At 48.4% G+C, this 862,783-nt stretch overlaps 1 protein-coding gene, 1 non-coding gene and 2 pseudogenes across 2 annotated transcripts; all 4 read left to right on the top strand.

The window, feature by feature from the left end:
- Positions 1-4,880: 4,880 nt before the first annotated feature.
- LOC140460016 (E3 ubiquitin-protein ligase RNF212B-like) lies at positions 4,881-835,227 on the top strand. Its single transcript, XM_072554422.1, has 15 exons — positions 4,881-4,986; positions 6,222-6,274; positions 7,589-7,663; positions 11,128-11,243; positions 13,969-14,029; positions 54,488-54,516; positions 60,761-60,807; positions 66,571-66,631; positions 78,072-78,132; positions 643,247-643,304; positions 648,540-648,579; positions 695,938-696,086; positions 709,932-709,990; positions 832,796-832,839; positions 835,030-835,227. The coding sequence occupies exons 1-15, from the start codon at positions 4,881-4,883 to the stop codon at positions 835,055-835,057; spliced, it is 987 nt and encodes a 328-aa protein (XP_072410523.1). The 3' UTR covers positions 835,058-835,227.
- LOC140461198 (U2 spliceosomal RNA) lies at positions 71,147-71,270 on the top strand (annotated as a pseudogene).
- On the top strand, positions 74,124-74,252 carry LOC140461199 (U2 spliceosomal RNA; annotated as a pseudogene).
- LOC140461196 (U2 spliceosomal RNA) lies at positions 75,876-76,068 on the top strand. Its single transcript, XR_011954508.1, has one exon. It is a non-coding gene; the product is annotated as a U2 spliceosomal RNA (small nuclear RNA).
- Positions 835,228-862,783: the final 27,556 nt, after the last annotated feature.

Consider the following 862,783-nt stretch of genomic DNA (forward strand, 5'->3'; position numbering starts at 1 on the left):
GGGGAATAAGGGAGATGGGATTGAGGGGGACTGAGGGTGAGGGGAATGAGGGAGAGGGAATTGAGGGTAGTGAGGGAGAGGGGACTGAGGGGGAATATGGGAGAGTGGATTGAGGGAATGAGGGAGGGGATTAGGGGTAATGAGGGAGAGGGGATTGAGTGTGAAGGGTGAGAGAGGGGAGTGAGGGAGAGTTGATTGAGGGGGAATGAGGGAGAGGGGATTGAGGGGGAATGAGTGAGCTGGGACTTAGGGGGAATGAGTGAGAGGAGATTGAGGGGGGATCGAGGGCGCGGGACTGAGGGGGAACGAGTGAGAGGTGATTGAGGGGGAGTGAGGGAGAGGGGATAGAGGGGGGAATAAGGGAGAAGGGATAGAGGGGGGAATAAGGGAGAGGGGATGGAGGGGGGAATAAGGAAGACGGGATTGAGGGGGACAGAGGGTGCGGGGAAAGACGGAGAGGGGATTGAGGGGGGAATGAGGGAGTGTGGATTGAGGGGGAGTGTGGGAGAGGGGATGGGGGATTGAGCGGGAGGGGAGTGAGGGAGAGGGGTTTGTGGGGGATTGACGGGGAATGAGGGAGATGGGAGTGAAGGGAGTGAGGGAGAGGGGTTTGAGGGGGATGGAGGGGGAGAAGGGATTGAGGGGGAACGAGGGAGAGGAGATTGAGAGGGAGTGAGGGAGAGGGGACTGAGGGGGAACGAGTGAGAGGGGATTGAGGGGCAATGAGGGAGAGGGGATTGAGGGGGAACGAGTGAGAGGGGATTGAGGGGCAATGAGGGAGAGGGGATTGAGGGAGAGTGAGGGAGATGGGATTGAGGGGGAATGAGGGAGAGGGGATTGAGGGGGAATGAGAGAGAGGGGGTGAGGGAGAGGGGATGGGGGAGTCGGGGAGAGGGGATTGAGGGGGAGGGGTGTGAGGGAGAGGGGATTGAGGGGGAGAAGGGATTGAGGGGGAACGAGGGAGAGGGGATTGAGGGGGAATGAGGTAAAGGGGATTGAGGAGGAATGCGGGAGAAGGGATTGAGAGAGAGGGAATTGAGGGGAATGAGGGAGAGGGGAGTGAGGGAGTGGGGATTGAGGGGGAATGAGGGAGAGAGGATTGAGGGGGAATGAGGGAGAGAGGATTGAGGGGGAATGAGGGAGAGGGGAATGAGGGAGAGGGGAGTGACGGAGAGGGGACTGAGGGGGAACGAGTGAGAGGGGATTGAGGGGGGAATGAGGGAGAGGGGATTGGGAGTAATGAGGGAGGGGGCATTGAGCGGGACTGAGGGAGAGGGGATTGAGGGGAAGTGAGGGAGAGGGGATTCAGGGGGAATGAGGGAGAGGAGATTGAGGGGGAATGAGGGAGAGAGGAGTGAGGGAGAGGTGATTGAGGGGGAATGAGGGAGAGGGGAGTGAGGGAGAGGTGATTGAGGGGGAATGAGGGAGAGGGGGGTGTGGGAGAGGGGTTTGAGTGGGATGATGGGAGAAGAGATTGAGTGGGAACGAGGGAGAGGGGATTGAGGGGGAATGAGGGAGAGGGGATTGAGGGGGAATGACGGAGAGGGGAGTGAGGGAGAGGGGATTGAGGGGGAATGAGGGAGAGGGGATTGAGGGGGAATGACGGAGAGGGGAGTGAGGGAGAGGGGATTGAGGGGGAATGATGGAGAGGGGAGTGAGGGAGAGGTGATTGAGGGGGAGTGAGGGAGAGGGGATGGGGGGAATAAGGGAGTGGTGATTGAGGGACAGAGGGCGAGGGGAATGACGGAGAGGGGATTGAGGGGGGAATGAGGGAGTGGGGATGGAGGGGGAGTGAGGGAGAGGGGATGGGGGAGTCAGGGTGAGGGGATTGAGGGGGAGGGGAGTGAGGGAGAGCGGAGTGAGGGAGAGGGGAGTGAATGGGAATGAGGGAGAGGGGAGTGAGGGAGAGGGTATTGAGGGGGAATGAGGGAGATGGGAGTGAGGGAGAGGGGATTGAGGGAGAAGGGAGTGAGGGAGAGGGATTTGAGGGAATGAGGGAGAAGGGAGTGAGGGAGAGGGGATTGAGGGGGAATGAGGGAGATGGGAGTGAGGGAGAGGGGATTGAGGGAATGAGGGAGAAGGGAGTGAGGGAGAGGGGATTGAGGGAATGAGGGAGAAGGGAGTGAGGGAGAGGGGATTGAGGGGGAATGAGGGAGATGGGAGTGAGGGAGAGGGGATTGAGGGAGAGGGAATTGAGGGGGCGTGAGGGAGAGGGAATTGTGGGGGGAATGAGGGAGAGGGGATGGAGGGGGGAATGAGGGAGAGGGGATGGAGGGGGACTGAGGACAAGGGGAATGAGGGCGAGGGGATTGTGGGTGAGAGAGAGTGGGTCGAGGGGGAGTAGGGACTGAGGGAACGAGTGAGAGCTGATTGAGGGGGAGTGAGGGAGGGGGGAATAAGGGAGATGGGATTGAGGGGGACTGAGGGAGAGGGAATTGAGAGTAGTGAGGGAGAGGTGATTGAAGGGGGAATGAGGGAGAGGAGATTGAGGGGGAGTGAGGGAGAGAGGATTGAGGGGGAATGTGGGAGAGTGGATTGAGGGGGGAATGAGGGAGAGGAGATTGAGGGGGAGTGAGGGAGAGGGGATTGAGGGGGAGTGAGGGAGAGGAGATTGAGGGGGAGTGAGGGAGAGGGGATTGGGGGGAGTGAGGGAGAGAGGATTGAGGGGGAGTGACGGAGAGAGGATTGAGGGGGAGTGAGGGAGAGGAGATTGAGGGGGAGTGAGGGAGAGGGGATTGGGGGGAGTGAGGGAGAGAGGATTGAGGGGGAGTGACGGAGAGAGGATTGAGGGGGAGTGAGGGACAGGAGATTGAGGGGGAGTGAGGGAGAGGGGATTGGGGGGAGTGAGGGAGAGAGGATTGAGGGGGAGTGACGGAGAGAGGATTGAGGGGGAGTGAGGGAGAGGAGATTGAGGGGGAGTGAGGGAGAGGGGAATGGGGGGAGTGAGGGAGAGGGGATTGAGGGGGAGTGAGGGAGAGGGGATTGAGTGTGAAGGGTGGGAGAGGGGAGTGAGGGGGAATGAGGGAGAGGGGAGTGAGGGAGAGGGGTTTGAGTGGGATGATGGGAGAAGAGATTGAGGGGGAACGAGGGAGAGGGGATTGAGGGGGAATGAGGGAGAGGGGATTGAGGGGGAAAGTGTGTCTGGGAATGGGAAGCTGGCAGATGGGGAACTGACTGGGAAGCTGAGGGAGGGAAGGATAGGAGGAATCCAAATTGGGGGAGTGAAGAAGGTGGGAGCGAGAGAGAAGGGGGATGTGAAGGAATGTAGGCGGATAAAGCCCATGGATGTGGGAGCAGGAGATGGCCATTCTGCCCCTGCAGTCTGCTCCAACATTCATTGAGATTGTGGCTCATCTCATAATCCTGCACTCTACTCTCCTGCCTTTCCCCGTAACGCTCGATTCCCTTCCTGATTAAAAATCTCTCTCTTTCTCTCTCTCCGCCAGAAATATCCTCAATGCCCCAGCCCCGACAGCGGTCAAGTATTCTTCAGATTCACCCCTCTGGAGTGAGAAGAAATTCCTCCCCGTCTCTGTCTTCAATGAAAATGACGCTCCCCTCTGGTCCTAGACTCTCCCACACAAGGCGGGAAACAACCTCTCCACATTTCCCCGTCAAGCCCCCCCCTTCTACGAGTCTTGTCTGTTTCAATAAGGTCACCTCTCATTCATCTAAACTCCAGTGAGTACAAGCCCGACTGACTCAACCTCTCCTGATGAGACAGTCCCTCCGTCCCTGGGATAGGGCGTGTGAACCTTCTCTGGACTGCCTCCAATGTCTGGGTCTCTTTCCTTCGATAAGGGGCCCCACAGTATTCTAGCTGCAGTCAGACAGCGCCCTGTATAGTTTTAGCAAATCCTCCCTCGTTTTATCTTCCATTTCCTTTGATATTAGGGCCAACACTGCATTTGCCTTCCCTATTAAGCTGCCGAACTTGAAAGATATTTTTGGACGAGAACTCCAAGATCCTTTGCTTTCTGCCGTCTTTCTACATTTACATGATATTCAGCTCCTCATATATTCTTCGTTATATTTTCCCATATTATGTTCGACCTACCAGTTGTTTGCCTACTTGCTTTGTCCGTCGATGTCCCTCTGAAAGCCCTGTGTCATTTTCTCTTAACCGTGGCTATCGGGCGTTCACTTCCCTCATCCAAGTCGTTGATCTATGTTGTCAATAATTGTGGCCCCAGCACTGACCCCTGCGGCACTCCACTGTTGACAGATTGCCGTCCTGAAACTGCCTCCCTTATCCCGACTCTCTGTCGTTCATTAGTTAGCCAATCCTCTATCGGTGCTGGTGTTACCGACTCCAAAACCGTGCGCTGTTATGAAGCAACCTGACCGAATGCCATCCGAAAATCCAAATATTTCACATTCGCTCTCTTCCCCCTTGAGCAGGATAGATAATTACCTCGTCAAAGAATTCTAATAAACTCACCATAGAACATTCCAGCGCAGTACAGGCCCTTCGGCCCTCGATGTTGTACCGACCCTGTGGAACCAATCTGAAGCCCATCTAACCCACACTATTCCATTCTCATCCATACCCTTATCCAATGACCATGTCAGGCCAGATGTCCCTTTCACACAGCCTTGCTGACACTGGACGCTGGAGGGGAGTGGGGTAAAAGGTTGGGAGTGAAGGAGAGGTTGTGAGGAGGAACAGGGTAGAGTCAAAATCACTGATCCGGGGGAGGGGGGAGAAGGGGGCGAAAGGAAACGGTGGTGGGGGGGGGCAGACTGGGGGGATCGAACGGAAGTGGAAATTTCTGACGGGGAGAGCCCGTTTCTCTCTCTCTCTCTCTGCACTTTGTCGGTTGGTTCTCTGCGCTTCACTCATGGCCTTTTATCCCTTTCAGTCCGGCCCCTCCCGAAGGATGGACTGGCTCCACTGCAATAAATGCTATCAGAAACCGGCCAGTAACGTCCGCTTCAGCATCTCCAACTGCAAGCACATAGTCTGTCACAAATGCATCGAACAAGGTGAGGGCGCTGCCTGGGAGCGTGCGTGACCAGCTACGGTGCCCACCTGGTCGAACCGGAGGGCGCGGGGCAACCCGAGCTTCTCCTGCACTTGGTCGACCGATGATTGTTATTATGGCTGAGACCAAAACCCCCTCAGAATACATTCAGGGGATCGCCTAGACCCTAACCTCGTCTGAGTTTAAAGGCCAGAGCCAGGTGTTGCGTTCCAGTTGCAACTCGATAGGTCAAACGATCAGATTTCAGGGACTGTGGGAACAGGCCACTTTGCCCAGCAAGTCCACACTGACCCTCCGAAGATTAACCCACAGTAGAACCTCGATTATCCGAGCAAGATGGGGGCGGGGAGTATCCTGTTTGGATAATTGATCATTAACAAGCGGTAAGTCGAGAGTGGGGGTTATCCAAACAATTCCCGGCTCTCCGGCAACACACGCCAGACTGCCATTTAACCGATAACTGATCGATGGTAAACAAGCGGTAATTTAGAATTTTTGTTTGAGAATTAGATTGCGTTCGGTGTGGAAACAGGCCCTTCGGCTCAGCAAGCCGACACCGTAACCCACCCAGACCCATCCCCCTAAGTCTACCCCTGACTAATAACCTACACGATGGGTAATTTAGCATGGCCGATCCACCCTAACCTGCACATCCCTGGGCATTATGGGTAATTTAGCACGGCCAATCCACCCTAACCTGCACATCCCTGGGCACTATGGGAAATTTAGCATGGCCAATCCACCCTGACCTGCACATCCCTGGGCACTATGGGTAATTTAGCACGGCTGATCCACCCTAACCTGCACATCCCTGGGCACTATGGGTAATTTAGCATGGACAAATCACCCTAACCTACACATCTTTGGACTGCGGGGGGAAACCGAGGCACCCAGAGCAGACCCACACGGTCATGGTGAGAGGACGTGTAAGCTCCATACAGACGGTCAGCCAAGGGTGGAATCAAACCTGGGTCCCTGGTGCTGTGAAGCAGCAGTGCTAATCACTGAGCCACCATGCCGCCCATAAATCTGAAGTGAAACAAGTCCAAAACTGGATGGCATAGGTTTAAAGCAGAAGGGTTTAAATTTAAAAGGGGGCAGAGGGGCAACTTTTCCACGCAGAGGGTGGTGCGTGTATGGAACGAGCTGCCAGAGAAAGTGGGGGAGGTTGGTAAAATTACAACATGGCGTCACGTGCGTCTGTCTCTACATCCCTTTCTCTTTTCTTTTGAACAGATAAATGCAGCGTCTGTGGAATCGCCTGCAAACACTTGGCACTGACTGACAACGTAAGATTTGACCGACTGATTTCTGTTACCGTTCCTGCTCAGGATTTTCGGGGAATGGCGGGGGGGGTGGTGGTGGAATAGAGGACTGGGGCGGCTTGATGTCAACTTGGTGAAATGGGGGAACAAGCACGTGCAGCATGTGTGGGAGTGATTAGGAGATTCTCGATTGCAAGCCCATATTTGATTATTAATCTTGAATATAATGTTGTTGGATTTTTGTTAGAACATTCCAGCGCAGTACAGGCCATTCTGCCCTCGATGTTGTGCCGACCTGTGGAACCAATCTGAAGCCCATCTAACCTACACTATCCCAATCTTGTCCATATGCCTATCCAATGACCATTTAAATGCCCTTAAAGTTGCTGCAGGCAGTGCGTTCCATGCCCTGACTATTCTCTGAGTAAAGAAACAGGAAGCTTTCAAACCCTTGTGCTCTAGCAACAACGGCCAAACTGGTTCTCCACACAAAATATAGACCAAAACCTAACTCAGACTCTGACCACTCCTAACAAACTGACCGTCTCCCCACAAGGTCTCAGTGACCACTCAGTATCTGTCGTCTGCTTGACCACAAAGTCTTTTCCAGACTTAGGAGAACCATTTACCAGCGACTGACCACCTGGATAACCAACTTCAGTTATTTGTTCAAACATACAGGAAAGATGTTGTGAAACTTGATAGAGCGCAGAAAAGATTTACAAGAATGTTGCTGGGGTCGGAGGGTTTGAGCTACAGGGAGAGGCTGAACAGGCTGGGGCTGTTTTCCCTGGAGCATCGGAGGTGACCTTTTTGAGGCTTATAAAATCATGAGGGGACATGTTTAGGATAAATAGACAAGGTCTTTTCCCTGGAGTGGGGGAGTTCAAAACTAGAGAGGCATAGGTTTAGGGTGAGAGGGGAAAGGTTTAAAAGGGGCCGAAGGAGTAAATAATTCACACAGAGGGTGGTGCGTGGATGGAATCAGTTGCCAGAGGAAGTGGTAAAGGCTGGTACAAGTACAGCATTTGAAAGGCATCTGGATGGGGACATGAAAAGGAAGGGTTTGGAGGGATAGGGGCCAAATGTTGGCAAATGGGACGAGATGAGATTGGGGATATCTGGTCAGCACGGACAAGTTGGACCGAACGGTCTATTTCCGGGCTGTATATCTCAATAAGTCCATGACCCATGCCCACATGGGGGCATTATGGTATCTCCAGAATAGTGGACAGCTCCAGCCACAGCCGACGCAAGACAGGAGTTCATTCACGAGACAAGGAGGCAGTAAGGACTGGGGAAACCACGGACAGAGGGTTTATCCTCTCTTCCTTTCAGATTGCAGATCATGAGAAAATGTACTTCAAAAAGCCATCAGAGATCTGCCGGAAATACCTGGAGCACATCGCACAGGTCAGTCTGACTCCCTGTGATTACACATCCACACAGAATCACACAGGGTCAGTCTGACTCCCTGTGATTACACATCCACACAGAATCAAACAGGGTCAGTCTCACTCTCTGTGATTACACACCCACACAGAATCACACAGGGTCAGTCTCACTCCCTGTGATTACACATCCACATAGAATCACACAGGGTCCGTCTCACTCTCTGTGAATACACATTCACACAGAATCACACAGGGTCAGTCTCACTCTCTGTGATTACACATCCACACAGAATCACACAGGGTCAGTCTCACTCCCTGTGATTACACATCCACACAGAATCACACAGGGTCAGTCTGACTCCCTGTGATTACACATCCACACAGAATCACACAGGGTCAGTCTCACTCCCTGTGATTACACATCCACACAGAATCACACAGGGTCAGTCTCACTCTCTGTGATTACACATCCACACAGAATCACACAGGGTCAGTCTCACTCCCTGTGATTACACATCCACACAGAATCACACAGGGTCAGTCTGACTCCCTGTGATTACACATCCACACAGAATCACACAGGGTCAGTCTGAGTCCCTGTGATTACACATCCACACAGAATCACACAGGGTCAGTCTGACTCTCTGTGATTACACATCCACACAGAATCACACAGGGTCCGTCTCACTCCCTGTGATTACACATCCACACAGAATCACACAGGGTCAGTCTCACTCCCTGTGATTACACATCCACACAGAATCACACAGGGTCAGTCTCACTCCCTGTAATTACACATCCACACAGAATCACACAGGGTCAGTCTCACTCCCTGTGATTACACATCCACACAGAATCACACAGGGTCAGTCTCACTCCCTGTGATTACACGTCCACACAGAATCACACAGGGTCAGTCTCACTCCCTGTGATTACACATCCACACAGAATCACACAGGGTCACTCTGAGTCCCTGTGATTACACATCCACACACAATCACACAGGGTCCGTCTCACTCTCTGTGATTACACATCCACACAGAATCACACAGGGTCAGTCTCACTCTCTGTGATTACACATCCACACAGAATCACACAGGGTCAGTCTCACTCTCTGTGATTACACATCCACACAGAATCACACAGGGTCCGTCTCACTCTCTGTGATTACACATCCACACAGAATCACACAGGGTCAGTCTCACTCCCTGTGAATACACATTCACACAGAATCACACAGGGTCAGTCTCACTCTCTGTGATTACACATCCACACAGAATCACACAGGGTCAGTCTCACTCCCTGTGATTACACATCCACACAGAATCACACAGGGTCAGTCTGACTCCCTGTGATTACACATCCACACAGAATCACACAGGGTCAGTCTGACTCCCTGTGATTACACATCCACACAGAATCACACAGGGTCAGTCTCACACTCTGTGATTACACATCCACACAGAATCACACAGGGTCAGTCTCACTCCCTGTGATTACACATCCACACAGAATCACACAGGGTCAGTCTCACTCTCTGTGATTACACGTCCACACAGAATCACACAGGGTCAGTCTCACACTCTGTGATTACACATCCACACAGAATCACACAGGGTCAGTCTCACTCCCTGTGATTACACATCCACACAGAATCACACAGGGTCAGTCTCACTCCCTGTGATTACACATCCACACAGAATCACACAGGGTCAGTCTCACTCCCTGTGATTACACATCCACACAGAATCACACAGGGTCAGTCTGAGTCCCTGTGATTACACATCCACACAATCACACAGGGTCCGTCTCACTCTCTGTGATTACACATCCACACAGAATCACACAGGGTCAGTCTCACTCTCTGTGATTACACATCCACACAGAATCACACAGGGTCAGTCTCACTCTCTGTGATTACACATCCACACAGAATCACACAGGGTCCGTCTCACTCTCTGTGATTACACATCCACACAGAATTACACAGGGTCAGTCTCACTCCCTGTGAATACACATCCACACAGAATCACACAGGGTCAGTCTCACTCTCTGTGATTACACATCCACACAGAATCACACAGGGTCAGTCTCACTCCCTGTGATTACACATCCACACAGAATCACACAGGGTCAGTCTCACTCCCTGTGATTACACGTCCACACAGAATCACACATGGTCAGTCTCACACCCTGTGATTACACATCCACACAGAATCACACAGGGTCAGTCTGACTCCCTGTGATTACACATCCACACAGAATCACACAGGGTCAGTCTCACACTCTGTGATTACACATCCACACAGAATCACACAGGGTCAGTCTCACTCCCTGTGATTACACATCCACACAGAATCACACAGGGTCAGTCTCACTCTCTGTGATTACACGTCCACACAGAATCACACAGGGTCAGTCTCACTCCCTGTGATTACACGTCCACACAGAATCACACAGGGTCAGTCTCACTCCCTGTGATTACACGTCCACACAGAATCACACAGGGTCAGTCTGACTCCCTGTGATTACACATCCACACAGAATCACACAGGGTCAGTCTGAGTCCCTGTGATTACACATCCACACAGAATCACACAGGGTCAGTCTCACACTCTGTGATTACACATCCACACAGAATCACACAGGGTCAGTCTCACACTCTGTGATTACACGTCCACACAGAATCACACAGGGTCAGTCTCACTCCCTGTGATTACACATCCACACAGAATCACACAGGGTCAGTCTCACTCTCTGTGAGTACAACCCCCCCCAAGGACTTGTGAGGTGTTGTGCCATTAAAGGTTCTGTTGCGAATATGAAATTCATTGTGGTCACAGTTACTTTTGAAAATATATTTTTCACTTTTAAATTCAGTCGTGAGTTGGTGGTCCAATTCATCCCTGCCGACCCAGATATCCCTCACCTCGTCTCGTCCCACTTGCCAGCAATTGGTCCACATCCCTCCAAGCCCTTCTTATCCATGTCCCCGTCCACCTTTTCAATGCTGTCATTGTACCAGCCTCCACCACTTCCTCTGGCAGCTCATTCCATACACGTACCACCTTCTGCATGAAAAAGTTGTCCCTAATATGTGTCTTTTTTACCTTTCCTGCGTGCGGTGGCTGTTTAATCCACTTTCCAAAACACGTCCCTTGTCGTTAGATTTCTCAGGCTCGGATTCGGACCTGGAGGGTCACTGTGTTCGGTAGCAACCACTGTCTAATCTGTTGCGGTGATTTAAAGGTTGCCGTCTTTGGGGGGGGCTGCTGTTCGCACTGTTACAATCTCGGAGCTGGTGACCCCCACCGTATCTATGGGCGACACCCCCCCCACTCCGTCCTGAAACCGGGGACGCTGGATTATCCATCCCCCCCCCCCCGCCCTGCCCCCGGGGGGGGGGGGGGGGGTGGGGGTGGGATGGTGCTGTATGTCTGAACCTGGATCTGCTCCCTGACCTGTCTGCCTGCTCCTTCCCAGGTGACCAGGTTCCAGAGGAAGCAGGCAGAGCTGCTCCTTTCATTCCACAAGCACAAGATTTCCAAAATGGAGGCTGCCCTGCAGGAGGCGCAGTGCAGGATCAGACTGCAGGAGAAGTAAGTGGGAGTGTCTCCATCGTCCAGATTTAACGCACCCTCACACTCAGTGAATCGCAGAATCCCCGCCATGTGGAAACAGGCCCTTCGGCCCAACAGGTCCGCACCAACCCTCCGAAGAGTAACCCACCCAGACCCATTCCCCCAACCCTCTTACTCTATATTCAGCCCTGACTAACGCACCTAACCTACACATCCCTGGGCACTATGGGTAATCTAGCACGGCCAATCCACCCTAACCTGCACATCCCTGGGCACTATGGGTAATTTAGCACGGCCAATCCACCCTATCCTACACATCCCTGGGCACTATGGGTAATTTAGCATGGCCAATCCACCCTGACCTACACATCCCTGGGCACTGTGGGTAATTTAGCATGGCCAATCCAACCTAACCTGTACATCCCTGGGCACTATGGGTAATTTAGCATGGCCAATCCAACCTAACCTGCACATCCCTGGGCACTGTGGGTAATTTAGCATGGCCAATCCAACCTAACCTGCACATCCCTGGGCACTTTGGGGTAATTTAGCATGGCCAATCCACCCTTACCTACACATCCCTGGGCACTATGGGTAATTTAGCTCGGCCAAACCACTTTCACCACATCCCAGGGCACTATGGGTAATTTAATATGGCCAAACCACCCTAACTTACACATCCCTGGGCACTATGGGTAATTTAGCATGGCCAATCCACCCTAATCTACACATCCCTGGGCACTATGGGTAATCTAGCATGGCCAATCCACCCTAACCTGCACATCCCTGGGCACTTTGGGGTAATTTAGCATGGCCAATCCACCCTTACCTACACATCCCTGGGCACTATGGGTAATTTAGCACGGCCAATCCACCCTAACCTGCACATCCCTGTGCACTATGGGTAATTTAGCATGGCCAATCCACCCTAACCTACACATCCCTGGGCACTATGGGTAATTTAGCATGGCCAATCCACCCTAACCTACACATCCCTGGGCACTTTGGGGTAATTTAGCACGGCCAATCCACCCTAACCATATGCCAGGGCACTATGGGTAATTTTACATGGCCAAACCACCCTAACCTTTACATTCCTGGGCATTATGTGTAATGTAGTATGGCCAATCCACCCTAACCTGCACATCCCTGGGCACTATGGGTAATTTAGCACGGCCAATCCACCCTAACCTACACATCCCTGGGCACTATGGGTAATTTAGCACGGCCAATCCACCCTAACCACATCCCAGGGCACTATGGGTAATTTTACATGGCCAAACCACCCTAACCTTTACATCCCTGGGCACTATGGGTAATTTAGTATGGCCAATCCACCCTAACCTACACATATTTGGACAGTGGGTGGAAACCGGAGCACCCGGAGGAAACCCACACAAACACTTGGAGAAAATTTGCAGACTCCACACAGAGAGTGGCCGGAGGCTGGAATCGAAGTTTGGTCCCTGGTGCTGTGAAGCAGCACTCCTAGCCACTGAGCCACCGCGCCACCCCAATTTCCGTGTAGCCCGTTACCTCGATATCGCGTGATATGAGCAACACGTTTCCCATGAGTTTTCACCTTGCTGTAAGTGACGTGTCCACTTGGAGGAACCCGTCCTCTGCAAACAAAAGGAAGTTGTTCATCCAAAGAGCTCGGCCAATCAGAGTGGATGTTTCCAACAGTCGGCACCCTTTTGTTTTCCCGTCGTGGGGATTGTTGGAACCATCTGAAAATTGGCATTCCGGCGTTTTAGCTCCATCGAGGGTCAAGTGAAAACCTTCTGCACCAGGTCCGTCTCCTCTCTCCAGTGTATGGTTCCTGTGGTTTACTGCTGTCGCTTGTGTGAACATTCCTCCAATTTAATCCTCTCCCTGCTCTTGCTTTCATCCATATTCCCTCAGAGATGGAGAACCGCAAGGGGCCTGGGGATTGGCGATGTTGGTTGGGCGATGTAATGTTGGCCAACCTTTATCAATGGGTGTCTGTGGACTGTCCTCCCTCGTCGGGGAGGTTATAGCTGCGCAGAAATCTGCGGCATGCGCACCCACGTATACGAACACGAGGAGCAGCAGAACGTAACCATTCGGGCCATCGGGCCTGTCCTGTCTCTCTCAGTACAATCCTGGCTGTTCGTGGGGCTCTCGGCTCCAGTTTCCCACCCTCTCACCAGATTCCTCGATGACCCGAGAGGCTGAAGATCTGCTGATCCCAGCCTTCAAAGTCCTCGACGGTGGAGCGTGGACAACGCCCCCCTGGGGGGAAATCAGCAATCATTCAAAATGGTCTGATGGAAGACAGGCCCCTTACCCTTGAGACAGTGAGCCCCCACAACCAGGGGGTACCCCACACACACACACATACACGCACACTCCCTTGCAGAGGGGGTGGGGGGTGGCGTAGGTGCAGGTGTCTTAAATCTCCCAAGGGATGGGTTTCACTTCCGTCCAATGCCCACCCACACCACACTGAGACTGAAGGCATCCCATCTCAAACACCAAGAGGTGGTACAGCGGCTCAGTGCTCAGCACCACTGCCTCACGGTGCCAGGGACCCGGGTTCGATCCCATCCTCGGGGTGGGGAGGGGTGGGGCGACTGTCCGTGTGGAGTTTGCGTGTTCCCCCCACAGCACCATTGGAGCTGGCCAAACCCCAGCCCAGATCCCCACCGTGCAGTGGGAAAGGAAAATAAACAGGAAGGGCATTTTAACGAGTTTCTGTCCCCTCCCTCACCCCAAACAGGGAGACGGCAGCACTCAGGAGCCAAGTGGACGAGATGAAAAAGCTGATCGCCATGGCGACGGTGAGTCCCCCCTCCTGATCGTGGGCTGGTAGGAGCAGCAACCCCAACGCCGATATCTCCTCAATGTTCACACCCTCACATCCACAATCCCCACCTCCCAATCTCGGGTCACCCTCATCACTCCCAATCTCACCTCTGCTCTCTCTCACACTCACAGTCCCCTCTGCTCTCGCTCACACTCACCGTCCCCTCTGCTCTCTCTCACACTCACCGTCCCCTCTGCTCTCGTTCACACACACCGTCCCCCCTGCTCTCTCACACACTCACCGTTCCCCCTGATCTCTCACACACTCACCGTCCCCTCTGCTCTCTCATACTCACCGTCCCCTCTGCTCTCTCTCACACTCACCGTCCCCTCTGCTCTCTCTCACACTCACCGTCCCCTCTGCTCTCTCTCACACTCACAGTCCCCTCTGCTCTCTCTCACACTCACCCTCCCCTCTGCTCTCACTCACACTCACTGTCCCCTCTGCTCTCTCTCACACTCACCGTCCCCTCTGCTCTCTCTCACACTCACCGTCCCCTCTGCTCTCTCATACTCACCGTCCCCTCTGCTCTCTCTCACACTCACCGTCCCCTCTGCTCTCGTTCACACACACCGTCCCCCATGCTCTCTCACACACTCACCGTCCCCTCTGCTCTCTCTCACACTCACCCTCCCCTCTGCTCTCTCACACACTCACAGTCCCCTTTGCTCTCTCTCACACTCACCGTCCCCTCTGCTCTCTCTCACTCACCGTCCCCTCTGCTCTCTCCCACACTCACCCTCTCCTCTGCTCTCACTCATACTCACCGTCCCCTCTGCTCACTCTCACACTTACTGTCCCCTCTGCTCTCTCACACACTCACCGTCCCATCTGCTCTCTCTCACACTCACCGTCCCCTCTGCTCTCACTCTCACTCACCGTCCCATCTGCTCTCTCACACACTCACCGTCCTCTCTGCTCTCTCTCACACTCACCATCCCCTCTGCTCTCTCTCACACTCACCGTCCCCTTTTCTCTCTCTCACACTCACCGTCCTCTCTGCTCTCTCTCACACTCACCGTCCCCTCTGCTCTCTCTCACACTCACCGTCCCCTCTGCTCTCTCTCACACTCACTGTCCCCCCTGCTCTCTCTCACACTCACTGTCCCCTTTTCTCTCTCTCACACTCACCGTCCTCTCTGCTCTCACTCACACTCACCATCCCCTCTGCTCTCTCTCACACTCACCGTCCCCTTTTCTCTCTCTCACACTCACCCTCCTCTCTGCTCTCACTCACACTCACCGTCCCCTCTGCTCTCACTCACACTCACCGTCCCCTCTGCTCTCTCACACACTCACCGTCCCATCTGCTCTCTCTCACACTCACCGTCCCCTCTGCTCTCACTCTCACTCACCGTCCCCTCTGCTCTCTCACACACTCACCGTCCCATCTGCTCTCTCTCACACTTCCCGTCCACTCTGCTGTCACACACTCACCGTCCCGTCTGCTCTCTCTCACACCGACCATCCCATCTGCTCTCTCTCACACTTCCCGTCCACTCTGCTGTCACACACTCACCGTCCCCTCTGCTCTCTCTCACACCGACCGTCCCCTCTGCTCTCTCTCACACTCACCGTCCACTCTGCTCTCTTCCACACTCACCGTCCCCTCTGCTCTCTCTCACACTCAGCGTCCCGTTTTCTCTCTCTCACACTCACCGTCCCCTCTGCTATCTCTCACACTCACCGTCCCGTCTGCTCTCTCTCACACCGACCGTCCCCTCTGCTCTCTCTCACACTGACCGTCCCCTCTGCTCTCTCACACTCACCGTCCCCTCTGCTCTCTCACACTCACCGTCCCCTCTGCTCTCTCTCACACTCACCCTCCCCTCTGCTCTCTCTCACACTCACCGTCCCCTCTGCTCTCTCTCACACTCACCGTCCCCTCTGCTCTCTCTAACACTCACCGTCCCCTCTGCTCTCTCTCTCACTCACCGTCCCCTCTGCTCACTCTCACACTCACCGTCCCCCCTGCACTCTCTCACACTCACCGTCCCCTCTGCTCTCTCAGTCTCACTCACCCTCCCCTCTGCTCTCTCTCACACTCACCGTCCCCTCTGCTCACTCTCACACTCACCGTCCCCTCTGCTCTCACTCTCACTCACCGTCCCCTCTGCTCTCTCACACACTCACCGTCCCCTCTGCTCTCTCTCACACTCACCCTCCCCTCTGCTCTCTCTCACACTCACCGTCCCCCCTGCACTCTCTCACACTCACCGTCCCCTCTGCTCTCTCTCACACTCACCGTCCCCTCTGCTCTCTCTCACACTCACCGTCCCATCTGCTCTCTCTCACACTCACCGTCCCCCCTGCACTCTCTCACACTCACCGTCCCCTCTGCTCTCTCAGTCTCACTCACCCTCCCCTCTGCTCTCTCTCACACTCACCGTCCCCTCTGCTCACTCTCACACTCACCGTCCCCTCTGCTCTCTCTCACACTCACCGTCCCCTCTGCTCTCTCTCACACCGACCGTCCCATCTGCTCTCTCTCACACTTCCCGTCCACTCTGCTGTCACACACTCACCGTCCCGTCTGCTCTCTCTCACACCGACCGTCCCATCTGCTCTCTCTCACACTTCCCGTCCACTCTGCTGTCCTACACTCACCGTCCCGTCTGCTCTCTCTCACACCGACCGTCCCCTCTGCTCTCTCTCACACTCACCGTCCCCTCTGCTCTCTCTCACACTCACCGTCCCCTCTGCTCTCTCTCACACTCACCGTCCCCTCTGCTCTCTTCCACACTCACCGTCCCCTCTGCTCTCTCTCACACTCACCGTCCCCTCTGCTCTCTCTCACACTCACCATCCCCTCTGCTCTCTCCCACACTCACCGTCCCCTCTGCTCTCACTCACACTCACCGTCCCGTCTGCTCTCTCACACACTCACCGTCCCCTCTGCTCTCTCACACACTCACCGTCCCCTCTGCTCTCTCACACACTCACCGTCACCTCTGCTCTCTCTCTCACTCACCGTCCCCTCTGCTCTCTCTCACACTCACCGTCCACTTTTCTCTCTCCCTCACTCACCCTCCCCTCTGCTCTCTCTCACACTCACCGTCCCCTCTGCTCTCTCTCACACTCACCGTCCCCTCTGCTCTCTCCCTCACTCACCGTCCCCTCTGCTCTCTCCCTCACTCACCGTCCCCTCTGCTCTCTCTCACACTCACCGTCCCCTTTTCTCTCTCTCACACTCACCATCCCCTCTGCTCTCTCTCACACTCACCGTCCCCCCTGCACTCTCTCACACTCACCATCCCCTCTGCTCTCTCACACTCACCGCCCCTTCTGCTCTCTCTCACACTCACCGTCCCCCCTGCACTCTCTCACACTCACCATCCCCCCTGCTCTCTCCATCACTCACCGTCCCCTCTGCTCAATCGCACACTCACTATCCCCTCTGCTCTCTCTCACACTCACCGAACCCTTTTCTCTCTCTCACACTCACCGTCCCCTCCGCTCTCTCTCACACTCACCATCCCCACTGCTCTCTCTCACACTCACCGTCCGCTCTGCTCTCTCTCACACTCACCGTCCCCACTGCTCTCTCTCACACTCACCGTCCCCTCTGCTCTCACTCTCACTCACCGTTCCCTCTGCTCTCTCTCACACTCACCGTTCCCTCTGCTCTCTCTCACACTCACCGTCCCCACTGCTCTCTCTCACACCGACCGTCCCCTCTGCTCTCTCTCTCTCACTCACCGTCCCCTCTGCTCTCACTCTCACTCACCGTTCCCTCTGCTCTCTCTCACACTCACCGTCCCCTCTGCGCTCTCTCACACTCACCGTCCCCTCTGCTCTCTCTCACACTCACCGTCCCCACTGCTCTCTCTCACACTCACCGTTCCCTCTGCTCTCTCTCACACCCATCGTCCCCCCTGCTCTCTCACACACTCACCATCCCGTCTGCTCTCTCTCACACTCACCCTCCCCTCTGCTCTCTCTCACACTCACCGTCCCCTCTGCTCTCTCTCACACTCACCGTCCCCTCTGCGCTCTCTCACACTCACCGTCCCCTCTGCTCTCTCTCACACTCACCGTCCCCTCTGCTCTCTCACACACTCACCGTCCCCTCTGCTCTCACTCTCACTCACCGTCCCCTCTGCTCTCTCTCATACTCACCGTCCCCTCTGCTCTCTCTCACACTCACACACTCCCTCTGCTCTATCACACACTCACCGTCCCATCTGCTCTCTCTCACACTTCCCGTCCACTCTGCTGTCACACACTCACCGTCCCGTCTGCTCTCTCTCACACCGACCGTCCCCTCTGCTCTCTCTCACACTCACCGTCCCCTCTGCTCTCTTCCACACTCACCGTCCCCTCTGCTCTCTCTCACATTCACACACTCCATCTGCTCTATCACACACTCACCGTCCCGTCTGCTCTCTCTCTCACCGACCGTCCCCTCTGCTCTCTTCCACACTCACCGTCCCCTCTGCTCTCTCTCACACTCACCGTCCCCTCTGCTCTCTCTCACACTCACCGTCCCCTCTGCTCTCTCTCACACCGACCGTCCCCTCTGCTCTCTCTCACACTCACCGTCCCCTCTGCTCTCTCCCACACTCACCGTCCCCTCTGCTCTCACTCACACTCACCGTCCCGTCTGCTCGCTCACACACTCACCGTCCCCTCTGCTCTCTCTCACACTCACCGTCCCCTCTCCTCTCTCTCACTCACCGTCCCCTCTGCTCTCTCTCACACTCACCGTCCCCTCTGCTCTCTCACACACTCACCGTCCCCCCTGCTCTCTCTCACACTCACCGTCCCCTCTGCTCTCTCCCACACTCACCGTCCCCTCTGCTCTCTCCCACACTCACCGTCCCCTCTGCTCTCACTCACACTCACCGTCCCGTCTGCTCTCTCACACACTCACCGTCCCCTCTGCTCTTTCCCTCACTCACCCTCCCGTCTGCTCTCTCTCACACTCACCGTCCCCTCTGCTCTCTCTCACACACTCACCGTCCCCTCTGCTCTCTCTCTCTCACTCACCGTCCCCTCTGCTCTCACTCTCACTCACCGTCCCCTCTGCTCTCTCTCACACTCACCATCCCCCTGCTCTCTCACACACTCACCCTCCCCTCTGCTCTCTCACACACTCACCGTCCCCTCTGCTCTCTCTCACACTCACCGTCCCCTCTGCTCTCTCCCACACTCACCGTCCCCTCTGCTCTCTCTCACTCTCACCGTCCCCTTTTCTCTCTCTCACACTCACCGACCCCTCTGCTCTCTCTCACTCTCACCGTCCCCTTTTCTCTCTCCCTCACTCACCGTCCCCTCTGCTCACTCTGACACTCACCGTCCCGTCTGCTCTCTCTTACACTCACCGTCCCCTCTGCTCTCTCTCACACTCACCATCCCCCTGCTCTCTCCCTCACTCACTGTCCCCCCTGCTCTCTTTCACACTCACTGCCCCCTCTGCTCTCTCTCACACTCACCGTCCCCTCTGCTCTCTCTCACACTCACCATCCCCTCTGCTCTCTCTCACACTCACCGTCCCCTCTGCTCTCTCTTACACTCACCGTCCCCTCTGCTCTCTCTCACACTCACCATCCCCTCTGCTCTCTCCCACACTCACCGTCCCCTCTGCTCTCTCTCACACTCACCGTCCCCTCTGCTCTCTCTCACACTCACCGTCCCCTCTGCTCTCTCTCACACTCACTGCCCCCTCTGCTCTCTCTCACACTCACCGTCCCCTCTGCTCTCTCTCACACTCACCGTCCCCTTTTCTCTCTCTCACACTCACCATCCCCTCTGCTCTCTCACACTCACCGTCCCCTCTGCTCTCTCTCACTCACCGTCCCCTCTGCTCACTCTCACACTCACCGTCCCCTCTGCTCACTCTCACACTCACCGTCCCCTCTGCTCTCTCTCACACTCACCGTCCCATCTGCTCTCTCTCACACTCACCGTCCCCTCTGCTCTCTCTCACACTCACCATCCCCTCTGCTCTCTCTCACACTCACCGTCCCCTCTGCTCTCTCTCACACTCACCATCCCCTCTGCTCACTCTCACACTCACCGTCCCCACTGCTCTCTCTCACACTCACCGTCCCCTCTGCTCTCTCTCACACTCACCGTCCTCTCTGCTCTCTCTCACACTTCCCGTCCACTCTGCTGTCACACACTCACCGTCCCCTCTGCTCTCTCCCTCACTCACCGTCCCCTCTGCTCTCACTCACACTCACCGTCCTCTCTGCTCCCTCTCACACTCACCGTCCCCCCTGCACTCTCTCACACTCACCCTCCCCTCTGCTCACTCTCACACTCACCGTCCCTTCTGCTCTCTCTCACACTCACCGTCCCCTCTGCTCTCTCTCACACTCACCGTTCCCTCTGCTCACTCACACTGACCGTCCCTTCTGCTCTCTCTCACACTCACCGTCCCCTCTGCTCTCCCACACTCACCATCTCCTCTGCTCTCTCACACTCACCGTCCCCTCTGCTCACTCTCACACTCACCGTCCCCTCAGCTCTCCCACACTCACCGCCCCTTCTCCCCTCTCTCACACTCACCGTCCCCTCTGCTCTCTCTCACTCACCGCCCCTTCTCCCCTCTCTCACACTCACCGTCCCCTCTGCTCTCTCTCACTCACCGTCCCCTCTGCTCACTCTCACACTCACCGTCCCCTCTGCTCTCTCACACTCACCATCCCCTCTGCTCTCACTCACACTCACCGTCCCCTCTGCTCTCTCTCACACTCACCATCCCCTCTGCTCTCCCTCACTCACCGTCCCCTCTGCTCTCTCTCACACTCACCGTCCCCTCTGCTCTCTCTCACACTCACCGTCCCCTCTGCTCTCACTCACACTGACCGTCCCCTCTGCTCTCTCACACACTCACCGTCCCCTCTGCTCTCTCTCACACTCACCGTCCCCTCTGCTCTCACTCACACTGACCGTCCCCTCTGCTCTCTCTCACACTCACCGTCCCCTCTGCTCTCTCTCACACTCACCGTCCCCTCTGCTCTCACTCACACTGACCGTCCCCTCTGCTCTCTCTCAATCACCGTCCCCTCTGCTCTCTCACACACTCACCGTCCCCTCTGCTCTCTCTCACACTCACCCTCCCCTCTGCTCTCTCTCACACTCACCGTCCCCTTTTCTCTCTCTCACACTCACCGTCCCCTCTGCTCTCTCTCACACTCACCGTCCCCTCTGCTCTCTCTCACACTCACCATCCCCCTGCTCTCTCTCACACTCACCGTCCCCTTTTCTCTCTCTCACACTGACCATCCCCTCTGCTCTCTCTCACACTCACCGTCCCCCCTGCACTCTCTCACACTCACCGTCCCCTCTGCTCTCTCTCACACTCACCGTCCCCTCTGCTCTCTCTCACACTCACCGTCCCCTCTGCTCTCTCTCACACTCACCGTCCCCCCTGCACTCTCTCACACTCACCGTCCCCTCTGCTCTCTCACACTCACCGCCCCTTCTGCTCTCTCTCACACTCACCGTCCCCTCTGCTCTCTCTCACACTCACCGTCCCCTCTGCTCTCTCTCACACTCACCGTCCCCTCTGCTCTCTCTCACACTCACCGTCCCCTCTGCTCTCTCTCACACTCACCATCCCCCTGCTCTCTCCCTCACTCACCGTCCCCCCTGCTCTCTCTCACACTCACCGTCCCCTTTTCTCTCTCTCACACTGACCATCCCCTCTGCTCTCTCTCACACTCACCGTCCCCCCTGCACTCTCTCACACTCACCGTCCCCTCTGCTATCTCTCACACTCACCGTCCCCTCTGCTCTCTCACACTCACCATCCCCTCTGCTCTCTCTCACACTCACCGTCCCCCCTGCTCTCTCTCACACTCACCATCCCCCCTGCTCTCTCCCTCACTCACCGTCCCCTCTGCTCACTCGCACACTCATCGTCCTCTCTGCTCTCTCACACTCACCATCCCCTCCGCTCTCTCTCACACTCACCGTCCTCTCTGCTCTCTCTCACACTCACCGTCCCCTCTGCTCTCACTCACACTCACCGTCCCCTCTGCTCTCACACACTCACCGTCCCCTCTGCTCTCTCTCACACTCACCGTCCCCTCTGCTCTCTCTCACACTCACCGTCCCGTCTGCTCTCTCTCACACTCACCCTCCCCTCTGCTCTCACTCACACTCACCGTCCCCTCTGCTCTCTCTCACACTCACCGTCCCCTCTGCTCTCTCTCACACTCACCGTCCCCTCTGCTCTCTCTCACACTCACCGTCCCCTCTGCTCTCTCACACACTCACCGTCCCCTCTGCTCTCTCACACTCACCGTCCCCTCTGCTCTCACTCTCACTCACCGTCCCCTGTGCTCTCTCTCATACTCACCGTCCCCTCTGCTCTCTCTCACACTCACCCTCCCCTCTGCTCTCTCTCACACTCACCGTCCCCTCTGCTCTCTCTCACACTCACACACTCCCTCTGCTCTATCACACACTCACCGTCCCATCTGCTCTCTCTCACACTTCCCGTCCACTCTGCTGTCACACACTCACCGTCCCGTCTGCTCTCTCTCACACCGACCGTCCCATCTGCTCTCTCTCACACTTCCCGTCCACTCTGCTGTCACACACTCACCGTCCCGTCTGCTCTCTCTCACACCGACCGTCCCCTCTGCTCTCTCCCTCACTCACCGTCCCCTCTGCTCTCTCTCACACTCACCGTCCCGTCTGCTCTCTCACACACTCACCGTCCCCTCTGCTCTCTCCCTCACTCACCCTCCCCTCTGCTCTCTCACACACTCACCGTCCCCTCTGCTCTCTCTCACACTCACCGTCCCCTCTGCTCTCTCTCACACTCACCGTCCCCTCTGCTCTCTCTCACACTCACCGTCCCCTCTGCTCTCTCTCACACTCACCATCTCCTCTGCTCTCACTCTCACTCACCGTCCCCTCTGCTCTCTCTCACACTCACCGTCCCCTCTGCTCTCTCTCACACTCACCGTCCCCTCTGCTCTCTCTCACACTCACCGTCCCCTCTGCTCTCTCTCACACTCACCGTTCCCTCTGCTCTCTCACACACTCACCGTCCCCTCTGCACTCTCTCACACTCACCGTCTCCTCTGCTCTCTCTCACTCACCGTCCCCTCTGCTCACTCTCACACTCACCGTCCCCTCTGCTCTCTCACACTCACTGTCCCCTCTGCACTCACTCACACTCACCGTCCCCTCTGCTCTCTCTCACACTCACCGTCCCCTCTGCTCTCTCACACACTCACCGTCCCCTCTGCTCTCTCACGCTCACCGTCCCCTCTGCTCTCATTCTCACTCACCGTCCCCTCTGCTCTCTCTCATACTCACCGTCCCCTCTGCTCTCTCTCACACTCACCCTCCCCTCTGCTCTCTCTCACACTCACCGTCCCCTCTGCTCTCTCTCACACTCACACACTCCCTCTGCTCTATCACACACTCACCGTCCCATCTGCTCTCTCTCACACTTCCCGTCCACTCTGCTGTCACACACTCACCGTCCCGTCTGCTCTCTCTCACACCGACCGTCCCATCTGCTCTCTCTCACACTTCCCGTCCGCTCTGCTGTCACACACTCACCGTCCCGTCTGCTCTCTCTCACACCGACCGTCCCCTCTGCTCTCTCCCTCACTCACCGTCCCCTCTGCTCTCTCTCACACTCACCGTCCCGTCTGCTCTCTCACACACTCACCGTCCCCTCTGCTCTCTCCCTCACTCACCCTCCCCTCTGCTCTCTCACACACTCACCGTCCCCTCTGCTCTCTCTCACACTCACCGTCCCCTCTGCTCTCTCTCATACTCACCGTCCCCTCTGCTCTCTCTCACAGTCACCCTCCCCTCTGCTCTCTCTCACACTCACCGTCCCCTCTGCTCTCTCTCACACTCACCCACTCCCTCTGCTCTATCACACACTCACCGTCCCATCTGCTCTCTCTCACACTTCCCGTCCACTCTGCTGTCACACACTCACCGTCCCGTCTGCTCTCTCTCACACCGACCGTCCCATCTGCTCTCTCTCACACTTCCCGTCCACTCTGCTGTCACACACTCACCGTCCCGTCTGCTCTCTCTCACACCGACCCTCCCCTCTGCTCTCTCACACACTCACCGTCCCCTCTGCTCTCTCTCACACTCACCGTCCCCTCTGCTCTCTCTCACACTCACCGTCCCCTCTGCTCTCTCTCACACTCACCGTCCCCTCTGCTCTCTCTCACACTCACCGTCCCCTCTGCTCTCTCTCACACTCACCATCTCCTCTGCTCTCACTCTCACTCACCGTCCCCTCTGCTCTCTCTCACACTCACCGTCCCCTCTGCTCTCTCTCACACTCACCGTCCCCTCTGCTCTCTCTCACACTCACCGTCCCCTCTGCTCTCTCTCACACTCACCGTTCCCTCTGCTCTCTCACACACTCACCGTCCCCTCTGCACTCTCTCACACTCACCGTCCCCTCTGCTCTCTCTCACTCACCGTCCCCACTGCTCACTCTCACACTCACCGTCCCCTCTGCTCTCTCACACTCACTGTCCCCTCTGCACTCTCTCACACTCACCGCCCCCTCTGCTCACTCTCACACTCACCGTCCCCTCTGCTCTCACTCACACTCACCGTCCCCTCTGCTCTCCCACACTCACCATCCCCTCTGCTCTCTCACACTCACCGTCCCCTCTGCTCTCTCTCACACTCACCGCCCGCTCTGCTCTCTCTCACTCACCGTCCCCTCTGCTCACTCTCACACTCACCGTCCCCTCTGCTCTCTCACACTCACCATCCCCTCTGCTCTCTCACACTCACCGCCCCTTCTGCTCTCTCTCACACTCACCGTCCCCTCTGCTCTCTCTCACACTCACCGTCCCCTCTGCTCTCTCTCACACTCACCGCCCCTTCTGCTCTCTCTCACACTCACCGTCCCCTCTGCTGTCTCTCACACTCACCGTCCCCTCTGCTCTCTCACACTCACCGTCCCGTCTGCTCTCTCTCACACTCACCGTCCCCTCTGCTCTCTCACACTCACCGCCCCTTCTGTTCTCTCTCACACTCACCGCCCCTTCTGCTCTCTCCCTCACTCACCGTCCCCTCTGCTCTCACTCACACTCACCGTCCCGTCTGCTCTCTCACACACTCACCGTCCCCTCTGCTCTCTGTCACACTCACAGTCCCCTCTGCTCACTCTCACACTCACCGTCCCCTCTGCTCTCACTCACACTGACCGTCCCCTCTGCTCTCTCACACTCACCATCCCCTCTGCTCTCTCACACTCACCCTCCCCTCTGCTGTCTCTCACACTCACCGTCCCCTCTGCTCTCTCTCACACTCACCATCCCCCCTGCTCTCTCTCACACTCACCATCCCCCCTGCTCTCTCCCTCACTCACCGTCCCCTCTGCTCACTCGCACACTCATCGTCCTCTCTGCTCTCTGACACTCACCGTCCCCTCTGCTCTCTCTCACACACACCGTCCCCTCTGCTCTCTCTCACACCGTCCCGTCTGCTCTCTCTCACACTCACCCTCCCCTCTGCTCTCTCTCACACTCACCGTCCCCACTGCTCTCTCTCACACTCACCGTCCCATCTGCTCTCTCTCTCTCACTCTCCCTCCCCTCTGCTCTCTCTCACACTCACCGTCCCTTCTGCTCTCTCTCACACTCACCGTTCCCTCTGCTCTCTCTCACACTCACCGTCCCCTCTGCTCTCACTCTCACTCACCGTTCCCTGTGCTCTCTCTCACACTCACCGTTCCCTCTGCACTCTCTCACACCCATCGTCCCCCCTGCTCTCTCACACACTCACCGTCCCGTCTGCCCTCTCACACTCACCCTCCCCTCTGCTCTCTCTCACACTCACCGTCCCCTCTGCTCTCTCTCACACTCACCGTCCCCTCTGCTCTCACTCTCACTCACCGTCCCCTCTGCTCTCTCTCATACTCACCGTCCCCTCTGCTCTCTCTCACACTCACCCTCCCCTCTGCTCTCTCACACACTCACCCTCCCCACTGCTCTCTCACACACTCACCCTCCCCTCTGCTCTCTCTCACACTCACCGTCCCCTCTGCTCTCTCTCTCACTCACCGTCCCCTCTGCTCTCTCTCACACTCACCGTCCCCTCTGCTCTCTCCCACACTCACCGTCCCCTCTGCTCTCACTCACACTCACCGTCCCCTCTGCTCTCTCACACACTCACCCTCCCCTCTGCTCTCTCTCACACTCACCGTCCCCTCTGCTCTCTCTCTCACTCACCGTCCCCTCTGCTCTCTCTCACACTCACCGTCCCCTCTGCTCTCTCCCACACTCACCGTCCCCTCTGCTCTCACTCACACTCACCGTCCCGTCTGCTCTCTCACACACTCACCGTCCCCTCTGCTCTTTCCCTCACTCACCCTCCCCTCTGCTCTCTCTCACACTCACCGTCCCCTCTGCTCTCTCACACACTCACAGTCCTCTCTTCTCTCTCTCACACTCACCCTCCCCTCTGCTCTCTCTCACACTCACCGTCCCCTCTGCTCTCTCCCACACTCACCGTCCCCTCTGCTCTCTCACACACTCACCGTCCCCTCTGCTCTCTCACACACTCACAGTCCCCTCTGCTCTCTCTCACACTCACCGTCCCCTCTGCTCTCTCTCACACTCACGATCTCCTCTGCTCTCACTCACACTCACCCTCCCCTCTGCTCTCTCTCACACTCACCGTCCCCTCTGCTCTCTCTCACACTCACCGTTCCCTCTGCTCTCTCACACACTCACCGTCCCCCCTGCTCTCTCTCACACTCACCGTCCCCTCTGCTCTCTCTCACACTCACCGTCCCCTCTGCTCTCTCACACTCACCGTCCCCTCTGCTCTCTCTCACTCACCGTCCCCTCTGCTCACTCTCACACTCACCGTCCCTCTGCTCTCTCACACTCACCATCCCCTCTGCTCTCACACTCGCTGTCCCCTCTGCACTCTCTCACACTCACCCTCCCCTCTGCTCTCTCACACTGACCGTCCCCTCTGCTCTCTCTCACTCACCGTCCCCTCTGCTCACTCTCACACTCACCGTCCCCTCTGATCTCTCACACTCACCATCCCCTCTGCTCTCTCTCACTCACCGTCCCCTCTGCTCTCTCTCACACTCACCGTCCCCTCTGCTCTCTCTCACACTCACCGTCCCCTCTGCTCTCTCTCACACTCACCGTCCCCTCTGCTCTCACTCACACTCACCGTCCCCTCTGCTCCCTCTCACACTCACCGTTCCCTCTGCTCTCTTGCACTCACCATCCCCTCTGCTCTCTCTCACACTCACCGTCCCCTCTGCTCACTCTCACACTCACCGTCCCCTCTGCTCTCTCTCACACTCACCGTCCCCTCTGCTCACTCTCACACTCACCGTCCCCTCTGCTCTCTTGCACTCACCATCCCCTCTGCTCTCTCACACACTCACCGTCCCCTCTGCTCTCTCTCACACTCACCGTCCCCTCTGCTCTCTCTCACACTCACCGTCCCCTCTGCTCTCTCACACTCACCGTCCCCTCTGCTCTCTCACACTCACCGCCCCTCTGCTCTCTCTCACACTCACCGTCCCCTCTGCTCTCTCTCACACTCACCGTCCCCTCTGCTCTCTCACACACTCACCGTCCCCTCTGCTCTCCCTCACACTCACCGTCCCCTCTGCTCACTCTCACACTCACCGTCCCCTCTGCTCTCTCACACACTCACCGTCCCCTCTGCTCTCCCTCACTCACCGTCCCCTCTGCTCACTCTCACACTCACCGTCCCCTCTGCTCTCTCTCACACTCACCATCCCCTCTGCTCTCTCTCACTCACCGTCCCCCCTGCTCTCTCTCACACTCACCGTCCCCTCTGCTCTCTCTCACACTCACCGTCCCCTCTGCTCTCTCTCACACTCACCGTCCCCTCTGCTCTCTCTCACACTCACCGTCCCCTCTGCTCTCACTCACACTCACCGTCCCCTCTGCTCCCTCTCACACTCACCGTTCCCTCTGCTCTCTTGCACTCACCATCCCCTCTGCTCTCTCTCACACTCACCGTCCCCTCTGCTCACTCTCACACTCACCGTCCCCTCTGCTCTCTTGCACTCACCATCCCCTCTGCTCTCTCACACACTCACCGTCCCCTCTGCTCTCTCACACTCACCGTCCCCTCTGCTCTCTCACACTCACCGCCCCTCTGCTCTCTCTCACACTCACCGTCCCCTCTGCTCTCTCTCACACTCACCATCTCCTCTGCTCTCTCTCTAACTCACCGTCCCCTCTGCTCTCTCTCACACTCACCATCCCCCCTGCTCTCTCTCACACTCACAGTCCCCTCTGCTCTCCCTCACACTCACCGTCCCCTCTGCTCTCACTCTCACTCACCGTCCCCTCTGCTCTCTCTCATACTCACCGTCCCCTCTGCTCTCTGTCACACTCCCCCTCCCCTCTGCTCTCTCACACACTCACCCTCCCCACTGCTCTCTCACACCCTCACCCTCCCCTCTGCTCTCTCTCACACTCACCGTCCACTCTGCTCTCTCCCACACTCACCGTCCCCTCTGCTCTCTCTCACACTCACCGTCCCCTCTGCTCTCACTCACACTCACCGTCCCCTATGCACTCTCTCACACTCACCATCCCCTCTGCTCTTTCCCTCACTCACCCTCCCCTCTGCTCTCACTCACACTCACCGTCCCGTCTGCTCTCTCACACACTCACCGTCCCCTCTGCTCTTTCCCTCACTCACCCTCCCCTCTGCTCTCTCACACACTCACCGTCCCGTCTGCTCTCTCACACACTCACCGTCCCCTCTGCTCTTTCCCTCACTCACCCTCCCCTCTGCTCTCTCTCACACTCACCGTCCCCTCTGCTCTCTCACACTCACCGTCCCCTCTGCTCTCTCTCACACTCACGATCTCCTCTGCTATCACTCTCACTCATCCTCCCCTCTGCTCTCTCTCACACTCACCGTCCCCTCTGCTCTCTCTCACACTCACCGTCCCCTCTGCTCTCTCCCACACTCACCGTCCCCTCTGCTCTCTCTCACACTCACCGTCCCCTCTGCTCTCTCTCACACTCACACACTCCCTCTGCTCTATCACACACTCACCGTCCCCTCTGCTCTCTCTCACACTCACACACTCCCTCTGCTCTCTCTCACACTTCCCGTCCACTCTGCTGTCACACACTCACCGTCCCGTCTGCTCTCTCTCACACCGACCGTCCCATCTGCTCTCTCTCACACTTCCCGTCCACTCTGCTGTCACACACTCACCGTCCCGTCTGCTCTCTCTCACACCGACCGTCCCCTCTGCTCTCTCTCACTCTCACCGTCCCCTCTGCTCTCTCCCTCACTCACCGTCCCCTCTGCTCTCTCTCACACTCACCGTCCCGTCTGCTCTCTCACACACTCACCGTCCCCTCTGCTCTCTCCCTCACTCACCCTCCCCTCTGCTCTCTCACACACTCACCGTCCCCTCTGCTCTCTCACACACTCACCCTCCCCTCTGCTCTCTCACACACTCACCGTCCCCTCTGCTCTCTCAGACACTCACCGTCCCCTCTGCTCTCTCACACTCACCGTCCCCTCTGCTCTCTCACACTCACCGTCCCATCTGCTCTCTCTCACACACTCACATTCCCCTCTGCTCTCTCTCACACTCACCGTCCCCTCTGCTCTCTCTCACACTCACGATCTCCTCTGCTATCACTCTCACTCATCCTCCCCTCTGCTCTCTCTCACACTCACCGTCCCCTCTGCTCTCACTCACACTCACCGTCCCCTATGCACTCTCTCACACTCACCATCCCCTCTGCTCTTTCCCTCACTCACCCTCCCCTCTGCTCTCACTCACACTCACCGTCCCGTCTGCTCTCTCACACACTCACCGTCCCCTCTGCTCTTTCCCTCACTCACCCTCCCCTCTGCTCTCTCTCACACTCACCGTCCCGTCTGCTCTCTCACACACTCACCGTCCCCTCTGCTCTTTCCCTCACTCACCCTCCCCTCTGCTCTCTCTCACACTCACCGTCCCCTCTGCTCTCTCACACTCACCGTCCCCTCTGCTCTCTCACACTCACCGCCCCTCTGCTCTCTCTCACACTCACCGTCCCCTCTGCTCTCTCTCACACTCACCGTCCCCTCTGCTCTCTCTCACACTCACCATCTCCTCTGCTCTCTCTCTAACTCACCGTCCCCTCTGCTCTCTCTCACACTCACCATCCCCCCTGCTCTCTCTCACACTCACAGTCCCCTCTGCTCTCCCTCACACTCACCGTCCCCTCTGCTCTCACTCTCACTCACCGTCCCCTCTGCTCTCTCTCATACTCACTGTCCCCTCTGCTCTCTGTCACACTCCCCCTCCCCTCTGCTCTCTCTCACACTCACCGTCCCCTCTGCTCTCTCTCACACTCACCGTCCCCTCTGCTCTCTCTCATACTCACCGTCCCCTCTGCTCTCTGTCACACTCCCCCTCCCCTCTGCTCTCTCACACACTCACCCTCCCCACTGCTCTCTCACACCCTCACCCTCCCCTCTGCTCTCTCTCACACTCACCGTCCCCTCTGCTCTCTCTCACACTCACACACTCCCTCTGCTCTATCACACACTCACCGTCCCATCTGCTCTCTCTCACACTTCCCGTCCACTCTGCTCTCTCCCACACTCACCGTCCCCTCTGCTCTCTCTCACACTCACCGTCCCCTCTGCTCTCACTCACACTCACCGTCCCCTATGCACTCTCTCACACTCACCATCCCCTCTGCTCTTTCCCTCACTCACCCTCCCCTCTGCTCTCACTCACACTCACCGTCCCGTCTGCTCTCTCACACACTCACCGTCCCCTCTGCTCTTTCCCTCACTCACCCTCCCCTCTGCTCTCTCTCACACTCACCGTCCCGTCTGCTCTCTCACACACTCACCGTCCCCTCTGCTCTTTCCCTCACTCACCCTCCCCTCTGCTCTTTCCCTCACTCACCGTCCCCTCTGCTCTCTCTCACACTCACGATCTCCTCTGCTATCACTCTCACTCATCCTCCCCTCTGCTCTCTCTCACACTCACCGTCCCCTCTGCTCTCTCTCACACTCACCGTCCCCTCTGCTCTCTCCCACACTCACCGTCCCCTCTGCTCTCTCTCACACTCACCGTCCCCTCTGCTCTCTCTCACACTCACACACTCCCTCTGCTCTATCACACACTCACCGTCCCCTCTGCTCTCTCTCACACTCACACACTCCCTCTGCTCTCTCTCACACTTCCCGTCCACTCTGCTGTCACACACTCACCGTCCCGTCTGCTCTCTCTCACACCGACCGTCCCATCTGCTCTCTCTCACACTTCCCGTCCACTCTGCTGTCACACACTCACCGTCCCGTCTGCTCTCTCTCACACCGACCGTCCCCTCTGCTCTCTCTCACACTCACCGTCCCCTCTGCTCTCTCCCTCACTCACCGTCCCCTCTGCTCTCTCTCACACTCACCGTCCCGTCTGCTCTCTCACACACTCACCGTCCCCTCTGCTCTCTCCCTCACTCACCCTCCCCTCTGCTCTCTCACACACTCACCGTCCCGTCTGCTCTCTCACACACTCACCGTCCCCTCTGCTCTTTCCCTCACTCACCCTCCCCTCTGCTCTCTCTCACACTCACCGTCCCCTCTGCTCTCTCACACTCACCATCCCCTCTGCTCTCTCTCACACTCACCGTCCCCTCTGCTCTCTCTCACACTCACGATCTCCTCTGCTATCACTCTCACTCATCCTCCCCTCTGCTCTCTCTCACACTCACCGTCCCCTCTGCTCTCTCTCACACTCACCGTCCCCTCTGCTCTCTCCCACACTCACCGTCCCCTCTGCTCTCTCTCACACTCACCGTCCCCTCTGCTCTCTCTCACACTCACACACTCCCTCTGCTCTATCACACACTCACCGTCCCCTCTGCTCTCTCTCACACTCACACACTCCCTCTGCTCTCTCTCACACTTCCCGTCCACTCTGCTGTCACACACTCACCGTCCCGTCTGCTCTCTCTCACACCGACCGTCCCATCTGCTCTCTCTCACACTTCCCGTCCACTCTGCTGTCACACACTCACCGTCCCGTCTGCTCTCTCTCACACCGACCGTCCCCTCTGCTCTCTCTCACACTCACCGTCCCCTCTGCTCTCTCCCTCACTCACCGTCCCCTCTGCTCTCTCTCACACTCACCGTCCCGTCTGCTCTCTCACACACTCACCGTCCCCTCTGCTCTCTCCCTCACTCACCCTCCCCTCTGCTCTCTCACACACTCACCGTCCCCTCTGCTCTCTCAGACACTCACCGTCCCCTCTGCTCTCTCACACTCACCATCCCCTCTGCTCTCTCTCTCAATCACCGTCCCCTCTGCTCTCTCTCACACACTCACATTCCCCTCTGCTCTCTCTCACACTCACCGTCCCCTCTGCTCTCTCTCACACTCACGATCTCCTCTGCTATCACTCTCACTCATCCTCCCCTCTGCTCTCTCTCACACTCACTGTCCCCTTTGCTCTCTCTCACACTCACCGTCCCCTCTGCTCTCTCCCACACTCACCGTCCCCTCTGCTCTTTCCCTCACTCACCATCTCCTCTGCTCTCACTCTCACTCACCGTCCCCTCTGCTCTCTCTCACACTCACCGTCCCCTCTGCTCTCTCTCACACTCACCGTCCCCTCTGCTCTCTCTCACACTCACCGTTCCCTCTGCTCTCTCACACACTCACCGTCCCCTCTGCACTCTCTCACACTCACCGTCCCCTCTGCTCTCTCTCACTCACCGTCCCCTCTGCTCACTCTCACACTCACCGTCCCCTCTGCTCTCTCACACTCACTGTCCCCTCTGCACTCTCTCACACTCACCGCCCCCTCTGCTCACTCTCACACTCACCGTCCCCTCTGCTCTCTCTCACACACTCACAGTCCCCTCTGCTCTCTCTCACACTCACCGTCCCCTCTGCTCACTCTCACACTCACAGTCCCCTCTGCTCTCTCTCACACTCACCGTCCCCTCTGCTCACTCTCACACTCACAGTCCCCTCTGCACTCTCTCCCACTCACCGCCCCCTCTGCTCACTCTCACACTCACCGTCCCCTCTGCTGTCACTCACACTGACCGTCCCCTCTGCTCTCTCTCACACTCACCGTCCCCTCTGCTCTCTCTCACACTCACCGTCCCCTCTGCTCACTCTCACACTCACCGTCCCCTCTGCTCTCTCTCACACTCACCGTCCCCTCTGCTCTCTCACACTCACCATCCCCTCTGCTCTCTCTCACACTCACTGCCCCTTCTGCTCTCTCTCACACTCACCGTCCCCTCTGCTCTCTCACACTCACCGCCCCTTCTGTTCTCTGTCACACTCACCGCCCCTTCTGCTCTCTCCCTCACTCACCGTTCCCTCTGCTCTCTCTCACACTCACCGTCCCCTCTGCTCTCACTCACACTCACCGTCCCGTCTGCTCTCTCACACACTCACCGTCCCCTCTGCTCTTTCCCTCACTCACCCTCCCCTCTGCTCTCTCTCACACTCACCGTCCCGTCTGCTCTCTCACACACTCACCGTCCCCTCTGCTCTTTCCCTCACTCACCGTCCCCTCTGCTCTCTCACACTCACCATCCCCTCTGCTCTCTCTCACACTCACCGTCCCCTCTGCTCTCTCTCACACTCACGATCTCCTCTGCTATCACTCTCACTCATCCTCCCCTCTGCTCTCTCTCACACTCACCGTCCCCTCTGCTCTCTCTCACACTCACCGTCCCCTCTGCTCTCTCCCACACTCACCGTCCCCTCTGCTCTCTCTCACACTCACCGTCCCCTCTGCTCTCACTCACACTCACCGTCCCCTCTGCTCTCTCTCACACTCACACACTCCCTCTGCTCTATCACACACTCACCGTCCCCTCTGCTCTCTCTCACACTCACACACTCCCTCTGCTCTCTCTCACACTTCCCGTCCACTCTGCTGTCACACACTCACCGTCCCGTCTGCTCTCTCTCACACCGACCGTCCCATCTGCTCTCTCTCACACTTCCCGTCCACTCTGCTGTCACACACTCACCGTCCCGTCTGCTCTCTCTCACACTCACCGTCCCCTCTGCTCTCTCTCACACTCACCGTCCCCTCTGCTCTCTCCCTCACTCACCGTCCCCTCTGCTCTCTCTCACACTCACCGTCCCGTCTGCTCTCTCTCACACTCACCGTCCCCTCTGCTCTCTCCCTCACTCACCGTCCCCTCTGCTCTCTCTCACACTCACCGTCCCCTCTGCTCTCTCTCACACTCACCATCCCCTCTGCTCTCTCACACTCACCGTCCCCTTTTCTCTCTCTCTCACTCACCGTCCCCTCTGCTCTCTCTCACACTCACCGTCCCCTCTGCTCTCTCTCACACTCACCATCCCCTCTGCTCTCTCACACTCACCGTCCCCTTTTCTCTCTCTCTCACTCACCGTCCCCTCTGCTCTCTCACACACTCACCGTCCCCTCTGCTCTCTCTCTCTCACTCACCCTCCCCTCTGCTCTCTCTCACACTCACCGTCCCCTCTGCTCTCTCTCACACTCACCGTCCCCTCTGCTCTCTCTCACACTCACCGTCCCCTCTGCTCTCACTCTCACTCACCGTTCCCTTTGCTCTATCTCACACTCACCGTTCCCTCTGCACTCTCTCACACCCATCGTCCCCCCTGCTCTCTCACACACTCACCGTCCCGTCTGCCCTCTCACACTCACCCTCCCCTCTGCTCTCTCACACACTCACCGTCCCCTCTGCTCTCTCTCATACTCACCGTCCCCTCTGCTCTCACTCTCACTCACCGTCCCCTCTGCTCTCTCTCATACTCACCGTCCCCTCTGCTCTCTCTCACACTCACCCTCCCCTCTGCTCTCTCACACACTCACCCTCCCCTCTGCTCTCTCTCACACTCACCGTCCCCTCTGCTCTCTCTCTCACTCACCGTCCCCTCTGCTCTCTCTCACACTCACCTTCCCCTCTGCTCTCTCCCACACTCACCGTCCCCTCTGCTCTCTCTCTCACTCACCGTCCCGTCTGCTCTCTCACACACTCACCGTCCCCTTTGCTCTTTCCCTCACTCACCCTCCCGTCTGCTCTCTCTCTCACTCACCGTCCCCTCTGCTCTCTCTCACACTCACCATCCCCTCTGCTCTCTCACACACTCACCGTCCCCTCTGCTCTCTCTCACACTCACGATCTCCTCTGCTATCACTCTCACTCACCCTCCCCTCTGCTCTCTCTCACACTCACCGTCCCCTCTGCTCTCTCCCACACTCACCCTCCCCTCTGCTCTCTCTCACACTCACCGTCCCCTCTGCTCTCTCCCACACTCACCGTCCCCTCTGCTCTCTCACACTCACCGTCCCCTCTGCTCACTCTCACACTCACCGTCCCCTCTGCTCTCTCTCACACTCACGATCTCCTCTGCTCACTCTCACTCACCCTCCCCTCTGCTCTCTCTCACACTCACCGTCCCCTCTGCTCTCTCTCACACTCACCGTCCCCTCTGCTCTCTCTCACACTCACCGTTCCCTCTGCTCTCACTCTCACTCACCGTCCCCTCTGCTCTCTCTCATACTCACTGTCCCCTCTGCTCTCTGTCACACTCCCCCTCCCCTCTGCTCTCTCACACACTCACCCTCCCCACTGCTCTCTCACACCCTCACCCTCCCCTCTGCTCTCTCTCACACTCACCGTCCCCTCTGCTCTCTCTCACACTCACACACTCCCTCTGCTCTATCACACACTCACCGTCCCATCTGCTCTCTCTCACACTTCCCGTCCACTCTGCTCTCTCCCACACTCACCGTCCCCTCTGCTCTCTCTCACACTCACCGTCCCCTCTGCTCTTACTCACACTCACCGTCCCCTATGCACTCTCTCACACTCACCATCCCCTCTGCTCTTTCCCTCACTCACCCTCCCCTCTGCTCTCACTCACACTCACCGTCCCGTCTGCTCTCTCACACACTCACCGTCCCCTCTGCTCTTTCCCTCACTCACCCTCCCCTCTGCTCTCTCTCACACTCACCGTCCCGTCTGCTCTCTCACACACTCACCGTCCCCTCTGCTCTTTCCCTCACTCACCCTCCCCTCTGCTCTCTCTCACACTCACCGTCCCCTCTGCTCTCTCACACTCACCATCCCCTCTGCTCTCTCTCACACTCACCGTCCCCTCTGCTCTCTCTCACACTCACCGTCCCCTCTGCTCTCTCCCACACTCACCGTCCCCTCTGCTCTCTCTCACACTCACCGTCCCCTCTGCTCTCTCTCACACTCACACACTCCCTCTGCTCTATCACACACTCACCGTCCCCTCTGCTCTCTCTCACACTCACACACTCCCTCTGCTCTCTCTCACACTTCCCGTCCACTCTGCTGTCACACACTCACCGTCCCGTCTGCTCTCTCTCACACCGACCGTCCCATCTGCTCTCTCTCACACTTCCCGTCCACTCTGCTGTCACACACTCACCGTCCCGTCTGCTCTCTCTCACACCGACCGTCCCCTCTGCTCTCTCTCACTCTCACCGTCCCCTCTGCTCTCTCCCTCACTCACCGTCCCCTCTGCTCTCTCTCACACTCACCGTCCCGTCTGCTCTCTCACACACTCACCGTCCCCTCTGCTCTTTCCCTCACTCACCCTCCCCTCTGCTCTCTCTCACACTCACCGTCCCGTCTGCTCTCTCACACACTCACCGTCCCCTCTGCTCTCTCTCACACTCACCGTCCCCTCTGCTCTCTCTCACACTCACGATCTCCTCTGCTATCACTCTCACTCATCCTCCCCTCTGCTCTCTCTCACACTCACCGTCCCCTCTGCTCTCTCTCACACTCACCGTCCCCTCTGCTCTCTCCCACACTCACCGTCCCCTCTGCTCTCTCTCACACTCACCGTCCCCTCTGCTCTCTCTCACACTCACACACTCCCTCTGCTCTATCACACACTCACCGTCCCCTCTGCTCTCTCTCACACTCACCGTCCCGTCTGCTCTCTCTCACACTCACCGTCCCCTCTGCTCTCTCCCTCACTCACCGTCCCCTCTGCTCTCTCTCACACTCACCGTCCCGTCTGCTCTCTCTCACACTCACCGTCCCCTCTGCTCTCTCCCTCACTCACCGTCCCCTCTGCTCTCTCTCACACTCACCGTCCCCTCTGCTCTCTCTCACACTCACCATCCCCTCTGCTCTCTCACACTCACCGTCCCCTTTTCTCTCTCTCTCACTCACCGTCCCCTCTGCTCTCTCTCACACACACCGTCCCCTCTGCTCTCTCTCACACCGTCCAGTCTGCTCTCTCACACACTCACCGTCCCCTCTGCTCTCTCTCTCTCACTCACCCTCCCCTCTGCTCTCTCTCACACTCACCGTCCCCTCTGCTCTCTCTCACACTCACCGTTCCCTCTGCTCTCTCTCACACTCACCGTCCCCTCTGCTCTCACTCTCACTCACCGTTCCCTTTGCTCTATCTCACACCCATCGTCCCCCCTGCTCTCTCACACACTCACCGTCCCGTCTGCCCTCTCACACTCACCCTCCCCTCTGCTCTCTCACACACTCACCGTCCCCTCTGCTCTCTCTCATACTCACCGTCCCCTCTGCTCTCACTCTCACTCACCGTCCCCTCTGCTCTCTCTCATACTCACCGTCCCCTCTGCTCTCTCTCACACTCACCCTCCCCTCTGCTCTCTCACACACTCACCCTCCCCTCTGCTCTCTCTCACACTCACCGTCCCCTCTGCTCTCTCTCTCACTCACCGTCCCCTCTGCTCTCTCTCACACTCACCTTCCCCTCTGCTCTCTCCCACACTCACCGTCCCCTCTGCTCTCTCTCTCACTCACCGTCCCCTCTGCTCTCTCTCACACTCACCTTCCCCTCTGCTCTCTCCCACACTCACCGTCCCCTCTGCTCTCACTCACACTCACCGTCCCGTCTGCTCTCTCACACACTCACCGTCCCCTTTGCTCTTTCCCTCACTCACCCTCCCGTCTGCTCTCTCTCTCACTCACCGTCCCCTCTGCTCTTTCACACTCACCATCCCCTCTGCTCTCTCACACACTCACCGTCCCCTCTGCTCTCTCTCACACTCACGATCTCCTCTGCTATCACTCTCACTCACCCTCCCCTCTGCTCTCTCTCACACTCACCGTCCCCTCTGCTCTCTCTCACACTCACCGTCCCCTCTGCTCTCTCTCACACACTCACCGTCACCTCTGCTCTCTCTCTCACTCACCGTCCCCTCTGCTCTCTCCCACACTCACCCTCCCCTCTGCTCTCTCTCACACTCACCGTCCCCTCTGCTCTCTCCCACACTCACCGTCCCCTCTGCTCTCTCACACTCACCGTCCCCTCTGCTCACTCTCACACTCACCGTCCCCTCTGCTCTCTCTCACACTCACGATCTCCTCTGCTCACTCTCACTCACCCTCCCCTCTGCTCTCTCTCACACTCACCGTCCCCTCTGCTCTCTCTCACACTCACCGTCCCCTCTGCTCTCTCTCACACTCACCGTTCCCTCTGCTCTCACTCTCACTCACCGTCCCCTCTGCTCTCTCTCATACTCACTGTCCCCTCTGCTCTCTGTCACACTCCCCCTCCCCTCTGCTCTCTCACACACTCACCCTCCCCACTGCTCTCTCACACCCTCACCCTCCCCTCTGCTCTCTCACACTCACCGTCCCCTCTGCTCTCTCTCACACTCACACACTCCCTCTGCTCTATCACACACTCACCGTCCCATCTGCTCTCTCTCACACTTCCCGTCCACTCTGCTCTCTCCCACACTCACCGTCCCCTCTGCTCTCTCTCACACTCACCGTCCCCTCTGCTCTTACTCACACTCACCGTCCCCTATGCACTCTCTCACACTCACCATCCCCTCTGCTCTTTCCCTCACTCACCCTCCCCTCTGCTCTCACTCACACTCACCGTCCCGTCTGCTCTCTCACACACTCACCGTCCCCTCTGCTCTTTCCCTCACTCACCCTCCCCTCTGCTCTCTCTCACACTCACCGTCCCGTCTGCTCTCTCACACACTCACCGTCCCCTCTGCTCTTTCCCTCACTCACCCTCCCCTCTGCTCTCTCTCACACTCACCGTCCCCTCTGCTCTCTCACACTCACCATCCCCTCTGCTCTCTCTCACACTCACCGTCCCCTCTGCTCTCTCTCACACTCACCGTCCCCTCTGCTCTCTCCCACACTCACCGTCCCCTCTGCTCTCTCTCACACTCACCGTCCCCTCTGCTCTCTCTCACACTCACACACTCCCTCTGCTCTATCACACACTCACCGTCCCCTCTGCTCTCTCTCACACTCACACACTCCCTCTGCTCTCTCTCACACTTCCCGTCCACTCTGCTGTCACACACTCACCGTCCCGTCTGCTCTCTCTCACACCGACCGTCCCATCTGCTCTCTCTCACACTTCCCGTCCACTCTGCTGTCACACACTCACCGTCCCGTCTGCTCTCTCTCACACCGACCGTCCCCTCTGCTCTCTCTCACTCTCACCGTCCCCTCTGCTCTCTCCCTCACTCACCGTCCCCTCTGCTCTCTCTCACACTCACCGTCCCGTCTGCTCTCTCACACACTCACCGTCCCCTCTGCTCTTTCCCTCACTCACCCTCCCCTCTGCTCTCTCTCACACTCACCGTCCCGTCTGCTCTCTCACACACTCACCGTCCCCTCTGCTCTCTCTCACACTCACCGTCCCCTCTGCTCTCTCTCACACTCACGATCTCCTCTGCTATCACTCTCACTCATCCTCCCCTCTGCTCTCTCTCACACTCACCGTCCCCTCTGCTCTCTCTCACACTCACCGTCCCCTCTGCTCTCTCCCACACTCACCGTCCCCTCTGCTCTCTCTCACACTCACCGTCCCCTCTGCTCTCTCTCACACTCACACACTCCCTCTGCTCTATCACACACTCACCGTCCCCTCTGCTCTCTCTCACACTCACACACTCCCTCTGCTCTCTCTCACACTTCCCGTCCACTCTGCTGTCACACACTCACCGTCCCGTCTGCTCTCTCTCACACCGACCGTCCCATCTGCTCTCTCTCACACTTCCCGTCCACTCTGCTGTCACACACTCACCGTCCCGTCTGCTCTCTCTCACACCGACCGTCCCCTCTGCTCTCTCTCACACTCACCGTCCCCTCTGCTCTCTCCCTCACTCACCGTCCCCTCTGCTCTCTCTCACACTCACCGTCCCGTCTGCTCTCTCACACACTCACCGTCCCCTCTGCTCTCTCCCTCACTCACCCTCCCCTCTGCTCTCTCACACACTCACCGTCCCCTCTGCTCTCTCAGACACTCACCGTCCCCTCTGCTCTCTCACACTCACCATCCCCTCTGCTCTCTCTCTCAATCACCGTCCCCTCTGCTCTCTCTCACACACTCACATTCCCCTCTGCTCTCTCTCACACTCACCGTCCCCTCTGCTCTCTCTCACACTCACGATCTCCTCTGCTATCACTCTCACTCATCCTCCCCTCTGCTCTCTCTCACACTCACCGTCCCCTCTGCTCTCACTCACACTCACCGTCCCCTATGCACTCTCTCACACTCACCATCCCCTCTGCTCTTTCCCTCACTCACCCTCCCCTCTGCTCTCACTCACACTCACCGTCCCGTCTGCTCTCTCACACACTCACCGTCCCCTCTGCTCTTTCCCTCACTCACCCTCCCCTCTGCTCTCTCTCACACTCACCGTCCCCTCTGCTCTCTCACACTCACCGTCCCCTCTGCTCTCTCACACTCACCGCCCCTCTGCTCTCTCTCACACTCACCGTCCCCTCTGCTCTCTCTCACACTCACCGTCCCCTCTGCTCTCTCTCACACTCACCATCTCCTCTGCTCTCTCTCTAACTCACCGTCCCCTCTGCTCTCTCTCACACTCACCATCCCCCCTGCTCTCTCTCACACTCACAGTCCCCTCTGCTCTCCCTCACACTCACCGTCCCCTCTGCTCTCACTCTCACTCACCGTCCCCTCTGCTCTCTCTCATACTCACTGTCCCCTCTGCTCTCTGTCACACTCCCCCTCCCCTCTGCTCTCTCTCACACTCACCGTCCCCTCTGCTCTCTCTCACACTCACCGTCCCCTCTGCTCTCTCTCATACTCACCGTCCCCTCTGCTCTCTGTCACACTCCCCCTCCCCTCTGCTCTCTCACACACTCACCCTCCCCACTGCTCTCTCACACCCTCACCCTCCCCTCTGCTCTCTCTCACACTCACCGTCCCCTCTGCTCTCTCTCACACTCACACACTCCCTCTGCTCTATCACACACTCACCGTCCCATCTGCTCTCTCTCACACTTCCCGTCCACTCTGCTCTCTCCCACACTCACCGTCCCCTCTGCTCTCTCTCACACTCACCGTCCCCTCTGCTCTCACTCACACTCACCGTCCCCTATGCACTCTCTCACACTCACCGTCCCCTCTGCTCTCTCTCACACTCACCGTCCCCTCTGCTCTCTCTCACACTCACCGTCCCCTCTGCTCTTTCCCTCACTCACCCTCCCCTCTGCTCTCACTCACACTCACCGTCCCGTCTGCTCTCTCACACACTCACCGTCCCCTCTGCTCTTTCCCTCACTCACCCTCCCCTCTGCTCTCTCTCACACTCACCGTCCCCTCTGCTCTCTCACACTCACCATCCCCTCTGCTCTCTCTCACACTCACCGTCCCCTCTGCTCTCTCTCACACTCACGATCTCCTCTGCTATCACTCTCAGTCATCCTCCCCTCTGCTCTCTCTCACACTCACCGTCCCCTCTGCTCTCTCTCACACTCACCGTCCCCTCTGCTCTCTCCCACACTCACCGTCCCCTCTGCTCTCTCTCACACTCACCGTCCCCTCTGCTCTCTCTCACACTCACACACTCCCTCTGCTCTATCACACACTCACCGTCCCCTCTGCTCTCTCTCACACTCACACACTCCCTCTGCTCTCTCTCACACTTCCCGTCCACTCTGCTGTCACACACTCACCGTCCCGTCTGCTCTCTCTCACACCGACCGTCCCATTTGCTCTCTCTCACACTTCCCGTCCACTCTGCTGTCACACACTCACCGTCCCGTCTGCTCTCTCTCACACCGACCGTCCCCTCTGCTCTCTCTCACACTCACCGTCCCCTCTGCTCTCTCCCTCACTCACCGTCCCCTCTGCTCTCTCTCACACTCACCGTCCCGTCTGCTCTCTCACACACTCACCGTCCCCTCTGCTCTCTCCCTCACTCACCCTCCCCTCTGCTCTCTCACACACTCACCGTCCCGTCTGCTCTCTCACACACTCACCGTCCCCTCTGCTCTTTCCCTCACTCACCCTCCCCTCTGCTCTCTCTCACACTCACCGTCCCCTCTGCTCTCTCACACTCACCATCCCCTCTGCTCTCTCTCACACTCACCGTCCCCTCTGCTCTCTCTCACACTCACGATCTCCTCTGCTATCACTCTCACTCATCCTCCCCTCTGCTCTCTCTCACACTCACCGTCCCCTCTGCTCTCTCTCACACTCACCGTCCCCTCTGCTCTCTCCCACACTCACCGTCCCCTCTGCTCTCTCTCACACTCACCGTCCCCTCTGCTCTCTCTCACACTCACACACTCCCTCTGCTCTATCACACACTCACCGTCCCCTCTGCTCTCTCTCACACTCACACACTCCCTCTGCTCTCTCTCACACTTCCCGTCCACTCTGCTGTCACACACTCACCGTCCCGTCTGCTCTCTCTCACACCGACCGTCCCATCTGCTCTCTCTCACACTTCCCGTCCACTCTGCTGTCACACACTCACCGTCCCGTCTGCTCTCTCTCACACCGACCGTCCCCTCTGCTCTCTCTCACACTCACCGTCCCCTCTGCTCTCTCCCTCACTCACCGTCCCCTCTGCTCTCTCTCACACTCACCGTCCCGTCTGCTCTCTCACACACTCACCGTCCCCTCTGCTCTCTCCCTCACTCACCCTCCCCTCTGCTCTCTCACACACTCACCGTCCCCTCTGCTCTCTCAGACACTCACCGTCCCCTCTGCTCTCTCACACTCACCATCCCCTCTGCTCTCTCACACTCACCGTCCCCTTTTCTCTCTCTCTCACTCACCGTCCCCTCTGCTCTCTCTCACACACACCGTCCCCTCTGCTCTCTCTCACACCGTCCAGTCTGCTCTCTCACACACTCACCGTCTCCTCTGCTCTCTCTCTCTCTCTCACCCTCCCCTCTGCTCTCTCTCACACTCACCGTCCCCTCTGCTCTCTCTCACACTCACCGTTCCCTCTGCTCTCTCTCACACTCACCGTCCCCTCTGCTCTCACTCTCACTCACCGTTCCCTTTGCTCTCTCTCACACTCACCGTTCCCTCTGCACTCTCTCACACCCATCGTCCCCCCTGCTCTCTCACACACTCACCGTCCCGTCTGCCCTCTCACACTCACCCTCCCCTCTGCTCTCTCTCACACTCACCGTCCCCTCTGCTCTCTCTCACATTCACCGTCCCCTCTGCTCTCTCTCACACTCACCGTCCCCTCTGCTCTCTCTCACACTCACCGTCCCCTCTGCTCTCTCTCACACTCACCGTCCCCTCTGCTCTCACTCTCACTCACCGTCCCCTCTGCTCTCTCTCATACTCACCGTCCCCTCTGCTCTCTCTCACACTCACCGTCCCCTCTGCTCTCTCTCACACTCACCGTCCCCTCTGCTCTCTCTCACACTCACCGTCCCCTCTGCTCTCTCACACACTCACCCTCCCCTCTGCTCCCTCACACACTCACCCTCCCCTCTGCTCTCTCTCACACTCACCGTCCCCTCTGCTCTCTCCCACACTCACCGTCCCCTCTGCTCTCACTCACACTCACCGTCCCGTCTGCTCTCTCCCACACTCACCGTCCCCTTTGCTCTTTCCCTCACTCACCCTCCCCTCTGCTCTCTCTCACACTCACCGTCCCCTCTGCTCTCTCACACTCACCGTCCCCTCTGCTCTCTCTCACACTCACCATCCCCTCTGCTCTTTCACACTCACCGTTCCCTCTGCTCTCTCACACACTCACCCTCCCCTCTGCTCTCTCTCACACTCACCGTCCCCTCTGCTCTCTCCCACACTCACCGTCCCCTCTGCTCTCACTCACACTCACCGTCCCGTCTGCTCTCTCCCACACTCACCGTCCCCTTTGCTCTTTCCCTCACTCCCCCTCCCCTCTGCTCTCTCTCACACTCACCGTCCCCTCTGCTCTCTCACACTCACCGTCCCCTCTGCTCTCTCACACACTCACCGTCCCCTCTGCTCTCTCACACACTCACCGTCACCTCTGCTCTCTCTCTCACTCACCGTCCCCTCTGCTCTCTCTCACACTCACCGTCCCCTCTGCTCTCTCACACACTCACCGTCCCCCCTGCTCTCTCTCACACTCACCATCCCCTCTGCTCGCACACTCACTGTCCCCTCTGCACTCTCTCACACTCACCGTCCCCTCTGCTCACTCTCACACTCACCGTCCCCTCTGCTCTCACTCACACTGACCGTCCCCTCTGCTCTCTCTCACTCACCGTCCCCTCTGCTCACTCTCACACTCACCGTCCCCTCTGCTCTCTCTCACACTCACCGTCCCCTCTGCTCTCTCTCACACTCACCGTCCCCTCTGCTCTCTCTCACACTCACCGTCCCCTCTGCTCTCTCTCACACTCACAGTCCCCTCTGCTCTCTCTCACACTCACCGTCCCCTCTGCTCTCACTCACACTCAGCGTCCCCTCAGCTCCCTCTCACACTCACCGTCCCCTCTGCTCTCTCTCTAACTCACCGTCCCCTCTGCTCTCTCTCACACTCACCGTCCCCTCTGCTCTCTCTCACACTCACCGTCCCCTCTGCTCTCTCTCTCACTCACCCTCCCCTCTGCTCTCTCTCACACTCACCGTCCCCTCTGCTCTCTCTCACACTCACCGTCCCCTCTGCTCTCACTCACACTCACCGTCCCCTCTGCTCTCTCTCAAACTCACCGTCCCCTCTGCTCTCTCTCACACTCACCGTCCCCTCTGCTCTCTCTCACTCACCGTCCCCTCTGCTCACTCTCACACTCACCGTCCCCTCTGCTCTCTCACACTCACTGTCCCCTCTGCACTCACTCACACTCACCGTCCCCTCTGCTCTCACTCACACTCACCGTCCCCTCTGCTCTCTCACACTCACTGTCCCCTCTGCACTCACTCACACTCACCGTCCCCTCTGCTCTCACTCACGCTCACCGTCCCCTCTGCTCTCTCTCACACTCACCGTCCCCTCTGCACTCTCTCGCACTCACCGTCCCGTCTGCTCGCTCACACACTCACCGTCCCCTCTGCTGTCTCTCTCACTCACCGTCCCCTCTGCTCTCTCACACTCACCATCCCCTTTTCTCTCTCTCACACTCACCGTCCCCTCTGATCTCTCACACTCACCATCCCCCCTGCTCTCTCACACACTCACCGTCCCCTCTGCTCACTCTCACACTCACCGTCCCCTCTGCTCTCCCACACTCACCATCCCCTCTGCTCTCACTCACACTCACCGTCCCCTCTGATCTCTCACACTCACCATCCCCCCTGCTCTCTCTCACACTCACCGTCCCCTCTGCTCTCTCTCACACTCACCCTCCCCTCTGCTCTCTCTCTCACTCACCGTCCCCTCTGCTCTCTCACACTCACCGTCCCCTCTGCTCTCTCTCTCACACTCACCCTCCCCTCTGCTCTCTCTCTCACTCACCGTCCCCTCTGCTCTCTCACACTCACCGTCCCCTCTGCTCTCTCTCTCACACTCACCGCCCCTTCTGCTCTCTCTCACACTCACCGTCCCCTCTGCTCTCTCTCACTCACCGTCCCCTTTGCTCACTCTCACACTCACCGTCCCCTCTGCTCTCTCACACTCACCATCTCCTCTGCTCTCACTCACACTCACCGTCCCCTCTGCTCTCTCTCACACTCACCATCCCCTCTGCTCTCTCACACTCACCGTCCCGTCTGCTCTCTCCCTCACTCACCGTCCCCTCTGCTCTCTCTCAATCACCGTCCCCTCTGCTCACTCTCACACTCACCTTCCCCACTGCTCTCTCACACTCACCATCCCCTCTGCTCTCTCACACTCACCGCCCCTTCTGCTCTCTCTCACACTCACCGTCCCCTCTGCTCTCTCTCACACTCACCGTCCCCTCTGCTCTCTCTCACACTCACCGTCCCCTCTGCTCTCTCACACTCACCGTCCCCTCTGCTCTCTCACACTCACCGCCCCTCTGCTCTCTCTCACACTCACCGTCCCCTCTGCTCTCTCTCACACTCACCGTCCCCTCTGCTCTCTCTCACACTCACCATCTCCTCTGCTCTCTCTCTAACTCACCGTCCCCTCTGCTCTCTCTCACACTCACCGTCCCCTCTGCTCTCTCCCTCACTCACCGTCCCCTCTGCTCTCACTCACACTGACCGTCCCCTCTGCTCTCTCTCAATCACCGTCACCTCTGCTCACTCTCACACTCACCGTCCCCTCTGCTCTCTCTCACACTCACCGTCCCCACTGCTCTCTCTCACACTCACCGTCCCCTCTGCTCTCTCTCTTACACTCACCATCCCCTCTGCTCTCTCACACTCACCCTCCCCTCTGCTCTCTCCCTCACTCACCGTCCCCTCTGCTCACTGACACTCACCGTCCCCTCTGCTCTCTCTCACACACACCGTCCCCTCTGCTCTCTCTCACACCGTCCCGTCTGCTCTCTCTCACACTCACCGTCCCCTCTGCTCTCTCTCACACTCACCGTCCCCACTGCTCTCTCTCACACTCACCGTCCCCTCTGCTCTCTCTCTCTCACTCACCCTCCCCTCTGCTCTCTCTCACACTCACCGTCCCCTCTGCTCTCTCTCACACTCTCCGTTCCCTCTGCTCTCTCTCACACTCACCGTCCCCTCTGCTCTCACTCTCACTCACCGTTCCCTGTGCTCTCTCTCACACTCACCGTTCCGTCTGCACTCTCTCACACCCATCGTCCCCCCTGCTGTCTCACACACTCACCGTCCCGTCTGCTCTCTCTCACTCACCGTCCCCCCTGCTCTCTCTCACACTCACCCTCCCCTCTGCTCTCTCTCACACTCACCGTCCCCTCTGCTCTCTCTCACACTCACCGTCCCCTCTGCTCTCACTCTCACTCACCGTCCCCTCTGCTCTCTCTCATACTCACCGTCCCCTCTGCTCTCTCTCACACTCACCCTCCCCTCTGCTCTCTCACACACTCACCCTCCCCACTGCTCTCTCACACACTCACCCTCCCCTCTGCTCTCTCTCTCACTCACCGTCCCCTCTGCTCTCTCACACTCACCGTCCCCTCTGCTCTCTCTCACTCACCGTCCCCTCTGCTCACTCTCACACTCACCATCCCCTCTGCTCTCACACTCACTGTCCCCTCTGCACTCTCTCACACTCACCGTCCCCTCTGCTCACTCTCACACTCACCGTCCCCTCTGCTCTCACTCACACTGACCGTCCCCTCTGCTCTCTCTCACTCACCGTCCCCTCTGCTCACTCTCACACTCACCGTCCCCTCTGCTCTCTCTCACACTCACAGTCCCCTCTGCTCTCTCTCACACTCACCGTCCCCTCTGCTCTCTCTCACACTCACCGTCCCCTCTGCTCTCTCACACACTCACAGTCCCCTCTGCTCTCTCTCACACTCACCGTCCCCTCTGCTCTCTCTCACACTCACCGTCCCCTCTGCTCTCTCTCACACTCACCGTCCCCTCTGCTCTCTCACACACTCACAGTCCCCTCTGCTCTCTCACACACTCACAGTCCCCTCTGCTCTCTCTCACACTCACCGTCCCCTCTGCTCTCTCACACACTCACAGTCCCCTCTGCTCTCTCACACACTCACAGTCCCCTCTGCTCTCTCTCACACTCACCATCCCCTCTGCTCTCACACTCACTGTCCCCTCTGCACTCTCTCACACTCACCGTCCCCTCTGCTCACTCTCACACTCACAGTCCCCTCTGCTCTCTCTCACACTCACCGTCCCCTCTGCTCTCTCTCACACTCACCGTCCCCTCTGCTCTCTCACACACTCACAGTCCCCTCTGCTCTCTCTCACACTCACCGTCCCCTCTGCTCTCACTCACACTCAGCGTCCCCTCAGCTCCCTCTCACACTCACCGTCCCCTCTGCTCTCTCTCACACTCACCGTCCCCTCTGCTCTCTCTCACACTCACCGTCCCCTCTGCTCTCTCTCACACTCACCGTCCCCTCTGCTCTCTCTCACACTCACCGTCCCCTCTGCTCTCTCTCTCACTCACCGTCCCCTCTGCTCTCTCTCACACTCACCATCCCCTCTGCTCTCTCACACACTCACCGTCCCCTCTGCTCTCTCTCACACTCACCGTCCCATCTGCTCTCTCACACTCACCGTCCCCTCTGCTCTCTCACACTCACCGCCCCTCTGCTCTCTCTCACACTCACAGTCCCCTCTGCTCTCTCTCACACTCACTGTCCCCTCTGCTCTCACTCTCACTCACCCTCCCCTCTGCTCTCTCTCACACTCACCGTTTCCTCTGCTCTCTCTCACACTCACCATCCCCTCTGCTCTCTCTCACACTCACCGTCCCCTCTGCTCTCTCTCACACTCACCGTCCCCTCTGCTCTCACTCACACTCACCGTCCCCTCTGCTCTCTCTCACACTCACCGTTTCCTCTGCTCTCTCACACACTCACCGTCCCCCTTGCTCTCTCTCAAACTCACCGTCCCATCTGCTCTCTCTCACACTCACCGTCCCCTCTGCTCTCTCTCACACTCACCGTCCCCTCTGCTCTCTCTCACACTCACCGTCCCCTCTGCTCTCTCACACTCACCGTCCCCTCTGCTCTCTCTCATACTCACCGTCCCCTCTGCTCTCCCTCTCACTCACCATCCCCTCTGCTCTCACACTCACTGTCCCCTCTGCACTCTCTCACACTCACCGTCCCCTCTGCTCTCTCTCACACTCACAGTCCCCTCTGCTCTCACTCACACTGACCGTCCCCTCTGCTCTCTCTCTCACTCACCGTCCCCTCTGCTCACTCTCACACTCACCCTCCCCTCTGCTCTCTCTCACACTCACCGTCCCCTCTGCTCTCTCTCACACTCACCGTCCCCTCTGCTCTCTCTCACACTCACAGTCCCCTCTGCTCTCTCTCACACTCACCGTCCCCTCTGCTCTCACTCACACTGACCGTCCCCTCTGCTCTCTCTCACTCACCGTCCCCTCTGCTCACTCTCACACTCACCGTCCCCTCTGCTCTCCCACACTCACCATCCCCTCTGCTCTCTCACACTCACCGCCCCTTCTGCTCTCTCTCACACTCACCGTCCCCTCTGCTCTCTCTCACTCACCGTCCCCTTTGCTCACTCTCACACTCACCATCCCCTCTGCTCTCTCTCACTCACCGTCCCCTTTGCTCACTCTCACACTCACCGTCCCGTCTGCTCTCTCCCTCACTCACCGTCCCCTCTGCTCTCTCTCACACTCACCGTCCCCTCTGCTCTCTCACACTCACCGCCCCTTCTGCTCTCTCTCACACTCACCGTCCCCTCTGCTCTCTCCCTCACTCACCGTCCCCTCTGCTCTCACTCACACTGACCGTCCCCTCTGCTCTCTCTCAATCACCGTCACCTCTGCTCACTCTCACACTCACCGTCCCCTCTGCTCTCTCTCACACTCACCGTCCCCACTGCTCTCTCTCACACTCACCGTCCCCTCTGCTCTCTCTCTTACACTCACCATCCCCTCTGCTCTCTCACACTCACCCTCCCCTCTGCTGTCTCTCACACTCACCGTCCCCTCTGCTCTCTCTCACACTCACCGTCCCCTCTGCTCTCTCTCACACACACCGTCCCCTCTGCTCTCTCTCACACCGTCCCGTCTGCTCTCTCTCACACTCACCGTCCCCTCTGCTCTCTCTCACACTCACCGTCCCCACTGCTCTCTCTCACACTCACCGTCCCCTCTGCTCTCTCTCTCTCACTCACCCTCCCCTCTGCTCTCTCTCACACTCACCGTCCCCTCTGCTCTCTCTCACACTCTCCGTTCCCTCTGCTCTCTCTCACACTCACCGTCCCCTCTGCTCTCACTCTCACTCACCGTTCCCTGTGCTCTCTCTCACACTCACCGTTCCGTCTGCACTCTCTCACACCCATCGTCCCCCCTGCTGTCTCACACACTCACCGTCCCCTCTGCTCTCTCTCACACTCACCGTCCCCTCTGCTCTCTCTCACACTCACCGTCCTCTCTGCTCTCACTCACACTCACCGTCCCCTCTGCTCTCTCTCATACTCACCGTCCCCTCTGCTCTCTCTCACACTCACCCTCCCCTCTGCTCTTTCACACACTCACCCTCCCCACTGCTCTCTCACACACTCACCCTCCCCTCTGCTCTCTCTCACACTCACCGTCCCCTCTGCTTTCTCTCACACTCACACACTCCCTCTGCTCTATCACACACTCACCGTCCCATCTGCTCTCTCTCACACTTCCCGTCCACTCTGCTCTCACTCACACTCACCGTCCCCCCTGCTCTCTCTCACACTCACCATCCCCTCTGCTCTTTCCCTCACTCACCCTCCCCTCTGCTCTCTCTCACACTCACCGTCCCGTCTGCTCTCTCACACACTCACCGTCCCCTCTGCTCTTTCCCTCACTCACCCTCCCCTCTGCTCTCTCTCACACTCACCCTCCCCTCTGCTCTCTCACACACTCACCGTCCCCTCTGCTCTTTCCCTCACTCACCCTCCCCCCTGCTCTCTCTCACACTCACCGTCCCCTCTTCTCTCTCTCACACTCACCGTTCCCTCTGCTCTCTCACACACTCACCGTCCCCCCTGCTCTCTCTCACACTCACCGTCCCCTCTGCTCTCTCACACTCACCGTCCCCTCTGCTCACTCTCACACTCACCGTCCCCTCTGCTCTCACTCACACTCACCGTCCCCTCTGCTCTCTCACACTCACCGTCCCCTCTGCTCACTCTCACACTCACCGTCCCCTCTGCTCTCTCACACTCACCATCCCCTCTGCTCTCTCACACTCACTGTCCCCTCTGCACTCTCTCACACTCACCGCCCCCTCTGCTCACTCTCACACTCACCGTCCCCTCTGCTCTCTCTCACACTCACCGTCCCCTCTGCTCTCTCTCACTCACCATCCCCTCTGCTCACTCTCACACTCACCGTCCCCTCTGCTCTCTCACACTCACCGTCCCCTCTGCTCTCTCTCACACTCACCGTCCCCTCTGCTCTCTCACACTCACCGTCCCCTCTGCTCTCTCACACACTCACCCTCCCCTCTGCTCTCTCTCACACTCACCGTCCCCTCTGCTCTCTCTCACACTCACCGTCCCCTCTGCTCTCTCACACTCACCGTCCCCTCTGCTCTCTCTCACACTCACCGTCCCCTCTGCTCTCTCACACTCACCGTCCCCTCTGCTCTCTCACACACTCACCCTCCCCTCTGCTCTCTCACACACTCACCCTCCCCTCTGCTCTCTCACACACTCACCGTCCCATCTGCTCTCTCTCACACTTCCCGTCCACTCTGCTCTCACTCACACTCACCGTCCCCCCTGCACTCTCTCACACTCACCATCCCCTCTGCTCTCTCTCACACTCACCCTCCCCTCTGCTCTCTCTCACACTCACCGTCCCGTCTGCTCTCTCACACACTCACCGTCCCCTCTGCTCTTTCCCTCACTCACCCTCCCCCCTGCTCTCACTCACACTGACCGTCCCCCCTGCTCTCTCTCACACTCACCGTTCCCTCTGCTCTCTCACACACTCACCGTCCCCCCTGCTCTCTCTCACACTCACCGTCCCCTCTTCTCTCTCTCACACTCACCGTCCCCCCTGCTCTCTCTCACACTCACCGTCCCCTCTGCTCTCTCACACTCACCGTCCCCTCTGCTCACTCTCACACTCACCGTCCCCTCTGCTCTCACTCACACTCACCGTCCCCTCTGCTCTCTCACACTCACCGTCCCCTCTGCTCACTCTCACACTCACCGTCCCCTCTGCTCTCTCACACTCACCATCCCCTCTGCTCTCTCACACTCACTGTCCCCTCTGCACTCTCTCACACTCACCGCCCCCTCTGCTCACTCTCACACTCACCGTCCCCTCTGCTCTCACTCACACTGACCGTCCCCTCTGCTCTCTCACACACTCACCGTCCCCTCTGCTGTCTCTCACACTCACCGTCCCCTCTGCTCTCTCACACTCACCGTCCCCTCTGCTCTCTCTCACACTCACTGTCCCCTCTTAGCTCGCTCACACTCACCGTTTCCTCTGCTCTCTCACACACTCACCGTCCCCCCTGCTCTCTCTCACACTCACCGTCCCCTCTGCTCTCTCACACTCACCGTCCCCTCTGCTCTCTCTCACTCACCGTCCCCTCTGCTCACTCTCACACTCACCGTCCCCTCTGCTCTCTCACACTCACCATCCCCTCTGCTGTCTCACACTCACTGTCCCCTCTGCTCTCTCTCACACTCACCGCCCCCTCTGGTCACTCTCACACTCACCGTCCCCTCTGCTCTCTCTCACTCACCGTCCCCTCTGCTCTCTCACACACTCACCGTCCCCTCTGCTCTCTCCCTCACTCACCGTCCCCTCTGCTCTCACTCACACTGACCGTCCCCTCTGCTCTCTCTCACTCACCGTCCCCTCTGCTCACTCTCACACTCACCGTCCCCTCTGCTCTCTCTCACACTCACCGTCCCCTCTGCTCTCTCTCACTCACCGTCCCCTCTGCTCTCTCTCACACTCACCGTCCCCTCTGCTCACTCTCACACTGACAGTCCCTTCTGCTTTCTCCCTCATTCACCGTCCCCTCTGCTCTCTCTCACACCCATCGTCCCCTCTGCTCTCTCTCACACTCACCGTCCCCTCTGCTCTCTCTCACACTCACAGTCCCCTCTGCTCTCTCTCACACTCAACGTCCCCTCTGCTCTCACTCACACTCACCGTCCCCTCTGCTCTCTCTCACACTCACCGTCCCCTCTGCTCACTTTCACACTCACCATCCCCTCTGCTCTCACTCTCACTCACCGTCCCCTCTGCTCTCTCTCACACTCACCGTCCCCTCTGCTCTCTCTCACACTCACAGTCCCCTCTGCTCTCTCTCACACTCAACGTCCCCTCTGCTCTCTCTCACACTCACCGTCCCCTCTGCTCTCTCTCACACTCACCGTCCCCTCTGCTCTCGATCACACTCACCGTCCCCTCTGCTCTCTCTCTCACTCACCCTCCCCTCTGCTCTCTCTCACACTCACTGTCCCCTCTGCTCACTCTCACACTCACCGTCCCCTCTGCTCTCTCTCTCACTCACCCTCCCCTCTGCTCTCTCTCACACTCACCGTCCCCTCTGCTCTCTCGCACTCACCATCCCCTCTGCTCTCTCTCACACTCACCGTCCCCTCTGCTCACTTTCACACTCACCATCCCCTCTGCTCTCTCACACACTCACCGTCCCCTCTGCTCTCTCACACACACCGTCCCCTCTGCTCTCTCACACTCACCGCCCCTCTGCTCTCTCTCACACTCACCGTCCCCTCTGCTCTCGATCACACTCACCGTCCCCTCTGCTCTCTCACACTCACCGTCCCCTCTGCTCTTTCTCACACTCAACATCCCCTCTGCTCATTCTCACACTCATCGTCCTCTCTGCTCTCTCTCACTCACCGTCCCCTTTTCTCTCTCACACACTTACCGTCCTCTCTGCTCTCTCACACTCACCATCCCCTCTGCTCTCTCACACTCACCGTCCCCTCTGCTCTCTCTCACACTCACCGTCCCCTCTGCTCACTCTCACACTGACAGTCCCTTCTGCTTTCTCCCTCATTCACCGTCCCCTCTGCTCTCTCTCACACCCATCGTCCCCTCTGCTCTCTCTCACACTCACCGTCCCCCCCTGCTCTCTCTCACACTCACCGTCCCCTCTGCTCTCTCTCACACTCACCATCCCCCCTGCTCTCTCTCACACTCACCGTCCCCTCTGCTCTCTCTCACACTCACCGTCCCCTCTGCTCTCTCTCACACTCACCATCCCCCCTGCTCTCTCTCACACTCACCGTCCCCCCTGCTCTCTCTCACACTCACCGTCCCCTCTGCTCTCTCTCACACTCACCATCCCCCCTGCTCTCTCTCACACTCACCGTCCCCCCTGCTCTCTCTCACACTCACCGTCCCCTCTTCTTTCTCACTCACTCACCGTCCCCTCTGCTCTCCCTCACACTCACCGTCCCCTCTGCTGTCCCCCTTTACCCTGCTCCCACTTTGTTGCAGAACCCCAGGTTTTCCTTCCTTTGACAGTCATGTTGTCTGAGTCCTATCTTCCAATCGTCCCTTGTCATCTGCCTCCTGTCACTTTACCGATTCACTGATCCATTTGGCTAAAGTTGCGTCTTGTCTCTCGCAGGTTTGATCATTTTAAATGCGTGGTTTTTATTTCCTGTTCCCTGCAGATTCCACCAAACGACCTCCATCTTCGAAGGTCAGTGTTTTGTCCTTCAGCTCCAAGTGACTACAGTATGATATGATTTTGCATGTTCATTTCTCTCCCAGCATCCTCTCTTTCACCTTTCTACTGACGCAAGTCACCTTTCTTTCATTCCTCTCTCTGATGGGGAGGCCCTTTGACAGTGTATCAGGCCTTGACTGGTCAGACATTGACCTCTTTGTCTCTTTCTCTCTCTCTCTCTCTCTCTCCCTATTTCTCTCGGTCAGCCGTCCATGTTTCTGACCTTGAGGTGGTCCTGGTCATTCCCACCCCTGAACTAACCAGCCCCTGTCCTCACTGTCCTGCAGTAAACCTTTGGCAATGCCTTAGCTTTCAAACTCTCAGCTTTGTTTTCAAATCGCCTCCATCCCTTCAACCCTGAGATTTCCGGCGTCTCCTCTAGTTCTGGCCTTGCATTGTCTTTGACACCATCCCCAAACGGTGAGACTGCAGAAGGAAGCCCTCCACCTCCTCCTCTCTGAACGAGCGTTTCACGGTGTCCCATGTCCCCTCTTTCCCCCAGTGACCATGCGCCACCGTCCTTTTCGAAGAAACTGTCTAATTGCCTTTCCAGCGCCTTGATTAGAGTCAGAGATGTGTGCAGCACGGAAACAGACCCTCTGGTCCAACTCGTTCGCATCAACAATTTATCGGAAATTAATCTCATCCCATTTGCCAGCCCTTGGCCCATATCCCTCTAAACCCTTCCTATTCATGTCCCCATCCACCTTTTAAATGCTGTCATTGTACCAGCCTCCACCACTTCCTCTGGCAGCTCATTCCATACACGTACCACCCTCTGCATGAAAAGGTTGCCCCTTAGGCCCCTTTCCCCTCTCACCCTAAACCTACACCCCACCCCAGAGGGAAAAGACTTTGTCAATTTATCCGATCCACGTCCCTCATGATTTTGTAAACCTCTATAAGGTCACCCCCTCAGCCTCTGACGCTCCAGGGAAAACTGCCCCAGCCTGTTCAGCCTCTCCCTGTAGCTCAAACCCTCCAGCATCCTTGTACATCTTTTCTGAACCCTTTCAAGTTTCACACCATCCTTCTGACAGCAGGGAGACCAGATTGAACATAATATTCCAAAGACTGAACCGGCTTCCACCGCACTCTCTGGTCCTGGATTCCAGGACCACTCACAGCATCTCAAAGAGTCTCCTCCCTGTCCCTTCTGCTTCCCTTCCCAGTGGGTATTACTCATTGACATCCTCGAATTCCCCCATCCTCCCTGAGGCGGGGGGAAGGGGGGGCACGGTTTCTCCACTTCACTGGAACCATGAGAGGTGCCTCGGGTAACAGGGAAGTCGCCATAGTGACGTAATGCTGCTCTCTCCTTGGACGCTCGCAAAGGGTGGCGGGTTTAATCTGAGAGTTACCGCGCCGCAAGTGAGGGGAGAGGTTAAGGAGATTGAGAGACCTTCATGGTCTCCTCATCCAGTGCTGGAATTCAACCCACGCTATCTGCATCACCATTCATCTGTCCAGCTGATGATCATTCCAACCCCCGTTCCTCCTGGAGATCACAGCAGTTCTCTCGCTTGTTTGTATCACTGACGGGGTGGCCGGGGGCGGGTGGTGTGGAGGGTGGTGGATACCTACACAGAGTCTCCTGCAGAAGCTGAGTGGATCTTGAGTGAGAGAATAGATTTATGACATTGTACTTAAGAGCTAGCTACACTCACTCTGCACTCCACGGGCTCTTGTGAGATTCTGAGGCTGGGGATGAGAGTAAATTCACATTTCGGTCAGCTCCATTGCTTGTTCAGGCCAGACCACCCAAGTACAAACTGACGCTCATGAGATACACACACTGGTTATCTCCTCCCAACATCACTCCTTTGTGTGCTAGTGGTTGGAATTTATCTTGCAGTGCCTTTGCAGGTGGTGGTTCGGTGGTTAGCACTGCTGCCTCATGGCACCAGGGAGCCGGGTTCAACTCCAGCCTCGGGGTGACTGTCTGTGTGGGGTTCACACATTCTCCCCTGGTGTCTGCATGGGTTCACTCCGGGTGCTCCGATTTCCTCCCACAGTCCAGGGTTGTTCAGGTTAGGTTGTATTGGCCGTGCTAAATTACCCATAGTGCCCAGGGATGTGCAGGTTAGGGTGGATTGGCCGTGCTAAATTACCCATAGTGCCCAGGAATGCGCAGGTTAGGGTGGATTGGCCATGCTAAACTACCCATAGTGCCCAGGGATGTGCAGGTTAGGGTGGAATGGCCATGCTAAATTACCCATAGTGCCCAGGGATGCGCAGGTCAGGGTGGATTGGCCGTGCTAAATTACCCATAGTGCCCAGGGATGTGTAGGTAAGGGTGGATTGGCCATGCTAAATTACCCATAGTGCCCAGGGGTGCGCAGGTTAGGGTGGATTGGCCGTGCTAAATTACCCATAGTGCCCAGGGATGCGCAGGTAGGGTGGATTGGCCGTGCTAAATTACCCATAGTGCCCAGGGATGTGTAGGTAAGGGTGGATTGGCCATGCTAAATTACCCATAGTGCCCAGGGGTGCGCAGGTTAGGGTGGATTGGCCGTGCTAAATTACCCATAGTGCCCAGGGATGCGCAGGTCAGGGTGGATTGGCCGTGCTAAATTACCCATAGTGCCCAGGGATGTGTAGGTAAGGGTGGATTGGCCATGCTAAATTACCCATAGTGCCCAGGGGTGCGCAGGTTAGGGTGGATTGGCCGTGCTAAATTACCCATAGTGCCCAGGGATGTGCAGGTTAGTGTGGATTGGCCGTGCGAAATTACCCATAATGCCCAGGGATGTGTGGGCTAGGTTAGTTAGTCATGTGAAATGTAGGGTTACAGGGGTCTGGGTGGGATGGTCTTCAGAGAGTTGGTGTGGACTTTATGGTGGAATGGCATGCTTTCATACTGTCTGGACTCTATGAAGTGTTACTGGATTAGTGGTGCTGGAAGACCACAGCAGTTCAGGCAGCATCCAACGAGCAGCGAAATCGACGTTTCAGGCAAAAGCCCTTCATCAGGAATAAAGGCAGTGAGCCTGAAGCATGGAGAGATAAGGTAGAGGAGGGTGGGGGTGGGGAGAGAGTAGCATAGAGTACAATGGGTGAGTGGGGGAGGGGATGAAGGTGATAGGTCAGGGAGGAGAGGGTGGAGTGGGTAGGTGGAAAAGAAGATAGGCAGGTCGGACAAGTCATGGGGACAGTGCTGAGCTGGAAGTTTAGAACTAGGATGAGGTGGGGGAAGGGGAAATGAGGAAACTGTTGAAGTCCACATTGATGCCCTGGGGTTAAAGTGTTCCGAGGCGGAAAATGAGGTGTTCTTCCTCCAGGCGAGTGATTACACCTCTTCCCACCCTACCTCTTGCAAAAATGCCATCCCGTATTCCCAATTTCTCCGCCTCCGCCGGATCTGCTCCCAGGAGGACCAGTTCCACCACAGGACACACCAGATGGCCTCCTTCTTTACAGACCGCAATTTCCCTTCCCACGTGGTTAAAGATGCCCTCCAACGCATCTCGTCCACATCCCGCACCTCCGCCCTCAGACCCCACCCCTCCAACCGTAACAAGGACAGAATGCCCCTGGTGCTCACCTTCCACCCTACCAACCTTCACATAAACCAAATCATCCGCCAACATTTCCGCCACCTCCAAACGGACCCCACCATCAGGGATATATTTCCCTCCCCACCCCTTTCCGCCTTCCGCAAAGACCGTTCCCTCCGCGACTACCTGGTCAGGTCCACATCCCCCTACGACCCACCCTCCCATTCTGGCACTTTCCCCTGCCACCGGAGGAACTGTAAAACCTGTGCCCACACCTCCTCCCTCACCTCTATCCAAGGCCCTAAAGGAGCCTTCCACATCCATCAAAGTTTCACCTGCACATCCACCAATAGCATTTATTGTATCCGTTGCTCCCGATGTGGTCTCCTCTACATTGGGGAGACTGGGTGCCTCCGAGCAGAGCGCTTTAGGGAACATCTCTGAGACACCTGCACCAATCAACCAAACCGCCCCGTGGCCCAACATTTCAACTCCCCCTCCCACTCTGCCGAGGACATGGAGGTCCTGGGCCTCCTTCACCGCCACTCCCTCACCACCAGACGCCTGGAGGAAGAACGCCTCATCTTCTGCCTCGGAACATTTCAACCCCAGGGCATCAATGTGAACTTCAACAGTTTCCTCATTTCCCCTTCCCCCACCTCATCCTAGTTTCAAACTACCAACTCAGCACTGTCCCCATGACTTGTCTGACCTGCCTATCTTCTTTTCCACCTATCCACTCCACCCTCTCCTCCTTGACCTATCACCTTCATCCCCTCCCCCACTCACCCATTGTACTTATCTACTCTCTCCCCACCCCCACCCTCCTCTAGCTTATCTCTCCATGCTTCAGACTCATTGCCTTTATTCCTGATGAAGGGCTTTTGCCCGAAGCATCGATTTCGTTGCTCGTTGGATGCTGCCTGAACTGCTGTGCTCTTCCAGCACCACTAATCCAGTATTTGCTTTCCAGCATCTGCAGTCATTGTTTTTACCTCTATGAAGTGTTAACTCACTCTTTCGGGTGCAGACTGTCTTGCACAATAGCTTTGACTCAAACGTCTCCAGTGGCTTCACCAATGACTGACCCTCCAAAATAAGGTGCTAGATTTTCACTTGAGCGTCCCTTGTAGAGGGAGGATTTTCAACAACAGTGATCCCACAGAAATGCTGTGAGGGCTGGAGAGTTTGAGCTAAAGGGAGAGACTGAATAGGTTGGGGTTTACTCCCCCAGAGTGTGAGGGGTCACCTTGTGAGGGGTTTATAAAATCATGAGGGGCATGGGTCGGATAAACAGACAAGGTCTCTTCCCTAGGGTTGGGGAGTCCAGAACTAGAGGGCCATAGGTTTAAGGTGAGGTGGAAAGATTTAAAAGGGACCTAAGGGGTAACTTTTTCACCCAGAGGGTGGTGCGTGTGTGGAATGAGCTGCCAGAGGAAGTGGTGGAGGCTGGTACAATGACAGCATTTAAAAGGCATCTGGATGGGGACAGGGATAGGAAGGGTTTGGAGGGATATGGGCCAAGGGCTGGCAGGTGGGACTTGATAGGGTTAGGGACATCTGGGTCAACACGGACGGGTTTTGCCGAAGGGTCTGTTTCCGTGCTGTACATCTCTGTGACTCTAAGTATTGGGGGGGGGGGGATACAGCTGCAAAGATGCTGGAAACCCGGAAGGAAAATAGAAAGTTCTGGAAACACTGAGCAGGACCAACAGCCTCCATGGAGAGAATCGATGTTTCCCTCTGTGACCCTTTGTCAGAGCATAAAGGTAGAAGGTTAAAGACTGATCAGATTCAAGTCATAGAAATGTACAGCACGGAGACAGCCCTTTGGTCCAACTTGTCTGTTCAGCGTTCCTCAAGGTTTTGACAGGCTGGTTAGAACGTACATGCGAGGTGAGACTGAATCAAGTGGGAATAACCTTAAAATCAGAATGTGATCTTTCAGGGGCTGTGGCCTCCTCCTGTTCCTATGTAACAGTCTGGATGGGGAGGGTTGAATGGCCTCCTCCTGTTCCTGTGTAACAGTCTGAAGGGGAGGGCCGAATGGCCTCCTCCTGTTCCTGTGTAACAGTCTGAAGGGGAGGGCCGAATGGCCTCCTCCTGTTCCTGTGTAACAGTCTGGATGGGGAGGGCCGAATGGCCTCCTCCTGTTCCTGTGTAACAGTCTGGATGGGGAGGGCCGAATGGCCTCCTCCTGTTCCTGTGTAACAGTCTGGAGGGGAGGGTTGAATGGCCTCCTCCTGTTCCTGTGTAACAGTCTGGATGGGGAGGGCCGAATGGCCTCCTCCTGTTCCTGTGTAACAGTCTGGATGGGGAGGGCCGAATGGCCTCCTCCTGTTCCTGTGTAACAGTCTGAAGGGGAGAGTTGAATGGCCTCCTCCTGTTCCTATGTAACAGTCTGGAGGGGAGGGTTGAATGGCCTCCTCCTGTTCCTATGTAACAGTCTGGAGGGGAGGGTTGAATGGCCTCCTGCTGTTCCTGATGAAGGGTTCCACCCGAACTGTTGCCTTGTCCAGCTCCTGATGCTGCCTGGTTGGCTGTGTCCTTCCGGCCTCCCACTTGTCCACCTTGGATTCCAGTATCTGCAGTTGTTTTAGCCTCCTCCTGTTCCTGTCTGACAGACCCAGAGTCCTCACAGGGAGTAGGAAGAGCACCTTCATTACAGCAAACCCCAGAAGGTATTGCACATCGATGATTTCTCTTTCTTTCTCCTTCAGGTCCAATACTCCTCGTCCAATCGCCATCACTTCTCCCTCAAGCAGAGGTAAGTGGGACCCAGACCGAAGTCGGAGTTGTCTTGTCCACGCGTCTTTCCGATCGACGCACTGTTCCCTTCCTTCCTGGCCGCCGAGGTGTGGGAGGCAGAGACTCAGGGCCCCCATCTTGAATAAACAAAATGACGAAACGAACTGTGCGTTGGTTTGTTTTTGCCCGTAATGCAAAAGGAAAGATCAACTTATTGAGTGATAGATTCTGGATTAGTGGTGCTGGAAGAGCACGGCAGTTCAGGCAGCAGTAAACGTTGATTTCCCTGCTCCTCGGATGCTGCCTGAACTGCTGTGCTCTTCCAGCACCACTAATCCAGAATCTGGTTTCCAGCATCTGCAGTCATTGTTTTTACCTTATTGAGTGATGGGGCAGGCCCGAAGGGACGAGTGGCCTCCTCTCGGTCATACGTTTATAAAATATTGATGAAGGTGGTCGGGGCCCTGGGACGTTACCCCGAGGGGCTCCTGCAGAGATGGTCCTGGAGGGTGAGGTGACTGACCCTCCCACAACCACGACCATCTTCCTTGGTGTCAGGTAGGACTCCAACCACCAGAGAGTGTGGCCCCTTGATACCCACTGATTCCCGTTTTTTTTGTAGGGGCTCCTTGGTCAAACGCAGCCTTGGTGTTGAGGGCTGTAGCTCTCACGCTCCCTCCTCCTCACCCCCCACTCTGGGATTCAACTCTGTGTCCGTGTTTGAACCAAGGCCGTAATGAGGACAGGAGCTGAGTGACCCTGGGGGTGGGGGGGGGGATCCCGTCACTGAGCAGGTCATTGCTGAGCAGAGAGCTGCTTGGGTAACACTGTTGGTGACACCTTCCATCGTTTACCTGATCAGAATAGACCGATGGGGCAGGAATTGGCCGAGTTGGGCTTGTTCAGGTTCCTGTGTGGAGGACACACCTGGGCAATTCTTCCACATTGTCGACTGGGTGCCAGTGTTGTAGCTGTAACTAGGATCGGGACGTTCACCTGTTCCTGGGTAGGTTTTCCTGCCTAGCAGGTTAAAGCAGGTTGTAGACTGCACTCTGGTTCCTGGGCATCAGGTTGGAAGACCAAGCAGCCTCCTCTGTTCCATTGTAACAGCGTTGAGATTATGAATGGACTCCTGTTCTTCATGTGCAGTGGGTGTGAGGGACTGAATAACTATCCTCCTGTTCCTGGGTAACAGGCTCGAGGGGCTGAATGTCCTTCTTCTGTCCCAAGGGGCCTGTCAGGTCCACTCCGGTTATAGCTGGGGGAAAGGCAATTACGGTGCTATTGGGCACGGTTTAGGATGCACAGAATGGGGAAGGAAACTGCAGGGGACGGGCACTATCGAAATGTGGAGCTTATTCAAGGAACAGCTACTGCGGGTCCTTGAGAAGTATGTACCTGTCAGGCAGGGAGGAAGTGGTCGAGCGAGGGAGCCGAGGTTTACTGGAGAAGTTGAATCTCTTGTCAAGAGGAAGGAGGCGGCTTATGTTGGGATGAGACGTGAAGGCTCAGTTAGGATGGTTGGGAGTTACACGTTATCCGGGAAAGACCTAAAAGGGAGAGCTAGGAAGAGCCAGGAGGGGACGTGAGACGATAGGATCAAGGAAAACCCTCATATCAGGAATAAAAGAATGACTAGAGTAAGATCAGGGCCAATCAAGGACAGTAGTGGGAAGTTGTGTGTGGAGTCCGAGTAGAGAGGAGAAGAGCCTATTTTTCATCAGTATTCACATTAGAAAAAGACAATGTTGTTGGAGAGAATACGGAGATATAGGCTACTAGACTCAATGGGATTGAGGTTCACAAGGAGGAGGTATTAGCAATTCTGAAAAGCATAAAAATAGATAAGTCCCCTGGGCCAGATGGGATTAATCCGAGGATTCTCTGGGAAGCCAGGGATGAGCTTGCAGAGCCTCTGGCTTTGATCTTTATGTCATCGTTTTCTACAGGAACAGTGCCAGAAGACTGGAGGAGAGCAAATGTAGTTCCCTTGTTCAGGAAGGGGAGTAGAGACAACCCGGGTAATGAGAGACCAGTTAGCCTGACTTCGGAAAGGGTAATAAGAGATAGGATTTATAATCATCTAGGAAGTTGGTCAGGGATAGTCACCACGGTTTTGTGAAGGGTAGGTCATGTCTCACAAACCTTATGGAGTTCTTTGAGAAGGTGACCAAATAGGTGGATGAGGGTAAAGCAGTTGATGTGGTTTATATGGATTTCAGTAAAGCGTTCGATAAGGTTCCCCACGGTAAATTATTTCACAAAATACAGAGGCTTGGGATTGAGGGTGATTTAGCGGTTTGGATCAGAAACTAGCCAACTGAAACAAGACAGAGGGTGATGGTTGATGGGAAATGTTCAGTTACTAGTGGGGTACCACAAGGATCTATTTTGGGTCCACTGCTGTTTGTCATTTTTATAAACGACTTGAATGAGGGTGTAGAAGGATGGGTTAGTAAATTTGTGGATGACACTAAGGTTGGTGGAGTTGTGAATAGTGCTGAAGGATGTTGCAGGTTACAGAGGGACAGAGATAAGCTGCAGAGCTGGGCTGAGAGGTGGCAAATGGAGTTTAATGTGGAAAGTATGAGATGTTTCACTTTGGAAGGAGGAACAGGAATGCAGAGATCTGGGCTAATGGGAAGTTTCTTGGCAGTGTGGATGAGCAGAGAGATCTCGGTGATCAGGTACATAGATCCCTGGAAGTTGCCACCTAGGTTGATAGGGTTGTTAAGAAGGCGTACGATGTGTTAGCTTTTATTCTGAAACTTCAACACAGTGTGCCTGGACTTGTGTGCACAGGGCACAATGTCAATACTCGTAAGCAACACAAGAAGTATTGTGAACTGACAGGACGACAGTGATACAGTGAGAGGTTGGAGATCTAATCTAATCTAAAGTGGGCAGATTGGTGGCAGATACAGGTGAATGCAGAGAAGTGTGAGGTGGTCCTGCTGCCTTTCACTCTCCCAAGTGAAAAGCTCCACTCTCGTAAATGGGTGATACGGGAGCAGAGGGGATAGAAAGTTGTCAAGGCATGTTGAGAAGGCAGTGACTGAGGCATGCAGGACCTTAGTCTGGTTTGGAGTGGTGCTGGGTGGGCGGGGGGGGGGGAAGGCGCAGCAGGTCGGGCAGCATCCAAGGAGCAGGAAAAGCCCTCCATTTTCCTGCTCCTTGGATGCTGCCCGACCTGCTGTGCTTTTCCAGCGCCACTCTAATCCAGACTCGGGTTTTCGGCATCTGCAGTCCTCGTTGTTACCGCATACAGGACCTTGCAAAGAGGGACGTTGGGTACGAAACATACAGTATCAAACCAAAACACTGTGGATGCTGAAAGTCTGAAATAAAAACTGGAAAAACTGAGCAGGTCAGGCAACATCTGTGGAGAAACAGAGATAATGTTTTTTAAGTCCAGTGTGTCTTGTTCAGAACTTAGTGATCCTTTCAAAAGAAAGCCACACTTGTTTGGCTCAGTGGTTAACACTATTGCCTCACGGCGCCAGGGACCCGGTTTCGATTCCTGCCTTGGGCAACTATCTGTATGAAGTTTGCACATTCTCCCCGTGTCTGCGTGGGTTTCCTCCGGGTGCTCCAGTTTCCTCCCACAGTCCAAAGATGTACAGGTTAGGATGGATTGACCGTGCTAGATTGCCCATCGTATTCAAGGATATGTAGGTTAGAGGCATTAGTCAGGGGTAAATGTAAAGTAATAGGGTAGGGGAGTGGGTCTGGGTGGGTTACTCTTCAGAGGATCAGTGTGGACTTGTTGGGCCAAAGGGCCTGTTTCCACACTGTAGGGATTCTGTGACTTGTTCTCAACTGGAGTCCCTGCTATTTTGGACAGTATGCTTCCAGAGCGATGTGACTGGCTGAGAGGGAATTCCGTTCCTCTGGGAAGATTGGACCTTTCTCCCCGGAGAAGAGAAGGCCGATTTGGTCAAGGTGTTTAAAGTTGTGAGGGGGCTGGCTGGAATAGACAGGGAGAACCTGGAGGGACAGAGCCAGCATTATGGATGTCTGGCTCCGTGTGAGAGAGGCACCATTCACACAGATGGCTGTGCATCCCCAGGCCAGCCAAGCTAGGCTGTACACTTGACAAACAGCTCACTGTGTGCTGATGTGGGAAATACCCCTGGTTGTTGGGAGGATCCTGTCGAATGATGATCCCCAACCACCGTGCCCACTTCAGCTTGTATCTCTCTTCTGCAGCTTTGTGTGACTGTGCAAGATTTAAAGGGCATTTGGATGGGTATATGCATAGGAAGGGTTTGGAGGGATATGGGCCGGGTGCTGGCAGGTGGGACGAGATTCGGTTGGGATATCTGGGTCGGCATGGACGGGTTGGACCGAAGGGTCAGTTTCCATGTTGTACATCTCTATGACTCTATTCATAGAGGGATTGAGGTTCAGAGCCGTGAGGTCATGCTGCAGCTGTACAAAACTCTGGTGCGGCCGCATTGTGGAGTATTGTGCACAGTTCTGGTCACCGCATTATAGGAAGGATGTGGAAGCTTTGGAAAAGGGTTCAGAGGAGATTTACCAGGATGTTGCCTGGTATGGAGGGAAGGTCTTATGAGGAAAGGCTGAGGGACGTGAGGCTGTTTTTGTTAGAGAGAAGAAGGTTGAGAGGTGACTTAATAGAGACATATAAGATAATCAGAGGGTTAGATAGGGTGGACAGGGAGAGCCTTTTCCCTGGATGGTGATGGCTAGTACAAGGGGACATAGCTTTAAACTGAGGGTGACAGATATAGGACAGATGTCAGAGGTAGGTTATTTACCCAGAGAGTAGTAGGGGCGTGGAACGCACTGCCTGCAAGATGGGCTTCACATTGGTCACAGGTCAGCTCAACATCAAGGGCCGAAGGGCCTGTGCTGTGCTGGAATGTTCTATGTTCTGTGTTCGGCATGGATGGGTTAGGGTCTAATTCCATGCTGCTCAGGTCTATGACTCTACAACTAGTGTAGGTTAAATGGGCTTCAGGTTGGTTTAATAGATCAGCTCAACATCGAGGGCCGAAGGGCCTGTACTGCGCTGGAATGTTCTACATTCTATTTTAGTAGATTCATTAGGGCTGAGTAGATGTCTGCTCATGTGCAGCAGGTCCGAGGGGCTGAGTGGCCTCCTCTGCTCCCTGCAAACAGGCTCAAGGGGCTCAATGGCCTCCTCCTGTTGCTGCGTACAGACCCGAGGGGCTGAATGGCCTCCTCCTGTTCCTGCGTACCCAGCCCGTCCTGTCGGGCTGACCCGGGAGGGACACTGGGAAGTGAGCACGAAATCCCCTTTCCCCTTGGCTTGCTGGGTTTCTCCTGGGCTGGAGAGGGGTAGTCTGCTCAGTTGGTAGTGATCAGGCCCCCTTCCTTGGGGAAACAGGAGGAGGGTGCAGAGGCTGTGTTGGTGTGCCTCTGACCCTCCGATAGCCCCCTGCCTTCCCTCCACCAGTGCTGTCAGAGAGTCACAGAGATGGACAGCACAGGAACAGGCCTTTCGGTCCGACCCATCCATGCTGAGCAGTTCCATTCAGACGTGGAAGGTTCCCCCCCCCTCCCCCCCCCACCAGCCGCCCCTGACCAAGTCAAGAATGGGGTGCAGTGGTGCGGCGTTGAGCTGAGGTTCGGGGTGATGGGGGTGGGGGGGTGGGGGGGTTTGGTGGGGGAGGACTTGGGATCGACCCTCCTGTAGGGTTGCTGGAATTGGCGGGACCAGGCTGACTGGAGCACGCTCAGCCCATCGACGCGAGCGGCCATGGGTAATCTTGTCTCCTCCTTGTGTACCCTGCAGTGACGCCCAGACAGACACCTCAGAGCGTCGGACCATCCAGCGGAAACACTGCCACCAGCAGGTAGGTGCTGTAACTGCCAGGCTGAGCGCTGACTGGGTGTGGGACAGGATTGTGGCAGGGGTGGGGGTGGGGGTTTGGGGGGGTGCGGTGCGGTGGAGAGGCTGGGGGTCGGGAGACTCTTCCTCGCCGCTTTGCAGAGTGGTGACGGTGATAAGACAGGAAACGCCACAGGGCGATCCCACGGTCCCAGCACCTCCTGATGGAGGGGCCCACGCCCGTGAGGTCGACTCTCCCGCTGCCCCTCGGATGCGGCCTGACCGGCTGTGCTTTTCCAGCGCCGCACACCCTCGCCTCTCGTACGCCGCCCACTCCGTCAGAGACAGAAACGAAAAAAAAACCCTGCAGGGTGTAGGCCAGAGGGAGGCTGGAAGAACACAGCGAGACAGGCTGGCATCAGGAGGTGGAGATATCCATGTTTCAGGTGTAACCCTTTGTCAGGACTGGTGCAGTTCCCCTTACACCCACCCTTGCCGCCCCCCCCCCCAAACGTCCTGAAGAAGGGGGTGGGGTGGGGGTGGAGCCGTGACATTGTGATCTGGGCTGCTGCTTCTCTGTGTGGGACCTGGCACCATTTATAGCCCTTGCCACCCCCAGTTCTCGCACAGTTCAGCATCACGTTGGGCAGTGTGCCATACTGTCACAGGCAGTCCTGAAGTGGTAGAGTTGAGCAGCATGAAATTAGACCCTAACTCATCCACTCCAACCATAGAACATTACAGCGCAGTACAGGCCCTTCGGCCCTCGATGTTGTGCCAACCTCTGGCATCAATCTGAAGCCCATCTAACCTACACTATCCCATTCTCATCCATCTGCCTATCCAACGACCATATAAATACCCTTAAAGTTGGTGAGTCTACTGCTGTTGCAGGAAGGGCGTTCCACACCCCTAATACTCTCTGGGTAAATACCCTAACTCTTGACATCTGTCCTATATCTGTCACCCTCAGTTTAAAGCTCTGTCCCCTCGTACTAGCCATCACCATTGGAGGTAAGAGGCCCTCACTATCCACCCTGTCTAACCCTCTGATTATCTTGTATGTCTCTACTAGGTCACCTCTCAACCTTCTTCTCTCTAACGAAAACAGCCTCAATTCCCTCAGCCTTTCCTCATAAGATCTTCCCTCCATACCAGGCAACATCCTGGTAAATCTCCTCTGAACCCTTTTCCAAAGCTTCCACATCCTTCCTATAATGCGGTGACCAGAACTGTACACAATACTCCACAATGCGGCCGCACCAGAGTTTTGTACAGCTGCAGCATGACCTCATGGCTCTGAAACTCAATCCCTCTATGAATAAAAGCTAACACACCGTACGCCTTCTTAACAACCCGATCAACCTGGGTGGCAACTTCCAGGGATCCATGTACATGGACACCGAGATCTCTCTGCTCATCCACACTGCCAAGAATCTTACCATCAGCCAAGTAACAGAAGGAATAACAGAAATAAAGAGTATTTAGCTAATGGTAAGATGCTTCTCAGCTGTTCCATTTGCAAATCGAACAATATTTTCAATGTAAGTTGGTTGTGTCTCTGCATGAGTTCACAACCCAGGTGAAAGACAACGGAGTCTTTAATCGTTGCCCAATGTGTCCCGTATGCCAAATTCATTCAAGTCTGGACATCCTGAAGCAAGCAATTATACTGACTCCAGATTTCTACTCGCCAATCCTAACATAAGCCTCCTACTTCCTCTTGGCAAAAGACTCAACTTCCTTCGTAAACCATGGCTTCCTCGCTTAACGACTTCCTCCCTGCCTGACAGGTACATACTTATCAAGGACCCGCAGTAGCTGTTCCTTGAATAAGCTCCACATTTCGATAGTGCCCGTCCCCTGCAGTTTCCTTCCCCATCCTGTGCATCCTAAACCGTGCCTAATTGCATCATAATTGCCTTTCCCCCAGCTATAACTCTTACCGAACTGTATCTACCTCTCCCTTTCCATCACTAAAGTAAATATAACCGAATTGTGGTCACTATCACCAAAGTGCTCACCTACCTCCAAATCTAACACCTGGCCGGGTTCTTTACCCAGTACCAAATCTAATGTGGTCCCTCCCCTTGTTGGCCTGTCTACATACTGTGACAGGAAACCCTCCTGCATACATTGGACAAAAACTGACCCATCTATAATACTCAAACTATAGCGTTTCCAGTCAATATTTGGAAAGTTAAAGTCTCCCATAATAACCACCCCGTCACTCTCGCTCCTGTCCAGAATCATCTTTGCTATCCTTTCCTCGACATCTCTGGAACTATTCGGAGACCTGTAGAAAACTCCCAACAGGGTGACCTCTCCTTTCTTGTTTCTAACCTCAGCCCATACTACCTCAGTAGATGAGTCCTCATCAAACCTTCTTTCTGCCACCGTAATACTGTCCTTGACTAACAGTGCCACACCTCCCCCTCTTTTACCACCTTCCCTGTTCTTACTGAACCATCTAAACCCAGGAACCCTGTAACAACCATTCCTGTCCCTACTCTATCCATGTATCCGAAATGGCCACAACATCGAAGTCCCAGGTAGCGACCCCATGCTGTAAGTTCACTCACTTTATTCCAGATGCTCCTGGCGGTGAAGTAGAGACACATCAAACCACCTTCCTGCCTCCAGTCCACTCTTGCCACCTTGAAACATTATTTCTGACCTCACTACTCTCAACCTCCTGTGCACTGGAGCTACAATCCAGGTTCCCATCCCCCTGCTGGATTAGTTTAATCCAGATATCCTAAACCGATCTAGTCCCATTTGCCGGCATTTGGGCTCAACCGTCTCAACCCTTCCTATTCATGTATCCATCCAGATACCCTTTTAAATGATTGGTAAATTGAGCTGTTGTCACGTGTACCAAAGTACAGTTAAAAGCTTTTTGGTACAGGCAGATGATAGTAAGCAGGGGTGAACAGATCAAAAAATAACTTAGGCAGAGGTGTACAGGTTACTTTGCACAGGGCGTTCGCTCGGCCATATCAACATTAGCGAGATCTGCATTATTTGAGGTTAGAGAATCCTTTCGTCAGTCTAATAACCCGCTGGGAAGAAGCTGTTCCTGAACCTGCCGGTGCATGTGTTCAAGCTTCTGTGGGTCGACCTACAGCACGTGGAACAGCAGTGGTTCAAGATGGCCGCTGGCCTCCACCTTCTCGAGGCTGGGTTGGGCTTGGGGGGGTGGGGGGTGGGGGGGGGGGGGAGAGGTGGGGCCCAATTACGGAGGGCACAATAAATGCTGGGCCCAGCCAGCGAGGCCTCTGCCCCAGGAGTGAAATGTTTTTCCAAACAAGCCACAGTGAGGGAATCTGTGTGGGGGAAAAGGCTCTTCCTCGCTTGGTGCACCTTCGCTGATGCCTGTGGTGGGCAGTCCTGGGGAGGACGTGGTCAAGGACGGGCACCGCACACGGATCACTGGGGCCTCTTGCCTTTGAGGGGCCTATGGCCTGGGATCTTCCCCGTTACGCGAAGCTGACCCCTCCCGCCCCCCCATCCCAACCCCCCCCGAGGTTGCGAATGGGTTTGAACTTCCTCTCCTCAGCCGGACGGCCAGCAGCTGAGGACGGAGCCCCACGATCCGCACCGAAAACAGAGTGCGCTGGAGAAACACAGCAGGTCCGGCAGCGTCTGGAGAGAGGAAACAGAAAATTAGCTTCTCGCGAGTCGTCTGGGCTGCCCCCTCCCCCATCCAGGGGCAAGTGGGGAGTATTCCCTCACACTCCTGACTTGGGCCTTGTCAATGGTGGGACAGGGCTTTTGGAGGGGGTAGTCAGGAGGGCAGTGACTCCCTGCAGGATTCCCAGTCTCGGACCTGCCTCCGACCCAGTGACTCTGACGGGATGATGATTATATTTCCAATTCAGGAGGGGAGTGATTTGGTTGGGAGCTTGCAGGGGGTAGTGTTCCCATGTATCTCTCGGGTTCAATTCACCTCTCAGGCTGCTGTCTGTGTGGAGTTTGCACATTCTCCGCTCCCCCTGTGTCTGCGTGGGATACCTTCGGGTGCTCCGGTTCCCTCACACAGTCCAAAGGTGTGCAGGTTAGGGTGAATTGGCTGTACTAAATTGCCCCATAGTATTCAGGGATGTGCAGGTTAGGATGCATTAGTGAGGGGTAAATGTAGAGTAATGGGCAATGTGTCTGGGTGGGATACTCTTTGGAGGGTCAGTATGGACTTGTTGGGCCAAATGGCCTGTTCCGCATTGTCGGGGTTCTATGCTTATGATTACCTTAGCAGTTAGTCAGAACTGAGAGCCATAGAATCCCTAGAGTGTGGAATCAGGTCATTCGGCCCATTGAGTCCATACCAGCCTTTCGAAGAGGATCCCACTCAGACACACAACCTCCCCCCCGCCCCATGCCTATAGCCCTGCATTTCCCATGGCTCACCCACCCTAACCTGTACATCCATGGACACTATGGGGTAATTTATCATGGCCAGTCTGCCTTAACCTGTACGTCTTTGGACTGTGGGAGGAAACCAGAGCACCCGGAGGAAACCCATGCAGACACCGGGGGATATATCCCTCCTGTAGGGCATCGTATATTAAATTGATTTTGGAGCAGGGGGATGGATGAGGAGCTTGCTCTGTTCACTCCACACATCGGCCTGGTATTGCAGTATCTCCGCGAACGGTGGACCCAACATCCTCAAAGTTAAAAGCAGATTTATGCATCTTTGGCAGTAGTGGTCTCAATCAAGTGTTAGTTTATGATTTTCGAGGTGTTGGACTGGCATGCATGAGGTTAAAAATCACACAGCAGTATGTTATTGTCCAGCAGGTTTGTTTGGAAGAACTAGCTTTCGGAGCGCTGTTCCTTCATCAGGTGGTTGTGGAGCGTGATGGAACTGAAATTGCATATTGAGAAAGACCCGGATTGTTTGTTAAGTCTCGCATCTTTTAGAATGGCCATGTTGGTTTCAAGTCTTTCTTTCATATGTAAATTCCAGAACTTTCTTAAAGCTACATTCTCAAGTGAACTTTAACAATAGGTGCCATATCGGCCCAGATAATGCATTGAAGGTGTGAAGTGCTCTGGGTGAGGCTGTCTGTGCCCCAATGGTCAGACTGATTCTAATCTAAAAAAGGCATCTACAGAATCTTACATGGATTCATGCAGTTTTTGATCAAAATCAAATGTAATTCTGCAATTACAAATTCACCCCACAAACATGTGTGTATGTATGTGTGTGTGCATGTGTGTGTGTATGTGTGTGTGTGAGTGTGTGTGCATGTGGTTGTGTGTGTGTGTGCATGTAGGTGTGTATGTGTGCATGTAGGTGTGTGTGTGCATGTGGGTATGTGTATGTGGGTGTGTGTGTGCATGTGGGTGTCTGTGTGTATGCATGTGGGTGTGTGTGTATGTGAGTGTGTGTATGCATGTGGGTGTGTGTGTATGTGAGTGTGTGTGTATGCATGTGGGTGTGTGTGTATATGTGGGTGTGGATGTGTGTGCATGTGGGCGTGTGTGTGCGTGTGTTTGTGCATGTGGGGGAGTGTGTGTATGTCGATGTGTGTGTATGTGTGCATGTAGGTGTGTGTGTGTGCATGTGGGTGTGTGTATGTGTGTGTATGTGCATGTGGGGGAGTGTGTGTATGTCGATGTGTGTGTATGTGTGAATGTGTATGTGTGCATGTGGGTGGGTGGGTGTGTGTGTGCATGTGGGTGTGTGTGCATGTAGGTGTGTATGTGTGCATGTAGGTGTGTGTGTGCATGTGGGTGTGTGTATGTGTGTGTATGTGCATGTGGACGTGTATGTGTTTGCATGTGGGTATGTGTGTGTATGTGTGCATGTGGGTGGGGGTGTGTCTGTAGGTGTTTGTGTATGCATGTGTATGTGGGTGTGTGTATGTGTGCATGTGGGTGGGTGGGTGTTTGTGTGCATGTGGATGTGTGTGCATGTAGGCGTGTATGTGTGCATGTAGGTGTGTGTGTGCATGTGGGTGTGTGTATGTGTGTGTATGTGTATGTGGACGTGTGTGTGTTTGCATGTGGGTATGTGTGTATGTGTGCGTGGGTGTGTGCATGTGGGTGGGGATGTGTCTGTAGGTGTTTGTGTATGCATGTGTATGTGGGTGTGTGTATGTGTGCATGTGGGTGGGTGTGTGTGTGTATGTGTGCATTTGTATGTGTGTATATGGGTGTGTGTGTGTGCGCATGTGGGTGTGTGTGTGCATGTGCGTGTGTGTGTGTGCATGTGCGTGTGTGTGTGTGCATGTGGGTGTGTGTGTGCGTGCATGTGGGTGGGTGTGTGCATGTGTGTGTATGTGTGCATGTCGGTGTGTGTTTGTGTGCATGTGGGTGTGTGTGTGCGTGTGTGTGCATGTGAATGTGTGTGTGCATGTGGGAGTGGGTGTGTGTGAGTATGTGGGTGTGTGTGCATGTGCGTGTGTGTGCATGTGGGTGTGTGTGCGTGGGTGTGTGTGCATGTGGGTGTGTGTGTGCATGTGGGTATGTGTGTGCATGTGCGTGTGGGTGTGCGTGGGTGTGTGTGCATGTGGGTGTGTGTGTGCATGTGCGTGGGTGTGTGTGTGCATGTGGGTATGTGTGTGCATGTGCGTGTGGGTGTGCGTGGGTGTGTGTGCATGTGGGTGTGTGTGTGTTAGCGTATGAGAGAGAGCTTGTGTATGAGAGAGTCTGCATGAGTGTATGGGTCTGTAGGAGTGTGTGTGTGTGTGTGTGTCTGTGTCTGTGTAACACAACCACCTAGTGCTTCCAAATAAACCTGCTGGACTATAACCTGGTGTTGTGTGATTTTAAACATGTTACTTTATGTTAGGTTCCTCGTTTGCCCCCATGGGACCAGATTAAAATGTTCCCAGCAATCTGGGAGTGATGTGGAAGGAGATGTCAAACCGAGGTGCTGCGGTGCCACATGTGGTGGTGGGGTGTAACTGCAGCGTGACATGTTTACATAGGGAGGTCAGCTCCCTCCTCATTCTACACAGAGAGGTGGGTACAAGCAGAACGATAATTGACAACGTCTGACAAAGAAGGGGTGCACAGAAGTAATTTACTGTTTGCAACTTTTCAGGTGGACGTGGGATTGAAAAGTGTGGTGCTGGAAAAACAGGCAGCATCCGAGGAGCAGGAGAGTCGACGTTTTGAGCGTAAGCTCTTCATTCCTGATACTTACCCAGCACCACACCTTTTGACTCTGATCTCCAACATCTGCAATCCTCGCTTTCTCCTAGATTGGTGTGGGATGCCAAGGAGCTATTCCCACTAAGTGAGAGAAGCGATGATTTGTGTTTATGGGGAAGCTGCCTGAACACAGCAGGAAATGAATACGATCTTTGTTTCAATGGCAGCATTTATTGCCTGTCCCTAGTTTGTCCCTGAGAAGGTGGTGGTGAGCTGCTCTCTTGAACCACTGCAGCCCGTCTGCTGTAGTTGGATCCACAATGGTGTTAGGTAGGGAATTCCAGGAATTTGACCCAGTGACACCGAAGGAACAGCGACTCAGGACGGTGAGTGCCTTGGAGGAGAACTTTTTGATAAGTCCCGCCTGTGGGGCACTGTATATTAAATTGGTTTTTGGAGCAGGGAGATGGACTAGGAGCTTATTCTGTTCACTCCACACATCGACCTGGTATTGCAGTATCTCCGGGAACGGTGTACACACCATTACCAAAGTTAAAAGCAGATTTATTCATCTTTTGCAGTATTGATTTCAGTGAAGTGTTACTTTCTGTTAGGCTCACATGTTTGCCCCCGTGGGCGCAGTCAAAGCAGGGAGTGAGATCCCACACCTCAGCAAATGTCAAATGGTTGTCCAACTCTCCAGATGCCTGGAATTTCGTGGTTATAGTCTTGTACAAGCAAGACATGCCTTCGATTTGTTTGCTGGATAAACTCAAACCCCCATGTTTGTTTCTTCATATGTTACTGTACAGAATCGAACTGCTTCATAGAATCCCTACAGTGTCCAAACAGGCCATTTGGACCAACTAGTCCACACCGAAGAGTACCCTTTTCCCTACCCTATTACACTACATTGACCCCCGACTAATGCCACCCTAGCCTGTACACTATGGGGCAATTTAGCATGGCCAGTCCACCCTAACATGTACATCTTTGGACTGTGGGAGGAAACCAGAGCACCCGGAGGAAACCCACGCAGACACCGGGCAGGGGGAGAATGTACAAATCCCGCACAGACACAGTCGCCCGAGGGTGGAATTGAACCTGGGTCTCTGGCGCTGTGAGGCAGCAGTGCCACTGCGTCAGCCATAGCGGGGGAAGGTTAGTGGTTACACTGATGACGGGAAGGGGGTGTCGTGAATCGAGTACTGGAGTCAGAGCCTAGAGGGAGAGGGAAAAGGGATAAGCAAAGAGGTAGGTGATGGGAAGCCAATAGAGAGGGCCTGATGCTAAGTCAGGTGTTAATGAGAAGTGGGAATGGTTGTGAGAGGGTTTGGCTGCATTGGGAGTGCAGGACCTTGGGGAGGAGGAGATGCTGGACATCTTAAAACGTAAAAGTATTCTTTTCACTGTAACTTGATCCAGGTGAGAATAATTATTCAAATCTCTCTCTCTCACTCTCTTCATCTCTCCTTTCTCCCTTCTATCTCTCTCTCTCTCTCTCTCCTGTCTCTTCCTTCTCTTTTTTGTGTTCTTTCTCCCTTCTCTCTCTCCCAGAGTCTCTTTCTCGTTCTCTCCCTCTCCCTCCTTCCCATCTCTCCCCCCCCCCCCCCCACAAACCTTGGATTCTCTTTCTCTCTCTCTCTCTTCTGTCTCTCATTCTCTTCTATCTCTTCCTTCCCCCTTCTCTCTCTATCTCTCTCTCTCTCTCCTCACTCTCTCTCTCTTTGACTCTCTTCTCTTCCCATCCCTCTCTCCATGAATGCATTGATAAATTCCCTGTGACGAAAGGGGGCCCGGGCTTGCTGTTGATGGACTGGGGACTGTGCAAGTTGCTGGGACAGCGGAGCTGACAGGGAGAGCGGCGGGCTGAATGGCCGCCTTGAGGCGCCGCGGCACTCAGCTCCCCCCCCCCCCCGAGACTCCGCCCCCAGCGACAGCCGATTGGTCCCTGAGCCTCATCTGCATGACCGTGAAACCGACTGGATTGAATACGGGATCAACTGCTGCAGAGCGATCCTCTGATCTAGTTGGGAATCCTGCGACAGGGGGGATGTAACAGCGAGAAAAGGTCCAGCAGTCAGTCTCAAAAGGTTTGAACACAGTCAGGTCGACTTTAAAGGCAGAGGACAAAGGTGACCAGTATGGGTTGGGAGAGTCGTGGTATCGCTTCTCGGCCTCTTGGCTAAGAACAATGTGTAGTATCTGTTCTTATCAGTTTAATCTCTGATAGTTCCCCATCTGGGGAAACTCTGTATTAAAGTGATTTTTAGAGCAGGGGGATGAACTAGGAGCTTGCTCTGTTCACTCCACACATCGACCTGGTATTGCAGTGTTTCCAGGAACGGTGTACAAACCATTACCAAGGTTAAAAGCAGATTTATTTAGTACATACTGTTACCAAATACTTCACTGAGTACTGCATTATATAAGGTTCCCGTGTTAGTTTGTGTGGGTGTCTCTCACCTCAGCTACTGTTAAACGGTTCTCTGACCGACTCTCTTGTTGCCTTGCATTTATTTATATGGCTATACTCTTGCACAAGCAGCACATGCCCTTGGTTTGTTGCCTGGAGAAGACTCAAGCCCTCATGTTTGCTTCATATCTTACTGTACGCAATCCAGCTGTTTCTCAAAATTCCTACAGTGCACAAACAGGCCATTTGGCCCAACGAGTATCCTGCCCAGATCTTCCCACCTCCACCACTCTATCACTCAACATTTATGGAACAATTTAGCGTGGCCACTCCACCGAACATGCACATCTTTGGACTGTGGGAGGAAACAGGAGCACCCGGATGAAATCCACATAGACACGGGGAGAGCATGTACACCCTCCACACAGTCGCCCCAAGGCTGGATGAGTGGCTGAGCAGAGGCTGGTAGCTAAGTTTGCTATCCATGGGGATGGCCTCAACTGGGACCTTGGGTTCATGTCACACTACAGGGGACACCACTGCACTATTCACTCACACACAAACTCACACATACACACGCACACACATTCATACACACACACACACTCACATACACACGCACACACATACATACACGTTCACACATACATGCACACTCTCACATATACACATATGCCCACACACACTCACGCATACACACACACATACACTCACACATATGCACACACACAAACACGCACACACATACATGCACACATACACATGCATAAACACACGGGGCTGCCTTATGAGCAGGTTGGAGCTTAGGAGAATGAGCAGGAACCGTATTGACAGGGCTTGACAGGGTACATGGAGAACGGTTGTTTCCCCTGCGGGCGAGAGTCCAGCACCAGAGGGCATCACCTCAGAGTAAGGCAGATGAAAGATGTGGAGGAATTTCTCCCGTGAGGGGGATGAACCCTTTACCATCGGTGACTGTCAAGGCTGGCTCATTAAGTATGTTCAAGATGTGGAGGAGCTGGTGTTGGACCGTGGTGTACAAAGTTAAACATCACACAGCACCAGGTTACAGTCAAACAGCTTTATTTGGAAGCACTATCTTTTGGAGCGCTGCTCCCCCATCATCTTCCTGATGAAGGAGCGGCGTTCCGAAAGCAAGTACTTCACAGCAAACCTGTTGGACTGTCACCTGGTGCTGGGATTTTTAACTAAGTACAGTGGCACCTCGACATACGAACGACCCCGCTCATGAACAAATCGGTTTATGAACAGGATTGTACGTAAAACTTTGCTTCAACGTACGCACGGAATTCAAGGTACGAACGAAGGTGTGAACGCAAAACGCCCGTGTGCGACCACGTGGTTTCATTGTTCTGCTTTGCTACGCGCTTGTTGAACGCAAAAGCTCTCGGACCCCCGCGTGATCTCATTCAGTTTGTCTTTGGCGCGTGCGCTGTGAGCAGCGTTCGTTGCTATGTCCAAGCATTCCTACGCTATCCGAACAACGGGAAAAATTTATTCAGTTCACGAACTTTTTGGTTCGCGAACCGGGACCCGGAACAGATTAAGTTTGTAAGTCGAGGCGCTACTGTATATTCAAGGCTGAGATAGACAGATCTTTGATCGGTAAGGTGGGGGGTGGGGGTGTGTGTTGAGGGTCATGGGGAGAAAAGAAGGAAAGTGGGAGTGGAGGGTGATCAGATCAACCACGGTCTCGTTAAGTGGCGGGGCCGTACTCGATGGGCTGAGTGGCCTGGTTTCTACTCCGGTGGTTGAGTTAGTTTTCGTCCAACGGTTCGGGGTGGGTTTTGCAGGAGAGGGGTTGGAGGGGGGAGGGTGTGTGTGTGGGGGGGGTGTGATGGTAAGCAATGTGCGGGTGGGGAATAGTACAGATCTTATACTAGTTTGATAACGGACTCCCTTGTCCCCATATCCTATCAAACAGCAGGCCACAGTCGGTGGGACAGATGTCAGAGAGCAGTCTATCAAGATCGGGAGGTCTGCTGGTAAGTGCCATCATTCACCGGTCTGTATATCCTGTGACCATAGAGCGTAAGGTACAGCAGCAGATCTGGCCATTCGGCCCATCGGGTTTGCCCCGCCATTTTGATCACGGCCGATCTGTTTCTCAAGTCCATTCCCTTCCCTTCTCCCGTAACCCTGGATCCCCTGAACAATGAAGAACGGGTCTCTCTCTCTCTCTCTGTCTAAAATACCCTCAGTGACATGACCCACTGTCCCCTCCGGCCGTGCGTCCCACAGATTCCCCACCCTGCGGCTGAAGAAATCCCACCTCCCCTCAGTTTGCAAGGGTGGTCCCTTCACTCTGAGGCTGGGCCCTCATGTCCTGGTCTCTCCGACTGGTGAAAACGTCTGTGTCACATCCACTGGATCCAGGCCACTCAATCTCCTCTGAGTTTCACTTAGATCGCGCCCTTAATCCTTCCAAACCCCATTGACCCAGGGACTTCAGCCCGTTTCTCCCACTGATGTCATCCCTGGTCCCTGTGTCTGTAGACAGTGTCTGTTCTCACATCTGCTCGATGTGTTTCGTTGGTGTGACTGCTCTCAGCTCTGCACCGTATGTGTGTGTCTCTCTCTCTCTACAGTGCGATCTCTCTTGTTATTGCTTCATGTGCCTCCTCTGTGTGACAGCTGTCAGCACTATGTCCACCGACAGTGTCACTGCCCATACCTCTGTCCCGTCTGTGTGTCTTTCCAGTGTTGGGGACAGTTCCAGACAGTCTGTTCCTGTGTCTGTTGAAACAAAGACTCCACAGTCCTTCTCAGGATCCAGTCCTCGCTGTTAGATAAACCGTGAATGTGAGGTGGATATTCAGATTCCAGACAAGGTCCCAGTCTTTGCTCAAGTGTCCACATCTTTGTACACGCACCCTGCTCTTATTCTGAGCAAGTACATTTGAACGCAGGAACACACACACACATGCAATCACATGGACACAATTCCACAGACACACAGGCACACACACACATGCAATCACATGGACACAATTCCACAGGCACACACACACATGCAATCACATGGACACAATTCCACAGACACACAGGCACACACACACATGCAATCACATGGACACAATTCCACAGGCACACACACACATGCAATCACATGGACACAATTCCACAGACACACGCGCAGGAACACACACACACACACATGCAATCACATGGACACAATTACACAGACACACACGCAGGCACACACACACATGCAAACACACGGACACAATTACACAGACCCCCAACAGGAACACACACACATGCAATCACATGGACACAATTCCACAGACACACACACAGGAACACACACACACATGCAATCACATGGACACAATTCCACAGACACACACGCAGGAACACACACACATGCAATCACATGGACACAATTCCACAGGCACACACACACATGCAATCACACGGACACAATTACACAGACCCCCAACAGGAACACACACACATGCAATCACATGGACACAATTCCACAGACACACACGCAGGAACACACACACATGCAATCACATGGACACAATTCCACAGGCACACACACACATGCAATCACATGGACACAATTCCACAGACACACACGCAGGAACACACACACACACACATGCAATCACATGGACACAATTACACAGACACACACACAGGAACACACACACACATGCAATCACATGGACACAATTCCACAGACACACACGCAGGAACACACACACACACACATGCAATCACATGGACACAATTCCACAGACACACACGCAGGAACACACACACACATGCAATCACATGGACACAATTCCACAGACACACACACAGGAACACACACACATGCAATCACATGGACACAATTACACAGACACACACGCAGGAACACACACACATGCAATCACATGGACACAATTACACAGACACACACGCAGGAACACACACACACACACATGCAATCACATGGACACAATTACACAGACACACACGCAGGCACACACACACATGCAATCACATGGACACAATTCCACAGACGCAGGCACACACACACACATGCAATCACATGGACACAATTCCACAGACACACAGGCACACACACACATGCAATCACATGGACACAATTCCACAGGCACACACACACATGCAATCACATGGACACAATTCCACAGACACACACGCAGGAACACACACACACACACATGCAATCACATGGACACAATTACACAGACACACACGCAGGCACACACACACATGCAAACACACGGACACAATTACACAGACCCCCAACAGGAACACACACACATGCAATCACATGGACACAATTCCACAGACACACACACAGGAACACACACACACATGCAATCACATGGACACAATTCCATAGACACACACGCAGGAACACACACACATGCAATCACATGGACACAATTCCACAGGCACACACACACATGCAATTACACGGACACAATTACACAGACCCCCAACAGGAACACACACACATGCAATCACATGGACACAATTCCACAGACACACACGCAGGAACACACACACATGCAATCACATGGACACAATTCCACAGGCACACACACACATGCAATCACATGGACACAATTCCACAGACACACACGCAGGAACACACACACACACACATGCAATCACATGGACACAATTACACAGACACACACGCAGGCACACACACACATGCAATCACACGGACACAATTACACAGACCCCCAACAGGAACACACACACATGCAATCACATGGACACAATTCCACAGACACACACGCAGGAACACACACACACATGCAATCACATGGACACAATTCCACAGACACACACACAGGAACACACACACATGCAATCACATGGACACAATTCCACAGACACACACGCAGGAACACACACACATGCAATCACATGGACACAATTACACAGACACACACGCAGGAACACACACACACACACATGCAATCACATGGACACAATTACACAGACACACACGCAGGCACACACACACATGCAATCACATGGACACAATTCCACAGACACAGACGCAGGCACACACACACACATGCAATCACATGGACACAATTCCACAGACACACACACAGGCACACACACACACATGCAATCACACGGACACAATTACACAGACACACACACAGAAACACACACACGCGCAATCACACGGACACAATTATACAGACACACACGCAGGCACACACACACACATGCAATCACATGGACACAATTCCACAGGCACACACACACATGCAATCACATGGACACAATTCCACAGACACACACGCAGGAACACACACACACACACACATGCAATCACATGGACACAATTACACAGACACACACGCAGGCACACACACACATGCAATCACATGGACACAATTCCACAGACACAGACGCAGGCACACACACACGCGCAATCACACGGACACAATTATACAGACACACACGCAGGCACACACACACACATGCAATCACACGGACACAATTACACAGGCACACACGCAGGAACACACACACATGCAATCACACAGACACTTTTCCACAGACACACACGCAGGCACACACACACATGCAATCACACAGACACAATTCCTCAGGCACACACACACATGCAATCACACAATCACAATTACACAGACACACACACAGGCACACACACACATGCAATCACACAGACACAATTCCTCAGGCACACACACACATGCAATCACACAGACACAATTACACAGACACACACAGGCACACACACACATGCAATCACACAGACACAATTACACAGACACACACACAAGAACACACACACACATGCAATCACACGGTCATAATTACAAAGACACACACGCAGTAACACACACACATGCAATCACACGGACACAATTACAAAGACACACACACACAGGAGCACACACACACACATGCAATCACACGGACACAATTACACAGACACACACGCAGGAACACACACACATGCAATCACACAGACACAATTACACAGACACACGCAGGAACACACACACATGCAATCACACAGACACAATTCCACAGGCACACACGCAGGAACACACACACATGCAATCACACAGACACAATTACACAGACACACACGCAGGAACACACACACACATGCAATCACACGGACACAGTTACACAGACACACGCAGGAACACGCACACGCATGCAATCACACGGACACAGTTACACAGACACACACGCAGGAACACACACACACATGCAATCACACGGACACAGTTACACAGACACACGCAGGAACACGCACACGCATGCAATCACACGGACACAATTACACAGACACACACGCAGGAACACACACATGCAATCACACAGACACAATTACACAGACACACACACAAGAACACACACACACATGCAATCACACGGACACAATTACAAAGACACACACACACAGGAGCACACACACACACATGCAATCACACGGACACAATTACACAGACACACACGCAGGAACACACACACATGCAATCACACAGACACAATTACACAGACACACGCAGGAACACACACACATGCAATCACACAGACACAATTCCACAGGCACACACGCAGGAACACACACACATGCAATCACACAGACACAATTACACAGACACACACGCAGGAACACACACACACATGCAATCACACGGACACAGTTACACAGACACACGCAGGAACACGCACACGCATGCAATCACACGGACACAATTACACAGACACACACGCAGGAACACACACATGCAATCACACAGACACAGTTACAAAGACACACACGCAGGCACACACACACATGCAATCACATGGACACAATTACACAGACACACACACGCAGGTACACACACACATGCAATCACATGGACACAATTACACAGACACACACACACAGCACACACACACATGCAATCACATGGACACAATTACACAGACACACGCAGGAACACACACACACATGCAATCACATGGACACAATTACACAGACACACACACGCAGGTACACACACACATGCAATCACATGGACACAATTACACAGACACACACACACAGCACACACACACATGCAATCACATGGACACAATTACACAGACACACGCAGGAACACACACACACATGCAATCACACAGACACAATTCCACAGGCACACACGCAGGAACACACACACATGCAATCACACAGACACAATTACACAGACACACACGCAGGAACACACACACACATGCAATCACACGGACACAGTTACACAGACACACGCAGGAACACGCACACGCATGCAATCACACGGACACAATTACACAGACACACACGCAGGAACACACACATGCAATCACACAGACACAATTACACAGACACACACACAAGAACACACACACACATGCAATCACATGGACACAATTACACAGACACACACACGCAGGTACACACACACATGCAATCACACGGACACAATTACAAAGACACACACACACAGGAGCACACACACACACATGCAATCACACGGACACAATTACACAGACACACACGCAGGAACACACACACATGCAATCACACAGACACAATTACACAGACACACGCAGGAACACACACACATGCAATCACACAGACACAATTCCACAGGCACACACGCAGGAACACACACACATGCAATCACACAGACACAATTACACAGACACACACGCAGGAACACACACACACATGCAATCACACGGACACAGTTACACAGACACACGCAGGAACACGCACACGCATGCAATCACACGGACACAATTACACAGACACACACGCAGGAACACACACATGCAATCACACAGACACAGTTACAAAGACACACACGCAGGCACACACACACATGCAATCACATGGACACAATTACACAGACACACACACGCAGGTACACACACACATGCAATCACATGGACACAATTACACAGACACACACACACAGCACACACACACATGCAATCACATGGACACAATTACACAGACACACGCAGGAACACACACACACATGCAATCACATGGACACAATTCCACAGACACACACACACAGCACACACACACATGCAATCACATGGACACAATTACACAGACACACACACACAGCACACACACACATGCAATCACACGGACACAATTCCACAGACACACACACAGGCACACACACACACGCAATCACACGGACACAATTACACAGACACACACACACAGAAACACACACGCGCAATCACACGGACACAATTATACAGACACACACGCAGGCACACACACACACATGCAATCACACAGACGCAATTACACAGACACACACGCAGGCACACACACACATGCAATCACACAGACACAATTACACAGACACACACACAGGAACACACACACACATGCAATCTCACAGACACAATTACACAGACACACACGCAGGAACACACACACACATGCAATCACACAGACACAATTACACAGACACACACGCAGGAACACACACACATGCAATCACACAGACACAATTACACAGACACACACGCAGGAACACACACACATATGCAATCACAAGGACACAATTACACAGGCACACGCAGGAACACACACACATGCAATCACACAGACACAATTACACAGACACACACGCAGGAACACACACACACATGCAATCACACGGTCACAATTACACAGACACGCACGCAGGAACACACACGCATGCAATCAGACAGACACAATTACACAGATACACACACAGCAACACACACACAAGCAATCACATGGACACAATTACACAGACACACGCGCAGGCACACACACACACGCGCAATCACACAGACACAATTACACAGATACACACACAGGAACACACACACAAGCAATCACACGGATACAATTACACAGACACGCACACACACACATGCAATCGCACGGTCACAATTACACAGATACACGCAGGCACACACATGCAATCACACGGACAGAATTACACAGACACACACGCAGGCACACACACACATGCAATCACACAGACACAATTACACAGACACGCACGCAGGCACACACACACATGCAATCAGACAGACACAATTACACAGATACACACACAGGAACACACACACACGCGCAATCACACAGACACAATTACACAGATACACAGGAACACACACAAGCAATCACACAGACACAATTACACAGACACACGCAGGCACACACACACATATGCAATCACACAGACACAATTACACAGACACGCACGCAGGCACACACACACATGCAATCAGACAGACACAATTACACAGATACACACACAGGAACACACACACATGCAATCACACAGACACAATTACACAGATACACACACAGGAACACACACACAAGCAATCACACAGACACAATTACACAGACACACGCAGGCACACACATGCAATCACACGGACACAATTACACAGACACACACACAGGAACACACACACATGCAATCACACAGACACAATTACACAGACACACGCAGGCACACACATGCAATCACACGGACACAATTACACAGACACACACGCACGCACACACACTCACATGCAATCACATGGACACAATTACACAGACACACATGCAGGAACACACACACATGCAATCACATGGACACAATTCCACAGACAGACACGCAGGAACACACACACATGCAATCACATGGACACAATTCCACAGACACACACGCAGGAACACACACACATGCAATCACATGGACACAATTACACAGACACACACGCAGGAACACACACACACATGCAATCACATGGTCACAATTACACAGACACACGCAGGCACACACACACATGCAATCACATGGACACAATTCCACAGACACACAGGCAGGAACACACACACACATGCAATCACACGGACACAATTACACAGTCACACACGCAGGCACTCACATACATGCAATCACATGGACACAATTCCACAGGCAGGAACACACACACACATGCAATCACACGGACACAATTACACAGACACACACGCAGGCACACACACACACATGCAATCACAGACACTATTACACAGACACACACGCAGGCACACACACACACATGCAATCACAGACACAATTACACAGACACACACGTAGGAACACACACACATGCAATCACACGGACACAATTACAAAGACACACGCAGGAACACACACACATGCAATCACATGGACACAATTACACAGACACACACGCAGGTACACACACACATGCAATCACATGGACACAATTACACAGACACAGACGCAGGAACACACACACACATGCAATCACATGGACACAATTCCACAGACACACACACACAGCACACACACACATGCAATCACATGGACACAATTACACAGACACACACGCAGGCACACACACACATGCAATCACATGGACACAATTACACAGACACACACGCAGGTACACACACACATGCAATCACATGGACACAATTACACAGACACACACACATGCAATCACATGGACACAATTACACAGACACACGCAGGAACACACACACACATGCAATCACATGGACACAATTCCACAGACACACACACACAGCACACACACACATGCAATCACATGGACACAATTACACAGACACACGCAGGAACACACACACACATGCAATCACATGGACACAATTCCACAGACACACACACACAGCACACACACACATGCAATCACATGGACACAATTCCACAGACACACACACACAGCACACACACACATGCAATCACACGGACACAATTCCACAGACACACACACAGACACACACACACACACACAATCACACGGACACAATTACACTGACACACACACAGAAACACACACGCGCAATCACACGGACACAATTATACAGACACACACGCAGGCACACACACACACATGCAATCACACAGACGCAATTACACCCACACACACGCAGGAACACACACACATGCAATCACACAGACACTTTTCCACAGACACACACGCAGGCACACACACACATGCAATCACACAGACACAATTCCACAGGCACACACACACACGCAATCACACGGACACAATTACACAGACACACACACAGAAACACACACGCGCAATCACACGGACACAATTATACAGACACACGCAGGCACACACACACACATGCAATCACACAGACACAATTACACAGACACACACGCAGGAACACACACACACATGCAATCACATGGTCACAATTACACAGACACACACAGGCACACACACACATGCAATCACATGGACACAATTCCACAGACACACAGGCAGGAACACACACACACATGCAATCACACGGACACAATTACACAGTCACACACGCAGGCACACACACACATGCAATCACATGGACACAATTACACAGACACACACGCAGGAACACACACACACATGCAATCACACGGACACAATTACACAGACACACACGCAGGCACACACACACATGCAATCACACAGACACAATTCCACAGGCACACACACACACGCAATCACACGGACACAATTACACAGACACACACACAGAAACACACACGCGCAATCACACGGACACAATTATACAGACACACACGCAGGCACACACACACACATGCAATCACACAGACACAATTACACAGACACACACGCAGGAACACACACACACATGCAAGCACATGGTCACAATTACACAGACACACACACACATGCAATCACATGGACACAATTCCACAGACACACAGGCAGGAACACACCTACACATGCAATCACACGGACACAATTACACAGTCACACACGCAGGCACACACACACATGCAATCACATGGACATAATTACACAGACACACACGCAGGCACACACACACACATGCAATCACAGACACTATTACACAGACACACACGCAGGCACACACACACATGCAATCACACGGACACAATTACAAAGACACACACGCAGGAACACACACACATGCAATCACATGGACACAATTACACAGACACACACGCAGGTACACACACACATGCAATCACATGGACACAATTACACAGACACACACGCAGGAACACACACACACATGCAATCACATGGACACAATTCCACAGACACACACACACATGCAATCACATGGACACAATTACACAGACACACACGCAGGCACACACACACATGCAATCACATGGACACAATTACACAGACACACACGCAGGTACACACACACATGCAATCACATGGACACAATTACACAGACACACACACACAGCACACACACACATGCAATCACATGGACACAATTACACAGACACACGCAGGAACACACACACACATGCAATCACATGGACACAATTCCACAGACACACACACACAGCACACACACACATGCAATCACATGGACACAATTACACAGACACACACACATGCAATCACACGGACACAATTCCACAGACACACACACAGGCACACACACACACACAATCACACGGACACAATTACACTGACACACACACAGAAACACACACGCGCAATCACACGGACACAATTATACAGACACACACGCAGGCACACACACACACATGCAATCACACAGACACTTTTCCGCAGGCACACACACACATGCAATCACACAGACACAATTCCACAGGCACACACACACACGCAATCACACGGACACAATTACACAGACACACACACAGAAACACACACGCGCAATCACACGGACACAATTATACAGACACACACGCAGGCACACACACACACATGCAATCACACAGACGCAATTACACAGACACACACGCAGGAACACACACACATGCAATCACAGACACTATTACACAGACACACACGCAGGCACACACACACACATGCAATCACAGACACAATTACACAGACACACACGTAGGAACACACACACACATGCAATCACAGACACAATTACACAGACACACACGTAGGAACACACACACAAGCAATCACACGGACACAATTACACAGACACACGCAGGAACACACACACATGCAATCACATGGACACAATTCCACAGACACACACACACAGCACACACACACATGCAATCACACGGACACAATTCCACAGACACACACACAGGCACACACACAGACACAATCACACGGACACAATTACACTGACACACACACAGAAACACACACGCGCAATCACACGGACACAATTATACAGACACACACGCAGGCACACACACACACATGCAATCACATGGACACAATTCCACAGACACACAGGCAGGAACACACACACACATGCAATCACACGGACACAATTACACAGTCACACACGCAGGCACACACACACACATGCAATCACATGGACACAATTCCACAGACACACAGGCAGGAACACACACACACATGCAATCACACGGACACAATTACACAGTCACACACGCAGGCACACACACACATGCAATCACATGGACACAATTCCACAGGCACACAGGCAGGAACACACACACACATGCAATCACAGACACTATTACACAGACACACACGCAGGCACACACACACACATGCAATCACAGACACAATTACACAGACACACACGTAGGAACACACACACATGCAATCACACGGACACAATTACAAAGACACACACGCAGGAACACACACACATGCAATCACATGGACACAATTACACAGACACACACGCAGGTACACACACACATGCAATCACATGGACACAATTACACACACACACACGCAGGAACACACACACACATGCAATCACATGGATACAATTCCACAGACACACAGGCACACACACACATGCAATCACATGGACACAATTACACAGACACACACGCAGGCACACACACACATGCAATCACATGGACACAATTACACAGACACACACGCAGGCATACACACACGCGCAATCACACGGACACAATTATACAGACACACACGCAGGAACACACACACACATGCAATCACATGGACACAATTACACAGACACACACACACAGCACACACACACATGCAATCACATGGACACAATTACACAGACACACGCAGGAACACACACACACATGCAATCACATGGACACAATTCCACAGACACACACACACAGCACACACACACATGCAATCACATGGACACAATTACACAGACACACACACACAGCACACACACACATGCAATCACACGGACACAATTCCACAGACACACACACAGGCACACACACACACGCAATCACACGGACACAATTACACAGACACACACACACAGAAACACACACGCGCAATCACACGGACACAATTATACAGACACACACGCAGGCACACACACACACATGCAATCACACGGACACAATTACACAGACACACGCAGGAACACACACACACATGCAATCACACAGACGCAATTACACAGACACACACGCAGGCACACACACACATGCAATCACACAGACACAATTACACAGACACACACAGAAGAACACACACACACATGCAATCACACGGACACAATTACAAAGACACACACACAGGAACACACACACACATGCAATCACACGGACACAATTCCACAGACACACACGCAGGAACACACACACACATGCAATCACACAGACACAATTACACAGACACACACGCAGGAACACACACACATGCAATCACACAGACACAATTACACAGACACACACGCAGGAACACACACACACATGCAATCACACGGACACAGTTACACAGACACACACGCAGGAACACACACACACATGCAATCACACGGTCACAATTACACAGACACGCACGCAGGAACACACACGCATGCAATCAGACAGACACAATTACACAGATACACACACAGCAACACACACACAAGCAATCACATGGACACAATTACACAGACACACGCGCAGGCACACACACACACACGCGCAATCACACAGACACAATTACACAGATACACACACAGGAACACACACACAAGCAATCACACGGATACAATTACACAGACACGCACACACACACACATGCAATCGCACGGTCACAATTACACAGACACACGCAGGCACACACATGCAATCACACGGACACAATTACACAGACACACACGCAGGCACACACACACACATGCAATCACACACACAATTACACAGACACGCACGCAGGTACACACACACATGCAATCAGACAGACACAATTACACAGATACACACACAGGAACACACACACGCGCAATCACACAGACACAATTACACAGATACACAGGAACACACACAAGCAATCACACAGACACAATTACACAGACACACGCAGGCACACACACACACATGCAATCAGACAGACACAATTACACAGATACACACACAGGAACACACACACATTCAATCACACAGACACAATTACACAGATACACACACAGGAACACACACACAAGCAATCACACAGACACAATTACACAGACACACGCAGGCACACACATGCAATCACACGGACACAATTACACAGACACACATGCAGGCACACACACACATGCAATCACATGGACAGAATTCCACAGACACACACGCAGGCACACACACACATGCAATCACACGGACACAATTACACAGACACACACACAGAAACACACAGACACAATTACACAAACACACACACAGGCACACACATACATGCAATCACATGAACACAATTACACAGACACACACGCAGGCACACACACACATGCAATCGCACGGTCACAATTACACAGACACACGCAGGCACACACATGCAATCACACGGACACAATTACACAGACACACACGCAGGCACACACACACATGCAATCACACAGACACAATTACACAGACACACACGCAGGAACACACACACACATGCAATCACATGGTCACAATTACACAGACACACGCAGGCACACACACACATGCAATCACATGGACACAATTCCACAGACACACAGGCAGGAACACACACACACATGCAATCACACGGACACAATTACACAGTCACACACGCAGGCACTCACATACATGCAATCACATGGACACAATTCCACAGGCAGGAACACACACACACATGCAATCACACGGACACAATTACACAGACACACACGCAGGCACACACACACACATGCAATCACAGACACTATTACACAGACACACACGCAGGCACACACACACACATGCAATCACAGACACAATTACACAGACACACACGTAGGAACACACACACATGCAATCACACGGACACAATTACAAAGACACACACGCAGGAACACACACACATGCAATCACATGGACACAATTACACAGACACACACGCAGGTACACACACACATGCAATCACATGGACACAATTACACAGACACACACGCAGGAATACACACACACACATGCAATCACATGGACACAATTCCACAGACACACACACACAGCACACACACACATGCAATCACATGGACACAATTACACAGACACACACGCAGGCACACACACACATGCAATCACATGGACACAATTACACAGACACACACGCAGGTACACACACACATGCAATCACATGGACACAATTACACAGACACACACACATGCAATCACATGGACACAATTACACAGACACACGCAGGAACACACACACACATGCAATCACATGGACACAATTCCACAGACACACACACACAGCACACACACACATGGAATCACATGGACACAATTACACAGACACACGCAGGAACACACACACACATGCAATCACATGGACACAATTCCACAGACACACAGGCAGGTACTCACACACACATGCAATCACACGGACACAATTACACAGTCACACACGCAGGCACACACACACATGCAATCACATGGACACAATTCCACAGGCACACAGGCAGGAACACACACACACATGCAATCACACGGACACAATTACACAGACACACACGCAGGCACACACACACACATGCAATCACAGACAGTATTACACAGACACACACGCAGGCACACACACACACATGCAATCACACAGACGCAATTACACAGACACACACGCAGGAACACACACACATGCAATCACACAGACACTTTTCCACAGACACACACGCAGGCACACACACACATGCAATCACACAGACACAATTCCACAGGCACACACACACACGCAATCACACGGACACAATTACACAGACACACACACAGAAACACACACGCGCAATCACACGGACACAATTATACAGACACACACGCAGGCACACACACACACATGCAATCACACAGACACAATTACACAGACACACACGCAGGAACACACACACACATGCAATCACATGGTCACAATTACACAGACACACACAGGCACACACACACATGCAATCACATGGACACAATTCCACAGACACACAGGCAGGAACACACACACACATGCAATCACACGGACACAATTACACAGTCACACACGCAGGCACACACACACATGCAATCACATGGACACAATTACACAGACACACACGCAGGAACACACACACACATGCAATCACACGGACACAATTACACAGACACACACGCAGGCACACACACACATGCAATCACACAGACACAATTCCACAGGCACACACACACACGCAATCACACGGACACAATTACACAGACACACACACAGAAACACACACACACATGCAATCACATGGTCACAATTACACAGACACACACAGGCACACACACACATGCAATCACATGGACACAATTCCACAGACACACAGGCAGGAACACACACACACATGCAATCACACGGACACAATTACACAGTCACACACGCAGGCACACACACACATGCAATCACATGGACACAATTACACAGACACACACGCAGGAACACACACACACATGCAATCACACGGACACAATTACACAGACACACACGCAGGCACACACACACATGCAATCACACAGACACAATTCCACAGGCACACACACACACGCAATCACACGGACACAATTACACAGACACACACACAGAAACACACACGCGCAATCACACGGACACAATTATACAGACACACACGCAGGCACACACACACACATGCAATCACACAGACACAATTACACAGACACACACGCAGGAACACACACACACATGCAATCACATGGTCACAATTACACAGACACACACAGGCACACACACACATGCAATCACATGGACACAATTACACAGACACACACACATGCAATCACATGGACACAATTACACAGACACACGCAGGAACACACACACACATGCAATCACATGGACACAATTCCACAGACACACACACACAGCACACACACACATGCAATCACATGGAAACAATTACACAGACACACGCAGGAACACACACACACATGCAATCACATGGACACAATTCCACAGACACACACACACAGCACACACACACATGCAATCACATGGACACAATTCCACAGACACACACACACAGCACACACACACATGCAATCACACGGACACAATTCCACAGACACACACACAGGCACACACACACACACAATCACACGGACACAATTACACTGACACACACACAGAAACACACACGCGCAATCACACGGACACAATTATACAGACACACACGCAGGCACACACACACATGCAATCACACAGACGCAATTACACAGACACACACGCAGGAACACACACACATGCAATCACACAGACACTTTTCCACAGACACACACGCAGGCACACACACACATGCAATCACACAGACACAATTCCACAGGCACACACACACACGCAATTCACACGGACACAATTACACAGACACACACACAGAAACACACACGCGCAATCACACGGACACAATTATACAGACACACACGCAGGCACACACACACACATGCAATCACACAGACACAATTACACACACACACACGCAGGAACACACACACACATGCAATCACATGGTCACAATTACACAGACACACACAGGCACACACACACATGCAATCACACGGACACAATTCCACAGACACACAGGCAGGAACACACACACACATGCAATCACACGGACACAATTACACAGTCACACACGCAGGCACACACACACACATGCAATCACATGGACACAATTACACAGACACACACGCAGGAACACACACACACATGCAATCACACGGACACAATTACACAGACACACACGCAGGCACACACACACATGCAATCACACAGACACAATTCCACAGGCACACACACACACGCAATCACACGGACACAATTACACAGACACACACACAGAAACACACACGCGCAATCACACGGACACAATTATACAGACACACACGCAGGCACACACACACACATGCAATCACACAGACACAATTACACAGACACACACGCAGGAACACACACACACATGCAATCACATGGTCACAATTACACAGACACACACACACATGCAATCACATGGACACAATTCCACAGACACACAGGCAGGAACACACACACACATGCAATCACACGGACACAATTACACAGTCACACACGCAGGCACACACACACATGCAATCACATGGACATAATTACACAGACACACACGCAGGCACACACACACACATGCAATCACAGACACTATTACACAGACACACACGCAGGCACACACACACACATGCAATCACAGACACAATTACACAGACACACACGTAGGAACACACACACATGCAATCACACGGACACAATTACAAAGACACACACGCAGGAACACACACACATGCAATCACATGGACACAATTACACAGACACACACGCAGGTACACACACACATGCAATCACATGGACACAATTACACAGACACACACGCAGGAACACACACACACATGCAATCACATGGACACAATTCCACAGACACACACACACATGCAATCACATGGACACAACTACACAGACACACACGCAGGCACACACACACATGCAATCACATGGACACAATTACACAGACACACACGCAGGTACACACACACATGCAATCACATGGACACAATTACACAGACACACACACACAGCACACACACACATGCAATCACATGGACACAATTACACAGACACACGCAGGAACACACACACACATGCAATCACATGGACACAATTCCACAGACACACACACACAGCACACACACACATGCAATCACATGGACACAATTACACAGACACACACACAGGCACACACACACACACAATCACACGGACAAAATTACACTGACACACACACAGAAACACACACGCGCAATCACACGGACACAATTATACAGACACACACGCAGGCACACACACACACATGCAATCACACAGACACTTTTCCACAGACACACACGCAGGCACACACACACATGCAATCACACAGACACAATTCCACAGGCACACACACACACGCAATCACACGGACACAATTACACAGACACACACACAGAAACACACACGCGCAATCACACGGACACAATTATACAGACACACACGCAGGCACACACACACACATGCAATCACACAGACACAATTACACAGACACACACGCAGGAACACACACACATGCAATCACAGACACTATTACACAGACACACACGCAGGCACACACACACACATGCAATCACAGACACAATTACACAGACACACACGTAGGAACACACACACAAGCAATCACACGGACACAATTACACAGACACACACGTAGGAACACACACACAAGAAATCACACGGACACAATTACACAGACACACGCAGGAACACACACACATGCAATCACATGGACACAATTCCACAGACACACACACACAGCACACACACACATGCAATCACACGGACACAATTCCACAGACACACACACAGGCACACACACAGACACAATCACACGGACACAATTACACTGACACACACACAGAAACACACACGCGCAATCACACGGACACAATTATACAGACACACGCAGACACACACACACACATGCAATCACACAGACGCAATTACACAGACACACACGCAGGAACACACACACATGCAATCACACAGACACTTTTCCACAGACACACACGCAGGCACACACACACATGCAATCACACAGACACAATTCCACAGGCACACACACACACGCAATCACACGGACACAATTACACAGACACACACACAGAAACACACACGCGCAATCACACGGACACAATTATACAGACACACACGCAGGCACACACACACACATGCAATCACACAGACACTTTTCCACAGACACACACGCAGGCACACACACACATGCAATCACACAGACACAATTCCACAGGCACACACACACACGCAATCACACGGACACAATTACACAGACACACACACAGAAACACACACGCGCAATCACACGGACACAATTATACAGACACACACGCAGGCACACACACACACATGCAATCACACAGACGCAATTACACAGACACACACGCAGGAACACACACACATGCAATCACAGACACTATTACACAGACACACACGCAGGCACACACACACACATGCAATCACAGACACAATTACACAGACACACACGTAGGAACACACACACAAGCAATCACACGGACACAATTACACAGACACACACGTAGGAACACACACACAAGAAATCACACGGACACAATTACACAGACACACGCAGGAACACACACACATGCAATCACATGGACACAATTCCACAGACACACACACACAGCACACACACACATGCAATCACACGGACACAATTCCACAGACACACACACAGGCACACACACAGACACAATCACACGGACACAATTACACTGACACACACACAGAAACACACACGCGCAATCACACGGACACAATTATACAGACACACGCAGACACACACACACACATGCAATCACACAGACGCAATTACACAGACACACACGCAGGAACACACACACATGCAATCACACAGACACTTTTCCACAGACACACACGCAGGCACACACACACATGCAATCACACAGACACAATTCCACAGGCACACACACACACGCAATCACACGGACACAATTACACAGACACACACACAGAAACACACACGCGCAATCACACGGACACAATTATACAGACACACACGCAGGCACACACACACACATGCAATCACACAGACACAATTACACAGACACACACGCAGGAACACACACACACATGCAATCACATGGTCACAATTACACAGACACACACAGGCACACACACACATGCAATCACATGGACACAATTCCACAGACACACAGGCAGGTACACACACACACATGCAATCACACGGACACAATTACACAGTCACACACGCAGGCACACACACACATGCAATCACATGGACACAATTCCACAGACACACACGCAGGCACACACACACACATGCAATCACAGACACTATTACACAGACACACACGTAGGAACACACACACATGCAATCACACGGACACAATTACACAGACACACACGTAGGAACACACACACATGCAATCACACGGACACAATTACAAAGACACACACGCAGGAACACACACACATGCAATCACATGGACACAATTACACAGACACACACGCAGGTACACACACACATGCAATCACATGGACACAATTACACACACACACACGCAGGAACACACACACACATGCAATCACATGGACACAATTCCACAGACACACACACACAGCACACACACACATGCAATCACATGGACACAATTACACAGACACACACGCAGGCACACACACACATGCAATCACATGGACACAATTACACAGACACACACACACAGCACACACACACATGCAATCACATGGACACAATTACACAGACACACGCAGGAACACACACACACATGCAATCACATGGACACAATTCCACAGACACACACACACAGCACACACACACATGCAATCACACGGACACAATTCCACAGACACACACACAGGCACACACACACACGCAATCACACGGACACAATTACACAGACACACACACAGAAACACACACGCGCAATCACACGGACACAATTATACAGACACACACGCAGGCACACACACACACATGCAATCACACAGACGCAATTACACAGACACACACGCAGGAACACACACACATGCAATCACACGGACACAATTACACTGACACACACACAGAAACACACACGCGCAATCACACGGACACAATTATACAAACACACACGCAGGCACACACACACACATGCAATCACACAGACGCAATTACACAGACACACACGCAGGAACACACACACATGCAATCACACAGACGCAATTACACAGACACACGCAGGAACACACACACATGCAATCACATGGACACAATTCCACAGACACACACACACAGCACACACACACATGCAATCACACGGACACAATTCCACAGACACACACACAGGCACACACACAGACACAATCACACGGACACAATTACACTGACACACACACAGAAACACACACGCGCAATCACACGGACACAATTATACAGACACACGCAGACACACACACACACATGCAATCACACAGACGCAATTACACAGACACACACGCAGGAACACACACACATGCAATCACACAGACACTTTTCCACAGACACACACGCAGGCACACACACACATGCAATCACACAGACACAATTCCACAGGCACACACACACACGCAATCACACGGACACAATTACACAGACACACACACAGAAACACACACGCGCAATCACACGGACACAATTATACAGACACACACGCAGGCACACACACACACATGCAATCACACAGACACTTTTCCACAGACACACACGCAGGCACACACACACATGCAATCACACAGACACAATTCCACAGGCACACACACACACGCAATCACACGGACACAATTACACAGACACACACACAGAAACACACACGCGCAATCACACGGACACAATTATACAGACACACACGCAGGCACACACACACACATGCAATCACACAGACGCAATTACACAGACACACACGCAGGAACACACACACATGCAATCACAGACACTATTACACAGACACACACGCAGGCACACACACACACATGCAATCACAGACACAATTACACAGACACACACGTAGGAACACACACACAAGCAATCACACGGACACAATTACACAGACACACACGTAGGAACACACACACAAGAAATCACACGGACACAATTACACAGACACACGCAGGAACACACACACATGCAATCACATGGACACAATTCCACAGACACACACACACAGCACACACACACATGCAATCACACGGACACAATTCCACAGACACACACACAGGCACACACACAGACACAATCACACGGACACAATTACACTGACACACACACAGAAACACACACGCGCAATCACACGGACACAATTATACAGACACACGCAGACACACACACACACATGCAATCACACAGACGCAATTACACAGACACACACGCAGGAACACACACACATGCAATCACACAGACACTTTTCCACAGACACACACGCAGGCACACACACACATGCAATCACACAGACACAATTCCACAGGCACACACACACACGCAATCACACGGACACAATTACACAGACACACACACAGAAACACACACGCGCAATCACACGGACACAATTATACAGACACACACGCAGGCACACACACACACATGCAATCACACAGACACAATTACACAGACACACACGCAGGAACACACACACACATGCAATCACATGGTCACAATTACACAGACACACACAGGCACACACACACATGCAATCACATGGACACAATTCCACAGACACACAGGCAGGTACACACACACACATGCAATCACACGGACACAATTACACAGTCACACACGCAGGCACACACACACATGCAATCACATGGACACAATTCCACAGACACACACGCAGGCACACACACACACATGCAATCACAGACACTATTACACAGACACACACGTAGGAACACACACACATGCAATCACACGGACACAATTACACAGACACACACGTAGGAACACACACACATGCAATCACACGGACACAATTACAAAGACACACACGCAGGAACACACACACATGCAATCACATGGACACAATTACACAGACACACACGCAGGTACACACACACATGCAATCACATGGACACAATTACACACACACACACGCAGGAACACACACACACATGCAATCACATGGACACAATTCCACAGACACACACACACAGCACACACACACATGCAATCACATGGACACAATTACACAGACACACACGCAGGCACACACACACATGCAATCACATGGACACAATTACACAGACACACACACACAGCACACACACACATGCAATCACATGGACACAATTACACAGACACACGCAGGAACACACACACACATGCAATCACATGGACACAATTCCACAGACACACACACACAGCACACACACACATGCAATCACACGGACACAATTCCACAGACACACACACAGGCACACACACACACGCAATCACACGGACACAATTACACAGACACACACACAGAAACACACACGCGCAATCACACGGACACAATTATACAGACACACACGCAGGCACACACACACACATGCAATCACACAGACGCAATTACACAGACACACACGCAGGAACACACACACATGCAATCACACGGACACAATTACACTGACACACACACAGAAACACACACGCGCAATCACACGGACACAATTATACAAACACACACGCAGGCACACACACACACATGCAATCACACAGACGCAATTACACAGACACACACGCAGGAACACACACACATGCAATCACACAGACGCAATTACACAGACACACGCAGGAACACACACACATGCAATCACATGGACACAATTCCACAGACACACACACACAGCACACACACACATGCAATCACACGGACACAATTCCACAGACACACACACAGGCACACACACAGACACAATCACACGGACACAATTACACTGACACACACACAGAAACACACACGCGCAATCACACGGACACAATTATACAGACACACGCAGACACACACACACACATGCAATCACACAGACGCAATTACACAGACACACACGCAGGAACACACACACATGCAATCACACATACACTTTTCCACAGACACACACGCAGGCACACAGACACATGCAATCACACAGACACAATTCCACAGGCACACACACACACGCAATCACACGGACACAATTACACAGACACACACACAGAAACACACACGCGCAATCACACGGACACAATTATACAGACACACACGCAGGCACACACACACACACGCAATCACATGGTCACAATTACACAGACACACACAGGCACACACACACATGCAATCACATGGACACAATTCCACAGACACACAGGCAGGTACACACACACACATGCAATCACACGGACACAATTACACAGTCACACACGCAGGCACACACACACATGCAATCACATGGACACAATTCCACAGGCACACAGGCAGGAACACACACACACATGCAATCACACGGACACAATTACACAGACACACACGCAGGCACACACACACACATGCAATCACAGACACTATTACACAGACACACACGTAGGAACACACACACATGCAATCACACGGACACAATTACACAGACACACACGTAGGAACACACACACATGCAATCACACGGACACAATTACAAAGACACACACGCAGGAACACACACACATGCAATCACATGGACACAATTACACAGACACACACGCAGGTACACACACACATGCAATCACATGGACACAATTACACACACACACACGCAGGAACACACACACACATGCAATCACATGGACACAATTCCACAGACACACACACACAGCACACACACACATGCAATCACATGGACACAATTACACAGACACACACACGCAGGCACACACACACATGCAATCACATGGACACAATTACACAGACACACACACACAGCACACACACACATGCAATCACATGGACACAATTACACAGACACACGCAGGAACACACACACACATGCAATCACATGGACACAATTCCACAGACACACACACACAGCACACACACACATGCAATCACACGGACACAATTCCACAGACACACACACAGGCACACACACACACGCAATCACACGGACACAATTACACAGACACACACGCAGGCACACACACACACATGCAATCACACAGACGCAATTACACAGACACACACGCAGGAACACACACACATGCAATCACACGGACACAATTACACTGACACACACACAGAAACACACACGCGCAATCACACGGACACAATTATACAAACACACACGCAGGCACACACACACACATGCAATCACACAGACACAATTACACAGACACACACGCAGGCACACACACACATGCAATCACACAGACGCAATTACACAGACACACACGCAGGCACACACACACATGCAATCACAGACACAATTACACAGACACACACGTAGGAACACACACACATGCAATCACACGGACACAATTACAAAGACACACACGCAGGAACACACACATGCAATCACATGGACACAATTACACAGACACACACGCAGGTACACACACACATGCAATCACATGGACACAATTACACAGACACACACGCAGGTACACACACACATGCAATCACAAGGACACAATTCCACAGACAAACACACACAGCACACACACACATGCAATCACATGGACACAATTACGCAGACACACGCAGGAACACACACACACATGCAATCACATGGACACAATTCCACAGACAAACACACACAGCACACACACACATGCAATCACATGGACACAATTACACAGACACACACACACAGCACACACACACATGCAATCACACGGACACAATTCCACAGACACACACACACACACACAATCACACGGACACAATTACACTGACACACACACAGAAACACACACGCGCAATCACACGGACACAATTATACAGACACACACGCAGGCACACACACACACATGCAATCACACAGACGCAATTACACAGACACACACGCAGGAACACACACACATGCAATCACACAGACACTTTTCCACAGACACACACGCAGGCACCCACACACATGCAATCACACAGACACAATTCCACAGGCACACACACACACGCAATCACACGGACACAATTACACAGACACACACACAGAAACACACACGTGCAATCACACGGACACAATTACACAGACACACACGCAGGCACACACACACATGCAATCACACAGACGCAATTACACAGACACACACGCAGGAACACACACACATGCAATCACAGACACTATTACACAGACACACACGCAGGCACACACACACACATGCAATCACAGACACAATTACACAGACACACACGTAGGAACACACACACGTAGGAATACACACACATGAAATCACACGGACACAATTACAAAGACACACACGCAGGAACACACACATGCAATCACATGGACACAATTACACAGACACACACGCAGGTACACACACACATGCAATTACATGGACACAATTACACAGACACACACGCAGGAACACACACACATATGCAATCACATGGACACAATTCCACAGACACACACACACAGCACACACACACATGCAATCACATGGACACAATTACACAGACACACACACGCAGGCACACACACACATGCAATCACACAGACACAATTCCACAGGCACACACACACATGCAATCACACAGACACAATTACACAGACACACACACAAGAACACACACACACATGCAATCACACGGTCACAATTACAAAGACACACACGCAGTAACACACACACATGCAATCACACGGTCACAATTACAAAGACACACACGCAGTAACACACACACATGCAATCACACGGACACAATTACAAAGATACACCACGCAGGCACACACACACATGCAATCACATGGACACAATTACACAGACACACACGCAGGAACACACACACACATGCAATCACACAGATACAATTACACAGACACACACGCAGGAACACACACACATGCAATCACATGGACACAATTCCACAGACACACACGCAGGAACACACACACATGCAATCACATGGACACAATTCCACAGACACACAGGGACACACACACGTGCAATCACACGGACACAATTACACAGACACACACGCAGGCACACACACACACATGCAATCACACAGACACAATTACATAGACACACACGCAGGAACACCCACACGCATGCAATCACACAGACACAATTACACAGACACACACGCAGGAACACACACACACATGCAATCACACAGATACAATTACACAGACACACACGCAGGAACACACACACATGCAATCACATGGACACAATTCCACAGACACACACGCAGGAACACACACACATGCAATCACATGGACACAATTCCACAGACACACAGGGACACACACACATGCAATCACACGGACACAATTACACAGACACACACGCAGGCACACACACACACATGCAATCACACGGACACAATTACACAGACACACACGCAGGAACACACACACACATGCAATCACACGGACACAACTCCACAGACACACACGCAGGCACACACACACATGCAATCACATGGACACAATTACACAGACACACACAAAGGAATACACACACACACATGCAAACACACGGACACAATTACACAGACACACACGCAGGCACACACACATATATGCAATCACAAGGACACAATTACACAGATACACCACGCAGGCACACACATTCATGCAATCACATGGACACAATTACACAGATACACACACATGCAATCACATGGACACAATTACACAGACACACACGCAGGAACACACACACACATGCAATCGCACGGTCACAATTACACAGACACACGCAGGCACATACATGCAATCACGGACACAATTACACAGACACACACGCAGGCACACACACACATGCAATCACACAGACACAATTACACAGACACACATGCAGGAACACACACACATGCAATCACACGGACACAATTACAAAGACACACACGCAGGAACACACACACACATGCAATCACATGGACACAATTCCACAGACACACAGGCACACACACACATGCAATCACATGGACACAATTACACAGACACACACACAGCACACACACACATGCAATCACATGGACACAATAACACAGACGCACACGCAGGCACACACACACATGCAATCACATGGACACAATTCCACAGACACACACACACAGCACACACACACATGCAATCACATGGACACAATTACACAGACACACACGCAGGCACAAACACACACATGCAATCACACTGATACAATTACACAGACACACACAGAAACACACACACATGCAATCACATGGCCACACTTACTCAGACACACACGCAGGCACACACACACATGCAATCACACAGACGCAATTACACAGACACACACGCAGGAACACACACACATGCAATCACACAGACACTTTTCCACAGACACACACGCAGGCACACACACACATGCAATCACACAGACACAATTACACAGACACACACAGGCACACACACACATGCAATCATACTGATACAATTACACAGACACACACAGAAACACACACACATGCAATCACATGGCCACACTTACTCAGACACACACGCAGGCACACACACACATGCAATCACACCGACGCTATTACACAGACACACACGCAGGAACACACACACATGCAATCACACAGACACTTTTCCACAGACACACACGCAGGCACACACACACATGCAATCACACAGACACAATTACACAGACACACACAGGCACGCACACACATGCAATCGCACGGTCACAATTACACAGACACACGCAGGCACACACATGCAATCACACGGACACAATTACACAGGCACACACAGGCACACACACACATGCAATCACACACACACAATTACACAGACACACACAGGCACACACACACATGCAATCACACAGACACAATTACACAGACACACACACAAGAACACACACACACATGCAATCACACGGTCACAATTACAAAGACACACACGCAGTAACACACACACATGCAATCACACGGACACAATTACAAAGACACACACACACAGGAACACACACACACATGCAATCACACGGACACAATTACACAGACACACGCAGGAACACACACACACATGCAATCACACACACACAATTACACAGACACACACGCAGGAACACACACACATGCAATCACACAGACACAATTACACAGACACACACGCAGGAACACACACACAAATGAAATCAAACGGACACAATTACACAGACACACGCAGGAACACACACACATGCAATCACACAGACACAATTACACAGACACACACGCAGGAACACACACACATGCAATCACACAGACACAATTACACAGACACACACGCAGGAACACACACACACATGCAATCACACGGACACAGTTACACAGACACACGCAGGAACACACACACACATGCAATCACACGGTCACAATTACATAGACACGCACGCAGGAACACACACACATGCAATCAGACAGACACAATTACACAGATACACACACAGCAACACACACAGAAACAATCACATGGACACAATTAAACAGACACACACGCAGGCACACACACGCGCAATCACACAGGCACAATTACACAGATACACACACAGGAACACACACACAAGCAATCACACGGACACAATTACACAGACACACACACAGGAACACACACATGCAATCGCACGGTCACAATTACACAGATACACGCAGGCACACACATGCAATCACACGGACACAATTACACAGACACACACGCAGGCACACACACACACATGCAATCACACAGACACAATTACACAGACACGCACGCAGGAACACACACACATGCAATCAGACAGACACAATTACACAGATACACACACAGCAAAACACACACAAGCAATCACATGGACACAATTAAACAGACACACACGCAGGCACACACACACACGCGCAATCACACAGACACAATTACACAGACACACACACAGGAACACACACACAAGCAATCACACGGACACAATTACACAGACACACACACAGGAACACACACACATGCAATCACACAGACGCAATTACACAGACACACACGCAGGAACACACACACATGCAATCACACAGACACTTTTCCACAGACACACTCGCAGGCACACACACACATGCAATCACACAGACACAATTACACAGACACACACAGGCACACACACACATGCAATCACACAGACACAATTACATAGACACACACACAAGAACACACACACACATGCAATCACATGGTCACAATTACAAAGACACACACGCAGTAACACACACACATGCAATCACACGGACACAATTACACAGACACACACGCAGGAACACACACACACATGTAATCACACACACACAATTACACAGACACACACAAGCGGGAACACACACACATGCAATCACACAGACACAATTACACAGACACACACACAGGAACACACACACACATGCAATCACTCGGACACAATTACACAGACACACGCAGGCACACACATGCAATCACACAGACACAATTACACAGACACACACGCAGGCACACACACACACACGCGCAATCACACAGACACAATTACACAGACACACACGCAGGAACACACACACACATGCAATCACACGGACACAGTTACACAGACACACGCAGGAACACACACACACATGCAATCACACGGTGACAATTACACAGACACGCACGCAGGAACACACACACATGCAATCAGACAGACACAATTACACAGATACACACACAGCAACACACACACAAACAATCACATGGACACAATTAAACAGACACACACACAGGAACACACACACATGCAATCGCACGGTCACAATTACACAGATACACGCAGGCACACACATGCAATCACACGGACACAATTACACAGACACACACGCAGGCACACACACACACATGCAATCACACAGACACAATTACACAGACACGCACGCAGGAACACACACACATGCAATCAGACAGACACAATTACACAGATACACACGCAGCAACACACACGCAAGCAATCACATGGACACAATTAAACAGACACACGCAGGCACACACACACACGCGCAATCACACAGACACAATTACACAGATACACACACAGGAACACACACACAAGCAATCACACGGACACAATTACACAGACACACACGCAGGAACACACACACATGCAATCACACAGACACAATTACACTGACACACGCAGGCACACACATGCAATCACACGGACACAATTACACAGACACACACGCAGGAACACACATACATGCAATCACATGGACACAATTCCACAGACACACAGGCACACACACACATGCAATCACACGGACACAATTACACAGACACACACGCAGGAACACACACACACATGCAATCACATGGACACAATTCCACAGACACACACACAGGCACACACACACATGCAATCACATAGACACTTTTCCACAGACACACAAGCAGGCACACACACACATGCAATCACACAGACACAATTACACAGACACACACACAGGAACACACACACACATGCAATCACACGGACACAACTCCACAGACACACACGCAGGCACACACACACATGCAATCACATGGACACAATTCCACAGACACACAGGGACACACACACATGCAATCACACGGACACAATTACACAGACACACACGCACGCACACACACACACATGCAATCACACAGACACAATTACATAGACACACACGCAGGAACACACACACACATGCAATCACACGGACACAATTACACAGACACACACGCAGGAACACACACATACATGCAATCACACGGACACAACTCCACAGACACACACGCAGGCACACACACACATGCAATCACACGGACACAATTACACAGACACACACAAAGGAATACACACACACACATGCAAACACACGGACACAATTACAAAGACACACACGCAGGCACACACACATATATGCAATCACAAGGACACAATTACACAGATACACCACGCAGGCACACACATTCATGCAATCACATGGACACAATTACACAGATACACACACATGCAATCACATGGACACAATTACACAGACACACACGCAGGAACACACACACACATGCAATCGCACGGTCACAATTACACAGACACACGCAGGCACATACATGCAATCACGGACACAATTACACAGACACACACGCAGGCACACACACACATGCAATCACACAGACACAATTACACAGACACACATGCAGGAACACACACACATGCAATCACACGGACACAATTACAAAGACACACACGCAGGAACACACACACACATGCAATCACACAGTCACAATTACACAGACACACACGCAGGAACACACACACACATGCAATCACACGGACACTATTACACAGACACACACGCAGGAACACACACACATGCAATCACATGGACACAATTCCACAGAAACACACGCAGGAACACACACACATGCAATCACATGGACACAATTCCACAGACACACAGGTACACACACACATGCAATCACATGGACACAATTACACAGACACACACGCAGGAACACACACACACATGCAATCACACGGACACAATTACACAGACACACACACAGGAACATACACACATGCAATCACATGGACACAATTCCACAGACACACACACAGGAACACACACACATGCAATCACATGGACACAATTCCACAGACACACACGCAGGAACACACACACATGCAATCACATGGACACAATTACATAGACACATACGCAGGAACGCACACACACACACATGCAATCACATGGACACAATTCCACAGACACAGACGCAGGCACACACACACACATGCAATCACATGGACACAATTACACAGACACACACGCAGGGACACACACACATGCAATCACATGGACACAATTCCACAGACACACACGCAGGCACATACACACATGCAATCACATGGACACAATTCCACAGATACACACGCAGGAACACACATACACATGCAATCACACGGACACAATTATACAGACACACACGCAGGCATACACACATACATGCAATCACACAGACACAATTACACAGACACACACACAGGAACACACATACATGCAATCACATGGACACAATTACACAGACACACACGCAGGCACACACACACATGCAATCACACGGACACAATTACACAGACACACACGCAGGCACACACACACACATGCAATCACACAGACACAATTACAAAGACACACACGCAGGAACACACACACGCATGCAATCACACGGACACAATTACAAAGACACACACGCAGGAACACACACACACATGCAATCACACGGTCACAATTACACAGACACACACGCAGGCACACACACACACATGCAATCACACAGACACTATTACACAGACACACACGTAGGAACACACACGCATGCAATCACACGGACACAATTACAAAGACACACACGCAGGAACACACACACACATGCAATCACACGGACACAATTACAAAGACACACACGCAGGAACACACACACACATGCAATCACATGGACACAATTCCACAGACACACAGGCACACACACACATGCAATCACATGGACACAATTACACAGACACACACACAGCACACACACACATGCAATCACATGGACACAATAACACAGACGCACACGCAGGCACACACACACATGCAATCACATGGACACAATTCCACAGACACACACACACAGCACACACACACATGCAATCACATGGACACAATTACACAGACACACACGCAGGCACAAACACACACATGCAATCACACTGATACAATTACACAGACACACACAGAAACACACACACATGCAATCACATGGCCACACTTACTCAGACACACACGCAGGCACACACACACATGCAATCACACAGACGCAATTACACAGACACACACGCAGGAACACACACACATGCAATCACACAGACACTTTTCCACAGACACACACGCAGGCACACACACACATGCAATCACACAGACACAATTACACAGACACACACAGGCACACACACACATGCAATCACACGGTCACAATTACACAGACACACGCAGGCACACACATGCAATCACACGGACACAATTACACAGACACACACAGGCACACACACACATGCAATCACACACACACAATTACACAGACACACACAGGCACACACACACATGCAATCACACAGACACAATTACACAGACACACACACAAGAACACACACACACAAGCAATCACACGGTCACAATTACAAAGACACACACGCAGTAACACACACACATGCAATCACACGGACACAATTACAAAGACACACACACACAGGAACACACACACACATGCAATCACACGGACACAATTACACAGACACACACGCAGGAACACAACACACATGCAATCACACACACACAATTACACAGACACACACGCAGGAACACACACACATGCAATCACACAGACACAATTACACAGACACACACGCAGGAACACACACACACATGAAATCACACGGACACAATTACACAGACACACGCAGGAACACACACACATGCAATCACACAGACACAATTACACAGACACACACGCAGGAACACACACACATGCAATCACACACACACAATTACACAGACACACACGCAGGAACACACACACACATGAAATCACACGGACACAATTAGACAGACACACGCAGGAACACACACACATGCAATCACACAGACACAATTACACAGACACACACGCAGGAACACACACACATGCAATCACACAGACACAATTACACAGACACACACGCAGGAACACACACACACATGAAATCACACGGACACAATTACACAGACACACGCAGGAACACACACACATGCAATCACACAGACACAATTACACAGACACACACGCAGGAACACACACACATGCAATCACACACACACAATTACACAGACACACACGCAGGAACACACACACATGCAATCACACAGACACAATTACACAGACACACACGCAGGAACACACACACACATGAAATCACACGGACACAATTACACAGACACACGCAGGAACACACACACATGCAATCACACAGACACAATTACACAGACACACACGCAGGAACACACACACATGCAATCACACAGACACAATTACACAGACACACACGCAGGAACACACACACACATGCAATCACATGGACACAGTTACACAGACACACGCAGGAACACACACACACATGCAATCACACGGTCACAATTACATAGACACGCACGCAGGAACACACACACATGCAATCAGACAGACACAATTACACAGATACACACACAGCAACACACACAGAAACAATCACATGGACACAATTAAACAGACACACACGCAGGCACACACACGCGCAATCACACAGGCACAATTACACAGATACACACACAGGAACACACACACAAGCAATCACACGGACACAATTACACAGACACACACACAGGAACACACACATGCAATCGCACGGTCACAATTACACAGATACACGCAGGCACACACATGCAATCACACGGACACAATTACACAGACACACACGCAGGCACACACACACACATGCAATCACACAGACACAATTACACAGACACGCACGCAGGAACACACACACATGCAATCAGACAGACACAATTACACAGATACACACACAGCAACACACACACAAGCAATCACATGGACACAATTAAACAGACACACACGCAGGCACACACACACACGCGCAATCACACAGACACAATTACACAGATACACACACAGGAACACACACACAAGCAATCACACGGACACAATTACACAGACACACACACAGGAACACACACACATGCAATCACACAGACGCAATTACACAGACACACACGCAGGAACACACACACATGCAATCACACAGACACTTTTCCACAGACACACTCGCAGGCACACACACACATGCAATCACACAGACACAATTACACAGACACACACAGGCACACACACACATGCAATCACACAGACACAATTACACAGACACACACACAAGAACACACACACACATGCAATCACATGGTCACAATTACAAAGACACACACGCAGTAACACATACACATGCAATCAGACAGACACAATTACACAGATACACACACAGCAACACACACGCAAGCAATCACATGGACACAATTAAACAGACACACGCAGGCACACACACACACGCGCAATCACACAGACACAATTACACAGATACACACACAGGAACACACACACAAGCAATCACACGGACACAATTACACAGACACACACGCAGGAACACACACACATGCAATCACACAGACACAATTACACTGACACACGCAGGCACACACATGCAATCACACGGACACAATTACACAGACACACACGCAGGAACACACATACATGCAATCACATGGACACAATTCCACAGACACACAGGCACACACACACATGCAATCACACGGACACAATTACACAGACACACACGCAGGAACACACACACACATGCAATCACATGGACACAATTCCACAGACACACACACAGGCACACACACACATGCAATCACATAGACACTTTTCCACAGACACACAAGCAGGCACACACACACATGCAATCACACAGACACAATTACACAGACACACACACAGGAACACACACACACATGCAATCACACGGACACAACTCCACAGACACACACGCAGGCACACACACACATGCAATCACACAGACACAATTACACAGACACACACGCAGGCACACACACACATGCAATCACACGGTCACAATTACACAGACACACACGCAGGAACACACACACACATGCAATTACACAGACACAATTACACAGACACACAAGCAGGAACACACACACACATGCAATGACATGGACACAATTCCACAGACACACACACAGGCACACACACACATGCAATCACATAGAAACTTTTCCACAGACACACAAGCAGACACACACACACATGCAATCACACAGACACAATTACACAGACACACACGCAGGAACACACACACACATGCAATCACACGGACACAACTCCACAGACACACACGCAGGCACACACACACATGCAATCACATGGACACAATTACACAGACACACACGCAGGCACACACACACACATGCAATCACACAGACACAATTACACAGACACACACGCAGGAACACACACACACATGCAATCACACGGACACAATTACACAGACACACACGCAGGAATACACACACACATGCAAACACACGGACACAATTACACAGACACACACGCAGGCACACACATACAGATGAAATCACACGGACACAATTACAAAGATACACCACGCAGGCACACACACACATGCAATCACATGGACACAATTACACAGACACACACGCAGGAACACACACACACATGCAATCACACAGATACAATTACACAGACACACACGCAGGAACACACACACATGCAATCACATGGACACAATTCCACAGACACACACGCAGGAACACACACACATGCAATCACATGGACACAATTCCACAGACACACAGGGACACACACACATGCAATCACACGGACACAATTACACAGACACACACACAAGAACACACACACACATGCAATCACACGGTCACAATTACAAAGACACACACGCAGTAACACACACACATGCAATCACACGGTCACAATTACAAAGACACACACGCAGTAACACACACACATGCAATCACACGGACACAATTACAAAGATACACCACGCAGGCACACACACACATGCAATCACATGGACACAATTACACAGACACACACGCAGGAACACACACACATGCAATCACATGGACACAATTCCACAGACACACAGGGACACACACACATGCAATCACACGGACACAATTACACAGACACACACGCAGGCACACACACACACATGCAATCACACAGACACAATTACATAGACACACATGCAGGAACACACACACACATGCAATCACACGGACACAATTACACAGACACACACGCAGGAACACACACACACATGCAATCACACGGACACAACTCCACAGACACACACGCAGGCACACACACACATGCAATCACACGGACACAATTACACAGACACACACAAAGGAATACACACACACACATATGCAAACACACGGACACAATTACACAGACACACACGCAGGCACACACACATATATGCAATCACAAGGACACAATTACACAGATACACCACGCAGGCACACACATTCATGCAATCACATGGACACAATTACACAGATACACACACATGCAATCACATGGACACAATTACACAGACACACACGCAGGAACACACACACACATGCAATCGCACGGTCACAATTACACAGACACACGCAGGCACATACATGCAATCACGGACACAATTACACAGACACACACGCAGGCACACACACACATGCAATCACACAGACACAATTACACAGACACACATGCAGGAACACACACACATGCAATCACACGGACACAATTACAAAGACACACACGCAGGAACACACACACACATGCAATCACACAGTCACAATTACACAGACACACACGCAGGAACACACACACACATGCAATCACACGGACACTATTACACAGGCACACACGCAGGAACACACACACATGCAATCACATGGACACAATTCCACAGAAACACACGCAGGAACACACACACATGCAATCACACGGACACAATTCCACAGACACACAGGTACACACACACATGCAATCACATGGACACAATTACACAGACACACACGCAGGAACACACACACACATGCAATCACACGGACACAATTACACAGACACACACACAGGAACATACACACATGCAATCACATGGACACAATTCCACAGACACACACACAGGAACACACACACATGCAATCACATGGACACAATTCCACAGACACACACGCAGGAACACACACACATGCAATCACATGGACACAATTACATAGACACATACGCAGGAACGCACACACACACACACATGCAATCACATGGACACAATTCCACAGACACAGACGCAGGCACACACACACACATGCAATCACATGGACACAATTACACAGACACACACGCAGGGACACACACACATGCAATCACATGGACACAATTCCACAGACACACACGCAGGCACATACACACATGCAATCACATGGACACAATTCCACAGATACACACGCAGGAACACACATACACATGCAATCACACGGACACAATTATACAGACACACACGCAGGCATACACACATACATGCAATCACACAGACACAATTACACAGACACACACACAGGAACACACATACATGCAATCACATGGACACAATTACACAGACACACACGCAGGCACACACACACATGCAATCACACGGACACAATTACACAGACACACACGCAGGCACACACACACACATGCAATCACACAGACACAATTACAAAGACACACACGCAGGAACACACACACACATGCAATCACACGGACACAATTACAAAGACACACACGCAGGAACACACACACACATGCAATCACACGGTCACAATTACACAGACACACACGCAGGCACACACACACACATGCAATCACACAGACACTATTACACAGACACACACGTAGGAACACACACGCATGCAATCACACGGACACAATTACAAAGACACACACGCAGGAACACACACACACATGCAATCACACGGACACAATTACAAAGACACACACGCAGGAACACACACACACATGCAATCACATGGACACAATTCCACAGACACACAGGCACACACACACATGCAATCACATGGACACAATTACACAGACACACACACAGCACACACACACATGCAATCACATGGACACAATAACACAGACGCACACGCAGGCACACACACACATGCAATCACATGGACACAATTCCACAGACACACACACACAGCACACACACACATGCAATCACATGGACACAATTACACAGACACACACGCAGGCACAAACACACACATGCAATCACACTGATACAATTACACAGACACACACAGAAACACACACACATGCAATCACATGGCCACACTTACTCAGACACACACGCAGGCACACACACACATGCAATCACACCGACGCTATTACACAGACACACACGCAGGAACACACACACATGCAATCACACAGACACTTTTCCACAGACACACACGCAGGCACACACACACATGCAATCACACAGACACAATTACACAGACACACACAGGCACGCACACACATGCAATCGCACGGTCACAATTACACAGACACACGCAGGCACACACATGCAATCACACGGACACAATTACACAGGCACACACAGGCACACACACACATGCAATCACACACACACAATTACACAGACACACACAGGCACACACACACATGCAATCACACAGACACAATTACACAGACACACACACAAGAACACACACACATGCAATCACACGGTCACAATTACAAAGACACACACGCAGTAACACGCACATGCAATCACACGGACACAATTACAAAGACACACACACACAGGAACACACACACACATGCAATCACACGGACACAATTACACAGACACACACGCAGGAACACACACACACATGCAATCACACACACACAATTACACAGACACACACGCAGGAACACACACACATGCAATCACACAGACACAATTACACAGACACACACGCAGGAACACACACACACATGAAATCACACGGACACAATTACACAGACACACGCAGGAACACACACACATGCAATCACACAGACACAATTACACAGACACACACACAAGAACACACACACACATGCAATCACATGGTCACAATTACAAAGACACACACGCAGTAACACATACACATGCAATCAGACAGACACAATTACACAGATACACACACAGCAACACACACGCAAGCAATCACATGGACACAATTAAACAGACACACGCAGGCACACACACACACGCGCAATCACACAGACACAATTACACAGATACACACACAGGAACACACACACAAGCAATCACACGGACACAATTACACAGACACACACGCAGGAACACACACACATGCAATCACACAGACACAATTACACTGACACACGCAGGCACACACATGCAATCACACGGACACAATTACACAGACACACACGCAGGAACACACATACATGCAATCACATGGACACAATTCCACAGACACACAGGCACACACACACATGCAATCACACGGACACAATTACACAGACACACACGCAGGAACACACACACACATGCAATCACATGGACACAATTCCACAGACACACACACAGGCACACACACACATGCAATCACATAGACACTTTTCCACAGACACACAAGCAGGCACACACACACATGCAATCACACAGACACAATTACACAGACACACACACAGGAACACACACACACATGCAATCACACGGACACAACTCCACAGACACACACGCAGGCACACACACACATGCAATCACACAGACACAATTACACAGACACACACGCAGGCACACACACACATGCAATCACACGGTCACAATTACACAGACACACACGCAGGAACACACACACACATGCAATTACACAGACACAATTACACAGACACACAAGCAGGAACACACACACACATGCAATGACATGGACACAATTCCACAGACACACACACAGGCACACACACACATGCAATCACATAGAAACTTTTCCACAGACACACAAGCAGACACACACACACATGCAATCACACAGACACAATTACACAGACACACACGCAGGAACACACACACACATGCAATCACACGGACACAACTCCACAGACACACACGCAGGCACACACACACATGCAATCACATGGACACAATTACACAGACACACACGCAGGCACACACACACACATGCAATCACACAGACACAATTACACAGACACACACGCAGGAACACACACACACATGCAATCACACGGACACAATTACACAGACACACACGCAGGAATACACACACACATGCAAACACACGGACACAATTACACAGACACACACGCAGGCACACACATACAGATGAAATCACACGGACACAATTACAAAGATACACCACGCAGGCACACACACACATGCAATCACATGGACACAATTACACAGACACACACGCAGGAACACACACACACATGCAATCACACAGATACAATTACACAGACACACACGCAGGAACACACACACATGCAATCACATGGACACAATTCCACAGACACACACGCAGGAACACACACACATGCAATCACATGGACACAATTCCACAGACACACAGGGACACACACACATGCAATCACACGGACACAATTACACAGACACACACACAAGAACACACACACACATGCAATCACACGGTCACAATTACAAAGACACACACGCAGTAACACACACACATGCAATCACACGGTCACAATTACAAAGACACACACGCAGTAACACACACACATGCAATCACACGGACACAATTACAAAGATACACCACGCAGGCACACACACACATGCAATCACATGGACACAATTACACAGACACACACGCAGGAACACACACACATGCAATCACATGGACACAATTCCACAGACACACAGGGACACACACACATGCAATCACACGGACACAATTACACAGACACACACGCAGGCACACACACACACATGCAATCACACAGACACAATTACATAGACACACATGCAGGAACACACACACACATGCAATCACACGGACACAATTACACAGACACACACGCAGGAACACACACACACATGCAATCACACGGACACAACTCCACAGACACACACGCAGGCACACACACACATGCAATCACACGGACACAATTACACAGACACACACAAAGGAATACACACACACACATATGCAAACACACGGACACAATTACACAGACACACACGCAGGCACACACACATATATGCAATCACAAGGACACAATTACACAGATACACCACGCAGGCACACACATTCATGCAATCACATGGACACAATTACACAGATACACACACATGCAATCACATGGACACAATTACACAGACACACACGCAGGAACACACACACACATGCAATCGCACGGTCACAATTACACAGACACACGCAGGCACATACATGCAATCACGGACACAATTACACAGACACACACGCAGGCACACACACACATGCAATCACACAGACACAATTACACAGACACACATGCAGGAACACACACACATGCAATCACACGGACACAATTACAAAGACACACACGCAGGAACACACACACACATGCAATCACACAGTCACAATTACACAGACACACACGCAGGAACACACACACACATGCAATCACACGGACACTATTACACAGGCACACACGCAGGAACACACACACATGCAATCACATGGACACAATTCCACAGAAACACACGCAGGAACACACACACATGCAATCACACGGACACAATTCCACAGACACACAGGTACACACACACATGCAATCACATGGACACAATTACACAGACACACACGCAGGAACACACACACACATGCAATCACACGGACACAATTACACAGACACACACACAGGAACATACACACATGCAATCACATGGACACAATTCCACAGACACACACACAGGAACACACACACATGCAATCACATGGACACAATTCCACAGACACACACGCAGGAACACACACACATGCAATCACATGGACACAATTACATAGACACATACGCAGGAACGCACACACACACACACATGCAATCACATGGACACAATTCCACAGACACAGACGCAGGCACACACACACACATGCAATCACATGGACACAATTACACAGACACACACGCAGGGACACACACACATGCAATCACATGGACACAATTCCACAGACACACACGCAGGCACATACACACATGCAATCACATGGACACAATTCCACAGATACACACGCAGGAACACACATACACATGCAATCACACGGACACAATTATACAGACACACACGCAGGCATACACACATACATGCAATCACACAGACACAATTACACAGACACACACACAGGAACACACATACATGCAATCACATGGACACAATTACACAGACACACACGCAGGCACACACACACATGCAATCACACGGACACAATTACACAGACACACACGCAGGCACACACACACACATGCAATCACACAGACACAATTACAAAGACACACACGCAGGAACACACACACACATGCAATCACACGGACACAATTACAAAGACACACACGCAGGAACACACACACACATGCAATCACACGGTCACAATTACACAGACACACACGCAGGCACACACACACACATGCAATCACACAGACACTATTACACAGACACACACGTAGGAACACACACGCATGCAATCACACGGACACAATTACAAAGACACACACGCAGGAACACACACACACATGCAATCACACGGACACAATTACAAAGACACACACGCAGGAACACACACACACATGCAATCACATGGACACAATTCCACAGACACACAGGCACACACACACATGCAATCACATGGACACAATTACACAGACACACACACAGCACACACACACATGCAATCACATGGACACAATAACACAGACGCACACGCAGGCACACACACACATGCAATCACATGGACACAATTCCACAGACACACACACACAGCACACACACACATGCAATCACATGGACACAATTACACAGACACACACGCAGGCACAAACACACACATGCAATCACACTGATACAATTACACAGACACACACAGAAACACACACACATGCAATCACATGGCCACACTTACTCAGACACACACGCAGGCACACACACACATGCAATCACACCGACGCTATTACACAGACACACACGCAGGAACACACACACATGCAATCACACAGACACTTTTCCACAGACACACACGCAGGCACACACACACATGCAATCACACAGACACAATTACACAGACACACACAGGCACGCACACACATGCAATCGCACGGTCACAATTACACAGACACACGCAGGCACACACATGCAATCACACGGACACAATTACACAGGCACACACAGGCACACACACACATGCAATCACACACACACAATTACACAGACACACACAGGCACACACACACATGCAATCACACAGACACAATTACACAGACACACACACAAGAACACACACACATGCAATCACACGGTCACAATTACAAAGACACACACGCAGTAACACGCACATGCAATCACACGGACACAATTACAAAGACACACACACACAGGAACACACACACACATGCAATCACACGGACACAATTACACAGACACACACGCAGGAACACACACACACATGCAATCACACACACACAATTACACAGACACACACGCAGGAACACACACACATGCAATCACACAGACACAATTACACAGACACACACGCAGGAACACACACACACATGAAATCACACGGACACAATTACACAGACACACGCAGGAACACACACACATGCAATCACACAGACACAATTACACAGACACACACACAAGAACACACACACACATGCAATCACATGGTCACAATTACAAAGACACACACGCAGTAACACATACACATGCAATCAGACAGACACAATTACACAGATACACACACAGCAACACACACGCAAGCAATCACATGGACACAATTAAACAGACACACGCAGGCACACACACACACGCGCAATCACACAGACACAATTACACAGATACACACACAGGAACACACACACAAGCAATCACACGGACACAATTACACAGACACACACGCAGGAACACACACACATGCAATCACACAGACACAATTACACTGACACACGCAGGCACACACATGCAATCACACGGACACAATTACACAGACACACACGCAGGAACACACATACATGCAATCACATGGACACAATTCCACAGACACACAGGCACACACACACATGCAATCACACGGACACAATTACACAGACACACACGCAGGAACACACACACACATGCAATCACATGGACACAATTCCACAGACACACACACAGGCACACACACACATGCAATCACATAGACACTTTTCCACAGACACACAAGCAGGCACACACACACATGCAATCACACAGACACAATTACACAGACACACACACAGGAACACACACACACATGCAATCACACGGACACAACTCCACAGACACACACGCAGGCACACACACACATGCAATCACACAGACACAATTACACAGACACACACGCAGGCACACACACACATGCAATCACACGGTCACAATTACACAGACACACACGCAGGAACACACACACACATGCAATTACACAGACACAATTACACAGACACACAAGCAGGAACACACACACACATGCAATGACATGGACACAATTCCACAGACACACACACAGGCACACACACACATGCAATCACATAGAAACTTTTCCACAGACACACAAGCAGACACACACACACATGCAATCACACAGACACAATTACACAGACACACACGCAGGAACACACACACACATGCAATCACACGGACACAACTCCACAGACACACACGCAGGCACACACACACATGCAATCACATGGACACAATTACACAGACACACACGCAGGCACACACACACACATGCAATCACACAGACACAATTACACAGACACACACGCAGGAACACACACACACATGCAATCACACGGACACAATTACACAGACACACACGCAGGAATACACACACACATGCAAACACACGGACACAATTACACAGACACACACGCAGGCACACACATACAGATGAAATCACACGGACACAATTACAAAGATACACCACGCAGGCACACACACACATGCAATCACATGGACACAATTACACAGACACACACGCAGGAACACACACACACATGCAATCACACAGATACAATTACACAGACACACACGCAGGAACACACACACATGCAATCACATGGACACAATTCCACAGACACACACGCAGGAACACACACACATGCAATCACATGGACACAATTCCACAGACACACAGGGACACACACACATGCAATCACACGGACACAATTACACAGACACACACACAAGAACACACACACACATGCAATCACACGGTCACAATTACAAAGACACACACGCAGTAACACACACACATGCAATCACACGGTCACAATTACAAAGACACACACGCAGTAACACACACACATGCAATCACACGGACACAATTACAAAGATACACCACGCAGGCACACACACACATGCAATCACATGGACACAATTACACAGACACACACGCAGGAACACACACACATGCAATCACATGGACACAATTCCACAGACACACAGGGACACACACACATGCAATCACACGGACACAATTACACAGACACACACGCAGGCACACACACACACATGCAATCACACAGACACAATTACATAGACACACATGCAGGAACACACACACACATGCAATCACACGGACACAATTACACAGACACACACGCAGGAACACACACACACATGCAATCACACGGACACAACTCCACAGACACACACGCAGGCACACACACACATGCAATCACACGGACACAATTACACAGACACACACAAAGGAATACACACACACACATATGCAAACACACGGACACAATTACACAGACACACACGCAGGCACACACACATATATGCAATCACAAGGACACAATTACACAGATACACCACGCAGGCACACACATTCATGCAATCACATGGACACAATTACACAGATACACACACATGCAATCACATGGACACAATTACACAGACACACACGCAGGAACACACACACACATGCAATCGCACGGTCACAATTACACAGACACACGCAGGCACATACATGCAATCACGGACACAATTACACAGACACACACGCAGGCACACACACACATGCAATCACACAGACACAATTACACAGACACACATGCAGGAACACACACACATGCAATCACACGGACACAATTACAAAGACACACACGCAGGAACACACACACACATGCAATCACACAGTCACAATTACACAGACACACACGCAGGAACACACACACACATGCAATCACACGGACACTATTACACAGGCACACACGCAGGAACACACACACATGCAATCACATGGACACAATTCCACAGAAACACACGCAGGAACACACACACATGCAATCACACGGACACAATTCCACAGACACACAGGTACACACACACATGCAATCACATGGACACAATTACACAGACACACACGCAGGAACACACACACACATGCAATCACACGGACACAATTACACAGACACACACACAGGAACATACACACATGCAATCACATGGACACAATTCCACAGACACACACACAGGAACACACACACATGCAATCACATGGACACAATTCCACAGACACACACGCAGGAACACACACACATGCAATCACATGGACACAATTACATAGACACATACGCAGGAACGCACACACACACACACATGCAATCACATGGACACAATTCCACAGACACAGACGCAGGCACACACACACACATGCAATCACATGGACACAATTACACAGACACACACGCAGGGACACACACACATGCAATCACATGGACACAATTCCACAGACACACACGCAGGCACATACACACATGCAATCACATGGACACAATTCCACAGATACACACGCAGGAACACACATACACATGCAATCACACGGACACAATTATACAGACACACACGCAGGCATACACACATACATGCAATCACACAGACACAATTACACAGACACACACACAGGAACACACATACATGCAATCACATGGACACAATTACACAGACACACACGCAGGCACACACACACATGCAATCACACGGACACAATTACACAGACACACACGCAGGCACACACACACACATGCAATCACACAGACACAATTACAAAGACACACACGCAGGAACACACACACACATGCAATCACACGGACACAATTACAAAGACACACACGCAGGAACACACACACACATGCAATCACACGGTCACAATTACACAGACACACACGCAGGCACACACACACACATGCAATCACACAGACACTATTACACAGACACACACGTAGGAACACACACGCATGCAATCACACGGACACAATTACAAAGACACACACGCAGGAACACACACACACATGCAATCACACGGACACAATTACAAAGACACACACGCAGGAACACACACACACATGCAATCACATGGACACAATTCCACAGACACACAGGCACACACACACATGCAATCACATGGACACAATTACACAGACACACACACAGCACACACACACATGCAATCACATGGACACAATAACACAGACGCACACGCAGGCACACACACACATGCAATCACATGGACACAATTCCACAGACACACACACACAGCACACACACACATGCAATCACATGGACACAATTACACAGACACACACGCAGGCACAAACACACACATGCAATCACACTGATACAATTACACAGACACACACAGAAACACACACACATGCAATCACATGGCCACACTTACTCAGACACACACGCAGGCACACACACACATGCAATCACACCGACGCTATTACACAGACACACACGCAGGAACACACACACATGCAATCACACAGACACTTTTCCACAGACACACACGCAGGCACACACACACATGCAATCACACAGACACAATTACACAGACACACACAGGCACGCACACACATGCAATCGCACGGTCACAATTACACAGACACACGCAGGCACACACATGCAATCACACGGACACAATTACACAGGCACACACAGGCACACACACACATGCAATCACACACACACAATTACACAGACACACACAGGCACACACACACATGCAATCACACAGACACAATTACACAGACACACACACAAGAACACACACACACATGCAATCACACGGTCACAATTACAAAGACACACACGCAGTAACACACACATGCAATCACACGGACACAATTACAAAGACACACACACACAGGAACACACACACACATGCAATCACACAGACACAATTACACAGACACACACGCAGGAACACACACACACATGCAATCACACACACACAATTACACAGACACACACGCAGGAACACACACACATGCAATCACACAGACACAATTACACAGACACACACGCAGGAACACACACACACATGAAATCACACGGACACAATTACACAGACACACGCAGGAACACACACACATGCAATCACACAGACACAATTACACAGACACACACGCAGGAACACACACACATGCAATCACACAGACACAATTACACAGACACACACGCAGGAACACACACACACATGCAATCACACGGACACAGTTACACAGACACACGCAGGAACACACACACACATGCAATCACACGGTCACAATTACATAGACACGCACGCAGGAACACACACACATGCAATCAGACAGACACAATTACACAGATACACACACAGCAACACACACACAAACAATCACATGGACACAATTAAACAGACACACACGCAGGCACACACACGCGCAATCACACAGGCACAATTACACAGATACACACACAGGAACACACACACAAGCAATCACACGGACACAATTACACAGACACACACACAGGAACACACACATGCAATCGCACGGTCACAATTACACAGATACACGCAGGCACACACATGCAATCACACGGACACAATTACACAGACACACACGCAGGCACACACACACACATGCAATCACACAGACACAATTACACAGACACGCACGCAGGAACACACACACATGCAATCAGACAGACACAATTACACAGATACACACACAGCAACACACACACAAGCAATCACATGGACACAATTAAACAGACACACACGCAGGCACACACACACACGCGCAATCACACAGACACAATTACACAGACACACACACACATGCAATCACACGGACACAATTACAAAGACACACACACAGGAACACACACACAAGCAATCACACGGACACAATTACACAGACACACACACAGGAACACACACACATGCAATCACACAGACGCAATTACACAGACACACACGCAGGAACACACACACATGCAATCACACAGACACTTTTCCACAGACACACTCGCAGGCACACACACACATGCAATCACACAGACACAATTACACAGACACACACAGGCACACACACACATGCAATCACACAGACACAATTACACAGACACACACACAAGAACACACACACACATGCAATCACATGGTCACAATTACAAAGACACACACGCAGTAACACACACACATGCAATCACACGGACACAATTACAAAGACACACACACACAGGAACACACACACACACATGCAATCACACGGACACAATTACACAGACACACACGCAGGAACACACACACACATGTAATCACACACACACAATTACACAGACACACACAAGCGGGAACACACACATGCAATCACACAGACACAATTACACAGACACACACGCAGGAACACACACACACATGCAATCACACGGACACAATTACACAGACACACGCAGGAACACACACACACATGCAATCACACGGACACAATTACACAGACACACGCAGGCACACACACACACATGCAATCACACAGACACAATTACACAGACACACACGCAGGCACACACACACATGCAATCACACGGACACAATTACACAGACACACACGCAGGAATACACACACATGCAAACACACGGACACAATTACACAGACACACACGCAGGCACACACACACATATGAAATCACACGGACACAATTACAAAGATACACCACGCAGGCACACACACACATGCAATCACATGGACACAATTACACAGACACACACGCAGGAACACACACACACACATGCAATCACACAGATACAATTACACAGACACACACGCAGGAACACACACACATGCAATCACATGGACACAATTCCACAGACACACACGCACGAACACACACACATGCAATCACATGGACACAATTCCACAGACACACAGGGACACACACACATGCAATCACACGTACACAATTACACAGACACACACGCAGGCACACACACACACATGCAATCACACAGACACAATTACACAGACACACACGCAGGAACACACACACACATGCAATCACACGGACACAGTTACACAGACACACGCAGGAACACACACACACATGCAATCACACGGTCACAATTACATAGACACGCACGCAGGAACACACACACACATGCAATCACACAGATACAATTACACAGACACACATGCAGGAACACACACACATGCAATCACATGGACACAATTCCACAGACACACACGCAGGAACACACACACATGCAATCACATGGACACAATTCCACAGACACACAGGGACACACACATGCAATCACACGGACACAATTACACAGACACACACGCAGGCACACACACACACATGCAATCACACAGACACAATTACATAGACACACACGCGGGCACACACACACACATGCAATCACACAGACGCAATTACACAGACACACACGCAGGAACACACACACATGCAATCACACAGACACTTTTCCACAGACACACACGCAGGCACACACACACATGCAATCACACAGACACAATTACACAGACACACACAGGCACACACACACATGCAATCACACAGACACAATTACACAGACACACACACAAGAACACACACACACATGCAATCACATGGTCACAATTACAAAGACACACACGCAGTAACACACACACATGCAATCACACGGACACAATTACAACGACACACACACACAGGAACACACACACACATGCAATCACACGGACACAATTACACAGACACACACGCAGGAACACACGCACACATGCAATCACACACACACAATTACACAGACACACACGCAGGAACACACACACATGCAATCACACAGACACAATTACACAGACACACACGCAGGAACACACACACACATGAAATCACACGGACACAATTACACAGACACACGCAGGAACACACACACATGCAATCACACAGACACACTTACACAGACACACACAGGCACACACACACATGCAATCACACAGACACAATTACACAGACACACACACAAGAACACACACACACATGCAATCACACGGTCACAATTACAAAGACACACACGCAGTAACACACACACATGCAATCACACGGACACAATTACAAAGACACACACACACAGGAACACACACACACATGCAATCACACGGACACAATTACACAGACACACACGCAGGAACACACACACACATGCAATCACACACACACAATTACACAGACACACACGCAGGAACACACACACATGCAATCACACAGACACAATTACACAGACACACACGCAGGAACACACACACACATGAAATCACACGGACACAATTACACAGACACACGCAGGAACACACACACATGCAATCACACAGACACAATTACACAGACACTCACGCAGGAACACACACACATGCAATCACACAGATACAATTACACAGACACACACGCAGGAACACACACACACATGCAATCACACGGACACAGTTACACAGACACACGCAGGAACACACACACACATGCAATCACACGGTCACAATTACATAGACACGCACGCAGGAACACACACACATGCAATCAGACAGACACAATTACACAGATACACACACAGCAACACACACAGAAACAATCACATGGACACAATTAAACAGACACACACGCAGGCACACACACGCGCAATCACACAGGCACAATTACACAGATACACACACAGGAACACACACACAAGCAATCACACGGACACAATTACACAGACACACACACAGGAACACACACATGCAATCGCACGGTCACAATTACACAGATACACGCAGGCACACACATGCAATCACACGGACACAATTACACAGACACACACGCAGGCACACACACACACATGCAATCACACAGACACAATTACACAGACACGCACGCAGGAACACACACACATGCAATCAGACAGACACAATTACACAGATACACACACAGCAACACACACACAAGCAATCACATGGACACAATTAAACAGACACACACGCAGGCACACACACACACGCGCAATCACACAGACACAATTACACAGATACACACACAGGAACACACACACAAGCATTCACACGGACACAATTACACAGACACACACACAGGAACACACACACATGCAATCACACAGACGCAATTACACAGACACACACGCAGGAACACACACACATGCAATCACACAGACACTTTTCCACAGACACACTCGCAGGCACACACACACATGCAATCACACAGACACAATTACACAGACACACACAGGCACACACACACATGCAATCACACAGACACAATTACATAGACACACACACAAGAACACACACACACATGCAATCACATGGTCACAATTACAAAGACACACACGCAGTAACACACACACATGCAATCACACGGACACAATTACACAGACACACACGCAGGAACACACACACACATGTAATCACACACACACAATTACACAGACACACACAAGCGGGAACACACACACATGCAATCACACAGACACAATTACACAGACACACACGCAGGAACACACACACACATGCAATCACTCGGACACAATTACACAGACACACGCAGGCACACACATGCAATCACACAGACACAATTACACAGACACACACGCAGGCACACACACACACACGCGCAATCACACAGACACAATTACACAGACACACACGCAGGAACACACACACACATGCAATCACACGGACACAGTTACACAGACACACGCAGGAACACACATACACATGCAATCACACGGTGACAATTACACAGACACGCACGCAGGAACACACACACATGCAATCAGACAGACACAATTACACAGATACACACACAGCAACACACACACAAACAATCACATGGACACAATTAAACAGACACACACACAGGAACACACACACATGCAATCGCACGGTCACAATTACACAGATACACGCAGGCACACACATGCAATCACACGGACACAATTACACAGACACACACGCAGGCACACACACACACATGCAATCACACAGACACAATTACACAGACACGCATGCAGGAACACACACACATGCAATCAGACAGACACAATTACACAGATACACACACAGCAACACACACGCAAGCAATCACATGGACACAATTAAACAGACACACGCAGGCACACACACACACGCGCAATCACACAGACACAATTACACAGATACACACACAGGAACACACACACAAGCAATCACACGGACACAATTACACAGACACACACGCAGGAACACACACACATGCAATCACACAGACACAATTACACTGACACACGCAGGCACACACATGCAATCACACGGACACAATTACACAGACACACACGCAGGAACACACATACATGCAATCACATGGACACAATTCCACAGACACACAGGCACACACACACATGCAATCACACGGACACAATTACACAGACACACACGCAGGAACACACACACACATGCAATCACATGGACACAATTCCACAGACACACACACAGGCACACACACACATGCAATCACATAGACACTTTTCCACAGACACACAAGCAGGCACACACACACATGCAATCACACAGACACAATTACACAGACACACACACAGGAACACACACACACATGCAATCACACGGACACAACTCCACAGACACACACGCAGGCACACACACACATGCAATCACACAGACACAATTACACAGACACACACGCAGGCACACACACACATGCAATCACACGGTCACAATTACACAGACACACACGCAGGAACACACACACACATGCAATTACACAGACACAATTACACAGACACACACGCAGGAACACACACACACATGCAATGACATGGACACAATTCCACAGACACACACACAGGCACACACACACATGCAATCACATAGAAACTTTTCCACAGACACACAAGCAGACACACACACACATGCAATCACACAGACACAATTACACAGACACACACGCAGGAACACACACACACATGCAATCACACGGACACAACTCCACAGACACACACGCAGGCACACACACACATGCAATCACATGGACACAATTACACAGACACACACGCAGGCACACACACACACACATGCAATCACACGGACACAATTACACAGACACACACGCAGGAACACACACACACATGCAATCACACGGACACAATTACACAGACACACACGCAGGAATACACACACATGCAAACACACGGACACAATTACACAGACACACACGCAGGCACACACATACAGATGAAATCACACGGACACAATTACAAAGATACACCACGCAGGCACACACACACATGCAATCACACGGACACAATTACACAGACACACACGCAGGAACACACACACACATGCAATCACACGGACACAACTCCACAGACACACACGCAGGCACACACACACATGCAATCACACGGACACAATTACACAGACACACACAAAGGAATACACACACACACATGCAAACACACGGACACAATTACACAGACACACACGCAGGCACACACACATATATGCAATCACAAGGACACAATTACACAGATACACCACGCAGGCACACACATTCATGCAATCACATGGACACAATTACACAGATACACACACATGCAATCACATGGACACAATTACACAGACACACACGCAGGAACACACACACACATGCAATCGCACGGTCACAATTACACAGACACACGCAGGCACATACATGCAATCACGGACACAATTACACAGACACACACGCAGGCACACACACACATGCAATCACACAGACACAATTACACAGACACACATGCAGGAACACACACACATGCAATCACACGGACACAATTACAAAGACACACACGCAGGAACACACACACACATGCAATCACACAGTCACAATTACACAGACACACACGCAGGAACACACACACACATGCAATCACACGGACACTATTACACAGACACACACGCAGGAACACACACACATGCAATCACATGGACACAATTCCACAGAAACACACGCAGGAACACACACACATGCAATCACATGGACACAATTCCACAGACACACAGGTACACACACACATGCAATCACATGGACACAATTACACAGACACACACGCAGGAACACACACACACATGCAATCACACGGACACAATTACACAGACACACACACAGGAACATACACACATGCAATCACATGGACACAATTCCACAGACACACACACAGGAACACACACACATGCAATCACATGGACACAATTCCACAGACACACACGCAGGAACACACACACATGCAATCACATGGACACAATTACATAGACACATACGCAGGAACGCACACACACACACATGCAATCACATGGACACAATTCCACAGACACAGACGCAGGCACACACACACACATGCAATCACATGGACACAATTACACAGACACACACGCAGGGACACACACACATGCAATCACATGGACACAATTCCACAGACACACACGCAGGCACATACACACATGCAATCACATGGACACAATTCCACAGATACACACGCAGGAACACACATACACATGCAATCACACGGACACAATTATACAGACACACACGCAGGCATACACACATACATGCAATCACACAGACACAATTACACAGACACACACACAGGAACACACATACATGCAATCACATGGACACAATTACACAGACACACACGCAGGCACACACACAAATGCAATCACACGGACACAATTACACAGACACACACGCAGGCACACACACACACATGCAATCACACAGACACAATTACAAAGACACACACGCAGGAACACACACACGCATGCAATCACACGGACACAATTACAAAGACACACACGCAGGAACACACACACACATGCAATCACACGGTCACAATTACACAGACACACACGCAGGCACACACACACACATGCAATCACACAGACACTATTACACAGACACACACGTAGGAACACACACGCATGCAATCACACGGACACAATTACAAAGACACACACGCAGGAACACACACACACATGCAATCACACGGACACAATTACAAAGACACACACGCAGGAACACACACACACATGCAATCACATGGACACAATTCCACAGACACACAGGCACACACACACATGCAATCACATGGACACAATTACACAGACACACACACAGCACACACACACATGCAATCACATGGACACAATAACACAGACGCACACGCAGTCACACACACACATGCAATCACATGGACACAATTCCACAGACACACACACACAGCACACACACACATGCAATCACATGGACACAATTACACAGACACACACGCAGGCACAAACACACACATGCAATCACACTGATACAATTACACAGACACACACAGAAACACACACACATGCAATCACATGGCCACACTTACTCAGACACACACGCAGGCACACACACACATGCAATCACACAGATGCAATTACACAGACACACACGCAGGAACACACACACATGCAATCACACAGACACTTTTCCACAGACACACACGCAGGCACACACACACATGCAATCACACAGACACAATTACACAGACACACACAGGCACACACACACATGCAATCGCACGGTCACAATTACACAGACACACGCAGGCACACACATGCAATCACACGGACACAATTACACAGACACACACAGGCACACACACACATGCAATCACACACACACAATTACACAGACACACACAGGCACACACACACATGCAATCACACAGACACAATTACACAGACACACACACGAGAACACACACACACATGCAATCACACGGTCACAATTACAAAGACACACACGCAGTAACACACACACATGCAATCACACGGACACAATTACAAAGACACACACACACAGGAACACACACACACATGCAATCACACGGACACAATTACACAGACACACACGCAGGAACACACACACATGCAATCACACACACACAATTACACAGACACACACGCAGGAACACACACACATGCAATCACACAGACACAATTACACAGACACACACGCAGGAACACACACACACATGAAATCACACGGACACAATTACACAGACACACGCAGGAACACACACACATGCAATCACACAGACACAATTACACAGACACACACGCAGGAACACACACACATGCAATCACACAGACACAATTACACAGACACACACGCAGGAACACACACACACATGCAATCACACGGACACAGTTACACAGACACACGCAGGAACACACACACACATGCAATCACACGGTCACAATTACATAGACACGCACGCAGGAACACACACACATGCAATCAGACAGACACAATTACACAGATACACACACAGCAACACACACACAAACAATCACATGGACACAATTAAACAGACACACACGCAGGCACACACACGCGCAATCACACAGGCACAATTACACAGATACACACACAGGAACACACACACAAGCAATCACACGGACACAATTACACAGACACACACACAGGAACACACACATGCAATCGCACGGTCACAATTACACAGATACACGCAGGCACACACATGCAATCACACGGACACAATTACACAGACACACACGCAGGCACACACACACACATGCAATCACACAGACACAATTACACAGACACGCACGCAGGAACACACACACATGCAATCAGACAGACACAATTACACAGATACACACACAGCAACACACACACAAGCAATCACATGGACACAATTAAACAGACACACACGCAGGCACACACACACACGCGCAATCACACAGACACAATTACACAGATACACACACAGGAACACACACACAAGCAATCACACGGACACAATTACACAGACACACACACAGGAACACACACACATGCAATCACACAGACGCAATTACACAGACACACACGCAGGAACACACACACATGCAATCACACAGACACTTTTCCACAGACACACTCGCAGGCACACACACACATGCAATCACACAGACACAATTACACAGACACACACAGGCACACACACACATATGAAATCACACGGACACAATTACAAAGATACACCACGCAGGCACACACACACATGCAATCACATGGACACAATTACACAGACACACACGCAGGAACACACACACACCCATGCAATCACACAGATACAATTACACAGACACACACGCAGGAACACACACACATGCAATCACATGGACACAATTCCACAGACACACACGCACGAACACACACACATGCAATCACATGGACACAATTCCACAGACACACAGGGACACACACACATGCAATCACACGGACACAATTACACAGACACACACGCAGGAACACACACACACATGCAATCACACGGACACAGTTACACAGACACACGCAGGAACACACACACACATGCAATCACACGGTCACAATTACATAGACACGCACGCAGGAACACACACACACATGCAATCACACAGATACAATTACACAGACACACATGCAGGAACACACACACATGCAATCACATGGACACAATTCCACAGACACACACGCAGGAACACACACACATGCAATCACATGGACACAATTCCACAGACACACAGGGACACACACATGCAATCACACGGACACAATTACACAGACACACACGCAGGCACACACACACACATGCAATCACACAGACACAATTACATAGACACACACGCAGGCACACACACACACATGCAATCACACAGACGCAATTACACAGACACACACGCAGGAACACACACACATGCAATCACACAGACACTTTTCCACAGACACACACGCAGGCACACACACACATGCAATCACACAGACACAATTACACAGACACACACAGGCACACACACACATGCAATCACACAGACACAATTACACAGACACACACACAAGAACACACACACACATGCAATCACACGGTCACAATTACAAAGACACACATGCAGTAACACACACACATGCAATCACACGGACACAATTACAAAGACACACACACACAGGAACACACACACACATGCAATCACACGGACACAATTACACAGACACACACGCAGGAACACACACACACATGCAATCACACACACACAATTACAAAGACACACACGCAGTAACACACACACATGCAATCACACGGACACAATTACAAAGACACACACACACAGGAACACACACACACATGCAATCACACGGACACAATTACAAAGACACACACGCAGTAACACACACACATGCAATCACACGGACACAATTACACAGACACACACGCAGGAACACACACACACATGTAATCACACACACACAATTACACAGACACACACAAGCGGGAACACACACACATGCAATCACACAGACACAATTACACAGACACACACGCAGGAACACACACACACATGCAATCACACGGACACAATTACACAGACACACGCAGGCACACACATGCAATCACACAGACACAATTACACAGACACACACGCAGGCACACACACACACACGCGCAATCACACAGACACAATTACACAGACACACACGCAGGAACACACACACACATGCAATCACACGGACACAGTTACACAGACACACGCAGGAACACACACACATGCAATCACACGGACACAATTACAAAGACACACACACACAGGAACACACACACATGCAATCACACGGACACAATTACACAGACACACACGCAGGAACACACACACACATGCAATCACACACACACAATTACACAGACACACACGCAGGAACACACACACATGCAATCACACAGACACAATTACACAAACACACACGCAGGAACACACACACACATGAAATCACACGGACACAATTACACAGACACACGCAGGAACACACACACATGCAATCACACAGACACAATTACACAGACACTCACGCAGGAACACACACACATGCAATCACACAGATACAATTACACAGACACACACGCAGGAACACACACACACATGCAATCACACGGACACAGTTACACAGACACACGCAGGAACACACACACACATGCAATCACACGGTCACAATTACATAGACACGCACGCAGGAACACACACACATGCAATCAGACAGACACAATTACACAGATACACACACAGCAACACACACAGAAACAATCACATGGACACAATTAAACAGACACACACGCAGGCACACACACGCTCAATCACACAGGCACAATTACACAGATACACACACAGGAACACACACACAAGCAATCACACGGACACAATTACACAGACACACACACAGGAACACACACATGCAATCGCACGGTCACAATTACACAGATACACGCAGGCACACACATGCAATCACACGGACACAATTACACAGACACACACGCAGGCACACACACACACATGCAATCACACAGACACAATTACACAGACACGCACGCAGGAACACACACACATGCAATCAGACAGACACAATTACACAGATACACACACAGCAACACACACACAAGCAATCACATGGACAGAATTAAACAGACACACACGCAGGCACACACACACACGCGCAATCACACAGACACAATTACACAGATACACACACAGGAACACACACACAAGCAATCACACGGACACAATTACACAGACACACACACAGGAACACACACACATGCAATCACACAGACGCAATTACACAGACACACACGCAGGAACACACACACATGCAATCACACAGACACTTTTCCACAGACACACTCGCAGGCACACACACACATGCAATCACACAGACACAATTACACAGACACACACAGGCACACACACACATGCAATCACACAGACACAATTACATAGACACACACACAAGAACACACACACACATGCAATCACATGGTCACAATTACAAAGACACACACGCAGTAACACACACACATGCAATCACACGGACACAATTACACAGACACACACACAGGAACACACACACACATGTAATCACACACACACAATTACACAGACACACACAAGCGGGAACACACACACATGCAATCACACAGACACAATTACACAGACACACACGCAGGAACAAACACACACATGCAATCACACGGACACAATTACACAGACACACGCAGGCACACACATGCAATCACACAGACACAATTACACAGACACACACGCAGAAACACACATACATGCAATCACATGGACACAATTCCACAGACACCCAGGCACACACACACATGCAATCACACGGACACAATTACACAGACACACACGCAGGAACACACACACACATGCAATCACATGGACACAATTCCACAGACACACACACAGGCACACACACACATGCAATCACATAGACACTTTTCCACAGACACACAAGCAGGCACACACACACATGCAATCACACAGACACAATTACACAGACACACACACAGGAACACACACACACATGCAATCACACGGACACAACTCCACAGACACACACGCAGGCACACACACACATGCAATCACACAGACACAATTACACAGACACACACGCAGGCACACACACACATGCAATCACACGGTCACAATTACACAGACACACACGCAGGAACACACACACACATGCAATTACACAGACACAATTACACAGACACACACGCAGGAACACACACACACATGCAATGACATGGACACAATTCCACAGACACACACACAGGCACACACACACATGCAATCACATAGAAACTTTTCCACAGACACACAAGCAGACACACACACACATGCAATCACACAGACACAATTACACAGACACACACGCAGGAACACACACACACATGCAATCACACGGACACAACTCCACAGACACACACGCAGGCACACACACACATGCAATCACATGGACACAATTACACAGACACACACGCAGGCACACACACACACACATGCAATCACACGGACACAATTACACAGACACACACGCAGGAACACACACACACATGCAATCACACGGACACAATTACACAGACACACACGCAGGAATACACACACACATGCAAACACACGGACACAATTACACAGACACACACGCAGGCACACACATACAGATGAAATCACACGGACACAATTACAAAGATACACCACGCAGGCACACACACACATGCAATCACATGGACACAATTACACAGACACACACGCAGGAACACACACACACATGCAATCACACAGATACAATTACACAGACACACACGCAGGAACACACACACATGCAATCACATGGACACAATTCCACAGACACACACGCAGGAACACACACACATGCAATCACATGGACACAATTCCACAGACACACAGGGACACACACACATGCAATCACACGGACACAATTACACAGACACACACGCAGGCACACACACACACATGCAATCACACAGACACAATTACATAGACACACACGCAGGAACACACACACACATGCAATCACACGGACACAATTACACAGACACACACGCAGGAACACACACACACATGCAATCACACGGACACAACTCCACAGACACACACGCAGGCACACACACACATGCAATCACACGGACACAATTACACAGACACACACAAAGGAATACACACACACACATGCAATCACACGGACACAATTACACAGACACACACGCAGGCACACACACATATATGCAATCACAAGGACACAATTACACAGATACACCACGCAGGCACACACATTCATGCAATCACATGGACACAATTACACAGATACACACACATGCAATCACATGGACACAATTACACAGACACACACGCAGGAACACACACACACATGCAATCGCACGGTCACAATTACACAGACACACGCAGGCACATACATGCAATCACGGACACAATTACACAGACACACACGCAGGCACACACACACATGCAATCACACAGACACAATTACACAGACACACATGCAGGAACACACACACATGCAATCACACGGACACAATTACAAAGACACACACGCAGGAACACACACACACATGCAATCACACAGTCACAATTACACAGACACACACGCAGGAACACACACACACATGCAATCACACGGACACTATTACACAGACACACACGCAGGAACACACACACATGCAATCACATGGACACAATTCCACAGAAACACACGCAGGAACACACACACATGCAATCACATGGACACAATTCCACAGACACACAGGTACACACACACATGCAATCACATGGACACAATTACACAGACACACACGCAGGAACACACACACACATGCAATCACACGGACACAATTACACAGACACACACACAGGAACATACACACATGCAATCACATGGACACAATTCCACAGATACACACACAGGAACACACACACATGCAATCACATGGACACAATTCCACAGACACACACGCAGGAACACACACACATGCAATCACATGGACACAATTACATAGACACATACGCAGGAACGCACACACACACACATGCAATCACATGGACACAATTCCACAGACACAGACGCAGGCACACACACACACATGCAATCACATGGACACAATTCCACAGACACAGACGCTGGCACACATACACACATGCAATCACATGGACACAATTCCACAGATACACACGCAGGAACACACATACACATGCAATCACACGGACACAATTATACAGACACACACGCAGGCATACACACATACATGCAATCACACAGACACAATTACACAGACACACACACAGGAACACACATACATGCAATCACATGGACACAATTACACAGACACACACGCAGGCACACACACACATGCAATCACACGGACACAATTACACAGACACACACGCAGGCACACACACACACATGCAATCACACAGACACAATTACAAAGACACACACGCAGGAACACACACACGCATGCAATCACACGGACACAATTACAAAGACACACACGCAGGAACACACACACACATGCAATCACACGGTCACAATTACACAGACACACACGCAGGCACACACACACACATGCAATCACACAGACACTATTACACAGACACACACGTAGGAACACACACGCATGCAATCACACGGACACAATTACAAAGACACACACGCAGGAACACACACACACATGCAATCACACGGACACAATTACAAAGACACACACGCAGGAACACACACACACATGCAATCACATGGACACAATTCCACAGACACACAGGCACACACACACATGCAATCACATGGACACAATTACACAGACACACACACAGCACACACACACATGCAATCACATGGACACAATAACACAGACGCACACGCAGGCACACACACACATGCAATCACATGGACACAATTCCACAGACACACACACACAGCACACACACACATGCAATCACATGGACACAATTACACAGACACACACGCAGGCACAAACACACACATGCAATCACACTGATACAATTACACAGACACACACAGAAACACACACACATGCAATCACATGGCCACACTTACTCAGACACACACGCAGGCACACACACACATGCAATCACACAGACGCAATTACACAGACACACACGCAGGAACACACACACATGCAATCACACAGACACTTTTCCACAGACACACACGCAGGCACACACACACATGCAATCACACAGACACAATTACACAGACACACACAGGCACACACACACATGCAATCGCACGGTCACAATTACACAGACACACGCAGGCACACACATGCAATCACACGGACACAATTACACAGACACACACAGGCACACACACACATGCAATCACACACACACAATTACACAGACACACACAGGCACACACACACATGCAATCACACAGACACAATTACACAGACACACACACAAGAACACACACACACATGCAATCACACGGTCACAATTACAAAGACACACACGCAGTAACACACACACATGCAATCACACGGACACAATTACAAAGACACACACACACAGGAACACACACACACATGCAATCACACGGACACAATTACACAGACACACACGCAGGAACACACACACATGCAATCACACACACACAATTACACAGACACACACGCAGGAACACACACACATGCAATCACACAGACACAATTACACAGACACACACGCAGGAACACACACACACATGAAATCACACGGACACAATTACACAGACACACGCAGGAACACACACACATGCAATCACACAGACACAATTACACAGACACACACGCAGGAACACACACACATGCAATCACACAGACACAATTACACAGACACACACGCAGGAACACACACACACATGCAATCACACGGACACAGTTACACAGACACACGCAGGAACACACACACACATGCAATCACACGGTCACAATTACATAGACACGCACGCAGGAACACACACACATGCAATCAGACAGACACAATTACACAGATACACACACAGCAACACACACACAAACAATCACATGGACACAATTAAACAGACACACACGCAGGCACACACACGCGCAATCACACAGGCACAATTACACAGATACACACACAGGAACACACACACAAGCAATCACACGGACACAATTACACAGACACACACACAGGAACACACACATGCAATCGCACGGTCACAATTACACAGATACACGCAGGCACACACATGCAATCACACGGACACAATTACACAGACACACACGCAGGCACACACACACACATGCAATCACACAGACACAATTACACAGACACGCACGCAGGAACACACACACATGCAATCAGACAGACACAATTACACAGATACACACACAGCAACACACACACAAGCAATCACATGGACACAATTAAACAGACACACATGCAGGCACACACACACACGCGCAATCACACAGACACAATTACACAGATACACACACAGGAACACACACACAAGCAATCACACGGACACAATTACACAGACACACACACAGGAACACACACACATGCAATCACACAGACGCAATTACACAGACACACACGCAGGAACACACACACATGCAATCACACAGACACTTTTCCACAGACACACTCGCAGGCACACACACACATGCAATCACACAGACACAATTACACAGACACACACAGGCACACACACACATGCAATCACACAGACACAATTACACAGACACACACACAAGAACACACACACACATGCAATCACATGGTCACAATTACAAAGACACACACGCAGTAACACACACACATGCAATCACACGGACACACTTACAAAGACACACACACACAGGAACACACACACACACATGCAATCACACGGAGACAATTACACAGACACACACGCAGGAACACACACACACATGTAATCACACACACACAATTACACAGACACACACAAGCGGGAACACACACACATGCAATCACACAGACACAATTACACAGACACACGCAGGAACACACACACACATGCAATCACACGGACACAATTACACAGACACACGCAGGAACACACACACACATGCAATCACACGGACACAATTACACAGACACACGCAGGCACACACACACACATGCAATCACACAGACACAATTACACAGACACACACGCAGGCACACACACATGCAATCACACGGACACAATTACACAGACACACACGCAGGAATACACACACATGCAAACACACGGACACAATTACACAGACACACACGCAGGCACACACACACATATGAAATCACACGGACACAATTACAAAGATACACCACGCAGGCACACACACACATGCAATCACATGGACACAATTACACAGACACACACGCAGGAACACACACACACCCATGCAATCACACAGATACAATTACACAGACACACACGCAGGAACACACACACATGCAATCACATGGACACAATTACACAGACACACACGCACGAACACACACACATGCAATCACATGGACACAATTCCACAGACACACAGGGACACACACACATGCAATCACACGGACACAATTACACAGACACACACGCAGGAACACACACACACATGCAATCACACGGACACAGTTACACAGACACACGCAGGAACACACACACACATGCAATCACACGGTCACAATTACATAGACACGCACGCAGGAACACACACACACATGCAATCACACAGATACAATTACACAGACACACATGCAGGAACACACACACATGCAATCACATGGACACAATTCCACAGACACACACGCAGGAACACACACACATGCAATCACATGGACACAATTCCACAGACACACAGGGACACACACATGCAATCACACGGACACAATTACACAGACACACACGCAGGCACACACACACACATGCAATCACACAGACACAATTACATAGACACACACGCAGGCACACACACACACATGCAATCACACAGACGCAATTACACAGACACACACGCAGGAACACACACACATGCAATCACACAGACACTTTTCCACAGACACACACGCAGGCACACACACACATGCAATCACACAGACACAATTACACAGACACACACAGGCACACACACACATGCAATCACACAGACACAATTACACAGACACACACACAAGAACACACACACACATGCAATCACACGGTCACAATTACAAAGACACACACGCAGTAACACACACACATGCAATCACACGGACACAATTACAAAGACACACACACAGGAACACACACACACATGCAATCACACGGACACAATTACACAGACACACACGCAGGAACACACACACACATGCAATCACACACACACAATTACAAAGACACACACGCAGTAACACACACACATGCAATCACACGGACACAATTACAAAGACACACACACACAGGAACACACACACACATGCAATCACACGGACACAATTACAAAGACACACACGCAGTAACACACACACATGCAATCACACGGACACAATTACACAGACACACACGCAGGAACACACACACACATGTAATCACACACACACAATTACACAGACACACACAAGCGGGAACACACACACATGCAATCACACAGACACAATTACACAGACACACACGCAGGAACACACACACACATGCAATCACACGGACACAATTACACAGACACACGCAGGCACACACATGCAATCACACAGACACAATTACACAGACACACACGCAGGCACACACACACACACGCGCAATCACACAGACACAATTACACAGACACACACGCAGGAACACACACACACATGCAATCACACGGACACAGTTACACAGACACACGCAGGAACACACACACATGCAATCACACGGACACAATTACAAAGACACACACACACAGGAACACACACACATGCAATCACACGGACACAATTACACAGACACACACGCAGGAACACACACACACATGCAATCACACACACACAATTACACAGACACACACGCAGGAACACACACACATGCAATCACACAGACACAATTACACAAACACACACGCAGGAACACACACACACATGAAATCACACGGACACAATTACACAGACACACGCAGGAACACACACACATGCAATCACACAGACACAATTACACAGACACTCACGCAGGAACACACACACATGCAATCACACAGATACAATTACACAGACACACACGCAGGAACACACACACACATGCAATCACACGGACACAGTTACACAGACACACGCAGGAACACACACACACATGCAATCACACGGTCACAAATACATAGACACGCACGCAGGAACACACACACATGCAATCAGACAGACACAATTACACAGATACACACACAGCAACACACACAGAAACAATCACATGGACACAATTAAACAGACACACACGCAGGCACACACACGCGCAATCACACAGGCACAATTACACAGATACACACACAGGAACACACACACAAGCAATCACACGGACACAATTACACAGACACACACACAGGAACACACACATGCAATCGCACGGTCACAATTACACAGATACACGCAGGCACACACATGCAATCACACGGACACAATTACACAGACACACACGCAGGCACACACACACACATGCAATCACACAGACACAATTACACAGACACGCACGCAGGAACACACACACATGCAATCAGACAGACACAATTACACAGATACACACACAGCAACACACACACAAGCAATCACATGGACAGAATTAAACAGACACACACGCAGGCACACACACACACGCGCAATCACACAGACACAATTACACAGATACACACACAGGAACACACACACAAGCAATCACACGGACACAATTACACAGACACACACACAGGAACACACACACATGCAATCACACAGACGCAATTACACAGACACACACGCAGGAACACACACACATGCAATCACACAGACACTTTTCCACAGACACACTCGCAGGCACACACACACATGCAATCACACAGACACAATTACACAGACACACACAGGCACACACACACATGCAATCACACAGACACAATTACATAGACACACACACAAGAACACACACACACATGCAATCACATGGTCACAATTACAAAGACACACACGCAGTAACACACACACATGCAATCACACGGACACAATTACACAGACACACACACACACATGTAATCACACACACACAATTACACAGACACACACAAGCGGGAACACACACACATGCAATCACACAGACACAATTACACAGACACACACGCAGGAACACACACACACATGCAATCACACGGACACAATTACACAGACACACGCAGGCACACACATGCAATCACACAGACACAATTACACAGACACACACGCAGGCACACACACACACACGCGCAATCACACAGACACAATTACACAGACACACACGCAGGAACACACACACACATGCAATCACACGGACACAGTTACACAGACACACGCAGGAACACACACACATGCAATCACACGGACACAATTACAAAGACACACACACACAGGAACACACACACACATGCAATCACACGGACACAATTACACAGACACACTCGCAGGAACACACACACACACATGCAATCACACACACACAATTACACAGACACACACGCAGGAACACACACACATGCAATCACACAGACACAATTACACAGACACACACGCAGGAACACACACACACATGAAATCACACGGACACAATTACACAGACACACGCAGGAACACACACACATGCAATCACACAGACACAATTACACAGACACTCACGCAGGAACACACACACATGCAATCACACAGATACAATTACACAGACACACACGCAGGAACACACACACACATGCAATCACACGGACACAGTTACACAGACACACGCAGGAACACACACACACATGCAATCACACGGTCACAATTACATAGACACGCACGCAGGAACACACACACATGCAATCAGACAGACACAATTACACAGATACACACACAGCAACACACACAGAAACAATCACATGGACACAATTAAACAGACACACACGCAGGCACACACACGCGCAATCACACAGGCACAATTACACAGATACACACACAGGAACACACACACAAGCAATCACACGGACACAATTACACAGACACACACACAGGAACACACACATGCAATCGCACGGTCACAATTACACAGATACACGCAGGCACACACATGCAATCACACGGACACAATTACACAGACACACACGCAGGCACACACACACACATGCAATCACACAGACACAATTACACAGACACGCACGCAGGAACACACACACATGCAATCAGACAGACACAATTACACAGATACACACACAGCAACACACACACAAGCAATCACATGGACACAATTAAACAGACACACACGCAGGCACACACACACACGCGCAATCACACAGACACAATTACACAGATACACACACAGGAACACACACACAAGCAATCACACGGACACAATTACACAGACACACACACAGGAACACACACACATGCAATCACACAGACGCAATTACACAGACACACACGCAGGAACACACACACATGCAATCACACAGACACTTTTCCACAGACACACTCGCAGGCACACACACACATGCAATCACACAGACACAATTACACAGACACACACAGGCACACACACACATGCAATCACACAGACACAATTACATAGACACACACACAAGAACACACACACACATGCAATCACATGGTCACAATTACAAAGACACACACGCAGTAACACACACACATGCAATCACACGGACACAATTACACAGACACACACGCAGGAACACACACACACATGTAATCACACACACACAATTACACAGACACACACAAGCGGGAACACACACACATGCAATCACACAGACACAATTACACAGACACACACGCAGGAACACACACACACATGCAATCACACGGACACAATTACACAGACACACGCAGGCACACACATGCAATCACACAGACACAATTACACAGACACACACGCAGGCACACACACACACGCGCAATCACACAGACACAATTACACAGACACACACGCAGGAACACACACACACATGCAATCACACGGACACAGTTACACAGACACACGCAGGAACACACACACACATGCAATCACACGGTGACAATTACACAGACACGCACGCAGGAACACACACACATGCAATCAGACAGACACAATTACACAGATACACACACAGCAACACACACACAAACAATCACATGGACACAATTAAACAGACACACACACAGGAACACACACACATGCAATCGCACGGTCACAATTACACAGATACACGCAGGCACACACATGCAATCACACGGACACAATTACACAGACACACACGCAGGCACACACACACACATGCAATCACACAGACACAATTACACAGACACGCACGCAGGAACACACACACATGCAATCAGACAGACACAATTACACAGATACACACACAGCAACACACACACAAGCAATCACATGGACACAATTAAACAGACACACGCAGGCACACACACACACGCGCAATCACACAGACACAATTACACAGATACACACACAGGAACACACACACAAGCAATCACACGGACACAATTACACAGACACACACGCAGGAACACACACACATGCAATCACACAGACACAATTACACTGACACACGCAGGCACACACATGCAATCACACGGACACAATTACACAGACACACACGCAGGAACACACATACATGCAATCACATGGACACAATTCCACAGACACACAGGCACACACACACATGCAATCACACGGACACAATTACACAGACACACACGCAGGAACACACACACACATGCAATCACATGGACACAATTCCACAGACACACACACAGGCACACACACACATGCAATCACATAGACACTTTTCCACAGACACACAAGCAGGCACACACACACATGCAATCACACAGACACAATTACACAGACACACACACAGGAACACACACACACATGCAATCACACGGACACAACTCCACAGACACACACGCAGGCACACACACACATGCAATCACACAGACACAATTACACAGACACACACGCAGGCACACACACACATGCAATCACACGGTCACAATTACACAGACACACACGCAGGAACACACACACACATGCAATTACACAGACACAATTACACAGACACACACGCAGGAACACACACACACATGCAATGACATGGACACAATTCCACAGACACACACACAGGCACACACACACATGCAATCACATAGAAACTTTTCCACAGACACACAAGCAGACACACACACACATGCAATCACACAGACACAATTACACAGACACACACGCAGGAACACACACACACATGCAATCACACGGACACAACTCCACAGACACACACGCAGGCACACACACACATGCAATCACATGGACACAATTACACAGACACACACGCAGGCACACACACACACATGCAATCACACAGACACAATTACACAGACACACACGCAGGAACACACACACACATGCAATCACACGGACACAATTACACAGACACACACGCAGGAATACACACACACATGCAAACACACGGACACAATTACACAGACACACACGCAGGCACACACACACATATGAAATCACACGGACACAATTACAAAGATACACCACGCCGGCACACACACACATGCAATCACATGGACACAATTACACAGACACACACGCAGGAACACACACACACATGCAATCACACAGATACAATTACACAGACACACACGCAGGAACACACACACATGCAATCACATGGACACAATTCCACAGACACACACGCAGGAACACACACACATGCAATCACATGGACACAATTCCACAGACACACAGGGACACACACACATGCAATCACACGGACACAATTACACAGACACACACGCAGGCACACACACACACATGCAATCACACAGACACAATTACATAGACACACACGCAGGAACTCAGACACACATGCAATCACACGGACACAATTACAAAGACACACACGCAGTAACACACACACATGCAATCACACGGACACAATTACAAAGACACACACACACAGGAACACACACACACATGCAATCACACGGACACAATTACAAAGACACACACGCAGTAACACACACACATGCAATCACACGGACACAATTACACAGACACACACGCAGGAACACACACACACATGTAATCACACACACACAATTACACAGACACACACAAGCGGGAACACACACACATGCAATCACACAGACACAATTACACAGACACACACGCAGGAACACACACACACATGCAATCACACGGACACAATTACACAGACACACGCAGGCACACACATGCAATCACACAGACACAATTACACAGACACACACGCAGGAACACACACACACATGCAATCACACGGACACAGTTACACAGACACACGCAGGAACACACACACATGCAATCACACGGACACAATTACAAAGACACACACACACAGGAACACACACACATGCAATCACACGGACACAATTACACAGACACACACGCAGGAACACACACACACATGCAATCACACACACACAATTACACAGACACACACGCAGGAACACACACACATGCAATCACACAGACACAATTACACAGACACACACGCAGGAACACACACACACATGAAATCACACGGACACAATTACACAGACACACGCAGGAACACACACACATGCAATCACACAGACACAATTACACAGACACTCACGCAGGAACACACACACATGCAATCACACAGATACAATTACACAGACACACACGCAGGAACACACACACACATGCAATCACACGGACACAGTTACACAGACACACGCAGGAACACACACACACATGCAATCACACGGTCACAATTACATAGACACGCACGCAGGAACACACACACATGCAATCAGACAGACACAATTACACAGATACACACACAGCAACACACACAGAAACAATCACATGGACACAATTAAACAGACACACACGCAGGCACACACACGCGCAATCACACAGGCACAATTACACAGATACACACACAGGAACACACACACAAGCAATCACACGGACACAATTACACAGACACACACACAGGAACACACACATGCAATCGCACGGTCACAATTACACAGATACACGCAGGCACACACATGCAATCACACGGACACAATTACACAGACACACACGCAGGCACACACACACACATGCAATCACACAGACACAATTACACAGACACGCACGCAGGAACACACACACATGCAATCAGACAGACACAATTACACAGATACACACACAGCAACACACACACAAGCAATCACATGGACACAATTAAACAGACACACACACACACGCGCAATCACACAGACACAATTACACAGATACACACACAGGAACACACACACAAGCAATCACACGGACACAATTACACAGACACACACACAGGAACACACACACATGCAATCACACAGACGCAATTACACAGACACACACGCAGGAACACACACACATGCAATCACACAGACACTTTTCCACAGACACATTCGCAGGCACACACACACATGCAATCACACAGACACAATTACACAGACACACACAGGCACACACACACATGCAATCACACAGACACAATTACATAGACACACACACAAGAACACACACACACATGCAATCACATGGTCACAATTACAAAGACACACACGCAGTAACACACACACATGCAATCACACGGACACAATTACACAGACACACACGCAGGAACACACACACACATGTAATCACACACACACAATTACACAGACACACACAAGCGGGAACACACACACATGCAATCACACAGACACAATTACACAGACACACACGCAGGAACACACACACACATGCAATCACACGGACACAATTACACAGACACACGCAGGCACACACATGCAATCACACAGACACAATTACACAGACACACACGCAGGCACACACACACACACGCGCAATCACACAGACACAATTACACAGACACACACGCAGGAACACACACACACATGCAATCACACGGACACAGTTACACAGACACACGCAGGAACACACACACATGCAATCACACGGACACAATTACAAAGACACACACACACAGGAACACACACACACATGCAATCACACGGACACAATTACACAGACACACACGCAGGAACACACACACACACATGCAATCACACACACACAATTACACAGACACACACGCAGGAACACACACACATGCAATCACACAGACACAATTACACAGACACACACGCAGGAACACACACACACATGCAATCACACGGACACAGTTACACAGACACACGCAGGAACACACACACACATGCAATCACACGGTCACAATTACATAGACACGCACGCAGGAACACACACACATGCAATCAGACAGACACAATTACACAGATACACACACAGCAACACACACAGAAACAATCACATGGACACAATTAAACAGACACACACGCAGGCACACACACGCGCAATCACACAGGCACAATTACACAGATACACACACAGGAACACACACACAAGCAATCACACGGACACAATTACACAGACACACACACAGGAACACACACATGCAATCGCACGGTCACAATTACACAGATACACGCAGGCACACACATGCAATCACACGGACACAATTACACAGACACACACGCAGGCACACACACACACATGCAATCACACAGACACAATTACACAGACACGCACGCAGGAACACACACACATGCAATCAGACAGACACAATTACACAGATACACACACAGCAACACACACACAAGCAATCACATGGACACAATTAAACAGACACACACGCAGGCACACACACACACGCGCAATCACACAGACACAATTACACAGATACACACACAGGAACACACACACAAGCAATCACACAGACACTTTTCCACAGACACACTCGCAGGCACACACACACATGCAATCACACGGACACAATTACACAGACACACACAGGCACACACACACATGCAATCACACAGACACAATTACATAGACACACACACAAGAACACACACACACATGCAATCACATGGTCACAATTACAAAGACACACACGCAGTAACACACACACATGCAATCACACGGACACAATTACACAGACACACACGCAGGAACACACACACACATGTAATCACACACACACAATTACACAGACACACACAAGCGGGAACACACACACATGCAATCACACAGACACAATTACACAGACACACACGCAGGAACACACACACACATGCAATCACACGGACACAATTACACAGACACACGCAGGCACACACATGCAATCACACAGACACAATTACACAGACACACACGCAGGCACACACACACACACGCGCAATCACAGACACAATTACACAGACACACACGCAGGAACACACACACACATGCAATCACACGGACACAGTTACACAGACACACGCAGCAACACACACACACATGCAATCACACGGTGACAATTACACAGACACGCACGCAGGAACACACACACATGCAATCAGACAGACACAATTACACAGATACACACACAGCAACACACACACAAACAATCACATGGACACAATTAAACAGACACACACACAGGAACACACACACATGCAATCGCACGGTCACAATTACACAGATACACGCAGGCACACACATGCAATCACACGGACACAATTACACAGATACACACGCAGGCACACACACACACATGCAATCACACAGACACAATTACACAGACACGCACGCAGGAACACACACACATGCAATCAGACAGACACAATTACACAGATACACACACAGCAACACACACACAAGCAATCACATGGACACAATTAAACAGACACACGCAGGCACACACACACACGCGCAATCACACAGACACAATTACACAGATACACACACAGGAACACACACACAAGCAATCACACGGACACAATTACACAGACACACGCAGGAACACACACACATGCAATCACACAGACACAATTACACTGACACACGCAGGCACACACATGCAATCACACGGACACAATTACACAGACACACACGCAGGAACACACATACATGCAATCACATGGACACAATTCCACAGACACACAGGCACACACACACATGCAATCACACGGACACAATTACACAGACACACACGCAGGAACACACACACACATGCAATCACATGGACACAATTCCACAGACACACACACAGGCACACACACACATGCAATCACATAGACACTTTTCCACAGACACACAAGCAGGCACACACACACATGCAATCACACAGACACAATTACACAGACACACACACAGGAACACACACACACATGCAATCACACGGACACAACTCCACAGACACACACGCAGGCACACACACACATGCAATCACACAGACACAATTACACAGACACACACGCAGGCACACACACACATGCAATCACACGGTCACAATTACACAGACACACACGCAGGAACACACACACACATGCAATTACACAGACACAATTACACAGACACACACGCAGGAACACACACACACATGCAATGACATGGACACAATTCCACAGACACACACACAGGCACACACACACATGCAATCACATAGAAACTTTTCCACAGACACACAAGCAGACACACACACACATGCAATCACACAGACACAATTACACAGACACACACGCAGGAACACACACACACATGCAATCACACGGACACAACTCCACAGACACACACGCAGGCACACACACACATGCAATCACACGGACACAACTCCACAGACACACACGCAGGCACACACACACATGCAATCACATGGACACAATTACACAGACACACACGCAGGCACACACACACATGCAATCACACAGACACAATTACACAGACACACACGCAGGAACACACACACACATGCAATCACACGGACACAGTTACACAGACACACGCAGGAACACACACACACATGCAATCACACGGTCACAATTACATAGACACGCACGCAGGAACACACACACATGCAATCAGACAGACACAATTACACAGATACACACACAGCAACACACACAGAAACAATCACATGGACACAATTAAACAGACACACACGCAGGCACACACACGCGCAATCACACAGGCACAATTACACAGATACACACACAGGAACACACACACAAGCAATCACACGGACACAATTACACAGACACACACACAGGAACACACACATGCAATCGCACGGTCACAATTACACAGATACACGCAGGCACACACATGCAATCACACGGACACAATTACACAGACACACACGCAGGCACACACACACACATGCAATCACACAGACACAATTACACAGACACGCACGCAGGAACACACACACATGCAATCAGACAGACACAATTACACAGATACACACACAGCAACACACACACAAGCAATCACATGGACACAATTAAACAGACACACACACACACGCGCAATCACACAGACACAATTACACAGATACACACACAGGAACACACACACAAGCAATCACACGGACACAATTACACAGACACACACACAGGAACACACACACATGCAATCACACAGACGCAATTACACAGACACACACGCAGGAACACACACACATGCAATCACACAGACACTTTTCCACAGACACATTCGCAGGCACACACACACATGCAATCACACAGACACAATTACACAGACACACACAGGCACACACACACATGCAATCACACAGACACAATTACATAGACACACACACAAGAACACACACACACATGCAATCACATGGTCACAATTACAAAGACACACACGCAGTAACACACACACATGCAATCACACGGACACAATTACACAGACACACACGCAGGAACACACACACACATGTAATCACACACACACAATTACACAGACACACACAAGCGGGAACACACACACATGCAATCACACAGACACAATTACACAGACACACACGCAGGAACACACACACACATGCAATCACACGGACACAATTACACAGACACACGCAGGCACACACATGCAATCACACAGACACAATTACACAGACACACACGCAGGCACACACACACACACGCGCAATCACACAGACACAATTACACAGACACACACGCAGGAACACACACACACATGCAATCACACGGACACAGTTACACAGACACACGCAGGAACACACACACATGCAATCACACGGACACAATTACAAAGACACACACACACAGGAACACACACACACATGCAATCACACGGACACAATTACACAGACACACACGCAGGAACACACACACACACATGCAATCACACACACACAATTACACAGACACACACGCAGGAACACACACACATGCAATCACACAGACACAATTACACAGACACACACGCAGGAACACACACACACATGCAATCACACGGACACAGTTACACAGACACACGCAGGAACACACACACACATGCAATCACACGGTCACAATTACATAGACACGCACGCAGGAACACACACACATGCAATCAGACAGACACAATTACACAGATACACACACAGCAACACACACAGAAACAATCACATGGACACAATTAAACAGACACACACGCAGGCACACACACGCGCAATCACACAGGCACAATTACACAGATACACACACAGGAACACACACACAAGCAATCACACGGACACAATTACACAGACACACACACAGGAACACACACATGCAATCGCACGGTCACAATTACACAGATACACGCAGGCACACACATGCAATCACACGGACACAATTACACAGACACACACGCAGGAACACACACACATGCAATCACATGGACACAATTCCACAGACACACACGCAGGAACACACACACATGCAATCACATGGACACAATTCCACAGACACACAGGGACACACACATGCAATCACACGGACACAATTACACAGACACACACGCAGGCACACACACACACATGCAATCACACAGACACAATTACATAGACACACACGCAGGCACACACACACACATGCAATCACACAGACGCAATTACACAGACACACACGCAGGAACACACACACATGCAATCACACAGACACTTTTCCACAGACACACACGCAGGCACACACACACATGCAATCACACAGACACAATTACACAGACACACACAGGCACACACACACATGCAATCACACAGACACAATTACACAGACACACACACAAGAACACACACACACATGCAATCACACGGTCACAATTACAAAGACACACACGCAGTAACACACACACATGCAATCACACGGACACAATTACAAAGACACACACACAGGAACACACACACACATGCAATCACACGGACACAATTACACAGACACACACGCAGGAACACACACACACATGCAATCACACACACACAATTACAAAGACACACACGCAGTAACACACACACATGCAATCACACGGACACAATTACAAAGACACACACACACAGGAACACACACACACATGCAATCACACGGACACAATTACAAAGACACACACGCAGTAACACACACACATGCAATCACACGGACACAATTACACAGACACACACGCAGGAACACACACACACATGTAATCACACACACACAATTACACAGACACACACAAGCGGGAACACACACACATGCAATCACACAGACACAATTACACAGACACACACGCAGGAACACACACACACATGCAATCACACGGACACAATTACACAGACACACGCAGGCACACACATGCAATCACACAGACACAATTACACAGACACACACGCAGGCACACACACACACACGCGCAATCACACAGACACAATTACACAGACACACACGCAGGAACACACACACACATGCAATCACACGGACACAGTTACACAGACACACGCAGGAACACACACACATGCAATCACACGGACACAATTACAAAGACACACACACACAGGAACACACACACATGCAATCACACGGACACAATTACACAGACACACACGCAGGAACACACACACACATGCAATCACACACACACAATTACACAGACACACACGCAGGAACACACACACATGCAATCACACAGACACAATTACACAAACACACACGCAGGAACACACACACACATGAAATCACACGGACACAATTACACAGACACACGCAGGAACACACACACATGCAATCACACAGACACAATTACACAGACACTCACGCAGGAACACACACACATGCAATCACACAGATACAATTACACAGACACACACGCAGGAACACACACACACATGCAATCACACGGACACAGTTACACAGACACACGCAGGAACACACACACACATGCAATCACACGGTCACAAATACATAGACACGCACGCAGGAACACACACACATGCAATCAGACAGACACAATTACACAGATACACACACAGCAACACACACAGAAACAATCACATGGACACAATTAAACAGACACACACGCAGGCACACACACGCGCAATCACACAGGCACAATTACACAGATACACACACAGGAACACACACACAAGCAATCACACGGACACAATTACACAGACACACACACAGGAACACACACATGCAATCGCACGGTCACAATTACACAGATACACGCAGGCACACACATGCAATCACACGGACACAATTACACAGACACACACGCAGGCACACACACACACATGCAATCACACAGACACAATTACACAGACACGCACGCAGGAACACACACACATGCAATCAGACAGACACAATTACACAGATACACACACAGCAACACACACACAAGCAATCACATGGACAGAATTAAACAGACACACACGCAGGCACACACACACACGCGCAATCACACAGACACAATTACACAGATACACACACAGGAACACACACACAAGCAATCACACGGACACAATTACACAGACACACACACAGGAACACACACACATGCAATCACACAGACGCAATTACACAGACACACACGCAGGAACACACACACATGCAATCACACAGACACTTTTCCACAGACACACTCGCAGGCACACACACACATGCAATCACACAGACACAATTACACAGACACACACAGGCACACACACACATGCAATCACACAGACACAATTACATAGACACACACACAAGAACACACACACACATGCAATCACATGGTCACAATTACAAAGACACACACGCAGTAACACACACACATGCAATCACACGGACACAATTACACAGACACACACACACACATGTAATCACACACACACAATTACACAGACACACACAAGCGGGAACACACACACATGCAATCACACAGACACAATTACACAGACACACACGCAGGAACACACACACACATGCAATCACACGGACACAATTACACAGACACACGCAGGCACACACATGCAATCACACAGACACAATTACACAGACACACACGCAGGCACACACACACACACGCGCAATCACACAGACACAATTACACAGACACACACGCAGGAACACACACACACATGCAATCACACGGACACAGTTACACAGACACACGCAGGAACACACACACATGCAATCACACGGACACAATTACAAAGACACACACACACAGGAACACACACACACATGCAATCACACGGACACAATTACACAGACACACTCGCAGGAACACACACACACACATGCAATCACACACACACAATTACACAGACACACACGCAGGAACACACACACATGCAATCACACAGACACAATTACACAGACACACACGCAGGAACACACACACACATGAAATCACACGGACACAATTACACAGACACACGCAGGAACACACACACATGCAATCACACAGACACAATTACACAGACACTCACGCAGGAACACACACACATGCAATCACACAGATACAATTACACAGACACACACGCAGGAACACACACACACATGCAATCACACGGACACAGTTACACAGACACACGCAGGAACACACACACACATGCAATCACACGGTCACAATTACATAGACACGCACGCAGGAACACACACACATGCAATCAGACAGACACAATTACACAGATACACACACAGCAACACACACAGAAACAATCACATGGACACAATTAAACAGACACACACGCAGGCACACACACGCGCAATCACACAGGCACAATTACACAGATACACACACAGGAACACACACACAAGCAATCACACGGACACAATTACACAGACACACACACAGGAACACACACATGCAATCGCACGGTCACAATTACACAGATACACGCAGGCACACACATGCAATCACACGGACACAATTACACAGACACACACGCAGGCACACACACACACATGCAATCACACAGACACAATTACACAGACACGCACGCAGGAACACACACACATGCAATCAGACAGACACAATTACACAGATACACACACAGCAACACACACACAAGCAATCACATGGACACAATTAAACAGACACACACGCAGGCACACACACACACGCGCAATCACACAGACACAATTACACAGATACACACACAGGAACACACACACAAGCAATCACACGGACACAATTACACAGACACACACACAGGAACACACACACATGCAATCACACAGACGCAATTACACAGACACACACGCAGGAACACACACACATGCAATCACACAGACACTTTTCCACAGACACACTCGCAGGCACACACACACATGCAATCACACAGACACAATTACACAGACACACACAGGCACACACACACATGCAATCACACAGACACAATTACATAGACACACACACAAGAACACACACACACATGCAATCACATGGTCACAATTACAAAGACACACACGCAGTAACACACACACATGCAATCACACGGACACAATTACACAGACACACACGCAGGAACACACACACACATGTAATCACACACACACAATTACACAGACACACACAAGCGGGAACACACACACATGCAATCACACAGACACAATTACACAGACACACACGCAGGAACACACACACACATGCAATCACACGGACACAATTACACAGACACACGCAGGCACACACATGCAATCACACAGACACAATTACACAGACACACACGCAGGCACACACACACACGCGCAATCACACAGACACAATTACACAGACACACACGCAGGAACACACACACACATGCAATCACACGGACACAGTTACACAGACACACGCAGGAACACACACACACATGCAATCACACGGTGACAATTACACAGACACGCACGCAGGAACACACACACATGCAATCAGACAGACACAATTACACAGATACACACACAGCAACACACACACAAACAATCACATGGACACAATTAAACAGACACACACACAGGAACACACACACATGCAATCGCACGGTCACAATTACACAGATACACGCAGGCACACACATGCAATCACACGGACACAATTACACAGACACACACGCAGGCACACACACACACATGCAATCACACAGACACAATTACACAGACACGCACGCAGGAACACACACACATGCAATCAGACAGACACAATTACACAGATACACACACAGCAACACACACACAAGCAATCACATGGACACAATTAAACAGACACACGCAGGCACACACACACACGCGCAATCACACAGACACAATTACACAGATACACACACAGGAACACACACACAAGCAATCACACGGACACAATTACACAGACACACACGCAGGAACACACACACATGCAATCACACAGACACAATTACACTGACACACGCAGGCACACACATGCAATCACACGGACACAATTACACAGACACACACGCAGGAACACACATACATGCAATCACATGGACACAATTCCACAGACACACAGGCACACACACACATGCAATCACACGGACACAATTACACAGACACACACGCAGGAACACACACACACATGCAATCACATGGACACAATTCCACAGACACACACACAGGCACACACACACATGCAATCACATAGACACTTTTCCACAGACACACAAGCAGGCACACACACACATGCAATCACACAGACACAATTACACAGACACACACACAGGAACACACACACACATGCAATCACACGGACACAACTCCACAGACACACACGCAGGCACACACACACATGCAATCACACAGACACAATTACACAGACACACACGCAGGCACACACACACATGCAATCACACGGTCACAATTACACAGACACACACGCAGGAACACACACACACATGCAATTACACAGACACAATTACACAGACACACACGCAGGAACACACACACACATGCAATGACATGGACACAATTCCACAGACACACACACAGGCACACACACACATGCAATCACATAGAAACTTTTCCACAGACACACAAGCAGACACACACACACATGCAATCACACAGACACAATTACACAGACACACACGCAGGAACACACACACACATGCAATCACACGGACACAACTCCACAGACACACACGCAGGCACACACACACATGCAATCACATGGACACAATTACACAGACACACACGCAGGCACACACACACACATGCAATCACACAGACACAATTACACAGACACACACGCAGGAACACACACACACATGCAATCACACGGACACAATTACACAGACACACACGCAGGAATACACACACACATGCAAACACACGGACACAATTACACAGACACACACGCAGGCACACACACACATATGAAATCACACGGACACAATTACAAAGATACACCACGCCGGCACACACACACATGCAATCACATGGACACAATTACACAGACACACACGCAGGAACACACACACACATGCAATCACACAGATACAATTACACAGACACACACGCAGGAACACACACACATGCAATCACATGGACACAATTCCACAGACACACACGCAGGAACACACACACATGCAATCACATGGACACAATTCCACAGACACACAGGGACACACACACATGCAATCACACGGACACAATTACACAGACACACACGCAGGCACACACACACACATGCAATCACACAGACACAATTACATAGACACACACGCAGGAACTCAGACACACATGCAATCACACGGACACAATTACAAAGACACACACGCAGTAACACACACACATGCAATCACACGGACACAATTACAAAGACACACACACACAGGAACACACACACACATGCAATCACACGGACACAATTACAAAGACACACACGCAGTAACACACACACATGCAATCACACGGACACAATTACACAGACACACACGCAGGAACACACACACACATGTAATCACACACACACAATTACACAGACACACACAAGCGGGAACACACACACATGCAATCACACAGACACAATTACACAGACACACACGCAGGAACACACACACACATGCAATCACACGGACACAATTACACAGACACACGCAGGCACACACATGCAATCACACAGACACAATTACACAGACACACGCAGGAACACACACACATGCAATCACACGGACACAATTACAAAGACACACACACACAGGAACACACACACATGCAATCACACGGACACAATTACACAGACACACACGCAGGAACACACACACACATGCAATCACACACACACAATTACACAGACACACACGCAGGAACACACACACATGCAATCACACAGACACAATTACACAGACACACACGCAGGAACACACACACACATGAAATCACACGGACACAATTACACAGACACACGCAGGAACACACACACATGCAATCACACAGACACAATTACACAGACACTCACGCAGGAACACACACACATGCAATCACACAGATACAATTACACAGACACACACGCAGGAACACACACACACATGCAATCACACGGACACAGTTACACAGACACACGCAGGAACACACACACACATGCAATCACACGGTCACAATTACATAGACACGCACGCAGGAACACACACACATGCAATCAGACAGACACAATTACACAGATACACACACAGCAACACACACAGAAACAATCACATGGACACAATTAAACAGACACACACGCAGGCACACACACGCGCAATCACACAGGCACAATTACACAGATACACACACAGGAACACACACACAAGCAATCACACGGACACAATTACACAGACACACACACAGGAACACACACATGCAATCGCACGGTCACAATTACACAGATACACGCAGGCACACACATGCAATCACACGGACACAATTACACAGACACACACGCAGGCACACACACACACATGCAATCACACAGACACAATTACACAGACACGCACGCAGGAACACACACACATGCAATCAGACAGACACAATTACACAGATACACACACAGCAACACACACACAAGCAATCACATGGACACAATTAAACAGACACACACACACACGCGCAATCACACAGACACAATTACACAGATACACACACAGGAACACACACACAAGCAATCACACGGACACAATTACACAGACACACACACAGGAACACACACACATGCAATCACACAGACGCAATTACACAGACACACACGCAGGAACACACACACATGCAATCACACAGACACTTTTCCACAGACACATTCGCAGGCACACACACACATGCAATCACACAGACACAATTACACAGACACACACAGGCACACACACACATGCAATCACACAGACACAATTACATAGACACACACACAAGAACACACACACACATGCAATCACATGGTCACAATTACAAAGACACACACGCAGTAACACACACACATGCAATCACACGGACACAATTACACAGACACACACGCAGGAACACACACACACATGTAATCACACACACACAATTACACAGACACACACAAGCGGGAACACACACACATGCAATCACACAGACACAATTACACAGACACACACGCAGGAACACACACACACATGCAATCACACGGACACAATTACACAGACACACGCAGGCACACACATGCAATCACACAGACACAATTACACAGACACACACGCAGGCACACACACACACACGCGCAATCACACAGACACAATTACACAGACACACACGCAGGAACACACACACACATGCAATCACACGGACACAGTTACACAGACACACGCAGGAACACACACACATGCAATCACACGGACACAATTACAAAGACACACACACACAGGAACACACACACACATGCAATCACACGGACACAATTACACAGACACACACGCAGGAACACACACACACACATGCAATCACACACACACAATTACACAGACACACACGCAGGAACACACACACATGCAATCACACAGACACAATTACACAGACACACACGCAGGAACACACACACACATGCAATCACACGGACACAGTTACACAGACACACGCAGGAACACACACACACATGCAATCACACGGTCACAATTACATAGACACGCACGCAGGAACACACACACATGCAATCAGACAGACACAATTACACAGATACACACACAGCAACACACACAGAAACAATCACATGGACACAATTAAACAGACACACACGCAGGCACACACACGCGCAATCACACAGGCACAATTACACAGATACACACACAGGAACACACACACAAGCAATCACACGGACACAATTACACAGACACACACACAGGAACACACACATGCAATCGCACGGTCACAATTACACAGATACACGCAGGCACACACATGCAATCACACGGACACAATTACACAGACACACACGCAGGCACACACACACACATGCAATCACACAGACACAATTACACAGACACGCACGCAGGAACACACACACATGCAATCAGACAGACACAATTACACAGATACACACACAGCAACACACACACAAGCAATCACATGGACACAATTAAACAGACACACACGCAGGCACACACACACACGCGCAATCACACAGACACAATTACACAGATACACACACAGGAACACACACACAAGCAATCACACAGACACTTTTCCACAGACACACTCGCAGGCACACACACACATGCAATCACACAGACACAATTACACAGACACACACAGGCACACACACACATGCAATCACACAGACACAATTACATAGACACACACACAAGAACACACACACACATGCAATCACATGGTCACAATTACAAAGACACACACGCAGTAACACACACACATGCAATCACACGGACACAATTACACAGACACACACGCAGGAACACACACACACATGTAATCACACACACACAATTACACAGACACACACAAGCGGGAACACACACACATGCAATCACACAGACACAATTACACAGACACACACGCAGGAACACACACACACATGCAATCACACGGACACAATTACACAGACACACGCAGGCACACACATGCAATCACACAGACACAATTACACAGACACACACGCAGGCACACACACACACACGCGCAATCACAGACACAATTACACAGACACACACGCAGGAACACACACACACATGCAATCACACGGACACAGTTACACAGACACACGCAGGAACACACACACACATGCAATCACACGGTGACAATTACACAGACACGCACGCAGGAACACACACACATGCAATCAGACAGACACAATTACACAGATACACACACAGCAACACACACACAAACAATCACATGGACACAATTAAACAGACACACACACAGGAACACACACACATGCAATCGCACGGTCACAATTACACAGATACACGCAGGCACACACATGCAATCACACGGACACAATTACACAGATACACACGCAGGCACACACACACACATGCAATCACACAGACACAATTACACAGACACGCACGCAGGAACACACACACATGCAATCAGACAGACACAATTACACAGATACACACACAGCAACACACACACAAGCAATCACATGGACACAATTAAACAGACACACGCAGGCACACACACACACGCGCAATCACACAGACACAATTACACAGATACACACACAGGAACACACACACAAGCAATCACACGGACACAATTACACAGACACACGCAGGAACACACACACATGCAATCACACAGACACAATTACACTGACACACGCAGGCACACACATGCAATCACACGGACACAATTACACAGACACACACGCAGGAACACACATACATGCAATCACATGGACACAATTCCACAGACACACAGGCACACACACACATGCAATCACACGGACACAATTACACAGACACACACGCAGGAACACACACACACATGCAATCACATGGACACAATTCCACAGACACACACACAGGCACACACACACATGCAATCACATAGACACTTTTCCACAGACACACAAGCAGGCACACACACACATGCAATCACACAGACACAATTACACAGACACACACACAGGAACACACACACACATGCAATCACACGGACACAACTCCACAGACACACACGCAGGCACACACACACATGCAATCACACAGACACAATTACACAGACACACACGCAGGCACACACACACATGCAATCACACGGTCACAATTACACAGACACACACGCAGGAACACACACACACATGCAATTACACAGACACAATTACACAGACACACACGCAGGAACACACACACACATGCAATGACATGGACACAATTCCACAGACACACACACAGGCACACACACACATGCAATCACATAGAAACTTTTCCACAGACACACAAGCAGACACACACACACATGCAATCACACAGACACAATTACACAGACACACACGCAGGAACACACACACACATGCAATCACACGGACACAACTCCACAGACACACACGCAGGCACACACACACATGCAATCACACGGACACAACTCCACAGACACACACGCAGGCACACACACACATGCAATCACATGGACACAATTACACAGACACACACGCAGGCACACACACACATGCAATCACACAGACACAATTACACAGACACACACGCAGGAACACACACACACATGCAATCACACGGACACAGTTACACAGACACACGCAGGAACACACACACACATGCAATCACACGGTCACAATTACATAGACACGCACGCAGGAACACACACACATGCAATCAGACAGACACAATTACACAGATACACACACAGCAACACACACAGAAACAATCACATGGACACAATTAAACAGACACACACGCAGGCACACACACGCGCAATCACACAGGCACAATTACACAGATACACACACAGGAACACACACACAAGCAATCACACGGACACAATTACACAGACACACACACAGGAACACACACATGCAATCGCACGGTCACAATTACACAGATACACGCAGGCACACACATGCAATCACACGGACACAATTACACAGACACACACGCAGGCACACACACACACATGCAATCACACAGACACAATTACACAGACACGCACGCAGGAACACACACACATGCAATCAGACAGACACAATTACACAGATACACACACAGCAACACACACACAAGCAATCACATGGACACAATTAAACAGACACACACACACACGCGCAATCACACAGACACAATTACACAGATACACACACAGGAACACACACACAAGCAATCACACGGACACAATTACACAGACACACACACAGGAACACACACACATGCAATCACACAGACGCAATTACACAGACACACACGCAGGAACACACACACATGCAATCACACAGACACTTTTCCACAGACACATTCGCAGGCACACACACACATGCAATCACACAGACACAATTACACAGACACACACAGGCACACACACACATGCAATCACACAGACACAATTACATAGACACACACACAAGAACACACACACACATGCAATCACATGGTCACAATTACAAAGACACACACGCAGTAACACACACACATGCAATCACACGGACACAATTACACAGACACACACGCAGGAACACACACACACATGTAATCACACACACACAATTACACAGACACACACAAGCGGGAACACACACACATGCAATCACACAGACACAATTACACAGACACACACGCAGGAACACACACACACATGCAATCACACGGACACAATTACACAGACACACGCAGGCACACACATGCAATCACACAGACACAATTACACAGACACACACGCAGGCACACACACACACACGCGCAATCACACAGACACAATTACACAGACACACACGCAGGAACACACACACACATGCAATCACACGGACACAGTTACACAGACACACGCAGGAACACACACACATGCAATCACACGGACACAATTACAAAGACACACACACACAGGAACACACACACACATGCAATCACACGGACACAATTACACAGACACACACGCAGGAACACACACACACACATGCAATCACACACACACAATTACACAGACACACACGCAGGAACACACACACATGCAATCACACAGACACAATTACACAGACACACACGCAGGAACACACACACACATGCAATCACACGGACACAGTTACACAGACACACGCAGGAACACACACACACATGCAATCACACGGTCACAATTACATAGACACGCACGCAGGAACACACACACATGCAATCAGACAGACACAATTACACAGATACACACACAGCAACACACACAGAAACAATCACATGGACACAATTAAACAGACACACACGCAGGCACACACACGCGCAATCACACAGGCACAATTACACAGATACACACACAGGAACACACACACAAGCAATCACACGGACACAATTACACAGACACACACACAGGAACACACACATGCAATCGCACGGTCACAATTACACAGATACACGCAGGCACACACATGCAATCACACGGACACAATTACACAGACACACACGCAGGCACACACACACACATGCAATCACACAGACACAATTACACAGACACGCACGCAGGAACACACACACATGCAATCAGACAGACACAATTACACAGATACACACACAGCAACACACACACAAGCAATCACATGGACACAATTAAACAGACACACACGCAGGCACACACACACACGCGCAATCACACAGACACAATTACACAGATACACACACAGGAACACACACACAAGCAATCACACAGACACTTTTCCACAGACACACTCGCAGGCACACACACACATGCAATCACACAGACACAATTACACAGACACACACAGGCACACACACACATGCAATCACACAGACACAATTACATAGACACACACACAAGAACACACACACACATGCAATCACATGGTCACAATTACAAAGACACACACGCAGTAACACACACACATGCAATCACACGGACACAATTACACAGACACACACGCAGGAACACACACACACATGTAATCACACACACACAATTACACAGACACACACAAGCGGGAACACACACACATGCAATCACACAGACACAATTACACAGACACACACGCAGGAACACACACACACATGCAATCACACGGACACAATTACACAGACACACGCAGGCACACACATGCAATCACACAGACACAATTACACAGACACACACGCAGGCACACACACACACACGCGCAATCACAGACACAATTACACAGACACACACGCAGGAACACACACACACATGCAATCACACGGACACAGTTACACAGACACACGCAGGAACACACACACACATGCAATCACACGGTGACAATTACACAGACACGCACGCAGGAACACACACACATGCAATCAGACAGACACAATTACACAGATACACACACAGCAACACACACACAAACAATCACATGGACACAATTAAACAGACACACACACAGGAACACACACACATGCAATCGCACGGTCACAATTACACAGATACACGCAGGCACACACATGCAATCACACGGACACAATTACACAGATACACACGCAGGCACACACACACACATGCAATCACACAGACACAATTACACAGACACGCACGCAGGAACACACACACATGCAATCAGACAGACACAATTACACAGATACACACACAGCAACACACACACAAGCAATCACATGGACACAATTAAACAGACACACGCAGGCACACACACACACGCGCAATCACACAGACACAATTACACAGATACACACACAGGAACACACACACAAGCAATCACACGGACACAATTACACAGACACACGCAGGAACACACACACATGCAATCACACAGACACAATTACACTGACACACGCAGGCACACACATGCAATCACACGGACACAATTACACAGACACACACGCAGGAACACACATACATGCAATCACATGGACACAATTCCACAGACACACAGGCACACACACACATGCAATCACACGGACACAATTACACAGACACACACGCAGGAACACACACACACATGCAATCACATGGACACAATTCCACAGACACACACACAGGCACACACACACATGCAATCACATAGACACTTTTCCACAGACACACAAGCAGGCACACACACACATGCAATCACACAGACACAATTACACAGACACACACACAGGAACACACACACACATGCAATCACACGGACACAACTCCACAGACACACACGCAGGCACACACACACATGCAATCACACAGACACAATTACACAGACACACACGCAGGCACACACACACATGCAATCACACGGTCACAATTACACAGACACACACGCAGGAACACACACACACATGCAATTACACAGACACAATTACACAGACACACACGCAGGAACACACACACACATGCAATGACATGGACACAATTCCACAGACACACACACAGGCACACACACACATGCAATCACATAGAAACTTTTCCACAGACACACAAGCAGACACACACACACATGCAATCACACAGACACAATTACACAGACACACACGCAGGAACACACACACACATGCAATCACACGGACACAACTCCACAGACACACACGCAGGCACACACACACATGCAATCACATGGACACAATTACACAGACACACACGCAGGCACACACACACATGCAATCACACAGACACAATTACACAGACACACACGCAGGAACACACACACACATGCAATCACACGGACACAATTACACAGACACACACGCAGGAATACACACACACATGCAAACACACGGACACAATTACACAGACACACACGCAGGCACACACACACATATGAAATCACACGGACACAATTACAAAGATACACCACGCCGGCACACACACACATGCAATCACATGGACACAATTACACAGACACACACGCAGGAACACACACACACATGCAATCACACAGATACAATTACACAGACACACACGCAGGAACACACACACATGCAATCACATGGACACAATTCCACAGACACACACGCAGGAACACACACACATGCAATCACATGGACACAATTCCACAGACACACAGGGACACACACACATGCAATCACACGGACACAATTACACAGACACACACGCAGGCACACACACACACATGCAATCACACAGACACAATTACATAGACACACACGCAGGAACACACACACACATGCAATCACACGGACACAATTACACAGACACACACGCAGGAACACACACACACATGCAATCACACGGACACAACTCCACAGACACACACGCAGGCACACACACACATGCAATCACACGGACACAATTACACAGACACACACAAAGGAATACACACACACACATGCAAACACACGGACACAATTACACAGACACACACGCAGGCACACACACATATATGTAATCACAAGGACACAATTACACAGATACACCACGCAGGCACACACATTCATGCAATCACATGGACACAATTACACAGATACACACACATGCAATCACATGGACACAATTACACAGACACACACGCAGGAACACACACACACATGCAATCGCACGGTCACAATTACACAGACACACGCAGGCACATACATGCAATCACGGACACAATTACACAGACACACACGCAGGCACACACACACATGCAATCACACAGACACAATTACACAGACACACATGCAGGAACACACACACATGCAATCACACGGACACAATTACAAAGACACACACGCAGGAACACACACACACATGCAATCACACAGTCACAATTACACAGACACACACGCAGGAACACACACACACATGCAATCACACGGACACTATTACACAGACACACACGCAGGAACACACACACATGCAATCACATGGACACAATTCCACAGAAACACACGCAGGAACACACACACATGCAATCACATGGACACAATTCCACAGACACACAGGTACACACACACATGCAATCACATGGACACAATTACACAGACACACACGCAGGAACACACACACACATGCAATCACACAGACACAATTGCACAGACACACACGCAGGAACACACACACATGCAATCACACGGACACAATTACAAAGACACACACGCAGGAACACACACACACATGCAATCACATGGACACAATTCCACAGACACACAGGCACACACACACATGCAATCACATGGACACAATTACACAGACACACACACAGCACACACACACATGCAATCACATGGACACAATAACACAGACGCACATGCAGTCACACACACACATGCAATCACATGGACACAATTCCACAGACACACACACACAGCACACACACACATGCAATCACATGGACACAATTACACAGACACACACGCAGGCACACACACACATGCAATCACACGGACACAATTACACAGACACACACACAGAAACACACACACATGCAATCACATGGACACACTTACTCAGATACACATGCAGGCACACACACACATGCAATCACACAGACGCAATTACACAGACACACACGCAGGAACACACACACATGCAATCACACAGACACTTTTCCACAGACACACACGCAGGCACACACACACATGCAATCACACAGACACAATTACACAGACACACACGCTGGAACACACACACACACATGCAATCACATGGACACAATTCCACAGACACACACGCAGGCACACACACACATGCAATCACACAGACACAGTTACACAGACACACACAGGCACACACACACATGCAAACACACAGACACAATTACACAGACACACACACAAGAACACACACACACATGCAATCACACGGACACAATTACACAGACACACACACAAGAACACACACACACCTGCAATCACGCGGACACAATTACAAAGACACACACACAGGAACACACACACACATGCAATCACACGGACACAATTACACAGACACACACGCAGGAACACACACACACATGCAATCACACAGACACAATTACACAGACACACATGCAGGAACACACACACATGCAATCACACAGACGCAATTACACAGACACGCACGCAGGAACACACACACATGCAATCACACAGACACTTTTCCACAGACACACTCGCAGGCACACACACACATGCAATCACACAGACACAATTACACAGACACACACAGGCACACACACACATGCAATCACACAGACACAATTACATAGACACACACACAAGAACACACACACATGCAATCACACAGACACAATTACACAGACACGCACGCAGGAACACACACACACACATGCAATCACATGGACACAATTCCACAGACACACACGCAGGCACACACACACATGCAATCACACGGACACAATTCCACAGACACACACGCAGGCACACACACACACACACACAGACGCGCAATCACACAGACACGCACACAAGAACACACACACACATGCAATCACACGGACCAAATTACAAAGACACACACACAGGAACACACACACATGCAATCACACGGACACAATTACACAGACACACACGCAGGAACACACACACACATGTAATCACACACACACAATTACACAGACACACACAAGCGGGAACACACACACATGCAATCACACAGACACAATTACACAGACACACACGCAGGAACACACACACACATGCAATCACACGGACCCAATTACACAGACACACGCAGGCACACACATGCAATCACACAGACACAATTACACAGACACACACGCAGGCACACACACATGCAATCACACAGACGCAATTACACAGACACACACGCAGGAACACACACACATGCAATCACACAGACACTTTTCCACAGACACACTCGCAGGCACACACACACATGCAATCACACAGACACAATTACACAGACACACACAGGCACACACACACATGCAATCACACAGACACAATTACATAGACACACACACAAGAACACACACACACATGCAATCACATGGTCACAATTACAAAGACACACACGCAGTAACACACACACATGCAATCACACGGACACAATTACACAGACACACACGCAGGAACACACACACACATGTAATCACACACACACAATTACACAGACACACACAAGCGGGAACACACACACATGCAATCACACAGACACAATTACACAGACACACACACAGGAACACACACACATGCAATCACACAGACGCAATTACACAGACACACACGCAGGAACACACACACATGCAATCACACAGACACTTTTCCACAGACACACTCGCAGGCACACACACACATGCAATCACACAGACACAATTACACAGACACACACAGGCACACACACACATGCAATCACACAGACACAATTACATAGACACACACACAAGAACACACACACACATGCAATCACATGGTCACAATTACAAAGACACACACGCAGTAACACACACACATGCAATCACACGGACACAATTACACAGACACACACGCAGGAACACACACACACATGTAATCACACACACACAATTACACAGACACACACACGCAGGAACACACACACACATGCAATCAAACGGACACAATTACACAGACACACGCAGGCACACACATGCAATCACACAGACACAATTACACAGACACACACGCAGGCACACACACACACACGCGCAATCACACAGACACAATTACACAGACACACACGCAGGAACACACACACACATGCAATCACACGGACACAGTTACACAGACACACGCAGGAACACACACACACATGCAATCACACGGTGACAATTACACAGACACGCACGCAGGAACACACACACATGCAATCAGACAGACACAATTACACAGATACACACACAGCAACACACACACAAACAATCACATGGACACAATTAAACAGACACACACACAGGAACACACACACATGCAATCGCACGGTCACAATTACACAGATACACGCAGGCACACACATGCAATCACACGGACACAATTACACAGACACACACGCAGGCACACACACACACATGCAATCACACAGACACAATTACACAGACACGCACGCAGGAACACACACACATGCAATCAGACAGACACAATTACACAGATACACACACAGCAACACACACACAAGCAATCACATGGACACAATTAAACAGACACACGCAGGCACACACACACACGCGCAATCACACAGACACAATTACACAGATACACACACAGGAACACACACACAAGCAATCACACGGACACAATTACACAGACACACACGCAGGAACACACACACATGCAATCACACAGACACAATTACACTGACACACGCAGGCACACACATGCAATCACACGGACACAATTACACAGACACACACGCAGGAACACACATACATGCAATCACATGGACACAATTCCACAGACACACAGGCACACACACACATGCAATCACACGGACACAATTACACAGACACACACGCAGGAACACACACACACATGCAATCACATGGACACAATTACACAGACACGCACGCAGGCACACACACACATGCAATCACATAGACACTTTTCCACAGACACACAAGCAGGCACACACACACATGCAATCACACAGACACAATTACACAGACACACACACAGGAACACACACACACATGCAATCACACGGACACAACTCCACAGACACACACGCAGGCACACACACACATGCAATCACACAGACACAATTACACAGACACACACGCAGGCACACACACACATGCAATCACACGGTCACAATTACACAGACACACACGCAGGAACACACACACACATGCAATTACACAGACACAATTACACAGACACACACGCAGGAACACACACACACATGCAATGACATGGACACAATTCCACAGACACACACACAGGCACACACACACATGCAATCACATAGAAACTTTTCCACAGACACACACACACATGCAATCACACAGACACAATTACACAGACACACACGCAGGAACACACACACACATGCAATCACACGGACACAACTCCACAGACACACACGCAGGCACACACACACATGCAATCACATGGACACAATTACACAGACACACACGCAGGCACACACACACACATGCAATCACACAGACACAATTACACAGACACACACGCAGGAACACACACACACATGCAATCACACGGACACAATTACACAGACACACACGCAGGAATACACACACACATGCAAACACACGGACACAATTACACAGACACACACGCAGGCACACACACACATATGAAATCACACGGACACAATTACAAAGATACACCACGCAGGCACACACACACATGCAATCACATGGACACAATTACACAGACACACACGCAGGAACACACACACACATGCAATCACACAGATACAATTACACAGACACACACGCAGGAACACACACACATGCAATCACATGGACACAATTCCACAGACACACACGCAGGAACACACACACATGCAATCACATGGACACAATTCCACAGACACACAGGGACACACACACATGCAATCACACGGACACAATTACACAGACACACACGCAGGCACACACACACACATGCAATCACACAGACACAATTACATAGACACACACGCAGGAACACTCACACACATGCAATCACACGGACACAATTACACAGACACACACGCAGGAACACACACACACATGCAATCACACGGACACAACTCCACAGACACACACGCAGGCACACACACACATGCAATCACACAGACACAATTACACAGACACACACGCAGGAACACACACACACATGCAATCACACGGACACAATTACACAGACACACACGCAGGAATACACACACACATGCAAACACACGGACACAATTACACAGACACACACGCAGGCACACACACACATATGAAATCACACGGACACAATTACAAAGATACACCACGCAGGCACACACATTCATGCAATCACATGGACACAATTACACAGATACACACACATGCAATCACATGGACACAATTACACAGACACACACGCAGGAACACACACACACATGCAATCGCACGGTCACAATTACACAGACACACGCAGGCACATACATGCAATCACGGACACAATTACACAGACACACACGCAGGCACACACACACATGCAATCACACAGACACAATTACACAGACACACATGCAGGAACACACACACATGCAATCACACGGACACAATTACAAAGACACACACGCAGGAACACACACACACATGCAATCACACAGTCACAATTACACAGACACACACGCAGGAACACACACACACATGCAATCACACGGACACTATTACACAGACACACACGCAGGAACACACACACATGCAATCACATGGACACAATTCCACAGAAACACACGCAGGAACACACACACATGCAATCACATGGACACAATTCCACAGACACACAGGTACACACACACATGCAATCACATGGACACAATTACACAGACACACACGCAGGAACACACACACACATGCAATCACACAGACACAATTGCACAGACACACACGCAGGAACACACACACATGCAATCACACGGACACAATTACAAAGACACACACGCAGGAACACACACACACATGCAATCACATGGACACAATTCCACAGACACACAGGCACACACACACATGCAATCACATGGACACAATTACACAGACACACACACAGCACACACACACATGCAATCACATGGACACAATAACACAGACGCACACGCAGTCACACACACACATGCAATCACATGGACACAATTCCACAGACACACACACACAGCACACACACACATGCAATCACATGGACACAATTACACAGACACACACGCAGGCACACACACACATGCAATCACACGGACACAATTACACAGACACACACACAGAAACACACACACATGCAATCACATGGACACACTTACTCAGATACACATGCAGGCACACACACACATGCAATCACACAGACGCAATTACACAGACACACACGCAGGAACACACACACATGCAATCACACAGACACTTTTCCACAGACACACACGCAGGCACACACACACATGCAATCACACAGACACAATTACACAGACACACACGCTGGAACACACACACACACATGCAATCACATGGACACAATTCCACAGACACACACGCAGGCACACACACACATGCAATCACACAGACACAGTTACACAGACACACACAGGCACACACACACATGCAAACACACAGACACAATTACACAGACACACACACAAGAACACACACACACATGCAATCACACGGACACAATTACACAGACACACACACAAGAACACACACACACATGCAATCACACGGACACAATTACAAAGACACACACACAGGAACACACACACACATGCAATCACACGGACACAATTACACAGACACACACGCAGGAACATACACACACATGCAATCACACAGACACAATTACACAGACACACATGCAGGAACACACACACATGCAATCACACAGACGCAATTACACAGACACACACGCAGGAACACACACACACATGCAATCACACAGACACAATTACACAGACACACACGCAGGAACACACACACATGCAATCACACAGACACAATTACACAGACACGCACGCAGGAACACACACACACACATGCAATCACATGGACACAATTCCACAGACACACACGCAGGCACACACACACATGCAATCACACGGACACAATTACACAGACACACACAGGCACACACACACATGCAATCACACGGACACAATTCCACAGACACACACGCAGGCACACACACACACACACACAGACGCGCAATCACACAGACACAATTACACAGACACGCACACAAGAACACACACACACATGCAATCACACGGACAAAATTACAAAGACACACACACAGGAACACACACACACATGCAATCACACGGACACAATTACACAGACACACACGAAGGAACACACACACATGCAATCACACAGACACTTTTCCACAGACACACACGCAGGCACACTCACACATGCAATCACACAGACACAATTACACAGACACACACACAGGCACACACACACATGCAATCACACAGACACAATTCCACAGACACACACGCAGGAACACGCAGGAACACACACACATGCAATCACACAGACAAAATTACACAGGCACACACGCAGGAACACACACACACATGCAATCACACAGACGCAATTACACAGACACACACGAAGGAACACACACACATGCAATCACACAGACACTTTTCCACAGACACACACGCAGGCACACACACACATGCAATCACACAGACACACACACAGGCACACACACACATGCAATCACACAGACACAATTCCACAGACACACACGCAGGAACACACACACATGCAATCACACAGACAAAATTACACAGGCACACACGCAGGAACACACACACACATGCAATCACACAGACGCAATTACACAGACACACACGAAGGAACACACACACATGCAATCACACAGACACTTTTCCACAGACACACACGCAGGCACACACACACATGCAATCACACAGACACAATTACACAGACACACACACAGGCACACACACACATGCAATCACACAGACACAATTACACAGATACACACACAGCAACACACACACAAGCAATCACATGGACACAATTAAAAAGACACACACGCAGGCACACACACACACGCGCAATCACACAGACACAATTACACAGATACACACACAGGAACACACACACAAGCAATCACACGGACACAATTACACAGACACACACACAGGAACACACACACATGCAATCACACAGACGCAATTACACAGACACACACGCAGGAACACACACACATGCAATCACACAGACACTTTTCCACAGACACACTCGCAGGCACACACACACATGCAATCACACAGACACAATTACACAGACACACACAGGCACACACACACATGCAATCACACAGACACAATTACATAGACACACACACAAGAACACACACACACATGCAATCACATGGTCACAATTACAAAGACACACACGCAGTAACACACACACATGCAATCACACGGACACAATTACACAGACACACACGCAGGAACACACACACACATGTAATCACACACACACAATTACACAGACACACACAAGCGGGAACACACACACATGCAATCACACAGACACAATTACACAGACACACACGCAGGAACACACACACACATGCAATCACACGGACACAATTACACAGACACACGCAGGCACACACATGCAATCACACAGACACAATTACACAGACACACACGCAGGCACACACACACACACGCGCAATCACACAGACACAATTACACAGACACACACGCAGGAACACACACACACATGCAATCACACGGACACAGTTACACAGACACACGCAGGAACACACACACATGCAATCACACGGACACAATTACAAAGACACACACACACAGGAACACACACACACATGCAATCACACGGACACAATTACACAGACACACACGCAGGAACACACACACACACATGCAATCACACACACACAATTACACAGACACACACGCAGGAACACACACACATGCAATCACACAGACACAATTACACAGACACACACGCAGGAACACACACACACATGCAATCACACGGACACAGTTACACAGACACACGCAGGAACACACACACACATGCAATCACACGGTCACAATTACATAGACACGCACGCAGGAACACACACACATGCAATCAGACAGACACAATTACACAGATACACACACAGCAACACACACAGAAACAATCACATGGACACAATTAAACAGACACACACGCAGGCACACACACGCGCAATCACACAGGCACAATTACACAGATACACACACAGGAACACACACACAAGCAATCACACGGACACAATTACACAGACACACACACAGGAACACACACATGCAATCGCACGGTCACAATTACACAGATACACGCAGGCACACACATGCAATCACACGGACACAATTACACAGACACACACGCAGGCACACACACACACATGCAATCACACAGACACAATTACACAGACACGCACGCAGGAACACACACACATGCAATCAGACAGACACAATTACACAGATACACACACAGCAACACACACACAAGCAATCACATGGACACAATTAAACAGACACACACGCAGGCACACACACACACGCGCAATCACACAGACACAATTACACAGATACACACACAGGAACACACACACAAGCAATCACACGGACACAATTACACAGACACACACACAGGAACACACACACATGCAATCACACAGACGCAATTACACAGACACACACGCAGGAACACACACACATGCAATCACACAGACACTTTTCCACAGACACACTCGCAGGCACACACACACATGCAATCACACAGACACAATTACACAGACACACACAGGCACACACACACATGCAATCACACAGACACAATTACATAGACACACACACAAGAACACACACACACATGCAATCACATGGTCACAATTACAAAGACACACACGCAGTAACACACACACATGCAATCACACGGACACAATTACACAGACACACACGCAGGAACACACACACACATGTAATCACACACACACAATTACACAGACACACACAAGCGGGAACACACACACATGCATTCACACAGACACAATTACACAGACACACACGCAGGAACACACACACACATGCAATCACACGGACACAATTACACAGACACACGCAGGCACACACATGCAATCACACAGACACAATTACACAGACACACACGCAGGCACACACACACACACGCGCAATCACACAGACACAATTACACAGACACACACGCAGGAACACACACACACATGCAATCACACGGACACAGTTACACAGACACACGCAGGAACACACACACACATGCAATCACACGGTCACAATTACACAGACACGCACGCAGGAACACACACACATGCAATCAGACAGACACAATTACACAGATACACACACAGCAACACACACACAAACAATCACATGGACACAATTAAACAGACACACACACAGGAACACACACACATGCAATCGCACGGTCACAATTACACAGATACACGCAGGCACACACATGCAATCACACGGACACAATTACACAGACACACACGCAGGCACACACACACACATGCAATCACACAGACACAATTACACAGACACGCACGCAGGAACACACACACATGCAATCAGACAGACACAATTACACAGATACACACACAGCAACACACACACAAGCAATCACATGGACACAATTAAACAGACACACGCAGGCACACACACACACGCGCAATCACACAGACACAATTACACAGATACACACACAGGAACACACACACAAGCAATCACACGGACACAATTACACAGACACACACGCAGGAACACACACACATGCAATCACACAGACACAATTACACTGACACACGCAGGCACACACATGCAATCACACGGACACAATTACACAGACACACACGCAGGAACACACATACATGCAATCACATGGACACAATTCCACAGACACACAGGCACACACACACATGCAATCACACGGACACAATTACACAGACACACACGCAGGAACACACACACACATGCAATCACATGGACACAATTACACAGACACGCACGCAGGAACACACACACATGCAATCAGACAGACACAATTACACAGACACACACGCAGGAACACACACACTCACACATGCAATCACATGGACACAATTAAACAGACACACGCAGGCACACACACACACGCGCAATCACACAGACACAATTCCACAGACACACACACAGGAACACACACACATGCAATCACATGGACACAATTACACAGACACACACGCAGGAACACACACACTCACACATGCAATCACATGGACACAATTCCACAGACACAGACGCAGGCACACACACACACATGCAATCACATGGACACAATTCCACAGACACACACACAGAAACACACACACGCGCAATCACACGGACACAATTATACAGACACACACGCAGGCATACACACATACATGCAATCACACAGACACAATTACACAGACACACACACAGGAACACAATACATGCAATCACATGGACACAATTACACAGACACACACGCAGGCACACACACACATGCAATCACATGGACACAATTACACAGACACACACGCAGGCACACACACACACATGCAATCACACAGACACAATTACACAGGCACACACGTAGGAACACACACACATGCAATCACACGGATACAATTACAAAGACACACACGCAGGAACACACACACACATGCAATCACACGGTCACAATTACACAGACACACACGCAGGCACACACACACACATGCAATCACACAGACACAATTACACAGACACACACGTAGGAACACACACACATGCAATCACACGGACACAATTACAAAGACACACACGCAGGAACACACACACACATGCAATCACACGGTCACAATTACACAGACACACACGCAGGCACACACACACACATGCAATCACACAGACACAATTACAAAGACACACACGTAGGAACACACACACATGCAATCACACGGACACAATTACAAAGACACACACGCAGGAACACACACACACATGCAATCACATGGACACAATTACACAGACACACACGCAGGCACACACACACATGCAATCACATGGACACCATTCCACAGACACACAGGCACACACACACATGCAATCACATGGACTCAATTACACAGACACACACACACATGCAATCACATGGACACAATAACACAGGCGCACACGCAGTCACACACACACATGCAATCACATGGACACTATTCCACCGACACACACACACAGCACACACACACATGCAATCACACGGACACAATTACACAGACACACACACAGAAACACACACACATGCAATCACATGGACACACTTATCAGACACACACGTAGGCACACACACACATGCAATCACACAGACGCAATTACACAGACACACACGCAGGAACACACACACATGCAATCACACAGACACTTTTCCACAGACACACACGCAGGCACACACACACATGCAATCACACAGACACAATTACGCAGACACACACACAAGAACACACACACACATGCAATCACATGGACACAATTCCACAGACACACACGCAGGCACACACACACATGCAATCACACAGACACAATTACACAGACACACACAGGCACACACACACATGCAATCACACAGACACAATTACACAGACACACACACACAAGAACACACACACACATGCAATCACACCGACACAATTAAAAAGACACACACACAGGAACACACACACACATGCAATCACACAGACACAATTACAAAGACACACACGCAGGCACACACACACACATGCAATCACACAGACACAATTACACAGACACGCACGCAGGAACACACACACATGCAATCAGACAGACACAATTACACAGATACACACACAGGAACACACACACGCGCAATCACACAGACACAATTACACAGATACACACACAGGAACACACACACAAGCAATCACACAGACACAATTACACAGACACACGCAGGCACACAGATGCAATCACACGGACACAATTACACAGACACACACACAGGAACACACACATGCAATCACATGGACACAATTACACAGACACACGCAGGCACACACATGCAATCACACGGACACAATTACACAGACACACATGCACGCACACACACACATGCAATCACATGGACACAATTACACAGACACACATGCAGGAACACACACACATGCAATCACATGGACACAATTCCACAGACACACACGCAGGAACACACACACATGCAATTACACAGACACACACAGGCACACACACACATGCAATCGCACGGTCACAATTACACAGACACACGCAGGCACACACATGAAATCACACGGACACAATTACACAGACACACACAGGCACACACACACATGCAATCATATGGACACAATTCCACAGACACACACGCAGGCACACACACACATGCAATCACACAGACACAATTACACAGACACACACACAAGAACACACACACACATGCAATCACACGGACACAATTACAAAGACACACACACAGGAACACACACACACATGCAATCACACGGACACAATTACACAGACACACACGCAGGAACACACACACACATGCAATCGCATGGTCACAATTACACAGACACACGCAGGCACACACATGCAATCACGGACACAATTACACAGACACACGCAGGCACACACGCACATGCAATCACATGGACACAATTCCACAGAAACACACGCAGGAACACACACACATGCAATCACATGGACACAATTCCACAGACACACAGGTACACACACACATGCAATCACATGGACACAATTACACAGACACACACGCAGGAACACACACACACATGCAATCACACGGACACAATTACACAGACACACACACAGGAACGCACACACATGCAATCACATGGACACAATTCCACAGACACACACACAGGAACACACACACATGCAATCACATGGACACAATTCCACAGACACACACGCAGGAACACACACACATGCAATCACATGGATACAATTACACAGACACACACGCAGGAACACACACAGACACACATGCAATCACATGGACACAATTCCACAGACACAGACGCAGGCACACACACACACATGCAATCACGTGGACACAATTCCACAGACACACACACAGAAACACACACACGCGCAATCACACAGACACAATTATACAGACACACACGCAGGCATACACACATACATGCAATCACACAGACACAATTACACTGACACACACACAGGAACACACATACATGCAATCACATGGACACAATTACACAGACACACACGCAGGCACACACACACATGCAATCACACGGACACAATTACACAGACACACACGCAGGCACACACACACATGCAATCACACGGACACAATTACAAAGACACACACGCAGGAACACACACACACATGCAATCACACGGTCACAATTACACAGACACACACGCAGGCACACACACACACATACAATCACACAGACACAATTACACAGACACACACGTAGGAACACACACACATGCAATCACACGGACACAATTACAAAGACACACACGCAGGAACACACACACACATGCAATCACACGGACACAATTACACAGACACACACGCAGGCACACACACACATGCAATCACACGGACACAATTACACAGGCACACACGTAGGAACACACACACATGCAATCACACGGACACAATTACAAAGACACACACGCAGGAACACACACACACATGCAATCACACGGTCACAATTACACAGACACACACGCAGGCACACACACACACATACAATCACACAGACACAATTACACAGACACACACGTAGGAACACACACACATGCAATCACACGGACACAATTACAAAGACACACACGCAGGAACACACACACACATGCAATCACACGGACACAATTACAAAGACACACACGCAGGAACACACACACACATGCAATCACATGGACACAATTCCACAGACACACAGGCACACGCACACATGCAATCACATGGACACAATTACACAGACACACACGCAGGCAAACACACACATGCAATCACATGGACACAATTCCACAGACACACAGGCACACACACACATGCAATCACATGGACACAATTACACAGACACACACACAGCACACACACACATGCAATCACATGGACACAATAACACAGACGCACACGCAGTCACACACACACATGCAATCACATGGACACAATTCCACAGACACACACACACAGCACACACACACATGCAATCACACGGACACAATTACACAGACACACACACAGAAACACACACACATGCAATCACATGGACACACTTACTCAGACACACACGCAGGCACACACACACATGCAATCACACAGACGCAATTACACAGACACACACGCAGGAACACACACACATGCAATCACACAGACACTTTTCCACAGACACACACGCAGGCACACACACACATGCAATCACACAGACACAATTACACAGACACACACACAGGCACACACACACATGCAATCACATGGACACAATTCCACAGACACACACGCAGGCACACACACACATGCAATCACACAGACACAATTACACAGACACACACAGGCACACACACACATGCAATCACACAGACACAATTACACAGACACACACACAAGAACACACACACACATGCAATCACACGGACACAGTTACACAGACACTCACACAAGAACACACACACACATGCAATCACACGGACACAATTACAAAGACACACACAGGAACACACACACACATGCAATCACACGGACAAAATTACACAGACAGACACGCAGGAACACACACACACATGCAATCACACAGACACAATTACACAGACACACACGCAGGAACACACACACATGCAATCACACAGACACAATTACACAGACACACACGCAGGAACACACACACACACATGCAATCACATGGACACAATTCCACAGACACACATGCAGGCACACACACACACGCAATCACACGGACACAATTACACAGACACACACAGGCACACACACACATGCAATCACATGGACACAATTCCACAGACACACACGCAGGCACACACACCCATGCAATCACACAGACACAATTACACAGACACACACACAAGAACACACACACACATGCAATCACACGGACACAATTACAAAGACACACACACAGGAACACACACACACATGCAATCACACGGACACAATTACACAGACACACACGCAGGAACACACACACACATGCAATCACACAGACACAATTACACAGACACACACACAGGAACACACACACATGCAATCACACAGACACAATTACACAGACACACACGCAGGAACACACACACATGCAATCACACGGACACAATTACACAGACACACGCAGGAACACACACACATGCAATCACACAGACATAATTACACAGACACACACGCAGGAACACACACACACATGCAATCACACGGACACAGTTACACAGACACACACGCAGGAACACACACACACATGCAATCACACGGTCACAATTACACAGACACGCACGCAGGAACACACACACATGCAATCAGACAGACACAATTACACAGATACACACACAGCAACACACACACAAGCAATCACATGGATACAATTAAACAGACACACGCGCAGACACACACACGCGCAATCACACAGACACAATTACACAGATACACACACAGGAACACACACACAAGCAATCACCCGGATACAATTACACAGACACACACACAGGCACACACACACATGCAATCGCACGGTCACAATTACACAGATACACGCAGGCACACACATGCAATCACACGGACACAATTACACAGACACACGCGCAGGCACACACACACACATGCAATCACACAGACACAATTACACAGACACACGCAGGCACACACATGCAATCACATGGACACAATTACACAGACACACACACACAGCACACACACACATGCAATCACACGGACACAATTCCACAGACACACACACAGGCACACACACACACATGCAATCACACGGACACAATTACACAGACACACACACAGAAACACACACGCGCAATCACACGGACACAATTATACAGACACACACGCAGGCACACACACACACATGCAATCACACAGACGCAATTACACAGACACACACGCAGGAACACACACACATGCAATCACACAGACACTTTTCCACAGACACACACGCAGGCACACACACACATGCAATCACACAGACACAATTCCACAGGCACACACACACATGCAATCACACAGACACAATTACACAGACACACACAGGCACACACACACATGCAATCACACAGACACAATTACACAGGCACACACACAAGAACACACACACACATGCAATCACACGGTCACAATTACAAAGACACACGCAGTAACACACACACATGCAATCACACGGACACAATTACAAAGACACACACACACAGGAACACACACACACACATTCAATCACACAGACACAATTACACAGACACACACAGGCAAACACACACATGCAATCACACAGACACAATTACACAGACACACACACAAGAACACACACACACATGCAATCACACAGACACAATTACACAGACACACACACAGGACACACACACATGCAATCACACAGACACAATTACACAGACACACACGCAGGAACACACACACACATGCAATCACACAGACACAATTACACAGACACACATGTAGGAACACACACACATGCAATCACACAGACACAATTACACAGACACACACGCAGGAACACACACACACATGCAATCACACGGACACAGTTACACAGACACACGCAGGAACACACACACATATGCAATCACACGGTCACAATTACACTGACACTCACGCAGGAACACACACACATGCAATCAGACAGACACAATTACACAGATACACACACAGCAACACACACACAAGCAATCACATGGACACGATTAAACAGGCACACACGCAGGCACACACACACACACGCGCAATCACACAGGCACAATTACACAGATACACACACAGGAACACACACACAAGCAATCACACGGACAAAATTACACAGACACACACACAGGAAGACACACACATGCAATCGCACGGTCACAATTACACAGATACACGCAGGCACACACATGCAATCACACGGACACAATTACACAGACACACACGCAGGCACACACACACATGCAATCACACAGACACAATTACACAGATACACACACAGGAACACACACACAAGCAATCACACGGACAAAATTACACAGACACACACACAGGAACACACACACATGCAATCGCACGGTCACAATTACACAGACACACGCAGGCACACACATGCAATCACACAGACACAATTACACAGACACACACAGGCACACACACACATGCAATCACATGGACACAATTCCACAGACACACACGCAGGAACACACACACACATGCAATCACACAGACACAATTGCACAGACACACACGCAGGAACACACACACATGCAATCACACAGACACAATTACACAGACACACACGCAGGAACACACACACACATGCAATCACAAGGACACAATTACACAGACACACGCAGGAACACACACACATGCAATCACACAGACACAATTACACAGACACACACGCAGGAACACACACACACATGCAATCACACGGACACAGTTACACAGACACACACGCAGGAACACACACACACATGCAATCACACGGTCACAATTACACAGACACGCACGCAGGAACACACACACATGCAATCAGACAGACACAATTACACAGATACACACACAGCAACACACACACAAGCAATCAAATGGATACAATTAAACAGACACACGCGCAGGCACACACACACACACGCGCAATCACACAGACACAATTACACAGATACACACACAGGAACACACACACAAGCAATCACACGGATACAATTACACAGACACACACACAGGCACACACACACATGCAATCGCACGGTCACAATTACACAGACACACACAGGCAAACACACACATGCAATCACACAGACACAATTACACAGACACACACACAAGAACACACACACACATGCAATCACACAGACACAATTACACAGACACACACACACAGGACACACACACATGCAATCACACAGACACAATTACACAGACACACACGCAGGAACACACACACACATGCAATCACACAGACACAATTACACAGACACACATGTAGGAACACACACACATGCAATCACACAGACACAATTACACAGACACACACGCAGGAACACACACACACATGCAATCACACGGACACAGTTACAGAGACACACGCAGGAACACACACACATATGCAATCACACGGTCACAATTACACTGACACTCACGCAGGAACACACACACATGCAATCAGACAGACACAATTACACAGATACACACACAGCAACACACACACAAGCAATCACATGGACACGATTAAACAGGCAAACACGCAGGCACACACACACACACGCGCAATCACACAGGCACAATTACACAGATACACACACAGGAACACACACACAAGCAATCACACGGACAAAATTACACAGACACACACACAGGAAGACACACACATGCAATCGCACGGTCACAATTACACAGATACACGCAGGCACACACATGCAATCACACGGACACAATTACACAGACACACACGCAGGCACACACACACATGCAATCACACAGACACAATTACACAGATACACACACAGGAACACACACACAAGCAATCACACGGACAAAATTACACAGACACACACACAGGAACACACACACATGCAATCGCACGGTCACAATTACACAGACACACGCAGGCACACACATGCAATCACACAGACACAATTACACAGACACACACAGGCACACACACACATGCAATCACATGGACACAATTCCACAGACACACACGCAGGAACACACACACACATGCAATCACACAGACACAATTACACAGACACACACGCAGGAACACACACACATGCAATCACACAGACACAATTACACAGACACACACGCAGGAACACACACACACATGCAATCACAAGGACACAATTACACAGACACACATGCAGGAACACACACACATGCAATCACACAGACACAATTACACAGACACACACGCAGGAACACACACACACATGCAATCACACGGACACAGTTACACAGACACACACGCAGGAACACACACACACATGCAATCACACGGTCACAATTACACAGACACGCACGCAGGAACACACTCACATGCAATCAGACAGACACAATTACACAGATACACACACAGCAACACACACACAAGCAATCACATGGATACAATTAAACAGACACACGCGCAGGCACACACACACACACGCGCAATCACACAGACACAATTACACAGATACACACACAGGAACACACACACAAGCAATCACACGGATACAATTACACAGACACACACACAGGCACACACACACATGCAATCGCACGGTCACAATTACACAGATACACGCAGGCACACACATGCAATCACACGGACACAATTACACAGACACACGCGCAGGCACACACACACACATGCAATCACACAGACACAATTACACAGACACGCACGCAGGAACACACACACATGCAATCAGACAGACACAATTACACAGATACACACACAGGAACACACACACGCGCAATCACACAGACACAATTACACAGATACACACACAGGAACACACACACAAGCAATCACACAGACACAATTACACAGACACACGCAGGTACACAGATGCAATCACACGGACACAATTACACAGAAACACACACAGGAACACACACACATGCAATCACACAGACACAATTACACAGACACACGCAGGCACACACATGCAATCACACGGACACAATTACACAGACACACGAGCAGGCACACACACACACATGCAATCACACAGACACAATTACACAGACACGCACGCAGGAACACACACACATGCAATCAGACAGACACAATTACACAGATACACACACAGGAACACACACACGCGCAATCACACAGACACAATTACACAGATACACACACAGGAACACACACACAAGCAATCACACAGACACAATTACACAGACACACGCAGGTACACAGATGCAATCACACGGACACAATTACACAGAAACACACACAGGAACACACACACATGCAATCACACAGACACAATTACACAGACACACGCAGGCACACACATGCAATCACACGGACACAATTACACAGACACACATGCAGGAACACACACACATGCAATCACACGGACACAATTCCACAGACAGACACGCAGGAACACACACACATGCAATCACATGGACACAATTACACAGACACACACGCAGGCACACACACACATGCAATCACATGGACACAATTCCACAGACACACACACAGGCACACACACACATGCAATCACACGGACACAATTACACAGACACACACACAGAAACACACATACGCGCAATCACACAGACACAATTACACAGACACACACACAGGCACACACATACATGCAATCACATGGACACAATTACACAGACACACACGCAGGCACACACACACATGCAATCGCACGGTCACAATTACACAGACACACGCAGGCACACACATGCAATCACACGGACACAATTACACAGACACACACGCAGGCACACACACACGTGCAATCACACAGACACAATTACACAGACACACACGCAGGAACACACACACACATGCAATCACATGGTCACAATTACACAGACACACGCAGGCACACACACACATGCAATCACATGGACACAATTCCACAGACACACAGGCAGGAACACACACACACATGCAATCACACGGACACAATTACACAGACACACACGCAGGCACACACACACATGCAATCACATGGACACAATTCCACAGACACACACGCAGGCACACACACACACATGCAATGACAGACACTATTACACAGACACAAACGCAGGTACACACACACACATGCAATCACAGACACAATTACACAGACACACACGTAGGAACACACACACATGCAATCACACGGACACAATTACAAAGACACACACGCAGGAACACACACACATGCAATCACATGGACACAATTCCACAGACACACACGCAGGCAAACACACACATGCAATCACATGGACACAATTACACAGACACACACGCAGGAGCACACACACATGCAATCACATGGACACAATTACAAAGACACACGCAGGAACACACACACACATGCAATCACATGGACACAATTCCACAGACACACACACACAGCACACACACACATGCAATCACATGGACACAATTACACAGACACACACACGCAGGCACACACACACATGCAATCACATGGACACAATTACACAGACACGCAGGAACACACACACACATGCAATCACATGGACACAATTCCACAGACACACACACAGCACACACACACATGCAATCACATGGACACAATTCCACAGACACACACACACAGCACACACACACATGCAATCACACGGACACAATTCCACAGACACACACACAGGCACACACACACACATGCAATCACACGGACACGATTACACAGACACACACACAGAAACACACACGCGCAATCACACGGACACAATTATACAGACACACACGCAGGCACACACACACATATGCAATCACACAGACGCAATTACACAGACACACACGCAGGAACACACACACATGCAATCACACAGACACTTTTCCACAGACACACACGCAGGCACAAACACACATGCAATCACACAGACACAATTCCACAGGCACACACACACATGCAATCACACAGACACAATTACACAGACACACACAGGCACACACACACATGCAATCACACAGACACAATTACACAGACACACACACAAGAACACACACACACATGCAATCACACGGTCACAATTACAAAGACACACACGCAGTAACACACACACATGCAATCACACGGACACAATTACAAAGACACACACGCAGGAACACACACACATGCAATCACATGGACACAATTCCACAGAAACACACGCAGGAACACACACACATGCAATCACAAGGACACAATTACACAGACACACGCAGGAACACACACACATGCAATCACACAGACACAATTACACAGACACACACGCAGGAACACACACACACATGCAATCACACGGACACAGTTACACAGACACACACGCAGGAACACACACACACATGCAATCACACGGTCACAATTACACACACGCACGCAGGAACACACACACATGCAATCAGACAGACACAATTACACAGATACACACACAGCAACACACACACAAGCAATCACATGGATACAATTAAACAGACACACGCGCAGGCACACACACACACACGCGCAATCACACAGACACAATTACACAGATACACACACAGGAACACACACACAAGCAATCACACGGATACAATTACACAGACACACACACAGGCACACACACACATGCAATCGCACGGTCACAATTACACAGATACACGCAGGCACACACATGCAATCACACGGACACAATTACACAGACACACGCGCAGGCACACACACACATGCAATCACACAGACACAATTACACAGACACGCACGCAGGAACACACACACATGCAATCAGACAGACACAATTACACAGATACACACACAGGAACACACACACGCGCAATCACACAGACACAATTACACAGATACACACACAGGAACACACACACAAGCAATCACACAGACACAATTACAGAGACACACGCAGGTACACAGATGCAATCACACGGACACAATTACACAGAAACACACACAGGAACACACACACATGCAATCACACAGACACAATTACACAGACACACGCAGGCACACACATGCAATCACACGGACACAATTACACAGACACACATGCAGGAACACACACACATGCAATCACACGGACACAATTCCACAGACAGACACGCAGGAACACACACACATGCAATCACATGGACACAATTACACAGACACACACGCAGGCACACACACACATGCAATCACATGGACACAATTCCACAGACACACACACAGGCACACACACACATGCAATCACACGGACACAATTACACAGACACACACACAGAAACACACATACGCGCAATCACACAGACACAATTACACAGACACACACACAGGCACACACATACATGCAATCACATGGACACAATTACACAGACACACACGCAGGCACACACACACATGCAATCGCACGGTCACAATTACACAGACACACGCAGGCACACACATGCAATCACACGGACACAATTACACAGACACACACGCAGGCACACACACACGTGCAATCACACAGACACAATTACACAGACACACACGCAGGAACACACACACACATGCAATCACATGGTCACAATTACACAGACACACGCAGGCACACACACACATGCAATCACATGGACACAATTCCACAGACACACAGGCAGGAACACACACACACATGCAATCACACGGACACAATTACACAGACACACACGCAGGCACACACACACATGCAATCACATGGACACAATTCCACAGACACACAGGCAGGAACACACACACACATGCAATCACACGGACACAATTACACAGACACACACGCAGGCACACACACACACATGCAATGACAGACACTATTACACAGACACAAACGCAGGCACACACACACACATGCAATCACAGACACAATTACACAGACACACACGTAGGAACACACACACATGCAATCACACGGACACAATTACAAAGACACACACGCAGGAACACACACACATGCAATCACATGGACACAATTCCACAGACACACACGCAGGCAAACACACACATGCAATCACATGGACACAATTACACAGACACACACGCAGGAGCACACACACATGCAATCACATGGACACAATTACAAAGACACACGCAGGAACACACACACACATGCAATCACATGGACACAATTCCACAGACACACACACACAGCACACACACACATGCAATCACATGGACACAATTACACAGACACACACACGCAGGCACACACACACATGCAATCACATGGACACAATTACACAGACACGCAGGAACACACACACACATGCAATCACATGGACACAATTCCACAGACACACACACAGCACACACACACATGCAATCACATGGACACAATTACACAGACACACACACACAGCACACACACACATGCAATCACACGGACACAATTCCACAGACACACACACAGGCACACACACACACATGCAATCACACGGACACGATTACACAGACACACACACAGAAACACACACGCGCAATCACACGGACACAATTATACAGACACACACGCAGGCACACACACACATATGCAATCACACAGACGCAATTACACAGACACACACGCAGGAACACACACACATGCAATCACACAGACACTTTTCCACAGACACACACGCAGGCACAAACACACATGCAATCACACAGACACAATTCCACAGGCACACACACACATGCAATCACACAGACACAATTACACAGACACACACAGGCACACACACACATGCAATCACACAGACACAATTACACAGACACACACACAAGAACACACACACACATGCAATCACACGGTCACAATTACAAAGACACACACGCAGTAACACACACACATGCAATCACACGGACACAATTACAAAGACACACACACACAGGAACACACACACATTCAATCACACAGACACAATTACACAGACACACACAGGCAAACACACACATGCAATCACACAGACACAATTACACAGACACACACACAAGAACACACAAACACATGCAATCACACAGACACAATTACACAGACACACACACAGGAACACACACACATGCAATCACACGGACACAATTCCACAGACACACACGCAGGCACACACACACATGCAATCACACAGACACAATTACACAGACACACACAGGCACACACACACATGCAATCGCACGGTCACAATTACACAGACACACGCAGGCACACACATGCAATCACACGGACACAATTACACAGACACACACAGGCACACACACACATGCAATCACCTGGCCACAATTCCACAGACACACACGCAGGCACACACACACATGCAATCACACAGACACAATTACACAGACACACACACAAGAACACACACACACATGCAATCACACGGACACAATTACACAGACACACACACAAGAACACACACACACATGCAATCACACGGACACAATTACAAAGACACACACACATGAACACACACACACATGCAATCACACGGACACAATTACACAGACACACACGCAGGAACACACACACATGCAATCACACGGACACAATTACACAGACACACATGCAGGCACACACACACATGCAATCACACAGACACAATTACACAGACACACATGCAGGAACACACACACATGCAATCACACAGACACAATTACAAATACACACACTCAGGAACACACACACACATGCAATCACACGGTCACAATTACTCAGACACACACGCAGGAACACACACACATGCAATCACATGGACACAATTACACAGACACACACGCAGGAACACACACACATGCAATCACATGGACACAATTCCACAGAAACACACGCAGGAACACACACACATGCAATCACATGGACACAATTCCACAGACACACAGGTACACACACACATGCAATCACACGGACACAATTACACAGACACACACGCAGGAACACACACACACATGCAATCACACGGACACAATTACACAGACACACACACAGGAACGCACACACATGCAATCACATGGACACAATTCCACAGACACACACACACAGGAACACACACACATGCAATCACATGGACACAATTCCACAGACACACACACAGGAACACACACACATGCAATCACATGGACACAATTACACAGACACACACGCAGGAACACACACACACACACTCATGCAATCACATGGACACAATTCCACAGACACAGACGCAGGCACACACACACACATGCAATCACATGGACACAATTCGACAGACACACACACAGAAACACACACACGCGCAATCACTCGGACACAATTATACAGACACACACGCAGGCATACACACATACATGCAATCACACAGACACAATTACACAGACACACACGCAGGCACACACACACACATGCAATCACACAGACACAATTACACAGACACACACGTAGGAACACACACACATGCAATCACACAGACACAATTACACAGACACACACGCAGGCACACACACACATGCAATCACACAGACACAATTACACAGACACACACACAAGAACACACACACACATGCAATCACACGGACACAATTACACAGACACACACGCAGGCACACACACACACATGCAATCACACAGACACAATTACACAGGCACACACGTAGGAACACACACACATGCAATCACACGGACACAATTACAAAGTCACACACGCAGGAACACACACACACATGCAATCACACGGTCACAATTACACAGACACACACGCAGGCACACACACACACATGCAATCACACAGACACAATTACACAGACACACACGTAGGAACACACACACATGCAATCACACAGACACAATTACACAGACACACACACAAGAACACACACACACATGCAATCACACGGACACAATTACAAAGACACACACACAGGAACACACACACACATGCAATCACACGGACACAATTACACAGACACACACGCAGGAACACACACACACATGCAATCGCACGGTCACAATTACACAGACACACGCAGGCACACACATGCAATCACACGGACACAATTACACAGACACACATGCAGGCACACACACACATGCAATCACACAGACACAATTACACAGACACATATGCAGGAACACACACACATGCAATCACACAGACACAATTACCAATACACACACGCAGGAACACACACACACATGCAATCACACGGTCACAATTACACAGACACACACGCAGGAACATACACACATGCAATCACACGGACACAATTACACAGACACACACGCAGGAACACACACACATGCAATCACATGGACACAATTCCACAGAAACACACGCAGGAACACACACACATGCAATCACATGGACACAATTCCACAGACACACAGGTACACACACACATGCAATCACACGGACACAATTACACAGACACACACGCAGGAACACACACACACATGCAATCACACGGACACAATTACACAGACACACACACAGGAACGCACACACATGCAATCACATGGACACAATTCCACAGACACACACACAGGAACACACACACATGCAATCACATGGACACAATTCCACAGACACACACACAGGAACACACACACATGCAATCACATGGACACAATTACACAGACACACACGCAGGAACACACACACTCACACATGCAATCACATGGACACAATTCCACAGACACAGACGCAGGCACACACACACACATGCAATCACATGGACACAATTCCACAGACACACACACAGAAACACACACACGCGCAATCACACGGACACAATTATACAGACACACGCAGGCATACACACACACATGCAATCACACAGACACAATTACACAGACACACACGCAGGCACACACACACATGCAATCACACAGACACAATTACACAGACACACACACAAGAACACACACACACATGCAATCACACGGACACAATTACAAAGACACACACGTAGGAACACACACACACATGCAATCACACGGACACAATTACACATACACACACGCAGGAACACACACACACATGCAATCGCACGGTCACAATTACACAGACACACGCAGGCACACACATGCAATCACACGGACACAATTACACAGACACACATGCAGGCACACACACACATGCAATCACACAGACACAATTACACAGACACACATGCAGGAACACACACACATGCAATCACACAGACACAATTACAAATACACACACGCAGGAACACACACACACATGCAATCACACGGTCACAATTACACAGACACACACGCAGGAACATACACACATGCAATCACACGGACACAATTACACAGACACACACGCAGGAACACACACACATGCAATCACATGGACACAATTCCACAGAAACACACGCAGGAACACACACACATGCAATCACATGGACACAATTCCACAGACACACAGGTACACACACACATGCAATCACACGGACACAATTCCACAGACACACACGCAGGAACACACACACACATGCAATCACACGGACACAATTACACAGACACACACACAGGAACGCACACACATGCAATCACATGGACACAATTCCACAGACACACACACAGGAACACACACACATGCAATCACATGGACACAATTCTACAGACACACACACAGGAACACACACACATGCAATCACATGGACACAATTACACAGACACACACGCAGGAACACACACACTCACACATGCAATCACATGGACACAATTCCACAGACACAGACGCAGGCACACACACACACATGCAATCACATGGACACAATTCCACAGACACACACACAGAAACACACACACGCGCAATCACACGTACACAATTATACAGACACACACGCAGGCATACACACATACATGCAATCACACAGACACAATTACACAGACACACACACAGGAACACACATACATGCAATCACATGGACACAATTACACAGACACACACGCAGGCACACACACACATGCAATCACACGGACACAATTACACAGACACACACGCAGGCACACACACACACATGCAATCACACAGACACAATTACACAGGCACACACGTAGGAACACACAATGCAATCACACGGACACAATTACAAAGACACACACGCAGGAACACACACACACATGCAATCACACGGTCACAATTACACAGACACACACGCAGGCACACACACACACATGCAATCACACAGACACAATTACACAGACACACACGTAGGAACACACACACATGCAATCACACGGACACAATTACAAAGACACACACGCAGGAACACACACACACATGCAATCACACGGTCACAATTACACAGACACACACGCAGGCACACACACACACATGCAATCACACAGACACAATTACAAAGACACACACGTAGGAACACACACACATGCAATCACATGGACACAATTACAAAGACACACACGCAGGAACACACACACACATGCAATCACATGGACACAATTACACAGACACACACGCAGGCACACACACACATGCAATCACATGGACACAATTCCACAGACACACAGGCACACACACACATGCAATCACATGGACACAATTACACAGACACACACACACATGCAATCACATGGACACAATAACACAGGCGCACACGCAGTCACACACACACATGCAATCACATGGACACAATTCCACCGACACACACACACAGCACACACACACATGCAATCACACGGACACAATTACACACACACACAGAAACACACACACATGCAATCACATGGACACACTTACTCAGACACACACGTAGGCACACACACACATGCAATCACACAGACGCAATTACACAGACACACACGCAGGAACACACACACATGCAATCACACAGACACTTTTCCACAGACACACACGCAGGCACACACACACATGCAATCACACAGACACAATTACACAGACACACACACAAGAACACACACACACATGCAATCACATGGACACAATTCCACAGACACACACGCAGGCACACACACACATGCAATCACACAGACACAATTACACAGACACACACAGGCACACACACACATGCAATCACACAGACACAATTACACAGACACACACACACAAGAACACACACACACATGCAATCACACCGACACAATTAAAAAGACACACACACAGGAACACACACACACATGCAATCACACAGACACAATTACAAAGACACACACGCAGGCACACACACACACATGCAATCACACGGACACAATTACACAGACACGCACGCAGGAACACACACACATGCAATCAGACAGACACAATTACACAGATACACACACAGGAACACACACACGCGCAATCACACAGACACAATTACACAGATACACACACAGGAACACACACACAAGCAATCACACAGACACAATTACACAGACACACGCAGGCACACAGATGCAATCACACGGACACAATTACACAGACACACACACAGGAACACACACATGCAATCACATAGACACAATTACACAGACACACGCAGGCACACACATGCAATCACACGGACACAATTACACAGACACACACGCACGCACACACACACACATGCAATCACATGGACACAATTACACAGACACACATGCAGGAACACACACACATGCAATCACATGGACACAATTCCACAGACACACACGCAGGCACACACACACATGCAATTACACAGACACACACAGGCACACACACACATGCAATCGCACGGTCACAATTACACAGACACTCGCAGGCACACACATGAAATCACACGGACACAATTACACAGACACACACACACATGCAATCACATGGACACAATTCCACAGACACACACGCAGGCACACACACACATGCAATCGCACGGTCACAATTACACAGACACACGCAGGCACACAGATGCAATCACACGGACACAATTACACAGACACACACACAGGAACACACACATGCAATCACATAGACACAATTACACAGACACACGCAGGCACACACATGCAATCACACGGACACAATTACACAGACACACACGCACGCACACACACACACATGCAATCACATGGACACAATTACACAGACACACATGCAGGAACACACACACATGCAATCACATGGACACAATTACACAGACACACACGCAGGAACACACACACACACACACATGCAATCACATGGACACAATTCCACAGACACAGACGCAGGCACACACACACACATGCAATCACATGGACACAATTCGACAGACACACACACAAGAACACACACACACATGCAATCACACGGACACAATTACAAAGACACACACACAGGAACACACACACACATGCAATCACACGGACACAATTACACAGACACACGCAGGCACAAACATGCAATCACGGACACAATTACACAGACACACACGCAGGCACACACGCACATGCAATCACACAGACACAATTACACAGACACACATGCAGGAACACACACACATGCAATCACATGGACACAATTACAAATACACACACGCAGGAACACACACACACATGCAATCACACGGTCACAATTACACAGACACACACGCAGGAACACACACACACATGCAATCACACGGACACAATTACACAGACACACACGCAGGAACACACACACATGCAATCACATGGACACAATTCCACAGAAACACACGCAGGAACACACACACATGCAATCACATGGACACAATTCCACAGACACACAGGTACACACACACATGCAATCACACGGACACAATTACACAGACACACACGCAGGAACACACACACACATGCAATCACACGGACACAATTACACAGACACACACACAGGAACGCACACACATGCAATCACATGGACACAATTCCACAGACACACACAGAGGAACACACACACATGTAATCACATGGACACAATTCCACAGACACACACGCAGGAACACACACACATGCAATCACATGGATACAATTACACAGACACACACGCAGGAACACACACACACACACATGCAATCACATGGACACAATTCCACAGACACAGACGCAGGCACACACACACACATGCAATCACGTGGACACAATTCCACAGACACACACACAGAAACACACACACGCGCAATCACACAGACACAATTATACAGACACACACGCAGCCATACACACATACATGCAATCACACAGACACAATTACACTGACACACACACAGGAACACGCATACATGCAATCACATGGACACAATTACACAGACACACACGCAGGCACACACACACACATGCAATCACACAGACACAATTACACAGGCACACACGTAGGAACACACACACATGCAATCACACGGACACAATTACAAAGACACACACGCAGGAACACACACACACATGCAATCACACGGTCACAATTACACAGACACACACGCAGGCACACACACACACATGCAATCACACAGACACAATTACACAGACACACACGTAGGAACACACACACATGCAATCACACGGACACAATTCCACAGACACACACACAGGCACACACACACATGCAATCACACGGACACAATTACACAGACACATACACAGAAACACACACACACATGCAATCACATGGACACAATTCCACAGACACACAGGCACACACACACATGCAATCACATGGACACAATTACACAGACACACACGCAGGCACACACACACATGCAATCACATGGACACAATTCCACAGACACACAGGCACACACACACATGCAATCACATGGACACAATTACACAGACACACACACAGCACACACACACATGCAATCACATGGACACAATAACACAGACGCACACGCAGTCACACACACACATGCAATCACATGGACACAATTCCACAGACACACACACACAGCACACACACACATGCAATCACACGGACACAATTACACAGACACACACAGAAACACACACACATGCAATCACATGGACACACTTACTCAGACACACACGCAGGCACACACACACATGCAATCACACAGACGCAATTACACAGACACACACGCAGGAACACACACACATGCAATCACACAGACACTTTTCCACAGACACACACGCAGGCACACACACACATGCAATCACACAGACACAATTACACAGACACACACACAAGAACACACACACACATGCAATCACATGGACACAATTCCACAGACACACACGCAGGCACACACACACATGCAATCACACAGACACAATTACACAGACACACACAGGCACACACACACATGCAATCACACAGACACAATTACACAGACACACACACAAGAACACACACACACATGCAATCACACGGACACAGTTACACAGACACACACACAAGAACACACACACATGCAATCACACGGACACAATTACAAAGACACACACAGGAACACACACACACATGCAATCACACGGACACAATTACACAGACACACACGCAGGAACACACACACACATGCACTCACACAGACACAATTACACAGACACACACGCAGGAACACACACACACACATGCAATCACATGGACATAATTCCACAGACACACATGCAGGCACACACACACACGCAATCACACGGACACAATTACACAGACAAACACAGGCACACACACACATGCAATCACATGGACACAATTCCACAGACACACACGCAGGCACACACACCCATGCAATCACACAGACACAATTACACAGACACACACACAAGAACACACACACACATGCAATCACATGGACACAATTACAAAGACACACACACAGGAACACACACACACATGCAATCACACGGACACAATTACACAGACACACACGCAGGAACACACACACACATGCAATCACACAGACACAATTACACAGACACACACGCAGGAACACACACACATGCAATCACACAGACACAATTACACAGACACACACGCAGGAACACACACACACATGCAATCACAAGGACACAATTACACAGACACACGCAGGAACACACACACATGCGATCACACAGACACAATTACACAGACACACATGCAGGAACACACACACACATGCAATCACACGGACACAGTTACACAGACACACACGCAGGAACACACACACACATGCAATCACACGGTCACAATTACACAGACACGCACGCAGGAACACACACACATGCAATCAGACAGACACAATTACACAGATACAAACACAGCAACACACACACAAGCAATCACGTGGATACAATTAAACAGACACGCGCAGGCACACACACGCACACGCGCAATCACACAGACACAATTACACAGATACACACACAGGAACACACACACAAGCAATCACACGGATACAATTACACAGACACACACACAGGCACACACACACATGCAATCGCACGGTCACAATTACACAGATACACGCAGGCACACACATGCAATCACACGGACACAATTACACAGACACACACGCAGGAACACACACACACATGCAATCGCACGGTCACAATTACACAGACACACGCAGGCACACACATGCAATCACACGGACACAATTACACAGACACACGCGCAGGCACACACACACACATGCAATCACACAGACACAATTACACAGACACGCACGCAGGAACACACACACATGCAATCAGACAGACACAATTACACAGATACACACACAGGAACACACACACGCGCAATCACACAGACACAATTACACAGATACACACACAGGAACACACACACAAGCAATCACACAGACACAATTACACAGACACACGCAGGCACACAGATGCAATCACACGGACACAATTACACAGACACACACACAGGAACACACACACATGCAATCACACAGACACAATTACACAGACACACGCAGGCACACACATGCAATCACACGGACACAATTACACAGACACACGCACGCACACACACACACATGCAATCACATGGACACAATTACACAGACACACATGCAGGAACACACACACATGCAATCACATGGACACAATTCCACAGACAGACACGCAGGAACACACACACATGCAATCACATGGACACAATTACACAGACACACACGCAGGCACACACACACATGCAATCACATGGACACAATTCCACAGACACACACACAGGCACACACACACATGCAATCACACGGACACAATTACACAGACACACACACAGAAACACACACACGCGCAATCACACAGACACAATTACACAGACACACGCAGGCACACACATGCAATCACACGGACACAATTACACAGACACACACGCACGCACACACACACACATGCAATCACATGGACACAATTACACAGACACACATGCAGGAACACACACACATGCAATCACATGGACACAATTCCACAGACAGACACGCAGGAACACACACACATGCAATCACATGGACACAATTACACAGACACACACGCAGGCACACACACACATGCAATCACATGGACACAATTCCACAGACACACACGCAGGCACACACACACATGCAATCACACGGACACAATTACACAGACACACACACAGAAACACACAGACGCGCAATCACACAGACACAATTACACAGACACACACACAGGCACACACATACATGCAATCACATGGACACAATTACACAGACACACACGCAGGCACACACACACATGCAATCGCACGGTCACAATTACACAGACACACGCAGGCACACACATGCAATCACACGGACACAATTACACAGACACACACGCAGGCACACACACACATGCAATCACACAGACACAATTACACAGACACACACGCAGGAACACACACACACATGCAATCACACGGACACAATTACACAGACACACACGCAGGCACTCACACACATGCAATCACATGGACACAATTCCACAGACACACAGGCAGGGACACACACACACATGCAATCACACGGACACAATTACACAGACACACATGCAGGCACACACACACACATGCAATCACAGACACTATTACACAGACACAAACGCAGGCACACACACACACATGCAATCACAGACACAATTACACAGACACACACGTAGGAACACACACACATGCAATCACACGGACACAATTACAAAGACACACACGCAGGAACACACACACATGCAATCACATGGACACAATTCCACAGACACACACGCAGGCACACACACACATGCAATCACATGGACACAATTACACAGACACACACGCAGGAACACACACACATGCAATCACACGGACACAATTACAAAGACACACGCAGGAACACACACGCACATGCAATCACATGGACACAATTCCACAGACACACACACACAGCACACACACACATGCAATCACATGGACACACACACGCAGGCACACACACACATGCAATCACATGGACACAATTACACAGACACACACGCAGGCACACACACACACATGCAATCACATGGACACAATTACACAGACACACGCAGCAACACACACACACATGCAATCACATGGACACAATTCCACAGACACACACACAGCACACACACATGCAATCACATGGACACAATTACACAGACACACACACACAGCACACACACACATGCAATCACACGGACACATTTCCACAGACACACACACAGGCACACACACACACATGCAATCACACGGACACAATGACACAGACACACACACAGAAACACACACGCGCAATCACACGGACACAATTATACAGACACACACGCAGGCACACACACACACATGCAATCACACAGACGCAATTACACAGACACACACGCAGGAACACACACACATGCAATCACACAGACACTTTTCCACAGACACACACGCAGGCACACACACACATGCAATCACACAGACACAATTCCACAGGCACACACACACATGCAATCACACAGACACTATTACACAGACACACACAGGCACACACACACATGCAATCACACAGACACAATTACACAGACACACACACAAGAACACACACACACATGCAATCACACGGTCACAATTACAAAGACACACACGCAGTAACACACACACATGCAATCACACGGACACAATTACAAAGACACACACACACAGGAACACACACACACACATTCAATCACACAGACACAATTACACAGACACACACAGGCAAACACACACATGCAATCACACAGACACAATTACACTGACACACACACAAGAACACACACACACATGCAATCACACAGACACAATTACACAGACACACACACAGGAACACACACACATGCAATCACACAGACACAATTACACAGACACACACACAGGAACACACACACATGCAATCACACAGACACAATTACACAGACACACACGCAGGAACACACACACACATGCAATCACACGGACACAGTTACACAGACACACGCAGGAACACACACACACATGCAATCACACGGTCACAATTACACAGACACTCACGCAGGAACACACACACATGCAATCAGACAGACACAATTACACAGATACACACACAGCAACACACACACAAGCAATCGCATGGACACGATTAAACAGACACACACGCAGGCACACACACACACACGCGCAATCACACAGGCACAATTACACAGATACACACACAGGAACACACACACAAGCAATCACACGGACAAAATTACACAGACACACACACAGGAACACACACACATGCAATCGCACGGTCACAATTACACAGATACACGCAGGCACACACATGCAATCACACGGACACAATTACACAGACACACACGCAGGCACACACACACATGCAATCACACAGACACAATTACACAGATACACACACAGGAACACACACACAAGCAATCACACGGACAAAATTACACAGACACACACACAGGAACACACACACATGCAATCGCACGGTCACAATTACACAGACACACGCAGGCACACACACACATGCAATCACATGGACACAATTCCACAGACACAGACGCAGGCACACACACACACATGCAATCACATGGACACAATTCGACAGACACACACACAAGAACACACACACACATGCAATCACACAGACACAATTACACAGACACACATGCAGGAACACACACACATGCAATCACATGGACACAATTACAAATACACACACGCAGGAACACACACACACATGCAATCACACGGTCACAATTACACAGACACACACGCAGGAACACACACACACATGCAATCACACGGACACAATTACACAGACACACACGCAGGAACACACACACATGCAATCACATGGACACAATTCCACAGAAACACACGCAGGAACACACACACATGCAATCACATGGACACAATTCCACAGACACACAGGTACACACACACATGCAATCACACGGACACAATTACACAGACACACGCAGGCACAAACATGCAATCACGGACACAATTACACAGACACACACGCAGGCACACACGCACATGCAATCACACAGACACAATTACACAGACACACATGCAGGAACACACACACATGCAATCACATGGACACAATTACAAATACACACACGCAGGAACACACACACACATGCAATCACACGGTCACAATTACACAGACACACACGCAGGAACACACACACACATGCAATCACACGGACACAATTACACAGACACACACGCAGGAACACACACACATGCAATCACATGGACACAATTCCACAGAAACACACGCAGGAACACACACACATGCAATCACATGGACACAATTCCACAGACACACAGGTACACACACACATGCAATCACACGGACACAATTACACAGACACACACGCAGGAACACACACACACATGCAATCACACGGACACAATTACACAGACACACACACAGGAACGCACACACATGCAATCACATGGACACAATTCCACAGACACACACAGAGGAACACACACACATGTAATCACATGGACACAATTCCACAGACACACACGCAGGAACACACACACATGCAATCACATGGATACAATTACACAGACACACACGCAGGAACACACACACACACACATGCAATCACATGGACACAATTCCACAGACACAGACGCAGGCACACACACACACATGCAATCACGTGGACACAATTCCACAGACACACACACAGAAACACACACACGCGCAATCACACAGACACAATTATACAGACACACACGCAGCCATACACACATACATGCAATCACACAGACACAATTACACTGACACACACACAGGAACACACATACATGCAATCACATGGACACAATTACACAGACACACACGCAGGCACACACACACACATGCAATCACACAGACACAATTACACAGGCACACACGTAGGAACACACACACATGCAATCACACGGACACAATTACAAAGACACACACGCAGGAACACACACACACATGCAATCACACGGTCACAATTACACAGACACACACGCAGGCACACACACACACATGCAATCACACAGACACAATTACACAGACACACACGTAGGAACACACACACATGCAATCACACGGACACAATTCCACAGACACACACACAGGCACACACACACATGCAATCACACGGACACAATTACACAGACACATACACAGAAACACACACACACATGCAATCACATGGACACAATTCCACAGACACACAGGCACACACACACATGCAATCACATGGACACAATTACACAGACACACACGCAGGCACACACACACATGCAATCACATGGACACAATTCCACAGACACACAGGCACACACACACATGCAATCACATGGACACAATTACACAGACACACACACAGCACACACACACATGCAATCACATGGACACAATAACACAGACGCACACGCAGTCACACACACACATGCAATCACATGGACACAATTCCACAGACACACACACACAGCACACACACACATGCAATCACACGGACACAATTACACAGACACACACAGAAACACACACACATGCAATCACATGGACACACTTACTCAGACACACACGCAGGCACACACACACATGCAATCACACAGACGCAATTACACAGACACACACGCAGGAACACACACACATGCAATCACACAGACACTTTTCCACAGACACACACGCAGGCACACACACACATGCAATCACACAGACACAATTACACAGACACACACACAAGAACACACACACACATGCAATCACATGGACACAATTCCACAGACACACACGCAGGCACACACACACATGCAATCACACAGACACAATTACACAGACACACACAGGCACACACACACATGCAATCACACAGACACAATTACACAGACACACACACAAGAACACACACACACATGCAATCACACGGACACAGTTACACAGACACACACACAAGAACACACACACATGCAATCACACGGACACAATTACAAAGACACACACAGGAACACACACACACATGCAATCACACGGACACAATTACACAGACACACACGCAGGAACACACACACACATGCACTCACACAGACACAATTACACAGACACACACGCAGGAACACACACACACACATGCAATCACATGGACATAATTCCACAGACACACATGCAGGCACACACACACACGCAATCACACGGACACAATTACACAGACAAACACAGGCACACACACACATGCAATCACATGGACACAATTCCACAGACACACACGCAGGCACACACACCCATGCAATCACACAGACACAATTACACAGACACACACACAAGAACACACACACACATGCAATCACATGGACACAATTACAAAGACACACACACAGGAACACACACACACATGCAATCACACGGACACAATTACACAGACACACACGCAGGAACACACACACACATGCAATCACACAGACACAATTACACAGACACACACGCAGGAACACACACACATGCAATCACACAGACACAATTACACAGACACACACGCAGGAACACACACACACATGCAATCACAAGGACACAATTACACAGACACACGCAGGAACACACACACATGCGATCACACAGACACAATTACACAGACACACATGCAGGAACACACACACACATGCAATCACACGGACACAGTTACACAGACACACACGCAGGAACACACACACACATGCAATCACACGGTCACAATTACACAGACACGCACGCAGGAACACACACACATGCAATCAGACAGACACAATTACACAGATACAAACACAGCAACACACACACAAGCAATCACGTGGATACAATTAAACAGACACACGCGCAGGCACACACACGCACACGCGCAATCACACAGACACAATTACACAGATACACACACAGGAACACACACACAAGCAATCACACGGATACAATTACACAGACACACACACAGGCACACACACACATGCAATCGCACGGTCACAATTACACAGATACACGCAGGCACACACATGCAATCACACGGACACAATTACACAGACACACACGCAGGAACACACACACACATGCAATCGCACGGTCACAATTACACAGACACACGCAGGCACACACATGCAATCACACGGACACAATTACACAGACACACGCGCAGGCACACACACACACATGCAATCACACAGACACAATTACACAGACACGCACGCAGGAACACACACACATGCAATCAGACAGACACAATTACACAGATACACACACAGGAACACACACACGCGCAATCACACAGACACAATTACACAGATACACACACAGGAACACACACACAAGCAATCACACAGACACAATTACACAGACACACGCAGGCACACAGATGCAATCACACGGACACAATTACACAGACACACACACAGGAACACACACACATGCAATCACACAGACACAATTACACAGACACACGCAGGCACACACATGCAATCACACGGACACAATTACACAGACACACGCACGCACACACACACACATGCAATCACATGGACACAATTACACAGACACACATGCAGGAACACACACACATGCAATCACATGGACACAATTCCACAGACAGACACGCAGGAACACACACACATGCAATCACATGGACACAATTACACAGACACACACGCAGGCACACACACACATGCAATCACATGGACACAATTCCACAGACACACACACAGGCACACACACACATGCAATCACACGGACACAATTACACAGACACACACACAGAAACACACACACGCGCAATCACACAGACACAATTACACAGACACACGCAGGCACACACATGCAATCACACGGACACAATTACACAGACACACACGCACGCACACACACACACATGCAATCACATGGACACAATTACACAGACACACATGCAGGAACACACACACATGCAATCACATGGACACAATTCCACAGACAGACACGCAGGAACACACACACATGCAATCACATGGACACAATTACACAGACACACACGCAGGCACACACACACATGCAATCACATGGACACAATTCCACAGACACACACGCAGGCACACACACACATGCAATCACACGGACACAATTACACAGACACACACACAGAAACACACAGACGCGCAATCACACAGACACAATTACACAGACACACACACAGGCACACACATACATGCAATCACATGGACACAATTACACAGACACACACGCAGGCACACACACACATGCAATCGCACGGTCACAATTACACAGACACACGCAGGCACACACATGCAATCACACGGACACAATTACACAGACACACACGCAGGCACACACACACATGCAATCACACAGACACAATTACACAGACACACACGCAGGAACACACACACACATGCAATCACACGGACACAATTACACAGACACACACGCAGGCACTCACACACATGCAATCACATGGACACAATTCCACAGACACACAGGCAGGGACACACACACACATGCAATCACACGGACACAATTACACAGACACACATGCAGGCACACACACACACATGCAATCACAGACACTATTACACAGACACAAACGCAGGCACACACACACACATGCAATCACAGACACAATTACACAGACACACACGTAGGAACACACACACATGCAATCACACGGACACAATTACAAAGACACACACGCAGGAACACACACACATGCAATCACATGGACACAATTCCACAGACACACACGCAGGCACACACACACATGCAATCACATGGACACAATTACACAGACACACACGCAGGAACACACACACATGCAATCACACGGACACAATTACAAAGACACACGCAGGAACACACACGCACATGCAATCACATGGACACAATTCCACAGACACACACACACAGCACACACACACATGCAATCACATGGACACACACACGCAGGCACACACACACATGCAATCACATGGACACAATTACACAGACACACACGCAGGCACACACACACACATGCAATCACATGGACACAATTACACAGACACACGCAGCAACACACACACACATGCAATCACATGGACACAATTCCACAGACACACACACAGCACACACACATGCAATCACATGGACACAATTACACAGACACACACACACAGCACACACACACATGCAATCACACGGACACATTTCCACAGACACACACACAGGCACACACACACACATGCAATCACACGGACACAATGACACAGACACACACACAGAAACACACACGCGCAATCACACGGACACAATTATACAGACACACACGCAGGCACACACACACACATGCAATCACACAGACGCAATTACACAGACACACACGCAGGAACACACACACATGCAATCACACAGACACTTTTCCACAGACACACACGCAGGCACACACACACATGCAATCACACAGACACAATTCCACAGGCACACACACACATGCAATCACACAGACACTATTACACAGACACACACAGGCACACACACACATGCAATCACACAGACACAATTACACAGACACACACACAAGAACACACACACACATGCAATCACACGGTCACAATTACAAAGACACACACGCAGTAACACACACACATGCAATCACACGGACACAATTACAAAGACACACACACACAGGAACACACACACACACATTCAATCACACAGACACAATTACACAGACACACACAGGCAAACACACACATGCAATCACACAGACACAATTACACTGACACACACACAAGAACACACACACACATGCAATCACACAGACACAATTACACAGACACACACACAGGAACACACACACATGCAATCACACAGACACAATTACACAGACACACACACAGGAACACACACACATGCAATCACACAGACACAATTACACAGACACACACGCAGGAACACACACACACATGCAATCACACGGACACAGTTACACAGACACACGCAGGAACACACACACACATGCAATCACACGGTCACAATTACACAGACACTCACGCAGGAACACACACACATGCAATCAGACAGACACAATTACACAGATACACACACAGCAACACACACACAAGCAATCACATGGACACGATTAAACAGACACACACGCAGGCACACACACACACACGCGCAATCACACAGGCACAATTACACAGATACACACACAGGAACACACACACAAGCAATCACACGGACAAAATTACACAGACACACACACAGGAACACACACACATGCAATCGCACGGTCACAATTACACAGATACACGCAGGCACACACATGCAATCACACGGACACAATTACACAGACACACACGCAGGCACACACACACATGCAATCACACAGACACAATTACACAGATACACACACAGGAACACACACACAAGCAATCACACGGACAAAATTACACAGACACACACACAGGAACACACACACATGCAATCGCACGGTCACAATTACACAGACACACGCAGGCACACACACACATGCAATCACATGGACACAATTCCACAGACACACACGCAGGAACACACACACACATGCAATCACACAGACACAATTACACAGACACACACGCAGGAACACACACACATGCAATCACACAGACACAATTACACAGACACACACGCAGGAACACACACACACATGCAATCACAAGGACACAATTACACAGACACACGCAGGAACACACACACATGCAATCACACGGACACAATTACACAGACACACACGCAGGAACACACACACACATGCAATCACACGGACACAGTTACACAGACACACACGCAGGAACACACACACACATGCAATCACACGGTCACAATTACACAGACACGCACGCAGGAACACACACACATGCAATCAGACAGGCACAATTACACAGATACACACACAGCAACACACACACAAGCAATCACATGGATACAATTAAACAGACACACGCGCAGGCACACACACACGCGCAATCACACAGACACAATTACACAGATACACACACAGGAACACACACACAAGCAATCACACGGATACAATTACACAGACACACACACAGGCACACACACACATGCAATCGCACGGTCACAATTACACAGATACACGCAGGCACACACATGCAATCACACGGACACAATTACACAGACACACGCGCAGGCATACACACACACATGCAATCACACAGACACAATTACACAGACACGCACGCAGGAACACACACACATGCAATCAGACAGACACAATTACACAGATACACACACAGGAACACACACACGCGCAATCACACAGACACAATTACACAGATACACACACAGGAACACACACACAAGCAATCACACAGACACAATTACACAGACACACGCAGGCACACAGATGCAATCACATGGACACAATTACACAGACACACACACAGGAACACACACACATGCAATCACACAGACACAATTACACAGACACACGCAGGCACACACATGCAATCACACGGACACAATTACACAGACACACACGCACGCACACACACACACATGCAATCACATGGACACAATTACACAGACACACACGCAGGCACACACACACATGCAATCACATGGACACAATTACACAGACACACACGCAGGAACACACACACATGCAATCACACGGACACAATTACAAAGACACACGCAGGAACACACACGCACATGCAATCACATGGACACAATTCCACAGACACACACACACAGCACACACACACATGCAATCACATGGACACACACACGCAGGCACACACACACATGCAATCACATGGACACAATTACACAGACACACACGCAGGCACACACACACACATGCAATCACATGGACACAATTACACAGACACACGCAGCAACACACACACACATGCAATCACATGGACACAATTCCACAGACACACACACAGCACACACACATGCAATCACATGGACACAATTACACAGACACACACACACAGCACACACACACATGCAATCACACGGACACAATTCCACAGACACACACACAGGCACACACACACACATGCAATCACACGGACACAATGACACAGACACACACACAGAAACACACACGCGCAATCACACGGACACAATTATACAGACACACACGCAGGCACACACACACACATGCAATCACACAGACGCAATTACACAGACACACACGCAGGAACACACACACATGCAATCACACAGACACTTTTCCACAGACACACACGCAGGCACACACACACATGCAATCACACAGACACAATTCCACAGGCACACACACACATGCAATCACACAGACACTATTACACAGACACACACAGGCACACACACACATGCAATCACACAGACACAATTACACAGACACACACACAAGAACACACACACACATGCAATCACACGGTCACAATTACAAAGACACACACGCAGTAACACACACACATGCAATCACACGGACACAATTACAAAGACACACACACACAGGAACACACACACACACATTCAATCACACAGACACAATTACACAGACACACACAGGCAAACACACACATGCAATCACACAGACACAATTACACTGACACACACACAAGAACACACACACACATGCAATCACACAGACACAATTACACAGACACACACACAGGAACACACACACATGCAATCACACAGACACAATTACACAGACACACACACAGGAACACACACACATGCAATCACACAGACACAATTACACAGACACACACGCAGGAACACACACACACATGCAATCACACGGACACAGTTACACAGACACACGCAGGAACACACACACACATGCAATCACACGGTCACAATTACACAGACACTCACGCAGGAACACACACACATGCAATCAGACAGACACAATTACACAGATACACACACAGCAACACACACACAAGCAATCACATGGACACGATTAAACAGACACACACGCAGGCACACACACACACACGCGCAATCACACAGGCACAATTACACAGATACACACACAGGAACACACACACAAGCAATCACACGGACAAAATTACACAGACACACACACAGGAACACACACACATGCAATCGCACGGTCACAATTACACAGATACACGCAGGCACACACATGCAATCACACGGACACAATTACACAGACACACACGCAGGCACACACACACATGCAATCACACAGACACAATTACACAGATACACACACAGGAACACACACACAAGCAATCACACGGACAAAATTACACAGACACACACACAGGAACACACACACATGCAATCGCACGGTCACAATTACACAGACACACGCAGGCACACACACACATGCAATCACATGGACACAATTCCACAGACACACACGCAGGAACACACACACACATGCAATCACACAGACACAATTACACAGACACACACGCAGGAACACACACACATGCAATCACACAGACACAATTACACAGACACACACGCAGGAACACACACACACATGCAATCACAAGGACACAATTACACAGACACACGCAGGAACACACACACATGCAATCACACGGACACAATTACACAGACACACACGCAGGAACACACACACACATGCAATCACACGGACACAGTTACACAGACACACACGCAGGAACACACACACACATGCAATCACACGGTCACAATTACACAGACACGCACGCAGGAACACACACACATGCAATCAGACAGGCACAATTACACAGATACACACACAGCAACACACACACAAGCAATCACATGGATACAATTAAACAGACACACGCGCAGGCACACACACACGCGCAATCACACAGACACAATTACACAGATACACACACAGGAACACACACACAAGCAATCACACGGATACAATTACACAGACACACACACAGGCACACACACACATGCAATCGCACGGTCACAATTACACAGATACACGCAGGCACACACATGCAATCACACGGACACAATTACACAGACACACGCGCAGGCATACACACACACATGCAATCACACAGACACAATTACACAGACACGCACGCAGGAACACACACACATGCAATCAGACAGACACAATTACACAGATACACACACAGGAACACACACACGCGCAATCACACAGACACAATTACACAGATACACACACAGGAACACACACACAAGCAATCACACAGACACAATTACACAGACACACGCAGGCACACAGATGCAATCACATGGACACAATTACACAGACACACACACAGGAACACACACACATGCAATCACACAGACACAATTACACAGACACACGCAGGCACACACATGCAATCACACGGACACAATTACACAGACACACACGCACGCACACACACACACATGCAATCACATGGACACAATTACACAGACACACATGCAGGAACACACACACATGCAATCACATGGACACAATTCCACAGACAGACACGCAGGAACACACACACATGCAATCACATGGACACAATTACACAGACACACACGCAGGCACACACACACATGCAATCACATGGACACAATTCCACAGACACACACGCAGGCACACACACACATGCAATCACACGGACACAATTACACAGACACACACACAGAAACACACAGACGCGCAATCACACAGACACAATTACACAGACACACACGCAGGCACACACACACATGCAATCACATGGACACAATTACACAGACACACACGCAGGCACACACACACACATGCAATCACAGACACTATTACACAGACACAAACGCAGGCACACACACACACATGCAATCACACAGACACAATTACACAGACACACACGTAGGAACACACACACATGCAATCACACGGACACAATTACAAAGACACACACGCAGGAACACACACACATGCAATCACATGGACACAATTCCACAGACACACACGCAGGCACACACACACATGCAATCACATGGACACAATTACACAGACACACACGCAGGAACACACACACATGCAATCACACGGACACAATTACAAAGACACACGCAGGAACACACACGCACATGCAATCACATGGACACAATTCCACAGACACACACACACAGCACACACACACATGCAATCACATGGACACACACACGCAGGCACACACACACATGCAATCACATGGACACAATTACACAGACACACACGCAGGCACACACACACACATGCAATCACATGGACACAATTACACAGACACACGCAGCAACACACACACACATGCAATCACATGGACACAATTCCACAGACACACACACAGCACACACACACATGCAATCACATGGACACAATTCCACAGACACACACACAGGCACACACACACACATGCAATCACACGGACACAATTACACAGACACACACACAGAAACACACACGCGCAATCACACGGACACAATTATACAGACACACACGCAGGCACACACACACACATGCAATCACACAGACACAATTACACAGATACACACACAGGAACACACACACATGCAATCACACGGACACAATTACACAGACACACACGCACGCACACACACACACATGCAATCACATGGACACAATTACACAGACACACATGCAGGAACACACACACATGCAATCACATGGACACAATTACACAGACACACACGCAGGAACACACACACACACACACATGCAATCACATGGACACAATTCCACAGACACAGACGCAGGCACACACACACACATGCAATCACATGGACACAATTCGACAGACACACACACAAGAACACACACACACATGCAATCACACGGACACAATTACAAAGACACACACACAGGAACACACACACACATGCAATCACACGGACACAATTACACAGACACACGCAGGCACACACATGCAATCACGGACACAATTACACAGACACACACGCAGGCACACACGCACATGCAATCACACAGACACAATTACACAGACACACATGCAGGAATACACACACATGCAATCACATGGACACAATTACAAATACACACACGCAGGAACACACACACACATGCAATCACACGGTCACAATTACACAGACACACACGCAGGAACACACACACACATGCAATCACACGGACACAATTACACAGACACACACGCAGGAACACACACACATGCAATCACATGGACACAATTCCACAGAAACACACGCAGGAACACACACACATGCAATCACATGGACACAATTCCACAGACACACAGGTACACACACACATGCAATCACACGGACACAATTACACAGACACACACGCAGGAACACACACACACATGCAATCACACGGACACAATTACACAGACACACACACAGGAACGCACACACATGCAATCACATGGACACAATTACACAGACACACACGCAGGCACACACACACATGCAATCACATGGACACAATTCCACAGACACACAGGCACACACACACATGCAATCACATGGACACAATTACACAGACACACACACAGCACACACACACATGCAATCACATGGACACAATAACACAGACGCACACGCAGTCACACACACACATGCAATCACATGGACACAATTCCACAGACACACACACACAGCACACACACACATGCAATCACACGGACACAATTACACAGACACACACAGAAACACACACACATGCAATCACATGGACACACTTACTCAGACACACACGCAGGCACACACACACATGCAATCACACAGACGCAATTACACAGACACACACGCAGGAACACACACACATGCAATCACACAGACACTTTTCCACAGACACACACGCAGGCACACACACACATGCAATCACACAGACACAATTACACAGACACACACACAAGAACACACACACACATGCAATCACATGGACACAATTCCACAGACACACACGCAGGCGCACACACACATGCAATCACACAGACACAATTACACAGACACAAACAGGCACACACACACATGCAATCACACAGACACAATTACACAGACACACACACAAGAACACACACACACATGCAATCACACGGACACAGTTACACAGACACACACACAAGAACACACACACACATGCAATCACACGGACACAATTACAAAGACACACACAGGAACACACACACACATGCAATCACACGGACACAATTACACAGACACACACGCAGGAACACACACACACATGCAATCACACAGACACAATTACACAGACACACACGCAGGAACACACACACATGCAATCACACAGACACAATTACACAGACACACACGCAGGAACACACACACACACATGCAATCACATGGACATAATTCCACAGACACACATGCAGGCACACACACACACGCAATCACACGGACACAATTACACAGACACACACAGGCACACACACACATGCAATCACATGGACACAATTCCACAGACACACACGCAGGCACACACACCCATGCAATCACACAGACACAATTACACAGACACACACACAAGAACACACACACACATGCAATCACATGGACACAATTACAAAGACACACACACAGGAACACACACACACATGCAATCACACGGACACAATTACACAGACACACACGCAGGAACACACACACACATGCAATCACACAGACACAATTACACAGACACACACGCAGGAACACACACACATGCAATCACACAGACACAATTCCACAGACACACACGCAGGAACACACACACATGCAATCACATGGATACAATTACACAGACACACACGCAGGAACACACACACACACACATGCAATCACATGGACACAATTCCACAGACACAGACGCAGGCACACACACACACATGCAATCACGTGGACACAATTCCACAGACACACACACAGAAACACACACACGCGCAATCACACAGACACAATTATACAGACACACACGCAGCCATACACACATACATGCAATCACACAGACACAATTACACTGACACACACACAGGAACACACATACATGCAATCACATGGACACAATTACACAGACACACACACAGGCACACACACACACATGCAATCACACAGACACAATTACACAGGCACACACGTAGGAACACACACACATGCAATCACACGGACACAATTACAAAGACACACACGCAGGAACACACACACACATGCAATCACACGGTCACAATTACACAGACACACACGCAGGCACACACACACACATGCAATCACACAGACACAATTACACAGACACACACGTAGGAACACACACACATGCAATCACACGGACACAATTCCACAGACACACACACAGGCACACACACACATGCAATCACACGGACACAATTACACAGACACACACACAGAAACACACACACACATGCAATCACATGGACACAATTCCACAGACACACAGGCACACACACACATGCAATCACATGGACACAATTACACAGACACACACGCAGGCACACACACACATGCAATCACATGGACACAATTCCACAGACACACAGGCACACACACACATGCAATCACATGGACACAATTACACAGACACACACACAGCACACACACACATGCAATCACATGGACACAATAACACAGACGCACACGCAGTCACACACACACATGCAATCACATGGACACAATTCCACAGACACACACACACAGCACACACACACATGCAATCACACGGACACAATTACACAGACACACACAGAAACACACACACATGCAATCACATGGACACACTTACTCAGACACACACGCAGGCACACACACACATGCAATCACACAGACGCAATTACACAGACACACACGCAGGAACACACACACATGCAATCACACAGACACTTTTCCACAGACACACACGCAGGCACACACACACATGCAATCACACAGACACAATTACACAGACACACACACAAGAACACACACACACATGCAATCACACAGACACAATTACACAGACACGCACGCAGGAACACACACACATGCAATCAGACAGACACAATTACACAGATACACACACAGGAACACACACACGCGCAATCACACAGACACAATTACACAGATACACACACAGGAACACACACACAAGCAATCACACAGACACAATTACACAGACACACGCAGGCACACAGATGCAATCACACGGACACAATTACACAGACACACACACAGGAACACACACACATGCAATCACACAGACACAATTACACAGACACACGCAGGCACACACATGCAATCACACGGACACAATTACACAGACACACGCACGCACACACACACACATGCAATCACATGGACACAATTACACAGACACACACGCAGGAACACACACACATGCAATCACATGGACACAATTCCACAGACAGACACGCAGGAACACACACACATGCAATCACATGGACACAATTACACAGACACACACGCAGGCACACACACACATGCAATCACATGGACACAATTCCACAGACACACACACAGGCACACACACACATGCAATCACACGGACACAATTACACAGACACACACACAGAAACACACACACGCGCAATCACACAGACACAATTACACAGACACACGCAGGCACACACATGCAATCACACGGACACAATTACACAGACACACACGCACGCACACACACACACATGCAATCACATGGACACAATTACACAGACACACATGCAGGAACACACACACATGCAATCACATGGACACAATTCCACAGACAGACACGCAGGAACACACACACATGCAATCACATGGACACAATTACACAGACACACACGCAGGCACACACACACATGCAATCACATGGACACAATTCCACAGACACACACGCAGGCACACACACACATGCAATCACACGGACACAATTACACAGACACACACACAGAAACACACAGACGCGCAATCACACAGACACAATTACACAGACACACACACAGGCACACACATACATGCAATCACATGGACACAATTACACAGACACACACGCAGGCACACACACACATGCAATCGCACGGTCACAATTACACAGACACACGCAGGCACACACATGCAATCACACGGACACAATTACACAGACACACACGCAGGCACACACACACATGCAATCACACAGACACAATTACACAGACACACACGCAGGAACACACACACACATGCAATCACATGGTCACAATTACACAGACACATGCAGGCACACACACACATGCAATCACATGGACACAATTCCACAGACACACAGGCAGGAACACACACACACATGCAATCACACGGACACAATTACACAGACACACACGCAGGCACTCACACACATGCAATCACATGGACACAATTCCACAGACACACAGGCAGGGACACACACACACATGCAATCACACGGACACAATTACACAGACACACATGCAGGCACACACACACACATGCAATCACAGACACTATTACACAGACACAAACGCAGGCACACACACACACATGCAATCACAGACACAATTACACAGACACACACGTAGGAACACACACACATGCAATCACACGGACACAATTACAAAGACACACACGCAGGAACACACACACATGCAATCACATGGACACAATTCCACAGACACACACGCAGGCACACACACACATGCAATCACATGGACACAATTACACAGACACACATGTAGGAACACACACACATGCAATCACACGGACACAATTACAAAGACACACGCAGGAACACACACGCACATGCAATCACATGGACACAATTCCACAGACACACACACACAGCACACACACACATGCAATCACATGGACACACACACGCAGGCACACACACACATGCAATCACATGGACACAATTACACAGACACACACGCAGGCACACACACACACATGCAATCACATGGACACAATTACACAGACACATGCAGCAACACACACACACATGCAATCACATGGACACAATTCCACAGACACACACACAGCACACACACATGCAATCACTTGGACACAATTACACAGACACACACACACAGCACACACACACATGCAATCACACGGACACAATTCCACAGACACACACACAGGCACACACACACACATGCAATCACACGGACACAATTACACAGACACACACACAGAAACACACACGCGCAATCACACGGACACAATTATACAGACACACACGCAGGCACACACACACACATGCAATCACACAGACGCAATTACACAGACACACACGCAGGAACACACACACATGCAATCACACAGACACTTTTCCACAGACACACACGCAGGCACACACACACATGCAATCACACAGACACAATTCCACAGGCACACACACACATGCAATCACACAGACACTATTACACAGACACACACAGGCACACACACACATGCAATCACACAGACACAATTACACAGACACACACACAAGAACACACACACACATGCAATCACACGGTCACAATTACAAAGACACACACGCAGTAACACACACACATGCAATCACACGGACACAATTACAAAGACACACACACACAGGAACACACACACACACATTCAATCACACAGACACAATTACACAGACACACACAGGCAAACACACACATGCAATCACACAGACACAATTACACTGACACACACACAAGAACACACACACACATGCAATCACACAGACACAATTACACAGACACACACACAGGAACACACACACATGCAATCACACAGACACAATTACACAGACACACACGCAGGAACACACACACACATGCAATCACACAGACACAATTACACAGACACACATGTAGGAACACACACACATGCAATCACACAGACACAATTACACAGACACACACGCAGGAACACACACACACATGCAATCACACGGACACAGTTACACAGACACACGCAGGAACACACACACACATGCAATCACACGGTCACAATTACACAGACACTCACGCAGGAACACACACACATGCAATCAGACAGACACAATTACACAGATACACACACAGCAACACACACACAAGCAATCACATGGACACGATTAAACAGACACACACGCAGGCACACACACACACACGCGCAATCACACAGGCACAATTACACAGATACACACACAGGAACACACACACAAGCAATCACACGGACAAAATTACACAGACACAAACACAGGAACACACACACATGCAATCGCACGGTCACAATTACACAGATACACGCAGGCACACACATGCAATCACACGGACACAATTACACAGACACACACGCAGGCACACACACACATGCAATCACACAGACACAATTACACAGATACACACACAGGAACACACACACAAGCAATCACACGGACAAAATTACACAGACACACACACAGGAACACACACACATGCAATCGCACGGTCACAATTACACAGACACACGCAGGCACACACACACATGCAATCACATGGACACAATTCCACAGACACACACGCAGGAACACACACACACATGCAATCACACAGACACAATTACACAGACACACACGCAGGAACACACACACACATGCAATCACAAGGACACAATTACACAGACACACGCAGGAACACACACACATGCAATCACACGGACACAATTACACAGACACACACGCAGGAACACACACACACATGCAATCACACGGACACAGTTACACAGACACACACGCAGGAACACACACACACATGCAATTACACGGTCACAATTACACAGACACGCACGCAGGAACACACACACATGCAATCAGACAGACACAATTACACAGATACACACACAGCAACACACACACAAGCAATCACATGGATACAATTAAACAGACACACGCGCAGGCACACACACACGCGCAATCACACAGACACAATTACACAGATACACACACAGGAACACACACACAAGCAATCACACGGATACAATTACACAGACACACACACAGGCACACACACACATGCAATCGCACGGTCACAATTACACAGATACACGCAGGCACACACATGCAATCACACGGACACAATTACACAGACACACGCGCAGGCATACACACACACATGCAATCACACAGACACAATTACACAGACACGCACGCAGGAACAAACACACATGCAATCAGACAGACACAATTACACAGATACACACACAGGAACACACACACGCGCAATCACACAGACACAATTACACAGATACACACACAGGAACACACACACAAGCAATCACACAGACACAATTACACAGACACACGCAGGCACACAGATGCAATCACATGGACACAATTACACAGACACACACACAGGAACACACACACATGCAATCACACAGACACAATTACACAGACACACGCAGGCACACACATGCAATCACACGGACACAATTACACAGACACACACGCACGCACACACACACACATGCAATCACATGGACACAATTACACAGACACACATGCAGGAACACACACACATGCAATCACATGGACACAATTCCACAGACAGACACGCAGGAACACACACACATGCAATCACATGGACACAATTACACAGACACACACGCAGGCACACACACACATGCAATCACATGGACACAATTCCACAGACACACACGCAGGCACACACACACATGCAATCACACGGACACAATTACACAGACACACACACAGAAACACACAGACGCGCAATCACACAGACACAATTACACAGACACACACGCAGGCACACACACACATGCAATCACATGGACACAATTACACAGACACACACGCAGGCACACACACACACATGCAATCACAGACACTATTACACAGACACAAACGCAGGCACACACACACACATGCAATCACAGACACAATTACACAGACACACACGTAGGAACACACACACATGCAATCACACGGACACAATTACAAAGACACACACGCAGGAACACACACACATGCAATCACATGGACACAATTCCACAGACACACACGCAGGCACACACACACATGCAATCACATGGACACAATTACACAGACACACACGCAGGAACACACACACATGCAATCACACGGACACAATTACAAAGACACACGCAGGAACACACACGCACATGCAATCACATGGACACAATTCCACAGACACACACACACAGCACACACACACATGCAATCACATGGACACACACACGCAGGCACACACACACATGCAATCACATGGACACAATTACACAGACACACACGCAGGCACACACACACACATGCAATCACATGGACACAATTACACAGACACACGCAGCAACACACACACACATGCAATCACATGGACACAATTCCACAGACACACACACAGCACACACACACATGCACTCACATGGACACAATTCCACAGACACACACACAGGCACACACACACACATGCAATCACACGGACACAATTACACAGACACACACACAGAAACACACACGCGCAATCACACGGACACAATTATACAGACACACACACAGGCACACACACACACATGCAATCACACAGACACAATTACACAGATACACACACAGGAACACACACACAAGCAATCACACGGACACAATTACACAGACACACACGCAGGCACACACACACACATGCAATCACATGGACACAATTACACAGACACACGCAGCAACACACACACACATGCAATCACATGGACACAATTCCACAGACACACACACAGCACACACACACATGCAATCACATGGACACAATTACACAGACACACACACACAGCACACACACACATGCAATCACACGGACACAATTCCACAGACACACACACAGGCACACACACACACATGCAATCACACGGACACAATTATACAGACACACACACAGAAACACACACGCGCAATCACACGGACACAATAAAACAGACACACACGCAGGCACACACACACACGCGCAATCACACAGACACAATTACACAGATACACACACAGGAACACACACACAAGCAATCACACGGACACAATTACACAGACACACACACAGGAACACACACACGCGCAATCACACAGACACAATTACACAGATACACACACAGGAACACACACACAAGCAATCACACGGACACAATTGCACAGACACACACAGAGGAACACACACACATGCAATCACAAAGACACAATTACACAGACACACGCAGGCACACACATGCAATCACACGGACACAATTACACAGACACACACAGGAACACACACACATGCAATCACAAAGACACAATTACACAGACACACGAAGGCACACACATGCATTCACACAGACACAATTACACAGACACACGCAGGCACACACATGCAATCACACGGACACAATTACACAGACACACGCACGCACACACACACACATGCAATCACACAGACACAATTACACAGACACACATGCAGGAACACACACACATGCAATCACACGGACACAATTACAAAGACACACACGCAGGAACACACACACACATGCAAGCACACGGTCACAATTACACAGACACACACGCAGGAACACACACACACATGCAATCACACGGACACAATTACACAGACACACACGCAGGAACACACACACATGCAATCACATGGACACAATTCCACAGACACACACGCAGGAACACACATACATGCAATCACATGGACACAATTCCACAGACACACAGGCACACACACACATGCAATCACACGGACACAATTACACAGACACACACGCAGGAACACACACACACATGCAATCACATGGACACAATTCCACAGACACACACACAGGCACACACACACATGCAATCACATAGACACTTTTCCACAGACACACAAGCAGGCACACGCACACATGCAATCACACAGACACAATTACACAGACACACACACAGGAACACACACACACATGCAATCACACGGACACAACTCCACAGACACACACGCAGGCACACACACACATGCAATCACATGGACACAATTACACAGACACACACGCAGGCACACACACACACATGCAATCACACAGACACAATTACACAGACACACACATGCAATCACACGGTCACAATTACACAGACACACACGCAGGAACATACACACACATGTAATGACATGGACACAATTCCACAGACACACACACAGGCACACATACACATGCAATCACATAGACACTTTTCCACAGTCACACAAGCAGACACACACACACATGCAATCACACAGACACAATTACACAGACACACACGCAGGAACACACACACACATGCAAGCACACGGACACAATTACACAGACACACATGCAGGCACGCACACACACATGCAATCACACAGACACAATTACACAGACACCCACGCAGGCACACACAAACATGCAATCACACAGACACAATTACACAGACACACACGCAGGAATACACACACACATGCAAACACACGGACACAATTACACAGACACATACGCAGGCACACACACACATATGAAATCACACGGACACAATTACAAAGATACACCACGCAGGCACACACACATGCAATCACACGGACACAATTACACAGATACACACACAGGCACACACACACATGCAATCACATGGACACAATTACACAGACACACACGCAGGAACACACACACACATGCAATCACACAGATACAATTACACAGACACACACGCAGGAACACACACACATGCAATCACATGGACACAATTCCACAGACACACACGCAGGAACACACACACATGCAATCACATGGACACAATTCCACAGACACACAGGGACACACACACATGCAATCACACGGACACAATTACACAGACACACACGCAGGCACACACACACACATGCAATCACACAGACATAATTACACAGACACACACGCAGGAACACACACACACATGCAATCACAAGGACACAATTACACAGACACACGCAGGAACACACACACACATGCAATCACATGGACACAATTCCACAGACACACACACAGCACACACACACATGCAATCACACAGACACAATTACACAGACACACACGTAGGAACACACACACATGCAATCACACGGACACAATTACAAAGACACACACGCAGGAACACACACACACATGCAATCACACGGTCACAATTACAAAGACACACACGCAGGAACACACACACACATGCAATCACATGGACACAATTCCACAGACACACAGGCGCACACACACATGCAATCACATGGACACAATTACACAGACACACACGCAGGCACACACACACATGCAATCACATGGACACAATTCCACAGACACACAGGCACACACACACATGCAATCACATGGACACAATTACACAGACACACACACAGCACACACACACATGCAATCACATGGACACAATAACACAGACGCACACGCAGTCACACACACACATGCAATCACATGGACACAATTCCACAGACACACACACACAGCACACACACACATGCAATCACACGGACACAATTACACAGACACACACACAGAAACACACACACATGCAATCACATGGACACAATAACACAGACGCACACGCAGTCACACACACACATGCAATCACATGGACACAATTCCACAGACACACACACACAGCACACACACACATGCAATCACACGGACACAATTACACAGACACACACACAGAAACACACACACATGCAATCACATGGACACACTTACTCAGACACACACGCAGGCACACACACACATGCAATCACACAGACGCAATTACACAGACACACACGCAGGAACACACACACATGCAATCACACAGACACTTTTCCACAGACACACACGCAGGCACACACACACAGATGCAATCACACAGACACAATTACACAGACACACACACAGGCACACACACACATGCAATCACATGGACACAATTCCACAGACACACACGCAGGCACACACACACATGCAATCACACAGACACAATTACACAGACACACACAGGCACACACACACATGCAATCACACAGACACAATTACACAGACACACACACAAGAACACACACACACATGCAATCACACGGACACAGTTACACAGACACTCACACAAGAACACACACACACATGCAATCACACGGACACAATTACAAAGACACACACACACATGCAATCACACGGACACAATTACACAGACACACGCAGGAACACACACACACATGCAATCACACTGACACAATTACACAGACACACACGCAGGAACACACACACATGCAATCACACAGACACAATTACACAGACACACACGCAGGAACACACACACACACACATGCAATCACATGGACACAATTCCACAGACACACACGCAGGCACACACACACATGCAATCACACGGACACAATTACACAGACACACACAGGCACACACACACATGCAATCACATGGACACAATTCCACAGACACACACGCAGGCACACACACACATGCAATCACACAGACACAATTACACAGACACACACACAAGAACACACGCACACATGCAATCACACAGACACAATTACACAGACACACACGCAGGAACACACACACACATGCAATCACAAGGACACAATTACACAGACACACGCAGGAACACACACACATGCAATCACACAGACACAATTACACAGACACACACGCAGGAACACACACACACATGCAATCACACGGACACAGTTACACAGACACACACGCAGGAACACACACACACATGCAATCACACAGACACAATTACACAGACACACACGCAGGAACACACACACACATGCAATCACACGGACACAGTTACACAGACACACACGCAGGAACACACACACACATGCAATCACATGGACACAATTACAAAGACACACACACAGGAACACACACACACATGCAATCACACGGACACAATTACACAGACACACACGCAGGAACACACACACACATGCAATCACACAGACACAATTACACAGACACACGCAGGAACACACACACATGCAATCACACAAACACAATTACACAGACACACACGCAGGAACACACACACACATGCAATCACACGGACACAGTTACACAGACACACACGCAGGAACACACACACACATGCAATCACACGGTCACAATTACACAGACACGCACGCAGGAACACACACACATGCAATCAGACAGACACAATTACACAGATACGCACACAGCAACACATACACAAGCAATCACATGGATACAATTAAACAGACACACGCGCAGGCACACACACACACACGTGCAATCACACAGACACAATTACACAGATACACACACAGGAACACACACACAAGCAATTACACGGATACAATTACACAGACACACACACAGGCACACACACACATGCAATCGCACGGTCACAATTACACAGATACACGCAGGCACACACATGCAATCACACGGACACAATTACACAGACACACGCGCAGGCACACACACACACATGCAATCACACAGACACAATTACACAGACACGCACGCAGGAACACACACACATGCAATCAGAAAGACACAATTACACAGATACACACACAGGAACACACACACGCGCAATCACACAGACACAATTACACAGATACACACACAGGAACACACACACAAGCAATCACACAGACACAATTACACAGACACACGCAGGCACACAGATGCAATCACACGGACACAATTACACAGACACACACACAGGAACACACACACATGCAATCACACAGACACAATTACACAGACACACGCAGGCACACACATGCAATCACACGGACACAATTACACAGACACACACGCACGCACACACACACACATGCAATCACATGGACACAATTACACAGACACACATGCAGGAAGACACACACATGCAATCACATGGACACAATTCCACAGACAGACACGCAGGAACACACACACATGCAATCACATGGACACAATTACACAGACACACACGCAGGCACACACACACATGCAATCACATGGACACAATTCCACAGACACACACGCAGGCACACACACACATGCAATCACACAGACACAATTACACAGACACACACACAGAAACACACAGACGCGCAATCACACAGACACAATTACACAGACACACACACAGGCACACACATACATGCAATCACATGGACACAATTACACAGACACACATGCAGGCACACACACACATGCAATCGCACGGTCACAATTACACAGACACACGCAGGCACACACATGCAATCACACGGACACAATTACACAGACACACACGCAGGCACACACACACACATGCAATCACACAGACACAATTACACAGACACACACGCAGGAACACACACACACATGCAATCACATGGACACAATTCCACAGACACACAGGCACACACACACATGCAATCACATGGACACAATTACACAGACACACACACAGCACACACACACATGCAATCACATGGACACAATAACACAGACGCACACGCAGTCACACACACACATGCAATCACATGGACACAATTCCACAGACACACACACACAGCACACACACACATGCAATCACACGGACACAATTACACAGACACACACACAGAAACACACACACATGCAATCACATGGACACACTTACTCAGACACACACGCAGGCACACACACACATGCAATCACACAGACGCAATTACACAGACACACACGCAGGAACACACACACATGCAATCACACAGACACTTTTCCACAGACACACACGCAGGCACACACACACATGCAATCACACAGACACAATTACACAGACACACACACAGGCACACACACACATGCAATCAGATGGACACAATTCCACAGACACACACGCAGGCACACACACACATGCAATCACACAGACACAATTACACAGACACACACAGGCACACACACACATGCAATCACACAGACACAATTACACAGACACACACACAAGAACACACACACACATGCAATCACACGGACACAGTTACACAGACACACACAAGAACACACACACACATGCAATCACACGGACACAATTACAAAGACACACACACACATGCAATCACACGGACACAATTCCACAGACACACACGCAGGAACACACACACACATGCAATCACACTGACACAATTACACAGACACACACGCAGGAACACACACACATGCAATCACACAGACACAATTACACAGACACACACGCAGGAACACACACACACACACATGCAATCACATGGACACAATTCCACAGACACACACGCAGGCACACACACACATGCAATCACACGGACACAATTACACAGACACACACAGGCACACACACACATGCAATCACATGGACACAATTCCACAGACACACACGCAGGCACACACACACATGCAATCACACAGACACAATTACACAGACACACACACAAGAACACACGCACACATGCAATCACACAGACACAATTACACAGACACACACGCAGGAACACACACACATGCAATCACACAGACACAAATACACAGACACACGCAGGAACACACACACATGCAATCACACAGACACAATTACACAGACACACACGCAGGAACACACACACACATGCAATCACACGGACACAGTTACACAGACACACACGCAGGAACACACACACACATGCAATCACACAGACACAATTACACAGACACACACGCAGGAACACACACACACATGCAATCACACGGACACAGTTACACAGACACACACGCAGGAACACACACACACATGCAATCACACGGTCACAATTACAAAGACACACACACAGGAACACACACACATATGCAATCACACGGACACAATTACACAGATACACACGCAGGAACACACACACACATGCAATCACACAGACACAATTACACAGACACACGCAGGAACACACACACATGCAATCACACAAACACAATTACACAGACACACACGCAGGAACACACACACACATGCAATCACACGGACACAGTTACACAGACACTCACGCAGGAACACACACACACATGCAATCACACGGTCACAATTACACAGACACGCACACAGCAACACATACACAAGCAATCACATGGATACAATTAAACAGACACACGCGCAGGCACACACACACACACGTGCAATCACACAGACACAATTACACAGATACACACACAGGAACACACACACAAGCAATTACACGGATACAATTACACAGACACACACACAGGCACACACACACATGCAATCGCACGGTCACAATTACACAGATACACGCAGGCACACACATGCAATCACACGGACACAATAACACAGACACACGCGCAGGCACACACACACACATGCAATCACACAGACACAATTACACAGACACGCACGCAGGAACACACACACATGCAATCAGAAAGACACAATTACACAGATACACACACAGGAACACACACACGCGCAATCACACAGACACAATTACACAGATACACACACAGGAACACACACACAAGCAATCACACAGACACAATTACACAGACACACGCAGGCACACAGATGCAATCACACGGACACAATTACACAGAAACACACACAGGAACACACACACATGCAATCACACAGACACAATTACACAGACACACGCAGGCACACACATGCAATCACACGGACACAATTACACAGACACACACGCACGCACACACACACACATGCAATCAGATGGACACAATTACACAGACACACATGCAGGAAGACACACACATGCAATCACATGGACACAATTCCACAGACAGACACGCAGGAACACACACACATGCAATCACATGGACACAATTACACAGACACACACGCAGGCACACACACACATGCAATCACATGGACACAATTCCACAGACACACACGCAGGCACACACACACATGCAATCACACAGACACAATTACACAGACACACACACAGAAACACACAGACGCGCAATCACACAGACACAATTACACAGACACACACACAGGCACACACATACATGCAATCACATGGACACAATTACACAGACACACACGCAGGCACACACACACATGCAATCGCACGATCACAATTACACAGACACACGCAGGCACACACATGCAATCACACGGACACAATTACACAGACACACACGCAGGCACACACACACATGCAATCACACAGACACAATTACACAGACACACACGCAGGAACACACACACACATGCAATCACATGGACACAATTCCACAGACACACAGGCAGGAACACACACACACATGCAATCACACGGACACAATTACACAGACACACACGCAGGCACACACACACATGCAATCACATGGACACAATTCCACAGACACACAGGCAGGAACACACACACACATGCAATCACACGGACACAATTACACAGACACACACGCTGGCACACACACACACTTGCAATCACAGACACTATTACACAGACACAAACGCAGGCACACACTCACACATGCAATCACAGACACAATTACACAGACACACACGTAGGAACACACACACATGCAATCACACGGACACATTTACAAAGACACACATGCAGGAACAGACACACACATGCAATCACATGGACGCAATTCCACAGACACACAGGCACACACACACATGCAATCACATGGACACAATTACACAGACACACACACAGCACACACACACATGCAATCACATGGACACAATAACACAGACGCACACGCAGTCACACACACACATGCAATCACATGGACACAATTCCACAGACACACACACACAGCACACACACACATGCAATCACACGGACACAATTACACAGACACACACACAGAAACACACACACATGCAATCACATGGACACACTTACTCAGACACACACGCAGGCACACACACACATGCAATCACACAGACGCAATTACACAGACACACACGCAGGAACACACACACATGCAATCACACAGACACTTTTCCACAGACACACACGCAGGCACACACACACATGCAATCACACAGACACAATTACACAGACACACACACAGGCACACACACACATGCAATCACATGGACACAATTCCACAGACACACACGCAGGCACACACACACATGCAATCACACAGACACAATTACACAGACACACACAGGCACACACACACATGCAATCACACAGACACAATTACAAAGACACACACACAGGAACACACACAAACATGCAATCACACGGACACAATTACACAGACACACACGCAGGAACACACACACACATGCAATCACACAGACACAATTACACAGACACACACGCAGGAACACACACACATGCAATCACACAGACACAGTTACACAGACACACACGCAGGAACACACACACACACATGCAATCACATGGACACAATTCCACAGACACACACGCAGGCACACACACACATGCAATCACACGGACACAATTACACAGGCACACACAGGCACACACACACATGCAATCACATGGACACAATTCCACAGACACACACGCAGGCACACACACACATGCAATCACACAGACACAATTACACAGACACACACACAAGAACACACACACACATGCAATCACACGGACACAATTACAAAGACACACACACAGGAACACACACACACATGCAATCACACGGACACAATTACACAGACACACACGCAGGAACACACACACATGCAATCACACAGACACAATTACACAGACACACACGCAGGAACACACACACACATGCAATCACAAGGACACAATTACACAGACACACGCAGGAACACACACACACATGCAATCACACGGACACAGTTACACAGACACACACGCAGGAACACACACACATGCAATCACACGGTCACAATTACACAGACACGCACGCAGGAACACACACACATGCAATCAGACAGACACAATTACACAGATACACACACAGGAACACACACACAAGCAATCACACGGATACAATTACACAGACACACACACAGGCACACACACACATGCAATCGCACGGTCACAATTACACAGATACACGCAGGCACACACATGCAATCACACGGACACAATTACACAGACACACGCGCAGGCACACACACACACATGCAATCACACAGACACAATTACACAGACACGCACGCAGGAACACACACACATGCAATCACAAAGACACAATTACACAGATACACACACAGGAACACACACACGCGCAATCACACAGACACAATTACACAGATACACACACAGGAACACACACACAAGCAATCACACAGACACAATTACACAGACACACGCAGGCACACAGATGCAATCACACGGACACAATTACACAGACACACACACAGGAACACACACACATGCAATCACACAGACACAATTACACAGACACACGCAGGCACACACATGCAATCACACGGACACAATTACACAGACACACACGCACGCACACACACACACATGCAATCACATGGACACAATTACACAGACACACATGCAGGAAGACACACACATGCAATCACATGGACACAATTCCACAGACAGACACGCAGGAACACACACACATGCAATCACATGGACACAATTACACAGACACACACGCAGGCACACAAACACATGCAATCACATGGACACAATTCCACAGACACACACGCAGGCACACACACACATGCAATCGCACGGTCACAATTACACAGACACACGCAGGCACACACATGCAATCACACGGACACAATTACACAGACACACACGCAGGCACACACACACATGCAATCACACAGACACAATTACACAGACACACACGCAGGAACACACACACACATGCAATCACATGATCACAATTACACAGACACACGCAGGCACACACACACATGCAATCACATGGACACAATTCCACAGACACACACGCAGGAACACACACACACATGCAATCACACGGACACAATTACACAGACACACACGCAGGCACACACACACATGCAATCACATGGACACAATTCCACAGACACACAGGCAGGAACACACACACACATGCAATCACACGGACACAATTACACAGACACACACGCAGGCACACACACACACATGCAATCACAGACACTATTACACAGACACAAACGCAGGCACACACACACACATGCAATCACAGACACAATTACACAGACACACACGTAGGAACACACACACATGCAATCACACGGACACAATTACAAAGACACACACGCAGGAACACACACACATGCAATCACATGGACACAATTCCACAGACACACACGCAGGCACACACACACATGCAATCACATGGACACAATTACACAGACACACACGCAGGAACACACACACATGCAATCACACGGACACAATTACAAAGACACACGCAGGAACACACACACACATGCAATCACATGGACACAATTCCACAGACACACACACACAGCACACACACACATGCAATCACATGGACACAATTACACAGACACACGCAGGCACACACACACACATGCAATCACATGGAGACAATTACACAGACACACACGCAGGCACACACACACACATGCAATCACATGGACACAATTACACAGACACACGCAGGAACACACACACACATGCAATCACATGGACACAATTCCACAGACACACACACAGCACACACACACATGCAATCACATGGACACAATTACACAGACACACACACACAGCACACACACACATGCAATCACATGGACACAATTCCACAGACACACACACAGTCACACACACACACATGCAATCACACGGACACAATGACACAGACACACACACAGAAACACACACGCGCAATCACACGGACACAATTATACAGACACACACGCAGGCACACACACACACATGCAATCACACAGACGCAATTACACAGACACACGCAGGAACACACACACATGCAATCACACAGACACTTTTCCACAGACACACACGCAGGCACACACACACATGCAATCACACAGACACAATTCCACAGGCACACACACACATGCAATCACACAGACACAATTACACAGACACACACACAAGAACACACACACACATGCAATCACACGGTCACAATTACAAAGACACACGCAGTAACACACACACAAAAAATCACACGGACACAATTACAAAGACACACACACACAGGAACACACACACACACATTCAATCACACAGACACAATTACACAGACACACACAGGCAAACACACACATGCAATCACACAGACACAATTACTCAGACACACACAAGAACACACACACACATGCAATCACACAGACACAATTACACAGACACACACGCAGGAACACACACACATGCAATCACACAGACACAATTACACAGACACACACGCAGGAACACACACACACATGCAATCACACAGACACAATTACACAGACACACATGCAGGAACACACACACATGCAATCACACAGACACAATTACACAGACACACGCAGGAACACACACACATGCAATCACACGGTCACAATTACACAGACACGCACGCAGGAACACACACACATGCAATCAGACAGACACAATTTCACAGATACACACACAGCAACACACACACAAGCAATCACATGGACACGATTAAACAGACACACACGCAGGCACACACACGCGCAATCACACAGGCAAAATTACACAGATACACACACAGGAACACACACACAAGCAATCACACGGACAAAATTACACAGACACACACACAGGAACACACACACATGCAATCGCACGGTCACAATTACACAGGTACACGCAGGCACACACATGCAATCACACGGACACAATTACACAGACACACACGCAGGCACACACACACACATGCAATCACACAGACACAATTACACAGATACACACACAGGAACACACACACAAGCAATCACACGGACAAAATTACACAGACACACACACAGGAACACACACACATGCAATCACACAGACGCAATTACACAGACACACACGCAGGAACACACACACATGCAATCACACAGACGCAATTACACAGACACACACACAGAAACACACACGCGCAATCACACGGACACAATTATACAGACACACACGCAGGCACACACACACACATGCAATCACACAGACGCAATTACACAGACACACGCAGGAACACACACACATGCAATCACACAGACACTTTTCCACAGACACACACGCAGGCACACACACACATGCATTCACACAGACACAATTCCACAGGCACACACGCACATGCAATCACACAGACACAATTACACAGACACACACAGGCACACACACACATGCAATCACACAGACACAATTACACAGACACACACACAAGAACACACACACACATGCAATCACACGGTCACAATTACAAAGACACACACGCAGTAACACACACACATGCAATCACACGGACACAATTACAAAGACACACACACACAGGAACACACACACACACATTCAATCACACAGACACAATTACACAGACACACACAGGCAAACACACACATGCAATCACACAGACACAATTACACAGACACACACACAAGAACACACACACACATGCAATCACACAGACACAATTACACAGACACACACACAGGAACACACACACAAGCAATCACACGGATACAATTACACAGACACACACACAGGCACACACACACATGCAATCGCACGGTCACAATTACACAGATACACGCAGGCACACACATGCAATCACACGGACACAATTACACAGACACAGGCGCAGGCACACACACACACATGCAATCACACAGACACAATTACACAGACACGCACGCAGGAACACACACACATGCAATCAGAAAGACACAATTACACAGATACACACACAGGAACACACACACGCGCAATCACACAGACACAATTACACAGACACCCACACAGGAACACACACACACATGCAATCACACGGACACAACTCCACAGACACACACGCAGCCACACACACACATGCAATCACATGGACACAATTACACAGACACACACGCAGGCACACACACACACATGCAATCTCACAGACACAATTACACAGACACACACGCAGGCACACACACACATGCAATCACACGGTCACAATTACACAGACACACACGCAGGAACACACACACACATGCAATCAGAAAGACACAATTACACAGATACACACACAGGAACACACACACGCGCAATCACACAGACACAATTACACAGATACACACACAGGAACACACACACAAGCAATCACACAGACACAATTACACAGACACACGCAGGCAGACAGATGCAATCACACGGACACAATTACACAGACACACACACAGGAACACACACATATGCAATCACACGGACACAATTACACAGACACACACGCACGCACACACACACACATGCAATCAAATGGACACAATTACACAGACACACATGCAGGAACACACACACATGCAATCACATGGACACAATTCCACAGACAGACACGCAGGAACACACACACATGCAATCACATGGACACAATTACACAGACACACACGCAGGCACACACACACATGCAATCACATGGACACAATTCCACAGACACACACGCAGGCACACACACACATGCAATCACACGGACACAATTACACAGACACACACACAGAAACACACACACGCGCAATCACACAGACACAATTACACAGACACACACACAGGCACACACATACATGCAATCACATGGACACAATTACACAGACACACACGCAGGCACACACACACATGCAATCGCACGGTCACAATTACACAGACACACGCAGGCACACACATGCAATCACACGGACACAATTACACAGACACACACACATGCAATCACACAGACACAATTACACAGACACACACGCAGGAACACACACACACATGCAATCACATGGTCACAATTACACAGACACACGCAGGCACACACACACATGCAATCACATGGACACAATTCCACAGACACACAGGCAGGAACACACACACACATGCAATCACACGGACACAATTACACAGACACACACGCAGGCACACACACACATGCAATCACATGGACACAATTCCACAGACACACAGGCAGGAACACACACACACATGCAATCACACGGACACAGTTACACAGACACACACGCAGGCACACACACACACATGCAATCACAGACACTATTACACAGACACAAACGCAGGCACACACACACACATGCAATCACAGACACAATTACACAGACACACACGTAGGAACACACACACATGCAATCACACGGACACAATTACAAAGACACACACGCAGGAACACACACACATGCAATCACATGGACACAATTACACAGACACACACGCAGGAACACACACACACATGCAATCACACGGACAGAGTTACACAGACACACACGCAGGAACACACACACATGCAATCACACAGACACAATTACACAGGAACACACACAGCAACACACACACAAGCAATCACATGGATACAATTAAACCGACACACGCGCAGGCACACACACACACACACGCGCAATCACACAGACACAATTACACAGTTACACACACAGGAACACACACACAAGCAATCACACGGATACAATTACACAGACACACACACAGGCACACACACACATGCAATCGCACGGTCACAATTACACAGATACACGCAGGCACACACATGCAATCACACGGACACAATTACACAGACACACGCGCAGGCACACACACACACATGCAATCACACAGACACAATTACACAGACACGCACGCAGGAACACACACACATGCAATCAGAAAGACACAATTACACAGATACACACACAGGAACACACAGACACAATTACACAGACACACGCAGGCACACACATGCAATCACACGGACACAATTACACAGACACACACGCACGCACACACACACACATGCAATCACATGGACACAATTACACAGACACACATGCAGGAAGACACACACATGCAATCACATGGACACAATTCCACAGACAGACACGCAGGAACACACACACATGCAATCACATGGACACAATTACACAGACACACACGCAGGCACACACACACATGCAATCACATGGACACAATTCCACAGACACACACGCAGGCACACACACACATGCAATCACACGGACACAATTACACAGACACACACACAGAAACACACACACGCGCAATCACACAGACACAATTACACAGACACACACACAGGCACACACATACATGCAATCACATGGACACAATTACACAGACACACACGCAGGCACACACACACATGCAATCGCACGGTCACAATTACACAGACACACGCAGGCACACACATGCAATCACACGGACACAATTACACAGACACACACGAAGGCACACACACACATGCAATCACACAGACACAATTACACAGACACACACGCAGGAACACACACACACATGCAATCACATGGTCACAATTACACAGACACACGCAGGCACACACACACATGCAATCACATGGACACAATTCCACAGACACACAGGCAGGAACACACACACACATGCAATCACACGGACACAATTACACAGACACACACGCAGGCACACACACACATGCAATCACATGGACACAATTCCACAGACACACAGGCAGGAACACACACACACATGCAATCACACGGACACAATTACACAGACACACACGCAGGCACACACACACACATGCAATCACAGACACTATTACACAGACACAAACGCAGGCACACACACACACATGCAATCACAGACACAATTACACAGACACACACGTAGGAACACACACACATGCAATCACACGGACTCAATTACAAAGACACACATGCAGGAACACTCATACATGCAATCACATGGACACAATTCCACAGACACACACGCAGGCACACACACACATGCAATCACATGGACACAATTACACAGACACACACGCAGGAACACACACACATGCAATCACACGGACACAATTACAAAGACACACGCAGGAACACACACACACATGCAATCACATGGACACAATTCCACAGACACACACACACAGCACACACACACATGCAATCACATGGACACAATTACACAGACACACACACGCAGGCACACACACACATGCAATCACATGGACACAATTACACAGACACACACGCAGGCACACACACACACATGCAATCACATGGACACAATTACACAGACACACGCAGGAACACACACACACATGCAATCACATGGACACAATTCCACAGACACACACACAGCACACACACACATGCAATCACATGGACACAATTACACAGACACACACACACAGCACACACACACATGCAATCACACGGACACAATTCCACAGACACACACACAGGCACACACACACACATGCAATCACACGGACACAATGACACAGACACACACACAGAAACACACACGCGCAATCACACGGACACAATTATACAGACACACACGCAGGCACACACACACACATGCAATCACACAGACGCAATTACACAGACACACGCAGGAACACACACACATGCAATCACACAGACACTTTTCCACAGACACACACACAGAAACACACACGCGCAATCACACGGACACAATTATACAGACACACACGCAGGCACACACACACACATTCAATCACACAGACGCAATTACACAGACACACGCAGGAACACACACACATGCAATCACACAGACACAATTCCACAGGCACACACACACATGCAATCACACAGACACAATTACACAGACACACACACAAGAACACACACACACATGCAATCACACGGTCACAATTACAAAGACACACACGCAGTAACACACACACATGCAATCACACGGACACAATTACAAAGACACACACACACAGGAACACACACACACACATTCAATCACACAGACACAATTACACAGACACACACAGGCAAACACACACATGCAATCACACAGACACAATTACACAGACACACACACAAGAACACACACACACATGCAATCACACAGACAGAATTACACAGACACGCACGCAGGAACACACACACATGCAATCACACAGACACAATTACACAGACACACACGCAGGAACACACACACACATGCAATTACAGACACAATTACACAGACACACATGCAGGAACACACACACATGCAATCACACAGACACAATTACACAGACACACACGCAGGAACACACACACACATGCAATCACACGGACACAGTTACACAGACACACGCAGGAACACACACACACATGCAATCACACGGTCACAATTACACAGACACGCACGCAGGAACACACTCACATGCAGTCAGACAGACACATTAACACAGATACACACACAGCAACACACACACAAGCAATCACATGGACACGATTAAACAGACACACACGCAGGCACACACACACGCGCGCAATCACACAGGCACAATTACACAGATACACACACAGGAACACACACACAAGCAATCACACGGACAAAATTACACAGACACAAACACAGGAACACACACACATGCAATCGCACGGTCACAATTACACAGATACACGCAGGCACACACATGCAATCACACGGACACAATTACACAGACACACACGCAGGCACACACACACACATGCAATCACACAGACACAATTACACAGATACACACACAGGAACACACAAACAAGCAATCACACGGACAAAATTACACAGACACACACACAGGAACACACACACATGCAATCGCACGGTCACAATTACACAGATACACACAGGCACACACATGCAATCACACGGACACAATTACACAGACACACACGCAGGCACACACACACACACATGCAATCACACAGACACAATTACACAGACACGCACGCAGGAACACACACATGCAATCAGAAAGACACAATTACACAGATACACACACAGCAACACACACACAAGCAATCACATGGACACAATTTAACAGACACACACGCAGGCACACACACACACGCGCAATCACACAGACACAATTACACAGATACACACACAGGAACACACACACAAGCAATCACACGGACCCAATTACACAGACAGACACACAGGAACACACACACATGCAATCACAAAGACACAATTACACAGACACACGCAGGCACACACATGCAATCACACGGACACAATTACACAGACACACACACAGGAATACACACACATGCAATCACACAGACACAATTACACAGACACACGCAGGCACACACATGCAATCACACGGACACAATTACACAGACACACGCACGCACACACACACATGCAATCACACAGACACAATTACACAGACACACATGCAGGAACACACACACATGCAATCACACAGACACAATTACACAGACACACGCACGCACACACACACACATGCAATCACACAGACACAATTACACAGACACACACGCAGGAACACACACACACATGCAAGCAAACGGTCACAATTACACAGACACACACGCAGGAACACACACACACATGCAATCACACGGACACAATTACACAGACACACACGCAGGAACACACACACATGCAATCACATGGACACAATACCACAGACACACACGCAGAAACACACATACATGCAATCACATGGACACAATTCCACAGACACACAGGCACACACACACATGCAATCACACAGACATAATTACACAGACACACACGCAGGAACACACACACACATGCAATCACATGGACACAATTCCACAGACACACACACAGGCACACACACACATACAATCACATGGACACTTTTCCACAGACACACAAGCAGGCACACACACACATGCAATCACACAGACACAATTACACAGACACACACACAGGAACACACACACACATGCAATCACACGGACACAACTCCACAGACACACACGCAGGCACACACACACATGCAATCACATGGACACAATTACACAGACACACACGCAGGCACACACACACACATGCAATCACACAGACACAATTACACAGACACACACGCAGGCACACACACACATGCAATCACACGGTCACAATTACACAGACACACACGCAGGAACATACACACACATGCAATGACATGGACACAATTACACAGACACACATGCAGGAACACACACACATGCAATCACACAGACACAATTACACAGACACACGCAGGAACACACACACATGCAATCACACGGTCACAATTACACAGACACGCACGCAGGAACACACACACATGCAATCAGACAGACACAATTTCACAGATACACACACAGCAACACACACACAAGCAATCACATGGACACGATTAAACAGACACACACGCAGGCACACACACACACACACACGCGCAATCACACAGGCAAAATTACACAGATACACACACAGGAACACACACACAAGCAATCACACGGACAAAATTACACAGACACACACACAGGAACACACACACATGCAATCGCACGGTCACAATTACACAGGTACACGCAGGCACACACATGCAATCACACGGACACAATTACACAGACACACACGCAGGCACACACACACACATGCAATCACACAGACACAATTACACAGATACACACACAGGAACACACACACAAGCAATCACACGGACAAAATTACACAGACACACACACAGGAACACACACACATGCAATCACACAGACGCAATTACACAGACACACACGCAGGAACACACACACATGCAATCACACAGACGCAATTACACAGACACACACACAGAAACACACACGCGCAATCACACGGACACAATTATACAGACACACACGCAGGCACACACACACACATGCAATCACACAGACGCAATTACACAGACACACGCAGGAACACACACACATGCAATCACACAGACACTTTTCCACAGACACACACGCAGGCACACACACACATGCATTCACACAGACACAATTCCACAGGCACACACGCACATGCAATCACACAGACACAATTACACAGACACACACAGGCACACACACACATGCAATCACACAGACACAATTACACAGACACACACACAAGAACACACACACACATGCAATCACACGGTCACAATTACAAAGACACACACGCAGTAACACACACACATGCAATCACACGGACACAATTACAAAGACACACACACACAGGAACACACACACACACATTCAATCACACAGACACAATTACACAGACACACACAGGCAAACACACACATGCAATCACACAGACACAATTACACAGACACACACACAAGAACACACACACACATGCAATCACACAGACACAATTACACAGACACACACACAGGAACACACACACAAGCAATCACACGGATACAATTACACAGACACACACACAGGCACACACACACATGCAATCGCACGGTCACAATTACACAGATACACGCAGGCACACACATGCAATCACACGGACACAATTACACAGACACAGGCGCAGGCACACACACACACATGCAATCACACAGACACAATTACACAGACACGCACGCAGGAACACACACACATGCAATCAGAAAGACACAATTACACAGATACACACACAGGAACACACACACGCGCAATCACACAGACACAATTACACAGACACCCACACAGGAACACACACACACATGCAATCACACGGACACAACTCCACAGACACACACGCAGCCACACACACACATGCAATCACATGGACACAATTACACAGACACACACGCAGGCACACACACACACATGCAATCTCACAGACACAATTACACAGACACACACGCAGGCACACACACACATGCAATCACACGGTCACAATTACACAGACACACACGCAGGAACACACACACACATGCAATCAGAAAGACACAATTACACAGATACACACACAGGAACACACACACGCGCAATCACACAGACACAATTACACAGATACACACACAGGAACACACACACAAGCAATCACACAGACACAATTACACAGACACACGCAGGCAGACAGATGCAATCACACGGACACAATTACACAGACACACACACAGGAACACACACATATGCAATCACACGGACACAATTACACAGACACACACGCACGCACACACACACACATGCAATCAAATGGACACAATTACACAGACACACATGCAGGAACACACACACATGCAATCACATGGACACAATTCCACAGACAGACACGCAGGAACACACACACATGCAATCACATGGACACAATTACACAGACACACACGCAGGCACACACACACATGCAATCACATGGACACAATTCCACAGACACACACGCAGGCACACACACACATGCAATCACACGGACACAATTACACAGACACACACACAGAAACACACACACGCGCAATCACACAGACACAATTACACAGACACACACACAGGCACACACATACATGCAATCACATGGACACAATTACACAGACACACACGCAGGCACACACACACATGCAATCGCACGGTCACAATTACACAGACACACGCAGGCACACACATGCAATCACACGGACACAATTACACAGACACACACACATGCAATCACACAGACACAATTACACAGACACACACGCAGGAACACACACACACATGCAATCACATGGTCACAATTACACAGACACACGCAGGCACACACACACATGCAATCACATGGACACAATTCCACAGACACACAGGCAGGAACACACACACACATGCAATCACACGGACACAATTACACAGACACACACGCAGGCACACACACACATGCAATCACATGGACACAATTCCACAGACACACAGGCAGGAACACACACACACATGCAATCACACGGACACAGTTACACAGACACACACGCAGGCACACACACACACATGCAATCACAGACACTATTACACAGACACAAACGCAGGCACACACACACACATGCAATCACAGACACAATTACACAGACACACACGTAGGAACACACACACATGCAATCACACGGACACAATTACAAAGACACACACGCAGGAACACACACACATGCAATCACATGGACACAATTACACAGACACACACGCAGGAACACACACACACATGCAATCACACGGACAGAGTTACACAGACACACACGCAGGAACACACACACATGCAATCAGACAGACACAATTACACAGATACACACACAGCAACACACACACAAGCAATCACATGGATACAATTAAACCGACACACGCGCAGGCACACACACACACACACGCGCAATCACACAGACACAATTACAGAGTTACACACACAGGAACACACACACAAGCAATCACACGGATACAATTACACAGACACACACACAGGCACACACACACATGCAATCGCACGGTCACAATTACACAGATACACGCAGGCACACACATGCAATCACACGGACACAATTACACAGACACACGCGCAGGCACACACACACACATGCAATCACACAGACACAATTACACAGACACGCACGCAGGAACACACACACATGCAATCAGAAAGACACAATTACACAGATACACACACAGGAACACACAGACACAATTACACAGACACACGCAGGCACACACATGCAATCACACGGACACAATTACACAGACACACACACAGGAACACACACACATGCAATCACACAGACACAATTACACAGACACACGCAGGCACACACATGCAATCACACGGACACAATTACACAGACACACACGCACGCACACACACACACATGCAATCACATGGACACAATTACACAGACACACATGCAGGAAGACACACACATGCAATCACATGGACACAATTCCACAGACAGACACGCAGGAACACACACACATGCAATCACATGGACACAATTACACAGACACACACGCAGGCACACACACACATGCAATCACATGGACACAATTCCACAGACACACACGCAGGCACACACACACATGCAATCACACGGACACAATTACACAGACACACACACAGAAACACACACACGCGCAATCACACAGACACAATTACACAGACACACACACAGGCACACACATACATGCAATCACATGGACACAATTACACAGACACACACGCAGGCACACACACACATGCAATCGCACGGTCACAATTACACAGACACACGCAGGCACACACATGCAATCACACGGACACAATTACACAGACACACACGAAGGCACACACACACATGCAATCACACAGACACAATTACACAGACACACACGCAGGAACACACACACACATGCAATCACATGGTCACAATTACACAGACACACACACACAGCACACACACACATGCAATCACACGGACACAATTCCACAGACACACACACAGGCACACACACACACATGCAATCACACGGACACAATTACACAGACACACACACAGAAACACACACGCGCAATCACACGGACACAATTATACAGACACACACGCAGGCACACACACACACATGCAATCACACAGACGCAATTACACAGACACACACGCAGGAACACACACACATGCAATCACACAGACACTTTTCCACAGACACACACGCAGGCACACACACACATGCAATCACATGGACACAATTCCACAGACACACAGGCAGGAACACACACACACATGCAATCACACGGACACAGTTACACAGACACACACGCAGGCACACACACACACATGCAATCACAGACACTATTACACAGACACAAACGCAGGCACACACACACACATGCAATCACAGACACAATTACACAGACACACACGTAGGAACACACACACATGCAATCACACGGACACAATTACAAAGACACACACGCAGGAACACACACACATGCAATCACATGGACACAATTACACAGACACACACGCAGGAACACACACACACATGCAATCACACGGACAGAGTTACACAGACACACACGCAGGAACACACACACATGCAATCAGACAGACACAATTACACAGATACACACACAGCAACACACACACAAGCAATCACATGGATACAATTAAACCGACACACGCGCAGGCACACACACACACACACGCGCAATCACACAGACACAATTACAGAGTTACACACACAGGAACACACACACAAGCAATCACACGGATACAATTACACAGACACACACACAGGCACACACACACATGCAATCGCACGGTCACAATTACACAGATACACGCAGGCACACACATGCAATCACACGGACACAATTACACAGACACACGCGCAGGCACACACACACACATGCAATCACACAGACACAATTACACAGACACGCACGCAGGAACACACACACATGCAATCAGAAAGACACAATTACACAGATACACACACAGGAACACACAGACACAATTACACAGACACACGCAGGCACACACATGCAATCACACGGACACAATTACACAGACACACACACAGGAACACACACACATGCAATCACACAGACACAATTACACAGACACACGCAGGCACACACATGCAATCACACGGACACAATTACACAGACACACACGCACGCACACACACACACATGCAATCACATGGACACAATTACACAGACACACATGCAGGAAGACACACACATGCAATCACATGGACACAATTCCACAGACAGACACGCAGGAACACACACACATGCAATCACATGGACACAATTACACAGACACACACGCAGGCACACACACACATGCAATCACATGGACACAATTCCACAGACACACACGCAGGCACACACACACATGCAATCACACGGACACAATTACACAGACACACACACAGAAACACACACACGCGCAATCACACAGACACAATTACACAGACACACACACAGGCACACACATACATGCAATCACATGGACACAATTACACAGACACACACGCAGGCACACACACACATGCAATCGCACGGTCACAATTACACAGACACACGCAGGCACACACATGCAATCACACGGACACAATTACACAGACACACACGAAGGCACACACACACATGCAATCACACAGACACAATTACACAGACACACACGCAGGAACACACACACACATGCAATCACATGGTCACAATTACACAGACACACGCAGGCACACACACACATGCAATCACATGGACACAATTCCACAGACACACAGGCAGGAACACACACACACATGCAATCACACGGACACAATTACACAGACACACACGCAGGCACACACACACATGCAATCACATGGACACAATTCCACAGACACACAGGCAGGAACACACACACACATGCAATCACACGGACACAATTACACAGACACACACGCAGGCACACACACACACATGCAATCACAGACACTATTACACAGACACAAACGCAGGCACACACACACACATGCAATCACAGACACAATTACACAGACACACACGTAGGAACACACACACATGCAATCACACGGACTCAATTACAAAGACACACATGCAGGAACACTCATACATGCAATCACATGGACACAATTCCACAGACACACACGCAGGCACACACACACATGCAATCACATGGACACAATTACACAGACACACACGCAGGAACACACACACATGCAATCACACGGACACAATTACAAAGACACACGCAGGAACACACACACACATGCAATCACATGGACACAATTCCACAGACACACACACACAGCACACACACACATGCAATCACATGGACACAATTACACAGACACACACACGCAGGCACACACACACATGCAATCACATGGACACAATTACACAGACACACACGCAGGCACACACACACACATGCAATCACATGGACACAATTACACAGACACACGCAGGAACACACACACACATGCAATCACATGGACACAATTCCACAGACACACACACAGCACACACACACATGCAATCACATGGACACAATTACACAGACACACACACACAGCACACACACACATGCAATCACACGGACACAATTCCACAGACACACACACAGGCACACACACACACATGCAATCACACGGACACAATGACACAGACACACACACAGAAACACACACGCGCAATCACACGGACACAATTATACAGACACACACGCAGGCACACACACACACATGCAATCACACAGACGCAATTACACAGACACACGCAGGAACACACACACATGCAATCACACAGACACTTTTCCACAGACACACACACAGAAACACACACGCGCAATCACACGGACACAATTATACAGACACACACGCAGGCACACACACACACATTCAATCACACAGACGCAATTACACAGACACACGCAGGAACACACACACATGCAATCACACAGACACAATTCCACAGGCACACACACACATGCAATCACACAGACACAATTACACAGACACACACACAAGAACACACACACACATGCAATCACACGGTCACAATTACAAAGACACACACGCAGTAACACACACACATGCAATCACACGGACACAATTACAAAGACACACACACACAGGAACACACACACACACATTCAATCACACAGACACAATTACACAGACACACACAGGCAAACACACACATGCAATCACACAGACACAATTACACAGACACACACACAAGAACACACACACACATGCAATCACACAGACAGAATTACACAGACACGCACGCAGGAACACACACACATGCAATCACACAGACACAATTACACAGACACACACGCAGGAACACACACACACATGCAATTACAGACACAATTACACAGACACACATGCAGGAACACACACACATGCAATCACACAGACACAATTACACAGACACACACGCAGGAACACACACACACATGCAATCACACGGACACAGTTACACAGACACACGCAGGAACACACACACACATGCAATCACACGGTCACAATTACACAGACACGCACGCAGGAACACACTCACATGCAGTCAGACAGACACATTAACACAGATACACACACAGCAACACACACACAAGCAATCACATGGACACGATTAAACAGACACACACGCAGGCACACACACACGCGCGCAATCACACAGGCACAATTACACAGATACACACACAGGAACACACACACAAGCAATCACACGGACAAAATTACACAGACACAAACACAGGAACACACACACATGCAATCGCACGGTCACAATTACACAGATACACGCAGGCACACACATGCAATCACACGGACACAATTACACAGACACACACGCAGGCACACACACACACATGCAATCACACAGACACAATTACACAGATACACACACAGGAACACACAAACAAGCAATCACACGGACAAAATTACACAGACACACACACAGGAACACACACACATGCAATCGCACGGTCACAATTACACAGATACACACAGGCACACACATGCAATCACACGGACACAATTACACAGACACACACGCAGGCACACACACACACACATGCAATCACACAGACACAATTACACAGACACGCACGCAGGAACACACACATGCAATCAGAAAGACACAATTACACAGATACACACACAGCAACACACACACAAGCAATCACATGGACACAATTTAACAGACACACACGCAGGCACACACACACACGCGCAATCACACAGACACAATTACACAGATACACACACAGGAACACACACACAAGCAATCACACGGACCCAATTACACAGACAGACACACAGGAACACACACACATGCAATCACAAAGACACAATTACACAGACACACGCAGGCACACACATGCAATCACACGGACACAATTACACAGACACACACACAGGAATACACACACATGCAATCACACAGACACAATTACACAGACACACGCAGGCACACACATGCAATCACACGGACACAATTACACAGACACACGCACGCACACACACACATGCAATCACACAGACACAATTACACAGACACACATGCAGGAACACACACACATGCAATCACACAGACACAATTACACAGACACACGCACGCACACACACACACATGCAATCACACAGACACAATTACACAGACACACACGCAGGAACACACACACACATGCAAGCAAACGGTCACAATTACACAGACACACACGCAGGAACACACACACACATGCAATCACACGGACACAATTACACAGACACACACGCAGGAACACACACACATGCAATCACATGGACACAATACCACAGACACACACGCAGAAACACACATACATGCAATCACATGGACACAATTCCACAGACACACAGGCACACACACACATGCAATCACACAGACATAATTACACAGACACACACGCAGGAACACACACACACATGCAATCACATGGACACAATTCCACAGACACACACACAGGCACACACACACATACAATCACATGGACACTTTTCCACAGACACACAAGCAGGCACACACACACATGCAATCACACAGACACAATTACACAGACACACACACAGGAACACACACACACATGCAATCACACGGACACAACTCCACAGACACACACGCAGGCACACACACACATGCAATCACATGGACACAATTACACAGACACACACGCAGGCACACACACACACATGCAATCACACAGACACAATTACACAGACACACACGCAGGCACACACACACATGCAATCACACGGTCACAATTACACAGACACACACGCAGGAACATACACACACATGCAATGACATGGACACAATTCCACAGACACACACACAGGCACACATACACATGCAATCACATAGTCACTTTTCCACAGTCACACAAGCAGACACACACACACATGCAATCACACAGACACAATTACACAGACACAAACGCAGGAACACACACAGACATGCAATCACACGGACACAACTCCACAGACACACACGCAGGCACACACACACATGCAATCACATGGACACAATTACACAGACACACACGCAGGCACGCACACACACATGCAATCACACAGACACAATTACACAGACACACACGCAGGCACACACACACATGCAATCACACGGACACAATTACACAGACACACACGCAGGAATACACACACACATGCAAACACACGGACACAATTACACAGACACACACGCAGGCACACACACACATATGAAATCACACGGACACAATTACAAAGATACACCACGCAGGCACACACACACATGCAATCACACGGACACAATTACACAGATACACACACAGGCACACACACACATGCAATCACATGGACACAATTACACAGACACACACGCAGGAACACACACACATGCAATCACATGGACACAATTCCACAGACACACACGCAGGAACATACACACATGCAATCACATGGACACAATTCCACAGACACACATGCAGGAACACACACACATGCAATCACATGGACACAATTCCACAGACACACAGGGACACACACACATGCAATCACACGGACACAATTACACAGACACACACGCAGGCACACACACACACATGCAATCACACAGACGCAATTACACAGACACACGCAGGAACACACACACATGCAATCACACAGACACTTTTCCACAGACACACACGCAGGCACACACACACATGCAATCGCACAGACACAATTACACAGGCACACACACACATGCAATCACACAGACACAATTCCACAGGCACACACACACATGCAATCACACAGACACAATTACACAGACACACACAGGCACACACACACATGCAATCACACAGACACAATTACACAGACACACACACACATGCAATCACACAGTCACAATTACAAAGACACACACGCAGTAACACACACACATGCAATCACACGGACACAATTACAAAGACACACACACACAGGAACACACACACACACATTCAATCACACAGACACAATTACACAGACACACACAGGCAAACACACACATGCAATCACACAGACACAATTACACAGACACACACAAGAACACACACACATGCAATCACACAGACACAATTACACAGACACGCACGCAGGAACACACACACATGCAATCACACAGACACAGTTACACAGACACACACGCAGGAACACACACACACATGCAATCACACAGACACAATTACACAGACACACATGCAGGAAAACACACACATGCAATCACACAGACACAATTACACAGACACACACGCAGGAACACACACACACATGCAATCACACGGACACAGTTACACAGACACACGCAGGAACACACACACACATGCAATCACACGGACACAATTACAAAGACACACACACACAGGAACACACACACACACATTCAATCACACAGACACAATTACACAGACACACACAGGCAAACACACACATGCAATCACACAGACACAATTACACAGACACACACACAAGAACACACACACATGCAATCACACAGACACAATTACACAGACACGCACGCAGGAACACACACACATGCAATCACACAGACACAGTTACACAGACACACACGCAGGAACACACACACACATGCAATCACACAGACACAATTACACAGACACACATGCAGGAACACACACACATGCAATCACACAGACACAATTACACAGACACACACGCAGGAACACACACACACATGCAATCACACGGACACAGTTACACAGACACACGCAGGAACACACACACACATGCAATCACACGGTCACAATTACACAGACACGCACGCAGGAACACACACACATGCAATCAGACAGACACAATTACACAGATACACACACAGCAACACACACACAAGCAATCACATGGACACGATTAAACAGACACACACGCAGGCACACACACACACGCGCAATCACACAGGCACAATTACACAGATACACACACAGGAACACACACACAAGCAATCACACGGACAAAATTACACAGACACACACACAGGAACACACACACATGCAATCGCACGGTCACAATTACACAGATACACGCAGGCACACACATGCAATCACACGGACACAATTACACAGACACACACGCAGGCACACACACACACATGCAATCACACAGACACAATTACACAGATACACACACAGGAACACACACACAAGCAATCACACGGACAAAATTACACAGACACACACACAGGAACACACACACATGCAATCGCACGGTCACAATTACACAGATACACGCAGGCACACACATGCAATCACACGGACACAATTACACAGACACACACGCAGGCACACACACACACATGCAATCACACAGACACAATTACACTGACACGCACGCAGGAACACACACACATGCAATCAGAAAGACACAATTACACAGATACACACACAGCAACACACACACAAGCAATCACATGGACACAATTAAACAGACACACACGCAGGCACACACACACACGCGCAATCACACAGACACAATTACACAGATACACACACAGGAACACACACACAAGCAATCACACGGACACAATTACACAGACACACACACAGGAACACACACACATGCAATCACAAAGACACAATTACACAGACACACGCAGGCACACACATGCAATCACACGGACACAATTACACAGACACACACACAGGAATACACACACATGCAATCACACAGACACAATTACACAGACACACGCAGGCACACACATGCAATCACACGGACACAATTACACAGACACACACGCACGCACACACACACACATGCAATCACACAGACACAATTACACAGACACACATGCAGGAACACACACACATGCAATCACACGGGCACAATTACAAAGACACACACGCAGGAACACACACACACATGCAATCACACGGTCACAATTACACAGACACACACGCAGGAACACACACACACATGCAATCACACGGACACAATTACACAGACACACACGCAGGAACACACACACATGCAATCACATGGACACAATTCCACAGACACACACGCAGGAACACACATACATGCAATCACATGGACACAATTCCACAGACACACAGGCACACACACACATGCAATCACATGGACACAATTCCACAGACACACACACAGGCACACACACACATGCAATCACATAGACACTTTTCCACAGACACACAAGCAGGCACACACACACATGCAATCACACAGACACAATTACACAGACACACACACAGGAACACACACACACATGCAATCACACGGACACAACTCCACAGACACACACGCAGGCACACACACACATGCAATCACATGGACACAATTACACAGACACACACGCAGGCACACACACACACATGCAATCACACAGACACAATTACACAGACACACACGCAGGCACACACACACATGCAATCACACGGTCACAATTACACAGACACACACGCAGGAACACACACACACATGCAATGACATGGACACAATTCCACAGACACACACACAGGCACACATACACATGCAATCACATAGACATTTTTCCACAGACACACAAGCAGACACACACACACATGCAATCACACAGACACAATTACACAGACACAAACGCAGGAACACACACACTCATGCAATCACACGGACACAACTCCACAGACACACACGCAGGCACACACACACATGCAATCACATGGACACAATTACACAGACACACACGCAGGCACGCACACACACATGCAATCACACAGACACAATTACACAGACACACACGCAGGCACACACACACATGCAATCACACGGACACAATTACACAGACACACACGCAGGAATACACACACACATGCAAACACACGGACACAATTACACAGACACACACGCAGGCACACACACACATATGAAATCACACGGACACAATTACACAGATACACACACAGGCACACACACACATGCAATCACATGGATACAATTACACAGACACACACGCAGGAACACACACACACATGCAATCACACAGATACAATTACACAGACACACACGCAGGAACACACACACATGCAATCACATGGACACAATTCCACAGACACACACGCAGGAACACACACACATGCAATCACATGGACACAATTCCACAGACACACAGGGACACACACACATGCAATCACACGGACACAATTACACAGACACACACGCAGGCACACACACACACATGCAATCACACAGACACAATTACACAGACACACACGCAGGAACACACACACACATGCAATCACAAGGACACAATTACACAGACACACGCAGGAACACACACACACATGCAATCACATGGACACAATTCCACAGACACACACACAGCACACACACACACATGCAATCACACAGACACAATTACACAGACACACACGTAGGAACACACACACATGCAATCACACGGACACAATTACAAAGACACACACGCAGGAACACACACACACATGCAATCACACGGACACAATTACAAAGATACACACGCAGGAACACACACACACATGCAATCACATGGACACAATTCCACAGACACACAGGCACACACACACATGCAATCACATGGACACAATTACACAGACACACACGCAGGCACACACACACATGCAATCACATGGACACAATTCCACAGACACACAGGCACACACACACATGCAATCACATGGACACAATTACACAGACACACACACAGCACACACACACATGCAATCACATGGACACAATAACACAGACACACAGGCAGGAACACACACACACATGCAATCACACGGACACAATTACACAGACACACACGCAGGCACACACACACACATGCAATCACAGACACTATTACACAGACACAAACACAGGCACACACACACACATGCAATCACAGACACAATTACACAGACACACACGTAGGAACACACACACATGCAATCACACGGACACAATTACAAAGACACACACGCAGGAACACACACACATGCAATCACATGGACACAATTCCACAGACACACACGCAGGCACACACACACATGCAATCACATGGACACAATTACACAGACACACACGCAGGAACACACACACATGCAATCACACGGACACAATTACAAAGACACACGCAGGAACACACACACACATGCAATCACATGGACACAATTCCACAGACACACACACACAGCACACACACACATGCAATCACATGGACACAATTACACAGACACACGCAGGCACACACACACACATGCAATCACATGGAGACAATTACACAGACACACACGCAGGCACACACACACACATGCAATCACATGGACACAATTACACAGACACACGCAGGAACACACACACACATGCAATCACATGGACACAATTCCACAGACACACACACAGCACACACACACATGCAATCACATGGACACAATTACACAGACACACACACACAGCACACACACACATGCAATCACATGGACACAATTCCACAGACACACACACAGTCACACACACACACATGCAATCACACGGACACAATTACACAGACACACACACAGAAACACACACGCGCAATCACACGGACACAATTATACAGACACACACGCAGGCACACACACACACATGCAATCACACAGACGCAATTACACAGACACACGCAGGAACACACACACATGCAATCACACAGACACTTTTCCACAGACACACACGCAGGCACACACACACATGCAATCACACAGACACAATTCCACAGGCACACACACACATGCAATCACACAGACACAATTACACAGACACACACACAAGAACACACACACACATGCAATCACACGGTCACAATTACAAAGACACACGCAGTAACACACACACATGCAATCACACGGACACAATTACAAAGACACACACACACAGGAACACACACACACACATTCAATCACACAGACACAATTACACAGACACACACAGGCAAACACACACATGCAATCACACAGACACAATTACTCAGACACACACAAGAACACACACACACATGCAATCACACAGACACAATTACACAGACACACACGCAGGAACACACACACATGCAATCACACAGACACAATTACACAGACACACACGCAGGAACACACACACACATGCAATCACACAGACACAATTACACAGACACACATGCAGGAACACACACACATGCAATCACACAGACACAATTACACAGACACACGCAGGAACACACACACATGCAATCACACGGTCACAATTACACAGACACGCACGCAGGAACACACACATGCAATCAGACAGACACAATTTCACAGATACACACACAGCAACACACACACAAGCAATCACATGGACACGATTAAACAGACACACACGCAGGCACACACACACACACACACGCGCAATCACACAGGCAAAATTACACAGATACACACACAGGAACACACACACAAGCAATCACACGGACAAAATTACACAGACACACACACAGGAACACACACACATGCAATCGCACGGTCACAATTACACAGGTACACGCAGGCACACACATGCAATCACACGGACACAATTACACAGACACACACGCAGGCACACACACACACATGCAATCACACAGACACAATTACACAGATACACACACAGGAACACACACACAAGCAATCACACGGACAAAATTACACAGACACACACACAGGAACACACACACATGCAATCACACAGACGCAATTACACAGACACACACGCAGGAACACACACACATGCAATCACACAGACGCAATTACACAGACACACACACAGAAACACACACGCGCAATCACACGGACACAATTATACAGACACACACGCAGGCACACACACACACATGCAATCACACAGACGCAATTACACAGACACACGCAGGAACACACACACATGCAATCACACAGACACTTTTCCACAGACACACACGCAGGCACACACACACATGCATTCACACAGACACAATTCCACAGGCACACACGCACATGCAATCACACAGACACAATTACACAGACACACACGTAGGAACACACACACATGCAATCACACGGACACAATTACAAAGACACACACGCAGGAACACACACACACATGCAATCACACGGACACAATTACAAAGATACACACGCAGGAACACACACACACATGCAATCACATGGACACAATTCCACAGACACACAGGCACACACACACATGCAATCACATGGACACAATTACACAGACACACACGCAGGCACACACACACATGCAATCACATGGACACAATTCCACAGACACACAGGCACACACACACATGCAATCACATGGACACAATTACACAGACACACACACAGCACACACACACATGCAATCACATGGACACAATAACACAGACACACAGGCAGGAACACACACACACATGCAATCACACGGACACAATTACACAGACACACACGCAGGCACACACACACACATGCAATCACAGACACTATTACACAGACACAAACGCAGGCACACACACACACATGCAATCACAGACACAATTACACAGACACACACGTAGGAACACACACACATGCAATCACACAGACACAATTACAAAGACACACACGCAGGAACACACACACATGCAATCACATGGACACAATTCCACAGACACACACGCAGGCACACACACACATGCAATCACATGGACACAATTACACAGACACACACGCAGGAACACACACACATGCAATCACACGGACACAATTACAAAGACACACGCAGGAACACACACACACATGCAATCACATGGACACAATTCCACAGACACACACACACAGCACACACACACATGCAATCACATGGACACAATTACACAGACACACGCAGGCACACACACACACATGCAATCACATGGAGACAATTACACAGACACACACGCAGGCACACACACACACATGCAATCACATGGACACAATTACACAGACACACGCAGGAACACACACACACATGCAATCACATGGACACAATTCCACAGACACACACACAGCACACACACACATGCAATCACATGGACACAATTACACAGACACACACACACAGCACACACACACACATGCAATCACATGGACACAATTCCACAGACACACACACAGTCACACACACACACATGCAATCACACGGACACAATTACACAGACACACACACAGAAACACACACGCGCAATCACACGGACACAATTATACAGACACACACGCAGGCACACACACACACATGCAATCACACAGACGCAATTACACAGACACACGCAGGAACACACACACATGCAATCACACAGACACTTTTCCACAGACACACACGCAGGCACACACACACATGCAATCACACAGACACAATTCCACAGGCACACACACACATGCAATCACACAGACACAATTACACAGACACACACACAAGAACACACACACACATGCAATCACACGGTCACAATTACAAAGACACACGCAGTAACACACACACATGCAATCACACGGACACAATTACAAAGACACACACACACAGGAACACACACACACACATTCAATCACACAGACACAATTACACAGACACACACAGGCAAACACACACATGCAATCACACAGACACAATTACTCAGACACACACAAGAACACACACACACATGCAATCACACAGACACAATTACACAGACACACACGCAGGAACACACACACATGCAATCACACAGACACAATTACACAGACACACACGCAGGAACACACACACACATGCAATCACACAGACACAATTACACAGACACACATGCAGGAACACACACACATGCAATCACACAGACACAATTACACAGACACACGCAGGAACACACACACATGCAATCACACGGTCACAATTACACAGACACGCACGCAGGAACACACACACATGCAATCAGACAGACACAATTTCACAGATACACACACAGCAACACACACACAAGCAATCACATGGACACGATTAAACAGACACACACGCAGGCACACACACACACACACACGCGCAATCACACAGGCAAAATTACACAGATACACACACAGGAACACACACACAAGCAATCACACGGACAAAATTACACAGACACACACACAGGAACACACACACATGCAATCGCACGGTCACAATTACACAGGTACACGCAGGCACACACATGCAATCACACGGACACAATTACACAGACACACACGCAGGCACACACACACACATGCAATCACACAGACACAATTACACAGATACACACACAGGAACACACACACAAGCAATCACACGGACAAAATTACACAGACACACACACAGAAACACACACACATGCAATCACACAGACGCAATTACACAGACACACACGCAGGAACACACACACATGCAATCACACAGACACAATTACACAGACACACACACAGAAACACACGCGCAATCACACGGACACAATTATACAGACACACACGCAGGCACACACACACACATGCAATCACACAGACGCAATTACACAGACACACGCAGGAACACACACACATGCAATCACACAGACACTTTTCCACAGACACACACGCAGGCACACACACACATGCATTCACACAGACACAATTCCACAGGCACACACGCACATGCAATCACACAGACACAATTACACAGACACACACAGGCACACACACACATGCAATCACACAGACACAATTACACAGACACACACACAAGAACACACACACACATGCAATCACACGGTCACAATTACAAAGACACACACGCAGTAACACACACACATGCAATCACACGGACACAATTACAAAGACACACACACACAGGAACACACACACACACATTCAATCACACAGACACAATTACACAGACACACACAGGCAAACACACACATGCAATCACACAGACACAATTACACAGACACACACACAAGAACACACACACACATGCAATCACACAGACACAATTACACAGACACACACACAGGAACACACACACAAGCAATCACACGGATACAATTACACAGACACACACACAGGCACACACACACATGCAATCGCACGGTCACAATTACACAGATACACGCAGGCACACACATGCAATCACACGGACACAATTACACAGACACAGGCGCAGGCACACACACACACATGCAATCACACAGACACAATTACACAGACACGCACGCAGGAACACACACACATGCAATCAGAAAGACACAATTACACAGATACACACACAGGAACACACACACGCGCAATCACACAGACACAATTACACAGACACCCACACAGGAACACACACACACATGCAATCACACGGACACAACTCCACAGACACACACGCAGCCACACACACACATGCAATCACATGGACACAATTACACAGACACACACGCAGGCACACACACACACATGCAATCTCACAGACACAATTACACAGACACACACGCAGGCACACACACACATGCAATCACACGGTCACAATTACACAGACACACACGCAGGAACACACACACACATGCAATCAGAAAGACACAATTACACAGATACACACACAGGAACACACACACGTGCAATCACACAGACACAATTACACAGATACACACACAGGAACACACACACAAGCAATCACACAGACACAATTACACAGACACACGCAGGCAGACAGATGCAATCACACGGACACAATTACACAGACACACACACAGGAACACACACATATGCAATCACACGGACACAATTACACAGACACACACGCACGCACACACACACACATGCAATCAAATGGACACAATTACACAGACACACATGCAGGAACACACACACATGCAATCACATGGACACAATTCCACAGACAGACACGCAGGAACACACACACATGCAATCACATGGACACAATTACACAGACACACACGCAGGCACACACACACATGCAATCACATGGACACAATTCCACAGACACACACGCAGGCACACACACACATGCAATCACACGGACACAATTACACAGACACACACACAGAAACACACACACGCGCAATCACACAGACACAATTACACAGACACACACACAGGCACACACATACATGCAATCACATGGACACAATTACACAGACACACACGCAGGCACACACACACATGCAATCGCACGGTCACAATTACACAGACACACGCAGGCACACACATGCAATCACACGGACACAATTACACAGACACACACACATGCAATCACACAGACACAATTACACAGACACACACGCAGGAACACACACACACATGCAATCACATGGTCACAATTACACAGACACACGCAGGCACACACACACATGCAATCACATGGACACAATTCCACAGACACACAGGCAGGAACACACACACACATGCAATCATACGGACACAATTACACAGACACACACGCAGGCACACACACACATGCAATCACATGGACACAATTCCACAGACACACAGGCAGGAACACACACACACATGCAATCACACGGACACAGTTACACAGACACACACGCAGGCACACACACACACATGCAATCACAGACACTATTACACAGACACAAACGCAGGCACACACACACACATGCAATCACAGACACAATTACACAGACACACACGTAGGAACACACACACATGCAATCACACGGACACAATTACAAAGACACACACGCAGGAACACACACACATGCAATCACATGGACACAATTACACAGACACACACGCAGGAACACACACACACATGCAATCACACGGACAGAGTTACACAGACACACACGCAGGAACACACACACATGCAATCAGACAGACACAATTACACAGATACACACACAGCAACACACACACAAGCAATCACATGGATACAATTAAACCGACACACGCGCAGGCACACACACACACACACGCGCAATCACACAGACACAATTACACAGATACACACACAGGAACACACACACAAGCAATCACACGGATACAATTACACAGACACACACACAGGCACACACACACATGCAATCGCACGGTCACAATTACACAGATACACGCAGGCACACACATGCAATCACACGGACACAATTACACAGACACACGCGCAGGCACACACACACACATGCAATCACACAGACACAATTACACAGACACGCACGCAGGAACACACACACATGCAATCAGAAAGACACAATTACACAGATACACACACAGGAACACACAGACACAATTACACAGACACACGCAGGCACACACATGCAATCACACGGACACAATTACACAGACACACACACAGGAACACACACACATGCAATCACACAGACACAATTACACAGACACACGCAGGCACACACATGCAATCACACGGACACAATTACACAGACACACACGCACGCACACACACACACATGCAATCACATGGACACAATTACACAGACACACATGCAGGAAGACACACACATGCAATCACATGGACACAATTCCACAGACAGACACGCAGGAACACACACACATGCAATCACATGGACACAATTACACAGACACACACGCAGGCACACACACACATGCAATCACATGGACACAATTCCACAGACACACACGCAGGCACACACACACATGCAATCACACGGACACAATTACACAGACACACACACAGAAACACACACACGCGCAATCACACAGACACAATTACACAGACACACACACAGGCACACACATACATGCAATCACATGGACACAATTACACAGACACACACGCAGGCACACACACACATGCAATCGCACGGTCACAATTACACAGACACACGCAGGCACACACATGCAATCACACGGACACAATTACACAGACACACACGAAGGCACACACACACATGCAATCACACAGACACAATTACACAGACACACACGCAGGAACACACACACATGCAATCACATGGACACAATTCCACAGACACACGCAGGCACACACACACATGCAATCACATGGACACAATTCCACAGACACACAGGCAGGAACACACACACACATGCAATCACACGGACACAATTACACAGACACACACGCAGGCACACACACACATGCAATCACATGGACACAATTCCACAGACACACAGGCAGGAACACACACACACATGCAATCACACGGACACAATTACACAGACACACACGCAGGCACACACACACACATGCAATCACAGACACTATTACACAGACACAAACGCAGGCACACACACACACATGCAATCACAGACACAATTACACAGACACACACGTAGGAACACACACACATGCAATCACACGGACTCAATTACAAAGACACACATGCAGGAACACTCATACATGCAATCACATGGACACAATTCCACAGACACACACGCAGGCACACACACACATGCAATCACATGGACACAATTACACAGACACACACGCAGGAACACACACACATGCAATCACACGGACACAATTACAAAGACACACGCAGGAACACACACACACATGCAATCACATGGACACAATTCCACAGACACACAGGCACACACACACATGCAATCACATGGACACAATTACACAGACACACACGCAGGCACACACACACATGCAATCACATGGACACAATTCCACAGACACACAGGCACACACACACATGCAATCACATGGACACAATTACACAGACACACACACAGCACACACACACATGCAATCACATGGACACAATAACACAGACACACAGGCAGGAACACACACACACATGCAATCACACGGACACAATTACACAGACACACACGCAGGCACACACACACACATGCAATCACAGACACTATTACACAGACACAAACGCAGGCACACACACACACATGCAATCACAGACACAATTACACAGACACACACGTAGGAACACACACACATGCAATCACACGGACACAATTACAAAGACACACACGCAGGAACACACACACATGCAATCACATGGACACAATTCCACAGACACACACGCAGGCACACACACACATGCAATCACATGGACACAATTACACAGACACACACGCAGGAACACACACACATGCAATCACACGGACACAATTACAAAGACACACGCAGGAACACACACACACATGCAATCACATGGACACAATTCCACAGACACACACACACAGCACACACACACATGCAATCACATGGACACAATTACACAGACACACGCAGGCACACACACACACATGCAATCACATGGAGACAATTACACAGACACACACGCAGGCACACACACACACATGCAATCACATGGACACAATTACACAGACACACGCAGGAACACACACACACATGCAATCACATGGACACAATTCCACAGACACACACACAGCACACACACACATGCAATCACATGGACACGATTAAACAGACACACACGCAGGCACACACACACACACACACGCGCAATCACACAGGCAAAATTACACAGATACACACACAGGAACACACACACAAGCAATCACACGGACAAAATTACACAGACACACACACAGGAACACACACACATGCAATCGCACGGTCACAATTACACAGGTACACGCAGGCACACACATGCAATCACACGGACACAATTACACAGACACACACGCAGGCACACACACACACATGCAATCACACAGACACAATTACACAGATACACACACAGGAACACACACACAAGCAATCACACGGACAAAATTACACAGACACACACACAGGAACACACACACATGCAATCACACAGACGCAATTACACAGACACACACGCAGGAACACACACACATGCAATCACACAGACGCAATTACACAGACACACACACAGAAACACACACGCGCAATCACACGGACACAATTATACAGACACACACGCAGGCACACACACACACATGCAATCACACAGACGCAATTACACAGACACACGCAGGAACACACACACATGCAATCACACAGACACTTTTCCACAGACACACACGCAGGCACACACACACATGCATTCACACAGACACAATTCCACAGGCACACACGCACATGCAACCACACAGACACAATTACACAGACACACACGTAGGAACACACACACATGCAATCACACGGACACAATTACAAAGACACACACGCAGGAACACACACACACATGCAATCACAAGGACACAATTACAAAGATACACACGCAGGAACACACACACACATGCAATCACATGGACACAATTCCACAGACACACAGGCACACACACACATGCAATCACATGGACACAATTACACAGACACACACGCAGGCACACACACACATGCAATCACATGGACACAATTCCACAGACACACAGGCACACACACACATGCAATCACATGGACACAATTACACAGACACACACACAGCACACACACACATGCAATCACATGGACACAATAACACAGACACACAGGCAGGAACACACACACACATGCAATCACACGGACACAATTACACAGACACACACGCAGGCACACACACACACATGCAATCACAGACACTATTACACAGACACAAACGCAGGCACACACACACACATGCAATCACAGACACAATTACACAGACACACACGTAGGAACACACACACATGCAATCACACGGACACAATTACAAAGACACACACGCAGGAACACACACACATGCAATCACATGGACACAATTCCACAGACACACACGCAGGCACACACACACATGCAATCACATGGACACAATTACACAGACACACACGCAGGAACACACACACATGCAATCACACGGACACAATTACAAAGACACACGCAGGAACACACACACACATGCAATCACATGGACACAATTCCACAGACACACACACACAGCACACACACACATGCAATCACATGGACACAATTACACAGACACACGCAGGCACACACACACACATGCAATCACATGGAGACAATTACACAGACACACACGCAGGCACACACACACACATGCAATCACATGGACACAATTACACAGACACACGCAGGAACACACACACACATGCAATCAGATGGACACAATTCCACAGACACACACGCAGCACACACACACATGCAATCACATGGACACAATTACACAGACACACACACACAGGACACACACACATGCAATCACATGGACACAATTCCACAGACACACACACAGTCACACACACACACATGCAATCACACGGACACAATTACACAGACACACACACAGAAACACACACGCGCAATCACACGGACACAATTATACAGACACACACGCAGGCACACACACACACATGCAATCACACAGACGCAATTACACAGACACACGCAGGAACACACACACATGCAATCACACAGACACTTTTCCACAGACACACACGCAGGCACACACACACATGCAATCACACAGACACAATTCCACAGGCACACACACACATGCAATCACACAGACACAATTACACAGACACACACACAAGAACACACACACACATGCAATCACACGGTCACAATTACAAAGACACACGCAGTAACACACACACATGCAATCACACGGACACAATTACAAAGACACACACACACAGGAACACACACACACACATTCAATCACACAGACACAATTACACAGACACACACAGGCAAACACACACATGCAATCACACAGACACAATTACTCAGACACACACAAGAACACACACACACATGCAATCACACAGACACAATTACACAGACACACACGCAGGAACACACACACATGCAATCACACAGACACAATTACACAGACACACACGCAGGAACACACACACACATGCAATCACACAGACACAATTACACAGACACACATGCAGGAACACACACACATGCAATCACACAGACACAATTACACAGACACACGCAGGAACACACACACATGCAATCACACGGTCACAATTACACAGACACGCACGCAGGAACACACACACATGCAATCAGACAGACACAATTTCACAGATACACACACAGCAACACACACACAAGCAATCACATGGACACGATTAAACAGACACACACGCAGGCACACACACACACACACACGCGCAATCACACAGGCAAAATTACACAGATACACACACAGGAACACACACACAAGCAATCACACGGACAAAATTACACAGACACACACACAGGAACACACACACATGCAATCGCACGGTCACAATTACACAGGTACACGCAGGCACACACATGCAATCACACGGACACAATTACACAGACACACACGCAGGCACACACACACACATGCAATCACACAGACACAATTACACAGATACACACACAGGAACACACACACAAGCAATCACACGGACAAAATTACACAGACACACACACAGGAACACACACACATGCAATCACACAGACGCAATTACACAGACACACACGCAGGAACACACACACATGCAATCACACAGACGCAATTACACAGACACACACACAGAAACACACACGCGCAATCACACGGACACAATTATACACACACGCAGGCACACACACACACATGCAATCACACAGACGCAATTACACAGACACACGCAGGAACACACACACATGCAATCACACAGACACTTTTCCACAGACACACACGCAGGCACACACACACATGCATTCACACAGACACAATTCCACAGGCACACACGCACATGCAATCACACAGACACAATTACACAGACACACACGTAGGAACACACACACATGCAATCACACGGACACAATTACAAAGACACACACGCAGGAACACACACACACATGCAATCACACGGACACAATTACAAAGATACACACGCAGGAACACACACACACATGCAATCACATGGACACAATTCCACAGACACACAGGCACACACACACATGCAATCACATGGACACAATTACACAGACACACACGCAGGCACACACACACATGCAATCACATGGACACAATTCCACAGACACACAGGCACACACACACATGCAATCACATGGACACAATTACACAGACACACACACAGCACACACACACATGCAATCACATGGACACAATAACACAGACACACAGGCAGGAACACACACACACATGCAATCACACGGACACAATTACACAGACACACACGCAGGCACACACACACACATGCAATCACAGACACTATTACACAGACACAAACGCAGGCACACACACACACATGCAATCACAGACACAATTACACAGACACACACGTAGGAACACACACACATGCAATCACACGGACACAATTACAAAGACACACACGCAGGAACACACACACATGCAATCACATGGACACAATTCCACAGACACACACGCAGGCACACACACACATGCAATCACATGGACACAATTACACAGACACACACGCAGGAACACACACACATGCAATCACACGGACACAATTACAAAGACACACGCAGGAACACACACACACATGCAATCACATGGACACAATTCCACAGACACACACACACAGCACACACACACATGCAATCACATGGACACAATTACACAGACACACGCAGGCACACACACACACATGCAATCACATGGAGACAATTACACAGACACACACGCAGGCACACACACACACATGCAATCACATGGACACAATTACACAGACACACGCAGGAACACACACACACATGCAATCACATGGACACAATTCCACAGACACACACGCAGCACACACACACATGCAATCACATGGACACAATTACACAGACACACACACACAGGACACACACACATGCAATCACATGGACACAATTCCACAGACACACACACAGTCACACACACACACATGCAATCACACGGACACAATTACACAGACACACACACAGAAACACACACGCGCAATCACACGGACACAATTATACAGACACACACGCAGGCACACACACACACATGCAATCACACAGACGCAATTACACAGACACACGCAGGAACACACACACATGCAATCACACAGACACTTTTCCACAGACACACACGCAGGCACACACACACATGCAATCACACAGACACAATTCCACAGGCACACACACACATGCAATCACACAGACACAATTACACAGACACACACACAAGAACACACACACACATGCAATCACACGGTCACAATTACAAAGACACACGCAGTAACACACACACATGCAATCACACGGACACAATTACAAAGACACACACACACAGGAACACACACACACACATTCAATCACACAGACACAATTACACAGACACACACAGGCAAACACACACATGCAATCACACAGACACAATTACTCAGACACACACAAGAACACACACACACATGCAATCACACAGACACAATTACACAGACACACACGCAGGAACACACACACATGCAATCACACAGACACAATTACACAGACACACACGCAGGAACACACACACACATGCAATCACACAGACACAATTACACAGACACACATGCAGGAACACACACACATGCAATCACACAGACACAATTACACAGACACACGCAGGAACACACACACATGCAATCACACGGTCACAATTACACAGACATGCACGCAGGAACACACACACATGCAATCAGACAGACACAATTTCACAGATACACACACAGCAACACACACACAAGCAATCACATGGACACGATTAAACAGACACACACGCAGGCACACACACACACACACACGCGCAATCACACAGGCAAAATTACACAGATACACACACAGGAACACACACACAAGCAATCACACGGACAAAATTACACAGACACACACACAGGAACACACACACATGCAATCGCACGGTCACAATTACACAGGTACACGCAGGCACACACATGCAATCACACGGACACAATTACACAGACACACACGCAGGCACACACACACACATGCAATCACACAGACACAATTACACAGATACACACACAGGAACACACACACAAGCAATCACACGGACAAAATTACACAGACACACACACAGAAACACACACACATGCAATCACACAGACGCAATTACACAGACACACACGCAGGAACACACACACATGCAATCACACAGACACAATTACACAGACACACACACAGAAACACACGCGCAATCACACGGACACAATTATACAGACACACACGCAGGCACACACACACACATGCAATCACACAGACGCAATTACACAGACACACGCAGGAACACACACACATGCAATCACACAGACACTTTTCCACAGACACACACGCAGGCACACACACACATGCATTCACACAGACACAATTCCACAGGCACACACGCACATGCAATCACACAGACACAATTACACAGACACACACAGGCACACACACACATGCAATCACACAGACACAATTACACAGACACACACACAAGAACACACACACACATGCAATCACACGGTCACAATTACAAAGACACACACGCAGTAACACACACACATGCAATCACACGGACACAATTACAAAGACACACACACACAGGAACACACACACACACATTCAATCACACAGACACAATTACACAGACACACACAGGCAAACACACACATGCAATCACACAGACACAATTACACAGACACACACACAAGAACACACACACACATGCAATCACACAGACACAATTACACAGACACACACACAGGAACACACACACAAGCAATCACACGGATACAATTACACAGACACACACACAGGCACACACACACATGCAATCGCACGGTCACAATTACACAGATACACGCAGGCACACACATGCAATCACACGGACACAATTACACAGACACAGGCGCAGGCACACACACACACATGCAATCACACAGACACAATTACACAGACACGCACGCAGGAACACACACACATGCAATCAGAAAGACACAATTACACAGATACACACACAGGAACACACACACGCGCAATCACACAGACACAATTACACAGACACCCACACAGGAACACACACACACATGCAATCACACGGACACAACTCCACAGACACACACGCAGCCACACACACACATGCAATCACATGGACACAATTACACAGACACACACGCAGGCACACACACACACATGCAATCTCACAGACACAATTACACAGACACACACGCAGGCACACACACACATGCAATCAGAAAGACACAATTACACAGATACACACACAGGAACACACACACGTGCAATCACACAGACACAATTACACAGATACACACACAGGAACACACACACAAGCAATCACACAGACACAATTACACAGACACACGCAGGCAGACAGATGCAATCACACGGACACAATTACACAGACACACACACAGGAACACACACATATGCAATCACACGGACACAATTACACAGACACACACGCACGCACACACACACACATGCAATCAAATGGACACAATTACACAGACACACATGCAGGAACACACACACATGCAATCACATGGACACAATTCCACAGACAGACACGCAGGAACACACACACATGCAATCACATGGACACAATTACACAGACACACACGCAGGCACACACACACATGCAATCACATGGACACAATTCCACAGACACACACGCAGGCACAAACACACATGCAATCACACGGACACAATTACACAGACACACACACAGAAACACACACACGCGCAATCACACAGACACAATTACACAGACACACACACAGGCACACACATACATGCAATCACATGGACACAATTACACAGACACACACGCAGGCACACACACACATGCAATCGCACGGTCACAATTACACAGACACACGCAGGCACACACATGCAATCACACGGACACAATTACACAGACACACACGAAGGCACACACACACATGCAATCACACAGACACAATTACACAGACACACACGCAGGAACACACACACATGCAATCACATGGACACAATTCCACAGACACACGCAGGCACACACACACATGCAATCACATGGACACAATTCCACAGACACACAGGCAGGAACACACACACACATGCAATCACACGGACACAATTACACAGACACACACGCAGGCACACACACACATGCAATCACATGGACACAATTCCACAGACACACAGGCAGGAACACACACACACATGCAATCACACGGACACAATTACACAGACACACACGCAGGCACACACACACACATGCAATCACAGACACTATTACACAGACACAAACGCAGGCACACACACACACATGCAATCACAGACACAATTACACAGACACACACGTAGGAACACACACACATGCAATCACATGGACTCAATTACAAAGACACACATGCAGGAACACTCATACATGCAATCACATGGACACAATTCCACAGACACACACGCAGGCACACACACACATGCAATCACATGGACACAATTACACAGACACACACGCAGGAACACACACACATGCAATCACACGGACACAATTACAAAGACACACGCAGGAACACACACACACATGCAATCACATGGACACAATTCCACAGACACACAGGCACACACACACATGCAATCACATGGACACAATTACACAGACACACACGCAGGCACACACACACATGCAATCACATGGACACAATTCCACAGACACACAGGCACACACACACATGCAATCACATGGACACAATTACACAGACACACACACAGCACACACACACATGCAATCACATGGACACAATAACACAGACACACAGGCAGGAACACACACACACATGCAATCACACGGACACAATTACACAGACACACACGCAGGCACACACACACACATGCAATCACAGACACTATTACACAGACACAAACGCAGGCACACACACACACATGCAATCACAGACACAATTACACAGACACACACGTAGGAACACACACACATGCAATCACACGGACACAATTACAAAGACACACACGCAGGAACACACACACATGCAATCACATGGACACAATTCCACAGACACACACGCAGGCACACACACACATGCAATCACATGGACACAATTACACAGACACACACGCAGGAACACACACACATGCAATCACACGGACACAATTACAAAGACACACGCAGGAACACACACACACATGCAATCACATGGACACAATTCCACAGACACACACACACAGCACACACACACATGCAATCACATGGACACAATTACACAGACACACGCAGGCACACACACACACATGCAATCACATGGAGACAATTACACAGACACACACGCAGGCACACACACACACATGCAATCACATGGACACAATTACACAGACACACGCAGGAACACACACACACATGCAATCACATGGACACAATTCCACAGACACACACACAGCACACACACACATGCAATCACATGGACACAATTACACAGACACACACACACAGCACACACACACATGCAATCACATGGACACAATTCCACAGACACACACACAGTCACACACACACACATGCAATCACACGGACACAATTACACAGACACACACACAGAAACACACACGCGCAATCACACGGACACAATTATACAGACACACACGCAGGCACACACACACACATGCAATCACACAGACGCAATTACACAGACACACGCAGGAACACACACACATGCAATCACACAGACACTTTTCCACAGACACACACGCAGGCACACACACACATGCAATCACACAGACACAATTCCACAGGCACACACACACATGCAATCACACAGACACAATTACACAGACACACACACAAGAACACACACACACATGCAATCACACGGTCACAATTACAAAGACACACGCAGTAACACACACACATGCAATCACACGGACACAATTACAAAGACACACACACACAGGAACACACACACACACATTCAATCACACAGACACAATTACACAGACACACACAGGCAAACACACACATGCAATCACACAGACACAATTACTCAGACACACACAAGAACACACACACACATGCAATCACACAGACACAATTACACAGACACACACGCAGGAACACACACACATGCAATCACACAGACACAATTACACAGACACACACGCAGGAACACACACACACATGCAATCACACAGACACAATTACACAGACACACATGCAGGAACACACACACATGCAATCACACAGACACAATTACACAGACACACGCAGGAACACACACACATGCAATCACACGGTCACAATTACACAGACACGCACGCAGGAACACACACATGCAATCAGACAGACACAATTTCACAGATACACACACAGCAACACACACACAAGCAATCACATGGACACGATTAAACAGACACACACGCAGGCACACACACACACACACACGCGCAATCACACAGGCAAAATTACACAGATACACACACAGGAACACACACACAAGCAATCACACGGACAAAATTACACAGACACACACACAGGAACACACACACATGCAATCGCACGGTCACAATTACACAGGTACACGCAGGCACACACATGCAATCACACGGACACAATTACACAGACACACACGCAGGCACACACACACACATGCAATCACACAGACACAATTACACAGATACACACACAGGAACACACACACAAGCAATCACACGGACAAAATTACACAGACACACACACAGGAACACACACACATGCAATCACACAGACGCAATTACACAGACACACACGCAGGAACACACACACATGCAATCACACAGACGCAATTACACAGACACACACACAGAAACACACACGCGCAATCACACGGACACAATTATACAGACACACACGCAGGCACACACACACACATGCAATCACACAGACGCAATTACACAGACACACGCAGGAACACACACACATGCAATCACACAGACACTTTTCCACAGACACACACGCAGGCACACACACACATGCATTCACACAGACACAATTCCACAGGCACACACGCACATGCAATCACACAGACACAATTACACAGACACACACGTAGGAACACACACACATGCAATCACACGGACACAATTACAAAGACACACACGCAGGAACACACACACACATGCAATCACACGGACACAATTACAAAGATACACACGCAGGAACACACACACACATGCAATCACATGGACACAATTCCACAGACACACAGGCACACACACACATGCAATCACATGGACACAATTACACAGACACACACGCAGGCACACACACACATGCAATCACATGGACACAATTCCACAGACACACAGGCACACACACACATGCAATCACATGGACACAATTACACAGACACACACACAGCACACACACACATGCAATCACATGGACACAATAACACAGACACACAGGCAGGAACACACACACACATGCAATCACACGGACACAATTACACAGACACACACGCAGGCACACACACACACATGCAATCACAGACACTATTACACAGACACAAACGCAGGCACACACACACACATGCAATCACAGACACAATTACACAGACACACACGTAGGAACACACACACATGCAATCACACGGACACAATTACAAAGACACACACGCAGGAACACACACACATGCAATCACATGGACACAATTCCACAGACACACACGCAGGCACACACACACATGCAATCACATGGACACAATTACACAGACACACACGCAGGAACACACACACATGCAATCACACGGACACAATTACAAAGACACACGCAGGAACACACACACACATGCAATCACATGGACACAATTCCACAGACACACACACACAGCACACACACACATGCAATCACATGGACACAATTACACAGACACACGCAGGCACACACACACACATGCAATCACATGGAGACAATTACACAGACACACACGCAGGCACACACACACACATGCAATCACATGGACACAATTACACAGACACACGCAGGAACACACACACACATGCAATCACATGGACACAATTCCACAGACACACACACAGCACACACACACATGCAATCACATGGACACAATTACACAGACACACACACACAGGACACACACACATGCAATCACATGGACACAATTCCACAGACACACACACAGTCACACACACACACATGCAATCACACGGACACAATTACACAGACACACACACAGAAACACACACGCGCAATCACACGGACACAATTATACAGACACACACGCAGGCACACACACACACATGCAATCACACAGACGCAATTACACAGACACACGCAGGAACACACACACATGCAATCACACAGACACTTTTCCACAGACACACACGCAGGCACACACACACATGCAATCACACAGACACAATTCCACAGGCACACACACACATGCAATCACACAGACACAATTACACAGACACACACACAAGAACACACACACACATGCAATCACACGGTCACAATTACAAAGACACACGCAGTAACACACACACATGCAATCACACGGACACAATTACAAAGACACACACACACAGGAACACACACACACACATTCAATCACACAGACACAATTACACAGACACACACAGGCAAACACACACATGCAATCACACAGACACAATTACTCAGACACACACAAGAACACACACACACATGCAATCACACAGACACAATTACACAGACACACACGCAGGAACACACACACATGCAATCACACAGACACAATTACACAGACACACACGCAGGAACACACACACACATGCAATCACACAGACACAATTACACAGACACACATGCAGGAACACACACACATGCAATCACACAGACACAATTACACAGACACACGCAGGAACACACACACATGCAATCACACGGTCACAATTACACAGACACGCACGCAGGAACACACACACATGCAATCAGACAGACACAATTTCACAGATACACACACAGCAACACACACACAAGCAATCACATGGACACGATTAAACAGACACACACGCAGGCACACACACACACACACACGCGCAATCACACAGGCAAAATTACACAGATACACACACAGGAACACACACACAAGCAATCACACGGACAAAATTACACAGACACACACACAGGAACACACACACATGCAATCGCACGGTCACAATTACACAGGTACACGCAGGCACACACATGCAATCACACGGACACAATTACACAGACACACACGCAGGCACACACACACACATGCAAACACACAGACACAATTACACAGATACACACACAGGAACACACACACAAGCAATCACACGGACAAAATTACACAGACACACACACAGGAACACACACACATGCAATCACACAGACGCAATTACACAGACACACACGCAGGAACACACACACATGCAATCACACAGACGCAATTACACAGACACACACACAGAAACACACACGCGCAATCACACGGACACAATTATACAGACACACACGCAGGCACACACACACACATGCAATCACACAGACGCAATTACACAGACACACGCAGGAACACACACACATGCAATCACACAGACACTTTTCCACAGACACACACGCAGGCACACACACACATGCATTCACACAGACACAATTCCACAGGCACACACGCACATGCAATCACACAGACACAATTACACAGACACACACAGGCACACACACACATGCAATCACACAGACACAATTACACAGACACACACACAAGAACACACACACACATGCAATCACACGGTCACAATTACAAAGACACACACGCAGTAACACACACACATGCAATCACACGGACACAATTACAAAGACACACACACACAGGAACACACACACACACATTCAATCACACAGACACAATTACACAGACACACACAGGCAAACACACACATGCAATCACACAGACACAATTACACAGACACACACACAAGAACACACACACACATGCAATCACACAGACACAATTACACAGACACACACACAGGAACACACACACAAGCAATCACACGGATACAATTACACAGACACACACACAGGCACACACACACATGCAATCGCACGGTCACAATTACACAGATACACGCAGGCACACACATGCAATCACACGGACACAATTACACAGACACAGGCGCAGGCACACACACACACATGCAATCACACAGACACAATTACACAGACACGCACGCAGGAACACACACACATGCAATCAGAAAGACACAATTACACAGATACACACACAGGAACACACACACGCGCAATCACACAGACACAATTACACAGACACCCACACAGGAACACACACACACATGCAATCACACGGACACAACTCCACAGACACACACGCAGCCACACACACACATGCAATCACATGGACACAATTACACAGACACACACGCAGGCACACACACACACATGCAATCTCACAGACACAATTACACAGACACACACGCAGGCACACACACACATGCAATCAGAAAGACACAATTACACAGATACACACACAGGAAGACACACACGTGCAATCACACAGACACAATTACACAGATACACACACAGGAACACACACACAAGCAATCACACAGACACAATTACACAGACACACGCAGGCAGACAGATGCAATCACACGGACACAATTACACAGACACACACACAGGAACACACACATATGCAATCACACGGACACAATTACACAGACACACACGCACGCACACACACACACATGCAATCAAATGGACACAATTACACAGACACACATGCAGGAACACACACACATGCAATCACATGGACACAATTCCACAGACAGACACGCAGGAACACACACACATGCAATCACATGGACACAATTACACAGACACACACGCAGGCACACACACACATGCAATCACATGGACACAATTCCACAGACACACACGCAGGCACACACACACATGCAATCACACGGACACAATTACACAGACACACACACAGAAACACACACACGCGCAATCACACAGACACAATTACACAGACACACACACAGGCACACACATACATGCAATCACATGGACACAATTACACAGACACACACGCAGGCACACACACACATGCAATCGCACGGTCACAATTACACAGACACACGCAGGCACACACATGCAATCACACGGACACAATTACACAGACACACACACATGCAATCACACAGACACAATTACACAGACACACACGCAGGAACACACACACACATGCAATCACATGGTCACAATTACACAGACACACGCAGGCACACACACACATGCAATCACATGGACACAATTCCACAGACACACAGGCAGGAACACACACACACATGCAATCACACGGACACAATTACACAGACACACACGCAGGCACACACACACATGCAATCACATGGACACAATTCCACAGACACACAGGCAGGAACACACACACACATGCAATCACACGGACACAGTTACACAGACACACACGCAGGCACACACACACACATGCAATCACAGACACTATTACACAGACACAAACGCAGGCACACACACACACATGCAATCACAGACACAATTACACAGACACACACGTAGGAACACACACACATGCAATCACACGGACACAATTACAAAGACACACACGCAGGAACACACACACATGCAATCACATGGACACAATTACACAGACACACACGCAGGAACACACACACACATGCAATCACACGGACAGAGTTACACAGACACACACGCAGGAACACACACACATGCAATCAGACAGACACAATTACACAGATACACACACAGCAACACACACACAAGCAATCACATGGATACAATTAAACCGACACACGCGCAGGCACACACACACACACACGCGCAATCACACAGACACAATTACACAGATACACACACAGGAACACACACACAAGCAATCACACGGATACAATTACACAGACACACACACAGGCACACACACACATGCAATCGCACGGTCACAATTACACAGATACACGCAGGCACACACATGCAATCACACGGACACAATTACACAGACACACGCGCAGGCACACACACACACATGCAATCACACAGACACAATTACACAGACACGCACGCAGGAACACACACACATGCAATCAGAAAGACACAATTACACAGATACACACACAGGAACACACAGACACAATTACACAGACACACGCAGGCACACACATGCAATCACACGGACACAATTACACAGACACACACACAGGAACACACACACATGCAATCACACAGACACAATTACACAGACACACGCAGGCACACACATGCAATCACACGGACACAATTACACAGACACACACGCACGCACACACACAAACATGCAATCACATGGACACAATTACACAGACACACATGCAGGAAGACACACACATGCAATCACATGGACACAATTCCACAGACAGACACGCAGGAACACACACACATGCAATCACATGGACACAATTACACAGACACACACGCAGGCACACACACACATGCAATCACATGGACACAATTCCACAGACACACACGCAGGCACACACACACATGCAATCACACGGACACAATTACACAGACACACACACAGAAACACACACACGCGCAATCACACAGACACAATTACACAGACACACACACAGGCACACACATACATGCAATCACATGGACACAATTACACAGACACACACGCAGGCACACACACACATGCAATCGCACGGTCACAATTACACAGACACACGCAGGCACACACATGCAATCACACGGACACAATTACACAGACACACACGAAGGCACACACACACATGCAATCACACAGACACAATTACACAGACACACACGCAGGAACACACACACATGCAATCACATGGACACAATTCCACAGACACACGCAGGCACACACACACATGCAATCACATGGACACAATTCCACAGACACACAGGCAGGAACACACACACACATGCAATCACACGGACACAATTACACAGACACACACGCAGGCACACACACACACATGCAATCACAGACACTATTACACAGACACAAACGCAGGCACACACACACACATGCAATCACAGACACAATTACACAGACACACACGTAGGAACACACACACATGCAATCACACGGACTCAATTACAAAGACACACATGCAGGAACACTCATACATGCAATCACATGGACACAATTCCACAGACACACACGCAGGCACACACACACATGCAATCACATGGACACAATTACACAGACACACACGCAGGAACACACACACATGCAATCACACGGACACAATTACAAAGACACACGCAGGAACACACACACACATGCAATCACATGGACACAATTCCACAGACACACACACACAGCACACACACACATGCAATCACATGGACACAATTACACAGACACACACACGCAGGCACACACACACATGCAATCACATGGACACAATTACACAGACACACACGCAGGCACACACACACACATGCAATCACATGGACACAATTACACAGACACACGCAGGAACACACACACACATGCAATCACATGGACACAATTCCACAGACACACACACAGCACACACACACATGCAATCACATGGACACAATTACACAGACACACACACACAGCACACACACACATGCAATCACACGGACACAATTCCACAGACACACACACAGGCACACACACACACATGCAATCACACGGACACAATGACACAGACACACACACAGAAACACACACGCGCAATCACACGGACACAATTATACAGACACACACGCAGGCACACACACACACATGCAATCACACAGACGCAATTACACAGACACACGCAGGAACACACACACATGCAATCACACAGACACTTTTCCACAGACACACACACAGAAACACACACGCGCAATCACACGGACACAATTATACAGACACACACGCAGGCACACACACACACATGCAATCACACAGACGCAATTACACAGACACACGCAGGAACACACACACATGCAATCACACAGACACAATTCCACAGGCACACACACACATGCAATCACACAGACACAATTACACAGACACACACACAAGAACACACACACACATGCAATCACACGGTCACAATTACAAAGACACACACGCAGTAACACACGCACATGCAATCACACGGACACAATTACAAAGACACACACACACAGGAACACACACACACACATTCAATCACACAGACACAATTACACAGACACACACAGGCAAACACACACATGCAATCACACAGACACAATTACACAGACACACACACAAGAACACACACACACATGCAATCACACAGACAGAATTACACAGACACGCACGCAGGAACACACACACATGCAATCACACAGACACAATTACACAGACACACACGCAGGAACACACACACACATGCAATTACAGACACAATTACACAGACACACATGCAGGAACACACACACATGCAATCACACAGACACAATTACACAGACACACACGCAGGAACACACACACACATGCAATCACACGGACACAGTTACACAGACACACGCAGGAACACACACACACATGCAATCACACGGTCACAATTACACAGACACGCATGCAGGAACACACTCACATGCAGTCAGACAGACACATTAACACAGATACACACACAGCAACACACACACAAGCAATCACATGGACACGATTAAACAGACACACACGCAGGCACACACACACACGCGCAATCACACAGGCACAATTACACAGATACACACACAGGAACACACACACAAGCAATCACACGGACAAAATTACACAGACACAAACACAGGAACACACACACATGCAATCGCACGGTCACAATTACACAGATACACGCAGGCACACACATGCAATCACACGGACACAATTACACAGACACACACGCAGGCACACACACACACATGCAATCACACAGACACAATTACACAGATACACACACAGGAACACACAAACAAGCAATCACACGGACAAAATTACACAGACACACACACAGGAACACACACACATGCAATCGCACGGTCACAATTACACAGATACACACAGGCACACACATGCAATCACACGGACACAATTACACAGACACACACGCAGGCACACACACACACACATGCAATCACACAGACACAATTACACAGACACGCACGCAGGAACACACACATGCAATCAGAAAGACACAATTACACAGATACACACACAGCAACACACACACAAGCAATCACATGGACACAATTTAACAGACACACACGCAGGCACACACACACACGCGCAATCACACAGACACAATTACACAGATACACACACAGGAACACACACACAAGCAATCACACGGACCCAATTACACAGACAGACACACAGGAACACACACACATGCAATCACAAAGACACAATTACACAGACACACGCAGGCACACACATGCAATCACACGGACACAATTACACAGACACACACACAGGAATACACACACATGCAATCACACAGACACAATTACACAGACACACACATGCAATCACACGGACACAATTACACAGACACACGCACGCACACACACACATGCAATCACACAGACACAATTACACAGACACACATGCAGGAACACACACACATGCAATCACACAGACACAATTACACAGACACACGCACGCACACACACACACATGCAATCACACAGACACAATTACACAGACACACACGCAGGAACACACACACACATGCAAGCAAACGGTCACAATTACACAGACACACACGCAGGAACACACACACACATGCAATCACACGGACACAATTACACAGACACACACGCAGGAACACACACACATGCAATCACATGGACACAATACCACAGACACACACGCAGAAACACACATACATGCAATCACATGGACACAATTCCACAGACACACAGGCACACACACACATGCAATCACACAGACATAATTACACAGACACACACGCAGGAACACACACACACATGCAATCACATGGACACAATTCCACAGACACACACACAGGCACACACACACATACAATCACATGGACACTTTTCCACAGACACACAAGCAGGCACACACACACATGCAATCACACAGACACAATTACACAGACACACACACAGGAACACACACACACATGCAATCACACGGACACAACTCCACAGACACACACGCAGGCACACACACACATGCAATCACATGGACACAATTACACAGACACACACGCAGGCACACACACACACATGCAATCACACAGACACAATTACACAGACACACACGCAGGCACACACACACATGCAATCACACGGTCACAATTACACAGACACACACGCAGGAACATACACACACATGCAATGACATGGACACAATTCCACAGACACACACACAGGCACACATACACATGCAATCACATAGTCACTTTTCCACAGTCACACAAGCAGACACACACACACATGCAATCACACAGACACAATTACACAGACACAAACGCAGGAACACACACAGACATGCAATCACACGGACACAACTCCACAGACACACACGCAGGCACACACACACATGCAATCACATGGACACAATTACACAGACACACACGCAGGCACGCACACACACATGCAATCACACAGACACAATTACACAGACACACACGCAGGCACACACACACATGCAATCACACGGACACAATTACACAGACACACACGCAGGAATACACACACACATGCAAACACACGGACACAATTACACAGACACACACGCAGGCACACACACACATATGAAATCACACGGACACAATTACAAAGATACACCACGCAGGCACACACACACATGCAATCACACGGACACAATTACACAGATACACACACAGGCACACACACACATGCAATCACATGGACACAATTACACAGACACACACGCAGGAACACACACACATGCAATCACATGGACACAATTCCACAGACACACACGCAGGAACATACACACATGCAATCACATGGACACAATTCCACAGACACACATGCAGGAACACACACACATGCAATCACATGGACACAATTCCACAGACACACAGGGACACACACACATGCAATCACACGGACACAATTACACAGACACACACGCAGGCACACACACACACATGCAATCACACAGACGCAATTACACAGACACACGCAGGAACACACACACATGCAATCACACAGACACTTTTCCACAGACACACACGCAGGCACACACACACATGCAATCGCACAGACACAATTACACAGGCACACACACACATGCAATCACACAGACACAATTCCACAGGCACACACACACATGCAATCACACAGACACAATTACACAGACACACACAGGCACACACACACATGCAATCACACAGACACAATTACACAGACACACACACAAGAACACACACACACATGCAATCACACAGTCACAATTACAAAGACACACACGCAGTAACACACACACATGCAATCACACGGACACAATTACAAAGACACACACACACAGGAACACACACACACACATTCAATCACACAGACACAATTACACAGACACACACAGGCAAACACACACATGCAATCACACAGACACAATTACACAGACACACACACAAGAACACACACACATGCAATCACACAGACACAATTACACAGACACGCACGCAGGAACACACACACATGCAATCACACAGACACAGTTACACAGACACACACGCAGGAACACACACACACATGCAATCACACAGACACAATTACACAGACACACATGCAGGAACACACACACATGCAATCACACAGACACAATTACACAGACACACACGCAGGAACACACACACACATGCAATCACACGGACACAGTTACACAGACACACGCAGGAACACACACACACATGCAATCACACGGTCACAATTACACAGACACGCACGCAGGAACACACACACATGCAATCAGACAGACACAATTACACAGATACACACACAGCAACACACACACAAGCAATCACATGGACACGATTAAACAGACACACACGCAGGCACACACACACACGCGCAATCACACAGGCACAATTACACAGATACACACACAGGAACACACACACAAGCAATCACACGGACAAAATTACACAGACACACACACAGGAACACACACACATGCAATCGCACGGTCACAATTACACAGATACACGCAGGCACACACATGCAATCACACGGACACAATTACACAGACACACACGCAGGCACACACACACACATGCAATCACACAGACACAATTACACAGATACACACACAGGAACACACACACAAGCAATCACACGGACAAAATTACACAGACACACACACAGGAACACACACACATGCAATCGCACGGTCACAATTACACAGATACACGCAGGCACACACATGCAATCACACGGACACAATTACACAGACACACACGCAGGCACACACACACACATGCAATCACACAGACACAATTACACAGACACGCACGCAGGAACACACACACATGCAATCAGAAAGACACAATTACACAGATACACACACAGCAACACACACACAAGCAATCACATGGACACAATTAAACAGACACACACGCAGGCACACACACACGCGCAATCACACAGACACAATTACACAGATACACACACAGGAACACACACACAAGCAATCACACGGACACAATTACACAGACACACACACAGGAACACACACACATGCAATCACAAAGACACTTTTCCACAGACACACACACAGAAACACACACGCGCAATCACACGGACACAATTATACAGACACACACGCAGGCACACACACACACATGCAATCACACAGACGCAATTACACAGACACACGCAGGAACACACACACATGCAATCACACAGACACAATTCCACAGGCACACACACACATGCAATCACACAGACACAATTACACAGACACACACACAAGAACACACACACACATGCAATCACACGGTCACAATTACAAAGACACACACGCAGTAACACACACACATGCAATCACACGGACACAATTACAAAGACACACACACACAGGAACACACACACACACATTCAATCACACAGACACAATTACACAGACACACACAGGCAAACACACACATGCAATCACACAGACACAATTACACAGACACACACACAAGAACACACACACACATGCAATCACACAGACAGAATTACACAGACACGCACGCAGGAACACACACACATGCAATCACACAGACACAATTACACAGACACACACGCAGGAACACACACACACATGCAATTACAGACACAATTACACAGACACACATGCAGGAACACACACACATGCAATCACACAGACACAATTACACAGACACACACGCAGGAACACACACACACATGCAATCACACGGACACAGTTACACAGACACACGCAGGAACACACACACACATGCAATCACACGGTCACAATTACACAGACACGCACGCAGGAACACACTCACATGCAGTCAGACAGACACATTAACACAGATACACACACAGCAACACACACACAAGCAATCACATGGACACGATTAAACAGACACACACGCAGGCACACACACACACGCGCAATCACACAGGCACAATTACACAGATACACACACAGGAACACATACACAAGCAATCACACGGACAAAATTACACAGACACAAACACAGGAACACACACACATGCAATCGCACGGTCACAATTACACAGATACACGCAGGCACACACATGCAATCACACGGACACAATTACACAGACACACACGCAGGCACACACACACACATGCAATCACACAGACACAATTACACAGATACACACACAGGAACACACAAACAAGCAATCACACGGACAAAATTACACAGACACACACACAGGAACACACACACATGCAATCGCACGGTCACAATTACACAGATACACACAGGCACACACATGCAATCACACGGACACAATTACACAGACACACACGCAGGCACACACACACACACATGCAATCACACAGACACAATTACACAGACACGCACGCAGGAACACACACATGCAATCAGAAAGACACAATTACACAGATACACACACAGCAACACACACACAAGCAATCACATGGACACAATTTAACAGACACACACGCAGGCACACACACACACGCGCAATCACACAGACACAATTACACAGATACACACACAGGAACACACACACAAGCAATCACACGGACCCAATTACACAGACAGACACACAGGAACACACACACATGCAATCACAAAGACACAATTACACAGACACACGCAGGCACACACATGCAATCACACGGACACAATTACACAGACACACGCACGCACACACACACATGCAATCACACAGACACAATTACACAGACACACATGCAGGAACACACACACATGCAATCACACAGACACAATTACACAGACACACGCACGCACACACACACACATGCAATCACACAGACACAATTACACAGACACACACGCAGGAACACACACACACATGCAAGCAAACGGTCACAATTACACAGACACACACGCAGGAACACACACACACATGCAATCACACGGACACAATTACACAGACACACACGCAGGAACACACACACATGCAATCACATGGACACAATACCACAGACACACACGCAGAAACACACATACATGCAATCACATGGACACAATTCCACAGACACACAGGCACACACACACATGCAATCACACAGACATAATTACACAGACACACACGCAGGAACACACACACACATGCAATCACATGGACACAATTCCACAGACACACACACAGGCACACACACACATACAATCACATGGACACTTTTCCACAGACACACAAGCAGGCACACACACACATGCAATCACACAGACACAATTACACAGACACACACACAGGAACACACACACACATGCAATCACACGGACACAACTCCACAGACACACACGCAGGCACACACACACATGCAATCACATGGACACAATTACACAGACACACACGCAGGCACACACACACACATGCAATCACACAGACACAATTACACAGACACACACGCAGGCACACACACACATGCAATCACACGGTCACAATTACACAGACACACACGCAGGAACATACACACACATGCAATGACATGGACACAATTCCACAGACACACACACAGGCACACATACACATGCAATCACATAGTCACTTTTCCACAGTCACACAAGCAGACACACACACACATGCAATCACACAGACACAATTACACAGACACAAACGCAGGAACACACACAGACATGCAATCACACGGACACAACTCCACAGACACACACGCAGGCACACACACACATGCAATCACATGGACACAATTACACAGACACACACGCAGGCACGCACACACACATGCAATCACACAGACACAATTACACAGACACACACGCAGGCACACACACACATGCAATCACACGGACACAATTACACAGACACACACGCAGGAATACACACACACATGCAAACACACGGACACAATTACACAGACACACACGCAGGCACACACACACATATGAAATCACACGGACACAATTACAAAGATACACCACGCAGGCACACACACACATGCAATCACACGGACACAATTACACAGATACACACACAGGCACACACACACATGCAATCACATGGACACAATTACACAGACACACACGCAGGAACACACACACATGCAATCACATGGACACAATTCCACAGACACACACGCAGGAACATACACACATGCAATCACATGGACACAATTCCACAGACACACATGCAGGAACACACACACATGCAATCACATGGACACAATTCCACAGACACACAGGGACACACACACATGCAATCACACGGACACAATTACACAGACACACACGCAGGCACACACACACACATGCAATCACACAGACGCAATTACACAGACACACGCAGGAACACACACACATGCAATCACACAGACACTTTTCCACAGACACACACGCAGGCACACACACACATGCAATCGCACAGACACAATTACACAGGCACACACACACATGCAATCACACAGACACAATTCCACAGGCACACACACACATGCAATCACACAGACACAATTACACAGACACACACAGGCACACACACACATGCAATCACACAGACACAATTACACAGACACACACACAAGAACACACACACACATGCAATCACACAGTCACAATTACAAAGACACACACGCAGTAACACACACACATGCAATCACACGGACACAATTACAAAGACACACACACACAGGAACACACACACACACATTCAATCACACAGACACAATTACACAGACACACACAGGCAAACACACACATGCAATCACACAGACACAATTACACAGACACACACACAAGAACACACACACATGCAATCACACAGACACAATTACACAGACACGCACGCAGGAACACACACACATGCAATCACACAGACACAGTTACACAGACACACACGCAGGAACACACACACACATGCAATCACACAGACACAATTACACAGACACACATGCAGGAACACACACACATGCAATCACACAGACACAATTACACAGACACACACGCAGGAACACACACACACATGCAATCACACGGACACAGTTACACAGACACACGCAGGAACACACACACACATGCAATCACACGGTCACAATTACACAGACACGCACGCAGGAACACACACACATGCAATCAGACAGACACAATTACACAGATACACACACAGCAACACACACACAAGCAATCACATGGACACGATTAAACAGACACACACGCAGGCACACACACACACGCGCAATCACACAGGCACAATTACACAGATACACACACAGGAACACACACACAAGCAATCACACGGACAAAATTACACAGACACACACACAGGAACACACACACATGCAATCGCACGGTCACAATTACACAGATACACGCAGGCACACACATGCAATCACACGGACACAATTACACAGACACACACGCAGGCACACACACACACATGCAATCACACAGACACAATTACACAGATACACACACAGGAACACACACACAAGCAATCACACGGACAAAATTACACAGACACACACACAGGAACACACACACATGCAATCGCACGGTCACAATTACACAGATACACGCAGGCACACACATGCAATCACACGGACACAATTACACAGACACACACGCAGGCACACACACACACATGCAATCACACAGACACAATTACACAGACACGCACGCAGGAACACACACACATGCAATCAGAAAGACACAATTACACAGATACACACACAGCAACACACACACAAGCAATCACATGGACACAATTAAACAGACACACACGCAGGCACACACACACACGCGCAATCACACAGACACAATTACACAGATACACACACAGGAACACACACACAAGCAATCACACGGACACAATTACACAGACACACACACAGGAACACACACACATGCAATCACAAAGACACAATTACACAGACACACGCAGGCACACACATGCAATCACACGGACACAATTACACAGACACACACACAGGAATAAACACACATGCAATCACACAGACACAATTACACAGACACACGCAGGCACACACATGCAATCACACGGACACAATTACACAGACACACGCACGCACACACACACACATGCAATCACACAGACACAATTACACAGACACACATGCAGGAACACACACACATGCAATCACACGGGCACAATTACAAAGACACACACGCAGGAACACACACACACATGCAATCACACGGTCACAATTACACAGACACACACGCAGGAACACACACACACATGCAATCACACGGACACAATTACACAGACACACACGCAGGAACACACACACATGCAATCACATGGACACAATTCCACAGACACACACGCAGGAACACACATACATGCAATCACATGGACACAATTCCACAGACACACAGGCACACACACACATGCAATCACATGGACACAATTCCACAGACACACACACAGGCACACACACACATGCAATCACATAGACACTTTTCCACAGACACACAAGCAGGCACACACACACATGCAATCACACAGACACAATTACACAGACACACACACAGGAACACACACACACATGCAATCACACGGACACAACTCCACAGACACACACGCAGGCACACACACACATGCAATCACATGGACACAATTACACAGACACACACGCAGGCACACACACACACATGCAATCACACAGACACAATTACACAGACACACACGCAGGCACACACACACATGCAATCACACGGTCACAATTACACAGACACACACGCAGGAACACACACACACATGCAATGACATGGACACAATTCCACAGACACACACACAGGCACACATACACATGCAATCACATAGACATTTTTCCACAGACACACAAGCAGACACACACACACATGCAATCACACAGACACAATTACACAGACACAAACGCAGGAACACACACACTCATGCAATCACACGGACACAACTCCACAGACACACACGCAGGCACACACACACATGCAATCACATGGACACAATTACACAGACACACACGCAGGCACGCACACACACATGCAATCACACAGACACAATTACACAGACACACACGCAGGCACACACACACATGCAATCACACGGACACAATTACACAGACACACACGCAGGAATACACACACACATGCAAACACACGGACACAATTACACAGACACACACGCAGGCACACACACACATATGAAATCACACGGACACAATTACACAGATACACACACAGGCACACACACACATGCAATCACATGGACACAATTACACAGACACACACGCAGGAACACACACACACATGCAATCACACAGATACAATTACACAGACACACACGCAGGAACACACACACATGCAATCACATGGACACAATTCCACAGACACACACGCAGGAACACACACACATGCAATCACATGGACACAATTCCACAGACACACAGGGACACACACACATGCAATCACACGGACACAATTACACAGACACACACGCAGGCACACACACACACATGCAATCACACAGACACAATTACACAGACACACACGCAGGAACACACACACACATGCAATCACAAGGACACAATTACACAGACACACGCAGGAACACACACACACATGCAATCACATGGACACAATTCCACAGACACACACACAGCACACACACACACATGCAATCACACAGACACAATTACACAGACACACACGTAGGAACACACACACATGCAATCACACGGACACAATTACAAAGACACACACGCAGGAACACACACACACATGCAATCACACGGACACAATTACAAAGATACACACGCAGGAACACACACACACATGCAATCACATGGACACAATTCCACAGACACACAGGCACACACACACATGCAATCACATGGACACAATTACACAGACACACACGCAGGCACACACACACATGCAATCACATGGACACAATTCCACAGACACACAGGCACACACACACATGCAATCACATGGACACAATTACACAGACACACACACAGCACACACACACATGCAATCACATGGACACAATAACACAGACGTACACGCAGTCACACACACACATGCAATCACATGGACACAATTCCACAGACACACACACACAGCACACACACACATGCAATCACACGGACACAATTACACAGACACACACAGAAACACACACACATGCAATCACATGGACACACTTACTCAGACACACACGCAGGCACACACACACATGCAATCACACAGACGCAATTACACAGACACACACGCAGGAACACACACACATGCAATCACACAGACACTTTTCCACAGACACACACGCAGGCACACACACACAAGCAATCACACAGACACAATTACACAGACACACACACACATGCAATCACATGGACACAATTCCACAGACACACACACACATGCAATCACACAGACACAATTATACAGACACACACAGGCACACACACACATGCAATCACACAGACACAATTACACAGACACACACACAAGAACACACACACACATGCAATCACACGGACACAGTTACACAGACACACACACAAGAACACACACACACATGCAATCACACGGACACAATTACAAAGACACACACACAGGAACAAACACACACATGCAATCACACGGACACAATTACACAGACACACACGCAGGAACACACACACACATGCAATCACACAGACACAATTACACAGACACACACGCAGGAACACACACACATGCAATCACACAGACACAATTACACAGACACACACGCAGGAACACACACACACACATGCAATCACATGGACACAATTCCACAGACACACACGCAGGCACACACACACATGCAATCACACGGACACAATTACACAGACACACACAGGCACACACACACATGCAATCACATGGACACAATTCCACAGACACACACGCAGGCACACACACACATGCAATCACACAGACACAATTACACAGACACACACACAAGAACACACACACACATGCAATCACACGGACACAATTACAAAGACACACACACAGGAATACACACACACATGCAATCACACGGACACAATTACACAGACACACACGCAGGAACACACACACACATGCAATCACACAGACACAATTACACAGACACACATGCAGGAACACACACACATGCAATCACACAGGCACAATTACACAGACACACACGCAGGAATACACACACACATGCAAACACACGGACACAATTACACAGACACACACGCAGGCACACACACACATATGAAATCACACGGACACAATTACAAAGATACACCACGCAGGCACACACACACATGCAATCACACGGACACAATTACACAGATACACACACAGCAACACACACACAAGCAATCACATGGATACAATTAAACAGACACACGCGCAGGTAGACACACACACACGCGCAATCACACAGACACAATTACACAGATACACACACAGGGACACACACACAAGCAATCACACGGATACAATTACACAGACACACACACAGGCACACACACACATGCAATCGCACGGTCACAATTACACAGATACACGCAGGCACACACATGCAATCACACGGACACAATTACACAGACACAGGCGCAGGCACACACACACACATGCAATCACACAGACACAATTACACAGACACGCACGCAGGAACACACACACATGCAATCAGAAAGACACAATTACACAGATACACACACAGCAACACACACACAAGCAATCACATGGACACAATTAAACAGACACACACGCAGGCACACACACACACGCGCAATCACACAGACACAATTACACAGATACACACACAGGAACACACACACAAGCAATCACACGGACACAATTACACAGACACACACACAGGAACACACACACATGCAATCACAAAGACACAATTACACAGACACACGCAGGCACACACATGCAATCACACGGACACAATTACACAGACACACACACAGGAATACACACACATGCAATCACACAGACACAATTACACAGACACACGCAGGCACACACATGCAATCACACGGACACAATTACACAGACACACACGCACGCACACACACACACATGCAATCACACAGACACAATTACACAGACACACATGCAGGAACACACACACATGCAATCACACGGGCACAATTACAAAGACACACACGCAGGAACACACACACACATGCAATCACACGGTCACAATTACACAGACACACACGCAGGAACACACACACACATGCAATCACACGGACACAATTACACAGACACACACGCAGGAACACACACACATGCAATCACATGGACACAATTACACAGACACACATGCAGGAACACACACACATGCAATCACACAGACACAATTACACAGACACACGCAGGAACACACACACATGCAATCACACGGTCACAATTACACAGACACGCACGCAGGAACACACACACATGCAATCAGACAGACACAATTTCACAGATACACACACAGCAACACACACACAAGCAATCACATGGACACGATTAAACAGACACACACGCAGGCACACACACACACACACACGCGCAATCACACAGGCAAAATTACACAGATACACACACAGGAACACACACACAAGCAATCACACGGACAAAATTACACAGACACACACACAGGAACACACACACATGCAATCGCACGGTCACAATTACACAGGTACACGCAGGCACACACATGCAATCACACGGACACAATTACACAGACACACACGCAGGCACACACACACACATGCAATCACACAGACACAATTACACAGATACACACACAGGAACACACACACAAGCAATCACACGGACAAAATTACACAGACACACACACAGGAACACACACACATGCAATCACACAGACGCAATTACACAGACACACACGCAGGAACACACACACATGCAATCACACAGACGCAATTACACAGACACACACAGAAACACACACGCGCAATCACACGGACACAATTATACAGACACACACGCAGGCACACACACACACATGCAATCACACAGACGCAATTACACAGACACACGCAGGAACACACACACATGCAATCACACAGACACTTTTCCACAGACACACACGCAGGCACACACACACATGCATTCACACAGACACAATTCCACAGGCACACACGCACATGCAATCACACAGACACAATTACACAGACACACACAGGCACACACACACATGCAATCACACAGACACAATTACACAGACACACACACAAGAACACACACACACATGCAATCACACGGTCACAATTACAAAGACACACACGCAGTAACACACACACATGCAATCACACGGACACAATTACAAAGACACACACACACAGGAACACACACACACACATTCAATCACACAGACACAATTACACAGACACACACAGGCAAACACACACATGCAATCACACAGACACAATTACACAGACACACACACAAGAACACACACACACATGCAATCACACAGACACAATTACACAGACACACACACAGGAACACACACACAAGCAATCACACGGATACAATTACACAGACACACACACAGGCACACACACACATGCAATCGCACGGTCACAATTACACAGATACACGCAGGCACACACATGCAATCACACGGACACAATTACACAGACACAGGCGCAGGCACACACACACACATGCAATCACACAGACACAATTACACAGACACGCACGCAGGAACACACACACATGCAATCAGAAAGACACAATTACACAGATACACACGCAGGAACACACACACATGCAATCACACAGACACAATTACACAGACACACACGCAGGAACACACACACACACATGCAATCACATGGACACAATTCCACAGACACACACGCAGGCACACACACACATGCAATCACACGGACACAATTACACAGACACACACAGGCACACACACACATGCAATCACATGGACACAATTCCACAGACACACACGCAGGCACACACACACATGCAATCACACAGACACAATTACACAGACACACACACAAGAACACACACACACATGCAATCACACGGACACAATTACAAAGACACACACACAGGAATACACACACACATGCAATCACACGGACACAATTACACAGACACACACGCAGGAACACACACACACATGCAATCACACAGACACAATTACACAGACACACATGCAGGAACACACACACATGCAATCACACAGGCACAATTACACAGACACACACGCAGGAATACACACACACATGCAAACACACGGACACAATTACACAGACACACACGCAGGCACACACACACATATGAAATCACACGGACACAATTACAAAGATACACCACGCAGGCACACACACACATGCAATCACACGGACACAATTACACAGATACACACACAGCAACACACACACAAGCAATCACATGGATACAATTAAACAGACACACGCGCAGGCAGACACACACACACGCGCAATCACACAGACACAATTACACAGATACACACACAGGGACACACACACAAGCAATCACACGGATACAATTACACAGACACACACACAGGCACACACACACATGCAATCGCACGGTCACAATTACACAGATACACGCAGGCACACACATGCAATCACACGGACACAATTACACAGACACAGGCGCAGGCACACACACACACATGCAATCACACAGACACAATTACACAGACACGCACGCAGGAACACACACACATGCAATCAGAAAGACACAATTACACAGATACACACACAGCAACACACACACAAGCAATCACATGGACACAATTAAACAGACACACACGCAGGCACACACACACACGCGCAATCACACAGACACAATTACACAGATACACACACAGGAACACACACACAAGCAATCACACGGACACAATTACACAGACACACACACAGGAACACACACACATGCAATCACAAAGACACAATTACACAGACACACGCAGGCACACACATGCAATCACACGGACACAATTACACAGACACACACACAGGAATACACACACATGCAATCACACAGACACAATTACACAGACACACGCAGGCACACACATGCAATCACACGGACACAATTACACAGACACACACGCACGCACACACACACACATGCAATCACACAGACACAATTACACAGACACACATGCAGGAACACACACACATGCAATCACACGGGCACAATTACAAAGACACACACGCAGGAACACACACACACATGCAATCACACGGTCACAATTACACAGACACACACGCAGGAACACACACACACATGCAATCACACGGACACAATTACACAGACACACACGCAGGAACACACACACATGCAATCACATGGACACAATTACACAGACACACATGCAGGAACACACACACATGCAATCACACAGACACAATTACACAGACACACGCAGGAACACACACACATGCAATCACACGGTCACAATTACACAGACACGCACGCAGGAACACACACACATGCAATCAGACAGACACAATTTCACAGATACACACACAGCAACACACACACAAGCAATCACATGGACACGATTAAACAGACACACACGCAGGCACACACACACACACACACGCGCAATCACACAGGCAAAATTACACAGATACACACACAGGAACACACACACAAGCAATCACACGGACAAAATTACACAGACACACACACAGGAACACACACACATGCAATCGCACGGTCACAATTACACAGGTACACGCAGGCACACACATGCAATCACACGGACACAATTACACAGACACACACGCAGGCACACACACACACATGCAATCACACAGACACAATTACACAGATACACACACAGGAACACACACACAAGCAATCACACGGACAAAATTACACAGACACACACACAGGAACACACACACATGCAATCACACAGACGCAATTACACAGACACACACGCAGGAACACACACACATGCAATCACACAGACGCAATTACACAGACACACACAGAAACACACACGCGCAATCACACGGACACAATTATACAGACACACACGCAGGCACACACACACACATGCAATCACACAGACGCAATTACACAGACACACGCAGGAACACACACACATGCAATCACACAGACACTTTTCCACAGACACACACGCAGGCACACACACACATGCATTCACACAGACACAATTCCACAGGCACACACGCACATGCAATCACACAGACACAATTACACAGACACACACAGGCACACACACACATGCAATCACACAGACACAATTACACAGACACACACACAAGAACACACACACACATGCAATCACACGGTCACAATTACAAAGACACACACGCAGTAACACACACACATGCAATCACACGGACACAATTACAAAGACACACACACACAGGAACACACACACACACATTCAATCACACAGACACAATTACACAGACACACACAGGCAAACACACACATGCAATCACACAGACACAATTACACAGACACACACACAAGAACACACACACACATGCAATCACACAGACACAATTACACAGACACACACACAGGAACACACACACAAGCAATCACACGGATACAATTACACAGACACACACACAGGCACACACACACATGCAATCGCACGGTCACAATTACACAGATACACGCAGGCACACACATGCAATCACACGGACACAATTACACAGACACAGGCGCAGGCACACACACACACATGCAATCACACAGACACAATTACACAGACACGCACGCAGGAACACACACACATGCAATCAGAAAGACACAATTACACAGATACACACACAGGAACACACACACGCGCAATCACACAGACACAATTACACAGACACCCACACAGGAACACACACACACATGCAATCACACGGACACAACTCCACAGACACACACGCAGCCACACACACACATGCAATCACATGGACACAATTACACAGACACACACGCAGGCACACACACACACATGCAATCTCACAGACACAATTACACAGACACACACGCAGGCACACACACACATGCAATCACACGGTCACAATTACACAGACACACACGCAGGAACACACACACACATGCAATCAGAAAGACACAATTACACAGATACACACACAGGAACACACACACGCGCAATCACACAGACACAATTACACAGATACACACACAGGAACACACACACAAGCAATCACACAGACACAATTACACAGACACACGCAGGCAGACAGATGCAATCACACGGACACAATTACACAGACACACACACAGGAACACACACATATGCAATCACACGGACACAATTACACAGACACACACGCACGCACACACACACACATGCAATCAAATGGACACAATTACACAGACACACATGCAGGAACACACACACATGCAATCACATGGACACAATTCCACAGACAGACACGCAGGAACACACACACATGCAATCACATGGACACAATTACACAGACACACACGCAGGCACACACACACATGCAATCACATGGACACAATTCCACAGACACACACGCAGGCACACACACACATGCAATCACACGGACACAATTACACAGACACACACACAGAAACACACACACGCGCAATCACACAGACACAATTACACAGACACACACACAGGCACACACATACATGCAATCACATGGACACAATTACACAGACACACACGCAGGCACACACACACATGCAATCGCACGGTCACAATTACACAGACACACGCAGGCACACACATGCAATCACACGGACACAATTACACAGACACACACACATGCAATCACACAGACACAATTACACAGACACACACGCAGGAACACACACACACATGCAATCACATGGTCACAATTACACAGACACACGCAGGCACACACACACATGCAATCACATGGACACAATTCCACAGACACACAGGCAGGAACACACACACACATGCAATCACACGGACACAATTACACAGACACACACGCAGGCACACACACACATGCAATCACATGGACACAATTCCACAGACACACAGGCAGGAACACACACACACATGCAATCACACGGACACAGTTACACAGACACACACGCAGGCACACACACACACATGCAATCACAGAAACTATTACACAGACACAAACGCAGGCACACACACACACATGCAATCACAGACACAATTACACAGACACACACGTAGGAACACACACACATGCAATCACACGGACACAATTACAAAGACACACACGCAGGAACACACACACATGCAATCACATGGACACAATTACACAGACACACACGCAGGAACACACACACACATGCAATCACACGGACAGAGTTACACAGACACACACGCAGGAACACACACACATGCAATCAGACAGACACAATTACACAGATACACACACAGCAACACACACACAAGCAATCACATGGATACAATTAAACCGACACACGCGCAGGCACACACACACACACACGCGCAATCACACAGACACAATTACACAGATACACACACAGGCACACACACACATGCAATCGCACGGTCACAATTACACAGATACACGCAGGCACACACATGCAATCACACGGACACAATTACACAGGCACACGCGCAGGCACACACACACACATGCAATCACACAGACACAATTACACAGACACGCACGCAGGAACACACACACATGCAATCAGAAAGACACAATTACACAGATACACACACAGGAACACACAGACAGAATTACACAGACACACGCAGGCACACACATGCAATCACACGGACACAATTACACAGACATACACACAGGAACACACACACATGCAATCACACAGACACAATTACACAGACACACGCAGGCACACACATGCAATCACACGGACACAATTACACAGACACACACGCACGCACACACACACACATGCAATCACATGGACACAATTACACAGACACACATGCAGGAAGACACACACATGCAATCACATGGACACAATTCCACAGACAGACACGCAGGAACACACACACATGCAATCACATGGACACAATTACACAGACACACACGCAGGCACACACACACATGCAATCACATGGACACAATTCCACAGACACACACGCAGGCACACACACACATGCAATCACACGGACACAATTACACAGACACACACACAGAAACACACACACGCGCAATCACACAGACACAATTACACAGACACACACACAGGCACACACATACATGCAATCACATGGACACAATTACACAGACACACACGCAGGCACACACACACATGCAATCGCACGGTCACAATTACACAGACACACGCAGGCACACACATGCAATCACACGGACACAATTACACAGACACACACGAAGGCACACACACACATGCAATCACACAGACACAATTACACAGACACACACGCAGGAACACACACACACATGCAATCACATGGTCACAATTACACAGACACACGCAGGCACACACACACATGCAATCACATGGACACAATTCCACAGACACACAGGCAGGAACACACACACACATGCAATCACACGGACACAATTACACAGACACACACGCAGGCACACACACACATGCAATCACACGGACACAATTCCACAGACACACAGGCAGGAACACACACACACATGCAATCACACGGACACAATTACACAGACACACACGCAGGCACACACACACACATGCAATCACAGACACTATTACACAGACACAAACGCAGGCACACACACACACATGCAATCACAGACACAATTACACAGACACACACGTAGGAACACACACACATGCAATCACACGGACTCAATTACAAAGACACACATGCAGGAACACTCATACATGCAATCACATGGACACAATTCCACAGACACACACGCAGGCACACACACACATGCAATCACATGGACACAATTACACAGACACACACGCAGGAACACACACACATGCAATCACACGGACACAATTACAAAGACACACGCAGGAACACACACACACATGCAATCACATGGACACAATTCCACAGACACACACACACAGCACACACACACATGCAATCACATGGACACAATTACACAGACACACACACGCAGGCACACACACACATGCAATCACATGGACACAATTACACAGACACACACGCAGGCACACACACACACATGCAATCACATGGACACAATTACACAGACACACGCAGGAACACACACACACATGCAATCTCATGGACACAATTCCACAGACACACACACAGCACACACACACATGCAATCACATGGACACAATTACACAGACACACACACACAGCACACACACACATGCAATCACACGGACACAATTCCACAGACACACACACAGGCACACACACACACATGCAATCACACGGACACAATGACACAGACACACACACAGAAACACACACGCGCAATCACACGGACACAATTATACAGACACACACGCAGGCACACACACACACATGCAATCACACAGACGCAATTACACAGACACACGCAGGAACACACACACATGCAATCACACAGACACTTTTCCACAGACACACACACAGAAACACACACGCGCAATCACACGGACACAATTATACAGACACACACGCAGGCACACACACACACATGCAATCACACAGACGCAATTACACAGACACACGCAGGAACACACACACATGCAATCACACAGACACAATTCCACAGGCACACACACACATGCAATCACACAGACACAATTACACAGACACACACACAAGAACACACACACACATGCAATCACACGGTCACAATTACAAAGACACACACGCAGTAACACACACACATGCAATCACACGGACACAATTACAAAGACACACACACACAGGAACACACACACACACATTCAATCACACAGACACAATTACACAGACACACACAGGCAAACACACACATGCAATCACACAGACACAATTACACAGACACACACACAAGAACACACACACACATGCAATCACACAGACAGAATTACACAGACACGCACGCAGGAACACACACACATGCAATCACACAGACACAATTACACAGACACACACGCAGGAACACACACACACATGCAATTACAGACACAATTACACAGACACACATGCAGGAACACACACACATGCAATCACACAGACACAATTACACAGACACACACGCAGGAACACACACACACATGCAATCACACGGACACAGTTACACAGACACACGCAGGAACACACACACACATGCAATCACACGGTCACAATTACACAGACACGCACGCAGGAACACACTCACATGCAGTCAGACAGACACATTAACACAGATACACACACAGCAACACACACACAAGCAATCACATGGACACGATTAAACAGACACACACGCAGGCACACACACACACGCGCAATCACACAGACACAATTACACAGACACGCACGCAGGAACACACACACATGCAATCACACAGACACAGTTACACAGACACACACGCAGGAACACACACACACATGCAATCACACAGACACAATTACACAGACACACATGCAGGAACACACACACATGCAATCACACAGACACAATTACACAGACACACACGCAGGAACACACACACACATGCAATCACACGGACACAGTTACACAGACACACGCAGGAACACACACACACATGCAATCACACGGTCACAATTACACAGACACGCACGCAGGAACACACACACATGCAATCAGACAGACACAATTACACAGATACACACACAGCAACACACACACAAGCAATCACATGGACACGATTAAACAGACACACACGCAGGCACACACACACACGCGCAATCACACAGGCACAATTACACAGATACACACACAGGAACACACACACAAGCAATCACACGGACAAAATTACACAGACACACACACAGGAACACACACACATGCAATCGCACGGTCACAATTACACAGATACACGCAGGCACACACATGCAATCACACGGACACAATTACACAGACACACACGCAGGCACACACACACACATGCAATCACACAGACACAATTACACAGATACACACACAGGAACACACACACAAGCAATCACACGGACAAAATTACACAGACACACACAGGAACACACACACATGCAATCGCACGGTCACAATTACACAGATACACGCAGGCACACACATGCAATCACACGGACACAATTACACAGACACACACGCAGGCACACACACACACATGCAATCACACAGACACAATTACACAGACACGCACGCAGGAACACACACACATGCAATCAGAAAGACACAATTACACAGATACACACACAGCAACACACACACAAGCAATCACATGGACACAATTAAACAGACACACGCAGGCACACACACACACGCGCAATCACACAGACACAATTACACAGATTCACACACAGGAACACACACACAAGCAATCACACGGACACAATTACACAGACACACACACAGGAACACACACACATGCAATCACAAAGACACAATTACACAGACACACGCAGGCACACACATGCAATCACACGGACACAATTACACAGACACACACACAGGAATACACACACATGCAATCACACAGACACAATTACACAGACACACGCAGGCACACACATGCAATCACACGGACACAATTACACAGACACACACGCACGCACACACACACACATGCAATCACACAGACACAATTACACAGACACACATGCAGGAACACACACACATGCAATCACACGGGCACAATTACAAAGACACACACGCAGGAACACACACACATGCAATCACACGGTCACAATTACACAGACACACACGCAGGAACACACACACACATGCAATCACACGGACACAATTACACAGACACACACGCAGGAACACACACACATGCAATCACATGGACACAATTCCACAGACACACACGCAGGAACACACATACATGCAATCACATGGACACAATTCCACAGACACACAGGCACACACACACATGCAATCACATGGACACAATTCCACAGACACACACACAGGCACACACACACATGCAATCACATAGACACTTTTCCACAGACACACAAGCAGGCACACACACACATGCAATCACACAGACACAATTACACAGACACACACACAGGAACACACACACACATGCAATCACACGGACACAACTCCACAGACACACACGCAGGCACACACACACATGCAATCACATGGACACAATTACACAGACACACACGCAGGCACACACACACACATGCAATCACACAGACACAATTACACAGACACACACGCAGGCACACACACACATGCAATCACACGGTCACAATTACACAGACACACACGCAGGAACACACACACACATGCAATGACATGGACACAATTCCACAGACACACACACAGGCACACATACACATGCAATCACATAGACATTTTTCCACAGACACACAAGCAGACACACACACACATGCAATCACACAGACACAATTACACAGACACAAACGCAGGAACACACACACTCATGCAATCACACGGACACAACTCCACAGACACACACGCAGGCACACACACACATGCAATCACATGGACACAATTACACAGACACACACGCAGGCACGCACACACACATGCAATCACACAGACACAATTACACAGACACACACGCAGGCACACACACACATGCAATCACACGGACACAATTACACAGACACACACGCAGGAATACACACACACATGCAAACACACGGACACAATTACACAGACACACACGCAGGCACACACACACATATGAAATCACACGGACACAATTACACAGATACACACACAGGCACACACACACATGCAATCACATGGACACAATTACACAGACACACACGCAGGAACACACACACACATGAAATCACACAGATACAATTACACAGACACACACGCAGGAACACACACACATGCAATCACATGGACACAATTCCACAGACACACACGCAGGAACACACACACATGCAATCACATGGACACAATTCCACAGACACACAGGGACACACACACATGCAATCACACGGACACAATTACACAGACACACACGCAGGCACACACACACACATGCAATCACACAGACACAATTACACAGACACACACGCAGGAACACACACACACATGCAATCACAAGGACACAATTACACAGACACACGCAGGAACACACACACACATGCAATCACATGGACACAATTCCACAGACACACACACAGCACACACACACACATGCAATCACACAGACACAATTACACAGACACACACGTAGGAACACACACACATGCAATCACACGGACACAATTACAAAGACACACACGCAGGAACACACACACACATGCAATCACACGGACACAATTACAAAGATACACACGCAGGAACACACACACACATGCAATCACATGGACACAATTCCACAGACACACAGGCACACACACACATGCAATCACATGGACACAATTACACAGACACACAGGCACACACACACATGCAATCACATGGACACAATTACACAGGCACACACACACATGCAATCACATGGACACAATTACACAGACACACACACAGCACACACACACATGCAATCACATGGACACAATAACACAGACGTACACGCAGTCACACACACACATGCAATCACATGGACACAATTCCACAGACACACACACACAGCACACACACACATGCAATCACACGGACACAATTACACAGACACACACAGAAACACACACACATGCAATCACATGGACACACTTACTCAGACACACACGCAGGCACACACACACATGCAATCACACAGACGCAATTACACAGACACACACGCAGGAACACACACACATGCAATCACAGACACTTTTCCACAGACACACACGCAGGCACACACACACAAGCAATCACACAGACACAATTACACAGACACACACACACATGCAATCACATGGACACAATTCCACAGACACACACACACATGCAATCACACAGACACAATTATACAGACACACACAGGCACACACACACATGCAATCACACAGACACAATTACACAGACACACACACAAGAACACACACACACATGCAATCACACGGACACAGTTACACAGACACACACACAAGAACACACACACACATGCAATCACACGGACACAATTACAAAGACACACACACAGGAACACACACACACATGCAATCACACGGACACAATTACACAGACACACACGCAGGAACACACACACACATGCAATCACACAGACACAATTACACAGACACACACGCAGGAACACACACACATGCAATCACACAGACACAATTACACAGACACACACGCAGGAACACACACACACACATGCAATCACATGGACACAATTCCACAGACACACACGCAGGCACACACACACATGCAATCACACGGACACAATTACACAGACACACACAGGCACACACACACATGCAATCACATGGACACAATTCCACAGACACACACGCAGGCACACACACACATGCAATCACACAGACACAATTACACAGACACACACACAAGAACACACACACACATGCAATCACACGGACACAATTACAAAGACACACACACAGGAATACACACACACATGCAATCACACGGACACAATTACACAGACACACACGCAGGAACACACACACACATGCAATCACACAGACACAATTACACAGACACACATGCAGGAACACACACACATGCAATCACTCAGGCACAATTACACAGACACACACGCAGGAATACACACACACATGCAAACACACGGACACAATTACACAGACACACACGCAGGCACACACACACATATGAAATCACACGGACACAATTACAAAGATACACCACGCAGGCACACACACACATGCAATCACACGGACACAATTACACAGATACACACACAGCAACACACACACAAGCAATCACATGGATACAATTAAACAGACACACGCGCAGGCAGACACACACACACGCGCAATCACACAGACACAATTACACAGATACACACACAGGGACACACACACAAGCAATCACACGGATACAATTACACAGACACACACACAGGCACACACACACATGCAATCGCACGGTCACAATTACACAGATACACGCAGGCACACACATGCAATCACACGGACACAATTACACAGACACAGGCGCAGGCACACACACACACATGCAATCACACAGACACAATTACACAGACACGCACGCAGGAACACACACACATGCAATCAGAAAGACACAATTACACAGATACACACACAGCAACACACACACAAGCAATCACATGGACACAATTAAACAGACACACACGCAGGCACACACACACACGCGCAATCACACAGACACAATTACACAGATACACACACAGGAACACACACACAAGCAATCACACGGACACAATTACACAGACACACACACAGGAACACACACACATGCAATCACAAAGACACAATTACACAGACACACGCAGGCACACACATGCAATCACACGGACACAATTACACAGACACACACACAGGAATACACACACATGCAATCACACAGACACAATTACACAGACACACGCAGGCACACACATGCAATCACACGGACACAATTACACAGACACACACGCACGCACACACACACACATGCAATCACACAGACACAATTACACAGACACACATGCAGGAACACACACACATGCAATCACACGGGCACAATTACAAAGACACACACGCAGGAACACACACACACATGCAATCACACGGTCACAATTACACAGACACACACGCAGGAACACACACACACATGCAATCACACGGACACAATTACACAGACACACACGCAGGAACACACACACATGCAATCACATGGACACAATTACACAGACACACATGCAGGAACACACACACATGCAATCACACAGACACAATTACACAGACACACGCAGGAACACACACACATGCAATCACACGGTCACAATTACACAGACACGCACGCAGGAACACACACACATGCAATCAGACAGACACAATTTCACAGATACACACACAGCAACACACACACAAGCAATCACATGGACACGATTAAACAGACACACACGCAGGCACACACACACACACACACGCACAATCACACAGGCAAAATTACACAGATACACACACAGGAACACACACACAAGCAATCACACGGACAAAATTACACAGACACACACACAGGAACACACACACATGCAATCGCACGGTCACAATTACACAGGTACACGCAGGCACACACATGCAATCACACGGACACAATTACACAGACACACACGCAGGCACACACACACACATGCAATCACACAGACACAATTACACAGATACACACACAGGAACACACACACAAGCAATCACACGGACAAAATTACACAGACACACACACAGGAACACACACACATGCAATCACACAGACGCAATTACACAGACACACACGCAGGAACACACACACATGCAATCACACAGACGCAATTACACAGACACACACAGAAACACACGCGCAATCACACGGACACAATTATACAGACACACACGCAGGCACACACACACACATGCAATCACACAGACGCAATTACACAGACACACGCAGGAACACACACACATGCAATCACACAGACACTTTTCCACAGACACACACGCAGGCACACACACACATGCATTCACACAGACACAATTCCACAGGCACACACGCACATGCAATCACACAGACACAATTACACAGACACACACACACATGCAATCACACAGACACAATTACACAGACACACACACAAGAACACACACACACATGCAATCACACGGTCACAATTACAAAGACACACACGCAGTAACACACACACATGCAATCACACGGACACAATTACAAAGACACACACACACAGGAACACACACACACACATTCAATCACACAGACACAATTACACAGACACACACAGGCAAACACACACATGCAATCACACAGACACAATTACACAGACACACACACAAGAACACACACACACATGCAATCACACAGACACAATTACACAGACACACACACAGGAACACACACACAAGCAATCACACGGATACAATTACACAGACACACACACAGGCACACACACACATGCAATCGCACGGTCACAATTACACAGATACACGCAGGCACACACATGCAATCACACGGACACAATTACACAGACACAGGCGCAGGCACACACACACACATGCAATCACACAGACACAATTACACAGACACGCACGCAGGAACACACACACATGCAATCAGAAAGACACAATTACACAGATACACACACAGGAACACACACACGCGCAATCACACAGACACAATTACACAGACACCCACACAGGAACACACACACACATGCAATCACACGGACACAACTCCACAGACACACACGCAGCCACACACACACATGCAATCACATGGACACAATTACACAGACACACACGCAGGCACACACACACACATGCAATCTCACAGACACAATTACACAGACACACACGCAGGCACACACACACATGCAATCACACGGTCACAATTACACAGACACACACGCAGGAACACACACACACATGCAATCAGAAAGACACAATTACACAGATACACACACAGGAACACACACACGCGCAATCACACAGACACAATTACACAGATACACACACAGGAACACACACACAAGCAATCACACAGACACAATTACACAGACACACGCAGGCAGACAGATGCAATCACACGGACACAATTACACAGACACACACACAGGAACACACACATATGCAATCACACGGACACAATTACACAGACACACACGCACGCACACACACACACATGCAATCAAATGGACACAATTACACAGACACACATGCAGGAACACACACACATGCAATCACATGGACACAATTCCACAGACAGACACGCAGGAACACACACACATGCAATCACATGGACACAATTACACAGACACACACGCAGGCACACACACACATGCAATCACATGGACACAATTCCACAGACACACACGCAGGCACACACACACATGCAATCACACGGACACAATTACACAGACACACACACAGAAACACACACACGCGCAATCACACAGACACAATTACACAGACACACACACAGGCACACACATACATGCAATCACATGGACACAATTACACAGACACACACGCAGGCACACACACACATGCAATCGCACGGTCACAATTACACAGACACACGCAGGCACACACATGCAATCACACGGACACAATTACACAGACACACACACATGCAATCACACAGACACAATTACACAGACACACACGCAGGAACACACACACACATGCAATCACATGGTCACAATTACACAGACACACGCAGGCACACACACACATGCAATCACATGGACACAATTCCACAGACACACAGGCAGGAACACACACACACATGCAATCACACGGACACAATTACACAGACACACACGCAGGCACACACACACATGCAATCACATGGACACAATTCCACAGACACACAGGCAGGAACACACACACACATGCAATCACACGGACACAGTTACACAGACACACACGCAGGCACACACACACACATGCAATCACAGACACTATTACACAGACACAAACGCAGGCACACACACACACATGCAATCACAGACACAATTACACAGACACACACGTAGGAACACACACACATGCAATCACACGGACACAATTACAAAGACACACACGCAGGAACACACACACATGCAATCACATGGACACAATTACACAGACACACACGCAGGAACACACACACACATGCAATCACACGGACAGAGTTACACAGACACACACGCAGGAACACACACACATGCAATCAGACAGACACAATTACACAGATACACACACAGCAACACACACACAAGCAATCACATGGATACAATTAAACCGACACACGCGCAGGCACACACACACACACACGCGCAATCACACAGACACAATTACACAGATACACACACAGGAACACACACACAAGCAATCACACGGATACAATTACACAGACACACACACAGGCACACACACACATGCAATCGCACGGTCACAATTACACAGATACACGCAGGCACACACATGCAATCACACGGACACAATTACACAGGCACACGCGCAGGCACACACACACACATGCAATCACACAGACACAATTACACAGACACGCACGCAGGAACACACACACATGCAATCAGAAAGACACAATTACACAGATACACACACAGGAACACACAGACAGAATTACACAGACACACGCAGGCACACACATGCAATCACACGGACACAATTACACAGACACACACACAGGAACACACACACATGCAATCACACAGACACAATTACACAGACACACGCAGGCACACACATGCAATCACACGGACACAATTACACAGACACACACGCACGCACACACACACACATGCAATCACATGGACACAATTACACAGACACACATGCAGGAAGACACACACATGCAATCACATGGACACAATTCCACAGACAGACACGCAGGAACACACACACATGCAATCACATGGACACAATTACACAGACACACACGCAGGCACACACACACATGCAATCACATGGACACAATTCCACAGACACACACGCAGGCACACACACACATGCAATCACACGGACACAATTACACAGACACACACACAGAAACACACACACGCGCAATCACACAGACACAATTACACAGACACACACACAGGCACACACATACATGCAATCACATGGACACAATTACACAGACACACACGCAGGCACACACACACATGCAATCGCACGGTCACAATTACACAGACACACGCAGGCACACACATGCAATCACACGGACACAATTACACAGACACACACGAAGGCACACACACACATGCAATCACACAGACACAATTACACAGACACACACGCAGGAACACACACACATGCAATCACATGGACACAATTCCACAGACACACGCAGGCACACACACACATGCAATCACATGGACACAATTCCACAGACACACACACAGCACACACACACACATGCAATCACACAGACACAATTACACAGACACACACGTAGGAACACACACACATGCAATCACACGGACACAATTACAAAGACACACACGCAGGAACACACACACACATGCAATCACACGGACACAATTACAAAGATACACACGCAGGAACACACACACACATGCAATCACATGGACACAATTCCACAGACACACAGGCACACACACACATGCAATCACATGGACACAATTACACAGACACACAGGCACACACACACATGCAATCACATGGACACAATTACACAGGCACACACACACATGCAATCACATGGACACAATTACACAGACACACACACAGCACACACACACATGCAATCACATGGACACAATAACACAGACGTACACGCAGTCACACACACACATGCAATCACATGGACACAATTCCACAGACACACACACACAGCACACACACACATGCAATCACACGGACACAATTACACAGACACACACAGAAACACACACACATGCAATCACATGGACACACTTACTCAGACACACACGCAGGCACACACACACATGCAATCACACAGACGCAATTACACAGACACACACGCAGGAACACACACACATGCAATCACACAGACACTTTTCCACAGACACACACGCAGGCACACACACACAAGCAATCACACAGACACAATTACACAGACACACACACACATGCAATCACATGGACACAATTCCACAGACACACACACACATGCAATCACACAGACACAATTATACAGACACACACAGGCACACACACACATGCAATCACACAGACACAATTACACAGACACACACACAAGAACACACACACACATGCAATCACACGGACACAGTTACACAGACACACACACAAGAACACACACACACATGCAATCACACGGACACAATTACAAAGACACACACACAGGAACACACACACACATGCAATCACACGGACACAATTACACAGACACACACGCAGGAACACACACACACATGCAATCACACAGACACAATTACACAGACACACACGCAGGAACACACACACATGCAATCACACAGACACAATTACACAGACACACACGCAGGAACACACACACACACATGCAATCACATGGACACAATTCCACAGACACACACGCAGGCACACACACACATGCAATCACACGGACACAATTACACAGACACACACAGGCACACACACACATGCAATCACATGGACACAATTCCACAGACACACACGCAGGCACACACACACATGCAATCACACAGACACAATTACACAGACACACACACAAGAACACACACACACATGCAATCACACGGACACAATTACAAAGACACACACACAGGAATACACACACACATGCAATCACACGGACACAATTACACAGACACACACGCAGGAACACACACACACATGCAATCACACAGACACAATTACACAGACACACATGCAGGAACACACACACATGCAATCACACAGGCACAATTACACAGACACACACGCAGGAATACACACACACATGCAAACACACGGACACAATTACACAGACACACACGCAGGCACACACACACATATGAAATCACACGGACACAATTACAAAGATACACCACGCAGGCACACACACACATGCAATCACACGGACACAATTACACAGATACACACACAGCAACACACACACAAGCAATCACATGGATACAATTAAACAGACACACGCGCAGGCAGACACACACACACGCGCAATCACACAGACACAATTACACAGATACACACACAGGGACACACACACAAGCAATCACACGGATACAATTACACAGACACACACACAGGCACACACACACATGCAATCGCACGGTCACAATTACACAGATACACGCAGGCACACACATGCAATCACACGGACACAATTACACAGACACAGGCGCAGGCACACACACACACATGCAATCACACAGACACAATTACACAGACACGCACGCAGGAACACACACACATGCAATCAGAAAGACACAATTACACAGATACACACACAGCAACACACACACAAGCAATCACATGGACACAATTAAACAGACACACACGCAGGCACACACACACACGCGCAATCACACAGACACAATTACACAGATACACACACAGGAACACACACACAAGCAATCACACGGACACAATTACACAGACACACACACAGGAACACACACACATGCAATCACAAAGACACAATTACACAGACACACGCAGGCACACACATGCAATCACACGGACACAATTACACAGACACACACACAGGAATACACACACATGCAATCACACAGACACAATTACACAGACACACGCAGGCACACACATGCAATCACACGGACACAATTACACAGACACACACGCACGCACACACACACACATGCAATCACACAGACACAATTACACAGACACACATGCAGGAACACACACACATGCAATCACACGGGCACAATTACAAAGACACACACGCAGGAACACACACACACATGCAATCACACGGTCACAATTACACAGACACACACGCAGGAACACACACACACATGCAATCACACGGACACAATTACACAGACACACACGCAGGAACACACACACATGCAATCACATGGACACAATTACACAGACACACATGCAGGAACACACACACATGCAATCACACAGACACAATTACACAGACACACGCAGGAACACACACACATGCAATCACACGGTCACAATTACACAGACACGCACGCAGGAACACACACACATGCAATCAGACAGACACAATTTCACAGATACACACACAGCAACACACACACAAGCAATCACATGGACACGATTAAACAGACACACACGCAGGCACACACACACACACACACGCACAATCACACAGGCAAAATTACACAGATACACACACAGGAACACACACACAAGCAATCACACGGACAAAATTACACAGACACACACACAGGAACACACACACATGCAATCGCACGGTCACAATTACACAGGTACACGCAGGCACACACATGCAATCACACGGACACAATTACACAGACACACACGCAGGCACACACACACACATGCAATCACACAGACACAATTACACAGATACACACACAGGAACACACACACAAGCAATCACACGGACAAAATTACACAGACACACACACAGGAACACACACACATGCAATCACACAGACGCAATTACACAGACACACACGCAGGAACACACACACATGCAATCACACAGACGCAATTACACAGACACACACACAGAAACACACACGCGCAATCACACGGACACAATTATACAGACACACACGCAGGCACACACACACACATGCAATCACACAGACGCAATTACACAGACACACGCAGGAACACACACACATGCAATCACACAGACACTTTTCCACAGACACACACGCAGGCACACACACACATGCATTCACACAGACACAATTCCACAGGCACACACGCACATGCAATCACACAGACACAATTACACAGACACACACAGGCACACACACACATGCAATCACACAGACACAATTACACAGACACACACACAAGAACACACACACACATGCAATCACACGGTCACAATTACAAAGACACACACGCAGTAACACACACACATGCAATCACACGGACACAATTACAAAGACACACACACACAGGAACACACACACACACATTCAATCACACAGACACAATTACACAGACACACACAGGCAAACACACACATGCAATCACACAGACACAATTACACAGACACACACACAAGAACACACACACACATGCAATCACACAGACACAATTACACAGACACACACACAGGAACACACACACAAGCAATCACACGGATACAATTACACAGACACACACACAGGCACACACACACATGCAATCGCACGGTCACAATTACACAGATACACGCAGGCACACACATGCAATCACACGGACACAATTACACAGACACAGGCGCAGGCACACACACACACATGCAATCACACAGACACAATTACACAGACACGCACGCAGGAACACACACACATGCAATCAGAAAGACACAATTACACAGATACACACACAGGAACACACACACGCGCAATCACACAGACACAATTACACAGACACCCACACAGGAACACACACACACATGCAATCACACGGACACAACTCCACAGACACACACGCAGCCACACACACACATGCAATCACATGGACACAATTACACAGACACACACGCAGGCACACACACACACATGCAATCTCACAGACACAATTACACAGACACACACGCAGGCACACACACACATGCAATCACACGGTCACAATTACACAGACACACACGCAGGAACACACACACACATGCAATCAGAAAGACACAATTACACAGACACACACACACAGCACACACACACATGCAATCACATGGACACAATTACACAGACACGCACGCAGGAACACACACACATGCAATCAGAAAGACACAATTACACAGATACACACACAGGAACACACACACGCGCAATCACACAGACACAATTACACAGATACACACACAGGAACACACACACAAGCAATCACACAGACACAATTACACAGACACACGCAGGCAGACAGATGCAATCACACGGACACAATTACACAGACACACACACAGGAACACACACATATGCAATCACACGGACACAATTACACAGACACACACGCACGCACACACACACACATGCAATCAAATGGACACAATTACACAGACACACATGCAGGAACACACACACATGCAATCACATGGACACAATTCCACAGACAGACACGCAGGAACACACACACATGCAATCACATGGACACAATTACACAGACACACACGCAGGCACACACACACATGCAATCACATGGACACAATTCCACAGACACACACGCAGGCACACACACACATGCAATCACACGGACACAATTACACAGACACACACACAGAAACACACACACGCGCAATCACACAGACACAATTACACAGACACACACACAGGCACACACATACATGCAATCACATGGACACAATTACACAGACACACACGCAGGCACACACACACATGCAATCGCACGGTCACAATTACACAGACACACGCAGGCACACACATGCAATCACACGGACACAATTACACAGACACACACACATGCAATCACACAGACACAATTACACAGACACACACGCAGGAACACACACACACATGCAATCACATGGTCACAATTACACAGACACACGCAGGCACACACACACATGCAATCACATGGACACAATTCCACAGACACACAGGCAGGAACACACACACACATGCAATCACACGGACACAATTACACAGACACACACGCAGGCACACACACACATGCAATCACATGGACACAATTCCACAGACACACAGGCAGGAACACACACACACATGCAATCACACGGACACAGTTACACAGACACACACGCAGGCACACACACACACATGCAATCACAGACACTATTACACAGACACAAACGCAGGCACACACACACACATGCAATCACAGACACAATTACACAGACACACACGTAGGAACACACACACATGCAATCACACGGACACAATTACAAAGACACACACGCAGGAACACACACACATGCAATCACATGGACACAATTACACAGACACACACGCAGGAACACACACACACATGCAATCACACGGACAGAGTTACACAGACACACACGCAGGAACACACACACATGCAATCAGACAGACACAATTACACAGATACACACACAGCAACACACACACAAGCAATCACATGGATACAATTAAACCGACACACGCGCAGGCACACACACACACACACGCGCAATCACACAGACACAATTACACAGATACACACACAGGAACACACACACAAGCAATCACACGGATACAATTACACAGACACACACACAGGCACACACACACATGCAATCGCACGGTCACAATTACACAGATACACGCAGGCACACACATGCAATCACACGGACACAATTACACAGGCACACGCGCAGGCACACACACACACATGCAATCACACAGACACAATTACACAGACACGCACGCAGGAACACACACACATGCAATCAGAAAGACACAATTACACAGATACACACACAGGAACACACAGACAGAATTACACAGACACACGCAGGCACACACATGCAATCACACGGACACAATTACACAGACACACACACAGGAACACACACACATGCAATCACACAGACACAATTACACAGACACACGCAGGCACACACATGCAATCACACGGACACAATTACACAGACACACACGCACGCACACACACACACATGCAATCACATGGACACAATTACACAGACACACATGCAGGAAGACACACACATGCAATCACATGGACACAATTCCACAGACAGACACGCAGGAACACACACACATGCAATCACATGGACACAATTACACAGACACACACGCAGGCACACACACACATGCAATCACATGGACACAATTCCACAGACACACACGCAGGCACACACACACATGCAATCACACGGACACAATTACACAGACACACACACAGAAACACACACACGCGCAATCACACAGACACAATTACACAGACACACACACAGGCACACACATACATGCAATCACATGGACACAATTACACAGACACACACGCAGGCACACACACACATGCAATCGCACGGTCACAATTACACAGACACACGCAGGCACACACATGCAATCACACGGACACAATTACACAGACACACACGAAGGCACACACACACATGCAATCACACAGACACAATTACACAGACACACACGCAGGAACACACACACACATGCAATCACATGGTCACAATTACACAGACACACGCAGGCACACACACACATGCAATCACATGGACACAATTCCACAGACACACAGGCAGGAACACACACACACATGCAATCACACGGACACAATTACACAGACACACACGCAGGCACACACACACATGCAATCACATGGACACAATTCCACAGACACACAGGCAGGAACACACACACACATGCAATCACACGGACACAATTACACAGACACACACGCAGGCACACACACACACATGCAATCACAGACACTATTACACAGACACAAACGCAGGCACACACACACACATGCAATCACAGACACAATTACACAGACACACACGTAGGAACACACACACATGCAATCACACGGACTCAATTACAAAGGCACACATGCAGGAACACTCATACATGCAATCACATGGACACAATTCCACAGACACACACGCAGGCACACACACACATGCAATCACATGGACACAATTACACAGACACACACGCAGGAACACACACACATGCAATCACACGGACACAATTACAAAGACACACGCAGGAACACACACACACATGCAATCACATGGACACAATTCCACAGACACACACACACATGCAATCACACAGACACAATTATACAGACACACACAGGCACACACACACATGCAATCACACAGACACAATTACACAGACACACACACAAGAACACACACACACATGCAATCACACGGACACAGTTACACAGACACACACACAAGAACACACACACACATGCAATCACACGGACACAATTACAAAGACACACACACAGGAACACACACACACATGCAATCACACGGACACAATTACACAGACACACACGCAGGAACACACACACACATGCAATCACACAGACACAATTACACAGACACACACGCAGGAACACACACACATGCAATCACACAGACACAATTACACAGACACACACGCAGGAACACACACACACACATGCAATCACATGGACACAATTCCACAGACACACACGCAGGCACACACACACATGCAATCACACGGACACAATTACACAGACACACACAGGCACACACACACATGCAATCACATGGACACAATTCCACAGACACACACGCAGGCACACACACACATGCAATCACACAGACACAATTACACAGACACACACACAAGAACACACACACACATGCAATCACACGGACACAATTACAAAGACACACACACAGGAATACACACACACATGCAATCACACGGACACAATTACACAGACACACACGCAGGAACACACACACACATGCAATCACACAGACACAATTACACAGACACACATGCAGGAACACACACACATGCAATCACACAGGCACAATTACACAGACACACACGCAGGAATACACACACACATGCAAACACACGGACACAATTACACAGACACACACGCAGGCACACACACACATATGAAATCACACGGACACAATTACAAAGATACACCACGCAGGCACACACACACATGCAATCACACGGACACAATTACACAGATACACACACAGCAACACACACACAAGCAATCACATGGATACAATTAAACAGACACACGCGCAGGCAGACACACACACACGCGCAATCACACAGACACAATTACACAGATACACACACAGGGACACACACACAAGCAATCACACGGATACAATTACACAGACACACACACAGGCACACACACACATGCAATCGCACGGTCACAATTACACAGATACACGCAGGCACACACATGCAATCACACGGACACAATTACACAGACACAGGCGCAGGCACACACACACACATGCAATCACACAGACACAATTACACAGACACGCACGCAGGAACACACACACATGCAATCAGAAAGACACAATTACACAGATACACACACAGCAACACACACACAAGCAATCACATGGACACAATTAAACAGACACACACGCAGGCACACACACACACGCGCAATCACACAGACACAATTACACAGATACACACACAGGAACACACACACAAGCAATCACACGGACACAATTACACAGACACACACACAGGAACACACACACATGCAATCACAAAGACACAATTACACAGACACACGCAGGCACACACATGCAATCACACGGACACAATTACACAGACACACACACAGGAATACACACACATGCAATCACACAGACACAATTACACAGACACACGCAGGCACACACATGCAATCACACGGACACAATTACACAGACACACACGCACGCACACACACACACATGCAATCACACAGACACAATTACACAGACACACATGCAGGAACACACACACATGCAATCACACGGGCACAATTACAAAGACACACACGCAGGAACACACACACACATGCAATCACACGGTCACAATTACACAGACACACACGCAGGAACACACACACACATGCAATCACACGGACACAATTACACAGACACACACGCAGGAACACACACACATGCAATCACATGGACACAATTACACAGACACACATGCAGGAACACACACACATGCAATCACACAGACACAATTACACAGACACACGCAGGAACACACACACATGCAATCACACGGTCACAATTACACAGACACGCACGCAGGAACACACACACATGCAATCAGACAGACACAATTTCACAGATACACACACAGCAACACACACACAAGCAATCACATGGACACGATTAAACAGACACACACGCAGGCACACACACACACACACACGCACAATCACACAGGCAAAATTACACAGATACACACACAGGAACACACACACAAGCAATCACACGGACAAAATTACACAGACACACACACAGGAACACACACACATGCAATCGCACGGTCACAATTACACAGGTACACGCAGGCACACACATGCAATCACACGGACACAATTACACAGACACACACGCAGGCACACACACACACATGCAATCACACAGACACAATTACACAGATACACACACAGGAACACACACACAAGCAATCACACGGACAAAATTACACAGACACACACACAGGAACACACACACATGCAATCACACAGACGCAATTACACAGACACACACGCAGGAACACACACACAGGCAATCACACAGACGCAATTACACAGACACACACACAGAAACACACACGCGCAATCACACGGACACAATTATACAGACACACACGCAGGCACACACACACACATGCAATCACACAGACGCAATTACACAGACACACGCAGGAACACACACACATGCAATCACACAGACACTTTTCCACAGACACACACGCAGGCACACACACACATGCATTCACACAGACACAATTCCACAGGCACACACGCACATGCAATCACACAGACACAATTACACAGACACACACAGGCACACACACACATGCAATCACACAGACACAATTACACAGACACACACACAAGAACACACACACACATGCAATCACACGGTCACAATTACAAAGACACACACGCAGTAACACACACACATGCAATCACACGGACACAATTACAAAGACACACACACACAGGAACACACACACACACATTCAATCACACAGACACAATTACACAGACACACACAGGCAAACACACACATGCAATCACACAGACACAATTACACAGACACACACACAAGAACACACACACACATGCAATCACACAGACACAATTACACAGACACACACACAGGAACACACACACAAGCAATCACACGGATACAATTACACAGACACACACACAGGCACACACACACATGCAATCGCACGGTCACAATTACACAGATACACGCAGGCACACACATGCAATCACACGGACACAATTACACAGACACAGGCGCAGGCACACACACACACATGCAATCACACAGACACAATTACACAGACACGCACGCAGGAACACACACACATGCAATCAGAAAGACACAATTACACAGATACACACACAGGAACACACACACGCGCAATCACACAGACACAATTACACAGACACCCACACAGGAACACACACACACATGCAATCACACGGACACAACTCCACAGACACACACGCAGCCACACACACACATGCAATCACATGGACACAATTACACAGACACACACGCAGGCACACACACACACATGCAATCTCACAGACACAATTACACAGACACACACGCAGGCACACACACACATGCAATCACACGGTCACAATTACACAGACACACACGCAGGAACACACACACACATGCAATCAGAAAGACACAATTACACAGACACACACACACAGCACACACACACATGCAATCACATGGACACAATTACACAGACACGCACGCAGGAACACACACACATGCAATCAGAAAGACACAATTACACAGATACACACACAGGAACACACACACGCGCAATCACACAGACACAATTACACAGATACACACACAGGAACACACACACAAGCAATCACACAGACACAATTACACAGACACACGCAGGCAGACAGATGCAATCACACGGACACAATTACACAGACACACACACAGGAACACACACATATGCAATCACACGGACACAATTACACAGACACACACGCACGCACACACACACACATGCAATCAAATGGACACAATTACACAGACACACATGCAGGAACACACACACATGCAATCACATGGACACAATTCCACAGACAGACACGCAGGAACACACACACATGCAATCACATGGACACAATTACACAGACACACACGCAGGCACACACACACATGCAATCACATGGACACAATTCCACAGACACACACGCAGGCACACACACACATGCAATCACACGGACACAATTACACAGACACACACACAGAAACACACACACGCGCAATCACACAGACACAATTACACAGACACACACACAGGCACACACATACATGCAATCACATGGACACAATTACACAGACACACACGCAGGCACACACACACATGCAATCGCACGGTCACAATTACACAGACACACGCAGGCACACACATGCAATCACACGGACACAATTACACAGACACACACACATGCAATCACACAGACACAATTACACAGACACACACGCAGGAACACACACACACATGCAATCACATGGTCACAATTACACAGACACACGCAGGCACACACACACATGCAATCACATGGACACAATTCCACAGACACACAGGCAGGAACACACACACACATGCAATCACACGGACACAATTACACAGACACACACGCAGGCACACACACACATGCAATCACATGGACACAATTCCACAGACACACAGGCAGGAACACACACACACATGCAATCACACGGACACAGTTACACAGACACACACGCAGGCACACACACACACATGCAATCACAGACACTATTACACAGACACAAACGCAGGCACACACACACACATGCAATCACAGACACAATTACACAGACACACACGTAGGAACACACACACATGCAATCACACGGACACAATTACAAAGACACACACGCAGGAACACACACACATGCAATCACATGGACACAATTACACAGACACACACGCAGGAACACACACACACATGCAATCACACGGACAGAGTTACACAGACACACACACAGCAACACACACACAAGCAATCACATGGATACAATTAAACCGACACACGCGCAGGCACACACACACACACACGCGCAATCACACAGACACAATTACACAGATACACACACAGGAACACACACACAAGCAATCACACGGATACAATTACACAGACACACACACAGGCACACACACACATGCAATCGCACGGTCACAATTACACAGATACACGCAGGCACACACATGCAATCACACGGACACAATTACACAGGCACACGCGCAGGCACACACACACACATGCAATCACACAGACACAATTACACAGACACGCACGCAGGAACACACACACATGCAATCAGAAAGACACAATTACACAGATACACACACAGGAACACACAGACAGAATTACACAGACACACGCAGGCACACACATGCAATCACACGGACACAATTACACAGACACACACACAGGAACACACACACATGCAATCACACAGACACAATTACACAGACACACGCAGGCACACACATGCAATCACACGGACACAATTACACAGACACACACGCACGCACACACACACACATGCAATCACATGGACACAATTACACAGACACACATGCAGGAAGACACACACATGCAATCACATGGACACAATTCCACAGACAGACACGCAGGAACACACACACATGCAATCACATGGACACAATTACACAGACACACACGCAGGCACACACACACATGCAATCACATGGACACAATTCCACAGACACACACGCAGGCACACACACACATGCAATCACACGGACACAATTACACAGACACACACACAGAAACACACACACGCGCAATCACACAGACACAATTACACAGACACACACACAGGCACACACATACATGCAATCACATGGACACAATTACACAGACACACACGCAGGCACACACACACATGCAATCGCACGGTCACAATTACACAGACACACGCAGGCACACACATGCAATCACACGGACACAATTACACAGACACACACGAAGGCACACACACACATGCAATCACACAGACACAATTACACAGACACACACGCAGGAACACACACACACATGCAATCACATGGTCACAATTACACAGACACACGCAGGCACACACACACATGCAATCACATGGACACAATTCCACAGACACACAGGCAGGAACACACACACACATGCAATCACACGGACACAATTACACAGACACACACGCAGGCACACACACACATGCAATCACATGGACACAATTCCACAGACACACAGGCAGGAACACACACACACATGCAATCACACGGACACAATTACACAGACACACACGCAGGCACACACACACACATGCAATCACAGACACTATTACACAGACACAAACGCAGGCACACACACACACATGCAATCACAGACACAATTACACAGACACACACGTAGGAACACACACACATGCAATCACACGGACTCAATTACAAAGGCACACATGCAGGAACACTCATACATGCAATCACATGGACACAATTCCACAGACACACACGCAGGCACACACACACATGCAATCACATGGACACAATTACACAGACACACACGCAGGAACACACACACATGCAATCACACGGACACAATTACAAAGACACACGCAGGAACACACACACACATGCAATCACATGGACACAATTCCACAGACACACACACACAGCACACACACACATGCAATCACATGGACACAATTACACAGACACACACACGCAGGCACACACACACATGCAATCACATGGACACAATTACACAGACACACACGCAGGCACACACACACACATGCAATCACATGGACACAATTACACAGACACACGCAGGAACACACACACACATGCAATCACATGGACACAATTCCACAGACACACACACAGCACACACACACATGCAATCACATGGACACAATTACACAGACACACACACACAGCACACACACACATGCAATCACACGGACACAATTCCACAGACACACACACAGGCACACACACACACATGCAATCACACGGACACAATGACACAGACACACACACAGAAACACACACGCGCAATCACACGGACACAATTATACAGACACACACGCAGGCACACACACACACATGCAATCACACAGACGCAATTACACAGTCACACGCAGGAACACACACACATGCAATCACACAGACACTTTTCCACAGACACACACACAGAAACACACACGCGCAATCACACGGACACAATTATACAGACACACACGCAGGCACAAACACACACATGCAATCACACAGACGCAATTACACAGACACACGCAGGAACACACACACATGCAATCACACAGACACAATTCCACAGGCACACACACACATGCAATCACACAGACACAATTACACAGACACACACACAAGAACACACACACACATGCAATCACACGGTCACAATTACAAAGACACACACGCAGTAACACACACACATGCAATCACACGGACACAATTACAAAGACACACACACAGGAACACACACACACACATTCAATCACACAGACACAATTACACAGACACACACAGGCAAACACACACATGCAATCACACAGACACAATTACACAGACACACACACAAGAACACACACACACATGCAATCACACAGACAGAATTACACAGACACGCACGCAGGAACACACACACATGCAATCACACAGACACAATTACACAGACACACACGCAGGAACACACACACACATGCAATTACAGACACAATTACACAGACACACATGCAGGAACACACACACATGCAATCACACAGACACAATTACACAGACACACACGCAGGAACACACACACACATGCAATCACACGGACACAGTTACACAGACACACGCAGGAACACACACACACATGCAATCACACGGTCACAATTACACAGACACGCACGCAGGAACACACTCACATGCAGTCAGACAGACACATTAACACAGATACACACACAGCAACACACACACAAGCAATCACATGGACACGATTAAACAGACACACACGCAGGCACACACACACACGCGCAATCACACAGGCACAATTACACAGATACACACACAGGAACACACACACAAGCAATCACACGGACAAAATTACACAGACACAAACACAGGAACACACACACATGCAATCGCACGGTCACAATTACACAGATACACGCAGGCACACACATGCAATCACACGGACACAATTACACAGACACACACGCAGGCACACACACACACATGCAATCACACAGACACAATTACACAGATACACACACAGGAACACACAAACAAGCAATCACACGGACAAAATTACACAGACACACACACAGGAACACACACACATGCAATCGCACGGTCACAATTACACAGATACACGCAGGCACACACATGCAATCACACGGACACAATTACACAGACACACACGCAGGCACACACACACACACATGCAATCACACAGACACAATTACACAGACACGCACGCAGGAACACACACATGCAATCAGAAAGACACAATTACACAGATACACACACAGCAACACACACACAAGCAATCACATGGACACAATTTAACAGACACACACGCAGGCACACACACACACGCGCAATCACACAGACACAATTACACAGATACACACACAGGAACACACACACAAGCAATCACACGGACACAATTACCCAGACAGACACACAGGAACACACACACATGCAATCACAAAGACACAATTACACAGACACACGCAGGCACACACATGCAATCACACGGACACAATTACACAGACACACACACAGGAATACACACACATGCAATCACACAGACACAATTACACAGACACACGCAGGCACACACATGCAATCACACGGACACAATTACACAGACACACGCACGCACACACACACATGCAATCACACAGACACAATTACACAGACACACATGCAGGAACACACACACATGCAATCACACAGACACAATTACACAGACACACGCACGCACACACACACACATGCAATCACACAGACACAATTACACAGACACACACGCAGGAACACACACACACATGCAAGCAAACGGTCACAATTACACAGACACACACGCAGGAACACACACACACATGCAATCACACGGACACAATTACACAGACACACACGCAGGAACACACACACATGCAATCACATGGACACAATACCACAGACACACACGCAGAAACACACATACATGCAATCACATGGACACAATTCCACAGACACACAGGCACACACACACATGCAATCACACAGACATAATTACACAGACACACACGCAGGAACACACACACACATGCAATCACATGGACACAATTCCACAGACACACACACAGGCACACACACACATACAATCACATGGACACTTTTCCACAGACACACAAGCAGGCACACACACACATGCAATCACACAGACACAATTACACAGACACACACACAGGAACACACACACACATGCAATCACACGGACACAACTCCACAGACACACACGCAGGCACACACACACATGCAATCACATGGACACAATTACACAGACACACACGCAGGCACACACACACACATGCAATCACACAGACACAATTACACAGACACACACGCAGGCACACACACACATGCAATCACACGGTCACAATTACACAGACACACACGCAGGAACATACACACACATGCAATGACATGGACACAATTCCACAGACACACACACAGGCACACACACACATACAATCACATAGTCACTTTTCCACAGTCACACAAGCAGACACACACACACATGCAATCACACAGACACAATTACACAGACACAAACGCAGGAACACACACAGACATGCAATCACACGGACACAACTCCACAGACACACACGCAGGCACACACACACATGCAATCACATGGACACAATTACACAGACACACACGCAGGCACGCACACACACATGCAATCACACAGACACAATTACACAGACACACACGCAGGCACACACACACATGCAATCACACGGACACAATTACACAGACACACACGCAGGAATACACACACACATGCAAACACACGGACACAATTACACAGACACACACGCAGGCACACACACACATATGAAATCACACGGACACAATTACAAAGATACACCACGCAGGCACACACACACATGCAATCACACGGACACAATTACACAGATACACACACAGGCACACACACACATGCAATCACATGGACACAATTACACAGACACACACGCAGGAACACACACACATGCAATCACATGGACACAATTCCACAGACACACACGCAGGAACATACACACATGCAATCACATGGACACAATTCCACAGACACACATGCAGGAACACACACACATGCAATCACATGGACACAATTCCACAGACACACAGGGACACACACACATGCAATCACACGGACACAATTACACAGACACACACGCAGGCACACACACACACATGCAATCACACAGACGCAATTACACAGACACACGCAGAAACACACACACATGCAATCACACAGACACTTTTCCACAGACACACACGCAGGCACACACACACATGCAATCGCACAGACACAATTACACAGGCACACACACACATGCAATCACACAGACACAATTCCACAGGCACACACACACATGCAATCACACAGACACAATTACACAGACACACACAGGCACACACACACATGCAATCACACAGACACAATTACACAGACACACACACAAGAACACACACACACATGCAATCACACAGTCACAATTACAAAGACACACACGCAGTAACACACACACATGCAATCACACGGACACAATTACAAAGACACACACACACAGGAACACACACACACACATTCAATCACACAGACACAATTACACAGACACACACAGGCAAACACACACATGCAATCACACAGACACAATTACACAGACACACACACAAGAACACACACACATGCAATCACACAGACACAATTACACAGACACGCACGCAGGAACACACACACATGCAATCACACAGACACAGTTACACAGACACACACGCAGGAACACACACACACATGCAATCACACAGACACAATTACACAGACACACATGCAGGAACACACACACATGCAATCACACAGACACAATTACACAGACACACACGCAGGAACACACACACACATGCAATCACACGGACACAGTTACACAGACACACGCAGGAACACACACACACATGCAATCACACGGTCACAATTACACAGACACGCACGCAGGAACACACACACATGCAATCAGACAGACACAATTACACAGATACACACACAGCAACACACACACAAGCAATCACATGGACACGATTAAACAGACACACACGCAGGCACACACACACACGCGCAATCACACAGGCACAATTACACAGATACACACACAGGAACACACACACAAGCAATCACACGGACAAAATTGCACAGACACACACACAGGAACACACACACATGCAATCGCACGGTCACAATTACACAGATACACGCAGGCACACACATGCAATCACACGGACACAATTACACAGACACACACGCAGGCACACACACACACATGCAATCACACAGACACAATTACACAGATACACACACAGGAACACACACACAAGCAATCACACGGACAAAATTACACAGACACACACACAGGAACACACACACATGCAATCGCACGGTCACAATTACACAGATACACGCAGGCACACACATGCAATCACACGGACACAATTACACAGACACACACGCAGGCACACACACACACATGCAATCACACAGACACAATTACACAGACACGCACGCAGGAACACACACACATGCAATCAGAAAGACACAATTACACAGATACACACACAGCAACACACACACAAGCAATCACATGGACACAATTAAACAGACACACACGCAGGCACACACACACACGCGCAATCACACAAACACAATTACACAGATACACACACAGGAACACACACACAAGCAATCACACGGACACAATTACACAGACACACACACAGGAACACACACACATGCAATCACAAAGACACAATTACACAGACACACGCAGGCACACACATGCAATCACACGGACACAATTACACAGACACACACACAGGAATACACACACATGCAATCACACAGACACAATTACACAGACACACGCAGGCACACACATGCAATCACACGGACACAATTACACAGACACACACGCACGCACACACACACACATGCAATCACACAGACACAATTACACAGACACACATGCAGGAACACACACACATGCAATCACACGGGCACAATTACAAAGACACACACGCAGGAACACACACACACATGCAATCACACGGTCACAATTACACAGACACACACGCAGGAACACACACACACATGCAATCACACGGACACAATTACACAGACACACACGCAGGAACACACACACATGCAATCACATGGACACAATTCCACAGACACACACGCAGGAACACACATACATGCAATCACATGGACACAATTCCACAGACACACAGGCACACACACACATGCAATCACATGGACACAATTCCACAGACACACACACAGGCACACACACACATGCAATCACATAGACACTTTTCCACAGACACACAAGCAGGCACACACACACATGCAATCACACAGACACAATTACACAGACACACACACAGGAACACACACACACATGCAATCACACGGACACAACTCCACAGACACACACGCAGGCACACACACACATGCAATCACATGGACACAATTACACAGACACACACGCAGGCACACACACACACATGCAATCACACAGACACAATTACACAGACACACACGCAGGCACACACACACATGCAATCACACGGTCACAATTACACAGACACACACGCAGGAACACACACACACATGCAATGACATGGACACAATTCCACAGACACACACACAGGCACACATACACATGCAATCACATAGACATTTTTCCACAGACACACAAGCAGACACACACACACATGCAATCACACAGACACAATTACACAGACACAAACGCAGGAACACACACACTCATGCAATCACACGGACACAACTCCACAGACACACACGCAGGCACACACACACATGCAATCACATGGACACAATTACACAGACACACACGCAGGCACGCACACACACATGCAATCACACAGACACAATTACACAGACACACACGCAGGCACACACACACATATGAAATCACACGGACACAATTACACAGATACACACGCAGGCACACACACACATGCAATCACATGGACACAATTACACAGACACACACGCAGGAATACACACACACATGCAAACACACGGACACAATTACACAGACACACACGCAGGCACACACACACATATGAAATCACACGGACACAATTACACAGATACACACACAGGCACACACACACATGCAATCACATGGACACAATTACACAGACACACACGCAGGAACACACACACACATGCAATCACACAGATACAATTACACAGACACACACGCAGGAACACACACACATGCAATCACATGGACAAAATTCCACAGACACACACGCAGGAACACACACACATGCAATCACATGGACACAATTCCACAGACACACAGGGACACACACACATGCAATCACATGGACACAATTACACAGACACACACGCAGGCACACACACACACATGCAATCACACAGACACAATTACACAGACACACACGCAGGAACACACACACACATGCAATCACAAGGACACAATTACACAGACACACGCAGGAACACACACACACATGCAATCACATGGACACAATTCCACAGACACACACACAGCACACACACACACATGCAATCACACAGACACAATTACACAGACACACACGTAGGAACACACACACATGCAATCACACGGACACAATTACAAAGATACACACGCAGGAACACACACACACATGCAATCACACGGACACAATTACAAAGATACACACGCAGGAACACACACACACATGCAATCACATGGACACAATTCCACAGACACACAGGCACACACACACATGCAATCACATGGACACAATTACACAGACACACACGCAGGCACACACACACATGCAATCACATGGACACAATTCCACAGACACACAGGCACACACACACATGCAATCACATGGACACAATTACACAGACACACACACAGCACACACACACATGCAATCACATGGACACAATAACACAGACGTACACGCAGTCACACACACACATGCAATCACATGGACACAATTCCACAGACACACACACACAGCACACACACACATGCAATCACACGGACACAATTACACAGACACACACAGAAACACACACACATGCAATCACATGGACACACTTACTCAGACACACACGCAGGCACACACACACATGCAATCACACAGACGCAATTACACAGACACACACGCAGGAACACACACACATGCAATCACACAGACACTTTTCCACAGACACACACGCAGGCACACACACACAAGCAATCACACAGACACAATTACACAGACACACACACACATGCAATCACATGGACACAATTCCACAGACACACACACACATGCAATCACACAGACACAATTATACAGACACACACAGGCACACACACACATGCAATCACACAGACACAATTACACAGACACACACACAAGAACACACACACACATGCAATCACACGGACACAGTTACACAGACACACACACAAGAACACACACACACATGCAATCACACGGACACAATTACAAAGACACACACACAGGAACACACACACACATGCAATCACACGGACACAATTACACAGACACACACGCAGGAACACACACACACATGCAATCACACAGACACAATTACACAGACACACACGCAGGAACACACACACATGCAATCACACAGACACAATTACACAGACACACACGCAGGAACACACACACACACATGCAATCACATGGACACAATTCCACAGACACACACGCAGGCACACACACACATGCAATCACACGGACACAATTACACAGACACACACAGGCACACACACACATGCAATCACATGGACACAATTCCACAGACACACACGCAGGCACACACACACATGCAATCACACAGACACAATTACACAGACACACACACAAGAACACACACACACATGCAATCACACGGACACAATTACAAAGACACACACACAGGAATACACACACACATGCAATCACACGGACACAATTACACAGACACACACGCAGGAACACACACACACATGCAATCACACAGACACAATTACACAGACACACATGCAGGAACACACACACATGCAATCACACAGGCACAATTACACAGACACACACGCAGGAATACACACACACATGCAAACACACGGACACAATTACACAGACACACACGCAGGCACACACACACATATGAAATCACACGGACACAATTACAAAGATACACCACGCAGGCACACACACACATGCAATCACACGGACACAATTACACAGATACACACACAGCAACACACACACAAGCAATCACATGGATACAATTAAACAGACACACGCGCAGGCAGACACACACACACGCGCAATCACACAGACACAATTACACAGATACACACACAGGGACACACACACAAGCAATCACACGGATACAATTACACAGACACACACACAGGCACACACACACATGCAATCGCACGGTCACAATTACACAGATACACGCAGGCACACACATGCAATCACACGGACACAATTACACAGACACAGGCGCAGGCACACACACACACATGCAATCACACAGACACAATTACACAGACACGCACGCAGGAACACACACACATGCAATCAGAAAGACACAATTACACAGATACACACACAGCAACACACACACAAGCAATCACATGGACACAGTTAAACAGACACACACGCAGGCACACACACACACGCGCAATCACACAGACACAATTACACAGATACACACACAGGAACACACACACAAGCAATCACACGGACACAATTACACAGACAGACACACAGGAACACACACACATGCAATCACAAAGACACAATTACACAGACACACGCAGGCACACACATGCAATCACACGGACACAATTACACAGACACACACACAGGAATACACACACATGCAATCACACAGACACAATTACACAGACACACGCAGGCACACACATGCAATCACACGGACACAATTACACAGACACACACGCACGCACACACACACACATGCAATCACACAGACACAATTACACAGACACACATGCAGGAACACACACACATGCAATCACACGGGCACAATTACAAAGACACACACGCAGGAACACACACACACATGCAATCACACGGTCACAATTACACAGACACACACGCAGGAACACACACACACATGCAATCACACGGACACAATTACACAGACACACACGCAGGAACACACACACATGCAATCACATGGACACAATTCCACAGACACACACGCAGGAACACACATACATGCAATCACATGGACACAATTCCACAGACACACAGGCACACACACACATGCAATCACACGGACACAATTACACAGACACGCACGCAGGAACACACACACACATGCAATCACATGGACACAATTCCACAGACACACACACAGGCACACACACACATGCAATCACATAGACACTTTTCCACAGACACACAAGCAGGCAGACACACACATGCAATCACACAGACACAATTACACAGACACACACACAGGAACACACACACACATGCAATCACACGGACACAACTCCACAGACACACACGCAGGCACACACACACATGCAATCACATGGACACAATTACACAGACACACACGCAGGCACACACACACACATGCAATCACACAGACACAATTACACAGACACACACGCAGGCACACACACACATGCAATCACACGGTCACAATTACACAGACACACACGCAGGAACACACACACACATGCAATGACATGGACACAATTCCACAGACACACACACAGGCACACATACACATGCAATCACATAGACATTTTTCCACAGACACACAAGCAGACACACACACACATGCAATCACACAGACACAATTACACAGACACAAACGCAGGAACACACACACTCATGCAATCACACGGACACAACTCCACAGACACACACGCAGGCACACACACACATGCAATCACATGGACACAATTACACAGACACACACGCAGGCACGCACACACACATGCAATCACACAGACACAATTACACAGACACACACGCAGGCACACACACACATGCAATCACACGGACACAATTACACAGACACACACGCAGGAATACACACACACATGCAAACACACGGACACAATTACACAGACACACACGCAGGCACACACACACATATGAAATCACACGGACACAATTACACAGATACACACACAGGCACACACACACTTGCAATCACATGGACACAATTACACAGACACACACGCAGGAACACACACACACATGCAATCACACAGATACAATTACACAGACACACACGCAGGAACACACACACATGCAATCACATGGACACAATTCCACAGACACACACGCAGGAACACACACACATGCAATCACATGGACACAATTCCACAGACACACAGGGACACACACACATGCAATCACACGGACACAATTACACAGACACACACGCAGGCACACACACACACATGCAATCACACAGACACAATTACACAGACACACACGCAGGAACACACACACACATGCAATCACAAGGACACAATTACACAGACACACGCAGGAACACACACACACATGCAATCACATAGACATTTTTCCACAGACACACAAGCAGACACACACACACATGCAATCACACAGACACAATTACACAGACACAAACGCAGGAACACACACACTCATGCAATCACACGGACACAATTACAAAGACACACACGCAGGAACACACAGACACATGCAATCACACGGACACAATTACAAAGATACACACGCAGGAACACACACACACATGCAATCACATGGACACAATTCCACAGACACACAGGCACACACACACATGCAATCACATGGACACAATTACACAGACACACACGCAGGCACACACACACATGCAATCACATGGACACAATTCCACAGACACACAGGCACACACACACATGCAATCACATGGACACAATTACACAGACACACACAGAGCACACACACACATGCAATCACATGGACACAATAACACAGACGCACACGCAGTCACACACACACATGCAATCACATGGACACAATTCCACAGACACACACACACATGCAATCACACGGACACAATTACACAGACACACACAGAAACACACACACATGCAATCACATGGACACACTTACTCAGACACACACGCAGGCACACACACACATGCAATCACACAGACGCAATTACACAGACACACACGCAGGAACACACACACATGCAATCACACAGACACTTTTCCACAGACACACACGCAGGCACACACACACAAGCAATCACACAGACACAATTACACAGACACACACACACATGCAATCACATGGACACAATTCCACAGACACACACGCAGGCACACACACACATGCAATCACACAGACACAATTATACAGACACACACAGGCACACACACACATGCAATCACACAGACACAATTACACAGACACACACACAAGAACACACACACACATGCAATCACACGGACACAGTTACACAGACACACACACAAGAACACACACACACATGCAATCACACGGACACAATTACAAAGACACACACACAGGAACACACACACACATGCAATCACACGGACACAATTACACAGACACACACGCAGGAACACACACACACATGCAATCACACAGACACAATTACACAGACACACACGCAGGAACACACACACATGCAATCACACAGACACAATTACACAGACACACACGCAGGAACACACACACACACATGCAATCACATGGACACAATTCCACAGACACACACGCAGGCACACACACACATGCAATCACACGGACACAATTACACAGACACACACAGGCACACACACACATGCAATCACATGGACACAATTCCACAGACACACACGCAGGCACACACACACATGCAATCACACAGACACAATTACACAGACACACACACAAGAACACACACACACATGCAATCACACGGACACAATTACAAAGACACACACACAGGAATACACACACACATGCAATCACACGGACACAATTACACAGACACACACGCAGGAACACACACACACATGCAATCACACAGACACAATTACACAGACACACATGCAGGAACACACACACATGCAATCACACAGGCACAATTACACAGACACACACGCAGGAATACACACACACATGCAAACACACGGACACAATTACACAGACACACACGCAGGCACACACACACATATGAAATCACACGGACACAATTACAAAGATACACCACGCAGGCACACACACACATGCAATCACACGGACACAATTACACAGATACACACACAGCAACACACACACAAGCAATCACATGGATACAATTAAACAGACACACGCGCAGTCAGACACACACACACACGCAATCACACAGACACAATTACACAGATACACACACAGGGACACACACACAAGCAATCACACGGATACAATTACACAGACACACACACAGGCAGACACACACACACATGCAATCGCACGGTCACAATTACACAGATACACGCAGGCACACACATGCAATCACACGGACACAATTACACAGACACAGGCGCAGGCACACACACACACATGCAATCACACAGACACAATTACACAGACACGCACGCAGGAACACACACACATGCAATCAGAAAGACACAATTACACAGATACACACACAGGAACACACACACGCGCAATCACACAGACACAATTACACAGATACACACACAGGAACACACACACAAGCAATCACACAGACACAATTACACAGACACACGCAGGCACACAGATGCAATCACACGGACACAATTACACAGATACACACACAGGAACACACACACAAGCAATCACACAGACACAATTACACAGACACACGCAGGCACACAGATGCAATCACACGGACACAATTACACAGACACACACGCACGCACACACACACACATGCAATCACATGGACACAATTACACAGACACACATGCAGGAACACACACACATGCAATCACATGGACACAATTCCACAGACAGACACGCAGGAACACACACACATGCAATCACATGGACACAATTACACAGACACACATGCAGGCACACACACACATGCAATCACATGGACACAATTACACAGACACACACACAGGCACACACTTACATGCAATCACATGGACACAATTACACAGACACACACGCAGGCACACACACACATACAATCGCACGGTCACAATTACACAGACACACGCAGGTACACACATGCAATCACACGGACACAATTACACAGACACACACGCAGGCACACACACACATGCAATCACACAGACACAATTACACAGACACACACGCAGGAACACACACACACATGCAATCACATGGTCACAATTACACAGACACACGCAGGCACACACACACATGCATTCACATGGACACAATTCCACAGACACACAGGAAGGAACACACACACACATGCAATCACACGGACACAATTACACAGACACACACGCAGGCACACACACACATGCAATCACATGGACACAATTCCACAGACATACACGCAGGCACACACACACACATGCAATCACAGACACTATTACACAGACACAAACGCAGGCACACACACACACATGCAATGACACGGACACAATTACAAAGACACACACGCAGGAACACACACACATGCAATCACATGGACACAATTCCACAGACACACACGCAGGAACACACACACATGCAATCACATGGACACAATTACACAGACACACACGCAGGAACACACACACATGCAATCACACGGACACAATTACAAAGACACACGCAGGAACACACACACACATGCAATCACATGGACACAATTCCACAGACACACACACACAGCACACACACACATGCAATCACATGGACACAATTCCACAGACATACACGCAGGCACACACACACACATGCAATCACAGACACTATTACACAGACACAAACGCAGGCACACACACACACATGCAATCACATGGACACAATTACAAAGACACACGCAGGAACACACACACACATGCAATCACATGGACACAATTCCACAGACACACACATAGCACACACACACATGCAATCACACAGACACAATTCCACAGGCACACACACACATGCAATCACACAGACACAATTACACAGACACACACAGGCACACACACACATGCAATCACACAGACACAATTACACAGACACACACACAAGAACACACACACACATGCAATCACACGGTCACAATTACAAAGACACACACGCAGTAACACACACACATGCAATCACACGGACACAATTACAAAGACACACACACACAGGAACACACACACACACATTCAATCACACAGACACAATTACACAGACACACACAGGCAAACACACACATGCAATCACACAGACACAATTACACAGAGACACACACAAGAACACACACACACATGCAATCACACAGACACAATTACACAGACACACACGCAGGAACACACACACTTGCAATCACACAGACACAATTACACAGACACACACGCAGGAACACACACACACATGCAATCACACGGACACAGTTACACAGACACACGCAGGAACACACACACACATGCAATCACACGGTCACAATTACACAGACACGCACGCTGGAACACACACACATGCAATCAGACAGACACAATTACACAGATACACACACAGCAACACACACACAAGCAATCACATGGACACGATTAAACAGACACACACGCAGGCACACACACACACACGCGCAATCACACAGGCACAATTACACAGATACACACACAGGAACACACACACAAGCAATCACACGGACAAAATTACACAGACACACACACAGGAACACACACACATGCAATCGCACGGTCACAATTACACAGATACACGCAGGGACACACATGCAATCACACGGACACAATTACACAGACACACACGCAGGCACACACACACACATGCAATCACACAGACACAATTACACAGACACGCACGCAGGAACACACACACATGCTATCAGAAAGACACAATTACACAGATACACACACAGCAACACACACACAAGCAATCACATGGACACAATTAAACAGACACACACGCAGGCACACACACACACGCGCAATCACACAGACACAATTACACAGATACACACACAGGAACACACACACAAGCAATCACACGGACACAATTACACAGACACACACACAGGAACACACACACATGCAATCACAAAGACACAATTACACAGACACACGCAGGCACACACATGCAATCACACGGACACAATTACACAGACACACACACAGGAATAAACACACATGCAATCACACAGACACAATTACACAGACACACGCAGGCACACACATGCAATCACACGGACACAATTACACAGACACACACGCACGCACACACACACACATGCAATCACACAGACACAATTACACAGACACACATGCAGGAACACACACACATGCAATCACACGGACACAATTACAAAGACACACACGCAGGAACACACACACACATGCAAGCACACGGTCACAATTACACAGACACACACGCAGGAACACACACACACATGCAATCACACGGACACAATTACACAGACACACACGCAGGAACACACACACATGCAATCACATGGACACAATTCCACAGACACACACGCAGGAACACACATACATGCAATCACATGGACACAATTCCACAGACACACAGGCACACACACACATGCAATCACACGGACACAATTACACAGACACACACGCAGGAACACACACACACATGCAATCACATGGACACAATTCCACAGACACACACACAGGCACACACACACATGCAATCACATAGACACTTTTCCACAGACACACAAGCAGGCACACACACACATGCAATCACACAGATACAATTACACAGACACACACACAGGAACACACACACACATGCAATCACACGGACACAACTCCACAGACACACACGCAGGCACACACACACATGCAATCACATGGACACAATTACACAGACACACACGCAGGAACACACACACACATGCAATCACACAGACAAAATTACACAGACACACACGCAGGCACACACACACATGCAATCACACGGTCACAATTACACAGACACACACGCAGGAACACACACACACATGCAATGACATGGACACAATTCCACAGACACACACACAGGCACACATACACATGCAATCACATAGACACTTTTCCACAGACACACAAGCAGACACACACACACATGCAATCACACAGACACAATTACACAGACACACACGCAGGAACACACACACACATGCAATCACAAGGACACAACTCCACTGACACACACGCAGGCACACACACACATGCAATCACATGGACACAATTACACAGACACACACGCAGGCACGCACACACACATGCAATCACACAGACACAATTACACAGACACACACGCAGGCACACACACACATGCAATCACACGGACACAATTACACAGACACACGCAGGAATACACACACACATGCAAACACACGGACACAGTTACACAGGCACACACACAAGAACACACACACACATGCAATCACACGGACACAATTACAAAGACACACACAGGAACACACACACACATGCAAGCACACGGACACAATTACACAGACACACACGCAAGCACGCACACACACATGCAATCACACAGACACAATTACACAGACACACACAGGCACACACACACATGCAATCACACAGACACAATAACACAGACACACACACAAGAACACACACACACATGCAATCACACGGACACAGTTACACAGACACACACACAAGAACACACACACACATGCAATCACACGGACACAATTACAAAGACACACACACAGGAACACACACACACATGCAATCACACGGACACAATTACACAGACACACACGCAGGAACACACACACACATGCAATCACACAGACACAATTACACAGACACACACGCAGGAACACACACACATGCAATCACACAGACACAATTACACAGACACACACGCAGGAACACACACACACACATGCAATCACATGGACCCAATTCCACAGACACACACGCAGGCACACACACACATGCAATCACACGGACACAATTACACAGACACACACAGGCACACACACACATGCAATCACATGGACACAATTCCACAGACACACACGCAGTTACACACACACATGCAATCACACAGACACAATTACACAGTCACACACACAAGAACACACACACACATGCAATCACACGGACACAATTATAAAGACACACACACAGGAACACCCACACACATGCAATCACACGGACACAATTACACAGACACACACGCAGGAACACACACACACATGCAATCACACAGACACAATTACACAGACACACACGCAGGCACGCACACACACATGCAATCACACAGACACAATTACACAGACACACACAGGCACACACACACATGCAATCCCACAGACACAATTACATCGACACACACACAAGAACACACACACACATGCAATCACACGGACACAGTTACACAGACACACACACAAGAACACACACACACATGCAATCACACGGACACAATTACAAAGACACACACACAGGAACACACACACACATGCAATCACACGGACACAATTACACAGACACACACGCAGGAACACACACACACATGCAATCACACAGACACAATTACACAGACACACACGCAGGAACACACACACATGCAATCACACAGACACAATTACACAGACATGCACGCAGGAACACACACACACACATGCAATCACATGGACCCAATTCCACAGACACACACGCAGGCACACACACACATGCAATCAAACGGACACAATTACACAGACACACACAGGCACACACACACATGCAATCACACAGTCACAATTCCACAGACACACACGCAGTTACACACACACATGCAATCACACAGATACAATTACACAGTCACACACACAAGGACACACACACACATGCAATCAGACGGACACAATTATAAAGACACACACGCAGGAACACACACACACATGCAATCACACAGACACAATTACACAGACACACACGTAGGAACACACACACATGCAATCACACAGACACAGTTACACAGACACACACGCAGGAACACACACACACATGCAATCACACGGTCACAATTACACAGACACACGCAGGCACACACATGCAATCACACGGACACAATTACACAGACACACATGCAGGCACACACACACATGCAATCACACAGACACAATTACACAGACACACATGCAGGAACACACACACATGCAATCACACAGACACAATTACACAGACACACACGCAGGAACACACACACACATGCAATCACACAGACACAATTACACAGACACACACGCAGGAACACACACACACATGCAATCACAGACACTATTACACAGACACAAACGCAGGAACACACACACACATGCAATCACAGACACTATTACACAGACACAAACGCAGGCACACACACACACATGCAATCACACAGACACAATTACACAGACACACACACAGAAACACACACACGCGCAATCACACAGACACAATTACAAAGACACACACGCAGGAACACACACACATGCAATCACATGGACACAATTACACAGACACACACGCAGGAACACACACACACATGCAATCACACGGACACAGTTACACAGACACACACGCAGGAACACACACACATGCAATCAGACAGACACAATTACACAGATACACACACAGCAACACACACACAAGCAATCACATGGATACAATTAAACAGACACACGCGCAGGCACACACACACACACACGCGCAATCACACAGACACAATTACACAGATACACACACAGGAACACACACACAAGCAATCACACGGATACAATTACACAGACACACACACAGGCACACACACACATGCAATCGCACGGTCACAATTACACAGATACACGCAGGCACACACATGCAATCACACGGACACAATTACACAGGCACACGCGCAGGCACACACACACACATGCAATCACACAGACACAATTACACAGACACGCACGCAGGAACACACACACATGCAATCAGAAAGACACAATTACACAGATACACACACAGGAACACACAGACACAATTACACAGACACACGCAGGCACACACATGCAATCACACGGACACAATTACACAGACACACACACAGGAACACACACACATGCAATCACACAGACACAATTACACAGACACACGCAGGCACACACATGCAATCACACGGACACAATTACACAGACACACACGCACGCACACACACACACATGCAATCACATGGACACAATTACACAGACACACATGCAGGAACACACACACATGCAATCACATGGACACAATTCCACAGACAGACACGCAGGAACACACACACATGCAATCACATGGACACAATTACACAGACACACACGCAGGCACACACACACATGCAATCACATGGACACAATTCCACAGACACACACGCAGGCACACACACACATGCAATCACACGGACACAATTACACAGACACACACACAGAAACACACACACGCGCAATCACACAGACACAATTACACAGACACACACACAGGCACACACATACATGCAATCACATGGACACAATTACACAGACACACACGCAGGCACACACACACATGCAATCGCACGGTCACAATTACACAGACACACGCAGGCACACACATGCAATCACACGGACACAATTACACAGACACACACGAAGGCACACACACACATGCAATCACACAGACACAATTACACAGACACACACGCAGGAACACACACACACATGCAATCACATGGTCACAATTACACAGACACACGCAGGCACACACACACATGCAATCACATGGACACAATTCCACAGACACACAGGCAGGAACACACACACACATGCAATCACACGGACACAATTACACAGACACACACGCAGGCACACACACACATGCAATCACATGGACACAATTCCACAGACACACAGGCAGGAACACACACACACATGCAATCACACGGACACAATTACACAGACACACACGCAGGCACACACACACATGCAATCACATGGACACAATTATAAAGACACACACACAGGAACACCCACACACATGCAATCACACGGACACAATTACACAGACACACACGCAGGAACACACACACACATGCAATCACACAGACACAATTACACAGACACACACGCAGGCACGCACACACACATGCAATCACACAGACACAATTACACAGACACACACAGGCACACACACACATGCAATCCCACAGACACAATTACATCGACACACACACAAGAACACACACACACATGCAATCACACGGACACAGTTACACAGACACACACACAAGAACACACACACACATGCAATCACACGGACACAATTACAAAGACACACACAGGAACACACACACACATGCAATCACACGGACACAATTACACAGACACACACGCAGGAACACACACACACATGCAATCACACAGACACAATTACACAGACACACACGCAGGAACACACACACATGCAATCACACAGACACAATTACACAGACATGCACGCAGGAACACACACACACACATGCAATCACATGGACCCAATTCCACAGACACACACGCAGGCACACACACACATGCAATCACACGGACACAATTACACAGACACACACAGGCACACACACACATGCAATCACACAGTCACAATTCCACAGACACACACGCAGTTACACACACACATGCAATCACACAGATACAATTACACAGTCACACACACAAGGACACACACACACATGCAATCACACGGACACAATTATAAAGACACACACACAGGAACACCCACACACATGCAATCACACGGACACAATTACACAGACACACACGCAGGAACACACACACACATGCAATCACACAGACACAATTACACAGACACACACGTAGGAACACACACACATGCAATCACACAGACACAGTTACACAGACACACACGCAGGAACACACACACACATGCAATCACACGGTCACAATTACACAGACACACGCAGGCACACACATGCAATCACACGGACACAATTACACAGACACACATGCAGGCACACACACACATGCAATCACACAGACACAATTACACAGACACACATGCAGGAACACACACACATGCAATCACACAGACACAATTACACAGACACACACGCAGGAACACACACACACATGCAATCACACAGACACAATTACACAGACACACACGCAGGAACACACACACACATGCAATCACAGACACTATTACACAGACACAAACGCAGGCACACACACACACATGCAATCACAGACACAATTACACAGACACACACGCAGGCACACACACACATGCAATCACACGGACACAATTACACAGACACACACACAGAAACACACACACGCGCAATCACACAGACACAATTACACAGACACACACACAGGCACACACATACATGCAATCACATGGACACAATTACACAGACACACACGCAGGCACACACACACATGCAATCGCACGGTCACAATTACACAGACACACGCAGGCACACACATGCAATCACACGGACACAATTACACAGACACACACAAATGCAATCACACAGACACAATTACACAGACACACACGCAGGAACACACACACACATGCAATGACACGGTCACAATTACACAGACACACGCAGGCACACACACACATGCAATCACATGGACACAATTCCACAGACACACAGGCAGGAACACACACACACATGCAATCACACGGACACAATTACACAGACACACACGCAGGCACACACACACATGCAATCACATGGACACAATTCCACAGACACACAGGCAGGAACACACACACACATGCAATCACACGGACACAGTTACACAGACACACACGCAGGCACACACACACACATGCAATCACAGACACTATTACACAGACACAAACGCAGGCACACACACACACATGCAATCACAGACACAATTACACAGACACACACGTAGGAACACACACACATGCAATCACACGGACACAATTACAAAGACACACACGCAGGAACACACACACATGCAATCACATGGACACAATTACACAGACACACACGCAGGAACACACACACACATGCAATCACTCGGACACAGTTACACAGACACACACGCAGGAACACACACACATGCAATCAGACAGACACAATTACACAGATACACACACAGCAACACACACACAAGCAATCACATGGATACAATTAAACAGACACACGCGCAGGCACACACACACACACACGCGCAATCACACAGACACAATTACACAGATACACACACAGGAACACACACACAAGCAATCACACGGATACAATTACACAGACACACACACAGGCACACACACACATGCAATCGCACGGTCACAATTACACAGATACACGCAGGCACACACATGCAATCACACGGACACAATTACACAGACACGCACGCAGGAACACACACACATGCAATCACACAGACACAATTACACAGATACACACACAGGAACACACAGACACAATTACACAGACACACGCAGGCACACACATGCAATCACACGGACACAATTACACAGACACACACACAGGAACACACACACATGCAATCACACAGACACAATTACACAGACACACGCAGGCACACACATGCAATCACACGGACACAATTACACAGACACACACGCACGCACACACACACACATGCAATCACATGGACACAATTACACAGACACACACACACAGCACACACACACATGCAATCACACGGACACAATTCCACAGACACACACACAGGCACACACACACACATGCAATCACACGGACACAATGACACAGACACACACACAGAAACACACACGCGCAATCACACGGACACAATTATACAGACACACACGCAGGCACACACACACACATGCAATCACACAGACGCAATTACACAGACACACGCAGGAACACACACACATGCAATCACACAGACACTTTTCCACAGACACACACACAGAAACACACACGCGCAATCACACGGACACAATTATACAGACACACACGCAGGCACACACACACACATGCAATCACACAGACACTTTTCCACAGACACACACGCAGGCACACACACACATGCAATCACACAGACACAATTCCACAGGCACACACACACATGCAATCACACAGACACAATTACACAGACACACACACAAGAACACACACACACATGCAATCACACGGTCACAATTACAAAGACACACACGCAGTAACACACACACATGCAATCACACGGACACAATTACAAAGACACACACACACAGGAACACACACACACACATTCAATCACACAGACACAATTACACAGACACACACAGGCAAACACACACATGCAATCACACAGACACAATTACACAGACACACACACAAGAACACACACACACATGCAATCACACAGACAGAATTACACAGACACGCACGCAGGAACACACACACATGCAATCACACAGACACAATTACACAGACACACACGCAGGAACACACACACACATGCAATTACAGACACAATTACACAGACACACATGCAGGAACACACACACATGCAATCACACAGACACAATTACACAGACACACACGCAGGAACACACACACACATGCAATCACACGGACACAGTTACACAGACACACGCAGGAACACACACACACATGCAATCACACAGTCACAATTACACAGACACGCACGCAGGAACACACTCACATGCAGTCAGACAGACACATTAACACAGATACACACACAGCAACACACACACAAGCAATCACATGGACACGATTAAACAGACACACACGCAGGCACACACACACGCGCGCAATCACACAGGCACAATTACACAGATACACACACAGGAACACACACACAAGCAATCACACGGACAAAATTACACAGACACAAACACAGGCACACACACACATGCAATCACACGGACACAATTACACAGATACACACACAGCAACACACACACAAGCAATCACATGGATACAATTAAACAGACACACGCGCAGGCAGACACACACACACGCGCAATCACACAGACACAATTACACAGATACACACACAGGGACACACACACAAGCAATCACACGGATACAATTACACAGACACACACACAGGCACACACACACATGCAATCGCACGGTCACAATTACACAGATACACGCAGGCACACACATGCAATCACACGGACACAATTACACAGACACAGGCGCAGGCACACACACACACATGCAATCACACAGACACAATTACACAGACACGCACGCAGGAACACACACACATGCAATCAGAAAGACACAATTACACAGATACACACACAGCAACACACACACAAGCAATCACATGGACACAATTAAACAGACACACACGCAGGCACACACACACACGCGCAATCACACAGACACATTTACACAGATACACACACAGGAACACACACACAAGCAATCACACGGACACAATTACACAGACAGACACACAGGAACACACACACATGCAATCACAAAGACACAATTACACAGACACACGCAGGCACACACATGCAATCACACGGACACAATTACACAGACACACACACAGGAATACACACACATGCAATCACACAGACACAATTACACAGACACACGCAGGCACACACATGCAATCACACGGACACAATTACACAGACACACGCACGCACACACACACACATGCAATCACACAGACACAATTACACAGACACACATGCAGGAACACACACACATGCAATCACACAGACACAATTACACAGACACACGCACGCACACACACACACATGCAATCACACAGACACAATTACACAGACACACACGCAGGAACACACACACACATGCAAGCAAACGGTCACAATTACACAGACACACACGCAGGAACACACACACACATGCAATCACACGGACACAATTACACGGACACACACGCAGGAACACACACACATGCAATCACATGGACACAATACCACAGACACACACGCAGAAACACACATACATGCAATCACATGGACACAATTCCACAGACACACAGGCACACACACACATGCAATCACAAGGACACAATTACACAGACACACGCAGGAACACACACACACATGCAATCACATGGACACAATTCCACAGACACACACACAGCACACACACACATGCAATCACACAGACACAATTACACAGACACACACGTAGGAACACACACACATGCAATCACACGGACACAATTACAAAGACACACACGCAGGAACACACACACACATGCAATCACACGGACACAATTACAAAGATACACACGCAGGAACACACACACACATGCAATCACATGGACACAATTCCACAGACACACAGGCACACACACACATGCAATCACATGGACACAATTACACAGACACACACGCAGGCACACACACACATGCAATCACATGGACACAATTCCACAGACACACAGGCACACACACACATGCAATCACATGGACACAATTACACAGACACACACACAGCACACACACACATGCAATCACATGGACACAATAACACAGACGCACACGCAGTCACACACACACATGCAATCACATGGACACAATTCCACAGACACACACACACAGCACACACACACATGCAATCACACGGACACAATTACACAGACACACACAGAAACACACACACATGCAATCACATGGACACACTTACTCAGACACACACGCAGGCACACACACACATGCAATCACACAGACGCAATTACACAGACACACACGCAGGAACACACACACATGCAATCACACAGACACTTTTCCACAGACACACACGCAGGCACACACACACATGCAATCACACAGACACAATTACACAGACACACACACACATGCAATCACATGGACACAATTCCACAGACACACACGCAGGCACACACACACATGCAATCACACAGACACAATTACACAGACACACACAGGCACACACACACATGCAATCACACAGACACAATTACACAGACACACACACAAGAACACACACACACATGCAATCACACGGACACAGTTACACAGACACACACACAAGAACACACACACACATGCAATCACACGGACACAATTACAAAGACACACACACAGGAACACACACACACATGCAATCACACGGACACAATTACACAGACACACACGCAGGAACACACACACACATGCAATCACACAGACACAATTACACAGACACACACGCAGGAACACACACACATGCAATCACACAGACACAATTACACAGACACACACGCAGGAACACACACACACACATGCAATCACATGGACACAATTCCACAGACACACACGCAGGCACACACACACATGCAATCACACGGACACAATTACACAGACACACACAGGCACACACACACATGCAATCACATGGACACAATTCCACAGACACACACGCAGGCACACACACACATGCAATCACACAGACACAATTACACAGACACACACACAAGAACACACACACACATGCAATCACACGGACACAATTACAAAGACACACACACAGGAATACACACACACATGCAATCACACGGACACAATTACACAGACACACGCGCAGGAACACACACACACATGCAATCACACAGACACAATTACACAGACACACATGCAGGAACACACACACATGCAATCACACAGGCACAATTACACAGACACACACGCAGGAATACACACACACATGCAAACACACGGACACAATTACACAGACACACACGCAGGCACACACACACATATGAAATCACACGGACACAATTACAAAGATACACCACGCAGGCACACACACACATGCAATCACACGGACACAATTACACAGATACACACACAGCAACACACACACAAGCAATCACATGGATACAATTAAACAGACACACGCGCAGGCAGACACACACACACGCGCAATCACACAGACACAATTACACAGATACACACACAGGGACACACACACAAGCAATCACACGGATACAATTACACAGACACACACACAGGCACACACACACATGCAATCGCACGGTCACAATTACACAGATACACGCAGGCACACACATGCAATCACACGGACACAATTACACAGACACAGGCGCAGGCACACACACACACATGCAATCACACAGACACAATTACACAGACACGCACGCAGGAACACACACACATGCAATCAGAAAGACACAATTACACAGATACACACACAGGAACACACACACGCGCAATCACACAGACACAATTACACAGATACACACACAGGAACACACACACAAGCAATCACACAGACACAATTACACAGACACACGCAGGCACACAGATGCAATCACACGGACACAATTACACAGACACACACACAGGAACACACACACATGCAATCACACAGACACAATTACACAGACACACGCAGGCACACACATGCAATCACACGGACACAATTACACAGACACACACGCACGCACACACACACACATGCAATCACATGGACACAATTACACAGACACACATGCAGGAACACACACACATGCAATCACATGGACACAATTCCACAGACAGACACGCAGGAACACACACACATGCAATCACATGGACACAATTACACAGACACACATGCAGGCACACACACACATGCAATCACATGGACACAATTACACAGACGCACACACAGGCACACACTTACATGCAATCACATGGACACAATTACACAGACACACACGCAGGCACACACACACATACAATCGCACGGTCACAATTACACAGACACACGCAGGCACACACATGCAATCACACGGACACAATTACACAGACACACACGCAGGCACACACACATGCAATCACACAGACACAATTACACAGACACACACGCAGGAACACACACACACATGCAATCACATGGTCACAATTACACAGACACACGCAGGCACACACACACATGCAATCACATGGACACAATTCCACAGACACACAGGAAGGAACACACACACACATGCAATCACACGGACACAATTACACAGACACACACGCAGGCACACACACACATGCAATCACATGGACACAATTCCACAGACACACACGCAGGCACACACACACACATGCAATCACAGACAATATTACACAGACACAAACGCAGGCACACACACATACATGCAATCACAGACACAATTACACAGACACACACGTAGGAACACACACACATGCAATCACACGGACACAATTACAAAGACACACACGCAGGAACACACACACATGCAATCACATGGACACAATTACACAGACACACGCAGGCACACACATGCAATCACACGGACACAATTACACAGACACACACGCACGCACACACACACACATGCAATCACATGGACACAATTACACAGACACACATGCAGGAACACACACACATGCAATCACATGGACACAATTCCACAGACAGGCACGCAGGAACACACACACATGCAATCACATGGACACAATTACACAGACACACATGCAGGCACACACACACATGCAATCACATGGACACAATTACACAGACGCACACACAGGCACACACTTACATGCAATCACATGGACACAATTACACAGACACACACGCAGGCACACACACACATACAATCGCACGGTCACAATTACACAGACACACGCAGGCACACACATGCAATCACACGGACACAATTACACAGACACACCCGCAGGCACACACACATGCAATCACACAGACACAATTACACAGACACACACGCAGGAACACACACACACATGCAATCACATGGTCACAATTACACAGACACACGCAGGCACACACACACATGCAATCACATGGACACAATTCCACAGACACACAGGAAGGAACACACACACACATGCAATCACACGGACACAATTACACAGACACACACGCAGGCACACACACACATGCAATCACATGGACACAATTCCACAGACACACACGCAGGCACACACACACACATGCAATCACAGACAATATTACACAGACACAAACGCAGGCACACACACATACATGCAATCACAGACACAATTACACAGACACACACGTAGGAACACACACACATGCAATCACACGGACACAATTACAAAGACACACACGCAGGAACACACACACATGCAATCACATGGACACAATTACACAGACACACACGCAGGAACACACACACATGCAATCACACGGACACAATTACAAAGACACACGCAGGAACACACACACACATGCAATCACATGGACACAATTCCACAGACACACACACACAGCACACACACACATGCAATCACATGGACACAATTACACAGACACACACACGCAGGCACACACACACATGCAATCACATGGACACAATTACACAGACACACACGCAGGCACACACACACACATGCAATCACATGGACGCAATTACACAGACACACGCAGGAACACACACACACATGCAATCACATGGACACAATTCCACAGACACACACATAGCACACACACACATGCAATCACACAGACACAATTCCACAGGCACACACACACATGCAATCACACAGACACAATTACACAGACACACACAGGCACACACACACATGCAATCACACAGACACAATTACACAGACACACACACAAGAACACACACACACATGCAATCACACGGTCACAATTACAAAGACACACACGCAGTAACACACACACATGCAATCACACGGACACAATTACAAAGACACACACACACAGGAACACACACACACACATTCAATCACACAGACACAATTACACAGACACACACAGGCAAACACACACATGCAATCACAAAGACACAATTACACAGAGACACACACAAGAACACACACACACATGCAATCACACAGACACAATTACACAGACACACACGCAGGAACACACACACTTGCAATCACACAGACACAATTACACAGACACACACGCAGGAACACACACACACATGCAATCACACGGACACAGTTACACAGACACACGCAGGAACACACACACACATGCAATCACACGGTCACAATTACACAGACACGCACGCAGGAACACACACACATGCAATCAGACAGACACAATTACACAGATACACACACAGCAACACACACACAAGCAATCACATGGACACGATTAAACAGACACACACGCAGGCACACACACACACACGCGCAATCACACAGGCACAATTACACAGATACACACACAGGAACACACACACAAGCAATCACACGGACAAAATTACACAGACACACACACAGGAACACACACACATGCAATCGCACGGTCACAATTACACAGATACACGCAGGCACACACATGCAATCACACGGACACAATTACACAGACACACACGCAGGCACACACACACACATGCAATCACACAGACACAATTACACAGACACGCACGCAGGAACACACACACATGCTATCAGAAAGACACAATTACACAGATACACACACAGCAACACACACACAAGCAATCACATGGACACAATTAAACAGACACACACGCAGGAACACACACACACATGCAATCACATGGTCACAATTACACAGACACACCCAGGCACACACACACATGCAATCACATGGACACAATTCCACAGACACACAGGCAGGAACACACACACACATGCAATCACACGGACACAATTACACAGACACACACGCAGGCACACACACACATGCAATCACATGGACACAATTCCACAGACACACAGGCAGGAACACACACACACATGCAATCACACGGACACAATTACACAGACACACACGCAGGCACACACACACATGCAATCACAGACACTATTACACAGACACAAACGCAGGCACACACACACACATGCAATCACAGACACAATTACACAGACACACACGTAGGAACACACACACATGCAATCACATGGACACAATTACACAGACACACACGCAGGAACACACACACATGCAATCACACGGACACAATTACAAAGACACACGCAGGAACACACACACACATGCAATCACATGGACACAATTCCACAGACACACACACACAGCACACACACACATGCAATCACATGGACACAATTACACAGACACACACACGCAGGCACACACACACATGCAATCACATGGAGACAATTACACAGACACACACGCAGGCACACACACACACATGCAATCACATGGACACAATTACACAGACACACGCAGGAACACACACACACATGCAATCACATGGACACAATTCCACAGACACACACACAGCACACACACACATGCAATCACATGGACACAATTACACAGACACACACACACAGCACACACACACATGCAATCACACGGACACAATTCCACAGACACACACACAGGCACACACACACACATGCAATCACACGGACACAATTACACAGACACACACACAGAAACACACACGCGCAATCACACGGACACAATTATACAGACACACACGCAGGCACACACACACACATGCAATCACACAGACGCAATTACACAGACACACACGCAGGAACACACACACATGCAATCACACAGACACTTTTCCACAGACACACACGCAGGCACATACACACATGCAATCACACAGACACAATTCCACAGGCACACACACACATGCAATCACACAGACACAATTACACAGACACACACAGGCACACACACACATGCAATCACACAGACACAATTACACAGACACACACACAAGAACACACACACACATGCAATCACACGGTCACAATTACAAAGACACACACGCAGTAACACACACACATGCAATCACACGGACACAATTACAAAGACACACACACAGGAACACACACACTCACATTCAATCACACAGACACAATTACACAGACACACACAGGCAAACACACACATGCAATCACACAGACACAATTACACAGACACACACACAAGAACACACACACACATGCAATCACACAGACACAATTACACAGACACACACGCAGGAACACACACACTTGCAATCACACAGACACAATTACACAGACACACACGCAGGAACACACACACATGCAATCACACAGACACAATTACACAGACACACACGCAGGAACACACACACGCAATCACACGGACACAGTTACACAGACACACGCAGGCACACACACACAAGCAATCACATGGACACGATTAAACAGACACACACGCAGGAACACACACACATGCAATCAGACAGACACAATTACACAGATACACACACAGCAACACACACACAAGCAATCACATGGACACGATTAAACAGACACACGCAGGCACACACACACACGCGCGCAATCACACAGGCACAATTACACAGATACACACACAGGAACACACACACAAGCAATCACACGGACAAAATTACACAGACACACACACAGGACCACACACACATGCAATCGCACGGTCACAATTACACAGATACATGCAGGCACACACATGCAATCACACGGACACAATTACACGGACACACACGCAGGCACACACACACACATGCAATCACACAGACACAATTACACAGACACACACGCAGGAACACACACACACATGCAATCACACGGACACAATTACACAGACACACACGCAGGAACACACACACATGCAATCACACGGTCACAATTACACAGACACGCACGCAGGAACACACACACATGCAATCACACAGACACAATTACACAGACACACACGCAGGAACACACACACATGCAATCACACAGACACAATTACACAGACACACACGCAGGAACAGACACACACATGCAATCACACGGACACAATTACACAGACACACACGCAGGAACACACACACATGCAATCACACGGTCACAATTACACAGACACGCACGCAGGAACACACACACATGCAATCAGACAGACACAATTACACAGATACACACACAGCAACACACACACAAGCAATCACATGGACACGATTAAACAGACACACACGCAGGCACACACACACACACGCGCAATCACACAGGCACAATTACACAGATACACACACAGGAACACACACACAAGCAATCACACGGACAAAATTACACAGACACACACACAGGACCACACACACATGCAATCGCACGGTCACAATTACACAGATACATGCAGGCACACACATGCAATCACACGGACACAATTACACAGACACACACTCAGGCACACACACACACATGCAATCACACAGACACAATTACACAGACACACACGCAGGAACACACACACACATGCAATCACACGGACACAATTACACAGACACACACGCAGGAACACACACACATGCAATCACACGGTCACAATTACACAGACACGCACGCAGGAACGCACACACATGCAATCACACAGACACAATTACACAGACACACACGCAGGAACACACACACAATCAATCACACAGACACAATTACACAGACACACACGCAGGAACACACACACACATGCAATCACACGGACACAATTACACAGACACACACGCAGGAACACACACACATGCAATCACACGGTCACAATTACACAGACACGCACGCAGGAACACACACACATGCAATCAGACAGACACAATTACACAGATACACACACAGCAACACACACACAAGCAATCACATGGACACGATTAAACAGACACACACGCAGGCACACACACACACACGCGCAATCACACAGGCACAATTACACAGATACACACACAGGAACACACACACAAGCAATCACACGGACAAAATTACACAGACACACACACAGGACCACACACACATGCAATCGCACGGTCACAATTACACAGATACATGCAGGCACACACATGCAATCACACGGACACAATTACACAGACACACACGCAGGCACACACACACACATGCAATCACACAGACACAATTACACAGACACGCACGCAGGAACACACACACATGCAATCAGAAAGACACAATTACACAGATACACACACAGCAACACACACACAAGCAATCACATGGACACAATTAAACAGACACACACGCAGGCACACACACACACGCGCAATCACACAGACACAATTACACAGATACACACACAGCAACACACACACAAGCAATCACACGGACACAATTACACAGACACACACACAGGAACACACACACATGCAATCACAAAGACACAATTACACAGACACACGCAGGCACACACATGCAATCACACGGACACAATTACACAGACACACACACAGGAATAAACACACATGCAATCACACAGACACAATTACACAGACACACGCAGGCACACACATGCAATCACACGGACACAATTACACAGACACACATGCACGCACACACACACACATGCAATCACAGACACAATTACACAGACACACATGCAGGAACACACACACATGCAATCACACGGACACAATTACAAAGACACACACGCAGGAACACTCACACACATGCAAGCACACGGTCACAATTACACAGACACACACGCAGGAACACACACACACATGCAATCACACGGACACAATTACACAGACACACACGCAGGAACACACACACATGCAATCACATGGACACAATTCCACAGACACACACGCAGGAACACACATACATGCAATCACATGGACACAATTCCACAGACACACAGGCACACACACACATGCAATCACACGGACACAATTACACAGACACACACGCAGGAACACACACACACATGCAATCACATGGACACAATTCCACAGACACACACACAGTCACACACACACATGCAATCACATAGACACTTTTCCACAGACACACAAGCAGGCACACACACACATGCAATCACACAGACACTTTTCCACAGACACACACGCAGGCACACACACACATGCAATCACACAGACACAATTCCACAGGCACACACACACATGCAATCACACAGACACAATTACACAGACACACACACAAGAACACACACACACATGCAATCACACGGTCACAATTACAAAGACACACACGCAGTAACACACACACATGCAATCACACGGACACAATTACAAAGACACACACACACAGGAACACACACACACACATTCAATCACACAGACACAATTACACAGACACACACAGGCAAACACACACATGCAATCACACAGACACAATTACACAGACACACACGCAGGAACACACACACACATGCAATCACACGGACACAATTACACAGACACACACGCAGGAACACACACACATGCAATCACACGGTCACAATTACACAGACACGCACGCAGGAACACACACACATGCAATCACACAGACACAATTACACAGACACACACGCAGGAACACACACACATGCAATCACACAGACACAATTACACAGACACACACGCAGGAACAGACACACACATGCAATCACACGGACACAATTACACAGACACACACGCAGGAACACACACACATGCAATCACACGGTCACAATTACACAGACACGCACGCAGGAACACACACACATGCAATCAGACAGACACAATTACACAGATACACACACAGCAACACACACACAAGCAATCACATGGACACGATTAAACAGACACACACGCAGGCACACACACACACACGCGCAATCACACAGGCACAATTACACAGATACACACACAGGAACACACACACAAGCAATCACACGGACAAAATTACACAGACACACACACAGGACCACACACACATGCAATCGCACGGTCACAATTACACAGATACATGCAGGCACACACATGCAATCACACGGACACAATTACACAGACACACACTCAGGCACACACACACACATGCAATCACACAGACACAATTACACAGACACACACGCAGGAACACACACACACATGCAATCACACGGACACAATTACACAGACACACACGCAGGAACACACACACATGCAATCACACGGTCACAATTACACAGACACGCACGCAGGAACGCACACACATGCAATCACACAGACACAATTACACAGACACACACGCAGGAACACACACACAATCAATCACACAGACACAATTACACAGACACACACGCAGGAACACACACACACATGCAATCACACGGACACAATTACACAGACACACACGCAGGAACACACACACATGCAATCACACGGTCACAATTACACAGACACGCACGCAGGAACACACACACATGCAATCAGACAGACACAATTACACAGATACACACACAGCAACACACACACAAGCAATCACATGGACACGATTAAACAGACACACACGCAGGCACACACACACACACGCGCAATCACACAGGCACAATTACACAGATACACACACAGGAACACACACACAAGCAATCACACGGACAAAATTACACAGACACACACACAGGACCACACACACATGCAATCGCACGGTCACAATTACACAGATACATGCAGGCACACACATGCAATCACACGGACACAATTACACAGACACACACGCAGGCACACACACACACATGCAATCACACAGACACAATTACACAGACACGCACGCAGGAACACACACACATGCAATCAGAAAGACACAATTACACAGATACACACACAGCAACACACACACAAGCAATCACATGGACACAATTAAACAGACACACACGCAGGCACACACACACACGCGCAATCACACAGACACAATTACACAGATACACACACAGCAACACACACACAAGCAATCACACGGACACAATTACACAGACACACACACAGGAACACACACACATGCAATCACAAAGACACAATTACACAGACACACGCAGGCACACACATGCAATCACACGGACACAATTACACAGACACACACACAGGAATAAACACACATGCAATCACACAGACACAATTACACAGACACACGCAGGCACACACATGCAATCACACGGACACAATTACACAGACACACATGCACGCACACACACACACATGCAATCACAGACACAATTACACAGACACACATGCAGGAACACACACACATGCAATCACACGGACACAATTACAAAGACACACACGCAGGAACACTCACACACATGCAAGCACACGGTCACAATTACACAGACACACACGCAGGAACACACACACACATGCAATCACACGGACACAATTACACAGACACACACGCAGGAACACACACACATGCAATCACATGGACACACTTCCACAGACACACACGCAGGAACACACATACATGCAATCACATGGACACAATTCCACAGACACACAGGCACACACACACATGCAATCACACGGACACAATTACACAGACACACACGCAGGAACACACACACACATGCAATCACATGGACACAATTCCACAGACACACACACAGTCACACACACACATGCAATCACATAGACACTTTTCCACAGACACACAAGCAGGCACACACACACATGCAATCACACAGACACTTTTCCACAGACACACACGCAGGCACACACACACATGCAATCACACAGACACAATTCCACAGGCACACACACACATGCAATCACACAGACACAATTACACAGACACACACACAAGAACACACACACACATGCAATCACACGGTCACAATTACAAAGACACACACGCAGTAACACACACACATGCAATCACACGGACACAATTACAAAGACACACACACACAGGAACACACACACACACATTCAATCACACAGACACAATTACACAGACACACACAGGCAAACACACACATGCAATCACACAGACACAATTACACAGACACACACACAAGAACACACACACACATGCAATCACACAGACAGAATTACACAGACACGCACGCAGGAACACACACACATGCAATCACACAGACACAATTACACAGACACACACGCAGGAACACACACACACATGCAATTACAGACACAATTACACAGACACACATGCAGGAACACACACACATGCAATCACACAGACACAATTACACAGACACACACGCAGGAACACACACACACATGCAATCACACGGACACAGTTACACAGACACACGCAGGAACACACACACACATGCAATCACACAGTCACAATTACACAGACACGCACGCAGGAACACACTCACATGCAGTCAGACAGACACATTAACACAGATACACACACAGCAACACACACACAAGCAATCACATGGACACGATTAAACAGACACACACGCAGGCACACACACACGCGCGCAATCACACAGGCACAATTACACAGATACACACACAGGAACACACACACAAGCAATCACACGGACAAAATTACACAGACACAAACACAGGCACACACACACATGCAATCACACGGACACAATTACACAGATACACACACAGCAACACACACACAAGCAATCACATGGATACAATTAAACAGACACACGCGCAGGCAGACACACACACACGCGCAATCACACAGACACAATTACACAGATACACACACAGGGACACACACACAAGCAATCACACGGATACAATTACACAGACACACACACAGGCACACACACACATGCAATCGCACGGTCACAATTACACAGATACACGCAGGCACACACATGCAATCACACGGACACAATTACACAGACACAGGCGCAGGCACACACACACACATGCAATCACACAGACACAATTACACAGACACGCACGCAGGAACACACACACATGCAATCAGAAAGACACAATTACACAGATACACACACAGCAACACACACACAAGCAATCACATGGACACAATTAAACAGACACACACGCAGGCACACACACACACGCGCAATCACACAGACACAATTACACAGATACACACACAGGAACACACACACAAGCAATCACACGGACACAATTACACAGACAGACACACAGGAACACACACACATGCAATCACAAAGACACAATTACACAGACACACGCAGGCACACACATGCAATCACACGGACACAATTACACAGACACACACACAGGAATACACACACATGCAATCACACAGACACAATTACACAGACACACGCAGGCACACACATGCAATCACACGGACACAATTACACAGACACACGCACGCACACACACACACATGCAATCACACAGACACAATTACACAGACACACATGCAGGAACACACACACATGCAATCACACAGACACAATTACACAGACACACGCACGCACACACACACACATGCAATCACACAGACACAATTACACAGACACACACGCAGGAACACACACACACATGCAAGCAAACGGTCACAATTACACAGACACACACGCAGGAACACACACACACATGCAATCACACGGACACAATTACACGGACACACACGCAGGAACACACACACATGCAATCACATGGACACAATACCACAGACACACACGCAGAAACACACATACATGCAATCACATGGACACAATTCCACAGACACACAGGCACACACACACATGCAATCACAAGGACACAATTACACAGACACACGCAGGAACACACACACACATGCAATCACATGGACACAATTCCACAGACACACACACAGCACACACACACATGCAATCACACAGACACAATTACACAGACACACACGTAGGAACACACACACATGCAATCACACGGACACAATTACAAAGACACACACGCAGGAACACACACACACATGCAATCACACGGACACAATTACAAAGATACACACGCAGGAACACACACACACATGCAATCACATGGACACAATTCCACAGACACACAGGCACACACACACATGCAATCACATGGACACAATTACACAGACACACACGCAGGCACACACACACATGCAATCACATGGACACAATTCCACAGACACACAGGCACACACACACATGCAATCACATGGACACAATTACACAGACACACACACAGCACACACACACATGCAATCACATGGACACAATAACACAGACGCACACGCAGTCACACACACACATGCAATCACATGGACACAATTCCACAGACACACACACACAGCACACACACACATGCAATCACACGGACACAATTACACAGACACACACAGAAACACACACACATGCAATCACATGGACACACTTACTCAGACACACACGCAGGCACACACACACATGCAATCACACAGACGCAATTACACAGACACACACGCAGGAACACACACACATGCAATCACACAGACACTTTTCCACAGACACACACGCAGGCACACACACACATGCAATCACACAGACACAATTACACAGACACACACACACATGCAATCACATGGACACAATTCCACAGACACACACGCAGGCACACACACACATGCAATCACACAGACACAATTATACAGACACACACAGGCACACACACACATGCAATCACACAGACACAATTACACAGACACACACACAAGAACACACACACACATGCAATCACACGGACACAGTTACACAGACACACACACAAGAACACACACACACATGCAATCACACGGACACAATTACAAAGACACACACACAGGAACACACACACACATGCAATCACACGGACACAATTACACAGACACACACGCAGGAACACACACACACATGCAATCACACAGACACAATTACACAGACACACACGCAGGAACACACACACATGCAATCACACAGACACAATTACACAGACACACACGCAGGAACACACACACACACATGCAATCACATGGACACAATTCCACAGACACACACGCAGGCACACACACACATGCAATCACACGGACACAATTACACAGACACACACAGGCACACACACACATGCAATCACATGGACACAATTCCACAGACACACACGCAGGCACACACACACATGCAATCACACAGACACAATTACACAGACACACACACAAGAACACACACACACATGCAATCACACGGACACAATTACAAAGACACACACACAGGAATACACACACACATGCAATCACACGGACACAATTACACAGACACACGCGCAGGAACACACACACACATGCAATCACACAGACACAATTACACAGACACACATGCAGGAACACACACACATGCAATCACACAGGCACAATTACACAGACACACACGCAGGAATACACACACACATGCAAACACACGGACACAATTACACAGACACACACGCAGGCACACACACACATATGAAATCACACGGACACAATTACAAAGATACACCACGCAGGCACACACACACATGCAATCACACGGACACAATTACACAGATACACACACAGCAACACACACACAAGCAATCACATGGATACAATTAAACAGACACACGCGCAGGCAGACACACACACACGCGCAATCACACAGACACAATTACACAGATACACACACAGGGACACACACACAAGCAATCACACGGATACAATTACACAGACACACACACAGGCACACACACACATGCAATCGCACGGTCACAATTACACAGATACACGCAGGCACACACATGCAATCACACGGACACAATTACACAGACACAGGCGCAGGCACACACACACACATGCAATCACACAGACACAATTACACAGACACGCACGCAGGAACACACACACATGCAATCAGAAAGACACAATTACACAGATACACACACAGGAACACACACACGCGCAATCACACAGACACAATTACACAGATACACACACAGGAACACACACACAAGCAATCACACAGACACAATTACACAGACACACGCAGGCACACAGATGCAATCACACGGACACAATTACACAGACACACACACAGGAACACACACACATGCAATCACACAGACACAATTACACAGACACACGCAGGCACACACATGCAATCACACGGACACAATTACACAGACACACACGCACGCACACACACACACATGCAATCACATGGACACAATTACACAGACACACATGCAGGAACACACACACATGCAATCACATGGACACAATTCCACAGACAGACACGCAGGAACACACACACATGCAATCACATGGACACAATTACACAGACACACATGCAGGCACACACACACATGCAATCACATGGACACAATTACACAGACGCACACACAGGCACACACTTACATGCAATCACATGGACACAATTACACAGACACACACGCAGGCACACACACACATACAATCGCACGGTCACAATTACACAGACACACGCAGGCACACACATGCAATCACACGGACACAATTACACAGACACACACGCAGGCACACACACATGCAATCACACAGACACAATTACACAGACACACACGCAGGAACACACACACACATGCAATCACATGGTCACAATTACACAGACACACGCAGGCACACACACACATGCAATCACATGGACACAATTCCACAGACACACAGGAAGGAACACACACACACATGCAATCACACGGACACAATTACACAGACACACACGCAGGCACACACACACATGCAATCACATGGACACAATTCCACAGACACACACGCAGGCACACACACACACATGCAATCACAGACAATATTACACAGACACAAACGCAGGCACACACACATACATGCAATCACAGACACAATTACACAGACACACACGTAGGAACACACACACATGCAATCACACGGACACAATTACAAAGACACACACGCAGGAACACACACACATGCAATCACATGGACACAATTACACAGACACACGCAGGCACACACATGCAATCACACGGACACAATTACACAGACACACACGCACGCACACACACACACATGCAATCACATGGACACAATTACACAGACACACATGCAGGAACACACACACATGCAATCACATGGACACAATTCCACAGACAGGCACGCAGGAACACACACACATGCAATCACATGGACACAATTACACAGACACACATGCAGGCACACACACACATGCAATCACATGGACACAATTACACAGACGCACACACAGGCACACACTTACATGCAATCACATGGACACAATTACACAGACACACACGCAGGCACACACACACATACAATCGCACGGTCACAATTACACAGACAAACGCAGGCACACACATGCAATCACACGGACACAATTACACAGACACACCCGCAGGCACACACACATGCAATCACACAGACACAATTACACAGACACACACGCAGGAACACACACACACATGCAATCACATGGTCACAATTACACAGACACACGCAGGCACACACACACATGCAATCACATGGACACAATTCCACAGACACACAGGAAGGAACACACACACACATGCAATCACACGGACACAATTACACAGACACACACGCAGGCACACACACACATGCAATCACATGGACACAATTCCACAGACACACACGCAGGCACACACACACACATGCAATCACAGACAATATTACACAGACACAAACGCAGGCACACACACATACATGCAATCACAGACACAATTACACAGACACACACGTAGGAACACACACACATGCAATCACACGGACACAATTACAAAGACACACACGCAGGAACACACACACATGCAATCACATGGACACAATTACACAGACACACACGCAGGAACACACACACATGCAATCACACGGACACAATTACAAAGACACACGCAGGAACACACACACACATGCAATCACATGGACACAATTCCACAGACACACACACACAGCACACACACACATGCAATCACATGGACACAATTACACAGACACACACACGCAGGCACACACACACATGCAATCACATGGACACAATTACACAGACACACACGCAGGCACACACACACACATGCAATCACATGGACGCAATTACACAGACACACGCAGGAACACACACACACATGCAATCACATGGACACAATTCCACAGACACACACATAGCACACACACACATGCAATCACACAGACACAATTCCACAGGCACACACACACATGCAATCACACAGACACAATTACACAGACACACACAGGCACACACACACATGCAATCACACAGACACAATTACACAGACACACACACAAGAACACACACACACATGCAATCACACGGTCACAATTACAAAGACACACACGCAGTAACACACACACATGCAATCACACGGACACAATTACAAAGACACACACACACAGGAACACACACACACACATTCAATCACACAGACACAATTACACAGACACACACAGGCAAACACACACATGCAATCACAAAGACACAATTACACAGAGACACACACAAGAACACACACACACATGCAATCACACAGACACAATTACACAGACACACACGCAGGAACACACACACTTGCAATCACACAGACACAATTACACAGAGACACACACAAGAACACACACACACATGCAATCACACAGACACAATTACACAGACACACACGCAGGAACACACACACACATGCAATCACACGGACACAGTTACACAGACACACGCAGGAACACACACACACATGCAATCACACGGTCACAATTACACAGACACGCACGCAGGAACACACACACATGCAATCAGACAGACACAATTACACAGATACACACACAGCAACACACACACAAGCAATCACATGGACACGATTAAACAGACACACACGCAGGCACACACACACACACGCGCAATCACACAGGCACAATTACACAGATACACACACAGGAACACACACACAAGCAATCACACGGACAAAATTACACAGACACACACACAGGAACACACACACATGCAATCGCACGGTCACAATTACACAGATACACGCAGGCACACACATGCAATCACACGGACACAATTACACAGACACACACGCAGGCACACACACACACATGCAATCACACAGACACAATTACACAGACACGCACGCAGGAACACACACACATGCTATCAGAAAGACACAATTACACAGATACACACACAGCAACACACACACAAGCAATCACATGGACACAATTAAACAGACACACACGCAGGAACACACACACACATGCAATCACATGGTCACAATTACACAGACACACCCAGGCACACACACACATGCAATCACATGGACACAATTCCACAGACACACAGGCAGGAACACACACACACATGCAATCACACGGACACAATTACACAGACACACACGCAGGCACACACACACATGCAATCACATGGACACAATTCCACAGACACACAGGCAGGAACACACACACACATGCAATCACACGGACACAATTACACAGACACACACGCAGGCACACACACACATGCAATCACAGACACTATTACACAGACACAAACGCAGGCACACACACACACATGCAATCACAGACACAATTACACAGACACACACGTAGGAACACACACACATGCAATCACATGGACACAATTACACAGACACACACGCAGGAACACACACACATGCAATCACACGGACACAATTACAAAGACACACGCAGGAACACACACACACATGCAATCACATGGACACAATTCCACAGACACACACACACAGCACACACACACATGCAATCACATGGACACAATTACACAGACACACACACGCAGGCACACACACACATGCAATCACATGGAGACAATTACACAGACACACACGCAGGCACACACACACACATGCAATCACATGGACACAATTACACAGACACACGCAGGAACACACACACACATGCAATCACATGGACACAATTCCACAGACACACACACAGCACACACACACATGCAATCACATGGACACAATTACACAGACACACACACACAGCACACACACACATGCAATCACACGGACACAATTCCACAGACACACACACAGGCACACACACACACATGCAATCACACGGACACAATTACACAGACACACACACAGAAACACACACGCGCAATCACACGGACACAATTATACAGACACACACGCAGGCACACACACACACATGCAATCACACAGACGCAATTACACAGACACACACGCAGGAACACACACACATGCAATCACACAGACACTTTTCCACAGACACACACGCAGGCACATACACACATGCAATCACACAGACACAATTCCACAGGCACACACACACATGCAATCACACAGACACAATTACACAGACACACACAGGCACACACACACATGCAATCACACAGACACAATTACACAGACACACACACAAGAACACACACACACATGCAATCACACGGTCACAATTACAAAGACACACACGCAGTAACACACACACATGCAATCACACGGACACAATTACAAAGACACACACACAGGAACACACACACTCACATTCAATCACACAGACACAATTACACAGACACACACAGGCAAACACACACATGCAATCACACAGACACAATTACACAGACACACACACAAGAACACACACACACATGCAATCACACAGACACAATTACACAGACACACACGCAGGAACACACACACTTGCAATCACACAGACACAATTACACAGACACACACGCAGGAACACACACACATGCAATCACACAGACACAATTACACAGACACACACGCAGGAACACACACACGCAATCACACGGACACAGTTACACAGACACACGCAGGCACACACACACAAGCAATCACATGGACACGATTAAACAGACACACACGCAGGAACACACACACATGCAATCAGACAGACACAATTACACAGATACACACACAGCAACACACACACAAGCAATCACATGGACACGATTAAACAGACACACGCAGGCACACACACACACGCGCGCAATCACACAGGCACAATTACACAGATACACACACAGGAACACACACACAAGCAATCACACGGACAAAATTACACAGACACACACACAGGACCACACACACATGCAATCGCACGGTCACAATTACACAGATACATGCAGGCACACACATGCAATCACACGGACACAATTACACGGACACACACGCAGGCACACACACACACATGCAATCACACAGACACAATTACACAGACACACACGCAGGAACACACACACACATGCAATCACACGGACACAATTACACAGACACACACGCAGGAACACACACACATGCAATCGCACGGTCACAATTACACAGACACGCACGCAGGAACACACACACATGCAATCACACAGACACAATTACACAGACACACACGCAGGAACACACACACATGCAATCACACAGACACAATTACACAGACACACACGCAGGAACAGACACACACATGCAATCACACGGACACAATTACACAGACACACACGCAGGAACACACACACATGCAATCACACGGTCACAATTACACAGACACGCACGCAGGAACACACACACATGCAATCAGACAGACACAATTACACAGATACACACACAGCAACACACACACAAGCAATCACATGGACACGATTAAACAGACACACACGCAGGCACACACACACACACGCGCAATCACAAAGGCACAATTACACAGATACACACACAGGAACACACACACAAGCAATCACACGGACAAAATTACACAGACACACACACAGGACCACACACACATGCAATCGCACGGTCACAATTACACAGATACATGCAGGCACACACATGCAATCACACGGACACAATTACACAGACACACACTCAGGCACACACACACACATGCAATCACACAGACACAATTACACAGACACACACGCAGGAACACACACACACATGCAATCACACGGACACAATTACACAGACACACACGCAGGAACACACACACATGCAATCACACGGTCACAATTACACAGACACGCACGCAGGAACGCACACACATGCAATCACACAGACACAATTACACAGACACACACGCAGGAACACACACACAATCAATCACACAGACACAATTACACAGACACACACGCAGGAACACACACACACATGCAATCACACGGACACAATTACACAGACACACACGCAGGAACACACACACATGCAATCACACGGTCACAATTACACAGACACGCACGCAGGAACACACACACATGCAATCAGACAGACACAATTACACAGATACACACACAGCAACACACACACAAGCAATCACATGGACACGATTAAACAGACACACACGCAGGCACACACACACACACGCGCAATCACACAGGCACAATTACACAGATACACACACAGGAACACACACACAAGCAATCACACGGACAAAATTACACAGACACACACACAGGACCACACACACATGCAATCGCACGGTCACAATTACACAGATACATGCAGGCACACACATGCAATCACACGGACACAATTACACAGACACACACGCAGGCACACACACACACATGCAATCACACAGACACAATTACACAGACACGCACGCAGGAACACACACACATGCAATCAGAAAGACACAATTACACAGATACACACACAGCAACACACACACAAGCAATCACATGGACACAATTAAACAGACACACACGCAGGCACACACACACACGCGCAATCACACAGACACAATTACACAGATACACACACAGCAACACACACACAAGCAATCACACGGACACAATTACACAGACACACACACAGGAACACACACACATGCAATCACAAAGACACAATTACACAGACACACGCAGGCACACACATGCAATCACACGGACACAATTACACAGACACACACACAGGAATAAACACACATGCAATCACACAGACACAATTACACAGACACACGCAGGCACACACATGCAATCACACGGACACAATTACACAGACACACATGCACGCACACACACACACATGCAATCACAGACACAATTACACAGACACACATGCAGGAACACACACACATGCAATCACACGGACACAATTACAAAGACACACACGCAGGAACACTCACACACATGCAAGCACACGGTCACAATTACACAGACACACACGCAGGAACACACACACACATGCAATCACACGGACACAATTACACAGACACACACGCAGGAACACACACACATGCAATCACATGGACACAATTCCACAGACACACACGCAGGAACACACACACATGCAATCACACGGACACAATTACACAGACACACACGCAGGAACACACACACACATGCAATCACATGGACACAATTCCACAGACACACACACAGTCACACACACACATGCAATCACATAGACACTTTTCCACAGACACACAAGCAGGCACACACACACATGCAATCACACAGACACAATTACACAGACACACACACAGGAACACACACACACATGCAATCACACGGACACAACTCCACAGACACACACGCAGGCACACACACACATGCAATCACATGGACACAATTACACAGACACACACGCAGGCACACACACACACATGCAATCACACAGACACAATTACACAGACACACACGCAGGCACACACACACATGCAATCACACGGTCACAATTACACAGACACACACGCAGGAACACACACACACACATGCAATGACATGGACACAATTCCACAGACACACACACAGGCACACATACACATGCAATCACATAGACACTTTTCCACAGACACACAAGCAGACACACACACACATGCAATCACACAGACACAATTACACAGACACACACGCAGGAACACACACACACATGCAATCACACGGACACAACTCCACAGACACACACGCAGGCACACACACACATGCAATCACATGGACACAATTACACAGACCCACACGCAGGCACACACACACACATGCAATCACACAGACACAATTACACAGACACACACGCAGGCACACACACACATGCAATCACACGGTCACAATTACACAGACACACACGCAGGAACACACACACACATGCAATGACATGGACACAATTCCACAGACACACACACAGGCACACATACACATGCAATCACATAGACACTTTTCCACAGACACACAAGCAGACACACACACACATGCAATCACACAGACACAATTACACAGACACACACGCAGGAACACACACACACACATGCAATCACACGGACACAATTACACAGACACACGCAGGAATACACACACACATGCAAACACACGGACACAGTTACACAGACACACACACAAGAACACACACACACATGCAATCACACGGACACAATTACAAAGACACACACAGGAACACACACACACATGCAAGCACACGGACACAATTACACAGACACACACGCAGGAACACACACACACATGCAATCACACAGACACAATTACACAGACACACACGCAAGCACGCACACACACATGCAATCACACAGACACAATTACACAGACACACACACAAGAACACACACACACATGCAATCACACGGACACAGTTACACAGACACACACACAAGAACACACACACACATGCAATCACACGGACACAATTACAAAGACACACACACAGGAACACACACACACATGCAATCACACGGACACAATTACACAGACACACACGCAGGAACACACACACACATGCAATCACACAGACACAATTACACAGACACACACGCAGGAACACACACACATGCAATCACACAGACACAATTACACAGACACACACGCAGGAACACACACACACACATGCAATCACATGGACCCAATTCCACAGACACACACGCAGGCACACACACACATGCAATCACACGGACACAATTACACAGACACACACAGGCACACACACACATGCAATCACATGGACACAATTCCACAGACACACACGCAGTTACACACACACATGCAATCACACAGACACAATTACACAGTCACACACACAAGAACACACACACACATGCAATCACACGGACACAATTATAAAGACACACACACAGGAACACCCACACACATGCAATCACACGGACACAATTACACAGACACACACGCAGGAACACACACACACATGCAATCACACAGACACAATTACACAGACACACACGCAGGCACGCACACACACATGCAATCACACAGACACAATTACACAGACACACACAGGCACACACACACATGCAATCACACAGACACAATTACATAGACACACACACAAGAACACACACACACATGCAATCACACGGACACAGTTACACAGACACACACACAAGAACACACACACACATGCAATCACACGGACACAATTACAAAGACACACACACAGGAACACACACACACATGCAATCACACGGACACAATTACACAGACACACACGCAGGAACACACACACACATGCAATCACACAGACACAATTACACAGACACACACGCAGGAACACACACACACATGCAATCACACAGACACAATTACACAGACACACACGCAGGAACACACACACACACATGCAATCACATGGACCCAATTCCACAGACACACACGCAGGCACACACACACATGCAATCACACGGACACAATTACACAGACACACACGCAGGCACACACACACACATGCAATCACACAGACACAATTACACAGACACACACGCAGGAACACACACACACATGCAATCACACGGACACAATTACACAGACACACACGCAGGAACACACACACACATGCAATCAAACGGACACAATTATAAAGACACACACACAGGAACACCCACACACATGCAATCACACGGACACAATTACACAGACACACACGCAGGAACACACACACACATGCAATCACACAGACACAATTACACAGACACACACGCAGGAACACACACACATGCAATCACACAGACACAGTTACACAGACACACGCAGGCACACACATGCAATCACACGGACACAATTACACAGACACACACACAGGAATAAACACACATGCAATCACACAGACACAATTACACAGACACACGCAGGCACACACATGCAATCACACGGACACAATTACACAGACACACATGCACGCACACACACACACATGCAATCACAGACACAATTACACAGACACACATGCAGGAACACACACACATGCAATCACACAGACACAATTACAAAGACACACACGCAGGAACACTCACACACATGCAAGCACACGGTCACAATTACACAGACACACACGCAGGAACACACACACACATGCAATCACACGGACACAATTACACAGACACACACGCAGGAACACACACACATGCAATCACATGGACACAATTCCACAGACACACACGCAGGAACACACATACATGCAATCACATGGACACAATTCCACAGACACACAGGCACACACACACATGCAATCACACGGACACAATTACACAGACACACACGCAGGAACACACACACACATGCAATCACATGGACACAATTACACAGACACACACGCAGGAACACACACACATGCAATCACACGGACACAATTACAAAGACACACGCAGGAACACACACACACATGCAATCACATGGACACAATTCCACAGACACACACACACAGCACACACACACATGCAATCACATGGACACAATTCCACAGACACACACACAGGCACACACACACATGCAATCACATAGACACTTTTCCACAGACACACAAGCAGGCACACACACACATGCAATCACACAGACACAATTACACAGACACACACACAGGAACACACACACACATGCAATCACACGGACACAACTCCACAGACACACACGCAGGCACATACACACATGCAATCACATGGACACAATTACACAGACACACACGCAGGAACACACACACACATGCAATCACACGGACACAATTACACAGACACACACGCAGGAACACACACACATGCAATCACACGGTCACAATTACACAGACACGCACGCAGGAACACACACACATGCAATCACACAGACACAATTACACAGACACACACGCAGGAACACACACACATGCAATCACACAGACACAATTACACAGACACACACGCAGGAACAGACACACACATGCAATCACACGGACACAATTACACAGACACACACGCAGGAACACACACACATGCAATCACACGGTCACAATTACACAGACACGCACGCAGGAACACACACACATGCAATCAGACAGACACAATTACACAGATACACACACAGCAACACACACACAAGCAATCACATGGACACGATTAAACAGACACACACGCAGGCACACACACACACACGCGCAATCACACAGGCACAATTACACAGATACACACACAGGAACACACACACAAGCAATCACACGGACAAAATTACACAGACACACACACAGGACCACACACACATGCAATCGCACGGTCACAATTACACAGATACATGCAGGCACACACATGCAATCACACGGACACAATTACACAGACACACACGCAGGCACACACACACACATGCAATCACACAGACACAATTACACAGACACACACGCAGGAACACACACACACATGCAATCACACGGACACAATTACACAGACACACACGCAGGAACACACACACATGCAATCACACGGTCACAATTACACAGACACGCACGCAGGAACACACACACATGCAATCACACAGACACAATTACACAGACACACACGCAGGAACACACACACAATCAATCACACAGACAATTACACAGACACACACGCAGGAACACACACACACATGCAATCACACGGACACAATTACACAGACACACACGCAGGAACACACACACATGCAATCACACGGTCACAATTACACAGACACGCACGCAGGAACACACACACATGCAATCAGACAGACACAATTACACAGATACACACACAGCAACACACACACAAGCAATCACATGGACACGATTAAACAGACACACACGCAGGCACACACACACACACGCGCAATCACACAGGCACAATTACACAGATACACACACAGGAACACACACACAAGCAATCACACGGACAAAATTACACAGACACACACACAGGACCACACACACATGCAATCACACGGACACAATTACACAGACACACACGCAGGCACACACACACACATGCAATCACACAGACACAATTACACAGACACGCACGCAGGAACACACACACATGCAATCAGAAAGACACAATTACACAGATACACACACAGCAACACACACACAAGCAATCACATGGACACAATTAAACAGACACACACGCAGGCACACACACACACGCGCAATCACACAGACACAATTACACAGATACACACACAGGAACACACACACAAGCAATCACACGGACACAATTACACAGACACACACACAGGAACACACACACATGCAATCACAAAGACACAATTACACAGACACACGCAGGCACACACATGCAATCACACGGACACAATTACACAGACACACACACAGGAATAAACACACATGCAATCACACAGACACAATTACACAGACACACGCAGGCACACACATGCAATCACACGGACACAATTACACAGACACACATGCACGCACACACACACACATGCAATCACACGGACACAATTACACAGACACACATGCACGCACACACACACACATGCAATCACAGACACAATTACACAGACACACATGCAGGAACACACACACATGCAATCACACGGACACAATTACACAGACACACACGCAGGAACACACACACATGCAATCACATGGACACAATTCCACAGACACACACGCAGGAACACACATACATGCAATCACATGGACACAATTCCACAGACACACAGGCACACACACACATGCAATCACACGGACACAATTACACAGACACACACGCAGGAACACACACACACATGCAATCACATGGACACAATTCCACAGACACACACACAGGCACACACACACATGCAATCACATAGACACTTTTCCACAGACACACAAGCAGGCACACACACACATGCAATCACACAGACACAATTACACAGACACACACACAGGAACACACACACACATGCAATCACACGGACACAACTCCACAGACACACACGCAGGCACACACACACATGCAATCACATGGACACAATTACACAGACACACACGCAGGCACACACACACACATGCAATCACACAGACACAATTACACAGACACACACGCAGGAACACACACACACACATGCAATCACATGGACCCAATTCCACAGACACACACGCAGGCACACACACACATGCAATCACACGGACACAATTACACAGACACACACAGGCACACACACACATGCAATCACATGGACACAATTCCACAGACACACACGCAGTTACACACACACATGCAATCACACGGACACAATTATAAAGACACACACACAGGAACACCCACACACATGCAATCACACGGACACAATTACACAGACACACACGCAGGAACACACACACACATGCAATCACACAGACACAATTACACAGACACACACGCAGGCACGCACACACACATGCAATCACACAGACACAATTACACAGACACACACAGGCACACACACACATGCAATCACACAGACACAATTACATAGACACACACACAAGAACACACACACACATGCAATCACACGGACACAGTTACACAGACACACACACAAGAACACACACACACATGCAATCACACGGACACAATTACAAAGACACACACACAGGAACACACACACACATGCAATCACACGGACACAATTACACAGACACACACGCAGGAACACACACACACATGCAATCACACAGACACAATTACACAGACACACACGCAGGAACACACACACACATGCAATCACACAGACACAATTACACAGACACACACGCAGGAACACACACACACACATGCAATCACATGGACCCAATTCCACAGACACACACGCAGGCACACACACACATGCAATCACACGGACACAATTACACAGACACACACGCAGGCACACACACACACATGCAATCACACAGACACAATTACACAGACACACACGCAGGAACACACACACATGCAATCACACGGACACAATTACACAGACACACACGCAGGAACACACACACACATGCAATCAAACGGACACAATTATAAAGACACACACACAGGAACACCCACACACATGCAATCACATGGACACAATTACACAGACACACACGCAGGAACACACACACACATGCAATCACACAGACACAATTACACAGACACACACGCAGGAACACACACACATGCAATCACACAGACACAGTTACACAGACACACACGCAGGAACACACACACACATGCAATCACACGGTCACAATTACACAGACACGCACGCAGGAACACACACACATGCAATCAGACAGACACAATTACACAGATACACACACAGGAACACACACACAAGCAATCACATGGATACAATTAAACAGACACGCGCAGGCACACACACACACGCGCAATCACACAGACACAATTACACAGATACACACACAGGAACACACACACAAGCAATCACACGGATACAATTACACAGACACACACACACAGGCACACACACACATGCAATCGCACGGTCACAATTACACAGATACACGCAGGCACACACATGCAATCACACGGACACCATTACACAGACACACGCGCAGGCACACACACACACATGCAATCACACAGACACAATTACACAGACACGCACGCAGGAACACACACACAGATGCAATCACACGGACACAATTACACAGACACACACACAGGAACACACACACATGCAATCACACAGACACAATTACACAGACACACGCAGGCACACACATGCAATCACACGGACACAATTACACAGACACACACGCACGCACACACACACACATGCAATCACATGGACACAATTACACAGACACACACGCAGGAACACAAACACATGCAATTACATGGACACAATTCCACAGACAGACACGCAGGAACACACACACATGCAATCACATGGACACAATTCCACAGACACACACGCAGGCACACACACACATGCAATCACACGGACACAATTACACAGACACACACACAGAAACACACACACGCGCAATCACACAGACACAATTACACAGACACACACACAGGCACACACATACATGCAATCACATGGACACAATTACACAGACACACACGCAGGCACACACACACATGCAATCGCACGGTCACAATTACACAGACACACGCAGGCACACACATGCAATCACACGGACACAATTCCACAGACAGACACGCAGGAACACACACACATGCAATCAGACAGACACAATTACACAGATACACACACAGCAACACACACACAAGCAATCACATGGACACGATTAAACAGACACACACGCAGGCACACACACACACACACACGCGCAATCACACAGGCACAATTACACAGATACACACACAGGAACACACACACATGCAATCACACGGACACAATTACACAGATACACACGCAGGCACACACACACATGCAATCACAGACACTATTACACAGACACAAACGCAGGCACACACACACACATGCAATCACAGACACAATTACACAGACACACACGTAGGAACACACACACATGCAATCACACGGACACAATTACAAAGACACACACGCAGGAACACACACACATGCAATCACATGGACACAATTCCACAGACACACACGCAGGCACACACACACATGCAATCACATGGACACAATTACACAGACACACACGCAGGAACACACACACACATACAATCACATGGACACAATTACACAGACACACACGCAGGAACACACACACATGCAATCACATGGACACAATTCCACAGACACACACGCAGGCACACACACACATGCAATCACACGGACACAATTACACAGACACACACACAGAAACACACACACGCGCAATCACACAGACACAATTACACAGACACACACACAGGCACACACATACATGCAATCACATGGACACAATTACACAGACACACACGCAGGCACACACACACATGCAATCGCACGGTCACAATTACACAGACACACGCAGGCACACACATGCAATCACACGGACACAATTCCACAGACAGACACGCAGGAACACACACACATGCAATCACATGGACACAATTACACAGACACACACGCAGGCACACACACACATGCAATCACATGGACCCAATTCCACAGACACACACGCAGGCACAAACACACATGCAATCACACGGACACAATTACACAGACACACACGCAGGCACACACACACATGCAATCACACAGACACAATTACACAGACACACACGCAGGAACACACACACACATGCAATCACATGGTCACAATTACACAGACACACCCAGGCACACACACACATGCAATCACATGGACACAATTCCACAGACACACAGGCAGGAACACACACACACATACAATCACACGGACACAATTACACAGACACACACGCAGGCACACACACACATGCAATCACATGGACACAATTCCACAGACACACAGGCAGGAACACACACACACATGCAATCACACGGACACAATTACACAGACACACACGCAGGCACACACACACATGCAATCACAGACACTATTACACAGACACAAACGCAGGCACACACACACACATGCAATCACAGACACAATTACACAGACACACACGTAGGAACACACACACATGCAATCACACGGACACAATTACAAAGACACACACGCAGGAACACACACACACACGCGCAATCACACAGGCACAATTACACAGATACACACACAGGAACACACACACAAGCAATCACACGGACAAAATTACACAGACACACACACAGGACCACACACACATGCAATCGCACGGTCACAATTACACAGATACATGCAGGCACACACATGCAATCACACGGACACAATTACACAGACACACACGCAGGCACACACACACACATGCAATCACACAGACACAATTACACAGACACACACGCAGGAACACACACACACATGCAATCACACGGACACAATTACACAGACACACACGCAGGAACACACACACATGCAATCACACGGTCACAATTACACAGACACGCACGCAGGAACACACACACATGCAATCAGACAGACACAATTACACAGATACACACACAGCAACACACACACAAGCAATCACATGGACACGATTAAACAGACACACACGCAGGCACACACACACACACACACGCGCAATCACACAGGCACAATTACACAGATACACACACAGGAACACACACACATGCAATCACACGGACACAATTACACAGATACACACGCAGGCACACACACACATGCAATCACAGACACTATTACACAGACACAAACGCAGGCACACACACACACATGCAATCACAGACACAATTACACAGACACACACGTAGGAACACACACACATGCAATCACACGGACACAATTACAAAGACACACACGCAGGAACACACACACATGGAATCACATGGACACAATTCCACAGACACACACGCAGGCACACACACACATGCAATCACATGGACACAATTACACAGACACACACGCAGGAACACACACACATGCAATCACACGGACACAATTACAAAGACACACGCAGGAACACACACACACATGCAATCACATGGACACAATTCCACAGACACACACACACAGCACACACACACATGCAATCACATGGACACAATTACACAGACACACACGCAGGCACACACACACACATGCAATCACATGGACACAATTACACAGACACACGCAGGAACACACACACACATGCAATCACATGGACACAATTCCACAGACACACACACAGCACACACACACATGCAATCACATGGACACAATTACACAGACACACACACACAGCACACACACACATGCAATCACACGGACACAATTCCACAGACACACACACAGGCACACACACACATGCAATCACACGGACACAATTACACAGACACACACACAGAAACACACACGCGCAATCACACGGACACAATTATACAGACACACACGCAGGCACACACACACACATGCAATCACACAGACGCAATTACACAGACACACACGCAGGGACACACACACATGCAATCACACAGACACTTTTCCACAGACACACACGCAGGCACACACACACATGCAATCACACAGACACAATTCCACAGGCACACACACACATGCAATCACACAGACACAATTACACAGACACACACAGGCACACACACACATGCAATCACACAGACACAATTACACAGACACACACACAAGAACACACACACACATGCAATCACATGGTCACAATTACAAAGACACACACGCAGTAACACACACACATGCAATCACACGGACACAATTACAAAGACACACACACAGGAACACACACACACACATTCAATCACACAGACACAATTACACAGACACACACAGGCAAACACACACATGCAATCACACAGACACAATTACACAGACACACACACAAGAACACACACACACATGCAATCACACAGACACAATTACACAGACACACACGCAGGAACACACACACTTGCAATCACACAGACACAATTACACAGACACACACGCAGGAACACACACACATGCAATCACACAGACACAATTACACAGACACACACGCAGGAACACACACACGCAATCACACGGACACAGTTACACAGACACACGCAGGCACACACACACAAGCAATCACATGGACACGATTAAACAGACACACACGCAGGAACACACACAAATGCAATCAGACAGACACAATTACACAGATACACACACAGCAACACACACAAGCAATCACATGGACACGATTAAACAGACATACACGCAGGCACACACACACACGCGCGCAATCACACAGGCACAATTACACAGATACACACACAGGAACACACACACAAGCAATCACACGGACAAAATTACACAGACACACACACAGGACCACACACACATGCAATCGCACGGTCACAATTACACAGATACATGCAGGCACACACATGCAATCACACGGACACAATTACACAGACACACACGCAGGCACACACACACACATGCAATCACACAGACACAATTACACAGACACACACGCAGGAACACACACACACATGCAATCACACGGACACAATTACACAGACACACACGCAGGAACACACACACACGCAATCACACGGTCACAATTACACAGACACGCACGCAGGAACACACACACATGCAATCACACAGACACAATTACACAGACACACACGCAGGAACACACACACATGCAATCACACAGACACAATTACACAGACACACACGCAGGAACACACACACATGCAATCACACGGACACAATTCCACAGACAGACACGCAGGAACACACACACATGCAATCACACGGTCACAATTACACAGACACGCACGCAGGAACACACACACATGCAATCAGACAGACACAATTACACAGATACACACACAGCAACACACACACAAGCAATCACATGGACAGGATTAAACAGACACACACGCAGGCACACACACACACACGCGCAATCACACAGGCACAATTACACAGATACACACACAGGAACACACACACAAGCAATCACACGGACAAAATTACACAGACACACACACAGGACCACACACACATGCAATCGCACGGTCACAATTACACAGATACATGCAGGCACACACATGCAATCACACGGACACAATTACACAGACACACACGCAGGCACACACACACACATGCAATCACACAGACACAATTACACAGACACACACGCAGGAACACACACACACATGCAATCACACGGACACAATTACACAGACACGCACGCAGGAACACACACACATGCAATCACACAGACACAATTACACAGACACACACGCAGGAACACACACACATGCAATCACACAGACACAATTACACAGACACACACGCAGGAACACACACACACATGCAATCACACGGACACACTTTCACAGACACACACGCAGGAACACACACATGCAATCACACAGTCACAATTACACAGACACGCACGCAGGAACACACACACATGCAATCAGACAGACACAATTACACAGATACACACACAGCAACACACACACAAGCAATCACATGGACACGATTAAACAGACACACACGCAGGCACACACACACACACGCGCAATCACACAGGCACAATTACACAGATACACACACAGGAACACACACACAAGCAATCACACGGACAAAATTACACAGACACACACACAGGACCACACACACATGCAATCGCACGGTCACAATTACACAGATACATGCAGGCACACACATGCAATCACACGGACACAATTACACAGACACACACGCAGGCACACACACACACATGCAATCACACAGACACAATTACACAGACACGCACGCAGGAACACACACACATGCAATCAGAAAGACACAATTACACAGATACACACACAGCAACACACACACATGCAATCACATGGACACAATTAAACAGACACACACGCAGGCACACACACACGCGCAATCACACAGACACAATTACACAGATACACACACAGGAACACACACACATGCAATCACAAAGACACAATTACACAGACACACGCAGGCACACACATGCAATCACACGGACACAATTACACAGACACACACACAGGAATAAACACACATGCAATCACACAGACACAATTACACAGACACACGCAGGCACACACATGCAATCACACGGACACAATTCCACAGACAGACACGCAGGAACACACACACATGCAATCACATGGACACAATTACACAGACACACACGCAGGCACACACACACATGCAATCACATGGACCCAATTCCACAGACACACACGCAGGCACAAACACACATGCAATCACACGGACACAATTACACAGACACACACGCAGGCACACACACACATGCAATCACACAGACACAATTACACAGACACACACGCAGGAACACACACACACATGCAATCACATGGTCACAATTACACAGACACACCCAGGCACACACACACATGCAATCACATGGACACAATTCCACAGACACACAGGCAGGAACACACACACACATACAATCACACGGACACAATTACACAGACACACACGCAGGCACACACACACATGCAATCACATGGACACAATTCCACAGACACACAGGCAGGAACACACACACACATACAATCACACGGACACAATTACACAGACACACACGCAGGCACACACACACATGCAATCACATGGACACAATTCCACAGACACACAGGCAGGAACACACACACACATGCAATCACACAGACACAATTACACAGACACACACGTAGGAACACACACACATGCAATCACACGGACACAATTACAAAGACACACACGCAGGAACACACACACACACGCGCAATCACACAGGCACAATTACACAGATACACACACAGGAACACACACACAAGCAATCACATGGACAAAATTACACAGACACACACACAGGACCACACACACATGCAATCGCACGGTCACAATTACACAGATACATGCAGGCACACACATGCAATCACACGGACACAATTACACAGACACACACGCAGGCACACACACACACATGCAATCACACAGACACAATTACACAGACACACACGCAGGCACACACACACATGCAATCACATGGACACAATTCCACAGACACACACGCAGGCACACACACACATGCAATCACATGGACACAATTCCACAGACACACACGCAGGCACACACACACATGCAATCACACGGACACAATTACACAGACACACACACAGAAACACACACACGCGCAATCACACAGACACAATTACACAGACACACACACAGGCACACACATACATGCAATCACATGGACACAATTACACAGACACACACGCAGGCACACACACACATGCAATCGCACGGTCACAATTACACAGACACACGCAGGCACACACATGCAATCACACGGACACAATTCCACAGACAGACACGCAGGAACACACACACATGCAATCACATGGACACAATTACACAGACACACACGCAGGCACACACACACATGCAATCACATGGACCCAATTCCACAGACACACACGCAGGCACAAACACACATGCAATCACACGGACACAATTACACAGACACACACGCAGGCACACACACACATGCAATCACACAGACACAATTACACAGACACACATGCAGGAACACACACACACATGCAATCACATGGTCACAATTACACAGACACACCCAGGCACACACACACATGCAATCACATGGACACAATTCCACAGACACACAGGCAGGAACACACACACACATACAATCACACGGACACAATTACACAGACACACACGCAGGCACACACACACATGCAATCACATGGACACAATTCCACAGACACACAGGCAGGAACACACACACACATGCAATCACACGGACACAATTACACAGACACACACGCAGGCACACACACACATGCAATCACAGACACTATTACACAGACACAAACGCAGGCACACACACACACATGCAATCACAGACACAATTACACAGACACACACGTAGGAACACACACACATGCAATCACACGGACACAATTACAAAGACACACGCAGGAACACACACACACGCGCAATCACACAGGCACAATTACACAGATACACACACAGGAACACACACACAAGCAATCACACGGACAAAATTACACAGACACACACACAGGACCACACACACATGCAATCGCACGGTCACAATTACACAGATACATGCAGGCACACACATGCAATCACACGGACACAATTACACAGACACACACGCAGGCACACACACACACATGCAATCACACAGACACAATTACACAGACACACACGCAGGAACACACACACACATGCAATCACACGGACACAATTACACAGACACACACGCAGGAACACACACACATGCAATCACACGGTCACAATTACACAGACACGCACGCAGGAACACACACACATGCAATCAGACAGACACAATTACACAGATACACACACAGCAACACACACACAAGCAATCACATGGACACGATTAAACAGACACACACGCAGGCACACACACACACACACACGCGCAATCACACAGGCACAATTACACAGATACACACACAGGAACACACACACATGCAATCACACGGACACAATTACACAGACACACACGCAGGCACACACACACATGCAATCACAGACACTATTACACAGACACAAACACAGGCACACACACACACATGCAATCACAGACACAATTACACAGACACACACGTAGGAACACACACACATGCAATCACACGGACACAATTACAAAGACACACACGCAGGAACACACACACATGCAATCACATGGACACAATTCCACAGACACACACGCAGGCACACACACACATGCAATCACATGGACACAATTACACAGACACACACGCAGGAACACACACACATGCAATCACACGGACACAATTACAAAGACACACGCAGGAACACACACACACATGCAATCACATGGACACAATTCCACAGACACACACACACAGCACACACACACATGCAATCACATGGACACAATTACACAGACACACACACGCAGGCACACACACACATGCAATCACATGGACACAATTACACAGACACACACGCAGGCACACACACACACATGCAATCACATGGACACAATTACACAGACACACGCAGGAACACACACACACATGCAATCACATGGACACAATTCCACAGACACACACACAGCACACACACACATGCAATCACATGGACACAATTACACAGACACACACACACAGCACACACACTAATGCAACCACACGGACACAATTCCACAGACACACACACAGGCACACACACACACATGCAATCACACGGACACAATTACACAGACACACACACAGAAACACACACGCGCAATCACACGGACACAATTATACAGACACACACGCAGGCACACACACACACATGCAATCACACAGACGCAATTACACAGACACACACGCAGGAACACACACACATGCAATCACACAGACACTTTTCCACAGACACACACGCAGGCACACACACACATGCAATCACACAGACACAATTCCACAGGCACACACACACATGCAATCACACAGACACAATTACACAGACACACACAGGCACACACACACATGCAATCACACAGACACAATTACACAGACACACACACAAGAACACACACACACATGCAATCACATGGTCACAATTACAAAGACACACACGCAGTAACACACACACATGCAATCACACGGACACAATTACAAAGACACACACACAGGAACACACACACACATTCAATCACACAGACACAATTACACAGACACACACAGGCAAACACACACATGCAATCACACAGACACAATTACACAGACACACACACAAGAACACACACACACATGCAATCACAGACACAATTACACAGACACACACGCAGGAACACACACACTTGCAATCACACAGACACAATTACACAGACACACACGCAGGAACACACACACATGCAATCACACAGACACAATTACACAGACACACACGCAGGAACACACACACGCAATCACACGGACACAGTTACACAGACACACGCAGGCACACACACACAAGCAATCACATGGACACGATTAAACAGACACACACGCAGGAACACACACAAATGCAATCAGACAGACACAATTACACAGATACACACACAGCAACACACACACAAGCAATCACATGGACACGATTAAACAGACACACACGCAGGCACACACACACGCGCGCAATCACACAGGCACAATTACACAGATACACACACAGGAACACACACACAAGCAATCACACGGACAAAATTACACAGACACACACACAGGACCACACACACATGCAATCGCACGGTCACAATTACACAGATACATGCAGGCACACACATGCAATCACACGGACACAATTACACAGACACACACGCAGGCACACACACACACATGCAATCACACAGACACAATTACACAGACACACACGCAGGAACACACACACACATGCAATCACACGGACACAATTACACAGACACACACGCAGGAACACACACACACGCAATCACACGGTCACAATTACACAGACACGCACGCAGGAACACACACACATGCAATCACACAGACACAATTACACAGACACACACGCAGGAACACACACACATGCAATCACACAGACACAATTACACAGACACACACGCAGGAACACACACACATGCAATCACACGGACACAATTACACAGACACACACGCAGGAACACACACACATGCAATCACACGGTCACAATTACACAGACACGCACGCAGGAACACACACACATGCAATCAGACAGACACAATTACACAGATACACACACAGCAACACACACACAAGCAATCACATGGACACGATTAAACAGACACACACGCAGGCACACACAAACACACGCGCAATCACACAGGCACAATTACACAGATACACACACAGGAACACACACACAAGCAATCACACGGACAAAATTACACAGACACACACACAGGACCACACACACATGCAATCGCACGGTCACAATTACACAGATACATGCAGGCACACACATGCAATCACACGGACACAATTACACAGACACACACGCAGGCACACACACACACATGCAATCACACAGACACAATTACACAGACACACACGCAGGAACACACACACACATGCAATCACACGGACACAATTACACAGACACACACGCAGGAACACACACACATGCAATCACACGGTCACAATTACACAGACACGCACGCAGGAACACACACACATGCAATCACACAGACACAATTACACAGACACACACGCAGGAACACACACACAATCAATCACACAGACACAATTACACAGACACACACGCAGGAACACACACACATGCAATCACACGGACACAATTACACAGACACACACGCAGGAACACACACACATGCAATCACACGGTCACAATTACAAAGACACGCACGCAGGAACACACACACATGCAATCAGACAGACACAATTACACAGATACACACACAGCAACACACACACAAGCAATCACATGGACACGATTAAACAGACACACACGCAGGCACACACACACACACGCGCAATCACACAGGCACAATTACACAGATACACACACAGGAACACACACACAAGCAATCACACGGACAAAATTACACAGACACACACACAGGACCACACACACATGCAATCGCACGGTCACAATTACACAGATACATGCAGGCACACACATGCAATCACACGGACACAATTACACAGACACACACGCAGGCACACACACACACATGCAATCACACAGACACAATTACACAGACACACACGCAGGAACACACACACACATGCAATCACACGGACACAATTACACAGACACACACGCAGGAACACACACACACATGCAATCACACGGTCACAATTACACAGACACGCACGCAGGAACACACACACATGCAATCACACAGACACAATTACACAGACACACACGCAGGAACACACACACATGCAATCACACAGACACAATTACACAGACACACACGCAGGAACACACACACACATGCAATCACACGGACACAATTACACAGACACACACGCAGGAACACACACATGCAATCACACGGTCACAATTACACAGACACGCACGCAGGAACACACACACATGCAATCAGACAGACACAATTACACAGATACACACACAGCAACACACACACAAGCAATCACATGGACACGATTAAACAGACACACACGCAGGCACACACACACACACGCGCAATCACACAGGCACAATTACACAGATACACACACAGGAACACACACACAAGCAATCACACGGACAAAATTACACAGACACACACACAGGACCACACACACATGCAATCGCACGGTCACAATTACACAGATACATGCAGGCACACACATGCAATCACACGGACACAATTACACAGACACACACGCAGGCACACACACACATGCAATCAGAAAGACACAATTACACAGATACACACACAGCAACACACACACATGCAATCACATGGACACAATTAAACAGACACACACGCAGGCACACACACACACGCGCAATCACACAGACACAATTACACAGATACACACACAGGAACACACACACAAGCAATCACACGGACACAATTACACAGACACACACACAGGAACACACACACATGCAATCACAAAGACACAATTACACAGACACACGCAGGCACACACATGCAATCACACGGACACAATTACACAGACACACACACAGGAATAAACACACATGCAATCACACAGACACAATTACACAGACACACGCAGGCACACACATGCAATCACACGGACACAATTACACAGACACACATGCACGCACACACACACACATGCAATCACAGACACAATTAAACAGACACACATGCAGGAACACACACACATGCAATCACACGGACACAATTACAAAGACACACACGCAGGAACACACACACACATGCAAGCATACGGTCACAATTACACAGACACACACGCAGGAACACACACACACATGCAATCACACGGACACAATCACACAGACACACACGCAGGAACACACACACATGCAATCACATGGACACAATTCCACAGACACACACGCAGGAACACACATACATGCAATCACATGGACACAATTCCACAGACACACAGGCACACACACACATGCAATCACACGGACACAATTACACAGACACACACGCAGGAACACACACACACATGCAATCACATGGACACAATTCCACAGACACACACACAGGCACACACACACATGCAATCACATAGACACTTTTCCACAGACACACAAGCAGGCACACACACACATGCAATCACACAGACACAATTACACAGACACACACACAGGAACACACACACACATGCAATCACACGGACACACCTCCACAGACACACACGCAGGCACACACACACATGCAATCACATGGACACAATTACACAGACACACACGCAGGCACACACACACACATGCAATCACACAGACACAATTACACAGACACACACGCAGGCACACACACACATGCAATCACACGGTCACAATTACACAGACACACACGCAGGAACACACACACACACATGCAATGACATGGACACAATTCCACAGACACACACACAGGCACACATACACATGCAATCACATAGACACTTTTCCACAGACACACAAGCAGACACACACACACATGCAATCACACAGACACAATTACACAGACACACACACAGGAACACACACACACACATGCAATCACACAGACACAATTACACAGACACACACGCAGGAACACACACACACATGCAATCACACGGACACAACTCCACAGACACACACGCAGGCACACACACACATGCAATCACATGGACACAATTACACAGACCCACACGCAGGCACACACACACACATGCAATCACACAGACACAATTACACAGACACACACGCAGGCACACACACACATGCAATCACACGGTCACAATTACACAGACACACACGCAGGAACACACACACACATGCAATGACATCGACACAATTCCACAGACACACACACAGGCACACATACCCATGCAATCACATAGACACTTTTCCACAGACACACAAGCAGACACACACACACATGCAATCACACAGACACAATTACACAGACACACACGCAGGAACACACACACACACATGCAATCACACGGACACAATTACACAGACACACGCAGGAATACACACACACACGCAAACACACGGACACAGTTACACAGACACACACACAAGAACACACACACACATGCAATCACACGGTCACAATTACACAGACACACACGCAGGAACACACACACACATGCAATCACACGGACACAATTACAAAGACACACACAGGAACACACACACACATGCAAGCACACGGACACAATTACACAGACACACACGCAGGAACACACACACACATGCAATCACACAGACACAATTACACAGACACACACGCAAGCACGCACACACACATGCAATCACACAGACACAATTACACAGACACACACAGGCACACACACACATGCAATCACACAGACACAATTACACAGACACACACACAACAACACACACACACATGCAATCACACGGACACAGTTACACAGACACACACACAAGAACACACACACACATGCAATCACACGGACACAATTACAAAGACACACACACAGGAACACACACACACATGCAATCACACGGACACAATTACACAGACACACACGCAGGAACACACACACACATGCAATCACACAGACACAATTACACAGACACACACGCAGGAACACACACACATGCAATCACACGGACACAATTACACAGACACACACGCAGGAACACACACACACACATGCAATCACATGGACCCAATTCCACAGACACACACGCAGGCACACACACACATGCAATCACACGGACACAATTACACGGACACACACAGGCACACACACACATGCAATCACATGGACACAATTCCACAGACACACACGCAGTTACACACACACATGCAATCACACAGACACAATTACACAGTCACACACACAAGAACACACACACACATGCAATCACACGGACACAATTATAAAGACACACACACAGGAACACCCACACACATGCAATCACACGGACACAATTACACAGACACACACGCAGGAACACACACACACATGCAATCACACAGACACAATTACACAGACACACACGCAGGCACGCACACACACATGCAATCACACAGACACAATTACACAGACACACACAGGCACACACACACATGCAATCACACAGACACAATTACATAGACACACACACAAGAACACACACACACATGCAATCACACGGACACAGTTACACAGACACACACACAAGAACACACACACACATGCAATCACACGGACACAATTACAAAGACACACACACAGGAACACACACACACATGCAATCACACGGACACAATTACACAGACACACACGCAGGAACACACACACACATGCAATCACACAGACACAATTACACAGACACACACGCAGGAACACACACACATGCAATCACACAGACACAATTACACAGACACACACGCAGGAACACACACACACACATGCAATCACATGGACCCAATTCCACAGACACACACGCAGGCACACACACACATGCAATCACACGGACACAATTCCACAGACACACACGCAGGCACACACACACATGCAATCACACGGACACAATTACACAGACACACACACAGAAACACACACACGCGCAATCACACAGACACAATTACACAGACACACACACAGGCACACACATACATGCAATCACATGGACACAATTACACAGACACACACGCAGGCACACACACACATGCAATCACACGGTCACAATTACACAGACACACGCAGGCACACACATGCAATCACACGGACACAATTACACAGACAGACACGCAGGAACACACACACATGCAATCACATGGACACAATTACACAGACACACACGCAGGCACACACACACATGCAATCACATGGACCCAATTCCACAGACACACATGCAGGCACAAACACACATGCAATCACACGGACACAATTACACAGACACACACGCAGGCACACACACATGCAATCACACAGACACAATTACACAGACACACACGCAGGAACACACACACACATGCAATCACATGGTCACAATTACACAGACACACCCAGGCACACACACACATGCAATCACATGGACACAATTCCACAGACACACAGGCAGGAACACACACACACATACAATCACACGGACACAATTACACAGACACACACGCAGGCACACACACACATGCAATCACATGGACACAATTCCACAGACACACAGGCAGGAACACACACACACATGCAATCACACAGACACAATTACACAGACACACACGCAGGCACACACACACATGCAATCACAGACACTGTTACACAGACACAAACGCAGGCACACACACACACATGCAATCACAGACACAATTACACAGACACACACGTAGGAACACACACACATGCAATCACACGGACACAATTACAAAGACACACACGCAGGAACACACACACACACGCGCAATCACACAGGCACTATTACACAGATACACACACAGGAACACACACACAAGCAATCACACGGACAAAATTACACAGACACACACACAGGACCACACACACATGCAATCGCACGGTCACAATTACACAGATACATGCAGGCACACACATGCAATCACACGGACACAATTACACAGACACACACGCAGGCACACACACACACATGCAATCACACAGACACAATTACACAGACACACACGCAGGAACACACACACACATGCAATCACACGGACACAATTACACAGACACACACGCAGGCACACACACACATGCAATCACATGGACACAATTCCACAGACACACACGCAGGCACACACACACATGCAATCACATGGACACATTCCACAGACACACACGCAGGCACACACACACATGCAATCACACGGACACAATTACACAGACACACACACAGAAACACACACACGCGCAATCACACAGACACAATTACACAGACACACACACAGGCACACACATACATGCAATCACATGGACACAATTACACAGACACACACGCAGGCACACACACACATGCAATCGCACGGTCACAATTACACAGACACACGCAGGCACACACATGCAATCACACGGACACAATTCCACAGACAGACACGCAGGAACACACACACATGCAATCACATGGACACAATTACACAGACACACACGCAGGCACACACACACATGCAATCACATGGACCCAATTCCACAGACACACACGCAGGCACAAACACACATGCAATCACACGGACAAAATTACACAGACACACACGCAGGCACACACACACATGCAATCACACAGACACAATTACACAGACACACATGCAGGAACACACACACACATGCAATCACATGGTCACAATTACACAGACACACCCAGGCACACACACACATGCAATCACATGGACACAATTCCACAGACACACAGGCAGGAACACACACACACATACAATCACACGGACACAATTACACAGACACACACGCAGGCACACACACACATGCAATCACATGGACACAATTCCACAGACACACAGGCAGGAACACACACACACATGCAATCACACGGACACAATTACACAGACACACACGCAGGCACACACACACATGCAATCACAGACACTATTACACAGACACAAACGCAGGCACACACACACACATGCAATCACAGACACAATTACACAGACACACACGTAGGAACACACACACATGCAATCACACGGACACAATTACAAAGACACACACGCAGGAACACACACACACACGCGCAATCACACAGGCACAATTACACAGATACACACACAGGAACACACACACAAGCAATCACACGGACAAAATTACACAGACACACACACAGGACCACACACACATGCAATCGCACGGTCACAATTACACAGATACATGCAGGCACACACATGCAATCACACGGACACAATTACACAGACACACACGCAGGCACACACACACACATGCAATCACACAGACACAATTACACAGACACACACGCAGGAACACACACACACATGCAATCACACGGACACAATTACACAGACACACACGCAGGAACACACACACATGCAATCACACGGTCACAATTACACAGACACGCACGCAGGAACACACACACATGCAATCACATGGACACAATTCCACAGACACACACACACAGCACACACACACATGCAATCACATGGACACAATTACACAGACACACACACGCAGGCACACACACACATGCAATCACATGGACACAATTACACAGACACACACGCAGGCACACACACACACATGCAATCACATGGACACAATTACACAGACACACGCAGGAACACACACACACATGCAATCACATGGACACAATTCCACAGACACACACACAGCACACACACACATGCAATCACATGGACACAATTACACAGACACACACACACAGCACACACACACATGCAATCACACGGACACAATTCCACAGACACACACACAGGCACACACACACACATGCAATCACACGGACACAATTACACAGACACACACACAGAAACACACACGGGCAATCACACGGACACAATTATACAGACACACACGCAGGCACACACACACACATGCAATCACACAGACGCAATTACACAGACACACACGCAGGAACACACACACATGCAATCACACAGACACATTTCCACAGACACACACGCAGGCACACACACACATGCAATCACACAGACACAATTCCACAGGCACACACACACATGCAATCACACAGACACAATTACACAGACACACACAGGCACACACACACATGCAATCACACAGACACAATTACACAGACACACACACAAGAACACACACACACATGCAATCACATGGTCACAATTACAAAGACACACACGCAGTAACACACACACATGCAATCACACGGACACAATTACAAAGACACACACACAGGAACACACACACACACATTCAATCACACAGACACAATTACACAGACACACACAGGCAAACACACACATGCAATCACACAGACACAATTACACAGACACACACACAAGAACACACACACACATGCAATCACACAGACACAATTACACAGACACACACGCAGGAACACACACACTTGCAATCACACAGACATAATTACACAGACACACACGCAGGAACACACACATGCAATCACACAGACACAATTACACAGACACACACGCAGGAACACACACACGCAATCACACGGACACAGTTACACAGACACACGCAGGCACACACACACAAGCAATCACATGGACACGATTAAACAGACACACACGCAGGAACACACACACATGCAATCAGACAGACACAATTACACAGATACACACACAGCAACACACACACAAGCAATCACATGGACACGATTAAACAGATACACACACAGGAACACACACACAAGCAATCACACGGACAAAATTACACAGACACACACACAGGACCACACACACATGCAATCGCACGGTCACAATTACACAGATACATGCAGGCACACACATGCAATCACACGGACACAATTACACAGACACACACGCAGGCACACACACACACATGCAATCACACAGACACAATTACACAGACACACACGCAGGAACACACACACACATGCAATCACACGGACACAATTACACAGACACACACGCAGGAACACACACACACGCAATCACACGGTCACAATTACACAGACACGCACGCAGGAACACACACACATGCAATCACACAGACACAATTACACAGACACACACGCAGGAACACACACACATGCAATCACACAGACACAATTACACAGACACACACGCAGGAACACACACACACATGCAATCACACGGACACAATTACACAGACACACACGCAGGAACACACACACATGCAATCACACGGTCACAATTACACAGACACGCACGCAGGAACACACACACATGCAATCAGACAGACACAATTACACAGATACACACACAGCAACACACACACAAGCAATCACATGGACACGATTAAACAGACACACCCGCAGGCACACACACACACACGCGCAATCACACAGGCACAATTACACAGATACACACACAGGAACACACACACAAGCAATCACACGGACAAAATTACACAGACACACACACAGGAACACACACACACATGCAAACACACGGACACAGTTACACAGACACACACACAAGAACACACACACACATGCAATCACACGGACACAATTACAAAGACACACACAGGAACACACACACACATGCAAGCACACGGACACAATTACACAGACACACACGCAGGAACACACACACACATGCAATCACACAGACACAATTACACAGACACACACGCAAGCACGCACACACACATGCAATCACACAGACACAATTACACAGACACACACAGGCACACACACACATGCAATCACACAGACACAATTACACAGACACACACACAACAACACACACACACATGCAATCACACGGACACAGTTACACAGACACACACACAAGAACACACACACACATGCAATCACACGGACACAATTACAAAGACACACACACAGGAACACACACACACATGCAATCACACGGACACAATTACACAGACACACACGCAGGAACACACACACACATGCAATCACACAGACACAATTACACAGACACACACGCAGGAACACACACACATGCAATCACACAGACACAATTACACAGACACACACGCAGGAACACACACACACACATGCAATCACATGGACCCAATTCCACAGACACACACGCAGGCACACACACACAAGCAATCACACGGACACAATTACACAGACACACACAGGCACACACACACATGCAATCACATGGACACAATTCCACAGACACACACGCAGTTACACACACACATGCAATCACACAGACACAATTACACAGTCACACACACAAGAACACACACACACATGCAATCACACGGACACAATTATAAAGACACACACACAGGAACACCCACACACATGCAATCACACGGACACAATTACACAGACACACAAGCAGGAACACACACACACATGCAATCACACAGACACAATTACACAGACACACACGCAGGCACGCACACACACATGCAATCACACAGACACAATTACACAGACACACACAGGCACACACACACATGCAATCACACAGACACAATTACATAGACACACACACAAGAACACACACACACATGCAATCACACGGACACAGTTACACAGACACACACACAAGAACACACACACACATGCAATCACACGGACACAATTACACAGACACGCACGCAGGAACACACACACATGCAATCAGACAGACACAATTACACAGATACACACACAGCAACACACACACAAGCAATCACATGGACACGATTAAACAGACACACCCGCAGGCACACACACACACACGCGCAATCACACAGGCACAATTACACAGATACACACACAGGAACACACACACAAGCAATCACACGGACAAAATTACACAGACACACACACAGGACCACACACACATGCAATCGCACGGTCACAATTACACAGATACATGCAGGCACACACATGCAATCACACGGCCACAATTACACAGACACACACGCAGGCACACACACACACATGCAATCACACAGACACAATTACACAGACACACACGCAGGAACACACACACACATGCAATCACACGGACACAATTACACAGACACACACGCAGGAACACACACACATGCAATCACACGGTCACAATTACACAGACACGCACGCAGGAACACACACACATGCAATCACACAGACACAATTACACAGACACACACGCAGGAACACACACACATGCAATCACACAGACACAATTACACAGACACACACGCAGGAACACACACACATGCAATCACACGGACACAATTACACAGACACACACGCAGGAACACACACACATGCAATCACACGGTCACAATTACACAGACACGCACGCAGGAACACACACACATGCAATCAGACAGACACAATTACACAGATACACACACAGCAACACACACACAAGCAATCACATGGACACGATTAAACAGACACACACGCAGGCACACACACACACACGCGCAATCACACAGGCACAATTACACAGATACACACACAGGAACACACACACAAGCAATCACACGGACAAAATTACACAGACACACACACAGGACCACACACACATGCAATCGCACGGTCACAATTACACAGATACATGCAGGCACACACATGCAATCACACGGACACAATTACACAGACACACACGCAGGCACACACACACACATGCAATCACACAGACACAATTACACAGACACGCACGCAGGAACACACACACATGCAATCAGAAAGACACAATTACACAGATACACACACAGCAACACACACACAAGCAATCACATGGACACAATTAAACAGACACACATGCAGGCACACACACACACGCGCAATCACACAGACACAATTACACAGATACACACACAGGAACACACACACAAGCAATCACACGGACACAATTACACAGACACACACACAGGAACACACACACATGCAATCACAAAGACACAATTACACAGACACACGCAGGCACACACATGCAATCACACGGACACAATTACACAGACACACACACAGGAATAAACACACATGCAATCACACAGACACAATTACACAGACACACGCAGGCACACACATGCAATCACACGGACACAATTACACAGACACACATGCATGCACACACACACACATGCAATCACAGACACAATTACACAGACACACATGCAGGAACACACACACATGCAATCACACGGACACAATTACAAAGACACACACGCAGGAACACACACACACATGCAAGCACACGGTCACAATTCCACAGACACACAGGCAGGAACACACACACACATACAATCACACGGACACAATTACACAGACACACACGCAGGCACACACACACATGCAATCACATGGACACAATTCCACAGACACACAGGCAGGAACACACACACACATGCAATCACACGGACACAATTACACAGACACACAGGGACACACACACATGCAATCACACGGACACAATTACAAAGACACACACGCAGGAACACACACACACATGCAATCACACGGACACAATTACACAGACACACACGCAGGAACACACACACATGCAATCACATGGACACAATTCCACAGACACACAGGCACACACACACATGCAATCACACGGACACAATTACACAGACATACACGCAGGAACACACACACACATGCAATCACATGGACACAATTCCACAGACACACACACAGGCACACACACACATGCAATCACATAGACACTTTTCCACAGACACACAAGCAGGCACACACACACATGCAATCACACAGACACAATTACACAGACACACACACAGGAACACACACACACATGCAATCACACGGACACAACTCCACAGACACACACGCAGGCACACACACACATGCAATCACATGGACACAATTACACAGACACACACGCAGGCACACACACACACATGCAATCACACAGACACAATTACACAGACACACACGCAGGCACACACACACATGCAATCACACGGTCACAATTACACAGACACACACGCAGGAACACACACACACACATGCAATGACATGGACACAATTCCACAGACACACACACAGGCACACATACACATGCAATCACATAGACACTTTTCCACAGACACACAAGCAGACACACACACACATGCAGTCACACAGACACAATTACACAGACACACACGCAGGAACACACACACACATGCAATCACACGGACACAACTCCACAGACACACACGCAGGCACACACACACATGCAATCACATGGACACAATTACACAGACACACACGCAGGCACACACACACACATGCAATCACACAGACACAATTACACAGACACACACGCAGGCACACACACACATGCAATCACACGGTCACAATTACACAGACACACACGCAGGAACACACACACACATGCAATGACATGGACACAATTCCACAGACACACACACAGGCACACATACACATGCAATCACATAGACACTTTTCCACAGACACACAAGCAGACACACACACACATGCAATCACACAGACACAATTACACAGACACACACGCAGGAACACACACACACACATGCAATCACACGGACACAATTACACAGACACACGCAGGAATACACACACACATGCAAACACACGGACACAGTTACACAGACACACACACAAGAACACACACACACATGCAATCACACGGACACAATTACAAAGACACACACAGGAACACACACACACATGCAAGCACACGGACACAATTACACAGACACACACGCAGGAACACACACACACATGCAATCACACAGACACAATTACACAGACACACACGCAAGCACGCACACACACATGCAATCACACAGACACAATTACACAGACACACACAGGCACACACACACATGCAATCACACAGACACAATTACACAGACACACACGCAGGAACACACACACACACATGCAATCACATGGACCCAATTCCACAGACACACACGCAGGCACACACACACAAGCAATCACACGGACACAATTACACAGACACACACAGGCACACACACACATGCAATCACATGGACACAATTCCACAGACACACACGCAGTTACTCACACACATGCAATCACACAGACACAATTACACAGTCACACACACAAGAACACACACACACATGCAATCACACGGACACAATTATAAAGACACACACACAGGAACACCCACACACATGCAATCACACGGACACAATTACACAGACACACACGCAGGAACACACACACACATGCAATCACACAGACACAATTACACAGACACACACGCAGGCACGCACACACACATGCAATCACACAGACACAATTACACAGACACACACAGGCACACACACACATGCAATCACACAGACACAATTACATAGACACACACACAAGAACACACACACACATGCAATCACACGGACACAGTTACACAGACACACACACAAGAACACACACACACATGCAATCACACGGACACAATTACACAGACACGCACGCAGGAACACACACACATGCAATCAGACAGACACAATTACACAGATACACACACAGCAACACACACACAAGCAATCACATGGACACGATTAAACAGACACACCCGCAGGCACACACACACACACGCGCAATCACACAGGCACAATTACACAGATACACACACAGGAACACACACACAAGCAATCACACGGACAAAATTACACAGACACACACACAGGACCACACACACATGCAATCGCACGGTCACAATTACACAGATACATGCAGGCACACACATGCAATCACACGGCCACAATTACACAGACACACACGCAGGCACACACACACACATGCAATCACACAGACACAATTACACAGACACACACGCAGGAACACACACACACATGCAATCACACGGACACAATTACACAGACACACACGCAGGAACACACACACATGCAATCACACGGTCACAATTACACAGACACGCACGCAGGAACACACACACATGCAATCACACAGACACAATTACACAGACACACACGCAGGAACACACACACATGCAATCACACAGACACAATTACACAGACACACACGCAGGAACACACACACATGCAATCACACGGACACAATTACACAGACACACACGCAGGAACACACACACATGCAATCACACGGTCACAATTACACAGACACGCACGCAGGAACACACACACATGCAATCAGACAGACACAATTACACAGATACACACACAGCAACACACACACAAGCAATCACATGGACACGATTAAACAGACACACACGCAGGCACACACACACACACGCGCAATCACACAGGCACAATTACACAGATACACACACAGGAACACACACACAAGCAATCACACGGACAAAATTACACAGACACACACACAGGACCACACACACATGCAATCGCACGGTCACAATTACACAGATACATGCAGGCACACACATGCAATCACACGGACACAATTACACAGACACACACGCAGGCACACACACACACATGCAATCACACAGACACAATTACACAGACACGCACGCAGGAACACACACACATGCAATCAGAAAGACACAATTACACAGATACACACACAGCAACACACACACAAGCAATCACATGGACACAATTAAACAGACACACATGCAGGCACACACACACACGCGCAATCACACAGACACAATTACACAGATACACACACAGGAACACACACACAAGCAATCACACGGACACAATTACACAGACACACACACAGGAACACACACACATGCAATCACAAAGACACAATTACACAGACACACGCAGGCACACACATGCAATCACACGGACACAATTACACAGACACACACACAGGAATAAACACACATGCAATCACACAGACACAATTACACAGACACACGCAGGCACACACATGCAATCACACGGACACAATTACACAGACACACATGCATGCACACACACACACATGCAATCACAGACACAATTACACAGACACACATGCAGGAACACACACACATGCAATCACACGGACACAATTACAAAGACACACACGCAGGAACACACACACACATGCAAGCACACGGTCACAATTCCACAGACACACAGGCAGGAACACACACACACACGCGCAATCACACAGGCACAATTACACAGACACACACGCAGGCACACACACACATGCAATCACATGGACACAATTCCACAGACACACAGGCAGGAACACACACACACATGCAATCACACGGACACAATTACACAGACACACAGGGACACACACACATGCAATCACACGGACACAATTACAAAGACACACACGCAGGAACACACACACACATGCAATCACACGGACACAATTACACAGACACACACGCAGGAACACACACACATGCAATCACATGGACACAATTCCACAGACACACAGGCACACACACACATGCAATCACACGGACACAATTACACAGACATACACGCAGGAACACACACACACATGCAATCACATGGACACAATTCCACAGACACACACACAGGCACACACACACATGCAATCACATAGACACTTTTCCACAGACACACAAGCAGGCACACACACACATGCAATCACACAGACACAATTACACAGACACACACACAGGAACACACACACACATGCAATCACACGGACACAACTCCACAGACACACACGCAGGCACACACACACATGCAATCACATGGACACAATTACACAGACACACACGCAGGCACACACACACACATGCAATCACACAGACACAATTACACAGACACACACGCAGGCACACACACACATGCAATCACACGGTCACAATTACACAGACACACACGCAGGAACACACACACACACATGCAATGACATGGACACAATTCCACAGACACACACACAGGCACACATACACATGCAATCACATAGACACTTTTCCACAGACACACAAGCAGACACACACACACATGCAGTCACACAGACACAATTACACAGACACACACGCAGGAACACACACACACATGCAATCACACGGACACAACTCCACAGACACACACGCAGGCACACACACACATGCAATCACATGGACACAATTACACAGACCCACACGCAGGCACACACACACACATGCAATCACACAGACACAATTACACAGACACACACGCAGGCACACACACACATGCAATCACACGGTCACAATTACACAGACACACACGCAGGAACACACACACACATGCAATGACATGGACACAATTCCACAGACACACACACAGGCACACATACACATGCAATCACATAGACACTTTTCCACAGACACACAAGCAGACACACACACACATGCAATCACACAGACACAATTACACAGACACACACGCAGGAACACACACACACACATGCAATCACACGGACACAATTACACAGACACACGCAGGAATACACACACACATGCAAACACACGGACACAGTTACACAGACACACACACAAGAACACACACACACATGCAATCACACGGACACAATTACAAAGACACACACAGGAACACACACACACATGCAAGCACACGGACACAATTACACAGACACACACGCAGGAACACACACACACATGCAATCACACAGACACAATTACACAGACACACGCAGGAATACACACACACATGCAAACACACGGACACAGTTACACAGACACACACACAAGAACACACACACACATGCAATCACACGGACACAATTACAAAGACACACACAGGAACACACACACACATGCAAGCACACGGACACAATTACACAGACACACACGCAGGAACACACACACACATGCAATCACACAGACACAATTACACAGACACACACGCAAGCACGCACACACACATGCAATCACACAGACACAATTACACAGACACACACAGGCACACACACACATGCAATCACACAGACACAATTACACAGACACACACACAAGAACACACACACACATGCAATCACACGGACACAGTTACACAGACACACACACAAGAACACACACACACATGCAATCACACGGACACAATTACAAAGACACACACACAGGAACACACACACACATGCAATCACACGGACACAATTACACAGACACACACGCAGGAACACACACACACATGCAATCACACAGACACAATTACACAGACACACACGCAGGAACACACACACATGCAATCACACAGACACAATTACACAGACACACACGCAGGAACACACACACACACATGCAATCACATGGACCCAATTCCACAGACACACACGCAGGCACACACACACATGCAATCACACGGACACAATTACACGGACACACACAGGCACACACACACATGCAATCACATGGACACAATTCCACAGACACACACGCAGTTACACACACACATGCAATCACACAGACACAATTACACAGTCACACACACAAGAACACACACACACATGCAATCACACGGACACAATTATAAAGACACACACACAGGAACACACACACACATGCAATCACACAGACACAATTACACAGACACACACGCAGGCACGCACACACACATGCAATCACACAGACACAATTACACAGACACACACAGGCACACACACACATGCAATCACACAGACACAATTACACAGACACACACACAAGAACACACACACACATGCAATCACACGGACACAGTTACACAGACACACACACAAGAACACACACACACATGCAATCACACGGACACAATTACAAAGACACACACACAGGAACACACACACACATGCAATCACACGGACACAATTACACAGACACACACGCAGGAACACACACACACATGCAATCACACAGACACAATTACACAGACACACACGCAGGAACACACACACATGCAATCACACAGACACAATTACACAGACACACACGCAGGAACACACACACACACATGCAATCACATGGACCCAATTCCACAGACACACACGCAGGCACACACACACATGCAATCACATGGACACAATTCCACAGACACACACGCAGGCACACACACACATGCAATCACACGGACACAATTCCACAGACACACACGCAGGCACACACACACATGCAATCACACGGACACAATTACACAGACACACACACAGAAACACACACACGCGCAATCACACAGACACAATTCCACAGACACACACACAGGCACACACATACATGCAATCACATGGACACAATTACACAGACACACACGCAGGCACACACACACATGCAATCACATGGACACAATTACACAGACACACACGCAGGCACACACACACATGCAATCACATGGACCCAATTCCACAGACAGACACGCAGGCACAAACACACATGCAATCACACGGACACAATTACACAGACACACACGCAGGCACACACACACATGCAATCACACAGACACAATTACACAGACACACACGCAGGAACACACATACACATGCAATCACATGGTCACAATTACACAGACACACCCAGGCACACACACACATGCAATCACATGGACACAATTCCACAGACACACAGGCAGGAACACACACACACATACAATCACACGGACACAATTACACAGACACACGCAGGCACACACACACATGCAATCACATGGACACAATTCCACAGACACACAGGCAGGAACACACACACACATGCAATCACACGGACACAATTACACAGACACACAGGGACACACACACATGCAATCACACGGACACAATTACAAAGACACACACGCAGGAACACACACACACATGCAATCACACGGACACAATTACACAGACACACACGCAGGAACACACACACATGCAATCACATGGACACAATTCCACAGACACACACGCAGGAACACACATACATGCAATCACATGGACACAATTCCACAGACACACAGGCACACACACACATGCAATCACACGGACACAATTACACAGACATACACGCAGGAACACACACACACATGCAATCACATGGACACAATTCCACAGACACACACACAGGCACACACACACATGCAATCACATAGACACTTTTCCACAGACACACAAGCAGGCACACACACACATGCAATCACACAGACACAATTACACAGACACACACACAGGAACACACACACACATGCAATCACACGGACACAACTCCACAGACACACACGCAGGCACACACACACATGCAATCACATGGACACAATTACACAGACACACACGCAGGCACACACACACACATGCAATCACACAGACACAATTACACAGACACACACGCAGGCACACACACACATGCAATCACACGGTCACAATTACACAGACACACACGCAGGAACACACACACACACATGCAATGACATGGACACAATTCCACAGACACACACACAGGCACACATACACATGCAATCACATAGACACTTTTCCACAGACACACAAGCAGACACACACACACATGCAGTCACACAGACACAATTACACAGACACACACGCAGGAACACACACACACATGCAATCACACGGACACAACTCCACAGACACACATGCAGGCACACACACACATGCAATCACATGGACACAATTACACAGACCCACACGCAGGCACACACACACACATGCAATCACACAGACACAATTACACAGACACACACGCAGGCACACACACACATGCAATCACACGGTCACAATTACACAGACACACACGCAGGAACACACACACACATGCAATGACATGGACACAATTCCACAGACACACACACAGGCACACATACACATGCAATCACATAGACACTTTTCCACAGACACACAAGCAGACACACACACACATGCAATCACACAGACACAATTACACAGACACACACGCAGGAACACACACACACACATGCAATCACACGGACACAATTACACAGACACACGCAGGAATACACACACACATGCAAACACACGGACACAGTTACACAGACACACACACAAGAACACACACACACATGCAATCACACGGACACAATTACAAAGACACACACAGGAACACACACACACATGCAAGCACACGGACACAATTACACAGACACACACGCAGGAACACACACACACATGCAATCACACAGACACAATTACACAGACACACACGCAAGCACGCACACACACATGCAATCACACAGACACAATTACACAGACACACACAGGCACACACACACATGCAATCACACAGACACAATTACACAGACACACACACAACAACACACACACACATGCAATCACACGGACACAGTTACACAGACACACACACAAGAACACACACACACATGCAATCACACGGACACAATTACAAAGACACACACACAGGAACACACACACACATGCAATCACACGGACACAATTACACAGACACACACGCAGGAACACACACACACATGCAATCACACAGACACAATTACACAGACACACACGCAGGAACACACACACATGCAATCACACAGACACAATTACACAGACACACACGCAGGAACACACACACACACATGCAATCACATGGACCCAATTCCACAGACACACACGCAGGCACACACACACATGCAATCACACGGACACAATTACACAGACACACACAGGCACACACACACATGCAATCACATGGACACAATTCCACAGACACACACGCAGTTACACACACACATGCAATCACACAGACACAATTACACAGTCACACACACAAGAACACACACACACATGCAATCACACGGACACAATTATAAAGACACACACACAGGAACACCCACACACATGCAATCACACGGACACAATTACACAGACACACACGCAGGAACACACACACACATGCAATCACACAGACACAATTACACAGACACACACGCAGGCACGCACACACACATGCAATCACACAGACACAATTACACAGACACACACAGGCACACACACACATGCAATCACACAGACACAATTACATAGACACACACACAAGAACACACACACACATGCAATCACACGGACACAGTTACACAGACACACACACAAGAACACACACACACATGCAATCACACGGACACAATTACAAAGACACACACACAGGAACACACACACACATGCAATCACACGGACACAATTACACAGACACACACGCAGGAACACACACACACATGCAATCACACAGACACAATTACACAGACACACACGCAGGAACACACACACATGCAATCACACAGACACAATTACACAGACACACACGCAGGAACACACACACACACATGCAATCACATGGACCCAATTCCACAGACACACACGCAGGCACACACACACATGCAATCACATGGACACAATTCCACAGACACACACGCAGGCACACACACACATGCAATCACACGGACACAATTACACAGACACACACGCAGGCACACACACACATGCAATCACACGGACACAATTACACAGACACACACACAGAAACACACACACGCGCAATCACACAGACACAATTACACAGACACACACACAGGCACACACATACATGCAATCACATGGACACAATTACACAGACACACACGCAGGCACACACACACATGCAATCGCACGGTCACAATTACACAGACACACGCAGGCACACACATGCAATCACACAGACACAATTCCACAGACAGACACGCAGGAACACACACACATGCAATCACATGGACACAATTACACAGACACACACGCAGGCACACACACACATGCAATCACATGGACCCAATTCCACAGACACACACGCAGGCACAAACACACATGCAATCACACGGACACAATTACACAGACACACACGCAGGCACACACACACATGCAATCACACAGACACAATTACACAGACACACACGCAGGAACACACACACACATGCAATCACATGGTCACAATTACACAGACACACCCAGGCACACACACACATGCAATCACATGGACACAATTCCACAGACACACAGGCAGGAACACACACACACATACAATCACACGGACACAATTACACAGACACACACGCAGGCACACACACACATGCGATCACATGGACACAATTCCACAGACACACAGGCAGGAACACACACACACATGCAATCACACGGACACAATTACACAGACACACACGCAGGCACACACACACATGCAATCACAGACACTATTACACAGACACAAACGCAGGCACAAACACACACATGCAATCACAGACACAATTACACAGACACACACGTAGGAACACACACACATGCAATCACACGGACACAATTACAAAGACACACACGCAGGAACACACACACACACGCGCAATCACACAGGCACAATTACACAGATACACACACAGGAACACACACACAAGCAATCACACGGACAAAATTACACAGACACACACACAGGACCACACACACATGCAATCGCACGGTCACAATTACACAGATACATGCAGGCACACACATGCAATCACACGGACACAATTACACAGACACACACGCAGGCACGCACACACACATGCAATCACACAGACACAATTACACAGACACACACGCAGGAACACACACACACATGCAATCACACGGACACAATTACACAGACACACACGCAGGCACACACACACATGCAATCACATGGACACAATTCCACAGACACACACGCAGGCACACACACACATGCAATCACATGGACACAATTACACAGACACACACGCAGGCACACACACACATGCAATCACACGGACACAATTACACAGACACACACACAGAAACACACACACGCGCAATCACACAGACACAATTACACAGACACACACACAGGCACACACATACATGCAATCACATGGACACAATTACACAGACACACACGCAGGCACACACACACATGCAATCGCACGGTCACAATTACACAGACACACGCAGGCACACACATGCAATCACACGGACACAATTCCACAGACAGACACGCAGGAACACACACACATGCAATCACATGGACACAATTACACAGACACACACGCAGGCACACACACACATGCAATCACATGGACCCAATTCCACAGACACACACGCAGGCACAAACACACATGCAATCACACGGACACAATTACACAGACACACACGCAGGCACACACACACATGCAATCACACAGACACAATTACACAGACACACACGCAGGAACACACACACACATGCAATCACATGGTCACAATTACACAGACACACCCAGGCACACACACACATGCAATCACATGGACACAATTCCACAGACACACAGGCGGGAACACACACACACATACAATCACACGGACACAATTACACAGACACACACGCAGGCACACACACACATGCAATCACATGGACACAATTCCACAGACACACAGGCAGGAACACACACACACATGCAATCACACGGACACAATTACACAGACACACACGCAGGCACACACACACATGCAATCACAGACACTATTACACAGACACAAACGCAGGCACACACACACACATGCAATCACAGACACAATTACACAGACACACACGTAGGAACACACACACATGCAATCACACGGACACAATTACAAAGACACACACGCAGGAACACACACACACACGCGCAATCACACAGGCACAATTACACAGATACACACACAGGAACACACACACAAGCAATCACACGGACAAAATTACACAGATACACACACAGGACCACACACACATGCAATCGCACGGTCACAATTACACAGATACATGCAGGCACACACATGCAATCACACGGACACAATTACACAGACACACACGCAGGCACACACACACACATGCAATCACACAGACACAATTACACAGACACACACGCAGGAACACACACACACATGCAATCACACGGACACAATTACACAGACACACACGCAGGAACACACACACATGCAATCACACGGTCACAATTACACAGACACGCACGCAGGAACACACACACATGCAATCACACAGACACAATTACACAGACACACACGCAGGAACACACACACAATCAATCACACAGACACAATTACACAGACACACACGCAGGAACACACACACACATTCAATCACACAGACACAATTACACAGACACACACAAACACACACATGCAATCACACAGACACAATTACACAGACACACACACAAGAACACACACACACATGCAATTACACAGACACAATTACACAGACACACACGCAGGAACACACACACTTGCAATCACACAGACACAATTACACAGACACACACGCAGGAACACACACACATGCAATCACACAGACACAATTACACAGACACACACGCAGGAACACACACACGCAATCACACGGACACAGTTACACAGACACACGCAGGCACACACACACAAGCAATCACATGGACACGATTAAACAGACACACACGCAGGAACACACACACAATCAATCACACAGACACAATTACACAGACACACACGCAGGAACACACACACACATGCAATCACACGGACACAATTACACAGACACACACGCAGGAACACACACACATGCAATCACACGGTCACAATTACACAGACACGCACGCAGGAACACACACACATGCAATCAGACAGACACAATTACACAGATACACACACAGCAACACACACACAAGCAATCACATGGACACGATTAAACGGACACACACGCAGGCACACACACACACACGCGCATTCACACAGGCACAATTACACAGATACACACACAGGAACACACACACATGCAATCACACGGACACAATTACACAGACACACACGCAGGCACACACACACATGCAATCACAGACACTATTACACAGACACAAACGCAGGCACACACACACACATGCAATCACAGACACAATTACACAGACACACACGTAGGAACACACACACATGCAATCACACGGACACAATTACAAAGACACACACGCAGGAACACACACACATGCAATCACATGGACACAATTCCACAGACACACACGCAGGCACACACACACATGCAATCACATGGACACAATTACACAGACACACACGCAGGAACACACACACATGCAATCACACGGACACAATTACAAAGACACGCAGGAACACACACACAAATGCAATCACATGGACACAATTCCACAGACACACACACACAGCACACACACACATGCAATCACATGGACACAATTACACAGACACACACACGCAGGCACACACACACATGCAATCACATGGACACAATTACACAGACACACACGCAGGCACACACACACACATGCAATCACATGGACACAATTACACAGACACACGCAGGAACACACACACACATGCAATCACATGCACACAATTCCACAGACACACACACAGCACACACACACATGCAATCACATGGACACAATTACACAGACACACACACACAGCACACACACACATGCAATCACACGGACACAATTCCACAGACACACAGGCGGGAACACACACACACATACAATCACACGGACACAATTACACAGACACACACGCAGGCACACACACACATGCAATCACATGGACACAATTCCACAGACACACAGGCAGGAACACACACACACATGCAATCACACGGACACAATTACACAGACACACACGCAGGCACACACACACATGCAATCACAGACACTATTACACAGACACAAACGCAGGCACACACACACACATGCAATCACAGACACAATTACACAGACACACACGTAGGAACACACACACATGCAATCACACGGACACAATTACAAAGACACACACGCAGGAACACACACACACACGCGCAATCACACAGGCACAATTACACAGATACACACACAGGAACACACACACAAGCAATCACACGGACAAAATTACACAGATACACACACAGGACCACACACACATGCAATCGCACGGTCACAATTACACAGATACATGCAGGCACACACATGCAATCACACGGACACAATTACACAGACACACACGCAGGCACACACACACACATGCAATCACACAGACACAATTACACAGACACACACGCAGGAACACACACACACATGCAATCACACGGACACAATTACACAGACACACACGCAGGAACACACACACATGCAATCACACGGTCACAATTACACAGACACGCACGCAGGAACACACACACATGCAATCACACAGACACAATTACACAGACACACACGCAGGAACACACACACAATCAATCACACAGACACAATTACACAGACACACACGCAGGAACACACACACACATTCAATCACACAGACACAATTACACAGACACACACAAACACACACATGCAATCACACAGACACAATTACACAGACACACACACAAGAACACACACACACATGCAATTACACAGACACAATTACACAGACACACACGCAGGAACACACACACTTGCAATCACACAGACACAATTACACAGACACACACGCAGGAACACACACACATGCAATCACACAGACACAATTACACAGACACACACGCAGGAACACACACACGCAATCACACGGACACAGTTACACAGACACACGCAGGCACACACACACAAGCAATCACATGGACACGATTAAACAGACACACACGCAGGAACACACACACAATCAATCACACAGACACAATTACACAGACACACACGCAGGAACACACACACACATGCAATCACACGGACACAATTACACAGACACACACGCAGGAACACACACACATGCAATCACACGGTCACAATTACACAGACACGCACGCAGGAACACACACACATGCAATCAGACAGACACAATTACACAGATACACACACAGCAACACACACACAAGCAATCACATGGACACGATTAAACGGACACACACGCAGGCACACACACACACACGCGCATTCACACAGGCACAATTACACAGATACACACACAGGAACACACACACATGCAATCACACGGACACAATTACACAGACACACACGCAGGCACACACACACATGCAATCACAGACACTATTACACAGACACAAACGCAGGCACACACACACACATGCAATCACAGACACAATTACACAGACACACACGTAGGAACACACACACATGCAATCACACGGACACAATTACAAAGACACACACGCAGGAACACACACACATGCAATCACATGGACACAATTCCACAGACACACACGCAGGCACACACACACATGCAATCACATGGACACAATTACACAGACACACACGCAGGAACACACACACATGCAATCACACGGACACAATTACAAAGACACACGCAGGAACACACACACAAATGCAATCACATGGACACAATTCCACAGACACACACACACAGCACACACACACATGCAATCACATGGACACAATTACACAGACACACACACGCAGGCACACACACACATGCAATCACATGGACACAATTACACAGACACACACGCAGGCACACACACACACATGCAATCACATGGACACAATTACACAGACACACGCAGGAACACACACACACATGCAATCACATGCACACAATTCCACAGACACACACACAGCACACACACACATGCAATCACATGGACACAATTACACAGACACACACACACAGCACACACACACATGCAATCACACGGACACAATTCCACAGACACACACACAGGCACACACACACACATGCAATCACACGGACACAATTACACAGACACACACACAGAAACACACACGCGCAATCACACGGACACAATTATACAGACACACACGCAGGCACACACACACACATGCAATCACACAGACGCAATTACACAGACACACGCAGGAACACACACACATGCAATCACACAGACACTTTTCCACAGACACACACGCAGGCACACACACACATGCAATCACACAGACACAATTCCACAGGCACACACACACATGCAATCACACAGACACAATTACACAGACACACACAGGCACACACACACATGCAATCACACAGACACAATTACACAGACACACACACAAGAACACACACACACATGCAATCACATGGTCACAATTACAAAGACACACACGCAGTAACACACACACATGCAATCACACGGACACAATTACAAAGACACACACACAGGAACACACACACACACATTCAATCACACAGACACAATTACACAGACACACACAAACACACACATGCAATCACACAGACACAATTACACAGACACACACACAAGAACACACACACACATGCAATTACACAGACACAATTACACAGACACACACGCAGGAACACACACACTTGCAATCACACAGACACAATTACACAGACACACACGCAGGAACACACACACATGCAATCACACAGACACAATTACACAGACACACACGCAGGAACACACACACGCAATCACACGGACACAGTTACACAGACACACGCAGGCACACACACACAAGCAATCACATGGACACGATTAAACAGACACACACGCAGGAACACACACACATGCAATCAGACAGACACAATTACACAGATACACACACAGCAACACACACACAAGCAATCACATGGACACGATTAAACAGACACACACGCAGGCACACACACACACGCGCGCAATCACACAGGCACAATTACACAGATACACACACAGGAACACACACACAAGCAATCACACGGACAAAATTACACAGACACACACACAGGACCACACACACATGCAATCGCACGGTCACAATTACACAGATACATGCAGGCACACACATGCAATCACACGGACACAATTACACAGACACACACGCAGGCACACACACACACATGCAATCACACAGACACAATTACACAGACACACACGCAGGAACACACACACACATGCAATCACACGGACACAATTACACAGACACACACGCAGGAACACACACACACGCAATCACACGGTCACAATTACACAGACACGCACGCAGGAACACACACACATGCAATCACACAGACACAATTACACAGACACACACGCAGGAACACACACACATGCAATCACACAGACACAATTACACAGACACACACGCAGGAACACACACACACATGCAATCACACGGACACAATTACACAGACACACACGCATGAACACACACACATGCAATCACACGGTCACAATTACACAGACACGCACGCAGGAACACACACACATGCAATCAGACAGACACAATTACACAGATACACACACAGCAACACACACACAAGCAATCACATGGACACGATTAAACAGACACACACGCAGGCACACACACACACACGCGCAATCACACAGGCACAATTACACAGATACACACACAGGAACACACACACAAGCAATCACACGGACAAAATTACACAGACACACACACAGGACCACACACACATGCAATCGCACGGTCACAATTACACAGATACATGCAGGCACACACATGCAATCACACGGACACAATTACACAGACACACACGCAGGCACACACACACACATGCAATCACACAGACACAATTACACAGACACACACGCAGGAACACACACACACATGCAATCACACGGACACAATTACACAGACACACACGCAGGAACACACACACATGCAATCACACGGTCACAATTACACAGACACGCACGCAGGAACACACACACATGCAATCACACAGACACAATTACACAGACACACACGCAGGAACACACACACATGCAATCACACAGACACAATTACACAGACACACACGCAGGAACACACACACACATGCAATCACACGGACACAATTACACAGACACACACGCAGGAACACACACACATGCAATCAGACAGACACAATTACACAGATACACACACAGCAACACACACACAAGCAATCACATGGACACGATTAAACAGACACACACGCAGGCACACACACACACACGCGCAATCACACAGGCACAATTACACAGATACACACACAGGAACACACACACAAGCAATCACACGGACACAATTACACAGACACACACACAGGAACACACACACATGCAATCACAAAGACACAATTACACAGACACACGCAGGCACACACATGCAATCACACGGACACAATTACACAGACACACACACAGGAATAAACACACATGCAATCACACAGACACAATTACACAGACACACGCAGGCACACACATGCAATCGCACGGTCACAATTACACAGATACATGCAGGCACACACATGCAATCACACGGACACAATTACACAGACACACACGCAGGCACACACACACACATGCAATCACACAGACACAATTACACAGACACGCACGCAGGAACACACACACATGCAATCAGAAAGACACAATTACACAGATACACACACAGCAACACACACACAAGCAATCACATGGACACAATTAAACAGACACACACGCAGGCACACACACACACGCGCAATCACACAGACACAATTACACAGATACACACACAGGAACACACACACAAGCAATCACACGGACACAATTACACAGACACACACACAGGAACACACACACATGCAATCACAAAGACACAATTACACAGACACACGCAGGCACACACATGCAATCACACGGACACAATTACACAGACACACACACAGGAATAAACACACATGCAATCACACAGACACAATTACACAGACACACGCAGGCACACACATGCAATCACACGGACACAATTACACAGACACACATGCACGCACACACACACACATGCAATCACAGACACAATTACACAGACACACATGCAGGAACACACACACACATGCAAGCACACGGTCACAATTACACAGACACACACGCAGGAACACACACACACATGCAATCACACGGACACAATTACACAGACACACACGCAGGAACACACACACATGCAATCACATGGACACAATTCCACAGACACACACGCAGGAACACACATACATGCAATCACACAGACACAATTACACAGACACACACAGGCACACACACACATGCAATCACACAGACACAATTACACAGACACACACACAAGAACACACACACACATGCAATCACATGGTCACAATTACAAAGACACACACGCAGTAACACACACACATGCAATCACACGGACACAATTACAAAGACACACACACAGGAACACACACACACACATTCAATCACACAGACACAATTACACAGACACACACAAACACACACATGCAATCACACAGACACAATTACACAGACACACACACAAGAACACACACACACATGCAATTACACAGACACAATTACACAGACACACACGCAGGAACACACACACTTGCAATCACACAGACACAATTACACAGACACACACGCAGGAACACACACACATGCAATCACACAGACACAATTACACAGACACACACGCAGGAACACACACACGCAATCACACGGACACAGTTACACAGACACACGCAGGCACACACACACAAGCAATCACATGGACACGATTAAACAGACACACACGCAGGAACGCACACACATGCAATCACATGGACACAATTCCACAGACACACACACAGGAACACACACACATGCAATCACATGGACACAATTCCACAGACACGCACACAGGAACACACACACATGCAATCACATGGACACAATTACACAGACACACACGCAGGAACACACACACTCACACATGCAATCACATGGACACAATTCCACAGACACAGACGCAGGCACACACACACACATGCAATCACATGGACACAATTCCACAGACACACACACAGAAACACACACACGCGCAATCACACGGACACAATTATACAGACACACACGCAGGCATACACACACACATGCAATCACACAGACACAATTACACAGACACACACGCAGGCACACACACACATGCAATCACACAGACACAATTACACAGACACACACACAAGAACACACACACACATGCAATCACACGGACACAATTACAAAGACACACACACAGGAACACACACACACATGCAATCACACGGACACAATTACACAGACACACACGCAGGAACACACACACACATGCAATCGCACGGTCACAATTACACAGACACACGCAGGCACACACATGCAATCACACGGACACAATTACACAGACACACATGCAGGCACACACACACATGCAATCACACAGACACAATTACACAGACACACATGCAGGAACACACACACATGCAATCACACAGACACAATTACAAATACACACACGCAGGAACACACACACACATGCAATCACACGGTCACAATTACACAGACACACACGCAGGAACATACACACATGCAATCACACGGACACAATTACACAGACACACACGCAGGAACACACACACATGCAATCACATGGACACAATTCCACAGAAACACACGCAGGAACACACACACATGCAATCACATGGACACAATTCCACAGACACACAGGTACACACACACATGCAATCACACGGACACAATTACACCGACACACACGCAGGAACACACACACACATGCAATCACACGGACACAATTACACAGACACACACACAGGAACGCACACACATGCAATCACATGGACACAATTCCACAGACACACACACAGGAACACACACACATGCAATCACATGGACACAATTCCACAGACACACACGCAGGAACACACACACATGCAATCACATGGACACAATTACACAGACACACACACACAGCACACACACACATGCAATCACACGGACACAATTCCACAGACACACACACAGGCACACACACACACATGCAATCACACGGACACAATTACACAGACACACACACAGAAACACACACGCGCAATCACACGGACACAATTATACAGACACACACGCAGGCACACACACACACATGCAATCACACAGACGCAATTACACAGACACACACGCAGGAACACACACACATGCAATCACACAGACACTTTTCCACAGACACACACGCAGGCACACACACACATGCAATCACACAGACACAATTCCACAGGCACACACACACATGCAATCACACAGACACAATTACACAGACACACACAGGTACACACACACATGCAATCACACAGACACAATTACACAGACACACACACAAGAACACACACACACATGCAATCACACGGTCACAATTACAAAGACACACACGCAGTAACACACACACATGCAATCACACGGACACAATTACAAAGACACACACACAGGAACACACACAAACACATTCAATCACACAGACACAATTACACAGACACACAGGCAAACACACACATGCAATCACACAGACACAATTACACAGACACACACACAAGAACACACACACACATGCAATCACACAGACACAATTACACAGACACACACGCAGGAACACACACACTTGCAATCACACAGACACAATTACACAGACACACACGCAGGAACACACACACATGCAATCACACAGACACAATTACACAGACACACACGCAGGAACACACACACGCAATCACACGGACACAGTTACACAGACACACGCAGGCACACACACACAAGCAATCACATGGACACGATTAAACAGACACACACGCAGGAACACACACACATGCAATCAGACAGACACAATTACACAGATACACACACAGCAACACACACACAAGCAATCACATGGACACGATTAAACAGACACACACGCAGGTACACACACACACGCGCGCAATCACACAGGCACAATTACACAGATACACACACAGGAACACACACACAAGCAATCACATGGACAAAATTACACAGACACACACACAGGACCACACACACATGCAATCGCACGGTCACAATTACACAGATACATGCAGGCACACACATGCAATCACACGGACACAATTACACAGACACACACGCAGGCACACACACACACATGCAATCACACAGACACAATTACACAGACACACACGCAGGAACACACACACACATGCAATCACACGGACACAATTACACAGACACACACGCAGGAACACACACACATGCAATCACACGGTCACAATTACACAGACACGCACGCAGGAACACACACACATGCAATCACACAGACACAATTACACAGACACACACGCAGGAACACACACACATGCAATCACACAGACACAATTACACAGACACACACGCAGGAACACACACACACATGCAATCACACGGACACAATTACACAGACACACACGCAGGAACACACACACATGCAATCACACGGTCACAATTACACAGACACGCACGCAGGAACACACACACATGCAATCAGACAGACACAATTACACAGATACACACACAGCAACACACACACAAGCAATCACATGGACACGATTAAACAGACACACACGCAGGCACACACACACACACGCGCAATCACACAGGCACAATTACACAGATACACACACAGGAACACACACACAAGCAATCACACGGACAAAATTACACAGACACACACACAGGACCACACACACATGCAATCGCACGGTCACAATTACACAGATACATGCAGGCACACACATGCAATCACACGGACACAATTACACAGACACACACGCAGGCACACACACACACATGCAATCACACAGACACAATTACACAGACACACACGCAGGAACACACACACACATGCAATCACACGGACACAATTACACAGACACACACGCAGGAACACACACACATGCAATCACACGGTCACAATTACACAGACACGCACGCAGGAACACACACACATGCAATCACACAGACACAATTACACAGACACACACGCAGGAACACACACACATGCAATCACACAGACACAATTACACAGACACACACGCAGGAACACACACACACATGCAATAACACGGACACAATTCCACAGACACACACGCAGGAACACACACACATGCAATCACACGGTCACAATTACACAGACACGCACGCAGGAACACACACACATGCAATCAGACAGACACAATTACACAGATACACACACAGCAACACACACACAAGCAATCACATGGACACGATTAAACAGACACACACGCAGGCACACACACACACACGCGCAATCACACAGGCACAATTACACAGACACGCACGCAGGAACACACACACATGCAATCAGACAGACACAATTACACAGATACACACACAGCAACACACACACAAGCAATCACATGGACACGATTAAACAGACACACACGCAGGCACACACACACACACGCGCAATCACACAGGCACAATTACACAGATACACACACAGGACCACACACACATGCAATCGCACGGTCACAATTACACAGATACATGCAGGCACACACATGCAATCACACGGACACAATTACACAGACACACACGCAGGCACACACACACACATGCAATCACACAGACACAATTACACAGACACGCACGCAGGAACACACACACATGCAATCAGAAAGACACAATTACACAGATACACACACAGCAACACACACACAAGCAATCACATGGACACAATTAAACAGACACACACGCAGGCACACACACACACGCGCAATCACACAGACACAATTACACAGATACACACACAGGAACACACACACAAGCAATCACACGGACACAATTACACAGACACACACACAGGAACACACACACATGCAATCACAAAGACACAATTACACAGACACACGCAGGCACACACATGCAATCACACGGACACAATTACACAGACACACACACAGGAATAAACACACATGCAATCACACAGACACAATTACACAGACACACGCAGGCACACACATGCAATCACACGGACACAATTACACAGACACACATGCACGCACACACACACACATGCAATCACAGACACAATTACACAGACACACATGCAGGAACACACACACACATGCAAGCACACGGTCACAATTACACAGACACACACGCAGGAACACACACACACATGCAATCACACGGACACAATTACACAGACACACACGCAGGAACACACACACATGCAATCACATGGACACAATTCCACAGACACACACGCAGGAACACACATACATGCAATCACATGGACACAATTCCACAGACACACAGGCACACACACACATGCAATCACACGGACACAATTACACAGACACACACGCAGGAACACACACACACATGCAATCACATGGACACAATTCCACAGACACACAAGCAGGCACACACACACATGCAATCACACAGACACAATTACACAGACACACACGCAGGAACACACACACACATGCAATCACATAGACACTTTTCCACAGACACACAAGCAGGCACACACACACATGCAATCACACAGACACAATTACACAGACACACACACAGGAACACACACACACATGCAATCACACGGACACAACTCCACAGACACACACGCAGGCACACACACACATGCAATCACATGGACACAATTACACAGACACACACGCAGGCACACACACACACTTGCAATCACACAGACACAATTACACAGACACACACGCAGGCACACACACACATGCAATCACACGGTCACAATTACACAGACACACACGCAGGAACACACACACACACATGCAATGACATGGACACAATTCCACAGACACACACACAGGCACACATACACATGCAATCACATAGACACTTTTCCACAGACACACAAGCAGACACACACACACATGCAATCACACAGACACAATTACACAGACACACACGCAGGAACACACACACACATGCAATCACACGGACACAACTCCACAGACACACACGCAGGCACACACACACATGCAATCACATGGACACAATTACACATACCCACACGCAGGCACACACACACATGCAATCACACAGACACAATTACACAGACACACACGCAGGCACACACACACATGCAATCACACGGTCACAATTACACAGACACACACGCAGGAACACACACACACATGCAATGACATGGACTCAATTCCACAGACACACACACAGGCACACATACACATGCAATCACATAGACACTTTTCCACAGACACACAAGCAGACACACACACACATGCAATCACACAGACACAATTACACAGACACACACACAGGAACACACACACACATGCAATCACACGGACACAATTACACAGACACACGCAGGAATACACACACACATGCAAACGCACGGACACAGTTACACAGACACACACACAAGAACACACACACACATGCAATCACACGGACACAATTACAAAGACACACACAAGAACACACACACACATGCAATCACACGGACACAGTTACACAGACACACACACAAGAACACACACACACATGCAATCACACGGACACAATTACAAAGACACACACACAGGAACACACACACACATGCAATCACACGGACGCAATTACACAGACACACACGCAGGAACACACACACACATGCAATCACACGGACACAGTTACACAGACACACGCAGGAACACACACACATGCAATCACATGGACACAATTCCACAGAAACACACGCAGGAACACACACACATGCAATCACATGGACACAATTCCACAGACACACAGGTACACACACACATGCAATCACACGGACACAATTACACAGACACACACGCAGGAACACACACACACATGCAATCACACGGACACAATTACACAGACACACACACAGGAACGCACACACATGCAATCACATGGACACAATTCCACAGACACACACACAGGAACACACACACATGCAATCACATGGACACAATTCCACAGACACACACACAGGAACACACACACATGCAATCACATGGACACAATTACACAGACACACACGCAGGAACACACACACTCACACATGCAATCACATGGACACAATTCCACAGACACAGACGCAGGCACACACACACACATGCAATCACATGGACACAATTCCACAGACACACACACAGAAACACACACACGCGCAATCACACGGACACAATTATACAGACACACACGCAGGCATACACACACACATGCAATCACACAGACACAATTACACAGACACACACGCAGGCACACACACACATGCAATCACACAGACACAATTACACAGACACACACACAAGAACACACACACACATGCAATCACACGGACACAATTACAAAGACACACACACAGGAACACACACACACATGCAATCACACGGACACAATTACACAGACACACACGCAGGAACACACACACACATGCAATCGCACGGTCACAATTACACAGACACACGCAGGCACACACATGCAATCACACGGACACAATTACACAGACACACATGCAGGCACACACACACATGCAATCACACAGACACAATTACACAGACACACATGCAGGAACACACACACATGCAATCACACAGACACAATTACAAATACACACACGCAGGAACACACACACACATGCAATCACACGGTCACAATTACACAGACACACACGCAGGAACATACACACATGCAATCACACGGACACAATTACACAGACACACACGCAGGAACACACACACATGCAATCACATGGACACAATTCCACAGAAACACACGCAGGAACACACACACATGCAATCACATGGACACAATTCCACAGACACACAGGTACACACACACATGCAATCACACGGACACAATTACACAGACACACACGCAGGAACACACACACACATGCAATCACACGGACACAATTACACAGACACACACACAGGAACGCACACACATGCAATCACATGGACACAATTCCACAGACACACACACAGGAACACACACACATGCAATCACGTGGACACAATTCCACAGACACACACACAGGAACACACACACATGCAATCACATGGACACAATTACACAGACACACACGCAGGAACACACACACTCACACATGCAATCACATGGACACAATTCCACAGACACAGACGCAGGCACACACACACACATGCAATCACATGGACACAATTCCACAGACACACACACAGAAACACACACACGCGCAATCACACGTACACAATTATACAGACACACACGCAGGCATACACACATACATGCAATCACACAGACACAATTACACAGACACACACACAGGAACACACATACATGCAATCACATGGACACAATTACACAGACACACACGCAGGCACACACACACATGCAATCACACGGACACAATTACACAGACACACACGCAGGCACACACACACACATGCAATCACACAGACACAATTACACAGGCACACACGTAGGAATACACACATGCAATCACACGGACACAATTACAAAGACACACACGCAGGAACACACGCACACATGCAATCACACGGTCACAATTACACAGACACACACGCAGGCACACACACACACATGCAATCACACAGACACAATTACACAGACACACACGTAGGAACACACACACATGCAATCACACGGACACAATTACAAAGACACACACGCAGGAACACACACACACATGCAATCACACGGTCACAATTACACAGACACACACGCAGGCACACACACACACATGCAATCACACAGACACAATTACAAAGACACACACGTAGGAACACACACACATGCAATCACACGGACACAATTACAAAGACACACACGCAGGAACACACACACACATGCAATCACATGGAAACAATTACACAGACACACACGCAGGCACACACACACATGCAATCACATGGACACAATTCCACAGACACACAGGCACACACACACATGCAATCACATGGACACAATTACACAGACACACACACACATGCAATCACATGGACACAATAACACAGGCGCACACGCAGTCACACACACACATGCAATCACATGGACACAATTCCACCGACACACACACACAGCACACACACACATGCAATCACACGGACACAATTACACAGACACACACACAGAAACACACACACATGCAATCACATGGACACACTTACTCAGACACACACGTAGGCACACACACACATGCAATCACACAGACACAATTACACAGACACACACGCAGGCACACACACACATGCAATCACACAGACACAATTACACAGACACACACACAAGAACACACACACACATGCAATCACACGGACACAATTACAAAGACACACACACAGGAACACACACACACATGCAATCACACGGACACAATTACACAGACACACACGCAGGAACACACACACACATGCAATCGCACGGTCACAATTACACAGACACACGCAGGCACACACATGCAATCACACGGACACAATTACACAGACACACATGCAGGCACACACACACATGCAATCACACAGACACAATTACACAGACACACATGCAGGAACACACACACATGCAATCACACAGACACAATTACAAATACACACACGCAGGAACACACACACACATGCAATCACACGGTCACAATTACACAGACACACACGCAGGAACATACACACATGCAATCACACGGACACAATTACACAGACACACACGCAGGAACACACACACATGCAATCACATGGACACAATTCCACAGAAACACACGCAGGAACACACACACATGCAATCACATGGACACAATTCCACAGACACACAGGTACACACACACATGCAATCACACGGACACAATTACACAGACACACACGCAGGAACACACACACACATGCAATCACACGGACACAATTACACAGACACACACACAGGAACGCACACACATGCAATCACATGGACACAATTCCACAGACACACACACAGGAACACACACACATGCAATCACATGGACACAATTCCACAGACACACACACAGGAACACACACACATGCAATCACATGGACACAATTACACAGACACACACGCAGGAACACACACACTCACACATGCAATCACATGGACACAATTCCACAGACACAGACGCAGGCACACACACACACATGCAATCACATGGACACAATTCCACAGACACACACACAGAAACACACACACGCGCAATCACACGGACACAATTATACAGACACACACGCAGGCATACACACATACATGCAATCACACAGACACAATTACACAGACACACACACAGGAACACACATACATGCAATCACATGGACACAATTACACAGACACACACGCAGGCACACACACACATGCAATCACACGGACACAATTACACAGACACACACGCAGGCACACACACACACATGCAATCACACAGACACAATTACACAGGCACACACGTAGGAACACACACATGCAATCACACGGACACAATTACAAAGACACACACGCAGGAACACACGCACACATGCAATCACACGGTCAAAATTACACAGACACACACGCAGGCACACACACACACATGCAATCACACAGACACAATTATGCAGACACACACGTAGGAACACACACACATGCAATCACACGGACACAATTACAAAGACACACACGCAGGAACACACACACACATGCAATCACACGGTCACAATTACACAGACACACACGCAGGCACACACACACACATGCAATCACACAGACACAATTACAAAGACACACACGTAGGAACACACACACATGCAATCACACGGACACAATTACAAAGACACACACGCAGGAACACATACACACATGCAATCACATGGACACAATTACACAGACACACACGCAGGCACACACACACATGCAATCACATGGACACAATTCCACAGACACACAGGCACACACACACATGCAATCACATGGACACAATTACACAGACACACACACACATGCAATCACATGGACACAATAACACAGGCGCACACGCAGTCACACACACACATGCAATCACATGGACACAATTCCACCGACACACACACACAGCACACACACACATGCAATCACACGGACACAATTACACAGACACACACACAGAAACACACACACATGCAATCACACGGACGCAATTACACAGACACACACGCAGGAACACACACACATGCAATCACACCGACACTTTTCCACAGACACACACGCAGGCACACACACACATGCAATCACACAGACACAATTACACAGACACACACACAAGAACACACACACACATGCAATCACATGGACACAATTCCACAGACACACACGCAGGCACACACACACATGCAATCACACAGACACAATTACACAGACACACACAGGCACACACACACATGCAATCACACAGACACAATTACACAGACACACACACACAAGAACACACACACACATGCAATCACACAGACACAATTACACAGACACGCACGCAGGAACACACACACATGCAATCAGACAGACACAATTACACAGATACACACACAGGAACACACACACGCGCAATCACACAGACACAATTACACAGATACACACACAGGAACACACACACAAGCAATCACCCAGACACAATTACACAGACACACGCAGGCACACAGATGCAATCACACGGACACAATTACACAGACACACACACAGGAACACACACACATGCAATCACACAGACACAATTACACAGACACACGCAGGCACACACATGCAATCACACGGACACAATTACACAGACACACACGCACGCACACACACACACATGCAATCACATGGACACAATTACACAGACACACATGCAGGAACACACACATGCAATCACATGGACACAATTCCACAGACACACACGCAGGCACACACACACATGCAATTACACAGACACACACAGGCACACACACACATGCAATCGCACGGTCACAATTACACAGACACACGCAGGCACACACATGCAATCACATGGACACAATTCCACAGACACACACGCAGGCACACACACACATGCAATTACACAGACACACACAGGCACACACACACATGCAATCACATGGACACAATTCCACAGACACACACGCAGGCACACACACACATGCAATCGCACGGTCACAATTACACAGACACACGCAGGCACACAGATGCAATCACACGGACACAATTACACAGACACACACACAGGAACACACACATGCAATCACATAGACACAATTACACAGACACACGCAGGCACACACATGCAATCACACAGACACAATTACACAGACACACACACAAGAACACACACACACATGCAATCACGCGGTCACAATTACAAAGACACACACGCAGTAACACACACACATGCAATCACACGGACACAATTACAAAGACACACACACAGGAACACACACACACACATTCAATCACACAGACACAATTACACAGACACACAGGCAAACACACACATGCAATCACACAGACACAATTACACAGACACACACACAAGAACACACACACACATGCAATCACACAGACACAATTACACAGACACACACGCAGGAACACACACACTTGCAATCACACAGACACAATTACACAGACACACACGCAGGAACACACACACATGCAATCACACAGACACAATTACACAGACACACACGCAGGAACACACACACGCAATCCCACACGGACACAGTTACACAGACACACGCAGGCACACACACACAAGCAATCACATGGACACGATTAAACAGACACACACGCAGGAACACACACACATGCAATCAGACAGACACAATTACACAGATACACACACAGCAACACACACACAAGCAATCACATGGACACGATTAAACAGACACACACGCAGGCACACACACACACGCGCGCAATCACACAGGCACAATTACACAGATACACACACAGGAACACACACACAAGCAATCACACGGACAAAATTACACAGACACACACACAGGACCACACACACATGCAATCGCACGGTCACAATTACACAGATACATGCAGGCACACACATGCAATCACACGGACACAATTACACAGACACACACGCAGGCACACACACACACATGCAATCACACAGACACAATTACACAGACACACACGCAGGAACACACACACACATGCAATCACACGGACACAATTACACAGACACACACGCAGGAACACACACACATGCAATCACACGGTCACAATTACACAGACACGCACGCAGGAACACACACACATGCAATCACACAGACACAATTACACAGACACACACGCAGGAACACACACACATGCAATCACACAGACACAATTACACAGACACACACGCAGGAACACACACACACATGCAATCACACGGACACAATTACACAGACACACACGCAGGAACACACACACATGCAATCACACGGTCACAATTACACAGACACGCACGCAGGAACACACACACATGCAATCAGACAGACACAATTACACAGATACACACACAGCAACACACACACAAGCAATCACATGGACACGATTAAACGGACACACACGCAGGCACACACACACACACGCGCAATCACACAGGCACAATTACACAGATACACACACAGGAACACACACACAAGCAATCACACGGACAAAATTACACAGACACACACACAGGACCACACACACATGCAATCGCACGGTCACAATTACACAGATACATGCAGGCACACACATGCAATCACACAGACACAATTACACAGACACACGCAGGCACACACACACACATGCAATCACACAGACACAATTACACAGACACACACGCAGGAACACACACACACATGCAATCACACGGACACAATTACACAGACACACACGCAGGAACACACACACATGCAATCACACGGTCACAATTACACAGACACGCACGCAGGAACACACACACATGCAATCACACAGACACAATTACACAGACACACACGCAGGAACACACACACATGCAATCACACAGACACAATTACACAGACACACACGCAGGAACACACACACACATGCAATCACACGGACACAATTACACAGACACACACGCAGGAACACACACACATGCAATCACACGGTCACAATTACACAGACACGCACGCAGGAACACACACACATGCAATCAGACAGACACAATTACACAGATACACACACAGCAACACACACACGAGCAATCACATGGACACGATTAAACAGACACACACGCAGGCACACACACACACACGCGCAATCACACAGGCACAATTACACAGATACACACACAGGAACACACACACAAGCAATCACACGGACAAAATTACACAGACACACACACAGGACCACACACACATGCAATCGCACGGTCACAATTACACAGATACATGCAGGCACACACATGCAATCACACGGACACAATTACACAGACACACACGCAGGCACACACACACACATGCAATCACACAGACACAATTACACAGACACGCACGCAGGAACACACACACATGCAATCAGAAAGACACAATTACACAGATACACACACAGCAACACACACACAAGCAATCACATGGACACAATTAAACAGACACACACGCAGGCACACACACACACGCGCAATCACACAGACACAATTACACAGATACACACACAGGAACACACACACAAGCAATCACACGGACACAATTACACAGACACACACACAGGAACACACACACATGCAATCACAAAGACACAATTACACAGACACACGCAGGCACACACATGCAATCACACGGACACAATTACACAGACACACACACAGGAATAAACACACATGCAATCACACAGACACAATTACACAGACACACGCAGGCACACACATGCAATCACACGGACACAATTACACAGACACACATGCACGCACACACACACACATGCAATCACAGACACAATTACACAGACACACATGCAGGAACACACACACACATGCAAGCACACGGTCACAATTACACAGACACACACGCAGGAACACACACACACATGCAATCACACGGACACAATTACACAGACACACACGCAGGAACACACACACATGCAATCACATGGACACAATTCCATAGACACACACGCAGGAACACACATACATGCAATCACATGGACACAATTCCACAGACACACAGGCACACACACACATGCAATCACACGGACACAATTACACAGACACACACGCAGGAACACACACACACATGCAATCACATGGACACAATTCCACAGACACACACACAGGCACACACACACATGCAATCACATAGACACTTTTCCACAGACACACAAGCAGGCACACACACACATGCAATCACACAGACACAATTACACAGACACACACACAGGAACACACACACACATGCAATCACACGGACACAACTCCACAGACACACACGCAGGCACACACACACATGCAATCACATGGACACAATTACACAGACACACACGCAGGCACACACACACACTTGCAATCACACAGACACAATTACACAGACACACACGCAGGCACACACACACATGCAATCACACGGTCACAATTACACAGACACACACGCAGGAACACACACACACACATGCAATGACATGGACACAATTCCACAGACACACACACAGGCACACATACACATGCAATCACATAGACACTTTTCCACAGACACACAAGCAGACACACACACACATGCAATCACACAGACACAATTACACAGACACACACGCAGGAACACACACACACATGCAATCACACGGACACAACTCCACAGACACACACGCAGGCACACACACACATGCAATCACATGGACACAATTACACAGACCCACACGCAGGCACACACACACATGCAATCACACAGACACAATTACACAGACACACACGCAGGCACACACACACATGCAATCACACGGTCACAATTACACAGACACACACGCAGGAACACACACACACATGCAATGACATGGACACAATTCCACAGACACACACACAGGCACACATACACATGCAATCACATAGACACTTTTCCACAGACACACAAGCAGACACACACACACATGCAATCACACAGACACAATTACACAGACACACACGCAGGAACACACACACACACATGCAATCACACGGACACAATTACACAGACACACGCAGGAATACACACACACATGCAAACGCACGGACACAGTTACACAGACACACACACAAGAACACACACACACATGCAATCACACGGACACAATTACAAAGACACACACAAGAACACACACACACATGCAATCACACGGACACAGTTACACAGACACACACACAAGAACACACACACACATGCAATCACACGGACACAATTACAAAGACACACACACAGGAACACACACACACATGCAATCACACGGACGCAATTACACAGACACACACGCAGGAACACACACACACATGCAATCACACGGACACAGTTACACAGACACACGCAGGAACACACACACATGCAATCACATGGACACAATTCCACAGAAACACACGCAGGAACACACACACATGCAATCACATGGACACAATTCCACAGACACACAGGTACACACACACATGCAATCACACGGACACAATTACACAGACACACACGCAGGAACACACACACACATGCAATCACACGGACACAATTACACAGACACACACACAGGAACGCACACACATGCAATCACATGGACACAATTCCACAGACACACACACAGGAACACACACACATGCAATCACATGGACACAATTCCACAGACACACACACAGGAACACACACACATGCAATCACATGGACACAATTACACAGACACACACGCAGGAACACACACACTCACACATGCAATCACATGGACACAATTCCACGGACACAGACGCAGGCACACACACACACATGCAATCACATGGACACAATTCCACAGACACACACACAGAAACACACACACGCGCAATCACACGGACACAATTATACAGACACACACGCAGGCATACACACACACATGCAATCACACAGACACAATTACACAGACACACACGCAGGCACACACACACATGCAATCACACAGACACAATATCACAGACACACACACAAGAACACACACACACATGCAATCACACGGACACAATTACAAAGACACACACACAGGAACACACACACACATGCAATCACACGGACACAATTACACAGACACACGCAGGCACACACATGCAATCACACGGACACAATTACACAGACACACATGCAGGAACACACACACATGCAATCACACAGACACAATTACACAGACACACATGCAGGAACACACACACGTGCAATCACACAGACACAATTACAAATACACACACGCAGGAACACACACACACATGCAATCACACGGTCACAATTACACAGACACACACGCAGGAACATACACACATGCAATCACACGGACACAATTACACAGACACACACGCAGGAACACACACACATGCAATCACATGGACACAATTCCACAGAAACACACGCAGGAACACACACACATGCAATCACATGGACACAATTCCACAGACACACAGGTACACACACACATGCAATCACACGGACACAATTACACAGACACACACGCAGGAACACACACACACATGCAATCACACGGACACAATTACACAGACACACACACAGGAACGCACACACATGCAATCACATGGACACAATTCCACAGACACACACACAGGAACACACACACATGCAATCACATGGACACAATTCCACAGACACACACACAGGAACACACACACATGCAATCACATGGACACAATTACACAGACACACACACACAGCACACACACACATGCAATCACACGGACACAATTCCACAGACACACACACAGGCACACACACACACATGCAATCACACGGACACAATTACACAGACACACACACAGAAACACACACGCGCAATCACACGGACACAATTATACAGACACACACGCAGGCACACACACACACATGCAATCACACAGACGCAATTACACAGACACACACGCAGGAACACACACACATGCAATCACACAGACACTTTTCCACAGACACACACGCAGGCACACACACACATGCAATCACACAGACACAATTCCACAGGCACACACACACATGCAATCACACAGACACAATTACACAGACACACACAGGTACACACACACATGCAATCACACAGACACAATTACACAGACACACACACAAGAACACACACACACATGCAATCACACGGTCACAATTACAAAGACACACACGCAGTAACACACACACATGCAATCACACGGACACAATTACAAAGACACACACACAGGAACACACACAAACACATTCAATCACACAGACACAATTACACAGACACACAGGCAAACACACACATGCAATCACACAGACACAATTACACAGACACACACACAAGAACACACACACACATGCAATCACACAGACACAATTACACAGACACACACGCAGGAACACACACACTTGCAATCACACAGACACAATTACACAGACACACACGCAGGAACACACACATATGCAATCACACAGACACACACGCAGGAACACACACACGCAATCACACGGACACAGTTACACAGACACACGCAGGCACACACACACAAGCAATCACATGGACACGATTAAACAGACACACACGCAGGAACACACACACATGCAATCAGACAGACACAATTACACAGATACACACACAGCAACACACACACAAGCAATCACATGGACACGATTAAACAGACACACACGCAGGCACACACACACACGCGCGCAATCACACAGGCACAATTACACAGATACACACACAGGAACACACACACAAGCAATCACACGGACAAAATTACACAGACACACACACAGGACCACACACACATGCAATCGCACGGTCACAATTACACAGATACATGCAGGCACACACATGCAATCACACGGACACAATTACACAGACACACACGCAGGCACACACACACACATGCAATCACACAGACACAATTACACAGACACACACGCAGGAACACACACACACATGCAATCACACGGACACAATTACACAGACACACACGCAGGAACACACACACATGCAATCACACGGTCACAATTACACAGACACGCACGCAGGAACACACACACATGCAATCACACAGACACAATTACACAGACACACACGCAGGAACACACACACATGCAATCACACAGACACAATTACACAGACACACACGCAGGAACACACACACATGCAATCACACGTTCACAATTACACAGACACGCACGCAGGAACACACACACATGCAATCAGACAGACACAATTACACAGATACACACACAGCAACACACACACAAGCAATCACATGGACACGATTAAACAGACACACACGCAAGCACACACACACACGCGCAATCACACAGGCACAATTACACAGGTACACACACAGGAACACACACACAAGCAATCACACGGACAAAATTACACAGACACACACACAGGACCACACACACATGCAATCGCACGGTCACAATTACACAGATACATGCAGGCACACACATGCAATCACACGGACACAATTACACAGACACACACGCAGGCACACACACACACATGCAATCACACAGACACAATTACACAGACACACACGCAGGAACACACACACACATGCAATCACACGGACACAATTACACAGACACACACGCAGGAACACACACACATGCAATCACACGGTCACAATTACACAGACACGCACGCAGGAACACACACACATGCAATCACACAGACACAATTACACAGACACACACGCAGGAACACACACACATGCAATCACACAGACACAATTACACAGACACACACGCAGGAACACACACACACATGCAATAACACGGACACAATTACACAGACACACACGCAGGAACACACACACATGCAATCACACGGTCACAATTACACAGACACGCACGCAGGAACACACACACATGCAATCAGACAGACACAATTACACAGATACACACACAGCAACACACACACAAGCAATCACATGGACACGATTAAACAGACACACACGCAGGCACACACACACACACGCGCAATCACACAGGCACAATTACACAGATACACACACAGGAACACACACACAAGCAATCACACGGACAAAATTACACAGACACACACACAGGACCACACACACATGCAATCGCACGGTCACAATTACACAGATACATGCAGGGACACACACATGCAATCACACGGACACAATTACACAGACACACACGCAGGCACACACACACACATGCAATCACACAGACACAATTACACAGACACGCACGCAGGAACACACACACATGCAATCAGAAAGACACAATTACACAGATACACACACAGCAACACACACACAAGCAATCACATGGACACAATTAAACAGACACACACGCAGGCACACACACACACGCGCAATCACACAGACACAATTACACAGATACACACACAGGAACACACACACAAGCAATCACACGGACACAATTACACAGACACACACACAGGAACACACACACATGCAATCACAAAGACACAATTACACAGACACACGCAGGCACACACATGCAATCACACGGACACAATTACACAGACACACACACAGGAATAAACACACATGCAATCACACAGACACAATTACACAGACACACGCAGGCACACACATGCAATCACACGGACACAATTACACAGACACACATGCACGCACACACACACACATGCAATCACAGACACAATTACACAGACACACATGCAGGAACACACACACACATGCAATCACACGGACACAATTACACAGACACACACGCAGGAACACACACACATGCAATCACATGGACACAATTCCACAGACACACACGCAGGAACACACATACATGCAATCACATGGACACAATTCCACAGACACACAGGCACACACACACATGCAATCACACGGACACAATTACACAGACACACACGCAGGAACACACACACACATGCAATCACATGGACACAATTCCACAGACACACACACAGGCACACACACACATGCAATCACATAGACACTTTTCCACAGACACACAAGCAGGCACACACACACATGCAATCACACAGACACAATTACACAGACACACACACAGGAACACACACACACATGCAATCACACGGACACAACTCCACAGACACACACGCAGGCACACACACACATGCAATCACATGGACACAATTACACAGACACACACGCAGGCACACACACACACTTGCAATCACACAGACACAATTACACAGACACACACGCAGGCACACACACACATGCAATCACACGGTCACAATTACACAGACACACACGCAGGAACACACACACACACATGCAATGACATGGACACAATTCCACAGACACACACACAGGCACACATACACATGCAATCACATAGACACTTTTCCACAGACACACAAGCAGACACACACACACATGCAATCACACAGACACAATTACACAGACACACACGCAGGAACACACACACACATGCAATCACACGGACACAACTCCACAGACACACACGCAGGCACACACACACATGCAATCACATGGACACAATTACACAGACCCACACGCAGGCACACACACACATGCAATCACACAGACACAATTACACAGACACACACGCAGGCACACACACACATGCAATCACACGGTCACAATTACACAGACACACACGCAGGAACACACACACACATGCAATGACATGGACACAATTCCACAGACACACACACAGGCACACATACACATGCAATCACATAGACACTTTTCCACAGACACACAAGCAGACACACACACACATGCAATCACACAGACACAATTACACAGACACACACGCAGGAACACACACACACACATGCAATCACACGGACACAATTACACAGACACACGCAGGAATACACACACACATGCAAACGCACGGACACAGTTACACAGACACACACACAAGAACACACACACACATGCAATCACACGGACACAATTACAAAGACACACACAAGAACACACACACACATGCAATCACACGGACACAGTTACACAGACACACACACAAGAACACACACACACATGCAATCACACGGACACAATTACAAAGACACACACACAGGAACACACACACACATGCAATCACACGGACGCAATTACACAGACACACACGCAGGAACACACACACACATGCAATCACACGGACACAGTTACACAGACACACGCAGGAACACACACACATGCAATCACATGGACACAATTCCACAGAAACACACGCAGGAACACACACACATGCAATCACATGGACACAATTCCACAGACACACAGGTACACACACACATGCAATCACACGGACACAATTACACAGACACACACGCAGGAACACACACACACATGCAATCACACGGACACAATTACACAGACACACACACAGGAACGCACACACATGCAATCACATGGACACAATTCCACAGACACACACACAGGAACACACACACATGCAATCACATGGACACAATTCCACAGACACACACACAGGAACACACACACATGCAATCACATGGACACAATTACACAGACACACACGCAGGAACACACACACTCACACATGCAATCACATGGACACAATTCCACAGACACAGACGCAGGCACACACACACACATGCAATCACATGGACACAATTCCACAGACACACACACAGAAACACACACACGCGCAATCACACGGACACAATTATACAGACACACACGCAGGCATACACACACACATGCAATCACACAGACACAATTACACAGACACACACGCAGGCACACACACACATGCAATCACACTGACACAATTACACAGACACACACACAAGAACACACACACACATGCAATCACACGGACACAATTACAAAGACACACACACAGGAACACACACACACATGCAATCACACGGACACAATTACACAGACACACACGCAGGAACACACACACACATGCAATCGCACGGTCACAATTACACAGACACACGCAGGCACACACATGCAATCACACGGACACAATTACACAGACACACATGCAGGAACACACACACATGCAATCACACAGACACAATTACAAATACACACACGCAGGAACACACACACACATGCAATCACACGGTCACAATTACACAGACACACACGCAGGAACATACACACATGCAATCACACGGACACAATTACACAGACACACACGCAGGAACACACACACATGCAATCACATGGACACAATTCCACAGAAACACACGCAGGAACACACACACATGTAATCACATGGACACAATTCCACAGACACACAGGTACACACACACATGCAATCACACGGACACAATTACACAGACACACACGCAGGAACACACACACACATGCAATCACACGGACACAATTACACAGACACACACACAGGAACGCACACACATGCAATCACATGGACACAATTCCACAGACACACACACAGGAACACACACACATGCAATCACATGGACACAATTACACAGACACACACGCAGCAACACACACACTCACACATGCAATCACATGGACACAATTCCACAGACACAGACGCAGGCACACACACACACATGCAATCACATGGACACAATTCCACAGACACACACACAGAAACACACACACGCGCAATCACACGTACACAATTATACAGACACACACGCAGGCATACACACATACATGCAATCACACAGACACAATTACACAGACACACACACAGGAACACACATACATGCAATCACATGGACACAATTACACAGACACACACGCAGGCACACACACACATGCAATCACACGGACACAATTACACAGACACACACGCAGGCACACACACACACATGCAATCACACAGACACAATTACACAGGCACACACGTAGGAAATCACACATGCAATCACACGGACACAATTACAAAGACACACACGCAGGAACACACACACACATGCAATCACACGGTCACAATTACACAGACACACACGCAGGCACACACACACACATGCAATCACACAGACACAATTACACAGACACACACGTAAGAACACACACACATGCAATCACACGGACACAATTACAAAGACACACGCAGGAACACACACACACATGCAATCACACGGTCACAATTACACAGACACACACGCAGGCACACACACACACACATGCAATCACACAGACACAATTACAAAGACACACACGTAGGAACACACACACATGCAATCACACGGACACAATTACAAAGACACACACGCAGGAACACACACACACATGCAATCACATGGACACAATTACACAGACACACACGCAGGCACACACACACATGCAATCACATGGACACAATTACACAGACACACACACACATGCAATCACATGGACACAATAACACAGGCGCACACGCAGTCACACACACACATGCAATCACATGGACACAATTCCACCGACACACACACACAGCACACACACACATGCAATCACACGGACACAATTACACAGACACACACACAGAAACACACACACATGCAATCACATGGACACACTTACTCAGACACACACGTAGGCACACACACACATGCAATCACACAGACGCAATTACACAGACACACACGCAGGAACACACACACATGCAATCACACCGACACTTTTCCACAGACACACACGCAGGCACACACACACATGCAATCACACAGACACAATTACACAGACACACACACAAGAACACACACACACATGCAATCACATGGACACAATTCCACAGACACACACGCAGGCACACACACACATGCAATCACACAGACACAATTACACAGACACACACAGGCACACACACACATGCAATCACACAGACACAATTACACAGACACACACACAGGAACACACACACATGCAATCACAAAGACACAATTACACAGACACACGCAGGCACACACATGCAATCACACGGACACAATTACACAGACACACACACAGGAATAAACACACATGCAATCACACAGACACAATTACACAGACACACGCAGGCACACACATGCAATCACACGGACACAATTACACAGACACACATGCACGCACACACACACACATGCAATCACAGACACAATTACACAGACACACATGCAGGAACACACACACACATGCAATCACACGGACACAATTACACAGACACACACGCAGGAACACACACACATGCAATCACATGGACACAATTACACAGACACACACGCAGGAACACACATACATGCAATCACATGGACACAATTCCACAGACACACAGGCACACACACACATGCAATCACACGGACACAATTACACAGACACACACGCAGGAACACACACATACATGCAATCACATGGACACAATTCCACAGACACACACACAGGCACACACACACATGCAATCACATAGACACTTTTCCACAGACACACAAGCAGGCACACACACACATGCAATCACACAGACACAATTACACAGACACACACACAGGAACACACACACACATGCAATCACACGGACACAACTCCACAGACACACACGCAGGCACACACACACATGCAATCACATGGACACAATTACACAGACACACACGCAGGCACACACACACACTTGCAATCACACAGACACAATTACACAGACACACACGCAGGCACACACACACATGCAATCACACGGTCACAATTACACAGACACACACGCAGGAACACACACACACACATGCAATGACATGGACACAATTCCACAGACACACACACAGGCACACATACACATGCAATCACATAGACACTTTTCCACAGACACACAAGCAGACACACACACACATGCAATCACACAGACACAATTACACAGACACACACGCAGGAACACACACACACATGCAATCACACGGACACAACTCCACAGACACACACGCAGGCACACACACACATGCAATCACATGGACACAATTACACAGACCCACACGCAGGCACACACACACATGCAATCACACAGACACAATTACACAGACACACACGCAGGCACACACACACATGCAATCACACGGTCACAATTACACAGACACACACGCAGGAACACACACACACATGCAATGACATGGACACAATTCCACAGACACACACACAGGCACACATACACATGCAATCACATAGACACTTTTCCACAGACACACAAGCAGACACACACACACATGCAATCACACAGACACAATTACACAGACACACACGCAGGAACACACACACACACATGCAATCACACGGACACAATTACACAGACACACGCAGGAATACACACACACATGCAAACGCACGGACACAGTTACACAGACACACACACAAGAACACACACACACATGCAATCACACGGACACAATTACAAAGACACACACAAGAACACACACACACATGCAATCACACGGACACAGTTACACAGACACACACACAAGAACACACACACACATGCAATCACACGGACACAATTACAAAGACACACACACAGGAACACACACACACATGCAATCACACGGACGCAATTACACAGACACACACGCAGGAACACACACACACATGCAATCACACGGACACAGTTACACAGACACACGCAGGAACACACACACATGCAATCACATGGACACAATTCCACAGAAACACACGCAGGAACACACACACATGCAATCACATGGACACAATTCCACAGACACACAGGTACACACACACATGCAATCACACGGACACAATTACACAGACACACACGCAGGAACACACACACACATGCAATCACACGGACACAATTACACAGACACACACACAGGAACGCACACACATGCAATCACATGGACACAATTCCACAGACACAGACGCAGGCACACACACACACATGCAATCACATGGACACAATTCCACAGACACACACACAGAAACACACACACGCGCAATCACACGGACACAATTATACAGACACACACGCAGGCATACACACACACATGCAATCACACAGACACAATTACACAGACACACACGCAGGCACACACACACATGCAATCACACTGACACAATTACACAGACACACACACAAGAACACACACACACATGCAATCACACGGACACAATTACAAAGACACACACACAGGAACACACACACACATGCAATCACACGGACACAATTACACAGACACACACGCAGGAACACACACACACATGCAATCGCACGGTCACAATTACACAGACACACGCAGGCACACACATGCAATCACACGGACACAATTACACAGACACACATGCAGGAACACACACACATGCAATCACACAGACACAATTACAAATACACACACGCAGGAACACACACACACATGCAATCACACGGTCACAATTACACAGACACACACGCAGGAACATACACACATGCAATCACACGGACACAATTACACAGACACACACGCAGGAACACACACACATGCAATCACATGGACACAATTCCACAGAAACACACGCAGGAACACACACACATGTAATCACATGGACACAATTCCACAGACACACAGGTACACACACACATGCAATCACACGGACACAATTACACAGACACACACGCAGGAACACACACACACATGCAATCACACGGACACAATTACACAGACACACACACAGGAACGCACACACATGCAATCACATGGACACAATTCCACAGACACACACACAGGAACACACACACATGCAATCACATGGACACAATTACACAGACACACACGCAGCAACACACACACTCACACATGCAATCACATGGACACAATTCCACAGACACAGACGCAGGCACACACACACACATGCAATCACATGGACACAATTCCACAGACACACACACAGAAACACACACACGCGCAATCACACGTACACAATTATACAGACACACACGCAGGCATACACACATACATGCAATCACACAGACACAATTACACAGACACACACACAGGAACACACATACATGCAATCACATGGACACAATTACACAGACACACACGCAGGCACACACACACATGCAATCACACGGACACAATTACACAGACACACACGCAGGCACACACACACACATGCAATCACACAGACACAATTACACAGGCACACACGTAGGAAATCACACATGCAATCACACGGACACAATTACAAAGACACACACGCAGGAACACACACACACATGCAATCACACGGTCACAATTACACAGACACACACGCAGGCACACACACACACATGCAATCACACAGACACAATTACACAGACACACACGTAAGAACACACACACATGCAATCACACGGACACAATTACAAAGACACACGCAGGAACACACACACACATGCAATCACACGGTCACAATTACACAGACACACACGCAGGCACACACACACACATGCAATCACACAGACACAATTACAAAGACACACACGTAGGAACACACACACATGCAATCACACGGACACAATTACAAAGACACACACGCAGGAACACACACACACATGCAATCACATGGACACAATTACACAGACACACACGCAGGCACACACACACATGCAATCACATGGACACAATTACACAGACACACACACACATGCAATCACATGGACACAATAACACAGGCGCACACGCAGTCACACACACACATGCAATCACATGGACACAATTCCACCGACACACACACACAGCACACACACACATGCAATCACACGGACACAATTACACAGACACACACACAGAAACACACACACATGCAATCACATGGACACACTTACTCAGACACACACGTAGGCACACACACACATGCAATCACACAGACGCAATTACACAGACACACACGCAGGAACACACACACATGCAATCACACCGACACTTTTCCACAGACACACACGCAGGCACACACACACATGCAATCACACAGACACAATTACACAGACACACACACAAGAACACACACACACATGCAATCACATGGACACAATTCCACAGACACACACGCAGGCACACACACACATGCAATCACACAGACACAATTACACAGACACACACAGGCACACACACACATGCAATCACACAGACACAATTACACAGACACACACACACATGCAATCACACCGACACAATTAAAAAGACACACACACAGGAACACACACACACATGCAATCACACGGACACAATTACACAGACACACACACACATGCAATCACACAGACACAATTACAAAGACACACACGCAGGCACACACACACACATGCAATCACACAGACACAATTACACAGACACGCACGCAGGAACACACACACATGCAATCAGACAGACACAATTACACAGATACACACACAGGAACACACACACGCGCAATCACACAGACACAATTACACAGATACACACACAGGAACACACACACAAGCAATCACACAGACACAATTACACAGACACACGCAGGCACACAGATGCAATCACACGGACACAATTACACAGACACACGCACAGGAACACACACATGCAATCACATAGACACAATTACACAGACACACGCAGGCACACACATGCAATCACACGGACACAATTACACAGACACACACGCACACACACACACACACATGCAATCACATGGACACAATTACACAGACACACATGCAGGAACACACACACATGCAATCACATGGACACAATTCCACAGACACACACGCAGGCACACACACACATGCAATTACACAGACACACACAGGCACACACACACATGCAATCGCACGGTCACAATTACACAGACACACGCAGGCACACACATGAAATCACACGGACACAATTACACAGACACACACAGGCACACACACACATGCAATCACATGGACACAATTCCACAGACACACACGCAGGCACACACACACATGCAATCGCACGGTCACAATTACACAGACACACGCAGGCACACAGATGCAATCACACGGACACAATTACACAGACACACACACAGGAACACACACATGCAATCACATAGACACAATTACACAGACACACATGCAGGAACACACACATGCAATCACATGGACACAATTACACAGACACACACGCAGGAACACACACACACACACACATGCAATCACATGGACACAATTCCACAGACACAGACGCAGGCACACACACACACATGCAATCACATGGACACAATTCGACAGACACACACACAAGAACACACACACACATGCAATCACACGGACACAATTACAAAGACACACACACAGGAACACACACACACATGCAATCACACGGACACAATTACACAGACACACGCAGGCACACACATGCAATCACGGACACAATTACACAGACACACACGCAGGCACACACGCACATGCAATCACACAGACACAATTACACAGACACACATGCAGGAACACACACACATGCAATCACATGGACACAATTACAAATACACACACGCAGGAACACACACACACATGCAATCACACGGTCACAATTACACAGACACACACGCAGGAACACACACACACATGCAATCACACGGACACAATTACACAGACACACACGCAGGAACACACACACATGCAATCACATGGACACAATTCCACAGAAACACACGCAGGAACACACACACATGCAATCACATGGACACAATTCCACAGACACACAGGTACACACACACATGCAATCACACGGACACAATTACACAGACACACACGCAGGAACACACACACACATGCAATCACACGGACACAATTACACAGACACACACACAGGAACGCACACACATGCAATCACATGGACACAATTCCACAGACACACACAGAGGAACACACACACATGTAATCACATGGACACAATTCCACAGACACACACGCAGGAACACACACACATGCAATCACATGGATACAATTACACAGACACACAGGCACACACACACATGCAATCACATGGACACAATTCCGCAGACACAGACGCAGGCACACACACACACATGCAATCACGTGGACACAATTCCACAGACACACACACAGAAACACACACACGCGCAATCACACAGACACAATTATACAGACACACACGCAGCCATACACACATACATGCAATCACACAGACACAATTACACTGACACACACACAGGAACACACATACATGCAATCACATGGACACAATTACACAGACACACACGCAGGCACACACACACACATGCAATCACACAGACACAATTACACAGGCACACACGTAGGAACACACACACATGCAATCACACGGACACAATTACAAAGACACACACGCAGGAACACACACACACATGCAATCACACGGTCACAATTACACAGACACACATGCAGGCACACACACACACATGCAATCACACAGACACAATTACACAGACACACACGTAGGAACACACACACATGCAATCACACGGACACAATTCCACAGACACACACACAGGCACACACACACATGCAATCACACGGACACAATTACACAGACACACACACAGAAACACACACACACATGCAATCACATGGACACAATTCCACAGACACACAGGCACACACACACATGCAATCACATGGACACAATTACACAGACACACACGCAGGCACACACACACATGCAATCACATGGACACAATTCCACAGACACACAGGCACACACACACATGCAATCACATGGACACAATTACACAGACACACACACAGCACACACACACATGCAATCACATGGACACAATTCCACAGACACACAGGCACACACACACATGCAATCACATGGACACAATTACACAGACACACACACAGCACACACACACATGCAATCACATGGACACAATAACACAGACGCACACGCAGTCACACACACACATGCAATCACATGGACACAATTCCACAGACACACACACACAGCACACACACACATGCAATCACACGGACACAATTACACAGACACACACAGAAACACACACACATGCAATCACATGGACACACTTACTCAGACACACACGCAGGCACACACACACATGCAATCACACAGACGCAATTACACAGACACACACGCAGGAACACACACACATGCAATCACACAGACACTTTTCCACAGACACACACGCAGGCACACACACACATGCAATCACACAGACACAATTACACAGACACACACACACATGCAATCACACAGACACAATTACACAGACACACACACAAGAACACACACACACATGCAATCACATGGACACAATTACACAGACACACACACAAGAACACACACACACATGCAATCACATGGACACAATTCCACAGACACACACGCAGGCACACACACACATGCAATCACACAGACACAATTACACAGACACACACAGGCACACACACACATGCAATCACACAGACACAATTACACAGACACACACACAAGAACACACACACACATGCAATCACACGGACACAGTTACACAGACACACACACAAGAACACACACACACATGCAATCACACGGACACAATTACAAAGACACACACAGGAACACACACACACATGCAATCACACGGACACAATTACACAGACACACACGCAGGAACACACACACACATGCAATCACACAGACACAATTACACAGACACACACGCAGGCACACACACACATGCAATCACACGGTCACAATTACACAGACACACACGCAGGAACACACACACACATGCAATGACATGGACACAATTCCACAGACACACACACAGGCACACATACACATGCAATCACATAGACACTTTTCCACAGACACACAAGCAGACACACACACACATGCAATCACACAGACACAATTACACAGACACACACGCAGGAACACACACACACACATGCAATCACACGGACACAATTACACAGACACACGCAGGAATACACACACACATGCAAACGCACGGACACAGTTACACAGACACACACACAAGAACACACACACACATGCAATCACACGGACACAATTACAAAGACACACACAAGAACACACACACACATGCAATCACACGGACACAGTTACACAGACACACACACAAGAACACACACACACATGCAATCACACGGACACAATTACAAAGACACACACACAGGAACACACACACACATGCAATCACACGGACGCAATTACACAGACACACACGCAGGAACACACACACACATGCAATCACACGGACACAGTTACACAGACACACGCAGGAACACACACACATGCAATCACATGGACACAATTCCACAGAAACACACGCAGGAACACACACACATGCAATCACATGGACACAATTCCACAGACACACAGGTACACACACACATGCAATCACACGGACACAATTACACAGACACACACGCAGGAACACACACACACATGCAATCACACGGACACAATTACACAGACACACACACAGGAACGCACACACATGCAATCACATGGACACAATTCCACAGACACACACACAGGAACACACACACATGCAATCACATGGACACAATTCCACAGACACACACACAGGAACACACACACATGCAATCACATGGACACAATTACACAGACACACACGCAGGAACACACACACTCACACATGCAATCACATGGACACAATTCCACAGACACAGACGCAGGCACACACACACACGCGCAATCACACGGACACAATTATACAGACACACACGCAGGCATACACACACACATGCAATCACACAGACACAATTACACAGACACACACGCAGGCACACACACACATGCAATCACACTGACACAATTACACAGACACACACACAAGAACACACACACACATGCAATCACACGGACACAATTACAAAGACACACACACAGGAACACACACACACATGCAATCACACGGACACAATTACACAGACACACACGCAGGAACACACACACACATGCAATCGCACGGTCACAATTACACAGACACACGCAGGCACACACATGCAATCACACGGACACAATTACACAGACACACATGCAGGAACACACACACATGCAATCACACAGACACAATTACAAATACACACACGCAGGAACACACACACACATGCAATCACACGGTCACAATTACACAGACACACACGCAGGAACATACACACATGCAATCACACGGACACAATTACACAGACACACACGCAGGAACACACACACATGCAATCACATGGACACAATTCCACAGAAACACACGCAGGAACACACACACATGTAATCACATGGACACAATTCCACAGACACACAGGTACACACACACATGCAATCACACGGACACAATTACACAGACACACACGCAGGAACACACACACACATGCAATCACACGGACACAATTACACAGACACACACACAGGAACGCACACACATGCAATCACATGGACACAATTCCACAGACACACACACAGGAACACACACACATGCAATCACATGGACACAATTACACAGACACACACGCAGCAACACACACACTCACACATGCAATCACATGGACACAATTCCACAGACACAGACGCAGGCACACACACACACATGCAATCACATGGACACAATTCCACAGACACACACACAGAAACACACACACGCGCAATCACACGTACACAATTATACAGACACACACGCAGGCATACACACATACATGCAATCACACAGACACAATTACACAGACACACACACAGGAACACACATACATGCAATCACATGGACACAATTACACAGACACACACGCAGGCACACACTCACATGCAATCACACGGACACAATTACACAGACACACACGCAGGCACACACACACACATGCAATCACACAGACACAATTACACAGGCACACACGTAGGAAATCACACATGCAATCACACGGACACAATTACAAAGACACACACGCAGGAACACACACACACATGCAATCACACGGTCACAATTACACAGACACACACGCAGGCACACACACACACATGCAATCACACAGACACAATTACACAGACACACACGTAAGAACACACACACATGCAATCACACGGACACAATTACAAAGACACACGCAGGAACACACACACACATGCAATCACACGGTCACAATTACACAGACACACACGCAGGCACACACACACACATGCAATCACACAGACACAATTACAAAGACACACACGTAGGAACACACACACATGCAATCACACGGACACAATTACAAAGACACACACGCAGGAACACACACACACATGCAATCACATGGACACAATTACACAGACACACACGCAGGCACACACACACATGCAATCACATGGACACAATTACACAGACACACACACACATGCAATCACATGGACACAATAACACAGGCGCACACGCAGTCACACACACACATGCAATCACATGGACACAATTCCACCGACACACACACACAGCACACACACACATGCAATCACACGGACACAATTACACAGACACACACACAGAAACACACACACATGCAATCACATGGACACACTTACTCAGACACACACGTAGGCACACACACACATGCAATCACACAGACGCAATTACACAGACACACACGCAGGAACACACACACATGCAATCACACCGACACTTTTCCACAGACACACACGCAGGCACACACACACATGCAATCACACAGACACAATTACACAGACACACACACAAGAACACACACACACATGCAATCACATGGACACAATTCCACAGACACACACGCAGGCACACACACACATGCAATCACACAGACACAATTACACAGACACACACAGGCACACACACACATGCAATCACACAGACACAATTACACAGACACACACACACATGCAATCACACCGACACAATTAAAAAGACACACACACAGGAACACACACACACATGCAATCACACAGACACAATTACAAAGACACACACGCAGGCACACACACACACATGCAATCACACAGACACAATTACACAGACACGCACGCAGGAACACACACACATGCAATCAGACAGACACAATTACACAGATACACACACAGGAACACACACACGCGCAATCACACAGACACAATTACACAGATACACACACAGGAACACACACACAAGCAATCACACAGACACAATTACACAGACACACGCAGGCACACAGATGCAATCACACGGACACAATTACACAGACACACGCACAGGAACACACACATGCAATCACATAGACACAATTACACAGACACACGCAGGCACACACATGCAATCACACGGACACAATTACACAGACACACACGCACGCACACACACACACATGCAATCACATGGACACAATTACACAGACACACATGCAGGAACACACACACATGCAATCACATGGACACAATTCCACAGACACACACGCAGGCACACACACACATGCAATTACACAGACACACACAGGCACACACACACATGCAATCGCACGGTCACAATTACACAGACACACGCAGGCACACACATGAAATCACACGGACACAATTACACAGACACACACAGGCACACACACACATGCAATCACATGGACACAATTCCACAGACACACACGCAGGCACACACACACATGCAATCGCACGGTCACAATTACACAGACACACGCAGGCACACAGATGCAATCACACGGACACAATTACACAGACACACACACAGGAACACACACATGCAATCACATAGACACAATTACACAGACACACATGCAGGAACACACACACATGCAATCACATGGACACAATTACACAGACACACACGCAGGAACACACACACACACACACATGCAATCACATGGACACAATTCCACAGACACAGACGCAGGCACACACACACACATGCAATCACATGGACACAATTCGACAGACACACACACAAGAACACACACACACATGCAATCACACGGACACAATTACAAAGACACACACACAGGAACACACACACACATGCAATCACACGGACACAATTACACAGACACACGCAGGCACACACATGCAATCACGGACACAATTACACAGACACACACGCAGGCACACACGCACATGCAATCACACAGACACAATTACACAGACACACATGCAGGAACACACACACATGCAATCACATGGACACAATTACAAATACACACACGCAGGAACACACACACACATGCAATCACACGGTCACAATTACACAGACACACACGCAGGAACACACACACACATGCAATCACACGGACACAATTACACAGACACACACGCAGGAACACACACACATGCAATCACATGGACACAATTCCACAGAAACACACGCAGGAACACACACACATGCAATCACATGGACACAATTCCACAGACACACAGGTACACACACACATGCAATCACACGGACACAATTACACAGACACACACGCAGGAACACACACACACATGCAATCACACGGACACAATTACACAGACACACACACAGGAACGCACACACATGCAATCACATGGACACAATTCCACAGACACACACAGAGGAACACACACACATGTAATCACATGGACACAATTCCACAGACACACACGCAGGAACACACACACATGCAATCACATGGATACAATTACACAGACACACAGGCACACACACACATGCAATCACATGGACACAATTCCACAGACACAGACGCAGGCACACACACACACATGCAATCACGTGGACACAATTCCACAGACACACACACAGAAACACACACACGCGCAATCACACAGACACAATTATACAGACACACACGCAGCCATACACACATACATGCAATCACACAGACACAATTACACTGACACACACACAGGAACACACATACATGCAATCACATGGACACAATTACACAGACACACACGCAGGCACACACACACACATGCAATCACACAGACACAATTACACAGGCACACACGTAGGAACACACACACATGCAATCACACGGACACAATTACAAAGACACACACGCAGGAACACACACACACATGCAATCACACGGTCACAATTACACAGACACACATGCAGGCACACACACACACATGCAATCACACAGACACAATTACACAGACACACACGTAGGAACACACACACATGCAATCACACGGACACAATTCCACAGACACACACACAGGCACACACACACATGCAATCACACGGACACAATTACACAGACACACACACAGAAACACACACACACATGCAATCACATGGACACAATTCCACAGACACACAGGCACACACACACATGCAATCACATGGACACAATTACACAGACACACACGCAGGCACACACACACATGCAATCACATGGACACAATTCCACAGACACACAGGCACACACACACATGCAATCACATGGACACAATTACACAGACACACACACAGCACACACACACATGCAATCACATGGACACAATTCCACAGACACACAGGCACACACACACATGCAATCACATGGACACAATTACACAGACACACACACAGCACACACACACATGCAATCACATGGACACAATAACACAGACGCACACGCAGTCACACACACACATGCAATCACATGGACACAATTCCACAGACACACACACACAGCACACACACACATGCAATCACACGGACACAATTACACAGACACACACAGAAACACACACACATGCAATCACATGGACACACTTACTCAGACACACACGCAGGCACACACACACATGCAATCACACAGACGCAATTACACAGACACACACGCAGGAACACACACACATGCAATCACACAGACACTTTTCCACAGACACACACGCAGGCACACACACACATGCAATCACACAGACACAATTACACAGACACACACACACATGCAATCACACAGACACAATTACACAGACACACACACAAGAACACACACACACATGCAATCACATGGACACAATTACACAGACACACACACAAGAACACACACACACATGCAATCACATGGACACAATTCCACAGACACACACGCAGGCACACACACACATGCAATCACACAGACACAATTACACAGACACACACAGGCACACACACACATGCAATCACACAGACACAATTACACAGACACACACACAAGAACACACACACACATGCAATCACACGGACACAGTTACACAGACACACACACAAGAACACACACACACATGCAATCACACGGACACAATTACAAAGACACACACAGGAACACACACACACATGCAATCACACGGACACAATTACACAGACACACACGCAGGAACACACACACACATGCAATCACACAGACACAATTACACAGACACACACGCAGGAACACACACACATGCAATCACACAGACACAATTACACAGACACACACGCAGGAACACACACACACACATGCAATCACATGGACACAATTCCACAGACACACATGCAGGCACACACACACACGCAATCACACGGACACAATTACACAGACACACACAGGCACACACACACATGCAATCACATGGACACAATTCCACAGACACACACGCAGGCACACACACCCATGCAATCACACAGACACAATTACACAGACACACACACAAGAACACACACACACATGCAATCACACGGACACAATTACAAAGACACACACACAGGAACACACACACACATGCAATCACACGGACACAATTACACAGACACACACGCAGGAACACACACACACATGCAATCACACAGACACAATTACACAGACACACACGCAGGAACACACACACATGCAATCACACAGACACAATTACACAGACACACACGCAGGAACACACACACACATGCAATCACAAGGACACAATTACACAGACACACGCAGGAACACACACACATGCAATCACACAGACACAATTACACAGACACACACGCAGGAACACACACACGCAATCACACGGACACAGTTACACAGACACACACGCAGGAACACACACACACATGCAATCACACGGTCACAATTACACAGACACGCACGCAGGAACACACACACATGCAATCAGACAGACACAATTACACAGATACACACACAGCAACACACACACAAGCAATCACATGGATACAATTAAACAGACACACGCGCAGGCACACACTCACACGCGCAATCACACAGACACAATTACACAGATACACACACAGGAACACACACACAAGCAATCACACGGATACAATTACACAGACACACACACAGGCACACACACACATGCAATCGCACGGTCACAATTACACAGATACACGCAGGCACACACATGCAATCACACGGACACAATTACACAGACACACGCGCAGGCACACACACACACATGCAATCACACAGACACAATTACACAGACACGCACGCAGGAACACACACACATGCAATCAGACAGACACAATTACACAGATACACACACAGGAACACACACACGCGCAATCACACAGACACAATTACACAGATACACACACAGGAACACACACACAAGCAATCACACAGACACAATTACACAGACACACGCAGGCACACAGATGCAATCACACGGACACAATTACACAGACACACACACAGGAACACACACACATGCAATCACATGGACACAATTACACAGACACACATGCAGGAACACACACACATGCAATCACATGGACACAATTCCACAGACAGACACGCAGGAACACACACACATGCAATCACATGGACACAATTACACAGACACACACGCAGGCACACACACACATGCAATCACATGGACACAATTCCACAGACACACACACAGGCACACACACACATGCAATCACACGGACACAATTACACAGACACACACACAGAAACACACACACGCGCAATCACACAGACACAATTACACAGACACACGCAGGCACACACATGCAATCACACGGACACAATTACACAGACACACACGCACGCACACACAGACACATGCAATCACATGGACACAATTACACAGACACACATGCAGGAACACACACACATGCAATCACATGGACACAATTCCACAGACAGACACGCAGGAACACACACACATGCAATCACATGGACACAATTACACAGACACACACGCAGGCACACACACACATGCAATCACATGGACACAATTCCACAGACACACACGCAGGCACACACACACATGCAATCACACGGACACAATTACACAGACACACACACAGAAACACACAGACGCGCAATCACTCAGACACAATTACACAGACACACACACAGGCACACACATACATGCAATCACATGGACACAATTACACAGACACACACGCAGGCACACACACACATGCAATCGCACGGTCACAATTACACAGACACACGCAGGCACACACATGCAATCACACGGACACAATTACACAGACACACACGCAGGCACACACAGACATGCAATCACACAGACACAATTACACAGACACACACGCAGGAACACACACACACATGCAATCACATGGTCACAATTACACAGACACATGCAGGCACACACACACATGCAATCACATGGACACAATTCCACAGACACACAGGCAGGAACACATACACACATGCAATCACACGGACACAATTACACAGACACACACGCAGGCACTCACACACATGCAATCACATGGACACAATTCCACAGACACACAGGCAGGGACACACACACACATGCAATCACACGGACACAATTACACAGACACACACGCAGGCACACACACACACATGCAATCACAGACACTATTACACAGACACAAACGCAGGCACACACACACACATGCAATCACAGACACAATTACACAGACACACACGTAGGAACACACACACATGCAATCACACGGACACAATTACAAAGACACACACGCAGGAACACACACACATGCAATCACATGGACACAATTCCACAGACACACACGCAGGCACACACACACATGCAATCACATGGACACAATTACACAGACACACACGCAGGAACACACACACATGCAATCACACGGACACAATTAAAAAGACACACGCAGGAACACACACGCACATGCAATCACATGGACACAGTTCCACAGACACACACACACAGCACACACACACATGCAATCACATGGACACACACACGCAGGCACACACACACATGCAATCACATGGACACAATTACACAGACACACACGCAGGCACACACACACACATGCAATCACATGGACACAATTACACAGACACACGCAGCAACACACACACACATGCAATCACATGGACACAATTCCACAGACACACACACAGCACACACACATGCAATCACATGGACACAATTACACAGACACACAAACCCAGCACACACACACATGCAATCACACGGACACAATTCCACAGACACACACACAGGCACACACACACACATGCAATCACACGGACACAATTACACAGACACACACACAGAAACACACACGCGCAATCACACGGACACAATTATACAGACACACACGCAGGCACACACACACACATGCAATCACACAGACGCAATTACACAGACACACACGCAGGAACACACACACATGCAATCACACAGACACTTTTCCACAGACACACACGCAGGCTCACACACACATGCAATCACACAGACACAATTCCACAGGCACACACACACATGCAATCACACAGACACTATTACACAGACACACACAGGCACACACACACATGCAATCACACAGACACAATTACACAGACACACACACAAGAACACACACACACATGCAATCACACGGTCACAATTACAAAGACACACACGCAGTAACACACACTCATGCAATCACACGGACACAATTACAAAGACACACACACACAGGAACACACACACACACATTCAATCACACAGACACAATTACACAGACACACACAGGCAAACACACAGACACAATTACACTGACACACACACAAGAACACACACACACATGCAATCACACAGACACAATTACACAGACACACACACAGGAACACACACACATGCAATCACACAGACACAATTACACAGACACACACGCAGGAACACACACACACATTCAATCACACAGACACAATTACACAGACACACCTGTAGGAACACACACACATGCAATCACACAGACACAATTACACAGACACACACACAGGAACACACACACATGCAATCGCACGGTCACAATTACACAGATACACGCAGGCACACACATGCAATCACACGGACACAATTACACAGACACACACTCAGGCACACACACACATGCAATCACACGGACACAATTACACAGATACACACACAGGAACACACACACAAGCAATCACACGGACAAAATTACACAGACACACACACAGGAACACACACACATGCAATCGCACGGTCACAATTACACAGACACACGCAGGCACACACACACACATGCAATCACACAGACACAATTACACAGACACACGCAGGCACACACACACATGCAATCACATGGACACAATTCCACAGACACACACGCAGGAACACACACACACATGCAATCACACAGACACAATTACACAGACACACACGCAGGAACACACACACATGCAATCACACAGACACAATTACACAGACACACACGCAGGAACACACACACACATGCAATCACAAGGACACAATTACACAGACACACGCAGGAACACACACACATGCAATCACACGGACACAATTACACAGACACACACGCAGGAACACACACACACACATGCAATCACACGGACACAGTTACACAGACACACACGCAGGAACACACACACACATGCAATCACACGGTCACAATTACACAGACACGCACGCAGGAACACACACACATGCAATCAGACAGACACAATTACACAGATACACACACAGCAACACACACACAAGCAATCACATGGATACAATTAAACAGACACACGCGCAGGCACACACACACGCGCAATCACACAGACACAATTACACAGATACACACACAGGAACACACACACAAGCAATCACACGGATACAATTACACAGACACACACACAGGCACACACACACATGCAATCGCACGGTCACAATTACACAGATACACGCAGGCACACACATGCAATCACACGGACACAATTACACAGACACACGCGCAGGCACACGCACACACATGCAATCACACAGACACAATTACACAGACACGCACGCAGGAACACACACACATGCAATCAGACAGACACAATTACACAGATACACACACAGGAACACACACACGCGCAATCACACAGACACAATTACACAGATACACACACAGGAACACACACACAAGAAATCACACAGACACAATTACACAGACACACGCAGGCACACAGATGCAATCACACGGACACAATTACACAGACACACACACAGGAACACACACACATGCAATCACACAGACACAATTACACAGACACACGCAGGCACACACATGCAATCACACGGACACAATTACACAGACACACACGCACGCACACACACACACATGCAATCACATGGACACAATTACACAGACACACATGCAGGAACACACACACATGCAATCACATGGACACAATTCCACAGACAGACACGCAGGAACACACACACATGCAATCACATGGACACAATTACACAGACACACACGCAGGCACACACACACATGCAATCACATGGACACAATTCCACAGACACACACGCAGGCACACACACACATGCAATCACACGGACACAATTACACAGACACACACACAGAAACACACACACGCGCAATCACACAGACACAATTACACAGACACACACGCAGACACACACACACATGCAATCACATGGACACAATTACACAGACACACACGCAGGCACACACACACACATGCAATCACAGACACTATTACACAGACACAAACGCAGGCACACGCACACACATGCAATCACAGACACAATTACACAGACACACACGTAGGAACACACACACATGCAATCACACGGACACAATTACAAAGACACACACGCAGGAACACACACACATGCAATCACATGGACACAATTCCACAGACACACACGCAGGCACACACACACATGCAATCACATGGACACAATTACACAGACACACACGCAGGAACACACAGACATGCAATCACACGGACACAATTACAAAGACACACGCAGGAACACACACGCACATGCAATCACATGGACACAATTCCACAGACACACACACACAGCACACACACACATGCAATCACATGGACACACACACGCAGGCACACACACACATGCAATCACATGGACACAATTACACAGACACACACGCAGGCACACACACACACATGCAATCACATGGACACAATTACACAGACACACGCAGCAACAGACACACACATGCAATCACATGGACACAATTCCACAGACACACACACAGCACACACACACATGCAATCACATGGACACAATTCCACAGACACACACACAGGCACACACACACACATGCAATCACACGGACACAATTACACAGACACACACACAGAAACACACACATGCAATCACACAGACACAATTACACAGACACACACGCAGGAACACACACACACATGCAATCACAAGGACACAATTACACAGACACACGCAGGAACACACACACATGCAATCACACGGACACAATTACACAGACACACACGCAGGAACACACACACACACATGCAATCACACGGACACAGTTACACAGACACACACGCAGGAACACACACACACATGCAATCACACGGTCACAATTACACAGACACGCACGCAGGAACACACACACATGCAATCAGACAGACACAATTACACAGATACACACACAGCAACACACACACAAGCAATCACATGGATACAATTAAACAGACACACGCGCAGGCACACACACACGCGCAATCACACAGACACAATTACACAGATACACACACAGGAACACACACACAAGCAATCACACGGATACAATTACACAGACACACACACAGGCACACACACACATGCAATCGCACGGTCACAATTACACAGATACACGCAGGCACACACATGCAATCACACGGACACAATTACACAGACACACGCGCAGGCACACACACACACATGCAATCACACAGACACAATTACACAGACACGCACGCAGGAACACACACACATGCAATCAGACAGACACAATTACACAGATACACACACAGGAACACACACACGCGCAATCACACAGACACAATTACACAGATACACACACAGGAACACACACACAAGCAATCACACAGACACAATTACACAGACACACGCAGGCACACAGATGCAATCACACGGACACAATTACACAGACACACACACAGGAACACACACACATGCAATCACACAGACACAATTACACAGACACACACGCACGCACACACACACACATGCAATCACATGGACACAATTACACAGACACACATGCAGGAACACACACACATGCAATCACATGGACACAATTCCACAGACAGACACGCAGGAACACACACACATGCAATCACATGGACACAATTACACAGACACACACGCAGGCACACACACACATGCAATCACATGGACACAATTCCACAGACACACACGCAGGCACACACACACATGCAATCACACGGACACAATTACACAGACACACACACAGAAACACACACACGCGCAATCACACAGACACAATTACACAGACACACACGCAGACACACACACACATGCAATCACATGGACACAATTACACAGACACACACGCAGGCACACACACACACATGCAATCACAGACACTATTACCCAGACACAAACGCAGGCACACGCACACACATGCAATCACAGACACAATTACACAGACACACACGTAGGAACACACACACATGCAATCACATGGACACAATTCCACAGACACACACGCAGGCACACACACACATGCAATCACATGGACACAATTACACAGACACACACGCAGGAACACACACACATGCAATCACACGGACACAATTACAAAGACACGCAGGAACACACACGCACATGCAATCACATGGACACAATTCCACAGACACACACACACAGCACACACACACATGCAATCACATGGACACACACACGCAGGCACACACACACATGCAATCACATGGACACAATTACACAGACACACACGCAGGCACACACACACACATGCAATCACATGGACACAATTACACAGACACACGCAGCAACAGACACACACATGCAATCACATGGACACAATTCCACAGACACACACACAGGCACACACACACACATGCAATCACACGGACACAATTACACAGACACACACACAGAAACACACACGCGCAATCACACGGACACAATTATACAGACACACACGCAGGCACACACACACACATGCAATCACATGGACACAATTACACAGACACACGCAGCAACACACACACACATGCAATCACATGGACACAATTCCACAGACACACACACAGCACACACACACATGCAATCACATGGACACAATTACACAGACACACACACACAGCATACACACACATGCAATCACACGGACACAATTCCACAGACACACACACAGGCACACACACACACATGCAATCACACGGACACAATTATACAGACACCCACACAGAAACACACACGCGCAATCACACGGACACAATAAAACAGACACACACGCAGGCACACACACACACGCGCAATCACACAGACACAATTACACAGATACACACACAGGAACACACACACAAGCAATCACACGGACACAATTACACAGACACACACACAGGAACACACACACGCGCAATCACACAGACACAATTACACAGATACACACACAGGAACACACACACAAGCAATCACACGGACACAATTACACAGACACACACAGAGGAACACACACACATGCAATCACAAAGACACAATTACACAGACACACGCAGGCACACACATGCAATCACACGGACACAATTACACAGACACACACAGGAACACACACACATGCAATCACAAAGACACAATTACACAGACACACGCAGGCACACACATGCATTCACACAGACACAATTACACAGACACACGCAGGCACACACATGCAATCACACGGACACAATTACACAGACACACGCACGCACACACACACACATGCAATCAGACAGACACAATTACACAGACACACATGCAGGAACACACACACATGCAATCACACGGACACAATTACAAAGACACACACACAGGAACACACACACACATGCAAGCACACGGTCACAATTACACAGACACACACGCAGGAACACACACACACATGCAATCACACGGACACAATTACACAGACACACACGCAGGAACACACACACATGCAATCACATGGACACAATTCCACAGACACACACGCAGGAACACACATACATGCAATCACATGGACACAATTCCACAGACACACAGGCACACACACACATGCAATCACACGGACACAATTACACAGACACACACGCAGGAACACACACACACATGCAATCACATGGACACAATTCCACAGACACACACACAGGCACACACACACATGCAATCACATAGACACTTTTCCACAGACACACAAGCAGGCACACGCACACATGCAATCACACAGACACAATTACACAGACACACACACAGGAACACACACACACATGCAATCACACGGACACAACTCCACAGACACACACGCAGGCACACACACACATGCAATCACATGGACACAATTACACAGACACACACGCAGGCACACACACACACATGCAATCACACAGACACAATTACACAGACACATACGCAGGCACACACACACATATGAAATCACACGGACACAATTAAAAAGATACACCACGCAGGCACACACTCACATGCAATCACACGGACACAATTACACAGATACACACACAGGCACACACACACATGCAATCACATGGACACAATTACACAGACACACACGCAGGAACACACACACACATGCAATCACACAGATACAATTACACAGACACACACGCAGGAACACACACACATGCAATCACATGGACACAATTCCACAGACACACACGCAGGAACACACACACATGCAATCACATGGACACAATTCCACAGACACGCAGGCACACACACACATGCAATCACACGGACACAATTACACAGACACACACGCAGGCACACACACACACATGCAATCACACAGACATAATTACACAGACACACACGCAGGAACACACACACACATGCAATCACAAGGACACAATTACACAGACACACGCAGGAACACACACACACATGCAATCACATGGACACAATTCCACAGACACACACACAGCACACACACACATGCAATCACATGGACACAATTACACAGACACACATGCAGGCACACACACACATGCAATCACATGGACACAATTCCACAGACACACACACAGCACACACACACATGCAATCACATGGACACAATAACACAGACGCACACGCAGTCACACACAGACATGCAATCACATGGACACAATTCCACAGACACACACACACAGCACACACACACATGCAATCACACGGACACAATTACACAGACACACACACAGAAACACACACACATGCAATCACATGGACACACTTACTCAGACACACACGCAGGCACACACACACATGCAATCACACAGACGCAATTACACAGACACACACGCAGGAACACACACACATGCAATCACACAGACACTTTTCCACAGACACACACGCAGGCACACACACACATGCAATCACACAGACACAATTACACAGACACACACACAGGCACACACACACATGCAATCACATGGACACAATTCCACAGACACACACGCAGGCACACACACACATGCAATCACACAGACACAATTACACAGACACACACAGGCACACACACACATGCAATCACACAGACACAATTACACAGACACACACACAAGAACACACACACACATGCAATCACACGGACACAGTTACACAGACACTCACACAAGAACACACACACACATGCAATCACACGGACACAATTACAAAGACACACACACACATGCAATCACACGGACACAATTCCACAGACACACACGCAGGAACACACACACACATGCAATCACACTGACACAATTACACAGACACACACGCAGGAACACACACACATGCAATCACACAGACACAATTACACAGACACACACGCAGGAACACACACACACACACACATGCAATCACATGGACACAATTCCACAGACACACACGCAGGCACACACACACATGCAATCACACGGACACAATTACACAGACACACACAGGCACACACACACATGCAATCACATGGACACAATTCCACAGACACACACGCAGGCACACACACACATGCAATCACACAGACACAATTACACAGACACACACACAAGGATACACGCACACATGCAATCACACAGACACAATTACACAGACACACACGCAGCAACACACACACATGCAATCACACAGACACAATTACACAGACACACACGCAGGAACACACACACACATGCAATCACAAGGACACAATTACACAGACACACGCAGGAACACACACACATGCAATCACACAGACACAATTACACAGACACACACGCAGGAACACACACACACATGCAATCACACGGACACAGTTACACAGACACACACGCAGGAACACACACACACATGCAATCACACGGACACAATTACACAGACACACACGCAGGAACACACACACACATGCAATCACACGGACACAGTTACACAGACACACACGCAGGAACACACACACATGCAATCACACGGTCACAATTACAAAGACACACACACAGGAACACACACACACATGCAATCACACGGACACAATTACACAGACACACACGCAGGAACACACACACACATGCAATCACACAGACACAATTACACAGACACACGCAGGAACACACACACATGCAATCACACAAACACAATTACACAGACACACACGCAGGAACACACACACACATGCAATCACACGGTCACAATTACACAGACACGCACGCAGGAACACACACACACATGCAATCACACGGTCACAATTACACAGACACGCACGCAGGAACACACACACATGCAATCAGACAGACACAATTACACAGATACGCACACAGCAACACATACACAAGCAATCACATGGATACAATTAAACAGACACACGCGCAGGCACACACACACACACGTGCAATCACACAGACACAATTACACAGATACACACACAGGAACACACACACAAGCAATTACACGGATACAATTACACAGACACACACACAGGCACACACACACATGCAATCGCACGGTCACAATTACACAGATACACGCAGGCACACACATGCAATCACACGGACACAATTACACAGACACACGCGCAGGCACACACACACACATGCAATCACACAGACACAATTACACAGACACGCACGCTGGAACACACACACATGCAATCAGAAAGACACAATTACACAGATACACACACAGGAACACACACACGCGCAATCACACAGACACAATTACACAGATACACACACAGGAACACACACACAAGCAATCACACAGACACAATTACACAGACACACGCAGGCACACAGATGCAATCACACGGACACAATTACACAGACACACACACAGGAACACACACACATGCAATCACACAGACACAATTACACAGACACACGCAGGCACACACATGCAATCACACGGACACAATTACACAGACACACGCACGCACACACACACACATGCAATCACATGGACACAATTACACAGACACACATGCAGGAAGACACACACATGCAATCACATGGACACAATTACACAGACAGACACGCAGGAACACACACACATGCAATCACATGGACACAATTACACAGACACACACGCAGGCACACACACACATGCAATCACATGGACACAATTCCACAGACACACACGCAGGCACACACACACATGCAATCACACAGACACAATTACACAGACACACACACAGAAACACACAGACGCGCAATCACACAGACACAATTACACAGACACACACACAGGCACACACATACATGCAATCACATGGACACAATTACACAGACACACACGCAGGCACACACACACATGCAATCGCACGGTCACAATTACACAGACACACGCAGGCACACACATGCAATCACACGGACACAATTACACAGACACACACGCAGGCACACACACACATGCAATCACACAGACACAATTACACAGACACACACGCAGGAACACACACACACATGCAATCACATGGACACAATTCCACAGACACACAGGCAGGAACACACACACACATGCAATCACACGGACACAATTACACAGACACACACGCAGGCACACACACACATGCAATCACATGGACACAATTCCACAGACACACAGGCAGGAACACACACACACATGCAATCACAGACACTATTACACAGACACAAACGCAGGCACACACTCACACATGCAATCACAGACACAATTACACAGACACACACGTAGGAACACACACACATGCAATCACACGGACACATTTACAAAGACACACATGCAGGAACAGACACACACATGCAATCACATGGACGCAATTCCACAGACACACAGGCACACACACACATGCAATCACATGGACACAATTACACAGACACACACACAGCACACACACACATGCAATCACATGGACACAATAACACAGACGCACACGCAGTCACACACACACATGCAATCACATGGACACAATTCCACAGACACACACACACAGCACACACACACATGCAATCACACGGACACAATTACACAGACACACACACAGAAACACACACACATGCAATCACATGGACACACTTACTCAGACACACACGCAGGCACACACACACATGCAATCACACAGACGCAATTACACAGACACACACGCAGGAACACACACACATGCAATCACACAGACACTTTTCCACAGACACACACGCAGGCACACACACACATGCAATCACACAGACACAATTACACAGACACACACACAGGCACACACACACATGCAATCACACAGACACAATTACAAAGACACACACACAGGAACACACACACATGCAATCACACAGACACAATTACACAGACACACACAGGCACACACACACATGCAATCACATGGACACAATTCCACAGACACACACGCAGGCACACACACACATGCAATCACACAGACGCAATTACACAGACACACACGCAGGAACACACACACATGCAATCACACAGACACTTTTCCACAGACACACACGCAGGCACACACACACATGCAATCACACAGACACAATTACACAGACACACACACAGGCACACACACACATGCAATCACATGGACACAATTCCACAGACACACACGCAGGCACACACACACATGCAATCACACAGACACAATTACACAGACACACACAGGCACACACACACATGCAATCACACAGACACAATTACACAGACACACACACAAGAACACACACACACATGCAATCACACGGACACAGTTACACAGACACTCACACAAGAACACACACACACATGCAATCACACGGACACAATTACAAAGACACACACACACATGCAATCACACGGACACAATTCCACAGACACACACGCAGGAACACACACACACATGCAATCACACTGACACAATTACACAGACACACACGCAGGAACACACACACATGCAATCACACAGACACAATTACACAGACACACACGCAGGAACACACACACACACACATGCAATCACATGGACACAATTCCACAGACACACACGCAGGCACACACACACATGCAATCACACGGACACAATTACACAGACACACACAGGCACACACACACATGCAATCACATGGACACAATTCCACAGACACACACGCAGGCACACACACACATGCAATCACACAGACACAATTACACAGACACACACACAAGGATACACGCACACATGCAATCACACAGACACAATTACACAGACACACACGCAGGAACACACACACATGCAATCACACAGACACAATTACACAGACACACACGCAGGAACACACACACACATGCAATCACAAGGACACAATTACACAGACACACGCAGGAACACACACACATGCAATCACACAGACACAATTACACAGACACACACGCAGGAACACACACACACATGCAATCACACGGACACAGTTACACAGACACACACGCAGGAACACACACACACATGCAATCACACGGACACAATTACACAGACACACACGCAGGAACACACACACACATGCAATCACACGGACACAGTTACACAGACACACACGCAGGAACACACACACATGCAATCACACGGTCACAATTACAAAGACACACACACAGGAACACACACACACATGCAATCACACGGACACAATTACACAGACACACACGCAGGAACACACACACACATGCAATCACACAGACACAATTACACAGACACACGCAGGAACACACACACATGCAATCACACAAACACAATTACACAGACACACACGCAGGAACACACACACACATGCAATCACACGGTCACAATTACACAGACACGCACGCAGGAACACACACACACATGCAATCACACGGTCACAATTACACAGACACGCACGCAGGAACACACACACATGCAATCAGACAGACACAATTACACAGATACGCACACAGCAACACATACACAAGCAATCACATGGATACAATTAAACAGACACACGCGCAGGCACACACACACACGTGCAATCACACAGACACAATTACACAGATACACACACAGGAACACACACACAAGCAATTACACGGATACAATTACACAGACACACACACAGGCACACACACACATGCAATCGCACGGTCACAATTACACAGATACACGCAGGCACACACATGCAATCACACGGACACAATTACACAGACACACGCGCAGGCACACACACACACATGCAATCACACAGACACAATTACACAGACACGCACGCTGGAACACACACACATGCAATCAGAAAGACACAATTACACAGATACACACACAGGAACACACACACGCGCAATCACACAGACACAATTACACAGATACACACACAGGAACACACACACAAGCAATCACACAGACACAATTACACAGACACACGCAGGCACACAGATGCAATCACACGGACACAATTACACAGACACACACACAGGAACACACACACATGCAATCACACAGACACAATTACACAGACACACGCAGGCACACACATGCAATCACACGGACACAATTACACAGACACACACGCACGCACACACACACACATGCAATCACATGGACACAATTACACAGACACACATGCAGGAAGACACACACATGCAATCACATGGACACAATTACACAGACAGACACGCAGGAACACACACACATGCAATCACATGGACACAATTACACAGACACACACGCAGGCACACACACACATGCAATCACATGGACACAATTCCACAGACACACACGCAGGCACACACACACATGCAATCACACAGACACAATTACACAGACACACACACAGAAACACACAGACGCGCAATCACACAGACACAATTACACAGACACACACACAGGCACACACATACATGCAATCACATGGACATAATTACACAGACACACACGCAGGCACACACACACATGCAATCACACGGTCACAATTACACAGACACACGCAGGCACACACATGCAATCACACGGACACAATTACACAGACACACACGCAGGCACACACACACATGCAATCACACAGACACAATTACACAGACACACACGCAGGAACACACACACACATGCAATCACATGGACACAATTCCACAGACACACAGGCAGGAACACACACACACATGCAATCACACGGACACAATTACACAGACACACACGCAGGCACACACACACATGCAATCACATGGACACAATTCCACAGACACACAGGCAGGAACACACACACACATGCAATCACATGGAGACAATTACACAGACACACACGCAGGCACACACACACACATGCAATCACAGACACTATTACACAGACACAAACGCAGGCACACACTCACACATGCAATCACAGACACAATTACACAGACACACACGTAGGAACACACACACATGCAATCACACGGACACATTTACAAAGACACACATGCAGGAACAGACACACACATGCAATCACATGGACGCAATTCCACAGACACACAGGCACACACACACATGCAATCACATGGACACAATTACACAGACACACACACAGCACACACACACATGCAATCACATGGACACAATAACACAGACGCACACGCAGTCACACACACACATGCAATCACATGGACACAATTCCACAGACACACACACACAGCACACACACACATGCAATCACACGGACACAATTACACAGACACACACACAGAAACACACACACATGCAATCACATGGACACACTTACTCAGACACACACGCAGGCACACACACACATGCAATCACACAGACGCAATTACACAGACACACACGCAGGAACACACACACATGCAATCACACAGACACTTTTCCACAGACACACACGCAGGCACACACACACATGCAATCACACAGACACAATTACACAGACACACACACAGGCACACACACACATGCAATCACACAGACACAATTACAAAGACACACACACAGGAACACACACACATGCAATCACACAGACACAATTACACAGACACACACAGGCACACACACACATGCAATCACATGGACACAATTCCACAGACACACACGCAGGCACACACACACATGCAATCACACAGACACAATTACACAGACACACACAGGCACACACACACATGCAATCACACAGACACAATTACAAAGACACACACACAGGAACACACACACACATGCAATCACACGGACACAATTACACAGACACACACGCAGGAACACACACACACATGCAATCACAAGGACACAATTACACAGACACACGCAGGAACACACACACATGCAATCACACAGACACAATTACACAGACACACACGCAGGAACACACACACACACATGCAATCACATGGACACAATTCCACAGACACACACGCAGGCACACACACACATGCAATCACACGGACACAATTACACAGGCACACGCAGGCGCACACACACATGCAATCACACAGACACAATTACACAGACACACACACAAGAACACACACACACATGCAATCACACGGACACAATTACAAAGACACACACACAGGAACACACACACACATGCAATCACACGGACACAATTACACAGACACACACGCAGGAACGCACACACATGCAATCACACAGACACAATTACACAGACACACACGCAGGAACACACACACACATGCAATCACAAGGACACAATTACACAGACACACACGCAGGAACACACACACACATGCAATCACACGGACACAGTTACACAGACACACACGCAGGAACACACACACACATGCAATCACACGGTCACAATTACACAGACACGCACGCAGGAACACACACACATGCAATCAGACAGACACAATTACACAGATACACACACAGCAACACACACACAAGCAATCACATGGATACAATTAAACAGACACACGCGCAGGCACACACACACACACGCGCAATCACACAGACACAATTACACAGACATACACACAGGAACACACACACATGCAATCGCACGGTCACAATTACACAGATACACGCAGGCACACACATGCAATCACACGGACACAATTACACAGACACACGCGCAGGCACACACACACACATGCAATCACACAGACACAATTACACAGACACGCACGCAGGAACACACACACATGCAATCACAAAGACACAATTACACAGATACACACACAGGAACACACACACGCGCAATCACACAGACACAATTACACAGATACACACACAGGAACACACACACAAGCAATCACACAGACACAATTACACAGACACACGCAGGCACACAAATGCAATCACACGGACACAATTACACAGACACACACACAGGAACACACACACATGCAATCACACAGACACAATTACACAGACACACGCAGGCACACACATGCAATCACACGGACACAATTACACAGACACACACGCACGCACACACACACACATGCAATCACATGGACACAATTACACAGACACACATGCAGGAACACACACACTTGCAATCACATGGACACAATTCCACAGACAGACACGCAGGAACACACACACATGCAATCACATGGACACAATTACACAGACACACACGCAGGCACACACACACATGCAATCACATGGACACAATTCCACAAACACACACGCAGGCACACACACACATGCAATCACACAGACACAATTACACAGACACACACGCAGGAACACACACACACATGCAATCACATGGTCACAATTACACAGACACACGCAGGCACACACACACATGCAATCACATGGACACAATTCCACAGACACACACGCAGGAACACACACACACATGCAATCACACGGACACAATTACAAAGACACACACGCAGGCACACACACACATGCAATCACATGGACACAATTCCACAGACACACAGGCAGGAACACACACACACATGCAATCACACGGACACAATTACACAGACACACACGCAGGCACACACACACATGCAATCACATGGACACAATTCCACAGACACACACGCAGGCACACACACACATGCAATCACATGGACACAATTACACAGACACACACGCAGGAACACACACACATGCAATCACACGGACACAATTACAAAGACACACGCAGGAACACACACACACATGCAATCACATGGACACAATTCCACAGACACACACACACAGCACACACACACATGCAATCACATGGACACAATTACACAGACACACGCAGGCACACACACACACATGCAATCACATGGAGACAATTACACAGACACACACGCAGGCACACACACACACATGCAATCACATGGACACAATTACACAGACACACGCAGGAACACACACACACATGCAATCACATGGACACAATTCCACAGACACACACACAGCACACACACACATGCAATCACATGGACACAATTACACAGACACACACACCCAGCACACACACACATGCAATCACACGGACACAATTCCACAGACACACACACAGTCACACACACACACATGCAATCACACGGACACAATTACACAGACACACACACAGAAACACACACGCGCAATCACACGGACACAATTATACAGACACACACGCAGGCACACACACACACATGCAATCACGCAGACGCAATTACACAGACACACGCAGGAACACACACACATGCAATCACACAGACACTTTTCGACAGACACACACGCAGGCACACACACACATGCAATCACACAGACACAATTCCACAGGCATACACACACATGCAATCACACAGACACAATTACACAGACACACACACAAGAACACACACACACATGCAATCACACGGTCACAATTACAAAGACACACACGCAGTAACACACACACATGCAATCACACGGACACAATTACAAAGACACACACACACAGGAACACACACACACACATTCAATCACACAGACACAATTACACAGACACACACAGGCAAACACACACATGCAATCACACAGACACAATTACTCAGACACACACAAGAACACACACACACATGCAATCACACAGACACAATTACACAGACACACACGCAGGAACACACACACATGCAATCACACAGACACAATTACACAGACACACACGCAGGAACACACACACACATGCAATCACACAGACACAATTACACAGACACACATGCAGGAACACACACACATGCAATCACACAGACACAATTACACAGACACACACGCAGGAACACACACACACATGCAATCACACGGACACAGTTACACAGACACACGCAGGAACACACACACATGCAATCACACGGTCACAATTACACAGACACGCACGCAGGAACACACACACATGCAATCAGACAGACACAATTTCACAGATACACACACAGCAACACACACACAAGCAATCACATGGACACGATTAAACAGACACACACGCAGGCACACACACACACACACACGCGCAATCACACAGGCAAAATTACACAGATACACACACAGGAACACACACACAAGCAATCACACGGACAAAATTACACAGACACACACACAGGAACACACACACATGCAATCACACAGACGCAATTACACAGACACACACGCAGGAACACACACACATGCAATCACACAGACGCAATTACACAGACACACACACAGAAACACACACGCGCAATCACACGGACACAATTATACAGACACACACGCAGGCACACACACACATGCAATCACACAGACGCAATTACACAGACACACGCAGGAACACACACACATGCAATCACACAGACACTTTTCCACAGACACACACGCAGGCACACACACACATGCATTCACACAGACACAATTCCACAGGCACACACACACATGCAATCACACAGACACAATTACACAGACACACACAGGCACACACACACATGCAATCACACAGACACAATTACACAGACACACACACAAGAACACACACACACATGCAATCACACGGTCACAATTACAAAGACACACACGCAGTAACACACACACATGCAATCACACGGACACAATTACAAAGACACACACACACAGGAACACACACACACACATTCAATCACACAGACACAATTACACAGACACACACAGGCAAACACACACATGCAATCACACAGACACAATTACACAGACACACACAGAAGAACACACACACACATGCAATCACACAGACACAATTACACAGACACACACGCAGGAACACACACACATGCAATCACACGGACACAGTTACACAGACACACGCAGGAACACACACACATGCAATCACACGGTCACAATTACACAGACACGCACGCAGGAACACACACACATGCAATCAGACAGACACAATTTCACAGATACACACACAGCAACACACACACAAGCAATCACATGGACACGATTAAACAGACACACACGCAGGCACACACACACACACGCGCAATCACACAGGCACAATTACATAGATACACACACAGGAACACACACACAAGCAATCACACGGACAAAATTACACAGACACACACACAGGAACACACACACATGCAATCGCACGGTCACAATTACACAGATACACGCAGGCACACACATGCAATCACACGGACACAATTACACAGACACACACGCAGGCACACACACACACATGCAATCACACAGACACAATTACACAGATACACACACAGGAACACACACACAAGCAATCACACGGACAAAATTACACAGACACACACACAGGAACACACACACATGCAATCGCACGGTCACAATTACACAGATACACGCAGGCACACACATGAAATCACACGGACACAATTACACAGACACACACGCAGGCACACACACACACATGCAATCACACAGACACAATTACACAGACACGCACGCAGGAACACACACACATGCAATCAGAAAGACACAATTACACAGATACACACACAGCAACACACACACAAGCAATCACATGGACACAATTCCACAGACACACACGCAGGCACACACACACACGCGCAATCACACAGACACAATTACACAGATACACACACAGGAACACACACACAAGCAATCACACGGACACAATTACACAGACACACACACAGGAACACACACACATGCAATCACAATGACACAATTACACAGACACACGCAGGCACACACATGCAATCACACGAACACAATTACACAGACACAAACGCAGGCACACACTCACACATGCAATCACACAGACACAATTACACAGACACACATGCAGGAACACACACACATGCAATCACACGGACACAATTACAAAAGACGCACACGCAGGAACACACACACACATGCAAGCACACGGTCACAATTACACAGACACACACGCAGGAACACACACACACATGCAATCACACGGACACAATTACACAGACACACACGCAGGAACACACACACATGCAATCACATGGACACAATTCCACAGACACACACGCAGGAACACACATACATGCAATCACATGGACACAATTCCACAGACACACAGGCACACACACACATGCAATCACACGGACACAATTACACAGACACACACGCAGGAACACACACACACATGCAATCACATGGACACAATTCCACAGACACACACACAGGCACACACACACATGCAATCACATAGACACTTTTCCACAGACACACAAGCAGGCACACACACACGTGCAATCACACAGACACAATTACACAGACACACACACAGGAACACACACACACATGCAATCACACGGACACAACTCCACAGACACACACGCAGGCACACACACACATGCAATCACATGGACACAATTACACAGACACACACACAGGCACACACGCACACACATGCAATCACACAGACACAATTACACAGACACACACGCAGGCACACACACACATGCAATCACACGGTCACAATTACACAGACACACACGCAGGAACACACACACACATGCAATGACATGGACACAATTACACAGACACAAACGCAGGAACACACACACACATGCAATCACACGGACACAACTCCACAGACACACACGCAGGCACACACACACAAGCAATCACATGGACACAATTACACAGACACACACGCAGGCACGCACACACACATGCAATCACACAGACACAATTACACAGACACACACGCAGGCACACACACACATGCAATCACACGGACACAATTACACAGACACACACGCAGGAATACACACACACATGCAAACACACGGACACAATTACAAAGACACACACGCAGGAACACACACACACATGCAATCACATGGACACAATTCCACAGACACACAGGCACACACACACATGCAATCACATGGACACAATTACACAGACACACACGCAGGCACACACACACATGCAATCACATGGACACAATTCCACAGACATACAGGCACACACACACATGCAATCACATGGACACAATTACACAGACACACACACAGCACACACACACATGCAATCACATGGACACAATAACACAGACGCACACACAGTCACACACACACATGCAATCACATGGACACAATTCCACAGACACACACACACAGCACACACACACATGCAATCACACGGACATAATTACACAGACACACACACACAGAAACACACACACACGCAATCACATGGACACACTTACTCAGACACACACGCAGGCACACACACACATGCAATCACACAGACGCAATTACACAGACACACACGCAGGAACACACACACATGCAATCACACAGACACTTTTCCACAGACACACACGCAGGCACACACACACATGCAATCACACAGACACAATTACACAGACACACACACAGGCACACACACACATGCAATCACATGGACACAATTCCACAGACACACACGCAGGCACACACACACATGCAATCACACAGACACAATTATACAGACACACACAGGCACACACACACATGCAATCACACAGACACAATTACACAGACACACACACAAGAACACACACACGCATGCAATCACACGGACACAGTTACACAGACACACACACAAGAACACACACGCACATGCAATCACACGGACACAATTACAAAGACACACACACAGGAACACACACACACATGCAATCACACGGACACAATTACACAGACACACACGCAGAAACACACACACACATGCAATCACACAGACACAATTACACAGACACACACGCAGGAACACACACACATGCAATCACACGGACACAATTACACAGACACACACGCAGGAACACACACACACACATGCAATCACATGGACACAATTCCACAGACACACACGCAGGCACACACACACATGCAATCACACGGACACAATTACACAGACACACACAGGCACACACACACATGCAATCACATGGACACAATTCCACAGACACACACGCAGGCACACACACACATGCAATCACACAGACACAATTACACAGACACACACACAAGAACACACACACACATGCAATCACACGGACACAATTACAAAGACACACACAGGAACACACACACACATGCAATCACACGGTCACAATTACACAGACACGCACGCAGGAACACACACACATGCAATCAGACAGACACAATTACACAGATACACACACAGCAACACACACACAAGCAATCACATGGATACAATTAAAGAGACACACGCGCAGGCACACACACACACACGCGCAATCACACAGACACAATTACACAGATACACACACAGGAACACACACACAAGCAATCACACGGATACAATTACACAGACACACACACAGGCACACACACACATGCAATCGCACGGTCACAATTACACAGATACACGCAGGCACACACATGCAATCACACGGACACAATTACACAGGCACAGGCGCAGGCACACACACACATGCAATCACACAGACACAATTACACAGACACGCACGCAGGAACACACACACATGCAATCAGAAAGACACAATTACACAGATATACACACAGGAACACACACACGCGCAATCACACAGACACAATTACACAGACACCCACACATGAACACACACACACATGCAATCACACGGACACAACTCCACAGACACACACGCAGGCACACACACACACATGCAATCTCACAGACACAATTACACAGACACACACGCAGGCACACACACACATGCAATCACACGGTCACAATTACACAGACACACACGCAGGAACACACACACACATGCAATCAGAAAGACACAATTACACAGATACACACACAGGAACACACACACGCGCAATCACACAGACACAATTACACAGATACACACACAGGAACACACACACAAGCAATCACACAGACACAATTACACAGACACACGCAGGCAGACAGATGCAATCACACGGACACAATTACACAGACACACACACAGGAACACACACACATGCAATCACACGGACACAATTACACAGACACACACGCACGCACACACACACACATGCAATCAAATGGACACAATTACACAGACACACATGCAGGAACACACACACATGCAATCACATGGACACAATTCCACAGACAGACACGCAGGAACACACACACATGCAATCACATGCACACAATTACACAGACACACACGCAGGCACACACACACATGCAATCACATGGACACAATTCCACAGACACACACGCAGGCACACACACACATGCAATCACACGGACACAATTACACAGACACACACACAGAAACACACACACGCGCAATCACACAGACACAATTACACAGACACACACACAGGCACACACATACATGCAATCACATGGACACAATTACACAGACACACACGCAGGCACACACACACATGCAATCGCACGGTCACAATTACACAGACACACGCAGGCACACACATGCAATCACACGGACACAGTTACACAGACACACACACATGCAATCACACAGACACAATTACACAGACACACACGCAGGAACACACACACACATGCAATCACATGGTCACAATTACACAGACACACGCAGGCACACATACACATGCAATCACATGGACACAATTCCACAGACACACAGGCAGGAACACACACACACATGCAATCACACGGACACAATTACACAGACACACACGCAGGCACACACACACATGCAATCACATGGACACAATTCCACAGACACACACGCAGGCACACACACACATGCAATCACACGGACACAATTACACAGACACACACACAGAAACACACACACGCGCAATCACACAGACACAATTACACAGACACACACACAGGCACACACATACATGCAATCACATGGACACAATTACACAGACACACACGCAGGGACACACACACATGCAATCGCACGGTCACAATTACACAGACACACGCAGGCACACACATGCAATCACACGGACACAATTACACAGACACACACACATGCAATCACACAGACACAATTACACAGACACACACGCAGGAACACACACACACATGCAATCACATGGTCACAATTACACAGACACACGCAGGCACACACACACATGCAATCACATGGACACAACTCCACAGACACACAGGCAGGAACACACACACACATGCAATCACACGGACACAATTACACAGACACACACGCAGGAACACACACACACATGCAATCACATGGTCACAATTACACAGACACACGCAGGCACACACACACATGCAATCACATGGACACAATTACACAGACACATACACAGGAACACACACACATGCAATCACAAAGACACAATTACACAGACACACGCAGGCACACACATGCAATCACACGGACACAATTACACAGACACACACACAGGAATACACACACATGCAATCACACAGACACAATTACACAGACACACGCAGGCACACACATGCAATCACACGGACACAATTACACAGACACACGCACGCACACACACACACATGCAATCACACAGACACAATTACACAGACACACATGCAGGAACACACACACATGCAATCACACAGACACACGCACGCACACACACACACATGCAATCACACAGACACAATTACACAGACACACACGCAGGAACACACACACACATGCAAGCAAACGGTCACAATTACACAGACACACACGCAGGAACACACACACACATGCAATCACACGGACACAATTACACAGACACACACACAGGCACACACACACATGCAATCACACAGACATAATTACACAGACACACACGCAGGAACACACACACACATGCAATCACATGGACACAATTCCACAGACACACACACAGGCACACACACACATGCAATCACATGGACACTTTTCCACAGACACACAAGCAGGCACACACACACATGCAATCACACAGACACAATTACACAGACACACACACAGGAACACACACACACATGCAATCACACGGACACAACTCCACAGACACACACGCAGGCACACACACACATGCAATCACATGGACACAATTACACAGACACACACGCAGGCACACACACACACATGCAATCACACAGACACAATTACACAGACACACACGCAGGCACACACACACATGCAATCACACGGTCACAATTACACAGACACACACGCAGGAACACACACACACATGCAATGACATGGACACAATTCCACAGACACACACACAGGCACACATACACATGCAATCACATAGACATTTTTCCACAGACACACAAGCAGACACACACACACATGCAATCACACAGACACAATTACACAGACACAAACGCAGGAACACACACACACATGCAATCACACGGACACAACTCCACAGACACACACGCAGGCACACACACACATGCAATCACATGGACACAATTACACAGACACACACGCAGGCACGCACACACACATGCAATCACACAGACACAATTACACAGACACACACGCAGGCACACACACACATGCAATCACACGGACACAATTACACAGACACACACGCAGGAATACACACACACATGCAAACACACGGACACAATTACACAGACACACACGCAGGCACACACACACATATGAAATCACACGGACACAATTACAAAGATACACCACGCAGGCACACACACACATGCAATCACACGGACACAATTACACAGATACACACACAGGCACACACACACATGCAATCACATGGACACAATTACACAGACACACACGCAGGAACACACACACATGCAATCACATGGACACAATTCCACAGACACACACGCAGGAACATACACACATGCAATCACATGGACACAATTCCACAGACACACATGCAGGAACACACACACATGCAATCACATGGACACAATTCCACAGACACACAGGGACACACACACATGCAATCACACGGACACAATTACACAGACACACACGCAGGCACACACACACACATGCAATCACACAGACACAATTACACAGACACACACGCAGGAACACACACACACATGCAATCACAAGGACACAATTACACAGACACACGCAGGAACACACACACACATGCAATCACATGGACACAATTCCACAGACACACACACAGCACACACACACACATGCAATCACACGGACACAATTACAAAGACACACACGCAGGAACACACACACACATGCAATCACGCGGTCACAATTACACAGACACACACGCAGGCACACACACACACATGCAATCACACAGACACAATTACACAGACACACACGCAGGCACACACACACATGCAATCACACGGTCACAATTACACAGACACACACGCAGGAACACACACACACATGCAATGACATGGACACAATTCCACAGACACACACACAGGCACACATACACATGCAATCACATAGACATTTTTCCACAGACACACAAGCAGACACACACACACATGCAATCACACAGACACAATTACACAGACACAAACGCAGGAACACACACACACATGCAATCACACGGACACAACTCCACAGACACACACGCAGGCACACACACACATGCAATCACATGGACACAATTACACAGACACACACGCAGGCACGCACACACACATGCAATCACACAGACACAATTACACAGACACACACGCAGGCACACACACACATGCAATCACACGGACACAATTACACAGACACACACGCAGGAATACACACACACATGCAAACACACGGACACAATTACACAGACACACACGCAGGCACACACACACATATGAAATCACACGGACACAATTACAAAGATACACCACGCAGGCACACACACACATGCAATCACACGGACACAATTACACAGATACACACACAGGCACACACACACATGCAATCACATGGACACAATTACACAGACACACACGCAGGAACACACACACATGCAATCACATGGACACAATTACACAGACACACACGCAGGAACACACACACATGCAATCACATGGACACAATTACACAGACACACACACAGAAACACACACGCGCAATCACACGGACACAATTATACAGACACACACGCAGGCACACACACACACACACATGCAATCACACAGACGCAATTACACAGACACACGCAGGAACACACACACATGGACACAATTACACAGACCCACACGCAGGCACACACACACACATGCAATCACACAGACACAATTACACAGACACACACGCAGGCACACACACACATGCAATCACACGGTCACAATTACACAGACACACACGCAGGAACACACACACACATGCAATGACATGGACACAATTCCACAGACACACACACAGGCACACATACACATGCAATCACATAGACACTTTTCCACAGACACACAAGCAGACACACACACACATGCAATCACACAGACACAATTACACAGACACACACGCAGGAACACACACACACACATGCAATCACACGGACACAATTACACAGACACGCAGGAATACACACACACATGCAAACACACGGACACAGTTACACAGACACACACACAAGAACACACACACACATGCAATCACACGGACACAATTACAAAGACACACACAGGAACACACACACACATGCAAGCACACGGACACAATTACACAGACACACACGCAGGAACACACACACACATGCAATCACACAGACACAATTACACAGACACACACGCAAGCACGCACACACACATGCAATCACACAGACACAATTACACAGACACACAGGCACACACACACATGCAATCACACAGACACAATTACACAGACACACACACAACAACACACACACACATGCAATCACACGGACACAGTTACACAGACACACACACAAGAACACACACACACATGCAATCACACGGACACAATTACAAAGACACACACACAGGAACACCCACACACATGCAATCACACGGACACAATTCCACAGACACACACGCAGGAACATACACACATGCAATCACATGGACACAATTCCACAGACACACATGCAGGAACACACACACATGCAATCACATGGACACAATTCCACAGACACACAGGGACACACACACATGCAATCACACGGACACAATTACACAGACACACACGCAGGCACACACACACACATGCAATCACACAGACACAATTACACAGACACACACGCAGGAACACACACACACATGCAATCACAAGGACACAATTACACAGACACACGCAGGAACACACACACACATGCAATCACATGGACACAATTCCACAGACACACACACAGCACACACACACACATGCAATCACACAGACACAATTACACAGACACACACGTAGGAACACACACACATGCAATCACACGGACACAATTACAAAGACACACACGCAGGAACACACACACACATGCAATCACACGGACACAATTACAAAGACACACACGCAGCACACACACACATGCAATCACACGGACACAATTACACAGACACACACACACAGCACACACACACATGCAATCACACGGACACAATTCCACAGACACACACACAGGCACACACACACACATGCAATCACACGGACACAATTACACAGACACACACACAGAAACACACACGCGCAATCACACGGACACAATTATACAGACACACACGCAGGCACACACACACACATGCAATCACACAGACGCAATTACACAGACACACGCAGGAACACACACACATGAAATCACACAGACACTTTTCCACAGACACACACGCAGGCACACACACACATGCAATCACACAGACACAATTACACAGGCACACACACACATGCAATCACACAGACACAATTCCACAGGCACACACACACATGCAATCACACAGACACAATTACACAGACACACACACAAGAACACACACACACATGCAATCACACAGTCACAATTACAAAGACACACACGCAGTAACACACACACATGCAATCACACGGACACAATTACAAAGACACACACACACAGGAACACACACACACACATTCAATCACACAGACACAATTACACAGACACACACAGGCAAACACACACATGCAATCACACAGACACAATTACACAGACACACACACAAGAACACACACACATGCAATCACACAGACACAATTACACAGACACGCACGCAGGAACACACACACATGCAATCACACAGACACAGTTACACAGACACACACGCAGGAACACACACACACATGCAATCACACAGACACAATTACACAGACACACATGCAGGAACACACACACATGCAATCACACAGACACAATTACACAGACACACACGCAGGAACACACACACACATGCAATCACACGGACACAGTTACACAGACACACGCAGGAACACACACACACATGCAATCACACGGTCACAATTACACAGACACGCACGCAGGAACACACACACATGCAATCAGACAGACACAATTTAACAGATACACACACAGCAACACACACACAAGCAATCACATGGACACGATTAAACAGACACACACGCAGGCACACACACATACACGCGCAATCACACAGGCACAATTACACAGATACACACACAGGAACACACACACAAGCAATCACACGGACAAAATTACACAGACACACACACAGGAACACACACACATGCAATCGCACGGTCACAATTACACAGATACACGCAGGCACACACATGCAATCACACGGACACAATTACACAGACAGACACGCAGGCACACACACACACATGCAATCACACAGACACAATTACACAGATACACACACAGGAACACACACACAAGCAATCACACGGACAAAATTACACAGACACACACACAGGAACACACACACATGCAATCGCACGGTCACAATTACACAGATACACGCAGACACACACATGCAATCACACGGACACAATTACACAGACACACACGCATGCACACACACACACATGCAATCACACAGACACAATTACACAGACACGCACGCAGGAACACACACACATGCAATCAGAAAGACACAATTACACAGATACACACACAGCAACACACACACAAGCAATCACATGGACACAATTAAACAGACACACGCAGGCACACACACACACGCGCAATCACACAGACACAATTACACAGATACACACACAGGAACACACACACAAGCAATCACACGGACACAATTACACAGACACACACACAGGAACACACACACATGCAATCACACGGACACAATTACACAGACACACGCAGGCACACACATGCAATCACACGGACACAATTACACAGACACACACACAGAAACACACACACGCGCAATCACACAGACACAATTACACAGACACACGTAGGCACACACATGCAATCACACGGACACAATTACACAGACACACACGCACGCACACACACACACATGCAATCACACAGACACAATTACACAGACACACATGCAGGAACACACACACATGCAATCACACGGGCACAATTACAAAGACACACGCAGGAACACACACACACATGCAATCACACGGTCACAATTACACAGACACACACGCAGGAACACACACACACATGCAATCACACGGACACAATTACACAGACACACACGCAGGAACACACACACATGCAATCACATGGACACAATTCCACAGACACACACGCAGGAACACACATACATGCAATCACATGGACACAATTCCACAGACACACAGGCACACACACACATGCAATCACACAGACACAATTACACAGACACACACGCAGGAACACACACACACATGCAATCACATGGACACAATTCCACAGACACACACACAGGCACACACACACATGCAATCACATAGACACTTTTCCACAGACACACAAGCAGGCACACACACACATGCAATCACACAGACACAATTACACAGACACACACACAGGAACACACACACACATGCAATCACACGGACACAACTCCACAGACACACACGCAGGCACACACACACATGCAATCACATGGACACAATTACACAGACACACACGCAGGCACACACACACACATGCAATCACACAGACACAATTACACAGACACACACGCAGGCACACACACACATGCAATCACACGGTCACAATTACACAGACACACACGCAGGAACACACACACACATGCAATGACATGGACACAATTCCACAGACACACACACAGGCACACATACACATGCAATCACATAGACATTTTTCCACAGACACACAAGCAGACACACACACACATGCAATCACACAGACACAATTACACAGACACAAACGCAGTAACACACACACTCATGCAATCACACGGACACAACTCCACAGACACACACGCAGGCACACACACACATGCAATCACATGGACACAATTACACAGACACACACGCAGGCACGCACACACACATGCAATCACACAGACACAATTACACAGACACACACGCAGGCACACACACACATGCAATCACACGGACACAATTACACAGACACACACGCAGGAATACACACACATGCAAACACACGGACACAATTACACAGACACACACGCAGGCACACACACACATATGAAATCACACGGACACAATTACAAAGATACACCACGCAGGCACACACACACATGCAATCACACGGACACAATTACACAGATACACACACAGGCACACACACACATGCAATCACATGGACACAATTACACAGACACACACGCAGGAACACACACACACATGCAATCACACAGATACAATTACACAGACACACACGCAGGAACACACACACATGCAATCACATGGACACAATTCCACAGACACACACGCAGGAACACACACACATGCAATCACATGGACACAATTCTACAGACACACAGGGACACACACACATGCAATCACACGGACACAATTACACAGACACACACGCAGGCACACACACACACATGCAATCACACAGACACAATTACACAGACACACACGCAGGAACACACACACACATGCAATCACAAGGACACAATTACACAGACACACGCAGGAACACACACACACATGCAATCACATGGACACAATTCCACAGACACACACACAGCACACACACACATGCAATCACACAGACACAATTACACAGACACACACGTAGGAACACACACACATGCAATCACACGGACACAATTACAAAGACACACACGCAGGAACACACACACACATGCAATCACACGGACACAATTACAAAGATACACACGCAGGAACACACACACACATGCAATCACATGGACACAATTCCACAGACACACAGGCACACACACACATGCAATCACATGGACACAATTACACAGACACACACGCAGGCACACACACACATGCAATCACATGGACACAATTCCACAGACACACAGGCACACACACACATGCAATCACATGGACACAATTACACAGACACACACACAGCACACACACACATGCAATCACATGGACACAATAACACAGACGCACACGCAGTCACACACACACATGCAATCACATGGACACAATTCCACAGACACACACACACAGCACACACACACATGCAATCACACGGACACAATTACACAGACACACACAGAAACACACACACATGCAATCACATGGACACACTTACTCAGACACACACGCAGGCACACACACACATGCAATCACACAGACGCAATTACACAGACACACACGCAGGAACACACACACATGCAATCACACAGACACTTTTCCACAGACACACACGCAGGCACACACACACATGCAATCACACAGACACAATTACACAGACACACACAGACATGCAATCACATGGACACAATTCCACAGACACACACGCAGGCACACACACACATGCAATCACACAGACACAATTATACAGACACACACAGGCACACACACACATGCAATCACACAGACACAATTACACAGACACACACACAAGAACACACACACACATGCAATCACACGGACACAGTTACACAGACACACACACAAGAACACACACACACATGCAATCACACGGACACAATTACAAAGACACACACACAGGAACACACACACACATGCAATCACACAGACACAATTACACAGACACACACGCAGGAACACACACACACACATGCAATCACATGGACACAATTCCACAGACACACACGCAGGCACACACACACATGCAATCACACGGACACAATTGCACAGACACACACAGGCACACACACACATGCAATCACATGGACACAATTCCACAGACACACACGCAGGCACACACACACATGCAATCACACAGACACAATTACACAGACACACACACAAGAACACACACACACATGCAATCACACGGACACAATTACAAAGACACACACACAGGAATACACACACACATGCAATCACACGGACACAATTACACAGACACACACGCAGGAACACACACACACATGCAATCACACAGACACAATTACACAGACACACATGCAGGAACACACACACATGCAATCACACAGGCACAATTACACAGACACACACGCAGGAATACACACACACATGCAAACACACGGACACAATTACACAGACACACACGCAGGCACACACACACATATGAAATCACACGGACACAATTACAAAGATACACCACGCAGGCACACACACACATGCAATCACACGGACACAATTACACAGATACACACACAGCAACACACACACAAGCAATCACATGGATACAATTAAACAGACACACGCGCAGGCAGACACACACACACGCGCAATCACACAGACACAATTACACAGATACACACACAGGGACACACACACAAGCAATCACACGGATACAATTACACAGACACACCCACAGGCACACACACACATGCAATCGCACGGTCACAATTACACAGATACACGCAGGCACACACATGCAATCACACAGACACAATTACACAGACACAGGCGCAGGCACACACACACATGCAATCACACAGACACAATTACACAGACACACACGCAGGAACACACACACATGCAATCAGAAAGACACAATTACACAGATACACACACAGGAACACACACACGCGCAATCACACAGACACAATTACACAGATACACACACAGGAACACACACACAAGCAATCACACAGACACAATTACACAGACACACGCAGGCACACAGATGCAATCACACGGACACAATTACACAGACACACACACAGGAACACACACACATGCAATCACACAGACACAATTACACAGACACACGCAGGCACACACATGCAATCACACGGACACAATTACACAGACACACACGCACGCACACACACACACATGCAATCACATGGACACAATTACACAGACACACATGCAGGAACACACACACATGCAATCACATGGACACAATTCCACAGACAGACACGCAGGAACACACACACATGCAATCACATGGACACAATTACACAGACACACATGCAGGAACACACACACATGCAATCACATGGACACAATTCCACAGACACACACACAGGCACACACTTACATGCAATCACATGGACACAATTACACAGACACACACGCAGGCACACACACACATACAATCGCACGGTCACAATTACACAGACACACGCAGGCACACACATGCAATCACACGGACACAATTACACAGACACACACGCAGGCACACACACACATGCAATCACACAGACACAATTACACAGACACACACGCAGGAACACACACACACATGCAATCACATGGTCACAATTACACAGACACACGCAGGCACACACACACATGCAATCACATGGACACAATTCCACAGACACACAGGAAGGAACACACACACACATGCAATCACACGGACACAATTACACAGACACACACGCAGGCACACACACACATGCAATCACATGGACACAATTCCACAGACACACACGCAGGCACACACACACACATGCAATCACAGACACTATTACACAGACACAAACGCAGGCACACACACACACATGCAATCACAGACACAATTACACAGACACACACGTAGGAACACACACACATGCAATCACACGGACACAATTACAAAGACACACACGCAGGAACACACACACATGCAATCACATGGACACAATTCCACAGACACACACGCAGGCACACACACACATGCAATCACATGGACACAATTACACAGACACACACGCAGGAACACACACACATGCAATCACACGGACACAATTACAAAGACACACGCAGGAACACACACACACATGCAATCACATGGACACAATTCCACAGACACACACAGCACACACACACATGCAATCACATGGACACAATTACACAGACACACACACGCAGGCACACACACACATGCAATCACATGGACACAATTACACAGACACACACGCAGGCACACACACAGACATGCAATCACATGGACACAATTACACAGACACACGCAGGAACACACACACACATGCAATCACATGGACACAATTCCACAGACACACACATAGCACACACACACATGCAATCACACAGACACAATTCCACAGACACACACAGGCACACACACACATGCAATCACACAGACACAATTACACAGACACACACACAAGAACACACACACACATGCAATCACACGGTCACAATTACAAAGACACACACGCAGTAACACACACACATGCAATCACACGGACACAATTACAAAGACACACACACACAGGAACACACACACACACATTCAATCACACAGACATAATTACACAGACACACACAGGCAAACACACACATGCAATCACACAGACACAATTACACAGAGACACACACAAGAACACACACACATGCAATCACACAGACACAATTACACAGACACACACGCAGGAACACACACACTTGCAATCACACAGACACAATTACACAGACACACACGCAGGAACACACACACACATGCAATCACACGGACACAGTTACACAGAGACACGCATCAACACACACACATGCAATCAGACAGACACAATTACACAGATACACACACAGCAACACACACAGAAGCAATCACATGGACACGATTAAACAGACACACACGCAGGCACACACACACACACGCGCAATCACACAGGCACAATTACACAGATACACACACAGGAACACACACACAAGCAATCACACGGACAAACTTACACAGACACACACACAGGAACACACACACATGCAATCGCACGGTCACAATTACACAGATACACGCAGGCACACACATGCAATCACACGGACACAATTACACAGACACACACACAGGAATAAACACACATGCAATCACACAGACACAATTACACAGACACACGCAGGCACACACATGCAATCACACGGACACAATTACACAGACACACACGCACGCACACACACACACATGCAATCACACAGACACAATTACACAGACACACATGCAGGAACACACACACATGCAATCACACGGACACAATTACAAAGACACACACGCAGGAACACACACACACATGCAAGCACACGGTCACAATTACACAGACACACACGCAGGAACACACACACACATGCAATCACACGGACACAATTACACAGACACACACGCAGGAACACACACACATGCAATCACATGGACACAATTCCACAGACACACACGCAGGAACACACATACATGCAATCACATGGACACAATTCCACAGACACACAGGCACACACACACATGCAATCACACGGACACAATTACACAGACACACACGCAGGAACACACACACACATGCAATCACATGGACACAATTCCACAGACACACACACAGGCACACACACACATGCAATCACATAGACACTTTTCCACAGACACACAAGCAGGCACACACACACATGCAATCACACAGATACAATTACACAGACACACACACAGGAACACACACACACATGCAATCACACGGACACAACTCCACAGACACACACGCAGGCACACACACACGTGCAATCACATGGACACAATTACACAGACACACACGCAGGCACACACACACACATGCAATCACACAGACAAAATTACACAGACACACACGCAGGCACACACACACATGCAATCACACGGTCACAATTACACAGACACACACGCAGGAACACACACACACATGCAATGACATGGACACAATTCCACAGACACACACACCGGCACACATACACATGCAATCACATAGACACTTTTCCACAGACACACAAGCAGACACACACACACATGCAATCACACAGACACAATTACACAGACACACACGCAGGAACACACACACACATGCAATCACAAGGACACAACTCCACTGACACACACGCAGGCACACACACACATGCAATCACATGGACACAATTACACAGACACACACGCAGGCACGCACACACACATGCAATCACACGGACACAATTACACAGACACACACGCAGGAATACACACACACATGCAAACACACGGACACAGTTACACAGACACACACACAAGAACACACACACACATGCAATCACACGGACACAATAACACAGACACACACACAAGAACACACACACACATGCAATCACACGGACACAGTTACACAGACACACACACAAGAACACACACACACATGCAATCACACAGACACAATTACACAGACACACACGCAGGAACACACACACATGCAATCACACAGACACAATTACACAGACACACACGCAGGAACACACACACACACATGCAATCACATGGACCCAATTCCACAGACACACACGCAGGCACACACACACATGCAATCACACGGACACAATTACACAGACACACACAGGCACACACACACATGCAATCACATGGACACAATTCCACAGACACACACGCAGTTACACACACACATGCAATCACACAGACACAATTACACAGTCACACACACAAGAACACACACACACATGCAATCACACGGACACAATTATAAAGACACACACACAGGAACACCCACACACATGCAATCACACGGACACAATTACACAGACACACACGCAGGAACACACACACACATGCAATCACACAGACACAATTACACAGACACACACGCAGGCACACACACACACATGCAATCACACAGACACAATTACACAGACACACAGGCACACACACACATGCAATCCCACAGACACAATTACATCGACACACACACAAGAACACACACACACATGCAATCACACGGACACAGTTACACAGACACACACACAAGAACACACACACACATGCAATCACACGGACACAATTACAAAGACACACACACAGGAACACACACACACATGCAATCACACGGACACAATTACACAGACACACACGCAGGAACACACACACACATGCAATCACACAGACACAATTACACAGACACACACGCAGGAACACACACACATGCAATCACACAGACACAATTACACAGACATGCACGCAGGAACACACACACACACATGCAATCACATGGACCCAATTCCACAGACACACACGCAGGCACACACACACATGCAATCACACGGACACAATTACACAGACACACACAGGCACACACACACATGCAATCACACAGTCACAATTCCACAGACACACACGCAGTTACACACACACATGCAATCACACAGACACAATTACACAGACACACACGCAGGAACACACACACATGCAATCACACAGACACAGTTACACAGACACACACGCAGGAACACACACACATGCAATCACACGGACACAATTATAAAGACACACACACAGGAACACCCACACACATGCAATCACACGGACACAATTACACAGACACACACGCAGGAACACACACACACATGCAATCACACAGACACAATTACACAGACACACACGCAGGAACACACACAAATGCAATCACACAGACACAGTTACACAGACACACACGCAGGAACACACACACACATGCAATCACACGGTCACAATTACACAGACACGCACGCAGGAACACACACACATGCAATCAGACAGACACAATTACACAGATACACACACAGGAACACACACACAAGCAATCACACGGATACAATTACACAGACACACACACAGGCACACACACACATGCAATCGCACGGTCACAATTACACAGATACACGCAGGCACACACATGCAATCACACGGACACCATTACACAGACACACGCGCAGGCACACACACACACATGCAATCACACAGACACAATTACACAGACACGCACGCAGGAACACACACACAGATGCAATCACAAGGACACAATTACACAGACACACACACAGGAACACACACACATGCAATCACACAGACACAATTACACAGACACACGCAGGCACACACATGCAATCACACGGACACAATTACACAGACACACACGCACGCACACACACACACATGCAATCACATGGACACAATTACACAGACACACATGCAGGAACACACACACATGCAATTACATGGACACAATTCCACAGACAGACACGCAGGAACACACACACATGCAATCACATGGACACAATTACACAGACACACACGCAGGCACACACACACATGCAATCACATGGACACAATTCCACAGACACACACGCAGGCACACACACACATGCAATCACACGGACACAATTACACAGACACACACACAGAAACACACACACGCGCAATCACACAGACACAATTACACAGACACACACGCAGGCACACACACACATGCAATCGCACGGTCACAATTACACAGACACACGCAGGCACACACATGCAATCACACGGACACAATTCCACAGACAGACACGCAGGAACACACACACATGCAATCACATGGACACAATTACACAGACACACACGCAGGCACACACACACATGCAATCACATGGACCCAATTCCACAGACACACACGCAGGCACAAACACACATGCAATCACACGGACACAATTACACAGACACACACGCAGGCACACACACACATGCAATCACACAGACACAATTACACAGACACACACGCAGGAACACACACACACATGCAATCACATGGTCACAATTACACAGACACACCCAGGCACACACACACATGCAATCACATGGACACAATTCCACAGACACACAGGCAGGAACACACACACACATGCAATCACACGGACACAATTACACAGACACACACGCAGGCACACACACACATGCAATCACATGGACACAATTCCACAGACACACAGGCAGGAACACACACACACATGCAATCACACGGACACAATTTCACAGACACACACGCAGGCACACACACACATGCAATCACAGACACTATTACACAGACACAAACGCAGGCACACACACACACATGCAATCACAGACACAATTACACAGACACACACGTAGGAACACACACACATGCAATCACACGGACACAATTACAAAGACACACACGCAGGAACACACACACATGCAATCACATGGACACAATTCCACAGACACACACGCAGGCACACACACACATGGAATCACATGGACACAATTACACAGACACACACGCAGGAACACACACACATGCAATCACACGGACACAATTACAAAGACACACGCAGGAACACACACACACATGCAATCACATGGACACAATTCCACAGACACACACACACAGCACACACACACATGCAATCACATGGACACAATTACACAGACACACACACGCAGGCACACACACACATGCAATCACATGGACACAATTACACAGACACACACGCAGGCACACACACAGACATGCAATCACATGGACACAATTCCACAGACACACACACAGCACACAGACACATGCAATCACATGGACACAATTACACAGACACACACACACAGCACACACACACATGCAATCACACGGACACAATTCCACAGACACACACACAGGCACACACACACACATGCAATCACACGGACACAATTACACAGACACACACACAGAAACACACACGCGCAATCACACGGATACAATTATACAGACACACACGCAGGCACACACACACACATGCAATCACACAGACGCAATTACACAGACACACACGCAGGAACACACACACATGCAATCACACAGACACTTTTCCACAGACACACACGCAGGCACACACACACATGCAATCACACAGACACAATTCCACAGGCACACACACACATGCAATCACACAGACACAATTACACAGACACACACAGGCACACACACACATGCAATCACACAGACACAATTACACAGACACACACACAAGAACACACACACACATGCAATCACACGGTCACAATTACAAAGACACACACGCAGTAACACACACACATGCAATCACACGGACACAATTACAAAGACACACACACAGGAACACACACACACACATTCAATCACACAGACACAATTACACAGACACACACAGGCAAACACACACATGCAATCACACAGACACAATTACACAGACACACACACAAGAACACACACACACATGCAATCACACAGACACAATTACACAGACACACACGCAGGAACACACACACTTGCAATCACACAGTCACAATTACACAGACACACACGCAGGAACACACACACATGCAATCACACAGACACAATTACACAGACACACACGCAGGAACACACACACGCAATCACACGGACACAGTTACACAGACACACGCAGCAACACACACACAAGCAATCACATGGACACGATTAAACAGACACACACGCAGGAACACACACACATGCAATCAGACAGACACAATTACACAGATACACACACAGCAACACACACACAAGCAATCACATGGACACGATTAAACAGACACACACGCAGGCACACACACACACACGCGCAATCACACAGGCACAATTACACAGATACACACACAGGAACACACACACAAGCAATCACACGGACAAAATTACACAGACACACACACAGGACCACACACACATGCAATCGCACGGTCACAATTACACAGATACATGCAGGCACACACATGCAATCACACGGACACAATTACACAGACACACACGCAGGCACACACACACACATGCAATCACACAGACACAATTACACAGACACACACGCAGGAACACACACACACATGCAATCACACGGACACAATTACACAGACACACACGCAGGAACACACACACATGCAATCACACGGTCACAATTACACAGACACGCACGCAGGAACACACACACATGCAATCACACAGACACAATTACACAGACACACACGCAGGAACACACACACATGCAATCACACAGACACAATTACACAGACACACACGCAGGAACACACACACATGCAATCACACGGACACAATTACACAGACACACACGCAGGAACACACACACATGCAATCACACGGTCACAATTACACGGACACGCACGCAGGAACACACACACATGCAATCAGACAGACACAATTACACAGATACACACAGCAACACACACACAAGCAATCACATGGACACGATTAAACAGACACACACGCAGGCACACACACACACACGCGCAATCACACAGGCACAATTACACAGATACACACACAGGAACACACACACAAGCAATCACACGGACAAAATTACACAGACACACACACAGGACCACACACACATGCAATCGCACGGTCACAATTACACAGATACATGCAGGCACACACATGCAATCACACGGACACAATTACACAGACACACACGCAGGCACACACACACACATGCAATCACACAGACACAATTACACAGACACGCACGCAGGAACACACACACATGCAATCAGAAAGACACAATTACACAGATACACACACAGCAACACACACACAAGCAATCACATGGACACAATTAAACAGACACACACGCAGGCACACACACACGCGCAATCACACAGACACAATTACACAGATACACACACAGGAACACACACACAAGCAATCACACGGACACAATTACACAGACACACACACAGGAACACACACACATGCAATCACAAAGACACAATTACACAGACACACGCAGGCACACACATGCAATCACACGGACACAATTACACAGACACACACACAGGAATAAACACACATGCAATCACACAGACACAATTACACAGACACACGCAGGCACACACATGCAATCACACAGACACAATTACACAGACACACATGCACGCACACACACACACATGCAATCACAGACACAATTACACAGACACACATGCAGGAACACACACACATGCAATCACACGGACACAATTACAAAGACACACACGCAGGAACACACACACACATGCAAGCACACGGTCACAATTACACAGACACACACGCAGGAACACACACACACATGCAATCACACGGACACAATTACACAGACACACAAGCAGGAACACACACACATGCAATCACATGGACACAATTCCACAGACACACACGCAGGAACACACATACATGCAATCACATGGACACAATTCCACAGACACACAGGCACACACACACATGCAATCACACGGACACAATTACACAGACACACACGCAGGAACACACACACACATGCAATCACATGGACACAATTCCACAGACACACACACAGGCACACACACACATGCAATCACATAGACACTTTTCCACAGACACACAAGCAGGCACACACACACATGCAATCACACAGACACAATTACACAGACACACACACAGGAACACACACACACATGCAATCACACGGACACAACTCCACAGACACACACGCAGGCACACACACACATGCAATCACATGGACACAATTACACAGACACACACGCAGGCACACACACACACATGCAATCACACAGACACAATTACACAGGCACACACACAAGAACACACACACACATGCAATCACACGGACACAATTATAAAGACACACACACAGGAACACCCACACACATGCAATCACACGGACACAATTACACAGACACACGCGCAGGAACACACACACACATGCAATCACACAGACACAATTACACAGACACACACGCAGGCACGCACACACACATGCAATCACACAGACACAATTACACAGACACACACAGGCACACACACACATGCAATCACACAGACACAATTACATAGACACACACACTAGAACACACACACACATGCAATCACACGGACACAGTTACACAGACACACACACAAGAACACACACACACATGCAATCACACGGACACAATTACAAAGACACACACACAGGAACACACACACACATGCAATCACACGGACACAATTACACAGACACACACGCAGGAACACACACACACATGCAATCACACAGACACAATTACACAGACACACACGCAGGAACACACACACACATGCAATCACACAGACACAATTACACAGACACACACGCAGGAACACACACACACACATGCAATCACATGGACCCAATTCCACAGACACACACGCAGGCACACACACACATGCAATCACACGGACACAATTACACAGACACACACAGGCACACACACACATGCAATCACATGGACACAATTCCACAGACACACAAGCAGTTACACACACACATGCAATCACACAGACACAATTACACAGTCACACACACAAGGACACACACACACATGCAATCAAACGGACACAATTATAAAGACACACACACAGGAACACCCACACACATGCAATCACACGGACACAATTACACAGACACACACGCAGGAACACACACACACATGCAATCACACAGACACAATTACACAGACACACACGCAGGAACACACACACATGCAATCACACAGACACAGTTACACAGACACACACGCAGGAACACACACACACATGCAATCACACGGTCACAATTACACAGACACGCACGCAGGAACACACACACATGCAATCAGACAGACACAATTACACAGATACACACACAGGAACACACACACAAGCAATCACATGGATACAATTAAACAGACACACGCGCAGGCACACACACACACGCGCAATCACACAGACACAATTACACAGATACACACACAGGAACACACACACAAGCAATCACACGGATACAATTACACAGACACACACACACAGGCACACACACACATGCAATCGCACGGTCACAATTACACAGATACACGCAGGCACACACATGCAATCACACGGACACCATTACACAGACACACGCGCAGGCACACACACACACATGCAATCACACAGACACAATTACACAGACACGCACGCAGGAACACACACACAGATGCAATCACACGGACACAATTACACAGACACACACACAGGAACACACACACATGCAATCACACAGACACAATTACACAGACACACGCAGGCACACACATGCAATCACACGGACACAATTACACAGACACACACGCACGCACACACACACACATGCAATCACATGGACACAATTACACAGACAGACATGCAGGAACACACACACATGCAATTACATGGACACAATTCCACAGACAGACACGCAGGAACACACACACATGCAATCACATGGACACAATTACACAGACACACACGCTGTCACACACACACATGCAATCACATGGACACAATTCCACAGACACACACGCAGGCACACACACACATGCAATCACACGGACACAATTACACAGACACACACACAGAAACACACACACGCGCAATCACACAGACACAATTACACAGACACACACACAGGCACACACATACATGCAATCACATGGACACAATTACACAGACACACACGCAGGCACACACACACATGCAATCGCACGGTCACAATTACACAGACACACGCAGGCACACACATGCAATCACACGGACACAATTCCACAGACAGACACGCAGGAACACACACACATGCAATCACATGGACACAATTACACAGACACACACGCAGGCACACACACACATGCAATCACATGGACCCAATTCCACAGACACACACGCAGGCACAAACACACATGCAATCACACGGACACAATTACACAGACACACACGCAGGCACACACACACATGCAATCACACAGACACAATTACACAGACACACACGCAGGAACACACACACACATGCAATCACATGGTCACAATTACACAGACACACCCAGGCACACACACACATGCAATCACATGGACACAATTCCACAGACACACAGGCAGGAACACACACACACATACAATCACACGGACACAATTACACAGACACACACGCAGGCACACACACACATGCAATCACATGGACACAATTCCACAGACACACAGGCAGGAACACACACACACATGCAATCACACGGACACAATTACACAGACACACACACATGCAATCACAGACACTATTACACAGACACAAACGCAGGCACACACACACACATGCAATCACAGACACAATTACACAGACACACACGTAGGAACACACACACATGCAATCACACGGACACAATTACAAAGACACACACGCAGGAACACACACACACACGCGCAATCACACATACACAATTACACAGATACACACACAGGAACACACACACAAGCAATCACACGGACAAAATTACACAGACACACACACAGGACCACACACACATGCAATCGCACGGTCACAATTACACAGATACATGCAGGCACACACATGCAATCACACGGACACAATTACACAGACACACACGCAGGCACACACACACACATGCAATCACACAGACACAATTACACAGACACACACGCAGGAACACACACACACATGCAATCACACGGACACAATTACACAGACACACACGCAGGCACACACACACATGCAATCACATGGACACAATTCCACAGACACACACGCAGGCACACACACACATGCAATCACATGGACACAATTCCACAGACACACACGCAGGCACACACACACATGCAATCACACGGACACAATTACACAGACACACACACAGAAACACACACACGCGCAATCACACAGACACAATTACACAGACACACACACAGGCACACACACACATGCAATCACATGGACACAATTACACAGACACACACGCAGGCACACACACACATGCAATCGCACGGTCACAATTACACAGACACACGCAGGCACACACATGCAATCACACGGACACAATTCCACAGACAGACACGCAGGAACACACACACATGCAATCACATGGACACAATTACACAGACACACACGCAGGCACACACACACATGCAATCACATGGACCCAATTCCACAGACACACACGCAGGCACAAACACACATGCAATCACACAGACACAATTACACAGACACACACGCAGGCACACACACACATGCAATCACACAGACACAATTACACAGACACACACGCAGGAACACACACACACATGCAATCACATGGTCACAATTACACAGACACACCCAGGCACACACACACATGCAATCACATGGACACAATTCCACAGACACACAGGCAGGAACACACACACACATACAATCACACGGACACAATTACACAGACACACACGCAGGCACACACACACATGCAATCACATGGACACAATTCCACAGACACACAGGCAGGAACACACACACACATGCAATCACACGGACACAATTACACAGACACACACGCAGGCACACACACACATGCAATCACAGACACTATTACACAGACACAAACGCAGGCACACACACACACATGCAATCACAGACACAATTACACAGACACACACGTAGGAACACACACACATGCAATCACACGGACACAATTACAAAGACACACACGCAGGAACACACACACACGCGCGCAATCACACAGGCACAATTACACAGATACACACACAGGAACACACACACAAGCAATCACACGGACAAAATTACACAGACACACACACAGGACCACACACACATGCAATCGCACGGTCACAATTACACAGATACATGCAGGCACACACATGCAATCACACGGACACAATTACACAGACACACACGCAGGCACACACACACACATGCAATCACACGGACACAATTACACAGACACACACGCAGGCACACACACACACATGCAATCACAGACACAATTACACAGACACACACGTAGGAACACACACACATGCAATCACACGGACACAATTACACAGACACACACGCAGGCACACACACAGACATGCAATCACACAGACACAATTACACAGACACACACGCAGGAACACACACACACATGCAATCACACGGACACAATTACACAGACACACACGCAGGCACACACACACATGCAATCACATGGACACAATTCCACAGACACACACGCAGGCACACACACACATGCAATCACATGGACACAATTCCACAGACACACACGCAGGCACACACACACATGCAATCACACGGACACAATTACACAGACACACACACAGAAACACACACACGCGCAATCACACAGACACAATTACACAGACACACACACAGGCACACACACACATGCAATCACATGGACACAATTACACAGACACACGCAGGCACACACACACATGCAATCGCACGGTCACAATTACACAGACACACGCAGGCACACACATGCAATCACACGGACACAATTCCACAGACAGACACGCAGGAACACACACACATGCAATCACATGGACACAATTACACAGACACACACACACACATGCAATCACATGGACCCAATTCCACAGACACACACGCAGGCACAAACACACATGCAATCACACGGACACAATTACACAGACACACACGCAGGCACACACACACATGCAATCACACAGACACAATTACACAGACACACACGCAGGAACACACACACACATGCAATCACATGGTCACAATTACACTGACACACCCAGGCACACACACACATGCAATCACATGGACACAATTCCACAGACACACAGGCAGGAACACACACACACATACAATCACACGGACACAATTACACAGACACACACGCAGGCACACACACACATGCAATCACATGGACACAATTCCACAGACACACAGGCAGGAACACACACACACATGCAATCACACGGACACAATTACACAGACACACACGCAGGCACACACACACATGCAATCACAGACACTATTACACAGACACAAACGCAGGCACACACACACACATGCAATCACAGACACAATTACACAGACACACACGTAGGAACACACACACATGCAATCACACGGACACAATTACAAAGACACACACGCAGGAACACACACACACGCGCAATCACACAGGCACAATTACACAGATACACACACAGGAACACGCACACAAGCAATCACACGGACAAAATTACACAGACACACACACAGGACCACACACACATGCAATCGCACGGTCACAATTACACAGATACATGCAGGCACACACATGCAATCACACGGACACAATTACACAGACACACACGCAGGCACACACACACACATGCAATCACACAGACACAATTACACAGACACACACGCAGGAACACACACACACATGCAATCACACGGACACAATTACACAGACACACACGCAGGAACACACACACATGCAATCACACGGTCACAATTACACAGACACGCACGCAGGAACACACACACATGCAATCACACAGACACAATTACACAGACACACACGCAGGAACACACACACAATCAATCACACAGACACAATTACACAGACACACACGCAGGAACACACACACACATGCAATCACACGGACACAATTACACAGACACACACGCAGGAACACACACACATGCAATCACACGGTCACAATTACACAGACACGCACGCAGGAACACACACACATGCAATCAGACAGACACAATTACACAGATACACACACAGCAACACACACACAAGCAATCACATGGACACGATTAAACAGACACACACGCAGGCACACACACACACGCGCAATCACACAGGCACAATTACACAGATACACACACAGGAACACACACACAAGCAATCACACGGACACAATTACACAGACACACACGCAGGCACACACACACATGCAATCACAGACACTATTACACAGACACAAACGCAGGCACACACACACACATGCAATCACAGACACAATTACACAGACACACACGTAGGAACACACACACATGCAATCACACGGACACAATTACAAAGACACACACGCAGGAACACACACACATGCAATCACATGGACACAATTCCACAGACACACACACAGGCACATACACACATGCAATCACATGGACACAATTACACAGACACACACGCAGGAACACACACACATGCAATCACACGGACACAATTACAAAGACACACGCAGGAACACACACACACATGCAATCACATGGACACAATTCCACAGACACACACACACAGCACACACACACATGCAATCACATGGACACAATTACACAGACACACACACGCAGGCACACACACACATGCAATCACATGGACACAATTACACCGACACACACGCAGGCACACACACAGACATGCAATCACATGGACACAATTACACAGACACACGCAGGAACACACACACACATGCAATCACATGGACACAATTCCACAGACACACACACAGCACACACACACATGCAATCACATGGACACAATTACACAGACACACACACACAGCACACACACACATGCAATCACACAGACACAATTCCACAGACACACACACAGGCACACACACACACATGCAATCACACAGACGCAATTACACAGACACACACGCAGGAACACACACACATGCAATCACACAGACACTTTTCCACAGACACACACACACATGCAATCACACAGACACAATTCCACAGACACACACACAGGCACACACACACACATGCAATCACACACACACAATTACACAGACACACACGCAGGAACACACACACATGCAATCACACAGACACAATTCCACAGGCACACACACACATGCAATCACACAGACACAATTACACAGACACACACAGGCACACACACACATGCAATCACACAGACACAATTACACAGACACACACACAAGAACACACACACACATGCAATCACATGGTCACAATTACAAAGACACACACGCAGTAACACACACACATGCAATCACACGGACACAATTACAAAGACACACACACAGGAACACACACACACACATTCAATCACACAGACACAATTACACAGACACACACAGGCAAACACACACATGCAATCACACAGACACAATTACAAAGACACACACACAGGAACACACACACACACATTCAATCACACAGACACAATTACACAGACACACACAGGCAAACACACACATGCAATCACACAGACACAATTACACAGACACACACACAAGAACACACACACACATGCAATCACACGGACACAATTACACAGACACACACGCAGGCACACACACACACATGCAATCACACAGACACAATTACACAGACACACACGCAGGAACACACACACACATGCAATCACACGGACACAATTACACAGACACACACGCAGGCACACACACACATGCAATCACACAGACACAATTACACAGACACACACGCAGGAACACACACACACATGCAATCACATGGTCACAATTACACAGACACACCCAGGCACACACACACATGCAATCACATGGACACAATTCCACAGACACACAGGCAGGAACACACACACACATACAATCACACGGACACAATTACACAGACACACACGCAGGCACACACACACATGCAATCACATGGACACAATTCCACAGACACACAGGCAGGAACACACACACACATGCAATCACACGGACACAATTACACAGACACACACGCAGGCACACACACACATGCAATCACAGACACTATTACACAGACACAAACGCAGGCACACACACACACATGCAATCACAGACACAATTACACAGACACACACGTAGGAACACACACACATGCAATCACACGGACACAATTACAAAGACACACACGCAGGAACACACACACACGCGCAATCACACAGGCACAATTACACAGATACACACACAGGAACACACACACAAGCAATCACACGGACAAAATTACACAGACACACACACAGGACCACACACACATGCAATCGCTCGGTCACAATTACACAGATATATGCAGGCACACACATGCAATCACACGGACACAATTACACAGACACACACGCAGGCACACACACACACATGCAATCACACAGACACAATTACACAGACACACACGCAGGAACACACACACACATGCAATCACACGGACACAATTACACAGACACACACGCAGCAACACACACACATGCAATCACACGGTCACAATTACACAGACACACACAGGAACACACACACACATGCAAGCACACGGACACAATTACACAGACACACACGCAGGAACACACACACACATGCAATCACACAGACACAATTACACAGACACACACGCAAGCACGCACACACACATGCAATCACACAGACACAATTACACAGACACACAGGCACACACACACATGCAATCACACAGACACAATTACACAGACACACACACAACAACACACACACACATGCAATCACACGGACACAGTTACACAGACACACACACAAGAACACACACACACATGCAATCACACGGACACAATTACAAAGACACACACACAGGAACACACACACACATGCAATCACACGGACACAATTACACAGACACACACGCAGGAACACACACACACATGCAATCACACAGACACAATTACACAGACACACGCAGGAACACACACACATGCAATCACACAGACACAATTACACAGACACACACGCAGGAACACACACACACACATGCAATCACATGGACCCAATTCCACAGACACACACGCAGGCACACACACACATGCAATCACACGGACACAATTACACAGACACACACAGGCACACACACACATGCAATCACATGGACACAATTCCACAGACACACACGCAGTTACACACACACATGCAATCACACAGACACAATTACACAGACACACACACAAGAACACACACACACATGCAATCACACGGACACAATTATAAAGACGCACACACAGGAACACCCACACACATGCAATCACACGGACACAATTACACAGACACACACGCAGGAACACACACACACATGCAATCACACAGACACAATTACACAGACACACACGCAGGCACGCACACACACATGCAATCACACAGACACAATTACACAGACACACACAGGCACACACACACATGCAATCACACAGACACAATTACATAGACACACACACAAGAACACACACACACATGCAATCACACGGACACAGTTACACAGACACACACACAAGAACACACACACACATGCAATCACACGGACACAATTACAAAGACACACACACAGGAACACACACACACATGCAATCACACGGACACAATTACACAGACACACACGCAGGAACACACACACACATGCAATCACACAGACACAATTACACAGACACACACGCAGGAACACACACACATGCAATCACACAGACACAATTACACAGACACACACGCAGGAACACACACACACACATGCAATCACATGGACCCAATTCCACAGACACACACGCAGGCACACACACACATGCAATCACACGGACACAATTACACAGACACACACAGGCACACACACACATGCAATCACATGGACACAATTCCACAGACACACACGCAGTTACACACACACATGCAATCACACAGACACAATTACACAGTCACACACACAAGGACACACACACACATGCAATCAAACGGACACAATTATAAAGACACACACACAGGAACACCCACACACATGCAATCACACGGACACAATTACACAGACACACACACACACATGCAATCACACAGACACAATTACACAGACACACACGCAGGAACACACACACATGCAATCACACAGACACAGTTACACAGACACACACGCAGGAACACACACACACATGCAATCACACGGTCACAATTACACAGACACGCACGCAGGAACACACACACATGCAATCAGACAGACACAATTACACAGATACACACACAGGAACACACACACAAGCAATCACATGGATACAATTAAACAGACACACGCGCAGGCACACACACACACGCGCAATCACACAGACACAATTACACAGATACACACACAGGAACACACACACAAGCAATCACACGGATACAATTACACAGACACACACACACAGGCACACACACACATGCAATCGCACGGTCACAATTACACAGATACACGCAGGCACACACATGCAATCACACGGACACCATTACACAGACACACGCGCAGGCACACACACACACATGCAATCACACAGACACAATTACACAGACACGCACGCAGGAACACACACACAGATGCAATCACACGGACACAATTACACAGACACACACACAGGAACACACACACATGCAATCACACAGACACAATTACACAGACACACGCAGGCACACACATGCAATCACACGGACACAATTACACAGACACACACGCACGCACACACACACACATGCAATCACATGGACACAATTACACAGACACACATGCAGGAAAACACACACATGCAATTACATGGACACAATTCCACAGACAGACACGCAGGAACACACACACATGCAATCACATGGACACAATTACACAGACACACACGCAGGCACACACACACATGCAATCACATGGACACAATTCCACAGACACACACGCAGGCACACACACACATGCAATCACACGGACACAATTACACAGACACACACACAGAAACACACACACGCGCAATCACACAGACACAATTACACAGACACACACACAGGCACACACACACATGCAATCACATGGACACAATTACACAGACACACACGCAGGCACACACACACATGCAATCGCACGGTCACAATTACACAGACACACGCAGGCACACACATGCAATCACACGGACACAATTCCACAGACAGACACGCAGGAACACACACACATGCAATCACATGGACACAATTACACAGACACACACGCAGGCACACACACACATGCAATCACATGGACCCAATTCCACAGACACACACGCAGGCACAAACACACATGCAATCACACGGACACAATTACACAGACACACACGCAGGCACACACACACATGCAATCACACAGACACAATTACACAGACACACACGCAGGCACACACACACATGCAATCACATGGACACAATTCCACAGACACACAGGCAGGAACACACACACACATGCAATCACACGGACACAATTACACAGACACACACGCAGGCACACACACACATGCAATCACAGACACTATTACACAGACACACACGCAGGAACACACACACACATGCAATCACATGGTCACAATTACACAGACACACCCAGGCACACACACACATGCAATCACATGGACACAATTCCACAGACACACAGGCAGGAACACACACACACATACAATCACACGGACACAATTACACAGACACACACGCAGGCACACACACACATGCAATCACATGGACACAATTCCACAGACACACAGGCAGGAACACACACACACATGCAATCACACGGACACAATTACACAGACACACACGCAGGCACACACACACATGCAATCACAGACACTATTACACAGACACAAACGCAGGCACACACACACACATGCAATCACAGACACAATTACACAGACACACACGTAGGAACACACACACATGCAATCACACGGACACAATTACAAAGACACACACGCAGGAACACACACACACACGCGCAATCACACAGGCACAATTACACAGATACACACACAGGAACACACACACAAGCAATCACACGGACAAAATTACACAGACACACACACAGGACCACACACACATGCAATCGCTCGGTCACAATTACACAGATATATGCAGGCACACACATGCAATCACACGGACACAATTACACAGACACACACGCAGGCACACACACACACATGCAATCACACAGGCACAATTACACAGACACACACGCAGGAACACACACACACATGCAATCACACGGACACAATTACACAGACACACACGCAGGAACACACACACATGCAATCACACGGTCACAATTACACAGACACGCACGCAGGAACACACACACATGCAATCACACGGACACAATTACACAGACACGCACGCAGGAACACACACACAATCAATCACACAGACACAATTACACAGACACACACGCAGGAACACACACACACATGCAATCACACGGACACAATTACACAGACACACACGCAGGAACACACACACATGCAATCACACGGTCACAATTACACAGACACGCACGCAGGAACACACACACATGCAATCAGACAGACACAATTACACAGATACACACACAGCAACACACACACAAGCAATCTCATGGACACGATTAAACAGACACACACGCAGGCACACACACACACACGCGCAATCACACAGGCACAATTACACAGATACACACACAGGAACACACACACATGCAATCACACGGACACAATTACACAGACACACACGCAGGCGCACACACACATGCAATCACAGACACTATTACACAGACACAAACGCAGGCACACACACACACATGCAATCACAGACACAATTACACAGACACACACGTAGGAACACACACACATGCAATCACACGGACACAATTACAAAGACACACACGCAGGAACACACACACATGCAATCACATGGACACAATTCCACAGACACACACGCAGGCACACACACACATGCAATCACACGGACACAATTACAAAGACACACGCAGGAACACACACACACATGCAATCACATGGACACAATTCCACAGACACACACACACAGCACACACACACATGCAATCACATGGACACAATTACACAGACACACACACGCAGGCACACACACACATGCAATCACATGGACACAATTACACAGACACACACGCAGGCACACACACACACATGCAATCACATGGACACAATTACACAGACACACGCAGGAACACACACACACATGCAATCACATGGACACAATTCCACAGACACACACACAGCACACACACACATGCAATCACATGGACACAATTACACAGACACACACGCAGGCACACACACACACATGCAATCACATGGACACAATTACACAGACACACGCAGGAACACACACACACATGCAATCACATGGACACAATTCCACAGACACACACACAGCACACACACACATGCAATCACATGGACACAATTACACAGACACACACACACAGCACACACACACATGCAATCACACGGACACAATTCCACAGACACACACACAGGCACACACACACACATGCAATCACACGGACACAATTACACAGACACACACAGAAACACACACGCGCAATCACACGGACACAATTATACAGACACACACGCAGGCACACACATACACATGCAATCACACAGACGCAATTACACAGACACACACGCAGGAACACACACACATGCAATCACACAGACACTTTTCCACAGACACACACACACATGCAATCACACAGACACAATTCCACAGGCACACACACACATGCAATCACACAGACACAATTACACAGACACACACAGGCACACACACACATGCAATCACACAGACACAATTACACAGACACACACACAAGAACACACACACACATGCAATCACACGGTCACAATTACAAAGACACACACGCAGTAACACACACACATGCAATCACACGGACACAATTACAAAGACACACACACAGGAACACACACACACACATTCAATCACACAGACACAATTACACAGACACACAGGCAAACACACACATGCAATCACACAGACACAATTACACAGACACACACACAAGAACACACACACACATGCAATCACACAGACACAATTACACAGACACACACGCAGGAACACACACACTTGCAATCACACAGACACAATTACACAGACACACACGCAGGAACACACACACATGCAATCACACAGACACAATTACACAGACACACACGCAGGAACACACACACGCAATCACACGGACACAGTTACACAGACACACGCAGGCACACACACACAAGCAATCACATGGACACGATTAAACAGACACACACGCAGGAACACACACACATGCAATCAGACAGACACAATTACACAGATACACACACAGCAACACACACACAAGCAATCACATGGACACGATTAAACAGACACACACGCAGGCACACACACACACGCGCGCAATCACACAGGCACAATTACACAGATACAAACACAGGAACACACACACAAGCAATCACACGGACAAAATTGCACAGACACACACACAGGACCACACACACATGCAATCGCACGGTCACAATTACACAGATACATGCAGGCACACACATGCAATCACACGGACACAATTACACAGACACACACGCAGGCACACACACACACATGCAATCACACAGACACAATTACACAGACACACACGCAGGAACACACACACACATGCAATCACACGGACACAATTACACAGACACACACGCAGGAACACACACACATGCAATCACACGGTCACAATTACACAGACACGCACGCAGGAACACACACACATGCAATCAGACAGACACAATTACACAGATACACACAGCAACACACACACAAGCAATCACATGGACACGATTAAACAGACACACACGCAGGCACACACACACACACGCGCAATCACACAGGCACAATTACACAGATACACACACAGGAACACACACACAAGCAATCACACGGACAAAATTACACAGACACACACACAGGACCACACACACATGCAATCGCACGGTCACAATTACACAGATACATGCAGGCACACACATGCAATCACACGGACACAATTACACAGACACACACGCAGGCACACACACACACATGCAATCACACAGACACAATTACACAGACACGCACGCAGGAACACACACACATGCAATCAGAAAGACACAATTACACAGACACACACGCAGGAATACACACACACATGCAATCACACGGACAAAATTACCAGACACACACACAGGACCACACACACATGCAATCGCACGGTCACAATTACACAGATACATGCAAGCCCACACATGCAATCACACGGACACAATTCCACAGACACACACGCAGTTACACACACACATGCAATCACACGGACACAATTACACAGACACACACGCAGGCACACACACACACATGCAATCACACAGACACAATTACACAGACACACACGCAGGAACACACACACACATGCAATCACACGGACACAATTACACAGACACGCACGCAGGAACACACACACATGCAATCACACAGACACAATTACACAGACACACACGCAGGAACACACACACATGCAATCACACAGACACAATTACACAGACGCACACGCAGGAACACACACACACATGCAATCACACGGACACAATTACACAGACACACACGCAGGAACACACACACATGCAATCACACGGTCACAATTACACAGACACGCACGCAGGAACACACACACATGCAATCAGACAGACACAATTACACAGATACACACACAGCAACACACACACAAGCAATCACATGGACACGATTAAACAGACACACACGCAGGCACACACACACACACGCGCAACCACACAGGCACAATTACACAGATACACACACAGGAACACACACACAAGCAATCACACGGACAAAATTACACAGACACACACACAGGAACACACACACATGCAATCGCACGGTCACAATTACACAGATACATGCAGGCACACACATGCAATCACACGGACACAATTACACAGACACGCACGCAGGCACACACACACACATGCAATCACACAGACACAATTACACAGACACGCACGCAGGAACACACACACATGCAATCAGAAAGACACAATTACACAGATACACACACAGCAACACACACACAAGCAATCACATGGACACAATTAAACAGACACACGCAGGCACACACACACGCGCAATCACACAGACACAATTACACAGATACACACACAGGAACACACACACAAGCAATCACACGGACACAATTACACAGACACACACACAGGAACACACACACATGCAATCACAAAGACACAATTACACAGACACACGCAGGCACACACATGCAATCACACGGACACAATTACACAGACACACACACAGGAATAAACACACATGCAATCACACAGACACAATTACACAGACACACGCAGGCACACACATGCAATCACACGGACACAATTACACAGACACACATGCACGCACACACACACACATGCAATCACAGACACAATTACACAGACACACATGCAGGAACACACACACACATGCAAGCACACGGTCACAATTACACAGACACACACGCAGGAACACACACACACATGCAATCACACGGACACAATTACACAGACACACACGCAGGAACACACACACATGCAATCACATGGACACAATTCCACAGACACACACGCAGGAACACACATACATGCAATCACATGGACACAATTCCACAGACACACAGGCACACACACACATGCAATCACACGGACACAATTACACAGACACACACGCAGGAACACACACACACATGCAATCACATGGACACAATTCCACAGACACACACACAGGCACACACACACATGCAATCACATGGACACAATTACACAGACACACACGCAGGCACGCACACACATGCAATCACATGGACACAATTCCACAGACACACACGCAGGAACACACACACACATGCAATCACATGGACACAATTCCACAGACACACACGCAGGAACACACATACATGCAATCACATGGACACAATTCCACAGACACACAGGCACACACACACATGCAATCACACGGACACAATTACACAGACACACACGCAGGAACACACACACACATGCAATCACATGGACACAATTCCACAGACACACACACAGGCACACACACACATGCAATCACATGGACACAATTACACAGACACACACGCAGGCACGCACACACATGCAATCACATGGACACAATTCCACAGACACACACGCAGGAACACACACACACATGCAATCACATAGACACTTTTCCACAGACACACAAGCAGGCACACACACACATGCAATCACACAGACACAATTACACAGACACACACACAGGAACACACACACACATGCAATCACACGGACACAACTCCACAGACACACACGCAGGCACACACACACATGCAATCACATGGACACAATTACACAGACACACACGCAGGCACACACACACACTTGCAATCACACAGACACAATTACACAGACACACACGCAGGCACACACACACATGCAATCACACGGTCACAATTACACAGACACACACGCAGGAACACACACACACACATGCAATGACATGGACACAATTCCACAGACACACACACAGGCACACATACACATGCAATCACATAGACACTTTTCCACAGACACACAAGCAGACACACACACACATGCAATCACACAGACACAATTACACAGACACACACGCAGGAACACACACACACATGCAATCACACGGACACAACTCCACAGACACACACGCAGGCACACACACACATGCAATCACATGGACACAATTACACAGACCCACACGCAGGCACACACACACACATGCAATCACACAGACACAATTACACAGACACACGCAGGAATACACACACACATGCAAACACACGGACACAGTTACACAGACACACACACAAGAACACACACACACATGCAATCACACGGACACAATTACAAAGACACACACAGGAACACACACACACATGCAAGCACACGGACACAATTACACAGACACACACGCAGGAACACACACACACATGCAATCACACAGACACAATTACACAGACACACACGCAAGCACGCACACACACATGCAATCACACAGACACAATTACACAGACACACACAGGCACACACACACATGCAATCACACAGACACAATTACACAGACACACACACAAGAACACACACACACATGCAATCACACGGACACAGTTACACAGACACACACACAAGAACACACACACACATGCAATCACATGGACCCAATTCCACAGACACACACGCAGGCACACACACACATGCAATCACACGGACACAATTACACAGACACACACAGGCACACACACACATGCAATCACATGGACACAATTCCACAGACACACACGCAGTTACACACACACATGCAATCACACAGTCACACACACAAGAACACACACACACATGCAATCACACGGACACAATTATAAAGACACACACACAGGAACACCCACACACATGCAATCACACGGACACAATTACACAGACACACACGCAGGAACACACACACACATGCAATCACACAGACACAATTACACAGACACACACGCAGGCACGCACACACACATGCAATCACACAGACACAATTACACAGACACACACAGGCACACACACACATGCAATCACACAGACACAATTACATAGACACACACACAAGAACACACACACACATGCAATCACACGGACACAGTTACACAGACACACACAAGAACACACACACACATGCAATCACACGGACACAATTACAAAGACACACACACAGGAACACACACACACATGCAATCACACGGACACAATTACACAGACACACACGCAGGAACACACACACACATGCAATCACACAGACACAATTACACAGACACACACGCAGGAACACACACACATGCAATCACACAGACACAATTACACAGACACACACGCAGGAACACACACACACACATGCAATCACATGGACCCAATTCCACAGACACACACGCAGGCACACACACACATGCAATCACACGGACACAATTACACAGACACACACAGGCACACACACACATGCAATCACATGGACACAATTCCACAGACACACACGCAGTTACACACACACATGCAATCACACAGACACAATTACACAGTCACACACACAAGGACACACACACACATGCAATCAAACGGACACAATTATAAAGACACACACACAGGAACACCCACACACATGCAATCACACGGACACAATTACACAGACACACACGCAGGAACACACACACATGCAATCACACAGACACAGTTACACAGACACACACGCAGGAACACACACACACATGCAATCACACGGTCACAATTACACAGACACGCACGCAGGAACACACACACATGCAATCAGACAGACACAATTACACAGATACACACACAGGAACACACACACAAGCAATCACATGGATACAATTAAACAGACACAAGCGCAGGCACACACACACACGCGCAATCACACAGACACAATTACACAGATACACACACAGGAACACACACACAAGCAATCACACGGATACAATTACACAGACACACACACACAGGCACACACACACATGCAATCGCACGGTCACAATTACACAGATACACGCAGGCACACACATGCAATCACACGGACACCATTACACAGACACACGCGCAGGCACACACACACACATGCAATCACACAGACACAATTACACAGACACGCACGCAGGAACACACACACAGATGCAATCACACGGACACAATTACACAGACACACACACAGGAACACACACACATGCAATCACACAGACACAATTACACAGACACACGCAGGCACACACATGCAATCACACGGACACAATTACACAGACACACACGCACGCACACACACACACATGCAATCACATGGACACAATTACACAGACAGACATGCAGGAACACACACACATGCAATTACATGGACACAATTCCACAGACAGACACGCAGGAACACACACACATGCAATCACATGGACACAATTACACAGACACACACGCAGGCACACACACACATGCAATCACATGGACACAATTCCACAGACACACACGCAGGCACACACACACATGCAATCACACGGACACAATTACACAGACACACACACAGAAACACACACACGCGCAATCACACAGACACAATTACACAGACACACACACAGGCACACACATACATGCAATCACATGGACACAATTACACAGACACACACGCAGGCACACACACACATGCAATCGCACGGTCACAATTACACAGACACACGCAGGCACACACATGCAATCACACGGACACAATTCCACGGACAGACACGCAGGAACACACACACATGCAATCACATGGACACAATTACACAGACACACACGCAGGCACACACACACATGCAATCACATGGACCCAATTCCACAGACACACACGCAGGCACAAACACACATGCAATCACACGGACACAATTACACAGACACACACGCAGGCACACACACACATGCAATCACACAGACACAATTACACAGACACACACGCAGGAACACACACACACATGCAATCACATGGTCACAATTACACAGACACACCCAGGCACACACACACATGCAATCACATGGACACAATTCCACAGACACACAGGCAGGAGCACACACACACATACAATCACACGGACACAATTACACAGACACACACGCAGGCACACACACACATGCAATCACATGGACACAATTCCACAGACACACAGGCAGGAACACACACACACATGCAATCACACGGACACAATTACACAGACACACACGCAGGCACACACACACATGCAATCACAGACACTATTACACAGACACAAACGCAGGCACACACACACACATGCAATCACATGGACACAATTACACAGACACACACGTAGGAACACACACACATGCAATCACACGGACACAATTACAAAGACACACACGCAGGAACACACACACACGCGCAATCACACAGGCACAATTACACAGATACACACACAGGAACACACACACAAGCAATCACACGGACAAAATTACACAGACACACACACAGGACCACGCACACATGCAATCGCACGGTCACAATTACACAGATACATGCAGGCACACACATGCAATCACACGGACACAATTACACAGACACACACGCAGGCACACACACACACATGCAATCACACAGACACAATTACACAGACACACACGCAGGAACACACACACACATGCAATCACACGGACACAATTACACAGACACACGCAGGAACACACACACATGCAATCACACGGTCACAATTACACAGACACGCACGCAGGAACACACACACATGCAATCACACAGACACAATAACACAGACACACACGCAGGAACACACACACAATCAATCACACAGACACAATTACACAGACACACACGCAGGAACACACACACACATGCAATCACACGGACACAATTACACAGACACACACGCAGGAACACACACACATGCAATCACACGGTCACAATTACACAGACACGCACGCAGGAACACACACACATGCAATCAGACAGACACAATTACACAGATACACACACAGCAACACACACACATGCAATCACATGGACACGATTAAACAGACACACACGCAGGCACACACACACACACGCGCAATCACACAGGCACAATTACACAGATACACACACAGGAACACACACACAAGCAATCACACGGACAAAATTACACAGACACACACACAGGACCACACACACATGCAATCACAAAGACACAATTACACAGACACACGCAGGCACACACATGCAATCACACGGACACAATTACACAGACACACACACAGGAATAAACACACATGCAATCACACAGACACAATTACACAGACACACGCAGGCACACACATGCAATCACACGGACACAATTACACAGACACACATGCACGCACACACACACACATGCAATCACAGACACAATTACACAGACACACATGCAGGAACACACACACAAGCAATCACACGGACACAATTACAAAGACACACACGCAGGAACACACACACACATGCAAGCACACGGTCACAATTACACAGACACACACGCAGGAACACACACACACATGCAATCACACGGACACAATTACACAGACACACACGCAGGAACACACACACATGCAATCACATGGACACAATTCCACAGACACACACGCAGGAACACACATACATGCAATCACATGGACACAATTCCACAGACACACAGGCACACACACACATGCAATCACACGGACACAATTACACAGACACACACGCAGGAACACACACACACATGCAATCACACAGACACAATTACACAGACACACACACAGGCACACACACACATGCAATCACATAGACACTTTTCCACAGACACACAAGCAGGCACACACACACATGCAATCACATAGACACAATTACACAGACACACACACAGGAACACACACACACATGCAATCACACGGACACAACTCCACAGACACACACGCAGGCACACACACACATGCAATCACATGGACACAATTACACAGACACACACGCAGGCACACACACACACATGCAATCACACAGACACAATTACACAGACACACACGCAGGCACACACACACATGCAATCACACGGTCACAATTACACAGACACACACGCAGGAACACACACACACATGCAATGACATGGACACAATTCCACAGACACACACACAGGCACACATACACATGCAATCACATAGACACTTTTCCACAGACACACAAGCAGACACACACACACATGCAATCACACAGACACAATTACACAGACACACACGCAGGCACACACACACATGCAATCACATGGACACAATTACACAGACACACACGCAGGCACGCACACACACATGCAATCACACAGACACAATTACACAGACACACACGCAGGAACACACACACACATGCAATCACAAGGACACAACTCCACAGACACACACGCAGGCACACACACACATGCAATCACATGGACACAATTACACAGACACACATGCAGGCACGCACACACACATGCAATCACACAGACACAATTACACAGACACACACGCAGGCACACACACACATGCAATCACACGGACACAATTACACAGACACACACGCAGGAATACACACACACATGCAAACACACGGACACAATTACACAGACACACACGCAGGCACACACACACATATGAAATCACACGGACACAATTACAAAGATACACCACGCAGGCACACACACACATGCAATCACACGGACACAATTACACAGATACACACACAGGCACACACACACATGCAATCACATGGACACAATTACACAGACACACACGCAGGAACACACACACACATGCAATCACACAGATACAATTACACAGACACACACGCAGGAACACACACACATGCAATCACATGGACATAATTCCACACACACACACGCAGGAACACACACACATGCAATCACATGGACACAATTCCACAGACACACAGGGACACACACACATGCAATCACACGGACACAATTACCCGGCCCCCCCGCAGGCGCACACACACACATGCAATCACACAGACAAAATTACACAGACACACACGCAGGAACACACACACACATGCAATCACACGGACACAATTACACAGACACACACGCAGGAACACACACACACATGCAATCGCACGGTCACAATTACACAGACACACGCAGGCACACACATGCAATCACACGGACACAATTACACAGACACACACGCAGGAACACACACACACATGCAATCACACAGATACAATTACACAGACACACACGCAGGAACACACACACATGCAATCACATGGACATAATTCCACACACACACACGCAGGAACACACACACATGCAATCACATGGACACAATTCCACAGACACACAGGGACACACACACATGCAATCACACGGACACAATTACCCGGCCCCCCCGCAGGCGCACACACACACATGCAATCACACAGACACAATTACACAGACACACACGCAGGAACACACACACACATGCAATCACACGGACACAATTACACAGACACACACGCAGGAACACACACACACATGCAATCACACGGACACAACTCCACAGACACAAACGCTGGCACACACACACATGCAATCACATGGACACAATTACACAGACACACACGCAGGCACACACACACACATGCAATCACACAGACACAATTACACAGACACACACGCAGGCACACACACACATGCAATCACACGGACACAATTTCACAGACACACACACAGGAACACACACACACATGCAAACACACGGACACAATTACACAGACACACACGCAGGCACACACACATATATGCAATCACAATGACACAATTACACAGATACACCACGCAGGCACACACATTCATGCAATCACATGGACACAATTACACAGATACACACACATGCAATCACATGGACACAATTACACAGACACACACGCAGGAACACACACACACATGCAATCGCACGGTCACAATTACACAGACACACGCAGGCACACACATGCAATCACACGGACACAATTACACAGACACACACGCAGGCACACACACACATGCAATCACACAGACACAATTACACAGACACACACGCAGGAACACACACACACATGCAATCACACGGACACAACTCCACAGACACACACGCAGGCACACACACACATGCAATCACATGGACACAATTACACAGACCCACACGCAGGCACACACACACACATGCAATCACACAGACACAATTACACAGACACACACGCAGGCACACACACACATGCAATCACACGGTCACAATTACACAGACACACACGCAGGAACACACACACACATGCAATGACATGGACACAATTCCACAGACACACACACAGGCACACATACACATGCAATCACATAGACACTTTTCCACAGACACACAAGCAGACACACACACACATGCAATCACACAGACACAATTACACAGACACACACGCAGGAACACACACACACACATGCAATCACACGGACACAATTACACAGACACGCAGGAATACACACACACATGCAAACACACGGACACAGTTACACAGACACACACACAAGAACACACACACACATGCAATCACACGGACACAATTACAAAGACACACACAGGAACACACACACACATGCAAGCACACGGACACAATTACACAGACACACACGCAGGAACACACACACACATGCAATCACACAGACACAATTACACAGACACACACGCAAGCACGCACACACACATGCAATCACACAGACACAATTACACAGACACACAGGCACACACACACATGCAATCACACAGACACAATTACACAGACACACACACAACAACACACACACACATGCAATCACACGGACACAGTTACACAGACACACACACAAGAACACACACACACATGCAATCACACGGACACAATTACAAAGACACACACACAGGAACACACACACACATGCAATCACACGGACACAATTACACAGACACACACGCAGGAACACACACACACATGCAATCACACAGACACAATTACACAGACACACACGCAGGAACACACACACATGCAATCACACAGACACAATTACACAGACACACACGCAGGAACACACACACACACATGCAATCACATGGACCCAATTCCACAGACACACACGCAGGCACACACACACATGCAATCACACGGACACAATTACACAGACACACACAGGCACACACACACATGCAATGACACGGACACAATTACACAGACACACACACAAGAACACACACACACATGCAATCACACAGACACAATTACACAGACACACACGCAGGAACACACACACATGCAATCACACAGACACAATTACACAGACACACACGCAGGAACACACACACACACATGCAATCACATGGACCCAATTCCACAGACACACACGCAGGCACACACACACATGCAATCACATGGACACAATTCCACAGACACACACGCAGTTACACACACACATGCAATCACACAGACACAATTACACAGACACACACACAAGAACACACACACACATGCAATCACACGGACACAATTATAAAGACACACACACAGGAACACCCACACACATGCAATCACACGGACACAATTACACAGACACACACGCAGGAACACACACACACATGCAATCACACAGACACAATTACACAGACACACACGCAGGCACGCACACACACATGCAATCACACAGACACAATTACACAGACACACACAGGCACACACACACATGCAATCACACAGACACAATTACATAGACACACACACAAGAACACACACATACATGCAATCACATGGACACAATTCCACAGACACACAGGCACACACACACATGCAATCACACGGACACAATTACACAGACACACACGCAGGAACACACACACACATGCAATCACATGGACACAATTCCACAGACACACACACAGGCACACACACACATGCAATCACATGGACACAATTACACAGACACACACGCAGGCACGCACACACATGCAATCACATGGACACAATTCCACAGACACACACGCAGGAACACACACACACATGCAATCACATAGACACTTTTCCACAGACACACAAGCAGGCACACACACACATGCAATCACACAGACACAATTACACAGACACACACACAGGAACACACACACACATGCAATCACACGGACACAACTCCACAGACACACACGCAGGCACACACACACATGCAATCACATGGACACAATTACACAGACACACACGCAGGCACACACACACACTTGCAATCACACAGACACAATTACACAGACACACACGCAGGCACACACACACATGCAATCACACGGTCACAATTACACAGACACACACGCAGGAACACACACACACACATGCAATGACATGGACACAATTCCACAGACACACACACAGGCACACATACACATGCAATCACATAGACACTTTTCCACAGACACACAAGCAGACACACACACACATGCAATCACACAGACACAATTACACAGACACACACGCAGGAACACACACACACATGCAATCACACGGACACAACTCCACAGACACACACGCAGGCACACACACACATGCAATCACATGGACACAATTACACAGACCCACACGCAGGCACACACACACACATGCAATCACACAGACACAATTACACAGACACACGCAGGAATACACACACACATGCAAACACACGGACACAGTTACACAGACACACACACAAGAACACACACACACATGCAATCACACGGACACAATTACAAAGACACACACAGGAACACACACACACATGCAAGCACACGGACACAATTACACAGACACACACGCAGGAACACACACACACATGCAATCACACAGACACAATTACACAGACACACACGCAAGCACGCACACACACATGCAATCACACAGACACAATTACACAGACACACACAGGCACACACACACATGCAATCACACAGACACAATTACACAGACACACACACAAGAACACACACACACATGCAATCACACGGACACAGTTACACAGACACACACACAAGAACACACACACACATGCAATCACATGGACCCAATTCCACAGACACACACGCAGGCACACACACACATGCAATCACACGGACACAATTACACAGACACACACAGGCACACACACACATGCAATCACATGGACACAATTCCACAGACACACACGCAGTTACACACACACATGCAATCACACAGTCACACACACAAGAACACACACACACATGCAATCACACGGACACAATTATAAAGACACACACACAGGAACACCCACACACATGCAATCACACGGACACAATTACACAGACACACACGCAGGAACACACACACACATGCAATCACACAGACACAATTACACAGACACACACGCAGGCACGCACACACACATGCAATCACACAGACACAATTACACAGACACACACAGGCACACACACACATGCAATCACACAGACACAATTACATAGACACACACACAAGAACACACACACACATGCAATCACACGGACACAGTTACACAGACACACACAAGAACACACACACACATGCAATCACACGGACACAATTACAAAGACACACACACAGGAACACACACACACATGCAATCACACGGACACAATTACACAGACACACACGCAGGAACACACACACACATGCAATCACACAGACACAATTACACAGACACACACGCAGGAACACACACACATGCAATCACACAGACACAATTACACAGACACACACGCAGGAACACACACACACACATGCAATCACACAGACACAATTACACAGACACACACGCAGGAACACACACACATGCAATCACACAGACACAATTACACAGACACACACGCAGGCACACACACACATGCAATCACACGGACACAATTACACAGACACACACAGGCACACACACACATGCAATCACATGGACACAATTCCACAGACACACACGCAGTTACACACACACATGCAATCACACAGACACAATTACACAGTCACACACACAAGGACACACACACACATGCAATCAAACGGACACAATTATAAAGACACACACACAGGAACACCCACACACATGCAATCACACGGACACAATTACACAGACACACACGCAGGAACACACACACATGCAATCACACAGACACAGTTACACAGACACACACGCAGGAACACACACACACATGCAATCACACGGTCACAATTACACAGACACGCACGCAGGAACACACACACATGCAATCAGACAGACACAATTACACAGATACACACACAGGAACACACACACAAGCAATCACATGGATACAATTAAACAGACACAAGCGCAGGCACACACACACACGCGCAATCACACAGACACAATTACACAGATACACACACAGGAACACACACACAAGCAATCACACGGATACAATTACACAGACACACACACACAGGCACACACACACATGCAATCGCACGGTCACAATTACACAGATACACGCAGGCACACACATGCAATCACACGGACACCATTACACAGACACACGCGCAGGCACACACACACACATGCAATCACACAGACACAATTACACAGACACGCACGCAGGAACACACACACAGATGCAATCACACGGACACAATTACACAGACACACACACAGGAACACACACACATGCAATCACACAGACACAATTACACAGACACACGCAGGCACACACATGCAATCACACGGACACAATTACACAGACACACACGCACGCACACACACACACATGCAATCACATGGACACAATTACACAGACAGACATGCAGGAACACACACACATGCAATTACATGGACACAATTCCACAGACAGACACGCAGGAACACACACACATGCAATCACATGGACACAATTACACAGACACACACGCAGGCACACACACACATGCAATCACATGGACACAATTCCACAGACACACACGCAGGCACACACACACATGCAATCACACGGACACAATTACACAGACACACACACAGAAACACACACACGCGCAATCACACAGACACAATTACACAGACACACACACAGGCACACACATACATGCAATCACATGGACACAATTACACAGACACACACGCAGGCACACACACACATGCAATCGCACGGTCACAATTACACAGACACACGCAGGCACACACATGCAATCACACGGACACAATTCCACGGACAGACACGCAGGAACACACACACATGCAATCACATGGACACAATTACACAGACACACACGCAGGCACACACACACATGCAATCACATGGACCCAATTCCACAGACACACACGCAGGCACAAACACACATGCAATCACACGGACACAATTACACAGACACACACGCAGGCACACACACACATGCAATCACACAGACACAATTACACAGACACACACGCAGGAACACACACACACATGCAATCACATGGTCACAATTACACAGACACACCCAGGCACACACACACATGCAATCACATGGACACAATTCCACAGACACACAGGCAGGAGCACACACACACATACAATCACACGGACACAATTACACAGACACACACGCAGGCACACACACACATGCAATCACATGGACACAATTCCACAGACACACAGGCAGGAACACACACACACATGCAATCACACGGACACAATTACACAGACACACACGCAGGCACACACACACATGCAATCACAGACACTATTACACAGACACAAACGCAGGCACACACACACACATGCAATCACATGGACACAATTACACAGACACACACGTAGGAACACACACACATGCAATCACACGGACACAATTACAAAGACACACACGCAGGAACACACACACACGCGCAATCACACAGGCACAATTACACAGATACACACACAGGAACACACACACAAGCAATCACACGGACAAAATTACACAGACACACACACAGGACCACGCACACATGCAATCGCACGGTCACAATTACACAGATACATGCAGGCACACACATGCAATCACACGGACACAATTACACAGACACACACGCAGGCACACACACACACATGCAATCACACAGACACAATTACACAGACACACACGCAGGAACACACACACACATGCAATCACACGGACACAATTACACAGACACACGCAGGAACACACACACATGCAATCACACGGTCACAATTACACAGACACGCACGCAGGAACACACACACATGCAATCACACAGACACAATAACACAGACACACACGCAGGAACACACACACAATCAATCACACAGACACAATTACACAGACACACACGCAGGAACACACACACACATGCAATCACACGGACACAATTACACAGACACACACGCAGGAACACACACACATGCAATCACACGGTCACAATTACACAGACACGCACGCAGGAACACACACACATGCAATCAGACAGACACAATTACACAGATACACACACAGCAACACACACACATGCAATCACATGGACACGATTAAACAGACACACACGCAGGCACACACACACACACGCGCAATCACACAGGCACAATTACACAGATACACACACAGGAACACACACACAAGCAATCACACGGACAAAATTACACAGACACACACACAGGACCACACACACATGCAATCACAAAGACACAATTACACAGACACACGCAGGCACACACATGCAATCACACGGACACAATTACACAGACACACACACAGGAATAAACACACATGCAATCACACAGACACAATTACACAGACACACGCAGGCACACACATGCAATCACACGGACACAATTACACAGACACACATGCACGCACACACACACACATGCAATCACAGACACAATTACACAGACACACATGCAGGAACACACACACAAGCAATCACACGGACACAATTACAAAGACACACACGCAGGAACACACACACACATGCAAGCACACGGTCACAATTACACAGACACACACGCAGGAACACACACACACATGCAATCACACGGACACAATTACACAGACACACACGCAGGAACACACACACATGCAATCACATGGACACAATTCCACAGACACACACGCAGGAACACACATACATGCAATCACATGGACACAATTCCACAGACACACAGGCACACACACACATGCAATCACACGGACACAATTACACAGACACACACGCAGGAACACACACACACATGCAATCACACAGACACAATTACACAGACACACACACAGGCACACACACACATGCAATCACATAGACACTTTTCCACAGACACACAAGCAGGCACACACACACATGCAATCACATAGACACAATTACACAGACACACACACAGGAACACACACACACATGCAATCACACGGACACAACTCCACAGACACACACGCAGGCACACACACACATGCAATCACATGGACACAATTACACAGACACACACGCAGGCACACACACACACATGCAATCACACAGACACAATTACACAGACACACACGCAGGCACACACACACATGCAATCACACGGTCACAATTACACAGACACACACGCAGGAACACACACACACATGCAATGACATGGACACAATTCCACAGACACACACACAGGCACACATACACATGCAATCACATAGACACTTTTCCACAGACACACAAGCAGACACACACACACATGCAATCACACAGACACAATTACACAGACACACACGCAGGCACACACACACATGCAATCACATGGACACAATTACACAGACACACACGCAGGCACGCACACACACATGCAATCACACAGACACAATTACACAGACACACACGCAGGAACACACACACACATGCAATCACAAGGACACAACTCCACAGACACACACGCAGGCACACACACACATGCAATCACATGGACACAATTACACAGACACACATGCAGGCACGCACACACACATGCAATCACACAGACACAATTACACAGACACACACGCAGGCACACACACACATGCAATCACACGGACACAATTACACAGACACACACGCAGGAATACACACACACATGCAAACACACGGACACAATTACACAGACACACACGCAGGCACACACACACATATGAAATCACACGGACACAATTACAAAGATACACCACGCAGGCACACACACACATGCAATCACACGGACACAATTACACAGATACACACACAGGCACACACACACATGCAATCACATGGACACAATTACACAGACACACACGCAGGAACACACACACACATGCAATCACACAGATACAATTACACAGACACACACGCAGGAACACACACACATGCAATCACATGGACATAATTCCACACACACACACGCAGGAACACACACACATGCAATCACATGGACACAATTCCACAGACACACAGGGACACACACACATGCAATCACACGGACACAATTACCCGGCCCCCCCGCAGGCGCACACACACACATGCAATCACACAGACAAAATTACACAGACACACACGCAGGAACACACACACACATGCAATCACACGGACACAATTACACAGACACACACGCAGGAACACACACACACATGCAATCGCACGGTCACAATTACACAGACACACGCAGGCACACACATGCAATCACACGGACACAATTACACAGACACACACGCAGGAACACACACACACATGCAATCACACAGATACAATTACACAGACACACACGCAGGAACACACACACATGCAATCACATGGACATAATTCCACACACACACACGCAGGAACACACACACATGCAATCACATGGACACAATTCCACAGACACACAGGGACACACACACATGCAATCACACGGACACAATTACCCGGCCCCCCCGCAGGCGCACACACACACATGCAATCACACAGACACAATTACACAGACACACACGCAGGAACACACACACACATGCAATCACACGGACACAATTACACAGACACACACGCAGGAACACACACACACATGCAATCACACGGACACAACTCCACAGACACAAACGCTGGCACACACACACATGCAATCACATGGACACAATTACACAGACACACACGCAGGCACACACACACACATGCAATCACACAGACACAATTACACAGACACACACGCAGGCACACACACACATGCAATCACACGGACACAATTTCACAGACACACACACAGGAACACACACACACATGCAAACACACGGACACAATTACACAGACACACACGCAGGCACACACACATATATGCAATCACAATGACACAATTACACAGATACACCACGCAGGCACACACATTCATGCAATCACATGGACACAATTACACAGATACACACACATGCAATCACATGGACACAATTACACAGACACACACGCAGGAACACACACACACATGCAATCGCACGGTCACAATTACACAGACACACGCAGGCACACACATGCAATCACACGGACACAATTACACAGACACACACGCAGGCACACACACACATGCAATCACACAGACACAATTACACAGACACACACGCAGGAACACACACACACATGCAATCACACGGACACAACTCCACAGACACACACGCAGGCACACACACACATGCAATCACATGGACACAATTACACAGACCCACACGCAGGCACACACACACACATGCAATCACACAGACACAATTACACAGACACACACGCAGGCACACACACACATGCAATCACACGGTCACAATTACACAGACACACACGCAGGAACACACACACACATGCAATGACATGGACACAATTCCACAGACACACACACAGGCACACATACACATGCAATCACATAGACACTTTTCCACAGACACACAAGCAGACACACACACACATGCAATCACACAGACACAATTACACAGACACACACGCAGGAACACACACACACACATGCAATCACACGGACACAATTACACAGACACGCAGGAATACACACACACATGCAAACACACGGACACAGTTACACAGACACACACACAAGAACACACACACACATGCAATCACACGGACACAATTACAAAGACACACACAGGAACACACACACACATGCAAGCACACGGACACAATTACACAGACACACACGCAGGAACACACACACACATGCAATCACACAGACACAATTACACAGACACACACGCAAGCACGCACACACACATGCAATCACACAGACACAATTACACAGACACACAGGCACACACACACATGCAATCACACAGACACAATTACACAGACACACACACAACAACACACACACACATGCAATCACACGGACACAGTTACACAGACACACACACAAGAACACACACACACATGCAATCACACGGACACAATTACAAAGACACACACACAGGAACACACACACACATGCAATCACACGGACACAATTACACAGACACACACGCAGGAACACACACACACATGCAATCACACAGACACAATTACACAGACACACACGCAGGAACACACACACATGCAATCACACAGACACAATTACACAGACACACACGCAGGAACACACACACACACATGCAATCACATGGACCCAATTCCACAGACACACACGCAGGCACACACACACATGCAATCACACGGACACAATTACACAGACACACACAGGCACACACACACATGCAATCACATGGACACAATTCCACAGACACACACGCAGTTACACACACACATGCAATCACACAGACACAATTACACAGACACACACACAAGAACACACACACACATGCAATCACACGGACACAATTATAAAGACACACACACAGGAACACCCACACACATGCAATCACACGGACACAATTACACAGACACACACGCAGGAACACACACACACATGCAATCACACAGACACAATTACACAGACACACACGCAGGCACGCACACACACATGCAATCACACAGACACAATTACACAGACACACACAGGCACACACACACATGCAATCACACAGACACAATTACATAGACACACACACAAGAACACACACACACATGCAATCACACGGACACAGTTACACAGACACACACACAAGAACACACACACACATGCAATCACACGGACACAATTACAAAGACACACACACAGGAACACACACACACATGCAATCACACGGACACAATTACACAGACACACACGCAGGAACACACACACACATGCAATCACACAGACACAATTACACAGACACACACGCAGGAACACACACACATGCAATCACACAGACACAATTACACAGACACACACGCAGGAACACACACACACACATGCAATCACATGGACCCAATTCCACAGACACACACGCAGGCACACACACACATGCAATCACACGGACACAATTACACAGACACACACAGGCACACACACACATGCAATCACATGGACACAATTACACAGACACACACGCAGTTACACACACACATGCAATCACACAGACACAATTACACAGTCACACACACAAGGACACACACACACATGCAATCAAACGGACACAATTATAAAGACACACACACAGGAACACCCACACACATGCAATCACACGGACACAATTACACAGACACACACACACACATGCAATCACACAGACACAATTACACAGACACACACGCAGGAACACACACACATGCAATCACACAGACACAGTTACACAGACACACACGCAGGAACACACACACACATGCAATCACACGGTCACAATTACACAGATACACACACAGGAACACACACACAAGCAATCACATGGATACAATTAAACAGACACACGCGCAGGCACACACACACACGCGCAATCACACAGACACAATTACACAGATACACACACAGGAACACACACACAAGCAATCACACGGATACAATTACACAGACACACACACACAGGCACACACACACATGCAATCGCACGGTCACAATTACACAGATACACGCAGGCACACACATGCAATCACACGGACACCATTACACAGACACACGCGCAGGCACACACACACACATGCAATCACACAGACACAATTACACAGACACGCACGCAGGAACACACACACAGATGCAATCACACGGACACAATTACACAGACACACACACAGGAACACACACACATGCAATCACACAGACACAATTACACAGACACACGCAGGCACACACATGCAATCACACGGACACAATTACACAGACACACACGCACGCACACACACACACATGCAATCACATGGACACAATTACACAGACACACATGCAGGAACACACACACATGCAATTACATGGACACAATTCCACAGACAGACACGCAGGAACACACACACATGCAATCACATGGACACAATTACACAGACACACACGCAGGCACACACACACATGCAATCACATGGACACAATTCCACAGACACACACGCAGGCACACACACACATGCAATCACACGGACACAATTACACAGACACACACACAGAAACACACACACGCGCAATCACACAGACACAATTACACAGACACACACACAGGCACACACATACATGCAATCACATGGACACAATTACACAGACACACGCAGGCACACACACACATGCAATCGCACGGTCACAATTACACAGACACACGCAGGCACACACATGCAATCACACGGACACAATTCCACAGACAGACACGCAGGAACACACACACATGCAATCACATGGACACAATTACACAGACACACACGCAGGCACACACACACATGCAATCACATGGACCCAATTCCACAGACACACACGCAGGCACAAACACACATGCAATCACACGGACACAATTACACAGACACACACGCAGGCACACACACACATGCAATCACACAGACACAATTACACAGACACACACGCAGGAACACACACACACATGCAATCACATGGTCACAATTACACAGACACACCCAGGCACACACACACATGCAATCACATGGACACAATTCCACAGACACACAGGCAGGAACACACACACACATACAATCACACGGACACAATTACACAGACACACACGCAGGCACTCACATACATGCAATCACATGGACACAATTACACAGACACACACGCAGGCACACACACACACATGCAATCACACAGATACAATTACACAGACACACACGCAGGAACACACACACATGCAATCACATGGACATAATTCCACACACACACACGCAGGAACACACACACATGCAATCACATGGACACAATTCCACAGACACACAGGGACACACACACATGCAATCACACGGACACAATTACCCGGCCCCCCCGCAGGCGCACACACACACATGCAATCACACAGACACAATTACACAGACACACACGCAGGAACACACACACACATGCAATCACACGGACACAATTACACAGACACACACGCAGGAACACACACACACATGCAATCGCACGGTCACAATTACACAGACACACGCAGGCACACACATGCAATCACACGGACACAATTACACAGACACACACGCAGGAACACACACACACATGGAATCACACAGATACAATTACACAGACACACACGCAGGAACACACACACATGCAATCACATGGACATAATTCCACACACACACACGCAGGAACACACACACATGCAATCACATGGACACAATTCCACAGACACACAGGGACACACACACATGCAATCACACGGACACAATTACCCGGCCCCCCCGCAGGCGCACACACACACATGCAATCACACAGACACAATTACACAGACACACACGCAGGAACACACACACACATGCAATCACACGGACACAATTACACAGACACACACGCAGGAACACACACACACATGCAATCACACGGACACAACTCCACAGACACAAACGCTGGCACACACACACATGCAATCACATGGACACAATTACACAGACACACACGCAGGCACACACACACACATGCAATCACACAGACACAATTACACAGACACACACGCAGGCACACACACACATGCAATCACACGGACACAATTTCACAGACACACACACAGGAACACACACACACATGCAAACACACGGACACAATTACACAGACACACACGCAGGCACACACACATATATGCAATCACAATGACACAATTACACAGATACACCACGCAGGCACACACATTCATGCAATCACATGGACACAATTACACAGATACACACACATGCAATCACATGGACACAATTACACAGACACACACGCAGGAACACACACACACATGCAATCGCACGGTCACAATTACACAGACACACGCAGGCACACACATGCAATCACACGGACACAATTACACAGACACACACGCAGGCACACACACACATGCAATCACACAGACACAATTACACAGACACACACGCAGGAACACACACACACATGCAATCACACGGACACAACTCCACAGACACACACGCAGGCACACACACACATGCAATCACATGGACACAATTACACAGACCCACACGCAGGCACACACACACACATGCAATCACACAGACACAATTACACAGACACACACGCAGGCACACACACACATGCAATCACACGGTCACAATTACACAGACACACACGCAGGAACACACACACACATGCAATGACATGGACACAATTCCACAGACACACACACAGGCACACATACACATGCAATCACATAGACACTTTTCCACAGACACACAAGCAGACACACACACACACATGCAATCACACAGACACAATTACACAGACACACACGCAGGAACACACACACACACATGCAATCACACGGACACAATTACACAGACACGCAGGAATACACACACACATGCAAACACACGGACACAGTTACACAGACACACACACAAGAACACACACACACATGCAATCACACGGACACAATTACAAAGACACACACAGGAACACACACACACATGCAAGCACACGGACACAATTACACAGACACACACGCAGGAACACACACACACATGCAATCACACAGACACAATTACACAGACACACACGCAAGCACGCACACACACATGCAATCACACAGACACAATTACACAGACACACAGGCACACACACACATGCAATCACACAGACACAATTACACAGACACACACACAACAACACACACACACATGCAATCACACGGACACAGTTACACAGACACACACACAAGAACACACACACACATGCAATCACACGGACACAATTACAAAGACACACACACAGGAACACACACACACATGCAATCACACGGACACAATTACACAGACACACACGCAGGAACACACACACACATGCAATCACACAGACACAATTACACAGACACACACGCAGGAACACACACACATGCAATCACATGGACACAATTCCACAGACACACAGGCAGGAACACACACACATGCAATCACACGGACACAATTACACAGACACACACGCAGGCACACACACACATGCAATCACAGACACTATTACACAGACACAAACACAGGCACACACACACACATGCAATCACAGACACAATTACACAGACACACACGTAGGAACACACACACATGCAATCACACGGACACAATTACAAAGACACACACGCAGGAACACACACACACACGCGCAATCACACAGGCACAATTACACAGATACACACACAGGAACACACACACAAGCAATCACACGGACAAAATTACACAGACACACACACAGGACCACACACACATGCAATCGCACGGTCACAATTACACAGATATATGCAGGCACACACATGCAATCACACGGACACAATTACACAGACACACACGCAGGCACACACACACACATGCAATCACACAGACACAATTACACAGACACACACGCAGGAACACACACACACATGCAATCACACGGACACAATTACACAGACACACACGCAGGAACACACACACATGCAATCACACGGTCACAATTACACAGACACGCACGCAGGAACACACACACATGCAATCACACGGACACAATTACACAGACACGCACGCAGGAACACACACACAATCAATCACACAGACACAATTACACAGACACACACGCAGGAACACACACACACATGCAATCACACGGACACAATTACACAGACACACACGCAGGAACACACACACATGCAATCACACGGTCACAATTACACAGACACGCACGCAGGAACACACACACATGCAATCAGACAGACACAATTACACAGATACACACACAGCAACACACACACAAGCAATCTCATGGACACGATTAAACAGACACACACGCAGGCACACACACACACACGCGCAATCACACAGGCACAATTACACAGATACACACACAGGAACACACACACATGCAATCACACGGACACAATTACACAGACACACACGCAGGCACACACACACATGCAATCACAGACACTATTACACAGACACAAACGCAGGCACACACACACACATGCAATCACAGACACAATTACACAGACACACACGTAGGAACACACACACATGCAATCACACGGACACAATTACAAAGACACACACGCAGGAACACACACACATGCAATCACATGGACACAATTCCACAGACACACACGCAGGCACACACACACATGCAATCACACGGACACAATTACAAAGACACACGCAGGAACACACACACACATGCAATCACATGGACACAATTCCACAGACACACACACACAGCACACACACACATGCAATCACATGGACACAATTACACAGACACACACACGCAGGCACACACACACATGCAATCACATGGACACAATTACACAGACACACACGCAGGCACACACACACACATGCAATCACATGGACACAATTACACAGACACACGCAGGAACACACACACACATGCAATCACATGGACACAATTCCACAGACACACACACAGCACACACACACATGCAATCACATGGACACAATTACACAGACACACACACGCAGGCACACACACACATGCAATCACATGGACACAATTACACAGACACACACGCAGGCACACACACACACATGCAATCACATGGACACAATTACACAGACACACGCAGGAACACACACACACATGCAATCACATGGACACAATTCCACAGACACACACACAGCACACACACACATGCAATCACATGGACACAATTACACAGACACACACACACAGCACACACACACATGCAATCACACGGACACAATTCCACAGACACACACACAGGCACACACACACACATGCAATCACACGGACACAATTACACAGACACACACAGAAACACACACGCGCAATCACACGGACACAATTATACAGACACACACGCAGGCACACACACACACACATGCAATCACACAGACGCAATTACACAGACACACACGCAGGAACACACACACATGCAATCACACAGACACTTTTCCACAGACACACACACACATGCAATCACACAGACACAATTCCACAGGCACACACACACATGCAATCACACAGACACAATTACACAGACACACACAGGCACACACACACATGCAATCACACAGACACAATTACACAGACACACACACAAGAACACACACACACATGCAATCACACGGTCACAATTACAAAGACACACACGCAGTAACACACACACATGCAATCACACGGACACAATTACAAAGACACACACACAGGAACACACACACACACATTCAATCACACAGACACAATTACACAGACACACAGGCAAACACACACATGCAATCACACAGACACAATTACACAGACACACACACAAGAACACACACACACATGCAATCACACAGACACAATTACACAGACACGCATGCAGGAACACACACACATGCAATCAGAAAGACACAATTACACAGACACACACGCAGGAATACACACACACATGCAATCACACGGACAAAATTACACAGACACACACACAGGACCACACACACATGCAATCGCACGGTCACAATTACACAGATACATGCAGGCACACACATGCAATCACACGGACACAATTACACAGACACACACGCAGGCACACACACACACATGCAATCACACAGACACAATTACACAGACACACACGCAGGAACACACACACACATGCAATCACACGGACACAATTACACAGACACACACGCAGGAACACACACACATGCAATCACACGGACACAATTACACAGACACGCACGCAGGAACACACACACATGCAATCACACAGACACAATTACACAGACACACACGCAGGAACACACACACATGCAATCACACAGACACAATTACACAGACACACACGCAGGAACACACACACACATGCAATCACACGGACACAATTACACAGACACACACGCAGGAACACACACACATGCAATCACACGGTCACAATTACACAGACACGCACACAGGAACACACACACATGCAATCACACGGACACAATTACACAGACACACACGCAGGCACACACACACATGCATTCACAGACACTATTACACAGACACAAACGCAGGCACACACACACACATGCAATCACAGACACAATTACACAGACACACACGTAGGAACACACACACATGCAATCACACGGACACAATTACAAAGACACACACGCAGGAACACACACACATGCAATCACATGGACACAATTCCACAGACACACACGCAGGCACACACACACATGCAATCACACGGACACAATTACAAAGACACACGCAGGAACACACACACACATGCAATCACATGGACACAATTCCACAGACACACACACACAGCACACACACACATGCAATCACATGGACACAATTACACAGACACACACACGCAGGCACACACACACATGCAATCACATGGACACAATTACACAGACACACACGCAGGCACACACACACACATGCAATCACATGGACACAATTACACAGACACACGCAGGAACACACACACACATGCAATCACATGGACACAATTCCACAGACACACACACAGCACACACACACATGCAATCACATGGACACAATTACACAGACACACACACGCAGGCACACACACACATGCAATCACATGGACACAATTACACAGACACACACGCAGGCACACACACACACATGCAATCACATGGACACAATTACACAGACACACGCAGGAACACACACACACATGCAATCACATGGACACAATTCCACAGACACACACACAGCACACACACACATGCAATCACATGGACACAATTACACAGACACACACACACAGCACACACACACATGCAATCACACGGACACAATTCCACAGACACACACACAGGCACACACACACACATGCAATCACACGGACACAATTACACAGACACACACAGAAACACACACGCGCAATCACACGGACACAATTATACAGACACACACGCAGGCACACACACACACATGTAATCACACAGACGCAATTACACAGACACACACGCAGGAACACACACACATGCAATCACACAGACACTTTTCCACAGACACACACACACACATGCAATCACACAGACACAATTCCACAGGCACACACACACATGCAATCACACAGACACAATTACACAGACACACACAGGCACACACACACATGCAATCACACAGACACAATTACACAGACACACACACAAGAACACACACACACATGCAATCACACGGTCACAATTACAAAGACACACACGCAGTAACACACACACATGCAATCACACGGACACAATTACAAAGACACACACACAGGAACACACACACACACATTCAATCACACAGACACAATTACACAGACACACAGGCAAACACACACATGCAATCACACAGACACAATTACACAGACACACACACAAGAACACACACACACATGCAATCACACAGACACAATTACACAGACACGCATGCAGGAACACACACACATGCAATCAGAAAGACACAATTACACAGACACACACGCAGGAATACACACACACATGCAATCACACGGACAAAATTACACAGACACACACACAGGACCACACACACATGCAATCGCACGGTCACAATTACACAGATACATGCAGGCACACACATGCAATCACACGGACACAATTACACAGACACACACGCAGGCACACACACACACATGCAATCACACGGACACAATTACACAGACACACACGCAGGCACACACACACACATGCAATCACACAGACACAATTACACAGACACACACGCAGGAACACACACACACATGCAATCACACGGACACAATTACACAGACACACACGCAGGAACACACACACATGCAATCACACGGACACAATTACACAGACACGCACGCAGGAACACACACACATGCAATCACACAGACACAATTACACAGACACACACGCAGGAACACACACACATGCAATCACACAGACACAATTACACAGACACACACGCAGGAACACACACACACATGCAATCACACGGACACAATTACACAGACACACACGCAGGAACACACACACATGCAATCACACGGTCACAATTACACAGACACGCACGCAGGAACACACACACATGCAATCAGACAGACACAATTACACAGATACACCCACAGCAACACACACACAAGCAATCACATGGACACGATTAAACAGACACACACGCAGGCACACACACACACACGCGCAATCACACAGGCACAATTACACAGATACACACACAGGAACACACACACAAGCAATCACACGGACAAAATTACACAGACACACACACAGGAACACACACACATGCAATCGCACGGTCACAATTACACAGATACATGCAGGCACACACATGCAATCACACGGACACAATTACACAGACACACACGCAGGCACACACACACACATGCAATCACACAGACACAATTACACAGACACGCACGCAGGAACACACACACATGCAATCAGAAAGACACAATTACACAGATACACACACAGCAACACACACACAAGCAATCACATGGACACAATTAAACAGACACACACGCAGGCACACACACACGCGCAATCACACAGACACAATTACACAGATACACACACAGGAACACACACACAAGCAATCACACGGACACAATTACACAGACACACACACAGGAACACACACACATGCAATCACAAAGACACAATTACACAGACACACGCAGGCACACACATGCAATCACACGGACACAATTACACAGACACACACACAGGAATAAACACACATGCAATCACACAGACACAATTACACAGACACACGCAGGCACACACATGCAATCACACGGACACAATTACACAGACACACATGCACGCACACACACACACATGCAATCACAGACACAATTACACAGACACACATGCAGGAACACACACACACATGCAAGCACACGGTCACAATTACACAGACACACACGCAGGAACACACACACACATGCAATCACACGGACACAATTACACAGACACACACGCAGGAACACACACACATGCAATCACATGGACACAATTCCACAGACACACACGCAGGAACCCACATACATGCAATCACATGGACACAATTCCACAGACACACAGGCACACACACACATGCAATCACACGGACACAATTACACAGACACACACGCAGGAACACACACACACATGCAATCACATAGACACTTTTCCACAGACACACAAGCAGGCACACACACACATGCAATCACACAGACACAATTACACAGACACACACACAGGAACACACACACACATGCAATCACACGGACACAACTCCACAGACACACACACAGGCACACACACACATGCAATCACATAGACACTTTTCCACAGACACACAAGCAGGCACACACACACATGCAATCACACAGACACAATTACACAGACACACACACAGGAACACACACACACATGCAATCACACGGACACAACTCCACAGACACACACGCAGGCACACACACACATGCAATCACATGGACACAATTACACAGACACACACGCAGGCACACACACACACTTGCAATCACACAGACACAATTACACAGACACACACGCAGGCACACACACACATGCAATCACACGGTCACAATTACACAGACACACACGCAGGAACACACACACACACATGCAATGACATGGACACAATTCCACAGACACACACACAGGCACACATACACATGCAATCACATAGACACTTTTCCACAGACACACAAGCAGACACACACACACATGCAATCACACAGACACAATTACACAGACACACACGCAGGAACACACACACACATGCAATCACACGGACACAACTCCACAGACACACACGCAGGCACACACACACATGCAATCACATGGACACAATTACACAGACCCACACGCAGGCACACACACACACATGCAATCACACAGACACAATTACACAGACACACGCAGGAATACACACACACATGCAAACACACGGACACAGTTACACAGACACACACACAAGAACACACACACACATGCAATCACACGGACACAATTACAAAGACACACACAGGAACACACACACACATGCAAGCACACGGACACAATTACACAGACACACACGCAGGAACACACACACACATGCAATCACACAGACACAATTACACAGACACACACGCAAGCACGCACACACACATGCAATCACACAGACACAATTACACAGACACACACAGGCACACACACACATGCAATCACACAGACACAATTACACAGACACACACACAAGAACACACACACACATGCAATCACACGGACACAGTTACACAGACACACACACAAGAACACACACACACATGCAATCACATGGACCCAATTCCACAGACACACACGCAGGCACACACACACATGCAATCACACGGACACAATTACACAGACACACACAGGCACACACACACATGCAATCACATGGATACAATTCCACAGACACACACGCAGTTACACACACACATGCAATCACACAGTCACACACACAAGAACACACACACACATGCAATCACACGGACACAATTATAAAGACACACACACAGGAACACCCACACACATGCAATCACACGGACACAATTACACAGACACACACGCAGGAACACACACACACATGCAATCACACAGACACAATTACACAGACACACACGCAGGCACGCACACACACATGCAATCACACAGACACAATTACACAGACACACACAGGCACACACACACATGCAATCACACAGACACAATTACATAGACACACACACAAGAACACACACACACATGCAATCACACGGACACAGTTACACAGACACACACAAGAACACACACACACATGCAATCACACGGACACAATTACAAAGACACACACACAGGAACACACACACACATGCAATCACATGGACACAATTCCACAGACACACACGCAGGAACACACATACATGCAATCACATGGACACAATTCCACAGACACACAGGCACACACACACATGCAATCACACGGACACAATTACACAGACACACACGCAGGAACACACACACACATGCAATCACATAGACACTTTTCCACAGACACACAAGCAGGCACACACACACATGCAATCACACAGACACAATTACACAGACACACACACAGGAACACACACACACATGCAATCACACGGACACAACTCCACAGACACACACACAGGCACACACACACATGCAATCACATAGACACTTTTCCACAGACACACAAGCAGGCACACACACACATGCAATCACACAGACACAATTACACAGACACACACACAGGAACACACACACACATGCAATCACACGGACACAACTCCACAGACACACACGCAGGCACACACACACATGCAATCACATGGACACAATTACACAGACACACACGCAGGCACACACACACACTTGCAATCACACAGACACAATTACACAGACACACACGCAGGCACACACACACATGCAATCACACGGTCACAATTACACAGACACACACGCAGGAACACACACACACACATGCAATGACATGGACACAATTCCACAGACACACACACAGGCACACATACACATGCAATCACATAGACACTTTTCCACAGACACACAAGCAGACACACACACACATGCAATCACACAGACACAATTACACAGACACACACGCAGGAACACACACACACATGCAATCACACGGACACAACTCCACAGACACACACGCAGGCACACACACACATGCAATCACATGGACACAATTACACAGACCCACACGCAGGCACACACACACACATGCAATCACACAGACACAATTACACAGACACACGCAGGAATACACACACACATGCAAACACACGGACACAGTTACACAGACACACACACAAGAACACACACACACATGCAATCACACGGACACAATTACAAAGACACACACAGGAACACACACACACATGCAAGCACACGGACACAATTACACAGACACACACGCAGGAACACACACACACATGCAATCACACAGACACAATTACACAGACACACACGCAAGCACGCACACACACATGCAATCACACAGACACAATTACACAGACACACACAGGCACACACACACATGCAATCACACAGACACAATTACACAGACACACACACAAGAACACACACACACATGCAATCACACGGACACAGTTACACAGACACACACACAAGAACACACACACACATGCAATCACATGGACCCAATTCCACAGACACACACGCAGGCACACACACACATGCAATCACACGGACACAATTACACAGACACACACAGGCACACACACACATGCAATCACATGGATACAATTCCACAGACACACACGCAGTTACACACACACATGCAATCACACAGTCACACACACAAGAACACACACACACATGCAATCACACGGACACAATTATAAAGACACACACACAGGAACACCCACACACATGCAATCACACGGACACAATTACACAGACACACACGCAGGAACACACACACACATGCAATCACACAGACACAATTACACAGACACACACGCAGGCACGCACACACACATGCAATCACACAGACACAATTACACAGACACACACAGGCACACACACACATGCAATCACACAGACACAATTACATAGACACACACACAAGAACACACACACACATGCAATCACACGGACACAGTTACACAGACACACACAAGAACACACACACACATGCAATCACACGGACACAATTACAAAGACACACACACAGGAACACACACACACATGCAATCACACGGACACAATTACACAGACACACACGCAGGAACACACACACACATGCAATCACACAGACACAATTACACAGACACACACGCAGGAACACACACACATGCAATCACACAGACACAATTACACAGACACACACGCAGGAACACACACACACACATGCAATCACATGGACCCAATTCCACAGACACACACGCAGGCACACACACACATGCAATCACACGGACACAATTACACAGACACACACAGGCACACACACACATGCAATCACATGGACACAATTCCACAGACACACACGCAGTTACACACACACATGCAATCACACAGACACAATTACACAGTCACACACACAAGGACACACACACACATGCAATCAAACGGACACAATTATAAAGACACACACACAGGAACACCCACACACATGCAATCACACGGACACAATTACACAGACACACACGCAGGAACACACACACATGCAATCACACAGACACAGTTACACAGACACACACGCAGGAACACACACACACATGCAATCACACGGTCACAATTACACAGACACGCACGCAGGAACACACACACATGCAATCAGACAGACACAATTACACAGATACACACACAGGAACACACACACAAGCAATCACATGGATACAATTAAACAGACACACGCGCAGGCACACACACACACGCGCAATCACACAGACACAATTACACAGATACACACACAGGAACACACACACAAGCAATCACACGGATACAATTACACAGACACACACACACAGGCACACACACACATGCAATCGCACGGTCACAATTACACAGATACACGCAGGCACACACATGCAATCACACGGACACCATTACACAGACACACGCGCAGGCACACACACACACATGCAATCACACAGACACAATTACACAGACACGCACGCAGGAACACACACACAGATGCAATCACACGGACACAATTACACAGACACACACACAGGAACACACACACATGCAATCACACGGACACAATTACACAGACACACACGCACGCACACACACACACATGCAATCACATGGACACAATTACACAGACAGACATGCAGGAACACACACACATGCAATTACATGGACACAATTCCACAGACAGACACGCAGGAACACACACACATGCAATCACATGGACACAATTACACAGACACACACGCAGGCACACACACACATGAAATCACATGGACACAATTCCACAGACACACACGCAGGCACACACACACATGCAATCACACGGACACAATTACACAGACACACACACAGAAACACACACACGCGCAATCACACAGACACAATTACACAGACACACACACAGGCACACACATACATGCAATCACATGGACACAATTACACAGACACACACGCAGGCACACACACACATGCAATCGCACGGTCACAATTACACAGACACACGCAGGCACACACATGCAATCACACGGACACAATTCCACGGACAGACACGCAGGAACACACACACATGCAATCACATGGACACAATTACACAGACACACACGCAGGCACACACACACATGCAATCACATGGACCCAATTCCACAGACACACACGCAGGCACAAACACACATGCAATCACACGGACACAATTACACAGACACACACGCAGGCACACACACACATGCAATCACACAGACACAATTACACAGACACACACGCAGGAACACACACACACATGCAATCACATGGTCACAATTACACAGACACACCCAGGCACACACACACATGCAATCACATGGACACAATTCCACAGACACACAGGCAGGAGCACACACACACATACAATCACACGGACACAATTACACAGACACACACGCAGGCACACACACACATGCAATCACACAGACACAATTACACAGACACACACGCAGGCACACACACACATGCAATCACATGGACACAATTCCACAGACACACAGGCAGGAACACACACACACATGCAATCACACGGACACAATTACACAGACACACACGCAGGCACACACACACATGCAATCACAGACACTATTACACAGACACAAACGCAGGCACACACACACACATGCAATCACATGGACACAATTACACAGACACACACGTAGGAACACACACACATGCAATCACACGGACACAATTACAAAGACACACACGCAGGAACACACACACACGCGCAATCACACAGGCACAATTACACAGATACACACACAGGAACACACACACAAGCAATCACACGGACAAAATTACACAGACACACACACAGGACCACGCACACATGCAATCGCACGGTCACAATTACACAGATACATGCAGGCACACACATGCAATCACACGGACACAATTACACAGACACACACGCAGGCACACACACACACATGCAATCACACAGACACAATTACACAGACACACACGCAGGAACACACACACACATGCAATCACACGGACACAATTACACAGACACACACGCAGGAACACACACACATGCAATCACACGGTCACAATTACACAGACACGCACGCAGGAACACACACACATGCAATCACACAGACACAATAACACAGACACACACGCAGGAACACACACACAATCAATCACACAGACACAATTACACAGACACACACGCAGGAACACACACACACATGCAATCACACGGACACAATTACACAGACACACACGCAGGAACACACACACATGCAATCACACGGTCACAATTACACAGACACGCACGCAGGAACACACACACATGCAATCAGACAGACACAATTACACAGATACACACACAGCAACACACACACAAGCAATCACATGGACACGATTAAACAGACACACACGCAGGCACACACACACACACACGCGCAATCACACAGGCACAATTACACAGATACACACACAGGAACACACACACAAGCAATCACACGGACAAAATTACACAGACACACACACAGGACCACACACACATGCAATCACAAAGACACAATTACACAGACACACGCAGGCACACACATGCAATCACACGGACACAATTACACAGACACACACACAGGAATAAACACACATGCAATCACACAGACACAATTACACAGACACACGCAGGCACACACATGCAATCACACGGACACAATTACACAGACACACATGCACGCACACACACACACATGCAATCACAGACACAATTACACAGACACACATGCAGGAACACACACACAAGCAATCACACGGACACAATTACAAAGACACACACGCAGGAACACACACACACATGCAATCGCACGGTCACAATTACACAGACACACACGCAGGAACACACACACACATGCAATCACACGGACACAATTACACAGACACACACGCAGGAACACACACACATGCAATCACATGGACACAATTCCACAGACACACACGCAGGAACACACATACATGCAATCACATGGACACAATTCCACAGACACACAGGCACACACACACATGCAATCACACGGACACAATTACACAGACACACACACAGGCACACACACACATGCAATCACATAGACACTTTTCCACAGACACACAAGCAGGCACACACACACATGCAATCACATAGACACAATTACACAGACACACACACAGGAACACACACACACATGCAATCACACGGACACAACTCCACAGACACACACGCAGGCACACACACACATGCAATCACATGGACACAATTACACAGACACACACGCAGGCACACACACACACATGCAATCACACAGACACAATTACACAGACACACACGCAGGCACACACACACATGCAATCACACGGTCACAATTACACAGACACACACGCAGGAACACACACACACATGCAATGACATGGACACAATTCCACAGACACACACACAGGCACACATACACATGCAATCACATAGACACTTTTCCACAGACACACAAGCAGACACACACACACATGCAATCACACAGACACAATTACACAGACACACACGCAGGCACACACACACATGCAATCACATGGACACAATTACACAGACACACACGCAGGCACGCACACACACATGCAATCACACAGACACAATTACACAGACACACACGCAGGAACACACACACACATGCAATCACAAGGACACAACTCCACAGACACACACGCAGGCACACACACACATGCAATCACATGGACACAATTACACAGACACACACGCAGGCACACACACACATGCAATCACACGGACACAATTACACAGACACACACGCAGGAATACACACACACATGCAAACACACGGACACAATTACACAGACACACACGCAGGCACACACACACATATGAAATCACACGGACACAATTACAAAGATACACCACGCAGGCACACACACACATGCAATCACACGGACACAATTACACAGATACACACACAGGCACACACACACATGCAATCACATGGACACAATTACACAGACACACACGCAGGAACACACACTCACATGCAATCACACAGATACAATTACACAGACACACACGCAGGAACACACACACATGCAATCACATGGACATAATTCCACACACACACACGCAGGAACACACACACATGCAATCACATGGACACAATTCCACAGACACACAGGGACACACACACATGCAATCACACGGACACAATTACCCGGCCCCCCCGCAGGCGCACACACACACATGCAATCACACAGACACAATTACACAGACACACACGCAGGAACACACACACACATGCAATCACACGGACACAATTACACAGACACACACGCAGGAACACACACACACATGCAATCACACGGACACAACTCCACAGACACAAACGCTGGCACACACACACATGCAATCACATGGACACAATTACACAGACACACACGCAGGCACACACACACACATGCAATCACACAGACACAATTACACAGACACACACGCAGGCACACACACACATGCAATCACACGGACACAATTTCACAGACACACACACAGGAACACACACACACATGCAAACACACGGACACAATTACACAGACACACACGCAGGCACACACACATATATGCAATCACAAGGACACAATTACACAGATACACCACGCAGGCACACACATTCATGCAATCACATGGACACAATTACACAGATACACACACATGCAATCACATGGACACAATTACACAGACACACACGCAGGAACACACACACACATGCAATCGCACGGTCACAATTACACAGACACACGCAGGCACACACATGCAATCACACGGACACAATTACACAGACACACACGCAGGCACACACACACATGCAATCACACAGACACAATTACACAGACACACACACAGAAACACACACACATGCAACCACACAGACACAATTACACAGACACACACGCAGGAACACTCACACATGCAATCACACGGACACAATTACAAAGACACGCACGCAGGAACACACACACACATGCAATCACACGGTCACAATTACACAGACACACACGCAGGAACACACACACACATGCAATCACACAGACCCAATTACACAGACACACACGCAGGAACACACACACATGCAATCACACAGACACAATTACACAGACACACACAGGCACACACACACATGCAATCGCACGGTCACAATTACACAGACACACGCAGGCACACACATGCAATCACACAGACACAATTACACAGACACACACGCAGGAACACACACACACATGCAATCACACGGACACAATTACACAGACACACACGCAGGAACACACACACATGCAATCGCACAGACACAATTACACAGACACACACGCAGGAACACACACACATGCAATCACACAGACACAATTACACAGACACACACGCAGGAACACACACACACATGCAATCACACGGACACAATTACACAGACACACACGCAGGATCACACACACACATGCAATCACACGGACACAATTACACAGACACACACAGAAACACACACGGATACAATTATACAGACTCACACGCAGGCACACACACACACATGCAATCACATGGACACAATTACACAGACACACACGCAGGCACACACACACATGCAATCACACAGACGCAATTAAACAGACACACACGCAGGAACACACACACATGCAATCACACAGACACTTTTCCACAGACACACTCGCAGGCACACACACACATGCAATCACACAGACACAATTACACAGACACACACGCAGAAAAACACACACACATGCAATCACACGGACACAATTACAAAGACACACACAGGAACACACACACATGCAATCACACAGACACAATTACACAGACACACACACAGGAACACACACACACATGCAATCACACGGACACAATTACACAGACACACACGCAGGAACACACACACATGCAATCACACAGACACAATTACACAGACACACACGCAGGAACACACACACATGCAATCACACGGACACAATTACACAGACACACACGCAGGAACACACACACATGCAATCACACGGACACAATTACACAGACACACACGCAGGATCACACACACACATGCAATCACACGGACACAATTACACAGACACACACACAGAAACACACACACGCGCAATCACACGGACACAATTATACAGACACACACGCAGGCACACACACACACATGCAATCACATGGACACAATTACACAGACACACACGCAGGCACACACACACATGCAATCACACAGACGCAATTACACAGACACACACGCAGGCACACCCACACATGCAATCACATGGACACAATTCCACAGGCACACACACACATGCAATCACACCGACAGAATTACACAGACACACACGCAGGAACACACACACATGCAATCGCACGGTCACAATTACACAGACACACGCAGGCACACACATGCAATCACACAGACACAATTACACAGACACACATAGGCACACACACACATGTGCAATCACACGGTCACAATTACAAAGACACACGCAGTAACACACACACATGCAATCACACGGACACAATTACAAAGACACATACACAGGAACACACACACACATGCAATCACACGGACACAATTACACAGACACACGCAGGAACACACACACACATGCAATCACACAGACACTATTACACAGACACACACGCAGGAACACACACACATGCAATCACACAGACACAATTACACAGACACACACGCAGGAACACGCACACACATGCAATCACACGGTCACAATTACACAGACACACAAGCAGGAACACACACACACATGCAATCACACGGTCACAATTACACAGACATGCACGCAGGAACACACACACATGCAATCAGACAGACACAATTACACAGATACACACACAGCAACACACACACAAGCAATCACATGGACACAATTAAACAGACACACACGCAGGCACACACACACGCGCGCAATCACACAGACACAATTACAGAGATACACACAGGAACACACACACAAGCAATCACACGGACACAATTACACAGACACACACTCAGGAACACACACACATGCAATCACACAGACACAATTACACAGGCACACACACACATGCAATCGCACGGTCACAATTACACAGATACACGCAGGCACACACATGCAATCACATGGACACAATTACACAGACACGCACGCAGGCACACACACACATGCAATCACATGGACACAATTCCACAGACACACACGCAGGCACACACACACACATGCAAGCACACGGTCACAATTCCACAGACACACACGCAAGAACACACACACACATGCAAGCACACGGTCACAATTACACAGACACACACGCAGGAACACACACACACATGCAATCACACGGACACAATTACACAGACACACACGCAGGAACACACACACATGCAATCACATGGACACAATTCCACAGACACACACGCAGGAACACACATACATGCAATCACATGGACACAATTCCACAGACACACAGGCACACACACACATGCAATCACACGGACACAATTACACAGACACACACGCAGGAACACACACACACATGCAATGACATGGACACAATTCCACAGACACACACACAGGCACACACACACATGCAATCACATAGACACTTTTCCACAGACACACAAGCAGGCACACACACACATGCAATCACACAGACACAATTACACAGACACACACACAGGAACACACACACACATGCAATCACACGGACACAACTCCACAGACACACACGCAGGCACACACACACATGCAATCACATGGACACAATTACACAGACACACACGCAGGCACACACACACATGCAATCACACGGTCACAATTACACAGACACACACGCAGGAACACACACACACATGCAATGACATGGACACAATTCCACAGACACACACACAGGCACACATACACATGCAATCACATAGACACTTTTCCACAGACACACAAGCAGACACACACACACATGCAATCACACAGACACAATTACACAGACACACACACAGGAACACACACACACATGCAATCACACGGACACAACTCCACAGACACACACGCAGGCACACACACACATGCAATCACATGGACACAATTACACAGACACACACGCAGGCACACACACACACATGCAATCACACAGACACAATTACACAGACACACACGCAGGCACACACACACATGCAATCACACGGTCACAATTACACAGACACACACGCAGGAACACACACACACATGCAATGACATGGACACAATTCCACCGACACACACACAGGCACACATACACATGCAATCACATAGACACTTTTCCACAGACACACAAGCAGACACACACACACATGCAATCACACAGACACAATTACACAGACACACACGCAGGAACACACACACACATGCAATCACATGGACACAATTACACAGACACACACGCAGGCACGCACACACACATGCAATCACACAGACACAATTACACAGACACACACGCAGGAACACACACACACATGCAATCACAAGGACACAACTCCACAGACACACACGCAGGCACACACACACATGCAATCACATGGACACAATTACACAGACACACATGCAGGCACGCACACACACATGCAATCACACAGACACAATTACACAGACACACACGCAGGCACACACACACATGCAATCACACGGACACAATTACACAGACACACACGCAGGAATACACACACACATGCAAACACACGGACACAATTACACAGACACACACGCAGGCACACACACACATATGAAATCACACGGACACAATTACAAAGATACACCACGCAGGCACACACACACATGCAATCACATGGACACAATTACACAGACACACACGCAGGAACACACACACACATGCAATCACACAGATACAATTACACAGACACACACGCAGGAACACACACACATGCAATCACATGGACATAATTCCACACACACACACGCAGGAACACACACACATGCAATCACATGGACACAATTCCACAGACACACAGGGACACACACACATGCAATCACACGGACACAATTACCCGGCCCCCCCGCAGGCGCACACACACACATGCAATCACACAGACACAATTACACAGACACACACGCAGGAACACACACACACATGCAATCACACGGACACAATTACACAGACACACACGCAGGAACACACACACACATGCAATCACACGGACACAACTCCACAGACACAAACGCTGGCACACACACACATGCAATCACATGGACACAATTACACAGACACACACGCAGGCACACACACACACATGCAATCACACAGACACAATTACACAGACACACACGCAGGCACACACACATGCAATCACACGGACACAATTTCACAGACACACACACAGGAACACACACACACATGCAAACACACGGACACAATTACACAGACACACACGCAGGCACACACACATATATGCAATCACAAGGACACAATTACACAGATACACCACGCAGGCACACACATTCATGCAATCACATGGACACAATTACACAGATACACACACATGCAATCACATGGACACAATTACACAGACACACACGCAGGAACACACACACACATGCAATCGCACGGTCACAATTACACAGACACACGCAGGCACACACATGCAATCACACGGACACAATTACACAGACACACACGCAGGCACACACACACATGCAATCACACAGACACAATTACACAGACACACACACAGAAACACACACACATGCAATCACACAGACACAATTACACAGACACACACGCAGGAACACTCGCACATGCAATCACACGGACACAATTACAAAGACACGCACGCAGGAACACACACACACATGCAATCACACGGTCACAATTACACAGACACACACGCAGGAACACACACACACATGCAATCACACGGACCCAATTACACAGACACACACGCAGGAACACACACACATGCAATCACACAGACACAATTACACAGACACACACAGGCACACACACACATGCAATCGCACGGTCACAATTACACAGACACACGCAGGCACACACATGCAATCACACAGACACAATTACACAGACACACACGCAGGAACACACACACACATGCAATCACACGGACACAATTACACAGACACACACGCAGGAACACACACACATGCAATCACACAGACACAATTACACAGACACACACGCAGGAACACACAGACACATGCAATCACACGGACACAATTACACAGACATACACGCAGGATCACACACACACATGCAATCACACGGACACAATTACACAGACACACGCAGGAACACACACACACATGCAATCACACAGACACAATTACACAGACACACACGCAGGAACACACACACATGCAATCACACAGACACAATTACACAGACACACACGCAGGAACACACACACACATGCAATCACACGGACACAATTACACAGACAGACACGCAGGATCACACACACACATGCAATCACACGGACACAATTACACAGACACACACAGAAACACACACGCAAACACACGGATACAATTATACAGACTCACACGCAGGCACACACACACACATGCAATCACATGGACACAATTACACAGACACACACGCAGGCACACACACACATGCAATCACACAGACGCAATTACACAGACACACACGCAGGAACACACACACATGCAATCACACAGACACTTTTCCACAGACACACTCGCAGGCACACACACACATGCAATCACACAGACCCAATTACACAGACACACACGCAGTAACACACACACATGCAATCACACGGACACAATTACAAAGACACACACAGGAACACACACACATGCAATCACACAGACACAATTACACAGACACACACGCAGGAACACACACACACATGCAATCACACGGACACAATTACACAGACACACACGCAGGAACACACACACATGCAATCACACAGACACAATTACACAGACACACACGCAGGAACACACACACATGCAATCACACGGACACAATTACACAGACACACACGCAGGAACACACACACATGCAATCACACGGACACAATTACACAGACACGCACACAGAAACACACACACGCGCAATCACACGGACACAATTATACAGACACACACGCAGGCACACACACACACATGCAATCACATGGACACAATTACACAGACACACACGCAGGCACACACACACATGCAATCACACAGACGCAATTACACAGACACACACGCAGGCACACACACACATGCAATCACATGGACACAATTCCACTGGCACACACACACATGCAATCACACCGACAGAATTACACAGACACACACGCAGGAACACACACACATGCAATCGCACGGTCACAATTACACAGACACACGCAGGCACACACATGCAATCACACAGACACAATTACACAGACACACATAGGCACACACACACATGTGCAATCACACGGTCACAATTACAAAGACACACGCAGTAACACACACACATGCAATCACACGGACACAATTACAAAGACACACACACAGGAACACACACACACATGCAATCACACGGACACAATTACACAGACACACGCAGGAACACACACACACATGCAATCACACAGACACAATTACACAGACACACACGCAGGAACACGCACACACATGCAATCACACGGTCACAATTACACAGACACACAAGCAGGAACACACACACACATGCAATCACACGGTCACAATTACACAGACATGCACGCAGGAACACACACACATGCAATCAGACAGACACAATTACACAGATACACACACAGCAACACACACACAAGCAATCACATGGACACAATTAAACAGACACACACGCAGGCACACACACACGCGCGCAATCACACAGACACAATTACAGAGATACACACAGGAACACACACACAAGCAATCACACGGACACAATTACACAGACACACACTCAGGAACACACACACATGCAATCACACAGACACAATTACACAGGCACACACACACATGCAATCGCACGGTCACAATTACACAGATACACGCAGGCACACACATGCAATCACATGGACACAATTACACAGACACGCACGCAGGCACACACACACATGCAATCACACAGCCACAATTCCACAGACACACACGCAGGCACACACACACTTGCAATCACACAGACACAATTACACAGACACACACGCAGGAACACACACACATGCAATCACACGGACACAGTTACAAAGACACACACACAGGAACACACACACACATGCAATCACACGGACACAATTACACAGACACACACGCAGGAACACACACACACATGCAATCACACAGACACAATTACACAGACACACAAGCAGGAACACACACACACATGCAATCACACAGACACAATTACACAGACACACACGCAGGAACACACACATGCAATCACACAGACACAATTAAACAGACACACACGCAGGCACACACACACACGCGCAATCACACAGACACAATTACACAGATACACACACAGGAACACACACACAAGCAATCACACGGACACAATTACACAGAGACACACACAGGAACACACACACATGCAATCACACAGACACAATTACACAGACACACACAGGCACACACACACATGCAATCGCACGGTCACAATTACACAGACACACGCAGGCACACACATGCAATCACACGGACACAATTACACAGACACACACGCACGCACACACACACACATGCAATCACACAGCCACAATTACACAGACACACACGCAGGAACACACACACATGCAATCACACGGACACAATTACAAAGACACACTAGCAGGAACACACACACACATGCAATCACACGGTCACAATTACACAGACACACACGCAGGAACACACACACACATGCAATCACACGGTCACAATTACACAGACACACACGCAGGAACACACACACACATGCAATCACATGGACACAATTCCACAGACACTCACGCAGGAACACACACACACACATGCAATCACATGGACACAATTCCACAGACACACACGCTGGAACACACACACATGCAATCACATGGACACAATTCCAAAGAGACACACACAGGCACACACACACACATGCAATCACATGGACACAATTCCACAGACACACAAGCAGACACACACACACATGCAATCACACAGACACTTTTCCACTGACACACAAGCAGGCACACACACACATGCAATCACACAGACACAATTACACAGACACACACGCAGGAACACACACACACATGCAATCACACGGACACAACTCCACAGACACACACGCAGGCACAGACACACATGCAATCACATGGACACAATTACACAGGCACACACGCAGGCACACACACACACACATGCAATCACACAGACACAATTACACAGACACACACGCAGGCATACACACACACATGCAAACACACGGACACAATTACACAGACACACACGCAGGCACACACACATATGCAATCACACGGACACAATTACACAGATACACCACACAGGCACACACATTCATGCAATCACATGGACACAATTACACAGACACACACGCAGGAACACACACACACATGCAATCGCACGGTCACAATTACACAGACACACGCAGGCACACACATGCAATCACTCGGTCACAATTACACAGACACACACACAGGAACACACACACACATGCAATCACACGGACACAATTCCACAGACACACACAGGCACACACACACATGCAATCACACAGACACAATTACACAGACACACACACAAGAACACACACACACATGCAATCACACGGACACAGTTACACAGACACACACACAAGAACACACACACACATGCAATCACATGGACCCAATTCCACAGACACACACGCAGGCACACACACACATGCAATCACACGGACACAATTACACAGACACACACAGGCACACACACACATGCAATCACATGGATACAATTCCACAGACACACACGCAGTTACACACACACATGCAATCACACAGTCACACACACAAGAACACACACACACATGCAATCACACGGACACAATTATAAAGACACACACACAGGAACACCCACACACATGCAATCACACGGACACAATTACACAGACACACACGCAGGAACACACACACACATGCAATCACACAGACACAATTACACAGACACACACGCAGGCACGCACACACACATGCAATCACACAGACACAATTACACAGACACACACAGGCACACACACACATGCAATCACACAGACACAATTACATAGACACACACACAAGAACACACACACACATGCAATCACACGGACACAGTTACACAGACACACACAAGAACACACACACACATGCAATCACACGGACACAATTACAAAGACACACACACAGGAACACACACACACATGCAATCACATGGACACAATTCCACAGACACACACGCAGGAACACACATACATGCAATCACATGGACACAATTCCACAGACACACAGGCACACACACACATGCAATCACACGGACACAATTACACAGACACACACGCAGGAACACACACACACATGCAATCACATAGACACTTTTCCACAGACACACAAGCAGGCACACACACACATGCAATCACACAGACACAATTACACAGACACACACACAGGAACACACACACACATGCAATCACACGGACACAACTCCACAGACACACACACAGGCACACACACACATGCAATCACATAGACACTTTTCCACAGACACACAAGCAGGCACACACACACATGCAATCACACAGACACAATTACACAGACACACACACAGGAACACACACACACATGCAATCACACGGACACAACTCCACAGACACACACGCAGGCACACACACACATGCAATCACATGGACACAATTACACAGACACACACGCAGGCACACACACACACTTGCAATCACACAGACACAATTACACAGACACACACGCAGGCACACACACACATGCAATCACACGGTCACAATTACACAGACACACACGCAGGAACACACACACACACATGCAATGACATGGACACAATTCCACAGACACACACACAGGCACACATACACATGCAATCACATAGACACTTTTCCACAGACACACAAGCAGACACACACACACATGCAATCACACAGACACAATTACACAGACACACACGCAGGAACACACACACACATGCAATCACACGGACACAACTCCACAGACACACACGCAGGCACACACACACATGCAATCACATGGACACAATTACACAGACCCACACGCAGGCACACACACACACATGCAATCACACAGACACAATTACACAGACACACGCAGGAATACACACACACATGCAAACACACGGACACAGTTACACAGACACACACACAAGAACACACACACACATGCAATCACACGGACACAATTACAAAGACACACACAGGAACACACACACACATGCAAGCACACGGACACAATTACACAGACACACACGCAGGAACACACACACACATGCAATCACACAGACACAATTACACAGACACACACGCAAGCACGCACACACACATGCAATCACACAGACACAATTACACAGACACACACAGGCACACACACACATGCAATCACACAGACACAATTACACAGACACACACACAAGAACACACACACACATGCAATCACACGGACACAGTTACACAGACACACACACAAGAACACACACACACATGCAATCACATGGACCCAATTCCACAGACACACACGCAGGCACACACACACATGCAATCACACGGACACAATTACACAGACACACACAGGCACACACACACATGCAATCACATGGATACAATTCCACAGACACACACGCAGTTACACACACACATGCAATCACACAGTCACACACACAAGAACACACACACACATGCAATCACACGGACACAATTATAAAGACACACACACAGGAACACCCACACACATGCAATCACACGGACACAATTACACAGACACACACGCAGGAACACACACACACATGCAATCACACAGACACAATTACACAGACACACACGCAGGCACGCACACACATGCAATCACACAGACACAATTACACAGACACACACAGGCACACACACACATGCAATCACACAGACACAATTACATAGACACACACACAAGAACACACACACACATGCAATCACACGGACACAGTTACACAGACACACACAAGAACACACACACACATGCAATCACACGGACACAATTACAAAGACACACACACAGGAACACACACACACATGCAATCACATGGACACAATTCCACAGACACACACGCAGGAACACACATACATGCAATCACATGGACACAATTCCACAGACACACAGGCACACACACACATGCAATCACACGGACACAATTACACAGACACACACGCAGGAACACACACACACATGCAATCACATAGACACTTTTCCACAGACACACAAGCAGGCACACACACACATGCAATCACACAGACACAATTACACAGACACACACACAGGAACACACACACACATGCAATCACACGGACACAACTCCACAGACACACACACAGGCACACACACACATGCAATCACATAGACACTTTTCCACAGACACACAAGCAGGCACACACACACATGCAATCACACAGACACAATTACACAGACACACACACAGGAACACACACACACATGCAATCACACGGACACAACTCCACAGACACACACGCAGGCACACACACACATGCAATCACATGGACACAATTACACAGACACACACGCAGGCACACACACACACTTGCAATCACACAGACACAATTACACAGACACACACGCAGGCACACACACACATGCAATCACACGGTCACAATTACACAGACACACACGCAGGAACACACACACACACATGCAATGACATGGACACAATTCCACAGACACACACACAGGCACACATACACATGCAATCACATAGACACTTTTCCACAGACACACAAGCAGACACACACACACATGCAATCACACAGACACAATTACACAGACACACACGCAGGAACACACACACACATGCAATCACACGGACACAACTCCACAGACACACACGCAGGCACACACACACATGCAATCACATGGACACAATTACACAGACCCACACGCAGGCACACACACACACATGCAATCACACAGACACAATTACACAGACACACGCAGGAATACACACACACATGCAAACACACGGACACAGTTACACAGACACACACACAAGAACACACACACACATGCAATCACACGGACACAATTACAAAGACACACACAGGAACACACACACACATGCAAGCACACGGACACAATTACACAGACACACACGCAGGAACACACACACACATGCAATCACACAGACACAATTACACAGACACACACGCAAGCACGCACACACACATGCAATCACACAGACACAATTACACAGACACACACAGGCACACACACACATGCAATCACACAGACACAATTACACAGACACACACACAAGAACACACACACACATGCAATCACACGGACACAGTTACACAGACACACACACAAGAACACACACACACATGCAATCACATGGACCCAATTCCACAGACACACACGCAGGCACACACACACATGCAATCACACGGACACAATTACACAGACACACACAGGCACACACACACATGCAATCACATGGATACAATTCCACAGACACACACGCAGTTACACACACACATGCAATCACACAGTCACACACACAAGAACACACACACACATGCAATCACACGGACACAATTATAAAGACACACACACAGGAACACCCACACACATGCAATCACACGGACACAATTACACAGACACACACGCAGGAACACACACACACATGCAATCACACAGACACAATTACACAGACACACACGCAGGCACGCACACACACATGCAATCACACAGACACAATTACACAGACACACACAGGCACACACACACATGCAATCACACAGACACAATTACATAGACACACACACAAGAACACACACACACATGCAATCACACGGACACAGTTACACAGACACACACAAGAACACACACACACATGCAATCACACGGACACAATTACAAAGACACACACACAGGAACACACACACACATGCAATCACACGGACACAATTACACAGACACACACGCAGGAACACACACACACATGCAATCACACAGACACAATTACACAGACACACACGCAGGAACACACACACATGCAATCACACAGACACAATTACACAGACACACACGCAGGAACACACACACACACATGCAATCACATGGACCCAATTCCACAGACACACACGCAGGCACACACACACATGCAATCACACGGACACAATTACACAGACACACACAGGCACACACACACATGCAATCACATGGACACAATTCCACAGACACACACGCAGTTACACACACACATGCAATCACACAGACACAATTACACAGTCACACACACAAGGACACACACACACATGCAATCAAACGGACACAATTATAAAGACACACACACAGGAACACCCACACACATGCAATCACACGGACACAATTACACAGACACACACGCAGGAACACACACACATGCAATCACACAGACACAGTTACACAGACACACACGCAGGAACACACACACACATGCAATCACACGGTCACAATTACACAGACACGCACGCAGGAACACACACACATGCAATCAGACAGACACAATTACACAGATACACACACAGGAACACACACACAAGCAATCACATGGATACAATTAAACAGACACACGCGCAGGCACACACACACACGCGCAATCACACAGACACAATTACACAGATACACACACAGGAACACACACACAAGCAATCACACGGATACAATTACACAGACACACACACACAGGCACACACACACATGCAATCGCACGGTCACAATTACACAGATACACGCAGGCACACACATGCAATCACACGGACACCATTACACAGACACACGCGCAGGCACACACACACACATGCAATCACACAGACACAATTACACAGACACGCACGCAGGAACACACACACAGATGCAATCACACGGACACAATTACACAGACACACACACAGGAACACACACACATGCAATCACACGGACACAATTACACAGACACACACGCACGCACACACACACACATGCAATCACATGGACACAATTACACAGACAGACATGCAGGAACACACACACATGCAATTACATGGACACAATTCCACAGACAGACACGCAGGAACACACACACATGCAATCACATGGACACAATTACACAGACACACACGCAGGCACACACACACATGAAATCACATGGACACAATTCCACAGACACACACGCAGGCACACACACACATGCAATCACACGGACACAATTACACAGACACACACACAGAAACACACACACGCGCAATCACACAGACACAATTACACAGACACACACACAGGCACACACATACATGCAATCACATGGACACAATTACACAGACACACACGCAGGCACACACACACATGCAATCGCACGGTCACAATTACACAGACACACGCAGGCACACACATGCAATCACACGGACACAATTCCACGGACAGACACGCAGGAACACACACACATGCAATCACATGGACACAATTACACAGACACACACGCAGGCACACACACACATGCAATCACATGGACCCAATTCCACAGACACACACGCAGGCACAAACACACATGCAATCACACGGACACAATTACACAGACACACACGCAGGCACACACACACATGCAATCACACAGACACAATTACACAGACACACACGCAGGAACACACACACACATGCAATCACATGGTCACAATTACACAGACACACCCAGGCACACACACACATGCAATCACATGGACACAATTCCACAGACACACAGGCAGGAGCACACACACACATACAATCACACGGACACAATTACACAGACACACACGCAGGCACACACACACATGCAATCACACAGACACAATTACACAGACACACACGCAGGCACACACACACATGCAATCACATGGACACAATTCCACAGACACACAGGCAGGAACACACACACACATGCAATCACACGGACACAATTACACAGACACACACGCAGGCACACACACACATGCAATCACAGACACTATTACACAGACACAAACGCAGGCACACACACACACATGCAATCACATGGACACAATTACACAGACACACACGTAGGAACACACACACATGCAATCACACGGACACAATTACAAAGACACACACGCAGGAACACACACACACGCGCAATCACACAGGCACAATTACACAGATACACACACAGGAACACACACACAAGCAATCACACGGACAAAATTACACAGACACACACACAGGACCACGCACACATGCAATCGCACGGTCACAATTACACAGATACATGCAGGCACACACATGCAATCACACGGACACAATTACACAGACACACGCAGGCACACACACACACATGCAATCACACAGACACAATTACACAGACACACACGCAGGAACACACACACACATGCAATCACACGGACACAATTACACAGACACACACGCAGGAACACACACACATGCAATCACACGGTCACAATTACACAGACACGCACGCAGGAACACACACACATGCAATCACACAGACACAATAACACAGACACACACGCAGGAACACACACACAATCAATCACACAGACACAATTACACAGACACACACGCAGGAACACACACACACATGCAATCACACGGACACAATTACACAGACACACACGCAGGAACACACACACATGCAATCACACGGTCACAATTACACAGACACGCACGCAGGAACACACACACATGCAATCAGACAGACACAATTACACAGATACACACACAGCAACACACACACAAGCAATCACATGGACACGATTAAACAGACACACACGCAGGCACACACACACACACACGCGCAATCACACAGGCACAATTACACAGATACACACACAGGAACACACACACAAGCAATCACACGGACAAAATTACACAGACACACACACAGGACCACACACACATGCAATCACAAAGACACAATTACACAGACACACGCAGGCACACACATGCAATCACACGGACACAATTACACAGACACACACACAGGAATAAACACACATGCAATCACACAGACACAATTACACAGACACACGCAGGCACACACATGCAATCACACGGACACAATTACACAGACACACATGCACGCACACACACACACATGCAATCACAGACACAATTACACAGACACACATGCAGGAACACACACACAAGCAATCACACGGACACAATTACAAAGACACACACGCAGGAACACACACACACATGCAATCGCACGGTCACAATTACACAGACACACACGCAGGAACACACACACACATGCAATCACACGGACACAATTACACAGACACACACGCAGGAACACACACACATGCAATCACATGGACACAATTCCACAGACACACACGCAGGAACACACATACATGCAATCACATGGACACAATTCCACAGACACACAGGCACACACACACATGCAATCACACGGACACAATTACACAGACACACACACAGGCACACACACACATGCAATCACATAGACACTTTTCCACAGACACACAAGCAGGCACACACACACATGCAATCACATAGACACAATTACACAGACACACACACAGGAACACACACACACATGCAATCACACGGACACAACTCCACAGACACACACGCAGGCACACACACACATGCAATCACATGGACACAATTACACAGACACACACGCAGGCACACACACACACATGCAATCACACAGACACAATTACACAGACACACACGCAGGCACACACACACATGCAATCACACGGTCACAATTACACAGACACACACGCAGGAACACACACACACATGCAATGACATGGACACAATTCCACAGACACACACACAGGCACACATACACATGCAATCACATAGACACTTTTCCACAGACACACAAGCAGACACACACACACATGCAATCACACAGACACAATTACACAGACACACACGCAGGCACACACACACATGCAATCACATGGACACAATTACACAGACACACACGCAGGCACGCACACACACATGCAATCACACAGACACAATTACACAGACACACACGCAGGAACACACACACACATGCAATCACAAGGACACAACTCCACAGACACACACGCAGGCACACACACACATGCAATCACATGGACACAATTACACAGACACACACGCAGGCACACACACACATGCAATCACACGGACACAATTACACAGACACACACGCAGGAATACACACACACATGCAAACACACGGACACAATTACACAGACACACACGCAGGCACACACACACATATGAAATCACACGGACACAATTACAAAGATACACCACGCAGGCACACACACACATGCAATCACACGGACACAATTACACAGATACACACACAGGCACACACACACATGCAATCACATGGACACAATTACACAGACACACACGCAGGAACACACACACACATGCAATCACACAGATACAATTACACAGACACACACGCAGGAACACACACACATGCAATCACATGGACATAATTCCACACACACACACGCAGGAACACACACACATGCAATCACATGGACACAATTCCACAGACACACAGGGACACACACACATGCAATCACACGGACACAATTACCCGGCCCCCCCGCAGGCGCACACACACACATGCAATCACACAGACACAATTACACAGACACACACGCAGGAACACACACACACATGCAATCACACGGACACAATTACACAGACACACACGCAGGAACACACACACACATGCAATCACACGGACACAACTCCACAGACACAAACGCTGGCACACACACACATGCAATCACATGGACACAATTACACAGACACACACGCAGGCACACACACACACATGCAATCACACAGACACAATTACACAGACACACACGCAGGCACACACACACATGCAATCACACGGACACAATTTCACAGACACACACACAGGAACACACACACACATGCAAACACACGGACACAATTACACAGACACACACGCAGGCACACACACATATATGCAATCACAAGGACACAATTACACAGATACACCACGCAGGCACACACATTCATGCAATCACATGGACACAATTACACAGATACACACACATGCAATCACATGGACACAATTACACAGACACACACGCAGGAACACACACACACATGCAATCGCACGGTCACAATTACACAGACACACGCAGGCACACACATGCAATCACACGGACACAATTACACAGACACACACGCAGGCACACACACACATGCAATCACACAGACACAATTACACAGACACACACACAGAAACACACACACATGCAACCACACAGACACAATTACACAGACACACACGCAGGAACACTCACACATGCAATCACACGGACACAATTACAAAGACACGCACGCAGGAACACACACACACATGCAATCACACGGTCACAATTACACAGACACACACGCAGGAACACACACACACATGCAATCACACAGACCCAATTACACAGACACACACGCAGGAACACACACACATGCAATCACACAGACACAATTACACAGACACACACAGGCACACACACACATGCAATCGCACGGTCACAATTACACAGACACACGCAGGCACACACATGCAATCACACAGACACAATTACACAGACACACACGCAGGAACACACACACACATGCAATCACACGGACACAATTACACAGACACACACGCAGGAACACACACACATGCAATCGCACAGACACAATTACACAGACACACACGCAGGAACACACACACATGCAATCACACAGACACAATTACACAGACACACACGCAGGAACACACACACACATGCAATCACACGGACACAATTACACAGACACACACGCAGGATCACACACACACATGCAATCACACGGACACAATTACACAGACACACACAGAAACACACACGGATACAATTATACAGACTCACACGCAGGCACACACACACACATGCAATCACATGGACACAATTACACAGACACACACGCAGGCACACACACACATGCAATCACACAGACGCAATTAAACAGACACACACGCAGGAACACACACACATGCAATCACACAGACACTTTTCCACAGACACACTCGCAGGCACACACACACATGCAATCACACAGACACAATTACACAGACACACACGCAGAAAAACACACACACATGCAATCACACGGACACAATTACAAAGACACACACAGGAACACACACACATGCAATCACACAGACACAATTACACAGACACACACACAGGAACACACACACACATGCAATCACACGGACACAATTACACAGACACACACGCAGGAACACACACACATGCAATCACACAGACACAATTACACAGACACACACGCAGGAACACACACACATGCAATCACACGGACACAATTACACAGACACACACGCAGGAACACACACACATGCAATCACACGGACACAATTACACAGACACACACGCAGGATCACACACACACATGCAATCACACGGACACAATTACACAGACACACACACAGAAACACACACACGCGCAATCACACGGACACAATTATACAGACACACACGCAGGCACACACACACACATGCAATCACATGGACACAATTACACAGACACACACGCAGGCACACACACACATGCAATCACACAGACGCAATTACACAGACACACACGCAGGCACACACACACATGCAATCACATGGACACAATTCCACAGGCACACACACACATGCAATCACACCGACAGAATTACACAGACACACACGCAGGAACACACACACATGCAATCGCACGGTCACAATTACACAGACACACGCAGGCACACACATGCAATCACACAGACACAATTACACAGACACACATAGGCACACACACACATGTGCAATCACACGGTCACAATTACAAAGACACACGCAGTAACACACACACATGCAATCACACGGACACAATTACAAAGACACATACACAGGAACACACACACACATGCAATCACACGGACACAATTACACAGACACACGCAGGAACACACACACACATGCAATCACACAGACACTATTACACAGACACACACGCAGGAACACACACACATGCAATCACACAGACACAATTACACAGACACACACGCAGGAACACGCACACACATGCAATCACACGGTCACAATTACACAGACACACAAGCAGGAACACACACACACATGCAATCACACGGTCACAATTACACAGACATGCACGCAGGAACACACACACATGCAATCAGACAGACACAATTACACAGATACACACACAGCAACACACACACAAGCAATCACATGGACACAATTAAACAGACACACACGCAGGCACACACACACGCGCGCAATCACACAGACACAATTACAGAGATACACACAGGAACACACACACAAGCAATCACACGGACACAATTACACAGACACACACTCAGGAACACACACACATGCAATCACACAGACACAATTACACAGGCACACACACACATGCAATCGCACGGTCACAATTACACAGATACACGCAGGCACACACATGCAATCACATGGACACAATTACACAGACACGCACGCAGGCACACACACACATGCAATCACATGGACACAATTCCACAGACACACACGCAGGCACACACACACACATGCAAGCACACGGTCACAATTCCACAGACACACACGCAAGAACACACACACACATGCAAGCACACGGTCACAATTACACAGACACACACGCAGGAACACACACACACATGCAATCACACGGACACAATTACACAGACACACACGCAGGAACACACACACATGCAATCACATGGACACAATTCCACAGACACACACGCAGGAACACACATACATGCAATCACATGGACACAATTCCACAGACACACAGGCACACACACACATGCAATCACACGGACACAATTACACAGACACACACGCAGGAACACACACACACATGCAATGACATGGACACAATTCCACAGACACACACACAGGCACACACACACATGCAATCACATAGACACTTTTCCACAGACACACAAGCAGGCACACACACACATGCAATCACACAGACACAATTACACAGACACACACACAGGAACACACACACACATGCAATCACACGGACACAACTCCACAGACACACACGCAGGCACACACACACATGCAATCACATGGACACAATTACACAGACACACACGCAGGCACACACACACATGCAATCACACGGTCACAATTACACAGACACACACGCAGGAACACACACACACATGCAATGACATGGACACAATTCCACAGACACACACACAGGCACACATACACATGCAATCACATAGACACTTTTCCACAGACACACAAGCAGACACACACACACATGCAATCACACAGACACAATTACACAGACACACACACAGGAACACACACACACATGCAATCACACGGACACAACTCCACAGACACACACGCAGGCACACACACACATGCAATCACATGGACACAATTACACAGACACACACGCAGGCACACACACACACATGCAATCACACAGACACAATTACACAGACACACACGCAGGCACACACACACATGCAATCACACGGTCACAATTACACAGACACACACGCAGGAACACACACACACATGCAATGACATGGACACAATTCCACCGACACACACACAGGCACACATACACATGCAATCACATAGACACTTTTCCACAGACACACAAGCAGACACACACACACATGCAATCACACAGACACAATTACACAGACACACACGCAGGAACACACACACACATGCAATCACATGGACACAATTACACAGACACACACGCAGGCACGCACACACACATGCAATCACACAGACACAATTACACAGACACACACGCAGGAACACACACACACATGCAATCACAAGGACACAACTCCACAGACACACACGCAGGCACACACACACATGCAATCACATGGACACAATTACACAGACACACATGCAGGCACGCACACACACATGCAATCACACAGACACAATTACACAGACACACACGCAGGCACACACACACATGCAATCACACGGACACAATTACACAGACACACACGCAGGAATACACACACACATGCAAACACACGGACACAATTACACAGACACACACGCAGGCACACACACACATATGAAATCACACGGACACAATTACAAAGATACACCACGCAGGCACACACACACATGCAATCACACGGACACAAGTACACAGATACACACACAGGCACACACACACATGCAATCACATGGACACAATTACACAGACACACACGCAGGAACACACACACACATGCAATCACACAGATACAATTACACAGACACACACGCAGGAACACACACACATGCAATCACATGGACATAATTCCACACACACACACGCAGGAACACACACACATGCAATCACATGGACACAATTCCACAGACACACAGGGACACACACACATGCAATCACACGGACACAATTACCCGGCCCCCCCGCAGGCGCACACACACACATGCAATCACACAGACACAATTACACAGACACACACGCAGGAACACACACACACATGCAATCACACGGACACAATTACACAGACACACACGCAGGAACACACACACACATGCAATCACACGGACACAACTCCACAGACACAAACGCTGGCACACACACACATGCAATCACATGGACACAATTACACAGACACACACGCAGGCACACACACACACATGCAATCACACAGACACAATTACACAGACACACACGCAGGCACACACACATGCAATCACACGGACACAATTTCACAGACACACACACAGGAACACACACACACATGCAAACACACGGACACAATTACACAGACACACACGCAGGCACACACACATATATGCAATCACAAGGACACAATTACACAGATACACCACGCAGGCACACACATTCATGCAATCACATGGACACAATTACACAGATACACACACATGCAATCACATGGACACAATTACACAGACACACACGCAGGAACACACACACACATGCAATCGCACGGTCACAATTACACAGACACACGCAGGCACACACATGCAATCACACGGACACAATTACACAGACACACACGCAGGCACACACACACATGCAATCACACAGACACAATTACACAGACACACACACAGAAACACACACACATGCAATCACACAGACACAATTACACAGACACACACGCAGGAACACTCGCACATGCAATCACACGGACACAATTACAAAGACACGCACGCAGGAACACACACACACATGCAATCACACGGTCACAATTACACAGACACACACGCAGGAACACACACACACATGCAATCACACGGACCCAATTACACAGACACACACGCAGGAACACACACACATGCAATCACACAGACACAATTACACAGACACACACAGGCACACACACACATGCAATCGCACGGTCACAATTACACAGACACACGCAGGCACACACATGCAATCACACAGACACAATTACACAGACACACACGCAGGAACACACACACACATGCAATCACACGGACACAATTACACAGACACACACGCAGGAACACACACACATGCAATCACACAGACACAATTACACAGACACACACGCAGGAACACACAGACACATGCAATCACACGGACACAATTACACAGACATACACGCAGGATCACACACACACATGCAATCACACGGACACAATTACACAGACACACGCAGGAACACACACACACATGCAATCACACAGACACAATTACACAGACACACACGCAGGAACACACACACATGCAATCACACAGACACAATTACACAGACACACACGCAGGAACACACACACACATGCAATCACACGGACACAATTACACAGACAGACACGCAGGATCACACACACACATGCAATCACACGGACACAATTACACAGACACACACAGAAACACACACGCAAACACACGGATACAATTATACAGACTCACACGCAGGCACACACACACACATGCAATCACATGGACACAATTACACAGACACACACGCAGGCACACACACACATGCAATCACACAGACGCAATTACACAGACACACACGCAGGAACACACACACATGCAATCACACAGACACTTTTCCACAGACACACTCGCAGGCACACACACACATGCAATCACACAGACCCAATTACACAGACACACACGCAGTAACACACACACATGCAATCACACGGACACAATTACAAAGACACACACAGGAACACACACACATGCAATCACACAGACACAATTACACAGACACACACGCAGGAACACACACACACATGCAATCACACGGACACAATTACACAGACACACACGCAGGAACACACACACATGCAATCACACAGACACAATTACACAGACACACACGCAGGAACACACACACATGCAATCACACGGACACAATTACACAGACACACACGCAGGAACACACACACATGCAATCACACGGACACAATTACACAGACACGCACACAGAAACACACACACGCGCAATCACACGGACACAATTATACAGACACACACGCAGGCACACACACACACATGCAATCACATGGACACAATTACACAGACACACACGCAGGCACACACACACATGCAATCACACAGACGCAATTACACAGACACACACGCAGGCACACACACACATGCAATCACATGGACACAATTCCACTGGCACACACACACATGCAATCACACCGACAGAATTACACAGACACACACGCAGGAACACACACACATGCAATCGCACGGTCACAATTACACAGACACACGCAGGCACACACATGCAATCACACAGACACAATTACACAGACACACATAGGCACACACACACATGTGCAATCACACGGTCACAATTACAAAGACACACGCAGTAACACACACACATGCAATCACACGGACACAATTACAAAGACACACACACAGGAACACACACACACATGCAATCACACGGACACAATTACACAGACACACGCAGGAACACACACACACATGCAATCACACAGACACAATTACACAGACACACACGCAGGAACACGCACACACATGCAATCACACGGTCACAATTACACAGACACACAAGCAGGAACACACACACACATGCAATCACACGGTCACAATTACACAGACATGCACGCAGGAACACACACACATGCAATCAGACAGACACAATTACACAGATACACACACAGCAACACACACACAAGCAATCACATGGACACAATTAAACAGACACACACGCAGGCACACACACACGCGCGCAATCACACAGACACAATTACAGAGATACACACAGGAACACACACACAAGCAATCACACGGACACAATTACACAGACACACACTCAGGAACACACACACATGCAATCACACAGACACAATTACACAGGCACACACACACATGCAATCGCACGGTCACAATTACACAGATACACGCAGGCACACACATGCAATCACATGGACACAATTACACAGACACGCACGCAGGCACACACACACATGCAATCACACAGCCACAATTCCACAGACACACACGCAGGCACACACACACTTGCAATCACACAGACACAATTACACAGACACACACGCAGGAACACACACACATGCAATCACACGGACACAGTTACAAAGACACACACACAGGAACACACACACACATGCAATCACACGGACACAATTACACAGACACACACGCAGGAACACACACACACATGCAATCACACAGACACAATTACACAGACACACAAGCAGGAACACACACACACATGCAATCACACAGACACAATTACACAGACACACACGCAGGAACACACACATGCAATCACACAGACACAATTAAACAGACACACACGCAGGCACACACACACACGCGCAATCACACAGACACAATTACACAGATACACACACAGGAACACACACACAAGCAATCACACGGACACAATTACACAGAGACACACACAGGAACACACACACATGCAATCACACAGACACAATTACACAGACACACACAGGCACACACACACATGCAATCGCACGGTCACAATTACACAGACACACGCAGGCACACACATGCAATCACACGGACACAATTACACAGACACACACGCACGCACACACACACACATGCAATCACACAGCCACAATTACACAGACACACACGCAGGAACACACACACATGCAATCACACGGACACAATTACAAAGACACACTAGCAGGAACACACACACACATGCAATCACACGGTCACAATTACACAGACACACACGCAGGAACACACACACACATGCAATCACACGGTCACAATTACACAGACACACACGCAGGAACACACACACACATGCAATCACATGGACACAATTCCACAGACACTCACGCAGGAACACACACACACACATGCAATCACATGGACACAATTCCACAGACACACACGCTGGAACACACACACATGCAATCACATGGACACAATTCCAAAGAGACACACACAGGCACACACACACACATGCAATCACATGGACACAATTCCACAGACACACAAGCAGACACACACACACATGCAATCACACAGACACTTTTCCACTGACACACAAGCAGGCACACACACACATGCAATCACACAGACACAATTACACAGACACACACGCAGGAACACACACACACATGCAATCACACGGACACAACTCCACAGACACACACGCAGGCACAGACACACATGCAATCACATGGACACAATTACACAGGCACACACGCAGGCACACACACACACACATGCAATCACACAGACACAATTACACAGACACACACGCAGGCATACACACACACATGCAAACACACGGACACAATTACACAGACACACACGCAGGCACACACACATATGCAATCACACGGACACAATTACACAGATACACCACACAGGCACACACGTTCATGCAATCACATGGACACAATTACACAGACACACACGCAGGAACACACACACACATGCAATCGCACGGTCACAATTACACAGACACACGCAGGCACACACATGCAATCACTCGGTCACAATTACACAGACACACACACAGGAACACACACACACATGCAATCACACGGACACAATTCCACAGACACACACGCAGGAACACACACACATGCAATCACATGGACACAATTCCACAGACACACAGGGACACACACACATGCAATCATACGGACACAATTACACAGACACACACGCAGGCACACACACACACATGCAATCACACAGACACAATTACACAGACACACATGCAGGAACACACACACATGCAATCACACGGACACAATTACAGAGGCACACACGCAGGAACACACACACACATGCAATCACATGGACACAATTCCACAGACACACAGGCACACACACACATGCAATCACATGGACACAATTCCACAGACACACACACACAGCACACACACACATGCAATCACATGGACACAATTACACAGACGCACACGCAGGCACACACACACATGCAATCACATGGACACAATTCCACAGACACACACACACAGCACACACACACATGAAATCACACGGACACAATTACACAGACACACACACAGAAACACACACACGCGCGATCACACGGACACAATTATACAGACACACGCAGGCACACACACACACATGCAATCACATGGACACAATTACACAGACACACACGCAGGCACACACACACATGCAATCACATGGACACAATTCCACAGACACACACAGAAACACACACACGCGCAATCACACGGACACAATTACACAGACACACACGCAGGAACACACACACATGCAATGACACAGACACTTTTCCACAGACACACATGCAGGCACGCAAACACATGCAATCACACGGACACAATTACACAGACACACACACAGAAACACACACACGCGCGATCACACGGACACAATTATACAGACACACGCAGGCACACACACACACATGCAATCACATGGACACAATTACACAGACACACACGCAGGCACACACACACATGCAATCACACGGACACAATTACACAGACACACACACAGAAACACACACACGCGCAATCACACGGACACAATTACACAGACACACACGCAGGAACACACACACATGCAATGACACAGACACTTTTCCCCAGACACACATGCAGGCACGCAAACACATGCAATCACACGGACACAATTACACAGACACACACACAGGCACGCACACACATGCAATCACATGGACACAATTCCAGAGACACACACGCAGGCACACACGCACACATGCAATCACATGGACACAATTACACAGACACACACGCAGGCACACACACATGCAATCACACAGACGCAATTACACAGACACACACGCAGGAACACACACACATGCAATCACACATACAGTTTTCCACAGACACACATGCAGGCACACAAACACATGCAATCACACAGACACAATTACACAGACACACACACAGGCACACACACACATGCAATCACATGGACACAATTCCACAGACACACACGCAGGCACACACACACATGCAATCACACAGACACAATTACACAGACACACACGCAGGAACATACACACACATGCAATCACACGGTCACAATTACACAGACACGCACGCAGGAACACACACACATGCAATCAGACAGACACAATTATATAGATACACACACAGCAACACACACACAAGCAATCACATGGACACAATTAAACAGACACACACGCAGGCACACACACACTTGCAATCACACCGACACAATTACACAGGCACACACACACATGCAATCACACGGTTACAATTACACAGACACGCACGCAGGCACACAAACACATGCAATCACACAGACACAATTACACAGACACACACACAGGCACACACACACATGCAATCACATGGACACAATTCCAGAGACACACACGCAGGCACACACACACACATGCAATCACATGGACACAATTACACAGACACACACACAGGCACACACACATGCAATCACACAGACACTTTTCCACAGACACCCATGCAGGCACACACTCACATGCAATCACACCGACACAATTACACAGGCACACACACACATGCAATCGCACGGTCACAATTACACAGACACACGCAGGCACACACATGCAATTACACGGACACAATTACACAGACACACACGCAGGCACACACACACACATGCAATCACACAGACACAATTACACAGACACACACGCAGGAACACACACACACATGCAATCACATGGACACAATTCCACAGACACACACACAGGCACACACACACACATGCAATCACATAGACACTTTTCCACTGACACACAAGCAGCCACACACTCACATGCAATCACACAGACACAATTACACAGATACACACGCAGGAACACACACACACATACAATCACACGGACACAACTCCACAGACACACACGCAGGCACACACACGCATGCAATCACATGGACACAATTAGACAGGCACACACGCAGGAACACACACACACACATGCAATCACACAGACACACACAGGCACACACACACATGCAATCGCACGGTCACAATTACACAGACACACACGCAGGCACACACATTCATGCAATCACATGGACACAATTACACAGATACACACACATGCAATCACATGGACACAATTACACAGACACACACGCAGGAACACACACACACATGCAATCGCACGGTCACAATTACACAGACACACGCAGGCACACACATGCAATCACACAGACACAATTACACAGACACAAACAGGCACACACACACATGCAATCACATGGACACAATTCCACAGACACACACGCAGGCACACACATGCAATCACACAGACACAATTACACAGACACACACACAGGAACACACACACATGCAATCACACAGTCACAATTACACAGACACACACGCAGGAACACACACACACATGCAATCACACGGTCACAATTACAAAGACACACGCATTAACACACAGACATGCAATCACATGGACACAATTACACAGACACACACGCAGGAACACACACACATGCAATCACACAGACACAATTACACAGATACACACGCAGGAACACACACACAAGCAATCACACGGACACAATTACACAGACACACACACAGGAACACACACATGCAATCACACAGTCACAATTACACAGACACACACGCGGGCACACACACACATGCAATCACACAGACACAATTACACAGACACGCATGCAGGAACACACACATATGCAATCACACGGACACAATTACAAAGACGCACACGCAGGAACACACACACACATGCAATCACACAGTCACAATTACACAGACACACACGCAGGAACACACACACACATGCAATCACACGGTCACAATTACAAAGACACACGCAGTAACACACACACGTGCAATCACACGGACACAATTACAAAGACACACATGCAATCACACGGACACAATTACACAGACACACACGCAGGAACACACACACATGCAATCACACAGTCACACACACAAGAACACACACACACATGCAATCACACAGACACTATTACACAGACACACACGCAGGAACACACACACATGCAATCACATGGACACAATTACACAGACGCACACGCAGGAACACACACACACATGCAATCACACGGACACAATTACACAGACACACACGCAGGAACACACACACACATGCAATCACATGGTCACAATTACACAGACACGCACGCAGGAACACACACACATGAAATGAGACAGACACAATTCCACAGATACACACACAGCAACACACACACAAGCAATCACATGGACACAATTAAACAGACACACACGCAGGCACACACGCGCAATCACACAGACACAATTACACAGATACACACGCAGGAACACACACACAAGCAATCACACGGACACAATTACACAGACACACACACAGGAACACACACACATGCAATCACACAGTCACAATTACACAGACACACACGCAGGAACACACACACACATGCAATCACACGGTCACAATTACAAAGACACACGCATTAACACACACACATGCAATCACACGGACACAATTACAAAGACACACACACAGGAACACACACAGACATGCAATCACACGGACACAATTACACAGACACACACGCAGGAACACACACACACATGCAATCACACAGACACTATTACACAGACACACACGCAGGAACACACACACATGCAATCACACAGACACAATTACACAGACGCACACGCAGGAACACACACACACATGCAATCACACGGACACAATTAAACAGACACACACGCAGGAACACACACACACATGCAATCACTTGGTCACAATTACACAGACACGCACGCAGGAACACACACACATGCAATCAGACAGACACAATTCCACAGATACACACACAGCAACACACACACAAGCAATCACATGGACACAATTAAACAGACACACACGCAGGCACACACACACACACACAAGCAATCACACGGACACAATTACACAGACACACACACAGGAACACACACACATGCAATCACACAGACACAATTACACAGACACACACAGGCACACACACACATGCAATCGCACGGTCACAATTACACAGACACACGCAGGCACACACATGCAATCACACGGACACAATTACACAGACACACACGCAGGCACACACACACACATGCAATCACATGGACACAATTCCACAGACACACAGGCACACACACACGTGCAATCTCACTGACACAATTCCACAGACACACACGCAGGAACACACACACGCGCGATCACACGGACACAATTATACAGACACACGCAGGCACACACACACACATGCAATCACATGGACACAATTACACAGACACACACGCAGGCACACACACACATGCAATCACATGGACACAATTCCACAGACACACAGGCAGGAACACACACACATGCAATCACATGGACACAATTCCACAGACACACAGGCAGGAACACACACACATGCAATCACACGGACACAATTACACAGACACACACGCAGGAACACACACACACATGCAATCACACGGTCACAATTACACAGACACACACGCAGGAACACACACACATGCAATCACACGGACACAATTCCACAGACACACACGCAGGCACACACACACATGCAATCACACAGACACGATTACACAGACACACATGCAGGAACACACACACATGCAATCACACGGACACAATTACAAAGACACACACGCAGGAACACACACACACATGCAATCACACAGTCACAATTACACAGACACACACGCAGGAACACACACACACATGCAATCACACGGTCACAATTACAAAGACACACGCAGTAACACACACACATGCAATCACACGGACACAATTACAAAGATACACACACAGGAACACACACACACATGCAATCACACGGACACAATGACACAGACACACACGTAGGAACACACACATGCAATCACACAGACACTATTACACAGACACACACGCATGAACACACACACATGCAATCACACAGACACAATTACACAGACGCACACGCAGGAACACACACACACATGCAATCACACGGACACAATTACAAAGACGCACACGCAGGAACACACACACACATGCAATCACACAGTCACAATTACACAGACACACACGCAGGAACACACACACACATGCAATCACACGGTCACAATTACAAAGACACACGCAGTAACACACACACATGCAATCACACGGACACAATTACAAAGACACACACACAGGAACACACACACACATGCAATCACACGGACACTATTACACAGACACACATGCAGGAACACATACACATGCAATCACACAGACACAATTGCACAGACACACACGCAGGAACACACACACACATGCAATCACACGGACACAATTACACAGACACACACGCAGGAACACACACACATACATGCAATCACATGGTCACAATTACACAGACACGCACGCAGGAACACACACACATGCAATCAGACAGACACAATTACACAGATACACACACAGCAACACACACACAAGCAATCACCTGGACACAATTACACAGATACACACACAGGAACACACACACATGCAATCACACAGACACAATTACACAGACACACACAGGAACACACACACATGCAATCACACAGACACAATTACACAGACACACACAGGCACACACACATGCAATTGCACGGTCACAATTACACAGACACATGCAGGCGCACACATGCAATCACACGGACACAATTACACAGACACACACGCAGGCACACACACACACGTACACGTGCAATCACACAGACACAATTACACAGATACACACACAGGAACACACACACAAGCAATCACACGGACACAATTACACAGATACACACACAGGAACACACACACATGCAATCACACAGACACAATTACACAGACACACACAGGCACACACACATGCAATTGCACGGTCACAATTACACAGACACATGCAGGCGCACACATGCAATCACACGGACACAATTACACAGACACACACGCAGGCACACACACACACATGCAATCACACAGACACAATTACACAGACACACACGCAGGAACACACACACACATGCAATCACATGGACACAATTACAAAGACACACACACAGGAACACACACACATGCAATCACACAGTCACAATTACACAGACACACACGCAGGAACACACACACACATGCAATTACACGGTCACAATTACAAAGACACACACATTAACACACAGACATGCAATCACACGGACACAATTACACAGACACACACGCAGGAACACACACACACATGCAATCACACAGACACAATTACACAGATACACACGCAGGAACACACACACAAGCAATCACACGGACACAATTACACAGACACACACACAGGAACACACACATGCAATCACACAGTCACAATTACACAGACACACACGCGGGCACACACACACACATGCAATCACACAGACACAATTACACAGACACACATGCAGGAACACACACACATGCAATCACACGGACACAATTACAAAGACGCACACGCAGGAACACACACACACATGCAATCACACAGTCACAATTACACAGACACACACGCAGGAACACACACACATATGCAATCACACGGTCACAATTACAAAGACACACGCAGTAACACACACACATGCAATCACACGGACACAATTACAAAGACACACACACAGGAACACACACAGACATGCAATCACACGGACACAATTACACAGATACACACGCAGGAACACACACACACATGCAATCACATGGTCACAATTATACAGACACGCACGCCGGAACACACACACATGCAATCAGACAGACACTATTACACAGACACACACGCAGGAACACACACACATGCAATCACACAGACACAATTACACAGACGCACACGCAGGAACACACACACACATGCAATCACACGGACACAATTACACAGACACACGCAGGAACACACACACACATGCAATCACATGGTCACAATTACACAGACACGCACGCAGGAACACACACACATGCAATCAGACAGACACAATTCCACAGATACACACACAGCAACACACACACAAGCAATCACATGGACACAATTAAACAGACACACACGCAGGCACACACGCGCAATCACACAGACACAATTACACAGATACACACGCAGGAACACACACACAAGCAATCACACGGACACAATTACACAGACACACACACAGGAACACACACACATGCAATCACACGGTCACAATTACAAAGACACACGCATTAACACACACACATGCAATCACACGGACACAATTACAAAGACACACACACAGGAACACACACAGACATGCAATCACACGGACACAATTACACAGACACACACGCAGGAACACACACACACATGCAATCACACAGACACTATTACACAGACACACACGCAGGAACACACACACATGCAATCACACAGACACAATTACACAGACGCACACGCAGGAACACACACACACATGCAATCACACGGACACAATTAAACAGACACACACGCAGGAACACACATACACATGCAATCACATGGTCACAATTACACAGACACGCACGCAGGAACACACACACATGCAATCAGACAGACACAATTCCACAGATACACACACAGCAACACACACACAAGCAATCACATGGACACAATTAAACAGACACACACGCAGGCACACACACACACACACGCGCAATCACACAGACACAATTACACAGATACACACACAGGAACACACACACAAGCAATCACATGGACACAATTACACAGACACACACACAGGAACACACACACATGCAATCACACGGACACAATTACACAGACACACGCAGGCACACACATGCAATCACACGGACACAATTACACAGACACACACACAGGAACACACACACATGCAATCACACAGACACAATTACACAGACACACACAGGCACACACACACATGCAATTGCACGGTCACAATTACACAGACACACGCAGGCACACACATGCAATCACAGGGACACAATTCCACAGACACACACGCAGGAACACACACACATGCAATCACATGGACACAATTCCACAGACACACAGGCAGGAACACACACACATGCAATCACATGGACACAATTAAACAGACACACACACAGGAACACACACACACATGCAATCACACGGACACAATGACACAGACACACACGCAGGAACACACACACACATGCAATCACACAGACACTATTACACAGACACACACGCATGAACACACACACATGCAATCAGACAGACACAATTACACAGACGCACACGCAGGAACACACACACACATGCAAACACACGGACACAATTACACAGACACACACGCAGGAACACACACACACATGCAATCACATGGTCACAATTACACAGACACGCACGCAGGAACACACACACATGCAATCAGACAGACACAATTCCACAGATACACACACAGCAACACACACACAAGCAATCACATGGACACAATTAAACAGACACACACGCAGGAACACACACACACGCGCAATCACACAGACAAAATTACACAGATACACACGCAGGAACACACACACAAGCAATCACACGGACACAATTACACAGACACACACACAGGAACACACACACATGCAATCACACAGTCACAATTACACAGACACACACGCAGGAACAAACACACACATGCAATCACACAGTCACAATTACAAAGACACACGCATTAACACACAGACATGCAATCACACGGACACAATTACACAGACACACACGCAGGAACACACACACACACACACATGCAATCACACAGACACAATTACACAGACACACATGCAGGAACACACACACATGCAATCACACGGACACAATTACAAAGACGCACACGCAGGAACACACACACACATGCAATCACACAGTCACAATTACACAGACACACACGCAGGAACACACACACACATTCAATCACACAGTCACAATTACAAAGACACACGCAGTAACACACACACATGCAATCACACGGACACAATTACAAAGACACACACACAGGAACACACACACACATGCAATCACACGGACACAATTACACAGACACACACGCAGGAACACACACACACATGCAATCACACAGACACTATTACACAGACACACGCAGGAACACACAGACATGCAATGAGACAGACACAATTCCACAGATACACACACAGCAACACACACACAAGCAATCACATGGACACAATTAAACAGACACACACGCAGGCACACACACGTGCAATCACACAGACACAATTACACAGATACACACGCAGGAACACACACACAAGCAATCACACGGACACAATTACACAGACACACACACAGGAACACACACACATGCAATCACACAGACACAATTACACAGACACACACAGGCACACACACACTTGCAATCGCACGGTCACAATTACACAGACACACGCAGGCACACACATGCAATCACACAGTCACAATTACACAGACACACACGCAGGAACACACACACACATGCAATCACACGGACACAATTACAAAGACACACACACAGGAACACACACACACATGCAATCACACGGACACAATTACACAGACACGCAGGAACACACGCACACATGCAATCACACAGACACTATTACTCAGACACACACGCAGGAATACACACACATGCAATCACACAGACACAATTACACAGACACACACGCAGGAACACACACACACATGCAATCACACGGACACAATTACACAGACACACACGCAGGAACACACACACACATGCAATCACATGGTCACAATTACACAGACACGCACGCAGGAACACACACACATGCAATCAGACAGACACAATTACACAGATACACACACAGCAACACACACACAAGCAATCACCTGGACACAATTAAACAGACACACACGCAGGCACACACACACACACACACACACACGTGCAATCACACAGACACAATTACACAGATACACACACAGGAACACACACACAAGCAATCACACGGACACAATTACACAGATACACACACAGGAACACACACACAAGCAATCACACGGACACAATTACACAGATACACACACAGGAACACACACACATGCAATCACACAGACACAATTACACAGACACACACAGGCACACACACACATGCAATTGCACGGTCACAATTACACAGACACACGCAGGCACACACATGCAATCACACGGACACAATTACACAGACACACACACAGGCACACACACACACATGCAATCACACAGACACTATTACACAGACACACACGCATGAACACACACACATGCAATCACACAGACACAATGACACAGGCACACACGCAGGAACACACACACACATGCAATCACACGGACACAATTACAAAGACGCACACGCAGGAACACACACACACATGCAATCACACAGTCACAATTACACAGACACACACGCAGGAACACACACACACATGCAATCACACGGTCACAATTACAAAGACACACGCAGTAACACACACACATGCAATCACACGGACACAATTACAAAGATACACACACAGGAACACACACACACATGCAATCACACGGACACAATGACACAGGCACACACGCAGGAACACACACACACATGCAATCACACAGACACTATTACACAGACACACACGCATGAACACACACACACGCAATCACACAGACACAATTACACAAACGCACACGCAGGGACACACACACACATGCAATCACACGGACACAATTACACAGACACACGCAGGAACACACACACACATGCAATCACATGGTCACAATTACACAGACACGCACGCAGGAACACACACACATGCAATCAGACAGACACAATTCCACAGATACACACACAGCAACACACACACAAGCAATCACATGGACACAATTAAACAGACACACACGCAGGCACACACACACACACGCGCAATCACGCAGACACAATTACACAGATACACAAGCAGGAACACACACACGAGCAATCACACGGACACAATTACACAGACACACACACAGGAACACACACACATGCAATCACACAGTCACAATTACACAGACACACACGCAGGAACACACACACACATGCAATCACACGGTCACAATTACAAAGACACACGCATTAACACACAGACATGCAATCACACGGACACAATTACACAGACACACACGCAGGAACACACACACACATGCAATCACACAGACACAATTACACAGATACACACGCAGGAACACACACACAAGCAATCACACGGACACAATTACACAGACACACACACAGGAACACACACATGCAATCACACAGTCACAATTACACAGACACACACGCGGGCACACACACACATGCAATCACACAGACACAATTACACAGACACACATGCAGGAACACACACACATGCAATCACACGGACACAATTACAAAGACGCACACGCAGGAACACACACACACATGCAATCACACAGTCACAATTACACAGACACACACGCAGGAACACACACACACATGCAATCACACGGTCACAATTACAAAGACACACGCAGTAACACACACACATGCAATCACACGGTCACAATTACACAGACACACACGCAGGAACACACACACACATGCAATCACACAGACACTATTACACAGACACACACGCAGGAACACACACACACGCAATCACACAGACACAATTACACAGACGCACACGCAGGAACACACACACACATGCAATCACACGGACACAATTACACAGACGCACACGCAGGAACACACACACACATGCAATCACATGGTCACAATTACACAGACACGCACGCAGGAACACACACACATGCAATCAGAAAGACACAATTCCACAGATACACACACAGCAACACACACACAAGCAATCACATGGACACAATTAAACAGACACACACGCAGGCACACACGCGCAATCACACAGACACAATTACACAGATACACACGCAGGAACACACACACAAGCAATCACACGGACACAATTACACAGACACACACACAGGAACACACACACATGCAATCACACAGTCACAATTACACAGACACACACGCAAGAACACACACACACACATGCAATCACACGGTCACAATTACAAAGACACACGCATTAACACACACACATGCAATCACACGGACACAATTACAAAGACACACACACAGGAACACACACAGACATGCAATCACACGGACACAATTACACAGACACACACGCAGGAACACACACACACATGCAATCACATGGTCACAATTACACAGACACGCACGCAGGAACACACACACATGCAATCAGACAGACACAATTCCACAGATACACACACAGCAACACACACACAAGCAATCACATGGACACAATTAAACAGACACACACGCAGGCACACACACACACACACGCGCAATCACACAGACACAATTACACAGATACACACACAGGAACACACACACAAGCAATCACACGGACACAATTACACAGACACACACACAGGAACACACACACATGCAATCACACAGACACAATTACACAGACACACACAGGCACACACACACATGCAATCGCACGGTCACAATTACACAGACACACGCAGGCACACACATGCAATCACACGGACACAATTACACAGACACACACGCAGGCACACACACACACATGCAATCACATGGACACAATTCCACAGACACACAGGCACACACACACGTGCGATCTCACGGACACAATTCCACAGACACACACGCAGGAACACACACACACATGCAATCACACGGACACAGTTACACAGACACACGCAGGAACACGCACACACATGCAATTACACGGACACAATTACACAGACACACACACAGGCACACACACACATGCAATCACACGGACACAATTCCACAGACACACACGCAGGCACACACACATGCAATCACACGGACACAATTCCACAGACACACACGCAGGCACACACACACACATGCAATCACACAGACACAATTACACAGACACACATGCAGGAACACACACACATGCAATCACACGGACACAATTACAAAGACACACACGCAGGAACACACGCACACATGCAATCACACAGTCACAATTACACAGACACACACGCAGGAACACACACACTCATGCAATCACACGGTCACAATTACAAAGACACACGCAGTAACACACACACATGCAATCACACGGACACAATTACAAAGACACACACGCAGGAACACACGCTCACATGCAATCACACAGTCACAATTACACAGACACACACGCAGGCACACACACACACATGCAATCACATGGACACAATTCCACAGACACACACGCAGGCACACACATACATGCAATCACACGGACACAATTACACAGACACGCAAGCAGGCACACACACACACATGCAATCACACAGACACAATTACACAGACACACATGCAGGAACACACACATATGCAATCACACGGACAAAATTACAAAGACACACGCAGGAACACACACACATGCAATCACACGGTCACAATTACGCAGACACACACGCAGGCACACACACACACATGCAATCACACGGACACAATTACACAGACACACACGCAGGAACACACACACATGCAATCACATGGACACAATTCCACAGACACACACGCAGGCACACACATACATGCAATCACATGGACACAATTACACAGATACACACACAGCAACACACACACAATCAATCACACAGACACAATTACACAGATACATACAGGCACACACACACTTGCAATCGCACGGTCACAATTACACAGACACACACGCAGGAACACATACACATGCAATCACACAGACACAATTGCACAGACACACACGCAGGAACACACACACACATGCAATCACACGGACACAATTACAAAGACACACACACAGGAACACACACACACATGCAATCACACGGACGCAATTACACAGACACATGCAGGAACACACACACACATGCAATCACACAGACACTATTACACAGACACACATGCAGGAACACATACACATGCAATCACACAGACACAATTGCACAGACACACACGCAGGAACACACACACACATGCAATCACACGGACACAATTACACAGACACACACGCAGGAACACACACACACATGCAATCACATGGTCACAATTACACAGACACGCACGCAGGAACACACACACATGCAATCAGACTGTCACAATTACACAGATACACACACAGCAACACACACACAATCAATCACATGGACACAATTGAACAGACACACACGCAGGCACACACACACACACGCGCAATCACACAGACACAATTACACAGACACACACACAGGCACACACACACATGCAATCACATGGACACAATTCCACAGACACACACGCAGGCACACACACACATGCAATCACACAGACACAATTACACAGACACACGCAGGCACACCCATGCAATCACACAGTCACAATTACACAGACACACACGCAGGAACACACACACACATGCAATCACACGGTCACAATTACAAAGACACACGCAGTAACACACACACATGCAATCACACAGAGACAATTACAAAGACACACACACAGGACCACACACACACATGCAATCACACGGACACAATTACACAGACACACACGCAGGAACACACACACACATGCAATCACACAGACACTATTACACAGACACACACGCAGGAACACACACACATGCAATCACACAGACACAATTACACAGACACACACGCAGGAACACACACACACATGCAATCACACGGACACAATTATACAGACACACACGCAGGAACACACACACACATGCAATCACATGGTCACAATTACACAGACACGCACGCAGGAACACACACACATGCAATCAGACAGACACAATTACACAGATACACACACAGCAACACACACACAAGCAATCACATGGACACAATTAAACAGACACACACGCAGGCACACACACACACGCGCAATCACACAGACACAATTACACAGACACACACACAGGAACACACACACATGCAATCACACAGACACAATTACACAGACACACACAGGCACACACACACATGCAATTGCACGGTCACAATTGCACAGACACACGCAGGCTCACACATGCAATCACACGGACACAATTACACAGACACACACGCAGGCACACACACACACATGCAATCACACAGACACAATTACACAGACACGCAACAGGAACACACACACATGCAATCAGACAGACACAATTACACAGATACACACACAGCAACACACACACAAGCAATCACATGGACACAATTAAACACACACACGCAGGCACACACACACACACGCGCAATCACACAGACACAATTACACAGATACACACACAGGAACACACACACAAGCAATCACACGGACACAATTACACAGGCACACACACAGGCACACATGCACATGCAATCACACAGACACAATTACACAGACACACATACACATGCAATCGCACGGTCACAATTACACAGGCACACGCAGGCACACACATGCAATCACACGGACACAATTACACAGACACACACGCACGCACACACACACACATGCAATCACACAGACACAATTACACAGACACACACAGGCACACACACACATGCAATCACACGGTCACAATTACACAGACACGCACGCAGGAACACACACACACATGCAATGACACGGCCACAATTACACAGACACACACGCAGGAACACACACACATGCAATCACATGGACACAATTCCACAGACACACACGCAGGAACACACACACATGCAATCACATGGACACAATTCCACAGATACACAGGCACACACACACATGCAATCACACGGACACAATTACACAGACACACACGCAGGAACACACACACATGCAATCACACGGACACAATTACACAGACACACACGCAGGCACACACACACACATGCAAACACACGGACACAATTACACAGACACACACGCAGGCACGCACAGACACATGCAATCACACGGACACAATTACACAGACACACACGCAGGCACACACACACACATGTAATCACATGGACACAATTACACAGATAAACTCGCGGGCACACACATTAATGCAATCACATGGACACAATTACACAGATACACACACAGGCACACACACACACACACACACACATGCAATCACACGGACACAATTCCACAGACACACACACACATGCAATCACACAGACACAATTACGTAGACACACACACAGGAACTCACACACACAAATGCAATCACACGGACACAATTACACAGACACACAAGCAGGCACACACACACATGCAGTCACACGGACAGAATTACACAGAAACACACGCAGGCACACACACACATGCAATCTCACGGACGCAATTACACAGACACACACACAGGCACACACACACATGCAATCACACGGACGCAATTACACAGACACACACACAGGCACACACACACATGCAATCACACAGACACAATTACACAGACACACGCAGGCACACCCATGCAATCACACAGTCACAATTACACAGACACACACGCAGGAACACACACACACATGCAATCACACGGTCACAATTACAAAGACACACGCAGTAACACACACACATGCAATCACACAGAGACAATTACAAAGACACACACACAGGACCACACACACACATGCAATCACACGGACACAATTACACAGACACACACGCAGGAACACACACACACATGCAATCACACAGACACTATTACACAGACACACACGCAGGAACACACACACATGCAATCACACAGACACAATTACACAGACACACACGCAGGAACACACACACACATGCAATCACACGGACACAATTATACAGACACACACGCAGGAACACACACACACATGCAATCACATGGTCACAATTACACAGACACGCACGCAGGAACACACACACATGCAATCAGACAGACACAATTACACAGATACACACACAGCAACACACACACAAGCAATCACATGGACACAATTAAACAGACACACACGCAGGCACACACACACACACGCGCAATCACACAGACACAATTACACAGACACACACACAGGAACACACACACATGCAATCACACAGACACAATTACACAGACACACACAGGCACACACACACATGCAATTGCACGGTCACAATTGCACAGACACACGCAGGCTCACACATGCAATCACACGGACACAATTACACAGACACACACGCAGGCACACACACACACATGCAATCACACAGACACAATTACACAGACACGCAACAGGAACACACACACATGCAATCAGACAGACACAATTACACAGATACACACACAGCAACACACACACAAGCAATCACATGGACACAATTAAACACACACACGCAGGCACACACACACACACGCGCAATCACACAGACACAATTACACAGATACACACACAGGAACACACACACAAGCAATCACACGGACACAATTACACAGGCACACACACAGGCACACATGCACATGCAATCACACAGATACAATTACACAGACACACATACACATGCAATCGCACGGTCACAATTACACAGGCACACGCAGGCACACACATGCAATCACACGGACACAATTACACAGACACACACGCACGCACACACACACACATGCAATCACACAGACACAATTACACAGACACACACAGGCACACACACACATGCAATCACACGGTCACAATTACACAGACACGCACGCAGGAACACACACACACATGCAATGACACGGCCACAATTACACAGACACACACGCAGGAACACACACACATGCAATCACATGGACACAATTCCACAGACACACACGCAGGAACACACACACATGCAATCACATGGACACAATTCCACAGATACACAGGCACACACACACATGCAATCACACGGACACAATTACACAGACACACACGCAGGCACACACACACACATGCAAACACACGGACACAATTACACAGACACACACGCAGGCACGCACAGACACATGCAATCACACGGACACAATTACACAGACACACACGCAGGCACACACACATGTAATCACATGGACACAATTACACAGATAAACTCGCGGGCACACACATTAATGCAATCACATGGACACAATTACACAGATACACACACAGGCACACACACACACACACACACACATGCAATCACACGGACACAATTCCACAGACACACACACACATGCAATCACACAGACACAATTACACAGACACACACACAGGAACCCACACACACATGCAATCACACGGACACAATTACACAGACACACACAGGAACACACACACACATGCAATCACACAGACACAATTACGTAGACACACACACAGGAACTCACACACACAAATGCAATCACACGGACACAATTACACAGACACACAAGCAGGCACACACACACATGCAGTCACACGGACAGAATTACACAGACACACATGCAGGAACACACACACACATGTAATCACATGGACACAATTACACAGACACACACGCAGGCACACACACACATGCAATCTCACGGACGCAATTACACAGACACACACACAGGCACACACACACATGCAATCACATGGACACAATTACACAGACACACACAGGAACACACACACACATGCAATCATACAGACACAATTACACAGACACACACGCAGGAACACACACACATGCAATCACATGGACACAATTCCACAGATACACAGGCACACACACACATGCAATCACACGGACACAATTACACAGACACACACGCAGGCACACACACACACATGCAAACACACGGACACAATTACACAGACACACACGCAGGCACACACAGACACATGCAATCTCACGGACGCAATTACACAGACACACACACAGGCACACACACACATGCAATCACATGGACACAATTACACAGACACACACAGGAACACACACACACATGCAATCATACAGACACAATTACACAGACACACACGCAGGAACACACACACATGCAATCACATGGACACAATTCCACAGATACACAGGCACACACACACATGCAATCACACGGACACAATTACACAGACACACACGCAGGCACACACACACACATGCAAACACACGGACACAATTACACAGACACACACGCAGGCACACACAGACACATGCAATCTCACAGACGCAATTACACAGACACACACACAGGCACACACACACATGCAAACACATGGACACAATTCCACAGACACACACACAGGAACACACACACATGCAATCACACAGACACAATTACACAGACACACACACACATGCAATCGCACGGTCACAATTACACAGACACACGCAGGCACACACATGCAATCACACGGACACAATTACACAGACACACACGCACGCGCACACACACATGCAATCACACAGACACAATTACACAGACACACACACACATGCAATCACACGGTCACAATCACAAAGACACACACGTAGGAACACACACACACATGCAATGACACGGTCACAATTACACAGACACACACGCAGGAACACGCACACATGCAATCACATGGACACAATTCCACAGACACACACGCAGGAACACACACACATGCAATCACATGGACACAATTCCACAGATACACAGGCACACACACACATGCAATCACACGGACACAATTACACAGACACACACGCAGGCACACACACACACATGCAAACACACGGACACAATTACACAGACACACACGCAGGCACACACAGACACATGCAATCACACGGACACAATTACACAGACACACACACACACATGTAATCACACAGATGCAATTACACAGACACACACACACACATGCAATCACACAGACACAATTCCACAGACACACACGCAGGCACACACACACACATGCAATCACACAGACACAATTACACAGACACACATGCAGGAACACACACACATGCAATCACACGGACACAATTACAAAGACACACACGCAGGAACACACGCACACATGCAATCACACAGTCACAATTACACAGACACACACGCAGGAACACACACACTCATGCAATCACACGGTCACAATTACAAAGACACACGCAGTAACACACACACATGCAATCACACGGACACAATTACAAAGACACACACGCAGGAACACACGCTCACATGCAATCACACAGTCACAATTACACAGACACACACGCAGGCACACACACACACATGCAATCACATGGACACAATTCCACAGACACACACGCAGGCACACACATACATGCAATCACACGGACACAATTACACAGACACGCAAGCAGGCACACACACACACATGCAATCACACAGACACAATTACACAGACACACATGCAGGAACACACACATATGCAATCACACGGACAAAATTACAAAGACACACGCAGGAACACACACACATGCAATCACACGGTCACAATTACGCAGACACACACGCAGGCACACACACACACATGCAATCACACGGACACAATTACACAGACACACACGCAGGAACACACACACATGCAATCACATGGACACAATTCCACAGACACACACGCAGGCACACACATACATGCAATCACATGGACACAATTACACAGATACACACACAGCAACACACACACAATCAATCACACAGACACAATTACACAGATACATACAGGCACACACACACTTGCAATCGCACGGTCACAATTACACAGACACACACGCAGGAACACATACACATGCAATCACACAGACACAATTGCACAGACACACACGCAGGAACACACACACACATGCAATCACACGGACACAATTACAAAGACACACACACAGGAACACACACACACATGCAATCACACGGACGCAATTACACAGACACATGCAGGAACACACACACACATGCAATCACACAGACACTATTACACAGACACACATGCAGGAACACATACACATGCAATCACACAGACACAATTGCACAGACACACACGCAGGAACACACACACACATGCAATCACACGGACACAATTACACAGACACACACGCAGGAACACACACACACATGCAATCACATGGTCACAATTACACAGACACGCACGCAGGAACACACACACATGCAATCAGACTGTCACAATTACACAGATACACACACAGCAACACACACACAATCAATCACATGGACACAATTGAACAGACACACACGCAGGCACACACACACACACGCGCAATCACACAGACACAATTACACAGACACACACACAGGCACACACACACATGCAATCACATGGACACAATTCCACAGACACACACGCAGGCACACACACACATGCAATCACACAGACACAATTACACAGACACACGCAGGCACACCCATGCAATCACACAGTCACAATTACACAGACACACACGCAGGAACACACACACACATGCAATCACACGGTCACAATTACAAAGACACACGCAGTAACACACACACATGCAATCACACAGAGACAATTACAAAGACACACACACAGGACCACACACACACATGTAATCACACGGACACAATTACACAGATAAACTCGCGGGCACACACATTAATGCAATCACATGGACACAATTACACAGATACACACACAGGCACACACACACACACACACACACATGCAATCACACGGACACAATTCCACAGACACACACACACATGCAATCACACAGACACAATTACACAGACACACACACAGGAACCCACACACACATGCAATCACACGGACACAATTACACAGACACACACAGGAACACACACACACATGCAATCACACAGACACAATTACGTAGACACACACACAGGAACTCACACACACAAATGCAATCACACGGACACAATTACACAGACACACAAGCAGGCACACACACACATGCAGTCACACGGACAGAATTACACAGAAACACACGCAGGCACACACACACATGCAATCTCACGGACGCAATTACACAGACACACACACAGGCACACACACACATGCAATCACACGGACGCAATTACACAGACACACACACAGGCACACACACACATGCAATCACACAGACACAATTACACAGACACACGCAGGCACACCCATGCAATCACACAGTCACAATTACACAGACACACACGCAGGAACACACACACACATGCAATCACACGGTCACAATTACAAAGACACACGCAGTAACACACACACATGCAATCACACAGAGACAATTACAAAGACACACACACAGGACCACACACACACATGCAATCACACGGACACAATTATACAGACACACACGCAGGAACACACACACACATGCAATCACATGGTCACAATTACACAGACACGCACGCAGGAACACACACACATGCAATCAGACAGACACAATTACACAGATACACACACAGCAACACACACACAAGCAATCACATGGACACAATTAAACAGACACACACGCAGGCACACACACACACACGCGCAATCACACAGACACAATTACACAGACACACACACAGGAACACACACACATGCAATCACACAGACACAATTACACAGACACACACAGGCACACACACACATGCAATTGCACGGTCACAATTGCACAGACACACGCAGGCTCACACATGCAATCACACGGACACAATTACACAGACACACACGCAGGCACACACACACACATGCAATCACACAGACACAATTACACAGACACGCAACAGGAACACACACACATGCAATCAGACAGACACAATTACACAGATACACACACAGCAACACACACACAAGCAATCACATGGACACAATTAAACACACACACGCAGGCACACACACACACACGCGCAATCACACAGACACAATTACACAGATACACACACAGGAACACACACACAAGCAATCACACGGACACAATTACACAGGCACACACACAGGCACACATGCACATGCAATCACACAGACACAATTACACAGACACACATACACATGCAATCGCACGGTCACAATTACACAGGCACACGCAGGCACACACATGCAATCACACGGACACAATTACACAGACACACACGCACGCACACACACACACATGCAATCACACAGACACAATTACACAGACACACACAGGCACACACACACATGCAATCACACGGTCACAATTACACAGACACGCACGCAGGAACACACACACACATGCAATGACACGGCCACAATTACACAGACACACACGCAGGAACACACACACATGCAATCACATGGACACAATTCCACAGACACACACGCAGGAACACACACACATGCAATCACATGGACACAATTCCACAGATACACAGGCACACACACACATGCAATCACACGGACACAATTACACAGACACACACGCAGGAACACACACACATGCAATCACACGGACACAATTACACAGACACACACGCAGGCACACACACACACATGCAAACACACGGACACAATTACACAGACACACACGCAGGCACGCACAGACACATGCAATCACACGGACACAATTACACAGACACACACGCAGGCACACACACATGTAATCACATGGACACAATTACACAGATAAACTCGCGGGCACACACATTAATGCAATCACATGGACACAATTACACAGATACACACACAGGCACACACACACACACACACACACATGCAATCACACGGACACAATTCCACAGACACACACACACATGCAATCACACAGACACAATTACACAGACACACACACAGGAACCCACACACACATGCAATCACACGGACACAATTACACAGACACACACAGGAACACACACACACATGCAATCACACAGACACAATTACGTAGACACACACACAGGAACTCACACACACAAATGCAATCACACGGACACAATTACACAGACACACAAGCAGGCACACACACACATGCAGTCACACGGACAGAATTACACAGACACACATGCAGGAACACACACACACATGTAATCACATGGACACAATTACACAGACACACACGCAGGCACACACACACATGCAATCTCACGGACGCAATTACACAGACACACACACAGGCACACACACACATGCAATCACATGGACACAATTACACAGACACACACAGGAACACACACACACATGCAATCATACAGACACAATTACACAGACACACACGCAGGAACACACACACATGCAATCACATGGACACAATTCCACAGATACACAGGCACACACACACATGCAATCACACGGACACAATTACACAGACACACACGCAGGCACACACACACACATGCAAACACACGGACACAATTACACAGACACACACGCAGGCACACACAGACACATGCAATCTCACGGACGCAATTACACAGACACACACACAGGCACACACACACATGCAATCACATGGACACAATTACACAGACACACACAGGAACACACACACACATGCAATCATACAGACACAATTACACAGACACACACGCAGGAACACACACACATGCAATCACATGGACACAATTCCACAGATACACAGGCACACACACACATGCAATCACACGGACACAATTACACAGACACACACGCAGGCACACACACACACATGCAAACACACGGACACAATTACACAGACACACACGCAGGCACACACAGACACATGCAATCTCACAGACGCAATTACACAGACACACACACAGGCACACACACACATGCAAACACATGGACACAATTCCACAGACACACACACAGGAACACACACACATGCAATCACACAGACACAATTACACAGACACACACACACATGCAATCGCACGGTCACAATTACACAGACACACGCAGGCACACACATGCAATCACACGGACACAATTACACAGACACACACGCACGCGCACACACACATGCAATCACACAGACACAATTACACAGACACACACAGGCACACACACACATGCAATCACACGGTCACAATCACAAAGACACACACGTAGGAACACACACACACATGCAATGACACGGTCACAATTACACAGACACACACGCAGGAACACGCACACATGCAATCACATGGACACAATTCCACAGACACACACGCAGGAACACACACACATGCAATCACATGGACACAATTCCACAGATACACAGGCACACACACACATGCAATCACACGGACACAATTACACAGACACACACGCAGGCACACACACACACATGCAAACACACGGACACAATTACACAGACACACACGCAGGCACACACAGACACATGCAATCACACGGACACAATTACACAGACACACACACACACATGTAATCACACAGATACAATTACACAGACACACACACAGGAACCCACACACACATGCAATCACACGGACACAATTACACAGACACACACACAGGAACTCACACAAACAAATGCAATCACACGGACACAATTACACAGACACACAAGCAGGCACACACACACATGTAGTCACACAGACAGAATTACACAGACACACACATAGGAACACACACATGCAATCACATGGACACAATTACACAGACACACACAGGAACACACACACACATGCAATCACACGGACACAATTACACAGATACACACGCAGGAACACACACACATGCAATCACATGGACACAATTCCACAGACACACACGCAGGAACACACACACATGCAATCACATGGACACAATTCCACAGATACACACATGCAATCACACGGACACAATTACACAAACACACGCAGGCACACACACACACATGCAAACACACGGACACAATTACACAGACACACACGCAGGCACACACAGACACATGCAATCACACGGACACAATTACACAGACACACACGCAGGCACACACACACACATGTAATCACATGGACACAATTACACAGATAAACACGCAGGCACACACATTAATGCAATCACATGGACACAATTACACAGATACACACACAGGCACACACACACACACACACACACACACATGCAATCACACGGACACAATTCCACAGACACACACACACATGCAATCACACAGACACAATTACGCAGACACACACACAGGAACTCACACACACAAATGCAATCACACGGACACAATTACATAGACACACAAGCAGGCACACACACACATGCAGTCACACGGACAGAATTACACAGACACACACGCAGGCACACACACACATGCAATCTCACGGACGCAATTACACAGACACACACAGGCACACACACACATGCAATCACATGGACACAATTCCACAGACACACACGCAGGCACACACACACATGCAATCACACGGACACAATTACACAGACACACACAGGAACACACACACACATGCAATCACACAGACACAATTACACAGACACACACGCAAGCACACACACAAGCAATCACACGGACGTAATTACACAGACACATACGCAGGCACACACACACACATGCAATCACACAGACACAATTACACAGACTCATACGCAGGCACACACACACACATGCAATCACACAGACACAATTACACAGACACATACGCAGGCACACACACACACATGCAATCACACAGACACAATTACACAGATACACACGCAGGCACACACACGCATGAAATCACACGGACACAATTACACAAATATAGAGGCGCACATACACAATTACAGTCAGACAAACATGCACAGAGGTGCAGATACACAATTACACAGCAGACACAGAGTGGTACATGTTCACAAATACACAGTCTCACACACACAGGTGCACGTATACAATTATACAGTCTCAAACACTCACACACAGAGGCACACTTACACAGACACATCCACATACAGACACACGGACATACAGACACACATACATACAGGCACACATACCCAATTATATGGACACATACACACATACAGGCATACATACCCAATTACACAGACATACCCACATACAGGCACATGCACCCAATTACATGGACACACATACAGGTACCCATACCCAATTACACCAGGCACACATACCCAATTACACAGACACACACATACAGGCGCACATACCCAATAAGACAGACACACCCACATAGAGGCACACACTCCCAGTTATACAGACACCCACATGCAGTTGAATGTATACACACACAGCCGGATGGACACACATATATGTGCAAGCACATGGAAACAGTTATACAATTGGCTGAATACATACGTATGCAAGTACACAGACACAATTACACAGTCAGACGGACACACGGACACATTCAGGTGCACGTACACAGTAACAGTTGGACAGACACCCTGACCCATGTGCACATACATGATTACACAGTCAGATAGACACACATGCAGGCACGTGTACATCACTACAGAATTGGACAGACACACACAGATGTACATCGACAGACATACTGGCACACTCACCCACCCACCCACCTACCAATACACAGACACACACACATACACCCACCTTCCCCCAGGAAGTCTCGATGCAGTGATCGGGAACAGAGGCTCTAACTTCTGTCCTTGCCCTTAACTCTGAGGCTGCTGCCCCTGGTCCCTGCTCCCTGGGAACAGGGAGACCCAGTGGTTGGAACCAGGCATTTCCTGCTTTGAGAAGCAGTTCCAGCGGAGGTGAGGTTGCAGGGTGGGAAAGCCCGGGGGGGTGGTTATGGAGCCTGAATCCCAACATGGCCAATCCAGCAGGACCCAGGAGGCTGGAATCCGATGGGGGAATTCTCCTCCTTTCTGTGCACGGTCACTGAAGTGAGTGGTGTGCCACCTGTTCAAAGTGATCATTCCCCACCCAATCCTTCCTGAAGGGTGACTCCTCTCTCGTTTGCAGACGCCCAGAGGAAGTTCCATCCCGTCTGGGAGGAGCACACCGAGAGACACAACCATGGGTGAGTGAAACACCTGACCCAGCGGAAAGGGAACATAGAACAGTCCGGAACAGTACAGACCCTTCGGCCCTCGATGTTGCGCCGATGTGTGGAACCCATCTGATGCCCATCTAACCGGCACTATTTCCATTCTCGTCCATATGTTTATCCTACGAACATTCAAATGCCCTTAAAGTTCCTGGCACGGTGGCTCAGTAGTTCGCGTTGTTGCCTCATGGTGCCAGGGACCCAGGTTCGATTCCCGTCTCGGTCAACTGACTGTATGGAGTTTGCACATTCTCCCCCCAGTTCTGCGTGGGTTTCCTCCGGGTGCTCTGGTTTCCTCTCACAACCCAAAGATGTGTAGGTTAGGGTGGATTTGCCATGCTAAATTACCCATAGTGCCCAGGGATGTGCAGGTTAGGGGGGATTGGCCATGCTAAATTACCCATAGTGCTCAGGGATGTGCAGGTTAGGGTGGATTGGCCATGCTAAATTACCCATAGTGCTCAGGGATGTGTAGGTTAGGGTGGATTGGCCATGCTAAATTACCCATAGTGCTCAGGGATGTGCAGGTTAGGGTGGATTGGCCGTGCTAAATTACCCATAGTGCCCAGTGATGTGTAGGTTAGGGTGGATTGGCCATGCTAAATTACCCATAGTGCCCAGGGATGTGCAGGTTAGGGTGGATTGTCCATGCTAAATTACCTATAGTGCCCAGTGATGTGTAGGTTAGGGTGGATTGGCCATGCTAAATTACCCATAGTGCCCAGGGATGTGTAGGTTAGGGTGGATTGGCCATGCTAAATTACCCATAGTGCCCAGGGATGTGCAGGTTAGGGTGGATTGTCCATGCTAAATTACCCATAGTGCCCAGTGATGTGTAGGTTAGAGTGGATTGGCCATGCTAAATTACCCATAGTGCCCAGGGATGTGCAGGTTAGGGTGGATTGGCCATGCTAAATTACCCATAGTGCCCAGGGATGTATAGGTTCGGTGCATTAGTCAGGGGTAAATGTCGAGGAGGGAGAATGGGTCTGGGTGGGTTACTTTTCGGAGGGTTGGTGTGGGCTTTTTGGGCCGAAGGGCCTATTTCCACACCGTAGGGAATCTGTGATTCTTTCTCTGATTGTTGGTGAGTCTGCTCCTGTTGCGGGCAGTGCGTTCCACACCCCGACTAATCTCTGGGTAAGGAACCTACCTCTGCCATCTGTCCTATATCTCTCACTCCTCCGTTTAAAGCTATGTCCCCTCGTGCTGGACGTCACCATCAGAGGGAAAAGGCTCTCACTGTCCAAGGAGGAGGGGATCTCAGGGGAATTGGTGGGAGAGAGAGAGACAGGCTGAGGGTCAATCCATGGAGAGGTAGGAGGGAGATACATGCTCGGACTAATATTTTTCGGGGGGGTTTGTTGCGGTTGTTGGGGGGGGGTGTTACTGCCCTTTGGAGCGGGAGACACACTGGGGGGGAAGGGGATGTTTCACGGTGGTTGGCTATTGAAATCCCCCCACCCAGAGTACACTGGGCACTCGCACCCTCCTTGGTGCCCCCTCCAAATGTTGCTCAACGTGGAGGTGTAGAGATTGGGAGGGCAGGGCGCTGCGGGGTCATCAGCAGGAGGCTTCCTCACCCGAGTTAAACCTGAAGGGAAGGGGGTCAGGGGTCAGGGCACTGCGGGGTAATCAGCCCCCAGTTTAACCTGAAGGGAAGGGGGTCAGGGGTCAGGGCACTGCGGGGTAATCAGCCCCAAGTTTAACCTGAAGGGAAGGGGGTCAGGGGTCAGGGCACTGCAGGGTAATCAGCTCCGAGTTTAACCTGAAGGGAAGGGGGTCAGGGGTCAGGGCACTGCACGGTAATCAGCCCTGAGTTTAACCTGAAGGGAAGGGGGTCAGGGGTCAGGGCACTGCGGGGTAATCAGCCCCAAGTTTAACCTGAAGGGAAGGGGGTCAGGGGTCAGGGCACTGCAGGGTAATCAGCTCCGAGTTTAACCTGAAGGGAAGGGGGTCAGGGGTCAGGGCACTGCAGGGTAATCAGCCCTGAGTTTAACCTGAAGGGAAGGGGGTCAGGGGTCAGGGCACTGCGGGGTAATCAGCCCCAAGTTAAACCTGAAGGGAAGGGGGTCAGGGGTCAGGGCACTGCGGGGTAATCAGCCCCAAGTTTAACCTGAAGGGAAGGGGGTCAGGGGTCAGGGCACTGCAGGGTAATCAGCCCCAAGTTTAACCTGAAGGGAAGGGGGTCAGGGGTCAGGGCACTGCGGGGTAATCAGCCCCAAGTTTAACCTGAAGGGAAGGGGGTCAGGGGTCAGGGCACTGCAGGGTAATCAGCTCTGAGTTTAACCTGAAGGGAGGGGGGTCAGGGCACTGCGGGGTAATCAGCCCCAAGTTTAACCTGAAGGGAAGGGGGTCAGGGGTCAGGGCACTGCGGGGTAATCAGCCCCAAGTTTAACCTGAAGGGAAGGGGGTCAGGGGTCAGGGCACTGCGGGGTAATCAGCCACAAGTTTAACCTGAAGGGAAGGGGGTCAGGGGTCAGGGCACTGCGGGGTAATCAGCCCTGAGTTTAACCTGAAGGGAAGGGGGTCAGGGGTCAGGGCACTGCAGGGTAATCAGCCCCGATTTTAACCTGAAGGGAAGGGGGTCAGGGGTCAGGGCACTGCAGGGTAATCAGCCCCGATTTTAACCTGAAGGGAAGGGGGTCAGGGGTCAGGGCACTGCGGGGTAATCAGCCCCGATTTTAACCTGAAGGGATGGGGGTCAGGGGTCAGGGCACTGCAGGGTAATCAGCCCTGAGTTTAACCTGAAGGGAAGGGGGTCAGGGGTCAGGGCACTGCAAACAATCAGCCCCAAGTTTAACCTGAAGGGATGGGGTCAGGGGTCAGGGCACTGCAGGGTAATCAGCCCCGATGTTAACCTGAAGGGATGGGGTCAGGAGTCAGGGCACTGCAGGGTAATCAGCCCCGATTTTAACCTGAAGGGATGGGGTCAGGGTTCAGGGCACTGCAGGGTAATCAGCCCCGATTTTAACCTGAAGGGAAGGGGGTCAGGGGTCAGGGCACTGCAGGGTAATCAGCCCCGATTTTAACCTGAAGGGAAGGGGGTCAGGGGTCAGGGCACTGCGGGGTAATCAGCCCCGATTTTAACCTGAAGGGATGGGGTCAGGGGTCAGGGCACTGCAGGGTAATCAGCCCTGAGTTTAACCTGAAGGGATGGGGTCAGGGGTCAGGGCACTACGGGGTAATCAGCCCCAAGTTTAACCTGAAGGGATGGGGTCAGGGGTCAGGGTACTGCAGGGTAATCAGCCCTGAGTTTAACCTGAAGGGAAGGGGGTCAGGGGTCAGGGCACTGCAGGGTAATCAGCCCCGATTTTAACCTGAAGGGATGGGGTCAGGTGTCAGGGCACTGCAGGGTAATCAGCCCCGATTTTAACCTGAAGGGATGGGGTCAGGGGTCAGGGCACTGCAGGGTAATCAGCCCTGAGTTTAACCTGAAGGGAAGGGGGTCAGGGGTCAGGGCACTGCAGGGTAATCAGCCCCGATTTTAACCTGAAGGGATGGGGTCAGGGGTCAGGGCACTGCAGGGTAATCAGCCCCGATTTTAACCTGAAGGGATGGGGTCAGGGGTCAGGGCACTGCAGGGTAATCAGCCCCGATTTTAACCTGAAGGGATGGCGTCAGGGGTCAGGGCACTGCAGGGTAATCAGCCCTGAGTTTAACCTGAAGGGAAGGGGGTCAGGGGTCAGGGCACTGCAGGGTAATCAGCCCTGAGTTTAACCTGAAGGGAAGGGGGTCTCCTAAACTTTACCATCTCGAAGGACAAGGGCAGCAGATACATGGGAACAACACCCCATTCTCCCCAGGGTCTCCCTCTGAGTCACCCTCACTCCTGACTGGAAAATACATTCTAAACATGACCCAGTAACAGTGAGGGAAGCAGTGAACTAGCTCCAGGTCAGGACAGTGCCCCAGGGGACATCTTGCAGGCGGTAGCGTTTCCCCTGCATTTCCCTGCTGTCCTGGTCGTTTTGGTTTTGGAGTTGTTGGGCTGAGTTGAGGGTGGGGGTGTGGGTTGTGCTTTTGGAAGGCCATCAGTTGGCCCGCTGCTTCCGGAACCTTCTGTGTTTGACCCGTCTCGGGGGCCGAAGGGGCTGAGATGCTGAGGTGATTGCGGATGGAACCGGAGGGGAGCACAGGGCAAACCGTATGGGCCGGGCTGAGTGATGTGAGCGTGGGCTGGTAGAAGTGGATTCGGTCGCTGGCCCTCCAGCAGGGAATCGGAAAAATATCCGGGAGGAGAGAGAGCGAAGGTAACGGGGCTGATCGGATTTCTCTTCAAAAGTGCCAGAACAACCAGATTGCACGGCCCAATGTGCTGTCTCCTTTTCACGGTCACGCCTGAACTTTCTCCAGACCCCACTTACTCCCTGGAACAGGTGCACATCTCCAGAGAGCATCACTGATAGGAGATCCACATCTCTCACTCTCTCCCTCTCTCCCTCTCTCTCTCTCTCTCTGTATCTCTCTCTGTCTCTCTCTCTCTCTGTCTCTCTCTCTGCCCACTCTATCTCTGTCTCTCTCTCTCTCTCTGTCTCTCTCTCTGCCCACTCTATCTCTGTCTCTCTCTCTCTCTCTGTCTCTCTCTCTCTCTGTCTCTCTCTCTGCCCACTCTATCTCTGTCTCTCTCTCTCTCTCTGTCTCTCTCTCTGCCCACTCTATCTCTGTCTCTCTCTCTCTCTCTCTCTCTCTCTCTCTCTGTGTCTCTGTTTCTGTCTCTCTCTCTCCCCCCCTCTCTATCACTCTCTCTGTCTCTCTCTCTCTGTCTCTCTCTCCTCCCTCTCTCTCTATCTCTCTCCTCCCTCTCTCTCTCTCTCTCTGTCTGTCTCCCTCTCTCTCCCCTCCCCCCACTTTCTCCCTCCCCCCCCTCTCTCCCTCCCCCCACTCTCTGACAGAGGTGGATGGCTGAGGGGGGTGGAATGCATTGAAAACAGAAGTGCCCCCGTGGGGGTCTCTCCAGCCCCTGTCCAAGGGGCAAACTCCGTGGTGGGACCTGATACCTCTCTGTTTGTTTGGGGCTCACTAACAGTTGTTCCCCACCTGCCCACCACCCACCCCACTGCCTGCCCGGCCCGATGTCATTCAACTGTTCATAGCCCAAGGGGTAGCGTATCAGACTGGACCAGGAACCGGGGACTGTTACACATCAGGGCGTGAGAGTTTCTGAATTTATATTTGTGGCCAAGTTACCTTCTCTCTTCAATTTAGGCTCACCCTCTGCGGGGTCTGGAGACAGTGTGTCTCACAGGTGAGATGTTCCAGCATGGTGTTAACTCTGTTGGTGTCTCTATGTGCCCTTCTCTGTCTGTGTACTTTGCTCTGTGTCTCACTCACTGTGTGTGTGTCTCCCGCTCTCTGCCCTTCTTGGCTTCTCAGTTTTTCCTCTCTATCTTCCTTTCTGTCTCCCTGCTCTGTCGTTATCCTTCTGTGTTCCCTCTTTGCCGTTGCTTGACTCTCTATTGTCATATCTTTCTCTTCTCATGTCTCTTTCTCTCTATCTCTCTCTATCCCTATCCCCCTTAGCCCCCTCTATTTATCCCTACCTCCGTTAGCCCCCTCCTTTTATCCCTCTCTCTCTTAGCCCCCTCTCTTTATCCCTCTCTCTCTTAGCCCCCTCTCTTTATCCCTCTCTCTCTTAGCCCCCTCTATTTATCCCTACCTCCGTTAGCCCCCTCCTTTTATCCCTCTCTCTCTTAGCCCCCTCTCTTTATCCCTCTCTCTCTTAGCCCCCTCTCTTTATCCCTCTCTCTCTTAGCCCCCTCTCTTTATCCCTCTCTCTCTTAGCCCCCTCTATTTATCCCTACTTGCGTTAGCCCCCTCCTTTTATCCCTCTCTCTCTTAGCCCCCTCTCTTTATCCCTCTCTCTCTTAGCCCCCTCTCTTTATCCCTCTCTCTCTTAGCCCCCTCTCTTTATCCCTCTCTCTCTTAGCCCCCTCTCTTTATCCCTCTCTCTCTTAGCCCCCTCTATTTATCCCTACTTCCGTTAGCCCCCTCCTTTTATCCCTCTCTCTCTTAGCCCCCTCTCTTTATCCCTCTCTCCCTTAGCCCCCTCTCTTTATCCCTATCTCCCTCAGTCCCCTCTCTTTATCCCTGACTCCCTCAGTCCCCTCTCTTTATCCCTATCTCCCTCAGTCCCCTCTCTGCATCCCTATCTACCTCAGTCCCCTCTCTTTATCCCTATCTCCCTCAGTCCCCTCTCTTTATCCCTGACTCCCTCAGTCCCCTCTCTTTATCCCTATCTCCCTCAGTCCCCTCCATTTATCCCTATCTCCCTCAGTCTCCTCCCTTTATCTCTATCTCCCTCAGTCCCCTCCCTTTATCCCTGACTCCCTCAGTCCCCTCTCTTTATCCCTATCTCCCTCAGTCCCCTCTCTTTATCCTGATCTCCCTCAGTCCCCTCTCTTTATCCCTATCTCCCTCAGTCCCCTCACTTTATCCCAATCGCGCTTAGTCCCCTCTCTTTATCCCTATCTCCCTCAGTCTCCTCCTTTCATCCCGATCTCCCTAGTCCCCTCCCTTTATCCCTATCTCCCTCAGCCCCCTCTCTTTATCCTGATCTCCCTCAGTCTCCTCCCTTTATCCCTATCTCCCTCAGTCCCCTCCCTTTGTCCCTATCTCCCTCAGTCCCCTCTCTTTATCCTGATCTCCCTCAGTCCCCTCCCTTTGTCCCTATCTCCCTCAGGCCCCTCTCTTTATCCCTATCTCCCTCAGTCCCCTCCCTTTATCCCTATCTCCCGCAGTCCGCTCCCTTTATCCCTATCTCCCTCAGTCTCCTCTCTTTATCTCTATCTCCCTCACTCTCCTCTCTTTATCGCTATCTCCCTCAGTCCCCTCCCTTTATCCCTATCTCCCTCAGTCCCCTCTCTTTACCCCTATCTACCTCAGTCCCCTCCCTTGGTCCCTAGATCCCTCAGTCCCCTCCCTTTATCTCTATCTCCCTAATTCCCTCTCTTTATCCCTATCTCCCTCAGTCCCCTCCCTTTATCCCTATCTCCCTCAGTCTCCTCCCTTTATCCCTATCTCCCTCAGTCTCCTCCCTTTATCTCTATCTCCCTCAGTCCCCTCTCTTTATCTCTATCTCCCTCAGTCCCCTCACTTTATCCCAATCGCGCTTAGTCCCCTCCCTTTATCCCTATCTCCCTCAGTCCCCTCTCTTTATCCCTATCTCCCTCAGTCTCCTCCTTTCATCCCGATCTCCCTAGTCCCCTCCCTTTATTCCTATCTCCCTCAGTCCCCTCTCTTTATCCCTATCTCCCTCAGTCCCCTCTCTTTATCCTGATTTCCCTCAGTCCCCTCCCTTTATCCCTATCTCCCTCAGTCCCCTCTCTTTATCCCTATCTCCCTCAGTCCCCTCCCTTTATCCCTATCTCCCTCAGTCCCCTCTCTTTATCCCTATCTCCCTCAGTCCCCTCTCTTTATCCTGATCTCCCTCAGTCCCCTCCCTTTATCCCTATCTCCCTCAGTCCCCTCCCTTTGTCCCTAGATCCCTCAGTCCCCTCCCTTTATCTCTATCTCCCTAATTCCCTCCCTTTATCCCTATCTCCCTCAGTCCCCTCTCTTTATCCCTATCTCCCTCAGTCCCCTCTCTTCATCCCTTTCTCCCTCAGTCCCCTCTCTTTATCCCTATCTCCCTCAGTCCCCTCTCTTTATCCCTATCTCCCTCAGTCCCCTCTCTTCATCCCTTTCTCCCTCAGTCCCCTCCCTTTATCCCTTTCTCCCTCAGTCCCCTCTCTTTATCCCTATCTCCCTCAGTCCCCTCCCTTTATCCCTATCTCCCTCAGTCCCCTCTCTTTATCCCTATCTCCCTCAGTGCCCTCCCTTCATCCCTATCTCCCTCAGTCCCCTCCCTTTATCCCTGACTCCCTCAGTCCCCTCCCTTTATCCCTATCTCCCTCAGTCCCCTCCCTTTATCCCTGACTCCCTCAGTCCCCTCCCTTTATCCCTATCTCCCTCAGTCCCCTCCCTTTATCCCTATCTCCCTCAGTCCCCTCTCTTTATCCCGATCTCCCTCAGTCCCCTCCCTTTATCCCTGACTCCCTCAGTCCCCTCCCTTTATCCCTATCTCCCTCAGTCCCCTCCCTTTATCCCTGACTCCCTCAGTCCCCTCCCTTTATCTCTATCTCCCTAATTCCCTCCCTTTATCCCTATCTCCCTCAGTCCCCTCTCTTTATCCCTATCTCCCTTAGCCCCCTCTCTTTATCCCTATCTCCCTCAGTGCCCTCCCTTTATCCCTATCTTCCTCAGTCCCCTCTCTGCATCCCTATCTCCCTCAGTCCCCTCTCTTCATCCCTATCTCCCTCACTCTCCTCTCTTTATCCCTATCTCCCTCAGTCCCCTCCCTTTATCCCTATCTCCCTCAGTCCCCTCTCTTTATCCCTATCTCCCTTAGCCCCCTCCCTTTATCCCTATCTCCCTCAGTCCCCTCCCTTTATCCCTATCTCCCTCAGTCCCCTCTCTTTATCCCTATCTCCCTCAGTCCCCTCCCTTTATCCCTATCTCCCTCACTCCCCTCTCTTTATCCCTATCTCCCTTAGCCCCCTCCCTTCATCCCTATCTCCCTCAGTCTCCTCTCTTTATCCCTATCTCCCTCAGTCCCCTCTCTTTATCCCTATCTCCCTCAGTCCCCTCTCTTTATCCCTATCTCCCTCAGTCTCCTCTCTTTATCCCTATCTCCCTCAGTCCCCTCTCTGTATCCCTATCTCCCTCAGTCGCCTCTCTGTATCCCTATCTCCCTTAGCCCCCTCCCTTCATCCCTATCTCCCTCAGTCTCTCCCTTTATCCCTTTCTCCCTCAGTCCCCTCTCTTTATCCCTATCTCCCTCAGTCCCCTCCCTTCATCTCTATCTCCCTAATTCCCTCCCTTTATCCCTATCTCCCTCAGTCCCCTCTCTTTATCCCTATCTCCCTTAGCCCCCTCTCTTTATCCCTATCTCCCTCAGTGCCCTCCCTTTATCCCTATCTCCCTCAGTCCCCTCTCTGCATCCCTATCTCCCTCAGTCCCCTCTCTTCATCCCTATCTCCCTCACTCTCCTCTCTTTATCCCTATCTCCCTCAGTCCCCTCCCTTTATCCCTATCTCCCTCAGTCCCCTCTCTGCATCCCTATCTCCCTCAGTCCCCTCCCTTTATCCCTCTCTCCCTTAGCCCCCTCTCTGTATCCCTATCTCCCTTAGTCCCCTCCCTTTATCCCTGACTCCCTCAGTCCCCTCTCTTTATCCCAATCTCCCTCAGTCCCCTCACTTTATCCCAATCGCGCTTAGTCCCCTCTCTTTATCCCTATCTCCCTCAGTCTCCTCCTTTCATCCCGATCTCCCTAGTCCCCTCCCTTTATCCCTATCTCCCTCAGCCCCCTCTCTTCATCCTGATCTCCCTCAGTCCCCTCCCTTTGTCCCTATCTCCCTCAGTACCCTCTCTTTATCCTGATCTCCCTCAGTCTCCTCCCTTTATCCCTATCTCCCTCAGTCCCCTCTCTTTATCCTGATCTCCCTCAGTCCCCTCCCTTTGTCCCTATCTCCCTCAGTCCCCTCTCTTTATCCCTATATCCCTCAGTCCCCTCTCTTTATCCCTATCTCCCTCAGTCCCCTCTCTTTATCCCTATCTCCCTCAGTGCCCTCCCTTTATCCCTATCTCCCTCAGTCCCCTCTCTGCATCCCTATCTCCCTCAGTCCCCTCTCTTCATCCCTATCTCCCTCACTCTCCTCTCTTTATCCCTATCTCCCTCAGTCCCCTCCCTTTATCCCTATCTCCCTCAATCCCCTCTCTTTATCCCTATCTCCCTTAGCCCCCTCCCTTTATCCCTATCTCCCTCAGTCCCCTCCCTTTATCCCTATCTCCCTCAGTCCCCTCTCTTTATCCCTATCTCCCTCAGTCCCCTCCCTTTATCCCTATCTCCCTCACTCCCCTCTCTTTATCCCTATCTCCCTTAGCCCCCTCCCTTCATCCCTATCTCCCTCAGTCTCCTCTCTTTATCCCTATCTCCCTCAGTCCCCTCTCTTTATCCCTATCTCCCTCAGTCTCCTCTCTTTATCCCTATCTCCCTCAGTCCCCTCTCTGTATCCCTATCTCCCTCAGTCGCCTCTCTGTATCCCTATCTCCCTTAGCCCCCTCCCTTCATCCCTATCTCCCTCAGTCTCTCCCTTTATCCCTATCTCCCTCAGTCCCCTCTCTTTATCCCTATCTCCCTCAGTCCCCTCCCTTTATCTCTATCTCCCTAATTCCCTCCCTTTATCCCTATCTCCCTCAGTCCCCTCTCTTTATCCCTATCTCCCTCAGTCCCCTCCCTTTATCTCTATCTCCCTAATTCCCTCCCTTTATCCCTATCTACCTCAGTCCCCTCCCTTTATCCCTATCTCCCTCAGTCTCCTCCCTTTATCCCTATCTCCCTCAGTCTCCTCCCTTTATCTCTATCTCCCTCAGTCCCCTCTCTTTATCTCTATCTCCCTCAGTCCCCTCACTTTATCCCAATCGCGCTTAGTCCCCTCCCTTTATCCCTATCTCCCTCAGTCCCCTCTCTTTATCCCTATCTCCCTCAGTCTCCTCCTTTCATCCCGATCTCCCTAGTCCCCTCCCTTTATTCCTATCTCCCTCAGTCCCCTCTCTTTATCCCTATCTCCCTCAGTCCCCTCTCTTTATCCTGATCTCCCTCAGTCCCCTCCCTTTATCCCTATCTCCCTCAGTCCCCTCTCTTTATCCCTATCTCCCTCAGTCCCCTCCCTTTATCCCTATCTCCCTCAGTCCCCTCTCTTTATCCCTATCTCCCTCAGTCCCCTCTCTTTATCCCTATCTCCCTCAGTCCCCTCTCTTTATCCTGATCTCCCTCAGTCCCCTCCCTTTATCCCTATCTCCCTCAGTCCCCTCCCTTTGTCCCTAGATCCCTCAGTCCCCTCCCTTTATCTCTATCTCCCTAATTCCCTCCCTTTATCCCTATCTCCCTCAGTCCCCTCTCTTTATCCCTATCTCCCTCAGTCCCCTCTCTTCATCCCTTTCTCCCTCAGTCCCCTCTCTTTATCCCTATCTCCCTCAGTCCCCTCTCTTTATCCCTATCTCCCTCAGTCCCCTCTCTTCATCCCTTTCTCCCTCAGTCCCCTCCCTTTATCCCTTTCTCCCTCAGTCCCCTCTCTTTATCCCTATCTCCCTCAGTCCCCTCCCTTTATCCCTATCTCCCTCAGTCCCCTCTCTTTATCCCTATCTCCCTCAGTGCCCTCCCTTCATCCCTATCTCCCTCAGTCCCCTCCCTTTATCCCTGACTCCCTCAGTCCCCTCCCTTTATCCCTATCTCCCTCAGTCCCCTCCCTTTATCCCTGACTCCCTCAGTCCCCTCCCTTTATCCCTATCTCCCTCAGTCCCCTCCCTTTATCCCTATCTCCCTCAGTCCCCTCTCTTTATCCCTATCTCCCTCAGTCCCCTCCCTTTATCCCTGACTCCCTCAGTCCCCTCCCTTTATCCCTATCTCCCTCAGTCCCCTCCCTTTATCCCTGACTCCCTCAGTCCCCTCCCTTTATCTCTATCTCCCTAATTCCCTCCCTTTATCCCTATCTCCCTCAGTCCCCTCTCTTTATCCCTATCTCCCTTAGCCCCCTCTCTTTATCCCTATCTCCCTCAGTGCCCTCCCTTTATCCCTATCTCCCTCAGTCCCCTCTCTGCATCCCTATCTCCCTCAGTCCCCTCTCTTCATCCCTATCTCCCTCACTCTCCTCTCTTTATCCCTATCTCCCTCAGTCCCCTCCCTTTATCCCTATCTCCCTCAGTCCCCTCTCTTTATCCCTATCTCCCTTAGCCCCCTCCCTTTATCCCTATCTCCCTCAGTCCCCTCCCTTTATCCCTATCTCCCTCAGTCCCCTCTCTTTATCCCTATCTCCCTCAGTCCCCTCTCTTTATCCCTATCTCCCTTAGCCCCCTCCCTTTATCCCTATCTCCCTCAGTCCCCTCCCTTTATCCCTATCTCCCTCAGTCCCCTCTCTTTATCCCTATCTCCCTCAGTCCCCTCCCTTTATCCCTATCTCCCTCACTCCCCTCTCTTTATCCCTATCTCCCTCAGTCCCCTCCCTTTATCCCTATCTCCCTCAGTCCCCTCTCTTTATCCCTATCTCCCTCAGTGCCCTCCCTTCATCCCTATCTCCCTCAGTCCCCTCCCTTTATCCCTGACTCCCTCAGTCCCCTCCCTTTATCCCTATCTCCCTCAGTCCCCTCCCTTTATCCCTGACTCCCTCAGTCCCCTCCCTTTATCCCTATCTCCCTCAGTCCCCTCCCTTTATCCCTATCTCCCTCAGTCCCCTCTCTTTATCCCTATCTCCCTCAGTCCCCTCCCTTTATCCCTGACTCCCTCAGTCCCCTCCCTTTATCCCCATCTCCCTCAGTCCCCTCCCTTTATCCCTGACTCCCTCAGTCCCCTCCCTTTATCTCTATCTCCCTAATTCCCTCCCTTTATCCCTATCTCCCTCAGTCCCCTCTCTTTATCCCTATCTCCCTTAGCCCCCTCTCTTTATCCCTATCTCCCTCAGTGCCCTCCCTTTATCCCTATCTCCCTCAGTCCCCTCTCTGCATCCCTATCTCCCTCAGTCCCCTCTCTTCATCCCTATCTCCCTCACTCTCCTCTCTTTATCCCTATCTCCCTCAGTCCCCTCCCTTTATCCCTATCTCCCTCAGTCCCCTCTCTTTATCCCTATCTCCCTTAGCCCCCTCCCTTTATCCCTATCTCCCTCAGTCCCCTCCCTTTATCCCTATCTCCCTCAGTCCCCTCTCTTTATCCCTATCTCCCTCAGTCCCCTCCCTTTATCCCTATCTCCCTCACTCCCCTCTCTTTATCCCTATCTCCCTTAGCCCCCTCCCTTCATCCCTATCTCCCTCAGTCTCCTCTCTTTATCCCTATCTCCCTCAGTCCCCTCTCTTTATCCCTATCTCCCTCAGTCCCCTCTCTGTATCCCTATCTCCCTCAGTCGCCTCTCTGTATCCCTATCTCCCTTAGCCCCCTCCCTTCATCCCTATCTCCCTCAGTCTCTCCCTTTATCCCTATCTCCCTCAGTCCCCTCTCTTTATCCCTATCTCCCTCAGTCCCCTCCCTTTATCTCTATCTCCCTAATTCCCTCCCTTTATCCCTATCTCCCTCAGTCCCCTCTCTTTATCCCTATCTCCCTCAGTCCCCTCCCTTTATCTCTATCTCCCTAATTCCCTCCCTTTATCCCTATCTACCTCAGTCCCCTCCCTTGGTCCCTAGATCCCTCAGTCCCCTCCCTTTATCTCTATCTCCCTAATTCCCTCTCTTTATCCCTATCTCCCTCAGTCCCCTCCCTTTATCCCTATCTCCCTCAGTCTCCTCCCTTTATCCCTATCTCCCTCAGTCTCCTCCCTTTATCTCTATCTCCCTCAGTCCCCTCTCTTTATCTCTATCTCCCTCAGTCCCCTCACTTTATCCCAATCGCGCTTAGTCCCCTCCCTTTATCCCTATCTCCCTCAGTCCCCTCTCTTTATCCCTATCTCCCTCAGTCTCCTCCTTTCATCCCGATCTCCCTAGTCCCCTCCCTTTATTCCTATCTCCCTCAGTCCCCTCTCTTTATCCCTATCTCCCTCAGTCCCCTCTCTTTATCCTGATCTCCCTCAGTCCCCTCCCTTTATCCCTATCTCCCTCAGTCCCCTCTCTTTATCCCTATCTCCCTCAGTCCCCTCCCTTTATCCCTATCTCCCTCAGTCCCCTCTCTTTATCCCTATCTCCCTCAGTCCCCTCTCTTTATCCCTATCTCCCTCAGTCCCCTCTCTTTATCCTGATCTCCCTCAGTCCCCTCCCTTTATCCCTATCTCCCTCAGTCCCCTCCCTTTGTCCCTAGATCCCTCAGTCCCCTCCCTTTATCTCTATCTCCCTAATTCCCTCCCTTTATCCCTATCTCCCTCAGTCCCCTCTCTTTATCCCTATCTCCCTCAGTCCCCTCTCTTCATCCCTTTCTCCCTCAGTCCCCTCTCTTTATCCCTATCTCCCTCAGTCCCCTCTCTTCATCCCTTTCTCCCTCAGTCCCCTCCCTTTATCCCTTTCTCCCTCAGTCCCCTCTCTTTATCCCTATCTCCCTCAGTCCCCTCCCTTTATCCCTATCTCCCTCAGTCCCCTCTCTTTATCCCTATCTCCCTCAGTGCCCTCCCTTCATCCCTATCTCCCTCAGTCCCCTCCCTTTATCCCTGACTCCCTCAGTCCCCTCCCTTTATCCCTATCTCCCTCAGTCCCCTCCCTTTATCCCTGACTCCCTCAGTCCCCTCCCTTTATCCCTATCTCCCTCAGTCCCCTCCCTTTATCCCTATCTCCCTCAGTCCCCTCTCTTTATCCCTATCTCCCTCAGTCCCCTCCCTTTATCCCTGACTCCCTCAGTCCCCTCCCTTTATCCCTATCTCCCTCAGTCCCCTCCCTTTATCCCTGACTCCCTCAGTCCCCTCCCTTTATCTCTATCTCCCTAATTCCCTCCCTTTATCCCTATCTCCCTCAGTCCCCTCTCTTTATCCCTATCTCCCTTAGCCCCCTCTCTTTATCCCTATCTCCCTCAGTGCCCTCCCTTTATCCCTATCTCCCGCAGTCCCCTCTCTGCATCCCTATCTCCCTCAGTCCCCTCTCTTCATCCCTATCTCCCTCACTCTCCTCTCTTTATCCCTATCTCCCTCAGTCCCCTCCCTTTATCCCTATCTCCCTCAGTCCCCTCTCTTTATCCCTATCTCCCTTAGCCCCCTCCCTTTATCCCTATCTCCCTCAGTCCCCTCCCTTTATCCCTATCTCCCTCAGTCCGCTCTCTTTATCCCTATCTCCCTCAGTCCCCTCTCTTTATCCCTATCTCCCTTAGCCCCCTCCCTTTATCCCTATCTCCCTCAGTCCCCTCCCTTTATCCCTATCTCCCTCAGTCCCCTCTCTTTATCCCTATCTCCCTCAGTCCCCTCCCTTTATCCCTATCTCCCTCACTCCCCTCTCTTTATCCCTATCTCCCTTAGCCCCCTCCCTTCATCCCTATCTCCCTCAGTCTCCTCTCTTTATCCCTATCTCCCTCAGTCCCCTCTCTTTATCCCTATCTCCCTCAGTCTCCTCTCTTTATCCCTATCTCCCTCAGTCCCCTCTCTGTATCCCTATCTCCCTCAGTCGCCTCTCTGTATCCCTATCTCCCTTAGCCCCCTCCCTTCATCCCTATCTCCCTCAGTCTCTCCCTTTATCCCTATCTCCCTCAGTCCCCTCTCTTTATCCCTATCTCCCTCAGTCCCCTCCCTTTATCTCTATCTCCCTAATTCCCTCCCTTTCTCCCTATCTCCCTCAGTCCCCTCTCTTTATCCCTATCTCCCTTAGCCCCCTCTCTTTATCCCTATCTCCCTCAGTGCCCTCCCTTTATCCCTATCTCCCTCAGTCCCCTCTCTGCATCCCTATCTCCCTCAGTCCCCTCTCTTCATCCCTATCTCCCTCACTCTCCTCTCTTTATCCCTATCTCCCTCAGTCCCCTCCCTTTATCCCTATCTCCCTCAGTCCCCTCTCTGCATCCCTATCTCCCTCAGTCCCCTCCCTTTATCCCTCTCTCCCTTAGCCCCCTCTCTGTATCCCTATCTCCCTTAGTCCCCTCCCTTTATCCCTGACTCCCTCAGTCCCTTCTCTTTATCCCAATCTCCCTCAGTCCCCTCACTTTATCCCAATCGCGCTTAGTCCCCTCTCTTTATCCCTATCTCCCTCAGTCTCCTCCTTTCATCCCGATCTCCCTAGTCCCCTCCCTTTATCCCTATCTCCCTCAGCCCCCTCTCTTCATCCTGATCTCCCTCAGTCCCCTCCCTTTGTCCCTATCTCCCTCAGTACCCTCTCTTTATCCTGATCTCCCTCAGTCTCCTCCCTTTATCCCTATCTCCCTCAGTCCCCTCTCTTTATCCTGATCTCCCTCAGTCCCCTCCCTTTGTCCCTATCTCCCTCAGTCCCCTCTCTTTATCCCTATATCCCTCAGTCCCCTCCCTTTATCCCTATCTCCCGCAGTCCGCTCCCTTTATCCCTATCTCCCTCAGTCTCCTCTCTTTATCCCTATCTCCCTCACTCTCCTCTCTTTATCCCTATCTCCCTCAGTCCCCTCCCTTTATCCCTATCTCCCTCACTCTCCTCTCTGCATCCCTATCGCCCTCAGTCCCCTCCCTTTATCCCTATCTCCCTCAGTCTCCTCTCTTTATCCCTATCTCCCTCAGTCCCCTCCCTTTATCCCTATCTCCCTCAGTCTCCTCTCTTTATCCCTATCTCCCTCAGTCCCCTCCCTTTGTCCCTAGATCCCTCAGTCCCCTCCCTTTATCTCTATCTCCCTAATTCCCTCCCTTTATCCCTATCTCCCTCAGTCTCCCCCTTTATCCCTATCTCCCTCAGTCTCCTCCCTTTATCTCTATCTCCCTCAGTCCCCTCTCTTTATCTCTATCTCCCTCAGTACCCTCACTTTATCCCAATCGCGCTTAGTCCCCTCCCTTTATCCCTATCTCCCTCAGTCCCCTCTCTTTATCGCTATCTCCCTCAGTCTCCTCCTTTCGTCCCGATCTCCCTCAGTCCCCTCTCTTTATCCCTATCTCCCTCAGTCACCTCTCTTTATCCCTATCTCCCTCAGTCCCCTCCCTTTATCCTGATCTCCCTCAGTCTCCTCCCTTTATCCCTATCTCCCTCAGTCCCCTCTCTTTATCCTGATCTCCCTCAGTCCCCTCTCTTCATCCCTTTCTCCCTCAGTCCCCTCCCTTTATCCCTTTCTCCCTCAGTCCCCTCTCTTTATCCCTATCTCCCTCAGTCCCATCCCTTTATCCCTATCTCCCTCAGTCCCCTCTCTTTATCCCTATCTCCCTCAGTCCCCTCCCTTTATCCCTATCTCCCTCAGTGCCCTCCCTTCATCCCTATCTCCCTCAGTCCCCTCCCTTTATCCCTGACTCCCTCAGTCCCCTCCCTTTATCCCTATCTCCCTCAGTCCCCTCCCTTTATCCCTATCTCCCTCAGTCCCCTCCCTTTATCCCTGACTCCCTCAGTCCCCTCCCTTTATCCCTATCTCCCTCAGTCCCCCCTCTTTATCCCTATCTCCCTTAGCCCCCTCCCTTTATCCCTATCTCCCTCAGTCCCCTCTCTTTATCCCTATCTCCCTTAGCCCCCTCCCTTTATCCCTATCTCCCTCAGTCCCCTCTCTTTATCCCTATCTCCCTCAGTCCCCTCTCTGTATCCCTATCTCCCTCAGTCCCCTCCCTTCATCCCTATCTCCCTCAGTCCCCTCTCTTTATCCCTATCTCCCTCAGTCCCCTCTCTTTATCCCTATCTCCCTCAGTCCCCTCCCTTCATCCCTATCTCCCTCAGTCTCCTCTCTTTATCCCTATCTCCCTCAGTCCCCTCTCTGTATCCCTATCTCCCTCAGTCTCCTCTCTTTATCCCTATCTCCCTCACTCCCCTCTCTTTATCCCTATCTCCCTTAGCCCCCTCCCTTCATCCCTATCTCCCTCAGTCTCCTCTCTTTATCCCTATCTCCCTCAGTCTCCTCTCTGTATCCCTATCTCCCTCAGTCCCCTCTCTTTATCCCTATCTCCCTCAGTCTCCTCTCTTTATCCCTATCTCCCTCAGTCCCCTCTCTGTATCCCTATCTCCCTCAGTCTCCTCCCTTCATCCCTATCTCCCTCAGTCTATCTCTTTATCCCTATCTCCCTCAGTCCCCTCTCTGTATCCCTATCTCCCTCAGTGCCCTCCCTTTATCCCTATCTCCCTCAGTCCCCTCTCTGTATCCCTATCTCCCTTAGCCCCCTCCCGTCATCCCTATCTCCCTCACTCTCCTCTCTTTATCCCTATCTCCCTCAGTCCCCTCCCTTTATCCCTATCTCCCTCAGTCCCCCCTCTTTATCCCTATCTCCCTCAGTCCCCTCCCTTTATCTCTATCTCCCTAATTCCCTCCCTTTATCCCTATCTACCTCAGTCCCCTCCCTTGGTCCCTAGATCCCTCAGTCCCCTCCCTTTATCTCTATCTCCCTAATTCCCTCTCTTTATCCCTATCTCCCTCAGTCCCCTCCCTTTATCCCTATCTCCCTCAGTCTCCTCCCTTTATCCCTATCTCCCTCAGTCTCCTCCCTTTATCTCTATCTCCCTCAGTCCCCTCTCTTTATCTCTATCTCCCTCAGTCCCCTCACTTTATCCCAATCGCGCTTAGTCCCCTCCCTTTATCCCTATCTCCCTCAGTCCCCTCTCTTTATCCCTATCTCCCTCAGTCTCCTCCTTTCATCCCGATCTCCCTAGTCCCCTCCCTTTATTCCTATCTCCCTCAGTCCCCTCTCTTTATCCCTATCTCCCTCAGTCCCCTCTCTTTATCCTGATCTCCCTCAGTCCCCTCCCTTTATCCCTATCTCCCTCAGTCCCCTCTCTTTATCCCTATCTCCCTCAGTCCCCTCCCTTTATCCCTATCTCCCTCAGTCCCCTCTCTTTATCCCTATCTCCCTCAGTCCCCTCTCTTTATCCCTATCTCCCTCAGTCCCCTCTCTTTATCCTGATCTCCCTCAGTCCCCTCCCTTTATCCCTATCCCCCTCAGTCCCCTCCCTTTGTCCCTAGATCCCTCAGTCCCCTCCCTTTATCTCTATCTCCCTAATTCCCTCCCTTTATCCCTATCTCCCTCAGTCCCCTCTCTTTATCCCTATCTCCCTCAGTCCCCTCTCTTCATCCCTTTCTCCCTCAGTCCCCTCTCTTTATCCCTATCTCCCTCAGTCCCCTCTCTTTATCCCTATCTCCCTCAGTCCCCTCTCTTCATCCCTTTCTCCCTCAGTCCCCTCCCTTTATCCCTTTCTCCCTCAGTCCCCTCTCTTTATCCCTATCTCCCTCAGTCCCCTCCCTTTATCCCTATCTCCCTCAGTCCCCTCTCTTTATCCCTATCTCCCTCAGTGCCCTCCCTTCATCCCTATCTCCCTCAGTCCCCTCCCTTTAACCCTGACTCCCTCAGTCCCCTCCCTTTATCCCTATCTCCCTCAGTCCCCTCCCTTTATCCCTGACTCCCTCAGTCCCCTCCCTTTATCCCTATCTCCCTCAGTCCCCTCCCTTTATCCCTATCTCCCTCAGTCCCCTCTCTTTATCCCTATCTCCCTCAGTCCCCTCCCTTTATCCCTGACTCCCTCAGTCCCCTCCCTTTATCCCTATCTCCCTCAGTCCCCTCCCTTTATCCCTGACTCCCTCAGTCCCCTCCCTTTATCTCTATCTCCCTAATTCCCTCCCTTTATCCCTATCTCCCTCAGTCCCCTCTCTTTATCCCTATCTCCCTTAGCCCCCTCTCTTTATCCCTATCTCCCTCAGTGCCCTCCCTTTATCCCTATCTCCCTCAGTCCCCTCTCTGCATCCCTATCTCCCTCAGTCCCCTCTCTTCATCCCTATCTCCCTCACTCTCCTCTCTTTATCCCTATCTCCCTCAGTCCCCTCCCTTTATCCCTATCTCCCTCAGTCCCCTCTCTTTATCCCTATCTCCCTTAGCCCCCTCCCTTTATCCCTATCTCCCTCAGTCCCCTCCCTTTATCCCTATCTCCCTCAGTCCCCTCTCTTTATCCCTATCTCCCTCAGTCCCCTCTCTTTATCCCTATCTCCCTTAGCCCCCTCCCTTTATCCCTATCTCCCTCAGTCCCCTCCCTTTATCCCTATCTCCCTCAGTCCCCTCTCTTTATCCCTATCTCCCTCAGTCCCCTCCCTTTATCCCTATCTCCCTCACTCCCCTCTCTTTATCCCTATCTCCCTCAGTCCCCTCCCTTTATCCCTATCTCCCTCAGTCCCCTCTCTTTATCCCTATCTCCCTCAGTGCCCTCCCTTCATCCCTATCTCCCTCAGTCCCCTCCCTTTATCCCTGACTCCCTCAGTCCCCTCCCTTTATCCCTATCTCCCTCAGTCCCCTCCCTTTATCCCTGACTCCCTCAGTCCCCTCCCTTTATCCCTATCTCCCTCAGTCCCCTCCCTTTATCCCTATCTCCCTCAGTCCCCTCTCTTTATCCCTATCTCCCTCAGTCCCCTCCCTTTATCCCTGACTCCCTCAGTCCCCTCCCTTTATCCCCATCTCCCTCAGTCCCCTCCCTTTATCCCTATCTCCCTCAGTCCCCTCCCTTTATCCCTGACTCCCTCAGTCCCCTCCCTTTATCCCTATCTCCCTCAGTCCCCTCCCTTTATCCCTATCTCCCTTAGCCCCCTCTCTTTATCCCTATCTCCCTCAGTGCCCTCCCTTTATCCCTATCTCCCTCAGTCCCCTCTCTGCATCCCTATCTCCCTCAGTCCCCTCTCTTCATCCCTATCTCCCTCACTCTCCTCTCTTTATCCCTATCTCCCTCAGTCCCCTCCCTTTATCCCTATCTCCCTCAGTCCCCTCTCTTTATCCCTATCTCCCTTAGCCCCCTCCCTTTATCCCTATCTCCCTCAGTCCCCTCCCTTTATCCCTATCTCCCTCAGTCCCCTCTCTTTATCCCTATCTCCCTCAGTCCCCTCCCTTTATCCCTATCTCCCTCACTCCCCTCTCTTTATCCCTATCTCCCTTAGCCCCCTCCCTTCATCCCTATCTCCCTCAGTCTCCTCTCTTTATCCCTATCTCCCTCAGTCCCCTCTCTTTATCCCTATCTCCCTCAGTCCCCTCTCTGTATCCCTATCTCCCTCAGTCGCCTCTCTGTATCCCTATCTCCCTTAGCCCCCTCCCTTCATCCCTATCTCCCTCAGTCTCTCCCTTTATCCCTATCTCCCTCAGTCCCCTCTCTTTATCCCTATCTCCCTCAGTCCCCTCCCTTTATCTCTATCTCCCTAATTCCCTCCCTTTATCCCTATCTCCCTCAGTCCCCTCTCTTTATCCCTATCTCCCTCAGTCCCCTCCCTTTATCTCTATCTCCCTAATTCCCTCCCTTTATCCCTATCTACCTCAGTCCCCTCCCTTGGTCCCTAGATCCCTCAGTCCCCTCCCTTTATCTCTATCTCCCTAATTCCCTCTCTTTATCCCTATCTCCCTCAGTCCCCTCCCTTTATCCCTATCTCCCTCAGTCTCCTCCCTTTATCCCTATCTCCCTCAGTCTCCTCCCTTTATCTCTATCTCCCTCAGTCCCCTCTCTTTATCTCTATCTCCCTCAGTCCCCTCACTTTATCCCAATCGCGCTTAGTCCCCTCCCTTTATCCCTATCTCCCTCAGTCCCCTCTCTTTATCCCTATCTCCCTCAGTCTCCTCCTTTCATCCCGATCTCCCTAGTCCCCTCCCTTTATTCCTATCTCCCTCAGTCCCCTCTCTTTATCCCTATCTCCCTCAGTCCCCTCTCTTTATCCTGATCTCCCTCAGTCCCCTCCCTTTATCCCTATCTCCCTCAGTCCCCTCTCTTTATCCCTATCTCCCTCAGTCCCCTCCCTTTATCCCTATCTCCCTCAGTCCCCTCTCTTTATCCCTATCTCCCTCAGTCCCCTCTCTTTATCCCTATCTCCCTCAGTCCCCTCTCTTTATCCTGATCTCCCTCAGTCCCCTCCCTTTATCCCTATCTCCCTCAGTCCCCTCCCTTTGTCCCTAGATCCCTCAGTCCCCTCCCTTTATCTCTATCTCCCTAATTCCCTCCCTTTATCCCTATCTCCCTCAGTCCCCTCTCTTTATCCCTATCTCCCTCAGTCCCCTCTCTTCATCCCTTTCTCCCTCAGTCCCCTCTCTTTATCCCTATCTCCCTCAGTCCCCTCTCTTCATCCCTTTCTCCCTCAGTCCCCTCCCTTTATCCCTTTCTCCCTCAGTCCCCTCTCTTTATCCCTATCTCCCTCAGTCCCCTCCCTTTATCCCTATCTCCCTCAGTCCCCTCTCTTTATCCCTATCTCCCTCAGTGCCCTCCCTTCATCCCTATCTCCCTCAGTCCCCTCCCTTTATCCCTGACTCCCTCAGTCCCCTCCCTTTATCCCTATCTCCCTCAGTCCCCTCCCTTTATCCCTGACTCCCTCAGTCCCCTCCCTTTATCCCTATCTCCCTCAGTCCCCTCCCTTTATCCCTATCTCCCTCAGTCCCCTCTCTTTATCCCTATCTCCCTCAGTCCCCTCCCTTTATCCCTGACTCCCTCAGTCCCCTCCCTTTATCCCTATCTCCCTCAGTCCCCTCCCTTTATCCCTGACTCCCTCAGTCCCCTCCCTTTATCTCTATCTCCCTAATTCCCTCCCTTTATCCCTATCTCCCTCAGTCCCCTCTCTTTATCCCTATCTCCCTTAGCCCCCTCTCTTTATCCCTATCTCCCTCAGTGCCCTCCCTTTATCCCTATCTCCCTCAGTCCCCTCTCTGCATCCCTATCTCCCTCAGTCCCCTCTCTTCATCCCTATCTCCCTCACTCTCCTCTCTTTATCCCTATCTCCCTCAGTCCCCTCCCTTTATCCCTATCTCCCTCAGTCCCCTCTCTTTATCCCTATCTCCCTTAGCCCCCTCCCTTTATCCCTATCTCCCTCAGTCCCCTCCCTTTATCCCTATCTCCCTCAGTCCCCTCTCTTTATCCCTATCTCCCTCAGTCCCCTCTCTTTATCCCTATCTCCCTTAGCCCCCTCCCTTTATCCCTATCTCCCTCAGTCCCCTCCCTTTATCCCTATCTCCCTCAGTCCCCTCTCTTTATCCCTATCTCCCTCAATCCCCTCCCTTTATCCCTATCTCCCTCACTCCCCTCTCTTTATCCCTATCTCCCTTAGCCCCCTCCCTTCATCCCTATCTCCCTCAGTCTCCTCTCTTTATCCCTATCTCCCTCAGTCCCCTCTCTTTATCCCTATCTCCCTCAGTCTCCTCTCTTTATCCCTATCTCCCTCAGTCCCCTCTCTGTATCCCTATCTCCCTCAGTCGCCTCTCTGTATCCCTATCTCCCTTAGCCCCCTCCCTTCATCCCTATCTCCCTCAGTCTCTCCCTTTATCCCTATCTCCCTCAGTCCCCTCTCTTTATCCCTATCTCCCTCAGTCCCCTCCCTTTATCTCTATCTCCCTAATTCCCTCCCTTTCTCCCTATCTCCCTCAGTCCCCTCTCTTTATCCCTATCTCCCTTAGCCCCCTCTCTTTATCCCTATCTCCCTCAGTGCCCTCCCTTTATCCCTATCTCCCTCAGTCCCCTCTCTGCATCCCTATCTCCCTCAGTCCCCTCTCTTCATCCCTATCTCCCTCACTCTCCTCTCTTTATCCCTATCTCCCTCAGTCCCCTCCCTTTATCCCTATCTCCCTCAGTCCCCTCTCTGCATCCCTATCTCCCTCAGTCCCCTCCCTTTATCCCTCTCTCCCTTAGCCCCCTCTCTGTATCCCTATCTCCCTTAGTCCCCTCCCTTTATCCCTGACTCCCTCAGTCCCTTCTCTTTATCCCAATCTCCCTCAGTCCCCTCACTTTATCCCAATCGCGCTTAGTCCCCTCTCTTTATCCCTATCTCCCTCAGTCTCCTCCTTTCATCCCGATCTCCCTAGTCCCCTCCCTTTATCCCTATCTCCCTCAGCCCCCTCTCTTCATCCTGATCTCCCTCAGTCCCCTCCCTTTGTCCCTATCTCCCTCAGTACCCTCTCTTTATCCTGATCTCCCTCAGTCTCCTCCCTTTATCCCTATCTCCCTCAGTCCCCTCTCTTTATCCTGATCTCCCTCAGTCCCCTCCCTTTGTCCCTATCTCCCTCAGTCCCCTCTCTTTATCCCTATATCCCTCAGTCCCCTCCCTTTATCCCTATCTCCCGCAGTCCGCTCCCTTTATCCCTATCTCCCTCAGTCTCCTCTCTTTATCCCTATCTCCCTCACTCTCCTCTCTTTATCCCTATCTCCCTCAGTCCCCTCCCTTTATCCCTATCTCCCTCACTCTCCTCTCTGCATCCCTATCTCCCTCAGTCCCCTCCCTTTATCCCTATCTCCCTCAGTCTCCTCTCTTTATCCCTATCTCCCTCAGTCCCCTCCCTTTATCCCTATCTCCCTCAGTCTCCTCTCTTTATCCCTATCTCCCTCAGTCCCCTCCCTTTGTCCCTAGATCCCTCAGTCCCCTCCCTTTATCTCTATCTCCCTAATTCCCTCCCTTTATCCCTATCTCCCTCAGTCTCCCCCTTTATCCCTATTTCCCTCAGTCTCCTCCCTTTATCTCTATCTCCCTCAGTCCCCTCTCTTTATCTCTATCTCCCTCAGTACCCTCACTTTATCCCAATCGCGCTTAGTCCCCTCCCTTTATCCCTATCTCCCTCAGTCCCCTCTCTTTATCGCTATCTCCCTCAGTCTCCTCCTTTCATCCCGATCTCCCTCAGTCCCCTCTCTTTATCCCTATCTCCCTCAGTCACCTCTCTTTATCCCTATCTCCCTCAGTCCCCTCCCTTTATCCCTATCTCCCTCAGTCCCCTCCCTTTATCCCTATCTCCCTCAGTCCCCTCTCTTTATCCCTATCTCCCTCAGTCCCCTCTCTTCATCCCTTTCTCCCTCAGTCCCCTCCCTTTGTCTCTATCTCCCTCAGTCCCCTCTCTTTATCCTGATCTCCCTCAGTCTCCTCCCTTTATCCCTATCTCCCTCAGTCCCCTCTCTTTATCCTGATCTCCCTCAGTCCCCTCTCTTCATCCCTTTCTCCCTCAGTCCCCTCCCTTTATCCCTTTCTCCCTCAGTCCCCTCTCTTTATCCCTATCTCCCTCAGTCCCATCCCTTTATCCCTATCTCCCTCAGTCCCCTCTCTTTATCCCTATCTCCCTCAGTCCCCTCCCTTTATCCCTATCTCCCTCAGTGCCCTCCCTTCATCCCTATCTCCCTCAGTCCCCTCCCTTTATCCCTGACTCCCTCAGTCCCCTCCCTTTATCCCTATCTCCCTCAGTCCCCTCCCTTTATCCCTATCTCCCTCAGTCCCCTCCCTTTATCCCTGACTCCCTCAGTCCCCTCCCTTTATCCCTATCTCCCTCAGTCCCCCCTCTTTATCCCTATCTCCCTTAGCCCCCTCCCTTTATCCCTATCTCCCTCAGTCCCCTCTCTTTATCCCTATCTCCCTTAGCCCCCTCCCTTTATCCCTATCTCCCTCAGTCCCCTCTCTTTATCCCTATCTCCCTCAGTCCCCTCTCTGTATCCCTATCTCCCTCAGTCCCCTCCCTTCATCCCTATCTCCCTCAGTCCCCTCTCTTTATCCCTATCTCCCTCAGTCCCCTCTCTTTATCCCTATCTCCCTCAGTCCCCTCCCTTCATCCCTATCTCCCTCAGTCTCCTCTCTTTATCCCTATCTCCCTCAGTCCCCTCTCTGTATCCCTATCTCCCTCAGTCTCCTCTCTTTATCCCTATCTCCCTCACTCCCCTCTCTTTATCCCTATCTCCCTTAGCCCCCTCCCTTCATCCCTATCTCCCTCAGTCTCCTCTCTTTATCCCTATCTCCCTCAGTCTCCTCTCTGTATCCCTATCTCCCTCAGTCCCCTCTCTTTATCCCTATCTCCCTCAGTCTCCTCTCTTTATCCCTATCTCCCTCAGTCCCCTCTCTGTATCCCTATCTCCCTCAGTCTCCTCCCTTCATCCCTATCTCCCTCAGTCTATCTCTTTATCCCTATCTCCCTCAGTCCCCTCTCTGTATCCCTATCTCCCTCAGTCTAACTCTTTATCCCTATCTCCCTCAGTCCCCTCTCTGTATCCCTATCTCCCTTAGCCCCCTCCCGTCATCCCTATCTCCCTCAGTCTCTCTCTTTATCTCTATCTCCCTCACTCCCCTCTCTTTATCTCTATCTCCCTCACTCTCCTCTCTTTATCCCTATCTCCCTCAGTCTTCTCTCTGTATCCCTATCTCCCTTAGCCCCCTCTCTTTATCCCTATCTCCCTCAGTCTTCTCTCTGTATCCCTATCTCCCTTAGCCCCCTCTCTTTATCCCTATCTCCCTCAGTGCCCTCCCTTTATCCCTATCTCCCTCAGTCCCCTCTCTGCATCCCTATCTCCCTCAGTCCCCTCTCTTCATCCCTATCTCCCTCACTCTCCTCTCTTTATCCCTATCTCCCTCAGTCCCCTCCCTTTATCCCTATCTCCCTCAGTCCCCTCTCTTTATCCCTGACTCCCTCAGTCCCCTCTCTTTATCCCTATCTCCCTCAGTCCCCTCTCTGCATCCCTACCTCAGTCCCCTCTCTTTATCCCTATCTCCCTCAGTCCCCTCTCTTTATCCCTGACTCCCTCAGTCCCCTCTCTTTATCCCTATCTCCCTCAGTCCCCTCCATTTATCCCTATCTCCCTCAGTCTCCTCCCTTTATCTCTATCTCCCTCAGTCCCCTCCCTTTATCCCTGACTCCCTCAGTCCCCTCTCTTTATCCCTATCTCCCTCAGTCCCCTCTCTTTATCCTGATCTCCCTCAGTCCCCTCTCTTTATCCCTATCTCCCTCAGTCCCCTCACTTTATCCCAATCGCGCTTAGTCCCCTCTCTTTATCCCTATCTCCCTCAGTCTCCTCCTTTCATCCCAATCTCCCTAGTCCCCTCCCTTTATCCCTATCTCCCTCAGCCCCCTCTCTTTATCCTGATCTCCCTCAGTCTCCTCCCTTTATCCCTATCTCCCTCAGTCCCCTCCCTTTGTCCCTATCTCCCTCAGTCCCCTCTCTTTATCCTGATCTCCCTCAGTCCCCTCCCTTTGTCCCTATCTCCCTCATGCCCCTCTCTTTATCCCTATCTCCCTCAGTCCCCTCCCTTTATCCCTATCTCCCGCAGTCCGCTCCCTTTATCCCTATCTCCCTCAGTCTCCTCTCTTTATCTCTATCTCCCTCACTCTCCTCTCTTTATCGCTATCTCCCTCAGTCCCCTCCCTTTATCCCTGTCTCCCTCAGTCTCCTCTCTTTATCCCTATCTCCCTCAGTCCCCTCTCTTTATCCCTATCTACCTCAGTCCCCTCCCTTGGTCCCTAGATCCCTCAGTCCCCTCCCTTTATCTCTATCTCCCTAATTCCCTCTCTTTATCCCTATCTCCCTCAGTCCCCTCCCTTTATCCCTATCTCCCTCAGTCTCCTCCCTTTATCCCTATCTCCCTCAGTCTCCTCCCTTTATCTCTATCTCCCTCAGTCCCCTCTCTTTATCTCTATCTCCCTCAGTCCCCTCACTTTATCCCAATCGCGCTTAGTCCCCTCCCTTTATCCCTATCTCCCTCAGTCCCCTCTCTTTATCCCTATCTCCCTCAGTCTCCTCCTTTCATCCCGATCTCCCTAGTCCCCTCCCTTTATTCCTATCTCCCTCAGTCCCCTCTCTTTATCCCTATCTCCCTCAGTCCCCTCTCTTTATCCTGATCTCCCTCAGTCCCCTCCCTTTATCCCTATCTCCCTCAGTCCCCTCTCTTTATCCCTATCTCCCTCAGTCCCCTCCCTTTATCCCTATCTCCCTCAGTCCCCTCCCTTTATCCCTATCTCCCTCAGTCCCCTCTCTTTATCCCTATCTCCCTTAGCCCCCTCTCTTTATCCCTATCTCCCTCAGTGCCCTCCCTTTATCCCTATCTCCCTCAGTCCCCTCTCTGCATCCCTATCTCCCTCAGTCCCCTCTCTTCATCCCTATCTCCCTCACTCTCCTCTCTTTATCCCTATCTCCCTCAGTCCCCTCCCTTTATCCCTATCTCCCTCAGTCCCCTCTCTTTATCCCTATCTCCCTCAGTCCCCTCCCTTTATCTCTATCTCCCTAATTCCCTCCCTTTATCCCTATCTACCTCAGTCCCCTCCCTTGGTCCCTAGATCCCTCAGTCCCCTCCCTTTATCTCTATCTCCCTAATTCCCTCTCTTTATCCCTATCTCCCTCAGTCCCCTCCCTTTATCCCTATCTCCCTCAGTCTCCTCCCTTTATCCCTATCTCCCTCAGTCTCCTCCCTTTATCTCTATCTCCCTCAGTCCCCTCTCTTTATCTCTATCTCCCTCAGTCCCCTCACTTTATCCCAATCGCGCTTAGTCCCCTCCCTTTATCCCTATCTCCCTCAGTCCCCTCTCTTTATCCCTATCTCCCTCAGTCTCCTCCTTTCATCCCGATCTCCCTAGTCCCCTCCCTTTATTCCTATCTCCCTCAGTCCCCTCTCTTTATCCCTATCTCCCTCAGTCCCCTCTCTTTATCCTGATCTCCCTCAGTCCCCTCCCTTTATCCCTATCTCCCTCAGTCCCCTCTCTTTATCCCTATCTCCCTCAGTCCCCTCCCTTTATCCCTATCTCCCTCAGTCCCCTCTCTTTATCCCTATCTCCCTCAGTCCCCTCTCTTTATCCCTATCTCCCTCAGTCCCCTCTCTTTATCCTGATCTCCCTCAGTCCCCTCCCTTTATCCCTATCTCCCTCAGTCCCCTCCCTTTGTCCCTAGATCCCTCAGTCCCCTCCCTTTATCTCTATCTCCCTAATTCCCTCCCTTTATCCCTATCTCCCTCAGTCCCCTCTCTTTATCCCTATCTCCCTCAGTCCCCTCTCTTCATCCCTTTCTCCCTCAGTCCCCTCTCTTTATCCCTATCTCCCTCAGTCCCCTCTCTTTATCCCTATCTCCCTCAGTCCCCTCTCTTCATCCCTTTCTCCCTCAGTCCCCTCCCTTTATCCCTTTCTCCCTCAGTCCCCTCTCTTTATCCCTATCTCCCTCAGTCCCCTCCCTTTATCCCTATCTCCCTCAGTCCCCTCTCTTTATCCCTATCTCCCTCAGTGCCCTCCCTTCATCCCTATCTCCCTCAGTCCCCTCCCTTTAACCCTGACTCCCTCAGTCCCCTCCCTTTATCCCTATCTCCCTCAGTCCCCTCCCTTTATCCCTGACTCCCTCAGTCCCCTCCCTTTATCCCTATCTCCCTCAGTCCCCTCTCTTTATCCCTATCTCCCTCAGTCCCCTCCCTTTATCCCTGACTCCCTCAGTCCCCTCCCTTTATCCCTATCTCCCTCAGTCCCCTCCCTTTATCCCTGACTCCCTCAGTCCCCTCCCTTTATCTCTATCTCCCTAATTCCCTCCCTTTATCCCTATCTCCCTCAGTCCCCTCTCTTTATCCCTATCTCCCTTAGCCCCCTCTCTTTATCCCTATCTCCCTCAGTGCCCTCCCTTTATCCCTATCTCCCTCAGTCCCCTCTCTGCATCCCTATCTCCCTCAGTCCCCTCTCTTCATCCCTATCTCCCTCACTCTCCTCTCTTTATCCCTATCTCCCTCAGTCCCCTCCCTTTATCCCTATCTCCCTCAGTCCCCTCTCTTTATCCCTATCTCCCTTAGCCCCCTCCCTTTATCCCTATCTCCCTCAGTCCCCTCCCTTTATCCCTATCTCCCTCAGTCCCCTCTCTTTATCCCTATCTCCCTCAGTCCCCTCTCTTTATCCCTATCTCCCTTAGCCCCCTCCCTTTATCCCTATCTCCCTCAGTCCCCTCCCTTTATCCCTATCTCCCTCAGTCCCCTCTCTTTATCCCTATCTCCCTCAGTCCCCTCCCTTTATCCCTATCTCCCTCACTCCCCTCTCTTTATCCCTATCTCCCTCAGTCCCCTCCCTTTATCCCTATCTCCCTCAGTCCCCTCTCTTTATCCCTATCTCCCTCAGTGCCCTCCCTTCATCCCTATCTCCCTCAGTCCCCTCCCTTTATCCCTGACTCCCTCAGTCCCCTCCCTTTATCCCTATCTCCCTCAGTCCCCTCCCTTTATCCCTGACTCCCTCAGTCCCCTCCCTTTATCCCTATCTCCCTCAGTCCCCTCCCTTTATCCCTATCTCCCTCAGTCCCCTCTCTTTATCCCTATCTCCCTCAGTCCCCTCCCTTTATCCCTGACTCCCTCAGTCCCCTCCCTTTATCCCCATCTCCCTCAGTCCCCTCCCTTTATCCCTGACTCCCTCAGTCCCCTCCCTTTATCTCTATCTCCCTAATTCCCTCCCTTTATCCCTATCTCCCTCAGTCCCCTCTCTTTATCCCTATCTCCCTTAGCCCCCTCTCTTTATCCCTATCTCCCTCAGTGCCCTCCCTTTATCCCTATCTCCCTCAGTCCCCTCTCTGCATCCCTATCTCCCTCAGTCCCCTCTCTTCATCCCTATCTCCCTCATTCTCCTCTCTTTATCCCTATCTCCCTCAGTCCCCTCCCTTTATCCCTATCTCCCTCAGTCCCCTCTCTTTATCCCTATCTCCCTTAGCCCCCTCCCTTTATCCCTATCTCCCTCAGTCCCCTCCCTTTATCCCTATCTCCCTCAGTCCCCTCTCTTTATCCCTATCTCCCTCAGTCCCCTCCCTTTATCCCTATCTCCCTCACTCCCCTCTCTTTATCCCTATCTCCCTTAGCCCCCTCCCTTCATCCCTATCTCCCTCAGTCTCCTCTCTTTATCCCTATCTCCCTCAGTCCCCTCTCTTTATCCCTATCTCCCTCAGTCCCCTCTCTGTATCCCTATCTCCCTCAGTCGCCTCTCTGTATCCCTATCTCCCTTAGCCCCCTCCCTTCATCCCTATCTCCCTCAGTCTCTCCCTTTATCCCTATCTCCCTCAGTCCCCTCTCTTTATCCCTATCTCCCTCAGTCCCCTCCCTTTATCTCTATCTCCCTAATTCCCTCCCTTTATCCCTATCTCCCTCAGTCCCCTCTCTTTATCCCTATCTCCCTCAGTCCCCTCCCTTTATCTCTATCTCCCTAATTCCCTCCCTTTATCCCTATCTACCTCAGTCCCCTCCCTTGGTCCCTAGATCCCTCAGTCCCCTCCCTTTATCTCTATCTCCCTAATTCCCTCTCTTTATCCCTATCTCCCTCAGTCCCCTCCCTTTATCCCTATCTCCCTCAGTCTCCTCCCTTTATCCCTATCTCCCTCAGTCTCCTCCCTTTATCTCTATCTCCCTCAGTCCCCTCTCTTTATCTCTATCTCCCTCAGTCCCCTCACTTTATCCCAATCGCGCTTAGTCCCCTCCCTTTATCCCTATCTCCCTCAGTCCCCTCTCTTTATCCCTATCTCCCTCAGTCTCCTCCTTTCATCCCGATCTCCCTAGTCCCCTCCCTTTATTCCTATCTCCCTCAGTCCCCTCTCTTTATCCCTATCTCCCTCAGTCCCCTCTCTTTATCCTGATCTCCCTCAGTCCCCTCCCTTTATCCCTATCTCCCTCAGTCCCCTCTCTTTATCCCTATCTCCCTCAGTCCCCTCCCTTTATCCCTATCTCCCTCAGTCCCCTCTCTTTATCCCTATCTCCCTCAGTCCCCTCTCTTTATCCCTATCTCCCTCAGTCCCCTCTCTTTATCCTGATCTCCCTCAGTCCCCTCCCTTTATCCCTATCTACCTCAGTCCCCTCCCTTTGTCCCTAGATCCCTCAGTCCCCTCCCTTTATCTCTATCTCCCTAATTCCCTCCCTTTATCCCTATCTCCCTCAGTCCCCTCTCTTTATCCCTATCTCCCTCAGTCCCCTCTCTTCATCCCTTTCTCCCTCAGTCCCCTCTCTTTATCCCTATCTCCCTCAGTCCCCTCTCTTCATCCCTTTCTCCCTCAGTCCCCTCCCTTTATCCCTTTCTCCCTCAGTCCCCTCTCTTTATCCCTATCTCCCTCAGTCCCCTCCCTTTATCCCTATCTCCCTCAGTCCCCTCTCTTTATCCCTATCTCCCTCAGTGCCCTCCCTTCATCCCTATCTCCCTCAGTCCCCTCCCTTTATCCCTGACTCCCTCAGTCCCCTCCCTTTATCCCTATCTCCCTCAGTCCCCTCCCTTTATCCCTGACTCCCTCAGTCCCCTCCCTTTATCCCTATCTCCCTCAGTCCCCTCCCTTTATCCCTATCTCCCTCAGTCCCCTCTCTTTATCCCTATCTCCCTCAGTCCCCTCCCTTTATCCCTGACTCCCTCAGTCCCCTCCCTTTATCCCTATCTCCCTCAGTCCCCTCCCTTTATCCCTGACTCCCTCAGTCCCCTCCCTTTATCTCTATCTCCCTAATTCCCTCCCTTTATCCCTATCTCCCTCAGTCCCCTCTCTTTATCCCTATCTCCCTCAGTCCCCTCTCTTCATCCCTTTCTCCCTCAGTCCCCTCTCTTTATCCCTATCTCCCTCAGTCTCCTCTCTTTATCCCTATCTCCCTCAGTCCCCTCTCTGTATCCCTATCTCCCTCAGTCGCCTCTCTGTATCCCTATCTCCCTTAGCCCCCTCCCTTCATCCCTATCTCCCTCAGTCTCTCCCTTTATCCCTATCTCCCTCAGTCCCCTCTCTTTATCCCTATCTCCCTCAGTCCCCTCCCTTTATCTCTATCTCCCTAATTCCCTCCCTTTCTCCCTATCTCCCTCAGTCCCCTCTCTTTATCCCTATCTCCCTTAGCCCCCTCTCTTTATCCCTATCTCCCTCAGTGCCCTCCCTTTATCCCTATCTCCCTCAGTCCCCTCTCTGCATCCCTATCTCCCTCAGTCCCCTCTCTTCATCCCTATCTCCCTCACTCTCCTCTCTTTATCCCTATCTCCCTCAGTCCCCTCCCTTTATCCCTATCTCCCTCAGTCCCCTCTCTGCATCCCTATCTCCCTCAGTCCCCTCCCTTTATCCCTCTCTCCCTTAGCCCCCTCTCTGTATCCCTATCTCCCTTAGTCCCCTCCCTTTATCCCTGACTCCCTCAGTCCCTTCTCTTTATCCCAATCTCCCTCAGTCCCCTCACTTTATCCCAATCGCGCTTAGTCCCCTCTCTTTATCCCTATCTCCCTCAGTCTCCTCCTTTCATCCCGATCTCCCTAGTCCCCTCCCTTTATCCCTATCTCCCTCAGCCCCCTCTCTTCATCCTGATCTCCCTCAGTCCCCTCCCTTTGTCCCTATCTCCCTCAGTACCCTCTCTTTATCCTGATCTCCCTCAGTCTCCTCCCTTTATCCCTATCTCCCTCAGTCCCCTCTCTTTATCCTGATCTCCCTCAGTCCCCTCCCTTTGTCCCTATCTCCCTCAGTCCCCTCTCTTTATCCCTATATCCCTCAGTCCCCTCCCTTTATCCCTATCTCCCGCAGTCCGCTCCCTTTATCCCTATCTCCCTCAGTCTCCTCTCTTTATCCCTATCTCCCTCACTCTCCTCTCTTTATCCCTATCTCCCTCAGTCCCCTCCCTTTATCCCTATCTCCCTCACTCTCCTCTCTGCATCCCTATCTCCCTCAGTCCCCTCCCTTTATCCCTATCTCCCTCAGTCTCCTCTCTTTATCCCTATCTCCCTCAGTCCCCTCCCTTTATCCCTATCTCCCTCAGTCTCCTCTCTTTATCCCTATCTCCCTCAGTCCCCTCCCTTTGTCCCTAGATCCCTCAGTCCCCTCCCTTTATCTCTATCTCCCTAATTCCCTCCCTTTATCCCTATCTCCCTCAGTCTCCCCCTTTATCCCTATTTCCCTCAGTCTCCTCCCTTTATCTCTATCTCCCTCAGTCCCCTCTCTTTATCTCTATCTCCCTCAGTACCCTCACTTTATCCCAATCGCGCTTAGTCCCCTCCCTTTATCCCTATCTCCCTCAGTCCCCTCTCTTTATCGCTATCTCCCTCAGTCTCCTCCTTTCATCCCGATCTCCCTCAGTCCCCTCTCTTTATCCCTATCTCCCTCAGTCACCTCTCTTTATCCCTATCTCCCTCAGTCCCCTCCCTTTATCCCTATCTCCCTCAGTCCCCTCCCTTTATCCCTATCTCCCTCAGTCCCCTCTCTTTATCCCTATCTCCCTCAGTCCCCTCTCTTCATCCCTTTCTCCCTCAGTCCCCTCCCTTTGTCTCTATCTCCCTCAGTCCCCTCTCTTTATCCTGATCTCCCTCAGTCTCCTCCCTTTATCCCTATCTCCCTCAGTCCCCTCTCTTTATCCTGATCTCCCTCAGTCCCCTCTCTTCATCCCTTTCTCCCTCAGTCCCCTCCCTTTATCCCTTTCTCCCTCAGTCCCCTCTCTTTATCCCTATCTCCCTCAGTCCCATCCCTTTATCCCTATCTCCCTCAGTCCCCTCTCTTTATCCCTATCTCCCTCAGTCCCCTCCCTTTATCCCTATCTCCCTCAGTGCCCTCCCTTCATCCCTATCTCCCTCAGTCCCCTCCCTTTATCCCTGACTCCCTCAGTCCCCTCCCTTTATCCCTATCTCCCTCAGTCCCCTCCCTTTATCCCTATCTCCCTCAGTCCCCTCCCTTTATCCCTGACTCCCTCAGTCCCCTCCCTTTATCCCTATCTCCCTCAGTCCCCCCTCTTTATCCCTATCTCCCTTAGCCCCCTCCCTTTATCCCTATCTCCCTCAGTCCCCTCTCTTTATCCCTATCTCCCTTAGCCCCCTCCCTTTATCCCTATCTCCCTCAGTCCCCTCTCTTTATCCCTATCTCCCTCAGTCCCCTCTCTGTATCCCTATCTCCCTCAGTCCCCTCCCTTCATCCCTATCTCCCTCAGTCCCCTCTCTTTATCCCTATCTCCCTCAGTCCCCTCTCTTTATCCCTATCTCCCTCAGTCCCCTCCCTTCATCCCTATCTCCCTCAGTCTCCTCTCTTTATTCCTATCTCCCTCAGTCCCCTCTCTGTATCCCTATCTCCCTCAGTCTCCTCTCTTTATCCCTATCTCCCTCACTCCCCTCTCTTTATCCCTATCTCCCTTAGCCCCCTCCCTTCATCCCTATCTCCCTCAGTCTCCTCTCTTTATCCCTATCTCCCTCAGTCTCCTCTCTGTATCCCTATCTCCCTCAGTCCCCTCTCTTTATCCCTATCTCCCTCAGTCTCCTCTCTTTATCCCTATCTCCCTCAGTCCCCTCTCTGTATCCCTATCTCCCTCAGTCTCCTCCCTTCATCCCTATCTCCCTCAGTCTATCTCTTTATCCCTATCTCCCTCAGTCCCCTCTCTGTATCCCTATCTCCCTCAGTCTAACTCTTTATCCCTATCTCCCTCAGTCCCCTCTCTGTATCCCTATCTCCCTTAGCCCCCTCCCGTCATCCCTATCTCCCTCAGTCTCTCTCTTTATCTCTATCTCCCTCACTCCCCTCTCTTTATCTCTATCTCCCTCACTCTCCTCTCTTTATCCCTATCTCCCTCAGTCTTCTCTCTGTATCCCTATCTCCCTTAGCCCCCTCTCTTTATCCCTATCTCCCTCAGTCTTCTCTCTGTATCCCTATCTCCCTTAGCCCCCTCTCTTTATCCCTATCTCCCTCAGTGCCCTCCCTTTATCCCTATCTCCCTCAGTCCCCTCTCTGCATCCCTATCTCCCTCAGTCCCCTCTCTTCATCCCTATCTCCCTCACTCTCCTCTCTTTATCCCTATCTCCCTCAGTCCCCTCCCTTTATCCCTATCTCCCTCAGTCCCCTCTCTTTATCCCTGACTCCCTCAGTCCCCTCTCTTTATCCCTATCTCCCTCAGTCCCCTCTCTGCATCCCTACCTCAGTCCCCTCTCTTTATCCCTATCTCCCTCAGTCCCCTCTCTTTATCCCTGACTCCCTCAGTCCCCTCTCTTTATCCCTATCTCCCTCAGTCCCCTCCATTTATCCCTATCTCCCTCAGTCTCCTCCCTTTATCTCTATCTCCCTCAGTCCCCTCCCTTTATCCCTGACTCCCTCAGTCCCCTCTCTTTATCCCTATCTCCCTCAGTCCCCTCTCTTTATCCTGATCTCCCTCAGTCCCCTCTCTTTATCCCTATCTCCCTCAGTCCCCTCACTTTATCCCAATCGCGCTTAGTCCCCTCTCTTTATCCCTATCTCCCTCAGTCTCCTCCTTTCATCCCAATCTCCCTAGTCCCCTCCCTTTATCCCTATCTCCCTCAGCCCCCTCTCTTTATCCTGATCTCCCTCAGTCTCCTCCCTTTATCCCTATCTCCCTCAGTCCCCTCCCTTTGTCCCTATCTCCCTCAGTCCCCTCTCTTTATCCTGATCTCCCTCAGTCCCCTCCCTTTGTCCCTATCTCCCTCATGCCCCTCTCTTTATCCCTATCTCCCTCAGTCCCCTCCCTTTATCCCTATCTCCCGCAGTCCGCTCCCTTTATCCCTATCTCCCTCAGTCTCCTCTCTTTATCTCTATCTCCCTCACTCTCCTCTCTTTATCGCTATCTCCCTCAGTCCCCTCCCTTTATCCCTGTCTCCCTCAGTCTCCTCTCTTTATCCCTATCTCCCTCAGTCCCCTCTCTTTATCCCTATCTACCTCAGTCCCCTCCCTTGGTCCCTAGATCCCTCAGTCCCCTCCCTTTATCTCTATCTCCCTAATTCCCTCTCTTTATCCCTATCTCCCTCAGTCCCCTCCCTTTATCCCTATCTCCCTCAGTCTCCTCCCTTTATCCCTATCTCCCTCAGTCTCCTCCCTTTATCTCTATCTCCCTCAGTCCCCTCTCTTTATCTCTATCTCCCTCAGTCCCCTCACTTTATCCCAATCGCGCTTAGTCCCCTCCCTTTATCCCTATCTCCCTCAGTCCCCTCTCTTTATCCCTATCTCCCTCAGTCTCCTCCTTTCATCCCGATCTCCCTAGTCCCCTCCCTTTATTCCTATCTCCCTCAGTCCCCTCTCTTTATCCCTATCTCCCTCAGTCCCCTCTCTTTATCCTGATCTCCCTCAGTCCCCTCCCTTTATCCCTATCTCTCTCAGTCCCCTCTCTTTATCCCTATCTCCCTCAGTCCCCTCCCTTTATCCCTATCTCCCTCAGTCCCCTCTCTTTATCCCTATCTCCCTTAGCCCCCTCTCTTTATCCCTATCTCCCTCAGTGCCCTCCCTTTATCCCTATCTCCCTCAGTCCCCTCTCTGCATCCCTATCTCCCTCAGTCCCCTCTCTTCATCCCTATCTCCCTCACTCTCCTCTCTTTATCCCTATCTCCCTCAGTCCCCTCCCTTTATCCCTATCTCCCTCAGTCCCCTCTCTTTATCCCTATCTCCCTCAGTCCCCTCCCTTTATCTCTATCTCCCTAATTCCCTCCCTTTATCCCTATCTACCTCAGTCCCCTCCCTTGGTCCCTAGATCCCTCAGTCCCCTCCCTTTATCTCTATCTCCCTAATTCCCTCTCTTTATCCCTATCTCCCTCAGTCCCCTCCCTTTATCCCTATCTCCCTCAGTCTCCTCCCTTTATCCCTATCTCCCTCAGTCTCCTCCCTTTATCTCTATCTCCCTCAGTCCCCTCTCTTTATCTCTATCTCCCTCAGTCCCCTCACTTTATCCCAATCGCGCTTAGTCCCCTCCCTTTATCCCTATCTCCCTCAGTCCCCTCTCTTTATCCCTATCTCCCTCAGTCTCCTCCTTTCATCCCGATCTCCCTAGTCCCCTCCCTTTATTCCTATCTCCCTCAGTCCCCTCTCTTTATCCCTATCTCCCTCAGTCCCCTCTCTTTATCCTGATCTCCCTCAGTCCCCTCCCTTTATCCCTATCTCCCTCAGTCCCCTCTCTTTATCCCTATCTCCCTCAGTCCCCTCCCTTTATCCCTATCTCCCTCAGTCCCCTCTCTTTATCCCTATCTCCCTCAGTCCCCTCTCTTTATCCCTATCTCCCTCAGTCCCCTCTCTTTATCCTGATCTCCCTCAGTCCCCTCCCTTTATCCCTATCTCCCTCAGTCCCCTCCCTTTGTCCCTAGATCCCTCAGTCCCCTCCCTTTATCTCTATCTCCCTAATTCCCTCCCTTTATCCCTATCTCCCTCAGTCCCCTCTCTTTATCCCTATCTCCCTCAGTCCCCTCTCTTCATCCCTTTCTCCCTCAGTCCCCTCTCTTTATCCCTATCTCCCTCAGTCCCCTCTCTTTATCCCTATCTCCCTCAGTCCCCTCTCTTCATCCCTTTCTCCCTCAGTCCCCTCCCTTTATCCCTTTCTCCCTCAGTCCCCTCTCTTTATCCCTATCTCCCTCAGTCCCCTCCCTTTATCCCTATCTCCCTCAGTCCCCTCTCTTTATCCCTATCTCCCTCAGTGCCCTCCCTTCATCCCTATCTCCCTCAGTCCCCTCCCTTTAACCCTGACTCCCTCAGTCCCCTCCCTTTATCCCTATCTCCCTCAGTCCCCTCCCTTTATCCCTGACTCCCTCAGTCCCCTCCCTTTATCCCTATCTCCCTCAGTCCCCTCCCTTTATCCCTATCTCCCTCAGTCCCCTCTCTTTATCCCTATCTCCCTCAGTCCCCTCCCTTTATCCCTGACTCCCTCAGTCCCCTCCCTTTATCCCTATCTCCCTCAGTCCCCTCCCTTTATCCCTGACTCCCTCAGTCCCCTCCCTTTATCTCTATCTCCCTAATTCCCTCCCTTTATCCCTATCTCCCTCAGTCCCCTCTCTTTATCCCTATCTCCCTTAGCCCCCTCTCTTTATCCCTATCTCCCTCAGTGCCCTCCCTTTATCCCTATCTCCCTCAGTCCCCTCTCTGCATCCCTATCTCCCTCAGTCCCCTCTCTTCATCCCTATCTCCCTCACTCTCCTCTCTTTATCCCTATCTCCCTCAGTCCCCTCCCTTTATCCCTATCTCCCTCAGTCCCCTCTCTTTATCCCTATCTCCCTTAGCCCCCTCCCTTTATCCCTATCTCCCTCAGTCCCCTCCCTTTATCCCTATCTCCCTCAGTCCCCTCTCTTTATCCCTATCTCCCTCAGTCCCCTCTCTTTATCCCTATCTCCCTTAGCCCCCTCCCTTTATCCCTATCTCCCTCAGTCCCCTCCCTTTATCCCTATCTCCCTCAGTCCCCTCTCTTTATCCCTATCTCCCTCAGTCCCCTCCCTTTATCCCTATCTCCCTCACTCCCCTCTCTTTATCCCTATCTCCCTCAGTCCCCTCCCTTTATCCCTATCTCCCTCAGTCCCCTCTCTTTATCCCTATCTCCCTCAGTGCCCTCCCTTCATCCCTATCTCCCTCAGTCCCCTCCCTTTATCCCTGACTCCCTCAGTCCCCTCCCTTTATCCCTATCTCCCTCAGTCCCCTCCCTTTATCCCTGACTCCCTCAGTCCCCTCCCTTTATCCCTATCTCCCTCAGTCCCCTCCCTTTATCCCTATCTCCCTCAGTCCCCTCTCTTTATCCCTATCTCCCTCAGTCCCCTCCCTTTATCCCTGACTCCCTCAGTCCCCTCCCTTTATCCCCATCTCCCTCAGTCCCCTCCCTTTATCCCTGACTCCCTCAGTCCCCTCCCTTTATCTCTATCTCCCTAATTCCCTCCCTTTATCCCTATCTCCCTCAGTCCCCTCTCTTTATCCCTATCTCCCTTAGCCCCCTCTCTTTATCCCTATCTCCCTCAGTGCCCTCCCTTTATCCCTATCTCCCTCAGTCCCCTCTCTGCATCCCTATCTCCCTCAGTCCCCTCTCTTCATCCCTATCTCCCTCACTCTCCTCTCTTTATCCCTATCTCCCTCAGTCCCCTCCCTTTATCCCTATCTCCCTCAGTCCCCTCTCTTTATCCCTATCTCCCTTAGCCCCCTCCCTTTATCCCTATCTCCCTCAGTCCCCTCCCTTTATCCCTATCTCCCTCAGTCCCCTCTCTTTATCCCTATCTCCCTCAGTCCCCTCCCTTTATCCCTATCTCCCTCACTCCCCTCTCTTTATCCCTATCTCCCTTAGCCCCCTCCCTTCATCCCTATCTCCCTCAGTCTCCTCTCTTTATCCCTATCTCCCTCAGTCCCCTCTCTTTATCCCTATCTCCCTCAGTCCCCTCTCTGTATCCCTATCTCCCTCAGTCGCCTCTCTGTATCCCTATCTCCCTTAGCCCCCTCCCTTCATCCCTATCTCCCTCAGTCTCTCCCTTTATCCCTATCTCCCTCAGTCCCCTCTCTTTATCCCTATCTCCCTCAGTCCCCTCCCTTTATCTCTATCTCCCTAATTCCCTCCCTTTATCCCTATCTCCCTCAGTCCCCTCTCTTTATCCCTATCTCCCTCAGTCCCCTCCCTTTATCTCTATCTCCCTAATTCCCTCCCTTTATCCCTATCTACCTCAGTCCCCTCCCTTGGTCCCTAGATCCCTCAGTCCCCTCCCTTTATCTCTATCTCCCTAATTCCCTCTCTTTATCCCTATCTCCCTCAGTCCCCTCCCTTTATCCCTATCTCCCTCAGTCTCCTCCCTTTATCCCTATCTCCCTCAGTCTCCTCCCTTTATCTCTATCTCCCTCAGTCCCCTCTCTTTATCTCTATCTCCCTCAGTCCCCTCACTTTATCCCAATCGCGCTTAGTCCCCTCCCTTTATCCCTATCTCCCTCAGTCCCCTCTCTTTATCCCTATCTCCCTCAGTCTCCTCCTTTCATCCCGATCTCCCTAGTCCCCTCCCTTTATTCCTATCTCCCTCAGTCCCCTCTCTTTATCCCTATCTCCCTCAGTCCCCTCTCTTTATCCTGATCTCCCTCAGTCCCCTCCCTTTATCCCTATCTCCCTCAGTCCCCTCTCTTTATCCCTATCTCCCTCAGTCCCCTCCCTTTATCCCTATCTCCCTCAGTCCCCTCTCTTTATCCCTATCTCCCTCAGTCCCCTCTCTTTATCCCTATCTCCCTCAGTCCCCTCTCTTTATCCTGATCTCCCTCAGTCCCCTCCCTTTATCCCTATCTCCCTCAGTCCCCTCCCTTTGTCCCTAGATCCCTCAGTCCCCTCCCTTTATCTCTATCTCCCTAATTCCCTCCCTTTATCCCTATCTCCCTCAGTCCCCTCTCTTTATCCCTATCTCCCTCAGTCCCCTCTCTTCATCCCTTTCTCCCTCAGTCCCCTCTCTTTATCCCTATCTCCCTCAGTCCCCTCTCTTCATCCCTTTCTCCCTCAGTCCCCTCCCTTTATCCCTTTCTCCCTCAGTCCCCTCTCTTTATCCCTATCTCCCTCAGTCCCCTCCCTTTATCCCTATCTCCCTCAGTCCCCTCTCTTTATCCCTATCTCCCTCAGTGCCCTCCCTTCATCCCTATCTCCCTCAGTCCCCTCCCTTTATCCCTGACTCCCTCAGTCCCCTCCCTTTATCCCTATCTCCCTCAGTCCCCTCCCTTTATCCCTGACTCCCTCAGTCCCCTCCCTTTATCCCTATCTCCCTCAGTCCCCTCCCTTTATCCCTATCTCCCTCAGTCCCCTCTCTTTATCCCTATCTCCCTCAGTCCCCTCCCTTTATCCCTGACTCCCTCAGTCCCCTCCCTTTATCCCTATCTCCCTCAGTCCCCTCCCTTTATCCCTGACTCCCTCAGTCCCCTCCCTTTATCTCTATCTCCCTAATTCCCTCCCTTTATCCCTATCTCCCTCAGTCCCCTCTCTTTATCCCTATCTCCCTTAGCCCCCTCTCTTTATCCCTATCTCCCTCAGTGCCCTCCCTTTATCCCTATCTCCCTCAGTCCCCTCTCTGCATCCCTATCTCCCTCAGTCCCCTCTCTTCATCCCTATCTCCCTCACTCTCCTCTCTTTATCCCTATCTCCCTCAGTCCCCTCCCTTTATCCCTATCTCCCTCAGTCCCCTCTCTTTATCCCTATCTCCCTTAGCCCCCTCCCTTTATCCCTATCTCCCTCAGTCCCCTCCCTTTATCCCTATCTCCCTCAGTCCCCTCTCTTTATCCCTATCTCCCTCAGTCCCCTCTCTTTATCCCTATCTCCCTTAGCCCCCTCCCTTTATCCCTATCTCCCTCAGTCCCCTCCCTTTATCCCTATCTCCCTCAGTCCCCTCTCTTTATCCCTATCTCCCTCAATCCCCTCCCTTTATCCCTATCTCCCTCACTCCCCTCTCTTTATCCCTATCTCCCTTAGCCCCCTCCCTTCATCCCTATCTCCCTCAGTCTCCTCTCTTTATCCCTATCTCCCTCAGTCCCCTCTCTTTATCCCTATCTCCCTCAGTCTCCTCTCTTTATCCCTATCTCCCTCAGTCCCCTCTCTGTATCCCTATCTCCCTCAGTCGCCTCTCTGTATCCCTATCTCCCTTAGCCCCCTCCCTTCATCCCTATCTCCCTCAGTCTCTCCCTTTATCCCTATCTCCCTCAGTCCCCTCTCTTTATCCCTATCTCCCTCAGTCCCCTCCCTTTATCTCTATCTCCCTAATTCCCTCCCTTTCTCCCTATCTCCCTCAGTCCCCTCTCTTTATCCCTATCTCCCTTAGCCCCCTCTCTTTATCCCTATCTCCCTCAGTGCCCTCCCTTTATCCCTATCTCCCTCAGTCCCCTCTCTGCATCCCTATCTCCCTCAGTCCCCTCTCTTCATCCCTATCTCCCTCACTCTCCTCTCTTTATCCCTATCTCCCTCAGTCCCCTCCCTTTATCCCTATCTCCCTCAGTCCCCTCTCTGCATCCCTATCTCCCTCAGTCCCCTCCCTTTATCCCTCTCTCCCTTAGCCCCCTCTCTGTATCCCTATCTCCCTTAGTCCCCTCCCTTTATCCCTGACTCCCTCAGTCCCTTCTCTTTATCCCAATCTCCCTCAGTCCCCTCACTTTATCCCAATCGCGCTTAGTCCCCTCTCTTTATCCCTATCTCCCTCAGTCTCCTCCTTTCATCCCGATCTCCCTAGTCCCCTCCCTTTATCCCTATCTCCCTCAGCCCCCTCTCTTCATCCTGATCTCCCTCAGTCCCCTCCCTTTGTCCCTATCTCCCTCAGTACCCTCTCTTTATCCTGATCTCCCTCAGTCTCCTCCCTTTATCCCTATCTCCCTCAGTCCCCTCTCTTTATCCTGATCTCCCTCAGTCCCCTCCCTTTGTCCCTATCTCCCTCAGTCCCCTCTCTTTATCCCTATATCCCTCAGTCCCCTCCCTTTATCCCTATCTCCCGCAGTCCGCTCCCTTTATCCCTATCTCCCTCAGTCTCCTCTCTTTATCCCTATCTCCCTCACTCTCCTCTCTTTATCCCTATCTCCCTCAGTCCCCTCCCTTTATCCCTATCTCCCTCACTCTCCTCTCTGCATCCCTATCTCCCTCAGTCCCCTCCCTTTATCCCTATCTCCCTCAGTCTCCTCTCTTTATCCCTATCTCCCTCAGTCCCCTCCCTTTATCCCTATCTCCCTCAGTCTCCTCTCTTTATCCCTATCTCCCTCAGTCCCCTCCCTTTGTCCCTAGATCCCTCAGTCCCCTCCCTTTATCTCTATCTCCCTAATTCCCTCCCTTTATCCCTATCTCCCTCAGTCTCCCCCTTTATCCCTATCTCCCTCAGTCTCCTCCCTTTATCTCTATCTCCCTCAGTCCCCTCTCTTTATCTCTATCTCCCTCAGTACCCTCACTTTATCCCAATCGCGCTTAGTCCCCTCCCTTTATCCCTATCTCCCTCAGTCCCCTCTCTTTATCGCTATCTCCCTCAGTCTCCTCCTTTCATCCCGATCTCCCTCAGTCCCCTCTCTTTATCCCTATCTCCCTCAGTCACCTCTCTTTATCCCTATCTCCCTCAGTCCCCTCCCTTTATCCCTATCTCCCTCAGTCCCCTCCCTTTATCCCTATCTCCCTCAGTCCCCTCTCTTTATCCCTATCTCCCTCAGTCCCCTCTCTTCATCCCTTTCTCCCTCAGTCCCCTCCCTTTGTCTCTATCTCCCTCAGTCCCCTCTCTTTATCCTGATCTCCCTCAGTCTCCTCCCTTTATCCCTATCTCCCTCAGTCCCCTCTCTTTATCCTGATCTCCCTCAGTCCCCTCTCTTCATCCCTTTCTCCCTCAGTCCCCTCCCTTTATCCCTTTCTCCCTCAGTCCCCTCTCTTTATCCCTATCTCCCTCAGTCCCATCCCTTTATCCCTATCTCCCTCAGTCCCCTCTCTTTATCCCTATCTCCCTCAGTCCCCTCCCTTTATCCCTATCTCCCTCAGTGCCCTCCCTTCATCCCTATCTCCCTCAGTGCCCTCCCTTTATCCCTGACTCCCTCAGTCCCCTCCCTTTATCCCTATCTCCCTCAGTCCCCTCCCTTTATCCCTATCTCCCTCAGTCCCCTCCCTTTATCCCTGACTCCCTCAGTCCCCTCCCTTTATCCCTATCTCCCTCAGTCCCCCCTCTTTATCCCTATCTCCCTTAGCCCCCTCCCTTTATCCCTATCTCCCTCAGTCCCCTCTCTTTATCCCTATCTCCCTTAGCCCCCTCCCTTTATCCCTATCTCCCTCAGTCCCCTCTCTTTATCCCTATCTCCCTCAGTCCCCTCTCTGTATCCCTATCTCCCTCAGTCCCCTCCCTTCATCCCTATCTCCCTCAGTCCCCTCTCTTTATCCCTATCTCCCTCAGTCCCCTCTCTTTATCCCTATCTCCCTCAGTCCCCTCCCTTCATCCCTATCTCCCTCAGTCTCCTCTCTTTATCCCTATCTCCCTCAGTCCCCTCTCTGTATCCCTATCTCCCTCAGTCTCCTCTCTTTATCCCTATCTCCCTCACTCCCCTCTCTTTATCCCTATCTCCCTTAGCCCCCTCCCTTCATCCCTATCTCCCTCAGTCTCCTCTCTTTATCCCTATCTCCCTCAGTCTCCTCTCTGTATCCCTATCTCCCTCAGTCCCCTCTCTTTATCCCTATCTCCCTCAGTCTCCTCTCTTTATCCCTATCTCCCTCAGTCCCCTCTCTGTATCCCTATCTCCCTCAGTCTCCTCCCTTCATCCCTATCTCCCTCAGTCTATCTCTTTATCCCTATCTCCCTCAGTCCCCTCTCTGTATCCCTATCTCCCTCAGTCTAACTCTTTATCCCTATCTCCCTCAGTCCCCTCTCTGTATCCCTATCTCCCTTAGCCCCCTCCCGTCATCCCTATCTCCCTCAGTCTCTCTCTTTATCTCTATCTCCCTCACTCCCCTCTCTTTATCTCTATCTCCCTCACTCTCCTCTCTTTATCCCTATCTCCCTCAGTCTTCTCTCTGTATCCCTATCTCCCTTAGCCCCCTCTCTTTATCCCTATCTCCCTCAGTCTTCTCTCTGTATCCCTATCTCCCTTAGCCCCCTCTCTTTATCCCTATCTCCCTCAGTGCCCTCCCTTTATCCCTATCTCCCTCAGTCCCCTCTCTGCATCCCTATCTCCCTCAGTCCCCTCTCTTCATCCCTATCTCCCTCACTCTCCTCTCTTTATCCCTATCTCCCTCAGTCCCCTCCCTTTATCCCTATCTCCCTCAGTCCCCTCTCTTTATCCCTGACTCCCTCAGTCCCCTCTCTTTATCCCTATCTCCCTCAGTCCCCTCTCTGCATCCCTACCTCAGTCCCCTCTCTTTATCCCTATCTCCCTCAGTCCCCTCTCTTTATCCCTGACTCCCTCAGTCCCCTCTCTTTATCCCTATCTCCCTCAGTCCCCTCCATTTATCCCTATCTCCCTCAGTCTCCTCCCTTTATCTCTATCTCCCTCAGTCCCCTCCCTTTATCCCTGACTCCCTCAGTCCCCTCTCTTTATCCCTATCTCCCTCAGTCCCCTCTCTTTATCCTGATCTCCCTCAGTCCCCTCTCTTTATCCCTATCTCCCTCAGTCCCCTCACTTTATCCCAATCGCGCTTAGTCCCCTCTCTTTATCCCTATCTCCCTCAGTCTCCTCCTTTCATCCCAATCTCCCTAGTCCCCTCCCTTTATCCCTATCTCCCTCAGCCCCCTCTCTTTATCCTGATCTCCCTCAGTCTCCTCCCTTTATCCCTATCTCCCTCAGTCCCCTCCCTTTGTCCCTATCTCCCTCAGTCCCCTCTCTTTATCCTGATCTCCCTCAGTCCCCTCCCTTTGTCCCTATCTCCCTCATGCCCCTCTCTTTATCCCTATCTCCCTCAGTCCCCTCCCTTTATCCCTATCTCCCGCAGTCCGCTCCCTTTATCCCTATCTCCCTCAGTCTCCTCTCTTTATCTCTATCTCCCTCACTCTCCTCTCTTTATTGCTATCTCCCTCAGTCCCCTCCCTTTATCCCTGTCTCCCTCAGTCTCCTCTCTTTATCCCTATCTCCCTCAGTCCCCTCTCTTTATCCCTATCTACCTCAGTCCCCTCCCTTGGTCCCTAGATCCCTCAGTCCCCTCCCTTTATCTCTATCTCCCTAATTCCCTCTCTTTATCCCTATCTCCCTCAGTCCCCTCCCTTTATCCCTATCTCCCTCAGTCTCCTCCCTTTATCCCTATCTCCCTCAGTCTCCTCCCTTTATCTCTATCTCCCTCAGTCCCCTCTCTTTATCTCTATCTCCCTCAGTCCACTCACTTTATCCCAATCGCGCTTAGTCCCCTCCCTTTATCCCTATCTCCCTCAGTCCCCTCTCTTTATCCCTATCTCCCTCAGTCTCCTCCTTTCATCCCGATCTCCCTAGTCCCCTCCCTTTATTCCTATCTCCCTCAGTCCCCTCTCTTTATCCCTATCTCCCTCAGTCCCCTCTCTTTATCCTGATCTCCCTCAGTCCCCTCCCTTTATCCCTATCTCCCTCAGTCCCCTCTCTTTATCCCTATCTCCCTCAGTCCCCTCCCTTTATCCCTATCTCCCTCAGTCCCCTCTCTTTATCCCTATCTCCCTCAGTCCCCTCTCTTTATCCCTATCTCCCTCAGTCCCCTCTCTTTATCCTGATCTCCCTCAGTCCCCTCCCTTTATCCCTATCTCCCTCAGTCCCCTCCCTTTGTCCCTATCTCCCTCAGTCCCCTCCCTTTATCTCTATCTCCCTAATTCCCTCCCTTTATCCCTATCTCCCTCAGTCCCCTCTCTTTATCCCTATCTCCCTCAGTCCCCTCTCTTCATCCCTTTCTCCCTCAGTCCCCTCTCTTTATCCCTATCTCCCTCAGTCCCCTCTCTTTATCCCTATCTCCCTCAGTCCCCTCTCTTCATCCCTTTCTCCCTCAGTCCCCTCCCTTTATCCCTTTCTCCCTCAGTCCCCTCTCTTTATCCCTATCTCCCTCAGTCCCCTCCCTTTATCCCTATCTCCCTCAGTCCCCTCTCTTTATCCCTATCTCCCTCAGTGCCCTCCCTTCATCCCTATCTCCCTCAGTCCCCTCCCTTTATCCCTGACTCCCTCAGTCCCCTCCCTTTATCCCTATCTCCCTCAGTCCCCTCCCTTTATCCCTGACTCCCTCAGTCCCCTCCCTTTATCCCTATCTCCCTCAGTCCCCTCCCTTTATCCCTATCTCCCTCAGTCCCCTCTCTTTATCCCTATCTCCCTCAGTCCCCTCCCTTTATCCCTGACTCCCTCAGTCCCCTCCCTTTATCCCTATCTCCCTCAGTCCCCTCCCTTTATCCCTGACTCCCTCAGTCCCCTCCCTTTATCTCTATCTCCCTAATTCCCTCCCTTTATCCCTATCTCCCTCAGTCCCCTCCCTTTATCCCTATCTCCCTCAGTGCCCTCCCTTTATCCCTATCTCCCTCAGTCCCCTCTCTGCATCCCTATCTCCCTCAGTCCCCTCTCTTCATCCCTATCTCCCTCACTCTCCTCTCTTTATCCCTATCTCCCTCAGTCCCCTCCCTTTATCCCTATCTCCCTCAGTCCCCTCTCTTTATCCCTATCTCCCTTAGCCCCCTCCCTTTATCCCTATCTCCCTCAGTCCCCTCCCTTTATCCCTATCTCCCTCAGTCCCCTCTCTTTATCCCTATCTCCCTCAGTCCCCTCTCTTTATCCCTATCTCCCTTAGCCCCCTCCCTTTATCCCTATCTCCCTCAGTCCCCTCCCTTTATCCCTATCTCCCTCAGTCCCCTCTCTTTATCCCTATCTCCCTCAGTCCCCTCCCTTTATCCCTATCTCCCTCACTCCCCTCTCTTTATCCCTATCTCCCTTAGACCCCTCCCTTCATCCCTATCTCCCTCAGTCTCCTCCCTTTATCCCTATCTCCCTCAGTCCCCTCTCTTTATCCCTATCTCCCTCAGTCTCCTCTCTTTATCCCTATCTCCCTCAGTCCCCTCTCTGTATCCCTATCTCCCTCAGTCGCCTCTCTGTATCCCTATCTCCCTTAGCCCCCTCCCTTCATCCCTATCTCCCTCAGTCTCTCCCTTTATCCCTATCTCCCTCAGTCCCCTCTCTTTATCCCTATCTCCCTCAGTCCCCTCCCTTTATCTCTATCTCCCTAATTCCCTCCCTTTCTCCCTATCTCCCTCAGTCCCCTCTCTTTATCCCTATCTCCCTTAGCCCCCTCTCTTTATCCCTATCTCCCTCAGTGCCCTCCCTTTATCCCTATCTCCCTCAGTCCCCTCTCTGCATCCCTATCTCCCTCAGTCCCCTCTCTTCATCCCTATCTCCCTCACTCTCCTCTCTTTATCCCTATCTCCCTCAGTCCCCTCCCTTTATCCCTATCTCCCTCAGTCCCCTCTCTGCATCCCTATCTCCCTCAGTCCCCTCCCTTTATCCCTCTCTCCCTTAGCCCCCTCTCTGTATCCCTATCTCCCTTAGTCCCCTCCCTTTATCCCTGACTCCCTCAGTCCCCTCTCTTTATCCCAATCTCCCTCAGTCCCCTCACTTTATCCCAATCGCGCTTAGTCCCCTCTCTTTATCCCTATCTCCCTCAGTCTCCTCCTTTCATCCCGATCTCCCTAGTCCCCTCCCTTTATCCCTATCTCCCTCAGCCCCCTCTCTTCATCCTGATCTCCCTCAGTCCCCTCCCTTTGTCCCTATCTCCCTCAGTACCCTCTCTTTATCCTGATCTCCCTCAGTCTCCTCCCTTTATCCCTATCTCCCTCAGTCCCCTCTCTTTATCCTGATCTCCCTCAGTCCCCTCCCTTTGTCCCTATCTCCCTCAGTCCCCTCTCTTTATCCCTATATCCCTCAGTCCCCTCCCTTTATCCCTATCTCCCGCAGTCCGCTCCCTTTATCCCTATCTCCCTCAGTCTCCTCTCTTTATCCCTATCTCCCTCACTCTCCTCTCTTTATCCCTATCTCCCTCAGTCCCCTCCCTTTATCCGTATCTCCCTCACTCTCCTCTCTGCATCCCTATCTCCCTCAGTCCCCTCCCTTTATCCCTATCTCCCTCAGTCTCCTCTCTTTATCCCTATCTCCCTCAGTCCCCTCCCTTTATCCCTATCTCCCTCAGTCTCCTCTCTTTATCCCTATCTCCCTCAGTCCCCTCCCTTTGTCCCTAGATCCCTCAGTCCCCTCCCTTTATCTCTATCTCCCTAATTCCCTCCCTTTATCCCTATCTCCCTCAGTCTCCCCCTTTATCCCTATCTCCCTCAGTCCCCTCCCTTTATCTCTATCTCCCTCAGTCCCCTCTCTTTATCTCTATCTCCCTCAGTCCCCTCACTTTATCCCAATCGCGCTTAGTCCCCTCCCTTTATCCCTATCTCCCTCAGTCCCCTCTCTTTATCCCTATCTCCCTCAGTCTCCTCCTTTCATCCCGATCTCCCTCAGTCCCCTCTCTTTATCCCTATCTCCCTCAGTCCCCTCTCTTTATCCCTATCTCCCTCAGTCCCCTCCCTTTATCCCTATCTCCCTCAGTCCCCTCCCTTTATCCCTATCTCCCTCAGTCCCCTCTCTTTATCCCTATCTCCCTCAGTCCCCTCTCTTCATCCCTTTCTCCCTCAGTCCCCTCCCTTTGACTCTATCTCCCTCAGTCCCCTCTCTTTATCCTGATCTCCCTCAGTCTCCTCCCTTTATCCCTATCTCCCTCAGTCCCCTCTCTTCATCCCTTTCTCCCTCAGTCCCCTCCCTTTATCCCTTTCTCCCTCAGTCCCCTCTCTTTATCCCTATCTCCCTCAGTCCCATCCCTTTATCCCTATCTCCCTCAGTCCCCTCTCTTTATCCCTATCTCCCTCAGTCCCCTCCCTTTATCCCTATCTCCCTCAGTGCCCTCCCTTCATCCCTATCTCCCTCAGTCCCCTCCCTTTATCCCTGACTCCCTCAGTCCCCTCCCTTTATCCCTATCTCCCTCAGTCCCCTCCCTTTATCCCTGACTCCCTCAGTCCCCTCCCTTTATCCCTATCTCCCTCAGTCCCCTCTCTTTATCCCTATCTCCCTCAGTCCCCTCTCTTTATCCCTATCTCCCTTAGCCCCCTCCCTTTATCCCTATCTCCCTCAGTCCCCTCTCTTTATCCCTATCTCCCTTAGCCCCCTCCCTTTATCCCTATCTCCCTCAGTCCCCTCTCTTTATCCCTATCTCCCTTAGCCCCCTCCCTTTATCCCTATCTCCCTCAGTCCCCTCTCTTTATCCCTATCTCCCTCAGTCCCCTCTCTGTATCCCTATCTCCCTCAGTCCCCTCCCTTCATCCCTATCTCCCTCAGTCCCCTCTCTTTATCCCTATCTCCCTCAGTCCCCTCCCTTCATCCCTATCTCCCTCAGTCTCCTCTCTTTATCCCTATCTCCCTCAGTCCCCTCTCTGTATCCCTATCTCCCTCAGTCTCCTCTCTTTATCCCTATTTCCCTCACTCCCCTCTCTTTATGCCTATCTCCCTTAGCCCCCTCCCTTCATCCCTATCTCCCTCAGTCTCCTCTCTTTATCCCTATCTCCCTCAGTCTCCTCTCTGTATCCCTATCTCCCTCAGTCCCCTCTCTTTATCCCTATCTCCCTCAGTCTCCTCCCTTCATCCCTATCTCCCTCAGTCTATCTCTTTATCCCTATCTCCCTCAGTCCCCTCTCTGTATCCCTATCTCCCTCAGTCTATCTCTTTATCCCTATCTCCCTCAGTCCCCTCTCTGTATCCCTATCTCCCTTAGCCCCCTCCCGTCATCCCTATCTCCCTCAGTCTCTCTCTTTATCTCTATCTCCCTCACTCCCCTCTCTTTATCTCTATCTCCCTCAGTCTTCTCTCTGTATCCCTATCTCCCTTAGCCCCCTCTCTTTATCCCTATCTCCCTCAGTCTTCTCTCTGTATCCCTATCTCCCTTAGCCCCCTCTCTTTATCCCTATCTCCCTCAGTGCCCTCCCTTTATCCCTATCTCCCTCAGTCCCCTCTCTGCATCCCTATCTCCCTCAGTCCCCTCTCTTCATCCCTATCTCCCTCACTCTCCTCTCTTTATCCCTATCTCCCTCAGTCCCCTCCCTTTATCCCTATCTCCCTCAGTCCCCTCTCTTTATCCCTATCTCCCTCAGTCCTCTCTCTTCATCCCTGTCTCCTTTAGCTCCCTCCCTTTATCTCTATCTAAGGGACCTGGAGGGCAACGTTTTCACTCAAAAGCCGGTACGTGTGTGGAATGAGCTGCCAGAGGAAGTGGGGGAGGCTGGTACAATGACAGCATTTAAAAGGCATCTGGATGGGGACAGGGATAGAGGTTTAGAGAGATATGGGCCTAGTGCTGGCAAATAGGACTAGATTAGTTTAGGGATATCTGGGTTGGCATGGACGGGTTAGACTGAAGGGTCTGTTTCTGTGCTGTACACCTCGACGACTCTATGAACTGTTTACAACACTGACTAACACCGGGTACCAGGGTGGAGGGACACAGAACCATACAGCACAGTACAGGCCCTTCGGCCCTCAATATTGTGCCGGCCTTTCATCCTCCAGCCTAACCTCGGTACCCTACATTTTCCTATCATCCCCGTGCCTATCTAAGAGTCACTGAAATGTCCCGAATGTATCTGACTGTACTCCCACAGCTGGTAGTGCACCCCACACACCCACCACTCCCCGTGGAGAGAACTGAACTCTGACACATCCTTTTAAACGTCCCGGGAGTCGGGTTAGCTGACTTGGCTGGATGGTTGGTTTGCAGAGCAGTGTGATGCCGACAGCGTGCGTTTAATTCCCATCACCGGTTTGGGGTTACCCCTTCTCAACTTCTGTACCTCGCCTGAGGGCTGCGGACCCCTCAGGTTAAATCCCTCCTAGTCGCTTCTTTCTGTAATGAGAGAGCAGCCTCCAGGGTCTGGTAGGACTATGGCAACACAGCAACGTAAATGTCCCGAGTGTATCCGACATTCGTTGGGGTGGTGGGTGGGAGTCGGATCGAAGTGGGTCCCCCGTGGACGGGGTGAGCTCAGAGAGGGCAGTGGGCAGTAAATGGAGAAGGGTTTGAGGTTCAGGGCAGGGAAGGGGGTGCAGTGTCCAGGGGCGGACCATCACAGAAAGTATGGCTCCTGTAAAGGAATATCACAGTAGAGGCTGACGATGGCGTTGTCTCCAATGTCAAGGCAGTGCAGCTCATGAAGTCCTGGCTTTGACGAAACTGTGACTTTCAGCAGCTTACTTCACCCTGTTCTGGTTTTTGCAGAGCAGTTGTAAGGCAGAGGGGTAAAGCTGTTTACCGAAGACCGGATGTGTGTGTTTGCCTGTGTATGTGTGTACGTATGTGTGTGTCTCTATCTGTGCCTGTGTGTCTGTGTGTGTATCTCCCTATCTGTGTCTGTGTGAGTGAGTGTGTGTGTGCACGTCTCTGTGCATTTGTGTGTGTGTGTGTGTGTCGGAGTGAGTGGGTGTGTGTCTGTGTGAGTGTGTGTCTGTGTGAGTGTATCTGAGAGTGTGTGTTTCTGAGTGTCTGTGTGTGTCTGTGCGAGTGTCATGTGTGTCTTGTGAGTGTGTCTATATGTGTATGTCTGTGTGTGAGTGTGTGTGTCTGTGTCTGTGAGAATGTGTCTGTGTGTGTCTGTGTGTGTGTGCATGTGAGTGTTTCTGTGTGTGAGAGTGTGTCTGAGTGTGTGTGTCTGTGTGTGTGTCTCTGTGTGTGTGTCTGTGTGAGTGTGAGAGTGTGCCTGTATGTGTGCATGTGAGAGTGTGTCTCTGTGTGTGAGTGTATGTGTGAGTATGTCTGTGTGTCTGTGTATGTCTGTGAGTTTGTGTGAGTGTGTGTGTGTGAGTGAGAGTGTGTGTATCTGTGTGTGTGTGTGTCTGAGATAGTATGTCTGTGTGTGTGTCTATCTGTGTGTGAGAGTGTCTGTGTGTGTGAGTGTGACTGTGTGCGTGTGAGTGTGTCTGTGTGTGTGTGTCTGTGTCTATGAGTGTGTGTGTGTGTGAGTGTGTGTGTGTCTGTGTGTATGGGAGTGTGTCTGTGTATGTGAGAGTGTGTGTGTCTCTGTGTGTGTGTCTCTGTATGAGTGTGTGGGTATGTGTGTCTGTGAGTGTGTGTGTGTTGTCGGAGAGGGGAGTTGTTAACAAAGGATATAGGAGATATTTAATGCTGTCACGGCCTGGTCTTGCATGGTAATGACGACATCATTTGATCTTGTTGCTCAGATTGGCATCCAGAACCCCGACACTGCTGACCATCCCAGTGAGCAGAGGGCAGGGCTCCTCGGAGAGATACAGAGATGCCGGGGATCCCCCATCTCACAGTGTGAGGCACCTACCCTTGGCAGATTACACCAGCCCACTCAGGCTCATCGGTAAGATATCCACTGCTCAGGCAGAATCAGCAGCACGGGCTCTCACACACGCACTCTCACACACACACACGCACACACACACGCACACACAAACACACACACTCACACAAACACACACGCACGCACGCACACTCACACGCACGCACACTCACACTCACGCTCACACACACACACTCAGTCACACACACACACTCACACGCACTCACACGCTCACACACACTCACACAAACACACACTCACACAAACTCACACACACGCACACACACTCACGCTCACACACACACACTCAGTCACGCACACGCACACACACGCACACTCACACTTATGCACACAAAACACACACACTAAGACACACTCACACTCACCCACTCACACACACACACACGCTCAGTCACACGCACACGCTTACACACACACACTCACGCACACACTTTCACCCACTCACACACACACAGTCACACACACACAGACATACACACGCACACCCTCACACAGTCACACACACACACACATGCACACACACATTCACACACACACACTCTCACACAGTCACACACACGCGCGCACACACTCGCACACACTCACACACACACTCTCACACACAGTCACATTCTCTCACGCACACACTCACCCACACACATACACTCACACACACACTCACAAACAGACACGCTCACACATGCACACACACGCACTCACCCACTCTCACACACACTCATACTCACCCACTCACACACATACACTCACACCCACTCACGCGCACACACATTCACACGCTCACACACACACATGCGTGCACACGCTCACACACACACGCGAGTGCACACACACACTCACCCACTCACACACACACTCACCCACTCTCACATACACTCACACACAGTCACACACATACTCACACACACACAACCATGCACACACACTCACACACACACATTCACACACACACACACACACTCACACACACACACTCACCCACCCGCATACGCGCACACTCACCCACTCACACACTCTCACACACTCACACACAGACACACTCACACACACACACACACCCGCACACACATTCACACACTCACACACACACTCTCACACACACACACACACTCACTCACACACACACTCTCACACACACTCACACACTCACTCACGCACACATTCACACTCATGCACGCACACACTCACACACTCTCACACACACACAGTCACACACATACTCACATACTCACAAACACACACACACACTCTCACAGTCATACACACACACAGTCACGCACACAAAACCATGCACACACACTCTCTGACACACACACTCATTCTCACACACACTCACCCACTCACCCACACAAACTCGCATACACACATACTTCCCCACTCACACTCTCATACACACACACTCACCCACTCACACACACTTGCACACACACACTCACACAGTCACACACACTCTCACCCACACTCTCACACACACACACACACACTCACACACACATACTCACACACACACTCACACACACACTCACCCACTCACACACACACTCACCCACTCACACACACTCACCCACTCACTCACACTCGCACACGCTCACACACACACATACTCAGCCACTCACGCACACACTCGCACTCTCACACACACACTCACACAGTCACACACACACTCTCACCCACTCACACACACACTCACACACTCACAGTCACACACACCCACTCACACACACACTCACCCACTCTCTCACACACTCTCACACACATACACACTCACCCACATTCTCACATACACTCACACACACATACCCACACACACTCACACTCACCCACACACCCGCCCACTTTCACACACACACACACTCGCACACACATACACTCACCCACTCATATACACACACACTCACCCACTCACACACACTCGCACACGCTCACACTCACACACATACTCACCCACTCACGCACACACTCGCACTCTCACACACACACTCACACAGTCACACACACACTCTCACCCACTCACACACACACTCACACACTCACAGTCACACACACCCACTCACACACACACTCACCCACTCTCTCACACACTCTCACACACATACACACTCACCCACATTCTCACACACACTCACACACACATACCCACACACACTCACACTCACCCACACACCCGCCCACTTTCACACACACACACACTCGCACACACATACACTCACCCACTCATATACACACACACTCACGCACACACACACACTCATGCTCATACACACACACTCACGCTCCCTCGCACACACAGTCACTCTCACACTCACACACACACATATACACTCACACACTCACTCACTCATGCTCACACATGCACGCACGCGCACACACACTCACATGCACATACACATACTCACTCATGTGCACACACGCACGCACTCGCACACACACTCACACACACTAACACTCACCCACTTGTACCCACACACATTCTGACACGCACTCACACACACACTCACACTCACAGAAACACACACACACTCACACACACTCCCTCACACACACACACACGCACACACATTCACATGCTCACACACACACGCATGCTCACGCTCACACACGCACACTCATGCTCACACATGCACACACACACACTCTCGCACACTCACAGTCACACACAGATACACTCACACACCCTCACACACACACACTCTCACCCACTCACTTACACACACACACTCACACACACACACACTCACACACACACTCATGCTCACACACACTCACGCTCCCATGCCCACTCACCGATTCACATACGCACACACTCTCACACACACTCACATGCACAAACTCTCATTCTCACACACACACACCCACTCACACCCACGCACACTCACACACACTAACACTCACCCACTCGCACACAAACACACACACACTCCCTCACACACACACACTCATGCACACACACCCACTCTCACACACTCACACTCACCCACTCACACACACACACACGCACACACGCACGCACACACACACACATGCACGCACCCGCTCACACAGACTCACACTTACACTCAACACACAGTCACAAACAGACACACTCACACACGCACACACACACACTCACCCACTCACCCACTCACACACACTCTCACACACACACTCACACACATACTTATACACACACAACCATGCACAGACACACTCTGACACACACACTCACACACACACTCATTCTCACACACACACACTCACCCACTCACCCACTCATACACACACTCACCCACTTACACACTCACACTCAGTCACACACCCACACACATACACACGCACACACATTCACACAGTCACACACATTCACACAGTCACACACACGCTCACACACACACCCACTCACACACACACTCACCCACTCACACACACACACACTCACTCACACACTCTCACACACACACTCACTCACACGCACACACTCACCCACTCACGCACAGTCACACACATACACACACTCTCACAGTCATACACACACACAACCATGCACACACACACTCTGACACACACTCTGACACACACACTCACACACACACTCATTCTCACACACACACTCACCCACTCACACACACACACACACTCGCATACACAGTCACCCACTCACACTTACATACACACACTCACCCACTCACACTCGCATACACACACACCCACCCACTCGCACCCACTCACCCACTCACACCCACTCACCCACTCACCCACTCACAGCCACTCACACACTCGCACACTCACACACACACTCACACACACTCACACACACACTCACACAGTCTCTCACACACACTCACACACACACACACTCACAGTCACACACACATACTCAATCACACACTCACACACACACACTTGCACTCACACACACACTCACACAGTCACACACACTCTCACCCACACACACACACTCACACACTCACAGTCACACACACACACTCACCCACTCTCACACACACACTCACACACATACACACTCACCCACACTCACACACACACTAATCCACTTCTCACACACACTCACGCCTACACACACACTCACACTCATACTCACGCACACAATCCCACTCATAAACACACACATTCACACACACTCACACACACACACCCACACACACTCACACATGCACACACTTGCACTCACCCACACACTCGCCCACTCTCACACACACACACATACACTCACCCACTCACATACACACACACTCACGCTCATACACACACACTCACGCTCCCACGCGCACACACTCGCACACTCAGTCACTCTCACACACACACTCACTCTCACACACTCATACACACACATATACACTCACTCACGCACACATTCACTCATGCTCACACGCGCACGCACACACACTCACATGCACACACACACTCACTTACTCATGTGCACACATGCACGCACTCGCTCACACACACTAACACTCACCCACTTGTACCCACACACACTCTGACACACACACCCACTCACACACACTCACACTCACACAAACACACACACTCACACAAACACACACACACTCCCTCACACACACACATTCAAACGCTCACACAGACGCACATGCTTGCACACGCACACAAACGCACACACACAATTGCACACTCACACTCACACACGCACTCACACTCACACACACACGCACATACACACACACACACTCACCCACTCACACACACACACTCTCGCAGTCACACACACATACTCGCACTCTCACACACACACTCACACATACACACACTCTCACACATACACCTTCACCCACACTCACACACACACTAACCCACTCTCTCACACACACACTCACACATTCTCACACACACTCACACCCTCACACTGACACACACACACAAACCCACTCTTACACACACACACACTCACTCACACACACACATTTTCACACACTCACACACATACTCGCACTCACCCACACACACACTCACCCACTCTCTCACACACACGCACACTCACACACACACTCATGCTCACACACACACACTCACACTCCCATGTGCACACACACTCATGCTCACACACACGCACCCACGCTCCTACGTGCACACACTCTCACACTCGCACATGCACTCACTCTCACATATACACTCATACGCACACATACACACACACAATCTCAGACACACACATACATACTCACATGCACACACACACTCTCCTTCACGCACACACACACTCATAGACACACAGATACTCACTGATGCGCACAAACACACGCGCACATACGAACACTCACTTGCACACACGCGCACACACACACACACACACGCAATCAAGCACACTCTCACATACACACACTCACTGACTCACACAGTCACACACAGGTACACTCACATATGCACTCACACTCACACACATGCGAACATACACACACACTCACCCACTCACACACACACTCGCACTCACACACTCACACATACACGCACACACACACACACTAACACACTCTCTCACACACACTCACACATGCGCACACACACACACACTCCCACACACACACCCTCACTCACGCACACACAAACCCACGCTCACACACTCACGCGCACACAGTCACACACAGCTACACTCACATACGCACTCACACTCACACACATGTGCACATACACATACTCATACACACACATTCACCCACTCTCTCACACACCCACGCACACACACACACTCACGCACACACACACATACACACTCATACACACACACGCCCACTCACCGATTCACATACACACACACTTTCACACACACTCACACACACACACACACACTCTCATACGCACACTCTCACACACACGAGCTCACACACACACTCGCACATGCGCTCATACAAACACACAAACACACACACACTTGCACACTCATGCGCACACACTCATTTACACACGCACACTCACATGCACTCATACACACTTTCGCACACACTCGCACACACCTGCACACACGCTCACACACTCATACACTCACACACATGCTTATACACTTATGCACACTCACAAACATACGCGCACGCACGCGCACACACACACGCACACTTACACACACACACTCACGCATGCATGCACGCACTCACATACAAACACTCACACACACTAACACTCACCCACTTGCACTTACACACACACACTCACACACACCCTCACACATACACGCACACACATTCACACGCTCACACACGGACACACACACACACGCACTCACACACATGCGCACATATACACGCACTCACACACACGCGCACATACACACACACACAGAGTCTCGCACTCACGCACACACACTTGCACTCACACATACACACACACTCACACACATACACACTCACCCACACACACTAACCCACTCTCTCACACACACTCACTCATGCACACACACTCGCACACACACACCCTCACACTCACACACACACAAACCCACTCTTACACACACACACTCAACCAATCACTTACACACACACAAACTCACCCACTCTCTCTCACACACACACGCACACACACACTCGCGCACACACACATTCACACACACACACTCATGCTCACCCACACACTCATGCTCCCACATGCACACACACTCTCACACTCACACACGCACTCACTCTCACACACACTCATACGCACACATATACACACACACTTTCACACACACACATACATACTCACACGCGCACACACACTTACACCCACACGCCCACTCACCGATTCACATACACACACACTCACGCACACACACGCACACACACACTTACACATGTACACAATCTCACGCGCGTACACTCTCATACATGCACACACAAGCGCGCACACACTCACAGGCACACACCCACTCACACACACACTCACCCGCTCACATACACACATTCTCTCACACACACTCTCTGATATGCACGCACGCGCACAAAAACACACTCACATGCACGCACACAGGCACACACACACTCACATGCACACACACACACTCACGCACACACACATGCACCCGCACATGCATGCACACACACACTTACACACCCACAAACACACACACACACGCACGCGCACACTCATACGTGCACACACTCACACACTCTCACTCACCCACACACACATAGACACACTCACACACATACTCACTCACACGGTCTCACATACGCACACACATACGCGCACAAACACACACCCACCCACTCACACTCTCACACACTCTCATACACGTACACATGCACACACACTCACACACGCACACACACAATCTCTCACATGCACACAATCTCACAGGCACTCACGCACACACACACACGCTCTCTCTTACGCACACACGTGCACAAACTCACACTCTCACACACGCATGCACTCAACCACTTTCACACACACACAAACTCTCCCACTCTCACATACGCACACTCTCACACATGCACAGACTCACACATACGCGCGCACACACACACACTCCCACACACGCACACAATCTCACATGCACACACTCTCACTCTCACACGCACACACACTCGCCCACATGCTCTCACACGCACACAAGCACACACACTCACACTCGCTCACACGCACACGCACACACACACTCACGCACACACAAACCCACTGACACACCCACTCACATACACACACACGTTCTCACACACTCACAAACACGCACACACACTCACACACACACTCGCACTCACCCACACACACTCACCCACTCTCTCACGCACACACACTCAACCACTCATATACACACACTCTCATGCACACACACTCACACACACACACTCACTCACACACACGCACTCACACGCACACACACACTCTCATATACACACACGCACACACACGCACGCACACTCACTCTCGCACACACACGCACACACATACGCACACACACACCCTCACACACACACACTCACCCACTCACATACACACAGACACACATACGCACCCGCACACGCATACACACACACTCACACACGCACAAACACGCACATGCACTCACACACAAACACACATGCACACACACTCACACACAGATGCACACACTCACATATTCATTCACACACACATACACACACACACACACACACAAGCGCACAAACTCACACTCACCCACTCTCACACATGCACACACACATACGCACACACACATGCGTACACGCACACACACTCACACACACAATCTCACATACGCACAGACACGCACACACAAGCACACACACACGCTCACACGTGCGCACGCGCACACACACACGCACACACTCACACACACACACGCACACACTTACACACACACACAAAACCCCACTCTCACACACCCACTCACATACACACACACATTCTCACACACACACGCACACACTCGCACTCACACACACAGTCACACTCACCCACACACACACTCACCCACTTTCACACACACATTCACACACACTCACACACGCCCACTCACCGATTCTCATACACACACACTCTCATACACACACACTCTCACACGCACACACTCTCACATGCACTCGCACACACACACACACTCAAACACACTCACACACACACTCTGACGCACACACACATGAACACACACACACTCACACACACACTTGCACACGAGCACAGGCACACTCAAACACATACACACACACTCACTGACGCGCGCACACACATGAACACACACGCGTGCACACTCACAGACACACACATGCACGCATACGCACACACACATACACGCACACAAGGTCACACACATGCTCACACACACACACTTACTCATGCTCACACACATGCACACACCCACACACTCACATGCACACACTCAGACACACTCAGACACACACTCACTTGCTCATGCGCACACATGCACGCACTCGTACACACTCACATGCACTCACACATACACACACTCACCCTCACACATGCACGCACGCAGACACATGCACACTCACACACCCACTCACACACACACTCACCCACTCACATACACACACACTCAGACACATACGCACACACACTCTCTGATGTGCATGCACGTGCACATACACACACTCTCACACACACACACACATACACACACTCACTGACCCACACACACACGCTCGCACACACACATGCACACACACTCACACACTCACACGAATACAATCACACACAAACTCACACACACATGCACCCGCACACACACATGCACGCCCACACTCACATGCACACACACACACTCACATGCGCACACTCTCACACACACGCACTCTCACACAAACTCACGCGTGCGCGGGCGCACACACATACTCACACTCTTACACGTACTCATGCGCGCGCACACACACGCGGACTCACACGCACACACGCTCTCACATGCACACACTCTCATACGCACACACATGCACACACACTCGCTCACACGCACACGCTCGCGCACACACTCCCATTCATCCATGCACACGCATACGCACACACACACACTCACATGCACACACTCGCACACGCACTCATACATGCATACACGCACACACAAACGCACACGCTCTCACACATGCACACACTCTCTCACAAACATACTCACACGCACACGCGCACAGACACACACACATACCCACAAACTGACTCACGCAATTGCGCACACGCACACACACAGACACATACACACACACGCTCACACACATACACACACACTCTCATATGCGCACACATGCGCACACACACACACTCATCCACTCACCCACACACTTACTCACACATACTCGCGCACACGCACACACACACTCACATTCACACACGTTCTCACCCACTCTCTCACACACACACACACCCACTCAGACACACACACTCACTCACACACAAACTCACACACACACACACACACTCATGCGCATACACACACTCAATCGTGCGCGCGCGCACACCACGCACGCACACGCGCACACATACACACACACTTGTACACGCACTCACACGTGCGCACTCTCACACACGTACACACACACACGCACACGTACACACACGCACTCGCACACACGCTCTCATATGCACACACATGCACACACACATGCACACACTCACATTAGTGCACACACATACACACTCGCACAAGCACTCATACACGCACACACGCACACACACATGCACACACACACACACTCTCACACACACACTCATACAGGCACACACACATGCACACACACTGACACGCACTCACGCGCACTCACACACTCACACATACTCACACACACACTCACACACACGCACACACACACTCATACATACACAGACACCCACACACACTCTCACTCATGCACTTACACACACACTCTCTCTCACACGCGCACACTCTCACACACTCATACACACACATATCCACACACACACAAACACGCACTCGCACACAAACGCACACACTCTCACATACACGCACACACATACACACACCCGCTCATACGCACACTCACGCACACGCACACACATGCACACACACTCGCTCACACGCACATGCTCACGCACATACACTCGCATACGCACTCACACGCACAGTCTCACACACACACACACACACATGCACACTCATACATACACGGACACACACTCACACATGCACATACTCTCACACATGCTCGCATACGCACTCGCACACACACACTCTTGCATGCACTCGCACACGCACACACACACTAACTCGCTCACACGCCCACACACACATGCACACACCCTCACACACTCTCACACATATACATTCGCGCACACACATACGCACACACACTCACGCACACACACTCTACCGCACACACTCACACGCGCACTCACGCATGCACACACTCTCACCTACACACACACACGCGGACACACACTCACGCATGCATACACACTGACACACAATCACGCACACACAATCACACACTCACATACACACTAACACACACACTCACACATGCACACTCATACATACACAGACACCCTCACACGCACACTCAATCACACACTCACACTCACACACTCACACACATGCTCGCACACGTATACATGTGCGCACACACGTACTTGCACACACATGCTCTCACACGTGCACACATACACGCGCGCACACCCACGCACACACATGCACACACTCACTCGCTCACACACACACACACGCACACACACATGCACACATACACATTCGCTCACACGTCCACACATACACGCGCACACGCTCTCACACACACACTCACACATATACATTCGCACACACGCATACGCACACACACTCACACAGACACCCACTGTCATGCACATGTACTGTCACGCACACACTCTCACACGCACTCACATGCACAGATGCACACACACTCACGCACACTCACACACTCACATGCACACACTGACACGCACTCACGCACACACACGCATGTACTCACACACACATACAATCACACACTCACACATACACACACACACTCACACACGCACATGCTCACGCACACGCACACACACTCAGACATGCACACACACTCGCTCACACGCGTACACACTCACGCACATACACTCACATACACACGCTGACACACAATCCACACAATTACACACACACATACACACTCATATACACACACACACACACACTCATACATACACGGACACCCACCCACACACATACTCACACATGCACACACACTCACACATGCTCACACACACACATTCTCGGACGTACTCGCACATGCACGCACACACACGAACTCGCTCACACATGCACATACACACACACTCACGCGCGCACACACACATGCACGCACACACTCTCACTCTCACACCCACTCACGCGCGTACACTCGCACATGCACACATGCGCACATACATACATACACGCACACACACACACACTCATACATACACAGACACCCACATACACACTCTCACTCACACATACTCACACGCACACTCTCATACACGCACACACTCGCACACCCACGCTCTCACATGCACACACACTCACACATACACACTCACACACACACACTGACACGCACGCACACTCACACACACGCACACACACACACACTCACATACCCGCACACACACACAAACACACACACATAGACTCACACTCACTTGCTCACAGTCATGCACACATGCACACACACACTCACACACACACGCGTGCACATATACTCACACACGCACACACACACTCTCACACACACACATGGACTCACACTCACACGCACACAGTCACGCACACACCGACTCACGCTCATGCACATACACACACACACGCTCGCTCACATACACACACACATGCACACACACGCACACTCACACATTCTCACACACACTCACACATACACAGACGTGCACACACACACTCACACACGCACACACACTCACACATACACACAGACATCCACACGCGCACACACACATATACACACTCGCACGCGCACACACACATACATACACTCACACACTCACACTCACATGCACACACACGGACTCACACACACGCACACACACACAGAGACTCACACTCGCATGCACACGCACACAGTCACGCGCACGCACTCATACGCACGCACACACTCGCTCACATGCACATACGCACGCACACACACACACTCTCACACACACACACATGCACACACACACTCGCTCACACACACACGCACACATACATATGCACACACTCACACACACGCACTTATGCACACACAGACACCCAGACACACAGAATCTCATATGCACACTTGCTCTCAGACACACTCACATACTCTCATACACACGCACACACACCCACACACTGGACTGGACTGGACTGGACTGGATTGGATTGGATTAGACTGGACTGAACTGGACTGGACTGGACTGGATTGGACTGGACTGATTGTCCCATGTACTGGGACACAGTGAATCGCTTTGTCTTGTGAGCCATACAGGCAGATCACTGAGTTAAGTCCCATCGATTAGTAAGTAGTAGGTAAACAGCAGCAAAAACGTAAACACAGGGACAGGCGAATCTTAAGAGTTGGTCAGTCCATTCAGTGTTCTAACAACAGGCGGGTAGAAACTGTTTGGAAACCAGCTGGTGCGTGTGTTCAGGCTGCTGTACCTTCTCCCCAATAGGAGGGGTTGGAGATTGGTTGGCACAGTGATTCTGACTGGTCAAGGTGTTATCATGGAGAAAGCAATGGGGTATCCCAGCCTCCTGCATTATTCAACAAACCTGAATAAGGGGCATGGTTAGGATAAACAAACAAGGGCTTTTCCCTGGGGTGGGGGAGTCCAGAACTAGAGGGCCATAGGTTTAAGGTGAGAGGGGAAAGGTATAAAAGAGACCTAAGGGGCAACTTTTTCACACAGAGGATATGGAATGAGCTGCCAGAGGAAGTGGTGGAGGCTGGTACAATGACAGCATTTAAAAGGCATCTGGATGGGGATGTGAATGGGAAGGGGTTAGAGGGATATAGGCCAAGTGCTAGCAGGTGGGACTAGATTAGGTTAGGGATATCTGGGTCAGCACAGACAAGTTGGGCTGAAGGGTCAGTCTCTGTGCTGTACGTCTCCATGACTCGATGAGGGATTATCTAAACCTGATCATGAGGACGGCCGTTGGTGCACTCAGAGTTGTTCAGCGTTGTGTTGAACCGGAGATGTTTTGATTGTGAACACCGGGCTGGTTTGATATGGGTCTGTACTCTGCCTGAAGCAACCAGTGTCGAGTGGCCACACCGTCAGCTGAAATCTCTGCCGTGGTGTAAACGGTGGTGATTGATTGAGATTTGGCATTCCCGGTGTTGGTCTTGATAACTGCAGGACCAAGCCCTTCAGCAACGTGCCTCCTATCTTGGCGAGATTCAAGGTGGGCACTGCCAACTGAGACCCCTTTGTCTTTTCCAGGACTGAATGACAGCCATCGTGCCCCTTCAGTGACCAGCGAACCCCGACGCCCGATTCAGGTAAAACATAATCAGTTAAACCGGGTGTGGGGGAGGGGGGGGATGCCAGTATCATGGGCTTTCCGAGACTCAGCGTCATGACAGTGACACAGATTGACCCGGAGAGGGGGACGTTGCCGGGAGGGCGGGGGGGGGGGGTCCCAGAGTCCACAGTGACTGTATCAGCGGCACTGAAAGGTCTCAGATTGTGGAATCGCAGAATTGGTCTGGGGGATGAAGGAGGCCATTCAGCCCATCGTGTGTGAGCCAGCGCTCCGAAGGAATGTCGTGATTTAGAGTCGGAGAGATGTACAGCACGGAGACAGACCCTGTCAATCCGACCGGTCCATGCCGACCATAATCCCAAACTAAACAAATCCCACCCTGCCTGCGGTCAGCCCATATTCCACAGCCCCGCCCCACCCACAACCTTTCTTATCCATGTACTCGTCCAAATCTCTTTTCTACTGTACCCACATCCAGCACTTCCTCGGGACGTTCATTTCACAAACGGACCACCCTCAGGTGTGTCACGATGTAGACGTATCAGAGATACCTCAGGTTTACGGTGTCACAGTGCAGAGATATCAGAGATCCCTCAGGTTTACGGTGTCACAGTGCAGAGATATCAGTGATCCCTCAGGTTTACAGTGTCACAGTGCAGAGATATCAGAGATCCCTCAGGTTTACAGTGTCACAGTGCAGAGATATCAGAGATACCTCAGGTTTACGGTGTCACAGTGCAGAGATATCAGGGATCCCTCAGGTTTACAGTGTCACAGTGCAGAGATATCAGAGACCCCTCAGGTTTACAGTGTCACAGTGCAGAGATATCAGGGATCCCTCAGGTTTACAGTGTCACAGTGCAGAGATATCAGAGACCCCTCAGGTTTACAGTGTCACAGTGCAGAGATATCAGGGATCCCTCAGGTTTACAGTGTCACAGTGCAGAGATATCAGAGATACCTCAGGTTTACAGTGTCACAGTGCAGAGATATCAGAGATCCCTCAGGTTTACAGTCTCACAGTGCAGAGATATCAGTGATACCTCAGGTTTACAGTCTCACAGTGCAGAGATATCAGAGACCCCTCAGGTTTACAGTGTCACAGTGCAGAGATATCAGAGATCCCTCAGGTTTACAGTCTCACAGTGCAGAGATATCAGAGATCCCTCAGGTTTACACTGTCACAGTGCAGAGATATCAGAGATACCTCAGGTTTGCAGTGTCACACTGTAGAGATATCAGAGATCCCTCAGGTTTACAGAGTCACGGTGCAGAGATATCAGAGATCCCTCAGGTTTACACAGTCACAGTGCAGAGATATCAGAGACCCCTCAGGTTTACAGAGTCACAGTGCAGAGATATCACAGATCCCTCAGGTTTACAGTGTCACAGTGCAGAGATATCAGAGATCCCACAGGTTTACAGTCTCACAGTGCAGAGATATCAGAGATTCCTCAGGTTTACACTGTCACAGTGCAGAGATATCAGAGATACCTCAGGTTTACAGTGTCACACTGTAGAGATATCAGAGATACCTCAGGTTTACAGTGTCACAGTGCAGAGATATCAGAGATCCCACAGGTTTACAGTCTCACAGTGCAGAGATATCACAGATCCCTCAGGTTTACAGTGTCACAGTGCAGAGATATCAGGGATCCCACAGGTTTACAGTCTCACAGTGCAGAGATATCAGAGATACCTCAGGTTTACAGTCTCACAGTGCAGAGATATCAGAGATCCCACAGGTTTACAGTCTCACAGTGCAGAGATATCAGAGATCCCTCAGGTTTACACTGTCACAGTGCAGAGATATCAGTGATACCTCAGGTTTACAGTCTCACAGTGCAGAGATATCAGAGATCCCTCAGGTTTACAATGTCACAGTGCAGAGATATCAGAGATACCTCAGGTTTGCAGTGTCACACTGTAGAGATATCAGAGATGCCTCAGGTTTACGATGTCACAGTACAGAGATATCAGAGATCCCTCAGGTTTACAGAGTCACGGTGCAGAGATATCAGAGATAACTCATGTTTACAGTATCACAGTGCAGAGATATCGGAGATTCCTCAGGTTTACAGTGTCACAGTGCAGAGATATCCGAGATACCTCAGGTATACACTCTCACAGTGCAGAGATATCAGAGATCCCTCAGGTTTATGGTGTCACAGTGCAGAGATATCAGAGATACCTCAGGTTTACGGTGTCACAGTGCAGAGATATCAGAGACCCCTCAGGTTTACAGTGTCACAGTGCAGAGATATCAGGGATCCCTCAGGTTTACAGTGTCACAGTGCAGAGATATCAGGGATCCCTCAGGTTTACAGTGTCACAGTGCAGAGATATCAGAGATCACTCAGGTTTACAGTGTCACAGTGCAGAGATATCAGGGATCCCTCAGGTTTACAGTGTCACAGTGCAGAGATATCAGAGATACCTCAGGTTTACGGTGTCACAGTGCAGACATATGAGAGATACCTCAGGTTGACAGTATCACAGGGCAGAGATATCAGAGATCCCTCAGGTTTACGCTTTCACAGTGCAGAGATATCGGAGATTCCTCAGGTTTACAGTATCACAGTGCAGAGATATCAGTAATCCCTCAGGTTTACGGTGTCACAGTGCAGACATATCAGGGATCCCTCAGGTTTACAGTGTCACAGTGCAGAGATATCAGGGATCCCTCAGGTTTACATTGTCGCAGTGCAGAGATATCGGAGATACCTCAGTTTTACAGTGTCACAGTGCGGAGATATCAGAGATACCTCAGGTTTACGGTGTCACAGTGCAGCGATATCAGAGATCCCTCAGGTTTACAGTGTCACAGTGCAGAGATATCAGAGATACCTCAGGTTTACGGTGTCACAGTGCAGAGATATCAGAGATAACTCAGGTTTGCGGTATCACAGTGTAGAGATATCAGAGATACCTCAGGTTTACAGTGTCACAGTGCAGAGATATCGGAGATTCCTCAGGTTTACATTGTCACAGTGCAGAGATATCAGAGATAACTCAGGTTTACACTGTCACAGTGCAGAGATATCAGAGATCCCTCAGGTTTACAGTGTCACAGTGCAGAGATATCAGTGATCCCTCAGGTTTACAGTGTCACAGTGCAGAGATATCAGAGATGCCTCAGGTTTACGATGTCACAGTGCAGAGATATCAAGATCCCTCAGGTTTATGGTGTCACAGTGCAGAGATATCAGAGATCCCTCAGGTTTATGGTTTCACAGTGCAGAGATATCATAGATCCCTCAGGCTTACAGTGTCACACTGCAGAGATATCAGAGACCCCTCAGGTTTACACTGTCACAGTGCAGAGATATCAGAGATCCCTCAGGTTTACAGTGTCACAGTGCAGACATATCAGAGATACCTCCGTTTTACAGTGTCACAGTGCAGAGATATCAGTGATCCCTCAGGTTTACAGAGTCACAGTGCAGAGATATCAGAGATCCCTCAGGTTTACAGTGTCACAATGCAGAGATATCAGAGATCCCTCAGGTTTACAGTGTCACAGTGCAGAGATATTAGGGATCCCTCAGGTTGACAGGATCACAGTGCAGAGATATCAGGGATACCTCAGGTTTACAGTGTCACAGTGCAGAGATATCAGAGATCCCTCAGGTTTACGGTTTCACAGTGCAGAGTTATCATAGATCCCTCAGGCTTACAGTGTCACACTGCAGAGATATCAGAGACCCCTCAGGTTTACAGTGTCACTGTGCAGAGATATCAGACATCCCTCAGGTTTACAGTGTCATAGTGCAGAGATATCAGTGATCCCTCAGGTTTACAGAGTCACAATGCAGAGATATTAGGGATCCCTCAGGTTTACAGTGTCACAGTGCAGAGATATTAGGGATCCCTCAGGTTGACAGTATCACAGTGCAGAGATATTAGGGATCCCTCAGGTTGACAGTATCACAGTGCAGAGATATCAGAGATCCCTCAGGTTTATGGTGTCACAGTGCCGAGATATCGGAGATTCCTCAGGTTTACATTGTCACAGTGCAGAGATATCAGAGATTCCTCAGGTTTACAGTGTCACAGTGCAGAGATATCAGAGATACCTCAGGTTTACGGTGTCACAGTGCAGAGATATCAGTAATCCCTCAGGTTTACAGTGTCACAGTGCAGAGATATCAGAGATACCTCAGGTTTACGGTGTCACAGTGCAGAGATATCGGAGATTCCTCAGGTTTACGGTGTCACAGTGCAGAGATATCAGAGATCCCTCAGGTTTATGGTGTCACAGTGCCGAGATATCGGAGATTCCTCAGGTTTACATTGTCACAGTGCAGAGATATCAGTAATCCCTCAGGTTTACAGTGTCACAGTGCAGAGATATCAGAGATACCTCAGGTTTACGGTGTCACAGTGCAGAGATATCGGAGATTCCTCAGGTTTACGGTGTCACAGTGCAGAGATATCAGAGATCCCTCAGGTCCACAGTATCACAGTGCAGAGATATCAGAGATACCTCAGTTTTACGGTGTCACAGTGCAGAGATATCAGAGATCCCTCAGGTTTGCAGTGTCACAGTGCAGAGATATCAGAGATCCCTCAGGTTTACAGTGTCACAGTGCAGAGATATCAGAGATACCTCAGTTTTACAGTGTCACAGTGCAGAGATATCAGAGAATCCTCAGGGTTACAATGTCACAGTGCAGAGATATCAGAGATACCTCAGGTTTGCGGTGTCACAGTGTAGAGATATCAGAGATACCTCAGGTTTACAGTGTCACAGTGCAGAGATATCAGAGATCCCTCAGGTTTACAGTGTCACAGTGCAGAGATATCAGGGATCCCTCAGGTTTACAGTGTCACAGTGCAGAGATATCAGAGATAACTCAAGTTTACAGTGTCACAGTGCAGAGATATCGGACATTCCTCAGGTTTACAGTGTCACAGTGCAGAGATATCCGAGATACCTCAGGTATACAGTCTCACAGTGCAGAGATGTCAGAGATCCCTCAGGTTTATGGTGTCACAGTGCAGAGATATCAGAGATACCTCAGGTTTACGGTGTCACAGTGCAGAGATATCGGACAACCCTCAGGTTTACAGTCTCACAGTGCAAAGTTATGAGAGATCCCTCAGGTTTACAGTGTCACAGTGCAGAGATATCAGGGGTCCCTCAGGTTGACAGAATCACAGTGCAGAGATATCAGAGATCCCTCAGGTTTACGGTGTCACAGTGCAGAGATATCGGAGATTCCTCAGGTTTACATTGTCACAGTGCAGAGATATCAGAGATGCCTCAGGTTTACGCTTTCACAGTGCAGAGATATCGGAGATTCCTCAGGTTTACATTGTCACAGTGCAGAGATATCGGAGATTTCTCAGGTTTACAGTGTCACAGTGCAGAGATATCAGGGATCCCTCAGGTTTACAGTATCACAGTGCAGAGATATCGGAGATACCTCAGTTTTACGGTGTCACAGTGCAGAGATATCAGAGATACCTCAGGTTTGCGGTGTCACAGTGTAGAGATATCAGAGATCCCTCAGGTTTACGGTGTCATAGTGCAGAGATATCAGTGATCCCTCAGGTTTACAGTGTCACAGTGCAGAGATATCAGGGATCCCTCAGGTTTACAGTGTCACAGTGCAGAGATATCAGAGATCACTCAGGTTTACAGTGTCACAGTGCAGAGATATCAGGGATCCCTCAGGTTTACAGTGTCACAGTGCAGAGATATCAGGGATCCCTCAGGTTTACAGTGTCACAGTGCAGAGATATCAGAGATCCCTCAGGTTTACGGTGTCACAGTGCAGAGATATCAGAGATACCTCAGGTTGACAGTATCACAGGGCAGAGATATCAGAGATCCCTCAGGTTTACGGTGTCACAGTGCAGAGATATCGGAGATCCCTCAGGTTTACAATGTCACAGTGCAGAGATATCAGAGATACCTCAGTTTTACAGTGTCACAGTGCAGAGATATCAGAGATACCTCAGGTTGACAGTATCACAGTGCAGAGATATCAGAGATCCCTCAGGTTTACGGTGTCACAGTGCAGAGATATCGGAGATTCCTCAGGTTTACAGTATCACAGTGCAGAGATATCAGTAATCCCTCAGGTTTACGGTGTCACAGTGCAGAGATATCAGGGATCCCTCAGGTTTACATTGTCACAGTGCAGAGATATCGGAGATACCTCAGTTTTACAGTGTCACAGTGCAGAGATATCAGAGATACCTCAGGTTGACGGTGTCACAGTGCAGCGATATCAGAGATAACTCAGGTTTGCGGTATCACAGTGTAGAGATATCAGAGATACCTCAGGTTTACAGTGTCACAGTGCAGAGATATCGGAGATTCCTCAGGTTTACATTGTCACAGTGCAGAGATATCAGAGATAACTCAGGTTTACACTGTCACAGTGCAGAGATATCAGAGATCCCTCAGGTTTACACTGTCACAGTGCAGAGATATCGGAGATACCTCAGGTTTACGGTGTCACAGTGCAGAGATATCAGAGATCCCTCAGGTTTACAGTGTCACAGTGCAGAGATATCAGAGATCCCTCAGGTTTACAGTGTCACAGTGCAGTGATATCAGTAATCCCTCAGGTTTACAGTGTCACAGTGCAGAGATATCAGAGATGCCTCAGGTTTACGATGTCACAGTGCAGAGATATCAGAGATAACTCACGTTTACAGTGTCACAGTGCAGAGATATCCGCGATACCTCAGGTTTACAGTGTCACAGTGCAGAGATATCAAGATCCCTCAGGTTTATGGTGTCACAGTGCAGAGATATCAGAGATCCCTCAGGTTTACGGTTTCACAGTGCAGAGATATCATAGATCCCTCAGGCTTACAGTGTCACACTGCAGAGATATCAGAGACCCCTCAGGTTTACACTGTCACAGTGCAGAGATATCACAGACCCCTCAGGTTTACAGTGACACAGTGCAGAGATATCAGAGATCCCTCAGGTTTACAGTGTCACAGTGCAGAGATATTAGGGATCCCTCAGGTTGACAGGATCACAGTGCAGAGATATCAGAGATCCCTCAGGTTCACGGTGTCACAGTGCCGAGATATCGGAGATTCCTCAGGTTTACATTGTCACAGTGCAGAGATATCGGAGATTCCTCAGGTTTACTGTGTCACAGTGCAGAGATATCAGGGATCACTCAGGTTTACGGTGTCACAGTGCAGAGATATCGGAGATTCCTCAGGTTTACAGTGTCACAGTGCAGAGAAATCAGTGATCCCTCAGGTTTACAGTGTCACAGTGCAGAGATATCAGAGATACCTCAGGTTTGCGGTGTCACAGTGTAGAGATATCAGAGATACCTCAGGTTTATGGTGTTACAGTGCAGAGATATCAGAGATACCTCAGGTTTACGGTGTCACAGTGCAGAGATATCAGAGATACCTCAGGTTTACAGAGTCACGGTGCAGAGATATCAGAGATACCTCAGGTTTGCGGTGTCACAGTGTAGAGATATCAGAGATGCCTCAGGTTTACGATGTCACAGTGCAGAGATAGCAGAGATAACTCAAGTTTACAGTGTCACAGTGCAGAGATATCGGACATTCCTCAGGTTTACAGTGTCACAGTGCAGAGATATCGGACATTCCTCAGGTTTACAGTGTCACAGTGCAGAGATATCAGGGATCCCTCAGGTTTACAGTGTCACAGTGCAGAGATATCAGAGATCCCTCAGGTTTACGGTTTCACAGTGCAGAGTTATCATACATCCCTCAGGCTTACAGTGTCACACTGCAGAGATATCAGAGACCCCTCAGGTTTACAGTGTCACAGTGCAGAGATATCAGACATCCCTCAGGTTTACAGTGTCATAGTGCAGAGATATCAGTGATCCCTCAGGTTTACAGAGTCACAATGCAGAGATATTAGGGATCCCTCAGGTTTACAGTGTCACAGTGCAGAGATATTAGGGATCCCTCAGGTTGACAGTATCACAGTGCAGAGATATTAGGGATCCCTCAGGTTGACAGTATCACAGTGCAGAGATATCAGAGATCCCTCAGGTTTACGGTGTCACAGTGCCGAGATATCGGAGATTCCTCAGGTTTACATTGTCACAGTGCAGAGATATCAGAGATTCCTCAGGTTTACAGTGTCACAGTGCAGAGATATCAGGGATCCCTCAGGTTTACAGTGTCACAGTGCAGAGCTATCAGAGATACCTCAGGTTTACGGTGTCACAGTGCAGAGATATCGGAGATTCCTCAGGTTTACGGTGTCACAGTGCAGAGATATCAGAGATCCCTCATGTCCACAGTATCACAGTGGAGAGATATCAGAGATACCTCAGTTTTACGGTGTCACAGTGCAGAGATATCTGAGATCCCTCAGGTTTACAGTGTCACAGTGCAGAGATATCAGAGATCCCTCAGGTTTACAGTGTCACAGTGCAGAGATATCAGAGATACCTCAGTTTTACGGTGTCACAGTGCAGAGATATCAGAGAATCCTCAGGGTTACAATGTCACAGTGCAGAGATATCAGAGATACCTCAGGTTTGCGGTGTCACAGTGTAGAGATATCAGAGATACCTCAGGTTTACAGTGTCACAGTGCAGAGATATCAGAGATCCCTCAGGTTTACAGTGTCACAGTGCAGAGATATCAGGGATCCCTCAGGTTTACAGTGTCACAGTGCAGAGATATCAGAGATAACTCAATTTTACAGTGTCACAGTGCAGAGATATCGGACATTCCTCAGGTTTACAGGGTCACAGTGCAGAGATATCAGAGATACCTCAGGTTTACGGTGTCACAGTGCAGAGATATCAGAGATCCCTCAGGTTTACTGTTTCACAGTGCAGAGATATCATGGATCCCCCAGGCTTACAGTGTCACACTGCAGAGATATCAGAGACCCCTCAGGTTGACAGTATCACAGGGCAGAGATATCAGAGATCCCTCAGGTTTACGGTGTCACAGTGCAGAGATATCGGAGATCCCTCAGGTTTACAATGTCACAGTGCAGAGATATCAGAGATACCTCAGTTTTACAGTGTCACAGTGCAGAGATATCAGAGATACCTCAGGTTGACAGTATCACAGTGCAGAGATATCAGAGATCCCTCAGGTTTACGGTGTCACAGTGCAGAGATATCGGAGATTCCTCAGGTTTACAGTATCACAGTGCAGAGATATCAGTAATCCCTCAGGTTTACGGTGTCACAGTGCAGAGATATCAGGGATCCCTCAGGTTTACATTGTCACAGTGCAGAGATATCGGAGATACCTCAGTTTTACAGTGTCACAGTGCAGAGATATCAGAGATACCTCAGGTTGACGGTGTCACAGTGCAGCGATATCAGAGATAACTCAGGTTTGCGGTATCACAGTGTAGAGATATCAGAGATACCTCAGGTTTACAGTGTCACAGTGCAGAGATATCGGAGATTCCTCAGGTTTACATTGTCACAGTGCAGAGATATCAGAGATAACTCAGGTTTACACTGTCACAGTGCAGAGATATCAGAGATCCCTCAGGTTTACACTGTCACAGTGCAGAGATATCGGAGATACCTCAGGTTTACGGTGTCACAGTGCAGAGATATCAGAGATCCCTCAGGTTTACAGTGTCACAGTGCAGAGATATCAGAGATCCCTCAGGTTTACAGTGTCACAGTGCAGTGATATCAGTAATCCCTCAGGTTTACAGTGTCACAGTGCAGAGATATCAGAGATGCCTCAGGTTTACGATGTCACAGTGCAGAGATATCAGAGATAACTCAGGTTTACAGTGTCACAGTGCAGAGATATCCGCGATACCTCAGGTTTACAGTGTCACAGTGCAGAGATATCAAGATCCCTCAGGTTTATGGTGTCACAGTGCAGAGATATCAGAGATCCCTCAGGTTTACGGTTTCACAGTGCAGAGATATCATAGATCCCTCAGGCTTACAGTGTCACACTGCAGAGATATCAGAGACCCCTCAGGTTTACACTGTCACAGTGCAGAGATATCACAGACCCCTCAGGTTTACAGTGACACAGTGCAGAGATATCAGAGATCCCTCAGGTTTACAGTGTCACAGTGCAGAGATATTAGGGATCCCTCAGGTTGACAGGATCACAGTGCAGAGATATCAGAGATCCCTCAGGTTCACGGTGTCACAGTGCCGAGATATCGGAGATTCCTCAGGTTTACATTGTCACAGTGCAGAGATATCGGAGATTCCTCAGGTTTACTGTGTCACAGTGCAGAGATATCAGGGATCACTCAGGTTTACGGTGTCACAGTGCAGAGATATCGGAGATTCCTCAGGTTTACAGTGTCACAGTGCAGAGAAATCAGTGATCCCTCAGGTTTACAGTGTCACAGTGCAGAGATATCAGAGATACCTCAGGTTTGCGGTGTCACAGTGTAGAGATATCAGAGATACCTCAGGTTTATGGTGTTACAGTGCAGAGATATCAGAGATACCTCAGGTTTACGGTGTCACAGTGCAGAGATATCAGAGATACCTCAGGTTTACAGAGTCACGGTGCAGAGATATCAGAGATACCTCAGGTTTGCGGTGTCACAGTGTAGAGATATCAGAGATGCCTCAGGTTTACGATGTCACAGTGCAGAGATAGCAGAGATAACTCAAGTTTACAGTGTCACAGTGCAGAGATATCGGACATTCCTCAGGTTTACAGTGTCACAGTGCAGAGATATCGGACATTCCTCAGGTTTACAGTGTCACAGTGCAGAGATATCAAGATCCCTCAGGTTTATGGTGTCACAGTGCAGAGATATCAGAGATCCCTCAGGTTTACGGTTTCACAGTGCAGAGATATCATAGATCCCTCAGGCTTACAGTGTCACACTGCAGAGATATCAGAGACCCCTCAGGTTTACACTGTCACAGTGCAGAGATATCAGACATCCCTCAGGTTTACAGTGTCATAGTGCAGAGATATCAGTGATCCCTCAGGTTTACAGAGTCACAATGCAGAGATATTAGGGATCCCTCAGGTTTACAGTGTCACAGTGCAGAGATATTAGGGATCCCTCAGGTTGACAGTATCACAGTGCAGAGATATTAGGGATCCCTCAGGTTGACAGTATCACAGTGCAGAGATATCAGAGATCCCTCAGGTTTACGGTGTCACAGTGCCGAGATATCGGAGATTCCTCAGGTTTACATTGTCACAGTGCAGAGATATCAGAGATTCCTCAGGTTTACAGTGTCACAGTGCAGAGATATCAGTAATCCCTCAGGTTTACAGTGTCACAGTGCAGAGATATCAGGGATCCCTCAGGTTTACAGTGTCACAGTGCAGAGCTATCAGAGATACCTCAGGTTTACGGTGTCACAGTGCAGAGATATCGGAGATTCCTCAGGTTTACGGTGTCACAGTGCAGAGATATCAGAGATCCCTCATGTCCACAGTATCACAGTGCAGAGATATCAGAGATACCTCAGTTTTACGGTGTCACAGTGCAGAGATATCTGAGATCCCTCAGGTTTACAGTGTCACAGTGCAGAGATATCAGAGATCCCTCAGGTTTACAGTGTCACAGTGCAGAGATATAGAACATAGAACATAGAACATAGAAGAATACAGCGCAGTACAGGCCCTTCGGCCCTCGATGTTGCGCCGATCAAAGCCCACCTAACCTACACTAACCCACTATCCTCCATATACCTATCCAATGCCCGCTTAAATACCCATAAAGAGGGAGAGTCCACTACTGCTACTGGCAGGGCATTCCATGAACTTACGACTCGCTGAGTGAAGAATCTACCCCTAACATCAGTCCTATATCTACCCCCCCTTAATTTAAAGCTATGCCCCCTTGTAATAGCTGACTCCATACGTGGAAAAAGGTTCTCACTGTCAACCCTATCTAACCCCCTAATCATCTTGTACACCTCTATCAAATCACCCCTAAACCTTCTTTTCTCCAATGAAAACAACCCCACAAGTGTCACAGTGCAGAGATACCTCAGTTTTACGGTGTCACAGTGCAGAGATATCAGAGAATCCTCAGGGTTACAATGTCACAGTGCAGAGATATCAGAGATACCTCAGGTTTGCGGTGTCACAGTGTAGAGATATCGGAGATTCCTCAGGTTTGCGGTGTCACAGTGCAGAGATATCAGAGATCCCTCAGGTTTACAGTGTCACAGTGCAGAGATATCAGGGATCCCTCAGGTTTACAGTGTCACAGTGCAGAGATATCAGAGATAACTCAATTTTACAGTGTCACAGTGCAGAGATATCGGACATTCCTCAGGTTTACAGGGTCACAGTGCAGAGATATCAGAGATACCTCAGGTTTACGGTGTCACAGTGCAGAGATATCAGAGATCCCTCAGGTTTACTGTTTCACAGTGCAGAGATATCATGGATCCCCCAGGCTTACAGTGTCACACTGCAGAGATATCAGAGACCCCTCAGGTTTACAGTGTCACAATGCAGAGATATCAGACATCCCTCAGGTTTACAGTGTCACAATGCAGAGATATCAGACATCCCTCAGGTTTACAGTGTCACAGTGCATACATATCAGAGATACCTCCGTTTTACAGTGTCACAGTGCAGAGATATCAGAGACACCTCAGGCTTACAGTGTCACAGTGCAGAGATATCAGAGATCCCTCAGGTTTACGGTGTCATAGTGCAGAGGTATCAGTGATCCCTCAGGTTTACAGTGTCACAGTGCAGAGATATCAGAGATCCCTCAGGTTTACGGTGTCACAGTGCCAAGATATCGGAGATTCCTCAGGTTTACATTGTCACAGTGCAGAGATATCGGAGATTCCTCAGTTTTACAGTGTCACAGTGCAGAGATATCAGAGATCCCTCAGGTTGACAGTATCACAGTGCAGAGATATCAGAGATCCCTCAGGTTTACAGTGTCACAGTGCAGAGATATCGGAGATCCCTCAGGTTTACAGTGTCACAGTGCAGAGATATCAGAGATACCTCAGTTTTACGGTGTCACAGTGCAGAGATATCAGAGATCCCTCAGGGTTACAATGTCACAGTGCAGAGATATCAGAGATACCTCAGTTTTACGGTGTCACAGTGCAGAGATATCAGAGATACCTCAGGTTTACACTGTCACAGTGCAGAGATATCAGAGATCCCTCAGGTTCACAGTATCACAGTGCAGAGATATCAGAGATACCTCACGTTGACAGTGTCACATTGCAGAGATATCAGAGATCCCTCAGGTTGACAGTATCACAGTGCAGAGATATCAGAGATCCCTCAGGTTTACAGTGTCACAGTGCAGAGATATCGGAGATTCCTCAGGTTTACAGTGTCACAGTGCAGAGATATCAGTAATCCCTCAGGTTTACAGTGTCACAGTGCAGAGATATCAGTGATCCCTCAGGTTTACAGTGTCACAGTGCAGAGATATCAGAGATCCCTCAGGTTCACAGTATCACAGTGCAGAGATATCAGAGATACCTCGGTTTTACGGTGTCACAGTACAGAGATATCAGAGATCCCTCAGGTTTACAGTGTCACAGTGCAGAGATATCAGAGAATCCTCAGGGTTACAATGTCACAGTGCAGAGATACCAGAGATACCTCAGGTTTGCGGTGTCACAGTGCAGAGATATCAGAGATACCTCAGGTTTACAAAGTCACAGTGCAGAGATATCAGAGATCCCTCAGGTTTACAGTGTCACAGTGCAGAGATATCAGGAATCCCTCAGGTTTACAGTGACACAGTGCAGAGATATCAGAGATAACTCAAGTTTACAGTGTCACAGTGCAGAGATATCAGAGATCACTCAGGTTTACGGTGTCACAGTGCAGAGAAATCAGTGATCCCTCAGGTTTACAGTGTCACAGTGCAGAGATATCAGAGATCCCTCTGGTTTACGGTGTCACAGTGCAGAGATATCGGAGATTCATCAGGTTTACAGTGTCACAGTGCACAGATATCAGTAATCCCTCAGGTTTACAGTGTAGAAGTGCAGAGATATCAGGGATCCCTCAGGTTCACAGTATCACAGTGCAGAGATATCAGGGATTCCTCAGGTTTACATTGTCACAGTGCAGAGATATCGGAGATTCCTCAGGTTTACAGTGTCACAGTGCAGAGATATCAGAGATACCTCCGTTTTACGGTGTCACAGTGCAGAGATATCAGAGATCCCTCAGGTTTACACTGTCACAGTGCAGAGATATCAGTGATAACTCAGATTTGCGGTGTCACAGTGTCGAGATATCAGAGATACCTCAGGTTTACAGTGTTACAGTGCAGAGATATCGGAGATTCCTCAGGTTTACAGTGTCACAGTGCAGAGATATCAGAGATCCCTCAGGTTTACAGTGTCACAGTGCAGAGATATCAGACATCCCTCAGGTTTACGATGTCACAGTGCAGAGATATCAGAGATACCTCAGGTTGACAGTGTCACAGTGCAGAGATATCAGAGATCCCTCCGTTTTGCAGTGTCACAGTGCAGAGATATCAGAGATACGTCAGGTTTACAGTGTCACAGTGCAGAGATATCAGAGATCCCTCAGGTTTACGGTGTCACAGTGCAGAGATATCAGAGATCCCTCAGGTTTACGGTGTCACAGTGCAGAGATATCAGAGATACCTCAGGTTTACGGTGTCACAGTGCAGAGATATCAGTGATCCCTCAGGTTTACAGTGTCACACTGCAGAGATATCAGGGATCCCTCAGGTTTACAGTGTCACACTGCAGAGATATCAGAGATCCCTCAAGTTTACGGTGTCACAGTGCAGAGATATCAGAGATCCCTCAGGTTTACAGTGTCACAGTGCAGAGATATCAGAGATGACACAGGTTTACGCTGTCACAGTGCAGAGATATCAGGGATCCCTCATGTTTACACTGTCACAGAGCAGAGATATCAGAGATCCCTCAGGTTTACAGTGTCGCAGTGCAGAGATATCAGAGATACCTCCGTTTTACAGTGTCACAGTGCAGAGATATCAGAGATTCCTCAGGTTTACAGTGTCACAGTGCAGAGATATCAGAGATCCCTCAGGTTTACAGAGTCACAGTGCAGAGATATCCGAGATACCTCAGGTTTACGGTGTCACAGTGCAGGGATATCAGAGATACCTCAGGTTTACGGTGTCATAGTGCAGAGATATCAGAGATACCACAGGTTTACAGTGTCACAGTGCAGAGATATCAGTGATCCCTCAGGTTTAAAGTATCACAGTGCAGAGTTATCATAGATCCCTCAGGCTTACAGTGTCACACTGCAGATATATCAGAGACCCCTCAGGTTTACAGTGTCACAGTGCAGAGATATCAGAGATCCCTCAGGTTTACAGTGTCACAGTACAGAGATATCGGACATTCCTCAGGTTTACAGTGTCACAGTGCAGAGATATCAGAGATCCCTCAGGTTTACGGTTTCACAGTGCAGAGTTATCATAGATCCCTCAGGCTTACAGTGTCACACTGCAGAGATATCAGAGACCCCTCAGGTTTACAGTGTCACAGTGCAGAGATATCAGACATCCCTCAGGTTTACAGTGTCATAGTGCAGAGATATCAGTGATCCCTCAGGTTTACAGAGTCACAGTGCAGAGATATCAGTGTTCCCTCAGGTCTACAGTGTCACAGTGCAGAGATATTAGGGATCCCTCAGGTTGACAGTATCACAGTGCAGAGATATCAGAGATCCCTCAGGTTTACGGTGTCACAGTGCCGAGATATCAGAGATTCCTCAGGTTTACATTGTCACAGTGCAGAGATATCAGAGATTCCTCAGGTTTACAGTGTCACAGTGCAGAGATATCAGTAATCCCTCAGGTTTACAGTGTCACAGTGCAGAGATATCAGGGATCCCTCAGGTTTACAGTGTTACAGTGCAGAGATATCAGAGATACCTCAGGTTTACGGTGTCACAGTGCAGAGATATCGGAGATTCCTCAGGTTTACGGTGTCACAGTGCAGAGATATCAGAGATCCCTCAAGTCCACAGTATCACAGTGCAGAGATATCAGAGATCTCTCAGGTTTACGGTGTCACAGTGCAGAGATATCAGAGATCCCTCAGGTTTACAGTGTCACAGTGCAGAGATATCAGAGATCCCTCAGGTTTACAGTGTCACAGTGCAAAGATATCAGAGATACCTCAGTTTTACGGTGTCACAGTGCAGAGATATCAGAGAATCCTCAGGGTTACAATGTCACAGTGCAGAGATATCAGAGATACCTCAGGTTTGCGGTGTCACAGTGTAGAGATATCAGAGATACCTCAGGTTTACAGTGTCACAGTGCAGAGATATCAGGGATCCCTCAGGTTTACAGTGTCACAGTGCAGAGATATCAGAGATAACTCAAGTTTACAGTGTCACAGTGCAGAGATATCGGACATTCCTCAGGTTTACAGTGTCACAGTGCAGAGATATCCGATATACCTCAGGTTTACAGTGTCACAGTGCAGAGATATCAGAGATCCCTCAGGTTTACGGTTTCACAGTGCAGAGATATTATAGATCCCCCAGGCTTACAGTGTCACACTGCAGAGATATCAGAGACCCCTCAGGTTTACAGTGTCACAGTGCAGAGATATCAGAAATCCCTCAGGTTTACAGTGTCACAGTGCAGACATATCAGAGATACCTCCGTTTTACAATGTCACAGTGCAGAGATATCAGAGATACCTCAGATTTACAGTGTCACAGTGCAGAGATATCAGAGATCCCTCAGGTTTACGGTGTCATAGTGCAGAGATATCAGTGATCCCTCAGGTTTACAGTGTCACAGTGCAGAGATATCAGAGATCCCTCAGGTTTACGGTGTCACAGTGCCGAGATATCGGAGATTCCTCAGGTTTACATTGTCACAGTGCAGAGATATCGGAGATCCCTCAGGTTTACAGTGTCACACTGCAGAGATATCAGAGATCCCTCAAGTTTACGGTGTCACAGTGCAGAGATATCAGAGATACCTCAGTTTTACGGTGTCACAGTGCAGAGATATCAGAGATGACACAGGTTTACGCTGTCACAGTGCAGAGATATCAGAGATCCCTCATGTTTACACTGTCACAGAGCAGAGATATCAGAGATCCCTCAGGTTTATGGTGTTACAGTGCAGAGATATCAGAGATCCCTCAGGTTTACAGTGTCACAGTGCAGAGATATCAGAGATCACTCAGGTTTACAGTGTCACAGTGCAGAGATATCAGAGATACCTCAGGTTTATGGTGTCACAGTGCAGAGATATCAGAGATACCTCAGGTTTATGGTGTCACAGTGCAGAGATATCAGTGATCCCTCAGGTTTACAGTGTCACAGTGCAGAGATATCGGAGAGACCTCAGGTTTACAGTGTCACAGTGCAGAGATATCAGAGATCCCTCAGGTTTACCGTGTCACAGTGCAGAGATATCAGTGATCCCTCAGGTTTACAGTGTCACAGTGCAGAGATATCGGAGAGACCTCAGGTTTACGGTGTCACAGTGCAGAGATATCAGAGATCCCTCAGGTTTACAGTGTCACAGTGCCAAGATATCAGAGATCACTCAGGTTTACAGTGACACACCACAGAGATATCAGAGATCCCTCAGGTTTACAGTGTCACAGTGCAGAGATATCGGAGATACCTCAGGGTTACAATGTCACAGTGCAGAGATATCGGAGATAACTCAGGATTACAATGTCACATTGCAGACATATTAGAGATACGTCAGGTTTACAGTGTCACATTACAGCGATATCAGACATCCCTCAGGTTTACAGTGTCACAGTGCAGAGATATCAGGGATCCCTCAGGTTTACAGTGTCACAGTGCAGAGATATCAGAGATACCTCGGGTTTACAGTGTCACAGTGCAGAGATATCAGAGATCCCTCAGGTGTATGGTGTCACAGTGCAGAGATATCAGTGATCCCTCTGGTTTACAGTGACACAGTGCAGAGATATCAGAGATACCTCACGTTTTCAATGTCACAGTGCAGAGGTATCAGAGATCCCTCATGTTTACAGTGTCACAGTGCAGAGATATCAGAGATCCCTCAGGTGTACAGTGTCACAGTGCAGAGATATCAGACATCCCTCAGGTTTACAATGTCACAGTGCAGTGATATCGGAGATAACTCAGGATTACCGTGTCGCAGTGCAGAGATATCAGAGATACCTCAGGTTTACAGTGTCACAGTGCAGAGATATCAGAGATACCTCAGTTTTACAGCGTCACACTGCAGAGTTATCAGAGATACCTCAGGTTTACGGTGTCACAGTGCAGAGATATCGGCGATCCCTCAGGTTTACGGTGTCACAGTCTAGAGATATCAGAGATACCTCAGGTTTACAATGTCACAGTGCAGAGATATCAGAGATCCCTCAGGTTTACAATGTCACAGTGCAGAGATATCAGAGATCCCTCAGGTTTACATTGTCACAGTGCAGAGATATCAGAGATACCTGAGGTTTACAGTATCACAGTGCAGAGATATCAGACATCCATCAGGTTTACAATGTCACAGTGCAGAGTTTTCAGAGACCCCTCAGGTTTACAGTGTCATGGTGCAGAGATATCAGAGATCCCTCAGATTTACAGTGTCACAGTGCCTAGATATCAGAGATCACTCAGGTTTACACTGTCACACCACAGAGATATCAGAGATACCTCAGGTTTACAGTGTCACATTGCAGAGATATCAGAGATCCCTCAGGTTTACGGTGTCACAGTGCAGAGATATCAGAGATCGCTCAGGTTTACAGAGTCATGGTGCAGAGATATCAGAGATACCACAGGTTTACAGTGTCACAGTGCAGAGATATCAGAGATACCACAGGTTTACAGTGTCACAGTGCAGAGATATCAGAGATACCACAGGTTTACAGTGTCACAGTGCAGAGATATCAGAGATACCTCAGGTTTACAGTGTCACAGTGCAGAGATATCGGAGATTCCTCAGGTTTACATTGTCACAGTGCAGAGATATCAGAGATAACTCAGGTTTACACTGTCACAGTGCAGAGATATCAGAGATCCCTCAGGTTTACACTGTCACAGTGCAGAGATATCGGAGATACCTCAGGTTTACGGTGTCACAGTGCAGAGATATCAGAGATCCCTCAGGTTTACAGTGTCACAGTGCAGAGATATCAGAGATCCCTCAGGTTTACAGTGTCACAGTGCAGTGATATCAGTAATCCCTCAGGTTTACAGTGTCACAGTGCAGAGATATCAGAGATGCCTCAGGTTTACGATGTCACAGTGCAGAGATATCAGAGATAACTCACGTTTACAGTGTCACAGTGCAGAGATATCCGCGATACCTCAGGTTTACAGTGTCACAGTGCAGAGATATCAAGATCCCTCAGGTTTATGGTGTCACAGTGCAGAGATATCAGAGATCCCTCAGGTTTACGGTTTCACAGTGCAGAGATATCATAGATCCCTCAGGCTTACAGTGTCACACTGCAGAGATATCAGAGACCCCTCAGGTTTACACTGTCACAGTGCAGAGATATCACAGACCCCTCAGGTTTACAGTGACACAGTGCAGAGATATCAGAGATCCCTCAGGTTTACAGTGTCACAGTGCAGAGATATTAGGGATCCCTCAGGTTGACAGGATCACAGTGCAGAGATATCAGAGATCCCTCAGGTTCACGGTGTCACAGTGCCGAGATATCGGAGATTCCTCAGGTTTACATTGTCACAGTGCAGAGATATCGGAGATTCCTCAGGTTTACTGTGTCACAGTGCAGAGATATCAGGGATCACTCAGGTTTACGGTGTCACAGTGCAGAGATATCGGAGATTCCTCAGGTTTACAGTGTCACAGTGCAGAGAAATCAGTGATCCCTCAGGTTTACAGTGTCACAGTGCAGAGATATCAGAGATACCTCAGGTTTGCGGTGTCACAGTGTAGAGATATCAGAGATACCTCAGGTTTATGGTGTTACAGTGCAGAGATATCAGAGATACCTCAGGTTTACGGTGTCACAGTGCAGAGATATCAGAGATACCTCAGGTTTACAGAGTCACGGTGCAGAGATATCAGAGATACCTCAGGTTTGCGGTGTCACAGTGTAGAGATATCAGAGATGCCTCAGGTTTACGATGTCACAGTGCAGAGATAGCAGAGATAACTCAAGTTTACAGTGTCACAGTGCAGAGATATCGGACATTCCTCAGGTTTACAGTGTCACAGTGCAGAGATATCGGACATTCCTCAGGTTTACAGTGTCACAGTGCAGAGATATCAGGGATCCCTCAGGTTTACAGTGTCACAGTGCAGAGATATCAGAGATCCCTCAGGTTTACGGTTTCACAGTGCAGAGTTATCATACATCCCTCAGGCTTACAGTGTCACACTGCAGAGATATCAGAGACCCCTCAGGTTTACAGTGTCACAGTGCAGAGATATCAGACATCCCTCAGGTTTACAGTGTCATAGTGCAGAGATATCAGTGATCCCTCAGGTTTACAGAGTCACAATGCAGAGATATTAGGGATCCCTCAGGTTTACAGTGTCACAGTGCAGAGATATTAGGGATCCCTCAGGTTGACAGTATCACAGTGCAGAGATATTAGGGATCCCTCAGGTTGACAGTATCACAGTGCAGAGATATCAGAGATCCCTCAGGTTTACGGTGTCACAGTGCCGAGATATCGGAGATTCCTCAGGTTTACATTGTCACAGTGCAGAGATATCAGAGATTCCTCAGGTTTACAGTGTCACAGTGCAGAGATATCAGGGATCCCTCAGGTTTACAGTGTCACAGTGCAGAGCTATCAGAGATACCTCAGGTTTACGGTGTCACAGTGCAGAGATATCGGAGATTCCTCAGGTTTACGGTGTCACAGTGCAGAGATATCAGAGATCCCTCATGTCCACAGTATCACAGTGGAGAGATATCAGAGATACCTCAGTTTTACGGTGTCACAGTGCAGAGATATCTGAGATCCCTCAGGTTTACAGTGTCACAGTGCAGAGATATCAGAGATCCCTCAGGTTTACAGTGTCACAGTGCAGAGATATCAGAGATACCTCAGTTTTACGGTGTCACAGTGCAGAGATATCAGAGAATCCTCAGGGTTACAATGTCACAGTGCAGAGATATCAGAGATACCTCAGGTTTGCGGTGTCACAGTGTAGAGATATCAGAGATACCTCAGGTTTACAGTGTCACAGTGCAGAGATATCAGAGATCCCTCAGGTTTACAGTGTCACAGTGCAGAGATATCAGGGATCCCTCAGGTTTACAGTGTCACAGTGCAGAGATATCAGAGATAACTCAATTTTACAGTGTCACAGTGCAGAGATATCGGACATTCCTCAGGTTTACAGGGTCACAGTGCAGAGATATCAGAGATACCTCAGGTTTACGGTGTCACAGTGCAGAGATATCAGAGATCCCTCAGGTTTACTGTTTCACAGTGCAGAGATATCATGGATCCCCCAGGCTTACAGTGTCACACTGCAGAGATATCAGAGACCCCTCAGGTTGACAGTATCACAGGGCAGAGATATCAGAGATCCCTCAGGTTTACGGTGTCACAGTGCAGAGATATCGGAGATCCCTCAGGTTTACAATGTCACAGTGCAGAGATATCAGAGATACCTCAGTTTTACAGTGTCACAGTGCAGAGATATCAGAGATACCTCAGGTTGACAGTATCACAGTGCAGAGATATCAGAGATCCCTCAGGTTTACGGTGTCACAGTGCAGAGATATCGGAGATTCCTCAGGTTTACAGTATCACAGTGCAGAGATATCAGTAATCCCTCAGGTTTACGGTGTCACAGTGCAGAGATATCAGGGATCCCTCAGGTTTACATTGTCACAGTGCAGAGATATCGGAGATACCTCAGTTTTACAGTGTCACAGTGCAGAGATATCAGAGATACCTCAGGTTGACGGTGTCACAGTGCAGCGATATCAGAGATAACTCAGGTTTGCGGTATCACAGTGTAGAGATATCAGAGATACCTCAGGTTTACAGTGTCACAGTGCAGAGATATCGGAGATTCCTCAGGTTTACATTGTCACAGTGCAGAGATATCAGAGATAACTCAGGTTTACACTGTCACAGTGCAGAGATATCAGAGATCCCTCAGGTTTACACTGTCACAGTGCAGAGATATCGGAGATACCTCAGGTTTACGGTGTCACAGTGCAGAGATATCAGAGATCCCTCAGGTTTACAGTGTCACAGTGCAGAGATATCAGAGATCCCTCAGGTTTACAGTGTCACAGTGCAGTGATATCAGTAATCCCTCAGGTTTACAGTGTCACAGTGCAGAGATATCAGAGATGCCTCAGGTTTACGATGTCACAGTGCAGAGATATCAGAGATAACTCAGGTTTACAGTGTCACAGTGCAGAGATATCCGCGATACCTCAGGTTTACAGTGTCACAGTGCAGAGATATCAAGATCCCTCAGGTTTATGGTGTCACAGTGCAGAGATATCAGAGATCCCTCAGGTTTACGGTTTCACAGTGCAGAGATATCATAGATCCCTCAGGCTTACAGTGTCACACTGCAGAGATATCAGAGACCCCTCAGGTTTACACTGTCACAGTGCAGAGATATCACAGACCCCTCAGGTTTACAGTGACACAGTGCAGAGATATCAGAGATCCCTCAGGTTTACAGTGTCACAGTGCAGAGATATTAGGGATCCCTCAGGTTGACAGGATCACAGTGCAGAGATATCAGAGATCCCTCAGGTTCACGGTGTCACAGTGCCGAGATATCGGAGATTCCTCAGGTTTACATTGTCACAGTGCAGAGATATCGGAGATTCCTCAGGTTTACTGTGTCACAGTGCAGAGATATCAGGGATCACTCAGGTTTACGGTGTCACAGTGCAGAGATATCGGAGATTCCTCAGGTTTACAGTGTCACAGTGCAGAGAAATCAGTGATCCCTCAGGTTTACAGTGTCACAGTGCAGAGATATCAGAGATACCTCAGGTTTGCGGTGTCACAGTGTAGAGATATCAGAGATACCTCAGGTTTATGGTGTTACAGTGCAGAGATATCAGAGATACCTCAGGTTTACGGTGTCACAGTGCAGAGATATCAGAGATACCTCAGGTTTACAGAGTCACGGTGCAGAGATATCAGAGATACCTCAGGTTTGCGGTGTCACAGTGTAGAGATATCAGAGATGCCTCAGGTTTACGATGTCACAGTGCAGAGATAGCAGAGATAACTCAAGTTTACAGTGTCACAGTGCAGAGATATCGGACATTCCTCAGGTTTACAGTGTCACAGTGCAGAGATATCGGACATTCCTCAGGTTTACAGTGTCACAGTGCAGAGATATCAAGATCCCTCAGGTTTATGGTGTCACAGTGCAGAGATATCAGAGATCCCTCAGGTTTACGGTTTCACAGTGCAGAGATATCATAGATCCCTCAGGCTTACAGTGTCACACTGCAGAGATATCAGAGACCCCTCAGGTTTACACTGTCACAGTGCAGAGATATCAGACATCCCTCAGGTTTACAGTGTCATAGTGCAGAGATATCAGTGATCCCTCAGGTTTACAGAGTCACAATGCAGAGATATTAGGGATCCCTCAGGTTTACAGTGTCACAGTGCAGAGATATTAGGGATCCCTCAGGTTGACAGTATCACAGTGCAGAGATATTAGGGATCCCTCAGGTTGACAGTATCACAGTGCAGAGATATCAGAGATCCCTCAGGTTTACGGTGTCACAGTGCCGAGATATCGGAGATTCCTCAGGTTTACATTGTCACAGTGCAGAGATATCAGAGATTCCTCAGGTTTACAGTGTCACAGTGCAGAGATATCAGTAATCCCTCAGGTTTACAGTGTCACAGTGCAGAGATATCAGGGATCCCTCAGGTTTACAGTGTCACAGTGCAGAGCTATCAGAGATACCTCAGGTTTACGGTGTCACAGTGCAGAGATATCGGAGATTCCTCAGGTTTACGGTGTCACAGTGCAGAGATATCAGAGATCCCTCATGTCCACAGTATCACAGTGCAGAGATATCAGAGATACCTCAGTTTTACGGTGTCACAGTGCAGAGATATCTGAGATCCCTCAGGTTTACAGTGTCACAGTGCAGAGATATCAGAGATCCCTCAGGTTTACAGTGTCACAGTGCAGAGATATAGAACATAGAACATAGAACATAGAAGAATACAGCGCAGTACAGGCCCTTCGGCCCTCGATGTTGCGCCGATCAAAGCCCACCTAACCTACACTAACCCACTATCCTCCATATACCTATCCAATGCCCGCTTAAATACCCATAAAGAGGGAGAGTCCACTACTGCTACTGGCAGGGCATTCCATGAACTTACGACTCGCTGAGTGAAGAATCTACCCCTAACATCAGTCCTATATCTACCCCCCCTTAATTTAAAGCTATGCCCCCTTGTAATAGCTGACTCCATACGTGGAAAAAGGTTCTCACTGTCAACCCTATCTAACCCCCTAATCATCTTGTGCACCTCTATCAAATCACCCCTAAACCTTCTTTTCTCCAATGAAAACAACCCCACAAGTGTCACAGTGCAGAGATACCTCAGTTTTACGGTGTCACAGTGCAGAGATATCAGAGAATCCTCAGGGTTACAATGTCACAGTGCAGAGATATCAGAGATACCTCAGGTTTGCGGTGTCACAGTGTAGAGATATCGGAGATTCCTCAGGTTTGCGGTGTCACAGTGCAGAGATATCAGAGATCCCTCAGGTTTACAGTGTCACAGTGCAGAGATATCAGGGATCCCTCAGGTTTACAGTGTCACAGTGCAGAGATATCAGAGATAACTCAATTTTACAGTGTCACAGTGCAGAGATATCGGACATTCCTCAGGTTTACAGGGTCACAGTGCAGAGATATCAGAGATACCTCAGGTTTACGGTGTCACAGTGCAGAGATATCAGAGATCCCTCAGGTTTACTGTTTCACAGTGCAGAGATATCATGGATCCCCCAGGCTTACAGTGTCACACTGCAGAGATATCAGAGACCCCTCAGGTTTACAGTGTCACAATGCAGAGATATCAGACATCCCTCAGGTTTACAGTGTCACAATGCAGAGATATCAGACATCCCTCAGGTTTACAGTGTCACAGTGCATACATATCAGAGATACCTCCGTTTTACAGTGTCACAGTGCAGAGATATCAGAGACACCTCAGGCTTACAGTGTCACAGTGCAGAGATATCAGAGATCCCTCAGGTTTACGGTGTCATAGTGCAGAGGTATCAGTGATCCCTCAGGTTTACAGTGTCACAGTGCAGAGATATCAGAGATCCCTCAGGTTTACGGTGTCACAGTGCCAAGATATCGGAGATTCCTCAGGTTTACATTGTCACAGTGCAGAGATATCGGAGATTCCTCAGTTTTACAGTGTCACAGTGCAGAGATATCAGAGATCCCTCAGGTTGACAGTATCACAGTGCAGAGATATCAGAGATCCCTCAGGTTTACAGTGTCACAGTGCAGAGATATCGGAGATCCCTCAGGTTTACAGTGTCACAGTGCAGAGATATCAGAGATACCTCAGTTTTACGGTGTCACAGTGCAGAGATATCAGAGATCCCTCAGGGTTACAATGTCACAGTGCAGAGATATCAGAGATACCTCAGTTTTACGGTGTCACAGTGCAGAGATATCAGAGATACCTCAGGTTTACACTGTCACAGTGCAGAGATATCAGAGATCCCTCAGGTTCACAGTATCACAGTGCAGAGATATCAGAGATACCTCACGTTGACAGTGTCACATTGCAGAGATATCAGAGATCCCTCAGGTTGACAGTATCACAGTGCAGAGATATCAGAGATCCCTCAGGTTTACAGTGTCACAGTGCAGAGATATCGGAGATTCCTCAGGTTTACAGTGTCACAGTGCAGAGATATCAGTAATCCCTCAGGTTTACAGTGTCACAGTGCAGAGATATCAGTGATCCCTCAGGTTTACAGTGTCACAGTGCAGAGATATCAGAGATCCCTCAGGTTCACAGTATCACAGTGCAGAGATATCAGAGATACCTCGGTTTTACGGTGTCACAGTGCAGAGATATCAGAGATCCCTCAGGTTTACAGTGTCACAGTGCAGAGATATCAGAGAATCCTCAGGGTTACAATGTCACAGTGCAGAGATACCAGAGATACCTCAGGTTTGCGGTGTCACAGTGCAGAGATATCAGAGATACCTCAGGTTTACAAAGTCACAGTGCAGAGATATCAGAGATCCCTCAGGTTTACAGTGTCACAGTGCAGAGATATCAGGAATCCCTCAGGTTTACAGTGACACAGTGCAGAGATATCAGAGATAACTCAAGTTTACAGTGTCACAGTGCAGAGATATCAGAGATCACTCAGGTTTACGGTGTCACAGTGCAGAGAAATCAGTGATCCCTCAGGTTTACAGTGTCACAGTGCAGAGATATCAGAGATCCCTCTGGTTTACGGTGTCACAGTGCAGAGATATCGGAGATTCATCAGGTTTACAGTGTCACAGTGCACAGATATCAGTAATCCCTCAGGTTTACAGTGTAGAAGTGCAGAGATATCAGGGATCCCTCAGGTTCACAGTATCACAGTGCAGAGATATCAGGGATTCCTCAGGTTTACATTGTCACAGTGCAGAGATATCGGAGATTCCTCAGGTTTACAGTGTCACAGTGCAGAGATATCAGAGATACCTCCGTTTTACGGTGTCACAGTGCAGAGATATCAGAGATCCCTCAGGTTTACACTGTCACAGTGCAGAGATATCAGTGATAACTCAGATTTGCGGTGTCACAGTGTCGAGATATCAGAGATACCTCAGGTTTACAGTGTTACAGTGCAGAGATATCGGAGATTCCTCAGGTTTACAGTGTCACAGTGCAGAGATATCAGAGATCCCTCAGGTTTACAGTGTCACAGTGCAGAGATATCAGACATCCCTCAGGTTTACGATGTCACAGTGCAGAGATATCAGAGATACCTCAGGTTGACAGTGTCACAGTGCAGAGATATCAGAGATCCCTCCGTTTTGCAGTGTCACAGTGCAGAGATATCAGAGATACGTCAGGTTTACAGTGTCACAGTGCAGAGATATCAGAGATCCCTCAGGTTTACGGTGTCACAGTGCAGAGATATCAGAGATCCCTCAGGTTTACGGTGTCACAGTGCAGAGATATCAGAGATACCTCAGGTTTACGGTGTCACAGTGCAGAGATATCAGTGATCCCTCAGGTTTACAGTGTCACACTGCAGAGATATCAGGGATCCCTCAGGTTTACAGTGTCACACTGCAGAGATATCAGAGATCCCTCAAGTTTACGGTGTCACAGTGCAGAGATATCAGAGATCCCTCAGGTTTACAGTGTCACAGTGCAGAGATATCAGAGATGACACAGGTTTACGCTGTCACAGTGCAGAGATATCAGGGATCCCTCATGTTTACACTGTCACAGAGCAGAGATATCAGAGATCCCTCAGGTTTACAGTGTCGCAGTGCAGAGATATCAGAGATACCTCCGTTTTACAGTGTCACAGTGCAGAGATATCAGAGATTCCTCAGGTTTACAGTGTCACAGTGCAGAGATATCAGAGATCCCTCAGGTTTACAGAGTCACAGTGCAGAGATATCCGAGATACCTCAGGTTTACGGTGTCACAGTGCAGGGATATCAGAGATACCTCAGGTTTACGGTGTCATAGTGCAGAGATATCAGAGATACCACAGGTTTACAGTGTCACAGTGCAGAGATATCAGTGATCCCTCAGGTTTAAAGTATCACAGTGCAGAGTTATCATAGATCCCTCAGGCTTACAGTGTCACACTGCAGATATATCAGAGACCCCTCAGGTTTACAGTGTCACAGTGCAGAGATATCAGAGATCCCTCAGGTTTACAGTGTCACAGTACAGAGATATCGGACATTCCTCAGGTTTACAGTGTCACAGTGCAGAGATATCAGAGATCCCTCAGGTTTACGGTTTCACAGTGCAGAGTTATCATAGATCCCTCAGGCTTACAGTGTCACACTGCAGAGATATCAGAGACCCCTCAGGTTTACAGTGTCACAGTGCAGAGATATCAGACATCCCTCAGGTTTACAGTGTCATAGTGCAGAGATATCAGTGATCCCTCAGGTTTACAGAGTCACAGTGCAGAGATATCAGTGTTCCCTCAGGTCTACAGTGTCACAGTGCAGAGATATTAGGGATCCCTCAGGTTGACAGTATCACAGTGCAGAGATATCAGAGATCCCTCAGGTTTACGGTGTCACAGTGCCGAGATATCAGAGATTCCTCAGGTTTACATTGTCACAGTGCAGAGATATCAGAGATTCCTCAGGTTTACAGTGTCACAGTGCAGAGATATCAGTAATCCCTCAGGTTTACAGTGTCACAGTGCAGAGATATCAGGGATCCCTCAGGTTTACAGTGTTACAGTGCAGAGATATCAGAGATACCTCAGGTTTACGGTGTCACAGTGCAGAGATATCGGAGATTCCTCAGGTTTACGGTGTCACAGTGCAGAGATATCAGAGATCCCTCAAGTCCACAGTATCACAGTGCAGAGATATCAGAGATCTCTCAGGTTTACGGTGTCACAGTGCAGAGATATCAGAGATCCCTCAGGTTTACAGTGTCACAGTGCAGAGATATCAGAGATCCCTCAGGTTTACAGTGTCACAGTGCAAAGATATCAGAGATACCTCAGTTTTACGGTGTCACAGTGCAGAGATATCAGAGAATCCTCAGGGTTACAATGTCACAGTGCAGAGATATCAGAGATACCTCAGGTTTGCGGTGTCACAGTGTAGAGATATCAGAGATACCTCAGGTTTACAGTGTCACAGTGCAGAGATATCAGGGATCCCTCAGGTTTACAGTGTCACAGTGCAGAGATATCAGAGATAACTCAAGTTTACAGTGTCACAGTGCAGAGATATCGGACATTCCTCAGGTTTACAGTGTCACAGTGCAGAGATATCCGATATACCTCAGGTTTACAGTGTCACAGTGCAGAGATATCAGAGATCCCTCAGGTTTACGGTTTCACAGTGCAGAGATATTATAGATCCCCCAGGCTTACAGTGTCACACTGCAGAGATATCAGAGACCCCTCAGGTTTACAGTGTCACAGTGCAGAGATATCAGAAATCCCTCAGGTTTACAGTGTCACAGTGCAGACATATCAGAGATACCTCCGTTTTACAATGTCACAGTGCAGAGATATCAGAGATACCTCAGATTTACAGTGTCACAGTGCAGAGATATCAGAGATCCCTCAGGTTTACGGTGTCATAGTGCAGAGATATCAGTGATCCCTCAGGTTTACAGTGTCACAGTGCAGAGATATCAGAGATCCCTCAGGTTTACGGTGTCACAGTGCCGAGATATCGGAGATTCCTCAGGTTTACATTGTCACAGTGCAGAGATATCGGAGATCCCTCAGGTTTACAGTGTCACACTGCAGAGATATCAGAGATCCCTCAAGTTTACGGTGTCACAGTGCAGAGATATCAGAGATACCTCAGTTTTACGGTGTCACAGTGCAGAGATATCAGAGATGACACAGGTTTACGCTGTCACAGTGCAGAGATATCAGAGATCCCTCATGTTTACACTGTCACAGAGCAGAGATATCAGAGATCCCTCAGGTTTATGGTGTTACAGTGCAGAGATATCAGAGATCCCTCAGGTTTACAGTGTCACAGTGCAGAGATATCAGAGATCACTCAGGTTTACAGTGTCACAGTGCAGAGATATCAGAGATACCTCAGGTTTATGGTGTCACAGTGCAGAGATATCAGAGATACCTCAGGTTTATGGTGTCACAGTGCAGAGATATCAGTGATCCCTCAGGTTTACAGTGTCACAGTGCAGAGATATCGGAGAGACCTCAGGTTTACAGTGTCACAGTGCAGAGATATCAGAGATCCCTCAGGTTTACCGTGTCACAGTGCAGAGATATCAGTGATCCCTCAGGTTTACAGTGTCACAGTGCAGAGATATCGGAGAGACCTCAGGTTTACGGTGTCACAGTGCAGAGATATCAGAGATCCCTCAGGTTTACAGTGTCACAGTGCCAAGATATCAGAGATCACTCAGGTTTACAGTGACACACCACAGAGATATCAGAGATCCCTCAGGTTTACAGTGTCACAGTGCAGAGATATCGGAGATACCTCAGGGTTACAATGTCACAGTGCAGAGATATCGGAGATAACTCAGGATTACAATGTCACATTGCAGACATATTAGAGATACGTCAGGTTTACAGTGTCACATTACAGCGATATCAGACATCCCTCAGGTTTACAGTGTCACAGTGCAGAGATATCAGGGATCCCTCAGGTTTACAGTGTCACAGTGCAGAGATATCAGAGATACCTCGGGTTTACAGTGTCACAGTGCAGAGATATCAGAGATCCCTCAGGTGTATGGTGTCACAGTGCAGAGATATCAGTGATCCCTCTGGTTTACAGTGACACAGTGCAGAGATATCAGAGATACCTCACGTTTTCAATGTCACAGTGCAGAGGTATCAGAGATCCCTCATGTTTACAGTGTCACAGTGCAGAGATATCAGAGATCCCTCAGGTGTACAGTGTCACAGTGCAGAGATATCAGACATCCCTCAGGTTTACAATGTCACAGTGCAGTGATATCGGAGATAACTCAGGATTACCGTGTCGCAGTGCAGAGATATCAGAGATACCTCAGGTTTACAGTGTCACAGTGCAGAGATATCAGAGATACCTCAGTTTTACAGCGTCACACTGCAGAGTTATCAGAGATACCTCAGGTTTACGGTGTCACAGTGCAGAGATATCGGCGATCCCTCAGGTTTACGGTGTCACAGTCTAGAGATATCAGAGATACCTCAGGTTTACAATGTCACAGTGCAGAGATATCAGAGATCCCTCAGGTTTACAATGTCACAGTGCAGAGATATCAGAGATCCCTCAGGTTTACATTGTCACAGTGCAGAGATATCAGAGATACCTGAGGTTTACAGTATCACAGTGCAGAGATATCAGACATCCATCAGGTTTACAATGTCACAGTGCAGAGTTTTCAGAGACCCCTCAGGTTTACAGTGTCATGGTGCAGAGATATCAGAGATCCCTCAGATTTACAGTGTCACAGTGCCTAGATATCAGAGATCACTCAGGTTTACACTGTCACACCACAGAGATATCAGAGATACCTCAGGTTTACAGTGTCACATTGCAGAGATATCAGAGATCCCTCAGGTTTACGGTGTCACAGTGCAGAGATATCAGAGATCGCTCAGGTTTACAGAGTCATGGTGCAGAGATATCAGAGATACCACAGGTTTACAGTGTCACAGTGCAGAGATATCAGAGATACCACAGGTTTACAGTGTCACAGTGCAGAGATATCAGAGATACCACAGGTTTACAGTGTCACAGTGCAGAGATATCAGAGATACCTCAGGTTTACAGTGTCACAGTGCAGAGATATCGGAGATTCCTCAGGTTTACATTGTCACAGTGCAGAGATATCAGAGATAACTCAGGTTTACACTGTCACAGTGCAGAGATATCAGAGATCCCTCAGGTTTACACTGTCACAGTGCAGAGATATCGGAGATACCTCAGGTTTACGGTGTCACAGTGCAGAGATATCAGAGATCCCTCAGGTTTACAGTGTCACAGTGCAGAGATATCAGTAATCCCTCAGGTTTACAGTGTCACAGTGCAGAGATATCAGAGATGCCTCAGGTTTACGATGTCACAGTGCAGAGATATCAGAGATAACTCACGTTTACAGTGTCACAGTGCAGAGATATCCGCGATACCTCAGGTTTACAGTGTCACAGTGCAGAGATATCAAGATCCCTCAGGTTTATGGTGTCACAGTGCAGAGATATCAGAGATCCCTCAGGTTTACGGTTTCACAGTGCAGAGATATCATAGATCCCTCAGGCTTACAGTGTCACACTGCAGAGATATCAGAGACCCCTCAGGTTTACACTGTCACAGTGCAGAGATATCACAGACCCCTCAGGTTTACAGTGACACAGTGCAGAGATATCAGAGATCCCTCAGGTTTACAGTGTCACAGTGCAGAGATATTAGGGATCCCTCAGGTTGACAGGATCACAGTGCAGAGATATCAGAGATCCCTCAGGTTCACGGTGTCACAGTGCCGAGATATCGGAGATTCCTCAGGTTTACATTGTCACAGTGCAGAGATATCGGAGATTCCTCAGGTTTACTGTGTCACAGTGCAGAGATATCAGGGATCACTCAGGTTTACGGTGTCACAGTGCAGAGATATCGGAGATTCCTCAGGTTTACAGTGTCACAGTGCAGAGAAATCAGTGATCCCTCAGGTTTACAGTGTCACAGTGCAGAGATATCAGAGATACCTCAGGTTTGCGGTGTCACAGTGTAGAGATATCAGAGATACCTCAGGTTTATGGTGTTACAGTGCAGAGATATCAGAGATACCTCAGGTTTACGGTGTCACAGTGCAGAGATATCAGAGATACCTCAGGTTTACAGAGTCACGGTGCAGAGATATCAGAGATACCTCAGGTTTGCGGTGTCACAGTGTAGAGATATCAGAGATGCCTCAGGTTTACGATGTCACAGTGCAGAGATAGCAGAGATAACTCAAGTTTACAGTGTCACAGTGCAGAGATATCGGACATTCCTCAGGTTTACAGTGTCACAGTGCAGAGATATCGGACATTCCTCAGGTTTACAGTGTCACAGTGCAGAGATATCAGGGATCCCTCAGGTTTACAGTGTCACAGTGCAGAGATATCAGAGATCCCTCAGGTTTACGGTTTCACAGTGCAGAGTTATCATACATCCCTCAGGCTTACAGTGTCACACTGCAGAGATATCAGAGACCCCTCAGGTTTACAGTGTCACAGTGCAGAGATATCAGACATCCCTCAGGTTTACAGTGTCATAGTGCAGAGATATCAGTGATCCCTCAGGTTTACAGAGTCACAATGCAGAGATATTAGGGATCCCTCAGGTTTACAGTGTCACAGTGCAGAGATATTAGGGATCCCTCAGGTTGACAGTATCACAGTGCAGAGATATTAGGGATCCCTCAGGTTGACAGTATCACAGTGCAGAGATATCAGAGATCCCTCAGGTTTACGGTGTCACAGTGCCGAGATATCGGAGATTCCTCAGGTTTACATTGTCACAGTGCAGAGATATCAGAGATTCCTCAGGTTTACAGTGTCACAGTGCAGAGATATCAGGGATCCCTCAGGTTTACAGTGTCACAGTGCAGAGCTATCAGAGATACCTCAGGTTTACGGTGTCACAGTGCAGAGATATCGGAGATTCCTCAGGTTTACGGTGTCACAGTGCAGAGATATCAGAGATCCCTCATGTCCACAGTATCACAGTGGAGAGATATCAGAGATACCTCAGTTTTACGGTGTCACAGTGCAGAGATATCTGAGATCCCTCAGGTTTACAGTGTCACAGTGCAGAGATATCAGAGATCCCTCAGGTTTACAGTGTCACAGTGCAGAGATATCAGAGATACCTCAGTTTTACGGTGTCACAGTGCAGAGATATCAGAGAATCCTCAGGGTTACAATGTCACAGTGCAGAGATATCAGAGATACCTCAGGTTTGCGGTGTCACAGTGTAGAGATATCAGAGATACCTCAGGTTTACAGTGTCACAGTGCAGAGATATCAGAGATCCCTCAGGTTTACAGTGTCACAGTGCAGAGATATCAGGGATCCCTCAGGTTTACAGTGTCACAGTGCAGAGATATCAGAGATAACTCAATTTTACAGTGTCACAGTGCAGAGATATCGGACATTCCTCAGGTTTACAGGGTCACAGTGCAGAGATATCAGAGATACCTCAGGTTTACGGTGTCACAGTGCAGAGATATCAGAGATCCCTCAGGTTTACTGTTTCACAGTGCAGAGATATCATGGATCCCCCAGGCTTACAGTGTCACACTGCAGAGATATCAGAGACCCCTCAGGTTGACAGTATCACAGGGCAGAGATATCAGAGATCCCTCAGGTTTACGGTGTCACAGTGCAGAGATATCGGAGATCCCTCAGGTTTACAATGTCACAGTGCAGAGATATCAGAGATACCTCAGTTTTACAGTGTCACAGTGCAGAGATATCAGAGATACCTCAGGTTGACAGTATCACAGTGCAGAGATATCAGAGATCCCTCAGGTTTACGGTGTCACAGTGCAGAGATATCGGAGATTCCTCAGGTTTACAGTATCACAGTGCAGAGATATCAGTAATCCCTCAGGTTTACGGTGTCACAGTGCAGAGATATCAGGGATCCCTCAGGTTTACATTGTCACAGTGCAGAGATATCGGAGATACCTCAGTTTTACAGTGTCACAGTGCAGAGATATCAGAGATACCTCAGGTTGACGGTGTCACAGTGCAGCGATATCAGAGATAACTCAGGTTTGCGGTATCACAGTGTAGAGATATCAGAGATACCTCAGGTTTACAGTGTCACAGTGCAGAGATATCGGAGATTCCTCAGGTTTACATTGTCACAGTGCAGAGATATCAGAGATAACTCAGGTTTACACTGTCACAGTGCAGAGATATCAGAGATCCCTCAGGTTTACACTGTCACAGTGCAGAGATATCGGAGATACCTCAGGTTTACGGTGTCACAGTGCAGAGATATCAGAGATCCCTCAGGTTTACAGTGTCACAGTGCAGAGATATCAGAGATCCCTCAGGTTTACAGTGTCACAGTGCAGTGATATCAGTAATCCCTCAGGTTTACAGTGTCACAGTGCAGAGATATCAGAGATGCCTCAGGTTTACGATGTCACAGTGCAGAGATATCAGAGATAACTCAGGTTTACAGTGTCACAGTGCAGAGATATCCGCGATACCTCAGGTTTACAGTGTCACAGTGCAGAGATATCAAGATCCCTCAGGTTTATGGTGTCACAGTGCAGAGATATCAGAGATCCCTCAGGTTTACGGTTTCACAGTGCAGAGATATCATAGATCCCTCAGGCTTACAGTGTCACACTGCAGAGATATCAGAGACCCCTCAGGTTTACACTGTCACAGTGCAGAGATATCACAGACCCCTCAGGTTTACAGTGACACAGTGCAGAGATATCAGAGATCCCTCAGGTTTACAGTGTCACAGTGCAGAGATATTAGGGATCCCTCAGGTTGACAGGATCACAGTGCAGAGATATCAGAGATCCCTCAGGTTCACGGTGTCACAGTGCCGAGATATCGGAGATTCCTCAGGTTTACATTGTCACAGTGCAGAGATATCGGAGATTCCTCAGGTTTACTGTGTCACAGTGCAGAGATATCAGGGATCACTCAGGTTTACGGTGTCACAGTGCAGAGATATCGGAGATTCCTCAGGTTTACAGTGTCACAGTGCAGAGAAATCAGTGATCCCTCAGGTTTACAGTGTCACAGTGCAGAGATATCAGAGATACCTCAGGTTTGCGGTGTCACAGTGTAGAGATATCAGAGATACCTCAGGTTTATGGTGTTACAGTGCAGAGATATCAGAGATACCTCAGGTTTACGGTGTCACAGTGCAGAGATATCAGAGATACCTCAGGTTTACAGAGTCACGGTGCAGAGATATCAGAGATACCTCAGGTTTGCGGTGTCACAGTGTAGAGATATCAGAGATGCCTCAGGTTTACGATGTCACAGTGCAGAGATAGCAGAGATAACTCAAGTTTACAGTGTCACAGTGCAGAGATATCGGACATTCCTCAGGTTTACAGTGTCACAGTGCAGAGATATCGGACATTCCTCAGGTTTACAGTGTCACAGTGCAGAGATATCAAGATCCCTCAGGTTTATGGTGTCACAGTGCAGAGATATCAGAGATCCCTCAGGTTTACGGTTTCACAGTGCAGAGATATCATAGATCCCTCAGGCTTACAGTGTCACACTGCAGAGATATCAGAGACCCCTCAGGTTTACACTGTCACAGTGCAGAGATATCAGACATCCCTCAGGTTTACAGTGTCATAGTGCAGAGATATCAGTGATCCCTCAGGTTTACAGAGTCACAATGCAGAGATATTAGGGATCCCTCAGGTTTACAGTGTCACAGTGCAGAGATATTAGGGATCCCTCAGGTTGACAGTATCACAGTGCAGAGATATTAGGGATCCCTCAGGTTGACAGTATCACAGTGCAGAGATATCAGAGATCCCTCAGGTTTACGGTGTCACAGTGCCGAGATATCGGAGATTCCTCAGGTTTACATTGTCACAGTGCAGAGATATCAGAGATTCCTCAGGTTTACAGTGTCACAGTGCAGAGATATCAGTAATCCCTCAGGTTTACAGTGTCACAGTGCAGAGATATCAGGGATCCCTCAGGTTTACAGTGTCACAGTGCAGAGCTATCAGAGATACCTCAGGTTTACGGTGTCACAGTGCAGAGATATCGGAGATTCCTCAGGTTTACGGTGTCACAGTGCAGAGATATCAGAGATCCCTCATGTCCACAGTATCACAGTGCAGAGATATCAGAGATACCTCAGTTTTACGGTGTCACAGTGCAGAGATATCTGAGATCCCTCAGGTTTACAGTGTCACAGTGCAGAGATATCAGAGATCCCTCAGGTTTACAGTGTCACAGTGCAGAGATATAGAACATAGAACATAGAACATAGAAGAATACAGCGCAGTACAGGCCCTTCGGCCCTCGATGTTGCGCCGATCAAAGCCCACCTAACCTACACTAACCCACTATCCTCCATATACCTATCCAATGCCCGCTTAAATACCCATAAAGAGGGAGAGTCCACTACTGCTACTGGCAGGGCATTCCATGAACTTACGACTCGCTGAGTGAAGAATCTACCCCTAACATCAGTCCTATATCTACCCCCCCTTAATTTAAAGCTATGCCCCCTTGTAATAGCTGACTCCATACGTGGAAAAAGGTTCTCACTGTCAACCCTATCTAACCCCCTAATCATCTTGTACACCTCTATCAAATCACCCCTAAACCTTCTTTTCTCCAATGAAAACAACCCCACAAGTGTCACAGTGCAGAGATACCTCAGTTTTACGGTGTCACAGTGCAGAGATATCAGAGAATCCTCAGGGTTACAATGTCACAGTGCAGAGATATCAGAGATACCTCAGGTTTGCGGTGTCACAGTGTAGAGATATCGGAGATTCCTCAGGTTTGCGGTGTCACAGTGCAGAGATATCAGAGATCCCTCAGGTTTACAGTGTCACAGTGCAGAGATATCAGGGATCCCTCAGGTTTACAGTGTCACAGTGCAGAGATATCAGAGATAACTCAATTTTACAGTGTCACAGTGCAGAGATATCGGACATTCCTCAGGTTTACAGGGTCACAGTGCAGAGATATCAGAGATACCTCAGGTTTACGGTGTCACAGTGCAGAGATATCAGAGATCCCTCAGGTTTACTGTTTCACAGTGCAGAGATATCATGGATCCCCCAGGCTTACAGTGTCACACTGCAGAGATATCAGAGACCCCTCAGGTTTACAGTGTCACAATGCAGAGATATCAGACATCCCTCAGGTTTACAGTGTCACAATGCAGAGATATCAGACATCCCTCAGGTTTACAGTGTCACAGTGCATACATATCAGAGATACCTCCGTTTTACAGTGTCACAGTGCAGAGATATCAGAGACACCTCAGGCTTACAGTGTCACAGTGCAGAGATATCAGAGATCCCTCAGGTTTACGGTGTCATAGTGCAGAGGTATCAGTGATCCCTCAGGTTTACAGTGTCACAGTGCAGAGATATCAGAGATCCCTCAGGTTTACGGTGTCACAGTGCCAAGATATCGGAGATTCCTCAGGTTTACATTGTCACAGTGCAGAGATATCGGAGATTCCTCAGTTTTACAGTGTCACAGTGCAGAGATATCAGAGATCCCTCAGGTTGACAGTATCACAGTGCAGAGATATCAGAGATCCCTCAGGTTTACAGTGTCACAGTGCAGAGATATCGGAGATCCCTCAGGTTTACAGTGTCACAGTGCAGAGATATCAGAGATACCTCAGTTTTACGGTGTCACAGTGCAGAGATATCAGAGATCCCTCAGGGTTACAATGTCACAGTGCAGAGATATCAGAGATACCTCAGTTTTACGGTGTCACAGTGCAGAGATATCAGAGATACCTCAGGTTTACACTGTCACAGTGCAGAGATATCAGAGATCCCTCAGGTTCACAGTATCACAGTGCAGAGATATCAGAGATACCTCACGTTGACAGTGTCACATTGCAGAGATATCAGAGATCCCTCAGGTTGACAGTATCACAGTGCAGAGATATCAGAGATCCCTCAGGTTTACAGTGTCACAGTGCAGAGATATCGGAGATTCCTCAGGTTTACAGTGTCACAGTGCAGAGATATCAGTAATCCCTCAGGTTTACAGTGTCACAGTGCAGAGATATCAGTGATCCCTCAGGTTTACAGTGTCACAGTGCAGAGATATCAGAGATACCTCAGGTTTACGGTGTCACAGTGCAGAGATATCAGAGATCCCTCAGGTTCACAGTATCACAGTGCAGAGATATCAGAGATACCTCGGTTTTACGGTGTCACAGTGCAGAGATATCAGAGATCCCTCAGGTTTACAGTGTCACAGTGCAGAGATATCAGAGAATCCTCAGGGTTACAATGTCACAGTGCAGAGATACCAGAGATACCTCAGGTTTGCGGTGTCACAGTGCAGAGATATCAGAGATACCTCAGGTTTACAAAGTCACAGTGCAGAGATATCAGAGATCCCTCAGGTTTACAGTGTCACAGTGCAGAGATATCAGGAATCCCTCAGGTTTACAGTGACACAGTGCAGAGATATCAGAGATAACTCAAGTTTACAGTGTCACAGTGCAGAGATATCAGAGATCACTCAGGTTTACGGTGTCACAGTGCAGAGAAATCAGTGATCCCTCAGGTTTACAGTGTCACAGTGCAGAGATATCAGAGATCCCTCTGGTTTACGGTGTCACAGTGCAGAGATATCGGAGATTCATCAGGTTTACAGTGTCACAGTGCACAGATATCAGTAATCCCTCAGGTTTACAGTGTAGAAGTGCAGAGATATCAGGGATCCCTCAGGTTCACAGTATCACAGTGCAGAGATATCAGGGATTCCTCAGGTTTACATTGTCACAGTGCAGAGATATCGGAGATTCCTCAGGTTTACAGTGTCACAGTGCAGAGATATCAGAGATACCTCCGTTTTACGGTGTCACAGTGCAGAGATATCAGAGATCCCTCAGGTTTACACTGTCACAGTGCAGAGATATCAGTGATAACTCAGATTTGCGGTGTCACAGTGTCGAGATATCAGAGATACCTCAGGTTTACAGTGTTACAGTGCAGAGATATCGGAGATTCCTCAGGTTTACAGTGTCACAGTGCAGAGATATCAGAGATCCCTCAGGTTTACAGTGTCACAGTGCAGAGATATCAGACATCCCTCAGGTTTACGATGTCACAGTGCAGAGATATCAGAGATACCTCAGGTTGACAGTGTCACAGTGCAGAGATATCAGAGATCCCTCCGTTTTGCAGTGTCACAGTGCAGAGATATCAGAGATACGTCAGGTTTACAGTGTCACAGTGCAGAGATATCAGAGATCCCTCAGGTTTACGGTGTCACAGTGCAGAGATATCAGAGATCCCTCAGGTTTACGGTGTCACAGTGCAGAGATATCAGAGATACCTCAGGTTTACGGTGTCACAGTGCAGAGATATCAGTGATCCCTCAGGTTTACAGTGTCACACTGCAGAGATATCAGGGATCCCTCAGGTTTACAGTGTCACACTGCAGAGATATCAGAGATCCCTCAAGTTTACGGTGTCACAGTGCAGAGATATCAGAGATCCCTCAGGTTTACAGTGTCACAGTGCAGAGATATCAGAGATGACACAGGTTTACGCTGTCACAGTGCAGAGATATCAGGGATCCCTCATGTTTACACTGTCACAGAGCAGAGATATCAGAGATCCCTCAGGTTTACAGTGTCGCAGTGCAGAGATATCAGAGATACCTCCGTTTTACAGTGTCACAGTGCAGAGATATCAGAGATTCCTCAGGTTTACAGTGTCACAGTGCAGAGATATCAGAGATCCCTCAGGTTTACAGAGTCACAGTGCAGAGATATCCGAGATACCTCAGGTTTACGGTGTCACAGTGCAGGGATATCAGAGATACCTCAGGTTTACGGTGTCATAGTGCAGAGATATCAGAGATACCACAGGTTTACAGTGTCACAGTGCAGAGATATCAGTGATCCCTCAGGTTTAAAGTATCACAGTGCAGAGTTATCATAGATCCCTCAGGCTTACAGTGTCACACTGCAGATATATCAGAGACCCCTCAGGTTTACTGTGTCACAGTGCAGAGATATCAGAGATCCCTCAGGTTTACAGTGTCACAGTACAGAGATATCGGACATTCCTCAGGTTTACAGTGTCACAGTGCAGAGATATCAGAGATCCCTCAGGTTTACGGTTTCACAGTGCAGAGTTATCATAGATCCCTCAGGCTTACAGTGTCACACTGCAGAGATATCAGAGACCCCTCAGGTTTACAGTGTCACAGTGCAGAGATATCAGACATCCCTCAGGTTTACAGTGTCATAGTGCAGAGATATCAGTGATCCCTCAGGTTTACAGAGTCACAGTGCAGAGATATCAGTGTTCCCTCAGGTCTACAGTGTCACAGTGCAGAGATATTAGGGATCCCTCAGGTTGACAGTATCACAGTGCAGAGATATCAGAGATCCCTCAGGTTTACGGTGTCACAGTGCCGAGATATCAGAGATTCCTCAGGTTTACATTGTCACAGTGCAGAGATATCAGAGATTCCTCAGGTTTACAGTGTCACAGTGCAGAGATATCAGTAATCCCTCAGGTTTACAGTGTCACAGTGCAGAGATATCAGGGATCCCTCAGGTTTACAGTGTTACAGTGCAGAGATATCAGAGATACCTCAGGTTTACGGTGTCACAGTGCAGAGATATCGGAGATTCCTCAGGTTTACGGTGTCACAGTGCAGAGATATCAGAGATCCCTCAAGTCCACAGTATCACAGTGCAGAGATATCAGAGATCTCTCAGGTTTACGGTGTCACAGTGCAGAGATATCAGAGATCCCTCAGGTTTACAGTGTCACAGTGCAGAGATATCAGAGATCCCTCAGGTTTACAGTGTCACAGTGCAAAGATATCAGAGATACCTCAGTTTTACGGTGTCACAGTGCAGAGATATCAGAGAATCCTCAGGGTTACAATGTCACAGTGCAGAGATATCAGAGATACCTCAGGTTTGCGGTGTCACAGTGTAGAGATATCAGAGATACCTCAGGTTTACAGTGTCACAGTGCAGAGATATCAGGGATCCCTCAGGTTTACAGTGTCACAGTGCAGAGATATCAGAGATAACTCAAGTTTACAGTGTCACAGTGCAGAGATATCGGACATTCCTCAGGTTTACAGTGTCACAGTGCAGAGATATCCGATATACCTCAGGTTTACAGTGTCACAGTGCAGAGATATCAGAGATCCCTCAGGTTTACGGTTTCACAGTGCAGAGATATTATAGATCCCCCAGGCTTACAGTGTCACACTGCAGAGATATCAGAGACCCCTCAGGTTTACAGTGTCACAGTGCAGAGATATCAGAAATCCCTCAGGTTTACAGTGTCACAGTGCAGACATATCAGAGATACCTCCGTTTTACAATGTCACAGTGCAGAGATATCAGAGATACCTCAGATTTACAGTGTCACAGTGCAGAGATATCAGAGATCCCTCAGGTTTACGGTGTCATAGTGCAGAGATATCAGTGATCCCTCAGGTTTACAGTGTCACAGTGCAGAGATATCAGAGATCCCTCAGGTTTACGGTGTCACAGTGCCGAGATATCGGAGATTCCTCAGGTTTACATTGTCACAGTGCAGAGATATCGGAGATCCCTCAGGTTTACAGTGTCACACTGCAGAGATATCAGAGATCCCTCAAGTTTACGGTGTCACAGTGCAGAGATATCAGAGATACCTCAGTTTTACGGTGTCACAGTGCAGAGATATCAGAGATGACACAGGTTTACGCTGTCACAGTGCAGAGATATCAGAGATCCCTCATGTTTACACTGTCACAGAGCAGAGATATCAGAGATCCCTCAGGTTTATGGTGTTACAGTGCAGAGATATCAGAGATCCCTCAGGTTTACAGTGTCACAGTGCAGAGATATCAGAGATCACTCAGGTTTACAGTGTCACAGTGCAGAGATATCAGAGATACCTCAGGTTTATGGTGTCACAGTGCAGAGATATCAGAGATACCTCAGGTTTATGGTGTCACAGTGCAGAGATATCAGTGATCCCTCAGGTTTACAGTGTCACAGTGCAGAGATATCGGAGAGACCTCAGGTTTACAGTGTCACAGTGCAGAGATATCAGAGATCCCTCAGGTTTACCGTGTCACAGTGCAGAGATATCAGTGATCCCTCAGGTTTACAGTGTCACAGTGCAGAGATATCGGAGAGACCTCAGGTTTACGGTGTCACAGTGCAGAGATATCAGAGATCCCTCAGGTTTACAGTGTCACAGTGCCAAGATATCAGAGATCACTCAGGTTTACAGTGACACACCACAGAGATATCAGAGATCCCTCAGGTTTACAGTGTCACAGTGCAGAGATATCGGAGATACCTCAGGGTTACAATGTCACAGTGCAGAGATATCGGAGATAACTCAGGATTACAATGTCACATTGCAGACATATTAGAGATACGTCAGGTTTACAGTGTCACATTACAGCGATATCAGACATCCCTCAGGTTTACAGTGTCACAGTGCAGAGATATCAGGGATCCCTCAGGTTTACAGTGTCACAGTGCAGAGATATCAGAGATACCTCGGGTTTACAGTGTCACAGTGCAGAGATATCAGAGATCCCTCAGGTGTATGGTGTCACAGTGCAGAGATATCAGTGATCCCTCTGGTTTACAGTGACACAGTGCAGAGATATCAGAGATACCTCACGTTTTCAATGTCACAGTGCAGAGGTATCAGAGATCCCTCATGTTTACAGTGTCACAGTGCAGAGATATCAGAGATCCCTCAGGTGTACAGTGTCACAGTGCAGAGATATCAGACATCCCTCAGGTTTACAATGTCACAGTGCAGTGATATCGGAGATAACTCAGGATTACCGTGTCGCAGTGCAGAGATATCAGAGATACCTCAGGTTTACAGTGTCACAGTGCAGAGATATCAGAGATACCTCAGTTTTACAGCGTCACACTGCAGAGTTATCAGAGATACCTCAGGTTTACGGTGTCACAGTGCAGAGATATCGGCGATCCCTCAGGTTTACGGTGTCACAGTCTAGAGATATCAGAGATACCTCAGGTTTACAATGTCACAGTGCAGAGATATCAGAGATCCCTCAGGTTTACAATGTCACAGTGCAGAGATATCAGAGATCCCTCAGGTTTACATTGTCACAGTGCAGAGATATCAGAGATACCTGAGGTTTACAGTATCACAGTGCAGAGATATCAGACATCCATCAGGTTTACAATGTCACAGTGCAGAGTTTTCAGAGACCCCTCAGGTTTACAGTGTCATGGTGCAGAGATATCAGAGATCCCTCAGATTTACAGTGTCACAGTGCCTAGATATCAGAGATCACTCAGGTTTACACTGTCACACCACAGAGATATCAGAGATACCTCAGGTTTACAGTGTCACATTGCAGAGATATCAGAGATCCCTCAGGTTTACGGTGTCACAGTGCAGAGATATCAGAGATCGCTCAGGTTTACAGAGTCATGGTGCAGAGATATCAGAGATACCTCAGGTTTACGGTGTCACAGTGCAGAGATATCAGAGATCACTCAGGTTTACAGTGTCACAGTGTAGAGATATCAGAGATACCTCAAGTTTCCAGTGTCACAGTGCAGAGATATCAGAGATCCCTCAGGTTTACAGTGTCACAGTGCAGAGATATCAGAGATACCTCAGGTTTACAATGTCACAGTGCGGAGATATCAGAGATACCTCCGGTTTACGGTGTCACACTGCAGAGATATCAGAGATACCTGAGGTTTACAGTGACACAGTGCAGAGATATCAGTAATCCCTCAGGTTTACGGTGTCACAGTGCAGAGATATCAGAGATACCTCAGGTTTACAGTATCACAGTGCAGAGATATCAGAGATACCTCAGGTTTACAGTGACACAGTGCAGAGATATCAGTAATCCCTCAGGTTTACGGTGTCACAGTGCAGAGATATCAGAGATCCCTCAGGTTTACAGTGTCACAGTGCAGAGATATCAGAGATACCTGAGGTTTACGGTGTGACATTACAGAGATATCAGATATCCCTCAAGTTTACACTGTCACAGTGCGGAGATATCAGAGATCCCTCAGGTTTACAGTGTCACAGTGCAGAGATATCAGAGATCCCGCTGGTTTGCAGTGTCACAGTGCAGAGATATCAGAGATCCCTCAGGTTTACAGTGTCACGGTGCAGAGATATCAGAGATACCTCAGGTTTACAGTGTCACAGTGCAGAGACATCAGAGATACCTCAGGTTTACAGTGTCACAGTGCAGAGTTTTAAGTGATCCCTCAGGTTTATGGTGTCACAGTGCACAGATATCACAGACCCCTCAGGTTTACAGGGTCACAGTGTAGAGATATCAGAGATACCTCAGGTTTCCAGTGTCACAGTGCAGAGATATCAGAGATCCCTCAGGTTTACGGTGTCACAGTGCAGAGATATCAGAGATCCCTCAGGTTTACAGGGTCACAGTGTAGAGATATCAGAGATACCTCAGGTTTCCAGTGTCACAGTGCAGAGATATCAGAGATCCCTCAGGTTTACGGTGTCACAGTGCAGAGATATCAGAGATCCCTCAGGTTTATGGTGTCACAGTGCAGAGATATCAGAGATACCTCCGGTTTACAGTGTCACAGTGCAAAGATATCAGAGATACCTCAGGTTTACAGTGTCACAGTGTAGACATATCAGAGATACCTCAGGTTTACAGCATCACAGTGCAGAGATATCAGAGATCCCTCAGGTTTACAGTGTCACAGTGTAGACATATCAGAGATACCTCAGGTTTACAGCGTCACAGTGCAGAGATATCAGACATCCCTCAGGTTTACAGTGTCACAGTGCAGAGATATCAGAGATACCACAGGTTGACAGTGTCACAGTGCAGAGATATCAGAGATATCACAGGTTTACAGTGTCACAGTGCAGAGATATCAGAGATCCCTCAGGTTTACAGTGTCACAGTGCAGAGATATCAGAGATACCTCAGGTTTATGGTGTCACACTGCAGAGATATCAGAGACCCCTCAGGTTTACGGTGTCACAGTGCAGAGATATCAGTGATCCCTCAGGTTTATGGTGTCACAGTGCAAAGATATCAGAGATACCTCAGGTTTCCAGTGTCACAGTGCAGAGATATCAGAGATACCTCAGGTTTACAGTGTCACAGTGCAGAGATATCAGAGATCCCTCAGGTTTACGGTGTCACAGTGCAGAGATATCAGAGATCCCTCAGGTTTACGGTGTCACAGTGCAGAGACATCAGAGATCCCTCAGGTTTACGGTGTCACAGTGCAGAGATGTCAGAGTTCCCTCAGGTTAACAGAGTCATGGTGCAGTGATATCAGCGATCCCTCAGGTATACAGTGTCACAGTGCAGAGATATCAGAGATACCTCAGGTTTACGGTGTGACAGTGCAGAGATATCAGACATCCCTCAGGTTTACAGAGTCATGGTGCAGAGATATCAGAGTTACCTCAGGTTTACGGTGTCACACTGCAGAGATATCAGAGACCCCTCACATTTACAGTGTCACACTGCAGAGATATTAGAGACCCCTCAGGTTTACAGTGTCACAGTGCAGAGATATCAGAGACCCCTCAGGTTTACAGAGTCACAATGCAGAGATATCAGAGACCCCTCAGGTTTCCAGAGTCACAGTGCAGAGATATCAGATATCCCTTTGGTTTACAGTGTCACAGTGCAGAGATATCAGAGATACCTCAGGTTTACAGTATCACAGTCCAGAGATATCAGAGATACCTCAGGTTTACAGTGACACAGTACAGAGATATCAGTAATCCCTCAAGTTTACGGTGTCACAGTGCAGAGATATCAGAGATCCCTCAGATTTACAGTGTCACAGTGCAGAAATATCAGAGATACCTGAGGTTTACGGTGTGACAGTACAGAGATATCAGACATCCCTCAGGTTTACAGTGTCACAGTGCAGAGATATCAGAGATCCCTCAGTTATACAGTATCACAGTGCAGAGATATCAGAGATCCCTCAGGTTTACGGTGTCACAGTGCAGAGACATCAGAGATCCCTCAGGTTTACGGGATCACAGTGCAGAGATATCAGAGATCCCTCAGGATTACAGTGTCACAGAGCAGAGATATCAGATATACCACAGGTTTACACTGTCACAGTGCAGAGATATCAGAGATACCTCAGGTTTACGGTGTCACAGTGCAGAGATATCAGAGATACCTCAGGTTTACAGTGTCACAGTGCAGAGATATCAGAGATCCCTCAGGTTTACAGAGTCACGGTGCAGAGATATCAGAGATACCCCAGGTATACGGTGTCACAATGCAGACATATTAGGGATCCCTCAGGTTTACAGTGTCACAGTGCAGAGATATCAGAGATACCTCAGGTTTACAGAGTCACGGTGCAGAGATATCAGAGATACCTCAGGTTTACGGTGTCACAGTGCAGAGATATCAGAGATCCCTCAGGTATACGGTGTCACAGTGCAGAGATATCAGAGACCCCTCAGGTTTACAGTGTCACAGTGCAGAGATATCAGAGATACCTCAGGTTTACAGAGTCACGGTGCAGAGATATCAGAGATACCTCAGGTTTACGGTGTCATAGTGCAGAGATATCAGAGATGCCTGAGGTTTACGGTGACACAGTCCAGAGATATCAGAGATCCCTCAGGTTTACAGTGTCACAGTGCAGAGATATTAGAGATATCTCAGGCTTACGGTGTCACACTGCAGAGATATCAGAGATACCTCAGGTTTACGGTGTCACAGTGCAGAGATATTAGAGATACCTCAGGTTTACAGAGTCACAGTGCAGAGATATAAGTGATCCCTCAGGTTTATGGTGTCACAGTGCAGAGATATCACGGACCCCTCAGGTTTACAGTGTCACAGGGCAGAGATATCAGAGATACCTCAGATTTACAGCGTCACAGTGCAGAGATATCAGAAATCCCTCAGGTTTACAGAGTCACGGTGCAGAGATATCAGAGATACCTCACGTTTACATTGTAACAGTGCAGAGATATCAGTGATCCCTCAGGTTTACGGTGTCACAGTGCAGAGATATCAGAGATCCCACAGGTGTACAGTGTCACAGTGCAGAGATATCAGTGATCCCTCAGGTTTACAATGTCACAGTGCAGAGATATCAGAGATCCCTCAGTTTTACGGTGTCATAATGCAGAGATATCAGGGATCCCTCAGGTTTACAATGTCACAGTGCAGAGATATCAGAGTTCCCTCAGGTTTACGGTGTCACAGTGTAGAGATATCAGAGATCCCTCAGGTTTACGGTGTCACGGTGCAGAGATATCAGTGATCCCTCAGGATTATTCTAGACTAGATTACTTACAATGTGGAAACAGGCCCTTCGGCCCAACAAGTCCACACCGCCCCGCCGAAGCGCAACCCACCCATACCCCTACATTTACCCCTTACCTAACACTACGGGCAATTTAACATGGCCAATTCACCTGACGTGCACATCTTTGGACTGTGGGAGGAAACCGGAGCACCCGGAGGAAACCCACGCAAACACGGGGAGAACATGCAAACTCCACACAGTCAGTCGCCTGAGGCGGGAAATGAACCCGGGTCTCTGGCGCTGTGAGGCAGCAGTGCTAACCACTGTGCCACCATGCCGCCCACAAAGTGCAGAGATATCAGAGATACCTCAGGTTTACAGAGTCACGGTGCAGAGATATCAGAGATACCTCAGGTTTACGGTGTCACAGTGCAGAGATATCAGAGATGCCTGAGGTTTACGGTGACACAGTCCAGAGATATCAGAGATCCCTCAGGTTTACAGTGTCACAGTGCAGAGATATTAGAGATACCTCAGGCTTACGGTGTCACACTGCAGAGATATCAGAGATACCTCAGGTTTACAGAGTCACAGTGCAGAGATATAAGTGATCCCTCAGGTTTATGGTGTCACAGTGCAGAGATATCACGGACCCCTCAGGTTTACAGTGTCACAGGGCAGAGATATCAGAGATACCTCAGATTTACAGCGTCACAGTGCAGAGATATCAGAGATCCCACAGGTGTACAGTGTCACAGTGCAGAGATATCAGTGATCCCTCAGGTTTACAGTGTCACAGTGCAGAGATATCAGAGACCCCTCAGGTTTACAGTGTCACAGTGCAGAGATATCAGAGATCCCTCAGTTTTACGGTGTCATAATGCAGAGATATCAGGGATCCCTCAGGTTTACAATGTCACAGTGCAGAGATATCAGAGATCCCTCAGGTTTACGGTGTCACAGTGTAGAGATATCAGAGATACCTCAGGGTTCCAGTGTCACAGTGCAGAGATATCAGTGATCCCTCAGGATTATTCTAGATTAGATTACTTACAATGTGGAAACAGGCCCTTCGGCCCAACAAGTCCACACCGCCCCGCCAAAGCGCAACCCACCCATACCCCTACATTTACCCCTTACCTAACACTACGGGCAATTTAACATGGCCAATTCACCTGACGTGCACATCTTTGGACTGTGGGAGGAAACCGGAGCACCCGGAGGAAACCCACGCAAACACGGGGAGAACATGCAAACTCCACACAGTCAGTCGCCTGAGGCGGGAAATGAACCCGGGTCTCTGGCGCTGTGAGGCAGCAGTACTAACCACTGTGCCACCGTGCCGCCCACAAAGTGCAGAGATATCAGAGATCCCTCAGGTTTACAATGTCACAGTGCAGAGATATCAGACATCCCTCAGGTTTACAGCGTCACAGTGCAGAGATATCAGAGATACCTCAGGTTTACACAGTCACGGTGCAGAGATATCAGAGATCCCTCAGGTTTACAGTGTCACAGTGCAGAGATATCAGAGATCCCTCAGGTTTACAGAGTCACGGTGCAGAGATATCAGAGATACCTCAGGTTTACAGTGTCACAGTGCAGAGATATCAGAGATACCACAGGTTTACAGTGTCACAGTGCAGAGATATCAGAGATACCACAGGTTTACAGTGTCATAGTGCAGAGATATCAGAGATCCCTCAGGTTTACAGTGTCACAGTGCAGAGATATCAGAGATCCCTCAGTTATACAGTATCACAGTGCAGAGATATCAGAGATCCCTCAGGTTTACGGTGTCACAGTGCAGAGACATCAGAGATCCCTCAGGTTTACGGGATCACAGTGCAGAGATATCAGAGATCCCTCAGGATTACAGTGTCACAGAGCAGAGATATCAGATATACCACAGGTTTACACTGTCACAGTGCAGAGATATCAGAGATACCTCAGGTTTACGGTGTCACAGTGCAGAGATATCAGAGATACCTCAGGTTTACAGTGTCACAGTGCAGAGATATCAGAGATCCCTCAGGTTTACAGAGTCACGGTGCAGAGATATCAGAGATACCCCAGGTATACGGTGTCACAATGCAGACATATCAGGGATCCCTCAGGTTTACAGTGTCACAGTGCAGAGATATCAGAGATACCTCAGGTTTACAGAGTCACGGTGCAGAGATATCAGAGATACCTCAGGTTTACGGTGTCACAGTGCAGAGATATCAGAGATCCCTCAGGTATACGGTGTCACAATGCAGACATATCAGGGATCCCTCAGGTTTACAGTGTCACAGTGCAGAGATATCAGAGATACCTCAGGTTTACAGAGTCACGGTGCAGAGATATCAGAGATACCTCAGGTTTACGGTGTCACAGTGCAGAGATATCAGAGATGCCAGAGGTTTACGGTGACACAGTCCAGAGATATCAGAGATCCCTCAGGTTTACAGTATCACAGTGCAGAGATATTAGAGATACCTCAGGCTTACGGTGTCACACTGCAGAGATATCAGAGATACCTCAGGTTTACGGTGTCACAGTGCAGAGATATTAGAGATACCTCAGGTTTACAGCATCACAGTGCAGAGATATCAGAGATCCCTCAGGTTTACAGAGTCACGGTGCAGAGATATCAGAGATCCCTCAGGTTTACAGTGTCACAGTGCAGAGATATCAGAGATCCCGCTGGTTTGCAGTGTCACAGTGCAGAGATATCAGAGATCCCTCAGGTTTACAGTGTCACGGTGCAGAGATATCAGAGATACCTCAGGTTTACAGTGTCACAGTGCAGAGACATCAGAGATACCTCAGGTTTACAGTGTCACAGTGCAGAGTTTTAAGTGATCCCTCAGGTTTATGGTGTCACAGTGCACAGATATCACAGACCCCTCAGGTTTACAGGGTCACAGTGTAGAGATATCAGAGATACCTCAGGTTTCCAGTGTCACAGTGCAGAGATATCAGAGATCCCTCAGGTTTACGGTGTCACAGTGCAGAGATATCAGAGATCCCTCAGGTTTACAGGGTCACAGTGTAGAGATATCAGAGATACCTCAGGTTTCCAGTGTCACAGTGCAGAGATATCAGAGATCCCTCAGGTTTACGGTGTCACAGTGCAGAGATATCAGAGATCCCTCAGGTTTATGGTGTCACAGTGCAGAGATATCAGAGATACCTCCGGTTTACAGTGTCACAGTGCAAAGATATCAGAGATACCTCAGGTTTACAGTGTCACAGTGTAGACATATCAGAGATACCTCAGGTTTACAGCATCACAGTGCAGAGATATCAGAGATCCCTCAGGTTTACAGTGTCACAGTGTAGACATATCAGAGATACCTCAGGTTTACAGCGTCACAGTGCAGAGATATCAGACATCCCTCAGGTTTACAGTGTCACAGTGCAGAGATATCAGAGATCCCTCAGTTTTACGGTGTCATAATGCAGAGATATCAGGGATCCCTCAGGTTTACAATGTCACAGTGCAGAGATATCAGAGTTCCCTCAGGTTTACGGTGTCACAGTGTAGAGATATCAGAGATCCCTCAGGTTTACGGTGTCACGGTGCAGAGATATCAGTGATCCCTCAGGATTATTCTAGACTAGATTACTTACAATGTGGAAACAGGCCCTTCGGCCCAACAAGTCCACACCGCCCCGCCGAAGCGCAACCCACCCATACCCCTACATTTACCCCTTACCTAACACTACGGGCAATTTAACATGGCCAATTCACCTGACGTGCACATCTTTGGACTGTGGGAGGAAACCGGAGCACCCGGAGGAAACCCACGCAAACACGGGGAGAACATGCAAACTCCACACAGTCAGTCGCCTGAGGCGGGAAATGAACCCGGGTCTCTGGCGCTGTGAGGCAGCAGTGCTAACCACTGTGCCACCGTGCCGCCCACAAAGTGCAGAGATATCAGAGATCCCTCAGGTTTACAGTGTCACAGTGCAGAGATATCAGAGATACCTCAGGTTTACGGTGTCACAGTGCAGAGATATCAGAGATGCCTGAGGTTTACGGTGACACAGTCCAGAGATATCAGAGATCCCTCAGGTTTACAGTGTCACAGTGCAGAGATATTAGAGATACCTCAGGCTTACGGTGTCACACTGCAGAGATATCAGAGATACCTCAGGTTTACAGAGTCACAGTGCAGAGATATAAGTGATCCCTCAGGTTTATGGTGTCACAGTGCAGAGATATCACGGACCCCTCAGGTTTACAGTGTCACAGGGCAGAGATATCAGAGATACCTCAGATTTACAGCGTCACAGTGCAGAGATATCAGAGATCCCACAGGTGTACAGTGTCACAGTGCAGAGATATCAGTGATCCCTCAGGTTTACAGTGTCACAGTGCAGAGATATCAGAGACCCCTCAGGTTTACAGTGTCACAGTGCAGAGATATCAGAGATCCCTCAGTTTTACGGTGTCATAATGCAGAGATATCAGGGATCCCTCAGGTTTACAATGTCACAGTGCAGAGATATCAGAGATCCCTCAGGTTTACGGTGTCACAGTGTAGAGATATCAGAGATACCTCAGGGTTCCAGTGTCACAGTGCAGAGATATCAGTGATCCCTCAGGATTATTCTAGATTAGATTACTTACAATGTGGAAACAGGCCCTTCGGCCCAACAAGTCCACACCGCCCCGCCAAAGCGCAACCCACCCATACCCCTACATTTACCCCTTACCTAACACTACGGGCAATTTAACATGGCCAATTCACCTGACGTGCACATCTTTGGACTGTGGGAGGAAACCGGAGCACCCGGAGGAAACCCACGCAAACACGGGGAGAACATGCAAACTCCACACAGTCAGTCGCCTGAGGCGGGAAATGAACCCGGGTCTCTGGCGCTGTGAGGCAGCAGTACTAACCACTGTGCCACCGTGCCGCCCACAAAGTGCAGAGATATCAGAGATCCCTCAGGTTTACAATGTCACAGTGCAGAGATATCAGACATCCCTCAGGTTTACAGCGTCACAGTGCAGAGATATCAGAGATACCTCAGGTTTACACAGTCACGGTGCAGAGATATCAGAGATCCCTCAGGTTTACAGTGTCACAGTGCAGAGATATCAGAGATCCCTCAGGTTTACAGAGTCACGGTGCAGAGATATCAGAGATACCTCAGGTTTACAGTGTCACAGTGCAGAGATATCAGAGATACCACAGGTTTACAGTGTCACAGTGCAGAGATATCAGAGATACCACAGGTTTACAGTGTCATAGTGCAGAGATATCAGAGATCCCTCAGGTTTACAGTGTCACAGTGCAGAGATATCAGAGATCCCTCAGTTATACAGTATCACAGTGCAGAGATATCAGAGATCCCTCAGGTTTACGGTGTCACAGTGCAGAGACATCAGAGATCCCTCAGGTTTACGGGATCACAGTGCAGAGATATCAGAGATCCCTCAGGATTACAGTGTCACAGAGCAGAGATATCAGATATACCACAGGTTTACACTGTCACAGTGCAGAGATATCAGAGATACCTCAGGTTTACGGTGTCACAGTGCAGAGATATCAGAGATACCTCAGGTTTACACTGTCACAGTGCAGAGATATCAGAGATACCACAGGTTTACAGTGTCACAGTGCAGAGATATCAGAGATCCCTCAGGTTTACGGTGTCACACTGCAGAGATATCAGAGACCCCTCAGGTTTATGGTGTCACAGTGCAGAGATATCAGAGATCCCTCAGGTTTACGGTGTCACACTGCAGAGATATCAGAGACCCCTCAGGTTTATGGTGTCACAGTGCAGAGATATCAGAGATCCCTCAGGATTACAGTGTCACAGAGCAGAGATATCAGATATACCACAGGTTTACACTGTCACAGTGCAGAGATATCAGAGATACCTCAGGTTTACGGTGTCACAGTGCAGAGATATCAGAGATACCTCAGGTTTACAGTGTCACAGTGCAGAGATATCAGAGATCCCTCAGGTTTACAGAGTCACGGTGCAGAGATATCAGAGATACCCCAGGTATACGGTGTCACAATGCAGACATATCAGGGATCCCTCAGGTTTACAGTGTCACAGTGCAGAGATATCAGAGATACCTCAGGTTTACAGAGTCACGGTGCAGAGATATCAGAGATACCTCAGGTTTACGGTGTCACAGTGCAGAGATATCAGAGATCCCTCAGGTATACGGTGTCACAATGCAGACATATCAGGGATCCCTCAGGTTTACAGTGTCACAGTGCAGAGATATCAGAGATACCTCAGGTTTACAGAGTCACGGTGCAGAGATATCAGAGATACCTCAGGTTTACGGTGTCACAGTGCAGAGATATCAGAGATGCCAGAGGTTTACGGTGACACAGTCCAGAGATATCAGAGATCCCTCAGGTTTACAGTATCACAGTGCAGAGATATTAGAGATACCTCAGGCTTACGGTGTCACACTGCAGAGATATCAGAGATACCTCAGGTTTACGGTGTCACAGTGCAGAGATATTAGAGATACCTCAGGTTTACAGCATCACAGTGCAGAGATATCAGAGATCCCTCAGGTTTACAGAGTCACGGTGCAGAGATATCAGAGATCCCTCAGGTTTACAGTGTCACAGTGCAGAGATATCAGAGATCCCGCTGGTTTGCAGTGTCACAGTGCAGAGATATCAGAGATCCCTCAGGTTTACAGTGTCACGGTGCAGAGATATCAGAGATACCTCAGGTTTACAGTGTCACAGTGCAGAGACATCAGAGATACCTCAGGTTTACAGTGTCACAGTGCAGAGTTTTAAGTGATCCCTCAGGTTTATGGTGTCACAGTGCACAGATATCACAGACCCCTCAGGTTTACAGGGTCACAGTGTAGAGATATCAGAGATACCTCAGGTTTCCAGTGTCACAGTGCAGAGATATCAGAGATCCCTCAGGTTTACGGTGTCACAGTGCAGAGATATCAGAGATCCCTCAGGTTTACAGGGTCACAGTGTAGAGATATCAGAGATACCTCAGGTTTCCAGTGTCACAGTGCAGAGATATCAGAGATCCCTCAGGTTTACGGTGTCACAGTGCAGAGATATCAGAGATCCCTCAGGTTTATGGTGTCACAGTGCAGAGATATCAGAGATACCTCCGGTTTACAGTGTCACAGTGCAAAGATATCAGAGATACCTCAGGTTTACAGTGTCACAGTGTAGACATATCAGAGATACCTCAGGTTTACAGCATCACAGTGCAGAGATATCAGAGATCCCTCAGGTTTACAGTGTCACAGTGTAGACATATCAGAGATACCTCAGGTTTACAGCGTCACAGTGCAGAGATATCAGACATCCCTCAGGTTTACAGTGTCACAGTGCAGAGATATCAGAGATACCACAGGTTGACAGTGTCACAGTGCAGAGATATCAGAGATATCACAGGTTTACAGTGTCACAGTGCAGAGATATCAGAGATCCCTCAGGTTTACAGTGTCACAGTGCAGAGATATCAGAGATACCTCAGGTTTATGGTGTCACACTGCAGAGATATCAGAGACCCCTCAGGTTTACGGTGTCACAGTGCAGAGATATCAGTGATCCCTCAGGTTTATGGTGTCACAGTGCAAAGATATCAGAGATACCTCAGGTTTCCAGTGTCACAGTGCAGAGATATCAGAGATACCTCAGGTTTACAGTGTCACAGTGCAGAGATATCAGAGATCCCTCAGGTTTACGGTGTCACAGTGCAGAGATATCAGAGATCCCTCAGGTTTACGGTGTCACAGTGCAGAGACATCAGAGATCCCTCAGGTTTACGGTGTCACAGTGCAGAGATGTCAGAGTTCCCTCAGGTTAACAGAGTCATGGTGCAGTGATATCAGCGATCCCTCAGGTATACAGTGTCACAGTGCAGAGATATCAGAGATACCTCAGGTTTACGGTGTGACAGTGCAGAGATATCAGACATCCCTCAGGTTTACAGAGTCATGGTGCAGAGATATCAGAGTTACCTCAGGTTTACGGTGTCACACTGCAGAGATATCAGAGACCCCTCACATTTACAGTGTCACACTGCAGAGATATTAGAGACCCCTCAGGTTTACAGTGTCACAGTGCAGAGATATCAGAGACCCCTCAGGTTTACAGAGTCACAATGCAGAGATATCAGAGACCCCTCAGGTTTCCAGAGTCACAGTGCAGAGATATCAGATATCCCTTTGGTTTACAGTGTCACAGTGCAGAGATATCAGAGATACCTCAGGTTTACAGTATCACAGTCCAGAGATATCAGAGATACCTCAGGTTTACAGTGACACAGTACAGAGATATCAGTAATCCCTCAAGTTTACGGTGTCACAGTGCAGAGATATCAGAGATCCCTCAGATTTACAGTGTCACAGTGCAGAAATATCAGAGATACCTGAGGTTTACGGTGTGACAGTACAGAGATATCAGACATCCCTCAGGTTTACAGTGTCACAGTGCAGAGATATCAGAGATCCCTCAGTTATACAGTATCACAGTGCAGAGATATCAGAGATCCCTCAGGTTTACGGTGTCACAGTGCAGAGACATCAGAGATCCCTCAGGTTTACGGGATCACAGTGCAGAGATATCAGAGATCCCTCAGGATTACAGTGTCACAGAGCAGAGATATCAGATATACCACAGGTTTACACTGTCACAGTGCAGAGATATCAGAGATACCTCAGGTTTACGGTGTCACAGTGCAGAGATATCAGAGATACCTCAGGTTTACAGTGTCACAGTGCAGAGATATCAGAGATCCCTCAGGTTTACAGAGTCACGGTGCAGAGATATCAGAGATACCCCAGGTATACGGTGTCACAATGCAGACATATTAGGGATCCCTCAGGTTTACAGTGTCACAGTGCAGAGATATCAGAGATACCTCAGGTTTACAGAGTCACGGTGCAGAGATATCAGAGATACCTCAGGTTTACGGTGTCACAGTGCAGAGATATCAGAGATCCCTCAGGTATACGGTGTCACAGTGCAGAGATATCAGAGACCCCTCAGGTTTACAGTGTCACAGTGCAGAGATATCAGAGATACCTCAGGTTTACAGAGTCACGGTGCAGAGATATCAGAGATACCTCAGGTTTACGGTGTCATAGTGCAGAGATATCAGAGATGCCTGAGGTTTACGGTGACACAGTCCAGAGATATCAGAGATCCCTCAGGTTTACAGTGTCACAGTGCAGAGATATTAGAGATATCTCAGGCTTACGGTGTCACACTGCAGAGATATCAGAGATACCTCAGGTTTACGGTGTCACAGTGCAGAGATATTAGAGATACCTCAGGTTTACAGAGTCACAGTGCAGAGATATAAGTGATCCCTCAGGTTTATGGTGTCACAGTGCAGAGATATCACGGACCCCTCAGGTTTACAGTGTCACAGGGCAGAGATATCAGAGATACCTCAGATTTACAGCGTCACAGTGCAGAGATATCAGAAATCCCTCAGGTTTACAGAGTCACGGTGCAGAGATATCAGAGATACCTCACGTTTACATTGTAACAGTGCAGAGATATCAGTGATCCCTCAGGTTTACGGTGTCACAGTGCAGAGATATCAGAGATCCCACAGGTGTACAGTGTCACAGTGCAGAGATATCAGTGATCCCTCAGGTTTACAATGTCACAGTGCAGAGATATCAGAGATCCCTCAGTTTTACGGTGTCATAATGCAGAGATATCAGGGATCCCTCAGGTTTACAATGTCACAGTGCAGAGATATCAGAGTTCCCTCAGGTTTACGGTGTCACAGTGTAGAGATATCAGAGATCCCTCAGGTTTACGGTGTCACGGTGCAGAGATATCAGTGATCCCTCAGGATTATTCTAGACTAGATTACTTACAATGTGGAAACAGGCCCTTCGGCCCAACAAGTCCACACCGCCCCGCCGAAGCGCAACCCACCCATACCCCTACATTTACCCCTTACCTAACACTACGGGCAATTTAACATGGCCAATTCACCTGACGTGCACATCTTTGGACTGTGGGAGGAAACCGGAGCACCCGGAGGAAACCCACGCAAACACGGGGAGAACATGCAAACTCCACACAGTCAGTCGCCTGAGGCGGGAAATGAACCCGGGTCTCTGGCGCTGTGAGGCAGCAGTGCTAACCACTGTGCCACCATGCCGCCCACAAAGTGCAGAGATATCAGAGATACCTCAGGTTTACAGAGTCACGGTGCAGAGATATCAGAGATACCTCAGGTTTACGGTGTCACAGTGCAGAGATATCAGAGATGCCTGAGGTTTACGGTGACACAGTCCAGAGATATCAGAGATCCCTCAGGTTTACAGTGTCACAGTGCAGAGATATTAGAGATACCTCAGGCTTACGGTGTCACACTGCAGAGATATCAGAGATACCTCAGGTTTACAGAGTCACAGTGCAGAGATATAAGTGATCCCTCAGGTTTATGGTGTCACAGTGCAGAGATATCACGGACCCCTCAGGTTTACAGTGTCACAGGGCAGAGATATCAGAGATACCTCAGATTTACAGCGTCACAGTGCAGAGATATCAGAGATCCCACAGGTGTACAGTGTCACAGTGCAGAGATATCAGTGATCCCTCAGGTTTACAGTGTCACAGTGCAGAGATATCAGAGACCCCTCAGGTTTACAGTGTCACAGTGCAGAGATATCAGAGATCCCTCAGTTTTACGGTGTCATAATGCAGAGATATCAGGGATCCCTCAGGTTTACAATGTCACAGTGCAGAGATATCAGAGATCCCTCAGGTTTACGGTGTCACAGTGTAGAGATATCAGAGATACCTCAGGGTTCCAGTGTCACAGTGCAGAGATATCAGTGATCCCTCAGGATTATTCTAGATTAGATTACTTACAATGTGGAAACAGGCCCTTCGGCCCAACAAGTCCACACCGCCCCGCCAAAGCGCAACCCACCCATACCCCTACATTTACCCCTTACCTAACACTACGGGCAATTTAACATGGCCAATTCACCTGACGTGCACATCTTTGGACTGTGGGAGGAAACCGGAGCACCCGGAGGAAACCCACGCAAACACGGGGAGAACATGCAAACTCCACACAGTCAGTCGCCTGAGGCGGGAAATGAACCCGGGTCTCTGGCGCTGTGAGGCAGCAGTACTAACCACTGTGCCACCGTGCCGCCCACAAAGTGCAGAGATATCAGAGATCCCTCAGGTTTACAATGTCACAGTGCAGAGATATCAGACATCCCTCAGGTTTACAGCGTCACAGTGCAGAGATATCAGAGATACCTCAGGTTTACACAGTCACGGTGCAGAGATATCAGAGATCCCTCAGGTTTACAGTGTCACAGTGCAGAGATATCAGAGATCCCTCAGGTTTACAGAGTCACGGTGCAGAGATATCAGAGATACCTCAGGTTTACAGTGTCACAGTGCAGAGATATCAGAGATACCACAGGTTTACAGTGTCACAGTGCAGAGATATCAGAGATACCACAGGTTTACAGTGTCATAGTGCAGAGATATCAGAGATCCCTCAGGTTTACAGTGTCACAGTGCAGAGATATCAGAGATCCCTCAGTTATACAGTATCACAGTGCAGAGATATCAGAGATCCCTCAGGTTTACGGTGTCACAGTGCAGAGACATCAGAGATCCCTCAGGTTTACGGGATCACAGTGCAGAGATATCAGAGATCCCTCAGGATTACAGTGTCACAGAGCAGAGATATCAGATATACCACAGGTTTACACTGTCACAGTGCAGAGATATCAGAGATACCTCAGGTTTACGGTGTCACAGTGCAGAGATATCAGAGATACCTCAGGTTTACAGTGTCACAGTGCAGAGATATCAGAGATCCCTCAGGTTTACAGAGTCACGGTGCAGAGATATCAGAGATACCCCAGGTATACGGTGTCACAATGCAGACATATCAGGGATCCCTCAGGTTTACAGTGTCACAGTGCAGAGATATCAGAGATACCTCAGGTTTACAGAGTCACGGTGCAGAGATATCAGAGATACCTCAGGTTTACGGTGTCACAGTGCAGAGATATCAGAGATCCCTCAGGTATACGGTGTCACAATGCAGACATATCAGGGATCCCTCAGGTTTACAGTGTCACAGTGCAGAGATATCAGAGATACCTCAGGTTTACAGAGTCACGGTGCAGAGATATCAGAGATACCTCAGGTTTACGGTGTCACAGTGCAGAGATATCAGAGATGCCAGAGGTTTACGGTGACACAGTCCAGAGATATCAGAGATCCCTCAGGTTTACAGTATCACAGTGCAGAGATATTAGAGATACCTCAGGCTTACGGTGTCACACTGCAGAGATATCAGAGATACCTCAGGTTTACGGTGTCACAGTGCAGAGATATTAGAGATACCTCAGGTTTACAGCATCACAGTGCAGAGATATCAGAGATCCCTCAGGTTTACAGAGTCACGGTGCAGAGATATCAGAGATCCCTCAGGTTTACAGTGTCACAGTGCAGAGATATCAGAGATCCCGCTGGTTTGCAGTGTCACAGTGCAGAGATATCAGAGATCCCTCAGGTTTACAGTGTCACGGTGCAGAGATATCAGAGATACCTCAGGTTTACAGTGTCACAGTGCAGAGACATCAGAGATACCTCAGGTTTACAGTGTCACAGTGCAGAGTTTTAAGTGATCCCTCAGGTTTATGGTGTCACAGTGCACAGATATCACAGACCCCTCAGGTTTACAGGGTCACAGTGTAGAGATATCAGAGATACCTCAGGTTTCCAGTGTCACAGTGCAGAGATATCAGAGATCCCTCAGGTTTACGGTGTCACAGTGCAGAGATATCAGAGATCCCTCAGGTTTACAGGGTCACAGTGTAGAGATATCAGAGATACCTCAGGTTTCCAGTGTCACAGTGCAGAGATATCAGAGATCCCTCAGGTTTACGGTGTCACAGTGCAGAGATATCAGAGATCCCTCAGGTTTATGGTGTCACAGTGCAGAGATATCAGAGATACCTCCGGTTTACAGTGTCACAGTGCAAAGATATCAGAGATACCTCAGGTTTACAGTGTCACAGTGTAGACATATCAGAGATACCTCAGGTTTACAGCATCACAGTGCAGAGATATCAGAGATCCCTCAGGTTTACAGTGTCACAGTGTAGACATATCAGAGATACCTCAGGTTTACAGCGTCACAGTGCAGAGATATCAGACATCCCTCAGGTTTACAGTGTCACAGTGCAGAGATATCAGAGATCCCTCAGTTTTACGGTGTCATAATGCAGAGATATCAGGGATCCCTCAGGTTTACAATGTCACAGTGCAGAGATATCAGAGATACCTCAGGTTTACGGTGTCACACTGCAGAGATATCAGAGACCCCTCACATTTACAGTGTCACACTGCAGAGATATCAGAGACCCCTCAGGTTTACAGTGTCACAGTGCAGAGATATCAGAGACCCCTCAGGTTTACAGAGTCACAATGCAGAGATATCAGAGACCCCTCAGGTTTCCAGTGTCACAGTGCAGAGATATCAGATATCCCTTTGGTTTACAGTGTCACAGTGCAGAGATATCAGAGATACCTCAGGTTTACAGTATCACAGTCCAGAGATATCAGAGATACCTCAAGTTTACGGTGTCACAGTGCAGAGATATCAGAGACCCCTCAGATTTACAGTGTCACAGTGCAGAGATATCAGAGATACCTGAGGTTTACGGTGTGACAGTACAGAGATATCAGACATCCCTCAGGTTTACAGTGTCACAGTGCAGAGATATCAGAGATCCCTCAGTTATACAGTATCACAGTGCAGAAATATCAGAGATCCCTCAGGTTTACGGTGTCACAGTGCAGAGACATCAGAGATCCCTCAGGTTTACGGGATCACAGTGCAGAGATATCAGAGATCCCTCAGGTTTACAGTGTCATAGAGCAGAGATATCAGATATACCACAGGTTTACAGTCTCACAGTGCAGAGATATCAGGGATCCCTCAGGTTTACAGTGTCACAGTGCAGAGATATCAGAGATACCTCAGGTTTACGGTGTCACAGTGCAGAGATATCAGAGATACCTCAGGTTTACAGAGTCACGGTGCAGAGATATCAGAGATACCTCAGGTTTACGGTGTCACAATGCAGACATATCAGGGATCCCTCAGGTTTACAGTGTCACAGTGCAGAGATATCAGAGATACCTCAGGTTTACACAGTCACGGTGCAGAGATATCAGAGATACCTCAGGTTTACAGTGTCACAGTGCAGAGATATCAGAGATGCCTGAGGTTTACGGTGACACAGTCCAGAGATATCAGAGATCCCTCAGGTTTACAGCGTCACAGTGCAGAGATATCAGAGATACCTCAGGTTTACACAGTCACGGTGCAGAGATATCAGAGATCCCTCAGGTTTACACTGTCACAGTGCAGAGATATCAGAGATCCCTCAGGTTTACACAGTCACGGTGCAGAGATATCAGAGATACCTCAGGTTTACAGTGTCACAGTGCAGAGATATCAGAGATACCTCAGGTTTACGGTGTCACACTGCAGAGATATCAGAGATCCCTCAGGTTTACGGTGTCACAGTGCAGAGACATCAGAGATCCCTCAGGTTTACGGTGTCACAGTGCGGAGATATCAGAGTTCCCTCAGGTTAACAGAGTCATGGTGCAGTGATATCAGTGATCCCTCAGGTATACAGTGTCACAGTGCAGAGATATCAGAGATACCTCAGGTTTACGGTGTGACAGTGCAGAGATATCAGACATCCCTCAGGTTTACAGAGTCATTGTGCAGAGATATCAGAGTTACCTCAGGTTTACGGTGTCACACTGCAGAAATATCAGAGATACCTTCGGTTTACAGTGTCACACTGCAGAGATATCAGAGACCCCTCACATTTACAGTGTCACACTGCAGAGATATCAGAGACCCCTCAGGTTTACAGTGTCACAGTCCAGAGATATCAGAGATACCTCAAGTTTACGGTGTCACAGTGCAGAGATATCAGAGATCCCTCAGATTTACAGTGTCACAGTGCAGAGATATCAGAGATACCTGAGGTTTACGGTGTGACAGTACAGAGATATCAGACATCCCTCAGGTTTACAGTGTCACAGTGCAGAGATATCAGAGATCCCTCAGTTATACAGTATCACAGTGCAGAGATATCAGAGATCCCTCAGGTTTACGGTGTCACAGTGCAGAGACATCAGAGATCCCTCAGGTTTACGGGATCACAGTGCAGAGATATCAGAGATCCCTCAGGTTTACAGTGTCACAGAGCAGAGATATCAGATATACCACAGGTTTACACTGTCACAGTGCAGAGATATCAGAGATACCTCAGGTTTACGGTGTCACAGTGCAGAGATATCAGAGATACCTCAGGTTTACAGTGTCACAGTGCAGAGATATCAGAGATCCCTCAGGTTTACAGAGTCACGGTGCAGAGATATCAGAGATACCTCAGGTATACGGTGTCACAATGCAGACATATCAGGGATCCCTCAGGTTTACAGTGTCACAGTGCAGAGATATCAGAGATACCTCAGGTTTACAGAGTCACGGTGCAGAGATATCAGAGATACCTCAGGTTTACAGTGTCACAGTGCAGAGATATCAGAGAATCCTCAGGGTTACAATGTCACAGTGCAGAGATACCAGAGATACCTCAGGTTTGCGGTGTCACAGTGCAGAGATATCAGAGATACCTCAGGTTTACAAAGTCACAGTGCAGAGATATCAGAGATCCCTCAGGTTTACAGTGTCACAGTGCAGAGATATCAGGAATCCCTCAGGTTTACAGTGACACAGTGCAGAGATATCAGAGATAACTCAAGTTTACAGTGTCACAGTGCAGAGATATCAGAGATACCACAGGTTTACAGTGTCACAGTGCAGAGATATCAGAGATCCCTCAGGTTTACAGTGTCACAGTGCAGAGATATCAGAGATACCTCAGGTTTACGGTGTCACACTGCAGAGATATCAGAGACCCCTCAGGTTTACGGTGTCACAGTGCAGAGATATCAGTGATCCCTCAGGTTTATGGTGTAACAGTGCAAAGATATCAGAGATACCTCAGGTTTCCAGTGTCACAGTGCAGAGATATCAGAGATACCTCATGTTTACAGTGTCACAGTGCAGAGATATCAGAGATCCCTCAGGTTTACGGTGTCACAGTGCAGAGACATCAGAGATCCCTCAGGTTTACGGTGTCACAGTGCAGAGATATCAGAGTTCCCTCAGGTTAACAGAGTCATGGTGCAGTGATATCAGTGATCCCTCAGGTATACAGTGTCACAGTGCAGAGATATCAGAGATACCTCAGGTTTACGGTGTGACAGTGCAGAGATATCAGACATCCCTCAGGTTTACAGAGTCATGGTGCAGAGATATCAGAGTTACCTCAGGTTTACGGTGTCACACTGCAGAAATATCAGAGATACCTTAGGTTTACAGTGTCACACTGCAGAGATATCAGAGACCCCTCACATTTACAGTGTCACACTGCAGAGATATCAGAGACCCCTCAGGTTTACAGTGTCACAGTGCAGAGATATCAGAGACCCCTCAGGTTTACAGAGTCACAATGCAGAGATATCAGAGACCCCTCAGGTTTCCAGTGTCACAGTGCAGAGATATCAGATATCCCTTTGGTTTACAGTGTCACAATGCAGAGATATCAGAGATACCTGAGGTTTACAGTATCACAGTCCAGAGATATCAGAGATACCTCAAGTTTATGGTGTCACAGTGCAGAGATATCAGAGATCCCTCAGATTTACAGTGTCACAGTGCAGAGATATCAGAGATACCTGAGGTTTACGGTGTGACAGTACAGAGATATCAGACATCCCTCAGGTTTACAGTGTCACAGTGCAGAGATATCAGAGATCCCTCAGTTATACAGTATCACAGTGCAGAGATATCAGAGATCCCTCAGGTTTACGGTGTCACAGTGCAGAGACATCAGAGATCCCTCAGGTTTACGGGATCACAGTGCAGAGATATCAGCGATCCCTCAGGTTTACAGTGTCACAGAGCAGAGATATCAGATATACCACAGGTTTACACTGTCACAGTGCAGAGATATCAGAGATACCTCAGGTTTACGGTGTCACAGTGCAGAGATATCAGAGATACCTCAGGTTTACAGTGTCACAGTGCAGAGATATCAGAGATCCCTCAGGTTTACAGAGTCACGGCGCAGAGATATCAGAGATACCTCAGGTATACGGTGTCACAATGCAGACATATCAGGGATCCCTCAGGTTTACAGTGTCACAGTGCAGAGATATCAGAGATACCTCAGGTTTACAGAGTCACGGTGCAGAGATATCAGAGATACCTCAGGTTTACGGTGTCACAGTGCAGAGATATCAGAGATCCCTCAGGTATACGGTGTCACAATGCAGACATATCAGGGATCCCTCAGGTTTACAGTGTCACAGTGCAGAGATATCAGAGATCCCTCAGGTTTACAGAGTCACAGTGCAGAGATATCAGAGATGCCTGAGGTTTACGGTGACACAGTGCCGAGATATTAGAGATACCTCAGGCTTACGGTGTCACACTGCAGAGATATCAGAGATACCTCAGGTTTACAGAGTCACAGTGCAGAGATATAAGTGATCCCTCAGGTTTACAGTGTCACAGGACAGAGATATCAGAGATACCTCAGGTTTACAGCGTCACAGTGCAGAGATATCAGAAATCCCTCAGGTTTACAGTGACACAGTGCAGAGATATCAGTAATCCCTCAGGTTTACGGTGTCACAGTGCAGAGATATCAGAGATCCCTCAGGTTTACAGTGTCACAGTGCAGAGATATCAGAGATACCTGAGGTTTACGGTGTGACAGTACAGAGATATCAGATATCCCTCAAGTTTACACTGTCACAGTGCGGAGATATCAGAGATCCCTCAGGTTTACAGTGTCACAGTGCAGAGATATCAGAGATCCCGCTGGTTTGCAGTGTCACAGTGCAGAGATATCAGAGATCCCTCAGGTTTACAGTGTCACGGTGCAGAGATATCAGAGATACCTCAGGTTTACAGTGTCACAGTGCAGAGACATCAGAGATACCTCAGGTTTACAGTGTCACAGTGCAGAGATATCAGAGATCCCTCAGGTTTATGGTGTCACAGTGCAAAGATATCAGAGATACCTCAGGTTTACAGTGTCACAGTGCAGAGATATAAGTGATCCCTCAGGTTTATGGTGTCACAGTGCACAGATATCACAGACCCCTCAGGTTTAAAGGGTCACAGTGTAGAGATATCAGAGATACCTCAGGTTTCCAGTGTCACAGTGCAGAGATATCAGAGATCCCTCAGGTTTACGGTGTCACAGTGCAGAGATATCAGAGATCCCTCAGGTTTACAGGGTCACAGTGTAGAGATATCAGAGATACCTCAGGTTTCCAGTGTCACAGTGCAGAGATATCAGAGATCCCTCAGGTTTACGGTGTCACAGTGCAGAGATATCAGAGATCCCTCAGGTTTATGGTGTCACAGTGCAGAAATATCAGAGATACCTCCGGTTTACAGTGTCACAGTGCAAAGATATCAGAGATACCTCAGGTTTACAGTGTCACAGTGTAGACATATCAGAGATACCTCAGGTTTACAGCATCACAGTGCAGAGATATCAGAGATCCCTCAGGTTTACAGTGTCACAGTGTAGACATATCAGAGATACCTCAGGTTTACAGCGTCACAGTGCAGAGATATCAGACATCCCTCAGGTTTACAGTGTCACAGTGCAGAGATATCAGAGATACCACAGGTTTACAGTGTCACAGTGCAGAGATATCAGAGATATCACAGGTTTACAGTGTCACAGTGCAGAGATATCAGAGATCCCTCAGGTTTACAGTGTCACAGTGCAGAGATATCAGAGATACCTCAGGTTTACGGTGTCACACTGCAGAGATATCAGAGACCCCTCAGGTTTACGGTGTCACAGTGCAGAGATATCAGTGATCCCTCAGGTTTATGGTGTCACAGTGCAAAGATATCAGAGATACCTCAGGTTTCCAGTGTCACAGTGCAGAGATATCAGAGATACCTCAGGTTTACAGTGTCACAGTGCAGAGATATCAGAGATCCCTCAGGTTTACGGTGTCACAGTGCAGAGACATCAGAGATCCCTCAGGTTTACGGTGTCACAGTGCAGAGATGTCAGAGTTCCCTCAGGTTAACAGAGTCATGGTGCAGTGATATCAGCGATCCCTCAGGTATACAGTGTCACAGTGCAGAGATATCAGAGATACCTCAGGTTTACGGTGTGACAGTGCAGAGATATCAGACATCCCTCAGGTTTACAGAGTCATGGTGCAGAGATATCAGAGTTACCTCAGGTTTACGGTGTCACACTGCAGAGATATCAGAGACCCCTCACATTTACAGTGTCACACTGCAGAGATATCAGAGACCCCTCAGGTTTACAGTGTCACAGTGCAGAGATATCAGAGACCCCTCAGGTTTACAGAGTCACAATGCAGAGATATCAGAGACCCTTCAGGTTTCCAGTGTCACAGTGCAGAGATATCAGATATCCCTTTGGTTTACAGTGTCACAATGCAGAGATATCAGAGATACCTGAGGTTTACAGTATCACAGTCCAGAGATATCAGAGATACCTCAAGTTTACGGTGTCACAGTGCAGAGATATCAGAGATCCCTCAGATTTACAGTGTCACAGTGCAGAGATATCAGAGATACCTCAGGTTTACAGAGTCACGGTGCAGAGATATCAGAGATACCTCAGGTTTACGGTGTCACAGTGCAGAGATATCAGAGATACCTCAGGTTTACAGTGTCACAGTGCAGAGATATCAGAGATCCCTCAGTTATACAGTATCACAGTGCAGAGATATCAGAGATCCCTCAGGTTTACGGTGTCACAGTGCAGAGACATCAGAGATCCCTCAGGTTTACGGGATCACAGTGCAGAGATATCAGAGATCCCTCAGGATTACAGTGTCACAGAGCAGAGATATCAGATAGACCACAGGTTTACACTGTCACAGTGCAGAGATATCAGAGATACCTCAGGTTTACGGTGTCACAGTGCAGAGATATCAGAGATACCTCAGGTTTACAGTGTCACAGTGCAGAGATATCAGAGATCCCTCAGGTTTACAGAGTCACGGTGCAGAGATATCAGAGATACCCCAGGTATACGGTGTCACAATGCAGACATATCAGGGATCCCTCAGGTTTACAGTGTCACAGTGCAGAGATATCAGAGATACCTCAGGTTTACAGAGTCACGGTGCAGAGATATCAGAGATACCTCAGGTTTACGGTGTCACAGTGCAGAGATATCAGAGATCCCTCCGGTATACGGTGTCACAATGCAGACATATCAGGGATCCCTCAGGTTTACAGTGTCACAGTGCAGAGATATCAGAGATACCTCAGGTTTACAGAGTCACGGTGCAGAGATATCAGAGATACCTCAGGTTTACGGTGTCACAGTGCAGAGATATCAGAGATGCCTGAGGTTTACGGTGACACAGTCCAGAGATATCAGAGATCCCTCAGGTTTACAGTGTCACAGTGCAGAGATATTAGAGATACCTCAGGCTTACGGTGTCACACTGCAGAGATATCAGAGATACCTCAGGTTTACGGTGTCACAGTGCAGAGATATTAGAGATACCTCAGGTTTACAGAGTCACAGTGCAGAGATATAAGTGATCCCTCAGGTTTATGGTGTCACAGTGCAGAGATATCACGGACCCCTCAGGTTTACAGTGTCACAGGGCAGAGATATCAGAGATACCTCAGATTTACAGCGTCACAGTGCAGAGATATCAGAAATCCCTCAGGTTTACAGAGTCACGGTGCAGAGATATCAGAGATACCTCAGGTTTACATTGTAACAGTGCAGAGATATCAGTGATCCCTCAGGTTTACGGTGTCACAGTGCAGAGATATCAGAGATCCCACAGGTGTACAGTGTCACAGTGCAGAGATATCAGTGATCCCTCAGGTTTACGGTGTCACAGTGCAGAGATATCAGAGATCCCACAGGTTTACGGTGTCACAGTGCAGAGATATCAGTGATCCCTCAGGTTTACGGTGTCACAGTGCAGAGATATCAGAGACCCCTCAGGTTTACAGTGTCACAGTGCAGAGATATCAGAGATCCCTCAGTTTTACGGTGTCATAATGCAGAGATATCAGGGATCCCTCAGGTTTACAATGTCACAGTGCAGAGATATCAGAGTTCCCTCAGGTTTACGGTGTCACAGTGTAGAGATATCAGAGATACCTCAGGGTTCCAGTGTCACAGTGCAGAGATATCAGTGATCCCTCAGGATTCTTCTAGATTAGATTACTTACAATGTGGAAACAGGCCCTTCGGCCCAACAAGTCCACACCGCCCCGCCAAAGCGCAACCCACCCATACCCCTACATTTACCCCTTACCTAACACTACGGGCAATTTAACATGGCCAATTCACCTGACGTGCACATCTTTGGACTGTGGGAGGAAACCGGAGCACCCGGAGGAAACCCACGCAAACACGGGGAGAACATGCAAACTCCACACAGTCAGTCGCCTGAGGCGGGAAATGAACCCGGGTCTCTGGCGCTGTGAGGCAGCAGTGCTAACCACTGTGCCACCATGCCGCCCACAAAGTGCAGAGATATCAGAGATACCTCAGGTTTACAGAGTCACGGTGCAGAGATATCAGAGATACCTCAGGTTTACGGTGTCACAGTGCAGAGATATCAGAGATGCCTGAGGTTTACGGTGACACAGTCCAGAGATATCAGAGATCCCTCAGGTTTACAGTGTCACAGTGCAGAGATATTAGAGATACCTCAGGCTTACGGTGTCACACTGCAGAGATATCAGAGATACCTCAGGTTTACAGTCACAGTGCAGAGATATAAGTGATCCCTCAGGTTTATGGTGTCACAGTGCAGAGATATCACGGACCCCTCAGGTTTACAGTGTCACAGGGCAGAGATATCAGAAATCCCTCAGGTTTACAATGTCACAGTGCAGAGATGTCAGAGTTCCCTCAGGTTAACAGAGTCATGGTGCAGTGATATCAGCGATCCCTCAGGTATACAGTGTCACAGTGCAGAGATATCAGAGATACCTCAGGTTTACGGTGTGACAGTGCAGAGATATCAGACATCCCTCAGGTTTACAGAGTCATGGTGCAGAGATATCAGAGTTACCTCAGGTTTACGGTGTCACAGTGCAGAGATATCAGAGTTCCCTCAGGTTAACAGAGTCATGGTGCAGTGATATCAGTGATCCCTCAGGTATACAGTGTCACAGTGCAGAGATATCAGAGATACCTCAGGTTTACGGTGTGACAGTGCAGAGATATCAGACATCCCTCAGGTTTACAGAGTCATGGTGCAGAGATATCAGAGTTACCTCAGGTTTACGGTGTCACACTGCAGAGATATCAGAGACCCCTCACATTTACAGTGTCACACTGCAGAGATATCAGAGACCCCTCAGGTTTACAGTGTCACAGTGCAGAGATATCAGAGACCCCTCAGGTTTACAGAGTCACAATGCAGAGATATCAGAGACCCTTCAGGTTTCCAGTGTCACAGTGCAGAGATATCAGATATCCCTTTGGTTTACAGTGTCACAATGCAGAGATATCAGAGATACCTGAGGTTTACAGTATCACAGTCCAGAGATATCAGAGATACCTCAAGTTTACGGTGTCACAGTGCAGAGATATCAGAGATCCCTCAGATTTACAGTGTCACAGTGCAGAGATATCAGAGATACCTGAGGTTTACGGTGTGACAGTACAGAGATATCAGACATCCCTCAGGTTTACAGTGTCACAGTGCAGAGATATCAGAGATCCCTCAGTTATACAGTATCACAGTGCAGAGATATCAGAGATCCCTCAGGTTTACGGTGTCACAGTGCAGAGACATCAGAGATCCCTCAGGTTTACGGGATCACAGTGCAGAGATATCAGAGATCCCTCAGGATTACAGTGTCACAGAGCAGAGATATCAGATAGACCACAGGTTTACACTGTCACAGTGCAGAGATATCAGAGATACCTCAGGTTTACGGTGTCACAGTGCAGAGATATCAGAGATACCTCAGGTTTACAGTGTCACAGTGCAGAGATATCAGAGATCCCTCAGGTTTACAGAGTCACGGTGCAGAGATATCAGAGATTCCCCAGGTATACGGTGTCACAATGCAGACATATCAGAGATACCTCAGGTTTACGGTGTCACAGTGCAGAGATATCAGAGATCCCTCAGGTATACGGTGTCACAATGCAGACATATCAGGGATCCCTCAGGTTTACAGTGTCACAGTGCAGAGATATCAGAGATACCTCAGGTTTACAGAGTCACGGTGCAGAGATATCAGAGATACCTCAGGTTTACGGTGTCACAGTGCAGAGATATCAGAGATGCCTGAGGTTTACGGTGACACAGTCCAGAGATATCAGAGATCCCTCAGGTTTACAGTGTCACAGTGCAGAGATATTAGAGATACCTCAGGCTTACGGTGTCACACTGCAGAGATATCAGAGATACCTCAGGTTTACGGTGTCACAGTGCAGAGATATTAGAGATACCTCAGGTTTATGGTGTCACAGTGCAGAGATATCACGGACCCCTCAGGTTTACAGTGTCACAGGGCAGAGATATCAGAGATACCTCAGATTTACAGCGTCACAGTGCAGAGATATCAGAAATCCCTCAGGTTTACAGAGTCACGGTGCAGAGATATCAGAGATACCTCAGGTTTACATTGTAACAGTGCAGAGATATCAGTGATCCCTCAGGTTTACGGTGTCACAGTGCAGAGATATCAGAGATCCCACAGGTGTACAGTGTCACAGTGCAGAGATATCAGTGATCCCTCAGGTTTACGGTGTCACAGTGCAGAGATATCAGAGATCCCACAGGTTTACGGTGTCACAGTGCAGAGATATCAGTGATCCCTCAGGTTTACAGTGTCACAGTGCAGAGATATCAGAGACCCCTCAGGTTTACAGTGTCACAGTGCAGAGATATCAGAGATCCCTCAGTTTTACGGTGTCATAATGCAGAGATATCAGGGATCCCTCAGGTTTACAATGTCACAGTGCAGAGATATCAGAGTTCCCTCAGGTTTACGGTGTCACAGTGTAGAGATATCAGAGATACCTCAGGGTTCCAGTGTCACAGTGCAGAGATATCAGTGATCCCTCAGGATTCTTCTAGATTAGATTACTTACAATGTGGAAACAGGCCCTTCGGCCCAACAAGTCCACACCGCCCCGCCAAAGCGCAACCCACCCATACCCCTACATTTACCCCTTACCTAACACTACGGGCAATTTAACATGACCAATTCACCTGACGTGCACATCTTTGGACTGTGGGAGGAAACCGGAGCACCCGGAGGAAACCCACGCAAACACGGGGAGAACATGCAAACTCCACACAGTCAGTCGCCTGAGGCGGGAAATGAACCCGGGTCTCTGGCGCTGTGAGGCAGCAGTGCTAACCACTGTGCCGCCGTGCCACCCACAAAGTGCAGAGATATCAGAGATCCCTCAGGTTTACAGTGTCACAGTGCAGAGATATCAGACATCCCTCAGGTTTACAGTCTCACAGTGCAGAGATATCAGTGATACCTCAGGTTTACACAGTCACGGTGCAGAGATATCAGAGATCCCTCAGGTTTACAGTGTCACAGTGCAGAGATATCAGAGATACCTCAGGTTTACACAGTCACGGTGCAGAAATATCAGAGATCCCTCAGGTTTACAGTGTCACAGTGCAGAGATATCAGAGATCCCTCAGGTTTACAGAGTCACGGTGCAGAGATATCAGAGATACCTCAGGTTTACAGTGTCACAGTGCAGAGATATCAGAGATACCACAGGTTTACAGTGTCACAGTGCAGAGATATCAGAGATACCACAGGTTTACAGTGTCACAGTGCAGAGATATCAGTGATCCCTCAGGTTTACAGTGTCACAGTGCAGAGATATCAGAGATACCTCAGGTTTACAGTGTCACAGTGCAGAGATATCAGAGATCCCTCAGGTTTACGGTGTCACAGTGCAGAGACATCAGAGATCCCTCAGGTTAACAGAGTCATGGTGCAGTGATATCAGTGATCCCTCAGGTATACAGTGTCACAGTGCAGAGATATCAGAGATACCTCAGGTTTACAGTGTCACAGTGCAGAGATATCAGAGATCCCTCTGGTTTACGGTGTCACACTGCAGAGATATCAGAGATACCTCAGGTTTACAGAGTCATGGTGCAGAGATATCAGAGTTACCTCAGGTTTACGGTGTCACACTGCAGAAATATCAGAGATACCTTAGGTTTACAGTGTCACACTGCAGAGATATCAGAGACCCCTCACATTTACAGTGTCACACTGCAGAGATATCAGAGACCCCTCAGGTTTACAGTGTCACAGTGCAGAGATATCAGAGACCCCTCAGGTTTACAGAGTCACAATGCAGAGATATCAGAGACCCCTCAGGTTTCCAGTGTCACAGTGCAGCGATATCAGAGATACCTCAAGTTTACGGAGTCACAGTGCAGAGATATCAGAGACCCCTCAGATTTACAGTGTCACAGTGCAGAGATATCAGAGATACCTGAGGTTTACGGTGTGACAGTACAGAGATATCAGACATCCCTCAGGTTTACAGTGTCACAGTGCAGAGATATCAGAGATCCCTCAGTTATACAGTATCACAGTGCAGAAATATCAGAGATCCCTCAGGTTTACGGTGTCACAGTGCAGAGACATCAGAGATCCCTCAGGTTTACGGGATCACAGTGCAGAGATATCAGAGATCCCTCAGGTTTACAGTGTCATAGAGCAGAGATATCAGATATACCACAGGTTTACACTGTCACAGTGCAGAGATATCAGAGATACCTCAGGTTTACAGTGTCACAGTGCAGAGATATCAGAGATCCCTCAGGTTTACAGAGTCACGGTGCAGAGATATCAGAGATACCTCAGGTTTACAGTGTCACAATGCAGACATATCAGGGATCCCTCAGGTTTACAGCGTCACAGTGCAGAGATATCAGAGATACCTCAGGTTTACACAGTCACGGTGCAGAGATATCAGAGATCCCTCAGGTTTTCAGTGTCACAGTGCAGAGATATCAGAGATCCCTCAGGTTTACAGAGTCACGGTGCAGAGATATCAGAGATACCTCAGGTTTACAGTGTCACAGTGCAGAGATATCAGAGATACCACAGGTTTACAGTGTCACAGTGCAGAGATATCAGAGATACCACAGGTTTACAGTGTCACAGTGCAGAGATATCAGAGATCCCTCAGGTTTACAGTGTCACAGTGCAGAGATATCAGAGATACCTCAGGTTTACGGTGTCACACTGCAGAGATATCAGAGATCCCTCAGGTTTACGGTGTCACAGTGCAGAGATATCAGAGTTCCCTCAGGTTAACAGAGTCATGGTGCAGTGATATCAGTAATCCCTCAGGTATACAGTGTCACAGTGCAGAGATATCAGAGATACCTCAGGTTTACGGTGTGACAGTGCAGAGATATCACACATCCCTCAGGTTTACAGAGTCATGGTGCAGAGATATCAGAGTTACCTCAGGTTTACGGTGTCACACTGCAGAAATATCAGAGATACCTTAGGTTTACAGTGTCACACTGCAGAGATATCAGAGACCCCTCACATTTACAGTGTCACACTGCAGAGATATCAGAGACCCCTCAGGTTTACAGTGTCACAGTGCAGAGATATCAGAGACCCCTCAGGTTTACAGAGTCACAATGCAGAGATATCAGAGACCCCTCAGGTTTCCAGTGTCACAGTGCAGAGATATCAGATATCCCTTTGGTTTACACTGTCACAATGCAGAGATATCAGAGATACCTGAGGTTTACAGTATCACAGTCCAGAGATATCAGAGATACCTCAAGTTTACGGTGTCACAGTGCAGAGATATCAGAGATCCCTCAGATTTACAGTGTCACAGTGCAGAGATATCAGAGATACCTGAGGTTTACGGTGTGACAGTACAGAGATATCAGACATCCCTCAGGTTTACAGTGTCACAGTGCAGAGATATCAGAGATCCCTCAGTTATACAGTGTCACAGTGCAGAGATATCAGAGATCCCTCAGGTTTACGGTGTCACAGTGCAGAGACATCAGAGATCCCTCAGGTTTACGGGATCACAGTGCAGAGATATCAGAGATCCCTCAGGTTTACAGTGTCACAGAGCAGAGATATCAGATATACCACAGGTTTACACTGTCACAGGTCAGAGATATCAGAGATACCTCAGGTTTACGGTGTCACAGTGCAGAGATATCAGAGATACCTCAGGTTTACAGTGTCACAGTGCAGAGATATCAGACATCGCTCAGGTTTATGGTGTCACAGTGCAGAGATATCGGAGATACCTCAGGTTTACACAGTCACAGTGCAAAGATATAATTGATCCCTCAGGTTTATCGTGTCACAGTGCAGAGATATCACAGACCCCTCAGGTTTACAGTGTCACAGTGCAGAGATATCAGAGATACCTCTGGTTTACAGCGTCACAGTGCAGAGATATCAGAGATCCCTCAGGTTTACAGAGTCATGGTGCAGAGATATCAGAGATACCTCAGGTTTACGGTGTCACACTGCAGAGATGTCAGAGATCCCTCAGGTTTACAGTGTCACAGTGCAGGGATATCAGAGACCCCTCAGGTTTACAGTGTCACAGTGCAGAGATATCAGAGACCCCTCAGGTTTACAGAGTCACAGTGCAGAGATATCAGAGATCCCTCAGGTTTACACAGTCACAGTGCAAAGATATAATTGATCCCTCAGGTTTACGGTGTCACAGTGCAGAGATATCAGAGATCCCTCAGGTTTACACTGTCACAGTGCAGAGATATTAGAGATACCTCTGGTTTACAGCGTCACAGTGCAGAGATATCAGAGATCCCTCAGGTTTACAGAGTCATGGTGCAGAGATATCAGAGATACCTCAGGGTTCCGGTGTCACAGTTCAGAGATATCAGAGACCCCTCACATTTACAGTGTCACACTGCAGAGATATCAGAGACCCCTCAGGTCTACAGTGTCACAGTGCAGAGATATCAGAGACCCCTCAGGTTTACAGAGTCACACTGCAGAGATATCAGAGATACCTCAGGTTTACGGTGTCACAGTGCAGAGATATCAGTGATCTCTCAGGTTTATGGTGTCACAGTGCAGAGGTATCAGATATCCCTCAGGTTTACAGTGTCACACTGCAGAGATATCAGAGATACCTCAGGTTTACGGTGTCAAAGTGCAGAGATATCAGAGATCCCTCAGGTTTACGGTGTCACAATGCAGAGATATCAGGGATCCCTCAGGTTTACAGTGTCACAGTGCAGAGATATCAGAGATACCTCAGGTTTACGGTGTCACAGTGCAGAGATATCAGAGATACCTCAGGTTTACGGTGTCACAGTGCAGAGATATCAGAGACCCCTCACATTTACAGTGTCACAGTGCAGAGATATCAGAGATACCTCGGGTTTACGGTGTCACAGTGCAGAGATATCAGAGATCCCTCAGGTTTACAGTGTCACAGTGCAGAGATATCAGAGACCCCTCAGGTTTACAATGTCACAGTGCAGAGATATCAGAGATCCCTCAGGTTTATGGTGTCACAGTGCAGAGATATCAGAGATACCTCAGGTTTACAGGGTCACAGTGCAGAGATATCAGAGATCCCTCAGGTTTACAGGGTCACAGTGCAGAGATATCAGAGACCCCTCAGGTTTACGGTGTCACAGTGCAGAGATATCAGAGATACCTCAGTTTTCCAGTGTCACAGTGCAGAGATATCAGAGATCCCTCAGGTTTACGGTGTCACAGTGCAGAGATATCAGAGATCCCTCAGGTTTATGGTGTCACAGTGCAGAGATATCAGAGATACCTCCGGTTTACAGTGTCACAGTGCAAAGATATCAGAGATACCTCAGGTTTACAGTGTCACAGTGTAGACATATCAGAGATACCTCAGGTTTACAGCGTCACAGTGCAGGGATAACAGAGACCCCTCAGGTTTACAGTGTCACAGTGCAGAGATATCAGAGATCCCTCAGGTTTACATTGTCACAGTGCAGAGATATAAGTGATCCCTCAGGTTTATGGTGTCACAGTGCAGAGATATCACAGACCCCTCAGGTTTACAGGGTCACAGTGCAGAGATATCAGAGATCCCTCAGGTTTACAGGGTCACAGTGCAGAGATATCAGAGACCCCTCAGGTTTACGGTGTCACAGTGCAGAGATATCAGAGATACCTCAGTTTTCCAGTGTTAGAGTGCAGAGATATCAGAGATCCCTCAGGTTTACGGTGTCACAGTGCAGAGATATCAGAGATCCCTCAGGTTTATGGTGTCACAGTGCAGAGATATCAGAGATACCTCCGGTTTACAGTGTCACAGTGCAAAGATATCAGAGATACCTCAGGTTTACGGTGTCACAGTGTAGACATATCAGAGATACCTCAGGTTTACAGCGTCACAGTGCAGAGATATCAGACATCCCTCAGGTTTACAGTGTCACAGTGCAGAGATATCAGAGATACCACAGGTTTACAGTGTCACAGTACAGAGATATCAGAGATACCACAGGTTTACAGTGTCACAGTGCAGAGATATCAGAGATCCCTCAGGTTTACGGTGTCACACTGCAGAGATATCAGAGACCCCTCAGGTTTACGGTGTCACAGTGCAGAGATATCAGAGACCCCTCAGGTTAACAGTGTCACAGTGCAGAGATCCCTCAGGTTTACAGTGTCACAGTGCAGAGATATCAGACATCGCTCAGGTTTATGGTGTCACAGTGCAGAGATATCAGAGATCCCTCAGGTTTACACAGTCACAGTGCAAAGATATAATTGATCCCTCAGGTTTATCGTGTCACAGTGCAGAGATGTCAGAGATCCCTCAGGTTTACAGTGTCACAGTGCAGGGATAACGGAGACCGCTCAGGTTTACAGTGTCACAGTGCAGAGATATCAGAGACCCCTCAGGTTTACAGAGTCACAGTGCAGAGATATCAGAGATCCCTCAGGTTTACACAGTCACAGTGCAAAGATATAATTGATCCCTCAGGTTTATCGTGTCACAGTGCAGAGATATCAGAGATCCCTCAGGTTTACAGTGTCACAGTGCAGAGATATCAGAGATGCCTTTGGTTTACAGCGTCACAGTGCAGAGATATCAGAGATCCCTCAGGTTTACAGAGTCATGGTGCAGAGATATCAGAGATACCTCAGGGTTCCGGTGTCACAGTTCAGAGATATCAGAGACCCCTCACATTTACAGTGTCACACTGCAGAGATATCAGAGACCCCTCAGGTCTACAGTGTCACAGTGCAGAGATATCAGAGACCCCTCAGGTTTCCAGAGTCACAGTGCAGAGATATCAGAGATCCCTCAGGTTTCCAGTGTCACAGTGCAGAGATATCAGAGATCCCTTCGGTTTTCAGTGTCACAGTGCAGAGATATCAGAGATACCTCAGGTTTACAGTATCACAGTGCAGAGATATCAGAGACCCCTCAGGTTTACAGAGTCACAGTGCAGAGATATCAGAGATCCCTCAGGTTTCCAGTGTCACAGTGCAGAGATATCAGAGATCCCTTCGGTTTTCAGTGTCACAGTGCAGAGATATCAGAGATACCTCAGGTTTACAGTGTCACAGTGCAGAGATATCAGAGATCCCTCAGGTGTACGGTGTCATAGTGCAGAGATATCAGAGATCCCTCAGGTTTACAGTGTCACAGTGCAGAGATATCAGAGTTACCGGAGGTTTACAGTGTCACAGTGCAGAGACATCAGTGATCCCTCAGGTTTACAGTGTCACAGTGCAGGGATATCAGAGATACCTCACGTTTACAGTGTCACAGTGCAGAGATATCAGAGATACCTCAGGTTTACAGTGTCACAGTGCAGAGATATCAGAGATCCCTCAGGCTTACGGTGTCACAGTACAGAGATATTAGAGATTCCTCAGGCTTACGGTGTCACACTGCAGAGATATCAGAGATACCTCAGGTTTACAGTGTCACAGTGCAGAGATATTAGAGATACCTCAGGTTTACAGAGTCACAGTGCAGAGATATAAGTGATCCCTCAGGTTTATGGTGTCACAGTGCAGAGATATCACAGACCCCTCAGGTTTACAGTGTCACAGGGCAGAGATATCAGAGATACCTCAGGTTTACAGTGTCACAGTGCAGAGATATCAGAAATCCCTCAGGTTTACAGAGTCACGGTGCAGAGATATCAGAGATACCTCAGGTTTACATTGTAACAGTGCAGAGATATCAGAGATACCTCAGGTTTACGGTGTCACAGTGCAGAGATATCAGTGATCCCACAGGTGTACAGTGTCACAGTGCAGAGATATCAGAGACCCCTCAGGTTTACAGAGTCACAGTGCAGAGATATCAGAGATCCCTCAGTTTTACGGTGTCATAATGCAGAGATATCAGGGATCCCTCAGGTTTACAATGTCACAGTGCAGAGATATCAGAGATCCCTCAGTTTTACGGTGTCATAATGCAGAGATATCAGGGATCCCTCAGGTTTACAGTGTCACAGTGCAGAGATATCAGAGATCCCTCAGGTTTACGGTGTCACAGTGTAGAGATATCAGAGATACCTCAGGGTTCCAGTGTCACAGTGCAGAGATATCAGTGATCCCTCAGGATTATTCTAGATTAGATTACTTACAATGTGGAAACAGGCCCTTCGGCCCAACAAGTCCACACCGCCCCGCCAAAGCGCAACCCACCCATACCCCTACATTTACCCCTTACCTAACACTACGGGCAATTTAACATGGCCAATTCACCTGACCTGCACATCTTTGGACTGTTGGGAGGAAACCGGAGCACCCGGAGGAAACCCACGCAAACACGGGGAGAACATGCAAACTCCACACAGTCAGTCGCCTGAGGCGGGAAATGAACCCGGGTCTCTGGCGCTGTGAGGCAGCAGTGCTAACCACTGTGCCACCGTGCCGCCCACAAAGTGCAGAGATATCAGAGATCCCTCAGGTTTACAGTGTCACAGTGCAGAGATATCAGACATCCCTCAGGTTTACAGCGTCACAGTGCAGAGATATCAGAGATACCTCAGGTTTACACAGTCACGGTGCAGAGATATCAGAGATCCCTCAGGTTTATGGTGTCACAGTGCAGAGATATCAGAGATCCCTCAGGTTTACAGAGTCACAGTGCAGAGATATCAGGGATCCCTCAGGTTTACAGTGTCACAGTGCAGAGATATCAGACATCCCTCAGGTTTACAGCGTCACAGTGCAGAGATATCAGAGATACCTCAGGTTTACACAGTCACGGTGCAGAGATATCAGAGATCCCTCAGGTTTACAGTGTCACAGTGCAGAGATATCAGAGATCCCTCCGGTTTACAGAGTCACGGTGCAGAGATATCAGAGATACCTCAGGTTTACAGTGTCACACTGCAGAGATATCAGAGATCCCTCAGGTTTACAGTGTCACAGTGCAGAGATATCACTGATCCCTCAGGTTTACGGTGTCACAGTGCAGAGATATCAGAGATACCTCAGGTTTACGGTGTCACAGTGCAGAGATATCAGAGACCCCTCACATTTACAGTGTCACAGTGCAGAGATATCAGAGATACCTCAGGTTTACGGTGTCACAGTGCAGAGATATCAGAGATCCCTCAGGTTTACAATGTCACAGTGCAGAGATATCAGAGATCCCTCAGGTTTACAGTGTCACAGTGCAGAGATATCAGAGATCCCTCAGGTTTACAGTGTCACAGTTCAGAGATATAAGTGATCCCTCAGGTTTATGGTGTCACAGTGCAGAGATATCACAGCCCCCTCAGGTTTACAGGGTCACAGTGCAGAGATATCAGAGATCCCTCAGGTTTACAGGGTCACAGTGCAGAGATATCAGAGATACCTCAGGTTTCCAGTGTCACAGTGCAGAGATATCAGAGATCCCTCAGGTTTACGGTGTCACAGTACAGAGATATCAGAGATCCCTCAGGTTTATGGTGTCACTGTGCAGAGATATCAGAGATACCTCCGGTTTACAGTGTCACAGTGCAAAGATATCAGAGATACCTCAGGTTTACAGTGTCACAGTGTAGACATATCAGAGATACCTCAGGTTTACAGCGTCACAGTGCAGAGATATCAGACATCCCTCAGGTTTATGGTGTCACAGTGCAGAGATATCAGAGATACCACAGGTTTACAGTGTCACAGTGCAGAGATATCAGAGATACCACAGGTTTACAGTGTCACAGTGCAGAGATATCAGAGATCCCTCAGGTTTACGGTGTCACACTGCAGTGATATCAGAGACCCCTCAGGTTTATGGTGTCACAGTGCAGAGATATCAGAGACCCCTCAGGTTAACAGTGTCACAGTGCAGAGATCCCTCAGGTTTACAGTGTCACACTGCAGAGATATCAGACATCGCTCAGGTTTATGGTGTCACAGTGCAGAGATATCAGAGATACCTCAGGTTTACACAGTCACAGTGCAAAGATATAATTGATCCCTCAGGTTTATCGTGTCACAGTGCAGAGATATCACAGACCCCTCAGGTTTACAGTGTCACAGTGCAGAGATATCAGAGATACCTCTGGTTTACAGCGTCACAGTGCAGAGATATCAGAGATCCCTCAGGTTTACAGAGTCATGGTGCAGAGATATCAGAGATACCTCAGGTTTACGGTGTCACACTGCAGAGATGTCAGAGATCCCTCAGGTTTACAGTGTCACAGTGCAGGGATATCAGAGACCCCTCAGGTCTACAGTGTCACAGTGCAGAGATATCAGAGACCCCTCAGGTTTCCAGAGTCACAGTGCAGAGATATCAGAGATCCCTCAGGTTTCCAGTGTCACAGTGCAGAGATATCAGAGATCCCTTCGGTTTTCAGTGTCACAGTGCAGAGATATCAGAGATACCTCAGGTTTACAGTATCACAGTGCAGAGATATCAGAGACCCCTCAGGTTTACAGAGTCACGGTGCAGAGATATCAGAGATACCTCAGGTTTACAGTGTCACAGTGCAGAGATATCAGAGATCCCTCAGGTGTACGGTGTCATAGTGCAGAGATATCAGACATCCCTCAGGTTTACAGTGTCACAGTGCAGAGATATCAGAGTTACCGGAGGTTTACAGTGTCACCGTGCAGAGACATCAGTGATCCCTCAGGTTTACAGTGTCACAGTGCAGGGATATCAGAGATACCTCACGTTTACAGTGTCACAGTGCAGAGATATCAGAGATACCTCAGGTTTACAGTGTCACAGAGCAGAGATATAAGTGATCCCTCAGGTTTATGGTGTCACAGTGCAGAGATATCAGAGATCCCTCAGGTTTACAGTGTCACAGTACAGAGATATTAGAGATACCTCAGGCTTACGGTGTCACACTGCAGAGATATCAGAGATACCTCAGGTTTACAGTGTCACAGTGCAGAGATATTAGATATACCTCAGGTTTACAGAGTCACAGTGCAGAGATATAAGTGATCCCTCAGGTTTATGGTGTCACAGTGCAGAGATATCACAGACCCCTCAGGTTTACAGTGTCACAGGGCAGAGATATCAGAGATACCTCAGGTTTACAGTGTCACAATGCAGAGATATCAGAAATCCCTCAGGTTTACAATGTCACAGTGCAGAGATATCAGAGATCCCTCAGGTTTACAGTGTCACAGTGCAGAGATATCAGACATCGCTCAGGTTTATGGTGTCACAGTGCAGAGATATCAGAGATACCTCAGGTTTACACAGTCACAGTGCAAAGATATAATTGATCCCTCAGGTTTATCGTGTCACAGTGCAGAGATTTCACAGACCCCTCAGGTTTACAGTGTCACAGTGCAGAGATATCAGAGATACCTCTGGTTTACAGCGTCACAGTGCAGAGATATCAGAGATCCCTCAGGTTTACAGAGTCATGGTGCAGAGATATCAGAGATACCTCAGGTTTACGGTGTCACACTGCAGAGATGTCAGAGATCCCTCAGGTTTACAGTGTCACAGTGCAGGGATATCAGAGACCCCTCAGGTTTACAGTGTCACAGTGCAGAGATATCAGAGACCCCTCAGGTTTACAGAGTCACAGTGCAGAGATATCAGAGATCCCTCAGGTTTACACAGTCACAGTGCAAAGATATAATTGATCCCTCAGGTTTACGGTGTCACAGTGCAGAGATATCAGAGATCCCTCAGGTTTACACTGTCACAGTGCAGAGATATTAGAGATACCTCTGGTTTACAGCGTCACAGTGCAGAGATATCAGAGATCCCTCAGGTTTACAGAGTCATGGTGCAGAGATATCAGAGATACCTCAGGGTTCCGGTGTCACAGTTCAGAGATATCAGAGACCCCTCACATTTACAGTGTCACACTGCAGAGATATCAGAGACCCCTCAGGTCTACAGTGTCACAGTGCAGAGATATCAGAGACCCCTCAGGTTTACAGAGTCACACTGCAGAGATATCAGAGATACCTCAGGTTTACGGTGTCACAGTGCAGAGATATCAGTGATCTCTCAGGTTTATGGTGTCACAGTGCAGAGGTATCAGATATCCCTCAGGTTTACAGTGTCACACTGCAGAGATATCAGAGATACCTCAGGTTTACGGTGTCAACGTGCAGAGATATCAGAGATCCCTCAGGTTTACGGTGTCACAATGCAGAGATATCAGGGATCCCTCAGGTTTACAGTGTCACAGTGCAGAGATATCAGAGATACCTCAGGTTTACGGTGTCACAGTGCAGAGATATCAGAGATACCTCAGGTTTACGGTGTCACAGTGCAGAGATATCAGAGACCCCTCACATTTACAGTGTCACAGTGCAGAGATATCAGAGATACCTCAGGTTTACGGTGTCACAGTGCAGAGATATCAGAGATCCCTCAGGTTTACAGTGTCACAGTGCAGAGATATCAGAGACCCCTCAGGTTTACAATGTCACAGTGCAGAGATATCAGAGATCCCTCAGGTTTATGGTGTCACAGTGCAGAGATATCAGAGATACCTCAGGTTTACAGGGTCACAGTGCAGAGATATCAGAGATCCCTCAGGTTTACAGGGTCACAGTGCAGAGATATCAGAGACCCCTCAGGTTTACGGTGTCACAGTGCAGAGATATCAGAGATACCTCAGTTTTCCAGTGTCACAGTGCAGAGATATCAGAGATCCCTCAGGTTTACGGTGTCACAGTGCAGAGATATCAGAGATCCCTCAGGTTTATGGTGTCACAGTGCAGAGATATCAGAGATACCTCCGGTTTACAGTGTCACAGTGCAAAGATATCAGAGATACCTCAGGTTTACAGTGTCACAGTGTAGACATATCAGAGATACCTCAGGTTTACAGCGTCACAGTGCAGGGATAACAGAGACCCCTCAGGTTTACAGTGTCACAGTGCAGAGATATCAGAGATCCCTCAGGTTTACATTGTCACAGTGCAGAGATATAAGTGATCCCTCAGGTTTATGGTGTCACAGTGCAGAGATATCACAGACCCCTCAGGTTTACAGGGTCACAGTGCAGAGATATCAGAGATCCCTCAGGTTTACAGGGTCACAGTGCAGAGATATCAGAGACCCCTCAGGTTTACGGTGTCACAGTGCAGAGATATCAGAGATACCTCAGTTTTCCAGTGTTAGAGTGCAGAGATATCAGAGATCCCTCAGGTTTACGGTGTCACAGTGCAGAGATATCAGAGATCCCTCAGGTTTATGGTGTCACAGTGCAGAGATATCAGAGATACCTCCGGTTTACAGTGTCACAGTGCAAAGATATCAGAGATACCTCAGGTTTACGGTGTCACAGTGTAGACATATCAGAGATACCTCAGGTTTACAGCGTCACAGTGCAGAGATATCAGACATCCCTCAGGTTTACAGTGTCACAGTGCAGAGATATCAGAGATACCACAGGTTTACAGTGTCACAGTACAGAGATATCAGAGATACCACAGGTTTACAGTGTCACAGTGCAGAGATATCAGAGATCCCTCAGGTTTACGGTGTCACACTGCAGAGATATCAGAGACCCCTCAGGTTTACGGTGTCACAGTGCAGAGATATCAGAGACCCCTCAGGTTAACAGTGTCACAGTGCAGAGATCCCTCAGGTTTACAGTGTCACATTGCAGAGATATCAGACATCGCTCAGGTTTATGGTGTCACAGTGCAGAGATATCAGAGATCCCTCAGGTTTACACAGTCACAGTGCAAAGATATAATTGATCCCTCAGGTTTATCGTGTCACAGTGCAGAGATATCACAGACCCCTCAGGTTTACAGTGTCACAGTGCAGAGATATCAGAGATACCTCTGGTTTACAGCGTCACAGTGCAGAGATATCAGAGATCCCTCAGGTTTACAGAGTCATGGTGCAGAGATATCAGAGATACCTCAGGTTTACGGTGTCACACTGCAGAGATGTCAGAGATCCCTCAGGTTTACAGTGTCACAGTGCAGGGATAACGGAGACCGCTCAGGTTTACAGTGTCACAGTGCAGAGATATCAGAGACCCCTCAGGTTTACAGAGTCACAGTGCAGAGATATCAGAGATCCCTCAGGTTTACACAGTCACAGTGCAAAGATATAATTGATCCCTCAGGTTTATCGTGTCACAGTGCAGAGATATCAGAGATCCCTCAGGTTTACAGTGTCACAGTGCAGAGATATCAGAGATGCCTTTGGTTTACAGCGTCACAGTGCAGAGATATCAGAGATCCCTCAGGTTTACAGAGTCATGGTGCAGAGATATCAGAGATACCTCAGGGTTCCGGTGTCACAGTTCAGAGATATCAGAGACCCCTCACATTTACAGTGTCACACTGCAGAGATATCAGAGACCCCTCAGGTCTACAGTGTCACAGTGCAGAGATATCAGAGACCCCTCAGGTTTCCAGAGTCACAGTGCAGAGATATCAGAGATCCCTCAGGTTTCCAGTGTCACAGTGCAGAGATATCAGAGATCCCTTCGGTTTTCAGTGTCACAGTGCAGAGATATCAGAGATACCTCAGGTTTACAGTATCACAGTGCAGAGATATCAGAGACCCCTCAGGTTTACAGAGTCACAGTGCAGAGATATCAGAGATCCCTCAGGTTTCCAGTGTCACAGTGCAGAGATATCACTGATCCCTCAGGTTTACGGTGTCACAGTGCAGAGATATCAGAGATACCTCAGGTTTACGGTGTCACAGTGCAGAGATATCAGAGACCCCTCACATTTACAGTGTCACAGTGCAGAGATATCAGAGATACCTCAGGTTTACGGTGTCACAGTGCAGAGATATCAGAGATCCCTCAGGTTTACAATGTCACAGTGCAGAGATATCAGAGATCCCTCAGGTTTACAGTGTCACAGTGCAGAGATATCAGAGATCCCTCAGGTTTACAGTGTCACAGTTCAGAGATATAAGTGATCCCTCAGGTTTATGGTGTCACAGTGCAGAGATATCACAGCCCCCTCAGGTTTACAGGGTCACAGTGCAGAGATATCAGAGATCCCTCAGGTTTACAGGGTCACAGTGCAGAGATATCAGAGATACCTCAGGTTTTCAGTGTCACAGTGCAGAGATATCAGAGATCCCTCAGGTTTACGGTGTCACAGTACAGAGATATCAGAGATCCCTCAGGTTTATGGTGTCACTGTGCAGAGATATCAGAGATACCTCCGGTTTACAGTGTCACAGTGCAAAGATATCAGAGATACCTCAGGTTTACAGTGTCACAGTGTAGACATATCAGAGATACCTCAGGTTTACAGCGTCACAGTGCAGAGATATCAGACATCCCTCAGGTTTATGGTGTCACAGTGCAGAGATATCAGAGATACCACAGGTTTACAGTGTCACAGTGCAGAGATATCAGAGATACCACAGGTTTACAGTGTCACAGTGCAGAGATATCAGAGATCCCTCAGGTTTACGGTGTCACACTGCAGTGATATCAGAGACCCCTCAGGTTTATGGTGTCACAGTGCAGAGATATCAGAGACCCCTCAGGTTAACAGTGTCACAGTGCAGAGATCCCTCAGGTTTACAGTGTCACACTGCAGAGATATCAGACATCGCTCAGGTTTATGGTGTCACAGTGCAGAGATATCAGAGATACCTCAGGTTTACACAGTCACAGTGCAAAGATATAATTGATCCCTCAGGTTTATCGTGTCACAGTGCAGAGATATCACAGACCCCTCAGGTTTACAGTGTCACAGTGCAGAGATATCAGAGATACCTCTGGTTTACAGCGTCACAGTGCAGAGATATCAGAGATCCCTCAGGTTTACAGAGTCATGGTGCAGAGATATCAGAGATACCTCAGGTTTACGGTGTCACACTGCAGAGATGTCAGAGATCCCTCAGGTTTACAGTGTCACAGTGCAGGGATATCAGAGACCCCTCAGGTCTACAGTGTCACAGTGCAGAGATATCAGAGACCCCTCAGGTTTCCAGAGTCACAGTGCAGAGATATCAGAGATCCCTCAGGTTTCCAGTGTCACAGTGCAGAGATATCAGAGATCCCTTCGGTTTTCAGTGTCACAGTGCAGAGATATCAGAGATACCTCAGGTTTACAGTATCACAGTGCAGAGATATCAGAGACCCCTCAGGTTTACAGAGTCACGGTGCAGAGATATCAGAGATACCTCAGGTTTACAGTGTCACAGTGCAGAGATATCAGAGATCCCTCAGGTGTACGGTGTCATAGTGCAGAGATATCAGACATCCCTCAGGTTTACAGTGTCACAGTGCAGAGATATCAGAGTTACCGGAGGTTTACAGTGTCACCGTGCAGAGACATCAGTGATCCCTCAGGTTTACAGTGTCACAGTGCAGGGATATCAGAGATACCTCACGTTTACAGTGTCACAGTGCAGAGATATCAGAGATACCTCAGGTTTACAGTGTCACAGAGCAGAGATATAAGTGATCCCTCAGGTTTATGGTGTCACAGTGCAGAGATATCAGAGATCCCTCAGGTTTACAGTGTCACAGTACAGAGATATTAGAGATACCTCAGGCTTACGGTGTCACACTGCAGAGATATCAGAGATACCTCAGGTTTACAGTGTCACAGTGCAGAGATATTAGAGATACCTCAGGTTTACAGAGTCACAGTGCAGAGATATAAGTGATCCCTCAGGTTTATGGTGTCACAGTGCAGAGATATCACAGACCCCTCAGGTTTACAGTGTCACAGGGCAGAGATATCAGAGATACCTCAGGTTTACAGTGTCACAGTGCAGAGATATCAGAAATCCCTCAGGTTTACAATGTCACAGTGCAGAGATATCAGAGATCCCTCAGGTTTACAGTGTCACAGTGCAGAGATATCAGACATCGCTCAGGTTTATGGTGTCACAGTGCAGAGATATCAGAGATACCTCAGGTTTACACAGTCACAGTGCAAAGATATAATTGATCCCTCAGGTTTATCGTGTCACAGTGCAGAGATTTCACAGACCCCTCAGGTTTACAGTGTCACAGTGCAGAGATATCAGAGATACCTCTGGTTTACAGCGTCACAGTGCAGAGATATCAGAGATCCCTCAGGTTTACAGAGTCATGGTGCAGAGATATCAGAGATACCTCAGGTTTACGGTGTCACACTGCAGAGATGTCAGAGATCCCTCAGGTTTACAGTGTCACAGTGCAGGGATATCAGAGACCCCTCAGGTTTACAGTGTCACAGTGCAGAGATATCAGAGACCCCTCAGGTTTACAGAGTCACAGTGCAGAGATATCAGAGATCCCTCAGGTTTACACAGTCACAGTGCAAAGATATAATTGATCCCTCAGGTTTACGGTGTCACAGTGCAGAGATATCAGAGATCCCTCAGGTTTACACTGTCACAGTGCAGAGATATTAGAGATACCTCTGGTTTACAGCGTCACAGTGCAGAGATATCAGAGATCCCTCAGGTTTACAGAGTCATGGTGCAGAGATATCAGAGATACCTCAGGGTTCCGGTGTCACAGTTCAGAGATATCAGAGACCCCTCACATTTACAGTGTCACACTGCAGAGATATCAGAGACCCCTCAGGTCTACAGTGTCACAGTGCAGAGATATCAGAGACCCCTCAGGTTTACAGAGTCACACTGCAGAGATATCAGAGATACCTCAGGTTTACGGTGTCACAGTGCAGAGATATCAGTGATCTCTCAGGTTTATGGTGTCACAGTGCAGAGGTATCAGATATCCCTCAGGTTTACAGTGTCACACTGCAGAGATATCAGAGATACCTCAGGTTTACGGTGTCAACGTGCAGAGATATCAGAGATCCCTCAGGTTTACGGTGTCACAATGCAGAGATATCAGGGATCCCTCAGGTTTACAGTGTCACAGTGCAGAGATATCAGAGATACCTCAGGTTTACGGTGTCACAGTGCAGAGATATCAGAGATACCTCAGGTTTACGGTGTCACAGTGCAGAGATATCAGAGACCCCTCACATTTACAGTGTCACAGTGCAGAGATATCAGAGATACCTCAGGTTTACGGTGTCACAGTGCAGAGATATCAGAGATCCCTCAGGTTTACAGTGTCACAGTGCAGAGATATCAGAGACCCCTCAGGTTTACAATGTCACAGTGCAGAGATATCAGAGATCCCTCAGGTTTATGGTGTCACAGTGCAGAGATATCAGAGATACCTCAGGTTTACAGGGTCACAGTGCAGAGATATCAGAGATCCCTCAGGTTTACAGGGTCACAGTGCAGAGATATCAGAGACCCCTCAGGTTTACGGTGTCACAGTGCAGAGATATCAGAGATACCTCAGTTTTCCAGTGTCACAGTGCAGAGATATCAGAGATCCCTCAGGTTTACGGTGTCACAGTGCAGAGATATCAGAGATCCCTCAGGTTTATGGTGTCACAGTGCAGAGATATCAGAGATACCTCCGGTTTACAGTGTCACAGTGCAAAGATATCAGAGATACCTCAGGTTTACAGTGTCACAGTGTAGACATATCAGAGATACCTCAGGTTTACAGCGTCACAGTGCAGGGATAACAGAGACCCCTCAGGTTTACAGTGTCACAGTGCAGAGATATCAGAGATCCCTCAGGTTTACATTGTCACAGTGCAGAGATATAAGTGATCCCTCAGGTTTATGGTGTCACAGTGCAGAGATATCACAGACCCCTCAGGTTTACAGGGTCACAGTGCAGAGATATCAGAGATCCCTCAGGTTTACAGGGTCACAGTGCAGAGATATCAGAGACCCCTCAGGTTTACGGTGTCACAGTGCAGAGATATCAGAGATACCTCAGTTTTCCAGTGTTAGAGTGCAGAGATATCAGAGATCCCTCAGGTTTACGGTGTCACAGTGCAGAGATATCAGAGATCCCTCAGGTTTATGGTGTCACAGTGCAGAGATATCAGAGATACCTCCGGTTTACAGTGTCACAGTGCAAAGATATCAGAGATACCTCAGGTTTACGGTGTCACAGTGTAGACATATCAGAGATACCTCAGGTTTACAGCGTCACAGTGCAGAGATATCAGACATCCCTCAGGTTTACAGTGTCACAGTGCAGAGATATCAGAGATACCACAGGTTTACAGTGTCACAGTACAGAGATATCAGAGATACCACAGGTTTACAGTGTCACAGTGCAGAGATATCAGAGATCCCTCAGGTTTACGGTGTCACACTGCAGAGATATCAGAGACCCCTCAGGTTTACGGTGTCACAGTGCAGAGATATCAGAGACCCCTCAGGTTAACAGTGTCACAGTGCAGAGATCCCTCAGGTTTACAGTGTCACAGTGCAGAGATATCAGACATCGCTCAGGTTTATGGTGTCACAGTGCAGAGATATCAGAGATCCCTCAGGTTTACACAGTCACAGTGCAAAGATATAATTGATCCCTCAGGTTTATCGTGTCACAGTGCAGAGATATCACAGACCCCTCAGGTTTACAGTGTCACAGTGCAGAGATATCAGAGATACCTCTGGTTTACAGCGTCACAGTGCAGAGATATCAGAGATCCCTCAGGTTTACAGAGTCATGGTGCAGAGATATCAGAGATACCTCAGGTTTACGGTGTCACACTGCAGAGATGTCAGAGATCCCTCAGGTTTACAGTGTCACAGTGCAGGGATAACGGAGACCGCTCAGGTTTACAGTGTCACAGTGCAGAGATATCAGAGACCCCTCAGGTTTACAGAGTCACAGTGCAGAGATATCAGAGATCCCTCAGGTTTACACAGTCACAGTGCAAAGATATAATTGATCCCTCAGGTTTATCGTGTCACAGTGCAGAGATATCAGAGATCCCTCAGGTTTACAGTGTCACAGTGCAGAGATATCAGAGATGCCTTTGGTTTACAGCGTCACAGTGCAGAGATATCAGAGATCCCTCAGGTTTACAGAGTCATGGTGCAGAGATATCAGAGATACCTCAGGGTTCCGGTGTCACAGTTCAGAGATATCAGAGACCCCTCACATTTACAGTGTCACACTGCAGAGATATCAGAGACCCCTCAGGTCTACAGTGTCACAGTGCAGAGATATCAGAGACCCCTCAGGTTTCCAGAGTCACAGTGCAGAGATATCAGAGATCCCTCAGGTTTCCAGTGTCACAGTGCAGAGATATCAGAGATCCCTTCGGTTTTCAGTGTCACAGTGCAGAGATATCAGAGATACCTCAGGTTTACAGTATCACAGTGCAGAGATATCAGAGACCCCTCAGGTTTACAGAGTCACAGTGCAGAGATATCAGAGATCCCTCAGGTTTCCAGTGTCACAGTGCAGAGATATCAGAGATCCCTTCGGTTTTCAGTGTCACAGTGCAGAGATATCAGAGATACCTCAGGTTTACAGTGTCACAGTGCAGAGATATCAGAGATCCCTCAGGTGTACGGTGTCATAGTGCAGAGATATCAGAGATCCCTCAGGTTTACAGTGTCACAGTGCAGAGATATCAGAGTTACCGGAGGTTTACAGTGTCACAGTGCAGAGACATCAGTGATCCCTCAGGTTTACAGTGTCACAGTGCAGGGATATCAGAGATACCTCACGTTTACAGTGTCACAGTACAGAGATATCAGAGATACCTCAGGTTTACAGTGTCACAGTGCAGAGATATCAGAGATCCCTCAGGCTTACGGTGTCACAGTACAGAGATATTAGAGATTCCTCAGGCTTACGGTGTCACACTGCAGAGATATCAGAGATACCTCAGGTTTACAGTGTCACAGTGCAGAGATATTAGAGATACCTCAGGTTTACAGAGTCACAGTGCAGAGATATAAGTGATCCCTCAGGTTTATGGTGTCACAGTGCAGAGATATCACAGACCCCTCAGGTTTACAGTGTCACAGGGCAGAGATATCAGAGATACCTCAGGTTTACAGTGTCACAGTGCAGAGATATCAGAAATCCCTCAGGTTTACAGAGTCACGGTGCAGAGATATCAGAGATACCTCAGGTTTACATTGTAACAGTGCAGAGATATCAGAGATACCTCAGGTTTACGGTGTCACAGTGCAGAGATATCAGTGATCCCACAGGTGTACAGTGTCACAGTGCAGAGATATCAGAGACCCCTCAGGTTTACAGAGTCACAGTGCAGAGATATCAGAGATCCCTCAGTTTTACGGTGTCATAATGCAGAGATATCAGGGATCCCTCAGGTTTACAATGTCACAGTGCAGAGATATCAGAGATCCCTCAGTTTTACGGTGTCATAATGCAGAGATATCAGGGATCCCTCAGGTTTACAGTGTCACAGTGCAGAGATATCAGAGATCCCTCAGGTTTACGGTGTCACAGTGTAGAGATATCAGAGATACCTCAGGGTTCCAGTGTCACAGTGCAGAGATATCAGTGATCCCTCAGGATTATTCTAGATTAGATTACTTACAATGTGGAAACAGGCCCTTCGGCCCAACAAGTCCACACCGCCCCGCCAAAGCGCAACCCACCCATACCCCTACATTTACCCCTTACCTAACACTACGGGCAATTTAACATGGCCAATTCACCTGACCTGCACATCTTTGGACTGTTGGGAGGAAACCGGAGCACCCGGAGGAAACCCACGCAAACACGGGGAGAACATGCAAACTCCACACAGTCAGTCGCCTGAGGCGGGAAATGAACCCGGGTCTCTGGCGCTGTGAGGCAGCAGTGCTAACCACTGTGCCACCGTGCCGCCCACAAAGTGCAGAGATATCAGAGATCCCTCAGGTTTACAGTGTCACAGTGCAGAGATATCAGACATCCCTCAGGTTTACAGCGTCACAGTGCAGAGATATCAGAGATACCTCAGGTTTACACAGTCACGGTGCAGAGATATCAGAGACCCCTCAGGTTTACAGAGTCACACTGCAGAGATATCAGAGATACCTCAGGTTTACGGTGTCACAGTGCAGAGATATCAGTGATCTCTCAGGTTTATGGTGTCACAGTGCAGAGGTATCAGATATCCCTCAGGTTTACAGTGTCACACTGCAGAGATATCAGAGATACCTCAGGTTTACGGTGTCAACGTGCAGAGATATCAGAGATCCCTCAGGTTTACGGTGTCACAATGCAGAGATATCAGGGATCCCTCAGGTTTACAGTGTCACAGTGCAGAGATATCAGAGATACCTCAGGTTTACGGTGTCACAGTGCAGAGATATCAGAGATACCTCAGGTTTACGGTGTCACAGTGCAGAGATATCAGAGACCCCTCACATTTACAGTGTCACAGTGCAGAGATATCAGAGATACCTCAGGTTTACGGTGTCACAGTGCAGAGATATCAGAGATCCCTCAGGTTTACAGTGTCACAGTGCAGAGATATCAGAGACCCCTCAGGTTTACAATGTCACAGTGCAGAGATATCAGAGATCCCTCAGGTTTATGGTGTCACAGTGCAGAGATATCAGAGATACCTCAGGTTTACAGGGTCACAGTGCAGAGATATCAGAGATCCCTCAGGTTTACAGGGTCACAGTGCAGAGATATCAGAGACCCCTCAGGTTTACGGTGTCACAGTGCAGAGATATCAGAGATACCTCAGTTTTCCAGTGTCACAGTGCAGAGATATCAGAGATCCCTCAGGTTTACGGTGTCACAGTGCAGAGATATCAGAGATCCCTCAGGTTTATGGTGTCACAGTGCAGAGATATCAGAGATACCTCCGGTTTACAGTGTCACAGTGCAAAGATATCAGAGATACCTCAGGTTTACAGTGTCACAGTGTAGACATATCAGAGATACCTCAGGTTTACAGCGTCACAGTGCAGGGATAACAGAGACCCCTCAGGTTTACAGTGTCACAGTGCAGAGATATCAGAGATCCCTCAGGTTTACATTGTCACAGTGCAGAGATATAAGTGATCCCTCAGGTTTATGGTGTCACAGTGCAGAGATATCACAGACCCCTCAGGTTTACAGGGTCACAGTGCAGAGATATCAGAGATCCCTCAGGTTTACAGGGTCACAGTGCAGAGATATCAGAGACCCCTCAGGTTTACGGTGTCACAGTGCAGAGATATCAGAGATACCTCAGTTTTCCAGTGTTAGAGTGCAGAGATATCAGAGATCCCTCAGGTTTACGGTGTCACAGTGCAGAGATATCAGAGATCCCTCAGGTTTATGGTGTCACAGTGCAGAGATATCAGAGATACCTCCGGTTTACAGTGTCACAGTGCAAAGATATCAGAGATACCTCAGGTTTACGGTGTCACAGTGTAGACATATCAGAGATACCTCAGGTTTACAGCGTCACAGTGCAGAGATATCAGACATCCCTCAGGTTTACAGTGTCACAGTGCAGAGATATCAGAGATACCACAGGTTTACAGTGTCACAGTACAGAGATATCAGAGATACCACAGGTTTACAGTGTCACAGTGCAGAGATATCAGAGATCCCTCAGGTTTACGGTGTCACACTGCAGAGATATCAGAGACCCCTCAGGTTTACGGTGTCACAGTGCAGAGATATCAGAGACCCCTCAGGTTAACAGTGTCACAGTGCAGAGATCCCTCAGGTTTACAGTGTCACAGTGCAGAGATATCAGACATCGCTCAGGTTTATGGTGTCACAGTGCAGAGATATCAGAGATCCCTCAGGTTTACACAGTCACAGTGCAAAGATATAATTGATCCCTCAGGTTTATCGTGTCACAGTGCAGAGATATCACAGACCCCTCAGGTTTACAGTGTCACAGTGCAGAGATATCAGAGATACCTCTGGTTTACAGCGTCACAGTGCAGAGATATCAGAGATCCCTCAGGTTTACAGAGTCATGGTGCAGAGATATCAGAGATACCTCAGGTTTACGGTGTCACACTGCAGAGATGTCAGAGATCCCTCAGGTTTACAGTGTCACAGTGCAGGGATAACGGAGACCGCTCAGGTTTACAGTGTCACAGTGCAGAGATATCAGAGACCCCTCAGGTTTACAGAGTCACAGTGCAGAGATATCAGAGATCCCTCAGGTTTACACAGTCACAGTGCAAAGATATAATTGATCCCTCAGGTTTATCGTGTCACAGTGCAGAGATATCAGAGATCCCTCAGGTTTACAGTGTCACAGTGCAGAGATATCAGAGATGCCTTTGGTTTACAGCGTCACAGTGCAGAGATATCAGAGATCCCTCAGGTTTACAGAGTCATGGTGCAGAGATATCAGAGATACCTCAGGGTTCCGGTGTCACAGTTCAGAGATATCAGAGACCCCTCACATTTACAGTGTCACACTGCAGAGATATCAGAGACCCCTCAGGTCTACAGTGTCACAGTGCAGAGATATCAGAGACCCCTCAGGTTTCCAGAGTCACAGTGCAGAGATATCAGAGATCCCTCAGGTTTCCAGTGTCACAGTGCAGAGATATCAGAGATCCCTTCGGTTTTCAGTGTCACAGTGCAGAGATATCAGAGATACCTCAGGTTTACAGTATCACAGTGCAGAGATATCAGAGACCCCTCAGGTTTACAGAGTCACAGTGCAGAGATATCAGAGATCCCTCAGGTTTCCAGTGTCACAGTGCAGAGATATCAGAGATCCCTTCGGTTTTCAGTGTCACAGTGCAGAGATATCAGAGATACCTCAGGTTTACAGTGTCACAGTGCAGAGATATCAGAGATCCCTCAGGTGTACGGTGTCATAGTGCAGAGATATCAGAGATCCCTCAGGTTTACAGTGTCACAGTGCAGAGATATCAGAGTTACCGGAGGTTTACAGTGTCACAGTGCAGAGACATCAGTGATCCCTCAGGTTTACAGTGTCACAGTGCAGGGATATCAGAGATACCTCACGTTTACAGTGTCACAGTGCAGAGATATCAGAGATACCTCAGGTTTACAGTGTCACAGTGCAGAGATATCAGAGATCCCTCAGGCTTACGGTGTCACAGTACAGAGATATTAGAGATTCCTCAGGCTTACGGTGTCACACTGCAGAGATATCAGAGATACCTCAGGTTTACAGTGTCACAGTGCAGAGATATTAGAGATACCTCAGGTTTACAGAGTCACAGTGCAGAGATATAAGTGATCCCTCAGGTTTATGGTGTCACAGTGCAGAGATATCACAGACCCCTCAGGTTTACAGTGTCACAGGGCAGAGATATCAGAGATACCTCAGGTTTACAGTGTCACAGTGCAGAGATATCAGAAATCCCTCAGGTTTACAGAGTCACGGTGCAGAGATATCAGAGATACCTCAGGTTTACATTGTAACAGTGCAGAGATATCAGAGATACCTCAGGTTTACGGTGTCACAGTGCAGAGATATCAGTGATCCCACAGGTGTACAGTGTCACAGTGCAGAGATATCAGAGACCCCTCAGGTTTACAGAGTCACAGTGCAGAGATATCAGAGATCCCTCAGTTTTACGGTGTCATAATGCAGAGATATCAGGGATCCCTCAGGTTTACAATGTCACAGTGCAGAGATATCAGAGATCCCTCAGTTTTACGGTGTCATAATGCAGAGATATCAGGGATCCCTCAGGTTTACAGTGTCACAGTGCAGAGATATCAGAGATCCCTCAGGTTTACGGTGTCACAGTGTAGAGATATCAGAGATACCTCAGGGTTCCAGTGTCACAGTGCAGAGATATCAGTGATCCCTCAGGATTATTCTAGATTAGATTACTTACAATGTGGAAACAGGCCCTTCGGCCCAACAAGTCCACACCGCCCCGCCAAAGCGCAACCCACCCATACCCCTACATTTACCCCTTACCTAACACTACGGGCAATTTAACATGGCCAATTCACCTGACCTGCACATCTTTGGACTGTTGGGAGGAAACCGGAGCACCCGGAGGAAACCCACGCAAACACGGGGAGAACATGCAAACTCCACACAGTCAGTCGCCTGAGGCGGGAAATGAACCCGGGTCTCTGGCGCTGTGAGGCAGCAGTGCTAACCACTGTGCCACCGTGCCGCCCACAAAGTGCAGAGATATCAGAGATCCCTCAGGTTTACAGTGTCACAGTGCAGAGATATCAGACATCCCTCAGGTTTACAGCGTCACAGTGCAGAGATATCAGAGATACCTCAGGTTTACACAGTCACGGTGCAGAGATATCAGAGATCCCTCAGGTTTATGGTGTCACAGTGCAGAGATATCAGAGATCCCTCAGGTTTACAGAGTCACAGTGCAGAGATATCAGGGATCCCTCAGGTTTACAGTGTCACAGTGCAGAGATATCAGACATCCCTCAGGTTTACAGCGTCACAGTGCAGAGATATCAGAGATACCTCAGGTTTACACAGTCACGGTGCAGAGATATCAGAGATCCCTCCGGTTTACAGAGTCACGGTGCAGAGATATCAGAGATACCTCAGGTTTACAGTGTCACAGTGCAGAGATATCAGAGATCCCTCAGGTTTACAGTGTCACAGTGCAGAGATATCACTGATCCCTCAGGTTTACGGTGTCACAGTGCAGAGATATCAGAGATACCTCAGGTTTACGGTGTCACAGTGCAGAGATATCAGAGACCCCTCACATTTACAGTGTCACAGTGCAGAGATATCAGAGATACCTCAGGTTTACGGTGTCACAGTGCAGAGATATCAGAGATCCCTCAGGTTTACAATGTCACAGTGCAGAGATATCAGAGATCCCTCAGGTTTACAGTGTCACAGTGCAGAGATATCAGAGATCCCTCAGGTTTACAGTGTCACAGTTCAGAGATATAAGTGATCCCTCAGGTTTATGGTGTCACAGTGCAGAGATATCACAGCCCCCTCAGGTTTACAGGGTCACAGTGCAGAGATATCAGAGATCCCTCAGGTTTACAGGGTCACAGTGCAGAGATATCAGAGATACCTCAGGTTTCCAGTGTCACAGTGCAGAGATATCAGAGATCCCTCAGGTTTACGGTGTCACAGTACAGAGATATCAGAGATCCCTCAGGTTTATGGTGTCACTGTGCAGAGATATCAGAGATACCTCCGGTTTACAGTGTCACAGTGCAAAGATATCAGAGATACCTCAGGTTTACAGTGTCACAGTGTAGACATATCACAGATACCTCAGGTTTACAGCGTCACAGTGCAGAGATATCAGACATCCCTCAGGTTTATGGTGTCACAGTGCAGAGATATCAGAGATACCACAGGTTTACAGTGTCACAGTGCAGAGATATCAGAGATCCCTCAGGTTTACGGTGTCACACTGCAGTGATATCAGAGACCCCTCAGGTTTATGGTGTCACAGTGCAGAGATATCAGAGACCCCTCAGGTTAACAGTGTCACAGTGCAGAGATCCCTCAGGTTTACAGTGTCACACTGCAGAGATATCAGACATCGCTCAGGTTTATGGTGTCACAGTGCAGAGATATCAGAGATACCTCAGGTTTACACAGTCACAGTGCAAAGATATAATTGATCCCTCAGGTTTATCGTGTCACAGTGCAGAGATATCACAGACCCCTCAGGTTTACAGTGTCACAGTGCAGAGATATCAGAGATACCTCTGGTTTACAGCGTCACAGTGCAGAGATATCAGAGATCCCTCAGGTTTACAGTGTCACAGTGCAGAGATATCAGAAATCCCTCAGGTTTACAGAGTCACGGTGCAGAGATATCAGAGATACCTCAGGTTTACATTGTAACAGTGCAGAGATATCAGAGATACCTCAGGTTTACGGTGTCACAGTGCAGAGATATCAGTGATCCCACAGGTGTACAGTGTCACAGTGCAGAGATATCAGAGACCCCTCAGGTTTACAGAGTCACAGTGCAGAGATATCAGAGATCCCTCAGTTTTACGGTGTCATAATGCAGAGATATCAGGGATCCCTCACGTTTACAATGTCACAGTGCAGAGATATCAGAGATCCCTCAGGTGTACAGTGTCACAGTGCAGAGATATCAGAGATCCCTCAGGTTTACGGTGTCACAGTGTAGAGATATCAGAGATACCTCAGGGTTCCAGTGTCACAGTGCAGAGATATCAGTGATCCCTCAGGATTATTCTAGATTAGATTACTTACAATGTGGAAACAGGCCCTTCGGCCCAACAAGTCCACACCGCCCCGCCAAAGCGCAACCCACCCATACCCCTACATTTACCCCTTACCTAACACTACGGGCAATTTAACATGGCCAATTCACCTGACCTGCACATCTTTGGACTGTTGGGAGGAAACCGGAGCACCCGGAGGAAACCCACGCAAACACGGGGAGAACATGCAAACTCCACACAGTCAGTCGCCTGAGGCGGGAAATGAACCCGGGTCTCTGGCGCTGTGAGGCAGCAGTGCTAACCACTGTGCCACCGTGCCGCCCACAAAGTGCAGAGATATCAGAGATCCCTCAGGTTTACAGTGTCACAGTGCAGAGATATCAGACATCCCTCAGGTTTACAGCGTCACAGTGCAGAGATATCAGAGATACCTCAGGTTTATGGTGTCACAGTGCAGAGATATCAGAGATACCTCAGGTTTACAGTGTCACAGTGCAGAGATATCAGAGATCCCTCAGGTTTACAGAGTCATGGTGCAGAGGTATCAGAGATACCTCAGGTTTACGGTGTCACACTGCAGAGATATCAGAGATACCTCAGGTTTACGGTGTCACAGTGCAGAGATATCAGAGATCCCTCAGGTTTGCAGTGTCACAGTGCAGAGATATCAGAGATCCCTCAGGTTTACACTGTCACAGTGCAGAGATATCAGTGATCCCTCAGGTTTACACTGTCACAGTGCAGAGATATCAGAGATCTCTCAGGTTTACAGAGTCATGGTGCAGAGGTATCAGAGATACCTCAGGTTTACGGTGTCACACTGCAGAGATATCAGAGATACCTCAGGTTTATGGTGTCACAGTGCAGAGATATCAGAGATACCTCAGGTTTACAGTGTCACAGTGCAGAGATATCAGAGATCCCTCAGGTTTACAGAGTCATGGTGCAGAGGTATCAGAGATACCTCAGGTTTACGGTGTCACACTGCAGAGATATCAGAGATACCTCAGGTTTACGGTGTCACAGTGCAGAGATATCAGAGATCCCTCAGGTTTGCAGTGTCACAGTGCAGAGATATCAGAGATCCCTCAGGTTTACACTGTCACAGTGCAGAGATATCAGTGATCCCTCAGGTTTACACTGTCACAGTGCAGAGATATCAGAGATACCTCAGGTTTACGGTGTCACAGTGCAGAGATATCAGAGATACCTCAGGTTTACAGTGTCACAGTGCAGAGATATCAGAGATCCCTCAGGTTTACAGTGTCACAGTGCAGAGATATCAGAGACCCCTCAGGTTTACAGTGTCACAGTGCAGAGATATCAGAGATCCCTTCGGTTTACAGTGTCACAGTGCAGAGATATCAGAGATACCTCAGGTGTACAGTCACACAGTGCAGAGATATCAGTGATCCCTCAGGATTATTCTAGATTAGATTACTTACAATGTGGAAACAGGCCCTTCGGCCCAACAAGTCCACACCGCCCCGCCAAAGCGCAACCCACCCATACCCCTACATTTACCCCTTACCTAACACTACGGGCAATTTAACATGGCCAATTCACCTGACCTGCACATCTTTGGACTGTTGGGAGGAAACCGGAGCACCCGGAGGAAACCCACGCAAACACGGGGAGAACATGCAAACTCCACACAGTCAGTCGCCTGAGGCGGGAAATGAACCCGGGTCTCTGGCGCTGTGAGGCAGCAGTGCTAACCACTGTGCCACCGTGCCGCCCACAAAGTGCAGAGATATCAGAGATCCCTCAGGTTTACAGTGTCACAGTGCAGAGATATCAGACATCCCTCAGGTTTACAGCGTCACAGTGCAGAGATATCAGAGATACCTCAGGTTTACACAGTCACGGTGCAGAGATATCAGAGATCCCTCAGGTTTACAGAGTCACACTGCAGAGATATCAGAGATCCCTCAGGTTTATGGTGTCACAGTGCAGAGATATCAGAGATCCCTCAGGTTTACAGAGTCACAGTGCAGAGATATCAGGGATCCCTCAGGTTTACAGTGTCACAGTGCAGAGATATCACTGATCCCTCAGGTTTACGGTGTCACAGTGCAGAGATATCAGAGATACCTCAGGTTTACGGTGTCACAGTGCAGAGATATCAGAGACCCCTCACATTTACAGTGTCACAGTGCAGAGATATCAGAGATACCTCAGGTTTACGGTGTCACAGTGCAGAGATATCAGAGATCCCTCAGGTTTACAATGTCACAGTGCAGAGATATCAGAGATCCCTCAGGTTTACAGTGTCACAGTGCAGAGATATCAGAGATCCCTCAGGTTTACAGTGTCACAGTTCAGAGATATAAGTGATCCCTCAGTTTTACGGTGTCATAATGCAGAGATATCAGGGATCCCTCAGGTTTACAATGTCACAGTGCAGAGATATCAGAGATCCCTCAGGTGTACAGTGTCACAGTGCAGAGATATCAGAGATCCCTCAGGTTTACGGTGTCACAGTGCAGAGATATCAGAGATCCCTCAGTTTTACGGTGTCATAATGCAGAGATATCAGGGATCCCTCAGGTTTACAATGTCACAGTGCAGAGATATCAGAGATCCCTCAGGTTTACGGTGTCACAGTGTAGAGATATCAGAGATACCTCAGGGTTCCAGTGTCACAGTGCAGAGATATCAGTGATCCCTCAGGATTATTCTAGATTAGATTACTTACAATGTGGAAACAGGCCCTTCGGCCCAACAAGTCCACACCGCCCCGCCAAAGCGCAACCCACCCATACCCCTACATTTACCCCTTACCTAACACTACGGGCAATTTAACATGGCCAATTCACCTGACCTGCACATCTTTGGACTGTTGGGAGGAAACCGGAGCACCCGGAGGAAACCCACGCAAACACGGGGAGAACATGCAAACTCCACACAGTCAGTCGCCTGAGGCGGGAAATGAACCCGGGTCTCTGGCGCTGTGAGGCAGCAGTGCTAACCACTGTGCCACCGTGCCGCCCACAAAGTGCAGAGATATCAGAGATCCCTCAGGTTTCCAGTGTCACAGTGCAGAGATATCAGACATCCCTCAGGTTTACAGCGTCACAGTGCAGAGATATCAGAGATACCTCAGGTTTACACAGTCACGGTGCAGAAATATCAGAGATCCCTCAGGTTTACAGTGTCACAGTGCAGAGATATCAGAGATCCCTCAGGTTTATGGTGTCACAGTGCAGAGATATCAGAGATACCTCAGGTTTACAGTGTCACAGTGCAGAGATATCAGAGATCCCTCAGGTTTACAGAGTCATGGTGCAGAGGTATCAGAGATACCTCAGGTTTACGGTGTCACACTGCAGAGATATCAGAGATACCTCAGGTTTACGGTGTCACAGTGCAGAGATATCAGAGATCCCTCAGGTTTACAGTGTCACAGTGCAGAGATATCAGAGATCCCTCAGGTTTACACTGTCACAGTGCAGAGATATCAGTGATCCCTCAGGTTTACACTGTCACAGTGCAGAGATATCAGAGATACCTCAGGTTTACGGTGTCACAGTGCAGAGATATCAGAGATACCTCAGGTTTACAGTGTCACAGTGCAGAGATATCAGAGATCCCTCAGGTTTACAGTGTCACAGTGCAGAGATATCAGAGACCCCTCAGGTTTACAGTGTCACAGTGCAGAGATATCAGAGATCCCTTCGGTTTACAGTGTCACAGTGCAGAGATATCAGAGATACCTCAGGTGTACAGTCACACAGTGCAGAGATATCAGTGATCCCTCAGGATTATTCTAGATTAGATTACTTACAATGTGGAAACAGGCCCTTCGGCCCAACAAGTCCACACCGCCCCGCCAAAGCGCAACCCACCCATACCCCTACATTTACCCCTTACCTAACACTACGGGCAATTTAACATGGCCAATTCACCTGACCTGCACATCTTTGGACTGTTGGGAGGAAACCGGAGCACCCGGAGGAAACCCACGCAAACACGGGGAGAACATGCAAACTCCACACAGTCAGTCGCCTGAGGCGGGAAATGAACCCGGGTCTCTGGCGCTGTGAGGCAGCAGTGCTAACCACTGTGCCACCGTGCCGCCCACAAAGTGCAGAGATATCAGAGATCCCTCAGGTTTACAGTGTCACAGTGCAGAGATATCAGACATCCCTCAGGTTTACAGCGTCACAGTGCAGAGATATCAGAGATACCTCAGGTTTACACAGTCACGGTGCAGAGATATCAGAGATCCCTCAGGTTTATGGTGTCACAGTGCAGAGATATCAGAGATCCCTCAGGTTTACAGAGTCACAGTGCAGAGATATCAGGGATCCCTCAGGTTTACAGTGTCACAGTGCAGAGATATCACTGATCCCTCAGGTTTACGGTATCACAGTGCAGAGATATCAGAGATACCTCAGGTTTACGGTGTCACAGTGCAGAGATATCAGAGACCCCTCACATTTACAGTGTCACAGTGCAGAGATATCAGAGATACCTCAGGTTTACGGTGTCACAGTGCAGAGATATCAGAGATCCCTCAGGTTTACAATGTCACAGTGCAGAGATATCAGAGATCCCTCAGGTTTACAGTGTCACAGTGCAGAGATATCAGAGATCCCTCAGGTTTACAGTGTCACAGTTCAGAGATATAAGTGATCCCTCAGGTTTATGGTGTCACAGTGCAGAGATATCACAGCCCCCTCAGGTTTACAGGGTCACAGTGCAGAGATATCAGAGATCCCTCAGGTTTACAGGGTCACAGTGCAGAGATATCAGAGATACCTCAGGTTTCCAGTGTCACAGTGCAGAGATATCAGAGATCCCTCAGGTTTACGGTGTCACAGTGCAGAGATATCAGAGATCCCTCAGGTTTATGGTGTCACAGTGCAGAGATATCAGAGATACCTCCGGTTTACAGTGTCACAGTGCAAAGATATCAGAGATACCTCAGGTTTACAGTGTCACAGTGTAGACATATCAGAGATACCTCAGGTTTACAGCGTCACAGTGCAGAGATATCAGACATCCCTCAGGTTTACAGTGTCACAGTGCAGAGATATCAGAGATACCTCAGGTTTACAGCGTCACAGTGCAGAGATATCAGAGATACCACAGGTTTACAGTGTCACAGTGCAGAGATATCAGAGATACCTCAGGTTTACAGTGTCACAGTGCAGAGATATCAGAGATACCACAGGTTTACAGTGTCACAGTGCAGAGATATCAGAGATCCCTCAGGTTTACGGTGTCACACTGCAGAGATATCAGAGACCCCTCAGGTTTATGGTGTCACAGTGCAGAGATATCAGAGACCCCTCAGGTTAACAGTGTCACAGTGCAGAGATCCCTCAGGTTTACAGTGTCACACTGCAGAGATATCAGACATCGCTCAGGTTTATGGTGTCACAGTGCAGAGATATCAGAGATACCTCAGGTTTACACAGTCACAGTGCAAAGATATAATTGATCCCTCAGGTTTATCGTGTCACAGTGCAGAGATATCACAGACCCCTCAGGTTTACAGTGTCACAGTGCAGAGATATCAGAGATACCTCAGGTTTACATTGTAACAGTGCAGAGATATCAGAGATACCTCAGGTTTACGGTGTCACAGTGCAGAGATATCAGTGATCCCACAGGTGTACAGTGTCACAGTGCAGAGATATCAGAGACCCCTCAGGTTTACAGAGTCACAGTGCAGAGATATCAGAGATCCCTCAGTTTTACGGTGTCATAATGCAGAGATATCAGGGATCCCTCAGGTTTACAATGTCACAGTGCAGAGATATCAGAGATCCCTCAGGTGTACAGTGTCACAGTGCAGAGATATCAGAGATCCCTCAGGTTTACGGTGTCACAGTGTAGAGATATCAGAGATACCTCAGGGTTCCAGTGTCACAGTGCAGAGATATCAGTGATCCCTCAGGATTATTCTAGATTAGATTACTTACAATGTGGAAACAGGCCCTTCGGCCCAACAAGTCCACACCGCCCCGCCAAAGCGCAACCCACCCATACCCCTACATTTACCCCTTACCTAACACTACGGGCAATTTAACATGGCCAATTCACCTGACCTGCACATCTTTGGACTGTTGGGAGGAAACCGGAGCACCCGGAGGAAACCCACGCAAACACGGGGAGAACATGCAAACTCCACACAGTCAGTCGCCTGAGGCGGGAAATGAACCCGGGTCTCTGGCGCTGTGAGGCAGCAGTGCTAACCACTGTGCCACCGTGCTGCCCACAAAGTGCAGAGATATCAGAGATCCCTCAGGTTTCCAGTGTCACAGTGCAGAGATATCAGACATCCCTCAGGTTTACAGCGTCACAGTGCAGAGATATCAGAGATACCTCAGGTTTACACAGTCACGGTGCAGAAATATCAGAGATCCCTCAGGTTTACAGTGTCACAGTGCAGAGATATCAGAGATCCCTCAGGTTTATGGTGTCACAGTGCAGAGATATCAGAGATACCTCAGGTTTACAGTGTCACAGTGCAGAGATATCAGAGATCCCTCAGGTTTACAGAGTCATGGTGCAGAGGTATCAGAGATACCTCAGGTTTACGGTGTCACACTGCAGAGATATCAGAGATACCTCAGGTTTACGGTGTCACAGTGCAGAGATATCAGAGATCCCTCAGGTTTACAGTGTCACAGTGCAGAGATATCAGAGATCCCTCAGGTTTACACTGTCACAGTGCAGAGATATCAGTGATCCCTCAGGTTTACACTGTCACAGTGCAGAGATATCAGAGATACCTCAGGTTTACGGTGTCACAGTGCAGAGATATCAGAGATACCTCAGGTTTACAGTGTCACAGTGCAGAGATATCAGAGATCCCTCAGGTTTACAGTGTCACAGTGCAGAGATATCAGAGACCCCTCAGGTTTACAGTGTCACAGTGCAGAGATATCAGAGATACCTCAGGTTTACAGTCACACAGTGCAGAGATATCAGTGATCCCTCAGGATTATTCTAGATTAGATTACTTACAATGTGGAAACAGGCCCTTCGGCCCAACAAGTCCACACCGCCCCGCCAAAGCGCAACCCACCCATACCCCTACATTTACCCCTTACCTAACACTACGGGCAATTTAACATGGCCAATTCACCTGACCTGCACATCTTTGGACTGTTGGGAGGAAACCGGAGCACCCGGAGGAAACCCACGCAAACACGGGGAGAACATGCAAACTCCACACAGTCAGTCGCCTGAGGCGGGAAATGAACCCGGGTCTCTGGCGCTGTGAGGCAGCAGTGCTAACCACTGTGCCACCGTGCCGCCCACAAAGTGCAGAGATATCAGAGATCCCTCAGGTTTACAGTGTCACAGTGCAGAGATATCAGACATCCCTCAGGTTTACAGCGTCACAGTGCAGAGATATCAGAGATACCTCAGGTTTACACAGTCACGGTGCAGAGATATCAGAGATCCCTCAGGTTTATGGTGTCACAGTGCAGAGATATCAGAGATCCCTCAGGTTTACAGAGTCACAGTGCAGAGATATCAGGGATCCCTCAGGTTTACAGTGTCACAGTGCAGAGATATCACTGATCCCTCAGGTTTACGGTGTCACAGTGCAGAGATATCAGAGATACCTCAGGTTTACGGTGTCACAGTGCAGAGATATCAGAGACCCCTCACATTTACAGTGTCACAGTGCAGAGATATCAGAGATACCTCAGGTTTACGGTGTCACAGTGCAGAGATATCAGAGATCCCTCAGGTTTACAATGTCACAGTGCAGAGATATCAGAGATCCCTCAGGTTTACAGTGTCACAGTGCAGAGATATCAGAGATCCCTCAGGTTTACAGTGTCACAGTTCAGAGATATAAGTGATCCCTCAGGTTTATGGTGTCACAGTGCAGAGATATCACAGCCCCCTCAGGTTTACAGGGTCACAGTGCAGAGATATCAGAGATCCCTCAGGTTTACAGGGTCACAGTGCAGAGATATCAGAGATACCTCAGGTTTCCAGTGTCACAGTGCAGAGATATCAGAGATCCCTCAGGTTTACGGTGTCACAGTGCAGAGATATCAGAGATCCCTCAGGTTTATGGTGTCACAGTGCAGAGATATCAGAGATACCTCCGGTTTACAGTGTCACAGTGCAAAGATATCAGAGATACCTCAGGTTTACAGTGTCACAGTGTAGACATATCAGAGATACCTCAGGTTTACAGCGTCACAGTGCAGAGATATCAGACATCCCTCAGGTTTATGGTGTCACAGTGCAGAGATATCAGAGATACCTCAGGTTTACAGTGTCACAGTGCAGAGATATCAGAGATACCACAGGTTTACAGTGTCACAGTGCAGAGATATCAGAGATCCCTCAGGTTTACGGTGTCACACTGCAGAGATATCAGAGACCCCTCAGGTTTATGGTGTCACAGTGCAGAGATATCAGAGACCCCTCAGGTTAACAGTGTCACAGTGCAGAGATCCCTCAGGTTTACAGTGTCACACTGCAGAGATATCAGACATCGCTCAGGTTTATGGTGTCACAGTGCAGAGATATCAGAGATACCTCAGGTTTACACAGTCACAGTGCAAAGATATAATTGATCCCTCAGGTTTATCGTGTCACAGTGCAGAGATATCACAGACCCCTCAGGTTTACAGTGTCACAGTGCAGAGATATCAGAGATACCTCAGGTTTACATTGTAACAGTGCAGAGATATCAGAGATACCTCAGGTTTACGGTGTCACAGTGCAGAGATATCAGTGATCCCACAGGTGTACAGTGTCACAGTGCAGAGATATCAGAGACCCCTCAGGTTTACAGAGTCACAGTGCAGAGATATCAGAGATCCCTCAGTTTTACGGTGTCATAATGCAGAGATATCAGGGATCCCTCAGGTTTACAATGTCACAGTGCAGAGATATCAGAGATCCCTCAGGTGTACAGTGTCACAGTGCAGAGATATCAGAGATCCCTCAGGTTTACGGTGTCACAGTGTAGAGATATCAGAGATACCTCAGGGTTCCAGTGTCACAGTGCAGAGATATCAGTGATCCCTCAGGATTATTCTAGATTAGATTACTTACAATGTGGAAACAGGCCCTTCGGCCCAACAAGTCCACACCGCCCCGCCAAAGCGCAACCCACCCATACCCCTACATTTACCCCTTACCTAACACTACGGGCAATTTAACATGGCCAATTCACCTGACCTGCACATCTTTGGACTGTTGGGAGGAAACCGGAGCACCCGGAGGAAACCCACGCAAACACGGGGAGAACATGCAAACTCCACACAGTCAGTCGCCTGAGGCGGGAAATGAACCCGGGTCTCTGGCGCTGTGAGGCAGCAGTGCTAACCACTGTGCCACCGTGCTGCCCACAAAGTGCAGAGATATCAGAGATCCCTCAGGTTTCCAGTGTCACAGTGCAGAGATATCAGACATCCCTCAGGTTTACAGCGTCACAGTGCAGAGATATCAGAGATACCTCAGGTTTACACAGTCACGGTGCAGAAATATCAGAGATCCCTCAGGTTTACAGTGTCACAGTGCAGAGATATCAGAGATCCCTCAGGTTTATGGTGTCACAGTGCAGAGATATCAGAGATACCTCAGGTTTACAGTGTCACAGTGCAGAGATATCAGAGATCCCTCAGGTTTACAGAGTCATGGTGCAGAGGTATCAGAGATACCTCAGGTTTACGGTGTCACACTGCAGAGATATCAGAGATACCTCAGGTTTACGGTGTCACAGTGCAGAGATATCAGAGATCCCTCAGGTTTACAGTGTCACAGTGCAGAGATATCAGAGATCCCTCAGGTTTACACTGTCACAGTGCAGAGATATCAGTGATCCCTCAGGTTTACACTGTCACAGTGCAGAGATATCAGAGATACCTCAGGTTTACGGTGTCACAGTGCAGAGATATCAGAGATACCTCAGGTTTACAGTGTCACAGTGCAGAGATATCAGAGATCCCTCAGGTTTACAGTGTCACAGTGCAGAGATATCAGAGACCCCTCAGGTTTACAGTGTCACAGTGCAGAGATATCAGAGATCCCTTCGGTTTACAGTGTCACAGTGCAGAGATATCAGAGATACCTCAGGTGTACAGTCACACAGTGCAGAGATATCAGTGATCCCTCAGGATTATTCTAGATTAGATTACTTACAATGTGGAAACAGGCCCTTCGGCCCAACAAGTCCACACCGCCCCGCCAAAGCGCAACCCACCCATACCCCTACATTTACCCCTTACCTAACACTACGGGCAATTTAACATGGCCAATTCACCTGACCTGCACATCTTTGGACTGTTGGGAGGAAACCGGAGCACCCGGAGGAAACCCACGCAAACACGGGGAGAACATGCAAACTCCACACAGTCAGTCGCCTGAGGCGGGAAATGAACCCGGGTCTCTGGCGCTGTGAGGCAGCAGTGCTAACCACTGTGCCACCGTGCCGCCCACAAAGTGCAGAGATATCAGAGATCCCTCAGGTTTACAGTGTCACAGTGCAGAGATATCAGACATCCCTCAGGTTTACAGCGTCACAGTGCAGAGATATCAGAGATACCTCAGGTTTACACAGTCACGGTGCAGAGATATCAGAGATCCCTCAGGTTTATGGTGTCACAGTGCAGAGATATCAGAGATCCCTCAGGTTTACAGAGTCACAGTGCAGAGATATCAGGGATCCCTCAGGTTTACAGTGTCACAGTGCAGAGATATCACTGATCCCTCAGGTTTACGGTGTCACAGTGCAGAGATATCAGAGATACCTCAGGTTTACGGTGTCACAGTGCAGAGATATCAGAGACCCCTCACATTTACAGTGTCACAGTGCAGAGATATCAGAGATACCTCAGGTTTACGGTGTCACAGTGCAGAGATATCAGAGATCCCTCAGGTTTACAATGTCACAGTGCAGAGATATCAGAGATCCCTCAGGTTTACAGTGTCACAGTGCAGAGATATCAGAGATCCCTCAGGTTTACAGTGTCACAGTTCAGAGATATAAGTGATCCCTCAGGTTTATGGTGTCACAGTGCAGAGATATCACAGCCCCCTCAGGTTTACAGGGTCACAGTGCAGAGATATCAGAGATCCCTCAGGTTTACAGGGTCACAGTGCAGAGATATCAGAGATACCTCAGGTTTCCAGTGTCACAGTGCAGAGATATCAGAGATCCCTCAGGTTTACGGTGTCACAGTGCAGAGATATCTGAGATCCCTCAGGTTTATGGTGTCACAGTGCAGAGATATCAGAGATACCTCCGGTTTACAGTGTCACAGTGCAAAGATATCAGAGATACCTCAGGTTTACAGTGTCACAGTGTAGACATATCAGAGATACCTCAGGTTTACAGCGTCACAGTGCAGAGATATCAGACATCCCTCAGGTTTATGGTGTCACAGTGCAGAGATATCAGAGATACCACAGGTTTACAGTGTCACAGTGCAGAGATATCAGAGATACCACAGGTTTACAGTGTCACAGTGCAGAGATATCAGAGATCCCTCAGGTTTACGGTGTCACACTGCAGAGATATCAGAGACCCCTCAGGTTTATGGTGTCACAGTGCAGAGATATCAGAGACCCCTCAGGTTAACAGTGTCACAGTGCAGAGATCCCTCAGGTTTACAGTGTCACAGTGCAGAGATATCAGACATCGCTCAGGTTTATGGTGTCACAGTGCAGAGATATCAGAGATACCTCAGGTTTACACAGTCACAGTGCAAAGATATAATTGATCCCTCAGGTTTATCGTGTCACAGTGCAGAGATATCACAGACCCCTCAGGTTTACAGTGTCACAGTGCAGAGATATCAGAGATACCTCTGGTTTACAGCTTCACAGTGCAGAGATATCAGAGATCCCTCAGGTTTACAGAGTCATGGTGCAGAGATATCAGAGATACCTCAGGTTTACGGTGTCACACTGCAGAGATGTCAGAGATCCCTCAGGTTTACAGTGTCACAGTGCAGGGATATCAGAGACCCCTCAGGTTTACAGTGTCACAGTGCAGAGATATCAGAGACCCCTCAGGTTTACAGAGTCACAGTGCAGAGATATCAGAGATCCCTCAGGTTTACACAGTCACAGTGCAAAGATATAATTGATCCCTCAGGTTTATCGTGTCACAGTGCAGAGATATCACAGACCCCTCAGGTTTACAGTGTCACAGTGCAGAGATATCAGAGATACCTCAGGTTTACAGTGTCACAGTGCAGAGATATCAGTGATCCCTCAGGTTTATGGTGTCACAGTGCAGAGATATCAGAGATCCCTCAGGTTTACAGTGTCACACTGCAGAGATATCAGAGATACCTCAGGTTTACGGTGTCAAAGTGCAGAGATATCAGACATCCCTCAGGTTTACGGTGTCACAATGCAGAGATATCAGGGATCCCTCAGGTTTACAGTGTCACAGTGCAGAGATATCAGAGATACCTCAGGTTTACGGTGTCACAGTGCAGAGATATCAGAGATACCTCAGGTTTACGGTGTCACAGTGCAGAGATATCAGAGACCCCTCACATTTACAGTGTCACAGTGCAGAGATATCAGAGATACCTCAGGTTTACGGTGTCACAGTGCAGAGATATCAGAGATCCCTCAGGTTTACAGTGTCACAGTGCAGAGATATCAGAGACCCCTCAGGTTTACAATGTCACAGTGCAGAGATATCAGAGATCCCTCAGGTTTACAGTGTCACAGTGCAGAGATATCAGAGATCCCTTAGGTTTACAGTGTCACAGTGCAGAGATATAAGTGATCCCTCAGGTTTATGGTGTCACAGTGCAGAGATATCACAGACCCCTCAGGTTTACAGGGTCACAGTGCAGAGATATCAGAGATCCCTCAGGTTTACAGGGTCACAGTGCAGAGATATCAGATACCCCTCAGGTTTACGGTGTCACAGTGCAGAGATATCAGAGATACCTCGGGTTTCCAGTGTCACAGTGCAGAGATATCGGAGATCCCTCAGGTTTACGGTGTCACAGTGCAGAGATATCAGAGATCCCTCAGGTTTATGGTGTCACAGTGCAGAGATATCAGAGATACGTCCGGTTTACAGTGTCACAGTGCAAAGATATCAGAGATACCTCAGGTTTACAGTGTCACAGTGTAGACATATCAGAGATACCTCAGGTTTACAGCGTCACAGTGCAGAGATATCAGACATCCCTCAGGTTTACAGTGTCACAGTGCAGAGATATCAGAGATATCACAGGTTTACAGTGTCACAGTGCAGAGATATCAGTGATCCCTCAGGTTTATGGTGTCACAGTGCAGAGATATCAGAGACCCCTCAGGTTTACGGTATCACAGTGCAGAGATATCAGAGACCCCTCAGGTTAACAGTGTCACAGTGCAGAGATCCCTCAGGTTTACAGTGTCACAGTGCAGAGATATCAGACATCGCTCAGGTTTATGGTGTCACAGTGCAGAGATATCAGAGATACCTCAGGTTTACACAGTCACAGTGCAAAGATACAATTGATCCCTCAGGTTTATCGTGTCACAGTGCAGAGATATCACAGACCCCTCAGGTTTACAGTGTCACAGTGCAGAGATATCAGAGATACCTCTGGTTTACAGCGTCACAGTGCAGAGATATCAGAGATCCCTTAGGTTTACAGAGTCATGGTGCAGAGATATCAAAGATACCTCAGGTTTACGGTGTCACACTGCAGAGATGTCAGAGATCCCTCAGGTTTACAGTGTCACAGTGCAGGGATATCAGAGACCCCTCAGGTTTACAGTGTCACAGTGCAGAGATATCAGAGACCCCTCAGGTTTACAGAGTCACAGTGCAGAGATATCAGAGATCCCTCAGGTTTACACAGTCACAGTGCAAAGATATAATTGATCCCTCAGGTTTATCGTGTCACAGTGCAGAGATATCACAGACCCCTCAGGTTTACAGTGTCACAGTGCAGAGATATCAGAGATGCCTCTGGTTTACAGCGTCACAGTGCAGAGATATCAGAGATACCTCAGGTTTACGGTGTCACAGTTCAGAGATATCAGAGACCCCTCACACTTACAGTGTCACACTGCAGAGATATCAGAGACCCCTCAGGTCTACAGTGACACAGTGCAGAGATATCAGAGACCCCTCAGGTTTACAGAGTCACGGTGCAGAGATATCAGAGATACCTCAGGTTTACAGTGTCACACTGCAGAGATATCAGAGATACCTCAGGTTTACGGTGTCACAGTGCAGAGATATCAGAGATCCCTCAGGTTTACAGTGTCACAGTGCAGAGATATCAGTGATCCCTCAGGTTTACAGTGACAGAGTGCAGAGATATCAGAGATCCCTCAGGTGTACGGTGTCACAGTGCAGAGATATCAGAGATCCCTCAGGTTTACAGAGTCACAGTGCAGAGATATCAGAGTTACCGGAGGTTTACAGTGTCACAGTGCAGAGATATCAGTGATCCCTCAGGTATACAGTATCACAGTGCAGTGATATCAGAGATACCTCAGGTTTACAGTGTCACAGTGCAGAGATATCAGAGATCCCTCAGGTTTACAGTGTCACAGTACAGAGATATCAGAGACCCCTCAGGTTTACAGAGTCACAGTACAGAGATATCAGACATCCCTCAGGTTTACAGCGTCACAGTGCACAGATATCAGAAATCCCTCAGGTTTACACAGTCACGGTGCAGAGATATCAGAGATACCTCAGGTTTACAGTGTAACAGTGCAGAGATATCAATGATCCCTCAGGTTTATGGTGTCACAGTGCAGAGATATCAGAGACCCCTCAGGTTGACAGTATCACAGTGCAGAGATATCAGAGATACCTCAGGTTTACGGTGTCACACTGCAGAGATATCAGAGATATCTCAGGTTTACAGCGTCACAGTGCACAGATATCAGAAATCCCTCAGGTTTACACAGTCACGGTGCAGAGATATCAGAGATACCTCAGGTTTCCAGTGTCACAGTGCAGAGATATCAGAGATCCCTCAGTTTTACGGTGTCACAGTGCAGAGATATCAGGGATCCCTCAGGTTTACAATGTCACAGTGCAGAGATATCAGAGATCCCTCAGGTTTACGGTGTCACAGTCTAGAGATATCAGAGATCCCTCAGGTTTACAATGTCACAGTGCAGAGATATCAGGGATCCCTCAGGTTTACAATGTCACAGTGCAGAGATATCAGAGATCCCTCAGGTTTACAGTGTCACAGTGCAGAGATATCAGAGATACCTCAGGTTTACAGTGTCACAGTGCAGAGATATCACAGATCCCTCAGGTTTACAGAGTCACGGTGCAGAGATATCAGAGATACCTCAGGTTTACGGTGTCACAGTGCAGAGATATCAGAGATACCTCAGGTTTACAGTGTCACAGTGCAGAGATATCAGAGATCCCTCAGGTTTACAGAGTCACGGTGCAGAGATATCAGAGATCCCTCAGGTTTACGGTGTCACACTGCAGAGATATCAGAGATACCTCAGGTTTACGGTGTCACAGTGCAGAGATATCAGAGATACCTCAGGTTTATGGTGTCACAGTGCAGAGATATCAGAGATCCCTCAGGTTTACAGTGTCACAGTGCAGAGATATCAGAGACCCCTCAGGTTTACAGTGTCACAGTGCAGAGATATCAGAGATCCATTCGGTTTACAGTGTCACAGTGCAGAGATATCAGAGATACCTGAGGTTTACAGTGTCACAGTGCAGAGATATCAGAGATACCTCAGGTTTTCAGTCACACAGTGCAGAGATATCAGTGATCCCTCAGGATTATTCTAGATTAGATTACTTACAATGTGGAAACAGGCCCTTCGGCCCAACAAGTCCACACCGCCCCGCCAAAGCGCAACCCACCCATACCCCTACATTTACCCCTTACCTAACACTACGGGCAATTTAACATGGCCAATTCACCTGACCTGCACATCTTTGGACTGTTGGGAGGAAACCGGAGCACCCGGAGGAAACCCACGCAAACACGGGGAGAACATGCAAACTCCACACAGTCAGTCGCCTGAGGCGGGAAATGAACCCGGGTCTCTGGCGCTGTGAGGCAGCAGTGCTAACCACTGTGCCACCGTGCCGCCCACAAAGTGCAGAGATATCAGAGATCCCTCAGGTTTACAGTGTCACAGTGCAGAGATATCAGACATCCCTCAGGTTTACAGCGTCACAGTGCAGAGATATCAGAGATACCTCAGGTTTACACAGTCACGGTGCAGAGATATCAGAGATCCCTCAGGTTTACAGTGTCACAGTGCAGAGATATCAGAGATCCCTCAGGTTTACAGAGTCACGGTGCAGAGATATCAGAGATACCTCAGGTTTACAGTGTCACACTGCAGAGATATCAGAGATACCTCAGGTTTACGGTGTCACAGTGCAGAGATATCAGAGATCCCTCAGGTTTACAGTGTCACAGTGCAGAGATATCACTGATCCCTCAGGTTTACGGTGTCACAGTGCAGAGATATCAGAGATACCTCAGGTTTACGGTGTCACAGTGCAGAGATATCAGAGACCCCTCACATTTACAGTGTCACAGTGCAGAGATATCAGAGATACCTCAGGTTTACGGTGTCACAATGCAGACATATCAGGGATCCCTCAGGTTTACAATGTCACAGTGCAGAGATATCAGAGATCCCTCAGGTTTACAGTGTCACAGTTCAGAGATATAAGTGATCCCTCAGGTTTATGGTGTCACAGTGCAGAGATATCACTGCCCCCTCAGGTTTACAGGGTCACAGTGCAGAGATATCAGAGATCCCTCAGGTTTACAGGGTCACAGTGCAGAGATATCAGAGATACCTCAGGTTTCCAGTGTCACAGTGCAGAGATATCAGAGATCCCTCAGGTTTACGGTGTCACAGTGCAGAGATATCAGAGATCCCTCAGGTTTATGGTGTCACAGTGCAGAGATATCAGAGATACCTCCGGTTTACAGTGTCACAGTGCAAATATATCAGAGATACCTCAGGTTTACAGTGTCACAGTGTAGACATATCAGAGATACCTCAGGTTTACAGCGTCACAGTGCAGAGATATCAGACATCCCTCAGGTTTATGGTGTCACAGTGCAGAGATATCAGAGATACCACAGGTTTACAGTGTCACAGTGCAGAGATATCAGAGATACCACAGGTTTACAGTGTCACAGTGCAGAGATATCAGAGATCCCTCAGGTTTACGGTGTCACACTGCAGAGATATCAGAGACCCCTCAGGTTAACAGTGTCACAGTGCAGAGATCCCTCAGGTTTACAGTGTCACAGTGCAGAGATATCAGACATCGCTCAGGTTTATGGTGTCACAGTGCAGAGATATCAGAGATACCTCAGGTTTACACAGTCACAGTGCAAAGATATAATTGATCCCTCAGGTTTATCGTGTCACAGTGCAGAGATATCACAGACCCCTCAGGTTTACAGTGTCACAGTGCAGAGATATCAGAGATACCTCTGGTTTACAGCGTCACAGTGCAGAGATATCAGAGATCCCTCAGGTTTACAGAGTCATGGTGCAGAGATATCAGAGATACCTCAGGTTTACGGTGTCACACTGCAGAGATGTCAGAGATCCCTCAGGTTTACAGTGTCACAGTGCAGGGATATCAGAGACCCCTCAGGTTTACAGTGTCACAGTGCAGAGATATCAGAGACCCCTCAGGTTTACAGAGTCACAGTGCAGAGATATCAGAGATCCCTCAGGTTTACACAGTCACAGTGCAAAGATATAATTGATCCCTCAGGTTTATCGTGTCACAGTGCAGAGATATCACAGACCCCTCAGGTTTACAGTGTCACAGTGCAGAGATATCAGAGATACCTCAGGTTTACAGTGTCACAGTGCAGAGATATCAGTGATCCCTCAGGTTTATGGTGTCACAGTGCAGAGATATCAGAGATCCCTCAGGTTTGCAGTGTCACACTGCAGAGATATCAGAGATACCTCAGGTTTACGGTGTCAAAGTGCAGAGATATCAGAGATCCCTCAGGTTTACGGTGTCACAATGCAGAGATATCAGGGATCCCTCAGGTTTACAGTGTCACAGTGCAGAGATATCAGAGATACCTCAGGTTTACGGTGTCACAGTGCAGAGATATCAGAGATACCTCAGGTTTACGGTGTCACAGTGCAGAGATATCAGAGACCCCTCACATTTACAGTGTCACAGTGCAGAGATATCAGAGATACCTCAGGTTTACGGTGTCACAGTGCAGAGATATCAGAGATCCCTCAGGTTTACAGTGTCACAGTGCAGAGATATCAGAGACCCCTCAGGTTTACAGTGTCACAGTGCAGAGATATCAGAGATCCCTTAGGTTTACAGTGTCACAGTGCAGAGATATAAGTGATCCCTCAGGTTTATGGTGTCACAGTGCAGAGATATCACAGACCCCTCAGGTTTACAGGGTCACAGTGCAGATATATCAGAGATACCTCAGGTTTACAGGGTCACAGTGCAGAGATATCAGATACCCCTCAGGTTTACGGTGTCACAGTGCAGAGATATCAGAGATACCTCGGGTTTCCAGTGTCACAGTGCAGAGATATCAGAGATCCCTCAGGTTTACGGTGTCACAGTGCAGAGATATCAGAGATCCCTCAGGTTTATGGTGTCACAGTGCAGAGATATCAGAGACCCCTCAGGTTTACAGTGTCACAGTGCAGAGATATCAGAGATACCTCAGGTTTACAGTGACACAGTGCAGACATATCAGAGATACCTCAGGTTTACAGCGTCACAGTGCAGAGATATCAGACATCCCTCAGGTTTACAGTGTCACAGTGCAAAGATATCAGAGATACCTCCGGTTTACAGTGTCACAGTGCAAAGATATCAGAGATACCTCAGGTTTACAGTGTCACAGTGTAGACATATCAGAGATACCTCAGGTTTACAGCGTCACAGTGCAGAGATATCAGACATCCCTCAGGTTTACAGTGTCACAGTGCAGAGATATCAGAGATACCACAGGTTTACAGTGTCACAGTGCAGAGATATCAGTGATCCCTCAGGTTTATGGTGTCACAGTGCAGAGATATCAGAGATCCCTCAGGTTTACGGTATCACAGTGCAGAGATATCAGAGACCCCTCAGGTTAACAGTGTCACAGTGCAGAGATCCCTCAGGTTTACAGTGTCACAGTGCAGAGATATCAGACATCGCTCAGGTTTATGGTGTCACAGTGCAGAGATATCAGAGATACCTCAGGTTTACACAGTCACAGTGCAAAGATATAATTGATCCCTCAGGTTTATCGTGTCACAGTGCAGAGATATCACAGACCCCTCAGGTTTACAGTGTCACAGTGCAGAGATATCAGAGATACCTCTGGTTTACAGCGTCACAGTGCAGAGATATCAGAGATCCCTCAGGTTAACAGAGTCATGGTGCAGAGATATCAAAGATACCTCAGGTTTACGGTGTCACACTGCAGAGATGTCAGAGATCCCTCAGGTTTACAGTGTCACAGTGCAGGGATATCAGAGACCCCTCAGGTTTACAGTGTCACAGTGCAGAGATATCAGAGACCCCTCAGGTTTACAGAGTCACAGTGCAGAGATATCAGAGATCCCTCTGGTTTACACAGTCACAGTGCAAAGATATAATTGATCCCTCAGGTTTATCGTGTCACAGTGCAGAGATATCACAGACCCCTCAGGTTTACAGTGTCACAGTGCAGAGATATCAGAGATGCCTCTGGTTTACAGCGTCACAGTGCAGAGATATCAGAGATACCTCAGGTTTACGGTGTCACAGTTCAGAGATATCAGAGACCCCTCACATTTACAGTGTCACACTGCAGAGATATCAGAGACCCCTCAGGTCTACAGTGTCACAGTGCAGAGATATCAGAGACCCCTCAGGTTTACAGAGTCACGGTGCAGAGATATCAGAGATACCTCAGGTTTACAGTGTCACACTGCAGAGATATCAGAGATACCTCAGGTTTACGGTGTCACAGTGCAGAGATATCAGAGATCCCTCAGGTTTACAGTGTCACAGTGCAGAGATATCAGTGATCCCTCAGGTTTACAGTGACAGAGTGCAGAGATATCAGAGATCCCTCAGGTGTACGGTGTCACAGTGCAGAGATATCAGAGATCCCTCAGGTTTACAGAGTCACAGTGCAGAGATATCAGAGTTACCGGAGGTTTACAGTGTCACAGTGCAGAGATATCAGAGATCCCTCAGGTTTCCAGAGTCACAGTGCAGAGATATCAGAGTTACCGGAGGTTTACAGTGTCACAGTGCAGAGATATCAGAGATCCCTCAGGTTTACAGTGTCACAGTACAGAGATATCAGAAATCCCTCAGGTTTACACAGTCACGGTGCAGAGATATCAGAGATCCCTCAGGTTTACAGTGTAACAGTGCAGAGATATCAATGATCCCTCAGGTTTATGGTGTCACAGTGCAGAGATATCAGAGATACCTCAGGTTTACGGTGTCACACTGCAGAGATATCAGAGATATCTCAGGTTTACAGTGTCACAGTGCAGAGATATCAGAGTTACCGGAGGTTTACAGTGTCACAGTGCAGAGATATCAGAGATCCCTCAGGTTTACGGTGTCACAGTGCAGAGATATCAGAGATACCTCAGGTTTACAGTGTCACAGTGCAGAGATATCAGAGACCCCTCAGGTTGACAGTATCACAGTGCAGAGATATCAGAGATACCTCAGGTTTACGGTGTCACACTGCAGAGATATCAGAGATATCTCAGGTTTACGGTGTCACAGTGCAGAGATATCAGAGAACCGTCAGTTTTACGGTGTCACAGTGCAGAGATATCAGACATCCCTCAGGTTTACAGTGTCACAGTGCAGAGATATCAGGGATCCCTCAGGTTTACAATGTCACAGTGCAGAGATATCAGAGATCCCTCAGGTTTACAGAGTCATGGTGCAGAGATATCAGAGATACCTCAGGTTTACGGTGTCACACTGCAGAGATATCAGAGATCCCTCAGGTTTACAGAGTCATGGTGCAGAGATATCAGAGATACCTCAGGTTTATGGTGTCACAGTGCAGAGATATCAGAGACCCCTCAGGTTTACAGTGTCACAGTGCAGAGATATCAGGGATCCCTCAGGTTTACAGTGTCACAGTGCAGAGATATCAGAGATACCTCAGGTTTACAGTGTCACAGTGCAGAGATATCAGAGATCCCTTCGGTTTACAGTCTCACAGTGCAGAGATATCAGAGATCCCTCAGGTTTACAGTGTCACAGTGCAGAGATATCAGAGATCCCTCAGGTTTACAGTGTCACAGTGCAGAGATATCAGAGACCCCTCAGGTTTACAGTGTCACAGTGCAGAGATATCAGAGATCCCTTCGGTTTACAGTGTCACAGTGCAGAGATATCAGAGATACCTCAGGTTTACAGTCACACAGTGCAGAGATATCAGTAATCCCTCAGGTTTACGGTGTCACAGTGCAGAGATATCAGAGATCCCTCAGGTTTATGGTGTCACAGTGCAGAGATATCAGAGATACCTCAGGTTTACGGTGTCACAGTGCAGAGATATCAGAGATCCCTCAGGTTTACGCTGTCACAGTGCAGAGATATCAGAGATACCTCAGGTTTACGGTGTCACAGTGCTGAGATATCAGAGATCCCTCAGGTTTACGCTGTCACAGTGCAGAGATATCAGAGATCCCTCAGGTTTACAGTCTCACAGTGCAGAGATATCAGTGATCCCTCAGGTTTACAGTCTCACAGTGCAGAGATATCAGGGATCCCTCAGGTTTACAGTCTCACAGTGCAGAGATATCAGGGATCCCTCAGGTTTACGGTGTCACAGTGCAGAGATATCAGAGATCCCTCACGTTTACAGTGTCACAGTGCAGAGATATCACAGATACCTCAGGTTTACGGTGTCACAGTGCAGAGATATCAGAGATCCCTCAGGTTTACGGTGTCACAGTGCAGAGATATCAGAGATCCCTCAGGTTTACAGTGTCACAGTGCAGAGATATCAGAGATACCTCAGGTTTACAGTGTCACAGTGCAGAGATATCAGAGATACCTCAGGTTTACAGTGTCACAGAGCAGAGATATCAAAGATCCCTCAGGTTTACGGTGTCACAGTGCAGAGATATCAGGGATCCCTCAGGTTTACGGTGTCACAGTGCAGAGATATCAGTGATACCTCAGGTTTACAGTGTCACAGTGCAGATATATCAGAGATACCTCAGGTTTACAGTGTCACAGAGCAGAGATATCAGAGATCCCTCAGGTTTACGGTGTCACAGTGCAGAGATATCAGAGATCCCTCAGGTTTACGGTGTTACAGTGCAGAGATATCAGAGATCCCTCAGGTTTACAGTGTCACAGTGCAGAGATATCAGAGATCCCTCAGGTTTACGGTGTCACAGTGCAGAGAAACCTCAGGTTTACGGTGTCTCAGTGCATAGATATCAGAGCTCCCTCAGGTTTACAGTGTGCTAAACACTGAGCCCAAAGGATTTACAGCATGTACAGTGCTGGTGGAGTGTCAGCTCAGTTGACTGTGTGCATGGTATGCAATGCAAGGTGACACAGACAGCATGTGTTCAATTCCCACACTGAGCATGACGGAATGTCTAGCTCAACCTCTCCCCTCACCTGAGGCACAGTGACTCTCAGTTTGAACTACCACCAGTCATCTCTTTGACGAGAGATGGGCCCAGTGGCCACTTCCACTTACAATGTGGTACCACGAGATACTGGACAGTTTATAGTGCAGGGATCTCCAGATCCCAGAGGGATTGCTGGGGGCTGTCGGGACCGGGGCATTGAGGGTATTCAAGACTGAGACAGGGAGAATTTTAACCAGGAAGTGGAATGGACGGCTGGGGCATTGAGGGTATACAAGGCTGAGACAGAGAGAGGGAGATTTAACCAGGAAGGGGAATGGAGGGCTGGGGCATTGAGGGTATTCAAGACTGAGACAGAGAGAGAGAGATTTAACCAGGAAGGGGAATGGAGGGCTGGGGCATTGAGGGTATTCAAGGCTGAGACAGAGAGAGAGAGATTTAACCAGGAAGGGGAATGGAGGGCTGGGGCATTGAGGGTATTCAAGGCCGAGACAGAGAGAGAGATTTAACCAGGAAGGGGAATGGAGGGCTGGGGCATTGAGGGTATTCAAGGCTGAGACAGAGAGAGATTTAACCAGGAAGGGGAATGGAGGGCTGGGGTATTGAGGGTATTCAAGGCTGAGACAGAGAGAGAGATTTAACCAGGAAGGGGAATGGAGGGGTGGGGCATTGAGGGTATTCAAGGCTGAGACAGAGAGAGAGATTTAACCAGGAAGGGGAATGGAGGGCTGGGGTATTGAGGGTATACAAGGCTGAGACAGAGAGAGATTTAACCAGGAAGGGGAATGGAGGGCTGGGGTATTGAGGGTATTCAAGGCTGAGACAGAGAGAGAGATTTAACCAGGAAGGGGAATGGAGGGGTGGGGCATTGAGGGTATTCAAGGCTGAGACAGAGAGAGAGATTTAACCAGGAAGGGGAATGGAGGGCCGGGGCATTGAGGGTATTCAAGGCTGAGAGAGATATAACCAGGAGGGTATTCAAGGCTGAGACAGACAGAGGGATCTTTAATCAGAAAGGGGAATCGAGGTGAAAAGGCAGGGGAATGGGAGTTGAAGGCAATCAGATCGGTTATAATCGCATTAAACAGAGGGAACAGACTTGGTGGGACCCATGGCCTTGCTACTCCAACGTCTATAACTGCGCTGTCTCAATGCTTATGTACTAACCAGACTACCTTCTCTCTCTCTCTCTCTCAACAGTTGGTTCCCACACCACGGAACACCACCTTCCGACAGCCTTCCATGTAAGTATCTGCTGATGTGATGTTTTTATCGGGGGATGGGAGATGACATTTTGCCCATATAGCAGAGCGCAGGGATGGTATTCCATTCCCCCCCACACACCCATGTGTAAACCCGGAGCTGCAGTAACCGCTGTGTCTCCCCCTCACATTTCAAACACACCGGGGGTGGGGGGGTTGTCCCAGTTCCCACTTCCTCCTTGCCCGTGCAGAGCGAGCTGATGTGGGGAGGGGAGTCAGGGAGCGGGGTGGGGTGGGGGGTGCTTACATTTGGCCTCAATGTTCCCCTGGAGCAGAATGTTTCGACCCAGTATCAAGATCCTTCTCACTGTCCCACTGGGTGCCGCAGTTGCTCAGTGGTTAGCACTGCTGCCTCATGGCGCCAGGGACACGGGTTCGATTCCAGATTCAGGCGACTGCGTGGACATTACACGACTTTCCTGTGTCTGCGTGGGTTTCCTCCCACAGTCCAGAGATGTGCAGGTTAGGGTGGATTGGCCGTGCTAAATTACCCATAGTGCCCAGGGATGTGCAGGTTAGGGTGGATTGGCCGTGCTAAATTACCCATAGTGCCCAGGGATGTGCAGGTTAGGGTGGATTGGCTGTGCTAAATTACCCATCGTGCCCAGTGATGTGTAGGTTAGGGTGGATTGCCCATGTTGAATTGTCCCATAATGTCCAGGGAAGTGTAGGTTAGATGGATTGGCAATGCTACATTACTTATAGTGCCCAGGGATGTGTACATGAGAGTTGAATTGGCCACTCTCAATTAACCATAGTGCCCAGGGATGTGCAGGTTAGGGTGGATTAGCCATGCTAAATTACCCATAGTGCCAAGCGACATGCAGGTTAGGGTGGATTGGCTATGCTAAATTTCCTATAGTGCCCAGGGATGTGTAAATGAGGGTGGCTTGGCCATGCTAAATTACCTATAGTGTCCAGGGATGTGCAGGCTAGGGTGGATTGACTGTGCTAAATTGCCGACATTACCCAGCGGTGTGCAGGTTAGGGTGGATTGGCCGTGCTAAATTACCCATAGTGCCCAGGGATGTGCAGGTTAGGGTGGATTGGCCGTGCTAAATTACCTATAGTGCCCAGGGATGTGCAGGTTAGGGTGGATTGGCCGTGCTAAATTACCCATAGTGCCCAGGGATTATTGTCCGTGCTAAATTATCCATAGAGCCCTGCGATGTGTAGGTTTGGGTGGATTGGCCGTGCTAAATTGTCCCATAATGTCCTGGGATGTTCAGGTTAGGGTGGATTGGCTGTGCTAAATTACGCATTGTGCCCAGGGATGTGCAGGTTCGGGTGGATTGGCCGTGCTAAATTACCCATAGTGTCCAAGGATTCGCAGGTTAGGGTGGATTGGCTGTTATAAATTACCCATAGTGCCAAGCGACGTTCAGGTTAAGGTGGATTGGATTTCTAAATTATCCATAGTGCCCAGGGATGTGCAGGTTCGGGTGGATTGACCATGCTAAATTACCCATCGTGCCTAGGGATGTGCAGGTTAGGGGGCATAGGCCGTGCTAAATTACCCATAGTGCCCTGGGATGTACAGGTTAGGATGGATTGGCTGTGCTAAATTACCCATAGTGCCCTGGGATGTACAGGTTAGGGTGAATTGGCCGTGCTAAATTACCCACCGTGCCCAGGGATGTGCAGGTTAGGGTGGATTGGCTGTTATAAATTACCCATAGTGCCAAGCGACGTTCAGGTTAAGGTGGATTGGATTTCTAAATTATCCATGGTGCCCTGGGATGTTCAGGTTAGGGTGGATTGGCCGTGCTTAATTACTCATAGTGCCCAGGGTTGTGCAGGTTAGGGTGGATTGGCCGTGCTAAATTACCCATAGTGCCCAGGGATGTGCAGGTTAGGGTGGATTGACCGTGCTAAATTACCCATAGTGCCCAGGGATGTGCAGGTTAGGGTGGAGTGGCCGTGCTAAATTACCCATAGTGCCCAGGGATGTGCAGGTTAGGGTGGGTTGGCCATGCTAAATTACCCATAGTGCCCAGGGATGTGCAGGTTAGGGTGGATTGGCCATGCTAAATTACCCATAGTGCCCAGGGATGTGCAGGTTAGGGTGGGTTGGCCGTGCTAAATTACCCATAGTGCCCAGGGATGTGCAGGTTAGGGTGGATTGGCCGTGCTAAATTACCCATCGTGCCCAGGGATGTTCTTCTGTTACAGCCCACCCTCTCGGAACGCCGTGGCGTAGGAGCGAGCGGGGGAGAGACTCAGGCTGATGGCGGAGGGGATCCAGGCATTGCGACCACGAGGGAGAGAGCCGTCCAGCATCGGCTGGGTGCGACCAGCGGGAGGCGGCAGTGGGACCGGCGAGGCAGATATATCCCTTTTCTCCCGGTCAGTGCTGTGCTCAGAACTGAATAAAGGAGCTTGGTTGAAGACAACACCCCGGCTCTGTGTTCATGGTCCAGCTATGGGGGAAATGGTGGGGGACAGCTGCTGGTCTCTCCCCACCCTCCCATCCTGGGATTCTGACGGTGAATGGGGAATGGGGGTGGAGTGGGGGTCAGGAGAAGCCCTCCAGCGTTGACGATACATTTCAGCTCTCTCTGCACTCAGCCAGGACCCTCTCCCTCACTCTGTCACTCTCACCCTGCATTTTCCCTCCTCTCTTCCTTCAGATAATTCCAGAGATAAACCACGATTATCTGGCGTTCCGATTTCCGAATTTCGGATCACCCGAGCAAAATACCGTCCTTCCCCCCCCCACCCCCCCCACAGTCCGCGCGGTTTGGATAATCAAGGTGCCTCTGTGTCCAAATTCCCCATTTGAAAGCCGGGTCCCGGATCCGCTCAGGGTGTTCCGGATCCTGAACCAGTCTCCCACGGGATTCTGGGCACTAAATGCAGTTGAGTAGATGAGGGGGGGTGAGGGTGAGCTGCTTTCATGAACTGCTGGGAGTGTTTGATGGGGGGACAGTGTAGAGGGAGCTTTACTCTGTATCTAACCCAGTGCTGTCCCTGTCCCTGGGAGTGTTTGATGGGGGGACAGTGTAGAGGGAGCTTTACTCTGTATCTAACCCAGTGCTGTCCCTGTCCCTGGGATGGGGAGACAGTGTAGAGGCAGCTTTACTCTGTATCTAACCCCGTGCTGTCCCTGGGAATGTTTGATGGGGGGACAGTGTAGAGGGAGCTTTACTCTGTATCTAACCCAGTGCTGTCCCTGTCCCTGGGATGGGGAGACAGTGTAGAGGCAGCTTTACTCTGTATCTAACCCCGTGCTGTCCCTGGGAATGTTTGATGGGGGAACAGTGTAGAGGGAGCTTTACTCTGTATCTAACCCCATGCTGTCCCTGTCCCTGGGAGTGTTTGATGGGGGGACAGTGTAGAGGCAGCTTTACTCTGTATCTAACCCCATGCTGTCCCTGTCCCTGGGAGTGTTTGATGGGGGGAACAGTGTAGAGGGAGCTTTACTCTGTATCTAACCCCATGCTGTCCCTGTCCCTGGGAGTGTTTGATGGGGGGAACAGTGTAGAGGCAGCTTTACTCTGTATCTAACCCCGTGCTGTCCCTGTCCCTGGGAGTGTTTGATGGGGGGACAGTGTACAGGGAGCTTTACTCTGTATCTAACCCCATGCTGTCCCTGGGGGGTGTTTGATGGGGGGACAGTGTAGAGGGAGCTTTACTCTGTATCTAACCCCGTGCTGTCCCTGTCCCTGGGAGTGTTTGATGGGGGGACAGTGTACAGGGAGCTTTACTCTGTATCTAACCCCATGCTGTCCCTGTCCCTTGGGGGTGTTTGATGGGGAGGAACAGTGTAGAAGAAGCTTTACGCTGCCCCTGGTCCCTGTAAACCACAACACCTCCGTGGTTTACTCTAAGTCAGGCCACTCGTCCGACCCCGATTGTAATTGGTGTACCTCCAGTGGGTCGTGTGTTCAGCTGTCTGGTTCCTCGGCTGAGAACCTTCCCCCTCCCCCCCACCTCCCACCTCCTCCAAACCGAGCCCCCTCCGACCAGCATTCCCCCCTTGCCCCGGTGCCTTTTCCTCTTGTCAGATGGGGAGGGGTCTTTTCATCTGAAATTCTCCGTGAGGAAACGTTTGGGCACTCGTGAATTCCAGGTTAGAAGGTTCAGTTCCCCCTTCTGCCATCAGTTTCTACACCAACCAAGTGCCGGGGAAGGGCAGGTTCAGTCATAGAGATGTACAGCACGTAACAGACCCTTCGGCCCAACTCGTCCATGCTGACCCAGATATTCCTAACCTAATCTAGTCCCATTTGCCAGCACTCGGCCCATATCCCTCTGACCCCTTCCAATTCATGTCTCTACCCTGTTCTGTGTCCCTCCATCCTGGTACCCTGTGTCAGTCAGTGTTGTAAACAGTTCATAAGAGTCAGAGAGATGTACAGCACGGAAACAGACCCTTAGGCCCAACTCGTCCTTGCCGACCCAGATATCCTACATTAATCTAGCGCCATTTGCCAACACCTGGCCCATATCCCTCCAAATCCTTCCCATTCATGTCCCCGTCTAGATGCTCTTTAAGTGCTGTCATTGTACCAGCCTCCACCACATCCTCTGGCAGCTCATTCCACACACATACCACCCTCTGCGTGAAAAACTCACCCCTTTAGACCCCTTTTAAATCCCTCCCCTCTCACCTTAAACCTCTGCTCCTCTAGTTCTGCACTCTCCCACCCCAGGGGAAGACCCTATTCATGCACCCTCATGATTTTATAAACCTCTATAAGGTCACCCCTCAGCCTCCGACGCTCCGGGGAAAACAGCCCCGGCCTGTTCAGCGATTTGTCCTTCAGTCCGCTGGAAGAGAGGCTGGTAAGAGAGAGATAGAGAGTGAGAGTGAGTGTGAGAGAATGAGTGAGTGATAGAGAGAGATAGAGTGAATGAGAGATAGAGTGAGTGTGTGTGAGAGATAGAGTGAATGAGTGAGAGAGATAGAGTGAATGAGAGAGAGAGAGATTGAGTGAGCGTGTGAGAGATAGTGAGTGAGTGAGAGATGGAGACAGTAAGTGTGAAAGAGAGAGAGTGAGTGACTGAGAGAGAATGTGTGAGAGAGTGAGAGACAGACAGATGGAGAGAGTGACAGAGTCAGAAAGAGCGTGTGTGAGAGAGTGACTGAGAGAGAGACTGAGAGAGGAGTGTGTGAGAGAGATAGATAGTGTGAGTGAAAGAGAGTGTGAGTGAGTCAGTGAGTGAGAGAGAGTGAAAAGAGGCAGAGTCGAGGTGGATTGTTTGATAAAAGATTTTTTTTCCTTCCCTTTGCCTTTCATGTTGTGGAAATCCCGTCCCTTGGCCATGGGCCCAGAGAATGACTCGGGTTAATCGGACACTGACTGGCTCACACTCACATTGGGTCGATTGTGTCCAGGACTTTTTACTTTTAACGGGAAAGGGGGACAAGGAAGGGGGCCAGGGGGCTGGTGGTGGGGGGTGTGGGGGCTGGCGGTGGAGGTGGTGCTGGGAGCAGTCTGCCCATCTCTCTGGAGGGAGTGGCTGCGAGGGGAGGGGGTGTGCGTGGATGGAGGGAGGAGGGGGTAGAGATTGCCCCCATCTCGGGGGAGGAGAGGAAGGTCTAACTCCGCTCTGGGATGATTTAGGCTCAGAGACGGGCATTGTCTCAGAGTGAGGGGCTCGCCCATTGAAGACCGAGACGGGGAGGAATTTCTTCTCTCTCCGAACGAGGGAGGGGAGGGGGGAGTGTGAATCTGTGGAATACTTTACCACAGGGGACTGTCGGGGGCCGGGGCACTGAGGGTATTCAAGGCTGAGACAGAGAGAGAGATTTAACCAGGAAGGGGAATGGAGGGCTGGGGCATTGAGGGTATTCAAGGCTGAGACAGAGAGAGAGATTTAACCAGGAAGGGGAATGGAGGGCTGGGGCATTGAGGGTATTCAAGGCTGAGACAGAGAGAGATTTAACCAGGAAGGGGAATGGAGGGCTGGGGCACTGAGGGTATTCAAGGCTGAGACAGAGAGAGAGATTTAACCAGGAAGGGGAATGGAGGCTGGGGTATTGAGGGTATTCAAGGCTGAGACAGAGAGAGAGGGGTTTGTCACGGGGAAGGGGAATGGAGGGGAAAAGGCAAGAAAGCTGGGGGAGGGGGTGTGGATGGGGAACGATCAGATCGGCCACGATCCCATTGAACGCCGGGACAGTCTCAGCGGGCTGAATGGCCTAAATCTGCTGCCATGTTTTATAGGCAGAAGACAGGAGATGGGTAGCGGGAGCGAGGACGGGGAGTGGGGAGGAAGGTTTCCTGACCACCGTGCGTGAACGGGGTAGGGATGGCCCTGTCGACAGGCCAACTCAGCGCCGTACCCTAAAACCTCCCAACCAGCCGTTGGAAATTGCAGACCCAGCGTCAGCCTGGGGAAGGTTGTGTGCTGGGGGGGGGGGGGGGGGGGGGGGTCGGGGGTAGGGAAATTCACCGCCAGCAATGGTCATTGAGGTGGGTGACCTCAACACCTCTCTCCCCCCCCCCCCCCCCCCCCCAACCGCCCATCAGAAGTTACCCCAAGCCCTTGGCCCAGCAGCTCCCTCAGTGCAGGGGGCCCCACGACAGTGTGTCCCAACCACACGCAGGCCTCGTAAACCCACCCCCACTCTCCCTCCCTCCTCTCTCCGCAGACACCTATACACGGTGCCCCCCAACATTGAAGCCTACACAGGGGCAGGAAGAAGCTGGACGTGGCTTCCCTTCTGGGCCATGATGGCCGCCATTGCGCCCCCCCGGGTAACTCAACCAGACCAGACCCAACTGCCCCCCCCCCAACCATCTTCCCCCAATGGCCACTGGAGGGGGTGGGGAGGGTGAGGGGTGGGATTCTTTTTCAGGGTCTCTCCGACAACCCGGTCCCCCTTCCCTTGAGTCGCTGCATTCCTCCTCCAGTCCAGAACTAGAGGGGCGTAGGTTTAGGGTGAGAGGGGAAAGATGTAAAAGGGACCGAAGGGGTAACCTTTTCACCCAGAGGGTGATACGTGTATGGAATGAGCTGCCAGAGGATGTGATGGAGGCTGGAACAATTACAACATTTAAGAGGCATCTGGATGGGGATATGAATAGGAAGGGTTTGGAGGGATATGGGCCGGGTGCTGACAGGTGGGACTAGATTGGATTGGGATATCTGGGTCGGCACGGACGGGTTGGGCCGAAGGCTCTGTTTCCGCGCTGTACATCTCTATGACTCTGAGACCTCCTCCACTGCACCCCCGGCCCAGACAATCACAAAAGCCGACCCTTCCATCGGTAGAGTCCCATCGACCCCAGGCCCGCTGTCCAGGAAAGGCCTCCGGCATCTCCGAGATTCATCTCTTGGCAACACTCTCCTACAAGGCTCTCCCATTGGGTACCGGGGTGGGGGGAGGGGGGTCTGAACGCACGCACCAGCCCGGTGTCGAGACAGCTTTCTACCCACCGTCGGAATACCGAACCCTCGTACAAAGGCCACACACACACACACACACCGCACCAGGGTATTGTCCAACCAGTTTATTCGGGAGCACCCCGGCTTTCGGGGTGCTGAGCGATTTTCGAACTTCGTGGGCCCCGGCACCTCCGCACCAACCCTCGGCGTTCGCCCAGGCCTGCGTCTTTGCTGCCGTTTTTTTTGCCTATGCTTGACGTGTCTATGCTACTCCGCTCTGCGGTCCGCCTGCGTCGCTCGCTGGACGAGACCTTCGACCGGCCGTCGCCGCCCACCACGGCCAACTCAGTTTGAGTCGCCTCCTCCCTCCCCCTCGTCTCCCCTCCCCGACAGCAGCGTTCTCCTCCTCCGCCTCCTCTTCCTCCTCCTCTTCTGGCGGAGCCACTCGGCGCTGCTGGCCCCGCACAGGCCCTCCCCCGCCGGGTCCTCCCGCTGCGCAGCCTGGGGCGCGCCGCCCCCTCCGACGCCCGCTCCCAGCCCGCGGTGCACCCACTTGAGCTGGCCGTTCTTCAGCGCGTAGCGGGTGTCGCCGAACCACTGGATGACGTCGGCCCGGGCCAGGCCGGTGCGCTCCACCAGGAGGCTGTAGTCGGCGCCGCTGGGCCACCGCGAGCGCAGGAAGAAGGCCTTCAGCACCGACAGCTGCTCCTTGGTCTTCCTGGGACGGCCTGACGGCGCTGGGGAGGCCTGGCCGGGCCGGGGTTCGGTGTGGGGAGAGGGCCCAGCCTCCCCCGGCGGGCCCCTCGGCTGATGGCGGCTGTCGCTGAACCAGCGCTCGATCTCCGAGCGGGCTGGGGCGGTTCTGGCCTGAGGCCTCCGCACCTCCTCCTCGCACCATTGCCGGGCAATGCCGGCCCTCAGGGCCTGGGCCTGGGCCTGGGCCTGGGCCTTGCGGCATCGCCGCTCGCCGGGGGAGGCGCTGGCCTCCTTGGGGTGAAGGAGGTGGAGGGCCAGCACCCCGCCCCCTCCTCCTCCTCCCTCTCCTCCTCCATCGCAGGCCGGTGCCAGGACCAGGTGACCGTCGGCGAGCGTGGGCGGCACGGGCAGCCGCAGGGTGCTGGATAGCCTGTGGCGGGCCTCCCGCACCTCCTCGGGGGTCCAGCTGATGCCGTGGCGCAGCCGCTGCACTGCGAACCAGACGCGGACCCGCTCGGCGGACAGCCCCGCCGATAGGCCACAGCGGGCCAGCTCCTCCGGACTCGGGTACGGGAAGCGGCTGAAGGCCTCAGCCAGTGGGCCCTCGGCTCCCGGCTCCAGCTCGGCAGAGGGGGTGGGGGATGGGGAGCAAGCCGGGCTGGGAACCCTCCCTGGGCCCCCACAGGCCGCGCCCTCTTCCCCCCCTGCCTCGTCCTCTCCGGTCAGGTCGATGTGCACAATGTCCGGCTTCGCCCGCCCGTCCAGCCGACCCTCCCCGTGGACCGGACTGGGGACGGGCCCACCGCCTCGGGCCTGGCTGAGGAGGGAGAGGGCTGACAGGCCCCTGCCTGAAACTGGCCCTCCTGATGGGCGCTGGCTGGGGGAGGTCCCTTCTGATAGGCCTGGGCTTGGTACTGAGCCTCCTGACGGGCCCTGGTTGGGTATGGAGCCTCCAGATGGGCCTTGGTTGGGTATGGAGCCTCCAGACGGGCCCTGGTTGGGTATGGAACCTCCAGACGGGCCCTGGTTGGGTATGGAACCTCCATATAGTCCTTGGCTTGGTACTGGGCCTCCAGACAGGCCCTGGCTTGGTACCGGGCCTCTAGACAGGTCCTGGCTTGGTACCGGGCCTCCAGACAGGCCCTGACTTGGTACTGGGCCTCCAGGCAGGCCCTGGCTTGGTACAGAGTCTCCAGGCAGGTCCTGGCTTGGTACCGGGCCTCCAGGCAGGCCCTGGCTTGGTACTGGGCATCCAGGCAGGCCCTGGCTTGGTACGTAGTCTCCAGGCAGGCCCAGGCTTGCTACGTGGCCTCCAGACATGCCCTGGCTCAATATCAGGCCTCTAGGTAGCCCTCGGTTCGGCACTGGGCCTCCACACGAGGTCTGGTCAGGCACAACGCTTCCAAAAGGGCCCAGGCCGGGGACAAGACCTCCGAAGGAGCCCAGGCCGGGGATGGGTCCTCCCGTCAGGCCCAATAACCCGTAGAGCTCCTGCAGCACCACAGCCGGGTGGGCAGAGTGCAGGTGGACATTGAAGGGTTGCAGCTGGTCGGTGTGGTAGCCACAGATCTGGCAGTGGTAACCCTCAGGTCCATCCTCATCATCTTCATCGTCCTCGACCCCCTCGCCAACCCCACCCTCCTCCTCCAACTCCTCCTCCGTCATCCAAGGACAGCGGCCCGGGCCCAGAGCCCGCTCCCGATCCCGGATCCGATCGTACACCACCTCGGGGGCGCTGGCGGCCATGTTGGCCCAGGCCGCCTCCTTGCCTTCAGCCGGTTCACGCTGGCCCGGGCCTGTCCTCCGCTCGGCCGAGCAAGGGGCGCCGTACCTGTGTTGGACTGACATGCCTGAGCTGGGGGAGGCTGGGCGAGACAGACTATCACTGAACAGTGCGTCATTCCTGTAGGTCAAAGCAGAGAGAGAAAAAGGACAGTGAGAACGCTCCTCACCCACTCTGACTACTCCATCACCTCCCTCCATCTCCACAGTCCTCCCCTCTCCCAGGATCTCACCGTCACGGCCAACTGCAGCTCCCTCCCCGTCCCAATTTTAACCATTCCTTCAACAGCCTGGATCATAGAATAGAATCACAGGGTCCCTACAGTGTGGAAACAGGCCCATCAGCCGAAACATCCAGATCTACCCTCCGAGGAGTAACCCTCCCAGACCCATTCTCCTACTCTATTACTGTGTACATTTACCCCTGACTAATGCACCTAACCTGCACATCCCTGGGCACTATGGGTAATTTAGCATGGCCAATCCAGCCAAACCTATACATCCCTGGGCACTATGGGTAATTTAGCATGGCCAATCCACCCTAACCTGCACATCCCTGGGCACTATGGGTAATTTAGCATGGCCAATCCAGCCTAACCTATACATCCCTGGGCACTATGGGTAATTTAGCATGGCCAATCCAGCCTAACCTGTACATCCCTGGGCACTATGGGTAATTTAGCATGGCCAATCCAGCCTAACCTATACATCCCTGGGCACTATGGGTAATTTAGCATGGCCAATCCACCCTAACAGACACATCCCTTGGCAGTATGTTTAGTTTTGCCCGGCCTATCCACCCTATCCTACACATCCCTGAACAATATGGATAATTCAGTGTGGTCAATCCACCCTAACCTACACATCCCTGAGCACTATGGGTAATTCACCATGGCTAATCCACCCTAACCTGTACATATCTGGGCACTACGAGTAACTTACTGTGGCCAACCCACCCTAACCTGCACATGACTGGGCACTTTGGGTAATTTATCACTGCCAATCCACCCTAATGTGCCCATCCCTTGGCAGTATGGGTAATGTAGCATGGCTAATCCACCCGAACCTGCACATCCCTGAACACTATAGATAATTCAGTGTGGCCAATCCACTCTAACCTGCATATTCTTGGGCACTATGGGTAACTTAGCACGGCCATTCCACCCTAACCTACACATCTCTGGAGACTATGAGTAATTTATCGTGGCCAATTCACCATACCTTCCACAACCCTGATCACTATGGGTAATTTAGCATATCCAACCCACCCTAACCTGTACATCCCTGGACAGTGTGGGTAATTTAGCATGGCCAATCCATCCAAATCTGCACATCCCTGGGCACTATGGGTAACTAAGCATGGTCAATCCACCCGAACCTACACATCCCTGATCACTAAGGGTAATTTAGCATGGCCAATCCACACTAACCTGCACATCCCTGGGCACTATGGGTAATTAAACATGGCCAACCCACCCTAGTCTACATTTCCCTGGGCACTATGGGTAAGTTGGCACAGACAATTGACCCTAACCTGCACATCCCTGGGCACTATGGGTAATTTAGCACGGCCAATCCACCCTAACCTGCACATTCCTGGGCACTATGGGTAATTTAGCATGACCAATTAACACTAACCTGCACATCACTGGGCACTATGGGTAATTTAGCACGGCCAATCCACTCAAACCTGCACATCCCTGGACAGGATGGATAATTCAGCACGGACAATCCATCCTAACCTGCACATCCCTGGGCACTATGGATAATTTAACATGGCCGATCTAACCCTAACCTGCACATCCCAGGGCACTATGGGTAATTACGCATGGCCAATCCGCCCCAAACATCCACATCCCTGAACACTATTGGCAATTTAACATGGCCCTTCTGAACCCGCACATCCCTGGATACTATGGGAAATTCAGCATAGCCAATCCACCCTAACCTGTACATCCCTGAGCACTGTGGGTAATTTAGCATGGACAATCCACCCTAAACTGCACATCCCTGGGCACTATGGGTAATTTAGCATGGCCAATCCACCCTAACCTACACATCCCGGGGCACCATGGGAAATTTAGCATGGACAATCCACCCTAACCTGCACATCCCTGGGCACTATGGGTAATTTAGCATGGCTAATCCACCCTATCCTACACATCCCTGGGCACTATGGGTAATTTAGCACGGCCAATCCACCTGAACCTGCACATCCCTAAACAATATGGATAATTCAGCGTGGCCAATCCACTCTAAAGTGCACATCCCTGGGCACTATGGGTAATTTAGCATGGCTAATCCACCCTATCCGACACATCCCTGGACACTATGGATAATTTAACATGGCCAATCCACCTAACCTGCACATCCCTGGGCACTATGAGTAATTTAGCACGGCCAATCCACCCTAACCTACACATCCCTGGACAGTGTGGATAATTTAGCATGGCCAATCCATCCAAACCTGCACATCCCTGGGCACTATGGGTAACTTAGCACGGCCAATCCACCCTAACCTACACATCTCTGGAGACTATGAGTAATTTATCGTGGCCAATTCACCATACCTTCCACAACCCTGATCACTATGGGTAATTTAGCACATCCAACCCACCCTAACCTATACATCCCTGGACACTGTGGTTAATTTAGCATGGCCAATTCACCCTAACCTACTCATCCCTGAGCACTATGGGTAATTCACCATGGCCAATCCACCCTAACCTGCACATCCCTGAGCACCATGGGTAATTTAGCATGGCCAATTCACCCTAACCTGCACATCCCTGAGCACTATCAGTAATTCAGCATGTCCAATCCAAATCTAATCTACACATCCCTGGGCACTATGGTTAATTTAGCATAGCCAATCCACCTAAACCTGCACATCCTTGAACAGTATGGATAATTCAACGTGGCTAATCCACCCTAACCGGCACATCCCTGGGCAATATGGGTAATTTTGCCCGGCCAATCCGCCCTAATCTACACATCTCAGGACACTGAGTAATTTAGCATGGCCAATTCACCATAATCTCCACATCCCTGATCACTATGGCTAATTTAGCACATCCAACCCACCCTCACCTACACATTCCTGGGCACTATGGGTAATTTAGCATGGCCAATCCATCCCTAACCTACACATCGCTGGGCACTATGGGCAATTTAGCACAGCCAATCCACCCAAACCTGCACATCCCTGGGCACTATGGATAATTCAGCGTGGCCAATCCACTCTAATCTGCACATCCCTGGGCAGTATGGGTAATTTAGCATGGCCAAGCCACCCTAACCTGTACATCCCTGGGCACTGTGGGTAATTTAACACTGCCAATCCATCCTAACAGACACATCCCTTGGCAGAATGGATCGTTTTGCATGGCCAAGCCACCCTAACCTGTACATCCTTGGGCATTGTGAGTAATTTAGCGTGGCCAATCCACCCTAACCTGCAAATCCCTGAGCACTCTGGGTACTTTAGCATGGCCAAGCCACCCTAACCTGTACATCCCTGAACAGTATGGATAATTCAGCATGACCAATCCACCCTAACCTGTACATCCCTGGACACTATGGGTAATTTAGAGTGGCCAAATCAACCCTAATGTACACATCCCTGGGCATATTGGGTAATTTAGCACATCCAATCACATGGCCAACCCACCCTACCCTACACATCCCTGGGCACTATGGGTAATTTAGCACGGCCAATTGACCTTAACCTGCACATCCCTGGGCACTATAAGTAATTTAGCATGGCCATTCCACCGGAACCTTCACATCCCTGATCACTACTGGTAAATTACCATGGCCAATTCACCTTAACGTGCACATCTCTGAACACTGTGGGCAATTTAGCTTTGCCACTCCACCCTAACCTGCACATCCCTGGGCACTATGGATAATTTAACATGGCCAATCTACCCTAACCTACACATCTCTGGGCACCACGGGAAATTTAGCATGACCAATCCACCCGAACCTGCACATCCCTGAACAGGTGAATTGGCCATGCTAAATTGCCCATAGTGTTAGGTAAAGGGTAAATGTAGGGGTATGGGTGGGTCGGCGGGTCGGTGTGGACTTGTTGGGGCGAAGGGCCTGTTTCCACACTGTAAGTAATCTAAGTATAGAAAACTGACCGTGGCCAATCCACCCTAACCTGCATATCCCTGGGCACCATGGGTAACTAAGCATGGCAAATCCACCCTAACCTGCACATCCCTGGGCACTATGGGTAAGTTGGCACGGCCAATCCACCCTAACCTGCACATCCCTGGGCACTATGGGTAATTTAGCACGGCCAATCCACCCTAACCTGCACATCCCTGGGCACTATGGGTAATTTAGCACGGCCAATCCACCCTAACCTGCACACTCCTGGGCACTATGGGTAATTTAGCATGGCCTATCCACCCTAACCTGCACATGCCTGGGCACTATGGGTAATTAAACATGGCCAACCCACCCTAACCTACACATCCCTGGGCACTATGGGTAATTTAGCACGGCCAATCCACCCTGACCTGCACATGCTTGGACTGTGGGAGGAAACCGGAGCACCCAGAGCAAACCTATGCAGACACCAGGGGAGAATGTGCAAACTCCACATAGACAGTCGCCCGAGGCTGGAATTAAACCCAGGTCCCTGCCGCTGTGAGGCTAACCACTGAGCTACCATGTCAAAACATTGATTTCAAGAAGGGGTTGGACTCAGCACTTAGGGCTGAAGACATCGAAAGGTATGGGGGAGAAAATGGGAACAGGGTACTAAGTTGGCTGATCAGAGCCACAATTGTACTGAATGCACGAGCATGTTGAAGGGGCTGAATGGCCTGCTCCTGCTGTCTATGTGTTCCTGTTGCCGTATGAGAAAATGGAAGGGCGACAGAACAATATTGGGTCGTGAACACAAGACAATAGACATGGCGAGCAAGGGAGGAAGGGAGAGAGAGAGAGAGAGAAAAAGAGAATAAATGAAAACCAAGTGTGAGAAGGTCAGAGACTGAAAGGGGGAGAGAGAGAGAGAGAGAAAGTGCGGCATGGAGAAATGGAGGAAGGGGTGTGGGTTGGGAGACACAGACAGTGAAGGTAAGAAAAGAAAGAACAAAGACAGCCGACGGGGAGAGTGTCAGTGAGGGACAGGGTTAAAGGAAGTGGTGGGCAAGGCCGAGAGTGAGAGGAGAAAATCATGTTGGGGTTGTACAGGACATTGGTGAGGCTTCGTCTGGAGTACCGAGTCCAGTTCCCATCGTCCTGTTACAGGAAGGAGATTATTAAAGCTGGAGAGGGTTCAGGAAGAGATTTACCAGGATATTTGAATAGAGTTATAAGGAGGAGCTGGGCTTTTCTCCTTGGAAAGTAGGAGAGGTGACCTTCTAGAGGTTTATAAAACCATCAGGGGTGTGCGTAGGGTTGACGCCAGGTGTCTGTTCCCTCGAGTTGGGGGGGGGGGGGGGGGAGGGATTTCAAAACTAGGGGGAACATCTTTAAGGCGAGGGGAGAGAGATTTTAAAAAAGACACGAGGGGCAACTTCTTTTCACACAGAGGGCGGTTTCCCGTGAACGTGGGTGCACTTACAACATTGAAAAGACAAGATGGATCAGTATGTGGACAGGGAAAGGTTTGGAGGTACACAGGCCCAGGAGCGGGCAGGTGGGACGCTGGTTTAGTTCGGGAGCGTGGACCGTCTGGGCCGAAGAGTCTGTTTCCAGGGATGTGTGACTCGAAAAAGGGCAGAGAGAAGGTGACAAAATGAGAGGGGTTCAGCCTGGGAGACGGCCAGAAAATAATGAAGAGACCGCAAAGGCAACAGCAGATGTGTTATGAGGGGCTGCATGGGCTCCCTGGGTGGGGGGTGGGGGGGGGGGGGGGGTGACCAAAGACTACGTGCAGCATCTACGGCCATCTGAGCGGGATCAACCATATCCCCCTTGGGGATGGGAGCCAAGTCTCCAGCTCCAGCTGACCCTGATATTAACCCTTCCTGACTGCAATCCGTCTCACTCCAACACTCTTGTGTACCTGCTCTGTGACTGTCCTGTTGATCACAAAGATGAAATGGATTGCTCTCTGATGATGCCAGGACTTTGAAGGGGGGAGGTCATCAGTGTGTGTCTCAGTCTATTCCCCCTGCTGACTGGTTCAATCAAACATCAGGCTCTCCCTGGTTTTTCAGTCCCTTGGTGTATGGGTCTCACCCTATTCATGTGTGCATGTCTCTCTCTGTCTCACTCTGTTAATATCGCTTCAGGTGTGTGTGTGTGTGTGAGAGAGAGAGAGAGAGGGAGTGTGTGAGAGAGACAGGGGGAGGGGGAGTGTGTGAGAGAGAGAGGGGGGAAGTGTGTTGTGGGGGGGTGAAGTGTTTGAGAGAGACGGTGGGGGGGGGGAGTGTGTGAGAGAGACAGAGAGAGGGAGTGTGTGTGAGTGAGAGAGAGGGAATGTGTGTGTGTGAGAGAGAGAGGGATAGTGTGTGTGAGAGAGGGGGGGGAGTGTGTGTGTGTGTGTGTTTTTGTCAGTGTGCCTCTCTGTCTCACTCTGTGGGTCTTGCTACTGGTTTGTGCGTACGTGTGTGTCTCTCTCAATCTCACTCTGTTAGTCTTGCTTTTAGACTCATAAAGACTTACTGCATGGAAACAGACCCTTCAGTCCAACTCATCCATGCCGACCCAGATATCCCAACCCAATCTAGTCCCACCTGCTAGCACCCGGCCCATATCCCTCCAAACCCTTCCTATTCATATACCCATCCAAATGCCTCTTAAATGTTGCAATTGTACCAGCCTCCACCACTTCCTCTGGCAGCTCATTCCATACACGTACCACCCTCTGTGTGAAAACGTTGCCCCTTAGGTTTCTTTTATATCTTTCCCCTCTCACCCTAAACCTACACCACTTTAGTTCTGGACTCGCCCCACCCCAAGGAAAAGACCTTGTCTGTTTATCCTATCCATGCCCCTTATGATTTTGTAAACCTCTATAAGGTCCCCCCTCAGCCTCCGACGCTCCAGGGAAAACAGCCCCAGCCTGTTCAGCCTCTCCCTGTAGCTCAAACCCTCCAACCCTGGCAACATCCTTGTAAACCTTTTCTGAAACCTTTCAAGTTTCACAACATCTTTCCGATCAGAAGGAGACCAGAATTGCACGCAATATTCCAACAGTGGCCTAACCAATGTCCTGTACAGCCACAACATGTCCTCCCAACTCCTGTACTCAATACTCTGACCGATAAAGGAAAGCATACCAAACACCTCCTTCACTATCCTATCGACCTGCGACTCCACTTTCAAGGAGCTATGAACCTGCACTCCAAGGTCTCTTTGTTCAGCAACACTCCCCAGGACCTTACCATTAAGTGTATAAGTCCTGCTAAGGTTTGCTTTCCCAAAATGCAGCACCTCACATTAATCTGAATTAAACTCCATCTGCCACTTCTCAGCCCATTGGCCCATCTGGTCCAGATCCTGTTGTAATCTGAGGTAACCCTGTTCGCTGCCCACTACACCTCCAATTTTGGTGTCATCTGCAAACTTACTAACTGTACCTCTTATGCTCACATCCAAATCATTTATATAAATGATGAAAAGTAGAGGACCCAGCACCGATCCTTGTGGCCCTCCACTGGTCACAGGCCTCCAGTCTGAAAAACAACCCTCTACCACCACCCTCTGTCTTCTACCTTTGAGCCAGTTCTGTATCCAAATGGCTAGTTCTCCCTGTATTCCATGAGATCTAACCTTGCTAATCAGACTCCCGTGGGGAACCTTGTCGAACGCCTTACTGAAGACCATAGAGATCACATCTACTGCTCTGCCCTCATCAATCCTCTTTGTTACTTCTTCAAAAAACTCAATCAAGTTTGTGAGACATGATTTCCCAAGCACAAAGCCATGTTGACTATCCCGAATCAGTCCTTGCCTTTCCAAATACATGTACATCCTGTCCCTCAGGATTCCCTCCAACAACTTGCCCACCACCGAGGTCAGGCTCACCGGTCTGTAGTTCCCTGGCTTGTCTTTACCGCCCTTCTTAGACAGTGGCACCACGTTTGCCAACCTCCAGTCTTCCGGCACCTCACCTGTGACTATCGATGATACAAATATCTCAGCAAGAGGCCCAGCAATCACTTCTCTAGCTTCCCAAGGAGTTCTCGGGTACACCTGATCAGGTCCTGGGGATTTATCCACCTTTAACCGTTTCAAGACATCCAGCACTTCCTCCTCTGTAATCTCGACATTTTGCAAGATGTCACCATCTATTTCCCTACAGTCTATATCTTCCATCTCCTTTTTCACAGTAAATACTGATGCAAAATATTCATTTAGTATCTCCCCCATTTTCTGTGGCTCCACACAAAAGCTGCCTTGCTGATCTTTGAGGGGCCCTATTCCCTCCCTAGTTACCCTTTTGTCCTTAATGTATTTGTAAAAACCCTTTGGATTCTCCTTAATTCTATTTGCCAAAGCTATCTCATGTCCCCTTTTTGCCCTCCTGATTTCCCTGTTAAGTATACTCCTACTTCCTTTATACTCTAAGGATTCACTCGATCTATCCTGTCTATACCTTACATATGCTTCCTTCTTTTTCTTAACCAAACCCTCAATTTCTTTAGTCATCCAACATTCCCTATACCTACCAGCCTTCCCTTTCCCCCTGACAGGAATATACTTTCACTGGATTCTCGTTATCTCATTTCTGAAGGCTTCCCATTTTCCAGCCGTCCCTTTACCTGCGAACATCTGCCTCCAATCAGCTTTCGAAAGTTTTTGCTTAATACCGTCAAAATTGGCCTTTCTCCAATTTAGAACTTCAACTTTTAGATCTGGTCTATCATTTTCCATCACTATTTTAAAACAAATAGATTTATGGTCACTGGCCCCAAAGTGCTCCCCCACTGACCCCTCCGTCACCTGCCCTGCCTTATTTCCCAAGAGTAGGTCAGGTTTTGCACCTTATCACGTAGGTACATCCACATACTGAATCAGAAAATTGTCTTGTACACACTTAAGAAATTCCTCTCCATCTAAACCTTTAACACCATGGCAGTCCCAGTCTATGTTTGGAAAGTTAAAATCCCCTACCATAACTACCCTATTATTCTTACAGATAGCTGAGATCTCCTTACAAGTTTGTTTCTCAATTTCCCGCTGACTATTAGGGGGTCTATAATACTATCCCAATAAGGTGATCATCCCTTTCTTATTTCTCAGTTCCACCCAAATAACTTCCCTGGATGTATTTCCGGGAATATCCTCCCTCCGCACAGCTGTAATGCTATCCCTTATCAAAAACACCACTCCCCCTCCTCTCTTGCCTCTCTTTCTATCCTTCCTGTAGCATTTGTATCCTGGAACATTAAGCTGCCAGTCCTGCCCATCCCTGAGCCATGTTTCTGTAATTGCTATGATATCCCAGTCCCATGTTCCTAACTATGCCCTGAGTTCATCTGCCTTCCATGTTAGGCCTCTTGCATTGAAATAAATGCAGTTTAATTTATTAGTCCTACCTTGTTCTCTTCTTTGTCCCTGCCTGCCCTGTTTGATTTGCCTTTGTTCTCAACTGTACCAGTCTCAGATTGATCTCTTTCCTCACTATCTCCCTGGGTCCCACCCCCCCCCCCCCCCCACCCCACCTTACTAGTTTAAATCCTCCCGAACAGCTCTAACAAATCTCCCTGCCAGTATATTAGTCCCCTTCCAATTTGGGTGCAATCCGTCCTTCTTGTCCATTCTACCCAAGAAGAGATTCCAATGATCCAAAAATGTGAACCCTTCTCCCATACACCAGCTCCTCAGCCATGCATTCATCTGCTCTATCCTCCTATTCCTGCCCTCACTAGCTCACAGTACTGGGAGTAATCCAGATATTACTACTCTCAAGGACCTCCTTTTTAAACTTCTGCCTAACTGTCTGTAATCTCCCTTCAGAATCTCAACCTTTTCCCTTCCTATATCGTTGGTTCCAATGTGGACAATGACCTCCTGCTGGCCCCTCTCCCCCGTGAGAACATTCTGCACCCTCTGAGGCATCCTTGATCCTGACACCAGGCAAACAACACACCATTCTGCTTTTTCACTGCTGGCCACAGAAACGTCTGTACCTCGGACTACAGAATCCCCTCACAATCGATAGGGAGACCAGAATTGCACGCAATATTCCAACAGTGGCCCTAACCAATGTCCTGTACAGCCCCAACCTGACCTCCCAACTCCTGTACTCAATACTCTGACCAATAAAGGAGACCATACCAAACACCTCCTTCTCTATCCTATCGACCTGTGACTCCACTTTCAAGGAGCTATGAACCTGTACTCCAAGGTCTCTCTGTTCAGCAACACTCCCTAGGACCTTACCATTAAGTGTATAAGTCCTGGTAAGATTTGCTTTCCCAAAAATGCAGCACCTCGCATTTATTGTTTGTGTGTGTCTCTCTGTCTCACTCTGTCAGTGTCGCTTTTGGTTTGTGTGTAAGTGTCTCTCTCTCTCTCTCTCTCTCTCTCTCTGTCCTCCCTCCAATCCATCCGTCTGTCGCTCCCTGCACTCTCCCTCACTCCAATCCAGTCTCCCTCCATCCTACTTGCGCTCTTTCCCCCACCCGCCCCACCCTTTACCCGGTCATTTTCCAGTACCACGAGAGTTCTGGACACGAGGAGAACCTATTCCCGCTCGTTAAAAAAAGGAGCAAAGTAGGAGGTGAGGGCAGAGAGATAAGAGAAACGTGCAAAAACAAGGCAAGGGCTAATGTGGAGAACAGAACCTCTTCTGCTCAGCCAGGGCCTGGTACATACGGCCCTGGAAATGTGGTGGAGACACATTCACAATGGAGGCCTTCGGCAAGGGATGGTGGATGGGCATTTGGGTCGAAATGGTGTGCAGGGACATGGGTGGGGGGGGGGGGGGGGGGGGGGGAGGCAGGAGAGGGGCAACACCCATCTGAAGAGACGGTGTAGACGTGGTGGGCCTGACAAATCACAGAAACATACAAGCAGGCCGTTCAGCCCCACAGGTCTGCGCTGCTGTTGTTCAGTGTCACCATGGCCCATCGCCAAGCTCAATACGCTAGCCCCACGCCCCACACCCCACCCCCATCCCTTTAGCCACAGGAACGACAACCCCCCCCCTCCTTGAAAGCACACAATGTTTCGGCCTCCACCCCGTCCTGTGTCAGAACTCACCACTCCCTGGGTGAAGACGGTCCTCTGCACAGAGTCACACAGCACGGAGACAAATCCTTTGGTCCAACCAGTCTGTACCCCGCCACATCCCCAAACTAAAGTCGTCCCCATCTTCCTGCGTTTGGCCCAGATCCCTCCAAACCTTTCCCTGTTCACGTACACATCTCAGTCCTTAAGCTCTGATCCTCGGATCAGGCCTCCCCGGTCATAGAGATTGTGGTTAGCACTGCTGCCTCACAGCACCAGGGACCTGGTTTCAATTGCCACCTCGGGTGACTATCTGTGTGGAGTTTGCACAATCTTCCCCCACTCCATCTGTGTGGGTTTCCTCCGGGTGCTACGATTTCCTCCCACAGTCCAAAGTTGTGCATGTTAGGGTGGATTGGTCGTGCTAAATTACCCATTGTACCCAGGGAAATGCAGGTTAGGGTGGACTGGCCATGCTAAATTACCCATAGTGCCCAGGGATGTGGATGTTGGGTGGATTAGCCATGCTAAATTACCCATAGGGCCCAGGGATGTGTAGGTTAGGGTGGATTGGCCGTGCTAAATTACCCATAATGCCCCAGGAGGTGCAGGTTAGGGTGGATTGGCCATGCTAAATTACCCATACTGCCCAGGGATGTGTAGGTTAGGGTAGATTAGCCATGCTAAATTACCCATACTGCCCAGGGATGTGTAGGTTAGGGTAGATTGGCCATGCTAAATTACCGATAGTGCCCAGGGATGTGCAGGTTAGGGTGGATTGACCGTGTTAAATTACCCATAGTGCCCAGGGATGTGCAGGTTAGGTGCATTAGTTAGGGGTTTGGGTGGGATACTTTTCGGTGTGGACTTGTTGGGCCAAAGGGCCTGTTTCCATACTGTAGGGATTCTGTGATTCTGTGCAAATTTCCAGAATGGAACAAGCACAGAAGAAAAATCAAGTGAGAAAATAAACAAATTGGGAAACTCTTCCTTATGGGACTCACGAGAGTCACAGAGATGTACAGCGCGGAAACAGACCCGTCAGTCCAACCCGTCCGTGCCGACCCAGATATCCCAACCCAATCTAGTCCCACCTGCCAGTACCTGGCCCATATCCCTCCAAACCCTTCCTATTCATATACCCATCCAAATGCCTCTTAAATGTTGCAATTGTACCAGCCTCTACCACATCCTCTGGCAGCTCATTCCATACACGTACCACCCTCTGTGTGAAAAGGTTGCCCCCTAGGTCTCTTTTATATCTTTCCCCTCTCACTCTAAACCTATGCCCCTCTAGTTCTGGACTCCCCTGACCCCAGGGAAAAGACTTTATCTATTTATCCTATCAATGCCCCTCATGATTTTGTAAACCTCTATAAGGTCACCCCTCAGCTTCCGACGCTCCAGGGAAAACAGCCCCAGCCTGTTCAGCCTCTCCCTGTAGCTCAAATCCTCCAACCCTGGCAACATCCTTGTAAATCTTTTCTGAACCCTTTCAAGTTTCACAACATCTTTCCGATAGGAAGACCAGAATTGCACACAATATTCCAACAGTGGCCTAACCAATGTCCTATACAGCCACAACATGACCTCCCAACTCCTGTACTCAATACTCTGACCAATAAAGGAAAACATACCAAACACCTCCTTCACTATCCTATCGACCTGTGACTCCACTTTCAAGGAGCTATGAACCTGCACCCCAAGGTCTCTTTGTTCAGCAACACTCCCGAGGACCTTACCATTAAGTGTATAAGTCCTGCTAAGATTTGCTTTCCCAAAATGCAGCACCTCGCATTTATCTGAATTAAACTCCATCTGCCACTTCTCAGCCCATTGGCCCATCTGGTCCCGATCCTGTTGTAATCTGAGGTAACCCTCTTCGCTGTCCACTACACCCTCCAATTTTGGGGTCATCTGCAAACTTACTAACTGTACCTCTTATGCTCACATCCAAATCATTTATGTAAATGACAAAAAGTAGAAGACCCAGCACCGATCCTTGTGGCATTCCACTGGTCACAGATCTCCAGTCTGAAAAACAACCCTCCACCACCACCCTCTGTCTTCTACGTTTTAAGAAAGAATGGAATGGTTCATTTTTTTGCTGAGAGAGGGTGCAAAAAAAGCGATTATTTTATCCCTTTCTCTCGAAGACTTTAATCTTTACGAAAAGAGAACTCCTCCCCTTTTTACCCCTCACTTGGTGCAAGTGAAAAATCGTAAATTGATAACAAAACTCAGGCAACAAAAATAATCTAGGAAAGAGAGAGAGGGGAAGGATTCAAATTCCAAGTGGACATGAATGATTCCCATCAAAATACAGACATTTGATATGAGCAAACGTCCTAATGTTGCCTTGTGCAAATTCAACAGGCTGGTTTGAGACTGCAGTTTGTTTTTCCCATCCTCTGTTTCTCTCTCACTATCTCTCTCACCAATTTCTCACACATGCCAACAAACCTTTCTCTCTCTCTCTCACACACACACATATACGCACCAATGTCTCTCTCACACACACACACACCAACCAATTTCTCTCTCTCACACACACACACAATTTCTCTCTCAGACACACACACCAACCAATTTCTCTCTCACACACACACACACCAACCAATTTCTCTCTCACACACACACGCACCAACCAATTTCTCTCTCACACTCACACACACACACACACACACACACCAATTTCTCTCTCACACACACACGCACCAACCAATTTCTCTCACACACACACGCACCAACCAATTTCCCTCTCTCACACACACGCACCAACCAATTTCTCTCTCTCACACACACGCACCAACCAATTTCTCTCTCTCCCACACACACCAACCAATTTCTCTCTCTCCCACACACACCAACCAATTTCTCTCTCTCCCACACACACACACACACACACCAACCAATTTCTCTCACACACACACAACCAATTTCCCTCTCTCACACACACACGCACCAACCAATTTCTCTCACACACACACAACTAATTTCCCTCTCTCACACACACATGCACCAACCAATTTCTCTCTCTCACACACACACACCAATTTCCCTCTCCCACACACATGCACCAGCCAATTTCCCTCTCCCACACACATGCACCAACCAATTTCCCTCTCCCACACACATGCACCAGCCAATTTCCCTCTCCCACGCACATGCACCAGCCAATTTCCCTCTCCCACACACATGCATCAGCCAATTTCTCTCTTTCACGCACACGCACCAACCAATTTCCCTCTCTCACACACATGCACCAACCAATTTCCCTCTCCCACACACATGCATCAGCCAATTTCCCTCTCCCACACACATGCACCAACCAATTTCCCTCTCCCACACACATGCATCAGCCAATTTCTCTCTTTCACGCACACGCACCAACCAATTTCCCTCTCTCACACACATGCACCAACCAATTTCCCTCTCCCACACACATGCACCAGCCAATTTCCCTCTCCCACACACACGCACCAGCCAATTTCTCTCTTTCACGCACACGCACCAACCAATTTCCCTCTCCCACACACATGCACCAGCCAATTTCTCTCTTTCACGCACACGCACCAGCCAATTTCCCTCTCCCACGCACACGCACCAACCAATTTCCCTCTCCCACACACACGCACCAACCAATTTCCCTCTCCCACGCACACGCACCAGCCAATTTCTCTCTTTCACGCACACGCACCAACCAATTTCCCTCTCCCACGCACACGCACCAACCAATTTCCCTCTCCCACACACATGCACCAACCAATTTCCCTCTCCCACACACACGCACCAACCAATTTCCCTCTCCCACGCACACGCACCAACCAATTTCCCTCTCCCACACACACGCACCAACCAATTTCCCTCTCCCACACACACGCACCAACCAATTTCCCTCTCCCACACACATGCACCAACCAATTTCTCTCTCTCACGCACACACACTAACCAATTTCTCTCTCACACACACATGCACCAACCAATTTCTCTCTCTCACGCACACACACTAACCAATTTCTCTCTCACACACACATGCACCAACCAATTTCTCACACACACGCACCATCTAATTTCTCTCTCAACACACACACACACGCGCGCACCAATTTCTCTTTCACGCACACATAGCAACCAAGTTCTCTCTTTCACGCACACGCACCAACCAATTTCTCTCACACACACTCCCGCACCAACTAATTTCTCTCTCTCTCACACACGCACACAGCAACCAATTTCTCTCTCAAATACACACACACGCACTAGCCAATTTCTCTCTTACACACACGCACCAATTTCTCTCTCACACACACGCACCAACCAATTTCTCGCTCTTACATGCACGCACCAATCAATTTCTCTCTCACACACCCCCACCAACCAATTTCCCACTCACATACACGCACCAACCAATTTCTCACACACACACACCAACCAATTTCTGTCTCTCACACACACACGCACCAACCAATTTCTGTCTCTCACACACACATGTACCAAGTTCTCTCTCACACACACACACACCAACCAATTTCTGTCTCTCACACACACACGTACCAATTTCTCTCTCACACACATACACGTACCAACTAATTTCTCTCCTCTCTCTCACACACGCACACAACGACCAATTTCTCTCTCAAATACACACACACGCACTCGCCAATTTCTCTCTCTCACACACGCACCAATTTCTCGCTCTTACATGCACACACCAACCAATTTCTCTCTCACACACACACCAACCAATTTCTCGCTCTTACACACACACACCAACCAATTTCTCTCTCACACACACATGCACCAACCAATTTCTCTCTCACACACACACGCACCATCTAATTTCTCTCTCAACACACACACACACGCGCACCAATTTCTCTTTCACGCACACATAGCAACCAATTTCTCTCTTTCACGCACACGCACCAACCAATTTTTCTCACACACACTCCCGCACCAACTAATTTCTCTCTCTCTCTCACACACGCACACAGCAACCAATTTCTCTCTCAAACACACCTGCACTAATCAATTCCTCTCACACAAACGCACCAATTTCTCTTTTTCACGCACACACACCAACCAATTTCTCTCTCACACACAAACGCACACAGCAACCAATTTCTCTCTCAGGACACACACACATGCACTAGCCAATTTCTCTCACACACACAATCCAATTTCTCTCACACACACACACACAATCCAATTTCTCTCACACACACACAATCCAATTTCTCTCTCACACACACAATCCAATTTCTCTCTCACACACACAATCCAATTCTCTCTCACACACACACCAATCACACACACACACAATCCAATTCTCTCACACACACACACAATCCAATTCTCTCACACACAAACAATCCAATTCTCACACACCACACCAAACCAATCTCTCACACACACACAATCCAATCACTCTCTCTCCTCACACACACACACACAATCCAATTCTCTCTCACACACATCCAATTCTCTCTCTCTCTCACCACACAACCACAATCCAATCACACCCCCCCACACACAACACACAACACCACACCATCCAAAACCTCACCACACACACACAATCCAATTTCTCTCACACACACACACCCACCCACCACACACACACACAACCAATTCCACCTCACACACACACACACAATCCAATTTCTCTCTACATACACACACACAATCCAATTTCTCTCTTACATACACACACACAATCCAATTTCTCTCTACATACACACACACAATCCAATTTATCTCTCACACACACACACACAAAATCCAATTCTCTCTCACACACACAATCCAATTCTCTCTCTCTCACACACACACACACACAATCCAATTTCTCTCTCTCTCACACACACACAATCCAATTTCCTCTCACACACACACACAATCCATTTCTCTCTCTCCTCTCACACACACACACAATCCAATTCTCTCTCACTCACACACACACAATCCAATTCTCTCTCTCACTCACACACACACAATCCAATTCTCTCTCACACACACACACACACAATCCAATTCTCTCTCTCACACACACACAATCCAATTCTCTCTCTCACACACACACAATCCAATTCTCTCTCTCACACACACACAATCCAATTCTCTCTCTCACACACACACAATCCAATTCTCTCTCTCACACACACACAATCCAATTCTCTCTCACACACACACACAATCCAATTCTCTCTCACACACACACACAATCCAATTCTCTCTCACACACACACACACACAATCCAATTCTCTCTCACACACACACACAATCCAATTCTCTCTCACACACACACACAATCCAATTCTCTCTCACACACACACACACAATCCAATTTCTCTCTCTCTCTCTCTCTCACACACAATCCAATTTCTCTCTCTCACACACACACAATCCAATTCTCTCTCTCTCTCACACACACACACAATCCAATTTCTCTCTCTCTGAAACACACACACAATCCAATTCTCTCTCTCTCTCTCACACACACACAATCCAATTTCTCTCTCACACACACACACAATCCATTTCTCTCTCTCACACACACACACACAATCCAATTTCTCTCTCTCACACACACACAATCCAATTTCTCTCTCTCACACACACACACAATCCAATTTCTCTCTCTCACACACACACCACAATCCAATTTCTCTCTCTCTCTCTCTCTCACACACAATCCAATTCTCTCTCTCACACACACACCACAATCCAATTTCCTCTCTCTCTCTCACACACACACAATCCAATTCTTCCACACACAATCCAATTCTCTCTCTCACACACACACACAATCCAATTCTCTCTCACACACACACACACAATCCAATTTCTCTCTCACACACACACACAATCCAATTCTCTCTCACACACACACACAATCCAATTCTCTCTCACACACACACACAATCCAATTCTCCTCACATACACACACACAATCCAATTCACCTCACAACACACCACCCCCCACCCCACCAAAACACAACCCCCCCCCCCCACCCACAACACAACCACCACCCCCCCCCCCCCACCCAACACACAACACTCACACCCAACACACACACACAACCCCCCACCCACTCACAACACACCACCACCCCCCACACACACCCACACAACCCCCAACCCCCACACCCAAACACACACACACCACTCCCCACCACAAACACACACAATCCCACACCCCTCACACACACACAACAATCCAACTCCCCCCCCCACACCAAACACACACAATCCACCCCCCCACACCACACAACACCCACAACCCACCCACACACACAACAACCACACCCCCACCCACCCAAACCAAACACACCCCCCCCCACCACCCAAACACACAACAACCCCCCCCCACCCAACACAACCACCCCCCCCCCCCAACCCCCCCCCCACCCCCAACAAAAACCACACACCCCCCCCACCCCACCCCAAACACAAACCACCCCCCCCCACACACACACAACCAACCCCCCCCCCACCACCAAACACACAACCCCCCCCCCCCCCACACACCACACAACAACCCCCCCCCCACCACACACACACCCACCCCCCCCACCCAAACACCACCCCCCCCCCCCCCCCCACCCCCCCCCAAACCAACCCCCCCCCCCCCCACCCACCCCACAACACCACAACCCCCCCCCCCCCCACCCAAACACACACCCCCCCCCCCCCACCCCAAACACCACAACCACCCCCCCCCCACCACCCACAAAAACCACCCCCCCCCACACCCACAACACAACCCACCCCCCCCCACACAAACACACAACCCCCACCCCTCCCTCCACACACACACACAACCCACCCCACACAAACAATCACCCCACACCCCCACACAATCACACCTCCCCTCCCACACACCACACAACACCCACTCTCTCCACACACACACACACAACCCAATTCACCTCACCACACACACACAATCCAATTCACTCCACACACACACACACACCACCACCAATCTCACTCATCACACCCACACACCAATCCCAACTCTCTCACACACACACCCACAATCCAATTCTCTCTCACACACACACACACAATCCAATTCTCTCTCTCACACACACACACAATCCAATTTCTCTCTCACACACACACACAATCCAATTTCTCTCTCACACACACACACAATCCAATTTCTCTCTCTCACACACACACACACAATCCAATTTCTCTCTCTCACACACACACACACAATCCAATTTCTCTCTCTCTCACACACACACACAATCCAATTTCTCTCTCTCTCACTCACACACACACAATCCAATTTCTCTCTCTCTCACTCTCTCACACACACACAATCCAATTTCTCTCTCTCTCTCTCACACACACAATCCAATTTCTCTCTCTCTCTCACACACACACAATCCAATTTCTCTCTCTCTCTCTCTCACACACACAATCCAATTTCTCTCTCTCTCTCTCACACACACACACAATCCAATTTCTCTCTCTCTCTCTCTCACACACACAATCCAATTTCTCTCTCTCTCACACACACACAATCCAATTCTCTCTCTCTCACACACACACAATCCAATTCTCTCTCTCTCTCTCTCTCACACACACACAATCCAATTTCTCTCTCTCTCTCTCTCACACACACACACAATCCAATTTCTCTCTCTCTCACACACACACAATCCAATTTCTCTCTCTCTCACACACACACAATCCAATTTCTCTCTCTCTCTCTCTCTCACACACACACAATCCAATTTCTCTCTCTCTCTCTCTCACACACACAATCCAATTTCTCTCTCTCTCTCTCACACACACACAATCCAATTTCTCTCTCTCTCTCTCTCTCACACACACACAATCCAATTTCTCTCTCTCTCTCTCTCTCACACACACACAATCCAATTTCTCTCTCTCTCACACACACAATCCAATTTCTCTCTCTCTCACACACACACAATCCAA

Source organism: Chiloscyllium punctatum, chromosome 36, assembly GCF_047496795.1.
Source record: "Chiloscyllium punctatum isolate Juve2018m chromosome 36, sChiPun1.3, whole genome shotgun sequence".
NCBI lineage: Eukaryota > Metazoa > Chordata > Chondrichthyes > Orectolobiformes > Hemiscylliidae > Chiloscyllium > Chiloscyllium punctatum.

Coding starts and splice junctions, on each gene's coding strand:
- LOC140460016 (XM_072554422.1), top strand. CDS start 4,881: ATGGACTGGCTCCACTGCAATAAATGCTATCAGAAACCGGCCAGTAAC. Junction 60,808..66,570: donor CACTTCTCCCTCAAGCAGAG/GTAAGTGGGACC, acceptor TGTACCCTGCAG/TGACGCCCAGACAGACACCT. Junction 66,632..78,071: donor GGAAACACTGCCACCAGCAG/GTAGGTGCTGTA, acceptor CCTATCAAACAG/CAGGCCACAGTCGGTGGGAC.